Genomic DNA, 1038150 nt, shown 5'->3' with positions numbered 1-1038150 from the left:
GGGGAGAAGGGAGTTCAGTCTTAATAGGCTATCTCAACTGCTTTGTTCTTTTTAAAAAAATACATCTGGTCCCTGTTAAAGAATTTTTAATTTCCTCTGATTTTTTTTTCTATTGAAAGTATTCATAACACTTTGTAGCTCTTACTTTCTCACAATATAAACAGGAGAGATAAAGTAAGTGACTTATTAAGGCCCACGCTCTCATAAATGTGTTTTTTTCTTTTTTTGCCTGATAGGGAGATAGTTATATTTCAGTTGTGTCAATCAATGTGACAACCTTACCAATTCTAGTTTTTCTCAAGACATTTCCTTCAACGTTTAATGAATAAAATATCATTATAATATTAGAAATTATTATTACTTTTAAGCATAGAAATACAGAACAAGAGGGTAGAATTTGGCCCTTTATAAAGGATGCAATATAGTTGGATGAGAAGGTAGTCATCACAGTACTAAATTTAAAACACAGAGATTCTTAACTATTAAAGCATTGAAGTAGTAAACTATTAAGTATTTAAGTAACAAATCAGTGATTAAGTTCAGTGTTTAGCAAGTGATCAAGTATTAAGCATTTAATATTAAAAGATAGAATTATAACTATTTCTGCACCAAAATACCTTTGCATGCACATTATACATGGGCAGATACATCTTTTGGGGTCTTAAGAGCATCCATGCTGATTAGCTGGTGTGATCTTCCCAATTCTGAAAGGCAGCAGTTAGTTTCAGGAGGTTAAGGTCTCAAAGTCAGCAAATGTCTGGTGTAGAGCCAGCCCTCAGAGCTGATTTCTGGTCCAGAGTTCTCTGATTGCTGCACTGAGACCCTGGAGGATGAACTGAAAGGCAAGAGCAGAATCACATCTGTACCCCCATATCCTGGGTACCTAGAAGTTCTGTCTGGACTTCAGACCCTATCTTTGAACTGCAGACAGGGAACTCAGGCTCCTGATTTAGAGAAACAAAGGGTCAGCACATTTGAGGAGTGAATAGGAAGTATCCAAAGTCACCAAGTTGGCTCAATTTGTCCCTGCTCAAAATTAAGCAAAAAGATTAGAGTGAAAGAAGAATTTCAGAAGCCACTGTAATGAACAAGCTTGGGTAAGTTTGAATAGAAAAAATGTCACAATTCCCCTTCACTACCAGTTTTCCCATTCTTCAGCAAGCTGCAGTTCGGTTCAGTTGCTCATTTGAGTCCGACTCTTTGTGACACCATGGACTGCAGCACACCAGGCTTCCCTGTCCATCACCAACTCCCAGAGTCCACCCAAACCCACGTCCATTGAGTCGGTGATGCCATCCAACCATCTCATCCTCCATCGTCCCCTTCTCCTCCTGCCTTCAATCTTTGCCAGCATCAGCGTCTTTTCTAGTTAGTCAGTTCTTCTCGTCGAGTGGCCAAAGTATTGGAGTTTCAGCTTTAGCATCAGTCCTTCCAATGAATATTCAGGACTGATTTCCTTTAGGATGGACTGGTTTGATCTCCTTGCAGTCCAAGGGACTCTCAAGAGTCTTCTCCAACACCACAGTTCAAAAGCATCAATTCTTAGGTGCTCAGCTTTCTTTATAGTTCAACTCTCACATCCATACATGACTACTGGAAAAAACTATAGCCTTGACTAGACAGACCTTTGTTGGCAAAGCAATGTCTCTGCTTTTTAATATGCTGTCTAGGTTGGTTGTAGCTTTTCTTCCAAGGAGCAAGCATCTTTTAATTTCATGGCTATAGTCACCATCTGCAGTGATCTTGGAGCCCAAAAAAGCGAAGCCTGTCACTGTTTCCACTGTTTGCCCATCTATTTGCCATGAAGTGGTGGGACCAGATGCCATGATCTTAGTTTTCTGAATGTTGAGTTTTAAGCCAACTTTTTCACTCTCCTCTTTTACTTTCATCAAGAGGCTCTTTAGCCTCTTTAGCCACTTTCATCAAGAGCTCAGCAGGCTTGGAAATATCTAAATTAGCTACAGGACCATGGAAGGTCAAGGGTGGCCTGTTCAAAGTGAAAATGATGTAAGAATGTTTATGGTTTGTGAGAAAGCAGAAATTCAGCTCAGCAAGGCACACAAAGATGCTGCCTCCAATGTCACCTGTAAATAATGAGCAACGAAAATGCCTAAATGCTAAGCAAGAGTTAACTGGTTAATAATTTATAGTAAATCACATGAAAAGCTGTTAGGTACCCATTTAAAGTATGAGACTTAAAAGTTACCAAAAAACACTGAAAGTAATAAAAGCAAAATTCCAGTTAATATGGGAGTCCTGGTTGTAATTATATAAAATAAGGACATGTATAAACAAGATACTAGAAGGCAGGATGCAGAAGAAAATAGTTGTGTTCAGCTGATAAGAGTACAAGGGGTGGGTGGGGGGTGGATATTGTTCGCATGATAAAGAACTTGGGCCAGCCTCAGAGACGGCTCCCATTCTTCCCCCTCACTTTCTAGAAATGATATCTTGGGCAAGTTCCTCATCTGTAATGTAGGAATAATAATAGTTCCAACTTCATGCATTCAACAAATATTTTTTTAGTCCCTGTTAGGTACCAGGTTCTATGGCTTCACCTTTAAACAAGACGGGTTCTCATCTCTGTGGAACATTGTCTGGCAGTTAAGGCAGGAAAAAATGTAAGCTAAAATCATAAATTTAATAAGTTTATTAAAGGGTCACTGAGATAAGGAATTCGAGACCAAGCCTTGATCTGGCAGTTTGGGAAGGTTTTGCTGAGAAACTTATTCATAAGGATTCAATGAGCCAATGTCTGCCAGTCACCAGCACTCTACCTAGCTTATGGTAAATGCTCAAGAAAGATGAATTATTATTTCAATTTTTCTATACTACGACTATATTTTTCAATTAAAAGAAGAAAAAACCCAGCTTGATTATGAACATTTTCAGAAACAAGAGTTCAGGCAGAGAGGGATGGGCCACATCAGAGCTTTCAAAACTGCTTGGGGGATCATGTTAAAATACTGATTCCAGTGCAGTAGGGCTGCAGTTGGAGGCTGAATTTCTGTACCTCTAACAAACTCCTATGTGACGCTCATGCTGCTGGTAGGCAGAGTGCACCTTGAACAGAAGTTCCTGGCTTGCTTGTCCTTGATCTTGCCTGCACATTGGAATCGATGGAGAAGTTTGAAAAGATACTAATGTTTGTTTCTATCCTCCGAGATTCAGATTCAGTTGGTACGGGGAGGAGTCTGGACATTAAGATATTTTAAGGCTCTCCAGGTGAGCCCAACATGCAACAACATTTGAGACACCCTGGACTAGACTGGATGGCTCCTAGAGAGAAGATGATCCGGGTCTAGTCATGGCTGGGCATGCTGCTGGAGCCAGTCTCAGAGAAGTATGATCACAGACAAGAAGAGGAAGCACAGCCTGGCAGATGTGTTCCTGCGAGGACAGACAGCCACGTGGCAGGAACCCAGCCAGTGATGCCCAGAGCATGGGCCAGGACTGTTTCTCTGGAGGTTGGGGTAAGCAAGGCTGTCCTTTAGTTCTAAAGGGATTGAGATCCCAGGCAGGGACTAGGACACAGAAACATCATACCGGGATCCAGGCATCAAGCTGGAGTATAAAGTGGGGGATGTGATTCCAGGAAAGAGGTAAGAGGTTGGTCACTAAAATTGGGTTAGGGTGTCAGAGTCTGGGCCAGGACAAAGCTAAAGAGGCTGAGTATAAACTAAGCTGCTTAAAGTCCCATGGCAGAAATAAGGTGATTAAGAGACTAAGCCTTCGGTAAGAGTGAGGGGTAGATGGTCCAGTAGACAGAGTAGGCAGATTAGGGATGGAGGCAGAATAGTGTCACCCCAGAGATGTTGGAGAAGACTCTTGAGAGTCCCTTGGACTGCAAAGAGATCAAACCAGTCAATCCTAAAGGAAATCAACCCTGAACATTCATTGGAAGGACTGATGCTGAAGCTGAAGCTCCAATACTTTGCCACATGATGCAAAGAGCCAACTCATTGGAAAAGACCCTGATGATGGAAAAGGTTGAGGGCAGGAAAAGAAGAGGGCAGCAGAGGATGAGATGGTTGGATGGCATCACCAACTCAATGGACATGAGTCTGAGCAAGCTCCAGGAGATGGTGAATGACAGGGAAGCCTGGTGTGCTGCAGTCCTTGGGGTCTCAGAGTCAGACACAAGTGAGCCACTGAACAACAACAGAGATGTGCATGTCCTGATGGCTGGGTCCTGGGAGTACGTTGTGCATGAAAAGTCTCAGATGTGATTAAGTGAGGATTTTTACAATAACTTTATTTATTCATTCATAGCCCCAAACTGGAACCAAGCCACGTGTCCATCACCAGAAGAATGGATTCTTAAATATCGAATATTTTGGGGCTTCCCTGGCAGACCAGTGAGTAAGGCTTCACCTGCCAATGCAGGGGGTACAAGTTCAATCCCTGGTCAGGAGGTTAAGATCCCACTTGTCTTTTGGCCAAAATACTAAAACATAAAACAGAAGCAACATTTTAACAATTCAATAAAGACTTTTAAAAAATTAAAATAAAATGTTGGATGGAATGTTTGCAAATGTTTGCAATGGAATAAACTTGGCAATAAGATAGAATGAACCACTGACTCACACAACGAATGAATTTGAAAAATGTTCAAGCTGGTTTTAGAAAAGGCAGAGGAACCAGAGACCAAATTGCCAACATCCTCTGGATCATCGAAAAAGCAAGAGAGTTCCAGAAAAACATCTATTTCTGCTTTATTGACTATGCCAAAGCCTTTGACTGTGTGGATCACAATAAACTGTGGAAAATTCTGAAAGAGATGGGAACCCCAGACCACCTGACCTGCCTCTTGAGAAACCTGTATGCAGGTCAGGAGGCAACAGTTAAAACTGGACATGGAACAACAGACTGGTTCCAAATAGGAAAAGGAGTATGTCAAGGCTGTATATTGTCACCCTGCTTATTTAACTTATATGCAGAGTACATCATGAGAAATGCTGGGCTGGAAGAAGCACAGGCTGGAATCAAGATTGCCGGGAGAAATATCAGTAACCTCAGATATGCAGATGACACCACCCTTATGGCAGAAAGTGAAGAGGAACTCAAAAGCCTCTTGATGAAAGTGGAAGAAGAGAGTGAAAAAGTTGGCTTAAAGCTCAACATTCAGAAAACATAAGATCATGACATCCAGTCCCATCACTTCATGGCAAATAGCTGGGGAAACAGTGGAAACAGTGGCTGACTTTATTTTGGGGGGCTCCAAAATCACTGCAGGTGGTGATTGCAGCCATGAAATTAAAAGATGCTTGCTCCTTGGGAAGAAAGTTATTACCAACCTAGACAGCATATTAAAAAGCAGAGATATTACTTTGTCAATAAAGGTCTATCTAGTCAAGGCTATGGTTTTTCCAGTAGTCATGTATGGATGTGCGAGTTGGACTATAAAGAAGGCTGAATGCTGAAGAATTGATGCTTTTGAACTGTGGTGTTGGAGAAGACTCTTGAGAGTCCCTTGGACTGCAAGGAGATCCAACCAGTCCATTCTAAAGGAGATCAGTCCTGGGTGTTCATTGGTAGGACTGATTTTAAAGCTGAAACTCCAATACTTTGGCCACCTGATGCAAAGAGCTGACTCATTTAAAAAGACCCTGATGCTGGGAAAGATTGAAGGGAGGAGGAGAAAGGGATGACAGAGGATGAGATGGTTGGATGGCATCACCGACTCAATGGACATGGGTTTGAGTGGGCTCTGGGAGTTGGTGATGGACAGGGAGGCCTGGCCCTGCTGCGGTTCATGGGGTCGCAAAGAGTCGGACACGACTGAGCGACTGAACTGAACTGATACTAAGTGAAAGAAGGCAGACACAAAAGAGTCAATTTCCATGACATTTATCAACAGACAAAACTAATCAAAGGAAAACAATGGTTGCCTATGGAGAGAGTAAAGATTGACTGGAAAAAGACAAAAAAGGAGTCTGTGGTCATAGAAATGTTCTGTATCCTGATTGGCATGTTGGTTTTATGGCTACAAACCTCTACCAAAATTCATTCTGTTATACAGATTTAGGATCCATGCATTTCTCTGTATAAATAAGGATCTTGAGATGAGGCGATTCTTGTCAATTTTTCTGGCTGAGCCCAGAGTAGTAGAAGTCCTTGTGAGTGAAATAGCGGGGACAAGGGAGTCAGAGAAATTCAGTGTGACAGAAACCCACTCTGCCAAAGACGACTTTGAAAGACAGGGGAATGGGACCATGAGTCCAGGAATTCGAGAGGCTTTGAGAGGCTGGAATACTTTCTAGAGGCTCCAAATCTTTGGCCACCTGATGCAAAGTGCTGACGCACTAGAAAAGACCCTGATGCTGGGAAAGATTGAAGGCAAAAGGAGACGGGGACAACAGAGGATGAGATGGTTGGATAGCATCACTGGCTCAATGGACACGAGTTTGGGCAAACTTCGGGAGAAGGACAGTGCTTTAACAGTTTCTTAAAACACTTATAGTGTTTTAAATTTGCAAATCTGAGTTTTCAAAGCATGACTTAAAAAATACATTTAAATAGACTTTCACAGCAATCTCATACACAAAAAATCATGGTTAAAAATAAAAATACAGGAACAAATTCCAGTTCCCACATTTACTTGACTGAATGAGCTTTGGGAAATTATTTAAGTTTCTTGACCTTTGTCTCCTCATCTGTAAAATGGGGACATGTAGAAGACCTACATCAAAAGATGAGAAGCAAGGTTCTTAGCAGAGTGCCTAGTATCAAGTAAGTATCCAATGATTATTTTCTTCAATTACTGTGTTCGCCACCATCAGCAGAAGATTAGGAAGCAATGTGCCGCTGTTGTCATGAAGATGGGCCAGTTTGTCAACACAGGTTTATAAAAGGCCATTGGACACACGTGAAGAGATAAACCATTATTTATCTTCTTATTTACATGGAAGACACAGAGATGACTCCGAGGGGAAAGGCAAGCTAGAAGAAAATATCTTCCTGAAAGCCAAGTAGTAGAAAGAGGTTGATGGAAAATAGTGACCAGTACAGCAAAACCCAAAGAGAATCTGTTTTTCAAAAAATTTGGCAGAGAATTGGTCATTAGAGAACTTTGCAAGTATCTTTTTTCTCTCACAGAGGAAGAGGAAGCCAAATTGGTGTGGTGGGGGGTTGCCTGGGAGACAGCTGTTCACAAGGACATGTAAACAACATTTGTCCCCCAGACTCCGCGGGGTGTCTTTGCCTGCTGGATATTTGTAACAACAAAACCTCCAACAGGAAAGTTAGATTTGGAAATCAAGGTTAGCAGCACACGTGACTTGGTAAAGCTGGACACAAATTATCTGAAAATTAGGAAATAGATGTCCGTTTCTTTTAAAATGTATTTTATTGCAGTATAGTTGGTTTACAATGTTGTGTTAATTTCTGCTATACTGCACAGTGACTCGGTTATACATGTAGATATATTCTTTTTCATATTCTTTTCTCTTATGTTTTATCACAGGATATTGAGTATTGTTCCCTGTCCTGTACAGTAAGATTTTGTTTATCCATCCTGTATGTAACACTTTTCATCAGGAAATGGTGTTTATGAAGGTACTTGTCATGTGTCATTTTCATCTGCCCTAGTTTGGGAGAAGATGCTTGTAAACCATCACTGTTATGTTGATTCCTTCTGTTTTTATTAAGTTCTCCTCCTGCTCACTCCACGTGGAGGCAGATTTTCTTCCATATTCTGCACTTTCCGTTCCCAGAGCCTTTCTTTTCTCCTTGTTTACCCCCAGATCCTCATGTTTGCTCATTTTGTCACAACCCCTACATACCTTTCATCAGGAAGCCAGTGGCTAGTCAAATGACTTAGACACCTTGCCGTGATCTGGCAGCAGAGACAATCTTCACATTTTAGGAAGACGCCGATACTAAGAAATAGGATTTGTGGTGAAACAGACATTATCTTTCCATTAAAAGATCCTTTATAGGATTCAGGAAGTAGTTAATTCTGGTCATTGTAGTGGTGAATTCAATGCCGTATACTAATTAGAATTGTGTTTCTGGACAACATGAGCTGTTTGACTCTGGGCCAGATTACTTACCTTCTCTGAGCCTCGGTGTTTCTTCTCTGTAAAATCTGGAAAACAATATAGACCACTAGACATAATTACTACCTATAATGACAGCAAAAGTAATACCAGCTACCAGGTGTTAAAGAGTCTTGAAAGGAGACATTACATCTGTGTTCACAGGTGTTCTGCTTCAATTTCTGTTCTAGGACTGCATCATGGCCACTGAACAAGACTGGAGAACTACACTCACCAGGAGCTCTTCAACCCGTGCCCACAGTCATCAAAAGTGACCTTCAGAATTGCCCAGGAATCTCAGGACCTGCTGGAAACTGTTAACATCCCACGGACTGATCCCATCTTTTCAGGGCTCAACTGCATTTCCCTCTGGCTAGGATGCCCATCATCTCTTCCTTTTTCCTCTCATTGAACTCCTAGCCATCCTTCAAAACCCAACTCAAACATCCCCTCCCGCAGGTAGCCTTCTGTGATTGCTTCAGTGCTTGCAGACTGCTTGCTCCTTTGTGCCACCAACGTACCTTGTAATGCAATCTCCATTTTAACGGATCTGTGAATTTTATTAACTTATTTTTCACATTAAACAACGAATTCTTGCCCCTCTTGTTTTATTTTCTCTTAACACTTGCCATAGTGTCTGAAATTAAACAAATACTTGTTGAAAATGACAATGATGTTGATGCATTCAACACTATGTAATGATACTGGTGCAGTTCCTGCATTATTCTGACATGTCATATAAATCATCTCAACGTTTTCTAAACATCCCCAGGTGGCAAAAGGCAATGTGGGCTACTAGGGCTAAAAGAGCTCTCAGTTACAAGCAATGCAAGCTGACTCTGGCCACCTTAAAGAGGGCAAGGTAATTGGGGAGATATTTGTGGGGTGGGAAGAGTGGGGGTCACAGAATCCATAGGAACCTGGAGGACAAGGCTTGGAGGATGCATGGGAACCTAGAGAACTCCAGATGCTTGGCCACAGGCCCAAGGTCAAGAACACCGACCTGAACAGAGCAGCTGACACCAGCTACAGCACAAGAGGCATCTGACCTTCAGCTGCTCGCTCCATCTTTGTTTCACCAGCTCATCTTCCAAAACCTAGGGAACCAATCATGAGCTGAGCTTACATCCTGTGCCCAAGGTCATGGTGGAAGAGGCATGGACCTTTTTCTTAGGTGTTCTGACTGATGAGAAATAGAAGACAAATGAGCAAGATGGAGAATTCCTCCTGCTTCTCTCTACCAGCCCCTGCAGGAGGCCCCAGAGTCCTCTTCTCTGCTCGGATAAGCCTGGCATTCAGATGCCTTCCAAGCCCCCCACCTGACCCCCGTGAGTGCCTCTGGTTCATCCAGAGCAGAATCAGCATTTCATGCCTTACTCTTCTATGTCACATCTCCCCCTTCTCTCTGCATTCTCCTCTTCTCTGTTGCCATGGATTTCACCTCTCAAATAGAGCATCAGCGTTTTAATCTTTGCCTCCCAATCTGTGCCTGAGATGCTAGCTCAGAACACTTGGAGAGAAGTGGGAAGTCAGTTTGGTTGCTGCATTGAGTCCACAGTGTGTAGGAAGAAACCCAGGTGAGGAATTTGATCTTGAAGCAGAAGTGATGAGAAGGAATTATAGATTCTTAATCAGAGAAACAAGAGTGAAGTCCTACTTAGGAAAATCTATCTTCTGGCAGTAAACAGAAAGAGTGGAATCAAGAGAAATGGAAGACAAGTGACTGGGTTGGGGGGAAGATGGGGGGAGAGGTGGGGAGGATAGAGCAGAGAGGAGGGCAGTAGGAATGCAGAAGAAAGGATGAAATGAGATTTCAAAAGAAGGAACATGACTGAGTAACTAATTGGATACAGATGAGCAAGGAAATTGGAGATTTAAATTTTTCTTTCTGAAAATGCAAAAAAAAAAAATTGTTTAGATGGAAGGTGAGCCACTGGGAGAGGAAGTCACAAGTCCAGTTGTTTGTTGTAATTGTGATGTTACGAGATAGTCTGAGGGAGATGTTAGAAACACAGCTGGAAATTTGAGACAGAGTTCCGTTCTCTGTGTGTGAGAGAGGGAGCTGTAGGGAAGATGAGTGACACCCACTTTACTGAACGTTTACGGTGCCTGCTGCTTAACCCTCCTGTGCAAAGTCAGTATTATGTCCAGTTCAAGGGTAAAACAATAAGAGGCTCAGAGAGGTTAGCCAACTTGCTCCAAGTCACTCAGCTAAAATGCGTGTTGTTGTTCAGTCTTTAAGTCGTGTCCGACTCTGTGATATGTCAGGATTCCCTGTCCTTCACCATCTCCCGGAGTTCTCTCAAACTCATGTCCATTAAGTCGTAATGCCATCCAACCATCTCATCCTCTGTCGTCCCCTTCGCCTGCCTTCAGTCTTTAAAATGTATAGCAGTTTGTTTTTGCTATGGCCACAAATCACCCCTCAACATAATGACTTAGGGCAATAACCATGTATTTTTCCTCCGGACAATTCTGTGGTTTGATCAGCTCAGTGGGGCCCTTTCCCTGTTGGTCTTTGCTGGGGATGTTCTCAAGCCTGACATCAACTCCAGGGTAAGGAAATAGTGGTTTGGGGGTGCCATGGTCAAGATGCATGAAGCTAACCCACAGGAGATCAGTACGGTCCTAGGATGTTAATAGATACGATGACTTAGAAATTAACACACTTAGAATAAATAAAATTAGAATGAGAACAGCATACCCAAAGTAACAGGGATAAAGAGCGAATCTAACATGTGGCAGAGAGCAGTAGCCGACAGCACATAGTAGTAACAACCATGATTAGAGCCAACGGCATTACTGAGTTCACAGTGGGCCAGCCGCTGACCCAAGGGCTTTTGTGCATGATCTCATTTAATCCCCACAACAACCCCATTGGGCACGGCTGTTAGCTTATCTTCCAGTGAGGAAACAGGCACAAAATGCCTGGGCGGCTTAACCCAGATGGATCCAGGCAGAGGGGTCAGGAGTTTGGAACGTAGAAGATAGGTTTGATTGTGTAATTTCTGTCCCAGTGTATATTTCTTGGAATAATGAATTCCAGGACATGAGCCTGTTGCATGCTGAATAACACAAAGAAAAAAGTTCTAAAAGTAAGGAGGGCGAAACTGGGAGTCAAGGATGCTAAAGTTCTCGGACTTGGCTGTTGTAGTCAGTAAGAATGCTGCTGCTGCTGCTAAGTCGCCTCAGTCGTGTCCGACTCTGTGCAACCCCATAGATGGCAGCCCATCAGGCTCCCCCGTCCCTGGGATTCTCCAGGCAAGAACACTGGAGTGGGTTGCCATTTCCTTCTCCAATGCATGAAAGTGAAAAGTGAAATTGAAGTCGTTCAGTCGTGTCCGACTCTTCGCGACCCCATGGACTGCAGCCCACCAGGCTCCTTCATCCATAGGATTTTCCAGGCAAGAGTACTGGAGTGGGGTGCCATCGCCTTCTCCAAGTCAGTAAGAATAGTGATGAATAATAAGGCAAAAAAATGGGGAAAAAAAGAATACAAACCATGTCCTGAATGCTCCAGGAAAATACAGGATGTGAAAAGTTTATGCAATACTGTGAAACAGAAAAATTGACAAACACAGGGAAAGCCATATCGTCAGGATACGCCAGGTTGTATGGTAGTAACAATACAACAACTCCTGAACCTCAGAGGAGAAAATGACCAAGGTATCTTTCCTGACTGATGATGGTGGGCTGGCAGCGGGCTATTCCCTCTTGTAACTCAGGGGTCCAAGCCGATGGAGGCCTCATTTCGACACCTGCTTCCACAATCACGGAGGCTGCCAAAGAGCTAAGTCACAGGCCAGCGCTTAGGTCACCGGGTCGTATCGGCCTCTGTGGACTCTTGCCCTGTGCCTGTAAGTGCAGGAGAACCAGAAATAACTGGAAAAAAGTTGCTAATGACAACCGCAGAGACATTCTGGTGGATTCTCCTACGACACGCGACATATAACAAGAACACTGGTGTGGTGCACGCATCGTATAGGGACCCCAGTTGAGCGTGTAGAATGAAATGGGGAACAGGAGAGACAGAGCTGGGTGGTGAGGTCAGGTGTGGCGGAGGGAAGCAAGATCAAGGCACAGCCAAAGTCACTCTCTGAAAGGTAGTGGGGTAGACGGAGGAGGCTGTGAACAGAGAAGCCTTTTATCACAGCAGCGTGGGGGTCTCCTGATACCCATGGCAATCTAGGAAACTCTATTTCCTATTAGGATGAGAAGGTTCTTTTCCTTTCAGTCCAGACATTCTCCACGTCAATCCCGGGATAGAATATTAGCATTTCAAGCGTGCGGTAGGGACTTCACCTGGGACCAGAAAGGCCTTAAGTAGGAGAAGGGACCAGAGTCTTGTTATTCCCGGGTCTCCAAGGCTGGGCATGTGCCAGATGGTTCAAAAAAAAAAAAAAAATCAGCTCTTAATAGGTGCCTAAGCTGGACTCATCATTACAACTCTTCAGAGGATTAACTTCAGGTTTCCTAATAACTGAGACAAAAATGCCCCGGGCTACATGGTTTTCATTTTCTCACAAAATGAAACCTGGATATTTATCTGCAAAGAGACACATTTAAGTGTAAATACATTCAAGGATGGATTTATTATGTGTAAATTCCCAGCATAACAGACAATATTTTTCACTACATTTTTCCAAGTGACCAGGCTAACCAAAGAGATTCTTGAGTGTCCAGCTTCACGTCAGTCACTTGGGGAGGGCTTTTAGGAAGAAAAGGGACTCTTCAGATAACGTTTGTTTGGTTTTTGATTACTTACATTCCGAAGGTATTTAGGACCTAAAGAATGTAGAAGAAGGCACTGATTATTTTTCTACCAGATTGTCTTTCTTACATATCAGATGGTTCAGCTGAGCCTGTGTTAGAGCTCAGTCAATTGATGCCCAAATTCTTTGACAATGACCAGGAGCTCCTCACCCACAGAGAATGTCAGTTATGCACAGTCCCATATTCACCCAAAAAGAGCTTTGTTCCTCAAATCTAGATAGCAGCAAGGGCCAGTGCAGGTCAATTTTAATGAGAACCATTGGTGTAGGCTGGCTTCTTAAATTTCAGCACAGACATCAGAAATGGAAACAAAACATATGTAGTGGGGAAAAATAAACAGTTTTCAGGAGCAAAGCAGCCTATGTCTTTCCTCTCTGAGAGTTTGGCCAAAAATGTCCTCCCTTCAAAGCCAACAGGACAGGCCAAGCAGCCAAGGACTGAAAACAAAATAACCCAAACGAAGGAAAGGAAAAGAGAAGTTTCAGGAAGGTCCCACACCACATGTGCTGGTCACAATGTCACAGCTCATTCAAGGCGAGCTTAATCCATTCTTTCCTAAAGTGCCAGCTCAAGGAGCTGGAAGATTTTCTCAAAATGTGTCTTTTCATTGAATAACTATTGCTCAGTAACATCTATTCTTGCCTGGAGAATTCAATGGATAGAGGAGCCTGGCGGGCTACAGTCCATGGGAATCACAAACAGTTGGACATGACTGAGCCACTAACACGTCAACATCTACACACTTTGCATCTCTAGGAATGGTTCTACAGGTAGTGCCCTATTCACTAAAGGCTGGATTTGAAATACAAGGCGATTATATATGATTAATTTGAATAAGGATATTAGTGTTCTCTGAAGCCTGTAGATCTGACCTTGGGTAGAAGACAAACCTGGCTGTAACTCCACCTTTGTTCTCGCTAACAAACCCCAAGTTAACCTGGGTTTCAGATGGTCTGTGTTTGAGGGAAGATGGGTTTGTCCCTATCCTGGGCATGAATCTTGATAAATCTAGATCCATTAGGGAATTCTATTCCATTCTCCAGGGGCTGGCTTAGATAAGGCTCATGACTCAGTTCTTTTCTTAATCAGCATTACTTAAGTATACCTTTATACCTCTAAAATAAAATCCAGCAATTTTAAGTATGCAATTTGATAAGACTGATGAATGTAAACAGCCCTATAACCACTGCCACATTCACGATGTACATTCCTTCACTGCCCCCCAAGATTCCCTACTGTGTTTGTGTAGTCAGCTCATTCCCCACCTTCCAGAAACAACTGCTCTGCTCTATGTTACTTTGAACTGGCTTTTGTGAAGTCATCACATGTGTGGAATTGTACAGTCTGAGGTCTGTGTATCTTCTTTCATTTAACCTAACGCCCTGAGACCCTTCCACGACTTCCACAACACTCTGTGACTCAGTGGCCTTTGGCTCATGTGGCTGAGTGACCCCTCCACCGGCCTCTAGTAAGATTCACTCGTCAGTTCGGATAGCTGACAGATTTTTGGCTCCCACACGCAAAGCTGTTGTGAACATTCAATTACAAATCTTTGCGTGGACGTATATCTCCATTTCTTCAGTAACTACCAGGGGGTGGGGTTGCTGAGTGACAGGCAGGTATGCGAGAACGACTTGAGAAGCTGAAAAAGGGCTTCCAAGGCGGTGTTCCCATCAACAATTCTGATTTCCAAGATTTCCAGTTGCTCCACATCCCCGCTTACATTCAGTATTCTCACTCTTTAATACCAGTGATTCCAGTGGTGGGACTCAAAGTAATTTAATTTGCATTTGCCAATGACAACGCATGATATGATATAACCAACAGTTTTTCATGTGCTTATTTTCCATTTATATATCTTCTTTGGTGACATGTACATCTGTTCAAATCATTTGTCTTTTTTTTTTTTTTAATTCAGGGTATCTTCTTAATATTGAGTTGTAAAAGTGCTTTATGTACTCTGAATGTCAGTTCTTTAGCAGATATGCTTTAAAAGCATTTTCTTACCAGTATATGCTTGTCTTTTCACTTTCTGAACAGTTACTTTTTAAATGAAAAGGTTTGCATTTTTAGAACACTTTAAGATTTACAGAAAAAGTGAGCACCTCTCTTTTCCTCACTCCACAAAGCTCCTCAAACACTGACTGGCATGCAGCAGTCTTTTTTCTAGAGCAACTATAGGAGAATCAACATTAATAAAGTTAAGTCTTCCAATCCATGAAGCATCCTGCATCTCTCTAGGAATATCTACAGGGGACCAAATGTTAAGTGACGTAAGGGGGCTGACCCCCGACAAGCCCCCTACTTTATTATCTGGAATGCTCTATTAAATATTGTGCATATTTAAATTAAATGAGGGAGCAAAATGAAACAAAAACACAAGGCCTTCTCCAATAATAAGTTTGCTGCTACTGCTAAGTCGCTTCAGTAGTGTCTGACTCTGTGCGACCCCATAGATGGCAGCCCACCAGGCTCCCCAGTCCCTGGGATTCTCCAGGCAAGAACACTGGAGTGGGTTGCCATTTCCTTCTCCAATGCAGGAAATCCAAAGTGAAGTCGCTCAGTCATGTCCGACTCTTAGCGACCCCATGGACTGCAGCCCACCAGGCTCTTCCATCCATGGGATTTTCCAGGCAAGAGTGCTCGAGTGGGGTGCCATTGCCTTCTCCTTAATAATAAGTTTAGTCATTTTATTTTCACTTCTAAAATAGGCCCAACGATAGGTTGTCTATTTCATTTATATGTATATGTCCTTCTGCTGGTATGGCTTATTTATTTCAATTGATGGAAAAATCCTAACGGGATTCCTCACATTTTGAAAGCAAGCATAAAACATAAAAACTCTACTTAATGCACTCTGGTGACCTAAATGGGAAGGAAATCCAGAAGGGAGGGAATATATATGTGTATGTATGGCTGATTCATTTTGCTGTACACTCAAAACTAATGCAACACTGTAAAGCAACTATAATCCAATAAAAGCTAATTAAAAGGTAAAATAATCCATTTTAAAAAGTCGCAAGTCTCCAGGAGCCTGGGCTGAGGACAGCTGCACTGGCAGGCGTGGGGTGGGGACTGAAGTGAGCGAGCCGTCGGGATGGCTCAGAAAACACTCACTAATCCCCAAAACTGAAAAACTGGAAGGGAGGAAGTTCCTATATATCAAAGAACACAGATTTTTGAGTGTTCTAGAAAATTGTATAGACTCAGGATTCTCTCTCTGTAATTTCTGAGTATGCACACGTGGGAAACAGATCCTCGGAAATGTGAGGATGTCGACACATGACTACGCATTTCCCAGGAGGGCAGGTTGTGCTGCGACCCCGCTACAGCCCAGGGTCTGGTACACGGTGGACATTCAATATTTATTCATTGATAAATTGTTGTTCTTGCCAAAGATCCCTGTTTCCTCCCTTCTCTCCTCCCAACAGTTTTTTTTTTTCATGAAAGGCATCATGGCCACTGAAAAGTCTTTTCTCATTAGAGTTTTATCCTAATCTGGCATCAATTATGTTGGACACATGCGCACACAGAGTACAAGAGTTTGGTGGAAAAGAGAACCTGTTCCAGACCACGGGCAGTTTGTCCAGGGCGCCACTAGATGGCGCGGCATATCCATTTAGCAGGAAAAAACCCACACACTGAGCTGGTTTTCAAATGTTACTCAAATGTTGTTGTTGTTGTCCGTTTGCTAAGCTGTGTCTGACTTTTTGGGACTCCATGGGCTACAGCTGGAGAAGGAAATGGCAACCCACTCCAGTATTCTTGCCTGGAGAATCCCAGGGACGGGGGAGCCTGGTGGGCTGCCGTCTATGGGGTCGCACAGAGTCGGAGATGACTGAAGAGACTTAGTAGCAGCAGCATGGGCTACAGCATGCAGACTCCTCTGTTCTCCACTATCTCCCAAGTCTGCTCAAATTCATGTCCATTGAGTCAGTAATGCCATTCAACCATCTCATCCTCTGTTGCCCCCTTCTCCTCCTGCCCTCAGTCTTTCCCAGCATCGGAGTCTTTTCCGGTGAGTCAGCTCTTTACACAGGTGGTGGCCAAAGTATTGGAGCTTCAGCTCCAGCATCATTCTTTCCAATGAATATTCAGGGTGGATTTCCTTTAAAATTGACTGATTTCATCTTCTTGCAGTCCAAGGGACTCTCAAGAGTCTTCTCCAGCACAATTTAAAAGCAAGTGTCAGTTCAAATGTAACACGTGTGAATTCCTGGACAAGATCACAGCGTGAGTGTGCCATTTCATTTGTCTTGAAGAAGAAGAGGGCATCAGAGGATGAGACAGCTGGATGGCATCACCGATGCAATGGACATGAACTTGGGCAAACTTCGGGAGATGGCGAGGGACAGAGGGGCCTGGTGTGCTGCAGTCCGTGGAGTCACGAAGAGTCAGACACAACTGGGCAACTGAACAACAAAACAACAGTCTGACTGTCACTAAACAAGCAACACTCTCTCCTGTCACTGCGGAGCACTCTGAGAACACAGTCACTGTCAAACACATCCCCACCTTCAGTCCGTTCCTGAGGATCCCCAGACGACTGCAGAGCTGTTGTCCCCTCCAGCAGGACACGCCTAGAATTTCCTTCTCTCCCTTCCCTCCCATCTACCTCTCTTTTCCTCAGAACCCCATTGCTGCCTTGAAATGGGCACAGTCCCTGAACTCTCGTTCTGGGCACCTACACCCTTCATCAGCCACCTGCCAGGCCCACCTGCTGACACCTGGCCTGACTCTGGAAGCCACAGACAGACTCAGAACCAAGGCTCAACTCCTTCCCTTTGCCCCGTGGGAGGGAGGCATCCTGGCATCTCAAGTCTTCCTCCCAATAAACATTGACCAGTCGTCAAATGCAGCATTTTACTCCATTCCCAGTGGCTCAGTGCTAAAGAGCCCACCTGCCAATGCAGGAGACACAAGAGATGAAGGTTCAGTCCCTGGGTTGGGAAGAGCCCCTGGAGGAGGGCGGGGCTACCCACTCCAGTATTCTTGCCTGGAGAATCCCCGTGGGCAGAGGAGCCTGGCAGGCTATAGTCCATGGCATGACTGAAGTGACTGAGCACAAGCATGAGCAGACTAGGGATTAATGGGTTGGGTGGAGGGGCGTCTAGTGGAGAACTCAGCCACCAATCCTAACAATCCTATCACATCAGGGGCCCCGAACCCAAAGGGGATGATTGACATGGATGACAGCTAGTTAACAAGGATCCCATTGTGAGTGCTGGAAGACAACGTGGAGGGTGGAAGGCTGAAGGAAGGCCCAGCAGAGGAAGTGTTGCTGAGCTTGAAGCATAAAGAATTCTCTCAGTGGAGGTGTGGGAGGGCTTGAGGAGGCCCACAGAGGCCATTGCATGTGCCCAACGGGAGGTTCTGGAAGCTTGAGTGCACAGTCAGTGGGAGTTGGCTGATTGTAAGGCGGAAACCAAGCGGAGGACGGACCGAGAGGGTCCCCTCTGACATTCCCACCTAAACACTAAGCCATGAGGAGCCGGCAAGGGCTTTCCAGGTCTCTTGCGGGGTGAACTGTGTCTCTTCCCAAGAAACATATGAAGTCTCGACCCCAGTCCCTTTGAATGTGACCTGGTTTGGAAGAAGGACACTGCAGATGTAATTGCTTAAGGGAAAATGGGGTCCAACATTCTCGGAAGAGGAGAGACACAGGAGTGTGATGACAGGGGCAGCACCTGGAGCCCCATGGCCAAGAGCCCAGGGATGGACACCAGAGATTGTCCCCAAAACACTGGAAGCTGCAGGAGATGAGGAAGGGTCCCCTGCACACACAGGTGCCCTGGGGCCACCTTGGTTTTGGACTTCGGGCCTCCAGGTCTGAGGGGCAGTACCTTTCTGTTGTTTTAAGCCCCCCCAGCCCCACCCCAAGGGTCTAGTGCTTCATGACAGCAGTCCTAGGAAGTGAATACAAGGTCCTCGCTGCGCCTACTGGCCCCCAGAGCCTGGCCTGGAAGGCTCGCCCTGGCCTAACCCCTCCCCCATTCTCCTGTCCTTGCTTCCCGGGCTGGACTCAAGGTCCATCTGTCCCTTCAGGGAGCAGCAGCCTCAGTCGTCCCAGGTTGGGTGTGTCTGAGCCCAAAGGACCCATGGGAGCAGTCATCGGGACTAGCCCTCATCCTGGGACCCTCCTCCCACATAGGCCAGGAGAGAGAGCTTCGCAGAGCAGCCCTTTCCTCCTTCCCAGCTCCATCCTGCCTCTGGGCCCTGCCCCCTGAGTTCCCAAAGCACCAGGCCTGAGCTGTGGGAGGCTTCAACTTGAATAACAGACTTAATTGTGAGTCACAAGGGTCTTGACCTTGACCTTCTCATATTCAAGGTCTGAATATGAGATGGTTCTAATCCTTGAAAGTGATAGGATCAGCTTAGGGGCATACCCAGACCTTGGAAATAGGGATCAACCATGCATGTGTGAAGACAGAGTGGGGAGAGGAAAAAAGTTCCCTTTTCCTTGTCCCAGTCAAGGTCAGTTCATTCCATAAATGAGTTAAGCACACAGAGCGTTTTCTCCCTACTGACTTTATTATCTTCAGTTTTTGAAAAGCTGGCATCTCAAATGATCCTAATGACACTGAATCTATCTTAATTATAACCCTTCCTCTCAGGGCAGAGAGATGTCCATGGAAGAATTTTCTAAATTTCTTAATTAACCTGCAATGACTTTATTTTGCCCAAGACTGTGCTCTGAAACCGTTATGAGATATTCTGTATGTGCTACCCCAGAGTAGTTTTAGAAAAAATAATTTTTTTAACTATACCATAAAGAAAATAACAAGAACAAAAATTATAGCAATAATCTGCTGAGTGACAAAAGATCAGAAAGACTATAAAAAAGAAAGCAACGACCAGTATTTAAATGTCCAGGTGTGTAGAGACATCTTGCACATATCATTTCAATGTTTGAAGATAAATGTTTTTAACCTGCTACAAATCTGATATTTGATGGTGAGGGTTTTATAAGCAAGCTTTAATGTATTACTATGTGGCTACTTACTATTTACTTTATTTTTCAAAGAAAGTTAATACTTCCTCTAAACAGAGACCAGATCTGAAGTTTAATGAGTAGGAGCTTCACTGGGAGGAAATATTCATCTTTTCCTCTGTTTCCCTTTGCACTTGGTCCCTTCCCGCAGAGCAGACTCCCCTGGAGATGCAATGAGCCTGCAGGTTCCTCACTGTGGTCCCCATGTGGCCTGAGAGGGACCTGCACTGTCGTCACATGGTCCTAAATGACATATCCGACTCACGCGCTTGAGATGATTTACCTGCAATGGCTCAAGAGCATCCTGTATTTTCATTCCAACTTGTCCTTTCCAGAATGTTCTTTAAGGACAAGTGGGATTGGGGAGGCTGTGGGCATTTTGGAGACTTGATCCAGGCAAAGTCAAGCTAACGTGGGTTCAGGGGACGTGTTGCTGGGGGAATCTCTGGCCTCTGGCTGGTTCTTGATGGAGGCTGCCACTGGGGGCAGGTGGTTCCCTGGGTTGCCAGGGCTGTCTGAGGACCACAGAGCTTGCATCCCTGAGCCTGGGGGTTGCAAGTGTCCAAGGACCCTGGGGTCTTCAGCCTCACCCTACCATGAAGCCTGGGCCCCTCTTCACCTGCATGGCTGCTGGGCACCCGCTCCTCCAGACCCTCTTAGGGGAGGCCTCCTTGCTCTGCACCCCGGGTCCATGCACACCACTCAGCACTCCCCCACCAGGGCCTCCTGGGAAGACCACCCAGGATTCTCATCTGGAACTGCCACCAAAGCCATGCCAACTTGGAGACTATACCACTGACCTTTCTCCCCCCAGGGATGGCAGTGGGTGGAGAGCAGCTGTTCCTTTCTTTGCTCCTCGAGGTTCCCTGAGAGAGGAAATGAGGAGGCTTCTTTCTGGTTTCTTCTAGGTGTTTCTCCTAGGCTTTCTCCCCAAGGACAAAGCAGAGTTCTTCCTGAGTTCACGTAAGCAGGGCTGGTGTGTATTCAGGACTCAGTATCTGCACACTGGGCTTCCCAAGTGGCACTAGTGGTAAAGAACCTGCTTGTGAGACAGGTTTTCCTGCAGGTTGAATCTGCAGGAGACATAAGAGAGGTGGGCTTCATTCCTGGGTCAGGAAGATCCCCTGGAGGAGGGCATGGCCACCCCCTCCAGTATTCTTGCCTGGAGAATCCCATGGACAGAGGAGCCTGGTGGGGTACAGTCCATGGGGTCACAAAGAGACATGACTGAAGTGACTTAGCATGCATACACCTTCCCACGAGTCTGCTGTTTCCCGGACCTTCTAGAAACCCCTGCTCCTCACCCCAGCCTCTCCCATGTGACCTCCAACTCCAGGAATGCTCAGGTTCTCTGAGTGCTCAGGAGACAATCTGATAACGTGAAATGCAAGGCTGAGTTATCTCCCGGGCACAGAGACTGGGTAAACAGCCCCAGATGCCTGTGGAATAAGTGCAGAGTGGGCTCTGGGGACCACACACCTGTCGGAACCAGGCTCTTCCACGCCAGGCTCTTCTGGGATTGAGACCCAAACTGTCTCAATTTGGGGGATTGAGACCCTAACTGTCTCAGGAGGATCCATCTCCTCCCGCCCAGCTCATTGCATTGATGAGACTCCACTGTTCTCCTGAGTGTGTTTACTATTCCAGGAAATGCCTGCTCAGAAAGCTACAGATTCCTTGGTCTTCCCATATCTTCCTGAAAGACCATTGGCTTTTCAACAAGGAACATTGCAGATAACACCCTGAGTCGCTTTCAACCCCTGCCTCTGAATCTTTGCCTGCGGTGTCGAACAGTCCTAATGGTAAGGCTGATGCGCTCATCCGACCTTCATAAAGACTCCTTCACGTGAATACCCACCTTAACCAGACGTCAGAATCTCAGTGAGGATCCTGGCTTTGGCCTCCTCCCTCTGATTCTCCAACCCTCACAATCCAGGCCCTGCCTCGCTCGCCCCCACAATAAGAAGAAACACAACTTGGTCTGCTTATCAGCAGATTATCTGGGTGATATTTCTGAGGAGCTGGAATTTGATAACAGAAAGAAAAGAGGAAAGAGAAGTAAGAGTTCTCCGTGCTCTACAGTAGGTCCTTACTGGTTACTTTATATATAGTAGTGTATGGGGAAAGAATATTCTAAAAAGCGGACATGTGTGTATGTATAACTGATTCACTTTGCTCTACCCCTGAAACTAATACAACACTGTAAAGAAACTGTTTTGTTGTTCAGCTGCTCAGTCGTCTCTGACTCTTTGAGACCCCATGGACTGCGTCACACCAGGCTTCCTGTCCTTCACTATCCCCTGGAGTCTGCTCAAACTCATGTCGCTGGAATCAATCATGCCATCCAACCAGCTCATCCTCTTTCGCCCCCTTCTCCCCCTGCCCTCAGTCTTTCCCAGCATCAGGGTCTTTTCCAATGAGTCAGTTCCTTGCATCACATGGCCAAAGTATTGGAGTGACATCCTGAGAGTGAAGGCTCTGTGCTGTGCTAGGGGGTAAGGGGTGGGGTCAGGGGGAATGTTTGCTCCCTGCTTCTGTAACCATTTGGACCCCAGAAGAAGCCAGAACTAAGATTCCAAAGGGACAGAATGGTCTAGCAAGCCACTAGAAATTCAGATCTAGGTAAGCACAGGAACTTTTTCACATCCTCAAGCTGTGAGGGTTAGGAATATCCATATTCTTTGAACTGAAGAGGGAAAAAAAAGAAAAACCTGGTTAATTGACAACATTTTCATGGCCATTCTTTCTTTAATAAGCAATTTTGAGACCATTTACTATGTCCCTTTCGACCTACCATGGCTTTCAACTTTAATGAGTTTCTTGTATGGAATTTTTATAATTTTTACTTTTTGTATTACAGAAGTTAGTATTTGATGATGGGCCTGAAGCCAGCTGAACATACTTTAGAAGTTTCTAAGGTATCTGATTGAGTTTATCAGCTTCTTTCTCGGAGCTTCTTTACTGCCTCTCAGAAGGATTAGAGTTTGTTCACAATTGTGCCGAGCTTGACATGATGAAACACTTAATCAGAAAGGAGCCTCACAGACGGCCGATTCCTCGGCTGCTTCATTGAGTAATGAAGGACCAACAGCTCCCCCTAGTGAAATAACAGGGGTACTAAACGTTTCTATGGTTTCCCGGGTGGCTCAGATGGTAAAGAACCTGCCTGCCATGCAGGAGACCCTGGTTCGATCCCTGGGTTGGGAAGATCTCCTGGCGTAGGGAATGGCAACCCACTCCAGTGTTCTTGCCTGGAGAGTGCCGTGGACAGAGGAGCCTGGCAGGCTATAGTCCATGAGGTTGAAAAGAGTTGAACACGACTGAGCAACTAACACTTTGACAAGGAAAAGGAAAACTGAGATATGCAAACATACACTATTGTCTTACTTAAAATTCTGCATATTTTGTGACTTCTCTGGTGGCTCAGATGGTAAAGAATCTCCTGCAATGCAGGAGCTGCAGGTTCAATCCCTGAATTGGGAAGATCTCCTGGAGAAGGGAATAGCTACCCACTCCTGGAGAATTCCATGGACAGAGGAACCTAGTGGGCTACAGTTCATGGGATCGCAAAGAGTCAGACACAGCTGAGCAACTAACACTATTTAAACGTTTCTATGAGCTAACTTCAGAGACCTATTACATCAGCTCGAATTCAGGATCAAACCTCTTTCTATTGCAGATCTTCAGAAGTAGAATCAAAAACTATCAGTAAAAATTCTGATTGTCAGTTAGGAATAAGTTAAACAATATATTAACTATTATATTTATAACTGAAAGACTTTATCATATAATGCACTTTATTTTATGTTTATTATTATTTTTAAATATTTTACTTAAATATTTAATATCTGGCTGCACCGGATCTTATATACTCCATCTTTGCTACGGCATGTGAACTCTCAGTTGCAGCACGTGGGGTCTAGTTCTCTGACCAGGGATTGAATTTGGGCCCCCTGGCATTGGGAGTGTGGAGCCTCAGCACTGGAGCATCACAGAAGTCCCTCATACACTTATTTACATAGTCTTGTTCTTCAGTTGCAAAGTCATATCTGATTCTCTGTGTCTCCATGGACTGCACCATGCTAGGCTTCCCGGTCCTTCACTATCTCTTGGAATTTGCTCAAACTCATGTCTTAAATCTGAAAAGAAAAAACAGATAAAAGTGAATTTGTCTCAGAACAATCATTCATCTCCACTTATCAAAATAGTCATAAGGGCTTATTAAAAGAACAGCAAATATTGAAAGATTACTGGTAAGATCAAAATATTTTGACTGGATTTTCATGAGAAATTAATAAATATGGCTAAGAAACTGCCACTAATACATTTGGGGAAAATTATAAAATGCCAAGAAAGAAACACATATTCTATTTTTCTCTTCTCCAGGTGTGAACAGAGCTTAGTAGAGATTGGATCTTCCTAACTGTCTTCCCTACCTGGTTCTTTCATCGAAATAGAAAATTATTCTGCAGAGCTCTCAAGTAATGCATGACACGAGAGAAGTGATTCCCAGAAGACTTTAAAATTAAATGAAAAGAGACCCAAAGGCCCAAATTACATGGAGCCACAAATTACATACAGAAGTCAAATCAATAAGATTTGATAATCTAGTGAAAACGGCTTGACAGAGAAGAAATTACTTCTTTCAGATTCTACTAATTATTGAATAGAACACATATTCATGGAATTCATTCACAGTTGAAGTGCATTCACTAGATAGGTTAGAGAAAAGCTCTTATCAAATTATACTTTTAAATGTAAGCAATATAGAGTTGGTTAATATTTAATATTAATCTACCGTTTGGGGGCATTCATTGAAAAGAGCAAAGTTCAAGCTTTGAACCAGGAGGAAAAACATTCAAAGTTGGTTGGATTTTCAGGCAGAAATACAAATCTAATAATCCATGTTGAGTTATAGAGTTTCTGATGCAGACACCTAGAAAAATGAGTTTCCAAACAATTAGTTTTGATCAACAGTATCTGATGGGTCTAAGAACCCCATCTAAATGGGTGTCATTTCTGGAAAGAGATCTAAATTTAGAGGCTTGCTAATGTCCAGCATTACCCTCCCAAGCCTCTTCAGATGCACCTGTCCTGACCACAGAAGTCCATCCAACTGAGGGGAGCTCACTGCTTCCGGCTCAGGAGTTAGTACAGCCCGCCTCCCACTTGCCTGCTTTTACTCCTTTGTGTCTCCCTGGTGCCCTTGGTTCTTTGATTCTCTTGTTTTTCCCCCTCTCTCAAGAACTTTGCTATGGCGACAAGAAAAGGAATCATATTTTCCCAAAGTAACATCTTTTCCATCATTGTAAATGAGACTATGTTTACACATGATCACTGTTGCGATAACAATGAAAAGACTGTAGAAGTTTGTGATTCCAACAGTCTGGATACAAGATACCCTGACCAGTTCTTCCGCTTACACCAACAAAGCCTGCTGGGCTATAAAATAACTAAAGATATTTATAACCTAATAAGAATCTTTAAAAAATGATACAAACGAACTTGTTTACAAAACAGAAATAGACTCACAGAAGAAGTAGAATCCCATGGACACAGGAGCCTGGTGGGCTACAGCCCATAGCGTTGCAGTCGGACATGACTGAAGCGACTTAGCACACACACAGAGAAAACAGATGCCAACTTGAATTGTATTTTTAGCAAAAGGAAAATCTATCAGAAATTAAAGTAAAATAAACTAATTTTCAGATCAATAAAAACTTTTCCAGCTGGTATTTTTTTTTTGCCATGCCCCAAGGGCTGTGGGATCTTAGTTACCTGATCAGGGATAGAACCAACACCTCCAGCCTTGGAAGCTGGGAGTCTTAACCATTGGACCACCAGGGATGTGCCTTCTAGCAGTAACTTTTATTAATGAAATTCTGAAGGCAGTGTTTCATGAAAAGGAAGGGAACTTCAAATGTAGATCTGAGATGTAAGAGGGAGCACAAGGAGGGATAAACCTATGCAAATGATGGCTGTGTAAAATAGTATCAATCAACTCTGTAGGGTTTAAAAAACAAGATTTAAAAAATGCACTACAAAAAAAGGAGTATGCAAAGTTATGGTGTTCCAAATTCCTTGTATCATTTAGCAAAATTGTTAAGATATTGCTAATTGCTAAGCCACTTCAGTCGTGTCCAACTCTATGCGACCCCATAGACGGCAGCCCACTAGGCTCCTCTGTCCCTGGGATTCTCCAGGCAAGAATAGTGGAGTGGGTTGCCATTTCCTTCTCCAATGCATGAAAGTGAAAAGTGAAAGTGAAGTCGCTCAGTCGTGCCCGACTCTTAGCGACCCCATGGACTGCAGCCTACCAGGCTCCTCCGTCCATGGGATTTTCCAGGCAAGAGTACTGGAGTGGGGTGCCATTGCCTGTTAAGATATTATGTGACTTTAAATTTGATTAAGTTAAACAATGTCAACAATCGGACTGGTGAGAGACACAGGTGGGATCCCCAAGGTCGTGGTAATGTGCCATTTCGTAATCTAAGCTATGGACACATGGTTGTGCATTTTATCTGTTGCATTTTTTACTCTTACCCATCTTCATATCTGCTCAGTGTTATGAATTAGCCAGGAGAGAGGTTTGTGTGATGAGCCAGTAGCTGTTCAGTTACTATGTCACGTCCAACTCTGTGACCTCCTGGGCTGCAGCACGCCAGGCTTCACTGTCCTTTGCTATCTCCCGGAGTTTGCTCAAATTCATGTCTATTGAGATGGTGATACTGTCCAACCATCTCATGCTCTGTCTCCCCCTTCTCCTCCTGCCCTCAGTTTTTCTCAGCATCAGGGTCCTTTCCAATGAGTTGGCTTCTCACGTCAGGTGGCCGAAGTATTGGAGACAGTTGAGTGAAATGTAATACTGCTTTCAAGGTGCTTACACTGCACTGAAGGAAATAGAAATGTCCTTGAACGATTAAAGTTCAAGGGAGGAACTGAAAAGCAGCTAGGAATCTTGCACAGCCAGTAAAGTGAGAGGAGAGGGCAGACAGCGAAATGGGACTCATTAAGCTAACTGAGAAGGATTGGTGAAAGGGGTGGCCCCGACAAGGGATGAATAGTCTGTCTAGTTCACAAGTTAAACAGACCAGTTTGCGGTAGAAAACTGAAAATAAAAACAATGATTGTATCGTTTGCCTACTTTAGCCCTCATTTCCTAGAAAGACTGATTGGAAGGGCAACAGGGTCACTTTCAGATATTCCTCCATAACAATCTGCCCTCTTTAGATGTAACATGAAAGCTGGAGCTCAGGTGCAAGTCTTGTCCAAGAAACCTAGCTGGGGAGCAATAAAGCAGGACTTGGGATTTTATGTTTCCCATATGTATTCAAACCTTTTTACAGATACAGTGTAGATCTTTGAACTGCAGGGGCCATCCCTGTCCTTCACTGGCTATTAGATATTTTAGATAAAGGAAAAACTCAAATACACATGGAGTGAAAATGCATCCGTCGTGAAGAAGAAGAGCATCGCTAGGAATCTGAGAGTCACAAGGAGAGTGTGTTAGTCATAAAGAAAACCTTCCTTTATGCACTCCTTCTTTTATTGGGAATGACTTGGGTGCCATTACACAGGTTCTCTGTCCTACAGCTTCCAGATTTACAATGATTACCCAACATGATTGATCAATAAACTATCCAATAACTCATCAGGGTGGCTGGAGTGTAAGGTACTTTGCATTTTGTGATTGAAAATCCTCTCAAACTATCACTTGTAACTTTGATCTTATTCTAAACCTATTATCAATGATATTGGAGATTTATCGGTTGAATGTGGCTAATGGAATCTCCAACAAGTCAACTGCAATGTTCCCCCTGAGACTTGTATTCTAAACAGCACAGGTATTGTGATTGTTCCAGTGGATTCTAACTGTTGGTCTACCACTGTTTGACCATGGGAACTTTAAGATTCTTTGCCTCTCTGAGATCAGACATCCTCTGAATAATGGAAACAGCACTACTCCACCTCCTAACTCCCCAAGGGTCTTGGGAAAATCAGAAATGAAAGTAATATTTCTTTGAAAACTAGAAGGTTGCACACACACACAAATAATATTATTTTTCCTAATTGAACAACTTAGGAAATTAATTAATTAGTTTTATTAGGTATAGTGGATATAAAAGAAACAGTACATGTTTAAAATATAAGTTGAAAAGTTTTAGCACACACACACACATATATACCAAAGTTTCTTCATATTCCTAGATGATTTTTGCTCCTGGCTATTTCCCTTCTTCCTTTATAATCTAAAAGATTCTTCTTTCTTTCCCCTCTCTAATTGCATTGGTTAGGACCTCTAGTACAATGTTGAATAGTAGTGGTGAGAGTGGACATCTTTTCCTTGTTTCTGATCTCAGAGAGAAAGACTCCAGTCTATAGCCACTAAGTATGACCTTAGCTGTACGTGGTTTGTAGATGCTGCTTATCGGGTCAAGGAAATTTCCTTCTATTTCTAGTCTGTAAACAGTTTTTTTAATCAGGAATATCAGTTTTTATCAGATATTGAATTTTGCCAAGTAGTTTTTCTGCATTTATTGAGGTGATCATGTAGCGTGTTAATATATGAAATATGATTGATTTTCAAACATTAAATCAACCTTGTATTTCTAGAATAAACCCCATTTGGACTTGACATGTTATCCTTTTAATATATTGTTTGATTAAATTTGCTACAACTTTGTTAAGGATTTTTACATCTATATTCTTAAGGATGTTAGTCATCTTTCTTGTAATATTTTTGTCTGGTTTTGGTATCCAAGGAATGCTGGCCTCATAGAATGAATAGGTGAGTATTCCCTCATCTGGAATTTCATTGATGAGTTTGTATAAAATTAATATTATTTCTTCCTTAAGTATCAGAGCTGCAAATGCCTCCCCACCCACCCACCTCCACTCTGCAACTGAGTCATCTTTTCCTGTTTCTTTGCCTGTCTAGCACTTTCTGATTGGATAACAATAATGGTTTGAATTTTACCTTGTTAGAATCTGGATATTTTGTGTTACTATATATATTTCTGAGCTTCGTTCTGGAATGCTGTTCATTTCCTTCAAAAGGATTGGATACTTTTGTGGCTTGCTTTTAGCTTTGTTGACTGGGTCCAAGCAGATCCCCTTTTGAAGTTTTTTTCACTACTAAGTCAGTACTACATGAGTCTTTAAACTGATAATATAAGTTTTAAATTTATCTTATTGAACTATAGTTGATTTACAGTGCCGTGTTAATTTCTACTGTACAGTAGAGTGATTCAGTTATATATACACACATATGTTCTTTTTCATACTCTTTTCCACTGTGGTTTTTATTACAGGATATTAATACAGCTCCTTGTGCTATACCTTAGGATCATATTTATCCATCCTATATATAATAGTTTGCATCTGCTAACGCAAACTCCTACTCCATCCCTCCTCCACCCCCTCCATCCCAACTGATGTGGTATAAATACAAGGGTTCCAGTTTTTCTGTCCGAATGATGGCTGGTCCCATGTGAGCTGAAGCAGCTGTTCTCTGTAATCCTTTCTGGTGGTTATTTTCCTGGCCTCGGGTAGTTTCATCATGTGTAGATGCTGATCAGCATTCTGCAAGCTGAGGAGAGGGGGCCCTCTGCAGATTTTGAGTTCTGTCTGTGCTCTTGCCTCTCTGGTTCTCTGCCCAGAGAACTCCAGCCCTTCTGACTTCCTCGTCCTCCCAGCACCTTCTTGTGAACTCTGAGAGCCTGCCCGGCTCTACCTGATGGCCTTCCCCTCCAGGTGATTGTGGGCTAACCTCGCCTGTTTCTCCTTTCTCAGGAATCACTTTCCTCTGCGTACGTCCAATTTCTGAAAATCATCGTTTCATGGATTTTGTCCTCTTTTTTTCTACATCCCATCTTGACTGGAAGTGAAAGTCTCTTTGTGACCCCATGGACTTTAGCCCACCAAGCTTCTCTGTCCATGGAGATTCTCCAGGCAGGAATATTGAAGTGGGTTGCCATGCCCTCCTCCAGGGAATCTTCCCAACCCAGGGATATAACCCAGGTCTCCCACATTGCAGGCAGATTCTTTACCATCTGAGCCACCAGGGAAGTCCTCAAATTTACTATTTATACTAATTTCAATTTACATAATTCTGTCTTCTCTGCCTGCCTTTCCACTTCTAATCAGATGTTAGGATTTCATGAAACCAAAGTCATGTTAAAGGAGAATCCAGGGTTTGGAGGAAAGAAGGAAGAAAGAATTAATCAAGTTAAAGATAAAAATAGTTCAATACCTTCAGTAGGTTCCTCCTACCTGTGAAACATCATGCTTGGTGCCATTAGACTTTGCATGAGCCATGAACCCCTATGGATTTAGAGTCAAATGCAGTTGTTGTTGGTGTTCAATCGCCAAGTCATATCTGATTCTTTACCACCCCATGGACTGCAGCATGCCAGGCTTCCCTGTCCTTCACTATCTCCTGGAGTTTGCTCAAACTTATGTCCATTGAGTCAGTGATGCCATCCAACCATCTTATCCTCTGCCCCCTGCTTCTCCTCCTGTCCTCAATCTTTCCCAGCATCAGGGTCTTTTCCAATGAGTTGTCTCTTCACATCAGGTGGCCAGAGTATTAGAGCTTCAGCTTCAGTATCAGTCCTTCCAATGAATATTCAGGGTTAATTTCTTTTAGGATTGACTGATTTGATCTCCTTGAAATCCAAGGGACTCTCAAGAGTCTTCTCCAGCACCACAGTTCAAATAGGAAAAGTTTTCTGAGACTTGAGGATTTCACTTTGAAAAAGAGGACACCCTTACCCATTTCTCTTTCACTTTCTGCTTCTTCCTCCATTCATTTCCTAAACCTCCCAGAAAACTATCTCCCCAGCAAGACAGCCTGTGTTTGCTGCTTGGAAGTTCTGCATGTCTGGGATCCTTCCCTGATTGCTAGGGGCTTCCCAAGTCTTCCTACTCAACCATTCAGCCCTGGTCTGGGAAAAAATGATGAAGCCAATAGCTGCAACCACTCAGGGCTGATCTTACAAAACCTGACTCTTGTGTGCATCTCTGTTCACTTACGCCTTCTGTTGTCCTGTGGTCGCTGATGCTTTATTTATGTCGGGCATGCGGACTGCTGTGCCGGCCCTTTCAGAGCGTCTGGCACCGTTGTGGGAGCATTCAGTTCTGCTACATTTGTGTCACGCATTTGCAACACACTGAAAGGATGAAGCTAGGAGGTTCAGGGAAATGTCAGCCTGGGATGGGTGTGAGGCTAGCTGCGTTTCTCCATCTACCAGAAGAAACATTACTTTAAATTGATTTGTCGTTTTCAAAACCACAATCCCAATGAATGTTTCATAAGAGGCTACTACCAACTTTTATGGGGACACTGGTGGTCCCTGCAGACTCCAGATCTGCTATGAGTTGATTTTCAGACTTCTGCTTATTCTTTGAACTGCCAATCAAATCATGCAGTAACTTCTCCTTAATGGAAACTTAGCCAAAGAAAGAGCAGTATCTTCCGGCTGTGGATAGGCATGATGCTCAACTGTGCCCTCCCTCGAAAGGGAAGCTTAGGAAGGTGTTCAGGAGTAGAGACAAGCCTTTGGTGGGAGTGAGACCCTACGAAGCACATGGACCAAGGTACCAGGAAGCAAACTCTTCCCCATCTCTTCACCTGGCTACAGTTAGGACTCAATCTTTGTGTTCCTTGTGTTTATGTACCTTGTCTGGCTCCTCTTTGAGACTGAGACCTGAATATGTGGCTTTGGGTTATGTCATATATCCCTCATATAGGTGATGTCACACAATATTTGTCTTTCTCTGACTCATTCCACTTAGCATGATGTTCTCAGGATCCATGCATGTTGCCACAAATGGAAGGTTGTCCTCCTTACTTGTGGCTGTATAATATTCCATTGAATGAGTACATACATCTTCTTTATCCATTTATCCACTGACAGACATTTAAATTATTTCCATATTTGGGCCACTGTGAAAAATACGACAGTGAACGTGGGAAAGCACATACCTCTTTAACATCCTGTATTCATCCTCTTTGGATAAATACCCAGAAGTAGGATTGCTGGGTACTTTTAATTTTTTTGAGGAATCTCCTTCCACGCTAGCTGCACCAGGTTACATTCCTGTTAACAGAGAACATGGGTTCTCTTTCCTCCAAATCCTGGCCAAAGGTTATTTCTTGTCTTGTTGATAATAGTCATCCTAAGAGATGTGAGTTTTGATTTGCGTTTCCCTGACGGTTAGTGATATATGAATGAGGGCATCTTGCTTCCCTTGTTTCATTCACAGCTGACACTCCTTGACATCCACCTGAATTAAGATACTAAATATGCACAGATGTTTCTTTTCCTTGGTTAAGGCTCCTTTGTCCTGTTCTCCATCATTCTAATTTCCAGTCCTCCACCATCTGCCACTATTTATTTAGGCTCTTCCTCATTTCCATTTCATAATTTTTTAAAATACTGACTTTTGATTACTGTTTCATACTTCCAAAGTCCTTAATTGTTTTTTTAAAGCCAGTCAGAAATATTAAAAAATAACATTACCAAATGATGACATTGAATAAAAACCAAATGCCAAGGGCTGTCAGCCAAATGAATAAAACACTACAGTTTTTCATCCAAACCAGAATGGATCACGGTGGGTGATTTCTTAAATACAGATAACCCTTACTTGACTGCTGGGTCTCTCAAAGGATCCGAAAGTCAGAGAAACCCAGTTGAAAATGCAAATATCCTTGTGCCTGGGAAGAGCTACCAGGTTAGAGCATGTTGCCTAAGCAGAGGAGGTGGAATGGGGGTCTTGCGGTGGAAAGGCCTGGAAAGGATAAGGTCAGTGGAATACCTGATGAGAAAGGAACCATGAGAGAACCTAGAGAAAAGATGTGAAAAGAGATAAAGGCCAGACAAAGAAGAAGAAGGGGGGCGGGGAGGGGGGCAGGGGGAGGGGGAGGGAGATCAGGAAGCACATTAGGAAAATTAGATAGTCACCATCAAAGGAACTGAGTCTCCTGCTTCTTCTCTCATTCTTCCCTTTCCAGTCTGTCTGTGTATATTTCTATCCGGCACACCTACTCTTTCTAGTTCCCTCTTTCTGAATCCAGCATCATTGCTGAGTATCGGACACTATGACATCTGCTAGGGCAGAGGCATATGGGCTAGTATTCTTGGCTGGAGAATCCCATGGACAGAAGAGCCTGGCAGGCTACAGTTCATGGGTGGCACAGAGTTGGAGATGACTGAATGATTTTCACTTTCCCTTCACAGGGCAAAGGTACCAGGATATGGACCCCTGCCCTGAGCAGCAGCCAGAGGAGGAGGGCGATGCGGGGAGAGGGGGCAGGTGGGACATTGAAGATGAGAACACAATTGCCAAATAGGCTTTTTGCAGGGTAATGGTTTTTATTAACTAATCACAAGGCTTAACATAATCCCAAGAATGACATTTTACAGGTTTAACAGATTCAGCAGTTCCATCAACTAGCTGGATTAGCCCCAATGACACAATAAAACTCTTCTGTTTACTGAAAGTCTGTAAGACAGTGAGCCGTAGGCATTCTTCCAGAGAGTAGAATAGTCAGTGAAAGTAAATGGAACAGAAAATAGATGGAGAGAGGCAGGGGGCGGGGAGGGAGAGGGAGGGAAAGAAGAGAAAGTGCGAGGAGTAAACCCAAAAAGGACACGGAGTTGGGTGCCTGAGGATAAGAGCTGGAGGGATTTGGGAAGGTCATCATCTTTGAAAGTCATTGTAGGAGTCAGACTGAACTCAGAATCAAGGTGACACAGCAGCTTCATTTTCTACAAGAGTATTCTGGAAAGAGTTTGTCTTCAGCAACATCAACAAGCACCCTTTGAAACCGGCTAACCACAGTCCAGTCCTTCCATATAAGGTCCTGTCAAAAAGTTTCACAACCATCTTTTTGGAGCCAAGCAAATTATTTTTAACCAGGAGACACCAAAGGCTCTCTGAAGTAGGTCAGCAAACAGAAGTCTGTGTTCTTCCACTGCTGATGCTAATCTCATGACTCAAAACGGTTGAAAAGGATAAACATCAACAACAAACATACAGAAAGGTTAATAAAAACCTAGCCCCTAAAGCATGGAGGACTCCCAGGTCCCTGGTTTACTGCTTCTGAATCTATAGATAACTGAGCCAAGATCCAGTGAGTTGAGCGATGTCTCCAGAGCCAAGGGCAAAGCGGGGGCTGAACGTAAATCCTGGCATTCTGACTCCTGAAAGCAGCATCTCCTCGGCTACACCACCCTCTGCTATAACACCTGTGAAGAAATAGGTTCTATATCCTCTTTTTTTTTCAGCCCTCTGCTTTCAGGATTCTCTTCCAGATTCCAGGTAAGGTGATAGAGCAAGAATGGTGCATTGAACAATCTGAGCTCGGGGCACAAAAGTGAAATGCTTTTATTTTCTCCAATTGCTGCCTTTAACTATACTTGCCTACCTCCTAAACACATCTTGAGTAAAGCCCTCAGTTCTTTTGTTAATTTTAGGTATTAAAATATGTCTGCTCCTGTTTAAAACTTTAATTTCCTTTTTTCTTGTCGACCCACCATGTGGTTCTTACAGTTTGCTCTGCACTGAAAGAATAATTTCAATTTATTTAATTGTTCATCTTTATCACTTTTGTTTCATCTTCCCATTACTTTTTAAAAAAATCAACACTTTAATTTGAAATAATTTTGGACAGAGAAAAGTTTAAAAATGGTACAAAGAATTCCTACATATTCTTAGCCCATAATTCCCCAATAATAATATTTTACTTCTTTTGCTTTATTATTTAGTTTTATATATATATACATATATATATACACACACATATTTAAAGCTATATTTGTATACACATTTTCTTACACATTTGTATACACATTTGAGAGTAAGATATAGACATCATGCTTCTTTGCTCCTAAATACTTCACTATGTATTACTTTTTAAAAATCACTTTCTCTTATATGACCATGAAATGATTTTCAAAGCATAAAGTTGACATTGATGCAACACTATGATCTACTCTACAGACCTTATTCAAATTTCAGAATTATCCCACTAATGTCCTCATAATAAAATAAGAAAATTAATTTTTTTCTGGTTCAAGATCCAATCAAGTATCACATATATTACCTTTAATTGCCATTTTTCCTTTTGCTTCTTTTCTCTGAAACAATTTTTTAGTTCTTTTTTTCTTCTTTTTATTGGCTTGAAAGTAAAAACCATCTACACTGCAGAATTGTACTCTATTCAGTTCAGTTCAGTTCATTTCAGTCACTCAGTCATGTCCAACCCTTTGTGACCCCATGGCCTGCAGCACGCCAGGCCTCCCTGTCCATCACCAACTCTCAGAGTTCACTCAAACTCATGTCTATTGAGTCGGTGATGCCATTCAACCACATAATCCTCTGTTGTCCCCTTTTCCTCCCACCTTCAATCTTTCCCAGCATCAGCGTCTTTTCAAATGAGTCAGTTCTTCACATCAGGTGGCCAAAGTTTTGGAGTTTCAGCTTCAACATCGGTCCTTCCAATGAATATTCAGGACTGATTTCCTTTAGGATGGACTGGTTGGATCTCCTTGCAGTCCAAGGGACTCTCAAGAGTCTTCTCCAACACCACAGTTCAAAAGCATCAATTCTTCAGCACTCAGCCTTCTTTATGGTTCAACTTTCACATCCATACATGACCAGTGGAAAAACCATAGCTTTGACTAGACAGACTTTTGCTGGCTAAGTACTATCTCTGCTTTTTAATATGCTGTCTAGGTTGGTTATAACTTTCCTTCCATGGAGTAAGCGTCTTTAAGTTTTATGACTGCAGTCACCATCTGCAGTGATTTTGGAGCCCCCCAAAATAAAGTCTGTCACTGTTTCCACTGTTTCCCCATCTATTTCCCATAAAGTGATGGGACCAGATGCCATGATCTTAGTTTTCTGAATGTTGAACTTTAAGCCAACCTTTTCATTCTCCTCTTTCACTTTCATCAAGAGGCTCTTTAGTTCTTCACTTTCTGCCATAAGGCTGGTGTCATCTGCATATCTTAGGTTACTGATATATCTCCTGGCAATCTTGATTCCAGCTTGTGGTTCATCCAGCCCAGCATTTCTTATGATGTACTCTGCATATACATTAAACAAGGGTGTGCTCTATTAGGGTGTGCTATTTATTTTTTAACCTGATTTTTCTTTGTGTTTTTTAATAATAAAACATAAATTTAAAGATCATAAGAGAAGATCCTCTTCTTACACATTCAAATAATAAGTCTATGAGTTCTTACTTCTTATACTAGAACTTTCTGAAGCATGTTTACAAATTGCATTTTAAGAGGCTTGAGTCTCATCAAATACATCATTCTCATGATAAAAAAAGAGAGAAAGAGAAGGAAAGAAGGAAGGATGGAAAGTAACAAAGGAAAATGTGTGACTTATAATTTTATACATGGCATTGTTGAAAATACCCCGGACAGAAGACCACTTCTGATTTTACTATGCATGGATGAGAACCAAATCTACTGTGTACAATTTTACCTGTGTAAGTTAGTTTTCTGTTGTAGTATAACAAGTCATTCTTAAACATAACTACTTTAAACAATGAATATTATATTTATTCATGATTCTCTGGGTCAGCGAGCTGGGCTGGGCTCAGCTGGGTGGTTCTGCTGGTCTCACCCACCATCACTCCTGGAGCTGCAGTCATTGGATGGCTCCACTGGTTGGTATTGGCTGTCAGCTGGACATCTCTTTCCTTACGGATGCTCATCTTCAAGGGAGCAGGCCTGGACTTCTTCATATGATAGAAATAGGGCGAGAGTGGACTCCAAATGCCCTCAGCCTAAACAACTCACTGACCTTTAGAAACTGAAACCATCACTTCTGCTATATTTGGTTGGTCAAACTATGTCTCATGTGTAGCCTGAATTCAAGACATTGGGAAACAGACACCATTTCTTCATGGGAGGTGCAGCAAAAACAATGTGAAAGAGTGAGCGTGCAGAGTGGGAAGAGTTAGTATACCCAAGCGTGCAAACAATGTACCACCACATTTAACAGCTGAAAGAACTTTCCAAAGATTTGCTTCTTGTATCTCAATCTGACCTCCAGTTCTGCACCTTCATGTCATGACACTAATCATGGAATACGGTGAGTGTCGTATCATCCTGGAAGCCACCCCAGGATGGCTAGCAATGATTTAATTATCCATGGAAGAGACAGAGAATCCTCCAAACAAGATACGTACCTTATCCAAATTCTTCCCATATGCCCCCCACCCCACCATGATGTTTATCGGCTCCAATGCCTTTCGAACTGGAGGGAAGAGCGATTGGAGGGGAAGTCAAGTGGATTGTAGCTAAAATTACTTCCTTACTTTTATACATTTCATTTTTAAAAAAATTCTACAATGTGAGCTCATCACTAGGGACTCGCTTGGTGCCTTGGAAGTATCTTGAGCAAGTGAGATGCCCTAAGGTTAAGCTGCAGTAGCTTCTCAGTGAATCCAGCTTGCCTGGGAGCTTGAGAGAATATCTCAGGATGAGAATGAGACTGGGCTTCCCTGAGGCCACAAGTTCATACATGGAGACAGAAGCCTCTGAGAGCGCATTTGATTCCACACCTTGTATTTCATATGCTGACAAGTTGATAGAGGAGATTTTGTGGGGCATAAGGTACCAGTCAACGGACATGAATTTAAGCAAACTCTGGGAGATGGCGAATAACAGGGAAGCCTGGCGTGCTACAGTCCATGGGGTCACAAAGAGTCGGGCATGACTTAGCGACTGAACAACAACGACAGAGTTACTATTCTAGACTTATTCTTTGGGAGCATATTTGCTTCTCAAAGGACAAATTTACAGGGATGTGAGCTGAATCAAAAGCCAAAACAAACTGCTCCAATTTACTGAACTGCAGAACAAATTGAACCAAATACACAAATTTTTATAGAGCCACAAACCACGGCAAAGGTTTTCTTTCCCTTTCAAAAAAAAGAAAACATGTTTTGCTTTCTTTCCCATCATGTTTTCATTAATTTTGTTTTTGAGTTCTAAAAAGTTCTGGAGATGGAGCCTGCATGATTTTTAACCAAACCGAGGTGTACAAAAAAATAACTTTTTTGTTTTCTTAGAACTAAACTGAAGTCTTTCTCAAGCTCTCACAGCTGCCTGGAAATGGAAAACATACACAAAACCTTCCTTAAAAAGACAATTCAGATCATAGATTTTGCAGTAATTTTTGGTTTAAACTCAACTTAATTTTAAAATTTCTCCTTCTGCATCCTTTCCTTGGTTCTGAGCTCTCTCTGTTGGACTTACGATGTCAAAACCTTGTAGGGAAACCAGACAGGAAGTTGGGCAACTGCTTTCTTTAAGTCTAGTCTCCAGACTGGGGGGTGGGAATATGGGGTGGTCAAGATCCCATCAATTTACAGCCACTCCAACAAGTGCCTCCCTCAGGAACTTAGCTGGGGCAGTAGGCAGTGCACAGGCATTTTCAAAGACCAGAACTCTGAGCAGTGGAACATGGGTCCTGCTTGGGCTGGAGAAGAAGCCTGGGTGCCTGCCTAGAGCTTGCGAGGGGACGAGCACAAGAGATTAGACGGTACAACCACAGGGCATGTGCTAATGTGCAAATAAAATTGACTTAGTTGGACGTAATTCATAACTGCAACAATTTTAAAGCATTTCCCATACTTAACCCCATACTTAATACTGAAGCAACTTAGCAGCGGCAGCATATACGTGTATACAGATATATATACTCATTTTCATATTCTTTTCCATTGTGGTTTATTACAGGATATTGAATACAGCTCCTTGTACTATATAGTGGGGCCTTGTTGTTTATCCATTCTCTCTATAATAGCTTGCATCTGCTCACCCCATACTCCTGGCCCGTCCCTTGCCTACCCCCCATCCCCCCACCCCTTGGCAACCACAAGTTTGCTCTCTATGTCTGTGAGTCTGTTTCTGTTTTGTAGATAAGTTCATTTGTAGTCATAGTCTGAATTCCACATATAAGTGATATCATATGGCGTTTGTCTTTCTCACTCTAAGTATAGAGGCATCTTAACTCCCTTCCTTTCAGCTAAAATGCAAACACTTGAAAATCAAGTAATGGCCCAGGTAGATCACGATGATGATTATGTTGATATTATATTTGTTGTTTAGTTGCTAAGTCGTGCCCCACTCTTTGTGACCCCATGGACTGTGGCCTGCCAGGCTCCTCTGTCCATGGGATTCTCCAGGCAAGAATACTGGAGTGGGTTGCCATTTCCTTCTTCAGGGGATCTTCCCGACTCAGGAATCAAACCAGGGTCTCCTGCATTGCAGGCAGATTCTTTACTGACTGAGCTACAAGGGAAGCCCCAATCTTATCACTTATTGGAGCCCAACTCTGGGCCACTGTTGTACATAGTCTAATCCTCAAAAAAAAAACTCAGCCAGACTGAAAACTTGCTTTATCAGGTCACGAAACCAGTAGAAGAGCAATTGTAATAGTGCTCATCATCACTAACATTCACCCATTACTTTCTGCCAAGAGCTGAGCTAAACAGTTTACCTGCTTCATCTCATTTAATCTTCATAGCAATCCCAAATTATTATTACCCCTGTCCCTCAGAGGAGGGAATTGAGGTTTAGAGATGTTAAGTAGTTGGCGCCAGGTCACACAGCTAGAAGGTGACAGAACAAGGACTTGATCCCAAGCTCTCTGCCTGCAAATCCTACTCGAACAAGAATTTAAAACTGGATGTAGAATTCCTCCAACTCAGGGCTTCACCTTGACAGGGAGGGGAGCTTTGTTCTGCTAACATGGTTCACGCCAAATCTGAAATTAAAACAGTAATAGGCCATTGGAGGAGTTTTAAAATGAGATTCCGGCTTATAATTTAATCAAACATGTAAGTTCAATAACACACCATGCCTATTTTACATTTCCTGTTTGAAGCAACTGTCTCAGATGGGGCTGTATGTTTCCCTTGACTGAACTTTTGTCTTTTTGCTTCTATTTTTTATTTTCTGAGCCATTAAAAAATTTATCATCCTAAAATTTCACAATAATTTGAAACTTCAATCTATAATGAAGCTCTGCTCAGGTCTGAGGATGTTACGTGGATTCTCTTTGTTCTTAAACTCACAACCTTGCTTTCCATTATGAACTTATGCATGATGTCGACTCGGTGTTTAATTACTCTCTCGGCTTTTAATCAAAGCACCTTTTTATTTCCTCATTCCTTCACTGCTGTTCAGCATGAAGTGTGCTCTGAGGATGGGGCCCAAATGAGCAGGACTATAAACGCCTTCAGTGGTTACTCAGCTCCACAGGGACAAACGGGAGGCTGCAGGGGAAATAGAAATAAGGAGAACTAGCATTCTCCCCACAGAAGGATTTCCTGAGAAGGAAAGGAGTGGGGATAGCAAAATGGATCTCTCTCTGGGGGCAACCCTTCTAAAAGCTCAATTATCATTGTTTGAGGTGAGGTCTCTTCTGAGAGATGAAATAGACTCGGCTTGTGGGACCAAGCTTTGTTCACGGAGCTGCAGCGATGAGGGCTAAACTGGGGGTTCTGAAAAAAGGCAAACAAAGGAGCTCATACATCCGGAGAATGGAGTAGGGGTTGCAGAGGTGAAGATGGGCAACATGGGTAAAGCGGGCAAAACCCACAAACCTCAAGTTATGAAATAAATGCCCTGACAACAAATTGTACACCATGGTGACTAAAGTTAACACAATGTTGCTTGTTTGAAAGTTGCCAAGAGAGAACATCTTAAGAGTTCCCATCACAAGAAAACAAGATTCTGTAACTGTGCATGAAAACAAAATTCTGTAACTGTGTGTGACAACGGGTGTTAACTAGACTCCTTTTTGGGATCATTTCACAATGTTTACAAATAATGGATCAGTATGTGGTACACCTGAAAGTAATACAACGTCATATGTCAATTATACTTCCATTAAAACACATCTGGATTCTTTGATAAGCCCGGACACGCAGGATGTGGGTAAAAAGAGGGGTGCTCTAGGAAGACAAATGTCAAAATATAGGAACAGACACGCAATGAAAAGCAATCAGGATAACACCACTCAGCCATAAACAAGGAATGAAGTTTTGCTGTTTGCAGCAACATGGATGGACTTAGAGGGCATTGTGCTAAGCGGAACAAGTCAGACAGAGAAAGGCAGATACTGAATGATATCACTTCTGTGTGAAATTTAAAAAATACAACAAACTAGTGAATATAACAAAAAAGATAACTCACAAACACAGAGAACAAACTAGAGAGATTACTAGTGGGGAGAGAGAGGGAGGAGGGACAACATGGGGTAGAGGATTAAGAAGTATAAACTATTATGCATAAAAGAAGCTATAAGGATACACTGTACAGGGTTTCCCAGGTGGCACCAGGGGTAAAGAATCTGCCTGTGAATGCAGGAGGCAGAGGAGATGCACTTTGGATCCCTGGGTCAGGAAGATCCTCTGGAGTAGGAAATGGCACCCCACTCCAGTATTCTTGCCCAGGAAATTCTGTGGACAGAGGAGCCTGGTGGGCTCTTACAGGGGTGCAAAGAGTTGGACGACTGAGCATGCATGCCACAGTATGCATTGCACAACATGGGGAATATAGCCAATATTTTATATTAATTGTAAATGGAATATAACCTTTAAAAAATATGAATCATTATATTGCATACCTGCAAATTACATAGTATTGTATATCAACCGTATATCAGTGAATCAATCAATAAAAACAACACACAGATAAACATGAAAGCCAAAAGGCCTCTGTGTTGTTTTTTTCCTCACATCAGACTTCCAACAGGAATTAGACGTTTGTTTGTTTCAGTGACCATTTATTGAGCACCTACCGTGTCCTCAGATTGTTTCAGGGACATGAGGTGATAAGGAGCTTTGTGGACAAGCGAGTTTGGGAGAGAAGCTTGACTTAGAGAGAGAAACAGCTGCGTTTGGACCTGCCTGAGGGCTTCCTGCTCTCTGGGGAAAGTGTGCTTTGCCCCGCGGGGAGCTGATGGTCGGCACAGCTTGGCTAAGAGGAAGGTCCGGGAGAGGAAAGAGACCAGGCTCACTCTGCGTGGGCTCCGGAGCCCCAAGGCAGCCGTGCAACTGGCCGTCCTTCATGCGCTCTGTCCCGTATCCACTCACAGGTTTCTCGTGGAGATGGGTTCTATGGGTCCGAGGTGTATTAAGCCATTTAATTCCCACAGTACCCTTATGGAATTCTATGATTATCTCCATTTTACATATGAAAACATGGAAACACAGACAAGCTAAGTAGCTTGCCTTGGGCCACATGGCCTTTGAGTAATAAACTCAGGATGACAACCCAAGAGTCCCTGGCCTGGCAAGCAAGGCTCACAACGCTGACCACCAGGCTAGCTGTCTCTCAATGTGGTGCCTCTGAGGTGGCAGTTGAGGGCATGCCCTAATCAGAATAGTAATAAGCCTCTTTACTAAGAAGAGAAGTTGTGCAGACAGAGGCAGGTTATTCAGAGGGCCAAAGAATTGATGCCTTCGAAGTGTGGTGCTAGAAAAGACTCTTGAGAGCCCCTTCGACAGCAAGACCAAACTAGTCAATCTCAAAGGAAATCAACCCTGAATATTCATTGGAAGGACTCATGCTGAAGCTGAAGCTCTGAAATTTTGGTCACCTGATGTGAAGAGCTGACTTATGGGAAAAGACCCTGATGCTGGGAAAGATTAAGGGCAGGAAGAAAAGGGAGCAACAGAAGATGAGATGGCTGGATGGCATCACCAATGCAATGGACATGAACTTAGGCAAACTCTGGGAGATGGTGACCGATGGGAGGCCTGGTGTGCTATAGTCCATGGGGTCTCAAAGAGTCAGACATGACTGGGTGACCATACAGGTATGAGAACAGGATTTATATGAGAAGACTGGGTGTGGATTAGAACTCTAATACTAACTAGTTCCGCATCAGTTAACCCCACTGACTCTCAGTTTCCTCATATTTAACATAAGGTTAACAATATTGGACTTCTCTGATAGCTTGGATGGTAAAGAACCTGCCTGCAATGCAGGAGATATAGGTTCGATCCCTGGGTTGGGAAGATTCCCTGGAGAAGGGAATGGCAGCTCACTCCAGTATTCTTGCCGAGGAAATCCCATAGACAGAGGAGCCTGGTGGGCTTCTTCACTCTCACAGTATTGATCTTACAAGCCTTCTGAATATCAAACCGTATAACAGTGTCTGAAACAACTCCTGGCACTAAATAAACACTCTGTAAACAGATGGTGAGTGAAAGATCTAGAAACTCTTCAGAGACACATGTCTGGTTGCCTTTGACGAGAGTGTGAAGTTCACAAACAAGGACAAACTCAGCATCAAACTGGCGGGTGTGTTCAGTAAACGAATCTAGGGGTGTGGTGTGGAGTCTACGTGTGGAATAGCTGCCATTCATAGAGCAACGGTCATTTACTGAGGTCATTTACTGAGGTCCCCATGAACCACCACCGTACCATTAATAACCATGAATTTAGGGCATTTTGCTACGTACTTTGGCTTTCACCTTTCACCATTACATTTTACAGATCTTAAATTTACACTAATAGAACATCTATTGAAAATAATTCTCTTTATTCTCATTCTGGCTTTTCAGATCATGTCTACACATTATATTTTACAGATGCTTAGCCAGGGACTGTTCTGAGACACAGTGGTCCAGCTTTGTGAAACCTAGCAGCAAGCAGAGCTTGGGCAAAGATGTGGCCAGATTAGCCCTGGAGCTCCTACCTCCAGCTCTGCTATTGAGGAAATATGGGCTAAAGGTGATGAAAAAAAAAAACTTTTTTGTTACAAGAAAATACATTGAAGTAGATATGTATAGGAAAAATATCAAAATTTACATATGCAAAACATTAACTAGATTGTGTCCGTATTTTTCTATATTTTCTATTTTAAAACTTAAAATCAGTAAAATGGTTATTTTAATAACCTGTTGAAATAGGAAAATTTCTTCCTTCAAAAATTAACAGACATGATGTGTAAAGGGAATTATTTTCAATAGATGCTCGATTAGTGTAAATTCAGGAGTAGTTCTGGATGTTTTCATAACCCAGTATTTTATACTCTCCTCATTTAAGTTTTATTTTATTGGGAATTTAAAAAGTAAGAAATGTTGATTTATGTATGTTGAACAAGAATCACTTGGAGTATTATAAAACTGTAGTTACCATGATGGGCATAATAAATATACTTTGATAATTACATACCTTTTTTAGGTTTTAAAGACAGTCCCATTACTTACCATGCCCTGGAATTTTGAGAACTTGACAACAAGGCTGTGCTCTGAGACTTAATGCCAAACTGAAATCCACTCAGCTTCAAAAAGTCTCTTTCGGCAAAAGTCAGATGTGTGGGCTTCACAGTGAACTCTAAAGCCCACAGCAGTTACTGTTTATTCCTCAGGGACCAGTCTCAATGCGAGCAAGATAAAATCTTGCTTGGATTTTGCCTGTTTTCACCAGAAAGAGGTTAAGTCTCACTTGCACTTTCTTGCAATGGTCTCACTTACAGTAAGAATCTGACTCGTAGGGTAGAAAGGGGGTCTCCATGGCATAGACGGGAACAGCCCAGAGACAGTGAGCATCCCCTCCGTGAACCTGCTCTGACTGGACCACTGTGGTTAACAAGAGGCAGCACCCATATTTCAAGAACTCAGAAGAAGCAGGCAGCAATTCACACAGCTCGTCCACTTGATAGATGAGAACCTCGGTAAAGAACTGAACTGTTTGGGGAGGGGGATTGAATTTGTTATGCCAAAGTCTTCTGGACTATTTTAACTCTGGCTTCTCCTGGATGTGTTGGCAGAGAAAGCAGGGTTAATGCCTAATTGTGTAGTTATTTCTATTGTGTGCTTTCATAGTCATTTCTTTACTGATTGTCTCTCCAGCCACACTCCAAAGAATCTTGAAAACAGAAAGCCATATCCTAGCTGTAGTTATTCGAGCTCTCTACAGGGTTAAGTCTAGCACTTTCTTATGGTTCCAATCAGGGCTGTTGAGTTGGACTCCCTGGGTTTGAATTCTGATTCTGCCACTGAGTAGACACTGAACTTGGGAGAGTGACTCGATTTTGCATTAGTAACTTAACCTCTCTCTTGTCTTCATTTCCTCATCTGTGAAATGGAGGTAATTTTAACATTCATCTTCTCCGTAAAGTGTCTAGGGTTCATATAGTAAATATTTGATCAGATCAGATCAGTCGCTCAGTCGTGTCCGACTCTTTGAGACCCCATGAATCGCAGCACGCCAGGCCTCCCTGTGCATCACCAACTCCCAGAGTTCACCCAGACTCACGTCCATCGAGTCAGTGATGCCATTCAGCCATCTCATCCTCTGTCGTCCCCTTCTCCTCCTGCCCCCAATCCCTCCCAGCATCAGGGTCTTTTCCAATGAATCAACTCTTGGCATGAGGTGGCCAAAGTACTGGAGTTTCAGCTTTAGCATCATTCCTTCCAAAGAAATCCCAGGGCTGATCTCCTTCACAATGGTCTGGTTTGATCTCCTTGCAGTCCAAGGGACTCTCAAGAGTCTTCTCCAACACCACAATTCAAAAGCATCAGTTCTTCGGCACTCAGCCTTCTTCACAGTCCAACTCTCACATCCATACATGACCACAGGAAAAACCATAGCCTTGACTAGACGGACCTTTGTTGGCAAAGTAATGTCTCTGCTTTTGAATATGCTATCTAGGTTGGTCATAACTTTCCTTCCAAGGAGTAAGCATCTTAATTTCATGGCTGCAGTCACCATCTGCAGTGATTTTGGAGCCCAGAAAAATAAAGTCTGACACTGTTTCCACTGTTTCCCCATCTATTTCCCATGAAGTGGTGGAACCGGATGCCATGATCTTCGTTTTCTGAATGTTGAGTTTTAAGCCAACTTTTTTACTCTCCACTTTCACTTTCATCAAGAGGCTTTTGAGTTCCTCTTCACTTTCTGCCATAAGGGTGGTGTCATCTGCATATCTGAGGTTATTGATATTTCTCCCAGCAATCTTGATTCCAGCCTGTGCTTCTTCCAGCCCAGCGTTTCTCATGATGTACTCTGCATAGAAGTTAAATAAACAGGGTGACAATATACAGCCTTGACGAACTCCTTTTCCTATTTGGAACCAGTCTGTTGTTCCATGTCCAGTTCTAACTGTTGCTTCCTGACCTGCATACAAATTTCTCAAAAGGCAGGTCAGGTGATCTGGTATTCCCATCTCTTTCAGAATTTTCCACAGTTTATTGTGATCCACACAGTCAAAGGCTTTGGCATAGTCAATAAAGCAGAAATAGATGTTTGATAAATATTTGCTATTGATAAGTACTCAAAAATTATTTATTGGTAAGAATGTATTAGAGATAGAGAGATAATTGTCACAAAGAAGAAAGCCATGACTCTTGATCAAACCATCCCAGCTTCTACTAGTCCCAACAGTTCAGATATCCTAACATAATTTCTCAGACTCATGGAAGCAGCAGAATTCTATCATCATATGGAATGTATGTATATAAGGTGTGATCTACTCTAAATCCTGGAGTACAGATTTAGCCATGGTGCTTTTTTCTCTCCAATTAACAGCTACAACAGTCAAGAATCCCATTAGAAAAAACATTCAAGGTTTCCACCTTTGTCCAGGAGTGCCAGGGGCTTCGTCAGGCAAAAGGGGCCAGATGTCTCTCAAAGGCCAAGTGGGGCAGGAATGGCCTGGCATTGTCTTACATGTCCAGCTGTTCCTCCTCCGTGGAGGGATCTGAGCTTCCCCAGGGGTGGCGCCCAGCCAGAGCCCAGCTCGAGCTCCAGGCTTGGTGGTGACAGTTCTGAGACCTCGATCACAGGACCAGTATCACTGTCCAGGAGAACTGCCCGGCCAGGACTGCTGCCAGCGAAAGCCACAGGCCTCCGGGCCAAGCCAGCCTCCCACAGCCCGTTAGCCCTTTTCTCAGAACCTGGGTCATCAACGTCGATATCTCTTCTTCCCTGAACCACGACTTAGTTTTAGGATTTTTCACCTATGCAGTGTCCGCCAGTGCCCCAGTTGGATGGGCTTGCCGGTACAGCTATAAAATTCCCCATAGATGGAGGGGCTTAAACAGGGAAATGTATTTTCTGACAATTTCGGAGGCTGCAAATCTAAGAGAAGGTGAGAACAGGTAGATTGGTTCTGAGGCCTTGCTCCTTGACCTGCAGATGGCCATCTGCTCCCCGTGTCCTCAATGTGGCCCCATCTCCAAACACGGTCACATTCTGAGTTACTGGAAGGACTCCAACATTGGAAATCTTGGTGGGAGGGCAGGCACAGTTCAGTCCATGACACCAACTGCTGACTCTAGCAGCTTGGGGAATAAGGTAACTTGTTCAACGAGAGAGAGAGAGAGAGACAGAGAGAGGGATGGAGAGAGTAGGAGGTGTGTACCAGGGAGCCTCTTCAGACCACTTTCCAGGACAATGGGCACCGTGTTTTCTTACTAAGCCATCACTCAAGTGCTGTCCTGACATTTGGAGTCACCTGAACAGATCCAGGAGTTCTTTGTGAAACAGGTGACCCCAGAGCTCCTCTGGGAGAAAATGGGAGTGGAGTCTGCACCCTTCTTCACCCTCTCCTCAAGAAATCACCTCTGTCCAGCACTGTGTAAAACCCTGGCCTGGAGGATTCCAGGCATCAAGACTCCTTCTGCTACTTGTTTTCACAATCCGTGATTCACAGTAATTTGAATCGGGGGGTGTGTGTGTGTGTGTGTATCACTTCTACCAATTCCTGGCTGTGAGAACATATAATAATAGCTTTGTGACCAGCATTCAGCCCAGCTCTGCTCTGGGGTTGGGATGAGCCTGAGACCTGCCGACACCCTGGCTTCAATATTCCCCCTTGGTTTCTCTCTGGAGATGGGCTGGTTAATCGCCCTGCTCAGCTGTGACACCCCCGAGAAGCCGAGAGGGGACAGTCAGAGGCGGCCTCGCCGTGACCTGCTTGCTCACACCAGACCAATAAAGTGCAGGCGGAGTGACAGGGACAGCTGCTCTGTGGCGTTCAGAGGGAACCAAGCAGTTCAGTTCCTCAGCCTGGGGGACAAGTGTCTCACTACAGCCCTGCTTCTCTGAGAGCAGCCACCTCAACGCAGTCGGGGGTGCTCGCAGCTCTTGGAGCCACAGTCAGGCATCTGGGACCCAAGGACCAGGCACCAGGGACCCCGAGAGCCGGGCATTTGGGATTCCCATCCCCCTCACCCCCCCCCCCCCCAGTCCTACTCCACGTGCGGCACCACGGGCCACGGCTCCCATCACCAGATCGGCTCCCTGCTGGACTTTAGCAGCGGGGTCTGGACTCCATCCCCATCTGTGGCGACAGAGACGCTGGAGGAAGGAGGTACATGGGGGCCAGGCAGTCTGGGGCCCGCCGCAAGGACAAGGGGCCCCTGGGGCGGGGGCTCCTGCGGGGGAGGCAGAAGTTCTCCTCCTGGGACGATGCTCTGCTTCCTGGGAGGGACCCGCGCTGCCTGCTGAAGCGGGGGCTGCGGCATGTCAGTTTCAGCCTGGTCACCAAGGGCATGACGGACGCGCCCGACTTCCTGTGGGGCCTGTCGGAGATGCAGAAGCTCAACCTGTCCCACAACCAGCTCCGGGCGGTCCCGCCCGAGCTGGGGAAGCTGACGCGGCTGGTGGTCCTGAACTTGTGCGGGAACCGCCTGAAGACGCTACCCCGGGAGGTCAGCCTCCTGCAGAGCCTCAAAGTCCTGTTCGTGCACATGAACGGCCTGACGGAGCTGCCAGCGGAGCTGGGTGCCTGCCGGAGCTTGGAGGTCCTGAGCGCGTCGCACAACTGCCTGTCCCAGCTGCCCACCAGCCTCGCCGACCTGTCCCGGCTGCGCAAGCTGAACCTCAGCCACAACCGCTTTGCCCACATCCCCGTCTGCGTGTTCTCGCTCAAGGAGCTGGACTTCCTGCACGTGGGCTCCAACCGCCTGGAGAACATTGCCGAGAGCATCCAGTGCCTGGCCGGCCTGCAGATCTTCATTGCTGAGGGCAACCACATCCACACCTTCCCACGCTCGCTCTGCCTGCTCACAAGCCTTGAGCTGCTGAACCTGAACAACAATGACATCCAGATGCTCCCTGCGGAGCTCTACATGCTCTGCAGGCTGACCAGGATCGCCTGGAACCCCATGGACAAAGGGCTGCACATTTCCCGCAACCCTTTATCCAAGCCTCTGCCCGAGCTACTGGAGGGGGGTCTGGAGATGCTCGTCAGTTACCTGAAGGACAGAAAACACACCTGATGTGGGCGTTGGAGGCATTGACAGACTCCGGCAGGAACTTTCCTAGTCTAAACCCTCTTCTCTTCCTGTTGCTGTGGGTCAAGGCTTGTGTTACTATGTGCTAAGTTGTACTGAACACCCCTTCTAAGCCGGTGTTTGCGTTTTAGCTCTGTATACTCCTATAAATGGGCTTCTTAGGTGGCTCACCAGTAAAGAATCCACCTGCAATGCAGGAGATGCGGGTTCGATCCCTGGGTAATGGGAAGATCCCATGGAGGGGGGCATGGTAACCCACTCCAGTATTCTTGCCTAAAGAATCCCATGGACAGAGAAGCCTGGTGGGCTACAGTCCATGGGGTCACAAAGAGTCTTAGCCTGCTGCCTCTCCCAAAAACCCGCATAATATCATCTCCTTCTGAATATCAGTGGATAGAGGCTTCCCTGGTGGCTCAGAGGGTAAAGCGTCTGCCTGCAACGCAGGAGACCTGGGTTCGATTCCTGGGTCGGGAAGATCCCCTGGAGAAGGAAATGGCAACCCACTCCAGTACTCTTGCCTGGAAAATCCCATGGACAGAGAAGCCTGGTAGGCTACACTCCATGGGGTTGCAAAGAGTCGGACACGACTGAGCAACTTCACTTCACTTCAGAGGACTTGAGTTTTCTTTCCCCAAAGAAAAATAATTCTGATTCTTCTGGGGAGCTGTGGAATTCAGCCTTTGGAAGAGAGGACAGCAGGTATGATTCAATGTTCACCAAAAGTGAAATGTTTACTAAGTACATACTATGGGCCAGGTATAATATAGGAGGGGCTGAGACCATCTGGTTTCAGTCCCTGAGCTGGCACCGTGCAGCCACATAGCCCCAGCAAGACATGCCCACACCTCTGTCTCCATCCAGCATCCCTTGGGACCAAAGAGAAGCTGGCGCCCAGCCCTCCCATCAATGACCAAATCCAGCAGAGCTTCCCCTTGAGTCCCCGGGGAGACAAGCCACAGGAACTTTGCCTCCAGAATGACTGTAGGGCAGCAGTCCAGCCACTCATGCTGACGTCTGGGGGTGGGTGATGGGGTGCAGCGTGCTGGCTTTCAGAGAATAAACACAAACAGAGCCAACACTCAGTGTCCATCTTCTTTCCAATCCTTCTCTTGCGCCCAGTCACATCCTCAAGCTTTTCTAGAGACACTGGCCGATGGTTACATTCCCCTGTTGTAATTTCACTCCTCCTCTCTTCCTAGATTTACCTTCTCGGAGGTGAGCTAACAACCAGGGGAAAAGCTCAAAATACAGGAAAGAGGAGGTAAGACATAGACAGCCCACCCCTAAAAGTCATTACCCGTTCATATTCAGAGGAGAATGATGTTTGCTACTTGGCTTTCACCTGTTGTCCTTTAAAAATTAGCTGAGGCACTTCCCTAGTGGTACAGTAATTAAGACTCTGCTCTTCCCATGCAGGCAGTGTAGGCTCAATCCCTGACCGGGGACAAGGGTCCCACATGCCAAGGGGCGTGGCCCAAAATAAACAAATCAATGAAATAAAACACTTTGGAGATCTCGCTTATTTCAAAATTTTACAAATTACAAATGAGTTGAGTGATGCAAAGCTTTTTGGAGAAAAGGCTCTGTAAGAATATTATTTGCTTTGTTTTCAATTCCAAGAGTTACATGTCTGTTAGTTCAATGCAGAATCAGGACGAGCCATTGCAGAGTTCCTGCCACGAGAATCACTGGGCCTCACTGTCACTGTCCCAGCCGAGAGCCCCTGAGATGTCACTGTGTGTTCAGAGATCAAGAATTAGAATGAACGTGGCAGTGAACGTACAATGACTTCAAATCCACAGATCTGGATCTGTGGATCCACAAGCGCTCGGGTTTCTTGGCACATTTGTCTATAGGATACAGCAGACAATAGCAAGACAGGAATGGGGGATGTGGCCAGGATCATCTAATTTCTTACTACCCCTAGTTTAATTCAGTTAAATTCATATTTGTTAGCACCTTTCCTGGGCAGGCATCTCGAAAGGAATAAGGCTCAGCTTCTTCTACCAAGGAGCTCAAAGTGTGCTGAAAGAGACAGACCTACGTGGGTTTCCACAGTGCGGCAAGTTGTGATCCCCACTAAAGAGAGATTAAAGCAAAGATAGCACACTGGACGGTGTGTAGTGCAGGCTGAGCCCCAAGTTTCAGAACCAAAGGACACGATTGGGATGACTCAGTCAAATCCCGGTTCTTGGCAGCCATCTCACCCTAATTCCCCCACCCTCTTCGCCCCACATGGGGGAGGGGAGCACAGCCCAGGGGGCTGTGGGGCTCATTCTCAGGTGCTGACTTAGGCAGCTTTAGTGGCAGGGGTGGTGGGCTGCCATTTTCTTCTAAGCGCTGATCAAGGAGGGGTGTGTCCATGTAACTTATTCACAGGACAAATGGATTCCTCACCAGACCCCAAAGTCAATATCCCATCCGTCAAAGAGGCCCATTCCTGCCATTATCATCAGATACCGTTGTTCCGTGAACACCCTGGGTACATGAGTTCTTGTGCTGAACCACTGCAAACAGATCTCAGCAGTGTCACGGGAGGCAGCTGAAGTCCCCTCCACATTCCCCTCCTCCACCGCCCCCCAGCAGCAACCGGAGATCTGCTTATCCCTGCCGGGCACACACAAGGCACACTCAGTAACCTCACCCAAGTTCACTTGCTGGAGCCAAGACTATTTAAAGACATCAGTGGAATTCTTACTCGACCTCATGACTCAGAGGGAAACGGCAGTGTGAGGCTTTCTTTGCCGAGCAGGACAGAGGCTGGAGCTGGAGACCATACAGGCAGCTGTCGCACAAACACCGTGTGTGCCAGGATCTCACCCACTGGTGTCCCCTGGTGTCCACTGCCGAAGACCCACTTGGGCTCCTGCTGAATTTCCATGACCTTGCTCTGGGCCGAGAGTCAGGCTGGGGCACCACCATCACCCTTTTCCTGCTGAGCAATCATTTTATTTCCTCTCCTCACTTTTTCAGTCACTTGATACTTCACAGTAACTCTACTCCAGGGAAAGAACATAACCATATTTTGAAGGTGACCCGAGAGCTTATTATACTTCTTAAGGAAAGGGTGGTATCAGTATGGTTGGCAGCTTCCATCGGTGCCTTTCAGAGGTATAGAAGCGAGGTTTTCTTTGTGAACAGTCAGCATTGAGGACTGCATGAAAGTAATAGCAGTTGCCCGATGGGCTTTAGATATTGATTCTTTGTGAATGTTCCTTTTTTATTGATAAAGGGAAGTGCTGAGCACAAACCTGGTTAATGTGCTTGGTTATTCAAAACACCCACGTGGAGGGAATTTGATACAGTGCTTGGTGTCTGCCGTCAAACCCTACAGTTTGCTGACGGGCGGTGAAATGCATCTTGCTTATCTTTTGTAGTTTTGATGCTGCCATGTTCGAATCAATCCCAGGTATTTCTAAGACTTCTGAAATCAAAGCCCTGAGGCTGACTGCAAGGGCTGCGGAGTACATTTAGCCAAAGAATGCAAGCTAATTGGGGGCTTGATGTAGGGAGCTGACTGTTCACATCCTGATAGTGGGGTGGTTGCATGTCACCAAGCTCTCAGTAAGAAATGATCTCAGTAGTGTGTTCAGAGACACCTTTTGAAGCAGCTTACAAACCCATAATTAAGAAGAAATCCTCTGTTCCTAAGAAAGGAAGATGGTTTTGAAAAGACACATCTGTTCGAGAAATAATACCATTAAATGCATAAAACTGCTGCACGTTAGAAAGAAGCGTGTCGTCATTAGTTACTTGTTGACTTAGTAAATGGTTAATAGAAGTAATGTGCCCTGTTCTCAGACTTGAGTCAATGTACTGCCTCTCTGTAGCAACCAGAGACAGACAGGATGCACCTGTCCTTCACAACAAGGCACTCCTGCAAAGAGATCGAGAGGGAAAGCTGTCATTATCTGTACAGATACTTTAAACCCTTTTCTTGTGGGAATGGTTACTGCATTTTAAAATGCCATTTCCTATGCCTCCAAGCACAGACTGAATATGCATGTGGATGGCTAAGCATTACACACAGTGAAAGATGAAAGCCCTGTGGGCTTGGTCCCTGGAAGACGATGCAAGTGCCAGCATCCTGAGATGATGGGGGTGAGGCTCAAAGCTGCGCTGGGGTGCGTCTCATCAGTAATGTACATCAGCCATGGTGAGTCTGGACAGTCTCTAAGATTCTGTTACAAATGAGAGAAACAAAAGACGAGTTCAATAATGGTCTTTTTCAAAAAAGCAAACATTCAAGCTGTTAGATTTAGCTAATAGGAAGATGCTAGAGGATGAGATGGTTAGGTAGCATCACCAACTCAATGGACACGAATTTAAGCAAACTCCAGGAGGAAATGGGGGATGGAGGAGCCTGGTAGGCTGCAGTCCATGGGGTCGCAAAGAGTCGGACACAACTTAGCGACTAAACAACTCCATCCTGAACAAAACCTCCTTAGGTATCCGTGGGTTCTCTATCTTCTTATCCCACTGAAGAATTTTATTTTCATCACCATGTGAGAAACAGAGAAACACAAAATTCCCAGCCTAGATTAAATGTGCAACTAAGTATTGATAACATCAGGTAATTATAATTAATCCAAGCACACCAAAATACAACTTTTCATAGATTGTAAGAAAATGAAATAAAATTCAGAGGAAAATCAAAGCTATTATAAATAGTAATAGGAACAATCTTGACCTTGTTGAGAAAAGAACTTTTTATGAGTGTTCTTTGAAGGTACACATTAAGTTATACGTTGAATCCAAAGCATTACTAATTTAAAAAAAAGACAGCATAGTAATAAAAGAGAAGCAGAGAGGGCTCATAATGAATTTGTAAGAGCTTGGGCATCGTTAGGCGAGCATAACTGGAAGCTATTAGCACCAAGCTTGCTATGCAGATTTTTTTTTTAGTAGTATCATAGGAATCTATTTGCAAGGAGAGATCTTGCTTCCCACTGCTTAAACTTCCTTCTTATTTCAGCACAGGACAGAAAATGAACGTGAACTTGAGTCTTTCCGGAAAGCGTCAAAGTAATTCTGGATGCTCTTGAAGGAAATATACATTATGAAATTTACAGGATGCCTGGCTTCCATAGGGTGAGCTAGAGTCACCCTTGGAGCATCACAGAGTCCCCCATATTCTTCAGCCTTGAGTAACTTGAGCTCCCCAGAGGAGCCAGGACATGCCACTGGGGCAGATCTGTATTTGTATTCCAGCCTCAGCGGCAAGGCTCCTGGATGTTGCTGGTCCCCGGAATGCAAAGCCACTGGACTTTGTCCTCTTGGCTGACTTGGATTTCTCATCCAGCATAGGGAAGAGATTCAATCATAACGTATCCAACGAGTGATGAAGAAGTGAACAAGTCTGTACAGGTGACGTCTCCTGTCCAGGCTTCAGTTTTCTACAAAGTGAGGCAACTGAATTCACTTATTTTATTATTTATTATCTTTTAATTCTGTAGGTTAGAAGGTCAACACAGATGTCTCTAAAATCAAGGTTTAGGTTGTCTGTGTTTCTTTCTGTCAGCTCTAGGGTAGAATTTATTTCCATTCTCATTCTGGTAGCAAAAGTCATTTCTATAGGGTTGTAGGACTGAGGTTCCAGTTTCCTTGATTGAATTCACTTTAAAGTCGACTCACTTTAAGCTTTTCTTAGCTTTGAAATTCAGACTATATATATATATATATATATATATACATACACACATATATATATATATTGCGTTATTTTCTCCTTGTCTCGTGTCCCAGTGCATAGCTGCCTGAGCTTAGAGTCATTGCAATTACTCAAGAGAAGCCAAAAACATTGACTCAATGCATCAAAATCAGTATCTCCTTGTAGTACCATAAAAAATATAATTTACTTTTGGTTGACTTTCAAAAGTATGAAAAGAGCTAAGGCTTTGTGACGTGTGAATCCAGGAGTCTGCAGATATCTAGATTGTACGGGTTCCATCTCTTTTTATTGGCTTGGAGGTCCAAAGGGAATGAAAGATTTAAAGCTTTTCATGTTTCTGGAAGAGAAGGAATTTTTAATTATCTGTTTCCCATTTTTTGAAGAAAGAATTGGATTTGATGAAATATTATCATTTGGGTACACAGAGCTGAAATGTCTTATAAAAGTGAAAGCATAATCTGTTCCAGAGCTTGACCTGAACATTTGTAATGAGTCATGCTTTCTCTGCATCCCTGTCCAAATACACATGTGAGTCAAACTTGAATTCGGCTATAAATTTTCCAAAGCAACTCCCAAGTAAACACACAGAAACCTGCAAAACAGCTCTTCCTTTGGTTTCTTTGATTCTTACTAACATTATGTCTCTGCCTCCACTGTTTTAATCAAAACCACAAATGGATGATATCTACAGTGTGGAAATTAGAAATTAATGACTGTAATTTGGTTTTTGATTTCCCTTCATTCTAGGAGGGCAAATTACAGTTGTGTTGGATAAGAATTCCTGAGTAATCTTGAAATACATAAGTACTTTGAAAATTGAAAATACAGTTCTGGTATGATCCTTCTCCACCAAGGTATGTGAGTACAAGTTCAGGAATATTTTCATCCAGGAAATCACAGGAGTAGTGCAAACAAAGAATCTAGCAAGAAGAATGAACATCTTCTTTATGTTTTACTCTTTCATGCTTTCTTATTATTGAAAGTTTGCTGCTGTGAGCCATGGGCTACGCCGGGATTCGTGGCCTCAGGAGAAGAATTTGATCCAGGGCCAGAGATGAGGCTTGACCACTTGGAGCTTTTGTGTAGCAAAGTTTTATTAAAGTATAATAAAGATAGGGAAAGCTTCTGACATAGACATCAGACGGGGACAGAAAGAGTGCCCTCCAGCTGGCTTTTTGCAAGGCATTTTATGTCTGTTAGCAAGCTTCTAATCAGATAAAAGAAACACCTCAAGGCTGAGGGAGTTTCACCAGGCCCCTCACCCACAATATGCATTTTTGAGATAGGATGTATCATCCCTCAGCCATAAAACAATGTACTGGTTTGTTGAGCCATTATCAGCCCAAGGTTTGAGAAAAGAAAAAAAGTTAGTCTTAGGCAGAACCAATTTGAAGAAAGGCAGTTTCCAAAGCAAATACATGGTTTAATTAACATCGCTGAAGAAAAACATTTCCATAAGAAAAACACATCGGTTAGCTCAAGGCAGAACCAGGTGTCCTCAACACAGAATTAAAAGAAGCCTCTCTGAATTTCGTGCAGAGAAGGAAGAAACGTCTGCAACTGCAGTTTATTTCCTCCTTCCGCTTGGGGACCTCTGGCCTTCCTACCTGTTACCCTCTCATTATCATGATTACTTTTCTGTTGTTGGTAATCAAGAAATCTGTTTACTCTCCCAGAAATGTATCTAATATGCTTGTTGTAGAAAACTTCAACTGTTCATCTGACCATGTAATATGTTGGTTATAGAAAACTGAGTTGACCTCCTTAGTTTGTAAATGAACTTGCCAAGGTCTCAGGGATTCATCCTCTACCATCATTTTAGCTGACTTACTTCTGTGGCTGAAGAGGCAATGTAATCCTTTTTGATCAGAATGAGCAGGTTCCCTTTTTTTTTTTTTTTACCACCAAGGTCGAGTCCTTCATGGTCATTATCTATTGTGCAAAGGCCAAGGATGAATTTGACAATCACATGATGCATGCAATAAAAAGTCGACTCAGCAGGTCTGGGGTGTTGAAACTCTGTACATTTCAAAGAAAGGTCTGGCCTTTGACAAACTCCTGGGAAATAATCTCTAAGCCTTTGGAATACTCTGCCTCATAAAGACATCTTTGTTTACCTGGGGCCATGGGTCATACCAGACAGTCTGCACTCACACTGTGATTGATGATAGGGTCTTGGGCAACACAATATCTGTATAACCTCTGGAGAGGGTGGGAACCCAGGTGCTAAGGTCAGCCACAGAGGAGCTCCATGCCTCCAAGACAAACTCCCAACCAAAACAAACCCTGGACACCAAGGCTCACCTGAGCCGCCCTGGTTGGCAATAGTGCATACATGTCACAAATCATTGCTGGAAGAATTAAGTAATCATCAGAATTAAGTAATCACTACTTAATCAGAATTAAGTAATCATCAGATTACTCCACCAGGAGATGACAATAGGAAACCACGCCTGAATATGCTCCTTTTATCTTTGATGATTTTAACTTGTGTCCTTTCCCTGTGTTAAGTCATAACAATGAGTATGACAGATTTTCTGAATTTACGAGTCCTTCTAGCAAATCACTGAGCCTAAGGGTGCTCTTAGGGACCCCAAAAAGAATGAGTTAAAGAGGAGAAAACCCTTGAAAGTGCTGGTTAACATAAGAGAGGCTTCCTCTAGTCACATAGAAATCAGAGCATAGCAGGACCAGTTCTGAGTGGACACTGATGCCCGTTTGCCTTCTTTCTGCTAAATTACAGCCTCCCCTCCCCCCGCCCTAACTGCCAGGTGATTTTAGTCAGTTCTCAAGAAAAGATATATATATATTGGTTTTGCTCAAGATTCACCGAAATAGAGTTGGAAAAGCCTGAGTTCCTCTGCCTTCTCCCTTTTTCCTTCTCCACGTGTTTTAATTTGTTTAGAACTTAAGGATGGAGAAGGGCATGCCAACCCACTTCAGTATTCTTGCCTGGAGAATCCAATGGACAGAGGAGCTTCACGGGCAACAGTCTATGGGGTCACAAAGAGTCAGACACAACTGAAGTGACTTAGCAGCAGAACTTAAGGAACACGATTGAGTTTGTTTAAATCAAGGATGAGGAGGAGCAAAATTAGTACTCGCGCTAGATTTCCTCTCCAAACTTTGGAAAGGAAAATTTTCCCTCCAGTTCTATCATTCTAATAAAAACATTTTAGAATGCAAGATGTGACAAAAGCAATTTCCCACCTGAGCACTGTACACACCTGCTTCACCTGATGGGACCACAGGCAAGAAGTCCAGAGGCTTCTCTGTTACTCTCTGATGCAATGTGTATCCTGCTGCTTTTCTGGATCTGAATCACTAGTGTCCCTCCTATTTAAGCCTGGGCTTCCCAGGTGGCTCAGTGATAAAGAAGCCACCTGCAGAGCAGGAGACTCAGGTTCGATCTCCAGGTTGGGAAGATTCCCTGGAGCAGGAACCCACTCCAGTGTTCTTGCCTAGGAAATCCCATGGACAGAGGAGCTTGGTGGGCTACTGTCCATGGGACTGCAAAAGAATCAGACATGACTAAGCACTCGTGCACTTACACGTGAAGCTGAGAAACTGCTGCGTACATTCTGATCTGGTTTCATACAAGTCATAGACAGAAAAGGATGCTCTTCCTGGGATCAATGCAGACTATGATCTATTGTTTCTGTTTTTGGTTTTTTTTTTTTTCCGCACAGGCTATTTGAAAGAAAACAAAACAAAATGCTGAACAGTTTTGAAAAACCAAGAAAAAGTCCTGCTGGCATGCTTGTGCACTTATTTTCCCCACATATTGGTCCAGAAACCCCATGATGCTCTGCATCTTGCAGACACAAGGGTTTTGAACAGATTGCATGCTCCAAGCTCCAGCCGCAGAGACAGCCCCAGAATTTTATCATCTTACTGGGAAATTATTTTCCCCACATATGTTTTGATGATGACAGGCCTTTTTCCATCTTGCTGTTCCTCCTCCTCAGGAGAATAGAAATGTAAGGAATAATTTCTGATTCAATACTTGCCGTTCAGCCCACGTACCACTGCAGTTTAAAGATTGTCTACACACTTGCTAACAACTTACTTTAAATCTATGCTTTGGGAAAACGAGAGACAAAGGGGAAGAGAAGAAAGAACTTAAAATAATACATTTGAGAAGATATGTATAATATTTGGAAGAGAAGTTTCCCTAATTCTACTGGCTGTAACACATTATATAAAGCTACATCTATGTGGGTTGGACAAGTTCATTTCTAAGCTGCTGCTGCTGCTGCTAAGTCACTTCAGTCGTGTCCGACTCTGTGCGACCCCATAGATGGCAGCCCATCAGGCTCCTCCATCCCTGGGATTCTCCAGGCAAGAACACGGGAGTGGGTTGCCATTTCCTTCTCCAATGCATGAAAATGAAAAGTGAAAGTGAAGCTGCTCAGTTGTGTTCGACTCTTTGCAACCCCATGGACTACAGCCTACCAGTCTCCTCCATCCATGGATTTTCCAGGCAAGAGTACTGGAGTTGGGTACCAGTGCCTTCTCTGTCATTTCTGAGCTAAGTTCCTATAATTCTGCTACTTAGGAAGTCTCAGTGTAAATGAGGATATTTTCCTCTATTCCTTACCTAATTCAAAACTGACATAGTTCACCATTCATTTGAGGAAAGAATGATCAGTATTTCTGTTTACCAGCTAAAATGACACAGCCTTAGGAAAGGAACAGAAACACAATTCAGCATTCACAGGATTAATCACCTGTGAAATGACAATTTCTGATTTTTCTTTTAGTAAACCATGGTTGATTTACAATATTGTGTTCGTTTCAGGAGTAAGCAAAGTTAATTCTTTTTTAGATTCTTTTCCATCATAGGTTATTACTGGAAATTGAACACAGTTCTCTGTGCTATATAGTAAATCCTTGTTGTTTATTTTATGACAATAGTGTGTATCTGTCATTCTCCAACTCCTGATTTCTCCTTCCCTCCTTTCCCCTTTGATTGCCATGCTTGTTTTCTATGTCTGTGAGCTTGTTTCTGTTTTGTAAGTAAGTTTATTTGTATTGCTTTTTTAGATTCCATATATAAGTGATATCGTGTAATATCTGTGTTTGTCTGGCTTACATCACTGAGTATGGTAATCTCTAGGTCCATCCATGTTCTGCAAATTGCATTATTTCATTCATTTTTATGGCTAATATTCTATTGTGTGTGTATGTGTGTACATATGACATCTTTTTAATCCATTGATCTGTTGATGGAAAATTCTTATTTTTTTTTAACTTAGAAGATTGACATTATTTAGAATTCTTTGCAAAACTGAAGTGTTGTTAATGATGTCACTGTACTATGTCAAATCTTTAAAACTCTCAATATTTCGTATACTGTAACGATATTGTATAAATCAGAGAAAGGAAAAGTCACTCAGTCATATCTGACTCTTTGTGACCCCATGGACTATACAGTCCATGGAATTCTCCAGGCCAGAATTCTGGAGTGGGTAGCCTTTCCCTTCTCCAGGGGATCTTCCTGACCCAGGAATTGAACTGGGGTCTCCTGCATTGCAGGCAGATTCTTTACCAATTGAGCTATAATTCAGAGAAGTGTCAGTTTTTTGTATTGAAGGTAATAGAGAACTTTACTTGTACCCATTTCCATAGGTCAGGAAATGGCCAAGTATTTATGCTTTTTCTCTCAATATTACCAGGCTGACATCCATCCAATACTTGCAAACTCTAGAATTAGAACAAACAAATCTTAAAATCTATCTCGTCTAAATTTCTGCCCCATACATGTCTTTAAAAAACATTTATGCTCAAACACTCTCAGAAACAGAGGGCTCACTCATGTGCAAATGGTTCAGTCCATTGATTTCTTGATATGTCTTCTCCTCATTTTCCATCTCAGGAAATGATACCCCAGATCAGTCGCTCAGTCATGTCCGACTCTTTGCGACCCCATGAATCGCAGCACGCCAGCCCTCCCTGTCCATCACCAACTCCCGGAGTTCACTCAGACTCACATCCATCCAGTCAGTGATGCCATCCAGCCATCTCATCCTCTGTCGTCCCCTTCTCCTCTTGCCCCCAATCTCTCCCAGCATCAGAGTCTTTTCCAATGAGTCAACTCTTGGCATGAGGTGGCCAAAGTACTGGAGTTTCAGCTTTAGCATCATTCCTTCCAAAGAAATCCCAGGGCTGATCTCCTTCAGAATGGACTGGTTGGATCTCCTTGCAGTCCAAGGGACTCTCAGGAGTCTTCTCCAACACCACAGTTCAAAAGCATCAATTCTTCAGCGCTCAGCCTTCTTCACAGTCCAACTCTCACATCCATACATGACCACAGGAAAAACCATAGCCTTGACTAGACAGACCTTTGTTGGCAAAGTAATGTCTCTGCTTTTGAATATGCTATCTAGGTTGGTCATAACTTTCCTTCCAAGGAGTAAGCGTCTTTTAAATTCATGGCTGCAGTTACCATCTGCAGTGATTTTGGAGCCCAAAATAATAAAGTCTGACACTGTTTCCACTGTTTCCCCATCTATTTCCCATGATACCCCAACCCACCCTAAAATGCATTCTAGCCTTCTCCCTCTCTTAATCCTTCATCTACTCTCTCACCCAGTCCTGAGATTCCACCTCCAAAATTCTTCTATTGTCCTGTTCAAGCTGACACTGCACCTCATTCTGACCTCTTCATTCATCCCTTTGGCCCCCTTTTCATCAACCAGCATAGGTACCAAGGGGGCCTTTTAAATATGCAAATTGGACCATGGCAGACCCCTGCTCAGCATTTGCAATAGAATCCAAAATCATTCACACGATTTATAAGGTTTTACAAACTCCAGCTCCATTGGTCATTTTTTTTTTTTTTTGCGGATGAAATCTTTTGTTATTCATTTACTTATTTTACTTTATTTTTGCTGTTCTGGGTCTTTGCAGCTCACAGGTACTCTAATTGGGGCTCAAGGGCTTAGTTGCCCTGTGGCACTTGGGATCTTAGCTCCTGGACCAGGGATTGAACCTGCATCCCCTGCACTGCAAGGCAGATTCCTAACAACTTGACCATCAGGGGAGACCCTCCACTGTTCATTCTCTTACAAATGTGTGCCCATACTCGCTTCTTTGGTTCCTGAAGATTCTATCCTGTCTTCGGACTTTCAAGTGCACTCTTCCCTCTTCTTGAAATGACCTTGAAGGCTAACACCTGCTCGCTCTCCAAGTTTCAGATCAAACACACTTTCTCAGAAAAGCTTTCCTTGACCCTCCACTTTTCCTTCGTTGCCCCTACCACAGCTGAAATTACATGCATTAGAGTATGATCATGTGCACACATGAATAAATGCATGTCAACACACAGATACACATACAGACATGTAACTTGTAAGGATTCACGCCCCACCATATGACAGCAGCAGCATACTGTTTTATTTCATGGTTGCATCGCTGGCGTGTAACTGTCTTTCTGGCCCACAGTAAGTACTGAATGCATTGTACAGAATGCATTCATATCTAATTATTCAAAATCATTAGTTTGGAAATTCTGCCTTCATTGAAATTTGTTTTATCAACCAAATGAAGTAAATGACATGCATGTATCCCTAATGAAGTGCTCTTCGGCAGAAAACAAAGTTAACATTCGTTTAAAAATATTGTCATTGAGAAGCAAAGAATAAACAGAGGAGAGTGGTCATCACTTATTTAGGCTAACACTTACATTAACAGTGCATATATAATTAAATGGGAAGTCATGAGTTGAATGAATAAATGATGCGTTTGGGGACAGAATGGCCACTGCAGGCAATATCACCTCATACTCTGAGCATGCATGCTCAGTTGCTCAGTCATGTCTAACTCTTTGTGACGTCATGGACTGTAGCCCGCCAGGCTCCTCTGGCCATGGGATTCTCCAGGCAAGAATACTGGAGTGGGTTGCCAGTATTTCTTCTCCAGGGGATCTTCCCGACCCAGGGATTGAACCTGAGTCTCCTACGTCTCCTGCATTGGCAGGTGGATTCTTTACCACTAGTGCCTCCTGCTAAGTCACTTCAGTCGTGTCCGACTCTGTGCGACCCCATAGACAGCAGCCCACCAGGCTCCGCCATCCCTGGGATTCTCCAGGCAAGAACACTGGAGTAGGTTGCCATTTCCTTCTCCATGTGCCTCCTAGGAAGCCCAATTTATATTTATGTCTCTTAATTCATCTCTATAACTACTCTGTGAACTGGTGATTTTCCATAAATGAGGGAAGTGGGACCAACACTGTGCCCAAGTCATATGTCAGGAGGAGCCAGTCTGGAGGGAGGAGACATCTCCCCGCCCCCACCTCCCAGGATGCTGGGTGTATCTCCCTGCCTTAGGGAAACATAAGGACCTAAGTGAATGGGGCGGTGGGAAGGGAGCATCACTGAGGCAGGGACTGGGACTGCTGTAGGGCCAAAGTCAGTGTGAGTCCAAGCTGAACCCAGTAAGAGAAAGGCAGGGTGGCCAATGCAGGCGAAACCAGAGGGGGCTAGATGGCAAAGCTTCCACACAGATGCTGGGAGTGTAAATGTGTCTGAAGAAGCTGGCCTGGCATACAGACCCCTGCTGGTCCTCGTGTTTCTGGCCACTGGCCAGGAGTCTTGGGAGCAGTCTTGTCTGCTTCTGGGACGCCCTCCCTGTCACCTCCCTTCTGGCCAGCAGAGTCCCCGCTCTCACAGTTAGAGTGGACCCTCTGGAATCACAACCAGCTCCTCTGAGAAATCTGGTGTTTTTGTGTCGTGATGGCCTCGGTCACATCCTCCAAGGACGGATTCCGCACCTTAGCTCCATGGAGCGCATGACACCACCCTCACCCCTGTCACATTTCTCCCAAAGACAGTTTTTGAGGCCCTAGTGGTTGATGCCCAAACTTGCAGCCCTGGGGAGTCAGGGTGCCTCCAACGCAGGCTTTCCGCTCCAGGCTCCAGTACACACTTGGCTTCTGTGGGCACCTTGTTCCCAGACTTCCCTTGTGGGTGTTTGCTGGGAAAGAAAGTCTCCTGTGTGTCGAGTGCTGGCAGAGAGGACTCTGCCCATGCCCCAAGCGGCCCGTCCCCACGAGCCTCCTCCTTCTAGATGGACTCTGGGCTCAGGCTGGCGGCAGTGGTCCCCCAGTGGAACTCTGTCTGCAACTCACTTCCCGGCCACGGTCCAGCCGGACAGCGTGGTTAACTGCACTAAGCCCCTGCATCCTGGGCTCTAGAACATATTCATCATTCAGAACTTCAAATGCCACTGTGTCTGGATGGAAAGTCTATCATTTCTGACTCAAACATTGTATTAAGATCCACAGATGTTGTAGTCAGATTTTACTGATTATTTTTTTTCCAATAAGAGAACACAAACGTTTTTACACCCTGCAACAGAGTTGCAGTAACTCTGTTAAAATATCTGGCTGAGAAAATCGAAGACAGTTGAAGGAGGGTTGTAGACGTCAACCCAGCCTTTCAATAATGCGTTCAATACCTCAAAAAGTGATGGGAAATCAAGGATGAAATGAAACAGTAAACAGAGCGAAGGCGGCTTTCACATACCATGGCAGCTGTGTCATTTTAAGCCTCAGATAGAACAGGGGATCAAAATGCCAAACGTGAAGAATGAGGCTGCATGTCCCAGGTGAGTGGCTTTGGCTGCTGACACAAAGGATGCTTTTTGCACTGTATATCCTGAGTCAGAAGGAAAAACACAAAAATTAATGTCAGGCAAAGTTTAGCCTCATCCCATGGGAGCTTCCATGCCCCAGGATATCCTTATAAGAGATGGGAGTCCAGGCACGCTATGCTGCATTTAGCCTCTCATGGGAGAGACAACCAACCAAGAAGTCAGCAGCTCTGCCGGGCCCTCCCTGGATCCTTGCAGGATCCTCCGGGACCACCCCCATCTCTCAGAGATGCATTCTGCCCTGTCTCAGCAGTGGAATCCTCCCAAGCCCACGGCCCAGGTGCTCCTCCTGTGTCCTGAAGTCTCCGTGGAGCCCCATTGTCTGCCCATCACATTGGTTCCGTCTCCATTTCTGGCTCTGCTTTCCAAGTCCTCTGAAGCTATTTCCCTCTGTTGGGAGAAATCTTGCCTGTGGAGGGACAGGTCAGCCCCTGGCTTCTCTGATCCCAGGGCTCTGTGGCATCCCTCTCCCCACTTACTGAGATGCTGTCCTGGGATCATCTGTCCCCACGAGCTGTGAGATGCGGTCCTGGCCGTCCTTGTCAAGAGGCGGAAGGGGATTAGCATCACTCGTCTCTTAGGCTCTCTCTGGGCCTCTCATTTCAAAAGTCACAAAGTGCAGCCACCTGTCCTGCACTATATTTATCACGTTCTTCGACAGGACTAATCCCAGTACTGTACAGGGACACCGCCCGTGTCCACAGCCTCCGGCTCTGATGACCCCACGGCGCCCGAGCACAGTTGCCCTTATGTGCCTGTGACGGACACTCATCTAATGATGCCACCTGATTGAGTCAAGAGATCCTTTCGTGCCTTCTGTGGGTGATAGGAGCTTTGTGGCCTTGTGGACACGCTATAGCGATCTGTGAATTGCACGGCACACCCCAATGCTGCCTGAAACCCTGCCTGACGTGCAATCAGTAGCCACAGAGACCATGTTGCAGTGCTTGTTACAATTTTAACCTAAGGGCTTCCCAGGTGGCGATAGTGATAAAGAATCCGCCTGCAATGCAGGAGACCTGGGTTCGATCCTTGGGTTGGGAAGATCCTCTGGAGGAGGAAGTGGCAACCGACTTCAGTATTCTTGCCTGGAGAGTCCCATGGACAGAGGAGCCTGGGGGCGGTGAGGGGGGCGGCTTCCAAGAGTCAGACACAACTGAAGTGACTTAGCACACATCATGGGACTTAACCTCTTTTCATCTTTTTTCCCCCTCTGAACTGAATTCTAGAAAAATCTCTTCAAGTCTATCTTTTACTTTGTTAATTTCTCTTCGGCTGAGTCTTGATCAAACAGCAGACACTGGATTTTAGGCTTCGATGTTATAGTTTTCATTTCTAGACATTCCACTTGGTTCTTAATCCAGTCGCCTAGGTCTTTCTCTCTAGTCTCTTCCTCACTACTGTTTTCTGATTCCTTTTCTTTCTATGTCATTGAACTTATCAAATGTGCTTATTTTAATGTCTGTTGTCTGACAATCCAACATCCAACATCTTATTCCAGTTCTGCTGAGTTTTGTTTCTGTTGCCTCTGGCTCATGGGTCCTCCTTGTAAAGCTCATGATTTTGGACCATGAAGCTTTCCCTGAAGAAACTGAAAGCTTCGTTTGAAAACTAGGTTGAAGGTCAGAAGGAGATTATTTCAGAGGTTCTGCAGTTGCTTCTGTTGGTTCCCAGGCGCCTCAGCTACCAGACTACCAGGGGTGGCTTTTAGCTAAGGTTCAGAATTAGAGTTTTAGACTACTCAGAGAATGACAGCCTGCTTAAGGCCTGACTTGTCCTTATGAACTCTCGGTGAATTTTTTTTTTCCTCCCAAATCAGCCCAAATCTTTAAAATCGGACATTTCTCTAGCTCGCCTCTGGGGAGAGGAATGTGGATTTACTTGCAGCTTAGCTTTATCTTGAGGCTTAATCTGGTTGAAGCTAAGTTCTTTTGTGGCATTGGGGGAGACTTCTCACCTTGGGCCGACCTGGCTTTGTCTCCTATACACATAACCATTCTTTTTCAGATTCTTTTCCCACACAGATTATTACAGACTACTGAATAGAGTTCCTTGTGCTGTACAGTAGGTCCTTATTGATTACCTATTTTATATACAGTAGTTCATATCTGTTAATCCCAAACTTCTAATTTATCCCTCCCCCCGCCCCACCACTATGTTTCCCTTTTGGTAACCATAACTTTGGTTTTGAAGTCTGTGAGTCTCTTTTGTAAACAAGTTCATTTGTGTCATTATTTTAGATTTCACATATGAATGATATCGTATGATATTTTTCTCCCTCTGACTTACTTCACGTAGTGTGATCATCTCTAGGTCCCTTCATGTTGCTACAAATGGCATTATTTACGGTTAAGTAATATTCTTATTTACGGTTGAGTAATATTCCATTGTATATGTGTACCACATCTCTCTATTCACTCCTAAATGGACATTTAGATCGCTTCCATGTCTTGGCTATTGTAAATAGTAGCACCTAGTAATTGTCCTGCAAGTCATCATATGGACAACATGTGGACAATGTTCCTACATATAGAAGAAATAGATCTTGGAATAAAGAGGCAAACAGTGCATTGATGTCCTACCACGAAACTTTCCGTGAAAACAACCTCTGAATGACCTCTGCCTGGGGCATTCCGACAGCCCCAAGGATCAGAGTAGTGTGCCCACTGCTCAGACTTACGGGCGGCCCCTTATTTCCTTGCCTTTTGCCTGAGTCCTGACCCGGTCCACAAGACTAACCAGATGTCCATCCACACCTCCCTCGGCCTTCTTCCTGCTGATGCCCCAACCTATCCATCTGCTCCAGGACTCCCCACCAGCAGTAGCACTTGGGGAATAGGAACCCAATGGAAGCAGAAAGAGAGAGACCGTTTCACAGGTGTGGCAAAAGAAAGCATTGAAAGTTGAGCCCTCCTGTGAAAAATGATCAAATTGTTTTACAAGAGTCTCATTTAATAATCTAAAACACCCCCGATGAGACACCTGAGTGGCTGAACATTCTGGAAGACTGCTGGTTGAACATGGCACCCCCTTGAGTCAGGGGAAGGAGATCCTTCTTTTCCCATCCTCTTGGGGAACCCGGTGTGCTTTCCTCTAATTAACAAACCCTGAGTTTCAGGACACCTAGAAAGTTACTCTGTCTCTCATTCCCTTGGGGACAGAGTTTGCACAGGCCTCCTGCTAGCGCCCTTCTTGGGTAGAGGATGATGGAAAGAATCCCTCCTCTTTTCTGGCACCTTGTAATTTGGTGTCTGCTGTGTGTGGAGGAGGCAGACAATAGACATTCCCCAGCATGGTGGCTGGTCTGCTTGTTCACAAAACTGGGGTCAGCTGGGGCTTTGTCAACTTTCAGCTTTCTGTTGAGCAGTGTAAAAGGAAAAAAAAAAAGAAAGAAAGAAAAGGGAAAAAAGCCTTTATTCAGAATTCCCAGGCTCACAATCAATAGAGTTGTTAATTCAAGACCAAACTGCTTAATCGACTCATGGCACCATTATTAATTCATATATTAGGCAGTCTGCATCCATTTCTGGATTATTCTCATTTGATGATGAGAAGCGAAATGTTTTCTTCTCTATGCTCTACCACTAAATAAGCCTTTTCCAAGTGTCAATTACTGAGCCCAGGTGAAACAAAGACAGCTCTTTGGAAGCCATCAGCTACTGCCTCCCTGGTAAGTGCTGAGGAGCTGGGTTGGGGGTTACCGTGTGAGAAGTGGCCATCCAACACATTAGCTATCTCTTACAGTAAACAAGGAATTCATATCTGAACAGTAAAGAAAGCAGGATTGGCCCCAGATAGCTAGATGCATGGGAAAGAAATGATTTCAGCAAGCCAGATGCTTGCATCTTCCCATATATAGGAGACTGCTAAATCTCTTCATGTGAGAGATTTCATTTTCTCTTAATTAATAGTAATTTTTCATATTCAGATTACCTATCCATTGCTGCACACTTGTATATAGCCTGGCTCCTCCCCTGCCTCCTGGGCGTCAGCTCTCTCTGGGTCACCTGAGATGCTGTCTCCCAGGCTCGAGTCCTAACATTCCCACCAAATAAAACCTAACTGTCAACTTTTAGGTTGTGAGTATATATTTTTTTAGTCAACAATGATTAAATGGTATTGCCTCTAAGGGAGACAAAAACAACTGAATTGTCCCTGCATTCCTGTGGCCTTCTTCATTGCCTAAGAAGTCCTTCTACAGGATAACTAACTCACCCAAGACCAGATTGGCTGCGTGTGACATGGACAGGTCTTTGCTCTGCCCACCTGCCAATCATTCTGGGAAATATACGTGCAGTGATATCTTTATAGCATCAAAGAAAGCTCCTGCAGAGAGAACAAGACCCTATCTTATTCACTCTTCCTCCCTTAGACTGCTGAGCAAAGTCTGAGGAGCTACTGGATAACATTAATAGTTTTCTTAGCCAATGTTATCAATATCATAAAAATATCTATTATGACTGACATGCTTTAATAGTTTTTTTCAGATTTACCTTAAGGAACATTTCTCTGGTCCAGAAAGCCTTCAATTATCAGTGAAATGAAAATGTCATATCAGCATAGAAATTAATTTGACTTTATAGGCTCTTATTGCAAATGATGTGCGAACACCCTTAGGAGAGGAATTCTGGTCAGTTGATATGCTGGCTAACAGGGAATCGCCAAATGTCATGTCTGGCAATGCTGATGTGCGATTTCGGCAATTGGGTCACTAGAAAATATACTTGACACTAAAATCGCACTGAATATAACCCAGCTGTTGCTGGTTCAGAAGCACCTCGGGGTCTTGTGGTGTCTCACTGACGACCACTTGACTCTGCTGGGTGTCAGGGAATCATGATGGATTGTTTGGTCAGAGAGAGATGGCATGAATTCACAGGGACCACGATGGAGACTCTCATTGGCAGTGGGACAGGGGATAATCATACATCCACCAGCAGTTGTGAAATAAGCCCCACATGAAGTAAAAACAAAACAGGAAAAAAGGTGAAACACTGTACCCTAACAGAAAAAGACCTTCTTCCTTTGGAGACCAGAGCATCAAGTTATCCCAGAGGTCACACAAGCCTTTGGCTTTGTAAGCAGGGCTGTGGCTCCCATAGCCCCTGCCTACTTTCCCGGGCTGCAGGGTGGAGGGGCTGAACTGGCAGGGAAAGGACACTCCCAGCCTCGCACGTCTGAGATTACCTGCTCTGATTACGTGTCCTGGGGCTGATGCAACCCCAGTCATCTGTGCTTCCTTGGGCCCCTTTGATGTGATCGCCGTTGTCAACCCTTTTTGGTTTTTTAGCTCTTGTTCACCCATGCTAGGGGGCTTCCCTGGTGGTTTAGACAGTAAAAAATCTGCCTGCAATGCAGGAGACTCGGTATGGATCCCTGGATCAGGAAGATATCTGGGAGAAGGGAAGAGCTACCTACTCCAGTATTCTTGCCTGGAGTATTCCATGGACAGAGGAGCCTGGAGGGCTACAGTCCATGCGGTTGCAGAGAGTCAGACATGACTGAGCCACTAACAACACCATGCTAGACACTCTGCCCCTCCCTGCCAAAACTTGTTTCAGGAAAGAACTTAATGTATTGCAATAACATCCTTTGCCGTTTGGAGAAACACGCGTGAGTCTGCGTTTTCTTGTTTTCCGTGGTATTTTACAGTTATTTGTTTTATGGCTGCCCTGGCTCTTAGTCGCAGCCTGTGGGATATTTTGTTGTAGCATGTGAACTCTTAGATGCAGGCTATGGGATCTAATTCCCCAACCAGGGATCAAACTCAGGCCCCCTGCACTGGGTACTTGGAGTCTTAGCCACTGGACCACCAGTGAAGTCCCCGTATTTGCATTTCAATCCTCACCCTGAATTTTTTTCTAAGAGAGCTATGTCTTTTTTTTTTAGAATTATCAGAAACTGATCGGGAAAAGTGGTCTCTTTTTCCTCATCTAGGATTATCGCTAAGTCAAGTCCGACTCTTTGCAACTCCATGGACTGCAGCGTGCCAGGCTTCCCTGTCTTTCACTGTCTCCCTGCATGTGGGCTAACAAATAATGTTTATCATCATCGTCCTCATCACCATCACCACTCTAGACTTTCAAAGCTCTTCCATTAGCACCACCCCCTCCAGGACCCTACAGTGACATCTACAAGCTGTCAATCATATCACTTACTCTTAAGGTTTGCGATGGTCCCTGTAAAAGATTTCAAAGATCCCTCGTAGTCCTAACATCCTGGGTTTACCAGTTCCATGGAACAGGCTCCTGTGCTCTTCTTATCCTGTCTAATCCACAGCCATAACTATTTATTTTCACACATTAACTGTTTGTTTTCAGTTTCATCTGCCAAGAGTTTTGCCAGAAAGTGCGGCATACTGCCAATCTTTAGGAGAGAAACCTCTTCAAAGACCCAGATGCTGGACAACATGCATTTCTTGGAATCACTTGGATGTGTGGTAAGTTCACCTGCTCTGAGTTGAGCCAAATCTCTTGGGGGAGCTAAGTGAATTCTAGGCATCACGCATGTTTGGTTTGGTACATTGTTTAACATGGAACGTTTATCCGTAGCTGTACCACTCTGGGCAGCTGCTTTGAAATATGCACGACTTGTAGGTTCTGATCATGAACAGCAGGTGGCGCTCTCGTTTTAGGATTCCAGCTCCTCGGTGAGGCGGTAATCACCGAACATTTCAGGTGCATTTAAAAATTTACGCACTTTTTTCCCTCTGCCAAGCCAGAAATGTACTCCATTTTTTAGAATCAGGCTCATTTGCTTCCTACTGTGTTACTTCAATTGGGTAATAGTCAACCCGACTTCTCCCTTGGCTGTGTTCTTTCCTTGAGCAGGGGATGAAGTTTGAGACTTGCCAGAGTTGGGAGTTAAGGGTAAGTGCAGGTCTGGGAGACGGTGAAGTGCTGTGTTATCATGCAGAGCTGGGTGTCCTGACAGTTCCAGGTGGCCTCGTGCAGACACCCTTGACTGTCCTGTTTGCCTGGGTGTGGAGCCTGTCTGCTCCCCTGTCTGCGGCGAGGGAGCCCAGAGCCAGAAAAAGGTTTCTGCAGAAAGCTGAGAGGGAGTAGGTGGCAGGCAAGGGAGTGAGCTGGGGGGCAAATCCCAGGGGCAGCCAGCTGGCCTCCCAGGGCACCATCATTCCCACTATTGCTTGAGCTTGGCCTTTGTCAGCGACCAAGCACTCATTTATTCACTCATTCCTGCAATCATTCATCCAGCAAGCGCAAGACCTCTTATATTCCCAAAGTGTGGTTTGCCCATGTATCAGACACGGTCCAATCAGGAGACAAAAACCCATCAGTTGTTTTGTTGTTGTTCATCTTTCACTCGCTAAGATGTGTCCTACTCTTTGTGACCCCATGGAGTGCAGCACTCCAGGCTTCCCTGTCCTTCACTGTCTCCCAGAGTTTGTGCAAACTCATGTTTTTTGAGTCGGTAATGCCATCCAACCATCTCGTCTTCTGTCGTCCCCTTTTACTCCTGCCCTCCATCTCCTGCTATTTTAAGAGAGAGAATTTATTCTAAAGAATTGTAAACTCTGCATATATTCTTAACAAGACAACCAGATAGACGAAAGAACAGTAAAGTATCCTCCAGGGGTAGTGACGGCAGTGGCCGTCCCCTCCTCCCACCCCGGAGTGGGGGGGGGGCAGGAGTATCATTCCTGAAACCTCAGTCCTGCTGGGTCCCAGCTCTGAGAAGGCTCAGCTCAACTGGTGGAGGTCTCTGAGCCTGTGTGATGAGAACAGTGTTGTGAGTGTTAAACTGCAAACTGGAGTTGGCCGCTGCTGTGGACAGGCATTGCCCCCACTGGGGTGACAAGTGCAGCAGGGGATTTGATCAGAGGAATGGCTTCCTCCTCCTTCCTTGCTGGCTCCCTCTAGAGCCCCCACTGACAGATCGGGGCCAAGGCACAAAAGTGATGATGGAAACATCACATGGGCTTTCCAGGTGGCTCAGTGGTCAAGTATTTGCCTGCCAGGCCAGGAGCTGCAGGAGACTCAGTTTCGATCCCTGGGTCAGAAAGATCCCCTGGGGAAAATGGCAACCCACACCAGTAGTCTTGCCTGAAAAATCCAATGGATAGAGGAGCCTGGTGGGCTACAATCCAGTTGGACGTGACTGAGTGACTGAGCAGGAAAAGTGAGCCACCGTAGTCCCTGCCTTGCAGGGAGGGGTGATTTGTGTAGAGATACAGCTGAGTCGCTGAGCACACAACTCAGCTTCATTCCCATCCCCCTGGGCTCCACCAGACGCCCAGCAGGACCCGTTTCCTTTTATAGCCCCAGTGTGACATAAAATTTCACTGAACATAGCCTAACTTTATTTCCTCTCTTTTGCTCGAAGATTCAAATGCAATTTCCTTACTTCATCTTTCACCTCCCTTCTATCATTACCTCCTCCCGTTTTCTTAGCCCAGTATTACTTTTCTTCAAAAGCAGATACAAGAGCCAGAAAAGTATGTCAAAATGTCATCGTGGGTCTTTTGTTAAATGTAAATGGATGTGTTGAATTGAATTAATGCATTTTCATAGCAACTATGCTTTCAACAGCTCTCATTATGATGGTAACGCCTGTTGTCAGATCTAATCCATTTGACACATATCGGCGTTCTCATTCTTTGTTATTATGTTGACCCACGCATTTAAAAAAAAATCAAGCAAAGTAGAGGTGGAAGGTATTGGGGAGGATGACGTCCAAAGGATAGAAAATGGAATTGAATGGGGAATTATTTTGAAGATCATTGGTTGTTGCTTTCCATCCAGGAGATGCATTTATCCAGGACAAGCAGCAATCAAACCTGTGCAGGGTGAAGGAAGGGTGAAAATGGAAGTGGAAGTGATGGTTGCTCAGTCGCATCTGACTCTTTGCGACCCAATGGGCTGTAGCCCACCAGGCTCCTCTGTCCATGGGGCGTTCCAGGCAAAAATACTAGGGTGGGTTGCCATTCCCTTCTCCAGGGGATCTTGCAGGGGCTAAACCCAGGTCCCCTGCATTGCAGGCAGATTCTTTACCACTGAGCCAGCAGGGAAGAGTAGCAAGCTAGAAATCCTGAAGATGAAAGTTGGGCAATATATCTCCTGTTTTTTCCCATGTTTCACAGGCCAAAAATATGGAAGCTTTATTTCCCTTTTCCCCGGCCAGAAGTGCTCTGCATACGCTTAACATTCCATCCAGTGAGAGGAGCTCACTTGATGTTTGGAAAGTGGGAGGAAGCCAGCCATTTCATTTCTTGCTCTGGAAGCCACAGTTGTGGTCTCTGTGGACTGAGTTATCAGCAGTGTCCGCCCTGCCATTGGCATCAGCCTGCAGAGGTTCATCTGGGGGACCCGCAGTGACTCTGTAGCTTCCTGACTTGGAAGACAGCAGCTTTGGTCTCTAACTGCAAACCTGAAAGCTATGGCAGTGCCCAGTGCCCGTTCCATCAGGCATCCAGTGTGGTTTTTTATATAATTTTATTTTTTTACTGACGTTAGTTTCAAGTGTTCAGCAAAGGAATATAGTTATATATATAGGCAATGGCAACCCACTCCAGTACTCTTGCCTGGAAAATCCCATGGACAGAGGAGCCTGGTAGGCTGCAGTCCATGGGGTTGCTGAGGGTCGGACACGACTGAGCGACTTCACTTTCACTTTTCACTGTCATGCATTGGAGAAGGAAATGGCAACCCACTCCAGTGTTCTTGCCTGGAGAATCCCAGGGACGGGGGAGCCTGGTGGGCTGCCGTCAATGGGGTCGCACAGAGTCGGATATGACTGAAGCGACTTAGCAGTAGCAGTATATATATATATATATATATATATATATATATATAGGCTTCCCTGGTGGCTCAGTGGTAAGGAATCTGTCTGCCAAAGCCCGATACCCAGGTTTGGAAGATTCCTGGGTTGGGAAGATCCCCTGGAGGAGGAAATGGCAACCCACTCCAGTATTCTTGCCTGGGAAATCCCACGAACAGAGGGGCCCGGTGGGCTATAGTCCATGGGGTCACAAACAAGTCTGACGCAACTGGATGACTAAACAAAAACATATATAATACATATTCTTTTCCATTATAGGCTATTACTATATATATATATATATATATATAAATAAATAATTGGAAGATAATTGCTTTACAACCTTGTATTGGTTTCTGCTGTGCAATGATGTGAATCAGCTATACGTATACATCTGTCCCCTCCCTCTTGAGCCTCCCTCCCCCGCCCCACCCCACCCCTCTAGGCCGTCACAGAGCACCGAGCTGAGCCCCTGTATAGTGGGGAGCAGCTTCCCACGAGCCGCCTATTTGACACACGTTGGTGTATATATGTCAACGCGACTCTCTCAGCTCCTCTCCGCTCCCTCTCCCCCATGTCCGCAAGTCCATTCTCCACACCTGTATTCCTGCCCTACAGATAAATTCATCAGTATCATCTTTCTAAATCCCATATATATGTGTTAATATGATATTTGCTTTTCTCCAAAGTTTTTATAAGCACCTTATTTCTTCTACTCAGTCCCTTCCTGCTTGATCCACTAGAGTGGTCTCTGTTTTCATGAGCAAACACATACTAATTCAGAGGTGTGACGGGAGCACAGTCAAAAAGGCACATTCCGTTATAAAGTCATTTTCTTTGATGAGTTAGTCTTACGTCAGTGTGTTTACCAGTTGGACAAGTTTCAAGAAGCTCGGGAGATTATGTTTGCTGCATTTCTTGATGACCAAATGTAGGTTAGGACAAATCTTGATAGCTTCAGAAACCTCTTGTTCCTGGTCCAGAATTAAAATGTCCTTCTAGAACCTTTAATGTACAAGGGACAGCTGAGGTGAATTCCTGGAGGAAACAATTGTCTTTTTTTGCTGGTATGAGCCAGACAATCCAAATCAGAAATGAGCAGAGGGCACCCTCTTTCCTATGGACGATGTTAACTGAGAATCACTTTTCACGCAGTAAATCTGATTCAAGGCTTTTATGAAATGTGAAATTTAATATTCGTCCCCAGAATGAAGATTCATCTCCTTAAAAGCTGTTCACTATCTCACTCAAGGTGTTAGTACTCACGTGGGATGGATCAAGATGGCTCCATCAATTCTGTCTTCCCAGGGGTTCTTGATCCACAGGGAAAGAATGTAGTCCCCGAAACTTTAAATCATTTTGAACAGTCCTTGTCACAGACTTTTTATCTTTGCTCTGTCTCCCACTACTATTTGTTCTTTTTTCTAGTTTTAATCTGTCTTAAATATGCATTGTATCATGAGTTCATAAATAGAAAGCAATTGTATAACTTGCAGAGGGTTCAATCAATGCTTTATTTTTATTTCCCATTCACAGTTGCTTGAAAAAGTTCTTTCCCTGTAGATACTGAAAAGTAGAAGGATCAGGAGCATCACTGGCCAGGATAACAGTCTGGATGGATTCCCCTAGTCCATCTTGTCAAGGAGAAAGGACCGTGCTGACCCCCTCAGACCCAATCTGCAAGCTGTGGTCATTTCTTTTGGGTAATGTATCGGCGTGAGACTCATGGATGAAACTGATTGGTAGTGCTCAGTATTTGCTCTTCTTGAGTGCTGTCACACAGCTGATCTCATTGTTTGGTCATAATAATGCTGGGAGGTGGGAAAAGCAAGAAGGAGCAAGCCCCCAGTTGACCACTTCGGAAAGACCCCCTCTTTTCCCTGCGGCTCTGACAACCGGGCCCCCCAGTCTGGCCAAGACAGGATTAGTGCAGAGTTTGTATTGCCCTCTTGGATGGGTCTTGATCATCCGTGGGACAATTAACGAGTAAGACAGGAAGGAAACCCTGAAACCTTCAGGGAAGTAGAAATAAAACACATCTGGCTATTCTAAAAGTTGAAGAGAATAATTTTATCCTGTCAGTTAAAGAGCTGGGATTCTGTAGAATTACCATATGGCCCTACAATCCCACTTCTGGGCATGTATCTGAACAAAACTATAATTCAAGGATACATGCACACCTATTTTCATCAGTTCAGTCAGTTCAGTTGCTCAGTCGTGTCTGACTCTTTGCAACCCCCTGGACTGCAGCACACCAGTCTTCCCTGTCCATCACCAACTCCTAGAGCCTGCTCAAACTCAAGTCCATCAAGTCGGTGATGCTATCCAACCATTTCACCCTCTGTCATCCCCTTCTCCTCCCACCTTCAATATTTCCCAGCATCAGGGTCTTTTCCAATGAGTTGGGTCTTTGCATCAGGTGGCCAAAGTATTGGAGCTTCAACTTCAGCATCAGTCCTTCCAGTGAATACTCAGGACTGATTTCCTTTAGAATTGACTGGCTGAATCTCCTTCCAGTCCAAGGGACTCTCAAAAGTCTTCTCCAACACCACGGTTCAAAAGCATCAATTCTTTGGCACTCAGCATTCTTTATAGTCTAACTCTCACATCCATACGTGACTACTGGAAAAGCCATAGGTTTGACTAGATGGACCTTTGTTGGCAAAGTAATGTCTGTGCTTTTTAATATGCTATCTAGGTTGGTCATAGCTTTTCTTCCAAGGAGCAAGCATCTTTTAATTTCATGGCTGCAGTTACCATCTGCAGTGATTCTGGAACCCCCAAGATAAAGTCTGTCACTGTTTCCATTGCTTCCCCCTCTATTTGCCATGAAGTGATGGGACTGGATGCCATGATCTTAGTTTTTTGAATGTTGAGTTTTAAGCCAACTTTTTCACTCTCCACTTTCACTTTCATGAAGAAGCTCTTTAGTTCTTCGCTTTCTGCTATAAGGGTGGTGTCATCTGCATATCTGAGGTTATTGATATTTCTCCTGGTAAGCTTGATTCCAGCTTGTGATTCATCCAGCCCAGCATTTCTCATGATGTACTCTGCATATAAGTTAAATAACCAGGGTGATAGTATACAGCCTTGATGTACTCCTTTCCCAATTTGGAACCAATCTGTTGTTCCATGTTCAGTTCTAACTGTTGCTTCTTGATCTGTATACAGATTTCTCAGGAGGCAGATCAGGTGGTCTGGTTTTCCCATCTCTTGAAGAATTTTCCAGTTTGTTGTGATCCACACAGTCAAAGGCTTTGGCATAGTCAATAAAGCAAAAGTAGATGTTTTCCTGTAACTCTCTTGCTTTTTTGATGATCCAGAGGATGTTGGCAATTTGATCTCTGGTTCCTCTGCCTTTTCTAAAACCAGCTTAAACATCTGGAAGTTCACGGTTCACATACTGTTGAAGTCTGACCTGGAGAATTTTGAGCATTACTTTGCTAGTGTGTGAGATGAGTGCAATTGTACAATAGTTTGAACATTCTTTGGCATTGCCTTTCTTTGGGATTGGAATGCAAACCGACTTTTTCCAGTCCTGTGGACACTGCTGAGTTTTCCAAATTTGCTGGCATATTGAGTGCAGCACTTTCACAGCATCATCTTTCAGGATTTAAAATAGCTCAACTGGAATTCCATCACCTCCACTAGCTTTGTTCGTAGTGATGATTCCTAAGGCTCACTTGACTTCACATTCCAGGATGTCTGGCTCTAGGTGAGTGATCACACCATCGTGATTATCTGGGTCATGAAGATCTTTTTTGTACAGTTCTTCTGTGTATTCTTGCCACCTCTTCTTAATATCTTCTGCTTCTGTTAGGTCCATACCATTTCTGTCCTTTATTATGCCCATCTTTGCATGAAATATTCCCTAGGTATGTCTAATTTTCTTGATGCAAAATCTAGTCTTTCCCATTCTATTGTTTTTCCTCTATTTCTTTGCATTGATCACTGAGGAAGGCTTTCTTATCTCTCCTTGCTATTCTTTGGAACTCTGCATTCAATGGGTATATCTTTCCTTTTCTCCTTTACCTTTAGCTTCTCTTCTTTTTTCCTTTTTGCATTTCTTTTTCTTGGGGATGATCTTGATCCCTGCCTCCCGTACAATGTCACTAACCTCCGTCCATGGCTCTTCAGGCATTCTATCAGATCTAATCCTTTGAATCTATTTGTCACTTCCACTGTATAAGGGGTTTGATTTAGGTTGTACCTGAATGATCTAGTGGTTTCCCTTCTTTCTTCAATTTAAGTTTGAATTTGGCAGTAAGGAGTTCATGATCTGAGCCACAGTCAGCTCTTTGTCTTGTTTTTGCTGACTGTATAGAGCTTCTCCATCTTCAGCTGCAAAGAATATAATCAATCTGATTCCAGTGTTGACCATCTGGTGATGTCCATGTGTTGAGTCTTCTCTTGTGTTGTTGGAAGAGGGTGTTTGCTATGACCAGTGTGTTCTCTTGGCAAAACTCTGTTAACCTTTGCCCTGCTTCATTCTGTACTCCAAGGCCAAATTTGCCTGTTACTCCAGGTATCTCTTGACTTCCTACTTTTGCATTCCAGTCCCCTATGATAAAAAGGACGTCTTTTTTGGGTGTTAGTTCTAGAAGGTCTTATGGGTCTTCATAGAACCAGTTCAACTTCAGCTTCTTCAGTGTTGCTGGTTGGTGTATAGACTTGGATTACCATGATATTGAATGGTTTGCCTTGGAAAGGAACAGAGATCATTCTATCATTTTTGAGACTGCACCCAAGTACTGTATTTTGGACTCTTTTGTTGACTATAAGGGCTACACCATTTCTTCTAAGCGATTCTTGCCCACAGTAGTAGATAGAATAGTCCTATTTTCATAGCAGCTCTATTTATAATACCCAAGACATGGAAACAGCCTAAATGTTCATTGATAGATGAATGGATAAAGTATATATATACATAGTATATACGGACTATATATTTGTATATATACAATGCATATGTATATATGGAATATATATAGTATATATGTATATATGGAATATATGTATACAATGGAATACTGAAAGTGAAAGTGTTAGTCGCTCAGTCATGTCTGACTCTTTTGTGACCCCATAGAATATAAATTTGTATATATACAATGCATATGTATATATGGAATATATATAGTATATATGTATATATGGTATATATGGAATATATGTATACAATGGAATACTGAAAGTGAAAGTGTTAGTCGCTCAGTCGTGTCTGACTCTTTTGTGACCCCATGGACTGTAGCCCGCCAGGCTCCTCTGTCCTTTGAATACTGGAGTGGGTTGCCATTTCCTTCTCCAAGGGATCTTCCAGATCCAGGGACAAAACCCGGGTCTCCTGAATTATAGGTAGATTCTTCACTGTCTGAATAATGAGGGAAGCCCTGGAATATGCGAAGAGTTGACTCATTGGAAAAGACTCTGATGCTGGGAGGGATTGGGGGCAGGAGGAGAAGGGGACGAAAGAGGATGAGATGGCTGGATGGCATCACTGACTCGATGGACATGAATCTGAGTGAACTCCGGGAGTTGGTGATGGACAGGGAGGCCTGGCGTGCTGTGATTCATGGGGTCACAAAGAGTCGGACATGACTGAGCAACTGAGCTGATCTGATCTGATAAGAACAAGGAAATAATGTCATTGGCAGCAACGTGGATGGACCTAGAGATGATCATACTGAGTGAAGTGAGTCATAAACAGAAAGACAAATACCATATGGTATCATTTGTATGTGGAATCTAAAATATGATACAAATGAACTTATCTATAAAACTGACTCATTGACATAGAGAACAGACTTTCAGTTGCCAAGGGAGAGGAAGGGGATGATTTGGGAGTTTGAGGTTAGCAGATGCAAACTATTACACATAGGATGGATAAACAACAAGCTCCTACTGCACAGCAGGGGAGCTATAATGAATACCCTTTAATAAAAGACTTGGGATTCTATTTGATTATTAATTCTAGCTGACCATCCAAGCCCATGAACAAGGACCACAAGCACCCATGGCACGATGAACCTGCGTGCATGTTGGTGGGCTGACACAGATACCCCAGAATCCTCTTTCTCTGAGAGTCTTATCTGATCTCCTTGACTAGACTGGAAGAGACTTGGACAGAAAATATAAGCCAGAGAGCAACACCCAACCACCATGTCTATCCTGCTTGGCAATTCGGCTCCCAGCAAGCTGACCAGGACACTGTATAGTCACTTCTGATCTCCAGCCAATGTTCCCAGGCATGACGTCTGCATGGGAAGGGAAAGACACAGCCCTCCCATGGGGCAGGGTCCCCCACTTTTTACAACCCCACCTCCATACTTTCTCCAGGGGCATCGCTTCAGCCTAACACACACATGGATCTAACTGCATACTTCCGGGATTGGGAAGACCAAGGGAGAACTGGCCTCAGGGAAGACTGGATGGCAGTGATGCAAATAATGTCATCTCTCTCTCTCTCTAGCCTGTCTTTGCTTATTTTGGTAGATTGCCTTGCTCTTTCGAATTGTGGTACTGCAGAAGACTCTCGAGAGTTCCTTGGACTGCAAGGAGATCAAATCAGTCAATCCTAAAAAAAATTAACCCTGAATATTCATTGGAAGGACTGATACTGAAGCTGAAGCTCTAATACTCAGGCCACCTGATGTGAAGAGATGACTCATTGGAAAAGACCCTGATTTGGGGAAAGATTGAGGGCAGGAGGGGAAGGGGGTGAAAGAGAATGAGATGGTTAGACAGCATCACGGACTCAGTGAACATGAATCTGAGCAAACTCTGGGAGATAGTGGAGGACAGGGAGCCTGCGTGCTGCAGTCCATGGGATTGCCAAGAGTTGGACACCGCGACTGAACAACAACTTGTTCTTTACTTTCTAATGTAAACAATTTATATCTGCCGGCTAAAACCAGGCTTACATCATGTCAATGCAGCAACCCCAGAGGAAAGATGTGTCTTCCTCCTGCCAAGGCTCCCTCACTGGCCTGGTGTGGGTGACTGGCCCACTGCTTTGACCAGCCACTGGGATAGGCTGGTGCTCTGCGTCCCTGGCAAGTCTCGGAAACCAGGATCGGTAGCCCCACCAGACACAAGAGCTGAGACAAGTGGCTCTACAGAGGAAGGTTCCCACACTGTCTATGGTGGTGATTGCTTTGAAGAGTCAGCGCATCATTTGCGCAGCAAATTCCTCCTCCTGCAGATAAAGGAAACAATGAGAATGAATATTTGACCCCATATCCACACATCTCTGCAGGGCTTCCCTGGTGACTCAGCGGTAAAGAATCCACCTGCAATGCAGAAGACGCAGGAGATGTGGGTTCAATCCCTGGGTTGGGAAGATCCCCTGGAGGAGGGCATGGCAACCCACTCCAGTATTCTTGCCTGGAGAATCCCAGGGACAGAGGAGCCTGGTGGGCTGCAGTTCATAGGGTTGCAAAGAGTTGGAGATGACTGAAGCGACTGAGCAGGCACATGCACAACTCATGTCTCTGTAGGACTCCCCACAGGCAAGTTGTGGGGCAGCAGAATTCAATGGAATGCAGGTCAGAAGTCATCCTTGTTGGCAGACGCGTGCAGGGCAGCAGTCCCCGTGGCCATCTGAGCCCTTGGTATTATGTCTGGCTTGAGCCAACACTATCTGTCATTCAGTTTCAAGAACATCTGACACACCTTTTCACGCTGAGAGCTAATTGCCCTATTTTTCCAACCTGGAACTGTCCCTCTTGTGATATTTTTCCAATCGCAATGATCTATTTGTCTAGCCAGCAAGCACTGCCAAGCCAGAGCTGTTCTGGAGGGTGGCTGGGGTGGCGAGTAGGAGAATTATTCAGCCACACAGTAAACAAAGGGAAATTCTCTCTGAATCAGAAGTTCCAAAGCAATAGCATCATTTCTTTAACCACACATATAGGATAATAAAAACGGCTTGCCATCCATTTTTAATCTTCATGAAATGAAGACACTCAATCATGAAAGTCATGCAGGAGCTGCTTACTTCAAACAAGGCAATGAATACATTACAAAAGTAATTAAGTGAGAACCCAGGTGAAATAGAGCAGTATTCTATACCAACAGTTCCCTGTAATCAGATAAAAAAAAAAACAAAACAATCCATAGGTTAGAAACAGGATGTAAAAGTGAAAACCAAGGCCATAAGTATGTAAAAATAAATAAGGTCCATTGTAGAACAGAGATAGAGCTCAAATTCCTAATACCCCTCATCGTGTTATTTTTACTCTTTAGGACAGAGGAAACAGTAAGGACTCACTGTAACCTGTACTATGATTTATTATCTTATTATTAGCAGTAATTGATCACTTGCTATGTATAAAGCATTCTGGCAAGAAGTAGCCAACTAAAAGCCAACTAAGTCACTTCGTGTCCAACTCTTTGTGACCCTATGGACTGTGGCCCGCCAGGCTCCTCTGCCCATGGAATTCTCCAGGCAAGAATACTGGAGTGGGTTGCCATTTCCATCTCTAAGGGGTCTTCCTGACCCAGGGATCAAAACTGAATCTCTTACATCTCTGGCATTGGCAGGTGGGTTTCTTTTTTTTACTACTAGTACCACCTGGGAAGCCCCAGTGGAAGAGGATAAACTGGGGCATGGAAAGTGGCCAGTAAGCTGATGAGAGCTGGGTGTTGTGTTTGTCTGCTGGGGCTGCCATAACCAAGCATCTCAGACCCGGGAAGTTAAACAACAGACACAGATGGTCACAGCTCGGGAGATCAAGAGGTTAGCAGAGTGGGTTTCATCTGAGGCTTCTCTCCTTGACTTGAAGGTGGCTGTCTTCTTCCTCTGCCTTCACTTGGTCGTGTGTGTGTGTGTGTCTCTGCATCTTAATCTCCTGTTCATACAAAGACACCAGTCACATTATTCATGTGTTAGGGACCACCCTAATACTTCACTTTACCTTGATCACCCCTTCAAAAGCCCTGTCTCCAAACACAGTCACATTGTATGGTACCAGGAGTTAGGACTATAAGCTGTGAATTTGTGGGGAGAGGGGCACAATTCAGTCCATAACAGGGATACTAAGGGCTTGAATGAAGATGGTTTCCTTGGGCGTGGAGAAGAAGAAAGACACCTGGAGCCATCATGAAAGCAGAACTAACAACTCTCAGCGAAAGGCTGGATATTTGGGCGAGGGAGAAGATGCCCATGGAGACCGCATTTCCTAAAAGGTAAGGACAAAGGGTAAGGAAGAAACAGGATAAGCCTGATGACCACGGATAAAAGTTTTGTTTTGTTTTTGTTTTTCGGCTTTTATTTGTATAGAGGAGAGTTTGACACAAAAGGGAGACAAAAGGGAAGGAAAGGAAGCTGGAAACAAAGAAACCAAAGATGGTCTCAGGTGGACAGAAGAAGAAACAGGCCCCTGGACTCACTCTGTAGATTTGGGAGGGCTCACGTTTTCCTTTTAGTTAAGATGAGAATGCTTAGAGAATACAAGTGATTGGGAAGACACATGAAAATGCAGAAGATGGAAAGCAAGGGATTCCCCCATTCCCAAGGGTAGTCTCAATTTTCTTCGTAAAGCTCAAGACATGATGTGGTAGGAACATCTGGGTTGTTAGTTAAGGAACTCAAGTTTCATGTTTGGGAGTCAAAAAAGGTGTTGGGGTCCCAGCTCTGCTGTGAGGCCCTGAGCTCTCCCTTCTCCAAAATGCTGTTTTTCTAGAAGAGGAAGTCCCCCTCCCTGAGCTTCACCTGAGATACGAATGTACAAGCATCCTGCAAACTAGAAAATCCTCTGAACTTATGGGCTTTTAGTCATTGTTTTCCTTATTTATTATGAGTGGGACGATGACCCACAAAGCAGACTCTTCAGAACCGTCCTGGATCTAAATGATTCTCAACTTTCAGATGTCCCAGCGCCCACTCCTCAGACCAGACTGAGCTGAAATAGACCTATTTTCCCCTGCTCCCCAGAGCTTTCCACCTCGACCATGGGACCTTGAACTTGGTACTTTCCAAACACGAGTTACTGAAGTGTCTTACCACAGAGTCCAAAATAATTTAGTGCCCACCCAGAGAGATAACATGAAGCTAGCTGCTGGCACTTCATAAATTACTTCTGTTTCTTGCATTTTTTATATCAGGATGTCATATTCTTTTCTAATTTCATATATCACTTTGGGACACAATGTCACTCTCGAATTTTTGAAATATTGTAGAAAAGATCTTCACTTTTTTGATACATATCGACTCCTATTATTTAAAGATTGTCACTATTACTTTTGGATCGATGAACAGGTTGGTTTCCAAAAAAATGTTCAATGTTTTCCACAAAATAAAAATGTTCTATTATAAAAATGATGTACATTGGTTAGGTTTCTAGGTCAGCCAACAAATATCTACATAATCTTAATCGAGAACAGACACCACAGCCTTGAAACACCCCGTTCAAGCCACAGGAAAGCATTTTGTCTACCAGCTTACTCAGAAGCAGAGAGAATATTCTTTCTCAGAAACACACATCTCAGGGCTCCAACCTGGGTCACATGTCCATTTCTAAATACTTTCTCTGGAATGGGGTGTGGGCTTCAGCCAATCAGGAGTGGAGTGATGTAAGACCTCCCTGAAACTCCAGGACTGACAGGAGGGAGGATCAATCAATACCTGAATAAAGGAGAAACTAGATTATTTTCCAATTAATTTATTGAAATAAATAGGTAGAGGTTATGGTATGCCGAGAAGTCATCAAAGATTTTAAGATGTAGATTTGAAGAGTTCGTTTTCCTTTTTACCAAAAATTCAGGTAGGGTTTCTCATTCTTGGGTCTTTTAGACTCTCATTCAAAAATCCATTAATAGTATATGTGAACACTGGCTGTATACAAGTCACCCTGCTAGGCTCTGTGGGGAGTACAGAGAAATATAAAATATGATAACAACCTTTGAGGTGTTTATAACTTAGTTGAGAAGAGAAATCACATAGAATAAAAAAGAAAAGAAAAACTCGAACAGATAAAGCCATCATATTATGTTCCAAATAATCCTGGTTGGATCACTGTGGTCTGGGGTCGTGGGGGAGACTTTGGACTTGAGCTGGATCTTGAGAAAGAGATAAGGTCTAGACCGTGTATAAGGATGTTCTGTGCTCCACTAAACGGGAAAAGCAGAGCGATCTGCTGTGAAAACTAATCAGAGACCTCACTGGCGACAGCCACATGCTGACCCCTCCCCTCCAGCCCCTGTCAGGGAACCTTGGACTCACTGAGTCTCCTCTGCCTCCATCACATTGCTTCTCTCTCTCTGTGCTCTTCTGGCTAGTGAATCTAAACAGGGTTCTTCTCCTTCAATTTTTAGCCATGCGTCTTGGTTGACTGGAGTTCTTTTTATGCCCCAACTATCAAGATTTAGGGCAGAGGGATAAAGGGGTAGCAGAGGATGAGATGGTTGGATGGCATCACTGACTCAATGAACATGAGTTGGAACAAACTCCAGGAGAGATAGTGAAGGACAGGGAAGCCTGGCGTGCTGAAGTCCATGGGGTCGCAAAGAGTAGGACATGACTTGGCAGCTAAACAACAGCAACAATCAATATCCTGGAACATATTGGTAAAGTTGTCATATGGGAAGATTGGAAGGCACTAAATGGTGTTTCAAGCACTTGCTCAGGGAGCCAGGGCTACTAAATCCTGCCCATAATACCAACTCCCTCCTAAGTCTCTGAGGTTCAAGGACTGTGATTAGTATGTCAAAGGCTAAGGGATATCTGCACTGCCTCTTATTTAATTAAGTAATTTATTTCTTTGGTTGCATTGGTTGGGTCTTAGTTGCGGCACGCAGGATTTTTCCTTGCAACATGTGGGGTCTAGTTCCCTGACCAGGGTTTGTACCCGGGCCCTCTGCATTGGGAGCACGGAGGCTTGACCACTGGACCATTAGGAAAGTCCCTGCCTTTATTTTTGACCCAAATCCCCATGCAGAACTTCAACAGACTCAGCCAGATCCTGGCAAAGACTCAGTTGTCCAGGACTGAGGTCTAAGTAGTCGCATTTCTCTCTGTCCAAACCTAAATTTCAGATTATACTGCTCCACCAAGAAAAGCCATATTTATACCCCAGATTGATAAGAACCAGCACAGAGTCCTAATTTCCTTCTAAGAATGGATGGTTATCTGTAAGCTCGACCCACATGACAAGACAGCTGGATCCACTGGTCCTGCTCCTTTTCTCCTTGACTGTGGAGTAACGCAGGGAGACACCTCTCCCCTAAAAAGCCTCAAGAGTGACCCTCGTTTCTGACCCCAAGTTAGAATTCATCAGACAGCCAAGGAATAAAAACCAAATCACATGGGCTCCCCTTCAAGTGAATGTCATTTATGGAAAAGAATACATAATGTGAAAATCTAGGCACTACATAGCCCAGGAAAAGAGGTGAGATATTCTGAGAAGTTTATATTTGTAAACAATCAGAATGCTTCAGATAAGAATAAACAAAAAAAATTTTTTTTCGTAAGCAAGTTGGGGAGGGGAATTCTGGAGATGACCTTGAACATCAGGATTCCTGCAGCGGCTCTGGACTTGGCGTTGTCCTTTGGGCCATTCGAACATGGACACCAGGGTCAGCCCCTGGCTGGAAATGCCCACCCTCTCCCCTCCATCCTCTCCATCCCCCCTCATCAGGCTTCTATCATGACTCAGCATCTCTGACATCACCTAAAATGTTACACACTAAAGGGCCCCAGAGAGTTGTTGACGAACTCTTAAATCTATCAACCAATTCAGAAAATAATGCTACAAGTCATGTCGTTCTATGGGAACAATGAATGATGGGTCATTAGTCTCTAAAGCAACAACACAAAAGATGTCAGCCAAACTTTTGACTTCCTGCTACTTAAAAAAAAAAGCAGGGAGGCTCCCTGTAGTTTTCACAAGCTCCTGTATAGTCCTGGGCTCCACTCCCTAGAAAATGAACTGGGTCTTCAGCCCAGGTTGTGATCAGCTGGTCAGCACCAGCCTCCTTGAGGGCTGAGTGGAGGATCTGGGTGGAGGCTTAAGGCAAAATGGCTTTCTTCCTTCTCAAAGCTAGATGCTGATCTCAAAGGGCCTTGGCAAGCAAACGCCAAACGCACACCCTCTCTGAGCCTCCTCCGAAGCCACACTTCCCTTAACTTCTCACATCTACCAACCCTCTATTGTCCACCATTGTCCATTCCCTGCTTCTCTCAGCAACCTCAGCCTGACAGTTCATACCTCTCGATGCAGGCGGGAGCTCCTCCCCATACCAAAGGCCACCATGGTCAGGTCAGAGGGTCATGAGAAAGCTACATATAATGAGTCTTAAACACACATGCATACACGTATCCCCATACATAAGCATACATGCATGCACACACATGTGGAGAAGGGAATGGCAACCCACTCCAGTATTCTTGCCTGGAGAATCCCATGGACAGAGGAGCCTAGCCAACTACAGTCCATGGGGTCACAAAGAGTCAGACACAACTGAGCGACTATCACACACATGTGCACACACATACACACACACATACATGTGTACACACACACGGACATACACACACATGTGAATTATTCTTAAAAATCATTAGAATGCTTTCTTTCAGAACCAGATTCCTTCCTCTCCATGCCAGCATTTCCTGAGTTTACAGTCAATGGTGCGACAGTCAAACACTGTAAATAATAATCTCCACCTAAATGACACCTGCTGGAAAGTTCCTTCTTTATGGGTTTCAGAACACAGGGTTGGGGTGAGGGGAGGGTGAGAGATGGATTCCAGCTCCTCAAACATCACTCTATTGATTTATGGATGGAAAAATATGGAATCTGTCAAGGCAAACAGCACTCTGTTAAATGTAAAATGTAATACCAGCCGCGGTGGCCACCACTGCCAATACATATATTTCAGGAAGTCAATTTACTTTTAAATGGAATTTTAACATTGGTGAAAGGAGTCACGCTGGAACCCTTATTTATATGAAAACTGTCTTCAGCAGAGAGGAACAATGCACAGGCTCCCAGTCTGCAGAGACGGGAGCTACGCAAACTTCGGGAGACATGTTTGTTTCCTCAATCATTTATGACTGTTTCCCTGCAGACGCAGTGGGCCAGGCTGGAGAAGGAGGCTAGGGAGGGAGGGGGGCCGGGAGAGTCCACGGCGCAGGCCTGCCAGTTTGCCAGCTCCTGGAGCTCTGTGATGGGTATGTGTGGCTCCTCTCTCTGCGACTTGGGGAGCTGCCTTCTTCAGGAGCAAGGGGGAAGGTGGCTACAACAAAGCCACATCATCCTGCTGAAGGCCTGTGTAGAATGGAGGTCCATTCACTACATCAACTCTGAGTGAGAGCTGTATGATCATGAGCCTATTGCTTAACCTCTCTGGGCTCAATCTGTTCATCTGTAAAGTGGAGACGGCAACCCTTACCTGTTGGGATCTTGCGAGAATTCAATGAGAGGACATTCATACAAGTGGAGTGGGTCTAGTTTTTCTCTACCAGAAAGGTACTATTTTATACTTTTTAAAGGTACTATTTCTCTTTTCTCTTTTTCTTTCTTGGAAGTGAAGAATCATGTCTTTCTCAAGGTCCAAGGGTAAGGTGATTCTGATTCACGGCACAACCAAGGAAGCTTCTTTCCTTAAGCAGGAGTGGAGAATGAGCTCAGACTGGTTAGTGCTAACGACTCGAGTAGACTGGTTAAGTCTTCTAGAGCAATTAGTGAAGATGCTGGTTTGTCTTGGCACAGAGGGACTCGTTGTAAGACCTTAAAGTGTGTGAGGGGCTTCCCTGATGGTCTGGCGGCAAAGACTCCACATTCCCAATGCAGGGGCTCTGGCTGGGTTGCATCCCTGGTCAGGGAACTAGATCTCACATCCTGAAGCTAAGAGTTCACATGTCACAATCAAGTCCTGGCACAGCCCAATAAATAAAAGCAAATCTTAAAAAATTAAAAAATAAAGTGTGTGAATAGTTAGCCAGGAAGCTCCTGTGGCTGGGCAGAATTGCTATCCGTAAATAACAATTTTGATGATTGCACCTTCTCAGCGCCCAGAAAGGATTGTCCTCTTCGGCAGAAACAGAAAGTCTCATCTTTCCCATCTTTTGTGGAGTTGCCCACAGAGGAAAAGCACAGAATAACCTCTTCAAGAAGAACAGACCCAACAATCTCGGAGCCACAAGGGAATTTAAGGTCATCTGTCTGGCTCTGGTCAGATGCCTGATTCCCAGCATACTGTGGATGTCCCAGGTGACCTGCCTGTTGGTGGGGTTCAGGAGTTGCATGTGTGTGATGCACATGCCTGTCCTCAGATCCCAGGGACAGTTTGACTTGGCTGGAGAAACTTGTGTCCTGTGGTTGCCCACTTTGGCTCCCAGATGCCTTGGGAAATGACACATAAAAATTTTATTAATATTATAATGTATAAGATAATCCATGTGAGTTCACAAGAATCCACACAGCTCATTTTGGTTCTAATTAGAATCTGAAAATGCATTCTCTGCCATAAAATCCGTATCATTTAATCATTGAATTACTAATCCCATCCACATTAGTGGTTCCCAAATTGTGGTGCCTTTAATATAAATACCAATATTGAATGGATTACATGCTTTTAGTTTGATATCATGAGCACTGATAAGTGCTTTGGGAAAGATTATAAAGAAATCACTTAAGCACTATGGATGCCCCTCTCCCCAGTCTCTGCCACATCGCTCACATCAGCTTTGGGGAGACACACACACAGGGCATGGAGAAAATAGACCCCAGACTCTCATTGTCCCCCAAACAGCTTCTAACACATTTATGGTTTCAGTGTCTCCCCCCCTCCTTCTATCTCTCTTATAAAGCGAAATAGATCTCCCCAACCCCCGGAAAAGAATTTTTTTTCAAAAAATTCATGTCTATTGATACCCTGGGAAATTTATAGTCAATTCTTTCCGTGTTTTTTCCCTTCCTTTTTACACTGCAGGTGCCTTGGTGTATACTATAAGCTGATTAATTTCTCCATTTCGGCTCTAAAATGTTTCATTCAACTCGTTTTGGACTTCAAAGCTCAGTCTTTCTGGATGGGCAGTCACTCCCAGTTTTCAAAACAGACTTCTTACAAGCTATTTATTTTCGGTCCTTAATCTCAGTGAAACCAAGTGTGGATTCGGTGACACGCCCCCTCCAACCAACCCTCTTTCCTCTCTGCCCCTTCCAAACTCAGCGCCCACACCTGGAAAATACAGGTCTGAGACTCAAAATCTAAGCTAATGAAGACCCAGAAATGTGCCTAGTACCGTCATTAAGTTTGGCCTTATCTGCACTCATGCCTCTGGGGTGGGGAGAGGGATGTGTCTGCTTCAGGCCTCCCATGGCTCCCCACCGGTCTCCTCCTGGCCCTGGCAGCCAACACGGCTACTCTAACCCTTCCCTCTCTAGTTCTATTTTCTACCCGGCCGGAGGTGGGGAGGCTTTACTTGAAGACACCGTCTCCTGTAACCAACCTGGGCCACGAACTCTTTAATCAGTAGGATTTGCTAAGAGGCCCTAGGAGAATTTCAGGTGGTCAGGATAGGAACGTGGGCCTGGCATTGGCCCCAGGTCACCTGTGATAGGTATGACAAAGCCCAGGAGGGATGGAGAAGAGGGACAGGTCATGGAGAAGCCATGGAAGGTGGGGAAGTGAGGCCAGAACCCGTCTCTGTAGGGTTCACAGCGGGTGACTCTCTCAGGGGCCCCTGAGACAGTTCAGTCAAGGTCCAGTCCATCCCGGCCCTCCTTTCATGAGGTGGTGGTTTGGGGACGATGTCATCTCAGCCCCAAGGGCAGCACGTGGCTCCGTTCTCAGCAGAAGGCAGCACGTGGCTCAATTCTTAGCTGGGGGCCGCCTTGCCCTTCTCTCCCCCTCCAGGATCATTTGTGCAGCAGAGGCGCTCATGGATGTTTTTTAGAAACCAGCAAAGCTCTGTCAGTAATGTTCCCTGGAGGACTGCAAATTTGAGCCAGCGTCCAGAATTCAGTCACCTGGTAATAAATCATCATACCTTCTTCGCCAAAGAAAATGTCACTTCCAGGACAGACATCCACTTTGGTTTCTCCACAAGATGACAAATGGCTCCACGCCAGGACAGCCATTACATGAACCCAGCCAGACCTGGGTGCACAGTTGGGGCAGAAATGAGGGGACTGCGTGAATGACAGGCCCCGTCGTGCCAGACCCACCCACCATCCCTCTCCTGGAGACCACCTTGGCCCCCCTCAGCCCGTGCTCCCCTTGAGTGGGGCCCCGCCTTCCCCGGGGGCCCTCTGTCCCATCCTCACCTCGTTATTTCAGGGCATAATGAAGAAGCTGGCTTGTAACCTGCGTGATTTGCTTCCGACAGCAGCTCCCCGCGTCGCCCCCTGGCTGTGGGCTGCCTACGGCAGTCTGGAGTATCTTCCAAAATCTCTCTTCACACCCATTATCTGCAGAGAGATAAAGCTCTGAGCCAGAATACTGGGTGATTTGTTACCCCAGAAACATTTCGTTTTAATTCTTTAAGAAATCACTCTGGGTGATTCTTGGGGAGCAAGAAAAAAAAAACCCTGAAAAACTATAGTTAAATGCTTTCACAGTCAAAACCACTTGCTGTTAAAATCATTGACTACGTTTTTTTTTTTTTTTTTTTTTTTTTTTCGGGATGTTTGATTACACGCACCCTTCTCTAGAAATATTGACGGATTCTCAGGCTGGGCTGGTTCCCCAAGCACACATAACACATAATCCTTGGCAAAATGACTAAAGGGATCATTTATATGGGCTGGAAGACTGCAGTTCTGCCGGGAGAATTGTGTTATTTCTTATCTCAACTACCCTGCTGTCATTTTCGAAGTGAGCCTGCTGCACGGCTCCCTGGGGACCCGCCACCGTGAGGCTGGGACGCTGGCTGCAGCAATCACCTCCCCAAGATGCTGTGTCTGGGGTGTGGGTTGGAGAGAGGACGCCCTGGCCACTCCCTCCCAACAGAGAGCGATTGATTCTGCTCTGCCCTGTGGACACTGAGGCCACCTGGGGGGTCAGGACGACACTTGAGCAACAGAGGGATGGCTCAGAGATCAGGTTCAGCATGCTCCGGGGCTGGCCTTAGCAGAGTTAAGGCTTGGTACCTGGCTAAGCCTAGTGTCTGCATCTAGAATACTGGACCCACCTCATTTGACTCGTATGAGGATGAAATCAGTCGAGCCACCAAAGAAGCAAGCACACATCATGAGCCGTCCCCAAACGGTCTTGGTCATTCTGCCACTTGATGACCTCATTGTCTGCAAGGCTGACACAGTAGTGCTCCTGAACCAAACTGGAAACCCATATTGTTCCTAGCACAAGGGAAAGTCACTCAGTGGTGTCTGACTCTTTGCGACCCCATGGATTGTGTAGCCTGCCAGGATCCTCTGTGCATGGGATTCTCCAAGCAAGAATACTGGAGTGGGCTGCCATCCCCTTCTCCAGCGGAATCATCCCAATCCAGGGATCGAACCCAGGCCTCCTGCATTGCAGGCAGATTCTTTAGCACTGAGCCACCAGGGAAGCCCCATGTTGCTCGTATGCTATGCTATGCTAAGTCACTTCATTAGTGTCCGACTGTGTGACCCCATAGACAGCAGCCCACCAGGCTCCCCCATCCCTGGGATTCTCCAGGCAAGAACACTGGAGTGGGCTGCCATTTCCGTCTCCAATGCATGAAAGTGAAAAGTGAAAGTGAAGTCGCTCAGTCATGTCCGACTCTTAGCGACCCCATGGATTGCAGCCTACCAGGCTCCTCCATCCATGGGATTTTCCAAGCAAGAGTACTGGAGTGGGGTGCCATTGCCTTCTCCGATGTTGCTCCTAAGATGCACCCAAACCTCTGCTGGCTTGAAAAACAGTGATTCTCAATCAAATGATGTATCTGGAGCAGGGAAGGAAAAGAAGGAGGGTCTCTATGAGATTTACGAGGCAAAAGACCAGAAGCAAACCTCACTAACTCTTCTTCAGCTTCTGGGGTTCCCAGGAAGGACCTCCACTCCCCTCACTCCAGTGTGTGTGTGTGTGTGTGTGTGTGTGTGTGTGTGTGTCGTACTTCCCAGAAGCAGGCAATGCTGAGAGATGTCTATGTCAACTGTAGGAAGCTTGGGTTTAAAGTGTGAGAAACACTAATGAATACATACAAAGACAACATTGTATAGCCCACTGCTCTAGATTTTTTTCTTTTTTCAACAGATATTTATTAAATATCCTGTCAACCTTCTGAACACCCTCCAGAATAGGAAAGAAATATCTCCTAGGCTGGCTGTGTTCTTCCCTGCCCTGAACCACAGTGAAGCATGAACACTCCACCCACAGGAGGGTGTTTATTTGGGAAAGATGCAACAAATATTTCCTGGAGGAGGAAATGGCAACACACTCCAGTATTCGTGCCTGGAGAATCCCTTGGACAGAGGAACCTGGCAGGCTACAGTTCATAGGGTTGCACAGATCAGACACAACTGAAGCGACTTAGTACATATGCACAGCAGATGTTTATTGAGCACCTATTATGTGTGGGTCACTGTTTCAGTGGATAGGGTGACAGTGAACAGGAGCACCGTGTCTCACCTTATGGAGTCCACATCCATCGGGGAACACTGAGAAAGGTGTAAATCCTGTAATCTCAGAGGGTGATAGATGCTCTGAAGGACTTAAGGAGAAGTCACACAGCAGTTCCTGTGCGGGAGGCACGTTTAGGGGGAACATGAGGGGAAAGTGTGGGGAGTAACTGGGGGAAAAAGAACCCAGCATCTCAGGACCCTGCCAGGACCCAGCATCTCAGAAGACATGGTTCATAGGGTGGAGAGCAGACCCGAGCTGTTCTTTCAAAGCTCCTGCAAGGCCCCCTCTCTAAGCAGAGTATGTGGGGGCCTCCATGGGTTGAGAGGAGCCGATGGTGGTTACAGTCTTGGTCATTTCCATGCACGATGAGCACTGTCCCCTCAGGGAGAGGGGGTTGGGATCAGCAGTCTGTAGTGGTCATGCATGACCAGACCCCGGGAACATGAAGTGAAGATCTGAAATAAAAAGAAGCCAGGCTTCAGCCCTAAGAGCAGTGAAAAGAAAACACATAGATTTAGATTGTTTTCATTTTTCTCAAAAATAAAGTCACCATGTGTCTGAAGCAACCTACAAAGTGATTTCCCAATCAATTCTTCAGCAGCTATAAAAATCCATGTTGATCCACTGCAGAAAATCTGAAGGAGAAGATCTCCCGAGAGAGGGGGGATGATCTGCTTGCTCTCTAAACAGACTGTCTGCCCTGTCAGTTAACACCCATCAATGTTTCCACAGCAGAACAACACTGAGGTCAAATTGGATAAAACATATTTAGATATAATCAGATCGCTCTGTATTCAAAAGGCCTTCCAGGAGGAAGGCGGCCTGCGGGCCTGTGGTTGAAGCCTTCTGGGGAGACGGGATGGTGGATTTGCAGGCTGACTTGGCCTGCTTACTGAGCGGAGTGGGGCTTTGTTGTGTGTTTGTACGTCCTGACTTCCTGGTGATATGCTGAGAATCCAGGAAAATCTGCGCCAAGGCTGCTTAAGCAGACGGCAAGGCCGCACTTGGACACAAAGGAAACATTTATTTATTAAGAAATTTGAAATGCTTTCTGCTCAGAAATTTTTTTATGATTTTTATATTTTATTTATTAATTCATTTAATTTGGATCGCACTGCACAGTATGTGGGATCTTAGTTTCCCGACCTCTGGATCGAAACTACCCACCTCCCCCACTCCTCTGGAAGTGAGGAGTCTCAACCACTGGGCTGCCGGGGAAGTTCTGGAAAAGGAGCTCATTTGTCTCTACTGTCGTGTTCATCACACCCTCCCAGAATTCTCTATTCCCAACCATCATAGAGACTTAGGAGTCCATCAACTCTTCATCTGGTTGCTTCTGTTTTCTGCAACCTGACTCCCTCCAACCCAGATTGGAGGTTGATGTGATGGGCGGATTCTGGGAGCCCAGTGCTTTGCCCGGTGTCAGTGACCCATGACTCTTCCACCATGCCTCAGTTTCCCCAACTATAAAGCAGTGAAGGGAAAGCACACAGCTGGCAAGGCTTCAGTTCAGACCAGTTAAGGGATCAGGTGGTGCTGGGGTCTGGGAAACACCCCATAGAGAAAGGTGAGACATGGCCATTCTTATCCTTCTCTAAAGAGATCTGCGTGGTTTTCCGCTTTCATTTCAAAACCTTTCCATCATTTCAGGTCCTCACTGCCAAGTGTGGTCGTCACTCATCAGTACAGCATTCCCATCTCTATCTGTGTCTCTGGACATCCCCAACCTAATCTTCCATTTCTGTTTTAGAAGCTCATTTGCATCCCAAGGACGCTGCCTCTTTCAGTGTTTGCAGAAATTGCGTCATGTGCTGCACTGTGCTGGGTGACATCACCCTTGTCTGCTGGGAGATAACAGGGCTCACCCATGAGCTCTGTTATCACTCAGAGCTCATCGCGAGTTACCGGCTGTCTCTGTGTCTCTGCTTCTCATTTTGGGCGATGGATGCATCCATGTAGAGCTGCTGCCATCCACCGGGGAAGAGGTGACTGTTGATCGCAGCACTGATCATGGGGACAAAGTGAGTGAGTGGATAGCGGGTTGGTAACAAGGCAGCTGAGTGGCTATGCCTTTCCGTGTGTATGTCTGTTTCTCTCTCAAGGAGTCCTGGTGATGAAGCCTAATGTGTGATTTAACTGAGGCTTACAAAGAAGCAACAGCTCATGGGGACAACTTAACTGCACATCTAGATTTGACCTTGGGTCTTGCCAGCAATCTCAGGGAAGGACAGGAGTGATAGGTCTGCAGCCCCTTCCTCTGCACTCGACACTTGACACTCAGCACACTGACCTCCTGACCCACTTGTATGACTGCCGCCCAGTGAGCAGAGTGTGAAGAGAGTGCGCTGGGGAATCAAGGAGCTTAGGGCACCTGTTCAACTGAGGAAGGCAAGAAGTTGACCAGCCCTAACTTATTAGAGAACACTGTCTGCTCATTTGAAAGGATGGGGGAGCACCCCTTCCCCGCAAAGTTTCCATGAGAAAACAAAGCTGCCACTATTTATTTCTAATCTGTTCAAGTGATGGAATCTGGGATTTGCCACTCGCGGTAGCAGGCAGCATGTAAAATACCTTCTAACCCAGTGCCTTTAAGGAGGAATGTGTAAGACCAAGGTACAGAATGCAATGACTAAGGGAAGAAAATATCAGAGAATCTTCATGGACAGAGCAGCCTGGCAGGCTATAGTCCATGGGGTCACAGAGAGTCGTACACAACTGAATGACTAAGCACACACACATATTTAACTTAAAGTGAGTGTTTACAAATGTGGGGCTTCCCAGGTGGCACTAGTGGTAAAGAACCCGCCTGCCAATGCAGGAGACATAAGAAACCTGGGTTCTATCCCTGGGTCAGAAAGATCCCCTGGAGAGGGCGTGGCAACCCACTCCAGTATTCTTGCCTGAAGAATCCCATGGACAGAGGAGCCTGGAGGGCTATACTCCCTAGCATTGCACAGAGTTGGGCATGTCTGAAGCAACTTAGCACACACACATGCATTTACTAATGTATATTTTACGTGTATTTTATTATGTGCATAATATACAAGCATCACCGACTCTATGGATGTGAGTTTGAGTGAACTCTGGGAGATGGTGATGGACAGGGAGGCCTGGCGTGCTGTGATTCATGGGGTCGCAAAGAGTTGGAGATGACTGGGCGACTGAACTGAACTGAACTGAATATACAAGCACAGTGACACGTGTAACTGTCTAGAACGTAGGTGTATACATTGAGGATTTGTAAAGATTTATAGGGAGGGGTACATTATAAATATTTAAGAAATGTTGAATCTGGATAATCATATACAGCATCTGAATTGTATGTAACTTCTGAATGAATATTAACAAATATCTAAATGCCTGGATGGGAAGTTGGGATTAGCAGATGCAAGCTATGACATACAGCATGGATAAACAACAAGGTCCTACTGTACAGCATAAGGAACTATATTCAATATCCTGTAATAAACCATAATGGGAAAGAAGATAAAAATGAAAAGAATGTATATAGGTGTAACCAAATCACTTTGCCGTACAAGAGAAATTTACACAACACTGTAAATCAACTATCCGCCCATAAAATTTTTTAAAAATAAAATAAATGCCTGGATGATTCCAGTTGTGATTTGCCAACAGTTCTTCCCTGTCCCAGGTCAGTTTCTTCTTCCTAAGATGGGTCAAAGTGGATTTCATAGATGAATAGGTGGGTGGGTAGAGGGAGGGATGGAAGGGCTATACTTGCTTATACTTTAACTGGAGGCCCTTTCTCGGGCATCCAGGGTTCTGAGAAGACTCGGAAATTACAGTCAATATACTACTAACAGGGCTTCCCAGGTGGTGCTAGTGGTAAAGAACCCACCTGCCAACACTGAAGACGATAAGAGAGGAGGGTTCGATCCCTGGATTGAGAAGATCCCCTGGAGGAGAGCATGTATTGGAGAATTCTGGAGAGCATTCCAGTATTCTTGCCAGGAGAATCCCATGGACAGAGGAGCCTGGCGGGCTACAGTTCATGGGGTCACAAAGAGTTGGACTGAAGCGATGTAGCAGGCATGCATACTACTAATATATTAACCCCTATTTAAATAAATATTGGGGGAATCTTTTAGAGAAGTTTTTGTGATCTGATGTAATCCAAGGTGCTTAAAAGCATTTTATGCTTCAGATCACGTTTATGGATTATGTTGCTCCATGTGGCAGGATTGTGCACTACACGGCAATTAGAACGCAGAACGTCGCCCTTCATTCCTGTCACCTTCATCTGCAGATTTTTAGGTAGGGGAGAAGGAAGAAGGGAAAGAAATGTGGCAGAAGGAACAAGGTGAAAATCATTATATAATTGTTTTTTTTTTTCTCTTTGCCTTGGAGGCAGTTTAATTCTAAGCCAGTGATTGCAATGTTTGGTCCAATCAGTGTTTCTTTACCATTTAGACATTTACTGATGTTATTTAACTTTGGAAACCTTGTTGGAAGGTGATGGGCTTTCATCTATTTATTTTTATTCAGTGTCACAAAGTCCCCAGCCTCAGAGTTTCTCACTCAAAATAGGCTGCTATATCATATGATATTCTTATATATGGAATCTAAAAAGAAATGTTACAAATAAACTTACTTACAAAATAGAGACTCACAGACTTAGAGAATGAACTAATGGTTGCCAGGGGAAAGGGATAGTTAGGGAATTTGGGATCCATGTACACACTGCTATATTTTAAATGGATCACGAACAGGGACCTACTGTATAGCACCAGGAACTCTGATTAATGTTATGTGGCAGCCTGGGTAGGAGGGGGGTTTGGGTGAGAATGGATGCATGTATATGTATGACTGAGCCCCTTTGCTGTTCACTTGAAACTCACAACATTGTTGGTTAACCAGCTATACTCCAGTGTAAGATAAAAAGTTAAAAAAAAAAACCAGTCTGCTGAGAGAGATTCGTCCCATGGAATGCCTCCCATCCCCCGAGCTCAAGGAACACTTGGATACGGAGCATCTTAAGGCAGGTGTGACCTTTATTTCCAGGCACCTGTGTGGGTCAAGGGGCCAGGACATCTCCTACTCCATCCTGGAATGTCTGGTCTTCCTCTCTGATAAAATTTGAGCAGCTTAAAACCCCACATACCAGGATACAGCCATCATGATGATGAACAGTGGCCTTAATTGGGTATTAAAGGATCTTTATGTTGGGATGACTACGTTAAAACCCCTAATTGATTGGAGGCAGTTGAGTAATGGAATCCACAGAGCCCCATTAGTGGAGCATGGACGTGTTCGCTTATCTTGGTAGCTGATGGCTAAAGGATACAGATGAGAACCTTGTCCTGCGGCACATCCAGGGTAAGATTTCTGACCTTAGATTTATGTTCACTAAGGCAGCAAACTCAGCTGCTGACTTCATGGTCTGAATTACAGATTTCCATTCAGCTGGATGGCATGAATCTGTGGCTCCGATTATGTCTGCACTTACAGCCCCTTAGAGTGCCCACTGCATTCTAATGCACTTGTTTTCCTCATCCTCTGGCCCTCCTTGGAGTAAAAGCGCATGGGCAGTGTCTGGCCCCTCGTCCCTGATCCCTCCACAGAGCTGTCACTAGACAGATGCCTGGACCGCTCCCAGCAGCACCGACCCCCGCTGCTCTGCTCATCGCTGCCTTTCTCCGTTCAGAGGAGACTTCTTTTCATCAGAACTTTCCAATCTAAGAAATAATGAGCATGATTCTCCCCCTCTGTTCAGGGAATGCACAGAGCAGAGAAGAGAGGAGCTTTTTAAATTTAACAAGCTTTTGCCGAGCTCTGCCTTCCGTTGGACACCAGAGCCCCTTCCCAGTGTTGGGTTGGTGGGATGCTGGTGTTCTGTGAGACCAGCAATGTACCTGGTCCCAGGTTTTTCACCCAAAACTTTCCCTCCAGCTAATTGGCTTTGGTCCTGGAAGTTTGAGAGCTAGTCTGCATGCTATATCCAGGCTCGGATCTTTCCTTTTTCCTTCCTTCTTTTCTCTTAAATGAAAACATGATCGTCTTCCACTGTGTGCTAAGTCGCTTCAGTCATGTCCATCTCTGTGAGATCCTATGGACTGTAACCCGCCAGGCTCCTCTGCCCATGGGATTCCCCAGGCAAGGAAATGGAGTGGGCTGCCATTTCCCCCTCCAGGGAATTCTCCAGACCCAGGGGTCCAATCAGAATCTCATGTCTTCTGCATTGGCTGCTGGGTTCTTTACCATTAGTGCCAACTATATGTTGTTTTATGATCTGCTTTAATTTTTTTTAATTAATTGTAATGGTGATACATACTTTTTTTGAAAGTTCATTTATGGCCTAAAGGTATACAGTTAATTCTTCAAAGAATATTTCTTTTATCAATGCAGGTAGAAACACACACATGAAAATGTAAATGTACACTTAAAATTAAAACTAAATTTTAAATTTTATACATCTTATCTTGAAAATTAATTTTTATTTGTCCTTAGCATATGGTAAGTATTTTCCATATCAACCAATCGCATCAGAATCATTCTAGGTGCACAGATAAAATGTAACGTGATTTATCTCATGTACCCATTGGAAATGGCAACCCACTCCAGTATTCTTGCTTGGGAAATCCCATGGACAGAGGAGCCTGGTGGACTGCAGAGTATAGGGTTGAAAAAAGTGTCAGACACGACTTAGCGACTAAACAACAACAACATTATTATTAGATATTTAGAATATTTCCTGTATTTTGCAATTATGAGTAATTATAGGACAATCATTCTTTTAGCTGAAGCTCCTCCCCTCTTTTTCTTTTTAACATGGAAAATTTCAACTGTACACAAAATTAAGTGAATAATGTAATGAACCCCAAACCAGTACCTTGGTTCAAAGTATTAACATTTTGTCCATCATGTTTTCATCTATCTCCCCCTCCCCCGCCCCACACACACTTTTTGTTTCCCTAGAGCACTTTTTAAAAAGTATGACACTTTCTAAATTCCTTTTAAGAGGTAGGAAGATAAGCAAGTATAAGAAAGGATTACAGATAAGACCTACTTCCTTCTGCTTCTCTGTCTCACCCCTACCACTCCAAGGGGCGCTGGTTTCTGGGAGGTTAAGCCCCGTCTCCTGCTTTTCCTATGAGGTTAGAATGGCAGGTGTGTTGCACACCTATTTTTTATAAAGTAAGTCATTTCTCACTCATTGACTTTCTGAATTTAAGCAAGTTACATAGCCTTTCTGAGCTTGAGGGCTAAAATAATGAGTAATAGCCAGATTGCAGATTTGTCCTGCTGGGGGCAGGTTGGGGGTGGGTGAGGTGAGCGATGGGCAGTCAGGAGCTCGGTCGTGGACGTGACAAGTTTTAGATATTGTAGGCATCCAGGCAGAGGTTTCAAGCAGGTAGATGTACATACGAGTCTGAAGTCCAAGAGTAGCATTGAAGATGGAGTGTAAGTTGGAGGGTCATCAGCATATAAATGGACTTCAAGTCATGCGCTGGCTGAGTGCTCCAAGGGAGTGAGTGCAGGTAGAAAAAAATACCACATCCAGAGATGCTGTAATATCCAGGGAGGAGAACAGAGGAAACAGTAAAGACTGAGCGGGAGTGAGAGAACCAGAGAAGATGTGGGCTTCTGGGTTTCAAGTGAAGAAAGTATGAGGAGCAGTGAGCAGTACTGACCACTGAGTTCACACCTGGAGGTTCATGATCCCTTGGATCCAGGCAGTTTCTGTGACTGGGTGGACGAATGTGGTCTGGAGTGGGTGAAAGGTGAGGACAGAAGGTTCTCCTGGGAGTTTGCTGTCATGCGAGGGAGAAGATCAGATGGTCTTGGAAGGAAGCAGGGTCCAGAGAGAGATTTTATTTATTTATTTTCCTTTGATATTGAAGTGGAAAGAATATATTCACTCTTCTGATGAGGACAAAAGAGAAGAAAAGCAGGCTTTGACAGGAGAGGAAAGAGTTGGGAGGATGAAGGAATGAAGGAATTCTAGGAAGGAGAGGGCACGGGGTCCAGCAAGAAAGCGGAGCTGGTCCCGACCACAGTGACGGGAAGGAGGGGACATGGGCACAGGTGCAGAGGATGGGGTGTGTGCCCATTCTCTCTGCTTCCCCTTTCTCAGCGAGATCAGAAGCAAGTGCATCACAGGGTAGGGACAGGGTAGGAGGCGTGAGGCTTAAAGAGAGCATGTGAGAGAGTTATCTTTGTGATTTTAAGACCGCATGAGCTGTTCTTCATTGCAGGATAAACGCTCGATGCTGTGTGTTGTTAACTATAGATGTGGGAAGCCACAGCTATTTTTCACCGTGTCTTATGTGTCCCCAGTACGGACGGGATTATTACTCTCTACAGGTCAGATGCACACATTTAGTAATATTTGTGTTCATGTTGTCACCCTCCCAGGTGTCCCATGAGAACCCTCAGGTCTGCAGGACTGCTTTAAGTAGACACTTGAATGTAGCCTTGATGACTAATGATAAGAAATGGATTCTCTAAGGTCCTACACTCACCCATCAAAGAGCCTGATGGAATTAGGTAAAGTAAGTCACCCAGTGCAAAGTCACTCGGTTTGTGGAGGCTGCCTTTTGGATATCTCTTGTCTGTATATCCAGAGCCGCGGTACCTGCAGACAGGAGTGGAGGGGTGCCAAGTGAGGCGGGGGGGAGGAGATTAAGCCATGTGTTCTCTTTCCAGTCAATTTCTCCACTAGACCCTGGGGGCCTTCCTCCAGCCCAGGCAGCAAGGAGCGATTCATCACTGTCGAAGGGGGAAGTTGCCTTTGCAGAACCGAACAAAGGCATTAAATTCTTGACTTTTAAGTTGAAGAGCATTCTCTTTTGCTCTCCCTCCTCTAAGATGGGGGAGAGGAAAAGCATGAGGGGTGGACACTGGCTGCCCCCGTCACCTGTGCTGGGGGTGCCGGAAAGGAAGAGAGCCCATATGGGAGCAAGGACCTAGTGACGGGGGGGATGTCACACCAGCATGCGTCGGCCGCCCGGGACAGGAGCAGAGGAAGGTGCATCCAGGCCAGGAGGGTCTGTCTCCATCTCCGAGAAGACGGGGAGCAAGTTCTCAAGTTTCCTGTGTCCCAAAGGAGCCTGTGGTGAGAGACAAGGAGGGTGCAAAGTGGGGACAGCCTGTGTGAAGGGATGTGGAACCCTTTGGGAGTGGCGGGGACGAATCCACAGGTGAACCAGAGAGGATGGGCCCATGACACCATGGGTACCAGCCCAAGGAGGTCCAAGTCCCAGTGACTGCTGCTGCTTCCTCCTGACAGGCATCACAGCCCTGTGCAAACAAATATCCCAGGACTGAGTGAGGAACCCTGAATTGAACTGGGTGCCTCCATCCAAACCTGAAGATGACCAAGTCTATCCATCATATGGATTGTATTTCTGCCATCAGGACGCTTGGATGAGAGATTAATTCAGTCACAGAAAAAAAGAGAAATTGACATTGCTACCCAACTGTACCACTCTTTGATTCTGCTTACAACATGAAAATATTCATCCAAAAAATAACGTATTTAAAATCATTAACATTTTTCTGAGTGAGCTTATCACTGTGGTTCTCAAACATGGAAATTTGTGCTCCCAGGAGATTTTGGCAATGTCTGGAGGCATTTTTGATGTCCCATCTTGGGGGAGATGGGTGATGAGGCCAGAGAGAAGTCTGGACATCCTATAACGCATGGATCAGACTTCACAGCAAAGACTGATCCGACCTCAAATGTCAATAGCACTGAGGCTGAGAAACTCACTATTTCTCTCCTGCATCAAAAAACAGTTTCATCATGAACAGACTGAATTCCTCAAGGAGGATGGTAGTGCAGATGGGAAGAATAGAAATCGAAACTGAGAGAGAAAATAATTCCTAGCCTACTCCAGATTTGGAAGGGTCCATAGTTTCAGCACAGTTGCTGATTGTATCTACCACCAGGAGAAGTAGGAGTATCAAGGTTAATTGCATCCTACTTCCAAAAGTACACAAGATAAAGATTCCAAATACTAATAGGCTGGGGGAGGGATATATTAGGAGTTTGGGGTTATTAGATACACACTACTATGTATAAAATAAACAACAAGGACCCACAGTATAGCACAGAATATAGAGAACTATATTCAATATCGTATAATAACCTATAGTTGAAAAGAATCTGGAAAGGAATACATATATATATATATATATACACACAAACATATGTATAATTGAATCACTTTGCTTTATGCTATTTATAACATTGTAAATCAACAGTACTTCAATGAAAATAAATTAAAAACAGTAATAGGCACACTGGAATTTCATTTTGTCCTCACCTGGCACACACAGCCTACATAAATTTGGGTGAGATTCAGGCCAAATTAGGTTTACAGATGAGCAAAATTTTACCCTTGGAGATCAGCAAGTTGCCTTCAATAATCCAAGTCAAGATAAGCCTTCTATTAATGGTTCTTTCTCATCCACTGCCATTCTGAGGGAGGTGTCTGATCACTTTTCTTTTAAAATAGCTAGTTCAATGGAAGCTCCAGGAAGAAGTGACCCCTGGCACACACAGAGCCTTTCTCACTGCTGTGTCGGCTGGCCCACCTCCCAGAGCCAGCAGCGGCCTCCGGGCTGGGCTTCCACCCCTAGGGCAGGAGGCTGGAGCACAGCCCACACACCATGCAGAACACAGGCAGGAACTCGACACCTGCCCTCATGTGGTTGGGGGGGCGACAACAATTTCCCTGGTACAGGGAAACCTTTTTGATAATGGGGCAATCCACAAGCTTGCTGCTGGGTCAGAAGTCGTCAACCCACCCATCCTCTCTGCCTTGCCTTGCTTCATCCCTCCAGAGTGTCCTGCACTCAGGAGCCCTCATCCCCTTTTTCTCTTGCCTGGTTTTCACGATGTGGTCATTTCTTTCTCCACCTCCCTAACCCAATGCTCCCTTTGGGGCTTCCTGACTTCCCCTTCCTCCTGCTAGGTCCTTATTTGTTCTCGCCTCTCAACCTCTGCTTCATTCTCTATTTGGCAATCTGCCTGGACCTCTCCGCCACCTCTTCTTGGTGGGTAATTTCTGGCTGGCTGTCTCTGTTCTGAATTCTCCCCTGAATTTTCAACTATTTACTGCTCATGGGACTTTCTGCCCAGTTTCACCCTCCATAAAATGAGAATAATAACATACCCACCTCATGGGATCACTGTGAAGAATAAACGGGTGACAGGGAAAGCACTCAGGGAATGCTGGCTATTATTATTCTTATCTGTTCCCACTTAGAAGCCTGAACACTACCTCAAATTTAGTTTGTCCACAACCAGACTCATTTTCCTCCAAAACTTGATTCTTTTTCTCTGTCTTAACTTTCTAGTTACTCAGCTTTAACTAGGGTGAGCCTATCGTTTATCGCCCAAACTGGTACACTTATAAAGAGAGAGGAATTAATAATTACTCAGGCTTGGGGCACAAGTCCCTGGCAGCCTAGAGGCTGTGTGGGCCTTCTGTCTTGAAATCGCTTCTCCGGACCATCATCCCCTCTAAGCTTCCTTAGTAATGGACTCTCTCCCCACAGAGGCCCCCTCCCCTCCAGCTCTCCTCCTTTTTTCCTGCATATCTTTCCCTGCTGCAAAACTTGCAACATTTTCTGATAATTTAAGGAATAGAGCAGAAATTATGCAGCCCACAGTTCAAGGCTTTCTGGGATCTCAGCCAACTTTTACAACCTCATAACTCAGAATCAAGCCAATCAAATAAGCCACCCACTGCCCAGGCACCTACCCCAGACCTGCCCCTTCCCCCTCCCTGCCTTTGCTCTGCAATGTTCCTCCAGACCCCCACCCACACCCCATCATTACAGACCCATGTCCTACTTATGCTCTGAGGTCATCATCCTCCACAACAATAAGCACTGAGAGTGTAAGGGGGCCTGATTTCCTAGCTACAAGTAACTTCTCCACTGAACTCATATGATTCTTAAATTTGTATCTCTTTTGTGGCATTTATCCCCTCTGACCTTGAACTGAAGTTACTTGGATTCATGCATTTATCTCCACAGAATATGCTGCAAATTCCTGCAGAACAAGGACATGAATTCAATTTGTCCAAGAATTGAGCACTTGGTAGGTACTCAGCAGTATCCGCGCTTCTTGCACAGGCTCTTGCTGTTTATTGACTGCGTGTAAAAGTCCATGGACTGGATTTCCTTCCTGGTTTTGTATAGTTTCGGTGTATGTACAGTCCCCAGAAGCTGGTTAACGCTCTCGTTTCCCCTTTTCCTTTGGGGGGAGGGCAGGAAGGCCTGAGGGATGCTTGCGAGGGCTGGAAGGAGAACCTGAAGGTCATTAATGTTCATATGAAGTCAGTGGCCAGCAGGCAGTGTGACAGGGGGGTTTGCAGACGCGCAAACTGAGAGATGCTGCTGAAGGGGCTCTGAAGGGCTGTCTCAAGCGCCCCCTCCCAGAAGAGATGATAACAAGGAGGGGTGAGTGAGGTGGCTTCGGGGTTACAACGTACGTGTGACATTTAGAACCCCATCTCCTAAAGACCCACATTCATGTAAAAAGGATGAGTCCCTGGGTTCTGCCCTAAGAAGCAGAAGGGAAACATGTGAGCCTGGCTCATCTCTGTAAATAGATATCAACTCCTCACTGACGGGCAGGGCTGGTCTGAGGAGGCAGAATGGCCCAGCACCCACCAGGCTGGCTGGTCACTGCCTGCATGTCCCACATGGGCACCAAGCAGAGTTCAGCGTCTGTCCATCCTCACACACCTCCGGGAGCTCCCTGTTCCTGGGGATTAAGCACCCAACAGAAGTCAGGCGCCTGCTCAGTGAGGATGTGGGATTTGAAGACGGGCAGCCTGCTTTTAGGAACCATCATGCCACGTGCAGGAGGAACCAAGGGAGAGGGGCGGGAGGGGGCCATGCACCTCCACACCCCCAGCCCACAGCCTGAGGGGAGATGTCCTGGGCCACGTGGCCATACCCCCTCGCTGAGGTGTGCTAAGGGCCCGGCAGGCTCCTCCCAGAGGCTTCTTTTCTGTCTTCACAATGTGTAACTTATCTGCACTTGGATGAAGATAAGCAGGGTCAGTTGGGTACCAATGGGTGCAGTCTCCAAGTTGTTCCAGCCTGCCTTTCTCTCAGGTGAATCTTCTAACCCTTTCAGGTGACCAGTGCTCTTCTACATGTCAGATTCACTCTGGCTCAGCTAGTAAGACCTGATATCATCCTATGAGTGAGTGAGTGAGTGAGTGAAAGTCACTCAGTCATGTGCGACTCTTTGCTACCCTATGGACTATACAGTCCATGGAATTCTCCAGGCCAGAATGCTGGAGTGGGTAGTCTTTCCCTTCTCCAGGGGATCTTCCCAACCCAGGGATTGAACCCAGGTCTCCCGCATTGCAGGCGGTTTATTTACCAGCTGAGCCACCAGGGAAGCCCAAGAATACTAGAGTGGGTAGCCTATCCCTTCTCCAGCAGATCTTTGAAACTCAGGAAGCGAACTGAGATCTCCTGCACTGCCAGCGGATTCTTTACCAGCTGAGCTATCAGGGGAGCCCCCGGTATCATCCTACACTGTTGGCCTGAAAAGCCTTCATACTTCTGTGTAATATCTCCTGGCACCAGGAGGGAGGTCCTTTCCAGAGATCCTGCAGAATGAATGGCTGAACCCCCCTGATATGCATTTCAGGTGACATCCGGGCTTTAAAGGAGTGGCTTGGGAAGTCATGGGAGTCTTCCTGTGTGGCACAGTAATAAAGAAACCGCCTGCAATGCAGGAGACCCAGGTTCGATCCCTGGGTCCAGAAGATCCCCTGGAGAAGGACATGGCAACCCACTCCAGTATTCTTGCCTGGGAAATCTTATGGACAGAGGAGCTTCTTGGGCTGCAGTCCATGGGGTCACAAAGAGTTGGACATGACTGAGAAACTAAGGAACACGGGAGGTCATAGAGCCTTCTGGTTGGCCTTTAAATCATTCTCTGCCTAAACTTTCCCTGCACCTAAACCTGCTCTTCTTACCCCTGATCCTGGGGTTTCACCCGAGCCCTGAGAAATCTGGAGCCAGGCTGCCACCCAGCATCTCAAGCAGGGCAGCCTGGGGTTCCTCCAGCAGAGGAGAGAATTCTGAGCTAAAGTCAAGTGTGCCTTTTCACTTCCCGTGTTGCCTTTGACCTCCTAAGCACTAGTAGCTATAACAATAATAAGAGATGAGTAATTCAACTTACTGCTGTGTGCCAAGCTCCGTCCTCAGTCCTGTATATATTTTATCTCTAAAGCTGTAATGGTTAAGTGTTTGGACTTGGCTATCAGGTTATCATAGTATATAACTTGGAAGATTTACTCTGAGAGTAAGTGAAAAGTCTATAAATATTTAGTACAGGTACTGGTTCTACAGCACAAGAGTGTTCTATCAGCACTAGACTTTCAAGATCCGTGTTACCAAATCCATTTTACGGATCTGCAGACTGACAACACAGAGGTCCAGTAAAGTGTCCATGATTATGTAGCTAGTAAGCAGAGAAGTTAGTATTTTAACGTGGCTCTGATTTTCTCCTTTGCTGTTTAGGTGATGCCAAAAGTATAAGGCATGTTACATGACCGGATGGACTGACCCTTCTGGTCCTGGAAGTCTAATTTGCCTGATTCAGGGCAGTAGACTTATCCCATTTGTTTGACTAAATGGAGGCCATGCACATCTCCGTGTGTCAAACAGAAGGTGAGGGGTTTTCTCTTCTACTGTTGTTTAGTCATTTAGTCATGTCCAACTCTTTGTGACCCCATGACTACCATGGACTGTAGCCTGCCAGGTTCCTCTGTCCATGGGATTTCCCAGGCAAGAATACTGGAATGGATTGTCATTTCCTTCTCCAGGGGATCTTCCTGACCCAGGAATCAAACCTGGGTCTCCTGCATTGAAAGCAGATTCTTTACTGTCTGAGCCACCAGGGAATCTATTGCATACTGACATATACTTAAAATACAATGAAAAGAACTGCTAGAAAAATTAAATGAAAATGGACATAAAAATATACACCCTAAGTTTAAAATATTAGATTCAGCAAACATAAAATGACTCTGTCAAATTCCTGTAAAAGTTTCTAAATGCTTATTCTCAATGTCTGGACTCATCTCTGCAGGGACCTGAAACAAACGGCTGATGGGCACCTTTCTGAGATGATTTGATTGAAATGGTTTGTGCATCCGTGAACCAGGACGCTCTCAGGAACCCACCCTCCCTACTCTGAGAACCAGAGTTCTGGGTCTATCTGAAGACCCAGCCTGAGCCTGGAGAATCACCTTCGGCTCTTAAATTATGGCCCTGATTGCATCAGTGTCTGGTTCAAGAGCATAGCTGACTGTTATCTGCTCTGTTCATGAACACACAAATCACAGCTTTTCTCTCTGGCCCCTTAAGATGGGATGCCTTGCTGCTCTGATTAATTATGCATCAGTTAATTAATTTGTTGGCTTTAGTGAACTGAATCAATTATTTTAAATGACTTTTAATTGTTCATATACGCATTATATCAAAAGACAAAAGCAGTTCTTGGAATTCGACATGAAAACCTCCCAGGACAGGGGCTGGTCTTGTAAAATAAATTATTTAAAGTTTCCCAAAGCATCTTCATGGCTTCCAAAATACCAGTGGTATCTGAAGCAAGACAGGATTCTGTTTAATCTTCCTTTTATAAGTAATCCTAAACTAATACAGACGAATAAGGTTGGAGAATGTATTGAAAACTCACTGTGACTCATACAGCTGCCTCTAAGCTCCTCTAAACACGCAGGTGTTTCAGGGAAACCCGATAGCTCCCTGGAGACAGGATCACCTCTGTTCATCAGGGTGACTCTCATCTGTAGCTCAGTGATATGTCAGGCAAGTGGGCACTGAACGTCTGTTAACAAGCATAAATGGTTAGAAGTGTTCTAGATTCTTTCTTGTTTCAGGGAACAGGACACAAGAGGGTAGATTATGGACAACACTGGCTGTCCAAGAAAAAATATTTGCAAAGCATGTGTCTGATGAAGGACTTGAATCCAGAAAATACAGGAAACCCTCCAAACAATAATAAGGAAACCATGTGCGTGCTCAGGTGCTAAGTCATGTCTGACTCTTTGAGACCTTGTGGGCTGTAGCCTGCCAGGCTCCTGAGTCCATGGGATTTCCCAGGCAAGAATACTGGATTGCCAGTTCCTTCTCCAGGGCATCTTCCCAGCCCCAGGATCAAACCTGTGTCTCCTGCACTGGTGGGTGGATTCTTTACCACTGAGCCACCAGTAAAAGCAAAAGCAGCCCATAAAAGAAACAGCAAAAGCTCTGAAGAAACATTTCATCATTAATCATTAGAGAAATGGAGATTAAGGCTACTGTGAAACACCACTTAGCAACTACAGTCCAAAAGACTGAGTGCTGGAGGCCTTTGGCATAAAGAGGAGAAATTGAGGTTGGAAATTAGTACTGGGGCCTCCAAAAGCAACAGCTCTGGGATATTGGGAGGGTGAGTGACAGCCGGAACCTTGGTGGCTGCAGCTCCTGTAAAATTGAAGGGGTCAGAGGACCAGTGGCTGTTTCTGTGCAAGAGCCTCTTACTAGTCAAGTGGTTGCTTTCTGAAGCTGCCTGTATTTACAAAAGAGACAGAAGAGAGCAGGAGGCATCACTCATATGCCACTGGGATCTTGAAATAATATGTGGATTGTCTGAGGGCTTTTAATTTACTTTAACTTTCTTAATGTGCTGTAATATACTATATAGATATATGCAGTATAATTCTAAATCACTGGAGGCTTTCTTTTCTGATAGTAATTAATTTCACAGTGCAGCAGTATTTCTTGGACTAAATCTCTCAGGCAGCAGACAGCATGGGTTCCTTTTTACCTCCACTTAAAACGCTCTCAGGAACCTGTCTGCTCCTCTAAACCACTTCCCCCGCCAGCCTGTTTGCCTCCTGTGCGATGCTTAGGTGCGTCAGCTCCAGCTTTTGTTGAGCCTTTATTACCAAGTGACACGTGTTCTGAAAGGTATTTATGAAAGAGCGTATGTGAAACCTAGGGCATCGAGGGAGTGCCCCCATCCACGTGGTTTCATTCGACAGATATTTAGGCAGGGTTCTCGGCACTGGAAATGCAACTGTGAAAAAGCCCTTTTTCTTGAGGTCCAGTGATGTGACAGGTGAGAACAGGCTCTGACCTAACCATGACTGCTCTCTTGGTCCCTGGGAAAGATGATCCCCTCGGAGCAAAGGCCCGGGTGCGGGAAAGCTGAGCTAGGTCTGCTGAGGAGAAAGGCCAAGACATGAGAAGCTGGGGCGCCTTGACCCAGCACCTGGCTCTCCAAGCCCAGTGGTCCCTGAACAGCGGCTTTCAGACTAGGTGTGCCAACAGGGGACATACCTGGCTTATTTCTCCCCTACCAGAGGCATGGGAGTTACATCTTGTGAGTGTCACCCAAATAAAGCTGAACCTTCAAGTTCTCAGGACAGCATCCCATGCTGAAGAAGCAGCAGTCAGATCTCAAGAGAAGCGTGCATGTGTGCGTGCTCAGTTGTGTCTGACTCTTAGTGGCCCCTTGGACTGTAGCCCACCAGACTCCGCCCATGGGATTTTCCAGGTAAGACCCACTGGAGTGGGTCTCCATTTCTTTCTCCAGGGGATCTTCCCAACCCAGGGATTGAACCCACGTCTCCGGTGTCTCCAGAATTGCAAGCAAATTCTTTACCAGCTTGGGTTATCAGGGAAACCCTCAAGAGAAGCGACTCAAAGCAATAAAAAAAAAAAAAAGTCTGAATATATTTTCAAGAAGGGATTTTGTTTATAAATTTGAGCAAAGTTGTTAAAGATCCTTTTTACCATCTATCTCCCAAAGCCCCACTCATAGCACAGCAGCTGCCTCAGTTGGCTTCTCAAGTTCCTAAAGAAGTGGGTGCAGGCAGAGGGCTGCATTTGAACTTCTCAGCAAGCCTGGGGGATATCCAGGAACTCAGGATAGCTCAGAACAGAACAAGGAGCCCCTGGCTTCTGTGCTGTCCACCTGCTCCGAGGGGGTGGCTGCCTGACCCACAACTGAACCCCATGGAGGATGGTCCTGGCCATCCTCACAAGAATGACTGATATTGCGCATGAGAAGTTTAAATATTCTGTATAAAATTGCATTAAAATGTTATTAATAATGATATTGATTACAGATTTTTTAATTTTTATTTTTAATTAAAATACAGTTGACTTACAATGTTGTGTTAGATTCAGGTGTACAACAAAATATTTCAGACATACGTATACATTTGAATATAAAAAATATATTTAAAATTCTTTTGTCTTATAAGTTATCACAAAATTTTGAATATAGTTCCATTTTCTGCACAGCAGGTCCTTGTTGTTCATCTACTTTATGTATAATAGTGTGTATCTCAAACTCCTAATTTATCCCTCCCCTTTTTCCCCTTTAGTAACCATAAGTTTGTTTTCTATGTATTTATTTCTGTTTTGTAAATAAATCCATTTGTATCAGTTTTTTAGATTCCACATATAAGCGATAATATGATATTTGTCTTTCTCTGCCTGACTTGCTTCACTTAATATGATAATCTCTAGATCCACCCAGGTTGCTGCAAATAGCACCATTATATTCTTTTTCTATGACTTAATAATATTCCATTGAAGTGCAGAAATCACATCTTCTTTATCCATTCGTCTGTTGATCAACATCTAGGTTGCTTCCACGTCCTAGCTATTGTAAATAGTGCTTCAGTGAAAACTGGGGTTCCTGTATCACTGTTGGTGGGAATGTAAATTGGGATAACCACTATGGAGAATTTTATGGAGGTTCCTGATCATAGATTTTTTGGTACTGATTATAGATTTTTTTTTTTTTTTTTTTTTTTGAAACTAACAAATCAAAAATATGTTCAAAATTGTATGGGTTTCCCACCACTTTTGCATAGTACAAAAATAACCATGTATCTCATTGAATATGTCAAATTAATTTTAAGTTTCATTTCATTACAAAAGAAAATACAAGAGTATTCATTATGGAAAGAGACCTAAAATTGATACATTTCTACAATGTTGCATTATACATGTATGATATAAATACATATGTATATATTTGTACATAGGTAAATACATATACATAGATTGTTATGTATGTGTCATGATTTCTACTTTTGCAGTTGTATTTTCTGGTCAAAATTATAAAAAAACATTAAAGGAAAAGAGTTTGTTAGTGGTTAATTATCAGCTAATCAGTTAAACTAATTTTAGCAATGGATTGAATACCTGATGGCTAGAGGTTTGCCCTTAAAAAAAAAAAATGTCCTTTTCATTATAGGGGACTGGAATGCAAAATTAGGAAGTCAAGAAACACCTAGAGTAACAGACAAATTTGGCCTTGGAGTACAGAATGAAGCAGGGCAAAAGCTAATAGTTATGCCAAGAGAACACACTGGTCATAGCAAACACCCTCTTCCAACAACACAAGAGAAGACTCTACACATGGACATCACCAGATGGTCGACACCAAAATCATATTATGTTCTTTGCAGCCAAAGATCAGAAGCTCTATACAGTCAGCAAAAATAAGACTGGGAGCTGACTATAGCTCAGATCATGAATTCCTTATTGCCAAATTCAGATTGAAATTGAAGAAGTGGAGAAAACCACTAGACCATTCAGGTATGACCTAAATCAAATCCCTTATGACTATACAGTGGAAGTGAGAAATAGATTTAAAGGACTAGCTTTGATAGACAGAGTGCCTGATAATCTATAGATGGAGGTTCATGACATGGTACAGGAGACAGGAATCAAGACCATCCCCAAGAAAAAGAAATGCAAAAAAGCAAAATGGCTGTCTGAGGAGGCCTTACAAATAGCTGTGAAAAGAAGGGAAGTGAAAAGCAAAGGAGAAAAGTAAAGATATACCCATTTGACTGCAAAGTTCCAAAGAATAGCAAGGAAAGATAAGAAAGCCTTCCTCAGCGATCAACCCAAAGAAATAGAGGAAAACAATAGAATGGGAAAGACTAGAGATCTCTTCAAGAAAATTAGAGATACCAAGGGAACATTTCATGCAAAGATGGGCACAATAAAGGACAGAAATGGTAAGGACCTAACAGAAGCAGACGATATTAAGAAGAGGTGGCAAGAATACACAGAAGAATTGTACAAAAAAGATCTTCATGACGCAAATAACCATGATGGTGTGATCACTCACCTAGAGCCAGACATCCTGGAATGTGAAGTCAAGTGGTCCTTAGAAAGCATCACTACGAACAAAGCTAGTGGAGGTGATGGAATTCAGTTGAGCTATTCCAAATCCTGAAAGATGATGCTGTGAAAGTACTGCACTCAATATGCCAGCAAATTTGGAAAACTCAGCAGTGGGCACAGGACTGGAAAAGGTCAGTTTTCATTCCAATCCCAAAGAAAGGCAATGCCAAAGATTGCTCAAACTACCACACAATTGCACTCATCTCACATGCTAGTAAAGTAATACTTAAAATTCTCCAAGCCTGGCATCAGCAATACGTGAACCGTGAACTTCCAGATGTTCAAGCCGGTTTTAGAAAAGGCAGAGGAACCAGAGATCAAATTGCCAACATCCACTGGATCATGGGAAAAGCAAGAGAGTTACAGAAAAACATCTATTTCTACTTTATTGACTACGCCTAAGCCTTTGACTCTGTGGATCACAATGAACTGTGGAAAATTCTGAAAGAGATGAGCATACCAGACCATCTGACCTGCCTCTTGAGAAACCTGTATGCAGGTCAGGAAGCAACAGTTAGAACTGGACATGGAACAACAGACTGGTTCCAAATAGGAAAAGGAGTATGTCGAGGCTGTATATTGTCACCCTGCTTATTTAACTTATATGGAGAGTACATCATGAGAAATGCTGGGCTGGAGGAAGCACAAGCTGGAATCAAGATTGCTGGGAGAAATATCAATAACCTCAGATATGCAGATGACACCATCCTTATGGCAGAAAGTGAAGAAGAACTAAAGAGCCTCTTGATGAAAGTGAAAGAGGAGAGTGAAAAAGTTGGCTTAAAGCTCAACATTCAGAAGACTAAGACCATGGCATCTGGTCCCATCACTTCATGGCAAATAGATGGGGAAACAGTGAAAGCAGTGTCAGACTTTATTTTTCTGGGCTCCAAAATCACTGCAGATGGTGATTGCAGCCATGAAATTAAAAGACGCTTACTCCTTGGAAGGAAAGTTATGACCAACCTAGAGAGCATATTAAAAAGCAGAGACATTACTTAGCCAAAAAAGGTCCATCTAGTCAAGGCTATGGTTTTTCCAGTGGTCATGTATGGATGTGAAAGTTGGACTGTGAAGAAAGCTGAGCACCGAAGAATTGATACTTTTGAACTGTGGTGTTGGAGAAGACTCTTGAGAGTCCCTTGGACTGCAAGGAGATCCAACCAGTCCTTCCTAAAGGAGATCAGTCCTGGATGTTCATTGGAAGGACTGATGCTGAAGCTGAAACGCCAATACTTTGGCCACCTGATGTGAAGAGTTGACTCATTTGAAAAGCCCCTGATGCTGGGAAAGATTGAGGGCAGGAGAAGAAGGAGACAACAGAGGATGAGATGGTTGGATGGCATCACTGACTCGATGGACATGGGTTTGGGTATACCCCGGGAGTTGGTGATGGACAGGGAGGCCTGGCTTGCCACAGTTCATGGGGTCGCAAAGAGTCGGACGAGACTGAGAGACAGAACTGACTGAGCAACTGAACTGGGTTTGCCACACCCAGATAATGTGCTGCATTTTAATAAACACTTGAACATCTTATCTAATGATTGAGCAGGAGAATAAACTTAATTTTCTATATTAGGTTAATTTTGAGATATTTTGTAGAATTTTCCACTACACTGCAAGTCCTGCTGCAAAGACAACTCAAAAATCGTATTTCAGAAGACTTATTTTCCTATTCATAAGGAACTGGTCTTGTCCTAAGAAAAACAATGTATCATAGCACACCAGGGAAACTCATGATAAGAAGGTGATCTTTTCAGTTTTTCTAATCTCTTGCAATTTGACAAGTGAAAAATTGAAATGAGACCTCAGTATTTAACCTTGCATCTCTTTGACCATTAATGGAATTCGGCATTTTAATATGTCTTGGGCATCTATGTTTCTTTTTTCCCCATAAGCAGGAACTTTATTAAACTACACATTTCATAAAAGAACATATAAATGTATCTTTAAGTATATTCAGCTCATCTTAAATTTATATAGAAATTTATTTGCACTTCTGCATTATATACTTATTTTTCCAAGCTTACCACCAATAAAAGGTAATGGAACGATTATCCACTCACATAGATGTTGTCCACAGGGCTAAGTAAAACACTGCTTCTCAGGAAACTCAGCTTATTAGATTTCAAAACAACAGCTCCCTCGAAAGAAGCTTTCTTCTAAGACAGCCTTTCTGTGAGACATATATGTTTCTTTTTGGAAGCTGTCTTTTCATATTCCTTGTCCACTTTTTTTTTTTTAATTTTATTTTATTTTAAACTTTACATAACTGTATTAGATTTGCCAAATATCAAAATGAATCCGCCACAGGTATACATGTGTTCCCCATCCTGAACCCTCTTCCCTCCTCCCTCCCCATTCCATCCCTCTGGGTCGTCCCAGTGCACCAGCCCCAAGCATCCAGTATCGTGCATCGAACCTGGACTGGCAACTCATTTCATACATGATATTTTACATGTTTCAATGCCATTCTCCCAAATCTTCCCACCCTCTCCCTCTCCCACAGAGTCCATAAGACTGTTCTATACATCAGTGTCTCTTTTGCTGTCTCGTACACAGGGTTATTCCTTGTCCACTTTTTAAAAGAGTATTTGTTTTCATTTGGATTTGTTGTTGTTTAGATGTTAGGTCATGTACTACTCTTTGCGACCCCATGAACTGTAGCTCACCAGTCTCCTCTGTCCATGGGATTCTCCAGGCAAGAATACTGGAGTGGCTTGCCATTCCCTTCTCCAGGTAATCTTCCCGACCCAGGATCGAACCAGCATCTCTTGTATTGGCAGGCGTATTCTTTAATATTGGGTTTATACAAATTCTGTATATGGTAAAGTTTATTATGATATTTTAACTAACATAAAACCCCCAAGATCCTGATGCTGGGAAAGATTGAAGGCAGGAGGAAGAGGGGACAACAGAGGACGAGATGGTTGTATGGTATCACTGACTCATTGTACATGAGTTTGGACAAGCTCCAGGAGATGGTGAAGGACAGGGAAGCCTGGTGTGCTACAGTCCTTGGGGGTCTCAAAGAATCAGACACGACTGAGAGACTGAACAACAAATAATAATGCAAGTTTCTGCTTTGGTAAATTTGCACATCTGGAAGTTGGCCACCATTGAAGGCAACACCTCTGTTCATCCCGAATTCTGCCTTCCATTGTTGGATTACCTGTCTCCCCAGAGGACTGTACATGGCATTGTTCTTCCTCATCTTTGACATTTAAAACATGTATAATTTGACCGAGATAAAAAGACTAGAAAAGAAAACAGATCAGTCTCCCATAATGAATCACCCACAAGAGATTTTCCCACTGTGTGACTGGCATTGTATTTGCATAAAGTGAGAGGTAAGACGTATGAAGTGTTTGGTTCATCAGTGAAAACAATTTCCAAATGCCACGCTTAAGCTGTCTTTTACTGTCAGCCAAGCATGCAATACAGCAGGACATCATCCTTTGGACAAACTAGTCTCAGAGATCTTAGGCTACTTCCCCAGCCCTGTGGCTGCCCTGCCTGTGCTGTCCTGTGCTAAGTTATCTTTGTCACCTACCTCTCTCTTGTTAGGACATATTTCAGACGTCAAACATTCAGAGACTAAGTTAGCAAACATCAGTGTGTCTCTACTCAGCTTAACCAATGACTTGTCACAAAAGAGTAGGAATCCCCTATATTGTTCTTCATCCACAATAATCCTGTTTCCTCTGCAGTGAGAGGTATCTGCAGTCGTGGGTGGGGTATTATCTTTTGTTGGTACATTGAGATTTTATTTTTTAGTTAAATTTTTATTTTATACTGGGGTATAGCAGATGAACAATGTTGGGACAGTTTCAGGTGAACTGCAAAGGGACTCAGCCATACATATACATGTATCCATTCTCCCCCAAACTCCCCTCCCATGCAGGCTGCCACATAATACTGAGCAGAGTTTCCTATCCTGGATAAAGTATTATTGATCCTCTTCATGACTATACTTACATTACATGGGCATGAACATTTAGACAATATATAGAACTAACTGGTTTGCTTAAAGTTTATGTAAACAATATAATACAACAGGTAGCTTTTACTCAACATTTATCCACGTGGTTACTTGTCGCTCTAGTTATTTCCGCTGAGCATGGTGTTCTATTGTAAGACTTCCCTTAGACTGTCTCTCCTTGAAATTCATCCCCACCTACGTTTTCCTTTAAAGAGCCAGGAAATGATCTGTGCCCCCTGCATTCATTTTCACCCCCATAATTCCAGAGCTTTCAAAAGAGGAAATTCTTTCTCTGTTTTTCAAAAAACTGTTCAGAGCCTGCTGCCTTTGTTGCTCCTATATTACCCTTTTATTTTATCTGCTATTACGTCCACCTCATTCTCTGTGGCTTTATACATCGTGGGAGAAAAGAAATGGAAGCTTTTTTTTTTTTTTTTCTGGAAGTCCTGACGCTTATCACTGTTCCCACATTTGTGTACAGTTCAGTATTTACCGACTGGCAGGGCCTTGAATTTCCCAGACTGGTTCACGCCTCACTCCTACTCCAGCCACACTGATACCCTGCCCTTGACCTGTGACTCACTGCCACCAGCCACAAGTTATGAAACGAATGCAGTTTCTCTCCAGGAACATAAGCCTTCCCGACGTAGAGGCTCTTTCTCTCATTCAAAATCTAAAGAAGTTTTGCTTTTGATCACAAATGAAATCCTGTAGTGTTTTCTGTCCTATCAGAACTTCCAGCATCTGCAAACAGGAGTGGGGGTATCCAGGGGGGTGTCTTTAGCCTGGCATCATTGCTCCCTGAATAGTGAGGACAGGTGTTGGGATCAGAGAAAGCGAGCTCTCATCCCAGCCTTGCTACATGCCAGCTCTAAGGCAGTGGTAGGCGACTTACCCTCTCTCAGCTATATCTCTTCATTAAAAGAAAAAAAAAACTCCTCTCAGGATTGAAAAGGATTATCTGTATTCTGCATACCAGACCAGTATGGTTGAGCAAATCATTCTGAGATGAAGCATCTCTACCAACTACTCCCACAGTTGTACTTTGCTGGTCAGTTTTCCTTCACATGTGAGGAGCATCTCTGTTCTCTGATGTGTGCTCACTGGAGTGTCCAGCATCCTGTCCCCTGGGGGCGGGTCCTTCTGCGATCTACACAGAGCCAGGGCAGGGAGATGCTGAGGGCCCTCCCTGCCTCCCCACCCCCCACCCAATATACACACCTCTCTTTTTCTCTCCGCTGTTGTTCCGGAGCACATGAACGAACAATTATAATAATAAATATTAAACAATATTTTTAAAGGCCTTTGATCATGTTCTAGAGTTACCCTTAAATACACTTGGGGAGACAATACCAGTTCTGAAGGAAAGTTAAAAGCTTGAACTAGTGTTTTGAAATTCAAACCTAAGGTGTGTTGGATGTGGTCCGTCTGGGATTTCAACCACGTGTATCCAAGTTCAAAAACTTTGCTGGCTTTATTATATCCTCCTATCGCTAAAATACAGCTTATCTTAGCTTAGTATGTGTCAGGCATGGTGCTCAGGGCTTTATCCAGTGGGGTGGGTGTTACTGTGTACGTGTATGCGTGTTCAGTCGCTTCAGTTGTGTTCAACTCTTTGTGACTCCGTGGACTGTAGCCTGCCGGGCTCCTCCATCCATGGGATTCTCCAGGCAAGAATACTGGAGTGGGTTGCCATGCCCTCCTCCAGGAGATCTTGCCAACCCAGGAATTGAACCTATGTCTCCTGTGTCTCCTGCATTTCAGGCAGGTTCTGTACACACTGAGCCTACTAATGAAATGCCTTCCCAAGTGGCAAGGTCAGTCCTTGAACCTCAGCCTGAGTTCAGAGTCCTTGGCTGTAACTGTCTGTGCCGCCCTTTGCATCTCTGCTGTCCCGACTTTCAGAGGATTGGTGAATGCCACCCACCCCAGAGAGTGCTCCCTCCTTCTACAGATTGACCCCGGTCACAGCACGAGGGGTGGGCAAGCGTCCAGGGTAGCACAAGATGCTGAGATGAAGGAGAGAAGGAGGGGAAAGATGGAATGAAACATATGAGCAACCCAGAAGTGCTGGAAGCAATGATTATTATATTTCTGCTAGGGTAGAACTCAAGAATAATGAAGCATGCCCCTCATCAGGTTTATTGTAGAATAAGTCATTTAGTAAACACCAGACAGAGCTGCTGAAAGTAAAGCAATTTGTTTCATGGAGCACAAAGGGTGATTTGAGTGCAAGCATGACAACAGTTGTCCTGGGGCAATTATGGATGTAAGTGACCTCAAAGAGGCTCTGAATTAGCCAGGGAGCTCCCCAAGAAGCCTGAGGTTGGACAGGGTGCTATGTATTCTTCATGCCGCTGACAACACCTCCTTTGCCCTTTAATGCAGGAACAGAGAAGGAAATACTTCTAGGGCCTCTTCTCACAACTGCGGGGACGTGTCTGCATTCCTGCACAGGCCATTGTGGCCGTTAGGATAATGGACAATAGACGATGCCCTGCAGCTGGAGCGTGGGCTGCGGAAATGGTGTTCAGACTCCCGTGGCGAGAAAGACACTCTGGGAAAGAGCTAATATCACTGACCACTGGTGAGTCCTGGCCTCAGCATCTGAGCCGGGCCCTGTGCAAAGTGCCCTCTGGTGTGATTTCATGGGAGCCTCACAACCTCCAGGGCGAACGCTTGGATTATCCGCATCGTTACTGATGAGGAAACGGGCATAGTTGATGCAAGCTCTCTCAGCAGCCAAGTGGCAAAGCCAGGCTTTGAACCTGCATGCTGCTGGGGACCTGGGGCTGTACCCAGGGGTCTCAGGACAGACCAAGCCCTGCTGCCCCTCCTCTGCCATCCAAGCAGCCAGTCCACACCCGGCTTGGCCTTGATCTTTCATTTCTGGAGCGATTTGGGCAGCCTCGCTAGGGAGTGACAGCAGCCCAGTTTAGGGGCAGGAGTTAACAGGGTGCAGTGACCACTGGGCCCTGTGTGACCCCCCACCTTGCCACCTCTTGATTCAGCTGCTACTGCGGGACATGGTCTGTGTGAGGCTGCCAGGGGGGCCACTCCAGGTGCCCGAGCATCCATACCTTTTTCAGCCCTCAGTCTTTCTGCAAGGCTCCCAGAGCTACTGGGTTCAATAGCCGGCATGTCACTTGGCACAAGTGGGTGACCCGTAGCTGTTAAATGATTAACCATCTAATAGCGGTGGCTGGAAAAGCTTCTGGTATGTCTTTCATTTTACAGGAAGGAAGAGCTGGAGGCCAGAGCGATTTAATGACCTGCCCAAGGTCATAAACAGGTAAGGGGGAAGGGCAGAGCAGCTTTAAATGCAGGCTTTTGACTCTGAATCCTTTGGTCCTCCTGTCTGCTCTCAGAAACCTGGACCAGTAGTCTGACATGTTTTCTCATTTTGATTCTCTGCAGGTTACATACAGCTGGGCAGATGTCCAACCATACTAAAAATAATAATGAAGAAAAAAATCCAGAACCAATAACCACCGAGGAGCCTCAGAACTAAAGGACTCAGTGACAGTGCTCTGTCCCCATTAAGGAGGGAGAAACTGACACGTTACCGCATGCCCGGGCTGGAGCCAATCCCCATGTTTCCGGAAAGGTGATCCCAGGATCACTTTTAGAAAAGACTGTTCTAGATCAGGTACCTGCTTATTTCTAATCTTGCCTCCAGGCTGATGAGATGATCTATGATCCACTTTCTACACCACCCTCCAACTCTGGGGAGTCACACTTACAAGAGGATGGATCCTTTGGCACAGAACTATAGCTGAGCTAGAGATGCCCAAGTTAGGAATGGTGGCGTTTCATCCACGTGGAGCACGCCAAGGAACGGGATGTGCTCTCACGTCCTCTAGAGCACCTGGACAGGACCCCCACCTGATGGAGAGGTTGTCTCTCACAGCCCAGACCCCCTGGTTGAGTTCCTGCCTTATCAAGCCACCAGCTGCCGTTCCAGAGGAATCTGGTGATTAGTCCCCAGGCTTGCCCAGCTGCAGGATGTCAGAAGAATAGAAGGAAGCTGGGGTCTTGGCCGCCACGTTTATAATTAGCAACACACTGGTTTTCAGGCGCTCACGGGAGGGAACTTGATTCCTCGTGCGCACTATTACACTGTGATCCAGCCCTTGGCATAGAGTCGGGCACCTATTCCTACAGAACAGCAACGCAGGGGCCCCACGTGGCTTCCTTGTCCTGGTTCTCGGGTCTACCAGGACAGGCAGGCGGCGGGGGTGGGGCGGGGTGCGGCCCGTAGTCAGGGCCTGAACGGGCATGTGGCTTATTTATTACACCCACATCTTATTCCCTGGTTATGTACGCACTTGCTACTCCGTGCTGCCCGTCAGCTTCACCTCCCTGACACATTTCTGAAACTGGGCAAAACTAGTAGCTATAGCACATCTGGATTCCTTTCCCTCTCTAGATAGAAACCCCTAGAAAGTGTGCCAACTTTTCACCCCGCAGTGTCAGCCAGTGGGCGTCTGTGTCAGGACTCCTCATGCACGCAAGACGACAGGATTTGCAGACAAGATTACCAGAGTCAGCAAGAAAAGATGCCCACAGGGCTGTCCCTCCCCTGCCGGCCGTATCCCTGGCTCGGCTGGCTGGCCTGCTCTGTGTCTCGGGCGGTCCCTGGGATGGAGTTTTCACAGTCGTCGGGCGTGGGTTCCAGTCGGGCAGTGAGGTGGCTGTGAGAACCCCTTTCTAGTGGCGCATGGACCTGGCATCTAAGGGGAGGATGTGAGGAACACACACTAACGCGGACACAGCTTCTCCCTTTTCTGGAGACTCAAGCTGGGACTCTCAAAGCTGGGACTGAGAGTCCCAAAGCTCTGAGAATCTGGATCCTGAAGGCAGAGACAGAAAGGGGCGGGGCCAGCAGGAACTCAACCATCCAAGAACCACCCTCCTCTGCAAGGGGCCCAGCTTACTCCAGACAGAAGACCTGCTGTCAAGGTCACTCCTGGCCTGCTCTCACCCCGCCTCTCCTTCTAGAGTTTTCTGCTTGGATCCCTCCCTGGCCTCATTCGTGACATGGAAATGTCACTGATGACTTTCTCCTTGTAATTTGTTCCCCGGCATCTTCTGCAAGGTCTTCCCAGGGGGCGCTAATGGTAAAGAACCAGCTTGGCAATGCAAGAGATAAAAGAAAAGTGGGTTCGATCCCTGGATTGGGAAGATCCCCTGAGGAGGGCATTGCAACCCACTCCAGTATTCTTGCCTGGAGAATCCCCAGAGAGAGAAGAGCCTGGCAGGCTACAGTCCATGGGGTCACAAAGAGTCAGACACTTAGCACGCACGTATGTCTTCTGCAAAGTATTCAATTAAAACCGAATTGGAGATCAGAAAGGCCAGAGCAGACAAGCAGCTACATGCCAGATGCTCCTGCACCTCCAACCCCTGCCACCCCAGAAACGCCAGCTGTGGACACCAGCCCCACCAGGAAAAGAGGCCAGGGCAACCTGGAGCCACTGCCCTCAGAACATCAAGCTGGCGCTGAATCTGGTGGGAGTACAACCCTAGAGGAGGGGAAACTGTAATCTCCTTTCAGGAAAAGACGTCATTTTCTCCTGCAGCTGACGGGGGGAGGCAAGGCGGTGTGGAATTCTTCAACGCAGCATGGCCAGATCTGAGCAGGGTTTTGAACAAACATCTTACGGGTTGTTTAAATTGGAGACAGTCACCGATAAAGGCGTATTTGGTCCAGCTGTTTGTGCAGGACTCAACCCTAATTCTAGCTCAAACGCTGCTCATTGTTTAAAGGCTTTATATTCTGAAGTTGTTCCCAGGCGTATCTGCAGGGGAAGAAGCAGAGAGCTGATAGCACGGGTGAGCTGTGACCGCCTGGCTGGACTCAGGAAAGAGCAGAAGATAAACCCGGCAGTTGGCGAGGCGGGGATGCTTTCAGGGACAGAGTCTATGCAGGGATGAGACCTCGGGGGACATGGCTGCTCCGGGGTGCCCCAAGGTCCCGCTGAGTGGAGGGGCTGGGGCAGCTGGGACCACCGAGGCCTTTTCCGGAGCCGGGCCCTGGCAACGAAGCCAGATGGAGGAAGAGGAAGAGGAATAGGAGTGGCTTCCTGTCTGCCTGTGACTCTCCCAGAGCTGGGCCCGCTGGCCCCGGGCAGGAAAAAGATGGCCTTCTCTGATAGGAAGGCTGTTGAATTGTTCGGAACAATAGATTAAGGTCTCGGTAGAGGCATTATTTGAACTCCACTGTTTGGTCAGCATTCTGAAAAAGGTTATGATGCGATTTCCATCTGATTAGTGTGGAAGGGAGCTAGGCGATGGATGAAGCAATTGCTTCTGTGAGATATCAACACCAAAATCATGACAGACTTGGCTGTAGTCTTGGCAGCTGTTCCCTGGGATTTCTGAAGCTGCTGAGGGCAAAGGGCAAAATAATATATATTCAGAAGAGAAGGTATTTTGTGGTCAGACGCCATCCCTGCACATCCTTGTAAAGCCTCCAGTGCTCAAAAAGCCCAAGGGGGTATGAGAGAGAGCTACATCACCTGCCGAGTTACTCGCTAGTCACCTGCCAGATTCTCCTGCCTGCTGGAGAGTGAAAGCGGGCTTGAGAGCATGGAGCCCGGAAGGAGCCCAGGATGCAGCCCCTCACTTCCTTTTCCTCATGGGGAGAGACAGAGGTGTGGGGTCCTTCTGGGGAGTCACTCGCCTTCTCTGGGCCCTGCCATGTCCTAGACCCTGTGCTTCTGACCCCAAGACAGTGCTCCTGGCAAAGCAGGCCAGACAACAGGGGCTCCTGGAAGCCAGCTGGTCCCCGGGCTGGAGCCTGGTGGATGAGGATGAGCTTGTGGAGAGGAAGACAAACCGGGTTGGGATGCAGTTGCAAAGAGCACATGGGAGATGAAACCCAGAGCATCGTAGAGAGGGAAGAAGTAAGCCTGGAGGGATGAGCAGGGGCGGGGCTGGAGAGGGACTGGCAGCACAATGGCTATTTTGTGTTTTTACTGTATTGAATTATAGTTGATTCGCAACACTGAGCTGATTTCTGCTGTACAGCAATGTCATTCAGATGTACATGTCTCTTCTTTTTCATGTTCTTTTCCATTACGGTTGATCACAGGATACTGGATGTAGTTCCCTGTGCTACACAGTAGGACCTTGTTGTGTATCCATCCTATATATACTAGTTTGCATCTGCTAATCCCAGACTCCCAGGCCTTCCCTCCCCCACTTCCCCTCCGCCTTGGCCACCACCAGTCTGCTCTCTGTGTCTCTGAGTCTGTTTCTCTTCCATACATCAGTTCATTTGTGTCATATTTGAGATTCCACATATGAGTGATATCATACGGTATTTGTCTCTCTCTTTCTGACTCAATTCGCTTAGTATGATCGTCTCCAGGTCCATGTTGCTGTAAATGGCGAGGGGGGTGGTTCCTAGTGGGTCACCGGGCAAGTGGGTCACAGTGACAAAGCCTAGATTCTACCCCACTTCAGTAGAGTCATGGAGGGACCACTCTGCCCTATAGTGAAACAACTTCATTTAACCTCTTTTGAGAAGTCTTTTGAAGATGTGTGAAGCAAAACTAGTTGTTAAAGTGCACAACAAATTAACTATTATTCCTAAGTGTAAAGTGCCTCTCTGTTGAAAGAGGCATCTGGGGGGCCCAGGAGCTGGTCTCTGAGGTGGAGGGTGAAGAGGGGAGGGCTGGATACTTTTCTTCCTTCCCTCGGAATAAAACATTTGTTCCCCAGCAGCCAACTGTATATGTGTGTGTGCACCATGAATATTCATGATGGTTACAGGTTGGTCAAGGCAGGTGCTTAACAGCAAGTCTCCAAGGAGGACAAAACTCCAAAATGGGAGGTCCCCAACTCACGTGGGCACCTGTAATAATTAGAAAAGAGGACTATAATCCTTGTAAGGACTTGATTTTGTCTCCAACTGCTGTGCAACAAGCCATGCCCAGGCTTAAAGGCTTCAAGCAAAAGCTCATCACTTTCTCTTGCGTTTCTATGGGTTTACTTGAATCAAAAGTGACCGTGCCCCAGAAGTTCCAGAATGTTCTTTCTACATTTTATTCCACAAGCAAGTCCCTAAGATCAGCCCAGATTTTAGTATCTTTGTTTGATACTTTCTACATTCTTCTTTTTTGGCCTCCCTTCTCTACATGTCAGATCTTAGTTTCCCGACCAGGAATCAAACCTGTGGCCCTTGCATTGGAAGCGTGGAGTCTTAACCACAGAGGACCACCAGGGAAGTCCCACTTTCTACATTCTTGCCTCTGAAAGGCTTGCCTTTATCTCCAGCATCCCTTTTGAATTTGATCAGTGATTTGGTTTCTTAGTATTTTTCTCTCTCTGTTTCAATTTCTCCCTCTCTCTCCCTCTCCTTCTCTCTCTCGAGCTTGCCTCTCACCCCCCAGCCCCATTGTGCTTCCTTGCGCTTGCCTCCTGTTTACTTTGCCGTGAGCACTGTGCTGGGGTCAGAGGGCCCGGTGGCACTGCAGGTCACATGGGTGGCTCCATAGCGAGACCTTTCACGACTGTTTCCTCATCTGTAAGCCCCACCTGTCACTGAAGGGTGACCAGTCACGTCACTCAGGGGGAGGTCTATGGGGTAGAGAACAGCCACAGCCATCTTTGGAAAAACCATCCCCCGCAGTGTCTTAAATTGTCCCTTTTCTAAGTGGCTTTGCTTTGCTTTACACATTGATTGCATAGACATCTGTCACAAATAAATAATCACTGTACTCTCTCCTAGTTCTATAGTGAGAAATATACAACCCTCCCAGGTCTGATGTTCATTTTCCCTCATTGGACAGAGACTTAGTAAATCAAGACTCCACTTTCCTTTGAACACAACTGTGAAGGAAACAACAGAGCCAACGTGATGACAAACTGCAGTCGACACTCCTGCAGGGAGATTTCAGGGCTGGCGGGAACTGGGGTGAAATGGGGCTTGTGGGCAGGTCTCAGAACTGCTGGCAATTAGTGGGGGCTGAGCATCACCACGTGAGAAAGACTGTTGATTATATAGCCTCTAATTTACTTTGAAATACTTCAGCACATTCAGTAGGATACCTATGTGTGTACAGTTTAATTTTAATCAACATCCTAGGTGCAGTTAACTTTAAAAGACCCTTCAAATTAGGAATCCGTGCTCTAGGGGTGCTTAGTTACCATGTGAAAGACCCCAATCAAAGCTCTGCTTTCCAGACATAAGCACTTCAGATGCTGCAACTGCATTTGGATGGAAAAAAACAAACTGTGACTCTGCCTCCTGGGATCCAGGGTTTACACCTGCTGTTTGGGCATCACTGTGCATGGTGTGTGTGTGTGTCCATCCAGCCGTGAAGATCCAGGAACCCCTCAGTTCAGTTCAGTTCAGTCACTCAGTCATGTCCGACTCTTTGTGACCCCATGGACTGCAGCACACCAGGCCTCCCTATCCATCACCAACTCCCAGAGTCCACCCAAACTCATGTCCATGGAGTCAGTGATGCCATCCAACCATCTCATCCTCTGTCATCCCCTTCTCCACCTGCCCTAAATCTTTCCCAGCATCAGGGTCTTTCCAAATGAGTCAACACTTTGCATCAGGTGGCCAAAATATTGGAGTTTCAGCTTCAATATCAGCCCTTCCAATGAACACCCAGGACTGATTTCCTTTAGGATGGACTGGTTAGATCTCCTTGCAGTCCAAGGGACTCTCAAGAGTCTTCTCCAAAACAACAGTTCAAAAGCATTAATTCTTCGGGGCTCAGCTTTCTTTATAGTTCAACTCTCACATCCATACATGACCACTGGAAAAACCATAGCCTTGACTAGACAGACCTACCCCTCAGCTTCACTGAAATCCAAGAGACTGCTTGAATGACCAGATCCCCTGCATTCATACCTGGACAACACAATGGGGAACCGTAGAGTTTTTCATGGCCACAGGCATTCGCATTGTAAATACAAACCTCTGCTCCTTCATGAAGAATGTCTTCCAGACCTTCCTGAGGTAGCTGAGGGGATGGGTGGATGTGCAGGTCACACAGGTAGGTCCAGGTCCAAGTTCCTACCTTACTAAGTCCTCGGATTCATGCCTCTGAATTAGTGCAAAAGGCTCCCAATTTGTAAGTGTTGGCAAGTGAATTTGGCCCTTGTTGTTGGAAGAATAAATACACATCCATGTGCCAGTTCCTTAACCTCTCTCTGCTTCTGTTTTTTATCCATCAAATGGGAATAATAATAATAATAATTCTCACAAGGTTGTCGTGGACTAAAGTGAGTCTGTATGTAACATTTCACAGGGACTAGCCACGTTATAAGCTCTATGTGTGTTGCCAATTTAAAAATAAATATGCCAATTTCCATCAGTCAAGTGTCCAGACACTGCCTACTCTTGACCTGTCTTCAATTTTCCTGTTGCCGATTTGTGCTGTTTCTTAGCCTCCTCGGGGGGGGGCAGAAGTCAGACTTGTAATAAAAACGCACTAAAGAGAGAGCTTTACCAATGAACTGAACAAACACATGCCCTGGAAGAGCTCTTCAGAGCTCGCCATGTGACTGCCTTCTCCTCTCTCCTACTCCTCTGCCCTCACCAGGCTGAAGGCAAATGTGTGTACTGTTGCTGCCAGACACTTGAGTTGATTCCGTCCAGACTCAGGCACCGAGTGGGTGGGTGCTTGATGCAAAGTGTTGACTTATCGGGCACAGCAAATGCCAGATGCCTCATCTGGAAGCCATCTTCCCCTGGCAGAAATGTTGGTGCAACACTCTGGCATTAAAGCACCAGAAATTAGCCTGGTAAGTTCCATTTGAGCCCAGCCCACTAGTTAAAATCTGGAAACTCCAATCGAAGCTTTTAAACTTTCCCCCATCACAGTTGGACTTAAAACCTTAGGAGCAGATGGGTCTGAACTTAAGCACAGGTCGAGGATTGTGGCTTCTTTAGGAAGCGCTATTGCTTCTCCCTTTCCCCAAGCCTTCTGTCTCTGAGAACTGAAGGAAGGTCAGAGGCAAGAGGAAGAGAGAAAAGGAGCTTGTTACCTGTTAGGTGGCTTGGTTTCTGTGACAGAGGGCATCTTTAGAGGAGGCAGGACACCTCTGAGTGAGGCTGCAGCTCGTGTGAAGACGGAATGCAGGAGGACCTCTGCGGCCTCCAGGAGGAAGTCATCCATGGGGTATCTCCATTCTGAAGTGGCCATCCCAAAGCCTCATACCCTCCACTGGGTGCAGAAGTGATGTGGCAGTGGTACCCAGAAGCCTGGACCAAACTGCTCTGCCTTCTCCATCTTCCCATGGGGTCACTCAGACCATCCTCTCTGTAACCCTGAGTCCCTGCCTGTTTCAGATGCTTTTCCCCTGGGTACTGTCTCAGTGCCTGACTTAGGCTTAACATCTTGAGTTAATGCTTTTCTCTGCCAATGTGTTTGGGAGTAAACAGGAATGATGTTCTCATTTCCAAAGCTCACACTCTTTATTCTACAAGTAATGCTTATACAGCATTCCTGAACCAGAGACAAAGTCCATCAGAAGGGTTATGGCTGCAAAAAGAGAGGGACATCCTACAACGAAGGGCTTTTCCTTGAACCCTTCCCCCCATGGCTGACTCCCATCTTGAAAGGACCCTAGATGTCTTTGTTTACAAGATGCAATTGGCTGTCTGGGTCCAGATCCTCAGAGAAAAGTGAAAATTTCCCTGAATGGAAAAATCCCTGAAATTCACTCACACCTACGCATTTTTTAAAACTTTTTATTTTGTGTTGGGGTATAGCCAATTAACTTATGCATTGTTAATAATACAAGTCCAGCAGGACTATGTGATTCCCACTGGGAAAAATTCCAGGAGAAAACATTCATAATACCATGTTTTAGCTCACTTTCGACCCTACAAAACCTAGTATTGATTCAAAGCCTGGATTTGAAAGTCAGTTTGACTTAGTTCATTCTGTATCACAGATGTGGGTCCATCTACATCTCTGCAAAAGACCAATTTCATTCTTTTTTATGCTGAGTAATATTCATTGTACAGCAGAAATTAAGACAACATTGTAAAGCAATCACATTCCAATAAAAGTAATTAGTTAATTATTTAAAGAAGTCGGTCTGTTCAGGTTTGCACCACTTCCTAATTATGGAGTAGACTTTGCTTCTCTATACCTTGGTTATCTTATCTTTGGAATGAGCACATTAAGTGTTCCTCCTCCATAGGGTTCTGGTGCCAATTAAGTGAATAACAAATGTAAGCCCAGGACAGAGCCTTACAAACAGCAAGTGCTTAATAAGTGTTGTCCACCACTGTCGTGGCTGCTACAGCTCCAGCTGCATTGGCAACCTTTGTTTAAGTTTCCACTTTTTCTTTACTGAATCAAAATATTAAGAAACAACAAAATTCCTTCCAGATTGTTTTTTTTTTTTTTAATTTTTATTGGAGTATAGTTGGTTTATAGTGTTTTGTAGGTTTCAAGTGTACAGGAAAGTGAGTCTAGTTGGGTAATATGAACCACAATTTTGCGTGGGGTATAAAACTGTGGGTTCAGTCAGATGTGGTTTCCCAGGTGGCACTCATGGTAAAGAATCCACCTGCCAATGCAGGAAATGCAGGAGAAACAGGTTCGATCCCTGGGTTGGAAAGATTCCCCTCGAGGAGGGCATGGCAACCCACTCCAGTATTCTTTGCTGGAGAATCCCATGGACAGAGGAGCCTGGTGGGCTGCAGTCCATGGGGTCACAAACAGTCAGACACAACTGAGCGCATGCACACACACACACACACACACACACACACACATACCACACGCAGATGTACTGAGTTCAACATCATAACACAGAGTTTAAAATAAACTAAGAAACATAGAGGAAAGGAAACCATAAAGAGTTAAAAGCCATTGAACTGGGTATAAAAAGACTCATGGATGTTTTTAAAAGAACAAATATCAATATGTATGTGTTGACTAGATGCTTGAAATGCACTCTATGCTGGGAATTACAAAAATGAACAAAATACAGAGTTACTTTCCTTCAGTGAGCTCACTGCCTTGTATGGAGGACTCAGGGGTAAACAGGCCATTACAGGAGAGCACAGTGTGTGGAGGAAAATCTGAGGCTCTGGCTTGTAAGCCAAGATGTCTGAGGTCTTTTCAGGATGGGAGGCAGGCATAGTGGGTCGGGGAAGGGTTTAGAAAAAGTTCTCACGTGTAGGAGGTCCCTCTTTCCACCATACCCCTTCCTATTGATCTCTGTCTGGGTCGGGAGTGCTGAGGGAGCCTTGTCAGGGGTCTATTAGAAGGGTATTGTGCCCAATTGAGGGCCTTTGAGCAGAAAGAGCTTCTTCTTTTTTAAAAGATTTTTTTTTTATGTGTACCATTTTTAAAGTCTTTATTGAACTTGCTGCAAGTTTGCTTCTATTTTGTGTTTTGGTGTTTTGTGTTTTGGTGTTTAGCTCCCCGGCCAGTGATCGAACCCACAGCCTGCATCGGAAGGGAAGTCTTAACCACCAGACCGCCAGGGAATTCCTAGAAAGAGTTTCTGGAAAGGAGTAGTATCTAAGCCAAGAACTGCAGGCTGAGTTAGAATTAGGTGTAGAGAGAAGATTGATCCCAGTAGGGAGAGAAACATGGGGTTTTCCAGGTGGTATTAGTAGTAAAGAACCCGCTTGCCACTGCAGAAGATGTAAGAGACACAGGTTCAATTCCTGGGTCAGGAAGATCCCCTGGAGGAGGGCATGGCAACCCACTCCAGTATTCTTGCCTAGAGAATCCCATGGACAGAGGAACCTGGTGGGTTACAGTCCATGGGGTCTCAAAGACTTGAACACGACTGAAGCGACTTAGCACACATGCACGGAGGAGAAACACAGGCAGAGTCCACTTAACAGACAGGTGGTGTGAGGAGGTGCAGGTGATTCACTGTGGCCAGGACCGTGGAGCTGCCAGGGACAGCGAGAGGAATCGGACTGCAAAACTGTCAGTCACGTGACAGGCCTGCCCCTTATCTGAAGGCGATATGACTTTCAATGTCACTCTTCGCTGCACAGGGAAATTGGGTCAGAGGGCCAGAGAGGGGCTGCCTGCAGGAATGCAAGTTAGAAGAGCAGCCAGAGATGAGCTGACAGCAATTGGAATAGGGACTAGCAGAAGGACTGAGAGGGTATTGATAAATCAGAATCCAAGTGACCGGTGACTTCAGTGGATGTGGACTGGGGGCCAAGGAAGGAAGGCAGCAAGACAAACTTCACTGCTTCAGGTTTGGGCCACTGAGCAGAAGGGCACGTGATTTCCTTTTTAAAAATTTTATTGGAGCATAATTGATGTACAATGTTGTGTTAATTTCAGGTGTACAGCAAAGTGATTCATTACATGTTTGCATGTATTCTTTTCCATATTCTTTTCCATTATGATTTAGTCACAGGATGTTGAATATAGTTCCCAGTGTTATACGGTAGGATCTTGCTTTTTGTGTACTTGTGTGCTCAGTGGCTCAGTCCCACCTGACTCTTTGAGACCCTTTGGACTGTAGCCCACCATGCTCCTCTGTCCATGGGATTCTCTGAGCAAGAATACTGGAGAGGGTTGCCATGCCCTCTTCCAGAGGATCTTTGCAACCCAGGGACTGAACCCGTGTCTCCTGCATTGCAGGTGGATTCTTTACCACTGAGCCACTGGGGAAGTCCTATCTTATTTATTATATGCTAGTTTGTATCTGCTAAGCCCAAACAGCATGTGATTTTCTCAAATAAGGAGAAAGAGAAGGGATTCAGTGGGAAACGATATGGGGTGGGTTTTGAGGATGCTGTCTTACAGGTGCTTATGGGCATCAGGAGAGGTGAGATGCAGACCATCAGATACATGGCTCTGAAGGGCAGGCTGAGGTCCTGGCTGAGAAACACCCCCCAACACACATACACACATTGCTGTCATCAAGGGTGTTGGGGTTTTGATCGCTGAATGAACACTTCTTCCTCTCAAAACCACCTCTTCCAAGCAAATGACAGAGTCCAAAGGATTGGACCAACCTCTCCCAAGTCCAATTTCTGATCCCTACATCTTCCCCTACATACCAAGAGCCCCACTCTGAGTAAGCCTCATATCCCACAGCTAGTCACCCTTCTAAGCAGGGACCATGTCTGGGTGATGATGGGAATATAGCTGGTGCCCAGCAGCCCACACACCCTGATGATGGGTCCACCTCTCATGGGATGGGCCCCCATGAGTTTCGGCTGTGCGGTGCCTGCCTTGTTCGTAGGGGAGGAAGGTGCAGCCTCAGCCCGGCTACTCCAGCGTGGGAGCTCCCGGCACTTCCCTTTGTAAATGCAGACAGGAGTAAGAACCTCCCTCCTCCAGCCTTAACACACGTTCAGTGTGGGAGGGGATGCTTGCTTTGCTGCTTACGACTCACTCCCTCCAAAATTCACTAGTGCATCCAAGGGAAAAATAAGCCCCTTGCCATTCCCCCGAGGTGTGTTTATTGCAGGGAAAAGAAAAAAGCCTAAGCAAATCTCCCTAGGTGGTCAGAATCTTAACAAGGCCTACAGTTCCCTTTACATTCAACTGCAACATTAACGTCATCCATAAACTGAGTCAAGATACAGCAGAAATAATAATAAAAAGGAGCTCTTAATATTTGTGAAAGTGTTACTTGCTCAGTTGTGTCTGACTCTTTGAGACCCCATGGATTGTAGCTTGGCAGTCTCCTCTGTCTGTGGGATTCTCAAGGCAAGAATAGTGGAGTGGATATCCACTTCCTTCTCCAGGGGATATACCCCACCCAGAGATCAAACCTGGGTCTTCTGCATTGCAGGTGGATTCTTTACCATCTGAGTCACCAGGGAAGCTCCCTGCATCTCTGACTAAATGAACAGGAGTTTGAGCAAACTCCAGGAGATAGTGAAAGACAGGAAAGCCTGGCATGCCACAGCCCATGGGGTCACAAAGAGTCGGAAACGACTGAGCGACTGAATAACAACAAATCAATATTTATGGCTGCAGTGTAGGAGAGAGGAAAGAGACTCCTCAACCCCATCCTCAGCCCCTAAGTTCCGTGGTCTAGAAGAATCAGTGACCTTCCTCCATCCTCCAAAACCCCAAACTTTCCCCTTCCCAGCCCGCAGCCTTGGAGTCCTCAGGGAGAGATACCATGACCACCCTGAGTACGTGTCATTGGGACAGAAGATGAAAGTCGCCTTTGGCTTTTCCTCTACAGCAGAAGATGTGCCAGTGTTTATAGAAAGCCATCATCTCTGTGTGTGCACTGAAGTTTTCATTTAATGAATGAGTAAAAATATCAGAGCCGCTCACAGGGCAGCCCCTGTGCTGTCAGGACAACCTGCCACCCTCTGAAGGACACGGAAAACCAGGGCTGGGTGGTATGAGTGTTGCTAGCTGAGCAGCAGCAGCTTCTGAACAAAATCCTGGACAAGAGTGTACAGGGAGGAGCAGCAGAACTCGGGCAGAAGTCCGGGAGAGATAGCAACAATGCTTTCTGTGCCCATCACACCTTCTGTGCTCGATTTCCAAGCCCTGCACGCATACATTGCATCTCTGGCCTTCCTCCCAGGTAAGCATCATCATCCCATTTCACAGATGGGGAACAGGTCCAGCGAGGGGCAAGAGTAGCCATGCCTGCAGGAGAGCAATAAAGACAGCCTTTTTCCCCCGACCCAGACTGTGTCCCTCCTTCTGCTCAGAGTCACAGCCAAAAGCTCAGACTGGAATGGAAGCCAAATCAGCTCAGCCTATCCTCCTCCAAAGGGAATTGGGCTGGTTCCCTGCCGCTGCTTGTGGAAGTGTTTCTGGAAGAAGACCTCGCAGAAGCAGGGCTCCCATCTGCTCTTTGTGGACATTTAGTATTTGGGGGAGATTACCGCAAAGTTTATCGCAGGCCCTGAGCTGGCAGTTCCTTTCTAGGCGTGCAGGGACTGTGCATTGCCTGTGTCCCTAACTGTGGCTCTCCCAGCCCTGGCGACCGGGATAAGAAGCCTGTCAGTGGTTTCTGTGTGCTGGGTGGCTTAGAAATGTGGAGGGGTGGCAGACACAGAAATGGAACCCCAATTTTTAATCCTGGACCAGCGCCGGTGCAGTTGGTAACCCGCTTCTCTGGAACTTTGTTTTTGGAAGGGATGATTCCATTTAAAAAGGATGCAATGCTTCCCCATCAAGCTGATGAAATTGACTTCCCTGGATGGCAGGATGCCCCACAAATCTGAAAACAGAAAAGCGTTTTCCTTTGCTGCAATTCACTTTACGGTTAAAGAGTATTCAAAAGAGGTAGGGAGATAAAACTCATTTTGTCATTTTCCAGCCTTGAAAGAAAACAAGGAGCGGGTAGGTGGGAGCAAAACATGGAAAACTCTGCAATCGTGAGATAGCGCCCACATGCTGCTGGGGGCCACCTCTCATTTCCCAAGGAACCGCTAAGCCTCCCTTAATAAACCAGAGTCTGAAACAGACTCTGATTCTGACACTGTCAGTTTGCATGGCGTGTGATGAGACATGAAAATCACCGCGTAGCCCTCAGACAGCAATCACCAGACCACTTGAAGTGTGGCTGGATGATCTGGGCAGTCCTGTGCGGAGTCTTGGACGGCGTTCCATCAGGATGTCGGAGGCTGTTTGATTGTCTGTGTTTCTTTTCCTGTTTCCTGTTTGTTTTCCAAGCAGAGGGGTCAACTGCAGAGCAGCAGAGCAGACAGAAAACTTGTTTGGCTTCTTTTTTTTGGTCCCACTTGCTGCTTGTCTCTCCTTCTCCCTCTTGTCAATTTCCCTCTTATACTCTGTAAACTTCGCCTCCCTCTCTACCTTTCCATCATTTCTCTCTTCAAATGCTGCCTTCCTCCCTGATAAACTGGTGCATCTCACTCTTCTCCAGATGGACACATTTCTGGCTAAAAAAAATACATCCATGTGTGCGGGGCGATCAGGACGGTGCTCCCCACACTCAGCTGAATTTTCCCCTATCACAGAAGACATAGGGGCAACTGGGGAGAAATGTTACCTCCAGACTGCTGGCACCTCCAGGAAAGTAGCTTCAAGCACAGATTTCGCCTGTGATAAAATTGCAAAACTGTGATACGGTGAATGGCTTTGCTTCCTGAGCTGTTATAACCTGCAGACCAGAGGCACTGAGGCAAGACTGCTGAGCCCTGCTTGAACGGTACAGACTGAACTCTTCAAACAATGAATCTGGATACAATGAGTAAATGGACTTATGAAGCCAAGTAGCAGCAGGAGTCACGAAGGTTTCTAAAAGGCAGATTTGCACCTGCTAAGATTCTTGGTTCCTGCTTGAAGGAAGTTATGAAGGTTCTCTTGTTTTGTTTTGTTTTGTTTTGCATGAAGATCTCTCTTGGAACAGCTGTGCCTGGGACGCACGTGTGGATGAGGAGGGCCTGATGGAAGCAGCCCCAGGACTCTCTTGAGCCTCTGTTGTTCAGTCTTTAAGTCCTGTCCAACTCCCTGTGACTCCATGGACCACAGCACACAAGGCTTCCCTGTCCGTCATTGTCTCTTGGAGTTTGCTCGAACTCAAGTCCATTGAGTCGGTGATGCCATCCAACCATCTCATCCTCTGCTGCCTCTAGGGGGAGAGTTCTCAGGCATGCTCTGTCTTAGGTTGGGCATCCCAGATAAATCCCCCGAACAAAAAGTCAAGTGCGATTCACTTACTTGGGATGGCGTTCAGGACGCAGCTTTAGGACAGTGAGTTAACCGAGAGGAAAAGGTAGCTAAGAAAGAGCAGAGGAGTCCCCAGGGCAGTCCCCACCCTGCCATAGAAATTGGGAGCCAGGGTAGAAGTCACATATCCAGATATCCACCAGCTGTTATTGTCTGAGGGCCGCTCCCAGGACTCATGGGCCCCATGCACTTTGGCTTTTATCACGGTGAATGGACTTCACTCTGGACTCCAGTGAATGCCTTCAGGAAAGGAAATCTGGGTGCTGAGGGCTATAACCCCAGTGTACCAAAGTGGAGAGGGCAATGGATTTAGGTGGGGTGCTCATGGCTTCTCATTTATATATCACAATAACATATCAAGTGGAACTTAGAGTTATGCGGCTCTTTGGTGATGTTTGTAAATGGTGGCCCTGAGTTATGTCAAGTTAAAAAACTTGTGTCAAAAGAAACAAGCAACAGAGTAAAAATGTGACTCATGGTATTGGTGGAAATGTGGCAATTAATATCTGATAAGGGACTAAAGTCTAGCATATATATAGAACTCCTACACCCCAAAATAATAACAAAACTTGATCAAGAAATGAGCAAAGAACTTGACATTTCTACAAAAAACATACCATTGTAGTTGTTTAGTTGCTAAGTCATGTCCAACTCTTTTGCAACCCCATGGACTGAAGCCCACCAGGCTCTAAAATCCATGAGATGTTCCAGGCAAGAATACTGGAGTGGGTTGCCATGCCCTCCTGCAGGGGTTCTTCCTGACCCAGGGACTGAACCCGTGTCTCCTGAATTGGCAGGTGGATTCTTTACCACTGAGCCACCAGGGAAGTCCCAAATAACACATACGTATAGCGCATAAATATATGAAATTATGCTAGAGAAATGCATATCAAAACCACCGTGAGCTGGCACCTCATACCAATTAGAATGGCTGACATCAAAATATAGAAAAAATAACGAGTGTTTAAGAGGATGTGTACCCAGTCCTTTGTGCACCATGATTGAGAATGAAAAACGGTGCAGCCGCTCTGGAAAGCAGTATGGAAATTCCTCAAAAATGTAAACAGAGTTATCGTATGATCCAGCAATTCCAGTTCTGAATATCTACCCCCAAAGAGTTGAAAATAGACTGTTGAAGAGGTATTTGTTCACCTATGTTCATAGCATTATTCACAATACTGGGAAGGTGGAAGCAACTCAAGGGTCTGGTGACTAGTGACTGGATAAGCAAAACTCATCTGTCCATACATTGCTATATGATTCAGTCCCAAAACGGAAGGAGGTTCTAATACATGCTACCACATGAATGAATTTGAAGACTCTTATGCTAAGTTAAAGGTACCAGTCTCAAAAAGATGAATACTGGATGGTTCCACTTATGGGAGGTGCCTAGAGTAGTCAGATTCATAGAGACAGAGAGCACAATGGTGGTAGCCAGGGGCTGAGAGGGAGGGAAGAATGGGGAGCTGTCATTTAATGAGTTGAGATTTCAGTTTAGGAAGATGAAAAAGTTCTAGAGATTAGTTGTAAAACAATGTGAGTGTAGGTAACGCTACTGAGCTGTAAGCTTAAAAATAGCTAAAGGGACTTCCCTGGTGGTCCAGTGGTTCAGAAGCTCCATGCTCCCAATGCAGAAGGCACGGGTTCAGTCTCTGGCTGGGGAACCAAGATCCCACATGCTGCACAAAAAAACCCCAAAAAACTAAAATAAAAATAAAGATTGAGAAAGTAGCTAAAGATGTTATGTTAAATGTTATGTTATTTACCACAATTAAAAAACTGAAAACCACACACGGAGTTGAAAAAACACAGTTGAATCGATGGACAGCTAGACCAGAAATCAGGAGGTTTAGATTCCTGCTCTGACTTTGGTTATTCATATCTTAGCTCGACTTAGCTAAAATGTAAGTGAGAACCAGCGTTAGAAAAGCACTTTCAGCGTTTTTAAAAAGGATGGTTTTGTTATTAAGGACCATTGGCATAATCACATTGTTAAAACAGTGCACTAGCAAAACAAACCTTTTTGCCCTAACAGATTATAGGCAGAATCAGATGAATGAGAAGCTATCCTGCCAGCTCATATTAACACCCTGATAGAAGAAAGAGGGCAAACCTGAAAAAAAAATGCAGCCATTTGCTTAAAAGCAATTTTAAAAGGGGAAAAATAATAACAGTAAATCTGTGACCCAGAGTTCATTTGCTGTGAGGAATGAATTTGGATGGGTCTTGAAGCCTTATATCATGAATCAAAACTAATTTGAGTTTCAATGACTTTCTGTTTCACGTGGTGTATTTAACTCTTATCAGACAGATATATGGACAAATCCGGATCGACACGTGCACAGTAAATTGAGCTAAAACCATTTTCTTCCTTTAGCGATTTAGCTCGGGGAAAGCATTACACAGGGAAGGCTCTTCAGACACTCACCCCTGTCAGAGAAAGCTGTAGACCTGAGTTATTAACAGAGCAGAAAAGGAGAAATGTGGTCCTCATTCCCACGTGCTCACCCTGAGCCCTGTTAACTGGACTCCGGTGTGCCCGGTGTAATGGGCTTGTTGCTAGGTAACAGACACAGGGACCCTGGAAAGCCTCTGCTCTGGGCTGCATATATTTTCCACAAAAGCCCTGGCTTCTATGGTCTGGAAACTGTTTCCATTACTCATTGTCTCTGTTGCTCTTCCCCTCCATTTGTTTTTGTTCACAGACCCCAATTTAACAAATGAGTTCATACATCTCATGCCATTAAATAGTTGTGTGAAATAGAGACCCGCCTTAATGGAACTGGTTTATTCCAACAGGTAATATAATAGAAAGCATTTGGCTACTGGTGTTTATCTCCACTTCAAACAAGGAGAGGCGCTGGGAAAAGCATGCAAGCAAATGAAAATGTTTCCTAACAATAGAGTGCCATCTTAAATATGGGTTCCACTGAGCAAATAAATCAGTCAATAAAATTGCTCTTTCAAGTCGCAACAGTTTGGGGGAAAGTGGAGAAATTTGAAAGCGAATTAGGCGTTCGATGCTTTTAAGGAATCTTGTTAATAGGTTAGAGGTGGAAATTGCATTGTGATGTGTACAAGAATGTCCTCATTTTTGAAGACGATGCTCAAGGCAAAAGTGCCATAACATCTGTAAATGACTTTCAAATGGTCCAGCCGAAAATATAGATGAAGCAAAAATGACAAAATATGGAAATAGTAGCAATGATTAGATCTGGATGGAGTAATGTATGGATGTTCATTGTCCTGTTTTTTAATTTTTTCATATGTCTGAACTTTTTCATAATGAAAAGTAATTTCTAGTAGAAACAAAGAAACCCTCAACTACTATCTTAGAAAGGAAGGTCTTATAACATGGAAAATACATTTTTTTCTGCTCCTGGAAAGAATGAGAAGAATTTTGGAGGGTGGGGGTAGAGTAGCATTGTGGGAGGAAAGAGATGGGGATGGCAGGGAGGAAAAAGCTTTATGCTGGAGACCCTGTGACATGAACTGCTGTTAGAAGATCCCAGTGTTGGGTAAACGATGACTTGTGGTGTTCAGTGTGAAGCCATCATGTTTCTGAAACATTCATTCACTCTTTGGTGAATCCAAATTATTCAGTAAATTGAGCTACAATTAGAACAACTTGTGAGAGTGAAAAATGAGTCAGGTGTCAACTTCCATGTAGTAGAAAGATCCATAGCCTCAGCCATTTCTGTGGAAGCTGGAGTCAGAGTTGATCATGAGACTCTGGTTCCTTGGGAACTTATGGAAATCCTTAGAAAAGATTGTTGTTGCTGTCATTCAGTCACAAAGTCATGTCCGACTCTTTGCAACACGCCAGTCTCCTCTGTTCTCCACTGAGTTTGCTCAAATTCACATTCATGAGTAGGTGATGCCATCCAACCATCTCATTTTCTGTTGAGCCCTTCTCCTCCTGCCCTCCATCTTTCTCAGCATCGAGGTCTTTTCCAATGAGCTGGCCTTTCACATCAGGTGGCTGAAGTGTTGGAGCTTCAGCATCAGTCCTTCCAATGATATTCAGGGTTGATTTCCTTTAGAACTGACTAGTTTGATCTCCTTGCAGTCCAAGTCCAAGACCCTCAAGAATCTTCTCCAGCATCACAATTTGAAAGCATCAATTCTTTAGCACTCAGCCTTCTTTCTGCCCCAGCTCTCACATCCCTATATGACTACTGGGAAGGGTTTGAACCTTACAAAGAATGGAATTGGATTCAAAGAGATCTCTTCTTGGTCTCAGGGCTTATACTCACAGTTCTGTAGAAACAGGAATCATGGCAAGCAGGACCAAAGGGAGAAGGACCAAGGTGAGATGGGCAGGCACACAGAAGGAGCCCTCATTGTTGTTTTCGTGGGAAAGAATGGATGAAGCAGGGTAAGCAAGCTTAGGACTGGTTAGTTAATAGGCTTGGGGCACAAAGATGTATCTGTATGTCTGATCCCTGGTCCTGGGATGATCAAGACAGGTGGATAGTGGCTCTAGATTCATTGGTTTGCCTTTGAAATGTGGACTCCCAAGCAGGAGAGCTACTTACTACATCCAGGAATCAGCCAGCCCAGGAGGGACAACCCCCTCCAGTGTCAGCAAGGCCCCAGATGTCAGAGCATCCGTATGCAGGAAATAAAAAAACAAGGTTGCTCCAATAATATTAAAGCCATGAGTGTGGATGAGATCACAAAGGGTTGGGGCCCTGAGCACTCTAAGCCAGAGGTCAGCAAGGTGATAGGAATCTAGCAAAAAGAACTGATGAAAGGGGAAAAAGCCAGTAGAGAGTTGACAGGGAACCAGCAGAACATGGTAGCCCCAGAACCAAGTGGATGGAATGAGAAACTGAGCTGGTGTTACTGATAAGCCCAGTAAATGACACGGGGCCATGGGCAACCTTTGCAAGGACAGTTTTGGTGCAGAAGTAGGGACAGAAGCTCAAATGAATTGGATTTAAGAGAGAATGGTGGGGGGCAGGTGAGACAGAATAACTGTCCTTCTTGCAACATCTGTAAAGAGAGCATGGGGATGGAGCAGGGCCTGGAGTGGGGCTAGCTTTAAGACTGGGAGAAAACATGTTTGTGTGTAATCAAAGGAACAGGAGGAGGCAGAAGAGTCACACAAGAGATGCCCAGGAGTGGACAAGAGGGGCCCAAGAGGAGAGTCTAGCCGTGGAGAGCAGCAGGTGACCTGTGGGGGACAAGGTGGAGGACCAAGGCACAGGTGCCGACTGTCCTGAAGATGCAGTGATGAAAGGACATCCACCAACTTCTTTTCATGGTGGTGATTATCTTTTGCGTGTGCTTAGCCCCTTAGTCGTGTTCAATTCTTTGCAACCCTAAGGACAGTAGCTCGCCAGGCTCCTCTGTCCATGGAGCTTGTTCTTTTTCCTGATGCTGACTTGATGCTCTTAAATGGGTGGGTGACCATAATCTAATTTCCCAGGAAGTGAGAGAGCCCAGCCCACCTCCTTCTTATGCTGGCGTGGCATTGTATATAAAGGAAATCACAAGAAAGAAATGTAAATCTCTAAATACAGTCACATAAACTAGATGAAGGTTGTTGTTCAGTTGCTCAGTCAGGTCCGACTCTTTTCGACCCCATGGACTGCAGCACACCAGGCTTCCCTGTCCTGATCCTGATTAAACTGTTTTTATCCCACACTGTGAACAAAAATTTGGGAGAACTTGAGGTGTGATAACAGGACACATCTTAATGTTCCTTCCAATAAGGAAAACAATACTGACTTTTCAAGGTATTCTAAAGTTACAAGAGAGAGGGGAAAAAAGTGAATTCAGCATTTGACTACTACATCAGGAAAGGTTTAACAGCCTCCAAGGGAGCTCCTAAGAAAGTGCTTTAGGAGGAAGACCTGTGCACACACACACATCCCATGCACGTGCACCTCAAACACTCCACATGCCTCCCCTCCCCCACTGCCCCTGGACACAGCACAGGCTTGCAAGTTACGTTCTAGGGACTAAGATGGCTTTATTCCGACAGCTTATTTTTCTGACTTTGCAGTTGTTATGTCTCGGTCACAATGACATGTCCCCTGCTTTTCTATCATAAATAAAGGCAATTTACTCATGAGCTGTCAGACAATGCTCAAAGATACTTTTTTTTTCATGTTCATAACTTAACCCTCTAAGGGGGTGGGTAGACTTCACAGAGATTGCGGGCTTCATAGAGATTCTGAGCCTGATGAAAAGTCTGCCTCTACCTCTGCCTCAGTTGAAGAGCATCTCAGAGTTCCCAGTCCAGGCCGCAGGGGTGCTGGCAGTACCCCTGGGTCCCCTGGGCCACGCTGCCCCTCGCTGATTCTCCCAGGGATCTGCCCAGGGGTTGGGGCTCACCAGGTCTGGGCAGCAACCCACCCCCAGCCAAGGGTCTACCAGGAGTTTCATGTTCTTGCCTCCTTTAACAAATTCCTCACGACCTTCCAGAACCTACAAGCCTGTCAGATGCCTAGTGAGCATTTATTCACCTCCACTGGGAGAACTTTTGGCATCCAGAAGTCATGTCTTACTCTTCGTGACCCCATGGACTATAGCCCGCCAGGCTCCTCTGTCCATGGGATTCTCCAGGCAAGAATACCAGAGAGGTTTGCCATTTCCTCCTCCAGGGGATCTTCCTGACCCAGGAATGGAACCTGCATCTCCTGCATTGGCAGGCAGATTCTTTACCACTGAGCCACCTGGGAAGCCCCCAAAGTCATCTAATCTTGAATTATTCCATTTGCTGCCTGGGAGACAGCCACTGTCAAGCCAAAGTTTCTGGCCTGGGCCGTGCCTGTCTCTCTCAGAGAAAAATCCTTGTTAGTTGTATCATCAGAAAAGATCTGGCAGGCAGAAGGTTTTTTATTTGTGCAGAAGGCCCCTTTGTTATCTTTTATGCAGGTCACAACTCTTATTTTCCAGGCTTCATTCTCCATCGTGAAGATGCATCATAGTTAAGAAAGTTCCCGCATCTGGGGTCCTCTGAGGCCATAACTGATTTAAGCCCTGGGCCGACTTTCCTATTTGCTCTTTCTTCCCATGGAAACAGAATCCGAGCTGTACGGCCGGGGTTTGGGGGAGGGTGTTATTAGTGTTTACCATGGGGAAACTGGCTCTGCTGCCCAGCTCTGCTTTTGCAGGTCTAGATCATGACTGCATCTTGATTCAGGCGCACAAAGCCTTGATTTATGTCACTAATAAGTATATGGTTTGTGTTGCAGTCCCTGTGAACCGCTCAGAATACATGATGTGCTGGTTGTAAATTGATAGCTGTCTATTGTAGATCATGGGCAGCTCGGAAAAAGGAGACAAGTGTGGGAATCAAGTTCATGTGATACAGCCTCGACCCAGGATGCAAACCTCAGCAGAGGGGTCAGGGTGTCTTGTTGTTGTTTAGTCATTAAGTCGTGTCTTGACTCTTTTGTGACCTCATGGACACATGACCCTGCCAGGCTCCTCTGTTCTTGGGATTTCCTAGGCATGAATACTGGAGTGGGTTGCCATTTGCTTCTCCAGGGGACCTTCCTGTCCCAGGGGTCGAACCTGCATCTTCTGTAATAGCAGGCAGATTCTTTACCATCTGAGCCACCAGGGAAGCCCCAGAGCATCTCAGCCAAATCCAAATTACCCAGCACATCACTGACATTCATTTCTTGATGTCACTGAGAACACACAGACTCTCTTTCTCTTTGTCAATGAGTCTTGCTTACACACCAAACTCTACACGAAGTATTCTGATCTCACAAGTGAAAAATCGGTCCATTATCTGCCTGTCTTATGGGGAAAGAAGGTCATACTGAATTAAGAAAGACATAAGTGGGAATTCCCTGGGGGTCCAGTGGTTAAGACTCAGCACTTTCACTGCTGAGGGCCTGGGTTCAATCCCTGGACCCAAGATCCCACAAGTCACATGACTCAAGCGAAAAAAAGAAAAGAGAGAAACTTCAAAGACAACATAAACTGACTCCATACAGAAGGGTGCAATGACTTCCATGCAGTGTCACAGAAAATGCATCCTTTCCCCGTGAGAAGCAACGAGGTCCATGAGAAGTCCAGCAGAGTCCAGCACGGGGCCCTCACGTCCTCATTCAGTCCCTTGTCCTACATCACCTGCTTTCATTGATCAAGAGCTCAAGCTTCGGTTTTGTTCATCCATTCATTGGGCTGCTTCTCAGAAAGCTTTTGTAATAGTCCTTGAAATGGAACATGATTAATGGAAATTCACAAGAAACATTAATGAGGTTGAAATGCCTTTACATCCATCTTGGAATTCTGGAACACCCCGCCCCCCCAGCTCTCCAACCCCCAGAGTACTGCGTTTTAGTCCAGGCAGCAAGGTAATTGAGATTTGCACGGTAAATGGCATGAGGTGGATGTTTGTGGGTTCTGAAAGGTTGTGCAGGAAGGGTGAGCCTTGCAGTGCCGACATTAAAGGTTGTCTGATGGTGAGAATCTTCTGGGAGCGATTTTTACCATTTGTATCAATAAGTGTTTTCCCCAGAAAACTGGGGGGCCTGGGCATCAAAAATCTGGTTGTCTTTTTACATGGTGCATCAGGTAGAGGTAATCCCACTGTCCCTAAAGTTGAATCGTGACATTAAATAGCACAAGGAAATAAAAGTGTGACACTCCACCAGGACCGTCAACCGAGTCAGAAAACCCGATTAACAGCAAATTTGGCACCTGAGACTCCTGCAAATAGAATGAATTGCCAAACCCGTGTCTCACCAAGAGAACACTGCCTTTTCATTCAGTTGTAGCAGTATTATGGGCTACTTGATATGGTGCATTAATTGTCTTAGAACGCGGTGGTCTAAACATATTCTTCTAGTACGTGCTTTGGAAAGAAGGATTTTATGTAGCTGGACCTATATTCCTTGCCTCTTTTATTAAATGCTAAAACTTTTAAAGAAATTGTGCCGTATTTACAAATGATCTAGACTAGCAGAAACCACACAGGGCATGCTTAGGTTAATTACTGCCTGGGAGATTTTGGAAGTCTGATGTGTCTTCAATTTCAGTAGGAAAAATTCATCATTGCGAAGTATGTTACGCCAATAACTAATTCCTATGGATGAAGATACACTGTATGAAACTCAGCTGTCAAGATGGACACAGCTTAGGAGATTAGGAATTTAAAATGGAAACTTCTGGAAGACAAGGAGAAAAGTCGACTTGGCAACCACATCTCAAACATTTATATTTCTTTTTTCCTTATAAAGTTGAAATATGAGGCCAGGGTGATTATCACAGCTGGTAAAGGGTAGGGAGGGGGTGCATACAATTAAAAATTTAGCATCAATTATATTTGATACAGCATTTTTGTCTTTGTGTTTTGAAATGATGTAATTTTCACCTGCCTTTCCATAGCACTAAGGTCTGCTAGAGATGTGTCAGGGACCAACTGGGGATGGCAGACAAAGTTTGGGATTAGCAAATGCCAACAAGTATACATAGAATGGATAAACAACAAGGTCCGACTGTATAGCACAGGGAGCTATATTCGGTAGCCTGTGATAAGCCAGAATGGAAACTAATATGACAAAGAATATATATGTCCCTATAACTGAGTCACTTTGCTCTACAGTAGAAATTAGCAAACATTCTAAATCAGCTATACTTCAAAAAAAATTTTGTAAAAATCCTCATTATGCCTCAAACTCTCTGCTCTGAGAAAATCAGCTCCACATTGATCTCCCCTGTAACACCAGGATTTAAGAAAGAAGTGTTTTGCTACCTAAAGGAGTTTGTAAAAAGCTGGGTTGTTTTGATTCACTGAACAAAATACATTTAAGGATGTTATAGAAAAAAAATGTAAGCATGGAAATCTATGCATGACATATTGTTAAATTAAAAAAATGGTACAAAAGAAGTGTGAACATTATAGGTCCTTTTTGCAAACAGACTCGTATTTACACCTAACAAGAAAATGATAAATAAAATAAAAATAGATCATGTTCAGAGCTGACTGTTGGAGAGTAAGATAATATTTTTATATTCTGTTTATCTGTTTGTATTTCTTTAACTTTTGTTTGGAAATAATTCCAGATTCAGAGGAGGTGGCAAAAAGAGTACAGAGAGGTCCTGTGTACCCTACGCACACTCCTCCCAAGGTAACAGTGATAGCAACGTGAACTGTAGAGCAGTAGCCAAACTAGGAAATTAACATGGGTATAATGTTATTGTGCCCTTATTCAGATTTCTCCAATTTTGCATGCACTTGGGTGTGTGTGTGTGCAAAGTTCTGTGAGATTTAGTCACATGTGTACATCTGTGCAACCACCGCAAGAATCAAGACAGAGAACAGCTCCATCACCACAGAGATCCTTGGAACTATCCTTGATAGTCGCCACCCCCAACCTTGTCCCTTGTCCCTGGACACCACTCAATGAGTTCTATATTTCCATCTCCGTAGGGCCTTGATCATCTCAAAAATGTTGCATAAATGCAATCATATAGCATGTAGCCTTTTGTGATTGGCTTTCATTCACTCACCATAATTCCCTTGAGTTCCAACCAACTTATGTTTATAAACTGTGTTTTTTTTTTCCATTGCTGAGTCATATTCCATGGTGTGACTATACCATAATTTTTTCTTTTTTTTTGCTATTCATGCATTGTAATTACAGCTGGGTAACGTCCAAATCTGTAATCTTTATTACAAATAAAGGTCCCATGAATATTCGCATACACATTTTTGAGTGTGGACATAAGTTTCCATTTTTCTGGAATAAATTCTCAGAAGTGTGATTTCTGGATCACACGGCGACTACGTTAAGCATAAAGAAATTGCCAAAATAGTTTTCCAAGTGGCAGTGCCATTTTATACCTTGTCAGATGAGTGAAGCAAAGACTATATGACATTATCTGATGCTGTTCTCAATATATGTAGAGAAAATACTTGCCAACTATATTATGAACAGGGAGGGCAAATGGGCTATGTGGGTGAAAACTGTGTTCATTTTACTCAAACTTTAAAACACTAAGATCAGTGGACATGGCCAAGTTACACACATATAATGTAAAACCCAGACCAACCACTCCTGCTGCTGCTGCTGCTAAGGCGCTCAGCCGTGTCTGACTCTGTGCGACCCCATAGACGGCAGCCCACTGGCTCCCCGTCCCTGGGATTCTCCAGGCAAGAGCACTGGAGTGGGCTGCCATTTCCTTCTCCAATGCATGAAAGTGAAAAGTGAAAGTGAAGGCACTCAGTCGTGTCCGACTCTTCGTGACCCCATGGACGGCAACCCACCAGGCTCCTCCGCGCATGGGATTTTCCAGGCAACAGGACTGGAGTGGGGTGCTATCGCCTTCTCTGAGGCCAATCACTCCATATCTATACAAAAAGCTACACTTGAACACTTTTTACAAATCAGAACAGAATTCTAAAAAAATGTTCAAATAAATCCTATGAAGGCTGAAAAAGTGGAATAGAGCGAAGGAAAAGAGGACAAATAGTAAAGTGATAGAAGTAATCCTTAACATATTAATAATTAAATTAAGTGGAAATTCAATTAATCTAAAACACCAATTTAACGGACCTCCCTGGAGGTCCAGTGATTAACACCTTGCCTTCCAGTGCAGGGGGTGCAGGTCCGATCCCAGGTCGGGAAGCTAAGATCCCACATGCCTCCTGGCCAAACAAACAAAACATGAAACCGAAACAGTATTGTAACAAATCAATGAAGACTTTTTAAAAATGGTCCACATTAAAAAAAAAAAATCTTAAAAAAAAACAACACAGCAGTTAAAAGACAAAGATGAGCAGAGTTTTTTTTTTTTAATGACCCAATTATATCTAAAATAAACACCAACCTAGACAGCATATTAAAAAGCAGAGACATTACTTTGTCAACAAAGGTCCATCTAGTCAAGGCTATGGTTTTTCCATAGTCAAGTACGGATGTGAGAGTTGGACTATAAAGAAAGCTGAGCACAGAAGAATTGATGCTTTTGAACTGTGGTGTTGGAGAAAACCCTTGAGAGTCCCTTGGACTGCAATAAAATCCAATCAGTCCATCCTAAAGGGAAATCAGTCCTGGGTGTTCATTGGAAGGACTGATGCTGAAGCTGAAACTCCAATATTTTGGCCACCTGATGTGAAGAGCTAACTCATTTGAAAAGCCCCTGATGCTGGGAAAGATTGAGGGCAGGAGGAGAAGGGGACGACAGAGGATGAGATGGTTGTATGGCATCACCAGCTCAATGGACATGACTTTGGGTAAACTTCGGGAGTTGGTGATGGACAGGGAGGCCTGGCTTGCTGTGGTTCATGGGGTTGCAAAGAGTAGGACAAGACTGAGCGACTGAACTGAGGTTGAAAGAAAAAAAAAATGGGAAGAGACATCATATCAACATTAATCATAAGAAAACAGAAATTAACATCAGATCAAGCAGACTTGATAGTAAAGTGGCAGGTTCCATAGGCTGCCCTCCACCTCCCAGAATCTTCCTGTGCTTATTGATTTTGTTATGTCCAGGAATTTGTAGTTAAGAGCAGGGCTGGTAGGAATGGGAGACAACAGGACCGTTCCATCTTGGCCAGAATTGAAGTCCTCAGTAGTTTCCATATTTCAAAAATAAACTAGATATTTAAATAGTTTAGTTAAAGTATATTTAAATTATTAAAACAAATTAAACTCTCAATGAAAGAACTTACAATGAAGTGCAGATCAAAGTGAAGTGCAATTTTCTGAATTTCAACTTTGAATATTTTACAGATTCATCATCCAAAACTTTTCTTGATCAAGGTTTGAATAAAGCCTTGTGTGTGTGTGTGAACGTGAGTTCACTCAGTAGGTAGGTATCAGGGTTTGACTCCTTTTCCAGGGAAGTCTGGCTTCAGAGCCCATGCACTCTCCTTGACTGGTTCCATTCTGCCTCTCTCTCAAACACCAGCACAAAACAAGGGTGCTGGCTGAGGACACTGGCTGTGATTTGAATGCCTATCCCCTTTCTGATCTCCATTCCAACCTCAGGCAATCCCTCCTTGTTTCCTTTCCTTATGTCCATATATATATTTAGAGAGAGAAAATGCATAAAACATGGCATTCTTTTATGAAACTATACCAGATCAAAGGGAAAAATAAACCACTACACAAAGAATCTTTGATAACCCTAGGGAAAAGTCTTCAGAGAGAGAAAAATTTGGCTTGTTTACCTAATTTCTGGTCATTAAATTGCTTATGGTCCTGAATTCCCATGAGTCACACCTATCAACAGCAGAGCTTCTACAGGAAAAGAGAAGTGAGGAAGGGCAGGGGAGAGATGACCCAGGGACCCTGGTCCTCACATGCGGGTAGACAGGCCCCTATTTCTTGCCCTTGGGACCTGCTTCTACACAGGGACAGCATCTTCCCCAGAGGGCTTCCTCTGTTATGTAAAGACCTGATCACGTTGGCAGACAGCCTAACTGGTCTTAATTGCACTAAACTGTGTGAAATTCCACCTATTTAATGCAGGAAACCTGTAACACCACCATTTTATTACACCACAGTCTTATAACACCAGAGTCTTACAGCGGAAGTACTGAGGCCTTTTCAGCTGCCTTGACTCTGTGCCCTTTTCACCAAGCTTCATCCAAGATCCAAGAGATAGGATCGGGTTGAAGAGCCTCAGGTTGCATGAAAATAGGGCAGTACGTTTAGACACCCTCCCCAGAGACTCTAGGAGAAGCCACGAGAAGAGGTGAGCTGTAAATTAGAAGTGAACTGGTGGATTGACGACAGTTGCCCAGACTGCAGATTCATTATCTGCTGCTGTGAACAAAAGACACTAGTGCATGGCTATATATATTTCTGACATCAGGTCAAACGGAATATGGGCTTCCCTGGTGGCTCAGACCTTAAAGAATCTGCCTGTAATGCAGGAGATGCGAGTTAGATCCCTGGATTGGGAAGATCCCCTGGAAAAGGGAATGGCAACCCACTCCAGTATTCTTGCTGGAGAATTCCATGAACAGTGGAGCCTGGTGGGCTACAGTCCATGGGATCCCAAAGAGTGGGACACAACTGAGAGACTAAGCATGCACACATGCAAATAGAGAATAAACAAATTAATGCCTTTTAAAAGGCATTTCTTTTTTGCCTGTGGACCAAAGCGACACTCCATTGAGCAAAGAGGTAAAAAGATAAGGTTTCTTCTCACATATGTGAAGATCAATTTCAGTCCTCTCCTGTGTACAAAAAGGACAAATTGGATGAAATTACCCAGCCTCATATGTTAGAACATGTTGAGAATCAGAAATCTTTCATTTCCCATATCATGTAAAGAGAGTATTGCTTTCTTAAAATTACCTTCTGACAATCATGTTAAACCTACATCAAGCAATAACTGAGCCAATTTTATTCTTTCGATAACAAGAGAAATAATCATTTAGAAGCCTCTATTGTGGGATTTCTACATAGTTTTCTTAAACTCTACTGTATGGAGAAATCTATGTGCAGAAACCGAATCCATGGAAAGTGAGCCATTCCCTGAGTTTTGACACTGACATTCACCCGAGAAACCACCACCGCAGGCAAGATACAGACTTTTCCATCACTCTCAGGAGGTTCCTCCAGCCCCTTTGCAACGCATCCCTCCCTCCACTCCCAGCCACAGTGAGGCACTCACCTATTTCCCACAATTTTTTAAAAATTAATTAATTTATTTTAATTGGATTGTAATTACTTTACAATATTGTAGTGGTTTTTGCCATACATTGACATGAATCGGCCATGGGTGTACATGTGTTCCCCATCCTGAACCCCCGTCCCACCTCCCTCCCCATCCCATCCCTCAGGGTCATCCCAGTGCACCAGCCCTGAGCACCCTATCTTATACATTGAACCTGGACTGGTGACCTATTTCACATATGATAATATACATGTTTCAATGCTATTCTCTCAAATCATCCCAGCCTCGCCTTCTCCCACAGAGTCCAAAAGTCTGTTCTTTACATCTGTGTCTCTTTTGCTGTCTCACATATAGGGTAATTGTTACCATCTTTCTAAATTCCATATATATGTGTTAATATACTATATTGGTGTTTTTCTGTCTGACTTACTTCACTCTGTATAATAGGCTCCAGTTTCATCCACCTCACTAGAACTGATTCAAATGCGTTCTTTTTAATAGCTGAGTAAAATTCCATTGTGTATATGTACCACAGCTTTCTTATCCATTTGTCTCCCAATGGACATCTAGGTTGCTTCCATGTCCTGGCTATTATAAACTGCTGCAATGAACATTGGGGTACACCTGTCTCTTTCAATTCTGGTTTTCTCTGTGTGTATGCCCAGCAGTGGGATTGCTGGGTCATATGGCAGTTCTAGTCCCAGTTTTTTAAGGAATCTCTACTGTTCTCCCAGAGAAGGCAATGGCACCCCACTCCAGTACTCTTGCCTGGAAAATCCCATGGACAGAGGGGCCTGGTAGGCTGCAGTCCGTGGGGTCGCTAGGAGTCGGACATGACTGAGCGACTTCACTTTCACTTTTCACTTTCATGCATTGGAGAAGGAAATGGCAACCCACTCCAGTGTTCTTCTTGCCTGGAGACTCTCAGGGATGGGGGAGCCTGGTGGGCTGCCGTCTATGGGGTCGCACAGAGTCGGACACGACTGAAGCAACTTAGCAGCAGCAGCAGCAGCAGCCACTGTTCTCTGTAGTGGCTGTACTAGTATGCATTCCCACCAACAGTGTAAGAGGGTTCCCTGTTCTCCACGCCCTCTCCAGCATTTATTGTTTGCAGACACAACATTTTAAAGCCAGTGTTTCCATTACTAGTGAGGAATGAAGGAGTAACACAGAGGTATAAAGAACCTTCAAGGTTATTTTGAAAGATCATCCAGGATCTATGTCATGCACAAGTGTTATTCACGAAAGACTAAGGGGGCACCCTATATACACTCTTTCATTTGCCTAATGCCTGGGAGGGGCAGACAGGGCTGGAGCTGCCATGGCTCTGAGTATTTGAAAAAAAAAAGAGGCAAGTGGGGAGACCAGATAAGCGCTCTCCTACTCTCTGGTACGTTGGTAAGTGCAGATTTGATAGCTAGAAGTGTTAGTGCACGTGTGTGTGCTGGGGGCGGGGGGCGGGGGAGAGAGACTTCTGGGCTAAGCCACTGGTTTCTACCTGTGTGGTTTCAGGTAAGTGATGCTGCTCCGAATCTCTTTCACTTCTCCAGTAAAGTGAGAAGGTAGGACTGAAGGCTCTCTAAAGACATTTCCAGGTCTACAAATCGGTGTTCAGTCATAAACAAGACTGTTTTTAAAAATTAATGTATTTATTTTACTTGGAGGCTAATTACTTTACAATATTGTAGTGGCTTTCGCCATACATCGACACGTATCACCCACGGGTGTACACGACGTGTCCCCCATCCTGAACCGCCCTCTCACCTCCCTCCCCATCCCATCCCTCAGGGTCGTCCCAGTACACTGGCCCTGAGCGCCCTGTCTCATGCATCGAACGTGGACTGGCGATCTATTAAACAGGACTTAAAACACCACTGACTGTGGGTTGTTTTAATCAGCTGGAATAAACACAGAGAACTGAAACTGTGTAATAGAAATACTTTGCAACTCTCTGTATCTCGTGCAGAAATGATCCTCTCACCTGGGTGATCTGGCATAAGCATTAGTTCAGTTGTCTCTTGTAGCTCTTTTTAACTTTTATTTTAATGATTCTGTCATTGCAATCTTACTTTGAGACTTAAGAGGAAAACACATAAAAAGTAAATGACATCAATGACTCTGTGTCTTGCTGCAGATTACTGTTTTCCTGGAGGAAGTATTATGTTTACTTTTAAAAGACTGTGATATTTTAACATAAGTTCTAGGTCACTTTCATTTAAAGAGGCTTTTGAAACGAATTAATACAAAAATTATAATGTTCTACACCTGATTTTAGCCATGAGAAGAAAAACCAAAAACTACTTGAGTCTTTCAGAATATTCCAGATTACCCATAGACAGGACTGTAATACTGCTTCAAGTTGAGTTATAACATTTATTTTCTTGCAATAAGAAAAATATTCAGCGGATGGGCAAGTCAAACTTCAAAACCACTTTTCTGCTTTTAAGAGATAATTTGACTTTTTTCTTTTAATTCGTACACAATGGGTACATGAATCCTGCAAATGTTAAACTCCCCTATTTTGGGGTTTCTGATCCAGTTTGTCGATTATATCACATTCTCCCTGACTCTTTATGATTACCCTCTGATACCTCATATAAAAACTCAAGTCCAATTTACTACTTATTATTGTAGATGGAAGAAACTTAAATCTTTAAATTACAATGAAATTCATGAATTGTTGGCAACAACTTTAATGGAAACAAAAGAAGTCATGTGGGTTTCTTAGAGCCTCTGTCTAAACTAAATGTAAATGTCATAACTTTTTAAAAATTTAACCCAATTCAGCAAACTGAAAATAATGAGAGAATACATTTTAACTGTAAATAAATTTGAATCTTTTCTCGTATAATTTTGGAACATGAAAATAAATTCTGAACCTGAACCAAACTGATAGTTAATTGATTTGCCTCTCAGCTCCATAAATCTATAATTTTATTTTTTCATTATCTCATTTAAAAATTATCATGAATATATAATTTTCAAAAGTGAGCCATATAAATTTTATTTAAATTATTCATGTTAGTGTAGATTGTGTTCATACAACAAAGCTGTATATTGTTTCAATAATTTAAACAGATATATACATATATGTATATATTGACATATGTATAATGTACATATCTATAAAGATATAATGTAATGATGCAATATATATCATAATGTAATATTGTTATGCCTTACAGGTAGCTTAAAAACCATCATACAAATATTTTAATCATTAAATATTTATAATATATTTATATATATAATTTTTTCTTTTTTAATATATTTTGCTTTTTTAAACCTTTCTTTCCCTGGTGGCAGGCTGTGGAGTGTGTTCTAAATTTTCAGTTAAATTCTTACTTGTCCATTAGTTCATTTTAGATCAGCTCAATTTCAAATCCTGAGCTGATCAGCCTCTGCTAATTTGCATAGCTGTGCATGCCTTCTTAAATGTGAAGGAGATTAGTGGTAGGAAATTGCAATGTACTGGAGGAGGGGTCAGCGACTTTGCCTGGAACGTTACCCTTGGGACGAGGGACAGCGGTGTCACAGGTGTTGGATGTCACCTCTGTGACCGGCTGAAGACAGACATCCGCTGAACCCTCACCTGCCAGCCGCTCCAAGTCCCACAGTCACACCCCAACAATGCCTTTATTCACGGTTCCACACACTAAGTGGGGACAAAGTCCCGCTAAAGGTCAAGAGGGGCCATCACAATCAAGACGGACCAGCTCAAGCGTCACATTGAAGCCAAAAACTTGTACCTGCTGCAATTACAGTGACCAGGGCAGGTCCCCGTGCTGGCAGGGCCTCCTTCCTGAGCGGCGCCTTATGAGGTTCTCTGTGTGGTGCCCGGTCTCGGGTTCCTCGGCCACTGCTGATGGCGTGGTTGAAGCAGTATTTAAGCTGTCAGGGAAGAGAAGGGGTTCATTAGAAAACCAGAAACATTCTCTCAAGGTGCTCACAACCTCTGTGCAATGTGTCTGGATAAACAGGATTTAGGCTTTCTGGAATGCATATGGCACATGTGATGAAAAAAATCAATTAGATTTTTCATAGAACTATGTATTGAGTGTTTGCTATAAAATGAGAACATTTATTGGGTATTGGCTATAAAATGTGAACTCTGGGACCTCCCTGTTGGTCCAGTGGCGAAGACTCCATTCTCCCAACTCGGGGCTGAGTTCAATTCCTGATCAGGGAACTGGGTCCTCCCACATGCCACAACTAAAGATCCCACATGCTGCCATGAAGATGGAAGATCCTTTGTGCCGCAACCAAATAAATAAACTTGTTTTTTTAAATGTGAACTCCATGAGCTTCTGTGATTGTGTGTGCATGCCCGTGTGTGTGTGTGTATGTGTGCATGTGTGTGCATGATTTCTGACCTTGGTCTACTGCTGTTTCCCAAATGCTAAGCCCCTGGCCCATAAGCACAAAGTAGATGTTTGTTGAATGAGGGATTGTTCTGAGCACTGCCCATAGGATTTCATATTTTACATATATTATGTCACTTAAATTTCAACAACTTGAATAATACAGTGTACAGACCTCAGCAGGCAGATGAGGAAACCAGTCCCAGGGAGTTCAGTGGCTTGCCCTCCATCCATACACAGAAGTGATAGGCTCAGCCTTTGAATCCTGGTTTTCTCTTTACAGGGAGAAGGCAATGGCACCCCACTCCAGTACTCTTGCTTGGAAAATCCCATGGATGGAGGAGCCTGATAGGCTGCAATCCATGGGGTCGCTAAGAGTCAGACACGACTGAGTGACTTCACTTTCACTTTTCACTTTCATGCATTGGAGAAGGAAATGGCAGCCCACTCCAGTGTTCTTGCCTGGAGAATCCCAGGGACAAGGGAGCCTGGTGGGCTGCCATCTATGGGGTCGCACAGAGTCGGACACGACTGAAGTGACTTAGCATAGCATTTTTTTTTTTACACTTTAAACTTTACAGAGTCTGTTCTCTTCATCATATCTCATGATTTCAGAGAGTTGAGGCTTCACGCTTATTCAGCACTAAATCATAACCAACCTTCTTCCAAGTATCTCAGAGCCAGACTGGTTTACCTGCTTCTAGAATGTTCTGACACTTGGGAAGTATTTCCTTTCAGTTTTGTAGTGCCTGTCTGTCTGCTCCTTTAGCTGGCCATGTCTGAGTCTGCTGGAATTGATCAACCTGACAAGGTCAGCCTGCAAAAGCCAACTAACGATAGACCTTAGGATATGGGCAAGCCCTGAGCGTGTGGGGAGCCTGATTCCACCTGCATTACCAGTGTGCACAGGAGGTGACAGCTTACTTTCCTTTCAGTGTCTCTGAATGAGTTTTGCTCCCAAGATAGATATTGTATTGAAAGCCCTGGAGAAACAATTTTTTCAGTTCATGCTTACAGGGCGAGCACCTTGGCTCCCAGGATTGCTTCCCCCTGAGCCAATGGCTTCTGTAAATGGACGTTTGAATTAGAAGCTGGGCTGAGACAAGGGAGACAGCAGAGTGGCTGTAAGACAGTGTGATTACTTTCAGCTGTGAGAGGATTAACTCTTTCACCCATTAGTGCTTCTCGATTTTATCCATTTTCCATATGAAGGTCTGGCTAGCTTTTTCAAAAATTTTTTCCTTAAAAGATTTCCTTTACATTAATATTGTCTTTTTAAAAAAGTTTTATAGCTGTCTCATTTGCAGTAACCTTCCTTTATGTTCCAGGGTTGAGCATAATAATACAGAATGAAATGGAAGGTAAGGATTATAGTCTACCACAAGGACTGTTTTTGAGTCATAGACAAGAGATATATAGAGAGAAATAGGCTATTTTCACCCACAGAATTCATGCCCCACTGGAAACAATATGAACTGGGCAATAATGCTCACAATAACTATTTGTATTTTGGACACGTTCAATGCATAGAGATTAGAGAAGAAAAATGGATTCCAATTTAGCAGCCCATAGCCATTCAAATAAAGTGTTCTGTCTGAAAGTTGGCCTGAACTATTCTTTTCTATCTTATTTCCCCCAACTGCCTAAAAGTCTAGGAGGGCAATTTAGAAAGTTAAGCTAGAAAAGGGCTAAAGTGAATTCAAGATCTTATGAAATAAATATTGCAGGATACAGTGACAAAGAAGCATGGGCAGGCTTTCATCCAGACATAATTACTTGCCTACCAGAGAGAACACAACGCTTGCCATCTTGAAACGGCAGTGTTAGGTGCGGGGGCTCCATGAGCAGTTTTCTGCAGAGAGGATTCATAATTTCAGCAGGCTCCCATCGGTCGGTATAATTTATTAGGTTATGAAACATTGTCCTAGCAAAGCATTGAATCTTTCATACTGTGACAACATCTGCTTTCTGGTCCTTTAACTGAATGTCTGAAGGTTTAGATTTCCCAGGGCTCCTAACTTCTTCTGGGAAGAGAGTCAGATCTGGTCTGGGTCAGGGACAAACTAGACCGTGGGAGTCGCGTGATGTCAAATGAGGCAACACAAGTAAACTTCTCAGGCTGCTGTTCAGCAAACAGAGGAAAATGTGTTGGATAGTAGTCTGTTGCCTAGAAAAGTGTATTTCCTCATCTCATGAGCAGGTCACTCAGAGTCTCATTCTGACTTAACCTGTACAAAGTGCAAAGACGTCTGGAGAGAGGAGGAGTTCTTCTCCCAGCACTACCTGCTCTCTACTGAACTGCAAGGGCTGCCCCATGGTCTGCTGGATCTTCCAAGCTGTCTTTCTTTGTCTTGTTCATTACTTGGTCCATCTCAAATCCCCCAAAGCATTGAAGACACAAAACCCCACATAAGGAGCAGTTTCACTTTGTATCAAGACACAGCTAGGGCAAGGATGAGAACTGATCTGAAACCATAGACCTCTCTGAGCATCCACTGATGGTCATGGACACTTGCTGCAGAGAAGGGGCACACTTGCCTCAAGCAGACCATGTGATATTTAGGTGGGTTCGTAGATCCCCACGGCCCATCTCTGAATCTGTGTGTCTCAGGCTAAGAAGCCCTAGTTTAAACGACAAATACCGTATGATATCACTTATGTGTGGAATCTAAAACACAGCACATATAAACATGTCTGCAAAACAGAAACAGCCTCACTGACATGGAGAACAGACTTATGGTCACCAAGGGGGAAGGGATGGACTGGGAGTTGGGGATTAGCACATGCAAACTATAATATGTAGGATGGATAAACAACAAGGTCCTACTGTAGAGCACAGGGAACTACATTCAGTATCCTGTGATAAGCCATTCTAGAAATGAAGATGAGAAAGAACATATACATGTATAACTGAATCGCTTTGCTGTATAGCAGAAATTAACACTGTAAATCAACTATACTTCAATAAAACACATTTAAAGCAACAAGAAGCCCTCGTCGAGAGAAGGAGTTTTCAACCTCAACACCCATGGTTGTGGCTGGAAGACTCTTTGTGGGGGGCTGTCCTGTGCCTTGTAGGATGCTTAGCAGAATCTCTGGTTTCCACTCGCTAGATGCCAGGAGCCCCTCCCTCCATTTGTGGCCACCCGAAGTGTCTCCAGAGACTGCCCTCCCCAGGTGAGAACTGCTAAGGTGGGCACACCCAATAGGGCTTTCTGAAATCAGCCCCCAAGCGAAAGGAGGCCCTCTCATGCTCTCAACATGGGCAGACTCTCTGGATTCACAAGAGGAAAAAGAGCCCACATTCGTGACGTCTTTTTACCTTCATGTGCTCACTTAGCCACACAACCACCAGTGAAATAGCAGCCACTAGCGTAGTAAGCAGAAAACTTAAAACCGAGTCTTCTGAGGTCAAGTCCAGTGCTCTTTCAGACGCACAATAAGGTAATGGGAGTTCTGGCCCTTAATTCAAATTTCTACTGGGATCTGGCCCTTAATCAACCACGGTGTGTGTGCTCAGTCACTAAGTCACGTCCAACTGTTTGTGACCCCATGGACTGTAGCCCGCCAAGCTTCTCTGTCCATGGGATTTTCCAGGCAAGAGTACTGGAGTGGGTTGCCATTCCCTTCTCCAGGGGATCTTCCCGACCCAGGGATGGAAACCATGCCTCCTACATTGGCAGGTGGGTCCTAAACCACTAGGCTACTAGGGAAGCCCTAATCAGCCGTGGAAGCCCTTAAATTGTCTGCGACTTATCCTGCATGGCTCAGCTGTGTAACAGGAAGGATACCTCCACGTGTTTCCTGGGAAAGTTGGAGGAACAGACAAGAGCCTGCTGAGCAATTAAAGATGACCCACGCCAGCTTAAATGTAAGGTGTTATTAAATTGAAAAGTATCCATTCATCTATAAGAATTACATGGACATCAGCACTCTGAAATCTTCCTTATGAATAGAATCTTGAAAAATGATGATGCTCGTGGAATATTAAAAACCGAGATGGGCGAGGGATTGGCTGTCACACTTGACATTAATTTCCTTTTGTGCAGTCCAGTAGAGCAGGCGTATTCAAAACCAGTCCTTCTGCATTCCAAAAAGAAGCCACTCTAAGAAGAAGTAAGATGAGTTAACAATAACAGACTATTATTTTTCTTGTCGATTTCCAAACCCTTCAATTGAATTTGCAGCCCAACAATGGTGCTGTTTGAGTAGAATAAAAATACCCTGACTTGAATCTGTGAAGAATTATAAGTGAGTTACATCTTGCTCGTGCTTAAAAACAGAAAGCCCACACTACTGTGAAATGGATGGAAAGGAAGATGAACTGGTAGTCTTGGGTCGTGGCTTATATCACTTCACTCCTTGTTATGGAGTCACCAGTGATGGTAATTGGTTCTTCCCCATGAAACATGTGGGTGGGAGGCAGGAACGATCGCATCCCTTATTAGCTTCCTGGGTTTGGTGGATGGAGGGCACCAGCCGCCATCCAGGCATCAGATATCAGTCCCTCATCCTAGAGCTGCAGCCTCTTCAGAATGATGATTAGAATAATTCTTATTCAAATGCTCTTGGGAACCCATGAGGACAGAAAAATTATGCTTAGCCACAGAGGTCACTTGCTTGCCCAAGTTTTCACTAATTATTTCTTAGTTGCTTTTTTTCCAGAACAGAAAGAAAAAAAGAGTTCACTTCTAGGGTTTTATGAAGAAGGACTTAGAGCCTTTACAGCAGTGTAGGATTCATAAGGCTAGGGCTTTTTTAAAAAAGGTCAGGACGTACGTGGTCCTTAATCAACTGAAACTGATCAAGACAGCAGCACACCTACAATGTAATTTTTTAAAAGATGAGACTTCAGGGGTGAGGGATGGGGGCAAGGCAGGTGAGGGGTGGTAAGTGGCCCGGTAACAGTGCGGGGAGGGGCTTGGTCCAAAGATGGCCACGGGGCTAATTAAGTAGTAATAAAAGGACCCTAAGTGACCTGGATTCTGAGGTTTATTGAAACACTGGTGGAGGAACACTTAGTAGGGACTAACTAATCTGAGCATCATGCAATACCACCTGAGCTATTCGTAGCTTTGTGTGTGTGTGTGTGTGTGTGTGTGTGAGTTCAGTCATGGCCAACTCTCTGCCACCCCATGGACTGTTGCCCTCCAGGCTCCTCTGTCCATGGAATTTTCCAAGCAAGAATACTGGGATAGTTTGCCATGTCCTCCTCCAGGGGATTTTCCCAACCCAGAAATAGAACCTGCGTCTCTTGCTTCTCCTGCATTGGCAGGCAGGTTCTTCACCACTGCATTGCCTGGAAAGTCCCCATATCTCTCATAAATTGTTATTTAAGACTTAACAACCCAGACTTTGGCACTTGTCCTGTTATCAGATTGGTACGATTCTATTGTTAGGAACACAGGGTCAGAGGAACCTCTAAGGAGTGAGGATGAAGTGTTCCCTCTATTAATGGTCTTGCTGTCACTCACCCAGCAGGGGGCCTCTCCCGGAGGAGAAAACACAGGACCAGAGGGAGAAGAGGAACCTCTTCATCTCCCTGGCACCAGGAGTGAGTTTGCCGCCGTGCAGCTGTGTGGCACACGGGGTGGTGGTCACCAGCTGGGGGAGTGAAGGCCCAGGAAGCTGGGTCGGTGTAAGTCATACATGGTCATGCTCTTCTGCTATCTTTCAAATTTCAATAAAGCCTGATGGAAAGCATGGCAGGATCAAGTTTTGAGAAAATAAGAACTGTTTCCCCCACCACATCGTCTCCTGTGGTGTTCGCCCTCAATCCATTCCATCAGTGACATCCTCTGCATTGGGGAAAGGCAGACACACCAAGAACAAAGACGTCAGTCGGATGTCTGAATAAAAGTTTTTTCACTGATAATGGAGATGCTGATGGCTAAGGATATCTATTGCCAGAGCTAGGTTGTTTAGAGGCAGAGAAGGGCTTGTGAGCCCCACTGACTGAGACAAGTCAGAGAGAACGGGGGGTGACATCTCAGCAGTGCTCTAAGCCTAAAGAGAAGAAAGATGGAGCAGCTGATGGGAGGGAAGTTTCCAGAGTGGAGCATGGCCAGGGCATGTGTGACCGGGGTTGCCTGGGGAAGGCTCCTTCTCCTAGACCCTCTCTGCTAGACTCCAGGAGAAGAGAGAATGGACTACCTGAGGGTGGGGGCATCTGAGCAGTAGAGCATGAAAAGTAGATGGTCTTGAAGTGAAGGATCAGCCTACAGATAAGGTGTGGCTGGTATTCAGTAGAATCCACAGAGCAGGCGTTCTAAGCAGAGGAGCTGAACATATACCTCTTTTCTGCTCCAAACCTTTCCCAACTCCAGAACAGTAAGGCAGTCCAGTCGATTGTATTATTTGCTCAAAATACTTGCACTCATAGAGGCTGCCCCTTTTGCTTGGATCCCAATGGTAAGAGGACATTGATCAAAGTCGCAGTTGATATGTAATGTGAGTGAGAATAAACCATTATTATTGCAAGCCACTGAGATGTTAGGAAGGAGGTAGCTTTTCATAAGCTAATGCAGGATGCCTATCTAAAAGATTTCCAAGGGACTTTCCTGGTGGTCCAGTGGTTAAGACTTCGCCTTCCAATGCAGGGGTTGCAGGTTTAATTCCTGGTCTGAGAGTTCAGATCCCACATGCCTCAAGGCACCCCCCGCCCCCCCTCCCAAAAAAAAACACAGACAGAAACAATATTGTAACAAATTTAATAAAGAGTTTAAAAATGAAAAAGATTTCCAAGACCCAAGGATCCCCAAGAAGGACTGGTGGGAAGGGGGCCCTTGAAGAGACCTTGTGGTTTTGAACATGGCTAAGATGACCTAGAGCCAGACATCCTGGAATGTGAAGTCAAGTGGGCCTTAGAAAGCATCACTACGAACAAAGCTAGTGGAGGTGATAGAATTCCAGTTGAGCTATTCCAAATCCTGAAAGATGATGCTGTGAAAGTGCTGCACTCAATATGCCAGCACATTTGGAAAACTCAGCAGTGGTCACAGGACTGGAAAAGGGCAGTTTTCATTCCAATCCCAAAGAAAGGCAATGCCAAAGAATGCTCAAACTACCGCACAATTGCACTCATCTCACACGCTAATAAAGTAATGCTCAAAATTCTCCAAGCTAGGCTTCAGCAATATGTGAACCATGAACTTCCTGATGTTCAAGCTGGTTTTAGAAAAGGCAGAGGAACCAGAGATCAAATTGCCAACATCCACTGGATCATGGGAAAAGCAAGAGAGTTCCAGAAAAGCATCTATTTCTGCTTTATTGACTATGCCAAAGCCTTTGACTGTGTGGATCACAATAAACTGAGAAAAATTCTGAAAGAGATGGGAATACCAGACCACCTGATCTGCCTCTTGAGAAATTTGTATGCAGGTCAGGAAGCAACAGTTAGAACTGTACATGGAACAACAGACTGGTTCCAAATAGGAAAAGGAGTTCATCAAGGCTGTATATTGTCACCCTGTTTATTTAACTTATATGCAGAGTGCATCATGAGAAACGCTGGACTGGAAGAAACACAAGCTGGAATCAAGATTACCGGGAGAAATATCAATAACCTTAGATATGCAGATGACGCCACCCTTATGGCAGAAAGTGAAGAGGAACTCAAAAGCCTCTTGATGAAAGTGAAAGAGGAGAGTGAAAAAGTTGGCTTAAAGCTCAACATTCAGAAAACGAAGATCATGGCATCCGGTCCCATCACTTCATGGCAAATAGATGGGGAAACAGTGGAAACAGTGTCAGACTTTATTTTTCTGGGCTCCAAAATCACTACAGATGGTGACTGCAGCCATGAAATTAAAAGACGCTTACTCCTTGGAAGGAAAGTTATGACCAACCTAGATAGCATATTTAAAAGCAGAGACATTACTTTGCCAACAAAGGTTCGTTTAGTCAAGACTATGGTTTTTCTTGTGGTCATGTATGGATGTGAGAGTTGGACTGTGAAGAAGGCTGAGCGCTGAAGAATTGATGCTTTTGAACTGTGGTGTTGGAGAAGACTCTTGAGAGTCCCTTGGACTGCAAGGAGATCCAACAAGTCCATTCTGAAGGAGATCAGCCCTGGGATTTCTTTGGAAGGAATGATGCTAAAGCTGAAACCCCAGTACTTTGGCCACCTCATGCGAAGAGTTGACTCATTGGAAAAGACTCTGATGCTGGGAGGGATTGGGGGCAAGAGGAGAAGGGGACGACAGAGGATGAGATGGCTGGATGGCATCACTGACTTGATGGACGTAAGTCTGGGTGAACTCCAGGAGTTGGTGATGGACAGGGAGGCCTGGTGTGCTGCAATTCATGGGGTCGCAAAGAGTCAGACACGACTGAGTGACTGATCTGATCTGATCTGATCTGAAGATGACACAGGGGCGTCCCAGGCAGCTCATTGGTAAAGAATCCGCCTGCCAGTGTAGGAAACTCGGGTTCAATCCCTAGGTCTTGCAAATCCCCTGGAGAAGGAAATGGCTATTCACTCCAGCATTCTTGCCTGGGAAATCCCATGGACAGAGCAGCCTGGTGGGCTACAGTCCATGGGGTTGCAAAGAGTTAGATACAACTTAGTTACTAAACAACAACAATAACAAGATGACACGCAGTGACTTGGGTCAACCTGAAGACCAAAACACAGTAGAACATGGGACCCTCAGCAGTAGACCAAACATAGGATAATTCAATGGAAAAATATTCAAATGGATGTGACATTGGCCATGACCATATTGAACTGAGCAGAATAAAGAATAAATACATGCTCCCTGCTGTTGAAGCTCAAGGATTCTTAGAGGACCTGCAGGGAGAGATGATGAGAAGGGAAAGGAGAACATCCCAAATGATGTACCCAAAATAGAGCAAGGAATCCTTAGAACACATTCTTTTCAATCAGCAATAACAAGTTTTCTGCCATGCATGGAAATGGGGCTCACAATCTTCATTTATAGAGAAGTCAAGTTTCATTTTGACACACTTGACTTTGTGACTATGGGATTCAGACCCACGCACGTATGTCTGCACTGGGAATGAATCCCCTGAGGAGAAGAGAGATGCAGATGAGAAAGAGGGCCGGGTTGCAGCTGGGCTCAGGGAACACTGCTCACCACCAGGCCATGGAGGCCACAAGCAGGGGTGGTGCCCGATCGTGTTCCCAGGGACCCTGCATATCTTCATGGAACGTCTTGAGACCAGTTCCTAGCAATCAGGCTGCTGGGGTGGGTTCACAGTAACTCACTGCAATCTGGTTGGCAGAGTGATAGCAGCCATGCTTTATGGAAGATCTGCGGAGCACCATCAACTCTGAATACAGAGCCGGGTTGCATCATCCGACCATTCACTCAAGTATGCAAGACATTGAGCAGGCTTCATTATTCTAGAACTCAGCCTCTTTTTCAGCCCCATTGTGCCTGGTGGCAGAAACCATCATCTCAGGCAAAGACAGCTCTTCTCCATCACTTCAGGCGTGAACTTCCTCCCAGTTCCCCTTTCCTTCCCAGGTGGCAGCAGCCATGGTCATCCCTCCACTTTGGAACCCTCTCTGATATGTCCCTCTAGATCTCTCCATTTTCTCCACATTATTTCTGGGGCCCCTGCCCTCTCTCCACCAACCTCTTTCTAGGGCAGAAGAATCCACTTATCCACAAAAGATTCAGGGGGCTGGCCTGGGTCTTCAGCATCCAGACCCACCTGGCCACAACTTGACCTCTACAGTCTCCTCCATGTGCGCACCCAGACAAGAAAGACACGGAGGGGGCTGGGGCTGCAGTTGCTTTGCTTTGAGATAAAAAGTGCGTGTGTGGCTATGTCTGTGTGTGGGTGTCTTGTGTGTGACAGAGAGGGAATTTGGGAGTATACGTCAACTAGTACATCTCAAAATAATCTTTCCACATATCATATTATTTAATCCTCACTGAAATGCCAGAAGGAAAATATTATTTCTCTAATTTTATAGAAGCAGGAACTGAGGCTCAGTGATACGAAACTGTCAGTCGCTCCGTCGTGTCCAACTCTTTGCAACTCCAAATAAGCATGTGAATAAATACTTCTAAACAGGTCACAGAGGTGGTATATGGTGTACCCAGACCCCAAGCTCAGATCTGTCAGATTCCAAAGCTTCTGTTGTTTTTTTTTTTCCAATGCCCCCAACGGTAGCACATTTCAGTGGTTCCCTTTCCTGGGATGCTTCTTCTGTGCTCCAGAGAGCATGTTGGTACTTCATCTGCCTCCTCCTATTACCTTAATCAGAGACCTCACTACCGATGCCATCAGAATGGCCAACAGGTTGTTTTTAGGGAGGAGCACTGGGAATAACCTCTACCAGGGGTGAGATGGTATTTTCTGCTTAGATCCTATAGCCAGTCCTACAGAAATTTCCTGCAAGGGCCCAGGAGTCAGTGACCACAACTGGTCCAATTTTGTAGCGTAAACAGCGTCTCAGCTCCCATCAGCGTTTGCTGCCACACACAGGGACACAACCAAAGCCAGCAGTCATTCATCCTTTAATCCATCTGTTTGGCAGTCCTTTCTCCTGCAAGAGCAAAAAGACCATCTTAGGTGTCTGTTCATGTTGCCGACACTGAGAGTGATTCGTCCCTGTGAAAATTCTGGGGCACCCCCGAGATGCCACCCACCCGTCTAGAGCAAAAACACCACATTTGCCGACACCTGTGGTTTGCCTAATTACATTTTCACAAACCCTCGGAAACCACTGAGGGCTTCAGCTGCACCATGCGTGGTCTAATGAGGTTTCCAAACTCCATGTTATGAAATTGTCACAGGTTATTTGTCAGGAAGCAGCTGTCTTGTGAACAGAGCAGACTTAAAATTTGGGGGTACCCACACTGTAATAATAATTCTTCATGGTTACAAAAGCATCACATGACTTTAGTTACCTGCAACAAATGTTTTCTGCATTTGTTTCGAATGCACCTGAGTTTCCCACGTTTTGTGTTCCTCTGCACATTTCTGAGGGATTGAAAATGACAGGCAGTGCTACTCTCATCCCTAAATTTGAGAAAGAAAGAACGGTTTTCTCATGAAAACAGAGATCTCAACTTGAATTGATCAGTGTTGATTTCCCCTCCTTGTAGATGGATTAACTACTGCTTGCTCCTGTGTTCACCCTTTTCACAAGTTATTGTATTTTATCATAGTCATTGCATTCAGTTTTTTCTAAAGTGTATTTAATGTAAGCACATCACCACTTGATTATTACGCAGTGATGATATGGTGAGTGGATTATTCTTGCCCTTGGTGGGTAGGTTGTTTCTCTCCCCTTCTTTCTCTCTGGGCTCCTTGCTCTGTAACCCCGCTGTTGCTAATTATGAGTTCTCTACACCAGCTGGAGCATCGCTACGGCATCATCCATCCCTGCCCATGTCTAATAACAGCTCTGTGGCCAGGGGAGCCTCCGATCACCTGGAGCCATGGAGCCTGAGCCAGGAAGCTTGGTACCAAGGCCTCTCACCCGCTAGCAGGTGGGGCTTGGAAACAAACTTCCACCCGGCTTTGTCTTCAGGCCAGACTGCCGGGGCTTATTCAACTCCCACGGTTCACAAAGCCCCTGTGTGGAACTTCCCCAGCATTTGGAGGAGGGGCATCTCATTGTGCATCTTCCTTCTCCAGGAGTCTCTAGGGTTTCTCTGTGCTGCTATAGGGACAACGCAATCTGTGTACTGGAAATTAAGTTAAATTATTGACACATGTTTCATGCGCTGTGCTCAGTCATGTCTGACTCTTTGTGACCCTGTGGACTGTAGCCCGCCAGGCTCCTCTGTCCATGGAATTCTTCAGGCAAGAATACTAGAGAGGTTAGCCATCCCCTTTTCCAGGAGATCTTCCTGACCCAGGGATTGAACCCATGTTTCCTGCATTTGCAGGTGGATTCTTTACTGGGCCACCGGGGAAGCCCAATACACATTTACTGTACAACATTTGGAAAAGGAAGACAAATAAACACATTTGCACGAAATAAGTATAATGTCATGATCCAGAGATATCTCCAGTTTTTAATCTTCAGGTGTATGTCTACGTCTATTTTATGAAAAGGGATTATACCATAATACCATTTAATTAACTGATTTCTTAAATTAGCGATATGCGACTATTATTATTATCACACAGCATGAAACGCTATGTCAGATCATTGATAAGTAATGCATTGTATGACTGTATCATTCCCTACTTAGCAACTCTGCTAAAGCTGATGACTTAGAGTGATTTCTCTTTTATTATAAACAATGGGCAGTATAAAGAGGTTTCTGGGCTTTCCAGGTGGTGCCAGTGGTAAAGAATCCGCCTGCCAATACGGGAGAAGTTAAGAGACGCGGGTTCGATCCCTGGGTCGGGAAGGTCCCCTGGCAGATCCCTAGAAAAGGATGCACACCAAGCCACACAGGGCCATGTGGGGAAGAATCAGGGTCCATCCAGAGAGAAGAGGACTGGGCAGAGCATGGCCCAGACCCTGGAAAATAAATTACTAATTCATGTTTCATGAATTCTGCTGAATTCTCCTCTATGTCAGCTCACCCAACGTCAGGGTTTATTCGGAAAGGAATGGCAAGGTGGGGTAAGCCACAGAGTAGACTTAGGGTTGGCCAGTTTGAACAATTTTGGCAGTCCATGGACTCCAGGGGTGGTCTCTAATGGACTGGTGCCTGTTCTGGACTAATTCAGGTCAGGAAAGACTATAGGATTACAGTCTCTGTTGGGAATAAGTATTTACCAGAATTGAATTTGGAGAAAGCAGTGGCACCCCACTCCAGTACTTTGCCTGGAAAATCCCATGGATGGAGGAGCCTGGTAGGCTGCAGTCCATGGGGTCACTAAGAGTCGGACATGACTGAGCGACTTCACTTTCACTTTTCACTTTCATGCATTGGAGAAGGAAATGGCAACCCACTCCAGTGTTCTTGCCTGGAGAATCCCAGGGATGGGGGAGCCGGGTGGGCTGCCGTCTATGGGGTCACACAGAGTCGGACACGACTGATGCAACTTAGCAGCAGCAGCAGCAGTAGCAGAATTGAATTGGACTTCCCAGGTGGCGCTAGTGGTCAAGAACCCACCTGCCAATGCAGGAGACATAAGAGACTTGGGTTCGATCCCTGGGTTGGGAAGATGCCCTAGAGAAGAACACGGCAACCCACTCCAGTATCCTTGCCTGGAAAATCCCACGGACAGAGGAGCCTGGCAGGCTACAGTCCATGGGGTAGCAAAGAGTTGGACACGACTGGAGCAACTTAGTGAGCATGTGTGTGCACGCGCATGTGCGCACACACAAACACATAGAATTGAATTGGAATTTTGCCAACCTCTCCAGATTTAATTACAGCCCCACCCTCTCAGATTTCCTAACCACTGACTCTAGGGCTTAGTCTCTCATAAGGCCCAACAAGGTCTTCTGACACCCAGAACAATTCCTAACAGAGTCTATCTCCAGCTGAAACAAGATCGCCATGACTGTGCTGAATTCTTCTCTGTGTCAGCTCACCCAACATCAGGCACAAAGAATGCTAAAGCCTCCGAGCCCAAAACAGGTTAGCTTAGTTCAGCGCTCTATATAGAAAGGTCTGCTGGGAAAGAGGCTGAAATTCTTGGCAAGATAATATTTATGAATTAGCTGTGAATTTCAACTACCCCTGCATCCATCTCACTTCATTAGTATGGAATCAAAAATTATAATTATGGAGTAAATGTTTTTCCAAGACGAGAGAAAAAGAGTTTTTGCCACAGTCCTTGTTATTTCTCTTTTGTAGGGAAATCTAAAATTGGACCAGAAAGAAATGGGACTATGAGCTTTCAACATTCTCCTTGTGATGGGATTACTACATATTATTATTTCTATTCATAGTTTCATTGCTTCTGATAGAGCTGTTATTACTGGAAACAAAACACAACAATAACCCTTTGAAATCTCTTCCAGCAAATTCTCTAAATAGGTAGGCATCTTCCTACCTCATCTCAGTTCTTTTCTAGGGGGTCAGCTAATTTTACCTTTTAAAACCATTGGTATTCAAATCCACTGTTTCTTTAATATCTAGTGGCTTGCTAAGAATTGTCCGATCTCTTCTTGAGCACGTGAGCAAAAATGTTCTTATCCACCACTGAGGAAGCAACTGTTCTGTCACCCTCACTGGGAACGTGGGGGCACCTTCCCCTCTTCATCAGCATCCTAGTCATAGGCTGCATTTGTTCCTGCCTCACCTGACCCTCCTCAGATGTGTGTAGGAGCATGACAGCCCCAGCTGGGAGAGACATCACTTGCACGACTGCAGGGAGGTTTGGTCCTTATTAGGCTTCTCAGAGTTCCCAGCTCAACTGCCTGCCCTTTGGTGTCCAGGCAACAGGTGACATCCTGCCATAGCCAGGGCTCTGAAAGTACTCCTTTCTGAGGGTCACTGTTGTGGCCCTCCTGGTCTCTCACTCTGGCATAGATCACACGGCACAGTTTTTCTTCCTAAGACCTGGGCATCGATTTCATGTTCTGGTCCAGCCCTTTCAGGCCAGGCGCTGGGCTAGAGCCATTCCCCCACCCCACCCCACCCCCACAACCCTGCATGGAAACCAGAGCAGCAAGGAGCAGAAGGAGCAGCCAAGATCCATTTTATTTTAGCTTTTATTTAATTAATTATTTTTTTGGCCATGCCGTGCAGCCTGTAGGATCTTGGATCCCCTGCAGCAGGAGCAGTCTTAACCGCTGGACCACCAGGGAAGTCCCCAGAGACCCATTTTAAACAATCTCTGAAAGCTGGGTTGATGTAGCAATATTCCTGTCAGAGATCAGCTTCTCAAGTCCCTTTGTGTACCCATGGAAAGTTCTGGAACAGTCACCCCAAGAAAGCTTTTCCCTCTGCTGGCCCCCGCCAATCGTCATGTGGATCCCTGGCGTTCTTCTGAGGCTTGGCTCTCTCTGTCCCTTTGATGGCCTGCCGAGCGTAGATGCCTCTCTATTCCAGCTGCCCCCTCTCTCAAGACTTTTTCTAACATGCTGAATGCTGAACTCGAGCCAGCATGATGCTGTTTCATTTTGCTTCAGCCAGACCCCAAATACTAAAGCTCCGACAAAGACCTTCAAACTGTTTTAGAAATGAGAGGAAGAAATTCAAGCTTTAGAACCCTGTGTGGGAGTGAAAGTTAGCTGTTTGCAAAGTTAGGTTTGACTTGTACTCAGAGTGGACATCTTTATTTGGAATTTCTAAAACAGCATGGAGAATAGTCCTAGCAGACTTTCCCCACGGCTTATAAGATAAGTACCCCACACCAAGAGGAAGGAAGGAGAGCAGGACCACTTCCTCTGTCTCTTCACTCTCTTTTTGATGTTTGGCTCTGCAAACACCAGCACCATGTCAACTGCTTGTTCTTCAGTGAGAAACGCTCTATACAGATTTCATTGGCAATGTGTATGTACGTGCAAAGTCGCTTCAGTCATGTCTGACTCTGACCCCAGGACTATAGCTCGCCAGGCTCCTCTGTCCATGGGATTCTCCAAACAAGAATACTGGAGTGGGTTGCCATTTTCTTCTCCAGGGGATCTTCTCAACCCAGGGATTGAACCCACGTCTCTTTACCACTAGCACCATCTGGGAAGCCCAACAAGTCATCAATAAGTTGGCAAAAGCGGGTGCTCCCCCTAATCTGTGCAAGACTAGTTTCTCTGTCTCCTTTGAAAGAATCTCCGTGTTCAGAGAACTCTCGGGTCTCGGCTGCAGCCTGTGTGGACAGGCACACATGTAGAAATAATACGTTTTCTTCAAACAGGTGACAAAATTGAGTGATGCTCTGAGGATTGTGCTCAGGCTGGAAGGCGGATTGCTGAAACATTTCCTTTCCTAATTCTGTGGCTTATGAGAAAGGGCCAGACTGCAGGAGGAAGCCTCTTTCTCTGGAGCTCACTAGTTTTCCAGCCTTGCAATGCAGAGTAATGTTAGTGATGTGGAGTAAGAGACAAATACTGGGACACATGACTTTTGCAGGCATCCTGAGTGGGGAGGGCTCTCCAGAACTCTTTGTCCCCTGGGCTTTTACAGTGGCTCAGCTGTAAAGCATCTGCCTGCAATGCAAGAAACAAAGGAGACTCAGGTTCGATCCCTGGCTGGGGAAGATCCCCTGGAGGAGGAAAGGACAACCCACTGCAGTATTCTTGCCTGGGAAATCCCATGGACAGAGCAGCCTAGTGGGGTTGCAAAGAGTTGGACATGACAGAGCACATACACATACATATATAGTGCCTTCAAGATTGTCATCTTTACCGCCCAACCCAGCTGGTCCATGAACATGTTTGGATCTGAAGTCCTCATTCTTTTATGCTGGGTTTGGTTACTGGCTGTCTCCATACTCCTGGAGGAAGCCATGCTAAGGAACTCTGTGTTCCTGACTCCAGGAAATAGAGCAGGAACTTGCATTTTGCAGCAAGGGTTTGAATATGAAGCAAAAACAAAAACCGAACACGTATTTTCTAAAGCTACGTGGTTATGATTTCCATTACTGTAGCATACTCCAATTATTTTCTTTTTCTATGAATAATTTAAAAAATGTGTTGAAGAATGGTATCATTTCTAGTATTGTTTTAAAATTTTTCAGATTCAAAACTGATGAATATTTAAATAATACGATGGCATTGATAATGCATATTTTGTCAGATGAAAGGCGTGAGATTAAGTGCATGTGGTTTTCTCCAGGCAGTGAGTAAACCATATCATGTCTAGCTGGGAAAGCAGAGTCATTCACATTTCATGGTACCAACCACCACTGAGCACAGTGCACTCTGTGGCCCAGGGTATACTATGGGGTCAGTGCGCCTGCTGAGTGACTGGAGCTCCCACTCAGAGCTTGCAAACGAACCTTCAAGAATGGCAGCTCCATCAGGAGACTGGAGACAACTGGAGGCAGGGGCTCAAGTGTGAGCAGTGCATAATTTGCAGCCAGAGTTAAAAGAGTTTCATTCTATGTCAATTACACCTCTGTTAAAATAATTATAACCTAATACACTGGCAGGATTATGGAAAGAGTGAATGATGTCTGATGTACAAAAATGAGCACCTAGAAGCCAGTAAAAAAGAAATTTAAGCTCTTAAGTTCACAGAAATCAAACCGAAATCATCCAATTGTGTCTTTGAAGGTGTAACCATATCAACATAGTCTGTTATATTTTTTTTAAGTTCAGGAAAGGTTCCTTTGTGTGTTGTCAAAATAATCCAACTAACAAACACTACTGTGGAGTTTTCTATATATTTGTATTGTTTGGGTTTGTTCTCACACATGAGGCAGAACATATACACAGAATAAAGACGACTGATAGTTTTTAAGGGTTTAGTTTAAGAAGTGTGAAAGTCACTCAGTCGTGTCTGAGTCTTTGTGACGCCATGGACTGTAGTCAGCCAGGCTCCTCTGTCCATGGGATTTCCCAGGCAAGAATACTGGAGTGGGTAGCCATTCCCTTCTCCAGGGGATCTTCCTGACCCAGGGATTGAACTCGGGTTTCCTGCATTACAGACATTTTCTTTACAGTCTGAGCTACCAGGGAAACCCTTAAAAAAGGGAGTTTCAAAATATTTGGCAATGGACAGGACAGATTCTCATTTACAGCATCTTCATATCACCTATCTCCCTTTAATGTTTCCTGATTTGATCTAAATTTGGAACAGGATAAAGACAAAAGAGGGAAATAGGGGATATGTCTAACAACTGGACTGTGTTTTGACAAGTTAATTCTGCTCAGATCTCTGGACTGGCAGTCTGGTTGCTACCTGGCTTCCTTTCAAAGTACAGTCCCCAGGAAGACCCTCTCTAAGGACAAAACAGAGTGTCATCTTAGAGCTGAAGAAGCAAAGACCTGTCTCTCAAAGCTGCTTTCTTTAGGGACAAAGCAGCTTTATACCCAGGGTTGGAAACACCAGACAGGATTAGGAAATGAATAACTTTTTCCGCCACACAAAAGAGCATGTGACTGTGAACTGCTTCACAAGGCTTAATTTTCGGAGGCATAAATGGAATTTAAACTGTAGGCAATAAATCAGTGACACCTTTGATTCATTATAGATAATCATGAGGAAGCTCTTCTGATGATCAGTGCTAACAGAGTCATAGCTCCTGTTTCCTTCAGACTCCACCATCGGTTGAAAGAAGGGATCAGTCTGGGTGGGGAGGTGGGGGAGTGGTTGGCTGCAGCCCTGAGTGGTGGATGGAATTTCCCTCCAGGGTGCAGGCGATGTGACCTGGGCAGTTGTTTACCTTCCTGAGGCCTCTTATGCCTGTCGGGAAGCAGCCATGTTCAACTCATCCTAAAGACTGCTTGCCACTCTTCTCACTCCCAGCCTCTGGCTCCCTAAAGCTCCTGTTGCCATCAGCAGGCGAGTGGTCCAGCCCCCACCCTCATGCGGGCCTGTCTTCCTCATCACAGGCACAGACCGATAGCACTTGGGTGTGTCCACAAACCCCAGAGCTGCAGCCCACTGGGTGCCACGTGGCCCTGGAACCCTGCTCTGACCCTTGGCCTTTGACTCTTGGCCAGAGACCCTCATGCCACCCTGTGGATTCTTTCTTGGGGACCCCATGGTTTTTCCTGCCATTAAATGTTTGCCTTTGAAAACCCAGGCCATGCTAAAGTTCCTGCCCCTTTTCTTCCAGAAGTTTCACAGACCAGCTTAAGTTCTATTTTCCTCTAAGATGCTTCTCCACTTCTCCCTGTTTTCATGTGTTCACATCTCCGACAGCTGGTGTGTCTTAGCCTTGGTGGTATTTTATGGTTAGGCCTGGCAGCAACTTTTAAAATCAGTGCTGTATTAAATAACTGTACATTCTACAGTTGATGCATCTGTTGTTCAGTCGCTCAGTCGTGTCTGACTCTTTGTGATCCCATGGACTGCAGAGCACCAGGCTTCCCTGTCCTTCACCATCTCTTAGATTTTGTTCAAACTCATGTCCATCGAGTCAGTGATGCCATCCAACCATCTCATCCTCTGTCGCCCCCTTCTCCTCCTGCCTTCAACCTTTCCCAGCATCAGGGTCTTTTCCAATGAGTCAGCTCTTCGTCACAGGTGGCCAAAGTATCAGAGCTTCAGCTTTAGCATCAGTCCTTCCAAAGAATATTAAGAGTTGATTTCCTTTAGGATTCTCTGATTTTATCTCTTTGTTGCCCAAGCGACTCTGAAGAGTCTTCTCCAGCACCACAATTCGAAAGCATCAACTCTTTAGTGCTTGGCCTTCTTTGTGAAAATGTTAGTCACTCAGTCACTCTATGACTCTGTAGCCCACGAGGCTCCTCTGTCCGGGGAATTTCCCAGGCAAGAGTACTAGAGTAGGTAGCTATTCCCTTCTCCAGGTGATCTTCCTGACCAGGGATTGAACCCGGGTCTCCTGCATTGCAGGCAGATTCTTTATCTTCTTTATGGATTTAAAACATCCATCAACTTAGACACAAAGAAGATGCAAACAGAGACTGGGGCAAAGAGCTGCCCCTGTATCACTGGTACAGAGCATCCAGATCCCAGCACAACTGTGGGGTCTGGGAGTCACTGCCTCCCACCACCACCCCTATCCCACAGGGCATGAGAACCTCTGCCTGGCAACCAACATTTCCCCTTATTTCCTTAGGAATTCTGGGCATGTGAGTCTAGCTATCATCATGAAAAGGGGGAAAGTTGCTATCTAGACAAAGACCATAATTACCAGTATTATTCAAAGTCACTGAAATGCCCGAATTGTGGAAAGGAGCAAAGGGGCTCATGCAAGTCAGAAGCTAATAACAAACACCCAGCAAACACCTCCCTGGGGGATACGACATCTACTCCAGGTTTTGCAGACTTGCTTGCTTGCTTCACTTCAGTTGTGTCTGACTCTTTGTGATCCCACAGACTGTAGCTGGCCAGCCGCCTTGGTCCATGGGAGTCTCCAGGCAAGAATACTGGAGTGAGGGGATCTACTCCAGGGGATCTTTCTGGCTTTGCAGGGGGTGCTGGTAAAAGAAGCTGACAGCATCTCTGAGAAGCCTGTATTGGATAAAGCTACAAGAAGAGCTTCTCTAGTAGTGCAGTGGTAAAGAATCCACCTGCCAATGCAGGAGACACAGGTTCGATCCCTGGTCTGGGAAGATTCCACATGCCTCCGAGCAACTGAGTCTATGTGCCACAACTATTGAGCCCGTGCTCTAGAGCCTGGGAACCACAAGCAAAGCCACCACAGTGAGACGCAACAAAGAGCAGCCCCTGTTCACCACAACTAGAGAAAAGTCCTTGCAGCAGTGAAGACCCAGCATGGCCAAAAAAACACAACTATAGGAGTATTTCTTTAGTAAGTTTTTTTTTCCCTCTTGTATGTGTGCATGCTAAGTCACTTCAGTGTCCAACTCTTTGCAACCCCATGGACTGTAGCCCACCAGGCTCCTCTGCCCGGAGACAGTATCTCAGGTGACCCTGAGAAAGCTGACTCGAGGAGGCAGGGGAGGAGCCAGGCTGTATACAGGTTTGCAGCCAGGGGTAGGTAATGTGAATGTTAAAAGATTACTGTTGTTAAGGAGAAAACTAAATCTCTCACACGAAGAAATTTCCAGTCAATCCTAAAGGAAGTCAACCCTGAGTATTCATTGGAGGGACTGATGCTGAGGCTGAAGCTCCAATACTTTGGCCACTTGAGGAGAAGAGCAAACTCATTGGAAAAGACCCTGATGCTGGGAAAGATGGAGGGCAAGAGAAGGGGGCAACAGAGGATGAGATGGTTGGATGGCATCACTGACTCAGTGGACATTAGTTTGAGCAAACTCTTGAAGATGGTGAAGAAGAGGGAAGTCTGGCATGCTGTAGTCCATGGGGTCACAAAGAGTCAGACACGACTGAGCAACTGAACAAAAACAAATCTCTCACATGAAGAGATTTAGCGATCTTCTGTGTGTGGGAAGATGCAAGCATCCAGGCTTACTGAAATCATTTCTTTCATGTGAATCTAGCTATCTGGGGCCAATCCTGCTTCCTTCATTGTTCACATACTAATTCCTTGTTTACCTTAAGAGATGGCTGCCTCTCACATCCCCTCTGCTCCTCAGCACTTATCAGGAGGAAGTAGCTGATGGCTTCCAAATAGCTGGCTTTGTTTCATCTGGGCTCAGATATTTGCATTTGGAAGAGGTTTGTTGACTGTAGTCAACAATTCCAGTTGAGCTATTTCAAATCCTGGAATATGATGCTGTGAAAGTGCTGCACTCAATATGCCAGCACATTTGGAAAACTCAGCAGTAGACACAGGACTGGAAAAGGTCAGTTTTCATTCCAATCCCAAAGAAAAGCAATGCCAAAGAATGCTCAAACTACCGCACAATTGCACTCATCTCACATGCTAGTAAAGTAATGCTCAAAATTCTCCAAGCCAGGCTTCAGCAATACGTGAACCGTGAACTTCCAGATGTTCAAGTTAGTTTTAGAAAAGGCAGAGGAACCAGAGGTCAAATTGCCAACATCTGCTGGATCATTGAAAAAACAAGAGAGTTCCAGAAAAACATCTATTTCTGCTTTATTGACTATGCCAAAGACTTTGTGTGGATCACAATAAAGTATGGAAAATTCTGAAAAAGATGGGAATACCAGACCACCTGACCTGCCTCTTGAGAAACCTATATGCAAATCAGGAAGTAACAGTTAGAACTGGACATGGAACAACAGACTGGTTCCAAATAGGAAAAGGAGTACGTCAAGGCTGTATACTGTCAACCTGCTTATTTAACTTATATGCAGAGTACATCATGAGAAATGCTGGACTGGAAGAAGCACCAGCTGGAATCAAGATTGCCAGGAGAAATATCAATAACCTCAGATATGCATATGACACCACCCTTATGGCAGAAAGTGAAGAGGAACTCAAAAGCCTCTTGATGAAAGTGAAAGAGGAGAGTGAAAAAGTTGGCTTAAAGCTCAACATTCAGAAAATGAAGATCATGGCATCTGGTCTGATCATTTCATGGGAAATAGATGGGGAAACAGTGGAAACAGTGTCAACACTTTATTTTTCTGGACTCCAAAATCACTGCAGATGGTGATTGCAGCCATGAAATTAAAAGACGCTTACTCCTTGGAAGGAAAGTTATGACCAACCTAGATAGCATATTCAAAAGCAGAGACATTACTTTGCCAACAAAGGTCCTTCTAGTCAAGGGTGCGGTTTTTCCAGTAGTCATGTATGGATGTGAGAGTTGGATGGTGAAGAAAGCTGAGCGCCGAAGAATTGATGCTTTTGAACTGTGGTGTTGGAGAAGACTCTTGAGAGTCCCTTGGACTGCAAGGAGACCCAACCAGTCCATTCTGAAGGAGATCAGCCCTGGGATTTCTTCGGAAGGAATGATGCTAAAGCTGAAATTCTAATACTTTGGCCACCTCATGTGAAGAGTTGACTCATTGGAAAAGACTCTGATTCTGGGAGGGATTGGGGGCAGGAGGAGAAGGGGACGACAGAGGATGAGATGGCTGGATGGCATCTCCGACTCGATGGACACGGGTTTGGGTGAACTCCGGGAGTTGGTGATGGACAGGGAGGCCTGGCGTGCTGCGATTTATGCGGTCGCAAAGAGTCAGACACGACTGAGTGACTGAACTGAACTGTTGACTGTAGAGCACAGAGCAGAAAACATTCCCTCTCACGGAAGGAAGGGCCACACGTGGCCCTGTGCTATCTCCGTTCCCCTAGAGCTGTCACTTCAGCCTCAGACCACGAGACCATGATGGATTCCCTTGGGCCAGGGCTTTCCACCTCCTGCCCAGTGAAAAACTTCACACCCCCATTTAGGAGCTAGATGGCCCCATTTAGCCAGAGTGCACCAAGAGTGCACCAAGCTGAAGCTACTCCCCAGAGCACACAGCAGTAGAACCAAGGTTTCAACTCGGGTCTGCCCAGCAACAAAGCTGGCACTCCATGGCATTATAAACATTAACCTGGCATCTATCAAATGGCTGGGTAGACAGTACCCACTGGTCTTTTCACAAAGCTGAGAACTCCATCGTACAAAAATAATTTCCAAACCTCTATTTCCCTGCTCTTCCAACTGTTCAAGAAAATGTCAGAAAGCAGAGTCCCCTCCCAGAATCAATACAAAAAAGATTGGGAACTTCCCTCTGGAAAAGCTAATATGAAAAAAGGATTTCATGACTATAAACTTTAATATTATGAGTGCCATGGATAAGGTTGAGGTACTTTAAATCAACCCCGAATATTCACAGGAAGGACTGATGCTGAAGCTGACGCTCCAGTACTTTGGCCACCTGATGATAAGAGCTGACTCATTGGAAAACACCCTGATGCTGGGAAAAGACTGAAGGCAAAAGGAGGCGGTGGTGGGGTGGGCCAGAGGATGAGATGATTGGATGGCATCACTGACTCAATGGATGTGAGTTTGAGCAAACTCCGGGAGATAGTGAAGGACAGGGGAGCCTGGCGTGCTGTAGTCCATGGGGTTGCAAAGAGTTAGGCTCCCTTTATCAATTGAAAAATAACAAAATGAATATAATCTTTAATATTTTGAGTGTCATGGATAAAGTTGAGGTACTTTGAAACTTGAGACCAATTAATAAATAGGGGAGTAGAATGGTGATTACCAGAGGCTGGTAGAGGATACTGGGGAGGTGTTGTTTAGGGGTGCACACTTGGAACTAGTAGATAAGCCCTGGAGAGCTAATGCAATGTCGCAATTATAGTCAACAACACTATAGTACAAACTTCAAAGTTGCTAAGACACTAGCTCTTAATTGTTCTCGTCACAAAATAAAAATGATAAGTATGTGATATGACAGAGATGTTAGCTATGGTGTAATCGTGTTTCAACATACAAATGTATCAAATCAACAACAGTTTACAACTTCAACTGATACAATGCTATATGTCAATTATATCTCAATCTAAAAAGAGGAAAGAAGAGGAAGGAAGAGGTCTTAGTCTGTGATATACAATTAAGGTTAAAAGGTGAGAGTGGGAAGGAGAGAGAACAGATTTAACCTCTTTGACACTTTGAAGAAACTCATGCCTTAAGAACCTATTTGCCCCCGTGAGAATGCAATCATGGGCAGGAAGATTTGAATTCAGCAAGACCTGCATCTGAGTCCTATTCCTTATTTAAACATCTCTTTACTCACCCCAGTCTCACTGTCAGCAAATGATTTGTTTCCCTCTGCTCTGAAGACTGGCTTCATTTAATTTGTAAGGAATTATTTATTCGCATCATTTCTGTTGCTACTTGATAAAGAAATACTGCATCTTTTAAGAAACGGTTGGGAGCTCAGACAACAAAACAATAAAGAGAATAGAAAAATAGCAGGAATGCAATCGAAGTAATTAGACTTGAACCCAACATCACTTTCCATCGCCAACGCCATATATTAGTACAAAAGGGAGAATAATAGTTTTTCATTTACCTCCATATTTATGGTCATGATGAAAAAAATCTCATAACTTATTTAGGGAAATCTTTGGTTTAAGCCAGTGTATAAAGAGCTTTTTATTTGAAGTGCATTACAGTGGTCCATTTCTGTGCAAGTAATTTTTCCTGCATAAGAAAAATAGTTTTGAAAAAAAAAATGTTACAAGCATCTTTCTTTTTTATTTTAGAATTATATGTTTTCAAATAATGAATACAGTATCTACTACTATTCCACAATATTCTCATTATTTCTATGTCACCAGAGGGTGTCCTTTGTGGGTAAAAATTCAGAAATTACCAGAACACTAGAGGAACCCTTTGTTGTTTTGTCATCCTTTAAACACATTTGGTTGCATAAGATACAATGGAATCTGGCTTGTTTTTGCTTTCCTTAACTGGACCTGTATTGTGAAATGAGGTTTGCTTCTTACTACCTCTTACTGGTGTTTTCTTTAATTTTTTTTTAATTCTAAGTTTATGAATTGAATTATAAGCAGCATAACTAAAACGAGGCAAGACATTGTTCCTCAAAGCATTGTGGTGCCTCAGTTGGGGAGCTCCACATTTCCTGCCTGAGAAGGGAGAAGGGACAGACACACAGCTGGCCCTGAACTTACCGTCGAAGCCGCCATGTTGGATGCAGCCTGCTGCTTGTCAGGTCCTCAATCCCAGACTCATCCCCACATCATCCCCTGCCCACCCGGGAGCAGCCATCAGGTGGACACCTCACGTGGCAGCCATTTAAAGCCTCTGAGGCCCACGAGTGCCCAGGAACCCATGACCTCTGCAGGCTTGTGGGCAATCGGGACACCCCACCCACATGCCCCAGCCTCTCTTGTCCCTGACTGAGCCCATGACCACGTGCAGCTCAGAGCCACCCTCTAGACAAACACAAGTTTCGGATCTTCCTCTCTTGGCCAGGCCTGGCTGGTAGAAACGTGGCAGCAACAAGGAGGAGGGGAGGAAAAGGGAGGTTCTAGCCTCAGCAGGGTGCTCCCCGACCCTGCTCAGGGTGCTGTAGAGATGAAGCAGCCATTAGCCACCATAGCTGTTAAAATTTAGTTATTAAATGTAAGTAAAATTTAAAACTCTAAGAAACATAAATAGAGTTACAGATGTAGAAAGCAAACTTAGAGTTACCAGGGACTAAGCAGTAGAGGGGAGAGAGGATAAACCGGGACATTGGGATTGACGTATACACAACACTATGCATAAAATGAGTAACTAATAAGAATCTACTATAGAACACAGGGGACTCTACTCAATATTCTGTAGTGACCTCTATGGGAAAAGAATCTTAAAAAGAGTAGATTTATGTATACATGTATATCTGATTCACTTTGCTGTACACTTGAAATTAACACAACATTGTAAATCAACTCTACCCCAATTAAAAAAAATTTTTTTTTAATTTTAAACTCTGTTCTTCAGTTTCACTCTGCCACATAGCTAACACTCACACATGGCCAGTGGCTACCACTCTGGACAGCAAAGGGTGTGGAAGATCTCAGCCATTGCAGAAAGTTCTCATGGGCAACCCTGCTCTAGAAAGCTTCAGATATCCCCCCACTGTTCTCGGGGAGGAGTTCTGCTGGGTCAGTTTGAGTGGATCTTGTTCTGGTCCTGTAGCCACCTGCTGCACATTGGGTCAGGTCACCTCCTTACCTGTGAGGGCGTCCTGGAATTAGATTCTGGTCTATGATAGAAGAAGGGCAGGCCTCACATGACCCAAGGGCTTCAGATTACTCACTTCTGTTTTGGCTTTTGTACAATTGCTTTTACTGAACTGTAGTTCTGAGCTTCCCGGGTGGCTCAGTGGTAAAGAATCCGCCTGCCAATGCAGGAGATACAAGTTCCATCCCTGGGTTGGGAAGATCCCCTGGAGAAAGAAATGGAAACCCACTCCAGTATTCTCGCCTGGGAAATGCCATGGACAGAGGAGCCTGGCGGGCTACAGTCCATGGGGTCTCAAAGAGTTGAATACATCTTAGCCACTAAACAGCAATCACTTTTTCTACATATGAAAGGACAGTTGCATGCAATTCAGTACTGCTTTCATTTTGGGAATTTTGTGGAACATTGAAAAATTATATTACAAACTTTCCTATTTATGAGACGTAATTGGAAAACTTCTCTCAAGCCTCAGGACCAGGACAGAATGTGTTCCTCATAAGCAAGTAGTGGGCGGTTAGGTTTTAAAACAACATGAATGTTGTAACTAATCTTATTTTCCTCTTTGTTTTCACGGTGAGAAAGCTCAGAGCAACACCATTAGAAGCAGTTAGACTGACTCTTATGATACTCATTTTTCTTCCTAATTGTATCTCTAATAAAAGCTTTCGGGAAGTCATCAAAATATTTTGGGGAATGAATTGGAGTTGGAATAGTTATTTTATGAATTGAGGGAAACATATGTTCAGAACCCCCAAACCTTTAAACATATCATGAAAATGCATACTTTAAATCCAGGCTAAGAGAATCCATGTCTTGGGATGATATTCTTAGGAAGGTGTCTTCTATCCAGACTTGACCTTGGGGTCTAGAAATTTAGTAGACGTGTATTTCTGGAGTATAGCAAAAGACCAAAAGAAATTAGGGGCCTGGGAGTTATAAACTCAGATGTTCTGAAGACTGAAAAATGAAAAGACATCACTGTTTTTAAGCAGAAGGCTTCACTGTTGCTGTTGTTGTCTTAAAAAAAATTTGGAAGTTTCCAAAACTGTCACATTAACAGACTTCTCACTCCTCCCACGTTAAGCATGACTCTATAATTGAAAAACATCTCTTGATCGAAGAATAAATTAGTAAAAGTAAAAGCATCTCATCCTTCAAAACACTTCCATCCTGTTTTGTTTGTTTGTTTTGATCACTGTCAAAATGTACTTTTTCTGTAAAAGGATATTTTTCAAATAAAAAAGTGTTCTTAGAAAATTATAAATATGACAGCTTTCTTCTTTGAAGTTAGTTATATTGTTATGGTATCAGACTTCATGAAGAAGGAAAACTACATGTTTTGAAATCAAAATGTGAAAGTCCAAACTAGAGTGTACCCAGATATGGTCCTTAAGAAATATCTGGACATTACTATTGGTAGATATGTGCTTAGTTGCAGTACAGGGCCCCAAAAGGATTGAGGGGTCAAACAGAGTGTAGGGTTCTATCATGAACACGTGCTCTGGGGTAATCGTGTAACAGGGTTGTTTCCAAGAAGCAGAGGTACTCTGCCCTACGTGTGTGCATGCCCAGTTGCTTTAGTCTTGTCCGATTCTTTGGAACCCCATGGACTGTAGCCTGGCAGACTCCTCTGTCCAGGGGATCCTCCAAGCAAGAATACTGGAGTGGGTTCCCATGCCCTCCTCCAGGTGATCTTCCCAATCTAGGGATCAAACCCAGGTCTCCCGCATCACAGGCGGATTCTTTACCACTGAGTCACCCGAGAAGCCCACGCCGCCCTGTACTAAAGCACAAAATACAGTCCTGAGTATTCTTTTCACTCAACATCTGAGTCTCGCTTCCATACATGTCACACAAATATATGACTCTTAGTATATCCACATCGTCTCAATCATTCTTGCAAGTAAACAGCACAACAGGGAGGATTATTGAAATAATAATAAATGGTCTTTATTGGAAATTTACTATGTACCAGACACTCTGACCAGCATTCCTGATGGACTCTTTTATCAACAAACTTTGGGGGTAGGTACTGTTTCCGTCCTCAATACATAGTGGAGGAAACTTGGGAGGGTAACTTTTCCAGGGTCCACAGGCACACAACTATGAGTGGGACCCCAAGCTGAGACTGCCTAGCCAGGACCCTGTAAGTCCCCTGCAGAAGAGAGAGGACCTGGCTGCAAGTTAGTGGCAGGACTGAGAGAAGACTCCGAGAAGGGCACCAAGATGTCGCCAACCTTCACTGTGAGACCCTTCCAAGCTCCGTCTCCAGCAGCTGGAGAGGATGAGAAGGACCACGGAGCTGGAAGAACGGACAGGAGGACAAGGACAGATGGCTTTCCTAACATCTGTGAGAGAGAATTCAGGCCTGACATCCTATCAGCTAATGTCTTTCATTTTACTTCTCTCTGAAGAGAGGACAAATTTGTTTTCACGTACACATGATTAATTTGCCAAGAGAGTATTTAATAAACATCACTCTAATTATCTGAGTATTCTGACACCAGATTGCTGCGACCCTGAGAAGCTCAGCTTTCCTATCGCTCTGCTTCCCATTCTATTAAACGAGGATGGATAAAAGGCTTTCTTATCAAAGTACCTTAGGATTTGATGATGAGTGTAACAAACAGCCACTGAGCTGCCTTTGTATCCAGCTTAAAAGGCCAGGCATTTTCCACTGAAGGCTCCGTCCACACTGAAATGCCTCATCCTGATACAGTTTTATACAGAGTAATTAAGATATCATATTTGGGACCAACATTCTAACATTCACAAGTAATTAAATGCTAACAACTGGGAGTTCCCTGCCAGTCCAGGAGTTAGGACTCTGATCTTTCACAGTTGTGGTCAGGGTTCAATCCCTGATCAGGGAACTAAAATCCTGCAAGCTGGGTTGTGTGGCTAAAAAAATAAAAAAGTACTAGCAACTGGCTGTGCATATTCTATGGTTTGCAGTCACTTCAATTTAGAAGATGCCCTAGTAACATATATATACTATGTATAAAATAGATAACCAACAAGAACCTATTGTATAGCACAGGGAACTATACTCAGTATATTGTAATAATCTATAAGGGAAAAAAATCTGGGAAAGAATATATATATATATATATATATATATATACACACACAAGCTACACACACACACACACACACACACACATATGGGGCTTCCCAGATGGCGCTAGTGATAAAGAATCCACCAGCCAATTCAGGAGGCATAAGAGACATGGGTTCCATCCCTAGTTTGGGAAGAGACCCTGGAGAAGGGCATGGCAATCCACTCCAGTATTCTTGCCTGGAGAATCCCATGAACAGAGGAGCCTGGTGGGCTATGGTTCATGGGTCCCAAGGGGTCAGACATGACTGAAGCAACTTAGCATGCACACACACACAATATATATATAATATGTATGCATGCATGGGTGCTAAGTTGCTCAGTCATGTCCAACTCTGTGACTCCATAGACAGTAGCCTGCTAGGCTCCTCTGAACACTGGATTCTCCAGGCAAGAATACTGGAGTGGGTTGCCATGTCCTCCTCCAGGGGATCTTCCTGCTCCAAGGATTGAACCTGTGTCTCTGGCATTGGCAGGTGGGTTCTTTACCACTAGTGCCACCTGGAAAGCCCTATAATATGTGTATAGCATATATATATATATATCCCTGGTTTAGAAAATACATCACAAGTAATTGATATTTATTTGATTAATATGTGGGCTTTCTTGACATCTGTTACTTTATCGTTCTCTCCTGCATTCCTTGGGCTTCCCTGTTCTTTTGATCTGGTCCAAAAGGAAGCATAACTTGGTTCTCACTGACCAACTACTGGCTTCCTGGGCTTGCTGATGTAATATCCTGTCCAATCATCAGCCTCCCACCCCCTGTCCTCGGCCTACACCAGCTGTTTAAAGACAAGTGTGTGGACAAACAGGCCTGGGCTTTCCTTGCGTTAGTGCTTTGTCAAGTCCGGCAGGTTTGTCATAGAGCGAGGCATGATGGAATGATGGGCCAAGGTAAACAAGAGCTAGGGGGTCGTAAGAGGATCTTCTCGGAGGGTTTGCAGTCCAAGGCCCTGGGCAGACTGGGAGGGCTCCTTCCAAGTAAACGGACAGATCAAAAGCGAAATGATCAAACGGAGTCTTAACAAAGACCTTGAGCCAGAGAGCGAGAACGGTGAAGTGTGAATTGCAGGAGCTCCGTGTCTGTTTCTGCTCCCCAGGGAGTCAGGTACAAAGGCAGATGTGATTGTGGTCATGAAAAAAGCCTTGGATTTACATGGTTCTGGAAATTCGTCCAGCCAGATGAAAGAGCACAACGGAAACAAGAGCTAACCTGCTCTCCACCCAGCTCCTCCCTCCCCTCGCCTCGTGGATGTGGATTTAGGAGAAAACATGATTTGTGGATGTGGCAGAGCATGGAGCCGAACCTCACAGGCTGCCTGGTTCTGCGCCGTGGATTCACCCTGCTGGTCGTCAGTATGGACCGAGTAGCATGCTGACGGCCTCTTGCCAAGTCTCGCCGTCCTCATCCCGGGTCCTAGTCTGCATTTTTGACAGTCACTTGGATAAAGATACAAAAGGCATGGAGAGTGTGATTTGTCGTTTCTCCCCCTGCCTGGTGTCTGAACCTCCTTCCTGTGTTTGGAGAATTGCTTACAGAACCAGCCCTGTGGGGAGCACGGCTCACCTCCAACATCAGATCCTGAGAGAACCAGAGGTCTGTGTTCCAGGCCGTCCTTGCCCTGGGGTGTGGGGAGGTGAGTGAGGCCCAGCCACTCAGGCTCACACAAGCCCAAGTCTGAACCAGAAGGCGGGGGCTCAGAGAAGAGACCCAGACATATCCCCACTGGCAGCAAGAGATGGGTTGGAGGACTGGTTCCAGGTTCCCGGGCCACACTAGCACTCCCGCCGCACACAGGGACTGTGTCCCCAGCCCAGGGCCAGAGGCCTGGGAGACTGTGCATCCAGGCATAAGGCGCAGGACTGTCCTCCCAGGGGGGTTTCGTGGACTGGTTTGTGACAGCCTCTTTCCTGCAGGTCAGCCTGCCCTTCCCCTGCCTCAGCCCAAGGTTCTCCTGTGACCTTCCCAAGGGACTCAGTGGTAAAGAATTTGCCTGCAAATGCAGGAGATGCAGGAGACTGAGGTTTGATTCTTGAGTCAGGAAGATCGCCTAGAGAAGGAAATAGCAACCCACTCTAGTGTTCTTGCCTGGAAAATCCATGGACAGAGGAGCTTGGCGGGCTACAGCCCATGGTGTTGCAAAGAGCTGGACATGACTGAGCAACTAACACTTCCTCTTTTTACCACATTGCTAGTCGAATATAAAGAAACAAAAAATCAGGTATAAACTCCTTATGATTGTGACTCGTTTACAGTTATAAAACCAAAACAAATTTACCAATCAATTACCAGCAGAACTACAAAAGCAATAACATTCAAATTAACCTCATTAATTTAATGTGAGAGAGGATGATGTTTTGCCAGAACTGGATCATTGCTCGCCCCACGGCTCGGCACCAACCACTGGGGCTCAGGGGGTGTCGAGGCGGGGGCGGCCCCTCTGAAGCCCTGGAGCCAGGAATGAATGGAGCCCCAGGAGCACTCCCATCCATCACTCCTCAGCTTCCTCTGGATCTTCAACAACCAGAGGGTTCTCTCCAGAGAGCAGGGCTTCTGTCTCATCACTCTGACTTAACTGCCCTGAGATTCCTTCTTCCTCCAAATCAATCTGTTCTTCACCGAGTCCTGACACCCTGGGATTGAAGTCACTGGCCCAGCGTGAATTCAGTATTTACCCCTCGTCAAGCCCAGTGAGGCTGGGAGGCAGCATTGAATGGTGCTGAGGTGACGGCTCCTCAGCATCCATGTTCACAAGGCAGGGCTGGGCGCCCCTTCAGAGGGTGACTACATGAGGTGAAGCCCTCCTTTTCTCTTGTTGCTGTTCACTTCCTAAACTGTGTTCAACTCTTTGTGACCCCATGGACTGTAGCCTGCCAGGCTCCTCTGTCTATGGGATTCTCCAGACAAGAATACTGGAATGGGTATCCATTGCCTTCTCCAGGGGATCTTCCTGAGCCAGGATTTGAACCCCTGTCTCCTGCAAGTCTCCTATATTGATTGGCAGGTGGATTTTTTTTTTTTTTTTAACCACTGAACCACCAGGGAAGCCCCCTCCAAAATTAAGATGTAAACCTATCAGGGGCATATCTGAGGGTATTCAGTGAAACATTGTTTATGGTGGCAGGAGGCTGGAGGTGACCTGGTTCCTTCACTGGGAAAGTGACCCATGGTAGATGCACAGTGTGGTCTACCATACAACAATTAGACTCCATGGAAGTTCACATATCAACCTACCTGGGCCTAAAATATAAGGTAGAATGAGATTTAAAATACTATTTGCATTAGCTAAGGACACCTATGAAAAATAATACGTGTTTTGCAAGAAGGCATGCAAATACAAAGATGCATGCTACATTCAAATATTTGCCTGTAGGGACTTCCCTGGCAGTCCAGTGGCTAAGACTCTGTGCTCCCAACTCAAGGGGTCCAGGTTTGATCCCTGGTCAGGGAACTAGATCCCCAATGTTGCGACTAAACATCCTGCACATTGCAACTAAGACCTGGAGCAGCCAAATAAATAAATAAATATTTGCTTGCAATAGTATGACAGGAAGGATGCTGATACAAGAGACGAAGTAGAAAAACAGCCAAACTCACTCACTGACTAGCGAACGAGACAGCATCCTATATGGGCCAATGATCATGTCCATGAACAGTAAGGTTTAATAAATCCTTAAGTCAAAATTCTGTACCCAAGGCAAAAGAAAAAAGAGAGAGAAGGAAAAGAGAAGAGAGGGAGGAAAAAACTAGTGCCGATGCTACAGGTATCTGCCACACAGGCAGATTACAAAGATCCTCTCAAAACTCTTATTTCACATGATGAGAAAATCTTTTGAAAGTCACAATTAGAAAATCTGGCTTTAAAAAACAGAATATTTTTTGATACAGAATACAGAACAGCTATTAGGACTTCAGCAGTGCCTCCCAGAAGACACCATCTGTCCCACAAAAAGTAACCGAGCCTTTACCCTGACTTCAGCTTATCCAAATGCAAGTCTCCCAAGCGTGAGTTGAATGTAATGAACATGGCTCTGTTCTTTACGGCATAATAAGTTTGCACACAGTTTTATCTTTTCAAGCCAGAATAGGCTGTGCTACTTCAGTTACATTTCAGTGAAATACCCGTGTCATGATTCATGAAAACATTTCATTAACTGATTATAGATCTTGTCGCTTCAGCAGGGAAGGTGAGAAGAGCACCTCTGACCTGAACATCCTTCTGCAGAGACTAAATGACATACAAAGAGTCAGAATTCTTTGCCCAATTGCTAGTCAGAGAGGCTAAGAAAGTGACATGTTTTTCTAACCAGGCATTGACCACATATTTTAAAAAGAGGTGATTTCCATTGTCATCTTGGGATATGTGAAAATCCTTTTAAGACTTTGCAAATAAGTTTTTAAAATACTGGTTTGGCATCCACAAGAATCAACAACTGTTGAGTCTTAACTCCAAGGCATAAAATAAGCTTGTTATGGCTTGGTGTTGAATTGAGCTGTCACCTTAAATGAAATCACAGTAATAAGATACTTATTCTCAATTCTGTAAATAGATGATGTGACATCTCTCAGTGGTATGAAACAGCTACTATCTTGAAACTTACCTACTGTCTGATCCATCCTAGGTGAGGTCAACCAATTTGTGTGACTGTCTGTGAGTTATTCGCGATACAAATTTTTTGCTTCAATATCTATGTGTTATCCCATATTTTGCAGTTAGGTAAGGCCATGGGAGTTTCTCTGGTCAAAAGGCTATGAGTGAGGGTGATGAATGTCACATCTGATCTGAGGAACTTAGGCCCTGGAGTGAGTCCCCCACGCTCTCAGCTCCCCACTATGATGACCAGGGAGCTCACCTGTGAAGTGTGCAGCGTCTCTTAGCCAGCTCTTTGGGGGATGACGAGGGGCAAGCTCCCCAGAGACCTGAACTGGGTGAGGAGCATGGACCAGAAAGTGCCTGCTCCATCAAGCCAATTCGATCTGAGGGTCACTTCATGGCTGCAGTGTAACCTAGTCTATACTGACTAATTTTCATATTGAATGTTTTAATTAACAATAACCTAATTTATCACATTTGGCAGGAACACAAACAAATTTAAAAGATAACTGTCAATGGAGTGTTAAGCAAAAAATTTGTTTAACACAGAAGAAGAATTTCCTGAGGCTATATCATGAGATGAGGAGAGAAGTGAGTGATCCCAAGATAGTAAGAGCTCCTAATTCAGAAGGGGTGTCACTGGGCTGTAGGATTAATAGAAGAAGGTGGGCCCTGAGCCAAGCCTTGCAATTTGTGCCCCATTTGAAGAAGCTGGAGCAAGAATGTTAGGAAGGAACTGGAAATAAGTTTGGACCTGGACTAATCCAAGACCATGGAAAGAGAGGTGCAATTAGGAGAACAATTAGAAATAAAATTTGACTATTTTAACCCCATGATGTGAAGTCCATTGAAAGTCAAGCTAAGGATTTTGTACTTATATTAAAGGCAATAGAGAATAACTTTTCTGTTTGGTTTTTTTTTAGAATACTAGGTTATTTTAATCTTTTTGATTTTTTAAAATTTATTTTAATTGGGGCATAATTGCTTTACAATGTTGTGTTGGTTTCTACTGTACAACAATGTGAATCAGCTGTAAGTATATATGTATCCCCGCCCTCTTGAGCCTCCCTCCCACCACCCCCCAGTCCCACCCCTCTAGGTCATCACAGAGCGTCGGATTGAGCTTCCTGTGTTATACAGGAACTTCCCACTTGGCTTTTCAATTACTTGACTGAAGAGAGAAAGACAGAGAGAGGCAGAGAGGTGTGACATCAGCTCACGTCACTGTTCAGTGTGCATCTGAGAGCGAAATGAGGGGAAATTAAGAGAGGCCTGTCTCCAGGCAGAAGGTGCACTGGGTTTTAATGATGACCAGGGAAAGGAAAGGCCCCATGAAGAATTTGCAGACATTGGTGAGTAAGTAGATGCAGAAAGCCAAGGAGAAGGATGGCTAGGGAGTCATTCATTCATTCTGCAAATACATACTCAGTACCCACCACGTGCCAGGCACTATTCGAGGCTCCTGGAACACAACAGCAAACAAAATCAAGTTCCTGCTCTCAAGGAATTTAAATATTAGTCAGGAGATGCAAATGATAAACAAATAAGATACCAGAGGCTAAGTCGGGGAGAGAGAAAAGAACTAGATTGGGGTTGATGAAGAGCAGAGAGAAGCAGGTCTCCCAGGAAAGGTCACAGAGCAGAATCTGCATGAAGTAGGAAGCAAACCATGTGCCTATCTTGGTTGGGGGGTGTACTGAGGAAAGAAAATATACAGATCACCTAGCACTCTAGGAAATTACTTCACTAAAGAGGTATTCTGTGCACGTGGATGGGGGTGCATAAGCCAGCGTCCCTGTGAGGGGCAACCAGTACAGAGGAATGAATGAATGGGTGAATGAGTGAATGGATGCACACATACTTTTTTTTTCTGACTATACTTTTCTAATGGAATTTTTAAAAATTATATTCATTTCCATATGAAGGAGGAGGAAGAAGACGAGAAGGTAGGGGAAGAGAGGGAAGGGGATGGGAGAGAAGCAGAACCCAACCAGTTCTTTCCTCTTCCTGGTTCCTGGAAGCTTCAGGAAATGCAGGCGGGACCCTGGCTTCCCCCGACAGACACCAAGAAGAGGTAGGGGCTCACTCTGGCCTAGAGTTTCCCAGAGCTTCCGATTTGGGGGAGGTGGCTGGTCAGAGACCTTTCCAGATCTCCCTGCAGACAGGATTTTGGGGTGAATCTCTCCCCGAAAGACACAGGTTCTGAATCAATTGTTCTTTTAGCAACGAAATAGGAAAAGGAGTATGTCAAGGCTGTATATTGTCACCCTGCTTATTTAACTTATATGCAGAGTACATCATGAGAAACGCTGGACTGGAAGAAGCACAAGCTGGAATCAAGATTGCTGGGAGAAATATCAATAACCTCAGATATGCAGATGACACCACCCTTATGGCAGAAAGTGAAGAGGAACTAAAAAGCCTCCTGATGAAAGTGAAAGTGGAGAGTGAAAAAGTTGGCTTAAATCTCAACATTCAGAAAACGAAGATCATGGCATCCGGTCCCATCACTTCATGGGAAATAGATGGGGAAACAGTGGAAACAGTGTCAGACTTTATTTTTCTGGGCTCCAAAATCACTGCAGATGGTGATTGCAGCCATGAAATTAAAAGATGCTTACTCCTTAGAAGGAAAGTTATGACCAACCTAGATAGCATATTCAAAAGCAGAGACATTACTTTGCCAACAAAGGTCCGTCTAGTCAAGGCTATGGTTTTTCCTGTGGTCATGTATGGATGTGAGAGTTGGACGGTGAAGAAGGCTGAGCACCGAATAACTGATGCTTTTGAACTGTGGTGTTGGAGAAGACCCTTGAGAGTCCCTTGGACTGCAAGGAGATCCAACCAGTCCATTCTGAAGATCAGCCCTGGGATTTCTTTGGAAGGAATGATGCTAAAGCTGAAGCTCCAGTACCTTGGCCACCTCATGCGAAGAGTTGACTCATTGGAAAAGACTCTGATGCTGGGAGGGATTGGGGGCAGGAGGAGAAGGGGACGACAGAGGATGAGATGGCTGGATGGCATCACTGACTTGATGGATGTGAGTCTGGGTGAACTCCGGGAGTTGGTGATGGACAGGGAGGCCTGGCATGCTGCGATTCATGGGGTTGCAAAGAGTCGGACACGACTGAGCGACTGAACTGAACTGAACATGGAGTTTCTCCCTTACTGTAATAGATGCTTATTAGTTTTTATTTATTTTTCTTAATATATAAATATATTTTATTGATATATAGTTGACTTACAATGTTTCAGGTGCACAGCAAGGTAATTCAATTACGCCTATACACACATATTATTTTTCAGATTATTTTCCATTATAGGTTATTACAAGATATTGACTATATAACTTTCCTTCCAAGCTACAATTTTCCCTGTTCTACACAGTAAACCCTTGTTGCTTGTTGCATATCTGTTTTTTTAAAAATTAGAAATCTAGCATTCTATTCATGCTAAGTCAAACAAGCGGAATCAAAATGGCATAAATTTTTTAGTTAGGCAAAAATTCATAAGTTTTCTAAACTATGTACGTTTTATATATATATATATATATATATATATATATATATATATACACACACACACACACACACACACACAAAAGCTTTTCTACTATATTTGATAAAGGCTTGAGAAAGAACATTAAAAGAAAGAAGAGCTGGAGAAATTGGGAAACATAGACTAAATGAAATGGGAGTCCTAAATATGAAATAGAAAAAGTGAAACAGACTAGATAAAAATGCAAAAAAGGCAGAAAACATCAGAGTATGAAAGGTATGCGTTATTAACTAGTTGTAAGTCTACCATTTACATAACTGTTTCATATTAAACAATATTTACTTAAATATTGCTATGGCTATGGAGTTAACAGTTGAAAATCAATGAAAGCAAATTAAATGGGAAGGTTAATCTCACATCTAATCATCACAGTTCAAAAAGTGAAGGTTGAAATGTCTCCAGTGAAAACAGCCGTGATTTTCAGTAATTACTGATATGACTTCATAAGCAGGATTTCAAGATGATATTCGGATTCACTCAAGTTTACTGGATCTTTTGTTGACTAGGATGTAAGCATTAGGGAGTGATAAATATACTCCTTGAGGGATGAATTTGAAAGCAAATCAGCTATGGCAAATAATTTATCGCGTGTGAAGATGGGCCTGTATCTCTAATTGCTGGCATTTTGTTTGCTCTTCTCCTTTACAGAGCTTGCACGCGGGGCTTGCTCCTCTTCTCTTTCTTTGTCTCTGTCCCTTTTCATTCAGAATCAGAAATGAAGATTGTCACTTCACAGGGAGAAAGGAGACAGGGAAGGCAGACCACAGGAAATCGTTGTCTGTTTCAAAACTGGGAGTAAGTGCAGACAGTGGTGACTTTCCACAGAAGTCTGTCTCCTTTTACTGCTGGTACAAATTAATAGCAGGCAGATAATTCTTATTTGTTCATTGAAAACAACTTTTTAAAATCCTAGTTTATGTTATGCAACATATTTGTCTTAGTTTTAAATTCATTTAAAATGAAATGTTCTAGGTTTTTCTTCCAAGTCCAAAATAGTGAGATTTTAGTGTAGCAAATCGTCCAGGAGTTTGCCTTTCTCTTTGTAGTATATATTATACTATATATTCACATCATGTATAAATATATATTTAATAAATATATCATATAATATATTTAAATATTTATATATATTTAATGACACAGATATGTGTTCATTATAGAGAAATAGGAAATATAAGTTTTAAGACATGTAAAAGATTTGAAGGTCTGAACTTGAACTATAGGTGAATAATTGAGATTATTTATAATGAAGATATTCATAAGAGATATTAAAATTAGATTTGAGTTCATCCTCCAGGATTCAGTTAGGTAATTTGAGCACATAAATCCATCTCTGACCTTTATTTTATTTAAAAATCAATGCATAGTGACGGTGACACTCAAAGTTGCTATTAGCTTTTTTTCTCTATTAACCAAACAAGAAGCTATTGCCTAATCACCCCGTAGCTGAACTATACCCAGCCAGTCAGAAATAGGGCTTCCTTGCTGACTCAGTGGGTGAAGAATCTGCCTGCCAATGCAGGAGACCCAAGTTTGATCCCTGGGTGGGGAAGATCCCCTAGAGAAGGGAATGGCAGCCCACTCCAGTATTCTTGCCTGGAGAATCTCGTGGACAGAGAATCCTGGCGGGCTGTAGTCCACGGAATCACAAAGAGTCAGACATGACTGACCAACTAAGCACGCGGCACACACGCAGTAAGAAATAAGAGCTTTTAAACTCCATTTGTAAAATATCCAAAGGAAAAGACGCCCAGTTTCCCCGAATCATCTGTGACTAAATTTTCCTCCTGCTCTTAGTAGCTCACCCATAAAGAAGCTCCTGCCTGCAGTTAATTCAAATCTCTAAAGCTGCAGCTTCACCCCCCATCTTCTCCTGGGATCAGCTGTGTTTGAATCTATCACCTGTGATGTTCACTCCTCTCCACGCCTTTGTCTTGATTCCTAGGCTCTTTTGGTTTTTCCTTGCCTCTAGTGAACACATGAGTTTGAGCAAGCTCCAGGAGTTGGTGTTGGACAGGGAAGCCTGGTGTGCTGCAGTCCAGGGGTCGCAGAGAGTCAGACATGACTGAGCAGCTGAACTGAACTGAACTGAACTGAACTGAATGCACTCATGCCGTTTGTTTGTGACAGCTGTTTGTGTACCTGTGACACATAAGTACAAGTACACATAAGTACACATCTTCAAACTCAATTTCTAAAATGGTTATGATGAGGAGGGGGGCACTTTTTGGGTAAAAATTTGTTAGACCTTGTGAAAATTATATAAGAAATGCCAAATACAGTCTTACTGTAAAAGATTTAAAAATGTAGAGTAAAACACTAATACTTGCTCTCACCTAGCTCTCCACAGACTTCCTGTCCAGCCTTTTCACTGTCAATTGCTTTCAATTACTCGGCATTCTGTTGGCCTATGTTGATTTTTTCCCCCAAGATTCAATTTAGCTTTATTTTCTCTGGGTTGCAGTAGAAGAAATACAAAACCATAGAATCAGAATAAGTAAAGTTAATCATCAAGGAAAAGGTCTGAGGATAAATTGCTTAGACTTTGTGGGCCATATGGTCTCGGTTGCAGTGATTCAACTTTGCAGTCTTTGAGAGTTTGACAGCAGCCATAGGTAGTATACAGGGCTTTCCTGGTGGCTCAGTGGTCAGGAATCCTCCTGCCAATGCAAGAGACTCAGGTTTGATCCGTGGGTTGGGGAGATCCCTTGGAAAAAGAAATGGCAACCCTGTCCAGTAATCTTGTCTAAGAAACCCCATGGACAGAGGAGCCTGGCAGGTTATAGCCCATGGGGTCACAAAGAGTCAGACACGACCTAGCTACTGAGATTGCATGCATAGACAGCATATACAGGGATGAGCATGAATGTGGACCAATAAAACTTTATCTGTGAACACTGACATTTGAATTTATGTAATTTTCATGCATCACAAATATTATTTTTTTATTTTTTAAAACCATTTAAAAATATAAAAATTATACTTAGCTTACATGCTATACAACCTTGGGACAACTTGGTCCATGGCCCATGGTTGGTGGATCCCTGAGGCATAAAGAATGTGATGGTGAAGCTGAGTGAGACCCCCTGAAATAGGAGTAATATAGCAAAGTGCTGTTTTCCAGGATAAATTTTAATCTTAATAATATGGTGAATACTTAATGCTCTTCATCAAGTAATCAAACCTCGAAACATAAGATCCCCTAAAAATGTTTATAAGCAACTTTAAACTCCTAATATTTTAGTTAATTGGAGGAAATGGAATCAGACAAGATATAGAGGGGACTAAGATTTAATTAAAAATTTATATCATCTTTTAAAAACAAAAATCAAAGAGTTCTTTCTTGATTGCTGTACAAATATTTCATTCCATCAGATTATTTGTTGAGAATCCTTTTCCCATCTTTTAATAAAATAATTAACAAATAATTTGACATATAATTAAAAGGATGTATACAATTTAATCCCTGGAGGAGGGCATGGAACCCCAGTCCAGTATTCTTGCCTGGAATCCCTATGGACAGAGGAACCTGGTGGGCTACAGTCCACAGGATTGCCACGAGTCAGGCATGACCGCAGTGACTGAATGCTCACTCACACAATTTAAGCCCAACGCATTTCACTAGGGTAAGCAAAGACAGCTGAAAGAATTTGAGATTAAGATCTAATTTTTAAAGAGCTGAAGGTTTGACACCAATGCAATTTCCCAATAATACATGCTGTATTCATGAACCATTCTTAGAAAAGTCTAAATAACAGAAAGGGCAAGATCAAGCGCTGAACATGATCAGGCCTGTGATGACTCAGAAGAAAGTTAGGGCTGAGGTCTGAACTCTGGCTCTTTGAAATTTTATTTCATCCTTGAAAAGGATGAGGCATACAATTAGGACAAATTATTCTACATATTATTTGTGTTTTCCAAATTGGAAAAAAATTGAATCAGTCTGTTTCCTTTAATGATTAGTTAGATGTCATTTCAAGAGCAGGCTGAATGCAGGTCCCTTTAATACAATAATGAGACATAAGCCATCTCCTGGGGAGTGTCTTCCTAACTACTCATGGTCTCAAAGCACAGCGCTCTGAGCTGGTCCCAGGGTCGCTCAACTGATAATGTCTGCAATGGGCCAGATCATCACAGGACCATGATGCTCATTTCTCAGTCTTGTGCACACCTTACTTTCTGCTTCATCCAGCCACACAAATGTCAGCAGTGGTTGTTCTGGTATTTTCCTGGTCCCAGCTCCACATAAGAGATCTTCTCCCCACTGCTTTTATGGCTGGATCCTAGCAAGGTTACAGAGCTCCTCACCTCTAAAGATTTTCCTCCATTTTGCAGTCAGAGAAACTTAATCCCTTTGTTTCCCCTGACATTTATAATAATAAAACATGGCACCATTTTTCATTCACTTTATGTTTGTTGCTTTCAAATGTATTGTAACAGTATAAGTAGCAGCTGAAGCCAAAAAAAAAAATAAAAGAGCCCAATAGAACATTCTCATACGGATTAAGAAATGAACCTAATATTTATTGTACAGAAAGAGTTGTTTGTTTGTTGTTCTTGTTGAGTCACTAAGTCATGTCTAACTCTTTTTGCGACCCCATGGACTGTCAGGCTTCTCTGTTCATGGGATTTCCCAAGCAAGAATACTGGAGTGGGTTGCCATTTCCTTCTCCAAGGGATCTTCCTGACCCAGGGATCAAACCCGCATCTCCTGCATTGGCAGGCAAAATCTTTATCACTGAGTCACCTGGGAAGCCTACCTAAAGAGTTGCCAAGCAATACCTCTGTAGTATTATTAAATTAGGAAAAAACCCCAAAATGGTGCTTTTAATAGTTGCCTTTTAATTACTTCAAAATAGGGTGCTGTGTAATAAGGAAAATACATTTCTGATTTGCATCGTTGCATGGCATCCTTAGTTCAGAAACGTGCTCATTCATGGACCAAAGTCGTTGCATGGCATCCTTAGTTCAGAAACGTGCTCATTCATGGACCAAAGTGCTCACTTCTCACACCTGGAAACCCAGCGTGGCATTTCAAAAACACGAGAAAAAGTGCCAGGCAGATGAGAAGAATCTGTTCGTACACTGTACAACCATTGTCCGTGATCAGAAGGAGTTGTTTTCGTTGAAGAGACATGCCCAAGAGAGAGTTCCTGATTTTTTACTGATTTCATTCGGTCAGAAGATACACTGCTCTCTGAACCATTGCTTTCATTCTTAGGAGGGAGCGCAATTAGCTGGAAAGAAAAGAAGTGTACTCCCTAAAAGACAGATCATAGGAAGCGACATCCCCTTGCTTGGATTACTAACTATCCATTAGAGCTCTAATAAAAGTTGCACTTATTATGATGTCTGAGCTGGGGGCCCTTTTGTGTCATCGCTGCCCGGGATGCTCCCCATGTTCCCACTCAAATCTGTGTGGTCGTTAACTGAATTAACTGAATGTTCTCCATCTCAGCCCTCTTTCTGCCCCACTCTGACCTCTGGAAAATTAAGTCTGTTAATACTTTAGGACATTTGTCAAAAGGATAGTTGGAAACTGATTTAATAAGAAAGGACACGTATAATTTTCAAAGATTTCTTTTCTAGGCGTGATGTATTTATCCATAGTCATAAGTGAGTGGAGTGTTATTTTCAAGCAAGGAAAAAAAAAACACTTTCCTTAGCGAAAAAAGGGGGATATAAATGGTAAGCACCTAATTGTGTAGCAAAGAGACTTGCACAATCTTATTTCCTGTCTTGGAGAAGCTGCCCGTTCAGAGTAGAAATCATGTAAATGAAACCAAAACTTCAGCATAAAAGCAATAAACCAATGCATGAATATTCAGTGCCTTATTTACATCAAATTCAAGTCAAAAATGATTTAACCATAGTGATTAAGAATAATAGTTTTTCTGGGGTGGAACTAGTGAGGTGGAAGATACAATTTCAATTTTAGTCAAGAGGGAGAAGTTTTAACCTCTTCTTAATCAATACAGAATTTTCCCTATGTACCTAAAACTAGCTATAGAAGGGTGTTAGGAAAACTGGATGGCCACATGCAAAAGAATGAAAGTGGACCTCTACTTGTTATACAAAAAATGAATTCAAAATAGATTAAAGACTTGAACTAAGATCTAAAACCATAAAACTCCTAGAAGAAGCTATAAGGGGTGAGATGCTTGACATCAGTCTTGGCACTAACGTTTTGGATTTGAACTCCAAAATTAAAGGCGAAAAAAAAAGCAAAAACAAACACGTGGGATTTCATCAGCCTAAAAAGTTTCTACAAAGCAAAGGAAACCATCAACAAAGTGAAAAAAATCAACCTACCAAATGGGAGAAAATACTTGCAAATCATGTATCTGATGAGGGGTTAATATTCAAAATATGTAAAGAAGTCATACAACCTAATAGCCAAAAAAGAAAATAAGTGATCCAAGTTTAAAATGGGTAGAGGAGCTGAATGAACATTTTTTAAAGAAGACATACAAATGGCTAACAGATACATGAAAAAAAAGTACTCAATATCACTAATCATCGGGGAAATGCAAATCAAAACTGAACGAGAGGAGGAGGAAATGGCAACCCACTCAGTATTCTTGCCTGGAAAATTTCATGGACAGAGGAGTCTGGTGAGTTACAGTCCATGGATTGCAAAGAGTCAGACTGCTGAGCACCGATGAAGACACCACAACAATACATCTTTGTATCCTATGGAGAAAACTGAAAGAGATATCACCTCAAACCTGTTGGAAAGGCCATCACCAAAGAGACAAGAGGTAACTAGGGTTGGCAAGGATGTGGAGAAAAGCCCTTGTACTTTGTTAGTGGGAATGTGAATTGGTACATCCACTAAGGGAAGTAGTATGGAGGTCCCTCAAAAAATTAAAAACTGAACCATCGTATGATCCAGCAATTTACTTTGGAGTATATTTCCAAAGTAAACACAATCACTATTTCAAGGAGATATATGCACCTCCATGTTCATTACAGCATTACTAGAAATAGCCAAGATGTAGAAACAACCTAAGTCCATGGTTAGATGGATGGATGGATAAAGAAGATGTGATGTACATATATAATGGAATATTATGCAACCATAAAAAGTAGGAAATCCTGCCATACGAGACAATGTCGATGAACCTTCAGGACATTACGCTGAATGAAATGATAGCTAAAGACAAACTCTGTATGATCTCACGTAGATACGGGATCTAAAAAACCAAACTCACGGGAACAGATTGGTGGTTGCCAGAGGCAGGACAAGAAGGGTTGGGAGAAATGGGTGAAGTTGGTCAAAATGTACAAACTTTTAGTTATAAGACAAATGCGTTCTGGGGATGGAATGCCATAATTAACAATATTATATTGTATATTTTAAAATTGCTAAGAGAGTAGATCTTTCTTCAGTTACTTTTTTTGGAGGGCTGCACCAGGAGGCTTGCAGGATCTTAGTTCCTGTACCAGGGATCAAACCCGTGTACCTTGCAGTGGAAATGTGGAGTCTTCACCACTGGACCCCCAGGGAAGTCCATTCATCACAAGAAAAAAAGCTGTAACTGTGTGGTGAAAGATGTGTTTAACTAAACGGTGGCAATCATTTTGTAACATATACATATATCCAATTATTATGTTGTACACCTAAAAGCAATACAATGCAATATGCCAGTCACATCTCAATAAACCCTGAGAGCACAGGAAGTCCTTTCCTTGCCTGCTAATCTCCTGCCTTGAAGAGACCAAATTGCTCAGCTGACAGACTTGCTTCAGTTTTCATGGAAGTTTCCTGTGCCCAGGTTGAAGACATCTTTTACTGAGATTTTCAGCCCATTAGAGCTTAGGGAAGTAGGGTGGATGGGTACCAAGAGTGGTGGTCAGAGTCAGTCCTACTTTTTCCCCTTAGCTTCTGAACCCATGAAATCAAGCTATCTTTATATCAGCCAGTAATTCGACACACAAAGCCCATTCTGAAACACAGTATCCCCAAGCTCATGTTTTCCTGGAGCGTTTAGTAAGCCGGTCCAACAAGCTTACTGCTTCCAGGTAATGAGATGTACGCGAGAACCCGCTGCATTCCATGGTCACGTGCCCACTGTCATATATCTTTTGCCATATAAAAGGGTTCTTTGGTGCATGACAATGCTATCTGGGACTCTGTGCCTATAAATGAATCACTCTGTAAACTCTCAGGGATGCTTGCAGATATACGGCAGGTATGCATTGCAAACCCAAATCTGAGATAGATGTCAGTTCTAATAAAGACAAGTCACTCCCCCTTCCAGAGTTGAATGTGTCCAGTGTAACTCAGCAGCCATCAGGTGGCTGGCAGCTCCAACATATCAAAAACAGAGCTCCTGATATTCTCCCTCAAACCTGCTTTCCATCGATCTTCCCCACCATAATTAATGGCAACTCCATCCTGCAGGCAAGAGATTGAAAATACCCTGGGACTTCGTTGATGGAGGACTCTGAATTTCAGAGGGGTTTGGAATGATTTGGGAGAATGGAAAGGGTGGAGGGTGAGGTCAGATTAGGGCATATTCAGGACAACCTGGCCAGATGGTGATCTTGAGGCTTGGAGTTTCAGTGGGGACGGAGGCAGCTAAGGAGGTGGGAGATTCAGTGGGCTGAACCCCAGGATGCTGCAGGTTGGGTGGCAGTACGTGGGTGGAGGTGGCAGCTGGTGGTGCCAACAGAAACCGAAGACCTTGGAGGGTTTACTTTTACTTGACCTTGGTAGATGCAGGGGACATGCAGTCTTGAAGACCCGTGTGGACTGGGCTAGCTAGCCTATGGTCTGGGGGAAGGGCAGCCCCTGGCGAGTGCCCAATTCCTGGAATACAGAAGAAGGAGAGAGAGGAAGGAGAGGGAAGAGAGAGAGGGCAAAGGCAGGCAGACACAAGTCATCTGAATAAAAGTTAAAATGGTAACTCTGGGCTGTATGTATTAGTTCCATAAATTCATAAACCAGATAAAATATTAACATGCTTTTCATATTAAAAAGTCTCTTCATGACCTGAGATAATCAAAGTAAGAAATCTTATTATCAGTGCCAAGATCTCTTCCGGGTCCTAAAAATCCATGGTTCATTGACAGCAAGATACACTGTGCATCTTTTTTTTTCTTTAAATTGAAGTTGATTTATAATATGCTAGTGTCAGGTGTACAGCACAGTGATTCAGTCATGCACACACACAGACAGGCACACACACGTGTATGTACAATCATATATGTATGTGTACGTGTGTGCTCAGTTGCTTAGTTGTGTCCGACTCTTTGCAACTTCATGTACTATAGTCCACCAGGCTCCTCTGTCCATGGAATTTTCCAGGCAAAAATACTGGAGTGGGTTGCCATTTCCTTCTCCAGGGGATCTTCCCGACCCAGGGATCGAACCTGCATCTTTTTCATTGGCAGGCAGATTCCTTCCCACTGAGCCACCATGTGTATATGTATGTGTGTATATATATTCATTTTCAGGCTTTCCAGATGGAGCTAGTGGTAAAGAACCTGCTTGCCAATGCAGGAAGATTATAAGAGACATGGGTTCTATCCCTGGATTAGGAGGATCCCCTGGAGGACAGCATGGCAACCCACTCTAGTATTCTTGCCTGGAGAATCCCGTGAACAGAAGAGCCTGGCAGGCTACACTCCATGAGGTCACAAAGAGTTGTATATGACCAAAGCAACTCAGCATGCACACAGATTGATTTTCAGATTCTTTTCCCTTACAGGTTATTCCAATATACTAAGTGTAGTTCCCTGTGCTATGCAGTGGGTCCTTGTTGATTATCTCTTTTACATATAATATGGTGTATCTTTTAGTCCCCAAATCCTAATTTATCCCTTTCTCCTACGCCTTGCCCCTTTGGTAACCATAATTTGTTTTCTACCTGTGTGGCTGGCTGTTTTGGAAATAAGTCCATTTGTATCTTTTTACACTGTGAATCTCATTCCTTCTCAACTCAGTATTCTTCTAATCAACTACCTACAGCCCTCACTGGTGATTAGAGCATTTTAAAAAAATTTACCTGGACTCTGCTGTCAGAACTCTTGCCGGGTGAATGAGTAACACTTGGCCGTTGGCGAGCTCTGGTGGGGACTTCTCTCCCTGTTAATGACGTCTACCTGCTGAGCCACGGGCAACCTTCCCCATCTTCCATCAGAACAATGATGGGAAGACATTTCCTCTCCCATCTCTGCTCCACTCTGCTAAGATCCACGCCCTGCTGCTCCAAGTCTTCCTCCTTTCCGGCTTCCCAGGAGAATGTACAGTTGTGTTATAGCCTCGAGAAACTTAGCCCAAATTCCCAGTAGGTTGTCAGCAATTCTAGAACATTCCACCAGTTAATGACTGCATTTTAATACATCTCCTTTTCATAAGAGCAGAACAGCCTTCCTCCCTACTCTTTCGGTCTGGGAGCTGCCTGCCTATTTGCAAACTGTTAAATATTTCTCAGAGCTGATGCCTTCAGCAAACAATTTTTTTTTCTCCTTTATTCTGTGTAAACGTCCTTCTACCAAGGGGCCACCCCTAACAGGAAAAAGAAAAACAAGATTCTCAAAATAAGATTTAATAGCAATTCCGAGCAGAGTTGATCTGGTTTCATCACAGAATCTCTGACTTTCCACAGGGAAGAAACCTAATTTAAGGGTGGAGAGGGGAGGAACTCTGATAGCCAAAAGTTCTGAGAGCCAGAAATGACATCTAAAAATAATATTTGTCAATGTACCCAGAGGCTATTGCATGATGGGCGCCCACTGGAGCAGGGCCCCAGGCAGCTGCCTCTGCCTCAGGCTGCTTATGTTGATTCGCCAAAAATAGCAACAGTGAGCTCTCACCTAAGGCTCCTGCCCTCATCCCCCTCAGCTACAAATGTAACTCTCAACCCTAGGATCAGACCCCTTCTCTTACAAAGAATGTCTTCCATCCCCTCCCTGGGCAAGTCTGCATGTTGCTGCGGAGCTCAGTCTGTTCTCTTTGGAATCAATGAATTTCTATCATTCTAGCTGCCACCTCTTGTGTTACTACATTTACTTTACCTCCTTCTTTCTGGGTGCTTTCTCTACTCTTCCTGACTTTATTTATTCCTCTCTCTGGGCTCTGGAACCCCAGAGATGCTGCAGTTCCAATAAGGGAGCTCTCGGAAAGACTTCATGGAATGTTTGAACTTCTAGGGAAAGAAACAGTACAATCAAAGCTACTTGGGGCCCTTCTGTGCCTGACAGAGAAGGGGGCCCTAGCAGTAGAGAAGAGTTATAGTTGGTAAAGAAGAAGCAGTCATTCATTTTGGCTAGCAAGGGTCAGGGTGCTTGGTACTTTGTGGTGGCACCGTGACCTTGCTTTTGCCTGTTCTTCAGCAAAATTATGAATTGACCTTGTTTTGGCTCCTTTTATCAGGAGCTCTGAGGGCTTCCGAGGTGGATCAGCAGTAAAGAATCTGCCTGCCAAGCAGGAGACACGGGTTCGATCTCTGGGTCAGGAAGATCCCCTGGAGAAGGGAATGGCAACCCACTCCAGTATTTTTGCCCGTAGAATCCCATGGATAGAGGAGCCTGGCGGGCTACAGTCTTACTTCCTAGACTTGATGAGTATCTATCATATTGGCTTGTTCTGAGGATTCAGGAGTTAACATACATGTATTTAGGACAAAACAGGCATATGATTATTATCATCTATAATCCTTGAAGGACCAATTTTCTCAGAGTGGTGGAAGCCAGCAACCAGGCTGTAATGGCCAAAGATAAATAGCCATTGGTTAGGCAAGTTCAGCATATTCTGAATAAGAATTCAAGAGAGTCTGATGGAAAATTCTGGAAATCATGCAGATTCAGGAAGGGAATTGGTTTATCCAAAGTCATACAGAGCAGTGCTTCTCGAGGAGTGTTAGCAATGCAAAATTCCAGCCCTCCAGGTGATTCTTTAAAAAAACAGCAGAATTTTGTCAAAGGCTTTCTCTGCATCTATTGAGATAATTATATGGTTTTTATCTTTCAATTTATTATGTGGTGTAGCACATTGATTGATTTGCAAATATTGAAGAATCCTTGCATCCCTGGGATAAAGCCCACTTGGTCATGATATATGATCTTTTAAAAAAAATCAGCTGAACTATAATTGATATACAGGAAACTGCATTGACCTAAGACGTACAGTGTGGCAAGTTTTGACACATGCACACAACGTGAAGCCATCACCACAGTCTACATATTCATCACCCCTTGGTAACCCCTCCCTCTTGTCCCCACCCCCACCATCCCCAGGTGATTTCTGCTGCCAGTGTGTAAGAACCACTGGGATCTTGAGCTAAAGTATGCCCTTGGGAGGACCTGAAGTCATGGTCCCCAAAATAGCAATGACGATGAAATGGTAACAGTGGAGAAGGGAAGAAAGGGGAGGTAGCTGGCAAATCGGGACAGGCAGCCTGGGGCTCAAGGACCAGGCTAAGGAGGATTGTCAGACTCAAGGCCGTGAACAAGCAGATGTTCATTTCTCTGACTGGGTTAGAGCAACTGGGGACAGTGGGGATGTAGGGCTTCTCCACGGCTACCATCTGATACTTAGGCTAGGAAAGTGTTTCAACTCCAGGTCTCTGATCATGGCACATCCCTGCTCAGAAACCCTTAATGGATTCCCTTTTCTATAAGATGCAGTAAAAACAGACAGACAGGGACAAGCTGCAACAGAACCTTCTCAGTTTGGCTTTCAAGACAGCCTACAGTCTGGCCTGAAGCACCCTCCAACATCATCTTCCCTCTTTCCACCCCAGTTAGCTCTGGTTCCGTCCCAGGGGCTTGTTCCTGTTCTGCCTAATTGCTTCTCCCTTTCCTCCCTTCCGAGAGCCGGTCCTCCTCCACCGGTCCACCACCCGTCCTCTGCAACACTGCCGTATCCTGAAATCTCCTCTGATGGTGCACCTGGGCTTAACCTCTTTTTGCTCAGAATGTTTATACCATAAATAATGGCCTTCTTGTTGAAAGTGGCAAATGCTTAAAGGCAAGGCTCTGTGCATCTCACCTTTGCATGCCCACACCGGGCATACACTGAAGCAGACACCAAATGTTTGCTGCTGAATGGAGGAACAAATGAATTTGCCCCCAATTCTTCATCTTTCATTTATATGACTGGGTCAGTGTACCAGGGGCTTCCCTGTTGACTCAGTGGTAAAGAATCTGCCTGCAATGCAGGAGACCCGGGTTTGATCCCTCGGTTGGGGGCATGGCATGGCAGCCCACTCTAGCATTCTTGCCAGAGAATCCCATGAACAGAGGACCTGGCGGGCTGCAGCCCATAGGGTTGCAGAGTCCCACACAACTGAAGCGACTAAGCAGCAGCCGCAGCACCACAATGCCAGGCTTTGTCAGCCGTGGCACTTTTGACGTTTCAGTCCAGGTAATTCCTTGGGGTTGGGGGCTGTCCTGTGCCTTGTTGGGTGTTTAACAGCGTCCCGGCCTCTGCCCACTGGTTATCAGTAGCATCCCCTTCTTGGTGTGACAACCAATAAATTTTTTCAGTCGTTGCTAAATATCCCCCGTGTCCCCAGTGTGATGAGGTCAGGAGAGGGTTTGAGTGGGGAAATAACTCTGTTTGAGACACTTGAACATTAACTCCCCAGGTCTTCCTATTAAATATTCATTAAGAAAAGGATAATAGCTATGATCAAATTCAGGTCAAGGAATAAAGGAAAATGATTAACCCTTGGAACTCCTCCTAAATCCTAGGAAACACCCTTTGTGTTCTAAGTGGCTTTCCCCCTCCATCCCCGCCGTGTCCTCCTTGTTCCCTGCTACTTTGTTCTTTATTCTGATAGACTGTCCATCAGTTCCTATTCACAGCAACAGAAAATATGTCCTGGATCTGAATAGAGAAGCTTTAAGGATGGAATGACTTCAAGTTGGTCAACATTTTGAATAGGGTTCTGTGAAATGAAGTATTTCCTGCCATATTGGTGGGCAAGAAAAGTCATAGCCAGGTCTGAAATGGCTATTTCAGACCTTCAGATGTGAATGAGGGCTCCCAAATGGGAACACGATGCCACGCCCCCATGGGGACTGCTGAGGAGCTTGGGGTGAGAGGGGGGGTGATACAGGAAGCAGCCAACTGCCACACCTGCCACCCCTTATGGTGGACAAGGAATTAAGTTTAAACAATCAAGAAACAGGATGTGGCCCCAGATAGCTGGGGTGCACACGAAAGGAATGAATTCAGTGAGTCCAGAGGCTACTATCTTCCCTAGCCTGCCAGGCTTCTCCATCCATGGGATTTTCCAGGCAAGAATACTGGAGTGGGTTGCCATTTCCTTCTCCAGGGGATTTTCCCAAACCGGGTGTCGAACCTGGTCTCCCGCACTGCAGGCAGACTCTACTGTCTGAGCCACCAGGGAAGCCCTTCCCATACCCAGAAGAACACTAAATTCCTTAACTTGATATCAGGTTTTCCTTACTTAACATCTTTGACCTTCAGACTGCTCATCCTCTTCATTGCAAACTCGTATATAGCCCAACTCCCTCTCCTGCCTCCTGGGAGCAGTTTTCTCAGGACTACTGAGATGCCGTCTCCACGGCTTGGAGTCCCTAACAGTCCCACCAAATAAAATAGCTCTCCACTTTCAGCTTGTGACTACATTTTTTTCGTCCGCAGTACCATTGTGTTCCCCAAACCGAGCCATCCAGGTACCTCTTACTTTCTCTCCTCATCATGCCCGCTGTGTATGATCTACAACCATCTGTTCTCAGGAACTGAGGATGCTAAATCACTTCCCCACATTTGTTATGAGATAAAACGTTTACCATCTTGACTTCATGTGGACAAGTTCTGAAAGTGAGAAAGTCAGGAAGTATGATTCATGCTCCGTTTCCCTGAGCTCTCTAGATGTTTACAATCTTAAGTATTTCCCCCTCCATCTTTCAGATGCAGTCTCAGTTTTAATACACTTTCTTCCTTATTATAATTTGATCTATGGTGTTCATTTTGCAAGTCTAATTCAATGGACCATTTGCTCAATGCGCTATTAAAACAGAAGAGAGGCATGTAACCTTAAGCCTCTGTCCAATCGGGCTGAGCTCTCAGCGTACCTCCTGTGGGTACCACCCGCTGCCCCATGGCTTCCCCCTCCCCTGCTCTGGGCAGGTGGCTGCCTCTCTCCCTCACAGCCTCCTCTTCTTCCCACTTCTCCTCTTTCTTCCCCATCTACCTCACGCTGACATTTTCCTTTGATCCTTTCGTGCTTTATAGACCCTTTGTCTCTGTTCTCACACTCTGCTTCTGTCTGTGCTGTGTGCTTCAATTTCAAATCACTGGGAACATAAGCTGTATATCACTCTTCTCCTCCTTAAGTCACAAAAGCAGAGGAAAAAAAAAAATGAAAAAGAGCTCATCTTTCTGCCTGAGCGAAGCCTTCGTCATGCAGTCAGTAGGTCTGTTGCTCAGTACCAGCTGGAGCGGACTCTGGACACGATCCTCTTAATGAGAGAACTTCTGATGCAAGTGAAAAGCATATGCTTGTAGGAAACAGCCTGGAAAATGTGGTAAGATAGCTAGCATCACGGTATTCTTATGGTTTTGATATCGTAAGGATACTTAGCTTTCCATAAAATTCTAGAATGTGTCCTGGAAACAAGGACTTTGGATTTATGTGTTAATTTTGAGTATGTCTTGCACAAATGGGAACTATCTTTGATTTTGGTCCTTAACAATCAGGGAGAGATTCAACAACGTTGCCTCCAGGAAGTCGGCCCCAGGGTGAGGGATTCTGCCATTCTGTGTGGGTCACTGTGGCTCCATCTGTTTGGAGGACCATCTGTAGGTGCAGATGAACAGAAAAGGACACAAAACCAGAGGGGCGAGTTTGAGCGTACCTATGATAGCCACTCAGCAAATGCTACCAGTTTGGGGAAGACTGATCCCCTATTCTTTCTTAGAAAATCATTTAGCTCTTTTCTCCCTTGGTCTTCTGCTCTCTTTCGGACTCTTATCCACTTGTCCTGTTTCCTGATTTCACTGAAAACTTCCTGCAGCCTGAAAACTTAGAAGGAAATACAGTTCAGGTTCTTAAAAACAAACAAAACCTGCTAATTTCTATCTTCTCACCCCAGAGAAAGATGAGAGCTTGACTGATAAGCAAGCTGAGAAAGGCAAGCACGCTTGGCCTAAGACAGAAAGGTGCTGGCAACTTTTGCAAAACTGGAATCAGAGACTAGAGCGATCAGAGAACCAGAGGTAAAATGTGGAGACCTTGTGAACACCTTCTGAGTGGCTCTTCATAACTTGGCCTTAGTATTTCATTTGATGTGAATTCATTGCATAACAAAGTGAGAGTCGCTCAGTTGTGTCATCGTGTTGACTCTTTGTGACACTATGAACTATATTCTCCAGGCCAGAATACTGGAGTGGGTAGCCATTCCCTTCCCCAGGGGATCTTCCCAACCCAGGAATTGAACCCAAGTCTCTCGCATTGCAGGTGGATTCTTTACCAGCTGAGCTACTGGGGAAGCCAGTACCCCAATTCATATTGCCATCCAAAATGTATTTCCCAAAGCCATATAGAAATAATCTTGGATATCCACAACTCTTTTATTTCTTGATAAAAATGGATATACTCTTCTTTGTGCTTTTATTAATCAAGACATTTAAACCAATCAAACTGTTCTTTTTTCAAATTTTTAATTTCATAACATAATATAAAAGCACAATGCTTCTGTAAAAGATACCTCATCTTAATTATGACATTGACTTTTCTCTTCCTGAAAAAAGGAAAGATAATGCCAATACTGTTTTAGCCTTCCTCCGTTATGAACTCAATGAATTCATAAAAATAAATGTCATAAACAGAGATCAGCAATCAGGCAATATATATTACAAGGGATTTCATTTTGATCTGGCAAGAGGTATTGCTTTGCAATATTTTAAAAATAATTATAAAATTTTGGAGGTTTCTTGTTTTTAATGTAACTCTTCAGCTGATGTAACATTTTCTTTCTCTGTTCTCTTGCAACTTTTCTCCTTTTTTATTCTCTGAATCATATATGTTGTAACTGCATCTCTATCAGATGTCCATAAATGTATTATCTATGTTTTTCTCCATTTTCAGCCATAATGGATACTTGAATTGTAACCTTTTGGGAGATAAGATTCACCAGTCCTTAATCTCAGGTAGTTTTCATGATATTCTGAAGTAAAAACATGGCAACTTGTCAGATCTGGAAGTGAGAGTCTTTGGACAAAATCCAACACTATTTCATGATTAAAAAAAAAAAACAAACTTGATACATTAGGAATAGAAGGGAACTTGCTCAATAAGAAAAAGATCTTAACTGAAAAACTTAGATGTAACATCACACTTAATGATGAAAGACTAGATGTTTTCCCCACCATGTCGGGAACAAGATCAGGACGTCTGCTGTCACCACTTCTGTTCATCCTTGTACCTCATCACAGCCAAAGGGAGGAAACAACCCAAATATTTATCATCATTTAAATGGATATATGGAGAATGGATAAACTATTGCTATATATTCATGCCTGCATGCTAAGTCGCTTCAGTCTTATCCAACTCTTTGCAACCTTATAGACTATAGCCCTCCAGGCTCCTCTGTCCATGAGATTCTCCAAGCAAGAATACTGGAGTGGGTTGCCATTTCCTTCTGCAGGGGATCTTCCCTACCCAGAGATCAAGCCTGCCTCTCTTGAATTTCCTGATTTGGCAGGCGAGTTCTTTACTACTAATGCCACCTGGGAAACCCAATCTCAATAAACCTATTAAAAAAAAAAAGAAAGAAACCTACCCTCCGGAAAAACAAAACAAACAGAAAAACAGCTTAGCATGAGATTAGTACAGCTGCTGCTACTGCTGCTGCTGCTAAGTCGCTTTAGTCATGTCTGACTCTGTGCGACCCCATGGACTGCAGCCTACCAGGCTTCTCCGTCCATGGGATTCTCCAGGCAAGAACACTGGAGTGGGTTGCCATTTCCTTCTCCAATGCATGAAAGTGGAAAGTTAAAGTGAAATCTCTCAGTCGTGTCTCTTAGCGACCCCATGGACTGTAGCCTACCAGGCTCCTCCATCCATGGGATTTTCCAGGCAACAGTACTGGAGTGGGGTGCCATTGCCTTCTCCCTAGTACAGCACTAAAAGTTTTACAAAACAGTATTTCATTTCTATGCTCCCATTTTGCAGATGGAGAAACTGAGGCTTCAAATATTTAAGTAGCTATTCCAAGGCCATCCTGTGAGGAAATGGCTGGGCTGGCATTAGAATAAGAAAACTAACTCCCAATTCACCGTCAGATTTAGTATTTATTGGAAGCCATTATGTAGTGAGCTGCTTTTCAATGTAGTATACAATTTAATTCTTGAAACACTTGCTGTGATGTAAATATTACTTTTCTCACTTTAGAAGGAAGCTGATATTCCTAGAAACTGTGGAAACTGGCAAAATTTCAAAGCTAGTCTTTTTATTGAGATTCCCATGCTTATTTTTCACCTCACCAGAACTAAAGGTCACCTGCCTCTACAAAGGTCGACAGGCACTAGCTGAGATCCAGGTACTCAGACTCTCGGAGTATAATACTCAGATGAAATGGAAATTTTCAACCACATGCAAAAGAAAGACTAGACCCAAGCCCAGCAAATAAAGATACATCTGCAATGGAAACAGTTTCACCAATGTATTACTTCAATTTATTTATGATTTTTGGTCTCAGTTTAGTGGACCATGTAAATTCAAAGACCACCTTCCTAATAGCCAAAATTTTCAAAGCATTAATTTGATTCAAGAGTAATGTGTTTTGAGGCCGCCTTCTCTCACCACTTATTTATTTAGCTGAATTGCAGATCAGCTTAAAAAGTCCATTGATGATGAAATAACCTCTTTCAGAAGGGCGATTGTAAAATATGTGTCCGTTCATTTATAGAAAACAAATGCTTAGTAAGATTTGCCTTCAGAGATTTCTGAAATTTGAGGCCTATGGAGGCAAGGCACGTCTGCCAGTGAAATTCACCAGGTCAGCGCCTACAAGACTTTCTAGAGTTTTGTTGAGTAGAACTCAAAAGAGGAATTGAGGCTGGGAGTATGGGGGTGGTGGTGGTGATGGGCTGCAGGAAGCTGCTTCCAGGATAGAAGCAGATAAGGTCCTCTCTTACCTGACTTGCTTCCTCCTCCCTCTCCACCCGGAGAAATGAACAAAGAGGCAGAAGCAGCATCACCCTCCAGGGAAGAGAACAGAAACTATACCTAAGAGCAGAGGAGCTACAAATTCTACCTGAATCCTTCCTAATGTAGGTCTTGGGCAAGGACTCTTATTGTCTCAGGGTATTGTTCAAGGTATGAAAACACTGGCTTCTGTTTAAAAATAAAATATCATAGGTTTCCGTAGAAGAGTATAAGAACTATATTTAAGGGGCACCAGTCAGAGAGAGTCTTTCTGAGACTCCATGGGTGGGCTGCAAGAGAAGACTCCACAGGAGCAGAGTTCTTTGTATGCAAAAATTTTTTTTTTTTAAGATTCTATTCTTTTTAGATTCTAGGAATGCCAAATGCAATACAATCCTCTGAGAAGAGGGGAGAAAACCCTCAGGAGAGTTGATTAAATGCCCGTGCAAGTATGATCTGAGAGATTTAGGGTTATTGGCCATTTTCCCCAAAACAATCAGTCCTCCAGGACTGCTGGCTGGTCAGATTTCCAACCTCAGATTATCCCTGGGGGAAAATGAGTAAAAGTGGTCAAAAGGTAGAAAACAACTGGGAATGTTACTGTACAGACTGGCATCGATGACTGATAATGTTGCGTTGTGTATTTAAAAGTTACTGAGAGAGTAGATCTTAAAGTTCTCATCCTAAGGAAAAAAGCAAACAAACTCTAACCACGTGAGGTGATGGATAGTAAACAGATTTAGTGTTGTGATCATTTCATACTATATACGTAGATCAAATCGTTATGTTGTACACCTTAAGCTTGTGTGTGTGTGCGAAGTTGCTTCAGTCTTGGCCGACTCTTTGAAACTCTATGGATTGTAGCCCACCAGGCTCCTCTGCCCATAGGGATTCTCCATGCAAGAACACTGGAATGGGTTGCCGTACCCCCCTCCAGTGGATATTTCCGACCCAGGGATCCAACCTGCGTCTCCTGCATTGCAGGCATATTCTTTGTCACTGAACCACTGGGGAAGTCCCACACGTTAGGCTTATACAATGTTCTTGGTCAACTGTATCTTAATTAAACTGGAAAACTTTTAAAAAATACAAAATAGACCTTGAAAACGTTCAGAGAAAGATTCACAGCCACTTAAACTTAACCAAACCCAATTGCCCGGGTTACCTACTCTTCTCTGTATTGGTAACAGAAGCAGTCAGAGCTTTTTCTAAGACAAAGACACAATGCTTCTTCATCAGTGTGCACGCAAAGTGCCCTGTGCAAGCACGTCTTTGGTTGGCATCAGCTTCAGCCCTGATTTTGAATAACTTTGAGAGAATAGATGTGCAGGAAGCCTTTCGAGTATCTGTGACTCAGTCAGGATAGGCACTGCACTTGCTGGAAAAGAAGTCTTGCAATCTTTAATAATGGAAAAGAAGCTGGCTTGGCTTACCATCCCTCCTTCTCTCCCAAAACTGTCTCAGTTTTTTTGCAGATGTTTTAACACAGCTTATCTAGACAGCAGCTGACACAGGCCACTGATTCACTCGGGGTTGAAAAAGTGATCTCTTGAAGATAACAATCTCTTTAGTCTGTGATGGAAGAATTGTTACTGGCTGTTTCTGTAATACGAAAAAAAGAAAACTCAACTTGGAAACATATATATATATATAGAGTCAGTAATAAACTTCCAAGGCAGTTGGGTTTCTCTTATTTGTAATTTTTAACATGATGGTTAAACATGACTCGGTCGAGGGCGTGATGTAACTTCCAGCTAATAGCCATTGTTTTCCGGGCTCATCCCAGCTTGGGCTTCACTCTTTTTTTGGTTGGACAGCGATTAGTGTGAAAGTGAGCTTCAGTTTCCAGGCCTTCTTTCCACATGTCCTGACACTCTTTGTCCTGATGTCCCCATGAAGGAAATTCATCAGAGTGCGGCTCGGGGCTGCTCTGCCTCCCCCACCTTCCTTCCTTCCCAGGGAAACCTGTCATGTCTTTGTGCTCAGCTGGGAGGGAAGGATGAATCATTTGAACACGCTCAGGGTAGGATCTGCCCATCCATGGAGGCGCTTAACCAACACCCTAGCTTTCTGGGCTGGTTTGCTTCTGTTGAGGGTGCCAACAGGACCAGACGGATCTGTGGTCTGCAAGTAGTTGAATGAGTTGAATTCTAAGAGTTATTTAGAGTTAGGAAGCCTGTTATGTCCATACATCTAAGTTCAGCCTCCAATCCAGCATTTATTTATGATAACAGTGATTGAAAAAAAAAAATCTCCTTCTACCACAGTCAAGCTCATAGAGACAGAAAGTAGAAAGGTGGTCCCTAAGACCTGGGTCGAAGAGAAGGAGGGAATGGGGACGTTGTTAGTGTTTAATGGGTATATATAGTGTTTAATGAGAATGAGGAGTTAGTGTTTAATGGATGTATAACCTTAGTCCCAGGTTTCCAAGATGAAATGGGGTCTGGTGATGATGATTCCACAATAAATTGAAGTTCTTAGGTATGTAATTCCACTGAACTCTACCCTCAGAAATGGCTAATATGGTAAATATTGTGTGTATTTTATCACAATAAAAAACTGGGGTGAAAAGTCCTTCTAATACCTGTGCCTGTGTTCATCAGGATTACGTTGTTGTTTAGGCACCAAGCCACGTCTGACTCTTTGCGAGCCCGTGGACTGCAGCACGCCAGGCTTCTCTGTCCATCACTACCTCTCAGAGCTTGCCCAAGTTCATGTCTGTGGAATCGGTGAGGCCGTCCAACCATCTCGTCCTCTGTCGAATCCCAGGGTTATATTTAACTGTTAGTTCCAGTGACTTACAGGAGTCAAAAGCTGGAATGCTAAAAACAGTTGGACATCCCACAGTGTTTGGTTCTATGAGGGAACTTCCCCCCAGAATAACATTCTAGTCTCTCTCCTTTTTCTCACACGCCCTTTTCCTTGGGAGGAAAACTGTCCTATTAACGCTAGAGAAGCTTTCTCTTTCTTAGAGGCACCCTGACTGCAACAGGCAGACACAGAAGGAAGATCTTTCATCTCTACAGAGAGGTTTGCGTTGTGCAGATGAGCCTGGGATTGGATGGGTTACTTTATGTAGAAATGAAGTATTAGGAAGCCAGTGTGGTTGTACATTGTTATGTTTGCCAATCTAGCTTTTATTCATTTGTTCATCTAACTATTTAAGGATACCTTTACTTCCAGGCACCCTCCTACGCACTTATGGCAGTGTAACAAAGCTGTGGTTTTTATCTCTATCTGCCTAGTTCTTAAGTTTTTTTTTGTTGTTTTTATTTTTTTTTAATTTGGGGCTGCACTCTGTGCCATGTGGGACCTTAGGGATTGAACCTGCCCTCTCTTCACTGGAAGCAGAATCTTAACCACTGGACTGCCAGGGAAGTCCACTAGTTCCTAGGTTTCAGTGTTTCACTGGGGAAGGAAAAAAACTGGGGGAGAAAAGAAAAGAGAAAGGCACTCTGTACTGACCTCCTAGAACCTCTGCAATGAATAGATTCTCACTCTAATTAGGCCAATATGGAATACACATCAAATTCTCAATATACCCCAAATGGAAGTCAGCACACCCTACCACCAAATTCTGGCAAATGCTAGAGATATGGAAATTTAGAAAGGAAGGCTAAGAAAAAAGCAACACCTAAAATTAGGACAGAGTCAGATATTCCCGTGCTCAGAGGTTAGCACGAACAGGAATCAACATAAAATGGCTAAGATTAGCCATCTGCAGAAATCAGCCCAGGAAATAAGCCACCCAAGAGATGATTCACAAACATATTGCTAGCAATTTGAGGGTGCTTTTTAGTCTCACCAGGGGTCTAGTAGGCTCTTCTAAAATGGAAGTCATCAGTTTAAAACGTAACTAGTGGAAGATTAGCAGTAATTTGAGAAATTGCAAACTGTCATGAGGAAATGATAGAGGTTTCGGATGACAGATAAAGAATATAGAAAATGAATAGCACAGTAGAATTTGTCAATGTGCCCTCACAATCTGCAGGGAAGGAAATCCGCTGACTCTAAAGACTCCTAGGGAGTATTTTAAGAATATTCCTAGGATCAAGAAGATCAACTCGTCTTGTTTGATAGTTGGATAATTACAGCCAGATCTATCTGTTCTTATTCTGTGTTCACTAATTAGTCTGCTAATCCAACTGATACTGCTGCCGCTGCTGCTAATTCACTTCAGTCATATCTGACTTTTTGCGACCCCGCCGACCGCAGCCCACCGGGCTCCTCTCTCCATGGGATTCTCCAGGCGAGAAAACTGGAGTGGGTTGCCATGCCCTCCTCCAGGCAATCTTCCCGACATTTTCTGCGTCTCCTTGCATTGCAGGTGGATTCTTTATGGCCGAGCCACCAGGCAAATAAGTTGGTGAAAAAATGGTAAAGGTGGGGGAGGAGGAGTCTGCAAGGAAGAGATAAAACTGTGAACAAGCAAATGACCCAAATATTTAGGGATTGTCAAATGATTGAATCAAGCCCAAGCTGAGTTCTTAGCAGCTATAGATGGGACAAAACTTTGACCTAGGACTGCAGACTTTGGAAGTAAAATTAATCTGTGAGTCCACAACTCTCTTGGAAACTATATAACAAATTCCATTCTAACTTACATGTGAGTCACTTATTCATTGTTGTTGTTCAGTCGGCAAGTTTGTCAACTCTTTGCAACCCCACAGACTGCAACGTGCCAGGCTCCTCTGTCCTCCACTATCTCCCAGTTTGCTCAAACTCATGTCCATTGAGTCTGTGATGCTATCTAATTAATGCATTGTTTTTCATTTATTTATGTATTTCCATTTACTTATTCAGCCAGTGTATGGATTTTCTACTTTTATAGTAGCCAGTAAAACAAATTTAGCAGCTGAAATCAATGCAAGTGCATTATGTCAGTTATGTAGGTTAGAAATACAGGTCAGAATGAAGGCATCAACCAGCCAGGTTCTTATCTGGAGGCTCAGATGGGAGTTCATTTGTAAGACCATTAAGGTTGTTGAGCTTCCCTGGTGGCTCAGGTGGTAAAGAATCCACCTACAATGTGGGAGACCTGGGTTCGATCCCTGGGTTGGAAGATCCCCTGGAGAGGGCATGGCAACCCACTCCAGGATTCTTGCCTGGAGAGTCCTCATGGACAGAGGAGCCTGGTGGGCTACAGTTGATGTGGTCGCAAAGAGTCGGATACGACTGAGTGACTAAGCACAGCATAGCACAGGGTTGTTGGCAGAATCCAGTTCCTTACAGATACAGAACCAAGTCCTCATCTCCTTTCTGGCTGCCAGCTGGGGGCTGCTCTCAGCACCTAGTGCCCCCTTGCAGTCCTTATATGTGAGCATTTGAACTTTAGAGCCAACAAGAGGACATTGATTCTTCTCACACTTGGAATCTCTCTGACTTCCTGTTACCAGAATAGTTCAGAACAGCACCCACACTATCTTGAGATCCATTACCTTCATTATATCTGCTAAGTCTTTTCTGCCATGAATTGTAACACGTTCACAGGACTCAGGGACCTGGGTGTGAACTTCTTCATGGGGACATTCTGCTTACCACAGCCAACAATAATTACTGTTGATACAGACATATTTTTGCTTTTAATAAATTCTGTACTCAGTGAAAATAGCAAAAAAAGGTGATCATTAACCTTGTTGAAACCCTGCCAAGAAGTGATCTTTTAGTAACAAGGCTCATGAACAACCTAATTTTTTAGCCTTAAAAAATATCATTTCCAACCCTTAACTGTATTAGAGGTTCTTCACTGGTTACTTTACAGATTATCAAAGTGTGCTTTTTATGATGAAATCATGAACAGTGTACAGAAATTGCACACAAATATATAGCAAGGATATGATCTGTATAACTGATTTACTGCTGAATTTTCTACCATGTGGGGAAATGAGAATTCACATTCAAACTGGTGTTGAGAAATAAATTTCTGGAGGGTGATTTGACGACATATAGAAGAGCCTTAAAATACGCATATTCTTTGACACACAAATTGCTCTTCTAGAAAATTCTCTTAAATAAATAATAATGGAATGGATGAAGCTTTTACTACAACGAGAGCATAACATGATAGTAAAGGATTGCAAGCATGCAAGCTAAGTTGCTTCAGTCGTGTCTGACACTTTGCGACCCCATGGATTGTAGCCCACCAGGCTACTCTGTCCGTGGGATTCTCCAGGCAAGAATACTGGAGTGGGTTGCCATGCCCTCCTGCAGGGGATCTTCCTGAGCCAAGGATCCAACCTGCGTTTCTTATGTCTCCTGCATTGGCAGGTGGGTTCTTTACCACGAGAGCCACCTGGAAAGCCCAGTAAAGGATTAATGCAATCTAAACATACAAACGAAAAATGGTTAATTATACTTCTTTCATACAATGAAAAGTTTTTTGATAAAATTCTTGGAGGTATTTGGAGATATGACTTCCAAGGTGAGGGCCAAACCTAGGAGAACTAGAAAGGGCTTGGATTTTTCCACACCTAATAAATGCAGAGACAGGAAAAACAACTGCACAACGAGTCCAGGCCAAGTTCCAATACGGAGCAGGGAACATCACATCCCCTGTTCCTGGGTGGTCTTAGTTGTGGGGCAAGACCTCGTAAGGTTTCCATAATTCCAGAGCAACACAGACAACCTGCCCAAGGTTCCTGAAACAGAGTCAGACCTGGGAGACTGTGGTGGGTGGGAGCATAGGTCTGAGCAAGGTCCCTAGAACTCTTACATGCAACCCCACGGCACTGGAGGGCTTCCCAGGTGGTGCTAGTGGTAAAGAATCCACCTCCCCTGCCCAACCAGTGCAGGAGACACAGGTTCGATCCCTTGGTCAGGAAGATCATCTGGAAGAGGAAATGGCAACCCACTCCAGTATTCTTGCCTGGAGAACCCCATGGACAGAGGAGCCTGGTGGGCTATAGTCCATGGGGTCGCACAGAGTTGACATGACTGAATGACTACACAGCAGCAGGGCAGGGGAATATCATGAATTAGATTAATTTCTGCTCCCAGCAGACTGAGAGTTGGAAATAAAAAATGAACTTTATTCACATGTCTAACATATCTGAGATTTCAACACGTAGCACGTGAATATAGACAGTCTAGATGATGTTTACTAGTCATAAAATCCTTCCAGATGTTACATGGTGAGTGGTCCTAACTTGATCCTTTGAGATTTTTTCTAATATCCATTTGTTAAGATAATGTGATAGGTATGAGTCTTAAATAGGGAAGAAATACAATAATAATTATTAATTTCTAATATAGAGTCTAAAGAAAAGTGAAAGTGTTAGTGTCTCAGTTATGCATGACTTTTTGAGACCCCATGGACTATAGCCCACAACGCTCCTCTGTTCATGGGATTTCCCAGGCAAGAATACTGGAGTGGGTGGCCATTTCCTTCTCCAGGGGATGTTCCTGACCCAGGGTTTGAACCCGCATCTCCTCCACTGCAGGCAGGTTCTTTTCCACTGAGCCACATGGGAAGCACATGCAGAGTCTAAGCACCAGCCCTATCTAGTGGGCAATTCTGCCCCAACTATTCTAGAACTCTCTCCTACATCTGATTAGGCTTTTCTGGGGCTTATGCTGTGCTGAGTTGTGTGAGTGCCTGGGGAGAAAACGGTCTTTCTTTTTTGAAAATATTTATTTGGCTGTGCCCCATCTTTGTTGCAGCATGTGGGATCTAGTTCCCTGACCATGGCTCAAGCTTGGGCCCCCTGCATGGGGAGCATGAAATCTTGGCCACTGGACCACCGGGGATGTCCCCCAAATCACCAATCCTATCTATATGTCCGTCCGCACTCGTTCCCACGTGTCATGAATGAGGCGGGAGGCTTGTGGTCTTCCCAGTTACCCACGACTGAACGTGAAAGTCGCTCAGTTGTGCCTGACTCTTTGTGACCCCATGGACTATACAATCCATGGAATTCTCCAGGCCAGAATACTGAAGTGGGTAGCCTTTTGCTTCTCCAGGGGATCTTCCCAACCCAGGGATTGAACCCAGGTCTCCTGAATTGCAGGCGGATTCTTTACCAATTGAGCTATCAGGGAAGCCCCACCCATGACTGGAACAGGTCTTAAAAATGTGCTTGTCCTAGGGAGACATCACTGAGTAGCTGGGGGCACTTCATGAGTTCTAGATTCTGTTCCAGGAAGAAGCAAAGAGCCCCTCTCCAGCTGATACTATGACTTAGCCTATTTCAGTAACAAACTATGACTTAAAATTACAAAAGATGACTTAGGTGGAAGTGTGCCTTTTACAGATGTGGTAGGGATGGAAGTCCGGTTTAATCTCCTTTAATGTTTGCACTGAACAGAAGCTTCTCTTTGGATTCATGCCACACGGCACACTTTCCTCTGTGCTGCAATGAGCTCTTATTTCACACGAGAGGTCTACTGGTTTGCAGATCTGATCAAGTGGAAAAGAATAGATTCTGAGTTAGGATGTGAAGGTTGTAAGAACAATGCAGAAAATGGTCAGAGTCAGTTAAAAATTGTGTTCCATCCTCTGCAAACCTGGGTCTTTTCTGATTAAACAGATCACAGAGAAGGAATTACTAAGATCCCTTCCCCGTGGCTTAGAGTCCACACAGATAAAACCAGAAAAATTAACTACTCTCTACCTCTGACAGGTGGGGACATCTAAGAAAAAGCAATAATACAGGACATGGTATATCTAATTGTGATCTTTCTTGATGCAAATAACTCCATGAAAATAATGGCATAGATCTGAATACCTGTCTTTAATTTCTTGGTAGACAAATGTGATAAAATATGAGAAAAAATTTTAAAAATACTTGTACCAAGGCAGAATAAAATTTACAACCAATGCACTTTGATGGCCATTTGTGCAATTAATGTAAATGGATTTTTCTCATGGGGGCTAAATAGAAAATACACTTTCACTCAGTTTGAGTCTCTATACACACTCAGAACTTTCTTGGTTCTGTTTGCTTATTATGCTATCTTTGAAGACTTCAGAGCAATAGGGAATAAAAATGTGTCACTTTGGTCTCTTTTGCCTTCAAATGACAAAACCTGTATTATCTGCTAATTTTAATTACTGTGTGTCGGTCCTTATCTGTGCCTTGAAACTGGATGATCTTATGCCTCTAGTCATGGTCTTGGGTGACACTGGTCAACATTCAGAAGACACTCAACATTTTCTTTTGAGGGCCTAGAATTCCTCTACCCAGATAACAGGGCAACCACCCAAGAAACCTCTCCCTGGAAAGTTTCTTTTCTCCTAATTGGCCTGCTTACTAGGCAGCTGCATGCATGCATCACACTTTCACTAGAACTGGACTTAACCATTGGAATTGCTCTGTTCTGCACACTTAAAAAATGCACAATGAGAGAATTTTGAGTTAAATTTTATTTGGAGTAGAATGAGGACTGTAGACCGGGAGACAGCATTTCGGCTGGCTCTGCTCCAAAGAGGTGGGGGAGGGGGTAAGTCAGTACAGGTCTGATTTTTGGAGGAATATGTGCAACCCAACACATACTTTTTGCAGAAGGTTTTCTGCTTTTCACAAGGAGCCGTCATCTCCATGAAAGATTTTAGTGCTTTTCTAAGATATGAGGTGAAGCAAGAACCAGGCTCCTAAAATCGGCTCCTGAGAATATCTAACCATCTGAAGACCTGTCCTGCCAGTTTTCCCCAGAGCACAGAGGGCCTCATTTCTGCTCTCCACCCTGAATTCCTTTGATGGGGTATTGAAAGTCAGCAGCTGCAGCATGATTTAATCATTGTAGAGGTAGATGGCAAGTGCCTATGGCAAGAGCCAATTTGTAGCTGACAGTTCAATGCTGAGTCCCCATATTTTATAGTCATTCACACTTTTACACAATCACTTTTTATCCTAAGGGAGGTTTTCTATTTTGATAAATTTGAGCCTTATTTTTATTATTCAAATTCAGAGATGAAACATGAATATTCTACTTTCTCCTGTTCACATTCATTTGTGAATTCCAGATACTTTTGGCTGTAGTCCGAATGTCTCTGTGTCCGTGATACTAGTTTCTCATTATTCAAAGACTCTTTCATATCAAGTTGGCTGTTAGCAGCAAAGTCAGACTGTCAGAAGAGCCAAGAGAAAACGCTAATTGGTGTTCTTTTAATTAATGTCAGGACTTCCTGGTTGGTGGCTCAGATGGTAAAGAATCTGCCTGTAAGGCAAGAGACCTGGGTTCAATCCCTGGGTCAGGAAAATTTCCTGGAGAAGGGATTGGCTACCGACTCCAGTATTCTTGCCTGGAGATCCCATGGAAAGAGGAGCCTCGTGGGATGGCAAAGAGTTGGACACAAGTGAGCAATTAACACTTTCACTATTTAAAGTTATTCTTGCTTCTTATTCATGTCAGCCTTTCAATATGGGTGCTAGAACACTACAGATTTTGGTGAAATCTGGAACTGAGTCAAAAGAATGACTTCTTTGCTAAACAATGTAAAAAAAATAGATAACTGGGAAAAATAGGTATAAATTTCTAAAGTAATGCCCCTCGTCCATGAATACAAATGCTTATTAAATAAGGGATAATTGCATTCTATCTCATGAATATGAAACTGTAATTAAACAGTTTTCTGTTCTTGGATATATTTCCAGTTTTAACTATAAAACTAGAATGGCAATGTAAATTCATGATTGTTGTTTCTCTTTAAAAGTTCTTTCTTTCTTAAAAATATTAAGCAAAATTTTCATATTATGAATATGACATTTGTTAAGTATAAAAATTTTTTTTAAATGCCTAGGAAAAATTTTTTAATAAGTCGTAATTCTGCTACTTTCAAAATTTGGAGGTTTAGAATATCTATTTCCAGAATGTATAGTATTCACAGGTGAAAGCCTGTGATACTTCACAAGACATAGATTATAAATACAAGATGGGTAAAATTCCCTATTAAATAGTAAATTCCCATTATTTAAATTTTGCAAACATTTCAATTATACCTGTGAAGGTCATCTCTCTGTATTTCAGCTCTATGGCTCCCTGAGTCCCTGAAGCTCAGTAAAATCTAGTCATTTTAGCTGTGGTTTATGTTTGGAATGACAATACCCTGAATATCAGTAGATATTCATCAGGTAACAATGGTCAAAAATCTGATGTTTATGAGGGCTCTGCAAACGAGTTCAAAACTTTCTGGGCTATCATGGGGTGATACAAATGCCCCAAACTTGCCCAGCCTGGCCATCAATTTCCAAAACGTCCCTCGGAAAGTCAGAGCTGCTGTGGCGTCGCTTCCCAGCAGACACATCAGTTCAAGGGCAATGAATCAGGGGCTAATCTGTGCCCTAACTGGGGACTCTCTTCCCCATTGATCAAGCAAAGCCAACTTTCCCCTTCCCTCCAGCAAAATGTGCATAAAGAGAAATTATGCCTGACTCATCTACTAGTGTTGAGAGTAAATAATGAAATAGCAAAGGCAAAACTAATAGACTCAATTAATTTAAACCTTCCAAATAAAATCTGACAGTTCCAGAAGAAAGGCAAATGAGCTATCCCAGGTAGGGGAGAGGGCTATGGTACTCGGTCCTATCAGAGACAATTTGCTAGTGTGGTCATTCTTTGGGAATAAACAAGCAGGTAAATTTCTGCCTGGTTCAACTCTGAAACTGGTCTTATTTTCAGTTTTACAAAGTTTCACAAAAGAGGGGAGAATATGGTGAAATGTCCAAATGTGCACTTGACATTGGGCTTTCCAGCAAATACATGGGCCGAGCCAAACGGAAATGACATGTAGACCTTTAAAAACAACACTTTTTAATTTTATATTGGAGTATAGCTGATTAACACTGTTGTGATGGTTTCAGGTGAACAAGGAAGGGACTCAGCCGTACAAATACACGAATCCCTTCTCCCCCAAACTCCCCTCCCATCCAGGCTGCCATATAGCATTGAGTAGAGTTCCCTGTGCTCTATAGTAAGCCCTTGTTAGTTATTCATTTTAAATGTAGCAGTGTGTGCACGTCCATCCCAAACTCCCTAACTATCCCTTCCCGTCATCTTTTCCCTTTCCACTGTAACTGTAACTTGTTTCTCTAAGTTGGCGAGTCTGTTTCTGTTTTGTAAGTCAGTTCATTTGTTTCATTTCTCTTATATTCTGCATATAAGGGATATCATACAAGATTTCTCTTTCTCTGTCTGACTTGCTTCACTCAATATGACTATCTCTAGGTCCATCCATGTTACTGCAAATGGCATTATTCCATTGTTTTTAATGGCTGACCTTTTGAAGTGGAGATGAGTCACTGAAAGGGCTTTGGTGTAGATAAAAAGAGGTCAAATTGTAGGAATAAAATCTAACTTGTGCTTATTGATTACAGATTAATAACAACATTACTAGCATCTGTTAGATGCTTTCACACCTATTTTTCAGATAATCTTCAAAACAAATCCTGTAAAATGATGTATCCTCTTTTTATGTGTGGAGAAACTGACATTAGGAAAGTGCAAGTGACTTAGCCCAGGTCCCTGAGCTCATAAGAGGCAGAGCCGTTCCTGACTCAGTCTGCAAAGGCTGGACAGTTATTATGCAAGAAGTGGTGTAGAAAGTCATGTGGAGACACATCATAGACTCTGGCACAAGCTCCTACTGTGGCAAACATTGTTAATGCAAGGTTTTGGATGTAATCAGAAAGAACATTAAAAATAAATACAAAATATTACCCTAACTTTATATCATAATTCATACCTGTTTGGAATAGTATGTGTGATCTTTATGTCCAGCTTTTCTAAACGGAGAAAGGTTAGAGCTGGAGAAGGTCCAGTTGTTATTGTTCAGTCGCTCACTTGTGTCTGACTCCTTGTGACCCCATGGACTGCAGCTTGCCAGGCTTCCCTGTCCTTCACTATCTCCTGGAGCTTGCTCAAACTCATGTCTGTTGGGTCCAAGTGACCGGGATTAAAAACAAAGCTGCTCTGAGTGAGTGGTGTCTGTGCATCTCAGTGTGTCCCTGGGAAGCTGCTGTCATCACAGAAATAGAACGAGTTCCAGGGCACTGATGTTTGAAGTCTTATGTGCATTAACATTATGTGCGTTAACTTTGTACTCACTTCTGTCTTCTCCTTTCAAACAGGAAGCAGATACCTGCGATCTTTTGCCCCCTCCCTCCCAACCCTCATCCTTTTCTAGTTGTCTTTCCCTTTTGGGGGAAACCTCCTCTTCTTGCGCTTGGAGTACATTAGCCCTTGAAACGCTCTGCCCATGCTCCAAGGATGAGAAGAACAAACCGACTGACTTGTCAGTGCTCAGTGATTGGCTCAGAGCTGGTCATGTGACTTAGGGTAGGCTAACCAGAGTAAACTGCTTTATTTGACATATTAGCTTCCTAACCAATGAACACAAACCTGGTGGTTGAAAACAGAAACGAGCTCTCTCTCAGTCCATGAGGCTGGAGTCTGAGATCTATATCCCTGAGCCACAATCCAAGTGTCAGCAGGGCTGCAGTCCCTCGAGTGGCTGCTGCAGTCCAGTGGCTGGACTCCTGGCTGCATCACCTCCCACCTCCCCAACCCCACCCCTGCCGTGGTCACACAGCCTCTTCTTCTTCTGTGTGTGTGCTGTCTTCCTCTGCTTCCTCTTGTAAGGACACTTATTATTGCATTTGAGGTCCACCTAGATAATCGAGGATAATCTCCCGCGTCCAGGTTCTTAACCTACTCATATCTTCAAAGACCTTATAAGAGGACACATACTGGTCTGAGAGGTGAGGACCTTTCATCTTCGAGTGATCACTACTCAGCCTGCTATATGTGGGCAGAGTTAAAGAGAGGAAACTTGTCTCTTTAATTCTGGACTTAGGCTTCCGGTGGGCGAGCCTGTAGACTTCTTGCCTGAGAAGGGAATTCAGGAAGAAGTGGAGCAGAACAGAGAGAGAGAGACAAGATCTGCTGACATTCTTTCAGGATTCAGCCAGGCCCCAGGCGAGGCCAGCCTCTGGACTACAGGTTCTTTTAGCCTTTCAATTCCCTTTTTGCTTAAGACAGATTTTTTTTTGGTCTACAAATAGACCAATATAAATTTTGTCTCCACTATTAGAATACATCTTCTGAAATAGAATCTCAGATTGGTCCCATTTCATAATCTAGGGGATTGGAAATTTTCTACTCAAAGCCGATGCTTTGGAATATCCATGTGTGCATTTTATGATCAAAGGTAGAATCAAGTTGTTTCTGAGAATTCCTGGTATTTTGTTTGCTTTTTCCATTGTCCAGAGATGTTTCTCATCCCCTCCTTCCGTGCTGCTTTTCTTTCCACTTCACCTGACTCTCACTCTATTTCTTTTCCTTTCTCACTTCAAAGGTTTCCTAATTGAAATGTGCTGAAGCAATTGAAATGTGGTACCTTGGTGAATTTCTGCCAGACATCATAACCTTTGGACCTGGTAGCATCTTGCTGTGAGAAGAGACAGTGTATATTGATGGAAGCTTAGAAAAAAGGATCATAAGAAAGTTCACACTGGTAAAGTTCTCCTATGAAGAGAAAGTAAGAGAAAAGAATTAAGTTGTAAAATGGGCAATGATCTGTCAACAATTAAAATATTTGGTATAAAATATTCTGAGCATATAAAGTGAAATACATGTCACAGATACAGAAATGTGGGGCCATGAAACCAAGTAGATTTCAAGATCAAATTTCAAGAAGGTGGCTTTCAAAAACGTGTTTTATAGTGTTTCTACTAACGAGGTAGAAAAATCTGGGCTGAACAGCTGAATACCTGTTGGGTGTATGGCCAGGTGAAAATTAGATTGAAGGGAGTCACGACCCATGTTTATCCAGAGGGAGGTCTTTGGAAGATTTGCCAAAGGCTGTCTTTCATCTGATGTGTTTATTAGTAACTTCAATCAGGCCAGAATGACATGTTTGTCAAATTCAAGTATGACAGGAGCTGGAAGAGACAGAGATGACTATACTGAGTGATAGAATCGAAAATGAATCCCCTCAAGCTGGATCTAAATCTAAGGAAACCAAAGTTAAATGGCTTCTATATTAGGATCGCATTCAAGTTTACAAACTCAAGATGAGGGAACTACGGCTTAACTGCACTTTAAAGGGAAAAAAAAGTTATTTTTGGTTAACAGCTAGATCAACATGAGCCAAAAATGTTTTCAAGTTGCCAGAAGAGTTCACTGAATCTTGGTTGTCGGGTGACCAACAGAGTCCAGAACCAGGGAGATAACCAAGACCTTCAACCCAAAGCAGTTGCTATACTTGCAGTAAGAACCAGGTAAAGTTGTTTTGGTCCAAAGGACAGGATCCAGGTGATGAATGACAGGAGACCATCCAACCCGAGGAAGTATTGCAAGGACTCTAAGTGAGCAAAATTAAAATTCCTAAGTCATAAAGATGTGTCTTCAACATTTTAAATGATACAAAGTCCCAGGCTCTATTCTGAGAAATTTAGACTTGGTAGTTAAGAAGGAGACTTCAGTAATTTATCTTTTTACAGACCACTCCAAGTGATGATCAGACAGATTAATTTTTTTCTTTTGGCCGTGCCATGCAACCTGTGGGATCCTAGTTCCCTGACCGGGGATGGAACCCGCGCCCACTGTATTGGAAACATGAAGTCTTAACCACTGGACTGCCAGGGAAGTCCCCAAGACAAATTAACTTTTAAAACACAGATTTTAGATCCCAGAGCAGCTTCCAACATATTTTATATGCCTGAGAATTTTTTCTTTCCAAATTGTACATATCTTTTAAAGTATTCCTTAAAATTAATCCATCCTCAAACATATATTATGTGTTTATCCTTTGCTAGATACCAGGGTTGGGTTACACAGGAGTAACTGCTGCTCTCAACTCAGCCTGGCCCCCAAGTTCAACCACATCAGGAGCTTTGGGAAATGCCCCACCCCCACCTTCAGCCTCAGGGGCTGTAATTACAGGGAGGACCTGGGCATCTCATTCCTAAAAATTTTCCCTGATGCATTGCCTGTGACACTCAACAAGCCCTTTCTTTTGCTCCGGAATTCTGTCTTTTATAAATTGACGTTTTATTTCAGGGACTGCTAGGGAAGGGATGATGTAGGTAGAAACAAAGGCTATAAAGGTGAACCGATGCCTGTGGGCTAATCAGTTATGATTTTGCCTCTCCAGATGTGCAGGAGGCACCCCACCCTCTGCACATCTGCCTGTGACACAGGAGGCCCTGGGGAACCAGACCCATCATTTGTGCCCGTAACAGTGGCTCAGAATTTCACACGTGTCACCCCATTTCTGATTGTGTGCACTCAGCCAGGGACACGAGATCTCCTCTAACTGTGGGATTCTGTGTTTGAAAATAAAAGTCACATTGAGTGTTTCAGACTTTTGTAAAACCTTCCTGGCAGCCTTATTAATTTACTCTTATTTTGGTACTCACTGTTCTTTCTGTCTGGGTGGTTATTTTAAAATGGGAAAGGAACCTAAATTAGTATTATACATTTTAAGGCATACATTTGCATCCATCATGAACTTTAATTTATACTTCGGCCAAATAATTTTAACAGTTGCTATAAAATCAGTTATTTAATAATAGTTTTTACTACCATAGTGAATGCAGCAGTAGACAAGCTTAATAGCCTCGTGTCCACAACAAATTTCCAGCTATTACGTTTACATCCCCCACGCCTTTGACAACTCCATGGACCAGTCAAATTCCCACTGATTGCATTATTTGAATCTTGCTAAAATCTAGTTCACCATGTGCCCACAGTAGTTTTTTAGTGAATACATCTGTTTTTCCAACCTCAATCTCTTTTGCTTTCTCTGATTTACGTCATTATAAAAACGACTGTTATTTTCAATAGAATAATTTTCTGTAATCATACATGTACCCCTTCACAGGACATCTGCAATTCCGTTCCAAGGCACAAAGAAGAAAATGTGCATAAATGAACTACATTTAATATTTATACATGTAGTAGTAAACATAAGAGGAAATTTCAAGGGGGTTAAAAAAAAAAGCATATTTTAGACATATGCCAAGGTAGTTAAGTAAGAAAATTTAAATTGGGCAATTGGAAATGTAAAATTAAAAAGGATAAAAATATAACACTAACTTGATCTCTCTTTTTGGCAACTTGCTTTTTAAAATTATGTTCATTTTCTTAAAAATACGACTATGACTTTTAGTTCCTTAAACTTGAGGTAACTTTGATTATCTGAATTTAAGAAACTCTAAAGCTATCTAATCTGATTAAGTTAAATACTAAATTTATCTAATTTATCTTCGTGCACGAGTGCTCAGCTGCTTCAGTCGTGTCCGACTCTTTTCGACCCATGGACTGTAGCCCACCAGGCTCCTCTGTCCATGGGGATTCTCCAGGCAAAAACACTGGAGTGGGTTGCCATGCCTTCCTCCAGGTAGTCTTCCCAACCCAGGGTCTGAACCCGCATCTCCTGAGTCTCTTGCATTGCAGGTGGATTCTTTACCTGCTGAGCCACCTGGGAAATTCCAATTTATCTTTGTATCAACCTCAACTAATAAGACTTGTTTTTTTGCTGGCTTAATTTTCTATTTATCTAATTTATATTACCAATTCATTCCAAACTCTACCTACAAATATCTAAATCTCCTCCCAGTATGTTTAAAGATGGTGAAGCACAGAAGAGCCTGGTGTGCTGCAGTCCATGGGGTTGCAAAGTGTCGGACATGAGCTGGCGACAGAACAACAACAGTATTTTATTAATTTCATCTTCTTGCAGACATTCCTCTTGGACTCTTGGCTTTGTGCATCTTTCTCTGGATCTTCTACACAGATGTTCTCTTGTGATCTCCTGATGCTTTAATCCTGAGAAGTCTGTCTTTCTCTGTTGCTTCTCTTGCTCCCCGATTCTATGCTGTTTAAATTATTGGTTTGCTTATCAGTCTGCAGTTTCCTCAGAAGGAGTTAATTTTTTCTGAAACTTTGCATACTCAAGTAAGTTTTTCTTTCAGCCTCATAGTTTACTGCAGTATGGCAGAGAATGCATTCCAAATAGGAAATAATTCGTTGACAGCTCTGCTCGGTTGCTTTCCAGCCTCCTGAGCGCTACTGAGAAGTTGAAGTCATTCTGCTTCAACGGTCCATTTTCTGAAGCCATTTCTTCCTGTCTGGAAGCTTGCAGGGGTATTTTCTTGATCCCATTGTTCTGAAATTTCACAGTAATGTGCTGTGGTTTGAATAGATTTTCCTCGATTATGCTGTACACTCAAAGAACACTTTCAATCTGGAGGACCTTCTTTCCTGGGAAATTTTCTTGGTTTATTTCCTGATTATTTCTTTCCCACTGTTTTTTCTTTTCCCTTAGAGCTTCATTTTCTGGAAAATAACTATTCCTGGCCTAATAAAGATGATTTTCTCATCTTTCCCCCTGTTTCTCATTTCCTTGTCTTTTTTGTTCTACTTTAATGGAAATGAAATTTGTTTTACTTTAATGAATAAATTCATCAGTTTTATTTTTCATCCTTTCTACTGAATCTTTCATTTCTGCTATTATATTTTTTATTTCTCAGAGTTCATTTTTATTCTCTAGATATTCTTTCTCTACAGCATCCTGTTCTTATTTCAAAGAAGTTCTATCTCATTGCCCTAAGGATGTTATTCATAGAATTTTTTTTTTTCCAGCCACATCAGACCAAAGCATATGTGATCTTTCCCGACCAGGGATCAAACCTGTGCCCCCTGCCTTGAGAGCATGGAGTCTTAACCACCAGATTACCATGGAAGTCATGATAGATTTTTTTTTTTTTTTTTTTTGTAGATTTCATGTCTCTGTTCCATACCTGGGTTATTTTTCTCATTATTATTAATGGGTTCTTAGTAGAGGTTTCCCCCTATTTGCTGGTGTTCTCTACTCATTTTTAAAACTGGGGCTTTATCTTATGATCATTAAGTTATACCTCAGTAGAGCTCTAAACAGATAAAAGAGAAATAATGGGGTATTAGGAGGCTGAGGGGAAGTTCCAAGCACATGGGTGAGGCTTGTCAAGTTCAGTGAGCCCCTGGTTGATTTCACTGGACAATTTCAATGTCAGACTCTAAGGCGAGTCTCCTGGGCTGGTCAGATTGTTCAGAGAAGAGTCTCCTCCCCTCTGGAGGGTAAAAGCCTGGTCATCAAGTGTTCTAGGAGCTGAGTGGGGAAAATTGGTTTCAGTGTTTCAAAATTCAGTATTTACACCGTTCCTTAAACTCCATTTTCAGCCTGGGACTCCCAACCTCAGTGGTGCTGGATGTCCTCAGGCACTGTCACCTCCTGTCACCACCTTGCCTGAGCCTGACCCTCCAGTCTTCCTCCAGAACCAACGAGAGGCCATCACCTGGGTGAACGGACAAAGGATGGTTTGATTGAGAGGGTTGTTACTATAGTTGAGCAAACTTTTAACCAATCCATCTGCTTGCAGCCCACCTAGACCCCTGCTTCCTAAGTCCTCTGGGACTTCAGGTCCTTCTCGAATTTCTTAAATGCCGACATAGTGTTTGTCCTTGTTCTACTGGGTAGATTGTCATTCTTCCTTCTGCTTTTCCATTTTCAAAATTTTGTTGCCCTTGCGCCCCTCCCATTTATCGTCTTTGTGATTTACTTCTTTCCCCCCAACCTTATCCCTTTTTAAAAAGATTTCCATATTTTATTCTCAAGTCTTATTTTAAGTGATGCTAATTACAGCATTTGAAGGGGAGGATCTAATTCCATACAAAATGGAAGACGCTAAAATGTGCCCATTAAACTGCTAAAAAATAAACTGATGGTGAGAATACAACAGAAGTCCAATTTAGATTCTGTATGTTGTCACCACATGATTATCATGATCTGGGCTTTCAGGAGAAGGCAAAGGTACATGGGTGGGTTCAATACATTAAAAGTGTGATGAATTTATGGGTCTTTCTGCCCTCAGTCTTTTTCCCTGTAACAGGGGGATAAAGACAGGCTCATGATACTATTTATAAGATATAATCATTTCATCTGTGTACCACTTTACGCTATACAAAGGGTTTTACATACATCTCCTTTCATCCTCCTGATACATTTATAAGTCAGTTTGGGAAGGTACTGTGAGTCCTTTTACTTCTGCAAACTGAACATCACAGAGGTTCCTGTGCTGGAGGCCACATGCCAGCCAGGGATGGAGGTGAAAACGCGGTGCTTCTGGGTGCCTGGGGGCCTGATGGAGCTATTTGAACAGAACAGATGACAAGGAGAGCATGAGAGCTGATTCTGGAAGCTGATTGAATGTCTACATAATTTGGAAAAAATGAACGTATTAGGCAGGGATAAAAGACCTCAGTTTCTACCAAGCAAATGGCTAAAAAAAAAAAAATTCCAGGTAAACCTATGGTTAGGGAGACAGAATGAAACCCAGAAATTTAATCAAGGTTTCAAAAGACCGAATTAGATTCCCTGGTACGGATGCGTATGACACAAGCCATTATCTCAGCACAAAGCCCTGTTTCTTAAGGTTAAATACTGATGTTCTTATCTTGGATGTCCTCTGGGAATCTTATTACTTTCATGGCTATTCTTCTATATTAAAGGAGCACAGAAACACAGAAGGCAGCACACAGTATCTGCAATCACCATCTACAAGCATCTCTCTTCTTTGCTGAGCTGTACGGCCCATTTGGAAGAAATATACTAGAAACCTTGGGGCTTATTGTCCTTTGTTTCATCCTAATTCTGTCATGTTTATCTTTAGCCCCTATTTAATCAATTAACAAATAGCCATGGAGTCCCTTGGCAGGGAGCCCTAGAGAAGATACAAAGAGGGAAGAGGCGGTCTCCACCCTGGAGAACTCATTGCTTTTGATGGAGTAAGACATCAAGACATCACATCATAGCAGTGAGGTCCAGGTCTCAAATCTTACCGAAATAGGGGATACTCACATTGTGTCACAATATGTCACTCAAAATAATTCATTCATTGAACATGATCCAGCTACTTTCCTGGGCAGCTATTGAGTGATGCTGGCTGACCTGGTGGGATTAGGGGTGTGTTGGATTTGGGATTTCAACAAGAGTCATGCCATCTTCTTAGACAATCCTCTGAAATTGGGCCATTGACCCCACTGTTCTTGGGCAACTCTGCCATGATGTCCAGCCTCTTGGTTCTACTCTCATGTCCTTTTTTCTTCCAGTGTATCACTGTGGCAGGAAGAGGGTGGCTCTCTGCCTTCTGTTCTCTTTGACATGGACTCTCAAGTATGACCCGCTCCCTCCCAAGGGGACCGCATCCTACCCTCATTACAGAGGACGTAATTGGGTATCACGGGAAGGGAGAAAATTCTGCTTAAAATCATCTCTCATACCCTGCCCTTTGAATTAAGCATCATGAAGGAAATACACAGAGTACAAAAAATGGGGATAAGAGGTGAGACCTGGATTCATTCATTCACTAGAGAATTCCTTCCCCAGTGAGGCACTCACTGCAGAAGGCACTCACGGCAAACTGAAGGATGAGAAAAAACCAACATGAAGATGTATGTTCCCAGGCAGAGAGAACCATAAATTAGGTGCAACAGAATAATAAGTCACGTTTGATAAGTTGGTAACGAGAGAAGACAAGCAGGTGGGAGGTGAGCTGGGTCTTCTGGGTGTCCCCAGGGATAGTTCCTCCTTCATGGATCACAGCCTTGCTGTGGTGAAGGAGCTTTCTGGGAATAACTCTTGAGAATCCTTTGGACAGCAAGGAGATCAAACTAGTCAATCCTAAAGGAAATCAACCCTGAATATTGAGTGGAGGGACTGATGCTGAAGCTGAAGCTCCAGTACTTTGGCTACCTGATGGGAAGAGCCAATTCATTGGAAAAGACCCTGATGCTAGGAAAGATTGAAGATAAAAGGAGAAGGGGGCAGCAGAAGATGAGATGGTTAGATAGCATCACCGACTTAGTGGACGTGAATTTGAGCAAGCTCCAGGAGACAGTGCAGGACAGGGGAGCGTGGTGAACTGCAGTCCCTAGGGTTGCAAAGAGTTGAACAGGACTGAGTGAGTGAAAAACAGCAACAACTGAGATCAATTCACCCAACAACCATTCCCAGCCACCGTTCCCCTGCCTTCCTCCACGGGAGAGGTAGGAAAACATGCCAGTGAACCCCCCAGCACTGTGGGAGCAAGGCATGGCTATAGGACATAATTTTTGCTGACAGACTGTTGGAGACAGTCCTTTTGGGGGCCTTCTCTTCCCATGTAAACATCAAAATGCCCCAAGAAGAAGTCATCTTGCCCCTTGCCATTTCTCTTCCTCCCTACCTGGAATGCAGAAGGAAGCACTCACGTTTTGCGAGACTGAGAAAGAGCAGTAAGACCAGTAAGACAGGAGAAACATGAGCCCTGGATGGTATGGTAATGGGGTTGCCCCATCTGGGCTGGTCACCTCCAGGAGAGAAGCAGAATGGCGACTTTTCTAAGATGTTCTGAGCAGTGTAATTCATAGTTAAACTTGAATTCATAGTTAATCCTCATGGGAACTTTAAAAAGTAAGTACCTTTGTCATCCCAGTTTTTAGATGAGGAGATTGAGGCATGGAAGGGTTGAACAATTCACCCAAATGACTCATTCAGTCAGTGGAAAAAACTGGACTTTAAACACAGGCAGTGGGCTCCTGCCTCCCACCCCTTGACCACTGGCTACATGGTCAACCATGCCAGAGCTGGCTGGCTTTTCTGTTACTCACAGGTGTTTACAACCCTAACCTATCCATCCTTAAAGGATGAATAAAGTTTAGATGGGAGTTTTCAGATGATCATATCAACAAATATCGGTGCAGTGTGTGCCAGAGGGCAAGTGAGACAACTATTTGAAGAATTTATGCTAGATAATGAATCAAAGGTGAAGACAGAAAATACAGCAGAGTGGAAAGACACATACCACAGATATCACTTACATGTGGAATCGAAAATATGGCACAAATATCTATGAAACAGAAACAAACATTGAGAACAGATGGTGGTTGCCAAGGGGAAGGGGTGATGAGGGAGGGATGGATGAAGGAGTTTGGGATTAGCACGGCTTCCCAGGTGGCTCAGTGGTTAAGACTCTGCCTGCAATGCAGGAGATCTGGCAGGAGCCACAGGTTCAACCCCCGGGTCAGGAAGATCCTATGGAGAAGGAAATGGCAACCCACTCCAGTATTCTTGCCTGGGAAATCCTATGGACAGAGGAGCCTGGAGGGCCACAGTCCATAGGATTGTTAAGAGTCAGACATGACTTAATGACTGAGCACACAAAGGCAACTATTAAATATTAAACAAGAAGGTCCTACTGTATAGCACAGGGAACTAATATCCCGGGATAAACCATAATGGAGGAGAATAAAAAAGGAATATATTAACATATGTGTGTGTGTGTATATATATATATGAAGTGAAGTGAAGTCACTCAGTCGTGTCCGACTCTTTGCAACCCCATGGACTGTAGCCTACCAGGCTCCTCAGTCCATGGGATTTTCCAGGCAAGAGTCCTGGAGTGGGTTGCCATTTCCTTCTCCAGGGGATCTTCCTGACCCAGGGATCGAACCCTGGTCTCCCGCATTGTAGGCAGAAGCTTTACCATCTGAGCTACCAGGGAAGACCTTTGTATATTATATATGTATATAAAACTGAGGCACTTTGCTGTAACTGGATACTAATACAACACTGAAAATCAACTATACTTCAATAAAATACGTTTTTAAAAAAGAAAATATAGCAGGATGATCAAGAAAGGGAACTCTGGGATATCTGTTTACCAATCACAGATCTACCAGATATGACTAGCTATGGCCTAGTTATTAATACATCACATTATCTTTATTAGATCTAAGTCAGTCTGTCATTAAGCCTCAGTTTCCTCATCTCTCAAATGGGCATAGTAATCAAACATGTCTTTTAGAGTTTCATTCCCCTAGCAAAATGCTCTGTTCATAGAAAGACCTCTGCAAATATAGTGAGATCCTCAAACATAGTGAGATAAATTCAGATGTTTTCCTCTATGGCTCATCTCCTCTTCACAGTAATGACTGGAATCTTCAATTCAAAATGCAACATTTGGAAACTTTAAAATATTAAAGATGAGGAGAAAGTAAAGACGATCTTTTCTTTGATGTTAGCAATGAAATGTTTTTTTTTTTTCTTTCTCTTTTTCTTCATAGTCTAGTGAAAACCTGGCCTTATTACAGATCACAGGCCCCTGCCCACCATTGTTGCCGTAATTTAATCTGAGAGAGGACTCTGACATTGTCAGAATCAGGTTTCTTAATAGTATTAGTCAAGCAGAGCTTGAAGGAAGGTACCCAGTGACTTCAAAGGATATTTTTAAGAAAGTGAAATAAGGAGGAAGTGAGAATCCATGGGAATGTCACTGGGTACCATGGTTTCCACCCTGAGTTTTGGAAAAGCCGCATAACCTCCAAACTGTGTTCTGAGAAAAACAGTTGTCTGGTACAAAGGCATGAGAACTGATATAAAACGTTAGTTCAAAGCCTTTGGGGGAAAAAAAGACGGACCCAAAGACAGTCACTGTCTCCTTTAATGAACCCCCACGTGGAGAGGGGCTGCTGCGTGGAGAGCTGGTGCCTTTGAACTGTGAGTCAGACAACGGGGTGCCCCCTCACGCCCTCCGACTGGGCCGAGCCCCCAGACTTCCCAGCTCCGAGAAGTGCCTACACAAAGCGTCTTCTCCCAGGACTCGTTGGGGACTTAAACAGAAGACGCAGAGGGTGACTGCACAGTGACTGCCAGTGGATCCTGATAAAATCCTCATAAATCAAGTGTTTCTTCCTTTGTCTTTTTTCCATATTCGATGAAGCAGCTTGCAAATTATGGCTGATGTGTATGTAGGAGGCTGTTACTTTGTCTCTAACACTCTCCCCGCCGAGGGCAGGGCGTATAGGCCATTGTGGTCATGGGGGTGCTTTTGTGTGGGTGGTTGTTGCCCCTGGTCTGGGGGGCAGAGGAGAAGGGGGTACAAGGATGAGATGCTTGGATGGCATCACCAACTCAATGGACATGAGTTTGAGCAAGCTCCGGGAGATGGTGAACGACATGGGAGCCTAGCGTGCTGCAGTCCATGGGGTTGCAAAGAGCCAGACATGACTGAGCAGCTGAACAACAACGACAGGAGGCAGGGGTGGAAGGAAAGGGGACAGCGTGGCCTATTTCCGCACAGGCGCCCTCCCTGGGCACCGGCCCCAGAGTCCAGCCGTGCAGTGCAGGGAAGACCCCAGAAGCTGCATACAAGCTTGGACACGGCCTTAAAAACATATTTTCTAGCATCTTAACATCACCATGAGGGGACTCCATGACTAAGCAGGGAACTTTTTGAGAATATCAATCTACCTAATCATTTTACCTAAAATCAGCAAGAGGAAAAAGCTCCACAGAAACATATTTTTATAAAAATAATGACCTATTTGCAAATTGTGAGCATCTAGTCCCAGCTAGTAAGATGAAATACAAGAGTTACATAGTAAACTGAAAGCTTAGTCACTGGGGGACTGTTTGTAAAGAACTCTCACCCACGATGTTGTTGACACTCTTACAACGCAATAGGGTAGATGGGGCAGAAATTATTATTCTCATTTTTCAGAGGAGCAAACGAGAAAGGACTGCCAGGATAAATGTCATGGTTTCCTTGGATGTGGCCTTGTGTCGGGTCTGGCAGCTGTTATAAACTCAACGTGCCCAAAAGAAGAGCTTGGAAGAAGAAAAAGAAGAGAAAGGACGGAAAGGAAACCCTGCTGAAGGTCATCCCATGTAAATGGTGCATGCCTTCATGCTCATTCACTTCAGTAGTGTCTGACTCTTTGCGACCCCACGTACTGTAGCCTGCCAGGCTCCTCTGTCCACGGGATTTCCCAGGCAAGAATACTGGAGTGGGTAGCCATGCCCTCCTCCAGGGGATCTTCTTGACCCAGGGATCAAGGCTGTTTCCTGCATTGGCAGGTGGATTCTTTACCACTGAGCCACCAGGGAAGCTCCCCAAACCTATTACCTCTCCCCTTTTAATTAGGCCTATAGAAGGAATTCCTGGGGCATCTAAAGATTCGTCCTAGTGGTTTAAGCCTTTATATGCAAGTGGCTTTGAACTCTGCTTGGAGGAGCCTTGCTTTTTTCTGGGGACAGGTTCTGGCCTCAGGCAGGATCTGAGCAACTTCAAAAGAGGGCACCTGCTCCATTCTTTCTTCTGTGCAGGTGTGAACTGGGCTTCACTGGTGAAAGTTTAAATGGCCCGGTTTCTTCTGGCCCCCGTGAACCGCTAATGATGTATTTTTCATTTTCATCCCCTTCTCCCCGGTTTCATGTACACATATTCACAAGGTGAGTGAAGTTGTGAAGTCCTGGGCGAAAAATTCTATCTGCTCCCATCATGTCTGAGACTAAGCTGACTCTGACGGTGAGTGCGTGCACCGGGCAGAGATCTGTTTATCACTGGGTCCACGCTCCCCACTGCTACCTCACTGCTCAAGGCTTCTCCAGGTAGAGACAGGTCCCAGGGGCCAGGGGCGGGCAGGGCAGAAACTGTGATGCACTCTGCACACTTAGGGCTTTGCTTCACCAGAGAGGTTTGTTCAGTGCCACCGATGCACGCAGAGCCTCCACGTGTAATACCATTTCTGCAGGAAACAGAAGTTAATTTAAATCATACAGTTGGGCGTCAATCAACTGGACTCCAAATTCCAAGCCAGCTCTGTCTCTAACTCCCTCTCTTTCCTCCTTCTCCTTTTCTTCCTTCTATCATGCCTCCTTCCTTCCTTTTGTTCTTCATTTTCTCAACCACAACACTATCTTTGATCAATGAAAGATAATACATCATTTGAAACCTCTGCAAGGGGGCTTATTTATATTTTCCATTTATTATCTCAAAATATGCTTCCATGATCTCAATGTGTCTCTAAAAATGAGATTTCACGATTGCAGCAGAGCCTAGAGAAGAAATTGTGAGTAACAAAAACAGCGACAATCTTCCTTTTCTGCTGGGTCATGTTAGCTCCAATTAAGCCACCCTGGGAGGTATTTAAATGATCTTTTTGTCTATGGTTTTTTGGCAGGTGCTATACTTCTAGTGGATCAGGAAGTTTTTGCCTGTGCATGCATGCTAAGTCACCTCAGTTGTGTCCCACTCTGTAATCCCATGGACTGTGGCCCACCGGGCTCCTCTGTCCATGGGATTTTCTAGGCAAGAATACTGGAGTGGGTTGCCATGCCCTTCATCCAGGGGAATCCTCCTGACTCAGGGATCAAACCTGCATCTCTTATGTCTCCTGTATTGGCAGGCAAATTCTTTACCACTAGGGCCAACTAAGAAGCCATTCTGCCTGTGGTTAACCTCAAAATTCAGCCTAACATTGAGGATAGGTAGGAATGGGTTGTGGTCAGATCCGTGTTCTTTTGTAATTTACATTTTGACTTTCACGGGGTTGGACAAGTGTCATAGGCTTACTGATGCCCAAAACACCACGACAGTACAAACGGTGGGCAGTGTGGGCTCCTGCCCTGGGCCTGGAGCTTACAGGGTACTGAGCATCACAAACCTACAAAAACAAACATATCATGGGGCCTGCGGTCATCTTTGTCACTCAGGACCTGATGCTCAGTGTTGAGAGACCATAAAGCATCCCCCTAAACATCAAAGCTCAAAACCAGCTCTGGTCAGACTCCAGAGAAATGCTTCCCCTTGGCTTTTGGTCCCTGGTCTTGGAAGGGAAAGGCACTGTCAAGACTTCCAGGGTGGACTGCCACTGCCACGGCAGATGGACACACCTCAGTGTGTATGTGATGTCACCGCAGAGCCACTTCCTTAAAGGAAAAGTCAAATCACTTAAAAATCAAAACCTTGGGACTTCCCTGGCTGTCCAGTGGCTCTTCTTTGTGGAGCAGTATAATTTGAAATCTAGGTTGGATGGAGAGGAATGTGACTACTCAGACCTCAGTCTTGGACAACCGAATTTTTGCCAGGATCCGGCCAAGCCAATTGAAGTTGTGCATCGGGATTTGGGTCAAAACCAAAGGTAGGGACTTCCCTGGTGGTCCAGTGGCTGAGGCTCTATGCTCCCAGTGCAGGCGGCCTGGGTTCCATCCCTGGTCGGGGAACAAGATCCCACATGCTGCAACTAAAAAATCCCTCTGGCCCCAGCGAAGAAGGAAGATCCTGAGTACCACAGAGAAGACCCGGTGCAGACAAATAAATAAAATATTTTAAAAAAGAAAGGGGCTTTCCATAACTATAGGGAAGATTTTTCATTTTCAGATTTCAAGAATCTGAGGTAACATTTTTGACGAAAATATATCCTCAAGTTTGCAGAATTTGAGTACACGAATCCTTTCTCAGTGTTTTCCCAGAGAGCTTTCTGTGATGATGAAACATTCTGTATCTCTGCTGTCCACATGTGGCTACTGAGGACTTGCAAGAACCACTAAGGAACAAAACCAGGTGAAATGTGGCTAGAAACCTTCCACACAGAACATAGCTTCCGATCATTGCTGTCACCAGAACACAAATTATGTGACAATCTCCATAATGACAACGTTTGAATGATTTTACTAAAATAAAGGGGAAATTATATTTATGGAATAAATACCTAATAATGCATGAATTATGTATGTCTTTATTTTATTACTGATCCATACAGCCAGACGATCAACAGGAAATCTAGATACATACAGTGATATATTCAGTTGTCTTTGATACTTTGCTAACTTTTGACATATGAAAATTATAGGCTTTCTTTTTTTAATATTTATTTGGCTGCACTGACTCTTAGGTGTGGAATTCGAATCTTTAGTTGCCATATGTGAGATCTAGTTCCCTGACCAGGGGTCAAACACTGGCCCCCTGCAGTGGAAGCCCAGAGTCTTAGCCACTGGACCACCAGGGAAGTCCCTTGAAATCTTTAGATATATGATAGGGGCTAGCTTTACAGCACCCCTAACTCTGATCAGCCATTCTGCAAATATCACTGCTGTTTCCAGAGAGACAGGAGTGTCATGTGGTTGGATTAAAAAAAAAAAAAATCTTCTCTGCTTGGGGGGAAAAAAAAAGTGACAGGAAATATCCCACTGGTAGGACTCCTACGGTATCCTTCCTTAGAGGAAGTCAAGTCCATTCCTTCTGATACAGGTCTTCCATCTGGGCTCAGTGCTGCTTTGGCCAGTTATCTGGAAGAGGGAGCGAATAATCAGTAGCTGTTAGAATGGCCAGGGATTGAGCTGCTGGCAAAAACCCCATCACTGTTTGCAATGTGGATTGAAGGCTAATAAGGGCAGAGTCGGCTTAACACTGTAATATTTAGAGATCAGAGATAATAGAAATTCACTGGGCCTCCCGCTGTTTTAAGTAACCAGGGAAAGGACATGGCACTTTCAGGTAACCAGGGCAGCAGCACTGGGAGGCCCCTCAGGGCTTTTCTCTCCACTGCTGCGGGACCCCTCTCTGTGTACCTGCCTCCCACGCCCCATCCCCCCAGGCACCTACAACATCCTTGCCCCAGGGTGGGGTGCTCCATGTTTTCTCCTGGAAGTCCCCGAGGGAGTGAGTCCTAGGGGCCCACAGTGGTAACCTGCTCATTCTCTACATTGACTTTTGCTGATTTTCCCCTCTGTCTTACTTTCCTATGCTTTTTGTCCTATTTCCTGGGATTACTTTCTCAAGAGAACCTAAAACCACTTACACTTAAATCCTTACCTTCAGGCCTGTTCCTGGGGGAGCCCAGAGTTAAGACAGCCTCCTGCACAGAGCACAGTGCCTGGGAGATACGTGCCTTCAGAGATCTTCAAACAAGTTCACATACTACTGTGCAAATGATATCCTATCCTAATATTAACATCTTCACTCAAAGAAATTACTTGGAAAGAAAATGACTAGATTGATGTCTCCCTCCTTATTTGGGTCCATTTCACATTTATTAACGTAACAGCTCCATTGGAAAGCACCATAACCATTTTTAAAAAAATCAAATTTGGGCTCCATCACAGTGCAGGCAGGACCTGGGTGCCAGGGAAACAGACTCTCACTGCTGATCCTCAGAGGTATGTGACTTGCCTGCTTCTCCAGACTTCAAATGTTATTTTGCAATCGAGATAAGATAAGGCTCAACAGGTACAGATTTGCAAGAAGAGGTTGGGTGATGTAATGTCCTTAAGAAGTAAATGATTAATACAGAGCCCCTGAAAAGGCACCTCTGATATATAAGTGGAATATAATAAGTGGAATTGTGTAATATATAATATTATTATATAGGATATAATAAGTGGAATTCCACAAGAAAGAGGGGCTGTTGGCTGGGGCACAAAAGGCAAAAGTCCAGTCCATCAGTTGGCCCCGGGCACGTGATAGCTATGACATATCCCTGTTTGTTGGTTCTAGGGTCCACTGGAGACCTCAGGGTCAAAGTGAGCGTGGGATCAACTCACCTTTTGGGCCTTTGTGAGGAAGGGGCTCGGGGTAGCCCCCGGTACACCTGACTGAGGGGTGTGTCCTCTTGCTGCAACACCTGCTACTCACCGGTCGTTACTTGGTTTCTAATTGAACCTCTACACAGGCCTTCTATCTTGTTCATATAGGTCTGGCGTCTACAGACGCTCGGTGCTGGCTCCCTGTGTCTATTCAGAGGAAAACAGAAATAGTTCTCCTCCCGCCCCGTCCCCCCCCTTTTTTTTTTGCAATCTTACAAAGTGAACCTCTTTACTGAAGCATTAGAAGCTTTTTTATCCACTTAATCAAATAGGCATTCCAGACCCCAAACGGTAAATTATATATTTCCAGACATCATTTGATTCATTCCCCACGCCTCCTCCTCCCGCGTTTCCCAACACTTCGCACCAGGTACAGAAATCACAGGTTCCGTAGGTCCGACCCCTCATTTTGGTGTGACCACCGCCTCCCGTGCACGGCCGGCGGGTCGCTCGGGTTCCCCACCCCCTATCCCGGGTCGGCGGGGGCCCATGAAGGGGCCCGGCGCGTCCCGCTCGGCGGGTGCCGGGCTCCGGGGCGCGTGTGTCCCGCGAGGCCGCTGCGGGGTCTCGGTGCCTGGGGCCGCCGCTCTCCGCCCGGGCGCCTGCCAACTTCAGGTCGCGGAGAACCCGCAGCCCTTCGCAGCGCCCCGGATCTGCCGGCTCGCCCGGCCCGCAGCCGCAGGGGAGCGCCAGCCCCGCGACTCCCGGCCCCGCCGGCCCTGCCCGCCGACCCTGCCGTCCGGCGCCGGGATCGGAGCCGCCGTCTCACCCGCCCCGCTCGCCAACTCCCGGCAGCCCGTGACCCGGGACAAACTTCTGGTCCAGGCGCGGCCCGGAGCGGTCACCCTCCCGGAAGCCGGCCGCGAAACCGGGGCCGGGGAGGGAGCGGGCGGGAGGGAGCGGGTGGCACCGCCCGGCCGCCGCTCCCGGCGCGGTGACGCCGCCCCCGCGGCCGCCCCCCGCCCGGCTCCCCCGGAGGCGCCGCGGCCGCCGAGCACCGAGTGCGGGCCGGCGGGGCCGGGCGCTCACGCCCTCTAGCGGGCCGCGGCAGCCGGGCGGCCGTGACGTGGGCGCTCCCTTCAGCCGGCCTGCGGGGCCCCGCCAGTCAGTCGGGGAGCAGGAGCCCCGCGCGCAGCCGGCGCGGGCTCGGCCATCGGCGCGCCGCCGCCCGGGGGCTGGCTCGTCTGCCCGCGCAGAGGCGGCGGGCGGGACTCGCGCGGCCTCGGCCCCGGCCCCGGCCCCCGGCACCGCGGCGCCGGAGGCTCGGGTCCCGAGCCCAGGAAGAAGAACCAAGCCAGCGCAGCCGCCGGCACGGAGGGCGGATTTTGGCTCCGCGGGCGCGCCCTCCGCTCCCTCTCGCAGCCGCGCCAGCTTCAGCGGGGCCGGCGACAGGACAGGGGGACCCTGGCCCCTTGCCCCCCCGGCCCCGGGAGCCGCCGGAGTTGGGACTTCTGCAACTGTTGGCACTCGGAGCGTCTGGTTCTGGTTTTGGCTGTTCACCCTCTTCTCGCCGCCTTGGAGGCACAGCTCCCGGCCGCCCTCTGCCCTCGCGCCCACCCAGCGCCGCCGGGGAGCGGCCCGGGGCGCACTCGGCACCATGAGCCGACTTGGGACTTGCCTGGCCACTTTGACTGGACTTTTGCTAACTGCGGCGGGGGACTCGTTTTCAGGTAAGCGGGGCCTCGCCTGCAGGGGCCTGGGGCGCGCGGGCCGGAGGGGGGCTCTGGACACCGGTAGCTCCGGGGTGGGAGAGCCCGAGCGGCGGACGGCGAGGCCGGGCAGGGGGCGCGGCGGGCTGAGCACAGCTCTTCCAGTCCCCGGCGCGGGAGCGGGGCTGGCGGGAAGGGTGGGCACCTAGCGCTCGGGCCGGCCGAGCGGAGGAGCCCCGGGAGCTGGCCCGGGAGCCAGGCTCTCATCTTCGCCCCCGCCCCTCCGCGGCCTGGGCGCGTGTCCGCGAGGACGGCGCCACTCGGAGTCCCCGGTCGGCTCCGGGAGCAACAGCAGAAAACTTTGCCTGAAGTTGGGAGCTGCAGCCGCCGGCCGCCGGGCGTGGGCGCTGCGCGGTCCTTTTCGCCGCGAGTGGCTGCCGGGCCGGGTTGCCGTGCCGGCTGCGCCCGCGCGATCGGTGGACCCGGCGGCGGTGATCTCCAGTTCCCTGTCCTCCCGCCTCAGCCCGGCCCGCCGAGGCCGTGACCTCCGCTCGTACTGGCATTCGGGAGGCTGCCCGGGAGAGCCGAGGCGGCGGCCTCGCAGGTTACGGCAGGAGGATCGGGCCCCAGGGTCCGGGCAAGCGGGGCTCTGGCCCTCTGGGCTCTTCCTCCGTACCTCTGGCCCAGCGGAGCACCCGGCCAGGGGCAGCGGTCAGCCCGCCCCGCGGCCCGCGGCCGGGGGTGGGCAGGAGAGGGAGTGCGGGAAGGTGCCCGCTGCGCGCCTGCAGTCGGAGCCCGGAGAGCTCCTTGCGGGAGGACGAGTGGCCGGGAGTTGGGGGTCAGGAGGGGCGCGAACCCTGCCTGGTGTTACCTGGAGCACACACGTGGATGGACAGCCAACGCTTGCACACCTGCACACTTGTACACTTTCTCGCGTGTGTGTCAGTTTCATTAAGGTCTACGTAGAATGGTGGAACTGGGCTTTTTTTTTCCTTTTAATATAAAGCCTGTTATTTGGCCTTGAACTTGGGCTGCAAAATAGGTTTCTATGTTTATTCGGGAGGAATGAGTAAGTTGAATTTTTTTTTTTTTTTAATTTGATGAGGGAGAATTTCACTGATGGTAAAACACATATTTTAAAACATTGGAGACTTTTCCGTCTGGCCTTCTGACCAGTGAAAACTTACGTCTTTACTTCCTGGAGTCTGGGGGACACGCAGGCGCAGAGGCCATGCCCTGCGTTGATGAGCCCCGAGACCCTTGACCACAGTTGGACTCCAAGGAAGCCGAGTGTGGAGTTGGCTGCTCGCTGTATGCTGTCAGTTTCAATACAGAAATACCCTTTCCCGAAGTTTAATATGCCCTTAACTGTCTGGTAATTGCACGTGCGCCAGAGGACTTAACAAAACGATCCACTGCTGTCTGCTATAAAATTGATGCCGATTTTGGCCTGCTTTCTTTTTTACTGGTGAATTATGGAGTAGACTCGCTAGTTTTAGAGCCTTGTAACTCGTTAGTGTTAGAAGCCAAGGATGAGGGCCTCAGTGATGGTTTTCTCTTTATTAAGATCCATAGCTCCCTGCCTGGGATTTGTTTCAAGTTAAGCTGTGTCAGAAAGCGTTTGGATGGATTTTCAAGAAGTGGGTAAGGGATTGGGGTGGAGGTGGGGAACAAATATTTACGTAGCTTATTTAAATGATCAGTTTCTCATCATTAAAAGGAACTTCAGCCTAAGTAGTACTGACCTGTGTCCTTGTTAATGCTTATGTAAATTAATAGTCAAACCAAAGAGACTTTGCTTTTACTAAATTTTATCCAGGTTTTTCTTTCAGAGGAAGTACATCATTCTATTTGTTATCCTACCAGTAATTGAACTGTGCCTTCATTTTTTCTTTTTTTTTTTTTTAATTTGGAAAGCCAGAGTTAACCTAGTATGGGGGAACTGAAGGGCAGTATCCCAGAGAATGCTTAGAAATGATGAAATTAAAAAAAATTGAAGTTGACAAATTTTGTGTGTGCAGGGATCAGATAAATTGCAGTGTATCATGGTTTTGCCCTCCACTTTGGGTTTTAGGTGGGAAGTACCTGTGGGAAGCGCTTAATGCTTTGGGAAAGTCAGTTTTTTATTTTTGAAAATTTTTTTATGTTGGGAAAGTTAAATCTGATGTTATGAATGATACCGACACTTATTTCTCTCTATGAGTCTTCTGGAAATTTGGCTGCTGGTCACCTGACATGGGGATCCTTTTAGAGACAGAGGAAGTAGATTGTAAGTGGCTTGAGGGCAAAGTCAGTTATTTTTTCTTCTTGGTTCCCATAAAACACTTACATAGAGCCCTAGACCCAACAGACACTCACATTTGTTGAATAAATGACTGATGTGAATTCTGATCATTTGCAGACATTCAAATTGTATATGAACTGGCTGACACAGCAGGGAGGGAGAGGAAGGACTATCAGGCATTAGACTGGCTTGCATTGTCCCGGCTTTTGAAATTGACATTTTCATCACAGATTCTTCTCAGCCTCAGTGCAACCAATGGACTGAATCAGGAGGCTTTATGTAATCAGTGGAGAGGTGTTTTTTTTTGTAACCAAGATTTGTACACAAGACACTTTGCTGTTTCCCCTCTTTTGGAATGCATTCACAATTGATGTGATTGCTGATTAATCATTTCTGGAGGGTACTGCACATAATTTAGATGCTAGATATAGGAACTAAACTTTTGGAAGAAAACAGAAAAGAATTAGGTTTTTTTTTGTTCAGGAGGACTTTTATTTAAACATTTCATTTTAAACATCACTTTCCGTTTTTACAGTTTCTAAGTTGTTAAGCAAGATATTGGAGGCTCACTTTCTGCCTTCTATCTAGGCTCTGTATGATCATTCAGAAGAACTTTTGCAAAAAAGTTTGCAAGTAAGAAGCAAGGCAGAAAGTGAAATCATTTTTGCTTCTGCTTAATATTGTCTTCTCCATAGTGAGAAACCAAGTAGCTGGCAAGTCATACTTCTTTGACCCATTTTCTTAAAAGCCAGGTGGTAATATATACTATACAAGGAAGTGTTTAGTTTTATATAATAATGAGATTGATGTGATAAATTCTAGTTAGCAAGCCTTGGTTTGCAGAAATAGAAATACAAACAGATTTCCACTACACTGTTCAGAACAGATTAAACCTTAATATAATTTTGTGAGTTTGAAACTCTCCTGAAGAAATGTATTCTTTAAAATACTCTTTTAAGGACAGTTGGGGGGAAACAGCTGAAATCTGAATGGAGTCTGTAGTTGAATTAGTAGAATTGTACCAACATTTAGTTTCTTCATTTTGAATAATTTGAGTAGTTAGGTCAGATGGAGAAGGCAATGGCACCCCACTCCAGTACTCTTGCCTGGAAAATCTCATGGACGGAGGAGCCTGGTGGGCTGCAGTCCATGGGGTCACTAAGAGTCGGACACGACTGAGCGACTTCACTTTCACTTTTCACTTTCATGCATTGGAGAAGGAAATGGCAACCCACTCCAGTGTTCTTGCCTGGAGAATCCCAGAGACCAGGGAGCCTGGTGGGCTGCCGTCTATGGGGTCGCGCAGAGTCGGACACAACTGAAGCAGCTTAGCAGAAGCAGCAGCAGTTAAGTCAGATGTCCACACAGGGGAAGGTGGGAGAAACATGTACTTGAAATCTTTGTACTATTTTTGCAACTTTTCTATAAGTTGAAAATCATTTCAAAATATAAGATTTTACAGTACCCTTTACAGAGACTGTGAATAGATTTGTTAAGCAGTTTGTTTTATTTTTTCTTTTTCGGATAACTAGAGTCATGACGTTTCACATTTTTATGTTGCTTCAATGAGATTGATAATGGATGTGATGAAAAGATTGTAAATTTAAATCACTGCGTGTGAAAGAGATATGCCAAGGAATCACTGTACATTTTTAGTGTTACGTGGATGTAAAGAAGTATTGCTTGAGCTTAATCAATTGTTCTGATCTGCAAAATCACAGGTTTTAGTCTCTGATGTTTTCAAAGGGTTGGTTCACAAATTTTCAGTAGAAAAGTTACTTACATATATTGATATATAGATAAGCATGTATATAATTTGCGTAATTCTAAATGAACTTTCCCTAATGAGCAAGTAATCTGAATTATATCTTCAGATGATATAAAACCGTGTATGAATGAAACACAGCCTTTCGTTTTGGGAAAAGTTGATTTTGAATTTAGGTATTTCTCTGACAATTCTATGGAAGTCGGTAGCTTTATTTAAAAATTTCATAGTTTCATAACAATTGTACATTCTAGGAATTGATAGGCTGTATGTATCTGTTTCAGTAGAGGCACTGTTTGGGGTTAAGTAGTGTTTTTCTCAGTTTTTGTTTTAGGTTTAGTTTTCTAGAATGAGTGTGTCTAACCTGAATATCCTAAGACATAGTTTTCAGTTAAAGGACAGGCATTTTAATAAGTACTTACATACTTTTTCAACAGTATAACATTTCTTAAGGCAGTGTCTACCATGCTTTGTAATTCTAGGAGTCTTCTCTTTGAAAACCAACTTTCCCACAAACTTTTCTCAGGCTTCTTCTTATCTTTAGGACTACAGCCTGTTAATCGGCTTCTTTTGTAAGTGAGAGAAGGTTTCATTACTTATGTTTTTCAAACTCATTAGTGAAAAGTTTAAGGAGGATGCACAGTAACATAGACCTCCCATCGTAAGAGGATGCTGTTTCTCCAGTTCATAAAATACTGCAGTGGTTTAGCATTTAGTCTGATCAGAAAGACGGCTTTTACTCTGTTGCTCTGAAAAAGAACTCAGCGGAGGAAAACAGTAGGTAGGGCTGGTGTTAGGTGGGAAGCAGGAAAGTTTTAGTCATCACCTCCATAGCCTGTGGCCCCCTGCCTTCCAGGGGCCAGCTGGCAAGGTCAGGATCTGATGACGAGGTGGGAACGTGGGGAGGGAAAGAGAAGAACACGGGCCGAGGAGGGTGGGGGGGTTGTGTGTGCTCACGTGTAGGAACACAGGTGTGCAGATCTCGTTAGGATCGTGTGCAGGTTAAGGGTCCAGAGAGGATCAAGTGTGCAGGAAGATCAGGCTGATGTCCTACACCTGGGTGGCTTTAGGTTGCCTGGGGGGTGGGGCGTGGGAATGTTGACCCAGAGCTGCCACTGAGCTGTGTTTATACCCATGCTGCTCAAAACCAAGTGTGCTCGAGGGTCACCAGGAGCGGTCCTTCCCAATCTTGGTCTCTATGGCCGGCCGTGGTGATTCTTTTGTCCAGGCCCCCAAAGCATCCACAGGTGATCCTGGCCACCTTTTGAAAAACATTATTCTAAAAGAGTCATCCTTGGATGAACAGCCTCAGCATCACTCAGGAACAGGTAGACAGGTAGACTCCTGGCCCCACCCAGAGGGATAAAAATCTGAAAGTCCAGGGTGGGGCTGGAGGCATGGGGACAGCAGTAGATGCTAGAACTAACCCTCCAGGCGCTTGGGATGCTGGACAGAGCGTGAGTTCTGAAAGGCCTGGGATTCTCAACCTGCACTTTTCAGTCTCCCTTGACAAGAGCAGAAAGTACCGGAGATGCAACTAAAACTCACATCCATGCACTTAGTAACCCCCACCCCCACTGTGAACACAGCCCAAATTATGAAACAGGCTGATGTGATGGTGTTGTGACTCTCAGTCTCTTAGCGTGACATTTCAAATAATGTTCTTATCTGCAGAAGATATTGGATCCAGCCAGTTGTAAAATGACAATGAAAAAAAGTTTCCTTTAATTTTACTTACCGCAATGTAAAGTTTTAATTAAATTTTGCAGTCACTGAAAATTAGCCACTGGAAATTTCTGTGGGTTGACACTGTGTTTCAAAGATGTTTGTTGACTTGTTATAATAAGCACATAGCCCAGTGCACCTATTAAAATGATACTTTCTATTCAAAGTGGATATTGAACATTACTGCTGGGAAAGCCCCTTTAGGGGATTGCGGAAGGCATTGGGGGTGGTCATGGGCAAAGATCAGAAGGATACAGTTACAGTACTTTGGAAAGTTGTCCAATTATTTAAAGTTTCAAAATCTACTGAAATAAAATAAACAAGGAATTTCTTAGGCAAGAATGAGGAATTAATGTGCATAAAATTTGGAATTTTAATATGGGAATGTGACACTTTGCCTTTGGAAATGAACTTCATTTCCAAATAGAAGAGAAGAGCTTTTTAATATAGATCTTTGTAAAGTACTGATAATGTACTCTTATGGGTCTCCTAAGATAGCACCTCGTTTTTCTATTTTCCGCCAAAGACCATCCCTGCTTCTCTATCCTTAAACACTCCAGGTAAACAAAATGGATTGTGATGTCATTTAACGGATTTATCTTGAAACGTTGTCAGCAGACTTTCAGAGAATCCATGGCGGGCAGAGTGCTTTCCATACAGCAGGCAGGCCTCCAGCTCCCTGCTCCTCTGGCCGCTGTCCCCAGCCCATCAGCAGGTGTAGCTGCCTAGTGGGTATGTAGGCAGGGGTATCACCTAGCCTCACCTGCACAGCTCCGTGGATGCATCCACTGAGAGCGGAAGGAAGGCAAGGTTTGGAAGGAGCCTGCATCTGCTGTGATGACTCATTCACATCAAATGAAATTCTTCAGTGGAAGTTGCTGCTTTACTTGTAATGCACTTTGTTTTAGTTCAAAACTGACCCCAGGACAACTTCAGACTCTGTGGTGATTATTTCTCCTTTGTTCCTCTTTTTGGTTGTATCCTGTGTGAGTATTCAGTGGTGTCTGACTCTTTTCGGCCCCATGGACTGTAGCCCACCAGGCTCCTCTGTCCTTGGGGTTTTCCAGACAAGACTACTGGAGCAGGTCGCCATTTCCTTCTCCATGGCTGTATCCTAAGTGGCCGCTGTTCTGTGTATAGCAGTGGCACTGGGAGAAATAGATTATCTGGCAGCTATCTAAGAGTTCAGGGTAACTTACGGAACTTTCTCCATCAAGTCTTTCGGTAATCGACCAGAAAAGTGGCCACGTGCAGATGTGTGACATAGATATGAAGAGCGTGGGCACCTCGCTTCTGTCTGCAGGAGACCCCTTTCCCAACATTGCTGGTTCAGGTATATAATGCAGGCAGTCATTAAACTTTGCATGGACACCTCATAGCCCGCCAGGCTCCTCTGTCCATGGGATTTCCTAGGCAAGAATACTGGAGTGTTACCTGAGTTAGTCCATTTTTCTGCTTAAAACTGAGAAGAATCCCGAGTCCTTAAAAACTTTTTCTGTGATGTGAAAGGTTTGGGCCCTGAATTGGAGGCAGAGGGATGGTGGAGGATCAGATGGAAGGATCTCACTTCCTTTCACACTGGGGCTGCAAGGGAGGGAAACTGTGATGGTCAAGAATCCAGGACCTGCAGCTGAGAGAGAATGAGGGTCAAATTGTCAGAGGCTTGTGAAAACAGAGTTTTTAGACTCTCCCTTGAAGGAGGGAGCTAGCATTTAACAGAATGATTTATTTAAAAATACAACAGCCTAGGCAGAAGCAAAGCATGTGGTTTTTATGGGCCTCAGAACAGAAACACTTAGAGAGCATCCGTTTGTTTTCAGATGGTTGAGTATTCCCTTTCATCTCTTTCCTATTCAATATGCAGAAAGCAGATTTATTGCAGACAGTGAGAATATGTTTTAGTTTGAGTTACCATGGAAGGCAGAGGCCTGGTACTTCTCCCTGATTCTAGTGGTGGAATCACAACAGGGTCTAACATGGGCTTCTGACTGTGGATGGGATGGGGGGGGGGCGCTGGATCACACCCTTCCTGCAGTCCATTTTGAGGGTTTCTGTTTGATCTATCTTCTCTGGTGTAGTCTGAGATGTTTTAAATAACGTTAAAACCACAAGTTTGAAGTTGGCTTATTGTGATATTCTCCCTAGATACAAATATAAAGTTGTCTAAAGCATTTCTTTTAAAATAAATACTCATAATGTATAGAATCAAGTTACAGTGTTTCACATTTAGTAATCACATAATCTTTTTATACAGTTCCTGGGGTTGTCATGGCAAGTATACTGGGGTGGTTTGCCATCTCTTTGGATCCTCTAATGGATCATGTTTTGTCAGAACTTTCCACTAAGACCCATGCTTCTTGGGTGGCCCTACACGGCATGGCTCAAAGCATTATTGAGTTACACAGCCCCCTTTGCCATGACAAAGGGGTTACCTGATGCCAACAGCCGACTCATTGGAAAAGATCCTGATGCTGGGAAAGACTGAAGGCAGAAGGAGAGTAGGGCGACAGAGGATGAGATGGCTGGATGGCAACACCAATGCAATGAACATGAACTTGGGCAAACTCGGGAGATGGTGAGAGACAGGGAGGCCTGGTGTGCTGCAGTCCATGGCGTCGCAGAGTCGGACATAAGTGGGCGACTGTTCAACAACAATCATGTAGTAAATTAATAAACTTAACAAATATTTTGGAATGAGTGAATGATTGAATAAAGTTCTCTTAGGGAAGAAAAAACACAAATTACTTCTGCTTACTGCTGATTTTTTTTTCTATGAAGTTTGATTTTTTAAAAGCATTTGTAATAATCTTAACAGTATGCTCAGGTGGTGGGTTTGGTGCTTGATACCCTTAGAAATTAATAGGCACATAGAGATTCAGTTGCTAAATTTAAAGGAAAAAGGTTACCTTTTGTTAATTAAATGTGTAAAAATGAGCCTATAATTTTTATCATATGTAATAAAAATTTATAAATCAGTTAGTGCCATAAAGTAGAATTTTGGTATTATACTGATCTCTAAGAAAGAAAAAAGAAATTCACTATGTGGTAGATAAGCATGATTTGATTTTAGTTTCTGGTGTATTAAAAGAACCGTGTATCACAAGGAAGAAGCTGCCATGACAGGGAGTAATAGATATCATCTCCTGCTTTACTTCTGATATAGAGTGAAATTGATTACACCTGCTCAGAGCTCAGCCCGAGCATTCCCATCGCTCGTCTGCGGTACAGCAGGCAGGCTCTCCTTGCTTCTTCATTCACTGTGGCGTAATCTCAAGTGAGGAAACTTAATAAAAAGAGGCTGCTTTGACAACAGTCTCGTGACCTGTGTTCTCCACTGCCTTGACTTTTCGCATCCAGGCGTCTGAACGTGGTGTGACGTCTCCCCAACCGTCGCCCGTTGGCACATGCCCCGTGTGTATGTTATGGGGATCCTTGCCGCGTTGTCTCTGCTTGTCAGTGACCATTTCATCCAGTTCGGGTGGCTTTTTAGAGAGCCCCTCCCTTTTGTTTCCAGCCCCTGTGGGGAGCTTGCTGAGAGGCCTGTGTTGCTGACCCTCGGAAAGTTTGGAGTGGGGTCTGGCCAGTCCCAGTGGGGCTCGGACCAGTAGAGGGTGTTGTTAATTAAATGGCCTGATGTCGGCTATGGGGTCCTGGAGGGGAGGAAAGAGGGCAGAGACCTCCCCCCCAGCAGATCCGGTGTTCCTGATTTTGAAATCTCTTTCTACCACTGAACAGCAGCATGGCCTTGGACATGGTATTTGATTTTTGAGTCTCAGTTTTGTTTTTTGGAAAAACACTTTGTAGTATTATGGTGAAGACTAAACAAGCAGACCAGCTCTATGAGGTTGGGAGGCACCCACATCCCTTGGGTGTAACCACATAAGCTCCCTACTTTTATGTCAGAAAGCCTTGCATATTGACAATTTCATATGGTTCAAACTTCTCTGGGTCCAGGACTTTGGTATTTGAGTGTCCTGGGGGCTCAATGGGTGATGTGTTTGTAGAAGTGCTAAAAAAATATGTATGTTATAAACATAAGGCCAATATTATATTTTAAAAGAAAGACACCCTGAGAATCACAAAATGACCCCTCAGAATTGGCACCATGAAAAGCCAGGACTGCTTAGTTCCAGAAGGCAGTTCTGGACACCTGCATTGGATTCACCCAAAGCTCTTCTTAAAAAAAAAAACCGAAGATTCCTGGCCCTGCATGGGTACTGAGTCACAGCCTCTGGAAGGGGCCACCGAAACTGGTAAAGAAACACCCCGGACCCCGAGATCTTCATACTCGCTAAAGTTGAAAGAGTACCAGCAGGACATTAGCAGGGACTCAGAGACCCTGCCCTTTGGAAAATTTATCACGTCTTTTCTGACTAGTGTTAAGAAAGCGTCTGCGGATCGTGACATGAAGTTTCACGTACCATACTGTAATTGAGTGGAGACTGTTTCTCTTAGGAAGCAGAGGCCTTCTGGTGTCAGCAGAGACAATGATTTCTGAAACTTGGTGTTTTATAGAAACCAAGCTGCTTTGTAGTCATCTTTCAGAGCTTCCCTGGTGGCTCAGCAGTAAAGAACCTGCCTGTCAATACAGCAGATGCAAGTTCGATCCCTGGGTCCAGAAGGTTCCCTGGAGAAGGAAATGGCAACCCACTCTGGTATTCTTACCTGGAGAATCCCATGGACAGAGGAACCTGGCGGGCTACAGTCATGGGGTTCGAGAAGAGTCAGACACGACTTAGTGGCTAACACAACAGCAACAACCCATCTTTCAATCTGATGAACTCCAGTAAATGTGACATCAGTCTGGAATTTTTAGGGTATAATAAGAGAATAAAGATATTTCAGAGAATCAGAACACAGATCATTTTCGATCTCTATATTCGCAGCTGTGAGCCAAAACTTGAGATGACTCATTCAGAGACGGTAACAAGACATGATGATACTGGAGAGATAATTTTCCAGCACTTATTTCTGTCTGATGTTCATTGAAACATGGACACTGGAGAATAATTGGCCTTAGGGGTCCCCTGAGCAGGGACCAAAAGCGTGACATTTTTATTGCAATAGTTCCTAAAAGACTACCTAACCTCAAACATGGGCATCCCCCTCTATTAGAGCGCTTGCAATTTCTACCAGCTCATCATTTCAACCAAGGAGGAAAGGTGCTTGTTGAAATGTCATCTCTGGGAGCAGTGGCTCATTAAGTCATCTTAAGTATGACATCCCCAACTCGCTGTCACCTCCCTAAGTTGACATCCTTAGATGTCAGATCTCTCACTTCTAAAATGAAGATGTTTGATTCAAGAATCTATAGGTTCTCGCCAAATACTTAGAGAGCCTGAGGACTGTTACCTGAGTTCACTTGAGTTTGTCAGGTAGCATGGTGTAAAGGAATGAGACCTGCATCCATAGGTCGTTTATGATAGAGGAGGATAGGAGAAATGTCTCGAACAGTGGATCACTCTGAGATGCTGCCTCATACAGCAGGAAGGTGCTTGTTACAAGAAAGTGGGTATAGCAGGCATGCTGGAAGGATTTTAGGTGCTTCCTATGATTGTTCAGCTTTTGTTTCTTCCTGCCTCTGCTCAACTATGCACATATAAAACCCACTTTTTCCCCCCTCGATATTTGGGGAAGAAGCTGCCAGCCATAGCAGCCACCCAAGTCTGCCGCAACTACACCATTTAGGCTGATATTTTCTTGTTTAACTCTTGGCACCATGGGTAGGCCTTATTTCAGGGATTTGTACTGGGCACTCATTGTGTGCTGGGTACCATGCTATTTGTTGTTGTTCAGTCGCTTAGTCATGTCCCTCTTTTCACGACCCTGTGGACTGTAGCCTGCCAGGCTCCTCTGTCCATGAGATTTCCCAGGCAAGAACACTGAAGTGGGTGGCCATTTCCTTCTCTAGGGAATCTTTCTGATGCAGGGACTGAACTTGCGTCTGCTGCTTTGCAGGTGGATTCTTTATCACTGAGCCATCAGGGAAGCCTCGGTACCATGCCGAGAGGGTATGGTATTCTCAAACCTATCCATGCTCAGTAGCTCGTCAGAGCTTAGCTGAGATCACTGCTGGGAGCTTTGGGTGGGTAAAGCTATCTCTGTTCCTAACAAAGCCAGGCCCCCTGAGCAAGGGCTGTGTGCACTGTCTTCTCTCTCCTCTCCCCACCCCTCCCTGTGCACACAGATGAGTGTGTGATAAGCTGCTTCAGCCATGCAGAAAAATCAGGTTGTCTTTTCCTGATTTATGCCTCGATGCCATCCACCTGTATTGAGGTGTGCTCCATGCAAAAGCATTCCAGGTGGAGTGTTGGGTCTGTTAGGAAGGTGCTGAGTGTTTTATTACGTGATGTAGAGTCTTTAGACTTGGAGGAGGGCATGGCAACTCACACCAGTATTCTTGCCTGAAGAATCCCCATGGACAGAGGAGCCTGGTGGGCTACAGTCCTTGGGGTCGCAAAGAGTTGGACACGACTGGGCGACTAAACAAGCACAGCACAGAATCTTTAGAATGACCCTCTGGGGAGCTGTCCTTCTGGGTCTCACTTCCAGGAAAAGGTGTGACTTCCCTTATGAACATACTTTCTTCTTGTGGGCAAAGCGAATTGTATAACCCATCAAGTTTTCCTCTCTATGTTGGCTGTTTGGATGCCAGATTCAGATGTATGGGCTGAAGGAGTTAGAACTTTTTTGAACAGAAAGCCTCAGCCAAACTGAACTTCATCAAACAGGATTTGTTGGCTCGTGCAAAGAGAAGGCTGTGGGTGGCCCAGTTGGTCCTGGTGGCTTGAGCCTTTCTCTCTAAGCATCTTTCCTGGGTGTTTCTAAGGAGTTACAGGCTGCCTCAAGCCCCAGGGAAAGAGATAGTCCCTCCCCCAACAGCACAGACCACGCCTCCCTGTGGTTCATGGAGTCAGCTCACATCACCTGTTCCCACTTTAACCTCGTGCCCTGCTTGGCCAGCACAGTGGACCAGGCATGGGGTCAGCCCTCAGGAGCCATGGGGAATGAGAGTGTGGAAACTGGGGCTGCTCCATGGAGGCGTGGGTTCTGTTACCAGCTGGAGGGAGTAGCTGCTGACTGGGCCTAAAACAGAAAAATGCCCAGAGCCACCATCTCTGCAATAGAACCTGAATTCTGGTTCCTTTTCTTGGTCTTAGTCTCCTCTTCACTCATCTTGCACATTCATGCTAAGTTGCTTCCGTCATGCCTGACTCTTTTGTGACCCATGGATTTTAGCCCACCAGGTTCCTCTGTCCTTGGGATTCTCCAGGCAAGAGTACTGGAGTGGGTTGCTGTGCCCTTCTCCAGGGGAATCTTACCAACCCAGGGATGGAGCCAATATCTCTTAAGTCTCCTGCGTTGGCAGGCGGGTTCCTTACTGCTAGGGCCACCTGGGAAGCACTTGTCTCACCTTATTCTAATTTATCTTGCTGTTTTACGCATCATGATAAATTTATTGAATCTCTTGGAACTGGGTGGTGATAGCAGAAAATAATTGAGTTCCAAAGTCTTCGTGTCTGAGTCAGTCAAAGGCAGCTTTTGTGTGTGTGCATTTCTTTACTTCCTAGTGACACGGGGAACAGTCTCAGCTCACTAACGGTGAAGTACATGGGTGTGGGAGGAGGCAGGGAGGGTTTAGAGCTGAGCTCAGTAGTTTCTCAACTTACTTTTCAAAGCACCATGTTTTTTAGCAAAGTAAAATCTTACATAGATAGAAAAGCATAAATATCTCTTGGTTAACAAAATTTGTTGTGGGCAGGTTTAAAAAGTGACCCTTCAAATTGGAGAAATAAGTGTTTGATGGACTACTACCCAGTAACAGATGCCCCCAAATCTGATGGCAGAAACCAGGGGACCCCAACCTCAGTGATCTAATGCCTGATGATATGAGGTAGAGCTGATGTAATAATAATAATAGAAATAAAGTACACAATGAATGTAATGTGCTTAAATCATCCTGAAGCCATGACTCACCCTCCCCACCTACCCCCTGCCATTGTTTTTCAGTCGCTCAGTCGTGTGTAACTCTTTGCGACCCCATGGACTGCAGCATGCCAGGCTTCCCTGTCCTTTACCATCTCCCAGAGCTTGCTCAAACTCATGTCCATTGAGTTGGTGATGCCATCCAACCATCTTGTCCTCTGTTGCCCCCTTATCTTCCTGCCCTTCAATGTTTACCAGCACCGGGGTCTTTTCCAATGAATTGGCTCTTCTCATCAGGTGGCCAAAGTATTGGATGCCCCCAGGTGTCCTGTCCACCAGGTCCATGGAAAAATTGTCTTCCACATAGCTGGTTCCTGCCGCCAGATAGGTTGGGGACCACTGGTGCAAACCACAGTCACCTACTGTTTTTTGTGTTCTGTGGGTGGGGAACGTGCCTGCTGGTCTGAACTGGGATTGTATGCTTTCTGTTTGTGTCTCTACTCAGCTGACCTTGGCTGGCCTCTCTTGACACTCTAAGGTTGGCTGGCTGCAGGCTGGTCTAGGTTTGGCCTTGGCTGGGATGGCTGGGCTCCCCTCCCTGGGGTCCTCTGCAGGCAGGGTTTCCAGAGAGAGAGCAGAGGGTGCCAAGGCCTCTTGACTTACTCTTGGGGAGGGCACATTGTCACTCCTGCCTCACCCTCTCGTCACAGTCACATGGCTAGCCTGGAATCCAGGGTGGGGAAACATACCTCCCCCTTGATGTGTGGGGCGTCTGGGCCACGTTGCGAAGGGTAGACGTGGACACAAGGACAGGGCAGAAACGGGGCCCCACACAGGGCCCCTGGGGCCTGCGTCCTAGATGCTTCTTTGCAGAGCACAGTTGAGAAATCACTGGCATGTGAAAAAAGGAAATATGGGATTGCAAGCCCTGCGTTCCAGGGCCCCTCCGCCACTGGCCATCCTCCGAGGGGAAGCCGTTGAACTCGTGGAGCTCAGTTCCTTATCTGTAAAGAGGGTCATTCTGGGATGCTGTGGTTCAGAGGCTGGCCTCAGAGATCGCCTGTGATAATGGATGCTCTGCAAAGAGACTTACAAACAACTGTGTCCCGAGGTGTATTCTGGAGGGACTGATAGGCTGCTTATACCTGAGTCACCCTGGCTGTGTCATTCATCCCTTGGGACAATCCCCTGGCCTCTCCAAGGCTGGTTTCTTCATCTGTGGAGAGCAATGCTGTGTCACTCTTGGTCACCCTGTGGACAGCACAGTGCCTGGTGTGTGAGACCAGTAACCCTGTTCTTAGAGGCTGTGTGCTTCCTTTAAGGTCTGAAAACCCCAAGGGGTGTGGTTCTGCAAGCCCCAGGTTTTCTTCCGTTTCTGATCCAATTTATTAGCTTAATGCTCTGTCCTCGGGTTTCCCAGGAGGGAAAAGTGAACAGGAATATCACGTGCCCCACACTGCGGGTCCTTTATGTGTTAGTTACCTCCCGAAACTCTCCTGTGGGTGGCGCTGTCACCTGATGGAGTTTTCTGGAGTTGAGGCCCCAGCATTTCAGGATGTGGCACAGACAGTGGGTACAGCTCTTCGTGGACCCAGAGGACTCCATCCATTCAGAGCCTTGGGGCCCAAAGCACAAGTCGTCATTTTTAAGTGTGCTGACTTAGCGACTAAATGACAAGTATTTGGTACAGTTTCTCATTTTGGTGTTAAAAGTGATTGTGAAGTTGGTATAACCCAGCAGTGCACAGTAGTTTATAGCCTCTAAACTAGTAAATTAGAAGAAAAAGTACTCAGCTTTTTAGTGCCTGCATGTTAAGTTGCTTCAGTCATGTCCGACTCTTTGTAACCCTGTGGACTGTGGCCCTCCAGGCTCCGCTGTCCATGGGATTCTCCAGGCAAGAATACTGGAGTGGGTTGCCATGCTCTCCTCCAGGGGATCTTCCTGACCCAGGGACTGAACCCACGTCTCTTTTGTCTCCTACATCGGCAGGTGGGTTTTACCACTAGTGCCACCTGGGGAGCCCTTCTCAGTAACTTATATGAAATGAATGGATTAGAGACATTCTCTGTACTTTTCACAAGCAGAGGAGGGGTGAATGCTTTCATCTCCAGGGTTTCAAATCCTCTAGGAAGAATTGTATTGTTGTAATATCCTATGTTTAGCATTTGGGGGTCGGATGGAGGTGAAATGTGTAAAGTCCTTTGCAAAGCTCTCGTCTGTGTGCACTTGTGGTCTTGGGGCAAAATGCCACGAAGGTCAGTGAGGATTTCAGACCTTTCACTCCAGGTGCAGGTGAACAGGCCTTTGGACATTGATGTTAGTCACCTTTAGAACAAATTGCATTTGCTTTTAAGATTGGACAAAGACACAGAGAGCACACAGATCTGTATTTGAAGGGTTGAACACTCTCCAGTGAGTCATCATGGCAAAGGACTATTTGGTATATGAAGTTTACAAGGGTGAGGTAGTTTGCTTATTTGAATCACTTTTTTTGCAATATTATGGGGGAGAATTATGCTGAAATAAACTGTGCATTGGGGTTTCCCTGGTGGCTCAGATTGTAAAGAATCTGCCTGCGATTTAGGAAACCTGGGTTCAATCCCTGGGTCAGAACAATCCCCTGGAGGAGGGCATGGCAACCCATTCTAGCATTCTTGCCTGGAGAGTCCCATGGACAGAGGAGCCTGGTGGGCTACAGTCCATGTGGTTGCAAAGTTGGACAGGACTGAACCGATTTAGCATGCATGCACAGTTGCTTTACATTGTTGTGTTAGTTTCCACTGTACAGCAAAGTGAATCAGCTATTTGTATACATATATTCCCTCTTTTTTGTATTTCCTTCCCATTTAGGTTACCACAGAGCACTGAGTAGAGTTCCCTGTGGTATGCAGTAGGTTCTCATTAGTTAGCTGTTCTATACATAGTAGTGTGTATATGTCAATTGCAGTCTCCTAATTCATCTCACCCCCTCTCCCCACTTGGTGCCCATATGTTTGTTCTCTATACCTGTGACTCTGTTTCTGCTTTGCAAATAAGAATAACTTCTTGTTTATTCCCACACTTGGTGTCATGGCCCTGGGGTTTCTTTTCTTCCTTTTCCTCTTTCCCCCTCCATCTCCATCTTCTATAATGGGTGGGTTTTAAAAGAAGATCAAAGTGAAAGTGAAGTTGTTCAGTCGTGTCCGACTGTTTGTGAGCCCATGGACTGTAGCCTATCAGGCTCCTCCATCCATGGGATTTCCCAGGCAAGAGTACTGGAGTGGGTTGCCATTTCCTTCTCCAGGGGATCTTCCCGACCCAGGGACTGAACCCGGGTCTCCCGCATTGCGGGCAGACTCTTTACCATCTGAGTCACCAGGGAAGCTCCGTTAAAACAAAAAGATGAGCAATCTTCTTTTATCTTCTGGGCCATCAGCCCTCTTCCTAAGGAGGTCAGGCTGCTTGGCTTCCTGTTTCTCCTCTGAAGAGTGAAGACAGGACAGAGTGTTGGTCCCAGTGGTGAGTGTGAAAGCATAACCACTGCCTTGCCTGTCAGGCACTTGTGGGTGCATTTATCGGCTTTATTTCTAATCAGCACAGCAGTACTTAAGGGTAAAAAGATTATACTACAACAAAGGGACAACTAATGCTTATTGAATACTTAAAGTGTCTAGCCATTATTCTAAGTGCATTTTCTATGTATCACCTGGTTTAATGCTGATAAGCACATAAGTGACCCCCATTTTATAGGCTGGGGAATAAGCTCAGAGACTAAGCAAAGTGGCTCATCTTAGGCAAATTGCAAGGGTAAAGCTGGAGTTTGACTTTGAGCAGCCTGAGTCTGAAACCACCAAGACACAGAGCCTGCCAGTTCTTCATGTTGGAGGCAGTCACTCTGAACACCCCATGGTTGTAACCTGCTTCTGTCTTGAACCTCTGGATCTCTTTGTGTCCCTTTGATTGGTCGGCTGGGAATCCAGGAGGGTGGGTGGATGCTTCAGGTAGACAGGGCAGTGGCCCCTGAATGACAGGATGAAGGACCAGGGGAGAACCCCAGCTCCAAGCAGGACTTTCCAGTCACTGGGTGGGCTTCATTCTGGAGACTCTGTTGTCATATCACTGGCGCAACTGGTAAAAGTCAGAAACAAAACAAGGATTTGTTGCTGTTGTTGTTGTTGTACTCAGTCACATCTGACTCTTTGCAAGTCCAGGGTCTGTAGCCCGCCAGGTTCCTCTGTACATGGAATTTTCCAGGTAAGAATACTGGGGTGTGGGTTGCCATTAGCTCTTGCTTTATAAAATCTTATTTTAGGGAAGTGTTTTCCCTGAACTGGGAGCCAGTGCCAGTAAGTTCCAAGATCTGTGGAGCTCATGTGTTCAAAGAATTAAAAATAATCAGACACTTCCTTGTACATTGATAAATTCACATCTGAAAAAAAATTGCATCATATGTTCATGTAGTCAAGAAGGAGAGAATTTATCACCTGTGGTAATTACTGACTTTTAAAAAAATCTTATAAAGGCATCCATCAGAGACAGAATATAAATACCAAAGGGATTGGATACTGTCCATTGGCCATTTAAAACTCCATGAACTTTAATTGAGAGAAATTTGACCTGCTTACTTTTTCTTTCTGAGCTGGTTATTTACATTTTATTTTTCCATAGAATATTATCCTGTTATAATATGTTTGAACTTGAGAGTCTTTTAGTGATGACTTACCAGACTTCTCTGCAACAAAAAATATGTATAAGATTGAAAGTTTAATTCTCTGTATTTTAATTTAATTCTATTTTAATTTTTAGCAACAGAAATTATGCTTACTGACCTGTATTATTAAGTTGACAGCTTGATTACTTTCATTCCCAAAATGGGTCAGAGCAAAAAATTGGAAACCAGCTAGTCTCTAAAGGATTTATTGTCCAGTCCTGCACCATCCCATTTGCTGGGAAGTAAACTGAGTGGATTACACCTGTTGTTTTTTAAAGATCCCTTGTTTAAGCAAAATTAGAGAAATATTCAGAAGTTGTTCTGAAAGCAAATACTATTCATTTAATATACTTTAGTCAATGCATGCTTTAAATACACACATATATACACTTTTTTTGGTCAAACCTTAAAAATTTAACCTAATTAGCTAGTGAAAAATATCTGTCATATGAATCAAAGCTGTCATTCAAATCAGCCTTACTTTCTATCAGAAAAGGTCTGCTGCTGCTGCTAAGTCGCTTCAGTCGTGTCCGACTCTTTGTGACCCCGTGGACTGCAGCCTACCAGGCTCCTCTGTCCATGGGATTTCCGGGCAAGAGTACTGGAGTGGGGTGCCATTGACAATTTTTAATTTCAAGTGTGTTAATTTCCATTTTGAGGAAAAGATTTAAAAACAGTACAAAGAAATTATATGACAGATTGCCAAAAGCAGTTTAGTCAAGTTTAAAGTGATGTAGATTTAATACAATTAATTATATTTTGTTATGTTATAAAACCATGGCAAATCTATACTGCTTCTCATTAATTTATAGGAATGTAATATAATAGGCACCCCAAATTGTGAGGTATTATAAATAGAGGATTAGGGTTAGAAAAGCATGCTGTTTTTCTGGTAAATGTGTGTGAATCTGTGTATTGAACTCTGGTGTTTTACCTTGGAATAAAGAACTGTGGACATACTTTCAAAAATAACTACATCAATTTCTGAAAATTTCAGATTTTCCTGTGGATGTAAAAGAGAGAAGTATATGCTACTTGAAACTGATGCAGCAGCAAACTAAAACAATACATGTTTTTGTTAAGAGAAAATATTAAATATTTTGCTGGGATGGACTTGTATAGGAAACATTGCTTTATGAAGAAATGTTTGATAAAATGGATATTAACTGTTTTACTGTGTAATACAAATAGACTCTAAAGTAAATCTGATGGATTTTTATTTGTAAATTTTTCCTGTATAATTTGAAAAATTTAGAAAGCGTTAAAATTATATTGAAAAGAATCAGTGCCAGAAATGTCCACACTTTTACTTGTTTGACGATTGTTTTATTTCCAGCTAATGTCATGCTTGAGTGTGACTATATTTGCTAAAAAAAGAATCATTACATTTAAGTACATTTAAAAGTATTTTTTGCATTATTATTTACTGGTATAGTTTTTTTTTTTTTTTTAATTTCACCAAGTTTTGGCTCTAAAGTGAGTTCTCTATGGTCAAGGAAAGGAAGTTGTGTGGTCATTAAAAATTTATAATATATCTGATTTTATAACATTCTACAAGGGCTTAACTATGCTGTCTCTAGTACATTGTTTTACTTTTAAATGAAATGTGGATACAACAGGGGAAGTCAAAGAACGCTACTGAGAGTGGCTGGGGTTTGATTCATCATTGAAAGAAGGCTTCCTTTCCTTGACAGTCACAGCTTACGTTGTTTCTTTGAAGCGTGGATGTCTTTATACTAGAAAGATGCGCCTTCCTTTGGTAAGGTGTGGCTGGAGAAAGGGCAGGCAGGCAGGAAGGAGGACCTACCTGACGCTATTTCCTCATCAGTGCTCTGTACCCCTTAGTCTCTGTGGCCTTAGCTGGCAGGGGGTGGGCTGGACGGCTGGGGTCCCTGCTCAGTGACTCTGTCGGGATTCTGACACTGAGACAGAACAAATGATGGGGTCAGGCCCCATGACTGGGGTTCTGTAGCCTTTATCTTTCTAGATAGAGATATTAATTTAAAAAAAAGACAACGTTTTCGCTTTTCTTTTTTTAACTAATTTTTATTGGTGTATGATCTGCTTTACAATGTTGTATTTATTTCTGCTGTACAGCAGAGTCAATCAGCTATGTTGTTGTTTAGTTGCTAAGTCATGTCCCACTCTTTTGTGACCCCACGAACTGTAGCCCACCAGGCTCCTCTGTCTGTGGGATTCTCCAGGCAAGAATACTGGAGTGGGTTGCCATTGCCTCCTCCAGGGGATCTTCCTGACCCAGGGATCGAACCCATGTCTCCTGCTTGGCAGGCAGATTCTTTACCACAGCGCCACCAAGGGAAGCCCAAATCAGCTATGTTTGCATCTATCCCCTCTTTTTTGGATTTCCTCCCTGTTTAGATAACCGCAGAGCACTGAGTAGAGTTCCCTGTGCTAAAAGGTAGGTTCTCATTAGTTATCTAGTTTATGCATAGTGGCTTCCCTGGTGGCTCAGCCGGTAAAGCGGCTGCCTGCAGTGCGGGAGACCCGGGTTTGATCCCTGGGTTGGGAAGATCCCCTGGAGAAGGAAATGGCAACCCACTCCAGGACTCTTGCCTGGAAAATTCCATGGAGGCTACAGTCCATAGGGTCACAAAGAGTCATACATGACGGAGCGACTTCACGTTCACTTTATGCATAGTATTGATATGCATTTCCCAATCAAAAAGACAATGTTGTAGAGCAGTTTTAAGTTCACAGCAACACAAAGAGGCAGGTACAGAGATCTGTCCTATGTTTCTGTCCTCGCACATGCGTGGCCCTCCCTTGGCTCCCACCCAGTGGTACTTTTGTTACATTGGATGATTTTGCACAAACAGATCACTATCACCCAAAGTCCGTAGTTTACACGAGGATTCCCTGTTGGTGTTGTGTGTCCTGTGGGTTTTGACAAATGTGTGGTGACATGCTTCTTGCAGTTACAACATCACTGACCTAAAAGTCCTCGTTGCTCAGCCTGTCTTTCCCTCCTTCCCCCAACAGGAAGAGGTAGGAATGTGGCTGGTGAGCTTGGGTTTACAGTAACTCCATCCTGGTCTTGACTGAGTCTGTGACTTGACAAATATTTTATGTCTCTCTGCTTCAGCTCCCCCTCTTGAGATGCAAACAGGTCATTATGACTTAAAAATAATTCAGATGTTAGGACTTGAGCTTCTGAGTCATGAATAATTATACATGAAAACCAAACAATCAACTCGTGATTTGACCTGAAAGAATCTTGCAAAAACATTACTTTCCCATCGTGTAACTTAAATTTCCAAATGATTGGCAGTTTCCAGTTGAATTCTCACAACTTCGAGGGAATAAGAGGCCCCGGGGGTCTGTGGCCATCCTTCTGACAGCCTGTGTGTCTCCAAGGCTCTGTGTTTATTTGAGATTTCTTTTCCACTTTATGTGGTCTTTTTGATGCTTGTTTAGTGGGACATGGGTGGGAATTGTCTTACTACTCAGACCTTGAAGCGCAGGTTAAATGGTTTGTTCAGGCCCTAGAGAAAGCCAGGGGTCTGATCTCCCTGAGTTCCAAAGCCAGGCAGCAAAGCTTTTGTGAACCTGCTATTTGGGAAAATGATAAGCATATTATCCCTTTACTAAGAGGAAGACAAATTTCTCGTTGAATTGCTTTCAGAAAATAGAACACCAGCAGCTAGTCATTTTTTCAGTGATTTTCTTCTGTTGTTGTTCAGTCGCTAAGTTGTGTCTGACTCTTTGCGACCCCACTGACTGCAGCATGTTAGGCTCCCCTGTCCTTCACTATGTCCCAGAGTTTGCTTGGATTCATGTCCATTGAGTCGGTATTTATAATGTCCTTTGAGTAGGACTGGAAAACACAGTAAAATGGCGGGCTATCTGAGGTCAATCCATGGGCCCCAGTTGTTTCCAGGTGGTGCTCCTCTAAAGCACAGGTCTCTAGAATGTGTACCCTTGAAGTGTGGAAAGATGATGCATTGGGATGCAAAAAGAGGGGACATAATTAAAATATGAAAAAAAATCAATCCTAAAGGCATGAGTAGCAATATATGGAGAATCCCCTGAAAGCAGATTTGGTAAAGCATTATTTAGAGTCATGAAAAGTTGGGAACTGCTGAAATATCCAACAATAGAGATTGATTAAGTCATGATCTATTCCTGTGATAGGATGTCGGATAGCCACAAGGAGCGATGACAGAAAAGAATGTCTAAAGACATGACATGATCAGAGTATGGAGATGTGAGACAAAAACCAGTGGCAAAATCAGAAAGCACTAGTCGCTCAGTCATGTCCTACTCTCTGCACCTCCATGCACTGCAGCCTGCCAGGGTCCTCTGTCCATGGAATTCTCCAGGCAAGAATACTGGAGTGGGTTGCCGTTCCCTTCTCCAAGGGATCTTCCCAACTCAGGGACTGAAGTCAGTTCTCCTGCATTGCAGGCAGTGACAAAATCATGTCTATAGGATAATGCTGATGTTATCAAATGATTCAAAATATTTATTTTTCAAAATTTTTATTAAAAAAAAACTATGGGAACGTAAAAAAAAAAAAATACAAGCCAAGATGTTAATAGTGGTTCTTTCTGGATAGTGGATATATTGGTATTTTTGCTTTCTTTTAATTCTTCTTTGTTTACTTTATTTCCTCAGATGTATTTATATATCCTCTTGTTTTGGGAGAAAGTTATTGAAAATAGTCGTTAGGTAAGAGTTGATGCCATAAGTAATGAACTGAATAAAGAAGTGTGATGATTTGGAAAGTATGAACCGGCAGAGAGGAACCGAACAGGGAAAAATTCTCAGAGGACACCATCTACCTCCACTCTTCCTTGCTCTAAAATGTACACAACGCACACGGTATAGAGGTAGGTGTGAGAATGTACTGCAGTGTGATTTTTAAAACAGATCGTACCCATAGCCAGCTGTCTCCTAATCCACACTTGGCTGGCTTCTCCCCTGGAATTGTTTCTTTGCTGGAGTGTTAATGGATTGGTTAATTTGTGAGCAACACTCCTAATTGTATTAAATCTCTACAACCTTATTAAGCATTTGTGCAGAATTAGATCAGAAGCAGTGTGCCAGTGGTCGGAGGGAGGGAGGGAAGGGGAGAGGGAGAGAGAACCAGGCTAACAAGTGGGTCTCCCCCCCAAAATAAAACAGCACAGAGAGAAAACCCCACTGCTGTAAGTTCAGCAGGATTCCAAGGCACATGAAATAGCCTCCTTGGTGTAATACCACTAACGAGAGAGAGAGAGAGAGAGAGAGAGAGAGAGAGAGAGAGAGAGGCAGAGTAGAACACCAGAGCCAGCTTGTTCTTTTTATTTAGATCTGTTAGGGTTTACTTTTATTTGGGGAAAAAGAACAAGAACTAACAAACTTTCAGGAGTCTTAGGTTGCCTGTGTTTATATTTAGATACCAGGCTACATGTATTCTGTGCTTAAAAAGAATCAGTTTCAGAAAATAGAGCTGGACCATATCTATTTTGAAAACTAAAGCCTCAATGGACTGAAATATATGGCTTTTTAAAATTTTGCATTGGAATATAGCTGATTAACAATGTTGCGGTAGTTTCAGATGCATAACAAAGGGACTCAGCCATACATATGTATGTATTTATCCTCCCCTAGACTCCCCTCCCATCCAGGCTGCCATCCAGCATTGAGCAGAATTCTCTGTGTTACACAGGAGGTCTTTGTTGGTTATTCATTTTAAATATAGCAGTGTGTGCATATCCATCCCAAATTTCCTAACTATCCCTTCCCCCATCCTTCCCCCTTGCTCAGCAACCCTAAGTTCCTTCTCTGAGTCTGTCTGTTTCTGTTTTGTAAACAAGTTCGTTTGTATCATGTCTTTTTAGACTCTAAATATGAGATGTCATAAATTTTCTGCTTCTCTGTCTGACTTCACTGAGTGTGACAAGCTCTAGGTCCGCTCACGTTGCTGTAGGTGGCATCATTTCATTCTTTTTGATGGCTGAATAATATTTCATTGTATATATGTACCAAATATGTGTGTGCGTGCCCAGTCGTGGCTGACTCTTTGCAACCCTATGGACTATAGCCTGCTAGGCTCCATGGGATTTTCCAGGAAAGAATACTGGAGTGTGTTGCTATTTCCTCCTCCAGGGGATCTTCCCCACCCAGGGATCGAACACATGTCACCTCCTTAGCAGTTGGATTCTTTACCACTGCGCCATCTGGGAAGCCCCTATATGTACCATATAAACTGCATTTTAAAAACCATGGTTGGCAGCTAGTTTCTGCCAACCAGGGAGATGGATTCGGCTTCTGAGAATGCTTAGTGCACCTTCCAGCAGTGGCTTTGGGGAGGATAGATGAGGAAGCTTTAACATGGACTTCCGGACATACTGACTATGTCCCATTGCTTATCTGGAACAATTGGTTATCTTTTCTCCCCAGTGTTGAATGTTTATTGCTTAGAATTATTGCAATAGTAATGGAAATCCAAGTAAAACTTTTTAGCAGCCTTTGGTTTGATTTCAAGCTATTGATATCCTTGTGTACTTTAGCACTTTCAAAGTGAGAAATAATGACGTACTTTTTAGGATGAAGATGATTCAAACTCAGAAGCAGTCAGAATTTTTACTTCATTGATAGTTCCACAGTACCTCACTCAGAGTGTATGTGGTTTTAAATTGGATGGTCCCACAGGTTTTAAGAGTCACCTGAAAAGCAGAAAAATAAAGGCTATCATTCATTTTGGAAGTTTGCATAATCATGGTTTTGCTGAAAATAAGACAGAATAATAAGGAAAGAAAAGCGTGGGGGAGGCTGCCTCCCCAGCTCCTGGGAGCTCAGCTCGGTGTGTCTTTTGCAGTTGTTCAGTTGCTGAGTCCAACTCTCTGCGACCCCGTGAACTGCAGCACACCAGGCTTCCCTGTCCTTCACAGTCTCCCAGAGTTAGCTCAAACTCACGTCCATTGAGTTGGTGATGCCATCCAACCATCTCATCCTCTGTCACCCACTTTTCCTCCTGCCCTCGGTCTTTCCCAGCATCAGGGTCTTTTCCAATGAGTCGGGCGCCTTGCATCATCAGGTGGCCAAAGGATTGGAGCTTCAGCTTTAGTATCAGTCCTTCCAATGAATATTCAGGGTTGATTTCCTTTAGGATTGACTAGTTTGACCTCCTTGCTGTCCAAGGAACTCTGAAGAGCCTTCTCCAGCACCACAATTAGAAAGCATCAATTCTTTGGCACTCGGAGTTCTTTATGGTCCAACTCTTAACATCTACACATGGACAACCGGAAAAACCATAGCTTTGATTATATGGACCTTTGTTAGCAAAGTGATGTCTCTGCTTTGTAATCTGCTGCACACCAGGTCAGGAAATCTGCAGGGGTGCTCCTCAAGTGTTTCTCTCTTCCATCAGGCAGGCTCTGTTGTTTCCTCTGCCGGGATGCTGCGGGGATGGCCTTGTCCTGGTTGCTGTGAGCGCCAGGTAGCCTCGTGGCCCCTCTCTTCACCGCCTGTTCATCCTACCTGCTCTGGACCATCTGGACCTTCTCTGCCCCTGACATGGGGAGCACCACACCCAGCTACTGGCTCACACCCATCACAGAGGCCTAGGAAGTGGCTTTTTATTTCAGCCCCTGCTCTGGGGCTGTTGGTGAATTGGCCTGACCTGTGCAGTCAACAGAGTCCTAGAATCAGGGAGTTAAAAGATTAGAGAGTGTGTTATAAAACAGAGATTTAATTAGTAAATGCAAAGATGTGTGTGTGTGTGTGTGTGTGTGTGTGTGTGTGTGCGCGCGCGCGCGCGCGCGCATGCACTCATGAGAAAGAGCACATGTTCTGGAGAAGGGGGTTTAACTGCAGATAAAAGGGCCATTTGCTTAGGAGCCCTTCTGTGGAAGGAGGCAGAGGCAGAGAGATGCTGGCGGAACTTTCCATGTTTGTGAGAGGTCAGCAGGGGTGTGGCTTCCCTAAGCACCTGGATCTGAACGTTTCCCAGACATGTACAGCAGGTTCTGTCTGGTCCTTCCAGATCTTCTAGGTCCTTATAAAGATATGAACACATTTCATGTTGTTGTTCAGTCAAATATTCAGGATGCTTCCTGGAATAAAATCTGTGGCAAGGGAAGAGTGCCGACTGACCGCTTGGTTAATAATTGCTGGTATGGAGCATTCTGTTACTTTGCTTTTTTCCTTTTAATTGGCTGAGAATTAATAAACTCCTGGTTGGTTTCAAGGGCACAGCCAGTTTTTAATGGTCATGCAGAAATTTCAGAAAGAAAGCTACAGAATTAACATAATAAATAATTATTGCTTCCAGAGTTTTTTTTGTTGTTAGGATTATAAAATGTTAAAAAGCAAAGCCTCTTGAGCGGAAAGTAATGGCCCTGACAAGCAGGGCAGCGGCAGCATTCACAATGAGGCCGATCTTCCCTCAATGTCAAGCAGATTTGCGTCCCCCGGAAACGTTTCCTCGCATTATGGAAATGTTCTTTTCCCATCAACAGTGGAGAATGAAACTCCAGGCTTCTAATTAATCTCAGCTGACGTTTGATTTCATATCCAAGTTCAAGGCAGGAGGTGGAGTGGTCTCCCTCCTCCCGCCATGTCCATGACCACAGGCAAATTTCTCCATTAATGTCAGACTGCATCTGTATGTCTCATTGTCACTGTCACACGTCAGTCATTAATGCATTAGCAGTCACTTCCGTCCACTTGCTACCCGCTCGCTCCCTGCTGGAGGAAAAGCATGGCAGGAATTTTATTTTGGAGGCCTTTAACCTTGAACCTCTGTGTTCATGGCATAAAGAGCTTACTCAGATATAATGCATTATAGATGATAACTTGCTCATACATTTTCTTCCAGCTGTGAATCACAGCAGTTTGGTGAGAACGGCCCTACACCATAGTTCACAAATGTGGGAACCAAGATTCAGAAAACCTATGGGCTTATCGGGACTTCCCTGGTGGCTCAGTCGGTAAAGAATCCGCCTGCAATGCGGGAGACCTCGGTTCGATCCCTGGGTTGGGAAGATCCCCTGGCGGAGGGCATGGCAACCTACTCCAGTGTTCTTGCCTGGAGAATCCCCAAGGACCGAGGAGCTTGGCAGGCTGCAGCCCATGGGGTCACAAAGAGTAGGACATGACTGAGCGACTAAGCACAGCACAGCACAGCATGGGGCTTAGCTAAGGTTTCCTGGTAAATAAGTGGTGGACCTGGGATTTGAACCTGGAATGTCTTGAATCAGACGGAATGCTTTTGTTCCTAAGAGGGTTAGAGAGCGCCTTTGAGGATAGAATTATCTTCACCGTGTCTGTTTCTGACAGCCCTCTCACCTCTTCCCAAGTCTAGTTCCTGGATATTAGGGAAGCACTAGACATTTTTCATTGTCCAAAGGGAAAAAAAAATCAAATGTATAGAAGAAATGTTAAAATCAATTCATTAATTTGAAGTAGGACATAAAAGGATAAGAAATTTACTAATGTAAGAGCAAAAAAGAAAGATGGATATATCATAAGCTTAGTGTTGTGAATTCCCTGGCTGTCAGAGGAAGAGGGAAACTCAGGTGGTCTTGATCTGGAAGAGGAACCTTTCTCCTGTCCTGCTTCTGGATTTCTTCTGAGGGCTCCGTGTCAGCAGACCGAGCGATGCAGCAGGACCGTCCTTCTCATGGACAGTTCCAGTGTCTTTCTGGCAGCATGAGGCAACAAGTATGTTTTATCAGCCTGACCTCCTGATTGAAGGAATAACTGCAAACAAGCCAGTGAAGGCTTCTCTATGGGAGGTGGAGATGATGTCTGGCTGATGTGAGTGAGGGTCAGACCATCAGCATCCCTCACAGAGGGAAAAGTGGCTTCTTTCTCAAGATGATCCTTGAAGCCCCCTTCTCTGTGCTGGGTTTTGACAGCCGTGAGCTCGACAGCTCTGTGGCTGTGGGCTGGCCTTCTGGAGCCTTCCCGGTCTCTGAATGGCCAGGCTGGACTTGGGCGAGAGCCGGGGTGCCCTAGAGGGACAGACAGGGACTTGGCAGTGATCCCAGATCACCCCACCACTGCAGATGGCAGGGCTGGGTTGGCCGGGAGGGCTGGGAACAGGCGGTCACCCCCATTAAGTGTCAGAACTTAAGGCAACAGCAATGCCTTCTTGATGGGGCTCCAGGGAGGACTCGGCTGCAGACAGCCCCTCCAGGAACGAAACAGTGACCTGCGTGTGGAACAGTTGTTTTACTGGCTCTTTAAAAGTGTTGTTGTTTAGCGGCTAAGTCGTGTGTCCAACTCTTTTGCAACCCCCTGGACTGTAGCCCACCGGGTTCCTCTGTTCATGGGATTTTCCAGGCAAGAATACTGGAGTGGCTTGCCATTTCCTTCTCCATTGTGTGTTGGGGAATGTCTATCAAACAGTGACTTCTGTTCTGGCGTAGTTACTGTTGAGTGCTTTTGGGATGCATGATAATTAGGCAAAGGTTGTTTGGGAACACCTGTGGGTGTCAGTGTCATCCTAGGAGATACAGCCTTTCATTTAGATGCTTTTTATCACACAGTTAAGTCTCTGGTTGGGCTTCTCTGGTGGCTCAGCAGTAAAGAATTCACCTGCCAAACAGAAGACGCAGGTTCGATCCCTGGGTTGGGAAGATTCCCTGGAAAAGAAAATGACAACCTATTGCACTATTCTTGCCTGGAAATCCTGTGGACAGAAGAGCCTTGCCAGCTACAGTCCACAGGGTTGTGAAGAGTTGAAGACGACTTAGCAACTGAGCATGCACGTATGAGAGTCTCAGGTGGTTACATGTGTAGAAGGGTGTGGGGGCCCAATACTTCAATAGCAGTGTTACTCTCTCTGCATTTTTCATATGTTCACTGTCAGTCACAGATGGAGGGCTTCCCATGACTGTGTAATAAATGCTTCTGGTCACATTTTGGGGCCCTCGCCCTGTTCTGCTATTCATCTCTGAATATTTGAATTACGTCTCCTATCCTGAGGCCACTTGAAGCAGTCTAGTCTTCACTTACCAAGATAGTAATTAAACGTAATGTTTTCATGGTCTTGCAGCTTTCATTTTTTCCTTTCCCCCCAAACTAATTGTGACCTAAAAAATAATTCCATGAGATTGGTAATAGCTCTCACATTTTAGATTAGGGAAATATACTTAGGCCTAGCAGGTAACTGGTAACTGGCAGAGCCCAAGATGTGAACACTGGCTTTTGGGGTCCACACCCAGCATTCTTCCCTGGGCCCCACAGAGAATATATCAAATAAAGATCATGGGGAAATTTTCCCCGCTCTCCGTTACAGACTAGTAAAATTAATGCTCATGAGTTAAAGTGTCAGATTCAAGTATTTTACTTCTAAATGATTAAAGATATTGAAATGGAGACTCAAAAGTGAACAAAAGTAAATTGAAATGTAATAAATTATTTTGAGTTACTTAAAAAAATTATTGTATTTTCTTTGTAGATGTCCAGTTATGGAATACTTTTCCACTTCCTATTTAGCCCTCAATTGGGAGTAAATATATAAAATATTGTTATAAATATATAAATATCCTTGATACTTGAGGTAGATAAGCTTTTTTTTTTTTTTTATCTTACTGACAAAGGTGACTTAGTTAAACTCCCATTTGCCATTTTTAGAAAATGACCTGATTTCTCTCTCTCATTTTGGAGATAAACTCTAGAGTATTGTTATTTCTTTCCATCCGTAGACGTTTTCCGAGGTGTTATGTTTCTTCCCCTAATAAGTAGGAGGGTGCTTCTTGGTCATCCCAATGCAGGTTCTCACCAGATAGTCACCTCGTTTATAATTAGGTTAATTGTTTTTAATTCAACTTGATCGTCTTATGCCCCTAATCCCTAGAATGACATGTAGCATGGATAGGAGACTAATTTCTTCAATAAGTGAATGAGTTTCATAAATTATTGCATTGGGCAGCTCCCCCTTTACCCTAAAACATCTCTAGCAGAAATTTTAGTATGTAGATAACCTTTTAAAATGCACTTGGCACACATACTTTGAATTTAAATCTTCTAGGAACATTTTTAGTAGAATAATTTCTTTAATTTATTTCTTGACTCTTTATATATTGTACAGTTTCTTTCCCCTTTAACTTCTTTTTGTTAAAAATAATATTTCTTTTTTCACAGAGCAAGTTTGGAAAACAGTCAGAATTACAGGAAGAATAAAAAAAGTTTATAATGTTGCCACTTATCCTTACCAGAATTCAGTATTTTTCTTTCTAGTTTGTTTGCAAATTGTGAGTGTGTTTTTAAGGATTAGAGTCATGGAAATTCCATCTTTTTTTTTTTTTTTTATCTTAACCTTAAATGTGTTAACCTTAGTGTTAGTCACTCAGTCATGTGATCCTGTGGACTGTAGCCCACCAGGCTCCTCTGTCCATGAAATTCTCCAGGCAGGAATACTGGAGTGGGTTGAAATTTCCTTCTCCAGGGGATCTTCCCCTCCCAGCGATTGAACCTAGGTCTCCCACATTGTAGGCAGACTCTTTACTGACTGAACCACTAGGGAAGACTTAAATTAGCCTTAAATAATCTTAAACTATTTTCTGTATATCCTTAAAACTTAAGACAGGGGATTAATTCCCTGATGGTCCAATGGTCAAGACTGCAAGGGTCAAGGGTTTTAGCCCTGGTCAGGGAACTAAGCTCCTTTATGCAATGTGACATGACCAAAAGTAGGAAAAAAAAAAAAAAATTAAAGAGACACTTGAGAGCTTGTTTCCACAGCTTCATACTATTCCTTGCTATTGAAGTGTGTTTTTACACATTCGTGAACACCAACATGTTCAAAACCTGGAACAATGCATTTCTAAATACACTGCATTTACCAACAGGGATATTTTTCATTTTCAAAATTAGCCTTTATCAAAAGGCTCCTTTTGAAATTAATGAGTTTTGATATCACATTAGATCAGATTCTTAAATGAAACAAAAGCTTGTATTTGAAAAACTTCTATTTATACCAAAGTAAAACAAAATGATGCGAAGAGCCTACTCATTGGAAAAGACCCTGATGCTGGGAAAGGTTGAAGGCAGGAGGAGAAGGGGGCAACAGAGGGTGAGATGATTGGATGTCTTCACCAACTCAATAGACATGAGTCTGAGCAAGCTCCAGGAGATGGTGAAGGACAGGGAAGCCTGGCGTGCTGCAGTCCATGGGGTCGAAAAGAGTCAGACACAACTTAGCGACTGAACAACAACAACAAACAAAATGAAATTCTTTTTATCTTAATCAGAATATATATAGGCTGATGGTTTTTGTTTCTGAGCTCAGAATCACCAAGAAAATCTCTTGGTTTTGCAGAGCTCAAAATGTGTATTTCCCACAGCCAAGTGCCTTCTAGTGAACAGCAGGGCTCAACACTGCGTCCCTGTGTTTATCTAACTGAAATCTGAGTGCGGTGCTGTGATGCACTTCCAAGTTGTACATACTTTCATAGGAATGAACACAAACGTAATTATGAGGTTAAGATAAACCTGTTTGGTGTTCACGGAACTGTCTCTACTCATCCTGTCTACATGTGATTATTGAGCGCCTGCTATATCCTCAGTTTAGTGCTTAGTTCATTCAGGGGAGAGAGAGGAAATTTTCCAGAATTTTCCAGAATTAAGTAACATTATCTTTCAGGCAAATATAAGATAGTGTTAATCTGGTGTCCTTTCTGAACTGGTTCCCCACTATTGTCGAGCTTTGCTATATTAATAGTGTTGTCCATGTCAGCACTTCCTTGGGAGAAGTCTTTTTTGCTTATTCAACTTTGGCCTCGTGTTAACTTTTTTTTTTCTGCTAAACATTGCTATTATCTTAGCATTGTTTTTTGTTGACTGGTTCTGTGGCCTGAGCATTCAGTTTGGAACCTTTATTTATTTATTTAAGCAACCTAGGGCAAAGCAAACAGCTGTGCGTCCAGTTGGTACGGTCACCAATTTAAGATAATTTATACCCACTTACTTCCCCTGGTGGGGAAAATGGCAACCCACTCCGGTATTCTTGCCTGAAAAATCCCATGGACAGAGGAGCCTGGTGGGCTACAGTCCATGCATGGGGTTGCAAAGAGTCAGACATGACTGAATGACTAAGCACAATCATACCCACTTACTTAGCCGTCAAGTCTCTTTCTTAAAGCTCTGTATTCCTTGTAGGGACCTTCACGTTGTTGGAACTCTGCACTTATTAAATCATTAAGTTTGGGGCCAAACAGAAATATTCTGTCTAATTTTTGCCATTCCCAAACACAGTGGCCTTCTGTGGCTCAAGCAGTTTAATCAAGTGTTTAGAATTTCTTGGCTGCAACCTGTTTCTGAGGAGTTTAACTCAGCTTTTGTTGAGAGAGGTCGTTCTTCAGTCACTATGCAGCTTTTGTAAGTCTGATAAGAGCTGGTAAAGAAAAGGAGCTTTGAAGTCTTGATTAGAAAATAAGATGGCTCCTTGTGCTTTAGGTTTTCAGAGGTAACTAAAATACATATTTTAAATTGCTGCAGGGCCTTATTCAAACTTGAAATAAAAAGTGGCTCCAGGGGGTGGGAGAGAGGGATAACTTAAGACGTTGGGATTAACATATACACGCTGCGTGTATGCTCAGTCCCTAAGTCCTGTCTGACTCTTTGAGACTCCCTGGACTGTAGCCTGCCAGGTTCCTCTGTCCATGGGATTTTCTAGGCAAGAATACTGGAGTGAGTTGCCATTTCCTTCTCCAGGGGATCTTCCCGACCCAGGGGTCAAACTTGTGTCTTCTGGTTGGCAGGCAGATTCTTTACCACTGAGCCACTAGAGAAGGACCTACTATATTGCATAGGAATACCTGTTTTATTACTATACTGTATTCCATTAATAACTATAAGGGAAAATAATCTGAAAAGAAATATATATTTATTTATATAAAACCAAATCACTATGCTGTACATTTGAAACTCGCATGACATTATAAATCAACTATACTTCAATTAAAAAAATGGCTGTACTCCTAGACAGATTGAATTTGTAATTAGGAGCTGAATTGCTAAAGGTAGAACATGGCTTGTATTATGAGAATTAATGCTGGTCTGATTAGTCTCAAATGTTCCTTCAGTTTGCTTCTATGGTTGTAAGTTTAATAACAAGTACTAATATGAGGGTGGGGGGAGGAAGGAGAAGGTGGGATGTAGCATGGAATATGTAAAATAGATGGCCAGTGGAAATTTGATGTATAACTCAGGGAACTCAAATGGGGGCCCTGTAACACCCTAGAGGGGTGGGAGATTCAAGATGGCGGGGACTTATGTATACTCATAGCTGATTCATACTGATGTCTGGCAGAAACCAGTACAATATTGTAAAGCAGTTATCCTTCAGTTAGAAACACATAAATTTAGAAAAGAAGTACTGTTACTTTATGGAGATTTCACTGTCTAACTGGGACCCTCCCATCTTTTCCTGGACCATTGCAGCCGTTGTCCCAATTCCTGGAGCGGAGCTTCTCCAGCCTCAGGGTTCACAACGTGATCTGGGGAACACGGAGTGCTGGACCACTCTGGATTCAGGAGTCTGGAAGGGGACCCTGAAGAAGCTACAGCTGTAAAAAGCAGTCCAGGTGACTGTGAAACCCTCTTGAGAGTAAGCGAAGGTGTTTTCGTGGTCAGAGTCCAGTCCTGGCCACCCCTCTCATCCCACCTGGAGCATTTCAGGGCTCCTGACTGATGGGCTGGGCTGTCCTGGTGCGAGGCTGGCTTCCCCCTCGCCCTGTTCTCCTGTGCATGTTCCCATGTGGGGTCCATCCTGCCTTCGTCCTGGCGATCTTCCAAAGATCTTACAGGGTCTAATCTCAGGTCACTTTCACTGGACTTTTCTCCTCCAGCACACCCCTCTGTGGTGGGAAGTCCATCACTCCCTCTTCTCTATTCTCAGATTATTTACCCAAATCTCCAGTCCCTTTTAGCACCTATTACAGTGCCTGAAGGCAGGACTCTGGAGCGTGAGTACCTGGATTTGAAGCCTGCTCCTTTCTAGCTGCTTGACAAAGGATAAGTTCCTTAACCTCTCTGGGCCTCAGCTTCTTCATGTGTAAAGACCACACTGTCTGTTCCGACAGCCGGAAGAAACAAGTGTATAGGATGGAGGGCAGTGACTTGTTGAAGTAGAGCCTGCTGTGACGATCAGCTGTGTTGTCTTTGTTTTGTCTCTGATGTTGTCATTTCGTCACTATCCTGAAGGGCACACTGGCCCCAGAACCCAGAGGGCAGGGAGATCCCCTCCATTTCCACATACCTGCACGGCCCCAGACCCCCTCCCCAACCCCACGCTGCCCCACACAGCTTGATGTTTTGGGTCTTTGACTTCGAGGCATGTGGAATCTTAGCTTCCTGACCAGGGATCGAACCTTCACCCCATGCATTGGAAGGCAAAGTCTTAACCATTGGACCGCCAGGGACGTCCTCAAAATCTCTAATTCTATCCTGAAAATCCTTTTTCCAAAGAAGGAAGCATTTTCAAGTTCCAGGGATTAGCGCTTGATAGCTTTGAGTGGCCACGATTCACCCTCTTACATCTAGGTGCCAGGAGTTTCCACGATCGTCATACCAAGTTTATAAACTAGCGTCTGTTAATGATGCTAATCTGGTTGCTGCCAGGAACTTTTCATATTTGAGGGAGAGAGACTAATAAACTACAGAAACAGTACCTTTTTTTAAAACAAAAAACACCCTTTCCTGTATGCTGTGGCTGTGACATGTACTGGCTTCACTGCCCTGGAAGAAAGGAGTTACCATGGTCCCTATTATGTTACAGAGAAGAACAAAATCTAACTGCATGTTGGATCTGTTCCTTTTACTTTAATCTTTGCTTCCTGTTGCTTTTGTTACTGTAAGGATACTGTCTATACATAATGGCCTGCCTCAGGGAGCCCTGCTGCTCTGCCTGATTGTTAAACCAAAATGCTTTTGTTCAGGACCCTGTGCACTTGTGGGTGGCTACAGGAAGGAAGAAATTAACACATCCCCTCCCCCGAGCTTGGCCTCTCCAGGAGATATTTGCAAGAGTTATGGATCTCCTCACCTCCTCCTCCTTTCTGTCCTATAAAAGAAACTGACATCCAGATAGACACCGATGAGAGGGTTATTTTGAGACACCAGTCTGCCATCTTCTTGGTCTCCTGGTGCTGCTGCTAAGTCGCTTCAGTCGTGTCCGACTCTGTTCGACCCCATGGACAGCAGCCCACCAGGCTCCCCCATCCCTGGGATTCTCCAGGCAAGAGCACTGGAGTGGGTTGCCAGTTCCTTCTCCAATGCATGAAAGTGAAAAATGAAAGTGAAGTCACTCAGTCGTGTCCGACTCTTAGCGACCCCATGGACTGCAGCCTAGCAGGCTCCTCTGTCCATGGGATTTTCCAGGCAAGAGTACTGGAGTGGGTTGCCATTGCCTTCTCCTAGCTTTCTGAATAAAGTCGCTATTCCTTGCCGACACCTTGTCTCTGGATTTATTGGCCTGTCTGTCGTGTGATGAGCAGAGGGAGCTTGGACTTAGTGACAGTTTTCCCGATGAGGTGACAGAGGCCTGGAGTGTTTAAGTACCTTGCTAAGGTCTGATCAGCTAGTTGGTGGCAGAGTGGGCCCTCAAGTCCTGGGAGTAACTTTCAGAATCTGTGCTCTTTTAGATAATCAGGGCTGTAGAGGGTGTGTGTGTATGTGTGTGTGTATGTGTTTGTGTGTCTGTGTGTGTGTGTTATAGAGGTGTGTGTGTATGTGTGTTCAGTTGCTCAATTGTGTCCAGCTCTTTGGTACCCCATGGAGAGGGGGGGTGTGTGTGTGTGTATGTATGTGCACACGCGCACGCTGTAGAGGTGTGTGTGTGTCTTTGTGTGTGTGTGTTCAGTCGCTTAATCATGTCCAACTCTTTGGGACCCCATGGACTGTAGCTTGCCAGGCTCCTCTGTCCATGGGATTCTTCAGGCAAGAATACTGGAGTGGGTTGCCATTTCCTCCAGGGGATCTTCCTGACCTAGGCATGGAACCTTATGTCTCCTGCATTGGCTGCTGCTGCTGCTTGCTGCTGCTGCTAAGTCGCTTCAGTCGTGTCCGACTCTGTGCGACCCCATAGACGGCAGCCCACTGGGCTTCCCTGTCCCTGGGATTCTCCAGGCAAGAACACTGGAGTGGGTTGCCATTTCCTTCTCCAATGCATGAAAGTGAAAAGTAAAAGTGAAGTCGCTCAGTCATGTCCGACTCTTCGTGACCCCCATGGACCGCAGCCTACCAGGCTCCTCCATCTAAGGGATTTTCCAGGCAAGAGTACTGGAGTGGGGTGCCATTGCCTTCTCCGCCTGCATTGGCCGGCAAGTTCTTTACTACTAGCACCCCCTGGAAAGCCCTTAAGCACTATACAAATGTTAACTGTTTCAGTTACTCAGTTATTCCAGTTTCTGCTTGTACTGAGTTTGGAACCTTAAACTTGTTGGAAAAGAAAGCGTGTTAGTACTTCAATGAGTTTAAGTATACATGTTGATATTTGACATCAAAACTATTGGGAGAAAGAGTATTACAAAAATGTCGAGAACAGTGTCTTTTTATTGATGTTTAAAAATATTTTAATTTTATTAGAGTATAGTTGATTTACAGTGTGATGTTAGTTTCAGGTGTACAACAAAGTGATTCGGTTATACATACACATATATTCATTCTTTTTTAGATTTTTCTACCATATATAGATTATCACAGAATACTGAGTTCCCTGTGCTATACAGCAGATCCTTGTTGGTTATCTGTCTTATATATAGCACTGGACATGTGTTTATCCCAAGCTCATAATTGATCCCTCCCCCTCACGTTTCTCCTTTGGTAACCATAAATTTGTTTTAGATCTCTGTAAGTCTGCTGCTGGTTTGTAAATAAGTTAATTTGTATCTTTAAAAAAAGTTAGATTCCACATATGAGTGATACTATATATTTGTCTTTCTCTATCTGACTTACTTCATTTCATATGATCATCTCTAGGTCCATCCATGTTGCTGCAAATGGCACTATTTTATTCTTTTTATGGCTGGGTAATATTCATATATATACATACATATATACACATATACCACATCTTTATCCATTTATCTATCGATGGACACTTGGGTTGCTTCTATGTCTTGACTATTATAAATAGTGCTGCTATGAACATTGGGATGCATGTATCTTTTTGAATTAGGTTTTTCTCCGGATATGCCCAGGAGTGGGAGTCCTGGATCATAGAGTAACTCTATTTTTAGTTAAGGAATCTCCGTATTATTCTCCATAGTGGCTGCACCAGTTTACATTACTACCAACAGTGTAGGAAGGGCCCCTTTTGGGAGCAGTGTCTTTGAAGTAACTTTTATAACTTTCGTACAGGGTCTCCTTTAATTTTATGGTGAAGAGATAATTAGGGTTTTCCTTAACTGTAGAATTTGTTTTATGGGATTTATTGCAAAACTCCAAACATGCCTACTTGCAGCTTCACCTCGGGAGAGCCATTCTGCATCTTCTTGGGCCTGTGTGATTTGGAGTTAAGCTGACTGGCTGCGAGCCTGTCCCAGTTCACGTCTGCCGGGCCTCGGGCTGCCTGTCATCGGTTCTTACCCTTCCCTTAGGCCGAAGGTGTGAAAAATCAACAGGAGATGCCGAGGGTCCAAACCTCCCATTTCTGCCTGCCTCTCTATTTTGCTGTAGGACAGTTTGTCTGGGCCCAGAAATCCAGGAATCCTCTCCTTTCCTCCATCTTCCTTTCTTTCTACTGCTTGCTGGTGGGTTTGGCTTTCAAATGGACAAACTGCTCCCCTGGCTCAGAGTTAGTGATTTCTGTCCTTTCATGGAGCCGCTGTGAACACACAGTGGCCTGTTGAGTTTCTGCTAAGCCTGCGGGTTCACAATGAAGCATTGATCGCGGAGCTGCGGCAGCCCAGCCTGAGCTCCAGCCGGACGCACTTCCAGTGGGTGTTTGGAGCTGTCACGTCAGCTTTTGTTTGTAGTTAAACGGGGGCATCTCCATCGTTTAAAACATGACGATCGGCCACCTTTTAGACTTTTAATGCCAACATAATCGTTTATGAAATCTTCACATCACACACGCTGATTTTATTCCTCACATGAGCAATGGTTTTCAGTGGATGTATTGATTGGTGTAGCTCCTGCATACTGAGCCTGATCTTTTGAGATTTACTAAATCGGCGCTCTCTTTGGGAGGCCGAAAAACGATCCAGGTTGCAAATGCATTGTTCCAATTCTTTTCATGCCGAGCAAGTCTCCGTGCTAAATTTGGGGCCTCAGGAGACGGATATGGGATCCCAAGAGTTAGGAGTGAGACACGGTGGCCGCCTGGCCACCTGCCAGATCCTGGGGAGGTAAGGCTCATGGTCCGTGGCAGAGTTTGGATGTCGTGGCAGGGTTTGGACATCATGGCAGGGTTTGGACGTTGTGACTGCTCTGTCAAAGCAACAAAAAACAAACTCTAACTTGATTCCTGTGGTGGTGCATGCATACTTAGTCATGTCTGACTCTTTGCGACCCTGTGGACTGTAGCCTGCCAGGCTCCTCTGTCCATGGGATTCTCCAGGCAAGAATACTGGAGTGGGTTGCCAATTCCTTCTCCAGGAGATTTGCCCGACCCAGGGATTGAACCTGTGTCTCTTGTAATTGGCAGGTGGATTCTTTACCACTAGCACCACCTGGAAAGTGCTAAAGTCTAGAAAACCGAGATCCTCTGGTGTAGGAAATGCTGTGGTGTTCCCAGCATTCGTGGAGCATCTAGAAATACTCATTTCCATTCATGGACCTGAAGTAGGCTCTGTAGGGGTTACAGGGGAAATTTGCAAGTGGTGTTCGTTTTGGGAATATTAACTTTTTATGGTGAAGCCAAAAGTAGGGATATTGAAGGAACATGTGTACTCAGGAGGAGGAAATAAGAGGAATTTAAATTTCATTTTGACATTACCATCCTATGAGATGCAGAGTTGAGCAGAAACTGAAAACAGAAATAGAGGCCTTGACTCCTGGAAGATGCCCAGGAGGTGTCTTGTCCACCTGGGTCCACATTTATTTCCTTGAGAATGGTGGGAGGGGGGACAGGTATGAGCCAGATAAGGTTTCCTTTAGCCTCAGTTGGAAGAGAAATATTTCTTCTAATTTAGTTTTGGATGGAATGATAAAACAGTTCGAATACACTCATATTTCTCAGTGCTATTATGCAGTACTTTTCAGTCTATATTCCATGAAAGCTGTCCTAGGCCCCCAAATAGAGTTTGGTTTTTCTCTTTGGTGCTGATGTGTTGGTAATGTTCAGAATACCAAGAAAAATCCCACAGATGAATTTTTAGTGTGATCAACTACTTCAGTTTTATGCACCAGAATCTTAATAAATATGGTACAACAAAAAGGCTGTGCTTATATACAACTTCAGTGATCAAGTATGGGAAATCAGGTGTATATATCACCCTGTCTTTTTCTGAAGAAATCAGTAAAAATGTCCCTCTTGCCCTTTTTCTTTGGTAGCATGCTCCATAATGAAACATTATAGGAAAGTGAAGGTATTCTTGTTCATAGCATCAACATCCTTTTCTCCAACAGAAGAAGGAGGAAGGCAATGTAAAAATCAGATTGTCTTTTCAAGACCTTGCAGGAGATCAAGCCAAATCTTCTCTGTTATTTTGAGGATTCGTTCCTTGGTTTCTTCATGAAGTTTAACAGCCCACAGTGAGTTGATGTTGACCAGGCCTAGCTCCTTGTGGTACTGCCTCCTCTGGACAGCATCTGAGGCCTGCGCTGGGGATTCTAGACAGGGTATTAAAAAGCAGAGACATCACTTTGCTGACAAAGGTCCATATAATCAAAGCTATGGTTTTTCCGGTAGTCGTGGGATATGAGAGTTGAATCATAAAGAAGGCTGAGTGCTGAAGAATTGATGCTTTTGAACTGTGGTATTGGAGAAGATTCTTGAGAGTCCCTTGGACTGCAAGGAGATCCAACCAGTCCATCCTAAAGGAAATCAGTCCTAAATGTTCATTGGAAGGACTAATGCTGAAGCTGAAGCTCCAAGACTTTGGCCACCTGATGCGAAGAGCTGACTCACTGGAAAAGACTCCGATGCTGGGAGAGATTGAAGGGAGGAAGAGAAGAAGGCGACAGAGGATGAGATGGTTGGATGGCATCACCAAATCAATGGACATGAGTTTGAACAAACTGCGGGAGATGGTGAAGAACAGGGAAGCCTGGCATGCTGCAGTCCATGGGGTCACAAAGAGTCAGACGCGACTTAGTAACTGAACAACAACAACTGCTGTGTTGGCAGGCCAGCTCCTTAAGGCCTATTTGGGTCCAGGCTGAGAGATGATATGCGGGGAGCTGGTGTGTGTAGGCATCTGGTCCTCATCTTATGATGAGCCTTTCAGAACAGAAGAGACAAGAACCAGGGCAGTGTTTTGGGGGTGAGTAGGGCTGGGGATTCAAGACAGTGGGATCTCTTATGGTCCCACCCTCACAGCACCCACTCTCTTTACTTGTCCTTGTGGATCAGGGTCAGGGTAGGCCTTCAGCCCCCTCCCAGGATTGTAGGGAGGGTAGCCGCCTTGCTGACAGATACCTGCCCTTGGTACCTACCCAACCTTGCTGATACCTGCTCTTTTTCTGGACTGAGGTCCTGGACCGTCCTTAAACCCCAGAATCTGATAACTTGCACTGAGCATTTGGGAAGAGACTTTGCTGACTAATGGAGAATCAGGCAGTCACCACCCCTAGTGTCCTGGGCACGGGTGATCTGGGGGCCTTTGGTGTTGGCACAGCTCCAGGAAGAAGATGCACCCTGGCCCTGGTTGCTCCCTGGCTCATCGCCCTCCTGCCTGGAAAGATGCAGATCAAGCTTAGGTTCTTGTCCGGGATGGGTGGGGGCCAGCTGGGAAGGGGCAGCGGGAACCTAGTTCTTGTTCTCCACTAGCCACAAACCAGATGTGCAGGTGAAGAGCACCTGCTTGTAGGGTTCTCATGTCAGTGGGCTTCCCTGGTAGCTCAGCTGGTAAAGAATCTGCCTGCAATGCAGGAGACCGCAGTTTGATTCCTGGGTCGGGAAGATCCCCTGGAGAAGGGATAGGCTCCCACTTCAGTATTCTTGCCTGGAGAATTCCCATGGACAGAGGAGCCTGGCAGGTTTCAGTCCATGGTTTCGCAGAGTCGGACACTACTGAAGCAGCAGAGCAAGCACACACGCAGAACACAAGGAGGCTCTTCGCATCAGGTGGCTAAAGGATTGGAGCTTCAGCTTCAGCACTGTTCCTTCCAATGAATATTCAGGGTTGATTTCCTTTAGGATTGACTGGTTTGGTCTCCTTGCTGTCCAAGGGACTCTTCAAGAGTCTTCTCGAGCACCATTGTGGCTGACTAAACCGATCATTTTGAGTACAGTTCTAACAGTCTCCTAGCAGAAAGGGAATAATGATCTCTCTAGCCTGTCCAGCCTGTCTGGCAGAAAACGGGGCTGCAGGGCTTCCTCTGGGGCAGGCTCTTGACTGTTCAGTGTCAGGTTGCTGACTGCCTGCTAAAGGCTAAGATGTCACTGTCCTAAAATAAGAATCCTGGATGCCCTAGGTAGGTTGCTCTTTCCTGGCTCTGCTGTCCTCAGGTAACTGATCGTCCTGTCCACATGTATCAGAGTCCCCCGGGGATGCTTCAGCCCCCCACCCAACCCCCAAAACGTGATTTTCTTCTGCCAAGCCTCTGACATTTAATCCTAAATGGCCTGGCAGTGGTGGTGGGGGGGTGGGGGTGGATAGCCCCATAGCTGGCCTGTTACCATCCTAGCCTGACCAGCTGCCCATGTGCTGGCCTTTTAGGGACATCGGGCCCTCTGGCTCTGCAGGCTTTGACCCCCACCTGTTCAGTAATGAATGAAACCGTAAAGCCTTCATTCCCTAGTTAGAGAAGAGGCTGGGCAGGCCAGCACTCCTGGGAGAGGCAGCATATCGACTGATAGTCACATCAGTGGAGCACAAATCCCTTTTGCTTCTAAGTAGATTTTTCTGGGGCCCACAGGATAGAAGTGCCCCAGGAACATCAAGAAGGAACAGGCAAGGGAGGTGGGGAGAGCCTGGAGTGACGAAGAATCATTTCTCCCTATTCAGGTTTTCTTTCAGGCTGGCAGGCCTCTCCTGAGGTCACACCAATTTGTGTACAGCTTGTCCAAGATGAGAAAGGGTTCTGCTAATTTTTGCATTCCATTGTAATGGAAAATCTCAGAGTTGCAGGTGTAAGACAGCCTTGTTGATCCGTAGGTTGCATTAACAAACCACTCTAGTGGTTATCTGATTTTTTTTCTTCCCCTGAAGCCCCACATTGGTCTCTGGAATTAATGTCTGAGCTTTCTGAGGTTCCTAAAATGATAATGGGATGGAACTGGCTCTTTTCCATTCCTTAGAAGGTGACTGTGGTTGCTGGTCTGCAAAATTCATATTTTCCCTGCGATTTTTCCTTTAACGCCTTGAGTCTAAAAGTACTGAAATTTTCCATATAGGGCTAAAGTCAAGGTGTCAAAGTGTTAGTCACTCAGTAATATCTGACTCTTTGAGACTCCCTGAACTATAGCCCTCCAGGCTTCTCTGTTCATGGGATTTACCAGACAAGAAAACTGGAGTGGGTTGCTGTTCCCTTCTCCAGGGGATCTCCCCAACCCAGGGATCAAACCCGCATTGCAGGTGGATTCTTTACTGCCTGTGCTACCAGGGAAGCCCATATAGGGCTAACGGACTAGAATTTCCTTCTTGGCTCCCATGCTTGAGCCACACAGATTTGAGAATCAGTTGGAGTGCAAAACAGTGGAGTCGTGTTGGCAGCTCTGAAACAGCCTGGACAACTTTGAGAGCTCTCTTGGGAGTTGGGGTGGGGCTGTCTGATTGAGGAGTAACCTCTCCCAGTTAGAACAGACTAAGAAAAGAGAGCAAGTCCAGAAACATCTGGAAGACCCTGGAAGTGCAGACTCATCCCCGAGGGCCTACAAGGTCGGTGTATCAGAGGCTATGGAGGCAGATGTCAAAGTTAGCTATCTGGGAACCTCTTCACCATCCCTGTTTATGCCCCCAGAGTCCATTGATGCTATTATTAAATGATGACATACTTGTTCATGCCTTTCTCCAGTGTACTTTCTAGCTAATGTCATTTAAAACTAAAAATAAGTCTATGTACTCCTTAGATTTGCTGAGATTTTTTTTTTTTTCCCTTCTTGGCCCTCTTTCTTTTTCAGAGATTTTGGTCTTCTGAATCATAGTGAATTTTGACCTTATGATGTTTTTTGGCCTTGCTGTAAACGATAAGAGTTTCTGTTTTTAAAAATAAGTTATTTAAAAAATATTTTTATTTATTTTAGTTAATTTATTTTTTATTGAAGGATAATTGCTTTACAGAATTTTGCTATTTTCTGTCAAACCTCAACATGAATCAGCCATAGGTATACATATATCCCCTCCCTTTTGGAACTCCCTCCCATCTCTCTCCCTATCCTACCCCTCTCAGTTGATACAGAGCCCCTGTTTGTGGCTATCTATTTTACATATGGTAATGTAATTTTCCATGTTAGTCTTTGCATACATTTCACCCTCTCCTCCCCTCTCCCGATGTCCATAAGTCTATTCTCTATGTCTGTTCTCCATTGCTTCCCTGTAAGTAAGTTCTTCAGTATCATTCTTCTAGATTCCATATATATGCATTAGAATACAATACTTGTCTTTCTCTTTCTCTTTCTTAACTCTGTATAATAGGTTCTAGGTTCATTCACCTCATCAGAACTTACTGACATGCATTCCTTTTTATGGCTGAGTAATATTCCATTGTGTATATGTACCACAACTTCTTTATCCATTCATCTTTTGATGGACATCTAAGTTACTTCCATGTTCTAGCTATTGTAAATAGTGCTGCAATGAACAATGGGATACATGTGTCTCTTTCATTTTGGTTTCTTCAGGGTATACGCCTAGGAGTGGGATTGCTGGGTCATATGGCACCCCACTCCAGTACTCTTGCCTGGAAAATCCCATGGACGGAGGAGCCTGGTAGGCTGCAGTCCATGAGGTCGCTAAGAGTCAGACACGACTGAGCGACTTCACTTTGACTTTTCACTTTCATGCATTGGAGAAGGAAATGGCAACCCACTCCAGTGTTCTTGCCTGGAGAATCCCAGGGACGGGAGAGCCTGGTGGGCTGCCGTCTATGGGGTCGCACAGAGTCGGACACGACTGAAGTGATTTAGCAGCAGCAGCAGCAGGGTATATGCCTAGGAGTGGGATTGCTGGGTAATATGGTGGTTTTATTCCTAGTTTTTTTAAGCCATATCCATACTGTCTTCCATAGTGGCTGTATCAATTTACATTCCCACCAATAGTGCAAGAGTATTCCCTTTTCTCCACACCCTCTCCAGCATATTGTTTGTAGACTTTTTGACGATGGCCGTTCTGACTGGTGTGAAGTAATATCTCATTGTAGTTTTAATTTGCATTTCTCTAATGCTGAGCATCTTTTCATGTGTTTGTTAGTCATCTATATGTCTTCTTCGGAGAAATGTCTGTTTAGGTCTTTTTCCCACTTGTTGATTGAGTTGTTTGTTTTTCTGGTATTGAGTTGTATGAACTGCTTGTATATTTTGGAAATTAATCCTTTGTCAGTTGTTTCACTTGCTATTATTTTCTCCCATTCTGAGGGTTGTGTTTTCTCCTTGCTTGTAGTTTCCTTTGCTGTGCGAAAGCTTTTAAGTGCTATCAGGCCCCACTTGTTTACTTTTGTTTTTATTTCTGTTACTCTAGGAGTTGGGTCATAGAGGATCTTGCTTTGATTTATGTCATCAAGTGTTCTGCCTATGTTTTCCTTTAAGAGTTTTATAGTTTCTGGTTTTATATTTAGGTCTTTAATCCATTTTGAGTTAATCTTTGTGTATGGTGTTAGGAAGTGTTCTAATTTCATTCTTAAAATAATTAACTTATTTTAAATTGAGGGGTCACTGACATACAGTGTTATATTTAGTTAATTCCCTGTGATCATTATAAATTAAGAAGAACCTTTAATTTAAGGGTTAAACACAATTGAACCCTTAATTATATACTGTCTTAGTCTCTTTTGCTTCATTCAGTAGGCACTCAATAAATAATGTTTGCAGCTGAGGCCGACCTGGTCACCTTGTCTCTTCCAAGGAATTGAAACACTCCTGAGAGCTGGGGCTATGTTGCTCATGCAATTATTGATCAGGACGTAAATGCTTGGTTGATTTCAGTGCAACAGAGAGGTGACCTTGTTTGATTAGTCTCCTGGGACCAGCAGATTACTACTGTCAACTTCAATAGGGCTAACTCATAAATTTTTTCACTTGGACAAGGTGAATGAATTGCAGTGTTACTCAGATGGTAAAGAATCTGCCTGCAATGCAGGAGACCTGAGTTTGATCCTTGGGTTGAGAAGATGCCCTGGAGAAGGGAATGGCAACCCACTCCAGTATTCTTGCCTGGAGAATTCCATGGACAGAGGAGCCTGGTAAGTTACAGGCCATGGGATCTTGAAGAGTCAAACATGACTGAGCGGTGAACACTTTCACTTTTAGATGGAAAAGACTATTGAATGGAAATCTGAATTTTCCCTGGTAACATTGATAGCTTTATTGGGGCTGCTGCATGGTTACTGGAAGATGTCACACAGAAGCCTCAGTAGGAGATTGATGGGTTTGGCTCATTGGGGCCATAGTGTTTGTGGTAGGGAACGCATCACAGTGGAGAGCAACCTCTGTTCTCTGCAGAATAGTTTAGGGCAAGAAGCAAAACCAAAGAACATGCGTTAAATAGAATCTACATCAGACCTACCAATTGTGCAAATCATTTAAGGGTTATTGTGGAAATTTACTTAAACCACCAACTCAGCATAAAATAGCATAAACAGTAGGCAAAGCTGGTGTTGCTATAGTGATAAAGTACACACAGGGCAGTAAGCCTGCTGCACATGTAAGGCGGTTGAGTGCATCTGGAATGCTGGTTTCCAAAACAGAAGAGGATGCTGCAAGTTTGATTTGTGTGATCAAAGATCATTTCAAGGCCAAGGAGCCGAAGGAATATTAAAGAACCTGGGAATGTTCATGTTTGAGGCAATTAGAGCTTCTTGTATGCTTCAAGGGAGGGAGTGAATGATAAGTGAGCCTAAAAAGAACAAAGTAGCTTGTTGTCACTCTGAAGGGATGTCTTTTTCTTCAGAGAAAATTGGATGACTTATAGGCAATTGATCCAGTTAATAATCTGAATTTTAGCTGCTGCAACCAAATCATATGGATGAACTTTTCTTGTCTTCTTTCCCACCTTATAGGAAACATTAGCTCAGGGTGCTTCTCATTTCTCATAAAGAAATTGTCAGCCGCTATTGACAAGCAGCTAATGAGTTTGACACAGGATCAATATTGCCATCAGTCTTTAGCACAGACATATGTTTATCTGGTAATGTGGCTTTTAAAGCACGGACTTAAAGAGTTGTTTTCTACTCCAGGAGACACATAAATAAATTTCATCCTAACCACTATTTTTGGAAGATTCATCAGGTTTTTTTAAAGGGGGTGATCGGTCTTTGAGAATTTAACTCTGACCCTATTTGGCATTCCTTGGCCAACAGAAAATATTATAACAGGATTCAACCAGTGGCTTCTTTTTCTCTTTTAAACTTTGAGGTTGATGTTAACGTTGAGAATTTTAAGGAACTTTATCTTCAAAACCCTTTGTGGTTTAACTCTGATACATTTTCAATTTGGGGAGCTGGTTTGATTTTGCTTGAAAAACACATCCTCATTTAGATGCACTTATTTTAAATTGTAACTTTAAGGTAAGAGTAGAGAGAATTTGGAAACTCTAAGAGGAAAAAAGAAACATCAGTCATGATCTTACCACTGTAATGGAGTCACCGTGGTCATTTGTGAAAGTGAAAGTGTTAGTCGCTCAGTTGTGTCCATAGCTGCCCGCCAGACTCTGTCCGTGGGATTCTCCAGGCAAGAACTGGAGTGGGTTGCCATTCCCTTCTCCAGGGGATCTTCCCGACCCGGGGATCGAACCCACGTCTCCTGCATCACAGGTGTATTCTTTACCATCTGAGCCACCAGGGAAGCCTGTGGTCATTTGTATTCTGGTATTTTTAGGAGGATGGTTTATTTCATATTTTGTGCTGTTTGGGTTCATTTGTTCTCAGTGTACCTGTAAAACATTCAGTGACTGGGTGTCAGGTGTAGCGATGACACTGACCTTGTGGATTATCTGTAATTATGTCCCTTCACATATGGCTCAGGAGTGACAGAATTCACAGCTGAATGGGTCTCTGGCATGTTCTGGAAGCCACCTAGCCACATCAGCAGATGTGTGGGAATCACAGTTCTGACAACAGGATCTTATATGGAGATTTTATGTGTTTTGTTTTTTTTTTTTTTACACTCTTAATTGTTTGGTGCCACCATGCAGCATGTGGGATCTTATTAGTTCCCTGACCGGGGATCAAACCTGGGCCCCTGCATTGGAAGACTGGAGTCTTACCCACTAAGTTCCAGGGAAGTCCCCAAGGGACTTTTACTTTTAAGGTGAGTTTGGAAAGGAAAATTTGGGAAACTTGAAGCGATGGGAAAGATATTTTTATTAGTAAGTTGAAGAATCAAAGTTGTCCTCAGTTTTCAAGTCTTTGATAAAAGTGCCACCTCTTCCCTGAAGCCTCCCTGGATTCCCCCTGATTAGCACTAATATCCCTCTGATTTTCAAGTACCCAGAATATTTGACCATTATACATTCCAGCACTTAAGTGTCATTTGTTTAAGTGACTTCTCCATTTTATCTGTAAACTCTGAGGTATAACACCCCCCTTTCCCACTCTATTTCCCTGGAACATAATTATGTCCTCAATAAAGATTTATTTGAATCAAAATATATCAGGTAGTATTTCTCTTTCTGTGTATGGTAAAAATGTAGTTTTCCTGAGTAAATTTAGAAAACACTTGTTTCAATGAAAGAACATAGTCCATGGAATTCTCCAGGCAAGAATACTGGAGAGGGTAGCTATTCCCTTCTCCAGGGGATCTTCCTAACCCAGGGATTGAAGCCAGGGATCAAACCCAGGTCTTTTGCATCGAAGGTGAATTCTTTACCATCTGAGCCACCGAGGAAGTGAAGTCACTCAGTCATGTCTGACTGTTTTTGACCCCATGGACTGTAACCTACCAGGATCTTCCATCCATGGGATTTTCCAGGCAAGAGTACTGGAATGGGTTGTCATTTCCTTCTCCAAGGGATCTTCCCAACTCAGGGATCAAACCCAGGTCTTCCACATTGCAGGCAGGCATTTTACCATCTGAGCTACCATGGAAGCCCAGAGCCACAAGGAAGCCTGGAAAAAAAATACATAAGCCTTAATTAAATGACTTTCTTTCGAAGAGGCTTTGTGTCTGGCTTGGACACTGGGTGTATATATCTCTATGTCTGTTTCACCATAAGCCGTTCATGAGGAGACGACCATCCTTCACCACATGACTTAGTGTGTGTGGTGGAATGTCTGGGAAGTGGGAGGTTCAGGAATGCCACCGCGATGAATAAATTGTGAACATTTCTGGTTTCAATTTGGTTTACCTACTCTTGGTCTGAAAGATCTGGCAAGCTGCCCTGGACTTTGGGTTCTGTGTGCATTGGCTCTGAGAAGGAGGAAGAGGAATTCTGAGCTTCGGGGCTGGGATCATGAGAAGTAAGTGGACTGGAATCTGTTCTCTAAAACGATGCCATGGAGTCTGCCTTGCTGATGACAGCTGGGGTTGGAATGATTTTTCCACCGTTCATAAAAGATGTTTTATTTTCACATGTGACTTGCTCATTACACAGCTTAAAACCCTGCAACCAACCAACAGAAACAAACCCCACAAAATTTTTTTGGAAGCTCCCATTGCATAGACAGTTGAATACAATACTATGATAAAGAAAATATTAGGCTTCCCTGGTGCCTTAGTGGTAAAGAATCTGCCTACCAGTGTAGGAGGTAAAATCTGGTTAGATCCTTGGTCCGGGAAGATCCCACATGCCTTGGAGCAAATAAGCCCACACGCCACAACTACTGAGCCTGTGCTCTAGAACCCGAAAGCTGCAGCTACTGATGCCCACAAGCCCTAGAGCCCATGCTCCACCACAGCAGAAGTCACCAAAATGAGAAGCCCCCCTCGCCGCAAATAGAGAAAAGCCTGAGCAGCAGTGAAGACCCAGCACAGCCAAAAATAAATAAATAAAATTGTTAAAAAATACGTTGTCTTTCTTCCCCTGAGGGCAATGGGGAAGAGGGTGACGACCTGAAATCCATGAGGGTGTCACAGCCAAGTGTGACGCTTTTAAACTTTCCCTTCCTTCTGCTCAGAATCTGTTCACCACTTTTCTTTTTTGTTTTAAGATTTTTTTTTATTTTTTGGATATGGACCATTTTTAAAGTCTTTATTGAATGTGTTACAATATGGCTTCTGTTTTATGGTTTGGTTTTTGGCCCCGAGGCATGTGGGATCTTAGTTCTCTAACCAGGGATGGAACCCGCACGCCCTGCATTGGAAGACAAAGTCTTAACCACTAGACTGCCAGGGAAATCCCTCCATTTCCGTTTTTCTGATTTATTATTTATTGCATGAGAACAATTCATTTTTAAAGTGTATTTTTTCCCCTTGTTTTCACTCTGACTTGGCGCATTTTGGAACTTCCGTTTAATGTGTTCCTAAACACATGTCAGGTGTCACATCCTGACGCGTCCTCAGTCTAGGATGTAACACCCGGGCAGAGTGAATGAATCGGTTAAGAATGGTGCCCGGAGAGTTGGTGCTGTTTTGCTCTTGGTTATACTTCTCAGGCTCTTATACAGGAAAGCAAGGCCTTTTCCTTGGCTCCTTCCCAGATCTTCCCTCTTTACCTCTGTGTAGCACGGTGGCTAGCAGAGTCAGGTGGGTGAGGCGAGAGGTGGCCCCCTTCCCGGCAGGAAGGTCAGTGCTCCCCAACAAGGGTAACACACCATGAAGAATGACTACCAGAGCCCTCAGCTACAGAGGGCTCACACACCCCCTGAGTTATTTCAGTGTGGTCTCACGTTCAAATGATTTTGTCACACCAAAATAGATTAAGGAGAGAAGAATCCCCACAAGTGGTAAATGAGCAGGAAAAGGCAGATGAGGATTGCAAATATATCTTGAGGGCATTATGCTAAGTGAAATATGCGAGACAAAGAAAGATAAATATAATATTGCTTCTATGGGGCTTCCCTGGTGGCTCAGATGGTAAAGAATCTGCCTGCAGTGCAGCAGACCTGGGTTCCATCCCTGGGTTGGGAAGATCCCCTGAAGAAGGGAATGGCAACCCATTCCAGTGTTCTTCCCTGGGAAAGCCCATGGACAGAGGAGCTGGCAGGCTACAGTCCATGGGGTCTCAAAGAATTGGACATGACTGAGCAATTAACACTTTCACTAAATGGCTAACAGCAATAACTGCTTATTGAGAGTTATTTATCTTAATGGAGTAAGAGTAACTTATCCATAAAATAAGTAACTTATCTTATGAAGAGAGACACTAGATATCCTCTCATGCAGTTAGGAAGAGCTTGGTTACCTGGTGTGTAAGGAGTCATCTTCATAAGATGTAGGAATGTGAGTTGGAAAATTCATCACTGGTTGTTCTCTCAATAATCTTGCTCCAAGGTTTTCCCTGAAGGAAGTAGTATCTTGATGACTGCAGTGTGTGGTGGTTTATGGTCATAGTGGGGTATGTACTGGAGATCTTAGGGCTGTTGAAAATCATTGCTTTAAGGCACTGGTTTTTCCAAGTTGTCCTCTACTGATTCTCAGAAGTTTTATAAGCACCTATACTACCAAAGGATAAAACAAAACAAAACAAAACAAAAAAGAGTAAAAAAAAATCCAAAAGAAATACCAAATCTTTGGAGCCCATTGCTACTGTCTTTCAAAACCATCTAGTAAGAACTATAGTTCTGCAACATCCTTCTTCATTTTTCTTTTCATAGTTTGGTGTCACCTTTGAGTTCATAGCTAAATGTTGAATGACAGCTTCACACACACACACACACACACACACACACACACACACACACACACACCGGAATTGTTATTTTGAATCACCTTTAAAAAAGCCTCGTAAAAAACATTAGTATGATCAGACTTCACCCCTGTGACAGCTAGGATGTGTGTCATACAAAATCCAGGAGCTGGCAGATCAACTCCGTAGCCCTTGTTAAGCCTTTTCTATTCTGCAGGGGCAACAAACTCTGAAATGCAGAAGTGATTGCATTAAATCCTTGGCTGGCAATTTTGTGTGGGATTGGGTATTGAAATGCAGCAAAGCAAATAATGAAGGCATATGTTTACCTATAATTCTTTTTACCTTGGGAGAAGGATTAAATAGGAACAGTTTGGTTGTTGTCAAATTCTTAACAGTTGCTTTCAAGCATGAAACAGTCCCTGGGCTCTCGGAGGATTTACTTAGCAGTTTGAATAGAGAGGTCTTTACTGCTAATGGAACTGAGATGGCAGGCTTAAGCAATGGGGTGCTTTATAGCCTCTTTAGCCACTTGAGAAGATGTAACATCAATAGCTGAAACCAGCCCGGTCTCCATTGGTGTTTAGGAAGTTGTGCAAAATTGGTGAATAAATAATGCAGAGTTGGACGAATGTCTGGATGCCCAAAGTGTGGCGAGTATCTAAAAGCTCGATTCAAGGAAGGTTTCATTCTGGGAGGAAGTCTGGGAGCGTCTGCTTGAGCATGGCCCCAGGGAGCAGTTACAGATGATGACATTTTCTATGAAAGAAAGAATTTTCGCTTGGGATTGACTGAGCTTTGTAAAGAAACATTTCGCTGGGGACTCCAATCCTGGAAAAGCATTATTCATAAAAAAAAAAGAATACTTTATTTTCAAGTGCAGATGGTTGGCAATGACTGCTTGGGGATGGAAGCATGGGTGTATGTTTAAAGTAAGGATAGTGATGATGGCTTGGAGTCTTAAGTAACCACTGAAGCTCTCTGTTATTTGATGGTTAGACTTTAAGAAAATACCTTTTGATGGGGTGGGGGAGAATGAGTCACATTTCGTCTCGTGGTAACTGGTAGAAGCTTCTGCTTCAGGCTGTAGTCAGTCTGTCTGTGATCATGATGTTTCTGGAACGTGTTCCCTAATGAGTGGTGGAAGACAGGTGTTGGGGACCGGCTGCATGGATGCATGGATATTTGCAAACATTCTGACTTTCCTTCTTGGTAGAGTATGTAGGACTATGTGTCCATGTCCTCTTGAACATACCTGGGCTTCCCAGGTAGAGAATCTGCCTGCCAGCACAGGAAACACAGAAGATCCTTAAGGGTCGGGAAGGTCCCCTGGAGAAGGAAGTGGCAACCGACTCCAGTATTCTTGCCTGGAGAATCCCATGGACAGAGGAGCCTGGTGGGCTATGGTCCATGGATAGGGTCGCGAAGAGTCAGACACGACTGAGCAACTATGCATACACACGTGGCCAATTACATGTCACTTCTGGGCAGAACCGAGGACACAGTATAAAGAAAGAAGGCCTAGAGTGATTTGCCTGAGACCACCTAACTGGTTCTCTGTAGCTGTGAGAGGACTGCAGTTCAAGGTTGGTTCCTTCCTTCCTGGGTACTGGGCTCCTCAGGCTTCCTGCTGAATAAACAGCTAGGATCTCAGTTCTCTGTTCACAAGGGGGCAGATGACACCTGTATGAGGACTTCTCCCATGTTGCCGAGTTTGAAATCAGTATCTTGCCAACTTCAAGGGTGGCCAGCCTATAGCCTGGCTAAACTGGAATTCCAGCTCTACCTTTTCCTGGCCCCATGGCCTGGGAAAATTGTTTCATTCTCTGAGCCTCAGTTTCCTCTTCTGTAAAATGGAGACCGAAAGAGGATTCCCACATGGGCTTGTTTTGTAAAGAACACCAGAGACAGGGCAGTGGAAATTTTCAAGGACGTTGAAGACATTGGGGTTTTTTGGGTTTTTTTTGGCCTCTAACAAAATTTATAGAAATTCTGCAAGGGCTTGAAATACGCCTATAGCTGTCATTGAGAGTATATATTTAAGGAGAGTAACATGATAAAAGTATTTGTGAAAAAAAAAAAAGCTTTTAGAAGACTAAGAAAACTCCCAAGTTCAAAGATTATTTTTAAGCTGGCAGTAGAATGTCATCTCAAATAGGCTTCCTTTTTTTTTTTCCCCTTATGAAAGTTGTTGGAAAAACACAAAACAACCTCATCCTGTATTGATAAGTCAGAGCTTTCCAGATTTCCTGATCTGATTTCACCTACTAGTAATTTTCCAGCTCTTGGAAATTGAAGGTGAATAAATGTTTTTAAAAGTCTAGCTTCCCACAGGATTTGATTCAATTTGCTATTTTGGGTGTAGAAATGAAGAAGGAATAAGGCCTAATCCTGGCTGGCTGTCGAAGATATACTGTAAAGTCAGAGAAGAGGAAATGGAAGCTTCCATTGTAACTGCTCCACGCCTCCTCCCAGGACCGAGACCCTGGGCCACAGCTGGGGGGTGAGGGGCACCAAGATGCGCTAATTCTGTCTTTGTCCGTCACTGGCAGAGTGGCAGTGACACCAGCGGTGGGGGCGGTCAGTGTGTGACCTTGGCAGTTGCAGACCTGGGTTTGAAACTCAGGCCTGCAGTGTGCATTGGGGTGACCTAGAATGGGAAACCTCCATGCATGCCTCCCAGCTTTGTTTTCTGTACGAGAGAGTCCTTTCTCCCAAGAGGACCGAACAAGTTAACATCTGTGAGAGCATCTGGTGGAGGGAGGGCTTCTGGGATCCCCCTTTTCCTCTGATGGTGTTCTTCACCTGGGGAAGGGGGCCCTGTGGGTCAATCATCAGAACTTCAGTCTCCACATCAGGACCCAATTCTTGGTTTCCTTTTTTTTTTTTAATTTAGTGAGGGAAATAATTTTTTTAACTGAAGAATAGTATTTAGTTGTCATTGAGTCAATAAGCCATGTCCAACCTTTTTGTGACCTCATAGACTGTAGCCCGCCAGGCTCCTCTGTTCATGGGCTTCTCCAGGCAAGAATACTGGAGTGGGTTGCCATTTCCTCCTCCAGGGGATCTTCCTGACCTGGGGATCGAACTCATGTCTTCTGCAATGCAGGCGGTTTCTTTACCACTGAGCCACCAGGGAAGCCCTAAATGGTGTACATTTAGTTGATGTACACTATTATATAAGTTACAGGTGTACAACAGCAATTTTTAAAGGTTATACTCCATTTATAGTTATTATTTATAATACCTTAATCTTGGTTAGGTTTGCTTTTAAACCAGATTCTTTTCTTATACTATCCAGGCAGGGGATGTGAATATGAGTCGGCATGCCCTCTGTGAGACAACCACTTACTCTGGAAACGATTTTCCCCCCAGCCCCTTTTAAAAGGGCTTAACCATCCTTGGACCCTGGCAGGTCCCAGGACCATATAGGGTATAGGCTTGATGTACAGAGTTCAGGCAGTGAGAAGACTTTCCATCTCAGGCTCATAGGTAGGGGCCGAAAAACTGCAGCTGGCAAATGGAAGGTGGTAGCAGAGGAGCACGTGGCGGGGACGTTGTGGTAAATGGGGGCGGGGAACCCCCCATCCCCGTGATAAAGCTGGGGGCTTCATGAATATTAGAAGCCTGCTCAACGTGAAGGGAGTCAGATCTGTCCAGTCAGATCCTCCCCCTGCCTCCCCCCCACCCCCCGGGAGGAGTTGATGGTCCTCTGCCGCCCCTCCCTGGACACCAGACTCTGGCCTCCCCGCCCTGCGTGGGCGGCTTAGTGTCCTTCCTCTCTGCGGGGAGTGGAGGGGGGTGTTCTGGATCCCCTGGTCTTCTGGTGGCTCTGGGATGACTCACACTGCACCTCCAGTGGAATTAGGATTCCTTCTGGAAGCTGTGGTCTCCATCTGACACCGTTTCTGCCACTGCCCAACCCCACTGACCCACACAGCCAGCCACTCCGTCACACCCTGGGCAGGGCCTGCTCCTTCTCAGTGTTTCTGCAGCCAAACATCACAGTCGACTGGAGGCTCAGGCTTGGCCTTGCCCTTGTCAGGGTCACAGCTCCCTCCCTCGAGGCCTGGAAAGCCCCGAAGCTGGACAGGGAGGTGATTTACTCCTCACTTACGTGGCTCATGTGTCCTGTCCTTGGCCTGCCAGCCCTTGGGAGTGGGATCCTGCCTGCCCAGTGCCGGCCCCTCCCAGTGCACACACTCCAGGCCTTGGGGTCCCCTGGGAGGCAGCCTTTGGGATGCAGAACATCCAGGGGCCTGTGGTGATGCTGGGTTCACTCCAGCCAGTGTGTCGGAAGCACCGGCTCTCTGCTGGGCCTGTGCTGGATCCTGGGGGAGGACAAGGGTGAGGCCCCTGGGTGGGTCCCAGACGCCTGAGCCTCCCCACGCGTGTGGGCTGTGCTGATCTTAAATGTCATCAGAAATGTTTTAAGCTGGAGGGATTTTGGTGATGGGGGTAGAACTGAACTTTAACCCAGTTATTTTCCCTCTAAAAGGAGCAGTGAGAAAACCTACAGTACTGCTTAGTTAGGAAACAGGTTAGGGAGGAAACCCTGCTCCAGTGAGCAGAGTTCCATTTATTCCAAATCAGAGGCCTTTATTTGTGTAAGTGGGGATCCTGATGTGGACAACTCCCCTGGCTCCTCTCTTTGAAAATAAAACATCGACTTATTTTTTTTTTCCTAAAAGAGTTTGCAGTATTTTCAAATGGCCCTATGGCAAGTCTACTAAACATACTTCAATAGAAATACAAGGAGTGTGTGTGTCCACATATGTGTTCAAAGAGCCACTATTAGGTCTCTGTCGGCCAAACTGGCGTTTTTTCAAGTGTCTGAAGCATTTACTGTTTTTCACTTTAATATCAAAACATTAAAATCAGTCAGAAACAAAAAATGTTAAGTCATTTAATGATCCTACTTAAAATTAATGCAGCCGATTTAATGTATTTCTGTTCGTCCCTGGTGCCCTATTGTTGCGTAGTAGTTATTATCTTTGAAATGAGAGTTGAAAAAGATACCATCGCTTTCTGTGTCTTTCATAACATTGCAGATATGGTGCAAAATCTTGATTCTAAGTCAGACATGTTTTATTCCATTTTATTTAAAAGAATAACATATTTAAATCACTGTGTGGTATGCCAGAACCATTAGTTGGCATTTTAAGTGTCATTTAAAGAAAGTACTTTAATCTACATCAGAAGGAAACTAAATTAGAATTCAATTGCATCTTACTTCTGCCTTTTTTCTTTTACTGTATTCAAAATGAAAATTTTTCTTGTTTTAAATTCTAGTTTTGTCCATGACTATTTATGCCGGTCGTTCAACAAATCATTGGGTGCCCCGATGCTAGCAGCGCTAAATAAACAAAGCCAACTTGACACACAACTTGGTCTTCAGGGAGTCCCCATTCTATTTATGTACAGCTCTGTGTGCCAGGCACCAGGCTGTGTGCGTTCCCTGCAGGAGCTATTTTAACCCTTCCATCAGTGCAAAGAGGAGAGCAGTATTATTATTTCAGTTTAAGGAATTAGGACACAGAGCCTTGATGCAGTTCGCAGTCTTGACCTCATGGGTGACAGACTGGTTTTCAGGCTGTCTCTATGTGCTCTCATGCTGGAACCACTTAGATTCGGTGTTAGGAACTAAGCTTAAAAAGAGTTTGGGAAGGTCATGTTCACACTGCTATATTCAAAATGGATCACCAACAAGGACCTACTGCACAACACTGTAGATAGAGCACAGGGAATTCTGCAGAATGTCATGTTGCAGCCTGGATGGGACAGGAGTTTGGGGGAGAATGGATACATGTATATATATGGCTGAGTCCCTTTGCTGTTCATCTGAAACTACCACAACCTTGTTAATCAGCTATACCCCAATACAGAATAAAATGTTTCCGTTCAGTTGCTCAGTCGTGTCCGACTCTTTGTGACCCCATGAATCACAGCACGCCAGGCCTCTCTGACCATCACCAACTCCAGGAGTTTACTCAAACTCATGTGCATCGAGTTGGTGATGCCATCCAGCCATCTCCTCCTCTGTCGTCCCCTTCTCCTCCTGCCTTCAATCTTTCCCAGCTTCGAGATCTTTCCGGATGAGTCGGCTCTTTGCATCAGGGGGCCAAAACGTTCAAGTTTGAATAAAAAGAGTGGTAGAGTGCACACTGCAGGTGTCAGGACGTGTCTGTGCAGGTCATCAGGCAGGGATGTGGATCGTGGGTTGTCACGTGTGGAGGCGGGAGACCTCTGTACCTTTTCCTCAATTTTGCTGTGAACCTAAAACTGCTCTAAAAATGGAAATTCTTAAAAAAAAAAAAAAAGAAGAAAAGGAAGTCTGGAAGCAGGCTCAGAGGAAGGTTATTAAGATGCCGAGGGAGCCAACCGCATCCTATGAGGGGATTTTAAGGGATTATGGAACTAGGATCAGTGGGTAGAAGGCTCTGGGAGTCTGGATCCAGGTCAATAAGGAAGAGCCATTTCACCTGCCCACAGATGGATGGCTCAGGAATGGAGACCCTGAACCAGTGGGTGGGGTCAGGGCTCAAATATCAGTTGGATGACCTTTTATGTCAGGTCTCCAGGCTGCTCCTTGGAGTCATCCAGCCACTTGTTGGAAGGCTGCATTCTGACCTCCTGATGTTTTGATGCTTTTAGGATTAGGTCAGCCTGATCCTCTGAATTTCCAGTCGACCCAGGAGATGACCCATTTGTGGGTTGGGAGTGGTGGTGGTGTGGCAGAGGTTACAGGGGTCCAAAGACCGTTTTTTGAAGAGGGTGAAAGTGAAAGTTGCTCAGTCGTGTCTGACTTTGCAACCCCATGGACTATATAGTCCATGGGATTCTCCAGGCCAGAATACTGGAGTGGGTAGCCTTTCCTTCCCCAGGGGATCTTCCCAACCCAGGGATTGAACTCAGATCTTTACCAGCTTTACCAGATGAGCCACAAGGGAAGCCTTTGAAGAGGGTACATGGATTTTATTAGAAACTGAAAGGCCAACGTGGGGAGCATTGAGTTACCAAAAAAGTGGAGGAGCAGGTGGCAGAAATGGGAGGGTTTCTTGAACTCTGGGAGGGGTCTTCCATGCAATTGGAAGTCTTTTAGCCTCAAACAGCTCAGGATAACAAGATTAAATATATATGTGTTGATGTGCAAACATACACAGAGTATTTTTAAAGTTCATTTGGACTGTGAAGAGGACAGATTTAAAAGTGCCTGTGGGAACTTCCCAGGTGGTCCAGTGGTTAAGACTTTGCCTTTGAATGCAGGGAGTGTGGGTTTGATCCTTGGTCAAGGAACTAAGATCCCACATGCCTCGGGGGCAAAAAACGAGAACATAAAAAGGAAGCCGTATTGTAATAAAGTCAATTAGAAAAAAAAAAGTATGGACACAGAGGGGCTGGATGGATGGCTACAGGTGATTCTGTAGACTGGGGAAGCACCCCAGGTGAATGAGGATGGAGACTGAGGAGGGTTTGGGAACCACAGTCAGCAGGACCTGAGGACAGATGTGAGTGAGGGAGAGGGGAGAATGAAGGGTGGTGGCTGATGGCAGTTAGTCATGGAGGGAACCCTGGAGGACGAGAACGGGGTTGGGGGACTGTGTTGAATGTAGGGATTCTGAGATGATAGCGGGAGCTCAGGACGAGAGGTCAAGTGATGGAGGCCCTGGGGGCAGGATGAAAGTGGGGAGTTAGGAGAGCTTTACAGAGGACCAGGGATGGAGGCAGACGCACCTAACACTGCCTGCCTGGTTGAGAAGTACTGGAGCAGAGAGAGTGAGTCAGGACAGGAAGGAGGGGAGGCCCGGGGGAGGTGGCCTTCGACCCTCACACCTTGAACTGGCCAGGGCTTCAGGGACAGTCCTTGAGGGCCAGTGTGCAGGCTGCAGACGCCGCGCGGACAGCGGCGCGGACAGAAACGCCGAGGACTCTCCTGAGACCCTGGGTTACAAAGGGGACGGAGAAATAGGGCAATGGCTTGAAGGGCATGTGGCAGCTAGGTTTCAAAACAGTTTAAAAAAATGGGACAGACTTTTGGCCTCTTTGCTGATTTATTGCAGAGTTGGGAGTGAGGGAATTAAAGAAATTTGGAATAATACTTTTAAAGTATTTTGTCTTTGTTCCTTGAAAATGTTTTCCATCATGAACTCTGAAGCCAGCTTAGAGGGGCTGATGGATTTCTGTCTCTAGACTCTTACTCAGGTGAGCCCTGGAGAAGGGACTTTTTTAAGACCAAAGCTTTGTTTTTCTCTCCTAAGAAAGATAAAGGCACCATGGAACACTTTGTTATCTGAGGGTGGTCCCAGTGCATATTGTGGTGCTAAGAGGTGCCAGTGATTTTGTTTCTGGACCCTGAGACCAGCTCATGTTACATCCTCTGAAAGGGAAAGCCCACAGCCAGGACCTGATTTTCCTCTTTACCTGAGCATCCCATTTAATTCCAGAGCCCCGGGGACAACCATGCAAAACCATTTGCCCACGTCCTAATTTATTTTTCTGGTCTACAAATCTATGTCTTGTTTCATTTAAAACAAATGGACATCTTTAATTAAGATGGTTTTAAAGTCGTGAGATTACAAAGTAATCTTGAATCCAGTCCTCTGGAATTTTTATCCAAATCACTCAGTATCTTTAAGCTCAAAGAGTCTGTTCAGCTTTAAATTGAAACTGAATCCCACAAGAAAGTGTTACCCAGTCTCATCAAAACCTGTGTTAATTTCCTCCTTTGTTTCCTTGTTTCCTTTCTTAAATAATCAGTGAGCTTGCTTCTCTATGGCAGTGAGTCTCAACTTTGATAACTGTGATGAGATGTAATTCTTCATAATATCTTCACTGTAATAACAAATTTGGGGCTTCCCTGGGGGCTCAGTGATAAACGCAGAAGTGGGTTCGATCTGTGGGTTGGGAAGATCCCCTGGAGAAGGAAACGGTAACCCACTCCAATATTCTTGCCTGGGAGAATCCCATGCACAGAGGAGCCTGGTGGGCTACATTCCATGGGGTCACAGAGTCAGACACGACTTAGTGACTAAACAACAGTCTCTCAAGGGTGAGGCAGTAACACTAGCTATGGATCTTAGTGGATTTTTTCGCCCAGCTTTATTGAGGTGTAATTGACAAATAAAAATGGTGTGTATTAAGGTTTATGCATACATGTACATTTGATATACACTTTAGAAAAGGCAGAGAAACCAGAAATCAAATTGCCAACATCCGCTGGATCATGGAAAAAGGAAGAGAGTTCCAGAAAAACATCTACTTCTGCTTTATTGACTATGCCGAAGCCTTTGACTGTGTGGATCACAATAAACTGTGGAAAATTCTGAAAGACATGGGAATACCAGACCACCTGACCTGCCTCTTGAGAAATCTGTATGCAGGTCAGGAAGCAACAGTTAGAACTGGACATGGAACAACAGACTGGTTCCAAATAGGAAAAGGAGTACGTCAAGGCTGTATATTGTCACCCTGTTCATTTAACTTATATGCAGAGTACATCATGAGAAATGCTGGACTGGAAGAAACACAAGCTGGAATCAAGATTGCCGGGAGAAATATCAATAACCTCAGATATGCAGATGACACCACCCTTATGGCAGAAAGTGAAGAGGAACTCAAAAGCCTCTTGATGAAAGTGAAAAAGGAGAGTGAAAAAGTTGGCTTAAAGCTCAACATTCAGAAAACGAAGATCATGGCATCTGGTCCCATCACTTCATGGGAAATAGTTGGGGAAACAGGGGAAACAGTGTCAGACTTTATTTTTCTGGACTCCAAAATCACTGCAGATGGTGATTGCAGCCATGAAATTAAAAGACGCTTACTCTTTGGAAGGAAAGTTATGACCAACCTTGATAGCATATTCCAGAGAAGGGGATGGCACCCCTCTCCAGTACTCTTGCCTGGAAAATCCCATGGACGGAGAAGCCTGGTAGGCTGTAGTCCATGGGGTCGCCCAGAGTCAGACAGGACTGATCGCCTTCACTTTCACTTTTCACTTTCATGCATTGGAGAAGGAAATGGCAACCCACTCCAGTGTTCTTGCCTGGAGAATCCCAGGGACGGGGGAGCCTGGTGGGCTGCCGTCTATGGGGTCCCACAGAGTCAGACACAACTGAAGTGACTTAGCAGCAGCAGCAGCAGATAGCATATTGAAAAGCAGAGACATTACTTTGCCAACAAAGGTCCGTCTAGTCAAGGCTATGGTTTTTCCAGTGGTCATGTATGGATGTGAGAGTTGGACTGTGAAGAAAGCTGAGTGCCGAAGAATTGATGCTTTTGAACTGTGGTGTTGGAGAAGACTCTTGAGAGTCCCTTGGACAGCAAGGAGATCCAACCAGTCCATCCTAAAGGAGATCAGTCCTGGGTATTCATTGGAAGGACTGATGCTAAAGCTGAAACTCCAATACTTTGGCCACCCCATGGGAAGAGTTGACTCATTGGAAAAGACTCTGATGCTGGGAGGGATTGGGGGCAGGAAGAGAAGGGGACGACAGACGATGAGATGGCTGGATGGCATCACTGATTCGATGGACATGAGTTTGAGTGAATTCCAGGAGTTGGTAATGGACAGGGAGGCCTGGTGTGCTGCAATTCATGGGGTCGCAAAGAGTCAGACACGACTGAGCGACTAAACTGAACTGATACACTGGGAAATGAGTACCACAGTCAAGCTAATTATGGCACACCTATCACCTCACATAATTACCATTTAATTGTTATTGTGGTGAGAACATTGAAGATATATTCTCTTGGCAGGTTTCAGGTATATGATTGTTGTTTTGTCGAAAAGTCGTGCCAGACTCTTTGAGAGCCCATGGACTGTAGCCTGCCAGGCTCCTCTGTCCATGGGATTTCCCAGGCAAGAATACTGGAGTGGGTTGCTCTTTCCTTCTCGAGGGCATCTTCCCAACCCAGAGATCAAACTTGTGTCCCTTGCTTGGCAGGTTGATTCTTTACCACTGAATCACTAGTATTATTAACCATAGTTGTTGGGCTGTAGGCAGATCTCCAGAACTTATTCATCCCATGTAGTTGAGACTTTGGACCCTTTGACCACATATCCCCATTTTCCATCCCCACCCCACCTCACCCTCCTTCTCGCCCAGACTCTGAAAAACACCATTCTATTCTCTGCTTCTGTGAATTGGACTCTTAGATTCCGATGGAAGTGAGACTGAGAGGGTATTGGTCTTTCTGTGCTCAGCTTATTTTACTTAGCATAACGCCCTCTGGGTTTTGGACGTTAATGAAATTTGATTGTCAATATATACTGTGCCGATCTTACTCAAAGTTAAACAAAATCGTAAGTTGCAGATCGAGAAAAACCCAAATGTCAAATGCTGGCTGATCAGTTTGCAGTGTGAATGTGATGGCCCCTCGTACCCAGATCTAAACAGAGAAGTCCAGAGAGAAACCTGGGTGCCTGTAGAATCAGCACAGGGATGTCAGTAGCCACTTGTCCTCAAGCTCTTTGACCAGTGTGACCATTTCTACTGTAGTGGCCTACCAGTGGCAAGAGCCAGACCAGGACACTGCTATGGCGGTGCCATTTTCCTAGCACGTTTTATATGCAAAGACATGAAGTGATGTCTTCAAGTTTATAGATGAGGAAAGGGAGGCTCAGAGAGGTTGTATATTGGCCTGAAAGTTGCACAGATCTTAAGAGTTGGAATTAGAATTGGAGCTCATGTTAATTCTAACGGCCGTGATTCTATTATTACTCACTGCACTGTACTCTTAAGAAGTGGGGGCTTGTAGGTCCTCATTGGCACAGATCATCTCAAAGAAACCTCAGTGTCTCACCACCTGGTGACCTTTCTAGGAGCAGAGCATCCGGTTCACTCTGCTGAGGCCTTTTCTAAGCTGGGGCATCTGAGAAAGGCGGCGTGACTGCCACTGGGGGCCACACCTGCTCTATTCAGGCATGTGTGAAATTCTAGCCGTCATCTGTACCTGGAGTCTGGATGCAGTGAATGTCACAGGTGATAAATGATCCCAGGCAGTGTACCCGGATTCAGTATTTGGGAAGGAGTTGTAGAGAAGAAACACCCGAGGTGCGTCTTAATGGTCTTTCTCACCAAAGCGCTGTGCTGTTTACTGTTGGAATTAGCATGACTGATTAGTGCAGAGCTCTGAAAAGCTGTGAAAATGGCTAGAAAAATTCCATGATTGCCTCGGTGCCCTAAATAGTCTTATGTCAGCAATTAGCATTAACAGTCCTTCATTAATCCATCAGATTTCTGATGCCGCATGTCCTAAAGCAGAAGATAACAGTGAATGAGGATTAGCCAAGGATGTGTCCCAGGCAGCGGTGTTGAGGCAGCATGTGGATGCCTGTCTCAGAGCAGCAGTGCCCCCCTTCCTTCACTCAATCCAGGAATCCAGAGAACATGGCACGTTACTAAACAGTAGTCTGTAATATTGGAGGAGGGCATGGCAAGCCACTCCAGTATTCTTGCCTGGAGAATCCCATGGACTGAAGAGCCTGGCAGGCTACAGTCCATAGGATTTCAAAGAGTTGGACATGACTAAAGCGACTTAGCAGACATGCACAGTCTGTAATATCAACTCTATATCATGGACCCCTAGACTCCTGTTATAAAGACTACGTTGTATTAATAAGATGTTGTTATAGAAACAACATTCCAAGTTCCCCCATGGAAAATGGACTCTTGATGCTAAATTGCCAGGGGTTCACTTCTTGTGATGCTGGGTTGTCTCTGCAATGCCCGGGTCCCTATTTAATTGAGGCGGTGACACTGAGCACCCCAGTTACACCCAGGTGTCTACACAACTCCAGGTTTGCCTCTGCTGAGTGTTTGTTCCCATAGGTGTGAAGGTCTCTCCTCATTTTTGCTTATTGAAGGCCTAACTCAAATTGCCACACACAGATAGATGTCTTAGTTCCTCCAATAAAATTTCTCTCTCCTCAGAAGTCTGCTGTCCCTTATACAGCATCTGTCCCACTGTATAGCATCTATCCCACTGGTCCTCTGGGAAGTGGTGGGTGAGCAGCTGTCTCCTTGGTATATTTGAAAGCTCCCTGATGATGGACTTAGTTTCATTTCATGTTTGAATCTTTTATCTTTAGCTGTCACCTTGTGGGCTATGTTGACCTAACTTACTGATGAGAAACAGCTCTTAGTTCATATTTCAGATGATCTCAATGAGTATGAAAAGTGCTTGAATTATTTACTTGAGCAAGAAATAACATGCATATAATAAATTAGAATGTATTATTTTCTTATTAAGTATCTTAGGATAATAAGCAATGAATTATTAATGTACCACATCAGCATGTATTTTATTCCATTTTTGTGTGTGTTTAAAATATAAAAACAAAATTAAATTGGGTTGGTTATTGGTCCTAATAGGGTGTTTTTAGGATTTCAGGGAAAATGACTATTTTTACTTACAAAAGAATCACGTGTTAAAAAAAAAAAACTTTAAAATTTGCACCATGCCCTCTAAAATATTACCATGTATTTGGAATATATGCTTCAAATATATTTGGAAAGAACATTCAGTGTATGTTAGAGTTTTAAATATTTTTACAAAAGTATTTAAAAAATAGAAAAAATGGTCTTTGTTTGTTGTGAAATCAACATTTATTTTATCTTCCTAAATTTTGACTTCTCCTGATTTGAATGGCAAAGATAATTTTGTAATGCTGGATCCAAATCTCATTTTCTTCTTATATTTTCTCCCACCACATAAGTAGTACCTCATGATGTAACGCACTAATATTTGGCATAAAATGCAGGTTAGTATGGTACTATCTGCTTAATACATAGTAAGTGCTCTATAAATGTTAGCTTTTATTATTCATTAAAAAGTGACCTTCCCTTTCAGACTCTTTCTTGCCTTAGCATTCATCGTGTACAGCCTTATATGATACTTATTTTAGTATGTCTCTTCTAACTATCTAATCTTTAAGATGGTAGAGAGTTTTGTACATGGTAAGAGATGAATACATAATTTATCCACTGAATACATAATGAACTTGTGAACATTCTTTTAAAATTTCAGTCGCTTTGATGACTTGATGTTCCATAACACGGAGCCCAAACATGGTGACACGCCTGAGCGCAGACAAGTTAATTCCTAAATGATCCCAGAAAAGCCACTGGAGACCGAAGCTGCCCCTGGGGACCAGCCAGGAGTCCCATCTGCCTGGTGATGGCTTCCTGGCTGAGAGTTTTCCTAAATTACCAGGGGAAGTGTTACAGCGCGCAGAGACCTCTGAGAAACCATAAAACCCACAGAAGCCCTCCTCAACTGAATCTAATGGAGTTACCCATTTGGTTAAGATTAGTTACTCAGTTTATTTATGGTGAATGACTCATTTCACTTCTGTTTGAGCTGGCAAGGTGGGAGGGAATGTCAGAGACAAACAGCAGACAGTGGCTTCTGTTTTCCAATTGTGCAGTTGCAGGAAGGAAAGGGGTCCCTTTCTCAGAGCTTCTGCTGGGGTCCCTCACATTTCAGATGAGAGCTGTTGATCATTCAGAAGTACGGACTGTTGTTCTCTGTGTGTGTGCTCATTAAGCACTGCAGGGCTTCATAGCAGGCATTCAGGGCATCCAGAGGAGACAGGATTCCACGATGGCTCACCTGTTGAAATTGGTCCGTGGGAGGCTTCATTTGGTTCTCCTGAGGCTCTGTTTGGCCTGCAGGTTAAATCATTTTCAGATCAATGAATGGAATTGATCATTGCATTACATTAATTGTATTGTAATGTACCATTTATTTGCAAGTCAAAGCAGTCTTCCCTGTCATTAATTTTATTTATTCTCTTTAATGATTCAAAACTTCTGGGCATCTCAGAATTGTAAGTTACTCTACTGGGTGATATCATGGTTTCCACATGCCCTAATGGTATCTTCTGAGCTGTTTGCAGCCCAGCAGGAGATCAGACCTGCTGAAGTCGCTCATCAGGACAGGATGGCAGGCCCATGATCTGCTGAGAGGTTTAAGAGGAAGGAAAGTTTATGTAGAGCTGGAGAAATCTGGAGGACTTCAGAGAAGAAGGTGCGTTTTGTTCAAGGCTCTGGAAGAAACTTTGGACTTAATTAGTTGGGAGATTTCACGTGTAGACATCATAGTTAAGAGAAAGCAGCAGGCATGGTTATTAGTAACTGTGTGGTCATGTCAATGCATTTATGGTCATTAAAAGTGTTAAACTTTTAAACATTAAAAAACAAGTTAATTCTTCATCCATATGTCGGTCTCTAAGTACAGTGGTATATTTTGTCAAATTTAAGATAAATGTAATTTTTCCCCTTCAGTCTTCTTTTGCTGCAGGGTATATTTCAGAATACAGTTTTGAGTTGTTCAGGTGTTGGTGATCTTTTACTGTTTAATTTAAGTATTGGGATTCTTCATAATCAAAATGGGAAAGGAACTCTCACGTCCTGTGCTAGCCTTTGAAGGGATGTTGCACGGCATCCCAGGTGGAGGTAAGGATGTTGGTGTTTACTCCATAGTTAGAGCACCCTGCCTCTTCCTCACTGGCCTTGGAGCCATTGCATTCATCTGTTCACTCATTCAAAAAATATTTATTAGGCACTTACTGTGTGCCTCAGGCACTGTCTGGTGTCTGTGAATTGTACTTGCATGCTTTATGGTATGTTTTATAGTCTTTTTCTTTCTTCTATTTCATTAATGGGGCTTCCCAGGTGGCTCAGTGGATAAAGCATCCATCTGCCAATGCAGGATATGCTGGAGACTTGGGTTCGATTCCTAGGTCGGGAAGGAAGATCCCCTGAAGGAGGAAATGGCAACCCACTCGAGTATTCTTGCCTGGAAAATACCATGGACAGAGGAGCCTGGTGGGCTGCGGTCCATAGGGTCGCAAAGAGTCAGACATGACTTAGTGACTGAGCATATTCCATTAACATTTCTTTGTGGAATATAGTAGGTTCTTAATAATCATCAAATGAATGGTGCATATCAAAACATCTAGGAAGGGAATTAGGGTGTTAGTGAGCAGGATGGATCTGTTGAAAATGCCAGTCCTATTTTGAATCCGAGTGCAAACACGAAGCACTGTGTTTCATAGAGGTGCATTAGCACAGGATGCATTGACTGCTTTTGAAGCATTTCTGGTACTTTGCTTTAATTTAGCAGATAATTCCACAGATGAATCAGATCTATGTTCAAAAACTTAATTTTTCATTTTTCATTCATCTTCCTACCTACTGCGGAGAAGGCAATGGCACCCCACTCCAGTACTCTTGCCTGGACAATCCCATGGATAGAGGAGACTGGTAGGCTGCAGTCCATGGGGTCGCTAGGAGTCAGACAGGACTGAGCGCCTTCACTTTCACTTTTCACTTTCATGCACTGGAGAAGGAAATGGCAACCCGCTCCAGTATTGTTGCCTGGAGAATCCCAGGGACGGGGGAGCCTGGTGGGCTGCCGTCTATGGGGTCACACAGAGTTGGACACGACTGAAGCAACTTAGCAGCAGCAGCACCAGAATAACAGATATTTAAGTTTTTTATACATTTTTTAATGCCAAACTTTCTTTAGCCCATTTTAGCTCTTTGCTGATTTGAAGGTGAGTCACAGACCATTCAGCCAACCGGACAGAAAACAAGAGGTTGGTGAGTTCAAGCTTCATGGGCTGTGTGCCGCCTCAGCTCTACCCCCATGCACCCAGCCAGTCCCATTCCTGGAGAGGCCCAGCCAAACCAGAGTAGTAGAAGGAGGTCCAGAATAGAATGTCTGACAAAGAGCGTTGTACCTGTAAGAAGAAACTCTTTTGGAAGGCAGAAGTTGAAGGGTAATACCTTTGACTTCATGTGATTAATCTACTGTGTGTCATTAAAAAAATTGTGCTTCTTGATATTTTCATCTAGAGCTCACATTTTTGGAAATGCAGAAAGGCAGTATGTGATACAGTTAAAGGTTCAAATTCTGTTGTACTAAATGTTTTGGCTGCCCTGTGTTGTATAAACTTCTCAGTGACTTGCAGTTTCTTAAAAATGGGTCTAATGACATGTGCTTGGGAGACACCTTTGTGTCTATTGCAGTTTTTTTTTTAAATGATTTTAAGTTCATTTTTATTGATTGAGAATGAGACTGTCTTTTGAGGCAAAATCATATAGTAGTACATGACTCTATTAAGTTATTTAAATTAGAGTCACAGTTTAATACATTTGCTATTTGGGTATTACTAGGTTGATTCTTATGTTAATTCTAGATTTATTAACAGATATGCTTGAGTCTGACAATTATTCATCTTTTTCTGTTGATTCAGCAGTCATTTCTATAGTCCAACATGCAGATGGATTTCTTACCGTCTTTTAAAAAATGATTTTCTTTTGATTTCATCACTTGCTACAAGACATTTCATTTATAACAATTCTAAATTCAATAAAATATTGCATTATTCCATAAGCAATAATCACTGCAAACTCTTTTCTCACAGTGGAAAAGTTTTCTTCTTAAATACACCTCACCATGTTTGTTTCTCTAAAATGGTAGTATTTTACTTTGTAAATTTTTCCTCAAGTAATGCATTTAAAACTAGGTCTTTCATTTCCACTTAAAAAGCATTTTTAAAAAATTTAATCAACTTGTATTGCTATAAGTGCTTTTAAATCTTTAGATGTTGAGCTAGCAGATATTATCCTTATATTGTGAGGGATGCAATTTCTTGCTATTTTCACTGACTGATTTCCTGTGAAAAAATAAAATATCCTTGCATTAGTGTTCTTGTCCAGTTAGATTATATCTGTGCTTGAACACTTAGGCAGAAAATGCTGCCACTTTTAACAAGGGAATCAGTAACATAGGAAACAGCCTTGTTATCAGGCTTTATTTCACTTGTACCCAGATAAAAGTTCTTTAGTCATTCAAAAGAAAGAAGTGAATAACCAGTCTTTTCCACAGAATTTATTTAGTGGGAATAGTGGGAGTGGAGGTGATCACCAGTTAAAGATGAATGAGAGAATGTAAGAATAATTTGCCGTGATGGATATTGACCTAACAAAGGAAAATGATGCTTCAAATAAGTTTCCTGTATCTTCAAATGTCAAAAAAATGCTATATACTTTATACTTTTTTATACTGATGATAGAGAAGGACAGGGAAGCCTGTCCATGCACTGAAGTGCAGTCCATGGAGTTGCAAAGACAACAATAATACTGATAATTAGCATTTGGGACTTGTCTTCTGCACTGGTGCAGATAAGCAAGGTTGAAAACCCAAACTCGCTGCATTAAGCAGCTTTTTCCCAGTGTCCAGTTGAAGGAATTGATTAATTACAAATATCTATACCATTCCAAATTATCTGATAGTTACCTAATTTGAAACAAATAATTGTATGGAAGGAGGCTTAGAGATTATTTTATTGGGAGGAATTCTGTGATCAGAAGGAAAACCGAAGTCCAAGGAAGCTTATTTTTCACAGGTGTTTGTGTATTAGAATGTTTTTGGTTGCAAGTGACAGAATCCCTAATTGAAGCTAGTTTAAGCAAACTGATAACAAAGAGGTATTGAATTACATGGCTGGGAAGTCTTTGAGTGGATTTGGAACCTTGACAGTATTTCCAGGACATGTTCCTGCATCTCTTGGTACAGCTATTTTATCCGTGTTTCTACCACTGTCTCATCGGTGACACAAGAAAATTACAAGGTAGTAACTGTGCATCTTGTATTTTCTACACCAGGTCCCTGAGACAAGTATGACTTTTAATAATAGTGGTGATTGTAAAGCCAGTTCCAGACTAGCCATTCCAGTAAGGGAGGAGAGTGGCTTTTTCTCTTGTGTATTGTAGTTGTGTTTAAATTATCAGGAAACGCCCCGATTTTCCTGCCTTGCGTTGTCTGCGGATCTCCTCGGCAATTGCCATGGCCAGGGGTTGAGTGTCATAATTTTAGGCTGTGCCCTCCTTCCTGAGAAGGCTTGGGGAGAAGGACACGTAGGTGATGGCGGGACCACTAGAGCCACCTGGAAAAGGAGAGGCAGGTCTCTGAAAAAGGCAGCAAACCAGCCGGTGGAGTGATGTGATGGCTGATGGAGTCTGGCCTTTCAACTTCCAAGCCGGTGTCGCTGCTGTCAAAACCCTGATACATGGCCAGAGGGAGGGATAAATGAGGAGAATGCCTGACTCTTAGTGGAGATTGTTGTCTATTTCATTTTCACTTAAAGGGCGCCCAGAAGTTTGAGTTCCAAAATCTTGACTCGAAGCCAATAAAGCTTGTAGTTACAGTCTTTTGGAGCATAGAGCTTTTGTAAAACAAATTCAGTGTCAGTGATGTGATAAACATAGACCCAGAATAAAGTGTGAATCTGCTACCAAAAAAAAATGTTTCTTTTTCTTTTTTCTAAATGAGAGTGTAAATAACTCCTGAGGGCATGTAAACGGCTCTGTTCAACAGGCAGATCCCTTCATCCTTTCTTTGCTGAGCACACCTGGGCCTGGCCCCAGGTATCTTCTAGGGGTGATGGTCCTTTCATGGTTCACATCTTCATGGGCTACAGCCCACCTCCCACACTTTCCTGCTCCAGGGCCCTTTTATTATCTTCCCCACCACTTTCTGTTCATTTCAGTAGATGTTCCTGTTTCTTTTACCAGATGTTAAATTCCTCAAAAGCAAGTGCATCTTGAGTTTTTCTGTAGTCCTCATTTTTCCCAGGGAGGATGCTGAGAATGAATGAGGAGTTTTCCTAAATATTTGTTGTGTTTCTTACTTACCATCAAAGGTCCATATAGTCACAGCTATAGTTTTTCCAATAGTCATGTATGGATGTGATAGTTGGACCGTAAAGAAGGCTGAATGCCAGAGAATTGATACTTTCAAACTGTGGTGCTGGAGAGTCCCTTGGACAGCAGGGAGATCAAACCAGTCAATCCTAAAGGAAATCAAGCCTGAATCTTCATTGCAAGGACTGATACTAAAGCTGATGCTCCAATACTTTGGCCACCTGGTGCAGAGAGCCAACTCACTGGAAAAGGCTCTGGTACTGGGAAAGATCGAAGGCAAAAAGAGAAGGGGACAACAGAGGATGAGATGGTTAGATGGCATCACTGACTCAGTGAACATGAATCTGAGCAAACTCTGGGAGATAGTGAAGGCCAGAGAAGCCTGGTGTGCTGCAGTCCATGGGGTTGCAAAGAGTAGGACAAAACTTAAAACTGAACAACAACAACATCGGAATCATCTTGTAATTCAAGGGCCCATGCTAGGCTGAATTATATTTAACTGGTTCTTATTTTCCTTAGTCATATAAAAGTTCCTATGTTATTAATCTACAAGGAAGTATGAATTACTAAGGAGAGTGATTATCCAAAATGGAATTCATAGACAGGTTTCGTCTCAACCAGTAGATTTGTCTTTTAGTATTAAATACTAACTGTGTTAATGTATGTGTATATCTTAAATTTACATTTGATTTTGCCTCACTGTTCACAGTGAGTTTTTATAAATGTGATCAGAAATATTCCATTGTTATCAGGAAGGAGGGAAAGAGACAAGAAAAGCTGTAGTTAATCCCCAAACTGCATAATTTATCAAGATAGGATTGCTATCATGTAAAAAGAGAATGTTTAAGTTCTCACTCAAATGTACGTATCATTCAGATATTATTTACAGAAATGTGTATACTTTAATCATACTCTGTATATGAAATCAGAGGAAGAGTGTGAATCTGAAGAAGAGGGTAATCAACCAAGACTGTATTCCTCTATCAGATGGGCTACTCTAATCACTAAACATTCTTATAGGATTTCATATGAATGTAGTGATTAATCAAAGGTAATTTTAAAATTTTAAGTATATCTGAATTACAGTGTTATGTAATTACTGCTGTACAGCACCGTGACTCGGCTATACACACACACACACACACACACACACACACACTCACACACACATATCTTGGAGAAGGCAATGGAACCCACTCCAGTATTCTTACCTGGAGAATCCTATGAACAGACAAGCCTGAAGGGCCATAGGGTCGCAAAGAATCAGGCAAGACTGAAGCAACTTAGCATATATGTGGCTTCACAGGTGGCTGGCTGTAGTGGTAAAGCATCTGCCTGCTAATGCAGGAGATGTAGGAGACTTGGGTTCCATTCTTTTCATATTCTTTTTCATACTGTTTTCCATTATGGTTTTTCACAGGATATTAAATATTGTTCCCTGTGCTGTAAAGTAGGACTTCATTGTTTATCCACTCTATCTACATCAAAGGTAGTTTTAAAATGGAAGATCTTATTTATAGACATTAGATTGTTGGGATCAGAGAATAGAGTGGTAAAAAATAGGTGAAACTTGTATTGAATGCTTGCTGTGGGTCCTGTACTATGTTTTCATGCACGTGAGTTAATCTTCCCTTCCATCCATGAGGTGAGCACTGTTGCAGATAATACTCCGCCTTACAAATGAGGAAACTGAGGCTTCAAGGGGTCAGCAAATGGTGTAAGGTGGATCCAGCCTCGATTCCTGGCCCTTGGGGGAACGATGAGGGATGTTGAACAGTGTCTGGGAGCGCTGAACACAGAAGGCGCATACTAAAGGCAGGTATCTGACTTTCCAACCACCTGTTCTGTTTGTACCCATGGCACACATTTCCCCAAATACCTTAGGATCTAAAAGCAATTAGGTCTGCTAGGCTTATTGACTTGGTTCCATGAAGAAAAGAAAAGTAGACATTTGTCTACTTTTGTCTGAGAAAGATTGCACCGAAGTAGAGAGTGCCCTTAATTTGCATCAACTTTTAAGAAGTGTTTTAGGCATGAGGAGTTTCCAGTTTTTCCCCCTAGAAAGGCTGCATGGCATCGTACCCGGGGAGGAGTGGAATATACATTAACCTCCTTCCAGACGACCATTTGTTCTCTTTTAGAGACGAGGTCTGCTCTTAGAAGTTGGGCAGACTTCACATCTAATTATTCTTCTGTCGTTACCATTTCCTCTTCTAATCCTAAACCCTGTGGAGGTTTTATTACTTGGGTTGGTGGCATTAGCCTGTCAACAGCTGGATGAGACAGAAGTTAGAAAATGGACTTTTCGAGGTCAGGAAGCTAAGCGGCCAGAAAAACCAATTTGTCAACTTAAATCATCTTGGGAATGGAAAAAAGTATTCCACAGCATGGGGGAGAAAAGGCTGCTGTGAGCACCTGCTTTGTTTTGTGCTGTCTTCTGTTGGTGTTTTTATTTAAAAAAAAATTTTTTTTTAATAGCAGCATCATGTCTGCATCGCAGAAGCTTTCTGTGTTGACTTGATTTGTCAGAAGCTGCAGTGGGGTGGTCACTTGGGCTGCTTATCGGAATGTTTATCATGAAAATCATGGTTTCCTTTACCCTCTGGCTCAATTACCTGCAGCCACATCAACCTACAAACACGTAAAAGGTAAAGGGGCCTGAGCGTTCAGTCATAGCCTCTCAATCCACATTTTATTACTTTTAAAAAGACCGTCATCTTTGTAGTCACTATCTTTTAATAATGAGATATGAATGCATTTTCCCATATTTGGGGTGATGGCATATCAGGAATGAATTTCACTTCCTGGCTTTATGAAAATTATTATTTCACAGTATTTAGGAATATATGTGACATAGTGTTTTATAAAATTTGAATGTAATCTCATAAAATAGATATTCTTTTGAGCTCTAAGAGCAAAGACATGGATTCCTTTTAGAAACTATGACGTGAGGGAATGCATGACAGCAAAACACAAGTTCCCTCACGATGCTGCCTTTCAGTTACTCGTGCGTTGTTTTTTCCTTCATGTGAGTCTTTATGAGATAAAAATGTCCATACGGCCATGGCAGGAAGTAAAAGCCACCATTGGAAAGCCTCTGTTTCTTAAGGCTCAAACCTGTATTTCTTTATTTTCAGTGTGAAATATTTTCAGTTTTTTGGGTTATTTCAATGGACTGAGAAATCCCAATGACTGTTTCTTTAAATAGTAAATATGCAATTTAAAATAATCTGGGCTTATAGTTTTAGAAGCCCAAAGAAAACTTATTAGTTTTTACTCAGCTTATCTCTTTCTTTTCCTTTCTTATGTTGCACTTATACACAGAAGTTCATGAATGGATAATCTATTGATTAGTTTCAAAATGTTATTCTGTTATTAAAACAATTTAATATTGAGGAAATAAAAAATTTTTGAAAGTTACAAGGCAAGAAAACTTGTAATAACCAGGCAGCATGTAATAATTGTTGGAATTTGTTTTATTTTTAATTGCCTGTACACTAGTATTACATACTTTTTTAAAAAATTAATTAATTTATTTTAATTGGAGGCTAATTACTTTACAATACTGTAGTGGTTTTTGCCATACATTGACATGAATCAGCCATGGGTGTACATGTGTTCCCCATCCTGAACCCCCTTCTCATCTCCCTCCCCATCTCTTCCCTGAGGGTCATCCCAGTGCACCAGCCCTGAGCACCCTGTCTCATGCATTGAACCTGGACTGGAGATCTATTTCACATATGATAGTATACATGTTTCAATGCTATTCTCTCAAATCATCCCACACTAGCCTTCTCCCACAGAGTCCAAAAGACTTCTTTACATCAGTGTTTCTTTTGTTGACTCGCATATAGGGTCATCATTACCATCTTTCTAAATTCCATATCAGATCATATCAGATCAGTCGCTCAGTTGTGTCCGACTCTTTGCGACCCCGTGAATCGCAGCACACCAGGCCTCCCTGTCCATCACCAACTCCCGGAGTTCACTCAGACTCACATCCATCGAGTCGGTGATGCCATCCAGCCATCTCATGCTCTGTCATCCCCTTCTCCTCCTGCCCCCAATCCCTCCCAGCATCAGAGTCTTTTCCAGTGAGTCAACTCTTTGCATGAGGTGGCCAAAGTACTGGAGTTTCAGCTTTAGCATCATTCCTTCCAAAGAAATCCCAGGGCTGATCTCCTTCAGAATGGACTGGTTGGATCTCCTTGCAGTCCAAGGGACTCTCAAGAGTCTTCTCCAATACCACAGTTCAAAAGCATCAATTCTTTGGCACTCAGCCTTCTTCACAGTCCAACTCTCATATCCATACATGACCACAGGAAAAACCATAGCCTTGACTAGACGAACCTTTGTTGGCAAAGTAATGTCTCTGCTTTTGAATATGCTATCTAGGTTGGTCATAACTTTCCTTCCAAGGAGTAAGTGTCTTTTAATTTCATGGCTTCAGTCACCATCTGTAGTGATTTTGGAGCCCAGAAAAATAAAGTCTGACACTGTTTCCACTGTTTCCCCATCTATTTCCCATGAAGTAGTGGGACCGGATGCCATATCTTCGTTTTCTGAATGTTGAGCTTTAAGCCAACTTTTTCACCCTCCACTTTCACTTTCATCAAGAGGCTTTTGAGTTCCTCTTCACTTATACTGTATTGGTGTTTTTCTTTCTGACTTACTTTACTCTGTATAATAGGCTCCAGTTTCATCCATCTCATTAGAACTGATTCAAATGCATTCTTTTTAATAGCTGAGTAATATTACACAGCTTTCTTAGCCATTTGTCTGCCGATAGACATCTAAGTTGCTTCCATGTCCTGGCTATTGTAAGTAGTGCTGCAATGAACATTGGAGTACACATGTCTCTTTCAATTCTGGTTTCCTCAGTGTGTGTGCCCAGCAGAGGGATTGCTGGGACGTATGGAAGTTCTATTTCCAGTGTTTTAAGGAATCTCCACACTGTTCTCCATAGTGGCTGTACTAGTTTGCATTCCCACCAACAGTGGAAGAGGGTTCCCTTTTCTCCACATCCTCTCCAGCATTTATTGTTTGTAGACTTTTTGATAGCAGCCATTCTGACTGGTGTGAGATGGTACCTCATTGTGGTTTTGATTTGCATTTCTCTGATAATGAGTGATGTTGAGCATCTTTTCATGTGTTTGTTAGCCATCTGTATGTCTTCTTTGGAGAAATGTCTATTTAGTTCTTTGGCCCATTTTTTTATTGGGTCATTTATTTTTCTGGAATTGAGCTACAGGAGCTGCTTTATATATTTTTGAGATTAATTCTTTGTCAGTTGCTTGGTTTGCTCTTATTTTCTCCCATTCTGAAGGCTATCTTTTCACCTTGTTTATAGTTCCCTTCATTGTGCAAAAGCTTTTGAGTTTAATTAGGTCCCATTTATTTATTTTTGCTTTTATTTCCATTACTCTGGGAGGTGGGTCATAGGGGATCCTGCTGTGATTTACATCAGAGAGTGTTTTGCCTATGTTTTCCTCTAGGAGTTTCATAGTTTCTGGTCTTACATTTAGATCTTTAATCCATTTTGAGTTTATTTTTGTGTATGGTATTAGAAAGTGTTCTAGTTTCATTCTTTTACAAGTGGTTGACCAGTTTTCCCAGCACCAGTTGTTAAAGAGATTATCTTTTCTCCATTGCATGTTCTTGCCTCCTTTGTCAAAGATAAGGTGTCCACAGGTGCGTGGATTTGTCTCTGGGCTTTCTGTTTTGTTCCATTGATCTATATTTCTGTCTTTGTGCCAGTACCATACTGTCTTGATGACTGTAGCTTTGTAGTATAGCCTGAAGTCAGGCAGGTGGATTCCTCCAATTCCATTCTTCTTTCTCAAGATTGCTTTGGCTATTTGAGGTTTTTTGTATTTCCATACAAACTGTGAAATTATTTGTTCTAGTTCTCTGAAAAATACCATTGGTAGCTTGATAGTGATTGCATTGAATCTATAGATTGCTTTGGGTAGTATACTCATTTTTACTATATTGATTCTTCTGATCCATGAACATGGTATATTTCTTCATCTGTTTGTGTCATCTTTGATTTCTTTCATCAGTGTTTTATAGTTTTCTATATATAGGTCTTTTGTGTCTTTAGGTAGATATATTCCTAAGTATTTTATTCTTTTCATTGCAATGGTGAATGGAATTGTTTCCTTAATTTCTCTGTTTTCTCATTGTTAGTGTATAGGAATGCAGGGGATTTCTGTGTGTTAATTTTATATCCTTCAACTTTACTATATTCATTGAATAGCTCTAGTAATTTTCTGGTTGGAGTCTTTAGGGTTTTCTATGTAGAGGATCATGTCATCTGCCAACAGTGAAAGTTTTACTTCCTCTTTTCCAATCTGGATTCCTTTTTTTTTCTTTTTCTTCTCTGATTGCTGTGGCTAAAACTTCCAAAACTATGTTGAAGAGTAGTGGTGAGAGTGGGCACCCTTGTCTTGTTCCTGACTTTAGGGGAAATGCTTTCAATTTGTCACAATTGAGTATAATGTTTGCTGTGGGTTTATCATATATGACTTTTATTATGTTGAGGTATGTTCCTTCTATGCCTGCTTTCTGGAGGGTTTTTATCATAAATGGATGTTAAATTTTGTCAAAGGCTTTCTCTGCATCTATTGAGATAATCCTATGATTTTTATCTTTCAATTTGTTAATGTGTAGTATTACATATTATAAGAAGAGTGTTTTTCTCTTAAAAGTTGTATGTTCATTGACATGCTATAAATAGGATATTTTGTAATACTTTGGGGATTTTTGTGACAAAATATGCACTGAGATTAATTCTTTTGCAAAATGAAGACTGGGTTTTTTAAAATAAACACTTTTTAATTGTGTTTATAAATTTAGATTGTTTTATACTGGATTATCTTTTCTTAAGAGTTATGAGCACTTTTATTTATTTTATTTTCAAATCAGAAAATTCTTTATTTACTGTGGAAATTCTTTCAACTAACACAGATGACCAGTGGATAAGCTCCCTTACTTCTGTAAAATATGCTAACTAGTGTCCTTCTTATTCTCAACACAGAATTGTATGTACAGAAGAGTCACTTGTATATCCTCAACCCTGTTTTTTTGTTTAGTTGCTAAGTCGTGTCTGACTCTTGTGACCCCATGGACTATAGCCCTCTTCAGACCAGGCTCCTCTGTCCATGGGATTCTCCAGGCAAGAGTACTGGAGTGGGTTGCCATGCCCTCCTCCAGGGGATCTTCCCGACTCAGGAATGGACCTCACATCTCTTAGGTCTCCAGCATTGGCAGTCAGGTTCTTTACTGCTAGCACCACCTGGGAAGCCCATATTACTTAATATATATAAATACAATTTTAAGTGTTAAAGTTATATATTTTGGTATGTATATATACATATTCCTCTATAAATAGTTAAATGGATTTGTATACTTACAATATAAAAGTAAAATTTTAAATTATAAAATTTAAATTTATATAAATATATAATTAAATGAATTAAAATTTTATAGACATTTAAATATGTATTAGTATAACTTACTATACATTAAAATATATAAATATATTTAAAATAACCATATACTTGATTTCAGTTAATACATCTGTATACAACTTTTGTCAGCGCTTTCATATAATTATACATCTCTTTAATATTAAATTAGCTAATTGGAAGCAGAATGTGTTTCTGCCAAAAACTCTCCAAAACCTTGTGTGGTAACCTTTGGAGTAGTTTTGTTAGAAATGTTATCTTTATAAATGAAAGCCAGCAAGTATTTAATTAAATATTAAATATTTAATGGGGATAAAAGCCAGCTTTAATTTAATTATATAAAATCAATTTTGAAATAACCCACATCACTTGACACTATTTATTATCAGGTGCATTAGGGGGCCTGTGATTTAATCATGTTCCATTCTACTAGTGGAGCCATTTCAGCCGTTCCAGGAAAATACTTAGTGATTAGAAATGAAATTAGTTCACGACCCACTTATTTTATCCAAAATGGGAAGCTTTGTTTTCCTTTTGTTTGGTGCACTTTTAATCATAAGAGAGAGAGAGAAAAAGACACTTTGAGAAAGTGTGCAGAAATAAAACTTAAAGCCATTTTAGTGGTAGGATGCTGACAAGCTTCTTGGCAAAGTATTAAAATGCACACGTGCTACTGTAAGCCATGTGGTAGCGGTGAATGCCTGAACTTCGTCCATGCCCCTGCAGAATGCTGTGCATTTGGCCGTCAGATGACTCAGGAGACAGCGCAGAGGAAGGCAAGTAAATCCCTGTGGATTTATAAAGCCTGAAGAAATTAAAAGTCCTCTAGTGAGTGACATTGTAGAGGACTAGACCGTTGGGCTGCCCGGATGATCCTGCGGACAGCATCTCAGATAGAGAGTCTGGCCTTTGGTCTTGGAAGAAACGTAAGTCAGGTTTTGTCAGTTCCCCAGGACTGTGTCTGTTCCAGGCTAGAGTCATGTGGGTATTTTGTTACTTATCATGAGCAAATAAGGCAGACTTGAAAAGAACTGAGTGCCCACGCCCTTTAGCCAGGGCGGCCTTTGTTGGCAAGCCCTGTGCTGCAGACACGTTAGAATCACACTGTTCCTGGTGGGGCTGGAAGCAGGGGGTGGAATGTGCTGTAAGGCTTAGCTTCCCTTCTGCACTCACAGGCCAGGTTTACACTGGCCACGTGAATGTTAGCAGGAATGCGTCCTTGTCCCTTCCCTGTGTCTTGCATAGACGAATAAGCTGTTTCAGGCATGTGTGTGTTAGTTGCTCGGCCGTGTCAGACTCTTTGTGACTACATGCACTGTAGCCGACCAGGCCCCTCTGTCCATGGGATGGATATTTGAGGTGAGAATACTGGAGTGGGTTACCATTCCCTTCTCCAGGGGATCTTCCGACCCAGGGATCGAACCCCATCTCCTGCATCGTCAGGCAGTTCTTTACCTCTGAGCCACCAGGGAAGCCCCATGTCATGTATATTTTACCACAATTTAAAGACAGGGAAAAAAATGATCGGATCAGTGAAACTGCCCTAATCAAGGATATTTAACATTACACATTTGCCAGAACTCGTTGGTTATACATTGCAGAGGGAGTGGTAATGTAAATGTGGACTTAGTTAATACCAGTGTGTCAGTTGTTAATAACAGTGTGTCAATATTAGTTCTTCAGTTGTACAAACGTAGCACACCATGGCAAGGTATTCATAATAGGGGAGATGGAAGGTGGAGGAGGGAAAAGGGAATAGGTGAGAACTGTGTATTTTCTGCTTGATTTTTTTCTGTAAAACTAAACCTGTTCTTAAAAAAAAAAAAAAAAAAAGAAATCTATTCATGAAAGCCTTCCCAGATGGCTCAGTGGTGAAGAATCTGCCTGCTAATGAAGGAGATGCCGGTTCAATCCCTGGGTCAGGAAGATTCCCTGAAGAAGGAAATGGCAACCGACTCCAGTATTCTTGCCTGGGAAATCCCATGGACAGAGGAGCCTGGTGGGCTACAGTCCATGGGGTCGCAGAGAGTCACACTTGACTGAGCCTGCATGCATGCACTATTCATTAAAACAAAGAAACTTAAAAAACACATGGGGCTAGAGAAGCAAGTAGTACAGCTGAACTACCTTTTGAAGTAATTCACATACTGGAAAGAGTCCTGGTAAAATCAAGTACCCGAGATCACTGGGCTGTTAATACGAATATATTGTTAAAATGAATATATTGTTAACATGAATATATTGCCAATATGAGTATATGGTTAGTCTTCATCTCACCCTTCCTGCTGCTGTCACTGCACAGGTGCCCTGGGAAGAATTCGGTGCCGCGTTGGAAAGAGAACAAGGGTTTGGTTTTCGCCGATGTGTTAAACGGGGACATATGTTTGGAGCACAGAGTGAGAACTGCTTGGCGGTGCCGCTGTTTACCTGCCTTCTTTTTCAGGGCTGATTGGCTGGACCTCCTGTCTCCCTTTCTTGAAGAGCACTAGGGAAGATTTCCTGTTTGCTTATTTCCTTATTTGTGGAGGGGATTCACCTGTGTGGCGATTTTGTCTTCCCTCCCACCCGACACTGTGTCCCTGTCCTGCGGGGAGCTGTGGTCCTGCCCCAGCAGCATCATCATCATAGGGCCGTGTCTGGTCCTCTTCCCATCCTCCCACCGCCCCTCCACTCTCTCAGGGGGACCTGGGCTTAGGAAGCAGACGCAGTCACGTTTTCTTTCCATTTCCCTTCAGAATCTTCCAGCTTCTCAGCAGCCTCCCATTTTCAGACTCAACTTTGGATTCTTAGCTGAACAAGAGGTGCTAGTTGTGTCCGGCTCTGTTTCCAATTCTTTGAAAGATGCTGAACACGACCACCTTTATCCCGGGAGCCCAGCCATCCCAGATCGTCGGAAGGTTTGAAGACCAGGCATCTCCGAGAGCTGCTATTTCTGGATTTCACATTGACAGCCGCCAGATTTCAGTGAAGGCCGTAGACTGACAATTCCTGGCAGGCCTGCGATTGCCGTTGGCAGTCAGAGACAGCGGGCCCCTCCGTGCTCCTGACTCAGGACAAGCATTCCTCCTGAGGTGCCTTGTCCTTTCTGATGATGAATCGAGCGAGACAGGCGGCACATGGGCAGACAGACACCCGCCCAGGCGTTTGGTGCCATTTAACAGCTTCCTCCCACTCCTGACATTTTCATTCCTCTCCTTTGCCCCATGCATCACTAACTGTTTGCGTCTTTTCTTCTTTACACAGCAGTAATGCAGAATGACAGGAGCCACGTCCAGCCTCAGTTCCCATCCTCTGCTCTGTTTTAGTCCAATTATACAGTGGGTTTTTACAAGTGCTGAGCCACGCAAGGCATGCTGCAGTTTTGATTGTACCTGACCTGCGTGTTTGGGGGGGGTGGTGGCGGGGGGAGTGTCATTCAAGATGGCTTGAAATTTACATGAAGCATTGCTCCTCAAAAAGAAGTGGTAGAACAGGAAGGTGTTTCATCTCTGAATGGCTCATGCCGGCTTCGGCTTGCCTTGCTTTTCATGAGGCCTCTTTCCCAGGGAAGAAGAATGAGCCTGGATAGTGTAGGGCTTTTCCTCACATACAGAAAGCCATTGCTTTGGAGCCCAGTGCTGTACAGTCTGGCTCACTTTATAAAAAGATCCCTCTGCATTTTTTTATAGAACAGATTATATAGAGACATAGGTAGAAGTCGGGTGACTCATTAGGAATCTACTGAAATATTCAGTGCAAAAAGTGTTGATGGTTGATTGGATTGGTGACCACGAGGCAGGTGATGGAATGATCAACCTCAGGGTGTATTTCTCATGGTAGAACCAGAGGATTTGATGTGTTGGATTTGAGTTAGAAAGGACTGGGTCAAGGGTGACTGTAAGGTTTCTGGTCTGAGCAGCTGGAGTGATGGCATTGCCAGTAACCAACCTTCTCCACACTCTTTCCCATGTATGTACACTTTTCATAGCCATTTACACAAGTCTTGGAAACCTTATTATATTTGGAGGTTCCAATGCAAGTCAGTGTTTTGAGGGGATGGGGTGCTGGGTCAGGGTAGGTGGGAAAGTATTAGAGGGAGTTAAAAGCAGGGACTCATGATTCTGTTTTTGGGTTGACCTGGGAGGCGGTCAGGGAGGCAGGTATATGGATCTAGGCCAGAGTTCAGGTGCACGCTCATTATTTAATATTGAAGCACATTTTTAGTCAATAATACCAGGCACCAAGCCTACAGTATACCCAACTGAGAGGAAATGAAGCTCATTTACTTGACTGATAATGTTACCAAACAGTTTCAGGTGTTAGAATTTCATTAAGACGGCATGTTGTCTCTCACTGTACCATTTACATTGTGTGGCAGGTATTTCACATTAATCTCGAGCATAATTAATAGTTGTAGTAATTAGATTACCATTTGGTGATGATCTGCAGTACAACAGAGAATGGGAGGACACAAGAAAAATGAGGACCTCGCAGGTCTTTGTCATTCGTGTCCTCAATATGAGAAACTTATCAAAACGGGTCACCTCCGAGCATTCACGTGTTGATGCTTCACTGCAGGTTGGTTTAGTACAACAGCTCAACAGAGAGACAGTTTCAACGTGAAGTGGAACTCTCCTAGGGCCCTTGGTCCCAAGCCACCGAAATGGAATTGTTTTATGAGGATATTAATACTGTAACAATAGTCCTTGTTGAAGTATGGGTTACTTTTGATAATATTAGAGAAGTATTAGAGAAACCATAACACAAAATATATGGTTTTGTGTTAAGGATCAATGTGTGTAATTAAACCAAAAAAAAAAAAGTTTGGCATTTTACAGCTTTAATAAATTGTTGAACATATTTAAGACAGAAGATTGTTAGAGCGTGTTTTGAATAGCTTTTGTTAACCTAGAGAGACACTTGAAAAACTATCCATAGGCCAGTAGGAAAAGGGCATTTGCATAGAAGTCCCTTTTCTGCCATGGTTGGCCCTGGAATGATTTTGGAGGATTGTGTAATGAGGGCAGAAAGTTGCAGGACTACATAGAAACTGCATGCTGCTTAATAAATTATTCATGTTTGCCCAAAGGTGTAATTATTCAGTGAAATGAGAACGAAAAAATTAGTTCTGTATTAATGTTTATTTATACTGGTATATTTTAAAATATACTCAGGTTTTCCTGCTAGACATAGTCCAAAGGCAATCCACATAAAGTGTTGAATCAGGTTGGAATTCCCAGGATCACTTGTGTTCATCCTTTTCTATTTCTATTATTGTTGTATTTTGTGTGCTTTTATAGAAAGTTTCTTTCATGTAAAAGGAAAATTCAAACTCTGATTAAAGCTATTCTGTAGCTTTAATGGAAAGCTAAGTGAAGGAGGAGAGTGGTAAGACACTTAAGTGCAGGTGTGCCTGCCGCCCAGGTCTTATCATCTGCTCTGGGGTGACGAAGGGTCACAGTGACACTGTTCTGTGTCTAATGGAAGTGGGGTGTCCTCTTCTTCCCTCTTCCTGGAGTCCAGGTCAGGAACCACGATTCTTTCCCTTTTTTGTCTCAACTGTTGTTTCGCTATTCCCTGCCACAGTGTTTAACACATTTTAGTTCAATAGTCTGTGCTTGTACCCTTGAACCTGGAGTATCCAGAACCACAGGCTGGGTGGTTTCTACAAAGCAGATGTCAGAGCATATCTTTCCTCCACTTAAAGCTTTCCAGCAGGTTCTCATCTCAGAGCAACCCATGGCCCTGAGTCCTGCCTGGTCTGGGATTTTTCCTCTGCATCCTTCTGTCACTCAGCCCCTGTGACAACAGCTGAGGCTGCTGCCACACTGGCTACCGTCCTGCCCATGGACCAGGCTGGCCGTGCTGCTCCCCACAGAGACCCTGGGGGCCTGAGCCCCATACCAGGATGCCTGTTCAGCTCACTTCCTCACCCTGGACCCTGGGAGGCCAGTGTAGATGCTACCTTCCCAATGAGGTTCATGCTGACCACTCTCTCCCTATAACTACTGTTCTGGGCATCCTTGGTCCCAGGCCCCCTTATCTTTGTCCTGTGCTAAGATTTTCCTGTTCAGCATTCAGCAATATTGGTCAAATGAATGAATGTATATATATCCTGAAACTCCTCTGTGGAAAGGCTAAGAATGCTGTCCCCAATGTTTATTAGAGAGCATCCAGTGCCCTGCTGTGGATGCCCCATGGCCACCAGGAATGTCCAGTTAGAGTAGAAAAGTGGGGAGGCAAGGACAGGAGGGTAGGAGGCAGTTGAAGCAGTGGAGAGTTTTCATAGGCTTAGGGCTGGGACTTAGCCCTTGACCATAACCCAGTCCCCTCCCCACCTCTGTTTGGTGGTCATGATTGCAGGATGAGAACAGCACAGGCGGCTTGAGTGAGTGGCCTGACCTGTGTAGACATCCTGCTTATGTTTAACCCGAGGGAATTTTATGCACAGGTGTCTGTCCCTTCCCAGACCTGTTTGAATACCAGTTTCTAGAGCAGGGGTGGCTGCCATAGCTTGAGTGCTTACCCCCTGGGAGACTGGGTCACCAGGCTTTGCTTGAAAGCTTTCACAGCAGGAAGCAGTGAAGCAGAGGAAATTTTTGGAAGAGTTAAATGTCAAGAGATGAGGCTAAAGGCAACGAGCTGAATCTTGTGTTTGAGAGACCTTCCTGATGGGCAGCTTTGCAATTCCAGCCCCCTGCAGGACGTGCACACACACACATGTGCACACAAGAAAGTTAGGGACAGAATACATGTTATCTTATACTTTTGTTGGAATTAGTGGATGGTTGACTTGCCTCTTAGACTATTTCTACCCTGTCCAATAGAAATATTTTGTGAACCACAGTTACAATGTAACATTTTCTGGTAGCTACATTTAAAAAAGTAAAAAAGATTTAATATCCTTTCATTATATATTTTAATATATTTTATATTTAAATATTGTCATTTCAACATGTCATCAGTATAAAATTTATTAATGAGATCTCTTACATTTTCTTAGACTAAGTTTTAAAAATTTGGTGTGTATTTTATACTTGCATCTCAATTTGGACTAGCCGCTCCTCAGGTGCTCAATAGATGTATGAGGCTGGTTTCTTTTCTATTGGACCATATTGGCAGTTGTAAAGAGTTGGCTGTAAGACAGGAAGCTTCCTATGTATGGATTCTCTTTTTTTTTTTTCTTTTAAATTTTATTTTATTTTTAAACTTTACATAATTGTATTAGTTTTGCCAAATATCAAAATGAATCCGCCACAGGTAAAAAAAAAACAAAAACATTTTAAAGGAGTGACAGAATCCACTTTAAAAGAGAATCCATACAACACATGTATGGATTCTCTTTTAAAGTGGATTCTGTCACTCCTTTAAAATGTTTTGTTTTTTTTTAAGTTTGTTTTGATCCAGAGTATATTTTCAGTCTATTAATTGTGTTGTAGCATGGTCAATGTTATGAATCAGACTGTGGAAGACAGAAAAAAACATTTATTTATATATGATCATGAACATGGTCCCTGATGGTGGAGATGGTAAAGAATCCACCTGCAATGCAGGAGACATGGGTTCGATCCCTGGGTTGGGAGGATCCCCTGGAGAAGGAAATGGCAACCCACTCCAGTATTCTTGCCTGGAGAATGCCATGCACAGAGGAACCTGGTGGGCTACAGTCCATGGGGTTGCAGAGTTGGACACGACTGAGCCCACAAGCTCATGAACATGGTTGTTAGTGGTGATGATTCTATTTTGTCTTAATCATTGGTGAATCAGGTAGCAAAGATGTAAACAATAGGAACAGAGCAGCTAAGAGGGGATCTACGTACATGTTCATGTAGGTCTGATACGACTTTCTGTTTTAGTACATGTGAATTTATATAGGTCTGGCTTCAGAAGTCGTGTACCAGTGCTCTTTTGTTTACTGCAAGATTATCATCTTTCAAAACTGAGCTGAGGCTTATATAAAGCAGTGACATTTTGGTCCTCTTCCAAGGAATTTTAACTACTAAATACTCCACATGAATTCTGAAAATAATATTCTAAGGATGCGTGCAGTACTGAAATATCTTGAGGGACTTTGAAAGATGATTGGAAGGTGTAACACATGCTAAGGATCTTAGGGTGGTCATGGATGCCCGTGATATGAATAAGACGCAGAAGGTAGATCTTCACATCAGGAATAAATGGCATTATAGTTTTGTTCTTAACATTCCAAGCAAAACAACGGTAACAGTTGCTATACTTTAAAAAACTGTCACTAAAGGATGCTAACATTAAAAAAAAAATTAATATTGGAATGAATCCCCGAGTCTCAGCAACTTCCAGTTCATTCCCTTCTGTGGATGCTTAGCCTGCCTTGTGCTGTCTTCCACTCCCCAAACCCAATTCAGACAGACAAGTAATTATATACACACCAGCTAAATGTCTGGTAAAATCTCTGGGCAAAACTGAGTTGACTTGTGTGGAACTGAATTTAAAAATACTTGATGGAACGTTGCTTCAGTCTCTGCTTCCTTGTCAGGTTGCATTTCGTGCCTTGCCTGGTTCGCAGGACCTGTGTCTTGGTCCTGAGAGCCGGCTATGGCCTGTCTCTCCTCTTTCCTGCCTCCTGACCGCGTAATGCTGGCTTCTGAGGGCTCGCCACCCAGCACCTCTTCATTTTGTCACTCTCAGAAAAAAATATACTCATAGCCTATCTGAAAATTTTATTTGTTTCATACCTAAACACTGCCTTTTTAGGAAGAAAATATTTACCTAGTAAAATAGAGGAGTGTTTCATTATTGTGGAAGTGGAATGAAAATAATGCACTGCATTAAAATTCTGTCTCGATCTGCATGTCTACTTTGGTAAGTTCTTTGTTCTGTTTCTGTAGATGCATAGAGATGCAGCCAGACACTGTCCTTTAGCTCAGTGTCATGGAAAAGAAATGACTTTTAGTTCTAGTGGTTCAAAAACCCAACTAGGAGTAGTCAGAGCCCTGGATCTCTCCCTAGAGTGACCCTTTTTGTCCTCGTTCTAGTGTGTGATTTGTAGTAAAGAGTGTTGCGTGTTATGTCATCCTGGTAATAATTACATGTTGAAACACTGTACATACTCACACTGTATCTAGAAAAATCATTCTCATCAACCTGGAGTAAAATAGAAGCAATAACAGTTTTAATAAAAGAATTCTGCCTTGTCAGTATTGCTAATGGAAATATATTCTTCTTTTGGGGCAGGGTCCTTAGAGATTTTCATATTAATTTAGAACCTTCATTTTTTTTTTTAGTGTTTTACAAACACTATTTCACTTGTGCATGTAGTTTGCATTTTATTTTATTTCATTCCATTCCATTTTATCTTAGTTTTTCATGTATTTTTTTTCTTCCAGTTTTATTGAGATACAGTTGACCTTTAGCCCTGTGTAAGTTCAGGGTGCCCAGCATAATGATTTGACTTACATACAATATGAAATGATGACCACAGTAAACCTAGTGAACATCCATTGTCTCATATAGATACAACATTAAAGCAATAGAAAAAAAAATTTTTTCCTTGTGACAAGAACTCTTAGGATCTACTCTTGTAACTTGTTTTTTAAAAAATTTTATTGAAGTACAGTTGATTTACAATGTTGTGTTAAGAATGACTCAGTTACACATTCATATACATTCTTCTTCATTCATGACTTTCATATATAACATATAGCAGTGTTAGTTACTTTTATCCTATGGTACATCACATTCCTAGTACTTATTTATCTTCCAGCTGGAAGTTTGTACCTTTTGACCAACTTCATCCAGTAGTTTGCATTTTTTTTGATTATTCTTTAAAAAAATTTTTAACTTTAGGGTAAAGTTTGTGTTTTAAGTCATCTCACATGACTTGTTGGAAGCTGTGATCAGTGCTAAGGGCGCTGTAACATTTTAAGGGAAAACTGAACAGCATCCAGTGTATGAGGGGAGTCTGGTCTACAGACCCATGAGAAGAACATGGTGCTTAAATTCACAGCGAAGAGCCTATTGAGAGCCCAGGCCTTTTTAGGACAACAGAAATGTACCTAAAAGTTAAATTGAAAATGTGCATGCGGTGTCAAGGATCTACGGAAGCTTCTTGATGTCCCAGCTGCTTTTCATCCCAATGCTGAGGACAGAATTCAGTTCAGTTCAGTTCAGTTGCTCAGTCGTGTCCAACTCTTTGTGACCCCATGAATTGCAGCATGCCAGGCCTCCCTGTCCATCACCAACTCCCGGAGTTCACTCAAACTCACGTCCATTGAGTTGGTGATGCCATCCAGCCATCTCATCCTCTGTCGTCCCCTTCTCCTCCTGCCCCCAATCCCTCTCAGCATCAGAGTCTTTTCCAATGAGTCAACTCTTTGCATGAGGTGGCCAAAGTACTGGAGTTTCAGCTTTAGCATCATTCCTTCCAATGAACACCCAGGACTGATCTCCTTTAGAATGGACTGGTTGGATCTCCTTGCAGTCCAAGGGACTTTCAAGAGTCTTCTCCAACACCACAGTTCAAAAGCATCAATTCTTTGGCGCTCAGCTTTCTTCACAGTCCAACTCTCATATCCATACATGACCACAGGGAAAACCATAGCCTTGACTAGACGGACCTTTGTTGGCAAAGTAATGTCTCTGCTTTACAATATGCTACCTAGGTTGGTCATAACTTTTCTTCAAGCATCAGCTGTTTGGCCATGTGTTCAGAACCACTTCCTGATCCTCTTGTCAACTGGTGAAGAACCACTGACATGGTCCTCCCTGCCTCAGACCCTACCTGTGTAGATAACCAGCAGGACACACACTTGGCCGGCTGGTGGGATGATGTCATTTCCTTTTTCACTCAATACACTTTTTTTTTTAATTGTGAAATTGCAATGTGTGTGGCTCTGTGCCAGGCATATCAAGGGGCGAAGAATCTTATTTTCCAGAACTAGGTTCTAAGCTTTTAGACACTCCAGGAAGCAAAGGCATTTTTCTTCACTTACTTCTTCAGTGTTTCCATTCTATAGCATTCTTGGCTTGGATAAAACAGATATTATTTATTGTTGCAATAGCTAGAAAGATCCCTTAGTCTCTCCATGTGCTTCTTTAGTGACAGGTCAGCAGATAGATAGCCTCTTGGTCACCTCAGGGCCCTGGCATTTGGGAAAGAAAGGTGTGGTGACTGCTGATCACCACAACCGTGGGGGCATAATCCTCTCCATTTCCACAGCTTTGATGACTGTGAACTTCTTGTCTCATCCTTGACCTTGAGTCTGACTTGTACTGTATCTGGCTTGCAAAGGTCAGCCATGAAGGATTAATACATAGCTGAAACCAGTATTAGTGATTTTTGTAACTAAACTCTCATTTCCAACCCTCACCAAAATTTCACACCTCCAAAAGGTTGGTTGATGTTCCATTTAGGCAAGTTTTCTATCAGCTGGAAGTTGATTGTAGGCCAGTGTGTGTGTGAAGGATTAGTGTTAAGATAAATCTAAAGCGTTAATTGCATGGATCTTATTGAGAGTGTATTTCCTGTTTGAATGTGTAAAAGTCAAACAATATAAAAAACATGATTTTTATCTTGAAATGTGAAAATATTTTTAAGTCTCACTTTTTTGGGTTCTTTCAGAGGCGCTTATAAGTCTCTGGATGCATGCTTAGTTGCTCAGTCATGTCCGACTCTTTGCTACCCTGTGGGCTGTAGCCCACCAGGCTCCTCTGTCCATAGGATTTTCCAGGTAAGAATACTGGAGTGGGTTGCCATTCCCTTCTCCAGGGTATCTTCCCAACCCAGGGATAGAACTCACATCTCCTGCCCTGCATGAGTGTTCTTTACCTGCTGAGCCACACAGCACTTCACTTCCCTGGCTTCCCAGGTGGCTCAGTGGTAAAGAATGTGCCTGCAAGGCAGGAGACACCAGTTAGATCCCTGGGTTGGGGAGATCCCCTGGAGAAGGGAATGGCAACCCACTCCAGTATTCTTGCCTGGAGAATTCCATGGACAGAGGAGCATGGCGGGCTCTAGTCCATGAGGGTCACAAAGAACTGGACATGACTAAGCTACTAAGATCTGTAAGTCTCTGAACTCATATTAATTTTCTATGCTTTGCACGATTTTGTCTATGAAGTCATTGCTAAGCCAAGTCTAGGGCCAGCTGTAGATACTATTTAGGGATTTAATTTGGGATTTAAAGAGAGTTCTTTTTCTCTTAATTTTACTCTAGTGGACGCTTTCTAGACAGACTACATTTACTATCCTACTTGTCCCAAATACCCTTCACTTCTCCTCTTATGATCTTTCTCTTTCCATTCTGATGAAGCAGTTGTGTAAACCTATATATCATTTCTAGAATCGGGGCACCTGGCAATTACTCTTTTCCTGACAGTTTATAAAACTCTACCAGAAGCTTCTCTGAACATGAGCTTTAGAATTGTTTGGAGATTAATACATGCACTGTGTCATGGAACTACTTAACTTTTTTACTATTAATATTGGATATTCACAACCCAAAATGACAAGTGATGACTGGTTTAACAGCTGTATGTTTCAGTGGACATAGCAAACCAGTACATTTCAGTTTCTACATAAAGATGGCAGTCCACCAGAGCTTAAGTTTTTTTCCCTCTTATCCTTAGCAGGAGAAGCAGATGGACCACAGTTTAAAAGGGAGCTGATGAGAGGCGCCTTCCTTAGAAGGTCTTTTTTTTTCGGGTTGATTAATATCTCACTGCCTGCCCTCAGACGTTAGTTCCATCAACACAGAGGCTGCTCTGTTTCTGCTCACCAAGTGGCAGCGTTCTTGGCACATTTACTTGGCTCATGTCTTGGAGGAAAACCCAAAGTCTTCCCTACGCAAGCAGGCCCACTGCTTCTCGGGGCTCACTCTGTGCAATCCGGGGACCATGCTTGCCTGGCGAGCCCCTTCCTGTCTTTTCTGTAGCCAGAAAGGCCCCACCCCCTTTCCTTGAATCTCTGCTGAGATGCTAACTCATCAGAACCCTTCCTACACCCCATATTCAAGAACTACCTGCATCTCTGTGCCTCTGCTGCTGCTGCTGCTGCTGCTGCTAAGTCGCTTCAGTCGTGTCCGACTCTGTGCGACCCCAGAGACGGCAGCCCACCAGGCTCCCCCGTCCCTGGGATTCTCCAGGCAAGAACACTGGAGTGGATTGTCATTTGCTTCTCCAATGCATGAAGGTGAAAAGAGAAAGTGAAGTCGCTCCGTCGTGTCTGACTCTTAGCAACCCCATGGACTGCAGCCTACCAGGCTCCTTCATCCATGGGATTTTCCAGGCAAGAGTACTGGGGTGGGGTGCCATTGCCTTCTCCGCTCTGTGCCCCTAACTGGTCTTATTTTTCTCTGTGTGACTTACCACTCAACAGATGACAAACTGATTCCTTTCTTTATTGTCTTGTCTACCCCAAGCAGAAAAAAACCCAGATGCTGGGAAAGATTGAGGGCAGGAGAAGTGGGCAGCAAAGGATAAGATGGTTGGATGGCATCACCGATTCAATGGACCTGAGTTTGAGCAAACTCCAGGAGATAGTGAAGGACAGAGAAGCCTGGCATGCTGCAGTGCATGGGGTCGCAAAGAGGCAGACACGACTGAGCGACTGACAACAACCACCCCACACAGAATGTGACCTCTACTGAGCCAGGGTCTCTGGACTTTGCAGTTTCATCTCTGGTACCTGGGTGCATGGCAGGTACTTGGTTATTCATCTAAGGAACGAATGAAGGATTTGGGGTGTTCGGTGTGTATCTTGGGATGAATGAGGGATGCTGGATGTGTCCCCTGGTCTCTAGTGGGTGCTGACATATTTGGGTCTTGGGATCCAGCATGAAAAGTTTGATGGCGTTGAGGGGACACATGTGTGAAGTGGATCCAGAGTGCATCCTTCAGTTCAGAAGAAAGATTGGCCACTGTGCTTTAGACACCCTTACCTCTTTTAGGGTCAGCGTGTGCAGATAAGAAGGAATTCATCTTGAGGGTGCTTTCCCCTTATGTGAAATAGTTCTTTTTTTTTTTTTTTTTAAAAAGTGAATCTCAGAATTGCCTGAATGATAATAATAATAATGGATAAACTTAATGAGCCCTTCTGATTAATTGTTGTGTATTATCTCATTTAATCCTCATAACTCGGAGACGACGTTCAGAGTGTCCATTTTGTTATTGAAGACACAGATTTAATGATGTTTAAAGTAGATTGCCAAGTTAAGCGTAGCTAGAAAGTAGAGGGTCTGTCTGCCTAGACAGACCCTCCATTTTATAGGACTTTGCAAAAAGCACTTTTTCTTAATGAGTGAATTTTTAATTTTTGGTTAATGGGTAAGTGTATTGTCAGATGTTGTCAAATCCCTCTTTATAATTTTGTTTTTAGCATCGGTTGGATAATGCCTGTCTCTGCCCTGTAACCTCTTACTGCCTCCGTTTTGAAATTGAAATGGAGTTACATTTTGTAAAATAATGCTTATTTGTGTTCAGAAGTGGTTCCCAAGCACACTGCTGGTGTAACTAGTCAGTGTTGCTAATTGGCCCTGCCTCGTGGATGGCTAGCCTGAGCAGACACATCATCCCCTTGGTCTTGCTTACTTTTCCTTGCATAACAGCTCTGAAGTTTTTGATATTCATTTTACATTCATTCTGAGTTTTCATGTATGTGCTAAAAACGATGGTCTCTCCTCCCAGTGACTGGAGATGAGTGCATTTGTGGTTTCATTGGGCGGATGTAGGGATGGGGGACCCTGGAGGAGAAATTGCCAGAAGTCTCTCTGATCCCTTCTCCTGTACTGTGGAAGAGAGTCTGTGAGTGTAATGGAGCAGAACATTCTGGAACTGAGGCTTAGAACTGTGCCTGGCACCTGGTGAGCCCTCTGTTACTGCTCACCTTGCTTTCTGCACCCTGCGGTGCTGGTCCTCTTGGGAGCTTCACTTTCCAGGAGAGGAAGCAGGTTGTGTGTCTTTTCTTCTCCGCACCTCGCAGCTGGGAAGTGGCAGAGCTGGAATTCCAGTTCAGTTTGGTCAGATACTTGAGCCTATGGTTGTAACCATAGGTTTTTTGCCTTATCCTGGTTCACGTGTATTTATTTTTTTCCAGTAAAACTTTATTTTTAAAAAAATAGGACTCTGTGGGAGAGGGAGAGGGTGGGAAGATTTGGGAGAATGGCATTGAAACAAGTAAAATATCATGTATGAAACGAGTTGCCAGTCCAGGTTCGATGCACGATACTGGATGCTTGGGGCTGGTGCACTGGGACGACCCAGAGGGATGGAATGGGGAGGGAGGAGGGAGGAGGGTTCAGGATGGGGAACACATGTATACCTGTGGCGGATTCATTTTGATATTTGGCAAAACTAACACAATTATGTAAAATTTTAAAATAAAATAAAATTAAAAAAAAATAGATGGCAGCTGAATTTGGCTTACTTGTCAGTTTTGCCAATCCCTGGAATTTACCTAGCAGCTTTAAAAAATTTTATTGAAATATAGTTAATTGCCAGGGCTTCTCAGGTGGCGCTAGTGGTAAAGTGTCAGCCTGACAGTGCAGATGTGGGTTTGATCCCCGGATCAGGCAGATCCCCTGGAGGAGGGCATGACAGTCCACTCTAGTATTCTTGCTTGGAAATATCCTGTGAACAGAGGAGCCTGACGGGCTCCAGTCCATAGCTTCACAGAGAGTCAGACACAACTGAGGCGATTTAACACACACACATACAGTTAATTGACAATGCTGTGTTAGTTTCAGGTATATAGCAAAGTGAATCAGTTATAACATAAAATCTTTTAAAGATTTGTTTCCACTACAGGTTATTACATGATACTGAGTATAGTTCCCCATGCTATACAGTAGGACCACGTTGGTTATTTTATGTATGTAAAGTGAAAGTCACTCAGTTGTGTCTGATTCTTTGTGACCCCATGGACTATATAGTCCATGGAGTTCTCCAGGCCAGAATACTGGAGTGGTTAGCCTTTCCCTTCTCCAGGGGATCTTCCAAACCCAGGGATTGAACCCTGGTTTCCCACATTGCAGGTGGATTCTTTACCAGCTGAGCCACCAGGGAAGCCCATTGTATGTAGAGTAGTGTGTTTAATTGGAGAAGGCAAGGGCACCCCACTCCAGTACTCTTGCCTGGAAAACCCCATGGACAGAGGAGCCTGGTAGGCTGCAGTCCATGGGGTCGTTAAGAGTCTGACATGACTGACTTCACTTTCACTTTTCACCTTCATGCATCGGAGAAGGAAATGGCAACCCACTCCAGTGTTTTTGCCTGGAGAATCCCAGGGACAAGGGAGCCTGGTGGGCTGCTGTCTGTGGGGTCACACAGAGTAGGACACGACTGAAGTGACTTAGCAGCAGCAGCAGCAGCAGCAGTGTGTTTAATACCAGACTCCTAGTTTATCCCTCCCCCTTTTTCCCCTTTGATAACCATAAGTTTGTTTTCCATATCTGTGAGTCTGTTTCTGTTTTGTAAATATGATCCTCATACTTAAATATTCTTACTGGTATCTCACGTAGAGATACCACATATCTCATACAGAGGTGTATATATCACATAACTATTCTGAAGGAATGTCTAAGAAGATATATGAAACATCTTGATTGAAAAACCAGCATTAAAAACACACAACTAGCAATTGTATTTGGAATCATTTGGCTGTGGGCTATGCATCATCAAGATCATACGCTTTCTTGGAAGCAAAGGGAAAAAAAGCCTATAGCATCTTTAATTTCACTCAGTGCTGCTCTCTGACTTCTATTGAACTATCTCTGATTTATTCTAGCTTTTCCAGAATATAGGGCAATTACATGATTGGTACAATGTCTCCTTGGTTTGCATTTGCCAGTAGAAAGTATTTCAACAGCTCTATTTGTTAAAGATGCCAAAAAACAAAAAAAAAGACCCATGTGGTGTAATTGTAGGGTTGATGAAATATATGCCTTCAAGTTTAGTTTTAAAATGTATCTTAAAATTAGACCTTAGTTATTTATAAGAAATTACAAATTTTTAAGGTTCACAAATACTTTGCTTACGAGCTTGGGGAAAGTCATTTAGAATTTTTCATTTTAAATGGCACCATGAAGCTCCATTTTCCTTCAGTCTGAGGCATTGTGAGTTGCGAAATATTGGCCAGGGGGCCCTGGGACTGAGACATATTCTTTGGGCTTCTTTATTGTCCTTGTGGGTCCGTGTTCTGCAGTAGTTTTTGGGTGAGTGTAATTTGGGATCAGTTTAACAGTAAAAACCCAGTTTAGAGAACAGGTATTTCTAGTTTGCTTTCATGTGCTGCCATGTGACTTTGAGCTCCTATGTAACTTACCGTCTGGGGGGCTTAGCTTCTCCTTCCATTTAACAAAGATACACTCTCTGCCACGAGGGTGCTCTTGCAACATCTGGGCCCTGAAGCACCGCTCCTTAAGTATGGCCATCCTTCCCCTCATCTCTTCCCTGCCAGTGATAACTATTGTGTTGGGTGTAGGAGACTGGCAGAGGAACTAGGGGAGTGATTTCCTGGAAGAGACCTAGAAGCTGTGGTCTGAGAAGTAAATTTCACTGACCCAGGGTTTCCTGATCCAGGGATGTATTCACTTGCTCTGGTTGCCTAGCAACCACTGGCTCAGCAGATAAAGACAGCCGGCACTTCTTAGCTCATCCTTCTCCGTCGAAGACCGCTTAGGACATCACCAGGCCGAAATCAAGGTGTTTCCTGGCCGAACACTGGTCTGGAGGATCTGGGGAAGAAGTCACTTCCAGGCTCATTTGTGTTGCTGGCAAATTCAGTTGCCTGTGGCTCTGGCCTGAGGTACCCATTTCCTGGCTGGCATTGGGCAAGCAATGCTCTCAGCTCTTCTAAGGCTCTCTGCATTCCTTGTCATGCCCCTCCAGCTTCAGGGCCAGCAGTGGCTCATCCTGACAAATCCCTCTGACTTCCGCCTTTGCCACCAGCCCTAGACAGCCCTCTCCTTTTAGGACTCAAGAGGATGTGCCATGTAACAACATGGCATCAGCATGTTACCATAATCATTGTGTATATCTCGATAAACCTAACAGTGAATATAATCCCAGGAGTGCCATGTCTTCATATTCACATGTTCTATACGGTATGGAATCTGGGAGTTGGTACACTTGTAGGATCCCATCCTCCATGAGATGAGGGCTATCTCTGAGCACCCCTAGCTCCATCTGCACCCTGCTGGAATAAGCACCAGCCTGGGCCATTATTCAGTGACCCAGCAAACATCTTATTTCAGTGTGTGCGTGTGTGCTAAGTCACTTCAGTCATGTCCAACTTTTTGTGATCCCCTGGACTGCAGCCTGCCAGGCTCCTTTGTCCGTGGGATTCTCCAGGCAAGAATACTGGAGTGGGTTGCCATGCCCTCTTCCAGGAGATCTTCCCCACCCAGGGATCAAACCCATGTCTCTCGCGTCCCCTGCATTGGCAGGCAGATTCTTTACCACTAGTGCCATCAGGTTTGGCTAATTTCATTTGGTTTTAAGAAGTCTGCAGTCAGAAATTTCAACCAAAGTATGATCATTTTATCTTGATGCCTCAATAGGTATTGGAAGTTCCTGATGGTAATATAAACCTATTAGAAAAGACCTCATCATTCAAGACTTTTAGGACTGAGGATATGCAGACTCTTAATGTGTCTTGCAGGTGAGACAAAGACATGGGTCAATTCACCACTCATTTTATTGTGGGAATGAGTGTGGAACTGGCCCACTCGGGGTTCCTGCAAATATAGTTGAGATTAGAGGTCATAAATTAGAAATTAGAAGGTCTGTTATATAAATGGGCAGCTGCAGTGTTACCTTGTTGATCAGATACCGAGTCTTAGGGCGAAAAGCAGCAACAACCACCTTGGATGCAGTTCACCGAAAGTTATTGATTTTTTTTTTTTTTAAAGTTTGCCTCCTAAGGAGTCCTCAGGGCCACCAGGCAAGGTCAGGCAATAATTCACGTCTGGGAAGAGCCCCTAGAATAGAGTCAATGTATGTTACTTTATCAGAGAGATAATCTCAGGAAAGGGCACCTGTATCAGTGAGTGTTCTCAGGTTGCAAGCACTAAAATTGGACCCCAGTTAATTTAAAGCAGAAAAGGAGTTTATTATAAGGGCCTTGGAAAACTCACAGAATCTAGTGGCAGACCAGAGAGCTGGGCTGGGGATAAAGGTCAGGAGAGATACAGAGTAGTTTCGGGGGAAGATTTATTACCTAATGACTGCCCTGTCTTTTCGGGGCAGGCTGTAGAGAACAAGACCGATTTTCTCTCTCTCTCTGGGCATCACACTAAACAAGACTGAAAGCCCTGGAGAGACCCTCCTGTGGACCTTTCCAGAGAACCAGGGACCCAGAGCCTGTGAAGGGGGATGCACACCTGTGGAGATGCAGGATGCAAGCAAGGAGGGAGTAGATGCTCGGGGAAACCCTAAAACAAAAACACCAGCCTTCACTCTGGAGTCTTTGTGCTTAAAATGCTTTTGTGAAAACTATTCTAATAAAACGTATTGGGTGGTCATTTCAAAAACACACTTTTGCCTTAAACGAGATTGCATTTATTGCTCCATGAACGCTGCCTTTAATCATAGAAACCCAAAAGCCTCATGAAAGCTAGAAATTAGACTATTTCAGGCATGTTCCCATATTTGCATAATATCAATGAAATCCTTTGACTAGGTGGATAAGAAGGACCCACTTAGCATATCACAATGAATACCTATGACTAAAAAAAAAAAATCTGCAAACAAATAACACAGAAGCAGAAATCATTGTTGTCCTGGAATGGTGTTTACTGATTATTTGTAAAGTGAATACAAACTATGAAGAATAATCCACATTCTATTTGTTGCATGATAATAGCTTTTAAAATGAACAACATTTGTGTCTCACATATAAAACCCTCTGTGTCTGACAATTTATGGGTAAGCGATCATGTTGTAATAGCATTGTATCAAAAGCTGCTTTTCTTTGTAAACCCTTATATTTAATCCTTTCGACCAGCCAACGAGCTACATGCTTCCCAGGGAATTAATTTAAGATTGAAGATAAAAAAAGAGGGCAAAGTTAATGACATCAAAGAGAAAGCTCCTGAAAGAAGTAATAGTTTCAAAAAGATTTTGACTGTTTTATAAAACAAATATAAGCTGCTGTAGAAAGAACTGGTGTAAAAGGAGGTTATTGCTTCTGACTTAGTCAAAATGATTTTTTTTCTAGTTTATAACCTCAAATAATCTTGTAATAAATGTTTTAAGGTAAAAATTTTAATGGGAGCGTTGGGAATGACACTGACCAGTTTTACTGTTAGATCACAAAAAAGTGTTTTAAATATTGATCATGTAATTTTGGCAAGAGCAGATCATCACTTTTGATAGCATAAAATTTTTATACTAAATATGAGATTTCTAAATTAAAGCTTAGGCAAACCAGGGTTTCTTGGTGAGTTAGGTAAAAATCTAAGATTGAATTATTTACTAACAAGAAAATAAAATAATGGCATGAAAGCACCAGGGGAAAATTAAAAAATGATACTTTTGGTGAATGTTTTCCATTTTAAATAAAAATCTTGCCATGTAATGACTTATACCTATAGTGGAATTGAAGCAACATATTATTTACACATTTAATCTTATTTTGATTTACTCTAATTTATCTGATATTGGCAGCCTGTTAGATGATAATTTAAAAATCCACTGCTTCCGAAATTGCTTTAGGAAACCTTCCTAATGGTAATTTTATTCCCCAGAATAATTTAACTTTCCATTTAAAATGCACCTGTAAACACGGTGAAGTGTGTATTGGCAACAGAAGATGTTTATGTTCATGTCGAATGATAATTTCCTTAATGGACAGCAATACTCTGCTTCATATTTTATGGTGATGGAGAAGGACTAAAATTACTGTTTATGGCAGGTTCCTTCTGGGCTTCCCTGGTGGCTCAGATGGTAAAAAAAATCCTCCTGCCGTGCAGGAGACCTGCGTTCGATTCCTGGATCAGAAAAATCCCCAGGAGAAGGGTAATGGCTGCCCACTCCAGTTTTCTTGCCTGGAGAGTTCCGTGGACAGAGGAGCCTGGTGGGCTACAGTCCACGGGGTTGCAAAGAGTCATACACGACTGAGGAACTAACACTTTCCCTTTTTTCATAGGTACCTTCTATGTTTTGTGTTAAAACAAGGAGTTTTAAGAGTTTAGAACTTTAAAAGAAAAAATTCGCAGTAGTGCCTTCATGGAGGCACACTGAGATTACGACGTCACATTTCATCAGCTCTCACTCATATTCCAGTCCAAGCTACTTGCCCAACATGGTTGCATTTTCAAAAACCTACATCTGGCTTTATCCTGGGAAGGTGGGCAGCACTGGTTTTTTCTTGGAAGCATGGTGATCTGTTCCTGAATCTTTGCTGCATGCCTGAGAGATGGAGCCCTCCCCTGCCCCAGGTCCTTCATTGACTTCACTGCTGGAAGCTTTATTCCACAGGAGGTAATGCTGGCAGAGTCCTCAAGTCTGCCATCTGTTGAAGAAAGGAGAGGGGACGATGGAGAATCTTCCAAGGAAAGATGGTGTTAGGAACACAGAGATGGTCCTTCCAGAAAAGTTCTGGGGATGGGGTTACCTCCAAGCCTCTGAGAGTGCTTTCTGACTTGTTGTTCAGTCTCTACGTTGTGTCCAACTCCCTGTGACCCTGTGGACTGCAGCACTCCAGGCTTCCCTTTTCCTTACCATCTCCCAGAGTTTGCACAAATTCTTTTGTCAATTGAATCAGTAATGCCATCCAACCATCTCAGCCTCTGTTGCCCCCTTCTCTTCCTGCCCTCAATCTTTCCCAGCATCAGAGTCTTTTCCAATGAGTTGGCTCTTCACATCATGTGGCCAAAGTATTGTAGCTTCAGCTTCAGTATCAGTCTTTCCAGGTATTCAGGGTTGATTTCCTTTAGAATTGACTGGCTTGATCTCCTTGCAGTCCAAGGGACTCTCAAGAGTCTTCTCCAACACCACAGTTCAAAAGCATCATCAGTTATTCAGTGCTCAGCCTTCTTTATGGTCCAACTCTCATACTATAGAAAAACCATAGCTTTGACTATCCTGACCTTGGTCGGCAAAGTGACGTCTCTGCTTTTGAATATGCTGTCTAGGTTTGACATCACTTTTCTTCCAAAGAGTAAGCTTTCTGAATGTCCTCTGCCAATCTTTACAGGACTGAGGCGTCTAAATCTATTCCTGCAAATGTTGGGAAAGGGTTCAGATGTTGGGGAAAAAATAAATTCCAGATGATGGCTTTCAGGAGAATCCCAGGGTCAGCCAGTGATGGAAGAATGTTGAGAAGACTTCATGCCTAAAGTGTCTACTGTAGGCACTTAATCAAATTCGGAAGAGAGGAGCCAGTACTTCCAAATCATGGGGTTTTGCTGTCGATTGGAGACAAAGGATAATAGTGGCCCAGAGAATCTCTCACCCTGTGCTTTTTATTTTGTTGGAGCATTGCAGCCCAGTTGGTTATGGCCCAGTTGGTAGGATATGTTTATCCTGGGAATTTGACTTTGTGGACTGGAGCAAATTTATGCAGATAAAACTGCTGAGGCAGAAACCCTTCAGAAGCGGGCCAGGGCTCCTGGCTGGCCCATGGGCATCGTAGTTGTCCAGCACAGGAAGAAACCTTCAGCTGTGGTGACTGGAGGCGGGCTTAGTGACAAGATGCAAATTAGCATACTTCTCCATCCCAGACTTTTAGCATAAAGTCATTTCAGAAGTTATTTGTGAAGTGTTTTTTTTTTTAAGCCGTTCGTCTGACCAAGATTTGAACCAAGAGTATGACACATATCTGTCTTCAAGCATGTCATAATTTTATGGAAAAAAAATAAGTTAGAGATTGAGGCAATTCCAGTATAAATGTTATATTCATGGAATATAAAGAAAGTAGAATTCATGTGAAAAAGAGCTATTTCCCGGTTGAAGTGAATTGCAAAGAAAATGTATTAGGGTTTCTGCAAGAAACAGAAGGTACCTTTGAAATGGGTGATTGAGGAGGATTTAATAGAGACACTGGTTACAGAGGTGGAGCCGGGGTTAAGGTACGCGGACAGGGAATGCGGGAGCACCCGTCCACCCCTGGGAACTGGAGAGAGCTGTGAAGGGAGTCAGTCATAGGAACCTCTGCTTTCTTTTTGTTTGTTTTCCTTTTCTTTTTTCCCCAAGCTTTAAATGTTTTCTTTTGTATTGGGGGATAGCCGATTAACAATGTTATGATAGTTTCAGGTGGACAGCAGAGGGGCTCGGCCATACATATACATGTATCCATTCTTCCACAAACTCTCCCCCATCCAGGCTGGCGCATGACACTGAGCAGAGTTCCCTGTGCTCTACAGTAGGCATTGTGGGAACCACTACTACCTTAGATGAATTCAGCTGGTGCTGAAGCAGAGCCTTCAGGAATGGAGGCTGTGGATGAAAATGCCACACCTCTCTGTCCCTGGTCCTTCCGACCTCCTCCTGATGCCCTTGCCGAGCCACTCAACCAGAAGGAACCTGTGAGAACTCCTGTGTGGTTGGCTTCCAGGTCATGGAGGGTGGGTTTGGAGGAGCTGGTGGAGAATATCTGGCGCAGGGGGTAAGTTTTTATTTATTTATCTGGCTGCACTGGGTCTTTGTTGTGGCAAGTGGAATCCTTGGTTGTGGCACATGGAATCTTTAGTTGCGACGAGTGGGATCTAGTTCCTTGACTATGGATTGAACCCAGACCCTCTGCATTGAGAGTGCAGAGTCTTAGCCACTGGAAAGTCCCTTGCACAGGTTTTATATAAATGTTTGAAGTGCACAAAAAATTTGCATTCCATTCTGTGTGATGATGAACGGTTAAAGGCCCAATGGATCATACGTGAGTTGTGCAGATAATGTTCAGCTGGTAAAACCTTAATCTTGTCTCTCATTCTTCTGGCCAGGTAATCAGAGGGATTTGTCATCCAGTGTTTTTCCTGACACTGCAAAGCTCTTTGAGACTGTAGCGATCCTAAGCACGTATAGAATTTAGGGTGGAAGTCTCCTGACATTCCTCGGTGTAGGGAAGAAGGATGGGTACTGGGCTAGCTACGGAGATATTAAGCTACAATAACCTCTCCTCATTGTTTTTTTTTTTTTTTTTTCTGCATTCTACTCTTAAAAGTTGTGAAGTTACTAGAAGCTGTGCCATGGTAAGCTTTAAAAACGCCGAGGAATCTTATGAACAGACTAGGGCCATGACATTTGAGTGGAATTGAAGACCTCAGACAGAGGCAGAGAGACCGTATAGCTCAAGGTGGTTGTAATGTTCTCCTTTGAGTGTGGTGACCTCATGAATTGTTCATATATAGAGATTTTTTCCTCTTTGCCTCTGTTATTTATAGGCAGGCTATTAACTCATAGTTTTAGTATATTACTCAGTGGAGTATCATGGGCTACTTTAAATTTCAGAGACGCTGCAGAAAGCCATTTTTAATTTGAGAAATAAGATATAAAGTGTACCCAATGTAACACAAGGGAGAAATGTTCTTAGGTAAATAATTTAAGTATCCTGAGAAAATAACTCAGGACATGATAGAACAGTATTAAGGTGCTGGAAGAACGTTTTTATTATTCAGAATAACTTCTGAATAATATCATTTTATGTGTATCTCTTAAATATGCAATAATAAAAATATGACCTTTAAAATATGTGACAACAGAAATGAGGCTAGTGAGGAATCATGCAAGGAAGCCTTGTAGTTTCATGTGGACTGAATCCAACAAATACTGATACCAGGCAGGGGTGATAAATACAGTTATTTGGTTTTAGGCATAAAGGATACTGTTACTGAGGAAGGCAGCCATGCATCACCTTTATCCTAAAAAGAAAACATTACAAAATATGCTTTTAATTCAGCTCAGATACAGTTTGTGTGCTAAATCAGATACTTGTGCTAAATAATGTGTTAGTTGATCAGTCATGTCCGACTCTTTGTGACCCCTTGGATAGCCTGCCAGGCTCCTCTGTACATGGAATTCTCCAGGCAAGAATATGGGAGTGGGTTTCCATTTGCTCCTCTAGGGGATTTTTCTGACCCAGGGATCAGGAACCTGGGAACCTGACCCAGGAACCTGGGTCTCCCGCATTGCAGGCAGATTCTTTACCATTTGAGCCACCAGGGAAGCCCAAAACAGAAAGTTGATGCTGATTAGCTTCTTAAATCTTAGTAATCTGAAGCTGAAATAATTGTTGCACTGTGTTAATTTAGTCAGTTCAATTCAATTCAGTTGCTCAGTCGTGTCCGACTCTTTGCAACCCCATGAATTGCAGCACGCCAGGCCTCGCTGTCCATCACCAACTCCTGGAGTTCACCCAAACCCATGTCCATCGAGTCGGTGATGCCATCCAGCCATCTCATCCTCTGTCGTCCCCTTTTCCTCCTGCCCCCAATCCCTCCCAGCATCTGGGTCTTTTCCAATGAGTCAACTCTTCACATGAGGTGGCCAAAGTACTGGAGTTTCAGCTTTAGCATCATTCCTTCCAAAGAACACCCAGGACTGATCTGGGTGTTTAGAATGGACTGGTTGGATCTCCTTGCAGTCCATGGGACTCTCAAGAGTCTTCTCCAACAGTTCAAAAGCATCAATTCCTTGGTGCTCAGCTTTCTTCACAGTCCCAACTCTCACATCCATACATGACCACTGGAAAAACCATAGCCTTGACTAGACGGACCTTTGTTGGCAAAGTAATGTCTCTGCTTTTGATATGCTGTCAAGTTTGGTCACAACTTTCCTTCCAAGGAGTAAGCATCTTTTAATTTCATGGCTGCAATCACCATCTGCAGTGATTTGGAGCCCTAAAAAATAAAGTCTGACACTGTTTCCACTGTTTCCCCATTTATTTCCCATGAAGTGATGAGACCAGATGCCATCGTTAATTTAGTAAATTGGATGAAAAATGTTAGGGTGTGTGTGACAGCTGAGATCTAGTCATCCTCTTCCTTATTGAAAAGGGTTGTGAAATATATAAAAGGACACAAACTTGTGCCATAAATAATTACTTAAGAAAATTCTGTGTGTATGTGTGTAACAAAGTGGGCCAAATGATTTCCTTGGATTATTTTCTCACTTTCATCTAAGTCAGAGCCAGTTCAGTAACAGTGTTTGTACTTTCAGTCCTTTCATTATCATCTGCTTGTATCAGAAGTGTAGACATAGACTGGGTCACATGTTGTCCTGGCCTGATTTTACTCTCTTTGGAGGTTCTAGGGAACAGAGAGCAATATTCAGTGCTCTGAAGGTCAGTCAGTCAGTGTTAGCCACTCAGTCATGTATGATTCTGCAACCCCATGGACTGTAGCCTGCCAGGTTTCTCTGTCCATGGGATTCTCCAGACAAAAATACTGGATTGGGCTGCCATTTCCTCTCTAAGGGATCTTCCCGACCCAGGGATTGAACCTGTGGCTCCTGAATTGCAGGCAGATTCTTTACCATCTGATCCACCAGCAAAGCCTGCTCTGAAGGTCACGGTCCTCTAATCCATACAGTGCAGATGGTGAATTGATGTGCTGGGGAGACATTTCTGGAGAAAAACAGAAAATACCCAAACTCTCTTTTTCAATTGTTTCTGTAAGCATGAAATACTACTTTATTCTCAGTGTGAATAAAATATAATGATCAGAGTAGCTTTCCTGATTATATGTAAGTAAATGATGTATAGGTTTTTGCTTATCTTGTTTACTTGGACCAAGCTTAAACGTGCCAGTGTGTTATTAAATGAACCCCTGCGCCTCATTCTATTTAAATGTTGCTGTGTATGGTGAGTTTCTGGGGGGACCTGTCTTGAGAAATAATGGATGTCAAGAAGAGAATGGCTAAAGGAAAGAAAATTTACTTAATTTTTAGAGGGAGAAAAACTGTTTCTTCCATGCCTCTCACTGATGAGCCCAGTGTGACTGAATTCAGGGATAATTTCAGTGGGATTCAGAGACGACTTCCTGCTCTCTCTGCTGCTCTGGACACACACTGACAGTTTCCATCTTGTATTCTAACCATAGTCTGACTGGAATAATTCATAAGTGCAGATTGTGAAATGATACAGCCCCACAATGACACAGTCAGAACCACTAGTTAATAATATCCTGAGATGTTTCCACGTTTACTTGCCAATGAATGAATGCATCTTTAATGTTGATTTTTATCCTATTCTGTTTTTAGCTTTTGAATACCAGGTTTTCAAAACTGCTAAATGCTCTGTAATTTAAATTAATTTTAAATACTTGGAGATATTTTTGTCTTTCTGTGTTATGTGTGTTTAGTTGGATTAGTTGCGTCTGGCTATTTGCAATGCCATGGACTGTAGCCACCAGGTTCCTCTGTCTGTGGGATTCTCCAGGCAAGAATACTGGAGTGGGTAGCCATGCCCTCCTCCAAGGAATCTTTCTTACCCAGGGATCGAACTCAGGATCTCCTGCATTGCTGGCAGATTCTTTACTGTTTGAGTCACCAGGGAAGCCCTTTCTGGGTTATACTTTGATGTAAACTTAATAAGCATTAGCTTAACAATGCAAGAGGCTTAGTCTAAAATGTCATGATTTTAGGGTATAAAGCTGGAAATCAGTTTCTCGTCTATTCCACATGGAACAGTAAATAGGTATTTCCTCAGTGTTTATAATACACAGACCATTTTATTAGGTACAGTGAGGTACAGAAAATGAATTGGACTGATGTAACTTACAACCTAGTCTGTGAGACAGATTAAGTATGAAGCTTTTATAATTTGAAATAGTAAATTCCAGAAGAGTTAAAGATATGGTTAGTCACTGAACACGCCTAGTGAGGATGTATTTTGTGCAGCACCCTGCTGGACATATAGGAATTGTGTTTACATGGCTTTGGGTGTCAAGAAGTCTGGGGAAGGGCTCCTGAAGAAGGCAATGGTAGACCTGAGCTGAGTTGCACCACGGTGATGGTGAGCCTTTGGGGAAGGGACCAGATGCCAGGGGCTGTGCTCTGTCATAACCAAGTGCAGGGGCAAGAGGGCAGGGCGAGAAGAGCACACAGGGAAGATGAAATTGTCAAGCATGCTTGGAGATGGAATGCCCAGGGGAGACTGGACACGTAATTAGAAAGGTCACTTAGAGGCACGATTCAGAAGAAAGCGAAGGGAAATATCATATATTATGTACTTAGCAGACTTCAATATTAGTAATATTTAGTAGACTATAATAGTTGTTATATTATATGGTATAACTGTTTATACAGTAAGGAGTTTAGACTTTAAAGGCAGTAGGTGGGGGGGGACACTGGATTCTTGAGCAAGATGGTAACATGATCTGAGAAAGATTAATCTGGATATCCCAGGCTTCCCTGGTGGCTCAGATGGTAAAGAATCTGCCTGCAATGCAGGAGATCCAAGTTCGATCTCTGGGTCGGGAAGATCCCCTTGAGAACAGAATGGCAACCCACTCCAGTGTTCTTGCCTGGAAAATTCCATGGACAGAGGAGCCTGGCAGGCTACAGTCCATGGGGTCGCAAAGAGTCGGACACGACTAAGCATGCATGCATATACATTTATATTGTACTTATTAAAGTTGTAATTAGTAGCAAGTACCTTTTTGTTAAAAGCAATCATTTTCTTAGTTCATATGGGTGGTTTATTCTCAGTGTTTTTACATGAATAATATGCCTTCCTAAGAAGGGTTTATTGACCTTGATGGTGATCAACTGTTACCCTTTATCATTGTACCACAAAGAGCCCAATTAATTGTCAGCTCTATTATTTTTCTACATTCGGGAATCTTAGATTTTACCAGATGAATTGACACGCTGTTTGTTGAACTGTTTGCCCCATGGGTGCAATCAGGATCTTTTATTTACAGCTGTGAAATGTCATGTCAGTCAAAGTAAAGTCTGAGTTATGATAGATGACCAAAAGCAACAGGCAGCCAGACAGCCGTCTGCTCTTTCTATCTGGAAAAGCACGTGTAAGGAGATGTAGATTCAAAACGGGCTTCTGGTCACTGGTGGCCCCCAGCATGGAGCAGAAGCTGCATTTCTGTAAGGCCATGTGTTAGTTGTTGAGAACAGGTTTTGAAGGAAAATCATCTTTTCAACTGGGCTTCAGTTCTGAGGCCAGCTCCCAGAGTGCGTGTGTAAACACTGTGCGTCTTCCATTGCTCTGCCCTGTATGTTATTTATATTACTACATTCATCACATTGCATTATTCCTGCTTTCATTGGTTGGTTTTGTTTACTGGCTGAGAATTACGTATGAGCTGGATGGTGTGTTTTAGGAAGGACTCAGGCCTATTCCTGGAACCTAGGATTCACTGTGAATTTTCCTTTTAGTGAATGAAAGTATAATATTTAGTAGGTTTTATGGATGTGAGAATTGGACCATAAAGAAGGCGTAGCACCAAAGAATTGATGCTTTTGAACTGTGGTGCTGGAGAAGACTCTTGAGAGTCTCTTGGACATCAAGGAGATTAAAACAGTCAAACAGTCAATCCTGAAGGAAATCAACCCTGAATATTCATTGGAAGGACTGATGCTGAAGGTGAAGCTCCAATGCTTTAGCCACCTGATGGCAAAGAGCCGACTCATTGGAAAAGACCCTGATGCTAGAAGAGATTTAGGGCAGGAGGAGAATGGGGTGACTGAGGATGCGATGGTTGGATGGCATCACTGACTCAATGGATATGGATCTGAGCAAACTCTAGGAGATGGTGATGGACAGGGAAGCCTGAGTTGCAGAGTTGGACGTGACTGAGCCACTGAACAACAACAAAGGTTATAAATAGAGTAATTAGGGATGTTCCTGGTTGTCCAGTGGTTAGGACTCTGTGCTTCCACTACAGGGGGTGGGGGTTTGATCCCTCATCTGGGAACTAAAATCCTACATGCAGCACTACGTGTCCAAAAAATAATAATAGATAATAAAAAGAATAATCACAGCAAAAGTCTAGGAAGGTATTGTAGAGGATGTGGCATTAGCACTGGACTTTGAAAAACCAGGTGGACTCAGGTTGGGGGCAGGAAGGAGGAATCAGGCTCAAAGAGGAAGGGGACTCATATGAGTAGGGAGAGGGAAAGGAAGAGAGGGATTGAAATTTTCAAAAATGAGCAGTGTAGGGACTTCCCTGGAGGCCTGGTGGTTAAGACTTCGCTTTCCAGTGCAGGGGGTGTGGGGGAACGAGAGGCGTAGTTGGAACTGTAGTGTGTTCTAAAGAGAGACGTGGTGGTCACGCCAGATCTTAGAAAGCCTCGGGGTTGAGTTGGCTCGGGCACAGCTGGTTTCCACTGTGCCGTCTAATGATGGAGACTGGGGCCTGAGGTCCTGGAGGCGTGGCAACTTGCGTTCTGGGGGTGGAGTCTTCCCCAGGCTTGTAGGACTCCTCCTCTTGCCATATTGCCTTTCCTTTGTGTTGTCAGCTTCCCTTAAATCTGAAGACTCATCAGCCCCAGATCACAGGAAGTTTATGCATTGTTGTCTTAATAAATCCCATATGTCTCGTGTTGCTGGAGTCATTTTCCATCTTGCAAGATGTCACCAGAAAATGCACATGATGCTGTGTGACAATACTCTTCCTCATGAAGAATGCGCTTTGGATAACACTTTGAATTTGATCAGGTGGGGACAGCGAATCATAGAGAAAGCCTAGGAAACTGCTTTCTACAGCAGTGTTAAATCCAGAGGGAACACAACAGTACCTGAGAACATGTTCATGGAAGGTTGCAGCTCTTTTATAGAATGTGGTAAGTTTCCAATGGCCAGAATAAATATGTTTAAAACAGTATTTTAAAAATTGAGGTTGAAGAAAGAACTTTAAAAAAAGGAGACAAAAGTGAAGCTGTCCTGAAGCCTTCCTGAGAACAGCCTTTGTGCTGGGTTTTTCCTAAGTGTTTTAATCCAGGCAGTAGTCCTGTGCTGGAGGGTTGCATTATCCCCATTTTGCAGATGAGGAAACAGAGGCTTTGAGAGTTTGAGCAGCTTGACCAGCAGGAGGGAAGCACTCACAAGAGGCAGAGTCAGGGCTTGAACCCAGGTCAACTGAGTCCAGAGGATACTGTTCCCTAGTTAATTAGACAGCCAGAGTCCATCCTGTCATTAAGAGTTCCTAGCAAGACACAGAAACCAAAACAGGTCCCACACCCTGTGAGTTATTCAAAAAGATACACGCACCCCTATGTTCCCAGCAGCAATGTTTTTAAATAGCCAAGTCATGGAAGCAGCCTAGGTGTCCTTTAACAGATGAGTGGATAAAGATGATGTGACATATATATATATATAAATAAAATGAAATAATGCCTTTTGCAGTAACATGGGTGTACCTAGAGATTATTCTATTGAGTGAAATAAGTCAGACAGAAAAAGATAAATATCATATGATATCACTTATATGTGGAATCTAAGAAAAAATGATGCAGGTGAACTTATTCACGAAGCAGAAATAGATTCACAGACACAGATACCAAACTTATCTAAGGGGAAAGGGGGGAGGGGCAAATTAGGAGTTTGGAATTGACATGTACACATGACAATGTATAAAATAGACAACCAACAGGGACCTACTGTGTGGCGCACGGAACTCTACTCCGTATCTTGTAATAATCTATAATGGAAAAGAATCTGAAAAAGAAAATGTGTGTGTGTGTAACTGAATCACTGTGCTGTACACCTGAAACTAACAGAACATTGTAAATCAACTAGACTCCAATTTGAAAAAGAAGAAAAGTGATTTTTAAATGTCAGGCTGGTTTTACTAATGCTTTCCCCTTTTCTGTTGTGGGTTGTGTTTCCAGGAGCCCAGTGAAGCATGAGGTAAGGGCTCCCTCAGTGGATAGAGGTGGGCTGACCCCAATCATTTGTGCCGCTGTATCGCGTGTCAGTCGGTGATGCTTACACTCGTATGGGATGTGCCGGGGCTGTTGGGGTGTGTACACTGCTGTGCAGTCATTTCTGAAAGTTTTGAGTGCATTTAGCTGTCCGGTACTCTTGCCTGGAAAATCCCATGGACGGAGGAGCCTGGTAGGCTGCAGTCCGTGGGGTCGCTAAGAGTTGGACAAGACTGAGCGACTTCACTTTCACTTTTCACTTTCATACATTGGAGAAGGAAATGGCAACCCACTCCAGTGTTCTTGCCTGGAGAATCCCAGGGATGGGGGAGCCTGATGGGCTGCCGTCTATGGGGTTGCACAGAGTCGGACGCGACTGAAGCGACTTAGCAGCAGCAGCAGCAGCTGTCCTGTAAGTTTATGACAACTTACCTGATCTTTCTATGCATCGTCATGTAATTTTAAGCTTTAAGAATGCCCTGGTATATTGACGTATCGTTTATTTTTTGATTTCCTTGGTATTTCTTCTTTAGAGTTTACCTACTTCATAGGGCTTTCATTTAGAGTTAGCGTCTCAGAACGTCGGCTTTTGGAAAGTTAAGAGGAGTTGTGGTGTTCGGCACCACACTGCCAATAAGGTGGCTCAGGTCTGTGGTCCACACCTAGTGGTCACCTCCCATCAAAGGGCAGCTTCACTGTGTACCTTCACTGAAGTACCTGGGTTTTGACAGGAGTATTGACTTTGCTGTCATGATGGTTTGAAGATAAATAGGTGAAAGTGTTGCTTTAACTCCTTAATGTAAAATAGTTCTTATAGAAGTTCCTTTCTCAGGGCTCCGATGACGCTGACAGCATTATTAATACTTTCAATAGTCTACTGTCAGCAATCATTTGATATCAGTTTAATCATTTCACTGGTTATGCTGCCTTTTTAGCACAATCATTTAAATATCCCAAAAGACTGGGTTGATTATTCCTCACCAAGGAGATTCATTTTAAAGTCAAGAAAATTGCATCACTTGTAACATCAGCTATGCCTTTTCCAGGATTCTCCTTTAAATCAAGTCATTATAACTTATTGTTCTGACACTTAGTTATAGATATATTTTGACTTGTTTTGTTTCTTAACAGGATCATGAAGAGTCCTTTTGCAAAGTAGGCCTTCAGAAAATGAAAACAACCATGTTTCCCCAATTCTAACAACACTCAAAAGTTTAGCGCACAACATCTCAATTTTAATTTTCATGTATAGAATCAGATTTCCAGACTAGATTTCTTTTTACGCATGATAGTCTGTTGTATCTGTGCTACAGATAATTGTTTGCATCAGATTTGTCACTTTCTGGCATATTTTGAAATAGTAAGGCATTGGAATGTGTAAATGTTTCATTAGCTACAGAAGGTGCAAATGTAGCGTGTAAAAATGATTTGAAAACTTCTAAGAGCATCTGTGTTTTCATAGTTACCAGTTCACGCTGGTCAGCCTGTTGCTGGGTCTTCTTTATGCCTGTTTCTATGCAGAGCCCGTTCACGGGGCTGTCCTAATGGTGCAGGCTTTATGTTTATGGATGATCCATAGACACACAAGGAATTGTAGCAGCAGTATTTCATTCTTAAGGCTGAATGGTGGCAGGCATAATTACTGAGGCTAACATCTGGAGTAGTTTATTAAAAGGAAACCTGCCAAGATTGTTAGCATATACCAAACAGCATTATCCATATGTGCTATTTAATCTCTGTTGAATGCCGGGGTGTGTTCATATGAAAGGAAATGGCTAACATCCAGCAGAGCATCATGACCAACACGATACCTTTCCAGAGCAGATTTTGCTTTAGCTCGATGGAGCAGTTTACTAGAGATTTTCAAGATCATGAGCATAACCCATCTGGAGGGTTTCTAGATAGGCCACAAGTACCTGGTTACTTGGTCTTCCCAGAATTAAAAGGCACCCTTCCTTAAAGTCCTGTGTGCTCAGTTGCGTCCAACTCTTTTGTGACCCATGGACTGTAGTCCACCAGGCTCCACTGACCATGGCATTTCCCAGGAGAGAGTACTGGAGCGGGTTGCCATTTCCTCCTCCAGGGGATCTGCCTGACCCAGGGATCAAACCCACATCACTTGCATCTCCTGCATCGGCAGACAGATTCTTTACCACTGAACCACCTGAGAAGTCCATAGATATCTATATCTGTATTTATTTCTATTGTTGTTGCTTAGTTACTCAGTCGTGTCCAGCTCTTTGCGACCTCATGGACTATAGCTGATGGGATTCTCCAGGCAAGTTTGTTGGAGTGGGTAGCCATTGCTTTCTCCCGGGGATCTTTCAGACCCAGGGATTGAACCCAGGTCTCCTACACTGCAGGCGATTCTTTACCATCTGTGCCACCAGAGAAGCCAATTTATGCGCCTCAAAGTGGTTGTACTTGGGCTGTTAGTACTGTGTGGTTTCAAAATATTATTCATTGTCTCTATTTTGTTATATTTCCAAGGTTAGATTATAATATTTTATAAGAAAACATCATGTTGGAGGAAATACCCAAGACACCATTGTGAGTATTATGTAGTATTGACCTGTATGTAGGTCAAAAAGCAACAGTTAGAACCCGGCATGAAACAATGGACTGGTTCCAAATTGGGAAAGGAGTACATCAAGGCTGTATATTGTCACCCTGCTTATTTATATATGCAGAGCACATCATGCGAATTGCTGAGCTGGATGAAGCACAAACTGGAATTAAGATTGCCAGGAGAAATATCAATAATCTCAGATGTGCAGATGACACCACCCTTATGGCAGAAAGTGAAGAGGAACTAAAGGGCTTCTTGATGAAGATGAAAGAGGAGAGTGAAAAAGTTGGCTTAAAATTCAGCATTCAGAAAACTAAGATCTGGCATCCAGTCCTATCACTTCCTGGCAAATAGATGGGGAAACAGTGGTAACAGTGACAGACTTTATTCTCTTGGGCTCCAAAATTACTGCAGATGGTGACTGTAGCCATGAAATTAAAAGATGCTTGCTCCTTGGAAGAAAAGCTATGACAAACCTAGATAGCATATTAAAAAGGAGAGACATTACTTTGCCGACAAAGGTCTATCTAGTCAAAGCTATGGTTTTTCCAGTAGTCATGTATGGATGTGAGAGTTGGACCATAAACAAGACTGAGTGCCAAAGAACTGATGCTTTTGAACTGTGATGTTGGAGAAGACTTTTGAGAGTCCCTTGGACTGAAAGGAGATCAAACCAGTCAATTCTAAAGGAAACCAATACTGATTATGCATTAGAGGGACTTATTCTGAGGCTAAAGCTCCAATATTTTGGCCACCTGATGCAAAGAGAAGACTCATTGGAAAAGACCCCGATGCTGGGCAAGATTGAAGGCAGGAGGAGAAGGGGACGGCAGAGGACAAGATGGTTGGATGGCATCACTGACTCAATGGACGTGAGTTTGAGCAAGCTCCAGGAGACCGTGATGGATAGGGAAGTCTGGCGTGCTGCTGTCCAATGGATCGCAGAGTCAGAAGTGACTGAGTGACAGAACAACAACAGCAACGAAAATGTAGTTGATCATATGCGGCAATTTCACAGTACTGGTGATTGGCAGAGTGCCATCAACTGTCTCTAGTTTTTTCATTGATTGTAAAGATTAAGTTGGATTTACTTCTGCATTTTTAATTCCAGTAAATAATTTTAACTTTGTAAATAAGGTTCTTTAAAAACTCAAAAGGATAGAAGAGTACTATATTGATTATTCCATATATAGAATGCATGAATCTCATTTCTCTTTATAATTCTCTACTCCTATAATTCCTCTTATGTGCTTTTTTCTTTCTCCACACCAAAGGACATTGATTTGGGTCCAGATTATGGAAAAGTGACATATGGTGATCATATAGTGATTATAGGCATGAGGGTGTGAGAGATGTCAAAAACAGAGGCATTAATTGAGGGGTTTTAGTTTTTTTTAGTGAGGGCTAGATTTTTTTTCCCCTCACTCACATTTTAAAATAATTCAAGAGAGGTGCCTGTTGTAGATAGAAGGTAACTTTAAAAGGGTTGGAAGCCAAGATTCTAATGTGGAGAGACAGACTGTCCGAATGGAACAACATGCAAACTACACCCTTGTTCTTGCCAATAAATAAGCAAGATTGCTTCTACCTGTGTAAAAAACATTATCCTGAAAATAGATACTACACATACTGAGAATTTTGAGAGTGTTAGGAGTGAGTTATGATCTAAAACAGGAAAAATATGGGAAGGAACTATAAATTATTAGCCACCTTTGCCTTCAGACTTCCCAAAGAAATAATTTTTTTTTGAGGCTAGCCATGTAAAATGTTTTAAGGTTTGGGAGTAGAGAAGAAATGGAGTAGTCAATATAAAATTTGACTTTTAAGGCAGTAATTTGTAAATCATTGGTAATTGGTGACTCCAGATGCCTGAATTTCTTTTGGAGATTATTGTGGAATCTGTTTTAAAAATCCACCTTGTGTCTGAGTGAGCATTTGTAAATCTCCTTGTAGGCAGATACAAAGCACTGTTAAGTACTTGAGGCCCTATCCCTTTGATTTTGTATTCTGCAACTTAAAATTATGAAGGAAAGATAAATATTTTGTGTCTCCTGCAAACTGTTATTTAAAACAACTCACAGGAACTTTACTTCTGGGTCTTTAAGGAAAATGTAAATTGACATCCAGTGCCAGCTACCTAAAAATATACTGTGTCATTCTTTTCAGGATATGTCTCAAATTCTTTGTGTTAACTGTGATTTAGAGAGAGAAACAGAAAAAGTGGCGTTCATTCTTGACTGGGAAACCCAAAACTAGTCTGGCTCTACTAAACACTAGACATATGACTTGGAAAATTGCTTATCTTCTTTGAGTTCAGTTTTTTTCCTATTATGTGAGAGGGTGGAATTCATTGGTAGGTGATCTTCAAAGTCCTTGCTACTGCAATATTCTATTAATATTTGTGTGTTTGGACACAGTGATCCCCAAAATTGATACCCTATCTATTTTCCAGCAAGAATTACCTTAGCACTAGAATATTGTTCATCTTCTTTATTCAGCTTTTGAGTTGGCTTTCAGAAAGCATAGAGTAAGATTTTTAAATAGTGATTATCTGGACTATAGAAATATAAATTAAACAAGGAGTCAAGAATATATATATTTTGGTAGTATATCAGACTTTCACAGTATCATATTGAGAACCTTAATTGTAATCAAATAATGCTCCTAGCCTGTGTTTAACTATATATCAGCTCAGTGGATGGTTCATAAAGGGTGTAATTGACAGCTAGTAAAACCCTTGCAAAAATGAATCAGCTTTTAACTTCGTATTAAATTATCCTTTTCTAGAAGACTGAAAACTATAATCAAGTCCTTTCTGTGTAATTTACGATAGATTACCACTCTAAGAGAATAACATCCTTTGTTAAAAAGGCTTTTCTATTATTGGCTGTGGTGTCCCCTCCTCTCACTGAATTAAAGCATTCAACCTGCGGTCAGATGCCCAGAGCGTTTCACCTGAACACTTTTACAATGAGGGCATAATGAATGTTGAAACTGGTACAGTTTATTTAAAATAAGCTTAGATTAGCTCACTACTGCTGTTCTTGACCTCCAGAGAGAGAAAGGAAAACAAGTTCCTTCGTAGAGATGGAATTTTTATCAAACACTTTAGAGCTTAAACTGTACAGGTGATACTTGTAGCCTCCTACTGCTAGTTTTTCTTTATTTCTCAGGTCTACTTATTAGGTGAGCAAGTATGGATATTCTGACAGTTATAATGTGCCCATTGTGTATCATATACACTGGGAAACAATATAACAATCAGTATGCTATATAGAAGAATTAGGAACTTAGAAACACTATTCATACATTTATCAAAAATAATATTAAACTTTATGTGTTTAATATTGAACATACTATAGATAGAGTGTTGAAAATGCAACCAAGTTCTCTGCCTTCATGGAGGCTTTTAATAAAATTCAGCACCAATTCCTAACTTTAAGAAAAAACTCAATAAAATACGCACTGGTGATCAGTTATTTAACATGAGCTATGACTATGCCAAAGCCTTTGACTGTGTGGATCACAATAAACTGTGGAAAATTCTGAAAGAAATGGGAATACCAGACCACCTGATCTGCCTCTTGAGAAATTTGTATGCAGGTCAGGAAGCAATAGTTAGAACTGGACATGGAACAACAGACTGGTTCCAAATAGGAAAAGGAGTTCGTCAAGGCTGTATATTGTCACCATGTTTATTTAACTTATATGCAGAGTGCATCATGAGAAACGCTGGACTGGAAGAAACACAAGCTGGAATCAAGATTGCCGGGAGAAATATCAATCACCTCAGATATGCAGATGACACCACCCTTATGGCAGGAAGTGAAGAGGAACTAAAAAGCCTCTTGATGAAGGTGAAAGTGGAGAGTAAAAAAGTTGGTTTAAAGCTCAACATTCAGAAAACGAAGATCATGGCATCCAGTCCCATCACTTCATGGGAAATAGATGGGGAAACAGTGGAAACAGTGTCAGACTTTATTTTTCTGGGCTCCAAAATCACTGCAGATGGTGACTGCAGCCGTGAAATTAAAAGACGCTTACTCCTTGGAAGGAAAGTTATGACCAACCTAGATAGCATATTCAAAAGCAAAGACATTACTTTGCCAACAAAGGTTCGTCTAGTCAAGGCTATGGTTTTTCCTGTGGTCATGTATGGATGTAAGAGTGGACTGTGAAGAAGGCTGAGCGCCAAAGAATTGATGCTTTTGAACTGTGGTGTTGGAGAAGACTCTTGAGAGTCCCTTGGACTGCAAGGAGATCCAACCAGTCCATTCTGAAGGAGATCAACCCTGGGATTTCTTTGGAAGGAATGATGCTAAAGCTGAAACTCCAGTACTTTGGCCACCTCATGCGAAGAGTTGACTCATTGGAAAAGACTCTGATGCTGGGAGGGATTGGGGGCAAGAGGAGAAGGGGACGACAGAGGATGAGATGGCTGGATGGCATCACTGACTCAATGGACATGAGTCTGGGTGAACTCCGGGAGTTGGTGATGGACAGGGAGGCCTGGCGTGCTGCGATTCATGGGGTTGCAAAGAGTTGAACATGGCTGAGCGACTGATCTGATCTGATCTGAAGGCAATGGCACCCCACTCCAGTACTGTTGCCCAGGAAATGCCATGGATGGAGGAGTCTGGTGGGCTGCAGTCCATGGGGTCGCTAAGAGTCAGACACGACTGAGAGACTTCACTTTCACTTTCCACTTTCATGCATTGGAGAAGGAAATGGTAACCCCCTCCAGTGTTCTTGCCTGGAGAATCCCATTGACGGAGAAGCCTGGTAGGCTGCAGTCCATGGGGTCGCACAGAGTCAGACACGACTGAAGTGACTTAGCAGAAGTAGCAGCAAACTATTTAGAGTGAAGAAATAAGGTCTACATCTTACCTCATGTTAAAGTGTAAAGAAGTATGCCACTAGCCTCCAAAGAAGGCAAGGGTGATGCCATCTTCACCTGTTTACCTTTTTATTGGTGGTATTAGCCAATGAGATTAGGACAAGGAAAGATAATTAAAGGCAGAAGATCTGTACGTGAGGAAGTGAAGGCTAGCTCCTTGCAGGTGATACCTGGAAAATCCCAAAGAATCAATGAGAAGACTAACACAAACAGTAAAAAAATTTATTAAAGTACCAGGATATATAATTTACTTAAAAAAATCAGACACTTGCTCATCAGAAGATAACACAGAGAACATTTTATTTATGACAGCAACAATGTGCTTGGTCATTCAGTCTTGTCTGACTCTTTGTGACCCCATGAAAAGCAGCCCACCAGGCTCCTCTGTCCCTGGGATTCTCCAGGCAGGAATACTGGAGTGGGTTGCCATTTCCTTCTCCAAGATGACAGCAACAATAAGAACAAGCAAATAAAATATCTGGGAGTAATATTAAGCATATGTATAAAATCAATATAAAGGACGTTACAAACCTTTCCTGGAAGGGCAGGAAGTAGATTTGAATAAATGGATAGTTATAATCTGTACTTGGAAGGATTGTTACTGCTGTTTGGCTGCTCAGTCGTGTCTGACTTTTGGGACCCCATGGCCCACCAGGCTCCTCTGCCCATGGGATTTCTCTGGTAAGAATACTGGAGTGGGTTGCCATTTCCTTCTCCACTTGGATAGGATAACTACTCATAAAGGTGTCATTTATGTTCAAGTTAATAAATTGAATGCAACCAGAAGAAGTGACTCATTTTTATTTTGAGCTGAACAGTTTGATCATCATATTCACATAGAAACTAAACATACAAGAGTATCTAGGAAAACCTGAAAGGGGGAAAGAGTCATGGGGGGTTTCTTTTTTCTGATATTAAGCCTCCACAGTGAAATAGAGAGGTGCTAACACACCTGTTGGCTGCTGGGGGGAAATAAAAATAGATCCTAGAACACATGATAATTCAGGGTTCTGAAAGTGGATTCTCCAATCTGGGAAAAGATAGACTTAAACGTTTTAGACTTTATTTACATTGTTTTTAATAGTGGTAAGATACACATAACATAAAATTTACCATCTTAAACATTTGTTTGGTGTATAGTTCAGCAGTGTTAAATGCATTCACACTGCTGTGACCAGTTGCCAGAACTCTTCATCTTGTGAAACTGAAACTCTATATACGTTAAGTAATAACTACTTATCTCCCTCTTCCCTCCCCTCCAGCCCCTGGCAACCACAATTGTACTTTCAGTCTCTTTTGAATTTGGCTACTCTAACTGCCTCATCTAAGTAGAATCATACACTAGTTGTCTTTTTCTGATTAGTTTATTTTGCTTAGCACAATGTCCTCAAAGTTTATCTTTGCTATAATGTGCATTAGCTTTTTGAAGACTGAATAGTACTCCATGACAGATTTTATTTTCTCAGGCTCCGGAATCACTGTGGACAGTGACTGCAACCATGAAATTAGAAGGCACTTGCTTCTTGGATGAAAAACTATGACAAACCTAGACAGCATATTAAAAAGCAGACACATCACTTTGCTGACAAAGGCCCATATAGTTAAAGCTATGTTTTTTCCATTAGTCATGTATGGATGTGAGAGTTGGATTGACCATTAAGAAGGTTGAGTGCCACAGAATTGATGCTTTCAAACTGTGCTGTTAGAGAAGACTCTCGAGAGTCCCTTCAACAGCAAAGAGATCAAACCAGTCAATCCTAAAGGAAATCAGTCCTGAATATTCATTGGAAGGACTGATGCTGAAACTGAAGCTCCGATACTTTGGTCACCCGACGTGAAGAGCTGACTCATTGGAAAAGACCCTGATGCTGGGAAAGATTGAGGGCAGAAGGAGAAGCGGGTGGAAGAGGATGAAATGGTTAGATAGTATCATCAACTCTATGGACATGAATTTGAGCAAACTCCGGGAGGTAATGGAGGATAGAGGAGGCTGATGTGTTGCAGTCCATGGGGTCCCGAAGACTCAGCCATCCCTTAGCGACTGAACAACCACATTCAAGGTGGACTGCTCCTGGTATATATATATATTTAAAATAAATTTTAAAAATTGTAGGGTGATGGGACCCTGGCTCATTTTTAACTAATAGTTGTGTTCCTGAGAATTAAAATGTTCTTATTTTTCATATACTTGTCAGTTACCCAGGTTGGTAGTATTTTAGGGCTGCATTTGACCCTAGATTTCAACAGACCCAAATGACTTCTGTCAACTAGAGGCTTTCCATCTATGTATGGAAGCTGGTCATGAGCTTATTGACTCAGCTTCTCCCTGAACTTGTGGTCTTCGGTGGTGAGATAGCTCATTCTGGTCAATGGCCATATCTGAATGATGGACTGTCCTCTAACTCTGTTCCAGATTTAACTTTCTCATCTTTTAGGCATTAATGCTTAAGTCTCTCTTCTGAAATTATAAAGTGCCATTTTTTGTCCTTAATAAGACACAGTTTTATTGATACATACTCCACACACCATACAAATCACTGATGTAGAATGTACAGTTTGGTGGTTTTTGTACATCCAAGGAGTTGTACAACCATCACCACAATCTACTTTTAAAGCATTTTTCATCACCCTTACAAGTTCTGTACCCATTTTTAGCAATGAATCCCCATTTCTGCTCCCCAGTCCAGCCCTAGGCAACTGTTGTACTAATGTGCAAAGTACTAACGAATATACTTTATGTTTCTATGGGTTTGCTTATTATGGATATTCCTTATAAATGGAATTATATAATACCTAGTCTATTGTGCTTGGCTTCTTTCACTTAGAATACTGTTTTCCAGTTTCATCCATATTATAGTACTTATCGGTACTTTATTCTGTTTCCTAGCTTGATAATGTATTGTGTGTATATACCACATCTCAATATCTTAGACATCTATTCATCAGTTAACAAGCATCTGGGTTATTCTCACTATCTGGCTATTTATGGACATTTGTGTATACAATTTTGTATGAATGTATCTTTTCATTTCTCTTAGTGTTTTACCTAGAAGTAGAATTCCTGGGTCACATATGACGCTAGGTTTATGTTTTAGAAAAAGGACCAACCTTTTCCAAAGAAGCTGTAACGTTTTCTTTTTCACTTGCAGTGTACGAGGGTTCCAGTTTCCCCACATCTTTGCCAATGCTTGTTGTTGTTACAGTTCAGTCACTCATCATGTTCAAGCAGCCCCATGGACTGTAGCCCACCAGGCTCCTTTGTCCATGGGATTTCCCAGGCAAGAACACTGGAGCGGGTAGCCATTTCTTCCTCCAGGGACTCTTCTCGACCCAGGGCTGGAACACGCGTCTCTTGCATCTCCTGCGTTGGCAGGCAGATTCTTTACCCTGTGCCATCTGGGAAGCCCAACCTCTAATTCTGTTCTATGCCAAAGATACTTATGAGAAAGACCAGTTCTTTTTGTGTTTTTGTGCTTTCTGAGATGATATTTTCGTTGTACCTTTTCATCAGATACTTTTTAACCTCAAAAGATTGCTTTTATTCTTCACTGAATTATTTTGGCTTGTAAGGAAAATGCGCCATTCTTTGTATTAATCCTTGATGAACTTAAGTGTATGTTCGGATAAATTTTTGCGTAGTTGTGTATTCTCACTTTGTTTTTGTTGTTAAGTCTCACAGATGTATTTAGTAAAGTCTTTTTAGAGACAGCAGAGTCAGCTGACATTTTTTTGTGGCAAGCCAATAGCGTGTCAATCTGAATTTATGTTGTAAAGCTGTTTTACAGACATAGAAGTCCAAATAAACAGCCAAGTTACTATTTCTTCCCAGTTTGGATGTGGGAAAGTGAGTATGTATTTGGTTTTTGCTTCTAGAATAACTTGAAAATGGATAAATAGGTTTTTCTGTGTGCTGTGTTAAAAATTTGCAATTTTTCAGCAAATCCAAATGTGAAAATTTTGACCCCAAAGAATTATGTTAAGTGGTTGAAAAAATGTCTATTACTTAGGGTCATCTGCTGTGTGTTGTATATTTTACAGATGTTATTTTTTCAAATGTAATCCCCAAAATAGCGCTATGGGTATTACAATCATTTCTATGTTATAGGCACTAAAACCAAAGGCATCAGAATCCACAATTAGAATTCTGATGCCTTTGTATTTGGTTAAGGTCACAGGGTCATTAAGTATGAATAACAAATCTGAGATTCAAACCAAGATCTTCTCAGCTCCAACCTCAGACCTTTTCTTAAAGCTTCCCCAAGTTATTCCAGTTTCTATTCTGTTGTACCATAACATGAGCTCTTTTAACATTCAGATATTTTGCTATTTTAAAATATTTCAAATTCATTACTCTGTTTTTTCATGACTATCCAATATCCAAAATAGCAGCATTTCTCTTGTTTTATGGGCTTCCCTGGTGGCTCAGACAGTAAAGAATCTGCCTGCAGTTCAGAGACCTGCGTTCTTTCCTTGGGTCAGGAAGATCCCCTGGAGGAGGGCTGGCAACCCACTCCAGTATTCTTGCCATCCCACGGACTGAGGAGCTTGGAGGGCTCCAGTCCATAGGGTCGAAACGAGGCGACCATGACTAAGGCACTGACACTTCAATTTGATTTTTCTCTTATTTTAAATGTTGATAGAAGCAGGAAGGATTTATTTGTATCCTGGAGTCTTGGTGACTCCCACCTCAATTCCTATGTTTATTCGTAAGTTAACAAACTGAAGATTCATCAAGAAACTAGCTATTAAGCATTTTGAAAATGAAGTTCTCTCCAACTTTCTGAGTGTGGTTTTCCTGAATGAAATGCCTTTCTGTTTGTTGTACATCAGAGAAATGGAGAAATACTCCCTTATATAAGCTTAGCTTGTTTTCCCAGAGGACTGTGCAAGGATGTCTGTGTCCCTAATCCAGGGCACACGGGTCCCTTTTGGCAGTAAAGTGGACGGTCATCATAGGGTAGATTATGGACTCATGCTTGAGGCTGATCCCTGGGTGCAATATTATTTCTTTCCCGATTTTCCCCTTATTCTTTAATTTTCTGCTACAGCAGAACTTCCATTGTACATAAACAAAAAACAAAAAACAACAGCCTCTATTTGCTAGTAAGTCGAAAAGAAAAGCAAGCAATGAAAAGCAATGGAAAGAAAGTAGTCAAGACAGAGTTCATGTTAGAAAAAAGGTGTAGTATTCATTGAAGAAAAGCAATTAAAAATGGTCTAGGGACTCTTCGTTTTATTTTCCATACTGTGTGTTCTAAAACCACTCTTAAGTGTTTACCCCTTATCATCCCAAAGCACACATTTGAGTTCCTTACTTAAATTATTATCCTTAATAGCTACTTCGATTTTTTTTTAAATACTTGCAACTTCAAGGATTTTTCAAGCCTCTAATCATATGGACCCGTATAAAGCTAACCTAACTTTAAATCCTGGCCTTATTTTTGTCTTAATGGTGAAATAATGAATTAAAGTCAAGCTTTGGACATTCTGTGTTGTTGAAGCTATCTCTTGGGTACTCTCCATGAATGAAAAACATATACTCTAAACGTGGTGATGGTGGTGTTAGTCGCTCAGTCGTGTCTGACTCTTTGTGACCCCGTGGACTGGAGCCCTCTGGGCTCATCTGTCCCAGGGATTCTCCAGGCAAGAACACTGCAATGAGTTGACATGCCCTCCTCCAGGGGATCTTCCCAAGCCAGAGATGGAACTCAAGTCTTCCACATTGCAGGCAGATTCTTTTCTATCTGAACCACCAGGGATGCCCATACTCTAAACATGCCTTAATGTTTATATGAAATACCTTTCAAGTGTCAAATATATATGGGAAAATCTTATTTTGACCCTGAATCTTTATTGTGCCTGAAAGCTCACTGTACCATTATCTATAGATTGTGTAGACATGGAGGGCACTTTACACAGTAACTCTGTTCTCTAAGGACCAGGATGGACCCTTCCTTGCCCAGGAACGTGGGCTGTTAGTATTACACTGAAACACATCACTTTAAAGAGTCTGTATTCCCAGCTTTTTTAGAGTATGTCATCTTTGGATGATTCATGCTGAAAATGAGCCGTGTCTTGCTCACTTTTTCTCTGTTGAGCATTTTAAAAAACCTATTTAGACATTTGGCACATACATTATTTTCTTAGCTGTTTGAATATTTAACTGTCAGTCATTTCTCTGTTTGTTTCTGCTTTCTGTCCTGAAGCTGTAAGTTTGTGTTTTCACAGAGTGGCGGAGAAGAGTCTCTATTATACCTTGGTTTAGTTGCTCAGTCATGTCCACCTCTTTGCGACCCCAAGGACTGTAGCCCGCCAAGCTCCTTTGTCCCTGGGATTTCCCAGAAAAGAATACAGGAGTGGGTTGCCATTTCCTTCTCCGGAGGATCTTCCTGACCCAGGAATTGTACCTGTGTCTCCTGCTTGGTAGGCAGATTCTTTACCACTGAGCCAGCTCTGTCACCTTAATTCAGTTCAGTCCCTCAGTCGTGTCTGACTCTTTGTGACCCTATGGGCTGCAGCATGCCAGGCTTCCCTGTCCATCACCAACTCCCAGAGCTTGCTCAAGCTCATGTCCATAGAACCAGTGATGCCATTCAACCATCTCATCCTCTGTCATCCCCTTCTCCTCCTGCCTTCAATCTTGCCTAGCATCAGGGTCTTTTCCAACGAGTCAGTACTTTGCATCACATGGCCAAAGTTTTGGAGCTTCAGCTTCAGCATCAGTCCTTCCAATGCATATTCAGGACTGATTCCTTTAGGACTGACTGGTTTAATCTCCTTGCAGTCCAAGGGACTCGCAAGAATCTTCTCCAGCACCACTATTACCTGAAACTACACATAATTAGAAACACATATGCGCTTAATACACACAGATTAAGTAAATACTACATTGTTACTGTAAGTCCAAATGAGTATCTTTGGATTATATACAGTTTCGCTGATTTGTGATCCTCTTCATTCATATTTAGGTGGATGATTAAAAGTCATTTATCTGGGGCTTTTGTATGACTCAAGAAATAGCAGACATGAAATGAAACATCAAGTTTCTGTCCCAGTTCCTCACAGTAAATTCTTTCCCTGAAGGCAAATAATTACAGAGCCAGAAGCACTTTTTTCCCTGGGGGAGTGGGGGAAGTTTGCTGAGAAAGCTTACTTAAAAGTCCGAAATACTGCAAATTTGTTGAGACAGTTTCACTTCGCTGACAGGTTGATTGCCTGTCCCATCACACACAGTACCCAGGGACTTACTCTGTGAGGTTTCTGGCTTTCCCCTTTATCATAATTGTGGAGTGTCACACAGGTCTGATGGAGACAGATTTAGAACAATTGTTGATTGGAAGCTCTTGGTATAGACAGGGAGTTCAAACACAGGCCCTGCCTGGAAATTCAGCAGTGAACATCACTCATCCATCATAATTTGGCAAATGGAAATATCAAGACAACCTGCCATCCATCATATCCGTTAAACTGTACTCCAGAGTGGATTAAATTGTATTTAACAACTTTTCTCATACAAGATTTACACACTCCGAAGAGGGAATAACACTTCTTCATCAAGCTTTTGCTTTCTGTTTATCAATGTGAGATTTTGAAATTTGTCCCAGAACATTGTCTGGTAAATTCTTTTCAAAGTCTTTATGGCTGTAATTTTCTCCAAATTTTGTTTCTAACAGTAAGCATGAATATCAAGTTAGTAGAGTAGCAAAGGAAACAGATTCTTAGCATACAGTGGTTAAAATAGTAAGTCATTCTCAAATATCAGTGTTCTGAATTGAAATAACTTTGGTATTACAGGTATTATTTGGACCCCCTGAAGAAGCTTTGGTGGTGGAGGTTTAGTCATTAAGTCAGGTCTGACTCTTTGCGACCCCATGGATTGGAGCCATTGGAGATAGGCTCCTCTGTGCATGGGATTTCCCAGACAAGAATACTGGAGTGGGTTGCCATTTCCTTCTCCAGGGGATCTTCCTGATCCAGGGATCGGACCAGCATCTCTTGCATCTCCTTCACTGGCAGGCAGATTCTTTACCACTAAGCCACCTGGTGAAGAAACTTTAAGGAGTATCATTTTAGACCATAGCATCCTCGTGTTAGAGCAAGCGTGAGGCTCTCATCATCCAGGCCCTTTAGTTCACAGATGGGAAGGTGAGGCACTAAGAGGTCATGACCATCACAGCAGGGTCATCTTGACTTCAGCAGTAATGCCAGGATAAGAATGCAAGTTTTCTGACTCTTGGGAATAGTGTTTCTTTTCATTTTTACTGTATATCTTCACATGTCAGTTCTACACAGATCCTGTGAACCTCAAGTCTTATCAGTACCTTGGGGATTTAAGGGTGAGGGGGCGGATGATAGTGGTGAGAATGAATCTTAAAACCTGATACTATCAGTTTGAGTCAAAGAGGAAATGTATTGGAGAATGCAGGGGAAAGGAACACATTCTGTTCCTGTGTGTCTGCAGCTTACTTAACACTTGGGAGCTGATGAAAAATTTATTCATGAGTTGTGCTAATGGAGTTGCTGTGTGTTGCCCTCTTGGATAATTTCTACATCTGCAGAGACAAAGACCAAATGCTTCAGTCACTTTCTAACACCATACACAAAAATAAACTCAAAATGGATTAAAGATCTCAACGTAAGACCAGAAACTATAAAACTCCTAGAGGAGAACATAGGCAAAACACTCTCTGACATACATCACAGCAGGATCCTCTATGACCCACCTCCCAGAATATTGGAAATAAAAGCAAAAATAAACAAATGGGACCTAATTAACCTTAAAAGCTTCTGCACATCAAAGGAAACTATTAGCAAGGTGAAAAGACAGCCTTCAGAATGGGAGAAGATAATAGCAAATGAAGCAACTGACAAACAACTAATCTCGAGAATATACAAGCAACTCCTACAGCTCAACTCCAGAAAAATAAATGACCCAATCAAAAAATGGGCCAAAGAACTAAATAGACATTTCTCCAAAGAAGACATACAGATGGCTAACAAACCCATGAAAAGATGCTCAACATCACTCATTATCAGAGAAATGCAAATCAAAACCACTATGAGGTACCATTTCACACCAGTCAGAATGGCTGCGATCCAAAAGTCTACAAGTAATAAATGCTGGAGAGGGTGTGGAGAAAAGGGAACCCTCTTCCACTGTTGGTGGGAATGCAAACTAGTACAGCCACTATGGAGAACAGTGTGGAGATTCCTTAAAAAACTGGAAATAGAACTGCCTTATGATCCAGCAATCCCACTGCTGGGCATACACACTGAGGAAACCAGAAGGGAAAGAGACACGTGTACCCCAATGTTCATCGCAGCACTGTTTATAATAGCCAGGACATGGAAGCAACCTAGATGTCCATGGGCAGATGAATGGATAAGAAAGCTGTGGTACATATACACAATGTAGTATTACTCAGCCATTAAAAAGAATACATTTGAATCAGTTCTAATGAGGTGGATGAAACTGGAGCCTATTATACAGAGTGAAGTAAGCCAGAAAGAAAAACACCAATACAGTATACTAACACATATATATGGAATTTAGAAAGATGGTAACAATAACCCTGTGTACAAGACAGCAAAAGAGACACTGATGTATAGAACAGTCTTATGGACTCTGTGAGAGAGGGAGAGGGTGGGGAGATTTGGGAGAATGGCATTGAAACATGTAAAATATCATGTATGAAACGAGTTGCCAGTCCAGGTTCGATGCACGACACTGGATGCTTGGGGCTGGTGCACTGGGACGACCCAGAGGGATGGAATGGGGAGGGAGGAGGGAGGAGGGTTCAGGATGGGGAACACATGTATACCTGTGGCGGATTCATTTTGATATTTGGCAAAACTAATACAATTATGTAAAGTTTAAAAATAAAATTAAGTTAAATTAAAAAAAAAAAGAAAATTTGAAAAGAAAACATTTTCTAACATCTTGATGGATGTTATTGGTAGAAAACATTATGTATTAGTTAGGATGAGATCCAGCCCATTTAGTGGAAAACACAAAATGAGAATGTTATAAGCATATAGAATTTTATTTTCCCCTTTGAGTAAAAGGAATATGAAAGTAAGTAGACTCTGGTGGTGGTGGTGGTGGTGGATGGGCACCCTCTTCTTTCTGGTTCCCTATACCATCCTAATGTGGCACCTCAAGGCTCAAGATGACTGCTCAAGCTCCAGCCATCACATCCTAATTTTAGCTAACATGAATTAAGTGATGAAGAAGAGAAGCAGTAAGAGGGGCAAAGGGCCAATGTGTGCTGGTTTATAAGGTAGTTTCTGGAAGCAGCCACAAAATACTTCACTTGCACTTGATTTTCATGATCAGAACTTAGTTATGAGAATACTTCTTGTCGCAAATGAGACTGAAAATTTTGGAAAATTCAGTCTATATTTTGGTGGCAAGCAGTTCAGCTGAATCAGAGTTGCATTATTCTATTTGATTTTGATAAATTGCAATTTTTGAATTTGAAAGTTTTATCTGCCTTTTTAAAAGTTGGCTTAAGTTTAGCATGTCAGGTAGAAGACTGACATTTGTGTCCAATGGTGTCATAAAGCTTGGACTATTAATCGCCTCCTCCCTCTCACATTCTCTCTGAGTCTCTGTAAAGTCCATGTTTATAGTCAGTGCATTTCCTCTTGACCAGTACATTCGCCACAGTGGAGAAAGTGAAAGTGTTAGTCACTCAGTTGTGTCAGACTCTGCGATCCCATGGTCTGTAGCCCTCCAGGCTCCTCTGTCCATGGAATTCTCTAGGCAAGGATACTGGGGTGGGTTGCCATTTCCTTCTCCAGGGGATCTTCCCAACCCTGGGGTTGAATCTGGGTCTCCTGCGTTGCAGGCAGATTCTTTACCATCTGAACCACCAGGGAAGCCCAAAGAATGAAGAGTATTTGGTAAATGTCCCGGGACTTCTAAGAAAATGGCTTGAAGAGAAAATTTTTGGAACACTTGTATTTATTCTTCAGTTGTCTTTGATTGTCTGTGACTTAAAATGAATGGTACAAGCTAATGAGAAGTCAGACTCTGGAAAAGATTTCTGGGTCCATTCCTCTCCCACCCCACACTGGTACCAGACTATCAGTAGACAGACCCATGCACACAAGATATAGGGCTGTCATACAGAGGGGGACTCTCTTTGAAGCTCTGCTTTGTTATAAAGTATATCCTTTCTGGCTTCCTGTCTTCATAACCAGACCCTCGGTTCCTCTGTGTTCAGACGCTGCCCCTTCTGGCTTCCCGGTAGTTTTGACCTTGCTGCCTCCTTGAAGGAGAAGGATCAGTGCAGCTCAAACTAGTAGAAGACATTGCTTCCTTAATCCACCTGATCTTTAGAAATTCCTGAGGGACATTTTTTGCAGTGTGGCATCTTGGGTCTCATACCTGACACTGAATCAGAACCTCTGGGCATAAAGCTTGTGGGTTAATTTCCAGGGTTTTCCCAGGACTTCTCAGGCAGCCAGCTTCCTGCCGTGTTTAGGAATCTTTTCACAACAATACAGGCACTAGACATAGACCCCCTCCCTCCAAAGATAAAAATATTCTCCAGCTAAACATTTCACACCTAGGAGAGTTTGAGACCCCTATGTACTCCACCTGCACCAAAGCCAGAGGAGGCCCAGTCCAGCTTTGCATTAAAAGTGCCACAGACTTTTCTGAGCCATCTGCCCATGAGTCTGGAGGACGCATCTTAGTATTAACATCCAGAGCCATGAAGAAGGGCAAGGATGTGCTGTGCTTAGTCACTCAGTTGTTTCTGACTCTTTGTGATGCCATGAACCGTAGCCACCAGGCTCCTCTGTCCAAGGGATTCTCTAGGCAAGAGTACTGAAGTGGGTCGCCATTTCCTTCTCCAGAAGATCTTCTCGACCCCAGGATCAAACCTGTATATCCTGTGTCTCCTGCATTGCAGGCAGATTCTTGGGTGCACCCCAAATCTGCATGCTTCCAGGGTGCTGTGGTTTGGGGAGGGCTTTGGAGGGGGCCCATAGGGAAAGAGGGACCAAGGTAGTGCATTGCTTCTGTCCCAGGCGAACAAGGTTTCAGCGTAAATGCAGTGCATTTGCCCAGCCTCTATATTTCAGCTTTCAATTAGGTTTTGGCTTAGTTAATAAATCTGGAATATTTTTAGGTAATTCTGATTTTAGGTATCCTTTAGAGTTTCATGTTTAATTAAGTCACTATGCATGTATGCTAAGTCACTTCAGTTGTGTCTGACTTTTTGCTATCCCATTGACTGTAGCCCACCAGGCTCCTCTGTCCATGGGATTCTCCAGGCAAGAATACTGGAGAGGGTTGTCATGCCCTCCTCCAGAGGGTCTTCCCATCCCGGGGATGGAACCTGGGTCTGTTATGTCCTCTGCATTGACAGGTGGCTTTTTTTACCACTACCACCCCCTGGGAAGCCCAATTAAGTCTCTGTTAGTGCTTTAACTACTAAATCAAGAATATCATAAAATTCTGTTGATAGATAAAAATTTGTGGGGAGAGGGCAGGCATGTCTGGATTGTAGCAGAGCTGATATTAAAAATCTAGCAGTGTTTTAGTTTCTTTCTTAAGAAGTGAGGCTGAGTTCAGATCTATTGTGGACGTTAATTAGAAAAGGAGAGAAAATGGTATATGGGGTTTTACTACTGCTTGAAAAAGCCTTAATGGCATTAATGTTCTGGGAAGTATTGTGACATTGCTCAAGTTCAATTGAAAACAGTCTGTGGCGGCCCCGCCGGCGTGCGGGGTAAAGTTAATTGTCTGAAGAGTGATGGTTCTAAATTCATCAGGACAGAACCTTCCTGCGGTCCTTTGGGCATTTATTTCGACTTCCCCTGAGCTCCTGTCTTAGCCATTGTGCTGCTCTGTAGAAAGGACACCTGACGTCTGTTGCAGGGGCCCCAAGCCCAGGTGACTTCCTGGGGGGCACAAGTGACACGAGTGGGTGAAGCCTCAGAGAAGAGGCCTCTGCTCAGCTCCAGGTAGGAATATGCACCCAGTTTTGCCAGATCTGCAGAGTTTTCATAAAAGCCCCATGTCTGGAATTTTCAAAGTGAAAATATCCTGATCTATGTGGCCAACCCATTCAGATGAAATTAAAAAAAAAAAAAAAAGAATTGTGTGGACTTCCCTGGTGGCTCAGTGGTGAAGAATCTGCCTGTCAATGCAGGAGACATGGGTTCGAAGAGAACTACTTTGCCATATACCCCAAACTAACATGACATTGTAGATCAACTGTGCTCCAATACAAAATAAAAATAAAAAAAAACAAAAACAAAAAAAAACAAACTAACCCAGAAGCAATGAGCCCCTGTAACAACTAATTTCTGGCCTTGAAACACCATTTCACCACTAAAAGAAGCCAAGTTCTTTAGAAAAATGGTTGATTCTTGGTCTGAAGAATGAGATATGTGAGAGGAGCTCGGAACATCTTGTCGTATCAGATAGTAATTAATATTAGAGACTAATAGCATGGTGTCCAAAAGACTCAAGAGACAAATGGGAGAGAGTTCCACAGGCCAAAGATGGAACATTTTGAGGGTAGTTACTGCAATGGACTGAAACACGTGAAATGTGGTGAAATCAGTGAGCGTGTAAAGATACGAAAGGAAAATAACAAATCATCTTGAGAGGATAATAAACCAAATGATTATTTTGAAAATTAGAAAATGAAGGTGATGTGTTTTTATCTGAACTGCGGTGGTGGATACACAAATCTATGCATGTGATGAAACTATTCAAGTAAATGTATACCAACTCAATGGACATGAGTTTGAGCTAATTCCAGGAGATAGTAAAGGACAGGGAAGCCTGGAGTGCTGCAGTCCATGGGGTCTCAAAAGTCGGTCACAACGTTAACAACTGAACAACAACAGCAAGCGTGCAAACACACACACACACACACACACACACACGAGTATAAAAAAACTAGGGAAATCTGAAAAAGAAAAAAAAAAACTACAATATTGGCAGAAAGACATTTGTTTTCTTGTGCCCTGAAAAACTTATTTTTCTGTTTTTTTTTTCCCTAGAACGTTATTTTTGTTGGTCACTAATATTTTCGGTTAATGGAAACACACAGGAATGGCTCTCTGTTTCCCCTTTGGCTTCCGTGAAGCACCAAAGGCAGTCATTTCTGATAAAACCGTTAAAACTCTTTAATAAGTGGCTTGACCTTTAAGGTGGGGAAACTGCATCTTAAGGGGTTTTCATCTCGATAAGGTGCCTATGCCTCTGATTAGTTTGGATTCATCCTTCAGGTTCTATTCGGAAAGAAAGCATGAATTCCTTTAGTGTAAATGAAACATTATCCCCAGCTTCATCTCACCAGATGCAGGGGAAATCAGCCTTTTTGTCCTGTAATTGCTTTCCTCAGCTCTCTAAGGCAACAGCCAAATTACAGATCCCAGGGGAGGAGGTTTTCCTGCAGGGAAGTTCCTGTTTACAGGAATGGCTGTGCACCCATTTGTCAAGAGCTGTTCTTCTCCTGACGTGTCACCTCCATTCCTCCCAGTTCTATAAAAAACACATGATATCTTTTAGAACCTAATTACTTATGTCATTAACATATTGTCCCCCCACTAAAGTTGCCTAGGGATCGGAGGAAGACACGCTATGAGTGTGTGGGAAATGACGGTCAGAAATCTTCGGATATCTAAAACTGAAGGGTTTAAACTTGGAATTACTGGGGAAAAGATGATGTGTAATAGCACCGTACAAAGGAATCTCACATGCAGTTTTCATCTTCCAATTTTTAAGGCACCGTGTACATTGGGATTCCCAGGTGGCGCTAGTGATAAGGAACCCACCTGCCAATGCAGGAGGCTTAAGAGATGTGAGTTCAATCCCTGGGTCTGGAAGAGCCCCCGGAGAAGGAAATGGCAACCCACGTCAGTATTGCTGCCTGGAGAATCCCCATACACAGAGGAGCCTGGAGGGCTGCAGTCCATGGGGTCTGTATGACATGACTGAAGGGACTTAGCAGCAGCAGCAGCAATGTCAATACTCGACGTGCTCTTCCTGATTTAATTCTGATAAAACTGCCATGAAACCAGTGATTATATTCCCATTTGACTGATGGAAAAAGAGAGGGCAAAGATGTTAAGTAGCATATCCAGCTGTCACCTCACCCTGAGCATCTGAATATAGATCAGAATGATGAGAGTCCAATATTTAGGCCTTAAGTTATTCTGCGCAGTAGAGAGAATGGTCCAGGTATCAGTTCTGTATTATCAACTGTGTGGCCACTGATGGTCACCTAACTTTTCTTTGCCTTTTATCATCTACAGGAATGGGAACTGGATTCCTTGTCTTAGGAAATTGAACACACCATTTTGGTTGTGGGGATGTCATGGAACAAAACATGTAAAACCCTTGGATGTAGCGTCTCCTGTTATAGCAATGAAAGTTAACATACTGATTCCATCACATTTTTGCGTAGAATCTTTCACAAGAGTCTAAGAAATTCTTCTGTCCTGGCTCATGGCAGTGACTTGTCAGTTTCCAAAGGTTTACTGGGTGGGAACTCAAATACCACTATGGTAGGAATTGACAAATTTTGAATAATGCCATATTCTTAAAAGAAAGGCTGGTGGAAACCTGATGCTTTAACAAACTAGACAAATGGTGCTCTTGCCTTATTTAAGAGGTGCATGGAGGTCTTGCCCCTATAGGATTAAGTATGTTGCTGGGTGATGTCCATGAATCTCCCCTTGGATATTGTGGACAGAAATTTATATATAGTATAAAGTATTCCTTAGGGTAAAGAATCAGCCTGCCAGTGCAAGAGATGTGGATTTGATCTCTGCGTTGAGAAGATTTCATGGAGAAAAGGAAGTGACAACCCACTCTAGTATTCTTGTGTGAAAAATCCAATGGACAGAGGAGCTTGCAGGTTACAATCCAAAGGGTCACAAAGAGTCGGACCTAACTTGGCAATTAAACAACAACAATAAAATAAACTATTCCTTGCAGATATTTTGGCTTGTGAACTGGTTTACATAGAAATTTATGCTCTTCTTTTAAACTGAGATTGTGTATCCATAGGAGATATCAAAATTAATAGTACTTTCGTTTACATGAAAGCAGGTATACATTATTCAGCAGCTCTTATTCTGGGCTTAGTGTGTGCTTATCTGAGAAGCTTCATGAGTATTCGAAAATTACTGTAAAATTCATCAGACAAATGGCAATGATTACCATGAAATCAGGCTTCTGACTTGGATTTTTCTGCAATTAGTGGGAAAGCCTCATACTTGGATTTATGTTATTTAGATTGACTGGGGAAATCCTTTTTAAAGCCTAAACCACACTATATGTTTTCAAGAATTACTCAGTAGAGCTTCTTTTAAAGGTTTTGTGCAAAATAAGTAAAATCTGATTTGGAAAAAAAGTCTCACTCCATTTGTCTGCAGATATGGGGGCTCAAAAAGGCCCCAGGGTGGAGAATAGCAGATTCTTTTGCAGAAGCATAATTTATGTATTTATTTTCCCCAAGTCATAAAGGCAGGGTAGTTACTCAGAATGGATATTGAGTGCTAAGGGTTTTACCCGAGGACATTCAGAAAACTGAATTGGCAGGTGAAAAAAGGTGCAGTTACTCTGTAAAGAAGCATATCTTTATGAAGCATGGAGTGGGAGTGAAGTGGAGTAATTATCAACAGGATTTTAGAAAATCTTTTGTAAAAGTAAATCCTACAATGTGCCCCATATCTCCTGCCCTTTTATATAGCTCGGTTTTCCCCTGTGGAACTTAGGAGCTATAAAATTGTCTTATGTGTGATGTGTATGTTTATATTTTGTCTCATCTATTAAAATATATCCAAGCGCCTAGAAAATTGCCTGGCATGTAGTAGGTAATAGATACATGCGTGCTTGTACCTCTATCCATGAGATTTCCTGGGCTGGAGTGGGTTGCTGTTTCCTCCTCCAGGGGATCGTCCCCACCCAGGGCTCAAATCCACGTCTCTTACATGTCCTGCATTGGCAGGTGGGTCCTTTACCATCACTGCTACCTGGGAAGCCCACATCATGGTCAAATTGCTGAAAATCAGAGACAGAGAAAGTGCTAGAAGTGTTCAGAGGGTAAAAAGACATCTGATCTTCAGAAAGCAGCAATAAGGTTTCGAGCTGATGTCTCAACAGAAACAGTGGCATCCAGAAGATTGTGACATGGTATTTTTGAAATCCTAGAAGCATTCTGCCAATCTGGAATTCCACATCCAGTGATGATAGCCTTCAAAAGTGAGGGTGTGAATCAGCTATTTTCACACATGTACTGACTCAATGGACATGAGTTTGAGCAAACAAAACTCTGGGAAATGGTGAAGGACAGGGAAGCCTGGTGTGCTGCAGTCCATGGAGTCACAGAGTCAGACCCAACTTAGCGACTGAACAACAATTCTGTCAGTCCACCAAATTCTTTAGAGCCTGGAATAGACCCAAAATAGAATAGTATTTTAGTTGTTAGAACCTGACTGCCATAAGCAGTGATCCTTCTGTAAAATGGTGCTCAGAGTTCCTACTTTGGGCACTGGAATGCCTCTTCTGCCTTTTTACCCCATGACTGCCTTGACGGTAGGGTGATACCCCTCTCCTTCCCACATCTTTTTTAACAGCTGGATGGGGAGTGGCTGGTGACTATTTCCATGGAGAGCTTGGTCCAGCCAAGGAGGATGGAGGCATGTAGAAGGGCATCAGTAGCTGTACCTGTGTGTTCAGGGACAGAGGGAAGATGATGGAGACCTCGGTTACTTCAGGGCCTCTTGCAGGCTTCGCCTTCAGTTGAAATAGTCGCGTCTGGCCAGTATCCCAGGATTTGAATGCCCTTCTCCACTGGCTCCATCCATCCATCAGGGATGAGAATGAGCCCAATGGATGAAGCCCCATCTCCAATGTGAGATCAAGCTCCCTCTTCAGACCTTGGAAGCATGGACCGGATGAATTCGGGTTTCTGGACGTCATGGAGCTTAGCTGTCAAATTGGCCCCGGCCACTTACACAGACTTCATCTGTTTTGTTGGGAGAAGCTCTGATGTCTTGTTAACCCACTGACACTTGACTTTTCTTACCCTCTTTGACTCATCTAATCCCCATTAATACAGGAGGCAAAAGCCAAGTATAATTCCCCAGCCTCATTAGAGATGGTAACAAGGTACTGTTTTATAGCATCCAGCATCCTTGGGGTCACCATGAAGACAAATCAGCTTGCAAATAGGAGGCAGAGTTCTTGTATGGGGAACCCTAGGCTTCGATTCCCAGGATTGGAGAGGCTGCTGTGAAGGGAGCCCCTTCCCCCCGCCTTGGAAGTAACCCCCACCATGGACATGATGTGCTAGAAACTTCTCTTCAGCACAAAGTTCAGAGCCGCTGGCCAGTGTTCCACTCTAAGATGAGGTTAGAATTCTTCAGTGGATATTTCTGATAACAAATTAAATGGCCCATGTCCACTTAGAATGAGACCTTTTCCAGTGAAGAGTTGTTTCACCGAGTGTGATTGCTTTGAAAGTCTTCCAGCCACTCTCACATTTGCCTTTACAGTTCCTTGCCTAAAATCTGCCTCCCTCCAATGGCCTTGTTAAGAACAGGTGTCTCTGCAGGGAGGAGACGGGATGTGGCCAAGTGGATTGCCTCTGGAGGCGTGTCCATGAGAGGGGGCGGCGAGCATCGACTTGCCCCATCCCCATCACAGCCCCATTAGAGTTGGCATCATCACCACCCACACTTTTTGTTGGCAGCACTAGGGCAAGCTGTGCGTGTGTGTGTGTGTGTGTGTGTGTGTGTGTGTGTGTGTGAAAAACCACCATTTTTTAGTCAAGCTATTTTGACATGGGTTTGGTCTTTAAATAGTAATTGCTCATTAATTGCATTTCTTCCTACAGTCCAGAACCTGCCTCGTCTCCTTGTATTCTTTGAAATATTCGGGTGTAAACTAAGATTTTTATCTGAACTGAGATGATCAGCGTGTTTAAAAACGTTCCATGGGCCATGTGGGAAACGCACGGGAGAACTTGGAGCTGTGTTTGAGTGTAATTCCGGTCTGACCGCATTTGCTCGTGCCAGCCTGAGCCGTGGTCGTGGGGTGGCACACGGCACACAGTCTGTGCTTACAGGATCGCAGACAGCAAGATGGGGCTTGCTGGAGAGCCACTCACTTGAGTGCTGATTTTCCTGAACCTAGTGTTTTGTGGTTTATAAAGCCTAGGTATATTTTCCCACGCCCTATGTCAGGAATATTAAAAAAAAATCTTTTCCGAAATCCCTTAGGGTTAAAAAATTTTGGTTTTTAAGTGAAGTTTCCTGTAGAGGTCGGATCCGCTTTGCTTTGTCAAGCATTTCCAAAATTCATTTAAAGCAATCAGATAAAGGCCCATGTTTGCAGAGGGCTTAGAAAGCCTGGTGTCTGGTGTTGCGATGCCTGGACGTCAGTTCATGGTTGCTTTTTTTACTTCTAAGACAAGTTCTGTATTCACTTTAGGTTTTAAGACCTGGTATCCTACATGATAGGGTTTCTGTGTAAATCCCCCAATATATAACATCTTTCAAGGTTTTGCTGAGAAAATTGGAATTACAGGATAGTTTTGTGACTAAAGGATATTTTTCTCTGTTACTATTCTAATAAATGTAGAAGGAAATACCATGGAGATAAGTTGAGTTATGATAAGCTAAATTTAAATTTATATCCTTTGTGCACTTTTAGATTCTGTTGTTTTATTTATTTTTTTTTTTAAAGAACATTCAGATGATTTCCAATTAGTCAACCAAGCTTGCTATAGTTTTTTTAACACACCATCTTTTATATTGCCAGACCTTCCTCCAAAGTTCTTTGTGGATTTGACCCTTTTTTCTTATTTGGAAGATGCCTGTGTGTTCTGGGCTATGCCGAGTCTCTTTTTTGTTCTGTTTCATACCGTGTAGCTGCAAGTTGAATACTATTCCTTGCATCTGTCTCTGGGTTTCCAGAATGGCTGTTTATTGGCCATGAGAGCAGATTAAACTTTTCTGTTTGACATGTAAGACCGTCTAGCACTCTAAGACTTGACATTCTTGGCCCTGGACTAAGCTGCATACCCATTTTCTCCTGCCCACCTGTTGGTCACTCCTGGAGCAGTTCTCTCCACAAGCCTGGATGGAATGTGTGTCATCTCATGACTGCATCTTATTTCATCTGATTTCTTCGTTTGTGGATGAGTGCATTTCACTAGAACTGCAACCTCTGTCCCCAACAAAACTGAACTCGAGTATAACCAAGATGTTCTATGTTTAGGATTGAACATCCAAGGCCAGAAGTGATAAAATGGAAGCATGTCCCCTTGGACTCAAGTGTATTTGGTGAATGAGTGGTTTTTTCCATCTGGCATTTACCAAGCCTAATAACAGTCTTTAAATTAGTTTCCTCCCTCCTGTTCTTCCTCCTGATTCCCCTTTGACTATATTGTTGTTGTTGTTCAGTTGCTCAGCCATGTCTGACTCTTTGTGACCCCACGGACTACAGCATGCCAGGCTTCCCTGTCCTTCACCATCCCCTGGAGCTTGCTCAAACTCATGTCCATTGAGTTGGTGATGCTGTCCAGTGATCTCATCTTCTGTTGTCCCCTTCTCCTCTTGCCTTCAATCTTTCCCAGAATCAGGGTCTTTTCTAATGAGTTGGCTTTTTGCATCAGGTGGCCAAAGTATTGGAGTTTCAGCTTCAGCATCAGTCCTTCCGATGAATACTCAGGACTGATTCCTTTAGGACTGACTGGTTTGATCTCCTTGCAGTCCAAGGGAGTCTCAAAGAGTCTTCTCCCACACCACAGTTCAAAACCGTCAATTCTTTGGTGCTTAGCTTTCTTTATGGTCCATCTCTCACATCCATACGTGACTACTGGAAAAAACATAGCTTTGACCATACAAACCTTTGTTGGCAAAGTAATGTCTCTGCTTTTTAATATGCTCTCTAGGTTTCTCATAGCTTTTCTTCCAAGGAGCAAGTGTCTACTTCATCACTACTGTCAAAACAATCTGCAGTGATTTTGGAGCCCAAGAAAATTAAGTCTGTCACTGTTTCCATTGTTAAAAGTTAATAAAACAAGTTAAATTCTGCTGAATGCATTTCTGTGTTTTGGGGATATTGTCATCTTTGTGGTGTGACTCTGAACATTATTTGTACTTGGCCTGTATGACATTCTGGAAAACTACTTTGAGTGCTTTCTTTTCTTTTTATATTTCTGTGATTTCTTGAAGTAGGAAGCATGATGTGCTTCAGTCGTGTCCAACTCTTTTCGCCCGCATGGATTATAGCAATCAGGCTACTCTGTCCATGGGATTCTCCAGGCAAGAATACTGGAGTGGGTTGCCATGCCCTCCTCCAGGGCATCTTCCTGACCCAGGGATTGAACCTGTATCTCCTGTGTCTCCTGCATTGAAGGCGGATTCTTTACTGTTTAGCCACTGGGAAAGCCCAGGAAACATGACATGTGTGTATGCTAAATTGTTTCGGTTTTGTCCGACTCTGTGCAACCCTGTGGACTGTAGCCCACCAGGCTCCTCTGTCCATGGGATTCTCCCATCAGTATATTAGAGTGGACTGCCATGCCCTTCTCCAGGGGATCTTCCCAACCCAGGGATCAAACCCCTGTCTCTTACATCTCCTGCACTGGCAGGCAGGTTCCTATCACAACCACCATCTGACAGTAATGGTTTTTTTTAGGGTTTATTAAGGTTGGACATGAATGTGTGGGCCTCAGAAAATAATCCTCAGAGAAAACTACCTACTCAGCTCAGATGTCCTTTGGCCTCTTAGCTGTGACCACTTGGCAGAAAGTGATCTTGCTAACTTTATCAGTTACTTAGATAGATGCTCTTGGCTTCAAATCTTTCTTGTTTATTTTTTGTCAGTATTCTTAATTTTCTAACACCTCTTAATCTTTGGTTTAGTAGAGAGTTGAAGCTGGTTTGGCATAGAATACAGCTCTTTTCTCTAGGCCTACAGTCCATGGGATCACACAGAGTCAAACTCCACTAAGCATCTGAGCACAGCTCTTTTTCTACCTGTATAAATATGATTGAACATGTTTGGAAATCAGTGATTTTGTAAAACATCCTTGGAGAGGTAGCCAGTGATCTCTGTATCCATCCAACACTCATGACAAGAAATAAAAAACAGGGTGGGTAAGTTTTGAAAACAGACACGTGTTGATTTGACAGCTAGTTCCTGTTACTGACTTGCTCATACATCTCGAGAACTTACCCCTGCCAGCTTTCCTTTGCTCCTCAGTTGAAGGAGCCCCCTCCTTCCTGATGGGAGGGTTGTTGAGCATGAGTGTTCAGTGAGGTGTGTCAAAGTCAAAGCCACATAGCAGGGGATCAGTGGTATCAAATTCCCTTCTCATTCCCTGTATGCAATATAACCAGGGTTTAAATCCACAGAGTGAGTTACTTCATATACGGCTACATACCAGCTTTGTTGCCCAACCTTTAAGACATTTCAAATGGTTAGATTTGCTTCTCTTTAAATTGCCGTTTTATTTTTTTTTTAACACTGTTCACATAATTTTGTTTTGGCTTTATGCACTCATGTTTTTGGTGGAATCCCACCATTTTCTGTTGGCTTAATTTATAAATCTATTTTCTTTTTGGCTGTATGCATACTCTTTCATTTTGGGACCCGTTGCACTGTTGGATTTTTGGCTGCACTCACTTTTTTTTTTTTCCTTTCCTTCTCTTTGGCCCATCTCCTCCTATTTCATTTTGGCACAGCTAACAAAACTGTTCACGCATGAGCTGTAAGTCTGCCCAGTAGGTCTTTAATGGTGCAGTATTCCTTTTTATTCTTTTTTATTTTCCAAAATGACAAGCTTATATTTCAAATGTGTGAAAATGTGTAAGAACATCATGTTGAATATTGATTAGTGGGCATTTAAAATCTTAACCAGGGTTGTATGGTTATGTTTTGGTTTTCTGTTTCTTCTTTACATTTTTTCATCGTATACTAGGTAGTTTTGTCAGCAATGAATGACTACTAAGGATCTTTATGTGTGTAACACTGTGCAGAGTCTTGCATGAAGTATTTTAACGAGACCCTATACCATTCATCCCCACTTCCTGTGTGTTATTTGTAGGCAGAGTTTCGTAGAATATGGTGGTTGTCATCTTCTGGGTGGTTGAATCTAGAACAAATACAGGCACATAGTCCAGGTGAATATTTGAATGAGAGTGTAAATTGTGGGCTTCCCTGGTGACTCAGGCGGTAAAGAATCTGCCTGCAATGCAGGAGACCTGGGTTCGATCCCTGGGTTGGGAAGATCCCTTGGGGAAGGGAGTGACAACCCACTCTAGTACTTCTGCCTGGAGAATTCCATGGACAGAGGAGCCTGGCGGGCTACAATCCATGGGGTCACAAAGAGTGTAAATAGTGAACAAATAGACACTCGCATCACTCACCGTAGACCATACTCTGGCTCCTCCCTGGGCTTCCTTTCCTTGAAGTCCTGAGATGCCAGGCTGCTGTCCACACCACCTGGGGCAACTGCTAGGCAGCTGTGCCACTTGAAGACGGGGCCACACGTCCTTCGGTTGGCCGGGGAGTTGCGCTGCCTGTGATGGACAGCCTCTTTGCTGCAGTGCTGCTTTACTCTTTCCAGTTTGTTCTCTGGAGAAATAAGCAGCAGGAGTGGACACCGATGGTTTGGGGGGATCTCAGAGCAAGAAGGAGGCATGCTCCCCTCCCTAGGATGGGGAAGAGGGCCCCTGTCCTCCCCTGGCAGCCGAATGTGGACGTAATGACATGTAGCCAACTGGAAGCCTATCACAGGAAATGTGAACCTGAAGGGAATGGCCGGGGGTGGGTGGGTGTGAGTTAGAGATGATTCCCTGTGTGGCTTGGGCAGAGGGCAGAGGGCATGAGAGTCCAGTGGTCCTCGGCCGACTGCCCTGGCGTCTGATCCTGTCTGTGTCACCTCTCTAGGTCACGTCAGAGCCTGGCTCTCCCAGATATCCAGTCTTAGTTACCTTTCTCATGAGTTGCTCTTCATTTAAATTGACCAGGCTACGCCTTGTAATATTTAGAATCAAGAGTCTGAAGATGGTAGACAAATCCAACCATTGGTTGCAGTGGAGGACATATCCCTCCCCTACAGCAAGGGGTAGTATTGTCAGTAAAAAATAGACAAATCAGAGATTAGCCTGGGTAACAAGGAGAACATCCAGATAGTCACAGTGGGCCCATGAGAGGTGAAAAGGGAAATTTAGGGCTGATTTAGGGAAATTTAGGACTTAACAAAGAAGACAAGCTTGGTTTTTCAGCTCGAAGGTCCTTGGAGGAGGTAGATATTATGATCTTGTCGGTCAGCATGTTGTATTTTTTTTTTTTCCTATAGTGAGAAGGACCAGAAGTGAGAAGAATAAGGAAGTGGCAACATACCCTTTCAGAGTAGGGCTTCCAGGTGGCTCCGTGGTAAAGAATCCACCTGCGATATAGGAGACACAGGTTCCATCCCGGGGTCAGGAAGATCCCCTGAAGGAAATGGCAACCCACTTCAGTATTCTTGCCTGGAAAATCCCATGGATAGAAGAGCCTGGCAAACTACAGTCCTTGGACTCACAGAGTTGGACACAGCTGAGGGACTGAGCATCCACACATACGTTTCAGAGTGTGGATAGAGGTATTCTTACTGCTCTTGAGAGAAGGGCCCATATGTCAGAGTCAGAGAAATGGGTCCAGAGCTGACGCAGGATTTGAAGACAGTGCAAGAGTTTGGTGCCATGTGTATCATTTGGTTTTTAAACTGATTCAAAACAGAATAAGGTGAAAACACTCTACGCTGTCCCCATCTGTTTTTCTTAAATATTGGTGGCCCAGTTTTTGACCAACCGTTTTATAATGTAGAAAATCCTGCCTTACCAAATGATAGGATGCAATTAGTTATCTTTGTGCTCTTCCACAATTTTGCAAAATTTTTCAGTCCCTTTGCAATTATCTGCCCCTTTCTATGTGGAAGGCTAAGGTAAGAATTTGAAGAATAGGAGTTTTGAGATATTCTGGTCATATCCGTTTCAACACAAACATAGCTCTCTTTAGAGTTTCGCTTGCACAAATTGTTCCATTTTGGGTTCTTTGTAAGATCTGTCTTCATTTCCTCTGTCACTATGAGACTGCCATATTTTCTTGTCCTTTTTTGGCCAAGCGTCATCATTTTCTTCCTCCTGGTGAAACAGTAGCTGCTCTTTCAAGCTCTGATGTTAATTTCCTTTCTCGAATCCCAGCATCTCTTTCCAATTTTGAAGGGAGATTTGATCTCTCAGCACCCTGCTGCTGTATCTGTGTTTTCTTGAGGGTCTTTGTGGCTGCTTCCAGTGCAAGATCTGATTTCTGATGCAAATGGAAAAACAAACAAGCAGTTAATTCTGTGCATCTTTGTATCTTCCTGTAAACATGCCTGCTACCACATTTTTACCCCCTAAGCACTCTTCCTTAACATACTTCCGTTTGTCACAGATTGATTTGCTCAACAGAATTATTGGTAGTTGATTCTAGGAGTGAATTTTCTCTGGTGTCTGTTTGTAGAAATGAATCTCACTTCTCCGTGTCTTTCTTTACTTAACTTGTTTCTGTTGTCATCAAATATTTATTTAATGAGTCTATAAAAGATCTTCAGTGGTCTTTGGGGATAAAATCCAAGACTGACATCTAACGTGTCCATTTTAGTAAAGATGCAGTTAACCTAAAGAGTGTAAATGGAAGGTGTATCTATGGAGCAGTCATTCTGCTATAATCATGTGTTACAATTATACGTTAAGGACACCTGCCTTGAGGAGTTGGGAAATGAAGGGTCGTGTTCACCTTTGCTGTCATCTGCCTCTGTCAGAGCAGTGGCCCACCTCTTCCATTGTCTGCGAACTGGAATAACGGTTTTTCCTTTCTTAGTGGTTGTATCGACCACATGGAATCATGAATGCGGCAGTGTGGTCATCCCATTCTTGCCCTGGGAGGACCCCAGTCTGGGGTTATTCTGCCCTGCTCGGCCTCTGCAGCCTGGGCTTCAGTCCTCCTTTATGCTCTTCATGCTGCAGTGAACTTGAATCCATGCGCATCTAGTAAGAGACCTTCTTGCTGGGCCCCTCCCTCTCTGGGTTTGTGTTTTTCAGAAGCCCTCTAACTGCCCCTCAAGACTGGAGCCATCTTCCCAGCCACATCTTTAAATGTTTTTTTTCCTACAAATTCTCTCTTGTCCTTCCTGATTTGAAATAACCTCTGAATGATCATGGTCCTCCATCACCTTAGTGATCTCTGGTCCTCCATCACCTTAGTGATCTCTGGTCCTCCATCACCATAGTGATCTCTGGTCCTCCATCACCTTAGTGATCTCTGGTCCTCCATCACCATAGTGATCTCTGGTCCTCCATCACCTTAGTGATCTCTGGTCCTCCATCACCATAGTGATCTCTGGTCCTCCATCACCTTAGTGATCTCTGGTCCTCCATCACCTTAGTGATCTCTGGTCCTTCATCACCATAGTGATCTCTGGTTCTCCATCACCATAGTGATCTCTGGTTCTCCATCACCATAGTGATCTCTGATCCTCCATCACCTTAGTTATCCATGGTCCTCCATTGTTACAATGGTGAGTTGTCATTGGTCACATATGTGTCCTGTATTGTTAACAAGATTAAAATTGAGGGTCAGGATTCTGATTCTTGCCTCTCAGTGTCCACACTGCACAGAACCCTGGTATGGATTTGGGGTTGCTGGGTGCTGACTGGAGGGTGTTTCATAAATCAGGCAAACCCCCAGCCTCAGTTTCCTTACTTGCATCGTACTCTGAGCGATCTGTGGGCCTGGGTAGAAATGTCAGTTGGCCATCCTTCAGTCTTACTACAGATAGTGAAGGGGTGGCCACCCTAGGCAGCCGGCTGCCAGGCCCCCGCTTCTGTAATAAGGTTGATGTGCTTGTCACGTGGTTAGGGAGGCCAGCGCACACGTATGTACTGTCCAGAGTGCAAAGGGAGGTGGCTTCCTACAGGGGAGGGTTGTGGGCATTCAGTGAAGAGCTAGCAAGCCAAGAATGGTGGGCGAGAGGGAGAACTGGGACCCTGGGGAGCGGTGGGTCTTCATGGACGAGTGACAAGAGTCTGCCGGGAGGGTGGGCAGGACATGTCCCCTGAGAATGTTCACTCGAGTCCAGGAGCCTGCTGTGTGTGGGGCCGGGTGGTCGTGTGTACCAGACCTGGTGCGCAGAGCAGGTGACATGCAGGCAGAGATGCCCTTCGGTTGTGTGGAAATGACCATAGAGAACTGGGCTCCTCAGGAGAGAGGCAGGTGAAAGCCAGGGGAATATGGACTTCAGAACCAGCCGATGCCAGGACAGGCAAGGAAAGTGGCCACGGAAGGGTCTTTCCTGCCCTTCAGACTGTGGTGGTGGCATCACCAGGAAGATTGAAAATCCAGTCCCGTTGTCACAGCCTGAGGTTCTGATTCTGTAGGTCTGGGTGGGGCTCAGGGTCTGTGCTTTAGGAAGCTCTCCGGGTGATTCTGATGCTGGGTCAGTGACCTACCCTTTACTCAAAGGATTGTATGCTGGATTGTAAATGCTGGATTGTAAACCCAGGGAGTGATCAGATAGATTTGCATGTCCTCGGTTTGTCCAGGCAGACAGCTCATGGATAGCTCTGTTCAGAGTCTCAAAAGGATCCATATGTTCCATAAACCTTAAGAATCACTGAGCTAGAAGAAAATAATGTAAAACAATGAGAACAGTGCTGTAGCTAGAACGTGGGAGAGCAGTAACTTTTTTTTTTTTGGTGTGTGAACTTGGTTGCTCAGACGCTTTGCAACCCTATGGACTGTAGCCCGCCAGGCTACTGTGTCCATGGGCTTCTGCAGGCAAGAATACTGGAGTGGGTTGCCATGCCCTCCTCCAGGAGATCTTCCAACCCAGGGACTGAACCTTCAACTCCTGTGTCTCCTGCATTGCAGGTGGATTCTTTACCTGCTGAGCTATCGGGGAGGCCAAGAAACATTTTTTGATATGGGGGAAGCTTACATTTACAGGAACCTGGCTATAATACGTGAGGAGAGGGAAGTCTTATCACCCTCTTTGTATTAATAAGTCAGGATTTATGTTTGGGTGAATATCTCAGGATTTAAAGGAGATACAAGGCATGATGGATCTAGAGATTTCATCAGTTCAGTTCAGTTCAGTTCAGTCGCTCAGTTGTGTCCGACTCTTTGCGACCCCATGAATCGCAGCACGCCAGGCCAGAGATTTCATAATTTATCTATAATAGTTTTTTTTTTTTTTCCTAAAGACAGTTTTCCCCTGACCTAATTAAATCGTCTGGTTTCCCCTGAGTTTTATTTTTTTAATTTTGAAGTTAGCAATGTATTAAAGTTCCATAGAATGGAGGTCTTCACTGAGAATTTTTAGTAACAGTGCCACAAATTGCTGTCCTGCAGCGAAGGTCATGTCTACATTTGTTTGATAAGCATCTTTCTGAAATTTATGAAGAAAAAATTGATATTGATGCAACCTGGTTTTTACTCCCAGCCTAAGAGCTTTCATGTCAGTCAAGTGTACAGGTGAAAAGTGGTACTTCCTCCCTTTTTTCTTCCTGAACCCAAGGGGAAGTGGGCATCTGGTTGATCTTGGCAACATAAGTGCCACGAATGGTATGCATTAACTCTGAGGGGAAGGGAGGTCTGATCAGGAATGTATTTCCCAGCTGGTCAAGGCTGAGGGACCCACCTGTTACTGCAGGTGTTCTTGACAGTGAGGTTTGGCTCCTGAAGTCCCATATCTAATCGTTGGCTTAAACGTTACAGAAATTAAACTCGTCTGTGACGTTTCTCTAGGCAAACATCTGGTCCCATGAAGGATTACTATTTTTTAAGCCCAGACAATATTCTATTGATCCACAAGAGTTTTATTCTCCATTCATGGGGTACCCATTCCTATGTGAGATATTGTCTGTATGGCCAAGTGCCAAGGCCAACAGTTAGCTTACTGAAGAGCATCCCATAAGAAAGAGAAGCCCAGGCCACGTGTGATTAAGTGCAAAATTACACACTCAGATTATTCAAAACAACTCCACACAACACTTTAACTAATCCCAGTGATCGCAGCTTCTTAAGATAACTCATCCAGATTGAAAACAAAATGTCTCATGAGAAGCAGAATTCTCCACTCTCCTGCATTTATATTAAAAATATCCCAATGAATCATTTCTAAAGCAAATAGGGCTCATCCCAGGCATATTATGGAGTCATTGACCTTGATATTACCTTCTTTTTTGGAACATTTCCCCATCAGCATTTTCCATTTCTAATGTTACCTTTATCAAGATAAGAAATATCTCACATTTTACTATTTGTACTTGTGGATTTTTTGCTTAGGCTGCACGTTATAGGTCTCAATAAATATTTTTTGGAGAGGGTATCGTTAGAGAACCAGTTGTGTGAATATGTGTTGGTTAGTGTTTGCTTGAGTTTTAGATATTGAGCCTCTTAGACTGAAGAATATCCACTGGTTCAGATAATTTTAGACATGAGTCTGCAGATGCTGCAGATAGGGTCTGTTGAGGAGAGTCCTACTAAAATTACATTGGTTGTTCTCAAATGATTCTTTCAGCACAGATGATGTAATCTTTGGGGAGGTTTGCTTGAATAGGAACAACACCCCAAATCCGTCCTAGCCCACAAAGAGTTGAGAATAGTGGGTGCCTGGTCCTGTGATTTTGTGTCTTTGCTCTTCCCAGCCCTCACATATGTGTTCACAGCAATGGGGCTTCTTCTTCCTCCTCATTTTCTTGTCCTTAACCTTCTCTTCTCTCTTTAACCTTGGCCTCAGCCATCCTTTCACTTACATTACTTAACATGATCTTATTTCATTTTATATTATAATCACCGCTCCCACCCCCTCTCCTCAGCCAGACACCTTGGATATACACCAACACATTTAAACCTCCATTGTGTTCCTGATAAAGAAGTATTATATTTGAGAAGAGCAAGAAGTAATAGAATGTATACTTGTATAATGGAAATACAGCTGACCCTTGAGTGACATGGGCTGGCAGGTGGTTAGGGGCACTGACCCTACACACACTTGGAAATCCAGGTATGATTTATGGTGGGCCCTCCATATCTGGGGATCATCTGTATATGAGGTTCATCTATATCTCTAGTCCCCTAGATTCAACTAGCCAGGCCAGATCATATAGTGCTGTAGTAATTGCTGTCATTGTTCAGTTGCTAAGACATGTCCAACTCTTTGTGACCCTATGGACTATATAGCCCACCAGGTTCCACTGTCCATGGGATTCTCCAGGCAAGAATACTGGAGTGGGTTGCCATTTTCTTCTCCAGGGGATCTTATCCACCCAGAGATCAAACCCGTGTCTCCTGCATTGGCAGGCGGATTCTTTACCCCTGAGCCACTGGGGAAATTGTAGTATTTACTACTGGAAAAAAAATCCAGGTAGAAGTGGACCCACACAGTTCAAACCTGTGTTGTTCAAGGCTCCATCCACTGTGTTATCTTAGGCATCATTTTGACCTGGATTTGTTAAACACTGTTAAACAGTTTTTGATCATACAAGTCTTTTTAAAGTTGGAACCCCAACATTTAAAATAAATGAAAGTTGAACATAGCAGGCTGAGTCAGGGTTTTAGAAAGACCTGGAGTGGGTCTGGAAGAACCTTCACAACCTAAGGGTTCTGAGGATCACAGTGTGAAAAACCAGCAGTCTAGTTCCTCCAAGCTACGTTATATAGATCAGGACGCTAGAGAAAGGGAGCTGACATTGACTTGTTTACCTGATAGGAAGGTAGGTAACTGGATAGATAGGTAGATAGCATAATATGTATGTGTATGTATATAAACATGCACTTATATACAAAGTTGTTTAATCCTTATAATGTGCTAGAGGGTAGTTGAGTACAGCTGAATAGATGAGAAAAGCTCCTAAGTTGACAGAGTGGGAGCTCACCTTAGGTCTTTCTGGTGGCAAATGTACATTCTTTGCCTCATATCTCCACACTGCCAGCTGGTGGTTTTCCTGAAGCCACACAGGCACGCACAGAACTGGGCCCTCCCAGACCCCCTGCCTCCTAGTCCAGGGCTCCCCCTTTAAACCACCTTTTCACTTTAGTCCGTACCTGTGGAAATAATACATCATATATTGAGGAAACAGTTTAAAAAGAAAGACACTCCAGTTGTGTTGACCTTGAGAAGGGTTAATGTGCTTAGTTCCCTGTGTTTTAGCAACTAACTGGTCACATAGAATGACGGGGGAGAATCACGGTGCTTTCTGTGCTCTGTACGTCTCGTTCTTAGAGAATTTTGCAGGGAGTTTCGCAGTTTCCCAATTTAAAACATTATATGATGAATTAGTTTTCTTCAAAGTGTACTTTCTTTATGGCCTGAGAATTGAAGTTTGATGTTGAGTAAGTATTCACCGCTTTTATGTTTCATAAATTTGAAAGCTACAGAACATGTAATCATTAACATTCTTTTTATGTTTGGAACATAAAATCAAACACGAGCGATTGAAGCATTAAACCAGAGTTCCAGTACAATACCCAGAAAATCCCTTGGCTTTTTTGTTGACTTACGCTGAGGTCTGCCAAATAACAGCCTTATTATGCAGATTCTTAGAATAACAGGCCCTGGATAGCTCAGCTTCTTGCCTTTTGTCTAGGACTTCAGTTTTCTTTTTCTCGGGCACGTTTGAGGACAGGATGTCTTCAGGATGAATTTTTGGTTCTTTCTCTTGGCTCCTGTAGCAGTGTTCATCTTTCTCATTTGTAACTGCTTTCTGTTCCCCTAGTGACCTTCCTGGAGGATCAGGGCATCTTTATCATCATCCACGTCTTCCCTGTAGCCTTCATTTCTCCTCCACACAGGGTCCGACATAACGCCCAGCACAGAGTGAGATGAGAAAAGAGATCCCAGGACTCAGATCAGAGAGGTGGGAGCTTTCCAAAGCAGCATGTCTTCTTCCCTGGGCGCAGCCATAGTACTTAGAATGTAGAGTCCATTTGCATGTGTTTTTCTGCTTTGCAAATAAGTCCACCTGTACCGTTTTTCTAGATTCCACATATAAGCAGTATTATATGACACTTATCTTTTTATGATTTATTTCACTTTTCATGACTTACTTAGCTCTTTATGATAATTTCTATCTATGTCTCTGCAAATGGCGCTATTCCATTCCTTTTTATCAGAGTAATATTCCACTGTACATAGAGTCACAGATATAGAGAACAAATGTATGGATACCAAAGGGAGAAAGTGAGGTGGGATGAATTGGGAGTTTGGGATTGACATATACACATTATTGATACTATGTATAAAATAGATAACTAATGAGAACCTACTGTATAGCACAGACACCTCTACTCAGTGCTCTTAGGTGACCTAAATAGGAAGGGAATTTTAAAAAGAGATGGTATGTGTATATGTATAAATGATCCACATTGCTGTACAGCAGAAACTAACACAGCATTGTAAAGCACCTATGTGTATTCAGTTGCTGTCATGCCTGATTCTCTGCAACCTCATGAACTATAGCCCACCAGACTCCTCTGTCCATGAGATTTTCCAGCAAGAACACTGGAGTGGGTTGCCGTTTCCTTACTGGGGAGCTTCCTGACCCAGGGTTTGAACCCCCATTTCCTGAATTGGCAGGTGTGTTCTTTACCACTGAGCCACCAGGGAAGCCCCAAAACACCTATACTCCAAAAAAAAATTTTTTAAGCATTTCTTTTTCAATGTTTCTGATGAAGATAGAAAAGTAAACAGCTTTCCATCTTGCTTTTGTTACAAAAATCTTTACGAGATTCTGTTGAACCCATCAGGTCTGTAAGGAGTAGCAGGCATCTTTGTAGGACTGGGAACGCAGAGATGACAAGAGCTTCCCAGGCCCATAGAAGCTCACAATCCAGCAGAGAAGACACAGAGGCCACAGTCGTATTGGCCTGTGGGCAGTATGACCTGTGACCTGTATATCTCACAGTTATGGTACCCAGGAAGAGGTGATTGATTTTTATCTCTGAAACAGGCCCCCAGGAGAGGTGACCTGTGAGCTAGGATTTGAACAGCCATGAATGGAGTCTGGCATCAGACTCTGGGATGGGGATGTAGGGACTAACATGGGACACATGGGCAGCAGCATCGCTTAGGTGGGTCTGCAGATAGTCAGGAATTGCAGGATTATAAGAGCTGACTCACTGGAAAAGACCCTGATGCTGGGAAAGATTGAGGGTAGGAGGAGAAGGAGATGGAGGATGAGATGATTGGATAGCCATCACCAACTGAATGGACGTGAGTTTGAGCAAACTCCAGTAGATGGTAAAGGACAGGGAAGCCTGGCATGCTTCAGTCCGTGGGGTCATAAAGAGCCAGACACGACTGAGTGACTGAATAACAAACAACAACTCTGGAAGGGAAATGGTGGCAGGAAATGAAGATAAATAGGTAGATGGGGGTCAAATCTGGAAAACCTCCTTGGTCCCATGATAACATTAGCACATTATCCTATGGTCAGCAAGCTGCCCTGGAGTCGTTTAAACAGGGAGTTTGAACAGCCGTTTTTAGCCATGTGTTTTATGAAAGGCCAGCTTGTTGGCTGTGTGTGGGATAAACTGGAGAGGGCAGAGTCCAGACACAAGAGGGTGGACCAAGTTTAGTGGGAATGTGAGCTGAAACCCCAGGTGTGGTGTGCAGGGGATGGGAGTTGCATAGGAGAAAGTTTCAGGAAATTGTTTGGAAGGGAAGGTGTTGGGAGGACTCGTGGTTGACTCACAGGGTTTTGGCTTGAGCCTCTGGCCTGTGGTCCATCAACCAGCGTTGGCAGCATCCACACAAAACTGCCTGGCACTTTCATTTCCTGTTTCAGATCCCATGCCCATGCATGGCCGTGGTCCCCTTTGATGTTCATCATCTTATCCTAACAGTAAGTGCACTTTCTCATCTGCCAGCAAGTCCACCCTCTCCCGGGGGGATGGATAATAAACAGTATGAAAGTGTCATGTCTTCTATAGGCATAAATAAATCCTCGGGGATGTGCTCAGGGGCAGAATTGCCCCCTGGACATTCTTCAGGAACTTCTAGGTGGAGGACCAGCATCCTGTGGCTCAAAGGCTGCACATCTTTAAACATGAGGGTGATGCTGAGCCCAGTGAGATGCTTGCACTTAGGAGGTGTGCAGGATGAAGGAACAGTGACTGATGTTCACCCACTGAGGCACCTGCTTCTGAGGTTCCTGGGCTGAAGGAAAGACTTCTATTTTCATGGTTGAAACCGTGCATGTTAATTGTACCTATGATGTGTGTATTTCCTTTTTACAGACAATCTAGACACACAATCTGTGACATGTCCAAAGATAGAAGAGGTCGCTGACAGGTCCAGGACTTCATGAATCCGGGCCTCAATTTCCAATTGAGTTGAGTGAGCCTTACAAGTTCCCAGTTTTTGTTGTAGAATAAATACTCCTAATGACAGGAAATTGGGATGAACGTTTTACCAAGAGGATAGAGGAAATTGTATTGACTTTTTCCTTATGCATGATTTGATTCTACTCAACAAATGGGATGTGTAGAAAAAAATGTTCATGGAGGGAAATATATTTAGTTGAGTTTGGGTTAATCAGTGAAAATAAACCATTAGCTGGCTGTTTTAAGCTGGATAATACAGCTTGGCTGTACTGCCTGTGGGTGAGTTCTGGAGTTTATTTTATCAGCTGTCCCAGATAATGATTTTATGCTAATAAAATCATCAAGAGATGGATTTGTAAATCATACTAAACTGGCAGGAGCATTACAGGGCATAAAATTAAATTCTGTCCTTTATTAATTTCCTGGGTCTCTCTGACCAACACCCAGGATCGTTTTCCACCTAGGGTATCTTCTTGTTGAGTAGTTCCACTTAGGAGAAAAATTACAGATAGAGAGTTTCTTAGCATGAAATTAGAAAATAGAATTCAGCACTTTGATCAAGCAGTGTTACTCTGTTGCCCTTATTCACCTGAGAGACATTTATGACTTAAAAAGACTTATTTAGAGCAGTGATCTCTGAAAGGCTTTCTCCACGCCCTTTGAGGCATATAATACATAATCTGTTGATGTATGGAAGAAAATAATTGAACTTCAATTAAATTTATTTTGTAGTTTGTACTTTAAAATTTCAATTATATATGTGTCTAATAATCTGAATATGTGGAGTACTACATGATATAATTTATAAATAAAATGAGATGGTTGTACCTTTTTTTATTTATGTTTTAAAAATCTTAATATTCACAATGTCTATTTAGCTTTATAAAATGAAGCATAGTTAAGTTATAATGTTGTGTTCCATGTGTACATCACAGTGATTCAGTTATATAATATATATTTATATAATATATATTCTTTTTCAGATTCTTTTCCATTATAGGTTAATACAAGGTATTGAGTACAGTTCCCTGTGCTATAGGGGAGATGCTATACAGTAGGTCCCTGTGCTATCTAGTAGGTCCTTGTTATTTGTGTATTTTATATATAATAGTGTGTATACATTAATCCTAAACTCCTAATTTAACCCGCCCCCCCCCCCCACCCCTTAATTCCCCTTTGGTAACAGTAAATTTGTTCTCTATGTCCGTGAGTCTATTTCCATTTTGTAAGTAAGTTCATTTGTATTTCTTTTTTAGATTCCACATATATGTGATAACATGTATCATTTTCTCTGTCTGACTTTGCTCTCTATGACAATCGCTAGGGCCATCCATATTGCTGCAAATGGCATTATTTCATTCTTTTTTATGACTGGATAAAAGGTTGTGGCTTTTTAAAAAACTGAAGTTATCTTTACCTTCCTAAAATTGTTTGAAACTACTGATCTAGAGCACTTTTCTAAAATGGGTCAAAGATTAGTTTGTTCTGAGACCTTTTTTCCTAAGAACACAGATTCCTGAAGATTCTGGTTAAATAGGTCAAACTAGAGCAATGGTTATCAAACCTAAGTGTGCATCAGAATTATCTAGGGGTCAGGCAGAGGATGAGATGGTTAGATAGCGTCACCGACTCAATAGACATGCATTTGAGCAAACTCCAGGGGATGCTGGAGAACAGGCGAGCCTGGCGTGCTGCAGTTCATGGGGTTACTAAGACTCAGACACGACTTGGCAACTGAACGACAACTGGCTTGCTAAAGCACAGAGTGCTGATTCTGGCCCCACCCCAGAGTTTCTGATTCTGTAGGTCAGAGGTGGGCCCTGGGTATTTCTAAGTAGAGGGAACCACTCTGAGAACCTCAGTCCCCACTTCAGACTCCGGACCCACGTGGTTCCAGAGATGAGGTGATCACTACTGATCTGGATTTTTCAATCTGCCCTGGCCAGTTCTTGCAGATATTGTTCATCATTTAGTTTTCCTTTCCTACTCCTGTTGCATTGATAGAGGCAGACAGCTGCTTTTCACATTGTATTTTTCAATATCGGTGTAGAGGATAGAAGCACCAGTGTGATATTCAGGGAGATTCGAATTTGCAAAGAATTCGTACAAGTTAATTAAGTCCTCTCTGAGCTACTTATCTGTACGTGGAAAACCGAGACAGTCAGGTCACTAATGATTTGGCTGCATCCGTACAATATTTTGGAATGGAAATAACACTATTAACCCATTTTTTAAAAAAACAGATTTTGAGATGAATAGGAAAAATACATGGTTGTGTTTTACAATCAGTTCTTTTTAAAAAATAAGGAACCAATAGATTGATATGAAATGAAGAATGCGATGTGATAAGCTATAGAAACTTTAAGAACAAAACGACTCATTTACTTTGAACTATATAAAATATATCCATTGGCAGATAACACTTCTTATGATAGAGTGTGGCATCAGCCATTTAAATGCCTGTGCAATGTGTAAAAGCTGCTTGCTAGATTAAATTATGTAGAAGTGCATTCTATAATGCTTACTGTCCGATTCACTAACCATCAGTGGGGCATTCAGAGTTTAAGAGGCATTATATACTTTCGTTGTTGGCAGGCAATTAAATGCAGAAGTCACTGGGATTGATTTAGAAGAGGAAAGCAGTGGCTTAGCTATATTGGTGCAGATTTTTTTCCCCTCTCTTAAAACAATTATGTATATTATAGCTTGCTTCTGTTTATCCTTTGAAAATGTAGTTTACAGCCGTTTATCTCACAGCTCTAAATTTGAAATAAATGGAAAGGACCACCTGAGATTACATGTATTTTAGGAAAATAGAACATATAACATTAATTCACTTAGTTTTTGATTTGCCCTCTCTGTAGAGAGTCCCATTTAATACTTTATGCATTTTATAAAGGCTGCCTTAAATGGGGTCATTCTGTATTTAGAACAAATGAGAAAAATGTTCCAGAAATCTCCTCGAGGAGTATTACAGTCTTTTTACAAAATGACTTTAAAAGGACTGTAATTATAACAAGGAGAATGATTGCCTGAGTATATAAGTCAGTTTAACCTGTTAAAGTCAGAACAGTCGAAAATGTATGTGTATCTTCAGTTCAGTCCAGTTCAGTCACTTAGTCATGTCCGACTCTTTGCGACCCCATGAATTGCAGCACGCCAGGCCTCCCTGTTCATCACCAACTCCCGGAGTTCACTCAGACTCACGTCCATCGAGTCACTGATGCCATCCAGCCATCTCATCCTCTGTCGTCCCCTTCTCCTCTTGCCCCCAATCCCTCCCAGCATCAGTCTTTTCCAATGAGTCAACTCTTCGCATGAGGTGGCCAAAGTACTGGAGTTTCAGCTTTAGCATCATTCCTTTCAAAGAACACCCAGGACTGATCTCCTTTAGAATGGACTGGTTGGATCTCCCTGTAGTCCAAGGGACTCTCAAGAGTCTTCTCCAGCACCACAGTTCAAAAGCATCAATTCTTCGGCGCTCAGCCTTCTTCACAGTCCAACTCTCACATCCATACATGACCACTGGAAAAACCATAGCCTTGATTAGATGGACCTTTTTGGCAAAGTAATGTCTCTACTTTTGAATATGCTGTCTAGGTTGGTCATAACTTTCCTTCCAAGGAGTAAGCGTCTTTTAATTTCATGGCTGCACTCACCATCTGCAGTGATTTTGGAGCCCCAAAAAATAAAGTCTGACTCTGTTTCCACTGTTTCCCCATCTATTTCCCATGAAGTGATGGGACCGGATGCCATGATCTTCGTTTTCTGAATGTTGAGCTTTAAGCCAACTTTTTCACTCTCCTCTTTCACTTTCATCAAGACACTTTTTAGTTCCTCTTCACTTTCTTAAGAGTGGTGTCATCTGCATATCTGAGGTTATTGATATTTCTCCCAGCAATCTTGATTCCAGCTTGTGCTTCTTCCAGCCCAACCTTTCTCATGATGTACTCTGCATAGAAGTTAAATAAGCAGGGTGACAGTATACAGACTTGACGTACTCCTTTTCCTATTTGGAACCAGTCTGTTGTTCCATGTCCAGTTCTAACTGTTGCTTCCTGACCTGCATATAGGTTTCTCAAGAGGCAGGTCAAGTGATCTGGTATTCCCATCTCTTTCAGAATTTTCCACAGTTTATTGTGATCCACACAGTCAAAGGCTTTGGCATAGTCAATAAAGCAGAAATAGATGTTTTTCTGGAACTCTCTTGCTTTTTCAATGATCCAGCAGATGTTGGCAGAAATTAACATTTGGTTGTCCTCCATTAGCTCCTTAGAAACAGTACTTTCAGGAGCTTATTTACAATGCAATTCATGTAACAGTCATTACATAAATATTTTAGGTTGTTATTTGCTTACTTTATGGAGGTGGGTTAAGGGTGAGAATGAAGTGTTAGTTGCTCAGTCCTGTCCAACTCTTTGCAATCCCCTGGAATGTGGCCCACTAGGCTCCTCCGTCCATGGGATTTCCCAGGCAAGAATACTGCAGTGGGTTGCCATTCCCTTCTCCAGGGGATCTTCCAGACCAAGGGACTGAACCTGGATCTCCTGCATTGCAAGCAGATTCGTTACCCTCTGCGCCACCAGAGGAGCCTGAAGGGTGGAGATGTGTAGACTTGAAGGAGTGTGAACTCTGGATGCAGATCTGGCTTGGACTGCTGGCCCCACACCAAGCTCTCTGTGATGTGGGTGAAATGTTTGGCCACGTCAAACTAACATTTGTAAATATAGGGATGTATCCATAAAGAATATAACAACAGATTAGAATGGAGAGGTTGGCAAATAGGTAGAGTGTTCTGAAGAGTAGAGAAGTAATAGCAAGTGTGTGAGGCAGCCACTGTTCCCGAGCAGAAATGAAGTCCTAGGAGAATTTCCCCCCAGAGCTGAGATCCAGGATGTGGTGGACAGCAGGGAAGTCCCTGTGGGGCCACAGCCATGGAACTTGGAGGAAGTGTCCTTAAGGGTGGCCGGGAAAGCTATTCATGGGAGGTGAGCCACTGAGAGGTGCAGGGGTGAGTGCTATCTGCTGGACCCTATTGGCCACCACATGCTGAAGGAGCCAGATAGCCCTGACCTTGTGGATCTGAGGCTCCTGAAGCCATGTGTGCTGGGAGCCTTCTGGAAGCTCTGGAAGCCCCCTCTTTCCTTCTGCCCTGCCTCTCCAGGACCCTCTGCTGGCCAAGCTTAAAGCCTTGTCAAGTGGAACAGGGCATGTAGTCAAAGGGTCTGCATATATTTTCTCAGAGCAAGCAATGAAAAGTGAATTTAGGGCTGAGAGGTAATACCCTGATACCTGGGAAAAAAGATATTGATTCTTGACTTTAGGCTTTGTGAGACAGACATTTGCGTGGGGTTTGTTATGTGACGAGTTCTTTGATCAGACATTGAAACTATCAGCTTCCCCAGATGGTGCAAGTGGTGAAGAACCTGCCTGCCAGTGCAGGACATGTAAGAGACACGAGTTTGATCCCTGGGTCAGGAAGATCCCCTGGTGGAGGAAATACTCCAGTATTCTTGCCTGAAGAATCCCATGGACAGAGGAGCCTGGCAGGCTACAGTCCATGCAGTCTCAAACAGTTGGATGCTACTGAAGTAAAGTTATGACCAACCTAGATAGTATATTGAAAAGCAGAGATATTACTTTGACAACAAAGGTCCATCTAGTCAAGACTATGGTTTTTCCAGTGGTCATGTATGGATGTGAGAGTTGGACTGTGAAGAAAGCTGAGCGCCGAAGAATTGATGCTTTTGAACTGTGGTGTTGGAGAAGACTCTTGAGAGTCCCTTGGACTGCAAAGAGATCCAACCACTCCATTCTAAAGGAGATCCATCCTGGGTTTTCATTGGAAGGACTGATGCTAAAGCTGAAACTCCAGTACTTTGGCCACCTCATGCGAAGAGTTGACTCATTGGAAAAGACTCTGATGCTGGGAGGGATTGGGGGCAGGAGGAGAAGGGGACGACAGAGGATGAGATGGCTGGATGGCATCACCAAATCCATGGACATGAGTGTGAGTAAACTCTGGGAGTTGGTGATGGACAGGGAGGCCTGGTGTGCTGCGATTCATGGGGTCGGACAAAGAGTCGGACACGACTGAGCAACTGAACTGAACTGAACTGAACTGAAGTGATTTAGCATCCACACACACATTGAGAGTATAGTCTTATGCTGGTTGTGAGGATTAGATGAAATAATGACTGTCTGTTTTCTGAAGCAGAATCTGGCTAGCATGTGATGGATGTTCAGGAAATTGGGGTCTTTGCAGATCACAGGTCACTTTGCAGAACACAGGGCACTCACATCATAGAGTTGAGTAGTAACTTCAAGCTAAACGAAGGGTCCCAGGTAATGGTTTTTACCCCCACACCTTAAAGGCCACAGGAGCACCTTTTGAAGGATCATAGAGTCAGTTTTCTAAACCCAGACACCACCCTTTTCAAAATCAGATAGAACAGAAATGAAAAAGGCCAGTGTATCTCAGTAGAGATAAATGTGGTTTATGAAGTGTGCGTATACATGTGATGGGTTACGGTGTCATGACTATGGGTCACAATCAAAGAATATTTAGATACTGCTCCAGAGGGTAGGTTCTGATCCCTGACGGTTTGGTTTCTTTTGTCTTCTCTCCAGTTCTGGAGCTTTAGTAGCATACAGAGCGATCTTGTGAAAGAATTTTTAAGTTTCCTTTGGGGAAAAATTGGACCATCCACTCTGTTATAACCTGTGTCTTAATGATGGCATACTACTCTTGTCCTACTGAATAATTCTCTGCTGTTCCAAAGAAGGGCTTCCCTGGTGGCTCAGTGGTGAAGAATCTGCCTGCCATGAGATGTTGGTTTGATCCCTGGGTTGGGAAGGAAATGGTAACCCTTTCCAGTATTCTTGCCTGGCAAATCCCATGGACAGAGGAGCCTGGTGGGCTACAGTCCACAGGGTCGCAAAGAGTCGATCATGACTAAGTGACTAAACAACAGCAGCAAATTCCTAAGAAAGAAGAAAGATAAATTCCCTTCAACATGCAAATGATAATATTTTATTTTCATAAATCATGAATGACCTTTATAGACAACTAGCTTTACTATCTTAATTATTGCCAGAAAGAAAAAAAAAAGACTAACTTTTCTAAAAGTGAAACCATAATTTGAGAGGAGACTTCATTAACATTTAGTTGGCTTATAGTTTTCAGCCATAATAAAAAAAACGAACATGTTCAGTGATTTTGTCACATTTGGAGCTGATTCATCTTGGAACACATCAGGACAGGGCTGGGTGTTTTTGAAAACAATTGAGATTGTTTTCATTGTTTAAGTGGATATTACAGTTAGAAAAAAATTTAGGCAAAATTATTGTGGCCAGATTCTGCACAGAGCTTTGGGAAATTCATCATCTGTGTTTCTGAAAAAGCATTTATTGGGTGCCTACCATGTACAGACCAGCCCTCTGGTGACTCAGACAGTAAAGAATCTGCCTGCAATTCGGGAGACCCAGGTTCAATCCCTGGGTTGGGAAGATCCCCTGGAGAAGGAAATGGCAACCCACTCCAGTATTCTTGCCTGGGAAATCCCATGGACAGAGGAGCCTGGTGGACTACAGTCCTTGGGGTCGCAAAGAGTCGGACATGACTGAGTGAATATCACTTTCACTTTCAGTTTACCATGTACTAGCTCTCAGGAATATCAAGATGACTAAGAGTTATAATGATCTAAATGCTTTATGAGGGGATTCCCTGGTGGTCCATTGGTTAGGACTCTGTTTTCACTGCCAAGGACATGGGTTCAAGCCCTGGTTAGGGAACAAAAAGATCCCACAAGCTGGGGCAGCATGGCCAAAATAATGAAAATAAAATAACTTTTGAGAAGAATTCCTAGGCTTCTGGACACCTGTTTCTTTTAAACTCTGAAGTTTTTATAAAACAACAACAACAAAAAGCCCATGGTTCCATCTTATTTCTAGAACCTATTGTGCATTGCTTCAATAATAGCACAGGCTGGCTTCAGGTCTTAGTTGAGGGGTAAATATATAAATTCATGGCAGTCCACTAAGACTTTTTTGAGAGAAGCAATATTCATAAAGACCATTTTGAGGGAGGTTACAGTTTTATCCAAGAATGCTCTGAGCTCCCACTTAATCAAGTTTATCTAATTGAAGTTGGATGATGTGCTGTCCTGACATGTTACTGAATGGACCCTAGAACCTGTGGCACCATTGCGGTGGTTGCCCCTGAGAACTGTGTTCATTAACGCATGTTGATTGCTTCATCCTACTGCCCTGGGAAGAGAGGTCCCTCCCTCTGGATGTAGGATTAGGAGTTGTGTTTCTTTCCAGTTTTTAGTTTGGGAGATACTGTCACACAGTGTTAAGAATGTGGGTTTTCAAGACAGGATGCCTGGGTGCAAGTCTCTGCATCACTGTCTTCCACCTTTGGAAACTTCTATGTAAGCTCTCAACCCTTCTGTGCCTCATTTTCTGTAACTGTAAAATGGGGATCATGGTACCTATGTTATCGGGTTGGTGTGAGCGTTGAACAAGTCCTTAGAAATTGTGAAAGTGAGAAAGTAAAAGTGCTAGTCACTCAGAAGTGTCTGACTCTTTGCTACCTCACAGACTATAGCCCACCAGGCTCCACTATCCATGGAATTCTCCAGGCAAGAATACTGGAGTGGGTTGCCCTGCCCTTCTCCATTAGTAAATGGAAACCCCTGTTACTAGCTTTAGTATGTATATTATCATCTCCTAGATACTGTGGATTGTGTAATCAGTCATTATTTCCTCTTGGCACTGGCTACCCCAAAGCTCAGAGTGAAATACATGGCCAGTGAATGAGCCTAATGACTTTTAAAAAAATTATTTGGTGATAATGGGGGAGTCTTCTACATAATCCTGATATCATATTCTTACCTTCCCCCCCCCTACTTTTCTTGCTTTTCAATTTTCACTTTTCTTTAATTTTATTAATTTAATTGGCATGTTACTGTGTTGCATTGCCTGTTCTGGAACAAGCCTCATCATCCTCGTTGTCCGTTACCTGGATATTGACACCCGCTGACTCTTCCTTTCACATAATAACTCCTTATTCCCTCACAGGTTGTGTGTTGTATGCAGATTTGCTAAGGAAAAGCCTTTCTCAAGGTACAGTGGAGGCGTGTGTGTGTCTATTGATGTAAGAGAGAGAACAATAGAGAAGCAGATCACCACCCATCTGGCTTGCATCACCTTTCCTTCATCACGTATTTGACCTTGGGTTTAGTCCTGATTTGGAGAAGGCAATGGCACCCCACTCCAGTACTCTTGCCTGGAAAATCCCATGGACGGAGGAGCCTGGTGCGCTGCAGTCCATGGGGTCGCTAGGAGTTGGACACGACTGAGCAACTTCACTTTCACTTTTCACTTTCATGCATTGGAGAAGGAAATGGCAACCCACTCCAGTGTTCTTGTCTGGAGAATCCCAGGGACGGGGGAGCCTGTTGGGCTGGCGTTTGTGGGGTCACACAGAGTCAGACATGACTGACATGACTTAGCAGCAGCAGCAGCAGTTATTCCTGATTCCCCTTCTCAAAAGAGAAATAATTTACTTGACTGATGGATGAATATGGTCCAGCTGTGGGCTGTTGGGTGTTGGTCCAATGCCCAGAGTTCTGGAGAAAACTTGGCAACTTGTTGCCGACAGTATTCCTCTACGTGATGGTAAGCTGTCTGTGTAAACTGCAGGTGACTTATTTTTGGAAAGTCTTCATCTCATGTTTCTGGGATTTTGCTTCCTTGTCACATTCTTCACTGGCCCCAAGGACTCACTTGATAAGCCCAGCAAGCTCTGTTCTTTGCTCTTGTGGTACCATGGAGAAGTCCACACTGTTCATTTCCCTACAGAGTACATGTTACAATCTTTAATTATTTATCCCAGCCACTTGCAGTGCAGTGAACTCTTGAGAGTCCTTGTAGGAGATACAGATGGTAAGGAAGATTTGTTGTTCAGTCACTCAGTTGTATCTGACCCTTTGTGACCCCATGGACTACAGCATGCCAGGCTTCCCTGTCCCTCTCTATCTCCCAGAGCTTGCTCAAACTCATGTTCATTGAGTCACTCATGCCATCCAACTATCTCATCCTCTGTCACCCTCTTCTCCTCTTCAATCTTTCCTAGCATCAGGGTCTTTTCCAATGAGTTGACTCTTTGCATCAGGTGGCCAGAGTATTGGAGCTTCAGCTTCAGCATCAGTCCTTCCAGTGAATATTCAGATTTGATTTAAGACCTTAGCATAAATCCTAGTAAGATTATTAATAATAGCTTTTACTAATTAGTAATAATAATTATTCTTAGTAGTAATAGCTGATACTGGTAGACTTGCTAACTCTGTTAGACCAGCCACACTTGCTGCTGAACTGACTTATCAGAAACATTTCGTTGGTAAAGACATTGGGGTTCAGGGAGGCTAAATGATTTGTCTACAAACACAAAGTCAGTGGGACAAGAATAAGGAAGTGCCAGGTGTCTGACCCTGGAACCTGTTCACATCATGTCTACCCAGAGTTGCCTTGAAATCGAAAACCTTCACTGTGCTCTCTCTCCCATTGCTGTTGACCTAACTCTTGCCTATTTCATCTCAGCAGACCACCTTTGCTGTTTTAGGGTTCTGTGTCCGTTGGATGAAGGCCAGTGATGGGTCCCTAGCTGTGTAGGGAGACATAGGTTGGAGCAACAGGAAATCCAGTCTGTGCCACTTCCCGGTGGTTCCATAGTCCTATGTGGATTCTCTGTTTTCCTTCAAGTGGTAAAAGCAGCTTTATATAATAGGGAAATTATATCCTTGTACCAGCACTGTATTAGTCGTTGGGGTTTGCTTCAGCCATACCACCTCTCACCATTATATTTGCTTATTGGAGAAGGAAATGGCAACCCTCTCCAGTATTCTTGCCTGGAGAATTCCAGGGACAGAGGAACCTAGTGGGCTGCAGTCTGTGGGGTCACACAGAGGCAGACATGACTGAAGTAATTTAGCAGCAGCAGCAGTGCGAAGAACTGGTTCCTAAACCAGATCTTTAACCAGCCTTCAGTTGTTTTGCTGATGCCCCAAGCTATTTCTCACTGCTTAAGATTGCACGGCAGGACTTTCATCAAAGTACTGTCTGTGCTTCCACTGGGGGTCCCTTTTCTGTCAAAATTCATGCTTCTTTCTTTCTTTTGAATATTACAAGTGCTACTGCTGTTTGGGTTTATTCCTGCAGCAGTAAGGCTATTTTCTATATCAAAATTAGGGCTTGCAACCAAGAAAAAATATTTCTCATAAATGTTTGCATAGTCTTCTAACATTTCTTACCCGAAATTGTAAAGTTGTTAGTATTACGTGCTTGAAACAAAGCCACTCTGTTTCTGAACTTGTTAAAGCTGAATAAGAGGGAAATATAAATTACCAGTTGTTGTCAAGGTGAAGTATTGAGTTAATGCTGTGTCTTTATAATGAGTTTTCTGTTCCCAACAGAATGTTTAATTGGGCAGTTCTGTTAAAAGCGTTACAGAAGATGGTGTCCAGGGCCACTGGAGCTAGTGACTTAATGCAAAGAGTGAAAGAGGAGGGACACTTCTTAAAATGGCCCAAGGCCCCTTGAACATCTTTTATCAGTGATTTGGAGGCTGACAGCAAGCATGCTTCATCAAACTTGCAGATAACCCAGACCTAGGTAGGATAACTTAACACCCGAATGACAAAATCAGGATTGCAGAAGCTCTCACCAGGCTGGAGAGATGTACTGACAACAGAGATGGGGTTTAGAAAGGGAAAATGTAGAAAGTCACTTTCCTTATTGCAAAGGGGAGAAGGGGCTCAATGGCAGTGGTATGAGGAAACGTGTGGGATTCCAGGCTTCAGGAATCCCGGGATGGGCCAGCCCTCAGCTCAGGCTGTTGACAGAGCAAGAGGTCAAGGGAAGTAGTCAGTCGAATTGGGGCTGCAGTACTGGGAGTCCCTGGTTTAGATGAGTGTTGATAAACTTGACAGTGTTTAGAACACCTGCCTCCATGGAGAAGGTCTGAGAGCCTTCTAGTGGGAGGGAGGGAGGGAGGGGAGCAAAGCATGTTTTGCCTGGAGAAGCAAAAACATAGAACTTGACAGCTCTTTTTAAACAGCTTTCTTGTGTAAGAAGGGGGATTTTTCACTGTTTCTTCACAGGGAAGAGCTAAGATAGATGGGTATATATTTCAGGAAGCTGCATTTGGGCCTTTTTAAAGGAATCGTCTACAATCAGAGGGATGTTTTCTAAATTCTGGGTGCCCACCTGTTCAGAGGGCTTCCCAGATTCTGCTTGCTGATACAAGAGATGCCGGAGGTGTGGGTTCTATCCCTGAGATGGGAAGATCCCCTGGAGATGGAAGTGGCAACCCACTCCAGTATTCTTGCTTGGAGAATCCCATGGACAGAGGAGCCTGATGGGCTACATTCTTTGGGGTTGCAAAGAGTCAGACGGGACTGAGCATGCACGCACCTGTTCGGAAGCTGTCTGTCTGTCTAGAAGGTTGTAGAATTGATGTAAGCAAGTGGATGGAAATTGGACTAGGGGACCCTATGTCTGAGTGTGTGCAACTACTTTATTATTATTATTTTATTTATCTTTTTGCTGCCAGGGCATACGGTGCAGCCACAGTGAAATTATATTCTTACACTTGTGTTTTCTTGACCAGACCCTCAATTCTCGTCATTGGCAAGTGATTATAATTAATCTTTTAAATTGATATAATTAATAACATTCTATGATAATGGGCAGTAGAATTTTCATGATAATTAAGATGATTGATATAACCCTTCACTTTGGCAATGTGAAACTTGACGCCGTAATGATTCAGGGTGACAAGAGACATTTGAGACCATGTGGGCGGGACTTTTTGAATCATCAGTGTGTCCTCAGATGCTGAAACAGCGGACCTGCTTTGCATGTACTGCATTTTCTTTTATTCTTTGTTTCTTTATTTAAGTAGCTTCATTTTTAGCTTCAACATCCAGCAGATGTTTACCCCATGTTTAATTCTGAATTTATCCTTGCCTTTAAAAATTGTGTGGACTGTAAGCAAATGTATAATCTCTTTTAATTTTGAGACCTCAAATTGCCAAAGTATTAAAGCAAAACCCGTTTTTGTGTTAGATGTAGAATAATCCTTAGACAAATATTTTTCAAGGAAGGTCTACAATCTCTACTGTTTTGTCCCTGACCAGCATGCCAGTGTTATGATGGAAGTATTTCTCTTTTCATTTTTTGGACAAATTATAATTTTTTTTTCTTTTGAAGACATGTTGAATACCTAGGATGGTTCTATTAAAGTTTTGAACATGAGTCACTTATGCCAACTTCATATGAATCTGGAAAATATGAATTATAAATTTGCTTCATTTTTACTTTCAACTGGGCTGCCCCAGTGCTTTGCAGGTAAAGAATCTACCTGCAATGCAGGAGACACAGGAGACACGGGTTCAGTCCCTGGCTCTGGAAGATCCCCTGGAGGAGGGCATGGCAGCTCACTCCAGTATTTTGGCCTGGAGAATCCGATGGCTAGAGGAGCCCGGTGGGCTTCAGTCCAAAGGGTCACAAAGTGTCAGACACAACTGAGTGGCTATTATAAAGATGTCAGAGTCTTTTGGGGAAACAATATAATTTAGAATTATTGACAAGGCATGACTAGTACTCAGATAACACTTACTTAGGATGCAGTGGGGTCAGGGTCAAATTGAGTTGAGCATCAATCGTGGGTTTACGGTTCCCTGCAGTCAATGTAGCTTATCCCAGAGGTCTAGTCATTATTAATATCACTCTCCCTTCTTTTACATTTTAGGTGGTTGCCTCTTTGATGAGCCTTACAGCACGTGTGGATACAGTCAGGCTGTAGATGATGAGTTCAACTGGGAGCAAGTGAACACCTTGACCAAACCAACCTCTGACCCGTGGATGCCATCAGGTTTGCTTTTAGTTTTAAGTTCTCTTTTTAGAAACAAAGGTGCAGAAGAGTCTTAATATCACAGTCAGCGTCCCCTGGGTGTTGGTCGAATGAGGGAGGGTGTTGGCTTTTGAGTTTGTTGGCGAAGGCTGGTTATCTTATGAGGATGGTTCAAGAGAACCAATGACAGAGAGTTGACCCTTGTATCTCTACCTTTAAAGTCTAATTAAAGTTTACTTCCTTTATCTTTGGATTCATCCTTGCTAGATTAATGAGCATCACCCAATGGGATCCTTTCCCAGGAAGCAGAAATTATGGGAAATAGATTGATGTCTCTTCTGGCGAATGTGTTTGGTAGTTAGAACTCTAGCTGGGGAATCCAGATAATAAAGCCTCCATCACAAATAGGAGACCTGGGGAAGTGACTCACCTTGCACCTGGGGAATCTAGGAGGATGCTCGTGGTCTTGAAAGCATTTGGATAAAAAGGTCTTCGTACATGTGGATCCTTTTTCCACTGTAGAAACGCTTAGTAAGTTTTCTGATGAGTGAGAAACATTTGACCAGCAAGATTCTACTTCTTCTTTGCAAGGAAGAGCAGGAAGATGATGACTTACAGACTCTGATCAGATTGGAGGTTGATCATTTTAATAGACACCAGTTTTAGGCTGTGATTGCCCATCCCTTTAAAATGTTAGATTTGCAGATTCACTTAACAAATGGGGTGATGAGCTTACCCCATTCGGGATTCAAGCTGGAAGAGATGTTATTCTATATTGGGTTTCAGATAAAGCACAATTTTTATACTTTTTAAGTGGCTATTGAGGTCTTCATTCATGTATCTAAATGTAGCAGTATTTACATTTATTAAGTAATCTTGGAAAGGGACCTTGTGAACATGAAGTAGGGTTTAATGTTGTTTGGTGATGTTTTCACAATTATGATGCTCATCACGTTCTTCCCACCTCCTTCCCACGTTTAACTCCTTATAACTTCAAAGAGAGGAACCTTGAGCTCCTGAGCACTGTGGTTTAGGACCTCAAATCTATCCTAGTTCTTGGTGACTTCCCCACAGCTGACCATCTCCTCTTCTGTCTCTCTCTTTCTCGTGTAAGTAAGTGCTTTTGAATGTTGTATTTGAGCCAGTGGTTCTTTAGTTGTTTTTCCAGTCTAATCTGGTTTCATTCTTGTCAGTGATGGGGAGCTGGATGGGGGACATAGCAGCCCCCCTTGGGGGAGCTGACCTTTCCCAAGAGGCTTCTCACCCTGAAGGCCTTTGTTCTCACCTGCTCTTAATGAAAGAGTATATGTGTATGGAGTTAGGTGCTTGGCTCTCAAAAGCCAGTAAACAGGCCAGGTTGGTGAGAAGGAAAGTTTGCTTTATTTCAGATGCTGGTGAGGGGGACGGGGAGGGTGGCGGACATCTGTCCAAAGACTGACTTCCTGCCCCCATAAGCAGGGGGCGAGAGCTTTTATAGACGGAGTTGGGGAAGGGGTTACATGAAGAAACAGCACAGTCCTCTCTAACAGTCATCTTCAAATCTGTCATCAATGGTCTGACCAGCAACACCGTGGTTGTTTTAGGTACAGTTAATCTCAGTTCCAGGGTCCATTTGTTCCCATTTCTTTGCAGTCAGTTCTCAGAATTGTGGCAGCTCATGTCCTGGGTACATTCTGGTCATCATTTAGTTAACTTCTCCACCTGGTGTTTTGGTATCTATAAGACAGCTCCCAGGATATGGCTCAGAATATTATCTATAGCCCCTGAGAAAGAACTGAAGGTCCTTGAGTATGCTTAATGACTACATTATTATTATTTAGTCTCCTAGGACTATTTCCTTTGTTCCAGCATCTGTCAGTGCTCTGAATAAACGTATCCTTTGCCTGAAGTTTCCCACAGACAGAAGGCAGGCAGAGGACATGGGGTGGGGGGGAGGCAAGGACATAGGGTCCTGCTCCATTTCAGTCTCTCTCGAGCCTGGGTCCAGGGAGGTTGGGAGGATGCTCAAATTCAGTCTTGGGCATTTTCTCCACAAGAGTGAAGCTGAGTTTTCTTTGTTTATTATTTTCAAATTTGGTGAACATTTTGTAATTCTCCACAGTAGGTACTTGGTTTCATTTTTGTGGTCCTTTAGATTGAAGCCTGACTTGGAAATGCCGACTTTTACAAAAGAGCCTTAGTAATGCTGGATCTTCAGCAGCCTCCGCTGGTTCTATTTTTGTTATAGGATGACCTACCTCTCTCCGCAAAGGAGGGCAAGGAATAGCTTCTTGTTACCATTCATCCTTTTCTTCTTTGTGATGTCCCGTAAGACCATCTCACACCAAGCTGTCCAGGCTTTAAACACAGAAAGGGTGGGTTTCTAGCTGAGGCCATTACAAAGATGATAACACACTCAAAGACCGTCTGTGCTCTGGAGCAATCAGTGGGGTAATTGAAGCAACACAGGTGAAGTGACTTTGCAAAGTTTTGGCCTTTGAAGGCCCTTCTGCCTTTGGAAGAATGAAGTGGAGGCATTTTAAATATTCTTCCTGAATTTATTCCACGTCTGTTGATTAATAGAAAACTTGGGGATTCATATTAGGACTTTTGCATGTGGGCTCTTAGCTACCCAACCAGGGATGAAACCCACACCTTCTTCATCGGAAGGCGCAATCCCAACCACTGGGCTGCCAGGGAAGTTTCTATAGCAGGTTCTTATTAGTTATCCATTTTATATTATAGTAATGTGTGTATGTCAATCCCAATATCCAAATGTATCCCTCCCCCTCCTCCGCCTTGGTAACCATAAAGTTTGTTTTCTACATCTGTGACTATCTTTCTGTTCTGTAAATAGGGTCGTTTGTCCCATGTTTTTGGATTCTGCACGCAAGTGATAGCATATCCAATCACTTTATGTATTGCAGTGCATTGTGTGATTTTACATGTAGACTAAAAGGTATTGATTGAGTATTTCATGGTACAGAAACATCCACACAAGTTGACAATGGTTAATTTTTTTTATATTGTTAAAGTATTTGTATTTGGAACTTAGGGCTCCAGTTTTGTGATTCTGTTTATAAAAAAATGTAAAGAATAAGTTCATCCATGGGGCTTCCCTGGTGGTCTGGTTAAGAATCCACCTTGCAATGCAGGGAACATGGCTTCAATCCCCAGTGCAGGAGGATCCCACATGCCATAGAACAGCTAAACCCATGTGCCACAACTACTGAGCTCCACGACTCCTGGAGCCTGTGCTCTGCCACAGTGAGAAACCCTAGCTAGACAGTAAGTCCCACTCGCTGCAACTAGAGGAAGTCTGTGTGCAACAACAAAGACCCCACGCAGCCAAAAACAAATAAATAAATAAATAAAATTTAAAATAGAAAATAATTTCACCCATAATATTGAAAAATTAAAGGCAGCTTACAACCATAGTGAATAGTGAAAGTCACTCAGTCATGTCCAGCTCTTTGTAACCCCATGGACTATACAGTCCATGGAATTCTCTAGGCCAAAATACTGGAGTGGGTAGCCTTTCACTTCTCCAGGGCATTTTCCCAACCCAGGGATCAAACCCAGGTCTCCCACATTGCAGGCGGATTCTTAACCAGCTGAGCCACAAGGGAAGCCTAAGAATACTGGAGTGGGTAGCTCATCCCTTCTCCAGCAGATCTTCCCCCATCCAGGAATCAAACCAGGGTCTCCTGCATTGCAGGTGGATTCTTTACCAACTGAGCTATCTGGGAAGCCCAAGAAGAAAGGCATTTAAACCACTGTGGTATAAATAACTTCTAAAAAGGCTGTAATGAAATAAATGGGGCCTTAGTACTGGGAAAACCTCGGTGCTCTTCCAGGTTGCATAGTGTGCATCCTGGGCAACCTCGCATGGCCCCCACATCTTGGTTTTACGTAACTCAAATTGGGAATGGCAGGCTTGCCGATCTTCACGCAGGTGCTGTGAGTGAGGATTAAGTCATTTCTGTGGCTGCCCATGTGAAAGGCAGAGAGAGGCCCATGCAGGATGTAGGAGCGAGGTAGACTCTTAGCTCGATGACCCAGAAAATAGAAAAAAAAATTGCCTGCATATATTTGTTTTGGGAAAGATGATAGATTGACAGTCAGAGGAACCGCAGTTTCCTCTTGGGGCACACTCATCAGGCATACTTTCCTCTTATTAGGGAAGATGTCCCAGTGTATTCACACTTCAGAGCTTTTACGGGGCTCAGTGAGTGACAAAGACCAGACGACTTTGGGCTTGAAAAGACATGTTTCCTCCTTAAATTTCAATGTGTATCTAGTGGGTAATATTTTTGGCACAGAGCAGTCACACAGTTGTTTAATTATCTCATTCATTCTTTGAATCTGTCAACATTCACAAATATTTATTGAACACCTGCTATGTACAAGGCATCGTTCTAGAGGCTTGGGCTTTGTCACTGAGTGAACCCAATAAGGATGCTTTCCCCAACAATGCTCCCACATTCTGGTGAGATGATTCTTGCATTGCCAAAAGACCAGATCCTATAAGACCATGTTTCCCCTCACTCATTAATGACTTTCTGGATGTAAAAACGTAAAAGGTAATATACAATTCAGTTCATCAGACTCAGTACAGGGTAGCATCAAATTTAGCTTTCTTAGCTGTGCTGTCTCTTAAAAAGACACAAAAAACAAAAGCCGAGCCCCCCACCCAACAAAAATCAAAATCTCAGGCAAGTGGCAGCACGGTGTCTTCTGGTAATTCTCCCTTATCAACCAAAGTAATCTTGCGCACCCAAATAACTCCTAGCCATTGCTAGCACTTACTTCTTTGCTGTGCATCCTCTGATTTTTGTGATGGCCTTGGGAGGTCAGATGGCATTATCTCTGTTTCACACCTTATCAGGACTCAAGTTCGGAAAAGGCAATGGCAACCCACCCCAGTACTCTTGCCTGGAAAACCCCATGGACGGAGGGGCCTGGTGGGCTGCAGTCCATGGGGTCGCTAGGAGTCGGATACGACTGAGCGACTTCACTTTCCCTTTCATGCATTGGAGAAGGAAATGGCAACCCACTCCAGTGTTCTTGCCTGGAGAATCCCAGGGACGGGGGAGCCTGGTGGGCTGCCGTCTCTGGGGTCTCACAGAGTCGGACACGACTGAAGCGACTTAGCAGCAGCAGCAGCAGGAGTCAAGTTCAGAGAAAGTGCACCTGCCCCAGGCTTATAGGTGAGACGAAAAAAAACCCTGTTTTGCTGTTTTGAGTGTGGGGGGTAAACGTCCCACCAGAGCACTTGCATCTAGGTGGGGTGAGGGCAGCCTTCCACCCAGGTGGGCGCTGTCTGGATCACCTTGAAATGGGCACAGAGGTTCTCCTTGTGGGGCTGTGCCCGCTCTGGGTCAGATTCTGGCTCTGGGTCTTCACAGTCATGGACCTCACCAGGCTCTTTAGCTCTTGGGTCCCCAGTCTCCTCACGGGTGTAGGACGAGTTAGTTGTCCGCGTTTGTGGCGTAATGGCCAGGGGCCTGACTGTCGGGGCTGCAGCGGAAACAGTGGAGTCTGCCCTCTGCTGAATGAGTCCCCCAGAGGCAGAAGGCAGGCAGCTGATAAGCGGACAGGCTTGGTGGCTCAGATGGTAAAGAATCTGCCTGCCTACTGTGTGGAAGACCTGGGTTCGCTCCCTGAGTTGGGAAGATGCCCTGGAGAAGGGAACGGCTACCCACTCCAGTATTCTGGCCTGGAGATTTCTGTGGACAGAGGGGCCTGGTGGGCTACAGTCCATGGGGTCGGACACAGCTGAGCATGTTTCACTTTATAGCACCATGGGGAGACATGCTAAGAGCTGTGAAGGAAAACTGAACCAGGACAAGGGCTTAGTGAGGGATGGGAGCAGCAGATAAGAACAGCTGCTCTGTGAGCAAAGATGGGGTACCCTCGGGGACAAGGAGGCCAGGAAGTTGAGTGACCTCTCAAAGGGAAGAGCAGGGACAAAGACCTGGGGGCAGGTCTGTGGGCAGGGGACCACCAGCCCTACAGAAGCCCCAAGGCCTTGGGAAGGCATCTAAAACCCGCCTCCTGGGTGACTGACCAGGGGAGCCCAAATGGTCCACTTCAGGAACTTTGCCTCCTACCTGGCCCAGCACAGCATTCAAGAAAAGCCCTCCTTTTATCATTATTAAGTGACCTTTCAGGAGCAGTTGGCATGAATCCGTCTCTTAGCTTAATTTGAACTCTGAAGTGGGCAGTTTCTGCTGATTTCTTATTTTCTCTTCTAAGTGATACCAAATAAGAAACAAAAGGTATAATTTCTGTATGGATTAATTAGAAAGCTGAAAGAAGCCCATTAAAATGTAAACCTTTTTTGCCAGGATGGTGGGATTTGGGATAATTGTCCTGTCACTTATATATCACACATTTTTCTTTATAAGTTTAACTTCATGGTAAAAAAGATTATAAAGTACTTAAAAAGTCTTCTTTTGAAAAGTGTCTGGATTTTTAATAATTAAGTGTTCCAAGGGGGCCAGTGCATTCTGTAAGACTACTTATTTAAATAATTTATATTCAGTGTTCCCATGAATGCTTTCCTTTAGATTTATTCTAAATTCCTGTCTTGTCTGATTGGAAACTGTTACAAAAAGGAAGAACAGTGGCTGGCTATTTCTTAAATATTTGCTAAAAAGTATGCAAGTCAGCCTGTATCTATAAATATATATATATATTTTTAACATAGGTTTATTTCTTGGTTAATTTTTCGTAAAATTGTACAGGATGACATCATGAGTTATGTGAGAGCAAGTAATGTAATAAACAGGCAGACCAGTGGTGACAGAAACTGTAAATCTCTCTGAGTCTGAGTGGAGGAAGGGCGAGAGGGGCGAGGGCTGGGGTCCGGGGGGATGGGACCACCAGGCAGCTGTGATTGCCAGGCTGAGAAATGCCCATCCAGGAGCTGGCGGGCACCCACGTTTCATATGTTCCGTGTGCAGGTGCCCTGGAGCTGGGCCGGGCCCTGTTGTCGGAATGAAGGAGGCTGGAGAGAAGGAATAGTCTTACAGTCTTCCAAGCTACCTTGGACGGCAGAGGGGCAGCGGGTGGGGCTGGGCTGAAGACCCGAGAACCCGTAGCCTGAGGTGGTCTTGCCCTCGGGTCCAGCCGGCGGCAGCCTCTCTTGATGGAGGGTAGGTGTTTGGGTTAGAGGGGTTTTAGGTGGACCGCTGGGGTGATGGCTGGCAGGTAAACAGTGGCGTGAAGCTGCCCTCACACAGACACTGGCGTGGGAAGCACCTGGGCCATTCTGTGTGGCCAGGGGCTCTGGTCACCTCTGTCTCCAGCCTGCATCAGGCCAGACCATCACAGGGGCGAGGTCTCCTTTTAGCACCTTCGGGGCCTTCCATGGTTCAAGAAAAAGAAGAGAATAAATACATTCAAAGATGAACTAGTTGAGTATGGGTTGTTCTTTTCCTCATAAGCCCAAGAGGGAGATGAAGACCCTTCCCTCTTTGGGGCTCCAGCCTGTGAGGCCCTGGGTGCGCTCTGGGCACTGGATGTAGTGATGACGTGGGGCCAGTCTCCCAGAGCTCCTGCCAGCTCTAGTGGGGGCCTGGCTGCTCCCCAGTCAGAGGCCAGGGGCTGAAGGCCAGCGGAAGGCCTCCAGGAGGAGGCGGCACCCTAGAGGGTCCAGGGGAGCATGAGGAGCAGGCCAGAGCAGGGGGCAGGCCAGGTGGAAGGAGCACCCTGTCTGAGGCAGTGCTGGCTGAGGGCAGGGCACGGGAACTGCAGATGGTTGGGACCGCAGGCATCATGGACAGGGAAGAGGGGACTCGGGGGCGAGGCTGGAGGAAGGACCCCCCAACCCCCACAGAGGCCGCCCTGAGCTGGTGGAGGATTCCCAGGAAGGAGGCAATGTGACTCTCGATTTCTGATTAGAGACAGCAGGAAGCAAACTGACTGTGTTTGCACAGAGGGAAAGAAAGAATCTCTCATACGAGGGAGCAGAAAAAGATAGAAGAAGAAAACTTGGTTAGTAAATAAGTATCACAAAGCAGAGAAATGTGTAGGAGAATTCCCTAGTTCTTAGAAGATTAATGTTACAAGTGTGTGTGTGTGTTTATGTGTGACAGAGTATGTGTGCACACGTGGTAACATCTTGTGTGTGCGTGCTAAGTTGCTTTAGTCATGTGTGACTCTTTGTGACTCCATGGACTGTAGCCCGCCAGGCCTCACTGTCCATGGAATTCTCCAGGCAGGAATACTGGGTGGATTGCTGTTTCTTTCTCCAGGGGATCTTCCAGACCCAGGAGGGATTGAACCTGCGTCTTTTACATCCTGCATTAGCAGGCAGGTTCTTTACCACTAGCGCCACCTGGGAAGGTGTTAACAGTTGTCAAATCGGGGTGAAGTCTATATGAGCATTTATCACGCTACTTTTTCAACTTTTTCTATAGTTTCAAAACTAACCAAAATTTGCAATATAAACAGGAAACAAAAGAAACAGAGAGCTTCTCTGACTTCATACCAACATGATTCTTATCCATGAATGCCTCTTTGGCAAAAAGCTATCCTGTCGAATCTCATTGAAAATATTTATATTTAAAAACCCCAAGTTGACCCCTGTCTTCTCTTCTGAGCATCTCTGGATGATTCCTTGGTCTTTCCTGGAGAGGTTTAGTGGAGCTGACGGGCCGATATAAGTGACACACTTCAGGGAATTAATTTTAGGGCTTTCTAAAATGGGATGGATGCTTCACGCTGCAGTCTTATGCCTCAGTGGGTGAACCAACTATAAAGATCGTTATCCCATTGGCAGCTATTTTGGTGGCTAACTGGAACTTTGTAAGAAGACACATAAGGAGTTATTACATTTTATTTTTGGATACATACTTGCATTCATTTGTATCCTGCCCATAATCTGGGACTGAGCACAGAAAAATTCATAAAGAATTTCTTGGCAAGCTCTGTGAAATGATTGTGCAGATCATTATTTTAAATAAGTGGCCTTTAATGCATAGTTGACTGAGATTTTATCCGAGGAGATGATGATAAATTATATCTTAAAGTGAAATTTAAAAGCTTAAGTGGCTGAAAGGGAAATAAATACGGCTATTTAATTAATTGTCGGCTGGACATCCTAGCTCCCCTCGGTGGTGGGTGACACATGCAGGTAATTCACTACTCTGCCAACTCTATGCCAGATGTACGGGGTCACACGTGAATACAGCAGCACCCTCCTAGCGGATGCCCTGAAAAGTTGGTTTTTCCAATATCCTGTTCTTATTTGAGTGCTTCAGGTTTTCTAATACAGAGCTGCTTCTTAATTTGATTTTTTCCCTGGCGCCTTCTAGGGAGCATCTTTTCTTCTGTGACCCAGAGAAAATGTACAGAATATTGAAATCTTTGGCATAAGGCTTGGAGGCATAGACTGGGTTTGGTCCCGGCAATTTTGAAGCAAATAGGAGGAATCAATGAGGTCTTGGCAGATGCAGGCGGGCCGGGAGGGCGGGGGTCGCCCACTCCCACATTCAGCCCTTTCATGCTGCTTCCTCTTCCCATCTCTGCTGACCATGACACCTGTTCTGTTAAACACACACCTTGCGGAAATTGTGTCACGTCCCCAATTGTAACACAACGTGCCTGAGCTCCCCCATTGGTCTCCGCGCACTGCGGAGTGACAGGCAGCAATTTGCCAGCAGGTCAATGACTGAGCTGATGACAAGTGACCTTTCTAACACTGCAATCAATGCTTGTTATTTGGAAAACAAAATGATACAGTTTGTATTTTTCAGCGGATGGGTCACGGGAGCAGCCCACCATTGACATGTGAATTTGTTACTGGGTCTGGATGAGTCAGTTCAGACAGGAATGTTAATTTATTTGAATTGATCTGGGTCTTGCTCTTATAAAAAGGTGTTGGACATTGGGTAATGGCACAAATGATTATGAATAATTGGTTTTACACGTCAGTCAAACAGGCATTTAGAACATTCGTTTTACACAGTAGTACTGTATACTAGCTTTGGCAACATATTTTGTTCAGGTTTGATGTTTTTCAGTTGTTTTGAAATTAAAAATGATTGAGATACGTGAATGTGTGTGTTTTTTGTGTGGTATTAAGTGCCACATGTGTGTGGTATTTAAATAGCATCTCTCTGCATGTTTCCTGAAATGGTTGTTGAGGCCCTGTGAATACATGGTCAGGAGGGCGCGTAGCTTTGGGGAGAGATCCTGGGAGGAGACTAGCTGCCAGCTCTGCTGTTCTGGAAACAGGGCGGTGTGTGTACCCCTGTGCCCTCTGTTGTGAGTGTGGCCGCACCTGCTGTGGCTGGCGGATGTGTGTGCAGGTGACACCTGTCCCTTTCAGGCAGAAGCTTCTAGAATCAGATTCCCCATGATGTCTTCCCTTTGTCTTGCCTTGGTGATTCAGGTGCTTTTAGCCCAAGTGACAAAATGTAGAAACGATGCGCCTCCTCTGAAAGGCCCCTGCTGCCAACACACTCAGACATACATGTGCACCTGAGCGCTGGGGGCAGATGCCCGAGTGAGAGAAAAACTTCCTGTGTGAAGCCCCTGAGATTTGGGTATTGTGGGTTTTTTTTTTTTAATATTTTTTATGTAATTCATTTATTTGGCTGCACTGGATTTTAATTGCAACATGTGAACTCTTAATTGAGGTATGTGGGATCTAATTCCCTGCTGCTGCTGCTGCTGCTGCGTCACTTCAGTCGTGTCTGACTCTGTGTGACCCCAGAGATGGCAGCCCACCAGGCTCCCCCGTCCCTGGGATTCTCCAGGCCCCTTGCATTGGGAGCGCAGTCTTAGCCACTGAACAGCCAAGGAGGTCCCTTGGGGTTGTTTTTGAATGATTCATAAACTTTTTGGTCTTAGGACCCCTTTACACCCTTAAAATTTTTTTTTGAATATCCAAAGAACTTTTGATATTCCTATTTTCTGGATTGAAATGTTAAACTGAATAATTTTGAAAACAGAGTACGTCAGCATACATTCCATTAGTCATCAGAGCAGTGATGTGCAACTCTTAGTAGTTGAGTGTGAAATGGGAATAATATAATCGAACAATGCCCTATTATTATCAGGAAAACGGTTTTGACCTTGTGAACTCTTGGGGATTTCAGGGGTCCTTAGAAGATGCTCTGAGAACCACCAACCTAGACCATCTTAAGAGATACATCTCCCTTGATGATTGACAGTTAAAGGCTTGGAGGAGTCTGGAAAGAAAAGAAAAAGAGGGAAGGATTTTGTAAATACGGTTGATCCTTGAACAGCATGAGTTTGAACTGTGTGCTTCCACTTATATGCAGATTTTTTTTTCAGTAGGAAACACTACAATACCGCAGGAGTCAAGGTTGGTTTAATCACCGGTTCTGACCTGGGTGGCGTATACAGAAGGGCCACCTCTAAAGTTATACACAGATCTTTTGTCTGAGGGGAGGGTCCATACCCCTAACCCTTGCATTGTTCAAGGGTCAGTTGTATTGCAAAAAAAGCTATCCCTGAGTGTCACAATTCACATCTTATTTCTGAATAAAGACAGTGTAACTAGTTTGTTTCTATTATTGCAGAATATTCTTTCCTTATTCTAATAAATACTCATTCAAAATGAAATAATGTACACAAGTTGCATTGTATAAAGCCACATAACTGTGACTGTTACTAGTTCTCTGAAGTTGGGTTTATGAAGTGTCATGCTGTAGAAAAATTTAAGAGTAGGGTTCATATTCATATATTTGAAATTTTTTGAGTATAGGTTTTCTGAACTGCGATGGGTTGGATAAAGTGAATTATTTAAACTCTTTCTTCATGAGTAAGCCTGTATAAAGTCATTCAGTAGTGCCGCTTCTGAGATTTTAAACTGTGGAACTGTTGTATATATTGTTGTGATAAAATAATTTCAACCCCTTTATTATGAAGTGCATAGTGACACAGTGATATAAAGATGGTTGAGCATCATTCAGGGTGACTAGGAATTGTGCTGGATAGATATTGCATAGGAATTGATGACAAATTCTTAGGTGAACTTACCAGTCACACAGCTCCTATCAATAGCCCTGCTATGTAAGAGGCTACATTTATTTCCAAAGACATGAATTCTAACAAGAATTTGGTAATATTTAAAAGGTATTGACTGACTCAATGGACATGAGTTTGAGTAAACTCCGGGAGTTGGTGATGGACAGGGAGGCCTGGTGTGCTGCAGTCCATGGGGTCGCAAAGAGTTGGACGTGACTGAGCAACTGAACTGAACCAAAAGACATGATGGAGAAACATCTCCTAAGTTTAATGTTAATATAGTCATGGAAAGAGTTACCAGGGAAGTCTAGTGATCTTTATAGGTTTTTACAACTATGAGAGATAGTCAATACTTAAGCTTGAGGATTCTTTGTCAGCTGAGCCACAAGGGAAGCCCAATAAAATTGGTTGAGTGGGTAGCCTATTCCTTCTCCAGTGGATCTTACTGACCCAGGAATTGAAGCAGGGTCTCCTGCATTGCAGGCAGATGTGGGAGACCTGGGTTTGATCCCTGAGTTTGGAATATCCCCTAGAGAAGGGAGAGGCTACCCACTCCAGTATTCTGGCCTGGAGAATTCCATGGACTATATAGTCCATGAGGTTGCAAAGAGTCGGAGATGACCGAGCACTTTCAAGCTTGAGGAAGAAGACAGATGTGGATGACCTTTCTAGTTCTTTCTAGCACTAGAAACTTTTCTCCTTTTTCAATAAATCCTTAGGAAGCACCTGCTGTGGGCAGGCACTGTTTTTGTGTCCCAAGTGATAATGTCATGAACAACCTAAGTGCGAGGAGGCGATGTTTTCCTTGACAGAAAGTATTTCCTTGACGAAGTTTTAAAATAGAATAATGCACTGAATGGAAGACAAGAAAATTAAACTCGTGCAGTGGCAGGGACTCACTAAGGATTAATTTAATCACTAATTGCCTACTCATTATGGTGGCTTTTGAAGCCTGGGACTCACTTTAGAAAGTCCTTGTTATTTGGAGTCCTGGGAGGCTGTGAATGCTTTAACAGGCTTCCTAGGAAGATCTGATGCAAAGAGCGGACTCATTTGAAAAGACCCTGATGCTGGGAAAGATTGAGGGCAGGAGGAGAAGGGGACGACAGAGGATGAGATGGTTGGATGGCATCACCGACTCAATGGACATGGGTTTGGGTAGACTCCAGCAGTTGGTGATGGACAGGGAGGCCTGGTGTGCTGCAGTTCATGGGGTCGCAAAGAGTTGGACACGACTGAGCGACTGAACTGAAGAAGATCTGATGGCTGTGATGTACAGTCAGAAGTGGCCACCTGCCCACTGGCTGTGGCAGGCACCAACAGCTGCCCTAAGATGCCAAGAGACACCCATCTCCTTTCTTAGATAGAACTATATGGAGGGAGGGCTCCTCCACTGATGGAGTCCTCTCTATAAAATGCCTGAGCTTGACTCATACTGATCCAAGAAGTGGAGTGTTTTCTTTCATTTCAACCTTTAAGTAATGGAAGTATATACTTGTGACTAGTGCGGCCAGTCACACTTTCTTACCCCTGAAATAAAGTGGGATAATATTTTGTCTTCTTACTAATGCATCTTTTTAAAGAACTTTAAGTTTCTATTTTATATTAGAGAATATTTGACGTCCAGTGCTGCGTTAGTTTCAGGTGTACAGCAAAGTGATTCCGTGTATCTTTAATAAGATTTTAATCAACTTGTAGCTAAATCACTTTCTAATTCGGGCAATTCCTCAAGTCCCCCAGCAGGTGGAGACGTGCAGTTTTTTTGCTCTTTGTAGGGGCTGCTTCTTGCCCCTGTGACCAGGCTACACTTCAAGATGCAGAGAAAACCTAGTGTCAGGTTCTACAGGTGAGCTAGCAGCTGTGTTCTCTGCTCCCCATCCCTCCCCCCCCCGCCCCCGCCATGCCTGGTTAAGAGCTCCTATTTATTTCTGCATTTTGTAAGGTCTTCATCATTGCAACCTTCCCCAGCACGTAAGAACAATATTTTCTTGGATGACATACGCACAACAAAGCCAAGAGCAGAGAAGCCCCTGCACCCCAGGGAGGAGGTTTAAACCTTCTGTGATCTCCCCACTGGCCACACCCTGCTGTGTGCTGACTCAGAGTAAACCCCAGAGGTCAGATCTTGTTCAGCCAGCAGGGTTGACGTTGGTCAGAGATTCTGTGAGCTCAGCATCCACAGTACAGACAGAGTATCCTCATTTGCATCTTTCCACACCCACCCAAACAGTTCAGTTCAGTCGCTCAGTCATGTGCTACTCTTTGCGACCCCATGGACTGAGCACGCCAGGCCTCCCTGTCCTTCATTATCTTCCAGAGTATGCTCAAACGCACGTTCGTTGAGTCAGTGATGCCATCCAACTATCTCATCCTCTGTCGCCTTCTTCTCTTCCTGGCCTCAATTTTTCCGGGCATCTGGGTCTTTTCCAATGAGTTGGCTCTTTGCATCAGATGGCCCAAGTATTGAGGCTTCAGCTTCAGCATCAGTCCTTCCAATGAATATTCAGGGTTGATTTCCTTTAGGATTTACTAGTTTGATCTCCTTGCCCACACAAAGGAATGGTAAACAGTCCTGGTTCCAAGGAGTCTTCTGATTCAAGTAATTTGTTTCTTTTCTTTCCTTCTTGATTAACCTACACCATTCCATTCAGGAGTTAAAGAAGAGATCTTTCATCTAAGACAAACTCCACGAAACCTTCCAAAAATATTAACTGTAGGAAAGGCCTTTATGATACTTATGACAAGGCCTAAATCTTGACATTTGTTGCATTTCCTGGTATTTCTACTAATCAGTGGGGGAACATGATTGGTTTCCAAATTCTTAAGTCCAGTGCTTTCTGAGCTGTTAAATTTTCCTCCAGTGCATTAGAAAGGAAAGAAAGGTAACATTCTGGGGTCATTCATGGGAGCAGCTGCTAATGTTTGAGAACTGCAAGTGAGCATTTGGTTAACAAAAATATCAATAGATGGAAAACAACTCAACAACCAAACAAGTAAAAGAAAAAAAAAATCCAATTGTGACCAAAGGCTTTGTTCTTTAAGGAGCTAGTAGTTTATCATATTTTTGTATTATTAGACTTCCTCTATAATTTGAAGATGCAGTTTACAAATAGGTTGTTTTCGAAGGCAAATCATTAATTTCATTCATAAGAGGTATTTTCATTTACTTTGTAAGTCTTTGTACAGCAAATGCAATGATGATTCCATAAATGTCTATTGAATTATTGAATGAGTTCCGAGAATAGGATTCATCCCTACTCAATAGGTCCTGTGATCTACTTCCTTATTTTCAAATTAAAGAACTTTCTAAAGAAAATGAAGCTCTTTGTGTTTTTTTTTTCTTTTTTCCTGAAAATTTATAGAGTACAAAGATGTAGTAGATACTATGACAAATAAATCTCAACATCTCAGTGTTTCAATACAGGGGGCATTTATTTTCCTTGTATATAATAGTCTAGAGTGGCTCCAGTTTGGAGGTTTTGGGCTTGGGAACCCTGTTGTAGACTGACATTCAGGTTGAAAAGGATCTGCCATCTTTAGCATGTGTTCTCCAAGATTGCCCTCAAGTGAACATCTAGCTGAAAAAAGAGCAAAGTCGTGGAGGATGGATGAGGGAGGCTTTTATGGACAGATTTGGAATGGGAGAGGAAAAAGTCATGGGACCTTGATGACCTGCAAAGGCCAGAGGGTGTACCATTTAGTGAGTGTCACCCACAAAAGAAAAAAAAAGAACACTGAATACTCACCTGCAGTCCCTGCCACACTTGGCCTTTTTGTTGTTGTTGTTCAGTCGCTAAGATGTGTCCAGCTCTTTGTGATCCCAAGGACTGCAGCACACCAGGATCCTCTGTCTTGCATTGTTTCTTGGAGTTTGCTCAAATTCATGTCCATTGATTCAGTGATGCTATCTAACCATCTCATCCTCTGCTGCCCTCTTCTTTTTTTGCCTTCAATCTTTTCTAGCATCAGAGTCTTTCCCAATGAGTTGGCTCTTCACATCAGGTGGCCAAAGTGTTTTAGCTTGTGTCGGCATCAGTCCTTCTGTTGCAGGAAGGGGGACCCCTTCCAGGGCCCAAAACTGAGCTCTTGTCTAACACTCGGAGATGAATTGTCCAGGGAGACACATGTGCTGACAAAGCAAGAGATTTTATTGGGAAAGGGCACCCGGGTGGAGAGCAGTTGGGTAAGGGAACCCAGGAGAACAGCTCTGCCGTGTGGCTCACAGTCTCGGGTTTTATGGTGATAGGATTAGTTTCTGGGTCATCTCTGGCCAATCATTCTAATTCAGAGTCTTTCCTGGTGGTGCCCGCATTGCTCAGCCAAGATGGATGCTAGTGAGAGGGATTCTGGGAAGTGGACGGACACACAGGGTCTCCTTCTGACCTTTCCAGAACTCTTCTGGTTGGTGGTGGCTTATTAGTTTCGTATTCCTTATCAGGATGTCCTGTCATAAAACAACTCGTGCAAATGGTTACTATGGTGTCTGGCCAGGGTGGGCGGTTTCAATCAGTGTGCTTCCCCTAACACTTCCAGTGAATATTCAGGGTTGATTTCCTTTAGGATTAACTGGTTGGATCTCCTTGCAGTCCAAGGGACTCTCGAAAGTCTTCTCCAACACCACAGTTGGAAAACATCAATTCTTTGGCACTCAGCTTTCTTTAAGGTCCACTTGGCCTTAGAGGCTTTTATTTAAGAAAAGGTCCTAATCCTTCCTGGTAAATTATTATAAGAGAAAATCACTTTAAATTGAATATAATGATGGATTTCTTTTCCTTTAAAGGAGAAGCTAATTTATCAAGAGTAACTAAAAATTCCAGTTAATTGATCAAAAGTAACTTTGGGGAACTTAACTTTATGGTGTCTTAATAGAAAAGTCAGTGAAGAATTAATCCATAACTGGTAGATCTTGCACATCACGAGCCTTTCCTAAGCCCTATGTTATTAAACAAGATCTTAATATTTCTCTAAAATAGATATTCTCTTACCTTAACTGTGAGAAGATAATTTCTCAGATACAGCAAAGATATATGAGCATATATTGCTACTTAATTCAGTAAAGTAAATATCATTGAATAAATGTCAGCTTTTCCAGGGAAATCACTGTATATAACCTCTCTGGATAATATATTTATCAAAAAAAATCGATACTGAGAGTAAACAGATTCTTAATACATCTGAAGGAGCTTCCTAATAAACCTGAATGCCAGCTCATAATTTAAAGCTATTGATACCAATGGGTGTTTACAGATGACATCATCATCACTTTAGTAGATTATTCTTCATGGTAGTCGGGTGCGATGTATCAAATTCACTTTTAGCCTTGGGCTCGGGAGAGGTGCTGTGTTGTAGAGGTGTGTCAGGACCACTCTGGATTTTCTTTCTGCGCAAGAAAACTCCAGCGGGTGCAGAATCCATGGGCACTTCCGTTCCCTTTCATTCTGTTCTTCTCTGACAGTGCTTCTCTGGGGTCTCACGGCTCTCGGCCTATCAGTCCTCGGACAGCAGCTGTGCTCAGCTTCCTGGGGCTCGTTTGTCTCATTATATGGGCTTGTATTTCACAAACTTTTGGTGCCCACTGATTATATGACTGACACATAATACATTTTTTTGAAATTAAAGGTCATTCACAAATTTTATTTTCAATTTTTATTTTATATTAGAGTCTAGTTGATTTACAATGTCATATTAGTTTCAGGAGTACAGCAAAATGATTCAGTGAAACATACACATATTATATCTATTCTCTTTCAAAGTCTTTTCCCGTTTAGGGGATTACAGAATCCTGACTAGAGAAGGTAAATGTTGAAAGGTTGTATTTTACATTGGCAAAAATAAAAGTGGTTTCTTTCCTGATGTCTTTGAAAAGACATCTGTTTTCCACTTACCTACAAACCTGGCCCTTGAGGTTTCTTCCTACGGACCATGCTAGGACCGTATCAAGGGACATCTCACACCCAAAGTCTGGAAGTTTGGATATTTCAAAACTTGGGGATAATAATAGGTAGTTCCCCAAAGCATAGTGTGGTTGCACTCAGCTTTAGAAAATGTTTTCTGATTCTATTGAAGTATCAGGAGTGGGTTCTTATTCTCTCTGTATTACACCCAACAGGCAGGCAGCTGTTAGCATGCTTTGAAGACTTTCAACATTATCTTCAAAATAGGATAAATGCTAGCACACAAAGACATGTGAACAAGAGTGAAAATAGACTCTATTCTTCATATGGCCAAATCTATATCTCACTGCTGGATCATATGGCTTACAATGTACCTGAAATTAGTATTTTTAATCTATTTTATTATCTTATGAATAACGTAATTCTACTGCATTATAATATTTTCAGTGTTTGAAGTGTTCACATATAAACATTTAAATTAACACAATCGAAAGATTATATCTTAGCATCTCTGCATTTTTTTTAATGGGCCAAGGATCTTAAAAATAGCACTGCACTCGTTGACTCTGAGTTTCCGGTGCCATCTGCCTGTGAGTAAATCAGGATGCGGGGTGGTCACCCGAGGACACTCCCAGCTCCTTGATGGAAGCCTGGCCAGGCCTCTGGTAGGATGACCCAAGCACTTTTCCACGTCTACACCCTGTCTTACAAAACAAGCCTCAAGGACTTCCCTAGTGGTACAGTAGATAAGACTCCTCCTGCCAATGCAGAGGACCTGGGTTCGATGCTGGGTCCAAGAAGATCCCACATGCCAGGGAGCAACTAAGCCCATGCACCACAACTACTGAACCTGTGCTCTAGAGCCTGGGAGCCCCAGCTACTGAGCCCACACACTCTAGAGCCCATGCTCCACAACAAGAGAAGCCCGCACACCGCAACTTGAGAGTAGCCCCTGCTCACTGCAACTAGAGAAAACCTGCTCAAAAGCAATGAAGACCCAGCACAGCCAAAAATAAATTAATTAAATTAAAAAACAAGCCTCAAAAACATCAACCTCAATGCTTCAACCCTGAAGCTGTAGACTGCCAGGCTCCTCTATCCACGGAATTCTCCAGACAAGTGGGTTGCCATTTCCTTCTCCAGGAGATCTTCCCAACACAGGGATCCTGCATTGGCAGGTGGATTCTTTACTGGCTGAGTCCCTAGGGAAGCCCCAAAGTTGTAGGAAATTCTTCCTGTAACCCAATCTGTTCTAGAGCTGTTTCACAGGCTGCCTTCAGTGGTTATCTCCCGGCAGGTACTGTGGGCAGCCGTCATCCTTCTCCACTCTACCGCTTGGGTTTTCTATGGCCTTTGTGTCTTGGTATTAGCTTGGTGGCCAACAGTGTCATTAGACGCAGAGATTCTCTCCTGCTTTCTCTCCAGTCACTAGCCTTGCGGCTGGCTCCTGGAGGACCTCAAAGTGTGATAATGAGACAGTCAATTCCTAGACAGGTTGATACGAAGTCTGGGGTGCCCAAGGAGGAGAAAAGGGGGTCTGGAGCTCTCGAAGGGGAGATAGAGGTCTGGAATTCTCAAGGAGGAGGAAAGGACAAACATCGTTTTTTTTCTCTACATTTCTTAGTCTTAGTCGCATAAAACGTTTTTCTCTTTAAGCCCAGAACTGATGATTACACAACAAACAACTCAGTTCAAACTCTGTACTAGGGATTATACAACAGCAATGTATCCTGCTTGGACAGTTTCTCCTTCCTGAAAACCTGGCTAACCCTGTTATCTTAAAATGTAAATTATGGGAGTGGGTCTAGTAAGATCTTTCCAACCTTGAGACATTCTTTTGATTTGTTGTAATAACTAATTATAAAAGTATATAACTCCCTTGCTAACACTAGCAGGGGGGCACTCTCCATCCCCCTTCTGATGTCTGTGTCAGAAGCTTTCTGTGTCCCTTTTCACTTTAGTAAAACTCTGCTGCACAAAAGCTCTGCATGCAGGTCAGGAAGCAACAGTCAGAACCGGACATGGAACAACAGACTGGATCCAAATAGGAAAAGGAGTACATCAAGGCTGTATATTGTTCCCCTGCTTATTTAACTTATATGCAGAGTACATCATGAGAAACGCTGGGCTGGAGGAAGCACAAGCTGGAATCAAGATTGCCAGGAGAAACATCAATAACCTCAGATTTGCAGATGACACTACTCTTATGGCAGAAAGTGAAGAAGACCTAAAGAGTCTCTTAATGAAAGAGAAAGAGGAGAGTGAAAAAGTTGGTTTAAAACTCAACATTCAGCAAACTAAGATCATGGCATCCAGTCCCATCACTTTATGGCAAATAGATGGGGAAACAGTGGCTGACTTTATTTTTTGGGGGCTCCTAAATCACTGCAGGTGGTGACTGCAGCCATGAAATTAAAAGACGCTTACTTCTTGGAAGGAAAGTTATGACCAACCTAGACAGCATATTAAAAAGCAGAGACATTACTTTGCCAACAAAGGTCCATCTCATCAAGGCTATGATTTTTCCAGTGGTCATGTATGAATGTGAGAGTTGGACTAAAAAGAAAGCTGAACACTGAAGAATTGATGCTTTTGAACTGTGGTTGGAGAAGTTTGTTCTTAGTCCTATGGCCTCCTGCTGCTTGTTGTGGAGGTTTTTGTGGCCCCACTGTTCTTTCTCGGAATCGTGTGATGTCCACCATCTGATATAGTCTGTCCCCGAGACCCGAGATGCGTCTCCACTCAGAGCAGCCCCATCTTTGGCCTTCAGGTGTGTTTGTTTAACATGCAGTGGTCCTGTCATTGCAGATGTCAGCATCGAGGAGCGTTAATGAGGCAGACATCGGGGGCCATGGGGAGAGAAGGGGGCTTCATAGGCAAGGGTGTCTCCAGCAGCGAAGGCGTTGGAGATGGACCAGCCACCTGCAAATGTGTCAGGCAGCGGAGCAAGGCTGAGGAGGGAGAACAAAACCCAGTCCTGGACACTCTGCTCATGTACAAGGTGGTCCACCTTCACTGCAGAGAAACTAGACCCCCAGGGACTTAGGGCAGAAAAGGGATAAAGAGATGAGTGGTCCCTGTGGCTTACCAGCTACTCAGATGCATGTGAACTGTTGTAGGTTTGCAGGCTGTTGTCTGGTGCCTTGGAAAGTACTTAATTGGGCATAGACCTCGCTTCCTACCACAGGGAGGATGCCTGTGATCTCAAAAGCAGCACGAGACCTGGGGCTAAAGCCCCCAAGAAGGCAGCCTTTTACTGGTAAAGGCTCAGGGGCTCCCGCAGTAGTCTGAGCAGTTCTGTGGTTTTAAAGCTTCAGTCTTGGGAGCACCTAATCCCAGCTTCAGGGTCTACAGGTCCTGTTGTGGTGGCCACTGACAACAACTCCCTCCCGCTGAGGAACCCCAGCAGGGTCCCTGGGCTTGATTTTGATGTTGACTCCCTGTGCTGCTTCCTCTGAAGCAGGGGAGGACCCTCCCATTCAAGCACGGATGTGAATTAGATTCATTAGAAGGTTATCCTATTGTCTGCTGGTTAGAATGGTCTTTCTTAACAAAGAGACAGAATGACTGAAATGAATGAGTTTATGATGTGCTCTCAACAGCATATTAAAAAGCAGAGACATCGTTTTGCCAGCAAAGGTCCATATAGTCAAAGCTATGGTTTTTCCAGTAGTCATGTACAGATGTGACTTGGACCATAAAGAAGGCCAACCCCGAAGAATTGATGGCTTTCAAACTGTGGTGCTGGAGAAGACTTTTGAGTGTCCCTTGGACTGCAAGGATATCAAACCAGTCAATCCTAAAGAAAATCAACCCTGAATATTCATTGGAAGGACTGATCCTAAAGCTCCAGTACTGTGGCCACCTGATGTGAAGAGCTGACTTATTGGAAAAGTCCCTGATGCTGGGAAAGATTGAGGCCAGGAGGAGAAGGGGCAGGGGGACAGAGGATGAGAGGGTTGGATGGCATCACTGACTCAATGGACATGAGTTTGAGCAAATTCTGGAAGATAGTGAAGGACAGGGAAGCATGACCTGCTGCAGTCCATGGGGTTGCAAAGCGTCAGACACAACTTAGAGACTAAACAACAACATTTAGCATAAAAGGGGAAGTTAAATGTCCATGAAGGTTGGTAGTTTAAGAAAAAATCATGGCGATTGGTTGAACAGCAATGTGAATTATATTTAATACTACTGAGCCACCCACTTAAAGTGGCCAAGATGGTAAACTTTATGTTAATGTGTATTTTATTGCAATATGAAAAGTATTTTTAATTTTAAAACTCATCTCCAGATCTCTTCCAGGCTTCTGAAGGTTGATGATGATTGAGGATTTAGAAGGATATTTATTAATCATTTCAGTAGGCTAAAAGAGACTTCTCTAGACCCAATCAATATGCATTATAAAAGTTAATTTTTGTATCATTTACTCATATTAATTTTGATGTTTTTGTATTAGTGAGAAGTTATGTAATATTTCGTACATATTCATTGTTCTTTTACCACAGGGTGGCTTCTGGTGTCTGGTTATAGATATTTAGGCTGTATTTCTCTCTGTAATCAGACATTTTTAGTTGCCCACTAGACACACAATTCAAACTCAAGGTGTTCAGTGTTGCACTTGCGTTCATGCCTTATGTTTGCCAGTCTCTGATCCATTCGCTGAAAACAGCTAGTAGTCAAGACAACAAAGTGGTTAAAAAGGAATATCTGAAGTACCCAGGTTTGGTTTTGATTTATAAAATTAGAGGAAAATTAGAGCACTTGGCAGTATTTTTAGTGGGAGATGTTTTTGTTTGCTTGTGTTGAAGCTCTAGCATTGATAGTTTTTCTTGTGGTAAAATGCATTCACAATCTGTCCATCCATCACTGCTGGCTAGTTCCGTAACTTTCTCTTTACCCTAAAGGAAACCCCGTGCCCATCAATAGTCACGTCCTGTCCCCTCTCCCGCACTGCCTGCCCCTGGAAACCACTAGTCTTTCTGTTTCTGTAGATTTCCCTATTCTGAACATTGCCTATAAATGCATAGTATTAATTTTGAAACAAAATTGAAATCAGCCTTCAGGTAGTTAAACCTGTTCTCAATCAGCTTGTGGTTTGATGTTTAAAGAAATCTCAATGTCCAGCTATCTGGGGTTGATTAAACTTGGGGTCTCCCTGAATTAGAAGGTGCTAAAGCCATTAGAGGGCTTCCCAGGTGGCAATAGTGGTAAGAACCCACCTGCCAATGTGGGAGTCATAAGAGATGTACATGGGTTTGATCCCCGAGTCAGGAAGATCCCCTGGAGGAGGGCATGGCAACCCACTTCTGTATTCCTACTTAGAGAATCTAATGGAGAGAGGATCCTGGCAGGCTAAAGTCCATAGGGTCATAAAGAGTTGGACACTACTGAAGTGACTTAGCATAGCACAAAGCCATTAAAGCGGGCTGTAGGCACACATTTGTTGACATTTAAAACTATTTATATTATTAGCCAAGGTAAAAGTTAGATTACAAAATGATATGGTGTGATTGCATTCTGCAAAAGTGCAGACACACAGATAGTATCCAAAAAGAGATAACCAAGGTCTTGACGATGACAGTTTAAGGTAGATAGCTTGCTTTTTTTTTTTTTAAACGACCTTTCTGTAGGTCCTTAATTCCTCCTTTGTGTGCTTAAATGAGAAATAAAGGCTTATCTGTTGCCTTAACCAGCACTAAAATGGTTAGTGTAAGACTTCTTGGTATTTTAAAAATCTATTTACAGTATATTACTGTTCATTTGGAAGGAATGATGCTAAAGCTGAAACTCCAGTACTTTGGCCACCTCATGAGAAGAGTTGACTCATTGGAAAAGACTCTGATGCTGGGAGGGATTGGGGGCAGGAGGAGAAGGGGATGACAGGATGAGATGGCTGGATGGCATCACCGACTCGATGGACGTGAGTCTGAGTGAACTCCGGGAGTTGGTGACGGACAGGGAGGCCTGGCGTGCTGCGATTCATGGGGTCGCAAAGAGTAAGACACAACTGAGTGACTGAACTGAACTGAACTGTTCATTTAATTAATATCTTAGACAAAAATTTATTGCTCATACAATCTTGAAAATGAAAATACTGCAAGTGAATTAGTATTGAACCATATCAGTCTGTCTTCACGAATGCAGTTGTAGCAAAAAATCAGTGTTTGAATATTTTAAAGTGTTTTAGAAATAGATGTATAGATTAGCTTGACTAATGCAATTGCTAGAAAAGGGCAGACAACTCAACCAAGCAGTAAAATAAAGAAGTTGGACCAGATATGTTAAAGCTCTTTAATTCTCCAACTATTTGGCATAGTGATGTTAATACTCATGTTATCTGCTTTTATGACTGTAAAAAAATAATCTTTTAAATAGGTGCCTTATACCGTAGTCATAAAACTGGAAAATGATTGAATTCAAAGACAAGCTAGTTGAGAAACATATTAAATGATCCTTTTGTGTTATCTTGATGGAGAATGCAGCATCTTTTCATAGATTTGAGATGAAAAATCTATTCTTGTCTAAATTCTTCTATCCGTTGTTTGTCTTTAAGATTATTGTAAGTGTTCTCATGTTCTTGACACAATCTTAGTACTGAACAAACACTAACCATGCCTGTCTTCAGCTAATTTAAATCAATCATGTGCCATGTTCCAATGTGGATTATTTTCACCATATAATACTTGACAATAATGATCATAAGACTGACATATTTCATGATTTCTGTGGCTATGTATTCACTACCTCTAGTTTGCCTTCCTAAGACTCACATTTCAGCCACTTCTTAATTATGTCCTACCAATGAGCTTATTTAACTTATATGCAGAGTTATGCTTATATGCATGAGAAACGCTGGACTGGAAGAAGCACAAGCTGGAATCAAGATTGCTGGGAGAAATATCAATAACCTCAGATATGCAGATGACACCACCCTTATGGCAGAAAGTGAAGAGGAACTCAAAAGCCTCTTGATGAAAGTGAAAGTGGAGAGTGAAAAAGTTGGCTCAAAGCTCAACATTCAGAAAACAAAGATCATGGCATCCGGTCCCATCACTTCATGGGAAATAGATGGGGAAACAGTGGAAACAGTGTCAGACTTTATTTTCTGGGGCTCCAAAATCACTGCAGATGGTGAGTGCAGCCATGAAATTAAAAGACGCTTTCTCCGTGGAAGGAAAGTTATGACCAACCTAGATAGCATATTCAAAAGCAGGGACATTACTTTGCCAAAAAAGGTCCGTCTAGTCAAGGCTATGGTTTTTCCTGTGGTCATGTATGGATGTGACAGTTGGACTGTGAAGAAGGCTGAGCACCGAAGAATTGATGCTTTTGAACTGTGATGTTGGAGAAGACTCTTGAGAGTCCCTTGGACTGCAAGGAAATCCAACCAGTCCATTCTGAAGGAGATCAGCCCTGGGATTTCTTTAGAGGGAATGATGCTGAAGCTGAAACTCCAGAACTTTGGCCACCTCATGCAAAGAGTTGACTCATTGGAAAAGACTCTGATGCTGGGAGGGATTGGGGGCAGAAGGAGAAGGGGATGACAGAGGATGAGATGGCTGGATGGCATCACTGACTCAATGGACATGAGTCTGAGTGAACTCCGGGAGTTGGTGATGGACAGGGAGGCCTGGTGTGCTGCGATTCATGGGGTTGCAAAGAGTCGGACACGACTGAGCGACTGAACTGAACTGAATGATTATAGATGAAGATCACTCATTTTTGTTTATTTGTAATAACTTTATATATATTTGTAATAACTTTTAATGTGGAAATTTGAGGAAACAATATCCAGTATTCAAGCTGCCTCAGTGTAGGCTCTCATTGAGATATCCTATGTATTTATTTATGTGATTTATTGAAGTTTTGGTGTCTCTAAGACATTTTTATTGTGAAATATACTTACAATAAAATGATTAAAATATGAATGTATCATTAAATATGGCTTCCCAGGTGGTGCTAGTGATAAAGGACCCACCTGCCAATGCAGGAGACATGAGACGTGAGTTCCATCCCTAGATCTGGAAGATCCCCTGAAAGAGGGCATGGCAATCCACTCCAGTATTCTTGCCTAGAGAATCCCATGGACAGAGGAGCTTGACTGGCTACACCCCAGGGGGTTGAAAAGAGTCGGACACAACTGAAGTGACTTACCGTGCAGCATGCAAGTACCATTTAATACCTATGGTACTTAGCCATAACTCAGAAACAGAGCATTGTCCAAATCAAAGAAATCTCATACCAGAGCACTTATCCTTTCCATTCACAACTGCCTTCCCTGTCCCTGGATGTAACAAGTATCTTGAGTTTAGCTTCTCAAGTTTATTGCTTTTATAAAGATAATTTTAACACATGCACACCTCAGTCCATTTCAATTTTGTCTGCTTTTGAGCTTTGTCTAAATGGAATCTTCCACTCTCTGCTGGCTTATATACTAGATTTTTTTCTCAACATTAACATTCAAGATAGTTATGTAACTGTAGTTAGTTCATCTACATCGCTTGAAGATCCTCCTGTATGAAAATACCTCATTGTGTTTATCCATCTTACTCTTGCTAGATGTTTGGGTTATTTCGACTTTTAAGCTGTCATGGAATGATACTGCTACAAATACCCTTGTGTACTACCCTAATGGGCATAATTGCGCAAAGACAGAGTACCAGTATGTGTGACTTCTGCCTTCTTATCAGCAATGACCAGCATTTTCTAAGCCAACCAGCACCAAGCAGGGGACCAAAAGTTCAAGGAGAAACCCTAGTATTGAGTCCCGTGCTCTTTCCTGAGCCCATCTCTGTGGCCAGGGACCATATGTGATACTCAAGCAGGCCAGAGTCATAGTTGTCTACTCTGATTTTTACACAATGATGTTTTGAAAGTTTGCTTCTGATAGTAACAGTGTGTTTTGAGAGTTGTGAGGCGCTTTGTCACCATATTTCTGTTTAACCAGTCAGATGGGTGCATTGTCTGAATTTCTTTATCCTGTGTTATCATCAGTGTGAATCTGAACTCTCATATTTATTGCTACTCTCTGATTGCCTTCTGACTCTTTATGACCCTCAGAACTGTTGCCCACCAGGGTCCTCTGTCCCTGGGATTCTCCAGGCAAAAATACTGGAGTGGATTGCCATGCCCTCCTCAAGGGGATCCTCCCAACGCAGGGATCAAACCCTCATCTCTTACGTCTCCTGCGTTGGCAGGCGGGTTCTTTACCACTAGATTGCTTTCTACAAATGGACCTGGATTTGAAATCTTAACATGTCCATGCTTGTGTTCTGCAAACTTATCCTTTAAAATCAGCACCAAGGCTTTTGGTAATGGATATCATTTGCCTGACATTGAAAAGGGAAATATTTAATTAAAGTTCCTATAAAAGTGAAATAAAATCATGCTTTTATTTGAGATCGCTTTCTTCCCTTAAGCAACTGACGGTCTCTTTCAGTCTCTGTCAGCAGATTTAATCTCACTTCTAGTAAATCCTTCTCAGTCATATTATCTTCATTTAAATACAGATGTGCTTTAGGATAATTCCATGCTCTTCGTACATTGAGGACGTAATGACATCCTGCTCCCAGTGCTTCTGCCGTTTGTGCTTTCACGTTTATAAATGGGCCATCTCGACTCTTTTAAGGGCACGATTTCCTGTTGAGCAAATGGAAAGTATACTAGACTGTGGTTATTTCTCTGATTGGTTTTATTTATGTGAAAGTGACAGAAATACTTGAAATCACTCCCGTCTTTACTGTCTTCTATTGGGAAGCTCTGCTTTTCCCGACTCAGCCTTCATCCACGTTTCTCTGAAAATGACTCTTAGAAAAACAGCTCTGAATCTGACACCTTTCTCTCCTTCCACGTTCCCAGCTTTGTGTGTGTGTGTGTGTGTTTGATATGTATTTATTTATTTGGCTGGGCTGGGTCTTAGTTGTGGTATGTGAGATCTTTAGTTGCAGCATGTAGGAACGTAGCTCCCCAACCAGGGATGGAACCTGGGCCCCCTGCTTTGGGAGCTCAGAGTCTTAGCCACTGGACCACCAGGGAAGTCCCCACAGCCTTGTTTTTTAACGTTTAACTGTGGCTAAGGCTTCTTCTGTAAACGTAGCATCTCTGAAACTGACCTCATCATCTTAGCTTCTCCACTGTGCTCAGTCCCCCTGTTCTGAAGTCACCAGGGTTCCTCATTTACCCATTTCTTTCCAGAATGATTGCTACCAACCTGTTTGACTTTTTAGATTTTCTGAACCTCTTCAATAACCTGCTGTGCTTTTGTCTAAATCTCTTTCACATCAATCTCACTACAACTGAAAGAAAAACTTTCTGAAACATTGTTTAAGTCCAAATAGTTTAGAGAATTGAGCTTGTACCCCACTCTTCCTCTTGGCGACAAGTTTAAACACAATTTTTCTGAACTTCTTAGCCCTTGTGCGTTATTTGATGACACTTATTTGTTCCATGTCTTTTTTATTTTTTTAATTTTTATTTTCTTTATCTGCAATATTGTGTTTCAGGTGTACAGCAAAGTGATTCAGTTATACGCACACATATGATACCTGTAGGCTTTTAAAAAGCTTGATTGCTACTGATCCACATGCTCTGTTCTCTTCTCCTATCTTATGTATTCCTCTATCAAGAATGCTTGATTAAAAGGTGGTGATAGTGGTAAAGAACCCGCCTGCCAATGCAGGCGACATAAGAGATCTAGGTTTGATCCCTGAGTCGAGAAGATCCCCTGGAGGAGGAAATGGCAACGTACTCCAGTATTCTTGCCTTGAGAATCCCATGGATGGCCAAGCCTTCCTGGCTACAGTCCATAGGGTTGGAAAGAGTCAGACACAACTGAAGCAGCTTAGCACACACTTATATATTGAAAAGGCATCTGAGAAAAAATTTATCCTTTCCTAAAAGTTGGTTGCCTGAATTTTTTCTTTTTTGTTGTAGTCTTAGTTATTTTTGTGATTTTTTTTACCACCCAGAAAGCCCCCCAAATGACCAAAAACGGCACCACTCTGTTGAGAAGTGAAAAATCAGTGCAGCCTGAGCTACTGAGACTTTGATTGTTGTGTTTGGGGGGGTTTATGTGCTTGAGGAAATAGATATAAATATTTGACTGTGTGTAATTTTTGACTGTATTTTTACATTTGACTCCGCGTGGGTGAAGTCTGCACAAGTTACTGTCTGTCTCATGGGTGTCAGTCTTGCCTCACATAATTAAGTACTCTAGAGGTACAGGCATTGCCTTTTATTTTTCTGTTTCAGAGTCTTAACATTCTTTTCTAAGTTTAATGATTGACTAGTAAATTTTTGTGGCTCTCCCAGGAAAAGATGGGTTTTCCTGTGTCCCAGGGCCCCATTCACATTCATAACATGCTGGGAGTCGGTCTCTCCAGGGTGTTGGGAGGAGCTTGGATGGTTTTATTAAAGGCATTTCCCCTAAACCTCCTAATTGCCAGTATTTCTTCCTTCTTATCTATTTCATCAAATCTGTGCCGTAAAAATAAACTTGACAGAGTGGAATTTCTTGTTCCCTTTTAATATTTTCTTACACTCCCTTGAAGAATGAGAAATGTATCAGGAAGTGTTTCCAAAGCCGAGAGGAGAAGAGAGGTGGGCGGACAGACCAGAAAGCCACCATCCCTGGTGGCAGAGAGGCGACTGGTGCCTGTGGGCAAGTAGCTCTTCTTCACCGGGAGATTCTGGGGAGCGATTCCAGGAAAATCTGTGTTTCCAGGTAATCGGGTGAATGTGGAAAATGTAGAGAAATTGCTGCCTGCGCTTCTCAAGAGAATTCTGTGAGGTTTAAAGCAAGAAGTTGTGTAATTTTTAATTCTTCATTGAGTCTTCTTGGACTCAGGTAGAAAATGGGCCTGAATTTGGTGAAAAGACTTGCGATTCTGTTCCTGCTCTGCTTAATCTTCCTGTTTGACAAAGGACAGAAGTTGAATGGTTGAAAATACATCTGTTGTTTTAGTCTCATAAGTCAGGTCGACTCTTTTGTAATCCCATGGACTGTAGTCCACCGGGCTCCTCTGTCCACGGAATTCCCCAGACAAGAGTACTGGTCTGGGTTGCCATGCCCTTCTCCAGAGAATCTTCCCAAACCCGTGTCCCTTGCATTGGCAGGTGGGTTCTTTACTGCTGAGCCACCAGAGAAGCCCGAAATTATATTTTGCAGCAGCAGATGATCTCAGGTGATCCTGCAGCAGATTTTCCATCAGTTGGGCATGCAGTTCAATTCTAAACATGAGAAGTGAGAAATTTCTTTGAATAAAGAATATTTTCTTAGCTTTGTTACTATTATGTCTCTAATATTCTATGATATTAAAAGTCAATATGAACTATGTAGAAAGATATTCACATCTGATTTATAGTGTTTTCTTCATTGGAAGAAATGGAAGCTGTTCTTAGACGCTCAGATTTAAATAATAATAATAGTAACCAATTATTAGAGTGCCTGCTCTGAGTCTGATGTGCTGTTGTTTTCCTGCACATTGAATTCTCTGTAATCTTTACCTACCTTGAGCAGTGAAGGGCCCCAGGGCTTAAGAGATGGAGGAACAGTCTCAGTCTCTAGAGCCTGTTTTCCCTGACTTCATCCTCCAGGAATCACTCAGTCTTCTCTGGATGCCTCCAGGGCAATGTGGGGGAGGCAGCCTGCTCTGAAGTGGGTCTGGGTTCAAGTTCCTGCTCTGTGGCTCCAGCAGGCTCCTTGGCATCTCTGGGCCCCATTTCTCAACTGTAAGTTATAGCCCTGTCTCTTCCCTGGGGTCCAGGGGGCTAATATACAAAGAGAGCTTGGAAGGGTGGACAGCTCCTGTGAAACACTCTCTCCTCTAGACGGCTGCTCTTGGGGCCCTGTGTTGCTGTCCTGGGTCTGGGCAGGGCGCACGGAGGTGGACTCTGAGAGTGGGGAATAAAAATGGCAGCTGGAGAAGCAGCTGGAATCAGAAATGCCTACTTTTAGAGACCCACAAGAGCAAAAACACCTCCCACCACCCCCCTGCCCCACAACTCTTTTCGTATCCCCTCCCTCAGCTCCGGTCCCTGCCCCTCTGGCCTCGGGGACTGCCCTGTGCAAGCCAGCGTTGAGGTGTGGATGGAGCCAGGTCCCCCGAACGCAAGGGCACTTGCCCGGTTGGCATTGTCACCTGGTGATCAGGGTTAGTGGTGAGTGTGTGACAACACTCACCCTGGGGCACACAGTGGGCCATGTGAGTCATGGTGAGTTGCCTGGGGATGCAAATTACCTGAAATACCTAGTTTCCCTAAGAACATCTGTTATGATCTCTAGGTACCTGCTCACAAATGAATTTTCTTGGGCAAAGCCTGTTTGTAAGCAGTTGGCTATGTACTTTTGCACTTGACTCATAAAGCTTCAGAGGTGCCAGCAATAGTGTGAACTGAGTTCCTGAGAAAGACACCTACTTAGTAATGTATGAGTTTGTGTGTGTGTGTGTTTGTGTGAGTGTGCAAGAGAGAAACAGAGAGGAAGAGAGGCTGCAAATTGAATCGACTTTGGGAGATGCTGTCTCTGGAATTTGGTGGGGGGCATTACAACTGTGGACTGATTTTAGCAAATTTTCTCAACTACGTGACTCAGTAGAATGCATTGTTCTTGTCAAGCCCATCTTGTCTGAAATAGGCTTCAACCAGAGGATATATTTTCCTAAGCAACTTTTTTTTTTCCTATGAAAAGTTTAGATTTTTTATCAAAGTCCACTCTGATTTTCAGTACTTTTTATATTTTATGCTATTTTTCAATGGAGAGAGAAATTTAACTTCATTTTCAATGAATAAAAATCAATACTTATCCACAGTTCACATTTTTTTTTTCCTGAACAATTGAATACTTTGTTCAACTCTGCCTTTGCTCAGCAGTTTTTTTCGATCAGCATTGGGCCAGAATTGCCACAAATCAGGTTGCAGCTTCCAGAAACGGTTCTATAGAAATAAAATGTGCAAGCGTCCATCAGGTTGCATGCACCATTCTGCAGGGAGCAGGGGAGAAGCAAGAGGGGCCTCTTTGCAACTCCATGGACTGTAGCCCACCAGTCTCCTCTGTCCACAGGATTTCCCAGGAAAGAATACCGGAGTACCTTGCCATTTCCTTTTCCAAGGGATCTTCCTGACCCAGGGATTGAACCTATGTCCCTTATGCCTCCTTCATTGGCAGGTGGGTTCTTTACCACTAGTGCTGCCTGGGAAGCCCAGTCATGAATGGCATGCAGTACCATTTAAAAAGCCAAGGTGTCTGCAGCATGGCTGTAGCCAGGCCCAGGCTGCCAAGTGTGGGCTGAGAGCTAAGGTTGAGGGCCCAGGGCCTGTCTTCCCTGTGGCACCGTGACCCCAGCAGTGATTTTTTTTGACAGGGAGTACTATCCTCCAGTTACAGCACTTGAAAGAATTTATCTAGCCAGGATTTATATAGCCAGCACATGTTTGGCTGTTACCCCCAAACTGGGTTCCCTTTGTTGCAGATGTTGACCCAGTAGACATAACCAAGCCAAATCAGGAGAAGGAAGGAATTATTTGCCGCAAGTAAGGAGAACACCAGAGATCTCTCTCAAAGCAGTGTCTCCCCGAATGGCGAAATATGGGAAGTTTTAAACTAAGGGAACATGCATATTCATGAGTGGGCTTGAGCAGAGAATTTGGCATAAAATTGAGGCAGTGGTTGATGGAGTCAGGGCTTTAGTTGATTGAAGTCAGGAGGATCAGCATCATCCTTCCAGCCTCCACCTGGGTAGGGGCCTTAGTTCCTGCAGAACTCAAAGGTATCGGTTGAGGACCCAGGGCCCTGCCCCAAGGCTGCACCACTGTTTCTTGACTGCTCCTCCCTTGTTTGTCCTTCCCCACCCTTATTATGTGTCCCAAAGAATTGGACATGACTGAGCTACTGAACTGACTGAATTGACCCTTAAAATCATTAGGTACTGAGACATGTTCAAGGGCAAGCACTGTGACCAGGCTTAGATCCCAAACTGGCTTAGATCCCAAACTGGCTTCTCTGTTTCATGAAAGCCATGCCTGGTTCTCTTTCTCCAGGGACTCCCTAGCCCATCTGCTTACATGGCAGCCTCTAGATGAGAGACCCTAGATGGGTTAACATCTGGGGTTACTTTTTATAAAATGAAATTCTAGCATATGACCTTGGGGTGACCGTGAACTCCGACTCTGAAACTTTTCTTTGATAGATCCTGTCCATCAAGGCCCTTGTCGACTGATTGCTAATCGAGACAAAATGAATTAAATCGTTTCAGTTAATGGGCTTTCATTAGCACCCCCATCTCCATGATAACATTGTTAGGTAAATGAGATGCGGTCTAGTTGTGGACACTTAGTCCTGGAATTGGAGAAGGCAATGGCACCCCACTCCAGTGCTCTTGCCTGGACAATCCCATGGACAGAGGAGCCTGGTAGGCTGCTGTCCATGGGGTCGCTAAGAGTCAGACACGACTGAGCTACTTCACTTTCACTTTTCACTTTCATGCATTGGAGAAGGAAATGGCAACCACTCCAGTATTCTTCTTGCCTGGAGAATCCCAGGGACAGGGGAGCCTGGTGGGCTGCTGTCTATGGGGTCGCACAGAGTTGGACACGACTGAAGCGACTTAGCAGCAGCAGCAGCAGCAGCCCTGGAATCCCAGCTCTTCTGTGGACATCCTTTACTTTCCTTAAGGCTTGTTTTTCCCTAATTTCAGCTTTGCAAGTGACTTTTCAAGTTCATATTTATTATTTTAATGAGGCTGTTGGTTCTGTTAAGTCCATTGTGTGCTGTTCTTGCTTTTCCTTTTATCTCTCTCCTTCCGTAAGCCGGAGCCTTTCTTATAAGCTGCTTTTCTCTTTGCAGTCAAGGTTCCTAGCACCAGCCCCATTAAGCTTTGTTGGATGTGGGTGAAGAATGATCTTCACAGTGGGAAGTGAGCCTCTTCTTAGATCTTAAGCTCCCTGGGTTTAGGGCAGAAGGGGCTCGATCTGCCCCTGGAATCTCCTGCAGCTGTTTATCAAAAGGTGGGTTCTTTCTCTTCCTTTAAGGGACAGAATATGAGGGATTCTCATGGCACGTATGAAAATAAAACTCTACAAAGCAGAATGGGAGAGCTGGGTAATCAGTCCAGAATTTAAAATATCTAGTTGCCAACTTTACCGCTGAATATTGAGACTACAAAAGTTGTTTTTGTTTTTCTTTTGTAGTGATACTTGTTCAAAGTGCACTTACTTGTGAAGGAGAAACTGGGTCTAGCTCTTTGAAGAGTGAGCGCTGGGTACCACTACACTGTGCGTGGAGGGGTGCAAAATGGCAGTGAACAGCAGGCGTGTAGAGGCACACATGGAACTTGTCAGTCTGAGGTTGGACTGGACCAGAGAGAAGGGTGTGCTAACACCTGAGCCAGCTCATTTGTGCTGTTCACGTAGAATGCAGCTGACAGTGTTTGAGCCACACCTTTTGTGAGACATCATTTGATGCATGAACCCCTGTGACTTGCAAACGATGGCAGATCATGCCCACTTTGATGAGGTTTCCCTTCTGGAGGATCTCTTATACAATTTTCCCATAAGATAAACAGGTGCCAAGGCCAATCACCAAGGTTTTGCTTGGAAATAAAAGTAGGAGGGGTCAAGGAGTTGGGGTGGAAGGAGCAGAGAGAAAGGAGAGGAAAGAGAATGAACATGGTTGTAACTCTAAAGATATTCAGGAGGTGCTCGTTTGTGTATTGTGATCTCAAGAGCACATCTGCAGTGAAAACTTCATTAAGATTGACAGAATACAAGCTTGGATTCAGTAGCCAGTAAGGCCGTTTTTCAAGGACAGAATCGTCTTGCTTTCCTTCCATACTCTGGTTTAAGTAGGAGTATCCTTTAAATGCAACATTTCTGGTATCCACAAAGAAATGCTTCTAGTGTTTAAGACAGAGGACCCGGCTCCCAGGATCTTCTTGTCCAGATGGAGACCCTTGATACCTTCCTCCTGCTTGGACCTTCCTGGGTTCTCTTCACTGAGAACAGGTGCCTTCAACTCTGGACGGTTTTCTTCTATAATTTCTTTGGTCTCTTCTGTTACTTTCTCAGTTTTTTTTTCATAATTCATATTACATAGGTGGCTCAGTTGATAAATAATCTGCCTCCAATGTGGGTGACCTGGGTTCGACCCCTGGGTTGGGAAGATCCCCTGGAGGAGGGCATGGCAACTCACTCCAGTATTCTTGCCTGGAGAATCCCCAAGGACAGAGAAGCCTGGTGGGCTACAGTCCATGGAGTCACAGAGTCAGACACGACTGAGCAACTAAGCACACACAAGCGCTCATTAGCTCATTAGATAGATGTTAAAAATTTTTACTTACCTTTTATTGCTCCAGCTGTGGGTGATTTCCTCACGTGCTGGTGAATACTCAGGTGGGCCCTTGAGGGGGATGCACTGTGAGTCTCCAGAGCTCGCTGTCTGGGCAGCTCCCTTTTCTCCAGTGCCCTGTCCTGCAAACCCTAACCACCTTGGCCTCTCCAGACTCTTTCTGTCTGTCCCTTCAACCCAGGGCATGTGTTGGACTCCAGAATGCCCCTGCCTGCGTGCAGCCTGGAGACCCTCCCAAGAGAGTAACGGGTGATTGTAGGGTTCACTTCCTTTCTTACCCATCTTTCAAGGACCAGTGTCCTTCATTCCCAGGAATCCAGCATCTTGTAAGCTGTTGTTTCTTGTGTTTTGTCTGTAATTTATTTGTTCCTTGTGGGATAAATCTGGCCTGTGTTACTCCATCTTTGTGGGAAGCAGAAATCCCTTTGTGGTGTTTTTCAGATTTTGTGGTGTTTTTCAGATTTTTTTTTTTTTTTTTTTTTTCTTTCAGGATCTTACCTTAGTTTCTTCTGTGGTGGAAGTGCAGAGTCCTAACCACTGGACTGCCAGGGAAGCCCCAGTATTTTTCAGATTTTGAGGAATGGATCCCTTTTTCCAAAGAGTCTGTAGCTGGACTAGTATTGCCTTTGGAAAATGCCCGTGTTAACAGGAGAGGAAGTGGTGTTCTGTCGGTTAAGGGATATTTATCTGATGCTCTAGTGCTTAGAAACCAGTCTCGGAGTTGACATGGCTTAGAGAGTTGACACTGTGAGCCTTCAGTCTGGTTGTCTTCAAACTCGAAATTTTTTAAGCAATAATGTACTCCCCTCATGCACTTACAAGTTGAATACAAAGTTTTTCATCATAAATTGCAATACGTATAAAGGATAGAATTCCAATAAATTATAAATATTGACATTTTGATATAAAATGAATAATCTGTAAATGATAATATATCAATAATAATATAAGTATGATAAATGTGTCATCTGGAATCTGAATACCATCATCACGTGAAAACCATTATTTTCATTTTAAGTCATGAAAAAATTCTTTAACATGTAGAGATTTTGTTCAAGTCGGACACGACTGAGCGACCAAGCACATTTTTCCCTGCTGTCCTCTGGTGATTGACGGTTGACGACTACATAGGCCTAGACTTGCACAGTGGATAAAATACAACACATGCCTATTATTATAATGAAAATATAGCACATGCCTGTTATTATAACGAAAGAACCCCTGGGTTTGTGAAGGATTTTAAAAGATTCCATTTACAAATGATGTCTCTTCTGTTGGTCAAATCTACTCCATGAAGTGATGTGTGCCTGCCTAGGGAAGCATTTTGGTCAGTGTGATGGATAGAACCATCTCCAGTAGTATAATTGAGGTCACACTGTAAGGCTGGACTTGTCTTTGTACTGTGTGTTTCTCAGAAGTTGTGTGATTTGGGCTCAGGGCAGCCATCACGCACGTGCAACTCTGGGCAGCATTAATCTCACTGATGTTCTTCTCTTGGAATGAATTGCAGGGAGGCCATAGGGACCAAGGCTACCACCCTCCCTACCTAAGCACTTAAGGATGATAAGGATTTCCCAGGTGGTGCTTGTGGTAAAGAATCTGCCTGCCAGTGCAGAGACTCAAGAGACTGGGGTTTTATCCCTGGGTTGGGAAGATCTGCTGGAGAAGGAAATGGCAGCCCAATCCAATGTTCTTACCTGGAGTATCGCATGAACAAAGCAGCCTGATGGGCTATAATCCATGCGTTGCACACCACTGAACACCACACACACACACACACACACACACACACACGTGTATGCATAACTGAATCCCTTTGCTGTGCATTCGAAACTAACGCAACATTGTAAATTAACTATACTTCAATTAAAAAATATAAAATTCAGTTGTACTTTGTACTTTCTGGTCCAATTACCAAGGTTAAAAACTTTTCCTTGCCATTTATAGTAAAAACAAGAGGCCACATCAGATATGGCTCTCCCTGGGGCTGTGGTGAAAAGGAGAAGGCCTCGTGGCCCTGGGTGCCTCGTCCAGGCCGACTGAGAGCCGGGCAGACACCTGCTGTCGCTGCAAGTCCCTCCTGGAGGCTGCGGGGAGCCCTGCCGTGTCACGTGGTGCAGCTGCTTGCTGGCGCCCCTGAGTGAACGGATCATCACTGCGCTTTCCAGGCTTCAGCCTTTCTTCATGGGTCTGCGCTGCTCACTCAAACATGTCTGTCTGTCTGTTTTCAAGACACAGAGATACAGGTCTCCTCCCGCTCAGGTTGCTCTAAGGCTGGCTCCCTGTCGTCTCACCTGCGGTGGGCATCATTGCTGCACCGCCAAGGGATTTCTCTGGCTATTAAAGGAGGACGTGGCAGAGAGCCGGGATGTATGGCACCATGTGGCATTCCTGCTTTATGTGCAGTTTATGCTCAAGAGAAGAGCGGTTAATTGCTCAGGCCCTGGTTCCCAATCTGTGTGCCAGGGCACCCTGGAGCATGGTAGTAAATTTCTTTTCTTTTTTTTTTTTTATTTTTATTGGGGTATAGTTGATTTACAATATTGTGTAAATATATGTATATATATATTCAGATTTTTTAAGGTTATTTTCCCATATAGGTCTTTACAGAGTATTGAGTTGAGTTCCCTGTGCTATAGAACAAGTTCTTATTAGTTATCTATTTTATATAGAATGTGCATGCTAAGTCATATCAGTCGTGTCTGACTCTTTATGACCCCGTGGACTATGTAGCCCACCAGGCTCCTCTGTCCATGGGATTCTCTAGGCAAGAATACTGGAGTGGGTTCTTCCCAACCCAGGGATCTAACCCACATCTCCTGTGGCTATGCATTGCAGGCAGATTCTTTACTGCTGGTGAAGCCCTTTATATATAATAGTGTGTATGTCAATCCCAGTCTCCCAATTTATCTCTCCCCCAGTTTCTTGGGTATTGCCAAATATTTTCATTTTCAAGGGAAACACAGTGACATGGGCTGGACATCATGCAAATGACTGCTATTAAGTTATTTAGATATTAATAAGCAGAGCGATGAGCTATTTCCTTTACCCTAGGGCACAATAAACTGTGGAATATTCTGAAAGAGATGGGAATACCAGACCACCTGACCTGCCTGTTGAGAAACCTATATGCAGGTCAGGAAGCAACAGTTAGAACTGGACATAGAACAACAGACTGGTTTCCAAATAAGGAAAGGAGTACGTCAAGGCTATATATTATTGTCACCCTGCTTATTTAACTTCTATGCAGAGTACATCATGAGAAATGCTGGGCTGGAAGAAGCACAAGCTGGAATCAAGATTGCCGGGAGAAATATCAATAACCTCAGATATGCAGATGATACCACCTTTATGGCAGAAAGTGAAGAGGAACTAAAAAGCCTCTTGATGAAAGTGAAAGTGGAGAGTGAAAAAGTTGGCTTAAAGCTCAACATTCAGAAAACAAAGATCATGGCATCCGGTCCCACCACTTCATGGGAAATAGATGGGGAAACAGTGTCAGAGTTTATTTTTTTGGGCTCTAAAATCACTGCAGATGGTGATTGCAGCCATGAAATTAAAAGACGCTTACTCCTTGGAAGGAAAGTTATGACCAACCTAGATAGCACATTGAAAAGCAGAGACATTACTTTGCCAACAAAGGTCCATCTAGTCAAGGCTATGGTTTTTCCAGTAGTCATGTATGGATGTGAGAGTTGGACTGTGAAGAAAGCTGAGTGCCGAAGAATTGATGCTTTTGAACTGTGGTGTTGGAGAAGACTCTTGAGAGTCCCTTGGACTGCAAGGAGATCCAACCAGTCCATTCTAAAGGAGATCAGTCCTGGGTGTTCACTGGAAGGACTGATGCTAAAGCTGAAACTCCAGTACTTTGGCCACCTCATGCGAAGAGTTGACTCATTGGAAAAGACTCTGATGCTGGGAGGGATTGGGGGCAGGAGGAGAAGGGGACAACAGAGGATGAGATGGCTGGATGGCATCACCGACTTGATGGATGTGAGTTTGAGTGAACTCCGGGAGTCGGTGATGGACAGGGAGGCCTGGCGTGCTGCGATTCATGGGGTCACAAAGAGTTGGACACGACTGAGCGACTGAACTGAACTGAGGGCACCTTGAAAATTATGGCTGAAACTCTGAGAGCTCGGGAACAGAGAAAGTCCGGGAACTTCTGCTCCAACTGAACAACAAAGGCCCTTTAACACTGGGATGCGGGAGAGATTTGGACAGGGCCAGAGCAGGAAATGGAGATTTGGAAGGTGGGACATTGGGTCAGAATGACAACTTAACAAGCATCCAGGGTGGCTGGTGGCCACTGATCTCCATGGGGCTCTGGACTAGAGATTTCTTCATTTTTCCGACTTGAGAACCTAACATGCCCACCCCTGCCGGTCACCAGGGCCCCACACCCCTCAGACCAAGCATTTTGCATCTTCCTTCTTCTCCCAGTATCTGTTCATCCACTAAAGGTTTCTCGGCTGCACCTACATGGGGGGACGGCAGCGAGCAGAACAGGCAGAAAGAAATCCCCAATGTTTTGAAGCATACATTTTTCTGGAATAATATCTAATAAGATATTATTGGTGCTTACCATGAGCCAGGCATTGTTCTAAAAGCTTTGCATATATTAGCTCATTTAATCCTGACAAAACTAGCTCCATAAGTATAAGTAGTATTGCCTTTTACTTGCGTCTGATGTGATGGCAATTCTCAGACCACGTTAATCTTCCTGCTCATTGGAGAGTGTCCTCAGTGACCTGGCAGCCGTCAGCCAAGACAGCAGTGTTTAGAGCAAAACACGGTCCCATTAGTCCGTTTACATGGATCACTGTGATGCTCTGATCCCGTCGTGTGAGCCTGCTCTCTGTTATATCACAGCAAACCAAACCCTTGGCTTTGTCAAAAAACACATGTGTCTGAGTGTGTCCTCATCTCCATGTGTGGGATTTATGTTTCAGGCATAATGGAAGCTGCTTTAGCAAAATATTAAGTCTTTCTAGTGGTCATGTCCCCTGGTAATGTGTCTTTCTAGGACTTCCTGTAAATACAACCTGGTGTATTTAGGTGGATACCCAACTAGCAGGGCCACCCAAGCAATTTCTGATCACACTGAGGAGTGGCTTACTCGCCAGGTATGTCCTTCAGGGAAGTCAGGGGCTGTGACTTCAGAAAGTTGAGCTGGACAGAGCTAAATGGTTTTCTCCCATTTGTTGATGGGCTCAGGGGTCTCCTGGAAGAGCCAAGTCAACAGAAACTAAGAAATTAAAGGTGTTGAATGGTGGATTGTTGTATCAAATGAAATTTCCATGAAATAACAGCTCATGCTATTATTCTCTTTCCTGTAACGAATGTAATACTTGCTCATCCTAGTAAATACAGAAAGCTGTGTACCAAGAGTAACAGCAATCCTGTCATTCACAGAAAACAACTCTCTGCTTTTTGGTTTATGTTCTTTCAGTCTTTCTCCAGGCAAAGCTATGCTTCCCTGTCTTTGACAAGGTCACATTATGTGTCGAAGGTGCATGTGGGGTTACATTTGGTGTAATTTGGTTACATTTGGTGTAATTTGGTGTAACCACCTCATTAATACAGGCAGGAAGAAAGGCACACAGTCATCTCCTGAATCCTAAGCAAACTCAGTGCTTCCCTCAAGCCACACATTCCTCTCCAGTCTGCTGTCCTCCTTTCTTTTTCTTCTCTTGGTTGTGGAACCGATGTCATTAAAGATAGCTGTGGCCTTGTTGTTCAGTCACTAAGTTGTGTCTGACTCTGTGACCCCACAAACTGCAGCACACCAGGCTTCCCTGTCCTTCTGTGCCTCCTGGAGTTTGCTCAAACTCATGTCCATTGCGTTGGTGATGCCATCCAACCATCTCATTAAAGTTTACCTAGTGACAGAAGCAAAAGAAAGCATCTACTGCTGGTTTTTCCCCATTGTGTGGTGCTTCCCACGGCTGAGCTCTAGTTTCCAAGCCTCTCTCCTTCTCTGGAGAGTAGATTATTTGCAGTTAGGTACTATCTTGTATGTTTGGGCTTCCCTGGTGGCTCAGACGGTAAAGTGTCTGTCTGCAATTCAGGAGACCTGGGTTCGATCCCTGGGTCGGGAAGATCCCCTGGAGAAGGAAATGGCACCCCACTCCAGTACTCTTGCCTGGAAAATCCCATGGACGGAGGAGCCTGGTAGGCTACAGTCCATGGGATCGCAAAGAATCAGACACGACTGAGCGACTTCACTTTCTCTTTCACTTTCACTATCCTGTATGGGCTTCCTTGGTGGCTCAGACAGAAGGAATACGCCTGCAATGCAGAAGACCCAGGTTCGATCCCTGGGTCGGGAAGATTGCCTGGAGAAGGGAATGGCAACCCACTTTAGGATTCTTGCCTGGAGAATCCCTTGGATATAGCAGCTACAGTCTATGGGTCACAAAGAGCTGGATACAACTGAGTGACTAAGTGCACATGCATACACTAGCCTGTGTACATCTTTTACCCTTGAAAAATTGTAACTCTTTGTATGTCCTTCCTGATAGAGCCTCACTCCAGGATACCATGGATCTTGGTTGGGACCCTGAGTGCCCAGGGTCACTTGAACTCTGACAGTGGAAGTCAAAGGGAGTCAGCCTCCAATGAGTTTTCAGAGAGTCCTTGGTCCATCCCTGTGGTCCATCCTCATGGTTGTGCTAGGGTGGTTTTAACTTTCCACGTGAGCACATGTGCCCATGACAGCATCTGCATATCCATCAAGGATACACATGTCCTAATATTGTCAAGGAACAGTTTTCTCCCATTTGTGGACGTTGTCAGTTACCAGTCTGAGAATCTGTAGACACATTCCACTTGTATTTTACAGATGCTTCAGGGATTCCAGCTAGAGGAGCCAGAGACTGTCCACAATCACAGCGAGTTCACAGCCCAAAGCAGGGTAGCAGTGGCTGATATATCCAGGCCAAAGAGCAGAGTCATTTAGGAAGTTTTTTTTTTTTTTAATCAAAAACTGTATGTGTGTGTGTAAATACAGGTGTGTGTGCATCACATTTATGTCTGGTCCTACCGCATGTTCACTGAAATCAAATGTGTGCAGGAATCTGGAATTTTAAAGCTTCTCGTGGCTCTGGTGAGTGGCACAGTTTAGAAACTACTGATCTGGAATCCATGGCACCAAGCAGAGTGTGTGGGAGGGGAGGTGGAAACCTGAAGTCCACAAGACTGTGAAATCCTTGCAGGAGGGCTGTGTCTTCTGCATTCCTCATTTGTGTGGGCTCTGGCCTGGACCCTCCACCCGTGCACCTGGGAAGACCCTTCACTCCTGAGCTCTGCTGAACTGAGCTGAGACTGATGGAATTAACTATGCTGTGCATCTGGGGTGAAGGATGCTCTGTTTTCTTGACTGAAACGAGAAATAAGAAGTGTTACACAGAAGGGGAGCATTCCAGTGTAAAAAGAATTCATGTGTTAGAAGCCTTCTCAGGACTCAAATATGCGGCCAGCCCTGTTGGTATTAGGGTCATTATAATACCTGTCCCGGTATATTTAGTATTCTTGAAAAGATAAACGAAGTAAGAGGTATGAAATCTGTTAGTAAAAGAAAAATCGTTCCAGAAATGAGTGATAGTATCCTATAAGTATTTCGAGAATGAACCACTTTTCTTCTCTTTTTTGTCTGGCCTTCAGTAAGTTCTAGCAATTTACATTCAGTACTGCTGAGTCCCATGTATCAGAGGCATGCATTGACTGTGAAAACCAAATTGTGTTTTGAAATCAAACTGAAATGATTTTCTTATTACCTGCCATTTGGATTATCTGTCCTATTGTTATCCTAAATAATGGAAACCTGAATGTGGATGATAATAGTAGTGATATCTTTGTGACGATGTGTCTGGTTCAGAATACTTCTGTGTTGAGAGGAACAAACAAAATAATGTATATAAATGTTGGAGATATTTTTGTGCATAATATTTTCAGGAAATCTGAAAACCTGAGTACATAATAATTATATATTTGCCTGCCTCAGAATTCAAGTTGACACTCTCTTCACATTCAAGATAACAATCGTTGCATATTTTACTTCCCGCAAAATACTAGTGTATTCTACTTTACCTAATCAAGGTATTTGTATTCTGAAAAAGGTGGCCAAAATTAGATTGCTAATGTAAAGTGGCATTTTTATATCATGGTCTTATAGATAGTTGGAATGTAAATTGCAACATTGTATGTATAAGTAGCCCAACATGTGATTGTGTTTTTATTGAGATTTGAAAATCCTGGCTGTGAGATCACTCTTAAAGATGTCTCAAGTCAATTGGACATGTAAATCTCAAGAGTATCATAAAAGATCCGCAAGATCATTTGTACGACACTAGAGTTTGTATAATTGTGAGTCTCATGCACTGAAATCCTTTCCTTTGGTCATAAAAAGGAAAAGTTAAGACTTATATGTCATATTTCTAAAATTCTTCTATTTCTAGGGGAAACTAGATGATTCATTCTTGGGAAAAAAACTGTTTAACCAAGTCCTCTCTCCCTTGGAAATTTGTATTTTTCTTCTTTCTCCTTCATTTCTTTCTGTTTATTTATTTACTTATTATCTATTCACTTATGCCCTCCTTTTGGTGTTGGACATTTTAATAATTGAGTATTGATTATCTTCATTCTTATTCATATAGTAATGAAATAATCACTTTAACAAATAGTATCTTGTACTTTATAGAATGAATGTTTTGGTTAACTTGGACCTCAATGAAATGCCTCCTTTATTCCCATGGTTGTGAGTTAAATCTCATTCAGTTCAGTTCAGTCGCTCAGTCGTGTCCATCTCTTTGTGACCCCATGAATCGCAGCACGCCAGGCCTCCCTGTCCATCACCAACTCCTGGAGTTCACCCAAACTCTTGTCCATCAAGTCGGTGATGCCATCCAGCCATCTCATCCTCTGGCGTCCCCTTCTCCTCCTGCCCCCAATCCCTCCCAGCATCAGAGTCTTTTCCAATGAGTCAACTCTTCGCATGAGGTGGCCAAAGTACTGAAGTTTCAGCTTTAGCATCATTCCTTCCAAAGAAATCCCAGGTTGGATCTCCTTGCAGTCCAAGGGACTCTCAAGAGTCTTCTCCAACACCACAGTTCAAAAGCATCAATTCTTTGGCGCTCGGCTTTCTTCATAGTCCAACTCTCACATCCACACATGACTACTGGAAAAACCATAGCCTTGACTAGATGGACCTTTGTTGGCAAAGTAATGTCTCTGCTTTTGAATATGCTATCTAGGTTGGTCATAACTTTCCTTCCAAGGAGTAAGCATCTTTCAATTTCATGGCTGCAATCACCATCTCATTAACATAGTTCAATACACTTTATTGATAACTGTAATATAGTAGGATGTAGCCAGTGTGTTTTGTGGATATGCAGTCCTTGAATAGAAAGGGTCATCTATACTTAATATAGTTATGTAAATAGCCATATTAATAACTTACATAGTCAGTGCTATGTAAATAATTGTAAATACAATGGAAATGCTATGTAATAGTTGCCCAAAAACAGCAGATTCAGGTTTTGGCTCTCGGAATTTTTTTTAAAATATAGAATTTAAACTTTTTTTTTAAATACAGAATTTAAGCTTTTTTTTTTTTGCAGAATAAACTTTCTAGAATTTTTAAAGAATATATTTTCCAGCCAAGGTTGCTTTGAATCTGCAATGCAGCACAGAGGATCAACTGTACTCAAAAATTTCAACTGAGGTGACAGACTTCGTGAGGGGTTGGCTCAAAATGTATTCTTTGAAGTTCCAGAGTACGGCTTAGGCAGAATTGTGCCATCAGGTGCGGGAGAACTTAAGTTCCTTAAAAGTTCTGGACTTGGACAATCTTCAGTCTTACTGTACTTAGTTTGGAGGAAAATACACACTCTTTTTAGTTTCAACAAAGGCTAGGTTGCAGCTGTCAACTATTGATTCTCTGTACTGGAAAGTGGAGTAGTGGTTTTAAATATTGCCAAAGGTAGTTTATATTTTACTTTGAAATAAAACCTTTGGGGAGCAAGTCTGCCTTCCTTATCCTGTCGGTCTTGTACCAACACAAAAATATATTTATTTTCTGAACGTTTCAATGAACATTCCCGGCAAGATCCCTGACGGACAGAGGATGGCTTCCCGAGTTTGAAATGAATTTGCAAGGAAGCAAAATATACATGTGATTTTCTAAGGATTAAGTTAAACTATTTATGAGAGAAAATATATGCATATATGGTCATCAGGCAAATTCTTCTTTTGAAGGTGTCATATCTTAAAGCTTTTGGGGGAAAACCTTAGGGGGTGGCACTGTGAAATCTGCCTGTCTGCCTACTTCCAAAAGTCCACAGGGAAAATAATCCAGATTTGTCATAGTTCTGGCAGGGTCTCCATTGGAAAAGCATTGGCAATTGTCCATTAGTTTCAGGGTTCAGCTTCCTGTTCCTTCCTCCTTCAGAGCTTGCCAGTAGTATGAAATTGACAAATGGTCAGAAATGTGCCTTGGGTGAAGACATGCCCCCGCAATGTTGCGTTTCCTTCAGACGATGAATTGGTTTTACGCAGAATAAACGCCATTAGAAACATATGGTATGACAGTTGGCTGCAGAATTTGTTTGTTTTGTTGTGACTCCAGAAGCTGCTACTATTTGGCGTTGACATGTCCTTGAAAATCCAAGATGCTTTGGTCAATGTGTTTGTTGTGTTAAACTTCATGTAAATTTTATTGGGACATTTGTTGTATGAGACAGGCATCCCTTCTTTGTTTTTAAATTTGAAGTTGATCTGAGATGAAAGAACAAGACGCAATTTGTGAAGCCCATCAGTGAAGGTACTTAGAGAAGCTTTGTGCAAAAATCAGGTTCATTGCTTTTTAGTCACGTGGCGTTATTTTAAGCCCCTCGAGTTGAAAAGCAGATTATACAAAAAGTGTTTCTATCAACGCTGAAGCTCATGGTAAATTGTAAGTGATCATAATGTCAGTAAAATTGTATAATTCAGAAAAGATACAGGGATCATTTTGGAGCCATTTTTCTGCTTCTTTCCAAGAACAGAATAATTTTATCTCTAACTTTAGGTCAGACAGATTAGGGCATTTGGGCTCAAACTGTTGCTTAATAAGAGGCATGATTAGCCCCTGATTATTCAGAGAGCAGTTTGTAGATTTTCTGGCACCAGAGTTGCTTAAAATTCTCTGACATAAACTGCTTCTGAGGCTACTGGGGTAAGTAATAGTTAAACTTTCAAGATTCTGAGAAAGGAGTCACTCTTAAGAGTTTAACACCGAAAGTACCAACATTTTGAATTTAGCTTCATTGGGAGGACCTTTTATTTCCTTAAAATGAATGATGCTCAAAACAGAGATACAGCAGACATAATTTGAGTTTCCCTGTTGACTCATGATTCAGATACCCAGTTCCTATGAGGGATGGTGACTGGAGGTCTAGTTCCTGGAGCAGGTACGGGCACCCAGAGGTGAAGAGGATGGTGTCCTGGACTTGCTTCCTCACAAACCCCCAGCTGGGCCCCTTCCTTTTATCCTTTAGAGTCACTTTCACATAAAGGTGGGTGAAGCGTGAGACTAAATGACCCTCTGGTCTGCAAGATTCATTTGTATGTAATATTTAAGGGAGACCTGGGTACTGTTTATAATTGTATAAGAGCTATAGGTATAAACCAGGGCTGTCTGGGGACTAGTAGTTGGGATTCCCAGGCTCAGTTACCCGGCAGCATGTGGAATCTTCCTAGACCAGCGATTGAACCCGTGTACCCTGCATTGGTAGGTGGATTCTTAACCACTGGACCACCAGGGAAGTCCCTAGATGTGATTAACATCTAAATCAGGGGACTTTGAATTAAAATGATCATTGAATTCAATCGACTGTTAGTAAAACTTTCCAAACGTGGGCAAGTCTCATCCAATCAGTGGAAGTTTCCCTGAAGAATAAATTTTCAAGAAGACACCAGAGAATTCCTGCCTGAGTTTCAAGCTTGCTGTTCTGCAGACTATTACTTTCCATCCCCCACAATTACAGGAGAGAATTATTTAAAATCTCTCTCTCTCTGATATATACCATTATATAACCAATGTCTGCTATTGGTTTTGTTTCTCCAAAGAACTCATGCAATTCCTAGTATGTAGACATAACCAAGGCCTGGAGAGGTTAATGAATTCATCTAAAGTCAGGTTACATGGTTCATGGATGGAAAATGGGAGATTTGAGCCTTGATTTCTGGACTCCAGATCTCAAGCTCTTGACCATTAAACTCTGTTGTGTCTTAAGAAAAAACATAAAACAATCACCAAAATCCCTCTTGTGATTTTTGTTTCAACTGGTCTCTTTCTTGCTGAGACTTTTCATTGTTACTAAGAACTTTGAGCTATTTCTGAACATCCACTGAAGTCTTTGTGATGATTTTTTTTTTTAATCAATATTATAGGTACAGACATTTCTCCCGGAGACTGTGTGGTGTTCTTAAATCTCCCTTGTACAAACTTTGGTCAGGGCATATGATGGAATATCCCTGTGCGTTTTCCAGAATTTCTGGCAGATCTTTCAGGGGAGGTCCCCTCCAGCCTCCTGACAGATCATCAGTATTAACATCACTTTTGTGCCAATTCAGAAGTAACAAAATAGGCTGGTGTGTCCCAAGCCTGCTGGAAAGGGTGACCCTCTGGACAGAAATTGTACCAGGCATGATAAGTACTCAGACTTTCATTTTTACATTTCAGTGAAAGTACATTTCTGTATGGAATTTAGAGTTGAGATGATTATTTTGAGGCACAGAAACCTGCGGGGCTCAAAGCCACAATCACTGTGATCTCGCACAGTCTCTGTGTGTCCTGAATCCATACAGGGCACAAGGGGAAAGGCTTGTCTCTGCCCCGTGGTGCTGAGGCTTCAGTTGGAGCTCTCAAAGGTCAGGGCCTGATCTCATAAGAAGGCTTGTCCACTTATGTACCTAGCAGTTGGTGCTGGGTCAACTGGGGCCCTGGCTGGGGCTGCTGTCTGGAGCACCCACGTCTTGGAAGGAACCCCAGGCCACATGGGGAGATCACACGTGAAACAGGTTCCAAAGGCCGGTATCCTAGTGGGGAGGGGTGGTCACTGCTTTGCATTCTATGACCCAGCCCTGGACATGACGCAGCATCATTGGCACTGCAGTTTCAAAGGCCCCCAGGTTTAAGCTAAGGGATCGTAGAGTCCCCTTAACAGTGGAGGCATGTCATCATCGCCTTTTAAGGAAGAATTTGTGGGACAAGATATATATTGGTGTGGTCATCCTTAGAAAATACAGTCTGCCCAGCGTCCTGGGACCACAGCCCTTCATATTACATCCCTCCTGTGTGTAAAATACTTTCACATCTTTCCCAAAGACCTGTAAGTTTCAGCTCATAAAAGCATCAGTGGGACTTCTCTGATGGTCCAGTGGTTAAGAATCCTCCTACCAGTGTAGGGGACACAGGTTCAAGTCCAGGTCCACAGCAAGATCCCACATGCTGTGGAGCGACTAGGCCTGTGAGCTGCAACTACTGCACCTGTGTGCCTAGACCCTGTGCTCTGCAACAAAGAGAACCCACCACAGTGAAAAGCCTGAGCACCACACCTAGAGAGTAGCCCTTGCCCCCTGCAACCAGAGAAAGCCTACACACATCATAGAACACCCAGAACAGCCAAAAATAAATCAATAATAAATAAAATTATTTTTTAAAAATAAAAGCATCAGCTCAAAGCCCAGGGTGTGGAAAAAAAAAAAAAAGTGATAGTTGCTCAGTCGTGTTTGACTCTTTGCAACCCCATGGACTGTAAGCCTGCCAGGCTGTTCTGTCCATGGGATTTCCCAAGCAAGAATATTGGAGTGGGTTGCCATACCCTCCTCCAGGGCATCTTCCCGACCCAGGGATTGAACCTGCATTGGCAGGTGGATTCTTTACCATCTGAGCCACTTGGGAAGCCCAGGATCTCACCGTCTATATCAGATACAGGTGCAGAAGAGGCACCTCTGGTGTGGTTTTGTGAAGCTCAAGTACAGGTCTTCTCAGTCTGAAGACCTTTGAACAAAGGACAAGTTATTTGCCCTCTTGGCACCAACACGCAATGGTGGGGCAGGCACAGGATAGCCTCTTGTGGAACCCCCATCCAGAAAGTGCTGAAGCAGGAAGCACGGCAGGATCCCTGGCGCATAGAAGCTGTGAAGCACCACCTGGCCTCGGTAGCCACTGCTTAATCCTGGTGGAGTCCTATGGCAGGCATGATTCTCTGTGACCCTGGGCTTCGATCTGAGCCCGTCTGCCTCTTCCATAAGAAAGGAGTAGTTTTCCCAGCCTGATTTCTGCTTATAGTAGTTTGGGTATCCAGCGGCTTCTTTCCCTTAGAACTATTTCTGTCCAGTTTAGTTGGAGCTGGCAGTTATTTTCAGCCTAGTTTGCTTAAAAATCTGAGTCTTAATGAGATTCCCTCCATAGAACAAAAGCCACACCCATAAATCTCTCTGGCATCAGCCCTGGGATGTCACCCTTAAGGTGTTTAGAGACAGTGTCCTCAGCATCCATGCCTTGTGTCTATGGTCCCAGTTCTCCAAGGTGGTGATTTAAATCTTTCTGAGATCTTATTAAAGGGTTTTATAGGGTGCCGTCAGTTTCATCAGTGAAAGTTGTTTTCTGGTGGAATTTGTTATTATCTCTGCTAGAAGAGGCATACTACAAACTAAAAAAGTTTGAGGTTCTAAAATTACTTTTCTTGAGACAACAATTAGAGTACAACCAATTGTGTGTTCAGCCAGTTGTTGTTTTGCATGAGCTTTCCCTGGCTGAGTCATGGATGAATGTGTGACACCTTGAGAATTTCATGAAAAGCTGACAAAAATGCCCAGACCTATCGGCTTCACAGAAGCTCAGTTGGGTGTTCAGTCACTGTTTCATGGAGTGATGGACACTTGTATTCTCACTTATGCAAAAGTATCTCACTTTCTCATGACTTGACACACCCTGAAGGATTTGTTACGATCAGTTGAGTCATCATTTGGTATCACACTTTTCCCTTTTCACTGAGATGTCTTCCTTCATTAGAAGCGGGGTGAGTTGTCACTCTCTAGGACTCACGTTTGTATGAGCTTTGTATTGGGTTGTGAAAGTATCTACACTGTTGTGTGTTCTTGGCACATTGTCCCAAGACTGTTGATAGATGTTCCAGCTCTCTATGGAAAATGTGGGTTCAACTTTGTACCTTTGAGGCCTTGAGACTCTTTCTTCTCCAAAGCTTGTATTTCAAAATAAGAAACCAGTTCTTGGGTCAAATGTTACCCGTCTGTCAGCTCAGTAAAACCATCAATAATGTCACTGACTCGAAGAAATGTTAAAATGTTTCAGCCACTTGAAACCAAACTGTCAAACCAAAAACCAGTTATTTTATCTTTCCTAGCAAAACTGCCTTGTAGCCAGTTTGTCATGCAGTGAAAATCTTTGTAGTGAAAATGCTTGTAGCAAAGATGTGATGAACATGGGGGTACATGTGTCTTTTAGAATTGTGGTTTTCTCAGGGTATATGCACAGTAGTGGGATTGTTGGGTCATGTGATAGTTTTATTCCTAGTTTGTTAAGAATCTCCATACTGTTCTCCATAGTGACTGTATCAATTTACATTCCAACCAACAATGTGGTAGCTTCCCTTTTCTCCACATCCTTTCCAGCTTTTATTATAGTTATGACTGATTTGCATTGATGTACAGTGGAGACCCCACCACATTGTAAAGCAGTTGTCATCCAATAAGTAAATACCATCAAAAAAAGATGCATATGGTCAAAATGCTGGACTGGGATCCAAACTTTTTGTTTGTGAAAATTGTTCAGTACACGAAAGCTCAAATATCTATGGGATCAATGAAACGGCCTGTTTAGTGATATTTTTCTGTGGCTATTGATTTGTCCATTTTACAGTTATAGACAAAACTCCCTTCTACTATAAGGTTGGCAGTGCCTTTTTTACGTTTGTCTTTTATCTTTCAATAGCAGACATTTAGAAGCAAGAGTTTCTTTCCTTTCTAGAATCCCTGCATCGTCCGTGGTGTGCAGAGACAGGGCACATTGTCGCAAGTTGGGTTCCCAGGGATGCAGATATGCATGCAGGTGTCTTTGGGGGGAATGCTCTTAGGATCAGAGTCTGGGGAAGGGAAGGAGAAGGGAGGGTAGGGAAGCAGCCCTACTTCCCTCTCTGCCCAGTCCTGTGATACAGAATTAACAAAGGCTTCCGTTGGCCCCATCTGAAGCCCTGAAGCCTCAGCCAGCCCCATCTGAAACTTTCAAGTGCTAATGACCTTTCAGAGTTGTCCCGAGTTGGGATGAGGAGGGTAAGTCTTCCTACCCAAGGGCTGACCAGTCACTGGATCTGCTGGATCCAAGTTGTCCTGGGTGACGTCTCTCTTCAGTCAAGGCAATGATGGAGGCTGACAGCTGGTGGCCAGCGGGATTCGCTGCAGCTGGCATGACACAGGAATCTGGAGAGCACATTGGTCTCCACTGCTGCTGCTGCTGCTGCTGCTAAGTTGCTTCAGTCGTGTCTGACTCTCAGTGACCCCCTAGACGGCAGCCCACCAGGCTCCCCCGTCCCGGGGATTCTCCAGGCAAGAACACTGGAGTAGGTTGCCATTTCTTCTCCAATGCTTGAAAGTGAAAAGTCAAAGTGAAGTCGCTCAGTCATGTCTGACTCTTAGCGACCCCATGGACTGCAGCCACCAGGCTCCTCCATCCATGGGATTTTCCAGGCAAGAGTGCTGGAGTGGGAGCCTTCTCCTACTCCAAGGCAACTCCCATTGCCTTCTCCGTGGTCTCCACTACGTGTACCTAAAACACAATGGGGTAGGAGAAGGTGAGAGGAATTATGTGCATGTGGCCATGGTAGAGATCTCATTGGATAGAGCAGATGGTCTTTGGGGTGGATATATTTGTTTCCATTACTAAATCAAGGAAGAATTTTTGTTTATTTTTACTGAAGCATAGTTCACATACAATGTGTTACTTTCTACTGTACAGCGAAGTGACTCAGTGATACACATATATACATTCTTTTTTGCATTCTTTTCCATTATGGTTTATCCAGGATATTGAATATAGTTCCCTGTGCTATACAACAGGACTACTGTTTTTCCCTCCTGTATGTAGTAGTTTGCATCTGTTAATCCCAAACACCTGCAATCACCCCGCCATTCCTCCCCCTAGACAACAGTTCCCTGTGTCTGTGAGTCTGTTTCTGTTACGTACTTGCATGTCCGACTCTTTGAGTGGACCCCATGGATTGTAGCCCACCAGGGACCTCTGTCCATGGACTTTCCCAGGCAATAGTATTGGAGTGGGCTGCCATTTCCTTCCCCAGCGATCTTCTCCATCCAAGGATCGAACTCAAGCCTTCTGCATCTCCTGCCTTAGTAGGCAGATTCTTTACCACTGAGCCACCTGGGAAGTCATTTCTGTTGCTTAGATCAGTTTATTTGCATCATATTTTAGATTCCACATATAAATGATATTCATATCATATGGTATTTGTGTTTCTTTTTCTGACTTACTAAGGAAGAATTATTTTTATTTCATGGTGCAGGGAATAAAACAGTATCTTCCTTTGCACAAGAATTATGGGCACTTGAGACACCTTTGACCATTTTTCTGTTTTCCACAATGGGTAACAATTGTTTTTCTCTAGAAGGTCAGGGTATCACCTGGTAGCTAGTATCTGATGCTATGCCTTCATCCTTCCACTAGGCTGGTGGGCTTCCCCCGCGTCTGAGCAGTAACCTGAGCCCAGTGTCATTGTTACCCCACCAGGTTGCTCATGGTTTACGTGTCCTTGTCCTACAGTGGACTGGAAAGCTGGGACCTTGCTTCGTACTCCCACTGTATTAGCCGCCTTTATTCCGAGTTGGTCATGTCCTTCCCTTCCCTCCTCAGCAGACCCTGTATCTCTTGTGTCCTGGCTGCAAGAGACTTGCATAATGTCTGCTGGAGGAAAGTGAAGCCAGAGAGTCAGGTTTTTATTTGCCTCCCTTCTTAAATAAGTCACATATCTCAGAATAAGGTTGGCCTGGCAGAAACAGTAGGAAAAACGGTGAATTTAGTTTAACCGTTCAGATTGTCATGCTGCTGAGAAACCTAACTCATGTGATAAAATGCAAACCACCATATTTCACATGAAAAAAAAAATGATGCACTTTACTGTCATTGTCTTTGTTTTCATTAAGTTTTGAATGACAAGGAATTGCTTAACAGTAAAATTTGCTTTGGGGGTCCTTTTATTATACAGAGGGCTTCCCTTGTGACTCAGCTGGTAAAGAATCTGCCTGCAATGTGGGAGATCTGGGTTCTAGACCTGGGTTCAATCCCTAGGTTGGGAAGATCCCCTGGAGGAGGGCATGGCAACCCACTCTAGTATTCTTGCATGCAGAATTTCATGGACAGAGGAGCCTGGTGGGTTACAGAAGTGACTGAGCATGTGTGCAAGCAAGTAGGTTTATCCTTACTGTATAAAAAGTGAAGAGAAAGTGAAAGTGAAAGTCACTTAGTCCTGTCTGACTCTTTGTGACCCCATGAACTATACAGTCCATGGAATTCTCCAGGCCAGAGTATTGGAGTGGGTAGCCATTCCCTTCTCTAGGGGATCTTCCCAACCCAGGGATCGAACCCAGGTCTTCCACATTGCAGGTGGATTCTTGGAAGCCCACGGCTACACTTACTGTTTCTAAAATAAAATATTTACATTTTTCTTTTAAAACTGGGTTGATTTATTGAATGAAGTAGCACATTAACTTCTGGAAATTAAATAGCTTTCCCTGTAAATGTGGCAAATTTCCTTATAAATGAACTATCAAGGGTGTTTCAGCCTTGATCTGGTTTAGGAATAGGAAAGTTCTTGGTTCTTTTCCTCTCTGGTCCCCTAGGGGAGCATGTGGCTGACTTGGCTCGATCTGAGATGGCATCTGTCTCATTAATATAAATATATTTTTGTAGAATATGTTGCACCCAGAATGATTCTGACTTTGCCTCTTACCTGTGAAATGGATTTTCCTCCAGTGGCCAACCGTGATGTTTTGCTCATTTCACTTTGCGTGGAATCCTTATGCCTACGATTGCAGGCAAAAAGTCTCATCAATTTCAGTGGGGATCCAGACTGTTTCAAGGTATCAAGAAAGTGCTGTTTTCTCAGAGAATTCTGCTGTGTCTTTTAATGAATTTCTCCCTATGCCTTTCTCCTTCACCCCATGCTTACCCCCTGCCCTTGCAATCTTTATTAAGGAAAGAGAATGAATCCTAGATTTGTCTGGCTAAGAATATATAGTTGAAAATTTTCAGAGTTGGTAGCTCTCTAAAAATACATGGGACTCTAGCTCCAATGCTTGAGTGGGAATTGAGCGTAAATGTTGACCAGCACATTCTTCTCAACATGATGGCACCAGACACAAGGTGGTCGTTACGCTTTTTGTCTGTGTCTCAGTTTAAATGAAGCGGATGAAATTGGGTTGTCCATTGATATGTGTGTTTGTGGCTGTGATGTGTGCTTGTGGCTGTGATATTTGTTTGGAAACACCTTAAAATAATGAGGCGCCAGTGAAAACTGTGGGACAAATTTAAAAGCAACAACTAGCCACACTGCAGAAATCAGCAGTTAGATGCACCTTTACCCAGCAAGGGCTTTCCTGGTGGCTCAGAGGGTGAAGCATCTGCCTGCAATGCGGGAGACCCGGGTTCAATCCTTGGGTCTGGAAGACCCCCTAGAGAAGGAAATGGCAACCCACTCCAGTACTCCTGCCTGGAAAATCCCATGGAAGGAGGAGCCTGGTGGGCTACAGTCCATGGGGTCACAAAGAGTTGGACACGACTGAGAGACTTCACTTTCTTTCACTTTACCCAGCAAAGATGGAGTGTAAGATATAGGAATGACAGTCAGTATCACCAGAAGTGAGAAATTCCAAGGAAACTTCCAGTATAAAGCATGGAACTTTCTTTAAGAATTCATGGTCTAAAGGATGCTATTTATGTTCATATTAATTATGATAATAATGATCATAATAGTTGGCTAACATTTACTGAGAGTGTACTACATACAGAGAGCAGGCTGTACTTTCCTAAAGACTTCCATATGTTTTGTTTACATCCTCACAGCTCTCCGTGATGTAGGTAGTAAAATGATCCCCAGTGGACCAATAATGAAATGAGTGCTTATGCTGTCTAAGTTCTAACAGCTAATTTGAACCCAGTTATAGCTAAAACTATACTAAATATACATGAGGTTGATTCACTTCCAAGGCAGAGATGTCAGAGTGGATAAACAAAAAAAAAAGGGGGAAGACAGTTTTACTGCTTATGAGCAGTGTATCTTAAATGTAAAAAGAAAGGGTGAAAATATAAAGTTGCGTCTCCTACACCAAAGAAAAACTAGCATATTTGACTGAAATCAGAAAAATACAGATTTAAGGCATTTGTAGAAATAGGAATCTTTACACTGATAAAAGACTCAAGGTAACCGGAAAATAGAACCCTTTTATATGTTATCTACCTGACAGCATAACTTCAAAGTTTCTAAGAGACAGCACATTACCTAATATTCTGGCGGCTTGACTGTAAACAATAGACTTTGCCAAGGGCAGAGCAGAGAGCTGTCAGGGCAATGGGAGCATACTCGTAATGGCTGCATCTATACATAGCTTTCAAATTCAGCTGTCATTCCTTTCCGTAGTTCCTTTAAAGGAGTTGACTGTTTTCTGCCCCCTCAGTTGTGTCCTTCCAGTAGTCATGTACAGATGTGCGAGTTGGACCATAAAGAAGGCCGAGCGCCAAACAGTTGATGTTTTTGAAGTGTGGTGTTGGAGAAGACTCTTGAGAGTCCCTTGGACTACAAGGACATCAAACCAGGCAATCCTAAAGGAAATCAATCCTGAATATTCATTGGAAGGACTGATGCTGAAGCTAAAGCTCCAATACTTTGGCCATCTGTTGCAAAGAGCCAACCCATTGGGAAAGACCTGATGCTCCACGTCTTTTTGCAGAAGTTTAAGATTGAGGACTGGAGCAGAAGGGGGCGACAGAGGATGAGATGGTTGGATGGCATCACCGACAATGGACACGAGTCTGAGCAAATTCCAGGGAGACACTAAAGGACAGGGAGGCCTGGTGTGCTGCAGTCCATGTGGTCGCAGAGTTGGACATGGCTTAGCAACTGAATAGCAACAACCGCTATGTCATTGAGGACATGGAGGGGAGGGTTCAGGGTGAAGTTGGAGAGAACAGACTTGATCTGCCTTCCCAAGGGTTGAAGTTGGTGATGTGGGGTCCCCGCCTGGAGCTTCAGGTAGAGTTCAGTATTGGTAGTAAGGCTGTTTGCTTCTGTGCCATTAGTGGAAGAAATACACTGACTCCATAAGTAGCCAGGCAAAAGGAAAGGATGCAAGAAGAGTGGAAATCCCAACTTTGCTCATTTTTTGGCATCTCATCCAGTGTATCACAAATGTGAGTAGCAAGAAAACCACACTGGGTATCTGAATTTTTTCTTCCTTCTTTTTCCTATACTCCAGTTATTCTTTGTCTAAGGAAGCCATCTTCATTGAGTAGAAGCGATGAAGACATGTATATGCCTTTGGAAGGGATATATAGAGCTTGGGGAAAAACAGTGTTCACGAAAGAGCTTAAAGTAACCTTTACCGAGCTGATTCTCATTAGAACTGCTGTTGTCCACCAAGATAAACAGCTTCAATCAGAGAGCAGTTTTTTCTAATCAGGTTGATAGCTTTGAACTTCAATGAAAACTGAGTTTGTAAGTTGTTAGCCAGTGGGATTACGTTTTCAGTCTGGTTGTCTTTTCATTCAAAGAAGCCTAGCTAATGAGTGCAGGTGTTGGGAGAAAAATGAGTTGTAAGATTATCTTTCTCTATCTGTTGGACCTAGACTGCTGAATTGGCTGTTTGCTAGAATGCATTTGAGGATTCCCTCCTGAAGTTCTGCAGAACAGAAGATTTAAACAGAAATATTAATCTTTATATGTTGTGGTTGTGCAGTCGCTAAGTTGTGTGCATCTCTTTGCGATCCCATGGACTGCAGGCACGAGGCTTCCCTGTCCTTCACCATCTCCTGGAGTTTGCTCATTGACTCAATGATGCCATCCAACCATCTCATCCTCTGTGGCTCCTTTTCTTCCTGCCCTCAATCTTTCTCAGCATCAAGATCTTTTCCAATGAGTCAGCTCTTCGCATCAGGTGGCCAAAAAATTGGAGCTTCAGCATCAGTCCTGCCAATGAATATTCAGGGTTGATTTCAAACCAGGTAGGATTGACTGGTTTGATCTCCCTACTGCCCAAGGGACTCTCAAACATCTTTTCCAGCAAAGCGTGTAGCTAATGGAAATGATGGATGTAGTTGCTTCTAAAGAAATGGTTGTCTACCTTTTTCCTTCATTGTATTTCTTCTTTTATCATGTGATCTCTGGTTTTTATTGCTGAAATATAGGAAAAATAAGAGTGTAGTAGGGAAAGAATTCTGTTAACTTCCAATGCTGGTGTTATACTTCTCTTTTCCTCTTTTGGCTAAAGTAGAAATAATGAAGATCTAGTGCAGTACCTGTTTAAACTCCTGCAAACATTATCCTTAACTTTTACAAGAATTAAGTGAATTTTCTATGTAAAATTTTGACAGGTCTTGTCAAAAAAAATTTAGTGTGAAAAATGGAGCCTAATTTTATTTTACCTGAAACTCCATTAAGAATTGAAAGTTTGTAGTATAAGATACTGGCAATTACTTGACAGTACAGGTACCAGAATGGAAATATCCTTTTACTTGCTTCCTAACCTTAAAATACTATTTAAAGATGGACCTAATACCTGGGAGTATACATATGAGATGTTAGGGTTTGGTCACCTCTGTGTCTTGGAATTGAGAAAGGTTTGAGAGAGTGGGAGACTTTTTAATTTTTAAACTTTTTGAAATGTTAGTTTGTTTATTTTTACACTGATGTGTTCTTTTGGGGAGGGATTTTTAATGACCTAGAAGTTTCCTATAAACTTTATAATGTAAAGAGTATGGAAGAGAAGTTTCATTTCTTACTGCTTCATGCAGCAGACCACACGTGTGGTCTTTGTTTGACAGATTTGTTTTTCTAAGGAGGTGAGTTTTGATAGTTAATCATACATGTATCCTTAGAGGTGAGGTAGCAACAGTTCCTGCCTTCAGACTTGGCTTTAAAAAAAAAATTTTTTTTTTTAACTGGCGGTATACTGTTCTGTAAATCCCTTAAGACTACGCTTTGTGCTTTTAAGTTTCTGCTTATAAACAGAATAAGGATTACAATGAAACACAGTCAGTTATTTATAGAGATATGAAAAGTAAGTGAGGCTACAATTCCTCACCGAGGAATTTCACATCTTTAATATTAGAGTGCAATCTGGCTTATAGCAGCAGAGCCTCACGAGTGACAGCATAATATTTTAAAATATTTATACTTGTACCTAATGAGCATTTGTGACAGCTTATTTTGGAAGAATGGAAAGGAGCCTAAAAACTCTACAAAATATACCCTAAAGAAGCCTAAAAGCCATCACACTTTGAAGGCTTCTGTTAAATCAGCCCCTGTGTTGAGGTGAGGGTGTGGTGTGTTTTGATGTGGCCAGTCCACAGCTGGGAACGCAGACCTCAATCCTCTGGTGGAATCCACACAAAAAGGTCTTTACCTTTGACTTGCAATGCTGCACACTCTTCTCCTGGAGAAGGCGGTCAGATGGAGAGCGTGTGTGTGTGTGTGTGTGTGTGTGTGTAACAGAAAGAAAGAGAATCCTCATATATTCTCAAAGCCAAAATCCTGATATAGATAGGCAGAGCATCCACCAGGAAAAAAAATGTAGACGAATTTATAGGTAAATGTTCGATTGAATATTAGAAAATCTCTCCTCCAGATTTATATCTTTTCTAGGTGCCTGAAATTCTGTTTTTGTTTTTTTTTTTCTCTCTCTCTCAACATTTTTAAAATGCCAGTGGTTCTTAAGGGAAGGCGAATCATAGAAAGGCTTAAGTGTTCAGAACATGGATTCTTAATTGTTTTTGTGTCATGGCGCCCTTAGCAGCCTGGTGAACCCTACAGACCCCTTCTCAGAATGACATATCTAAACAGATAAAACAAAATTCATCAGACTACAGTGAACCAATTAAATTGAAATGGAGGAATCCATATCTTAAAAACATTATGACATAGTTATAACAACAATGTCTATAAACCATTGCATGAATAAAGTGGTTAATCTAACGTGCTACCTTGGTATGAAAATCATGTGATTTTTCTGTCTGCTGACTAAGAAGTACTGCTAACATGCTGGTGGTTTATTGTCTGATTGCATTTGAAGGAAATACTACAGTCAATTAGAAGGTATTGAAATTTCAGAATCAGTTTTATTCTCATCCAATTTCATGAACCTCCTGAGTTTTGTCCAGAACGCCTTCCAGGGATTTTTCTAATTTAGTTAAATACAGCTTTAAGTAAATGAATGCAAAGACCTGGTGATGCAGAAGATAAGTAAAAGGGGACCGGGGAGGTGGGAGAAGAACTTGACACTTCTGATGGCTCCTTCTGCTACGACCAGTAGTTTGGTACCCATCAGAGAGGGCAGTGGCACCCCACTCCAGTACTCTTTCCTGGAAAATCCCATGGACGGAGGAGCCTGGTGGGCTGCAGTCCATGGGGTCGCTAAGAGTCGGACACGACTGAGCGACTTCACTTTCACTTTTCACTTTCATGCATTGGAGAAGGAAATGGCAACTCACTCCAGTGTTCTTGCCTGGACAATCCCAGGGACGGGGGAGCCTGGTGGGCTGCCGTCTATGGGGTCGCAGAGAGTCGGACACGCCTGATGCAACTTAGCAGCAGCAGCAGACCCTAAACAGGAGGCTTCTCTGATGGCGCAAGTGGTAAAGAACCTGCCTGCCAATGCAGGCGACTAGGCTGCGATCCCTGGATTGGGAAGATCCCCTAGGGAAGGAACCGGCAACCCACTACAGTATTCTTGGCCGGAAAATCCCATGGACAGAGGAGCCTGGTAGGCTACAGTCCATGGGGCTGCAAAGAGTCAGACACGACTGAGGGGCTGAACATACACACCTGACACTGAACAGTCTGCGTGCTGCAGTTACTAGTGAATGTGAGAAAGTCTTAAGTAGTTTCACCCTCCTTTGAATCTAAGGGGAGAGGATCCTTTGTTTATAAATATATTAATGATTAATTAATAATTATTACTTTCATACAGACTCAGGCTGTCTCCAGCATCAGGCAGGCCTCAGTGGACAGCCTGCCTGGGAAGCTCCATGGGGATTAGGGAGGCAGCCTGTGGCTTTGCTAAGTGGGTTACATTACCAGGGGTTAAGGATAGAAACTTTATCCAGAAAAAAATGAAACATGGACATACTTTATTCAGCAAAATTTCCTTAAAATTTTTTTTAAATTGAAATACAGTTGATTTACAATGTTGTGTTAACTAGTGCTGTATAGCACAGTGATTCAGTTATACAGTTATATATACACATACACTGTTGTTTGTATGCTTTCCCATTCTGGTTTATTGTAGGATATTGAGTATGATTCTCTGTGCTGCACAGTAGAACCTTGTTGTTTATCCTTCAGCAGGATTTCTGTGAAAACTCTGAACAGCCTCCTGTAGTCATACTTCCTCTGTTAAGTTTGGAATGGGGAAGAGTTTAGCAATAGCATTAGTCATCAGAATTTTACCACCCTGTATTTAAGGGCTTGTCTTTTTTTTTTAAGTATAAAAATGTAATATAAGCTATGAGTTTGACTTAATTGATCTGGGGCTTAGTGGTTTCAGGTGGGTAGTGAATGAATAGGCTCTAAGTTTTTAAGCTTCCCTAGGTAAGAAATTATCTTTTCTTCCTGAAGTGGCCATTATTAAACTGATGGCTGATTGATATGAACATGTTTCAGTGCAAGTATTTGCTGGATGCTTTCTGGGGTTTAGGTACAGATGACACTTCGGTTATCCCACCATTGGTGACGTCTCATGGTTATGGATCTAGGATCTCTTTATGTTTAAATCTCACAGATTCCAGTAGAAGGTAGGTCGTATCTCTTCCTGTGGGTGAGAGGTTGGGGTGCAGGTAGGTTAATCTTTGCCACATGGTTATGAAAGGTCACGGTTCTGCAATGAAAGTGAAATAAAGGTTGAAGTCACACCACAGATGCTGTGTTCCTCATCCTTCACTGGCTGATGAAGCTGTTCTGGAAGCTCCGTTTCCAAGATGGTTCACAGTCGATCCCTGTTAGTATCACTTACCATTTTCACCACTTTTCCATGAAAATCATCCTGAACTCTGTCAGGCACTCCTCTGCCTTGCTGACATAAGCTGGCGTGTTGGTGATAAGCTGAGGTCATCATTAAGAAAACAGGTTTTCCACAGACTTTCTGCAGCAAAGTGGTTACCATGCTCATAACTGCCATTGGCTACAGAGCTGAGACTTGTCCTGGCTGTCTTTAATGTGTTCCTTAAAAAAAATTGCTTATTTATTTGGCTGTGCTGGGTCTTACTTGCAGCACGCGGGACCTTTGATCTTCACTGCGACATGTGAGCTCTTTTAGTTGACTGGTGTGGGATCTAGTTCACCAACCAGAGATTGAACACAGGCCACCTGCCTTGGGAGTGCAGAGTCTAAGCCACTGGACCACCAGGGAAGTCTCTGTATTCCCTTTCCCCCCTGTATTCTCAGCGATAAAGAATCTGCCTGCAGTACAGGGGGTCTAAAAGGGTCCATGGGTCAGGAAGATCTCCTGGAGGAGGAAGTGGCAACCTCCCCAGTATTCTTGCCTGGGAAATCCCATGGACAGAGGAGCCTGGCAAGGCTACAGTCTATGTGGTCACAAAAAATTGGACTTAACTGAGCATGCCTGCATATATCCCTTTGTGATACTCTTTTCCTCATTGTTGCCTACATGTCTGCTTTCAGTCTTCCTTTCTTGTGAATTTTTGAAGGTTAAGAAACCAAACAATATAATTTTCCTGTAATGGCAAGTGCGGGCTCTGGGTCATCTGAATAAATGCAGGCATTTGATGACATCTGTGTGAGATGTTCAGAGTTTTGTTTTGGTGTATTTACTGTCTGGGACTAAAATGTTCATGTTGCTGATATATGACTCACTTCAAAATACATGATGCCCACCCCCCATCTCTTCATTTCACTGCTCATCTACAAAATGTAAATCTGATGGATACTTTAAAATATTAAATCTACTGAATGATTTTCTGAATTTCATTATATTTTTTCTTTTCCATTATGGTTTATCACAGGATATTGAATATGATTTTTCATTCTATACAATAAGACCTTGCTGTTTATTCATCCTATATATAATAGTTTGCATCTGCTAATCCCAAAATCCCAAACCATCCCTCTCCTGCTCCGCTTCTCCCTTGACAACTACAACCCCTGAAATAATTTTTATTTGAAAATATAATAAAACCCATTTAAGATTTTTTTTTCCCTGAACATTTAAAAAGTATTCTTTGCCTTTTGCTGGGTTTTCTCCTCTGGGTGTGGAAGTAATTCTGCGTAATGAAAAGGTTTAAAGATGCTCTCTACAATGCTCTCCAAAAGAACTGCCTCTCTGGCAGTTAACTCCCACGGGGGTTAAGGAGCTTTCTAAGCCCTCACAGTAATAGTTAGTTTTAAAGTATCTGACCCGTCTGTGAGCCAGGTGGGAGTTCAGCTCCCTGGAAGACCACTTAAGGCAGCAGTGCAGCTCTTGAAAGAAGTTTTGTGAAAGCCAAGCCCCACGCTGGAAAGAACAAAGCCTTTTAATGTGAACCGCCACTGCTTCCGGAAGAGCTCAGTTGCCGTCCTGGAAAGACATCCTGTGATTCTTGAAATGGGCGTGGATGCGCCACTCTTCCTGTCGTCTAATCACATCTCCATCTTAGTTCTCTGTTGCCTGCAGGTTAATCCTGCTAACATTTGCACAGTGAATAAAGCCAATTACAAGTACTCCTCCATCTTCCAAGATAAGGATGATCATTCTTTGCATTTGTGTTGCTTTAAGATGTCCCAGTGATGGTCCAGTTGGAGTTCTTAATCTATCCTGACAGTTATCCCAGAGTTACATTAGTCAATCTTTTCTTCAGTGCATCTCTACCACCAAATGATTTGCGTATATCTCTGACATACACTGGGGGTTCCCCAGTGGCTCAGTGGCAAAGAATCCACCTGCAATGCAGGAGACTTAGGAGATGAGGGTTCGATCCCTGGGTCAGGAAGATCCCCTCGAGGAGGAAAGGGCAATCTACTCCAGTATTCTTGCCTGAAAAATCCCACGGACAGAGGAGCCTGGTGGGCTACAGTCCATGGGGTGGCAAAGAGTCAGACATGATTGAACACAATCTTCTTGTACCTACTGTATGTCAGATAATATGCAAGACTGGGGTATAGAAGTACAACATTTACTATTTTGCTTTTAGTCAGGGAAAATTCAATTGATAGCATGATATAGCATCTCTGTTCTACATCATTTGGGTTCAGGATTATACTGGACAGCATCAGCTTGTCAGCCTCTCAGCATCCTTTCAGATGTAAACTCCTTTGACTGTAACTCACGATGTCCGTTTTGTCTTTCCCCGCTTGTCGTTGCCCTCGCTTGTTCTGCTCTCATTGGTCTCCTCTTCTTCACACGTGCCCTGTGTGCCACAAAAAATTATATGTTTGTTCACGTATATTCATGTTTCTTTGTAAGTCTATCCATGGTCTCTTTCTCCATCTAGATTAAGAGCAATATCTTGTCTAAGTGATTCACAAAATAATATTGGCCAAATGAAGGGAAAATTAGTCTTGAATCAAAATACCTGAGATACTCAATACTTTTAACTCTTGTATCTCCTTCCTTCTCATTACCAGCAGACACAAATGAATTCTTTGTACAATAATGAATGTTAGGAATGATTCTTATAGTGATTCTTTTTTGGATGAACTGTTTAAAGGTTTAATTAATTTGACTGTGCGACATGCGGGATTTCCTACCCCTGGCCAGGTGTCAAACCCATGCTTCCTGCTTTGGGAGTGTGGTGTCTTAACCACTGGACCTCCAGGGAAGCCCTTCATGGTGACTCTGGACAGAACACATGAACGGGGGGCTCCTTTTGAGAAGAAGACAGAGTTTTCTAAGCATCCTTGTACCTCTGATGCATCATGACTGTGTCTGACCCCCAGGTCTTTTAGCTCTTTTAGCAGATAATGTTTGTCTCTAGGGTTGTGTAAGCTAAGGAAATTGGACATCTGCTTTGAATAATTTGACCTCAAATCACATTTTTAACTAAAACCACATGGGTGTTATTATATCATTTTATTGCATTAGGAAGCAACCAGAATAAACAATATCCTCTGGGCTTCTGAAGAGATGCAGGGGCTGATCTAATTGTTTAGATGATATTAAATGTCTTATTTAAAATTCATATTTTCCAGTGAACCCTGGTAGTTTTTAAAGAAATAGATTTCATTTTCATCTCTTTATTTTGGTCACTACCTCTTGTTTACTTCAGGAAAAGTAACTAATTTTGTCTCAATACTGCCCTCTTAAACATGGTGGGTTTTAATTTTTGCTTTTCAATAAGAGAATACCTCATATGATTTTAGAATCGACTTATTTTTAAGAGTTATAATTCAAAGTTGAAGTTGATCCTAATAGCTTCTAGTACATTTTGGTTTCCCTAATTTTAATTTTTTCCAAAGAGCATATGCCACACATATTTCATTATTTTACTCAGAGATGTGCTATGAAATCTTGATTATATGTTGAGTTAAAACATTAGCCCTAGAATCAGACCTTGGGAAGATTTTTAACCCCTCTGAATATGAATTAATATAATATTCCCCCACCCATGGGTTATTGAGAAGATCAAATAAAAGAATGGATATAAAGTTTTTAGCAGGACTTCCTTGGTGGCCCAGTGGATAAGAATCTGCCTGCCAATGCAGGCAACACAGGTTCAATCCCTGGTGCAGGAAGATCCCACTTGCTTTGGGCCAGCTATGCCTGAGAGCTGCAGCTACTTGAAACCTGCATGCCCTGGAGCCTGTACTCCACAACAAGAGAAGCCACTGCAATGAGAAGCCCATGTACTGCAGCTAAAGAGTTGCCGCTGCTTGTTGCAGCTAGAGAAAGCCAGCATGGCAACAAAGACCTAGCACAGACAAAAATAAATAAATAAAAAGGAAACTGCCTTAAAAAAATAAAGTGTGTAACAGAGTGAGTGGCACATTGCAAGTACTCAGTAAATACTCAGTAACATCAACAGCAGTTGTTGTTTAGTCACTGAATCATGTCTAACTCTGTTGCAATCCCATGGACTGTAGCCCACCAGGATCCTCTATCCATGGGATTTCCCATGCAAGAATACTGGAGTGGGTTGCCATTTCCTTCTCCAGGGGATCTTCCCGACCCAAGGATCAAACCTGCGTCCCCTACATTGCAGGCAGATTCTTTACCACTGAGCCACTGGGGAAGCTGAATACCACCAACAGCAACAGCAGTAATAACATGCAGAGGAAGCCATGGTGAGTGTCTGTGTTTGGAACAGAGACAGCCAAGAGGCAGCTTCCTCTGGGCTCAGACCCACTGTCTCTTTAGCCAACCCACTCTTCCCTGAAGTAATTGGGCCGTTCTGTGCAAACCACTGGCCATTATCCTTAATAAATAAAAAATTACTCTTTTCATGTCTGGAGCAGTTGTTTAGTATTTTTATTTCATAAATCAAAACACTGAAAACTTAGAAATGCATCTACGTTTTGGCAGCCTGATTTGAAGGGCTCTATTCCCCACAGTGTGTTCACATGGATTCTATTGGAATCAACATGGTAGCAACAGCAGGCTGGGTCCATGTGTCTGTATTGGCCTCAAGAGTTATCCATGTTATATTATTGGCTAAGAACAAAACAAACTCCAAAGGAACATGTCACATTATTAATCTTTAAAAAACATAGGAAAAGGCTGAAAAATACATCATATATGTGAATATATGTTTGTATGTGTATAAACAAAGATTTTGAAGGAAATACACATTTTATTGGGATAAGTTTGTGGCTGTTTGAGTGAGAAGGAGTTAATTTTCCTTTGAAATCCTTTATTTTCAACTTTTTATAATGAAATATATTAATTCTATTATTTTAAAAAATTAAAGGAAAAAGTTAAAGCACAGAGAAAGAAAGATCTGGGTCTCTATAAAAGAAAAGAGTCTGCAAGGATGTTTAAAATTTGGTTATCCATTTCTTTGCAAATTTATAGATTTTTTCCTGAGCTTTTCCCAAGTACACAGTTGTTTCTCCTGTAAGGAGATCAATTCAGCATCAAGTGAGTACATTTTGAAAGGAGCTTAATAACAATGAATAATTTAAATTGGTTAGAATTTAAGCTATATTCAATTGACTTAAAAGGAAAAATAAAATATGCTAGAGACAGGGGAAAAAAAGAAACCTCTTCAGAACTTCATGAAAAATGAGAGAGGCATTTTAAAATCTTGGGTCTTAATAGAATTGTAAAAATTTATACTGTATTCTAAAGGAAAGAGCAACTAAAAGCTAAGTAGTGGAACTCGTATAAAAATAATTTTCTACCCAGCCAAGCTCAGTGATAGAATAATATATCTGAATTTATTTCTAGCTCACCTACCTAATAAACTAAATCAAGATGTGGTGAGTTGAAGTATTTTAATTAAACTACAGTTCCTACAGGTTGAAAATGCTGAGAAAGAAAATCACAGTCGGACACTGACTGAGCACGCATATTTACTCATGTATCTGAAAATTTGTAAACACAACTCACAGCTTTGGCAATCACCATTAATTATTATAGAATTTTACCCTTTCAATAAAAAATGTACGTTTTCAATAAATATGTATAATTCCATGGATTTGGTAAAATTTCAACTCAGAAATTTCATTCCAAGTTACATTCAGAATGATTAGGCACGTTTGAAGATTAGTGTTGGACATTGGAAAGAATCTGAATGCCGAACCTGGTGAGTATTTCTAACCTTGTTAAGCTGAAAGCATGAGAGTATAGTCCATATAATCACATGGTCATTGAGACATATGACAACAGGAGGGCCAGGAATTACCTTGAAGTAGGAATTTGGCTATTCCATCTCCCTAAGCCACCTCATGCGAAGAGTTGACTCATTGGAAAACACCCTGATGCTGGGAGGGATTGGGGGCAGGAGGAGAAGGGGACAACAGAAGATGAGATGGCTGGATGGCATCACCAACTCGATGGACGTGAGTTTGAGTGAACTCTGGGAGTTGGTGATGGACAGGGAGGCCTGGCATGCTGCGATTCACGGGGTCGCAAAGAGTCAGACACGACTGAGCAACTGAACTGAACTGAACTGAACTGAAGCTAAAACCAAATACATTTGGGTAAAAACCAGGGCCCAGGCCAATCTTTAGTTAAGTACCTATTCTGTATCAGGCACTCCTCTGAGAAGCCTTCTAAGTGAATTCCCTCATTGAATCAATTCACTAAACAACCTCTTTGAGATGAGCACAATTTTATCCCCATTTCCTAGGTTAGGAAACTGAGGCAGAGTGGAGTGAGCTAACTCGATCATGACTTCCAACAAGTGGCCAAGTCAGGATCCAGATTCAGGCCGTCTGGCCGCAGACCCCCAGCCTTGCCCACCGAGGTCGAGGTGCTCCTGTGTCCTGTCCTGCACCAGAAGGAATCCTTCGCCTACCCTGGTCCACACAGCCCTCAGAACCTCTTTCAAAGTGGGCACTCTTATCTCTGGATGGGTCTACTCAGGATTCTCCCCAGCTTGCTCAGATGGGTATGGTCTTTACGATAGAAATGCAGGAGTCATCACCGCGCTTCCTTCCTGAGTGTGGGCAGGAGCTTTGCCAGAACCTTACAAATGTGTGGGTTTGAAATTTTTACGTATTTAAGAAATTTACTCATGTTTTAAAGTATCCCCAATATGTGCTTTAATTTTCGTGGTGAGGATGAATGTTTTCCCAGGCATCTCTTCTCTAATTGTATTTCTGCTGATACAAACTGCCTTTTCATATCGATTGCTAATCAATATGAAATTATTGATATGAAATAAAGACTTCAGTATCTTTATGCTTTTTCTGATTAATTAATCCAACAGATTCCTTAAAATTCTAGACTGTTTTGATCACTTATAAATTTGATGTTGTATCACCAGTGTGATGCAGAGACCAGGTTAATTTCCTCTACTGATTAACCTTGTTAAGTTTTTTTTTGTTTTTGTTTTAATTAATTTATTTATTACTTTTGGGCTGTACTGGGTCTTCCTTGCTGCTCCAACTTTTCTCTAGTTGTGTTGAGTGGGGTTTACCCTTTGTTGCAGTGCATGGGCTTCTCATTGTGGTGGCTTCTCTTGTTGTGGAGCACAGGCTCAGTGGTTGTGGTCCATGTCTTAGTTGCTTCGTAGCATGTGGGATCTTCCTGGACCAGAGATTGAACTCGTGTCTCTTGCGTTGGCATAGCAATTCTTTACCACGGAGCCACCAGGGAAGCCCCCACCCCTAGTTACGTTTTAATCATTCCTCCTTTCTGCTCTCTGATCCCAGAGGAATCCTACCTCAGCTGTGTCTTCTGACCCCAGGAAGGCTAATAAAACATCTTACACAAAATCATTTGTTTCCTCTTCAGGAATATGGGGAGCTCCCTGTTGGGGATGTTAATAGAACCCTTGGAGTTCTTTGGAGGACTATTTTTTATGACAGGGTAGCTCCTTGAGCTGAAAATGTCAAAGATGATGCCCTGTAAAAAATATTTCAGTTTTGTTTACATTTCATATAGAAGTTTACTGTGTAATATCTTTTTAAAATCTTTTTTTGCTATTTATTTTTTTGTTGGGAACGTCTTCTTAAAGCAAGACATAATTTAGCTGGTAGACAGTCTATCGCTGGATACACATGTGAAAAAAAATCATCTCTAAATTAACAGTAATTTAGGGAAAAATAAGCAGTAACTTACATTGTGATGGCTTGTGTCATTCTGAGACTTAGAACAAAAGTGAAGTTGTTTCTAAAGCTGTCAACTGATAAAAAGCCTGACTTATGGGAAATTAAGCAGCCTTTTGAGAACATCATAACCAGCTACCTGTCACTTTCCTACCCTAGTACCTGTGGCTCACTTCCTGAGATACAGCCATTAGAGTCATCAGAGGGTTAAAGTGTTGTGTTTACTCTGCATTTGTTCTTTACTTATAAATTATAAATCACACACCTAGTATTTTCCAGATAAGTCATTAGAGCAGTGTGTCTAGATGCCACACCGTAAGTGACTTCTCACTGTCATACTTTTTATGAGAGGAGAGATGTTACTTCTCTAAATGAACCCACGGAGTTTCTTCCCTTTTCCAGAAACTCTTCTTTGTCTCTCATATGATAATTGTGTCTCAAAACTCATTTTATATCTGCATCTCCATTCCTTCCCTGCAAATAGCTGCATCAACACCATTTTTTGTAGATTCCATATATATGCATTAATATACTAAATTTGTTTTTCTCTTTATGACTCTGTATATTAAATAACAGGCTCTAGGTTCATCTGCCTCACTAGAAATGACTAAAGTTTGTTCTTTTTCAAGGCTGAGTAATATTCCATTGTATATATGTACCACATCTTCTTTGTCCAGTCTTCTACTGATGAACATGTACATTGCTTCCAATACACTCTTGTTCATGTATGGCCTATATCATAATGAAAAGGAAAAAGGAAAAAGCTCTTTTTAAAAAATGAGCTTCTGGTTGATAGTTCTAGGTTCTAAACCTACAAATTTTACAGCTACTTCATGCTGTGGCTATGTAAATATTTTGGTAAACTTAATGGATCTGATCTGCTAATTTGTGAATTTTTTTGTTTCTGTGCTCAATACAAAATATTTAAAATATGATAGACATCTTAGCTGTAAGACTCTTGCTGGAAGAATTGGTCCAAGTTTTGTTTTTTCAAGTTCTCAAAGTGCTTAGTACATAATGTGTGCTCAGATGCCTCTTGCCATGGCTAAAAGTGCCTAAAGTGACTTAATATTTGGTCACTTCAGTATTTTTATGAGTAATAAAGATAAAAATACCTATTCAATTATGCTGTGAATCACTAAATTAACAATTGCATTATCTTTGAGGCATTTAGTTTAAATGTCCTGAAGCAACTGTTTTATACCCATTTTAGATGTGAGCTGTGCTTTTTTTAAAAATTTTTTTTGAAGTACAGTTGATTTATAATGTTTCAGGTGTACAGCAAAGTGATTGAGTTATACATATACATGTATTCTTTTTCAGATTCTTTCCTATTGTATGTTATTACAAGATATTGACTAATTCTCTGTGCTATGTATATAGTAGATCTTGGTTGATTATTTTATATTAATATATAGGAGTGTATATCTGTTAATTCTACTTTATCCCTCCATTCTTTCCCCTTCATTAACCTTAAATTTGTTTTCTAGTCTGTGAATCTATGTCTGTTTTGTAAATAAGTTCATTTATATCATTTTTTTAGGTTCTATATATAAGTGATATCCATATGATTTTTGTCTTTCTTTGTCTAATTTATTTCCCTCAGTATGATAATCTCTTGGTCCATTCCTGTTGCTGCAAATGGTATTATTTCATTCTTTTTATGGCTGAATAATATTCCATTATGGTAAAGAATCTGCCTGCCAGCGCAGGAGTCTCTGGAGCGTGGGTTCAGGGATCCATCCCTGCGTCGGGAAGATCTCCTGGAGGAGGAAATAGCAGCCCACTCCAGTATTCTTGCCTAGGAAATCCCATGGACAGAGGAGCCTGATGGGCTGCAGTCTGTGGTGTCGCAAAGAATCAGACAGGACTTAGTGAATGGGCATGTATGCACACAGTATGCCATTATATAGATAGAATGTCCCCCACTTCTTTATCCATTCACCTGTAAATGGACATTTAGGTTGCCTCCCTGTCCTGACTATTGTAAATAGCTGAGCTGTGCTTATTGTTAATTTCATAACACTTATGTTGATGTGAAATTCCCTTGAGGAGCACAGACTGCCTTTTACTGGCCACCATGACTTGCAAGGAGGCCAGGTCACGTGAGTCCCCAGTTTCCCTCCTGCTGAGGGCACGTCCTAGACTCTATAGGAGGGAAGAGATCGTGCAGTTGGAGAGTGTGCTTGAGCCTCCTTGTGGGCTGCTGTTGCTCCTCTGCCATCTTACTGTATTTTCACCAGCATTTTAGGAGAGTGGCAAAAATCAGTGCAAGTCACAGATGTTCTTCCTGCTCAGTAATTATTGAGAATTCATCAGAAAGGCAAGAAGAGAGAGGGCAAAAATAGAAAGGGAGAGAGGACATTTGGATGAAGGGAGAATTTTTTTGTTAGAAGTTTTCTTCTCTAGTGGTTGCAAAACACGTATTTCATACGTGTGCTCGGGTGACATTTTTGAGAGATGCACAAAAGAGCCTGTGCCCCAGGAAGGAGGCTTGACAGCTGGTCTGCAGGACAGGAGAGTGGTTGTGGCGAGAGCAGTTTCATCAGGCTGAAATGGGTGCTAATAAGTGTTTCTACAGTGCTCGTGGCACCTCCCCGCAGCGGTTTTGTTCTCTTTGAGATTTGCTCCTGAGTTCATTTATTTCTCTGCAGGCTTCACTTTCCCTATTTCACAAGGTTTCCCATCAGAAAAGACATATTCTTTAGGACCATTTTAGTACCGGCTGAGGGAGACGGGGGAGGGATGTAGTATTTTGTTGTTTAAAGGATGAGATCAAATTCAGAATTACAAATTGACAAGAAAAGGCTTTCTTAACTGAGCAGGCAGAGCTCAGTTTTAGATTGTCTCAGGGGGCTATTTCCGTAAGGCCTTAAAAGCAGTCATGGGATCTGAAATCCATGTGGGTTATGTCCATGACTTATTCATGTTGCAAGATGAAATTGGGTAGAATAGGAAATTTGAGTATAATGACCAGACACATGCTGTAGGGCAGCATACATGTGTGATGCTGTGAGCGCACGCGCGCACACACACACACACACACACACACATTCAGACACACATATAGTCAACACAAAACTCATGAAAAAGGGCGTCATATCAACTTAAAAAAAATGGTCACAACCCAAAAGTTGAGAGTTGTATTTTATTTGGTGGGAATTTTTAAGACTTCAAGCATGAGAGACAGCATCTCAAGTAATGTGGCGAGAACTCTGAGGAGGAGGCGAGGGGAGGAGCCAGGTTATATAGAAGGTTTGCAACAAAGGGCAGGTAGTCTGAACATCAAAAGAGTATTACAAATTAAGGAAAACTAGACATCCCAAGTTAAGGAATTTAGCACTTTTCTATGTATGGGAAGATGCAAGAGTCGGGGCTGGCTGAACTCATTGCTTTTATAGGCATCTCAGCTATTCTGCGTCAATATCCTGTGTTTTCACATCCTGAGCTCCTTTGGGGCTTACCGTAGGGAGTGGCTGAAGCCTGATGACTGCTAGATCGCAGGTATTGTTCTCTTTCCTGGATGCCCTTAGGCTCACACTGGAAGGCTGCAATCACTGATGACTGTGACATCCTTGTTTACTGATATGGCGGGAAATACTCCATCTCTCAAGTTCATCAGATGCTGCTTCTCTGTCAGCAAAGGTTTTGAATAGCACACTCTTCCTAACACGTTCGTCCTGTGCACCAAGTTTCTCGAATTTTGCAGAAGAATCCCTGCAGTTTCCTCAGTCTTTAAAAATCTAGAGCCTGGAACACCAGTGCAGATTTTAATGATGGGGTAGAAGGGAGTAACTAATTATATGTCGTTATTGCCTCCGTCACCAACAATGATGGAAGATAGACTAATCAAACGCATGTGCCAATGGGTATGATTAAGCTAAATATAATTCACCCAAAGAGTTGAGAATACGAACATCACATGTTCTCATAACAAGAGTTTTCCATTTCAGAGAAACCAAAATAATGATTCTTAAAGACCTGCCGAGCTGCCTGGTGAGACAGCCCCTTTTGAAGCTAACTCCATTCCGTAGAGATCTTTCTTTCCATTTGCTCTGCAACGTTATACTCTCTCATTTCTGTACTTGTGACTTAAGGGTGTTTTTTTATTTGAACACAAACAGAATTTTGATGTTAATTTGAATCCTGATTTCTTTTATTTATTTGCCCAGGTTGGGTATTTTTGTAAGGTAAATGATTGTCGTAAGGACATACTGACAAAGGGGATCCAATGACTCTTTGAAAATGCATTTTATCACAGTCCAAACATTGAAGTAGACATTGAAAATTAAATATTCAACCATATAGGGGCATTGTTAAAAAAAGACTTAATAGTCTAGAATGTGAATGCTTTGAAGTCCTTAACATCAGTTTGTGAGTTGACTTTACTTCTATAATAGGCAGGTGATACATTCAGACAATTAAAAGGCACCTGTTCCTCTGACCTGCCATCCCTTTAGGCACAACTGGGACTTTACTCCAGGAGTCCAGAGTTGCTAGAAGATGCTAAACATAAATGTTCACACTTTCTTCTGCACACTCACCATATAACACTAGTGCAGGAAGTACTAGTGTCAGCTGAAGTGTCGTCTTCTAAACTTGATGGGCTTCCCTGGTGGCTCAGCAGTAAAGAATCTGCCTGTAATGCAGGAGACCCTGGTTCGATTCCTGGGTCGGGAAGATCCCTTGGAGGAAGAAATGGCTACCCTCTCCAGTATTCCTGCCAGAAGAATCCCATCAACAGAGGAACCCAGGGGGATATAGTCCATGGGGTTGCAAAGAGTTGGACACGGCTTAACGACTCAACAACAGACTTGAAGCCACATCATAATTCCTCATGACCACATACAGAAGTAAAGGTTTCCTTCCCAAAGCTTAAACATAGGGGCAAGATTGATTGAGTTGAAGATTTTCTAAAATTTCAGTAATAATGTTCCTCTCCTTTGAAGAAAGGGAACTTAAACGTTACCATTTTAGGTGAAAAATGATAGCACCTGTTGGGTTTTGGACAGGCAGGTGGAAATATGTCGAGCTAAATGCTGAAGACTTGAAGACGATTTAGAGAAGCCTGGCATTAGAAGGTCTAAAGTACACAATAAACGTGATGATAATTGTCAGTAATTCTTGGGCTTGTGTTATATGGCAAACACTGTCCAAAGTCCCTTTATATGTGTTAATCGTTATTTGTGAGGCCTATGTAGATGTAGCAGTTGAGTGACTCTGGAGGAAGAAAATAGGGAGTTCTCAGCAGACTGCACCCCAGGTAACAGGTACTCAATAAAGAAAGACTTTTTCTTTTAAAATTAGTATTAGACACATGTATACCTGTGGTGGATTCATTTTGATATTTGGCAAAACTAATACAATTATGTAAAGTTTAAAAATAAAATAAAAAAAATTAAAAAAAATTAGTATTAGAGAAAGAGAAATACCATGTGATGTCACTTGTATGTGGAATCTAAAAAATACAACTAGTGAGTGTAATAAAAAAAAGCAGATGGAGAGAAGGAAGAACAGATGGAGAGAACAAACTGCTGTTACCATTAAGGAGAGAAAAAGGTTAAGGGCAGGACTTCCCATGTGGTCCAGTGGTTAAAGCTCCACGCTTCCAATGCAGGAGTCATAGGTTCAAGCCCTGGTTGGGGAACTAAGATCCAACTTTGCCTATAGACAAAGGCAAAAATAAATAGTTTAAATTTTTTAAAAAAAGAAAAGGAAGAAGAGGCAATACTGGGTAGGGGATTGAGGTATAAATTCTTAGATATAAAGTAAGCTAAAAGGTTATGTTGTACTACATGAGGAATATAGCTAGTATTTTACAATATCTATAAATGAAGTGAAACATTTAAAACTGTGAATCAGTCTATGGTACACCTGTAATTTATATGACACTGTACAGCAGCTGTACTTCAATAAAAAGAATAAGAAGTGTGGACGAGCTACTCGGGTAGTTTCTGGACTGTTTAGAGGTGAAAGACCTTTGCCTGTGACCATGGGGACAGTCTAGACCCAGCTGCTTCCAGAGGGTGGAAGGAAGTTAGGAAGGAAGATGGTCCAGGTCGAGCAGGAGCTTAGACCAACATCACACACCTGTCCTTGGAAACCCTCGGCCTAACTGCACAAAACTGCACGCCAAAACTGCTAGATCTTGTAAGAAAAACAGCGCTGACCATTCAAATCTATGCATCTTTGTATAACCAATGGCAACAGTTTGTTGTTGTTGTCCAGTTGCTAAGTCATGTCTGATTCTTTGTGACCCTATAGACTATAGCCCACCAGGCTTCTCTGTCCACGGGATTCTCCAAGCAGGAATACTAGAGTGGGTTGCCATTTCCTTCTCCAGCGGATCTTTCCAAACCAGGGGTCAAACCCGCATCTCCTTAGCTCTAGAATCCGTCCTTTGCCCTGTGCTGAGGACTCTTTCATCCTCCTCCTCACTAGAGGGGGCCCAGGGAGTCACTCCTTTCAGCTGGAGACCGCTTTATGCCAACTGAAACATAGGATCTCGGGCTTGTCTGAACTCAGGAGGGGAGCAGAACCTTTGCGGCTTCTTCATCTAGGCTTGCAGTTTCCCAGGCAGCTTAACAGAATAGAAAGAGGAATAGCTCCAAAGAACCACCGAACTTCATGTTGCTTTTGACCCTAAGCGAAGATATTTCTGCAGGAGTTTTAGCTTTGTCGAATGGGCATCACGTTGCCCTTTACTGAAGAGAAAAATTGCCCTTGATCACTCTAAAACCTTCAGTTCAGTTCAGACGCTCAGTCGTGTCGGACTCTTTGCAACCCCATGAATCGCAGCACGCCAGGCCTCCCTGTCCATCACCAACTCCCGGAGTTCACCCAGACTCATGTCCATCGAGTCAGTGATGCCATCCAGCCATCTGCACTTGAGCTGAAGGGACTCTGCTGTTCTATAGATGTCACGCCCCTGTTCGCTAATCCTATTAGCTAATTTGCATTGCAGCAACATGCCATGTAACATGACATTCTGGCTCAAAAAGGGAAAAAAGGAGAAAGTATACAAGTCAGGAGGACTTCCCTGGTGGCTCAGAAGGTGAAGAATCTGCCTGCAATGCAGGAGACCCAGGTTCGATCCCTGGGTCAGGAAGATCCCCTGGAGAAGGGAATGGCAACCCACTCCAGTATTTTTGCCTGGAGAATTCCGAGTACAGAGAGGCCTGGAGGTCTGCAGTCCATGGGGTCACAAAGAGTAGGACACGACTATAGTGACTCAACACGCACATGCAAGTCAGGATCATTTCAGTATTTGCAGTTCATCACACCTGAATTTCATCTTGACCTCAAGATAAACATATTTCTATACTTTAGACCACTTAAGAAGCTGACAGAGCATTCTGTGCTGGACTGATGCTGAATGGAGTCAGTATTGAAGGACAGGCTGTGTAGTGGGGAAAATAGTGTCTTAGGGAACTCCAGTGATTCCTGAACAACTACAATAGGAAGTTACCCAGTTTATCCCAACCTATGTAAAGAGACCCTTCATCTACGCATCCAGATTCAACCTTCCCAGATACAGACCTTGCCCTTGGATGTGCATCAACACGTTTACCACCTCTGGTCACCACATGTAAGTGATGGAAACACTCCAAGAAATAATATTCTTTTTTTTTGTATGTTTTGTTTTGTGCATTTTCTTTATATATTTTTAATATATTTATATATTTTTTAATTTTTCTTTACTTTTGGCTGCACTGGGTCTTAGTTGATGCATGCAGGCTTCCTCTAGTTGCACTGAGTGGGCTTCTCGTGTTGTAGAGCATAGGCTTTAGGGTGAGTGCCCTTGAGTAGTTATTGCTCCACAGCATGTGGAATCTTCTTGGACCCAGGATTTAACCTGTATCCTCTGCATTGGCAGGGGAATTCTTTAGCACTGGACCACCAAGGAAGTCCAGAAATAATATTCTTGACAATGTGATGATACTAAAGGTTTTGGTGTTTCAGAGTCGGCTTCAAGTCTATGTCACACCTTGGCCTCATCAGTGGGAACATTCGACATTGTAACTATGTTGCCAATGCCACAGCCCCAAATGACAGAATGTGGAATCAATTTTCTTATTTTACTAAAAGCAACAAAGTACAGTTTTTAAGTCTTGTTGTAAATACCGTAGCCAGCTATAAGTTTGTGATGGGGTTGGTCAACCCTGCATCTCTTGAAGAGATCCCCCCCAATTTTGTAGAATATAGCTAACCCCAATCATTTCCGTCACATTCTCTTCCACACATTCAGTATCTCTGTCCCCATCTCTTTCTTAAACCACGTTTGCTGTTCTTCCTTATTACTGAAATATATGTTCCCTAACCCCTCCCTTGTGGCTTGGCTTTCATATTTCCAGGTACATAACATTCATCTCTTGAAAAATTGCTGTATTTTCAAATAGCGCTTGTAATTTTCCTTCACTGTCGTGAAGGGATTTGTTTTCTCCATATGTGCTCGCATGGCACAGGAGGAAACCTGGGGTTATTGGAGTGTAGCGAGATGAGTAATGGGATGGAAACTCAGAGGCTTTAAGTTCGGGGTTTGCCACTGACTCATCCTTAAGCCTGGATAAGATGCTTCCTGGTCTCTCTGTGATGCAGTTCCTGTTTTTCTTGAATGGCATTAGCAAGAGCTCATCTCAGAAAGAGGTCTTGAGAGGTAACAACTAGATGCAAACATTCTGTAATATTGATCCCTTAATAATAGCCTATAAATTTTTAAAGGATATATCTACATTTTTTTTTAGTTCTCCTAATAATTCTCTGAGAAAGGTAGTCTCATTTTACTGTTTTTCTGTTTAAGAAACCACAGCATGTAGATGAGAGAAAAATTCTGCACCTTTTCTAGGATTGTATATGTATGTTTATAGATATATGTGAGCGTTTACTAAAATATATTGGATTGGCCAAAAAGTTGTTCAGGTTTTTCTATAAGATGTAATGGAAAAGCCCAAACAAACTTTCCGGCCAACCCTATACCCACAAGCATTCATACATGTAAACTGAAAATTATGGTTCACAGTGATGGAAATTTTTAAAGGAACAGTCAACTGAGGGTAATAGTCGTTTTCCACAGTGGAAACGTCCAACCATCCTGAGCAGTATTTTTTTTTTCACTTTGATTCTCCAAATTTACTTGTTCTCTCTGAGAATTTCAATACATTTTTCCCTCTCTGCTAAAGAAGACTTGTGATGACCAGTTTTCCCTTTTATCTTAGAAGATTTTATCTTACACATTGTGGTATATAAAATTCCTATCATTATTATAGTTGCCATTTCTTGAACCTTTCAAGTGACCTTTCCTAAGATCAGGGTGCCTGGGAAGCTTGCGTCAGTATGGAAACTCCTGGTCACTCATGGTGGGTTAGTGCCCTGGATGAGAAGATAAAAGGAGTTACAGAGACTTCTGTGAATGACCATCCTCCCTGGGCACAACCGCTGACCAGACTTCATCACCCTCCCCACCTCTGGACAAGAAGCCAGTTGTGGCAGCAGCGGGGGAGGAGCAGTGGTGCTGAGCCGCAAGAAAATCATCCCGTATTGACGACAAAGAACATCATCATGTCTATACAGTTTCTAAGGTTCCTCAAACCAGACTGGCCTGTTCCCTTTCTGTAGATTATATGGAAATCTTAGTGATGACTCAGTGGTGGTACCATGATAGAATCGTGCTGTCTAGACATGATGGAGAAATTCAAAATCCGCACAGCCGGATATGGCAGCACTTGGCCCCACGTGGCTGTTGAGTGCTTGAAGCGTGGGTCGTGTGGCTGAGGACCTAAACTTTCAATGTTATAGAATTTTTTTTTTTTTATCCAGGTGCTGAGTGCTTTTTTTAAAATATAAATTTATTTATTTTAATTGGAGGCTAATTACTTTACAATATTGTATTGGTTTTGCCATACATCAACATGAATCCGCCACGGGTGTACACGTGTTCCCCATCCTGAACCCCCCTCCTACCTCCCTCCCCATACCATCCTTCTGGGTCATCCCAGTGCACCAGCCCCGAGCATCCTGTATCATGCATCACACCTGGGCTGGCAATTCATTTCATATATGATATTATACATGTTTTTTTATTTATCTTTTTGAAATTGAAGTACAGTCAATTTGCAGTGACTCTTGAGAGTCCCTTGGACTGCAAGGAGATCCAACCAGTCCATTCTGAAGGAGATCAACCCTGGGATTTCTTTGGAAGGAATGATGCTAAAGCTGAAACTCCAGTACTTTGGCCACCTCATGCGAAGAGTCGACTCATTGGAAAAGACTCTGATGCTGGGAGGGATTGGGGGCAGGAGGAGAAGGGGACGACAGAGGATGAGATGGCTGGATGGCATCACTGACTTGATGGATGTGAGTCTGAGTGAACTCCGGGAGTTGGTGATGGACAGGGAGGCCTGGCGTGCTGCGATTCATGGGGTCACAAAGAGCTGGACACGACTGAGCGACTGAACTGAACTGAACTGAACTGAATGTTGTGTTACAGAGAAGGCAATGGCACCCCACTCTTGCCTGGAAAATCCCATGGATGGAGGAGCCTGGTAGGCCGCAGTCCATGGGGTTGCAAAGAGTCGGATACGACTAAGCGACTTCACTTTCACTTTTCACTTTCATGCATTGGAGAAGGAAACGGCAACCCACTCCCATGTTCTTGCCTGGAGTATCCCAGGGACAGGGAAGCCTGGTGAGCTGCCATCTATGGGGTCGCACAGAGTTGGACACGACTGAAGTGACTTAGCACAGCAGCAATGTTGTGTTAATTTCTGTTGTATAGCAAAGAAAATCAGATATATATACATATATATATATACACATTCTTTTTTACATTTTTCCCATTATGATTTATCTCAGGATATTTAATACCATTCCCTATGATATACAGTAGTACCTTGTTATCCATTCTATATGTAATACTTTGCATGTACCAACCCCAAGCTCCCACATATTCCTTCCCTGTTGTTCGGTCGCTAAGTTGTGTCTGACTCTTTGCGACCCCATGAACTGCAGCATGCCAGGCTTCCCTCTCCTTCACTATCTCCCAGAGTTTGCTCAAACTCATGTCCATTGAATCCATTCCTTCCCCACATTATCCAGCAATTTGACTACTGGGCATATATCTGGACAAAACTATAATTCAAAAAGATACACACACCCTTATGTTTATAGCAACACTATTCACAATAGCCAAGACATAAATGTCCATTGACAGATGAATAGATAAAGCAGATGTGATATGTACAGACACACACACAATGTAATACTACTCAGTCGTAGAGCAAAATAATGCCATTTGCAGGAACATGAATGCAACTAGAGATTATCATACTAAGTGAAGTATGTCAGAGAGAGAAAGACAAGTATCATATAATATCACTTATATATGGAATCTAAAATACGACTCAACATTACAGATTTTTAATTAATTTATTAAAAAAACTACATATGGCTAGTGACCATCAGATTGAACAGTGCAGAGAAAACCATGCATGTTCCTCAGGAGACTAATCACAGTGACTTTGCCATCCACTCATCTTGAGAACACTTTGGGGGTAAAAAGAGGTGAAAGAGAGAGGACTTTGAAAGCCAAGGTCAAGTGTGTAGAATTGCAGTGTTGACCCATGGACATGATGATGGCTTCTCAGAAATGACCAGGAAGTAGTTTTTCATATTGTGACCCTCCTTTGATTTTTTTTTTTTTTTTTTTTGCAGGCTCCTTCATGTTGGTGAACACGTCTGGGAGACCCGAGGGACAGAGAGCCCACCTCCTCCTACCTCAGCTGAAGGAGAATGACACCCACTGCATTGACTTTCACTACTTTGTGTCTAGCAAGAGTAATTCTGCCCCTGGGTCACTCAATGTCTACGTGAAGGTCAATAATGGGCCTTTGGGGAGCCCTATCTGGAATATATCTGGAGACCCTAACCGTACATGGAACAGGGCAGAACTGGCCATCAGTACCTTCTGGCCTAACTTTTATCAGGTATGCCCTTTATTTTTCATTTCCTGTTTTGTAATATCCTCTAACTTCTGAAAATATAAATCATTTTTCTATTAGTCTAATTGGAGAATGGGTAAGAAGCGTTGGTATTTTTAGACTGAGGTAAAGAAAGTTTGTGCTCTTGGATAGGGAATATATTAAAGCTTTGTTTGTACATTACCTTGAGAAATGAGTAAAAAGCTAAAAAGTTAAACTTGTTTTGTGTATATCAAGTTCAGAAAATAGAAAGTCATCTGCAGCAGGGCAGGAAGTACTGTTTGTAAGGATGTTTAACTTTCTGTGTTGTGTGTGTGTGTTCAGTGTTCAATTGTGTCCGACTCTTTGCGACCCCATGGACTGTAGCCCACCAGGCTCTTCTATCCATGGCATTCTCCAGGCATGAATACGGGAGTGGGTTGCCATTTCCTCCTTCAGGGGATATTCCCGGACCATGGATCGAACCCACTTCTCCTGCATCTTCTGCCTTGGCAGGTGGATTCTTTACCACTGCGCCACCTGGGAAGCCAGCAGTACACATGTAAATTGCTAAAATCCTTTCAGGGTGCACTTGGGCAATACATTTTAGAAGTGTTAAAAAATTAGATAAGTCTAATTTTAGCAATCTACTATTAGGAATTCATCTTAAGGAAATAATGAAGACCGGTTGCAACTAATTAGCTACAAGGATATTCATGGCGGTATGTTTACAATAATGAAAAATCAGAGACAGTATTACATTTCTAACAATAGAGGATGAGTTAATGTATGCCACCTCAATACAAAAAGTCATTTTGCAACCATTAAGAGTAACATTATAAAAGATCATTTAGTAATATATATAAGCTTATGTTCTTAAGTGGATTAAACTGGTATAAAATCATAAAGCATCATTTTGGATTCAATTTTAAATTAAATACATGTGTATTAATACATAAATATGTATATATAATTGGCCTTCCCTGTTGGCTTAGATGGTAAAAGAATTCGCCTGCAGTTCAGGAGAGCCAGGTTTGATCCCTGGGTCAGGAAGATTCCCTGGAGAAAGGAATTTCAACCCACTCCAGTATTCTTGCCTGAAAACTCCCATGGGCAAAGGAGCCTGGCGGGCTACAGTCCATGGGGTCACAAGGGTCAGACACCACTGAGTGACTAACACTTTCACTTTTCACATACATAATTAAACTATATGGTGAAATAAATAAATGAAAAAGTGGTATAGCCCCAGCTAGTGACTTAAGTTTTTCTTTCCTTCAGATGTCATATCCTAAATTTTGCACAATGCCCATGTGCTATTTTTATGTATAAAACAAAAAAGAGTAAACAGTAATTTTTCCTCCAGAGGAAAAATGCTCTACTTACTGCATATCCTTCTTTTTTATAAATGTATTGATAACCTGTCAGGGGCATAATTAAAAAGTATGGCCTTTAGGACAAAGTTTCTTCTTTTGTTGGATTAAAATGGAAGCAAAGGAAGTGGGTTTGGCTAAGGTAGGTGTCAGAAGGGTCTATGTGATGGATGAAGCTAAGGGGCTGAGTGTTTTGAGAAACTGCTTTTGAGGGAGACCTTGGTACAGCAGCACTCGTGGTTAAGAACCCGCTTGCCAGTGCAGGAGACAGCAGGAGACATGCGTTCATTCCCTAGGTCGGGACAGTCCCTCAGAGCAGGAAGTGGCAACCCATTCCAGTATTGCCTGGAAAATCCCATAAACAGAGGAAGCTGGTGGGCCCCGGTCCATGGGGTTGCACAGCTGACTGAGCACACACGCCAAATCTCACAGTAGAGAAGGCCCAGCAGGTGCCCATCTGGAACCTGCATGAGAGCCTTCCTTGGTCTGCTTGGCCTCTAGACAAGATCAGAAGGAGCATCCTGCTTATCTCTGCCCTAATCTTCTTCCTTCCCCACCCAGAACTTCTAAGACTCAACTCTTATGGGACCCTCCACAGCTGCCAGAGCCCAGCACATGGGTTTAGTTTTGACACTGGCTACATTCCAGTGTCTAGATCCCAGTGCCACAGTTAAGCGTTGGAATGCTACAACTAAGGATCTCAAATGCTGCAACAAAGACCCAACAAAACAGAATAAATATTTTTAAAAAAATAAATAAAGGAAGTGACACCTTTTTGAGACCCTTTCTCACTGACCAGGGACTCTGCTTCCCCCAGACACTCCCATTATTTAGGCTACAAGATATTAATACATGATAAAGATCTAGCAAATTAATGTGGAGTGACCATATGCTTAAAATACTACATATTAAAATACTTTATATTCATATAGTACTTTATTTCCATAAGAGGCTCTTGACACTTTTGAAGGTAGTTTTGATCTCATGAGTTAAGATTGGTGAAGGAAGTCATTTAATGAATTTCATTTTATACTGTTATGATTTCACATTATAATATTTCTTCAAAATGGGTAGCATCGTCATCTAGTAAAAGAACACGTGCTTTGCATCAGATAGAACTGGATTTGGATATGAAATTGGTTTTAAGTTTGGGCAACTTAAACTTATGAGCCTTCCTACTTACAGGACTAAGTGTAAAGACAGGGCGAGGCGGGAAGAGGAAGGCAAAGCACAATTTGGATGTTCTCATCTCACAATAAATGGTGGTAATTTATGGAGATTCAGATTTGTGAAAAACAGAAAAAAGGAGAAGTGGATAATAGTTGATGCTTTCTCCTGCTCAGTCACTCCTTAAATGTGTTTGGTGCCGTGGCAGAAAGTGTGCAATGAAAACAGTTTCTGGGAACAAATCATTCATTGAAACACTGAAAGGGAAGAACCCAGGGCTTTGCCACCAGAACATTATAGCAAGGTAGCCCTGGCGCTGCCATCATGGTGCTCTGCCTACCCCTGGGGGCAGGTGCGCTGGGCAGGGGAGGGCAGGAATGGGGGTGCTGTGCTGAGCACCTCCTGTCTCTCCTGTCTCTGATCCTCCCTTACTTCTGTCAACAATGTCTGTTTCTCCCGTATCTTTGGCTGCAAGATCCTGAGTCAGTTCTCATCTCGGTCAGAATCTGAGTCTTATAAGTTGTTGGGTTTGGGAAGGTTTTCAGTGCAACTGAACACCACTGGCCTGTGTATTTCGGATAAATATAGTCTGTTCTCTTGGGCATCCCTTTGTTTTTATAACCTGTCTGCTCACGTGATCTTTATTAGAATGTGTAGCATTTCAAACTATTTCTTGGCAGAGGGGAGTGTTCTTGCCACAAAGTCATTAGTGGAGCTTTTATATTTATGGGAAAATAGTATTCTGCAGGTACCCATCACGATGATGATTTGCATGGAACACAGGGACTTGCAGGTTAATTACTGTTCATTAACACACAGACCGTCAAGGGTATGGAGCTTGAAAGTGAGAGTGAAGTCTCTCAGTCTTGTCCGATTCTTTGTGACCCCATGGACTTTAGCCCGCCAGGCTCCTCCATCCATGGACTTTTCCAGGCAAGAGTACTGGAGTGGGTTGCCATTTGATTACCATGTACTTAATTCCTCAATTAGTGTTGTCCTAACCGCTGTGACGTAGGACCTGCCGCTCTGTTGGGGGCAGCATATGCACAGGCTACCTGCTTTCTCCAGGGCACCTGGGCTGTAGCCCCTGCTTGCTTTGACTTACTCACTGACTGCCATTTGAAGAATAGCATTTACCTCTCTCAAGCTCCATTTTGCTTTGTTGTGAAGGTTTTAGAAAATACTTGACTTGGATTCCGTTCCTTCCCTGCTCCTCTCTCTTCTTCCCCACCCCCACAAGTTTCTGGAGGCCTCTGATGGATTCCTCTGGGTTCCTAACCCCGTGAGCACCCAGAGACACTCCTGGAACCCCACATTCACTGCCCTGCTTTTGGATACAGTGGCTCTGAGTCCTGACTGAGGCCAGGAGGGCAGTGATCTTTAACAGAAATGGTTGTTTTGAAAAGGAAAAAATGCACAGGTGGTCTAGAAATCCACTATCACCCCCTCAGCTCCTGAAATAAGGGGTCATGCCAGGCAGAGGACAGTGACAAGAAGGATGGGAAAGTCAGGGAAGATGACGGTGTTCTGGTTGCTCCACTTGTTGTCTAGTTGCTCAGTTGTGTCTGACTCTTTGCCATCCCACAGACTGACTGTAGCTTACCAGGCTCCTCCATCGTGTCCAACTCTTTTTGCGAACAGTGGGCTGTAGCCCACCAGACCTCCTGTAAAAACAAATCACTTAGATGCACTGAAGGGCCTGGCAGGAGAGGAGAGGTGGATCCCTACTCTCTGTTCTCTGTACACCAAGCTTACCAAGGGACTAGTATTTCAAGGGAGGCTAAGCCAAGATTGACCCTTTATCCATCTGCCATCTTTCCTGGTGGATGATGGTTTGAGGAAATAGGAAGGACTTGGTCTTTCTTGCCTCTTATCATCACCTTCCAGCTGGACTCCCACATGGCAGCCTTGGTTTCTTACTGGACTGGCCTTCAGCCCACTTTCGAGAAGGTCACGAAAGCCACACTGAGTGGTAGCAGCTCAGCAGGCACTTGCTGCTAAGTTGTTGTTGTCGTCCTGTCACTAAGTTGTGTCTGACTCTTTGTAACTCTGTGGACTATAGCACGCCAGGCTCTCCTGTCCTTCCCAGAGTTTGCTCAGATTCATGGTCATTGAGTTGGTGATGCTATCTAACTATCTCATCCTCAGCCACTTTCTTCACCTTTTGCCTTCAATCTTTCCCAGCATCATAGTCTTTTCTGATAAGTCAACTCTTCGCGTCAGGTGGCCAAAATATTGGAACTTCAGCTTCAGCATTAGTCCTTCCAATGAATATTCAGGGTTGATTTCCTATATGATGACTGGTTTGGTCTCCTTGCTGTCCAAGGGACTCTCAAGAGTCTTTTCTAGCACCACAATTTGAAAGCATCAGTTTTTCAGTACTCAGTTTTCTTTATGGTCCAACTCTCACATCCATACATGACTTACTGGAAAAACCATAACTTTGACTATAGGGACATTGTCACCAAAGTGATAGACAGTGTCTGAGGTCTGCATGGGTGAGTGTTTTCCAAACTGCATTCCAAGGAAGGTTCAAAGGCACTGGCCAGCCAAATGGAAAGAAGCACTGATTTAAGGGAAATCGAATCCATCCTGTATCACAAGGCATTTCAGAGCCCATGGGTGACACGGGGCAGGTGCATATACTGGGGTGAAACGTGGACATCCATCTGGGCTTTAGCAGAACATCTCTTGAGTCTCGTTGTTTCCTGGAACACACTTGGGGAATCCTGGTATGTACTCATGGAAGAAGAGAAGGCTCCCTGACTCCATTAATTCCTTAGCTTATGGTCCTTACTCCAAGTGTGAGACCATTGAATCGCTTTGTACCAAGTGCAAGACAATCAGCTTGCTTTGTCTGTCTGGGAGGACACAGGAAATTAGATATGGCAGTGAAATGAAGCCCTGTCTCAGGCAGGAAAGCTGTTCTAATCAGGTACCCCGCCCCCTGCATTTTGTGCTAAAAAGAGATGAGTTTGAAGAAATCAGTGAGGACATATGAGGCTGTCACTTTACTACAGACACAGAGCTGCTTTTAGGAAGCAGAGGGATTCACATGACAGTTTCATATCTTCAAAGATGATGTTTTATCCATTTATTGTGAAAAACTTGCATATCTCTGAGTTTCCTTCTCAGTTTATACTTGTTATTTGATGATTAAGGACAGGTCCTTCTTCTGGGTGAACATCTTCCATTTCCCTGAATTCTGTCGTTTCTAGCTTCTCATTACTTTTCCTTATCACTTTCCTATTTTGTTTCCCTGTGCCTTAATTTGCTTACATAGCCCATTTTGTAGAATGGACATTTGAGCCATGATTAGAAAAGAACATTTCCTCTTTCCAAAAGAGAAAGGGAAAACACACGAAAATTGAAGAAATAGTGTTGATTGGTAGGGAAAAACATGGCATCATTTCAGAATGTCCTGAGTGATGTAATAAAGCACCAATAATCAGCTCCACTGTGAAGCTTGTCCTTTGAATGCTTTTAACCTAGAGAAAGTACATTTTCACATGACTTCAATATGTGCATCTAAACAAAGGTCTCGGTTCTTTTTTCCTGATTTTCTAAAGTCGTAACATTTGTGGTTTTGCTTTGGCTCTTCTTTATCACAGAAACTTTTCTTTTTCTGTGCATGTTTTAGTTTTAGTTTTTTATTTGGAAAATAAAGTAGAAGTTTTTGTGAACATGATATACTTAGCCTTTGGTGGGAGTGTCAAGATTTTTTTTATTAATATATGATGTGGGCAAATATTTTACAGTTTTGTTGAATTAAGTATGTAAAGAAAAATGCATAAGTAATACATATGTATTTTGATAAATGTTTGTAAATTAAATATGCTCATGAAGTCATGACCCATATTAAGAAATTGAACACCTCTGCTCCTCCAAAGACTAGCCCCTCTCCCAGCCTCTGCCCCTCTCATATTAATAGCCCATCCTCAGGAATAATCATGTCTTAACTTCCACTATAGACTGAATGTTTGTGCTCCCCTCCAAATTCATAGCTTGAAATTCAGTCCTCAATATGATACACTATAGCTTTTTATTTAAATCAAAACCAGAAAGGGGCTATGGGGCTCTGTGTGGGAAGACAGACAGATGCCACGGGAGCCCCTTTGTTCTAGGGACTGACAGATGGCTTCCACCAGCCCATCTTCCATGGAGAGTGTTTGTGTTGTAACCTAAGGCCTTTGCTTGCTCACATGTGGCCGGGGGAAATGGCAGTGTGGAAAGCTAATTTTGCTCCTCACTGAAGCGGGGAGCACCAGAGATGCTGCCGGGTTAAACCTCTTCCCATCTCCCATTTGGCGGACTCAGATCCAGGATGAGTCTTCATGAGCGAACAAAACAGCACTTATTAGTCAGTGGTGTAACCAGTTCTTTCCTAACTGAAATTCAGCAGCTTTCCCCCAAGGCTCCAAAGACGCCGGGGGTGCAACATCTTGTCCCCCAGAGATGTTGTGTGTTGAGTGATGGAATGTCTATGGGCTCTGTCTAGCCTACATGTCTTTACTTCCCACCAATGCCAATAACATCTGGGAACCAGCAGCAGAAATGAGCATCGAGTCCTTCCAGCGGCCAAGAACTTTCTTAGAAGTCGGCCTCGGTGTGAATCCAAACACATCCCTGCAGTTTTGTCCCACACATCACTGTGAGCACTGAATTGGTAAACCCTGCACCACTGCTTCTGTGGGGAACAGGGCGTCAGCCCCACTACGAGAGCCTCTGGCCATGAGATTTTCATCGACAGGTCAAGGCATAACCTTGGTTTATGTCTGTCTTATTTAATGTATGTCATTGATTCCTGTCATTGAACGTGGCCAAGAGCACTAGCTCAGGCCTGAAGGAAGTTTATTTATTTAACAAATGTGTTTTCTCTGTAAGACACATCACAGCCTTGCGCGCTTGGCAACAACCAGACAGCACTTTATGCTGAGCTGGGGGCCGTCTTAAACAGCAGCATCGCCAGTAAAAGGCTCGAAAAGGTGAAAAACGTGGAGCATTTAGCCTCGGATGAGGACAGTTGTTAGCAGCAGGAGAGGGGAAGCTAGAAGGCAGAGCCCCTTTTTCCCCAGCCTCTGCTGGGCCGCGTGTGTCCGGCAACTCTAGTGTTTGCTGCTCTGTCCTTGTTCTCAAATGACCAAGAACGCTTTGCGAGGATTGATTTTGGAATTTCAAATAAATTACAGAGCAGTCAAATTCAGAATCAGCAAATACTAGGATTCATTGTATTTTCCATTAAGTCAGATTCCCTGCCTCCCCCTGCAAGAAAGGTGATGTAACTGTATGGTGACAAAATTATTCTAGAATAATGCAGTTTGACTCTGTGATTCCATCTTACCCACCCCCCACTTCGGCTTTCAACCTTTCAAATAATCATAGCTTAGGTTAGGCTGGAGGGCAAAGGCATTTATCCTAAAAATGCATGTGTGTCAGTAAAAACAAACATTTAGCTGCAATCTAGCGAATGCCAAAGGACTTTGTGTAGAATGAGATGTGAGAGGCTTGAATATGAAATTTTTATTATAAATTCTTCGTAGTTTGGCATCTTTATAGAGGATTTGCCTTCTAAATGAGCTGGGTTTTCTTTCCTTTTTAAAAATTTTTTTCTTCTTTATTTTTTTAGTTACTTTTTGGCTGCATGGGGTCTTTGTTGCCGCGTGTGGGCTTTCTCTAGTTGCGGCAAATGGGAGCTACTGTCTAGCTGTCCTGTGCAGGCTTCTCATTGTGGTGGCTTCTCTTGTTGCAGAGCACTGGCTCTGGAGCATGGAATCAGTAGTGTGGCACCCGGGCTTAGCTGCTCTGCAGCATGTGGGATCTTGCCGGACCAGGGATCAAACTGGTATCCCCTGCATGGCATTCTTAACCGTTGCATCACCAAGGAAGCCCTGTTTCATTTTTAGTTTAATTTTTAAGACATGTTTTGAGGTCTATCAAGTAATTCATTTCTATGGTTTTGTTTTATGCTTTAAAAATTTGGTAATGATTACTGCAAGGTAATGTGGGTGAAAACACCCACCCCTGTAATAGAGTTGAAACAAGCCAGCCCAGGAGAAGGCTTTCTCCCTGCCATTGCTAGAGGAGTACAAGGCTCCCCCAGCAAGTGCAAAGCATATTGAATTTGCTGTGACGAACTATTGCTATCGACGTATGCTTTCTTGCTAACCAGAGTAATGGCAGCTGCTGGTGAGCCAAGCAGGAAGGTTTCCTCTTAAAGCAGGAGGCTGGATAGTAAATACTTCAGGCTTTTCAAGCCAGATGGTCTCTGTGGCAGCAACTCCACGGTGCTGAGATTGTGAGAGTCACCATAGATAATCCATAAATGAATGGGTGTGACTGCTTTCCAATAAAGCTTAATTTACAGACATGGAAATTTGAGTATACTCAATTTTGTATACTCATGTTGGGCTTCCCTGGTGGCTCAGACAGTAAAGAATCTGCCTACTAATGCAGGAGACCTGGATTCTATCCCTGGGTCAGGAAGAGATCCCCTGGAGAAGGAAATAGCAACCCACTCTAGTATTCTTGCCTGGAGAATTCCATGGACAGAAGAGCTTGGCAGGTTGTGGTCCATGGGTCACAAAGAGTCAGATACAACTGAGCGACTAAGCACACACACAGACACACACACACACATTTCTCATGTATCACAAAATCTTCTTTTGAGTTCCCCCTACCAGTGAAAACTGTAAAAACCATCCATGGTTTGTGGGCCAGACAGAAACAAGAGATTAGGGGCAGATTTGGTCCATTTGCTATAGTTTGCTGACCCTTGTCTTGAAGTTCATGTTGTTAAATCTGTGTCATATAGTTTGGCCCTTGCAGCTATATTTCTGGGTCAAATAGATGGCTACATTCTTACTTCAATCTAGAAATAAAGAATTTAGAACATATATACATTTATGCATTAAAAGTTATTATATATGCATATTTGTGTGTGTGTATATATGTGTATGGGCTTCCCAGGTGGCACTAGTGGTAAAGAACCTGTCTGCCAACGCAGGGCACATGAGAGATGCAGGCTTGGTCCATGGGTGGGGAGATCACTTGCAGGAGGAAATGACAACCCACCCCAGTATTCTCACCTGGACCGGAAAATCCCATCGACACAGGAGCCTGGTGGGCTACAGTCCATGGGGTTGCACGGAGTCAGACATGACTGAAACGACTGAGCACATGCACGCGTGTGTGTATGCATGGTTGTATATTATATGTGTATATGCATCACATGTGTATTTATTCAACATATGGTCTCTCATACCTGCTGGGTTAGGCAGTCGAGTCACATGAAAAAAGTTCAGACTTGGAAGTAAAATAGACCTGGAATTACACCCTGAGTATGTGACCTCAGAAAAATCACTTAACTTTGTATCTACTGAGGGAGATAATATTCACTCCAGTGGATATGGTTGACTGAGAAGAATTAGATAATACATACAAAAGGTGCCTGGGACATAGATGTAAAGGGTAAATAAATGTTTTTTGAATTGTTGATTTTTTATAAAGAAAAAAATTGGTGTGGTTCCCTTAAGAGGCTCAAGTCTTACTTCTAATATAGATTTTTAATAGGTCTGTCCTGTTTGATAAAAATAAGCATGGCCACATCCCACATCAATTTTTATACCTTTTTTTCGCTTTCTGGTGGTGCTGTCTATGGTCTTGTGTTAGTGTCCTCTGACTTCCATCTTTCTGGCTCTGGGAGCAGGCATCTTCAGACACTCCTGTGATCCACCCCCACCCCTTCATATGTGTGTTATATTTTTGTACAGCAATACTTGTATTTTGATAGAGTGGTCCCTTGTTTGGAAAGGAGAGACAACTATTTCTGCTTCTGAAGCTTTCTTGGCAAGGGCACTGGCTAGAAAAAAGTACAAAATGGAAAACTTGCCAGATAGCAAGGGTTCACGACGAGAAAAGCTTTTCAGGGCATGCTTAAATATGCTTTTAAGAAACTTGTTTAAGGACTTCCCTGGCTTCTCAAGTGACACAGCAGTGTCACTTGACACGTGTCACATTGACACGTCAATGCCTGCAATGACGGAGACTCGGGGGACACAGGTTCAATCCCTGGGTCAGGAAGATCCCTTGGAGTAGGAAATGGCAACCCACTCCAGTATTCTTGCTTGGAGAATCCCATGGGCAGAGGAACCTGGTGGACTACATCATGGGGTCGCAAAAAACTGGACAGGACTGAGCAACTGAGCAGGCGTGCACACTTGCAGTTCAGTGCTCAAGACTTTGCCCTATCTTTCCTGCTCCTTCCATGGAGTTGCGAAGAGTCGGAGGCGACTGAGCGACTGAACTGAAGTGAGCTCCTGCTCCTTCTCCCTCCATCTCTGAGCCCTGGCAAGCACTCACCTAGCCTCCATTTCTAAAATGCTGACATTACACGTTGTTACATAAATGGAATCATATTGCGTGTAATCTTTTCTGATGGGCTTTTTCACTCAACACGGTTCTCTGGGGATTCATCCAGTCAGTGGTTGTATCGGTAGTTAGTTCCTTGAATTTGAGTCAGTTCTAGTGAGGTGGGTGAACCTAGAGGCTGTTAATACAGAAGTAAGTCAGAAAGAGAAAAACAGATATTATATAATAATGCATATATATGGAATCTAGAAAAATGGCACTGATGAATCTATTTGCAGGGCAGCAGTAGAAACGCAGACATAGAGAACATACTTGTGGACACAGCAGGGGAAGGAGAGAGGGACAGATTGAGAGAGGGGCAGCAACACACACACAGGACCGTGTATGAAACAGACAGCTAGTGGGAAGCCGCTGTGCAACACAGGGGGCTCAGGCTCGTGCTCTGTGATGACCCAGAGGGCTGGGATGCGATGGGAGGGGGCAGGGAGGCTCACGAGGGAGGGGACATATGTATTCTTATGGCTGATTCACATTCTTACATGGTAGAGAGCAACACAACATTGTAAAGCAATTATCCTCCAATTAAAAAAAAAATTGTCCCTTTTTAGTGTTGACTAGTAACCGTGGATGTACCACTCTCTGTTTAATCATTTGCCATTTGAACAGCATCTGGACTGTTTCTGGCTTCTGCTTATCATGAATAAAACTTCTATAAACATTCATGTGCAGGTTTTTATATGAATAAAAAAGTCCATTTCTCCAACGGTGGATGCTGGGTTGTGCATTAAAAATGGTCGTGTTCATGTGGTCTCCCTGGTGACACGGGTTCCTGCTGTGTCATGTGGACCTGTTAGCATTAACACTAGCCTGACAATGGAGAGCTTTAGACAGTCATGTTTAGAAAATTGAAAACTTTGTTAGTGGTTCTTTTTTCTCCTTTAGCCTCAACTTCTCTGAGTCCACCATGTCAAAATGTTATTCATCTTGAGGACCTCAGAGCATGTTGCCCTTTTTCTGTTGCCCTGCTTCTCCTAGGATCAAACAGTCGTAAAGCCTTCCTCACAAGATTTTTTATATCATTTTCCTCCCAGTTCATACTCTACCATCTGAATTTCAGCCAGCATAGCTCTTCTCTGTATTTCTAACATGGTGTGTTCCCTGGAATTGCTCTATGAGTGGAGCCTCTGAGCCTGGTCACAGCTGACTTTTAGAGCTGTAGGTCCCAGTTTTCCTCTTTATGGTCATGGTCATGTCCACCTCAGGGCCTTTGCACATTCCCTGGAAGATACCTTACATTCTTCTCACCTTTGGCTCGTTCACCGGCAGCTCTCAGCTCAAACACCACTTCCTCATGGAAGGTCCTCTGGAGTATGTCCTCCTAGTATCCTGTTCTCTTCTTTCATAGTACTTTAAACATTTTAATTTCATGTATTAATTGTATAAAACCTAAGACCCCATGTGGTTCCATCTGGTCCATAGAGTCCCCTCAAAGAAGTTGACCAGAAGATATGTTGCATGCATGCATAAGTCACTTCAGTTGTGTCTGGCTTTTTGCAACCCTATGGACTGCAGCCCACCAGACTCTTCTGTCTATGGGATTCTCCAGGCAAGAATATTGGAGTAGATGTCCGTTCCCTTCTCCAAGGGATCTTCCCCACCCAGAGATGGAACCCATGTCTCCTGCGGCTCCTGCATTGCATACAGGTTCTTTACTGCTGAGCCATGGGGAAAGCCCAAAAAATATATTATCTTAAAGCAATTTAAATCTTAATATCACCTCTGGAAGATGACTCAACCTCTGTCTTTTGAGTATCGGTTCCTCCCTGGGGTCCCCCCTCACCTTTATGGGGTGAGACCTTGATTGCAGTGCTGTCTGCTCCCCACATTCACCTCCCAAAAAACTGAGTTTTGGTCTTAGTTGTTTTTGCAGTTTTAGAACCTAGACCATTTGACTGTTGGATTACTAGACATTCAATGATGTCTGTGGGAAACATGAATAAATGGTTGAAATGAGGTATCTTATCTATAGGAAATATTAGGTCAAAGTTGATAAAATGAATGAATAATGAAAACCTTTCTTAATCTTCCAGGTGATTTTTGAAGTCATAACTTCTGGACATCAAGGTTACCTCGCTATTGATGAAGTGAAGGTGTTAGGACATCCGTGTAGTAAGTTGCCTCAACTTTTAATCCTTCAGGGACGTGGTTGGGGGTGTATTTATGTTATGGATGGGAGAAAGTGCTAAAACCTGGAGGGAAGTTTGTCCTGTCTAGAGAGTCCCTGATGGACTTCTAGGCGGCGCTGTGCTAGCCCAGAAATTCACATACATGTGTCATGTGTGATGCATTGAAAGTGAAAAATGACTAAGTGCCTTGAAAGTGAAAATCAGGAATGGGGACTATGGGAATACTTTGGTATGTTGAAATATCCAACCTCAGAAGAGAATGTTGGGAGCTGAGCAACCAAAACTCTGCAAATCTATGTGTCTGTGTGTGCTTAGTGCGTGTGTGTGTGAGTGTGTGTGTGTGTGTGTACAGAGCTTCCCAGAGCTTCCCATAATCATGTGTTCAGAAAAAGTCAGTCATGTTTGCCTTTTATAAATTCTTTTTTTGGTGCCATGCCTCACAGCATGTGGGATCTTAGTTCCTGGACCAGGAATCGAACCTGCACCGTTTGCAGTGGGAATGTGGAGTCTTAGCCACTGGACCACCAGGGAAATCCCGCCCTTGTAAATTCTAATGAGTGGCATTGAACAGTACAAATCACTCTCTTCTTTTTTTCCCTTCTTAACATTATGTTTTTAGGTCAGTCCATCAGATTGCATCATATACGTATACTACACTGTATTTTTGTGTTTGTCTATGAATATTTAGTTCCCCCTAACACCCAGTTTTTCTCTATGACAGACATGGCTGCAGTACACACCCACGTGTGTGTGTACACGTGCATGCCTTTGCATGCAGTTTGTGAGAACCTGGGCAAGGTGTATTCTTACAGGCAGAGTTGCTGAGGTGTCAGTTAGAAACAGATTTACGAGATGCTGCCAAACTGGTATGAAAGGTGTCTGCCCAGTCACACACCCACCAGCAATGCATGGATATTTGAGTTGCCTGTATCCTTGCCCCAGGTTGATATTGTCAGACATTACATCTTTGACCATCTCAGAGATGGTGGCCTGCTTTACTTTTAGGGTCCCTGGCTTTAAAGAGAAATTGGCTCATTCAGACCATTCTGGATCTCTGCTGAAGCATGCATGTGTGCTAAATCGCTTCAATCGTGTCTGACTCTGTGCAAACTTGTGGACTGTAGCCTGCCAGGCTCCTCTGTCCACGAGATTTCCCAGGCAAGAATACTGGAGTGGGTTGCCATGCCCTTCTCCAGGGGATCTTCCCAACCCAGGGCTTGAACCTGCGTCTCATGTCTCCTACATTGGCAGGCGGGTTCTTTGCTGCCAGCACCACCCTTTCTGCTGAAGGTCCCCAGCCAAATCCATGGGGGTGTGGTTATAGCTATGCTGATACTAGAAATAAAAACACTTGCAGGAATGTCTGCTTTTACTGTGTGGGCTGAGACATGCCCCAGTGATTACTCCACACGGTAGTCACAGACAAGCCTGGGTGGCTGTTATCCACTGGGCTATCATGACACCGTTGTTTGATTTCACCCCAAAGGGTCTTGCTCTCTGAGATCTTTATCTGGTGTCCCAGTTCAAGCTCAGCAATCATCTTGCTCATTACCCGGTCAGGACGTTCCTATTGTAACTCGGTGCTCGGCCTTTTCTTCTGTCAGCAATACTAGCGAATTCAACAAGAATTTCGGTCCCTTTTTTCTGAAAAGGCAAAAAAAAAAAAAATGTTCCTAATAGGAACAGCAGGGCAAATTCAAGAAGCAGAATATAATTACCTGAGTTGGAATTTGGCCAAACGCTCAGAGTCATAGCCTCAGGCTTGGAAAAGTGCCCTGAGATCCTCTCAGGCCATGAACATTCAGGGCCTCTGATTCACCTCTCACCAGGAGAGACGTCAGACAGACCTACTGTGTGCTGAGCCCTTTCCTGGAACAAACCTCACCACCCGGCAGGTGTCTCTGCTGCCCTGGTGCAGGTGCAGAGGCCTCTGGCCAACATAACAGCTCCTGAAGTGGACCCCCTCCCGTCCGGCAGGATTCTAGTCACTGCCTTCAGTAGAAGAGAAAGACTTAATGCTTCCCCTTCCGTCAGAGCCTTCCTGAAATGTGTCTCCCACAGTTCAGTGCATTCTTCCCAAGACCAGCTGCCTGCAGCCGCAGAAATGGCGTTTATGTCTCTCCTTTGGAGAATACCGGTTCTGATACCTAATTGGCTCTACAAACTGCTGTTAGGAGATACAGAATCGCAAAACCGCCTGTGTCCCAAGGTGATGGATGCTACAATGGTGTGTTGAACTGTGAGCTTTAAACGGCCTTGATGATGGCCTTTCTGTCGTTATCTGCTCCTGAATTGCTAAGTTTATGGGGAAAACATGCAAATAAAGATTTTAAAGAAGGCAGTCGTTTGGTCTTAAAAGGGAAAGGTTTATAGTTTGTATTCTAGGGGATTTCCTATCAGGGTTTCTAAATAATAATCAATTATTTTGAAATGCTGAGGCTCATTAAATTTACATCGTGAAGGAGCATAAATATTTCATATCCCAAATTCTGCTTTCCCCAAAGATGTAAAACTGCTGAACTTTATTTACTTCACTCTAAAGGCTCCTGTTTGGATTCATATAGGTTTATGAGCAGGCATTACGACAGTTTTTTAAAAGTAGCTGTTCTGTTAAGGGTGTACAGTTGCTTATAAAATTGATTTTCGCGTAGTGACAGTAAGATGCCAGATCGTTTTGAAATGCGGAAATGCCTGTGCTGTGGCTTCACACGGCTTCTGATGAACATAGATAATTTCTGTATTTGGTGTGCACGCTAAAGCTATATTTTGAATTTGGTTCAATAATCCTGGTAGGAGAAACTGAAGAAGCAGTTTTTTCAGCTTCATAATATTGTCTCCTGTTTTTAAGCAGGTCGTAACTTAGGCATATGTAGGTATTATTATTATTATGACCTTGTGGTGCCGGTATATATTTTTATATCTTATAAGCTATGCAGCATTTTAACATCACATATCAATCCGTTCATCCTCTCAAAGTTGTATGGGAACGTGGGATGTTTTTCCTTTTACTCGGGCCTTCTAATATTTCCTTCAATAGTGTTTGCAGTCTTCAAGGTACAAACTGTACTTCTCTCATTAAATATATTCCTATGTATTCATTTTGATACTACTCTACAGGAGCCTGGTGTGCTACAGTCCATGAAACTCGACTTGGCAACTGAAAAGCAACAACAAATAAATGGGATTGCTTTCTTAATTTCATTATTAGATTGTTCATTACAAGTATATAGCAACACAGCTGATTTTTGTACATTGACCTCATATCCCGAGACCCTGTTGAACTTATTATAAGCGCTAATTGTTTTTTGTAGATCCTTAGAATTTTCAAGACCCGCGATCTTTAGGTTTAGTTTTATATCCTGTTGTTCAGTCTGGGTGCCTTTGATTCATTTTCCTGCCTACTTGCTGGGGCAGGAACCTCCAGTGCTGAGTACAAGTGGAGAGAACAGACGTCTTTGTTGTGTTCATGTCTTTGGAGGGAAATTTCCAGCCTTTCACCATGAAGTGTGATGTTAGCTGTGAGTTTGGGCTTTTCATAGATGCTCATTATCAGGAAGGACATTCTCTTATATTCCTACTTTGTTAGGTGTTATTTAAAAATCAATCATGAAAGGCTGTTGAATTTTAGCCAGTGCTTTTCCTTTACCTATATAGGACAGGGGAAAGTTTTTTTTGGCCCTCCTAGGGTTGCTGACAGGATCTGAAACCAAGAAAGACAGATAAATGGGAGAAAAGCGTATAGATATACTCCCTGTATGTTTTATGTGACACCGGAGCCTCATAAGGAAATGGAGATGTGCACACACAGACCTGAGTATGTTTATACTGGTTTTCATGAAGAGTGGACGTTCATGGAGGAATGTGCTATTGTATAGACAATACTGTGAGTGTGGTAAGCTGAGGAAGACCCAAAGCAAGTGTCTTCACTTTGTTTTCCACCTTTGTCCTTAGAGATAGGGAGCTCCTTTCCTCTGGGCACTGGGAGGGCATCTGTCACATGAGGGTTTTATGGCCTGTTTCAAGGGAGAAGGGAAGGAAAGGTCAGAGTGACCTTCTTGCTTCTGCTGTTTTCTCAGACTCTTTCAGCTTAATATATTCGGTGTACCCAGGTGCCATGATTTTGATAGCATTTCCTGAACTCCATTAACTATCAGATTATGATATAGTTTTTGTCTTTTATTCTGTTGGTGTCTTTTATTATTCTGTTGATTGATTTGGGGATGTTAAATCAACCTAGCACTCCTAGGATGAATCTCACTGGGTTATAGTGTACAATCTTTTTTTTTTAATTAATTTATTTTTTAATTGAAGGATAATTGCTTTACAGAATTTTGTTGTTTTCTGTCAAACCCCAACATGAATCAGCCATAGGTATACATATATCCCCTCCCTTTTGAATCTCCCTCCCATCTCCCTCCCCTTCCCACTCACTCTAGGTTGATACAGAGCTCCTGTTTGAGTTTCCTGAGCCATACAGCAAATTCCTGTTGGCTATCTATTTTACATATGGTGATGTAAGTTTCCATGTTTTACTCTCTCCATACATCTCACCCTCTCCTCCCCTCTCCCCATGTCCATAAGTCTATTCTCTATGTCTGTTTCTCCATTGCTGCCCTGAAAATAAATTCTTCAGTACCATTTTTCTAGATTGTGTATATATGCGTTAGTATACAATATTTATCTTTTTCTTTCTGACTTACTTCACTCTGTATAATAGGTTCTAGGCTCATTCACCTCATTAGAACTGACTGAAATGTGTTCCTTTTTATGGCTGAGTGATAGTCTATTGTGTATATGTACCACAACTTCGTTATCTGTTCATCTGTCGATGGACATCTAGGCTGCTTCCATGTTCTAGCTACTGTAAATAGTGCTGCAGTGAACAATGGGATACCTGTGTCTTTTTCAATTTTGTCTTATAGTGTACAATCTTTGTTATTTGTTGTCATATAACACCTTAAATACAAAGATATTTGCATATATGATTCCTTCAATTGTGAAATCTAAAAATTATACAGAATCATGCCTCATTATTGTTCTGCCAATTTTAACAAGTAATAATGAAAAAGATTGCAAAAACCCTCATAAACCTATGTGTCATTTATTGGATAAAATGAATGCAAAATCTAAGACAGTTCTGTATTACTACTTCACAGTATGAAGTAAGTCAGCAATTTCTTTAAACACTTAAGAAATGCTGAGTTCATAATATGGCATTCTTGATTCAAATTTATTCTTATTTTATAAAACAAAATTAATTTTTCAATCGTATTTATTTGCATACTCAAACATTGCCTACTTTCAAATTTAGATTTTTATGAAGACATTAAACTGTGTGATTAAAATAAGAATAACAGTGACAAATTAAAAAATTGGAACTGTTTTCTGAATTATGTTTGTTGAATAAAGGCAGATCCAATAAAGGCATTGTTTGAGAAATGCACAGAACTCAGAACTGTTGTTTCATTTTAAAGGTAGGAAGTTACTTGGGTTTTTCTCCGATGGACTATCATTTTTCTTCAATATACAGTGACTAATAAAAGTTATCTTTACATAGTGGCTCACTTATTTTTCTGTGATAAGAATGTTGAGTCTGTTTTTCCACTTGACAAATTATTCCATTAAGATCCATTCTTACAGGACTGCCCTGTTGGTTCAGTGGGTAAGACTCACTGAACCAACTGCCCTATTGGTTCAGTGGGTAAGACTCCAATGCGGGGGACCTGGGTTTGATTCCTGGCCAGGGAACTAATTCCCCCATGCCACAACTAAGACTTGGCACGGCCAAATAAATAAAATTGTCTTACAAAAAGATCTGTTCTTACCTTACAAGCAAAACAAAAGTAGCTTTGTCTTGAAACATGTTTGTTAAGAGCTTTCTGTTCACAAGAGTTACTTGGCCTTTGTGACCCTATTACCTTGCTCATGTAGTGGGGATAATAATAATAATAATGCTTTCCTCAAAGGGTAAATGTAAGGATTAAATGAGTTAATGTACATAATGAACTTAGAACAGTGCTTAGCACATTTCTAAGACCTCAGTAAATGTTAGCTGCTATTATTATGCCTGAATTCTGATTGGCCCACTAGAATGAATTAACTGCAGATTGTAACTCTAAGTAGGATTGTAACTCTAAGTAGAAATACTGATTGGTTTCTTAGATGGGACAATTTAGCAGAGTCTGTTTTAAAAGTTAAAAAAAAAGTTTGCAAAACAGATTGTGTTCAGATAGTCCTGGGTGTTCTCTTTAGCAGAAGTTGGCTCTTTTGTTTGCGATGGTGTGCTGCACAAATAGAAGTGTTGACTCTGCATTCTGGCAGGCAGGCATGGCCCCAGCCCATCTCAGCCCTTGCCATTACATTAAAATGTAAATGAAAAGACAAAGGGGTCAGGACACAGTCTGCCCGTTGTCCATTTCAGTTTGCACTTTGATCTTGCAAATTACCATTCTCTGATTTTGTTGTTAGCATTGGGTAGCAGGCTTTGAAGAATCAATGATATGAGACATATACAGAAAGGTTTGCATCCTGGTCAGTGATAACTCCTGGCTTTGGAATCAAAGGCTGATGTGAGATCAGTTAATACCTGAAAACCTCTATTCTTTTAAAAGTTGTTTTCTTAGTAAGAAGCAACAGAATATGGCAGAAATGAAAAAAAAAATAGAAGAGTTCTACTCAAAAACCTTTTAATATTCATGGAAGATATTTAGTTTTTAGAACTCCTGCAGATTTTAGAGGAAAACTGGCATAGCATTTTGAAAGGGTACCCAGGAGACAAATGGGCCTATAAATTTAGAGAGAAAAAGAGAATTTTTCTTTTTGAGTATGGGCTAGATTGGAATTTTCCACTCTACTGGTGCTCTACCTGCGTTCCAATTAAGGTGGTTTGGCAAGGTTCAGAGCACGCAGCTCAGCGTGGAACTGAAACTTTTCTGGCTATAGACCTCTTTTCCTTGGGATCTTTTCCAGTTTCCAGTGATAGATCAGTTATTTTAAATAATAATGAACATTTTTGAGGCTAAGTACCAGGCACACAGAACGTCTTCTCCTGGCAGCATCTTCTTTGTTCTTTATCCCAACCCTATGAAATACGTACTTTTAAAAAAATCCCAGTTTTGCAAATTGAATAAAAAATCCACTAAGGCTTGGGTTTAGGAACTTTTGCATCTATTCAAAGGCAGTGAGAGCCTGAGCTTGAACATATATACGCTGAGAGTGAAGTTAAAGTGTTAGTCACTCAGTCCTGTCTGACTCTTTGCCATCCCAAGGACCCTTGTCAGGCTCCTCTGTCCATGGAATTCTCCAGGCAAGAATACTGGAGTGGGTAGTCATGCCCTTCTCCAGGGGATCTTCCCAACCCAGGGATCAAACCTGGCTCTCCTGCTTTGCAGACAGATTCTTTACTGTCTACGCCACAAGGGAAGCCCATATGCTGAAATTCCAACCTTAAAATAGTATTAGCCTTCAATTGATTTCCAACCAAAAATATTTGTAGGGTTTACAGCACTAGGCAGGGAGAATCCAGGCATCTTAAACCTCTGGAAAGATTATCTATACCTTTAATGTTTATTGAAAAACCTTACAAATGCCTTTAATAGAAATCTTAACCTTCCTGATCTTGGAGGAAACCGATCTGGAACAAAGGATTCCACAGTCCCTTTGTCTTATTTACCCTGGTGGATGAGTTACTATCTTCTGTTCATGTCAATTACTTCTCTTAATTGAAAATGATCACTTGCTTATAAAAAGGTTTATGCTTAGTAGGTTTCTCTGTCTTCATCTGGTTTCCATTTTGAGGTATGGCTTTATTATTTTAGCCAGATGATTTTTTTTTTTCCTGGAAGTCTTCATCTCAACCAAGAGACACTGTTGCCCCAACCAAAGACAGCCAATCCATTCCAAAGCAGTGTGTGTTTGATCAGTTGCTCAGTCGTGTCCTACTCTTTGTTGACCCCATGGACTGTAACCGCCAGACTCCTCTGACCATAGGAGTTTTCAGGCAAGAATACTGGAGCGAGTTGCCATTTCCTCCCCCAAGAGATCTTCCAGACCCAGGGATTGAACTCGTGTCTCCTACTTCTGCATTGGCAGGTGGATTCTTTACCACTGAGCCATTGTTCCAGAGGCGCCCACGCCTCCCCTCCCCCGCCCAAATACAATTTGAACAAAGGTATCAATTCCTTAGACGTTAACCTTATTGTGCAAATAATAAGCCCTGGAGTCTTTTGAGAAAGCCATATTGAACATCAGATCCTTTCTAAAGGAGAAAAGATAAGCCCCATTCTGAGAAGCATGTCTTAATAAGGATGAAGATAAAGAAATAATATCACACAGTCATATCTTTGGCCAGAAAATTAAAAATGTAAGTTATAACCTAAAAGAACTCCTAATACAATTAGAAAACTGTATTGATAAAGCAGCTTTTCTATGTATTTCTCTTTGGTTCAGTAGCCACTGCTAGAAACAGGGCCCTTAGGAAAGCAGCCTCGCAGGGCAGCTTTACTGTTCATGGACAGACCTACGGCAGAACCAGTGACAGTTCTGACATTCCTGTTATTTATTATTGTTAGGTAAGCTGATGAAGCAGAGCACGTATATTTAATCAGCTTCTTCAGAAAAACTACAGAAACTAATACTTAGCATACCCTGCTGGTAGAAATGCAGTTTGTTATACACTTGAAGGAAAGCAATTCAGCAATTTGTGTCTAAAGTCTTTTAAAAATGCTTCTTTGGCAAAATTAATACAATTATGTAAAGTTTAAAAATAAAATAAAATTAAAATAAATAAATAAATAAAAATGCTTCTTTTTGTCTTAGTAATTCGATTTCTAAAAATTCACCCTAAGGAAAAAACAAAAAGTCTACATGAGGATTTAATTATGAACTCTTGTGTCTTGGCATTATGTTTAAGAAACTCAGAAGTCCAAAGTAAAGGAATGTTCCAGTTAACTTTTTTATGTTCATATGATATATACGTCTGTGTATGTGTATGTGTGTGTGTGTACTCTTTTGACCCCATGGAGCCTGCCAGGCTCCTCTGTCCATGGAATTTCCCAGGCAAGAATACTGGAGTGAGTAGCCATGTTCTCCTCCAGGGAATCTTCCCGACCCAGGGATCGAATCCAGGTCTCTTGTGTCTCGTACATTGCAGGTGGATTTTTTTTTTTTTTTTACCATTGTGCCACCTTGGAAGCCCGTATATATGTGAGGATTTCACGACCTTGACATTATTGACATTAGGATGGATAATTCCTTTCTGTGGAGGCCGTCTTATGCATTGTAGAATGTTAACACCATCGCTGACCTCTGCACACTGGGTTCCAGCAGCATCTGCCCCGCCACCTCCCCTACCCCTGTTGTGACAAACAAAAATGTCCCAGATATCATCAGATGTTCTCTGGGGGTGACACGATCCCTGATTGTGAACTACAACTTTTTCTAATAGTTTTAGGTAAATATTTAACAAGGAAAATGCTCACAATATCTTGTTAAATTTTTTTCAAAAGTGCACAATAGTCACAAAAAGGTAAATAGGTAAATACCAATAGACTAAAAGGTAAATACCAATAGACTAAGTTAAAGGATGTAATTTATTTAATGGCCAAGGCCTGCTCTAATAATTTAATGCAGAACCAGGAACTCCCACTAGACCTCAGAGCCACCCATAAATAACGTAACTACCAGGTACTGGAAGCTTCTGTTATTGTTGTTCCAGTAGGATTTTTTGTTTCATCTTCATTTCTCTCCTTCTGATGATCACCCCCCCATTTGTATCTGTTCTCATGATATGGTTTTCATCTGCCTCCTTACTTAGTATAAATAAGCAATCTGTAGCAACATTCCTGGAGTCACTGTGAGCCTTGGTGGATCAAAGTGGGTATTTACCAGGCTCTCTCAGAAGGCCCAAGCTTAGGTCTGCAGACAGGTGTCTCCGCCACAGGTTACTAAATGCTTTCCATTTAAAAATCATAAACTGTGCAGGCTTCCCTGATTGCTCAGCAGGTAAAAGAATTTGCCTGCAATGCAGGAGGCACAGGAGATGTGGGTTCCATCCCTGGGTTGGGAAGATCCCTTGGAGAAGGAAATGGCAACACACACCAGTATTTTCACCTGAAAAACCCCATGAACAGAAAAGCCTGGCGGGCTACAGTCCATGGGCTCAAAAAGAATCGCATGATAGATAGTGCAGAAAAGCATACCTATTTCCAAAGCTGCTTCTTAAAGGTAAATTTATATATGATTAAGAAACAAAGTAGTTAGAAAATTCTAAATTCAGGTTTTTAATTTAAATTTAAAAATGTTATTTCTTTAATTTTAATGTTTATTATTGAAAGTGTTTTCTAAAGGTAAAAAATTATTTAAATCAAAAATCTTAGGAAAAAGAATGGAATTGATTTTAAATACATTGGACATCTTTTAATATTTTAGTTCATCTTGGTAGGAGGGATATGCAAATGAAGATGATCTAGGTAAGTCATTTGAAGATGATCTAGGTAAATCATTTCAGGAGGCAGTTTGGATTTGGATACAAATAAAGTATGCTATTTTTCAGCAGTTCAGAAACAGGCTGTAACATTAGAAAAAGGGAAAATAATATATGTGGCCCACCCTTGCTCTTCAAAAATAACGATCCTGACATGCCTGATTAAGAATGAACTTAAAATTTCAAGATTGAAATTCATTTTCTGTAAATTATTTTAGTCTGTGGGAAACTTATTCTTGATGCTGCAAACTAAATGTTTTTTAGCTTTCCCTGTGTGCCAATTAGAAAGTGCGGGAGCCTTTGAAAGGCTGCAGATCTCTGGGGCAGAGGTCACTCTGGGAAGAAAGACCTTCCTTGCATTCCTGCCTCCCTAGGGGAGAGGAGGGTGCAGAGCTCTGCAGCCCCACGACACCTGGATGAGCCCTTCTGGGTGAGAGAAGCTAAGGGAGCTCAGTCATAGAGCATAAGGAAAAAGAGGGGTTTTGAGAATGCTGGCAGCCTTGGAGGGTGAGGAGGGAGAAAAGGAGAAGGATCGTAGGTTGGGTACAGGGTAGGAAGCCAAGGTCTAAGACAAGCATGAGCAGCACGTGGACATTTTGCAGTGGATTTTTAAGGGAGACTTTTTTCATCAGTAATCAAAGAAAGGCAAATTTAATAATGGTGAGTCTTTTCTTGCAAGGTAGTAAACATATTTTTAGCACTGTCCGTGGTGTGGGCTGTCTTATACATTGCAAATAAGAATATATATTATCAGTACCTTTAATAGTGAAAGTGAAGTCGCTCAGTCGTGTCCGACTCTTTGCAACCCCATGGACTGTAGCCTACCACGCTGCTCTGTCCATTGGATTTTCCAGCCAAGAGTACTGGAGTGGGTTGCCATTTCCTTCTCCAGAGGATCTTCCCAACCCAGGGATCAAACCCTGGTCTCCCACATTGTAGGCAGATGCTTTACTGTCTGAGCCACCAGGGAAGTCCTATCGGTACCTTTATGTCTTTTTAAATAGAAATATAGTTGATTTACAATGTCATGCCAATCTGCTGCACAGCAGGGTGACTCGCTTACACACATACGTATGTTCTTTTTTAATGTTCTCTTGCATTATGGTTTATCCCAAGAGGGTAAAATTTTTTAAATTTTTAGTAGCTTAACTATGTGGGGATATATCCAGGGTGATACTCAAAATAATTAGCAACCCTTCAGCACAGACCCTGGAGGGACCCTGGGTTTAACCAGGTGGGGTGACAGTGCCCAAGTGGTCATGAAAGATGGCTACACACCCAACATTTTGTGTTAGGAAGCCAGTGTGTAGGAGTGACTTGCAGCCAGAGGAAGAGGTGGGAGGACAGGAGATGGACAGGAGAGGGTAACACCAGTGAGATGTCCTGACAGAGGACAAGTGTTGGTGCAGAGGTCTGACAACAAGCTGAGGGAATCCATGCAAGCTTTAAGGAAAGAACAGCACTGGAGAGGGGCCTTGAAAGGAGCTTGAATTCCAACAGTCAGACCGGGAGCCATACCTGGTGGGATGCAGAGCCTGGGAAAGGCTTTCAGCTAGTCACAAAGCAGTGTTGCCTGGTGGGCAGCATCTGAGCTTTGGAACTGGCCAGACCCAAGTTTCTACTCCATGTCTGGCTCTCATTGGCTAAGTACCCAGAAGTAAAATAATGGAAAAAAACCTTCTTCAGAGAACACATGTGAGTCATCAATGGAAAAGTTTCTGCCCCATGAAATGCTCCAAAAGCCGTTACCTTTTGCCACTTTTTGAAAACAATGGTTCTTTTCAGCTTCTTGGGAACAAAGAGTTACAAAAAGAAACTTGATGCAAGGACTTTTTGCACAGATCTTTAAAAACCATAGACTTGTGCTGTTCTTAACTAAGGGGAATTTGATTAAGTTAATGAGAAATAGTTTATAGGCTTCTAAGTGAATATAATAGTATTAGAGACAATGACCCACAGTTATACTGCTGTTTTAGAAATTACTGAGGACATTTTGCATGCCAGGCATCATGAACGCATTGTTGCAGTTATTGCTGGTCTTCAAATGAGTAACGGGGGTTTCCTCTGTGTTATTGGTATCAAACTACAGTTTTCTTTGTTCTTGGATATAAATTCATTTTCACTCCTAATTGTGCTTTTTTAAGTCTTTATTGAATTTGTTACAATAGTGCTTCTGTTGTTTTTATGTTCTGGTTTTTTGGCAGAGAGGCTTGTGGGATTTTAGCTCCCCAAACAAGGATTGAACCCCCAACCCCTGCATTGGAAGGTGAGGTCTTATCTACTGGACTGCTAAGAGAAGCCCCCTAATTATGTTTTTCACAGGCTAATGTTAGTGCTATATGTCATCTTTGGGTGCCCAGGAGTGGTGGACCATTCTTTGAAAGGTGTGATCCAGAGACACGTTGGCTAGCAAGGCATAAACAATGCCTTCTAGCTGTTGTTCAGATTTCTCTATTTCTCCCAGAAAACATCACCATCCTGTTTTCTTCTCTTCTACTCCCTAACCTCCCCCTGCCCCACCTCTTGCTACTCTTTCACTCTATCCTTGTACTGGTAAGAGAGTGTTTCCCTAAAGGAGAAGTTATAAAATTTAATTCCCAACCCATCCCTCCAGTTCCTCGACGGATGTCTTCAGTGTGCTACTGAAATGGATCTGTGCTTCTCAGATCAAATAGAACAATGCTTTGTTTAAACAGGTGTCCCCTATGGACAATGCATGTTCTGAAACTTAATGCTATTTAGCAGTTGGAATCATTCTTTCTCCTTGAATTGGAAATAAGAATCAGCAAAACCCGCCGTGCTGTGGCAGTTCCAGTGTAATTTCGCCGAGTCTGTCTATGGGGAGAATATTTTGGTCGCTGGGAAATATTACATGAGGAGTGCTGCATACCAATTACTTGTATTAAAATATATATTACTCACAGCTCCGTACTTGGCTTAAAAAGTTTCCTTGACAACATCATTTAACTTCTTACTGTTCTTTTCATGTTCCTAGTATAAATATCTAATATGTTTTTGTTCAAAACATCAATTAGGCCTCAGTGTAATCTTTATTAATACAGATCTGTTATTACAAGAAGACTGCTGAGCTATGATAATTTGCACAGCAGGGACCATAAAATATCTTCTTTCCGTCTGGTTCTATCCCAGAATGCCTGGCTGTTAGAGAACACAGCAGATCTTTCCAGAACCTCTTTTACAGGCGTAATGAAATCTTTAAAGCTCTTAGAAGCAAAGGCGTTCTTTTCTTCAAAGGTAAACAAAAGGGAGAGGCCCGAAATTGCAGGCAGATTTGAAGAGACACAAACGGGTTCAGACCTCCACTTTTAAAGTCTTTCCTTCTTTGTCTTCCTGCAGCCAGAACGCCCCACTTCCTGCGGATTCTCAGACCTCCACTTTTAACGTCTTTCCTTCTTTGTCCTCCTGTAGCCAGAACGCCCCACTTCCTGCGGATTCAGAATGTGGAGGTCAACGCGGGCCAGTTTGCCACCTTCCAGTGCAGCGCCATCGGCAGGACCGTGGCTGGAGACAGGCTCTGGCTACAGGTACAGTAACTCACATTCATGGTTCAGAGTGAGTCCAGCGGGCAGAGAGCCTGTGCCTGGGGAGAGCCCCAGAGATCCAGTTAGTGTCAGGACACCAGCAGGGAGGAAGAGGATAATCTGAGCAGTCTCCCCAGTTCTTCTCTTGCTTCCACAGTGTGTAGCCAGGTAACAAAGAGCTTGAGACAAGTTCAATGTTATTCTTCATAAACCTTGCTGTGAATTTGTGGTTTCACCCTTGCTTCTACTTAGCCATCTTGTTTGGACGATCTGGTTACTGAGTTGCTTTTAGAGCAAGATGTTGGAGTCCAAAATATAGTACCCTCTCCCTGTTCATCCTCTTGATAAAAACCCAAAGAATCACATGGGCATGTCACACACAAACTTATAGGCATTTTTGTTACTTTTCAGCTTCCTAGCCATAGGCCTAAACCTAGAAATTAGTAACACATCTTTTACTTTTGACCATTTTTATTTGTTTTTGTTCTGTTTTGTTTAGTCACTAAGTCTTGTCTGACTTTTTGCAACCCCATGGACTGTAGCCCACCAGGCTCCTCTGTCCATGGGATTTCCCAGCAAGAATACTGGAGTGGAGTGGGTTGCCATTTCCTTCTCCAGGGGATCTTCCCAACCCAGCAATTGAACCTGGGTCTTCTGCATTGGCAGGCAAATTCTTTACCACTGAGCCACCTGGGAAGCCCTTTGAGCATTTAAGTAGACATTTTATTGTTGTTGATGATGATGTTTGGCAGAAACCAACAAAATTCTGTAAAGCAGTTATCCTTCAATTTAAAAATAAATAAAAAATTTTTTAAAGAAAAAAATAAGTAGACCTTTTTTAGTGTCATCATCACTTATGTGTCTTGTTTTATTGTCTTGGAAACTCTACCATCTGTATTTCGCACAGCCAGTAGTTTTATGGACAGATCAAGGGTCTCAGGAATTCTGACCAAATGGCATTAAGTGACCTGTCCCCTCTCACCAGCTTGCCATCCACTTATTTAGACTCTAGGTTTGGTTTCCCCCATAGCATTCTCCAGTTTCGTTCTTGTTGCTTCTTGCTGTGCATCAGTCCACAGGCTGCTCATTCCCCACCTTGACTCGTGTTGATTTCGCCCCTCTTTCCTTAGGGATCCCATAGTGGGTTTTGGTTTGGTTTGGTTGTTTATTTTAGCTTGCTATGGACCTGCATTATATTCTGACCCTTCTGTGCATCTGTTCCACTCCACTTGGGCTTCTGTTCCACGCCTGCCGACTTCTCGGTACACATCACTCTCCACCTATCCTGTGTCTCCTTCTGCAGCATAGCAACAATTGTCATGTGTCACATTTGCCTGATGCCCTATAAAATGTAAAGGTTTCCCAGGTGATGAGAGTGGGAAAGAACCACCTGCCAATGCAGGAGACGCAGGTTTGATACCTGGGTTAGGAAGATCCCTTGGAGAAGGAAATGGCAATCCACTCCAGTATTCTTGCCTGGAGAATGCCATGAACAGAGAAGCCTGGCGGGCTGCAGTCCATGGGGTCACAAAAAGTCAGACGTGACTGAGCATGCACACATGCTATAATTTTTAAATCCTGTATTCTTTGAATCATCACAACTGACCGTCAATGGTCATTTTTTTTCCTCCTCCATTTCTGGGGGAAATGAAAAACAGCCAACTGTGCTATCCCAGGATTTGTCAGCAGGACAATGACAAATGGGAACAAATTCTGGAAGAGACACCTTAAATGCTTTGGGGGTCCTCTAACATCCATGACTGCATGTTGCCCTGCAGCTTTCGAGAAGGGTTGTGTCAAGAAGGAGTTGATGACAAAGACAGAATAGAATGACTTTGAAATTCTTAGTGACAATGAGATTGTCCTGGACTCAGCCTGTTATTTGGCTTGTGAGTCTTTGTGTTGTTCGAATAGTTTTAGTGTTCAATAATTTATTTCCTCTCTTTGGATAGGCATTTTGTGGGGAGATGTTTATTTTATTAATAGCGGATGAAATAAGACAAGTGTCTTTTGCTTGCAAGGATGGCTTCTATTAACCTGGATTTGTATGAGATAGTTCCAGCAGCATAAGGGTTTGTGGCCGGGGGTGGGGGGTGGTTTCACAGAGTCCTCCTGCTCTCTTGCCTGGGCCCTGAGTCTTTGCTTCAGGCCGTTCTACACAAGTCGTGGGGAGAAGCAGCCCTGGAAAACTAGACGAAATCCCTCTGGCCTTGGAGGTATGAATATGGGCTTTTCTTCCTTCTTCCTCTAATGTTATAACACTTAAAAAAAAATGCTTTTCTGCATTTCAATTCACTTGGCTCCTCAAAGTAATTCTAAGATTCAGGCAGAAAATTGAATGAAAGATTGCTTTAAATTTTTCTGTCACTTGAATCTTCCCAGTAGTAAGTCAAGATTTAGAAATGAATAGGACATCCTTTATTTGGGGAACATCCTTTATTTGAGAGTTCCCTGGACAACAGGGAGATTAAACCAGCGAATCCTAAAGGAAATCAACTCTGAATATTCATTGGAAGTACTGATGCTGAAGGTGAATCTCCGATACTTTGGCCACCTAATGTGAAGAGCCAATTCTTTGGAAAAGACCCTGATGCTGGGAAAGATTGAAGGCAGGAGGAGAAGAGGGCAACAAAGGATGAGATGATTGGATGGCATCACCAGCTCAATGAACATGAGTTTGAACAGGCTCTGGGTGATAGTGAAGGACAGAGGAGTCTGGCATGCTGCAGTCCATGGAGTCTCAAAAAGTTGGACACGACTTAGCAACTGAACAAAACAACATCATTGTGAAGTGTGATCATTTATACTTACATTACACAGTAATTTGCATTACATCTTTTGAATTCTACCATAATGCATTTTTCAGAGTTTCATGTTGCATCCCTTGGCTCTGTACTTTTTTATGAGTTTGAGGTGCAGGGTTGTTGAGAGTCACGAAGGTAGATGGCATACCTGGAAATAGTCCTGTTTCTTCACTTCTACTGCAGATTAATTCTACTCCACTGTGCGGGCTTCTTATATCCAGAGCTAGGTGAATAATCTGTGTGCACTTACCACTCTGTTAGAGGGATTTAGATGTAACTGACATCACATGATTTACATCCAGGAGGCATCTTGACAAAAAAAAAAGTCCATCTGTACAACGTGTACATCTTGATCCACATCTATGAAAAATGGCCAGTGGTTTGATTGCTTAAAAATATAGATTAAATATAATCAATGTCAGAGTCTTTCTCAAAAACATAACACACATAAATCTGAGGATGACACTAATGAAGAAGTGTTTATGGTTAACAGATGGACCCCATCTGCTTCCGTCTTCTCCATCTCATCCGTGGGCCAGGCAGGTTATTGCCAGCATGGAGCTGGTCTTTCTAGAATACAGAACAACAAAATGAAACACAGCTCATGAGCCTCCTTTATTACCACTGCAAAATACTTAACACACCTTCCAGACAGTGTTCAGGAGGAAGACAGCATCTATCAAAGTATTTTTATGTGGTAAAAAAAAACTGATGTGCATTGAATCTGCTGAGTATCCTCGCTGTGTACTATCAGATGTGGTGATCTTTGCATGAATCTGGGCTATAACCGTGGGAGACACTCAAATGAAACAGATTTGGAAAGCCATTCAAGTAACCAAAACAAGAGCATGCATTTCTTGTTATCAACTTTCTGATCACTTGTGGAGCCTACAGTTTGAAATATCCTAGAGTATGTTTATATATAAGATACTGAGAAAATAGAATTTTAGATGTTCTTTTTTATACTTAAATATAATTTGCTGATGGTATCAATTTCTGAGTTATATATGTTCATACAGTCATTGACCCTTTGAGCCACATGTAATTATATTAGAATTACTGTTGTTCTTTCTGAAATATTTAAAATTTTATTTATCTCCATAAGCTTATCTTGGGAATTAGTATTTATAATACATCTTTCAGCTTTTCAGTGAATCACCAAAGCACTGTAACAAAAATACTGTAGACTGGGAGGCTTAACCAACAGACATTTATCTCTCACAGTTCTGGGGGCTGGCAGTCTTAAGATCCGGGACCAGCATGCATGTTCTTGGAGAGGACCAGCTCCTGGGTCTGCAGACCAACAACTTCTTGCTGCATAGTCACGTGCATACTCTGGGCTCTTCCTTCCCTTGTAAGGGCCTTCATCCCACCCTTCGGGCTCCACACGCACAACCTCATCTCAGCCTCATCTGAACATTGAGTGTTAGTTGTTCAATCGTGTCTGACTCTTTGTGACTCTATAGACCATAGCCTACCAGACTCCTCTCTCTGCCCATGGGATTCTCCAGGCAAGACTACTGGAGTGGGGTGCCGTTCCCTTCTCCAGAGGAATCTTCTCCACCCAGGGATCAAACCCGGGGCTCCCACATTGCAGACAGATTCTTTACCATCTGAGCCACCAAGGAAGTACATCTCAACCTAGTTAGCTTCCAAAAGCCCCGTCTCCATTACGGTCACAGTGGGGAGTAGACCTCATCATATGAATATGGAGGAGGATACAAACCTTTTGATCTACAGAACTCAGCTACCACATCAGACTCAGATGTGGGTGGGAAATGAAGGTGATCCAGCTTCCAGGACAAATGCCAGAAAACAAGGAGGTGGTGGAAAGGCCTTTTCTTTTTTTCTTTTAATTTTAAAAAAATTAATCAATTTATTTTTGGCTGTGCTGGGTCTTTGTTTCTGCTCAGGCTTTTCTCTAGTTGTAGAGAGTGGGGGCTACTCTTTTGTTGCTACGCACAGGCTTCTTGTTGCAGTGGCTTCTCTTGTGGAAAATGGGCTCTAGAGCACGGACTCAGTAGTTCTGGTGTACAGCCTTAGTTGTGCGGAATGTGGGATCTTCCCGGACCAGGGATCGAACCCATGTTTCCTTCATTGGCAGGCAGATTTTTTACCACTGAGTCACCAGGGAATCCTTGAGATGCCTTTTCAAAGGTAGATGGATGGAAGTTTGATCAAGCCCAGGACTGCGCATTGGGTGAATGGCAGCTGGTGAAGGAAACCTGGAAAATCATCCTTTTCTCTCCATCAGTTTTAAATGACTCACTTTTTAGCATTACAGAATTATGTAAAGCCTGAATTTGGAACAATCTTCAAATTAAATTCCGCAATTATTAATGAAAAAACAAGCTCAGAAGAGATAGGGAACTTTAACACACTCATCTGTCCAATTATTATATGTATTGTAGATAGTTCTGTTTTGTTAGTGAAAGTCAATTGTATGTATAAATGTATTTGCTTATTTATAAATGAGTAAATTCTGTCACTTGGACATTTTTCTCCACTGATTGACTGACCTTGTTTTTCAGATATTAGCCTGTTAACCAAATATTCTCAGATTTACTGTGAAAATATCAGGATTAACTTTAGAACCATCGTTTTGTTGTTGTTCAGTCGCTCAGTCATGTCCAATTCTTTGCGACCCCATGGACTGCAGTGGGCCACGACTCCAGGCTATGTTCAGCAATTTTTTTTCTCTTAACTGATCCCTATGAGGATTCTTTTATGCACCCATTTACAGAATAAAGATGTAACTGGGTCTCGGAAAGTTTCAGAGATTTTTGTGTTGACTTGTTGCTAGTAACAAGAACTGGGAGCCAGGCCATCTAAGTCCAAAATCTATGTTCTTAGCTGTAATGCCTCTTGCATAGAACGATGATCCAGATCTTTCTTCATGGATTCATAATTATCAGTTGGCAATTTAAGTGATACATACCTTTTATTGGCATTAAGATGAAAATTATGGGCTTCACAGGGGATGCTAGTGGTAAAGAATCTGCCTGCCACTCCAAGTAGACATAAAGAGATGTTGGCTTGATCCCTGGGTCAGGAAGATCCCCAGAGGAGGGCATGGCAACCCACTCCAGTATTCTTGCCTGGGAAATTCCATGGACAGAGGAGCCTGGCGGGCAATAGTCTATGGAGTCGCAAAGAGTAGGGCACAGCTGAAGCAACTTAGCACACACACAAGATGAGAATTGTATTCTTGCGTGTGGAATGTTGCCTTGGCGTTTATGTTTCGGAATGTGTGTATTTGGTCAACATTTCTTGGTGGCTTTTAGTTTCCTTTATAGATTGTGAGGGAAAAAAAAATCACAGCTGTATATCAGAATGATTTTGTTATTATATATAAAAACCGTAAAATGATTTGAAAGGGATTCAAATTATGGTTCCCTTGTCAAGCCTAACTTGGGTGTTTTAGGCCCTGTATATTAAAGCATAAATCTGATACCACTTACTGTCATAGAAAATACCAGGAAGGCACAAAAAGGACTGTCTTCAGTTGCTGTAGGAACCAGTGGCTCCTTAAAGTTTTTTTTTTTCCTTAAAGTTTTGAGTGGTTGAAATCACATCCATTATTGTTTCAGTCAGTTCAGTATCCATCTATATGATATAATATTGAATATTCAGCCTGAAACCACCGACAACCTTGAAAGCTTACATCGTCTCTTTTAACTGATATGATTTTGGATTACTTTCATTTAAAGGTGAAGGTTTCTTTCACATGGATGAAACAGTAGGATATGTCTACGGAGATTCTGGGAGAAATTGATTAAAAATTGTACTTGGTGATATTACCTGCCTCAGTTAAAGAAGGTGTAAGTGGCTGGTACTTTGAGGAGGACGGGCTAGGAGTCGCTGGAGCCTTGTGCAAGGGCCTTGTCCTCTGATGGGATCTGACGACCGCTGGGCCAGGATGTGAGGATGTGCTGTGAAGACCGCAGGTCAGGATGGTTCCTGTAGGAGGACGGGGGAGAGAGGCGTCAACTGCTAACCCTGAGGACTGCCGGCTTTGAACCCAGGAACCACACATCCTGTTAGAGCATTTATGCTGCCTTTCTTTTCTCATATTCATCAAAGGGTTCGTGTGTGTCTCTTGCTTCCAAGGATCCACAGCTGTGTCATGAGAAGGGGAGATGCAGAAAGCCCTGCTCCAGAATTCCCGAGATCGGAGTTAAGCATCTACTACCCTGTCTGTCTGCTTTTGCTGATCTGGGCCCTAGAGTGGGGACCCTGGAGAGTTTAGACACTGTTAGAATCTCTTTCTTTCTCTTCTTTTTGGAAGAGGAGGGGAAAATGGAGGATATTTTAGCTAGGACTTAAATATGCCTGCTTTAGGTAATTTTGAAAGCCCTAGAAGATTTTCAGTCTAGTTATCTGGAATTGGTGGTGGTGTTACTCAGTCACTCCATTGTGCCTAACTCATTGTGATCCTATGGACTGCAGCACACCAGGCTTCCCTGTCCTCACCATCTCCCAGAGTTTGGTCAAACTCATGTCCATTGAGCCGATAATGCCATTCCACCATCTCTTCCTCTGTGGCCCCCTTCTCCTCCTGCCCTCAATCTTTCCCAGCATCAGAGTCTTTTCCAGTGAGTTGGCTCTTTGCATCGGATGGCCATAGTATTGCAGCTTCAGCTTCAGTATCAGTCCTTCCAATGAATATTTGGAATTTCTTTTAGGATTGACTGGTTTGATCTTCTTGTACCTAGAAAAGAGAGTAGGGGGAAAATTTGACAATTTTGGATGGGTTTTAATGTGAAAATTGTCTTTAGGACCAGAGAAATGGAATAGAGAAAAATTCATGGCGCTTTTAGTCCTAGAGGGACCCAGTTTGAGACCAGGTCAGAGACTTCTGTGACTGACACACAGTGGCAGTCAGGTAGCTCCTATAGGGGATGAACTTTGAAATCATAAATCATATCGTTATTCTCATCTGCATTTCTCCTATGTGTAAAATGCCACCCTTCATTCCCTTCATTCAAAGCAAAGGGAATTGGCTATTGTCCAGGTGCAAGAAAATTATGTGTGTCTCTGTTATAAGAAGTGATGTCCACTAAAGACAAGGGACAAGTGAGAGATTAATGGAGTTTCTGAGAGATGGAAGCCAGTGACTGCTTTCATTCAGGAAGTGTGTATCCTACACTTTCCTTGTGCTGGGTGTATGATGATTAGTTATGCGAATGCTGCTACAGAGAGGGCTGCTACCCTGGGCATGTGGCTTCCCCTTTGGCAATTTGAATTTTCTTCACTTCTGTGGTGGGATCTTTGTAGCAGAGTGACTTGCTGCTTTTGCAGGATGCAAATGACACCTGGACAAAATGGTTCTTTGATTCCTATAGCTTTGCAGTATTTGTGAGCTAGCAGCAAAACCATCTATTTTTCCTGGGGAAATTGTGATGGTTTAAACAGTTGTTTAAAAATGCAAAAAGAAGGGATTTTCTTCTGATTGCTTCTTAGAATTATTTTCTTTTTATTTTTTTTACTTTATTTTTAAAAATTACTGAGTATAGTTCCCTGTGCTACACAGTAAGTCCTTGTTGGTTATTTAGTTTATATATTTGTTGTTCAGTTGCTAAGTCATGTCTGACTCTTTGAAACCCCATGGGCTGCATCATGCCAGGTTTCCCTGTCCTTCACTATCTCCTGGAGTTTGCTCAAACTCATGTCCATTGAGTAAGTGATGCCATCCAACCATCTCATCCTCTGTCACCCTCTTCTCCTCCTACCCCCAATCTTTCCCAGCATCAGAGTCTTTTCCAATGAGTCGACTCTTTGCATCAGGTGGCCAAAGTATTGATGTGTATGTGTTAATCTCAAGTTCCTATTTTTATTACAGAACTCATAAATAAACACAGAGGTAGAGAGAATGATGTAACAAACTCGATGTACCCAACATCGACTTCAAAACCAACAGCATGTGAGACCACTTTCTTCCCGTGTGCCCAACTGCTTCCCCTCTGATGATCCCAGTCATCATATTATGTAACTTGTAAATGTTTCTCTAAAACAGGAGTGGGCAAACTTTTTCTGTGAAGGGCTAGGTAGTAAATTTTGCAGGCCAGAGGGTCTTCTCTGCCATCATAGCATGAAAGCATCCATGAATAGCACAGAAATGGATGAATGTGGCTAGTTTCTGGACGGGTTTATACATGGGCATGTGAAAAGTCTTTCACATCATTTTCATTGTCACAAAATAGTATTCTTCTTTTGATTTTTTTTTCAGCCATTTAAAAAAAACTTAAACACCATTCTGAGCTTGCAAGCCTTACAAAACAAGTTGCAGGATGGACTTAGCCTCAAACTGCTGCTCTAAAAAGATAAGAGCTCTTACAAAAACAGAATAATCACCATGTATGCCCTGTGAAAACAGTCAGTGTTCATATTTCTTGGCTGTCTAGTAACTATTTATTTTAACAGTTTTATTTGATTTGTGATTGTGGCAAAGTTCACACTTTGCAGTTGGGTGATGAGTGTTTTCTTTATATATGTACAAGTGGTAGGTTCTCATTAGTTAGCTCTTTTATACATAGTAGTATAAAAATATACATATGTCAATCCCAATCTCACAATCCATCTGACCCCCATGACCAGTGTCTTAAGTCCTTTTTATCTTCAATATTTCTGTTCATTTCCCTCTGTTTGTGGTGGTGGTGTTTGATGTTGTTGAGACTGGGTTTGTCCTGCACAGCCTCTCATGTTTTGAGTTTTGCCTCTTGACTTCTGGTAGCATCAGTGAGTGTGTTATTCTGACTGTTGTGTGATCTCCTTTGTGATGCTATCAGCTACTGATGCTCATTCCTAGGGTCATTGGTTCATTCAGGGTTGCAAAACAAAACCTTCTTTGTTTAGTCACTAGAATACATCTAAAAAGACAAGCTTTCCTGTTATTAACCGCTGGGGTGTCCTCGTATATAAATCATATATGGAAGGTGGTATGAATACTTGATGTTTTTGTCTTTTTTGGCAAATTGTCAGAATAGTGAGGTAGTTCACTAACATCACCTGAAAGTGACCAAAGGGGTTACTGCTGTTACTGTCACTGACACCATCATCTGTCATCATCAACTTGTGGATTTAAACACATTTGATGAGTTTCAATCCATTGCACTTATTATCTTTATCACTGCTCAGATCTTCCATCCCTGAACAGCGGGGCTTACTCAGAGTGGGAGTCCCTTGAGCTGGGCAATCTCCATGGCTTTCTTGCTTTTGGGTATGACTTTGTGTTTCAGGCTTGTATTTTCCATATTGATAATCTAGAATTAGCCATTTTGTCAGGGAGCCCTGGTTCTTTTTCAGGGGAACTGGTAATTAGAAATTACAATCTGAAAAAAAAAAAGAAGAAATTGCAATCTGAGGACAGAGGTGCTTATTACTACTCATTATTGTTTGTGGATCTTCCCATTGGATGGAACTGGTATATGTGTGTGTGTGTGTGTGTGTGTGTGTGTGTGCGCGCGCGCGCGCGCACGTGCACATATGCATTTAAGATTAAAGCATGTCTGTCTTGAGATCAAGACAGAGTGACAATTCCAATTCAGATTCAGAACTATGGGGCTTTTAACCCTTATGTTGTGCCTTCTTTATCTTTTCAACTATTTTTTTTTCAGAAAGACTTGTATGTTTTAGGGCTTCCCTGGTGACTCAGATGGTAAAGAATCTGCTTGCAATGCAGGAAACCTGGGTTTGATCCCTGCTCAAGAAGTTCCCCTGGAGAAGGGAGTGGCTACCCACTCAAGTTTTCTTGCCTGGAGAATTCTATGGACAGAGGAGCCTGGCAGGGGACTAGTCTTTGTATGTTTTAAGGCATATTGATTGGGGAAAAAGTAATGTCTTTTGTCAGCCTTGTTTATGACTAACCTTGCCTTTTAGATCGTGGATAACTAGGTAGGTTCTGCCATCTTCCTCATGGTCAAGTGCTGTTATTACAGTTTAGAAGTAACAAAATCATGTTCTAGTCTGGCAAACCCAAAATCTTTAACCCAACAGGAAATGTCAGGCACTGTCACATTACTTAGTTTGGTGTGGCTAGATTAGCCTCATCGACAGATTTTAAGACTAAAGAACTTCTAATTTCTTGGTATTTTTTTTGGTATATCTAGTTACTGCATTATTATATATTATTAAATAATATTATTCACATATTGCAAATATATATTGAACTGTCTAAATATCAGAATGAAGTTCTAAATTTTCATAATCAAACTTTTTTACTCAAATATGCATGGAAGACTATTATATGTTTGAATAATATGTTATTTTGGCTGTCTGTGGGCTTCCTTCATAACTCAGCTTGTAAAGAATCTGCCTGTAATGCAGGAGACCCCGGTTTGATTCCTGGGTTGGGAAGGTCCCCTGGAGAAGGGATAGGCTACCCACTCTAGTATTCTTGGGCTTTCCTTGTGGCTCAGCTGGTATAGTCTACCTGCAGTGCAGGAGACCTGGGTTCAATCCCTGGATTGGGACGATATCCTGGAGAAGGGAAAAGCTACCCACTCCAGTATTCTGGCCTGGAGAATTCCCTAGACTGTACAGTCCATGGGATCACAGAGTCGGACATGACTCAGCAACTTTCACTTTGGCTATCTGTATCCCCATTAGGCATTTAAAGAACATTTGTCAATACGTATTCATAGTATATGATAATAGGAGTAAGACTTCCAGTTGTAGCATTCCACATTGATAAATATTTGTGCTGGCTTGGTTATGGTCTAGAAATCAAAGGTCAGCACTTTGATTAGTTATTATTTATTAAAATTTAAAGATATGTGGGCTCCAGAAAGTAGATTTGTTGAGATGGTCAGTTAAGATTCAGATTACAGGAAATGTTTTAAACGAAATTATTCCTGGCCCTGCGCATACTGTTAGTGACCCTAGTGGTAAGGATTTCGATCAGTATCTTACAGATGGACGTATTTGATAGTGGAATATGTGGATTATTTTCCCTATTAAAGAAATGAAAGTGTGGTTTAATCTCCACCTGTATGGCTGAGGAGCCGCCTCTGGCTCCCTTGTATATGCTTAGCTCCTGCACTCAGACCAGCTCCTAAATAGGATTAATTTGCTCTAAAGGCAGCTAACTGCTCAGACCTCAATTTCTTTCAATCATTGCTCTGGTTATTGCAAAACTCTTTCTGAAAGACTTAATATGCATCTTCTTTTGCTGGCAAATTACTGCTCATTTAGAAGTCCTAGAGTTAGCCCACTGCAGAAAGAAGGTTGGAAGTCTAATTTAAATAACTATCAGGACTTTTTCTCAGGCTTGCTCAAATTGAAATGCATGCATGTTTGAAGATACTCTTGCTTTTATTAAAAAGCTGTATTTAACCCACTAAGATCATTTCCTCACAGACATGGCCGTTATGCTTGTCTCATTAGGTTGACAAAAGATGGGTCAGAGGTTGCTTTAACACCTGGACACCTGGTGCCCTGCTCTGTCTGGAGTTGGGGGTTTTGTCAGAAGGACGCTGAGGCTCTATTACAGGAACTCATATTCTAAAGAACATCACGGTCCCGTCCTTGTTGGTGCTTCCTCGTCCTGCTGTGATGCTACTAAGAACCAGCTCTCCAGTCCCTGGCAGGGTCACCTCTTTCTAACTCTGTGAAATCAGACAAAACTGCCTGACAAAGGTTCTGTCTCTTCCCAGCGGACATTTTCATTGTTTTCTTTTGCCGGAATAACGAAGTCTCCCCATGGTTTCTTAGATGCTCGGGGTACCCGAGTTCTGAGCACATTGTCCCGTCTGGCCCTCTCTGTCATGGAGAGGCAGACGGGGACGGGCCCCCATGACCTTTTCTCACTGCCCTGCATCAGAGAAAATAGGCCAGCCTCGGTTCCCTGGCTTTCCTGTTGAATTCTGACCTGAGGAAGGGTATCTGGGGACCAAAAACATCTTAAAAATCAATTTGTTCAGTTGCCCGTTCAATGCCTAAACCCCTTTCAGTATTAGCACTAAAGCCCCCTGGGATGCACTGGGCATGGTTCTTGTGCAATAGATACAGCAGCAGAAAACCTGGAGAAAGATCCCTGCCTTTGTGGGGCCTGAAGTCGAATAGCAGGGAGGTGGGCAGTCTTTGCTTTTGTCCCAATGTATCCATTCATGTGCCAGTTATTGGTCACCTACACATTTGACAGATGGATCTGTGATGCCATCAAAAGCACTGACAGGCATGTTGGAGGAGTCAAGGAAATAACCTTGAGGCAAGGCTCCAGAAACACCCTCCCTCATCCACGCTGACAGGCAGCTGCAGCCTCTGCTCGTGCACTGGTTTCTAGTTGGCCCCGCTCTCCTGGCATTTATCCCATGTTACTTCCTCTGATCCGTGGAGGTGTCACAGGTTCTTCTGTCTGGTGCTTGCCAAGGGCTGTGAACGCTGTCCTCCTCCTTTCCTAAGGACCCAGGAAATGGGATCTGACACTATCAGAGTGATGGGTGCGCTCTCTCCTTGCCACAGCCCCAGTGCTCTGAGGACGCTCCCTCCTTCCTCTTCATGAACCCAGCCATCCATTGCTTCTTTTTGTTGTCATTGAAGTATGGTTAGTTTACAGTGTTGTGTCGGATTCAGGTGTTCAGCAGAGTGATTCTGATATACATACCCATATATGCATATGTATGTATATATGTATGTCCATTCTTCTTTAGATTCTTTTTCCTTATGTTGGATTATGTGTGTGTGCTCATTTGTGTCTGACTCTTTGCCACCCCTTGGACTGTAGCCCACCAAGCTCCTCTGTCCATGGGGAATCTCCAGGCAAGAATACTGGAGTGGGTTGCCATTTCCTCCTCCAGGGGATCTTCCCAACCCAGGGATCAAACCCACATCTCCTGTGTCTCCTGCATTGCATGCAGATTCTTTACCACTGAGTGACCTGGGAATTAGATTTTTTAGATTTCTTTCCCTCATAAGGTTATTACAAAATATTGCCTGACACAGGAAACCAGGAAAAGGAGCCTCACCAGAAAAGGGACTGAGGGTCTGCTGTCTAGAAGGCATGACTTGAGGCCAGGATGGGGGACACGCACGACTTTTCTTAGGCAGCGAAGGAAGACAAATGGAAACAGTGCGCAGAGTTTTGTAAAAGTCAACTAGAACTGTGGGAGATGGTAGTTGATTCTGCTCTCAGTTCAGTTCAGTTCAGTTGCTCAGTCATGTCCCACTCTTTGCAACCCCATGAACTGCAGCATGCCAGGCCTCCCTGTCCATCACCAACTCCCAGAGTCCACCCAAAACCATGTCCATTGAGTCGGTGATGCCATCCAACCATCTCATCCTTTGTCATCCCCTTCTCCTCCTGCCCTCAATCTTTCCCAGAATCAGGGTCTTTTCTAATGAGTCAGCTCTTCGCATCAGGTGGCCAACGTATTGGAGTTTCAGCTTCAACGTCAGTCCTTCCAATGAACACCCAGGACTGGTCTCCTTTAGGATGCACCGGTTGGATCTCCTTGCAGTCCAAGGGACTCTCAAGAGTCTTCTCCAACACCACAGTTCAAAAGCATCAATTCTTTGGCGCTCAGCTTTCTTTATAGTGAAACTCTCACATCTATACATGACCACTAGAAAAACCATAGCCTTGACTGCTGCTGCTGCTGCTAAGTTGCTTCAGCCATGTCCGATTCTGTGCAACCCCATAGATGGCAGCCCATCAGGCTCCGCCGTCCCTGGGATTCTCCAGGCAAGAACACTGGAGTGGGGTGCCATTTCCTTCTCCAATGCATGAAAGTGAAAAGTGAAAGTGAAGTTGCTCAGTCATGTCCGACTCTTCACAGCCCCATGGACTGCAGCCCACCAGGCTCCTCCGTCCATGGGATTTTCCAGGCAAGAGTACTGGAGTGGGTTGCCATAGTCTTGACTAGACAGACCTTTGTTGGCAAAGTAATGTCTCTGCTTTTTAATATTCTGTCTAGGTTGGTCATAACTTTCCTTCCAAGGAGTAAGTGTCTTTTAATTTCATGGCTGCAATCACCATCTGCAGTGATTTGGAGCCCAGAAAAATAAAGTCAGCCACTATTTCCACTGTTTCCCCATCTATTTGCCATGAAGTGATGGGACCAGGTGCCATAATCTTAGTTTGCTGAATGTTGAGCTTTAAGCCAACTTTTTCACTCTCCACTTTCACTTTCATTAAGAGGCTCTTTAGTTCTTCTTCACTTTCTGCCATAAGGGTGGTGTCATCTGCATATCTGAGGTTATTGATATTTTTCCTGGCAATCTTGGTTCCAGCCTGTGCTTCCTCCAGCCCAGCATTTCTCATGATGTACTCTGCATATAAGTTAAACAAGCAGGGTGACAATATATAGCCTTGACGTACTCCTTTTCCTATTTGGAACCAGTCTGTTGTTCCATGTCCAGTTCTAACTGTTGCTTCCTGACCTGCATATAGGTTTCTCAGGAGGCAGTCAGGTGGTCTGGTATTCCCATCTCTTTCAGAATTTTCCACAGTTTATTGTGATCCACACAGTCAAAGGCTTTGGCATAGTCAATAAAGCAGAAATAAATGTTTTTCTGGAACTCTCTTGCTTTTTCGATGATCCAGCAGATGTTGGCAATTTGATCTCTGGTTCCTCTGCCTTTTCTAAAACCAGCTTGAGTATCTGGAAGTTCATGGTTCACATATTGCTGAAGCCTGGCTTGGAGAATTTTAAGCATTATTTTATTAGTGTGTGAGTTGAGTGCAATTGTGTGGTACTTTGAGCATTCTTTGGCATTGCCTTTCTTTGGGATTGGAATGAAAACTGACCTTTTCCAGTCCTGTGGCCACTGCTGAGTTTTCCAAATTTGCCGGCATATTGAGTGCAGCACTTTCACAGCATCATCTTTCAGGATTTGAAATAGCTCAACTGGAATTCCATTACCTCCACTAGCTTTGTTCGTAGTGATACTTTCTAAGGCCCACTTGACTTCACATTCCAGGATGTCTGGCTCTAGGTCAGTGATCACACCATCATGATTATCTGGGTCCTAAAGATCTTTTTTGTACAGTTCTTTTGTATGCATGAATCTTGTAAAGATTATACTTCTATGGTCATCTTGTAATATTTTCCTAATGGAATAAGCCTGTGTCAAAAGAATGTTTATTGAAAAGAACCTTCTGATTCTGCTCTGCTGGAACACAAACGCTCCTGGAATGGCAGGTAATGAGTCTGGAATGGCAGAGTCCACACTCAGGAATGGGGTTTCCCTGGTGGCTCAGATGGTAAAGAGTCTGCCTGCAGTGCAAGAGACCCAGGTTCGATCCCTGGGTCGGAAAGATCCTGGAGAAGGGAATGGCAGCTCATTCCATTATTCTTGCTTGGAGAATTCCGTGGACAGAGGAGCCTGGCTGGCTACAGTTCATGGGCTCGCAAAGAGTTGGACACCCCTGAGTGACTAACACTTTCGTTTTACCTTAATCACATCTTTAAAGGCCCTGTTTCCAAAAGCAGCCTCATGCTGAGGTACTGGAGGTTATGGTTTCAACATATGAATGTGTGTGTTGCGGGGTGCAGTTCAGCCCCAACAGGGTAAAAAAAAAAAAAAAAAAAGGTGAGGGAAGCTATAAACAGAATTCTCCAAGCAAGAATACTGGACGGAGTTGCCATTTCCTTCTCCAGGAGATCTTCCTGGCCCAGGGATGAAACCCTAATCTCATGTCTCCACATCTCTTGCATTAGCAGGCGGATTCTTTACCACTGCACCACCTGTGAAGCCCTGTGATTACATGGGATTAAAAAAATAAAAAAGGGCCCATTCCTGAGGGTTCCTATGAGTCATTGGTGTTGGGTAGAGCTGTCAGTTTCAAGCTGTTTAAAAGATGAATTAGTGGCCTGAAGACCACAGGTATAAAGTAACGCTCCTCCCGACACGTGTATGCATCCAATACGGAGGTTTCCTTCACCTTGGCTGCCCTTCATACAGCCTTGAGTACTTGTGAGGAATGCATAAGGGCATCCTTTAGAATTCTTTTCAATAAATGTTCTTCTGAGACAGGCTTATTCCATTAGCTAAATATTACAAGATTACCATAGAAGTATAATCTTTACAAGATTCATGCGGCAAGTAAGGAAAGAAAGAAATATTAATAGATAGCCCTTTAGATGTTGTCCTTGTTTTTAATAAACAAAACAAGGAATTATAGATGTGAAGTCTGCCTTTCTTCAGGGCTCAGTTTGTTTGTTTGTTTGTTTGTTTTCTTTTTAAAACAAGGTTGGCTTTATTTTCAATTTGAAAAAGACAATTTTGTAGAGTAGGTGATCTAAGGTTACTCCTAATGGTAGAATTCAGGTTTTTTTTTTAAATTTATTTGGGGAAGAGGATGGGAGACTGAATGTTTGGAATACAAAAAGAAATACTCTCTCCTGTTGAATTCATGAATCACGCTAGATTGACGTTGCTTTGTTTTGTTTATCTAACTTTTCGGTGCCCTTTGTCAGACCAGATTGAAGGGGTTTCATTTTCCAAAAAAGACACGTAATATATGTAAGGTGTATATTTAACGTCATATTCAGATCTATGACTTTTTAAGCTATCAACAAGGCTGTCTGGATTGCTAGTTCTAAAGATGGTAGGAACTGTAGTTCCCCAGCCCTGATGTTTCCTCTGCTGTGGCAGGAACTGTACTGGCGCAGCACCCTGGTGCCTTTTCTCTGTCCACGTGGAACTGCTGGGCAGGAGGCTGGGAGCACGCATGGTCCAGGCCCTCCTTTGGGAACTCGCTCCCCCTAGCAGCCCTTCCTCCATCCTGGGAGTTTGCCAGCAGCTCCCGACACAGGGAGGCCTTGTGGCTTTCTATTGCTGCCTGTGGCTGGGCGGGTGAGTCTGTTCCGTTCTGTGCCCAGTTCTAGCAAGACCATGCTTACTGCACATCAGCTGTATTCTGCATAGTCTGCAGGGCCAGGCTTATTGGTAATAAAGGCGGTGTTTTGACAGCCTGTCCGCCTGTTTTCTTGAGCTCATCCCTCAGCTGGTCCAGAATCTGGGCGGGGACCAGTCATTAGGCCTGTATCTGAAATTCCCACAACTCCCTGACAGTTGTAGCATCTCTTACAGATGAGGAGAGGGGGGCCTCAGAAGGGTAAATCACTCTGAAGTTACGTGTGGGGTCCTGGTCAGTCTAATTCTCAAACCCATGTCCATTAAGACACACTGACAAAATATCACAGAGAAAGCTATTAGAAGGCTTTGCTTATATAAATCACTGAGCTCTACAGAGGAGTTTTATTATTGGTAGCCTGGCATGCTCACACCTATAAACACAGACATTTTCATGCAGCCTGTGAGTCCTGGAATGCACAGATGCTTGTCCACCTCCCCAGTTCCTCTGGCTGCCTTGGCATCCTCCAAAGCTTTACACTCTTTCTAACATCCCAGGCATCCTGTTGTCTCTTCTGCCTGGGACACTTCCTTCTCTGCCACCCTCCCCTTAGCCTAGGAGCTCCTGCTTACCCTTCAGATCTCAGCTCCCAAGATCAGTTCCTCAAACCGGCTGCCATATCTAAAGACAACTCCATCATGATTTCTGCCAGCCGCCTGACCGGCCATCACTGGTGATCACGTGTGCATTTCAAGCCTACACTTCCCAGCAACTGAAGCGCTATGAGCTCTGTGGTCACTTTTCTGTTGTCCACCGTGGTGAGCTTAGTGTCTTAATATAGTGACAGCGCGAGCGTGGCCCCCAATGTGGTTGCTGGGTGAATAATCAGACAAAATGCATTTGCCTTAAGCTCTTCGCTAGTTGTTTTCTCCTTAATACTTGTAAATAGCATGGTAAAGAGAGCCTCTTTCCTGATAACTGTACTAAAAATATATAGGACTGAAATCTATAGTTGTTTCTGAGGCTTTAAACTATGGGAAGCATAGAATGAATTTCTAAGTGCGCATAAGTAAGGACTTATTTGCTGTCTCGGGCATGGAATAAGACAGCTCTGCCCCAGAGATGGACCCGGCTTTGTGTGGTCCTGGCTGTGGCATGTGGAAAGGAACTTCTCCCCTCGCATTTCAGTGTTAGGTGATATTAAGCACCAACTTCCGCTTGCTTTTTGTAGCTCCAGGAAGAAAATTGTAAAGCTGAATCTAGTCCTTCAGACTCTTTCCATAGGAGCATGCTAATACCTACTTATGTTTTTAATATAGTTCTTGATAAGCTATTTATTGGTTCATATATAAAATGAGGTCAGTCATAGTGTAGTGTGTGAATTAATTTTTTTTCTAGCCAAGTATAATATGATTATGTATTATAAAAAGACTAAGTGTTGATAGTTTGGGAGCAAAATAAAGAATTTTCCCATGTGCTTCTTTCTTTCCTCCAATTGCACTAGAATAACATAGTGAATATCTTAGAGGGGCAAAACCAAAGACATTTCTTCGCACTTAATTTTGCATCTGTCACATCCTGAAAGTGTTGATCAAGGCAGAATTTTGGTTTCTGGGCAGCTGTTTTCCTGCAACAACTGCCCACGGGTAATTAACAAGGGACCGGGATCTGGGTGTAAGTAACATTGGCCTCTGTGCCTTCAGGAGTATGTTTCCGGAAGACAGCTGATATTGTTTCTTTTTGTCCTTTCCACCCCCACAACACAGGGCATCGATGTCCAGGATGCTCCTCTGAAGGAAATAAAGGTGACCAGTTCCCGGCGATTCATAGCATCATTTAACGTCGTGAACACAACCAAACGAGATGCTGGAAAATACCGATGCATGATTCGCACCGACGGGGGAGTTGGCATATCCAACTATGCAGAGTTGGTAGTTAAAGGTATATAATGTTATTTTTATACCCCCATATAGTCTATTAAAACAGGTATGTGGGACGGTTATGAGCTCATGATTTGTTGAAAGCTCAGACTCACACTGCTGTTTCTGAACAGTGGTTTGGTGACAGGCTGTATTGATGGATTACATTTTAAGTACAGATTTCGCACGTGAGCAATATTTTTGAAAAATGTATTTTATTTATGTTGGTTCAGTTGCATACAAAGCAGTGAATGTGCTCTTGGCAAGTTCTTCTGCCAACTCTGTATACAGAGATTGCAGCCTATAAATTTTTTTTTTTTAAGGAATGAAATTTTTTGTACTGATACCAAATCACTTAAAATGCAAATATTCCCCCAGCCAGGGTGTTTACGATAGCAGGGTGGTTAATAAAATGAGGCAGTGTCAGTATAGAGATGCTCCATCATATCACACAGACCACACTGATAACAGTGAGTTAGCATTCATAATGCTGCCGTTAGGGTCTCTTACTATATTTTGTGTGACTGAAGAATTAAGTCATTATAGTCAGGAAGGTGGGAGATGAGTTAAATAAAAGGGGGGGATATAAATTTCCTTTAGCTAGTTTGATGTTTTTTGTGTGTGCACGGACTTTGGAGTTTATAGTACTGAACTGCTAAGGCAGTTTTTGGTCCCAGAAAGAATAATTTGGACTTTTAGATATACCATGAGGCATTTTTATACAACTTATGGCAAGCCATTGCTGCTTCTTCCTAGGGGAACAGAATGATGCCTACTTTAAAATTTTTTCCCCTGCATTTGTTAAACAGGGAATGTAAAATCGGTTTCTTTTGGAGGGACTATTCCTTTTGTCAGCAAATTTCTCTATGCAGGCAGTTCCATATACTGTGGGGTTCAAACCCCAGCACTAGCTGCATGGGTGTGGTCCTGTGCTCTGGATGCTTCTCTTTCCTCAGGTTTAAAATAGACTTAATAACGTGTTTGACCCAGGACTCCCCCGGTGGGTCCAGCGGCTAAGACTCCGAGCTCCCAGGGCAGGGGATCTGGGTTCGATCCCCAGTTGGGGAACAAGATCCCACATGCCACGGAACTAAGACCTGGCACAGCCAATTGGAAAAGAATAATAATGTGACTGACCCTCAAGGGCTATCAGGAAGATCAGATGCAGCAAATAGGTGAATGGCACTAAGAATACATAGTGGGCAGCCCACCGCTGTTCAGTCCATGATGGGAGAGAGGTGGCTCTTTCTCTGCTCTGGTCCATTAGTGGTCCTCATCTGAGAATGCACAGTTCAATCACCTTTCCAAAAATAATAATAATAATACACCAGCCCACTTCTTCTCCACCCCCACTACCACACCTGTATTGAATCAGAGTCTCCGGGGGCACAGCCTCTGCGATAAAATCTATAGGTGATGTGGGTAAATGCTTCTGTTGTGAAACTAGCCCCACCAGTGTTAGTCATGCCTGGCTTGGGGGAAGCCTGACCCCAGCAGTGTTTATCTGTAGCTAACACGACTAGTGTTCTGCAGAAGGAAACAAGGAGCCAGCCGCACACTGCAGTTTAGACTCAAATGATCTAATTTGCCATGCCTGATCCCTAAGTGTGGGCTTTTGCAAAGCTTTAGTCTGTCTGGCTAGTTTTGGAGTTTGGGTTTTATCTGTAAGCAGAGGGAACTTTGCATAGATGTGCACCCCGTGCCCTGCAGAAAGGTCTCTGGGTAGAAAACCCACACCATTTGCCGACAAATCCAGAGGACCGGCCGCCTCGCTGGTCCCAAGGCTGAGTTCTTTATTGTCATCGGTGTAACCTCACTGTCATCTTGGTCCAGTTCTTTGTGGTTGTGTCCTGTTTTCTGATTTCTGGTTGCTCCAGTGCTTCACTGTGACCCCCTGTGCCACCTGAGGCACGGTGCTCTGTAATCAGTGTGATGAAGATTTAGTCGCCTCTAAAAATTGCCTCCATGGGAAAGTTGATTTGTTGGGAGTTATAAGCAAATCACATGACAACTAGATGGGGATAAAGTGGAAACAGTGACAGATTTTATTTTCTTGGGCTCCAAAATCACTGTGGATGGTGAGTGCAGCCACAGAATTAAAAGACCCTTGCTCCTTGAAAGAAAAGCTATGACAAACCCAGATAGCATATTAAAAAACAGAGACATTACTTTGCTGCAAAAGGTCTGTCTAGTCAAAGCTATGGTTTTTCCAGTAGTCATATATGGATATGAGAGCTGGACCATAAAGAAAGCTGAGTGCTGAAGAATTGATGCTTTTGAACTGTAATGTTGGAGAAGACTCTTGAGAGTCCCTTGGACAGCAAGGAGATCAAACCAGTCAATCCTAAAGGAAATCAGTCCTGAATATTCATTGGAAGGACTGATGCTGACACTCCAATACTTTGGCCACCTGATGTGAAGTGTCAGCTCATTGGAAAAGACTCTGATGCTGGGAAGATAGAGGGCAGGAGAAGGGGGCAACAGAAGATAAGATGGTTATATAGTATCACTGACTCAATGGACATGATTTGGAGCAAACTCCAAGAGATAGTGAAGGATAGGGAAGCCTGGCATGCTGCAGTTCATGGGATCACAAAAGAATCGGACACGTCTGAGAGACTGAACAACAAATAACAATAAGCAAGTCAGACATCTCTGGTCTGCCAGAACACAGCTAAGCACAGAGGATGTGTGGGTTCAACTCACATTTCTGCCGTACTTTTTCCTGCCTTAGGACAGCATGGAGAGGTCTTGACTCCTCGTGATAAAATCTCCAGGCACCTCTTTTGCATCTCTGTATCCTGCCCAAGTCAGTGATAACTGGCTTGCAGTTATAGCACAAATCTGGAATTTGACTTTTCCTCCACTTATAATTTTTATTGCCATATTTTGCATATATTTTATTTTTTGAAATGTGGTAAGATGCCAGATTCTACTAGTTAGGTAAAGAATTGCCTCGACACAGTTACTTTAAAATACATAATGACATGTTTAGGCCACATGTATGTGATTGAACACATTTTATATGTGTGTATTTAGAGTGCTAATATTTTTTAAGATGACAAAATCTTAAGTTGTTTACTGCTTTCTTAAGGTCAGTCTCTGATTTGATGCCCCCAAATGAAGCCCAACTCATTTTAAACTATCATGCTTGCCTTATTTATATCTTCCACTGCTTTTGGTAATCAAAAACAAGAAAATATTTAATGTAATCTCTGCAATGCATGTATATATGCATATATATCAGTGTCATATTTAATTATAAAAGACATATTAAGAATTCACTTATATATATATCAATTATATATATGATATGTATTTATATGTATATAAATTCTATTTATATAAATAACTTGATTTAGAATTACTTTTAACATGCCCTTTCACTTGGATTAAATATTTTAAATTGCTTCTTATCACTTAGTAAGATTGAGTGCCTTCCTTCTTTCCCTTTGAGAAAATTTATTCAAAATTTAAATATTGACTTATTATTGTAGATTCTTCCAGCAACCCCAAAGTCCTTTTGAATGACTGTCTCACTTATTTCCAGAATCTAGTTGAATCTTTCATTTGACTTAATGTATTTGGTACTCTTCCTAATGGGGAACTAATAGAGAAAATAGTCTTGGGACAAATAAGCATTAAAGTCCTGTCTATTTTAGGAAACTAGGAACAATGTCCTAAATGAATTGTGTGCTCACTAACCTTTGTGGCTTTGCCCCTGAGTCATATTTTGAATGGCACTTCAGGAACCCTTGCTAGCATGTACAACTACAAAGTAATTAACTGCTTTTTCAGCCTGGCTTCATCAATGCCTTAGGATATACTAGAAAAGGCCCTTTTCATGTCTTGGTTCAAGGAATCGCCTAATGATATGAATTGATGTAAAATCATTATGAGTTGTGTCAAGGCTATCTCAAGAAACGAAGAGCTGGCACAGAGTTGCAGTTCATAAACGATAGGAACAATAATTTAATGAATTTTCACTAACTTTGCTGTCCCCTAAATAAAACTCATCTTGTGTCTTATGTAGACTAAGTCTCATAAGATTTCCCTGACTATTTTATTTTTTGACATAACCCCTTACATTTATTGAGGAGGACATGGCAACCTACTCTAGTGTTCTTGCCTGGAGAATCCCCTTGGACGGGGGAGCCTGGCGGGCTGCAGTCCATAGGGTCGCAGAGAGTCAGACACGACTGAGTGACTAAGCATGGACGTTTATTTATTTTATTTGGCTGTGCCAGGTCTTAGTTGTGACGTGTGGGATCTGTAGTTGCAGCCTGTGGAATCTAGTTCCCTGACTAGGGGTCAAACTCAGCCCCTCTGCATTGGGAGCATGAAATCTTAACTCCTGGACCGCCAGGAAAGTCTCTTCCCAGCTATTTTAAAAGTCAGTATGATTTATCACACTTTGAATATGTTAAAGAAGAAAAAAACTGCCCCAACTTAACAGAAGGAGGTCGTGTTGTTCATTTCTTATTGGTCTAGGATCCAACTTGGTATCATCTCAGGGGCCACTCTTAGATGAGACCAGCAGTCCTGACGTCCTGATCAGCAGGAAACACGGCAGGGATCAACTGGCTATGTATGCCATGAAGCGGACAGGTGCACACGCCAGTGACAGAATTGTTCAGTCACTAAGTCGTGTCCAACTCTTTGCGACCCCAAGGACTGCAGCACACCAGGTGTCCTGTCCTTTACAATCTCCTGGAGCTTGCTCAAACTCATGTCCATTAAGTCAGTGATGCTATCCAACCGTCTTGTCCTCCATTGCCTTCTTCTCCTCCTGTCCTCAGTCTTTCCCAGCATCAGGGTCTTTGATAGTGAGTCAGCTCTTTGCATCAGGTGGCCAAAGCATTGAAGCTTCAGCTTCAGCATCAGTCCTTTCAATGAATATTCAATTTGACTTCCTTTAAGATTGACTGGTTTGATCTCCTTGCTGTCCAAGGGACTCTCAAGTCTTCTCTAGCACCACAATTCAAATAGCAGGCTTTATTTTCCATACGTTTGTATGAACTAGATGAGGAGTTGGAAACAAAAACACACCGAAAGGTACAAACCACCTGCAGAAACATGCTCAAAAAAAAAAAAAAAAAAAAACATTAGATATTAACGTTTTTCTCTGATGGAGATTCATTAAATAGAAATACATTATTTCATACAATTACCTTCCTCCCTAATGTCATGTATGGTGCCACTCACAGTGACATTGGCACATGGAATGTCTTTATTTGGTGCCTGGAGAGCCATTCAAGTGGCCCTTAATATACTGGGAATGTTGTTGAAAACAAGATTGCCTGTTTCTCCCGTCTCAAAGGTCCAGAGAAAGTCAGTCTCGGATTTTAAACAAGGAGGGGGACTTTCTTGAGTTGTAAAGAGTGTTTGCTGTTGATTGCTTAGAGGTTTATCAAGCTGGGCATGTGTTTTGTTTTAGAGCTTTTCTTTCTCTCTGTGGCTTTAATAATACTCATTATTGGAAGTTCCCGTAACAGTGGCTGTGCTGGACTTTACTACCCCAAGTGCTCACTGCTCTGGGAGCAGAAGGAATCCACTGGGATGGCTTTTTTGGGTAAATGAGGCATCCTGGAAATGCATTTATGATGAGATAAAGTGTAATTTCATCTGTGTTTTTCAAGTGATGATATTCTTGGAGTATAAATATAAGAAGACTGAATTTAATGATATAAGTAATACCTTGGGTGATGTCAAAGACACTGTTGACAGTGGTGAGCCTTCTAGAGCTTAATTACTACCACTTGAGAGAGTTTTTACAAGTTACTTTTAGTGCAAAATAAAATCCTTTGATGCCTATGTACATATTCAAGAAAAAATGAATTGCATCCTGAAACAAACTGGGGTTGTACCTACCTGAACAGGCTTGGGCTTTATAGGTGGCTTATTTGACAGGTTTGAACACTCTGCAGACCTCTCTCAAGGAGCTTTTTCTTATTAACCTGAGCAAAACCATTCTCATCCATTCATCGCTAAACTGTCAGCATCTTCCCAATTTTAGTGATTGATGTGCGTTGAGGTCTTTCCAAGTGTCTGAAGGATGGCCCTCTGGTTTGCCTTTCAGAGCCCCCTGTCCCCATTGCACCCCCTCAGCTGGCCTCTGTGGGGGCCACCTACCTGTGGATACAACTCAACGCGAACTCCATCAATGGGGACGGGCCCATTGTGGCCCGGGAGGTGGAATACTGCACAGCCAGTGGGAGCTGGAGCGACCGGCAGCCAGTGGACTCCACGAGCTACAAAATCGGGCATCTGGACCCTGACACGGAGTATGAGATCAGTGTGCTCCTCACCCGGCCCGGGGAGGGTGGCACCGGCTCCCCTGGGCCCGCCCTCAGGACCAGGACCAAGTGTGCTGGTGAGTCTGGGGATCCTGGGGCCGCTTGTCCGTTTCTGATGGGGTCTGACCTGCAGCCTCAATGCAGGTGGCTCACGCTTTCCTCAGCTCTGCTGGGACCCTGTCTGGGCACAGGAGGTCCCTTCACCCGTGGGCAACCACCTGTGGATTCAGACCTCAAGACTTGGTCTCACTCAGAACGTCTCCACCCCTGTTTTCCCTGTTCTTCATTTACACCTTCCTAGGATTATCACCTAGTTCTTGTGGAAATCATCCCAAAGTTGACACAAACTGTCCACTTTAATGATGTCCACTCATCGGCCAGCACCTGCCGTCCAGGTCTCTTTGGTTTATGTTCCCCGTTGATGTGCTTGTAGTCTGGCAGTGACAGGTGGGGGCACTTTGGAAGAACAGATTCCACCTTAGCCATGTGTTTTTATGGACAAATATTGAATGGAGGGGCTGCTTGCCAATGACCCAGGGCCCATTTGTAAGATAAGCCAGGGTGATTTTCAGGCTGCACGCAGGCTTTAAATTCTCAGATGATAAAGTTCTAATTGACTGTGTGGAGCCGGCTCTGTGGGGTTGATGGAGAGAGAAATGCAGAGTCTTATAAAAATCAAACCCCGAAGGAAGCTCCCATCAGAGGTTCGAGTGCTGATTTCTGTCTGGCTGCTCTCGGGTCGAAATAACAGAGAGAAGTAACAGGTTGGGACACTGAAGTGTTCTTTCATCATTTGAATGAAGATTCTTACACTGAATTGTGGCCTGAGCTGAGACTGCAGAAGTTTTTATGGAGACAATTGATTCTTCAGGTAGCATTATATAAGAGGACATTTATCGATAGGTTTCATTTCTTCTTAAGTTTTGAAAGTACTCAGAGCAACAGTCTAACCCTGTCTGGTAGGACAAATGATTAAGCCTTGACAATGGTAACTACTTCGTTCTTTCTTCATAATTTTGAGTATGTGGTTTCCAAAAGCCGAAAACTCATGGAAAAAAATTGTTTTTGTAAAAATACTTTGTTGGAAAAAAAAACAGGACCCTTATTCTTCTTGGGGTGTTGCTACTGGGCTTGTCTTATCCACCCAAGTCTCTTTCCTGGGCCCCCCACCCCCATGGTCATATCACGCTCAGTGCAGACTCTGGCATAAGACCTGTGGTGGTCCATAGAGAACAGAGTTGGGTAACAGCTTCTGTGCCTCGCTTTCCTAAACCATGTCATCTCCTCTCTGTTTAACGAATACAATTTCCCTTCTTTCGTTTATCATCTTTCATAATGCGAGCAATAGCTTGTAACACTGTTTACATCATTTTACAATTTAGGAATTGCTTTCAAATCTGTTACTTATTTTATAACTGCCTCATGAAGTCTCTGGAGTCAAGACTATGACCCACTTCCTTATTGTTGTTTAGTCACTAAGTCGTGTCCAACTCTTTGTGACCCCATGGACTGTGTAGCCTGGCAGGCTCCTCTGTTGATGGGATTTCCCAGGCAAGAGTACTGGAGTGGGTTGCGATTCCCTTCTCCAGGGGATCTTCCCGACCCAGAGACTGAACCCATATCTCCTGCATTAGGCAGGCATTGGCAGGCGGATTCTTTACTGCTGCACTACAAGGGAAGCCGACCCCCTTCCTAGAGACTAGGAAATGGAAGCCCTTGTGGTCTGCTTTCCTCCACACCTGCTCCTTGAGCAATAAGATTGTGTTCTCTGACTTCAGCGTTATTTGGAGGAATCCTGCTTGGGGGCCATGGTGCTCGTCAGTCTTCCTTTCTCTTCAGAAGAAGTTTAGGATCCCATTCACTGACAACCCCTCCCACCTCATGTTTTTAGTTCTGGTCTTTTCTCCTGATTCTGTGTCTGTATATTTCAGGTATTGACATGATTATTACCTACATTTCCCCTAAACCCTAAGGTGTGTGTCTCCGTTTTCAAGAAGCCTTTTTGTTACTGTGGTGTAATGTGTAAATGTAGAGCCTTTCATAATAGATTGGCAGCCCTTCTTAAGACATTAAAACCAGTTCTGAATCGATATTTGCATGTCAGCCCTGTGCCTTAAAGTTTTAACCTCTCTTAAGCAGGGAAGTCCAATGAGAAGGCAAGCTTTTTCCTGTTACCATTTGCAACCCACCATGTTCACTGTTCGGAGAAGGCAATGGCACCCCACTCCAGTACTCTTGCCTGGAAAATCCCATGGACAGAGGAGCCTGGTGGGTTGCAGTCCATGGGGTCGCTAAGAATTGGACACGACTGAGCGACTTCACTTTCACTTTTCACTTTCATGCATCGGAGAAGGAAATGGCAAACCACTCCAGTGTTCTTGCCTGGAGAATCCCAGGGATGGGGAAGCCTGGTGGGCTGCCGTCTATGGGGTCGCACAGCATTGGATACGACTGAAGTGACTTAGCAGCATGTTCACTGTTGCAGGCATGTCCTGCACAGGCATTGAGCATTTTTCAAAAAAGCTGTGGTTGAGCAAGTCAGTCTTAGGAAATAGAAATAGGTGAGAGACTCAAAGCTAGAAATAAGAGGGGAAGAGCAAAGGGTGGGTGAGCAAAGGGATGTTGAATGAGCCTTCTACTGTCAAAGAAGAAAATCTGCAGGAAAGCCTGCCTACTGCTCTGCTGAGCTGTGTGGAATGGTGGTGCGCAGGACAGAGTGAAAAGAAGGACGACTCTAGACTGAGGGGTGTGCTAGTGGTCCCCCCCTCTTCCTCAGGTGGTTTACCAGCATTTAAGGCTCAGAAAGAACAAATCATGGACCTCATAACCTGAGAGAGATGCTGAGCATTCTGCAAAGCAGGTGGAAGATGGAAAATGGCCTTGACTGGGCATAAAGAGTGGATGAATCTAAGAGGTGACAAGAAGTGGGAATAACTGAACATTCGTCCCAGGTGGTTTAAAAGGCAAGACTATGTGTCCAGAATTAGAGAAATAAAATTTAGCAGCAGTACATTAAAAAAAAAAAAAGAGATTGAGGATTAGGTGTAAATGCGTATGAATATACAGTACGGTCCATATTGTGTTAGTCATTCTGTAGTGCTATTGCCTTGCCCTCACCTCCCCCCAGGTGAAAGGTGGTGCTGGAGAAGACTCTTGAGAGTCCCTTGACAGCAAGAAGATTAAACCAGTCAATCCTAAAGGAAATCAACCCTGGATAGTCATTGGAAGGACTGATGCTGAACCTGAAGCTCCATTACTTTGGCCACCTGTTGTGAAGATCCTGATGTTGGGAAAGATTGAAGGCAAAAGGAGAAGAGGGTGGCAGAGGATGAAATGGTTAGATAGCATCACCAACTCATTGGACATGAGTGTGAGCAAACTCCGGGAGATAATGAAGGACCAGGAAGCCTGGTTTGCTGCAGTCCATGGGGTCGCACAGAATCAGACACAACTTAGTGGCTGAACAACAACAAAACAACCCCCCCCCCAAAAAAAAGTCCCTAATGTAAGTGTAGGTTGCATTAAGAAAACAAATGCCTATGTTGTAGGAGGTCAGCTATTATTATCACTCATTTTAAAAGAGAGAGAACACAGAACAAGCTGAGCTCAAGGGAACGCATCCTGGATAGGAAATGCTATGAACTTCGCTCAACCATTGAGGAATGGTGGAAGAATTGATATGGATGATGGAGAAGAGCAGGGTGTCTGCACATTTGACAAGAACTAAGTCATGACCAGGAGTTTCAAAACTCCCACAAAACACCCAGTGGCTGGTGGGTTCAGGCGGAAGCCGGTGTTGCAGAAGGAGATTCTATGTTCATGAGAGGATTGAGCTGGCTGAACCTAGAGGCCTCTTCCATGTGAGGATTCTATGGTCTCTTTTTAATGAAATGATCCAGTGTGTTCTTCTAGCTTGAAAACCTCTGAGTTTACTTTTTTATTTCATCCTTGATGAAATTCTCCGTAATAATGTTTATCAAGCAGTGCTCTGCCGGCCAATGGAGGTCTCCGATGACCTTTGCAAAAGCCTGAGCAGAAGTAGTGAAACACTGAGTTTTAGGGTAGCAGTTTTTGTGCTAAAATATCACTTTCATGAAATGCTTGTGGTTTCTGGAGCCAGAGTCAGCAGTTCAGAATTCAGGCTCTGAGGCCAGGCTGCCAGGATTTGAGTCCTGGCTGTGCCTGGAGCTAGACAAGTGGCCTTGGGAAGAACTCATACCTTCTCTGAGTTTCTGTCACCTTATCTATGAAACAGGGGTGATACTAACATTGGGCATCTCCTATCTCCTAGTGTGGTTCTGAAGTCTTAGAAGACAATACATGTGAGGTGCCTAGGACAGAACCTCACACGTAGCAAGTAGTCAATACAAGTTACCTGCCAGTGACAAAAATTATCTTTTAGCATTTTCATTCAAAAGAAGTAGATGTGGGCAACCTGATTTCCTTGCCTTAGATAACTTAATCTGGTAAGTAAAAAAATCAGATGGATTCTGTTTATATTTGGGCTCAGAGAATCCCTTGCAGTTGGGCATTGGATCCATCCCAGACATCATTCTCTCATTTTTTTTTCTATTAAATCTGTTTCTTTTGGGCAAACTGTTTTCATTACTGTGCTGCACCCATGAGGCTTGTTCAATCCCACTGCAGTGACACCCACAAAACTGTATTTCGTTTCTTGCATTGAAATGAAATGGTCACTGTTTACGGCCCGTCTCTGTGCGCTGACATTGATTTTTGCATGTGGTGTGTAGATGCGGTTTCATCACCTGCCAGGTTTCTTTCAAGAATTGTAGGGGATCACACTGCCAGACCTCTTGCTTTCTGACGCTTCCCCAAATTATTTTCAAATGTATGCAGAGGCTCTGTGTGTGTGACCTTGATCAAATCACTGTTCTTCTCTGATTCTCCAAATAGGCACCGTTGACACCTGCCCAGATCATATCCAAGGTGTTTTTGAAGATCAGGTTAGACATTATCTGTGAAAGTATTTTAGAGATGAGCAAATCCTCTGCCTACATGGGATATTAAAAATGATTATTGTCAAGAGCTAGTTTCAAGATTTATACACACATCTAGTTATTTTCCAACCTTGCCATTCGGCTAGAGTTGGGAAATCTCGGAGAGCTGAAATTATTTCAGTATCCAGTGGAGCAAAATGCAATTTAGTTTGTATTTTCTATTATATCTTATATTCTTGTAATTATGTGCAGCCTGTATATCACAAGTCATTAGCTGAGAGCTCCTTGAAAAATAGAAACAGGAGATGCTGTTAGCTTGATTCTCATAGTGGACTTTTTAAGTGTTTTATTTGAGGATATTGCTTTTTATGTATCCTGGTTATTGTTTAACTGTGGTTAAGTGGCTTGCTAATAACTGGCCCCAAGAGTTAAAGCAGGATGATGATAAACTAATGATTTAACAATTAAGATGGTAGGAGCGAAAAAGAAAACTGAACTGAAATGTGTTCTTTAGAGTTAGTATAACTAAAATTATTTTAAAACAGAGAATGATTGCATTTTTTAAAAAATTTGTGCATGTGGTAATTTATTAAGCATCCATATTTGCAAAGCACTGTCCCAAGCCTTAAGGACAGAGCAACAAGACTAGATCTGACCTTCAGAGCTGATATATTTGGGGGAATTGGAGGGAAGAGGTGTTCAGGCAATAAATATATAAATTATGTATATATGTTCTTCTGTGTGTGTATGTGTATGTTAGTTGCTCAGTTTTGTCCAGCTCTTTGCAAACTCATGGACTGTAGCCTGCCAGGCTCCTTAGTCCATGGAATTATCCAGGCAAGAATACTGGAGTGAGTAGCTATTCTCTCCTCCAGGGGATTTTCCTGACCCAGGGATCAAACCCATGTCTCCTGCATTGCAGGCAGATTCTTTACCATCTGAGCCACCAGGCAAGTTCATGTACATATAAATATATGTATATTTTATATACACATACATATAATACAATAAATGCTATGAAGGGAAATGGAGAAAGGAATAAAGAGCAGAAAGGTCAAATTTTTCTATTATTTTTAGTTTTAATTGTGCCAAAATAATGTAACGTAAAATTTACCATCTTAAACCATTAATATTGTATAGTTCAATAGTGTTCTGTTCACCCAGCCAACCTCCAGGAGTTTTTCATTTTGCAAAACTGAAACTCCCTACCTCTTCCCTTCACTCCCCAGCCCCTGAAAACCCCCGTTTCTGCCTCTCTGAGTTTGAGGACTCCGGGTTCCTCATATAAGTGGAATCAGTCTTTTGTGTCTGGCACATTCACTTAGTGCAGTGTCTGCCAGGTCCATCCGTATTACAGCACGTGCGATTGCGCCTCTGTGGTTGCTCTGACCGGAGAAGGCACTGGCACCCCACTCCAGTACTCTTGCCTGGAAAATCCCATGGGCGGAGGAGCCTGGTAGGCTGCAGTCCATGGGGTCGCTGAATGACTTCACTTTCACTTTTCACTTTCCTGCATTGGAGAAGGAAATGGCAACCCACTCCAGTGTTCTTGCCTGGAGAATCCCAGGGACGGGGGAGCCTGGTGGGCTGCCATCTATGGGGTCGCACAGAGTTGGACACGACTGAAGTGACTTAGCAGCAGCAGCAGCAGCAGCAGCAGCAGCAGTTACTCTGACCATGTTGTGTGGTGTATACACGTCTGTGATTACCCTGACAGTGTCGTGTAGTATATAGTTTACGTGATTCTTTGAAAACCACTTTGAGACTTTAAGCAATTACATTGGTTTTCCATGAGTAATCCTCGAAGTTTAAAAACATTTTATCTTTCTGACTTGGGAACTCATGCCTCCTAGACCAGACAGTACTTCTGTGTCTTCAGAGACTTCAAGTGTATATATAAGAGATGTGTCAGGATGCTATAGCCACCCACCAACAGGCAGCCTTCTGTTTGTCCAGAATAATAAGTGAGATAAGTAATTGGAGGGTTTAAGAAAAGAATGTAAACGAGTAAGGGAGTGTACATTTTATATTCACAGAGAGCTGTGCATTTGTTTCACACATGCCTAGCTGGGAGCCTTTTCTGTGACTGTGATAAGAAGTTCGAATGTGTATTACATGAAATTGCATTTTTGTTCTGCTCAGGAGCTTGGATCGAAGCAGTCAAGCTGCCTTGTCTGTCCTACCTGCAGTGACAGGAGAGGTGGGCCATGGTTTTCATCACTTCAGGCCACTTCACCTGTGCCCTGTGGCCTGTGAAAGTGGGTGTGTGCTCACCCTGTTGCAGTGTGCATTTTTGTGCATCTCCTGTTCTTTGTGATGGCAGTTGTCCCATTGCCCCAGAACAGATGTGTTTGTGTAACTCTCCTGTGCCCTCACCACGTGCTTGGATGATGACCTACAGGCGTGAGCATGGTGTCCCTCAGAGCAGAGGCCCCGCATCCCTGACTGAGGATGTTGTACTGACCACAGGTTAATGTTTCGTGATGTGTTTTACCAGAGACCCTGAGACCATCTTTTCTCTTTTAATTTTTTAAATTAATTAAATAATTTTTGTTTGTTTTGATTGTGCTATGCACAGACTTTCTCTAGTTGTGGCAAGTGGGGACTGCTCTCTAGTTGCGGTGCTCGGGCCTCTGATTTCGGTGGCTTCTCTTGTTGTGGAGCTCAGTAAAAAGTTGTGGCGCATGAGCTTAGTTGCTCCAAGGCATGTGGGATCTTCCTGGACCAGGGATCGAACCCACATATCCTGTGTCTCCTATATTGGCAGGTGGATTCTTTACCACTGAACCACCAGGGAAGCCCCTTGAGACCGTCTTTAACCTCGTTTACATAGCAACATACTCTGTGCTACCAGCCCTAGTCTAAATCTCAGGAAATTTAGGTTAATATAGGTTTTGAGATATTAATTTCACTGTGGTTGCTAAATATGACACAGGAATAACTCCTTTTATATTTTATTTTTATTGGAGTCTTGTTGATTTCAATGTTGCATTAGTTTCAGTCATATAGTAAAGTGAATCAGTTATACATATACATATATCCACTCTTTTCTTTTTTTTTTTAGATTCTTTGCACACATAGGTCACTACAGGGTAATGAGTAGAGTTCCCTGTGCTATAGAGCAGGTCCTTATTAGTTAGTTATCTATTTTATATAGAATAGTGTGTATATGTCAGACCCCATCATCTTAAATACTCTTGAGTGGGATCCCCATGTGGGAACTGAACAGTGATGAGGTTCTTGGCAGGAGGGCTTTGCATGAAGCCCAAACTGCATGATACCTGCATCCACTGAAGGCCAGCCTCTCGTGTCTCTTTATTATTCTTAGTTCCTCTTGTGGGAGCAAAACAGACATTCCAGTTGGAATGGGTCTGATCTGAATTAAAACCCTGCCAAAACTTGTTTTGTTTTCTTCCTAAATCAAGGTGGGGGCAGATTTGTCTCTTTTTTATAAAACTTGCTGGCGATACAACATGTATTTGGACCCACAAGGACGACCCAAGGGCACTGGGGCGGGTGGGAGCCCGACGGAGACCTGGCAGCGGCTGAGATTCAGAATGAATACAGGCCAAGGCCTCACCGAATGGAACACGATTTATTTTTAATTTAAGTTTATTTACCAAGGACAGAAAAATTAAAGTGTGCTAATTCTAATTCTAAAACAGTTCTGCCAAAGGGCAACAGGTTTGTTTTTTTTTTTTTTAATGCATTTCCAACACATTAAACCATTAAGAACCTTTCTTAATGATAAACATTAAAAGGGAATAAAAAGTATCTGCCCGATTAGACTGCAGATATAAATACACGGCTTTGGGCAGCGTGTTGCAGTTGGGTGAGGAAGAGAACACAGCAGCATCCCGGCACCTTTTTTGTTATGATACATTCAGTCCGCGCTGCACAGGTCTTCATGCCCCACAGGCTGTGATATCCAAACCTCAACACTGCCTTAAAACACTGAGTCAGCACTTTCCATTGTCTATGTGTGTTAAGTGCTCAGTCGTGTCCGACTCTTTGCGACCCCATGGACTGTTGTACACCAGGCTCCTCTGCCTATGGGGATTCTCCAAGGAAAGAATACTGGAGTGGGTTGCCATTTCCTCCTCCAGGGGATCTTTCTGACCCAGGGATTGGACCTGGGTCTCCCACATTGCAGGCAGATTCTTTACTGTCTGAGCCACCAGGGAAGTCTGAGCCACCAGGGAAGTCTGAGCCCTAAGGCCATGGCTGGGGAGGGGGTAGGATTATAACTTCTGGAGCAATTCTGTGTGAGGGGTTTGGAAAGGCTTCTAGAGAAGCCAGCTTTGGCTGCTACTCATATCCAGTGGCTCAGTGGGTAAAGAATCTGCCTGCAATGCAGGAGACATAAGAGATGCAACTTCGATTCCTGGGTTGGGAAGATCCCTTGGAGAAGGAAATGGCAACCCACTCTAGTATTCTTGCCTGGGAAATCTCACAGACAGGGGAGCCTGGTGGGTTACAGTCCATGGTATCAAAAAAGAGTCGGACATGACCTAGTGACTAAGCGTGCTGGAAAAGCCAGACAGATGGAGGTGGTTGCTTTCAGAGTCCTCATTATCCTGTCTCTGCCACTCCTAAGTGCCCTGATGGTTCTAGAAGGTGTCAAGCAGGCCCCTTGTCTGTAAAGAGTAAGCATCGCTCATGGAACTTCTAAGCGTGAGGTTGAAGTCTTTGTAGGCAGCTCCCTGTGTGGCTTGGAATAAACTGAGGAGGCAGAGAAATTTAAAAGAAGGATCTGGAGATTATCAGTCAGTGGCTGCAGCTTTCCCAGGCCATACCTCTGATGGGCCATTTGACGCTAAAACAAAACAAAACAAAAAAAAACTCAAAATCCTTCCAAGCCGTGTTCTGTATGTCTTGCCCAGGTTCCCGGTGCAGTGCTTTGATGGCATCGATCTCTATGAGAGGGGCTCTGCTGTCCTAGAGAAACATGCCTGTGGTCAGGATTGAGATTGGAGATGTGGGTCCTGATTCTGTGGACTAAGGGACTGAGATGGGTTCTGATACTGTGAACCTAAGGAACTGAGATGGGTCCTAATATTGTGGATTAAGGGACTGAGGTGGGTCCTGATGCTGTGGACTAAGGGACTGTGGTGCCCAGGTGCACTCTTCCTCTCTAGAGTGCTTCTGAGACAGGCTTACCTTTATTCTGAGCCCATGACCGAATGAAAACCTGAAAGGACTAGTCTCAGAATCGCTTTTGTCTTCAGGACGTTTCAGGAAAAGTTCCCACAGGCTTTAACTTATCAGGTTGCTCTGGGTTTTTGCCTCAAGTGCAGCAAGTCCCATTTCATAAACTGGGAAGTAGATGGACGCTGTCCTTGATCTCATAGGTCCTTGTGCTTCTGTTCATCTTGCCTGGGCAGGCTTAGATTCATCCTCCTCTTCTCACACCAGCTCTCAGCTCATTCATCCTTGTTCATGTGGCTAGAACTCATGGGAACAGACTCAGCTACATTTGGGCTCCAATTAGAACTTTCCTACTTCATCTTTGAGGAAAATCCTACTCGTGCTTAAAAACTAAATTAATAAGAAGTTAAATGAGAGCTAAAACTTGCAGAATGATAACAATGAATTATGAAACCTTGATGAAATGTCAAATTTTTAGTTTATGAGGCTGAAACACGTTCCTTTGTTTGGATAATATTTTTCTAAATTAATTTTAAGAATATAAAGAACCGGTAATTGCATTACCTATTAGGATAAATTGTAAGTGCATAGAAAGCTTTAAAAATGAATAATGCATATAAATGAAATTAAAACTACAAATACCAGAAATTTTATTAGGAAGCATGGTTATACCTATTATTAAAATAAGAAAGATAATAGAACTGTTTGAGATCAAAACTGCTGGTCTTCCATCCATGTTATTACCTTTGTAGAAAGAGTAAAATAAGTAATATAACTATTCAGGTAAAATATTTCTATTGACCAAATAGCAATATTTCTTTCTTTCAGATCTAGACAACTGATTCTAGACATAGATTTGTAGCTGGCATTGAAAACTCTTTCTAGCATATATTAGCAGTAGAAAAATACAGATATTAACATATATATATTTCTGTTAGGTGTTATATATTGTTATTTACTATTCTTTAGCTAGACTCTATCACTCTTAAGATGGATCGTGACTTCATCATACCTAACATTTTATTTGTTAATGTTTATAGCTTTTTCATGATCTGTTTTAACTACTGAAGCCAGAGGTACCATATAAGAAGGCAAAATATATAGAAATATATAGTGAAGAAGGTCATGGATTTCCTCCTCTTTCAGTTCCTTTCCTGGGAATAATACTTGGGTGTTTATCTTTGTACATCTCTGTCTCTACCCATTTGCACATATAAATATCAGTCTATGTCCCAGGTCTGTTACTTACTCTTTCTAACCATGGAAGAGCATGTTGTTCATGGGTTTCTGCAATTTGATTTCACGTTGGTCAGTACTGTCTGAACATCTCTCTAGTGGCTAGAGTCTAGTGCAGTATTTATGTATCTTTCCCTCATCCTTAGCAGTAGCTATTTGTTATCCTGAGACATGCTGTGCTGTTAGTCGTTCTCAGTCATGTCTGACTCTTTGTGACCCTATGGACTGTAGCCCACCGGGCTCCTCTGTCCATGGAATTCTCCAGGCAAGAACACTAGAGTCGGTAGCCATTCCCTTCTCCAGGGGATCTTCCCGACCCAGGGATCAAATTGGTTCAGTATAACGAAGGCAGTGCCTGCCTCTGGAGTGAAGGGCAGACAGGCGTGCTTTCTCCCAAGTAAGAGTTTTGGGTTCCCTGAGCTCAGGGTCCCACAGTGCAACACAGACCTACTAAGGGCAGCACAGCTTGGACCCTCACTGTTGCCCTCATGAAACTTTGGGGGCAAAGTGTGATGTGATGAGCTTTATGCTCAAGCTACTCACTGTGTTGTCAGTAGTGAAGTCCTCCGTTTCTGACCCAGGAATCTCCTGTCTTCTGCTAACATCCATGAAACTGGGGCCGGGAACTCATTAATGTGAAAGTTGGGTAAAATCTCAGACTCTTCAAAGTTCTTAACAGTATATACTTAGAAGAAAAGAAAAGTTGCTCTTTATAACATCCTCTGACTCCTACATTTTGAGGAGTAGGAGATTGAGCCCTGGATAAGCAAAGCAACTTGCACGAGTGCACAATAAGTCTGTTTACACAAATGCATGGTGAGTCTGTGCAAGTGTACCACCAGTCTGTTTGCACAAGTGTACAGTTTGCACAAGTGCACAGTGAGTCTGTTTGCACAACTGCATAGCTCCAGATGTGGCTTTCCGAGCCAGCCCTTGGTCAGTCAGCACACTTTGCTTTGCCTGTCACTACGACATTCGGCTCTGTGAGGACAGCCCACAGCCCTGGTGTAGATAAGAATTTCTCATTTCAAGAGAGAAACAGAAGTGACGTAAACCGAGAGGCGTGGCTGTTGCATAGAGTGTATAGCTGTAACCTGACCAGGTGATTCAGCATGGAGAGATGCTCAGAGGATAGAAGATCAATATCGACCAGGGTCATTTTAGCTCTAATTCTCCTAAGAACTGCAAAATGACATTAGTTGGCCTTCTCTCGTGTTTCTCGATTTGTGTGTTTTCTGGTCACTACAATTCTGGGGTCGGGTGCTAGTGCATTTTAAATTATAAAGTGGGGCTCTGTTTGATCACAGATATTAAATATACCATGTAGCCAATAGACTGTGCAGACTTAACAAGGTGGTGGCTTTGCCCTCAGTTAAGCCCTGGAACATCAGCAGGGCCATTTTTTTCACTTATTAGGTGTATATTGGTAGAGCCTGTTTTGTTTTTACATGGTAGCATGCATCTTCCTCACTTTGGAAGGAATTTCTTTGTAGTATCATGAGATCGTAACTCTTCTATATTTTATCAGTAGTATTCATAACCCTTCTAGCACACCGATCACCTCTCAACTTCAATTATTAGACAGGTTTCTATTCTAATAGTGACTTTAGGATATTGACTGCTACAAGGAGTCTGCAAGCAGATGACAGTCATCTTTCATATAAATTCCAATCAGGTTTCATCATTTTTTGAGAACAAAGACACATCTCTCCACTCAGAATGGCCTTTAGCAAATTTCATAAAGCAGAGCTTCTGCGTGGAAGCTGACAGAACATGACTCTGGGCTCTGCACCTGTGTATTCACTGAGCCCCAGGCCTGTGGCAGAGAAAATTGAATGTTCCCTGGGTGACCTGTCTCTAAGCCGGGTCTTTAATCCCACGGTGGTTACTGAAGCTCTCACTGTGGCCAAAGTGAAAGCAGAAGTGAGGCCAGAGGTGACTTCTGCAGCAATCTGGATCCAGCCACAGAGGAAATCGTTGACACCCGCCCCCTGCTGTCATGGCTTCCTTCTCTGGCCACTCGTGTCTAAGTCTAGAAAACTCACAAAACCTTCTGAGAACCCTGCAGTGTCTGAGAATGACTACTGAAGGAATCAGCAGTAGAGGCTGTGCACTCAGGCACTCAGTCATGTCCAACTCTTTGGGACCCCCATGGCCTGTAGCCCACCCGCCAGGCTCCTCTGTCCATGGAATTCTCCAGGCAAGAATTCTGGAGTGGGTTGCCATGCCCTGCTGCAGGACATCCTCCTGACCCAGGGCTGGAACCCGCGTCTCTTATGTCTCCTGCACTGGCAGGCCGATTCTTCACCACCACTAGCGCCACCTGGGGCAGAGTAAGGAGTTCGTATTTTACTGTCTTTCCACTATTGCTTAGACTTGTATGATCACACTGGACTTTAGAAAGATCTCTAACTACAGGACAGAGAGACTCTGGAGGGGAGCGAGGGACACCTGGGATGATGAGTGAGAAGGACGCACGGAGAGCCTAGGGGTGAGGGCTGATGCTGGGGCGGCCGCTGTGCAGATAACCTAGGTAAAGCTGCTGAACCCAGGGCTTCTAGGACCAAGGATAGAGAAGATGTAGCAACTGGCTCCCTGCAGAGGGTGAAGCAGTGGAAAGAGCCAAGGGTGAGTCACAGGTTTCCGGCTGGAAGGAGTGGGCAGCTCGTGGAATTCTTTACTGACCTCAGGGACACAGGCAGAGGAACATTTATCCAGGGGGAGGGTAAGAGAGAGAAGTCTGCGAGGAAGAGGAAGACATGCAGTTGCGTTTTAAGGGTGCAGAGCTGGAGACGCCCAGACATCTAGGTGAGGGTGTCCAGCAGGCAGCACCTGGGGCTCCCTCTGAGCTGGCTGAGGCCACATCCCTTGTCTTACCTCATCCCGTGGACAGAGAAGCCTGGAGGGCTATGGTCCACAGGGTGTCAAAGAGTCAGACACTACTGAAGCGACTGAGCACTCAGCCTCCTCTAAACTTAACCCTGGCTTCATCTCTCTCCACCCCTCACGTCTGACCCCCCTGCTGCTAGTTTTGCGTGTTGCTGTCCCTCCCTCCGCTGGACTGTAAGCTCCAGGAAGGCAGCGTGTTCTGTCCTTCTCATTGGCAGCGCAGCCAGGGGGACCCTCAGGGAGCAGGAGTAAAGACTGGCTCCCCTGCCCTCACAGTCCGGCTCTGGCCTCCTCGCCATCAGCTCCCCCGTCCCGTGCTGTCTCCCCAAAAGCTGCCCCTTCCTGCTTGGAGGGATCATGGACGGGGGACCCCTGCCACCCTCGCTTCCCCAGCAGGTCCCCTCTGTGGGGCTTGCCCTCAGCTCTGGGTTCTGGGCAAGGGAACCACGTGTTCCCATGGGGTTATTTTCGAACAGTCTGGTCTCTGGGCTACACGGGAGGCCTCAAGCCTTCAGGATGAACCTCTCTCTTGTCCACTGATGCGCACACAGCGCCTGCCTGGTGGCCCTCAGCAGACGTTTAGTGGCCGAGTCCACGTGACTCAGGGTCTGGATTGGCACCTAATGAGCAGCAAGTGATGAGGGTTTTCCCTCCAGAAGCAGCTGCATCAGTCAGAGTGTGGTCATCAGTCTGATGCCGCCTGCCAGCCTCCTGTTCTTCATGTACTGACCCCTCCTCCCCTCCCCGAGCTGCCCGTGTTCCCCCCGGGGAGCAGCTGCCCTCTCCAGTGTTTGAGTACAAATGAGTGTCAAGTACATAGTGTCCTGAGGCGGGGGTTATTATAATCAGGTGCTTTAGGGAGGACTGTGGGGATCCTCACCTTCAGGACCCCCCACCCCCGGCCAGCTCCTCCTGGAAGCTTATATTTCAGTCACCTCGGACCTCGCCCACCTCCCCGAGCACATCATCCAGGCTTTCCCATCACACCTCTGTGCCTTTCCATCTGTTGTTCCCTGGCTCAGAAATGCCTTTCCTCCTCTCCTTTCTGCTTGTCAAACGCTTAGCTCATCCTCTGCGTGAGGGAACCGTGAGGCCTGGTCTGTTCCTCATGCAGCCAGTGTCCTGGCCCTGTCCTTGGGAAGACACTGACACCGCCCAATCTGCAGTAAGACACTGTCTTTCTGGCGGTGATTGTCTCAGGTCCTCAGAACTCGCTTTCGGTCTCTGGCTCCATGGTGACTGCTGGAGAAAGAGGACACGATGCAGACTTAGTTCTCTTCAGGCCGTGACACCTCACCTGGCACACATGAGGGCCCATGGGTGCTCCGGACGTTGGTAGAATGGCTCCTGCTTCCTCCCATCCCCTCCAGTCAGGCTCCTCTCTCCCGCTACACTTTTCCGTGCCCTGTCTGGCACCAGCCTCCTTGGAGAACAGCATCTGGGGAGGCCATTATCAGGTTACCTCAGTGCCTATTCAATGCGTGTTTAGCTGCCTTACTGTCACATAAAAACGTAAGGTGGTAAAATAGAGTAGTAAAACTGTCAATAAAAGCTCCACTTCCACCCACTATTTAATGCCAAAGAGCAGGAGACATTTGAGATTTTCATCCATAGTACTAAATTGGCACCATCAAGGTTGGTAGGCAGTCAATTTGCCTTGAAATATTGTTAACTTGATGAATAAAAATGTAAATTTTTAGAATGCAGTGGGGTCTAGAAAGCAATGTGTTGCCGAGTTTCTTACAGAATAGTCTTTGAATAAGGTCAGGATAGGAAGGAGTCCCACACCTTGTGGCCCCTGGGTATTCTTTTAACCTTTTCTTTTGTGTTGGGGTATAGCTGATTAACAATGTTGTGACCGTTTCAGGTGAACAGTGAAGGACCCGGCCTCAGCCGTACATATGCATGTATCCATTCCCCCCAAACGCCCATCCAGGCTGCCAGGTAGCATTGAGCAGAGTTCCCTCTGCTGCACAAGAGGTCCTAAATACAGCTGTGTGTACATGTCCATCCCAAACTCCCTAGCTCTCCCTTCCCCCCATCCTTTCCCCACCTCCGCCGGCAACCATAAGTTTGTTCTCTAAGTCTGTGAGTCTGTTCTGTAGGTATGTTCACTTGTAGCATTTCTTTTTAAACTCTGCATATAAAGGATGTCATATAATATTTCTCCTTCTCTGTCTGACTTACTTCACTCATTGTAACAATCAATGTCTAGGACCATCCTCTACCGAGTGGTTTTAAACACAGAAATGTAGTCGTGGAAGAATCTAGAAAGATGGCCCACTGACCCCACTTTTAGTGCTCTATAGTTTGTAAGCTAAGGCCACATGCCTTGTCTCACCTCATCCCCCAGATGACTGTGAGGTGGAAAACAGTCTCCTCCTTTTCCAAATCAGGGAGCTGAGAATCTGAGGTGTCAAAGGTCTCACAGAACCAGGCTACAGTTCCTCCTGTATCTGACTCTGAAGTGCTTTCTTTCTGGTTTGGCCCAGCTGCTTCATGGCTGGAGACCTAAAAAAAAAATCAAATTGATGCAAATGTCTAGAGACTCCCTAGACAGTCCATCACTCTGCTTACTGTCCAAAGGATAACTTCTCTCAGTGTCCAGGGGCCAGGTGGGCTCCAGAATACTTGCAGTCCTTCCACCATCCGGGGGAGGGTATGGATGCCAACAAAGCTCTTTCAGAGTCTGGGACTCATTCCTGAAAGCATCAGCCCATTGTCCCTGATGGCACAGAAACTCCAGAATCCATGAGAAAGTCGGCTTATATTTCCAAATTATACTTTGAAGTTGGAAGATAAAAGAGGGCCGTCTCAGGCCCATGTCAAACTGTGGGGCTCAAGACTTTGTTCACATTCTAGAGAGCTTATCAGAACTTGAAGTGAATGTGATAGCAGATCTAGAGGAGAGTCCTCACCACCTTATAACTGGGTTTAAAGAAGTTTAGCTCAGCCTTAGACTCCTGGAATCAAAGCCGTTGGTTGGGTTTTTGAAATGTGTTTTCCTTTTCTCCAGGATAGAGAAAAGCAGATCCCTGACTTTCATATACCTGGTCTCCTGGGAAGGCTTTCCATTCTGTGGTTCAGGTCCATTCTTAGAGCAATGCAGAGAAACACAGTGGCACTTACATGTCTGAGGGTGGCCCTGGCCGGGAAGTGTTTCCTGTCGTCCTGTGCCCCGGAAGGAGCCGGCCGAGTAGGGTTAGAAGGTTCAGACCCAACATTGGGAACAGTGGATGCCCACGCTTGACTGAGGCTCCTGAATGAAGCTGGTTCCTTAGAGATTTAGTCAAGTGTGGGAGTGAGTAAGTACAGAGGGTAAGTGTGGGCTGTGGCTGCTGCTGCTGCTGCTAAGTCACTTCAGTCGTGTCCGACTCTGTGCGACCCCATAGACGGAAGCCCACCAGGCTCCCCCGTCCCTGGGATTCTCCAGGCAAGAACACTGGAGTGGGTTGCCATTTCCTTCTCCAATGCATGAAAGTGAAAAGTGAAAGGGAAGTCACTCAGTCGTATCCGACTCTTAACACTGGAGTGGGTTGCCTATGGACTGCAGCTAACTTTACCAGGCTCCTCCATCCACGGGATTTTCCAGGCAAGAGTACTGGAGTGGGGTGCCATTGTCTTTGAGCAAATATTATTAAACTCAGAAAATGGCTTTATGCACGTGCATTTATAGTGACCTTCTGAGTTGGCATCGTGGACTGAACTGTTTTCTCCCCCAATTCATGTTGGAGTCCTAACCCCCCACTCTTCAGAATGTGACAGTATTTAGAAAAGGGTCTTTAAAGAAGTAATTAAGGTGAAGCTAGATCATTAGGTTGGGCCCTGATCTAATATGACTGATGTCCTTATAAAAAAAGAAGATTAGGACACAGATATACCCAGAGGAATGGCCATGTGAGGACACAGAGAAGATGGCTGTCCACTGGCCCAGGAAGGTGGCCCCAGGAGAAACCAACACTGCTAACACCTTGATCTTAAACTCTCCAGCTTCCAGGACTGTGAAAAAATACAAATCTGTCATTCAGGCCACCCCGTCAGTGGTACGTTGCTATGGCAGCCCTAGACATCAAATACAGTCGGTACCCACAATATGAAGACCGTTGGTGAGACACAAGTCTTCCAGGCTATGACTGTACCCCCAAATCTGTCTTTATTTCCCTCCTTCCCACAGTATGTCTCTTGAGAAATGTGTAAAAGTTTGTGAAAACCCTTGTCTGGCTGGGTTGAAATATGACTTTATGAGGTTTATTCTTTGATGATAATTAGAGGAAGGTTGAGGCGGCGATGAGCAGGAGAGTCTGTGAGGCTGGTTACTCCACTGCTACAGGAACAAGTGGAGAACATGTGCTGTCTTTGGTTGTTGTTACATTATTAACGGCATAAGCTCTCACCTCCAAATGTTTCGTGTGTGATAGACGTGAGCCCCAGTGACCAGGGAAGAGGAGCATGATTCTTCCTCGACTGTCTTCTCATCATCGTCATGTCATCATGTAGCTGATTTGCAAATCCTACAGCGAACAGCTGTGTCAGTGATTCTCCATGGACAAAGGGTGACGCGTGGGGTGCCCTGGACCCCGGGGCACAGCGAGGGCTGGTGTTGAAGTCGACCCAGGTGATGTTCTAATTTCTACTTTACCTGGTTTAGATATACCCGAGAAAAGAAAGTGCATTTAACACTCTTGTTACTATAGAACTATCTCATTTTAAAAACATATCCTAGAAGATTAAAAACCACATTTGCAGAGTGTACACTGCTATGATTGGTCTCTTTTTATTCACAGTGTTTATTGATTTATTTTATTCTAAGATGTTGAGTAAACAAAAACCTCTCCCTCTTCTTTGATGTTCTGAAAAGCAAATATGTGTTTGCCAAGAAAATTGATTTAGAGATTCTTCTGATGATCTGAAATTTTTAGGAAAATAGATGCAATCTGTTCATTAGTTTATGGTTTGAATAGAATGAATAGAAGGGTTCTAGTTTTTATTAAGAGGAATGTCATAGGAACCCCTAGTAAGGCCTTTTTAAAAAAATGTTTATTGTGGTAAAATTACCCCCAACTAAAACTCTGTACCATTAAACAACAGCCCCTATTTCTCCCCTCCTCCCAGCCCCTGGCAAATTCTACTGTTTACTGTCTCAGTTGACTTGTTCTAAGTGTTTCATATAAATGGAATCATACAATATTTGTCCTTCTGTGTCTGACTTATTTCACTAAGTTTAATCTGACTTATTTCACTAAGTTTAATGTTTTAAAGGCCCATCCTTGTCGTAGCAAAATCAAAATTTCATTCATTTCTATGGCTAAACAATATCCACTGTATTGAATAGACCACATTTTATTTATCAGCTCATCTGTTTATGGACATCTGAGTTGTTTCCAACTGCTGTGAACATGCACATAAAAATATCTGTTCAGGTTTTAAGGACTTCTGATACAAGTTAGATTTAAGTCCCACAAAATTTGGGGTTGAAGGTTGGGGAAGCATGAAGAAAATCAGCTACAGAGTAAATGACCATCACTAATATCTGAAGATGAGAGAAAATGGTACCTTTTCTAGATATTTTTATATACATTGCCTATGGCTATATACATTGGCTATTGGCTTCCCTCTTGGCTCAGATGGTAAAGAATCTGCCTGCAATGCAGGAGAACCAGGTTCAGTCCTTGGGTCAGGAAGATACCCTAGAAAAGAGAATGGTATTAATAGATATTCAATTAATATTTATTGGATTTAAATAAGGTGAAAGTTCACTCTGTATTGTTTATAATAATTATTATTATCATATATTATAGTATATATTATAGTATTAGTTAGTATCTGGACTAGCAGTCTTAGAAAGGAATGCATGTCATAGACCAGATGTAAGTAATGGTTTTAGTAGCTTCTACTTTTCAGCCTACAGGAGGGGGCACAGTGTCTGCTTTAAATTTGGGCTCTGCCAGTTAACCTCATGGATCACCTTGACTAGAGATCAGTAAACTGCAGTTCACAGGCCAGGCTGCCCCCAACTTTGCGTGGTCTGAGAATCCTCTAGTCATTGGAAAAAAAAGATGAAGACAATGAGATATTGTGACACATGAAATTATATCAATTCAAACTCCAGTGCCCATGAGTGAAGTTTTATCAAAACACGGCCACGCGTATTCCTTTACATATTGTCTGTCTTTGAGTTTTAAAGGTCAGACTGAGTAGTAGCAGCAGAAACTGGTCCACGGAGCCTCAATCTATATGCTCTGGCCCCATACAGAAAATATGGACTCTCTGGCCCTATAACAGGAGCATTCCCCCAGCCCTGACTTGAACATTTTGTTGGACCAGGCAAGGCCTTAGTTTACTAACCCATCAAATGGAATTAAAAATAGTTTCTACCCTTCAGGCTGCTGAGAAGTCCAGTTTGATGGTGATTGCAGAGCTGCTGGTTTCTCTGGATCATGGCAGACACACAGCCACCAGTGGCGGGATTTTGTTTGGTGGTCATTAAGTTTATTATTGAGATTCCCTGGTGGCTCAGACGGTAAAGCATCTGCCTGTGATGCGTGAGACCCAGGTTCGATCCCCGGGTTGGGAAGATACCCTGGAGAAGGAAATTGCAACCCACTCCAGTACTCTTGCCTAGAAAACTCCATGGATGGAGGAGCCTGGTGGGCTCCTCAATTATGGTAAACAGCCAGCTGAGAGAACAGGGTTAGCTGATGGAACTACCTTAGCCTAATTGCAAACAAAGGATCAGGAAACAATGAATTTCCTCTGGTATGTGGCAGCAGCGTGCTGGACCCTGGGTCGGGTGCCAGGGGCTAGCAGTCTTGGCTGAAATCTGAGCTTGTTTTGCTTACCTGTGGTTTTTGTCATCAGTGGAGGTCCATAGAGTCAAAGCTGTGGTTTTTCCAGCAATCATGTATGAATGTGAGAGTTGGATCATGAAGAAGGTTGAGTACTGAAGAATCAATACTTTCAAACTGTAGTGTTGGAGAAGACTCTTGAGAATCTCTTGGACAGCAAGGAGATCAAACCAGTCTTGACAAAGTTTTGTGCACTCAGAAGTTTAATTCCTTTTTCATTGTTTATTTTTATGCAATTTTTAAAGGTTACCTTCCATTCACAGTTATTACAGAATGCTGGCTCTATTCCCATGTGGTACAGCACAGCCTTGAGCGCTTGTTACACCCAATAGTTTGTACCTCTCACTGTCCCACCTCCAGGCTGCCCTTCCCCCTCCCCACTGGTAACCTTCAGTTTGCTCTCTTTGAGTCTGCTGCTTTTATATTATATACACTAGTTTGTTGTGTTTTTTAAATTCCACATATAAGCAACATCATCCAATATTTATCTTTCGCTGTCTGACATTTCACTTAGCCTAATGCCGTCCAACTAAGATCATGCATCTGGGTCCCATCACTTCATGGGAAATAGATGGGGAAACAGTGTCAGACTTTATTCTTTTGGGCTCCAAAATCACTGCAGATGGTGACTGCAGCCATGAAATTAAAAGACGCTTTCTCCTTGGAAGGAAAGTTATGACCAACCTAGATAGCATATTCAAAAGCAGAGACATTACTTTGCTAACAAAGGTCCGTCTAGTCAACGCTATGGTTTTTCCATTAGTCATGTATGGACGTGAGAGTTGGACTGTGAAGAAAGCTGAGTGCCGAAGAATTCATGCTTTTGAACTGTGGTGTTGGAGAAGACTCTTGAGAGTCCCTTGGACTGCAAGGAGATCCAACCAGTCCATCCTAAAGGAGATCAGTCCTGGGTGTTCTTTGGAAGGACTGATGCTAAAGCTGAAACTCCAATATTTTGGCCACCTCATGCGAAGAGTTGACTCATTGGAAAAGACTCTGATGCTGGGAGGGATTGGGGGAAGAAGGAGAAGGGGACGACAGAGGATGAGATGGCTGGATGGCATCACCGACTCAATGGACATGAGTTTGAGTGAACTCCAGGAGTTGGTGATGGACAGGGAGGCCTGGCATGCTGCAATTCATGGGGTCGCAAAGAGCTGGACACGACTGAGCGACTGAACTGAACTGAACTGAATGCCATCCAGATCCATCCATGATACTGCAAATGGCAAAATTTTGTGTTTTTTAATGGCTAATTTCAGTTTTATTGAGACATAATTGACATGAAAAATTGAAAGATATTTGAAGTATATGTCACGGTAATTTGATATATTTATGTGTTGTGAAAGGATTCTCCCCAGCTGGTTAATTAACGTACCTATTACGTATTTATCTCTTTTTTTGATAAGAACGTGCAGGTTCTACTCTCTTAGCAAATTTCAGTTAAACAGCACAGTGTTATCAGCTATAGTCAGCATGTTTTACATTAGGTCCTCAGATGTTATTCCTCTTGCTGCTGAAAGTTTATACTCTTTTAACACCATCTCCCTATTTCCCCAACTCCGGAGTCTCTGGTAGCTACTCTTTCTATGAGTTTGACATTTTTTTTTTTTTTCAGATTTCACACATAAGTGACCCCATGCTGTATTTGTCTTTCTCTGTCTGGCTTATTGCACTTAATATAATGCCCTCAAGGTTCATCTATGTTGTCATAAGTGGCAGGATTCCATTCTTTCTCATGGCTGAATGATATTCCATTGTATTATATCATATCCCCTTTGTCCATTCATCTATTGATGGATACTTGGGTTGTTTCCATATTATGATCATTGTGGATAAGGCATCAGTGAACACAGGGGTGCAGATCTTCAAGATCTGGTTTTTGTTTCCTTTGGATCTCTCCCTGGAAGCGGGATTGTTGGATTGTATGGTAGTTTTTAGATTTTTGAGGAAACTACACGCTGTTCTCCATAGTGGTCACACCACTTATGTTCCCACCAACATTGCATGAGTTTTCCTCTTCTCCAGATCCTTGGCAACACTTGTCATCTCTTTTCTTTTTGACGATGGTTGTCCTAACAGACAGGCGTGATACTGGGGATTTGATTTGCATTTCGCTGATGATTAGTGATGTTAGCATCTTTTCACGCGCCTGTTAGCCGTGTGTATGCTGGTCAGCACTTTTAATGTTGGCTTCATTCACTTCTACACTTTGTATGAAGTTAAATTTCATGCCCAGAACACGGAAGCTGCATTTCTGTGTTACTCCCTCCACTGGCACTCTCAGTGCCCCCCCCCCACCGCCAACCCCCACACACACTGTCTCCTTCTTCATTCAGCTCTAAAAGCCTTGTATAACTTATAAGATGGTATTTTTCTCCTGATCTCACCTCCTAGAATATAGACCTTTCACATCTATTCCAACACTAAGCATCATTCAAAACCCACCAGAGCAATCACATTTCAGCAGCGTGATAAATTGCATGTGAGCGTGATTGTGTGTGTGCTGCCTGTGTTTAGCTTGATTTTCTAGATGGTTCATGGAAGCCTGCTTATCTTGTGGTTTCCTAGTAAGGAGGGACTATAGTGACTTTTTTTTGAATAATGTCACATGTAGATCCCTGTCCAGCTAATGACTTCAGTGGTGGTATTTTTGACTGATAACTACTTACATAAGCATTAAAAAATATGAATGTAAAATGTATTCTGTGTACAGCCAAGCTATATTAGGGTTAAAAATTTCAGGTGGTCTATTTTCAGGATTCAGTAGTTCTTCCCAGAAGGTCGGCAGTGCTGGCTGGCACTGATGCAGAGAAAAGGTGTGAGCCTTCCACCCTGGAGGGTAAACCCCAGGAGGCTCACACAGGCAGTCTACAGCCATTACCTAGTTGGAGGAGCGCCTCCTGCCTCTTCATAGGTTGTTTGCCCCATGTTCATGTCAGTCCAGTTCCATGTGTACTAACGATGGTTGGGCCCTGGGGGCAGGACGATGGGCAGTCTCCCAGAGCTCTTCTCAGTGTGCCAAGCTTTACGGCAGGTGTTTTGAATGGTTTCTTACATGAGTGACTGTTGCAGCTGATGGACCTTGTGGAAATAACTCAGATTAAGCTTCTGCTTTGCTTGAAGATTACTGACCCCATGTCATGGAGTGTAACTCATACACTCCAATTACTCATAAGAGTAAATTTCTGCTCTTACAGTTAATATCAATATATTCTCAAAAATGAAAAAAAAAAAAAAAACACCTGAATGAGATTCCTAATCTATTTTTCTGCTTAGGCCCTCACCTCAAGGAGAATATCATGAAAGCACTGGGGAAATTTTATTTTAAAAATCCCCTTTAAAAAACCCTTCTCACCCCTCCCCACTATGAAAGCTAAATATGTGTCCGTGTCCCACCATTTTTAAGTGAGGAATAATGTAAATAAGGGTGTAGGTTTTATTCCAGCAACACATGCTTTTAACCACTTGAAGATTGTAGTGACTTTAGTGGGACTTCCCAGGTAGCTAAGAGGTAAACAATCCATCCTCCAATGGCAGGAGAAGCAGAGATGAGGTTGGGAAGATCCCCTGGAGAAGGGAATGGCAACCCGCTCTAGCATTGTTGCCTGGAAAATCCCATGGACAAAGGAGCCTGGCAGGCTACAGTCCATGAGGTCACTAAGAGTTGGACTAGACTGAGCATGCATGCACACATAGTGACTTTAGTAGTAATGTTAATGGAGTTACTATTCTGTGTCACTGGAAGATGGCTCATGACTGAGGAGAGAGGGAAAGAAAAAGGAAGGGAGGGAGGGAGGAAGGAAATAGAGGAAAATCTAAGGCAGCCTTCAGAATTTTTAAAGTAAAACAGAAATGATTGTTTGCAAGGCCACAGCACATAATAGAATCTCAGAGTCTTAATTTCATTAATATCCTTGCGGCCAATAATTCTTCTTCCAGAAAGGAGCCAGCTGACCAGATTCAGTTCAGTTCAGTTCAGTTCAGTCACTCAGTTGTGTCCGACTCTTTGCAACCCCATGAACCACAGCACGCCAGGCCTTCCTGTCCATCACCAATTCCCAGAGTTCACCCAAACCCATGTCCATCGAGTTGGTGATGCCATCTAACCATCTCATCCTCTGTTGTTCCCTTCTCCTCCTGCCCACAATCTTTCCCAGCATCAGGGTCTTTTCAAATGAATCAGCTCTTCGCATGAGGTGGCCAAAGTATTGGAGTTTCAGTTTCAACATCAGTCCTTCCAATGAACACCCAGGACTGATCTCCTTTAGGATGGACTGGTTGGATCTCCTTGCAGTCCAAGGGACTCTCAAGAGACTTCTCCAACACCACAGTTCAAAAGCACCAATTCACCAGGTAGATTTATATTTTACAGTAGCAGGCCCCTTCTTATTTTAGAGAGAACATCTTTGGCTTGGTTCAGTTGTACGGTTTTCGATGCCCGATTCAGGAGAACTTGTTCCCATTAGTTTGACACTTAAGGCTTTTGCTCGTGGTCCATGTGGTTCCTGGTTCCCAGGAAAACATGAGCAGTGAATGTGTCAAGGGTCATAATTCATGGGATGTGCATAAGAAGCCCATAACTTGTAGGAATTAGTTAGGAAAGAACCCTTCCTGAGATGTGTGGGTCGTATTTCAGATTCTAAGGATTAACAGCCTCTTTAGAAGTGTGATCTTGGTTCAAATGTCTGAGCATCTCATGGTCCAGTCAGCCTGACACATAAAATTAACCATCACAATCATGAATGCCACCAAAACCACTGGGCTAATCTCTGCCACCTCACTGATTTGAATGGCATGAACCAGGAGCTAAAAACCATAGTGTAAATGTGGAGTGTGTGCGTGCATGCACGTGCACATATGTGCATGTGTCTGGCCTGAAAGGTTTACTGGAAGTTTGACAGAAATTAACAAGAGCTGCTGAGAAAGAGGATACTTCCCAGGTGGCCCAGTGGTAAAGAATCCACCTGCCAATGCAGAAGACAAAAGAGACCAGGATTCGATCCCTGGGTCGGGAATATCCCCTGGAGTAGGAAATGGCAACCCACCCCAGTATACTTGCCTAGGAAATTCTATTGACAGAGGAGCCTGGCAGGCTACCGTCCATGGGGTCGCAAAGAGTCGGACTCAACTGAGCACAGCGCAGCTGAGAAAGGGGACATCCACCCAGGCAGCAGGGTTTTCTAACCATAGAAGGCTGCATGGAAGGTGAGGGTTTTGATTCCCAACCCCCATCCTTCATAGTCACCAACTTTTGTGACTTCAGAGAGCTCTCCTCAGATATAAATTCCCAAATTAGGAATCACTGTGAAATGATTTCAAGAACCCAGTGGTCAGTCTGCTCCACCCAGGAGCCTCCATCCTGTTCTTCGGGCTGAGCTCTCCTCGGGGAAGCCCTGCACTGTCCCTGTCGACTGCCTTTCTTTGCTGACCGCCAGCAGCAGAAACTGGCCTGATGAGCCTGACTCATGCTTGGCAGCCCTGTCAGGCATCGGGACAGCCTACAGGCAGAAGGCTTTAAGACCGGTGTGACTGCGCAGTGATATTCTACCCGTGTTAACTCGTGTATTTATGGCTCACCAGCCCCGAAGTTCACTGTCAGCGCCTGCTGTGCATCAAAATGGATGCTTTCCTTTGGTTTCCTTGAGCAGTTCCACCTCAGCTACGGTGTCAAGGTTTAGAATTTGAAAAGAGATACTGTTAAATGTTGAGAGCTGCTCCTGATTATTGTAGCCATCATGGACCACGTGGGGTGTGGCAATAGGAAAATTGCAGGTAACGTATCCACTCATATTCAAGCTGTAATTAGATTTGTGAAGCTGTCCTGGAGGCAGAAACACCACCTAGGGCTGGGGCAGATCTCAGAATAAACACAAAACCTTGTAAAGAAAATTAGCCTCCACCTTACGTTTCCTGTGCTTCCATGGTGGCTCAGACGTAGGATCTGCCTGTGATGCAGGAGTCTCGGGATCCCTGGGTCAGGAAGATCCTCTGGAGGACGGCATGGCAACCCACTCCAGCATTCTTGCTTAGTAATCCCATGGAAAGAAGAGGCTGGTGAGCTACAGTCCATGGGGTCCCAAAGGTTCAGATACGACTGAGTGACTAACACTCTTTTCCAGAAAACTTGAGTGTGTTCCTCAGCTCTCTGTTTTGGATTTGTTGATCACGTCTTCCCTTCTGAGGGTATTTCAATGAGGACTGCTTTCTCGGGCCGTGTAAATGATGAGTGTTTGCATGTCCAGAATCTCCTGCAGTCTGATTATGTTAATGGTGAGCACACACTATATTGTATTTCCCACAAGCATGTTTGCACTTGTAAAACTGACTGTTTAATATATTTCAAAGCTTGTTTAAAGAATGGTCCTTTGGGCATGGCTGGTGAATACTTGCATGGAAATGCACCCCAAGGCAGGGTAACAAAGTTGTGGAACAGATATGTCTCAATTAAGAAAGTCCCTCTGATAATCAAGGTAGCTGTGCTGCAGACAAAGCCTCGAGTCAGGAATCCTCACAGGTGGGGCCACCTGAGTTCATAACAACACAAACAGAAGAGTTTCATGCTCGGCACCCCTCCCCCACCCAGGCTGGGTTTAGCCTGTGAAAGAGAACAGGCTCACTTTGGACAAAGCCACCTTTCTGGGAGGTTTTTATTTTCTGCCTCTAGCCTTTTGACGTACAAGTGGGGCTTCACTTGGGTCCAGGGCTCCATGCGTTCACAGCGCTTTTCCGTAAGTAATTTCAGCAAACTCCCAGAGCCGTGGTACAGGTTGACATCATTCCCATTTTATATTTTCTTTCTAGGCAGTTAGATTTTTTTTTTTAATTATTTGTTAACTTTCACCTTTGTATTTTTCCTGCCTTGTCTGACTTTTTTGGGGAGCATAATTGCTTCACAGCATTGTGTTCGTTTCTGCTGTACAACGAAGTGAATCAGTTACATGTATATCCCCTCCCTCTTGAGCCTCCCTCCTCACGCCCCATCCCACACCCTCAGGTCATCACTGAACACCGAGCTGTGCTCCCCATTTTATAGATAAGTAAACTGTGGTTTGGGCCTCCCAGGTGGCTCAGTGGTAGTGCAGGCCACACAGGTTCGATCCCTGGGTCAGGAAGACGCCCTGGGCCAGGAAATGTCAAACCACTCCAATATTCTTGCCTGGGAAATCCCATGGAGAGAGGAGTCTGGTGGGCTAGTCTGTGGGGTTGCAGATTTGGACGTGACTGAGTGACTAAACGACAACAACAAGCCGTGGTTCAGCAAATTGAAGACACTGTGAATTTCATAGCGAGTGAATAGAGCAGGACTCGGATATGTACCCAAGGCTCCTGCCACCACACCCAGCGGCATTTATTGCTGTAGAAGAGTGTCCTTTTGTCGCCTCAGGGACAGCGACTCTAATTTGGGGAGCCTAGCCCTTCCCAGGGTACTCACTTTCTTCCTCTACTCTGATACACTTACTTCTCAGTAGTCACATTACTATCATTATTTTCCTGTTGTACAGCTGAAAACTCACTTATGCGTAAACACCACCTCAATGTGTCTTCTGTATGTGAAGCCTTCTCATTTCTAATTGTGGAATGTGTGGCTTTTTTCCTTATGAGAAGCAATATCAGGGGCTGCAGTTGGGTAAGCCTGTATCAAAGACTGGGGATATTCTTTCTAGAACCCTCTGGATCCCTGGAGCTCTCTCCGTCAACGGGTACCTAATTTATTCAGTTTTAGGGTGATTTAGAGGGAGGTGAGGTAAAAGGAAGCTTTCCTGGCCTCTTCCTCCTCTGATGGTTTGTCTGTGGCTGCTGGAGACCCAGCTGAGGTTTGCTGGAGCCCCGAACCGGTCAATGAACAAGCTTCTTCCAGGATTGTTGCTGACCAGCCCAGGTTCATGCATCTTGATTGCTAATCAGAAAAATCTGTTTGTACATGGCCACGAGCTACAGCTCTGTGAATTCCTAGTTCATGTCCTGCCTCTCAACTAAACACTTATAAATACCTGGAAGATGTCAAGGAAATTTAAACTTCCTTATAAAACTTTGTTTTACAAATATAGGCTTGCACGGTTTGCAGGAAAAGCTCATAGCCACGATCAGTGTTTCTGAGCCAGAGTGGGAGCCACGCAAGTCCCATGGTCCTGGTGCATGCTCAGCGAAAACATGTGTGTCCTGTTACGTTATGAGGCTTCCCTCTCGACCTTCCTGGGCTCGGTTAATCACAGGGTACCCTGGGACGTCCCTGCGTGCCTGGGAGTACAGGGCAGGAGAGCTCGTGGTGGAGGCTGGCTCCCCTCCAGCTTCTCTCTCTCAGCTGTGGCTTTCCCAGCCGTGGAAGCTGGCATGTATCTGGCCCTGTTTCCAGGAGATGGGAGACAGACCTAGAAGGACCTTGTCTTCCTAAAACTGTGGCAGCCTGGGACAGAGGCAGGATTTTTTTTTAAATTTTATTAGAATATAGCTGATTTACAGTGCTGTGTTAATTTCTGCCTTACAACAAGGGCAGTTATACACATACACATGCGCACGTGCATATATATTTTCTTTTTATATTCGTTTTCTTTTTAATTTAAACTTTATTTTAATTAGAGGCTAATTACTTTACAATATTGTATTGGTTTTGCCATACATCAATATGAATCTGCCACGGGTGTACACGTGTTCCCAATCCTGAACCCCCCTCCCACCTCCCTCCCCATACCATCCCTCTGGGTCATCCCAGTGCACCAGCCCCAAGCATCCTGTATCCTGCATCGAACCTGGACTGGTGATTCGTTTCTTATATGATATTATACATGTTTCAATGCCATTCTCCCAAATCATCCCACCCTCACCCTCTCCCACAGAGCCCAAAAGACTGTTCTATACATCTGTGTCTCTTTTGCTGTCTCACATACAGGGTTATCGTTGCCATCTTTCTAAATTCCATATATATGTGTTAGTATACTGTAAGCCAGAAAGAAAAACAGCAATGCAGTATATTGTTTTTCATTGTGGTTTATTACAGGATATTGAATATAGTTACCTGTGTTACACACGCAGTGCTTGATTCTGTGTCCTCCCAGCATCATCCAGACGCCCACACAGATTCTCAGGAGATGGACTACAGATGGACAGTGGGCACATGTCTCCTGTGTATCAGTTCTTTTTTTAAAATAATTAATTTTAATTGGAGGATAATTACTTTACAGTATTGTGATGGTTCTTGCCATACATCAGCAGGAATCAGCCACTGCACCCTGAACCTCCCTCCCAACTCCCTCCCCACCCTATCCCCATGGTGGGTTTCAGTGTGGACAGAGAAGCCATCTGTCTCCATTCGAGACTCTCTGAAGTCTTATTTTAGGAAACTCACCTCAGCTAGAGAACAGATATATACTCCTTTGTTCTCAACACGGTTTAAGGTTTAATTTCCATTTCACTTCTCTACAGGGTACTTGTCTGCATGCATGCATGCTTAGTCATGTCTGAGTCTTTGTGACTGCGTAGACTAAAGCCCACCAGGCTCCTCTAGTCCATGGGATTTCCCAGGCAAGAATACTGGAGTGGGTCGCCACTTCCTCCTCTAGGGGATCTTCCTGACCCAGAGATTGAACCCAAGTCTCCTGCATCTCCTGCATTGGCGGGTGGGTTCTTTACCACTGGGCCATCTGGAAATCCCATAGGGTTCTTGTCAACTTGACCCAAATGGAACAACTGGGCCCTAACCCCTCCCTCCTTAAACTAAACCATATTACTCCAACTAGATGACTGTGTATTAAGTTGCATGAGAACTAGGATTCTGAACAACAGCACGTTTGCCCTTTTATTCCCAGACTCAATCTCAAGGAGCCAGAATTTTGCATCTTCACAAGTGCCAGCGAGTCTCATTATCAGGCAAATTCAGTTAATGGGACTAGTTCCTTAAACCAGAATCTGTTACCTAAGTATCATCCTAAATTTCTTCTATGTAACGTGTGCTTCTCCAAGCACTTGGCACTGTGTTTTCTGTTGGAATATTCTGGAATGTGTCAAGTCTCTTTTTCATTGACTTGCCTGTGGGTGCTCAGCCAGCCCCTTGGGGGAATACATCCAGGCTTCTTGACCAGTGCTCATCGAGATTTGACAAAAACAGCGCAATTCGACTCATCAAATATTTGAGGCACCACGGTTGAGGTCCACCACTGTAGCAGCTGAAGAGAGCTGGCAGGATAAGATAGAGATGTGGGACCCAGTGTTTAAGATTCAATACCACATCTGCCATTGATCATGGAGAGTTTTAATTCCAAAAATTACATTTTAAAACATTACATATAAAAGTAAAAATACAAATCATGTATTAAAATGTATGAAAATGCAAACTATAACACTGAATAGAAAACTATGCATTAAGTTATTTCATACATTGTGATGATTTCTGGTGGTAGAAGCTTACCTAATGGTTAAAGATGTCAGGAGATCCTCTGGATTAATTTTTTTAAGAAAGGGCAAGTCGCTCAGTCATGTCCAACTCTTTGTGACCCCATGGACTATGCAGTCCATGGAATCGTCCAGACCAGAATACTGGAATGGGTAGCTTTTCCCTTTTCCAGGGGATCTTCCCAACCCAGGGATCAAACCCAGGTCTCCCACATTTCAGGTTGATTCTTTACCAGCTGAGCCACAAGGGAAGCCCAAGGATACTGGAATGGGTAGCCTATCCCTTCTCCAGCATATCTTCCCGACTCAGTAATTGAACCGGGGTCTTCTGCATTGTAGACAGATTCTTTACCACTGAGCTATTAGGGAAGCCCCCCCCCCCTTTTTTATATAATTTTATGTATTTATTTACCTCTGTGCTGGGTCTTCATTGCTGCATGGACTTTTCTCTAGTTGGGGAAAGCAAGGGCTCCTCTCTAGTTGAAGTGCTCTGGTTTCTTATTGCATTAGCTTCTCTTGTTGCAGAGCACGGATTCTAGGCACACGGACTTCAGTAGTTGTGGCTCGTGCACTCTAGAGCACAGGTTCCATAGTTGTGGCACATGAGTTTAGTTGCTCCATGGCATGTGGGATCTTCCTGGATCAGGGATAGAACCTGTGTCCCCTGCATTGGCAGGTGGATTCTTATTCACTGGACCACCTGGGGAGTCTCCTTTGGATTAATTTGAATTCCCCTGGTAACTGCCTTCTAATGCCTGGGCTGCCCATGCCTCTCTCCTGCAGGGCTGACCTCACCTGTAAATGGCAGCGCATCTTACCTATTCTTTCGGGCCTGTGTACTGTCTAGGAAGGGCTTCCCAGGTGGTGCTAGTGGTAAAGAACCCGCCTGCCAGTGCAGGAGATGTAAGAGATGCTGGTTTGATCCCTGGGTCAGGAAGATCCTGGAGAAGGGCATGGCAACCCACTCCAGTATTCTTGCCTGGAAAATCCCATGGACAGAGGAGCCTGGCGGGCAATAGTCTATGGGGTCGCAAAGAGTTGGCCATGACTGAGCGACTGAGCACACTGTCTAGGAAACATTTCTGTGGGACTCATCCTGAATTCTGTTTGAGTTATTTGCAGTGGGGCAGTTGTATGAACCGACTGAGTGACTTCACTTTCACTTTTCACTTTCCTGCATTGGAGAAGGAAATGGCAACCCACTCCAGTGTTCTTGCCTGGAGAATCCCAGGGATGGGGAAGCCTGGTGGGCTGCCGTCTATGGGGTCGCAGAGTCGGACACGACTGAAGTGACTTAGCAGCAACAGCAGCAGTTGTATGAACAGAGGAAAATCAGCTGAGGGGCGTGGTGCTGGAGAGGACTTGCTACATCGGAGGCTACTGTTGCTGCCCTGCTCCCAGCCAAGCTCAGGTCCTCCTGTCCTCCCCCTGCACGCCACAGGGCATCTGATGTGTCTGAGGGGAGGTCAGCAGTTCAGCTTTGGACTGTACAGAATAATTTGCTGGGAGATCAATATTCAGCAGCTGATGAGACTGACCACGGGAAAATTAAAGGCTCAGGATGGAAGGTTGGTGAAAGGTTAGCTCTTGGTAAAAGGTTAGCTCTTTCAGCTTAAAATTCTCAAACGGAAACCTCTCTTTTCTGTTTTATATTTTTAAATCAACATCTTTCCTTACTGTTTTCAGGAATAAATAATCAAGGAAGGAGCGAGGAAGTGTTCTCTTTCCTAGCGCTTGAACACCTTGGTTCAAAACTTATATAACCTGTCATGTTATTTCTTTGTGTTTTGGGTAATTTAGAGTTTAATAATGTGGTTGGTTGATAGAGAAAGATATAATGGATTGTTCTCTTTGACTTCACGTCGCTTTGCATGTTGAGTGTTGTTTTCTTCTCTCTGGAGTTTTGGAGACTGACCCACAGAGCAGCCTTGGAGCTGCTGCTGCTGCTGCTGCTAAGTCACTTCAGTTGTTTCCAACTCTGTGCGATCCCATAGACAGCAGCCCACCAGGCTCCCCCGTCCCTGGGATTCTCCAAGCAAGAACACTGGAGTGGGTTGCCATTTCCTTCTCCAAAGCATGAAAATGAAAAGTGAAAGGGAAGTTGCTCGGTCATGTCTGACTCTTAGCAACCCCATGGACTGCAGCCAACCAGGCTCCTCTGTCCATGGGATTTTCCAGGCAAGAGTACTGGAGTGGGGTGCCATTGCCTTCTCCTAGCCTTGGTGCTGGAAGCCAGCATCTTGCGCTCAGCTCCATGGAGACGGTCACGTGCCTGCAGCCCTATGCTTCCAGGGCCACAGTATCCGGTTTGTGGATATGAAAAGATACATGAGCTCTATCCTGCTCGCTCAGAGCTGAGAGTCTAGAAGGAAAAGCAGAGAGGGAAAATTAAATGCTGAATAAGAATGCAAGGAGGCTTAACACTGAGCAGATGGCTGGCTTTGGGCTACAGACAGGCTTGTGTTCCCGCCCTTCAGCAGAGGTGTGGGTTAGCTGTGGCCCCAGGAGAAGCCTCCCCAGAGGGCTGGGATGTTAGGCAGAGCCTCGAAAAGCAGACAGAGGTATTGGGGAGATGAATGGAGGGGAGGAAGAAAGGACGCTCCAAACGTGGGAGCATCTCCTGGAGCCTTGCTCCTTCATAAATCCATCTCGTGTGCTGGGGAGATTTCATGGTGAGGTATGCAAAGCATGGGGCTAGATGCCTAGTATTTAAGGTGCTCAATAAATATTAACTGTCATCTTGAAGGATTATGGTTAAAAGATGAGGTGTCATGAGACAGTGAATAAAGCAGTTGTATTTCCTTGGCTTCTATAACTTTTTTTTAGGAGTCCATTACCTACTCTAGTTAGAATCCTGGTTTTGCCACTGAGTAGCTAAGAAACTAAATAAATCATCTTTTGCTTTAAGCCTTGCTTTTCTTCCCTGTAAAGCGTGTCAGTTGGAGTAAATGACATCTGCTGTACCTTCCACTTTGAAAGAGAGCAGTTGATTTTGTTATAATGTATGAGGGGAACTGGGAACTAGTTTGCCAGTTTCTCTTACTGATTTGTACTCTTTCATCAGTCATACCTATTTGAATGTAAACTTATTTTACATTCCTAGGGATATTGAAATGCTAAATTATTTGGGAATTAAAATTTAAGAATAGGTATATAGAGTTGGCTGATATTTCATTTTTTTTCTTTTCCATTATGGTTTGTTACAGGATATTAAATATAGTTCCCTGTGTTATACAGTAGGACCTATTTTTTATCCATCCTATATACAATAGTTTATATAATAGTTATATAACTACATATAATAGTTATAATTAGCATCTGCTAATCCCAAACTTCTAGTCCATCCCTCCCTCACCCATTCCCAGCAACATCAAGTTTGTTCTCTATATCTGTGAGTCTTTTTCTGTTTTATAGATAAGTTTACCTGTGTCTGGTTTTAGACTCCACATGCAAGTGAATCATATGGTATTTGTCTTTCTGACTTACCTCACTGTGCATCATAGCCTCGAGGTCCATCCATGTGGTTGCAAATGGCATCATTTCATTTTTTATGGCTGAGTGATATCCCATTATATGCATATACCACATCTTTATCCATTCATCTGTCAATGGACACTTAGATTGTTTCCATGTCTTGGCTGCTGTATACTGGCTGGTATTTCTTATATGGAAGTATTGGCTCCATCCTGAAATAAAGAGGGTAGGAAATCAGAGAAGTCTATCTTTAGAAATGTGTTATGGCAGCTGTGATGATTGTAGCAGCAGGTAATGCAGATGCAGGAGGACATTCTGAACTACATGACTCACTGGGTCCCTTTATTGTTTAGAAGACGCTTCCTGCTGTACTCTTTTTCCTTAGTGTTGTTACCAAATTAATTTTCCCCAAATCTCTTTGGTCAAGTCATTTCCCTGCTCAGAGGCCTTCAGTGTGTCTTGTCTCACAGGTTAAGTACAAAAGCATTAGTCTTCCTTGTCTGGAGTCATCTTCTCTTCCCTCTCTCACTGTTTTTCCTTAGAACGTTTCTGTTCCTATGGGTGTAATTTACTCACAGACCTGAAATACATCCGAGTTTTTCATGCCATCCTGGTTTCGATGTCAGCCGTCTCATAGCCAGCCAGACTCTATGTTACAAGACTCAACTTAAGAAGGAAGATTCCCCGTGTTGCAAAGAGTAGAAGTTGAGCAGGAAACATTAAAATGTTTGTAATACGATTCTCCCTAGGCTGGGTTGCAGCGTGTGGCAGGACGGGCAGATGCAGAGGGTCAGAGAGCTCACAGAGTCATTCATTGGAGATGGAGAGAGAGGTGGAAGCAGGGGTGGGTAAGATGTAAACCAGAGATGCTGGACATCCCATACTCTGAGGCCAAAGATGCCTCTGGAAATGAAGGTCAAAAAAGAAGAGGCAAGGGGGGACTTGGCATTCTTTGAGTCAGATGGACATGAATCTGGCTCGTAGAGGTACAAAGTCGTAGGCTGTAGGAGGTGAAGGGAAGGAGGAAGCTGGACACAGAGCAGAGGCTCATTGGGAAGCTGTTTGGATGCTGTGGACGTGATCTGACAACAGGATCTTGAATGTGAACTAAGTGGTACTAAAAAAAATAAAAACTCTCGAAAAAGCCAAGAGATGCAGAAGAGCCCAACCCGAGATCTTTTCCTATAGTCCATGGTATTCAGGAGGAGTCTTTGGATTTGGGAAAACCCAGGCTGAAATAAAGGAAATAGTTCCAACAGAATAAGTTTTCCGGAAAAGACCAGAGAAATATTGGGCCCTGTAGACCAGGGTGAGCTGGGTTGGGTTTAAATCGTATAAGGAGAGATAGAAGTGGGTGTAGATTGTATATAGTTCAAGCTGGAAGGTAAACTGGAGACAAACGTTGGCAGTGGAAAACCACAGCTGACATATGGATGCCCCAAACCCCTGGACCCGGGCTGCCTACCGGCAGGGTGTTAAAAAGATGGCAAATCTTTCCTTGTAAGAGAGAGACTGACCAGGATGTTTTGTGATGTTTTTGGCCAACCATCTATAACCTTTAGTACCAGTAAACAAACAAAAACAAAAACCTTTGGTGTCATTATGCTTCATCCCAGTAAGTTTCTTTTAAACTTAGATGCATTTCAAGGTTTGAGCATTTCCAGTGAGTTCTGCTGCCAGTTCTTGGCTCTGAGTCACTCTTTGCCCAATGTAAACTATTGTAACCTGGAGGAGACTTTCACAGAAATATGGAATTTGTTTCAACAATTTCCTACTCTGGCTCTTCCATCTGAACTTTCCAATGCAAACGCATCCTTGAGCTGTTAGTAAATATTATTATAGGGGAAGATCTGCAGGATGTAGGGTGGCTATTCATCTGGTCCCACCACTTCATGGCAGATAGATGGGGAAACAGTGGAAACAGTGTCAGACTTTATTTTGGGGGGCTCCAGAATCACTGTAGATGGTGATTGCAGCCATGAAATTAAAAGATGCTTACTCCTTGGAAGGAAAGTTATGACCAACCTAGATAGCATATTGAAAAGCAGAGACATTACTTTGCCAACAAAGGTCCGTCTAGTCAAGGCTATGGTTTTTCCAGTGGTCATGTATGGATGTGAGAGTTGGACTGTGAAGAAAGCTGAGCGCCGATGAATTGATGCTTTTGAACTGTGGTATTGGAGAAGACTCTTGAGAGTCCCTTGGACTGCAAGGAGATCCAACCAGTCCATCCTAAAGGAGATCAGTCCTGGGTTTTCTTTGGAAGGAATGATGCTAAAGCTGAAACTCCAATGCTTTGGCCACCTCATGCAAAGAGTTGACCATTGGAAAAGACTCGGATGCTGAGAGGGATTGGGGGCAGGAAGAGAAGGGGACAACAGAGGATGAGATGGCTGGATGGCATCACCGACTCGATGGACATGAGTTTGAGTGAACTCCGGGAGTTGGTGATGGACAGGGAGGCCTGGCGTGCTGCGATTCATGGGGTCACAAAGAGTCAGACATGACTAAGCAACTGAACTGAACTGAAGGAATATAGTGGAGCGATCAGGAGCAATGTACCATGTTTGTAACACAGCTAATGATCGAATGTTAACAGCACGTTGGTTTGTGAAGAGATAGCTCTTTCATCATTAAAAGAAGAAGGTGAGTGAAAGTATAAGTCGCTCAGTCATGTCTGACTCTTTGCAACCCCATGGACTATACAGTTCATGGAATTCTCCAGGCCAAAATACTGGAGTGGGTAGCTTTTCCCTTCTCCAGCGGATCTTTCCAACCCAAGGATCAAACCCAGGACTCCCGCATTGCAAGCGGATTCTTTATCAGCTGAGTCACCAGGGAAGCCCAAGAATACTGGAGTGGGTAGCCTACGCCTTCTCCAGGGGATCTTCTCAACCCAGCAATTGAACCGGGGTCTCCTGCATTGCAGGCGGATTCTTTACCAGCTGAGCTACCAGGGAAGCCCGTGGCTCAGTGGTAAAGAAGCTACTTGCTGGTGCAGGCGTGCAGGAGAACACAGGTTTGATCCCTGGGTCTGGAAGATCCCCTGGAGGGGGATATGGCAGCCCACTCCGGTGTTCTTGCCTGGAGAATCCCATAGACAGAAGAGCCTGGTGGGCTACAGTCTGTGGGGTCGCAAAGAGTCAGAAATGACTGAGCGACTGATCATGCACGTTCAATATACATTTATGAACACTAATCTTAAAATCACTCATGGTAAAATGACCAAATTCTAGAGATAGGTATGAAATGAAATGTTATTTTTGCCTTGGCACTTCACCTTCCCTCTCTTAGAGAAGAAGATCGGGGTTTGTTGTCGCTGTGGTTTCCGTTTCTGCATTCCTGGGGAATCTGAGGGATCCTTCCGTGTGATCACCACTGCTCTGCAGTAATGTTCATCTGTGTGGCTCATGACATGATAGTGAATTCTCGCCTCTTTCAAAGTGGTAATTAGACCTCATCATTTATTTTGTGAAGACACAAAAATTTTCTTTATTGATTCCATACAAATCTGGGAAATAGTACATCTACCTTTATTTCAAACTTTAGGGTTATTTTAGAAATGTCTTTTTATTTTTCATATTTTGTCATATTTTGTTGTTAACAGCATGCTGTTAACATTGGATCCTGAAACTCTAAAGGATATCCATTTTTATGATACATGGCTAGAGAGGAATTTTCTAAAATGGTTACTTTGCTTCTTCCAGGGGTCCCTTTGGCATTCTACAGCCTTCCAGTTATATTGTCTTTGTTCTTGGCATGAACATCTCTGTCGTATTTGGAAAGGAATCAGAATTTGTATTGAATGGTGTATTTCTCAGATCAGTTCAGTCGCTCAGTCATGTCCGACTCTTTGCGACCCCATGCACTGCAGCACGCCAGGCTTCCCTGTCCATCACCAGCTCCATGTTTTTTGTTTTACCTGGGTCATGGACAAATAGGTAACATTCAAAGGAGGCTACCCATTCGAGGGTGGGTAGTGGGTACCCCCAGCAGCTCCCTGGGGAGGGAGGGTCAGGACATAGAGATGGGAACAGAAGTCTGTTATCAGACCCGGCACTTGCCTGTGGGTGCAGGTCCCTGTCCAGAAGGAGGGAAGCCTGACTCTGTGAGCAAATACAGATCTTGATGTGAACACTATTCTCAGTGTATTCACGTTTATAAGGACTGGTTCAATTTTCAACAGCATAAAAATATTCAGAGAGCAGTATGAAAACAATACTAAATGCAGAATCTTTTACTTTGTAGCAACCAAAATCCAAGATTTCAATCATTTTTAGTTTAGAAATGACCCACCCCCCTTCGTTGACCCCTCTGATGGAGGAGTACCATTTCTCCTGGAATGACAATTGGAAATAACCACATATTCATTTGGGGGAGAAAATCCATTTGGGCTTCTAAAAGTTTTTCTGTAGTTTCAAAAGCATCAAACTGTAGGAGTTATATCACTCTATTTATAGAGATTATACTTCTTAGCATTAAAAACTTAGCCCTTTTAAGAGAAAAGTACGAATATATGTTTTAAGTGCAGGGTTCTTTTTCCATCCATTAGTGAAAATTATATCTAAACATACCATCTTGAAATTCAAGATTTCACCATAAACAACAAATTCAACTTAAAATGAAAAAAAAAAAAAAAAACCCCTAAGGTTTTAGTATCATTCCAGTTTTTCTTCTTTAACATAGAAAATATAAGAAAAATGCAATTTTATTTTTGTAGATTTTGAGGAAACTAGGAATTCTTTTCATGATGACTGAAATACAAGAAATTAATATTGGGCCACTTTTTTGAAAATTTACCTGTCTCCAGGAATTTAGATAATCAGACTTTTAATAATATAAAATAGTTAATATTTAAGTTTATATGCATATATGTATATATTTTATTTAGAAAGCCTGTGTTAAGCTAGTAATTCAGTTATTTATTGTAATTAGGCACCCTTTTGACTGGAAATTTTATTTTTCATATTTTGTCATTTCAAAGATTTCTGGTGTTTGAAGAAGTGATATTCTCCTAGATTAGTGAACTGTTAAAAAGAATTGTCTTTTCTGTCTGTTTTTTTCTTTCTTGAAGAATGCAAACATTTGTATACCCACACAGTTAAGGAAAAAAGAGCAAGTGTTACAAGATAATTAGAACAGTTAGGATAATTGTCTTCTATGGATATGTACTACTTCAGTTGTTTACTGCTAAATGAAATGTAAAAGTGTATTAGAGGAAAGAATAATGCATAAAATAGATCTAAATACAAGAGAAATTGTGCTTTGTTTGATAATGTGTAGATAGGTCTAAATTAAGAATAAATGAAGAATGCCTATTTATGTATATGCACACACACATATATATGTATGTATGTGAGAAATTACATACACATACATGCTTATATGCATACACACCGAATACACTGAAACAAGTCTGTACTTAGTGTCACAAGTTTATGGTGAAGAATAAATGTGATTTATCCTCTGTAATAGTTGATCCTTTCCATTGCTTTCCCATAATGCACTGCTGTGGATCCAGACGAGTTTGTCAATAGTCTATTTTTCATGCTCCAGGAGTTACCTGATTCCTCAGAGAAAAGACTGAACTCATCTTTGCACCTCACTTTAGATGTTTGGGAATGTCGTTTGAGCTCAACAGAACTCATTCTTGAGCAGCTCACTGAATTTCAGAAAGCATCCTTGTCCATGAATCCATGTTTGAATGCATAGTTTAGTGAGCCACCCACCACTGACTCCATCACACAAAGAAAGGGCACCAGGGTTTCTTACATGATGACAAATCCAGGGGCTGTGGTCTCTGCCCAGTGTAAATGCCCACTCCAGAGAACAGGTGTAAGACTAAATGAACAGTGGCTGCTAATCAGGCATTTTTATCCCATTTTGTTTTAAAGTTGACAGAGGATAAATATGCTTCTCAAACTTCTGGGGGGATTTTTGGTATTAAAGTCATTGTCTCATTTAAAGCTATTTATACTCAATTCAAAATATGATGCATAGCCTCAAATTGAGCAAAGAAATTTCCCCTGACCCTTGAGTAACCTCTGGGAACTTGAATCTCTGGCCATCTAACCACTGTAGTTGACAACCTATCTTACTTATTTGGTTTAACTCCACTTGGAGTGGTCGTCCTCAGATTAATTTAGAGTGAGGGCTTTTCATCCTTTATGTGACAAGAAGGTCTAAATACTTGTCTGAGAAGGAAATGGTCTCTATACAGATGCTCCTAAGTTTTGAAAGAAGATTACTACTAGTTATTTTGGAAATAAGTGTAGAATTGGGCATTTATAATTTTAAAGCCTTTTAATTGGATTTATAATAGAATATGCCACCTCCTCCCTGATCCCCACCAGAAAAACCCTACAACTTTTTAGGTGCCTGGAGATAATAAAACTGGAATTTACTGGAATTAACCTTAGGATGAATACTGGAGTTAGTTGGAAAAGTAGATTAGTCTTCAAGGTGTATGTACTCGGTCATATCTGACGCTTTGTGACCCCATGGACTAGAGCCCACAATGCTCCTCTGTCCCTGGGATTTCCCAGGCAAGAATACTGGAGTGGGTTGCCATTTTTCTTCCAGGGGATCTTCCTGATTCAGGGATCGAACCCGCAACTCTTTCATCTTCTGCATTAGCAGGCGGATTCTTTACCATGAGCCACCTGGGAAGGCCAAGATATAATCCAGTTTAAAAAGGATCATGCTGAAACGTCTTCTGAGAAGCATAGCCTGTTAGCTGGGGTGCCTTTGTGTGTGGGTGTGTAAACATTGAAATGAAATTTTAGAGTAAACTTGAGATGGTCCTGAAATGCTGTTATTGGAAAAGAAATAATTGATGCAGGGGAGTGGGGGGATGGGGTGGTGGGTAGACCTGGAAAGAAGAGAGAAGTGGAAATCTGATGGCTGATGGGAGAAAAACGATGAATAGGCTTATGTTCTTGAGGGTTTGATGCAAACACCCTAATTTGCCCCCCTTGAAAAAATCTTGAGAATAGTGTTCGATGGTGATCAGTTCCTTCTATAAACACCTTCTCTCTGGTGGGCCTAGAAGGTAATGATTTCTGCTTTTGGTGGGTACAGGACAAAATGGAAGCTAAACACATGACCTAGAAGCTAGAGGACAAGAGGAGAATTGACAACAAGTTACGTAGACAATAGCATAGAATCCATGCAGCTGTGGATAACATTGGATCACTCGAATGGCTTCCCTAGTGGCTCAGTGGGTAAAGAATCTGCTAATGCAGGAGAACATGGATTCAATCTGTGAGTCAGGAAGATCCTCTGGAGAAGGAAATGGCAACCCATTCCAATATTCGAGCCTGAAAATCCCATGGACAAAGAAACCTGGCGGGCTACAGTCCATGGGGTTGAAAAGAATTTAAATTGTTCTTTTAAAGAACATTTCTGTCCATATAAATAATTTGAAGGTGATCCCACATTTTAAACAAAGAGTGTATATAAGTCTCTTTGATCTCTCTCTTCCTTTCCTTCCATCTGCATTGCTGGCCAATATTCCTACCTGGGTAGATGTGGTACCTTCTCTGGTCCTCACAGTCACTGTATAGTTACAATAAACTGTTTGGATGTCCCTTATGTAAACTGATACATTCATCTATACTGAATTTTTTTTCCACTACGCTCATCTACAAATTAGACACCAACTGGGTAGTTCTATCACCTGCTGATTTCTGAGAGTGCTTTCTTTAAGCATGTCTTCATTGAAGTGGATCAAATATGTTATTACATAGACCATGTGTTCATTATTTCAAGTTGTCTTCATAGCATAAGACAGTTTATCCTTAAAAAGTTACACACACATACAAGTATAATATCTTATACTTGTATGTGTGTGCTCAGTGGCTCAGTCTTGTCTGACTCTTCACTACCGAGTAGACTGTAGCCCGCCAGGCTCCTTTGTCCATGGGATGTCCCAAACAAGAATACTGGAGTGGGCTGCAATTTCTTCCTCCAGGGGATAGCAAAGCACAATTTACAAAACAAATTTTCAGTTATACTCTGGGGTGGGGAAAACAGCTTCCCAAAAGCAGGTTTCAAAGGTCCATTTTACATTGAGGTGGCCGGGGTGAGTGACATCGCCTATACAAGGCCATTGACTCTCTGCACCCAAGTATTTTACAGCTGGAAGGGTCTCTGTGCTGCATTTGCCAAACATTGTGGGCTCACCTGTTTGAGAAAGAGGGGGATGTCCAAGGTGAAGGACAGACAGAAAATATGTTTGACCACCTGTCAAAGAGTGCACCACCTTAGGCAGGTGGTGGTTAGTCGTTCAGCCATGTCCAACCCTTTGCGACCCCATGGACTGTAGCCCACCAGGCTCCTCTGTCCATGGGATTCTCCAGGCAAGAATACTGGAATGGGTTGCCATGCCTGTCTCCAGGGAATCTTCTCAACACAGGAATCAGAACCAGGTCTCCTGCATTACAGGTAGACTCTTTACTGTCTGAGTCACTAGGGAAGCCTTGTTAAGGACCAAGCAAGAAATGCTGGTTTCATAGAGGAGCTATTTAAGTGCCCTCTGAGCAGGAGGAGACGGTGTTCAAGCTGCATAGCACGCAGCCTGGATAGCCCTAAGGAAGTGACCCTTATGCTGAGCCTTAGAGGATACCCAAGAGTGCTCCTGGTAAGGATGAAAAGTGGGAGCGAATTCCAGACTGAGAAAGGGCATTCACGGAGACATGGAATGGTTAATATACTTTTAATTTTTATTTTAGTTTTCAACCCTCCAGTGTCCATTACATGAAATGGGTGTCTCATATATTGAGACACTTATAGCCCACATATGAGAGGTTATAGCCCAACCTTGATATTTGTGTTTTCCTGAATTCATTTTTATTTTTCTTAAGTGACTGCACAGAAGATAGCTTTTTGATCAAGATTCAAATAAAATAGGAGGCTGATTAGTAATAACATTAGGGATTATTGGGATACCTATTTAAACCCTAAATAGCAAATTTTTATGTTTGCTGTGCATTTGTAAACTTGGGAAGAAGCCTGCTCTTGAACTGAGTTGAGCAGAGACACAAGTAGCTTATGTTTGTCATGCTCCCCTCATGGTCACAGAGCATTAGACTGGCTCTCCAGGCAGAAGTAAACATCTGCCCCTGATGAATAGAGGAGGGAACATTTATCAGAATGACATCACTCTTTTTAAGAATTCTTTAAGGAAAAAAAAATAATTAATCTACAGTGTTAGGGGATCAACTCCTTAAGGAGAGAAAAAAAAATGTGAGCACAAATTGATGGATAAATTCATTTTCCTTTCTCATGTAAAATTGTTGTGACATGTTAAAATAATTTATGTAATTATAGAAGGAAATTGGATTTTCTTTCAACCTTTATGTATGTGTGGTCTTAGGATTGAATATATACTGAATATTACGCTAGAAACTGAATGATGACCCAGAAGAGTATAGTTGACATTTGGTTTCATTAAAGATTAATAGGAGCCTGGCCTTGTGAGTTTTACCATATCACAAAAAGCAAGATTTAGTGGCTGGGGCTCTGGATTATGTATTAGGTGGCAAGGCTTCTGGTCCAAACTGCCACTCACTTACTGATGTTCCTGATTACCAGGGCTCACTCTAATTTCCCCACCCATAATAACAGTAGTGATGCTATTCATAACCACTGTGCCCAGATAGATGGTCCAGACGAATAAGTTAATGTCTACAGTGCTCAGTTGCTTCAGTCGTATCCGACTTTTTGTGACCCCATGGACTACAGCCTGCCAGGCTCCTCTGTCCATAGGATTCTCCAGGCAAGAATACTGGAGTGGGTTGCCATGCCCTCCTCCAGGGGATCTCCCCAACCCATGCCTCCTGTTTCCTGAACTGGCAGGAAGATTCTTTACCCTGCGACACCTGGGAAGTCCAGTGAACATCACCTGTAAGATCCATTACCAGGTTGCTCGTGGTCAGTTGTGTCCAACTCTTTGGGACCCCAAGGATTGCAGCTGGTCAGGCTACTCCATCCATGGGATTTTCCCTGCAAGAATACTAGGGTGGATTGCCATTTCCTCCTCTAGGGGATCTTCCCAACCCAGGGATCAAACTCGTGTCTTCAGACTCTCTTGCACTGCATGTAGTTTCTTTACCCCTGAGCCACTGGGTCCTCTACAGGCTTTAGACTTCCTAGAAAAGTAATGAATAAAAATGCAATAGAAATGCCTTCCAGAGAGCATCAATCAAATCACTACTTCACTCTTCAGAAGAGGAGCACGTTGGAAATCTAGGAAGTGGTGTAAATGCCACTGGGATGATGAGGTGGAGGAATGCAGTGGCAGGCACAGTGTGTTGGCCTTGGACCAAATTCGTCACTCATTGTTCATGTGACTTTGGACGAGTCACCTGAATGTGGTGGCATCTCTTTCATTCTCCTTAATGAGAAGTAACGTGCCTGAGAGTTGCAAGAATTGAATGTGGCACATTGATTCATTATAATGTTCAGAAGCATGCACAGGAAATTCTGCCCAAAGTTCCCTCTTCCATTTTGGCCCACGGAGAGAAATACATTAAAAGCATCATTATCCTATAGAGTTGACAAAATGATGTGGTACACAGATGATAATTCGGTCATTATTTCTAAAAGTTTTGCCATCTCTCTAGTCTTTACATTTTTAGACTCTGCAGCAGTGGAAAAGAAAACACCTTTTGTCCTTCCTTCTCTTTCTTATCGCTTCTGATTGTCATGGATTCAGACGATGAGGATTGGAGATCGAGTTTTATCTCTGTTAAATGGACTTGAAGTTCACTGTGTATATAATCGAGGTTGTTCTCCTGAATCAGCCGTGCAACTCAGAGTAAGGGAAAAAAGATCCTCCCAAGAAACCTGATTATTATGTAATAGAGGGGCACTATCCCCTTTTTCCTGGAGAAGGCAAAGGCAACCCACTCCAGTACTCTTGCCTGGAAAATCCCATGGACGGAGGAGCCTGGTGGGCTGCAGTCCATGGGGTCGCTAAGAGTCGGACACGACTGAGCGACTTCACTTTCATGCATTGGAGAAGGCCATGGCAACCCACTCCAGTGTTCTTGCCTGGAGAATCCCAGGGACGGGGGGAGCCTGGTGGGCTGCCATCTATGGGGTCGCACAGAGTCAGACACAACTGAAGCGGCTTAGCAGCAGCAGCAGCATCACCTTTTTCTAATAATTAAGAGCAACAAGAAGTAAACTTTAAAAATCTTATCAAGGAGAAGCCTGGAAGGAGAGTTTTCTTACACGTGAATCATTGCAAGGAACTGTTGACACATTTGCGTTAGCTCTTTTTATTGAAGTATCTGTGGCAAAAAGTATCTGAATACCCAAGCTCATTACTCTCCACTTAAAGAAACCACACCCCAACCCATCCTTTTTTTTAATGCATATGGTGAAGTCATCCAGATCCCCTATACAAATAATATTTAACTTATTTAAATCTCACTAGTGGGATTCTCATTGCAGGTTCACATGTCTTTAGAGCAAGACACTGTCTTTTCAGTATTACTGTATTACTGTAAAGTATGTGTCTAAAAAATAATGTATGTGATTAAAGACAATTTTCCTGGTCCTGTGAATATTCAGAACTCAAGGGGGGAAATCTAAGACTTATGCAATGCCCTAGATGATGCTTTTTTACAAAACAGTGTTTGAGTGAGGTGAAGGTACTTCTGAAAATATTTATGGATTCCATGGGCATCCCTGGTGGCTCAGATGGTAAAGAATCTGCGATGCAGGAGACCTGGGTTTGATCCTTGGTTCAGGAAGATCCCCTGGAGAATAGAATGGTTACACACTCCAGTACTCTTGCTTGGGGAATTCCATGGACAGAGGAGCCTGGCAGGCTGCAACCCAGGGGGTTGCAGAGAGTCAGACACAGCTGAGTAACTGTCATAGACGCCTTGAGAATTTTTAAATGGTCTAGAACGTGGAGCATACTGTGAGCTCCACGGGGTTTCCGGTATGTTTGCTTTGTCAACTGAATCCCTTCTTGGTCTTGTAGTACTTAGTGCAACTCCAGCCCGATTATGAGGTGTTTATATTGTGCTACACACTATTCTTGCAGGAATTTTTTTCTTCCACTTTTAGTGAATGGGTTTGTTCATCAGTGGTATGAAAAGAAAAAGATGACTATCACCCAGTGCAGCGAACACCCGCTCTGCATGCTGTCCCTGTGCCACGGACGAGCACGGAATGTCAGTGTGCCATGTGGAATGTCTCTGTAAAGACCCTGATTTTTCTGAACCTCTGGCATTCGTATCACCAAAGCTTCCCTGAGCACAGTGCCAGCGGCCTTCTCCCAGACTTTGGTTTCCACTGCAGTAAGGGGACTTTGTTGTAACTGGTAATAAGTCTGTGTCGACCCTAGGCAGAAACACTTGTGAGGAAGCCTTCCAGAAAGTTCTTAGCATCTGGCAGTCTTCTGAATCATGCTTAGTGACCATCCTGCTTTGTCAGAAGATTGCATTGGGCAGTAACAAATACTTCTGTGCATAGTGACAATTCAGCATTTCTGACCTCGGCCTTGGTTGACATGAGCTGGCCGCTTCAAGCCACCTCTTATAAGAGCTGTGATTTACTAGTTAAGCTGTTTTGGTTCCAAATAACAAAAACCAATAGCTCAGTGATGAAGACTCCACCTGCCAATGCAGGAGGCGTAGGTTTGATTCCTGGGTTGGGAAGATCGCGTGCAATCCAGTTCAGTATTCTTGCCTGGAGAATTCCATGGCAGAGAAGCCTAGCAGGCTCCAGTCTATGGAGTCACAAGAGTAGGACACAACTTAGCAACTAAACAACAACTGATTTATACTCTTCTCTATTATGTATAAAACAAAGGACCTTTGCCTGAATTTGATAATATCTTCATCAAAAATCAAAATCTACTTCTAAAGAAACACTATAAATCATTGTTGAAGTTAAATCTTGATCTGTTCACTTAAGGATTAGTGTTTCAGAATTTGAATGTCATAATTCGATATTTTTCATATAAATAAGTTATGTAGACAGTTATTTTGTGTTCCTAGTTACTTTCAATTTCTACCCAGAGAGATTGCCTGATAATTAATTTCCTATGTCCTGGGGTGATGGAAGAAAAGGAGAAATTGGAAAGCCCTTTAAGAAAATGGAAGCCCCAGCATCTTTGGCACCTGAGAGTTATGGGGGTTTCACATTCCTCTGGAATGCACTGTGTATGGAAATGTGTACAGATCCCTAACTGATAACCTAATTTTTCTTCTTGGAGGGGACCAGGTAGATCCTAGCAAAATGCTTAGCCCTTTGGATCACTATAGAAAAAAATTATTAAAATAACTGTAGATACAGGATGTTTTTAGATTTATAGTTGGTAACTTTGGCATGTTTTTAATTCAAGGACATGATCAGTATGAGTTATTGTCCAGAACTTTCCCATTAAAGCTATATGTGCAACTCAGCTTCAATTAAAAACAACTCATATGAGCATTATTCTCTGTACCACCTCCTAGAGTCCTGCTTAGCAGTTCCCATGAGCAATAAATTATTCGTTAATTAAGGTAATATTTATTTAGTACCTACCACCTCAGACACTGGAGTTAGGAGTCTTTGTAATAGTCTGGGGTAAAAGATTGTAGCTCGGTCTGCCATGTTGAAAGAGCATATGGTTTCAGCAGCACGTTTACGTTCTGTGCTCATCCACGGCACAGAAACAGCATGCAAAGCGGGTGTTCACTGCACTGGGTGATAGTCATCTTTTTCTTTTCATACCACTGATCAACAAACCCATTCACCAAAAGTGGAAGAAAAAAAAATCCTGCAAGAATAGTGTGTAGCACAATATAAACACCTCATAATCGGGCTGGAATTGCACTAAGTACTACAAGACCAAGAAAGGATTCAGCTGACAAAGCAAACATACCGGAAACCCCGTGGAGCACGCAGTATGCTCCATGTTCTAGACCATTTAAAGTTTTGCATAGGCATATATATATATATATATATGAATATATATATATATTCTTTCTCAAATTATTTTCTCGTGTAAGTTATTGCAAAGTATTGAGTAGATTTTCCTTTGGTATACAGTAGGTCCTTGTTGATTATCTATTTTATATATAGTAGTGATGAAAGTGAAAGAGGAGAGTGAAAAAGTTGGCTTAAAGCTCAACATTCAGAAAACGATGATCATGGCATCTGGTCCCATCACTTCATGGCAAATAGATGGGGAAACAGTGGAAACAGTGGCTGACTTTATTTTTCTGGGCTCCAAAATCACTGCAGATGGTGACTGAAGCCATGAAATTAAAAGACACTTACTCCTTGGAAGGAAAGTTATGACCAACCTAGATAGCATATTCAAAAGCAGAGACATTACTTTGCCAACAAAGGTCCATCTAGTCAAGGCTATGGTTTTTTTCAGTGGTCATGTATGGATGTGAGAGTTGGACTATAAAGAAAGCTGAGCGCAGAAGAATTGATGCTTTTGAATTGTGGTGTTGGAGAAGACTCTTGAGACTCCCTTGAACTGCAAAGAGATCCAACCAGTCCATCCTAAAGGAGATCAGTCCTGGGTGTTCATTGGAAGGACTGATGCTGAAGCTGAAGCTCCAGTACTTTGTCCACCTGAGGAAAAGAGCCAACTCATTTGAAAAGCCCCTGATGCTGGGAAAGATTGAGGGCATGAGGAGAAGGGGACGACAGAGGATGAGATGGTTGGATGGCATCACCAACTTAATGGACATGGGTTTGGGTAGACTCTGGCAGTTGGTGATGGACAGGGAGGCCTGGCGTGCTGTAGTTCATGGGGTCACAGAGAGTTGGACACGACTGAGTGACTGAACTGAACTGAGTGTGTATCTCTTAATCCCAAACTCCTAATTAATCCCTCACACCCTCAACCTTTCCCATTTGACAACCATAAGTTTGTTTTTTAATGAGTCTGTTTCTGTCCTGTAAATAAGTTCATTTGTATCATTTTTTTAAGATTTCACATATAAGTGGTATAGTGTGAAATTTGTCTTTGACTTAATTCACTTAATAAATCAACTGTATGTGCTTAGTCACTGAGTTGTATCTGATGCTTTTGCAATCCCCTACTCCAATATAAAATTTAGAATGTTTTTAATTTTTTAGGAAATCATAAAGGGAATTAACGTTTACACATCTACTTCCATCTGTTAATCATAACATCCAGCATTTCCACAGACAAGAGCGTTGATATAAAATTGAATAAAATTATTTTTTGCCAAAAAAAAAGAAAGTGGGGAATTCCCTGGTGGTCCAGTGCTTAGGACTCCATGCTTTTGCTGTCAAGGGCCTGGGTTCGATCCCTTGTCAGGGAACTGTGATCCCACAAGCTATGCAGCTTGGGGGAAAAAAAAAAAGAATGAAAGTAAAGAACAGTTGATTAGGTCAAAGGAGGTTTCAGGAAATGTAGCACAGAACAATTGCATGTGAGGAAAGAGGAACACAAGTGAGGTGACTTCTGCTCATGGAGCACATGTCTAAGGGCGGCAGTGTCCACCAAGAGCGCATGATGGAAGAACCCTGAGTGTGCAGGAAGCTTGTGAACTTAGTCATGAAAGCGAGCCCCCTTCACCACTGTGCCTTGAAATGATTGACAATAGCATCGCAAGTACTGACAAGGTCAATGCATTTTAATCCACGCTCTGGTTTTTTGTTGTAGAACATTGTCATCCAGCTAAAGCCTCCAGGAAATGAAAGTGTAGGTCCTTTATTCTCTTTTTCCCCAAGGCCCTTCCGCAAACCTTAGATCATGGGTATATTTCCTAGCTGGATCATGAAGTAACTTCTTGTCTGGTTTCGTTCTTCTGGTTTCCCTCAGGTCAAGCCCACCTTGATGTCCCTGACATGTGTGTCCTGCTGGGACCTCCCCCACCACCAGCCTTGCTGGCCTGTGCACCCTCTGCCCCCAGAGAAGATGTCACCTCCTTGGGGAGGCTTTTCTGCCCCAACCCCCAATTAGGAATGTATTCCTTCCTTCCCTGAGGTCTTTTCTACTATACTTATGTTATTGTCCTCATGGACGGTTCTGTGCTTCTCACCAGTTTATACATCAGCCTTCACCACCGAACAGGAGCTCCTGGAAAGTGGGGATTACATTTGATTCTGTTTTGTAGCCCCAGCGTTAAGATCATACTGGAAAACAGGAAACCCATATTTGCTGAATTGAATGTTTTCCTCCTACATCTTTCTGATGTCCAAGGGATGAAGTCCAAGCTCAGCTGCTGCCCAAGGGTGGTCTAAGCTCACCCGTGACTGAGGCAGCCTGTCTGGGGACCTTGGCTCAGGACCCAGAGACATTCAGTTCATGTTGAACTTTTGGCAATGACTCTGTCCTCACCTAGAATGCCTTCCTGCTTTCTCCTGCCAGTGAACAGTTCAGACCCATCTCTCCCTTTAGTCAAGATCCCAGGCCCACCACCTTCACAGGCCAGGTAGCCATCCCAGCCTGTCTGATGTCTTTCTTCTCAGAACCCTCCATGCAGTGTGGGCATTCCTCACCATCGCCACCACCTGTTCCATGTATATTAGATTCATACTCACTGCATAAAGAAACAAATATTTTGAGCCTTAGACTCATACCTCATTCTTTGTGGGTATACTCCGCAGCCCTGGACACAGCATTGGGTCTGATGGTGGGCTGACTGGTCATTGTGACTGCAGGTGGACAAGAGTGGGAAATGATTTGGAGCATGGGACCTGATAGACTAGCTTCACAGAGTCACTGCCAAGTAGATGTCCAGTCATTCTTCCCTTGCCACGTCACCTTAAAGCCAGGATTTATTCAAAGCCATGTGTATAGAATATGTATACTGTGTTAGTGGTGTTTCTGCAGGAAGAGGATAGCAGGCTAACCCTGGGGTTATTGTTTTTTAATCCTTTTATTTTAATTGGAGGATAATTGCTTTACAATGTTGTGTTGGTTTCTGCCACATGTCAACATGAATCAGCCATAGGTATACGTATGTTCCCTCCCTCTTGAACCTTCCTCCCACCCCCGTCACCTGCCTTTAGGTTGTCACAGATTTGAGCTGGATTTGAGTTGGATTTGGATTTGTCACTGGATTTGAGTTCCCTGCCTCATAGAGCAATTTCCCACTGGCTATCTGTCTTACATATGGTAATGTATACATTCCAAGCCTATACTCTCAATTCATCCCACCCTCTCCTTCCCCAGCTGTGTCCACAAGTTTGTTCACTCTGTCTGCGTCTCCATTGCCGCTCTGCAAATAGGTTCACTGGGGTTATATTAAAACTCATCTATCATAGTAAATTTTGAAATATTACGTCCTTTCATTTCTCTTATTGAAAACTTTTGCTCTGTGTGAAGAATGCAGGGAATTCCTAGATGAGTTCTCCCATCTCAACAAGTATGGAAAATAGTACCAACCTTACGAATAAGGTGCAGACAACATGAAGTTATTAAAATGAAATTCTCAGTCCAGTAACCAGCACATTAGAGATGGAAATGGCAGACCACTCCAGTATTCTTGCCTGGAAATCCCCATGGACAGAGGAGCCTGGCGAACTACATACAGTCCATGGGGTGGCAAAAAGTCAAACATGACTGAGCAACAAAACAACAAGAACCAATGCATAGTAGTTCCTCAGCATATAATTGTTGAATGATGAATGAGGTCATTAAATCTTGGTAAGACTCTACCATGTTTTGTATGTGAAGGGATAAATTCTATGTCATAATATTTTGCAAAAAAACAAGACATTTTACTGAAAATGTCAGAAGAAATTACCTGTGAACTATCCAGTCTTTTGTTCCTAAATTGCAATATTGAATACTTGCATTTTCTGCTTTGGAAACTTTCTTTTTTTTCAAGAGTGTGTGCTTTGTATGTCTTTTGACTCTTTTCATGGAAAACAGTGGCCATTTCAGCTGATCTTTGAGAAACTTAAGCAGTCAGTTACTTAATATTTATTTCCATCTTTCTAATTTGGTGGTAAGTGGCAGGTTATATAGGCTGTTCAGTAGTAAACATTTGAGTTAGCTCATGCTGATCACACTCTTAAATCTTTACCCTCTTGAAGATAACTGATGTAACCTGCTGGAAATTAAGGCTATAAATTTTTGGGTAGGGATTTCAGTGTTCCCGCAATCAATACTTTGCAGATCACACTACCAGTTTTTCCTATGAAATATGTTGGCTGGTGGGTGGAAAATCAATGCCTGGGAATGAAAAACAGGTGTCAAGTTTGATCGGAACATCATGCATTTCATGTTTGGAGGCCAGAGCATCCTGTCAACAAACACAGCAGTAATTCTGTCAGATACAATATGCGTGAGATTAATGAAAACACCAGAAACAAAGCAGACTGGACTGTGAGCCAGGTCTGCAAAAAGTCAGGGCAAAACATGCATCTTCCTCTTGCATCCGAAGTGAATGTGTTACATTAAGACAACACTGGAGAGGTAAGATGAGGCTCATTTGCATAGCTGCAGTCTCGATACAAAGAGACCAGGGTGTCAGAGGTGGACTTGCCGCCGGGGGGCTGTCTCAAGTGTCTGGCAGACACGTGGACATCGTTGTAACAGAGCGCAGTAGTTGGATTTGAATCTTACCAATCTGCAGTGTTTTTTAGACAAGTTGAGCTTGGCCTCATTCTGAAGTTGGTGATGCATGACTAAGGCCTGAATGAGCCAGGATGGAAGGGCAAGAGATCAATGACCAATGACACATTTGTAACATGCAAAACACTTACCAGATACAGTAACCACTGATGTCCTAAAGCCAAAATGACTCAGAGTTATTCAGTATTAGGGACTGTTTACCAGTTCCATAAATTAGCAGAAAAAATGAAATATAATACTGAAAAACAGAGAATAAAATTGTCAGCTTTTTTTCACAAACTATTCTACAGGAAATGTAGAAGAACTCTGAAAAATCAATGAAAAATATGTTGAGAGCCCAGTGAAATACACAGTTACAAAGTCAAATATATGAAAATTAGTTACTCTGGAGCCACACTGCTGAATACAGATGCTGTCTGTCACGTAACTTGGGCAAGTCACTTAATGTCTCTGTCTCCGTTTTCTCACCTGTGAATGAAGTAGTACTTCGAAAGCCTTGGAACAGCGCCTGCTAAATCATCAGTAAAATATGTGTTGTTAGTATCATTGTTTTCATTCTATTCCTAGCTATCCTACTGGTAAACAATCCCTATTTGTGTATTTCCTATATAAAATGTAATTAACAGGATTCCATTTACAGTGCAGCTGAAAAATATACAATGCCTATGACAAAACTTAATAAGAAACATTCTAATAAACAGAGGAAATCATATTTTCAAAATGTCAGTTCTCCCCAAAGTTACTTATACCTTTAATATAATTTCACCCCAAATCCCAATAACTTTCAGGGACTTGAAAATACTTGCAAAGTATTTTTAAAGTTTGTTTGGAAGATTATAGTTATGTGAAATGAACCCCCCCAAAAATTGTTAATCCAACATATTTGTTAAAGATTGCTAGATTTGGCTATGTACTTTTAGTTCCCATACAAAAATCATTTTTAAAAGGAAGACAAATGACAGCCTGGATAAAAATATATATATATTACAATAAAAATATTTATATATATAAATATATAAATTAAATTATGTATTTATTTACAGAATTAAAAATAGTATCTTCAATATATTATGAACTCTTAAAAGTCAATAAGAAAAACACAGGGAACTATATTCAATATTCTGTAATGAATAATAATGGAAAATAAATAATAAAACATTTTTAAATCCATTAAAAAATGAATACCAAAAAAAAAGAGCAAAGGACTTTAACAGACAATTTATGAAAACAGAGGAAGAATGACTATCAAGCATGTAAAAGTCAGCATCATTTCTAAATAAATGCAATACAGATTAAAATGATATATTTGGAGTATACATCAAATTGGCAAGTTTTTATAAAAATAATATTACCTGTTATGTTACAGTTATCTGATATTGGGCACCATAACAAATTACCACAAGCTTCTTGGATAAAAGTAGCAAAAATGTAGCAGTAGAAATTTAGTTAGCACTCTGCAAGCCAGAACCCCGAAATCGAGGCGTTGGCAGGGATCTGCTGCCTCAGAAGCCACGGGGAAAAGTCCGTCCTCGCCTCCTCCAGCCTCTGGGGCCGCTGGCGTCCTGTGGCTTGTCCCTCTGTCACTCCAGGCTCAGCTTCCACCTTCACATGGTCTCCTTGTCACATCTTCACTGTGTATCCCCTACAAAGACAGCGATCATTAGGGCCCGTGCGTGTAATCTGGGCTGATCTCATTTCCATATCTTTAGTTACATATGCAAAGGCCCTTTTTCCAAATTAGCTCACGCTTCCAGCTTCCAACCCGTGCAGTCGTGTGCTCGTTTGTGTTTGACTCTTTGCAACCCCATGGACTGTAGCCCGCCAGGCTCCTCTGTCCATGGGTTTTCCTAGGCAGGAATACTGAAGTGGGTTGACATTTCCTCCTCCAGGGGATCTTCCCGACCCAGGAATCAAACCGGAATCTCCTGTGTCTTCTGCATTGGCAGGTGGATTCTTTACCACTGGGTCACCTGGGAATCCCTCTGGAACATAGACATATCTTGGGGCAAGCAGGGGGAACACCACTCAACCCATCTCAGCCCACCCTCTGTCCCTAAAACATTCCTACCCACCTCATATGCAAAATGCATTCAACCCAACATCCCCAAAAGTTTCATTTCACGATAGCATGAAATCTAAACCCCAAAACTCATCTTAACAGCAGCAGCTCCAAATTTCCAAATCTAATCACATAAATCATCTGAATCATGTATGGCTGAAACTCTGGGTATGATCCACTCTAGGGCAAAATGCCATTCTATCCACAGACCGGTGAAACTCCGAAACAAACTGCCTGCTTCTAAAATACAATAATAGGCAGGCATGGGATAGGCGCTGCTGTTCCCAAAAAAGGGGGAAATTGGAAGGAATGAATCATCCCGTACATTGGAACTTATCCAATGTCCACTTGTTTCTTTCACTGTTCCCTGAGCCCCAGCAACACTGAGGATAATGAGGTGCCCCACTTGAGTGCATATTTCATGTGGGTACATCTGAATTGAGTCTGCAAAGCTGTCCCATAAGATAGTTATGTTTGTATCTGATCCTGTGAATATAACGCTCTGGTGTCTACCAGCAGGTAACTACCAGGCAGAGGAATGCTGTCTTTCACTGTGTGCTTATCCATCCTGGGGTTTGTGCTGGTTGAACTTTCTCTGAACTGGTGCTCTGAGCTCCTTGTTCTCAGAAAGAAGTCACACCTGAATGGAAGTGAGTCTCTCAGCCTGATAAGTGATGTGGGTGAAATATGGGGATTGAGTATGAGTGAAAAATGAAATTGAATAAAACCCCTGGAACAAGGGAGAAAGCCCCTTTGTAGCTCTGCCTTCTCAGAACAGATAAAGGCTTTCTCGAAGTGTGTGTGTTTTTGCACAGAGCAGCTTCATACGCTGCAACCCTTAAACCTTCATGTGTTCATGTGTTAGAGTGACCATATCCCTGTGTCGCTTCTGTCACAGAGAATGACTTTCTTACATCTTTTCTAATTTACTCATCAATCTCTCAGGATGTACATATGAGGGAAGGTATTTTCTACCTCAGATAGTTTCTTCTTTCCTTTTTAGATGTGATTTTACTGTTTAACTAAACTGAGGCACCCTACTGTCCATTTTTCTATTGCTGGGTGAAGAGCTCACTTAGTTAACTAAGGTTCTTGAAAAATACTCCTTTCCCTTGAGGTACTGAATATCTCATTTTGAGAAACGAGTTAAATGTCCATGTGACTAACGCAGTCTGAACCCCTCACCGCTTTAAGTATACCTTGTTTCGTATGATAGTTTGACAAATCTTTTCAGGTTCCAATTCTCTGAACCCTTTTTTCCTCAATCCAATTCAGATTTGTCAAAATTTTCAGTGGATTGTGTTTTCTTCAGTTAATTCTGGGGTGCTTTTTAAAGCTGAGTGTTAACTGGTAGGTGGTGCCCTTCAGACCTGAGGGATAGGCGTGTAGGATGGGGAGACCCAGACAGTCACCCCAAAAGTGTCTGGCGAAGGTCCTAAGGCCAAAGTTGCCTTGGTTTGTATTAGCTAGAAATCACTGGCATTTATCTATTGAAACTCGGGGCATTTTTCCCCTCTTATAGGGCATCATTGAAAGAACTTGGTTCTATTTTTTAAATTCTTACTCTGTGTTGAACAGTCATGTAGCACTGATGCTGATGTAATAGAGTCTGAGCTCTTGGACCCTTCATATATAAATACCCTTGTAATTCATGACTCACACTTGGTCATTCTTCACTGAATAGCCGAAGTGTTGGTGGCTTAGTAGCTAAGCTGTGTCCAGCTCTTGCGACCCCATGGACTGTAGCCTGCCAGGCTCCTCTGTCCATGGGATTCTTCCAGGCAAGAATACTGGAGTGGGTTGCCATTTCCTTCTCTAAGGGATCTTCCTGACCCAGGGATTGAACCCAGGTCTCCTGCATTGCAGGCGGGATTTTTACCATGTGAGCCACCAGGGAAGCCCCAAAGATCCCCCCTCAGATAACTCCTGTGAACCTGCGGGATAGATCATGAGCAGTCTCACCTGCTATCTTCCACAAGACTCCAGAAACATCTCTGGAATTTAGGATAAGGGTTAATTGTCATTTTAATAAAATGTTCATTGGTTTTATTGTCACAGATAGGAGGGGGGAAAGGTGCCAGCACAGTTTTTTTAACAAACACCAGCTCTCTGCTTTTTTTTTATTCCTTCCCTTTGCAGTTGGCTTCTTGAAATTTTAGCAGGGAACCATGTTTCTAGTTGTATTATTGTTACAATATTAGTAGTGTTTCCAGTAGCTGTTTAGTCAGCCTCTTGATGTTTACCAGGCAAGTCTTTCTCCCTTCTTTCTTTTAATTCTGGGGAACTGCAGAGTGATTAAAGTTAGATACCTATCCAGAATCAGGTATTTGCTAGAGGTAGTTCTGGGAGCTTAATCCATGATAAAACGTGTCATTATAACATCTTGAAAAGGTCTTAATATGAATAAATAACCAGGGCTACTTTTTTTTAGTTTATTTTCTGCCAGAATTATGTTAGCAAAAGCGTGATGCATTTTATGATTTCGTGCAATGCAGAAGTAATTACCAAATTCATAATTCTGTAAGGAGCAGATTTTTAATACCTACGTTATTAGAACACACCAGATTTATTGTCTCGAATCCAGCCTTGGAAGTTAATAAAATGCGGTTGTCAGTGTTGCAAATACCCGTTAAATCTTGTGTGTTATTTTGTGTGCATACAAACCATCCATGAAGAAATGAAGCCTAGTAAGAAGGTCTAGGAAGTTTTACAGATGACTATATTTCTCTCTGCAACAGTCTAATGCTTGCTCAATTTTGTGTCCTTATTTAAATTAAAGGAGGTTTGGTTTAATCTTATATTTCCCCAAAGTTTTAAGTGTAATTTTAGAATAGTCTCTTCAATATTTAATTAATAATTTTTCCATATTTATATATACACATACACTCACACACACACACACACATACCCGACTAGCATACTACTTAGAAGATAACAGTTCAAAAATGATAGAATTATCTTAATGTTATATTTTAAAGTGTGGTATTTGACACCTGGCTAGATCCATAGTTATTCCTTTCCAGGATATATTTTCAGACAGTGGGTAGTGGAGATTCACACTAGAGAAGTTCTTGAGAATTTGATACTATTGAAAACAAACCTTCCTTTCATTGTGGATTGCCACACCCTGCTGCTGCTGCTGCTGCTGAGTCGCTTCAGTCGTGTCCGACTCTGTGCGACCCCAGAGACGGCAGCCCACCAGGCTCCGCCGTCCCTGGGGTTCTCCAGACAAGAACACTGGAGTGGGTTGCCATTTCCTTCTCCAATGCATGAAAGTGAAAACTGAAAGTGAAGTCGCTCAGTCGTGTTGGACTCGTAGCGACCCCATGGACTGCAGCCTACCAGGCTCCTCCATCCATGGGATTTTCCAGGCAAGAGTACTGGAGTGGGGTGCCATTGCCTTCTCCGTGCCACACCCTGGTCCCACGTAATCATTGCAAGTGTCAATTAGAAGAAAAAAATTTGTGGATGTATTCCAAACTGGATATACTACAGGCTGATATAACATTAGGGTTGGGAGTTTAAATATTCTTCATTCATAGCTCTACCAAAGAAAAAATCATTTTTTGAGATGGAAGAAGATGAAACCTTTGAGGAAGGCCTTCCGCCAAGGTGAGGGTTGGATGCTCACCCAGTGTGGGTACCTCTTCCCCACAGGGCCATGCGTTTCCCTCTGAGGCCTCCCCAGTCTCTGACCCCGCTCCCATCCCCCCAACTCCATTCAACCTCCTCTTGCCCTTGGAGCCCTTGATAGGGTTGATGCTGTGCCTCGGCCCCCACTGCAATCAGTTCTTTTAGTTTTAGCCTCATGGGTGACCCATCCCAAGCATCTAGACTTCAGCAGTAATGTGGGGCAAAGCATTTCAGCTTGTGAAGGTGTATGGGTGCTGGTTGGCACACTCTCTGAATTTGTATGTACCCTGTGCTCTGAGATACAGCAGCCAGGCATGAATTTTACTCTCCTCCCCACCCAAATGTACCTACCTTGTTAGTCGCTCAGTCGTGTCCAACTCTTTTGTGACCCCATGGACTGTATAGCCTGCCAGGCTCCTCTGTCCATGGGCTTCTCCAGGCAAGAATACTGGAATGGGTTTCCATTTCCTCCTCCAGGGGATGGTGGATTCTTTACCATCCAAGCCACCAGGGAAGCCCTTTGTTCCCATTCAAAATTATACTTGTCCATGGATGATTCCTTAGGTCCAGAGCCAGATACTCCGGCTCCCTGTCTAGCAGTGGGTACAATAAGTGCAAGTTTACATTGGGATAAGAACGTGTGTGCTGTTGTTAAAATTATGTGGCAGGTCAACCAAACTGACTTGGCGTTGAAGGGATAAGATACAGTTCAAGGTCATTGGTAGAAGTAAGATTCAAGGGAAAACAGTCATAGGCTTTTTGAGAATAGAGATATGGTGGAGGTTTTCTTTTGGGTGGGGGGTGTTGGTACTGTTGTATAGGGAAACAGAAAAAGAATAAGATTCAGCCAAAAAGTAAAAGTGAATTTCTTTTCGTGTGTTACCTTTTAATCTCAAGTCTTTGAGTTTTTGCATCTGTGCTGTCTTCTGTGTTGCTGCCAGATGTTGAGAACAGTCATCGCATAATTGCCTGGTAAGAGAGCTATTTCTGTGCATTCTGGGCCTGAACACACCGAGCAGTTCTGAGTGAATTCCACCAGTTGATCTGGAGGACATTGTTCATCTATCCATCTCTGCACGTGAGAATTAATTTGCCAACTCTGATTGCATTCTACATGCCTTGACTCGGGTTGATCACACGTATCTGAATGTATCCATTTAGAAAAAAATGAACTTGGCTGTTTAGCCATGTAGCATTAATTGATGACATCTCTTGAACATGGATTTATGCGGCCATGCAGTCTTGTCTGGGTCTCTCAGTGAAGCCCTGTGTGAGCCTCTCGATTTAGCTCACACTGTTGGGCTACTGACTGCCAACTAGTGCAGCCTGTCAGCAGCAGCAGGCTGCCACGAGAGCAGGAGTGTCCCGGTACGTCTTCTTCAGACTGATATATGAAATCGCACATCCCATTTATTTCTGTGCAACATTATAAACAACATCTGTGTCTCTGCTTCCCTGGCAAGGATGGAGCTGCTCAAATCTGAGATTTATACAGTGGTTTATCATCGTCCCAGGTGATTTTCATGGCAACCTTCAAAGCTTAAACTGAGAGCTTAAAGTATTTATTGCTCAGGTGTGATCATCGATTGACTTAAATAATGTCTTGGAAATCAGTTTACTCTCTCAGCCGCTTGGTGCTGTAGAAACCCACGTTTGACTCTTGGTGGTGTTTGGAATTTAATTAGAGGCATCATGAGGCATGGCCTTGGGTTAGTCTTCATTGAAATGCCTTTTGTGGGACCAAATTTGAAATGGCCAAGCATGTTTGTCATTTTTAGTACCGGGTGATTATATTTTCTGGTGGCTTAGATGGTAAAGAACCTGCCTGCCAATGCAGGAGATGCAGGTTAGATCCCTGAATCAGGAAGATCCCCTGGAGAAGGAAATGGCAACCCTCTCCAGTGTTCTTGCCTGGAGAATTCCACGGACAGAGGAGCCTGGAGAGATAGAGTCCTTGGGGTCCCAAAGAGTCGGACACGACTCAGTGACTGACACTTTCGCTTTTGGATTTTTTTTCTGCCTTACACAGTAAGCTGAAGTTCTGCGTTGTGTTTGTGCAGCATTTAAATCCAATCCACCCTCATTTATGAAGACCCCCCCATCATGCTCTGACTGAGTCCAGTTGTGGCTGGGATTCTGAACCTCTGCAGGTCTTTGGCTTGGGGTGAAGCACGGTTGGCAGACTGGTGACGTCTTGTTGACTTAGATATGAACCATGGCACCTGGGTACAGTGGGGCAAATTGTCACTGACATGAGGATGAGGTGAAAAGTATATGTCTGTAGGCTTTTATCTTTCCTTTACAGCTCGACACATGCTTCCTTCACGACAAGGGAAGAAAATCACAAGGACCGGAGCTTGTCTCTCTTTGGAACTCTCTAGAATTAGCTTGTCATGAAATGTAAAACTAATGTGCAGTTGTAAAAACCGTTGCCAGCTCTTTCCTCAGTGCTGCCTGATGGCTAAGTAGATTTGGAAATGAAAGGGGTTATTATAAAGTGATTACTGAATAGCTAGGTATGTCATTTTAAACAAGCAGCTAAAATCTCTCTGTTAGACGTTCAGGCTGTAGTCTTGTTTTGTATCATTCATATTTAAGACATGATTTTGATTGTGGAGGAGTAATCAAGCACTAGGGGTAATTTAGGAAAAAAATACATATATGGGGTGATATTTTCTTTAATTCCTTATTAAAATACATTAGAATTTAAATGAGGCATTCTCTAAAAATGTGTAACTATTAAGTAGGTACCAAATACAAAAATACGCATACCAGTCGGCTCTAGTTGATAGCTGAAAATTCTTCACCTGAGGAAAATCTTTTCTTTTAAAATTCAAGCAAAGCCTATTGTAAAATAATGTGTTGAAAGTGGCACATATCAAAGAGTGAATGGTTTAAAAATTATAACTCTTAATATCTTTTTACTGTCAGTTTCATAGGGGAGAGGACATGCCGCGAAGAATCTTAAAAGGAAAACATAAAATCAAAACAAAAAGAGGTCCAGTTAATGTAGGCTTTCTTTTGCTTTATCCCCCTCTTCTTTCTAAATACTTTTCCTGGGAATCGCCATCTGTGTTAGTGACTTGAACAGTTACGTAACCTCCAAATCCTTCCCCACTTCCCCCCGACCTTGAGCTTTAGGTTTATCCTGAGGGCCATACCCGCTGTCTGCTCATGGATGGCTCAGGCGGCAAGCAGTCAGGCCCATCACACCCCCAGCTCTCCTCGACTCTGGCCTGTCTTGGCAGGACTGTCTTCCTACCCCTGGTCCCACCCTCCGCCTGACCGTCTAATGATGACATTCCGTGGTGTGTGGCTCCAGGATGTTTCCCGAGCTGCCGTTCTTCTAGTACAGGCTGGCTTGGCCATCACCAGCGGGTCCTCTGGGGAGAACCCAGCCTCGCACCCCTCCCTCCAGGCTCTCCCCATCCCAGTCCATCCTCTGCTGCCAACAGGCCGGCCCCCAGGTCTGCCCCACAGGCTCAGCAGGCTTCCTCTCCCCATAGAATTCAACTTCAAAATGGCTGAAAAAGCTAAGATATGTGGTATCATATTAATAACTTATTAGAAGTATTATCTGCAGATCCTCCCGAAAATGTCTGATTTTCAGTATGTCAGAATCCTGAGTATTTTTAACACTAAATGGCAAATGGGTGATCTACTTTATTAAGATTATCCAATATGTTCTGTAGTTTTTAAGCCCCTCCTAAGAAATATGCAAATATTCAAGGAAGCATAGTTGTTTGTAATTTTTTAAGACAAGTTTCTGTGGCAAATTAACCGAATTCAAAAGGAAATAAATATGTATCAGTGAACTGTGATTTCTTTTCAAAAGTTGAGTGAGGAATGAGCTGTAATATTAAAAAAAAAAAAACCAAAAACCCTTATTTGTGACAGTTTCCTTGTTCTTTTCTTAAAGAACAGTTCTTTTCTTAAAGATGGAAAATATGGCTGAGCAAATGCCCTGGTGGTCAGTGGTTAGGATTCTGCTTTCACTGCCAAGGGAGAGCCAGGGTTCAATTCCCTGGTGGAGGAATTATTAATAAGTGGGAGGCTCTGAACAGGTAAAAAGTGTTTTAAATAAGATTTCTCTACTTAGTATCAACTAGAGAGAATGGTTCTTATGGGTGAATCTAAAATGGTATTCGATTGGCTTCTTTTCAACACTCATCACATTCTTCCATAACCAGCAGTGACTGGCCTGGGTACGCTTTTCCTCTGGATGAAATAAACAGATCCAAACTTGCAAGATCCTTTTTGTGGTCATCACAGCTTTATGAGGGTTAGAGAAGGTCAATACACATTCTCAACCAATTTTTGACAGTTCTGAAAAACTCTGTGAAAATCACTTGCCTCCTCCTTTAATAGAGCCTGAAATAAATACCAAGAAAGTCTTTTACTGGAAGCTCATTTCTATTTCACACAACAGTTTCTTGTAAAGTTCATCTATAGGATGAATTACAGCTGGTTCATTGCCGGGCACCGGAACAACTGAAGACTCGGATTTGACTGTATAGCAGCAGTGTTCTTCCCGCAGGCGTGAACTTTACACTTCGGAAATGTCACCAAGGAGCTGAGGCAGAAATGGACCATTCTGATCGTTAGGGGAGCCATGTTTATAAAGCAGAAAGTAAGACAGAGACATGCAAATCGCAGCGCAGAACTTGGAAAGGCCTTTCATAGAAAACTGGTAAATACCACAGAAAAAGAGATGGTTTCTGAATTGACTTATGAAAACAAAGGAACTGAGCTAGATGCTTGGTGTTTATTATATTGTGTTAGCATCCTTTTAACTAATGCATTGATTAGTGAACATAGGCTCCTTCTAGGATGAAGCACTTGTGTTAGACATGGGATCAGTCGTCAGTGAACTTGATTGTTACAGAAGACAGGAAAACATATAGAAACATAATGAACCTGTGAACATGAGGATTTTGACAATGTGGGTGTCTAGAAGCCTCAGAGTTCTTAACTAAGAAAAAATAGTTATGAAAGAGACTGATTTTGAATCAAGATAGAAAGGGATTGAAGACTACTTCTTTGCAGGTAAAAAAGGTGACTAGTACTGTATGTGTATGGACCTGTGAGACCAAAGATCTTAATTTTGGAGGGAGAATGGTATTTGGGATGCAACAGACAGATTTGCCTGACTGGTGTGCAAAACAAGAATGGTTATGACCTGTTTGACAGGAATGACTTACTCATGGAATCATTTTTATTTGGTTCCTATGATAAGAGGGCATCAATTAGAAGTCCTTAGATTGATTCAGACATACCATCAAAAAGGAAAGTCATGAAGGACAGACAGGATTAGGGAGGAATAGCTAAAACTGGTACCTTCATGAAAATTCAATTCAAGTACTGTATGTGGCTATATGGCTGTTGAAGTTAGTATTTGTGGTTAAAGGGTAAGCGAGTAAGTGGTATTTGTTTGCTGAAAAAAATCCACATACCTCTGTCAACATGCACACAGCATATCCTGTTCTGCACACCTGCTTTATCTTAAGTTTTGAAACGATCTGTTAAATTTCTTCAGAACTCTCAGTGCATGCCGCATGCCTATATCTTTTTGGTCATGGAACTTGCATGTTTTTGAACAGCACACAAATATACCCACATAGATACACACACACCTACACACACTCTTTCCAGCAGGACCACAGTGTACGGTTGTGCAGAATGTGCACGGTGTAAGCATGCAGGGCCCATTCATTGCACAAACCCCATAGATTTATATGATTCTTATGCAGTTTTCCAGCAGATGACAGTACGTGCCTTAAGGAAGGGGTGCTTTTCTGTTGTACACAAACATAGGTCAGAACATGTACAACATGTGTACACCGTGTACACAAACATGTACCAAATGGGTCAGCTGTGGCCTTGGACGGTCACCTTGCTCATGCTCTTCCCTCCTCACGTGGCCGTCCTGAGCTCTGCTTTAGGCCTCTCTGAGACTCCAGGAATGAAACAGGGTGAGGTTCAGAGCTGGGGTCGGGGTCAGGAGAAGCAACACCTGTCCCCTGAGTGGCTGAGCCAGGCCTGAGACTCAGCCTGCAGGATCCAGGGGTCTGGTGTCTGGGCCAAAAGCATCGCTGGTGAGATGCCCGTTACACATGTGAATACATGGCTCCATAAAGCTCTTAAGGTCAAAGGCTCCCAGCCATGGGTGAATATCCAGAACGTCTTCAGTGAGATGTTATCCTGCTTCCCTTAGGTCTGGCTGTCAGAAACCGCAGTCTTTCTCTCCTAAGAACCAAGGGTAGACTGTCCTGCAGGAAGAGAAGTTCAAAGAGCCAACAGATTTTCTGGGATATTCATGCCTTCCTGTGATAACCTTCTTTTAAATTATTATGCTGTTGTTTTTCAGTCGCTAAGTTATGTCTGACTCTGTGGCCCAATGGACTGCAGCATGCCAGGCTTCCCTGTCCTTCACTATCTGTATTTGACATAAACAAAAGAATATATGTCATCTACATAAATTATGCTACATAGAAACATTAACTGACTCCTTGGCTTAAAAATAGAGCCTCCTTAGAACCTCTGCATCTGTTTGCTTCTCATTTTATTCCCCTGCCTCTAGGACTGAGGTCACCAGTATCCTGAGTTTCCATGGATATTTGTCCTGTTTTTCTCTTCTTTCTTCACTTAAGTGGTTTTAACATATATGTATGCTTTAATTCCCTTTTGCTGGTTTTTCAGTGTTATAAAATTATATCATAGTTCTCTACTGTGACTTGAATTTTTCACTCAATTCTGTATTTCCACAATTCATTATTGTTTCATTCATAATCACTAGAGAATACTTTGCCATTGTATGATTATCTGTCTGTTTTCTACTCAGTAGATATTTAGGTTGTTTCTGTGTTTTTTCTCTTATTCTTTTGTCAACAGTGCTGCTAAGAACATTTCTGTACATATCTCCTGGCACCCCCAGGGAAGACTTTCTCTAGGAGTGCATATCTCCTTGTGCCCCCAGGGAAGAATTTCTCTAGGTGTGTGTGTATGTGTGTGTGTGTATATATATATATATATATATATATATATATATATATATATCTCCTGGCGCCCCCAGGGAAAAAGTTCTCCAGCAGTGTGCTCTTCTCACTCTTCTGCTGCAGTATGAAATGTATTTTACATTGTGGACATAGTCAAACACACACCTGTAAATTCACAAGAATGTGTGTATGTAAACCAGAACAAAAACTGCACAGTCCTCACCTTCTAACTTAAAATGCATTTGAATGTTTTAGTTTCTTTGTGTGTGTGTGTGTTTGTGTGTGTGTGCGCTCAGTTGTATCCAACTCTTTGTGACCCCATGGACTATAGTCCGCTTGGCTCCTCTGTCCCTGGGACTCTCCAGGCAAGAATACTGGAGTGGGATGCCATTTCTCCCTCTAGGGGATCTTTCTGACCCAGGGATCAAACCCACATCTCTTAGGTCTCCTGCATTGGCAGGCGGGTTCTTTACCACTAATATTCCTTACTAGTCTTAAGACCCGAGGGCCCAACCTGCATTCTAAAAAACATTCCTCTTTTTTTGTGGCATCTTTGTCAGGTTTTGGTATTAGGGTGATGGTGGCCTCATAGAATGAGTTTGGAAGTTTACCTTCCTCTGCAATTTTCTGGAAGAGTTTGAGTAGGATAGGTGTTAGCTCTTCTCTAAATTTTGGTAGAATTCAGCTGTGAAGCCGTCTGGACCTGGGCTTTTGTTTGCTGGAAGATTTCTGATTACAGTTTCAATTTCCATGCTTGTGATGGGTCCGTTAAGATTTTCTATTTCTTCCTGGTTCAGTTTTGGAAAATTGTACTTTTCTAAGAATTTGTCCATTTCTTCCATGTTGTCCATTTTATTGGCATATAATTGTTGATAGTAGTCTCTTATGATCCTTTGTATTTCTGTGTTGTCTGTTGTGATCTCTCCATTTTCATTTCTAATTTATTGATTTGATTTTTCTCCCTTTGTTTCTTGATGAGTCTGGCTAATGGTTTGTCAATTTTATTTATCCTCTCAAAGAACCAGCTTTTGGCTTTGTTGATTTTTGCTATGGTCTCTTTTGTTTCTTTTGCATTATTTCTGCCCTAATTTTTAAGATTTCTTTCCTTCTACTAACCCTGGGGTTCTTCATTTCTTCCTTTTCTAGTTCCTTTAGGTGTAGAGTTAGGTTATTTGACTTTGTTCTTGTTTCTTGAGGTGTGCCTGTATTGCTATGAACCTTCCCCTTAGCACTGCTTTTACAGTGTCCTACAGGTTTTGGGTTGTTGTGTTTTCATTTTCATTCATTTCTATGCATATTTTATTTCTTTTTTGATTTCTTCTGTGATTTGTTGGTTATTTAGCAGCGTGTTGTTCAGCCTCCATATGTTGGAATTTTTAATAGTTTTTCTCCTGTAATTGAGATCTAATCTTACTGCATTGTGGTCAGAAAAGATGCTTGGAATGATTTCAATTTTTTTGAATTTACCAAGGCTAGCTTTATGGCCCAGGATGTGATCTATCCTGGAGAAGTCTCCATGTGCACTTGAGAAAAAGGTGAAATTCATTGTTTGGGGGTGAAATGTCCTGTAGATATCAATTAGGTCTAACTGGTCTATTGTATCACTTAAAGTTTGTGTTTCCTTGTTAATTTTCTGTTTAGTTGATCTATCCATAGGTGTGAGTGGGGTATTAAAGTCTCCCACTATTATTGTGTTATTGTTAATTTCCCCTTTCATACTTGTTAGCATTTGTCTTACATATTGCAGTGCTCCTATGTTGGGTGCATATATATTTATAATTGTTATATCTTCTTCTTGGATTGATCCTTTGATCATTATGTAGGCCAATATCACTGATGAACATAGTTGCAAAAATCCTTAACAAAATTCTAGCAATCAGAATCCAACAACACATTAAAAAGATCATACATCATGACCAAGTGGGCTTTATCCCAGGGATGCAAGGATTCTTCAGTATCCGCAAATCAATCAATGTAATACACCACATTAACAAATTGAAAAATAGAAGCCATATGATTATCTCAATAGATGCAGAGAAAGCCTTTGACAAAATTCAACATCCATTTATGATAAAAACTCTCCAGAAAGCAGGAAGAGAAGGAACATACCTCAACATAATAAAAGCTATATATGACAAACCCATAGCAAACATTATCCTCAATGGTGAAAAATTGAAAGCATTTCGCCTAAAGTCAGGAACAAGACAGGGGTGCCCACTTTCACCACTACTATTCAACATAGTTTTGGAAGTTTTGGCCACAGCAATCAGAGCAGAAAAAGAAATAAAAGGAATCCAAATTGGAAAAGAAGAAGTAAAACTCTCACTGTTTGCAGATGACATGATCCTCTACATAGAAAACCCTAAAGACTCCACCAGAAAATTACTAGAGCTAATCAATGAATACAGTAAAGTTGCAGGATATAAAATCAACACACAGAAATCCCTTGCATTCCTATACACTAATAATGAGAAAACAGAAAGACAAATTAAGGAAACAATTCTATTCACCATTGCAATGAAAAGAATAAAATACTTAGGAATACATCTACCTAAAGAAACAAAAGACCTATATATAGAAACTATAAAACACTGGTGAAAGAAATCAAAGAGGACGCTAACAGATGGAGAAATATACTGTGTTCATGGATGGAAAGAATCACTATAGTGAAAATGAGTATACTACCCAAAGCAATCTATAAATTCAATGCAATCCCTATCAAGCTACCAACGGTATTCTTCACAGAGCTAGAACAAATAATTTCACAATTTGTATGGAAATACAAAAAACCTCAAATAGCCAAAGCAATCTTGAGAAAGAAGAATGGAACTGGAGGAATCAACCTGCCTGACTTCAGGCTCTACTACAAAGCCACAGTCATCAAGACAGTATGGTACTGGCACAAAGACAGAAATATAGATCAATGGAACAAAATAGAAATCCCTGAGACAAATCCACGCACCTATGGACACTTTATCTTTGACAAAGGAGGCAAGACTATACAATGGAGAAAAGACAATCTCTTTAACAAGTGGTGCTGGGAAAACTGGTCAACCACTTGTAAAAGAATGGAACTAGAACACTTTCTAACACCATACACAAAAATAAACTCAAAATGGATTAAAGATCTAAACGTAAGACCAGAAACTATAAAACTCCTAGAGGAGAACATAGGCAAAACACTCTCCGACATAAATCACAGCAGGATCCTCTATGACCCACCTCCCAGAATATTGGAAATAAAAGTAAAAATAAACAAATGGGACCCTAATTAAAATTAAAAGCTTCTGCACAACAAAGGAAAATATAAGCAAGGTGAAAAGACAGTCTTCAGAATGGGAGAAAATAATAGCAAATGAAGCAACTGACAAAGAATTAATCTCAAAAATATACAAGCAACTCCTGTAGCTCAATTCCAGAAAAATAAACGACCCAATCAAAAAATGGGCCAAAGAACTAAACAGACATTTCTCCAAAGAAGACATACAGATGGCTAACAAACACATGAAAAGATGTTCAACATCACTCATTATCAGAGAAATGCAAATCAAAACCACAATGAGGTACCATTTCATGCCAGTCAGAATGGCTGCTATCTAAAAGTCTATAAGCAATAAATGCTGGAGAGGGTGTGGAGAAAAGGGAACCCTCTTCCACTGTTGGTGGGAATGCAAACTAGTACAGCCACTATGGAGAACAGTGTGGAGATTCCTTAAAAAACTGGAAATAGAACTGCCATATGACCCAGCAATCCCACTGCTGGGCATACACACCCAGGAAACCAGAATTGAAAGAGACATGTGTATCCCAGTGTTCATCACAGCACTGTTTATAATAGCCAGGACATGGAAGCAACCTAGATGTCCATCAGCAGATGAATGGATAAGAAAGCAGTGGTACATATACACAATGGAGTATTACTCAGCCATTAAAAAGAATACATTTGGATCAGTTCTAATGAGGTGGATGAAACTGGAGCCTATTATACAGAGTGAAGTAAGCCAGAAAGAAAAACACCAATATAGTATACTAATGCATATATATGAAATTTAGAAAGATGGTAACGATAACCCTGTATGCGAGACAGCAAAAGAGACACAGATGTTTAGAACAGGCCTTTGGACTCTGTGGGAGAGGGCGAGGGTGGGATGATTTGGGAGAATGGCATTGAAACATGTATAATACCATATGTGAAATGAATCACCAGTCCAGGTTCAATGCATGATACAGGATGCTTGGGGCTGGTGCACTGGGATGACCCAGAGGGATGGTATGGGGAGGGAGGAGGGAAGGGCGTTCAGGATGGGGAACACGTGTACACCCATGGCGGATACATGTTGATGTATGGCAAAACCAATACAATATTGTAAAGTAATTAGCCTCCAATTAAAATAAATAAATTTATATTAAAAAATAAAAATAAAATAAAAAACACTCCTCTAAGTCAGAGTTTCTCAGACTTTAATGTGCAAAGGAAGATTCTGCTTCTGGCCATTGGAGGTGGGGCTCGAGCATGTGTATTTCTAAATGAGCTGCCAGGTGTTACCAGTGCTCACTCTTCACCCCTTGTAATAGGCAACGTGTGGGCTCAACCTGTCTGCTCCTCGGGAGGGAATACATAAGTAAACTACAGTTAATTTCCTCAGTGGAATTTGATCTGCATATATGATACATGTATACATTTGATTTAGATCAGTTAAAATGATCTATATGATCCATCTGTAGATCTAAGCCAGATCTGTGAATTTCAACTTGGCTGATGTGGAACCCATCAATCTGCAGAGAATGGTAGCATTTGGGTAAAATCTTAGGCATCCTGGACACTTGTAATAAAAGTATAAAACCATGTCTGAGAGTGATGTATAATAACCTTGAGGTAGCCTACAGGACCATGGAAAGGATTTATATCAGCAGTATTTTATTTCTTTAATCAAAAGTGCTCTGAGGCAAAACACCAATGTTAATATTTGATATTAGTAGGTACACAGGCGACTGTTGTATGTTGTACTTTTCAATGTGCTTTTTTTAAAAAACTTATTACTTGAAAATTTTAAAACCTTAAATTAATACCAGAAAAGAACACTTTGTACTTGAAAGAAGAACATCTTTCAACCACTGTTGGACTCCTAGCCTTATTCTGAAAAGTTAATCAATTCAGGCAGAATAAATTATGAGAAACATTACTGTCAATGAGTCTGTTATCAATGCCAACACTTCTTTATTGTGGAAGATTGTCAATAGTGAATCATTTATTCCATCTTTTTTTCCAGCTCCCATTCAACTAACTCTTAAGTATATTAAATCTTAAAATTCTTAAAAAAAAAAATATTCTAAAAGTCTCGGTGACACTATCCTGAAATAAGACACCAAAAATGACTAACCAAAAGCCAAATTTGTGTTCTTTTACTGGAGGTTTTGTAATGTGCAAACCAAAAACTAAACAGCATGTGCACAGCATGCTCTCTTAGGGTCACTTAGGGTCACCTGAAGCATAGGTAGCTGCCCCTCCAGGCTGTCAGCCATCGCTCACGTTCAGAGTGTGGGTTCAGCCCCACCCTCTTGCCTGAGAGGGTCTGCATTCGCACCTTTGTCTGTGTCCTCATCATTTCTTATGTAAGATCATCTTTACATTTCCCGTAAATCATGAATAGAAATTCCTGCTTTCATCTGCAATCAAATTAGATTGATCAATAGGATTGATACATGGAGAGTCCAGTTCCCAGCAAGGTTACTTACCTTTAGGATTTAGGCTGAGTACAAACCAGCACTTGTAATACAGAAAAGATATGGTAAAGAATGCATCCATCCTAAACCAAGAAATATGGGAGGAATTTGCTTCTATGTGAGGCCTGGCATGGCTGCCCTTTCCTTCATTATTCAATAAGACTGTTTTCTCAGCTATTAATTTAGTACTATTTTTGTTTTTGTTTTGTTGTTGTTGTTGTTTAATTGCTAAGTCTTACCCAACTCTTTGTGATCCCATGGACTGTAGCCTGCCAGGTTCCTCTGTCCATGGAATTTTCCAGGCAAGAATATTGGAATGCATTGCCATTTCCTACTCCAGGGATCTTCCCAAGGCAGGGATCAAACCTGGGTCTTTTGAAGTGCAGGCAGATTCTTTACCGTCTGTGTCTTTGCTGCTTAGGAATATTAAATAACTTGGAAGGCCAACATAGCATCAGTTAAACAAGCCTTTGCTCTGATTTAACTGTACAGCAAAGTAAATAAAGCTGTTCCTTTATTATTTTGTCACCTTCTTTTGTGTGACTGGCGAGGCAGAAGTTTAGTAGCTGAAGATGCCAGAAGGGACCCACCCTGCCATTCTGGGTATCATTCCTTTTATTGCAATAGACCTCTGGAAAGTCCATGAAGAGGCAGAAAAGAGAAACCTGTTAGCAGGAGCCTCGGTTTGTAATCTGTGTTTTTGATTATCAATGACAGGATTCTAAAATTACACCCAGATGTATCTCACAGCTTCTGAAATTGAGTTTCTGAAAAAGCAGTGTAGTCGTAATGAAAGGTAAAGGGCAGGGTTCCAGAGAAACGAGCTGTGAATTGAACCTGCAGTGGAAATTGATCCTATCACTCAGTTTCTGCCCTTACCCGTGGAAGAACAGGACCGGCTACATGAGGAGGCAGGGTCCCCGGCTAAATAGGATTGCCAGAGTGCAGGAGGCCAGAACCAGCTCACTGGTCCCTCAGGTCAGGGCTGCAAGTGTCAGGTGTCTGTGCTTGAAACCCGACTCAACGTGGCAGCAAGAGAACAGAGGGGAAGATGCTGCCAGTGGCGCTGGCAGGGAAACCAGTGAGAACTCCCTGCTGAAGCTTCAGGCGTGACAGCCACCACGCTCCTCAGGGATACCGCTCTGGTCACTTATTGTGAGCCCATGGGCCCAAACTGCGCCCCCTGGCCTCGTGACTGGTGCCAACGATGCCTTCCGGTACCCATTCCGCTGAGGGCAAAGGGATTGTGAAGAGAAGTTACTGGCCTTGGAATCCACCCACGTCCTCCAAAACATCTTTAGCATTGTGAGAAAGGATAGACATATATTCCCCAACTAGTGACTATGACTTACTTCCCTGTCATCTGGCTTCCCTGGTGGCTCAGATGGCAAAGAATCTGCCTGCAATGCAGGAGACCTGGGTTCGATCCCTGGGTCGGGAATATCCCCTTGAGAAGGGAATGGAAACCCACTCCAGTATTCTTGCCTAGGAAATCCCATGGACAGACTACAGTTCATAGCGTCTCAAACAGTTGGACACCACTTCGTGACTGAGCAAGCACACAAAATGTGGTTCAGCAAATTGAAGACACTCCCTGAATTTCATAGCGAGTGAGTAACTGGACTCAGATTAGTACCCAAGGCTCCTACGACCACCTCCAGTGGCATTCGTCGTTACAGAAGATTGTTTTTTTGTCACCTCCAGGACAGCTTCTCCTATTCGAGGAGCAAATTTATTTATTTACTTTTGGCTGTGCTGGGTCTTCATTGCTGTGTGCGGGCTTTCTCTAGTTTTGGAGAGCAGGGCCTGCTCTCTGGTTGTGGTGTGAGGGCTGCTCGTTGCAGTGGTTTCTCTCGTTGTAGTGCACGGGCTCTAGGCACATGGGCTTCAGTAGTTGAGGCGCAGGGGCTAATGAGGTGTGGTTCGCTGGACCTAGAGCATACAGGCTTCAGTATTTGTGGTGCACGGGCTCAGTAGTTGTGGCGCACGGGCTTAGTTGCTGAGGCATGTGGAATCTTCCCAGACCAGGGATTGAACCCATGTCACCTGAATTGGCAGGTGGATTCTTATCCACTGCTCCACCAGGGAAGTCCAAAATTAAAATATTTAAGAAAAGAAATATTCTGTTTGGAAAAGCTTCTGCAAGATTGTTTTGTTTGCACTAATCAGGAACAAGATGCAAACCAGTCTGGACAACCCTGCTTCCATATAAGACTCAGGACTCACACAGCCTCCATCTCTGGTCTCTTAATACCATTTGTGACAATTGGGACTCTGGGGACTTGGTCATAGAGATGGTTGGTTGTGCTAGGCTTAGCTGTTTGACTTGGCGAGTTTACAGGAAGTCATCACTTTACCATGATGTGATTCTGAGAGGTAATAACAGACGGGAAGAGAGCATGAACTTCAAGACAGCTTGACCAGTAGACAGAGCCTTCGTTGTTTTATCCTGGTGCTTAATTCACAAGTGTGTGTTCTTCTTGGCTAAGGAGTATTAAAATGATGCAGGCTTACTTCTGCAGGAGAAAGTAGTTTTTCTAGTGAAATTAAGTTATAACTGCACTGCTTGTTGAAATTAATATCTGAAGCATTTAGTCATTTAGTAAGTAAAATTGATGAAAACCTTGGAAAAGTGCTTTAGAACAGTCCTTGTGGAGACTTGTGATTAATAGGGAAAGGAGTGAATAGATGCACGTTAATCTGTTTATATAAGGGATCTGGAGTGTATTAAAAGTTTTTGTAAGCATTCAACTAATGAAGCATTATATAAAATTAGACATTGCCTTTAGATGGTCAAAAGTCAGTAGACTGGAAAACACCTTCAGTGTTATCACTAGGTAACTTATTTGTTATATTTTCCCGAACACTAGTAATTTAAATATGAAAAAATTGATTCAGTAAAATGGAATGTTCCATGAGCATCTTCCACTCAAGATTCTCCAGGGAAATTTTTCCTCACTTGTCCTTGGTTCCTAGAGTTATTATAGCACAGAGTAGCATGAATGGTCATGATTAACCTTGTGTTAGGGTTTGAACAGATAACTGGCAGATAAACCCCATCTCACAAATGCAAACCCAGAACATTATTTCACATGAATCGTTTCATTTGTTGAAGACCACAAGAAAAGGGGGTTCCCTAAGTTCTCTCTAGGCCCTAAATAATGGAGAAAACAAGGTATTTACACACAATGAAAAGCAAGATATGAACATCAGTGATAGTCCAGACAGGTTTATGGTGGCTAAAAATTATAGGTGTGGTTGTCTGGAAAACCAAGGCTGGGGAATGTGCCCTGGAGCCCAGCTTCCATGGAAGCAGAGGGAGTAGGGGGAAGGGTTCTTTCCAGCACTTTTGTCCCAAGGTTACAATCACAGGACTTTATTCTAGTTTACATCCCTTGATCTTGTTTCTGGTGGAGTTTTACGGGTCTTAACATGTGATTTTTTTTTTTAAATCTGATTCTCCTTATTTTGGTGGACACTCTACAGTACAGTGGCAACAGCATATGTTTCATTGTCAAACATACAAATGCAGAGCCATGGTCAGTCCTTGACCTTGGGCAACTTGTTGACCCCATCATGGTCACAATGTTTTCATTTCTATCTTGGGAAAAACTGGATTGTTAAGGAGTGGAGATTATATATACAAACAACCCATATGTAGGAAGTGCACACACAGGACACGGTAGCTGTTATTTCTCCAGTTTTCATGGGTATTTCCCCTTTCCAGTTATAGATCTCTTCATAGGTCATAAATGGTAACCACCTTCAGGAAAACAGAAATCAAAATATATGGATCAACTGAACGTATGGATATACTAAAGTAAATATTTTAGATTAGGTGCTCCCCAAACCCATAAGAGTCAGACACGACTGAGCAACTTCACTTTCACTTTCCACTTTCATGCATTGGAGAAGGAAATGGCAACCCACTCCAGTGTTCTTGCCTGGAGAATCCCACGGATGGAGAAGCCTGGTAGGCTGCAGTCCGTGGGGTCGCACAGAGTCGGACACGACTGAAGCAACTTAGCAGCAGCAGCAGCAGCAGCAAACCCATAAAAGGTAAACTTCTTAGAAAGATGCAAGGTATATCATAGGGCTCAGTATATGTTTTATAATTAGTATTATTGTATTTTCATCATCATTTCCATTAATAAGTTTAGGCTTTCTCATAAATAACAAAGTGCTACTGTATAGCACAGGGTACTGTATTCAATATCCTGTGAGAAACCATAATGGAAGAGAATATAAAAATAGAATATATATGTATAACTAAATCACTTTTCTATATGGCAGAAATTACCACAACATTGTAAATCAACTGTACTTCATTAAAAAATAAATATGCATGAAAAAGCTTTCTCCGTATCTATTCTTTCTCTTAAGCCAATCAGAATGCTCATATTCCTGCAAATCATTTAGATTTCTAAGCTCCAAACTCTGTCCCTGGAGCTTGGGCTGAGGAACAACACTGAGACCTGATCAGGGGTAGGAAAGAATTACTTCAGTAGTGACTGTGTGGAATTCTCTGTAAATCAAAATCTGAAAAGGCTAGAGTTCTGCTCAGAAGTTTATACTCTTTAATCATTGTATTTCATGCTGAATTTGCAAGCTTTTACTTTTATGTTTTCTAATTCCATAATTATGAATTAATTTAAAAAGATAAAAAGTATATGCATCAGTTAGCATGAAGATTAGTTTTGTGTATCAGAACCCCAGAGGAAAGAGCCTTAAATAAAAGCATTGTATTTCCCTCTAATGAAAATGTTGGGAGTAGACCATTCAGGGCTCATATGGTAACCCCGTGATTACCAGGAACCCTACTTCTTTGTTGTCATTGCTTTGAATTCTTCATGTTTAAGTGCATCATGGTCGTGCAAGCTGTCCTAATAAGTCAAGCTAAAAGGACAGAAGGAGGAACAAAGATGGGGAGCCCCTTCCTCTCAAGGAGACCCCCCCAGAAACCATTCCTGACACCTCACCTTGTATGCCATCCACCAAAACTTGGGTTCAAGGATCAGACTTCACTGCTTAAGAGGATGGAAATTGTAGTCTTTATTCTGGGTGGCGCTATGCCCAGCTAAGTTGTAGAGAGTTTATTCATATGGAAGAAGAGAAAACAAGATATTGGAGACCAATATAATTATCTGTGGCACCTAGGCTTCACCAGAACTTTTATTATCCTTTTCTCTTATGTTTTCTTTTTCTTTCTTTTCCTCCTTAGATCCCATGCGTGGCCCAAGGAAGCTGGAAGTCGTGGAAGTCAAATCTCGACAGATCACCATCCGCTGGGAGCCCTTTGGGTATAACGTGACCCGTTGCCATAGCTACAACCTCACAGTCCACTACTGTTACAAAGTTGGAGGGCAGGAACAGGTGCGAGAGGAAGTGAGCTGGGACACAGAAAACTCACACCCCCAACACACCATCACCAACCTCTCGCCCTACACCAACGTCAGCGTGAAGCTCATCCTCATGAATCCGGAGGGGCGGAAGGAGAGCCAGGAGCTCGTAGTACAGACGGATGAAGATCGTGAGTACTTTGAAGTGATGTGTTTATGTGAAACATGCAGTCTTTCAAAAATGCAGCTTGTGTTTCTTTCTAACTGAGATCTTTACAATGAAAATGGAAGAAAATTGCTTACCATGTTGAATAACATGTGTCTGTGCTGCATCTGCTGAAACACTGATTAAAAAAGGTGAAGACAAAGATACAGAGGCTTGTTTTAATTTTTATGTCACATAATTAGTTTTCTACATACGATAATCCTACATGGCTCCGAATAGTTCTTCATTCAAATTTTGTGATCATGTTGGGACTGAGGTGTTGTTTGGGTATTAGATTATCTGAAGGACTTATTCATATGGCATTCTGAAACATTTTTCATAATTCAGATTAAAATTCAGCCCCAGATAGAGGCTGCCTTTGCTCTTCAGCACAGTGCTAAGAAATTACCACATGAGGTCAGTGGTCAAGTAATAGTCATTCTTTTCCATAGGAACAATGTAATTGAATATTACCTCAATAACCAAGATGTCAATAAATAGACTTCTATTAATATGTGTCAGAGTACTTCTGGAGTACTTAGTAGTAGATCATTAGTATTCTAGAAGCCTTATTAATATGAACAGTGATATTACTGTCTATTTTATCTTTCTGCCTTGAGGGTTTTTTCAAACTATATTTTAAATTGAAGTCTAGTTAATTTGCAATGCTAGCTTCAGGTGTACTGCAGAGTTTTATTTATATAAAGAGAGAGATATATATAAATAAATATATGTGTTTATATAAATAAACATAAATATATCATAAATCATAAATATATGATATATATATATAAAACTCTGCAGTACACCTGAGGCTAACAATGTGTATATACAAGTATATATACAACTGAATATATATTAATATAGGTATATATTCTTGTTAAGATTCTTTTCCATCATAGGTTATTGCAAGATATTAGGTATAGTTCCCTGTGCTCTACAGCAAGTCCCTGTTGTTTATCTATTTTATATACAGTAGTGTGTGTGTGTTCATCTCTACTTCCTAACTTTATCTCTTCCCGCTCCCTCCTTCCCCTTTGGTAGCATAAGTTTGGTTTCTGTCTGTGAGTCTTCTTCTGTTTTGTCGCTTAGTTCATATGTATCATTTATTTTTAATTCCACATGTAAATGATATCATGTGATGTTTGTCTTTGTCTGACTTACTTCACTTACTATGTTGATAGATTGTTCTTTTCTCTCAACTTCCACTGCCTACATCCAGATCTCACTATTTTATTCTGAAACTTCTGTAGTAGTTTCTGACCTTTCTTTGTGGTCCCGACTTCTCCCATTCCAGGGCCCCCTACCCACTCACTAAACTTATATGTAAAATACCTTTTTATCACCTCACTGTCTCCACAAGAGCCATCAGTGACTCTCCCTGCCCAAATCTGGATCGTCAAGGTCCTTGGTGTTCCTGGTTCAGACTGTAGAACTGGGAGCCTCTTCTACCACACAGGGCATCCTGCAGAGCAGTCCTCTGGGCATGGGTCGTACGTGCACACCCCTCGCATTCTGAGCACCCCCCACAGTCTGTTCTCCTCTGCACATCCCTCCCACCTGGCTGCCTCCATTCCACCTCCTCCACTACCCTCCAGAGTGCTCCTCAGTTTCAGGTCCTTCATGAAGCTGTCTCCAACTCTTCCCACCTTTATTCTCCACATCCTCTGACCTTATTGCACTTGACAAGATCTTTAAATATCTGAGCCTTAATTTCCTTGTCTGAGAAGCAAGAATCATACAGTTCTCCAGCATTTTAGGGTTAGAAGGCATTTTCATCCAGGGCTGTTTGTGGTTGAAGAGAAGAGTCTTTAATAGGTGAGTGTTATTATTGTTGTTGTAACGGATCAAAGCAGCTTCTCTTGACCCTTACTTATTCTCTCATTATATTACACGTGATTTTCCCCTCTTAACTGTAAACTACTTGAGAGAAGAAGCCATCTATTTTTTTTTCTATAGCAATATGGATGATATTGAGTAGGCAATAAGCACTCAAAATACTTTGTTAGTCATTAAATAGAAGAGTAAAGTTTGCTAATAATCCTTTAATTCAGGCTTAAATCAGCAGTAGTTTTCCATCGTATGAGTGGAATGTCAAATTCAGTCTTTCGTAGAGATAAGAGATGTTATGCTGAGGCGTGAACCCACCGAAACTTTGAGGTTTCAAATTGACATGAACGGAGAATTCTGTTAAGTGCTGTTGAAACATGAGGTTAGAATAAGTTACTTATCCATTAGTGTGTTTAAAGTAGCTTGCTAGTCCCTGGAGTTGGGCATGCATGACTTCCAAACAAAAACCTATTGTTTTCATAGCATACCAGCATCCAGTTAATTAGAAAAACTTTGATTTCAAATTATATTTCTTAACAAGAACAAAAGAAAAAAGACTTCAAAAAAGACAGAAAAGAACAGAAAGAGAAAAATGGATAATACTGAGCTCTAAGAAAAAAAACTGAAGTGTCACTATCTGCCACTAATAAAGGCTACAATTCATTGTACATTGTGAGTTTTATTATAATATAATAATTTTGTTGAAATATCATTTATTTTATGAGAAAATATGTGGGAAAGATGTATTTTTATTGCTGTTATGAGTGTCACTAGACAGGGCTCAATTCCACAAACTTAGATATATTATGGTTCTGTACTCCAAATCATGAATTTCTACAACTTCTAAAAACCAGTGCCAGACCTAAGTTCCCATGAAGTGCTATCTTCCTAATTTAACTAACCTTTCTGCTATTTTATTTTAATCACTTGATCTGTTCTTGACCTAAAAGCAATTATATGAATCCTATTTAGGTTTTCCTGTTGTTAACATTTTCACGGTTACAAGGCCTCCAGTACATTTTATTAAGTTTATCCTTTTAAGATACCCTCTGTGCAACATCATTTTGACAATCTCTTTTTAAAATTTTACTCCCATTTATACTAATTGAATTAAATCAAAGATTTGTTTTTTCTAAGTTTTTGCCCTCCTTGCACCTGTACATAGCTAATACAGTTATGTAAAGTTTAAAAAAAAAAAAAAAAGATTAATGAAAGTCAAAGTGTTAGCTGCTCAGTCGTGTCCGACTCTTTGTGACCCCATGGACTATAGCCAGCCAGGCTCCTCTGTCTGTGGGATTCTCCAGGTAAGACTGGAGTGTATAACTATTCCGTTCTCCAGGGGAACTTCCCAACCCAGGCATCGAAGCCGGGTCTGCTGCATTGCAGGTGGATTCTTTACTGTCTGAGCCACCAGGGAAGCCCTGCATAAATTAATACACATTTTGAAGTCAGAAGATTATCATAAAGCAGTAAAACCACACACATCATAATCATCTTGATACTTTTAGGAACCTGATGACGTCAAAATAAACACTGTCAAGGTCAAGGAGAAGAGAATGAGTCGAGCTTTCTCTGGTTTGGCCCATCCTAGTCCGGCTTCTGACTGTGTGGAACATTTTAGTCTCAGAGCCCAGAATCCAAATTTTCTTGGAATTCACCAGTATCATCACTCCTTAAATATCTTGTTTCTTTGCTTCACTGTAGTTTCACATCAATTCCTTCAATCTGGAACAACTGTAACTATTTTCATATATATATACATATTTAGAGTTTTGGAATTAGGGATCAACTTATTCCAACTTCCTCATTTTAGAAATGAAACATCTGAAAACTAAGAAGGGTCAGTGCATTGCCCAGATTTCACTGTTTAATCCCTGGAAAGTCTTAAATCAGAGCCCAGGCCTCCCATCTGAATCAGTGATATTTTTTCTGCTACACCCCACTTAGTTCTGTTTCGAGTAGCTGTCAATATCCTCCCTCTATAGGTAGCCCATCAACCAAACAAATATGTCCAACCTTGTGTCCTCTTGAGATGCTGGTCAGTCTTTCCAGTTGGCACAATCTCAGCAACTCTTAAGGGCTCCTCATACCCTCCACCAGCTAACAAAACATTCTCTAGCCCCATCTTTTAAACGTTATTGAGATGTGTTTATCAAATCTTGAGCTGACTTGGGTTGTTTCTCCTCTTTGGTTATTATGAATAGTGCTCCTCTTAATATTTGTGTACAAGCCTTCGACCGACCAGTCTTTTCAGTTCCCTTGGATATATACCTAGGAGTAAAGTTGCTGAGTCATATGGTGGTTTATCTATGCTTAACCATCTTCCAAAGTGGCTACACCAGTTTACATTCTCATGAGTTACTGTGTAGGAATTCCCATCATTCCACATCCTTCTTCATTTCTGAACAATAAAAAAAAGTTTATTTACAAAAATAAAAAAAGTTTATTTACAAGACTTGAATTGTCTGATTCAAACATTTTAGAGAAAAATGGGATGAAATTCTTTTCTTTATAAAGACAGTATAGCCAAAATGGTTTTAAATTCCAGGTTTTTGCAAGAAAGTGGAATATATCTATTAATATAATCTTTTGACTCAATAGAGAGTTAAAAACCTATCAAGTCTAGAAAAACTTTTCTTTCTTTCTTTCCTTTTTTTTTTTTTTTTTTAACTGAAATACATATCGATTTCCCCCACTTCTAGTTCCAGGTGCTGTTCTTACTGAATCCATCCAAGGAAGTACCTTTGAAGAGAAGATATTCCTTCAATGGCGAGAACCAATTCAAACCTATGGTGTCATCACTCTATATGAGGTAAGATACACCTTGTTAGTAATTTAATTTTTTACTATAACTTGTATGATTGCTCGCGTATCTAGTATTTAAAAATACATAGTGGCATCATGCCTTTTAAGAAGTTGAATGCTTTCACTAGTTATAACGGTTACTGAATAGAAGCAGAAATAATTGAAGATAGGTTTTCAAATTATGAAAAATTTCAGGATGTATACTCACAATGATTTAGATGTGTCCAGATTACCTGTTATTGTATGTAAAGCCACAATATGACATAGTTTAAAAATCACTTTTTTTTTTTTGCTCTTTTTGCCACTTAATTTTTTTAATTGAAGGATAATTGCTTTACAGAATTTTGTGGTTTTCTGTCAGACATCAATAGGTATATACATAATGTATAATCATCCATAGGTACACCCATGTCTACTCCTCCCAAACCTCCCTCCCTACCCCAGCCTTCTAGATTGTCACAGGGTCCCTGTTTGAGTTCCCTGAATCATACAGCAAATTCCCATTGGGAGACCCTGATGCTGGGAAAGATTGGGGGCACGAGGAGAAGGGGACGACAGAGGATGAGATGGTTGGATGGAATCACCAACACAATGGACATGGGTTTGGGTGGACTCCGGGAGTTGGTGATGGACAGGGAGGCCTGGCGTGCTGCGCTTCATGGAGTCGCAAAGAGTCAGACACAACTGAGTGACTGAACTGAACTGATCCATTTTACATAGGGTAATGTAAGTTTCCATGTTACTCTCTCCATACATCTTACCCTCTTCCTCCTCCCCTCCCTAAAATCACCTTTATTAAAAACAATGTGTTCTGTACTACATATTAGTTTGGGCTTCCCAGACGACGCTAGTTGTGAAGAACTGTCTGCCAATACAGGAGATGAAAGAGACGGGGGTTTGATCACTGGGTCAGGAAGATTCCCCTGAAGGAGGAAATGGCAGCCCACTCCAATATTCTTGCCTGGAGAAATCTCATGGACAGAGGAGCCTGGCGGGCTACAGTCAATATGGTCGCCAAGAGTAAGACACGACTGAAGCAACTTAGCAGGCGTGCGCAGTATATACATTACTTAGGAGGCAACCACGGCATCCTGTCCTTGCCAGCTCTAAACTCCTCTGAAAGTGAAAGTGAAGTCCTCAGTTGTGTCCAGCTCTTTGCGGCTCCCTGGACTGTAGCCCACCAGGCTCCTCCTTCCATGGAATTTTCTAGGCAAGAGTACTGGAGTGGGTTGCCATTTCCTTCTCCAAGGGATCTTCCCCACCCAGGGATTGAACCCAGGCCTCCTGCTTTGTGGGCAGACGCTTTACCATCTGAGCCACCAGGGAATCCCTAAATTCCTTTACTCCTGAATTATAGAACCCTGATGATCCAATTAGCAGAGTCACTAGACATTGTCTTGGGTTAGCAACAGAATAATGTCTCTTGGTTTCTTATAGACTATAGACTTCTGTGACATAGTTTTGTCTATTGATAGCAGAGCAGAACCTGATGACTTGTTCAGGGGGAAAAATGACAGCCCTAGTGGGGTGGCAGTCATCATCACATCTGTATGAGCGTGATTTCACTCTGCCTATTGTCATAGAAACAAGCAGGTGCATTTTTTTCAAGCTAGCACTTATATGAATGCAAATTCAACAAAATTATATGTTGTTAGGTTTCTGAAATTTGCAGCCTTTCTTCCCACGGGACCTTTACCTGAATACCTTTCAAAGCTACTGACAAAGCTGGGAAAGATTCGCTGTCAGACAGTCATCACTGGTGACCCGTCTCCCTGACCCAACTAGCCTCACAGCTATGCTTTCTTGTACCTTTGGAAAATTGGTATTGAAATGCAAAAAAAAAAAAAAAAAAAAAAAAAAAAATGTTGTTCATTGAAAGCTAAACAAAGTAAGAGGAAAGGAAAAAAGTTGATTTTCGTGTGGAATGATTGACACTTTCCTAGGCTGCTTCATGGTAAAAGAATAGAGTGTTATGAAAATTCATGCCTCTGCTTTTGTAGAGTTGTTTTTTACAATCAAGTCAAACAGGTTCTTTTTTAACTCAGTGATCAGAATCTTTTAGTTAATACTTTTGGCCCCATGACCACTTTTTAGTTCTGCCTTCTAGATTCTTACCTTAGGATAACAGAATATTTTACTTAAAAATATACAATCTTTGAAATCAATGTTAAGTTCCAAAAAATTGGTCCACTTTCCTGAAAGCCACATGTTGATATCTAGGCAGACAGAAAATAAAGACAAGATTCTATTTTTCTGATCCCATGGAGCATAATCTTTGTATAAGAAGTAGCTTTTATGTAAAAACAATAGGAATCGTAATTCAGAAACAGAACCCATTAATCTCTCTGATTCAACAGCAAAGATGTCCCAGTTGACATTGATCTAAACGCTACTACAAAAGGGCTGTGTGAATGTGTCATAAAGTAAAGTGAAAGTTGCTCAATCATGTCCAGCTCTTTGCAACCCCATGCACTGTACAATCCATGGTATTTTCTAGGCCAGAATACTGGAGTGGGTAGCCTTTCCCTTCTTCAGGGGATCTTCCCAACCCAGGGATCGAACCCAGGTCTCCTGCATTGCAGGTGGATTCTTTACCAGCTGAGCCATAAGGGAAGCCCACTGTGTCATAAACCAGGTCTTAAAACTCAAATATAGGTAAGAAGAGGGCTTCCCAGGTGGCACAGTTGGTAAAGAGTCCACTTGCAATTCAGAAGACAGAAGAGATGTAGGTTGATCCCTGGGTCGGGAAGATCCCTTGGGGGAGAGCATGGCTATCCACTCCAGTATTATTACCTGGGAAATTCCATGGACAGAGGAGCCTGATAGGCTCTAGGCCATGGGGTCACAAAGAGTTGGACATGACTGAGCAACTAAGCATAGTACAGTATCAAAATGCAAACACCGCATATCGAGCCTAGTTAAGGAAGTTTATCAGTTATTACTAGCTTCCCTCATAGCTCAGTTGACGAAGAATCCACCTGCAATGCAGGAGACCCCGGGGTTCGATTCCTGGGTTGGGAAGATCCCTGGAGAAGGGATAGGCTACCCACCCCAGTATTCTTGGGCTTCCCTTGTGGCTCAGCTGGTAAAGAATCTGCCTGCAATGCAGGAGACGTGGGTTCAATCCCTGGGTTGGGAAGATCCCCTGGAGAAAGGAAAGGCAACCCACTCCAGTATTCTGGCCTGGAGAATTCCATGGACTATACAGTCCATGGGGTCACAAAGAGTCAGACATGACTGAGCGATTTTCACTTTTCCCCAATGCACAGGAATACATGTCCCAGTATTTTCATTGTCCCCACTAACTTTATATGGCCTCCAGGCTGTTAGTCATGAGAGTAACACATCAACAGCGTTAAAAAAAAGAAACCACTTAGTATGTATAAGATGTTGGAAGAGGACAAACTATATAAGATCCCTCCCTCCTCTTTTAGAAGCAAGCAGTCCCGTCAGCAACTAAGTATAGAAAAGAATGAAATGAGAACCACGTGTTGCTTCCATGCAGCAGTGCGTGCAGGATTGTTAGGCGCGTAGTAAAGAGCAGTCTGGAGTCGTCAGCTGATTGGGGATGTAGACAGTCGGATCACTGAAAATCCCTCAAAACCCCCAGCCTGGAGAGCTGGGCTCAGTCAGCCAGTGTCCCCTCAAAGGAAGAAAGTCAAAATGTTAGTTGCTTAGTCACGTCCGACTCTGGGACCACGTGGACTGTAGCCTCTGTCCCTGGGATTCTCCAGGCAAGAATACTGGAGCGGGTTGCCATTTCCTTCTCCATGGGGTATTCCCAACCAAGGGATTGAACTCAGGACTCCCAAAATGCAGGCAGATTCTTTACTGTCTGAACCACCAGGGAAGCCCAATGAGACAGATCAAAGGGTGGAGAGAAGGAAAATTGAGGGGCCTGTTTGACATCAGTGTTCCAGGCCTCCTGTGGTACCATGCCGGTTGACATTCATTACTGCTTCTGCCATGATTTTCAACTGGAATGGAAGGAGCTGTGTGTATGGAATTTTCTTTTCCCTGTGGACCTTCTGATCCATCACACCTGCTTCTGCTGATACTTTCTTTCCTCCTAACACCTTCCCCTCATTCTCCTTCTAAGGCACTTCTGCTGATCTTTCCTACATTTCAGTCAAATTTTGAACTTTTCCCTGAAGTATCCTAGGTTCTTGTGTCCCCTGGAAATCAGATTGTTGCTTCCTCTGATTGCTTGTGCATGCATTGAAGGACCTAGATAAGGCTGGCTGGCATTGCAGCCATGGTCAGAGATGGGCTGTTATCCCATTTTGGTTCTCTAGGATTTGAGACTTAGTCATGAGAGGGGAAGATGATGCTGGAGTGCCGCAGGCCCCAACCTGCCAATCAGAAATCACCCAGTGTGTGCTCCTTCCATCTCACCTAATTGATCCCATGTGTGGTCTGCCTGTCAGTTTGTTCTCAGCATGGGCTTTGTATCAAGTCCCTGGGTTCACCCTGGAACGTCAGGGTTCTTTCTCAATGGAGGTGTTGTTAGAATCGACTTGGCCCTCAGCCATAAAAATGGCCAAGTGTGAGCTGAGCCCTGGACTTCCCACCTGGGAGTCCCTGCTGGTCATCCACAGCCTGGTACTTGCTAGGCACTTCCCAGACATGCCGAATGAGCAAATGAAAAAATAAATACCGAAAAGGCACATTACACTTGGGTGTGAGCATGGAGCTGGGTGCCCTTCAGACGTACCACTCAAGAGGAGAGGTGCTTACTGACCATCATCAGCTCCTTGCAGGCCGTGGAGTTCAGAGTCAAGTTCACTCTATTTCCAAGGAACCTTTTTATCCCTGGAATTCAGACTCCCAGGGCTCTGGATGAGTTTTAGGATGGAGGAGCCTGGTAGGCTGCAGTCCGTGGGGTCGCGAAGAGTTGGACACGACTGAGCGACTTCACTTTCACTTTTCACTTTTATGCATTGGAGAAGGAAATGGGAACCCACTCCAGTGTTCTTGCCTGGAGAATCCCAGGGACGGGGGACCTGGTGAGCTGCCGTCTATGGGGTCACACAGAGTCGGACATGACTGAAGCAACTTAGCAGCAGTAGCATGCACTTTCCCACATTTTGTGTCCACTTGGACACAACAGAGTTGCTCTTTAGGGATTTCTTAGATGAAGGAGGGGGTTCACTATTTTTTATTTTTAAGAGGAGTTTATACATGCATTGTGGTGGCTCACTGGTAGAGGATCCACCTGCCAGTGTGGGAGATACGGGTTGATCCCTGGGTCAGGAAGATCTGTCCCCTGGAGGAGAGCATGGCATCCCACTCCAGTATTCTTAACTAGGAAATCCCATGGACAGAGGAGCCTGGCCGGTTACAGTCCATGGGGTCACAAAGAGTTGGACACGACTTAGCAGCTACACAACAACAATATGTGCATTGTTATGGGTCAGGGAGAGAGAATTTGTGCTTTTAAATAAATTATTGAGGGGTGTTACCAAAAGAGAGTTAAGAAACCCAGTCTAGCTGATCCTGCAAGGTCATGGCTAGAGGTGAGCCCGAACCCCTCAGCCCTGGTAAAACAGCAAGTTCTCTGATGAAGCCTTTGCTGTTTGCTTTGCTGTTGGCACCAGCGGAGTGGACATCCTCCTCGCTGCACTGTGAGCAGTGATTTCAGACCACAAAGAGTTCTTAGCGCACTCCATGAGTTACTGCCGGATGGATGGTGGGGACACCGTCACAACTGCCAGGGTTTAGCAGATCCAGAGATCCTCAGGGTGGGATTGGGAAGGATTTATGAATACGCGGAATGTGAGCTCCAGCTCGAGACAGGGTAGACAGGTCTTTGGTTTCAGTCTTGAACTCCCAGCAGTCTCTCTGAAATCATTCCCTTCTTGTTGTGTTCAGTCATTAAGTCATGTCGGGCTCTTTGTGACCCCCACAAACTGTAGCCCCCAGATTCCTGTGTCCATGGGATTCTCCAGGCAAGAATACTGGAGTGGTAGTCATTTCCTACTCTAGGGGATCTTCCCAACCCAGGGATCAAACCCACATCTCCTGCATTGCAGGTGAATTCTTTACCACTGAGCCACCAGGGAGGCTAGGCATGTTCCAATTAACTTCTAGGTTGCATCTCTCTTTAATCCACCAGATAGCTCCCTCCCCGCCAGTCAGTCATCACACTGAGTCACCATGTGAGACCCCAGCCCAGAGCACCGTGCTTGGCACCCAAGAGACATGCAGTAGAGATGTTGTGAATGAGTGAAGTAATGGACTTGGGGGGAGCGGTTATGTTGTCACAGCTTAGATCTGCTTTCTCTGGGGCTCTCAGGGTGGGAGTCAATGTAAGCAGCTAGGTACACAGAGGTGGCATTGAAGTCACTGGATAGGAGCACGAGTGGACTCAGTCTTACTCTTGACTCCGAGGAACCTTGAGAAGGAAACCAGCGAGAGGGTTAAGAGCAGATCTGCTGCCAGACTGATGGTGTCGTGCACGGCGGTGATTAATACATACAGCAAACATTTTCTTGCCATTGCTTAGTTGATTCAATCTAAATATTCTCTCAGAGAGGTCTCCTTAATTATAATGACATGGTATAAATATAAGAAGAAAGAATGTCAGTTATCACTTGGTATAATAACAGTGTTAGTGTTCATGCACATAAATTATAAGTAACTTTAACCTATTCGAAAGCAAGAAAAGTGCTCAGTTTTGCAATTTAAAACTTTTGAATATGCTGCATTTAAAAATTATATCATTACAACCAGGAGAAGTTAGTAATCACCCCTAAAATGCATGTTCTTGAGAAGTTGATGAACTACTTAGAGTGAAATTCTTTCAAGCATCATTTGAAAGGGCAGAATTTAAAGACATCTATGTTATATTTATTTTCACACAATCCAGACTCATCCAGGATGCTTTGAACACTATTATGTGATAAACATCATGAAAACTTCCAGAAATGCACTGAGTCCAAAATGGCAGCTCCTAGTTATTTGGGCATTTTAAGTTTTCGTTAATTCAAATAAAATGACTCACCGACATAGAAGATGAACTTATGATTACCCAAGGGGGAAAGGGAGGAAGGGATAAATTAGGAGTTTGGGATTAACAGAGTGTAGGCTCCCCGGATGATTCAGTGGTAAAGGGTGGATTCATGTTGATATATGGCAAAACCAATACAATATTGTAAAGTTAAAAAATAAAATTAAATTAAAAAAATAAAAAAAGAATCCACCTGCCAATGCAGGAGACGTGGGTTTGATCCTTGAGTCAGAAAGATCCACTGGAGAAGGAAATAGCAACCCACTCCAATATTCTTTCCTAGGAAATCCCATGGACAGAGGAGCCTGGTGGGCTGCAGTCCATGGCCTCACAGAGTCAGACACAACTGAACACATATCCACCTTGTTGTTTAGTTGCTATACTTCATTTTTTAAAGGATTTTTTCAATTAGTAATAAAGTGAAATAAAATGTTCAGCTTCTCAGTCTCACCAGCCATGTTCCCTGTGCTCCATGGCCACTTGTGATTAGGGGCCACCACGCTGAATAGTGCAGAATAGAACCTTCCCGTCCGACTGTCCTATTGGACAGCTTTGCTCTAAAGAAGAAAAGTGAATAGGACACTGTCACAAACACCACAGTCATGACATCAAGAGCTGCTGACGAGCGTCTAGGATTTATTTTTGGAGCAGATATCTTTGCCCACATGGAGTAGAATGCTTAAAAGTACCCTTGTTCCCAGTAGACAGTAATCCTCTTCAGTACAAAACCAGACTCTGGCCCCTGGGTGAGAGATGAGGCCCTCTCCTTGTCGGGTCTTATCTGTTTGAGTTGGTTGTCTATTTTGTTATTTTGTTTTAAGCCATCTGTAATGTAGTTTTCCAACATGACATTTTGAAAGCAAACAACTTCAAGATATTAGCTTAAACATGAGCTCATTCTTTATGTTCTAATCTACTGGCTTTCAGTTCCTCTGTCTATAAAAGTAACAACTCGTAACAGTTTTGGCGGAGTTCCTGTGCCCGTTCACTGGGTCCAGGATTCGAAGTGTCCAAGGGAACAGGAGGGCTTATCATCAAGCATCTGACAGTGCATGCATCACGAGGGTTTATTGGATAAAGACGCCATCTTGGTCCATCTGCCCAGACACTTCATCACATTCTTATTCTCTTACAGATCACCTACAAAGCAGTCAGTTCCTTTGACCCAGAAATAGATCTATCCAATCAAAGTGGAAGAGTTTCAAAACTGGGAAATGAAACCCACTTCCTGTTTTTCGGACTGTATCCAGGAACCACGTACTCCTTCACCATCCGAGCCAGCACAGCTAAGGGCTTTGGACCCCCAGCAACAAATCAGTTCACCACCAAAATATCAGGTATCATACATTCATGAGCTTTGTCTTTTATCAGAAGTAGCCTTCAAGTACTTTCTCATTCCCGTTGTCAAGTGTGCAAAGCTCACCCAAATGTACATATAAATTTGTATTTGGGAATATATGAAAATCAGACTCATGAAATTTGGTAAAATGCTACAAATATTTACCAGTCAGGAGCTTCAGATCGTCATCCTGGTCGGGAAGTAGGCACTGATTCAAGAGTGTATATTGGAGAACTTTAATGTGAGCAGAAGATCCTGTTCTGAGCACCCTCTGCCCTCCTCCGTCCCAAGTTCCCAGAGCAGCTGGGTTGGGAAAATGTCTGTAAGGAGATCTCTCATGATGAAATGCTCAGCAGAAAGGCAGCTTTACATGGAGTCCCTTCCCGAAGGCTCAGCCTTCCCTAGACCTTCACCATTGGTGGTTTCACAACCAGAAAAGAGAGGTGACTACGGGCAGTGGGGAGCAGGGGGAGCCAGGCACTTATATCTGCCAGCTCTTTTCTTGTAGAGACTCAATTATGCTACCCGACAAAAGACGTAACTTGGGAAATATTTCTGGGCACGTGCGACTGTGCAGAAAATGTCTTTGAGCTTCAGACTAGAGGAAATGGAGTTACCATCTGGTGTGGGAAATGCAGCAGCCATAAGCACAGTTCCAGGAACATTTTTCTCTTGCATTTTCCCCCTTTGGATCCAAGTGCAGAAGTATTTGAGTTTGGGCTGTGACTGGTTGGGGGTTAGAAGAGCAGAGTGGGGGTGAGGGAGGTCACTTCTCATCAGTCAGGGTTAGCCAAGTGATAGCCTGATTTTCATGCCTGTTGTCCCTCATCCCTAGTTTTGTGAAAGGTTTTACATTTTCCTTTAAAACCGAGGGGAGGAAGATAAACTCAAGTACTGTAAGCATTCTATTAGGTTTTGAGAGAGGAGGGAGGTTTGGAATTTTGATTTTAAGCAGGTATAGCTTAAGGGATAACTTTGCATTGTGTAAGAGTTCATTTATGAGTACAAACTTAACTTGAAGTTTAATAGGCACTTGACAGTTGATAGAAAGTTGTAGCTTATAAAAGCAATGTAGAGAATAGTAAAAGAGGAAGAATACTTGGGAGGTTGAGAAAATGACATTAAGTGGTACAGATGGGTGAAGAGAAAGACCACTGGGCATGGAATCAGAAAATTTGAATCCTAGCTATTATTTTCCCAAGTACTTCTTCTCTAACCTTGATCTAGTGAATTTACCCTGGATGTAAATCAAAATGGTATTAATCTGGTGTATGAATTTATCACAGAGATTTAAAGAGGTCATGTGTACCAATGTACATAGCTTCACATCCCCCTTCTGGGGGTAACTTCTCCCTATGGAAATCCTATTTCCAAGGTTATTATCTTTAAGAGGCTACTCTTTTAGAAACTAATTCATTTTTCCCATTTGTGTTAGATAAAAGTTCTGGTTAGCATGAGTCTGATCCCTCTTAGCTCATCAAGTTCTGCAGCTCTGTCCCAAAGCAAAGCCACTTAACATCTTAGTTATGCTGGAAAGGTTCATTAGCAGTAAATATTTGATTTTTATAGTTCAAAAAAATTTTTTATAGTTTATGGACCCCCCATTTTCTCCTTTCATGGACTTCCAAGAACTACTCTCTACACAAAATGTGATTTCTGTGTCATTAATTGGAGTTCATTTTTAGTAGAATTTGAGCTAATTTTAGTGCTGAGAAAATCCAGTAAATGGACCTGAGCTGTAATCCATGTCTTTTACAATAAAAGCTTTTTATATGTAAGAGATTTTAGAAACTGTATTTGCAAAAAATGATCTTTAATGTTCTCATCAGGTACGTAGACCTGAGGGTCTTAAAAAGGCCATGTTCCCGCACCCCCAGCATCACAGCCTTCATGAAATGATGTCTCATGTCCACAGTGATCACAAAATTATTCAAGAGCTCTGTTATCTTGTCATAATTAGACTTAATCTAGAAAACAAAGAATGCCCAGAAATGGCCTTGGAAATAGGAATTGTGCTGCGAAGAGATTGAACATTTGTAGAATTATATTTGCCCCACTCTCTTTGTCTGTAATACCTTTGAATTCCCGTAATAACCCTACAGGATAATTTCTCCTGTTTTAAAAGATGAGTAACCTGAAGCTTCAGAGATAATAATTGTCCCTGAGCTTTCATGCTGGTTGAAACAAAATGCAGCAGAAGGTCAAACCCAAGCCTTTCTTACTTCAACTCAGTATCTTTCTCTCAGTCCTACTTTCCAGAAGAGCCCACAAGTGGTCATTAAGTCCAGCAAGGCCCTCTGACTCCTAAGGACCTCTTCAAATCTTGGATGAACCTTTGGGACACTAGAAACCTTGCCTCAGATGGGAGAACTGAAATGATCAGTTTTATGATCTTAGCAATTATTTCTTAAATTTGCATTTAATTTTTTGAGGAAAACATATGTACATAAAAACACACAAATTAAACTTATTTTACACTTTGCAATATAATTACAATGATGTGCATGAATGTATGGGTGTGATGGCTACATCCATCAAGGGAGAACCCAAATCAATAAACAGAGTATTACCAACACCTCCTAAGTCCCCTCATGCCCCCTCCCAGGTTACACTCAAGACCAAAGTCAACAATGCTGGTTGTAACAGTTGTCCCTCTTGTTAAAGGTTGGGCAGATACATAAAGGCTGTTCATGGCGATTTATTAATAGACTAAGCGTACTGTGTTCTTAGTGCTCATTGTAAATGAAAGTAGGAAGAAAAGGCAAACCGGAAATCATGGGTTTCCCATCTCCTGCATCTTCCCCAGCGCCCTCCATGCCGGCTTATGAACTGGAGACGCCCTTGAATCAGACGGACAACACGGTGACGGTCCTGCTGAAGCCTGCGCACAGTCGAGGTGCACCCGTCAGGTATGGAGACGAGAAGGGGTTGTTTTAGGTGAAAACCCAAATCAGATGGGTTCATTTCTCCCCCGTGCCTTCTAGGGATTTGCCGCAGACCTCACTCAGCATGTAAAACCATGTCCTTATGAGTTCTAATTAAAAGAAAGGACTGAGGGGAAAGAAGGGGCTTTGATGTGAGTGATTAAGTGTTGTGTAAGGAGTTTGATTCTGATGCACGTGGTTGTTCTTTGAAGTTAAGGAACAAAAACCCCAATCTGTTCAGAGGTGGCTTTCCTCCTAAAAGGTAATTGCTCTCTGCAGTTTAGTTACCCATGGGCAGATGGTATCAGTGTCCTGAGCTGTATTCCTTAAATAGACATTGTGAGTTATTTTTGTCTATTTGTTTTGTTTACATGGAGTTTTAAATCTTTAATCTTTAGTAAACCAACTAATCTTTCCATTGAATGTGTACTATATAACTGTACTTTTTTAAAGAAACAGGGGATTGGAAAGACAATTGTGAAGTCTTTATTTGAACAGATTTAGGTTTATTACCACCATGTAGAACCCATTTCTCATCACATGATGATTTATATAGCCAAGAAATTACAAATTATAACTTTTACAGTGAATGAATAAAATAAATGTATTCTTCTTAGGAAGGAGCAAAGGAATGCGTCAATAACTCTTGAATATGAACTTGTCATAAGCTCAATAATTTATATAAATGAAATTTCTAGTCATTTCAGAAGTATTCTGATATTTTGTGCTATCAGAATCGCTTCCCTTCAAAATAATCTATTCCTTTGAATAGCATTCTCCAAGGAAACATTTACATTCACAAATAAGGCTGTGTGGGGTTCATTTCCATGTGCCTTTTGTAGAGTTTTATTTCATTAACCTTCTGAAACCTGGCCGTCTTTGATCACGTTTTCTCTACAGTATCAAAGAGTGAGTCACTGAACTTCCTTCTGCCTGATAAGATATATAAGTTTCAGTTCACAGGCTCAAGATGAAAAACAGACAAGCATTAGTTGATAGAGAGATCAAATTAGTGTAGAAACAGACATTTTTATTTGAAAACCCTACAAAATGGCAGGAGACAATTTTTAATTTACTCTGCTTTCTTAACGTAGTAGCCCCTGTAAGGGATTCCGGATGGCCATTCATAGGCCCAGGGAGTGAGAATGCTCTGAAATATGTAAAAGCTCCCTTCCAGGTGTAAGAATTATTTCTGCAAGAAGAGCAATGCCACTGACACTACCCAGGCCCTTTGGGTTGATATGTGTGGCGCTGATATGGGTTGCACAAACTGAATGACCCAGACTCGCCCTCATTAGGTGTCTGTCCAAAACCCAAGCGTACCTATAACCATAAGTCAGACTCTGTTCACTCCAGAATGCTGAATTATTATTAAAGGATAATTCACTCTCCAGCCGTGGCCTTGAGAACATTGTTTTTCTCTGACCAGTTTAAGAGCTGCCCAGACTCAGCAATAACAGGCCATGAGGACAGGAGTCAGGGTTGTGTCGAAAGGCTTCATGATGACATGAGGGGGTGGAGGTCATTTACTTTCAGAGCCTCCAAACTGAATGAGGCTGAAATCCTAACCATTTCTCCCATTGTGTTCTATTCTTACAGAAACTCCTTCACACTTTTTCGGTTCTTGTTGCTTCTTTCCTCCTAACCTTTTCAGCTGGATTGTCATCTATATCTTTGTGTAGGTCTTTCCAAGTCTTAGGTTTTCCTGTAACATTTCTTTGGGCAATCCATGTTAGTCCTCTCCCCAGAACTCCTTTTCTTGTCTTTCAAAATTTTCAATTGTGTCCCAAATGACTATTCATGTTTTCTACCATCTGCCTTGCTAAGACATGATTTTGTTCTTTTCCTTTACATCTTGGGCTTCCCTGTGGCTCTGATGGTGAAGAATCTGCCTGCAGTGTGGGAGCTGCTGCTGCTGCTGCTGCTAAGTCACTTCAGTCGTGTCCGACTCTGTGCGACCCCATAGACGGCAGCCCACCAGGCTTCCCCGTCCCTGGGATTCTCCAGGCAAGAATACTGGAGTGGGTTGCCATTTCCTTCTCCAATGCATGAAAGTAAAAAGTGAAAGTGAAGTTGCTCAGTCATGTCCGACTCTTAGTGACCCCATGGACTGCAGCCTACCAGGCTCCTCCATCCATGGGATTTTCCAGGCAAGAGTACTGGAGTGGGGTGCCATTGCCTTCTCTGGCAGTGTGGGAGACCTAGGTTCAATTCATGGGTTGGGAAGATCCCCTGGAGAAGGGAATGGCAACCCACTCCAGTATCTCGTCTGGGAAATCCCATGGACAAAGGGGCCTGGTGGGCTACAGTCCGTGGGGTCACAAAGAGTCGGACATGACGGAACTACTAACACTTTCACATTTGTTTTCAGAGACTCTGGAGCTTAACTAGTTAGTTGGAGACACCCTCAGGCTTTTTATTTCTATGTCTATAAAAATACAAATTCAGATGCTGATCAGGGTGTCCAAAATGCAGGTGCCCCATCATTTCATCAGGCCCAGCTCTAACTCTGAGAAGATTTCAGTTAATGTTGTCATATGCTCTTTCACACCTGTCATACCGCCTGATTTTCTGAGTTCAGCACTGTTTCGCTTTTATGAAACATCATCTTGTTATTGGCTAACCATCCCTGGGACTGGCCGGGGTCACTTTGCATTCTACCTCTATTATACCTGCTTTCACAATGTTAGCAACTTGAAATGAACAAATTTACTATTTGTATCCATCATGGAAATCTATAATGCTAGAATAGAGATCAATTCTTGTGGCAAACTCTTACATATCATTATAAAGAAGTCCACTACAGATGCTACCTTACTGGAAGGATGCTTGTCTTAAATGGGAAAATTTTATTGGCACAAGTTTGAGAAAGGAAATTATCTCAGACTCACCTGTCAAAAAGATTTTTTTTGCAGAAAAATGAATATTCTCTTCAAGAGATTCATTATTATAGTGCAGCATAATGGGACTGATTATCTATTGAGTAGATAGAAGCCCAATATATCTAGAAAGACTAGTTTGGAAAAAAATTGTCCATAATACTCTCAGTCTAAATGGGTTATATGAAAATTTTCAATTTCATTTAATGTTTAGAGAAATAAGAACTCTGATTAGGGAATCAGAGGGACCTAAAATATAAAGCCATAATGTAGATTGAAACATTTGAACACATCTGGAAATTTGCAAAATGCACATGTAATCAAACTGCAATACAAGAAAGCTTTTCCCAAATGGTAAGATAAATACGAGAAGAGGAAATGGAAGCGAACATCTGTTAGCTTTCCTGGATTTTGCACAGTATTATGTGTTCAAAAGTACTGTCATTGTGTGATTGCAAAGAACCCATTCTTTGGATTGATTTGATTTTTCTTGAATCCGTATTCATTGATGTTGAAAATTTAGTCATACTTCACTGAGGCACTTCACTAAGTGAGGTGGTTGTATATTGATTCCACTACAGACACTCTTCTTGCTTAATGCAGATTCTTGAAATTGCACTAAACTCTCAGCGTAAGTGATTGTTGTCTTTTTATTGATCAACACACCAGCTCTGTCACATAAAATTATTTAAATCCCAAGATGGCCAGGAGGAACACAGGGTCCATCATTCCGGCAGGTAAACAGGCACCCAGGACAGAATTTTAATGTCTGTCCATGGGTTCAATTTTTTTTTTCTTTAATAAGACGGGGAAAAGCTTCATTTTCTTTAACTCATTTAGAATCACCTGCATTCTCTCTCTTCTCCTCTCCACTGTTTATTATGTGCAGACACAGTCCGACGGAGAAAACCCTTATAATCTGGCAGTAAAAGAGCAACTCTAAATAAAGAATGAGTTGCACACAAAGGGCTATGCTTTTCTTGCACCGACAGAAGTTCTGTCTGTGATTTTACTCCCGTGATGTATGTGTGTGTATTGTAATCTGCTCTGTGCAGTAACCCTCATTAATGATGTTTTATACCTTCTAATGGGCTGTAGCTTGAGACTCAATCACGTTGTTGTAATTCAAATGACTCTCATTTTTGTTCTTTAGGCATTGTTGCTTTAATTTGTTCCTAAATGTTTTGGAGCTCTGTGTCTTCTTAATTAAAACTCAGAGCTTGAGTATGTTAACTAATTAAATATTTTGATATTCATTTCAGTGAAATGTTCAAAGATTACCAAATCATTCTTTGATTCATTCATTCAGGAGAAACTATTGAGTGGGGAAAACATCTATTACAGTTGTGAGTCTGCAGGGAGAAGGGGAAGGAGGGCAGAAATCACATCAGCCACCAGGACATTAGGGCTGAACTGCGTGAATGTAATGTTAATTCATGGCAGTAACTTTGTTCTTCTAATAAAGAGAAGGCCCCAATTTTTTTGTTGTTGTCGTTGAAATATACTTGATTTACAATCTTGTGTTTAATTTCTGCTGTACAGCAAAGTGACTGTTAGACATATATATGTATAACTTTTTAAGATTCTTTTCCACTACAGTTTATCATAGGATATTGAATACAGTTCCCTGTGCTATAGAGTAGGACCTTGTTTATTCATTTTATATATAATACTTTGCATCTGCTAATCCCAACCTCCCAGTCCATCCTTCCCCCACCCTCTGACCCCTTGGCGACCATGAGTCTGTTCTCTCTGTCTGTGAGTCTGTTTCTGTTTCATAGATAAGTTCATTTGTGTCATACTTTCAGTTCAGTTGCTCAGTCATGTCTGACTCTTTGCAACCCCATGAATCGCAGCACGCCAGGTCTCCCTGTCCATCACCATCTCCCGGAGTTCACTCAAACACACGTCCATCGAGTCGGTGATGCCATCCAGCCATCTCATCCTCTGTTGTCCCCTTTTCCTCCTGCCCCCAATCCCTCCCAGCATCAGAGTCTTTTCCAATGAGTCAACTCTTCTCATGAGGTGCCCAAAGTATTGGAGTTTCAGCTTTAGCATCAGCCCTTCCAAAGAACACCCCGAGCTGATCTCCTTTAGATTGGACTGGTTGGATCTCCTTGCAGTCCAAGGGACTCTCAAGAGTCTTATCCAACACCACAGTTCAAAAGCATCAATTCTTTGGCGCTCAGCTTTCTTCATAGTCCAACTCTCGCATCCATACATGATCACTGGCAAAACCATAGCCTTGACTAGACAGACCTTTGTTGGCAAAGTAATGTCTCTGCTTTTGAATATGCTATCTAGGTTGGTCATAACTTTTCTTCCAAGGAGTAAGCATCTTTTAATTTCATGGCTGCAGTCACCATCTGCAGTGATTTTGGAGCCAAAAAAAATAAAGTCTGACACTGTTTCCACTGTTTCCCCATCTGTTTCCCATGAAGTGATGGGACCAGATGCCATGATCTTCGTGTCATACTTTAGGTTCCACATATAAGTGATATCACATAGTATTTGTCTTTTCCTTTCTGACTTACCTCGCGTAGTATGGTCATCTCCAGGTCCATCCTTGTTGCTGCAAATGGCATTGCTTCATTCTTTCTATAGCTGAGTAATATTCCAGTACATCCATACCACGTCCCTCTTTACCCATTCACCTGTCGATGGACATTTGGGTTGCTTCCTTGTCTTTAGCCCTGATTATTGTAATGCTGTGCATTGGTAGTCATCAGAGACTTACATGTGGTTGGCCTCTCAGTTGAATGCTTCCTCAACAGATAGGTTTAAAAAGCAATTTGTGAATAGTTTATGTGGCTGAGAATTGGGGCCAAAATCTTAAAGCAAATAGGAATTTCATTGCATTAAGAATAAAGAAGAGCAGAGGGCATGAGGAATTGAAGGCATATTTTGCCTTACTTTTTCAATGTGTGTTCTAGTTAATTAAGATTTCAAATGAGATAGGAAATATTTCTTGCTAGTCAAAGGCAAGCATAAATGCTTTATTCATCCAGACCACTTCTGATTTAAAAACGAAAAACCTGCATCATGTAATAGCTGCAGTTTCATATAGAAGTCAAGAATTTGTTTATTTTTATATAACATGTCCAGAATTTTGTTAGACTGGTTTTGCCTTGTATTTGTCATCATGGTAGACTGCAAACGTGTGCTGTTTTCATTTACTCCTGTCCTTTTCCCTCATGCTGTTTTGCCTTACATAGTAAAGTAGGAAACATGTACTGATATTTAAGGCTTGTTGTTAACTTCTGATGTTTATTGTTTACTCATATTACTCATCAAGGGCTTCCCAGATGGCACTAGTGGTAAAAAAAAAAAAAAAAAAAAAATGCTTGCCAGTGCAGGAGACATTAGAGACATGGGTTCCATCCCTAGATGAGGAAGATCCCCTGGAGGAGGGCATGGCAACCAACTCCAGATCCCACGGACAAAGGAGCCTGGTGGGCAACAGTCCACAAGATCACAAAGAGTCAGACATGACTGAGCATGAATACACTCATCAAATACTCTTTTGTAATAAATTACGTAGAAAATTTTAAGTGCATTAAAGGATGCTATTTTTCTCATTATAGAGCTCTTCTCCTCTGAAAAATCCACTTTTAGTCTTAAAAGAAGGTGAAGAGCAAATTTTCATTCCATCGAGAATAAAGAGGCAGTAGAGCATGGGGTCGCTAAGAGTCGGACACAACTGAGCGACTTCACTTTCACTTCTCACTTTCATGCATTGGAGAAGGACATGGCAACCCACTCTAGTGTTCTTGCCTGGAAAATCCCAGGGATGGCGGGGCCTCGTGGGCTGCCGTCTATGGGGTTGCACAGAGTCGGACACGACTGAAGTGACTTAGCAGCAGCAGCAACTTTTGGACAGTAGAGTAAGCATCTCCCTGGCAAGTAGGAAGGGGGTCTCTCTGAGACCGCAGACCCCCCATCTCCTGGGGGACCAACACAGACCACTGCTTCTATCTTAATTTTGTTTGGCTAGTCTTTCTGAGGAGGTGATGTAGGGGCCAAGATTCAAAGTATGTGGATGAATTAAGAAGGACCAGGTGACTTCACTTTCACTTTTCACTTTCATGCATTGGAGAAGGAAATGGCAACCCACCCCAGTGTTCTTGCCTGGAGAATCCCAGGGACAGGGGAGCCTGGTGGGCTGCTGTCTATGGAATCACACAGAGTCAGACACGACTGAAGCGACTTAGCAGCAGCAGCAGCAGCAGAGCAATTGTATTTATTTAAAGAAAATGTGTTCCATTTCTCAAACGTGTTCCATTTGATCTTGGCGCTATATGGGAAATGAGCTTTATTCTCCTTGTGGGCCTGCGCTCATGTCTCCAGCTGGGTATAACACAGCAGTTTTTGTTAAAGGGACTCAGTTTGAGAGCACCAGTGAGTCCGTGACACCTGCTTCCTCTGTCCATGGGATTCTCCAGGCAAGAATACTGGAGTGGGTTGCCATTTCCTTCTCCAGGGATCTTCCTGACCCAGGGATTGAACCCACGTCTCCTTCATTGGCAGGCAGACTCTTTACTGCAGAGTCACCTGAGAAGCCCATAGAATGACTCTAAAAGTCAAGTTCCCTATATGCCAAATGGACAAAGAGTCAATGAGACAATTAACTTGCTTGGCTCAGTAGAATCTGATGTTCTGTGTGCCCTCAAAGAGTCTGCTTGTCCTTTCACTCTCTTAAAAGAAAGGTATTTGTGATTCACTGGGCTGGCCTGATCTGGGGATGAGAAGTGTGTTATACTTACAGAGGGTTGGCGTGGCTGGATGGGAGGAGAGGAAGGGAGATGGGGCTGGATCAGGTGACCTCATGCTCCACACCAGGGGGTGAAGGTGCAGCTGCTAGGCTGCGAGCAGCCATCTGGGGATTTACAGAAGGAAAATGTGTAGGAACCATCAGCCGGAGCCTGGAGGGCAGGTTAGCTGGGCAGGGTGAAGGGCAGATGTGACAGAGGAGGTATACCTGGGACCCCCAGCCCTGCCCGGGTTTTCATCCACCCAGTCAGATACTGCTAACCCTTAGAGCAGGGCTCTTGTAAATGCCAAACACTAATTCTCCTTAGGAACAGGGCTTCGGGGAACCAAAAACATTTAGTTTTTCGGAAGAAAAATAAAGAGAGAGAATGTATCGCCTAATCAGACTGATTGGTGATATTAACAGTTTAAAGTATTATTGAAGTGAATAAAAACTAGCTCAGCCATGACTCTGATAATTTATTGGAAATTACTTATCATTTACAAATATTTTTTAGACCTCAACTTCTGTAAACAGCAAACAGGCAGCATGATTAGTCCCTCTTACTCAGAAGAACCTTCTGGATCATTCTGTTTTTGCTTCTCTCTACATTCCCTTTGCTGTATCACCCTGATGCCTTTGCCCTGAGCCTGTGCTTGGCACTTTGGGGATGATTATTGAATATTATACATGTTGGGATGTGTTTCAATGCCTGTGAATGGATGAGGTGCAGTGTCTTGCTTACTGAAAGCCAGAGCACAGAAGGAATGAATGCTCCAGGATGCTGAGCAGATACATGTGGCTAACTCTTGACTGGGGGCCGGGAAGACTCAAGTTTTTGATCACACTGTTTCTATTTTTTTTTTTTTCATTCCTATGCACAGAGGAACCTGTGTTTGTCTCTGCAAAGATAAATGTCTGAGGTTAGAGCTACAGATTACATGAAGGCCCTTGAGCATTGTTTCTAGTGGAGGTCATACGTTATATGTGACCACCTCCCTGGAGGTGAGGTCAGTAGCACTTTGCACCCTCTTCCCACACTAACCAGGACCCCAGAAGCCCCCCATCGGGGGAGGGAGGCAGACATACAAGTTGAAGTCACTGTCCACTGATGATAGAGAAAGTTACTTGCTGTTTGTTTCCCCTCATCTATCTGGACCACAAGTAAATCTTACAGGCGAATCATTTAAAACCCATCTCAGTTGTAAACCCAGAGAGCTCGTGGCAGATCAGTGCTTGAACAACTTCCTGCCTGATTGACGAATCTCAGCACTGATCTGCCGCGAGCTCTTGGTACTGTTGATCTTCCTAATCACGATTATTGATTCCACAAAGTTGAAGGGATGGGTTTCCAGACATGTTCCCAGCTAAGACTGAGAACAGGATCTTGGACATTTTGACAAAGATCTCACTACAGATGCCTTGCTTTCATTTTTTCAAGTGTTACAATCACCTAAGGGCTTCCGAGATAGCTCAGTTGGTAGAGAATCTGCCCGCAATGCAGGAGACCCCAGTTTGATTCCTGGGTTGGAAAGGTCCCCTGGAGAAGGGATAGGCTACCCACTCCAGTACTGTTGGGCTTCCCTGGTGGCTCAGATGGTAAATAATCCACCTACTGTCTCACCATCCTGGCACTGTGACTTGAACATAAAGATGCTTTGTAGATATTTGGTAAACAAATAAATGAGTAATTGGCCAATGTTGGTGCTCAAATTTCTTACAACACTTTGGCACTGTTACAAAAGGCAAGATTTTCATCAGACTAATAACTTCAGAGAGCTCTTCTCACTGAGCAGGACATATACTGACACTGGACAGGAAACGCTATAAGGAAACTCAGAGAAATGAAAAAATGGGACACAGAGAGAGAGGGAGACCTGGGTTCAATCCCTGAGTGGGGAAGATCCCCAGACACCCCACTCCAGTATTCTTGCCTGGGAAATTCCATGGACAGAGGAGCCTGAAGGGCTGCAGTCCATAGGATTGCAAAGAGCCGGACACGACTGAAGCAACTAAGCGCGCACCCACACACAATCTCATAAATACATGAGAAAAGACTACAGGTTCAAAGAGGCTGATAAAGTCAATCTCCAGGCAGACAGTAAAAGCCAGTCCAGGCAGCTGCTGAGAGCTCTGGGCTTTGGGAGCCCAGGGTCCACTTGAAGAGGACCTGACCCCTCTCCGCAGGTATCAGCACCTTGTGATCCTATGGGTGGGGGGTGGGGGGAATAGCCATATAATAAGAACAGGTTTTGTCATTGTCCTCAGCAGAGAACATTTGCTCAACCAGCACTTCTAAATATGCACAGTGTAATTGTTTATGATGAGAACAGCAAAGCACAGGAACATGCTGATGTGCCTTCTATTTTGCCAAAAACGATTTTATTAAGTCTGTTATTACATTATGCTTGTGAGGGTTACCTGTACTTGGTTTTAAGATTCTTCATTTAAGTAACACTTCACTCTTCAATCTGTTAGATACAGAATGATTAGGGAGCATTGTTCATTTTTTCCATATCGTCACATCCTTTTGGAGTTGTTCTCTGTGTCCTTTTTTCATTCCTCTGCATTTCCTTATACCGTTTCCTGTCCAGTGTCGGTATATGTCCTGCTCAGTGAGAAGTGGTAAGAGCTCTCTGAGGTTATTAGTCTGGTGAAAATCTTGCCCTTTGTAACAGTGCCAAGTGTTATAAGAACTTTGAGCACCAACATTGCCAATTATTCATTCATTTGTTTACCAAACATCTATGAAGTATCTTTATGTTCAAGTCACGGGGCTAGGATGGTGAGCAAGCTGTATAAAGAGTTACTGAGGGCATGTGACAGAGGAGGAAACCCAACAAGGAAATCAGGATGTGCTGTTTAAGCTGAAACTCAAAGGAGCTGCAGGAAGTGACCACTCAGGACTGGAAGACCACTGTAGGTTCACTGAAGAGAGGAGCGGCCCATAGAATGGCCTAGGATCAGAGAAAATAAAGAGATGTAGACAGTGGCCATCCCAGAAAATACAATTAAAACTGCATACGCAGTAAATGAAGTTTGACCGGCACTCAAGAGTATTAATTCGATTTATGAATTTAATGTTGGAAGTGAGCCTTTTCCTGGGCTAATCATTATGTAAAATGTATGTAAATGTAATAGGAAATCCAAAAAGGTCGCAAAATGATTTTCATAATTTAGTTTCTGAATATCCTTCAGTACCTCAAACCTAATTAAGTGTGCAATAGATGTTTATTGAATTGAACCTCATCTTTTCCTTGCGAGCAGAAGTCATTATCACTGACGCCTTTATAGATGAGAAGCTGAAGGTCTCAAACCTCCTTTTAACTCATTGAACATATAAGGAAGACGAGGATTTTATATTTATATTCTCATCACTAAATAAAAGTTAAATACTACATTTAAATACTACAGAGGCATTAAAAAAAAATACCCTCCTTTTTACCCTTGGATCAATAGTATTGTTATTAATAAGATTATATTCAGAAGGACTAACTTCAAAGGAATCATTGTTAAAAATACACATTTCATCGGAATGTCACTAGAATCTCACATGCCTATGCTGAAGCCTTTGAAACTTCTTCTGCTTCCCACCTTGTGGGGTCACTGAGACCCCCTCCTTTTCTCCTTTTCTTTCCATACCCCCATAGGTGAGAAAGAGGGTTGGGAGGTAGGCAAAATGAATGAAGAGGGTCAGCTGCGTATGATGGATGGTAACTGGACTTGTCCTGGTGATTACTCTAGAGTGTGTACAGATGTTGAATTTTAATGCTCTACAGTGGAAATCTATATTCCAAAAAGCTGGGGACCATAGAGAATTATTACAAAGAATTCTCTGAAAACAAAGAATTCTCATTAAAGTCAACTAAAAATGTAATGAAAACTTTAAAAATTAATTTATTACTAGCTTTTTTTTTTTTAAAGAACACTCACATGGACCAGAAGTCTTCGGTTTGCATCTGGGCTGCATTGTTTACTCTTGTGTGATCTGGGCATCCTATGAACTCTCTTTCTTTAGTTCTGAAATTGGAGTCCAACACACGACGGATCCATCCATCTCATGACACTGTCATGAAGATTAATACGGTGAAAGTTCTTTGTAAGCTGAAGTGTTGAGAAAGTACAAAACTGTAATATCAGACTTTGCTTAGCAAAAATATTGACCGGATTGGTGTTTAGTTTTTATTCCCCTTTTTTCTTGCTTTTGGTAATGTGCCTAAAAGTTCTCATCATTACTGCCTTTAACTTTTATACCAATATACACGATTATCACTTAAGTAGGATCTGTGTTCTAAAGGAAACCCATACTTTGACAGTAAACTGATGGTCACTGAAAGAAATGTGTGTGATCATTCTGTAAAATTATCAAAGTTTTAGAAGACCTATTGTTCCATCAAAACCCCACAGTGATGAGAAAGAATTGTTGGTTGGAGTAGTTACAAACAAGGGCCCTTTCCTGGGAAGGCAGGCGTAGAAATGTTCAGAATCATCAAATATGCAGCCAACTCCAGCATGGAGTTTGGTGACCCTGGGTTTAGATCCTGGTGCTTATGTGCCCCATGATCTCGGGCAAGTGGCACAACTTTTCTGTCTCATTCTCCCCTGAAGTAGATGTGAGTGAGAAGGTCCACCTCTGAGGGCAGCTGGGAGGTGAATGACGGGAAGCAGAGCTCTCAGGACAGCATCTAACACAGATGTCCTCTGCTCATTGTAGGAAAGCTCTTCTTATAACTAACTGTTGATGCTATTCTGGTCTGTGAAGACGGTCATGTCTTATAGACAAGAGAGTAGCCCTTGTCTTATATCTGTGTTGCAGGAAAGCTTCTAAGTCCCAGTAAAATACTCCTGAGCCTCAGTGATGATCTGACAGGAATAATAATTATGATAATAAAAAATGAAACATTATTGTGACTTAGATGAAGCAGCTATAATGTGTCAGACCCATGCTTGGTCCTTTATGAAATGATTCTAATCGTCAGAGCAGACTTCCTGCTCAGATGCCAGCGCTCCATGCACAGATAAGGAGCTGAGGTCTGGGGTAGGGGGGCGGGGTTGACAGCCACGGTCTCCCTGTACAACACTACGTGGCCTGCAAGGCGCCTCCCAGGAGCCGTCCGTACCACAAACATCGTCCCAGCAGGATCTCTTTGGAACCAAGGTGGTTGCGTCTCCCTCCGCCACCAAGGGCTTTTCTGAAAATTACTATCTTTTCTTTATTGTCTCTTCCAGGGTTAAGAAAACGTATCACACCTTTGTCTTTAGATTATGATCCTTTCGATCTTGGGGGCTTATCAATATTAAGAATCTTAATTCTTAAAAGTTAGAAGCAGGGGTTTGGGGTTGTTGTTTTCATTATTTCTTTGTTATGATCTTTAAGACTTTGTAAAACTTTTGCTCAAGTCTAACTCCATCAGAATCTGTTCAGTGTTTACCAGTGAAATACATTTTGATACTTAAAGGACTTGTGTTGAACAGAGTTGCTTTAGTGTTTGGGATAGTTTTGATCAAATTCATCAGTCTTTTTTGTTGATCTGTATGTTCTTTTTTTCCTTTTAGCATCTTAATAGTCCCCAAAGAATAAAGAAAGAAAATAGCAATTCTTCTGAAATGCTTATTAATGGTTTTTTAAATTGTTCCCTCTCTTTTATTGAAGAATTGTAACCTGTAAAGAGCACCTTAAACCTTTGGGGTTAAAGGTTCTTTTGTCACAGTTGTGGAACCTTTGGTAAAGGTTTTATCCATTGCCAACAAAGGTTCGTCTAGTCAAGGCTATGGTTTTTCCTGTGGTCATGTATGGATGTGAGAGTTGGACTGTGAAGAAGGCTGAGCGCCGAAGAACTGATGCTTTTGAACTGTGGTGTTGGAGAAGACTCTTGAGAGTCCCTTGGACTGCAAGGAGATCCAACCAGTCCATTCTGAAGGAGATCAGCCCTGGGATTTCTTTGGAAGGAATGATGCTAAAGCTGAAACTCCAGTACTTTGGCCACCTCATGCGAAGAGTTGACTCATTGGAAAAGACTCTGATGCTGGGAGGGATTGGGGGCAGGAGGAGAAGGGGACGACAGAGGATGAGATGGCTGGATGGCATCACTGACTCAATGGACGTGAGTCTCAGTGAACTCCCGGAGTTGGTGATAGACAGGGAGGCCTGGTGTGCTGCGATTCATGGGGTCACATAGAGTCGGACACGACTGAGCGACTGATCTGATCTGATCTGATCTATCCATTGCTAAAATTGGTTAAGGAAAACAGCTCTAAGTACCTGACTTCCACCCTAAAATTTTTCCTTTTTTTCTTTGGTACACATAGTCACAAAGACAAAAATGTCACTTAACAGTAAAACTTCAGTTTTATATTACTATAAGGCTCAGTTTTTTATGGCTTCTTATAGCTGAGTTGCTACCGAGTATGTTCACAGCAACCGTGCTAAGTCTCTTATTACCACCACCACCACCCTTCTGCCACCTGATTTGGGGTGACTTCTATCGTATTAAAAAATAATACTCTGGATCCCTTTACTGCCAGGAAACAAAGATCGTTTTTATTAAAGTTGCTTTTAGGATGACAGTGTCAGTCATCTCTTTGAAACTTCATTTTGGAAACTAAGTTTGTTCTTCCAGAACCCTTGAAAAGTAACCTGAAAAAATGGCAGGGGAAGATAAAAATAATAGAGTAGGTGTAGTTGAGCTTTTATATGATGGAACTTAATTTAACTTTCCCTCCAAGTCCATTTCAAACTTGCTCTTGTGCATGAAAATATATTGCCTCTCTGTTCTTCCCCTGTTTCAGATTTTCTTTTTCTTGAACGTAATCCCCTCTGAAGGATTCTGGGTATGAGATCCAGCCTGGTGCCCCAGGGCTTGCAGGGCAGACACACAAGCCTCGCTTTCGGGGACAGGACCAGGCAGGGGGCCACCTGTGGCCTGAGAGGCAGCAAGGGCACCCTGCTGCCAGATTCTGCCGCCATCACCCTCCAAAAACCAACATATCTGTAATATTTTGACTTGATCTTCATAATTACAGTGGATATCAAGTGAAATAGTAGAACTGAGACATGATGGCTCTTGTTACCTGCAGCACGGTTGTAGAAGATAGGAAAGGTAGTTCCAGGTTTGCCAGGGTGGGGGCCTGGGGAGAGTTGGGGTGGGGGAGCAGAGACCCCGAGGAGCAGAGGGACCTGCTTATTGTTCCTCCCCTTGGGCATCACGGGGGATGGGAGTCAACACCCAGCCGTGTTCATTAGGCCCTGCAGTGTCCTTCTAGGAGGATCTGGGCCCCATGGAAGTTGAGGAAAACCCAGCCGCTCCCAGGGTTCCTCTTGGGGAAACCCGGGGATTCTTGGGACAGACCTGCTGGGACCCCCACAGGCATCGGAGCCACAGTCCGGCCCATTACTCTCAGTCTTCAGTCCTGCTGATGAAGGGTCCCCAGGGGTCTTGGGAGCTTTGCAGGCAGGCTCTGATGAGTCTGACAGGAAGACCTGCTGGGACTTAGGTAGAGCTTTGTACACCCAGGGGGTTGTAGTGAAATAGGGTTTGCACTGGGACCACAAAGACATTCGGTCTTTTGTTTGTTGTTGTTGCTTTGACTTTAATTTGGGGGGAAAGTTGGTGGCCGTAGGCAGCACAGGACAGTCTTTGGGTGTCACCAGCAGCAGGAGCGTTTGGGCACCAGGTCCAGACCAGACGTTCCCAGAGCAGCTGATGCCACAGGAGGCTTTGATGTAGACAGAGACTGTTTCCTGCTTCCTCCTCCACTTGCTACAAACCCTTATCAGCTTCTTGTCCCAGTTCTCGGTTTGAGGAACCTGTTTCTAACACCCCAAGGCTGTGCTTGTCAAGATGGGGACTGTCTGGTCTTTGTTCCTCTTTTTCTTCCTCCCCTGTGCCTCTTATAGGGCTTGCATGTGATAAATATCACAGAAAGGAAGGAAATATGGATAAAATAGTTTTCTTCTCACTCATTGATGTCACAGCTTGCCTGACCTCGTACCAGGAGCTATGAAATATCAGAGCTGAAAGGACCCTAGTGGTCAGCGGTGATTTGGTGATAGAGCTGGACTGACTCCCCTGGTGTGGGGCTCAGTTCACCGTGCCCTCGCCCCTTCTAGACAATGGCATTTAAGAATCCAGCTGCCAGTGCAGGAGATGTGGGTTTGATTCCTGGAGGAGGACATGGTAATGCACTGCAGTGTTCTTGCCTGGAGAATCCCACGGGCAGAGGAGCCCAGCGGGCTGCAGTCCTTGGGGTTGCAAAGAGTCGGACACGACCGAGAACACGCGTGCACATCTCACCTGGCCTGCACTCTCGCTGTGAATACTTCTAGAGACTGAAGGATTCTGAACTAAATATAATATAAACACACAACAATGAAGATATTTAGTGTGGCTCTGATAGTATTCAATTTTTCTAGTTTTATTTAAAACCCTACAGCGAGTTAGGAAAAACAACTTTAAAAATAGTAGGGGACTTCGGGTTATAATTTTTACGGTCATGTGTTTGTTATGCAGTTGTGATGATTACATTATGATAAACATAAGTGAAATGAAATGTGCAAAGGAAAGCATCTTCACTTGGCAAAAGGGGGAGAAGTCACTCTTAAAGATGTTCCATCTTGGGCTAATTTACTTGCAGTTTGGTGCCTGTTGTGAAGATTAATAACACATGGCCTTTTACACAGCTTCTCAGCCCAAGTCTAATGTTCCAGTTGTCCTTTTATTACCCCAAACCTCCATAACTGTAGGATTTTTTCCTCCCTTCCCTGTGTTCACAATATGGAGCAGTAAATGAGTTCATATTTCTCGCCCAACCTTTCAGCTATAATTAATATTTTATGATATCAGATTTATCACTAACTAGCAGAACAGTATGATATGGGACTACATGCTCAGGCACACGTGCACACACACACACGTGCACACACATTCAGTACAGAAGGAACTTAGGGATGCCAGGCAAGCTCCTGATGATGAATTACAGCTGCAAGAACATCAGTTTTATTTGTGGTACCCTGCAAGTGTGCCACAGCAGTAGATGGCCAGTCTTATCTAGAACAGAGCAGGACAAAGAGAAATGGAAGTGGCCAACACAGAATACTCAACCCCATGGATCAGTTTATGCTGCACAGTGTTACCCAGGGTCCACTGTCCGTGGAAAACTGTGACTAGACCTCATTTGTGAGTCAATAAGCAGGACATGCTCGTTCAGCTGCTCTCAGCTCCCATGTTACATGGATCCGAGGCATGATGATAAACACATTGACCTTACTGAACTGACCTTTTTTTCCCCCTAATTTTCAACTGGTGGCAATATTTTTAAAATGTTGTTCAGTTGAGCCAGGTCGTTCTGATCTTCAGGGTGTCATTTCAGTAAATGCTCGCAGGTTTGGGGAAAGGAAATGACTGGGAAAAGAACAGGAAGGAAATGCAGTCTGTGTTATTGCATAAATAAACCTGAATTACACATTTCTCTTACCCATTTTGCAGATAATTTATATTTTCATTTTCCCTCACCCCCAAAGAGTTAATCTTCAAGAAGCTATTGATATTAGATTCTATTCTTTTTTAAATTTTTAATTGAAGGGTAATTGCTTTACCCTTTTGTGGTTTTCTGTCATACATCAATAAGAATCAGCCATAGGTACACCCATGTCCCCTCGCTCCTGGACCTATCTCCCATCTCCCTCCCCATCCCACCCTTCAGCCTGTCACAGAGCCCCTGTTTGAGCTCCCTGAGTCATACAGCAAATTCCCATTGGCTATCTATTTTACACATGGTATTGTAAATTTCTCTGTTACTGTTTCCAAACATCACCCCTTCTCCCTCTTTTCCTCCCCGTCTATTCTTTTTTGAAAAGAGAAAATAGATGGCTTTGATCAAAAATTGCAAATCAAGTTAAAGTTACTATTAAGTGTTACAAAATGAACACTATTCTAAGCCTTTGACATGATGAGAAACACCAACTTTAAAGGATTAGCAGAAGCAACAATGAAATAGATCAGGACTTTACTCCCCTCATCTCTCCTCTTCACCCAACATTCTGCTATCTAGGTGGATAGTGAAAGTGTTAGTCACTCAGTCATGTCCGACTCTTTGTGACCCCATGGACTGTAGCTCACCAGGCTCTGTCCATGGAATTCTCCAGGCAAGAAATACTGGAGTGGGTAGCCTTTCCCTTCTCCAGGGGATCTTCCCAACCCAGGGATCGAACCCAGGTCTCCTCCAGTGCAGGTGGATTCTTTACCATCTGAGCCACCACGAAAGTCCATCTAGTTGGATAACCTTTCAATATTTTATGCTGATAAGGAACAGAATAAGTAGGTAAAAAGAATGGCCTTGCAACTAAAGGCTTAATCTTGAAAAGAATTACGACACACATTTTAAAGCCAATCTCACACCTGCAGCAGGCTTATCCTCAACCTCTTCAAAGTTAGAAAATACCAAAACCATTTCATCGCATTTGAACTTTTATGTTTAACAAAGTCCATGAAAGATGTTCAGATGTTCTTTCCTAGGTTATACTTCAAGGGCTATTCTGTATAAATGCAGATTTCTTATTCTCCTTCTAAGAGGCTTAGAGTTTTGTTGTAGGAAAGCCTAGCATCAATTAAATTTTAAATCTCATTCCATAAGAAAGTTTGGATATAATGATGTCACATTTTTGGCAGATTAATCCTCACAATGGATTGTGCTTTCATATTGCAAATGCTGCAGAAAAGTTTTGTGTTACTTTAAATTCAAGAATAGTGGTGGAAGAAGGCTGGCAATGGTGTGACTGATAAACAAAAGGAATATGATTAATACATTAAAAAGGTAATAGAATTCTAATTCAGCTCACTAAGCTAGAAACTTCTATTTGGTTTACCATCCTTGAGAATTTCCCTTTTTTCCCAATCATCCTTTAAGGAGAAGCATTCAAACAGTGAGATTTTCAAAGCTGCTTTTTAGCTAACACTTGTGATGGGAAAGTTCTTATGAAAATCATCAGTGGGGATGATGTTATTTGTGCAAAAGAAAAACATATCAGTCATCGAGTTCTGTCGAGGTACTGTTGACCTGGCTGTCAATACTGTGTTAATTTCCAACCGGGGGCCAGCAGCGTGTGGCCACTGGGCAAGAGAAGGGACTTGGCCATTTTTCATTAGCGCCTGGACTTTGATAGAGGGGGAGAGAAAAGAGCTGCCTGACCTTTCAGTGCTTAAATTATTAAAGAGCAAATAGATTTGAGGTCTGGATGCTTGCAAATCTAATTTGTCTTTGGAGCAAGGATGAAAAGACATTCTGGGTTTGAAATTGCTCTGGTCTACTTATTTCTTCCTTTAATATATCTGAAGATGAGTAGATGGTGGCTATTTAAGAAGTAATATTTCTGGAGTACAGTGTATGGCCTAACATGCCGACTGGCTAAAATCAAGCCCATTAAATAATCATTTAGTCCTTGAATTTTCATATGATCCTCATAAACTTGCTCATTGGAAAAATTAATTTTTTTCATTCATATTCCCTTAGATGGCATTTCAATTCCAAAACGAAACTGTCTTTCTCTTGTTGTTGTGTAGTCACTAAGTCGTGTCCGACTCTTTGAGACGCCACAGAATGTAGCCCACCAGGCTCCTCTGTCTATGGGATTCTCCAGGCAAGAAAACTGGGGTGGATTGCCATTCCCTTCTCCAGAGGATATTCCCAACCCATGGATCAAACCCGTGTCTCCTATATTGGCAGGTGGATTCTTTACTGCTTAGCCACCTGGGAAGCCTTAGGGAGTGTCAAATATATTGTTCAAGTTAAAACAGGGCAGTGCCTGGCACATACTAGGGGCTCAAAAAATATTTGTTGAATTAATAAAATAGTAGCATTGGGGAAAACTAGCAAAGGTGAGAGGTGGAAACGGATGAAAAGTGAGAAGTGGAGGTGATGGAAGAGGGGGGAGAAGAAACAGAGATGCAACTTCTGATTCTCTCCAGTTCTTGTTTATTTGTGGGTCGTACAGCATAGACTTGCAATCTAACCAGCATTATCTTATCACAGAACTTCTCCTTAGTAATTTCCTCCTCTCTCTGTCCTTGTATATTTAGGAAATGAATCCAAAATAGGCTTAGTATTAGATTTTAGCAAAGCAAAGCATATTATTAGCAATTATCAGTATATTTCCTCCCTATGTATTACATATAAGGTACATAAAGTAGAAATTACTTCTGGATTATGTTATGTTTTCAAAAATATATACTTCATGGCCCACTTCATTCTAAGTCTCACAAGATACAGAAATGACTGTCTCGTCTGATGGTCAGGAGACCACGTCAACTATTACTTAACTATGTGCCCCAAAGAGAATGGGCACTTCACCTCTGAACCTCAGTTTTCTTTTTAGTAAAACCCGAAAATAAAACCTACATATGCAAGGCACCTGGGGTAGTATTTCCTGTATGAAATAATTTCTACAATTTTTTTCTTTGCATAAATCTTCATATATCTACATTATCTATTATAGTATACTAGACTTCCAAGAAGTTGTTTTTAAAGTGGAATTTGGAACATCATGTCATATATCAAATAAATTGGAAAAGATTTCTAATAGAAGAAAGCCAATGTTAAAAGTTATTTAATGGAGAATGTCTTTGCAAAGCAATGAATTATTTTTTGATTTGTCCATCTTGCAAGAGTAGTCCTTGTATGCTGAATAAAAAATATAAAATGTACCTTGGAGATCCATCTGATTCTCTCATTTCATCAGAAAAAAATAAGATCCAAAGACATTAATTTAGAAGCCAAGTTTTAGCAGAATTAGGAGTAGAGCTTAAATGGTGTGCATGCCAGTGTCGGCCACCCCAACATCAGGCCCTGCAGAAGAGTCACAGTTTCTCAGTGATGTTTGCACTTCTCTGACTGAAGCCTTGAGAGTTGCACATTGTCCTTCTGTTACGTTCTGTTGGTTGCATGCCATTATCAAGGTTAGCCAATCCCATACTTGGTGGAGAAGTGTCCAAGAACTTGGCAGATGTATTATAATTGCCACATCTGACTGTAGATGTAAGAGGTCAAAGAGAAGGGGGTGTGAAGTCAAAGTCCCCTTTCACCTCTGTCTGTGTTCCTTGTCCCTGAGCCCTATAGGAAGGTCCTCCCTAACTTCTTCCTTCCAGGTTGCATCCATCCTGCAGGTGAGAACACCACAGGGTTTGGCGGAACATCCTGCAGGAACGGTAGAAAGTCTTGAGGTTAGAAAGAGTCCTATTTTCTTTTCTGAGTTTACCTCCCTGTTCAGAAAGCCCTTTATCATTACACTATAATCCTGGACCCCCTGCCTAGTGAGCAGTCTCATGTTCTACAATCATCAATTTTTATTAAAACAGAATTACAAACTGAACGGCTACTGCATGGCATGGCTGTAATAGAATGTGCTAAGTGGTTATACTTCCAGAAACAGGAGATTCACCAGGTGCAGATCCAAAGTTCACAGGGACAGGAGCATGGAGAGAGACCTCCCCTCGCTGACTCCAGCTGGTGGGGATGGAAAGCACCTCCCTCCTGTTCTGTTTCCCCAGCTTAAACGAGTGTCCATGCTGAGCAACCCCAGAATTACAGACTTGTGCTCGGGGAGTCGCAGTGCTTTTCTGATAAAGTAAGAAAAAGATACATCTCCTTGTCAGAAGAACTTGCAATCTAATCTGGATTCAGTTTTTCAAAACTGCTGCCAAGGTTTCTCTGTATTAGAATCATTTTTTTTCTCCAACCGAACTGCACAGAAGTTCATCATTCTAGTAAATGTATGCCTCTCAGTAAAGAAATCCATCCCTTCAAGGTCTCTCCCATTCTCCTAAGGCTAATTCAAATTTCACAAACGTTGAAAAGGGGTGTGGAGAGAAAGGTGGGTAGGAACCAGGAGACCCAGTCCTCCCAGGGGACATCTGAACTCACAGCATCTTCTGAGGATACTCAGCCCCATCTTATCTTTATATGTAATTCGAATACCCTGTTCATGATTTCCTCTTAGAAACTGCTTTTGACTCCAAGTTGTTGGCTTTTGAAATGCAAATGCCTTTTTTTCTGCGTTCCTAACGTCCTGTCTTTCCACTGACTGAATACAGTGAATGCAAAGGAATATAAGAAAATATGGGTTCCTTTTTATGGCTGAATAATATTCCCTTGTGTATATGTACCACAACTTCTTTATCCATTCATCTGTTGATGGACATCTAGGTTGCTCCCATGTCCTAACTATTGTAAACAGTGCCTGCAGTGAACATTGGAATGCATGTGTCTTCTTCAATTAGCTTAATATATGTGGAATATAGAAAGATGGTACTGATGAACCTGTCTGCAGGGCAGCAGTGGAGATGCAGACATAGAGAGCAGACTTGTGGACATAGTGGAGGAATGAGAGGGTGGGACGAATTGAGAGAGTAGCATGGAAACATGTACATTACCATGTGTAAAATAGATAGCCAGTGGAAATTTGCTGTATGACACAGGGAGCTCAAATCTGGTGCTCTGTGATAACCTAGAGGGGCAGGATTGGGTGGGAGATGGGAGGGAGGTTCAAGAAGGAAGGGACTTATGTATACCTATGGCTGATTCATGTTGATGGATGGCAGAAACCAAAACAATATTGTTAAGCAATTATCCTCCAATTAAAAATAGATTAAAAAAAAAATATATATATATATATGGAAGTTACACCTTGGTTAGCCTGAATCATCACACCTTGTATCTTGTGACCTGGTAAAAATTCACAGGTGTTCATACAGATGTCACTGAAGAAAATATTATGTTACCTTTTTCAATGAACTTACAGCTAATATAGTTTCATTGATTGGTTGAACCGAGTTCATTTTCTACAAATTCATCTTCGATACCGTATAAGAGGGACATTGTCTTGGTGTTCTGCTCACATCAACAGCAGAAATTGCTATATAAAAATGTTTTAACTATGGTGAATTTTATTTCCTTCCAGAAATTGTCTTATTCAGGGTTAGAGAGCTCTGTGGAAGAACTCTAAGCACTTTCTGTCTCTTTCACAGAGCAAGTGTGGAGTCCATGTCCACTAGGCACTAAGCCCTTATTTCTAACTCTGTCCAGTTTGCTGTTTATCTGGCGTGTCCTATGGGTCTGTGCAGTTGAACAAAAGGGGTTCGGCTCTGTTTTCCTAAGCCGTCACTGAGAATACTCTCTTTTTTTCTAGTGTCTACCAAATAGTGGTCGAGGAAGAGCGTCCTCGAAGAACGAAAAAGACCACAGAAATCTTAAAATGCTACCCGGTGCCCATCCACTTCCAGAACGCCTCCATACTGAATTCCCAGTACTACTTCGCTGCAGAATTCCCAGCCAACAGCCTCCAAGCGGCTCAGCCCTTTACTATTGGTGATAATAAGACTTACAACGGGTACTGGAACACCCCTCTCCTTCCCCATAAAAGCTACAGAATTTACTTCCAAGCAGCTAGTAGAGCCAATGGGGTAAGTTTTATAAATGGCTGTTTGCTTAGGCTGTTCAGGATTATTAATGTGAACACAGTCAAATCACGTATTGTAGTCGTAAGAAGGGAAGTCATGCTTTTGTGTGTTTTTACTTGGAATAAATGTGTTTTATTCTCTCTTTTTAAAAATTATTTTCACCTGGAGAAATTCCTAGGAAGAAACAAATATATTCGTACATGGTTTCAGTAGGAAGAATATATTGTCAATGGGATGGTTCTTATTTTCAGTTTTTACTCGTTACCAAAAGTTGGCTAGTAATTCTGCTTAGCTTACCATTTTACAGGAAAACAGCACAGCTCCAGCACGTACATTCAGCTCATTTACAATTTTGTGAGATTCACAGCATCTGTCTTTTCAGCATATTCTGTCCCATTTCTTTGGTGCCACAAGAGTTTATGCTTCCTATAGCTGGGACTAAATTAGTTATCTTTTTTTTTTTTCTTTCCTAAGAAAAAAAACAGCTTTAGAAAGATAAGATGAAAACAAAATACAAACTATCAAGTTGTTTTTGAATTTTTCTTCCCTTTCCTGTTTAGACCGACCCAGAGCTCTCACGAGACAAGAAAGTCTCCCTAGAGAAAAGGGTGACTTTTTCAGACTCAACAGTGGTTTTTCCGGCTACCTTTGCCCAGTGAGAATCAGGGAGACAGGTTTTCCCCACGAGTGTTTGCACAGGGAGTCGGTGAGGGGTCTGGAGAAGGGAGTTTGGGGCCCCCACCAGGCAGAGGCAGTTCTGTGCATAGCTCCTCCCCACTGCCTGCTGACAGATGCCCACAGGCACCACCACCAGCATCCCTGGAGCCAGAAAATGTATCAGAGCATGGTCCAGGTAGTAATCACGTGTGATTAATGCCACACTTGGAACAATGAGACCTCCCCTTATCTGTGTTTAAGGAGAACTGCAGAGATTTTATTGGTTTCACAGAAAACATGAATAGTGATTTTTCTCCCCTCTTTATTTAACACAGGAAACCAAAATAGACTGTGTCCAAGTGGCCACAAAAGGTAGGTTGAAACTGTGGGTTGTTCTGGTTTCTGTCCTCTCCAATTTTAGATGGTATTTCAAAACTTCTTGAAATGTTCACGTCACTGAAAGAAGTGTGTTGGACGTGTGTGTTCCCGTGTATGTACTAGGATTGTATGGCAGTGAACTATGTTTCATGTAGATTTTTTTTTCAAACAAGAAGTCATATTGCTGTGTTTCAAAGCAGTTTTCAGTGGTTATCTTTTTAAAAATTCTATTAAAATAGAATTACTTTTTATATGATTGCCTATCTGTGTTTTAAACCACAGTACCCTACCTTGTAATACTGTGTTTAGTGAACCTCAGATGCAGGACAGTAAATTACCTCCTGCTGTTTTAAAGCAATTTGTTGTTTAGTCGCTAAGTTGTGTCCGACTCTTTTGCAACCCCATGGGCTGTAGCCTGCCAGGCTCCTCTGTCCATGGGATTCTCCAGGCAAGAATACTAGAGTGGGCTGCCATTCCCTTCTCCAGGATACCTTTCCAACCAAAGGATGAAACCAAAGTGTCCTGCATTGGCAGGCAGAGTCTTGAATGTTGAGCCACCAGGAAAGCCCTTTAAAGCAATTATCTAGTTATAATCTGTAAAACACAGTCTGCTTGGGCTCTTTTCTCTGGTGACATGTGTCTCTCTCAACCCAGGGACCAGGAGATGTTACTGTGGACCTTCTGTTTCCCAGGCCTGGTTATAATCCTGAAAAAATGTGATCAAGAAAGAGATGTAGATTAGGGTCAATCGGCATAAGCTCTGCACCTCCTAAAGAAGAGACTGCAGGAGTGTGTGTGTGTGTGTATACATCCTGTGACCTCATCTTGTCAACCTTGCTTTTAACCATCCCGTGGAAGTGTATAAATGCCTTTAGAAATGTCCAAAGCTACATGAGAACAAGGCAGCATACATTAACACTTGTAGTTAAATACACCCTTTCAAATCATTAGACGGGACATGAGGACAATGAGCAAGTGCTGTGAGGCTGAATTTAGAAAGGACGGCAGAAAGCCCCAGGTTTCGTCAGATCACAGGGACTGCCTTGATGACTTCTGTTGGATGAAAACATCTTGTTGTTTTTGTCGTTTGGCGTTCAGGCAACAGAGTTTAAATAGATTACAGGTGCCCATCAGCATTTTCAAAATTCTCATGTCCTGAAGATACATGACCTCTTTATCCCGTTGACTTGACAGATATTCTTGGTTTCATATTATGTGTCAGGCCTTGTGGGATGTACTTAGCTCATTTATATTTTCTTTGTCCTCATGGGCTCATGGCTCTATTTCCAAGAATCTCCTTATATTGATTTTAAAATACTCAATTCTTTATATCATATTATACTTGATTAAGAGCCTTTATTTGTAGGGCTAAATTCATTTTTAAAAAATGGAGCTACAGACATTGATATGTTTTCTAAATTGTAATTCACTTTTAACTATTAATTATTACAGAATGATAAGGCCTTTGTGTGAGGTGTTGACCGTCTTAGGCCTCCAGATCGTGACCCATGCTCAGATTGCTTTACTGAATTCTGAAAACCCAGTTCCAGAATGCCTAATTTATAATGCCTTGCCTTTCATGTCACAGCTGAAAGTTAAAATTGCTTTCATATGCATGTTCTCATTTATTTCTTCTAAATTACTGTGAAAACAGAGACACAAATTGCTATTTTTCTGAGATGAAAAAAATGCATATTTGGGGAGACGAATTGACCTGCCATTGACACTCATCTAATAATCTGTGGGTCAAGGCTTGATCCCAAGTGTTTGGACTCCTACACCAGTTTCCCTGTATCTCCTGGCTTTCACCCGGCAGATCCTCTGGCCACTTGTGCTTTTGCAGTGTATGAGTATCTGTCCTCATTTTTACTAAAACTGAGTCAGTGCCCAGTTGACTCAAAACAACAAAATATCTGCTATCTTGTTCATTTGCATAGTTAGGTAATTATATAAATAACACACTAGTAAATATGGAAATCTGATGTTTGCTGTTTTCACAATAGATTGAATTAGATGGTGATTTGGATGGTTTTCTTCCATCATCAACTAGATTTAATCAATATTGTAATTTGTTTTTCAATTCACCAAAGGATGATTAAGCAATCAGATGACCTGATTGACTAAATATTTCCCCGCTCAGATTTTCTGAGTCAATTTGCAAACATTTACACAGCAACAAACTCTATTCTATCAAATAAACTTTGGGGAGAAAGAGGGAAATAGATTCTAATATTCATTGCATCCCGTTGTTATTCCTGTTCATAAAATCATCACCAAGGAGGGGACCTTGGGAAATACACTCCTGGAGGTGAAACTACAATGTTTGGTACTATTTTACTTCATTAATTTCTACAGTTACAGATTCAGCAACCTTCCTTTACTGCACCATCTAATGTTTCCTCACCTTTATAATCAGATAATTTTTTCTGATTGATACTAAAATTGATTTTGCAATGAAGGAAGCTATTCTGTCTTGACCAGTCAAAACAGAAACAGGCAGGTCTGATAATGTTACTGACACCATATCGTAAAGATGTTTGAAATTTAAAAGAGTTCAGATGTTTTGACTGTTCCTGCCACATATTGCTGACAGTATAGTGGCTTAACTGAATTTTCAGACACTAAACCACTATCCTAAGCAGCATTTTGAATTTACAAAGATTTCAGTGTTCTCATGAAACAACTGTTGACATGTATCTTTATAGAGCAAGTATGGAAGTAGATTTTTTTCCCACAAGGAACTAATTTGTAATTTCAAACACAGATATGTCTCTTAAAGATGTATTTCATGATAATTTGAAATTTAATGTAGTGATTATTTTAATCATATTTCAAGGGTATGTTTTGGTACTAGTTATCTCAAATATAAAGCCTCGTAAAAACTGGACACAGGAAAATACCTAAGATGTGTTATTACATGTCTTTATATATTGAAGAATCATCTGCATTTTTATGTATCCTCCTTTAATGTATATATCTAATTTCCTCATAAGTATATGTAGCTTTATTTTGATTATTAGCTATAGGCAAACTCTTTCCGGAATATTCTGTCTCTTACATTAAAAAGACATTGTATGATGACACTATATTAATACTTGATGTTTGAGGGTTAGTCCCCCAATTCATAGAATTCTTTTTAATCTTTATGGTAGAATACATAGAAATTTTCCAAGTTTTTATTTTTTATTTTTAATCACATTCACATGTTTATAGTTGAATTCTTTTTAAGACCACTTGATCCAACTGTGTCTTAGGAATCAGTGTACATCCCTTATGGCTGCCTTATAGTAACTAGTAGGGTGGAAACTCCTTTCTGCTAATTTTGGAAGACTTTGTTGATATTTCTAAACTGAGAGGATACACTTAAAAGTAAAAATCTGTTTTGTTAGTCGGTTAGAATTTTTGTCTTAAATGAGGTATAGTCATTGCAACTGATACAATAATTAGTTTAAACTGTATACTTTGCCTTAATCTCCCATAAAATAATGTTTTCCATGACATGATGCCAGCTATGTTTCTCCTTGACAATATATACATTTGGAAACTTGTTATACTTCTTATTTTTTTATTTTTTTAATTTTATTTTATTTTTTAACTTTACAATATTGTATTGGTTTTGCCATATATCAAAATGAATCTGCCACAGGTATACATGTGTTCCCCATCCTGAACCCTCCTCCCTCCTCCCTCCCCATACCATCCCTCTGGGTCGTCCCATTGCACCAGCCCCAAGCATCCAGAGGACACACATAGACTGTAAGTGAGGAGACAGAAAAAGATACTTCATGCAAACAGAAATGACAAGAGAGTGGGAGGGTCGCAGTGCTCATATCAGACAAAATAGACTTTGAAACAAAGTCTATAAAGAAAGATAAAGAGGGATATGTGTAATAATTAAAGTATCAATACAGGAAGAGGATATTATAGTTGTCAACTTATAGGCCCCTAATATAGAAGCACCTAAATACATAAAACATATACTAGCAGACATAAAGGGAGAAATTGATGGGAATAAAACAATAGTAGGAGACTTTAACACCCCATTCAAATCAATGGACAAATCTTCCAGACAGAGAATTGATAAGGCAATAGAGATCCTAAATGATACAATAGGACAGTTAGACTTAATCGATATCTTCAGGAAATATCCGGAAAACCAGAGTACAGAGTACACATTCTTTTCAAGTGCACATGGAACATGCTCTAAGATTGAGCATGTTCGAGGACTCAAAACAAGCCTCAGCAAATTTAAGAGGATGAAAAATATTTGAGGGCCTATTGTATCAGGCAGAGTGTAATCTAGAAGACTTCTAAGTATAGATGTATATCCAAGTATAAATGTATCACTTTTTAAATTTTAAAGATTTTGAGTTAATAAAAATTTGGAGGTTTTTTGTTTGTTTTTGGTGTTTGGGGGAGGCTGTCATTTGTCTTCCTGTCCTTGCTGTGATTTGAATAACAGCAGTATAACTAGAAATCAAGACAAAAACTGCATGAAAACATATGCTGAATTCTTTCCAAAAGTATTATAGTAGTCAGATATAAACCCTAAAGAAAAAGAAAACAAAACCATTATTTTAATGTCATATTTTAAAGGTGAATTTTCTGTGCACAAATGCTTCACTGTTTCTAAGTGTAGTCTTTCACTTACATTTGTATGGCAATGTGCTTTGCTGGGAGACCTTCAGGAAACTTTGAAGGATTTCTATTGTCCTGATACAATTTCTAACTATATTCAGAAATGTGAATGTTTCTTTTTTTAATCACTAGGCTCTTTGAGAAGTTCCTCTAGACTGTTTTTCTGTTCACTGTTTTGTTCAAAAAAATGCCATCCTTTCTAGGCCACAGTGCTACAGAATGAAAGTACAGTGAAAAGAAGATCTGAAAAGAATGTCTGTCGAGATGTAAAGCTAATTAAGATTCCTTTTAATTACTCATATTCAACACACGAGAAAACAAATTATATAGCAAGGCTGCTCATGTATGCTAATCTGCTAGCATTTAGCTATGGATTTAGAAATAGAAACGTAAATATGATACACATTTGCTGCTCTGTGTTTTACAGAGAAAATATTTCCTTTTCTCAGTCTGAAACAGTCTTCATAATGTATGTCTTGAGTGTATTAAGGGTCCCAAGAAGTTCCTAGGAAAAAGAAACCTGTTTATAGCTTTGTTCAACCCAAAAGTTTCTAACTTTATTTGACCCAAACTCACTTCTCAAGGAACCCTGGAGTTATATAGAACGTAGTTTGGTGGCTCATCAAATTCCAGAAGACTCCACCACCAGTAACTGACACACCAGTGTGATGCTTACTGTGCTGTGTGCACCTTTGTCCCTAAAGGAGACCCTAGGTTTATCAGCACCGGATGCCATCTTTAAGGCACCGGGATTTAGCAGTATTCTCTTCTACAGTGCATTCTTTTGGTATTTAAGACATAGCACAGCCAGTTTTCCTGTAAAGAGTAGCCAGTAAATATCTTAGGCTTCCTGACCAACCCACAGCATCTCCATTTCAGCCCCTCAACCTTGCCTCTGACGTGCATGAGCAGCCATCATCATGGGTCAACAAGGAACATGGCCTTGTGCCAATAAAACTTTATTTGCAAAGGCAAGCAGCGGGCTGGCTTACCCCTATTTTATAGTAATTTGTAATAAAATCAAGACATCCCTTATAACTAAGAATAATCATCACAAAGGAACATTTTACAAAGCAGAACATAATCAGATAGAAAATCCTGGACTTTTCCATTTGAGTTTTGAGCCACAGGCTTCAGCTTACCTTCGAGTTGTGAATGCGTGGCTGCCTGACATAGGTCCTCTCAAAAATCTTTTTGTTCACTATTGTTTACTAATTTCAGTATCAGACATATGTTCAGTTTTTATGGATACAATATAATTTTTCTTAGAAGTAGAGTAGGTCAGATTTTCCTGTAGTTAATGGAAAACCTCACAGGAATGTTGGTTGAACACCAGTATCTATGACCAAGCAAGTGTTCTGTGTATAAACTTGGAATTATTACCAACTTTGTCACAAGTCTTAGAAATATCATTTTACTATTTGCAATTCATTACATCAGTACACAAAGTCTCATGCTGTGTCAAACCAAAAAAAAAAATTTCTTTGTAATACTTTGAGCGTTCTCCCTTCTCTGACCAAACTGTTAAGTTTATTCATATCACTGAGCAACACTAAAAAGTTTTCATTAATAACACGTGAAAGACGATGATACACTTTTAAAGCCAGTGGCTGCTGCTGTTTGGTTATAAGGAGAAGCACTAGTTGAACAGTGCAGAGGGATATTTCAAATATTATGCACTGGCAGTTTTGGGTTTAATTGTCTGCAGATGGTAGATGATCTATGTCCCTTACTCATTGCCACATTTCTAACAGCACCCGGGCTGTTCCGTGTAAATTAGTAATCGTTCATGTAAGCCTGTCCTTAATTCTCCAATATTTTTTCTTTGCATCATTTTCCAGCTGTATCATGTTAGAACTGACGTTTTAATTTTCTCTATTTTTTTTTTCAATATCTATGTGTCATAAATGTTAACCATTTAAACTCAGCTGCTGAGCTGTTTAGGCAAACTGAGCAGCCCGCCTGCTGTGCTTCAAGGCTCTTAATCACACCTCTGGTCACATGTTAACCATGATAACTAGAGCAAAGGCTATGATTAGTCTTTTTGTTTTCAACTGGTGTTTTGAGATGCATTTTTTTTCTTTCCCTGCATGTGACAAAATAAACTTCCTAAATGGAAATGCTCTACACAAAATTTAGTGATCAGAGAAATTTCTCAACATAAAAATGTTTTTAGTGAAGGAAGATAGTGTTCTCCACAAAGGGGATTTTAGCAAGAAGAGCAAATATTGTGATTTAAGCAGAAGAATTTTAAATAACCTAATACATTTTGAAAGCTGCAAGTTTGGATCATCAGAATTTGCAATGAATCTTTCTACCCTCTACTCAGTAGCAGTTAAAGACACTATTCAGTCTAGCTCTTTCTTTAGAGTTCATGTTTTTACTTTTTGTTTTTATTTTCTCCTATAGTCAATTTAACCAGAATCTCAGCCCAAGCTTGCAACTATATAGAAAGCTAACTGCCTGATGAAAGCCTGTCTAAGGGAAACGAATTCAGAACATTCAACAGCTCGCTGCGGTTGTTTTCTCTTTTCCTTCTCTTTTTGTTGTTGTTGGAAGAAAGTTGAGACGATGTGATATGCGGATGGAGATTCTCCTTGCTAGCCTAGCTTCAGTCTGGCTTTTTCTTCCCTCATGCATGCTGACCTGGGGATCTTCCTTTGCCATAGCTGCGATAATCGTGACTCAGCTTACGACACCTCATATTCGCATCGCCCCTGCCGCAGGCGACGACCAGCTGACAGGTCAGACGTTCAAGTACAGACGAGTCATCTTGCCCATCTCCTGCTCATTTTTCTCAGCTTGTCTCCCCTCTGCATCTCCTCCTTCGCTTTAAGGCTCGTTGACAGTGTCTCCGACTCTCGGTGCCGACGTGTGCCCGCGTTGATGCCATGGTGTGCTCATTGTTCTGTGTGCACTTGTGTCCCCTGCATCCAGCACAGCCCCGCAGCATGACCTCATTGTCTGTCTGTCTGTCTGTCGGTATGCTCCTCTCTAGCTTAACGTTATACGGAATGAAATTTGTTGGATTTGCCATGGCAGTGCCATCAAAGTCAATCTCTATCAAAACACATAAAGGTGTTTCCCCAGTTATCCACGTTAATCTAGAAAGGCATCGAGATTTGAGCATAAGAGGTCTGTTTTCACCTTGCAGGGTCTAGTTTGCACACGCATTTAGCAATCCACAGGCTCGTCTGCCTTCATTAAATGAAGCCACTCGAAACTGTTTGGGTGATGCCGTTCAGACGGCTTTTTGAGTTCTCACCAGTAGAGCAGAGTCGATTGCATTCCTTACAGAGCCTTGTTTCAAAGCACACTGTTTATAGACAGCAGAGACAAATCTGCAAGTCAAATGCACCGAATAATTTATGGAAGTTTTTAAAAAATTGAATGGCTGAGAGTTGCATAATTGAACTGCCTGCTTCTTTATACCAGGAAGAGTTAGCTTGTCCATCCCTCTAAAGGTGTGTGGACAAACACATAAACTCACATAGGAAAGGAATCCGGTAGATTCCTGCACATCAAAGGTGAGTAGTTAGAGCATGCCAGAAGACCAGCTTTGGTCCTGCAAGATAAGCACGCCATCATCAAGATTTCTAACACCATCACGTGGGCAGGACTCTTAAGTGTGCTTTCAGAGCATCACCAGTGTGGGAGTTCATTGCATGAGTTGTAGGCATGATGCAAGCCGAGTAAGAAACACAGCTGCTCTCCGTAGGATTTCCCACTCCTGCAACTGTTTCGTGTGTATGAAATTAAGGAATATACCCTACCATTCAGGGGGAAAAAAAGTAAAGCTTAACTCATACTAAGAATTTTTGATGGAGGTTTAAACTGTTCTGTGAGCTTAGTATTTTGGAAAATCAAGCAGCTGAGACTCAGGAAAACTATAGACTGCTTTTTAAAGAAATGTAGGATAATTTTACTTCTTTCCCTGCTGTAATTCCATACATATTTTCAGGCCTCTGTTTCAGCTGTAAACTTGTTAGCAGTTCTGCTGCCCTGGCTTTCAAGTTTCTTTTAAGCGGGTTTCTTTTACTGGGTGGAGTTCTGATGGTCGCAGATATGCTCTTATCCTGAATCTGTGACATGTGCCTGCCAACAGTAAATTTCCTTAGGGGATCATGTCTATTCTTATATAGATCTTCTCCTCCGAAAACCTTTACATGTCAGGCCTGGCCCATGGTTCTCTGCATAGGGTTCAGTGTCCATCACCTGGAAGGTAATCTGGGCTCTTCAGCAAGTCTGACCTCCCCATTGTCCGAGTTGGCACCAGTCCCTGGCCAGCAAACATTAAAAACAAGTCAGCCCCTCTATTGTAAAACCAATACCTGTAGGAAATACAGTTAAATAACCCTTTTTGAGATTTTCCCCAAAGCCACTACCTTTGAGTTTAGCCCATTGTTTACTAGGAATGAAGTAAGGGACATTTTGAATATCATGTTCTTTCTAAAACTTGCATGATTAAGAAGACACCTCATTAATCAGCCTCTTTCACAAGGCTTTCAGATCCAGGGCACCTTATCATTTTGGAACTAGTCTGCAGGGGAAACAGATGTAGCTGAAGTATAATGGTAGCCATTCTTTTAAGGGCTGCAGGTGATCGCCAGCGTTTACTTTGGTTTATTAGGGATGAAAATGGTGGAGTGTTGGAAGAAGCCCCCAAAACTAGTGCAAAACTACTCTTGTCATTTTTTTAGAGTACTTCCTGCTGCTGTTGGTGATGGTTCCTCTTACCCAGATAAATTCAGGCTCAATTAGTTTTTTTTTTCTTTTTCCATTTGCATCAGCCCATCCATTGGATAGCAAGTAGCTTATGTTCTCTGTCTTTTTTAATAGATTTATTCATGAGTTGTACTGCAAGCTTGAGAGCTCATTCATTCAATCACTGATCAACATTAACTGAGCAACTTCTGTGTGCCAGGTCAAGGGAGGGCACTGACTCCCACAAATACATTTACTTTCTAGGGTTGCCCAGACTCTTGGCATCAGACACATTTGCACACGTGACACCAAAACCTACACACACATGCTTTTATGGATGAAAAATGACTCTCACGCTTTTTGCACAGTTGAGAAGAGGCAACGGCTTTGTAGCAATGGGGGGAAAGGACACGAATTTCCAAGTCTTTCTTGTGGTATTGAGTTGCTTAGGAAATGGTCCATGGGGCTCTTCTGAACCTTTCACATCTCTGACGCAGTGTTTACCAGATCAATGCAGGCCCTTCCAGAAGTCAGCAGGAAGTCACAAGGGATGCATTCTGAATGGTGTCTTCAGCAGTTTTCTGGTCTGTTTTGTTTTAATTGTGCTGATGTTTCGCTGCTACAAATGCTGTCAGATGCTGTAGGTAGAGGAAACAGTGATAAGTCAATGAGTCTTCCACAGCCCGGATCCCGGGATGTAATCCATGCTGGCTTGGTCCACCCCAGTGTATATAGTATGCCCCTTCCTTCTCTGCACAGAGAACATCAGCAACCCACTGGCCTCCATGTCAGACACAACCAAACAGCCCATGAGAGTTAGCTGGTTTAATTCACTAAATGAATGGAGCTCAGATGCAGGATGCTGGTCTGGCATCGCGCTGGGACTGTTTCTTAAACATTTTTGACTCAATCAACTGTAAGAATACATCACCACCAGTATACACACGGACACAGACATTTAACTGAAGCAAAAGATTTAGAAATCATTCTACCAGTGCCGCTCCCTGGATAAGCTGCACTCTGACCTGTTCTATTCTGTCCTATCTTATTCTGTTTCATCTTTATTAAAAAAAAATTTAGTTGCTACCTACTAAGCTGATTTCATTTCCCACTAATGGGTTATAACACACAGTTAAAAAAACAAAAACGCTTTACTAAACCACTATAGTTAGGGAATTGTGAAAGGGAACAGAATATATAATTGGAATAAAGGTCCTGTCTTACCTCAAAATTTATACTCTAATGAGAGCACACAGAGAAAATTCTAGAAACTGGAAATGCTTCTGCTTTCTACTTGGTTCTCTTAGTTCCTTTATTAATTGTCTGTAATACAGAACTGCTTTGGGAAGAAAGTAACAACTACACATGCTAGATATTTCTCTTTAAGATTTTTTTTTACTTTACTTTATAAATAACTCTAGGCTGTTTATTTTATATTAATATATTTCTGTTTAGGATTTAAAACCCTGATCAGCTCTGAGATGCTGTGGAGAATGAGTTCCTTCAACAAATACTTCTTATCATCTGTTTTGTTTACGCCCTACATCTTAAAATGATAAGATCCATATAGTAGAGTGTTTATAAACAAAGTGACTTCTGGGATTTGAGTACAATTGAGATATGTCAGACCATGGAGAATTACTTGCTAGATATAATTAGTACTAAATATAATAGAGAACTAGCCAACAGTTATTTCTACATAAAATTTGAAGTTTTTGAAAAAGGTACATGTACCAGATGCCTGTACTATCAAAGATAAACACAGCCCAACATCAGCCAAAGTGGTGAAAACAGATTTTATTCAGTAATTACTAACTTGTAAGGGACTGAGCTGAGCTCCAGTCTGACTTGCTCAGAGGTGACTGGACTTTACAAGGAAAATGAGAGAGTGGGGAGCAGGTGATGGGGACTCAGTAGGGTCAGGGAGATGAAATGCTGGTCCATGTGACACCATCCGGCACCATCTGACTGGCGTCTGTCAGACTTCTCTCGTCGCACAGAAGCTAGGAGCTGGGACCCTGTCCTCAGGGGTCTCTGGAATCCATTGTCAGTTCTTCGGGCAGCCTTGAGTTTCTGTGGTGGGCACTTTGAGGGGCCTAGAGTTCCCAAGGGATGCAGCCTTGAGCTGTTAGAAATTATGTTCGTCTTTGTTCAAGTCTCTGTGGGCCCAGGTGGGGTCCTGGTGGGAAGACACTCAGAGGAGCCTCCTGGGGTTTCGTCCCAGAGCAGCATCCTTGTCACTCCCTCTCCTTCCCAAGGGACCATCAGTGACTCACTGGACTGGTGACACATGGAAAAAGACATGAGAGTGTGTGATCAGCCTTTTCTGGACATCATCCTCAGGACACACATATTCCTTTGTGTCAGAGGGACTCAGAAGAGTCTGGCTAGGCTTTGGCCGTGGAGAGAATCTTTGTCAGTATATCAGCAAAGCTCTCATGAAATAAGCCCCAAGGAATTTCTCTTTCTCCTTCATGTGACACTTAAAGCAGATAGAGATCTTTTTTTAATGTCATATATACCACATGGATGCTTTTCAACTGTGGTGCCGGAGAAGACTCTTCAGAGTCCCTTGGACAGCAAGGAGATTGAACCAGTCAATCCTAAAGGAAATCAACCCTGAATACTCATTGAAAAGACTGACGCTGAAGCTAAAGGTTCAATACTTTGGCCACCTGATGCAAAGAGCTGACTCATTGGAAAAGACCATTATGCTGGGAAAGATTGAGGGCAGAAGGAGAAGGGGGCGACAGAGGATGAGATGGTTGGATGGCATCACCGACTCAACGGACATGAGTTTGAGCAAACTCAGAGAGATAGCCGACTCAATGGACATGAGACAGAGAGATAGCCTACTCAATGGATATGAGTTTGAGCTAATTCAGGGAGATGGTGAAGGACTTGGAAGCCTGGTGTGCTACAGTCCATGGGGTCGCAAAGAATCAGACACGACTGAGCAGCTGAACAACACATAACACATGGAAGCTAGTGAAGCAGGTCCCCACTGAGGAATGAAGAGGCTGCAGTGTTTGTTTATGGAGGACCTTCTGTTCTAGATCCTGGGCAGAGGTCCGACTCCACCTGTTCACTGACTCCCAAGGTAACCCCACAGCCTGCCTTCTTGGCTACTTGTCCTTCCAAGAGTTGCTGGAGAAACAGCAGGAACAGGCTGACTCATGCTAGACTCTGTACCATGACCTGGCCCTCAGTGACCGCCCCCTGCCTAAGCGGTGGCAGAAGCTCCCCACCCCCCGACATAGCCGGCTCCCCCACCGCACCAGCCCACCGATCCCGCCGGCCCCTCCAGAGCTTGTTCTGCCTGAGAAGTCTTCTCATCCTTTAGGTCAGCCAGCCGGGACCCTGAATTTTTGGTATTTTCTCTGCTTGGCTCTTGAATCCACCTAGAAATTACTCCAGAGTTGGCCTGAAGTGTGTTCAGGATGGAGGTCCGGCTTTTTTTCAGAGAAACAAGCAGTTAGGCTGCTTTCATCATTAGATAAGCAATTACTTTCTCACAGAAAGGCCATACTGTCATATATTCAGTTCTCACCTGTAGTATAAATTTCTAATTTAGTTGCCCTTTCCATTGCAAATAAAATAGACTCATGGGTTTTCAGCCCATTTACAAAAGCACAGTTTTAATCAGCCATTTCTTTTGGTATGAGTCATAGAAAGGTTTCACTATCATGTCACTGTTTGGGGAGAGGCTGACCCACTCACACCAGCGTTATCTGTCTTGTTCCCAGTCTCAGGCTGCGTCTGTCCACTTCTCTGCCTCAGACCCAGCCAGTGGGTCCTTGGTGCCCTTTGTGAGCAGGAGTGGAGGAAAAGAGCAGACTGAGCCGATGTGACTAGAAGAGCTAAATGCCAGGAAGCCGATTCAGTCTGAGTTCCTGCCCTGGGTTATTGATCTTCTATCATCAGCGTGAAAGCAGACGTGATAGAAACTTCAGGCACAGGTTCACATAGGTCATGGGGGCACTTTGTGGACCTTTAAGACAGGGTGGTTTCCTTCAGCGTCTGGCCCCAGGTCTCCACTTCATGTGTTTTGAGGGCTATTTACTGGGGTCTTTGTATGAATCAAAACTGGCCAAGAACAAAAAGGATAATAAAGCTCAGCAATATTCAGGCCCTGAGATAAAATCTCACTATCTTCAGTTGCAGACAGTTGTACCTGGCCCTTCCAAGATTTCAGTCATTAGACTTACGACGTGTTGTACTGGAGATGGTTACCTGTGTCTACTATGAAACAGGTGTGGAAATATTTGTATCTACTACTCCAAGGGCTGTATTTTATATCTCTTTATACTTTCCACAACCTGCCACTCAGAGCTGGGCACTTGAAGGGCACTCAGAGACCAGCTCTCATTTTTTGATAGAATGAATTCACTTGGAAAAGATGTAATTGCCTTACAGGTGTGAGCTAATTTCCACGCCACTTTTTAAAAAATAACATCCCCCACAAAGGATCTCCTGTCTCTGCTGTCAGGTCTAGGACCAGGGAGGTACAGAGTGTCCCATGGGCCTCCAATGCCCAGACTCCCATCCAGCACTTTTATTTAATTCTGGTAGAGGCAAGTCTCAGTGTTTTAGTCTCTGAAGCCCTTGGCTGCAGGGTTGAGCATCTACCATCGATGCTTTAGGAGAGGAGGTCCTCTCATTCATCCATCACACTGAAGAGCCTCTCACCTCCTTGGAAAGCTTGATGTATAACCAGCTCTGTGTTAAGAGATGGGAATTCAAGGAAGTGTAACGTGAACTCTTTACTTATATTTACCATCATTGTTAGGACTGACATAAGCCGTCCAGTAATTATCCCACTTCAATGAATGCACCAGTATCTTGGGCTCTTTGTAGCACAATAAGTGCATCATGAACTAAGTTAACATACACATATACTCAGTTGTGCTCTAAAATGTAGTATCATATGATTCCAGAGACATTTTCAGTCTCAGGAGCTTCGACTTGACCTTTCGAAGGAGTTTTGGGAGAAAATTAAGCAAAGAAAATGCCTTCGTTAGACTTCCTTATGAATTAAAATGCCAAACTCTTCATTAAGCTGATAATTGGAAATAGTGGCTGAATAAGACCTACCATTTTCCAGCTGGTGAGGTGTCCTGGCTTTATTCAATTCTGTATCGTTTCAGTATGGGGGATTAGCAATTCACATGCCCCGTCTTGGGCATTTCATAGTAAACAGTGACCAGGGGTATCAGTGCTGTGTGTTTTGGAGGCCAATGTGAACAGTTAATGTGAGAAATTTGGTTAGAATTTCAGCATCTCTTAGAAGTGTGGCTTGAGAATTCTAAACTTTCCTTTTCAGGTAGAAGAATGTAAAGTGAAGGGAGATTTTTATTCTTCCTGCAACACCAGCTGAATGCATTTTAATAGGCTGTAGTGTCACTGGTGATTTATTGCCCTTTTTTGTTCTTTTATGTGTTATATTTGTCATTTCGCTGTGGCAGTTTCATCTATAAAATGGTATAGTTACAAGAAAATGGTGAGAGGATACAGCACTGCCATGGGAGATTCTGTTCCTTCTTCCTTGTCATTTTTGTAAGGAAATACTGAGTCAAATGTCAAGCATTTGGTTTCAAACATAATATAATTTAAAGGATATATATTGCACTAAAATAGTGTTGCTTTTTCCATTTTTACTAAATAAACTTTGGAATTTCTATGTAAAAGATTTTCAAAGCAAGAGAGCAATTTAATTTTTCAGTATCCTTTTGTGTTTTCTCTTTCCATCAGCAGTGTGATAAAGGAAACCAAAGCAATGCATTTAAGTGCCTTTTATTTGCTTAAGGCACAGAGCTTCCTGGCTCGAAAAGCATAAATTGGAATTTATATTTTAGGAAATCTACCTTTTAATTTTGTTATTAATCTCATGCATTATGCATATCCAAAATGAATGCTGAAGGTAAAGGTTTGAGCTTAAAATAAACGAAAATTTTGGCAAAAGATGCAAAATACTGGGGAGAAAACAATGCTTGTAGTTTTAAAAAATAGGGATTTTGCATGAAAGATTTTATGCTAATGAGTTAAATTATTCTTGCCTTTCCTGTAAGGAATATATAATATCAATTTTATAGTAAAATTATGTTGGTTCATATTTGATGTTAGTAAACATGGAAAAAGCCTGGATATTTTAATTTATTTTTTAAATAAACTTTTTTTTAAGAACAGTTTTAGGTTTACAGGATTATTGCAAAGATAATAAAAAGTTCCTATATACCCCACACCCAGTTTCCCTTTGGATATTTTAAAAATATTTATTAAGGCTAAATGACAATAGCTGTTTTACCAGGTCTTTCCTTTTACCTCAATGGCTAGCATGGAACTAGGCAACATCATAATCGTTCATTGACTCGTGTTGATAGATACCAATTGTGCTACTTTCATTTTTAGCCCATCACTTGCCTTAGAAAAACACGACCACAATTTAGAACAGAAGGCATCAAGATAAACTCCAACAGCTTCATGTCTAAGAAACCAGTGAATTCCATTGAGAATTTGCAGGCAAAGGGCCATGTCTTACTGCTGTGCTTTTTGGTTGACTTTGGACTAGTCTCTCTTGTAAATAAGCTTTTTTAGAATACTGTAAAATGCTTAGTATTTGTGAGAGGTTTTTTAAAGTATTTATGGGTGTGATCCAATATATTGAGTCAGAATGGAAAAGAAGTCAGAGTTTCCCCCAATGTCTTAACAGAGCCAGATGTTGAGGCAGCAAATCCAGAAAGCTTAAAGGGTAGAGCTCAGAGAAACAGAACTCTTTTCTGGGGAGAGAATTATTGTTTTAAATACTCTGCTGACCTTGTATTGATAATCAAGGGAAAGTCCAGAAAATTGAAAAAGCTCAGTCCTTTCAATCCAAGTGCCTCATCTTATTTACCCTTTTGATGATATCAGTATCAAAACTTGTTCAATATCAGTGTCTCCAGAGGGCTGACAGGGAGACCTGGAGTCTATAAAAAGACTGACTCCTAAAATTCTAGCCTGTTAACCACCACCTCTGCTACAGACAGGCACACACATGCACTGCTTTTAGAATTGTCGTTGTTTTCATATAAGAGAATCTTGGGTTTGGCTTTGAATGTCTGATTCCTTCTCAAGCCATGGCTTTTCTGGCTTAGGAACCACATGTATGCATGCATGCTAAGTTGCTTCGGTTGTGTCTGAATCTTTGCGACCCCATGAACTGTAACCCGCCAGGCTCCTCTGTCCATGGGATTTCCCAGGCAAGAATATTGGAATGGTTTGCTATTTCCTTCTCCAGGGGATCTTCCCAACCCAGGGATTGAACTTACATCTCCTGCATTGGCAGGAAGATTCTTTACTGCTGAGCCACTGGAGAAGCCCCTAGAAGGGGGCAGTACCGGGTTTGGAGGGAAGGTACCACTTTCCTTGATGGTAAACCATTTCAAACATTGTTTGTATTAAACATCAGTGTATCATGGAGGAACAGGCAACGTTTATGTGCTATATTCAAAAAAATCAAGCAACAGACTTCAAAGAAATTTAAAGCCAATGATCGACCACTTAGGATAAGGCTCCTGCTTGTCCTTGCCCGCCTGACTCTTGGGGACAAATGGTGGCTCATTGTAAGAGTCACGGCTTCCCTTTGACCAGCTTGGAGGGAGCAGGGAAAGCCCTAGAGTTTAGACTCCAGGTCATCTTCTATACTTCTGAACTTCATCTTCTGAACCACCTGGCACTCTTCCTAGGGCTGTTTTCAAACATGTCAGACAGGAATCTGGGCCTCAGAGTCTTTGTCCTGGATTCAATAGGGCAGTTCTCAGGGAAAGTGTGGATCCCACACACCTAATTCAGAAAGTATCTGCTTGAGATACAAGGTCGTGAGTTCAGACTTCTTGGGCAAATCTCTTAAATTCCAAGTCTCGGCTTCCATGTCTATAAAACATGGAGAATACTGCTTCTTAACCCCAGTGGGGGCAGTGGAAGAATTACCCCAATGACATATATAAAAGGCCTTTCACCAGCTGAGTCAGGGCCAAGGCAGAGGAGTTGGCAGTTGCTCGTAACTTTCTGTCATGACTTTGTTACTCACTGTTGTCCTGATAAAGGATTGTTTATGCCTCCTAGGACTTTCAGAAGCCCATGGTAATTAATCCAGGCCACTGCTCTTCCCAAGCTTGAATGCAAAATTGAACTTCCCAGAAAATGAATGGCTTTCTTGATGCTAGGTAGGGTATTATTTACATGAATACCATGTGGCTGCTGGGGTCTCCAAGAGCCCCAGAGTGTGGGAGGAATCTGATTATTTTCTTATATGCCGAGATCTGTGATGAGTTCCCCCATGGGTGGTATTTCCCACTTGCCTGCCTTTGAGATATAGGTGCATCAGAATATAAGCTATATTCTCTTGCTAGTGGTGACCATGGTGATGATGCTAGTGATGAAAAAAAAAAAATCACCACAGTTTCAAAGACAGCTGCTTTATTTGAAGCTGTAATAGCCCAGAGCAGTGTCTAACCTATTCTGCACCTCCCTGTGGCCCAGAGCACGGAATAAAGCGCCAGGCTCCCCTTTGTTGTCCTGGCCAATGGGGCTCCATCGCCCCTCCTCACTGTCCTTGGTGTTGATGTGAGCACCTCTCTTTGTGCTCGTCCTTCAGTTATACCGGTTCTCAAGGGAGCCCAAGACCATGCACTTTAGCAGAACTCTATCTAGAGGGATGATAGATGATCTCATTGAGTACCTTTTTCAGACACTTGCTATGAAGTTGGAAAAATATGGAGCAGTTGGCAAGGGAAGGTGAAGCCACATAAGTTTTCTTCCACATGTTGTTTTCATTTTGAAGAGTGAGCGACTATCTCTGAGAAACATCTTTGAAAATCAGCCTGGCACCTGCCTGGGAGTTAATAAATGACATGTGTTCAACACATCTGTCAGGATCTCTGATGAGTTTTCCCATTTCCTCCAGTAAACATCCAAGCCATACATCACCCTAGCACTGTAATTGATGTTCAGTTTAATCTGTATAATGTATTATTGGTATTGCTAATGATGCAGTTATTAATTGTGGCCTATTATTAATTATAACAGTTTACTCAAGTTAGAGTTCTTGGTCAAAACACATATTAGCATACCAATTTTTGTCTGGAATTTTTGCATATGTGCTGTCCTTGTGGTGGTTTTTGTTGTTTTTACTCAAGATTGTGTCTAACTTCATAGGAAACAGTATAAAAAGCGTGTGATATTGTCACTTTGGTGGGTACTTCTTATATGTCTTTGAATAATTTCTTTAGATATTGGAGTATATTTGCATACAAATATGCGCATGCACACACTACATCAGAGTGAGTTATGTGTGTTTTTTGGCCAGTTTAAAGGCTTAAAACAAAGGGAATTTTCAGATTTCTACCTTATTTCTTCTCTGAGTAACAAAGAAGTTAGAAAATGCTTCTAAAGTAAGGTCATAGGAATTATATAAACATTTTATTAAATAAACTTACAATAATTTTAATCATAGTAGCATTATCTTAGAAATTTCTCCTTTTTCGCTTTCTTAAAAGTCCCAGACCATCGTAATTACTCTCCAGCATAAATTTTGGCTCCTTTAAAGACTTGTAAAACAAATTCGACATATGATCATGAAAAATGGTCTACAGCTACTTAATCATTACAAATATTGAGCTCATAACACTTTATTGTTGACAGATACTCATTTCCTGTCTCCCTGATATGAACCCAGTTAACTTTCTCGTCATTGATGGATATATATTTCACTGCTTTGGTGCTGGAAATATAACATTTTGCCACTAGTATTTATTTTCATACTCTTTCTAGTAATCTCATTTTATCATTGATGAAAGTTTGGTCAGTAAATTTACTGGCAAAGACTTTTATCTGTCATCAACCTTCTGAGGAACACCTCCTGTGCCTGGCTGGCTCACAGTCCCTGGAGCCCAGGCCCAGATGGTCTGTCTTTCTCGGGGTATTGTCTTAATGGCCACGGAAGGTCATCTAAAGGCAGCCACAGACCCCATTTGTCTTAGTAAGCCCTCGATAAATGCTGGGAAGAGGCAGAGGAAAGACCACAAAACAGGACTTGTCTTTACACTTCTAGTTTTTCCTGTTTTCTTTCCTTTTATACCCATCACCCTATGTATGGGAACTCTAGTGCAAATGGAGAAAGAATAGCCTGGCTATGAAAAGAGCGCAAATGAGAAAGACAGAAAAATTAAAGTGAGATTATTGTGAGAGAGCTTTGATTCAGCGTGAACTTCAGACACATAATAAGATGCTGGGCCTGGTCACGTGAAGACTAAAAACTAAAACCAGCTTTGTCCCAAGGAACTTATGTTAAGATGTAATATAAAGGACTTACCAAAATAATGGAACTTGCAGTTGAAATAGTCAAGAGGGGTGACAAGGAGAGGCTCCAGCAGTTCAGCAGGAGAGAGAATACTTCCTGCAAAGCCACAGGGACAGTGCTGGGCTCACTGGCCTTTGAAAGACAAGTAGGCCTCTATGATGTATGAGAGGGGATGGGTCCACGGAGCAGCAGCAAGGGTCCTGAGAAGGGAGATGTTGGCTGTGGAGCTAGAGGGGGAGGAGAGGACTGGGCGTCTCTGTTTGGTTGGAGCACAGGTGGATGTAGGAAAGTCAAAAGAGAAGAAGCATGAAGTTTGGAAAAGAGTTGGGAGGCAGCTAATGGGAGGCCCAGCTGCCTTTTGAAATAAACATTTGGAAGCTTGGGGGTTTTTATTTTGTTTTTTAAATGAAAGAGTGAGCTGATTAGGCCTGTTCTTTAGGAAAATCAGTGTGCAAGAGGCTAGACGGGATGTCTCCCTAGGAGACAAGTACAAAATACAGAAAAGAAATAAACCAGGTCTGTGGCAGTGGGAAGAGAGATGAAGAAAATACAGTGTGTTTTTAATTTTTAGAGATTGGGTAGGGAGGTAAACTGACCTGGTGTTAGGTGACTACCCTTCAACCCAAGATAGAGTTTTGTTTTAATGCCTTCAAAGTTTAGTTTCAAACAAGCTGTTGGAAATATACACTCTGAACTGATATCTTCAAAATCACCCATTCACATTCCCTTTATTGATTATTCAGTTTGTATGAAAGGTGAACACAGCTGATGCCATCTTATTGACAAGCAGTTCACTCATTTTATTACTTGACCATGATTTGAGAAATGCAAATGGAAGAAATAAAGCCATTTCATCAGACCAGTAATGGCACTCATAATTCTCTGCAAACTTCTAGTGCCCAGAGAATAAGTGATCAGGATTTGATAGATCATCTTACCCACAGGATGTAGACCCATCAATCAATGAGAGCAGTAACTGTCATGAAATTAGAACAAAAATAAAAAAGTAGATTAATTTTTTAGGGACGGTATATATCAAACAATCCAGCGTCTCAGTTTTATATGAAAAATTATGTTTCTGATTATTACTTGTATGCCGTACATGCTCTGTGCACCCTGCAGTGGAAATTAGGTATAAGGGAAGAGTTATAAATTCAAAAGCATAATCAGGTTACAAACAATACATAAAATGTGAACAGAGATTATTCCAGGGGTGCTGATTGACTTTGCATTCCCAGAAAGAGAAACAGTGATGTGTAATTTAAATGAAAAATCTTGGAGATATTTCGTGATTATATATAATAATATCAAGGTACAGCCGGAAAAACCAAACACAAATGACAAGGAATTCTAATTTTCTGAGCAATAAGACTTGAGTGAACTACAATAATCTTTAAAACTGGGTGTTGCTATTTTTAAGAAAAAGAAAAGATGTCTGCAAAAGGTGAAAAAAAACTATGATAATTAATTGAAATAGATTCTCTATTCCATAAAGTCATAAAATGCTAGTCCAGAGTGGCTGAGGCTTCCTCGAAGGACATTTTAGAACATCTTTGAGGACCAGTGCTCTTTGAAACACACTCTGAGAAACAATATCCTCATGTTTCCATTTCATTTTTTCTCATAAGGTTTCTCAACCTCCTGTTTCTCTTTTCAGCACCTTCCCAGGATGGCTGTTCCTGACCCTTTTTTCTCTCCCCCAACCACAAATACCAGAGTGGAATTTTGGTATTTGGTCTTGCATGTTGTGAGAATGGAGTATTTTGTTGTTTGAATTCAGTGCAGGCATTTTACCCAAACACCAGTTCTGTCACCAGGAAGCAGGCTAGGTTCTTCCCTGAGCAGTGCCGGTGTCCAGTGCCCGGCTCTAAGGCCAGAGGGCCTGTGTGTGGCCAGTGGGTGCCTTTTGTGAGCCCCTCCTCTTTGTAGTTCCAGTCACCCCCTGGGGCCAGACACTGGAGGCCCCTAGCCCAGGGGGCAGTAGCCTTCACTGCTCTCCACATGGACTGTCCTTCTCTCCTCCAGTTGGGTTTTGAAGACATAGTCAGACATGGTCCCTCTCTCAGCCTCTTGTGTCTGGCAGAGAAAGGTGAACTCTCACTCGTCTTATTCATCTTGAGTGTCCTGCAGGGCCTCATTATGGGTCCTGAAGCACAGGAGGAGCTGTATATCTGAGACTGAAAACCAGGCTTGACTGCGTCCCAGGGATGGGTCAAGCAAGCGTCTGTTCTGTGTCTGTCCCAGGGACGCTCCCGCCTCTGATGGCTCATGGATCACTTAGGGTGGAACTCGGAGCCATGTCACCCTCTGCCTTTTCTCCTCCTCTTCCCTTGTCCTCCTTCTTCTTGTTATGAGGAGGGAGGAGGGGGCCAGCTCTGTGCTCCTTGATAAACTCCCAGCCCCACCGCAACCCTCACATCTCCGTTGCCACCTGCTTTGAGATCACCAGGATTCATCTCACGAGGCCCTTTTTCTCATAAAGCCCTGGCATCCAGCTCCCCCGTCTTCCCTAGGCCCTCATCCCCTTATCTCTCTGTACGACCCTCTCCAGGCCCATCCCTTCCTGTCCCATCAAGGTCGTTACTCCAACAGGCATCTTCTTTCCCTCCTGCATCATCAACTTTTTCCCCTCCAGGGGTCCAGAAGCATCACCATTCAAAATGCCCTCATTTCTCCCATCTTAAAAAAGAGCAGTTTCCCTGGATCCCCACACTCCTCTCTGGCTCCGTATCACACTGACTTCCTCCTTCCCCACCCTCCTCCCTAGATCAGCAGCTCCTTTTTGTCCCTATTACTGGCCCTCCTTATGACCCACCCTCTCAGTTCACCTCCCAAGCACTCTCCTGCAGTCTCATGGCTTTAAATATCACCTGGCAACCCCCAAATGTTTGCCCCGAGTCTAGATTTCTCCACTTTATGCCCAACACCTACTTCATATCCTGCTGGGCTGGCATTGTGGGCCTCCAGGGGAAGTTTGTACGGTCTGTGTAGTGGTCAGAACTGGGCCCAGACCCTAGAGCCAATGGCTGAGTACATCGAGTTCTCAACCTGGCAAGCTTCTGTTACTGAATTTAGCATCCAACACTGGGCCAAGACAGACTGGATCCTGCCAAGTTGAAAACCAACCAACCACTGCCGTGGATAATCACTCCTTTTCTTTAGAGATTTTTTTCACGTTGGATGTTATATATGAAACCTGGAACACCATCCTTTTTTTTTTGGAAATGCTCTTCTTGGTCATTAGAACAGTCCACCTGGCGCTGTCACGAGGAGTCAGCAGCCTGCACATCCGTGGAGGTGATATTCACCCTCCTTCCCCCTGAAATATTTAGCATATTTATCATTTTAGTGACTGTCCAAGCCCACATAATACACACTTTTAGATGCATGCATTTGAATTTATTCTCTTCAAAAGGAGCTACACGTGCGGACACATGCAGTAACCTCTAAGCGGAATGCACAGTAGAAGAGAAAAAAAAAATGCCTTTCCATGAAGAATTTGAATTTATACCAAGAGAAAAAAAGGAATGAAAGGTTGTAACATTAGAAACCTGGCACGAAAATAACAAGACAAGGGGAAAATATTGTTAAAAAAAAAACCTCTTGCCAAGAAGTTTGTTAAGTTACACTGTTACATTCGTAGATTTGGGTGAGGGGGAAAGAAGTGAGTGAAGTAGCTCAGCCCCGTCTGACTCTTTGCCACCCCAATGGACTATTTAGTCCATTGAATTCTCCAGGCCAGAATATTGGAGTGGGTAGCCTTTACCGTTCTTCAGAGGATCTTCCCCACCCAGGGACTGAACCCAGGTCTCCCACATTGTAGGCAGATTCTTTACCAGCTGAGCCACAAGGGAAGCCCAAGAATACTGGAGTGGGTAGCCTGTCCCTTCTCCAGCAGATCTTCCTGACCCAGGAATCGAACCGGGGTCTCCTGCATTGCAGGTGGATTCTTTACCAACTGAGCTACCAGGGAAGCCCCCGGGGGAAAGAAACAAGCTACCAACTGCAACCACATTCTGTCACAGATTATCCTGTCTGTGGCTGACTGACAGGTCACAGCCCCAGGTTTCCAAAGGGACAAAGGGGAGAGAAGCGTGTCCTGAGGGGGAGGGACAGAAGGAGGTCCACTTCAGGCAGGATGGAGGGCAGAGCACGCAGAAGGCAGGGATGGTGTGTCCCCGAGGGCACCTGCAGTTAGTGACACACTTCCGTGAGATTGTCCTGGAGTCGTGATTTATTTCAGCCCAGTTTGTGTTTATGTTGGTGCTTCTCCAGAGTAGTTGTAAACCCAGACTCCTCACTCAGCCCCTTCACCCAGGTAGTAAGCCAGTGACCGTGTGGGGAAACCTGCAGGGCAGCCCTCCTCGCCCTTTTTGAGTTGCTCCCCCATTTTGCATGATTCCTGCCATGATCACCTCGCCCCTGTGTCCTGTGGAGGCTGAACGTTGCATTTCCTTGGCCTTCAACATGAAACAAGTTGAGTAAGTGCTAAGGAACGACGATGCTGAGCTTCGCCGGCTGCGCGGCAGCGCACTCGCCTGTCTGCAACAGGAAACGAGGCATCGCTGGGCTGATGTCTCTCCCTGACCCGAGGATGGGCAGAGTCACGCCCCGGTTCTCACAGAGCTTAGAGAAGAGACTAAAGTACAAGACTAGTTGTTTAGTTAACAGAAGCAGACATGAGGCCATTAACACGACCAACTCTTCTCATGGAGCGTTTACAATCCTTGTAATTGCTTATATTTAAATTTTTAAGCCATATCCAGTTTTTCTAAATAATTTATTCCCTGAGTATTTATTGGCATAATTTAGCTACAAAAAACTTAGAGAATCATTTGTTTAGGGAGTCGTCTATCACCATACCACCCTGAACACACCCTATCTCGTCTGATCTCAGAAGCAAAGCAGGGTCTGGCCTGGTTAGTACTTGGATGGGAGAAAGTGTACCTGGAGAACTTGTAATCTATCTCTAGTGAGATAAATGGAGTGGCGCCCAGTGTGCCAGCATTTGGAAGAATAAAACCGAATAGATTTTTTTTTAAGTTTTCAAATTATCTTTAAAAAATCAAAATTGAAAACCATTGGGCTTTTTGTCAGTTTCGTGAAGTTGAGCTATGTTATTTTTACATGGATGGCTGTTTTCGCCTATTATTCATTTTTTAAAACATACACATTTTAACTTAAATTTTTTCTTAGCAGTTTAGTTACAGAAGTACTATCCTCCAAATCTACCACTTGGCTATGTGTTCCAGTATTGGGGTGTATACTTCAGATGTTATTACAATAAAAAATGGTAACAGTGATATCTTCAAGGTTCATCTGACACCTGTTCAAGGGACATTCTTTCAAACAGAATAGCAGGACATCTCCCTGAAGTGGTCAGAAATAAAAATGTCCTGTAAAGAGTCATTCTATTCAGAAGGGCTTGTATTAATAAGGTGTGATTTTTGCATCACGACTACTCTCCTTGCTATCGTCGATTGGATTGGAAAGAACACGTGCGTGGAACCTCAGGCTATGGTGTCTCCTGCCTTGTGTTTCTCTGATCTTGACCAGTTCCATCTATCTGATGGCCACAGCCATGTTCAGGGTCCAGAGTCTCATATAAAATCTTAATATGAATAACTTTTTAAAGAAGCGTTAATATGTTCCCAATGGAAACAGATGGCAAGTTTATAGTCTGACCCCTGACTTCCCTGCTGTGACTCAGACCAAGCCCCATGTGGAGCGCATAGGACACAATGATGGTTAAGTTTTTCAAGAATCAGATGACCCATAAATGCAAAACCCAGTGGAAGGGTAGAAAGGGCTGGTACCAAGAGTCAGTGTTAATTTCATTTTTACCAACAAGAAGAAAATTCTAACGTGGGAGATTTGGACATAAAATCTCCACTTTCCCAATGAGCTATATCAGTAGGGAGAGGGCCGTGATGGCTCAGATGCCGAGGGCGGTCGTGTTCTGATGAAAAAGGGAGCAGCCCTTAGAAAGTGGATTCTGTTTAGTGAATAGAACGATAGAATCCTAATATTTTTCATCCCGAGCTCATTTAGCAGAGGTAATGGATATCTCATCAGACACAGATTTGACATTCCATTGCATTACACTGTAAACAGGCCGGACGGTGTTTGGGAAATGGGAAAGCTAAGATAGTAGCCACTGGCAGGCCCTGGTTATCTCATTTAAACAGATACCAAACGTGGGCGACAGTAGTGTGATCGTCGGTTGCTTCCCACTTTGTGAATAAATTGTTTAGAAGGAGTCTTTGCCTACCAGATGTGACCTAGATTTAGCTTTTCAAAGGCGGGCGGGGGGGGCAGTATCTCTATTGTGTTAAAAAAAAAAACAATTGCTGGTAAAATGCACAGTAAGTGAGCTTATCTCCCCTCTCCAGGTGTTTGGGCTAATATGTTATGGAATTACTGCTTCATTTATGAAAAATAATTGGGGGAAATGTTCCAGCAAATCAAATTTGGATAAAGGCTGAGGATGTCTATTGTGTTGTTAGCAAGTTTTTAAAAAGGCAGAAAGATCAGGGAGCTCATAGAGATAATAAAAATATTTTAAAACTGTGTTTGAGAAGAGTCTCTCATAAAAGGGTCAGGCGTGGGTGTGCTTTCCAACTTGTGTTGGGGTTTAGTGAAATATGGAAGAACAATGAGAACAATTACACCCCTTTCAGCGCCTGTGAAAGCTGCTGAAAAAAATCAAAGCCTGTCTGTCTGCTGGCTCTGATAAGTCTTACGACTCTGTTAAAGGTGGCGAAAATTTAAAAAGCTAACATTTCTATTCTCCCTTACCCACCGTGTCCCTTTTCTTGTCTCCCCGCCTCCTGCAGGAGCCGCCACTCCAAAACCAGTCCCAGAACCCGAGAAGCAAACAGACCACACAGTCAAGATTGCGGGGGTCATCGCTGGCATCCTGCTGTTTGTGATCATATTTCTCGGGGTCGTGCTGGTGATGAAGAAAAGGTGAGCCCCTGGCTGTTGCCGTGCAGGTGCTGCTGGCCCACTGTTGGCCAAGAGGCTTCTCAGGCGTGAAAGCGTTCTGTTAGTCCCTTGTCTTGGATGACCGAGCCACACCTGTGGCTCTGGTGGTTCGTATTTTGCATCATGTAGCAGTCAAGGTTATGGGAAAACATTCGGAGTCCACAGCTGGATTTTGTGTGACTGTGAAGAGCTTCTTATGCCAGGTCAGCGTTAAGGATCAGGTGTCTTCCCACCAGTTGGTACTTACTTAAAGCTCAGCAGAATCGGTAAAATCACTTGTTCACCAGGAAATGTTCAGTATTAATACTTATTACTAACAATAGATCTTGAGGAATACAAGAAAAGAGACTTCTCCTTCTCATGATAAGGAAGATAATGACAATGACGGAGTTTCTTGGCCCTGCGTTATGTGCAGGCACCATGTCAGGGGATTAAACAGCACAATATCCCACGAGAGAGGGACTCTCAGGATCAGACAGACAGCAACTCAGGGCGTGGACACATAAGGACAAGGACGGTAACATGTTGGGTGTAGTAAGGTTGCCCTTTCTAGCCAGGGGTGGTCAAAGCAGGAGAAAAACACATATGGCCGCAGAAAGCAATCGTCACCTCCAGTACATGAAAAATACACAATCTCTTTTGTCTTGTGGAGATGAGAACTTGCTTAATAATACAGTGTTCATTTTATATAAAAATGATCAACATAAAAGATAGATGGCAAAAAGCAGTAAGATAAATTATCTGTTTTTTATGTAGTTTAAAATTAGTTATAAACAATTATATCCTACTGTATAGCACAGGAAACTATATTCAATATTCTGTGATAAACCATAATGGAAAAGAATATGAAAAAGAATATATTAATATATACATACATATATATATATATATACATGTAAAGAACCATCACATTTCTATACAGAAGACATTAACACAATTTTGTAAATCAACCAACTTCAATTTAAAGAAAAATTTAAAACAATGATAGAGTGTGAGCAAAGTTATAGATGACAAGAAGTGCAGATCGAGAGGTTGACAAAGCCAAGTCAGGGAGGTCTTGTCTGGTCACCTAAGGAGCTAGACCTGGTTGTTAAGTCCACTGGTGGCCTTTAAGCAGGTAGTAATGGGATGTGCTTTTTCTATTAGAAAGATCACTCAGTGTTAAGGTTGAACCCAGCAAGGAGAGAAAAAGGCTCGAGGCAGGAAGACCAGCAACCAGAAACATCAGGAGGTTGCAGCCAACTGTAGGCCGATCTGGGGAGCTGAAGTAACACAGAAAGAACCTGTTGTTGGTGAGGCCGTTGGTGGGGGTGTCCCCACTCCCCCAGTCATGGGGTGTATACAAGCTAGGATGTGTGGGGCATGAAGAGGGGAGCTCAGCTCTGCACTTTTATGTCCAGTCTTCCTGTGCCATGGAGTGGACACGTCCCTTGGGCAGGTGGGGTGTGCTGGCATGCAGTGCTATCCACAATCAGAGTCATCCATCCACGTGTGCCCAGCTGAAGCTGGGGCTCGAACGTGGGCGCCCAGGGCGACTGTCAGAAGGAGGTCGAGGGTAAAGGTCAAACCTTGGGTCACAGGGATATTTAAGGGGTGAGCTAATATCTGAATGTATAGGCATACATATACAGCTTTCCTTGCTTCTTCTTTTGTATTTTGTTTACTGGTCCGGTGAGGCCTCAGGACGAGGCTCTGTCCTAGCTCATACTGGCCTGGCTGGTGCCCATCATTTCAGCTCCTCCTCCCTCTTGTCATCCACCTTTTCTTCCTTTCTTGTTGGTCACACATCATTTAATTTCACTCCATTTTTAAAATATTCTTTCTTGTGTTGAGAACTTTTGTGATCTGCTCTCTTAGCAGCTTTTAAATATATAGCACTATAGTGTTGTATATACATAGAGGCTCAGATGGTAAAGAATCTGCCTGCAATGCTGGAAACCCAGGTTTGATTGTTGGTTCAGGAAAGATTCCCCTGGAGAAGGGAACTGCAACCCAGACCAGTATTCTTGCCTGGGAAATCCTATGGACAAAGGATACTGGTGGGCTACAATCCATGGCGCTGCAAAGAGTCAGACCCAACAGAGCAATTAACACTTTCTTCATTACTTACTTACGGCAATGGCACCCCACTCCAGTAATTTTGCCTAGAAAATCCCAGTCAGACACGACTGAGCGACTTCACTTTCACTTTTCACTTTCATGCAATGGAGAAGGAAATGGCAACCCACTCCAGTGTTCTTGCCTGGAGAATCCCAGGGACGGGGGAGCCGGTGGGCTGCCATCTATGGGGTCGCACAGAGTCGGACACGACTGAAGTGACGCAGCAGCAGCAGTATAGTGATATTAACTACAGTCACGTGCTGTACTCATCCCATCCCCAGAACTTCTTTACCTTGTAGCTGGGAGCCTCCTCCTCCTTCTTCACTTCGCTTATCCCCAGCTTCCTTTTCTTTATCTTCTCTGCATCTCTAGCTGTCAGCCTCTATTTCTTTCTCCCTTACGTCTCTGTCTTTTTCTTCCTCTTTTACTTGTTCATCACCCTTCATCCACTTTCTCCTGGATGCTCTTTTTCTCTCCCACCTCGATGTTTATATAGAAAGCTTATCTTTGGTACGGGTAGTTTGTACTATTTTTTAAAAATATGATCCAGTATAAATTCTAAGCAGCCCTGGGCCCTTGCATGCCTAGATATTCAAACTAAGCATTTTGGAGAGTTGATTTTTAGTCACGGGAATGTGTTGGATTTTCGTGTCATCTGGCAAGTTCTCCATGAGGAATTGCCTGAAACCACCAATCCAGTTGCCCTCATGACCTTAGCTAAATGTTAATTCATCCTCCAAGGGTCTGATTCTGCTGGATTAATTTATTATTCTACCTTGGACTCTCAGGCAGACACAGAGGTTATGTTATAAATTATGCATTTGAAGAAATTGCCGATGGTAACATACGGCCTTGATACAACTTTAGACTAAATTCCAATAACTCATATCAAATTTGCATGATTATTTACTAGATGATAGCCTTAAAAGGGTTATTTTCAGAGCATGTGCCACTTTGGTATTTGCTCTTTCTGAAATATAGAATATGCTGCCTTGTAAGGCAAATTTGTCAGAAACTTGTAAGATTTTGACCTGAACAATCATGTGGTTCAGACTATCCTAGTTAATAGAAATTCCAAAAACTTCTGATTGTTCAGGGTTTTCCCTCCAAATTGAAGCCTAGAATTTTAAATGTGTTTTTAACAGACCAGGGAAAACATGATAGTAATCACAGGTAAGTGGCTGGAGAGTTACTGATAAACAAGCTACAGGATTTGGTTAGCAGACAGGGAGTTTAGATTTGGAATTCCTGGATCTGTATTTTAACCAACTCTGTGATTCTGAACTTCTTTGCCCCTTAATTTATTCATCTGTAAGTTGAGCAAACTGCACTCAACCACATCTGAAGTCCCACCCAGGCCCAAACTCGCAGGCTTTCTATTACGTGGCAGCTGATGCTGGAGTCCTACAAGGGCAGTGAGGGCTCCTTATGTATCTCATGCTATAAACATACCCGGTCACTCCTCCAAAGCTCACTTTGTGCAGTGGATTCAAGTCTCCATGGAGTGTTGGCTGGTGAAGGTTCATCTTTCAGCCACATGCTTCCTGTTGTCATACAGTAGGTACTCAGATAAAGGGAAGCAGCAGAAAGATGAAATGAGAGAGAATGAGCAATAAAGAGCCGGCTTTCATTGTAGTATTGGTCATGTTTGCTGGTTCAAGCCTGTGCTCATCAAACTGGGAGACCCACTCCTGCCCAGGCTAGACTCAGTCACCAACATGAGCTTGTGTCATTGGTCATAAAGGCAGCCTGAGCCAAGGAAAAAATGTGGGTGAAGCAAATGCATCAGTACTTCTGGGAATATAGGCAGAAGTCTGTGCTGCCGGGGAAGAGTCAGTAGTGACCATCTGGATGGGTCAATGTGCTGGGCCACGTGGGCCTGAGCTCTTGGGAGGGGGAAACAGCAAATTTCCCTTGAAGATGTTGCCAATTATTGTCTTAACTAAGATCCTGTGGGCTTCTGAAGGGCTAGCCATCTCTAAAAATTAGTTACTGAAGGTAGGCCTGGAACAGAACCTGTAAAATCTGTTCTCTTTGCAACCCTATGCACTATACAGTCTATGGAATTCTCCAGGCCAGAATACCGGAATGGGTAACCGTTCCCTTCTCCAGGGGATATTCCCAACCAAGGATCGAATCCAGGTCACCCGCATTGCAGGCAGATTCTTTACCAGCTGAGTTACCAGGGAAGCCCAAAATCTGCTCAGCTCATACTAGCTCATGGAATCCTTTCACACCCAAGTCATAACGACTGAAAACTGAGATGACCTTCAGTTTTATATAGATATAATGTTTTATAACCTATCACAGATTAGTTGTTACCTGTTTGTGAATATTTATATACTGGAGCCTGGCCTAGAAAACAAACCTACTTTCCTTAATGCCCTTTACAAAACCTTTACATGTATTTTTATTTATTTTATTCTTTAGGCAAAACAATTTCTTAGTATTTTCCTGTTCCCAGTTTTTTTGAGGGTGCAGTATTTTGATGAAGCAAATGTTAAGAAAGGGTGTTAAGATGAATATCTATGAAATAAAAAGATCTCTTGCAGAGTCACATGACAACACACTCAAAATTAATGTAAGTTGAGTAGAAGATACTTAGTTTTTATCATTTTCATCCCTGTATAATTAAATATATTTGTATAAATGAAAATGCCTGCATGTTCAACATTTTTTCATAAGGAATAATTTATCTCAATAACATGTTTGACAGAATTTAGTATATAAACACCATCGATTTTTATCCTGATTAATTATATTTACTATTGTTTCTAAAATTGCTATAGATCTTTTAGAAATTTGAGAACATTTATATCAATTACAGTAATATTTCTGTCTCAGTCATTGTGGTAAATAGAAATTACAGAAGTTTTGACAAAATGGAAATCATTAAAGAAATACAGTCTTGGTCAAAATAGCAAATGTTAGCTCTCCCACTGCATGAACACCTGTTATAGGTAAATATGACTGTTTTCATTCTGTAGCACAATACCTCACTCTCCTTTCCATAAAACATTTTAACAGATGTGCATTTTGCAAATGTGGGCTTCCCAGGTGGCTCAGTGGTAAAGAGCCTACCTGCCAATTCAGGAGACGTGGGCTTGATCTCCGTGTCAGAAAGATCCCCTGGAGAAGGAAATGACATCCCACTCTAGTATCCTTGCCTGGGAAATCCCACAGACAGAAGAGCCTAGAAGGGTACAGTCTAGGGGGTCGCAATCTTTTGTCAGACATGACTTAGCGGCTAGACAACATTTTGCAAATGCAGCTTATGTCATTAAATATTTAGCACCTTTCTATTGTATTTAAAAAACAGTGTAACTACCAAGAAAAAAAAAATTCAATACTGTAGGAAGAGTATCCAAAAACATGAAACCAAAAAGATGAGAGAGAAAAATCTGATGAAAGTCCACTTTCTAAAGAGATGTCTGCAGTGTGTGAGTGGAGGTAAGTTGACATTAACTGTAATTCCCTTACTAAACCTGTTTACACTTGAGATAGAATTTTTTCCACTATATTTAAGGGTCAGTTGCATATGAAAAAATGTCTCAAGTCTGAATGCTTTACTCAAAGTCCTGTTTCAAAATCACATTTTCTGAAACCGTACTGAGACAGTCCTGTGTAGCCATGTCTTTGTGACTGTTTAGACTATGTGTACTTGACATGTAGTCGTTTAAACAATAATCAGGTGCTGAGACTCTTCTGCCGTAGCACATGCTTCAGCACACGTGAAACAGGACACGCATGTACCCAACTGGTCTGGAAATGCCCTCCTAATTAATTAACTAGTGTACTTTGGTTTTCTAATGATAACTGAATGAGCTCCTTGTTCAGTGGTAAAATATAAATTTATCTTATTTTTAAGATTTGTTTTTGATGTGGAATATTTTTAAAGTCTTTATTGAATCTGTTACAATATTGCTTCTATTTTAAGTTCTGGCTTTCTGGCTGCACAACATGTGGAATCTTAGCTCCCTGACCAGTGATGGAGCCCTCAACCCCTGCATTGGAAGGCAAAGTCTTAACCACTAGACCGCCTTGGAAGTCCTTAAGTTGACCTTTGTCAGTTCTTTTCTAACCAGGACTTTATGTGGTAACTCTAATAGCTCCCATAGCACTGTTTCTGGGTTTGATCTATTGGTTTATTTAACTATGTTCTACTGGGGGCTGCTTATAAATATTTTCTTTTAAAAAGGAAAGTAGGGAATACAGGCACCAGGTTTTTTGTTTGTTTGTTTGTTTGTTTGTTTTTTAATTTAACAGGAAGAAAGTGTCAGAATGATAAGAGGCAGTCACCGGACTTTAGAATCTCACAACCTGGGTTCACAGCTCCTACTTGGTGCTGGCATAAATTCAGGGGTGTCATGTAACCTCATGTTGGCGTAAATTCAAGGGTGTCACATAACCCCGTGTTGGCGTAAATTCAGGGCGTCACGTAACCTCTCTGAACTCACTTTGCAGATGTGAAATGTGATGATGGTGACTTGTACTTCATGGGGCTGGGGGTGGGGGGGGAGGTAGGAAAATTAAGTGAGAGGACTCAGGCACATAGTTGGTGCTTGATAAATAGCAGCCCAGAAGTTCAGGAAGCTGTTCAAGATCACGTGGGTGGTACTCGGAGAGCCTGGGGTACATCCAGATGTGTCTTACTGTTCCCACCTGCTGCCCTGGTCGCAGCAGTCAAGCTCAGAGGTGCCTCTCACTCAGTAAACCTCAGCTGCTCTTTGTAACCAATATTTAGGGACACCGAACAGTCATCGTCTTGTTGCCATTTACTCTTGCCGGAAATCTACATGTATTTCAAACTGGCAGCATGTTTTAATCTCCTTTCTGAGCTATCACTGGAGAATAGCTGCCAGATCACTTTTTCCTCTTCCTCCTTAAAAGAAGCGTTTTGTAAATCCTTTTGAATGTGTGTGTTCATGGCATTCTTGGAGCCATCGGTTTTCTCCTGAGAACTCACAGCAGAGAAGATGCTGCGTCCTCGTCTGGTTAGTGAGTGAGAGAGCTTTGTTGAGTTTTATAGTAAGCCTTCAGCAATTGAGCTTCACTCCCTCCTTCTCAGACACAAACTCTAGGGTCTGGGGGCTGTGGAGGGTCTGCAGGGCCCTGGAGATGGGAGGCTGACATGGGCCCCTGCAAGCTATGTGGCCTGCAAGCTGCTGGCTTTGTGACCCCAGTTTCCTCAGTGTAATGCCCCGAACGGGTACCAGCTGGTGCTAGTGGTAAAGAACCCGCCTGCCAATGCAGGAGATATAAGAGATGGGGGTTCGAGCCGTGGGTTAGGAAGATCCCCTGGAGGAGGGCATGGCAACCCATTCCGGTATTCTTGCCTGAAGAATCCTATGGACAGAGGAGTCGGGCAGGCTACGGTCCATGAGGTCACAAGAGTTGGACATGACTGAAGCAACTTAGCATGCCTGCACGCAGTGTCCGGAAGTCATAACAGACCTTTCCTAGAGTGTTCGGAGAAAACGATGTGTCATTGGCATTGTGGTGCCGGCCCCAGTACTAACTATGTGGTCAGTGCACACACCGTGCTGCTGCACATTGAGCTGGAGCTGTGTGTCTCATCACACACCTTAAAGTCTTAGTTTCTGCCCCCAGAGGCCAGCAGGACCAGGAGCTGGAGGGAGTGTGGCGTCCACTTGGAGAACATGGGTCTCTGTTGAGAAGGTGGCTGGGAGGAAGGCCACCAGGGGCACAGCTCATGGTCCCCACAGCAGGGCCAGGTCTGAGCGGAGACTGTGGAGCCGAGAGCACAGAGGAAACTGCTCCCGACCAAACTGGCCCAACTGTCTTCCTCGTGCAGCGGCCCCTGCTCCATCCGGGGTTTTACTCCCTACAGGGAAGGAAGCCGGGTGCTGGGGCCCGGACAGCACCTCCCTTGGGAGTTTCCTGCTAAGCCCCAAGGCCATGTGAGTGGGCATGGCCTGGGCGCTGAGCACAGATTCTATGGGTATCTGAACCTGTCAGACCCAGACCCGGTCCAGGGCCGGTCATCAGGACAGAGGACGGGGTTCTCTCTCTCCTGTATCCGGAGTAGCACCCTGCATCTGTAGGGATCCCAAGCCCTCTTCACAGCCCCGGCCTCTCAGCTCTCACAGGAGCATCTGAGGGTGGACCCTCTGGCCATGAGACCAGCCCTGAGCTGGGCTCTCTCTGCCACCTCAGGGCGCGGCCGTCCTACTGATGCCTACCTGAGTGCCCTGGAACTTTCCACCACAGCTCCTTTGTATCTTGTATCCATTAGCACAGCTTATCAAAACATGTTCTTTCTCTATATCTTAGCCTTGAGGTTCAAGTCTAACAGAACCTATAAGGGGGTTGCATGTTTACCACTGAAACTGATGGTTCCCTGAGGTGGCTGGCCCCCAAGCCTGTGTCGATGCTCCCAGCTCTGTCCCCCCAGGTTCTTTGTGCTCTGTAGAGGGCGACCATCTCATTCATGTTGACATGACCTTCCATTCTAGTTTGTAGAGTAGGAAACACCCAGGACATGAAAACTGAGGATGCTTCATTTAGGATGATAGGATGACAACCATCATCCTAAGACAGACATCACTAAACCTGTCTTCTTGGTCAGTGAATCTGTGGATTCAAACTTAATATTATCACTTCTTCAATTCTTTCTCGTTTTGTATTAATGACTAAAACAGTAATGAAAAATACTTTGACTATAGGAAATATATATATAGGTTAAGAGCAAACTAGTGTCTAACCTGACTTCTTTAGGCAAAATTCATGATCCCTCTAACATAAATCTGAATTTCAAGAAGGAAAGAAATTATAGCTGAAATCTTAATCTTCTTTAATCATTTATGAAGAAGATAAAGAGGAGCTACCGTGTTAATTAGTAGAGGATGTTATTTCTTTTCTTTTCTTTTTTTTGCATATCTCAGCTTTACAAGGTGCTGCAGTAAATAATGTATTGACAAATAGGAAAGGCATGTTGTTGCTCAGCATCCTCACAGACTGTGCCCTTCAAGGTGCATCATGCTTCATTAGGTCCATTGGAAGGAGTTTGGGTTATTTTCATATATAGCTCCCCTCTTGGCACTGACATGGTGCAACTAAAGTAAAGCTATTTTTATGGGTTTTACTGCAATAAGTAAAAACTGACTCACTTATTAAGTCCAACCTCCTTCTATTTATTTGTAAGAACAACACAAAACCAAAACTTGGCCAAAAAGGTAGGCCAGGTAATCCCATCTAAGCATGGCCCATGTTCTCTCTCCTGCACACCCAAGCATGAATACAACTTCTTTATGTTAGTTATATTCCTGAGATGACTTGGAGCCCTATGGCCCGATGCCAGAATTCCAGCGTGGACCTATTGTTCGGTACTTCCCAAATCCCTCTTGTCACAGTGCTCAGACTGCCCTCTCCATGCATTCAGCCTCCTGAATTGCCTGGGTGCTATCTGCCTCTGCTCTTAGATCCTAGCATGTTACTGGCTGTGATGTGGTCCTTTCTAATCATCTTTGACACCCTTCTCACACCCAGCACAGTCTTTGCTGCTAGTGGACATGTAGTATATTTAGTAATTAAAGACTGAAAACACTCCTTTCATGCAAGCCCTTCAGTGCCACCCTGGACTTCGAATTGCTTTTTATTATAGGGATGTGTAAGTTTTATAATGTAAGATACTGTATTAATTTTTCCATACTGTAGGTTTTTTGGTGAACAGATTCCTTCTTTTGAAAAGTATAATTTTTAAACGTCTGAATAACAATTACTTAGGTTTTCAACTTGATGTATTAAAATCGTTTAAATGAATAGGGATATATTTAAATTCAGATACAGCTTAATTAAAAGAAAAATGGGCTCATATCTATCATTTACTTAAATTATCACTTATTTTTAAACCACCTTTGAAACATTTTTCATAAACAGCCTTGCATGTTTTTCACAAGCAACATCAATTGAGATAGAAATTATTATATTTACAAAATGAATAAGAGCCTCAGGATGAATTTTTCTCTATACAATGAGCACCTGCCCTAAATAAATTGAATATCCAGTTTTCCAGGTCTTCCATTCAGCGGGTTCACGATGGAAATGCTCAGCCTCGTGTCTTGGTAATTCACGTGGGTCTGCAGCCCTGTGGCCACTGAGAGCACTCCCACTGTATCCACACATGGCTCTGCTCCTTCGAGTGCACTTGATGAGAATTTATGATAAACATTAGCTCACCGGCCTTACGTCAGAAGGAAAACATTAAGAGAAACAAAATCAGGGAACAGCCGTTTCCTGAGCGGCTTAATGTCCGTATGTCAGAACATCCTTCATCCTTTCACCTGATGTGTCTAAACCGGCTGGTGGGTTTGGAGTCAAAAGTCGGTCGTGGAAGAACTTGGCCACTCCTCAAAGTGGATCCTGCCTGATTCCTAGGACTAGTCCTCACCTTTGCTAAACAAAAGCGGAAGGGGGGGAAATCTCAGAAGCACATTAAGACCACAGGAACAAATTGGTGACGTGGCATTAACTGAGACTCTTGGCTCGGCGGCTGTCATCTGGGACTGGTGTTGTCGCCTTAGGGGACGCCTGGACATGCTTGAGGGTGTCTGCATGAGGAATGGCTTAAGTGTACACATCTGCCATCTGCATGGTTCCGTAGTCACAATAATCAAGATTCTTCTTTATAATTTATCAAGATGTGGCTGACTCGGAGTTCAGGCCTAAAAGTCTCAGGAGGCCTAGTTTAAGCATCACAGTCAAAAACTGCCTCCCGAGGGGCCAGGAAAACTGACCAGGTAGTGGGGGGGGGGGGCCTGGAGAGGAGCAAGTCTAGAGAAGATCTGGGCTGTTTGGGTCCCTCAGGTGTGCTGAAATGTCACAGACAGTCCTCTTCCCTTCAGCCCCTGGAGAAGCCAAAAGTCTTCATTTCTTTTATTAAATCTACTAAAGTTTTTATCATTGGCAACTAACCATTTTTTGATACTCCGTTGGCCAGATAAAATGGGTATCCAATCGCCAATCATCAATTGCTGATTCCCAATTCTATTTGAAGATAAACAAAGCAGGAGACGTGAAAATGACCCTATTTAAAAATTCACCTACCCCGCTTCTGGCTGTAGATGATGTCTTAGACCAGGAAAAGACAATGGACTCCTTCCTTGTCCACGTCCTTAGCATCTGTGGTGGTGGTAGTTTAGTCGTTAAGTCACATCCAACTCTGTATGACCCCATGGACTATAGCCTGCCAGGCTCCTCTGTCCATGGGATTTCCCAGGCAAGGATACTGGAGTTGGGTGCCATTTCCTTCTCCACCTCGGCTCCTGAGATGCCCTCAAATAGGTGAATAGGTGGCTCCTGCTTGGAAATACATGATCATTCAAGCTTCGTTTATCTTGTCTGTGATACTGACAGTAGTTTGGATAGTGGGTCCCCAGTTTGTGACAAGAGCAGCCCCCTCCTTCTGCACATAGAATGGCTGTTGACTTCTGTATCTCTACTCAGTGGCTGCACGTAGAATGGTTGCAGTCCCATCCTTCTGCACATAGAATGGCTGTTGACTTCTGTATCTCTACTCAATGGCTGTGCATAAAATGGCTGTTGACTTCTGTATTGCTCTTTCTAAGCAAGGTCGGGAAACGTTGGAATCTAGAGGAGCTTCAGATTGCAACATCTATTAGAGCACTATCATTCAGAAGATTAACATTAAATTTTTTAAATTCTGTTTCTATTTTAATCATCTTCCTGGTCTTTCAAAACAGTTCCCCTGTATAGGAGAAAGGTTCCTAGGCTGCCCCTGAAGCCGAATCTGGCGGCTGCACTCCGACTCTGAATTAAATCTCAGAGAGAGTTTTGGATAAAGTAGACGAGAGTAGCTTTATTGCTTTGCCAGGTAAAGGGGGGCCACAGCAGGCTAATGCTCTCAGAATTATGTGTCCCACCCTGGAGGGGATAGTGAAGCTCTTTATAGTCATGGTTCAAAAGGGGCGTGGTCAGCTTATAGACTTTCTTCTGATTGGGTGGTGATGACATAAGTGGGCTTCAGCATCATCAGCATTTTGGTTCCAACCGGTCTGGGGTCTCCCTGCTTGTGGGCAGTAGACCGTTAACTTCTCCCACCTGGTGGGGGTTTCAGTACCTGCTAAACAGCTCAGAGTTACTGTTATGTGTATCCCTTAAGGGGAACCAGTACCTGCCCCAAGTCAGCACTGGTGTTCTTGGCTATTCCTCCCTTGTCTCTTTATCTCCTCCATTCCCTGATTAGCATCTGTTTGAATCTGCCCCTTGGAACTCTGTCAGGGAAGGTCCTGGGAACTGAATGAAGCCTACTTCCTGTAATCAAGGAATGGGGGACACAGGAAGGCTTTTGTGCCCAAGAGGCCCACAGGGCCTTGCTGGCTTTCACGCCTGGTCATGGTCATGGTCATGATGTGGATGCGATCTCATGACAGAGGGCTGAGGGGAGCCGGCCCCCATCAGCAAGGCCCTCCTAATAGACTGCGGCTGGCTGACCCAGTCAGAGCCCGGAGTGCCGTGGGTTCTCCCACTGCCGAGCCCAGGTGACAGAACCAAGCTGCCTGCTAGCACTGTGGCTGTTGACTTTGTAGGCTGGGTTTGAGAAGGAATAGGATTTATGGATCTGCTATCATCTGAGAATACAAAGGTCGTGTGTTACCCTGTGTGTCCTTTACCTCCAACCCAGCACACATCCATCTTTATGACCTGTCTTTAAGAAAGAGAATCCAAATGTAAATAATCTCCAGGGCCCTGGAGTTTCTGAGCTGACCCAGTGTCCCTCCCAAGACCCCAGTCAGTGCTGACCTCAGACCACAGTCATGAGACTGTCCTGCTGCCTGGGCTGTGGTGACTCCTGGAGCCTCCACAGCACACCAGGCAGACCTGAGACCACAGCCCTGCCCGCTCTGCTCAGTGGGCATCTAGCACTTTGCCAGGAGCCCAGAGTGACTCCATGGCTTGCCACTCTCATTCTGGGGCCAGGACCACCCACTGTCACTCCCTGGCAGAAAATTGCTCCGTGCCTGAACTTCACTGCCTTCACTTCCAAAGCAGTTTAATGTCTTAATGACCACTGTGCTGGTGTCTGGACTTAAATAATCCATCCATTAGGATCTCCAAAGAGCTTCTAAGTCACCCTGAGACTCCTCCCTAAGTTCTAAAATGGTGATTTTTTTTTTTTAATCTGGAACCTTGGGGTGCTGGCCTGATTCTGTAAACCTCACCTAGCTCTAGATCAATTCTAATTTATTGAACACCCCTCTCATGGTGACATGGGCTTTTCAGGTGGTGCTAGTGGTAAAGAACCCGCCTGCCAATGCAGGAAACATATGAGACGCAGGCTCGATCCCCGGGTCAGGAAGATTGCCTGGAGGAGGAAATGGCAACCCACTCCAGCATTCTTACCTGGAGAATTCCATGGACAGAGGCCTGGCGGGCTATAGTCCATAGGGTCACAAAGAGTTGGACACAACTGAACGCGTGAACACACACATATGGTGAGATACCCACCAGTGTGGCAGTGGTGAGGTCTATCGCCCCATCCTGAGCACCCTACCATCCACAGTTTATACCCAGGTTGGCGGTGATAACTTCCAAGGGAAGCCTTCCAGGCACAGAGCCCCTGACGATATTTTAAGGAAGGAAAGCAATATAAACTGTGTGTTCTTATTCTGCATACATTTTTACTCTTATGATCTACACTGATGCAAAGAACAACAACAGCAACGAAATTTAATTGAAGTTAGAAGTCACAGAGTAAAATGATGGTTCATTATATGAACGAAGAAACCAACTCTAGTATGAATGTGGTTGATTAATGAGCTTCATTAACAAGTTCACAGTTGCAGAGGTCAAAATTATAGATCTGATGACATACGAGGTGACACTTTTCAGTGGTGTTCAGGTCCTTTGCCTAACACAGAGCATCTAAGGGCATCACCAACAATTATTTTAATACCATGTGTTCTATGACTTATAAAATTTTGGATTCTCTGAATATCTTGTAATTACTATCCTGACCAGTACATCAGCCTCCATGTTTTGTAGATTAACTGAGGGCATTCAGCAATCATTTCTCTTTCAGATGTGACCCTGCTAACTTTAATGGTAATATGTGAAGAATCTACAACAGTTAAGCTGGGAGCTTTGAAAAATAACAAATCCAGGGACTGAAGCTAAAGAAAAGAAAAGAGCCATAACAACAGATCCATAAACTAAAAAAGAAACTAAGCAGGGTAGAGAAAGACAAATTAAAGTAGATTTTTGGATTCTAAATCATTGTTGACTATGATACATTGAGGGGCTTCCCAGGTGGCTCAGTCCATCCCTGGGTCGGGAAGATCCCCTGGAGGAGGGCATGGCAACCCACTGCAGTATTCTTGCCTGAAGAATCCCACGGACAGAAGAGCCTGGCGGGCCGCATTCCGTAAGGCACAAGGAGTCGGGCATGACTTAGTGACTAAACAGCAGCAGCAACAGACAAAGGATGTCTGGACAGGTTCTGAAGGACTGCCCTCACCTTTCTACCCAACAGTCAGCCTTAGAGCCTTGGACCAGTCTTGGCACTGGGGGCTAGGCTGTGATGGAGTGTCTGCCTTGAGAACTCATAGGCCTGGGAAGCTGGGAGGGTTGCTCTGTCTGGCCCACAGCCGGAGAAAACGGATGTGATTGTGCATGCTTACCTGAGGCTAGGAGGGCCGCAGAAATACATTTAGCCACGTTGAGAGCAGGCAGCCCGAAGTGTTCCTGCTTTGTTACCGACAGCAGTGACAGCGAGGAGACCAAATTGCCTCTGAAAAGCACCTCCTGAACTGTCACTTTAATACCCTCCTAAAGCCAGGCAGGACGGCCATCAGCCTGGAACCAGCCAGAACACATGTGCCCAGATTGCCGGGGAGGCACTGCTTATTTCAGTCATAAGTGAAGACAGCAATGTGCATGCCTTATTTTTAGACACCAGCGAGTGGAATGTGGGTCGTGCTGGCGGAGGCTCTCACAGCTGTCAAATTTTTTTTTTATTTTCCTGACTAGTAACGGCAACTCTGCACAGATCACCAGCAAGCAGAACATGAGTGTGTCTAGCGTTCTAGAAGCTCCCAGCACTTCAGGTCGTCAACATCACTCCCCGGTGCAGGCTGCAGAATTTTTGCAATTTCAGCCTTAGGGGTTTGATTTAAAAACAGAAAACAAAGAAAATAAATTCAGTGCATGCTGCCTTAAATGTAGAGCTACGGCTCCTCTCAGTTGAATGAAGCCTGTGTGGGCAGGTCCCGAGTTGGTCTTTGGTTTGCCTGTTTCTAAGCAGACTTACTGTCACTGAGTTGACTGGAAGCCCCTGAGGTTAGGAACATAAAATTGAGTGAATAGACAGCAGATCCTGCCAACATGAGCCCTGGACCCTCTTCGCACCACGTCCCCCAACTCCTCCCAGAGGTGGTGGTGGTGTTCAGTCACTCAGTCATGTCTGACTTTGCAATCCCATGGACTGCAGCACACTAGGCTTCCTTGTCCTTCACTCTTTCCTGGAGTTGGCTCAAATTCATGTTCATGGATCCATCAAACCATCTCATCCTCTGTCACCCCCTTCTCCTCCTGCCCTCAAATCTTTCCCAGCATCAGGGTCTTTTCCAGTGAGTCAGTTCTTCCAATGAATATTCAGGGTTGGTTTCCTTTAGGATTGACTGGTTTGATCTTCTTGATGTCCAAGGGACTCTCAAGAGTCTTCTCCAGCACCACAGTTCGAAAGCATCAGTTCTTCGGCTCTCAGCTTCAGCTCAGTGGCTGCAAAAAAAAACCCTATGACCTGCATTGTAAGCAGCATTCTCATATTTCCCACCTCACGCATTTGGTGAGAGAAGAAAATTGTGCCCCGCGTGAGACAGGAGCAGGGCGAGGCAAGGTGGGAAAGTTTAGAACTGCCTCGAGAACCCAGTTCTGCCACTTGAGCTCAGGAAGCAGAGAGTGGACCTGGGTGGCTCAGGCACCTTTCAGAGCCTTTGACTAACCAAGCGGCTCAATGGGCTTGAAATGAGCCACAGAGAATGGCCACGTTCATGCCTATGTAATGTTCAAGGCTCACTGTCCACACGTTGTAGGAATCCAGGTTGGACCTGCAGCCTCTCTCATGCAAACGCAGTGAATACCCAGCTTGGAAACCCTGCCGCCGCCCCTGCTTCTGCCACATGTGACCTTAGACCCGTGAGTCCACACAAAGCCTATCCTTGCCAGGCGTGTGGCCCCGTGTCATCCCTGAGGCCAGGTCTGGCTCCTCAGCATGCCCTCATCAGCTGGGCTCATCGTTTAGGACACAGTCCACAACGTCGACCCTGATTCCAACCCATAGGAAAGCCCGGACCTCGAGGCTCCAGCTGGGTTCTCACTTCCCACGTCTTACCTGTGAGAGCCTCAGAGGACCGGCGAGGCTGTGGGCTGTGGGGACACAGGATCTAGTGTGTCCTGCACGTCAGTGCTGCCGGCCTCTCTTGAGGAGGAGCTGCTTGCGGCTGGTGGAGGCCTCTGGGGTCCAAAGGCAAGGAGGCTAGTGTCCTGAGTGAAGGAAGTCCATGCAGCCTGAGGTTTGCACCTGAACCAACCAGGCACAGGCTCTCCAATGGGGTCTCCAAGTCTCCCTTCAAAAGCTGGCAGGCTTGGCTGGAGTCCTGGTGTGTGGAAAGTTGGGTTAGATGAATGTGACACAGCAGCTCTTACGTTTTGGTCTCTGTTGACATCATGTAGCATCCTGTGTAGTAGCTTAGTCACTAGGTCCTGTCTGACTCTTGTGACCCCATAGACTGTAGCCCACCAGGCTCCTCTGCCCGTGGAGATTCTCCAGGCAAGAGTACTAGAGTGGGTTGCCATGCTCTCCTCCAGGGGATCTTCCCGACCCAGGGACCGAACCCTCGTCTCCTGCATTGGCACATGGGTTCTTTACGACTAATGCCATCTGGGAAGCCTGTGTAGCATCTGAAAGTGAGACAAATATTACCTTCCAGTGATGCAGAGAATGGGATGGTGAGCCTTTACAGTGGTTTATGTCTCACTATTTTGGCTGGCCCTGGGGCTCTAAAGTGACTTTCATTCCATGCCTGCTTGCTTATCCCCAGCTGTATTTCCCATTCGTATTCTCTTCTGCTGGCAGGAAACCATCCCAGCCCCCCAGCCCTGGACAACACTGCCATGTTTCTAGCACTCAGCTAAAAATACTTACTGACATCTGCATCTATTTCAACATCATTTCACAGTATTAATCTTAGTCTGAAAGGTATTTCCTGAGAGCTATTGCATATCTTAAATGAATTTGACCAGGACATGTTTTCAGTTTGATCACATCTAATCTTAATTGGATGCCAAACTGTGTGGTTTTCACATTAAACCTGGCAGCCCCAGACCACTTTATAGCCAAACCAAAATAACAGGACACTTACAACAAGGTCTTTATAACATCTTTTGTAATTCTTACAAAATAAGCTTTGAAGTAGCATCATAAATATTTTAAATTAAACTTAGCAAAATGAAATGCATAAAGCACAGTTAGTGCCTGTGGTACTCCGAGTTTTAATTTTTTTCCTCCCTCTCACTAGCAAATTTGCTAAATTTGGTAATTTGCAGGCTGTTTCTTCTACATTAGTGAGAAAAATAAGTTAGTTTTATATTCATTTTTCTTAAAATAACTATTTTCTCAAGTTCCCTTTCTAAGTAGAATCAGCACTCAATTATTTGTGTTAATGGAGGAGAAAGATGGTTCATATAAAACAATGGATAATCACAAGTTGTTTACACAGGGGGAAAGCGCTGAGTTTTGTGAAACAAAGCTGATATATGGGCTGTTACTAACCCTCTCTTCCTAGCTTATGTGGAACAAGATGTCACTGGTGCAGATCTACATAGTGACAAAGACCATTACACTAGAATTCGCCTCCCTGCCAGGGCCCTGCCAGGTGTGTGTGTCCCACCTCGGGACAGCACAGACCCCCGTCACCATTCGCAGGTATAAGTAGGAACCTCTGTTCTCACATGACCCACATCCATCCGGCATCATACAAGTAAGCCCGGACTCTGTGGAAGAAGTCAAATAAAACACAACTCGTTCCTGTTTGACTTTTGAATTAAATTTCTCTATAAACATCCTGTCAACAACCCTTAGAGAGAGCTTCCTTGTTTTACTCATTTGTTTTGTCTACGCTGGGTCTTTGTTGCTGTGCGGGCTTTCTCTAGTTGCAGCAAGCAGGGCTACTCTTGGTTGAGGAGCACAGACTCTAGGCGCGTGGGCTTCAGAAGTTGTGACGCACGGGCTTAGTTGCTCTGCAGTAGGTGGAATCTTCCCAGTTCAGGGATCAAATCATGTCCCCTGCATTGGCAGGCAGATCTCAACCACTGGACTACCAGGGAAGCCCTAGAAAGAACTTCCTTAAATTGTGAATATGTGGAAGAAGAATCCAGACTGAAAAGAATAAATGTCACTGACATATCACAGTGAAAAACAGAAACCTCATTCTCCTCCCCTGCCTTTCTGTGTTCATTATTTTCTTTTCCTTCCCCAAGAAAAGTTAACTGAGAAAGGCCTATTGTAATGTGTGACAGGCACACGTTAGTTACATCAATAAAGTAAAAGAAAGAAAGTGAAGTTGCTCAGTCATGTCAGACTCTTTGCAACCCCATGGACGGTAGCCTACCAAGCGCCGGGTCCATGGGATTTTCCAGGCAAGAATACTGGAGTGGGCTGCCATTTCCTTCTCCAGGGGATCTTCCCAACCCAGGGATCGAACCCGGGTCTCCTGCATTGCAGACAGATGCTTTACCATCTGAGCCACTAGGGAAGCCCATAGTCTGAGCCACCAGGGAAGTCCAGTTACATCAATCGCCGCCCCCAAATCATACCTCTAAAAATATCTCGCTGACTAAGGCAAATATTGCTTATTAAAGTTATAAGACAAAAACTTTTTGTTTTTCCAGGAAAGAGAGAAGGGTTAAAGTCATAGATTTAAATAGATTTATTTAAAACTACTTTCCTGGACTTAACTGGTGGTCAAGTGGTTAAGAATCTGCCCACCAATGCAGGAAACACAGGTTTGATCCCTGGTCTGGGAAGATCCCACATGCTGCAAAGCAAGAAAGCCCAACATGCTGCAAAGCAAGAAAGCCCATGCACCACAACTACTAAGCCTGTGCTCTAGAGCCCAGGAGCTGCAGCTACTGAAGCCATGCGCCCTAGAGCCCATGCTCTGCAATAAGCGAGGCTGCCTCAATGAGAAGCCCGCTTACTGCAACTAAAGGGAGTTGCTGTGCAGCTTCCTTGCACAGCCAAAAAATTAAATAAATAAGTAAATAAAACTCTCCCCCCACCCCACCCCTGCCACTCCTGGGTGCAGTCTCTGAACAATGCATAAAGCTTCCTCTACTTAACTTTTCCAAATAGCAGTGCCTTAGACATAGAAACAACATTCTCAACAGCAAAGAAGAAAGAAAGCTTAGCTCACTCATCTGTAGCCATCATGAGATTCTGTCTAATTCATAGAACTGGTAAGAATTTCACCCAAGGCAGAAATTCAGTGTGGTTCATGTGTATACTTTTATTCGGTCTTCAGGAATCACAGGGATTGATTATGATTGCTTTTTTTTCTTGCAAAGCATATATATATATATATATATATATATTCATGTAGGCTGAATGAATGTTAATTCCCTGCCATGTGATTTTCCTTTTCATACTGAGTGCAGTTGTGTTTTCTGTGAGTACTTTTTCCTGACACAACAGTGTAAGTAATTTGGAAACATGATTTAGTATGCGAGAATTCACTTTCCTCTCCTATCATTTGGAATGCATTTAATGCACAAGATTGTTCAAACTAAATGATGCATAGAATTTCAAGAGCTGCAAGGAGCTTTGGAGTTCATCTCTTCCTAACCTCTCATTTGATAGATGAGGAAGCAGAGCCCAGATAAGCTAAATGCTTCAGTGGTGGTGGTGGGAGGGTAGAGTAGGGAGCCCCCACAGCTGCAAATCCCAGTGGGCAATTTCTGTACAGATTGCTTTAACTCGACTTTTCTGGTGGCAGCTTAGCTGAGTGATGTCAGCTCTGCTGATTTCGGGATGTGTCACTGACAATGCAAGGGCCACATGATTAATTTGAGGACGTCTGTATTTTTCCGGTGCATCTAGGTGAGCTCCGCTAAGCAAGAAGTCTTAATCTGTGACAGTGCCCAAATGCGGGGACAGAGGGTCCAGCCGGGGACAGAAAGCGTGTGATTGATCACTGTGCCAGCCATGCAATTACAGCCATCGCAGTCTGTGCTCCTTGCAACTTCCAAGCCATAAATTTGAACCCGAGCCGAGCATTCACTATTATTAAAGCTTCATCTTAACTGTTTTCCGTAGGCAACAAACATTTAACATTTAATGTTAACTCGAGGATAAAAAATAAATAAATAAAAAGCAGCTCTCAAAATTATATCTAGGCAGTGTGGGGCCTTTAGCTAGTTTATTTAGGGCCTTTAAAAGTAATTTGCAAAGATTTGCCTACCTTTCTATTTGTTATGGGGCTTCCCCAGTGGCTCAGTGGTAAAGAAGCAACCTGCCAATGCAGGAGACTCGTGTTTGATCCATGGGTCAGGAAGATCCCCTGGAGAAGGAAATGGCAACCTGCTCCAGTATTCTTACCTGGAGAATCCCATGGACAGAGGAGCCTGGCGGGCTCCATGGGGTCGCAAAAGAGTCAGATGCGGCTGAGCAATGAAACAGCAACAACTGTTTGCTATTACAAATAAAAGTTCACACTCGTAGCCTGGGTAGGAAGAGAAACTCATTAAAGGGGCAACACACAGGAAGATTCCTAAAGGATCAGACTGGGCCAGTCCAGGCATTATTAACCGCCACTGGAACTGAGGCTCTTCTCTCTCCATCCCTCCTGGTAGCCATCACAGAGGGATGTCCAAGCTTCTCTTTCTTGTGACATCTACATTTAAAGATGGTGTGGAGTGACCACCAGTTGTCGAAATGAGTTCAGAATGAAGCCGCTCATCCCTGTTTACTTCTGAGTCACACAATCTGCAAATGCCCTGCAGCAGAAATAAATTAGCTCTAAATTTTCTATTGAGCAGAGTCTTCTGACTGGGCATCTTGTGAATATTCTTCAGTCATTTTGCTGAGGGCGAAGAGAGACTCAGAAGCCCTCCCCCTCCGCCGCCCTCCCCCTCCACCCCCAGCCAGGCTACAGGAGTACCAAGAAACTCATACTCCTGAGAGAAGATGCCACGTTAAATTCCTGGATAATTAATGCAAAGTACAAAAATCGTGCATTGTAGACCTCAGTCAACTTTTCTGGCAAAAAACTTTCTTTCTTTGAAGTTCCCGTGTTTACCGTTGGAGGGAGGCTTGGAGGCAAGGATACGCTTCCTGCATCCAGAATGTGTGGAAAGTGCGCAGCCATAAATGTCTTGGTGGCAAATGGGCTGCACGGCGGCTCCCAGGCAGCCCTGGAGGTAATTTATGTGGCTTAGGGACTGTAGTTTTCTCATAGATTGAACTGTTAGTTTTCAGGAGGATTTAATGAAATATTGAACCAGATGCCACTGGTCTGCCATGGGTGGGACTATGAGGAATGAGGAAGTGTTGCTTTGTAAACAGCTCGGACCTCTGTGGGCGGGGAACCAGCTTGTGTGAGTTAGCAAGAGTCACAGCCCAGAGACAAGGGGGCTGGTTTTGAGTCCATGAGTTTATGTCTCTGGCCTGTGCTCATTTAGAATAGGAAGCTGTGTCTAGCCTGGGGCCTTTTGTTGCCCAGAACATGGTCCGTATTTGGAGGCAGGCAGTAGGGGCTGAGGTTCTTCTGTGTCATTATTAGTCATTATTATCCATGCATTCACCATCCGCATGATCCTGTAATCCCCCAGATAAGTTCGTGGTGTATTCCCATTTTCAATAATACTGTCCGCTAATTGGCATCAAGATTGAACTGGACAATTTTTTGCCAAGAAAACAGACTCTTCAGAATGGAATTCGTACACATCATTTTAAGAGCCTTGACAATTAGACTCTTGCCTTAACATTTTAGGAGTTTGCCTTAACATTTTAGGACTTTTTTTTCTCTTCATGACTGTGGTCAGGACAAGAAGCTCATTTCTCAAAAACAAAAAAATATTCAACTGGTGAATTCAAATTTTTATTTTTCTCTTTAGGACAGGCAGGTATTGTTAAATATTTCTTCTCTTCTATGAGTACTCATTCCAACTTAAAACACTTTTTTGAGCATCATCTGGTTGATTTTACTTTACTTTTACATTTAAAATGTGCCTCTGGTTGTCTTATTTTAAAGAGGCTTCTTAATTCTGCATAGCCTGTCCTAACCAGCACCTAAAAGCCCTCTGCAGAGGGCCACCCACAGTGAGAAAGGTCTGGCATAGGTCTGGGTTAAACATGAAAATGTACTTGCCAATTAAAGCAAAAACCGTGAGTTTAAAAATGAATAATCAAGTCCATAAGGGTTCACGTCCATGGGGAGATTCTGTCTAGATAATTAAATATCCTGTGTAACCTGGATTAGCTTTTAATGAGAAACTGAAAGTCACCCAGTTTTCTCAAACTACCTTGGACAGAAGTAGACAACATAGTTAGAAACACTGCTTGTGTAGTTCTGTCTGGTCCTGGGCCAAGCCTTAACAGCTGATCCTAGGAACAGGGTCGGAAGCCAAAGGGAAGAAGATACCTCCCTGTGTCAAGTTCCCCATAGAAACCTCCATGCCTGCTCTGTACGTATTAATCTGTACCCATTTGATGATATAATGTAGTAGCTCTTCTTGCAGATTACTTAAGGGAATACCAGTGGAGTAAAATCATTAAAGTCCTCAAAAAGATTGAGCTCATCCTTGTTTGGAAGCCAAAGCCTCAGGCTTTGTCCAGCGTCCTGGATCTTGACTCCAGGAGGATAATAAAGTCATCTGTGACCTTTGTCAAGTCCTAGGACTCTCCTGACCTCTCTTGTTTGATAAGTCTAGGAACTACCGGATAAAACACAGGGTTCCTCAGCACCACTGGTGTCTGATTCTGATACTACCAGCTCTGATCTTTCCAACAAAGAAATAATTAAACTAAAACTCAAGTAGCCTTCGTGAGAACCCTAATCCACTTACTTGCTTGTCCATTTCTATGACGCTCACTCTAGTCCAGCAGATCTATAGCCTTAGATGTACAGGGAAGCCTGTTTCCATAACACTTTTTGTTTGGCTACCAGTGAGGTTTGCAACTTGTTCATTGTATTCTCCATGCCCCCATCTTGCCCTCAGACACTCTGTGTAGAGTAATACGGACTCACTGCTGCCCCAGCCACATGCTTATAGCTCTGTTGGCTAAAGGGGAAAGAGGAATTAAAAAACAAAGAATTGACTGATAAGTTTTTAGACATTTTCCCTGACATCACTCACATGGGTGAAAGATGGCACGTGGTGCAGATTAACCTGACTGTCCCTACATGACATTTCAACTTTGACCCTCTCTCACTTTCTGGATTACCCTCTCCCCACAGCACATGCAGAGTGGGCACCATCCCAGCCCGTCCGATGGTCTTGCTGGGATTCACAGCCAGTTGTAGCGAGGTCTTCAGAGCACTGCAGGGTTCAGTGTTGGGCAGGTCGGAGCGGTTTCCAGACTCAAGACTTGCCTCAGTGTGGACACTTCAGGCCACACCCCCACATGCAGTGGGGAGGAGGGAGGAACGTGTGATACAGTGATGACACTTTCTGACGTTTAAGACCACTGCCCTGGGCTGTGGACCAGCTGTTGACACTCCTTAAATGTGTGAGGCAGGTTCTCGACCACAGCAAATTGGCTCAAACACCACGAGAACTAGCTGCTCAACCCCATGAGAGCCCATGGAAGTGGAAGGAACTTTTCAAGAGAACCTAATCTGTGGTCCTCATTCTACAGGTACCATGTGACCATCTAATAGCAAACACCTTATTATTTATTTAGTTTTGGCTGCACTGGGTCTTTGGTGCTACGTGTGAGCTTTCTCTCGTTGTGGAGAGTGGAGTCTGCTCTGCCTTGCAGTGCACAGGCTTCTCATTGCAGTGGCCTCTCTTGTCGCAGAGCACAGGCTGTAGGACACGGGGGCTTCAGTAGTTGGGGCACACGGGCTTAGTTGCCACCCTGACCTGTGGGACCTTCCAGGACCAGGGATCAAACCCACGTCCCCTGCATTGGCAGTGTGTGCGCTGTGCTTCGTCTCTCAGTCGTGTCTGACTCTTTGCAACCCCATGGACTGTAGCCCACCAGGCTCCTCTATCCATGGGGATTCTCCAGGCAAGAATACTGGAGTAGGTTGCTATACCCTCCTCCAAGGGATCTTCCCAACCCAGGGATCGAATCCAGGTCTCCCCCTTTTCAGGTGGATTCTTTACCATCTGAGCCACCAGGAAGACGGATTCTTAATCACTGGGCCACCAGGGAAATCCACAAACACCTTTTAGGATGAAGGCAGCTGGTCTTGAGTGGCCCCTGATGGACTCACCTGACGTCCTAATTAATTGTGACATTCATAAAATAAAGCTGTGTGTACATATGCACATGTATGAATACACAGAAACACACGTACTTTTGTTTTAATTAACGGTGTACTTAAGGTTTCATCATCCTTAATGAAGCATTGTGTTCAGTTCAGAGGTTTGGAGTGGTTATGACACATGAATTCATTCAGTGAATACCTGAATCCTCCTTATTCAATGTACTAAGCCAAGTGTCTTGGGGACAGCATGTATCATACTAACCCAAGGACCTCAAGATCATGAGAGTCTAGTAGGAAACAGAAGCCATGGACATAAAGACACCATTGGGTTGAAAATAATAAAATGCCTTAGAATGTATGAATAAAGTCTCTGTCAGTTCAAAGAGAAAACTTGCTTTCAGCAGGAGGAATCAGGAAGACTTCAAGGAGGAGGTGGCAATTATGTTGTAATTTTCAGACGTAAGAGTTAAAACAGGTGGCAGCATGCATTGTGGGAGTAAGTACTATTATTATTAACAACTGTTGCTTTCATAATATTTCATGTTGTTGTTCAGTCGATAAGTCGTGTCCAACTCTTTGCGACCTTGTCCTTAACTATCTCTGGGAGTTTGCTCACATTCATGTTCATTGAGTCAGTGATGCCATCCAACCATCTCATCCTCTGTTGTCCCCTTCTCCTCCTGCCCTCATTCTTTCCCAGCTTCAGTGTCTTTTCCACTTGCTCTAACAGAGCGCTTAGCTTGCTTATCTCACGTACCGAGTGATAGTAACAGGTCAAGTAAAAAAAGTACTGCTTTCCAGGAAAGGATATTAGTCCACTTATAAAAGAAAATAACATAAAGGATATTAGTCCACTTATAAAAGAAAATAACATAAGTGTGATTTCGGAAGTAAACTTAAAGATCAAAGCAAAGACAGATGGGATGGGGAGTTTCACAGCCTACCAATTGGAAATATATTATTGTTAATTTGATGAAAGAAGTTATCAGCTAATGGTAGGAAGTAAAATGCTGATGGAGCGTGGAAAAGTGTTCAGCTCAGAAATGGTGAAGCAGAAAAAAGAGGGGAAAAATATCCACCAAGAAAGGGCAATTTGCTGCCTCTTATTAAATTTAAAAATGCATTGCTGCCTGAGTAAGGATGAGAATATCTTCTTCTTAAAAATATCTTTGTCTGAGGATTATCTGTCACTGTCTGAATCATAACTTTCACGACTGCTTTCATTGAAAAGAAGCCGTTAAACTCACATACTTCCTGAATATGCACAGTGTGTGAAAGCTTTAATTAAATCTACAAGTAGAGCCTTAAAAGAACAAGGATCAAATTAATTGCAACATAGGCCATGCATTTGTTTCTCTGACAGTCCCTGTGCTATAGCGAAAAGGCAATCTGGGCACTCTTATCTGAATTAGTAAACTCGGTATCACTTTCCATTAGCACAGCCAGTCAGGACCATGCGTCTGCCTCCGACACTGCTTCCATGTTAATGCCTCCACGAATACAGTCTGTTCCAACTGGTTTCCTATCAGATTCCCAAGCAGTAAATCCACAAGGTGGAATAAGGGGTCTTCTGCTCTCTGCAGAGCTGGCATGTGTGAGTTGTTCTCCAGACTGAGCATCATAATTAGACTGTGGAGTAATTAAGGAAAATTCAGCACATGCAAATAGGGCAAAAGGATTTACTGCTAATTATGGTTGTTATACCACCATCAAGAAAAATCAATTTGTAATATTATTATTTGGCTTTTCGGTGACCTGCAGAGGTCTAAAATGAGGACGTGAGGTTTGGTGCTCGGGAAAGACTTCTACCACTGGAGTTAATGAGTATTGGCCCCAAGAGGAAATTAGAGATAAAAGAAAAATATTTGAAATTTTTAACCAAAAAAAAAAAAAAAAAAAGACTCCAAAAATGCCTGTGCTCCAAAAGCTTTAATGTATATTTACTTTACTTTTACTGGAGGTATGTTTTTAGAAGGTGCTGGTTTGTAATATGCCCATCTTACAGTGGGCTTCCCAGGTGGTGTTACTGGTAAAGAACCCACCTGCCAATGCAAGAGACACAGAAATGCAGGTTCGATCCCTGGGTTGGGAGGATCCCCTGGAGGAGATCATGGCAACCCACTCCAGTATTTTTGCCTGGAGAATCCCATGGACAGAGGAGCCTGGCAGCCTACAGTCCATGGGGTCGCAAAGTCGGACATGACTGAATCAACTCAGCACTCACTCATGCATCTTGCAGTATCATCTAACTAGCAGTCTGTACATACCCACTTCCCCTACCATTTTCAGCATTTGCAACTGGGAATTTAATCAGACAGTATATAATTTTCCTGTTTTAAGATCTTCACCTTTTAATCCCCTCACCAAGGTCAGACTTTTAAAGCCAATGATCTAAGGTTGGTTATATTCAGCTTCTAAGGAGGGGGTAACCTTGAACATGGTGGCCTGGCTGAACCCCCAAGTCAAATAGGCATCTTCAAGGTAACTTTGTTGGTTGCACATTGTTTGGATTTAGAAATTACAAAGATTCCTACTTTGAAACATTCTGTGTTTGAGCATCAGGATTGTTTCGTGGGCAGAGAATTGCATTTTCTCCCTGGAAATGGAAAGCAGATTTATTTGTGAACTGTCCACCCCTCCTTGCTACATGTTTTCTGCCTTGTTTCTCATCTCTGTGAAGCTGAGGACAAAAGCACCAACATGCAATCTTAGGACTAAAAAGGGGGAAAGCAGCATTTTTAAGAGTAAAGGCTTTGCATGTTAATTAAGAGAAGCAATATTCACCAAGTATTAAAAATTTAAGATTTAGTCCATCCAGGGTCAAATTGGGAAACTTAAAAATTGATGAGCTTATATTGTTAATAGTTTCCTGAGGGCAAATCCATCCAGTATTTTGAGCTATTAATGAATTTCTTGTTGTATGGCAGTATAATAGAGAGAAAGCGTACAGTCAAACACAATCTAAAGTTCTTTTTGGAAACAAGCTAACAAGGGAGCCTTGTAATCTCTAGCTATTGCAATCTCTAAAAATAGACCAGATAACCATCTCTCTTCAGAGATTTCAGAGTGATATGCCTGGAGGCAGGGAGTGGGGTCTGGTGACTTCTGAAGTCCCTTCCACTTTTTGTAATTCTCATGATTATGCGTGCAAATATAAATTCAGACAACATGGTTTTCTTTATGCCAGTTTTCACTGTGTGAAAAAAGCCTAGAATTCAGCAGTCCCATGATAGAACATTGCTGTCAATTCTTCAGCTTCACCCCATAGAGCTGTCTTTGTTAATGAAGGAAACCAGAGTGTACCTCATCACCAACAGGATGGTCATTTGTGATGTCTTTTAAGTGTCCGGATGACCATGGCATAAAGGGCTGAGAGGAAGGTCGCATAGATTAGCTCCACACATACCCAGTTGTTACTCAAGAAGGATTTTGCTCTGATGAGCAAAACACCAAGGCCAGTCAAGGGAAAAAAATCAAGTCCAGGAACCTTCTGAAACTGAAGTCAACTTAGTAATAAACAAAGACTTCCACCATCAATCAGGCCTCCACGCCTAGCCCACACAGGATTGATTAATAACATTCTTCACTGTGGCTTGAAAATCCTTGTGGACAGTCCTGTCTCTGATTATTTGTGGATCAGATGGGACTGAAATACATCTATTTCTTTTCTATCTTTTCTTTTGCCCATTCTTCTGCCCTTTGGGGTAGAGGGGGTGTGGTTATTTAGGACTCACTCAAATACTGATAGCCTTTGGAATGAGCTAAATGATTTTTAAGGTTTTTGTTTTTTTAACCTTTATAGAAATACGGAAGCTTTTCTTAGACTCACGGTCTATATTTTCTCAGCCCGTCATCCACCCAATAAAATAGTTTCTTTAGTAACTCTTTACAAAGTCTTCCATGCCACCTTCTTTGTTTACTTATTCATTCAACAAGTTTTTGAGAATCTACTGCATGCCAGACACTGCTCTAGACATTGTGAATATAGCAGTAGACAAAACAAACAGAAGTCTTGACCTCTTTGGAGATCCAAAAATTACTCAGAAATTTTGCTGTGTGAGCAGTAATCAAGGAAGAAAAGGTGAGAGTTGAGGGTGCTTTGTTCTTCTCCAAGTACGCTGCAACCTTCTTCATTGTAGTTAACGTTGGCTATATGACCACAGTCCACTAAGACTAGCCCAGAGGAGACATGCAGTTGCTACAGGCAAGGATGAGTCGGAGTTTCTGCAGGACAAGGGAGGGATGCAAAAACAGAGGGGAAGGGGAGGACCAGTCTGGGAGCAGAGCCGCTCCCCACCTCCAGCCAACCACAGGAAGGCAGCGACCTCTACAGAAGGATAGGGGGCCTCACAGAGGAATGCCCAGCACAGCTCTTGTCCTTGCCCAAGGGCACCAGAGCCTGGAGGGGTTGGAGGGAGATGAGGCCAGACTGGGCTAAGCCAAGAGGGCAGTGACCTCTGTGTAGGCCAGGGGACTGCCTCGGGCAGCTGGGGTTCCAGCTGGGTTAGTGTGATTTTCTCCTGCTGATGCATCTTAGAAGAGTGAAATTGTGTTCTCAAATCTTTCCATCTGCTACTTCTCCTGACCCTCGGTTGAATGAGACAAACACAGAACCTCTGAGGGGATGTGAGCCTGCACCAGATTCTCTCCAGATTAACCCACTCCTTCCATCAGCACTGGTCATGCGACAAAGATCATTCTCTGTGGCTGAGGATCCCCAGAGCAAGTCAGCCGCTTAATGCCTCCTCACTGAGAAGAACTGGACAACGAAGGGAGCTTGTCATTCTAAGTGCTTTGGTACCATTTTCAGATGGAATTGAGTGGCATTGGTTGGAGGCTTTAATTGCAGTGGGTCTCTGGCTCACCTTCTGAGTCTCCTTTGACGTTTTTAGTGCTTCCTCTGATGGAGTTGTCTTTCCTGTGCAATGATTCTATCATGCAAGACAGTCCCTCAGATTGTTCACCATAAAGAAGAACCACACAGGAGCAGGACATGTTTATAGGTGCCGAGCACATAAAAGAATCTCATTTATTTTAGAGATGTCTCACCTCCAAGGTGGGGCTGAGGCTCCAAGATATTGTTTCAGCTGATCTTTTTGTTGTTGTTCAGTCGCCAAGTCATGTCCGACTCTTTGTGACTCCATGGACTGCAGGATGCCAGGCTTCCCTGTCCTTCACTATCTCCCAGTTTGCTCAGATTCATTTCCATTGGGCTGATGATGCTATCTAACCATCTGTTCCTCTGCCACCTCCTTCTCCTTTTGCCCTCAGTCTTTCCCAGCATCAGGGTCTTTTCCAATGAGCTGGCTCTTTGCATTAGGTGGCCAAAGTATTGGTGCCTTAGCTTCAGCATCAGCTGATCTTTAATGCATTTAAAAAATTTTAAAGATAATGTGAGCTGTTATGAATGTCATACCAGTTATAGGACCTTTTCTCTTTGAGCTTCTTTGTTGCTAAACTTACCTCCAAATCAGAATCAATGAAGGGACTTTCTAGATACACAGATATGTTGCCCCACCCACCCCACATTGCCCCAAAGAGAGAATAATCAGAGAGCTCTATTTTTAAAAACACACCACAGGTGATCCTATTTGGAAATGCAGGAGGCATGGCAGTGCTGCTCACCAAGTTGGCCAAACATAGCAGAGAAGGGAAATCCCAGGTGTGGGACCTGCACCCACCTGCAGACAGGTGTGGACCTCAGCTCAGATCTCGCAGGATCCCCACATGAGTCCCCGTGACCTACTTTACCCTTGAAGGGCAGCTTCCAGTGTGTGTTGAGCAGTAGATTCCACTTTACTCCATTTGCTTTTTGCAGATTTGTATGCAGGTGAACATTTCAGATGCTTATTAACACATTTCATATCGTATTTTTCCTGTTTATTTCCAGCCATTCTCTCTCTCTCTTTTTTTTAACCATTTTTAAAGTCTTTATTGAACTTGTTACAATATTGCTTCTGTTTTGTGTTTTGGTTTCTTGGCCGTGAGGCTTGTGGGATCTTGGCTCCCTGACCAGGGATTGAACCAGCACCCCCTGCACTGGAAGGTGAAATCATAACCACTGCACTGCCAGGGAAGTCCCCTTTCCAACCATTCTTAAAAGCATGCAAAGGTTTTCACTCCGTGAGCTAAAATTACATTTCATTTTGTAAACAGAAGAAACTGTGTCAGAAAGTCTAGGTTGCTAAATCCAAAAAAAAAAAAAAAATTTGCTTACATTAATTATTTCTCGGATTCTGATAAAGAAGTGAAAAGGAATTTCCAGCAGACCATCTCATTTTTATTTTTTTTTACTTTTTTTTAATATAAATTTATTTATTTTAATTGGAGGCTAATTACTTTACAATATTGTACTGGTTTTGCCACACATCAACATGAATCTGCCACGGATATATACATGTTCCCCATCCTGAACCCCCCTCCCATCTCCCTCCCTGTACCATCCCTCTGGGTCATCCCAGTGCACCAGCCCCAAGCATCCTGTATCATGCATCGAACCTGGACTGGCGATTCGTTTCATATATGATATTATACATGTTTCAATGCCATTCTCCCAAATCATCCCACCCTCTCCCTCTCCCTCTCCCACAGAGTCCAAAAGACTGTTCTATACGTCTGTGTCTCTTTTGCTGTCTCTCATACAGGGTTATCGTTACTATCATTTTTAAAAGGTAAAACAAACCCTAGAAGTCCAGAAGGCACACAGTTCAGATTAAAGCTAACCACAGTTGTGCGTGAAATTTGAATACCATGCTGTCAGAGGGGAGGTTCTTCCTGTGCTTTGTACAGAAGATGTTTGCGGCTGGTGTTTTTACAGACCCTCATTGAAGCTACAGCCAACATTTTCCTGCATAGTTAACACTGAACTAACTCTTGATTTTGAAGCCAACACTGTAGAAAATATTTAAGTGAACACGGTGGTCCTATTATGTAATGAAGCAAATGCTGAATGCTTCTAAAACCCAATCATGCTCTCTGTATTTAACTTGGTGAGCAGCATAGAACTTAAGGCTGAAGACCATTACACTGATGGTCTTTACCATGAAATTTTTCTTAGTTTCATTGTATTAGTTTAATGGACAAAACCTAATTTTCTTAAAATGAAGGAGTATGGATCAGAGGCACCCAGAAAGTTTTTTTCCCCATCTAAATACAGGGATTTAGATTCCCCATCCCCCCACCACAGACCAACCCAGAGTCTCCGTGGGTGATATGCAAATGTGTACTTTAAAATTTTATAACTTAAAAAAAATTTACACTCCTTCTAGTTAAAAGCTATTGAATTAATAAGTGTAGTGGCTATATTGAATCAATTTTTCAGAAAATGCCTTTCTGAAGATTGTTGGTTATAAGTTATTTTTGTTTTATTCTTTCAAAGATCTCCGAGTTCCAGGATAAATGGAGGAAACAGCCTTTGTTCTTAGAGAGACCAGCACAGGGGTGGATATTGTTGTCTTTAAGTGGTCCAGGCAAGGGCATACTGACCCTGCCCAGCACCGAGGTCAGGACCTTGACAGCCCAATACGCCTTATAAAAGTTAAAGCACCCCGCCAAGTAAGCCCACTTTCTTCTTGTGTTGTCAGCCCGAAGTGAGATGATGATAAAGAAATTTTGAGATCTCTTTCTCTATGCATTAGATCAGTATCCTTCAGAGTCAGTGCGTCGGGTCTTGATTTGTTCATTGGAGTGGAGCAGGGGGCAAGGTAACCCACCTGAAGGAGGATTCGGCCTTTCCCCCGCCTCCAGGTCTCCTGACCTGAAGTATCCAGGGAAGTTCTCATCTGGGAGACCTGACCCCAGGGTGACTACAGGGTTGCCCATCGCCCTGTAAAGAATCATCTTTTAAGATGCAACAAGATAGTGTCAGTAAATATATCTTCAATGTTAGTCGCTCAGTTGTATCCGATTCCTTGTGACCCGATGGATTGCAGCCCACCAGTCTCCTCTGTCCATGGAATTCGCCAGGCAAGAATACTGGAGTGGGTTGCCATTTCTTTCTTCATGGGATCAAACCAGGGTCTCCTGTACTGCAGGCAGATTCTTTGCCGTCTGAGCCACCAGGGAAGCATTGGCACATAAACTGATTGTGTAGCAAACATTGTAACTAGACTGAATTTTCTTTTAGTGAAAAAGAAATGTGTGTGTGTTGGAGGAGGGCAGAGAATGTCACACGGATAGGTTATAGGTCAACAGTTATAGCTGGCATTGTTGTTATTCAGGTGCTAAGTCGTGTCCAACACTTTGCAACCCCGTGGAATGCAGCATGTCAATCTCCCCTGTCCTCCAGTATCTCCTGGAGTTTGCTCAAACTCGTGCGCAGAGTCAATGATACCATCCAACCATCTCATCCTCTGCCACCCCCTTCTCCTCTTGCCCTCAATCTTTTGCAGCATCGGAGTCTTTTCCAGTGAGTCAGCTCTTCACATCAGGTGGCCAAAGTACTGGAGCTTCAGCTTCAGCATCAGTGTCATTTGCCTATAAAAACACACATACATTATTATTACAAAGAGAACTCAAGAAGAGTAAGCCCAAAAGGCCTGAAACTGGTTACTATGGGGTAGGTATGTGGGAACAGGGTGGAAGGAGTAAAGGATAATGAGCAAGAGACTCTTCTAAGTATAAATGTTTATAGTTTTCACTTTTGAAGCATGTAAATGTTTTTTGTGAATTCAAAAAATTAAGTTAAATTGAAAGTATGAAACGGCAATCTGGAGATTGAGTATAGATAGAAACATGAATTAGTAATATTATAGGCCAGAAAAAACCTTTAATAACTTTTGAACACAAGTCTCTGTGCACTGTTAGTGCTGCTACGGGACCAAACTTGGGTGTGCTTGCAAGCGCACAGTGAACCCATCCACTGACTCCAGGTTGGGGTGGAGGAAAGTGCAGCGTTGATTGTAAGGTGCTGTGCGAGGAGTGAGGGGCAGCTCGTAGTCAAAAAGCCTGAACTTCCTGACGAGTTTCAGGGAAACATTTTTAGTGAGGGGGAGGAGTTGCACGGTATGTGATCAGCTTATGCATAGTTCCCTGATTGGTTGATGGGTGAGGTAACAGGGTGATGTCAAAAGTCATTGTCAGGCTCATCATGTCCTCAGGCTGCCATTGGTTTGGGGGTCTACATGGTCCTGGGCCTCATGTAATTAACTTCTTCCATTGGACAGAGGTTTTAGTATCTGTAAAACAACTCAGAAATGTGCATAGATACTGTTAGGGAGGAACTAAAAATTCTGTGACTATCATATGGCTGATTTGCTGTTTAAATTGTTACCGGTTCTCCTGGCCCAGCTGTTGTCACTACATGCTCACATCCTTTCAGAGGTTAATTCCTGAGCCAGGCCTTTGTGACTCCAGGGAGACCTGGAGACTATAGCTTTTCTACAAACAAAAGGCAGCAGAAGACATGGGGACACCCGATAGGGTCCTGCTCAGTGACAGTGGGCTATATTCTAAGGACAAAAGGAGCTAAAATGAAATTGTGGACTTTTTTAGTCAATGTATTTTTCATAGTAATGTTCATATTGCTATTCTAAAATTATTTTTTATATAATAGGATAAGGAAATAAGCCCCAAAGTTTTCACTGTAAGAAAAGAGATACAAATACTTTTTAAAAAGAAAGCTCTGTAATGTTAATGGAACTATCAGTATGAAGCCATATCAGTATGATGTCATGACTTAATTATGTAGAGTATATAATACATGTACAATTTCCTAAGCTTTATTCACTCAAGAGTTAGAAACAATGAAACTCTGGTTGCAGGGAGCACATGTGACACTGAGGTCTTGATTTCTAAATGCTATTCCCCAGTAAAAACACCAGGGCTTCTTGGAGAAATGACTCATTCTAGCTGCAGGTCAGAGAAGAGCCAGGTGGGTCTTGTAACATCTAATGCCAGGAAGCAAGGTCGTACCCAGTGACTAATGGGATGATGTCAGAGGGACACAGAAGCCAGCCTAAAAGGGCTGCTGCATGCCAACTTTGGGACAGTTCGATCAGCCCAAAGAATAATGGCTGTAATTGATTATGAAGCACTGACTTTTTAAAAACACATTCATTTGTGGTAAACACTTAAAAACCAAAAAAGAGATAAAAAGAAGGGGACAAGGGAAGTTTTTCTTTGCAGGGTAATGCCATCGAGTAAATGTAGAAATGGGAGGATTAGAAAATCACCATTTTGCTAAGCTCAGTGTAATAATTGATTTCAGTAAGAATCATCAGTGTTTACTATTAATAAAAACAAGTGGGTGAGAGGTAATCTGAGAGGGAGAAGAGTCACACAATTTTGAACTGTCACCCTGCAGATGATTTTGTTCTGAGGAAAAACTGAGCCTTTGCAGTGGGAAGGTCTGTCGGGCCCCACCTTTCTCATCAAGTCTAGCAAAGGCAGTGGTAGCTCAGCTGAACATTACATGCCCCCGCCCCGAGGGGTGCGGTGAGCAGGGTACAGAGTCACGTGAGCTGTAGCTCTGACACAAATGTTTACTCTGGGACAACCAGAAATGTCTGTCTAGATGAGACATTCTACAGTACAACTAAGCTTGACTCCTCAAAAGTCAACATTAAAAAAAAAAAAAAGCGGCGGTGCTTCCCTGGCGGCTCAGTGGTGAAGAACTGTCTGCCAATGCCAAAGATGCTGGTTTGATCCCTGTCTTACAAGATCGCACTGTCGCAGAGCAACTAAGCCCGAGTCCCCCACTGCTGCAGCCCCTGCTCACCGCAGCTAGAGAAAAGCCCGAATGCAGCAAGACAACCCAGCACAGCCAAAAATAAATAAATAGATAAATAAAATTATTTAAAAAGGGAAAAGAGAGACTGTTCTTCATTAAAGAAGGCAGTGGCAACCCACTCTAGTACTCTTGCCTGGAAAATCCCATGGACGGAGGAACCTGGTAGGCTACAGTCCATGGGGTCGCAAAGAGTGGGACACGACTGAGCAGCTTCACTTCTTCAAAGGAATAGAACCCAAAGCTCTGTCGAGCCTGTGCTCTGCAACAGGAAAGTAGCCCCTGCTCGCCACAGCTAGAGAAAAGCCCATATGTAGCAATGAAGACCCGTCACAGCCAAGAGTAAATAGATAAATAAAATTATTTTTAATAAAGGAGAAAAGAGGTTGTTCTTCATTAAAGGAGGCTGAAGCAATATAACCCAAAGCACTGTCTGAATCTGGATGCCAAGTTTTTGTTTTGTTTTGTTTTGTTTTTTTAAAGCATTTAGGGGACAGTTGGGGATATTGGATGAATAGACAACATATTAAATGACGTTACAGAATCGGTGTTTCTTTCAGTTGTGATTGTGGAGGGTCTGCAAAGGCTATCAAAGGCTTCGGGGGAGGCTGTGTAAGATCTTGATACAGACGTGGAGAACAGCAGAGCCGTCAAGCAAACGCTTGCAGTTGCTCAGTCTGGGGAGAGGGTGTTCGCACGTCCATTGTACTGTCCTTTAGCTTCTACCGTAGACTGGAGAATTTTCAAGATAAGAAGTCGTGGGGAAGAAAGCTGTCCGGTCATACAGCAGTACAGCTGCACTTTCTTTTCCAGCTGCTCGTAGATTGATTTTGCATGATTTTTACTCTTCTTTCCAGTATAAAAGTTGAGTCAACAGAATGTATGTAACTCCCAAAACCCTTTATAAAATACGATTACGAGGCAGCAAAAGGGTTTGCTGCCCCCAGCGAGCTGGTCCAGCTGTGCTGAATGAGGGCAGCCCACCTGTGGACCCAGCCAGACGCCAGCCCCCAGCGCACCTGTGCAGACACGTGGCACTGCTGTCTTTAGGGCCCTGCGAGGAGGGGGAGGCAGAGAGCAGTAGTGAGTGCACAGCTGGTGGCCTTCTGCCCTTGAGTCAGAGATGCCCAGGGTAGAGACCAGGGCTGCGGCCAGGGTCAAAGGAGGACCCCGCTCCCGTCTCTGGTTCAAACTCAGGGCTGCAGAGACAGGGCCCCCACATGGGGGCCCCCGACCCAGTGGTGTTGGTTTGGGATGACTGCTTTGTACTGACATTGTTTATTTCCTCAGTGACCCTGGAATGTCACCTTCCTACTAAATCCTCCTCCTTATAACAGGTCAGCTTTGGAACTAAGCAACAGGTGGCTAGGATGGTAAAGGATCTGCCTGCAATACAGGAGACCTGGGTTCAATCCCTGGGTCAGGAAGATCTCCTGGAGAAGGAAATGGCAACCCACTCCAGTATTCTTGCCTGGAGAATCCCATGGACAGAGGAGCCTGGCAGGCTACAGTCCGTGGAGTTGCAAAGAGTCAGACACAACTGAGCAATTATCACACTCCTATTGACTTAGCAGCCCTCCAGTGTTGAAGCCATAATGTGGGCTGGGCAGAAGTGGTATTCAGGGAGGTTTGGGGGGCTCCCTTGCATCAGCATCTCTTAAGAACCCTGGGATGAGGCCTCATACATCAGGCTCTTCCTTGGTGTACGTACAGGTGAAGCCTACCTTAGGATGCCTGAGTTCAGTCAAAGGTTTACACCAGGGATGTAATGAAAAGCTGTCAGCTACTGTCTCTTTTCAGGTAAAGTCTACTGGCTAAGTTCACTGCTCTAACTGCAGAGATATGGGAGTAGGAGGGAGTGAGATGAACTGTGTTTATCTCCTGGAAGAAGAGTGCTGTCGTTGCAGGGAGCGTTGAGCAGCCAGAAGACGGGCTGGCATCAGGGGCAGCAAGGCTCAGAAGCTCCCTGTTTGCAGGCAGCATTTGCATAGGATGCCAGCCACCTGGCATCAGTGCCCATGTTGGGGGGGTGGGGGTGGCGTTTACCGGAGCTTTCTCATTGGAGCTGCCTTTCAAATCGCTTCTTGCATTTGACAGTAACTACATTAAGAAAATCATTAGATTATGTGAAAAAGCAGTTTGGACAAGTATTTGTCCGCTGGAAAGGCTCTAGCACGGATGTTTGCAAATGGTGTGTGATGTTGCCATGTTCCCATACGGGTCCTGCTGTGCTGTCACGAGCTCGGGTTAGGAACCACTGTCCTTCTGAACCATGATGTCACTCGGGGAGCTGTGCAATCACTCAGAAGCTCAGACTTGCACGGAGTGCATGATGGGACTGAAAGAGCTCCTGGTGTAGCTGTATGGACCTTGGTGAATATCTGACGTGAGGATGTAGAAGTAGGCAAACAGAGGGGCCGTTAATAACTCTGTTGACTGCTTCTTAGTAACTAATTAGGAGTGTGTCGTGTAGAAAGCTAGATCAATGCTGCCTTGCAGCACTTCGCAGTGAGGACATTATTTGATTGTGCTTTGATTTGAGAGACGAATGATTTTTATACATAGTGAAAGTGTTAGTCGCTCAGTTGTGTTCGACTCTTTGTGACCCCAAGAACTATAGCCTTCCAGGCTCCTCTGTCCATGGGATTCTCCAGCAAGAATACTGGAGTGCGCTGCCATTCCTTTCTCCAGGGGATCTTCCCTATCAGGTATCACACCTGGGTCTCCTGCATTGTAGGCAAATTCTTTACCGTCTGAGCCACCAGGTACTTAGAAATATTTGTTGAGTGTTTGGGTGAACATCAGGGCATCAGATAATGTTGCAGTCATGGTGGTATGCGCTCTAAGTGATGATCTGAGTTAATTATTTTCATGATTCATATCATGTATTATTTTAGGTGATAATGTCCCTATTTATGGGGCTTCCCTCATAGCTCAGTCGGTAAAGAATCTGCCTGCAATGCAGAAGACCCGGGTTCGATTCCTGGATCAGGAGGATCCCCTGGAGAAGGAAATGGCTACTCACTCCAGTATTCTTCCCTGGAGAATCCCATGGACAGAGGAACCTGGCAGGCCACAGTCCATGGGGTCGCAAGAGTCGGATATGACTTAGCAACTAAATGATGACGATGACGTCCCTGTTTATGTGTTGTATGTTTTCATGGGAAATAGTGTGTGACACACGCTCTGGCACTAAGCCGCCTCCTGGCTGTTCACCCAGTTGATTGTTACTTACGAATTTTAATGTGATCATCAACCCCAATTGTTGGAAGGATGTTTTTACAATGAAAACATAAGGAAAACTAAAAACATTACTTTTTATCACTTTGTGGAATTTCATGAGTCATTACTTGGGCACTTTCCTTTCTGTTCCTAAAACGAGGTTACGATTAAGGGAAATTGAATTAAGAAGTTGCTTAGGAGTCAGCTTTTGTGTTTATTGGGAGCTGGTATTGCACATTCATAAATTTATCATCTGCATTATGTTCCAGCAGTATGTTAATGCTGAGTTCATAAGATTCATCAGGCCACACGCGGTCCTGTGGTTTCACTAATACAGTTCTCAGTTACATCAGCATTTTCTCTGTAACTCCACACACAAAACGCCTTACAGAGCAGTGCATAAACAGTCCTACCAGGCAAATGTTCAGACATAATTAGAGATGAAGTTTAGCTTTTCTGTTATGGTTGGTGAGCAAGATAATGTTCTTTAAACGGTATGATAGGAAAATAGAGCCAAGGCATTTGGCTGCCAAACCCATGCTGAAAACATCAGGGAGGATTTCTCGAACAACTGGAAGCTCATTCCAGGAATCCCAGCCTCTAAGGGATCAGACTGGTTGAATGAGAAGGTTCAAGGTCTAATGAGTGGAGACAGGTCACACTGTCTCTCTGGCCATGTTTTCCTCCATGTCCACTCTGTTTCTGGAACTCTGAATAACTGGATATCTGTTGGAAGATCACTTCCTTTGGTGTGAACTCAAAAGACAGGTGCCTTTCACAAAACTACGAGGCTTCCCAGGTAGTGCTAGTGATAAAGAGTCCACCTTCCAAGCAGGAGATGCTGCTGGTTCGATCCCAGGGTCAGGAAAATCCCCTGGAGGAGGAAATGGCAACCCACTCCAGTATTCTTGTCTGGGAAATCCCAATGGACAGAGGAGCCTGGTGGGCTGCAGTCCATGGGGTCACACAGAGGTGGACTCAACTGAGCACGAGCACAGGCACTGAAGTAAAATTTCGCCACTGACTGAGGAATTGGATCATAACTTGAAACTGAGTTGTGTCTTCTTAATTAAAGACAGGGCCCCTGTTTACCCAGCCCCTGCTAGTGCTCAGCACCCTCCCAGGTTTGGTCTGGCAGTGGTGAGCAGAAGGATCCAGTATAAGGTCGTCCACAGGGTAACGTCTGCTATTCTGAAGACCACGACCATCATCCTATTATTATTTTTCTCCTGGACGCTGTTCGGCCACTCCTGCTCTTCCCTTTCCCCTGGGCAAGCCCCTCCCTCTTACTAAAGCACACGTGGAGCTGCAGAGAGTTCCAGCAGGCCCCCCTCTGCACCCAAGACCACCCCCGCCCCCCCCCCCACGTCACCTGCCAGCTTGCCTCCCTCCTGTACTCAACACCCCTGCAGTCTCCTCTGCCTGGTAAAGGACCTGCTTACCTCGGCTCAGACACCCAGAACTGTGATTACCTTCCTGTTCATCACCCCTAAACATGAGTGTGCACTTTAATTTGCAAATATAAAATATATGTATTTGTTTACAGCGAACTTAACTGAATGTGTATTCATGTGATTACTGCTAGTTCCGATGGTTCTTGGGGAAATGCAGGGAGGAACTCGCATCTGATACAATTGATATTTGGTACAGCTCCTGGCATAGTGTCATTCTGAACTTTTGAAGGCAGCAGGATGTAACTGGTATTGCATATATTAACACTCAGAGTTTCTTGGCCTCTTAAAAATAACTGGAACTCAGAGAAGTATGATACAAACTACTACGGAGTGAATTCTTCCTTATATGTCATATTAGAAAAAAAAAACACAGTTTTTTTAAAAACACAGTTTTTATAAAACAATTGGTTTGTATTCTTCGAAAGCCCAGTATCATGAAAGGGAAAAATTCAGAGACTGCTCTAGATTCAAGAGACTAAAAACACATGACACATAAATGGAGTTTTTGCTCCTTGATGGATTCTCAAGCAAACAAAAAAAATGTCAAGGACATTATTGGAACAATTTGGAAGTTTTGAATATGCCTATATATTAGATAATGTTTTTGAATCATGGTTGGGTTTCTTGAGAGTAGTAATAATACTGTAGTTATGGAGAAATCCTCATTTTCAGGTGACATATGCTAAATATTAGGGGTAAATTATCATAGTGTCTTCAACCAACTTTCAAATGATTCAGCAAAATAAATGTACATATTACATGTATGGATATATATGTTCATACGTTTGTGTATACACCACACACACACAGATGGAACTTGCAAAAGCTCATTCCTGTCATTCCTTATTTCTTCTAAAGGAGTGAAGGATAGTTTTCTAAGTTAACTGTCCTACTGATGAGTGAGAGGTTTTTCTTATGCTCTGGGAGACAAACTAAAGGGAGTGATGGCGTGAACTGCGTGTGTCCTCACCCTCCGCAGTCATCCCTTCTGTACTACGGGCAACATTCACCTACATACCTGCTAACTGCAGGCGACATCCCTCTGCTATTTCTTAAGAAAAGGAACCCAAGGAATTTAAACACTTGGTGTCAAATGATCCCCAAAGGGTTGCCAGCCTTTGGAATGCCAGTCTTATGCTTGTTAGAGGAGGGGATGTGGAGGGGAATTGCAGTCAGCATTGTGGACTGTCTTGCCGTCTCTGTATCGGTGTCCTCATTGACACTTCTTAGGATCATTGCCTGCCTGACTTTGGAGCATATGTGACCCTCTTCTTTAAAGGTGTGTTGAAATGTGTAGGAAGGTAAATTGAGTCTCAACATTCTGAAATACAATAGCCTTTTCTTTCTAAATCCCTCAAGTTGTTTAGTTAAACAGTTCAGTTCAGTTGCTCAGTCGTGTCCGACTCTTTGCAGCACGCCAGTCTTCCCTGTCCATTAACAACTCCAGGAGCTTGCTCAAACTCATGTCCATCGAGTCGGTGATGCCATCCAACCATCTCATCTTCTTTTGTCCCCTTCTCCTCCTGCCTTCAATCTTTCCCAGCATCAGGGTCTTTTCCAGTGAGTCAGTTCTTCGCAACAGGTGGCCAAAGTGTTGGAGCTTCAGCTTCAGCATCAGTCCTTCCAATGAATATTCAGAACTGATTTCCTTTAGGATGGACTGGTTGGATCTCCTTGCAGTCCAAGGGACTCTCAAGAGTCTTCTTCAATACCACAGTTCAAAGACATCAATTCTTTGGCGCTCAGCTTTCTTTATGGTCCAGCTGTCACATGCATACATGACTACTGGAAAAACAGTAGTTTTGACTATACAGACCTTTGTTGGTAAAGCAATGACTCAGCTTTTTAATATGCTGTCTAGGTTTGTCATATCTTTTCTTCCAAGGATAGTTCAAAAGAGGTTTTTAATTTAGAGGTCCCCAACCTCTGGGATCTAATGCCTGATGATCTGAGGTGGAGCTAATGTAATAATAATAGAAATAAAGTGCATAGTAACTGTAATGTATTTGAATCATCCCGAAACCGTCCCCTACCCCATTCGTGGAAAAATTGTCTTCCAGGAAACTGGTCCCTGGTACCAGAAAGATTGGGGACCACTGTTATAATTGATATATAAATAAAGGGCAGATTCATTTTGAAAACACAATACCATCTTTACAAATACAAAAAAAATTGGAGGAGGGAGGCACGGAAAGAAAACAGTGAAGTCTCTGCCTGATGTCAGTAATAGCTCTGAGGAGGAAGGAAACAAGGGACCAGTCACAGCCTGTACCACGTCCACTCAGGGTGGCATCAGTGTGAAGGGTGACAGATGGGCCACTTCACCTGTGCCACTTCACGTAGGAGCTGTCCAGAGCTGCATTTGAGCTTGATATAGAAAGTGACTGGATTGAGAGCATTCTTCTTTTTTTTTTTTCCTAGATAGAAAAAAGCTTTACGTCTTTATTTTTTTTTTTAAACTTTACATAATTGTATTAGTTTTGCTAAATAAGTAATTCTTTTGTAGTAACTAAAAAAAAAAAAAAGCATTTTTACCTACTACTTCCCATCATAAAACCAGAAAAAAAGTGAGAATTTACACCCTCTTGTTTTCTGTCCAATGTTTTTGTGATTCTTCAGGTCCAAGTGTGGAAAGAATTCGGATTATCAGCATGTGCTGTATTCTATTTGCTACCTAAGCATTTGCAAACATAAACTGGTACTTTACTGTTTGAGTTGCTATTGTGTGCTTAGGTTTTTCTTTTTTTCTTTTTTCCAGTGGAGTTGTTCTTACATTGTTAGAAGCCAAAATATTGTGTGGCTAAATGATTTCAGTTTATTTTCATTTGCTTGATAATTAGACAACCATTCTAGCCTTGGGAAGAAAATATGTTCATCATAAAAAAATTAAGAATGTGTTCTAAAGTTCAAAGCGAGAATATTTAGCCATTTAGTTAGTAGAAAGCTTTCAGAACTCTGCACTTAGTCTGCAAAAAAAAATCATGACTTCTCACCACTATCAGTTTTGTTTCTGTCCATGAAAGGAAAATACATCAAGTTTAATCATTTGATATCAAAAAAATTCCACTAGGCCACCTTGGGGGGCAGGGGTTTGCCAAACTAACATCCAAATTTTTGCATACATGTATTACTTTAGGTTATGTTTATATGATTTCATTTTTAGAAATGTTTACCAAGCATATGCATGGTTTCCATTACTAAAAATCACCTACACTGAGTTCTATGGATCTGCTTTCTTTATTCTTTATGTTTATTTCGTTATACGTGCTTTTTCATTTTCAGTATTTTGGCATTTTAGAATACACACAGCAGTATATTTACAGATCCATATACAGACAGTCCTTGACTTAGGACAATTAGACTTGAAATGTTCCAACTTTACGATGATGCAAAAGCAATCAGTTGAAAACCTCCTTGGAATTTTGAATTTTGAGCTTTTCACGCTCTGCGGTGTGATCCTTTCTCATGATGTTCCCCCGTGGCAGCATCCCCACTGGCCACATGATCCAGAGGGTAAAAACCTGATGCACTCAGAACCATTCTGTGCCCACACAGCCGTTCTGTTTTTCACTTCCAGGACAATATTCACTAAATTACATGAGATGTTCAGCACTTTATTATAGAGTAGGCTTTGTGTTAGAGGATTTTTCCCAACTGCAGGCTAATAGAAGCATTCTCAGGATGCTTAAGGTAGACTGATGTTTGGTAGATTAGATGTAGTAAATCTATCTTTGACTAGGGTATTTTCAACTTATGATAGGTTTAACGGGATGTAACCCTATCACAAGTCAGGACGGTCTGTGTAGTTATATCTGGAATGATGTTATGCTTGAGTTACAGAAGTAATTTGACACATCCACTATGTTCAGTGGATAGCGTGTCTGCCAGAAATATTTCCACTTGCACACGGCCAGCTTCCATACATAATTACTTTCTTGTTCATCTCAGGACATAATGTCAGCTTGAACTATGTAATATGACATAATCTCATCTAGACACATAATGAATTTCTATTATCTTTATGTTTGATGACTTTCTCCTACTTTGGGAAAATATATTTCAGAAAGAGGAAATCGACACATATTTTTAAAACCAGTGCTTTTTTTTTTTGCATTATGATATATTCAGCATGCCCAGTGATTAGAATCACTGTTGTTTAGTGGCAACGTGCTAAGCCTGAGAAGTGTGAGAAATGGTTCTTGCCTCACAAATCTCATAAGACAGTATACATATTGAAAGGCAATTAATCAAATGAGACAGGCTGAGGTCAAGATAATGACTGCTTTGGAGTTCAGAGAAAAGTGACATCACTGTGGACTAAAAGATTAGATGCATCAAAGAACCCAGCCTTGAAGGATGGGAAAAAATGAGCTGCTGTAGGAGAAGGAAAGAGCAAATGCATGATGAGATGGGAGAACAGTGGAGGCAACCAGAGACTTTACTCAAGTTATTTTGTAACACATGGTTGCTACTCTTAATGTAAGCCATTCAAATCCATGAATGGGTGATGCACTAAGATTTTAATAGAAAAATGGGCACAGGATATGAATCACAATTTATAGAAGGGAAAATGCAAATGGTCAATATATGCATTAAATGCTGTTCATTCATTCATTAGCAATGAAATGTAAATTTAGAAAGCAAATTACTCTATTTTTTCATATCAAATTGACAACTACTTTTGAAATACAGTAAGATACAGTGAGAAGGGCCTCATGTACTTTCTGGTAGAGTAGAAATTAATACAAATTTTTAAAAAGCCATTTATAGTTTGTAGCACTGCTATTTTAAATGGACATTCCAATTAACCCAGTATCACTAAGAACTTTTTCAAAGGGAATTTTCGGATTTATAGATAAAGATATTCATCACAGTATTATCTATGACAGTGAAAACTTTAGAAGCTAGCTAAATTTCTAAAAGACACATGTCATTTTGATTAAGTATTCAGTTCAGTTCAGTCACTCAGTCGTGGCCGACTCTTTGTGACCCCATGAATTGCAGCACGCCAGGCCTCCCTGTCCATCACCAACTCCCGGAATTCACTGAGACTCACAATCTCCTTTAGAATGGATTGGTTGGATCTCCTTGCAGTCCAAGGGACTCTCAAGAGTCTTCTGCAGCACCACAGTTCAAAAGCATCAATTCTTCAGCGCTCAGCTTTCTTCACAATCCAACTCTCACATCCATACATGACCACTGGAAAAACCATAGCCTTGACTAGACAGACCTTTGTTGGCAAAGTAATGTCTCTGCTTTTTAATATGCTGCCTGCTGCTGCTGCTAAGTCGCTTCAGTCGTGTCCGACTCTGTGCAACCCCATGGACTGCAGCCTACCAGGCTTCTCCATCCATGGGATTCTCCAGGCAAAAACACTGGAGTGGGTTGGCATTTCCTTCTTCAATGCATGAAAGTGGAAAGTGAAAGTGAAGTCGCTCAGCATGCTGTCTAGGTTGGTCATAACTTTCCTTCCAAGGATTAAGCGTCTTTTTATTTCATGGCTGCAGTCACCATCTGCAGTGATTTTGGAGCCCAGAAAAATAAAGTCTGACACTGTTTCCACTGTTTCCCCATATATTTGCCATGAAGTGATGGGACTGGATGCCATGATCTTAGTTTTCTGAACGTTGAGCTTTAAGCCAACTTTTTCACTCTCCTCTTTCACTTTCATCAAGAGCCTTTTTAGTTCCTCTTCGCTTTCTGCCATAAGGGTGGTGTCATATGCATTTCTGAGGCTATTGATATTTCTCCCGGCAATCTTGATTCCAGCTTGTGCTTCTTCCAGCGCAGTGTTTCTCATGATGTACTCTTCATAGAAGTTAAATAAGCAGAGTGACAATATACAGCCTTGATGTACTTCTTTTCCTATTTGGAACCAGTCTGTTGTTCCATGTCCAGTTCTAACTGTTGCTTCCTGACCTGCATATAGGTTTCTCAAGAGGCAGGTCAGGTGGTCTGGTATTCCCATCTCTTTCAGAATTTTCCACAGTTTATTGTGATCCACATAGTCAAAGGCTTTGGCATAGTCAATAAAGCAGAAATAGATGTTTTTCTGGAACTCTCTTCCTTTTTGCATGATCCAGCAGATGTTGGCAATTTGATCTCTGGTTCCTCTGCCTTTTCTAAAACCAGCTTGAACATATCAAAGTTCACAGTTCACGTATTGCTAAAGCCCAGCTTGGAGAATTTTTGAGCATTATTTTACTAGCGTGTGAGATGAGTGCAATTGTGCGGTAGTTTGAGCATTCTTTGGCATTGCCTTTCTTTGGGATTGGAATGAAAACTGACCTTTTCCAGTCCTGTGGCCACTGCTGAGTTTTCCAAATTTGCTGGCATATTGAGTGCAGCACTTTCACAGCATCATCTTTCAAGATTTGAAATAGCTCAGCTGGAATTCCATCACCTCCACTAGCTTTGTTCATAGTGATACTTTCTAAGGCCCACTTGACTTCACATTCCAGGATATCTGGCTCTAGGTGAATGATCACACCATCATGATTATCTTGGTCATGAAGATCTTTTTTGTACAGTTCTTCTGTGTATTCTTGCCACCTCTTCTTAATATCTTCTGCTTCTGTTAGGTCCATACCATTTCTGTCCTTTATCGAGCCCATCTTTGCATGAAATGTTCCCTTGGTATCTCTAATTTTCTTGAAGAGATCTCTAGTCTTTCCCATTCTGTTGTTTTCCTCTATTTCTTTGCATTGATCGCTGTGGAAGGCTTTCTCCTTGTTATTCTTTGGAACTCTGCATTCAGATGCTTTTATCTTTCCTTTTCTCCTTTGCTTTTCGCTTCTCTTCTTTTCACAGCTATTTGTAAGGCCTCCCCAGACAGCCATTTTGCTTTTTTGCATTTCTTTTCCATGAGGATGGTCTTGATCCCTGTCTTCTGATTAAGTATTGTTAGTCATGAAAACCTTTGTTTTCAAAAAAGTTTTAATGACATAAAACTTTAAAAAGTTGGAAGTCATATAAATAAGTGGTACAGAAAATTCCAAATATTTTAAAAGTTAATATGTATTTTAAAAAAGACTAAATTAAAATACCCTTCTGCTGTTTAGTCACTAAGTCATGTCTTACTCTTTGTGACACCACATCATGGACACCTCGCTCCTCTGGCCATGAGATTCTCTAGGCAAGAACACTGGAGTGAGTTGCCATTTCCTTCTCCAGGGGATCTTCCTGACCCAGGGATCAAACCCGTGTCTCCAGTTTGGCAGGCAGATTCTTTTACCACTGAGCCACCTGGGAAGCCCTTTAAAATATCCTGAATTGTTAGCATTTGTTATTCTGAGTATAAAATTATAAGTGGTTATATTTCCTTTAGCTTTCTATTTTCTAGATTTTGTTCAATTGAAAATGAATTATTTTTAGAAAAAATATATTAAAATTTCATTTATCTTAATTTTTTGAAACAGGACAAATAATGTAGTTGGGTAAAGGTTTCAAAGAGAGGATTTTGGAAGTTAATAAATGCCAGTGTTAACCTTTTGACCAGCTAGTGAAATGAAGTTGCTAAATAACAAGTTTGTGTGTGTTGGTGTGTGTGTGTGTGTGTGTGTGTGTGTGTGTGTGTGTGCATCAGTGTATTGTAAGACCTACAAAAATTTTCCACTGGAGACTCTGCTGAGGAAAGTCTGGGTCTGGTGTACAGTCCAGGAGCTACAGAGACATTTAAACAGAAGGAGTTTCCACAGCCAGGTCAGAAATGTTAGTGGGAGCCAGAATAAGATGGAACATGATGTACAAGATTAATAAGAACCAGCACTGTTTAAAATAACTAAAAGATAATGGAGAATAGGAAGAACTGTAATGTAGTCAAGGTGGCAATTATTCTAAGAAACTTCTTGCCGTGTGTTTACACACAAAATATGTTCCAATGACTTTGCACTTAAGAACTCAGTGCCCCCTTCAGGGTCATTTTCAGCCTGACCTGCCAGTATGTCAGCCTGGCATGGTCACATCTCAGCACTGTGACATCGGGACTGAAGTGATTCTGGCCTCAGTTTCAGAGAGATTGGGTTCTTCCAAATAGTCACCATCAAATATCAGCAAGACCCTAGATGACAAAGGAGTAGAGATCTCTGTAGAAGTTTTTTAGTTGAAATTCTACCGGTCACCTGAAATATACCTGTATGTTTATTATAAAGAAGTAAAAAAAAAAAAAAAAAAGACCCTAGTTAATGATCAGTATGCATGTTGTCAAATTAAACACAATTTTAAAAATTAAAATAGGTAAAAACTAAAGGAAAGGGATAACCTTAGGATAAACACAATTTTTACTCTAGAAAATGTGTAAAGATAATAAACTGAAGAGCAAGATAGAATTAATACTAGTGCTATATGGTTTTCCAGCTTTCACAACAAACAGTAAAATTTGTAATAAAGGATGTAAACTTTAAAAAACTGTTTGACAACTGGTGAGGAACACTTGGGTATTTGATCAACAAACTCCCAGAAATTAGATGTTATGTCTTAAGGACCTTAGGCATTGTGTCTGAGTAGAAAAACAAGAAGGGCCAAGTTCAGAGGAGATAAACAGCATTAGAGCCACAGGTGAGGGCCCCTATCAACAGCACGGTCACGGGACAAGATCCGGTCACGCACCTGCCGGTCTAGACTTGCGGGCGCTCATATGTGCAGCCTCCTTCTTCAGTGTACAGCCGCAGCACTCCACAGTGCAAGTGACTTATTTCCACCCTCCAGTGAACAGGCTCACGTTGGCTAGTACTTATGTGGATACTGAATATGGGTCCCTTCATTCATCTAGCAGATGCCAAATGAGCAGCTGTGAGCAGCTAAGTTCTAAGTTCTGCAGAAAGGAATCAACAGAATTTCTTCTCTCATGGAATGAGCTTGCTTTCTGATGGGAGAGATAGACCATGAAGGAGATAAGTAACTTAAAGCTGCAGAGGCAGCCAGGGAGGGGCAGGGAGGGAGGGAAGTTGGAAGAGGCTAGTCTTATAAACAGAGTGGTCATCAGACTTCTGTCTTGAAACAAAAGCGTTTTCTACACTTGTCTTCAGTTCCTCTTAAAAGACTAAATGTGGCCGCTGTGCTAAAACCAGACTACAATTGTGTGGACATTGAACAATATTAGTTCTTCCTATCCACAAACATGAAATGTCTTTCCATTTATGTGTATCTGCTTTAATCTCTTTCCTGCGTCTTTTCTAGTATCTTTTGTCGGTACATGCAAATCTTTCATCTCCTTGGTTAGGTTTATTCCTAAGTATTTTATTATTCCCTAGACTGCAGAATGTGACCTTATTTAGAAATGGGATATTTGTATAGGTAATCGCATTAAAATGTGGTCATTACGGTGGGCCCTAATTCAGTGTGACTGGTGTCCTTATAGAAAAGGAAAGTTGGATGCAGACGATGTGAAGGGAGATGCCATGTGAAGACAGAGACAGAGCCTGGAGTGACATTGCTGTGATGGGGATCCAGGGAGATAAGAAGCTGAGGTCATGAGGAGGGACTGTCATGACTCCCAGGGGACATGCCTGAGTCAAAAGAGAAGCAAGAACACGAGAAGATATGGACAGCTTGCTGAAAGAATAAACAAAGATTTAAGAAAAGAAGAAAACTGTCATCTCAGACAATTCAGTCTCGTAAAGAAAAGAGTCATAAAAAACAAGTTTATGCTCAAGTATACAAAAGGGACCACAGAAGAAGTGACAGGAATATTCCCGGAGGAGTGGGGTCACCTGTGCCAGGGGTGGAGGACCAGGAGTAACTTCAGAGAGGAATTCATCAAGAATGGATGAGGATAGACAGATGGGCAGGTGAGCAAGGGCAGGCACGCAGAGAGGACTCAGTGCAAACGGGACCCCCAGGGGTGACAAGGAACGCTTGGCAGGCAATGCGCTGATTAATAGACCTGGAAATTAGTGTCTTCTCTGTCTTGGATTTTGACAGTAGCTGTTATATTTTTTAATTACAAATTTAATGATTCTCCATCCTCTTCAGTATGTGTGCATTTGTGTGTATATATAATTTGTTATGGGCTTCCCAGGTGGCTCAATGGTAAAGAATCCGCCTACCAGTATAAGAGAAACAGGAGACTTCAGTTCAATCCCTGGTCAGGAAGACTCCCTTGGAGAAGGAAATGGCAACACACTCCAGTATTCTTGCCTGGAAAATTTTATAAAGGATCCTGGAGGACTACAGTCCACAGGATTGCAAAGAGTTGGACAAAATAGAGCATGCACTCATGCACTGATAATTTGTTATATGTAACTCATATACAAAACTGATTGTATAAATTATATATGTAATATATATATATAAGATTTTTAACTAACATGAACAGTTCATAAACACAGAACAAAAATGCATCATTTCCCTTTTCCCCCTGCCCATACACCAGCTGCTTCACCCTAGCCTCCTATCTCGGACTTCCTGAGCACCCTTCTCACCATTTCCAGGATAATTCCTCTTCTTCTGGCCTTTATGTGACTCCATCTGCCAGTATTCCAGAAGACCAGCTTGAAAATATGACTCAAAATTCTAGTGTTTCATGTGGGTTCCCCACGCATAACACATACCAATATTAAGAACAATATGATGGAGCTTATCAGGGCTTGGCGCCCTAACCTCTTTCTTGTGAATTATGAACACGTCACTGGGAATTTCAAGTTTTCGTTTTGGATTGTTGAATCACACAGATAACAGAGGTCCCTCATGCTAAGTATATTCTGTGAGCACAGTCCTTGCATGAAAATGTTTTCCTAAATGCTTAAGCAGTGTTGACGTGATTTACTATGGTAAAGTCTCAGCGTAGTGAAACCTAGCAGGCTGTGGGGCGTCATGAGCACGAGTGGGTCCTCTGAGACCTGCCGTCCACTGATGACAGAGTTCTGAAACTCACTTGGTTACTCTTTTACAAAATGTTATTGTTTAAATACCAGGTATGTTCTGATTTAATTTTTTGCCTAACTGGTTTACAAGCTGTCTCTGAGTCATATGGCAACATATTGTTTCCATGGGCATGCCTATGCCTAAGCATTTTGAGGGTAATTATAGGCATTTCGTAGAAGTGGTTGCTCTTTTTTTGCAAAGAGCTGGCAAAGATTTTTTATTTCAAAGATTGTACGCAAACCAGTACGCTGTTGATGTCCATCAAGAGTTCTCAGGGAACTCCTCCAAAGCAGCTGACATGGATGCCCAGGAGATTAGCCGACTTCTCTCTGGAACATGGATTAGGGAGGGTTGGTTATATATATCCCTCATGTAAGGAACTGACTGTGCTTCCCTCTGACCCAACCATTTGCTGATGAACGCCCCTTTGTGGAGAGTGCTTGACTCTCAGCCACTTAGAAACCTTTTGCCTTGGCAATATCGCTCTCTTTCGTTTATGGCTATAGCAAGGTTAATAATATGTACCCATAGTTTTCCTTCTCTGTGTCGCGACATGTAAGTTGGGCCATGCCAGCTTGTCAATTTCTAAAGTGAATCCGTTTATCTTTGCTGTAGCCTGAAATTGCAGTAGAGTCTGTTTCCTCCTGGGATGTGGATGCAAAGTAACTGAAGCAGATTGAAGCTGGCAGTGACTAATGAAGTCTCTGCACACATCAGCGAGTCAGTAGGTTTCTGCATATCAGGGAGGATGAGCGGGAGTAGCCAAAGCCTCTGTGAGATCAAGGCGCTTCTTCCCTTTCCCCTTGAGCCCAGCTCCAGAAGGGGAGGGAGACTTAAACATCCCTCCTCCGCTCTTTCTAAAGACATCAGATTTGCAGTGTACAAATTTGTTACATTACTGATAATTCCCAGCTAGCTTCCTTGTTTAATGAGCCATTTCAGCTGCCTGAAGGTATTCTACATACAATCATTTTAATCAGTCACATAAAATTTATGAAGCTGCAATTCCAGTGAAAATTAGCACGAATTAGAGCAGAGTTTCTTTGAGGACTCCTTGAGCTGCTGGCCACCTCGCTCCACCGTTAGTGTTCTGGAAAGGATTCTGGGCCAGTGATGAACATCCCAGGGACCACCTTACTCCTGTTTTTGTTGTTTGTTCACCAAGTCGTGTCTGACTCTTTGCAGCCCCATGGACTACAGCATACCAGGCTTCTGTCCCTCACCATCTCCCAGAGTTTGCCCTAGTTCATGTCCATTGAATCAGTGATGCCATCCAACCATCTCATCCTCTGTCATCCCCTTCTTTCCCTTATTCCCCTGCCTTCAATCTTTCCTTAGCGTCAAGTCATTTTCCAATGATTTGGCTTTTTGCATCAGGTGGCCAAAGTATTGGAGCTTCAGTTTCAGCATCAGTCCTTCCAATGAATATTCAGGGTTGATTTCCTTTAGGATTGACTAGTTTGATCTCTTTGCTCTTTATCCGGCCTCAGTTTTCAGGAGTGTGGGTGGCTCTGCTTGTTTTGTTTTGCTTGCCGTCAGTATCTGCATATATTCTCCTATATCCCTTACACAGACACGCCTTTGCTTTAGAAAATACTAGAGTAATTTCTTTATTTCTCTCTTGAGATGTTTTATTTTTGCTCCTATTTTTTAAGCCTTAAAGCAGTTTCAGGAACCCATAGCATCTCATTGCATTGATAAGGTTACACACTTTCTGTTTGCTTGGTGTATTAGAAATATGTTTTGAAAGCCATCACTGGGCTTCCTCCCCTCGGTTCATCTCTCACAGTCTGTGCCCACACGGAGAGGAGCAAGATTTGTGTTTTCCAGCTCATTAAACTGACAGCAGAAATTAGTTTGTGGTATTAAAAACTAAAAAGTTAAATTACAGCTACATGTGTCCTTTACGCAATGGGCCGTGCAGAAGATGTTTGATTTTAATGTTTGCTATAATGGAGAATTTAAATTACAATGTTTGTCAAATCTCTAATCTTTGTTACAGGGCGGAATATTAATTACGCTTTTAAGTACAAGAGGTAAATAAAACGGGCATCCACCACACGCCCAGGGGTAAATTGCAGATTACCCACAACACGACAGAACACACTAAATGTCAGTTTCGTCAAACAAATTTAGAGGAACAGTGAGGCCATTAGCTTCCCGTCGTTCCTAGGCCCTTCTTGCAGCCAGCGACCGTTTAGAGCAGCAGGGACCCTGAGCCGTCTGGAAGATGAAGGGGGTTAGATCGAATCAGCAAGATGAATGAGGAGACCCCACACTCAATTAGCTGATAACTGTCTATTAAGTTCTGCAGGCGGTTTTGACTAAATAGCCGATTAACCATTGCACTTCGTGGGGACTCGGGGAGCCAGGGCACAGGGGCCGTGAGATGCTCAGTGGGGAGGAAATTTTCAAGCTCTGGTTTTTTTTTTTTCCTCCGTCTTCTACTTTCTCTGTTTGGGTCTGTTGAAGTAGTCAGAGTTTTCTATGGGTTTTGAGGATAAGCCATGAGCAGCGGCCCTGCCCTGATGTATCTCTTGGTTGGTCTTGCTGGGAACCCTGGTGGAAGGCTCTCTGAAGAGTGAGCCAGGTCCAGATGGCTGGGTACCTGCCCTGTGGAAGAGAACTCTGACTCTGGGTTCTTAGGATTCACAAGAGAAAGTGTCTCCATCAGTGATCAGAGCCAGAATTTCCTCCTGAAAGTGTGGAAGGGATGCTGAGCAGGGAGTACCCCACCCCCCATACACAGCCTCACAGGGTGGGTGAAGCTTTCCAGGGAAGGTGTCATTCCTCAGCTTGGTGTTTTGTTATTGTTGTCGTTGTTTAATTGGAGTACAGTTCATTTACAACGTCGTGTTAGTTTCAGATGTGCAGCAAGCACAGTGATTCGGTTAAGCATACATATATCTATTCTTTCTTAGATTCTTTTCCCTTATGGGTTAATACAGAGTATTGAGCAGAGTTCCTGGTGCTCTACAGTGGGTCCTACTGCTTACCTGTTTTGTAGCTCATCTCATGCTCACCTTGTGCTGTGTTGAGAAAGCATTACATGGTATGGTGATGCCATTCCTCTTGAGAAGACCCGCACGTTTCCATATGAAATTGTTCAAGAAACAGTGTGACTTAAGGGGAAACAGGGAGACCAGGATGGGAGAGGGAGGGAAAAATAAAACCAAGAAAATGTGGAAACCGAGTGTTAATTTCAGGAACTTTGAAGTATTTCTACCGGTTCTGAACTTACAGTCTTCATGTATGTGTATCACCTTGCTTTTTTGTTTTGGGGGGGGGGGATGTGGAATGCAGATATTATATAAAACAAGCCATTTATCAGAATCCTTGTGTATAATACCATTCCTCATAAAATACTCCTGCTTTTCACTATACACACACACACACACATACACACACACACACAGAGTTTCATTTTTCTTTTGCTGTTTTGAGAAAGCTAAACAATGTATACTCGGTGCTCACTATGGCCAGATTGGGGCATTCCTCGTGTAGATATCTCGCATTGGGAGCAACTGTCAAGAGAGAATCAGGAAAAACACAGCATGCAGTGGATGGATTCCCTATGTGCTCAGTCACTCAGTCATGTCCAACTCTCTGCAACCCCCTGGACTGTAGCCAACCAGGCTCATCTGTCCATGGGATTCTCCAGGCAAGAATACTGGACCGGGTTGCCATGCCCTCCTCCAGGGGTTCTTCCCAACCCAAGGATTGAACCCACATCTCCTGCATTGGCAGGTGGATTCTTTACCACTGAGCCACCTGGGAAACCTGAATGGGTTCCCTAAATCCATATTGTTATTTTGAGTTAAAAAAGCTGTAGTCTCTCCTGAAGAAGCCTCCTTTGAGGAAGAGTCAAGACTTTCTCTAGCTCATGGTTATCTGTTTTGATACCTGTGATTATAATTGCTGCTTCATTTTCTAAGATGATAAAGGGGTCTTTGATGATCTCTTGCATTATGTATCTGAAGATCATTGATGTCTCTAATACCTAATTGCACTTTGGATGATAGTGAGTGAAAGTCACTCAGTCATGTCCAACTCTTCCAGACCCCATGGACTATACAGTCTGTGAAATTCTCCAGACCAGAATACTGGAGTGGGTAGCCTTTCCCTTCTCAAGGGGATCTTCCCCACCCAGGAATCAAACCCAGGTCTCTCGAACTGCAGTCAGATTCTTTACCAGCTGAGCCACCAAGGAAGTCCAATTGCACTTTGGATGATATGTAAGCATTGATGTACTGATGGATGCTGCATCTTCTTTATAATCACTACTAGAACCATCCAAATGAGGGCAGTTTGTTCATCAAATACTGCATGACGCTCTTAGGAGATAAGATCCCAATGAGCAAAGTTACAGTAATCAAGTGAAATAATAGTTGAGTGATTGCCTTGAAAAATAGGGACATGTTGCTTAACCTGAACTTGAACTCTCTTTCTTCTGTGCATCCCTCCAGAGCTGCCGCTGATTAGAGAGGGTGTTTATTGTGCAAGCTACAGTTAGAGGGACTCGTAATAGAAGAGGAGGGTAGGAGTAGACTTGAAGAAGAGCACTACTGAAATGACGGTCCAGAGTGTAATCCATCTGCCTGTGCTGTCTGCTGCTGTGTAGAGTCTATATCGAGCACGCTTCATCACTGCTCTCATCACTTCCGTGCTGGTCTTTTGTGCCCATCTATCTTGGCAACTTTGAGTTTCTTAGACATGAGAACTGACTTCTTCACCTGTATCCCAAGCTGCTCGCACATGATTGGGCTCACAGAGAGTGCTTATGAGCTGCTGAATAAATAGATATTAGAAAAGAGCAAAAGATGTCTTTTATGGATTCTTAAATACCCAAGAAGAGCCGAGTTATTTGAAGTAGCAATCAGCTTCTAGAAATGGATCTGTCTTGTTTTCCCCTTAACTGTTGAGTCCTTCCCAAGCATCAGGGACTGCACTTCACTTGTTATTCTCACTTAATCCTCAGAAGCACCCTACAAGTAGGTGTTTGCTCTCCCCACGTGGGGAGACCCAGACTTCAGAAATGTTCTGTGTCTTTCATATAGAAACCCAGAACTGGCAAACTGTGTGTGGGGTGGGGGAGGGGAGGAAGGAGTAGGGAGTGGGGTGTGGATGTCGTGTCCTCTGGTTGCTGCTATTTAGTTGGTGAAATGAGAGGCATTCGCCTGACAGAAGAGAGGGAGAGACTCGTGGAGGTTTGAAGCAATGAGAGAGAATTCCCTGGTGGCTCAGATGGTAAAGAATCTGCCTGCAAGAAAGAACCAGCAAACGCCAGTTCGATCCCTGGATCAGGAAGATTCACTGGAGAAGGGAATGGCAACCCACTCCAGTATTCTTGCCTCGAGAATCCAGTGGACAGAGGAACCTGGCGGGCTACAATCCATTGGGTCGCAAAGAGTCGGACACAACTGAGCAACTAACTCTTCCATGCTTTCACTTTCAATCCCTATAGTAGTTTTCTCTGCTCAGCATAACTTTTCTTGTCTAAGTATTACATCTCAACTTCTCAGCTTCACCTCCAAAGCCTTCCACAGAATGACTCCAGACCTTCACTATGTATGTAGAGAGCTCAAACCCAATGTGTTTGGTTAAAAGTTGGTTGACTAATTATAAACTCTGAAATGCATAGCCATATGATAGTAATTATAAGAATTAATGATTGTATTTTGTCAGAATGAAATGTTAAGGGAGCTTCAAGTCAGTGGCCTAGAGATGCTGGGTAGAAATTCAACCCATCTTTCCAGGAGATGTTTTAGCAAATAGTTGTCCAGGCTCTCCATCTTCATATGAGCCCCAAATATCGCAGAGAATTTTCGCATAGTTTTTGTAGGTCTCTACCTCCTCAGCAGATGAAATCCTAAGCATTCTCCCTATGACCCAAGGAGCAAGACCCTTCATGGTAGAACATTCCTTTGCACACAACCCCAAATCACAGCATTGAGAAAGAAATATGTGTGTGACTGAGGATGATTTGGACTGTTTTTGCTATTCCCCCCACCTCCAAGGGGTTTTCCAGGTGGTGCAGAGGTAAAGAATCCACCTGCCAATGCAGGAGACCCAGGTTCAATCCCTGGGTGCAGATCTTCTGGTGAAGGAAATGGCAACCCATTCCAGTATTCTTGCCTGGAAAATCCCATTAACACAGGAGCCTGGCGGGCTCCATACAGTACTTGGGGTCTCAGAGAGTCAAAGAGTTGGACACAACTTAGCAACTGAGCACAGCAGGGCACCACCCCCAGGAGGTCTTCACTGTTCCAACTGCTCATGACAGTACCCCTCACAATACCAGTTGTGATTTACGTCAACTGCCATATAAGTCTGTGTCATGCCATTTCATGGGGAGGTAGGTGATCTGTAAATTAAACAAAGCCACGAATCTCTTCTGTGTGTATAATCTATGAAAGGGAAGCTTTCAAATACCTCCCACCCTGTCTCTTCCCCCTTAACTCTTTGAAGTGTGTGAGGCACACCATAGCACAACACAGATAGGTCACTATGTTTGAATTAGTTGGGGGTGGGAAGGGGATGGCCATCTTTCTCTTTGCTTCAGAAATCAAAAGAATATGCAGTACCTGCCGGGTACGTCTCCCCTGAAAGTTGCCAGCAGTATTCACTAGACAGCTCCTGGATAAGCAGATGGCTTCTTTAATGATTAAACCCAATTTTTCTAAAATGCTAATTTGTTAGAGAAGGATAATTTGAAAGTCTGTCATACTTTGCCGAAGAATGTCTTTCATGTCTGTGTTATTTGCTCCTACGAATCATACAGCCGTCACCTGAGCTGGCTCAGTTTCTCGCTTTTTATTTAAATCACGTGACTCTTCAATCACAAGAAAAGGGGAAAGACGGTTAATGAGGAAAAGGAGAACTGCCTTTCAGGATGAGTGCTCAGTTAAAAGGAAGGCTATCTTTCTGTTTGCAGAAATCAACCTCTTTGTTACTTCTGAACTCAGCCTTCAGAACAGTCACTTCAGAGGCTTCATATGGCAGATGCATCTCAATTCATTTTTCTAAGAATTTCCACAGAAACACAGAAAAAACCCAGTTGTCCCCATGAAAGTTAGTTCTGACTCTGAGCTTGTCAAGCTGGAGGTCTTGGTCAGAATGGTTTGGAATAAATGAAGTAAAGGACTGGAGACCTGGCTTTTGCTCTGCTCACCTAGCCTTTCACAGGTGTGTCTTCATTCATAACGTGGACTCCCCTGTTCTGCCCGCCCTCGTTTGTTTGTTGAATGAGCCCTTCGTCCTGTGGAATCGCCCATGATCTGAGCTTGGCTGACGCGTTCTCAGCCTGTCATCTAGGCTGCCCTCTCATCAGCCGTGCTTCCTGTGATCTGGGCGAGAGCGGGAACTGAATCGGCTCCTTGTTTTGGTTGGAACTGCTCACGGTCACGCTGCATGGAAAAGTACGCAGCACTCAGATTGATTACTGGGTGCTGTTTTTGCCAACCTGATCCATCCATTATAAAGTTCCACCTCAGCCTTTCACTTAATGGTTTTTTAAGTTACTGATGATGATTGCCTAGATCTATTATTTTTTAAGGGGTTTCAAAATGGTGACATCCTAATTCCATCACTGCATCCATATTTATTAAATGCTGTCTTGGCTCAAATGTTTGGTTATCTTGAAATATATTTCCTATAGGAAACTTGAGATAAACATTTAATTCATTCCCTCTATTTTCCAGTTTCAGAATGAATTGGTATCATAACAAGTAGTACCATTATGGGCTGAGGGATTTTAACATATTTAATGTGTTTGAACACTTTATAGTAACTAGTGTTTGCATGTTCGGAGCATCTCCTCTTTGGCCAGGAGGATCCCCTTCAGGTTGTCTCTCGTGTCCTTTCAACATGACTCCAGAAATCTTTGTGAGTTCCCATGTTGTCTGGTCCAACAGGATGGTCTCAACTCATCTAGTGCATTGTCTGCCCTGTGAAAATGGACATTTCCCCAAGAAACCTTAGGGTTTTTCAGTAGGTGATGGCGTTTAGACAACACAATCTGGCTACAGGGGTGCTCGGTGAATCTGGTTTCTTCTAGACCTGTGTCAGCTGCTTTCACCACCTTCTTGAAAGTTGTTGTCTGCTTATCTTTATGCAGAACCTGAGAAGCCTAGCATCTAACCCATCCCCTTTGTCTCTGTCACTAAGAAGAGAAAGAGCACTGCATATAATAAAGTAATCTCAGAGTAAGAAGTGCCCTAAAACCATCATGGAAATAATCATAAACTTCTATATACCCAAGCACACCATAAACAAAACTTTAAAACAAGCTACAGATTAGAATAAAATATTATTAATATTTATATATTGAAGTACTAGTGGCCTAACTATAAAAAAAAAATCTAGACATCAATAAGAAAAGACAAACTGAAATGTAAAAATGGATATGAAATATACATAGGCAACTTACAGAATATCAATGTATGGCTAAGTGACATTTGAAAATATATTCAACCTTACATGTAATCAGGTACATGCAGATCTGTACAACATGAGATGCCATTGTTTTACCCATCAAATTGGCAAACGTTTTTGACTGAAATCAAGCGTTTGTGAGTACGTGGGGAAACACAACTTGGTTAAATATGATAGTTTAGTACAACTTTTGTATTCCTTTGGAGAATTCATTTTAATTTTGAAAAAAATTCCAGTTTCACATCATACCCCCATATACACATACCTAATAAAGAAATAATATATAAAAGCCAGATTATTTCCTTTTCACATCTCTCATAACAAGTAAGAACCTTTCCCTACCAATGTACCAAAGTACTAAAACAAAGTAGTTAGCCTTACCTTGTTCTATAAAAAAGAGAAACTTAATTCAAAACCGGGAGTTGGTGATGGACAGGGAGGCCTGGCGTGTTGCAATTCATGGGGTTGCAAAGAGTCAGACACGACTGAGAGACTGAACTGAACTGAACTGAATTAAAAATCAGATGAAAAATGTTTTAAGAATGACTTTTATATTTTTCCATTAGGAAAATGATTGTTTTCAATAAAGTGACCATTGTTTAGAATCAGTTAATAAGAAAAGATAGACCTGAATTGGGAAGAGTGGTTGGTATATAAATTGATGTTTAGAAAGGTCAGATGACTAGTCAGCTGACCATTGTTGTTGTTTCTTAGTCTTTCAGTCCTCTCTGACTCTTTGCAACCCCATGGACTGTAGCCTGCCAGGCTGCTCTATTGGTGGGATTCTCCAAGCAAGAATCTGGAGTAGGTACCCATTTCCTGACCCAGGGATCAAACCCCCATCTCCTATATTGGCAGGCAGGTTCTTTACCCCTGAGCTACCTGCACAGTCCCAGCTGACCATAGTAATGCCTGTAAGTGATGAAACAGTAAAGCTGGTGCTTCTCAAACAGTTGCTCTTTGTTGTTGTGTTCTGTGCAGGTTGCTAGAGCCCCTAAAGGATCAGGCTGTATTTACCCCTGAATAAATTAACCAGCAGCTATATTTTATCTATATTATATTTATTTTTTATATTTATATTATATTATATTTATTTAACTTTGAATAGAATTATTTTGTGGAAAATGTTCATCCTGCATGTTTATGAACTTCTTGGATACTTAGCTCTGCGTCTCCAAGAGGTCACCTGGCTTTTATGATAAAGTCCCTGCTTAATTCAGATACAGAACACACAATTTTCTTGTTTATTGGACTTCAGTTTCCCTGCGCGCAGACACCAATGGCTTGCTCTGTTTTTATTAGACAAGCACTCTGATTTTTTAGTGAGCTTAACAAACTTCTTCAAGAGGAAACTGGAGGTGCTATTCTGATATGACACACATTAAAAATTCCTCTTTCTCACTCTTATTTATAGTCTGATGGAGGATAAACAGTATACCAATTTAGTCTTGCGGAAGAGTGACATTTTTGAAAGCATTAAATTTCAAGATAATGTGCACACACGGAATTCAGCAACATTAGCCAACTGAGCAGGGACCGGCTCGCACTAATGCCACGCTATTCCCATTTTGCTCTGTTGTGGGCTGTACCCGCTTCCTGTTTTCTGTGCTATTGCTGGTCCCTGTCCCCCTGGATTCATATGGCCCTGATGTGAGAAATAAAACTAAACAAAAATATTACTAAGGATGACAGATACTACATCTATTATTTTTACTGCTGACTTTTTTTTAATGTTTCAGAATCTTCAGCTGGTCTGGGAAATTACTGTAGATGCTTGTATGAGCTGTGAGTTACTCCCAAGTGGAAGATGTATGTCAGAAGAGCAGAGTGTGTGTGTGCCTGTGGATGTGTCTCTGTGTGTGTGTTGGTCCTCTCTGAAGCCTCTTTTCAGAGGAGGCAGCTGAAACTGTCATCAAACAGTTACAAAACAGGAGCTCTCATGCTCCAGGCCAGATAGAGAGTGGGGGGTGGGAGTGTAGGGAAAAGTTGGGCTCACAGGGAATTTCTGTTTGGTCAGAAAAGTAACCAGGGAAGTGGGGAAGAAACCCGAGCAGATAGGAAGAATGGAGAGTGATCATTAAGTGTATTTCAGGTTTTACCCAATGGTTTTTCCTTCTGGGCTGTTATAGGGATAATGTTAAGTTCAAGTTAGCCCAAAGCAAGAGTTGTGGGAGTTTTTTCAGTTCCTCTTTATCACTTAGAAAAATTCAAGGAAAACATCTTCATCCATGTTATATGTTTTCAAGCTGCTACATTTGCCAAGGGTCCTTTCCATTCTTAACACGAACTAGAAGCTAGAGGATTTTGCCATGGGCAGTACGTGTCAGTTCCGAGTACTGACCCAGGACCTTCAGGTTCATTAGATGTGCATCAGAGTCAGAGTCTCTCTTAATCTCTCCCTCTCACACACAGTTATGTTCATCCTATATTTCTATAATTAGGAAATAATATGTTGAATCAGATAACTGGAATTTGACAGAAAACAACAAAATTCTATAAAGCAATTATCCTTCAATTAAAAAATGAATTTAAAAACAAGCAACCAAAAAAAAAAAAAAAAAAAACATGACCCCAACGTGCACGGTAGCATTATTTACAATTGGCAAGATAGAGAAGCAGTGTAAGTGTCCATCAACAGATGAATGGAGAAAGAAAATGTGGTGTATAAACACATGCATATACAGACATACAGCTGTGTATATATTATGGAATACTGCTCAGCCATTAAAAATGAAATCTTGCCATTTGAAACATCATGGATTGATTTGGAGGGTGTTACGCTAAATGAAATAAGTCAGGCAGAGGATAAATACTGTATGACATTACTTATAAGTGGATCTAAAAAATACAACAAACTAGTGAATATAACAAAAAAGAAATAGATTCTGATACAGAGAAAAGCAGTTACCAGTGGGGAGAGGCAAGATAAGGGTAGGGGATTAAGAGATACTAACCACAGTGTATAAAATAAATAAGCTGCAAGGATACCTTATACAGCACAGGGAATATAGCCAATATTTTACAATAACTATAAATGGAGCATAATCTTTAAAAATTGTGAACTGCTATGTTGTATACCTGAAACATATAATACTGTAAATCAACCATACCTCAATAAAAAATTTTTTAAAGAAAAAAAAAAGAACAAATATAGACAAGTATAAGTTGAGTATGTTTTTTTTTTTCTTAATTGCCTTTGATCGACAGATCTTAGCTGACAGTAGAACCTGATTTCTAGTGGAAGACAAGTCTTTAGATTTCTAGTGGAAGACAGCTCTTTATTTTATGTTATTATTTTTTGGCTGCACCACACAGCATGTGGGATCCTAGTTCCCCAACCAGGGATCGAACCCATGCCCCCAGCATTGCAAGCATGGAGTCTTAACAACTGGATCACCAGGGAAGTCCCCTAGAAATATTTGTCCTAGTACAGTTCTAGGACAGGATATACAGCAAGCAAAAGAATTAAAAGCCTCGCCCTCATACAGTGGACACTAACATTTGCTGAGAAACACAGTAAAATACCTGTTGGCTGAGCATAAAAATGATGGCTCCCTAACCATATCCAGATAATGCTTTCCAATCAGAGGTTCCTTTGAAATTCAAGGGGGTGGACAAGTTTTATCAAACACTCTACTGTTAAAAAGCTTTGGGTATTTGGACTCCCTCCAGAAAATAGCAGATTCCATTCCTAATTCTGTTAATGCCAAAAATAAAACACAGGGTATTGGAATTATTTTGTCCCCACGTGTTTGTTCAACATATGAGTCTGTGAATTTTCTCACAATAAACAATACATTCCTAGTACCTTTTTAATTGTAATTTGTGATAATTGACATCATCAGAGTCCTATGAAAGATATACATGATTTTTGAAGTGATTCTAGATTGTAATACATGTAATTTCAACTTCTTTTAAATGAAAGTCAACCTTTTCCAAATTTTTCTTTTACAACTTCTAAGTTTGAGAAAGGCTAATTTTTCATCATGTTTGTAGAATATGACTCATTATTTGAGCCTTTTCACCATGAAATGCTTATGGTTATGTGTGTGTACGTGTGGACAGATAACCTAACAGCTACTTGCCTAAGAGGTCGACTGAATTTGTTCCTCTTTCCTGGCCTGTGTCCCTTGCAGACACCCTGACCAGTCAGTGGAGCAGTCTAGGTCATCTTTGCCACGGGATGACCCAAAACAAAGCTGTAGTCTTAAGTGATAGGTTAATGAAATCATGAACTCAGATCATGAACTCCTTATTGCCAAATTCAGACTTAAATTGAAGAAAGTAGGGAAATCCACTAGACCATTCAGATATGACCTAAAGCAAATCCCTTATGATTATACATTGGAAGTGACAAATAGATTCAAGGATTAGATCTGATAGACAGAGTGCCTGAGAACTATGGATGGAGGTTCGTGACACTGTACAGGAGGCAGTGATCAAGACCATCCCCAAGAAAAAGAAATGAAAAAAAGGCAAAATGGTTGTCTGAGGAGGCCTTACAAATAGCTGTGAAAAGGGGAAGCAAAAGACAAAGGAGAAAAGGAAAGATACACCCATTTGAATGCAGAGTTCCAGAGAAACGCAAGGAGAGATAAGAAAGCCTTCCTCAGTGATTAATGCAAAGAAATGGAGGGAAATGATAGAATGGAAAAGACTAGAGATCTCTTCAAGAAAACTAGAGCTACCAAGGGAACATTTCATACAAAGATGGGCACAATAAAAGACAGAAATGACATGGACCTAACAGAGGCAGAAGATATTAAGAAGAGGTGGCAAGAATACACAGAAGAACTATACAAAAAAGATCTTCATGTCCCAGATAATCACGATGGTGTGATCACTCACCTAGAGCCAGACATCCTGGAATATGAAGTCAAGTGGGCCTTAGGAAGCATCACTATAGACAAAGCTAGTGGAAGTAGTGGAATTCCAGGTGAGCTATTTCAAATTCTGAAAGATGATGCTGTGAAAGTGCTGCCCTCAATATGCCAGCAAATTTGGAACACTCAGCAGTGGCCACAGGACTGGAAAAGGTCAGTTTTCATTCCAGTCCCAAAGAAAGGCAATGCCAAAGAATGCTCAAACTACCACACAATTGCACTCATCTTACACTCTGGCAAAGTAATGCTCAAAATTCTCCAAGCCAGGCTTCAACAATATGTGAACCGTGAACTTCCAGATGTTCAAGCTGGATTTAGAAAAGGCAGAGGAACCAGAGATCAAATTGTCAACATCCACTGGATCATCAAAAAAGCAAGAGAGTTCCAGAAAAACATCTATTTCTGCTTTATTGACTATGCCAAAGCCTTTAACTGTGTGGATCACAACAAACTATGGAAAATTCTTCAAGAGATGGAAATACAAGACCACCTGCCTCCTGAGAAATCTGTATGCAGGTCAAGAAGCAACAGTTAGAACTGGACATGGAACAACAGACTGGTTCCATATCGGGAAAGGAGTACATCAAGGCTGTATGTTGTCACCCTGCTTATTTAACTTATATGCAGAGTACATCATGTGAAATACCAGGCTGGATGAAGCACAAGCTGGAATCAAGATTGCCAGGAGAAATATCAGTAACCTCAGATACGCAGATGACACCACACTTATGGCAGAAAGCGAAGAACTTAAGAGCCTCTTGATGAAAATGAAAGAGGAGAGTGAAAAAGTTGGCTTAAAACTCAACATTCAGAAAACTAAGATCATGGCATGTGGTCCCATCACTTCATGGCAAATAGATGGGAAACAGTGGAAACAGTGACTGACTTTATTCTTCTGGGCTCCAGAATCACTGCAGATTCTGCAATGACTGCAGCCATGAAATTAAAAGACGCTTGATCCTTGGAAGAAAAATTATGACCAACCTAGAGAGCATGTCAAAAAGCAGAGACATTACTTTGCCAACAGTCTGTCTCGTCAAAGCTATAGTTTTTCCAGTAGTCATGTATGGATGTGAAAGTTGGACTATAAAGAAAGCTGAGTGCCAAAGAATTGATGCTTTTAAACTGTGGTATTGGAGAAGACTCTTGAGAGTCCCTTGGACTGCAAGGAGATCCAACCAGTGCATCCTAAAGGAGATCAACCCTGAGTATTCATTGGAAGGACTGGTGCTAAAGCTGAAACTCCAATACTTAGGCCACCTGATGCGAAGAACTGACTGCTTTGAAAAGACCCTGATGCTGGGAAAGATTGAAGGGGGAGGAGAAGGGGACAACAAAGGATAAGATGGTTGGATGGCATCACCAACTCAACGGACATGAGTTTGAGTAGGCTCCAGGAGTTGGTGATGGACAGGGAGGCCTAGCGTGCTGTGATTCATGGGGTCACAAAAAGTCGGACACTACTGAGCAACTGAACTGAACTGAACTAATGAAATCAGTCCCCACTTCTCAGTTGCTGGGGAGGAAAGCCATGTCTAAGGCCCTCTCCCAGTCTGCCAGCAGCCACAGCAGCCTATCAGGTCATCTCATCACAACGTCAAGAGGTGAACTCTGAAAAAGACCTAACCAAGATCCAAAGGCTGACTTGTCTCAACGTGAAACTCTTTTCTTTGTGATTGACACAGGCCATGTGTACTAGTCAGTGAGAACTGGAAGGCAGCTGGGTGGATGATGAGCATCTACAAGACATGGGTGCAGTGGTTTCTCAGGGGATGATGCAGTGAGCAGCCTTGTTAGAAGAACAATCCAGGGACTTCCCTGACTATCCTGTGGTTAAGACTTTGCTTTCCAGTGCAGGGGACACGGATTCAATCCCTGGTTGGGGAACTAAGATCCCACATGCCTCGCAGCCAAAAAACCAAAATACAAAACAGAAACAATATTGTAACAAATTCAATAAAGAATTCAAAAATAGTCCACATCAAAAAAAAAAAAATCTTTAAAAAAGAACGCTCTTACCTTGGTTGACAGCTGCAAATCCTAGCTGGTAAAGAAAACCAGCCTTTATTTTCTGTGTCTGAATTTAAGCAACCAATAAAGTTCACTTAGTGATGCCATTAAGTCTTATGAAGATGGTTTTATCTCAATGCAGGAAACTATGCCAGAGGTCTCAAGTCGTCTGGCTGTGTGGTTGTGGGCAACTTACCACCATGCCTCAATTTCCCTCTCTCTAAGACTGGGATAATAACAGCAATTTCCTCACTGGTTGTTGTGAGAACTAAGAGGTAACGCATGTAACATCTCTGATTTATCTCAAGTCCTACAGAACTTTTGGTAATTGTTACCCTCATTGTTTTTCTATCAGCTATTGTAGTGATGGTACTTTTGCATTGAAAATATTGATATTTAAAACATAGGACCATTTGTTTCCTTTTCCTTAACATTTTACCTTTAAAAACAATATCATCTGATAGCCCTCACAGATCCATCTTTGAGGTGACAGCTCCCTATTCATTGAGGTTTATTCAGCTGAATCCGGGCAATTTGGTATAATGTATGCATTCTTTGACTCAACCAATATCTATTTCTTCCCTACTGTGAGGAAAAATTAAATACTTCTTCTCCGTTCCAGCCTCTGCCCCCATCCTTAATTAAGTCGAAGCACACACTTAATTGTAGAATCCAGAACCAGAAAGCCTTTTGCCTTTCCCTTCTTATGTCTATATGCGATCTGCAAATCCTCAAGTTTTGCCTGCCCTGTAGAGTTTCAAATGACAGATCATTTTAAAATGAAGACGCCTTTTTTATAACCAAGCATTGACCTTCAGGTCAGTGTTACCAATTTTTGTCTGTCACAGTCTCTGTTGGTGTAACCCAACATGGCAGGGCCTCTAATAGAGATGGACAAGTCAGGCTCGTTGGAGAATCATGTCCTATAACCCTGAGTTGCAATTAACCATGGGTGAGACTTAGGTCTGAACTGAAGTTGACCTTTGTATTCCTTCCCCTTCAATCTGCTCCCATCCTGATCCTCTGAGAAACGCCACTCAGTTCAGGTTCGGGGGGAAAGGAGGAGAAGGAAGAGTTATTTCTGTTTTTCCCCCACCCGTGCTACACTTGGGTCTCCTAACTGGTGGCCATTGTCCTGCTACTCTTCTCCCATAGGACACGACGCTGAAGACATCGTTCTTCACCATGTTCTCTTTACCGACTCTGATTCATGCCTGTCACATAGTTAATAACTTGCCAAGGATTTCTCTTCCCTTTCCCTTGCCCTTGTTTCTTGTTTTTATTTTTATGCCAGGAAAGAAATATAAGAGAAATATTTGAATAGAATATTCATGAAGGGCCATCCTTTTCATTTGACTTCATCCCACATTTCTTTCCTTCTCTTTTGTTCTAGTTGGGAAATTTAGGGCTATAACTATGTTTTTCCTCCCTTTTAATTTTTTCCCAAGCAGTATTGTAGGGTTTTTTGTTTTTTGGTTTTTTTTTTTTTACATTCCCTCCCTTTTATTTTATTTTTTATTTTATTATTATTATTATTTTACTTTACAATATTGTATTGGTTTTGCCATATATCAACATGAATCTGCCACGGGTGTACACGTGTTCCCCATCCTGAACCCCCCTCCCACCTCCCTCCCCATACCATCCCTCTGGGTCATCCCAGTGCACCAGCCCCAAGCTTCCTGTATCCTGCATCGAACCTGGACTGGTGATTCGTTTCTTATATGATATTATACATGTTTTAATGCCATTCTCCCAAATTATCCCCCCTCTCCGTTTCCCACTGAATCCAAAAGACTGTTCTATACATCTGTGTCTCTTTTGCTGTCTCGCATACAGGGTTTTTTGATAGAATTTATTTTTTAGAGCAGTTTTAAGTTTACAGCAAAACCAAGCATAAAGTATAGTGAACCTTTTCAGATTGGTCTCTTTCACTTGGTAATATGCTTTTGCTTCTTTTGTTTTCCATCTATTCTTGAGTGTTGTCTTCTTATCCATTAGAGCCTTTAGCCTATAACTCATAGTTATTTTAAATTCCCAGTCTGATAATTCCACCATCCCTGCCATATGAGCCTTATCCCAATGGTTCCTCTGTCTCTAAACTGTGTTGTTTGCCTTTTAGTCTGCCTTGTAATTTTTTTTTACTGATGTCCAGACTTGATGTACCAGGGAAAAGGGATATCTGCAAATAGGTCTTTAGTCACATGATAGTAAGGTATTGGAGAGGCAAGGAGACCCACAATTGGGTCTCAACCTTTTAGTGAATTTGTGTCCTGAGCTGTGACCTTCACAGGCACTTCAGTAGCCCCCTCCTTGGATGGACAGGATGACTGGAAGGGGCTGGGTTTGGATAACTTTCCTTCCCCTAGATTGGTTAGGGCTCTGATAAAATCACAACAGGTTAGCCTCTAGGAAAATAATATTCTTGAGGGCAACTATTTTAAAAAGCATAGAATGCTTTGAACATATTTCAAGTTGGCTACTTTCCTCCTCCTGCTGATGAAAGCCAGAGGTGATTTTTTTTTCCTCCAATCTTTACTTTGAGAACCAGGTAGGGCTCCTGAGGATAAAATTCAAAAAGGTGTGAGGTCCCCATTAAGTCTGGACCCTGCTGGAGTTCTTAAGTCTCAGACTGATCCACACTGAGCCTCCAGTAATTCAATTACAGTTTGGGTTTTTCTGCCTCAGTGCTGTCTCACATAGATTTCTGCTCATGCGTTTCTGCTCTGGTGAGTTGTGATTCTCCATATCCGCATGTTTGTAATTCGAGGGACAGTCATTTGCCCTGTGACATCAATTATCTTACAAGTTAAGTCAAACAATTGTCTGTTCAGCTCTTTTACTTGTTTTTAGGACAGAGCAATGACCTCCAAGCTCCTTCATACCCAACAAGAAACCGAAGTCTTCTCCTTAATTTTTTATGCTCCATTGACGGCTATAAGAACATTTTGTTGTTGTTGTTGTTAGTAAGGTCTTTGAGATTCATGCAATCCAAATTTAGAGATTGGAGGTTTAAATATTTCAGACAAACCATTTCTTTAAAATCAAAATGGAAAATAAATTTACCTGTGTCTTTAGATAAGATCGCAAAGAAAAATTGCCTCCACTTTAGGAGTTTTCCTGCACAAAACACTATTTCATTAAGTTCACAATGTTTTTCTGACAGTTTTAAAAGTTTTCACTTGAGGAGAAAAAAAAACAAAAACAGATCTGAAACACAAAGTCCAAAAGAGAAATAGAGAAAAAAAGAAAGAGAATAAATTTCAATTTATCCAGTCATTCCCAACCCTCAATTCTAAATCTAACCTTCCTCAACCATCTTAATTATGGAATACAGCATTTAATTGTATATGAGGAAAAACCAAAAATCCCAAGCAATGACTCATAATCTCTGTGACCAAGCAAGCTACTTTTGATTAGTAGGTTGTAGATAAACTCTTTTCTAATGCTTTGCTATGACAATTGTTAATTCAACTACTTTTTTTTTGTTAATTCCTACTTTTTACAGTGCATAATATTTAGTCATGAGGTGATGGAGTATTCACACCTGAATGCAATTTGGTGAAAATTATAATGTAACTTGTGTGGAAATGTAAATTAATGAAATACTTTGTTAGACAAAGCACATTGTTCTAGAATGAGTACCTTTGGGGTCAAGAGAGGTACTCTTGGGGTGTGATTCCAGCTCCTCCACAATTTGGACAGTTTAACTTCTTGAGACTCAGCTTCATCTATAAAATGAGAAGTAAGAATAGCTCTTACCAGGTTGAAAAAAGTGAAAGTCAGAGTGTTAGTTGCTCAGTCATGTCCTGCTCTTTGCGATCTCATGGACTTTAGCTTGCCAGGCTCCTCTGTCCATGAAATTCTCCAGGCAAGAATACTGGAGTGGGTTGCCATTTCCTACTCCAGGGGATCTTCCCGACCCAGGGATCGAACCCAGGTCTCCCACATTGCAGGCAGATTATTTACCGTTACTAGAATTAAATGCAGAGAAAGCAATGGCACCCCACTCCAGTACTCTTGCCTGGAAAATCCCATGGACGGAGGAGCCTGGTAGGCTGCAGTCCATGGGGTCGCTAGAGTCGGACATGACTGAGCGACTTCACTTTCACTTTTCACTTTCATGCATTGGAGAAGGAAATGGCAACCCACTCCAGTGTTCTTGCCTGGAGAATCCCAGGGACGGGGAAGCCTGGTGGGCTGCCGTCTATGGGGTCACACAGAGTCAGACACGACTGAAGCGACTTAGCAGCAGCAGCAGAATTAAATGAGAGAACGCTTGCAGAGCAGTGCCACACAGTAGCTGTGCATTATATGGCGGTTTCCACGCTCTTCCTTTCCAACACAATTAAGTTCCTAAGTGTATATTAGTGGAGAGCAGAAGTGTCCAAAAACATGCTTTCTTTGGACCACATAGTCGTTTTAATTTTTTAATTTGAATTATTTGACAATACTTAAAATTCAATTCCTATAAAATCTGAATTTGGGGTTTCTCCTGATTTACAACGTCTGGGCCCTCTATGGGGCATCCAGCCTCTGGAGCTGAGTGGCTGTCTCCCCTTCCACTTCTCCAGCACCCCCTCTTTATCGTCTTAGACCTGTTTCACTCCCTTGTGAGGCCTGCCTGGCTCCCAGTGACATCTGTGTCTGTGGTCAAATGGTGAGGTTAATGCAGGAAGGCTTGCTGAGGACGTGGGAGGAGGGTTTTAACAATTCACAGGCACAGAGTGTATGGTTAACGGACATGAGCTTAAAGCAGTGAGTCTCCAGGCTGGACCTCTGCTTGGTTTGAGTAGGTTCTCACCAGTGCTTAATGGCCTTCTTTTGTGCTTCAGGAAGATCAGCAGTGGGGTGTGTAGCGCGACCTCACTGAAGTTAGTTCACACACGGGGAGGTAAGAAAGAAGATCTTTCTGGTACAAGCTTGGCTTTTATTGTTGCACACACACCCCCTCCACCACCTCATCTCACCAGGGGTAAGAAGCACTTTCACTGCCATCTCCTAGCCTGAAAGGATTAGAGAAACACAAGAGAAGACAGAGAGGGAGAGAGATCTGGCAAACTTGACCGTGTCTCTCTTCATAGGCAGAACAGAAGAGAATATCGAGGCAATTATCTGCATAAATCAGCCCGAAGCACGTTAAAGAAATTCCAGCAAAAAGGGGACGTTTATGCCTGAATAATGGCGCTAATTATCTCTGGCGTCCACTTTAGCGCTGCTGGGGAAACCTGGCTTAAGAGTGCTTTTCCAGTGAGATGGCAGACTCGGAGGTGGAGAGAAATCGTGTTGTCATAACTGCAGCTGTGGACCTGGACTCAGTGCTGCCTCTGCCCAGAACACCTGTTGAGAATATCCAAGCCCGAATTCTGCCTCTCAGACTCACGTGATGGTCTGGAGAAAAGGGGGGCCCTGGGGAAGACGAACAGGTTCGGTAAGCTGGCACCTAGAGGAACCATGCCGCTTACCCTGCAAAATCTTTACAGCTTTTTACTGTAAACACATCATCTCAAAAAATTTTTTTGAAATATAGTTGACTTACCATGCTTGTTAGTTTCAGGTGTACAGCAAAATGATTCAGTTTTATATATATATAGATATGAAGATATGAATATACATATTCTTTTTTAGATTTTTTCCATTATAGGTTATTATAAGATACTGACTATAGTTCCATGTGCTATATAGTGGGTCCTTGTTGGATATCTGTTTTATATATAATAGTGTGTATATGTAAATCTCAAACTTCTAACTTATCCCTCCCACCTTCCCTTTGATAACCGTAAGTTTGTTTTCTATATCTGTAAGTCTATGTCTGTCCTACAAATAAGTTCATTTCTATCATTTATATATTCCATGTATAAACTACCCCCTGGACTGTACCCCACCAAGCTCCTCTGTCCATGGAATTCTCCAGGCAAGAATACTGGACTGGGTTGCCATCCCCTTCTCCAGGGGATCTTCCTGACCCAGGGAGCGAATGCAGGTGTCTCACATAGCAGGCATAGTCTACACCATCTGAGCCACCAGGAAATCCCCATATCAGCGATATCATGTGATATTTGTCTTTCTCTGACTGATTTCACTGGTATGATAATCTCTACATCCACCTATGTTGCTGCAAATGACATTATCTTATTCTTTTTTATGGCTGAGTAATATTCAGATATTGTGTGTGGTGGGAGGAGTTCCCTGGTGACTCAGATGGTAAAGAATCCACCTCCAATGCAGGAGACCCAGGTTTCAATCCCTGAGTTGGGAAGATCCCCTGGAGAAGGAAATAGCAACCCACTCCAGTATTCTTGCCTGTGATTATGTATTTCTATTTATCCATTCATCTGTCAATGGACATTTAGGTTGCCTCCATGTCCTGGCTGTTGTGAATAGTGCTGCTATAAATATTGGGGTGTATGTATCTTTTAGAATTAGAATGCATACATCAGCTATATGCCCAGGAGTGGGATTGCTGGATCATATGGTAGCTCTATTTAGATTTTTGAGGAGACTCCATACCATTTTCCACAGTAGCTACACCAATTTATATTCCCATCTTTACAACTTTAACGTTGTCATAGAAGTTATAGATCATTTTCATTTTTCTGTTTAAAAATGTATCTTTTTTTCACAACAACTTTTAGCAATAAAAAAGGGGCAACTTATTAATGTTCTGCCTTCTAAGTATGAATCAAAAGATTATTATAACTACAGGCAAGAAAGCATTTGGATTATGTGGCATTTGGAAATGAAAATAAAGGTTATCCATATGGTCTGATGTTGTCAATGCCTCACACTGCATTAGTAATCACCGAATATGGGGGTGATTTTGATTATGCGGCTCATTTTAAATTGTGCCATGTCCTGGGTCAGTCAGAGTCAAGATGATTTACTGGAAATAGCTGCTGCTTCCTTGTGTAAATGCTGCTAAGTGCTTAAGCAGAATTAGAATATTTAGGACATCGTACTTTTGGTTTTACGGTGCTACGGTCTTCTTAAAGCTTCTCGCTTTATACCTTCTTAAGCATCACTAATTCTATTCTTGTCTGTCCTGGATGCATCAAAAACCTCCAGTAGTAAGAGCTATAAAGTGTGTTTTATGCATGTATGTGAATGTCAGTTTCCCTTTGGTTTTATAGCTTTTGTCCTGGTCTCTGTAACTTAAAAGATTATGAGCTTCTGGTGGTTAATGAGAATGATTCAAAGGCCAAGGTTTAACCTTTGTCTCCCAAAGACCTGGAGCTCTCCCTGCCTTCCAAGGCCTTTTTGCATCTTGTTCACCGAGGGGCTGGGGGAAGCCCGGGGATTCATTCTTCTGCAGACCTGCAGGAAAGCCAACAACTTGCCTTTTCTTCTTATCCTTCTGCCCTGCTGACCAGCATTGCTGGAGAACCACTCTGGGTTCATTTGGGGTTAGGTCCAATGTCACAGCCATCTGAGGGTCAGAGGGCTGTGTCCCATGCAGGGTCCTGGCAGCCTCCTCCTTTCATGCATGCACTCCAGCGTGAACACCATTGGTTCCAATCGTCGGTCAGGGCACTTGGTCCATCCTTGCGTGTGTCTACATAACAAACTCTCTGTCCCAAGGAAACTGGCCCAGAAGCGGAAGGAGACAATGAGCAGCACACGGCAGGAGATGACGGTGATGGTGAGCTCCATGGACAAGAGCTATGCCGAGCAGGGCACCAGCTGCGACGAGGCCTTCTCCTTCATGGACACACACAACCTCAACGGGAGATGTGAGTGGGCACCCTTCCCACCTTCGGGGCACCTCTGGGGTCCGGGGGTTAGGAAACAAAATCTCCCTAGACAATCCTTAGTCTCTGTTGATTTCGCCAGTCCCTTCAGATGATGCTGGACACATCCCCATGTGCCACGGCGGCTTAGGAACGATGCTGCGGGAGCGGGGAATGGGACCAGGTCAGAGCACAGGCAACCACGGCCACGTGTCTGTAAAGACCTGAGAGCTCTGACACCAAGGCGGCCCTCCCCGCCCACAGAAGCACCTGCTTCCCACCCTCCCTGCTGTTCTCAGCTCCTGTTTGTGAGCAAGCCAGGTGTGGAACCACACGGGGGAAGCCTGTTATAAAACAGCTCACTAAATGGCAGTAACAAGCTAATTGTTTATTTGTTTAGCTGACACGTTCTGCCTTTATTACAGGGCTATTAGTGGCAATTAATAAGTTAAACTGTATTTCCACTTCAGAAGGCTTACGTCTCACACCAGGTGGGTAAAGGGAGCCCAGCTAACACCTTCCCGTGCTACCACCTGCCATCCAGGTACAGGGCACTATTTTAGGAAGCTAACAATTACACGGATTGCTGGAAATACAGAAAGTATTTCTGGCCTCATCCCCCAGTGATCTTTTTGGGGACCTAGATAAATCCACAAGCTGTGCCTGATGATGTGGTTCCCAGCCCTGCTGGGTTCAATGTCAGAGGTCTCCTCGCTTCATGAAATTCATGCCCAAAGGCTGCTGCTGACCCTAGCTGCATTAAATCAGGATGCTGGACAACAACGGGATGGATTAAAGGGAGCTGTCACCAACAGTAATAAAAATAAAGGCGGGGCTTGGCACAGACCCTCAGCCTCTGCTGGAAGAGGGCTGGTCCCAGTGCAGTGCTCACGCCTGTCCTGACCACCCTCCTGGGGTGTTCTGATCAGCATCTCCGCCAGCGCCCTCCCCACATCACACACAATGTGGTTTCTTCTTCTCCGTCTCCTCCCACACCTGCCTTTCTCCGCCACATTCAACAAAGCTTCATAGAAAGGCCTGCTTTTTTCTTTCCACAGTGGCTACGCTTGTCCACCTTGTGCCAGGTAGAGGTCCTACATTTATTTATCCACGTGCAACCCCCACTCTCTGGCATGGGACTTCAGCACACGCCGCTCTCACCTGGGCGGGTGGGACGCACTCCTCATCCGTGGTCACTGTCCTTTGCCCTTTTGTGTTATTTTCAGTGTAGGTGGCAGAATCTGGGGTACTTGAGTGAAAGTGAAGTCGCTCAGTCGTGTCCAACTCTTAGCGACCCCATGGACTGCAGCCTACCAGGCTCCTCCATCCATGGGATTTTCCAGGCAAGAGTACTGGAGTGGGGTGCCATTGCCTTCTCTGCTGGGGTACTTAGGTTTACCACAAATTCCTTCCTTAGGTTTACCACAAATTCCTTCCTTTTTTGGAGACTTTTCTCTGCTTTTTTGTAGCAAATACTATCTTTTTCATTTCGAAAGTATGTAATGCATTTCACTGCCAAAATAAAGCAACTGAGGATGCATTTGTTGGATGGGAGGGTTGAGGGGAGAAGTCCTTCCCACTACAGACAAGATAAGAATTTGTGTTGGGGGGTGACAGAAGATGAGATGGTTAGATGACATCTCAATGGACTCAATGGATATGAGTTTGAGCGAGCTCCAGGAGATAGTGAAGGACAGGGAAGCCTGGCGTGCTGTATTCCATGGGGTTGCAAAGAGTCAGATAGGACTGAACGACTGAACAAGTTATTTCTTGAACATCGGTGTGGAGGGACCGTTCAGATACACGTCCTCTCTTTCCAGGATCACCTGTTTATGTTCCAAATCTTCTGTGTCATGGTGAAATTGCTCACAAATAAATTTACCTGGGCTTACCTACCCAAAGAGCAGAAACCTACGTTAAGAGTTTCTAGGCTTTGGAAGTTTGAGCAATAGAAGGTATTTGCCTCTGGGTAGGATATTTAGTTTGGCATTGCCTTTTTTAAAAATGAATGTATCTGTGGGAATCCAAAACTGCTCCTACTGAGAGGGCTGCTGCAGACTTGGGGGCAGCTTGGGGCTTGCTGGCCATGAGGAATTACTTGTTTCTCCCATCAGTGCAGCCAATGAAGGAGATACAGGAAGAAGCTTTCTTTCCCACTCTCTGAGCAATGGGTGGGTCTCATGGAATCCCATCCACAGGGACCCTAATGGTAAACTCCGTCATCACCACATTCTCTTAACGCCTTTAACGTGTGCTATGCGTGCATGTGTGCTATGTCGCTTCAGTCCAACTCTTGGCGACTCCATGGTCTGTAGCCCGCCAGGCTTCTTAGTCCATTGAATTCTCCAGGCAAGAATACTGGAGTGGGTTGCCATTCCCTTCTCCAGGGGATCTTCTCCACCAAGGGATCAAACCAGTGTCTCCTGTGGCTCCAGCATTGCAGGCAGATTTTTTACCACTGAGCCACCGGGGAAGCCCAATGCCTTTATCGTATGAGAACAATTACTGGAGGAGGAAACTTTCAGGAAATGTACTCATTGGACCACTAGACTTCTAGCCTTAAACCACTGCAAGCCTGGGCATGTTTGAGATCTTTCAGGGTTGGGAGGTGAGTACCTTTTAAGAATGAGACAGTGAGAAAACTGAGGTTGGAGAATTTAAAAAATAAGTCTGAGCACATTTATAACAGTGTGGAATAATCTGTCCACCAAAGCAAACAGGAGATGTGCAGAAAGCAAGGGGGAGGTAGTTATGGAGAGTGGGGGTGGGTTTAATCTTTATACAAAAAAGTTTCTAAATACATTTTTTAAAGGTGAAAATAGACATAGTTATTTTGTATCTGCACATTGTATTTTGCACATTTTTACGAAACAAATACAAATGTCAGCAGGTAACAGGCATTTTACTTCCTGACCCTGGCATGTTACTCAGGGTTTTTTGTCCTTATTTTTATCAGTCACTCTTTTTTTTTCCTGGAGATTTACCATAAATATACATCATAAATGTGACACTTCTCTATTTTAGCAAAATATAAATGACAGGCAGCCTAGGTTCCAGTTCTGTCATTTACTAATTCGGTGCTTTAAAAACATAAACACAGGAAAAACCATTGTCTGAAAGGGAACTACTCCAAGAGAATGAAAACATATCAGCGTGTCATCAGAATAAAGATAAGATGCAGTCACCACAGGGACTTGGTTGGTAGTGGCCCATTTAACACCTGTGTAAGCGGCATTAAGGGATTCCCCAATGGCTCAGCAGGTAAAGAAACTGCCTACCAATGCAGAAGATGTGGGTTCAGTCCCTGGGTGGGGAAGATCCCCTGGAGTAGGAAATGGCAACCCACTCCAGTATTCTCGCCTGAAAAATCCCATGGACAGGGGAACCTGGCAGGCTACATACAGTCCATGGGGTCACAAGAGTCAGACATGCCTGAGCACACACACAAGTGGTATTAATTAGTGTCCTGATCAGGATGTCAGCATCAAATAAGCCATGTAACTACATTGGAGGAATTAAAGTTTAGACTTATATCAACCAGCCTGTGCACTTAAGCACATTCAAATCATTTATCCTTATGCTTTAATGAAATTAAAGTGTTTTTAACGCACTAATCAATTAAGATGTTGAAGAGAGTTAAACTACTTTAAAAATAGGAAATATCCACTTTCAATGGGATCAGATAAATTGGATGGGATTGGCTTTACCTCTTAATAACAGTGGAAAGAGAAAGTGTAAATAGTTAAAGCTTGAGTGTTTCAGAGGAAGATTTCAAAGGAAAATAAGCAGGTTTTTAAGGATTTAAGGCCTAATAGGACAATGTGTAGGCATGCAGCTTTCATGTTAAAAATAACACATATGGAACATCTTTATTTTTCATAAAATACAATACTGTGAAATGTTGTCTCAGTGTCCACAATAGGAGAAAGATGAGGATTTAGAAAATTACAAAAACATTGACATTTGGAATATTCTCCAAAAGCCATGTGTAGACACATTCTCATCCTCTTAGTTGTAAATAATCAGCTGAGCATTTGGTAAAATTCTACAAGCAAAGTGAAAAAGTGTTCATTGCTTGAGTTCTGTCCGACTCTCTGTGACCCCATGGACTGTAGCCCACCAGGCTCCTCTGTCCATGGAATTCTCCAGGCAAGAATACTGAAGTGGGTTGCCATTCTCTTCATCAGGGGATCTTTCCAACCCAGGGATCCAACCTCATTCTCCTGCATTGCAGGTGGATCCTTTACCAGTGTGAGCCACTAGGGAAACCCCCTACAAGCAAAGGCTAGGAGTCAAAAGGGAGAGTAATGAATTTCTGCATCCAGAAAGGGGCTGTGGTTGTGGGTATTTTCCTTCATTTGTGGGGTCAGAAAATCTTTTAAGTGATGAAAGGGTACGTGTCCTCTAAAGTAAGTGTCCCCAACCTCCAGGATGATGCTCTGAGGTGGAGCTGATGTAATAATAATAGAAATGAAGTGCACAACAAATCCAATGTGCTTGAATCATCCCCAAACCATCCCTCCCACCCCCAGTCCATGATAGAATTACCTTTCACAAAACCAGTCCCCGGGGCCAAAAAGATTGGGGACCGCTGCTCTAAAGCACAAGTAACTCCGCAGAGCAGGTGGAGAGGGACAATATCCATCACAGAGACACAGGTGAACTTCTGATGTTTCTGTGGTCCACAGTCCACCCAGCCCGGTTTCCCCATGCATGACCTCAGGGCCGTATTTTCAGGTATTGCCTCTCTGCCCCCGCTGACACGCCTCTCTCTCATTTACAGCTGTGTCTTCACCATCGTCCTTCACCATGAAAACCAACACCCTGAGCACATCGGTGCCCAACTCCTATTACCCAGGTAACAGATCTTTCCGCTGTTGCATCTCTTCATCACCCCGAGCACTCAGAGTCACCCAGGGCTCACTTTGCTGCCCAAGATGCTTGAGGAGCTAGTACTATGTTTGATGTGCTGTAACCCGATGCTTTCTGTGGCTTCTACGGGAAGACTGGGAGGGGGGGCCTTTCATCAATCATTCACTGTTCTCTCTCTTTTTACTTTCTCTGCATTGACCTGCTTACGGTGTATGACAGACCCATTTGTGCCAACTGCAATTTTAGGTGAGAACATTTCCGTTTGTCACAGTTCATTACAGGAGTAATTTCGGAAGTCAGTGGCCGCTCTATAGGAGACGGGAGTTTGATGCAGGAGTTGTAACCAGGACAGCGGGTGGTGGCTGGTCTGGAGGGGCGGGGATGGGCGCATAACAAAAAGACTTTCTCCAAACAGTCCCCATTGATCAGAAGGGTTTGCTGCGTGTGTTCTGGGAATGATTCCGAAAGGTTCCAATGAGTGAACCCAGCTCTAGCATTCTCCTTTTCCAGGTTCAGAATTTGCAGTCAGTTTTGATCCCAAGGAAAAATCACAGCATGTCCAAACTCAGCTGTAAGACCTGAAGTCTGTCCAGTGTGACAGCCATAAATGGAAATAGCTCATTATTATTGTCACTTACTGCTGAGCACTAAAAACAGCTGTTTCAAAAATAGCATTTTTCTAATTATGCCAAACATTATGCAAAAAAAAAATAATCACAGTAGAGTTTAGGCCCCCTGCCCCTCCTCAGAGCCACCCAGGGCACCCCCAGCGTTTCCAAGTGTCTGTCACGCAGTGGGATTTCAGAGGAGCTGATGGTCTCAACAGCAGAATGACAAGGTGACACTTTATAATCACATGGTTTACGAGGTGTAGGATGTCACTGGAAATGAAATAAAATGTTAGCCCCTTCAGGCAGAATGCAATGAAAGTAGGAAGTGTTCCCAGTGGGAGATAAAGAAAAAAATCCCATTTGTCCAAATACAAGGAGGGGGAGGAGAAATGGTGTTACCTAGCCGTGATGGACCCAAACAAGCATGAGCTGCTGTTGTCTTTGAGACCATAACCAGGTGTACCAGGCTGCTTTCTTCCTATCACTAACCTTCCCAAGAAGGAGCACCATACGGATGACTTCCAGGTGCACAACCATCCATCGTAGACAGGGCTCCAGCCTCCGCTGTGCCAGGCCTGCTTCCTAGTTCTCCATGCTGAGTCACTCAGTTGTGTCCGACTCTTTGTGACCCCATGGACTGCAGCCCTCCAGGCTCCTCTGTCCCTGGGATTTTCCCAGCAAGACTACTGGAGTGGGTTGCCATTTCCTTCTTCATAACTCTCCTATCAAGGGTTTATATCTTGGCAACATAATTTTTCCCCCTGTGCTTCTCTTTCTCTTAAGTTGTTACGATTTTTATGTAGAGGGTGTTTTTTTTTCCCCGGTATGATGTTTTCTGGGCTTGATTAAGCCAGTTTGTTGCCTGAGGGAAAAAAAAGAATTCAGACAGAAGGTGAAGAATAGACTAAACCAGAATTTTTTTTATCTGCGTTGTTTTGAGGGCTAATAAGCAAACCCCACTAATGCCAGCACCTTTGACTAGTGACAGTAAGGGAAAGAAAGCTGCATTTTTAGCCTTTTCGTGAGTGAGGGGCTAATCGTAGGCACCCGAACAATGCAATCTATATGCAGATGACATTTGCAGAATCTCTTGATAAGCAAAGATTTGCAATTTCTTTGTGTGGCTGGCATTCATTCCTCGATTCCTCTGGTAGATGTTCTGACCTTGGGGGAGCTGTGAGGGGGTAGGGCTGAGATGCACATTATCAGAGGCAAGACAATGTTCAGATTTCACAGCAGGATTTAGATAAGCTTATTAAACAAATGCCATCTTTTAAAGTCGGGGCTTTGTTATTACAAACACTAATGACATCTTTTAAAGTTGGTTAGGCTTCTTTACAGGGAAAGAGTCACTGGAACAGATGATTCAAATAGAAAAAAAAAAAAAAATACACATTGGGAAAAATAAGTCAGCCAGATCAACAAGTAGCTGTTTACCGTGTTGAACTGGTACCAACATGCCAGTGTGTCAAACAGCAGTGCTTGGGGACTGTCCGTTCCCCATTACTGGGTGCAAAGGTGAATCTGTGTGTCATGTAGGTTATCACTTGAAACCATGCAAAGAAGTTAAGCTGTGCATCTACTCTGGCACTTTGGGGGAATAGTGGTATTATAATTTGCAGGAAGGCATGTTTTGTTGTGACTCAGAGCTTGGCACAATTAAATCCTTTAGTGCTTTTTATTCACACAAGCTAAGGTGCTCAGCCCTAATGTATAAAGCTTTAGTATGCCTTTGTATCATTTTCTTGCAACACGTAGATAGATGATAGACAAGTAGGTAGGTAGATTAAGTCAGACCTCTCCCTACCTCAAAAACAGCATTTGTTTCAAGACTTTTCTAGCTGGCTCATTGAAAATTCTAGAAAGTTTACAAGAGAATGTAGGTAGAATGAATTCTCAATTCTTTGAAAACCATCAGAAATGTTAGTGAGAAACTTTATTTCTGATTTCCTCTTACACATAATTTTTAATTTAAAACTTATAGGTGGGTCATTTTTAACAACTATAGGAAGTTAAGGAAAAATGATATATTTTATCTGTAATCATTCTTTTTGAAGAAGGCAGAGGTAACTGATGAATCACTCATTTTGGTGGAATCAAGATTTTCTGCTGGTGTGGGTGACCTGATTTCAGAACAGATATCACACCAGAAACCTTCCATTTCCCTGTCAGTATCTATGTACTTGATAATAATATTCTCATTTTAGATGGTCTGGGTAGTGTGTAGATACTCTGAGACGTGTCCACATGGTCGTGAGATCACACTGTCTAATGCAGTGTGGGTGATACATGCAAGGCGACAGTAGTGGCCACTCTGTAGACCTAAAACTCCAAGATGCCTCACCTTGGGGTCTGAGCACTGCCTGGTTGCCAGTGGATCTACGTGAAAGACTCACATGATTCATTTAAGAGAGGTCAGAACAGAAGGTCCATCCACAATGGAGGACATTTAATTATGTTCATCCCAAAAGGTACAAAACTGAGAGAATGAGAGGCACGGGGGGAAACTAATTAATGTTCCATTTATTTGAGTATAAAGAGCAAACCTTCCTGCTGGAGCAGCTGAAAGCTCCAGGGATTCAGGGCTTTAGGAGGCAGACTAGCGCCCCTCTATGAGCTTGGCGGTTGCCAATGAACAAATCGGATGTGAAAATGTCCTGGTTTATTTGCAACTATTCTAAGAGATGGGAACAAATAAATTTCTAAATTTCAAAGCAAATCCAAATGGAAAAAGATCATAAAATCAACTGACCACCTTTTTTATTTCGTCTTTGTGTCTGTAGCCACCTTGTAGTGATCAGGTGCCATTTCAGCAGCAGCGCATAGCTACACACCTGTGTGCCACCCTTCATACCATGCATCCCGGGTGCTTTGCGATGCAGATAGAAGGTCCCAAACCCAGGCCCAGCTCACCAAGTGCCCTTGAACTAAATTTCCCTGGGAGCTGAACTTCTCAGTTTAAACAGACAAAAACCCGCAGCTGAATTCTCTATTGATAAACAATCCGGTCTTTTTTTTTTTAATTGAACACATCTTTTCTTATATGTTTTCACTCTTTATGCCTGAAACCAGTTTCAATTTAATGTTCTCATTTTAAGTGACTTTCTCATTATATTTTGATGTGTCATACCCTGAATCAAAATGGCTAAAGCGATTCAGCATTGTAATGAGTTAACCTGTAAAATGTGGAACTCTTAACCTAATAACATCGTCCTGCCTAAGACATTTTTTAATAGCTACAATTTCTGCAATTCATTAATCTAATTTACTAGGAGCCTTCCATTAAAATATAGCCTCTTAAGGCTTATTTGACCAAATTCTGACATTAATTTCATAGCACAATTTGGTTGACTTGTTCAAGAAATTTAAGTGAGAAAATGTGTCGAGCACAACTAAAACTTATTTAGTCATTACTTGGTTCATAGGGGATGAAAAGCAATTATGATACTATTTTAACCTCCTAATGTTATTGAGTGCTTAAATTAAGCACCTTCATCCTTATGTGATGGGAGAAATGAGGCTTTGCCCTCTGACCACCTATGAATAGAAAACTGTAAAATTAAAGCACAAAATAAAAAATACCTGTACTTATTCACGTAGTATTATTGCTTATGCCCTGTTTCCTTTTTCTCCTCCTCTTTTCTCCTGATATGTATCTTCTTAAAAGTGCCTATAAATGGTAAGTTCCCCCATGCACCCACCCCATGGAGAAGGTGTGGAGGGAATGGGGGTGTGTGTCTTATCTGTAGATCCGGACAAAGCCAGCTGGTTCTGCTGTGCATTGGCCTGCATGTTCGCTCTCATCGAACATCCCATGAGTGCTGTGTCCATTCATCGTCTTTCCAGCTTTGTGATCCTGGAGCATGCAAAGTAACTCATCCAACCCAATTCCTTTCTTCCCCCACCCCATTCATCTTGGATCTCATGTATCAAGTTCACGTTTTCATCGCTAGCTTTATAAGCCAACCCATTCTGTGCACTTTTTCTTTGCTCACAGAACATTTGTACTTTGTTGATTTCCATCTTCATACAAACTAGTTCACGAATCTTCAGAGGACAACAAGACTGGTTTGGAACCAGGCCTTGACGAAGTTTCCGAGTGAAACTTCGGTGAACTTTAGCGCCTGAAGGCTAAAGGATTCTTACCGATCAGCTTTGTGAAAACTAGAGATCGTTTGGACTGCTTTGTAAAAACAGATTCCTGCCTCATCCCCACCAGTACCGCCAACCCCATTTAAACCTGTAGACATTTAACTTTTCTTTTTTGCTGAATCATCGTGGGGATCGTGGCAGCTGTAGGTTGAGGGGATATCAGATTCTCAGCGACCCCAGCATAGCCACTGGTTCCCCTCACTTTCCCCATGATCTTCTCTTCCCAGACGAGACACACACGATGGCCAGCGACACCAGCAGCCTGGTGCAGCCGCACACGTACAAGAAGCGTGAGCCAGCGGACGTGCCCTACCAGACTGGACAGCTGCACCCCGCCATCCGGGTGGCCGACCTGCTCCAGCACATCACGCAGATGAAGTGTGCCGAGGGCTATGGCTTCAAGGAGGAGTATGAGGTGAGCACACACCCCGCCTACACCCAGGCTCCCCTCTGCCTCCTTGGGCTAGCCGCCGGGGGCTGTGCGTCCATCTCCCCCTGCCAGGGCACCCATGAAACGGGTGGGGAAGGATCAGCTGTTTCAACCCTGGATCCGTTTCCATCTGCCGGTGAGACTTGGAAAGCTGGCCTACTTTAAATGGAAAAAGGAGGACTGCTTCTTCACTTCTTTCCTTATTCCACACAAATACACCTTGAAAACAGAAGCCTGCAAGCTCTCATCCCCCTTCCTCATACCTTTCCAGATTTTTCCTGTAATGAAGTCTGATGTTAAACTCCAGGAATTTTGAGTGTTAGCTCAGAAAGAAGCTGTCCAGCTAGAGCAGAGCCATTGTAGGCCAGCCAGTGATGTCTTGTGCTGGAGATAAGATGAAAGTAGAGGGGCCAGCTAGGGTCATGGTGTGACAGCTGTCACTGCCCCGCCAGCTCAGCGAGCAGGTCACCGTCCTGGAACCAGTGTGGGCAGCCCTTGAGGGCCCTTCCAGGAGCAGTGGTTTATACTCTGACACCGTATGAACAGAGTAGGCTTTACCCCTTTCACAGCCTCTGCCTTAGCCAATTCTATTGGAAAGTCTTTGTCGAACTGGAGAGAATTAATTGACTGGATGAAGACTGGTTCAGAAGAGCACACCGTCAGTGTCAGTGTGTGTATGTGTGTGTCTGTGTGTGAGTTTGTGAACTGGGTGAAGGAGGAGGCTTGGATTTCTCTGTTACCTTATGAGTTCACAGTCATTGGTGAAGATAAAGTAGCAGTGTGCTTATAGTAAAAATAGGATTATACAACCATGTGGCTTTTTAAATCTAAGATGTTTCTGTACTTTGTCTACCTGGCTAGCTCCAAGTTGGAAAACATCATGTCTGAAATTAGAGTATTTTTAAAATCAGTGTCTACCACCTCCCTGTACTTCAAGGTTCAAACTGCTTCTTTCTCCTCTTGAGCGTCCCTCATGATACCTCAATTTTAGCAGTGCAGATGCTGTACTTTTCGGTTTAACTGTCAAAGACTCATTGCAGCAGTCAGAGCCCCACCACTGCTCTGCTTATTTTAAGACCAGGTCTCGGACTTTCCTCATGGTCCAGTGATTAAGACTATGCGTTTCCAATGCAGGGAGCATGGGTTTTATCCTTGGTTGGGGAACTAAGATCCCACATGACACCCAGCACGGCCAAAAAATTTTTAAAAAGAAGAGCAGATCTTTGTCCACCTCAAGCAAATACACAGACTTTCTTCTGTTAACACATGTGTCTCACATGTTGCCAGTGACCTCAAATCAAAAGTCTGCAAAACCAAGGACAGAAACTTGGACCAGGCCCTCATAGCTTAGTTTAAGTCGATAAAATATGTCCAGATGAAGTTCTGCATTTTAGCCATGCTGAAATTCTGAGGTTTACCTTTTGTGATTTAATTTATAACTCAGTGAAATTGACTGCCTTTGCATATTTCCTCCTGCACTTTAAAAGGCTGGCTTAGGAATTAATAGGATTAAGAGCAAGACTTCCAAAAGCATTAATATTTTATGAAAGACAAAATTAGGTTATTGAGAAAATATAAGCCTAATGAATAGAGATGACGTCTTTAGTTCTATCCAGTCTTCCGAATGCAGATATTGCTCTAAAGTTTATTAACGATGTTAATGTCAAAGAGATTAGTTATAGGCTCAAATAACAATTTATGAAATAACCTGAGTCCAATTTTTCACAGACTATTTTAAAATACCTACCTTAGGACTTCCAATAGCACACTATAGATGATGCATATTTGAAAATATGAAGAAAATTATTTCATTTTCAGATATCCTTATCCTGAATAAATATGATTTATAAGTGCAAACTGATACAGTGTATAATTTTTAAGCATGTTATAGTTTAATGATTCAATAAGAGTTGTTATACTCTGAAATAAAATGTTTTAGTAATTACATTTCAAAAACCTCTTTTTCCCATGCTAGCTATTAAGTGGATCCGAGGGGATTGTTTGGTTTTTTTTTTCATTTATTTTATTGAAGTATAGTTGATTTACAATGTTGTGTTAATTTCTGCTGTACAGCAAATTGATTCCATTATGCATATATACATATATGTATACACATATATATATTCTTTTCCATTATGGTTTATTACAGGATATTGAGTATAGTTTCCTGTACTACATAGTAGGATCTTGTTGTTTATCCATCCTGTATATAACAGTTTGCATCTATTAATCCCAAACTCCCAATGCAACCCTCCCCCAGCCCCCTTCCCCTTGGCAACCACAAGTCTGTTCTGTACCTCTGTTTTGTATATATGTTCATTTGTGTCATATTTTAGATTCCACATGTAAGTGATATCATATATTTGTCTTTCTCTGACTTGCTTCGCGGAGTATGATCATCTCTAGGTTCATCCATGTTGCTGCAAATGGCATTATTTCATCTTTTTTATGGCTTAGTAATATTCCACTATATATGTGGATTACATCTGCTTTATCCATTCATCTGGTAATGGACATGTAGGCTGCTTCCATGCCTTAGCTGTTATAAATGGTGCTGCTGTGAACACTGGGGTGCGTGTTTCTTTTTGAATTATACTTTTGTCTGGGTATGTGCCCAGGAATGGGATTGATGAATCATATGGCAACTCTATTTTTAGTTTCTTGAGGAACCTTTATACTATTTTCCATAGTGGCTGCACCACTTACATTCCCACCCACAGGGGAGGAGAGTTCCCTTTTCTCCATATCCAGAGAGGCTTGTTTAAAATGAATATATACAGGTACGCTATCGTCACATTATATACCCTCAAGCTATACAATGTTACATGTCAATTATATCTCACTAAAGCTGAGGGAGAAAGTAAAAACTTTTCAGTGACAAAACCATTATCAGCTTTCTTTTTTAAAAGGAAAGGAAAAAACGCAAGAGAATATGTACCAGAGAGGAAAGCAGGAGTACATGGGAACGGGCTCTTGGAAGAAAGATGAGGTGGGAAGTTCTGTAAGGAAGGCTCCCAGTGCTCGGGAATCTTCAGGTTACTAAGTGCTCCCTCCCGGGGGCAGGGAGTGGATGTCGGGGGAGGACTGTGGTGGGACAGAGTCAACGGGACGTGATGAGTAATGCGCACCGGGGCAGACCTGCAGAGTGGCCTCGGGGAGAAGGAGGTGCCTGCTCTGTGTCTCACCTCCATCCCCAAATCTGGGCAAGGATGGCTTGTTCCTTGAAGGATGATTTGGAGTGGGTCTGGAGAAGCGAAAGAGCACGGTTCCAGGTAGACATGGAAGCCAGAGAACCTGAGCAGTCAGGGCTCTATGAGTCCCTCCCAGAAGCTCAGACATCATTCTGGCTGCCGTGGGAAGAGAAGGAGGTTCAAGTAACGCGTGCATCTCATTCTCATCTGTACTTGGATAGAGATCTGGTCATACAAACAGCTTAATTTTTAAATGCTGTCATACAAGGCCCACAGGCATGGCTTGAAAGATAATAATCCACACCCCAAAAGTGAAGGGGAGATGGGAAATGTATTTACTGTAAAAGTGTAACAGCAACTGCATCCCTCTCTCCCCATTCAGAAAGCAAAGTGATATGAAAGTCACTCAGTCGTGTCTGACTCTTTGCAACTCCATGGACAGTAGCCCGCCAGGCTCCTCTGTCCATGGGATTCTCCAGGCAAGAATACTGTAGTGGGTTGCCACGCCTTCTTCCAAGGCCTTATTCCAACCTAGGGAGTGAACCTGTATCTCCTGCACCGCAGGCAGATTCTTTACCATCTGACCCATCGGGGAAGACTGCAGTGTGAAAGCTTGGCTTCCACATTTGTCCTAGCCATGAGTTACTCCAGTGCTGAAACATTTCTAGGGGAAGAATGTCAAGAAAGCCTCAGGTTGCCCCCATGACTCAGTACCATCACCCAGCCAGTCGGTTTCCTTCAATTCACAGATGTCAAAAAACACCAGCCTCATAAACTGTAAAATAATTGTGAAACAGTGAGTTTCTCTCTGTTGACACTGTCTGAACCAATTCGTCTTTATCTTTTCCAAGAAAGAACTGTCTGAGAACTGGCCTCAACCCTGGAAGGGTTCATTACCACTCGAGGAGCTGACACAGAAGTGTGTCCAAACTGTAGGGAAAACATGGTGGGGACAAGAGAGAGCAGCAGCGGGTGCAGATTTTTTTATTTGATTTTGTTCTAACAAGATCGTCATATGGCATCTCTCACCAGGGAAATGCAATAATTTGATTCCAAAGAAACTCAGACATGAATCACAATAAAAAAGTAAACAGGCAGAATTGAACAGAAAACGGCACATTGTCAGCGGAGACGGGACAGAGGGTCTCAGGAGACAGACTCAGCGGAGAGGGCAAGTTTGTTTACGTTGCTGCCAAAAACGAGCTGGTTATCCTTCCCCTAGAGCACAGATCAGTCGGTGCTAAGCCCTTGGGGAGGAGCCACGGGTCTCCCAGAAGTGGAGAAAGGAGGGAACTGCACTCGGGGAGCATTGGAGCCCTGCGCCAGCCACCCCTGCAGACTCCCAGGCCTTCATCACCTGGAATGAAGATTCTCCAGCTCTGCCCCTGGCTGGGAAGCACTGCCCCAGACATGGGGGCTGCTCCTCCCTGCCCGACTGGTATGGAGCGGGGCCCAGCCTCAGGGGTGACCCTGCAGAGACAGAGAGGGAGTTCCTGTCCCTCTGTTGTCCCCCAAAGGCCTTCTTTGGCCCTCAATTTTTGAATTGAATCCAGGTGTTTTCCACGATCCAAGCAGAAAAACATTAACCTGAAGTGGGAAAACCAGTCGTGTAATTCTGAAAGAATGTATGTTGCTATCATCATAAAATTAAGATAAAGGAAGGACAACAATTTAAAACTACTCCCACCTAGGGCCCCCTGGAAAGCACAGATGATATTGTTTTATCAGCTGACAACTAATATTGCTCTGGTGCACAAACATTTATTTTCCAATGACTGGATCTGAAATGTATGTGTGTGCTCAGTCGCTTCAGTCATGTCCAACTATCTGCGACCCCATGGACTGTAGCCTGCCAGGCTCCTCTGTCCAGGGGATTCTCCAAGCAAGAATTCTGGAGTGGGTTGCCATGCTCTCTTCCAGGGGATCTTCCCGACCCAGGGATCAAACCCACGTTTCTTACATCTCCTGCATTGGCAGGTGGGTTCTTTACCACTAGCGCTACCTGGGACGCTTTCTGAAGTGTATAAACCTAAGTAATTCATGGAAGCTACTCCTCAGAAAAATATGTGTGTGTGTACATATGTCTAAATTTATTTAGCAAAGTATTATCCTCACCCCACCGACTTTTCTCCTGTGTGTTTCTCTAGGGCACAAACACAGATGATTAATTTTGTAATTGAACATGGAGACTGGTTTTTTGCTCAGTTTACACTGGGGAATTGGAGACATTATGCCAAAACCTTCAGGCTCAAGTACAACCTATGCGTTTTCCCGAGGAACCTGCATTTTTTTTTTAATGTGTCTAACACCTTACAGCTCCTTGTAAATCTTTTAAAAATGTATGGATTGTAAATTTTCCCCTCTCATCCTTCCCTGCTTTCTGAGTAAAACAGCCGATTTTTTTTCAGTGTAAGCACAATGTTATATTTGATGCCTTTTTCTGTATTTAACACAGACCCAATAGTTGTGGCACATGGGTTTAGTTACTCCGTGGCATGTGGGACCTTCCCGGATCTGGGATCAAACCCATGTCTCCTGCACTGACAGGTGGACTCTTCACCACTGAGTCACTGGGGAAGCCCAGCATCTCTTTTTGGAGCTTCCCAGGTAGCGCTAGTGGCAAAGAATCTACCTGCCAGTGCAGGAGATGCAGGTTTGATCCCTGGGTCAGGAAGATCCCCTGGAGAAGGAAATGGCAACCCAATCCAGTATTCTTGCCTGGAAAATCCATGGACAGAGGAGCCTTGTGGGCTACAGTCCATGGGGTTGCAAAGAGTCAGACATGACTGAGCACACAGGCAACGTATTTGGCAAAGAGTCACAAGCTAAGAAGGAATTGTCATTAAAAAGCCTCACTCGCCCTCTCATATCTGGGTATCTTTTCTTTCTTTCTTTTTAATTTACTTGATTCTCATGTCAAGAAAGCCAGTGAAAACTAAAAAGGGAACACCACTCCCTGAAAACCCACCTCCTCACCTGGGAGAGTGTCAGTCGCTCAGTCGTGTCCGACTCTTTGCGACCCCGTGGACTGTAGCCCTCCAGGCTCCTCTGTCCATGGGATTCTCCAGGCAAGAATACTGGAGCGGGTTGCCATTCCACTTCTAATTCCTGTGGAGAGGCCATGAGACAGGAAGGCCCTCAGCTGGGAAGACAGCCTGCATCCTCAGGTGGGCACAGCGGGTCTGGCGAGGAGAGCACCCCGGGCCTGGTCCCTCCCCGTGGGGGACTAGTGGGCACAGTTGCAGGTACCTCTAGAAAAGCTCTAAGAATAGTGCCCAGCGCCCCCTTTGTTGGGTTTTGAAAGCAGAGGCGGGCAGGGGGAATGAGAGGTGCCTTTTGTGTTCTTACCTGCTGGGACTGTTGCCAACGCAGCTAGTCCATGCTTGTGCACTGTCCAGGGTGGAGGCACCCCCACGCTCACCTCCAGCCCACACGCTCTTCAGATGCGATTTTCAGTTCCCGTTTCATATTCTAAGGCACCAGCTGAGCCCATCAATTGCCACAATCAGTGCAGGTTATTTTCCGTCCCACAGGGTACAAAATAAACAAAACAAAACCATTGAAAGCCAAGGATGGGGAGACGGGGAGCCTTGGCGAGTGCTGCAGATACATTAAGAATCACAACAGCTGCGCCTCCAATGGCTGCCGCAGCCAAGTGAGTTCTGACATGTTTTTTTCCTTTAATTATTATGGGGCTGCTGAGCCAGGTCCATAAGAAGATAAAAACTTTCATCTCAGATTTCAAGGTTGCTTCAAGCTGTTTGGGGCAAGTCGAATGTATGAGTTTGAGAATACTTTCTTAGCAGGTAAAAATTTCAGCATAATTTAAATAAGAGCAGCAGTTGGTTTTTCTTCGAATACTTGGTAGATTGTTTTCCGCTAAACTACAAATATAAAAGTGTTTTAATTTGTCACTGGCTCCATTGTGTCGTATTTGCTTTCAGGACCTCTGATGTGTTAGGTTAATTTTTTTAATCTGGCTTCCTCTTGCCCACGCCCCTGATAATAGCATGGAATCAGAAAATGTAGTTTGTTGTTGTGTTAGTTGTTCAGTCATATCTGACTCTGAGACCCCATGGAGTGTAGCCCACCAGGCTCCTCCGTCCATGGGATTCTCCAGGCAAGAATACTTGAGTGGGCTGCCATTTCCTTCTTCAGGGGATCTTCCCAAACCGGGAATCGAACCTGAGTCTCCTGCATTGCAAGCATTATTATTTCTTCTGACCCTCCATCCTCCTGCTGATTTCAATTCATGGTGGGAGACAGTTTCCAGTTGGTTTGAAGTAGTTCCCATCAGCTGTCTGGTTTCCATGTTGAAACTGGTGATTAGAATTGTCTTCATCTCCCCTGGGAGGGGGAGAGCACTCTCCCCACTGGTTAACATGCTTTTAGTGTCAGATGCTGTTAGATCTCAGGACCTGGCCCAGCAGGGACATCAGGAGCCGGTGTCCCAACGCCTCAAGGGTGCCAGGCATCAGCTGGATGCTGTCACCGCCCACTGACCTGGCCCAGTTGCTTCAGCAGAACTGTAGTGCCCCTCACCCACCTCCACTCGCACCTCCCAGGTCCTGCCTGCTTCTCCTCCCACCGTGTCCAACAGTAGCCCATCCTCTGTGAGCCCACTGGCTGCCCCCCACTTCTTGCAATAGTCCCCTAACCAGAGTCTCTTGGCCAGCAAGGAGATGAAGCCAGTCAATCCTAAAGGAAATCAGTCCTGAATATTCATTGGAAGGACTGATGCTGAAGCTGAAGCTCCAATACTTTGGCCACCTGATGGGAAGAACTGACTTATTGGAAAAGACCCTGATGTTGGGAAAGATTGAAGGCGACAGGAGAAGGGAGCGACAGAGGATGAGATGGTTGGATAGCATCATCAACTCAATGGACATGAGTTTGAGCAACTCCAGGAGACAGTGAAGGACAGGGAAGCCTGGCGTGCTGCAGCCCCTGGGGTCTCAAAGAGTCAGACACAACTGAGGGACTGAACAACAATTCATCTCTTGACATTTAATCTCCCTGTTCATATCCACCCTCCACTCTGCAACGAGTTTTCTTTGGGAAACAGATGTTATCCCATGTGAGACTAAACCACCTGCTCTGGATTCTGTACAAAAATGGGCACTCCTTAGCAGAGGTGCTCGGTTCGCAGGTCATGGGCCCGGCCCATGCTCCGGGCTTCTCTGTAACTGCCTGCAGGTGCTGCCTGCTGTGCACCTCAGGGCAGCTCCTCTGAATCCCTGCCCCTCTCACCCCCTCAGCACCTCGCTGTCTCTGAGCCACACTTCACATCTTGGTTTCTGCCTGGAGGGACTCCCAGCTCCCTCTCTACCTGCCAAACCCGTTCAGACCCAGTGCAGATGGTACCTCCTCCTGACATTTTCCCCGACCTCCCAGTCAGAGACACCAGTCTGTCCAGGGTCTCATAGCTTGGCATATGAATAACATAGTGGGTAGTAATAATACAGTGGGCAGTGTATTAACAAAATAGGGTAAGCTGTATATTAATTGATTATCCAATAGATATTTAAGAAACACTGATGGAAACAGTGAGAGGCTATTTTGGGGGGCTCCAAAATCACTGCAGATGGTGACTGCAGCCAAGAAATTAAAAGATGCTTGCTCCTTGGAAGAAAAGCTATGACCAACCTAGACAGCATATTAAAAAGCAGAGACATTACTTTACCAACAAAGGTACGTCTGATCAAAGCTATGGTTTTTCCAGTAGTCATGTATGGATGTGAGAGTTGCACTATAAAGAAAGCTGAGTGCCAAAGAACTGATGCTTTTGAACTGTGGTGTTGGAGAAGACTCTTGAGAGTCCCTTGGACTGCAAGGAGATCTGACCAGTCCATCCTAGAGAAAATCAGTCCTGAATATTCATTGGAAGGACTGATGCTGAAGCTGAAACTCCAATACTTTGGCTACCAGATTCAAAGAAATGACTCATTGGAAAAGACCCTGATGCTGGGAAAGATTGGAGGCGGGAGGAAAAGGGGACAACAGAGGATGAGATGGTTGGATGGCATCACCAACTCAATGCACATGAGTTTGAGTAGGCTCTGGGAGTTGGTGATGGACAGAGAAGCCTGGCATGCTGTAGTCCATGGGGTTGCAAAGAGTCGGACACGGCTGAGCCACTGAACAAAACTGGTAAATATGTTCCTTTACATTTGTTGAATTGATTTCTGTGTATTTCAACAAATACACTCCTAGAAGGGGAAATGAAATTACAGATGGATGGAACTATTAAAAATACATGCTCAGAATGGTACACATCATCACGTAGAATCCAGCGGGTTTAGCAACATTCAACCAGAAAAAAACTCTGCTGGATAACTTGAACCTTATCAATACCGATGGCTTAAAAATGGGAAGGTGAATGGCACGGTTCCATCTGATGGTTTTACTCACTGTATGCCAACCACATATTTTAAAAGTGAGAGTATTTTATTCTATATATGCTTTCATGCTTTTTTGGTCCTTAATAGAAATAATGTAGAATTATCTAGTGACTTCAGTACATTTCAAAGCATTACTACTGCAGGAGAGAAACTGTGTATAATCATAGACTGTGTATATCACAGATTCAGAGTTCAGAAAGGTAATTTGTGTTACCGTGGGCTTATGGAAGCTTCTAGGGGTGGACTTCTCATGAAATTTCCCGTGGTTCCTAGAATGTCAATAAAGATGTTGATGGTGCCTGCCTTGGTCTAACACCTTATGTAAACTCACTCTACAAAGACACACACACAGGTAAACAGGGAGAAAGATGTATCTTTCTAATCACAATTCTATTGTCATTATCACACCCATTTTAGAGATGAGGGAGTGACTCAGAATTAAGTCTCTTGCCCAAGATCATCCCACTCTGGAGTGGGGGGATTTCCCCCAGACTCTATTGGCTCCCTGCTGTTTCCCCTGCACCACCAGCTTCCTCCTGCAAAATTCAGCCCAACAGAAGGCAACCTTGTGTTTTATTGATTAGATTTGTGATTTCATGGCAGGAACGTTGTCCTCCTCTGAGCAGTTCTTTGTGCTTTGAAGTGCTCTGTCCTTTGGCAGAGGATCCAACCAGCCCTGGGGGCCTTGCTGACAGTGCCAGCTCTGGTTCGTTTCAGAATCTCTGCATCAGCAGATGCTGCCTGTTAACCTCTCTCAGTGTCTCCACTCTGAGAGCACGGTCACTCTGACATCGCTCCTCTCCTGCTCTAGCTTTTCCTTGTAATGAAATGCACAGAAATTATCCTGCACAATATCAGCCACCTGGCTTATCAGAGACCCACCAGGACCAGGTGTAAGTTCACATTGAGCTGCCACTCTTGAGAGGCTTGGACCCCATACCCTGCCTCCCTGTATTGTTGCATGACCGCCAACCAGCCCAGGAGAGCGAGGGAGAAGAGGAAGTGTAGACGCAAGCTGTGCATAATTTTCTCAGAGATCCTCTCTGAAAAGGTTCTGGAAGTGGTGTACTCTTTTTCCAATGAGGTTATACAATACAGCAGTGACCACCTTGTGAACTGGATCTCTGACTGCCAGGCAGAACCAAGATAACACCTCTCATCTTTGACTAAATGCTGTGAAAAATAACGAGTTGAAAAGGCAATTACTTTTTTTCAAAGTAGTTCTGGGAAATTCAAAGGACAGTGGATTGGCAATGGGGAAACTGGGTCCCACGTCTTCAACCTTGCATGTCACTGAAGAGTCCCTGGGAGACCCGGACCTGGGCCCTTGAGTGAATCATCTTCACTGAAGCAACTGGATCGGTTCTGAAGACCACATGTTCTCTAGAGTCTCTGTACATCACGTGGTCACTAGAGTCTCTGTAGCATTAGGCGAGCTGTTGCGTTGGTGATGCTGGACTCCCAGCTTGGTAGATGTACCTCCATGAACGGGATGTTTCTGGTTGATGTATCTCCATCTCCATGGATGGGATGGCCTCTAATGGGCCGCCCTGACCAGCTGTCACTGGTGTGTAGAGGGCATCACCTGGGACCCACGGGCACTTCTCTGGCCCCCTCTTTCCAGTTTTGAGTTTATTCAGCATTTCTAAATGAGGTCATTTCTATCCTGGTGTGCCCTTCCTTGCTTTTCCTCCTCTCGCCATCTCCTACTCCCACTGCCAGCCCCCACCCCATCTCCAAAACCCTGGGAATGCCAGGTGGAGAGGATGCGGTAGTGACGTCAGACATTTCTGTATCAAGTTCTCACCACGCCTGTAGAATGTCTGTGATCAGAGTTCCGTTCCATCTCTAACTCCCACTGTCCCCTGAGTAATAAAGAAATATATGAATTAGATGTTTGGAATTAATTTATTTCACACTTTATGTAATGTAAATCTACATTATTGTTACATGTATTATTCAGACCAAAATAATATTGAATCAGAGGCTGTGGCTTTTTTGACCTGTCCTACCTCTGAAAACAAAGAGAACCTGCTGACTTTTCTAACTTCTTCTGTTGCATCTTCTGAACAAAGTTTTATGTCCACGATGGCCTTCACCTATTATTCAGCATCTTGGAAAATTTTCAACACCTCTTCACTCCCTTTATCTTCTATTGTGGCCCTTTAGGGGCACGCGGGAAACCTTTTATCTGTTTACTTCAGGGAAATTATACAAGAGATACTGAATAATTATAATGCATTCAGTGTTAATTGAAATGTACAGCATATGTTTTTATATGTATTGTATTTATGCTCTTTAGGTAATTATGCATTTGTGTTCCTTGCCAATTTTATGACCAAAATATTTCACTTGGCTGATTACTAAGTGTATTTTAAGCTTACTTCTTGAAACATGAAGAGAATATACTATAAATCCAATTAACATAATTTATCTGCCTAAAGAGAATGCTTTCTTTTATTTTTCTCTATTTTAATGATGAAAAACACTTGTAGGGAGGCAGAGTCACAAAATACGCTTTTATAGGTTTCTGAGTCCCAGTTTTATCATTGTTTTCCTCTAAAAACAACACATAATTTTTGAAAGAAATTTGGAAATTTTAAGAAAAGTGTAAAGAGAAAAAGACAATAAAAGCCACCCATAAACCTACTCTCAGTTTTCAGTAGCTTTCCATCCAATATGTTAATGCACTAGAATCTTTATATAAATAGTGTCATATCTTGTCTTTGCTGTGAACGTTGCTATGGATAATTCTTTGGATTTACCGCCACTATTTTTTACAGATAGACTTCAAGAGGTGGAATTAATGGTTCAAAGTATATAAAATGCTTATGATTCTTTATGCATATTGAAAACCTGGTTTCCAGAAACACTGAACCAATTCACACTCGTAAACAGTCTCCACGAGAATGTTAACCTCAACATACCAGCTCTCAAATAAGTTTTAGTCTTCTTTTTTTAAATCATCTTTGCCAGTTTGATAGGTGGAAAAAGAATATTTCATTCTTGTTCCATTTGAAGGTGGACATGCTTTATATGTTCACCAATCGGGTGAAAATGGTCTTTTGTCAACCGTTCATACACTGTGCCTCTATTTTTTTACTTGAGTGTTAATATCTACTACTAACCTGTACAACCTCTTCCGTGGTTGCCTTGTTATTCTCAAGAATGGATTGGTCATCCTTAAGCCTTGTGTTCCATCATTTTAGGGTCACCTTGTCCATGAAAAATGTAGACATTTTATACAGTCAGCTTCCTGAAAAGCTCTGTGTAATGGTGTTTGCAACTGCATGTATAAAAGCTTGAGGAAACTGACCTCTTGGCAATATTGGATCTTCATCTCTTAATATGGTTTATGCCTTGATGTATTTGGGTCTTCTTTTATATTTTTCAGCAGAGTTTCAAAATGTTCTTCATAAAATCTCATACATCTTTTATTTATGTGTCCTTTTTTGTTTTGGTAGTTTTGTTTTTTATTTGCAAGTAGATAATAGTATGTGTATTAAATATATAGAGATGTGGGTATGTAAGTATATGTGTGTATAATATGTACACACACAAGCACACACACATGCTATTCCCTTTGTATATTGCTCCTTTGTCCAGAAACATTTCTCATCAATATTGATTTCAATCATTTCTCTGTAGATTACTCTGGAGTTTTTCATGGAGAACCAGGTCAACTTTCATTATTGACACTTTTCTTTAGTCTTCATCCTTACGTTTTATTTGTTTTTTTCTTATTTATAAAGCTGACTAAAATCTCCAACACAACATTGTGAATGAAACTTAGGTTGGCAGGCATTCTTGTCTTGGTCCTGATTTTCAGAGAAAAGGCTTTTCATGATTAACAACTAGTTACAATTAGTTTGAGGATATTCCCTTCTATTTCTGATTTATTAAAACTGTTTATTCCATTGGATAAATATTGAATTTGGTACAATGCTTTTTTAGCATTTATTGTTATATGAAATGATTAGTTTATTCCTCTTTTTTGGTATGTTAGTGTGGTAGGTTAATTAATATAATTAACATTCTAATATTGAACCAACCCTTCTTTCTTAGGATAACCTTACTTAGTCATGGTGTGTTTTAAATATTGCTGAAAACTGTTAACTAATGATTTTTGCATCTATGTCCATGAGTGACTAGTCTCTTAATGATCCTTCTTATATTTCTATTTCCTCATGTTAAGAATGAGCAATATATCTGCTTTTTAAATGAATTAGGTAGCATTCTGTATTCTTTCTATTCTCTTCAAAGAGTTTATGTAGGTTTCAGATTATCTTTAGAAGTCATCTATACAAGACTGGCTAGGTCTGGCATTTTCCTCCTGTTAAAATTTTCAGTTACTATTTTTTCAATAGTTATAATACTATTCTGGATTTGTAGTTTTTCTTAAGTTAATTTTATAGTAACTATCTTTCATAAGAACTGTGGGTTTTGTCTAATTCTTTTGCTCAAGGGTACAAGTTTGTTTATATTTTCTTATTGTTAACTTATCTGTACTTGTGTTCCTTTTTTCCTTTATCATCATTAATAGTATTTATTTGTGCCTTTTCTCTTTCTTCTTTCTTAACTTTACTTGCCAGCATTTTGTTGGTTTTATTAGTTTTTTCAAAGAAATAACCTCTGGCCTTATGAAAGAAATAACCTTTCATATTGCATTTTTTTAACTTTTGCTATTCCTGATCTTTACTCATTTCCTTCTACTTTTTTTTGAGTTTACGCTGTTCTTATTTTCAAACAGGACGCTGAATACATTAATTTTCAGTCTTTTCTATGAGAAGCATTTAGTTAAAACTATTAATTTGCCTCCTATGTAACAGTCAAGTATCATTATCATTAAGTATTTTAAAATTTTTATCACAATTACTTCTTTGACCCATGCATTATTTAGAGCATATGAGTGCTTGAATGTGTGTGCTTTAGTGCTCAGGGCATGCGAGATTTTGGGGTTGTCTTTTTATTAATGATTTCTAACTTAAATGTGTGATAATTAGAGAAGATTCATTGGGATTTGTGGACATTATTTAAAGGAATCCTTGACTACAAGGATGTTAAACTTCCTTGTAGTCAATTTTTTTTAATATTTTATGTATTCTTAACAACCATCTTGAGTGCCAAGTTCTGTATATTCTTTAGATCAACTTTTTTAAAAAATTTGCTGTTCAAATTTTCTGTATATGTGCTAGCTTTTTGTCTATTTAATCTATTAATGAAAGAAGTTCAGTTCAGTTCAGTCACTCAATCGTGTCCGACTCTTTTCGACCCCATGGATTATAGCACACCAGGCTTCCCTGTTCATCACCAACTTCTGGAGCTTGCTCAAACTCATGTCCATTGAATCAGTGATGCCATCCAACCATCTCATCCTCTGTGGTCCCCTTCTCCTCCTGCCTTCAATCTTTCCCAGCATCAGGGTCATTTCCAGTGAGTCATTTCTTCACATCAGGTGGCCAAAGAATTGGAGCTTCAGCTTCAGCATCCATCCTTATTCCGGACTGATTTCCTTTACAATTGACTGGTTTGATCTCCTTGCAGTCCAAGGGACTCTCAAGAGTCTTCTCCAACACCACAGTTCAAAAGCATCAATTCTTCGGCGCTCAGCCTTCTTCACAGTCCAACTCTCACATCCATACATGACCACTGGAAAAACCATAGCTTTGACTAGACAGACCTTTGCAGCAAAGTAATGTCTCTACTTTTTAATATGCTGTCTAGGTTGGTGATAGCTTTTCTTCCAAGGAACAAGTGTCTTAATTTCATGGCTGCAGTCACCAACTGCAGTGATTTTGGAGCCCAAAAAAATAAAGTCTGTCACTGTTTCCATTGTTTCCCCATCTATTTGCCTTGAAGTGATGGGACCAGATGCTGTGATCTTAGTTTTTTGAATGTTGAGTTTTAAGCCAGCTTTTTCACTCTCCCCTTTCACTTTCATCACAAGACTCTTTAGTTCCTCTTCACTTTCTGCCATAAGGGTGGTGTCCTCTGCATATCTGAGGTTATTGATATTTCTCACGGCAATCTTGATTCCAGCTTGTGCTTCCTCCAGCCCAGCGTTTCTCATGATGTACTCTGCATAGAAGTTAAATAAGTAGGGTGACAATATAAAGCCTTGATGTACTCCTTTCCTAATTTTGAACCGGTCTGTTGTTCCATGTCCAATTCTTAAAGCAACAGTTGTTGCTTCTTGACCTGCATACAGATTTATCAGGAGGCAGGTAAGGTGGTCTTGTATTCCCATCTCTTTCAGAATTTTCCACAGTTTGTTGTGATTCACACAGTCAAAGACTTTGGCGTAGTCAATAGAAAGAGGGTAAAAAGAAGTCATATATTTTGAATCTAAGTTATTAGGTAAATATAAGTTTAGAATTATCTCCCCCAAGTGAATTGACCGTTTCCTCATTAGGCAGTAATATCATTATTGTTCATTTATTTTGTCTAATTTCAATATAACTATGCCAGTTACTTTCTAATTAGTATTTTCCTGGATATATATTTTCAATCTCTATATTTTAATTGTGTCTGTTATAAATAGCGTATTGTTGTCGTTTTTCAGTCACTAAGTTGTATCTGACTCTTTGCAACCTTTTGCAAAAATAACATGTAGCTGGATTTTATTATTTCAGTTTTTACTTTTAAAAGTCTTATAGCTTTACCTTTAAAATCGACTAATTTGCCACTTGGTACATTTTTAATTTGTTTCAGTTATTTATTTGAATTCATTTCTGTCTTGTTATTTTGTGAGTTATGCTTGTTCCATCTTTTTATGCTTCTTCCCCACTTTTTCCTGCCTACTTTTAATTAGTTGAATTTTTGTCTCATATTTTTCCTACTGTTTTGGAAATTACATACTTTTTTCTTTTACTAGTCACTATAGAAATGTTCGCTTGTATATTTTAAAATCTAGAATTAATTGTTTAACCTCCTCTCAGATACCTTTTTTCCCCTCTAAATATCTCATGATAAGGAGAACCCGTGAAAACAAAGATTTCCTGGGATTTGTAGCACCTACAAAATAGCATTTCTTTAATTTGCTCATTCATGAATTCAGCAGATATCTGCTAAGGACCCTCAAAGGTAGACCCTAGGATTTAAAAGATGAATAGATATCAGTGTGTATCCTGCAGACCAACCTTTTGTTTTCTCCTCCAGGAGTAATTAGGCATCTACCCATGACCACATGGCAACCCGCTCCAGTACTCTTGCCTGGCAAATCCCATGGACGGAGGAGCCTGCTAGGCTGCAGTCCATGGGGTTGCTGAGAGTTGGACACGACTGAGCGACTTCACTTTCACTTTTCACTTTCATGCATTGGAGAAGAAAATGGCAACCCACTCCAGTGTTCTTGCCTGGAGAATCCCAGGGACGGGGGAGCCTGGTGGGCTGCCGACTATGGGGTCACACAGGGTCAGACACGACTGAAGCGACTTAGCAGCAGCAGCAACAGCATGACCATATATCTTTCTTGATCCTGAAACCATATTTTCAACCTGGTCATCACGTAGTTCCAGCAGCTGCAGGGTTGCAGGCTCCTGACCATGATGGCCATGCTTCCTGTACCACGGGGCTCCATCCCCCTTTTCTGTCGGTTACTGATGGTGGTCATCAAGCTCAGTCACCATCTTCCTGTTACCCGACATGCTTTCTGCTGTAGCGCTTGCGTCTCTCCTCTCTGACTGCAGACCCCTATTTCTGCTCAGTGCCTTTGCGCACAGGACAGACGTGTCGATGGGCTGAGTTTCCCTATCGAATTTCCCTTTAGTACATGGATCTCCCTAGTCTTCATCATTCATGTTAGTTCTGATGTTCCTCTGAATCGTGGTGATCCTGAAAAATGGGATTATATGTTCCACTCCCTGGGCCCTGTCACCTCTTCTTTCCTGCTTTCTTTTCTTTTCTTTCTTTTGCTTTTCTCTGCTTTTCTTTCTTTTCTCATCTGTCTTCCTCTCTCTCATCTCTGCCCTCAGCCTGGACCTCAGCCAAGCCCACTTGTCTCCCACTGCAGCTTCGTTCCTTCCTCTCTTCCTTCCACTTCTGAGTCTTCACGCTGTGTCTAAAAGCTCTAAATATTTTTGGTGTTTTCTTCTTTTTTTAATTGACTTTATTGAAGTATAGTTGATTTACAATGTTGTATTAATTTCTGCTGTACAGCAAACGGACTCAGATATATATATACACATATATATTTTGTTGTGTTTTTTTTTAACTTTACAATATTGTATTGGTTTTGCCATATATCAAAATGAATCCACCACAGGTATACACGTGTTCCCCATCCTGAACCCTCCTCCCTCCTCCGTCCCCGTACCATCCCTCTGGGTCATCCCAGTGCACCAACCCCAAGCATCCAGTATCGTGCATCGAACCTGGACTGGCGACTTGTTTCATATATGATATTATACATGTTGCAATGCCATTTTTTTTAATATTCTTTTCCATTATGGTTTATCATAGGATATTGAATAGAGTTCCCTGTGCTATACAGTAAGACCTTGTTGTTTATCCATCTTGTATATAATAGTTTGTGTCTGCTAACCCCAACCTCCCACTCTCCTCCTCTCCCATCTCCTCTCCCCCTTGGCAACCACATGTTCTTTATATCTGACTCTGTTTTGTAGATAAGTTCATTTATGCCATATTTTAGATCTCACATAGAAGTGATCGCATATGGTATTTGTCTTTCTCTTTCTGACATGGCTTAGTAGGCTCATCTCTAGGTCCACCCATGTTGCTGCAAATGGCTTAATTTCTTTTCTTTCTTTTATGGCTGAACAGTATTCCATTGTATATACGTATAGACCATATCTTCTTTATCCATTCATCTGTTGATGAACATTTAGGTTGTAAAAGCTCTAATTTTTAAGCAAGATTGTCCTTCTGAAAATATCTAATCAGTTGTCAGAGGTTGAGGGGATCAGCAGGTATGCTGGTAACAGCTGGTCTAGGATTGGTCTTTTTATAAGTTATATGTGTAGGTCAAGGCTGCCTGCATTTAGAAATAATCCAGCCTGTACCATAACTGGTGAGCAGGAAGGAGGAGAAAATGGAGCTGGATAAGAAATTTAAAACTGACAGAAAAGTGCTTTGCTCAGTAACCCCTTGGAGTTTGCCTCTTTTCCCCTGCCCATAGTTAATTCTTTTTTTTTTTAATATTTTGAACTTTATTTTTTTATCTTTTTTTATTTAAATTTATTTATTTTAATTAGTCTAATTATTTTACAATATTGTATTGGTTTTGCCATACATCAACATGAATCCGCTACAGGTGTACACATGTTCCCAATCCTGAACCCCCCTCCCACCTCTCTCCCCATACCATCCCTCTGGGTCATCCCAGTGCACCAGCCCAAAGCATCCTGTATCCTGCATTGAACCTGGACTGTCTATTCGTTTCACATATGATATTATACATGTTTCAATGCCATTCTCCCAAATCATCCCCCCACTCCCTCTCCAACAGAGTCCAAAAGACTGTTCTATACATCTGTGTCTCTTTTGCTGTCTCGCATACTGGGTTATCGTTACCATCTTTCTAAATTCCATATATATGCATTAGTATACTGTATTGGTGTTTTTCTTTCTGGCTTACTTCACTCTGTGTAATAGGCTCCAGTTTCATCCACCTCATTAGAACTGATTCAAATGTATTCTTTTTAATGGCTGAGTAATACTCCATTGTGTATATGTACCACAGCTTTCTTATCCATTCATCTGCTGATGGACACCTAGGTTGCTTCCATGTCCTGGCTATTATAAACAGTGCTGCGATGAACATTGGCATACACGTGTCTCTTTCAATTCTGGTTTCCTGGGTGTGTATGCCCAGCAGTGGGATTGCTGGGTCATATGGCAGTTCTATTTCCAGTTTTTTAAGGAATCTCCACACTGTTCTCCATAGTGGCTGTACTAGTTTGCATTCCCACCAACAGTGTAAGAGGGTTCCCTTTTCTCCACATCCTCTCCAGCATTTATTGCTTGTAGACCTTTTGGATCGCAGCCATTCTGACTGGCGTGAAATGGTACCTCATTGTGGTTTTGATTTGCATTTTTCTGATAATGAGTGATGTTGAGCATCTTTTCATGTATTTGTTAGCCATCTGTATGTCTTCTTTGGAGAAATGTCTATTTAGTTCTTTGGCCCATTTTTTGATTGGGTCATTTATTTTTCTGGAATTGAGCTGCAGGAGTTGCTTATATATTTTTGAGATTAGTTGTTTGTCAGTTGCTTCATTTGCTATTATTTTCTCCCATTCAGAAGGCTGTCTTTCCACCTCGCTTATAGTTTCTTTTGTTGTGCAGAAGCTTTTAATTTTAATTAGATCCAATTAAAATTAAAAGCTTCTGCCCTTAGTTAATTCTGACCATCATTGGGGTGCCCACTGACTGGAGCGTCTTTTGGTGCTGATGGATGGAGCTAGTGGATGGAGGTGGTTGTTTGAGCTGGTGGGTGGAACTGGAGCTGGTGGGTAGAGCCAGTGGGTGGAGCTGGTTGGCATCGCTCATTGTCATGCTACTCCATGCCTGGTTCAGTTTGGTTCAGTTCAGTCGCTCAGTCATGTCCAACTCTTTGCGACCCCATGAATCGCAGCACACCAGGCCTCCCTGTCCATCACCAACTCCCGGAGTTCACTCAGACTCACGTCCATCGAGTCAGTGATACCATCCAGCCATCTCATCCTCTGTCGTCCCCTTCTCCTCCTTCCCCCAATCCCTCCCAGCATCAGAGTCTTTTCCAATGAGTCAACTCTTCGCATGAGGTGGCCAAAGTACTGGAGTTTCAGCTTTAGCATCATTCCTTCCAAAGAAATCCCAGGGCTGATCTCGTTCAGAATGGACTGGTTGGATCTCCTCATAGTCCAAGGGACTCTCAAGAGTCTTCTCCAACACCACAGTTCAAAAGCATCAATTCTTCGGCGCTCAGCCTTCTTCACAGTCCAACTCTCACATCCATACATGACCTCTGGAAAAACCATAGCCTTGACTAGACGGACCTTTGTTGGCAAAGTAATGTCTCTGCTTTTCAATATGCTATCTAGGTTGGTCATAACTTTTCTCCCAAGGAGTAAGCATCTTTTAATTTCATGGCTGCAGTCACCATGCCTGGTTGGTGGGGAGTAAATCTTTCATATAGACTTCAGTGGTTTATGCTTTGTTTAGGCTCTAGATGTCCAGTTTTCTCGACAAGCTGTTTTTTTATGACTTGGCACAGATCTCATTAACACCGCTGACCCCTTAACCATTTTAAAGGGCATAGGGTGGGTTGCATAACACGGCATTTGATCTCTTCCACACTAAATAAAATTTTTAATTTATGAGTTTGAGTCCTAGTCATGATTGCTGCCTTGGTCAGGTAACTTTAATACTTTTCTTATTTTTAAAAAAGGCCGATATTTGACATCAGTGTTCCCATAAAATAAGTGATTCTTTATAATTGCCTTTCCAAAGCTTTTCCCATGCGACTCTCCCCAAAATTGTCTGAATAGTGGTTGTCACAATTCCTGTGAACTAGCACTTAATGTCAGATAATTTAATCAGTGCTTGAACTGGGCTGGCGTTACTCTTAGAAGACCATTTTTCAGAATGACATCCCTCTGAGCATTTGTTCTATAATTAGACCTAGAAACCCTTTTGCCTACAAGGACCTTCAGAAGTATTTGTAGACATTCAGAGCCTTCAGGGAGAGCCAGGGGGCCACCGTAAGTGCCTGAGCACCTTTCTGGGCAAAATTAGAAAACGTTGAGCAAGGATGGGTAAGAGTTGGAGTTCTCTGTCCTTAGGAAACCGTTCCTGCAGCGTCAGCATCAAGGCAGAGCTCATTGGGATTTTGATTGACATCAGACACTGTTCCACCATCACATGTTGAAGGACCACTAGCAGGGTCTCCCATAATTTGTGGGACATGTGTGATTCTCCTTCAGTCCAAAATCATTGTGGAAAATGTGTTTCTTCTGCAGCCTTCAGTGGTATGTTCTGTGGGAAGGTGATGCTTCAAAAACTGGGACTTGGGACTCCCCTGGTGGTCCAGTGGTTAAGACTCTGCACTACCTATGCAGGGGGCCCAGGTTGGATCACTGGTCAGGGAACTAGATCCCACATGCCGTCACCAAGAGTTCACATGCCGCAACTAAAGATCCTACGTGCCGCAACTAAGAACTGCACAGCCAAATCAATCAATAAAATATTTTTTTAAAAGTAGGACTAGACTTTAATGTTGTGATTAAATTGATAATAAAAATTACAGCATCTTCTCTCAGATATGTCCCTTGGCTTTATGAGGAGGCTAATAAAGAAAAAGAAAAGACTTTAATGCCTCCCAGAGACGTTCTTGTGTTTAGACCTTTGCAGGAAAGCAAAGAGAATAACAGGTGAGTAAAGGAAATGCTGGCCATTCGGGTGAGACATAAGTGAGGGCAAGAAGTCTGAACATCTCAGGACGCTTAAGCAAGGCCCATGTTACATCTGTTCAGGCCTTTGTCATCTCACTGTCTCTGTCACCTTTGCTGTGCTAGTTACTAAATACAAGACACGCCCTTTTAAAATTTTTATCATATCAGATTATAGTTGATTAACAATGTTGTGTTGGTTTTGGGTGTAGAGCAAAATGACTCAGTTATAAATATCCAAGCTTCTTTTCCCATTAAGTTGTTACAGAATATTGAGCAGAGTTCCCTGTGCTGTACAATGATAGGCCCTTGTTGATTATCTATTTTAAATATAGTAGTGAAGACACCCATATTTTTAAAGAAACTTTTCCAGGTGTCCTGTGCGTGCTGCTGACAGAGGATGCCCTCTGTGATGGGTGCCCCTTACAGGGTGCCTCTCAAAGCCTCCAGCCCCTCCTTTAGAAGAAGGGATGTGTGTCTCCCCACAGGACTGTTGTGGAAACAATGTTCTGTGTGTGCATCCATGTTATGCATAATATGTAAGTAGATCTTTCTGCTGTGGCCTGGAACTGAGCCCCTACATTCTTGAGTCAATGCCAGAGCTTTGAGCCACCATTTCTGATGGAATCAGTTACTTGACCACCATCAGGCTTGGCTTTCCTAAGTCACATTGAAATAGCACTCACTTCCCTCTGCTGGGAAACCCCCAGCATTTAAAGCCCAGGGTGATTGGGCTGCTACCAGCAAGCTTCAGCTCAGCTCTTGTAGCCTTTTTCTCTGTGATAAAAATCTCTCACTCTATCAGACCATCTCCTCTTCCCTCATTCCCACGCCTCTGTCTGTGTTGCTGGTGTCGTTCACTTGTGCTCTGAGTCCAGTCCCGTCTCCCTGAAGCCTCCCTGCCCACCCACCCACCCACCCACCAAGTGCTCCCTGATTTTTCCAGACCTTAAAGCACATGAGAGTCCATGCAACATGACTCAGTGTCTCTTTGTACATCCCTTTTACTCTCTGCTGTCTGTCTCATGACTGTGACCCCAGACTGTAGTTCTCCAGGGACGAGACCACTGGCTCTTTGGTATGGTCTCTGCACTGTTCGGCACTGGGCTTAGCCCCCAGGAGGCAGGCTGGTTGGCTGGGACAAGGAACCCTTTACTGGACTTTCTTTTGGTGTGTCAACGCAGGCCAGTGGTGCCCAAGTTTGACAACCAATCATTATAATTTCATGGTTTTGAAAATCATGAGAAGCAGGTAGTGGGCATCGTCATGGTGGTGGTTAGAGTAATCAACCTTTTTATCATAATAGCAGCTGACATTGGTTGGGCATCAGCCATGGGCTGCCCTGGTCTAAGCCCTTCCACATACTATCTCATTTAAAGCTCACCACACCCTCCCACTCTGGACAAGAGGAAACTGAGGCTTAGAGAGGTCCATCTTTTACACATGTCACAAAGTTCACGTGGGGAGCTGGATTTGAACCTGGACAGCTGCACCTTTTAGGTACAATCAGGGTCAGAATCTCCCTCCCACCATGCTTTAACCCTTAAGACATGAAGAGGTAGAGATCAGACAGTTGGGACAGGGATCCTATATATGTCAGGTACCCAGAAAGCTTGGTAACTTGCTACTAATTGGGACAAATGGCAGGTCAGCATTTCCTAAAGCATAAAGAAATGATGCTTTCGAACTGTGGTGTTCAAGAAGACTTTTGAGAGTCCCATGGACAGCAAGGAGATCAAACCAGTCAATCCTAAAGGAAATCAACCCTGAATATTCATTGGAAGGATGGATGCTGAAGCTCCAATACTTTGGCCACCGGATGCGAAGAGCTGACTCATTGGGAAAGACTCTGATGCTGGGAAAGACTGAAGGCAGGATAAGGGGGCGACCGAGGATGAGATGGTTGGATGGCATCACTGACTCAATGGACATGAATTTGAGCAAACTGGGAGATAATGAAGGACAGAGAAGACTGGTGTGCTGCAGTCCATGGGGTCACAAAGAGTCAAACAGGACTTAGTGAAGGAACAGCAACAACAGCAAAGAAATGGTAGAGAGGCTGGAAATTAAGTTTATTGACTGCATGACTATGTGGTGTTGATGTAAGAACTTTCACCTTGTGGACTGACCTTTATTCATACCACGTTTATGATTTCCAGTTGATTTGAAAATGTTAAGAGTTAGACAAAAGTGTAGATTTGGTCCAGTTAACACTCAAGGAGTCAGAGGAAGGAGGGTTAAAGAGACCCAAGAAATTTGTCCTTTGGCACTGGCCATCCAAGGGGTGCCATATTGCACTTAAACATTGTAATACTTTTTCCTGACAAGTGCAAGAGGTGTGATCAAGTAAAGGAACAGTGGGAAAGAGACATTGAAATTATTTGTCAGTGTTCAGTATGTAAAAATAAATATTTCAAAAATCAGTCTTCCAGCTTTACAACTTTCAGAATGTAAGACAAATCCTCAAGACTAAAGGCAAAGCTCAAAGTGATCAGGATTGTTAAAAAGCATGCTGTTTCATGTGGATGTGGATGTGTGTGCTTTGTGTGTTTAAAGTTCTTGTGGCACGATGAGCCAGCAGTGGTCTTTGGGATCACTCGTAGGTGGGCAGCCAGAAGTGCTACAGCTTTTAAAATAGTTTCTGCCTCGAGCACAGTAAGTATTTTTAGAGCCTTCAGGTAACAGTGATTTAAATGGAAAAGACAACATATCTTGTGTGCCTATAACTTGACATGTGTAGGCAGAAAAGTGGGACAGGGAAAAACTATGGAAACCATGAGCATGTCTGCACATAGGATTTGGTTTCTTGATGTGTAAATGTTTCGTCATGACATTCTGATAGGCAGTACACGTTCATTCTTGAGCTCTTTTTTGGACAACATCCTGTATCTGCATCTCAATGCATACCTCCTATCCAAGCCAAGAAACCATCTAAATAAATCTCTAATGGACCTAATGAATAGGAAAGGCTAGAGTCTTTGTAAGATAATATTTATATAACAGAGCTTCCCTATTTGGTTGTTCACTTGCTCAGTCATGTCCAACTCCCTGTGACCCCATGAACTGCAGCATGTCAGGCTTCCCTGTCCTTCACTATCTCCTGGAGTTTGCTCAAACTTGTGTCCATTGAGTTGGTGATGCCATCCAACCATCTCATCCTCTGTTACCCCCTTCTCCTCCTGCCCTCAATCTTTCCCAGCATAAGGGTCATTCCCAGTGAGTCAGCTCTTCACATCAGGTGGCCAAAGTTACTCAAGCTTCAGCTTCAGCGTCAGTCCTTCCAATGAATATTCAGGGGTGATTTCCTTTAGGATTGAGACTCATTAGTCTCCTATTTGGGGTGCAATGCAAAAAAATCAAAAACATCTGCTGTCTCCTGGGCTCAACGTTGTAACATTTTAAAGCAGCTAATTTAACCTGAGTACACAGTCCAAATGAAAGAAGTCACAGGACAAAAACGCAGAGCTGAAATACATGTCTTCAGTGTCCTTTTAAGTCTGGTAAGGTGCCATGCTCTCCTACGCTTCTGTAGAACAGTAAGTGAGGGGCCCATTGCAGAAAACTAAATTATACATAAAGTCATTAAGCCTCCACCTTCCCTTCTGATTGAGGGATTGTTGCAGGAGTCGGTGAGAGCAGAGGCAAATGAAAAAATAAATAAATGAAAGACCTGATCACATTATGCATTTCAGTGGAAAGGTAATTGCTTATAAATTCATTTGAAGTTCTTGGGTAGCTGCTAGAAATAAGGGAAAAAAATCATAGCTGCTAGAATTAAGAAAGGAGCCGTGGGACATAGCATTCTTGTGAACTCTGCATGTAACCCTCAGACATGGTGGGCCTGAAAGTCAGAAGTGGGTTCCCAGTGATGCTGGAGTCTGCATGTCCTGGATAGCCCCACACTCTCCTATGGATTGAAATGATCACTCTTTCTTACTGTGGTTTTCCACCCAGAGACGTACTTCTGTAGATAGCACCATTTATTTCCCTTTTTTTGTTGACGTATAGTTGACTTACAGTGTTGTGTTGCAGATATATATGGATATATATATGGCTTCCCTGGTGGCTCAGGCAGTAAAGAATCTGCCTGCAATGCAGGAGACTCAGATTTGATCCCTGGGTCAGGAAGATCCCCTGGAGAAGGGAATGGCTACCCACTCCAGTATTCTTTCCTGGAGAATTCTATGGACAGAGGAGCCTGGCGGGCTACAGTCCATGGGGTCACAAAGAGTCAGACACGACTGAGCAACTAATACATATATATATATATATATATATATATATATATTTCAGATTCTTTTCCATTATGGGTTATTATAAGATACTGAGTAGAGTTTCCTGTGCTGTACAGTAGGTCCTTGTTGGTTATTATATATATATATAGTAATATGTGTACCTTAGTCACAAACTTGTAATTTATCCCTCCCTGCCTCCTCTGTTGTCCCCTTTGGCAACCATAAGTTTGTTTTCTATGTCTGAGTCACTCACTGTTTTGTAAATAATTTCACTTGTGTCATATTTTAGATTCCACATATAAGTGATATCATAGAGTTTTGTCTTTCTCTGGCTTTCTTCTCTTAATAAGATCGTGTCTAGGTCTATCCATGTCCATTTACTTCTTTTCCAAAGCATTTTTGTAACTGCTGCTTTGGATGCATGTCTGAATAGACAGACTCTTTAGGAAGGTTATAAAATCTCCTCTTCCAAGATCATATATCCTGGAAAATGTTCTCATCTGTCAAAGCTGATCTAAATGTGAACATTTTGAAAGGATGACGTGCAGTAATGACATCTGTTGAAGTCACCATCTACTGCCAGGAATATGAAATGTGAAGGTCACTCACATATAAGCCTTTGTAGCTTGGGGCCCCTCATAGCTCACAGAGCTGGAGAAAGCCGGAAGACCCTTGATTAACAGCCAGGACTCTGCAGATAACTGCTCCTCTTCAGCAGCCGGGTATAGTTCTTTTAATTCTGGCTGCCAGAGTTGCCCACCCTGTGTCACTGCAGATCGTACCCCAGCTGAGGAGTGGGGCGACGGCCACGGTAAGCCCGTTGACAGCCTTTCCTCTCCATTTTACTTCTAAGCTTCCTTGTTGCTTTCTCGGCCTTTCCCTGGGCTCTTGCATGTCCTGGCAAGTCCACAAAGGTTTCCTTCCATCCACTGTCTTCCTTTAGAAGACGGTGTTCTCCTTGCTCTCTCCTCCTCAGCCTACAGTAGGATGCGTGTTGCAGGGGTTGCCTCCCTGACCCCATGGCAGCTGAGCGTGATTCTCCCTGGGAGGACAGAAGATGCTCCCTCCAGTGCCGTGGTCACAACCCCTTGTGCTGCACATGCTTCCTGTGTGGCTGGTGCCCCCAGGGGACCGAGCGGACAGGATGCAGCCACTCTGCCTTGTTTAGGGAGCTCGATTGAGCCAGGGACTGAGGGTCAACATCTTCTTTTCCCTCAGCCTTATCTGCAGCATCCTCCTTTCCCCAGAAAGGATGCAGGTCACAGACAGTAACCCTGGGAAAGGGGGCTGCCTCCCAGTTCATTCAGGGGCAGAGAAAGAAGCAGGGAAGGGAGGCTCCTGAGTCGCCCTGGAGAGCTTTGTGGGGTCCACATACGTCCTCACATACGCCTCCCAGCTTACGTGCTGACACCAACTCTGCAATGTCAACTTTTCAACACTCATTACTGTTCATTTTAGTAACTGAATTATCGGACATTACAAACTCCTGCAATGTTTTCAATCCAATAAAAGTAATTTTGGTTTGGGGGGACCTGAGGTTTGGTGAACAGTTTTTAGACGTCACATCAAAAGCACGATCCATAAAAGAAATACCGTCAAGAGAATGGACTTCATTAAAGTAAAAAATGTTTGCTCTAGAAGATGATGTGAAGAGGATAAAGAGACAAGCTCTAGTCTGAGAAAAAGTATTTGCAACCCACATATTTGACAAGGGACTTGTATCTGAGAAAATAAGAAGGTCTCTGAGACTCAACAGTAAAAAAGCAAATAATCCAACTAGAAAATAGAAGACACTTCACCAGAGAGGATAATGGAGGGCAAATAAACACATGAAAAGATACCATGAACAGCCATTAACAAAATGCAAATTAGATCACGAAGAGACATCACTACGTGCAGATTACAACAGCTGAAATAAAAAGTAGAGACAATACCAAATGCTGGTTAGAATTCAGTTGTAAATTGCCAGAGAATGTAAAATGGGACAGCCTCGCCTGAAAATAGTTTGACAGTTTCTTTAAAAATTAAACACACATTTACCATACAACCCAGCAGTCCCATTCTGGGCATTCATTCTAGAGAAATCAAAACTTAAACTTCTTCCATAAAATGGCACCTACATTGGTCCAGCTTGTGTTTCCTGGTTTTAATATGGCACTGAAGTTATGTGGTAACCATTGGTGAAAGTGAAAGTGAAGTCGCTCAGTCGTGTCCGACCTTTTGTGACCCCACCGACTGTAGCCTATCAGGCTCCTCCGTCCATGGGATTTTCCAGGCAAGAGTGCTGCAGTGGATTGCCATTTCCTTCTCCATTGGTAGCCCCTGGGAAAATTAAAGGGTACACAGGGCCTCTCTGAGCTATTTCTAGGCTCCCTGTGAGCCTAGAATTATTTCAAGATAAAAAAAGTTTTTTAAAAAGTTATTCTTTGGTATAGTTTAAAATTCAAAGTTATTAATTATTAACATAATTATTCCTGAACTCACTGGTGATGGTAATAATCAGGTTGACTTTCATGAATATACCGAAATCTCTTCCTGAGCGTAAATTAAACTATAAGAAGAAAAGGAATGAAGGAGTCGTATCTATAAGGAGGAGACATCTATGAGATGTTTTAGATAAATAACATGTGTTATTATGCATAATAATAAAGCAGTAATGTTACAAATAATAATATCTATGCGATATTAAGGACTTTTCTGGGGGTCCACTGGTTAAGTCTTTGCCTTCTTCCAGTGCAGAAGGTACAAGTTCAATACCTGGTCAGGGAGCTAAGATACCACGTGCCTCACAGCCAAAAACCCAACACATAAAACAGAAGTAATACTGTAACAAATTCAATAAAGACTTAAAATAATGATAATGTCTATGAGACATTACGGGTAAAGCACCTAGAAGAATATTTAGAACTTAATTAATATAACAATAATGTCATCTATTATCTGTTGCTTTTAATTAATATTGAGAGTTTCTTGTGATTTCACTAAAAGAATTGTTATGTAATCAAAATATTTTGAACCAAAGTTCTTTTTCCTTACTACACTTCTTTTTGGCAAAAATTCAGCTTCCCTTTCAGAAATCTTCTTGGCTACAACACCCGTGTCTGCCTGTTATGTGAAAGTTAGTTCTGTCTTGTGATGGAGATGGTAATATAGGTCCTCTGAGGGCACTGGATCTTTGCTCTCTGCATTTCAAAATTGACCCTTGCCTTTACTTTACTCTCAATTCTCTTGCCTTCTCTAAAATGTTTGGAGGCATTACTTCTGATAGCATGAAGCGTCCCATTTTTAGTTTAATCCCAAACCTTGTAGTTCTAAATAAAAAATGGAACTATGTGCCCCCAAGGCTTTAATCTAATATCTGGTTCCTTGAATTAGGGCCAACTCGTCATTTTTTAAAACATCAGCAGATTCCAAATACACTTTTGGCTACTTCCTTTTAGCACCTGACCTTGGTTCACTTAAACTAATTCGTGTCCTTTCAGCAGATTATGATCCTAAAAAAAAAATTACCCTGTAGAACACTGATGGAGTTTTTAAAACGCTAAGTACAATGCCCTCCATGTAAGCGGTGCCTCTTCAGTAGTATTCCCTTTGTTTTATAATTGAAGTATAGTTGATTTACAGTGTTGTGTTAGCTTTGGTGAATAGCAAAGTGATCCATATACATACATAATCCTTTTCATATTCTTTTTTCATCATGGTTTATCACAGGATGTTGAACATGGTTCCCTGGGTCAGTAGCACTCTCTTATTTAATCATGATAGTAATTTATTTAAACCTAAATAAAAGCATATAATTTAAGAAAATATTTTAAGAACCAAGCTTCAAAAATATTAAATTCATATACCCTTGTAATGTAGGAATCTTCTGATTTATGTGTCACCTGTGCGTTCACTAACACAGAACACCGCCTACCTGCCAGGATGCAGAGGGGCTCAGCTCCACCGTGTGAGAAAGAGACAGACCTTCACGCTCTGCTTCCCTGTGCATGACATGCATTATACTGATGACATGACAGTTGTGTGTGTGTGTGCATGCATGCTCAGCTGCTGTTCTGTGTCCAACTCTTTAAGACCCTGTGGACTGTAGCCCACTAGGCTCCACTGTTATATGGCTGGCACTTAATGTGTAAAGGATCCTTTGTGTTCTTGTCACTGATATCCATTGGTTTGAATACTGAAAGCAATTCTGTTAAGTAATTTAAATTATTAGACTATTCCAATTGGATAAATTAAAAAGCAAGTTCAGGAACTGGCCTGTGGCCTCGTGCTCAGGAATCCATCAGACCTGGGGTTTCAACACCACCCTTTGAGTCCTGGATCCCAGGCTCTATCTTCTCCTGCACCCTGTGTTGGGAGCCAAGATTGGGGGTGAATTCAGAGATCCCTGTGCCCCAACCACAGTGTGAGATGCAAATGATAGATGATGTGCCTGGTGGCTTTGGGGAGGTCCACTCACGATGAATGAACAGGCTGAGACACAGGGTGAGGAAGTGGTTGCCTATCCAGCTGGTTCTTTCACTCCTTCAGTTCCTCTATGACCTAGATTGGGGCTAGTGCGTCTCTCTCACCTGAGAAGCAGAGACCTCGGGCTCCAAACGTGGCCCAAGCGCTGCCAGGCGAGGCCAATAGCTCTGTTGTGGTTTCATTGCCTTTCCTTTTTCTGTTATCCATACCTGTGGTGTATGTTTTGACTTTCCATTTACTGAAGTGATACAAAATCTCATTTCCAAATAGACATATTTAAATATGAAAAATGTGTTAGTTGCTGAGTCGTGTCCAACTCTTTGTAACCCTATGGACTGTAGCTGGCCAGGCATCTCTGTCCATGGGATTCTCCAAGCAAGAATACTGGACTGGGTTGCCATGCCCTCCTTCAGGGGATCTTCCCAGTCCAGGGACTGAACCCAGGTCTCCTGCATTGCTGGCAGATTCTTTACCACTGAGCCTCCAGGGAAGCCCATATTTAAATATATGCTTCTTTAACTAAATAAATTAGAGGGAAGAGGTAAGAAGACAGGGGAGATGGTGAAGCGGGGACGCACAGACCAAGACAGGACCAGCTTATGGAGCGATCCTGGCTGCTGGGTCATCCTCACGACCCTTCGGGATCCTTGTTTCATCTTCCCCTCCACCTCCCTGCAGCTCCCCAAACCCAGAGCATCTTCAGAAGATAACAGTCTGTAGGGAGCACATTCAAATAAATGAAGCATCCCACCCCAAGGTCAATGGTAAGGTGGTCGTAGCCAGTGATGTTTGATCTGCTTTAAGATGAGTTAGTTCTTTTTTTTTTTTTTAATTTTATTTTATTTTTAGACTTTACATATCTGTATTAGTTTTGCCGTTCTTTCAGGATCCCCTTTCTCTGGAGGGGTGGTCAGCACGTGGAAAATTCCGCCAAGACTCCCACCCTGCCTGGTGCAGGCTCACTGTTTTCACTTCATTTCTAATCTCCCCCTTACACCCAGAGTCTAAGGCAAGGCTCAGAGCCAAGTCTTTCATCACAAGAAGTCTCCAAATGTCTAGGATGATGGTGTCACCAACTTTCTTTTTTTTATTATTTTTATTGGAGTATAGTGGTTTTATAATGTTGTGTTAGTTTCTGCTGTACAGTACGGTGAATCATTTCTATGTAAACATATGTCCCCTCGTTTTTGGTTTTCCTTCCCATTTAGGTCACCATGGAGCATCAAGTAAGGTTCCCATTAGTTATCTAGTTCATAGTATCAATAGTGTGTCTATGTCAATTCCAGTCTCCCAGTTCCTCCCACCCTCTTCAGCCCTGGGTAACCATGAGTTTGTTCCCTACATTTGTGACTCTGTTTCTGCTTCGCAAATAAGATCATCTGTACCATTTTTTCTAGATTCCACATATAAGCCATATTATACAATATTACAATATTTGTTTTTCTCTTTCTGACTTACTTCACTCTGTATGACAATCTCTTGGTCCATCCACATCTCATTTCATTCTTTTTTATGACTGAGCAATATTCCCGTGTGTGCGTGTGTATAGATCATATCTTCTTCATGCATTCTACTGTTGATGGACATTTAGTTTGCTTCTGTGTCCTGGCTACTGCATAATACTGATGCAGTAGCACCACTGGCTACTAATAATAACGGCAATGAACACTGGGGTCCATGCATCCTTTCAAATTATGGCTTTCTCCAGACATATGCCCAGGAATGGAATCGCTAAGTTATGTGGTAGCTCTATTTTTAGTTTTGTAAGGACCCTCCACACCCAACTCTCAATAAGAAACAACACTTGGCCAAACATCAGTCAGTAAAGGAAAGCAGCTATGACTCCAATTTCAAAATAGATTATAATTTTCACTAAAAATATTTGCTTCTAAAAGAACGTGGACTTTCTTACAGAATACATTGAGATGTAATTATTCTCCACTGCCTTGATTTCCAAGTTTCTAAAATAATCCTCCCTTCTAAATTTTTACCGTGAATCTCCATGTCTTGGGTTCTGCAGGAAGAGCCTAGGAATGGTGCTGATAGGTTTTGTAAATGAATAGATGTCAAAAAGAGAGTCGGAAACCTCTCATTAAAATTCCCTTTTATGCTACACTTGTTCATTCTTAAGCCTGTCATGTCTAAAAAAGTATCCTTAGATTTTCCATCACATTTGATGGAGCTTCTGTGCTGTGATTCGTGAGGTGAGGACAGTTTAAAATTCACAGCCCTCCAAGAAACACCTTGGAAAAGATGTTTGTTAACAGACGGGAAAGATGAAACAATAATCACCCCACTTCTAAATGCTATACAGAACCCATGGAGGGAAGACGGATGGAGAAGAATGGAAAGGATATTATCAGGGAGACAGTACCAAAAAATGGCTGCAAAGTCAGTAAGGATTGATTATCATCGAAGTTTGGAGCTCTGATGTTAGAACAAGAACAGTAACTGCTAAAGCTGACTGAGCACTTCCTGTTTCCTGGTGCATTGCACGTGTGGAGCCTTGAGTCCTTACCACCACCCTGTTCAGCAGGGAGACTTCTTAGGTATTCAAATAGGACAGAGGCAGGTACCCACATGCTTTTGTGAAAGCTCTCCCAGGAGAAGGGTATAAACCAGAAGGCAGTGGAGTGGCCAGGTAGGACACTACTGCAGTGATGCAGGCCAGAGGTGCATGGAAGTCAGAATTTCTGGCTGGTCTTGAAAGGAAAGGAGCAGCTCACTTTCTGCAGAAGCATCCATTTATTCTCTAGACGTTTCAGGGATTCCTTTTTTCCAGAAGGGATGCTTGCTCATCTCTGAAGATGTGGGCACCATTGGCACAGGCTTACCAACAAATCACTCTTCCAAGGCAGGTACAGAGGTGGAGGAAATTACAGTCCTTGAGTGGTATTATCATCTCAGACCCCGGCAGTATCTGCATCTGAGGGGAAATGAAAACCGCTCTCTCTCTGAGAGATGCTAGCAATCTCCGAGGAAGACTCAAACCCACAGTGACTTAGAGAGTCTGCAAGGCAACTGCTTCAGGCACTCTCCCCAACCTGGAAAGCAGAGCAGTCCGCTTTTTGGTGCGAGCTGTGACGAGCTGCTCATTGGCATCACAATTTTGACACCCCATGCACCAGGATAATACAGTGAGGACAGGCCAGGTCCAAGTTCCAGAACCTTTGCAAAACTGCTTATCTCATGATGTCCACCGTGATCAGAGACAGGCAGTGTTGAAGTCAGAAAATGAAGTTCTGACCAAGTTCTTTGTAGTGACTATGAACAGTGCTCTAAATCCCTGCAGTGCAGCCCTGCCGCGCCCCCAGGGGGGCAGGTGCACAAGAGGCAGCAGAGGCCCCATCAGGACCATCGACAAGAATGAGTCTGCAAATGCAGCCTTTGACCTTCAAACTGAGGGATGGCCTCCTCGTGATGGCCCTTGAGAGCCCCCTTCAGGGACCAGTGCCACAGGACCAGAGATTCCCTGAGACTCTGAGCTGCCTCTGCAGCATCAGTGGGTGACAACATCCTCATGAGGCTGAAAGTGGGGTCTGGCTGCTTTCCCCTTGAAAGCCAGTAAAGAGGCCAGGTTGGTGGAAAGAAAAGTTGGCTTTCTTTCGGAAGCCAGCAACCTGAGAGAGGATGGACTCCTGTCCAAAGACCAACTCTCCTCCACTGACCACCAGTGGGCCAGGGCTTTTATAGATGGGGGGAAGGGCTCCATGCAGAAACAGCACAGTCAGCTCTAACTGTCGTCTTGAAATTGGTCATCAGTGGTCTGACCTACATCACCTTGATTGTTTTAGGTGCAGTTAGTATTCAGTTCCAAGGTCTGTTTGTTCCCATTTCCTGAGGCTAGTTCTCAGAACCGTGGCAGCTTATGTCATGGTTACAGTCTGGTCATCATGTGATTAACTTCTTCCACCTGGTGGGGTTTCAGTATTTTTAGACAGCTCACAGGATATGGCTGAGAATATTATCTATTGCCCTGAGAAGGAACTAAAGGTCTTTGCCTTTGCTTAGTAACTAAACTACTATTGTTGAGTCCTGTTGAATTGCTTTCCTTTGTTTCTGCATCTTCCCACTTCTCTGATTAAACTTATTCTTTGGCTAAAGTTTTTCTACACACAAAATGCAGATGGAGGACACGGTGGGGAAGGACCATAGAGGCCCGCTCCATCTCACTCACGTGTGTGGGACAGGGGTGCCCAGGCCTTAGAAGGCTGCCCAGATGAGAGGGATTGCTGGGCCCTGCCGAGCACCAGGAATCTTGTCACTAAGCTTCTTCCAGGGAACAAAGGAAGAGGAATGAATACCAGGAAGAGAATGAATATCCCTGAACAGCTATCCTCTGCCTCTTAGAGTTAGTACTCAGCTGAATCCCCAAATATATCAAAATAGCCTCCTTTTATGTATATATATTTTATTATTAAGGTACATCTGATGTACAATATTTTGTAAGTCTTCGGTGTAAACATAGTGACTCTCAGTTTTCAAATGTTATATTCCATGTATAATTATTATAAAATATTGATTATATTCCCTGTGTTAAACAACACATCCTTGTAACTTATTTATTTTATACCTAGTAGTTTGTACCTCTTAAGCCTCTACCTCATCTTGTCCTCTTTTCCCTCTCCCCCCTGTAACCACTATATCTGTGAGTCTCTTCTCTTTTGCTGTATTCACTGGTTTGGTTTTTCCACATGTAGATGATATCATACAATATTTGTCTTTCTCCGATTGACTCATTTCACTCAACATAATGCCCTCCAAGTCTACCCAGTTATTTCAAATGGCAAAATTTTATCTTTTTTTTTAATGTCTGAGCAGTGTCCCATTGTAATACATACCACATCTTCTTTGTCCGTTCATCTGTTGATGGACACAGGTTTTTACATGTCTTGCCTACTGTAAATAATGCAGCTATGAACATTGGGGTGCACATCAAATTAGTTTTTCATTTTTTTTTATACATAGCCAGGAGTGGAATTGCTGGGTCATATGGTAGTTCTATTTTTAGTTTTTTTGAGGAAAAAAGTCCGTCCTGTTTCCACAGTGACTGCACCAACTTACATTCCCACTAACAGTGGACAAGTGCACACTGTTGGTAAGAATGTAAGTGCCCCACAACCTCTAGGTTTGATATTTCTGTTCTTTGTGATGAGGCCCATTCTGACAGGTGTGAGGTGATATCTCATTGTAGTTTTAAGGGATTGGGGGCAGGAGGAGAAGGGGACGACAGAGGATGAGATGGCTGGATGGCATCACTGACTCGATGGACGTGAGTCTGAGTGAACTCCGGGAGTTGGTGATGGACAGGGAGGCCTGCCGTGCTGCGATTCATGGGGTCGCAAAGAGTCGGACACGACTGAGCGACTGATCTGATCTGATCTGATCTGATGACTAGCGATGTTGAGCATCTTTTCATGTGCCTGTTGGCCTTCTGTATGTCTTCTTTGGAAAAATGTCTATTCAGATTTTCTGCCCATTCTTTAATCAGGTTGTTTGTTTTTTTGATGCTGAGTTATATGCGCTGTTTATATATTTGCATATTAACCCTTATCAGTCACATCATTTGCAAATACTTTCTCCCATTCTGTATGTTGTTGTTTCATTTTGTTGATGGTTTCCTTTGCTGTGCACAAGCTTTTAAGTTTAATTAGGTCCCATTTGGTTTTGTTTCTATTTCCTTTGCTTTAGGAGAAAGATCCAAATAAATGTTGCTATGATTTATGTCAAAGAAAGTCCTGCCTAAGTTTTCTTCTAGGAGTTTTATGGTTTCCAGTCCCATATTTCAGTCTGTAATGCATTTTTTACAAAATAGCCCCTTTTTAAAGCCATCTTGGAGAAGGCAATGGCACCCCACTCCAGTACTCTTGCCTGGAAAATCCCATGGACGGAGGAGCCTGGTAGGCTGCAGTCCATGGGGTCGCTAAGAGTCGGACACGACTGAGCGACTTCGCTTTCACTTTTCACTGTCATGCATTGAAGAAGGAAATGGCAACCCACTCCAGTGTTCTTGCCTGGAGAATCCCAGGGACAGGGGAGCCTGTGGGCTGCCGTCTATGGGGTCGCACAGAGGTGGACATGACTGAAGCGACTTAGCAGCAGCAGCAGCAAAGCCATCTTACTATGCCTCAGTCTCTATAATCCCGAAGGACATTGGCCATGCCTGTGGAATGTTTAGCAACAACCCAGGCTTCAAAGTGACTGTTTTTACCTCTTTTTCTCCATCACTCAACTGAAGAGTATTTTTTCCTCTGCCCACTTGATCAGTGGTTTTCAGATTTTTTTCCTGCTTCACTTCACTTGAGGGATATGTCATATCATTAGCAGGAACTTAGTACTTCAGTGATTCTCAAGGTAGAAAAAAAGAGGGTTTTGAAATTGGGCATGCTGACTGAAAGGCAGGTAGGTTGCGGGTTCCTCCAGGGTGCACCTGGCTTCCCATGCCCGGAAAACCAGTGTGCAGACAGCAACAGAGTTGTATGTCATCCAACAAGCTTGCTCCATCGCTGAGCCGTGTCTGGCTCTTTGTGACTGCATGAACTGCAGCACACCAGGCTCCCCTGTCCTTCACTCTCTCCTGGAATTTGCTCGATTCATGTCCATTGAGTCGGTGATACCATCCAGCCGTTTCATGCTCCGTCATTCCCTTGTCCAACAAGCTTATTCCACAAAAAGTGGGAAGCAGAAATGCCTCACAGCTTATGACCCTCGGCCGGATGGCTTCAGAAAGCTACACGCACAGTGAGATGTGGCCAGCTCGGTGGGCAAGTGTGAGGGACAGAGTTCAGAACCAACAGCCCTCAGTCTCGGCTTCTCCACTGTCTGATCTCAGACAAGCCACTTCACACCTTTTGATCCTAAATTCCCTTCTTGGTACAGTAGAAATAAAAAGACTCACCTGGTAGAGCTTCAAAGATCCCATAAGCATATATTATTCATATATGACATTGCTGTAAAAAGTCACTCATTCAGAGCAATATCCAACAGAATAAAAAACATTTTTAAACTCAGTCAAATGTCAGGGGTAGTGTTTCTGGGCACTGAAACATCACATAACTTTTTTAGGCTGCAAACGTCAATTCCATTTTCACATGAAATAGAGATGTTAGAGAGCAGGAAGGCCATAGAGCAACCACTGAGAAGGTCATCACCCACTGAATCTCGCAAAATAGAAAAATTCTTCAAAAATGGAGTTGAATTAAATTGCAAGAAAACATGGCCATTTGAAGTCCTGAGATTAATTAGCAACTTTTTTAAAGATATCAGAATGTTGACATTTAGATTCCAATTTGTTTAGAAGTAACAGTGCATGAACTAGACAGCATATAAAAAAGCAGAGACATCACTTTGCCAACAAAGGTCCATATAGTCAAAGCTACAGTTTTTCCATACATCATGTACGGATATGAGAGTTGGATCATAAAGAAGGCTGAGTGCCAAAGAATCAGTGCTTTCAAATTGTGGTGCCAGAGAAAATTCTTGAGAGTCGCTTGGACTACAAGGAGATCAAACCAGTTAATCCTAAAGGAAATCAAGCCTGAATATTCACTAGAAGGACTGATGCTGAAGCTGAAACTCCAATACTTTGGCCACCTGATACAAAGAGCTGACTTATTGGAAAAGACCCTGATGCTGGGAAAGACTGAGGGCAGGAGAAGGGGATAGTAGAGGATGAGATGGTTAGATAGCATCACCAACTCAGTGGACATGAATTTGACCAAACTCCAGGAGATAATAATGGCAACCCACTCCAGTATTCTTGCCTGAAGAATCCCATGGACAGAGTAGCCTGACAGGCTACAGTCCGTGGGGTGGCAGGGAGTCAGACACAACTGAGCGACTAAGCCTGCATGCATGCCAGGAGATACTGGAGGACAGAGGAGCCTGGCATGCTGCAGTCCATGGGGTTGCAAAGAGTCAGACATGACTTAGTGAGTGAGCAAGAACAACAACAGAACATGAGTCAAGATTCTGGTTCCTCCCAGTGCTCACCTCTCTTGAGCCTCACACAGTCCCTTTGGCTGCCTCCATCCAGGACATTGATGATGACAGGGACCGGTGGCCACCGCTGTCTCTGGCCCCGAGCTCCTGGGCCACCTTCCCATCGGCACTCCACTCTGCGGCCTGTCCAGCAGCCATAGTTGTGTCTTCCGTTGCTTTCATGCAATAACAATAAATAGTTTATATGGGCCAAATAAAGTACAACACTTGGAAGAACCCAAAAAGTCGTATGGACAGAAAACAAAGAAAGTTGAGGGACTTGGCACACACCAGGGGGTGCATCTTCCTTCTTTGAGCATGATGATCTTAGTCATTTTATGTGCCCGGTTCAGTTCATATGAGAAAGGGAGGAAAAATTCGATTTCAGAAGCTTCAAAAAAAACTCGATTCCACACTGCCTGAGAACATACTGTGCATTATGTACAGCCCTGACCTGCATCCTGTTCTTCCAGGCAGCTTTTCTGTTCAATAGGGGTTTTTTCTTCCTTTTTTTGTATCTGGCATTTTTAACAGACTGCAGCATTTTGGAGTCAAGTTCTCTTGAGGTGGGCAACTGAGATGTACCATTAAATCCTGCGGAAAGTGACGGTGGGATGAGAACTGGGGAGGAAGTTACTGAATCGCAAAAACATGTTTCCTGTTCAGACAAAAACGGCTGTGTGAGAGATGTCCCCTGTCCTTCTGCTCTGTGCCTGGGGACCGTGTGGCATCTTCACGTGGAGTCATTGGTATTCGCTGGAGCTTGCCTGCCTTCATTTTTATTGTTTCTGAGACTTATTACTCTTTCAGAGTGTTCCCCGGTTTGCTGCCTCTTCTCAGTATATATGAGCTAAGGTAGTCAGAGGAAACACTTTAATTACATTTTAAGTAGAGTCAAAGCCTAAGTCTATTTATGAAAATTCTAACAGACGGTATAGCAAGGCCATTAACTTAAATCCCCAAAATAACATAAAGTGTTTTTTTAAATAATAAAAAGTCCATAGTTGGTGCATTGAATTGTATCTGCATATTAAAAATAGGCCCTGAACATTAAATATTGCCTAACTGCACAAATTGTATTTAAAAAGGCCTGCTGTGAAAAGCACCCTGGGACCTGGACTGCCGAGGTGTCTCCCAAACTGGTCTTTATGCGGCTGCTCCGAGGACAGGGCCTTATCAGCAGCTAATGATGCTCTTGCATTGCCTTTGCTATGTCTCACTGGTCCTCTTTTTTAAAGATTCTCCTATGCTTTGGTTAAATTGGATTTTAACCACAACCTGCTCATAACTTTAGTCAAGCAAAGACTGGAGAGATTAAGGAGGATTTGAAGGTTGTACTTAAATGTAAACTTCAGGGTGGGCAAGCTGAGTATCGCCCCCAAAATTCCTGTGCTCAGGAATCCTCGTGTTTCGTCAAGAACCCAAGCTCTCTCTGTCTCAGCCACTGCAGGATTCAAAACCTGGTTGGCTTTCCTTCCAGTAAATGTGAGGGTAGCAGCTCTTCTCTAGAGCCTCATAAACGATGTGATTTCTTCCTTCTCAGGAAGACTGGTTCCAAGTAGGATTCTTCTGAAAGCATTCAGTGATTCAGTTGATGTAGCTTTATTGGAACACATACAACTTTTGACCTCCTTGCAGATAAAAAAGATAGCCAAAGAACCTTTTGTTCTTACCCCCAAGAAAAATGCCCAGCAGAAAATCTTCTAAAATGTGTGTCGATTTGCTTCATTTATTAGAAGATATTTAGAAGCCAAAAGGGCTGTGAAAAAGGACATAGTAGAATGATTGTGTAGCAAAATTACTTAATTTTCCTTGGGTGCATTTCACTAGTGGGTTTATTAGCAGCTATCTGTCCAACTCATGGTCTGCAAAAAAAAAAAAAAGTGGTATGTCACAGAGTAGTCAGAAGGCTCGGTGCCTCAGGAAGACAAAGCCTGGAGGAAGAGCCACGTCTGTCCCTGGAGTCTCAGATCTGTGCTGGGCCTCGCTGGGGGCCAGACAGGAAACTGTGTTCCATGTCCCTGACAGGCCAGGAAGGCAGCCAGGGACTCACTCTGTCAAAGACCCATCTTCATGTCACAGCTTCTCTGAATGCCAAGTGGCTCTAGAGCTACAGACAAAGTTTTATTTTCTAAGTAGAAATTTAAACAGTTGACTTTCATCCTACTGCAGGAATAAGAGGGAATCCAGTCTAAGGTAAATGTTTTCTCAACTATTTTAATGTACGCTAATGGAAAGCTGTGACGTTTACAACTGGGTCCATCTTAGAAATTTTTACAATGATCATCTCCATAACAAAAAGAAATAAAGCCAAGTTATCAATCTAGAAAGTCCTTTTGTACTCTCTGAGTTCCCCATTAGGTATATTACTGATGTTACAAGCCAAAGACAAGAACACATGGTTTTCATCATGAGTGAATTCCGGGGGAGATTGGCTGCATAATTGGAAGCAAAACTGCGCCAGAATATGCTAGACCCAGTCAGCAAATCCACGAGTTCAGAGAGCATGGGTGGTACCAGCCGTCCGATCGTTTCCTTGAAGCAGCTTTTTGTTTTGCTTTGTTTTGCTTTTGTTTAGAGAAAATACATCTTGCCACTTAAACTTATTCATATTATTCCTGGATAGGAAGCTGGGAGGTTCATGGCAAGAACTGTCACTTCTGCTGACTCACTCCTGCTGTCCCTTCCCTGTGACAATCACATTATACCTGGAGTTAAAATTTCCTGTTTTGGGGAAGCAATCCAACATCTCATATTCTCTTGTTGTAAACCTTCATTTAGAGACAAGAAGGTATGACCTAGATTGGAAAGCAGTCCTTGGCCATGTGTGAATTTAACTGTTATCCCCTCCAAAGTCCTTGTCGGGAGGGGCGCCGGAAGAGCCATGGATTTAGAGTCAGGAAGCACTGAGGTCTGGCCCAGGCTGGTCTGTGATGAGCTGGTCTGTGGTAAGGTCTCTCTGTTTCTCCTATCCTCAATGTAAAGCAGGCAGGCAGTCCTCCGTGGCTGCTGCTCTCATGAATATTAGTCAAGGCAATGGACTCTTCATCCTACTCACTTATCGATACCCCCGCCCGTGTGGTCAGTGCTGGGAGAGGGAGAGCATGGGCCCCACCCTCGTAAAAACATGCAGAGCTCAAGTGCAGGGAGATTGGTTATCATCTCATTGCTTTTGTCTGTTTCCTGGTCACCAGGTACACGAAAACAGCCAAATTAAGATAACTTTTAGATTCACAGACTTAGAGAATGAGAATTTATGGTTACCAGGGGTGAAGGGTTGGGGGGTGGGGTATAGATTGGGAATTTGGGATTGACATGTACACACTGCTATATTTAAAATAGATGATCCACAAGGACCAGCCATATAGCACAGGGAACTCTGCTCAATGTTCTGATAAATAGGGAAATGAGGGAAAGAATTTTTAAAAGAATAGACATACGTATATGTATGACTGAATCGCTTTGCTGTACACCTGAAACCAACACAATTTTGCTAAATCAGCTGTGTGGTTGTTATTCAGTTGCCCAGTCATGTCTGACTCTTCAGGAACCCATGGACTACAGCACACCACTATACTCCAATATAAAATAAAATGTTTTAAATAACTTTTTTTTAAAGCAAGGGCTATTGGAATTCCTGTGATCACCACCAATGCTAAAGAAACACAAGTGTGATGTGAGCGCCGTCTCCACAGGAGAGCATCTGTCTGTCAAGAGTGGGAAGGAGCTGGCATCAGTGGCTCAGGGTGGCATTGCCTCCCATGGCCCAAGAGCATCTCCTTGTACTCATGGAGCCAGTGCCTCCTCCCTGTGCCATAGTTGCCCCCTCCTATCTATCTATCTCTTATCCTTTGGTGAGTTAACTAGTAGCCAGGGATCTCCTGGAAGACACCCAGGTCTTTCCCAGAATCAGGTCCCTTCTTCATCTTCCCGTGAAAAAAACAAAGTGGAAAGTTTCACACATGTGGAGAAGGCAGAGGGGAATGAAATTGGTAATTACATCGCGACAGACTCAAAGTATTAATAGAATTAAAATGTCATAAGGGAAGTTAAATAATAGTCATTACTCAACGGTAAAATAACTGTCACTCATAGAATAACAATGACACAATTCAGAAAAAGAGGATGACTTTTAAATCCCTGAAGCTATTTTAAATGCATATTTTATGGAGGAACAGAAGTTACATGTCTGAATAAATCCTTTATCCTATAATGGTCTTGTTCTAGATGGATTAACTCGTGATTTTACTGTATTATTGATTTAATTTATTAATAACCCTTAAAATGTTTTTTCTTATTTTTGCCCTGCATTGCATGGCATCTTACCCTTCAGTAGCAGTATACATTGTGAATCTGTGGTTGTTATTCAGTTGATAAGTCATGTCCGCCTCTTTTCCACCCCATGGACTACAGCACTCCAGGCATCCCCATCCTTCACCATTTCCCAGAGTTTGCTCAAAGTTCTGTGCATTGAGTCAGTGATGCCGTCCAGTCATCTCATCCTCTGCCACCCCTTCTCTTCCTGAATCTCTGAATCTGCTAATACAGCTCTTAATGTGTAGTTCATCTAATCCTGGTCTGCCTCCATGATTTTTTTTAAAATGATAAATACAATGTAAAAACTATTAAGATAACGAGGAGTCAACAATGACTATGACTAAGATACCTTAATTTTAGATGGGCAATTTAATATTGTTGATGCGAATGTAAGTTGGTGCAAGTGCTTTGGAAAACAGTATGGAGGTTCCTCAGAAAACTAAAAATAGAACTACCATATTAGCCAGCATATACCTGGGCATATACCTAGACAAAACTACTATAATCCTGGGCATATACCTAGATAAAACTACTGTAATTCAAAAAGATACATGCACCCCCTATGTTCATAGCAGCACTATTTATAGTAGCCAAGACATTGAAACAGCCTACATGTCCATCAACAGATGAATGGATAAAGAAGATGTGGTATTTGTATGTGTTTATATATATATATATATATATATGGTGGAATACTGCTGCTGCTGCTGCTAAGTCGCTTCAATCATGTCCGACTCTGTGCGACCCCATGGACGGCAGCCCACCAGGCTTCCCCATCCCTGGGATTCTCCAGGCAAGAACACTGGAGTGGGTTGCCATTTCCTTCTCCAATACATGAAAGTGAAAAGTGAAAGTGAAGTCACTCAGTTGTGTCCGACTCTTAGCGACCCCATGGACTGCAGCCTACCAGGCTCCTCCGTCCATGGGATTTTCCAGACAAGAGTACTGGAGTGGGGTGCCATTGCCTTCTCTGGTGGAATACTACTCAGCCATTAAAAAAGAACAAAATAATGTCATCTGTAGCAAATCAAATGCAACTAAGGATTATACTAAGTGGATTGGGAGTGGGGAGGGATGAACTGGGAGTTTGGAGTTAGCAGATGCAAACTGTTGTGTACAGAATGAATAAACTACAAGGTCATACCATATAACACAGGGAACTATTAATAGATTCAATATTCTGAGATAAACCATAATGGAAAAGAACATAAAAAGAATGTATATAACTAGTCACCTTGCTATACTGCAGAAATTAACACCACATCGTAAGTCAGCCGTCACTAAAAACTGTTTCCCATGGGGTCTGTGAGCAGATGTGTCCCCACCGCAGTCGTACTAAGGAGCAGTTCAACTGATCGGGCACAACTGGACCCATGAAAAGGGATCAGAAATTGTTTCCATTGAACCCCAGACTGATCATTTAATAGAGGCTACTGGTGTAAATAGCCAAGATGGCCAGATGCTCTGGGGGGATGGAGATTAAGGGAGTGGAAAGGAGCTTTCTGTTCTAAAGAGGGAAGTTGGGAGGCCGCCCTGAGGTGTGTTTGAGGATATGAGTTCCTGGCAGCACATTCTCTGGCCCCGGAATGTTTCAGGACGATGCTTTCAGGCACCTGCTCTGCCTTCATGTCTTCCTCCTGCTCGTCTCTTCTTTCCCAGTTGCTGCCAGAAATGTAAAAGTAGGTACAGGAGAAACAACAGATCAGTGTCACCAAATGCTGCTTGCTACCATCCTTCCTCCCAACACTTCCTCGTAGCGTCGACTACATGAAGGTGAAACAGAATGTGGACTAAAGTGGAAACTAAAATCCCAGATTTTTTTTCACATGTCAGCTGACAGCAGAGGACATTTTCATTATAACTTGAATGGGAAAATGTATATCTGACTACTAACCCAAAGATTAAAGACCCTGGGCTTAATAATGCCAAATCCTTAAATAAATGGACATCTGAGCTCCATTGCAAATGAAGGGAAAACTCTGGCAGAAGTTCTTAGAGGATTTTAAGCTTGAAGTTGTGAAGTCTTAGCTTACCTACTTTCAATTTTAACCAAAAATAAATCTTTCAGTTTGCAATTGGGAAGAAAAATGATATCTTTATATCTCACAGGAGAACACTGAAAGATGATGACATAATTAAGAAGTTGAAAGAAATGTTAAGTTTTCTCTGTTAAAGACTCAAGTACAATAGAGATAAACACCCAGCCATTTTTAATACATCCTACAGATGAATTCGGGGCTTATTCTTCAGTCCCCATCCATATTTGTAACATTTTAACTAAAGGAAAACAAAAAAAAACTAAATATTTAATATATAAAGTAGTTTAATAATCCATTATCTCTTTCCTGTGAACATTCGTTTCCTTCCTTGACCCTCGTACATTTTTTAAGAACACCCTCCATCGTTAAAATCCCTGCGTTTGTTTACTGCACCGAATTGTAATTTGTCATGTCACTTTTCTCTTTCTTCCAGAGCTTCTTTGAAGGGCAGTCTGCACCATGGGACTCCGCTAAGAAAGATGAAAACAGAATGAAGAACAGATATGGGAATATTATTGCCTGTAAGTGTTGACAGCATCATTGCGCTGTGATGTAACTTTCTTTTCACATCTGCTGAGATTGACCACCGGCCTCACGCGGCGAGAATTTGCAGTGCAGTTATTGCCTTCCTCTCGCCGGAAAAGCTGGTGTGACGCTTTTCCTTAAGGAAAAGAAAAGCTACCTAAATACCCCCGCTACGTCCATGTGTCTTGCTGTGGGACTAGTTTTACTTTTAGATATAAGGTTTGGGTAACCTAGGTAATGTGCAAATGCTAAGAAAATGCATTCTGGAAGGAGTAAACAAAACAGATCTGATGATTCCCAGCTGCTTCTTGGGAAGGAATAGAAATAACAACTCAAAGCACGCCTCGATGCCAGGAGCCTGGGACTCGCAGCAGACACGAGCTCATTAATCCTGGGACACTTGGGGTAAGGAGGTCAGTAACAGCCCCATTTTGAGGACAGGAAACTGAAACGCAGAAGTTAAATGATCGTCCCCGTATCACAACACTCATTAGCAACGGAGCTGAGATGATAACTCAGAAATTCCCAGTTCCCATGAAGCGGAATGCCACCAATCCATAATGTCTCAGTCGGTTCTTAAATCGAGCCCAGACTCATTAATGTTCCATAACGATGCGGAGAGGCCCGGTAGATTGATGAGCTTCCCTCTTCCAGGGCTGAAGCCATCCATCCCTGCATTGCACTGCTCAAAGCCACACGAGTACCGACAGGGTACTCACAGAATTAATGATGTTTCTAAAGATACGTTAATTTAAAGAACAAACAATACCAGTGTGAAATACAGAGCACCTAGCCCATCCAGCCCTATTACTTATAAGAGAACAAATTTGAAAGGTTCAGGTAGTCCCAGGGAGCCATGTACTAGCTTGCTTGATTGTGTAAGTGCGGTTAGATTTCACCTGCCTGGGTTAACGTTTCTTGGTGGGATGGTTGAGATCCTGTAACAGCGTCTGCTGCTGCTGTGAATGTGCTAAGTCATGTCCAACTCTTTTCAATCCCATGGATGGTAGCCCACCAGGTTCCTCTATCCATGGAATTCTCCAAGCAAGAATCCTGGAGCAGGTTGCCATTCCCTTCTCCAGGGGATCTTCCAGACCCAGGGATCAAACTTCAGTCTCCTGCGGCTCCTGCCTTGCAGGTGGATTCTTTACCACTGAGCCACCAGGGAAGGCCACACTATGGTGACTGACACATCTATGAATAGCAAAATGATGACCGCAGTCAAGCTAGTGAAGTACAGTATCATCTCCTCGCATAGTTGTCATGTTTCATGTGTGATGAAAGCACCTGAAATCCACTCTCTTGACAAATTTCTGCATTCAGTACAGTATTAGTAACCCTCATCATCATGCTGTACATTTCCTCTCTAGATTTAGTCATCCTGTTTGGCTGTCACTCTGTCCCCTTTGACCAGCAACCCCCATCAAAGCCATTCCCCCACCTCCCAAGCTCCTGGTAATGACCCTTCTACTCTCTGTTTCTATAGATTCGACATTTTTTAGATTCCATATACAGATGAGATCATGCTGGGGTTTTCTTTCTGTGTCTGGTTTATTTCACTCAGCATAATAATGTCGTACAAGTTCATCCTTCTTCTTGTTCAGTCACTAAGTCCTCTCCAACTCTTTTGTGACCCCTTGGACTGTAGCCCACCAGGCTCCCCTGTCCATGGGATTTCCTGGGCAAGAATACTGGAGTGGGTTGCCGTTTCCTTGTAGTTACAAATGGTTACCTTTTCTTCTAGTTTTTTGTTGCCTTCTAAAAGAATCCCTCTAGAACTGTCTGGTTGTTTATATAATTGTCTGTAAGCATCTACACTGGCACATTCTGAGACATTAACCACTTAGACCACCTACAAAAGATTATTAGGGCTCCCAAAATAGGGTTTGCTGATTTTTAGATGCTACTGTTCATCCACCCCAGCTACATAGCAGGAGTCTGATACTGCGTGTCCAGTCTGGTGCTGGAACTCACATCTGAGCACTGTCTCATTGGGGGGCTTGTGCTCCTGCTCAGTTGTGTCCAGCTCTTTGGAACCCCATTGACTGTATCCAGCCAGGCTCCTTGGTCCATGGAATTCTCCAGGCAAGAATGCTGGAGCGGGTTACCATTTATTCCTCCAGGAATCTTCCCATCCGAAGGGTTGAACCTGCGTCTCCTGCATTGGCAGGCAGATTCTTTACCACTGAGCCACCTGGGAAGCCCCTCATTGGGAGTGTGGGCAATTCAGCCTGAGCTCCCCGGTAGGTCTGATGAAGCCACTGCCATGCTGAGCACCCTTCTGACAATCACCATTTGGAACTGCTTCATTTGAGACTCTGTATGTCTTTAATTAGTCTTCCCTGGTGGCTTAGATGGCAAAGAATCTGCCTGCAATGCAGGAGACCCAGGTTCGATCCTTGAGTTTGGAAGATCCCCTGGAGAAGGGAATGGCAATCCACTCCAGTATTCTTGCCTGAAGAATCCCATGGATAGAGGAGCCTGCTGGGCTACAGTCCATGGGGTCGCAAAGAGTCTGACACGACCGAGCAACTAACACACATGTTTTTAATTATAGCAAAAATGAATCTTTGATATTGTTGGTGTTGTAGGAGGACTTGAAGAATAAAAATACTTCCCTAAATCACTCTAATGTATATACTCATACTGGTTGTTTCTTTAAAGGCATAGAGAAGAGTATTACATCTCCCTTTCACCCTAAGAAATCCTGTGATTGTAGAAAACTCAGTCTCCCTGGCTGGGAAGCCTGCTCCAGGGAGCCCAGGCTTTGGGAATAGCACTCTAACTGGGATGAGGAATTGGGGGATTCAGGGAACGGGTCCTGGAGATTCTTGTTATTGCTTTTCAGAGAACATAAAAGTGCTTTAATGATCACATTCATTGTTTTACAACAGTGTTTGCATATAAAATGGTTTTAATGGTGCTTAAAAACTGTTTATTGGCTGTTGTTCTTAAGTAAGTTGAACTTTTCCCTTATTTACACAACACATTTGCTGAGCTAGCCCTTCCAAGTATAAACGAATACTCCCTCCACCATTGACACACACACAGACACATGCATACAGACACACAAGCAGAGCCCTCCTAATACTCTCAGCAGTTCTTTTTTTCATCCCACTCTTTTTTTATTTTATTTTATTTATTTTTTATCTTTTTTATTTTTTAAATTGGGTTTCCCTAATAGCTCAGTTGGTAAAGAATATGCCTGCAGTGCAGGAGACCCCGGTTCAATTCCTGGGTTGGGAAGATCTACTGGAGAAGGGATAAGTTGCCCACTCCAGTATTCTTGGGTTTCCCTTGTGGCTCAGCTGGTAAAGAATCCACCACCTGCAATGTGGGAGACCTGGGTTCAATCCCTAGGTTGGGAAGATCCCCTGGAGGAGGGAAGGGCTACCCACTCCAGTATTCTGGCCTGGAGAATTCACAAAGAGTCGAATTTAAATTTTTTGTATTTTTACGATAACACATCTCAGCAGTTCTTAATTGTAATTAACAATTACAATTGAGAAAATAAGATGCAAATCAGAAGAAAAGAATGAAACTCTGCCATTTGCAGCCACTTGGATGGACCTAGAGGGTATTTGGCTAAGTGAAATAAGTCAGAAAGGAAAATGCAGTATATTTTCATTTATGTGTAGAATCTAAAAAATAAAGCAAACGAATATAACAAAACAGCAACAGACTCACAGATACGCAGAACAACCTGTGGGGTGGGGGTGAGGAAAGAGGGAGGTGCAGGACAGGGTAGAGAATTGGGAGGTATAAACTACTAAGTATAAAATAAATAAACCACAAGGATGTCACATACAGCACAAGGAATGCAGCCAATATTTGATAATAAGCTTAAATGGAGTATAAGCTATAAAAAATATTGATTTACTATCTCTATTTTATATACCTGAAAGTAATATAATATTGTAAATCAACTATACTTCTACTGAATTGATGATAGAATAATGCTTGGATGTGTAGATAAATGGTAGGATGAGGATATGATATGATATGACATGATGTAATAGAAGAAATAGATGGCTTCCAGGAAGGCATGGAGTCAGAAGCAGCTCCTGTATTCCTGACTTGGGTGGATGGAGAATGAGTGAGCGAACAGATAGACAGACGGAAGTACGGGCCATTTACAAGATGTGTAACCCTGGAAGGGAAAGTGACTTGGAGCTCAGGGGTAGCATGGAAAGCTTGTGAGTTTAATTCAAACACATATTGCCATGCCTTTGACATATTCAGATGGGTTTCAAGTAGGCAGCCATGTGGACAGGCCTGGAACCCAAAAGAGATGTAAAGTAGTGAATCTTCAGGCAAAGGACTGGTGGTTGTCAGCTTGTCTGTGGAGGAAGCATGGAGGGTGTGGAGGGCCTTGGACCCAGCCTGGAGGGACTTTAATAGTGAGAACTACTGAGACAAAAGCACTGACATGCACAAAGGAGCCTGTGTCACGGAGGGGCGGGGCAAGCGTGGTGCCGGCTGGGGGTCTAGTACTAGGAAGATGGGGGTGTCACAAGGTGGGGAGTAGCCCAAAGCTGCTTTGAAGTTGCCCACAGCTGCTTGGGGTGGGTGGGGGAGGGCAAGGGGGTGCAGCCCTGACAGTGGGGGACCCTCGACACTCACGTGAAGAGGGGCCCTTCTGAGTCTAGTTTTCGTCTGCACTCGGGGTCCCCGTGCTTTGTGAGGTGACTAAGAGGACAGGGAGACCGGTCTGTCCCGCCCAGGTCCTTACCAGCAATCTCGTCTCCGTCTCTGTGGCCCGTGCAGAGGGCTGCACATCCCCAGGACTTTGTCTTAAATCAGCATGCTTCTTCCTGCTAATGGAGTGACTCCAACAGTCCCCGTGTCACTTCTGAGGGACAGACTACTGTCGCGATCCAGGTTAGGTGTAAAAGCAAGCAAGGGAGGAGAGAGAGAGAGAGTTGGAGGTGAGTTTAGAGGGATAAGACACCGGGAGAGCATCCAGCGTCAAAAATCCAGCAGATGAGACTAAGACAGAAACACACCCACCGAACACATGTAGAAAAGAAAAGGGTAAATTCTAGGAAAATTCGGCAAAATAAAATTAGAGTCAGGGGATCTGCCAGGAGCCTGAAAAGAGTAGGAATCCCTGACAGAGGGTCTCATTTAAAAAAATCAGGCACAAGGCAAGACTAAGAAGTGAGCAACACAAAACCCGCAGCCGGAGGGAAGCTCAGCATGGAGCCTCCAGCACTCAGCTCAGAGCTCCTTCTTCTCACCCTGATCCTGCATGGCTGGACCTGGGCCCCCCACCCCCTAACGGGCAGTGGCAAAGACCCCAGGCTGGAGCAGGGGGCAGGGGTGGCAGGATGCCCAGCACTTCTTCTCAGTTACCTCGGCCCCTCTGCCTCTTGTACCTTGAAACCAGTACAGCACCTGCCCTTGGCAGGATGTAACCACGGGGAGAGCAAGGCTGTTATTTGCAGCAATCAATAATAATTAAAATTAATTTTGAGTCTCCTGTCAGAGGGCAAATGTTACTTAGATCATCGTGATTGCAGTTTGCCTTAAACATGTCATCAATATTTAGCAGAAGGGGAGAACTGGTTAGAGATGAAAGATCGTCGTGACAGACGCCATCTCTGCTGCTGCAGTAACATCTAATCACTTACAGGTTCCAGCTGCAAGGCTGTGACCCAGATCCATCGTGTTCAATATGAAAATGTTAAAATATTTGAAGCTACGTAGAGGTGTTTTAAACATAATATCACTTGATAAAAAGGGCATAAACAACGTGGTTTAGGGATTGAGGGACCTGCTTTAAATCTCTAATGACCCTGCCTCTGATGTGCAAAGGCAGTCATACACACACACACACACACATACATGCATACACAGACAGACATATATACACAAACACACATATATACACATATATATGGTGTGTCTATATGTGTGTGTACACGTGTACACGCAGATACACAAATAAGACTGACTTATTTACACACAAGTACATACATACATGGGCTTCCCAGGTGGCTCAGTGGTAAAGAATCCGCCTGCCAATGCAGGAGACGCAGGTTCGATCCCTGGGTTGGGAAGAGCTCCTGAATGAGGAAATGGCAACCCATTCTAGTATTCTTGCCTGGAGAATCTATGGACAGAGGAGGCTAACAAGCTATAGTCCATGGAGCTTCAAAGAGTTGGATGTGACTGAGCACATACACACCCATACATACATATATAAACACACATAAATACATATGTATATACACACACATAAATACATACATACACATTCATAATGTATACACATATACATGTATATATACTCATGCCATAAGTATATACACACATACATAAATACACACATGCAGACATACAAGCAGGAAAGTACAAGCAGATTATAATTTTTCAGCAGTAAGCAATGGTTTGTTATGACCAAGTCTTAATGTACCTGTCTCTTAACCAAAAATTTTTTTTTGCCCTATTTCATGTAGTAAACAGGGAAGAACTTAGAGGAATGGCACAGACCTTTGATGCAGATCGAGTTTCTCAAAATGGCAGCTTATTACCCTTCTGGATGGGGTAACATTGAGTTGTGGCTATTATATAAACATTAGTTGGAGTTTGATCCTATTCCATTCATCCATGGCTAAATAGGTTTCTTTTTCCAATTAAAAAACAGTTCGTACACAGTCAAGAAAATGTGTGCAGTAAAGAGGGGGAAATTGGCCAGCACCTCACCCAGAAAATTCAAATTCTGCTAACATTTTATTTCTCTTTCCTTCAAATCTCTTTTTTCTATGGCTTGAAGTTGCTGGCTTTATTTTGAGCAATAAAAATAGATTTTTATTGTTTTCTTTCTGATTCCTAAGACAGTGCAAACTATGTAGACAGTTGAAGTGGTGCGTAAAATCATAAATGGAAGAAGAAACATCCGTCCCAGTTTTGCCACCCAGCAGATGTCCCATCCCTCTGGTTGCTCACGATGCTCCTACACACACATCCAAGTGCATTCGATTATTTCATAGAAACAGACTCTTAGGAGACATGCTGCTTGCAACTCACTCTCCTTTACTTAATATTATGTCACAGAGATTGTCCCAAGTAAAGAAATTTAGAATAATCTTTTATAGTGATCGTTTCAGATTCCATTGTTTCATAAGATCACTGAGGACCAATTCTTTGCTGATATGATAGTGAATGGTTTAAACTGGGTGGGGCTAGAATAAATTGTGTCTTAGAAAAGGAGTTTGGGGCTATCATACGACCCTGCAATCCTACTCCTGGGCATATATCCAGAGAAAAACATGATCTGAAGGAATACATGCAGCCCAATGTTCATTGTGGCACTGTTTACAATAGCCAAAACATGGAAGCATCCTAAATGTCCATAAACAGAGGAATGGATAAAGAAGATGTGGTACATGTATACAGTGGAATATTAGCCATAAAAATGAAATAATGCCATTTGCAGCAACATGGATGGACCTAGAGAGTGTCATACTGAGTGAAATAAATCCGACAGAGAGAAATATCGTATGACATCCTTTATATGTGGAATCTAAAAAGAAGTGATACAAATGAACTTGCAAACAGAAACAGACTCACAGACTTAGAGAATGAGCTTATGGTTGCCAGGAGGAAGGATGCAGGGGGAGGGGGTGGGGAGATAGGGAGTTTGGGATGGGCATGTATACACTGCTCTATCTAACATGGATAACCAGCAAGCTCCTATATAAGCACAGGGAACTCTGCTCAGTGTTATGTGACAGCCTGGATGGGAGGGGAGTTTGGGGGAGAATGGATATATGTATAGGTATGGCTGAGTCTCTTCCCTGTTCATTTTAAACTATCACAACATTGTTTGTTAATTGACTATACTCTGATACAAAATAAAAAGTATGAAAAGAAAGGAAAGGAAAAGGAGCTCTTGGCATGGATTCACTGGGAGGGAGGAATCTGAAGGCAATTATGAAATGGTTCAGGTGAAAATATCAGGTCTTGAAGTCACAGCAGTAATGATACGAGTGACAGAGCTGTGTACCCATGCATGACTTACATCAACTCAGTCTGAACAAAAGCACTGCAAGGTAGGCACTATGTTATTTCCATTTTACAATGGAAGAAACTGAGGCACAGAGGTTAAATACTCTGTCCAAGGGCATAAACTAGAAAGTGACGGAATTAGGAGCAAACGCAGAGATTTTTACTCCAAAGTCTGTGATCTTAACCTCTGTGCAACACTGTACACAAACGGGTGGAAAAGGAAAGCTGTTGAGTAGATGCCAGGGGAGTCAGACGAAGGGGTTGTTGGGAATGATTCAGCCTGTTTCCAAACCTTTACCTGCTTATGCTTTAAAACTCACTAAAGTCATCTTCCCCAGAAAGTGGCTATGTGGAGTTTTCAGTTCTACCCTGCTCTGCTGGTCCCCAAACAAGCCTACAGGGCTGGTTGTGCTGTGAATTGCCAGACTCCTGCAAGGCTATTGCCTTTACTCATAGAAGAGAGTAATTTCCTTTTTTTTACTGAAAGATAGTTGATTTTCAGTGTTTCAAGTGCACAGCAAACTGATTCAGTTATACATACATATATACTATTTTTCAGATGCTTTCCATTATAGGTCATTACAAGATACTGAATGTAGTTCCCTGTGGTATACAGCAGGTCCTTGTTTAATTTTTATATCCTATTGTGTCTCTGTTAACCCCAAATCCCTCATTTATACCTCCCGCTCTCCCTGGGCTTCGCAGGTGGCACCGGTAGTAAAGAACTCAGCTGCCTGTGCAGGGGGTATAAGAGCTGAGAGTTCGATCCCTGGGTCAAGAAGATCCCCTGGAGGAGGGCACAGCAGCCCACTCCAGTATTCTTGCCTGGAGAATCCCATGGACAGAGGAGCCTGCTGGGCTACAGTCCATGCGGTCGCAAAGAGTCAGACACCACCGAAGCAATATGGCACAGCACTTCTACTTACCTATCTGTAGCTCTACACCTGTATAGATCAGTCTCTATGTATCTATCTAGATGACTAGATCAGATAGTCTTTACATCTGCTATGTAAATTCTCCCTGAATCAGTTATAACATCTCCCTGCTTCTGTCATTAAGTAAATAAAAATCTTTGACATGTGTTCGTCTTTAAAAAAAAAACAAACTGGAGAAATAGCAGTGAAGTTTAAAAAAACACAAAACTTTGTGTGAATAGTAGGAGATGGTGAGAAAATTGTTTCAAAGGCTCTGTTTATGGGAAATCAGAGTGCAGTCTTTGCAGAGATCGAATTCCCTAATGAGAACGTTCCAGAACTACTTGAGACGCCCAGTGGCGGTAAATTGTGGGGAATGGGCAGTACTCACCCTGAGGCTCCCAGGGAAATAAAGCCTGGAAGAGGAGGGATTCTGATAGGGAGCACAGCAGAGTCTGAGACAGCCCCGGGTCAGAAGCTTGAGAGGCTCGGATGCAGTGCCTGCCTTTTAAAGCACGGCCCAGGGAAAGTCAGGGAGTAAAGCTGACCATCCGAGGAGCTGACTGAAGGCCAGGGGCTGCAGCAGAGCAGGGTTTGGTCCTATTGTAGCATCTTTCTTTTCGGAAGCTCAAATGGCTTTACCCAGAAAACTGCTCGGCTCTCCCCTCTGACAACGTGTGTGGGCACTGGCTCTTCCGACACAGACGAGAGCCATGACCATCCACATGTACCCCGTTCCCCAGGAACTCCCCTCCCCATGACCCAGGCCAATTCTGGACCAGAGCCTCTGGTTTTAAGCAAAACGGATTCCAGGATACTAGTTCTTAGAGCATGTCCGCCACAGGAGAATTTCTGCTCAACCGGGGGTCCATTCCTGGGTCACTCTTGTCAGTTTGGGCAGCAGCTGTAAAGGTGGTGAGAAGAGATGCCCGCACGTCTGACCCCAGCACGTGGTGAGAGCGCCAGCGGGCATTCTCCATCACTCGCTTGACACCAGGCTCTCCCATCCTCTCTTCCTGTGGTTTAGTTTCATGCTCACAGTAACCCCATGGGGAGGCACTGTAACACCCCATTTGCAGATCAGGGGAGAAAAGCCCAGCGAGATGAAGCAACTTACCTGGAACCACACGGAAGGGTTCCCCTGGCACCCCGGCCCTGGAGCCCACACACATGCCCACTGCCCGTGTTCTCTCAGAGCAGAGCAGGAGGACCTCTGACACATCTTATCCCCATTCTCCAGATAAATGCGTTGTTACTGTTTTTGTTGTTTAGTCACTAAGTCATGTCTGACTCTTTGTGACCCCATGGACTGTAGCCCTCCCAGGCTCCTCTGTCCATGGAATTCTCCAGGCGAGAATACTGGAGTGGGTTGCCATTTCCTCCTCCAGGGGATCTTCACGACCCAGGGATAGAACTAGCATCTCTGCGTTGGCAGGTGGGTTCTTTACCACTGAGCCACCAGGAAAGCCCAAAGGTATTGAGCCCAGGCTGATTATAAGGCTCGGACAGAAAATGGTGTGACCATCTGTCAGGAACTAGAGCGAGAAGTCCCACCCTTGAAGGAAAGCTAGAAACTTGACACAGAGTTCCTCCTGTGGAATCAAGCACAACGGTCCTCCACAGAGGGTTGAACTTGAGGGACCAGCTGAAATGTTGGCTTTCTCCCATTAACGGGTCACTACAATAAATAGGTTCCAGTCAGCCATTCATCCGGTGATCTCGGGTCAAATGCCTGTCACCTGAAGGCGCCCTGACTCTAGCCTCAATCTGGGGGTGTCATTTCTCACCCACTGACCCAGAAGAAATGTCAACAGTGTAGAGGCAGGACCTCCCCTGCCCAGGGTCATGGCAAGTGGGGTCTCAAAGCACTTCCCCAACCCACCTCTCGGACCCTGCAGTCCTTCCCTCTCAGAGAGGCTGGCCTTGTCTTCCAAATACAGGGTGGGTAAGAGCTTTCACTGGAAGGAAGATTCATCTACCCCAAAGAACATTCATTTAGAAAAGCAATTTTTAAAGGACATTTACAAAAAAAAAAATTCACTTTTGACTCATTTAAAAGACATTTGGGGAACTTCCCTGGTGGTCCAGTGGCTAAGACTCCACAGTCCCAAGGCAGGGGCCCTGGGTTCAATCCCTGATTAGGGAACTAGATCCCACATGCCACAATTAAGACCCAGTGCAGCCAAATAAATAAATATTTAAAAAATGAAAGATATTTGGGAGTAGGAGAAACTCAATGTTCCAGACACAAACATAGGGATTGGGGGTGGGGCAGTGAGCAAAACATGAAAATCTATCCCCTTTTAGGGCTTCTAGCACTTTCCTTTTTAAAAGATAGATTTTCAAGGAAATAACTGAGATGTCTGAGTAGCATTTATAGAGAACATTTTCCATGCAGAAAAAATGTTTAATGTGGCTAATTAATACCACCATCACGACCCCTAGATGGGACTTCTGTGCTTGAGAATTTATGTTTTTGTTTAATCATTAAAACAGCCCAGTTGGAGGCAGGTGCTGTCGTCCCTCGTCCAGATGAGTGGCCAAGACTTGGTGGCATGGCTGATGGGGGCCAGCCTGGCTCCACCAGCTATGCCCTTGATGCAGGAGGAGAGAACCCTGGTCCAATGATTGAGGTTAGAACCGTGTCCACAACTCCCAGAAAGCTGGGTGGTGGTTTATAATCGTTGTTCATCAAGGTGGATGTCAGAGACAGCCTTCAGAATCTCAGGGCTCACGTGTGATTTAATGGAGTTGCTAAACTTCCAGTCCAAGAACTCGTCCTGCCATGATTCACAGGACTGAGTAAAAGTTTCAGACCTCTGCCAGCGCTTCACATCTGTAAATGATCAAAGAATGTGTTAATGAGATTTGCTGTGAAATGCAGAGGAATATAAACCCTTCCCCGTCTTAACAGAAGTATAAGGGTGTAACGTTTAATTCTTTGTTTATCTCTAAAGCGGCAGAATGTGGATGCCCTCTCTGTAACATGCTCGCATTCTGCAGCTCTGCACAGCCCCATAGACAGTTTGTTAATTGCTGTTTTCTTGTCCTTTTCCTTCTGCAGATGATCATTCCCGGGTGAGGCTGCAGACCGTAGAAGGAGACAACAACTCAGACTACATCAATGGAAATTATATTGATGTACGTATTCTGTGGCTCAGATGGTAAAGGATCTGCCTGCAATGCAGGAGACCCAGGTTTGATCCCGGGTTGGGAAGATCCCCAGGAGATGGGAATGGCAACCCGCTCCAGTATTCTTGCCTGGAGAATCCCATGGACAGAGGAGCCTGGTGGGCCACAGTCAAAAAGAGTCAGACACAACTGAGTGACTAACACGTATTCTGACCTATCAGTAAACCCAACAGTTCTGGCACATAGCATCCTGTGTATCTGCTCCAAGACAGGTAGACACAGGTTCAACCAAACACAGCAGCCCTGTCCCATATGTGCAGAGCTTGACCGTGAAGACACGTCAGCCTCGGGTTGATGAGCCTCCCCCACCAACCCCCATGACAGTCTCTGCCCTCTTGGCCACTCCATGCTTACGCAGACTAAGAAAATGGCATTTCCATTTTTTTCAATAACTTGGATTATTTGACATTTAAAGAAATCTGTTTGCATATTAATAGGACAAAACTCTCTAATTCCTCATTCGATGATTTGCCATCTCCTGTCATCATGGCACTTTTAAGTTGCCTTCAAAGTCGTCTGCAGCTGTTAACCAGGACTTCTGACACACGCAAGACGTGTCATTAAATATGTAGGCTGCTTAATTATTGAAGCCTGCTTCTTTGTTCATTCTGCATCATGTTAACTGAATGTCTTACATTAGAATAAATTCTTTGGGAGACAGCATGTTTTCACTTGAAAGAATGAATGAAATCAAAAGTAGACTGAAAATCAAGGGAACGCTGCCGTTACCTCCAAGGCCGAGTTTAGACTGAAGAGATCTCAGCTCCTGAGGCATCGTCCTCTGCGCTTGGACTTCATGCTGGCTCTTAATCCACAAGCATCTCTTTGCACAGGTTTTATTCAGATATGTGGGTTCCTTTCTTGTCTTTGTGGAGTATTACTAAGAATATTAGCATCACAATCACTAAGAGTTATCTAAAAATAACTCTTTGGAAAAGACCCTGATGCTGGGAACAATTGAAGACAGGAGGAGAGGGGAATGACAGAGGATGAGATGGTTGGATGGCATCGCGACTAATGGACATGAGCTAGTGGGAAATAGTGGATAACAGGGGAGACTGGTGTGCTGCAGTCAGTCCATGGGGTTTCGAAGAGTCCGACACGACTTAGCGGCTGAACAACAACAATATTCTACAGGCTATTTGGGTAGTGCTCATCGGGAAGTTTTGGCATTGGGGGTTATAGAGTTGAGGGTGGGGGCTGACAGAAGATTTTTTGAAGAATAATTCATATCTCAGTCTCATACACCTCTAGTCCCTCCTTTTGCTAATGACCAGAAACATACCCAACCCAAGGTAGAACTTTTTATTAACTCAAAGTTTCCTCCTAAGGCACACTGACTTATTCCTTTGTTCAGGAAATGTTTAGGGAGAACTTGACAGGAATGCCCAGAGGTGCCCGAGACCTGTTACCTTCTCCCCGAGGTCTCACAACTTAGAATCTGAAGTAAGAACCGTCTATGCTGTGATGCTACTTCCCTGGGGAAGAGTCCAGGGGAGCCCTGTTCATACTGCAGTCCAGCCCTCCAGCCCTTGGGGTCCTTGAGCAGAGGGACAGTGTCTGGTCCTGCTGAATTCTGCCCCATCACGAGCTAGGATGCTGTAAGCCCTCAGCGTCTTCTGAGTCACCATCTGAGCAGTAGCTGTGATCAGATTAGGCTTGTCCTGGGGGCCTTTTGCGGAGAAGGCAATGGCACCCCACTCCAGTACTCTTGCCTGGAAAATCCCATGGACAGAGGAGCCTGGTAGGCTGCAGTCCATGGGGTCGCTAAGAGTCGGACACGACTGAGTGACTTCACTTTCACTTTTCACTTTCATGCATTGGAGAAGGAAATGGCAACCCACTCCAGTGTTCTTGCCTGGAGAATCCCAGGAACAGAGGAGCCTGGTAGGAGGCCGTCTATGAGGTCACACAGAGTCGGACACAAGTGAAGCAACTTAGCAGCAGCAGGGGGTCTTTTGAACTAAGCTTTAAAGAACAGCTGTGTAAGGCTTCAGGTGGTCCAGTAGTGAGCCACAGCTACTGAAGCCTGCAAGCCCTAGAACGTGTGCTCCGCAACAAGAGAAGCCACCATAATGAGAAGCCCGTGCACCACAACTAGAGAAAGCCATGTGCAGCAACAAAGACCCAGAGTAGCCAAAAATAAAGATTAAAAAAAAAAAAGAATGGCTGAGTAGGGACGCAGAGAGGAGAGGACATAAAAGTCCTGAACATACTAGATTCATTAGTTTTTGTTTTTGTTTTTAATAGAAAAAGAGTCAGTATTCAGGACCGATTTTCACTTGATCAGTGAGATTTTATTGAGCGTCTATTACATGTCAGTAACTGTTTGAGTTGCTGGTGTTGTAATTGTGAACAATTCAGGCCAAAACAGAATACTAAGCACTGACATAAGGGACCTAATGGCCTAATGGGGAGAAAGAGACCATAAATGAAACAAGTCATTGAAGTCTGGTATATTGGACATCAGGAGGAATAGAGTGGCTGGAGTTGGCTCCACTGAGAAGGTGGGGGTCCGGGCCAGGTGGGTATTTAAGGGGGTGAGCCTCCAGGCTTGGAAGCAGCCCCAGGAAAGGCCCAGCTGAGGAGCGCGCCTGGCAGATGTGGAGGGATCTGAAGGGGGTAGCATCCAGGTGGTGGGGTGAGGGAGGTCATGGGCAGGTGAGTTCGTGGCAGTGAGGAGTTGGGCTCTTCCTGTGAACCAGGAGGTCAGAGGGTCAGCACAGAGGAGTGACTGGATCTGGAAGTGAGAGGAGAGTGAACTGTGGGTTGGCGGGAGTCAAAGTAAGACTGGCTGATGGTGACCTGGCCCATCAAATGACCCTCCCCTCTCCCAGCACCTTGCAGATCCACACAGACAGTGGTGAGTCCCACGAGGTCGTGTCTCGTGGAGCTTATCAGCTGACAGGAAATGAGTGCCCATCAAAATAACCCTGCTTAGTATCTGTTGTGCCTCTGTGTCAGAGACCTACTCCCGGTCGGGGTAGAGAAGAATGTGTCTGCTTTAGTTGTTCACTCTTCTAGACTTGCTTTCAAGAACAAAAAGACCTAAGTGGTCTGAGAAGTTGGCATTTCCTCTCCAGTCTCTTTGCTCTCTTTTCCGTCTGGCTTTGGGCAGTGTTTTGTGCCTTCTCAGGGGAGAGAAAGAGGAAGTGTTAAAGTCTATGGCAACATTATATGTTCGTGCACGTGCTCAGTCACTCAGTCGTGTCCGACTCTTTGTGACCCCATGGACTGTAGCCCACCAGGCTCCTCTGTCCATGGGATTTCCCAGGCAAGGGTACAGGAGTGAGTAGCCATTTCCTATTACAGGATATTGTGTGTTACCTGTGTGTCATTTTCTCTAAGTTGACTTAACTTGTTGACTAACCTGCAATGTCCCTGTTCCCTTCTTGCTTTGGTGCCAATTTTCATCTTTACCCCTTCTTGTAGAGTCATGATAAAAGGAAGGGGTCTTGCAGAATTTCTGCTTCTTTAAATTCCTGGTCCTGGTACAGCATCATATCTTGGTATCTGTAATGTTTAAAAATGATGTTTGGTATACCCACTCCAGTATTCTTTCTTAGAGAATCCCTTGAACAGAGAGGCCTAGCCAGCTATAGTCCATGGGGTTGCAAAGAGTCGGACACCACTGAACGACTAAGCACAGCACACAGCACATTACTATTGATGTGACTGTCTATACCGATATAACAGAATATAAGTTAAGGCTTTGTCACATTGCCAATAACATCCGAAACAGAAATGAAATTCTATTGCATATTCCTAGCCAGTTTGCACTCTAATCAGAGTCGTGGTCATGTTATTTCAGAAAATCCATACGTTGTTAGTGTTTATTGCTCATCCGTCATCTCTTAGCCTGTGTGTGATTAAGTTACTCACCCACTCCTCACTGTGCAGGCATCAGAACTGTTACACACTGATGCGCCTTGGCTTATTAAGAGATGCTCAGTGGTCCCGAGTCTGGTAATGTAACTTCCCGGATGCAGCTGTTGATATTTGAAAGTGCATTCATTTTGGCAAACTTAGTATGTGACTTCTGTGCTGCTTATTGATTTTCAAGTTTGTCTAATATTCTTTCTCATTTATTTTTTAGGGTTATCATCGACCCAATCATTATATTGCTACACAAGGTAAGTTGATTCCAGCTTTGATGTCTTTTTTGGTTGTTTGCCCATTCTCGGTCATTTCATACCCAGCTCACCCTCCCCAGGAACTCTATCACATGCTGCTGTAGACCCGGGGGCTGATCGCATTTCCAGCCATCAACACATGCACTCTTGGTTTCCCATCAGAGGTCCTGGCGATGTAATCATTCAGTTAGAACTTCATATTGAGATCAGTAGAGGAAATGTGTTCATCAATTAATTATTGAATTAACTCTGCCTGCCTTAGCAATTAATCTGACACTTGCTAGAATAGATGTATAGATATTCGTTGAAGAAATAGATACTGGATATTCTGTGTATAAAGACCTTAGCTGATCGCTGCTGGGGATGTGAGCCGAATCCAGCAGGCAGCTTATTACATCGGTGTGAGTTAGTAGGGAAGACATGTGCACAGGCTGTATACTTAAAACCTTGTGTGAAACCAACACGACGCTGTAAAGCAGTTATCCTCCAATTAAGAAGTTTTTAAAAGCCTAAAAGAAAACAAATGCCAGCATCATGGGTCCTTTGTGAAAATTAAATAAGATAAATGACACCTATTTCAATACTGTTATTATTACTATAATATTTATATGATTAATATAAAATATATGATTGGTATATGATTATAAATATGACTAATATAATAGATATTACATAAATACATATTTATATTAATATATCGATATAAAATCAATATATTAAATCTATAAAGTTAATATCTACTAAATTTATATTGATATATAAATATAATAAACATTAATGTAAATATTATAATAAACATTAATATTATTATTTTAAAAACACCTTTTGTGAGAGGTACAGATAAGGTGTTAAGGAAAATATATAATAAACATTAATGTAAATATTATAATAAACATTAATATTATTATTTTAAAAACACCTTTTGTGAGAGGTACAGATAAGGTGTTAAGGAAATTCAGAAATTCAGACGAGAAAGAGGTCACTTTCAGGTGGGATGGTTCAGAAGCAGCCTTGTGGCAGAGGTGAGCCTGGGCAGGGAAGGTGTGATTGGCAGAGACATCACGAGCGACAATCTGAAAGCAACAAGTCCGTGCTCCTGGGTAGAAGGCAGTTGGTGGCTCACCGTGGCTAAAGGAAACGGAAGGCCAGAGGAATGTGTCGGGGAAGTTCATGGCGTGATTTTTTTAAATTTATTTAATTCAAGTACAGTTGACGTCCAGTGCTGTGGTGATTTCTGCTGTACAGCAAAGTGGTTCAGTTGCACACATTTACATGGTATGGTTTCGGTACCGTCTTCCCCACCAGTGATGGGGCGGGTCATCTGTGGAGAGTGAGGATCATGAGAGACTGAGGCTTTCAAGGAGAGGTTGCTGAGTCAGTACAGGTGAACAGAGGAAGTGCTGGGAAACAGAGACACCCACTCGGGTTGAAGCGCTAGGGACGAGTGAAGAGTGAGTTCTCTGTGTTGTATCACTTAATCATTGTTTCGGTAACACATCATATCCCAGAAACAGGCATGGGGAAACCAAACGGATGCAACCTGCCACCAGTTAGGGGTTGGCAGGGAGGTGCCTGAGAAAAAGTCAAGGATACCAAGAAATCGTGAGTGTTAAGTCTCAAACTGGAGGCAGGGAGTGAGTGTCCACTGGGCCCCGAGGAATGGGGAGGCACTGAAGGATTGAGGCCAAGGTCAGTGGTGAGTCAGGAGGTAGAAGAGGTGGTCGTAGCCAGACACCAGAGTCCCGGCGCCTAGAGCAGCAGTGTCCGGCAGAGCTCTCTGCTCTGGTGGAAATCTTCTCTGTCTGTGTCGTCCGGTATGGTGACCACTAGTCATCCGTGGCCACTGATACTCAGAGTGTATCTACTGCGAAGAGGGACTGGATTTCAAGTTTAAACAGCTGCATTTGGCTCTTCCCCATTGGAGGTGTCAGGCAGCAGAGCTCTGGGGCAGACAATCTCTGGGTGTGGCCGGAATTATCCTCCTGATCCCCACGGCCACAGCAAAATCCTGGGGGGCACCACTCTCAGAGTCCAGTGCTGTGTCATCATGTCCAGATGCTGCACTTGGGTCCAGTGTGCGTCCTTCCCTGGAATGAAAGCAGCAGTGCCTCCCTCCAAGGTCACTTTGTTGTCAGAAGGAGAACCGCACGGACAGCGCCCACTGTGAGCCTGGCAGAAGCCCGGCCCTTGGGAGGAGATGCTAAGGGCTCCAGAAAGCACGCAGTTGGTCTGTCTCACATCTGGGACAGAGCGAGGATATCTGGACCCGAGTCCAGCCCTGGGAGCTTCCACACAGAGTGGACCGATACTGGGGCTTCACACCTGTCCTCCAGACTGCCAGAATGTTCCCAAGTCAGGTCATAACAGCTCTGCTTTATACATGGGATGATTATCGGACATTTGCAGTTTTTACAAATTTACATGAACATTTTGTTGCAAAATATACAAAACACTTCTGAGTTCTTGTCGAGCAGCCCGCGTTCTCATAGAAAGTATAACCAGAAAATTAAATCTGATTTAAATGTCCACAGTTGAGGGCTGTAGATTCATGTGACCAAATAGCCAATGGAAGTACAGATTGAAGACCCCAAAGTCCTATGTGGGCCCCCTCCCTCGTTCATCCTTTCTGCCCCTCTGTCCCCAAGGGAGGTCACCCCTGGAAGAAAAAAATGCCATAACAGAAGTCACTTTCTGGCCCCATTAGAAGTAGTTTGAATGATACTTATTTGCTCTGCAGCCATCGTTGGCAGCCTTCACCCTATCAAGTATTAATGAACAGATATATTTGCAGACAGATGAGAAATGGCAGATGTCCTCAGTTTGAAGGAGACCACCACGGTGCCCTTTAGCAGAGAAGGGCCCCCCCACACCCTACAGAGCATGGCCCTTTCCTCGGTGACTGGTGGGCCGCAGGCTGGACTTTACAACCTGGCAGTTCTTGCATCACTGTTGCTGGGGCAGAAGAGGAGGAAATGAGCTGATTTTTAATCTAACGTTCAGTCCAGATAGTACCCGTCCTGTTACGAGTGATACCTTCAGACCATGATGTTCGGATTAAAAAGTCAGAATGTCTTTTCTCCAGTGTACCACAGGCACAGTGGAACTGGTGGCCTCAGGTAGCCAGTGATAAAGATTTCTACTCATCTGCAGTAATCGACCGGGACAAGATGGAACATGTTCATGGGTGGCCAACAGCATCACGAACAGCCTGATTCTAAATCCAACAAATGGAGTGATGAAGACTAACAGGCAGATGCCATGTTTAAATCCCTCCTTGCTCTTTTTGCCTCTCTACTTTGCACTGAGACGAGTCTTTAAAATCTGTTCACAGCAGGAACCCCTGAAACTACACGAATGGTCCATTTTCCTGACAACCAGTTCTATCCCCAGGAGTTGGAAATACATAGATTCCTAGCAAGTCCCCTCAATGCAGAGGGCATGTCATGACCGTATCCCTTCAGCCTCTCCCCCCTCCCTCCACTTTATTGATTTTTCTACGAGTAACTGACTCTGACCTTTGGTGATAACGGTAATGTTTCTGCAGATTGAAGGGACTACATTCAAGCCAGAGTGGTGGCTTTTTTGAGTGTGTTCTTCCCGTCTCCCCACCTTTTAATTGTTCTCCATCTGGCAGCGAATATATTGATGCCCCATTGTTCACTGCTTCACATCTGCCTGGCCAGATATTAATACAGTTATAAACTTAGGACTAAGGACCTGCCACACAGGGGTCAAAGGACAGAAACTCATGTTTGTAGCCACCTGTCCACACTCACGGAGAAGGTAATGGCACCCCACTCCAGTACTCTTGCCTGGAAAATCCCATGGACAGAGGAGCTTGGTAGGCTGCAGTCCATGGGGTCGCGAAGAGTCGGACACGACTGAGCGACTTCACTTTCACTTTTCACTTTCATGCATTGGAGAAGGAAATGGCAACCCACTCCAGGGTTCTTGCCTGGAGAATCCCAGGGATGGGGGAGCCTGGTGGGCTGCCGTCTATGGGGTCGCACAGAGTTGGACACGACTGAAGCGACTTAGCAGCAGCAGCAGCAGTCCACACTCAGAGCCAGGGTAGAGCTGGGGGTTCAAAAGCTGATTCACAGAGAGAGGCAGTACTCACTCAGATGGGTGGAGTCACCCAGAATGGATCATAATCAATCAGAAGATGCCCCATAGAGACCACTGAAGAGACCACCACACAGGCCGTGAGCTGGAGGAAGCTGTGCACATCAGAACCGCTCCTCCACAACCATTCGTGAACTCGGGGTGATAGAGAAAGGAAAGGGAAAGGGTTAGTCACTCAGTTGTGTCCACTCTTTGTGACCCCACAGACTGTAGCCCACCAGGCTCCTCTGTCCATGGGATTCTCCAGGCAAGAATACTGGAGTGGGTTGCCATGCCCTCCTCCAGGGTATCTTCCCAACCCAGTGATCAAACCTGGGCCTCCCACATTACTGGGCCTCCTTATCGTCTAAGCCACCTGGAAAAAGTTTCTCTTTACTATTATTTAGGTTTATTTTTCAAACTGACTCAAGGGTCCTGCTTCAGAGAACTCAGGAAAGGCAGTGCGAGGTACTTACCGAAGAAATGGCTGTAAGTCTGTGGTAGACACAGCTGTCCGCTCCCTCTGACTCACATCCAGGTTACTCTGTGGGCTGGAGACGCATGGAAACACAGGGGGATCCTGCCCAGATGATCCTCCTGCATCACAAAATCTGGGGTTCACGTTGCAGTTTAGGGGTGGGGCACCTGCACTTGGCCAGGGTCTCGGAGGAATAGAGACAGGTGGATAGGGAGACAGGTGTTAATCCAGAGGGTAGGCCGAGTGGGAGGACACCCGAGATCCAAGAGGAGTAGGAGCCCAAAGGAGATGGCTGAGAGGGGCGTGGCACCTGGGGTGGTCTTAGTTGCTGGTTGAAATGGATCGCCACTCAGGAAAAGTTCACACAGACACACAGTTTTACATGGAAGTTTAGGCATGCTCTGACTTTCTACAGTCCAGCCTGAAAAATTCTATGCCCTCCAGATTAAAACCCTTGAATTGGGGGGTTGGGGGTGCTAAGAACAAAGAACCAACAGGTGAAGTGACGACACTGATTAAAAGGCTTTGAACAAGGAGCTTTGTTTAATGAATGGCAGAGACGCAGGGAGGGAAAAGGAAGGGTGTTTCTAAGCTGTGTGGTGGTGAGAACAGTGCTTTAAGAAGATTAGTTAGTGTGGAGTTATCCTGGAAAGAAAAACCTGGAAACAAAGATAGCAGGGAGTAACCATAAGAAAATTTGGGGTAGAGATGAATAGTTCAGACAACAGTAATGACAGGAATATAGCTGTAGTTTTTATTTTATTCAACGATCCAGGTTGCATATGACTAAAATATGTTTTCTAATATTAAACACAATATGTTCTGGTTTCAAAACTGTTCATTTTTAAGCATGATTCCTTCTCATTTAAGAAAATGCAATCAATATATTTCCTTTATGTTTTAGTAGTTAGGGTTGATATAATACTATTCTTTCTGAAACACAGCTTTTTTCTTTGTCCATTCGTTCAGTCAATATCAAGTGCCATTTATGGACTAGGCTTTGTGCTGTAACTAAGTTAATGTAATTTCCATCCTCCGACCATTTAAGATATTACTTGTCTCCTTTCATAGTAGAAGACTTGAGGCCCATGGAGAGAAGCAGGGGTTGAATACAGAACTAATGCATAGCTGAGTGCCTGTGCCGTGCGGTGTACGTCTCTCTATGTCTGGATAATGTGTGATCCCCACTGGGCACTGTGTGCTGCCGCTTATGTGGGCCTCATGAAGGTCACCCCTCAAAGTCACGTGATGAATCTTTTATGAAATGAATCTAGGATCCAACCCTTTCCTTCTAAGTAACCAGTCATGTCCAACTCTTTGTGACCCCATGGACTATAGCCTGCCAGTCTCCTCTGTCTATGGAGTTCTCCAGGCAAGAATACTGGAGTCGGTTGCCATTCCCTTCTCCAGGGAATCTTCCCAACCCAAGGATCAGACCCAGGGAATGAACCCAGGTCTCCCGCACTGCAGTCAAATTCTTTACCATCTAAGCCACCAGGGAAGCCCTTTCTATGTAGCAGTTCTCTAAAAGCAAATTTTCTATGATATGTTCATATCTGAAAACACCTTTTAATTAAAATGGTCTTAAATGTCCTGAAATATGACTCTGGGTATTTGAAATTGCCTTGTTCCCAAGTGGGCCTCTGGACACCTGTCTGGAAGACCTGCTGGTCCAGGGCTTAGCTGGTCCAAGGAGCTAATGCTGCTGGTGGCAAAGAGACTCAACATGGCCAGATCAAGGCCAAGTTCAGAATTCCAGTCATGTGGCCAACCCACCCAATTCAGGAAAGAAGAAATAATGAAGTAGCTGTCGGGAGCCTAACTGTATGAATTTTCACAATCTAACAAGGGTTAGAAAGATATTCATCTTTCCTGCTCAGAGACTCTGAACACTCAGAGTTCAGAGTTTCAGGGCACCAAGTCATACTGGCATAGACGCAGGAACTGATAGAGAAAACGCGATACCAGATACTTACTGTCCATCAGACAGAACCGTTTGTCAAGGGCAGTCTGCATCTCAGGCCAGCCAGAGAGGCAGATGCTTCAGCAGAAGACCACTTCCTGGCTTGCATCTGAAGAAGAACCACAGAGTTCATCCACTGATCCACAAGCATGTATCTGCCCATGGCCTGGTGGAGGGCGGGAATGAAGCAGATGACCAGTGGGTTGGCAGCAGCCAGGGAGGGAATGAAGGGAAGAACAGACGAGCAAATGGGGGGCTGCCGGCCATGTGCCCGACACCAGTCAGGACTGGAATATTCCACCCAGGCCACAGGACGCCTCCTGCTGGCTTGATGACATGTCTGCTGACACAGGTGGATATTTGTCTTCAGTATATGTGATTCCTCTCTAAGTTAAGGACTGGTTAACTCCTATTCTGGTGGACACTTTTTCTTTCGACGTGTCAGTAAATTGAGGCACTGTTTTTGTAGACAGTCCATCTTGTCAAAGTCACTGTTTAGCTCCCCTCTGACTGGTGCATATATAATCACCTCCATCTACACCTTAGATGGTCAGTCTTATTTGTCCATAATTATAATCTGTTACTAACTTGGAGAAACCTGAGACAGATTTTCTCCCAAGACTTTGAGCTAGGGGCAGACTTTCACATGAAAATAATAGGGGCTTCCCTGGAGGTCCAGTGGTTAAGAATCTGCCATGCAATGCAGGGGACTCGGGTTCGATCCCTGATCCAGGGAAATCCCAGCTGTCTTGGAGTGACTAAGCCCGTGTGCCACCGCTGCTGAAGCCCACGTGCCCTAGAGCCTGTGCTCCACAATAATAGAAGCTACTGCCATAAGAAGCCTCCCCACTGCAACGAAGAGCAGCCCCTACTTGCTGCAACTAGGGAAAGCCAATATGCAACAACAAAGACCCAGCACAGCCAAAAAATAAATAAATAAGGCTTTTTTAAAAATACAGAAAAGGAAAATAATAAAAATGTGGGTCATGAAAGTTTACAGTGAAAATACCTCCAGGTCCTCCACTACTGTAGAACAGTTGAAACTTCGCTGCTGTTGAAACTTTTCATTCTGCTTACTCTTCATCTGTTTTTCTTCTGAATTTCATCCACATACCCTGTGTGGTATGAACATTGTTAATAAAGGTTTTCAGAAAGATGACTATGGGTTATGTTCTCCCAGGCATCTGAAGCAGTAAATACCAGTGCTTAGAACAGGACACTGCTTCACTCAGCAGGTCGACTTGTCAGAGGGTCAACGCAAGTCCCACACACTCTGTAAAGAGCTTTTGTCTCCTGGGTTCTGGCTTCCAGGTAGAGATGAACACTTGAAATTATTTCTCAGTAGAACTGAAACATTTTTTTATATCCAAAGCTAAGCCTTCAGTAAACATTTTTTGTTTTTATCCCTCCAAGCACCAGCTCTGCACGCTCCTCAAGTACAGATTTTCCATTAGCTGCTATTGTTCTTCCTGCTGAGCTGTTCCCCCATTGTCAAGGGGTTGTAGGTTACATTTGGATTCACTTATCATATCCTACTGAAGATTGGTTTACAAGTATCGGTCAGTAAAGTGGAATATTCTCTGATCTGCAAACTTCAGGAGGGAGACTGTGAGGAAGTGTGACTTACATGCAGACCTCTGAGGAGGTCTCAGTATCCCTGACACCCAGGGCCATGCCCTCCACGTCAGGCCCACCTGCATTTTACTCTCTATCTGCAGATCTTCAAGGCAAAATGAACAGGCGCAAGGAACAACTTGTCCACAAACTTCCTCTGAAACAATAATTTTTCTTCACCAGGTTAATTTCAAAGCTACTGGCCAATATGCTCAAAGGTCTGATCACAGACATTGCTCAGCCCTGTGCTCTTCTTTTTTTTTTTTTTTAATTTTATTTTATTTTTAAACTTTACAAAATTGTATTAGTTTTGCCAAATATCAAAATGAGTCCGCCACAGGTATACATGTGTTCCCCATCCTGAACCCTCATCCCTCCTCCCTCCCCATACCATCCCTCTGGGTCGTCCCAGTGCACTAGCCCCAAGAATCCAGTATCGTGCATTGAACCCGGACTGGCAACTCGTTTCATACATGATATTTTACATGTTTCAATGCCAATCTCCCAAATCTTCCCACCCTCGCCCTCTCCCACAGAGTCCATAAGACTGATCTATACATCAGTGTCTCTTTTGCTGTCTCTTACACAGGTTTATTGTTACCATCTTTCTAAATTCCATATATATGTGTTAATATACTGTATTGGTGTTTTTCTTTCTGGCTTACTTCACTCTGTATAATAGGCTCCAGTTTCATCCACCTCATTAGAACTGATTCAAATGTATTCTTTTTAATGGCTGAGTAATACTCCATTGTGTATATGTACCACAGCTTTCTTATCCATTCATCTGCCCATGGACATCTAGGTTGCTTCCATGTCCCGGCTATTATAAACAGTGCTGCGATGAACATTGGGGTACACGTGTCTCTTTCCCTTCTGGTTTCCTCAGTGTGTATGCCCAGCAGTGGGATTGCTGGATCATAAGGCAGTTCTATTTCCAGTTTTTTAAGGAATCTCCACACTGTTCTCCATAGTGGCTGTACTAGTTTGCATTCCCACCAACAGTGTAAGAGGGTTCCCTTTTCTCCATACCCTCTCCAGCATTTATTACTTGTAGACTTTTGGATCGCAGCCATTCTGACTGGTGTGAAATGGTACCTCATAGTGGTTTTGATTTGCATTTCTCTGATAATGAGTGATGTTGAGCATCTTTTCATGTGTTTGTTAGCCATCTGTATGTCTTCTTTGGAGAAATGTCTATTTAGTTCTTTGGCCCATTTTTTGATTGGGTCATTTAGTTTTCTGGAGTTGAGCTGTAGGAGTTGCTTGTATATTCTCGAGATTAGTTGTTTGTCAGTTGCTTCATTTGCTATTATTTTCTCCCATTCTGAAGGCTGTCTTTTCACCTTGCTAATAGTTTCCTTTGATGTGCAGAAGCTTTTAAGGTTAATTAGGTCCCAGTTGTTTATTTTTGCTTTTATTTCCAATATTCTGGGAGGTGGGTCATAGAGGATCCTGCTGTGATGTATGTCATAGAGTGTTTTGCCTATGTTCTCCTCTAGGAGTTTTATAGTTTCTGGTCTTACATTTAGATCTTTAATCCATTTTGAGTTTATTTTTGTGTATGGTGTTAGAAAGTGTTCTAGTTTCATTCTTTTACAAGTGGTTGACCAGTTTTCCCAGCACCACTTGTTAAAGAGATTGTCTTTAATCCATTGTATATTCTTGCCTCCTTTGTCAAAGATAAGGTGTCCATATGTGCGTGGATTTATCTCTGGGCTTTCTATTTTGTTCCATTGATCTATATTTCTGTCTTTGTGCCAGTACCACACTGTCTTGATAACTGTGGCTTTGTAGTAGAGCCTGAAGTCATGTAGGTTGATTCCTCCAGCTCCATTCTTCTTTCTCAAGATCGCTTTGGCTATTCGAGGTTTTTTGTATTTCCATACAAATTGTGAAATTATTTGTTCTAGCTCTGTGAAGAATACCGTTGGTAGCTTGATAGGGATTGCATTGAATCTATAAATTGCTTTGGGTAGTATACTCATTTTCACTATATTGATTCTTCCAATCCATGAACATGGTATATTTCTCCATCTATTAGTGTCCTCTTTGATTTCTTTCACCAGTGTTTTATAGTTTTCTATATATAGGTCTTTAGTTTCTTTAGGTAGATATATTCCTAAGTATTTTATTCTTTCTGTTGCAATGGTGAATGGAATTGTTTCCTTAATTTCTCTTTCTGTTTTCTCATTGTTAGTGTATAGGAATGCAAGGGATTTCTGTGTGTTGATTTTATATCCTGCAACTTTACTATAGTCATTGATTAGTTCTAGTAATTTTCCGGTGGAGTCTTTAGGGTTTTCTATGTAGAGGATCAAGTCATCTGCAAACAGTGAGAGTTTTACTTCTTCTTTTCCAATTTGGATTCCTTTTATTTCTTTTTCTGCTCTGATTGCTGTGGCCAAAACTTCCAAAACTATGTTGAATAGTAATGGTGAAAGTGGGCACCCTTGTCTTGTTCCTGACTTTAGAGGGAATGCTTTCAATTTTTCACCATTGAGGATAATGTTTGCTGTGGGTTTGTCATATATAGCTTTGATTATGTTGAGGTATGTTCCTTCTATCCCTGCTTTCTGGAGAGTTTTTATCATAAATGGATGTTGAATTTTGTCAAAGGCTTTCTCTGCATCTATTGAGATAATCATATGGTTTTTATTTTTCAATTTGTTAATGTGGTGTATTACACTGATTGATTTACGGATATTGAAGAATCCTTGCATCCCTGGGATAAAGCCCACTTGGTCATGGTGTATGATCTTTTTAATGTGTTGTTGGATTCTGATTGCTAGAATTTTGTTAAGGATTTTTGCATCTATGTTCATCAGTGATATTGGCCTGTAGTTTTCTTTTTTTGTGGGATCTTTGTCAGGTTTTGGTATTAGGGTGATGGTGGCCTCATAGAATGAGTTTGGAAGTTCACCTTCCTCTGCAATTTTCTGGAAGAGTTTGAGCAGGATAGGTGTTAGCTCTTCTCTAAATTTTTGGTAGAATTCAGCTGTGAAGCCGTCTGGACCTGGGCTTTTGTTTGCTGGAAGATTTTTTATTACAGTTTCAATTTCCGTGCTTGTGATGGGTCTGTTAAGATTTTCTATTTCTTCCTGGTCCAGTTTTGGAAAGTTGTACTTGCTCTTCTTAAACTCAGTCGTTAGAAGGGAGAACATTTAAAGCCGGCTTGCGAATAAAGAGATGAAACCGAAATTAGACCATGTTAGATACCATCCACCGTGTTGTCCTAGGTGCTACGGTGGAAACACATCCCTCCAGGAAGGGAACCTAAGTTGATACAGAACAGTTGGAAGAGAGATGATGTCCTGCAGGCTCTGGATTCTTGAACCAACTGCTTTTCAAATCTTTCAGAGTAATTTAGAAGCATTCCTGTTTTGTTTTTTAATATTTATTTATTTGGCTGCATCAGGTCTTAGTTTGGGTACGTGGGATCTTCGTTGCAGCACAGACTCTCTAGTTGTGGTATGTGGGCTCAGTAGCTGTAGCGAGAGGGCTTAGTTTCCCTGCATCGTGTGAGATCTTGGTTCCCCGACCAGGGATTAAACCCGTGTTCCCTACATTGCAAGGTGAATTCTTAACCACTGGACTACCAGGAAGCTCCCAGAAATGTTCCTCATTTAAAGTAGAAAAATTATAGCACCTTTTAGAGCTGGTAAAAACTTTAAAAATCTTCAAGTCCAACTCCCTTCTTTTGTCATCAAAGCAGTTGGAACTTAAAGCACAAACAGCTTTAAGTGACTCTCATCCATGTCAGCTCAAATGAGTCACATATGCAGAAGGCTTTGTGAACTACACAGGTGAGCATTCGTACTCGAATAGGGCTTATGCCGGGTTCATCTTAGGAGGAACATCCTGGGTTTCTGGCATCCTAAGGTGCCTCAGTCAACTGTGAGGAAGAGATAGAAGGTCTCATCATTCTCCCAGGTTCAGCCCTGAAAGAATGGAGCAGTGACTAGTGCCCAAGTGTTTTGCTCCAAGGACTGGCATTCCCTCACCTTCACCCACTTTTGCAGAGCCAAGCTGTTGCTTTCAGGCTTAGTCCATTGAAAACCGAACCAGTATTTCTGTGTATCTACCAAGGGCCTGCCAAGTGTGGAGTCGGGGACAGAGCATGCCTCAGGAATTAGACAACGTGGCAGCCAGCTGTTACCAACCTGTGAGTTTGCTGCAGTGTCAGATTTGGGCAGGACTTCAGCTATTTCTCTCTCCCAGCCCTAAACCGTTGAGCAGGTGGAGAAGTGAGCCCTGATTCAGCCCAAGAATCACTCTTCCTGAGTCTCGGGACCAGGATCCTTTATTGCCCATCAGGGTGGTTTTGGATGAGTCTCTCAAGGCAGCAGACGAGGAAGTGTCTAGCCATTGCGAGCTCTCTTTCTCCCCTTCTCACTCAAAAGGATACTTCTGGAAACTTCCCAATACCATTGAAAGCTCGAGACTGCCTTCAGTCTGCTCTGTCTAGGGAGTCAACTTACCTCTATTTTGTTCATTTATCAGATTTATTCTCTTTTGTCTCAAATAAAAGCGGATCCCACTTGTGCACTGAGAAAAGCTTAATTAAAGAAGAGAGTGACTAACAACAGCCTTAATGTCTCTGACAGTAGCCCCTGAAGCATGTGCAGGGAAGTTTTTCCCTTCGTCTTGCTTCTCCTTGACAGAAGGCAGGCGGGTCCTTTGGGTCACCCAGCCCCTCCATGCTGAACGCTGCCATTCTTTCTTTTCTCCTTGATTGCTTCTCTCTGTGCCCCTCTTTGGAGCATGAACAAGCACTCAGAATGAGTACACAAGGCTTCTCTTTGGAGACGGGCCTGATGGATGTTCTGCGACTCAGCCTGCAGGAGACTCTTGTGCTGTGAGCATCTGTCATGTTCCTCCCTCCCGAGGCTACAAACACTTTCTCAGCTGCCTCCTCTCAGCTCTTCAAGTGGTGTTTCCATCCAGCTTGCTGCGGGGATCAGGGACCAGCAGATCCCCAGAGTGCATTTCTGTACCTGAGTGTGGGCTCTTGCCCTTCTCTGCCAGCCACCTGTCCGTTCTCCTCTACCACGAGTTCTTTGGAGGCCTCATCTTTGCCACCACTCGGATCTGACTTATCTGCTGTATCCTTCAGTTTCTATGTCAAGAACAATAGCAGCTTTTGCATTCTCGTTCACAGTGGTAGGGCTTCCCAGGTTGGCACAGTGGTAAAGAATCCATCTGCCAATGCAAGAGATGCAGGAAGGTACAGATTCTATCCCTGGGCCTGGAAGATCCCCTGGAGTAGGAAATGGTAACCCGCTCCAGTATTCTTGCCTGGAAAAATCCCATGGACAGAGGAGCCTGGCAGGCTACACTCCATAGGGTCACAAAGACTCAGACACGACTGACCACACACCCAGACTTGCATTCCTGTTCACAGTGGTACCACTGCAAGATGGAAATGTTTATGTAACTGCTGGGAATGTGTGATTCTAGAGGAGGGCTGAGTGTAGTCCAAAAGGAACAAAATCCAGTTTCAGTTCAAAGTGAAACCTGTGGCAAAACAATAGTTAACAACCACCCTTGAGAGATGGAGCTTCCCAGGTGGCTCAGTGAATCCACCTGCCAATGCAGGAGACATGGGTTCAACTCCTGGGCCGGGAAGATCCTCTGGAGAAGGGAATGGCTACCCACTCCAGTATTCTTACCTGGGAAATCCCATGGACAGAGGAGTCTGGCTGGCTATAGTCCATGGGATTGCAAAGAGTCAGACAGGACTAAGCAACTAACACTTCCACTTCACTTTCACTTCAACAGTTCACTTAAGCAAAGGGGGTTTCAGAAATGCCTTGGAACATTCTAGTCCTGGCAAGAGTCACCCTGTTGCTGGCTTTTGTTTGCAAATATTCCTTTGTTTTTGCAACATGGTCACAATCCAATTTTTTAATTCTATGGATTTCATTTGGCCCTAAGATTCCTTCATATACAAACATGTTTTATGTCAGTAACCAGGACGTGGATTTTACCCCTCCCAGAGATGGTGGAGCAGAATGGTTAGTTAGAGAGTAGACACTGACGTTACACTGTTGGAGCTCAGACACCAGCTCTGCCAGCAGCAGCTCTGCCAGGTATTAGCTGAAACTCTTGTCATCATTCCGTTGATTCCAAAGACACAGCTCTCAAAGCACATAGACAGCCAGGCTTTAACCCAAGTGTAGCGTATGCTCACGTCGTCTTCATAAAAGCTAGTACATCCTACACCTGTTCGTGCTTCTTCCAGGATGTACCAAAGGGAACCACTTAGGTTTTCACCAGCATCCCACATTCCCCTCCAGAGTACAAAAACAATCGTCACTGTTACTGACTTTTAAACAGATGTGGGTTGCAAAGACAATAAGCTGTCATCCACTGCAGAAAGCATATTTGCCTTTGGTTTTTGAAGTCTTGCAGACATTGACCATTTCTGATTGCAACAAAGGACACCAGTGTGGGGTCCTGCAGGCCTCTCTGAAGCATCCTTAGGGTCAGGTTACAGGTAAGTGAAACAGCTTAATTCCAAACTGAACAAGTCCCTCTCCAACAGGCTTCATCCAAACCAATTTCTCATCTAAGAGCCACACAGGAAACTTTAGAGAGCAGCTTTGGAAGCCAAGAAACCACTAGAGAAGAAAATGGAGCTGAGCAGTGATCTGGGAAAGAGAACAGATGACGGAGAAGCAGAGCGGGAGTTAGAGGAAGACGTAGGGAAGACCTGTGCTCTAGGCCTGTTTCTGCAGCCTGTGTTGGGTGGAGCCAGCAAGGCAGACTCCAGCTTCTGTTTGGCTGACCAGATGCCTCAAAGTGGCCAATCTGCACCAGGAAGCTGGGAGACAGAGTAGGGCTAGAGAAAGAGGAATTCTTGCTCCAGGCCACTGGGATCAGCATCACATAGTGGACGCCCAGGAAGGGTGGGGGTTCCTTGATCCCTGCACGTTAGCTTTAGAGAAAGACCATGGAGTCCATCATTGATGTGTGTACAAAGATTTTTAAAATTAGTGTTCTTTTTAAAGTGGAATAACATTATCATGGTTAATATGTTCTTTAAAATAAAAACCCAATGAAACATTTACATGCAAATAATCAAATGCAAACATTACACTAGAAAGTAATTGTGGCTTTGAGTCCTTGCAGGTGACCCCATCCTGACCCCACACCCCAAGCCCCCCTGTTCACACAGAGGAAAGTAAAAGGGATAGTAACAATTTTTCCAATAATTTATTAGCAAGTTTCCAAAACAAATTTTCTAGCAACACAGAGACTAATTTTATTCTGCTTTTCTTTTCTAACAGAGATTTTGTTGTAAGTTTTCTTAACATTGAGAACATTGGTACCACATTGAAGAATCTCTTAATTTTGAGTATGTCAGTGTTTTATAATTTAAAATATGTTTGTTGGTTTTAACAAAACCCTGCTAGCAATTTAAATCATCACATGGCAGATGTGCCATGGGAGCACCAATGTTATTTCTAATATGACTTTTTATTTTTTAGCCTTTATGGATTTTTATTACCACTTGAGTGTATCTAAATGGTTAGGATTATTTGTGTATCAGAAATAATTTATTTTAAAGATGGTCTTGTAGATTTTTTCCTTTGAAATGTCTCATACAAATTAATTTTAACCCATGTTGCTTTTGTTTAAGAAAAAAGAAAACTTCTAAAAATATCATTTCAAACTTTGGTCTCAAAGCCACTATTTTCATTTATTTTTGTTTCACGATCCTAAAGTAGTGGATAAAAGAAAGGAAGAGGGTATTCAGAATACATGACTCATTTTAAGTTTACTTTTTTTGGAAATGTGCTTCTTTATCTGTTTTTGCTGTTGACTTGAGACATAGTTAAAAGTGGTATGGAAATGCATGAACTTTGTCCTTATAAAGATAAATTAAGGAAAACCACAATAAAAATTATGAAAGCTATTAGAAAATTATAACAGAAAAGAAACTATAATAATGACTAATCAAGGTAGGATGAACTCATATTGGAACTAAGATACTAGGCAACACAAAGATGAAAAATGGAAAGGTGACGATTAGAATTAACTAGGAAGTTCCTGGCATCTCTTTGGAATACAGTAGGTATTATTTAACATATCTTTATTCATGCTAGCGTGCCAGTATTAGTTGCTCAGTTGTGTCCGACTCTGCAACCCCATGGACTGTAGCCCTCCAGGCTCCTCTGCCCATGGGATTCTCCAGGCAAGAATACTGGAGTGGGTAGCCATTCCCTTCTTCAGGGGATCTTCCAGACCCAGGAATCAAACCCAGGTCTCCTGCATTGCAGGCAGATTCTTTACCTTCTGAGCCATCAGAGAAGCCCCATATTAAATAATGCCTACTATATTATTCTCTGTTGTTCTTAAATATTTCATAATTACTTCTAGCTGAATAAGTGAATAAGATGAGAGTCAGAGTATTAACCAGAAAAGAGCCAGAGATTGAAGGGTTATGACAGACACTACAAAGATTTCCAGGCTCTTGTAGATTTTATATGTAGCCTGTCCATTAGTGTTTGGTTTATGCCAGTTTTCTCCTAAGTAAGTCTGACATGACCTTTCAGGGTCCAATCAGGATTTCTCATGTTCTTGTGCTGCACCTGAAAACCAACATCCCATGACTAGTTATCTAGAGAAAGCCACGGATATTTGCGCAGCTCATATTGGCACACTTTCTTCATTCTGTCTGAAAGAATTTTAGGGCGTGGTTGAGTGCAGTGTACCATCCATGAGAATGGTATGTCCCAGAGGGACGGAAGAGCACACACTGTGGATGCCAAGTTTTCTCAGATGTAAGAGGAGTACACGCACCTTGTGAGCCAATTCAGGAGAAGTAGGGTGATCAGCAAGTTCCTGCTCACCAATCAACTGTGCTTCAACTTATAAAGGAAAAGAAAGGAAAACAAATAGAAAATTAAAAAAAGAAAGACTTGGGCTGTGTAAAAAGGGATTTGTTATTGTGTGAGAGCCATGTAAATATAGGAAAGATAGTAACAAAAAAGAAAGGAAAAAAAGGAGGAAGGAAAAGAAAGGAAAAAAGCACTATTTAACATCATTAATTTAGTCATCACCTTTGACACTACTTCTTAACAAGGCATATTTCATAACAGCGCCAATGCCAAATTTCTCTTCTTGTTACTACATTCAAATTGAAATTCCACTGGACTGGTCACTAAATAAAATTTCTAGTAGACTGGTGAACATCCTTATTCTATAATTCTGGACATGAAGGGTGTTTCACGTAAGAGTTGCCCTTAGAAAACACTGCCAGTTATATTTTTGAGTTTAGATTACATAAAGTATTCTCATGTTTCCCCCATCATAGAATAATTCTGTGTTTGCTTCAAAATCTTTAGTTGATTTTTATTGTTCCTTTTAAATGATAATTGGGGGACGGGGATGCTCTTAACAATTCAGGAAAATAGATTGAATCCCATGCAACCAGCCATATCAGCTTTGCTTCTCCTTTTCTGCAGCTGAAACCAAAAATTATTCATAAAAATTCCATGATTTTTGCTTATCTTGCTTCAGGGGAGAGCCAATGCACCTATCAAATAAGTGTTGTTGAGGTTTATTAATTATTAATGCAAAAGCTGACTGTTTTCTGTGTCGCCCTTATGCCTTTTGCGGTGTACCAGATTCAGTCCGTAAAGCATGGTGGCATATTTTAACTTTTACATTTCACTACTGCAAAAATGAAGGGATACTAAATGTAAAATTATAGACGTAAGTGTTATGGAAGCATCATATTGAAAAAGCACGAAAAAAAAAAAAAAAGAAAAAAAAAGAAAAAGCACGTAAAGTTTTGTAATAAAAACTTACTCAGAAGCCGCTGAAGGGACATCTAATGCTCCAAACGTTGAGTAACTGACTTCATAATACTTTATGTAGATTATCTCCAGCAGCAGTGAACAATAATGGATCAGAAATTTAGGGCCAGTTTTATTTATGAGTAAGAGCTTGAAAATGAATGCATAAATCCTAGACCCCTGTTTTCCATTCGGTATCCCACCATCAAGGGTCTTCTCCTCCCATGGAGTGAGCCAGAAGCCCCAGAGCCTGACACAGGCCATGCCCGGTCAGCGCCCAGAGCCCTTGGCCTCTTTGCTGATACCACAAGTCTTGTGCTAGACTCCTGCTCGGTTTTATCCAGAACTGCCCTCTAAGGGCAGCCCCCCTCGTCCACAGTCTGACTCAAAGGTCAGCTCATCCATGACCCACCAGTTCCTGAGCCCACCCAGATCAGGCCCGAGCCCCTGCTCCACACCTGGAGCCTGGCAAGTGGCACTGGGGAGGCCAGAGGGGACCCTACCGCCTGCCCAGCCTGCATGACCTTCTTGTCCCGGAATCACCGCTGGGAGCCACGTGCTGTGAGCCCTGGGGTTGGACTCTCTGCCCGGATGTCTCTTTACTGTTGTTTACTGTTCATAGTCAGTGTTTTCCGTTTCCTGGGAGCTTTTGTTCAGTAGGCTAGATCCATCCTTTCTGGACACTCATCCATCTATCTGCACCTTCGGGGAGCTCAGAGGCTCCTCTGGATTGGCCTTTGGATACTTGGCTCAGCTTTCCAGCCCACTGGGTCCCCTCCTCTGGGCCCTCTTCCTTCCCCCTCTTCCTTCTTCCCTTCCTCCCTCTTTCTTCCTTGTGGCTGTGGACACCTCATCACACGTCAGCCTGAGACAACCAGACACTTCCTCTTCTGCGTTCTTCCTGGAAGGCAGGCTTTCCATCTAAAAGATTTCCTAGTTGTGTTTTTCTGAAATCTGAAGCCTGAACCCAAAATGAAATCTGAACCCAAAATTTTTGTAAAATTTTTGCATTCTCTCTGAAGATGGCTGCATGTGTGTCCCCTCCCCCATCAAGTGGCACCGAGTCACCCGTACTGGACGCTCCACCCAAAGGCCTGCCCCCCATATTCCCCCCGGCAAAGTCAACATCCACTCAACAGTTCAGCACTGCAGGAAAAACAATATTGCAGGAAGAAATACAACTTCCTCCTGACTTTGACTATTGTAGACATAAATACTGGCTTCCAGGTGGCACTAGTGATAAGATGGTGCTAGTGGGAGAAGGCAATGGCCCCCCACTCCAGCACTCTTGCCTGGAAAATCCCATGGACGGAGGAGCCTGATGGGCTGCAGTCCATGGGGTTGCTACGAGTCAGACACAACTGAGCGACTTCACTTTCACTTTTCACTTTCATGCATTGGGGGAGGAAATGGCAACCCACTCCAGTGTTCTTGCCTGGAGAATCCCAGGGGCTGGGGAGCCTGGTGGGCTGCCGTCTATAGGGTCGCACAGAGTCGGACATGACTGAAGTGACTTAGCAGCAGCAGCAGCAACAGTGGTAAAAAAAACCCACCTACCAATGCAGGAGACATAAGAGATTCGGACTCAATCTCTGGGTGGGAAGATCCCCTGGAATGGGTTGCCTAGAGAATCTCATGGATGGAGAAGGCTGTCGGGCTACAGTCCATAGGGTCACAAAGAGTTGGACATGACTAAAGCAAGTTAGCATGCATGCACGCAGGCATAAATACATCGCAGGCTGACAATAGTCTTCAAATGGTTTTGCTTGTGAATCCCCAAAAGAAGTTTGAAAAAATTATGTACCCACTTTGAACATTTTAAGTTGCTATCTAAAATTTTCATCATAAGTTTATATAAGTTTACTTGTTAATAGGAGATAGACAATATTAAATTATTTTCTAAGGTAAAATGAGAATGGAAGAAATGAGAATAAATATTTTATGATATTACGATAGACTTTAATCACCTTACAGATTAAAGCATGCCAAATCTGAAAGAAAACACATGAAACTTTCATCCATGGGTTGTATCCAGGAAAACTTCAGGGGTCCCACAGAACAGCCCAGCTGCAGTTAAAAGAATAAATGTTCCCAGGCTCTGCCACTTTGGATGTTGTGAATTCAGAGCATCTCAGCATGAACCAAAATATCCCATTTTTAACACCAGATTTTGTCCTTCACAGAGATTCGTTTCATAAGGGAAGGCGGGAGCGTTGTGGGTTTCTGCAGTCCGTGTTTCTGTCCATCCCTCAGTCTCACACTTGCAGGTCTCTTCACGTGGACAGTGCCCTGTACTAATAGTGGAGATGAGTGAGGGCTTTGTCATGTTCGAGAAAGACCCCTGTTCCTAGACTCCTTCTTGTAGAGATCAGTATAGGCAGAGTCCATAAAGCCACTGAGTGTATAAAAATTATTAATACTATTTTGGAAACTATCCACATCCCCCCTGGAAAATATCCGTGTGTCTGCAGAGGTGTGCACATCTCCATTGAAAGTTAGGAGTCCGGGGTTGCTGACCTCACCACGCTTTATGTGCACACGTGGTGTGTTCTTGCCTTATCTGCACCTGGTACAGCCTCAAGCTTCTGTGAAGCAGGGGCTGTGTTTCCATCATTCACTGTGGCATCCTCACCATCCCAGGATCCTGGCATGCAGCAGGCTCACCTGTGGATACAGGTCACACCCTCAGATCTCCCCCAGGAGCTGCGAAGGGGGTGAATGAGTGAAGCAAGTTCAGAGGGGTCCTGGTGGGGGATCCTGCAGGGGGTCCCAAGGACACGGCACCTGCAACAGCCAAAGCCAAGAGTGGAGACCCGGTCCAGGCACAGAACTGGGGGGCCAGTCTGCCTCATTCAAGAATCTGGGATTTACTCAGTGGAAACCCCTTGCAAGGTTTTTAAGCAGGAAAATGACGCTTTGCAGAGGTGAGCTGTGGCTGAGATGGAGAGAACAGAGTGAGGAAGGCCGAGTGTGAGGCTGGGCTGGTCATTCGGGGCACGTGACTTGGGCTGGGATGGTGGGGGATGGAGGGAGTAAACCAGGACGTGCTGGGTTCTAGAAATGCTTGGGTACAGGGGAGGTTGGGACTGCCAAGGAGGGCAGTGCTCATGAACCTGAACTTGGGAGGGGCCATGCTCATGAACTTGGACTTTATTCTGTAGCAGTGGGATCATGGGACTCTTGAAAGAACATTGATGTCATAAAAAATGCATTTAAAAGGTGGTTGATGGTGGGTTCCTTCTTTTTTATTCTTGCCGGGACCGTGATGACTTGTACACGTGCACCTGTCACGCCCGTGGATGCTTACCTGGCGGCGTTGTGACTGGTGGGGCCAGACCTCAGGCTCAGCCCCGTGGACAACTCTGCTGACTTCTCTCTGCCTCAGTGTCCTTCCAGTAAAGTGGGGGAATGTGAAGTGAAAGTCGCTGAATCATGTCCAACTCTTTGCAACCCCATGGACTATATAGCCCATGGAATATTCCAGGCCAGAATACTGGAATGGGTAGCCATTCCCTTCTCCAGGGGATCTTCCCAACCCAGCGATCGAACCCTGGTCTCCTGCATTGCAGGCAGGTTCTTTACTAGCTGAGCCACCCAAGTGGGGGAATAGTAGTGCCTGACATAATATATCTTGTAAGACACTCAAAGGAGACCTGAGAAATAGGAAGAGCTCAAAAGAAGTTAGGTTTTATCCTGTTTACAGTGGAATACTGGGGCATATCTGAACTCTTTCTTCCCTTCCAAAAACTCTCGTGCGTCACTGTGAGGTCCAAGGACCTTGACTTCCTGTGGCTCTAATTAACGCAGAAAACATACTGCATAGAAATGAGAATGTGAAAGGGAGAGGGCAGAGGCATCTATCAAGACCTTGACATTGTAATTTTTAATATCTCTCACTGCCCATGAGCCGGAGAAATAGTCTCACACAATAGAGCCATCCTTGGATGTCTTTCACTCATGACTTTTCATTGTTTTTATTCTGCTCTCATTCTTTCTGCCCCTTGTTTTTGCTGCTCCCCTGGGGGCTGGATGGTGTAAGAACCACCCATCTGCATGTCTCCTTCTCTGCCAAGAGAGGTCTATGTGTGCCGATGGTCATCAGGGAAACAGGATGTAGTGCTGGCCTGATGCTATTGAAATTTCAAGACCTTACTTTCAAACGCTTTGGTCCCCCTAGGACAGCTGCTGAGAATAACCTTCCCGCCTATTGTACCAACGTCTGTAAAAGCATAGCCACACTGATCATGGGCCCCTACCCAGCCAGCAACTGCAGAAACCAGATACCTTCCAGGGTTGTCATCCCAGCTGTTGATGCCGGAGGGACAGGGTTTACGGCATCCTTTGCCACTGTTTTGGATTCCTTGTCATAGGAATTTAGCTGTTTGTCCACCCCGAGAGCAGTCGCCAGTGACCTCTCCATGGATCGTGCCCTTTGTTTTAAAGATACCCCGAAAGTAGTTAAGTAAATATCGTAAAAAACCTGTCACCTTGACTACTGCTTTGCCCCTCAGTAAAATAGTACAGCCATGTTCCCAGATGATATCTTATGAGTGAAAGTGAAAGCATTAGTCACTCGATCATGTCCGACTCTCCGCAACCCCGTGGATCATAGCCTTCCGGGCTACCCTGTCCATGGAATTCTCCAGGCAAGAATACTGGAGTGGGTTGCCATTCCCTTCTCCAGGGAATCTTCCTGACCCAGGGATCAAACCCAGGTCTCCTGCATTGCAGGTGGATTCGTTACTGTCTCAACCACCAGAGGAGCCCCCTCTTATGAGTCAAGTTCCTTCTAAATCAGAAAGAATTGGGACTTCTTGATTCAAAGAACTTATATGAGGGTTAGACTGTTCAGTAGATTCAAAAGCCACAAATCTTGGGTGTTCTACCTCTGAACAAGACTACCTGACCGTTAGGTCAGAGGCGTAGCCAAATGCCTGGATGCTGACTCTCTGTGGTCCTTCCCCACAAGACCAACCCTCCCAGGCCAGTAAACCCAGAAACTCTTGGGTTAGGTCATCAGAATTTTGTAAAGCTGCACAGTGGTTATAATATGCAGCCAGAGTTGAGAACCATTGGTGGAAGCCAGAATTGCATTCAGGCTCCAAATGATGGATTGGGTTGAGATTGGAGGGGAAGTGTTGGGAGCAGGGGGACTCCAAGGAGCCACCGGCTCAGCGGTTGGAACCAGCTTCTGCAGCACTGCCCGACTGCATTCTGGAGACCGGGGGACCCTCACGCTCACTCTGAAGAAGCCCTTGCAAAAGATGCCCCCCTTTATAATAAATCAGGAAGAACTAGAGACAATGTTCTTTCAAGCTTCTACAGATAATCTCCAAAAGATGTCAGGATGAGACTCCTACAAGTATTATGTATTAATAGTACTTAATATTTTTATGGGGCTTCCCTGGTGGTTCAGATGGTAAAGAATCCACCTGCAATGCAAGAGACCCAGGTTTGACCCCTGGGTGCAGAAGATTCTCTGGAGAAGAGAATGGCTACCCACTCCAGTATTCTTGCCTGGAGAATTCCATGGACAGAGGAGCCTGGCAGGCTACAGTCCATGGGGTGGCAAAGAGTCCACACTCTTAACACTTTAATAGTAAATAATATGGCTTATAGCAATGCATACAGAAGTACTCATTCATTCATGTATTTATGAGCCCATGCTCTGTGCTGGGTACTCCATGGACCCTAAGGAAAGAGCAATAAGCACGACAGCCTCGTTCCCTCTTCCCAGGGGAACTTGAGATAAGTCATCACAGGGGCTCTAGAGTCGAGAAAAGGCCAGTGAGTTGCACCTGGGAACTTGCCCAGCCTTGAATGTCTCTGTTGGGCACTGAGGGGAGAGGATGATTTCTTTCTGAAAGCACATGGCATCTGCAATGCTGGGGCACCAGATTCATCCACGGTAGCCATTGTCATCAGAACTGGTTCTGGAAGTTTCAGAGCAGGTGGCACAGGCCTGTGTGTCCAGCGGAAGCAAAGAGTGTCACCCCTTTGTTTCCGGGTCGCAGTGGAGAGACTGTGTGTGTCTGCACAAAGATGGACTCGGGTTATTTTTTCCTTGTGAATAAGTAACAAGCCATTAAGTACACAATGGAGACACCTCTCTTCCCGTGAGCTGGAAGCGTAGTGATTGATGAGATCCGATGTTTACTTGTGTCCCCGGTAACCTTGACTGAAGTCACTGAAATCTTCAACCCGTCCATCAGGAGAATGGCACGCACACGCCAAGGGACTGGGCAAGCAGCAGGCAAAGCTTCGTGGGGGCAGCGCTCAAGGTCCCATAAAGGGACTCGACGCAGAGGCTCAGGAGGTGCAGGGGTTCTCACGAGGAGGGGAAGAGTGTCATCACACAGCAGCAGGAGGAACAGTAGACATTTGTATTCAGAGAAAAGGGAAGGAAGCTTGACAGTGAGGAAGAAGAAAAAGAAGAAGCTGATACTTGGTCAAGAGGAATGGGCAGTGACTGAAGGGGTCAGGTATGCCCCCTTTGCTCAGCCAGCAAGTGACCATCAATAAATAACTTTAAATGCACCCTTTTTTTTGTTTCTTTGTTGGCTTTTCTGTTGGTTTTTTGCATCTTCAGCTCTTTTATGGCCTTGGGCTTTAGAAGCTTTAATTTCCTTAATGTTCATTTTGTAAGGCAAACGAAGATTGGAAGTTCTTCCTCCTAACCTATGGCTTAACCTACTGATTTCTGCAAAATAATTTGTGGAGAAATATCTCTGTTTTTACTGACCAGATTCTACAGTCAGTGATAATACATCTCTTGGTGAGATTTTTTTTTTTTAATCTTGACATAGAAAACTTCAAATATGAACAAAAATCGACAGAATTGTACAATGAATCTTCATGTAGCCATCATCTGGCTTAAAAATTGATCAACTTACAGCCCAAATTGCTTTAAATATACCTCCAATTTATCCTCTCCATTTCTCATTCTATTTTAATGTAAATGCACCTTGGGTTGTTGTTGTTTTGGGGGTTTTTTTGCACCTGGTTTTTGTTCTGACACATGACTGTATAAAATGCCTGAGTCAGCGCTCATTCCACAGATTCTCAAAATAACCCTCAGCCGTGTTCCTGAAATCAGTATGTAGATAAAGAGAGATGTAGATACTAAGGTCGCAGTGTTATTTTCTGGCTTTTTTCTCTAATTATAACCATCCCAGGGGGTATGAGATGGTATCTTACTGTGGCTGTGGTTTGCATTTTCCTAATAACTAATGATGATGGGCATTAGAGAAATCTGTTCAAGTGCACTGCCCATTTTTATTGGTAAATTGGGTTGTTTGTCTTTTTTCATGACCAAGTAACTTGCCCCACATCACACACTCGGTTCAAAGCCAGAGGCAGATCCCAAACTTACATATTCACATATTCACACTCCAAACCTGGGAATCTACAACGTCCAGATCCAATAGCACAGCTCTCCAGCCCGTCCACCTTTGAAAGCATCTTCCTCTCCTATCCCCACATGTCTACTGGTCATATAAAGACTTAGGCTGTTAAAATGGAAGCCATAGAGTAAACGTCACTCTAGAAATACGCACCCAATAAAACTGTCTAAATATGTTTTCAGCAAATAATTCTGAGAGCTTGCCACCAGCAGAACCTTAAGAAATTCCTGAAGAATATATTTCATGATTGTGAAAAATTAAAAGATGAGCTAGACAAAAGTTCTAAAATTGTTTGAAAGGGAGCAAAGAAGTTGACAAATGTGAAAATATAAACATTGTATTAAAATAGCATCCATGGTGGGCTTCAAAAAGTGATAAACACTATAGAAAAATTGCATGTAAATTGGGAGTGGTCAGAGATAAGTCCTTTGTAATTTTAGTAGAAAAGGCTAATATACTAATTAACCTTAGATTTTTAATTATGTATTACTGACACACTGAAATAAATAGGAACCATGAAGATTTATCCAAAAAAGATTTATTCTATTACATGGAAACCCTCAAACATGTTTGAACATAGAGTTTGGGTCTTTTTTTAAAAATCTGCATTTAAAGAAAGTTTAAATTCCAGCTTTCTGTGCCTTTACAGTGTCTATAGCACTGGCATTTTGTAACACAGATTTTCCCTCTTTTTTTCCAGTCCATATAAAGAGCTCCTTAATGCTCAGATCCCAGGAGCTGGGAAAGCAGGTCATGGTCAGTGACAGGAAGTACAAGTGCTCGAAACTCCAAACTCGCTGGAAGGTGTTAGGTGAAAATTCTAGAAAAGATTAATTTGACAGATAGCACAGATTAAGAAAAATACTAGAAACCAGAAAAGGCCATCTTTCCTATAGAGGCTCATTTCATTCTATAGACTGCTTCCCTGGATATCGCCAGTTGTTAGCAGGAAGAGTGATGGTACCCCTTTTTTTAAAAAATCACACTCGAGTATTATACAGATAAATAGCTAAATGATGAAGAAACAACTTTCTTTCACAGCAGTCATTTAAGAAGGGCAAAAAATACAGATGCGTTGGATGACATGAGAAAATTAAACCATGAGTGAAAAATTCTGTGTTTCCAAGGGTGCTATTATAGGAAGAGTGCCCCCCACCGCCACATCACACTAGAAGGGAGAGCTCTGTCCACCTAGAGGGATGAGGGGACTGCCTGCCGCTGTCTGGAGATTTCTTTGTGAGCCACGGAAGTGCCGCAGGTGCAAGCTCCCAAAGACAGCACACGTCTCTACTGTGTTTTGCTGCAGGGCCGATGCAGGAGACGATCTCTGACTTCTGGAGGATGGTGTGGCACGAGAACACAGCGAGCATCGTCATGGTGACCAACCTGGTGGAAGTGGGGCGGGTAAGTGCCTCTCCGCTTCCCAGTCATCTGTTCCTTCCTTAGACACCTGTGTGAAGGAGGGCAGGAGCCAGCCCTGGATGCAGTGTTGTGTCCTTCCGAAAATGCTAACCACTAGGCTCCTCCTCTGGCTTGCTGTCCTTGCTTATACATTATCAGTAAACATAGCCTGAATTGCTTTCATGTGTTGCGATAGCAACAGACAGGAAAGGCACTCAGGATTTAAAAGCAGTTGTTGCCCGGATATATTGAGCACACAACAACACAAAAACGTAGTGAAGCACGCGTGCTGGTGCTTGGGTGTCAGAGCACAAGGGGAGCCCCAGGAGGCAGGCCTGCATTCCCCACCTGGGGGAGAATCCTCCCTGAGAACAGCCGGAAGCCCAGAGTCAATCCCAGGCTTAGAATTCCAGCATCTCCTCTCGCTTAGATCGTCCCTTTCCTCCCTCTCCTGACCTGTGAAGTGGGGACCACACGCCGCCCCCAAGGCCTTGGGTTGTTTCATCTGTATTAACTGCGGATGAGCTATTTTTATTTAACCAGGAAATTCTTCAGTAGTTAAGATCTCAGTCATAGGATTCAACAGGATTATTCCCAAAGGGGAATTTGAAAGAGAAGAGACACACAGGATGCAGCTGCTCTGTTGAACAGTGAGGCCATTTCCATGGTTCTGCTGAAGGACCCGTCACTTCTTAGAGACGTTGACATTGTGAGATTTATTCTGCGCCTAGAGATTAGCCTCCAATTGAAATATTAGGGGCAGAAGTGATAGAGGGGTTGTTTCGTAAGATTCTCTGTCAGCCTTAAAAAAGAAATCCTGCCACTGACAACTCGGTTGCATCTGAAGGATGTCAGGTCAGGTGAAGTAAGCCACTTAAACAGGGCAGGCACTGGACTATTCCACCCATAGGCGTGAGTGATGGAGAAGAGTCAAGTCACAGAAGCAGAAAGTGCAGGAGTGGGCGCCAGGGATTTGGGGAGGGGAAGCTGGGGTTGATGTTCAGTGGGTATAAGGTCTCAGTTACACCAGAGGCACAAGTTCTAGAGATCTGCTGTACAAAGCTTGCTTATAGTCAGCAATACAGCATCACCCACTTAATTTGTTAAGAGGGTAGACCTTATGTCAAGTGCTCTCAGTACACACACACACACACACTTACACACACACGCACACACATGCACAAAGCCCAAAGGCATATAAGAAACCGCAGGAGGTGGTGGATATTGCCCCTGACCTGGGTTGTAGAGATTGTACCAAGGGCGTTCACTATGTCAGAAGCCATCCAGTTGTGCGCCTGAAGCTATCTGTATTGGGCTGGCCCAAAAGTTCATTCGAGCTTTTCCTTAACATCCTACGGAAACCCAAACGAACTTCTGGGCCAACTCAGTACATCAGTTACACTTCAATAAAGCTGTTCTTACAAATGGATTTTCAGAAGGTCTCAGGAAGCACAAACCAGGAAGAAGAGAGACTTAAAAAGTGGGAGGTAGTTAAAATTCCAGCAAAGATGATAAGCCAAAGAACCTGAAAATCCTCCTCTTACAAACATCCTGAAATTGTAGATAAAATGTAAATGGGTTTTAATGTATTTAATATAAAATATAAATGTATATGTAAACATAAATGTTAAAAATGTTTAACTTAGCTCTTAAGAAAGTAAACTACTAGAGAACAGAGAAGAAGCAAGGACTAGAGACCAGAGAAAGGGGGGAGGGGGCAACAGGCTCCCACTAGAGGCTGACATGATGGTGCCCATGGGTCCTGACAAGTGGGGTAGGGCTTTAGTCTCATGAGCTTGGATCTTGAGTTCTAAAGCCCACCAAGAACAGGAGGTAACGCCTTGGACATGTACAGTGCTAAGAATTTGAACTGAGACAGCCACATGAAACCTAAACTCACAAAGGGTAGATGCTCAGATAAAGGGCCAAGGGGGAAATAGGGGAGGGGCAAAGGAGAGGGAAGCCAGCCAGGCACCAGAACAGGCAACTGACAGAGGCAGATGGGTCCTCACTTAGGCTCTGGTGAGAAAACGCTTCCACTAATTCATGGGTCAAAGCACAACACCCTCATATCACTCAGAAAATACTTAGAACTGTGAATCATGAAGCATCATGTAGTAAACGTGTAGGATGCCAAGCAAATGGTACCCAAAGTATATCTATGTTCTTCAGGGTTGTTATTAGAAGACTAATTAAGCATCTAATTCAAGAAGATAAATGAGGAACAGGGTAAACTAAAAAAAGAAAACAGTAACAGCAGAGCAGAATGTTATTAAATAAAAATCAAAGAAACAATAATAAAGATCACCATGATCAAAAAGGTTTTGTGGAAGGACTGATGAAATTGACAACCATCTGGCAATCAGAAGAAAAGAAATCAGAAATAACAAATAGTGGGAATGATACATTTTTAACGTAACAGATAATATGAATAACAATAAATTTGAAAATTTAGATAAAATCAACAATTTTCTTAACAAATTTGATTTTCCAAAACTGACTCAAAAAGAAACAAATTCTGAAGAGACAAAAATTATTTAAAAAGTGAATTATAGTTAAAAAGTGACCCATGGAAAGCATTACTCCCAATTGTATTATAGATATATTCTGCTAAATACTCAAGGAATGGGTAACTCAAATCTTATAAAAATTATTCTGAGAAGAGAAAAAGAGAGACTATTTTCCCATTTTATTTTAAGAGGCTAGTACAACCTTGATATCAAAACCAGACAAGAACATAGCAAAAGGAGAAATGATAGACACCGTGAATCAGGAAGAAATAAATATTTCAACAGATCAAAAAATGAGAGCCCAGATGTTGATGTAGGCATTTGTAGGAAAATGTGTAATTAGTGGGAAAAACATGAGCTTTTCCATCAGTTGAACTGGCACTTTTGGTTATTCATGTGGACTAAAAGAAAAGCCCCAAACTAAAAGAAAAGCCCCAAATTGAATACCAAATAAAACCAAAAGTTTTAAATGTTTTAAAACTTTTAGAAGAAAATATGGAGGGCACATTTATGTCCTTTGTTTTAGAAGTGTTTCAAAGAGACCATAAGAAAAGGACAGGGAAAATTGACCATTAAAATGTAAAAGTTTCTGTAAAGGATATTAGTAAAATGATGAGACAAGAGGGGAGAAGCCACGGGACTATTAGATAAAGTATAAAAACTGAAAAAGCACAGGTTTACTGCCAACCGTGTAAAAGCCATTTATGCCTTTTGATTCCCTGTCTCCTGGGAGATGCTGAGAGCAGGGAAGCTGGCCTGGGGGGATGTGGGGAGCTCCTTGTGTGACCAGCCTAGAAGGGGTCACTGAGCTCCCCACCACCCGCCCCCACCTGGGCAGTGTAGATATCATGCCACTGTTTTATAGGGATCTTGTAAAGATTAAATGAGTCTCTACATGGCAGGTGGTTAGAGAAGTTCCCGCCCCATTCTGAGGACTTCCTAAACATAAGTATTAAGGTAACCCTTACCTTTTCTCCAGCACAACTGAGACCTCTAGTGGCATTTATGAATTATCTTCCTTGGGACTTCCCAGGTGGTCCAGTGGCTAAGACCGTACTCCCAATGTAGGGTCCCAAGTTCCATCCCTGGTCAGGAAACTAGATCCTATGTACCACAACTAAAGATCCTACATGCTGAAACTAAGACTGGGCACAACCAAATAAGCAAACAAATAAATAAATAGTTAAAAATAAATAAATTACCTTTTCACCCCCAAATCAGTAGTTTCCTATAAAAGCAGTAATGACTACTGAAAGAAACAAATTTTCAACTCCGCCATAAAAGCAACAAACTCCTTTCAGGGAGGAGACAGAGACAGCATTATAAATTTGTGGTCTCTCCCTCCTAGAGCTCAGGAAATGCCCAACAAAGCTAACGAAGGAGAATTTGCCCCACCTAGAGCAGTTGGTATCCACCAAGTTCACTGCGAAACAGCCAAGCTCAATGTTTTACCTGTTTCTTCCCCTGAAATGTATGATTGATTCTGAGTCCTCACTCATCTCACACACACGTGTTGACTGCCTCGTGTGTTGAGGAGGAAGAGACATGGAGACTGCTTCACACTGCTTTGCTTTCCCGATAACAATATTCATTGAGTTATTTACCAGATTTTATGTATACTCAAAGCTATGGTTTTTCCAGTAGTCATGTGTAGATGTGAGAGTTGGACCATAAAGAAGGCTGAGTGCTGAAGAATTGATGCTTTTGTACTGTGGTATTGAAGAAGACTCTTGAGAGTCCCTTGGACAGCAAGATCAAACCAATCAGTCCTAAAGGAAATCAACCCTGAATATTCAATATCCCTGGAAGGACTGATAGAGAAACTGAAGCTCCAATACTTTCGCCACCTGACGTGAAGAGCCAACTCATTGGCAAAGTCCCTGATGCTGGGAAAGACTGAAGGCAGGAGGAGAAGGGGGCGACAGAGGATGAAATGGTAGGAGGGCATCATTGACTCAATGGACATGAGTTTGAGCAAACTCCAGGAGCTAGTGAAGGTCAGGGAAGCCTGGTGTGCTGCAGTCCCTGGGGTCACAAAGAGTCAGACATGACTTAGCGACTGAACAACAACATATTTGCATCAGAGCTCACTTAAAATCCTCTGCAGAAGGATGTGGCAACCCACTCCAGTATTCTTGCCTGGAAAATCCCATGGACGGTGGAGCATGGTAGGCTACAGTCCATGGGGTCGAAAAGAGTTGAACATGACTGAGCAACTTCACTTCACTTCACTTAAAATAATCCCAAGATAAATTATTTTGAAAAGTAAGTAATTATTAAAAATAACAACTACTACTGGATTTTTTTTTAAATAAAGGCATGTGCGTATTTTTTGCTTAATTGAAATTTCAAAATGTGCTGTCTCAGGACCCAGTGACTAGACATGAGCTGTTCTCATATGATAAACCCTCTTTCTTTAAGGAAAAATAGGGACAGCATGGTGTTTGGCTAACAGATCAAAGGAAGACCATGCTATGAAATTATTCCAGTGAAAAAGCCTCAGACACTAGAGCCCACTGTCTGTTGGACATGGCAGCTTTTAGTGGGATGCAGGCTTCACTCTGAGTTGCCTGCCTTGGAATAAATAGGTGGCTTCTGTTCCTTCCATCAGGACCCGTCCCATACAAGGTGGCCCTTATTGATATTTTTGATGGAAACAATTCTTTCTGACAAATAGCCATGGACACTTCAGCTAATAGTGTGCAGCTGAAGGGGAGAGCAAGGGCCACGGTTCAAGTTCAGCCTTAAATGGAAGCCCACAGCCTCATAGAACTCAGGAATTTTAGGTCTGGTAAGCTTATTAAAAAAAAAAAATCCTTCCAGATCCTCACCCAGTTTGCAGGGACGTGGTAAGCTCGAAGAGTCCTGCCCTGCCACCGTCAGCCCCGTGGACTGGCCTGAATTCAATTAGCCATGTGCTTCATGGCGTCTGTCCTTGAAACGTCTGGTGCGATCTGGGGGTGTTGACAAGAGGTCGCATGCCCTCCGGGAAAAGGTCAGCTCATTCCAGGCCATTTCCCATTGTTCCTCCTGCACATTTGTCAAGAGACGACATGCCCACGTTCCACGCTTGGAAACAACGATGACAAACCACTGAAGAAATGAAAATGACATGGTTTTTAAGGGCAGCAACTAGCTGCTTACCATGTTGACTGCACACAGCGGGTGCTTCATGAATCAGGCATGAGCCAGGCCGACGCTGTTTGTTTACACAGACTTGATTCATTAAGTCAGAGCCCGGCAGCTTTCCCCGGATCTCTGCCCCGGAGCGCCCTGCATTAGGCCGCTGTAATTGCCCCTGTTGGAGCCTCTGGGAGGCCTCTGGTCCCAGCACCTGTGCAGAGGACTCAGAAACACACTTCCCTCCTGCAGGGCTCCCCCCATACACCTGCTAGGACCCGTCATTATCTAAGGCTTCCTGGTCGCCCCTGCGCATCCCCCGCAGCCCATGTGTTGTGGGAAGGGACCCTTGTCAGTTTCCTTGGCACCTGCCGACAGCGGCACACCTGGCATGTAAATTGCGTCGGATGTGTTGTGGTTGTTTTCCCTCTTTAATGAACCCACCGGAGGGACCCCGAGCTCTTTATCCAACGCCTGGTTCCCAGGAACTCCCACCGACTCCGCTGTGTTGTTGTACTAATTCATCTGCCAAAAGTCTGGGAACCCAGTCTGGGGCTCTCCCAAAGGAGGTTCTTTTTTGCACTGGTAATTTAAGCTAATGATTTCTAAACATATTTAGTCAGTTTGATGAAGACTTCATTAGGATGTAACTGTTTATTAAAAATCCAAATGAGATCTCGGAGTCATGTAGGAAGATGATTGTTGAGGTTCCCTGAATAGTTCTGATAACAGGTGGTAAAGGGTCTTGGAGCCAAGAGAAGCAGAAACCAGAGATCCTCACCCCCATCAATATATAATGGATGCAAGGGAACTGATGGATGCTTTAAAGATTATCATCTTCCCAAAGAGATTGTCTTGAAATTCCTTTCACGTGTGTCACTAAAAGAGTAACAAAGAAAAAAGTTAAGATGAACACTGGATGTCAGAATAAGCTCTAATTCACATACAAGATGGGCTTCCCTGGTGGCTCAGATGGTAAAGAATCTGCCTGCCAATGCAAGAGACCCAGGTTTGATCCCTGGGTTGGGAAGATCCCCTGGAAAAGGGAATGGCTACCCATTCCAGTATTCTTGCCTGGAGAATCCCATAGACAGAGGACCCTGCCGGGCTATAGTCCATGGAGTCACAAAGTGTCGGACATGACTGAGCGACTAACACTTTCACTTCTTCACCTACAAGGAAGATGTATTAAGGTTCCAAGTGTACCTGGAGCCTTAATACAAAGAACACTTGCTTTTCTACAAAAACCCACCAGATCCAAGATCAATGGAAGAAGTAAGAGAGAGGAAAGATTTTCCCCTTAATAACATGTGGAAATAGTTTAACAGTAAAAAAAAAATAATAATAACGTAGGTAATATGTAGCAGTACAAAATAATAATTTTTTTACAGAATCTCTTAAGTTGTTCCAAGACATCCAGTTCGTACGTGAAAGGGAAGAGAGATTATTTTTGTAGGCATTACTGAAATTTTTCTGTCTTGAACTCTCATGATTCAAAAAGATCGAACTTTCATCGATCTTTTTTTTTAACGAATTGGGTATTTAAGATTGACATTTTGTGACCTGAGTAAAGATAGCCTTAACCTTTGATGAACTTATACTCATTCAGTAAGTATTCCTCTGCATTTTGATACACCATCAACCATCATATTAATGTAGCTGATTCAAGCCTTGCCTTCCTCTGTAACTTTAAGATAAAACTAGGAAAACAGGAAAAGTCTGCATTATCCCATTTTACAACTGAAGAATGGAGGCACCAAGAGAGGGACACACGCTAATCTTTGTCCTTGGTGGTAGCAAGTGTCCGTCCTTCCGCAGGATGATTTAAATTTCAGGAATGGCTAAAAGTCAAGGCCAATCTGTTGAACAAGGTGAGGAACAAGCAGCCTGGGTATATGTGTTTCTTCAAAGTGCTGATGGTTTGTCATCTAGTTAGGTAGGAGAGAAAAGGAACAGGACATTTACCAGGGAAGTCTGCAAGATGACACTTGGAATTCCACAGGAGGCATCGGGCCACGAGTTTCTTTACAGAAGATGAAAAGAAATGTTACGGATAGGGATGTGACGTTGTGTGTATTCTAAGTATTGTATATCCACTCATTAAGAGATGCTAATGGAAGACCAGATAGAAAACCAGAAGCCCTTCAGGAGGAGGTTGAGGCAGGAGCCTGAAGAGGGACTTGCTGGTGCCGTGAAGTGATTCTCCCAATTCACACCATCCAGACCTCCAGCAGGTCTGGTTAGAGCAGGCTTCAGATGTGCTTCCCAGAGGAGAGGGCAGGGCCGAATGTGGCAGGTGTCGGAGGGAGGAGCTGGGAACCTAGGGCAGGCCAGGTACTGTTTAGGCAGACGGTCTCACTTACTCTCCAGTCTCCCTAAAAACAATGCTACAGTCCCATTTTGTGCATGAGAAACCTGAGGCTCAGGGGTACCCATCATCAGCTGCAACACAAGTCAGCAAGAAAAACACAAGTCCACCTCCATCTGACTTCATCACACAAGGGCCAGAGAAATCTGGATATTTAACTGAGTGAATGTTCTAATTGCTGTGAGATCTCTGTTGAAGACAAAAAATCCTGCACACTATAGACCTGTTCCCTTGGAAGCTTCGCTGGCAGGCGGCTCTTAACCAGGGCTCTTCAGTCACTGTGCTTCCCTGCAACGTCCCCACTCTTGTCAACAGCGTCCCCAGCAAAGCCACGCTCAGCCGGCCCCTGACACAGCTGTTAATAGAACTGTGGTCACTCTGGATGTCTTTTTAGAAAGAGTGTGCGGAAAATCCCTTAGTGGATCAAAACTTGTACCAGTGCCTTTGTCTTTTTCCTGCCTGCCGCCTCCTCGATGGTTGTGTCTGTTTGATGGGGCAGTGGTGGCCACAATGAAGGGCTGACTTTATCCTCCATGCTCACAGGCTTTTTAGCAAAATGAGTCCTTGGCCCAGCACAGAGCACAGAAACAGACCTTTACGGTCTTCCCCAGCCTCCGTCCTGCCGCCCGAAGAGCTGGTGATACAGGAGCATCCATGAAACGGAGCCACTTGTGATTAGGGATATGGATGGAGGATGTGGCCATCGGATGTGTCTTTTCTTCCTGCCCTTTCCCCTCCTACCCCTCCCACCCCAAGAGGCAAGGCAGCTAAAGTCATTTCAGGGCTGACTGTTCAGTATCTGTCCCTGAAGCCGGGCCTGGGGAGTCTGAAGACAGCATAATTGACCGTGAGCTCCTCCTCCAAAGAGCTCTGCTGTTGGGACCTGTCCACAGCCTCTCCCAGCCACCATCCACTCGTCTCTGGAGTGAGTCCCTCTCAGTCCCTGGGCCAGCCTCTCGTTCCCTCCTTTCAGGACACGAGCCAGGGCAAGAAGGAAGCGGGGGTCGGGTAGGCCGGCCCTGGCCCCTGCTGGTTCTCCCTTCGAGCTGGCCACTGATGAGGTCACGATCATGAGAAACCAGGGTCTCAAAGCAGAGTCCAGGCAAGAAGAGCTGGGTCTGACAGTTGTGATACTCTGGAAGAGGAGTGTTTGGAAACTGTCTCTGTGGCTCCTCTCAGCTCTACTGGGTGTGAAGCTCTCGCCACCCCCACGTCACAGGACGCTTTCCTAATTCCTGCGTGCATGCAAGCGTGCTCAGTCATGCCCAACTCTTTACAACCCCGCCAGGCTCCTCTGTCTGTGGGATTCCCCAGGCAAGAATACTGGACTGGGTTGCCATGCCCTCTTCCAAAGACACCCTGAAGGTCACAGTAATGTGTGGCCAGCCTGGGAGCTACAGCCCGAGTGTCCGGGGGTCTCTGACTTTATTGTACCTGGATCATTTGGGCTGCTGGCTAAAAATGACCCTTTGTGAAGGCAGTTAGAAATCCAGGAGTTATTCTGCTTCCTGTACTGTTTCGCGTTTGTGAATTTTAAAGCCGGCAACCATGCCCCATTGGAGGCAGGAGCCCATCATGCACCCCCGCCACCCTCCACAATGACGGGCTGGCAGCAGCCTCGGCCACGGGGTGCCTGAGTGATGGCCGGATGGAAGCGGCGCTGAGATGCCAGGTAACTGGCATTCTGGGCTGAAGACTGTCTGGTGCCTTAGGTGGTGAGGCCGTGCGGGGAGCACTGGGCTGCAATGGGGCAGCATGGTCAGAGGAGAGGAGCATCTGGTTCTTCCACACCTGGGCTCCAACAGACGCCCGGTAACCACTGGTCTAAACATCCATGTCTGCAGAACATAGAGGCCAGGAGGCGACTTAAGCCCCAACTCCTTCGACTGGAGAGCCTGCATCCAGAAGGAAACATACTTTCCTCTTGACACAAGTCCAAGCAGTTAAAAAGATACTAAAGTGAACCCAATTTAGAAAGCTTTTGAGTAGGCTGGAAACAGATGTGGCAAGCCATTTCAGGATATTTTGGGAGATGAGATGGGAGGGCGGGATGCAGAATGGCTCGGCTGCCGCTTCTGGGCCCGCCCAGCCAGGTGCCTCTGCTCGAAGAAGGCTGCCCACAAGCATCTCTTTGGAAGGAGGCTTCCTTTCTCCTAATGACCGCTCCTCTGGACCCCAGGGGCAGAAATAAGCAATAAAAAGCCCTCTGCTTGCCTGCAGGTAATAAGCAGGCCATCACCCAGTGTCATAGCAACAGAACTGGCACGTCCTATCGAACCATCAACAGAAAGCTCACACCCATGGAGGAAAGACTTTGAAGGGGTGTGGCATTTGAGATACTCTTCAAAGAACAGATGAAATGTCCAGCTGGACAAATTGTGTGAGGTCTGCTGGGGGATCAGGCAGACCGCTTGTCTCTGAACATAAAATACATGTGGCTCGAAAGAAGGGTAATAAAAATATAAGAATGAAGATGCTAGTCTAGTTGTAGCCAAGTACAAAAAAGACCTCTACATGCCAGGCCAAAGTTAATTTCTCTTTAATTTCATGGGCAGTCATTGGAAATAGAAGTTTACTGAGCAGAGCAAGTCAGTGCCAGAGGGACCACACTTGGAAGGGTTTTGCAGCTTCTTGAGGAGGGGATGTCCACACAGGAAGTTAGCAGAGCCTTAACGAAGATGGTGGCGGAGGGAATAAAAAGCCGGAAAACGTATTTGAAAGCTGTTTCAACCGCTTGCTCGACCTGGCACTTGGTTGGGTTTTGGAGAAGGATCTCCAGGTTTTGTGCTTGGGTGACTGAAGAAATCATTAACACGGGGAGTTCACCAGGTTTTGTACATTGAATTTACTTAGACAAAAAATGAATCTGCAATTGTAACTTGAGAAAACCACATAGCTATTGCCTTCTTCAGGAAAAAAAAAATCTCTAATCTTGACTTTTGGCTCCAATTTCCTGCTTGGTCTCCTACAAAATGTTCCATCAATTTCTGAAACTAGAAGAAATTTAAAGTTCAGAGGAGCTAAAATATTGCAAGCCACCTTTTGTAGTTTATTTTTCCAGGCCACTCCTGAGTAGAAATAGACAGGAAATGAATGGTTACTGTAACTGGGATATTTGTAGTATAAATACAATCTGTTAACTTTAGACCATTTTCCTAGGTTTTATTCCTCCCATGACTCAAATTGTGTTTTATTCTGGGGAGAGAAAAAAATATACAGGTGATCTAAAAAGAACCAAGTTAAGCTATATTTCTGATTTTGTGCACAAATTGTATCCTATAAATTGTACTGTGACCCATCATTTAGAGAACTCCAAAAAAAAAAACAAACAAACAAAACCCACTTTAGCCTCATTTCCTTTGTGTTTTCTAAAGGTCAAATGCTGCAAATACTGGCCAGATGACACGGAGATCTATAAAGACATTAAAGTTACCCTAATAGAAACAGAGCTACTGGCAGAATATGTGATAAGAACATTTGCTGTTGAAAAGGTAAGCTTTCACACTATTTTTGAAAAGCTACAGTCAGACATTAGTGATACCAGCCTCATTAACTTATCCAGGATAATTCATCTGTGGTCTCACCTGAACGCAGGTAGGCTGTAGCCAGTGATGACTCAGGACTGCATTCTACCCTCTGGTCCTGCAGCACCTCACTTCCATCTTTGAAGCAAATCATTCCCATTTCATAGGAATATGTATTTTGCCGCTAATCCAAAAGATACACCTAGGTGTCCACTTCCTTTTTCTTTTCAACCTGGTTGGTATTGTTCAGCCCGTCTCTCTCTCCTTGTTCAGAGGCAGTTGATAAATGTCCTTCATGCTGTATGTCCATGTGGGTTCCCCGGTACTGAGTTAGCATCAGTGTGGAGACACGGGTTCTAACTCCTCCTGGATACCCTTCACGTCCTCAAGCCTTTCTCAGCCTGTGGTTTCATGCAGATGATGGACTTTCCAGGTGGAAGTGTCTGCCTGGAAACATACATAAGGAGACGTGGGATGCTTCTGCATGAACCAGCTTCTCCATTCACTCACTCCCATGCTGGTTTCAGCTCTCGGTCCCTGCGGGTGCGGCATCCCAAATGCTCATCCCATGCGCATGGATGGGGCTGCTGCTCTGAGCATAACAGGGAATCTCCTTACCCCCCTCTTTCTGCCGACATAGGGAGGGCCCGGAGGAGAAGCACACTGCAGTCCATCCCGAGAAGTGTCACAGGTAGGCTGCGGGGGGCGGGGAGTGGAGATGATGTGTCCGGCGAGTTCTCTGCCTTGCTGTCCTCCAAGAAGGGGACCCCTGGTGTTGTCTCTGGAGTCCCCAGGCTTCTGTCCAGAGCTAGTTCTCTGCGGCCGAGCCCTACGCTGCACCTAGCGATGCTAGCACGAGTTGCCCAGTGGTGGGTTCCCTTAGAGACCCCAGCGTTGTAAATGAACCTCTGGGCAGTTGGTTCCAGCCCTTATTCCCCCTGGATATCAACGCAGTCTCCAGACTAACGAGACCAGTTGTGGGAAATGAAGAAATGGCAGCGTTTGCTTCCTGGCTCATTTACCCTGATGTTTTTAACACCTCTCCTGACTTTCAAAACCCTATTTGTCATAGAATCACAAAGCTGAAGAGACTTTCGTTTATTTTAATCTGTTTCTCATACTATTTAGCATTTTTTTCCCTTAGCCTGTCTTTTTTAATAAGCAGACAGGAGGCTTGAAGACTTCAAAGAATGTGGAGTTCTGGTTGACTCAATTCTTTAAGTTCTGAACCTCACACTTTGATGTCAGGTTTTTTTTTCCTTTTTAGGCAGAATCAGGAGGGAAAAAAAGAAAAGCATATGGAGGATTTTTGTATGGCTCTTGGCAAGAGCACTCATGAATAACTGCATTAAAACAGATAGTGATAAAAGACCCCGAATATTTTTTTCTTTAAAAAAAAATCATCCGAAAGCCATCACTTAAACATGGAGTTCTTTGAACAATAGTCAGCTCTCTAATAAGCTGAAAATGCATCTCAGTGGCTAAAGGAAGGATTTGTTTGTTTCTTTGCTCTTTTTTTAACCTCTTAGTGTTCTCTATCCCCAGCTGCACAGAAATGTTTCTGAAACACCCAGGTATTTTAGTCCTAAGACAGCCAGCAAAGAGCTGGTGGAAGGAAAGGAAGGATAAGGAGCTTGTTAAAGCATTTGGGGAAATCAGAATGACATGTTAGTGATTTTCTAACCAGGCAATTGGAATCTTTAAGGAAAACAAATCGTTAGTACTTCTGCGGAGCACTTCTTGTAGGTTTTAAACTTCCTCATTAGAAAGGAAACTTAAAAAAAAAAAACAAAAAAACAGAGAAACAGCCAAGTGAAGTGTGTGCTTTGAGAGTCCTGCAGTTCTGATTCTATTTTGAGAGGATTTACATCAAGGGACCTAAAGGTGAAAAACAGGTTTGGGCTTCATTCTGCAAACAAGCAGGAAAGTTTGCAATTTGAAACTGATCAATGCCTGTTTTGCATGGGGCGGTCCTCTCTCCTTTCCCATGAGGCTGATGACCCGGAGCTGAACAGATGTTAAATGACAAAGTGCCCATCCTGGCTAGAGGAAGACAGCTGAAAACCTTCTGTGGATCTAAGCTGTCAGGGGAATCTATCCTCGCTGATGCTGGCAGCAAGGAAGTTGGCTACAGACACCAAATTCCCTCTGCAAGGAGGTGCCTGGGGCTCAGAAAAGCAGGAATATGGCCTGAAACCTGTCAGAAAGAACACGCACCTAGGGATTCATCATCTCACACTTATTTATCAAGCACCCTCTCTGGATTAGGCTCTACTAGGTGTCTTCCTTCCCATTAAAGTACAAGGAGAATGAAGTAAATATCACACCTTTTGTTGTTGTTGTTGTTGTTCAGTCACTAAGTCGTGTCCAACTCTGTGACCCCATGGACTGCAACAGACTTTCCTATCTAGACTTTCCTACCCCTCACTATCTTCCAGAGCTTGCTCAAACTCATGTCCATTGAGTCAGTGATGCCATCCCACCATCTCATCCTTTGTCGCCCCCTTCTCCTCTTGCCCTCAATCTTTCCCAGCATCAGGGTCTTTTCCAATGAGTTGGCTCTTCACCTAAGGTGGCCAAAGTATCGGAGCTTCAGCTTCAGTATCAGTCCTTCCAATGAAGATTCAGGGTTGATTTCCTTTAGGATTTACTGGTTTGATCTCCTTGCTTCCCAAGGGACTTTCAAGGGTCTTCTCCGGCACCATAGTTCGAAAGCATCAACTCTTTGGCGCTCAGCCTTCTTTGTGGTCCAGCTCTCACATCCATACATGACTACTGGAAAGACCATAGCTTTGCTATACAGACACCTTTACATAGCATTAATATTTATTACAATTTATATATATAATGATGATACTGATTTATACCACATTAAGTCTTGTTGAGCAAACTCTGGGAGACAGTGGAGGACAGAGGAGCCTGGCATGCTACAGTCCACGGGATCACAAAGAGTCAGACACAACTTAGTAACTGAACAACAACAAAAATCTTGTTAATGAAAAACAAAAATATACTTGATATCAACTTGCAACATGTTGGGGCTGTGATCACCAATCATATCTATGATCTATCCCCCCAAATATATTACAAAACAGCATAAGAGGGAACTGCCGCGTCCGTGAACAACAGTGAGAAGTGACTCAAAAGCCACTCCATTGCTCGTCTCATCAGTAGTGAGCACATTAGAGAGCAAGGTTTATTTTGGAAAGAGGTTTGCTGCATCCCAGACACTGACATTTACCCTGCTGAGAGAATAAGCCTTGCATCAGTTGGACGCCCCTTTCCCACCCCATGATGGATGGAGTTCAGAATCTAGGGATGCTAGATCTGAAACCTAGAAAAAGAAGTGCTCAAAAAAATTAAAATTAACAGCGTATCGGGGACATAAGTGCTCTCTTGTCCTCTTTGGAATGAAGAAATATTTATTATAGGCTATCCCCTTTCCTGGGACCACCCCTGCCCCGTCGTTCTACGTAAATCCAGGGGAGCACTCAGGGGTGACACAGCCTCACCATTTGTCTCCTGACGGAGGCTTTGGCTAACTGTCATCATGGTTTCAGCAAGAGGAAACGTGGGCTCCTAACCACCTAGGAATCTTGCTCTGGGGTCACAGAGCGTATTAAGCAGATAACAGTGTTGATTTTCCTTTGTGAATCCCTGACGGCTTAATTCCTTAATGCTTAAACCAACTAAAGAACAGCATGATTTTCTAAGAGAAATGAAGCTTCCGCTCTTTTGTGTTATTAAACCAAGACAGATGAACACCCTGATAGCAAACAACTCTTATCTTTAGAACCTATAGTTGTTTGCCTCTTCTGCTCTTTCAAAGCACATAAATTTCTTCCTGGCTAAGTTTCCACAAACAGTGACTGATGGTGAACAAAGGGTTCCTGGACAGTTTGTGTTGAGATAGTAAGACCACACCCAGGGCCTAACACAGAGATGGTGTCCAGGAAACAGTGCTAGAAAGAGAGAAAGGGGAAAGTCAAGTTTTATCTCAGGTTACCTGCAGCCTTGATTCTGGAAGTAATTGTTTTCAAAACAGACTCTTGTTTTAAAACACAGTCTTCCTGCATAGATTCATAGTTAGGAAGAAAAAAATGGATAAAAATCAATTTAAAGTACTTAGTTGCTCAATCACGTCCAACTCTTTGCAACCCCATGGACTATAGCCCACCAGGCTTCCTGTCCATGGGAGTCTCCAGGCAAGAATACTGGAGTGGGTTACCATTTCCTTCTCCAGGAGATCTTCCTGAACCCAGAGATGGAACCCATGTCTCCTTCATTGGCAGCTCAGATTCCCTGAGCCATCAGGGAAGCCCATAAATCAACTTAGTTATTCTCAAAAGTAAATTAAAAAAAAAATGCTTGAAGTCTGTTTCCTTCTGCCTCCCCTTCAGTTGTATGGCAGACCACCCTCCCTCTTCAGTTTACTGATCTAACATAGAATTCCAGCAAAAATACCTATTGGTTTCCATGGTCCGAATATGCTGACATGCCTACTTCCTGAAAGCCAACCACTGAAGACACCTCTGCCACTCTAGACCCTGGAGTCAGACCTGAAGAGCTGCGTTTGCATCTGATTGTTGGTGACCAGATGCATGGATTCAGTGTTTACCCCAATTAGAAACAGAAGTCTAACAAACTTGAGTTCCAATGAAAAGTGGTCCTCTGGCCTGTCTGGATGGAAGCTGTCCTAGGAGCCTTCCTGTACACATAGGCGTGTGCACAGCCCAAGTGCCCGGCACAGATGGCACCAGGACACGGAAGAGCTGAGCAGGAGTCTGCATCTCAGCTGCTTGTCTTGAGACAAAAACGCCTTAGACCCCTCCCGCCCCCAATCTGTGTCCCAGGGCTTGCTCCTCACACCATAGGGTATGAGTGACACAGACTGTTAACAGAGGCTATGGCTTAGAAAGGAGGCTCAAGGAGTCTCAGCGCCCACCACTATCCATTCACTGCCGTTGCACCTGTAAACTCGCGTGTTCCCCAAGCATCACCTCCCCTTCCACCCCTACAAACATCTTCCTCCCTGTGATGAGCTCTCAGAGTCTGTGTTACCTTGGAGAATGACTTTCTTCCCAGCAGTCAGTTACCCAGCCCCAGGCTCCCTGACGCTGAGGGTCCTTGGCGCCCTCCTGGCCCCTCATTGTCTATTTCCCTGTGTTCTCTCCCGTGCTGACCGGCCCCTGGCAGCGAGGCGTCCACGAAATCCGAGAGATCAGACAGTTCCACTTCACGGGCTGGCCGGACCATGGGGTCCCCTACCACGCCACTGGGCTGCTGGGCTTTGTCCGGCAGGTGAAATCCAAGAGCCCGCCCAACGCAGGCCCTTTGGTGGTGCACTGCAGGTGAGTGGGGGCCGAGTGAGGGCAGTGGGTGCGAGCCCCCTTGGGGTGATGGAAATGTTTGGGAACTAGACAGAGGCGATGGTCGCACAGCATTGCAAGGGTGCCAGGCGCCACTGAGTTGTACACCTTCTGGTGGTCGTTCCACGTTCTGTGAATTTCACCCCAGCAAGGATCTAAGAGGAAGCAGCAGCGGGGTCCCTTCTGCCCCCGCTTACTGAGCCCCCCTCTCCGGGCAGTGCTGGTGCGGGCAGGACCGGCTGTTTCATCGTCATTGACATCATGCTGGACATGGCCGAGCGGGAAGGAGTGGTGGACATCTACAACTGCGTGCGGGAGCTGCGGTCTCGGAGGGTGAACATGGTGCAGACCGAGGTAGTGAACCCGTGTCCCCCATCTCCTCCCCCCCACCCCGCGTCCATGCCCGCCCAGCCTCAGGCCCCGCCCCCGCCGCCCACGTCCCAGGGCCAAGGGGCAGGTGGGGATGGGGGGCGGACAGAAGTCGTGGTTCTGTTTTCAGAAACCCCCAGCAGAAAAGGCAAGGCACGTGGCCATCCTTTCTTCCCACCCTCCTCCTTCCTTCCTTTTCTTTCTTCTCTCATAAACACATGAAAAAGGCCAGGAGTCTGCCAGGTAACAGAATCTGCTCCCCAAGCCCAGCTTTCCCCTTGCTTCTGCGTCAAGGGTCCCGGTCGAGGCTCCGCTTTGAAGCCTTCAGGATTTCAATACTGTTTCTTTTTATTGTGTCTTTTAAACTAGCTGGTAACCAGAGCGAGACCACCCCTGAGAATAGGCAGGCATTTGCAGAGTGATTTTTAAGGGTAATCTCTGTGCATTTCCTTCTCTTCTGACTGTACTTAAAAATTCTGTCCAGTGAGTGGCCTGGCATCATGGGAATTTGCCCACTTTCTGGAAGCAGTCTGGAACTTCTCTAAATTAGAATTCAAGGTGTTTCAGGAACTTAAGTGTTTGAGAAAAAGTATCCCACCCTGCTCCTAGGAAATTAATGTTTTTACTAAGTCGCTTTAGTCGTGTTCAACCGTATGCGACCCCATGAACTATAGCCCACCAAGCTCCTCTGTCCATGGGATTCTCCAGGCAAGATTACTGAAGTCAGTGGCCATTCCCTTCTCCAGGGGACCTCCCTGACCCAGGGATCGAACCCACATCTCTAACGTCTCCTGCATTGACAGGTGGTTTCTCTACCACTAGTACCACCTGGGAAGCCCCAGTGTCTGAGTGGTTTCCATCAGTGTGTTGAAGCCTTCTGCACTGAGCCCCTGCTTACCTCTCCTCCCGCTGGCCTCCGCATATGGCCAGTCACTAATGCCTGCCCTTCCTTTGGAGGGGGACAGGATTACTGGCCCTGGGACAGCCCACTCAGAGCGGCCAGGTCCCTTCCCCAGCCTCTCTCCAGAAGGAAGGCGTGCTCTGTGATGGGTGAACCATTGTTCTCTGGTCCACGAGGGGCTACCTCCCCTCCTCCTCTGGTTCCTGGGAGTTACCTTGGTTTCTCTGCTTCCCCAGGAGCAGTACGTGTTCATCCACGATGCCATTCTGGAAGCCTGTCTCTGCGGGGACACCTCAGTGCCCGCTTCCCAGGTCAGGTCTCTCTACTATGACATGAACAAGCTGGACCCACAGACCAATTCGAGCCAGATCAAGGAGGAATTCCGGGTAGGTCGTGCTAAAGGGACAAGGCTGTGACCTTGCTCCTAAGAAGAACCTCAGAGTCGGTTCCAGAACCCTTGAGCCCTCTCAGCCTCAGCACTGTTGACGCTGGGGGCTCAGTTGTCCGTGGCCACGGGGCTGTTCTGTCGGGTGTTCAGTGGCATCCCTGGCCGCTGCCCACTGAATGCCTGAGCCCTGCCCCCCTACACACCACCCTGACAGCCAGACCATGTGCTGATGTAGTTAGTGTCCCCACATCAAGATCCACTGGTCTAGCAGAGCCAGGCCCTCCCCGCCCCTACCCCTGCTCAGGTAGCAGATGTCAGACAAACCCACAGTGTAACCCCGACGGCTAGACCAAGCCAGGCACATTCAGGGTGCTTGCTGGCAAGAGTGCACGTGTTCTAAGTCGTTCAGTCGTGTCCGAGTCTTTTGGACCCCATGGACTGTAGCCCACCAGGCTCCTCTGTCCATGGGATTCTCCAGGCAAGGATACTGGAGTGGGTTGCCCTGCCTTCCTCCAGAGGATCTTCCCGGCCCAGGGATCAAACTCGCATCTGTTAGGTCTCCCGCATTCGCAGGCAGGTTCTTTACCACTAGTGCCCCCCGAGTGCCCTGTGCCATTTCTCATGCTTGCCTTGGGTCTGAATGCACCTGATTCCACACCTAACTCCAGCCTGACCCCTGCCAACCTCTTCCTCCAAACCCCGGTGTCCAGTCCTAGCTGGACTCATTGGCACCTGATCTGGCATACGCACAGCAGTCCTTGTGTCTGATGGGCTCTGCCCGTGCACAGAGTCCTGAAGACTAAAGAGGAAATAAAAATCTCATTGTGTAAGTGGGGTCCAGGAAGTGGGAAGTGGGGCTGTCAGCTGCAGGACACAGGGGGTCCCCTGAGGTCTGCACACAAGACGGGGTTCTCTTCCCGAGCGTGCCTGCTCTGTCCCCCAGACCCTGAACATGGTGACGCCAACCCTGCGCGTGGAAGACTGCAGCATCGCGCTCCTGCCCCGTAACCATGAGAAGAACCGCTGCATGGACATCCTGCCGCCTGACCGCTGCCTGCCCTTCCTCATCACCATCGACGGCGAGAGCAGCAACTACATCAATGCGGCCCTTATGGACGTGAGCCCCCCAACCCCCGCACCCCCTCCCTGGGCAGGACACGGCGGGATGTTCCTTTAGGGGCAGCACCTCTCCCTGGTTTCCTTTAAAGCCGTGAACTGTGTTTTCAGCGAAGTGCACTTCTGCCTCCATATCTGCTTCTGTGTTGGGACCGACGTTCTTGGTCTCTGGAAGACCCCAGTCCAGGAGGACTGATAAATAAGGGGTGTGTCAGCGGGGCTCTGAGCACTTCAATTTTTTAACCTGCTGGCCAGAGAGCAAGAGACAGCTATTAAGTCAGGAAGGCAGTGAAGTGGGATAATATGGTTTGCAGCATTATTTTAGTTCCCATTCCTCCTAATTTAGGCAGTAATTAACATGGGGGAGAAATTGCCTGTCAGCACAGATAGTACACAACCCATTACCTCCTGTCAGTCTATTTACTTCTAACTGAATAAGCATTTGCTATTCAATTGATAGGAAAAGTGAATGGGGATTTTCAGTGCTAATGCAGAAATTTTAATTCTATTGGTGCGATATCGGTAAAAAGGTATTTAAGCTTGTCTGACGCTCTGCAGAGCTGTCAAAAGCGTGTGTGTCCTTGGATGGCAGGAATAAGTAACACCATCTCACACATTTAAACAATAAGCGCACAGATTTTAGGAGAAACGGAACTATCTTAATCATGCATATTTTAAAGTAAAGTTAAATTTTCTCCATTAAATTAGTTATGTGTAGAGTCGACATTGCCTTTCTACCAGAAATACCAAACAAATTGTAGGAGGTACTTATTAAGTTTTCTGAGTATCAAAGTGAGGTGACTTTAGCATTGTTTTTCTGCAGATGAGTCTATTTTTGGCCTGTTTTGGCATGGACCATGGTGATAGAATTCACCAGTTGTTAAATATGTTCAGTGTTTTGTGTCACGAGCTCCCATGTGTACAAAATAACTTTGCTCCCTCCTGTCGCGTTCTCCCGGGTCCATTTGGATCTCTCTTGTTTTCATCTGCAGAGCTATAAACAGCCCTCGGCTTTCATAGTCACCCAGCATCCTCTGCCAAACACGGTGAAAGACTTCTGGAGGCTGGTCCTGGATTATCACTGCACGTCTGTGGTGATGCTAAACGACGTGGACCCTGCCCAGGTGAGATGCATGGACTGCGGCCGCCAGAGCCCGGCCCACGGTCCGGTCTGTGTTTTCTGTGTTTGCACATCAAGAATGCAGTCTCCTGGCAGCAGGTTACAAACCCCAGGCGAGGACAGGGAGGCAAAGATGCCTGTGTTACAAACCAGACGGGGGACTTCCCTGGCAGTCCAGTGGTTAAGACTGCACCTTCCAATGCAGGGGCTGTGGGTTCGATCCCTGGTCGGGGAGCTCAGATCCCACATGACTCATGATGAAAAAAAACAAAATATAAAACAGAAGCAATGTTGTAAAAAAAAAACTCAGTGAAGAGTTTAAAAATAGTCTGCACACACACACATAAAAAAAAACTTTACAAAAAATAATAAAAATCAGGTGTAATTAGGGATGGCAGCAGAAAATAGTCTGAGACCAAAAAGATGGACTGAACTCAGAGACCGTGTGAGTGACGGGGAAACAGAGGGTCATAATCTGGGCTGTTCTCAAAGGATGGAAATGCTGACTGGAGAGAGATGCAGGGTAACAGGCAGTCAGGACTGACCCGGGGGCTGAAGGACATAGAGCAAGCCAACCAGAGACGATGAGAAAGGCCGTCAACCTCTAACACAGCCCCGGATCCGGGCTGGGAGTGTCTCCGAGCCTCCTGGCATGGCCCACCCTGAGCCCACAGGTGGCAGTTGGCCTAGCAGGGTGAAAAGAGTGGAGACTTTTTCATATCTAAGGGATAGCAATTACTTTTGTCAACTCTTTGGTAAAGATATATTAAAGAGAAATGAAACCGAGACTGGAAGATAAGGAAAACTGAGAATGATGAACGTGATTTGTTCGTAGCTCCTCTTCTTATACATAGAGAGATAGAACTGGGCGGTGGTGACTCAGTATTAGTAATGGGGTTAGAAGGATTTTCCTAAAGGGAATTGTCAGGCCAGAGTGAGCTTGGGGGCCCTGGGAGCTGGATTTATCACTTTAGGGCCTGGCTATTCTAGTCACGGGCTGACCTGCCGTGACAGAGGCCCTTGTGGGAAGTTTGAACTTGGTGTGTTGTAAGAATAAACTTGTTCTGGAATGGAATTAATTTACTGTCTCACAGAGACAAATTAAAAAAAAAAAATGAAAGTCTGACATATTGCAGCAGCCAAAGTGGACAAAAATTTTCCTTCCTAAAATCCACTTTATTGTCATCAATCTGCCAAAAATGCCATGGACCTTCACTTCAGTCCTGTAATGCTTTTCATTGCATTTGAAACAATGCATTGTCTCGTTAAGGCTGTAGCCCAAAAGCTAGTTAATGAAATAATAATGATCGTGCTTGTCCTCATCTAGTCCTTTTTACTTACGGAGCTTAAATATTTCAGTAGTCTTCCATGGTGATCTTCTCCTCTCCGAAGAATGGGTGGCAACCATTTATAAAAACAAGCAGACACCACAGCTGGGGACCCTCCGTGACACAACCAGAAGTAGGACCGAGGGTTCAGGTTTCTAACTCACAATACCACACGTGCGGCTCCACTCATTCAGGGTTGCTTAGTCACAGACAGAGGCTAAGCGAGTGTTCCCTCTTCAGAATCATTTTTTTCCCCTAATGTGAATACTGAAATGCAGTGATAGACTGGTTTTTTTTTCTACCGTATGAGTGAACCAGATCAGTGGTTTACACACGTTCTTTCTGGACGACACTGTTGAATTCTAAAGCATGTTAGTCACTCAGCCGTGAACTCAGACAGTAAAGAATCTGCCTGCAATGCAGGAGACCTGGGTTCGATCCCTGGGTCGGGAATATCCCCTGGAGGAGGGACTGGCTACTCATTCCAGTGTCCTTGCCTGGAGAATCCCATGGACAGAGGAGCCCGGCAGCTACAGTCCATGGGGTCACAAAATATCGGACATGACTAAGCAACTAACGCTTGAATTCTAAAGTCGCGTCCTAACCCACAGTTGTCTGGGCTCTTACCGAGCCTTGGCTTCCCCGGTGGGAGAGACCAAGGTCCCCATCCCGCTCAGCAGATGGAGCTGGTGCTGGTTTGGAGAAAGGATGCTCTTGGGATTCGGCCTTTTAGAGAGCACTAAACGGAGCATTTGAACTGAAAGTCTCTGCAATCACGCAAGAATAGCACTCAGCTGCTTTAAGTATTTATAGGCCCAGTTCATGGACGTGTTATGCACTATTTAAGCCATTTTCCGCACGGTTTCCTTGGGCAGGATGCAGAATGCCATAATCCAGGGGCCCGCGCCAGCCGGGCCATTCGTGTTTCTCTGGTGAAAGTGACGAGCTTTAGATTGAGGGCTGAATTGGGAGGACGAACAGAAAGTAAGGCTGGCTCCGTCAGGAGAGAACGGGCAGGACAGTTCAGATGTGCATGCTAGGGCTTCTCTTCCCAACTCAGCTTCCCATCATATGCCTGTTAATTTTAACATGGGTACCCTGGGGGTCAAAGAGAAAATAAACTTCAGCAAGCTGTCTTTTGACAAGGCAGTTTTATAACTTGTCACCGGGAAGCTCTGGTGAGGAAGGAAAAATTTCGTGGAAACAATATCTTTTTTTAAGTTTATATTTATTATATAGTTGTGTGCTTAGTCACTCAGTTGTGTCCAACTCTTTGCAACCCCATGGACTGTAGCCCACCAGGCTCCTCTGTCCATAGAGATTATCCAGACAAGAATACTGGAGTGGGTTGCCATGCCCTCCTCCAGGGGATCTTCCCCACCCAGGGATCAAACGCAGGTCTCCCATACTGCAGGCAGATTCTTTACCAACTGAGCCACCAGGAAAGCTCTTTATATAGTTAGTTATTTTTATTTTTAACTGTGCTGGGTCTTCGTTGCTGCTAGGACTTTCTCTAGTTGCCGTGAGCTGGGGCTGATCTTTAGTTGCAGTGCACGGGCTTCTCACTGATGGCTTCTCTAGTTGCTGAGCACAGGCTCTAGGGTGCATGGGCTTCAGTAGTTTCGGCTCCCAGGCTCTAGAGCACAGGCTCAATAGTTGTGGCATGGGGGCTTAGTTTGCTTCACGGTATATGGCATCTTCCTGACCTAGGGATCGAATCCGTATCTCCTACATTGGCAGGTGGATTCTTTACTGCTGAGCCACCTGGGAAGCCCAGAAGCCTTATTTTCAAATAAATAAATGTAATTTCTAAAATACTATAGACTCAGCTCATGCAAAAAGGACCCTTAGTTGTCCTACTTTCCTTCTTGATCATGAAATTCAAACCTTTAGCTTCTGTAACAGAGGGAGGGAGATGTCTTTGTTTGATCCACTGGAAACCATCTTGCAATCTTGGATATAAATCAACCTTTGTAACCTTCCATGATGAAATTTTAGATCCTTTGGAAAAGTCATCAGAAAAAGGAATTTCAGGCAGTAGATTCTCACCTTCATTGTACATCATTCTGCTTAAAATGAGATGTTTTCATCTACTCTTGGCTCAGAAGAAAGAGACTGTAAAATAATGAAGTGTTATCCTCTTGCCCTGCCCCCCAGCCATTTGTCCCTCTGGTAAATTGGAAAAAAAGAGTTAAATGCTGCTCCCAAAACATCATTGCATACCAAGTCCCCAAAGAAGCTTCATTTCAGACATTAAGTAGGGTCTCAGAGCTTTAGAAGGCTTCCCAGGTGACTCAGTGGTAAAGAACCTGCCTGCCAATACAAGAGATGTAAGAGATGTGGGTTCGATCCCTGGGTTGGGAAGATTCCTTGGAGGAGGGCAGAGTAACCCACTCAACAGAGCCTCTCGGGCTACATCTGTGGGGTTGCAAAGAGTCAGACACAACTGAACAACTGAGCATGCATGCATGCCTGCAGAGCTTTAGAACAGATTTGTGATAACAGACAGGGGTTTTTCTCACCTGTCTCCCAAGTTCAGTGTTGCTGCAGGGCAGTGGCAGTGACATCTGCCATCGTGCCTGGCACCCTGCCTGCCACACTCGTCAGCTGCTCCACGTTTCAGCAGAACTCCTGGTTCCCCGGTGTCACCAATACCTGGAGCGTGAGACGCTAGGAAATTGAGTTTTTAATTGAAGCCCAAAGCGGTTACTCTTATTCCGCCATGTTTCCTAAGTCTAAGCTGGGAGGGTTTGGGCAGAGCGTGAGAAAATGCAACCCAACACTGTTATCAGTATTTTGTCACTAAACAGCCCTGTTCTCAAAGTGATTACAAACTACTAGGTGGGCCCAGATGGAAGGCTGGAGACTGGGGTGTCAAGTGGGTCATCTCAAATGTCTTTGCTTTTGTAACGGCAGCTCAGGGCATCTCCCCAGGGCTGGAAAAGAGTGCCTTTCAGCAGCAAAAGAGATCTTACAGCGATGGTATTCAGTAGTGCCCACGTGACCTCCTTGGGAGGCAGAATTCCTCGTGGCTTAGTGATGCTTTCACAGAAAATAGAGAAAAAAGTACTAGATGGACGGGGGAATTAAGGGCTCAGCCAACAAGAAAGTCAACAGGTCAACTGGGGGGAAGGAAAAGAGAAAGGAAATGAAGTGAATGAGGGGTGTTGGGGCCTGATGTTGGTAGTGACCTTATCCAGACGTGAGCAGTAAATGTATTTGGACCATTAACCTCACGTTTCTGTGTTTTGAATCCAGTTGTGTCCACAGTACTGGCCAGAGAACGGAGTCCACCGACATGGCCCCATCCAGGTGGAGTTTGTTTCTGCTGACCTGGAAGAAGACATCATCAGTAGGATATTCCGAATCTACAACGCAGCGCGAGTAAGATCCGCAACCACCACGGCTGGTGTTGCGGTTTCATTATTTTCTCATCAATTGACTGGGTAGATGGTCTGGGTCAGTCAGTGTTCTGGGAGCCTGAAGGCCCATCTAGGAGTCTGTGAACAAAACAACGTTCCCTGACCCTGTGGAGCTTACGTTCTAAAGGGAGGAGACAGGAGAGGATGGACACAAAGATTGCCTGCTAGATTTGCTAGAAGGTACTGTGTGCTGTAGGAGAAAAATGGGAAAGCAGAAGGTGCCAGGCCTGGACCAGAGTGTGAGCAGAGGGGCCGTATGAATGCAGCCTGGCGGGCGTGAGGGGTAGCCACGTGCTCTCGTGCAGTTGGCTTTAGGGGCAGAAATGACAGTCAGTGCAAAGGCCCTGAGGTGGGGGGATTGTCTGGTGAGTCCCATAACAGCAAGGTGGCTGATGTGTCCACAGCCCAGGAGGAGAAGGCGGGAGTAGCTGCTGGGGCCAAGGTTGGGGTCCAGGGGGCAGAGGTCACATAGGGCCTGCAGGCCACCACCAGGATTGGGGCTTCCGCGCTGAAGTAAAGGAGGTGCCATCACAGGGTCCCGAGTGAAAGAGTCTTGTGCTCTAATCGAGCTTTTAGAAGGCACGCTCTGGCGTCTGTGCTGAGGACAGACAGTGAGAGAGCGGGTCAGCAGGCTGTTGTAATAATCCAGGTGGGAAAGGACAAGGGTAGACAGAGTGGCAGTGGCCAGGGGAGGTGGAGGGACTCTGATACATTCTGGCCTCAGAGCCAGTAGGATAGGATGGGCTGATCGGTTGGATCCCAGGGACTCACGAGCAGCTCTCAGCGTGTTGGTCCTGAGAACTGGATGGAACAGACATTAACCAGGTTAGGAAAAGCTGCGCAGGTAAGATTGTTAGAGGTTGGAGCACACATGGACAGAAGGCAGGTCAGCTGGGTACATGCTGGGTTTGAAGTGACTGTTTGATGCCTGCACTGGAATATCGTGGAGACCTTGGAATCTGTAAGGGTGAAATTCAGGAGCAAGGTCTGGAGACCCAGATTGAGGACTCACTGGATGAGACTGAATGAAACCTTCAAGAGAGAAGTGGAGAAGAGAAAGGGAGCCAAGGACTGAGCCTGGGGCCTGCATCAGAAAGAGTCTGACAGGAAGGGAGGCCAAGAGCTGTGGGGTTTGGTGGGGGTACAGCCAGGAAGGAAACAAGAGTGATCCCCTGTGTCGGGTTCTACCGGCAGCCACAGAAGATTTAGCCCAAGAGAGTCAGACTAAAATCATGTGGCCTGGTTATTTCTTGACTCCTAAAATTCTATTTAAATCCTCCTGCCAGTGCAGGAGACTCAGGAGACACAGACACAGGTTCTGTTCAATCCCTGGGTCGGGAAGATGCCCTGGAGGAGGGCATGGCAACCCACTCCAATATTCTTGCCTGGAGAATCCCATGGACAGAGGAACCGGGTGGGCTTTAGTCCATGGGGTTGCATAGTTGGATATGACTGAGCAACTGAGCACATACACATAATTCTATTTAATTACAGTGAAAGATTAACTATTGATATCTTAGCAAGAGTCATGCCAGTGAGCAGAACCGTGTTATACTCCCAGGACACAGGGTGTCATCTGTAACACTCTGAACTCACAGACATTGCCACATCACAATTTATCCTTTACCTTTAGTTTACCTGTTATTAAAGTCCAGCCTATTTACCACTCTCAGCCCAGTATGGTCAGTGCTCAGGTCGTGTGCTGTTTTTCACACGGTGTTTGCAAAGCTGTGAGCATTCCACTTTGCTTCTGTCTTCCCTCCCATTGGAAACACCTGGTGTTTTATATCAGCTCGCGATTCAGACTCCTAACTCCTCGGTCCATAGATGGTCCATTCATTAACTACAGGCAGGCCCTCCTTCCCTCGGGCCCACTGGCATGAGGAGGTGGGGTCAGCGTGCGGGAGCTTGGCCCTGAGAGTAACGCCTGCTTTTTTTCTCTCCACTCCCCTCCGATCACCTGGCCCTCTGCAGCCCCAGGACGGGTACCGGATGGTGCAGCAGTTCCAGTTCCTAGGCTGGCCGATGTACAGGGACACGCCGGTGTCCAAGCGCTCCTTCCTGAAGCTCATCCGCCAGGTGGACAAGTGGCAGGAGGAGTACAATGGCGGGGAGGGACGCACGGTCGTGCACTGCCTGTGAGTACACACATCCACCAGACGGACACCAGCCCTAACGCCTCGGCTCACTGCCTCTTGTTCATTATAAACGGAGAAGAAGTAAGCAGATCTGGGCGACAGCTTAGTTTGCAGAAAACAAGCACATGTGCATTTTACCTTTGGAGGGAATGTCGCTGCTATAAATTGAGCCCCAACCTTGTGACTGGAAGCCACTGCCTCCCGAAAAAAATACCTGGGTGGGTTCAGTGAGCTCCTTCCAGCTCTTGAGAGCACGTTGTTAAGCTTCGGGGAATTTTCTGAGCTGGTTGTGAAACTGTTGGTAACCTGAAATCCTCAGCGGCAGACGTGTTTATGTCACAGACGTCAGCAAATGCCACAGTCAGGGGGCCCTCCCCGTTATGGCAGAACTGGTTTACCAGCGCACTCATTGGTGATTCTGTTGGATTTCATGACAGAGGTTTCAAAGGAACTGTTTCCTTCTTCTTTGTGGTTTTAAGAGAATTTTGTTTTGTTTGCCTGGGGACAGATATATATTGGGAAGATTTGGTTACAGCCAGGGTCTGCAGACTGGTCTCCAGACCAGCAATTTTAACAAGTGCTAAAATGGGAGATCCTTGGCTGCAGAATAATGGTTCCCAACCTTGGCTGCACATCTGGGGAGCTTTAAAAAACAAACAAACAAACAATGCCCAGGCCACAGCAAAACAATTAAATCCAGATCTCTGGGGGTGGGAAGACTGGGCAACAGGGCTTTTTTAACTCCCGGATTATTTCAGCGTGAGGCCGAGGTTGTGAGCTGTGGCTCGAGTCTGCGTGCTTTTCAAAGACCTTCACCTGCATCTTCTCATGGGCGAGGAGAGGAGCTAATCAACCAGCTGGAGGTGGCTCAATGGGCAGCGATTAGAAAGCCTGGCAGTCTGGGGAGATGGGGAGAGTCTGTGGACACTGAGTATGAGCTTCCTTCTCTTTTCAGTGGAGCGTTGTTAACAAGCTCCCAGGGAGCTCTCTCCCAAATTGAAGGGAAGACAAAGCTCTGCTTCGGGGACACTGACCCTGGTTATAGCAACCAGCATGGCCGAGGGCTCGTTGCTCTCTGCTCGCTGCCGTATCTTGCGAGATGCCCCACCCCCAGTCCCCACCCCGGATCTGGGAACCCAGGACTCTGCCAACTCTCAGCACCAAATGTGGCAGGAAACCGCTGTCCCCTCAGAAACAGTCTTATGAAGCAACCAACACCGGCCCTTCATTAGAAGTCCCCCAACTCCTCCCCTCCACCTTCCCCTTCTTTCTCAGGGACCCAGTTCATTAAAATCATCTCCACCGAAAAAGCGTCCAGAAGGATCAATGAACTGCTCCCATCCCCGTTTTTATTCCTCTACTTGCAGACTTAACTTCTGATCAGAAGGTCACCTGTGTGAGGTGATACAGCCCCGGCGAGGATAATCGACATTTTAGTGAGAGCTTGTATTCAATTGATTAGGTTTTCTTGGGGATGCAAAAATGGTTTGCAGTTACCGATTTCTGCATCAGGAGCCTGCTAGCCTCTGAAACTAGGAACATCACACTTCTAGAAGCTTCCTGACCAGGGCCAGCCCTGGGACCCAAATGGCTGCATCCCACATGTATTAAGTTCACCTTAAAAATGCATTCCGGTATACAGTAGGTGCAGACAAATACTGTTTGATTCCACTTATACAAGGTGTACCTAGAAGAGTCAGACTCATAGAGTCATAAAGTATTAGTCCCTCGGTAAGTGCCAGGGGTCGAGGATGGGGGAGAATGGGGAGCTAGTGTTTAATGGCGACAGAGTTTCAGTTTAGGAAGGTGAAAGTTTTCAGGCTATGGACGATGGTGAGTTGTACACTGTGAAGGTACTTAGTGCCACAGAACTGCACAGTTAAATACGGTTAAAATAGTATGTTTTATGTCATGTGACTTTTACCACAATAAAAAAAATTTTTTTTTAATCATAACAGAAAAAAGGAGGGGGCTACATCCCAGTAGTGGGAGATCTGAGGCCCCAGGAGGGACTTGGGGGGAAGATGCAAAGACCCATTAACTCACTGCACCTCGTAGACCACCATGTAGACACACTCTCCAAGGCACAGCTATGACCCCAGACTGAACAGTTCCACCCCCTGCCCACGGGATACCTAAGACAGTGGCTGTTCTCTCACCCAGTGGACACTGCGGGCACCTGCTGCTTCTGCCCTCCTGCCAGGCGAGCCCCCGGCCCCTTCTCCTGCTGAGAGATCCTGGACTTCTCCCTGGGAACCATCCTCCCCACAACTCTGAAGTCCCAGCTGTTGCCATGGGGCTGCCATTTACTCTCTCCATATCACGGGGGCAGGGCGTGAGACCCAGGCTGGGCTCAATGCTGACTGTTGTCAAGATTTTAAAATCTTAATCTAAGGTTTTTTAGTTGTAGGAACAGAGTTAGGTTAAATCGGTATCCTTCAGTTCAGGCCAGGAGACGTTGCTTTGACCCACAGGCAACCTGCTGTCCACCCCGCCGCCACCGAGATGAGACCTTCTTCCTATTCAGTATAGCGCAGTGCCACCTACTGGCCGTGGGCAGGGTATCCATTCCCGGGACGCCCTTCAGGGCTGTGAACTGGATGGTTCACAGAAAGCAAGCAGGGAATTCTTTTTCTTTATACACGTCTTCCAGCTAATAAAACTAGTCGAAATGGGTAGAATTAAGGTCTCATGCTTTTTCAACCCTTGATGAAAGTAATGGATGTAGACAGTGGTCATCGACAGCTGCTGAAAGCGTTAGATGAAAAGCCAGTGGAGGAGAAACAGTGAGGTGTCAATGCAGAGAGAGATAAGAGACTGAAGAGCAGAAGAGAAAATCCAGGAACAGCCACACCTCGGGGTCCCCTGACTCACAGCAGGGTCCCACAGCAGCACACCACCTGCAGGGCAGTGATCTCCCTTCTCACGCTACCCAGAGAGCATCTCCAGTGCATGCTGTCTTCAGTGCAGACTTGCAAAGGAAGACAACAGAGCTTCTACAGAAAATCTTCACCCGAAGGAGTAATCAGAGATGAGTTACGCAGGACACAGAACAGCGGCCGTAAAGGAAGACATTGGTAAATTGGGTCGTTAAAGCTGAGCACTCCCGTTCATCCAAGGAGCGTGGAAGCACAAGACGGGACACTGACATTTGCGCTCCATACATCTGACAAAGAATTCCTAGCCAGATGCCAAAGAACTGCTGAATTCCACAGGAAGAGGACAGACAATCCAACTGTTGGGCAAAATGCTTGATGAGAACTTCCTTTTTTCAAAAAAGAATATCCAAATAGCCAATAAGCATAGAAAAGGCATCATTAGTTTTCAGAATATGCATTAAAACACAGCAAAATTGGGTGCCCCTACATTCTCACCAGAATGTCTAAAATTTAAACAAATAAATGGTTCTGAGCGTTGGGAGACTGTGGAGTAACTGGACTCCCAAACACTGTTGGAACAAAGTAAGCACGTACAACCATTTTGGAGCCATTTAAATAGCACATGTGTGTGCGTGCATGTGTGCTAAGTCCTTTCAGTTGTGTCCAGCTCCTTGTAACCCTGTGGACTGTAGCCCACCAAGCTCCTCTGTCCATGGGATTCTCCAGGCAAGAATACTGGAGTGGGTGGCCATGCCCTCCTCCAGGGGATCTTCCCAACCCAGGCATCAAACCCATGTCTCTGTCTCCTGCATTGACAGATGGATTCTTTACTACTAGTGCCACCTGGGATGCCCTTTAACAACATTTACCAAAGCCAAATATAAATATATCCTCTGAGCTCTTCTGCTGTGAGGTCTGTGACTGCAAAAATGACTCATAAATGCAATAGGAGACGTGCTTATAGCAAACATACTCATAATATGGGAAACTGCAAACAGCCCAAACATTCGTCAGCTCCTAGATAAAGAAATTATGCAGTAGTACATCCACTCAATGGAATTATTCTCAGTAACATAAGAAGAAAAGGCTTCCCTACTGGCTCGGATGGTAAAGAACTGCCTGCAGTGCAGGAGACCCAGGCTCAATCCCTGGGTCCAGAAGATCCCCTGGAGAAGGGAACAGCTACCCACTCCAGTATTCTTGCCTGGAGAATTCCATGGACAGAGGAACCTGGCGGGCTGCAGTCCATGGGGGTCCCAAAGAGTTGGACACGACTGAGCAACTAACACACACAACGTAGGAGGGCAAACTGCTAATACGTGGGAGCTTCCCACACAGTTGATGTTAAACAAAATAAGCCAGACTCAGAGAGTATATGCTGTATGATGCCATGTGTACAGAATTCAAAAACAGACAAAAGAAACTAATGATGCCAGACCTGAGAACAGAGATTATCTTGAAGGTGTTGGTGGTTTTGGTGAGGAAGGAATATTGGGGAGAGGGGATCCAGGGGGCTGATCGTGGTCTGTATCTTGATCCAAATGGTAGTTAATCGTATATGCATTTGCAAAAGTTAACTGGAATCTATACTCAACCACTTGTGGACTTAATTGTAGGTATCTTATACTTTATTTAAAAAACTGATTTGGAACTTAAGCATGGGATGATCAAGCTGGCATTGGAACACAGTGATCAATCTTAAAATCACAAGACAAGGTGATATCCTATGCCTGCTTCCTAATGAAAGTTCACTTATAAAGTATATTTATCCAGAAAGAAAAAAATCCTGAATTTCTTATGAAACTCTGGAGCTAAATCCCAATTAACAGAAAGCACAGGATGAGAGATTGGTAGGTTAAATGATTCTCAGAGATGCAATGAATGAGAATAACCCAGAATGTGGGGCTGTCTGCAGGGAAAATGACCCCATTTCCTCAACAAATAAATTGCCAAGAGGAAACAATGAGACAGCAAAAAGAACCCACAGATTAAAATAAACTTGCAAGACTTGTCAACCGAATGCAGTGTGGACTTTGCTTGGATGAGGATTTGAAAAAGTCAACCGTAAGAAAAAGTCTTAAATAACATGGGAAATTTGGACAGTACCTAGAAATTTGATTCCATTAAACTGTAGTGTTTATTTTAGGTGTAATAACAATGGTATGGGAGAAGGCAATGGCACCCCACTCCAGTACTTTTGCCTGGAAAATCCATGGGTCGCTAAGAGTCAGACACGACTGAGTGACTTCACTTTCACTTTTTACTTCCATGCATTGGAGAAGGAAATGGCAACCCACTCCAGTATTCTTGCCTGGAGAATCCCAGGGATGGGGTAGCCTGGTGGGCTGTTGTCTATGGGGTCGCACGGAGTCGGACACGACTGAAGCAACTTAGCAGCAGCAGCAGCAGCAACAATGGTATTGTGTTTATTTAAAAAAAAAAAAAAAAGTCCTTTACATCCTTGGAAAAGTGGTTGATTCCAGAGCTGGTACAAGGGAGAAGTTACAGGACCAGTTAGAAAATCTCATGGTTCTAGAAAGTAAGGATGTGCTTGAAAAAGGTTGGAGGAACCAGCCTGATGGAGCTCCTACTGGCCAAAGCCAGAACAATTTCAGCAACAAAATAAACATGGATACTTATTTTAGCTCAAAGAAATGAAATTGATATGTATAAGTCTAAAGTGACATAAATAATAGAAATAAATAAGCAAATAAATTTTCAAACAGTGCCTGAGAGTTCTCTCTTTAGAGCAGGATGTAGAAGGAAAGAAGGACATGGAAACCAATTAGACAGATGTCAGAGACGTCACTTTGCTGACAAAGGTCCGTAGAGACAAAGCTGTGGTCTTTCCAGGAGTCATGTATGGATATGAGCGTTGGACCATAAAGAAGGCTAAGCGCCCAAGAATTGATGCTTTGAAACTGTGGTGCTGCAGAAGACTCTTGAGAGTCCCTTAGACAGCAAGGAGATCAAACCTAAAGGAAATCAACCTTGACTATTCATTGGAAGGACTGATGGTGAAGCTGAAGCTCCAATACTTTGGCCATCTGATGCGAAAAGCTGACTCATTAGAAAAGATCCTGATTCTGAGAAGGACTGAAGGCAGGAAGAGAAAGGGACAAGAGGATGAGATGGTTGGTTGACATTACGGCTCAATGGATGTAAGTTTGACCAAATTCAGGGAGATGGTGAAGGACAGGGAAGCCTGACATGCTGCAGTTCGTGGGATTGAAAAGAGTTGGACACGACTTAATGACTGAACAAGCAGCGCAGTGAACACTGTTGCAGACAGGATCCCTAAATGGGCACTAATAACAGCGGATGAAGCTTTGAGGAGAACAAGATAGTTACATAATCCCAGTGTATTTTTCCCAAGATACTTATTAACTACAAAGAGAAGCATCATGACTACATGGTGAAAAAATCTGCCAGACATCCACCATCTTAATAAGCAACCAAGGCCAGCATCGCCAGCAACAAGACAGTTCAACACCATGAACCTTTGAAGGTGGCGACAGCCTTTCCATGGTTTTCTTGCCAAAGTGCATAACCTCATGTTCAATGATGAGAAAGCATCAGATGAATCAAAATGAAGGTACTTTCTACAATTTGTATTTTGTGATGACTTCTCAAATCGTGGATGGGGGACCATGGCTGTCTTCTGCATCTCATTCTGTATTCCATATTCTGCAAAACAAGTGACCAGTCCTCTTTCAAAGTGTCAAGTTCAAAAAAGACAAGGGAACACTGAGGACGCAGCTCATAGGAAACACTAAATGCTAGGTGGGTCCTGGACTGAATCCTGGACCAGAAGAAAGGACGGTTGTAGAAAAACTGGACACCTTGGCCAAGGTCTGTAATTTAGTTAATAGCATTATACCAGCAGTAACTTCCTGGTTTTGACCGTTTGCTACAGTTATGTAAGACCTTCACATCAGGGAAGGTGGGCATACAGAGAACTCTCTGTGCTATTTTTACAGTGATTCTGTACAATTAAAATTAATCCAAAATAGAAAGTTTTATTTTGAAAGAGCCCTTATGAAGCCATTTATCTCAAATTGGGACTGGAACCCAGCCAAAATCCACGGTCTTCCGACTGAGATCACAGACCTAGTTTCAGGACCTAATGAAACTCAGGTTTTCAGGTTTCATTTCTCATCACAGAAAGTATTCCGTGCGAGACAAAGTGATAGGTAGGAAGTGTATTTATTCAGAGAGAAACACGCTCCACAGACAGAGTGTGGGCCATAGCAGAAAGCGAGTGTGGCAGTCTCAAACTATGGTTATGATTACCTTTTAAGGGATGGGTACTTTCCTAGGCTAGTGAGTGGGAGAATTATTCCAACTATTTGGAGAAGGGGCGGGGATTTCCAGGGATTGGGCCACCACCCACTTTTTGGTCTTTGATGGTCCACTTTGGAACTGCCATGGCACCTCTGGGTGTCATTTAGCTTGCTGATGTTTTGCATTGAGCTTGAACTGAGGATCAAGGTTTAGTCAAGTTGACTTGTCTGCCTTCTAGTACCCATTTGGATCTAATCAGTTTATGCTGGGTTCTCTAGCTGTGTCATTCTTTCCAAGGTTGTGTGCTGCCCTCTTCCCTCCTGTTTCATTTATATTTTAGAGATAAAGCATGAAATGCTAATAGATTGAGGCCAAATCCATCTTTGAGCATAACCCACACCCATCCCAGTTTTCCTGCAGACACTGCATGAGATGTTTGTATGTTAAAAATTTTCCTGCGGGTTTTATGCAGCCGTGGGGGCAGAGGTGGAGCTGAGAGAGCAGGCCAGGTTCCCATCACCTCTGGTCAGGTGATCTGTGGGCTCTGGGCTCTGGGCTCTGTTTGCATCAGGTAGAGGGACTTGCTCGGGTGAAGCATCCTGGTCAGGAGGGCTTGGGCAGCAGGTGTGACCAGGTGGTGTGAGCCATGCGCTGTGATGGTGACCCAGACCCACCACCTGCCTCTCTTCCTGCAGGAATGGGGGCGGCCGCAGTGGGACCTTCTGTGCCATCAGCATCGTCTGCGAGATGCTCCGGCACCAGCGGACGGTGGATGTCTTCCACGCCGTGAAGACGCTGAGGAACAACAAGCCCAACATGGTGGACCTGCTGGTAGGCCCCTGTCTATCTATCGTCCCACTTGGAGTTGGCGGGGTGGGGATGGGGAGCCATTCCTGGTTAGCTCAGTCTGATCCCTGGTGGGAGAGGCTCGTGCTCACGGTGCATTTGCTGTGCTCATCCGAGTTTTTCCCCTTCCTTCTCCCTTCCTCTTGCCTTTTCACCAGTAGGCTTCTCTCAACACATCTGACACGTAGAAATAGTTGAAACTCACAAGCGCACATTCTGATTAATTGCCATTCTCAGCAGCACCTTCCACATGGCTAAGCACTTCGTCTTCACAGAGAAGAAATAATCATAGCACATGAAATGCCAGATTTTCAAATTACAGATTTTATAAATAGCTTAATCACCTAATATTTATCAAAGCTGGGAATTGGAGTTTGACATCCGGACGATTGCATTTAATTACGGCGGGTATCTGAGGAGAGGATGAAAGAGGTGGAGAAACAAAGGACGAGGTGGAATGGTTTTCTTCAGGAATTTCGTGAAATCTCTTTATTGTGCGGAGCTGTTGAAATGCCGGCTGCAGTTTAAAGGAGGAAGCTTTTCAATGAGGTTTTTGTATTTCTCTGTTAGTGGAGGAAGGATCTGAAGGAGACAGGGGGATTAATCCCAAGGTGGGGAGAGTGGCCTGGGATGGGGAGGGAAAGACAAGGTGGAGTCCCTGAGGAGCTTGGAAAGCTGCTATACATGGGGAGTGGAGAGTCAAGCTGAAGCTGAGGAAACAGCCATGGCCCCACCCATGATGGCCAGCTCCTGGGACCCACCCGAGCCCTGCTCAGCATCCAGAGCCATCTGCTTCCCCCACAGACGTGCTGGGTGCTTCGTGAGCTGTTGTAGTTTCCAGATGCATGTGCTGCCCTGGGAATTTAACAAACAGGAACCTCTTTGGCCAGGTGCAGACTCTCAAAACCATCAGCAATTACCATGTTGGCTTCTGCAAAAAAAGGGCTGTACCCCCCACACCACTACTCCCCACCCTCCCCTGGGTGGTTGCTGTTCAGTCACTAAGTTGTGTCCGACCCTTTGTGACCCCATGGACTGCAGCACACCAGGCTTCCCTGTCCTTCACTATCTCCCAGAGTTTGCTCAAACTCATATCCACTGAGTCGGTGATGCTATCTAACCATCTCATCCTCTGTTGCCCCCTTCTCCTCCTGCCCTCAATCTTTCTCAGCATCAGGGTCTTTTCCAATGAGTCGGCTTTCATCAGGTGGCCAATGTTTTGGAGCTTCAGCATCAGTCCTTCCAATGAATATTCAGGGTTGATTTCCTTTAGGGTTGACTGCTTTGATCTTCCTACAGTCCAAGGGACTCTAAAGGGTCTTCTTCAGCACCACAATTCAAAAGCATCAATTCTTCGGTGCTCAGCCTTCTTTATGGTCCAACTCTCACATCCATACATGACTACTGGAAAAAGCCATAGCTTTGACTATATGGTCCTTTGTCAGCAAAGTGATATCTCTGCTTTTTAATATGGTATCTAGGTTTGTCATAGCTTTTCTTCCAAGGAGCAAGCATCTTTTAATTTCATGGCTGCAATCTCTGTCCATAGTGATTTTGGAGCCCAAGAAAATAGAATCTGTCACTGTTTCCATTTTTTTCCCCATCCTGCCCTGGGGATGTCCCTCAAACCTGCCTTCTGCTCTCAGCTCTGCTCATTCAAGTGAAGTGACCTCAGACAGATAACCTTGACATCGCCTTGGGCATGTCACTCAACTCTCCTGAGCCTGAGTTGTAACCAGGGATGATGTTGGTTTGTTGAGATCATCCACTGTGACGACATGCATGAAAGTGTTTTGGAAGTGCCCCAGGTGAGAAAGCCCGTCCCTAAGACTGCAGGTGTCTGCAGGGCACAGTGTGACCAGCAGCCCACCTGATGCAGGTAAAAAAAAAAAGCACCAGGTGCAAGCGAGGAGGCTTCAGGAGCAGGAGCATGTGTACCCGTGGTACTTACAAGTGCCTTTCACACAGTCCAGACTTCACGTGGATGGGCCAGGTGCTGTGCCCAGACTTCACTGGTCAGAGGACCGTCTCACTCCCCGGGTTGTTGTTCAGTCACTAAGTCATGTCCGATGCTTTGTGACCCCATGGACTGACTGCAGCATGCCAGGTTTCCCTGTCCTTCACTATCTCCCAGAGTTTGCTCAGACTCACGTCCATTGAGTTGAGGATGCCATCTAACCACTCCTCGGGACCCCCCTGAATTTTAGTGTTCCCCCACCCGGAATTCTCCATCTTCTGGGCTGTTAGAGGGGGCCCGAGTTTAGGACAGATAAGCAGATTGGCAGAGGCTGGAAACAAATGCATAAATGAAACCATTCTGAGACATCATTCGGTATTTAATGCCCTGATTCAGGGACAGGCATGTAGCTTCCAAACATTAGTTGGCATCTGAGTAAAGTGACCTTGACTTTTTAAAAAAGTGTAATCCCCTTCTCACTGCAGCCTGACTTAAACACATCGTTAGAAACAGACCCTTCCAGGCCTTTCCCTGAATGGCTCTGCTGAGCTTCCTTCACTCACAAGTTTTTTGGGCAGAAGCAGCGAGGCTTTTCCCAGATCCATGGTGCAGACTGCAGGATGGGGTGCTTTTCCATGAAGGCAGCTCCTGACTGCAGCCCACGTTCCCATCATAACCTGGGCGTTTCTCTATTCATGTGCGGTTCTGAGGGAGAAACAGGATTCTTGGATTCCCAGAACCCCAGAGATCCACACCAGTTTTATGATAAGCTCAGCGGCTGAGAAATGTAAGAAAGTCCTGCAATTTCCTGAAGAAAATGTCTGATGAATCTGTCACGGTGCCTCCTGACGGGATAATAGAGCTTATCTGGTGACCAGAGGGAAAATGTCACGGTCCTCTTTTCAGTGGGCTTGAAGATTCTTGAGTTGAATCAGGGCTCTTGTCGCTGGCATATTTGTTTTTGCTGTGAGTATAGTTTCTGTTTAGTTTGGCGCTCGTGTGTGTGTGTGTGTGTGTGTTTGTGTGTGTGTGTGTGTGTGTGTTGGCTGAGATAACTAATTCAGGTCAGGGTGATAAAACCTGGTACAGTTGTATTGGGCATAAAAGACCACCCAAGACTTGAGTCTTTCCTAAGTAGAGAATGTGAGTAGCTGAGTGAGTAGCTTCTCAGTAGCTGAGAAGCTCGCTCCTAGCTGTCTCTTTGCAGGAGGAGGCTAGAGCCAGGGCACCCTAGAGCAGACCCCATGCTGGCTGCCAGGAGGCAGGCAGATGGGCGTGGGGAGGCAGGAGGGCCAGACCCCTCTGGGTCTGCTCATCCTTCTATTCAGACCCCAAAACATGCTGCCACAACCCCCATCCCTCCATCAGGGCAGGATGAATGTTCAGAGGGGCTCAAAGTGGGCCCATCTCCATCTCCCCTTGAGGCTCTGATTATTTTTCAAAATTGTGTCTGAGTTAGAAACTTCCCCATCCATTTTGAAGCATGGCACTTTCAAGGGAGAGTCAGAGGGCCTACGGATTTATTTCTTCAACTGCTTAGGTCTGGAGGCTCCAGGGAAAAGGCAGTGGATTGCCAGGAAGCAAAATCATTCTAACACAAGACTAGATGTCTTGATGGGCTTCCCTGGTGACACCGTGGTAAAAGATCCAATGCCAATACAGAAGGCCCAGGTTCGATCCTGGGTCGGAAAGATCCCCTGGAGGAGGAAAGTGGCAACCCACTCCAGTATTCTTGCCTGGGAGATCCCAAAGACAGAGGAGCCTGGCAGGTTACAGTCCATAGGGTTACAAAAGAGTCCAATAGGACTGATCGACTAAACAACAGCAAGATGTTTTGATGCAGCAGGGCCACTGGGTTTGTCTCCTGACCCCTCTTGCTGCCGAACTTCTCAGTGATCCACCTCTTCAGCCAGCCCCCAGCCCTCATCAAAGGCCTGGATCCCTGAGGGGCCTCCTGCCACAGTGAGACTGGCGCTACTGACCTGGTCAGATGCAGACGGGGTCCCCCACGCTGAGCCACTTTGCCTCTCGTACGGTTGCTGGGAAACCAGCTGCTTCAACACACAGTCCGCTCTCACCTTTGCTTCTGCACTTGGCTTTGAAGTTCCCAGGTCTCTGTGTTAACAGAGAAACAGCCTTTAGGAGCCAGATCTTACCCGAGAAAGTTACTGTCCCCGGGAGGCAATGGGAGCTCTGGCCAACATGCTGACTTGACACACTCACGTTGTGGAGTGGTTCCCTAGACCACGGTGATCAGCACAACTGTGGGCTCTCGGAATGAGTGCAGCTGACTCTAAGTGGTCAGAACGCTTGCGATCCGTGGTCAGCAAGTTTCAAGGGTACAGTTCCGTATCGTTAACTCTGGTCGCCGTGCTGTATGGTAGAGCTGTGGAATTCACTGCTCTTATAACTGAAAATTTGTACCCTCACCAGCATCACTCCACTTGCCCCTCCCCTGATAATGACAGGTCTAGTCTCTATCTCTATGATACTGACTTCTCTGTAATGGGACCTTTAAAAAATTCTGAGCCCCAGGCCCACCGCAGAGACTGATCCAGGTGACATGGACCTGGCTTCAGCAGCCGTGGGACAAGCACCCCAGGTGACCTGATGTGCAAAACCGAGGATAAGAAAGTTCATGGGTGGTCTAGAAAGGCCCTCGGCCTGTCCACACGTTGGATCAGCTGGGGCACTTCACAGGTACAGGAGCCAGGCCACACCCCCGAAGACGGGAGTAGACAGAGCCCGTGTGATATGCCACAGGTGAGAAACACAGCTCAGGAGGACAAGAGGCCAGTCCTGCAGTATGGCCACGGTGGTGGCGGGGCAGGCCAAGCCCACTTCCCATTTCTTCTCTTTACTGGACCCAAGAACAGGGATCTGAGCTGCTTCCAGGACCAGGGAAGGCAGTGGCCACAGGCCAATGGGTCTGACTAAAGAACCAGATGCACAGACAGCATGTGGCCTTGGAAAGGGAGAAAGGGCTTCAGACTCTTTCAAAGCTATACTGAGTGCAATGACCCATCCATCTATCATCAGAGACAGGCAGCTGCCCCCCAGGGGTCTCATAGGCTGGTCACCCAGTGCGACCCCCTGGGAACACTGATCCAAACAGTCCCGCCTGAGGTTATTGGCACATGGGCCCACTTCCCCTCCTGGCAGGCATGTCGGGCAGAAGCGTTTTTCTGCTTGTCAGCAAGGATCCAGCTTAGACTGAAGCTGGTGTTCATTTCCAAAAGCAGGTGTGTGTGTGCAGGGGTGGGGAGGGGAAAACTCTGCCCCAGGTGAGTGCACAATCTCTTTGAAACTTCTCAGGCGACGTGGGGTGTTTGAAGTGACAGGCTGACTATGGGGCCACGTTCTGCAGACAAAGGCACTGTCCGGCCTTTGGGGGAGCCGCCTGCAGCCACCCGCTGGCACCAAGGCCTCCCATGCCCTCCCTGAGGGCAGGGACTCTTACAGCATGACCTCATGTGGGGTATCCTTTCAAGTTGCACTTTCTCCCTGTTTTGTGAGAGCAAGGGGCATCTGAAGTGAAGGTGGGGGCTTGAAGAGGAGTTGCCAGTTACTCTGGTTGCGGTCCAACACAAAGATGCTCACGTCATCAGCTAATGTCACCCAGATTGGGAAATCCTGGGACCAAAGCATAAACGCCCTTTCTTCCCTGAAGCAGAGATGGTTCATGTGGCTTAATTATACTGTTCAAAAGCGAGAAAACTGCCAAAGATGGGCTGTATCTGGTGATCAAGTGTAATCAGGTTCCAAGTGGAAAGATTTCAGGTGTTTTTCGAGGTGCCTGGGGGAGGGGACCAGCAATTTGTGATCCTTCTGCTCATTCCCTGTACGGAACCAGTCATCACAGAGTCTGTGGAGCTAGCAGCCTATTTAGGAAGGATGAGATGAGAGAGATAACTCATTTTGAAAAATTGTAGTCATGCCTATGATGGGGCACCTTCAGTGATTCCCCCCTCAACAGCCGACCCTTGGGATGAACCCGCAACCCCTTCCTGGCTTCCTCATTCACCTTTGACCCAAGGCAGCAGCCACGTGGCCCTTTAAGTGCATCTTACTATGTTAAGCATCAGCAGTAAAAAAGCTGCCTGCCAATCCAAGAGGCATAGATTTGATTCCTGGATCGGGAAGATCCAGGAAATGGCAAGCCACTCCAGTATTTTTGCCTGGAGAATCCCATGGACAGAGGAGCCTGGTGGGTTACAGTCCATGGGGCCGTAGAGAGTTGGACACGACTGAGCGACTGAGCATGCATAACACTCTGTTAAGAAGACAGTCCCTAGTTGGCATTGAAACTAACTGCACAGCTAGCTTTGTACAAAATCACGTTTCTGCAAGACGGAACTGACCTCTTAGGTTTCCACGAAAAAGAAAATAAGAATTGTCTGTGCAATTCACAAAAACAGCAATGATTGGAGCTCGCTTCAGCCAGTGTCAGCCATGAGCTGACAGCATCAGGATTTTGAAATTCGAGTGATTTCTTGTAAATATTCTGAAAATAGAAGTATCAGATCCTGAAATAATAAATCCTAGAATGTGGATTGGAAGCTTGCACAGGTGCTGGTCCAGGATCTGAGAAAGCTGCACTCAAGAGAAATGAGTTCGCTGCCCCATTAAGAACTGGGATGTGGCTCCCAGGGGGCATCAGATGTTGCCCCCAGTGCCTGTCCCTGTTCCGCCATCTTTACCCGGGCAGCCTGCCAGGAGGACCACAGTCAGGAGGCCCCCAGGCTTTACCATTCAGACTGGGACACTTTTGAGAGCAAACAAGGCTTCAACTATCCATTCCGCCAAGAAAACAGGCATCAGTCAAGACTGTCCTGGGCAACCCAAGGCACTTAATATCCACCTCCCCCAGTCCACATGCTCCTCCTCCAGCTCCCCATCACCTGCCACCCCCTCACATCTCCCCTGAGAACTGCTGCTCCCCACTCCACTGCACCCATGTTGGGGACCATTCGTGGGCCCCACTCAGCTCTGCCTCTTGGGGGCCCTTGGGTCCCTGTCTCATCCTCCTCATTGGACCATGGACTTCTCAGAGTCAGGAGCCAGGTCAAGGTACTTGGTATTTAAGAGGTGCTTAATAACTGCTCATAAACCGGAGGGAGTCCTGCTGACTGACAAAGGTAAAGCCAGGCCAGGCATGAAGCCACGTTTATTCACTGAGCAAATCATGAAGGCACATCTCCAGCCTCCCTCCCAATACACCTCTTCGCTTTCCCATAATTTGTCCTCAGGATGTTGATATAACAGGTGCACTTACACGTGTGGACAAACAGATGTGTTCCAGTTGTCTGGAACTTTCCAAGAAGTCTCACAAGTGTAGATGTCAGAATATTTCTTTCATTGGCCTTGTGTGAAATATCTACAGTGAATGCGTGTGTGGTCCAGGATTGTGATGTCCGAGCTCGTTTCTGATTCACCTCTTCTCAGGTTGATTGCTTCCAATTAAAGCCTAATTGGGGCTTCTGAGCAGTAAAGAATCTGCCTGCCAGTAGAGCAGGCGCAGGTTCGATCCCTGGGTCTGGAAGATCCTCTGGAGAAGGAAACGGCAACCCACTCCAGTATTCTTGCCTGGACAGTCCCACGGACAGAGGAGCCTGGTGGGCTACACTCCATGGGGTCACACAGAGTCGGACGTGACTGAGCACGCACTCACGCACAGCATCATTGCTCTCAGAGAAATGGGGCTCTCTATGGCCGCGCTGATGTTGTGTCCCTTCTGTGTTCCAGGATCAGTACAAGTTCTGCTATGAGGTAGCCCTAGAGTACTTGAATACTGGCTGACGGCGTGAAGAGCCCCGCACACCAACCTTCCATCCTGCACAGCCAGGAAGTGCCACGGTGTTTGTGCCGATGAGATGAAGACAGCTCCATATGCTTATTTTGCTTTGCCTAATTGGCTCTTTTTAAAAAAGAGTCCAAGAAAAAAAAAGTGTTTATAAAACTGCTTGCACTGCCCGATTCCCAATAGTGCTGCTGCCTGACCGAAACCCACCCACAGCACCCAGCGGTCCAACCCTGTCGTCCTGGGCACCGGCCCCTTCGAGCAGCGCGGACAGATGGTAAATTGAAGAGCACAATTATATTCTTATGAAGGAATTTGTACCTTTGGGGTATTATTTTGTGGCCCGTGAACGTTTCTTATTGTCACAGCTGAGTGTACATTTTCGTTCTGTGGAGAATGCTACCTGGCATTATGATAATATATTATTTTAGTTAATATTTGTATTTTAACATGTCGCATAATATATGTAGCTTTCCAAGACTAACAGATAAACGTATAATGAACCAAGAGATGTTGTATGAGTTGTTGTTTCTATCAGATTTGTATCGTTTCCAAGGGAAAAGCTTGGGAGGCGTTCGGTTCGGGAAGGCGGAGGTCAGCGATCAGGTTCACAGATCTGAGGTTCTTCAGTTCTTCCTGTGTGTTTATATTGTAAATATTTTTGATTTCATCAGATTATTTATTCATTAAAAGAAATTTTTGTGAAGCGCGGTGAGTGACAATCATTTTTATCCAGCCCTGGAAATGATTCGCTGTATGATGCTACCTGTGTGAATTCTCAGCTCAATAAATAAAGACGCGTGAGCAGTGTGGTGTCTGCCTGGTGTCCTGACACCCCGCGGGGCAGCTCTGGTCACTCCTGGCCTCGGGCAGAGAAACCATGGCTGGTCTGCTGGATTGGAGCAGGTGGAGGTAGGATTTCGGAGAGATCTTTTGTCAGGGAGAAATCGAGACCCATCCTGAGCTGCTCCTCTGAGCCCCAGAGGCCACTGGCCAGTGAGCTCTGACCTGGCGGGCAGGCTCTGACAGGAGCTCTGGGCTGGACTCCAGAGTGGTGATTTTCTGAGCAGGAGGAGAAGCCTCTGCCTTTCTCGGGGGGATCATCTCCATCCTTTCCAGGCTTCATTCATGCCTGAAACTCGCTGCCAGAACACTCTTTAGAGAGTGGCAGGACTAGAGTGTGTTTGAGCTGGACACCATGCTGGACAGACGTTTCTTGCAGAAGGGACTGCAGCCTGAGGGCTCTGCTGGCCTCTGAAGGAGGAAGAAGCTGGGCGAGGTCACACACCGAGTGCAAGCTGAGCCCCAGGCTGTGTGACCCGTGGGTGACGGGGACGGTCCTTCGAGAACACCCATCTGTGCTGAAAACAGCAGGGGCTTCCTCTAGTGGTGGCAGGTCCTTCCCCCCAACGGTAGGACTGGACATAGTTTGGAGCCATTGAGCCATCGGATAGCTGAGACACTTGGTCACAAGAGACTGAGCAACGTGTCCACAGTCACCCGGCCTGGTGGGTGCCGGCTGCCTGCAGGGCCCAGGGGAGGTGGGGGCAGCGTCCTAGGATCACACCTGTGTCATTTATACAGCACTCGGGGTAGGACCTGCCCAGGGGCTTCCCTGGTGGCTCAGCTGGTAAAGAATCTGCCTGCCAGTGCAGGAGAAGTAAGAGACGCGAGTTCGATCCCTGGGTCCGAAAGATCCCCTGGAGAAGGGAATGGCAACTCGCTCCAGTATTCTTGCCTGGGAAATCCCATGGACAGAGGAGCCTGCTTGGGTACAGTCCAAGGGGTCGCAGAGTCAGACACGACTGAATGACTACCACAGGGTAGGACCTGCCCCTCCTGTGAGACAGGACACAGCCCACTGCCTGCTCTAGGCATCTCGGTGACGAAGACTGACAAGGTCAGAGGTTGTCCATCAAGGGCCCGAGGTTGACCCTGAATCTGAGACCTGCCGTCTTCTGCACTCTGAGTGCACTGTCCCCCAGCCCCCTTGCAGGGGAAGGAAACCCATACGTGCTCGGGAAGGGCTAGCTGCCACCAATTGAATCTGAACCAGATAACTCACTACCCAGGTCTCCCAGGTCCCCGTGGAAAGTGGCCTCTATGCATCACCACCCCAACCCTCTTGGACAAGCTCCTGAAAGATGTAAAGCCTCTTGCTGTCTACCTCTCTGGGATTCAGGAATGGGGACCATTCCCGTGTCCAGGGCGCCCTTGTACCAACGCTGGGTTGTGAGAGAAGTGGTGCCCTTGGTCCTCTTGGACAAGGTCGTGGTGGTCTTTACTCCACGAAGGGTGGGAGGAGGAATCATTCCAGGAGGGCCCAAGATCATGGGTGTAGGAATGCTGTTACCTCTTGGTCCCTCCCTTTTAGGTCAAAGCCGTCTCACCTGGGAGCAGTGGTTTCCACCAGACTTTTGAACCTGGTAGATTTTCACCCTCCTTTCGCTTGTCTTTAGCAGAAATAGTGCTGGAGGAGCAGTGACGTTTGGAGGCTGTTTCTCATCCCGTGGGTGGATGAGGGTCAGGATTCCTGCCACTTTCTGGACACAGCAGAAGTCCCTGCCCTTTGCAGACGAAAGAGGCCGACCGCTCGACTGTGTCCCTTTCTGTCTTCTCTCAGGACCCGGGGTCCCCCTCCCTGTGGCATCCAGTGACAATGAGGTCCAGTTCCCTGACTTCTGATATGGTCCTGCTCAAGGACAGCCTCATCATAGCGTTGGGTCTGGGTGCTGTGGTGTCTGTAATGTGTAAACTTGGCCTCAGTGGACTACGTTTCCCAGGATTCCATTCTCTGTGTTTCCAGGTAGGTGGGCCCCTGGGGTTACCCAGTGCCTGATGCAGAGGCAGGAGTGAGGTGCCAGCTCTGCTGTTTTTACCCTCAGAGGCCCAGCAGTTGCCCCAAACTGACTGGGTGACCCTGCAGTGACTGGCGCCCAGCATGAGCTGCTCACCATCTGGATCCAAACCTATGCCTGTATGGTTAGGTATTTCTCAGACCTCCCAGTTCTGGGTACCAAAATCAGCACCAGTTATCTACTGCTGATAAACAATCATCCCAAAATCCAAATGTTAAAAACACCAATAAACAGTGATTATCTCATGCAGTTTCCATGGATCAGAAATCCAGGAGTGGCTTTGCTGGATGGTTCTGGCTCTAAGTTCACTCATGCAGAGACTGTCCAAGTGTTAGTTTAGGGCTGTGGTCATCTGAGAGCCTGCAGGGGACAGGGACCCGCTTCCAGGGTGGCCCCACACACCTGACAAGTTGGTGCAGGAGGCCCCAGTCCTCTCCACATGGGCCTTTTCACAGGCTGGTCTTGCCTTGCAGCATGATGAGGTCTTCTCCCAGTGATCCAAGAAGCAATGCAGAGGTCTTTCATGACCCGGCTTTGGAAGTCATGCCATCATTTCCACTGTATGCTATTGCTTACTCAAGTCAGCCCTGTTTCGTGTGGGAGGGGACACACCAGGGCACCAGTCCCAGGATACAAGAGTCCTTGAGGCCACCTGGAGGCTGGCTGCCCCCCTGCCAGCCCACCTTGGACCCCCACCTCAGCTGGAACCTCTCCAGTGGGCTGGTCAGCTGGACACAGTAAATCTTATCCCTGGATGCTAAGCCTGTCAGTCAAGGTCACTCCTCTCATGTGCGGTACACTCCCTGCTGCTGTACGTCTTTATCCTACCTGCTGCTTCTGCTGACATTACCTCTAGTCGCCTTTGCTGTGCCCTAAGGAAATTTTATTTTATTCCATTGTAAAGGAATCTACTCCACAGCCTCGATTCCCATGAGGCGCTCTTTTCCCACCTCCCGAGGAAGCACCCCTCCCCCCAAGTAGAAGCAGTTCATTCTTCCACATTCCAGGTGCTTACTCATCTTCAGCAGCTGCCCTTCATACACCACTTGAGCTAACGGATGGCCACATTCTGCAGCTGGTCACCTCGAATGGCCTCGCCTCTGAAATCTTCCAGCTTGCCAGACTCTGACCCCAGCCTCTTCGGCTGCCAGCTTCCCCTTGCCCTTGTCGCCACCTTCCTTGCTCTTCGAATGTATGAAGCCCTTCAGGCCGTTCTCTGAGCAAGGCTCCCCTTCTTACCTTCTTTCCCAAAACAGCCTAAGCCTCGTAATGCAGTGCTTCATCCAACAGCCTCGGTGCTCTTGACTCCTTACAGTAGCATCATGTCTGTCCTACAAATGGTCAGCTTTAGAGAAATCTATCCAGGACTTCACGGAGAAGGCAATGGCACCCCACTCCAGTACTCTTGCCTGGAAAATCCCATGGACGTAGGAGCCTGGAGGGCTGCAGTCCATGGGGTCACTGAGGGTCGGACACAACTGAGCGACTTCACTTTCACTTTTCACTTTCATGCGCTGGAGAAGGAAATGGCAACCCACTCCAGTGTTCTTGCCTGGAGAATCCCTGGGACGGGGGAGCCTGGTGGGCTGCCGTCTATGGGATTGCACAGAGTCGGACACGACTGAAGTGACTTAGCATCCAGGACTTCAAGTCCCAGACGAGCTAGAGTAGCAAAGAGTAGATTTATCCTCCTAACTGAAACCAAAAAAAGCGATGGGGAGAGGGAGGGGAGTGTGAAATATCTTTTAAGATATTCTCAAGGGACTTTCCTGGTGGTCCAGTGGTTAAGACTTTGATTTCCAACACAGTGGGTGTGGGTTCAGTCCCTGGTTGGGGAGCTAAGAACTCACATGCCTTGTGGTCAAAAAGTTGACGTTTGAAACAGAAGCAATATTGCAACAATTCAATGAAGACTTTAAAAATGATGCACATCAAAAGAGAATCTTAAGAAAAAAGAAAAGATGGTTTTCAAGACACTGGACATCAAATAATGCTGGGAACAGAAAACACGTTAAATGAACCCTAGGATTGCCCAGCTTACAGACTTGAAAGAATATCCAGATAATGGATACACAGAGGGGAAGTCCAGATGGAGCCCAATGGACCCCCTTATTGTGTGAACTGAAAGTTCAAAATAGCCAGAATGCCTAGTTTGCAGAGCAGAGTAGCAGAGATAAGAATGCTACATAGAGAAGGAATTCTGAACATCTGCAAAGTCCCAATCAAGTCTTCAGCTAAGTACTGATCAGGATAAACATCAAGAAAGGACTTGAGGCTGAAGAAAGAACCACCCAAAAAGACAAGAGTGAAGAATACTCAGTTCACATGGGGCCATACAGCTCCTGTTCCCATTGGACAGAGAACCCAAGAAAGTTTGGCCTCAGTAGGTGGGGAAATTATCTCTAGACTAAACACAGCTGTAGTCCTGCCTAGCAAAGCAATAACCAAAAGGATCAAAGTGTTACCAAGTAACTTAACTCACCACAGAAGAAAACTCAAGAATATTTATAGGAATACAAAAATATCCAGTACCCAAGAAAGCAGACATCCAATTCAAAATTAGCAGGCACACAAAGAAGCAGGGATGTATGACACACACAAAAAGAGGAGAAAACTAATCAATTGACACTAACTCAGAAATAATATGGATGACAGTAGGCAAATACATTAAAGCACTTATTTTATAACCTTATTCCAGGTGACGAAGAATCCAGAGAAAATATTTAGCATATTTAAGCAAAAAACATGGAAGATACTTTTAAAAAGCCAAAGAGAACAAGAGATGAAAACTACAAAGCCTGAGATTTTAAAAAATACTCCAAATGGGATTAACAACAGATTTGACCACAGAAGAAAAATATAGTGAATGTAAGACATCAATAGAAATCATTCAAAATAAAGCACATAGAAAAGACTGAACAAAAATGATCAAAGCATCAGTGAACTGCTGGTATCTCCCCAAAGTGGAGGGAAAGAAAGAAAGAATGGCAAAATTTTTCCAAATTTGATGGAAATTATAAGCCCATAGATCCAAGAAACCAAATCAGCCTCAAACACCAGATATATAAAGAGAGCTACACCAAGGTACATCATAACAAATTGCTTAAAACCAGTGACAAAGAGAAAATCTTAAAAGAAGCCAGATGGGGTAAAATGTTGTGTGCAGAGAAAGATGAGGCTTACCACAGACTTCACTCTGGACACAATGCAAGCCAGAACATAGTGGAGCAATAATGTAAATACTGAGTGAAAATCAAAACTGTCAGCCTGGAATTCTATACCTTGCAAGAATATTTGCCCAAAAAAGGTCTAAATATAGATGTTTTTTGACATTACAAAAGTTGAAAAATTCATCACCAGAAGATCTATGGGTATAAGAAATGAAGCTATGTTGCAGGTGGAAATCTGCATCTATACAAAGAAATGAAGAGCATTGAAAAGAGTGAGTACCTGGATAAATCTAAAAGCCTTTCCATATTGTTATTTAAATATCCTTAAAAGATAATTGACTGTTTAAATTTAAACATGATAACAGTGTATTATGTAGTTTATAACATAGGTAAAAGGAAGAAGTATCACAAAAACAGTAGAGTGAAGATGGAGGGGATGAACAGCAGTTCTGCTCTAAGATTCCTCTGGTGCAGAAATGGTAGGAAGTCACTTAGAGGTGAACAGTGAGAATTTAAAGATCAAACTCTAAACCTTATGTCTACCACCAACATGCCACAAACAGAAAGTTATGACTACGACAAAGGAGATAAAAATGGAATCATAAAAAAAGGCTCAATTCATCCAGTAGAAGGCAGGAAAAGAGAAAAAAATGGAACAAAGAACAGATGGGACAAATAGAAAACAAAGAGCAAGATGGTAGATTTAAATTCCACTACATCAATAATCACATTAAAATGTAATTGGACTGAATTGCCCCAATTAAAAGATTGTCAGATTGGATTAAACACAGCAGACCCAATTACATACTACCTACAAGAAACCCACTTTAAATATAAACAAAGAGAGAAATCGATCCATCTGTTTTCTTTAATATAACCAAACTACTGAGAGCTGCTAGATAAAATGTATACATATATTGAATATATGCAAATAGGCATATTATTGCTGCAGTATATCCAAAGTGTCCATCTTTCCTTTCCAATTCCCCATCAATAATCCAGGACTGGCTACACTCAACTGTATACACTCAAGTTGTATACTGCAACAATGGCTTTATTTCTTCCTTCAAGGGAAAAATAAATTGTCCACCCTCATATCTATAGAAGCATTTATCTCTACACCCATTTTCACCTCCTTTTCACCAAATTAAGAGAAACAAGCCTTCAAGAGACAGATTCTGAGGGGCAGGAACCATCTCTGAAGTCTCAGGCATAGGACTATATCAGGGATGAAGCAGTGGGTTTGCTTTCTCCTGGGGAGATCCTTCTCACTGTCTTTGTATTTGACCCCCTGTTCCCCAAGTTGTTTAATCAGGAAATCTGAGCTTTTCAGAACTACCCACCTAAGCAGCTCCCAGGTTCTTGACCCTTGGAAAGTTTGTTAGATGATACATATTTTAAGCTACTGGGTTTCAAGGATAATTCTAGTACCTAATAGGAGCTTTCAGAAAGAGGTTCAGTTCAGTTCAGTTCAATTCAGTCGCTCAGTTGTGTCCAAGTCTTTGCGACCCCGTGAATCACAGCACGCCAGGCCTCCCTGTCCATCACCAACTCCCGGAGTTCACCCAGACTCACGTCCATCGAGTCAGTGATGCCATCCAGCCATCTCATTCTCTGTCGTCCCCTTCTCCTCCTGCCCCCAATCCCTCCCAGCATCAGAGTCTTTTCCAATGAGTCAACTCTTCGCATGAGGTGGCCAAAGTACTGGCGTTTCAGCTTTAGCATCATTCATTCCAAAGGAATCCCAGGGCTGATCTCCTCCAGAGTGGACTGGTTGGATCTCTTTGCAGTCCAAGGGACTCTCAAGAGTTCAAAGGCATCAATTCTTCAGCGCTCAGCTTTCTTCACAGTCCAACTCTCACATCCATACATGACCACAGGAAAAACCATAGCCTTGACTAGATGGACCTTTGTTGGTAGGGCAAAGCTGATTGTTTAATATCTAAAAAATGCTAATTGTCTAAAGTTCCTCAGGAAGAGGTACTTGTAGCCAAGAAATTTAAGGTGTAGATCACTGCTCTTTATTACCCCCTAGGTTCTAGAACCTTCTGCTCAGGGATTATTTCCTGAAGTATGGCACACAGACCCCAGGTGGTTCACGTGACAATTGTAACTGGTACAAAGATGAGCATTTATTCTGATCACAGTTCTGAGTATTTCAGTATGTACCAGAAAAGTACTGGCTTTCCATTTTCAGTGCTGATGGAATTCTTAGTATTGGAGGGGCATCTGTGCATGGAGAGGAATAGACACTGTAATTTAGGCTACACCCCAGTTATTAATCTTAGGAATTTATTAGACAATTAGCATTTTTTAGATATTAAACAATCAGCTTTGCCCTAAATATTTATATTCACTTACAACTAATAAATAACATATTATAGATTCAACAAAATAAATGTTCCCAATCGATAAAAACCCTAGATTACAAACTTACCCCAGCACTTTTAGGCATTTAATTAAAATCTCAACTCCAACATATTAATTCCCTTCAATATGCTAAGACTCTTTAAATGCAAAATGGTCACACAAAAAGTATAAAAGCTATAGAATCAATTAATGTCCTTACACTAAGAGAGGTTACAAAGATATTGGTGCTGTGGCTTTCACTGGTTTTCTTTTTTGGTCCTCACTCTTTTTATTGTATATTCCCAGTGTCACATGCTTTACACTGTTCTAGGATTTCAATATCAGCTCAATAACCAATATTTTGCACCTTTCTAGAATTTTGGAAATTTTACCAGACCCCAAAGTAAAGGACTATTGCCTTGACTGCCCTGGGGGATCCAGCCTTTGAGCTGGAGACCTATTGATTCTTAGTGGGGACTCAGTTGAACAGACCAAGTTGATTCAAACCAAAGCCAGTGGTCTTTGGGGTGAGTTTCCTTTTCTTGCAAGGAAGCTGCACTTGTTCTATCAGGGAACATTTAGGTTCCTTTCTTCCTTAACCATGCTGACTTTGAGATTTGGAGTCTTTCCAGGAATAAAGTGGCCTCTTAAATTCGTGTGCACTCACTGTGCAATCATTGAGATGTACCAGTCTGGTCTATTACCATAATTGGACATATGTCTTATCTGTTGTTGTTCAGTCGCTCAGTTGTGTCCAATTCTTTGCGACCCCATGAACTACATACAGCACAACAGGCTTCCCTGTCCTTCACTATCTCCTGGAGTGTGCTCACTAGGATCTCCCTGTGTTGCCAAGGGTTTCATTCCTTGAGAAAAGACGGAGTAAGTCTGGAGTGGGCTTTCTTCTGTTAAGGACATTTGGCTATTCTTTTATCTGGGAACACGTGTTTGGATATTTGTTAACTGACGAGATCAATGAAGCTCACTGATGGCTACTTCACTTCCCACGTGCCATCCACTCTTGCTCTCGGCACCGTTCCTTTATTCACTGGGGTTACTGTAGCTGACTCACCAGTTTTAGTCACTCCTTCTGCTTCTGCTGGTCCATATCTAACATCTTAAACAGACAGGAGCTTTCCGAAGAAACATGAGATCCACAGGTAGCATAGATAACACTTTTACATTATGAAAAATAACAAGGGTGAGACATGTTCCATCAAATTCACTTTCTTTGAATAACTTCATTCTTTTATCTTTTATATTGCCTATCTGGATATTTTTTATATGAGTGCTCCAAAACATGCCTTCAATCCCCAATTCAGTTTTTTTTTTTTTCCATTGGAAAAGAGTGTTAGAGACCAAAATCTGGGCCCCACAAGCGTCCATGAGCTTCAAATATTCAAAGAAATGCCATTTCTCTTGTTGGGACATTTTTTCCAACAGAAACGTCAATGGTATTTAAGTCCATATATATATATATATGTTGACTTCTCAAAGTTAGTGTATAATCAAATTACCCAAATCTCTCTAATAATAATAATGGATCTAATTGATTCCATCAATCACCAAGACTAGGACTTCCCTGGAAGTCCAGTGGTTATGACCCTGTGTTTCACCTGCAGGGGACAAGAGTTTGAACCCTGGTTGGGGAACTAAGATCCTATATGCCACGAGGCACAACCAAAAAATTAAAAATCACCAAGACTGTCTCCCCAGGATTGATGTACAGTGGGGAGATAATGCTTCCTTTTATATTTAACATTAAAATGGAAAGCAATTAAAAAGACACTGCAAATAATATTACTGGGGTAAGACAAACACCCTGAATGTGGATTGTGACTGAGGGAGGCTCTGTGCTTGCCCACCAGTCTGTCCACCTACGAGATCCTCCCACCCAGCCCAGGTGGGTGAGGGTCCTGGACCTGCTGTAACAAACACCACAGACCAGGGGGCTTAAAACAACAGAAAAGTACTGTCTAGGCTCTGGAAGCTAGAAGTGTGAAGTCAAGGTGTCGGCAAGGCCAGACTGTCTGAAACCTGCTCAGGGAGCATCCTGGCCTCCAGGGGAGAGCAGGTGACGGTGCTTCGGGATGGCACTGGGGCCCATATGTGACTTCCAGGGGGTGAGAGCCAGCAACATGAGGAATCGGCCTCGAGCTCCCCAGAGAGGTGACTCCAGCAAGAGGCCAGGACTGTGGGACGAGCAAGCAGGTGAGGCCACCTCTTACGCCACCCCCAGAACCCCCATGCTGGAGCCCAGCCAGCACCCAGTCCAGGCCAGCCTGGACAGCTGTGCTCCTTGGAGGTCTGCTCCCGGCTGGCAAGAGAACCTGCCATTGAGGAGCCATTCGTGAGTGTTCTGCATCCTTTCAGTGCCATCAGGTCCCAGATCATCTGACCTAAGGGCTCCTGGCTGCTTAGCAAAGCCCAGAAACTGGTGGCAGCCTTCCCTGGGCTGAAGAGAGGTTGTCCCAGCCCTGGAAACTGACTGGGTTTGGGGTGTGCATGACCCAAGAGCTGGCTCCCCAGCCCAGCCTGGGGCAGGACTCTGTGTTTCCCATCACCTGCTGATTTAACGAGGGGTCTGTGTCCATTGAGGCTTCCCAGGTGGTGCAGTAGTAAAGAATCCACCCGCCAGTGCAGGAGCCACAGGAGACATGGGTGAGGAAGATCCCCTGGAAGAGAGCATGGCAACCCACTCCAGTATGCTTGCCTGGAGAAGCCCATGGACAGAGAAGCCTGAAAGGCTATAGTCTACAGAGTCATGGAGAGTCAGAGGCCACTGAGTGACTGAGCACACAGGCATGCTGTGTCCATCTGCCCAAGTCCCCTCCCTTCTTCATGCTATCTCAGCATCTCCATCTATTTTGTAAAACACTAATTTATCAGATATTACCCTCATTTTCAATTATGTACATTGGTTTAAACATAATTCACCTTCTCTTTCCAATCCCATTAGGTTATAAAAGCATTAGCAAATTGTCACACATTTAAATGACCGTGTAATGGGTATTGGTTTTAATTGTCAGTACTTAAGTGGCCATTATAGCTAAGTGTTGTGCTTTGTAAGTCAGGTAAGCCCCTCACTCCAAGGAAAAGTGCCTGAGACTTGGCCGCTGCAAAGCTCAGAGCTAAGTTTGTTGTCCACACACAGAATAGGACATTTTTTACTTCGGCTTAAAAAAAGTCAGAAACTTAAAAAGAGTTTTTTGTTGTGGCTGTTGTGAGAAAATTTACATAGCATCAAAACAGAAATAGATTCATAGATACAGAGAACAAGCTGGTGGTTGCTAGAGAGGGCAGGGTGGAGGGTTGGGCTAAATAGGTGAAGGGGATTCACAGACACAAACTGCCAGTTATAAAATAATTAAGTCACGGGGATGTCATATACAGAATAGGAAATAAAGTCCATAATATTGTAATAGTGTTAAATGGTGATAGACGATAACTGGACTCATTGTGGTGATCAGCTCATGATGTATATAAATGTTGAATCACTAGGTGGTACACCCGAAACTACTATAATATTTTATGCCAGTTATACTTCAACTTAAAAAAAAAAAAGCATTGGGAGCATATTGACCTCAGTTTTAACTTCCCATGGAGCCTAGTAGGATACTTGGCACATAACAGGCACCCAGTGTCTTTTTATCATTGATTGTGAGTCTCATTAAGTTACAATCAGTCTCTTTATATTAAAAAAAAAATAGTTGATCAGTCGTGTCTAACTCTTTGTGACTCCATGGACTGCAGCATGCCAAGCTTCCCTGTTCACTGTCTCCCAGAGTTTGCTCAAACTCATGTCCATCAAGTCAGTGATGCCATCCAACCATCTCATCCTCTGTGGCCTATATTAGATGTACAGCTGTAAAGAGAGAGATAGTAGATATATCCAATATAGATAGAAATATAAAGCATTGACTCAAACGCATCTCTCCCCCAGCTTAAGTGTAGAAATAGGAAGTTTGCTGCCTCTCCTGCCGGACCTGGCCCTTCGAAGTCTGGACTGGACATCCCACGTCCTTTCTGTGGGAACAGTCGTCTGGGCCTGCCTGTTCCAGAGAGGAAGGTGTTAAGTCCGTCTTTAGGGGGGAAGTGTGGTCTCCACAGTGAAAGAGGTTCAAGACCTACTTCCCTGCTTCTCTATGCTCAGGTTTCCTTCCTAGGAAGGAGAGAACAGCCCACAGCTTCCTCTTGACACACTCTATGGCTGGTGTTCCCTGGAGGAGGCTGAGCCCTGCTGCAGTGGCGGGGAGCTCTGTGGCCCAACTCCGTTGTAAAATCACCTGCTTTGCTGGAGTCATGACAGTTGCATACGCTGTGTCACCCAGAGGTCACAGCATCACTGATGTGGTTGAGAGTCCATTTCCTTGGTGTGTGTGTCGGGGGTGGGGGGTTAACGGCAGTGGGCGGGGGGCAGGGCAGTTAGTGGGAGAGAGCAGGGCTTCCACTGGTGAGAGTAGGAAGCACCTCACCATGGCAACCAGGAAGGATGGCTGCCAATATAAATTTTCCCATCAACAAGCATAGAACTTACCCATAACTTGATCACTGTACCCAAGGCCCTGCTCCAACTCCTATCTTCCTTGTGGTTAATAGCATTTTAGCCACCAGACGCCACATGACGCACTCCTCCCTACGGGGAAGTCTGCTGCCCAGAACTGAAAAGCAGAGTGATGTAAATATAGAGTGATGGGTTTTGTCAGTCAGTTTATGTCAGAATGAGGCGATAATGTTCCCACCCAAATTAATGTATCTGAGCAGATGTTTAATTTTTGACTATCCTGTTTTGAATATATATTACCTGATGACGTATAGATACTGAAACTACTTTTTATGTCCACTCATTAAATCTCAATCAAACCAGTAAATAGCCCAACTACAGAGGCACAGAGACCCTGTTTCGCTTTTCATCACGTGGCGGCAGTGTGTTGCGGTGTAAGATGAATGAACTGCTGGTACGGTTTTAACACAACGGCAGTGACACAGCCAAGTGTGCAGCAGCCCTAAGCGTGGGTTGCTCAAAGACTGGGAGGTGGTTGGGGGGAGAGGGGGGGAGCGCCGGGTTGAACTCTGGTTGAGCCACTCATCGGGCGACCTTCAGTGGCTACTCGGTCTCCCCAGGCCTCTGCCCCCCTCTGCAGATGGCAACAGTTATTGTGCTATTTGGGGGGATCCACTTGAAGAAAAAGAATGCAACCTAGAGATACAGAAGGGGCCTTGGAAGGGGCCCATGCAAGCAAGGGGGCCACCACCCCCCAGGGTTTTATTTCATGAGTTTCATAGTAAATCTGCACTGGAGTCAATAAATAAACCCATCAGTTCAGTCAGTTCAGTCGCTCAGTTGTGTCTGACTCTGCGACCCCATGAATTGCAGCACGCCAGGCCTCCCTGTCCATCACCAACTCCCCGAGTTCACTCAGACTCACGTCCATCGAGTCAGTGATGCCACCCAGCCATCTCATCCTCTGTCGTCCCCTTTTCCTCCTGCCCCCAATCCCTCCCAGCATCAGAGTCTTTTCCAACGAGTCAACTCTTTGCATGAGGTGGCCAAAGTACTGGAGTTTCAGCTTTAGCATCATTCCTTCCGAAGAACACCCAGGGCTGAATGAATAAATGACACTTGGTATCAGGTTGTCTGAGTTTTAAAAATTGGTTGGTATTTTTATTGGGATTGTGTTCAATGTATGAATTAAAATAGAACTGGCATATCTATGCTTCCCTGGTGGCTCAGATAGTAAATAATCTGCCTGTAACGCAGGAGACACAGGTTCAGTCCTTGGGTTGGGCAGATCCCCTGGAGAAGGGAATGGCTACCCACTCCAGTATTCTTGCTATATTGCTGAGTTGTACTATTCAAGAGCAAGGGGTGTCTTAGTATTTGTTCCAAAGGTGAGAAGTCTGTGTTTAGAAGTCTGAAATTTAATAATTTCAAATTATTTTATGTTCAAATGACCACATTATGTGGAAGGGGCTATGTTTCATTTTCTTTGTTCCTTTAGTTTTTTATCTTTTGCTATTTCGGAAGGTTTATAGTCTATTCTAGTGCTTACCTTTGTAACTCACACCTTTTTAATTGTCCCCAGTCTCCAGTTATTTTATTTATCTTTCACTTTGTCTCCCGCTAATTGCCTAGACAGCAATCAGTGAGGTTATTTTGCTTTCTTCTTTTCTGCTCCTTTCTCCTTCCACTTTTGATTGACTCATGTCTCCTTCGTGATAATATATAGCAACATACATGCATGCTCAGCTGCTTCAGTCGTGTCTGACTCTTTGCAAACCCTATGGACTGCAGCCCGCAAGGCTTCTCTGTCCCTGGGATTTCCTAAGCAAGAATATTGGAGTAGGTAGCCATTCTTCCCAACCCAGGGATCAAACCACATCTCTTATATTCCAGGCAGAGCCACTGGGGAAGCCCATATAAATAAAAATAACATGTAGCACATAAAATATTATTCTTCCGCCCTTGTTGTGACTTTTCTGTATTCATGAATCTATATTTATATATATATTAAGTTGCTTTACTATAAGTCCTCTCGTTGAAGTTTTTCCCTTCAGTTCTTTCTTTTTTTTTTTTTTTTTTTTTGAAGGCCATAACTGGGGTTTTTTGTTTAGGGTGTGTTTTTTTTTTCCTTTAATTTGCTTTAATTCATTGAAAATCAGAATCTTTAAAGCATCAGTAGTCACTCAGTCATATCTGGCTCTTTGCGACCCCGTGGACTGTAATGCGCCAGCCTCCTCTGTCCATGGGATTTCCCAGGCAAGAATTCTGGAGAGGGTAGCCATTCCCTTCTCCAGGGGATCTTCCTAACCCAGGGATCGAACCGAGGTTTCCCACATTGCAGGCAGATTCTTTACCATCTGAGCCACCAGGGAAGCCCTGGGGGGAGATGGGCTAGGGAGAGACAAATTCTCAGAGGATGCTATGGCTCTCTTTGACATTATACCAGGCTGCCTCTGAGGCCCCCTTCACCTCCTCAAAGGGGTAAGCCTCTCCTGTGAGTTCTGCAGTTTTTGCACCATCATTTTCCAGCACTGCCTCAGGTCGAATATAGGGTTTTCCGGGCTGGATTTTGGATGCAGTCCTCTGGGTTGTGGGTCAGGAGTTGTGGCTGGAGATGAAAGACCTGACCTCAGCACTGTGACGTCCTGTGGGATTTGATGCATTCCACCTGGTAATCTCCTGGCAGGAAGCCAAGGAAGTTGGCCACTTGCTGGATCACAGAAGCGATTAGATTGCGGGTTTGTTGTGAGAGGATTAACTCAGGAGCAGTGAGATGGAAGAGAGGCACAGGGCAAGGTCTGGGGGAAAGACACGGAGCTGCTGTGCCCCTGAGAGCAATAGAGCATCTCCCTAAATCTCTGTCTGTTTGCCAATCCTGACGCTCTCCCCTTAGTTCTTTCTCTTTTACAATATTTGGGTACACTTTATTTTTATATGGGTTAACATTCTGCTATATTTCATTTCATTCATTCTTTCTGAGAAACTGAAACTTGAAGATCATTTCCAACTAGTATCTGAGTCTTACAGTATCTCATTATGCAGCCCTTTCTTCCCGTTATTTTTTTTTTTTTTTTGCAAATAATAGTCATTTTGACCCATATCCAGCATAAATAGCTTTTCACCTAACTTAAGACAACTAAAATTTACAATCATGTGGCAGTATAAATTTTAAAATTACAGTTCATATACTTTACAATCAAGCTAGTCTGAAGTAGAAAAAGTAAACTTTCCTTTAGCTGAAGTGCCTTTTAAAATATTGGACCTGCTAGCTAGTCTACAAAAAAACACAAGTTTTGGATGTTCTTCAAATACCTTTTGTATATGTCATCTGCTAGTAAACAACATATGCGGGTTTCTAGATTTCCCTCTCCCCTTAATTCTTGACTGATACAGTTTATCTGTGGTCCATTCCTTAGACAGAGGATTTGCTACATGCTTGTTTATTTAAAATTCTCTTTTCTGTAAACTTCATACGTAAAGAATGGCTTGGCTTAATATAAAATCTTTGATTCCTACATTCCACAACTTTTTCTGAAAATAACAGCCTTAAGGCTATGTCGTTTTTTAGGAACAATGATGCGATTCTTAACACTTCTTGCCCTTTTAAATTACTCGATCCTTCGGCTTGGAAGCCTTGAGGATTTTATTTTTTCCTTTCTCTCTATTTTTTAAATATAATTTTATTTATTTATTTATGGCTATGCTAGGTCTTCAGTGCTGCGCGGTCTTTTCTCTAGTTGCAGCAAGCAAGAGCAACTCTTCATTGCGGTGCTCCAGCTTCTCATTGTGGGGGCTTCTCTTGTTGTGGACCCTGGACTCTAGGGCGCACAGGCTCAGTAGTTGCGGCTTCTGGGCTCTAGAGCACAGGCTCAGTAGTTATGGCCGATAGGTTTAGCTGCTCCACAGCATGTGGGATCTTCCCCAAACAGGGATGGAATCCATGTCTCCTGCATTGGCTGCTGCTGCTGCTGCTGCTGCTAAGTCGCTTCAGTCGTGTCCAACTCTGTGCGACCCCATAGACGGCAGCCCACCAGGCTCCCCCGTCCCTGGGATTCTCCAGGCAAGAACAATGGAGTGGATTGCCATTTCCTTCTCCGGTGCATGAAGGTGAAAAGTGAAAGTGACGTCGCTCAGTCGTGTCCGATCCTCAGCGATCCCATGGACCGCAGCCCACCAGGCTCCTCCGTCCATGGGAGTTTCCAGACAACAGTACTGGAGTGGGTCGCCATTTCCTTCTCCGCTGCATTGGCAGGCAGATTCTTTACCACTGCGTCACCAGGGGCCTTTATCTTTGAGTGCGTGCTAAGTCACTTCAGTAGCATCTGACTCATTGAGACCCCGTGGACTGTAGCCCGCCAGGCTCCTCCATCCATGGGATTCTCCGGACAAGAGCACTGGAATGGGTTGCCAGGCCCTCCTCCAGGGGATCTTCCTGACCCAGGGATCAAACCCATGTTTCATTATGTCTCCTGTATCGCAGGCGAGTTCTCTACCACTAGTGCCACCTGGGAAGCTCTCCTTTGTCTTTAAATTCTAGTAATTTCACCAGATGTGTCTTGGAGTTTGTTGTTCTTGGTCAATTCCCCCAGGGACTGAGTTCCTTCAATATGCAGATTCAGGTTTCCTCTTGCTCCTGGCAGGTTTCCTCACATTCTAATTTAAATATTAGGTTTTTTCCGTTGTTTTGTTTTTCTTTGTCATGGTTTCTGATGATGTATGTTGGTTTTTGTTTGCCACACTTGCCTTTCGATGGCTTTCTCTAAGAGCCTTTTTGTTCTTTTCTGTACATCCGTTTTTCTTCTTCAGGCAATGTCCCCACCTTTCTTCCATGCACCTTATTGAATATGCATGGGCATCTTTCGCCCCTTGCAACTCATTTTTCATTTCTGAGGTCCTTTTGTCTTTTTCGTCCTTTTTTTCTGGAGATCAATCAACTCTTCATTTCTTCCTGTGTCTGCCTGATTCTGGCTTTGACTTTGGAACTTTTGATTCAGAGTGGGATTATAGATCCTAAAATGCTTGATGACATTTAGTTCAGTGCTGAGGGTGAAGTTACAGTTACCTTCTGCTTTGGGGTCATTTGGTGGAAGCAGATTTTTAGCGGCTGAGGACTTCTTTATGTTATGGTAGTTTTGCATATATTTAGTCTGTTTCCCTATTCATTGTCCTGAGTGGCTTAAAGATTCCTCTTTAGCCCTACGGACTTCTCTGGTGGTCCAGTGGTTAAAACTCTGCGCTCCTAATGCAGGGACCTGTGTTTGATCCCTGCTCAGGAAACTAAAGGCTTCCTAAGTGGCTCAGTGGTAAAGAATCTGCCTGCCAATGCAGGGGATGCAAGCAACTCAAGTTTGATCCCTGGATGGGCAAGATCCCCTGGAGAAGGAAATGACAAGCCACTCCAATATTCTTGCCTGGAGAATCCCACAGACAGAGAAACCTGACAGGCTACAGTCCATAGGATCGAAAAGAGTCAGACACGACTGAGCACACAGGCAGGAAACAGATCCAACGTGCCTTGAAGTGCAGCCAAAAAAAGAAAAAGATTTCCTCATTCAAGAGCACCTCTCCTGTCAGTGTAGGGAAGTGTGGCTTCTGTAATGAATAGTTTTTCTGGATGGGTTTGAGTAAGGGATTGTGTGAATGTTTTGCCTCTTTCCTGCCCTTCAGAGCCCATAGACTTCTTGGGCTTCTTCCTTCCACCCTGCCTGTCCTCCAAAGTGTGCCTCTTCCTTCCTTTAGAATTTCTCCCCTGAAAAGAACTTCTCTCTCGCCTTTGAAGACTGCCCCTTCCAGTCACATTCACTCCCGGGGCATGTTTGTACCTCAGAGCTTTTAGGTGACTTTCCTGGTGGCTCAGAGGGTAAAGAGTCTGCCTACAATGCGGGAGACTCAGGTTCGATCCCTGGGTCGGAAAGATCCCCTGGAGAAGGAAATGGCAACCCACTCCAGTACTCTTGCCTGGAAAATCCCACAGACAGAGGAGCCTGGTAAGCTGCAGTCCATGGAGTCTCAAAGAGTTGGACACGACTGAGCGACTTCACTTTGGGTCCTACCACTAGGCTCCCAGATTGTCGTCCACTCAGTTTATCCCAGGCTACTCCTGCCTTCAAGAGTCTTGAGGCGGGATGTGGAAAACAGACTACAGAGGCTGGGTGTTTATTTTGCTACTCAAAGTCATTTGTGCTTTGTTTTTGTGGGGTTTCTTTTTTTTTTTTAGGTCTTAAGGTATGTGGGATCTTAATTCCCCGACCGGTGATTGAACCCACGTCCCCCTGCTTTGGAAGGCAAAGTCTTAACCAGTGGACACCAGGGAAGTCCCTCAAAGCCTTATTTAAAGCCCAGGCATTCCGTTGTCCCTCTCTGCTGGAAGCTGGGTTCCATTTGCCCTTCTTGTTGTCTGCCTCTGGCTTGGGGAGGACGTACTGGAAGATCTGGATGTGTGAAGCTGCTGTTACTTCAACTGCCCAGAATCCTTGATATTTTCTGGATGAATATAAAAGGAAAAAATTTACCTTGTATTTAAAAATTTTAAAAACCTTCCAGCAAAATGAGATGTATTAGAATGATTTTCAGCTTCTCGGAGGTTCTGGGAGGGTCTTTGGTTCTAACATAACTCAGTGCCACGTGATAAACAAAGCTTCCCAGAACCTGATGTCCTCAGAGGGAGAAGCAATGAGATGTGTGCCCGGTAGTGTCACCCTCAGGAATCTCTGGAGGGACCCTTCCTGACTCTGAAATCCCATGACTCGGTCCACCCCACCATGAAGCCGAGGCGGGGGTGCCCCAGGCACTGAGCTCAGGGGAGTAGACACAGTCCTGTCCCAGCAGGTGGCCCTCAGTCTCTGCTCCTGGGGGTGTCTGGGTGTCTGGCTGGGGCGTTTCTGCTCTCATAGGCACCAAATTGACCCGAGCTCGATCCCTGGGTTGGAAAGATCCCCTGGAGGAGGGAATGGCTCCCGTATACTTGCCTGGAGAATTCCATGGACAGAGGAGCTTGGCCGGCTCCAGTCCATGGGGTCACAGAGAGTCGGACACGACTAACTGACTAACACAAGACAGGGTGCCAAATCACAGTCCACTGCATCCTGCTATTTGTCTCAAAGAGAAGAAAAAGCATGAGTCTGTGACCAGGTGCAGTAAAACAGGCTGCAACTTCTTCGCTGTTTTTTGCCCTTACCCTTAACCATCCTTCCTGCCAGATGGAGATACATACACAGAGACTCAGACAGAGAGGCTCAGGAAGATGAACTGGACCAGGAGTCACCCAGGTCTCCCCAGGGGCCCCCTTCAAGCACAGTGGAGACCTAGGATATGACAGTCCTTAATCAGAGAAGCAAATGGAAGCTGTGGGCATCTCTTCTACTCTGAGCCTCCCAGCTGACGGGGCTGCACAGAGGGCCTGCCCCTCGGCCATCACTGCATCCCTCGGGGCCTCCATCAACCAATTCCCCTCCATGGGAACTGGCTCTCTCTTTGTTAGAGAACCTTGGTCCTCGTGGAGTCATCCTGCATTGATGCAAGGAGTATGAGATGGAATATGTCTCTGTAAACATCTGGTTTCGGATGCAAATTGTGACCATCCAGAACAGAGCATGGGATGGCTCCCAGAACCAGTGGCCTCGGCCTGCTTGTCCCCTTTCTACAGAGCTGGTCCCATGCTGTCTCTTTCCCCACCTCCTGTGAGCAGCTGCAAAGGGCAGCCTTCCCAAAAGAAGAAAATGACAACATGGAATTCCACCGTTATAGCTGCAGCTCCAAAGATTTCTTTTGTGTGCAAAAACAAAAAGGAAAAAAAAAGAGCCTTTCATCTGCCAAGATTTTTACTTATCACATATGAAAGGGTACCGTCTTCTACACATTTTGAAATGCTTTAAAAATGTGTATCAAAGAGTCCAAGGCCCATTAATCTAAATTGCTTTAACACTTAGAGAAGAATAAAAGGCACTTTCTAAAATCTGCAAATGAGTGTAACCTACAAAATTACAGATTAAATGCTAGGGGCTGTGGGGTGAACCTGAGTTTCTCAGCTCGGAACAAGCATCTTTAAAGGGAAAAAGAAATATTACTTCAATATTTTTAAATCATGTTTTGAAATAGATGAGAAAAAGAAAGATATGTACTTAGACACGATGGAAAGGGAAAAAATTTTTAGTTTGGTTAAAACTGGTCGCCATTAAGTTCCATTCAATAAAGATTCGCAAGCAGGGCTGAGCTCCATAAATGGTTTATTTTTTACCACCTTTGCAGAAACCCTTGAATCTCAATTCTCTCCCCAGAACAAAAGATGCACAGTTCTCAAAATTCTCAGACCTGAATTCTCAACTGATACAGTTGGCAGGAAAGAGGTCATCTCACTTTTCTGTCTCTCCATTTAAATTTATTATCCAGTACTCTGATTGTAAAAATAGGACAGAAAGCCTATAATATTTGATTGTCTTGATTTCACAGCCCCAGCCGGGATGAGAAAGCCATAATCATGTAATAACACCTTCAATTTACATCCTCTGTGTCTCTAAAGAACTAATTGACTCTTACCAGGCAATTTTAAAATCTGATTAATCCCATCGTCATCCTGACACATAGGTTCTGTGGAGAAGGTGTCTGCCGTCCTCAGTGAACAGCCCGTGAAGGGTCATGGGTGAAGAAGCCAGGACACACATGTGCCAGGCTGTGTCTCGCCATTTGCATTTTTTCTCTCATTGAATTCACTTTATGGTTGATGCTTACAGCAGATTGTAGATAGCCTCAATTCTCCAGCCTTCCTGTAAAGAAGCAGGTCCAGTCCCCAGCCCCTGAGGTCTGGCTGACCATGGGACTTACTCTGGTGAATGTGAACAGGTGGGATATAGGCAGAGACTTGGAAAGGTGTGCACACTGGCTTCTTGAAACATCATCACCAGGCCAGCCTAGGAGACATGGAGCCTAGTCACCCCATTATGTCCAAGTGTCAGACATGAATGCAGCTACCTTGGACCAGCCAGCCCACTGACCTCACACACAGGTACAAGCCCAGTGGAGATTTGCCAACTCTGTCTAAACCAGAAGAACCACCCACCAGAATCACAAGCTTAAATAAATGCTTTTTGGAGACTCCCTGGCAGTCCACTGGTTACAACTCAATGCTTCCAGTGCAGGGGGCACGGGTTCCATCCCTGGTGGAAGAATTAAGATTCTGTACACTACATGGCATGGCCAAAAAGTTAAAAAAAATTAAATAAAATCTTTTTCACCCATGACATTATGCAACAACAACAAAATAATATTAATCAATACAGCATTAACCCCACTTTACAAAACAGAAATGTTGGGCTCAGAGAGACTTTGTAATTGGCCCAAGGTCTTCAAACTCAAACTGTCTGATTGTAAAGTGTACACAGAACCCATGCCATGGGAAGAAAAGTTGGGGAAACTCCATGTGTTAAACTTGAAAATATTTAAATTTTATGGCTATCCTCAAAGATTTTGAAAACAATTGAACAGAAGAAAAGTAGACCTATATTTTAGGTTGATTCATTAGGGCCAAGGAATAGAACTTTCAAGAAAGCAAAATTTAAATTAAAAAAGAGGAATCACATGACAACATCCAGGGTGATTTACAATAGCATGGTCGACCACAGAGGGAATTACCTTGGAGGCTAAGTGACACCCGCAGATCAGTGATTCCCTCCCTGGGAATGATGTGTTGTAGGGATGGAAAAGGTACCTTGCCTACTCCAGGGTCCAGAGTGACACCATGCTTCAGACCTTCTGTTGGCATCTGGACAATCCTAAGATGTTGTGTGTAAGACCTCTGGGATGTGAATGAAACCTGGCCAGATTGGAAATGCATGTCACCTCTGATGTGTCACTTTCCCCCTGGAAGTCTTGTCACCCACTTCCTTGGGTCCTGCTGTGATGCAGATTTTTATGTCGCACAGGTAAAGTTTGGCCACATGTCTAATGGGGCTGGAGTTCTGGTCCCGCTCCACAGGGAGCCTTGTCACAGTCCCCCCAACCCATGCAATGCAGCAGAACTGTGGCTGGTGTCACCACAGGGAGCTGTGCTGTTAGGGGTTACCCCCCACTTTCCATTCTCTGTCCGAATTCACATGGGTTCTGCATATCAGAAGTCTCTTGACTTACCCTGGTGTGGGTGAATGTAGGCTCACCTCTCAGGATGGGGTGGGAGTCAGCTTGACCTTCCTCCCATGGTTTTGTGCATTTCATAAAAGGCCACCGGAACACCTCTGTGCAGAACCTAGTCAACACCTTTCAGTGATGCTGGTCTTCGCTACATGCGTGCTAAGCACTTCAGTTGTGTCCAGATCTTTGCAATCCTATGGACTTAAGCCCACCAGACTTCTCCATAGGATTCTCCAGGCAAGAAAACGGGAGTGGGTTGCCATGCCCTCCTCCGGGGGGATCTTCCTGACCCAGGGATTGAACCCAAGTCTCTTACGTCTCCCGCGTTAGGAGGCAGGTTCTTTACCACTAGTGCCACTTAGTGATCTACAAATCTTTTACATGTTAACGGTGTTCTAATATGATTCTGTGTTACACAGTGTCACCCGTTGGTGAAAGAGAATTATATGATTGTCAAGCATTTTGGGGGCTTCCCAGGTGGCGCTAGTGGTAAAGAACCCACCTGCCAATGCAGAGTCACGGGCTCGATCCCTGGGTCAGGAAGATCCCCTGGAGGAGGGCACGGCAACCTACTCCAATATTCTTGCCTGGAAACTTCCATGGACAGAGGAGCCTGGTGGGCTACAGTCTATGGTGTTGCACAGAGTCAAACACGACTGAAGTGACTTAGCACACATGCATGCAAGCATTGTCAAATGTAAACCTGATAATGTGTAAAACATAAATAAGACATACCTATCTGGACTGTGTGGAGAAATTGGGGGTTGGGGGAGAGCGACATAACTATAAGGAAAACTCCTTTGGGTAAAAATAATGATCACTCAGAATGTTGATTTCTTTGCGCTGGATGCTGGTTTAGGGAGGAAATGTGGCTCTGTGGAAGCCTGTTGTGAAATGACCCAGCCACTAAGAGGGCTTGTAATTCTCTTCTCATTAGTTTATTCAAGTATTTATTTGCTTGAAGGCTGCTTCGTCTAAAGAAAGAAATTTGCATGCAGCTACCAAAGCAAGCAACCCAGTCTCTGTACCTACTTCCCATTGAGTTTCTTTGTTGCGTATTGTTTTTTAGACTCCATCCATCAGTGGGAATGGCTCTGGGGTCTTCTGTTGAACCTGAGTTTATATTTCACTTTTGAGTGAGCTGTTTATGTCTGATGTAAAGGAAGTTTGTGCAGTGACCATCCCCCCGCCATAGCCTTCTGATATGCCCATCAACATAAAAGCCTGATGTCATTTGGGGAAGAAGCTGAAACAGAGCACACACTCTCCTTGGCTTAAAGATGGGAGGTACTCTGTTCCACCCAGGAAGATTCCCCCTCATTTGTCCCACACCGCAGCCATGCACCCCCACCCCCTCTTCCAGGATCTACACAGAAGACTAATCACTTTTGGTGATGCTTATAAACAGCATGGAGATCCATTTAGAAACTAAAGTACAGAACAAAAGCATGACCCTAACAATTTTCTGTACCGCTTTTAGCTCCTCACGGCAATAGAACAGACATCACCACTATTAGACCCTTATCGGGGTCTGAGCAACACACCTCTCACATTTTGGGATGAGAGCAGCAGAGTGTGCAACCCTGACTGTCACTTCTGTTTATTCCTAATGATCTTTACCCCCGGAAGGAGCCGCCCCAACTTCCTCTCCTGGGTGATGGTCGTTTAGACCCGGTGGCCCACAGCTTCTCCATTTCTCCAGTTGTCACTTCAAGGCAAGTGGATTCTTTTCTCGCTAAGCAAGCATTCCTACTCCATCCTTCTCGTCCTTCTTCCTGGGCTCGGAGTAGAGACCTGCACACCTCTCGCGATAGCAGCTACTTCTTTCCCGCGAGATGTGGGCTGGTCCAGCTCCGGGGCCAGAAGCATCAGGTGAGAGGAGGGAGGAGGTAGGTGAGGGAGGCGTTCAGAGACAGCATCAGCTGGAGGGTCCAGATTTAGGATGAGACGAGGAAAACCTGTGGTCGTGCAGGCCTTAGCTCAACCCTCAGCTCAACCCTCTCGGCAGGGTGAGAGCTGGCGCCATGTTGAGAGGAAAGGAATCCTACAGAGAACTTGCTGGTGACGGGGAGATGGAGGAGGTCTCAGGAAGAACCCTCGGAGAGCTTGACCCTCTGGACTGCCCTGAGTGCTGCAGGCTGACACCTGGCCGGGAGGTAAGTGGGGGCTGAAAGCCCTGTTCCCTCACCAAGCCCGGCACACCCCGCTATGTTGCCGGGAGGAAAGACGCCTCCTAATTTGCCGAGAGCATCACTTACACTCCCACGGCCTGGTTATTTGCATCTCCAACCAGCTCCCAGGTGATGCTGAAGCTGCTGGCTCTCAGACCCTCTTAGGGGAGCAAGGGGGCCAGAGAAGGGTGGGCTGCAGTGTGGGTCACAGATGGCGGCATGGCCTAAGAGCCTGCGTCCAAGCCCAGCTGGAGAGGAGCAGTAGATGTGGGCCTGCTTGGCTGGCCTGGCCTGGGGGCAGCAGTCCCTGCCTGCGGGCCTGTTCTGGATGTTTGAGGAGACCCTTGAGGAGAAGGCTGGCTTCCCAGAGCAGAGGAGGGTTCAAGGGCAGATGCAGGGAGAAAGTAAAGCTGTCCTGGTGTTATGCAAAGCCCACCAGGCCTCACTGTGCAGCAAGGGGCTGGTTCACCACTGTAGAGAACAGGAACGGATGGGCAGGCTGCATTTCATCACACCAGCAAATATCAGTAAAAATCCCACAGACAGTGGTACTCGAAACTGGGAGGGTGCCACGAGATGGGCGCCCTGATCTAGGAGCATTCCAGTTGTTCAAAACCTTGTGAAAAGTAAAGTGGCAACAGATAACAACAGCCTCACAGGTATTGAAACAGCACGGCTCAGTAATTACTGTAATTATACTTTTAGGGCTCCATCCAAGGGAAATAAGAAATAAAGATCTTCTTTGCATGTAGAAGAAAAGCATTTTTAAGTGACCCAAATGTCTAACGTTGGTATAAAATGTTATTAATTTTTGTTATTTCAATAGAGTATTTATAGGCATTAAAATTATGTCTATCAGGCACTTTTAAGGCCTAAAACAATACTTAGTTAAAAAGTGGAATTCTAAGAATGCGTAGGGAAAAAACAGGCCAGAAGAAAATGCACCAAAATGGAGTGGTTCTCGCTGGTGATGGGGTTGTGGGGGGCTGTGTTTTCTTTTCACTTTATATTTCCCACAATAGACATATATTATTCTTCCAACTAGGAAAAAAAAGGAGAAAAAGCATATTGAGTGAAACTCCTGGTGGCTTGTGGTCTGGTACTTGGTGGTCTTGTGGCCTGTTGGCTTGGTGGCTTTGGGGGTCTTGGTGGCCTGTGGTCTAGTGGCCTGTTGGCTTGGCAATCTGGTGGCCTCATGGCCTGTGGCCTGGTAGCCTGGTTACCTGGATGCCAGTGCCTGTGGGCTGTGGCGGGTGAGGCACATGGCCAAGCACGCGGGTGACCCTCTGGGACCTGGTTTTGCCCGGCAGGGAGGCTCAGTTCTGAGCAGCCTGGGCGCTGGCAGGAGGCCATCTTGACAGACCTGGAGTCAAGGCTGAAGCAGGCTGACAAAAGCAGGCTGCATCCCCACCTCAGGCTCAAGTGGGTCCCCACCCTGAACCCGGGGGTTGTGGGAGCTTTCCTGAAGCTCCCGTTTCTGAGGAGCAGACCAGTCACCAGAGGACCTTGTTATTAAATAAAATGCAGACTCTGATCCAGAGTGTCTGGGGTGGAGCCTGAGACGTCCATTCCTGCTAAGCTTCTGGGTAACAGAAATGCTGCCCATCCAGGATCCCTCTGAATGGCGTGGCCCCAGGGCAGTTCCTCAGTCCTCAGTGTCCATGAGAGTCCCCCCAGCAGGTTGTAGACTCTGAGACCTGGGCCCACACCCAGAAACTCCAGACCCCTCAGTCTGGGCGGGGCTCGGAAATCTGCATTTCTAACAAGCTCCCAGGTGATGGGCCCACACTGCAGTCCTCTCCTACTTCCCCAGGAGGGTCCAAGAGCCAGCAGCATCAGCATCGCCAGGAAGCAGCCAGAAATGCAGATTATACCAGACCCGGGGAATTACAGCTGCATTTTCCCACCATCTTGGGTGATTTTCTGTACAGACTTCCCTACTGGCTCAGAGGGTAAAGAATCTGTCTGCAATGCAGGAGACCTAGGTTTGAGTCCCTGCATCGGGAAGATCCCCTGGAGAAGAACATGACAACCCACTCCAGTATTCTTGTCTGGAGAATCCCATGGACAGAGGAGCCTGACAGGCTATAGTCCATGGGGGTCACAAAGAGTCCATGGGGACATGACTGAAGAGACTTAGCACGTATGCATGTACAGGAGACTCTCAGAAAGTCTCATTAACCAAGGTCCTGCCATTTCCGCCCTCCCTCTCTGGGTGACCAAGGCTCTCCTCCCTCTGAGACCAACAGGGCCACTTCCCAGTCTCCCTGCTGGTCATGCCACGATAGTCCCTAAATACCAGTACAGGGATTATCCCTGCCCACAGGGACAGTGTCTGCCCTCGGCTCACTTCCTTGTGGTGCTGGGCACCACAAGACTGAAAAACATCTCAGTCACCATGGAGTTCTTACAGCAATTCCTTAACTCTGAATCCTTGTCTAGATTGTTGTGGGTGACCAATTTAAAACATTTTCCAGGAAGGGGAGATGGTACAGGATTGCAACAAGGAATTCTGGGAGTAGCTAGAAACATAACCTGTCAGTTGCTGGTGGAATATGGGATTGCTTAAGATCCTTGGCTTTGGGATTTCAGAACCTGGAGTGAGAGAGAGACTTCTTATGTTCTAGGTAACTTCAAAGCAGTGCAGTGCTCCACAGAGTTGTGTCACTTCACTAGCATGATCTCCTTTGAAAAATGTCCTGTCCCCTGCTTCCTTTTAATATACTCTAACTTTAAGGAAGAAATCTTCCCCAAGAAGGTAGGCTAATAGAAAAGAAAGAAAAACTACTGTTTATAGGGGACATTTATTTGCTGAAGTATTTTTCTTAGCCCTGAGCAGAATAAAATACACAACCTAGACTTTTCTCTTGGCTTGAATTTAAATGCAGTTGTCATATTTCATGCTAGTTGAAGATTTTGGTGGGTTTTTTTTGTTTGTTTGTTTGTTTTCTAATCTGACAGAAAGAGGGGGAGGAAAGCTACTACTCACCAGTGGCTATTTGAAGTTTACTGATTGCTCAGAAGGGGGAACAAAAAACACTCTGGTGTTATTTTTAAGCAATGACTATTTTGCACTAAACTAAGAAATTACTGCAATTTGACACATGGAATCTAAGACATAGATAAGTGTGATCTTGAAAAATCATCTTTTGGGAGCTTGACGGTAACAAAAAAATAATCATGTCAATGCTACAGGCATTTGGTCATGGTTTAGTGAGAAATCAGCCCGTGCAGCAGAAACGCACAGCACTCTCTCTGCGTTGTAACAGGGAACGTGGAGCTGACTGCTGGAAATTACAAGGGCAGCCACTCTGCCCTTTGGACATGGCAAATCCTGGTTGTCGCCTCCTTAAAGAAAATCACTTCAAATGACTTTAAGGTGAATTATGCAGTCTGACGTACTTAAAATTCTGCCTCTTTATACAAGGTATAGAATTACCCAATTAGTGTTCTCGCTCTGATTTTCCTTTGGAGAAAAATCCACTTGTCCCCTAAGTTAAATTGAACACATTTGCACAACCATATCCGTTTTTAAAGCTTTCATTTACTGATAGAAATACCAATACAGGGACTATCACAGCAGTCCAGCGGATAAGACTCTGCCTCCCAATGCAGGTTTGATCCCTGGTCAGGAAACTAAGGTCCCACATGCTGCAGGGTGCAGCTGAAAAAAATTTTTTTTAATTAAAAAAATGCAAGATATAAATCTCTGAATGTAACTGTAGCCTTTGAAAATGCTTCCATGCAAAGTACTTTCGGGTTATTGTGTAAGCTGTCACTTTCCAAAGGTGATAACATAGCAACTTTTGATCCTACACCATCAGACAAGGGTGGAAGTGCATGGCAGGACGCAGGGGGATGGTCTCTATGCCTCTTGGATATGAAGGCATAAGCACAGTAACCTCTTTAGATTTTGAGAACTTTCACTGTGGAATGCATGAGTGTGCGAATGTGGTGGGCAGAGTGGGTTTTGTCTAGTTTTGCCAATTAGAGTCAGCTCTTGTGAAAGTTCCCTACAGTGCCAGCTGGAACCTGGCCTTAGTGGAAAAGGAAACAATCAACAGTTGACTCCTAGTGACAATGACCCAGGCCTGAGGGGCAGACAGGTCCATTGGGTCCATCCTGCCCTGCCCCTTGAACCGCGATTCGAACACTTCCAATGGCCCTTGAGCATCAGAATGAAGACTTCTCACCAACTGCTCATCCTTTCTTTGCTGTGTCATCAACTCTGTTCCTTTTGGAGATAATGTTATTCGAGGAAATCACAAGCCTTTGCACTCTCCATGGAATGTACTTACAAATATCCCCATCAAATGGAAGAACTGATTCTAGAAACTGACTCATGGTGGGCAGAGACCCCACAGGGGCCACTCCTACCAACAGTGTTACCTTATGGAGTTGTGGGGGTTTGTCTTGTGAGACAGAAAGAGGAATAAAAGTGGTTTTGGAAAAGACCTTGATGCTGGGAAAGATTGAGGGCAGGAGGAGAAGGAGGTGATGGAAGATGAATTGGTTGGATGGCATCATCAACTCAGTGGACATGAGTTTGAGCAAACTCTGGGAGATGGTGATAGACAGGGAGGCCTGGTGTGCTGCAGTCCATGGGGTCACAGAGTTGAACACAACTGAGCAACTGAACAACAACAATTCATCTTTTGTAACTTAAGAAAAATGTGTAAAATAAAAGCAAAAACTTTCTGTGAATTTTACGTATCTCTTGTGATCAATCAAGAGTGGACACAGATGAGAACAATCCCAGGGAGGAGGAATCGAGAGAGGAAAGGCATGAACGGGATGCAGAGAAGCTGAGGCAGCCTGAGAAAGATGAAGACCAGCGGGAGCATCAGGATTTCCTGGTTAAAAAAACAAGCAAAACAAAAACTGGTTTCAATTGGCCTTAAGCTCAAAGCACAGACCGGAAAGTCTTCTCTCTCCCTCACTGAAACATACTGAGGATTCTCAGCAGGCGTTTGGAGAGCTGGCACCACCTGTCACCTGTCTTCCAAAGCCCGCCTTTTCAAATAAAAATATTGCACATAACAGTGGGACCTCCAGTAAACTTTATCAGATCCTCTGGAACCCAGTGCATAGAAGCTGATACATATTGAACAAATCATGAAAGGTACATTCACACTGATTGTTCATTGATTGGGGGGGGGGGGGGGGGGGGGAAGAATCCCTAAACATTGGCACAGCACTGCTAAAGAAATGTAGTGAAAATCATCAGGGGCTGTTTGGATGTGTGGTTTCAGGGATGCTGGAAAGGCCAGAGGCTCCTCAAATGTTCCCTGGTCCCTCCTGACCACAGCAGCCACTCTGCTCTTCACAGCCCCCAAATCCTTCTGTGACTTCCTCCCTGTGAGGTCCAGAAGTTTCTCCCTAGGAGATGTATTCCTTTAGCTTAACACTTGGACTCCTTTTCACCTAAAACTAGTATAATGTTATATGTTAACATTGTTTTTTTTTTAATTGTTTTTAAATGTTAACTATACCTCAATTAAAAAAAAAATGATGGTTACATTTATTGAGTGTTTGCAAAAAAAGAGACTTGTCTCTCTTTAAAATTGCAGGCAGCAGGGTCAGAGTCCCAGGAAGGAGAGCTCCAAGCCCTGAATGCAGGCTTTCCCAGGGAGCTTGTGGGCACCCAGGGATCAGGTCTCCACTCCAAACACACCGTTCGCCTGCTGTCCCATCTCTGTTGCGACTCTGCCCTTTGACCCAGCTTTGACAGGGCACAGGGACAAAGTAACAGTAGCTCTAAGCAGGACCACAAGTGGTGAGAGCCGACTGGCCTCGTGGGTCAGTCCTCTGGACACTGTCCCAGACTGTGGGACCTGAGCTTTGTAACAGAAGAGGAACCTGCCAAGATCCCAGGCGCCAATCCCAGCAGCGTCTCTGCAGGCTGGGGCGTGACAGGTGGACAGGGCAAGGGGGACAGTGAGCGCCTGGAGTCCTGAGGATGACCCAGAAGAGGGAAGAGCAGAGGAGGCGGCTCTGGAGGCTCCTGGCGGGTGACCAGAGAGGCGGGGCTGGAATGAGGGGGGTGCGTGGTGAAGGGACATATTTGCTCCGCTATTCCTCTTGCCTGCTGGCTGCTCAGAGGCATTGCTTAACCTCTCAGTGTTCCTACCAGAGATCTGTAAAATGGGGAGAAAGACCCAGCAACTTGGCCAACTCCCCCAGCGGCTGATGGTCACACAAAGCTTTCACATCACTCGGGGCAACTTCCAAAGTCTCAACCAGGAAGTTTTTTCAGTGGTAACAGCTCCCAGAGAGGAGATGAGGTGTGATGTGTCCTGTTTGATGGAGGGACATCTGGATTGTGGTGCCAATAAAAGGGTCGGAGCAGAGAGCAGTGGGCAGTGCCCAGGAGACCAGGAGGGTCAAGCTCCTAACAGATGGCCTCCATGTCTCCGCGTGATTTCTGATTAGCATTCTACTGCGCTCGTGGTAATGGTGGCCCAGAGGATCAGATTAATCAAAGAGGAAAGCCTTTCTCTCTATCATAAATTGCAATTACAATCATTATTTATGTTATTGAAATTAATTGATCACTATTGACAGCCTTTGCTATTTTTATATCACCTTGGGAGAGCCGGACAAACCAACCTCCGGTCCCTCCCAGGGGAGGCAGCTGCTGGCCAGGAGGCAGGGCTGTTCTCCTCGCCACATGATGGAAGAAGGAAGAAAGGTTGTGCAGTTATTAAAATTTAATGTGCAATTTCTATGTAAAGCAACACGTGATTTATGTTCTCATATTTTCTTGGCCAAGAGCTTAGGCGCTCTTTAATAGACCTGTGTCCCAGGCATCAGTCTCCCACATCAGCATCACGCTGGGGAGGGCCTGAGGACACTTGCTGCCCTTGCCCCCTTTCAACCCATAAACCAGGAGGTTTCTCAGGCCCAGCACCATGACTGAAACTTAGCTGGATTGTCAGTGTGTTGAACTGATCTGTTCATAGAAGTGAAATACCATGTCCACAAATGTTGCCAACATAAGCCCTTCATCTACCCACTTGGTTCCCTGGGTTTCTGTTGGGTAAGAAAGTGAGTGATACACTGAAAAGCAGGTGAAGAGTAAGATCAACAACAGCCTTCAAAACAACTTCTCCCCATCTGTGCACTTCTGCCCAGACACCAGGATCATTTCAGCCTTGGTCTCAGGCCCAGTTGGTTAATGTTACAGATAAAAAGATTTCTTGGCTCTCAAGTCCTGTTTGACTTTGAAAGCCCCTGCTAGGATGCAGAGCAGAGCAAACTCCATTTTCAGCTTTTTCCTGGGATGTTTTGTGTTTGGCTGTTGAGCCACGAGAAGAGCTTTCTTGAGGTTGTTGATGATCAAGTGCTGACACCTGCAAGCACTTCCCCGCTTCCCTGGCAGAACAAAGTACCCAGGATGGAAACCTCGCGGCTGGATGAGCCCACTTCCCATTCTACCATTAGTGCTGCTTTGAAACTCTACAGTTCACCGAGCAGCGTTGTCTTAAGTCTTGGCAGTCCAGTGGTGTATCTACCATTCACAATTGCAAACAGTCCTGCCCTGATTACCGTAACCTAGATGGCCACGCTTTCTGCTGTACGGGAGAAGCTAATGACATGGAGCGCTCTCTCGGAGGCGAACCCGCTGGCCCGGTGCCTAACGTGCAGTGTGGGACCTCGGGGAGCCCGCCTCCCGGATTGCCGACGTGCCTGCTCAGAGCCGAACTTGCTGATGTGCGCATCGATCTCAATAGGGTGGAAGTGGACTGTGAAACGGAGCAGGAGGTGAGCGGAGACCCTGGGGGACACAGCTGAACAGTCCTCTCAACACACGTGCTATCGCTGTCACCTCAGAAAAGCCTCTTCCTGGGAACAGAGCTGTTACCTGCCCCGTGGGTGCAGGGACGGCGGGCTGCTCCAAACACGAGGAGCAAAGCCGCAGGTCTGGACACCCACATCAGTGAGCAGAGTTTTCACTTATTCTCAGAGACGCTGTGCCTCCCAGCAGCTGGCTGCCTTGTCGTTTTTGTGATTAAGGTGAGTTCAGATGATGGGAGTTGCTGGCAATAAGCTCTTCACTGAACTTGCTCTTTTCAGCCCAAAGGGGAGGGGATAAAATAGACCAGAGATCCAACCAGTCCATTCTAGAGGAGATCAGCCCTGGATGTTCTTTGGAAGGAATGATGCTGAAGCTGAAACTCCAGTACTTTGGACACCTCATGCGAAGAGTTGACTCATTGGAAAAGACTCTGATGCTGGGAGGGATTGGGGGCAGGAGGAGAAGGGGACAACAGAGGATGAGATGGCTGGATGGCATCACCGACTTGATGGACGTGAGTTTGCGTGAACTCCGGGAGATGGTGATGGACAGGGAGGCCTGGCGTGCTGCGATTCATGGGGTCGCAAAGAGTTGGACACAACTGAGCGACTGAACTGAACTGAACTGAACTGAAGACGTGGATGCTGGTTCCTCTGCACCAATCAAACCCTAACAGAAGGGAAGATGTGATGACAAGAGCCTGGGTGGACACCCTGATGGTTCTCCGGAAAGGATCAGAAGCTTTCAGAAGCAAGAGTCCAGCTGGCTGTCCCACACACCCTGTCCACCTCCCTGACACAGGGTACCGTGCTTGATGGTGGGTCACGATCATGATAAATGCTGGAACTGCAACTGCCTTTTCCTACGTACTACCTATGACATACAGTCAAAGCTATGGTTTTTTCAGTAGTCATATACGGCTGTGAGCGCTGGACCATAAAGAAGGCTGAGCGCCAAAGAATTGATGCTTCCAACTATGGTGCTGGAGAAGACTCTTGAGAGTCCCTTCGACATCAAGATCAGTCAATCCTAAAGGAAATCAACCCTGAATATTCATTGTGAGGACTGATGCTGAAGCTGAAGCTCCAATACTTTGGCCACCTGATTAGCAAAACGGACTCATTTGAAAAGACCCTGGTGCTGGGAAAGATTGAAGGCGGGCAGAGAAGGGGGTGACAGAAGATGAGATGGTTGGAGGGCATCACCGACTCAGTGGACATGAGTTTGAGCAAACTCAGAGGTGGTGAGGACAGGGAAGCCTGCAGTGCTGCTGTCTGTGGGGGCTGCAAAGAGTTGGACAGGACTGAGCCACTGAACAACAGCAAGCAACACATGCGATACATTTTATTCAGTCTACTTCTCTGCCAGGATCCAACATCATTAAATGAGGCTAACAGGAGAAAGAAATGCTTGGCCCTGGATCTTCCCTCAGAGACACTGAAACCACTTTCTCCACTCTGCTAAATCCGCGTGAGACTCCATGGGAACGGCAGACCTAACACCTGTTCTCCTCCCATTTCCGTCTGCTGGGCTGGGGGCCAAATTAAAACCCTGCGAGGGAGCAGCCATCAGCACACCTGTGGCCTGTTCTTTCCGGATGCGCTGTCGCCTGCGCTTGGTGGTGGCACCCCGCAGGTACATGGGCTGGACTGGCTTCCTCAATCACAGGGTCTCCTGGAGAGCTTCCCGTGCTCTCAGCTCTGTGGCCTCCACTCTGGACGTGGAAACCAGAGCTAAGCAGGTTCAGCCCCATATGTGAGAAGAAAGGTGACGTTCTGTGCGAGACGAGGCACAAAACTAAGCAACCCCAGTGAGGCACAACCTGGCGCTGCTGCAGAGATCGGGGGGCGTCAGAGCCGAGTCACCCCTTCTTCCAGGCTCCTTTCTGAGCCAGCAGAAGGACCCCTGCCATGTGTGCAGTGGAGACCAGCTGCAGGCACTTGTGCTTTTTTAGCAGCAGTCTTCCCGCTTGACTCCAGGCTCATTAGATGCAGACATTCTGGAGTACTCTCCTCTCCCCCGTAGCTTTGTCATCCTCGTCATCCCAGCCTTCTTCCAAGTTCCTGATTACTGCTTCCTGCTTTCACCATGAGAGGGACACTTTAACTCCAGCCTGGGGACTGACGCTGCTCTGCGCTCTGCAGGGTGGTTGCTAACAGGGAAGGAAGTCTGAGCCCCAGGGCTGGGCTGGGCAGGAATGGGACTTGTCAACACTGGTCGGGCCACCTGGACTAAGCTGTCTTACAGCAGGGTTATCTCAGCATGCTGTGATCTGCCTCCAGTCACAACAGAGAGGTTTTTCTGTGTGTGATGCTTCTGAGCTGGAAAATTGAGGCCAACACCAAACCTGTCTAGGTCCCATCAAAGCTGGAAACAGGTGGCACGGTGGTAAAAGAATCCACCTGCAATGCAGGAAACACAAGAGACACAGGTTCGATCCCTGGGTCAGGAAGATCCCCTGGAAGAGAAAATGGCAAGCCACTGCAGTATTCTTGCCTGGAGAATCCCATGGACAGAGGAGACTGGAGGGGTCACAAAGATTCGGACATGACTAAGCAACTGAGCACACATACGCTCACTGAAGGGCATCTCTGGATTGACTTTGATGGGCCCATAACTGTTTTCTGAGCCTGTCCTTCGTGCTAGATGCTAAGCTGGATGCTCAGAAAGTTGGTCCTCTGAGTCCTGCCAAGAACTGGGGATCCACGAGAGGGCTAACCTTCAACACCAGGAGACAACTCACAGCGTGAGGCAGAAAATCACACGTGGACAGAAGGGCCAGAGCTTCAGACAGAGCTGCTTAGCTGGCCTCTCCATCCCTGTGCTTGGCAGCCACTTGTGTCCTCACAGGTGGCAGTCAGGCCTTCACTGAAGCCCCACAGTCCGTCCTCTTACATGAGATAGAATCCTTTCACAGGAAATGAAATCCTGTCGGTCTCGGTGACTAGGTGGACTGCCGAAACAGAATAAGTGTTTGTTATCCGAATTAGTGAATTGCAAAGCCTTCATTCCTGCATCTGGCAAGAAATGGCTCCAAAGACAGATCTTGCCCTCAGCAAGCCCATGTCCACTTATGCAGAGGGCCAGCATGGCATGCTGGTGCCCAGGGATCATTCAGAGGTGTCTTCGTGCCCCTGGGTCCACTCTGTCAGTTTGGGGGAACAGATGGTTAAATGTGTGTGGACTTTGTAGCCAGTGGTAAACCACTGATACCTTGAAACTAACCAGAAGTGCAATGTGACACCACGGACATCTACCAACACTGCCTGTCGGGTTATCTTACTTTGGTGTGTTCTATGTGTGTGTTACCAGCGCACTCTTGGTTTGGAAACTTAGCTTCTCAAAGCCTCAGTCCCCTCATCTGTTCATCTGAATAAGGATACCAGTTTCAGTTTTGTTGGGAGGGGTAAGAGAGAAAACGCACATCATGAGTGAAGTTCTGTGTCCAGCCCACAGGCTGGTCTCACTCAGCACAGAGGAAAGACTGTCTCAGGGCACAGTGGTTTCCAAACCCCCGTCCTTCCCAGAAGGAAGAGCACCCCTGTGCTAGTGGCTTTGGGCCACCTTCTGGGATGTGCCAGGCCTGAGAAATCTCGAGGTATCAGAACTACAGGATGATTCCCATGACCGGGGCAGGCTGCCCGAGAGTTCCCACCAGGAGGATGAGGCATCATGTGAGTCACTGAGCCCTTTGAAGCTGCAGGAAGCTCAGCCACTCCTGTTTCTCCGACTGATCAACAGGAAAAACAGATAATGTGCCCTGTTATAAAAACCTGGCCTCCGCTCAGCCCATCATCCCCTCCCCAGACACGATGTCAGCTGATCTGACACAGCTTCTCCAGCACATAAACCACCATGATAAAAAAAAATAAATAAATAAAAAATAAAAACTTAAGCCTGAGCAGTACGTTCATGGTTGATGAATGTTGTTAATGGTGGCAAAACCCCGTGTGTCCCCATGTCCGTCATGGGACACCCTCACGGAACACACCTCATGGAGGGCCAGGTCACGGGTAGGGCAGATTGCTCTGGTCTCCCCCACCTGCTGCCCTGGGGAGTAATTCCCTTCCATTCCCTTGCGTCAGGGTTCCACCAGCTGCTGCCAGTTGATGAAAAGAGTGAGCTAATTTTAAGATTCTTGGAAGGGACCTTCATGTCTCTTATCAAGTAGTGTGCTCTAGGCTGCTGCTATGTATCAGGAGGCCCTCTTATTTGGTGTTTTTCACATTAAAAAGCATTTTTTTAATAAAAGGAAATCCACAATTCTCTATAGAAAAATAGGAAACGGGCTCTCCTTTTAGGATAGACGATATTTGTACTGTGAGTTTGTTCAAAAGGGGCCATACCAGTGTGTGTGTCAGCGCTGGAACAAGTAGGACAGGAAGAAGCCAGTTCAGGCCCCTGCTGTTGAGGGGTCTTTATTAGAGGGGGCAGGAAGGAGCTGGTACGTTGAGGGGCACTTATTTTGATGATGAGACTATGTATTAAATTTTTTCCAGTGCCTTTAATGACAAAAATGGCCCCAGACCATTTAGACCGCTTTTCTCTGCTGACAGATTCTTCAGGCTGACACAGCCCTCCTCAGTGGGCACCCAGCTTCCAGGAGGCAATGAGAACCTGACCGTCCTCTGCACTCAGGAATACGGTTTCCTTTAGAGTCATCAGAAGACTAGTTCATTAAACTAATCAGGGACCGGAAGCTGTGCTATTATATCTTCAAATATGCAAGTTGGTCAGCTAGGGCAGCCTAGTTTTGATTATTTGCATCGTCAACCCTGCTGTCATCATCTTGGAAAACCAGGCTGAGTCTTTTGAGGATGAGAGCCAAATAGCATCAGGGAAAAAATACCAACGACCCCGAGAAAAATGAATATATCTGGATTTATCTGGAACAGCCATTGAGTTTGAATTTTACTTTATTTTTTGGTTAGATAATCCCTAGGAGGTGATACTCAGGGATGTTGATGGAATGAATGAGTAGACAGATGAATGGTGAAGGCCTCTCTGGCCTGACCCAAGCCTCGACGGTAAGTTCATGGTTGATGAACATTGTTAATGATGTCATGGGACACACCTCATGGGGCCCAGGTCCCGGTTAGGACAGGCAGCTCTGGTCACCCCCACTGGCTGCCCTCAGGGTTATTCCCTTCTATTTCCTTGCCTGCTAGTACTGCTAAGTCGGTCTTCTCCGTATTCTCCCGCTTGCCATCTGCTCTTCCTTTTCAGCAAGGATGGTGCTGTGGCTGGAGAAGGAAGTCCAGAGAAGCGTCACTGCCCCCTGATGGTCCCTTGAAGGCTGAGGAGTCAGAAACAATGAGTCACTCTCCTACGAGTATCTTGATTGACAGCAGGACGCAGTCTCATCTTAGAAACCTCGGAGTGGCTCCGGGTGGTGGTGAGTCATCTGGCTTCCCAACTCCCACCTGCTCAGGTGGGATGAGTCCAGCCAGCCTGAGGAATGCTGCAGTCTGGTTTCATGTGGAAGGTGGTACAGCTTGATATGTCTCGGTGTCATTGTCCCAGTAAAGCAAAAGGACGTGGGTCCAATGTGACATCAGCAATTTCCATACCGTATGCCTCGGCCCTAACAGTCAGGGTATCTTGAAAGATAGTCCCGCAAATCTAAGAGGGAGAAATTTTCTTACTTTTGTTGGTGCACTGTGTTTCTGTGGTTCCATTCATTTTTATTGACCTATAGTTGTTACAATGTTAGTTTCAGGTGTACAGCAAAATGATTCAGTTATACATATATCTATATTCTTTTTCAGATGTTTTTCTCATAGGGACTGGGAGTGTTTTAATCTGAAAAAAACAATCCACAAGTGGTCACTTTATGAAATACCTTCTACATATCTTTGATCCATTTTATAATAGAGCCATACACAATGACTTCTTATCAATTGTTTCAATGTTTGACTCAGATTCCATTTATTTTTTATCATTGTTCATTATACTTTAGTGTTCTCCCAGCGTCTTTGATAGCCAGTGGGAAAAGGATTAAAATGTATTTTAAAAATTCAACAAGATGCAGAGTTTGAGGCTTACAGGCTTGACTCATGATAATATCACTCTAATGCTCTATTCTTTCTTAACACCTTTCAAAAAGAGGTTGAGGAAAATCTTGAAAACAGTAACTTAATTCTTGCAGTGTCTCCATAAAAGCAGCATTATAATCCCTGATTTATAAATGAGGAATTAGGGCTAAAAGCGGTCAAATCACAAGCTATATCCTTTTACAGTCTTATGCCCACACTTCAGATGTCAGAAAGCCTGTAATGCAAACCGGGTCATTTACACACACACACACGTACACACACTCAGACACATGAGCACGCATGCCCCAGGATAGCACTGGGAAGAAGTGGGAGTTCTTGCTTTTCGTGGTTCAGTTCAGTCACTCAGTCATGTCTGACTCTTTGCCACCCCATGGACTTCAGCACCCCAGGCCTCCCTGTCCATTGCCAACTCCTGGAGTTGACCCAAACTCAAGTCCATTGAGTCAGTGATGCCATCCAACCATCTCATCCTCTGTCGTCCCCTTCTCCTCCCACCTTCAATCTTTCCCAGCATCAGGATCATTTCAAATGAGTCAGTTTTTCTAATCAAGTGGCCAAAATATTGGAGTTTCAGCTTCAGCATCATAGTTAAAGATATGTTATCCCCCCATTTCCCCAGAGCTCACCCTGTGCTCCCTTCCCTTCCCTCCTCCCCCATTGAGTAGAGCTGCCTCCCCCATTCCAAGCACAGCTAGATAACATACCCCTACTCTCAGAACCTAGATAACACCTGATCATACACTGCTTGCTAACTGCCGGCCACCAATGCACCGCTCAGCAAGCACTGACTCAGTGAAAACCACCATCCCGCTCTATGGAATCAGACATGAAGACCCCCAGCCAAGCTGCAGAGCCAGGACCATGCGGTCCTCCCAGCTGGGCTCAGGCCCCTCGAGGGGAGGCCAAACTCAGTCCTTTGCTCTGTGCCAGGCGCTAGGAGGCAGGAGTCCTGAGTTGCTCAAGAGGCCCCGGGCCTCTGTAGGTACACACACAGCTGGTGTTAGGGGAACACGTGAGGTGCACTCCCCCAGCCAGGATGGCCCCTGGAGGCTTCACAGACGCCATGCTGGTGGCTGAGTCTGCAGGCTGCATGGGAAGGGCCACGCTGGGTAGGTGGGATCACCCTCGCCACTGGGTGAGCCCCAGGGGGCTGTCCCCCGGGACACAAAGCCTCCAGTTGGGGTGGGTGGGGAAGAGGCCCCACAGCTGGTCAGATGGAAGGTCATTAAGCCTTGGGGCCCACCCTACCCTGAAGTAGGAGTTGGGCAAAGCTGAAGCGCGCTCTCTTTTGTTGGGGTGGACTGTGGGCGCCAAATTCGGCAGGTCAATTCTGAGTTTGGTTGAGGTGCCTCTGGGACCCCCAGCTGCTAAATCTATGATCCTGGCCCTGGGGGTGCCCTTGGGCCATAGGAGAGGCTATGCTCAAGTGAGGAAAGGGGGCAAGGTGGGAAGCAGAGGGGACAGACGCCACCCCAGGGGACACCAGCACTCAATGGGCAGTGAGAAAAAAGGGAGGGTTCCCAGGGGTCAAGGAAGCAGAGGTCAAGCAGTTCTCAGAAGGAAAACCTGAGAAGGAAATGATGGAGTCGGCTATAGGAAGCAGATGGTTTGGTCAATGGTGTCAAGTGCTGTCAAGTCAAGAAGTAAGAGAAGCGTTAAAAAATGAGCCCCCAATTAAGCGACAAGGGGGCCAGTGGTGGCCTTGGAGAAAGCAGCTTCACCTGATGGTTAGGGCTGCAGGCAGGATGCAGGTGGAAGAGGGGGTGGGAGGTGAGGAAGAGGAGAAGGTGAGAGGCTCTTCCCAACATCCAAATGCTTCCAGGACAAGATGTCATATTTAATAGATCCAGGCAGAAAAGACAAGAGGAGATGATAAAAATGTGGAAGGAGGCAAACAGGAAACTGAGGGTTTCATGGCCATTATGCAGCTGGTGATGGGACCACCTTCTGATAACAGGCAGGACATCAGGACCGACAGTGACCGGACTGTCAGCAAGCCCCCTCACATGCCTGGCACAGCCCCCTCATCTCTAACCCTTGGACCATCCTCTACTGGGCAGTTATCATCACCCTTTGACAGATAGGACCACTGAGGCTCGGAGGACATTGGTGGCATCTGAGCAGAGGGCTCAAGGAGCTGGAGAAGAAAGTTCTGTGGCAGGAGCTGGGAGAGAGCTGACAAGGGAGTCACTGGGGGACAGCTGAGCAGTGCTGAGTACCCGGCAGGGACTGGAGACTCTGTGAAGCTAATGGTCTGGAACCCAGTGGTGCTGTGCGTTCAGCAATCAGGTTTCAAAGTGGAAACAGAGAGTTGGACGATCGGGGGCTGGGGTTTTGCTGCCTTGGCAGAAGCTGAGGGGACGGACGTGGGGTCAGGATGGAGCAGTCTCCATTCTGCCTGCGTTGCAGAGTCACCTGGGGCACTTAGAGTGCTCAAGAGCACCTGTCTCTAGAGATTCTGGCTTAATAAGCTCGGATGGAGCCCTGGGCTTGTGGGCTTTAAAGCTCCCCAGGTGATTTGAATCTGCAGTCGGTGCTGAGAAGCCCCCAAAGCTGAGCTTCTCCAGGGCAACCCACATCCAGAGCGTCAGCACCGCCTGCCTGCCTCTCAGAAATACACATTCAGTGGCTGCATCCCAGCCCTTCGGGGTGGGACCCTGCCATCTGTGTCTTAGCATGTCCTCTAGGAGATCCTGATTTCCCCTGGAGTTTGAGAGCCATGGGTTTAAGGGGTCTGAGAAGAACAGTGGCGTTTAAGAGCTTCCCAGCTGGGGTCAGCCAGGTTTTAGGTCCAGAATGACTCTGATGTGGAATCAAGACTCAGGTCCCTGGGGTTCGTGGCACAGGGATGCTGGGGCAGAGATCTGTCATGGTGAACTGAGCTCATTCAAGTGATGTGGGACTTTTAAAAAAAAATTTTTTTTCAAGTCTAGTTGATGTGCATTGCTGTTAGTTTCAGGTGTAAAGCAAAGTAGTTTGGTTATGCACATATAAATGTATATGTGTATATATATTCTTTTCCAGATTCTTTTCCATTATAGGATATTACAAGATGTGAAGTAGAGTTCCCTGTGCTCTACAGTAGGTCCTTGTTGTTTATTTGTTTTATGTGTAGTACTGTGTATCTGCTGATCCCAAATTCCTAATTTAGCCCTCCTTTCCCCTGCCACCCCCTGCTTCCCAACTGAGCTCACTCAGGTGATGTGGGACTTTCCATAGGTGCAGAGTTTGGACATGAGTTTGAGCAAACTCCAGGAGATAGTGAGGGACAAGGAAACCTGACATACTGCAGTCCATGGGGTCACAGGGTTGGACACGACTTAGTGACTGAACAATAACAACAGAGTTTGGATCCTTGGTGCCAGGGGGGTGTAAGGAGGTGAGAAAGAAGGCTGCATGGCGGGTGCTGTGAGCAGAGAGCTTTGAATGGGGTCGGGGTGACTCAGAATAAACCCGAGACTGCTAGCAGAGAATACGAGGAATAACTCGAGATCCGCAGTAGCTGTGATAGAGAGATACGGTGATGGTTGAATTTTTTGATTAACTTTTAAAAATTCAGTACTTGGTAAAGATGTTTTCCAAAAGAAAAACTGTTTCTTCAAAAGTTTGCATTGGGCCAGCCAGGGCCTCGGTAAAACTAAACATGAATTCATATGTGTTCTGGTTCCCAGGAATGGCCCTGGGACCAGTCAGACCCAGCCCGGCCTTGCCTGGATTGTGGGTTGATGGAGGGACAGAGCTGGAAGGAACCATAGCATCATTCACCCACCCTTATTCTGCAAGCTCAGGGGTCAGGGCTGTGTCCAGGTTCCTATAACCAGGCAATGGCATGGTGGTGACTGGTCTGTAGACGGTATGATGACCAGCAATGTCAGGCATCGGTGCCCCCAGCAGAGGGTCGGCACTTACTGCCCACCCTGACTCCACAAGCCCTGGCACCGTGGCTCCACAAGCCCTCGAGGCAAGACAGCTGCCAGGCCCCCTCGGCGATAACCCTGTGCCCCACCAACCCCCAGGTTCCCTCCGTCCTTCAGATTCAGCATCACCTTTGCTGCCCTGAGCCTTTGAGTTGCTGATCTCATAAGTGCATCCTGCCTATTAAGAGCAGAAAACAACCCATTTTTTAAATTGCCATGAGAAATGTCTTTTTGGGGATTTACAGGACAAAAATTGCTCATTTAAGCACAGCTTCTTTTTCTATTTAAACAAAGTTTGTAAGAAAAAAAAATGGTGGTTCCTAGAACAGCTGGGTACAAGATACCTGTTTCCAGATGTGCTTTTGTATAGCGTTGGTATCCTGAGGGTTAACCCAGTAAAGCCTCCTGGTAACAAAGGAAGAAACCTTTCAAGGAAAAGAGAAAAGCACTATCTCTAGACCGGGATGGATAGCATCATCATTTGCCCCACGAGCACCACACACAGCGCCGGCCAGTGCCTGCCTCCCGCTGGCAGCCTCTGACCCAGACATCGTGGGCTCTAGAAAACCTTGGCTGTAGCTGCAGAGCCATCTCGTGGTGCTGTGCAGTATTAGGGCCAGGAGACACACTGCACCCAGCCCCTCTCTGTGTCACAGCCCTGCTCAAATGCAGCTGAGACAAATCCCTGTTTGTAATCAATGACATCCATCCCTCCACACAGAGCTGCATGTTTGCAGACCGCTTCCAAGGAAGGGAACATGGATAATGCGGAAAAAGGGTGCTTATAAGCCGATGAGAACTTGAGCCTGGGGAAGTCTAATGCTGGAGGAATAAGATGCTCTATCCATGGTCCTAACAACTGACACCCGGCTAAGGCTGGGAGAAAATGCCGCCTAGCCTTGTCTACGAGACGAAAAAACAGTGACGGTAGATGCAGGACATTGCACTTTTTTTAACAATTCTCAGAGCCCGAAGCCTGGCTGCCTTTGGGAAAAGAAATTTCAGTAGGATGTGTTTGCACTATTGTGTTTCTACCCGTAGCACAGGTCACCATCCTGGCTCTGGGACTCAGGCTCTAGAGGTTCCTTGCTTGGTCTGGATCATCTCGCTTTTTGGGGGGACACATGCAGACTGCCGGCCAGTGTGCTCTCTGGCCTTCTGATCTGAGGGATTCCAATTTGAGTGACAGCTGGTTTGTTAATTATGACTGCTGTGAAGCCTGGAGAAAACCTAATAAAAACCTTTATCAAATAATTTAAAAGGAATCTCATGGTAACTTCTCGAACCACTTGAAATAATCCCGAGACTGCTAGCAGAGAATACGAGGAATAACTCAAGATCCACAGTAACTGTGATAGAAAGATAGGGTAATGGTTGGACTTTCTTATTAACTTTAAAAAAATTCAGTATTTGGTAAAGGTGTTTTCCAAAAGAAAAACTGTTTCTTCAAAAGTTTGCATTGGGCCAGACAGGGCCTCAGTAAAACTCACCATGAATTCACAGTCCCAGGAACGGCCCTTGGTGTGGAGCAGTCAGACCCAGACCCACCCTTGCCTGGGGTCATGTGTTGACGGAGAGACAGAGCTAAAAGGAACCATTATATCTTTCACCCACCCTTCCCCTGCAAGCTCGGGGGTCAGGGCTGTGTCCAGATTCCTTTAACCAGGGCGTGACACTGTGGTGAGTGGAACAGAGACAGTGCGATGACAAGTAATGCCCAACATCGGTACCCCCAGGAGAGGGTCAGTGCTTACTGCCCAGGTGCCCGGACACCACAAGCCCTCAGGACAGGACAGCTTCCAGGCCCCCTGGGCTGCCCACCAGCCCCTGGGTCTCCTTAGTCCTTCAGATTCACCATCACCTTTGCTGCCCTGAGCCTTGGAGATGCCAATCTCATTAATCTTTGGTTCTGATTTGCATTTTAAGATGACTTCCCTGGTGGCTCAGGTGGTAAAGCATCTGCCTACAGTGCAGGAGACCAGGGTTCAATCCCTGGGTCAGGAAGGTCACCAGGAGTAGGGAATGGCAACCCAGTCCAGTTCAGATGGTCAGTTTTGCGGCTTTTCGGCAAAAGGGTAGGTACCTGCAAGACTATAAGTGTGCTCCTCTGGTTGCCCAGGGACTAGAGGACAGCGACTCGGATGACATAGAGACCGTGGCCGTGGAGAGAAGGGAACGAACTCAAGATGTGTTTTGCCGGGAGAACTGACAGGACTGGCAGCTGGATTCGCGTGCAAGTGAGGAGCCCAGCATGGGGCCCGGTTTCCAGTCATGATGTCATTTGCTGTTACAGGCACAGCTGGGGACTGCAAGCGGGTTTGGGGGAAAAATCAAGAGACTTTTAAGACATGTTAATTTTGCCCTGTTTCAGACAGGCATAACTGGAGGTTCTGTGAAGATGCCAACCAGACAGTCTGAATCCTCTCTGGTCTCAGGTTCCTACTCTGGAAAATGAAACGATGGGGTACAATCCATCGCCCCTCCCCCACCCCAACAGCCTTTACCCCAGCTCTCCAGTCGAGGATGGTGTCTCTCTGTGGAAGTTACAGCTGGACTTGTTGGGTTTTGTCTCAGAGAAGTCCAGGGTGTGACATGCACTGGGGAGATGGCGGCATAAGGATGGGACTTAAATTCAGGAGAACTTATGTGCTCATCTGAAGAATTGATGCTTTTGAACTGTGGTGTTGGAGAAGACTCTTGAGAGTCCCTTGGACTACAGAGAGATCCAACCTGTCCATCCTAAAGAAAATCAGTCCTGAATATTCATTGAAAGGACTGATGCTGAAGCTGAAACTCGAATACTTTGGCCACCTGATGCAAAGAACTGGCTCATTTGAAAAGACGCTGATGCTGGGAAAGATTGAAGGCAGGAGGAGAAGGGGACAACAGAGGGTGAGATGGCTAGATGGCATCACTGACTCAATGGACCTGAGTTTGAGTAGGCTCCGGGAGTTGATGATGGACAGGGAAGCCTTGTGTGCTGCAGTCCATGGGGTCACAAAGAGTCAGACACAACTGAGCTACTGAACTGAACTGAACTATGTGTTCATCCAGAAAGAAAGTGTGGGTAGAAGAGACCATATGGTTCAGGATGGGCTGAGCCCCGAGGGAGCCCACGTGAGTGGTGAGAGAGAGAGGAGGCCCCTAGTCATTGCCGTTCTTCGAGCATCTCCAAAAGAAAGTGGACAAAGTGATAAAAAACATAGTAAAATGCACGTGACTCACCATTTCCACTGCTGCTGCTGCTGCTGCTGCTAAGTCACTTTAGTCGTGTCGGACTCTGTGAGACCCCATAGACGGCAGCCCACCAGGCTTCCCCGTCCCTGGGATTCTCCGGGCAAGAACACTGGAGTGGGGCCCACTATTTCCTCTAGCTGTGAGTAATAACCAAGAAGTTCTTCTACCTATGAGGCCAGGGACCTGGTTAAACCCAGAGGTGCTCCAGACCCCAAGGAAAGGCTTGTTTTTTTGTTTCTAAGACGTTTCTATTGAAACCCCTGGAAACTGAAGATATGATTTAAAACAGCCTGACAGCTGATTCCATGGTGGAATGTGTTAATGAAGCGTAAGCAAACAGTTAATGATAGAAAACATAATCGTTTCTGAAGGAGGGAATTACCAAAGGTTGTTTGTGCCTCAGTGATTCTTCAAGAGGCACCAAACACAAGCTAATGATGAGTTTGCCCACATACAGTGAAAAGCTGCAAGTCCAAACAACAGTGGATACAGATCCAAATTACGTAATTCAGTAAGCAATACAGTGAGCAATTCTGTCATTTTTTTAATGTAAAATTGGGTGGCTTCCCCAGCATCTTTCTTTTTCTCATCAAGATAAGTAAGTTTTCTGCCCCATTGGGTATCAGGCTAATTTCCAGCTTCTTTGTATATTAGAGGTAAATTTAGAAACTACAACTGGATTTAAAAGAAGACATGGTGCTTACTCACGCACTTTCATCTTAAACAATTCAATTTCTGAAACTGCTACCTAAACGAAAACGAACAAGATCATTTTCATTTTCAAATTACAGGTTACTACAAAACACAACCAGTAACTTCCAGCTCAGGAAAATCCTCTTACTAGGAGTCTCCACTAACCATTTGTGATGATGAAAATGGTTGAGATTTTTTTTAATTGAGATTTTTTTCAGACTCTTAAGTACTACTGCTGCTATTCTTTGCTAAAAAATAACCTCAGTGGTATTCTGTCCTCCAAAACAATAGTTTCTGTCTCCATATCAGACCTCCCAGAAATATATCAGAAGCCAGTAAAATAAGAGCAACCCTTTTTTTTGGCCATGCTGTGTTGCAGGTGGGATCTAGTCCCCCTACCAAGGATTGAACCCATGCCTCCTACAATGGAGGTGCAGAGTCTTAACCACTGACCCACCAGGGAGATCCCAAGAGTATAGTTTTAATGCAAATAATTCAGATCCTTTTTGAAAAAGATTAATATCCAACTTCTATAGCATAGCATTTTTCTGGCATTATTTTAGTTTGCTGAAAACTAGAATATCATAGGTTCTATAAAAATGACTAATACAATGGAAAATAATTTGGCTAGCTTTATTGTTTGGGGAAAAGGAATATTACAGGTTCATTGTAAATTAAAATATAAACAATACAGAAAATAACAAAAGGAAATACAGCTCACCTACAATGGTATCACCCAGAGATAGCTACAGTTGGCATTTCCGATGTATACTTCCAATCTGTTTCTCTGCAGGTAATTATGTACTCCACACCCATGCACACTTCATCCCATGCACACAAAGTTAGATCGTATTGTCAATACTCCTTGAAATCTTCTTTCATTAATACAGTGATCCCTAACCTTTTTGGCACCAGGGACCAAGTTCAGGGAAGACAATTTTTCCATAGATTGGGAGGGGGGGCAATAATTTGGGGATGATTCAAACACATTAAATTTACTGTGCACTTTATTTCTAATTGAATGCTGCTGCTGCTCCGACAAGAGGTGCCGGTCCGCAGCCCAGAGTTTGGAGACCCCTGCCTTAATAGATCACGAACCACTTCCTTTGTCACTTAACAGTCTGCTCATGAGTTTTCATGTCTACTTAGTAGCCCATCAGAGAGCCATAGCAACATCTACTTGCCATGCCCAAATTGTTGAACCTGGGGTGTGTATTTTTCCAGTTAAAAATAACGGTGCAATGAAGACAGTGTATATATAAAATTTTGTTTACAACTCTGATGACTTCCTTAGAATAAATTTCTAGATATAGAATAATTATATCAGAGAACGTTACCCATGTTAAAAAATTGTTTTTGTTAAAAGACTTTTTTTATAAGGTAGGTCCTTGTCTGTTATCCACTAATTTTTTTCTTTAAATTCTTTTGTATTAGAGTATAGCTGCTTAACAATGTTTCAATAGTTTCCAGGTGAACAGTGAAAGGACTCAGCCATACATATACATGTAATCCATTCCCCAAGCTCTCCTCCCACCCAGGCTGCCACATGACATTTAGCAGAGTTCCCTGTGCTCCACAGTAGGTCCTTGTTGGTGATCCATTTTAAATATAGAAGAGTATACATGTCAAGCCCAAACTCTCTAACTACTGTATATCATGGGAAACTCTGTTCAATATCATGTAACAACCTAATTGGAAAAAGAATTCGAAAAAGAATAGATACATGTGTATGTATAACTGAATCACTGTGTTGTACACCTAAACCCAAGACAATATTGTCAATCAACTAACTTCCGATATAAAATTAAATAGCTTTTTTAAAAGACAAGGGCAGTTTTAGGTTCACAGCAACTTGAGAGGAAGGTACAGCAATCTGCCACACACCTCCTGCTCCCCACAAGCAGAGCTTTCCTCATCATTCACACCCCCACCAGATGGGACATTTGTTACATCTAATGAATCACATTGTGTGTAAGTGTGCTAAGTCACTTCAGTGGTGTCTGACCCTTGGCAACTCCATGGACTGCAGCCCTCCAGGCTCCTCTGTCCATGGGACTCTCCAGGCAGGAATACTGGAGTGGGTAGCCATTCTCTTTTCTGGGGGATCTTCCCAGCCCAGGGATTGAACCTAGGTTTCTTGCATTGCAGGCAGATTCTTCACCACTGAGCCACCAGGGAAGTTAATCTGGTTATACATATTTTAAAGGCAATTTAAAAATTATCTAGGAGTAGACCAATTCATATTCTACCAATATACATGAGAGTTTCTATGTATCTAAATTATAATACTAAGAATTATAAGAAAAAAAGCAACCTTGCCAATTTGATAGCTTAATGGTGATATCTTATTTTTTAATGAATTTTAGTGGTACATACGGAGAAGGCAATGGCACCCCACTCCAGTACTCTTGCCTGGAAAATCCCATGGACGGAGGAGCCTGGTAGGTTGCAGTCCAAGCGGTCGCTGAGAGTCAGACACGACCAAGTGACTTCCTACTTTCACTTTCCATTTTCATGCATTGGAGAAGGAAATGGCAACCCACTCCAGTGTTCTTGCCTAGAGAATCCCAGGGACGGGGGAGCCAGGAGCCGTCTATGGGGTCGCACAGAGTCGGACACGACTGATGTGACTTAGCAGCAGCAGCAGCAGCAGTGGTACATATAGTTACTGGTTATTTAAATTGTATACCTGCTCATGCCCTTTGCCTATTGTAAAGTTGTGTTATCTTTTTTATTGCTTTAAAAGAAATATTTTTATTAGCTATTTTCATGTACATCATAACTATGTTTTTTCCTAGTTTAGGGATGACCTTTTACTTCCTATATTTAGTGATGGTATTTTATTTTTTAACATACTGAAGTTTTCATTTTTATGTTGTCAAATTTGTGGGAAAAAATATAGCTATAAATGCTTATATTTAAAAAAAAAATTGAGGCTACCAAGAAATATCAGTAGCCTCAAATGTGCGAATGACGCCACCCTTGTGGCAGAAAGCAAGGAGGAACTGAGTAGCCTCTTGATGGAAGTGAAAGAGGAGAGTGAAAAAGCTGGCTTAAAACTCAAAATTCAAAAAACTAAGATCATGGTATCCGGTCCCATCACTTCCTGGCAAATAGATGGGGAAACAATGGAAACAGTGACAAACTTTATTTTCTTGGGCTCCAAAATAACTGCAGATGGTGATTAAAGCCATGAAATTAAAAGACACTTGCTCCTTGAAAGAAAAGCTATGACAAACCTAGACAGCATATTAAAAGGCAGAGATATTACTTTGCTGAGAAAAGTCCATCTAGTCAAAGCTATGGTTTTTCCAGTAGTCATGTATGGATGTGAGCTTTGGACCATGGGGAAAGCTGAGCGCTGATGAATTGATGCTTTTGAACTATGGTGCTGGAGAAGACTCTTGAGAGTCCCTTGGACTGCAAAGAGATCAAACCAGTCAATCTGAAAGGAAATCAGTCCTGAATATTCATTGGAAGAACTGATGCTGAAGTTGAAGCTACAATACCCTGGCCTCCTGATGCAAAGAACTGACTCATGGGAAAAGACCCTGATGCTGGGAAGATTGAAGGCAGGAAAAGAAGGGGACGTCAGAGGATGAGCTGTTTGGATGGCATCACCAACTCGATGGATAAGAGTTTGAGCAAGCTCCAGGAGTTGGTGATGGACAGCGAAGCCTGGTTTCCTGTGCTGCAGTCCATGAGATTGCAAAGAGTTGAACATGACTGAGCAACTGAACTGAACTGCAAAAAAAAAAAAAAAAAAATCTGAAATCCACAACCTAACTTTACACTTAAGAAACTAGAAAAAGAACAAACTCAAACCAAGATGGCAGAAGGAAAGGAAATAATGAAGATTAATGCAGAAAGAAATGAAACAGAGGACAATAGGGAAAATCAAGGAAACCCAAAGCCAGTTCTTAAAAAAAAAAAAAAAAATTAACAAAGCTTTCACTATATGGACAAAGAAAGAAAGAAGACTCAAATTACTAAAATTAGAAATGAAAGCAGGGACATTACTACCAATTGTATAGAAATTAAAAAAAAAATTCTGAGAATCCTATGAATAATTGTACACCAACAAATTGGATAACCTAGATTCAGTTCAGTTCAGTTCAGGCGCTCAGTCGTGTCCAACTCTTTGCGACCCCATGAATCACAGCACGCCAGGCCTCCCTGTCCATCACCAATTCCCGGAGTTTACCCAAACTCATGTCTATCAAGTCAGCAATGCCATTCAGCCATCTCAACCTCTGTCATCCCCTTCTCCTCCTGCCCCCAATCCCTCCCTGCATCAAGGTCTTTTCCAATGAGTCAACTCTTCGCATGAGGTGGCCAAAGTATTGGAGTTTCAGCTTCAGCATCAGTTCTTCCAATAAACACCCAGGACTGATATCCTTTAGGATGGAGTGGTTGGCTCTCCTTGCAGTCCAAAGGACTCTCAAGAGTCTTCTCCAACACCATAGTTCAAAAGCATCAGTTCTTCGGCGCTCAGCTTTCTTCACAGTCCAACTCTCACATCCATGCATGACCACTGGAAAAACCACAGCCTTGACTAGATGAACCTTTGTTGGCAAAGTAATGTCTCTGCTTTTTAATATGCTATCTGCTGCTGCTAAGTCACTTCAGTCATGTCCGACTCTGTGCGACCCCATAGGAGGCAGCCCACCAGGCTCCCCCGTCCCTGGGATTCTCCAGGCAAGAACACTGGAGTGGGTTGCCACTTCCTTCTCCAATGCATGAAAGTGAAAAGTGAAAGAGAAGTTGCTCAGTCATGTCCGACTCTTTGCAACCCCATGGATTGCAGCCCACCAGGCTCCTCCACCCATGGGATTCTCCAGGCAAGAGTACTGGAGTGGGTTGCCATTGCCTTCTCCAAATATGCTATCTAGGTTGGTCATAACTTTCCTTAACCTAGATTAAATGGACAAATTCCTAGACACAAAACAACCAAGATTAAATCTCAAAGAAATAGGAAATCTGAATAGACCTATAAGTATTGAATCAGTCATCAAAAATCTCCTGATAAAGAAAAGCCCTGGATCCCGTGGCTTCTACTGGCAAATTCTACCAAACAGTTAAAGAAGAACTAATACTAATCCTTCTGAAACTTGTCCAAAAATATGAAGAGAAACACTTCCTAATTCATTTTCTGAGGCTAGCATTACTCTAATACCAAAGCCAGACAAAGACACTATAAGAAAAGAAAACCATAGACCAATATTACTTATGAACATTGTTTCAAAAATCCTCAACAAAGTACTACCAAACCAAATTCAGCAGCATGCTATCAAATGCAAAGAAAACACTGCTAATTGTTACACAGAGAAATATCTAAGTGCAACTTTGTCTTAAGTATGTACAATAATGGTTGCTGGAAAGTATGAGGCTTGGAGTTAGACCTAGCTTCTCACACTGCCCTTAGCAGGTAGGCTCTGTGATTTTGGGGAGAAGAGGGGGTTATCTCTCTTCTTATCAAGATGGCATAATAGTGCTTCTTGGTAAAATCAGAGAGTTAATGTATGGGAACATGCCTGGCACGTACTTGGTAAGGTCTTAATGTGTTTTTCCTGCCCCTGCTTTATGTCAACCAATTACTCTTTTGACACATGTAACATAATATTTACATTCCATCTGTCAAATCGAAGTGAGGTGGTGTGAATATTTAAGATATAATAATACAGCCTAGTTACTGCGTGTCTGCTGTTTGTATTAGGTAGTGAAGAAGATACAGAGACGTAAGAGAAACTAAAACTGCACCTGCTTTTAACCAATTTAAAACGATAGTTGGAATGTAAGAGGTATGTCTTAGAAAATAACAGCAGGAAAAATTAGAACGTGATAAATGCTGCAAAGGACGATGGGAGGAAGGAGAGGAAAGAAGACAGCTGACATGGAGGGTGGCTCAGATATGCCATTTCTTATTTTCTTAAAGGAAATGAAATCCAAATCAAGCCTTCATCTCCCTGGACTAGCAGGAAATTTCATCCCAAATATGACCTATTCCTCCCCCAGACTTTCCTCTCTCGTAAGTTACACCCCCACCTAGAACTGCTTAAATCTACACTTAGGGGGAATTCCCCAGTGGCCCAGTGGTTAGGACTCTGTACTTTCACAGCCAGGGCCTGGGTTCAATCCCCTACACTCCAGCTAGACTCCTTGATGCCTGTCCCCCTCCCATCCCACTTTATATCAATGCTTATCAACAAATTTGACCCTCCGAAGCCCACCCAGCCCCTCTGTGTCCTCACCCTGTCCATCCCTTCACCTGGACCACTTCTCTGACTGCTCCCCCCAAGTTCCCTCCTGCATCATCCACTCCCACCGCAGCCTCCAGAGAGTCCAAAATAATCTTTGACAAGAGTATCTCAGGTCCCACCATATTCCTGCCCAAGTTCCGCCTGTAACTCTCTGTTCTCCTTGGGAAAATGGACAATGGTCCCATTTCTCTTAACCAGCTTCAGAGGCCTTCGTGGTCTCTGGCTCTGCCTGCCTCCTGGCCTCCCCACCGCTCTCCCTGTGGGAGCCTCCTTTTTGTTCTTAGCTGTCTCGTTTGCCCTCCCTGGGTCTGGACCACAGCATAGCTGCCTCTGCAGCTGAAGTCGTTCCCTCCGAGGCCACGCCCTGCCACATCATCTGAATCGTCTTTAAATTACTTTCCATAATAATAAAAAAGTTAAAAGCAACCTTAACATCCACCAGTAAGAGATAACTTAGAATGGTGAAATACAGGCAGACCTCAAAAATTATATTGTAGAAAAACACTTCATGTTATGAAAAAGTGTTCACTATTTAGACAGATTTTTAAACAAAAATTAAAAAGGGGAAAGATTACAAAACGAGCTCATTTCTGAATATACATATGTATATTTAAGAAAAAAACACTTCAGAGCATGTAGCCAAATTTTAGCCTTAATTATGATTCAATCATGGTATCAAAGGTGAAATTAATTTTTTTGTGCTTACTTTTCTCTTTTTCCTTTTTTTTTTGGATAAAAAACCCACAACAATGAACATTATATATTATTTTTCCAGTAAGGAAAAAGATAGGAATAGAGAGCTTACTTGTATGTGTGTGTGTGTGTGTGTGTGTGTGTATACATATATATATATTTTTTTTAAGACCCTTGATGGTGGGGGGCCAGCATCCCAGCTGAGGTCCCCCAGGAGCCCTTGCTGGAGGAAGGAACAAGGGGAAGCAGGACTACAGCCTGGACAGGCCCAGGACTGGGGGCACCTGTGGTTTCCTGTTACCTAGGTGCTGGCGGCTGAGATGGTTAATGAGAACCTCTTAGTTAGAACTTCTTCCAGTCCCTTTGCCAGGATGCCTTGGGGAGCCCAGTACATTTAACTGAAGTATTGAAGAAGCAATTACCATGTGCTGAGCATGGCTTTTGAGCTTTCAGCAGGCGAGAAGTGGCTCCAGCTAGAGAATCACATGAGGCAGCTGGGTAGACTGGATCTCAGATGCAAGCCGCTGAAACCAAGAGGATAAAGCTAGCGCTGAAGCAGAGAGCTGACGGCTGTTCTCACGATGGGATGAGAATTGATTTAGGATCTCGGTACTTAGATCTTGTGTCAACATCCTGGGAAGGTAACGCACGGTGACTTCATCTGGCCTGGTCTCTTAAGCTGCTGAGAGCATGGGTTGACAAGCAGCGACCTGGGCACATTTATTAGCTCTGAGACTCAGGCACGTTCTTAACCTTTGCATGTTCAGTTTGTGCTTCCACAGAGTGGAGCAATGGTGCCTGCTTCAGAGATGATGGGATGCTGGCAATAAATGAGGTAGCTGCTGTGATGTGCTCATGGCTTTATTCCTGGAGCATTACAACAGCAGCGATGACAATAGCGTGGCCGTCTGGGATCGCCTCCAGGGGCCCGGCTCTAACCACAGTCTGCGCTCAAGCAGGGCCCCAGCGGCCAGTGTCTTGGGGCTTGAACCCAGTAACCTCAACCGCCAGAAGCCAGGAAGGTCCATGTGGCCTGGGTCAGGGTCACTTTGCTCCTGATTTCTGGAGGGAGGGCAGGCAGTGACTGACCTCCTGCCTCACAGGGCAGCAGGGCCCCCGGTCTGGCCAGGACAGAGCAGGAAACCCCACCCTCTCCCTGGCTTGGCCTGATTACATGCCGACTGACGTCAGTCTCAGCTGCCTTCCGGTGGGTCTGGGCGGTCTGTTTCTCCTGTGAATTACAGCCTCTCCCTTGCTCCTCCTGCCTGTGTCCCTGGCTCAGCCATGCTGCTGTGACCCCTCCCCACCAGGGCCTCTTGGACACCAGCTGTGCGCTTACAGAGTGCCCAGCCTCCTGTCTCTTTGTGTCCCAGGCCACTCACGTGGTCACAATGTTAACTCTGTGTGTGTGTGTGTATGCGTCTGACCTAGGATCTTCTGCCAAATTAAGCCCTGTCCATACTATCTTTTACACCTTCTTTTCCATTATCTGTGACCTTCTTGGGTTCCATTCACCTGGAGTTTTGATATTTGGTGCCCTGGGCTAGATTTGAACCCAAGCCTGGCTGTGTAACTCAAGGTGTGACCACCACTTTGCCTCCCACCCTGAGATCCTCTCCTTGAGAGTGATGGAACAGTACCTGTCACAGGGGCTGCCAAGGGGATTAAATGAGGCACAGGGACTCACCTGGTGTGAGATCTAGTATACAGTAGGTGCTTAATAAATGCTCTTTACTTCCTAGTTAGTTTTACAGCTCCCCCCTCCCCACCTTTTTAATATTTATTTGACTGCTCCGGTCTTAGTTGCAGCACAGAGGATCTTTACTTGCAGCATGTGGGATTCAGTTCCCTGACCGTGGATCAAACCCTGGCCCCCTGCATTGGGAGTGTAGAGTCTTAACCACTGGACCACCAGGAGTCTCACAAGCCCCTTTAAACTTTCCATGCAGGCTTTTACCTCGGGTGCCATCAGTCAGGGTGTATTGGTTGCAGAGCCAGGCTGGTGCAGGAAGAGACACGAGCCTGGGCTAAGCTCATGCTGCCCCTTCCTTCCCCCTTCCCAAGGAGAGGGTGGTGGGTGACGTCCCAGAGCTGCAGGCCCTGGAGGACCTAGTGACCTTGGCTCTTGCACTAGCTGAGAGGACTCCTCCCCTCTCGGCCCAGGGGCAGCCTCATCGGGGAGACAACCTCCAGGACACAGACGGAATGATGGGGATGATCATGAGTAGCTGCCTCCAACAGAAGGGGCTTCTAATACACTTTCTATCAGCACTCACTGAAGTGTGCTCCATGGACCTCAGTGGGTGATGAAAACAAGAGCCCTGAGGAGGGAGGAGGATGGAGCAGGTTCCACGCGTGTGGGACATCCTAGGGGGAGGGCAGGCTGGGTGGGTGCCCTGGTCCCAGGCCTTTCCGGGGACCCTGCCAATCTCTCAGTGGGAAATAGCTACAGTCTGCCCCATGCACAGTTGACTGCAGAACTCCTCTTCACACTTTGTAGAAATAGGATCCTGCTGAGAAATATTGCTGGAAACATTGCTTCTTTTATACAACCTTATTGAAGCATATTTTACAGATCATATAATTCACCCATTTCAAGTATACAATTCAATGCTGTTTAGAAAATGGAAGCGGTGCGATCATAAATCAGTTTTAGAGCATTTCTGTCTCCTGCTACCCGCTCCAAATTCTCCTGCCCATTGACTACTCATCCCTGTTCCTAGCCCCCTGCCCCAGGCAACCACTAATCTGCTGCCTATCTCTCTAAGTTTTCCTTAAGAACCTTTGCTTTGTTGTTACCATGGTAGAATAAGTTGATACATACTGAAATTTACTTTTTTTTTTAATTTGGCTGTGCTGGGTCTTACTTGCAGCACATGGGATGCTTAGTTGCGCATGCAGCCTCTAGTTCCCTGATCAGAGATCGAACCTGGGCCTCCTGCACTGGGAGCCCAGAGTCTTCACCAGCCTCATGAGTGTGAAGTGGTAGGTCATTGTGGTTTTGATTTTCATTTTCCTTAAGATGAGTGATGTTGAACATCTTTTCATGTGTTCATAGGCCATCTGTATATCTTCTTTGGAGGAATGTCTATTCATTTCTTTGTCTATTTCCAAATTGGTTTGCTTGGGGCAATGGCACCCCACTCCAGTACTCTTGCCTGGAAAATCCCATGGGCGGAGGAGCCCTGTAGGCTGCAGTCCATGGGGTCAATAAGAGTCAGACACGACTGAGCAACTTCACTTTCACTTTTCACTTTCATGATTTGGAGAAGGAAATGGCAACCCACACCAGTGTTCATGCCTGGAGAATCCTAGGGATGGGGGAGCCTGATGGGCTGCCATCTATGGGGTCACACAGAGTGGGACACGACTGAAGCGACTTAGCAGCAGCATGTGTTGTAGGAGTTCTTCATATATTCTGGATATTACTCCCTTGTTAGATATACGATTTTCAAATAGTTTCTCTTATTCAGATGTTTGTCTTTTCATTTTCTTGATAGTATCCTTTGATGTACAAAATTTGTACTTTTGACAAAGTCCAATTTACTTACTTTTTTTTCTTTTGCTATTTGTGATTTTGATGAAAGAAATATTGCTTTTTAAAATTCAACCAGAAAAACAGAGAGCTTACCTTGAAATTAAACAAAGAGGAAATCTCCTGCTATGATAAAAGACATTCTTATCTTTCTTCTAGATATAGTTGGTTTTTTTAAGCTAAAAACTCCTGAATATTATGCTGTTTCAACCTTGTGACTTGGCAGATAGCTAAACAACAGTTGTTGCTGTTATTTAATATTCGTTATGCACCAACAGCTTGTCAGACACCATCAGAGATGAAGATTCAAGCAAGTCTCAGCTCTGGAGCTGTCTGTCTTAAGTGGGATGAGAAGCATATTTATTAGTAAAAACTTTCAGTTGCAAGTGACAGAAAACCAGTTTAAAATAGCTTTGATAGGAGAATTCACCAGAAGAAACTCCTGGACAAGGAGGAGGAGGACAGTCACTGTAATGTTTCATGTCTTAAAAACATAATAATTTGAAGGGAATATGATAAAATATTAACACCCATGTTCACCTGGAGTCATGAGTAAATAGATGCCTGGTTTTTACAAAGTATTTATTCATTTAAATTAATTTCCTGTCTTTAGTGGGACTTCCTGATGTATATCCATTAATCACACATTAATTCTCTAATGCCATACCACAGTTACATGAAATTTTTAAATTAGAGACAGAAAGGTTTTTAAACTACTTTTCCTTTCCAGGCAAATGAACAGAACTGGCAGGGGGAAAAAGGGGAATTCACTGGCTCATGTTGAAGAATATAGTGCTTTTATCCAAATCCAGAAGCTATATCTCAATTCTCTCTCTGTCTCTCTGTTTATTGGCTCTGCTTTTCATCCTCCTTTTATGCATTGGCCTCTTTCCCTCCTATGGTGTATAACTTTCTTTATGCATCTCTGGTAGGGTCATGAACATATGTTACCATAGTGTACAATTCTAGTAGTTTAGATCTTAAATCCCAGTGAAGACACTGAAAGAGCCTCTTTGGACCTCATGTCCATCCCTGAATCAACCACTGTGTCCACAGAGAATGGACTACTCTGACTGGCTAGCCTGGGTCATGTGCCCAACCCTCTGGCCTGCAAGTAGGGACTCAGAGATGGTGGACAGGGGTCTCTAAACGGGAGGGTCCGTGCTGTGACTCTACAGGGATATACAGGACCACACCCGCTGGGTATTTGCTGGATTCCTTTTAATGCAATCTTTCTCCCAATTTTTCTCATTTGTTAGGATTTTTGTGGATATGAGTGTGAGCATTATGGTTTTATAAAACTGAGGACTATCCTTTGATCCCTGAAAGTTCCAATTGGAAGGAATATTTGAGGGGCTCTTTGGACTAGAGGATAAATCACTTTACAGATAGCAGAAATGTACATGTGAGCAGCACAGCTGAAGGGGCACAACACAATCAAGTGAGAGGTTAGGACAGAAAAGCTGAATGATGATGATGAATCTTTCAGGAAACAAGAAGATTGAGAGAAATAATCATGAAAGTGGCTAAAAGAAGGAAATGTCAGGATTCTTTAGGTTGCAAGTGATGGACAACCGCTCTGGTCTAACTGGCTTAGGGCAAAGAAGGCAGTCTTCCATTCACATAACTGCAAAGTCTGAGGATGCTTTCAGGTATAGCTTGATCTAGGACTTACTGTCAGCAGGATCCATCTCTGAGCTCCACATCCACTGGCTAGGCACCTTCTCAGGGTTTCACTGAACCTCCAGTGGAGCTCCAGGTACTCCACCTTATGGCTGCAGCAACTCCAAGCCTCCTATCCGTGCACCCCTGAGCCCAAGAACAAAACACGTAGGTTCCCCAAAGTGGGCCTGAGTTCTCTATGGTCAGGCAAGCTGAGGCCGTGGGCCACCCCTGGGTGAGTCAGCCTGACAGGGGGACCTCGTGGTCCCTCCTTGAGCTACATCCCTGGCACTGGGGCCTAGTGGGGGGCAGGAATCTCAAATTGACCCCTAGACTGGAAGATGGAGTGAGGCCCACTCAAACCCCATGGCTGAGAACAGAGGAAGGGCTGGTTTTAAATACCCAAACAAAACAAATGAAAACTTAATACTTATCAGGAGGGGGAGCGGGGGTCAGTGGAGGGGGCAGGGAGGGCTCTGGCAGCAAACAGGTGTCCACTACAGGGACCATAATCTGATTACTGAAGATGAAGGTAACAACAGAAGACGAAACTGAAGGACCAGGCAGGTCAGTGTTGAGTAACAAGGCACCTCCGGGGGCTAATTGCAAGATGAGTCCAGGTTCCCAGGGACTGAAAATGTCATCCATGCCTGGCTTTGAGGAGAGTCAGATGAAGAGAGAGACTTGTGTGGCTCGAGGTCCTGAGGAAGAAATCCCCGCCAGGCACCCCCACCACAGACACCAGACCAGTGCCAGGTGGGCCAGGATGACCAGGTGGAACCCATGGATGTCATCAGGAGGTGGAAGCTGCTGCTGGGAAGGAAGCACAGGGTGGTGTCTGTGTCAGCGCACGACATGTCAGTGGTCCTGTGTCCTCCCTGCTCCTCAGTGATGGCCCTGTGCCAGATGAGCGAGGCGAGTGTCTTAGAGCAGAGCGGCTTGGAGCAGAGCCGCGGGCCGTGCGGGAGGGGACGTTGCCCAGAGCAGGTGTGCAGGGCGTCATGTGGAGAACTTCTAATACATTATCCGGCTGGGGTACCAGCCCAGGCATCCGGCTAATTGATGGACTGAGGTCCTTCTGAAGTACCAGCACAGACCCCATTCCCCAAAACTGGTCCTCTCTTCCTTCACTGGCTTCCCATTTTGATTGAAGACCTGTGGCTTTGATGCCAAAGACATATTCCTAACACAGTTTTCCTGGAGCATGTGATTTATTCTGTTATTTTAAAAATCCAGTCCATCTCATCATCTATTATTGTTGTCATCATATATATTTAAACACATTGCTTCAGTGGATTTAAAATGCTTTTATTTTATTCCCTTAATAAATATTCATTTCAAGGTGACAGCCAGATGGGCTTTAAGCAGAAAAAAATAGTTTATCCTTTGAGCAAATTTATTATTGGTGCATTTTCTTCTATGCTGTCATAAAGGCCTATCTCTCACTGCACATTAATTTTATGACTTTATTTGTACTTCTCGTGAACGCCAAACTCCAATTCACTTTTCTATTTACTCACAGACCGAATCATTTTATTCTCCCGTGCAGAAAAGAAATATTATATTAGGCATGAATTTATAGCAGGATTAAAAGTTAGTTTGCTTGGAGAGCTCTTCCAGGAGGCAATGTCTATTTTAAAAAAATGATTTCAGCTTCATTGTAGGACAAGAATTTTCGTATTTTTAATCATGGGATTTTTAGTAGAAGCCTTGCTTTGATGTGCTCCATCTTTGTTTACTGGCTGTGTTGGGACTAATTATGATACCAGGTACCCCCTAATCCTCACTTCTCCAAGTCTCAGTAGCTCACGTCCATTTCCTGCCCTCATTCTGCTCCATCCTCTGCGTCGTGATGATGCCGGCAGTGATGAGTGTAGAAGTGATTGGTCCTGACAGCACAGGTGAAGGAGCCGTGAGGGTCAGGAGGTGCCCAGCCCCCACCCCCCGCACCACAGACTCCACAAGCGTCTCTTTGAGGGCTCACGTCTGCCTCGAAAATCAGATTTCATCTCTTCCTCCTAATCTAATCTTTCTTTTCTTTATTTTTGGCTGTGCTGGTCTTTGTTGCTGCGAGGGTTTTACTCGAGTTGCAGGGAGCAGGCGCCACTCTCCCGTTGTGGAGCGCCGGCTCTAGAGCACAGGCTCAACAGTGGTGCACGAACTTAGTAGCTTCGAGTCACGTGGGATCCTTCCTGACCAGAGATCGAGCCCAAGTCTCCTGCGACGGCAGGTGGATTCTTTGCCACTGTGCCACCCATGAAGCCCTCCTGATCTTACTGAGCAGTTTCTCCTTTTCTCTGTTCTCCAGCTTCAGATGTTTCCGTCCTAGGGGCTGCGATAATTTGTACTACAAAAAATAAATAATATTTACTATTTAAAACATGATGAAGATTAATGCCATGCAGAGATAAAACTGTTGCATTTAACCAGCCTTTTAAATCTTGGGTTAAATTATTGGCACGATCTGAGAGAGGGTCGAAGGGCACACGTAAACCTTAAATCCACAAGCCTCCCTGCTGTTCCCCTCCTAGCAGTGCACTAGATCTGACCTCAGATACAGCCCCCTCCCCAGGCTGTAGCTGGGAAGGGGCTGAAAGGCAGAGTATCCAAGGACCCCCAGAGTGGGACCCTGCACTCGGCCCAACCTGCTTAGCTACTGATGCTAGGAGTTCCCCCTATGAGAGCTGCATGGGTCCTGTTGTGATGGACTGAGTATGTGGGTGGTCTGTAAGGAAAGCTATGACAAACCTAGACAGCACAGTAAAAGCAGAAACGTCACTTTGCCGACAAAGGTCTGTCTAGTCAAAGCTATGGTTTTTCTAGTAGTCATGCACAGATATGAGAGTTGGACCATGAAGAAGGCTGAGTGCCAAAGAATTGATGCTTTCGAACTGTGGTGCTGGGAAGACTCCTGAAAGTTCCTTGGATAGCAAGGAGATCGAACCAGTCAATCCTAAAGGAAATCAACCCTTAATATTCATTGGAAGGACTGATGCTGAAGCTGAAGCTGGAGCTCTGAGAGTGTCCCTATATATATAGATAGATATAAATATCCCTATATATATTATATATATATATATAAATATATAGGGATCCCTTTAAAAAGAATGGGCTTCAACTTCGGTTTTCAGAAATCGATCACTTTAGTCACATTCTCAACACTCTGCTTTTGGGTGAGTCCCCCTCTAGTCAAGTTCAGGCAGAAACTGTAGCAGCTGACCTTGATTTCATTACACCCTTGGATGCTCAGGGTGGGGAGACTCAGAGGTCTGGGTCAGTGTGTGCTCTCTATGCAAGCCCAGCTAAGAAAGGATTATCATTTCCACTGTCCATAAAAGCAATATGCATAAACATTGTAAAGCAACTATAGTCCAATTAAAAAAAAAAAAGAAAACACAGTGAAATATCACTGAAGGGTTCAGAATCGACTGACTATTGTCACTTAGGGTATTATAATTTCCAAAATAAAATCTTAGGACAATTTTGTAAAAAGCACATAACTTCCAAATGACAGTACTGAAGCTGTTATCCAGTACTTCGACTGCTAAAAAGTTGGTTGTGATGGAAAACCAGCCATCTCTGTTCTTTTATAGTAAATCAGAAATGATTTAAACACACACACACATGCACGTACACTTAAACTCCCTTCTACTACTTCTAAAACTTAACTTTTTTTTAATGGAAACCAGGAAGCAGTGAAAGATGAAGAGCCAGATGCTCATTGTGCTACGTGTGTTTGTTCCTTTTATCCCTTGCCTAAAGCCACTTTGCATTTAGAGGCTTAAATCCTGAGGCTTAAATGACCACGTCAAGATCTTCCTAAAGCTGTAGCCTGAGCAATGCGCTGTAATTTTCATCTTCATAGTGAACTGAAGCAAGAAATCTCCGCTGCCACATTCACACTCTGATTAGCTCTTATTCACTCCTCCCCATGGCGAAGCAGAAAGAGCATTTAAATGAGTGTTAAGACCTGAGTTTTTTTTTTTTTTGAAGATTTTAAATTTTATTTTATTTTTAAACTTTACATAATCCGCCACAGGTATACATGTGTTCCCCATCCTGAACCCTCCTCCCTCCTCCCTTCCCATTCCATCCCTCTGGGTCGTCCCAGTGCACCAGCCCCAAGCATCCAGTATCGTGCATCGAACCTGGACTGGCAACTCATTTCATACATGATATTTTACATGTTTCAATGCCATTCTCCCAAATCTTCCCACCCTCTCCCTCTCCCACAGAGTCCATAAGACTGTTCTATACATCAGTGTCTCTTTTGCTGTCTCGTACACAGGGTTATTGTTACCATCTTTCTAAATTCCATATATATGCATTAGTATACTGTATTGGTGTTTTTCTTTCTGGCTTACTTCACTCTGTATAATAGGCTCCAGTTTCATCCACCTCATTAGAACTGATTCAAATGTATTCTTTTTAATGGCTGAATAATACTCCATTGTGTATATGTACCACAGCTTTCTTATCCATTCATCTGCTGATGGACATCTAGGTTGCTTCCATGTCCTGGCTATTATAAACAGTGCTGCGATGAACATTGGGGTACTCGTGTCTCTTTTAATCATAAGCCTGCTCCTTCCTATCTCGGCTTCAAGCATATCACCTGATCATCTCTTCAGGAGATGTATCTCTTCCACTGTCCCCAGCCCACTCCACACCTTCTCCACACTGTTCTGTGTCCCAGGGGCTGACCTGGAAGCCAACATCAACCTCCCTCCCTGTTGTCTGGCTTTGTGTTAGGTTCAGCCACAAAAGGGAGGTCACCACAGGTCAGAGGGCCAAGGGGAAGAAGGACAGGTGTGTGTATTTCCACCAAATTGCTCTGCTTGGCTGGGTCCCTCGATGCAAAGCTCCCACCGGGCAGCCCTAGAAGCTCAGTGCTGCCTGCTCTGGGCTCTGCTAACTGCCTCACTTTGAGTCTTCAGACTGGGAGAGGACAGCAAACTTTTCCTGGGAAAATTTCATGAGTTGCCAAAATTAAATTGCCTACCAATTAAGTGCTTAAGTGAAAGTTGCTCCGTCATGTGAAAGGAAGGTTATTTAACTCTAGCCAGTGTAGGTTATTTAACTCCAGCACAAAAATAAACTTCTAACTTTTTAAGCCCCTTTTACTTTAGGGGTTTGCTATTGAATATAGCAACATCTACTCCTAATTATAGGACCCAGATAAAAGTGAATTTCTCATCAAGCAGGTACATGGTATTTCCTTTGCAGTACTGTGTTGGCTCACAGATGTAAGCCATGCTCTTCTTCATACGGGCTTCAGCTTCCATATACCTTACCATCCTCAAGCCTGCCCTCCCATGAAGTGGCACTTTCTTTTTTAAAATATTAATTAATTAATTTGACTGCACCAGATCTTAGTCGCTGCATGTAGAATCTTTAATCTTCACTGTGGCATTCGGGATCTTTAGTTGCAGCACGTGGGATCCCTGATGAGGGATCGAACCCAGGCCCCTGCCTTGGGACTGCGGAGTCTTAGCCACTGCACCACCAGGGAAGTCCCTACTTTTTTTCTTAATGTTGCTGCTGCTGCTGCTGCTAAGTCGCTTCAGTCGTGTCTGACTCTGTGCGACCCCATAGACGGCAGCCCACCAGGCTCTGCCGTCCCTGGGATTCTCCAGGCAAGAACACTGGAGTGGGTTGCCATTGCCTTCTCCATTGTGTGAAAGTGAAAAGTGAAAGTGAAGTCACTCAGTCGCGTCCGACTGGTAGCGACCCCATGGATTGCAGCCTACCAGGCTCCCCCATCCATGGGATTTTCTAGGCAAGAGTACTGAAGTGGCTTGCCATTGCCTTCTCTGTTTCTTAATGTTAACATTTGGCAAATGATTAAAGTCGGCCACAAGTCCTGGATCCTCCTGGAAGCTTACCACAGCAACTGGCTGGTGTATTCTGCTTGGATGGTGTCCTTGCGGGGCCAGAGCTAAGCCTCGACTCTGCTCCCCAGGAGTCTGTGTAGGAAGGGGGAAGGACTTGGCATGGGGGATCAGGTCTGGCAAACTTAGTGCCAACCTCCAGTGAAAGAAAGATCAGAAAAAGAAGAATTATCTGTTAAATGGGTAAAAACAGGGATGCAAACAAACACCTTTTCCTGTCTCATGTTACCGGCTGTGCTATTTTAGGACCAGAACACAGACTGTACCATCCTATTTTTAAACAATGGGTTAATGTAATAAAAATGTAGTCTGTCTATAAGGTAATTGAAAGACTGGGTTTTTTCTTCTGAATTAACCAACTTTTAGGTATTATAAGCATGATCTCTAAGTTTACTAAATAGGTCCTGTGAAATAAAAGTAGCTGAATAACCACAGAGATCACCTACACAGAGACAGACATCACCTCTTGAAGTCTGTCAATGTGTCTATCATTCCAGGACAGTGGTTTTTGGAAATTTGTATTTAATGCCTTTTATCAGTTACAACTCTAATAGAGAAAGGAAAGAGGAAAATGCCTCTTTTCTTCTTCTTGACTGGGCTAATTTAATCTTTATTGTTGTTCAGTTGTTCAGTTGTGTCCCGACTCTTTGCGACCCCATGGAATTGCAGTATGCCAGGCTTCCTTGTCCTTCACTATCTTCTGGAGTTTGCTCAAACTCATGTCCATTTAACCTGGTTAACTATAGAAAAAGTTTTTGCTGTTTTAATGAAATGAATATGATCTAGCTGTGTAAATCTAAGTAGAATTGCAATATTGTGTTTCAAATGTAGTGTATCACATGAAAAGATGCTCAACATCACTCATTATCAGAGAAATGCACATCAAAACCACAATGAGGTACCATTTCACGCCAGTCAGAATGGCTGCAATCCAAAAGTCTACAAGCAATAAATGCTACAGAGGGTGTGGAGAAAAGGGAACCCTCTTACACTGTTGGTGGGAATGCAAACTAGTACAGCCACTATGGAGAACAGTGTGGTGATTCCTTAAAAAACTGGAAATAGAACTGCCTTATGACCCAGAAATCCCACTGTTGGGCATACACACCGAGGAAACCAGAATTGAAAGAGACATGTGTACTCCAATGGTCATCGCAGCACTGTTTATAATAGCCAGGACATGGAAGCAACCTAGATGTCCATCAGCAGATGAATGGATAAGAAAGCTGTGGTACATATACACAATGGAATATTACTCAGCCATTAAAAAGAATACATTTGAATCAGTTCTAATGAGGTGGATGAAACTGGAGCCTATTATACAGAGTGAAGTAAGCCAGAAAGAAAAACACCAATACAGTATACTAATGCATATATATGGAATTTAGAAAGATGGTAATGATAACCCTGTATGCAAGACAGCAAAAGACACAGAAATGTATAGAACAGTCTTTTGGACTCTGTGGGAAAGGACGAGGGTGGGATGATTTGGGAGAATGGCATTGAAACATGTATAATATCATATATGAAACGAATCGCCAGTCCAGGTTCGATGCAGGATACAGGATGCTTGGGGCTGGTGCACTGGGATGACCCAGAGGGATGGTACAGGAAGGGAGGTGGGAGGGGGGTTCAGGATGGGAAACACATGTACACCCATGGCAGATTCATGTTGATGTATGGCAAAACCAATACAATATTGTAAAGTAATTAGCCTCCAATTAAATAAATTTATATTTTAAAAAAAACAGATAAAGAAAAAAAACAGTGTATCAGAAAAGAATGCGTTTGAAGCCAGAGCAAATGCTTATTATTACAAAGATAGTAAGCTGCGTTTGGTGTCTTCTTATAGGTGGCTGAAACGTCTTTGAGGTGTTGCATATTAGCATTGATCCCCAAATGGAATTAATATCTCTTGCCTTTCATATCTGGCTATGGGAGTGCCCTGCTGCTTAACTTGAAGTTTCTTAATTGAGATCAATTCTCTCCCTTCGCACAGGGCAGGGTCTCAACCTCCAAGGAACCGCCAGGGTCAAAGGTGGTACAGACCCACATAGATCCCCACCTGCTCCTGCTTTCCAACACTGTTGTACAATTTGCTGAGCTAAATTAAGATGTCCTTTTTAAAATAAGTAACATCTATTTTTCTGTTTCAATGTTTACTTCTTTAACAGAATTTCTCATAGAAATAATTTTTAACTTAATTCTAGAAATAATCCCATCTGCTTATAAATTGTTGGAGGCTTTTTTTTTAACTGAAGTATATTGATTTACAGTGTTGTGTTAATTACTGCTGTGCAGCAATGTTGTTTAGTTCTACACACACACACATATATATATATTCTTTTTTAATATTCTTTTCCATTATGGTTCATCATCGAATACTGAATATAGCACCCTGTGCTATACAGTAGGACCTTGTTGTTTATCCAGTCTGTGTATAAAAGCTTACATCTGCTAACCCCAACCTCCCACTCCTTCCCTTCCCCAGACCCCTTCCTCCTCGGCAACCACGTCTGCTCTGTATGTCTGTGAGTCTATCTCTGTTTCATAGATATGTTCATTGGTATCATGTTTTAGATTCCACATATAAGTGTTGTCATATGGTATTAGTCTTTCTCTTTCTGCCTTACTTCACTTAGTGTGATAATCTCTAGTTTTGTTCATTCGTTGCTACAAATGACATTATTTTATTCTTTTCATGACTGAGTAGTATTCCACTGTATATATGCCCCACATCTACCTTATTCATTCATCTGTGGATAGACATTCAAGTTGTTTCCATGTCTTGGCTGTTGTGAACAGTGCTTCTATAAACATAGGGGAGCACGTATCTTTTTGAAGTACAGTTTTGTCCAGATAGGGCTTCCCTGGTGCCTCAGACAGTAAAGCATCTGCCTGCAATGCAGGAGACCCGGGTTCGATTCCTGGGTCAGGAAGATCCCCTGGAGAAGGAAATGGCAATCCACTCCAGCACTCTTGCCTGGAAAATCCCATGGACGGAGGAGCCTGATAGGCTGCAGTCCATGGGGTTGCAAAGAGTCGGACACGACTGAGCAACTTCACCTCACTTCACTTCACTTTGTCCAGATATATGCCCAAGAGTGGGATTACTGAATCATATGGTAATTTTGTTTTTACTTTTCTGATGAACCTTCATACTGTTTTCCATAGTGGCTGCACCAACTTACCTTTCCAGCAGCAATGTAGGAGAGTCCCTTTTCTCAACACCATCTCTAGCATTCATTACATGTCGACTTTTTGCTGATGGCCATTCTGGTCGGAGTGAGGTGATACCTCATTGTTGTTTTGATTTGCATTTCTCTAATAATTAACAATGCTGAGCATTTTTTTCATGTGCCTATTGGCTATCTGTATATTTTCTTTGGAGCAGTTTCTATGGAAATTTGTCTTCTGCCCATATTTCAGTCTGGTTGTTTGTTGTTGAGTTGTATGAGCTGTTTGTATGTTTTGGAAATTAAGGCCCTGCCAGTCACATTATTTGCCAACATCTCCTCCCATTCTGTAAGTTGTCTTTTTGTTTTGTTTATGATTTCCTTTGCTGTGCGAAAGCCTGATAGTTTGATTAGGTCCCATTTGTTTATTTCCATTTTTATTTCTATTGCCTTGAGGAACTAACCTAAGAAAACACTAGTACACTTTATTTCAGAATGATTTTCCTATGATCTATTCTAGGAGTTTTATGGTGTCGTGTCTTCTGTTTAATCTTTAAGCCATTTTGAGTTTATTTTTTGTGTCTGCTGTGAGGGTGTGTTCTGACTTCATTGATTTACATATGGCTGTCCTGCTTTCCCAGTACCACTTGCTGAAGAAACTGTCTTTTCCCTATTGTATGTTCTTGCCTCCTTTGTCGAAGTTGAATTAAGCTGTTTACTGAGTGTTGGATAGGATTAGTAACTGGGAACCATGACGCCAGCAGTGACCTCACAGCCCTTGTTATCATTCACACAACGAGCATAAATCATTGCCTAGACTGTCTTCAACTCAGGAACATATCTGATGCACTCACAAAAGAAATTATTTTGAAAGTGAAATAAGCAAGTGAGTGACTGTTCTAAATTTGAAAGGTAATACACAGGGAATTCCCTGGTGGTCCAGTCATTGGGACTTAGCACTTCTAATGCAGGGAGTGCGAGTTTAATCCCTGGTTGGGGACCTAAGATCCCACATGCCCTTTGGTGCAACCAAAAAAAAAAAAAAATTTTTTTAAAAACCGTAAAAAAATATATGTGTGAGCTATATTATTACTATTTTTAAAAAGAACTAAAAACTAAGAATGTTAAAGTAACAATGATATATGTTAATGTAGAAGTGACTTACAGCATATAAATATTAAGAAAAATGATGTTACTTGAGAAGCATCATTGCTCTCAAAGTCTGTTGGTCATTTCCTCCCAAAGTCCACACCTAACCCCTGACCCCAATAGCACCCTTCCGCCCTCCTAACCTTACCCATTTCTCCTCTTCTCCACATACCAGGATCCCCAGACTTCATCTCCCAGGAGGAAACTGAAAGTTTCTGGTTCTTAGACATTCAGAGTAATCTGCCTGTACCTTAACTCAACCATCTTCTCCCAGGCAAGACAGACACACATGCAAAACGCAAGCTACTGTCAATGGGCCCATCTTCCCACAACAAGTGCTGATGGAAACAAGAGGGCATGGAGACCTAGGCTAGGCCCTAGTGTTTGCTTCAAGCAGACCGTGTGGCTCGGGCTGCTGGATGGTCTACTCCGGCTTCCTAAGCTGTGGGTGCCTCTTGGCATCAGGCTTGACATCGTGCTGTAGAGGGTCACACAGGACCACTGTGGCCCCTGCACTGGCGGAGGCAGCAACGTAGAGTGCAGTCTGAATGCTCTGATCAGGTATGGGCCTTGAGACCTGAGTCATTCTGCGGAAGGGAGAAGGCCCTCTGACTTGTATACATGAAAGCAGAAGGCATCAATATTTTTCTTATGATATCTAATAACACGAGGAAGGCGTCCCCGGTGGTTCAGTGATAAAGAATCTGTCTTCCAATGCAGGAGACACAGGTTCGATCCCTGACGCAGGAAGATCCCACATGCCAAGGAGCAACTAAGCCTGTGTGCCACAGCTACTGAGCCTGTGCTTTAAAGCCCTGAAGGTGCAGCTACTGAAGCCTGTGCCCCCTAGAGTATGTGCCCCAAAACAAGAGAAGTTACCATGATAAGCCGCTGCATACTGCAACTAGAGATAGCCCCCACTTGCCACAACTAGAGGAGAGCTCGTGCAGCCGTGAAGACCCAGCACAGCCAAAATAAATACCTAAAATTATTTTTTTTAAAAAAAGAATAACATGAGAAGAAAATAAAATGACACAAAAGAAGTGAAACAGGATGAACTGACAAAATAAAAGAGCAGTTGCTTTTTGGTAGGGAATTAAAAACATTAGAAAGGTACATGAGCCCTGTGGAGTAGAAGGTACTGGGCAGTATGGATGGGAGGGAAAGCTACTCTGGAAAGAGAGGAAAAGTCCCAGGACTGAGGAGCAGAAGCAGAAAGCCTGGATAGTTGCCAGTTTGGGCGGGAGAGGAAGTGGCAGAAGGGGGAGCAAGGCCAGAGGGGAACCTGGAAGGACCAGGAATGACTTGCATTCTTGTGATCATGAAGGTGAGGTCAGCCGGGAGCAGACACAGCGGGAGTTTGACTCAGTGAAACATCATGAGTCAGAATCTAAACTGGACCTGGCGAGGGGCCCCTCTCATTATGTAGATGGGCTGTCATGAGGGGAACCACAGAAGTCCAGGTAAACAGTAATCACAGGCAGGGCTCCGCCAGGCCTGGTTAATCCCACCAGGGGGCCCGTCTGGGGAGAAGTTCAGTGGTCACCTGTCCCTCAGGTGAACAAGGGGGAGGACGGATTTCACTTCTTTTCCTTAACTGAGGTATAGCTGATTTACAATGTTGTTAGTTTCAGGTGTACAGCAGTAATCCAGGTATACATATTCTTATTCTTGGATTGCTTTCTATTATAGGTTCTTAAAAGGTATTGATTATAGTTCCCTATGCTATAAAGGAGGTCCTTGTTGCTTATTTATGTTGGGTTTTTTTATGTTTACAATTTTTTAAATTTATTTATTTTTAATTGAAGGATTATTGCTTTACAGAATTTTGTTGTTTTCTGTCAAACCCCAATAAGAATCAGTGATATATATACATATATCCCCTCCCTTTTGAATCTCCCTCCCATCTCCCACCCCATCCCACCCCTCTAGGTTGATACAGAGCCCCTGTTTGAGTTTCCTGAGCCACACAGCAAATTCATGTTGGCTATCTATTTCACATATGGTAATGTAAGCTTCCATGTTACTCTTTCCATACATTTCACCCTCTTCTCACCTCTCCCCATGTTCGTAAGTTTATTCTCTATGTCTGTTTCTCCACTGCTATCCTGCAAGTAAATTCTTCAGTACCATTTTTCTAGATTCTATATATATGCATTAGAATACGATATTTATCTTTCTCTTTCTGACTCACTTCACTCTGTATAATAGGTTCTAGGTTCATCCACCTCATCAGAACTGACTCAAATGCATTCCTTTTTATGGATGAGTAATATTCCGTTGTGTATATGCTTATCTATGTTATACAGAGTACTGTGTATCTGTGAATCCTTAATTTATCTTCCCCTCGAGGATGTGGCTTATTGAAGTTGTGTGCTTCAGAGAACCGCTGGGTTCCACTCGTTGGCTCTTGGCGGAGCTGTGAGCTTCAGGGATACATGGGCCTGTGGTTCCACCTGCTCTCACCATCTCAGGGGAAATTGGCTAAGGCCACAGCGCACGCTCCGGGAACCCAGGGGAAGTTGTCAGGGGTCCAAAGCAGTGCAGGCAGCCACAGCCCTCCCTCCATCCCTGCAAGGGAAGAGCTGACCCCAGGACATCTCCCTACACAGTGGAAGCAGCTGCAAATGACATCATCTTTTTAGTCACATCCTCTTCCTTACAGTTATAGGTCCAGCCCAATCCCGTCTCTCCTTGTAGCCTTGATACGACATTCCAGAAATTCTCTGAACTCCGTGTTCTCCTGCTGAGATGTTCTCTATAAGGCACTCCAGTTCCTTCGAGTGGAGGTGAAATTGCCTTTCTGGAGCAGGAAAATCTTCTCACTGTTTTTCCTAAATTAGAAAAGTATTTACACCTCATTTAGGGTAGGACAGGCAATCCCACAAAGCAAAGCAATTTTCTACTAAATGTTATTTACCATTTTCGGTGAGAATTCTGACGTGCTGGGATAAGCACAATTTAAATTTATTCAGAGACCACATTTAACGCTAAGCAAATTGAAAACATCTAAAAAGATCTCTTGAATATTCCTGTCTTCTGTCAACATGTTCCACCTGGCACAGCTACCATTCACACTCGATTTTGTGTAACTCACAGATTCAGAGCACGCTCGGCAGTCGTTGGGATCTGCTGCTTCTCTGCACATCAGCACCAGCATCGAGTGGTCAGGATTCTCTGCACACCCACGTTCAAGATGTGTTACAAAGAGCATTTGTGCCCAGCCTCCTAATAGGTAGGGAGAGTGCGGTTTGGAAAGCATACAAAAAATTAACTTTTGTGGCAGAAAGCCCCACTTCCACATTAACGAGCCACTATTCCAGATGAAATGACCAGTCCCCATGGAAAGCAGTGACCTCAGCCTTGGGAAATGAAGTTAAAGCAGCGATAGGAGAAACACATGTGGTCTGGGTGACAGAGGGTCCTGCACCCAGCCTTCCTGCAGACGCCCTGCGGGTCACTGGGGGCCGCCCTCATGTGGAGAGCAGACAGGCCGCACCTCTGACCCCAGCAAACACGTGTGGTGTTAACACACAGCTCTGTCCAGTTCAACCTTCAAGTTCAAATGCTTCCTTTCAAGGAAGGAAAAGAGAAAGCTGTTTTTATTTTCTTTAAAACATGAACATCAGTACATACATGTAAAAGAATATTTGAGACAAAGAAGAAAACTAAACGTAATCTCAATTGAGGTACAGTCTTCCAAAGTTTTAAATCCTTTGTGTACCTTCTCATTTGCTTACCTGCTGGACACAAAGGGATACATTATTCATAAGGCCATCAGCAGTCCTTTCCTGCCTTCTGATTCTGAACAGCTGAGTGTAGAATAAGCAGTTTCAATGTACTCCTTTTTAAACCCCAGAGTGCAGACATTACAGGCATGCTAACTTCAGTTTGAAGCACCGCAGGATGCAGCCCTCAGCTGTCCAATGTTCAAGGATGGATGGACCAACTAACAACCAAGTCAGTTTGCATTTAACATTTTTCTAGACTAAAAGCAGCTTGTAAGGGTGCACCTATATCTACTTTTTAAAATTAAAGAAATAAAAGGGGGAATTCCCTAATGGTCCAGTGGTCAGGACTCCACACTTTCACTGCCAAGGGCATAGGTTTGATCCCTGGTCAGAGAACTAAGATACCGCAAGCCAGAAGGAAGGAAAAGAAGGAAGGAAGGAAAGAAAGAGAAGAAAGAAAAGAAAAAAAAGGGGTCAATTTGAAGTGTATGTGAGTGCGTGTGTGTGTGTGTGCTCAGTTGTGTCTGACTCTTTGCAACCCTATGGATTGTAGCCGACCAGGCTCCTCTGTCCATGGGATTTTCCAAGCAAGGACACTGGAGCAGGTTGACATTTTACACTCCACAATTTCCAGGGGATCTTCCCAACCCAGGGATGGAACCCATGTCTCTTGAGTCTCCTGCATTGGCAGGCGGGTTCTGTATAATACGGTATAAAATTGCAGGTTTGGGCCCAGCCCCTAAGATGAGAAGGAACACAGGCCAACTTGAGGTTCCAGACAAAGATGCTGACCTGTAGGATTGGTGCTGAGAAACTGTCACACTTTCCCCAGCAGCACGCTTCCCACCTGCTAGAGAAGAAACACCTTAATGATACCAAGTTTGAGTTTAGAAAATTGCAGGCCACTGGAAATACTTGTTTCTGTATTGAGACAACTTGCATGACTAAAGTGACTTCCAGAAGTCAGAATGCTGCTCGGCTGCCCCAGCTTTTACCCAGGCACAGAGAAAAGCTAGTTCCACTGGAGAAATTTAAAAGAACAATGACAGATAAAGTTATTTCATGATGGCAGTTCATGAGTCATATGTTCTATGCATGATTCATGTAACTGGTAACACAAGTTACAAGTGTTCAGAAAACTTGGCTGTCTCTTGAAATACCTCTCTTATTTTTAAATATAGGTTATTTTTTTAGATTATAAAAGTGAACTCTTGAGAATTTAGAAAATACACAAAAATGTTTAAAAGAAAAAACTTTAAAATACCTTCATTATCCTATCCCTATTTCTTAAAGTCTGAATAGAAAGTGCCCTTTCTCAGTGAGAAAAAAAATGGCATGCAAATGCTCCAACTATTATCTTTAATGGTGTGATTATAGGTTTTCCCCCTCTGTGTTGCCTGTTTGCGGAAGCGGAGGGCTGTAATTTTGTCTCCCCAGCTCACCGCCCCCAGCATCTCAACCACCTGTCCGCACTTTCTGAGAATCAGCCTCCCCATCTGTGAATCTAGTTATATCACGGCCGCCGGGCTCCTTGGTGATGCTGCGTCCTCTGTGCCTCTTCGTGGTCTAAAGATGGAGCCCCAAGGAGCCAAGAAAGTCAAGGGCATCCCTGTGAATTTGGCAACAGAACAAAGAGATGTAAGTTTATACTCTTTCTTTCTGGGAGCAGCAGATAACAGCCCCTTCCTCCTCTGGGAACTGGGAACAGAGCGAGATAAGAGATAAGCCCTGAAATCAACACCCAGAGTGGGGCCTAGGTGAGGTGGGAGGGGCCTGAGAGACTTGGAGGCCTCCCCAAGGTCCACGTGGCCTTTCTGAGTTTTCCTGTGACTGGCCCACATCCTAAAACTAAATTCGCCTTGTTTACCAAAGCTGGTCAGTTCTGTCATCTGAAAGTCAGTACAATAGTTAATATCTTTACATTGTCTTTAATAACTCGTTATTTCCTTTTCTGAAAAGAAGCACATACACTTGGGCTTCCCAGGTGGCGCTAGTGGTGAAGAACCCACCTGCCAAAGCAGGAGACGTGGAAGACATGGGTTTGATCCCTGGATCGGGAAGATCCCCTGGAGGAGGGCATGGCAACCCACTCCAGTATTCTTGCCTGGAGAATCCCACGGACAGAGGAGCCTGGCGGGCCACGGTCCATGAGGTTGCAGAGTCAGACACAACTGAAGCAACTTAGCACACAGGCAGGCACGCACACTTGCTTAGGTAAACTTTTCCAAGGACCTAGGACTGTCCTTATTTACATGTGGGGTCTGCATCCACTCTTAGAGGCGCAGAAAAAGCACACTGGTGTTTCCATTCTGCACCCATGTGTGTGCATTTTATCTGTGCTTAAAAGTAAAAATAACAGTACTGTATTTTAAAAGGGAAGAAGAATCACAAAAATGACAGCTGAGAGGCTCTGTGTGTGCATGTGTGTATGCATTCATGTGTGCATATGTGTGTGCTTGTGCATACATCTATATGTGTATGTGTGTACACATGTGATTGTGTGTACATGTGTGTGCATCTGTGGCTGTGTATATGTGTGTGTGCATGTGTGTGCTTTGGTGTAACCTGTGTACCTGTGTGGTTATGTGTACATATGTTTTATGTGCATGTGTAAATATGTATAATGATATGTCATGTGGTTTCTGTACTGTGCGACTGTGTGTGCATGTGTGATGTCATGCGTGTGTGTGATTTGTGTACATGTGTGATTGTGTGTGCACATGTATTGCCTCTGTGTACATGTGTATGGTTGTGTTCATATGTGTGTTGCATTGTGCACACTGTGTACATGTGTGTAATTGTGTGAGGAGCTCAGTCCTGCTCCCTGGTGATGGTTAGAGTCATCACCAACTTCTTTTATGTCTAGTGGTGTCCAGCTTTGGAGGTAGGCTGCTGGAGCCACATCCTTTCCATGTCCATTTGCCAGCCAAGAAGAGGAGGGATGGGAAGTGTGGTCCAGCCCAGAGGGCCATGCTCTGCTGGCCTTGTCTGGTCCTTACACCTGAATCTCTGTGGGTTGCTCACTCCCCAGGCTGCCTGCCTTCCCCTTGGGTCTGGGGGTCCCTCCTCGTGGGCATTTGCACTGGATCAGGGGGAGGGTCCACAGGGCCCACCCTGCACACATGACCCTCCTCACCACCAGCCGCAGCTCTTGTTACACCAACTGGACATTGGGCCCAGCTGGGTGGGTCAGGTGCCCTCTTTTGGAGACTCCAGATAAGCTGGTTTTAGGCACAGGAGCTGAGAGTACCACCCAGAATCAAGCTGCTGAGACCACCTGTGACATGTGCACCTCACATCAGAGAAAAACACCTGCCTGTTGACACAGAGAATGAAGCAGCTGAGCCAAAAACGTGGAGAAGAGCCTGCGGGCCCCACAGAGCAGGGCTTTCCAGAATGAGAGGACCAGGAATGTGACTGCTGCCTCACCTGTGAATTTAAACAGCAACAACTTCCAAGCTCCTCTCTGGGTTCTGATTTTGAGCTAAGCCTCACATTTTTGAAACATCTTCTTCCAGCTGAAATCTACCTTTGGGGTCCCATCTGAGATGCCAAGCCCAGAATGCTGTCCTGGGCATTCCTGGGTCACCAAGGCCACCTGCACAGACTCTTGGAAGTCACCCTGTGGGTCTCAGTTTCTGAATTTGGGGGCCTTGAATGTGCTGTCCTGGTTTGAATTTTTCTTTCTCAAGGAAAAATAGAGGATAAGATTTTGGACAGAGACGTGTAAGGTTCAAGAGATTTCAGGGTTGAGCAAGTAAATAGACATGACCACCAGGTGGCAGTAGCCCACACAGACTCTGCTTGGACAGGTCTACACCAGGGAGTCCCTGGGGTTGGGACCACTCTGAGGCTCCTGTGCAGGAGACCACAACTGGGAAGATGAGGAGGGCGAGGAAACTCCACCAGGGAGACAGGGGTTACATGGTAGGTGACATCTCCAGGCAGAGAACTCCAAAGGGTACAGCAGCCTGGGGTCTTTATATAGCTGCTGGAAGCTTTATCTTATCTCTAGTGAGAAGATGTTAAGCACAGTTTCTCAGGGTATGCAAAGCAAGTACGTTCTAAATGGCTAAAAATCTGCTTACTGGGGCTATGTTTAAAACAACTGGATGTATAAACATTTGAGTTTGGCTCCAGCAGGTTTCTGAGCTAACACATCTCAGCAGCTGTGAAGAAATGAACAAGCTGGGGCCAACATACCAAGGCCTCCTGTGGCTCAGTCCTGTAACAAGGAGGCAGGGCATTCTGCAAAGAAGACAGAAGGTTGGTGAGTCATACACATTTCATTCTTTTAAAAAGAAAGCCAGTAATTAGTGAAAAACAAAGTATTATGGAGCTTCTAATTAAGGGACGGAATGAATTCTGATTCCGCAAACTCCCTGGGTGGAGCTGAACTGCATTATCAACCAACTTTGTCATTCAGTCATGTCTGACTCTTTGTAACCCCATGGGCTGCAGCACGCCAGGCTTCTCTGTCCATTACCATCTCCCAGAGTTTGCTCAAACTCATGTCCATCAAGTCGTGATGCTGTCCAACCATCTCATCCTCTGTCGCCCCCTTCTCCTATCATCTATATTTATCTCCTTTGAAGAAAAAAGACTTACATTTAAATCATTTGACCCAAAGATGGTTCCTTTGAAACTCTATACAGGAGTTTCTTTAAAAGCATCATGTGTGTGAACACATTTCTTTTCATAATTCAGAGTGTAAGATTTTGATGTAGACTGCACTGTGTCAGTTACTTCCCAGATGTCTAGATTTCCCATTTTTTTGTCAGGAAGGAATACGACACCATCACCCCCACAGATACGCATTCCGAGGGACACTTGCTTAGGCATCATAATTTGCAGTTATATGTTATTAAATAATAAAAGGGAAATAAATATTGTTTTCTTGAGCCATTTCACAAAAGTGAGAATATTCAAGTCCAGTGAAAGATAACATCCAAAAGTTTCACCTGAAAATATTGTCATGTGGAAAAAATGGACATACTGATACAACATAATCAAATATGCAGACAGCGTGTCATTAAGAGGGCTTGAGGTGAACTGCAGAAATCCAACAGGGGCAGAACTTAAGGATAAAAATGCACTCTGACTTCCTTCCTCTGATCACCTCCTGTTGCCTCAAATGGCCCCAACCCACCAGGAAGGGAGCAGGGTAGGGGGGTGGGGGAGGAGGGGCTGACACATGGCCCCGACAGGTCACCTCCCGGGCATGGCAGCGAGGGTTGGAGAGGGCTCTGGGAACATCTGCCCAGGGACTGTTGTGGCCATCTTGCCCAGGATCATGGCCCCCACACCAGCAGGCCCACGGCAGGAGCTCGACCTAAGTGTTCTGAATAAGTGGGTCGATCTATCTGCTCTGTAGTGTGTCTCTTCTTCCAAAATTCCCAACCTGCTCACTGGTCCCAGAACACACGCTGAGTTAGCACTTCCATCTCCGCATCTTGACGGGGCCTTACTGTCCACTCAGGCTGTCCTTTTCCATCTCACTGTGGGGTCAGAGTTAGGGGTCCCAGCCAGGAGCCTGGGATGGCGAGAGGGGAAGCCTGGAACAGAAGGAAGGCGGGCAGTCATGCAGGCTGGGCCTTTTCAGAGGATGGGCTGGCCGGGGTGGGTCTCAGACAGACAGGACACAGGTGTGGAAGGAGGCTGACCATGTGCTTTGAGTCTGAGGCTGAAACTTATCGGTTGGGGAGTGACCCAACATCCATTCTTCCCTTCTTCTTTGCTGGCAAAGCCCCAATTTCATCTGGGTGTCCAGCCCTCCCCTAGAGATTCATGGAGACTGAGACTGACCGTGTCCCCTCACTGGTGGACCTATTTTTGGCATCAGGACTGGCATTAGAATGGGCATGTGACCTCATTCCAGCCAAAGAGAGTTGAGTTGAGCCCTGCATCCCTGGGACCACACCCTCCCATTGCTTCCAGGATTTTGGTCTATCAGTTATTCCCACAATAAATTTCATACTCTTTCTTGTCAAAATCTTTTACAGAATTCCCAAATATGAAAAAGATTCTTTTTAGTGTATACATATTTTATACATTCATATTTAAATTATTGAGTCATCTTAATTGAGTAAAGAAGAGGAAAAGCTTACTTCGAGGTTGGTTATAAAATTGTGGGTTTCCCTGGTGTCTCAGACAGTAAAGAATCTGCCTGCCAATACAGAAGTTGCAGGAGCTGTGGGTTTGATCTCTGGCTCAGGAAGATCCCCTGAAGGAGGAAATGGCAACCCACTCCAGTATTCTTGCCTGGAGAATCCCATGGATAGAGGATCTTGGCAGGTTACAGTCCATGGGGTTGCAAAGAGTCAGACATGACTGAGCAAGTAACACCATAAATTATAAAATTGCAGCGCTGGTATTTCTGCAGCTACAGACTTATTGTAAGTCATGAAGCTTAAGCCTCAAGGCCCCTCATCTGCAGGCTGATCTCTTCCTTGAGTCTTTTCTTAAAGCACTTTTTAACCAGATGCTCTATTTTCCTGAAGATTTCCCTGCGTGTCTTTTTGGCCAGAGTTTGGTCATATGTCATTGTGGTGCTGGAAAAGACTCTTGAGAGTCCCTTGGACTGCAAGAAGACCCAACCAGTCCATCCTAAAGGAAATCAGTCCTGAATATTCATTGGAAGGACTGATGTTGAAGCTGAAACTCCAATACTTTGGCCACCTGAAGCGAAGAGCTGACTCATTTGAAAAGACCCTCATGCTGGGAAAGATTGAAGGCAGGAGGAGAAGGGGATGACAGAGGATGAGATGGTTGGATGGCATCACCAACTCAATGGACATGAATTTGAGTAAACTCCAGGAGTTGGTGATAGACAGGGAGGGCCTGGCGTACTGCAGTCCATGGGGTGGCAAAGAGTCGGACACAACTGAGTAACTGAACTGAACTGAACTGACAAGGAGAATAGAATCTGAGTGAGTGACTCAGACAAACCAACATTCCCCCCGGATCCTGACGCTTGGATAAACTCTACCTGGAACAGATGGATTCACAAAACAACGTGAGTCCATGGACAAAAATCCATGTTCAGTTAATGGAGAAGAACAATGCAATCTGATTCCCACCCTCACTGTGATGAAAGCTTTTCAAAACAGCCCCTTCATTGTGGTTCTGATAAGCAGGAACTTTGGTTACCTCAATTTAGTTAAATAGCTCCAGTTATTAAATAACTCCAACATCAACAGTTCAAGTTTCTATGACCATGGTATATTAACTACGAGTGATTGCAAAATGCACAAACTTCACAGCTAGCTCTTCAGGGTGCTACATAAGCACCAGGTGTGTGCAGAAACCAGTGACCATCATGTCTGCTGTGGCCACTCCCAGGAACAGGGATGGATTGCCCCAGAGCGTGGTTTGGATGTCAAGATCAGTGACGCCATGCACATACCAAGAAGGCATGCTTGACGTTGACATAATCAGAGCATTCCAGGGAGTACAGGGTGGGTCTTCTAAGCTATATTGTTTGAAAATGACTTGAGAGCAGAGGGAAGGAGATGGGCTCGGGGTTTGCTGTGCTGGGGTAGGGGTCAGGGAGAGTGGCTAGGGTGACATTTCCTGCACGTGGCAGGGACTTGCGTGGTTTGAATCTCCCACCAGCTCCACAAGAGGGAAGGCCCAAACTTTCTTATCACTTGCCCGGACATGGAGCACCAGGGCAGGAGGCAGGAGTGAGGCTTAAAATATGTCTGTAGTCAAACATCAAAAACTGGAGTCAGAGCCTCCTTTACGATGTCACTTCTTTCAGAGTCTGTTGGTGACTGGTCCCTGTGGGGTTACTCAGTGCCCCACACTGACTCAATGGACATGAGTTTGAGCAAACTCCAGGAGATGGTGAAGGCCAGGGAAGCCTAGCGTGCTGCAGTCTGCGGGGTCATCAAGTCGGACACGACTTAGAGGCTGAACAACAATGATGACAACCTTCCTTTGACAGCAGAGTGTGTCATTGTATCGCCTCCTTGTCTCCCACACTAAACCCACATGACATTTCACAAAAACAGGCAGTCGAAAGAGGAAACCGGTCACCAAAACGGAAGGTGCATATCAAAGAAATAAAAAGTGATCATATGGGAAGTGACACTGAATCTGTGTGAGTGGAGTTAGAGAAGAAATGGGTGAAGGTGCTGAGGTGAGGGATAGACCAGGAGTCTGGGATTAGCAGATGCGAACTGTTACATATCGCATGGATAAACACCAAGGGCCTACTGTACAGCACAGGGAACCCCAATATCTTGTGATAAACCATTATGGAAAAGAATATGAAAAGGAATGTAATACACGTGTAACTGAGTCATCTTGCTGTACAGCAGAAGTTAACACAACATTGTAAATCAACTTTACTTTAATAAAAGAAATCTAAAAAGAAACAGCTGACTCTGGGATGAGTGACCCTGCCGCCTTTGGAGAAGTTTCAGACACGCTGACAGAGGAGCTCAGGGAAGACTGGCTTATTGACACAACAGAGGAAAATGGTTGTGATGAAAAAGATGAAGCCATCCCAGAGGAAGTAATGCCAGCAAAAAATGTAACACTTAATGAACTGGTGAAGATAATTCATAACATTGAGCATGCAAAGAACAAAATGCTGGAAGCTGATCCAAGCTTTGGAAGGATTGCAACAATTCACCACACCATGGAAAGATGTCCACGGCTTATCCTGAGTCTCATGACAAGAAGATGAGCACTGTTCAAGCTATTCTTGATAAGGTTTATACAAAGACACAAAGCACTTTATCAGCATTTCTAATGTGTTCAATGACACTGTCCTAAATAACACTAGTTTTATTATTTCTTTCATTTCTTTATACTGATAACTGATGATGTTTTTCATATCCCAAGAAAAAAATGTGTGAAGGTCGTGGAGCAATCCTAATTTTCCCATTCATTATGAAGATCATTTCAAACTGTTTGAATCTGCACAATCATTCTCACGGTACCATAATGCCACGCAAGTCACGGCGTGCCTCCACTCATGTGGCGTGCCTGGTCTGCAGGATTTGACTCTTCGTGATCGGTCCTACCTTTGTAACCCACAGTCCTCCCTGCGTTTCCAGGACCCACTATCTCCAGAGTCCTCCTGTCCCCGCCTTCCCCAGGTTCTTCGGCTTCTCTTCTTTGTCTGTCTTTTGGGGACTGGTGACCCACTTTCCATGCCCTTCCAGTTCTGGTCCTTTGTCAAAGTTACAGTTTCTCTGGTCTTAGGTAGTAATAATGATGGGGCTAAACTGGCAGTGAAGGAAGGGGGTCTTATAAAATGATAAACTGGCAGTGAAGGAAGGGGGTCTTATAAAATGATAAACTGGCAGTGAAGGAAGGGGGTCTTATAAAATGATAAACTGGCAGTGAAGGAAGGGGGTCTTATAAAATGATAAACTGGCAGTGAAGGAAGGGGGTCTTATAAAATGATAAACTGGCAGTGAAGGAAGGGGGTCTTATAAAATAATAAACTGGCAGTGAAGGAAGGGGGTCTTATAAAATGATAAACTGGCAGTGAAGGAAGGGGGTCTTATAAAATGATAAACTGGCAGTGAAGGAAGGGGGTCTTATAAAATGATAAACTGGCAGTGAAGGAAGGGGGTCTTATAAAATGATAAACTGGCAGTGAAGGAAGGGGGTCTTATAAAATAATAAACTGGCAGTGAAGGAAGGGGGTCTTATAAAATGATAAACTGGCAGTGAAGGAAGGGGGTCTTATAAAATGATAAACTGGCAGTGAAGGAAGGGGGTCTTATAAAATAATAAACTGGCAGTGAAGGAAGGGGTCTTATAAAATGATAGGGAGGCATTTCCAGGGGAAAAGCAGGTGGGCAGGGTATCCCCTTTACTTCACAATCTGCATTTAGGACAGCCTACAGAGCCCGCTAATTGTATCAATAGGAGATGTCCTTCCTTCTTTTACAAACAGCTACTGAATTGTACTATGTATCTGGTTCTACGGGCTGGAACATTATGTAATAACAGATAGTGCAAAGCAACACTAAGGATTTTACCTGGGCCCTCTGGGCGGGGTACCCAACTCCCTGCCACTTAACCCATTAACTATCCCAGTGGAGGAAATATTACAGAGTTGCTTTGTGAGGAAGATACTATATTACAGGCAAGAGGGTCTTTGGCTACACAACCCACACCACAAAATGTTGCCTATTGGGACAGGAAGTGCTACAAATCGGGATAGACCAAAGTAAAAATCTTGAGATTACCTCTGCAGATGTGTCTTGCTTTGGGAAACTGAAATATCTCTGGAAAGCCTTGAGTAAACCAGGTTCTTTAATTCCTTACATTAGTGGAGTGAGTTACTGTTTGTAACAAACACTGCATAGGTTGTCAGCAGGTGCTTTCCTAACAACGCTGAATACCAAGAGGAGTCACTCTCATTCCTATAGAAGGGTAGAGAAATCTACAGCTCAGAAAGGCTCATTGACCGTTAGGTGATGGAACCATGCTTAAAATAACAGATATGGTCATATTTTAAACATCCTAAGTGAAAGTATGTTAGTTTGCTCAGCCTGTCAGACTCTTTGTGACCCCATGGACTGTGGCCTGCCAGGCTCCTCTGTCCATGGGATTATCGTGGCAAGAATACTGAAAAGACTTCTATTGTGATTGCTTTTGGAGAGCTAAGAATTCTCTCATACTTGTAAGCTTCCAGTTTACCCTGTGGGCAATGCTGCACTTTCACAAATCAGGTTAGTAGAGTAATACCCACATGGACTAAGCTGGTACTAAACCTAGTTCTAAATAAGGCTGAAATTTGGTGAGTTACACGATCATGCTGGGCAAATGTGCCAGCTCCTATCATGTTTAGAACCCTGTGTTCTGAGGTGCTCAAGTTCACGCTGAGGAATTTGCTAAACAGATCCCTGGCGAGGGATCAGAGCAGTGATTTTCTGAATCCTTAAATCCTTCCAAACAGAAGTGGCCAAACACACAGCCCGAGCTCAGAGTCCCTAAACTTCTGGAGTGTCAGTCTTGGAGTTCCTTACTACTGTTTGAACTCACGGGCTTCCCCAAAGGAATAGGCTATTTATTTTATTTACAAGTTAAAAGGAATGAAAACATATGCACTTTGCATTAGGCAGCAATCAGGACTAAAAATAACTGATTTCGGCGAGTTTCCTATGGAAAATATCAGACGTGGTCAGTCTGCCTTCCAAGAGGGGTGGGTGGGTCCGGGCCTGAGCCGGGGCAGGGGTGCAGGGGACACCCCCCAGGGGGCGGGGGTCGACGCGGGGGCCGGTCGGGGACGGTCAGTGCGAGTTTGCAGCGGTGATGTGGGGCAGGGTGGGGAGGGGGACTATCTCAGAGTGCATGCAACAGTTTTGGGGGAGACGGCTATCGCACGGGCCTACTGTTTGTGGGCTGCGCTCAATGACAGCAGGGACAGGAGGAGGGAAGAAGGAAAAGAGGGGATGCGGATGGAGGGGAAGCAGAAGGTGAAAGTCGCAGAAAGAAAGGCAAGGGGGCCAAAGGGCAGCGGAGGCCAAGCAGGGAGCGCGAGCAGGCAACTGGAGGCGCGCGCGGGCGGTCCTCCGGCCGGCAGGGGGCGCGCGCGGGGGTTCGCGCCCCGCCCCGCCGCCCGCCCACCTGCGCCTGCGCCGTCGCGCCGCCTCGCCCGGGATGCTGCTGCCGCTGCTGCGGAGTAGCTGCTTCCCTTCCTCCTCCCCCGGCGGCGGCGGCAGCGGCGGCGGCGGCGGCGGGGCGGACGCTGGGGGCCGGCCGGCGGCGCAGCTGCAGCGCGGAGCCCGCGGCCCGCCGGGGCCGCTCGAGCGCGCGCTCGCCCAGCCCGGGGCCGAGCCGCGGCGCTTGGCGGAGGCCGAGGGGGCGCGGGGGCTCGGGGGGCCGCATGCGTGCATGGATCCTGGCGCCGCGCTGCACAGGCGGCCCGCGGGCGGCGGCGGGTTGGGCGCGGGCTCCCCGGCGCTGTCGGGCGGCCAGGCCCGCCGGCGCAAGCAGCCCCCCAGGCCGGCCGACTTCAAGCTGCAGGTCATCATCATCGGCTCCCGCGGCGTGGGCAAAACCAGCCTGATGGAGCGCTTCACCGACGACACTTTCTGCGAGGCCTGCAAGTCCACAGTGGGTAAGGCGGGCCGGGGGCGGCTCCGGGGGGCCCCTGCATCCCCGGACGGGACGGAGCCCCCGCCCTGGCCGTCTCGAGGCCGGGGATGCACGGGGCCCGTCCGGCCGGGGACGGTGTGAGCATCTCTTCACGGGAGCACCCCCCCCCAACTCATCAGGAAGAGGAGGGGGGGCGGGCGGGCAGCGTGGTGGACACGAGCTGTGCCCTGGCTGGATGGCCGGAGTGGTCCCCTCTGGAGAATTTTGATGCCTTAGCTTTGCCTTCCTAGCAGGAGGGGCCTTTCCACTGTCCGCGCGACTTGTTTTTCTAATTTTGAACTCAATTTTATGTTGTGCTGAAATAATGGGAATTTTAAATCCCTTGTGGAGGAAAGTCTGTGGTTAATATTCGGAGTAAGACTAACAAGTTTCGTCTTTTAACTATAAATGTGGGCAGAAGGACTTCAGCTGTGTTTTTCTGTGACTTCAAATAACCTAGGGGACCCGCAAGTGGGAAGGGCAACCCCCCTGCCCCGCCCCCCGCACTGCCAGGTGGGTGAAGGGGGCATCCAGGTAACTACAGGAGCCCCCTGGGCCTGGAAGTGGCCTGTCCTCAAAATGTAAAATTGAAACTGCAGGGAAGTTTTCTGATGGAGTCACATGTATAGGCCTTGGCTTTGAGGTCTGTCTGGGCACTGTGTAACAGTAGTTTCTCTGGAAAACCCCTTAAAAGCTGTCAAAGATAGGGGAACCCCGCAGATGAGATAGTTGTTTGAGGGCAAGATCAATCACCTTCAGTAATGGGTAGGTGGTGGGGGGGATTCCCCTCGGGGAGGTCCAAGAAATAATACATAGTATATAAACATGAAATTCAGAACTGAAACATTCATTCCACACACCACTTGTGTATTTAGATAGTTCCAAGGGGATACAATTTAGAGATTAATTGGCCCTGTTGTCCTGTTACAGAAGACCCCTCCATTTGAAATGGCTTATTGAAAGATTAATCTTACACTTTTCACGTTGTCATTTTGTTTGTGAGAACTTGTTTCCTTTCATACTTTTTAATAATAGACCATTTTGGATGTATTTGTGCTCTCTGTGCCGTTTGTTGTTAAGATCTTGGCCTTGAAACCATGAGATTAAAGTTCAGTAGTGTAGCTTAGACGTGTTTCAAATATCCAGTTTTGGATCATATAAAGTACGTGAAGTTATTCAACCATCAAAAGAGGGTTTGTGCTGTTAATTTTAGTACCTGGCATAAGTAAAATAGAACTAAAAGTAATTCAGAATCATCCACCTTTTATGGCTCAATACTTCAAAATATACAAAAATGAAGAATAACACAGTTGTACTATGTGATGTAGAGGAAACCAGCACAGGCCTTCTGGGTGAATAATAGGGTTTGGTGGATGGAGAGGGAGATGGAGGGTGAAGATGTGCTGTAAAGCAGGGCAGAGGGGAGGTGGGGAGGGGTTTCCTAAGCTGGGCCCATGTGCAGCAGCACCCCCACATCATTAGGGGACTTTGGGTGAATGCTTCAAGACCTGGGCTGCCATGAAGCGTGGAGGGTGGACCTTCTGTATCAGCTGGAGCCATAAAGCGCTCTGGGTACGGCCCTGGCAGGGAGGCAGTTTCTTCGGGCACTTGTGAATTAGGAGGGGCCCAGGCAGTCAGTTTCTTTGTCCCCTTAACAAACAAACATAAATGCACATGTATACACGCCTCCCCACACTCCTGCCGCTGGGGTCCCTTGTGCCCTTTGACTTTATCTCGCTTGTTTTTGTTTCCTCCGTACAGAGCCTATAGTCCTTGGCTTGATAAGTGTTTATTTGTGGGAAGTTCAGAAAAGGATGGTAACTTCTGGTCTGACCCAGACTGTGAGAACACTTTGAGAAAGTTAACTAAACCCCCTTCTGTCTCTGCCTCTGAGTCGCTTTTCCCTCCCACAGATCAGATCACTTATTGAGCACCTACTGTGCGCGGGCGCTGTGCTACCCATGCGGGCCTCAGTGGTGAGGAGGACAGTCTCTGTCCAGATTGAGGGGTGGGGAAGGGGGGTCCTGGGGATGCCCAAGGGCGACTAGGGCAACGTGGAGATGTGTGCAGACCATCTGGGGAGCGCAGGGAAAGCCCCCTAGTCTGGGTGGAGTGGGGGCTTGTCAAGGCCTTCCTCCACGCTGGAATGCTGTAGAGATAAGTTCATTCCTTGAGTTCCTTAGAAAAGCAAGTGTACGTGCGGCACTGGGTGAGGTGTAGCTGACGTTGCCTCACCTGAATGCCCCCACCTGAGCAGGTGGCTCACAGGGTCCTTCTGAGGCGCACTGTTGAGTTTCGTCTCCACAGACTCCGCACAGATCCTGTTCCGCCGGCCTCACCCTGTCCAGCTGCAGAGTCTGGAAAAGACCACCCCTCTTGTGCAGGTGCTGCTGACCCAGGAGGGTCACTCAGGTGATGCCCCCAGCCGACCTCAGACTGGAAGTAGCCCCTCCAGTGAGCATCTGATAAAGCCAGGCAGGCTCACCGGACTTTCTGTAAAGAAGCATAACAGAAACCCTGAGGGATTTGAGATAATAAGCCTATTTTATCAAATTACAACTGAACAAAATGTTGGTTTTGTTGTTGTCGTATTACTGATCAAACCAGAAGTTGTTTTGGTTTAAAAGACACACGGAACTCACCAGGGTATGAAACTGAAAAGACTTTTAATAATAGACCTATTTAGTGAAAATTGTCCAGATGCAATATTACTTTCAAATGGGATTTCATATTCATGGAATTGAGTTAGTCTGATGTGGCTAGCATGGTTTGACAGATACAGCTTTTCAAAGTTTGAGAAACAGGAGAAAAAAAAAAAAGCTGGTTGGCTGTAGAAATTCACAACTCTCTAAATACCATGTCGACCTGTGTTTCTTATATAACTATTGGAAGCTCACTGTTAATTTTGTTTGGATCAAAATGTTTTTACCAGGCAGCACCCCTTACCCCACTCCCAGCAACTTACATTTCTAGAAAAGCACTCTAAAAAACCTAGGCTCTTGATTTAAGCTTTTCCATGAACTAGTCTGTGACTTTGGATAAGTAATTTATTTTGTCTTTGTGTGTAAACGGTTACATTCTGTTAGTGGCAGCTACAGTTTCTTGAGCACATACCATGTACTAGCAAAAATACACTCTTTCTAAACCTCACAACAATCCTGAAAGTTTCCCCATTTTACAGATGAGGAAGCAGAGTCCCAAAGGGTAGACAGCTCGCCCACAGTGGCCCAGCGGTGAGTGAGTGGTCAGGGCCAGGGCTGCAAGTGAGTTCCTTCTGTCTGTCTGTTCCTTAGCTTACTTTGGGATTTAAGTTCACTTTACTCTGAAAATATGGATGAAACTCTTTCCTGCTTGTCTAATTTGGCCCCACGACAGCCCTGTGAGGGTGGAGAGTGATGCCATCAATGGTAGCACTGAAATTGATTCTCTGTAACTGTGCCCCCATTATTTGTCACTTTCCTCTGGGAGGAAAAGATTTAAAAGGTTCATTTCTAAATATTTAATCATTCAACTATCTGAAACTTTTAAAATATTTACTAAAATACATTTAAATACAGGAAAAGGAGGAGTAAGACCGTTTGGACCAGAGTATCAGTTTCCTGAACAGTGAAGTTTCTTCCAGAATGCCAGAGGCCAACAGAGGATTGCCAATTCTTTTATTATTTTGCCACGTAAGGACATTTTTTAAACAATCCACTGTCACCAACTTTTCAAAAAACAACAAACAAAAAAAGATAACATGAGGTAGACCCCCAAAATAGGAAAGAATTTAAAATATCAGAATATCAGAATTTAAAAGTTCTTTGAGCTCAGTTTGAGGTCCTCACGACTCTGTCAACGTTTTTCTCGTTTTGCAGCAATAACTTAACTTCACGGCCTGGCCCTGATGAGAGTGCTCGGTGGAGCCCTGTTTGTACTCAGTCATGTGCCGGGGTCTCAGTTCTCTAGCCCATCCCTTCAGGCCCTGTGTTCACTGTTCCCAAGGCAGGGAAGCCTGGTGGTGCAGGTGGCTGATTCATCCGGCCCCGTAGTAGAGCCAGAAACAGAACCAACGGGTCCAAGGTGCGGGTGGCTGTAAATCCCATGCAGGAGTGGCTGTCTGTGGGTTGACCTTGAACGTTAGCGGGCAGGAGGCAGGAGATCCCACCACTAGGGTCTACTCTGCTTTGCCTACACGTGGTGAGTGGAACCACTGGCAAGGGAATGAACATTTCATACTGGATTAAAATTCTGAGCTGTGCGTTTTGTGTTGCTCTTCTGTGATCCTGGGCAGTCTTTGAAGCCATGGCTGAGCTGCTCGACTATTTCACTTACAAGGGAATTAGGGAGAATTGTCCCGAATTCCCACTCCAAAGCCCAGACCTTCCAGCGTCAGCCCCTCCCCTGCCGGGCTGATGTAACAGGATGACTCAGGGAGACGGGAGTGGGCGAGGAGCGCCAGTTTTTATGCCAGCCTGTGCTGTGCGTTGTGCGGTTTGGCTTATTTAGTGAACTCAGAGCACGCTGATAGACTTATGCAGAACGCATTTGTGGAATAAAGTAGCTGTCTTTCCCAGAAAGTGTGGAAAGTTGGCGATTGGGTTGTTGGGGCTGATAAAAATCTATTTAAAGACCTGGCTTACGTGCATTTGGCCTTTCTTTCACCATGGAGCTCCTCCTGGAGAAGAAAGGTCTGCCTCTGTAGGATGAGAGGGACCCAGAACCTTCAAGTCTGCCTCCCCTGCAGCTGTGGGGTGCAGGGACGGCCTTCAGAAGGCAGCCTGAGTTCCTTAGACTGCTGGTAGGGCCAGAGCTTTCTCCAGCCTCGCGTGCCGGGAGCAGGGTTCTAATTAAGCGTTTGTTTGAATCTGCAAAAAAAACAGCTTTGTACACCATTCAGCAAGTGTTTTCTGAGGGGCGGTGTGTATTTGTGTGAGACTCCATCCCACTGGCCATTCGTGGGGCCGGAAGCCCACCTGCCTGCCTGGCTGGTCCCTGCAGAAGGGGAGGCGAGTGGTGGAGACGCCCTGATGAAAATCGGGCCCCACGTGCTCCGTGACCTCGACTCCCCCCCTCCACCCCCCGCACCTCGCCTGTGAAGTTCATGTGCGGCGTGTCTGTTCCAGCCGGGTGCAGGGCCATCTCCTGTGTGTGTGCAGGTGAGGGACGCAGATGGTCTTTGTTTGCTGGGATACAGACCGCCCAGTCTGGACTGGGGAGGTGGGTCTTGTTAGACTCAGGGCAGACGCTGGATATCCTCAGGCCTGCAAGCATTGTTTAATGACATGCAATCATTTAAACTGTTCTAGCAGCACCTGCTTCTGAGGCGATCCAAGTATTTTACAGTTACATTACTTCGGTCCGTTGAGTTCTCATAGCTCGGCTTAAGTAGGAGAAGCCCCATGGTATTAAACTGTGGTTCAGGGCCCCTCTGGGGCAATGCAGGAGGATGGTCTGCCTTGCCTGCCCTGTGTAGGGTGCGCTCCTGGGGGAATGCATCTGTGCTCTCCCCCAAAAGACAGTGGTCAGGTGGAAGGCTGGCCTCATGGTCAAGAGACTGCTTTCTGATAGTAAACATTCCTCCATCTGGGTGACCTTGGCACATTTCTTAGTTTACTTTCTCACTGTCAACTCAGTGGAAATGCAGGGAAGCCTCCATCAGGGGAAAGATTACATCCAGGATGGGGTGACGCTGTGAAAGATATATGTCCTTGGGAGAAAGGCCAGCCTGTGATCTCAAGATAGTTCTTATAAATCGGCTGCAACAGTTAGTAACAACTGTCACCGCTGCTTGAACTGAGACTTGACTTCAAAGTGTGAAATCCTACAGCCTCCAGAACCTGTTTTGTTGTTGGTTCTTTGCTGAGTGGTGCCTGACTCTTTTGGAACCCCATGGACTGCAGTATCTGAACTGAAGTCAACTAAAATCATACTCTCACACCAACTCCAAGTCCTTGTTGTTGTGGGGGACGGGGTGGTGAGGGGGGACGAATACTCAGCTATATCCCAGGCATGGGCCACCAGTCAGTTCTGCTTTTATTAAACTTTGTGCTGGAAGGGGATGTGAAGAAAGAAACTTCTGTTTATTTTTGCTATTTTCATTTTTATGACTAGTTCGGTTCGGTTCGGTTCAGTCGCTCAGTCGTGTCCGACTCTTTGCGACCCCATGAATCGCAGCACACCAGGCCTCCCTGTCCCTCACCAACTCCCGGAGTTCACTCAGACTCAGGTCCATCAAGTTGGTGATGCCATCCAGCCATCTCATCCTCTGACTTTTTATGCCTCAGCAAAAAGTAACATGGTAATGTTCTTTTGGCTATGTTTTGCCTGCCAGGGAGCCTCAAAATCTTATCAGCACTGAGGATGACAATTCTTTATGCTCTTGCTGAGATTTATGAAACATGAGTACAGCGGTGATAGGACCAGGTGAAGCTCTGTTCTTGAAGAGCTCGGTTATGGTGACCCTGGGCCACTTGCAGAAGATTTCACACTTTTCCCTGTTTCCACATGCTTGACTTTTATAACAGCCTTTGGTTGTGAACAGTGTTAATCAATTTGAACCCAGGTTCTGCCGCTCAGCTAGCAGAAGTGATCTGACCTTGGTCTCTCCTCTGTTCTGTGAGGGTAGCACCCAGCTTGCTGGGCTCCTGAAGGAGCCCTCATGTTGCATGTCAGGCTCAGGGCATCTAATAGACACTGTTATCATTATTAAAGGGAATTAAGATCAAGAAAGACTTGAATAGTTGTATCTATACAACAGAGGGATTACAGCCTGTGACCTGTGTCCTTCCTGATGGAAATATTTTTAGGAAGACTTAGACCCCTGTCACCCAGCAGGACGTTCCCTTAGTGGATCACTTCCAGTCTCAGTGACTGAGTAAATGGTTACTGTAATAATCCCCTGGGGGACGGGAGTGGCGTGTGTAATGGAGAGGACCTGGGCATGTGAAGACTGCCCCTCCTCTAAGGATGTTCCACCAGTAACGGGTTGTAAGGGCTCCCCTGGTGGCTCATTGGTAAAGAATCCACCTGCTGATTCAGGAGACATGGGTTCAATCCCTGGGTCAGGAAGATCTCCTTGAGGAGGAACTGGCAACCCATTCCGGTATTCTCGCCTGGGAAATCCCATGGACAGAAGAGCCTGGTGGGCTACAGTCCATGGGATTGCAAAAGAGTCAGACACAACTTAGGGACTCAACAACCGCAAGCTGGGATTGTAGGAGAAATTAAATGCTCGGGTTCCAGGGTGATGCGTGTGTGCCAGGCACCCTGAATCCTGCTGCTCTGCCAGCCAGACGGGCTCACGACAGAGCACCTGTACTTCCTTCCTACGATTTAAATATGTGTGTGTTTGTTTCCTCATCAGTCCTGAGTTACCTCCTATTTCCTCCTCTTTGGTCGCCCTTTCTCCGTACACACCCAGCGTTTGATGGAGAAGAGGGGCCGGTCTCCATCAGATTTACTGGACCGCTGCCCTGTGCCAGGCAGCGTTCTCGGCTCCGGAGACCAGAGGTGACTGTCCTGAGAAGGCAGCTGTTCCTGTCACCTGGGGGAGACCAGCGGAGCCACGGGTCAGGGCTGGACGGGCAGGGCTGGAGGGAGGGGGAAGGTGAGCCTTCAGGAGGCACAGAAGGGAACCCCTGGACCTGAAAAGGCCTTTGGGCAGATGGGGAGGTTCTCCAGGAGAGGAGAGCAGAGAGGGCGTTTCACCAGGTGCCTGTCGGTTTACGTCTGGATGACGCAGGTCTTCAGGCAGGACTGTCTCCACCACCCGACGGAGTACTAGCTGCTTGCTTCCCAGGATGGTCAGGACACTGTAGGAAATAGGTTTTCAATAAAAGCTGCCACTTTTTTTGTCCCTTATCTGTTTATAAACATTGATCCTGGGCCCCCCCTGCTCAGTCAGGAGACTCTGTGCTGACTTTTCCCAAAACTAATCCCCTCCTTGAGGCAGTTGGTGACTTGCTACCTTTTATTCAGGATCATTATAATTTATGTGACCTGCAAATGTTAACAATGGACACTAAGAGATACTTTTTACCTGATGTAAAAAAGCTTTTTAAAAATGTGTAGTTGTATACTTTGATGTAAGGATTTGTTTCTAAGCCATAGGTTGGAGTAAGTTTCCAGCCATCACCAGCTAACCTAGTGGCTCTAACTATATGGTAAAAGAGATTTCGTTTAAGAGCAAGCCCTGTTTTAATGAGCTGTTTCCTTTTGTGGAATTTTAGATTGAGCCACTGGATATTTTTCTCTTGTTGTTGATGTCTTTAACCTGTTCAATAAAACGAAGTAGTTTGGGCTAAACACGTTCTTCATCCTGTTTGCTGTCCGTTCATCTTTGTTTAAGTGTATTTATAATCACACGATAACATTACCACTTATTCATACTTTTGACTATTAATACCCTTTCCTTTGTTTTTATTCATTAAACTTTGTGATTACAAAATAGCTGTAGTGCAGGAATGCTAAAGTCAGGAAGTTAAGTTGGTTGAAGAAAAAAGACTTGACATGATCAGACTGAGAGCGGTTCTTAGCAGAGAAAACAGCCTAATCAAAACAAAAGTTATTTGTGCTGTTTCTAGAGATTCTTGTAGTTAACTTGAAGCAGAGCTCACAAGAGAAGTATCTGCTAGTTCTTTTCAGTAAGATGTGGCAGCCGCTGGAACAAGTTGTAACGAAAGTGGCAGCTCCCTTAAGTGAAACTAAAAAAAAACAGACTAGAAACAAAAGTAAACCAGAAGAGTGGCCATGATGGAGTGTGAGTTAGATTTGTAAATCACACATGGTGAGGCCCTAGCTTTACGCTGATATCAGGAAGAAGGGGTTTTGTCTGAGTTGTGCCTTTTCAAAATCGGAGCATAGCACATAGATGCAGGCTGATTTCTGTGCCTCAAAGGGTATCATGTTAGGCTCTGCCCTTCCCTGTGATTGAATCACAAAGGATTCCGCTTGGTCTCTGCTTGAGGATGTTGGTCATGTACAGACACGCTTCCTGTTCCAAGGCTGTCTGAGAGTCATCTGACTCGGAAAAGCAAAGCTGTTCCAAAACTGAAAGTGAAATTGGCTTCCCCAACATGTGCATGAGCTTTGAGATCAGGGCTAGGGGAGAGAGTAAGCAGCAGGTGCCGTGGCCTCTTCTCCAGCCGTGACTTGTATATTCCTGCCATGTTTCTCTGTTGTGCAGACCTCAGTCCCACCCAGGCTTGTAAACACATCTTCTGGTTGCATTGATGTCTGCAGCATGTTGCTAATTATAAACGTCAGTCACACGCCTTGCCCGTCACCTCAGGAACATCATCTGACTTTGAAGAGCTATGTTGTGCCCCCTCCGTCCTCCACCTCACAGCATCGGGACCCTGGATCCATAAAGCAGCCAGAAAATATTAATTGTTCCCATAGAGGTTAGGTTTCCACTTCCCACATTTAGCTGGCGTTATTTTTTTTAGCTGGTTATTTTTTTTTCTTAGTTGTGAGAATTGTGTAAAAAATACTGTTTTATATTATTTCACAAATATTGTGACATTTGTATTAAAAAAGTATTGAAGTTTTCTGTAACTGACAGATAGGGAAATATCCACAGGTGAAACTTTGCTTTAAAAGATTATCTGAAGCCTTGAAGGCTGAACTAGAGAGGGATGGGGATTTGTCATGGTTTGCTTGCTACTATTAAAGTAATTTAAAAAATGAAATTAATTTGTATGGGTAAAATTTTTCAAAAAGAATTCCTCTTCCACACTACTGGCAATATAATAAAGTCACTTTTGTGAATGCTAAAGAATTTATTACGATAATTTCTTAATTCAGCCTATGGCTGTTTGAAATCAAGATTGAGTTTCCAGTGCTCCAGGTAAGAATTTCCCCCCAAGATAGCATGTATATAAAGCCATTGTTTGTGTAATGATTCATTGTGATTTTTAAGTGGATTTTAAGCTGCGTCTCTAGTAGTAGTAAACTCTATTATGAATAGCCAGTGCTTCATCTCCAGTTCCGGGTAGAACCTAACATATGCTGCTCGTTGTGCGGAGAAGCACAGAGTGGTGGTCGTCTCGGGGACCGGCGGATTTCTTCTCGCTCCTTTTGGGATTCAGTGTGGTCAGTTTTTTTTGGTTTTTCCAACAATGGCATACAAATAGTACTGCTCTTCTGACAGATTGCCTTGTTTTTGCTTCATCTTCATCCGTTTTATTTACAGGTGTTGACTTTAAGATCAAAACCGTAGAGCTAAGAGGAAAGAAAATTAGGCTACAAATCTGGTAAGTGGGGCCCTGCACCCATTTATCACCATGTGTGTTCAGCAGTCCACACGCTCGTCTAATACAATTAACCATCGGAGCGGGTCTGTCTCTCCTGCGTCTCCTCTCCTCCGCTCTCGTTCAGGTGAAATGAACGGAGCTTCCTTCTAGAGAGCGTTCAGGAAAGAGCCCATGTAGCTCAGCCCCGCTTGCCACGGGGGTCGTGGAGAGACTGTTGTTACACTTCCATGGTGACTGGCTTGGAGCCTTTAGTCCCTAGTTTGATGTCATCCAACAAACCGTCATCACTGAGACAGTCGCTCCAGTGCTCGTCTACACGTTTTCAGAGTTACTTACTCTGCAAGCATCCGGAGAAAGGCCAGCGTGCTCCCTCCCCGGAGCTGCGCATCTTGGGCAAGGCCCCCTCGGGCGTGTCCTTGGTGGCACGCTCGTGCCCTGAGCCCCTCTGTGCCCCATGCGGGGAGCCCAGAGCCCCCTCCCCACACCCCAGGAGCGTGTGAGAGACTAACCCAGCTGTGTGGGGGCCGCTCAGCCGCCTTCCTTGGGGACCCGGGAGGAGCCCCTCTGGAGGAGGGACTGTGGGAGCCCCCGCCGCGTGTCCACGTCGCCCTTGTCGCTAACACAGTCACGCCGCAGCGTCTCAGCCACTAACTCCTCTCGCAGGTCGACCTCAGCTCTGTCTGTCCGCCGTGTGTGTGTCGCTTCCATCGCGTTCATTGCTGCCGCACCGGCGGCTCCATCGTCACCTAGCGCTTCCGTGTTAGTGCCATGTCTCATCCCCACCCGCGCCCCCGTGCGGGGCGCCCACCGGCCGTGTCAGGTAACGTCCCCATGGGTCATCGCTGACTGTTTCACCCGCTTGAAGGATTGGGGGTGACGGGGGTTGCTTTTTTGTTTTGTGTTTTTGTATTTCATATCTTTGGGAAGTTCTTGATCATCTTTGGTTAGGAAAAGAACCATTTTCCCATCTCTGCTTGAAGTGTGTCTACGTGTATGTATATAGAACTTGGTGTAAGTATAGCTAAAATAAGATGTCAACCCGAATGTAGATTCATGAATTTACATCCACATGGTGGCTCAGTGGTAAAGAATCCGCCTGCCAGTGCGGGAGACATGGATTCGATCCCTGGGTCAGAAAGATCCCCTGCAGAAGGAAAGAAGGAAATGGCAACCTACTCCAGTATCCTTGCCTGGGAAATCCCATGGACAAGGAGCCTGGCAGGCTATAGTCCATGGGGTCACAAAGAGTCAGACACAATTGAATGACCTAACAGCAGCAGCAGCAGCACATATCCTGGAAATCACGCACAGAGGCTTCCAGCTGTCGTGTTGAGATGGACTTAAAGCTGAGAAACTGGCTTCCTGCCTTAAGGCAAACACATAATTAAGATGCTCTGTATGGGGGACTTCCATGGCAGTCCAGTGGAAGTCCCCCATAGAGAGCATCCCGTGCAGGGGGTGTGGGTTTGATCCCTGGTTGGGGAGCTAAGATCCTGCATGCTGCATGGCATGCCCCCCCCCCCCCCCAAAAAAGACGCTCCACATGAAGGTCTCTTGTCCGGTCCAGTGCTCACTGTTGGTGAATTTGGTTTCCACTAGAGTCCCTGTGTCAACATCAAGCTTGTTTCCTTTCATTCTCTGCTTGATGAGGTAGAACTTTCATACACTGACGTTGATTTCTGCAAATTAAGAATTGTGTCATTTCACCAGATATATTAAATGCAGAAAAATGATGGTTTCTCAAAGCATGGTTGTAGTACCAAACTGGGGGGAAAGGATGGCAGGAAGTTTTCAATTTGCCCCCAAAGCAGAGAGAGACATAATAATAATATCATATTCCACCCACAATAAATGATGATTTGGCTGATGTACTGCAAATCTCTGAAAGTCAGCTCTTGGTCATTACAGTGGAAATTAAGATTCATTTAGATAAAGGTGGGAATATGAGGATTCTACATCTCGTTGGATAGATAAAAGCCCGATCGGGGCATTGGTATTGTATTACTGTCCAGCTGTATGAGATGTGGAGACTGGGGTGAAATTTTTGCAGTCCTGGCTCAGAGTAGGAATCTAATAAATACTTGTTGAACTGAATTGGATTCTATTTACCTTGTTCTCTGACCATCTGTGAGAGCAGATAATTCAGTGGGGAAATGATCAAAGGAGCCTTGGAGAGGAATAGCTTTGGCAACCCAGATGTTTTGGAAATATGGATTATTCTCTTCAGTGGAGATGCTTTTCTGCCTCACACAGTCAAGAACTGGTCACAGAGAGATGGAGTTTAGGGACTGGCCTTGATGTTTCCTCGCTGGTGTCTTGAACGCTAACCGTTTGTTGTTACTGAGTCGCTTCAGTTGTGTCCGACTCTTTGCAACCCCCTGGACTATAGCCCGCCAGGCTTCTCTGTCCATGGGACTTCCCAGGTAAGAATACTGGAGCGGGCTGCCGTTTCCTTTTCCACGGAATCTTAATATCAGAAATGCCTATTACTATCCTGATTCTGATTGTTGGGTTTTATTAAAGCCTCTCCTGGGTCTGCTGTGGGTCATGCTTGTAGGTAGTGGTGCTGTGTTGTTCCTGCTTCCGAGGTCAGACCTCATATTAAGCGTTCTTACCACAGCAGCCTCAAAATGATTTTCCAAAAGCTTGTATTATGTCTTATGTCTCTGTACTTCAGCCCCTGATTTCTGAATCCTAACTGAGTGAATGTTTAGAGAAACGAATGTGAAATTGTTTTACGCTAAAAGCCACCATAAAACTACTTATCATAAAGACTCACGAGAGCACATAATTCCCAAAATGCTCAGTGAAGACCTTAACCCAGTTGCTGTTCAAATTTGTGGTGCAGCTATAATGTGCTAACCACAGACTTCAGAGTAGAAAAACATGTGTTATTTTTGCTTTTTAAAGAAGTAAGTGAGAGCTGTTTTATCAAATCCTAAGTTGAACAAGCCAGCACTGTGATGGGAAGAGAAACCACAGTCAGGAAAATACTTTTTTTTGAAAGTATTAATTACGCCCCTAAATGCCTAGGGTCCCGGGAATAATTTTGTTCACTGATTCCTCGTGTGAATGAAACGGTATCTAAGTCAGTTCTTTCTCACCTGATTGGAAGGTGCCTTTTAGTGTCTGCAAGTTGGTTTTATTTTATTCTGAATTATTCAGGAATCCAATTTGGGGGCAGTTTTGAGTCAAAAAATAAAGTTTATTTTGCCTTGAATTGGCATCCACTTTCTGCATTTTGCCCACTAGCCTTTTGTTTAGCACATATAGATGGAGAGCCTGCGGTAGGCCAGACCCCTGGGCCCTGGTGGGCAAAACGGACCAGCCTAAGCCCCTGGGCCTTCCAGCCAAGAAAGAGCACAGGGGAGTCTTACATCCCCTGGGGCAAAGTGGCAGCATTGCTTTATGTGAAAATGAATTTGCCAACAGGCTTCATTGTTTGGCATGATGACACGTCCCTAAGGGGAGCTAATTTGGTGGCGGGTCTAGTCTGGAACAAAGGCGTAAACTATCGCACCTTTGCCAAATGTGTGTTAGGGACACGACCCCACAGAGTTCGCCCCAGCCAGTGCACTTGGAAGAGGTTTCAGTGTCTCCGCCTTTTGGAAGCCTAGGCACTGTCCTGTGAGAGTCTGTGAGCATCTTGCAAGGAAGAACCTTGTTTTCTGTGTACCCCACTGCCCCTCACTTTCTCCACCACAAGCCACCTGTGTCACGGGGCTCCCAGAGTGTGCTGAGAGTTACGCTTCTTCGGTAAAAGCTAAAGTACAGATCGGCTTAAAAGAAATCATTTTGCTGGTCAGAAGGCCTGCTCTCTTGAGCCTCATTTGTAAATTTGTGATAGTTCTCACGCACTTCCTCAGCTTCTTAGGTGGAGAAAGTGGGTCTTGGCCAGCTTGTGTGCACTGTTAATACATGTATGTCTTCCTGTGGAAACATCAGCTTTTCCTGGAAAAGAGATAAAGCTCTAGATTTCAAGGTCACAGTTGGAGAGTAGTCAACTTGACAGTGTTTGCAAAGTTGTGGGGTCCTCTTCCTCCTTTACCTGTTTGAAGGACTAAGAAAATGACAAGACTACAGCCTTTTTCGTTAGTGGGGACTGTTGGTCATCTTATAAGCAAAATCAGATAAGATACTCACCATTGAGGTTGGTTAATAGAGATTGCCAGGCTTAAATTGTTTAAATATCACCCATACATTTTGTCCTTGATGACCGCCAAGTTATGGGGTGTTGCCCTTTCCACTGTTATACGCGGCATTTACTTCTTTTCAGAATCTTGTTGTGGGAGAAATTGGGGCTTCCTTATGATTTTGTTTGCACGCACCTAGCTCAGAGAAGCTGCCCCCAGTAATACTGAATGTGCACAGACCTGTGGGGAGTTGCCACAGTTGGGCCAAGTCTTCCCTGTCCACCCTGTTTGGGGACTGACTTTTGCTGCTCTTTCTCAGGGACACGGCAGGTCAGGAGAGATTCAACAGCATTACCTCAGCTTATTACAGAAGTGCCAAGGGGATCATATTAGTCTACGACATCACTAAGAAGGAGACATTCGATGATTTGCCAAAATGGATGAAGATGATCGATAAGGTAGGTGTTGGCGTTTCTCTCTCAGAGGTGAACTCTCCGCTGTGGGTGTTAATAGTGACAACAGGAAGAAGGGAAACATTCATGGAGCGTGCTTTTCCGTCCCGAACGTCATTTAATCCGGATGACAGCTTTCAAAGTAGGTGCATAGTCCTGCATCATAGGTGAGGCAGAGAAGAACTAGAGTGTCTTCAGGATCAGCTTGTACATGAGAAAGCCTGGATTGGTATTCTGGTCCCTGGGCTGTCTGACCTCAGAGCCCACACACGGTCATCCCACATGGGCAGGCTGCTTCCGTGGAATCAGGTGCAGGCCCAGTTTTATTATTTCTGCAGAAAGTTCATGTGAGCGCTCGCTTTGTGTGTGTCCAGAGAGTGACAGCCTCCCGGGGACACGCCAAGGCCAGGGTCACCCACTGGACCTGTGCCCACTAAACTAGAGATGGCCTTCACCCCCTCATTTTGAACTAAAGATTTTATCCTTTGGATCACAGTTGACTATGTAGAATTAAACTGAGTTTATATAACCTGTGGGTCCCCCACTAAGAAATGAGTAGCCAAAATGCGTCTGTAGACACAGCCGTTGAGGGTGAGATGCGTGTAAACAGTGGCCACATTTGAGAGTTGTTTCCCCCTCATTTAGTAATTTGAGGTTTAGCTCCTTTGTATAACAAGCACACTTAGTATATTATAAATTTGATTTCGTTTACAGATGGTATTAAACCCATCTGTTAGATGATGGTGGAGAATGTTCCTCTGCAGGTCTTACCAAGCGCATTTTCAATGTGTATCTCTTTAAAGTGTGTTGGAGATGCCGGTTACCAGGGTTTCAGAGACGGTCAGAACCAGGGTTGGGTCTGGACTCTGGGATGCTGGGGCCATGGGGTGTGGTCCCGAGGACCCCAGACAGAGGCGTCCTCGCTGCCAGCTCAGAACCCAGTGATGGAGCTACCGGGAGGCGGTGGCCTCCGTGTGAAGGGCACCTCAGTGGGGAGCCTGCCCTCCTCCATCTGATACCCGGCTCTCGCCTCTCCCTCTGTGCAGCCATGCTCCCGTTTCTTCCCCTTACCAGTCCCGGTGGGGGCACTGTTAACTGTCACCCCGTTACTGGCAAGGAGACCGAGCTCCCTGGTTAACCTGGCCGAGGTCACCCACTTGGGTACCCTGTGTGGAAGTCCGTCTCCCATCATGTGTGAGAATGCCCCTGTTCAGGGAGTTACTTGAGACAGCTTTGACCTTTTTAAAGAGAGATTCTACTGTGCCTGCATGTTTTTTTAAAACTTAGAAATGCAGCTTAACTTTTCCTGCTCATAAAATTAACAGTACCCTGTCGGTATAGAAACTTAAGAGAACCAAGTGAAAGCACAGAAGTGAATTGAAACAGTCTGGCTGTCACCCAGAAAACCCAGATTGCGTCTGGACTCCGTGTTGTTTCATGTCATGGTTACTTCACTAAAAATTCTATCACGGGTGGCTTCCTGTGTCACCTTCATGTTCTTCCAGAGCATATTTTCTGGTTTTTTATGGCTTCACTCTTTTATGTACCTTATTTCATTCTTCACCCACTTTGTGGGATCTTTAGATTTTTTTCAACCGAGTATAAAGCTTTGCCTGTATTTTGAGTCATTCCTTAGGGTAGATTCCTTGGAGTCATGAGACCATCCGTGGTTCCTCGTGCCTGTGACCACATATGCGCCCAGCAGGAGCCCTCTAGGTCAGAGCAGATGCTCAGAGAAGGAGGGGCAACTGGACAGAGGGGCAAGTAGATAGAGGGGCGAGAGGTGTGGCCTGGGATTGTGTCTCCTTCGGGTGTGACGTGCCCGGCTTTGAGATTCAGCCTCTCTTGTTGTGGTCCCACAGTACGCTTCGGAAGACGCGGAGCTTCTCTTAGTTGGAAATAAGTTGGACTGTGAAACTGACAGAGAGATCAGCAGACAGCAGGGTGAAAAGGTGAGGAGAGTGGGCAGTGGGGGGGGGGGGGCGCCGGCACCCATGTCCGTGCAGCAAGCACCCTGTGTGCTTTCCCTGCTAATAAATTACGGTTCAGAATTCTGAAAATGCAGCCAGTCACATCCTTCGTCTTTGTTTGCTTTGGTTCACTTCCTGCTCCTTTAAATTCATTTTTCAGATGGAGGGGAAAAGACACATGAGAATACACAGCATTGTTTACTGTCCCAGCCGACGTCTTATACAGAGAGATGTTCTCTTAACCCATATCATTGCATTCATGATGTTCTCCTATTCTAACTCTAACCTTCCTCAGGAAATTGATGACACTCACATTTATTTTTTTGGACACATTTTAAACGTCAGATACACTACAGTTTAGACACTTGTGCACATAATTTGACTTGAGGGTCCTGGTGTCACCTCACAGCTTGTGTTTTGCTGATTTCTCATCGTGTAGGAAATTGCTGCACTTTCCTACATTAAAGTTCAAATGTAAATGAGCTTTACATTTGAGGATAAACAGGACTTTCCAGACCTTTCGTCCCAGCCTTTGTCTGAATCCCAAAGCCCAAGAGCTGTTCCCCCTCCCTGTTACAGACCCTGTGCTTATACTAGACACGTGTTGTCCCCTCCTTGCCCAACATGCGCGCGCACACACACACACACACACACCAATAACGTGTGCTTGCTCGCAGTTTGCACAGCAGATAGCCGGGATGCGGTTCTGTGAAGCGAGCGCCAAGGATAACTTCAACGTAGACGAGATCTTCCTGAAGCTTGTCGATGACATCCTGAAAAAGGTAAAAAAAAAAAAAAAAAGAATCCGTGTCCTGACAGCCCGTTACCTGCAACCACTTCATCATTTCCTTTGCTGTTTGTGGTTGGGAACCTCTCATGTAGAAAGCAAACCCCAGGGGTTGTCAGGCTGGAGACCTGGGGGTGCAGACCTGGGCCAAGGACTCAGCCCCCCGCAGCAGCAGCCTCTCACTACATCCTCAGGGCCACGTTGCATGACCCCGCTCAGCCTCGCACACGGGTGGAGTGGGTGTGACTGTTTGTGGTTGTTTTTTAGTTGCTCAGTCGTGTCCGACTCTTTGTGACCCCACGGACTACAGCTCACAGGCTCCTCTGTCCATGGCATTTCCCAGGCAAGAATACTGGAGTGGGTTGCCATTTCCTTATCTTCCAAACCCAGGGAACAAACCCGTGTCTCCTGCATTGGCAGGCAGATTCTGTACTACTGAGCCACCAGGGAAGCCCAAGGGAGACTGTGGGCTGTGTGTATTTGACAGTCGCTCCTCTCCTGCTCGAGTTTTCCCACAAGGACCCTGTTAGGTGCGGACAGTGAGGGTCTTGCCTCCCATCGAGGCTCTTCCTGTCTGGTGGGGCCTTTCGTGGCGCCAGACCAGGAAGATGACCTCATTGGACAGGAGCACATTGTTCAAGCGTCTTTGGGCCTATATCCAGAGATTCCTTAGATCTTTAAGTGTTTTTATATTATTATTACACATAATCGCCTCAATGCAATGTAATTCAGAAGTGTTTAGTACAATGGTTGTCTGTATAGCTGCCAAGAGAAGGTACTTCTTCTTTAGTAATGGTATGCTCCCTGAGAACACAGAACCGTTTTTTCATTTTTTTGATACTTTTAAGTTTCCATCACACTGGGCTGTGAAAGGAAATATCGATGAGGTCTGCCTGCTCTCTTTGCTGAAGGGTGTGAGATGGGCTGCACAGCCTTTGTGTATTGGTTGAAGCTCCCTGAACCTGGTTCTAAGGTTTTGGCTGAATGGCTAACTGAACTCTGATGATTAGAGTTTCCTATAAAAAAACACTTTGGTCTTCTGTAACTGTATAGTCTGCAGAGCCTTTATATTGTTGAGTTACAATGCGTTTGTCTTTTCCTTTATCCCCAAGATGCCCCTGGACATGCTCAGGAACGAGCTGTCCAACAGCATCCTCTCGTTACAACCCGAGCCCGAGATCCCCCCAGAGCTGCCCCCGCCCAGACCACACGTGCGATGCTGTTGATTCGCCGCTTTGGAGGCGAAGTGGGCGCGATTCCTGGACAGGGGGAAGGTCGCATTCTGCACTACAATCATTTGACAATTTCCTCTCGCACTTTGTAATCCACGTCAGAGCTATACACTAACTTGTAAATATGCAGATATGCAATCCTGGGTAAGTTTGGGTTATAAATGACATATTTCCCTCCAAATTATTATATTTCATTCATCATCCCAATACCTAGTGTGTGTACACTGGGGAATGTCGTACTTCTGATACGAAGAACAGGAGAAATGAGAGTTACAATGTTTCTGGAAATACATAATATAGTTGTCCTTGTTAACTATATTATGAGGATGGAGATACTCTGATAAGAAGAAAGAACATGGTGCTTTGCTTACTGTTTTAAAGAAAATTTGTAAAACTAAAGACTTTGGGGGAAGAAAAGCGACCTTGAATGCTTTTTCTTTATTTACATTTCTCCCAGCTGTAGCATCTTTGAAGTATTGGAGTGTTTCCCACAAAGCGAGCTCCATGCTTGCTTAAAGGTCTTGAAGGTTATTTATTCACATTAATGGTAGAACATGACTAGTTAGAATGTGGGACTTGACTTGGTCCTGAGGCCTGGGAATCCCTCTGGTTTCCTGATGAACGCACTCTGTGCTTTTAAAAACTACAAAGATTCAATAAAAGAAATGTTTTTGAAACTATAGAAGATTTTAAAAGAACGCTGCTGTCCTACACAAATCCTGTTTAAAGGAATTTTAAAGAGATGCATTTTACTATATCAAAGAACCTACACGTATTTGCCTAAACATTCTATATACCTTTGTAATGATAAAACCTCTCCCCTTGACGGTGAAGCTTATTCCTATTAAGCCTAGACTGTGTTCTTTTTTTTTTTCCTGGTCTGATGATGAATTTGTGAACTCTTATCTTTGGTATATCTTTTATTAAACTGCACTGTTTGTTTAGTCAAGGTAAATAAGTCATTATGTATTTGAATAACTTGGCGTGTCTTGAGTGTTGTGATATGAGAAGCATTGTGGTCCTTCTACACTAATGAAGTGCAAATAAAATTTTGTATTTATGAATGACAGTTGAGTTGCTACACTTATTCATGCAACCATAAATTACGTATCTGGTGATATTCTTCCAGAACTCCACATCTTAATCTATTGAGTGTTTTTGATAAGGAAAATGTAGCCTCCTTCACCATGGAAAACATTTCGATACTTTCTCAAAAGATTTAGGCATAGACCCAGCAATTCCAGTCCTGAGTGTATACCTCCAAAAGTTGAAAGTTGGGGCACAGACAGATGCTGTACACTAATGTTCACAACTTTATTCACAGTAGCCAAAATGAAGCATCCCAAGTGTCCATTGGCAGGGGAATGGACAGCATGGATGAACCTTGAGGACATCATGCTGAGTGAGATAAGCCAGGCACAGAAGGACAGACCCTGTACAGTGTCACTCACGGAGGGGCCTAGAACAGTCAAGACCAGAGATGCGGCCTGGTGGGGGCTGGGGGGGGAGGCGGGCGGTGGTGGCAGTGTTTACCTGGACAGAGTTTGCCTTTGGAAGATGAAAACATCATGAAGGATGGTTGTGATGGTTGTACACCCACGTGCATGTACTTAGTGTCACTGGGCTGCACACTTTACATGGTGAAATATGTGTGTGTTTGCAGATAGCGTCATCATGAAAATGTTCTTTGTAACATCTGTGCCCTTTACCGTCAGACAACTAGTCATGGAGTGTGTCGATTACTCACCTGCTGTCTCACTCCACGTCACCTTCCAGTGCTCTGGCCCTCCTCTGGAGGACACCCGCCCTTCCCCTTAGACCTGCTACCAGGAGGGGCTGGGAGGAAAGGGCATGGGACCTGCATTCCTTCTCCTCTTGGGCCCCTGCAGTGACCTCGGACTGGCCGCTCCAGCTCCTCAAGGACCCTCAGCTCAGCCTCAGCGCAGGCACCAGTGGTTACATCGCTCCCTGCAAGTCTTCTGTTTCTCCTTCCTGGATCCGTGAAGTGCTGGGTCAAATTGGTAGGTGGTTTTGTTTAACTAACGGTTTATAGTTTTGAATATGAAACTGACAGGTGGCACTTCCCTGATGGTCCAGTGGTTAAGACTCCCCACTTCATCACAGGGTTCAGTCCCTGGTCAGGAACTCAGATCCCACATGCCAAGCACCTCGGCCAAAAGATTTAAAAAAAAAAAAACAAAAAAAAACCCAGAGGCGTGCATATAAGTTGAGCATGCAACGAAACAAGAGATTCATCTTGCTTGTCTCAAGCTGTAAAACCACCTAAAGTTAGTTGTTTTTTCCTCTACAAGTGACCTGCATTAGCAGGGAGAGAGAAAGTACTTGGCTTACAGATTATTGCCTAGAACTTGTAAGTAGACCACAGACTGCAGCTGAGGGTGGGTCAGGACATGACATGAGGGCTGGTGTTGACGCTGTGATGCTTTGGTGATCAAAGGTGACGTTCACAGGTGGTTGCTGTAAGGCCGGCCCTGTGCTTGGAGCTTTAGGGGTGTGATAACCATCAGGTGCCCCAGACAGACCCCTCACAGGAGTGCAGGGCAGAACTTCCGACATGGAAGGCCGGGTGCAGAGCTGGGGAACCGAGGCAGAGGTAGGGGCTCTTCCTCGCCTTCAGGAAGGAGCCGCGTCCTGGCCAGTGGCAACACAGACTGGAAGGACAGCGTGTCCACAGGCTGTCGATCTGGAACCTCTGGAAAAAGTAGACCTTGTAGTTACAGCGTGCACTGCCGTCCTCATGGCTTATGGTTTCTGAACACCTGGCCCCTCCTTGGAAATGGGTGATGTTCTCGTGCTAGAGACCAGGCAGTGCCCCGGAAATGTAGTGAACCGTCTGCACGCAAAACCTGAAGCGGGTCTCGTTCCCATAATGGGACAGTTACTACTGAGAAGCGTTCTGAAGCCTGCCTCTGGGAGCTGATGCATTTAGTCCGTTTGCCAACAGATCCACTCCGTTCCTTAGGCTTAAGTGATAACCCTTTATGACAGGCTGAGAACAAGATGAAACAGCCCCAGTCCACCCACTGTTGACAACAACCCACCGCACAGCCCAGCGGGGGGAGGTTCCTCCAAGAGAGACAGCGGGGCCCCAGGGCAGCGAGGAGCAACTGGGGATTACGGCTCGATGGGCAAGGCCAGCACTGCTGCTGCTGCTGCTAAGGCGCTTCAGTCGTGTCCGACTCTGTGTGACCCCATGGACTGCAGCCCACCAGGCTCCCCCGTCCCTGGGATTCTCCAGGCAAGAACACTGGAGTGGGTTGCCATTTCCTTCTCCAATGCATGAAAGTGAAAAGTGAAAGTGAAGTCGCTCAGTCGTGTCCGACTCTTAGTGACCCCATGGACTGCAGCCCACCAGGCTCCCCCGTCCCTGGGATTTTCCAGGCAAGAGCACTGGAGTGGGGAGCCATTGCCTTCTCCAAAGGCCAGCACTAGGACCCCTAAATTCTACTAGATTTCTTTCTTTGAAAACCTGCAGACCTTTCTAAAGACAGCTCCACAAATGCTTGCGGTTATAATGAGGGGATTTTATTATATGAAAAATTCGTTTTCCAAAGGCAAGTCAGAGGTGCTCTCCTCCCATCCCCAGATGCCTCTGGGAGAGACTCAGGGTGTGTCTCAGACTCAGCAGGCCCACGAGTCATCAGCTCTACTTGTCGGGTCAGCCACTAAAGCCCATGGTTAGCTCAGGGGCCCTCAGCCCATTAAGGATCTGCCCCAACTTGTTGAAATGCTCTTCAGCCCTGAAAATAGCTCTTCACTCCATAATTTGAACAGAAGACTTCATAAAGATAATAGACCAAAAATTGTATTCACACAACAACAACAACAAAACCTTTTATTTTTAAATGGGTAGAAAGTGATCATTAGAGAAATGCCACACCGAGATGTCTTCACACCCTTGAGGATGGCTGTTACCCAAAGAACAAACAAGTGTTGGCAGGGATGTGGAAAAACTGCCACCTGTATGCGCTGCCAGTGGGAATGTAAAACGGTGCAGCCGCTGTGGAAAATGGTATGCAGTTCTTCAAAATATTAAACATAGAAATACCATGTGATCCAGCAATTCTTCAGGGTATATGCCCCAAAGAAGTGAAAGTAGAGACTCAATAGATACTTGTACAAGTTCATAGAAGCATATTTCAGAATAACAAGAAATTGGGAGGAACCCACATGCCTGTTGATGGATGAATAAACGGTGTGTTCTGTGATACAGAAATACAATGAAATATTACTCAGACTTGAAGGAAATTGCTGACATGTGCTACAGAATGGATGAACCTTGAGGGCATTGTGGTAAGTGAAATAAGTCACAAAAGCTGACTGACAGATACTGTATGATTCCACTTAGATGAGGGGCCTAGAGTGGTCAGAGTCACAGCAACAGAAAGTACGAAGGTGGTGAGCAGAGACCAGGGGACAGGGGTGGGGAGTTAGCATTAAGAGGTGCAGAGTTTCAGTTTGGGAAGATGAAAGTTCTGGAAATGGATGGGGTGGTAGTTGCACAGTAATGTGAATGTTATTTGATGCTGAGCTGTACACTTACAAATGGTTGAACTGGGAAGTTTTATGTCATGTATATTTCACTACAATAAAAAACTTAAGTGTAGGGGGAAAGGGTACCTTTTAAAAGTTCAGCGAAATTGACAAACCTTTAGCCAAGCTCACCAGGAATATAGAGAAGAACAAGCTACCCATGTCTGGACTGAAAAAGGAGACATCATTACGGACACTTCATACATCAAGAATGACAGTGAAGCATCAGAAACTGTTCTGTGCCCGTGCATGTAATAGCCTGGATAAAGTGCACGGATGTCTTGAAAATACAAACCTTTTTGTATTTTCTGAAATACAAAGCTTTCAGAATGAAAAAAACAGGGCACTTTCTCAACCTGCCTAGGGTAAGCTATAAAACCCAACAACTAACCTGTACTTGGTGGTGAAAGACTGATCACTTTTCCTCTAACATCAGGAACAAGGCAGGGGTATTTGTTCATCATCACATTAGAGGTCCTAGCCTGCAGTGGGGCCCTAAAAAGAAAAGGAAATAGAACAATCTCTATTCTCAGATGGCATGATTGTCTATGTAGAAATTCACAAAGAATTTACAACCAAACTATCAGAACTAATATGAGATGACGGGTGAAGGTGACTATCCCTCCCCTCCACGCCATGTCAGCTCCCTTCATCTCCCCTGGGACTGACCCGAAAGTAGCTTACTGCAGCCTGTCTTAGAAAAGCCGATGACGATTCTGTCATTGTGCCTAAACTGAAAGCCAAGAATGGTGACAAAGGGGCTACCCATTATTAGGCTTTTTATTTTCCATCAGAATTGAAGGTACCCTTCCCATCTGCTGGTGCTTCTAAACATATAGACTGCTCTTCATCAGCTGCGCTGTTAACCACATTCCAGCCTGTTAAAATTCAAATATCTGCTGCTCAACTTATCAAAGATTACATGGCGCATAGTGGACAAATCGTAGGCCCAGTTCCCTTCCTTCATGTGATTCCCCAGGTCAAGACCCGAAGGAGAGATGGATAAAGAACCCGTGGTCTTGACTTTGGAGATTTGTCTTCACTGTGCTCTGATGTCCTGCTCAACCCCAGGAAACCTGGGGAATCCATCATCTCCTCCAGTGAAGGGATGTGGTTCAGTGTACTGTTAGCTGAATTTCTCCCCCACCCGCCCCACCCCGCCCCGCCCCGGGGAAAGCTACCTGGACTGTATAATACAATGAAGCATCACTGGTCCCAGGATAATCTCAGAAGGGCCTCCGCAATGATGCAACTATCCAGTAGAGGGAGCCAGAGTAGGAATGGAAAAAATACTTCATGTTAAAAATATACCTTACAAATTGCACAACTGTTTCTAAATTAGTGTTTACTATTTTCATGTTTGCCACTATATATATAAGGCATACGTAATTTAAAAGTATCATTTGAATATATGGTATCATTTAGGAGAGGAATGCAAATCTTAAAACTTAATGCCCTACTTTTTAGCAGTTCTTTGAACACACCTAATGAACTTGGTTTGAACTCGGGAATTTTTCTAAATCAAAGACTGAAGCTCTTTTAGGCCTAAAAAAGTGTTAGAGGCAATAGTACAGTAAGAGTTTTGAAGATAATTCTTTTGGTAAAATATATTGCTGGCTTTTTTTCTGTCACTGAAGGAAGACAAAACTGTGTTTTAGTTACTAAATCTACCTGTGTTTGCTTTTTAAATTGTAGCCAGGCTCAGAGATTAGGACTCACAGCTGTGGGCATTTATCGAAGGGCCTTGAGGAAAGGTGGGGAGGTGAACACAGAGGGAAGGTGATGGGTCTGGACTTCGCAGACGCCTGAAAGGGAGGGCAGCGAGAGGCCGGTTTCAGCAAAGTGTCAGAGTCCCTCTGAGCTCGGGGAAAGAGTTTAAAGAGGACACATCAGTGTCGGGTCCAGTCGGGAGCAAAGAGGCCGGAAGCACAAAGCCTTCTCCTCGGAGGAAGAAGAGAGGTCGAACTCGCCTGGAAGCCAGCGTGAATTTTCTAAGTACGTGGCCTTGGCAAGATTGAAGGGTTGTGCTCTAACTTATACCCATGGGAGGTGGAACAGAACCCCTCTGGCTAGACTCACGTTTGGTGATGAGTCAGTTTAGGGGGTAGGAAGAGGAGGAGACATTTTCTCTGGTTTCTGACCTCGGCACTTGGGTTTAGGTAGAGAGAGTATTTGACGAGGCAAACAGGAGAAAGATGAAAGAAATGGCAGGTGCTGAGGAAAGGTCCTCATCTCCTGGTCTCTTAGAAGGCAGGGCATCATCACCAAGCGGCCGGGGATGGGGGAGCTTCAGGGGGACGGGGGTCCTGTGGACTGGGCAGAACTGGCTTCTTAGCCAGCAGGCTCTCCTGGAGACTTTCTCGTTTGGTTCTGTTTCTTTTTTTGCGGGGGTGGGGGTGGGGGTTGGTCTTTTTTTGTTGTTGCAAATTATTCATTTTAATTGGAGGCTAATTACTTTACAATATTGTAGTGGTTTTGCCATACGTTGACATGAATCAGCCATGGGTGTACATGTGTCCCCATCCTGAATCCCCCTCCCACCTCCCTCCCCATCCCATCCCTCAGGGTCATCCCAGTGCACCGGCCCCGAGCACCCTGTCTCATGCATCGAACCTGGACTGGCGATCTGTTGCACATATGGTAATATACATGTTTCAGTGCTATTCTCTCACATCATCCCACCCTCGCCTTCTCCCACAGAGTCCAAAAGTCTGTTCTTTACATGGTTCTGTTTTATATTCAGTTGTTTCTATGGTGGAATCACATACTGAAAAGGACACAAGGGACTTCCCTGGCAGTCCAGTGGTTAAGACTCTGAGCTCTGAGGGGGTGTGTGTTTGATCCTTGGTCAGAGAACTAAGATCCTGCATGCCATGTAGCTAATAAAGGACACAAATCATAAGTTGTACAGCGGATAAAGTGGACAAGCCAGAGTAGCCTCAGAACCAGCCCCCACCGCCCCACACCATCCTAACTGCTAATACCAGACACCAGACTGCCTTCTGTTGAACTTTACAGAAAGAAGCCCTGTGTAAGGCGCTCTGCTGTGCGGACCTCTTCCACTCGGTGGCAATGTGAGTTTCTCCGTGTCATTGCCGTCTGTCGGGCACACTTGTGCTCATAGTATACAAGGATTCATCATGTGAACCAACCACGATTCATCCACTCTGTGCAGAAAGACACTCGGATGGCCTGGGGTTGCTCAATGCAGGGTTGATGCAGACATCATTCTGGCTCTTTCTTCTGGTAAACACAGGTGTGCACCCCTGGTGGGAACACCTGAAGGTGGCTGCTGGGTCCTAGGGTGTGCTTTATACTCACAGGTACCAACCAAGACGTTTCCCACAGGGCTGGGACCGATTTAGTGTCTGTGTGTCCTGTGACTGGAAGTGGGGTCTGGCTGCTTGCTGCCCAAAAGTCCATAAAGAGCCCAGGTTGGTGGAAAGGAAAGTTTGCTTTATTTTGGAGGCCGACAACCAGAGGGGAGGGTGGAATCCTGCCTAGAGGCCAACTCCCCCCTGACTTCAATGGACAAGAGCTTTTAGAACGGAGGTTCAACAATTTATAGATGGAGGAAGCGGGTTACAACAGCTCTGATAGTCATCTTGAAATTGGTCGCCGGTGGTCTGACCGTCATTATCTTGATTTAAGTATCATTTAACGGTACTTGTTTTAAGTACGTTAGTCTTCAGTTCCAGGGCTCCCATTTGCTTGAGGCCAGTTCTTGGAATTGCTGCAGCTTCTCTCATGGCTACAGTCCGGTCATCATGTGGCTAACTTCTTCCATCTGGTGGGGTTTTTCAGGGTCTAAAAGACAGTTCACAGGAGATGGCTCAGAGTATTATCTATAGCCCTGGAGGAGGAACTAAAGGTCCTTGACTGTGCTTAGTGACTCAGCGATTATTTCTTCTGTTGGACTGCTTTCCTTTGTTTCTGCGTTTTCTCACTTCTCTGATTAAACTTATTCTCTGACTAAAATTTTCCTACAGACAAAAGGCAGCTTGAGGACATGCGGGGAAAGGACCATAGGGTCCTGCCTTGCTTCAATACCAGCAGCTCTATAATCAAGCTACTGGCATGTTCATATTACTGTACTGATAATTACTACTTTATAACAAAATGCTATAATTATTCAAATAATCAGATAACTATTCAAATGATTAAATAATCATTAATGATATTAGTATAATCTCTTAACAACTTGTGTATGGTCAGGCCACTCAAGATGGCTGCCCTGTTGCTCTCTGCCCATCCCCTGTCCGAGCAGCCCCTGCTTCACCTACATCCTGCGCATAAGACTGACCTTCCTATGTACTTGGCCCAGGCCTCAGCTGGTGCCCGTTCTTATCAAAGGTGCAGCGAGGGGCATGAGCCTCTGCTGGTTGCCCTGGTAACCAAGGAGCACACCTGGCATCAATCCTCTGTAACTGGTAACCTCGTCCTGCTCCCGTGCCGCCGTGTCCTGCCCGCTGTCTGCCACACACGGTGGGGTATGGCTCCAGGACCCTGCTTCAGACGTGTTGGCTCCCCATCAGTTAAACCATCGATGTCTCTGTTTCCAACTCCGTGCTCTTTCTTTGGTCTTGAAGCTGGGCAAGTGCAGGCCTTTCAGGCCTGTGGGGTGCGGTCCAACAACTTGAAATTGCCTGTTCTGATGGGTGTATTATGGTTTTCATGGTTTTTTTTTTCTCTCTCTCTCTCTTCTTTTGCCCTTTTTTTTTTTAATTGAGTTGACTACCTTTTGCTAACTGATTTGTAGACACACTTTACAAATCCTGCAGACTCCGCTGAGGGGGTGGTGGCTCAGTGGTAAAGAATCCTCCTGCCGACACAGTAGATGAGGGTTCGATCCCTGGGTCGGGAAGATCCCCTGGAGGAAGAAATGGCAACCCACTTCAGTATTGCCTAGAGAACCCCATGGACAGAGGAACCTGGTGGGCTCCAGTCCGTGGCGTGGCAAAGAGTCAAATGCAACTGAGCAACTGATCACAGAGTCCCCTGAAGTATTCTTATAGCAATATAAATGCAAATTCACAATACGGAGAAACCAGTGTCTTTGAGCAGACAGAGCCTCAGGGAGAAAGTTGTAGATGGTGAGCTCTGCCTTGGCAGCAGCTGGGCTTCCCAGAACTGGAGCAAAGGTTGCAGGTGCCAACGCCACTGTAGGGTCACCTCCAGGAAACATGGGCATAAGTTGAACTCAACCCAAGGGACGTGCAAGTCTGTTACTTACTGGACAGCTTTTTTTGTTGCATCTTCCAAAGAAAGTGTGTTTGAGAGCAAGTTGTGGAAGGAGGCAGCCTTCAGGGTGTGGTCCACATTGTTTGTGCGTGCGTCCTTAGTCACTCAGTCGTGTCTGACTCTTCGAGACCCCATGGGCTATAGCCCGCCAGGCACCTCTGTCCATGGAATTCTCTAGGCAAGAACACTGGAGTGGGTTGCCATTTCTTCCTCCAGGGGATCTTCCCGACTGAGGGATCAAACCCATGTCTCTCGAGTCTCTTGGGTTGGCAGGCAGGTTCTTTACAACTAGTGCCACCTGGGAAGTCCATGTGATTTTTGGGCAAAGCAAGCAAGTTTCTTGTCTGGCTGATGACTTGCTTTAGAAGGAGCCCCACCCGACACTAAGCAGAATCCAGGCCTTGCTTCACTGTTTGGAAGCAGTGACAGAGGTTCACTCAGATGAATATATACATACTGGCCGGGGTCACTCCAGAGTTAGGCCTTTCAGGTTAGGCTGCTGAGCGTCAAGAGGGCTGGAGACTCTCAGGGGTGCCCTCAGGCTCGGGTTATAGAGCCGGTGTCTGCAGCATCCAGCAGGCTGCCCGGGGGCCCTGTTCCTTCCACAGTGACAGTCACTCACCCACCTGACCAGCTCCTGGAGGATACAAGCAGTCGCTTGGAGAATAGACTTGATAAAAGGCAGGAACACCTGCAGGTTTGGCCTCATCTAACAATAAAGCAATGGCAACCCACTCCAGTGTTCTTGCCTGGAGAATCCCAGGGACGGGGGAGCTTGGTGGGCTGCCGTCTATGGGGTCGCACAGAGTCAGACACGACTGAAGCGACTTAGCAGCAGCAGCAACAATAAAGCAAAACTGCTCAAAACCAGCCTGACACTTTTTATGCGTTTTGACCCTGGCATAATTTGTGATGACTGTTTAAAGCTGTCATTTAAACTGAAGCCATTTTCACATTGCAAGAAAGGTCTGAGTTCATAAGAAGAAATACTTTAAGTTGAAGGCAGTGCAAAATCCCCAGGCATCACCCGCGCTGATACAAAGCAGCCGGTGAGTCCCTGGGTGCAGGGGGCCGCGGGCCTTTCATCTCTGTCACAAGCCTGGCTTTGTCATCGCCAAGGTCAGTCCTGGCCCCTCGTGGTCACATGCTACCCCAGGCTGCAGGCTGAGCAAGCTGCCTCAGACTCTCTCATTTCCTTTTGGGCTCCAAAGACCCAAGTTCCTTTTTTCCTTTGCCTTTGCTCCTTGGGTAGGGTTTAAGTTGTGCCCTGAGGTTTTCTCACTGTCCCACGCCTTCATTTTTAGTGCCCAGCACCTGGTTCCTTTCAAGTTTTTATCTTACCTCTCCTTTTCTTCACCATTCATGCAATATTTTTCATCATCACAATTTTATGAATTCTTCCTTCTTAAGGAAAAAAAAAAATGCTGGAAGTCTTACAGATACTTGAAGCTCATTTGGGACTGATAAGCCCACCATGCCCTTCACCTCTCCCCTACCCCTGCCCCTCTGCTTAGCAGCTGCCAGGCTTTTTCCTCGTCCTGGGACCCCACCCTTGGCAGGGGTTGCGCTGCCATGACAACCAGCAACCTGCCAGTCAGCTAGCTCAGAGTGTGCTTGCTCAGGCCTGGGACTCGGGCCCAGCCTGGGGACCCTCCTCGGCATTACCAGAATCATCCCCGTTCAGTGTCCCCCAAGTCCTGGCTGGATCTGCCAGCTCTGTGTGCACTGGTCTTGGTAGCTCCTTGTCAGGGCGAAGCCCATGGCTGGGCGAGGGTCCACAGAAAGTGATGAGTCTTTTCTCTGCAGGGTCAGCACTCTGTCCTCAGAGTAAGTTTATCCGAAAGAAGGAAAGCCTTAAGCAGCCATGATGGTCACCACTTGGTCCTGATGTTGAAGGTGGGGTGGGGGATGGGGGTGCTGGAAAGTAGAGAAGGACTCTTAAGAAGGTAGAGGGGAAAAAAACTGGACTGATTTTGTGCCTCATTTGCAGGGGCAGTTTTTATTATGTTTTGACATTTTGCCATCTTAAACCATAGTAGTTTTGATCTCAGGTGGCCTCAGCCTGCAGCAGCATGAAGTAGAGCTTCAGTTCCCAGCCAGGTCCAGCAGCGGCAATGGGAGCTCGGAATCCTAGCCCTTTCGACCAATGGTCAGTGACAACGCCCTGGGCCTTCAGCTTTGCAGAAATGAATTCCCACAAGGAGACAGAATGTAGTGAAACAAGTAAAATATTTATTAGGAGGAAGAAGGGTACCTGTGGATAGACACCCCCAGGCAGGCTCAGAGAGCATTGCACCCTCGTGATGGTTTAAATCACTTTTATGGGGCATTTCTTCCGGGTATCCTTTGGCCAGTCATCTTGCTCCACCTGGCTCTGAGTGTGTATTTGGTTTAGCTCAGGGTCCTCCCCTGTGTGTGTGCATTTCTCAGCCAAGGTGGATGCCGGTAATGAGGGCTATGGGTAGTTGACATCACCTCCTATGGGGTGGCGCCCCCCTCTTTCAACCTCCAAGGAGACTCGCTGCACGTGTGGAGTCTGAGAGGTCTCCTTGCCTTTAACAGTGAGGAGCACATGGTCTCTGTCTCTTATCTGGGCAGGACAAGGCTCCTCGCTGCTCCTGCTCTTTGGGAGTTTCTGTCCACGGGAGGCCACCCCAGCTGCCCAGCCTGGGGCCCGTCTGTCTCCAGCCTCAGTTTCACCAACATAATAGTTCCTCCAAGGGAGAGATTCCTACTGGGGCCCAGTGCAGTGTCTCTCTTGAATGCTTCTTACCAACCACCTTGAACACAACATGGATGGATCACATGTAAGCCACTTTGTTACTTTGTAAGCTCACGAGCGCTGGTCACTGGGGATCACGAGCGCTGGTCACTGGGGATACTCCAGAGGCTGCTAGGGGAGCAATCAAGGAGGGAGGTTGCCTTTGCCAGGACAGGCTGTCCTGTGCCGCCCCACCGGCAGAAGCTGACGCTCTGACCTGAAGATAAAATCGCTATTGATTGACGCTGTCTGGGCACTTATAGATCAGGAAGCAAAAGGCCTTACACTTCACCTCATGTGACTTTGCTGCTAACAATGCTGAGATTAATAGCCAGCCTCAGACTGAAACTCAATTTCCTCCCAGGCTGCAGAGGGAAGCAGGGGCGGCTGGAGACAGGGTGGCTGGGGCTGGCGCAACTCGGGGACGGCAAAACCAGCCCGGCCCAGCATGTCCACCGACTAATTAGGAAAAGGCCCTGGACTCGACAGAGCTTGGTGGTAGTTCTCAGCCACTCAGGAACCATGAATTTGGAAAATTCACCCAGTTGCCCAAAGTGTCAATTTACTATTAAATGAGATTATAAGGATGCCAGGTGGTACTGGTGGTAAAGAAGCCACCTGCCAGTGTAAGGGACACAAGAGACATGGGCTTGATCCCTGTGTCAGGAAGATCCCCTGGAGGAGGAAGTGCAACCCGCTCCAATATGCGTGCCTGGAGAATCCCATGGACAGAGGAGCCAGGCAGGCTACAGTCCATGGGATCGCAAAGAGTCAGAATGACTGAAGCAACTTTCATTTTCACTTCAAGATCATATACGCAGGGGCCTGCCAGAGACAAACACTGGCTGGGAGGATACATATCCCCCCGCATCTGGGGCCGAAAAGAGGACAAGTCCCTGGGAATTGGGTGAGTGCCGTTGCCAGGCCTGGATCTGGCCGCCCGGCCGCCCTCGCCCGCACTCTGCCCCAGGTCCTCTGAGGCCCCGCTGTGAGCGCACTCAGTGTCCCCTGGTCCCTCTGCGACACTCCTTGCCACCCGCAGTCAGGAGCCCTACATGAGCCCTAGATGGCACAGGCAGGCATCCTAGCCCATGGCACAGAGGAGGACTCTCAGGATGGTCTGGGGGCTGAGTGGTGACAGAGGCCCAGGCTCCCCCCGTGCTCTGGTGGCGGGAAACTTGCTTACTCCTTGCACGGCAGCTCAGATGTATTTCCTCCACCCTGGCTCCCACGTTCCCTCATCCCGGGCAGTATTTCTCAGCCCTGGATTGGTCTCCACGCTCAGCTCTCCTGTAAAGGTATTTCTCACGCTTGGTTTTGGATGGCTCATCCCTCGCTGACCCCTGCCACCGCAGACTGGCCTTGCGGTTTCTGAACATCGCACCACTGATTCGCCAGGTGTACTCTTGGTGGACTTTGACAAAACGCAGCGCACCTTACCATCCGCTCTGGAGTTGGAGGCTGGTGAGCTCCTCGCTCCTGGAGCCTGACTGCCTGCAGGTTCAGACAGGACCAGCTTCCGGAAGGAGAAGCCTTGAAAAAAAAAAAACTTTGGACAGACTGCCTGGCGAGAATGGAACACAGCCCGGCGGGGACTGTGGTGACTCAGGTGGCCCTGAGCTGGCTTCTGGGTGCCTCAGATTCGACGTGGCTTCCTGGGTGGGTCTCTTGGATGTTATCAGACCTGTGGACTCAAAGCAAATCCATATGTGAAAATCCAAGGTGGTCCAGTGGCTACGACTTCACCTTCCAATGCAGAGGGTGCAGGTTTGATCTCTGGCTGGAGAGCTAAGATCCCACATGCTTCATGGCCAAAAATCCAGAACATAAGACAGAAGCAATATTGTAACGTTCAATAAAGACTTTAAAAAATGGTCCACATTAAAAATTTAAAAATCTAAAAAAGAAAAAAAAAATTGGAGAACACTTGAGAGCAAGGGCAGTTTCAGTTTCTGTAAATGTCTCTGACCCCGAGCAGAAATTCAGTGACCCTGACAATAAACATGACTGGCCAAAAAAAAATGAAAGTAGGGGCGGGAGCAGGGAGCGAGGGAGAAAAGGGAAGAAGAGCGAGCAGGGCCTGTGCAGAGCTGTAGGCGTGTGGATGGATACCCAGACACTCGTAACCACAGCCCTGCGAAGTCCTTGAAGAAATGCTCTCTGTTTCCTGCGGAGACAGAAGTCTTTACACTCACACAAGCTTCACGTCATATTGTAACTTGAGAATTTAGCATTAACTGCTACACAGAAAGCAAATGCAACTCACTCGTGGAAACTCAAATTGCACTGTTGTGCTGTTTCGACCTATGAATGCAAAGTGCGTAATAAATGGTGAATAATCAAACTTGCCATTAACTAAAATGGCAACTAAGACCTGGTGCAGCCAAATGAATTTTTAAAATATATACATCGAAATAAACCTGCATGTCACTTACTTTAAAAAAAGAACACTTGCCATCGATAGTTTTGGTTGGGAGGAGAATTAAGGCCCACGATCCTCAGTGATGGCTGGAGGTCAGCCTTTACCCACTGAGAGGTCAGCCCAGCACACCCGCTCATTTTTATTTTCAGCTTTTACTTCCTTCTCCTCCCTGTGACTTTACCCAGGGAAATAGCCCTGCCTGTCGCCCAGGAAACTGGCTGTCATGCTGGCAGGTGGAGATGGGTAACCCCCTACCAGGTCGCATTACAAACTCACATTTGCAGCTGGGCTCCAGTGACCAGACAGAAAACAATTCTCTTGATGCCCAGCCCTACCCACCTGGCCTCCAGAGGGCCGGGCTGTCAGCGGGATCTGCCTGTTTAAGCTGCGAACACGCCGGTCTCTCCTCTTAAGAAGCAGGCCGCAGAGTGGTTTTGTTCTGAACAGAAAGGAGAAAGCAGCCTGAGGCCCCGGGTCGTGACCTGCAAGGCCCTGGACTGCCTTCCTGATCACCGGTCCCAGGTTAGCCATGAACTTGAGACTGGGTGAGCTGAGGACAAAGGCCTTGGGTCCCACTTTAGTTATGTTAATTGAGAGGAAAGCCGGGGTGAGCCCCTGACGGTGGGGCCAGGCTGCGTGTCTGCGGCTGAGTCTTCATTCTGCGGCTTTGGCGGCAGTGGCTGGGGACAGGGCCGAGCGCCAGCTGTATGCAAAGTGCGGCGGGGGCTCCGGGAGGGGCCGGCCCATTGTCACCACCGCCCTTGAGTCCTCTCCGCCTTTCTGTAGCAACGGCGGCCAGCACCTGTGGCTACTGCTGCTGTTCTAAGCCCTCCGGCTGGTGAAAAGTACAGCCAAGGGTGTGCTGTGTTTGTGCTCTGATTTCAGACTTGGGACCACAGGCTCCCAGTCTGCCAGGCTCCCCGCGTGGGAGGTGGGCCCAGTGGGAAGCGTCCAACTCCCTCCAGGTGGCTCTTCCATCGTCACTCGCTGTTGACCCATCTGTCCCCTGCCATCGAGGGTGACCAGTCAGGTCTGGACCCAGAATTGCTGCCCTGCCCTGCTTGGCACTTCCAGTCCTGAGCACAACCAAGGCTGGTGCTTCCTGTAGGACCATCTGGATGCCAGGTGAAGTCACCTCGTCCTTGTCTAAAGAGAGACTGAGGACGTACTGGTGGTCCGGTGGTTAAGAATCCACCTTGCAGCACAGGGGACGTAGGATCGATTCCTGGTAAGGCAACTAAGATGTTACATGTCACGGGGCAACTAAACCCTCAAGCCACAAAGTGAGCTGAAGCCCACATGCTCAGGACCCCATGTGCCTTAAGGAAGATCCCGCAACTAAGACCTGACATAGCCAAACAATAAATTATAAAAAATAAAATAGAGCTGTATGTGTGTCTTATACAAGGAGAACAATGATGAAACCAATGAGTTTAACAGGCGTTTTAGGAGCAGCTCTGAGCCAGGTGATGCTCTAAGAAGATGGCAGCTGGGATTCCTGCCCAGGGGGCTCACCTTCCCAGCTCATGTGTGCTAAGTCATGTCTGACTCTCTGCGACCCCATGGACTGTAGCCTGCCAGGCTCCTCTGTCCCTGGGATTCTCCAGACAAGAATACTGGAGTGGGTTGCCATTTCCTCTTCCAGGGCATCTTCCCCACCTGGGGATGGAACCTGAGTCTCCTGTGACCCCTGCATTGCAGGTGGATTCCTTACCGCTGAGCCACCAGGGAAACCGTTCCCTAAATCAGTGGTAGACTAAACTTCCTCAGGTTAAGGAAAGGTTTTAACTCATGAATTCGTTAGACCTTCCTTTACAAAACTGTCATCTTCCCTTTATAAAAGAGATAGGGAAACTTGCAGAAGTGTTTCAATCCTGGATGTCAAACCTATGCATTTCATCATCCCTTGAAATTCTCGCCTGGAGTTATGGCCACAAGTAGCAATGTCGGTGGGATGCAATAGCTGTTGCTTCCTTTTTTCCTTCTAGAATTTCTCAGTGCTTATTTATTTATTTATTTTTGCTACACCATACAGCATGCAGGATCTTAGTTCCCTTACTGGGGCTTGAGCCCAAGCCCCCTGCCGTGGAAGCACAGTCTTAACCACTGTACCACCAAGGAAGTCCCTAGAGAGACTTTTCAATGTCAGCAGTGAACTTGCATTTACAAATAAATGGGGGCTGGCAAGGTCTGGTGGAGAGGAAATTGTACAGAGATAAGGAGATACAGGAGGCTGATGTATAGTTCAGAGAAGGCAATGGCACCCCACTCCAGTACTCTTGCCTGGAAAATCCCATGGACGGAGGAAAAACCCTCATATGCTTTGTGTACTTTCATTTCTGATTCAGTTCAGTTCAGTCGCTCAGTTGTGTCTGACTCTTTGCAACCCCATGAACTGCAGCACGCCAGGCCTCCCTGTCCATCACTAACTCCCAGAGTTTACGCAAACTCATGTCCATTGAGTCAGTGATGCCATCCAGCCATCTTATCCTCTGTCGTCCCCTTCTCCTCCTGCCCCCAATCCCTCCCAGCATCAGAGTCTTTTCCAATGAGTCAACTCTTCGCATGAGGTGGCCAAAGTACTGGAGCTTCAGCTTTAGCATCATTCCTTCCAAAGAACACCCAGGGCCAATCTCCTTTAGAATGGACTGGTTGGATTTCCTTGCAGTCCAAGGGACTCTCAAGAGTTTTCTCCAGCACCACATTTCTGATTATGATGCACAAAATCTTTATTTTTTCCCATAATTTAGTGAGAGTGTTTGTGAATGACAGAAAGAGGGATTTACATATACAGTATTTTCCCTCTTTTTTAAGACACCAGGTTTGAGGCCCCTGCTCCTCCTCTCTGGAGCCCTCCCCCTTCCAAACCCACCCCCAACCCCTGTGCAAAGTCCCAAGAGGACTCAGGATCCTTCAGGGGGGTGGGGGGGGAGTGGCCGCCGGTAGGGAAAAAGGAAAGGAGTCCTCCCCTGGAGAACGCATCCCAACGCCTCATGCTGATTTTTATAAGCCATTGTCTCTGTTTGTTGAGCCTAGGAAAGTTTTTTTTTCTCCTTAAATTGGCCCAAAATGACACTCATGCTATGAATTCCACACCTTCAGTCAGCATTTGGATCACAGTTAATGATATGGTTGAGACCCTTGAGAGCAAGGTATAATTTTACACAGTCATAAGTTTTCTGTCACCTTTTCTGCAAAAAAAAAAAAAAAAAGTCTGACAAATTGTGAGGAGGAGACGTGTGGCTCTTCCCTGGTGCCCTGAGCTGGCAAACCTGCTCCCAGAGGAGCCGGGTCTGCGGACTCGCCCAAGTCCTTCGGTGACACGGGAGGTGTGGCTTTAAGGGGGCGGATGGGGGCTCTGAAGACCATCTACCCCCGCCATCCTCCCAACAGGCTCCACCAGAAGGCTCTTCCTGGTTCCCTAAACCCACCCACCCAGTCGAGTGAAACAAAAGTGATCTTTAAAACAAAAGTGTTTGATTAAACAGCCTTTTCTTATCATATCTGGTTGAACAACAATCATTCAATAACCTTTTCCTTTTCCTATGAAACATCCCAGGCAAGAGTGAAATTGCACTAAATCTCAGACCCTGATCGTGACCATCTGCAAAGCTTGTTTAGGCACAGGGATCCATCTTGCCCTGAAGCAGCCATGGTCAACCTCTGTCTCACCTGGGAAACAGATTCTCCAGGCCCATCGCAGGCCTTCCCTGGGAGATGGTGAAGGACGGGGAAGCCTGGCATGCTGCAGTCCAAGGGATTGCAAAGAGTCGGACATGACTGAGCGACTGAACAACAGCAACCACTGCAGGCCTACGGCTGGGCCCAGGAATGGCCCCCCGGGTGATGTTGCCCTGAGGACTCGAGCTTATAAACGTGGCACCTTCCAGGCGCATTGCTGGGCAGGTTGTGTAAAAGTGGAGACACCCATCCATAAACCACGATTCCATATTCTTGATCCAGAGAGGCCTCAGTCTCCTGGATAAATTCTCCCGCTGAAAGAGGCCTGGACAGGGACCTAGTGAAAAGCTGGCCTGCAGTTCAGACTTAGCCGGCAGATGTGTTTGGGGAGCAGCCGCCCTGTGGTAACCCCAAGCTGTCAGCTGCCTGGTTCCCCACTTGAAGGAAGAGGTTAACAAGCAGCCTGCTGAGACCTTCTGGTGGGGAACAGGCCCCAGCAAGTCAGCAAGGCTCCAATCTGCTGGCAGTTCTCAGCCTTGCAACACCTCCCCTGTCCCCAACTGCTCCAACACCTTTAGACTGGGGATAACGTCACATCCCCAGGTCTTCCCAGGTGGTGAAGTGGTAAAGAACCCGCCTGCCAATGTGGGTTCAATCCCTGGGTCAGGAAGATTCCCTGGAGGAGGGACTGGCAACTCACTCCAGGATTCCTGCTGGGGGAATCCCAAGACAGAGGAGCCTGGCAGGCTACAGTCCATGGGGTCACAAAGAGTCACACATGACTGAGCCCCATCAGAAAGCTCCAACTTGGCAGGTGGCAAAAGCTAACATTTTTATTTAGAATGAGGAGCAGGAAAGGGACTTGATGGAGGGAATGCAAATTTGGAAGAGACAGAAGGGGCCACCTCCTCTCTAGACCATCCTTCCCCAGCCCCTCCCCTTTACCAGGGCAAGCCGTTGGCCCTTTCCTCTGCCCCACAGCGCCCCCTCCCTGACACGGGGGAGCACGTCCACCCGGCTGACACACAGGCTCCTTAGCAAGTCTGTGAAGCCAAAACAATGATTAGTCATCTTTGTGTTCTCTGTGCTCGGCAAAATGTATTTGCTGAGTGAATGAGGCTTAACTAGGGCTGATTCAGCTGTTTGGATGGAAAATGGAGCCAGCCAGCAGGTCTGAGACCCGTTTCGGCAAAGCTTCCCAAATATAAAGGTTCCTCTTGGAGTCAGCATGCTCACGTGTGTGCACACACGTGCACAAGCACACACACATACAAGCACTTCTTTTAAAATTGAAGTCTAGTCGATTTACAATGTATTAGTTTCAAGTGCACAGCAAAGTGATTCACTTCTATACACGTATATTATTTTTCAGCCTTTTCCATTATAGGTTATTACAAGATACTGAATATAGCTCCCTGTGCTATGCAGTAGGTTATCTATTTAATATATAGTAGTGTGTATATGTTAATCCCAAACTTCTAATTTATTCCCCCCCCGTTTTCCCCTTTGGTAACCATAGGTTTGTTTTCCATGTCTGTGAGTCCATTACTGTAAATAAGTTCATTTGTATCATTTTTTTAGATTCCACATATAAGCAATATCATATGATATTTGTCTTTCTCTAACTTACTTAAGTATGATAATCTCTAGGTTCACCCATGTAGCTGCAAATGGCATTATTTTGTGCTTTTAATGGCTGAGTAATATTCCATTGTATATATATATATACCGTATCTTCTTTATCCATCCCTCTGCTGATGGACGCATTTGGGTTGCTTCCATGTCTTGGCTATTGTACACAGTGCTGCTATGAACTCCTTTGAATAGGAGTGCATGTATCTTTTCAAATTATAGTTTTGTCTGGATGTATGCCCAGAAGTGGGATTGCTGGATCATATGGTAGTTCTGTTTTTAGTTTTTTAAGAAACCTCTCTACTCCATAATGGCTGCGGCAATTTACATTTCCACCAGCTGACACACACACACATCTTGATGGTGGTTTCAGGTCAGTTAAAATTCCTTTAGCCTCCAAAAGCTTCAAGAGCGTGTCATAGGTAATTGCAACGTATCATTAGCTTCCTCTGCCTTCCCTCCAGACCATAAGTGGCTGCTACTCACATGCGGGGTCATTGCTGTCCCCATCACTGAAGCAAAGAAAAGTCTTGAGAATTCAAGCTGCATCATGTTGATCTGGTCAGTTCCTTAGGGGCTGGTCAGACAGAGACTGTTGTGTTCCCAGCGAAGTGAATTTGCTAAGGAAGGGAGGAGGGTCAGTAAATGGGATATTGCATTCTCAGTTGAGTTCCAAGTTACCACCCAGGGACTGGCAGTGCCGTTTACATATAAACAGTGTAATTGCAGTGAGAGTCAGAGCTGGCAGAATTAGGCTGGCGCTTGATATGCTAATTACAACTTCTCTCTAATCCCTGTAGGCTGTTTGCAAAGAGAATTTAGAATTGGAAAGAACTGAAACCCAGTGAGGATGACTTGCCCGAAGGTCACAGACAGGCCTAATTAATTGGAAATTTTCTGTGTGTTTCAAATGCATGAAAGGTCTTATATACAACATCTCATTTAATCCTGTAATGACTTTTGGATGGTATTTCAGCATTCTTAGCATCATGCTGTTGATGGAGGAAAGCCATGGATAGTGAGTGAGATCCAGTATGGTCCTCTGAGATTTCAGCTGAGGTCCATCTTTGCTTACAGGGCAGAGCTAAGCCTGGGTGTCCCAGTGCTCGAACAAGCAAAGAACATATGGTGCCTAGTTTCCATTATTCATATACATTAAAGCTGATTTCTTAAGCCAGAAGAAAAAGAATCTATATTTTCTATAAATTCAAGTTAGCCTTCCAGTTAGTTCCTGAACAAATTTACTACCCACAAGATATTTCTATTTCATCCCATTCAAAAGCTAATTGGCAACAAAGGTCTTATTAATATTACAAATCAGGAGCAAAAGCTGTGTATGTTTTTTTCAATTTCCCCCTTCATTTGAGATTTGCAGTGTATTCAGTCAGGACTGATGTGACATGTTCTCTGTCCTTTTGAAAATTCAAAAGGTAAACATTCACATCTACATATTTGGAGAGGAGTCCTTATACTTTTGTATAGCAAAGGTAATAAACACATAAATGCATGGATAAATAAATAAACACATTTCTCCTTCAATCAAGACATTTTTCAGCGACTAGCTGGGCATCTCTTAGACTTACCCTGAAATTTTTTCCCACCCTGGTCCTGGTCCCAGTCCTGGTTTTTCACGCAGGATAAAGGAAAATTATTCACATGCCACAAGTCCTGGGCCGGCATTCCCCCCCTGAGCCAGCCAGCTAATGCATGGAAGCAGGAGGCAGTCATTGCCCAGAGGCCTGAAGAGAGCCGGATGGGGTTGTCAACTGAAAAAGAAACTACTCGACCTAAAAGTTGAGAAAACGTTTTGCTGAAAGATTTACTTTTGTTTTAGTTTTGAAGGATTCGTTAACAAAAGAAACCACTTGTCACACACAATAAACAATTTCAATATTTACTAGAGGATAATTTGGCTTGATGAAAGTGGAAGAGGAGACTGAAAAAGTTGGCTTAAAGCTTAACATTCAGAAAACAAAGATCATGGCATCTGGTTCCATCACTTCATGGGAAATGGATGGGGAAACAGTGTCAGACTTTATTTTTTGGGGCTCCAAAATCACTGCAGATGGTGATTGCAGCCATGAAATTAAAAGACGCTTACTCCTTGGAAGGAAAGTTATGACCAACCTAGATAGCATATTCAAAAGCAGAGACATTATTTCACCAACAAAGGCCCATCTAGTCAAGGCTATGGTTTTTCCATTGGTCATGTATGGATGTGAGAGTTGGACTGTGAAGAAGGTTGAGCACTGAAGAATTGATGCTTTTGAACTGTGGTGTTGGAGAAGACTCTTGAGAGTCCCTTGGACTGCAAGGAGAACCAACCAGTCCATTCTAGAGGAGATCAGCCCTGGGTGTTCATTGGAAGGACTGATGCTAAGGCTGAAACTCCAGTACTTTGGCCACCTCATGCGAAGAGTTGACTCATTGGAAAAGACTCTGATGCTGGGAGGGATTGGGGGCAGGAGGAGAAGGGGATGACAGAGGATGAGATGGCTGGATGGCATCACTGACTTGATGGACGTGAGTCTGGGTGAACTCCGGGAGTTGGTGATGGACAGGGAGGCCTGGCGTGCTGTGATTCATGGGATCGCAAAGAGTCGGACACGACTGAGCGACTGAACTGAACTGAACTGAAATATTTGGCTTAATTTCAACATACAATCATTAAAATAAGAGAAATAGTAACATTAGAGAAAAGGTAACAGCACATACATCACCAAATTGGGCCAACCCACATTCAGACTAATATCATCATCAGTTACCGGTTTGTGAGCAAAAATGCAGCTCTGGTTTTACTTTAACCTTGTTACAATGCTATTTGTTTCACCTTGTGAGTCACAGGATTGCATTAGATCCCGGGGGGTTGGCCAGACCTCCAGGGGCTCGAGAGCTCCAAGACCCATTCCTTTCTTATCTAAATTGCCTCCTTACTTGCTGTGCTTGTGGCTGAGGGCCTAAGAGCGGGCATCCTGTTTCCATCCCGAGTTCCCTCAGGGCTCGATGTTGGGTGGCTATAATGCAATGGCTTGCTGGATGCAGCATCCTTTGTGTACTGACATGGCAGCAGTATTTTTCATTCAAAGGATACAGAGTGGAGCCAAGAGGCTGGGCTGGGGACACAGAAGGAGAGCTAATGTCTGTGCCTGGTATACAGAAAATGCTCATTGAAGTTTTGAGGGAAGCAGAAGGAGAATATTTATTTGGCTGCAGTGGGCTACAGTCCATAGTGTTGTAAAGACTTGGACACAGCTGAAGTGACCTAGCGCTCACACATGCTGAGTCTTAGTTGCGGTATGCAGGCTCATAGTCGTGGCATGTGGGGTCTAGTTCCCTGACCAGGGATTGAACCAGGGCCCCCTGCATTGGGAGCATGGAGTCTCAGCCCCTGGACCACCAGGGAAGTCCCTGAATGACCTCTTTTCTCTGTGCTTTTGTTTCTTCATCTGTAAAGCTGAGAACAAGCATGTCTAGGACCCATCATCCCTCTTGATAAGGTTCACTGGCTTTCTCCATTAGAAAGCCTCGCCAGACCTAATTACTTCCTCTATATGTTTCTATTCTTGTTTATCAAATTTGAAAACCAGAATAGCTATTTATTATTTTCCAGTGAGGAAGGTACTATCGAGCATATCCATTGCTTGCAGGCAGTTTGATATATAATAGCAAATAAAAACACCATAACACGTTGAGAGAGGGAGAAATAGTGGATGAAAGGAAAAGCCGCTTTTTTTAGAACTTTCATGGCACTTTCCCCTGCTTTTTGAACTAGGGTTCCTGTTTAAATTACACAGCTGACCCTGGATTCTGCTGGCATAGCACCATTCTTCCACTATTTTAATATTTAAAATGTCTTTCTCTTCATGAGAGAAAGCAGGGCCTTCTCAAGAGCAGGGCCCAGTTCTTTTCACCTTTTAGGTAAATGCAATGCCTGTTGCAATATCTTTTGAAAGAATAAATGAAAAGTGTGTAGAAATGAATGAAGGAAACAAATATTTACAGAACGGCTCACAGGGCATCTCTGCGTTGTTTTCCTGCCAAGAGTCTGTCACTGAGTCTCCACACTCTAAGGTGGTTGGCTGTCAGTCACATTCATAAACCAGGGAGTTCAGTATTTGTATTTTCCATGTCAGACAGCTTCTGTCAACTTTAAATGGTTTGGCTATCTTAACTTGGCTGAATTTTTATTTTTGTCTGTTTCTTATATGTTGTTTTCCCAAGAAGAAAGCTGGGGTTGGTGGATTCCAGTTGGATGAAAGGGTTCTGGCATCTTGAAGCTTTGCAGGAAGGGCCAAGTGCTGTGGAAATACCAGCTGTGGTTTACTGAAGAAAGCAGTCTCTCAGTGGCATCTTTCAGTCCACTGTATGTCCATTTCAGGAAGTACAATGCCCAAAATCCACGCAAAAATTACACACAGGGACTCTCTGTACATTTCAAACCTCTCAAAAAAATGCCTGCTCCCAGCATTTCTGAATTTACAAATTCTTTAAAGGGTATGAATCTGCTTTGTGGTTCATGTTGGAAAGTTCCAGGCCTAGAGAGGCGGGAACTGCTGAAGCATTTGATTTTGATTTCTCCACACTTTATCAGTTGAGATTAAAATGAGTTTCTATATGAAAACAATTATAAGATAACTGAGCTTGTGGTCCATCGTCTCTCCCTGGAAGGATATACAGAAGTGATGTAGACGAAAGCTTTGGTTGCCATCGTTTTTATCGATTAAAGCACAAATGAAATCCAGAATGTTCTACGGGATAGAAAATAGTCTAAGATTCTAGAATCTTACAGGGTGACTAGTTGGAAGGAGAGATTTAAGCAGAGGACAATTCTAAGTTGTTTTAAGTAATAAGTCCCTTGAACTTGATACCTTTGTAGAAACTTTTAAGGGTAGGAGCAAGGAAAAAAGAAAAGGATTCATTTCTGGGAAAAAAAAAAAAAGCAGCAGCAGCATAGGAGCAAGGAAAGTGTTGTAGCCACATGTTCTGGGAAACAAACTCACTCAGAAGGACAATTGCAGATAATGGAGTGCAGCTTATTACACCCCCGGGCCTGAGGTAGAGTCTCCTCTTAGCCAAGGACCCCAACCAGTTTTTGTGGAAACCTTATATACCCTAAGCGTATGTGCCCAAACCCACCTCCCCAAAACTCCCTGAAACTAGTCTGAACAAAGGAAAAAGAAAGATACAATCAAAGTTAACCCATGATTCATATGCCTTAAGCCTAGGTAGTTAACAGTAGACAATTATCAATAGGCTTGTGGTCATACCCCAATAAGCATAGTAGACTGTATGATTCTATTCGGTTACACAGATAATTAGGATATTAAATAGGGTGTTCTTTTAGGAGACTGAGAGCCCTGAGGCTCTTCCTTCCGGGGGCCTGGTTTTCCAGTTGGTATGTCATTTCCATAGATACTGGGCATATCACTCAAAGTCCACAATCCGGCCCAAGATGGAGTCCTGTTTTCAAGATAGAGCCTGTTCTGTTTCCTCCTTTAAAAGAAAAGAAAGGCAACTTTTATGATTGTAAACATTGGATTGCCCGATAAGTTCGTTTGGGTTTCTCCATTTTAAAAAATAACTCAGAGGAACATTTTGGCCAACCCAGTACTTTTTCCCCTGGGGAGTTAAATCAGTTATTATAATAGGCAAAGACCCATTAACCAAGCACCTGTTGTGCGCGGATTTCTGTACTGCCCGGTGGCTCTGCACTACAGAAGGTTACAGTCTATGCGAGAAGTGTGAATAAATCTACAGCACTGAAAGCAAACCCTCTACCCAGATGAGAATTTCCTCTACAGCATCCTCGAAAGGTGACCCCTGCCTAGACTGACCAGAGACCATGGTCTCTGGTCTCTGTGTCCAGAGACCATCCAACTGTAGCTCTGGAGACAGCCCTATTTCACTTATCTTTTTACACATATATATGATTGGTTGACTGATTTTTGGTTCTGCTGGGTCTTCGCTGCTGTGTGTGGGCCTTCTCTAGTTGCAGTGAGCGGGAGCTACTCCCCATTGTAGTGGCTGCTTCTCTTGTTGCAGAGCACAGGCTCAGCTGCTCTGCAGCACGTGGAATCCTCCCGGACCAGGGATGGAACCTGTGTCCCCTGCATCGACAGGTGGATTCTTATCCACTGTACCACCAGGAAAGTCCTTTCACTTATCTTTGTAGGGACAAAAGCAATTACAGCCTTCAAATTCTACTTGAGAAGCCTCCTGCAGAAAAAATAGAAATTAATAAACACAACTTCAGTGCACAGCAGAGAGGACTTGGGAGTTCATGAACTCACAGACCTAGATTATAAAATGGCATCATGTTGATGCCAAAGATGACATCCTTGCCTCCCTGTGGAACAAAGGACATTCTCAAAAGACATGTGGAGCCAAAAGACTTTCTCTTCATCCCCAAAATAGGCTTCAGTCTGGGCAATGAGTAAGCAGATTTAGCTGCTCAGAAGATATACAGCCTTTATATATATGGATAATGTTTTTTTCTATATGTATGCAGCCTTCTTCAAGGAGACACAAGGCCCCTTAAATCACAAAAACTGTTTCACACATTGACGTATTTGCAAAAACAGAACGGGTGGTATGTTCACTTTCTTCTGGATTCCTTGTCTTGTGCAGACAGTCATAATTATCAACTCACCAGGAGCTCACACACCGTGGCTGGTTTATTGTTGGGTTCATCACTCATGGCAGTGGGCACCATGGGGAGTCCTCAGTAGGATATGGATTCTGACCTTTGTTGGATGACTTGGGGAGGGTCCAACAAGGTGGGGCTTTGTTGTGGATTGGATGCTGTCAGGAAGTGGGGGCAATTCTATAATTGTGTATCTTAATAAATCTTACCTGGAAGGAGGGACCACTTGAGCAGGCCAGAGGCTATAACTGGTAAGAAGCAGCAGGTCATATAGCTGGGAGAAAGAAGTACTTGGTCATTTCCATGGTTTAGGAAATGTTCATGCTTTCATCTATGTTCAGACAGACTACAGAGTGATCTTGTCTTGATCCATCTCAGTCCCAGAGTGGTCTTCTCTGATGCTGAGGTTCTGTGACACTCTGTGTTTAACAGGAGATAACAGGGCTTGGCTTTGAGAGCCAGGCCAGATCCTAAGAACCTGGAGGCCGAGGTGATCTAGAGGCTGGCTCTGGTACCTGGACAGCTTTCCTCCTCCTCATAACATTCTCTATATGAGATGCTGAGCCCCATAAAGACAGATGCCACTTTTTTTCATCCCTACGATTCCCAGGCTAGCATTTTAGACTAGCATTTTAGAAGGTGCTCAATGATAATCTTAGCTTTTTTTAATCGAAGTATAGTTGATTTACAGTGTTGGGCCAATCTTCGTAATCTCTGAATGATTGAGTATATACATGAGTGAGTGGATGGGCAGGCTATGCAGATTCTTGAATGGGCTTCTCTCCTGATTATCTTTTTAAAAAGAGGTAAACAGTGTGAAAAGAGTTCCTGTCTTCTTAGCATTGGTGGATGTAAACATGAGTCAGTATGATCTGATATGGAGACATTCTTACCTTGAGGAATGGATGTTAACCACAGGCAACTCTATAGCCTGAGCCACCTGCCTGGGTCTGGTTCATGCCCATTGCCTCATGTAATTAATAAATGCCCCCATTCATTGTCAAATATTCTATGCTCTGGATGATAAGTTATATAATCACCATAAATATAGTTATGAGCCTCTTAACTATGGAAAGGAGGCCTGCTTTAGAACTGCAGCCAGTGGATACCAGGCATGGGGATTTCTAGATAGTGGCTAATGAACGAGAGGATTGCAGTGCTTCCTAAGACCTCTCTCTGAGCTCAAATTCCTTGTTTGTTGTTGTATAGTCGTTAAGTCTTGTCCAACTCTTTTTGACCCCCATGGACCATAGTCTACTAGGCTCCTCTGTTCATGTTATTTCCCAGGCGAGAATACTGGAGTGGGTTGTCTGTCATTCCTTTCTCCAGGAGATCTTCCTGACCCAGGGATCAAACCCGCCATCTCCTGCATTGCAGACGGAGTCTTTACCACTGAACCATAAGGGAAGCCCTCAAAATCCTAAATCCTGATATTTAAATGTTTAAAGAGGGAAATATGAAATGAACTTATCCTAAGGAATAACACTATGAAGTAGGGTAATCAGGAACATGTCTAACATTTGTCATATTTATTCCATGCTTTAATTATTCTTCTATGAAAATTAGTTTGTATATTTTGTCTGAGAATGAACAAAGGTGACTTATAGTTTCCTATGGATAATCCCATGTTGATAAATAAAATGGCACTGAAAAGTTTACCCCAGTCCTTAGATACATATGTAAAGCTTCAGGTCAACTCTCTAATTTTATAGATTATGCCTCAAAGGCCCAGGAAGACTGAATTGTCCAAAGTAACTGAACAAACCACTGTGACCAGGCAAACCCACAATGTTCTATATCCTCATTCCTAAAATGTGCTTGACAGTAATTTTATATAGAATTAATCATTAAAATGTATTTTGGGGACTTCCCTGGTGGTCCAGTGGTTAAGACTCCACAGTTCCAATGCAGGGATCCCTGGTTGGGGAAATAAGATCCCACAGGCTGTGTAGCGTGGCCAAAAAATAAAAAATATACCTTGTGTGTGATTTTTTTTTTCCATGTGGGCTGTTAGTTCTACAACCAGGGGCTGAACCTGGGCCATAGGCAGTGAAAACTCAGAGTCCTGGCCATGGACAGCCAGGGAAGTCCCTTGCACGTGTGGTCTCACACATTGTTCTGTCTCCTGGATTAATCAGGAAATTTATCCCATAAGTACTCTCTGCTATGAAACCTACAAATGCCTGTTCCATTTCTGCTTTCCATGTGAAACTACTCTTATTTCGTATGAAACGATGAGCATTGAAGTTGGGCTGAAATGCCCGAGTCAGCAAGAGGAAAGTCGTTATTGGCATCATATCTCCATTTCTGTTCTGAAAGGTTGTAACTCTCTAAGTAGGTAAATAAACAATGGTTAATTACAATAAAACAAGATATGCCTTACATTTCAAAATCTGCTTGAGGAAATGAGCGACATTCTAAACTAAAGGGTTGACAATGTAAGTCATTAATTTCCCCAATCAGGAAAGACACTTTGATCAGTTTTCATTTACTTATTATTATTATTATTTTGATGGCACCATGTGGCATGCAGGAACTTAGTTCCCTGGCCAAGGATTGAACCCATGTCCCTATATTGGAAGTGCAGAGTCTTACCCACTGGGTTGTCAGGGAAGTTCTGAGCTTTCCTTTTTTTCAGCAATATATTTTCAATGTACATCAAGCTGAGAATCTCACAATCATTAAAAAAATTTTTTTACAAATTTTAGCAGTTATGTTGTAAGAGGAAAGGAGTCAGAATTTTTTTTTCAAGTTTAGCAAGCATGCATAAGGGAACACTGCTTCCTTTATTTAAGGGACATACCTTAGAATCACCAACCTCCTCTTCCTCTCTGTTTGGAGGGGACACCTAGATTCTGCAATTTTCTTCCTGCGGGGAAGAGGTGCCATCCCAGAACTTACCACGAGGGGGCACCCTCCACAATAGCTCAGC

General features: G+C 43.8%; 3 protein-coding genes, 3 long non-coding RNA genes and 1 other non-coding gene across 15 annotated transcripts; all 7 read left to right on the top strand.

Annotated features, from left to right (window-relative positions):
• The first annotated feature begins 22938 nt into the window (after nt 1-22938).
• On the top strand, nt 22939-23010 carry TRNAG-GCC. Its single transcript has one exon. It is a non-coding gene; the product is annotated as a tRNA-Gly (tRNA).
• A 24554-nt stretch (nt 23011-47564) lies between these two features.
• On the top strand, nt 47565-49617 carry LRRC30 (leucine rich repeat containing 30). The gene has a single exon (XM_006044983.3). It carries the CDS (start codon nt 48176-48178, stop codon nt 49079-49081), a length of 906 nt encoding a protein of 301 aa, XP_006045045.1. The 5' UTR covers nt 47565-48175; the 3' UTR covers nt 49082-49617.
• A 4-nt stretch (nt 49618-49621) lies between these two features.
• Nucleotides 49622-59108, top strand: LOC112581386. 3 transcript variants are annotated; one of them, XR_003105933.3, is made up of 3 exons: nt 49622-50357; nt 53089-53252; nt 55751-59108. It is a non-coding gene; the product is annotated as an uncharacterized LOC112581386 (long non-coding RNA). The 3 variants fall into 3 exon arrangements; XR_003105932.3 differs by having other exon boundaries at nt 53084-53252; XR_006547633.2 differs by lacking the exon at nt 55751-59108 and adding an exon at nt 54072-55744 and having other exon boundaries at nt 53084-53252.
• Nucleotides 59109-66661: 7553 nt separating this feature from the next.
• Nucleotides 66662-125060, top strand: LOC112581409. The gene is made up of 3 exons (XR_006547643.1): nt 66662-70860; nt 121192-121246; nt 121372-125060. It is a non-coding gene; the product is annotated as an uncharacterized LOC112581409 (long non-coding RNA).
• Nucleotides 125061-243219: 118159 nt separating this feature from the next.
• On the top strand, nt 243220-905101 carry PTPRM (protein tyrosine phosphatase receptor type M). Of its 7 annotated transcripts, XM_025273106.3 has the most exons (33): nt 243220-244072; nt 410082-410204; nt 491102-491373; nt 504341-504419; nt 518349-518464; nt 537829-538003; nt 544061-544354; nt 621426-621734; nt 626281-626390; nt 634528-634729; nt 637538-637640; nt 660463-660736; nt 661726-661762; nt 669076-669150; nt 688286-688418; nt 762178-762329; nt 767110-767184; nt 772189-772376; nt 817844-817931; nt 829927-830003; nt 834151-834187; nt 860862-860959; nt 872329-872445; nt 873119-873169; nt 877675-877829; nt 878066-878201; nt 879354-879503; nt 880449-880622; nt 881614-881745; nt 886328-886453; nt 888466-888629; nt 896488-896623; nt 904341-905101. In XM_025273106.3, the coding sequence occupies exons 1-33, from the start codon at nt 244000-244002 to the stop codon at nt 904392-904394; spliced, it is 4485 nt and encodes a 1494-aa protein (XP_025128891.1). In that variant the 5' UTR covers nt 243220-243999; the 3' UTR covers nt 904395-905101. The 7 variants fall into 7 exon arrangements, with proteins under 7 accessions (XP_025128891.1, XP_044790629.1, XP_044790627.1 ...); XM_044934694.2 differs by lacking the exon at nt 669076-669150; XM_044934692.2 differs by lacking the exon at nt 669076-669150 and having other exon boundaries at nt 637484-637640.
• An 83882-nt stretch (nt 905102-988983) lies between these two features.
• RAB12 (RAB12, member RAS oncogene family) lies at nt 988984-1009353 on the top strand. Its single transcript, XM_025273644.3, has 6 exons — nt 988984-989458; nt 999650-999710; nt 1004163-1004301; nt 1006158-1006247; nt 1006943-1007047; nt 1008165-1009353. The coding sequence occupies exons 1-6, from the start codon at nt 988999-989001 to the stop codon at nt 1008276-1008278; spliced, it is 969 nt and encodes a 322-aa protein (XP_025129429.2). The 5' UTR covers nt 988984-988998; the 3' UTR covers nt 1008279-1009353.
• A 4661-nt stretch (nt 1009354-1014014) lies between these two features.
• On the top strand, nt 1014015-1016283 carry LOC123331199. Its single transcript, XR_006547723.2, has 3 exons — nt 1014015-1014833; nt 1015404-1015478; nt 1015857-1016283. It is a non-coding gene; the product is annotated as an uncharacterized LOC123331199 (long non-coding RNA).
• The last annotated feature ends 21867 nt before the right edge of the window (nt 1016284-1038150 follow it).

Source organism: Bubalus bubalis, chromosome 22 (assembly GCF_019923935.1).
Source record: "Bubalus bubalis isolate 160015118507 breed Murrah chromosome 22, NDDB_SH_1, whole genome shotgun sequence".
NCBI lineage: Eukaryota > Metazoa > Chordata > Mammalia > Artiodactyla > Bovidae > Bubalus > Bubalus bubalis.
The sequence above is the reverse complement of the archived record's forward strand: the minus strand, read 5'-3'. Positions and strand labels throughout refer to the sequence as shown.

What these genes read in the sequence shown, in the direction of transcription:
- PTPRM (XM_045164056.1), top strand. Translation starts at nt 267,189, where the DNA reads ATGAACCGGCAGAGAGGAACCGAACAGGGAAAAATTCTCAGAGGACAC. An exon ending in GCCCAACTCCTATTACCCAG is followed by an intron (nt 767,185 to 772,188) that starts GTAACAGATCTT and finishes TTCTCTTCCCAG; the next exon opens with ACGAGACACACACGATGGCC. An exon ending in ACCTGGTGGAAGTGGGGCGG is followed by an intron (nt 860,960 to 872,328) that starts GTAAGTGCCTCT and finishes TGTTTTCTAAAG; the next exon opens with GTCAAATGCTGCAAATACTG.
- LRRC30 (XM_006044983.3), top strand. Translation starts at nt 48,176, where the DNA reads ATGGGGGCCAGGCAGTCTGGGGCCCGCCGCAAGGACAAGGGGCCCCTG.
- RAB12 (XM_025273644.3), top strand. Translation starts at nt 988,999, where the DNA reads ATGCTGCTGCCGCTGCTGCGGAGTAGCTGCTTCCCTTCCTCCTCCCCC. An exon ending in GGCCTGCAAGTCCACAGTGG is followed by an intron (nt 989,459 to 999,649) that starts GTAAGGCGGGCC and finishes TTTTATTTACAG; the next exon opens with GTGTTGACTTTAAGATCAAA. An exon ending in GCAGACAGCAGGGTGAAAAG is followed by an intron (nt 1,006,248 to 1,006,942) that starts GTGAGGAGAGTG and finishes GCTTGCTCGCAG; the next exon opens with TTTGCACAGCAGATAGCCGG.